The 1,104,902-nt window shown below is 36.5% G+C and overlaps 4 protein-coding genes and 1 non-coding gene across 11 annotated transcripts in view; 3 read left to right on the top strand and 2 right to left on the bottom strand.

The window, feature by feature from the left end:
• WDR72 (WD repeat domain 72) overlaps nucleotides 1–96,429 on the bottom strand; it is a 204,887-nt gene extending 108,458 nt beyond the window's left edge. For 2 of the 3 annotated variants that reach the window (XM_033107034.1, XM_033107032.1), the window contains exons 1-14: nucleotides 96,003–96,255; nucleotides 67,801–67,965; nucleotides 61,255–61,361; nucleotides 54,854–54,932; nucleotides 53,550–53,724; nucleotides 52,800–52,876; nucleotides 51,620–51,739; nucleotides 50,502–50,647; nucleotides 50,024–50,120; nucleotides 45,178–45,319; nucleotides 43,193–43,438; nucleotides 40,565–40,785; nucleotides 37,675–37,870; nucleotides 16,082–16,284 (exon numbers count right to left, since the gene is read on the bottom strand). In XM_033107034.1, coding sequence (XP_032962925.1) covers nucleotides 16,082–16,284; nucleotides 37,675–37,870; nucleotides 40,565–40,785; nucleotides 43,193–43,438; nucleotides 45,178–45,319; nucleotides 50,024–50,120; nucleotides 50,502–50,647; nucleotides 51,620–51,739; nucleotides 52,800–52,876; nucleotides 53,550–53,724; nucleotides 54,854–54,932; nucleotides 61,255–61,361; nucleotides 67,801–67,953 — 1,962 coding nt within the window. In that variant the 5' untranslated portion in view covers nucleotides 67,954–67,965; nucleotides 96,003–96,255. Of the gene's footprint in view, nucleotides 1–16,081; nucleotides 16,285–37,674; nucleotides 37,871–40,564; nucleotides 40,786–43,192; nucleotides 43,439–45,177; nucleotides 45,320–50,023; nucleotides 50,121–50,501; nucleotides 50,648–51,619; nucleotides 51,740–52,799; nucleotides 52,877–53,549; nucleotides 53,725–54,853; nucleotides 54,933–61,254; nucleotides 61,362–67,800; nucleotides 67,966–96,002; nucleotides 96,256–96,331 lie in introns of those variants that run through there. The other variant, XM_033107033.1, reaches the window with a different exon arrangement.
• Nucleotides 96,430–240,871: 144,442 nt separating this feature from the next.
• UNC13C (unc-13 homolog C) lies at nucleotides 240,872–739,284 on the top strand. Of its 5 annotated transcripts, none has more exons than XM_033109142.1 (36): nucleotides 240,872–241,616; nucleotides 246,040–246,186; nucleotides 247,824–248,008; nucleotides 269,498–272,742; nucleotides 371,587–371,609; nucleotides 372,195–372,259; nucleotides 434,541–434,619; nucleotides 435,625–435,630; nucleotides 436,748–436,819; nucleotides 447,599–447,818; nucleotides 460,931–461,158; nucleotides 462,147–462,288; nucleotides 491,906–492,075; nucleotides 494,817–494,932; nucleotides 497,051–497,214; nucleotides 514,574–514,730; nucleotides 523,642–523,710; nucleotides 526,140–526,229; nucleotides 531,618–531,746; nucleotides 560,063–560,196; nucleotides 582,313–582,398; nucleotides 630,640–630,766; nucleotides 635,529–635,625; nucleotides 636,301–636,444; nucleotides 645,873–645,950; nucleotides 650,364–650,441; nucleotides 651,024–651,053; nucleotides 664,380–664,468; nucleotides 670,323–670,472; nucleotides 675,040–675,163; nucleotides 677,696–677,752; nucleotides 682,485–682,565; nucleotides 695,677–695,824; nucleotides 733,734–733,826; nucleotides 735,365–735,524; nucleotides 738,706–739,284. In XM_033109142.1, exons 4-36 carry the CDS (start codon nucleotides 269,754–269,756, stop codon nucleotides 738,989–738,991), a joined length of 6,681 nt encoding a protein of 2,226 aa, XP_032965033.1. In that variant the 5' UTR covers nucleotides 240,872–241,616; nucleotides 246,040–246,186; nucleotides 247,824–248,008; nucleotides 269,498–269,753; the 3' UTR covers nucleotides 738,992–739,284. The 5 variants fall into 5 exon arrangements, with proteins under 5 accessions (XP_032965033.1, XP_032965035.1, XP_032965032.1 ...); XM_033109143.1 differs by lacking the exon at nucleotides 240,872–241,616 and adding an exon at nucleotides 243,572–243,665; XM_033109144.1 differs by lacking the exon at nucleotides 246,040–246,186.
• A 101,527-nt stretch (nucleotides 739,285–840,811) lies between these two features.
• Nucleotides 840,812–841,168, top strand: LOC117023129 (histone H2A-Bbd type 1-like). The gene has a single exon (XM_033107618.1). It carries the CDS (start codon nucleotides 840,812–840,814, stop codon nucleotides 841,166–841,168), a length of 357 nt encoding a protein of 118 aa, XP_032963509.1.
• A 26,879-nt stretch (nucleotides 841,169–868,047) lies between these two features.
• On the top strand, nucleotides 868,048–868,176 carry LOC117024323 (small nucleolar RNA SNORA25). The gene has a single exon (XR_004423402.1). It is a non-coding gene; the product is annotated as a small nucleolar RNA SNORA25 (small nucleolar RNA).
• Nucleotides 868,177–989,688: 121,512 nt separating this feature from the next.
• LOC117022894 (KRR1 small subunit processome component homolog) lies at nucleotides 989,689–991,233 on the bottom strand. Its single transcript, XM_033107104.1, has one exon. It carries the CDS (start codon nucleotides 991,226–991,228, stop codon nucleotides 990,086–990,088), a length of 1,143 nt encoding a protein of 380 aa, XP_032962995.1. The 5' UTR covers nucleotides 991,229–991,233; the 3' UTR covers nucleotides 989,689–990,085.
• Between the last annotated feature and the right edge of the window lie 113,669 nt (nucleotides 991,234–1,104,902).

Here is a 1,104,902-nt window from a genome sequence, read left to right as displayed (position 1 = left end):
TACTAATAAGCTTATAATTGGCCCAAAGGTCAGAAAGGATGTAGGTTGAAGAAAAATGACTTAGTCAGAATTGGTTTACCACTAAGAAGACAAAAGGACCAAAGGAAACAAACAAACAAACAACATGAGCTTCTTCTGTTTGAAATGATTCTTATGTGTATTTACATAAAGAATAACCATTGGTATATGTCTCTGTAGTCACTAGATAGCTTAGTCAATTCAATTTAACACATATTTATTACATTGAAATAAATACTTAGAGAATATCATCACCTAAAAAAGAAAAAAAAGTGTATAATATAAAGTTAATAAAAAGCCTAACTGAGGACACAAATTCTTTCTAAGGACCATATAACAATAAATTGCCACATATCTATGTAGTAATGGTTCGACAAGATCAAGGTTGTAGACTACCTTGAAGAAGTAAGCGTTGGGGAAAGAAGACAAAAATAACCCAAAAGCCAAAACAGATTTCAGAAACCAGGGCTCAAAAACTGAGTGAAAACAGTTACAACTTTTAGCAAAGATGGGGCCTTACAAGAATATGTGTTAATAAAAATAATCAAATACATTTTTTTTCCAGTGAAAAGTTCTACTCTTCTCCTTGTGGCCTATTACACTGAATTATATTGGAATCTAATCACAGTATTGCGTACTGCAGGGGTTAGAAAACCATGGCCAACAGGCTAAACATTGCCTACCACTTGTTTTTTGTAAATAAAATATTACTGGAACACAGAATTATTCATTTGTTTATGTATCATCTATGGCTGTTTTGGTGTTACAAAGGCAGAGTTGAGTAGCTGTGGCAGAGACTATAGTCCACAAAGCCAAAAATAGTTACAATCTGGCCCTTTACAGAAAAAAGGTTGCCAACGCTGGCCTATTCTAAATTAAGAGGAATTTTAAGTGTATACAAAACTTTCTTTTCCTAGCCAAAACCACAATATAACTATAAAGCATGCAATTTAAGGTGTTAAATCCCCTTGATTCAGGTACGTTATACTTTAATAGAGGACTCTATCTTAAGGTTGTATTGGTTGCTTATGTATCATTTATGTGATTTTCCACTACAAACATAAGTTGCTCTCAGATGTCCAAAGCCAGGTTCAAAGACTTCTTTTTATTTTCCGGCAGGAATATAAGACACAGTCGTCTTCCATCATTCCCACTGTAATTCTATCTCTAGTCATTTCAACTTCTCATCAATCCCTTACTCAACACCTGTCATTATATTCTGGGCTTTTGGATCTGCTGTTCCCCAAAGGAAAATCTTATTCATCCATTAAGATTTAGACCTAACATTATTTCCTACATTCTGTGTACAGCATCAGTCTCACCATCGACAGGGGTCTAGTGGACTTTGAGATCTAGGTCTACCAGAGCACATATATTATATCATAGCTTTTGCCAATTAGGTGTTCAAAAACTCAACACCAATTAATAATTTCCTTTCCTCGCTGCAATTATGCAATAGCTTCCTCTTCCTGACGACACATCCCTCTTCTCTAGTCCGATTTTCCACATAGCAACCAAAGTGATCTTTTCAAAACATAAATCAGATCCCATCACTCCTTTTGACTAACACCATGGAGACTCTCCCCTTAGTACTGAAACTAGAACGCTAGCTGTGTACTTGGGGTATCAGCCCCCGCACAGTGCCCTCCCTCACTCCAATGTGGACTTCTCATTCCCTCCCCACGCCCTTCGCTCCAGTCCTACTGGCCTTCTTGGCTCCACTGCCTACATCAAGCATATGCCTACGTTAGACTTTCTGCTTTGCCTAGAGGCTGGCTGCTGCTTGCCATTCAGACAGTATAAGTGCTACCTGCTCTGACCTCTGACCATTCAGCCTAGAAGTAAATCCCCAGGCATGCCTATCACACACACTACCTGTTATCAATTCCCTACAGAGCCTTTTGTACTGTCCGGCATTGTTTTTTTTCTTTGCTTGTTTGTTTTGTTTTGTTTTTAAATTCTGGTGTATCGCCTCTCCCGAGAAATGTGAAGTGCCAAGAACGCCAGGACTTGGTTGAAATTTCTAGTATCCAGGAAAGTGGTTGGTACACAGTAGGTATTCAATGAATATTTCCAGAATCAATATTCTGTTCTCTATCCCATGTGACAAAACTTATATACTATGCTGACAGAGCAGTTCTTTCATTTCAAGGAGCTTAAGGCCCACTTGAGAAGATAAAAACAAATAAGTACGTGTAAAGGAACCAGGTCATCCATAGTTAATTTACAAGTGTTTTACTAGCAGATGCTGTAGTACAGGTGGGATTTGAATAAGTGAAGAGGAGAACATCTCCGGTACATGAGATTAGACAGAGATGCACAGAGAGCAGAGTCAGCAGGGCAGCTACCTGGAGGAGCAGGCACGAGGCTTGTCTGCAATTACTGAGACACCTTCTCCCTGGAGGCAAGCAGACAAGGAAGAGCAAATCCTCCGAGGCTCAGCATCTCGTGCCACGGCTAAGCCAGCACATCGCCCTATGTTCCCACAATAGGGAGGTACTGAAGAGCGTTTGCTGTCATATACATCACAAAGTGGAATCAGCCCTCTCCTCGCCAACCTTGGAGGAGAGAGAGAGTTCAGCCATTTCCCAATGATCTATGAAAGCAGGAAGTGATGTTTGCCACTTGAGGGATGCAGGATTGTGCCAAAGACTTTGCATCTGGGAAATGAAACATAAGTCAGGCCTCTTCATGTTTATTACACTTATAGCTCTAAAAGTTATTACAAACCTGTTGATTAGATTGTTGCTGGCTTCGGGGTGTTTGTATTGAGGGGAGGGCTGAGTAAAGTAATTATTTAAGGGGAGCAAAGGGCCCGTGATCTACAATACAATCCTCAGGCTGTTTTTTGGTGCTTATTTTAGATAATTTTATTACTAGAAAAAGGAGCCTGAGATTTAAGAGCAAGTGAATGGGGCAATAATGTAAACTTGGTTGGTTTAAGAAACTATATAAACACGTTGCCTTTTCATCTTTCTTTGTGACTCTGTATCAGCTTACTCTTGTGCCCATTTTGCCTATGGTGAATCGTCCCTCCCCAACATGTGGAACGTCCTAAATTTCATCACCAGTGTTTAATACATTTTTTTTCTTATAAACTTTTGAATTGGTTTGGGATAGTCTAAATATTGATATAGCTTATAAACTTTTGAATTGATTGGGACTGGTGTCTAAATATCAGTGGGGTAGCTGTTGTGTTTTAATAGCCTCTTTGCCATTATTGACTATTTCTGCTAGGTCACTCCCCTCTGTAAGCTCAAGTCACATGTAAATCCAAGGTGGACTAAAAGCAATTGAATGACAAAAATGTATTTTTTTTTCTTCTGGCAGTCATTTTCATTTTTTTCCTGAAAGTGGAAGGATTTTCCACTTTCTTACCATCTATTTTTCATGTGTAAACTTGAGTAGTATTCAGTTCATGCGTTTATTCAACAAATGTTTCTGAATGCCTGCCTTGTGTCAGACATGTGCTGGATGATACTGTGATAAACTGGTAAAGGAGATTCCTGCCCCTTTGAGTTTATGCTGTCGTGAAGGGTGTGGAAGACAAAAAATGACATAAAAATGATACTGAGAAAGAGAATGGAAGGTCGGGTGCTACTTTATGGGGAAGTGACATTGAAGCTTAGGTGTCAAGGTAAAGAATCAGAGCGAAAACAGTCTGGAGGAATACTAGCAGTAAGAGGATGATATGTTTCTTTAATCAGACTAAGTAGCTGGGAATTAAAAATCTGGGTTCTGCTCCCAAATCTACAGTTGACATTTTTCAATATATTTTTCATGTACACTTCATAATTTTAGACTTTATTCTGAGGATAAATACAACTCAAATTAATAATAATTGAATGTCCATTTCTGAGCCTCTTTTCTTCCCCATGCAGGTCATGCCAGTAGAAGTTAAAAAGACTAATTCGTAAACTGTGATGTGAATTCAACAGATTGGAAAGTCATATGGCTGAAGAATCTGTATAATCTTTACAGGACAGTTACCCCAACTGTCAAAATCAAACCTAAAACTCAGAAAGTATTATTGTTAAGAAAAGAGTAGATAGAGTTCCAGTTTAGGAGATATAGTAAAAATTACTTAATAATAATACTACTTGGCATTTGAACTTTATGACTATTTTAAAATATTAAAGAGGACATTTTCCAGGTTTTGATTGTGCATCAAGGTGTCTAGAATTTGGGGAAAAAAATCACCACAGGATAATAAAAATGAATTAAAATGTTTCCCTAAGTATCACTCATTAACTACCGGCTACTCTTGCTTTAATTCTCAAGTGAGGAAACTTTTAATTATAATGTGGTGCTGCACGTGTACTCTGAATGGAATTCAGCATATCCTGAAAATGGGAATTGGAAGCAATCATATTAAATGATTTATCAAGAAGATATTAGGCAAATGTTGTAAGGGATGTGCTGTATCATTTATACATAATGAAGTACTGAGTATCTTGTAAATTATATTGCTTAGTCCTGCTGATATTTTATGATTTGCCTATGAATTAGGTACCACTTAAACGCGCTTTTTCCCCCAGATAGATAAATAAGGGCCAAAAACCTTAAGTTTAATCCATTAGTAAAAGATAAACAGATTTTGATAATTACTTCCTGTTACAAAACTCAATTCTGATAAAGAATAATATAATGTTTTAGAATACAAGAGCTTAGTCCTAGAATCAATGGATTATGAAATACTAGTTTAAGGCAAAAAACCATCAAGCTGTGGCCCCATAACTGGGCCTCAAGAACACTGAAGCAAGCCATCATTGAGGGTCTGTGTGTTATCTGAGCACTCACTCCTGGTGCAGCTCACTGAATCTGCTCTATCTGATCCCAACTGCTCCCTTGAGTAAGATAGAAGGGTGGGTCATTTAAGTTAGATTTATATTTCAGTGGCATAATTTGTCATGATTAATGGAACTGTCATAAAAAGGCAAATAAAATTTTTATGAAATATACTCAAAGCTAGTAGTTTTCTGCTACTCACATGACAAATTCCAGACATCCATGTTAACATCAAAAATGTCATGCCTAAGGTAAACGTATGTTCTAAAGATTGGTCAAGCTGATCATTAGCATAACTAAACATAAAAGGCATAAAGACAAAATATGCTTAAGAGATCTTAAAGACAAACAATTTGTTACCATCTATCAACTTGACTTTAATTATAAGTGACAGAGTTGAATAAAAGATAGGTCCCTAGTAATTACAAATGTTGGACTGCCAATCGTATGATAACACATTTTGTGAACGTTCTCAATTTAGGTAACTTCTTACATTTGGAGAACCATATCAACTGTCAAATTATTTTCTAACTTAAGCATCATGATAATCATGTAGAAAGAGACAGGACCATGTTATTCTTTCCATAGTCTGCTATGTGATCACATGATGAATGCCACACTATGATTTTTGCCAAACATGGTTTGGCCTGAGAGATAAGACAGACAGATCTGCTAGAGCACAAGCTAACTCCTCGCAGGAACAGATAGGCTGAAGAGGTCCCAAAGGGAAACAAGAGACTTGATTCAAATTTCAGAAGCGATTAGTACCATGATAGCTACTCATAATCAGAACATTTAGGCAGAGGTTAAATGTTCCAGAACCAGAATAAGAGAGCAATAATCCTAAAATAGCAGCCACCCTGAGATAGAATGACTTCAATCTGTAGGCAGACTTCTAAGATTGGCCCCAAGATTCTAAGACCCTGATGAAATATACCTTCTTCCAGTTATTCAACCAAACACTAAGCTAGGTACTGTCCTGAAGGGATTGTGCAGATGTAACTAAGGTTCCAAATCAGATGACTTTAAAATAGATTATTTGAGTTGTTCTGACCTTATCACATTGAGTTTTTAAAAGCAGAGTTTTTTATGGCTGGTGGCAGAGGGACAAGTCACAAATTCAAAGTACTAGGGGACTTTATACACCAGTTCTCCACTGTGGATGACGGGGACTATGTGGCAAGGAGTGTGTGGCCCCTGGTCAACAGCCAACAAAAAACAGGGACTTCAGTCCTACAACCATGAGGAACTGCTTTCTGCCAATAACCTGAATAAGCTTGGAAGAGAATGCTCAGCTTTGGATGATATAGCAAACCCAGCACACACCTGGATTTTGGCCATGTGGGATCCTGAAGAGAGAACCCAGCCAGGCCTTGCTGGACTCATGGAACATGGGAAATGGTGATATAATAAATGTGTATTGTTCTAAGCCTCTACATTGGTGTAATGTATTACATAGCAGAAGAAAACTAAAACACCATCATCTCGAAGGGATCAGGCAGAAGAACCCAGAGTGGTCATCAGTGAGAGTAGAGATTGAGGATTGTGTTCCTAGAGAGGCAACCTGAAAAGAAGAGGTATACTAAGCAGAGTGATCAGACAGAAAAAATGAAATTCAGAGATCCAAGCCAAAATTAAATCCTATCAACTAATCACAGCAAAAGCAGGGAATTCTGAAATTCTGGGACTACAGAAACATCCAACTTTGTAGTACACTAGATCCCAAGCTTCGTTGGCAATGAATGTTCAAGAAAATGGAGTGGGGAAATGAAGACAGCACAATGTGGGAACCCAGCAGTGAGAGAAATTTGGCAGGTTGGAGCCTGGTTACAGAGTCCATCCATCAATGGATTCAGTTACACTAGGACTAAGAGAGTAGAGACAAGAACCAATTTACATACGATTCAGTCAAGACTGGGCTCCAAAATAGTCCTAAGTAAATAAAGGGAAAAGGAGAGACCCGGTAACTGGACCACTTGCTGTTCTAATATGCTACAATGCTAAAACTAGAAACAAAGGTTCTGGTGAACCTGTACCCCGCCATTACTACTATTTATGCATTCAAATTCATATTTGAGTTCAAGAAGCAAAAAGGAAAACTAAACGTTTGCTACCAGAGTTAATGGACCAGGCCAAGTTTTCTGTAATAACCACAGACCTCTAGTGAGATCTGGGAAGAAAATAACAAAGTTGTATTTTGTAAACTTGAATAATGGCTTCCAAAAAACCCATCATGTCTTGGACAATATATGAAGCCAAGACTGACAACAACAAAATCTAAAATGATCAGTCCTATGTGGATGTGCATGGAGTTAAACATGCATACGAAGTCCCTGCTGCTCACAGCAGCCTATTATGGCCATTTTTTATACCTGGTAGGAATAATCATAGCTAGAGCAAAAGCTTATGTAAGGTATTTTAATTTAGGATTACAACAGCCATTTCCAGGACATTTTCATTTAGGATTCAAACATCCATTTCTATGAGATTTGTAGTATGTAGAAAATTTCAAATAATGTCATTTGTCTCATTACTTGTATTAATGCCACTTGTGCATGCAGAGAGAACTCGTTGTGCCTCCAGGATGTCACTATCAAAATGCAATTCAGAAAAATACATGGGGATATTAGCTGGATATATTTTTCAATGAGTTCACATTCGTAGTTCCAATGAATAAAGCTAATATCTTAATACATTTTGTTTTTACCAACAAAGGGAAAATATTTCATGAGAATAAATGCTTTTTTTTTTTCCCTGAGAATTGCTTCCTGTTACATTTGCTGCTCTCCTAGGACCCATTTTCACATAAGTCATTGGGACAGAAGTACTGTTCCTGTTGGGGTTCCTTTTAATGGGTCCAGATGGTATTCTCAGTCAATAAGTGAGATTATCAGCTTTCAAGAAGAAAGATTTTATTTTCCTTCTTTTCTTTCCTGCGATAATCCACTAACCCTTTAGGTTAACTCAACATTTGAATTTCTGCAAACTTCATTTTTTTACACCTGACAATATCATCCATTGGGGTAGTCATCAAAAATAAGATATAAACACAACATATTACTGATGTGAGACATCAACTTGGTTACCAAGGGAACCAAGTTTCTATAAAGGGGTAACATTTACCATCAGCTTTTAATCAGAACCAGCAAGTTTCTCAATAACAGAACATCTAAGTCCACTGGAGTGAATTTCTATCCCAGCAGACAAAGACCTTTATCAGTATATTGAATAGGTCCATCATTGGGTCCTACAAAAAGCTGGGTCTGAACATACTTGGAAATGTCACAGGTTTTAAAAGGCAAAAACAATTTACAACTGAGAAGAAAACAGGTAGAAAAGGAAAGAAGAAATGAGGGAGGGAAAAAAAAGCCCTTAAATGGTTATGGGTGGGTAATACAGGATAGACATGATTACAGAATTCATAGTTTCTAAAATAACTGTATAAAATCATTAATGCAAATGAAAGCAAATTTTAAAAATATGCTTAATAAATTATGCTACACTGTCCCTCGATTAAGCTAAATACAAAATTATGTCTTTTATGTTTAACTTGTATTCATATTTCTATGCTAGAATCCCTACCCCACAAGTCAATTGATGAGTACAATCAGAATGTTTAATTCAAGAAGAAAGTTATAATATTATATGCCCATGTTTCTTACAAGGTTAATGAATATTGTGGGGTTAGAGAATGAAACTGAGATAGATCTAGGCTAAATCTCGCACTAAAAAGATAACACAAATATTTATTTAGTGAAAAGGTTTACTTTAGAATTAACAGAAGAGATAATACTTTTGAAACCAGCTAAAACCAAAGTAGAACAAACCCTTTCTCTGGTGGAAATCACAACTGCCTCTCGGCAATTATAAAAACAATAACACTGACCTTGAACTAACGTTAAAGGTCTTTGTACACAATTATATTTTCAGCTTTATGAATTTTCAGTTGCCATCTTAGCCACAAATTCAATAAATGCAGAGTTGATCAGTAATAGGAAGATGGCTCTTTTAGCAGCCTTCACTGAAAAAGGCATTTGAGAAAGTACACATTATCTCAGCATTTTCCGTGTTCAAAATGACAGCTCTTTCAAATCCTGCTCAGCACACCTTACATGAAAACTTATGACATCTCAGGAAAACAACATAAAAAATTCAAAATCAAATTCAATCAAAACTAGAAATGATCTAAATAAATTGTATCTGCAATCCTGGGCAATCGACAGTCAGCTAAAAGATTTTTATACCTGGGAATTTTTTTAATTCGATGTCAGGATTCAAGGTAACTCCTGAAACATTTTTTTTTCTCATCTTGAGTATATAATTTGACTTCTTCCACTGTATCTTAAACATAACAGCCAGCAACAGTAGAGAAATGCAATGAAAAAAGATCCCTTGCATGTAGTTAGCGTAATTAATAGATTCAATATTTATTACTGCCAGTCAGGTATCATAGCAACCTTGAATTGCTGAAAACTGCTAGAAAACTCTTCAAAACCAGCAAGGTCTGCTTCAGGGAAATCTTGGACAATACCGAGGACATTACTGGTTGTCAACATCTGTGGGTGTTGCTATGGGTGCTGTTACAAAGAACCCTGCCATCTATACAAAAAGGTACACACACAGAGAAGATGGGAGGGACACACAAGATAAATTGATAAGGAAATCAAAAAGAAGAATAATTGCATCGACAATATACAATAGGCACACGGTTCTGAGTCCATGTTTAACACTAATTCTTTTCTATTGAAGCTGGAGAATCCAAACGCAACTGAACTGTAATTGTGACTAAACATGAACCAGGGGGTGGAAATAATATCCTAAAACTCCACACTTGTACCATTTATCACAAGTCTTCATTTGAAACTCAAAGTGAATTACATTTAAAATAATATTTAAACTTCCACTTCTAAACCCTTGATAGTCGTTTATAAATGTGCAGAAGAGAAAAGAACAGGTTACTATGAACAAGAAACCAATATTGATTTTTCCGCGGTGCGGTAAGGCATCTCCATTCTATTTGGCTGCTGTCAAAGCCACTCTTTAACAGCTGGAGTCAAATTGCACTATTTACAGCAAGAGCCCTTGTCAAGTGGACCATAAGTATCCTAACAATACACTATTCAAATGGCACTTTGCCACACAAATTGCTGACTTGATGAATAACCTATGTCAATGACTAAGGCCAATGTAAAAGTTTCATTTTTATGAGAGGTTTTACATTCACACATTAAGTAAGCTTTCTTTGAAGAACTATTAGGCTATATATTTCAGGCCTTTGGATGCTGAAAATAATTAAAATCTGTTTAAATACATCAAGGGAACTTGACAACATTAATATGGATCTGGTGTTAATGACATTTGTCACGCGAGGTAGAACAGTGTCCTTCTGTCCCTGGCACTCCCCACCGGCACGTGCGGCACAATGCAGGACTTCCACCAGCCACGCACCATGAAATATGAGCATTCTTTCTTTGTGCTTCTGATTTGCATGGCCAACGAATGTTCAGATACGAGTAAGGCTTTGAAGTCTTGTGAGGAAATCCAAAGTTGCTTCTGTGTGTGAGGGGACAGCTGGAGTCATTTAATGGTGCATTTCCTACTTTTCAGAGTGACTCTGAGACCTCCTAAATTAGTTTTGAAACAAAGATATGATATGCTTTTCATAGTTTTCCTCAACATTGAGGTAGCTTTTTACCAAAAAATGTTTAAACTCATACCACAAAGTGAGAAAAAGGACATTCTTCTTAAAGCGGCTATAAAAAAAAGTCTTAAGTATTATGGAAATTTTTAATTAACTTTATAATCGTTAATATATATTATATACATATAAAATATATGTATGTATGTATATAAAATATACATACATATATTTTTTATAAAATATACATACATATATAATACTTATGAGAAGTGGTTATACTGTCACAAATTTGCATCACTTCACATGTGTTCAAAAAGCAAATTGCCTTGTATATATCTCCACTATTGTATTAATATATTTCTCTATTCTATCTTACTAGGAAGAGTGTTTTATCATTTAGGCAATATAGTTTTAGTTGGGATTCACAAAATCAAAACACTTAAAACAAAAACGTTATTCCGATGTTCATAGAGAGAAATTCCTATATTTTCATGAAGGACTTGCATGTCTAATAATAAAAATCTATTTTTCTTTTAAAATTATAAAAGCAATGCAAAATATTTTCTACATTAGAAAAAAACAGTTATATGCTGTTTATTCCATTAAAACGAGCATATCAAAAATTCACTACTGATCAAGAAAGTGAAAATTTTCATTCTATCTTGAAGATTTATCCCTACATAATACAATTGTTTTCAAATAAATATTGTGCGTTCTTTCCTATAGTGATTCAATTTTGACAATAAAAATATAGATAGTTCAATAAAAATGGAGTTAATTTGCAACAATGTAATATTGCAGCAATGCATTATTATTTCATATTTATACATGTAAATTTGCAGGTGACATTTTGAAATCTTACCATTTAGAAACTACTCTGGTTTTATTTTGGTTAAGTTCTTGTGTCATAAAATATGAAAGGACTAATGTTTCATTCTAATGAAGTAATAAGGAGTAGTGTGGTTCAGTTTTCTATTGGTGCACCTAGTGGTGCACCAACTGTGTTTTATGACAGGTAGCAGGATAAAGCTCAAATAAGATTTTTCAGCAAATGTCACCAAACAGACATCACCGTAAGGTCAACTAAAGGTTAAAAAATTACAAGCATATTTCTAGAAAGCTCAACTGGAATATAAGTAAATGTAAGTGCATTCTTTATTTATAATCCATTTTATATGTTTAGATAAAGATGCACATGTAAGTGAATTAAAGAAAATTCCATCAAAAAAATCTTACTTGGATTAGGAGCTATAATGTGCACATTTGTTTTCTACAAAGGGCAGATTTACAACCATAAGATTTTCATGAATTCTGTTCGGGAATAGACTTGATACAAGGTCTTTTGGATTACATTCCACATAGTGCTGAAGAAGTTGGGATACGTTTTATTAAAAATTCATGTATCTAGGGAGAGGGGAGCTGTTGGCTCTTTTGCTACTTCTTCCTAGTACCTTATGAGCTCCAAGTCCAGAGAGGACCATATCGATCAGAAATTGGCAAACTATGGTCAGTGAGCACCAAACCTGGTCCACTGCCTGTTTTTGTAAATAAAGTTTTACTGGAACACAACCATACTTGTTTAAGAACGGTCTGTGGTGGCTTCCATGTTCCATCAGCACAGCTGAATAATTATAACAGTCAAAATCTGGCCTGCAATGCCTAAAATATTTACATAAATATTTCCTTTACAAAAAAGTTTACTTATCCCTGGTCTAGTTGAACGTTGCATAATATAAATAAAATGCAAACCACATATGTAATGTTAAGCTGCATAGTAACCATATTTAAAAAAAATATGAAAAGATGCAGGTAAAGCTGATTTTAATAATATACTGGGGGTGTCAAAAAAACGTACATTTTAAGAGACGTTATCTACGTATTACTTTTTGAAGTTGAATTGAATTACATAGCAATGTGTAGTATATGACATTCACTCAAAAGATGGTGTTAATCAAATGAATGCTAGCATCTAGTCATTATATTACAATTTTAATACAGTATTTTTTTCCTTTCTTAAAATGTGCGTACATCTTTTTGGCACCCTTTGTATTTTACTTAACCCTATATATCCAAAATATCATTTTAACATGCAGTGCTAGCCAAATTTCAACTGCTCACTAGCCATACATGGTTAATGGCTACCATATTAAATAGTGCAGCTATAAATAAGCATCCAGGGGGAGCTGTTTTATAGAAAATCAGTTTTAAAAAGACATTCCCATGACACTACAGTGGGTCTAAATTGTGGCAGTTGAAATAATCCAGTTTATCCTTTTAATCATTTTACAGACAAGAAATGCAGGAAAATAATTTAAAACCAACCAGCCATCAGACAAAATAGGCTTTCTCTCCTTAAAATAAAATGAAGCTACAAAGACCTCAGCCACATAAAAATGATTTTAATAAGGTTGTTTATTTCCAACTTTGAAGCTAATTTCCTCCCACTGCAATTTAAACAGTTTCTATCTTGTTTTATCCACAGTAGAATCTGCGAAAAGCAGTTTCCCATCACTAATATAATATTGTATTCCTTTAAATCCTTTAAAATCCTGGTCCTCTCCTACCCCCAAAGATTTTTCTTTGTCTAGCTGCACAAATTCAACTCCTCTAGCAGTTCAAATTGGACTTGTTTTTTAAAAAAGTTTTATTGTACTTGTTGTTCTCTTTAAAACCTTTTCCCAAATCCATATGCACTCTTCAATGCAGGAAGAAAATGGGAATAGAGTATTCTAATAAACTGTAAATACTGCCAAACAGAAAGAGTTCACCACACAGATGATATTATATGCTTTCTTCCATTTAAATTGTTCACACTGCTATTCAAAACTATTTCACTGTGTCTCATAAAATCCACAACAAAAAAATCCTGAAACAGAGTAACCTCAGTGCTGAATTTCACAAGCTTATTTTCCTACCTCTAAAATGAGTATCATTTAGGTCCTCTACTTGAAAACTGTTTTTTTTTTTTTTCTGGTGAAAACTCACGAAGCGTGGCACAATATTAACGATAGGAGAATGGAGAATTTCTAAGTACTCTTGAAATCTCATGCTTATCAAATTTATAACTAAAAGAAGATTAGGATAAAACAAGCTCAATGATTTAACTCTGAGGATGAAATGAAGGTATGCAGGGCATAATTGGACAAGATATAATTAAGAGACACACAAATATGAAAGCTTACTGTTACTAGTTAACAATAAGTCAATAATATTAGAAGTACAGCATATGGGAAAAAAGGTGGTGATAGTCCTGTCTAATTCGGTTCTCTGGCTCTGTAGAGGCTGAAGGTTGGAAACTGTAGTTCTTTAAGGTAAAGGGCAGCAGCTAAGAAACAGAGTGGGAATCGGCCTCAGAGTAGGAAACTGAGACCCTAGCATTTTACTGCTTCCTGAAGTCAGGAAAGAAAATTATATAAAGAAAATGAAATCTATTTATATCATTATCACTGTCTAAAGGGTAGCTCTAAGATCCTCTAAAGAAACTGAAACAGATAGGAATCAGTTTACCTTCTGGAAATTAAACTAGTAAAATAGGCACTTGAATGAGATTTGCTCCTGCAGACTCTAGACATCAGACATGCACGAGTCAAAAGACATCTCTAAGTTCTCATGAACTATGCTAGCATATAATTCCCACTAGAAGATGCACCCTCCATTGTGAATAGAGAGCAACAAAGCCACATTAAGATGGGAATTCTTGGTAGTCAGCTGGGCTCACTCACTGGGCTTTATTTATCCCACCCTTATAATACGTAAGTGTGGTTCAATTTCCTGCCTTAGGAGACTAAGACCATACGACTTTCATCTTCAGTTGTGAATGTCAAAATTTTATCATATTGATATAACTGTCCTTATACAACATGACATCTTTCAAGTTAAGAACATGAAAAACAGTCTTGGGAAACCTAAAAACAAGTTGATGAAATGAGAAAAGAAAAAAAAAAAAAAAACACTGTAGTCTAATCTAGCTGTAGTCTAATCACTGGTTTCAACATCCGAAGGAGGAAAGTATAAACAAAAGTAGGTGGCCTACATAGAGCATTCAAAAGAGAAATCCAAAATGTAGGAAGTTTTTAATGTATATCAGCCTTGAACAAGGGAGACAGAGCCCTACTGGGCTGAAAGGGATGACTGCGTTAGACCCTTGGAACTCAGTGAGTGAATGAACACCCCATGACTCCATGTCCATCGAGGACCCCGTTAGATAATTCCACCTCCCTCCTCTCCCACACTCCCTGTAGCTTTGCTATAGCGAGAATGTGCTGAGTTATGAACAGAATTGCAATTATATTTATCATTGTAAGTTAAATGATGATCATTCTAGTTTATGTATTCATTTCTTGGGTGTTTGGTTAGTGTGACTCAGTTCTCAAAAGGTTAACAAACCCTGACCTGGCTGATAAAATCTAAATCAAGTCTCTAACCCTAAAATGCTGAAGGTAATATGCTGGTGCCCCCACCCAGCCCTGCAACTTTGAGGCACAGCTTGAGTAGCTATCTTTCTTGAAGATCACACATCTTTTTGCCTCTAACTATATATGTACATGAGATGAAATGAAGTTTTATTTAAAGTCCTTATTAATGCATTTTAACAGTCTTTGTATCATTAAAATAATGGAAAATGTTAATAATATGTAACTTAAAATAAGCTACAATTTGACTTAGAAATACCACTTCTGGAAATGTGTCCTATTAAATAATACTGAATATGAAAAATGCTTTAGGTCCAGAGATGTGTTATTCAGAAAAGTGAAACATAAAACACAATCCAAATATTAAGCCATAAAAATAATTCATATCAGTAACTGGTATATATACAGTATTTATAGTATGATGCAGCCATTAAAAAGAAATAGGTAATATTATGAAAATGTTTACATGAAAAAATACTACAGTAAATGTATGCATGTGAATGACATAATTATAACAAAGTGAGGAGATAACATGGAAGTGTGGATGACAAAAAGATGGAAGAGTCCCTTAAAGAAATCAAATTAAATTACTATATCACATTTAGAACTGAAAAATAAAAAAGCTCATCCAAATTTGTGTAAAGCTTGTTGACTTGGTTTATGAAAATAAATGCAAACTCCTTCATCGTGTATTAACTGAGGCTTGGAAGCCTAAAAAGCTGGTGATCCTAGAGTTACTTGCAGAATGTATCTAAAGAATTGTCCATATGATGATCCAGTTTTTCTGATACATTTTGGGTTTATTTGTAACTATAAAAAGAGGTCAAATACTCTCAACTGAAAAAGAAAAAAAAAAAAAATGGATCCAGACCACAGAATACAGGCTTTTTGTTTTTTGTTTTTTTTCTCTTCTCCATGGAAAACCATCAAGAATTGAAGAGTTAATATAAAAATTTTTAAAAAAGAGTTAACATAGCATTGGCTCAGTTTTGATAAGCTAGAACCTATTTTGTTTAAAAGAACGCTATACCAAGAATAATCAGCACTCAAAAAGTTATCCTGATTTACCTAAGATCACTTGGTAGATGTGTCTGGTACATCAATCACACCTGAGTTCTCGTTTTTGTGCTGATAATTGATTGTCACATATTTATGAAGGCGTATAACTTCTTAGTCAGGGTTGATAACCTTATTTGTAAGCAGCAACTGGATTTGAACTTACCTTACACGAAGCCTCCACCTGCAGACCAGGGCAAGGTATTGGCCCAAACTGGTAGGAGATGGAGGATCTCTGTTCTACACTTTTGTGCTTATGTGTCTCTGAGGCAACTGAAAATACAGATTCGGGCTTTAGAAACTGTGAATCATCACAACAATTAAGAATAATTCTTGCTCTCTCTCCCGTTTCGTGTCTTTCCAAAGTGCCTGGAAAATAAGATTAGAAATAAAAATTGATACAAAATATTTACCACCAAAGAATGAAAAGAACAAAACACTTTTAGCAGAAAAATCACAATTCTTTATCACGCCTTACTATCTTCTTGCAAACAAACAACAGCCTGCGAGCTTTCTCTAAATTATTCAAATTACGATCTTACAAAGGCTGAAATCATAGACTCCAAGAGCTCATCTCTCTTTGTGCTTTTTCATCCACTGAAGTCAACAGGGCATTCAAAAGTCTTTAACAGAGAAATCTCTTACTTATAATACAGTATGCAAGTGATCAATAACCAAAAACTATGGAATATTTTAGTGCTGTCCCCTAGCGTTCCAAATCACAAACAACAGAGAATCCACAGTGTTTTGCTTGGGTTCCCAGGCTTAAAAGGTTTCTATTGGCAATATATAACTTAAGTGACAGGGCAAGTAAGAACACAGGTGATTTGTATGACTATCTCCTTCACCCAAGGGCTCTCACAGATTCATGAATGCAGGCCATTTTAGGGTGTTGTTGCTGTTATTGTTGGAATTGTAGTTGATAAAACCTTTGGCCTTTATTTCTTATGTTATTAGAAGAGGAAAAAAAGTTCCTTTGCCCTCTTCTCTGCCATTCTTGCAGTTTCAGAATTTCAACGTGTCTGCAAGTTCAACGTAAAGTTAAAGGACCAAGTATAACACAGAGCAAAAGTATCAAAAAACAATTCACAAAGATTTAGTGTTTTTATCAAAACATTACCAATGCCATATGCCCAGTGCGAACTCAGTAAATATGAACTAATCATGACCGTTTTCTCGTATCAGTTGTGAGTTCATTTGCATTATTCATACCATATTAAATATATAACCTATATCCTACTAAGTAAAGAAGCTAAGAAAAATTAACTTGACATACAACCTAAATACAGATTTTTATTTCATATTGTTCTTTACCTACCAATGAGAAAGAAATAGTTCTACTACTTGCTAAGGAGGACAAAGATGATTCTTCCTGAGAGTATTAAGGAAATATCAATTTAAAGTAATTTTAGTAAGAAAACAGAAATAATGATTCGACACCACTGTGTCTTTAGACAGGAAGATATTAGGTTAGTACAAAAGTAATTGCAGTTTAAAAGGTTAAAAATAATTGCAAAACCTGCAATTACTTTTGCACCAACCTAATAGATAGATTTGAAGATTATGACTATCCAGTCCTCATTTCTCCTCCTCTCTTCTATCTCATTCCTTTACAGCAACTAAACTACCATGAGTTGGTGTGTTGGATTTGGAGAATCAGTAACAAATACTATGCTAAAATATTGGGGAAAACTTTAGTCTCTAGTCTCTTAATAATGATGTATTTTCATTATAACATTCCTACATGTATAAATTAACATCTTTAATGTATAAAACATAATAAACATTATTTCTCTAAGCTTTCCTTTTCCATCAAGACTGATATGTCTTCAACAAATGAAGTTGGCATCAACATGAAGGAAATCCTTTCTCTCAAGGATGATAATAAGAAGAGTTTCTCCAACCACAGATAACAGTTAATGCTACTTGAAAATGACCACATTCCAGAATGTGTAAATGAGACTTCTGGTAAAATTCACTGCCTTTATGAAGAATCTTTCTTTGAATATGGTATCACCATAGATATTTTCTAATCATAGGTTTTCTGTGGCTCTTCAAACTATGATATTTTTAAACGTTTTGAGAATTCTTGGGAAAGAACCTGTTATACTTTAACACATATGATATAGGCCTTATATATTTTATATATTCATATATATTATTCTATAACCAATGTCTTATACAAACATAACTAGTTCTGGTATTTCTTGTATTTTTCAGTGATGAAAATAGTTTACCTACAGTCTTGGGCAGTTGTGATCCATTTTCATTCATGCACAGATAACTAATCAGCTTAGCACCTATTATGTGCCATTCACTATGCAGGATGCTGGTAACATACAGTAAACAAGAACGAGTCAAACCTGGTCCCCCTGGAGCTTACTTAGAATGTAATGCTAGTGCAGAGGCAAGAAACATCAGAAAACTAATTTGCTATAATACTTAAAGTAACACATAAGCTATTTCCACGGCAAACTAAAAATCTCCCATTCCAACATAATATTGGACACATGGTTTTGTAAACAATAGTTTTCATCATGATTAATTACAACATACTTGAAAAATAGATTATTTTGTTTCAAAGAACTGGTTAAAGCAAAAATGTAACATAAGGAGTGGTTACAGTAAGTCAATTTCTTTAAAAAATTACCATAGACAAGTAAATTACACATTGAAAATAGTAAGTTGATTTTCTAGTAAGTTCAAGACAACAGCTTTTGAAAGCCCTTGGTCAAAAACCTGCAAGTGGATAGATAGGGATTCCCTTGTATGCCAGTTATTAATTTATCATCTCTAGTTCCAAATCCACCCTCACTGCTTGCTTTGGAAAAATGGACATGGGCTTGCAACATATTTTTCTTTTATTAGCTGGTGTAATGGTAACCTTTAGGGATAAAAGGTGCTGGAAAGACCTAGTAGAAGAAAGGGTTTTTCTCCTCAGTTCTGGTATGTTCTATTGCAGCCGTGTGGGTGGCTTCCCCCACCCCAGGCTCCTGCAGCAATGACAGCCAGCAGTACCTAGCAGACAACAGCTTCCCCTGGGAGATTCTTTGGATGGTTTCATAACAGAATGCCCACAGGGAGACATCTTGCTGCACAGCCTTCCCCAGTACCCTAAAGGGCACATTTCTGGCAAGTTCTACCACACCACAGCAGCTCAGCTACCATCCAGGGACCTCTCCAGCAAGCTGAGAATCTTAGTTCTGGGGAGAAGCTCTTCCTCAGGCAGCCTGTTTCAGCTCTAGGGGAGTGGTTGCTCCTTAATTTGCTATTCCTGTATTCTTTAGTTCTCATTCACCAATCCCTGATATTCAAATTCATTGTGATAGTAATTGTTTATGTTAAATTTTCTGTGTTCAAATTACTGGCCATTTTTCTTTCCTCATTAGACCCTGATCAGTACAGCATAATATTTCACTTGCAATGCAGAACATTCCTTTAAATATGGCCCTAAAGTTATGGAATTTACATAATTTCAGGGATATCGTTAAATAGTTGAAAAAGTCAATAGCACAAACAGTAAACTAGGAGGAGGACATGACCCCAAGGAGGTCCAAGGGGGGGGGGGCTTTACAACTATAATAAAACTGTTTTTGGACAGTTAGTCCAAAGAAACAGAATAGTCACTGCTTCCTGATAGTAAAGAAATGTCAGAAACCGAAGGTTTACAAAATTGCTTAATCTAACTTCAAATTTCAGGAGATTTTTGCTTTCCAATGTGAATGCAATGATGATTAGACCTTTTTTCTTTTTCTTTTCCTTTTGCACTGTACTACATCAAGTTAACTCACACTCTTCATTTGGAGCAATCTGAACATGGTAAGTAAAGACGTAGAGACTTATTTGAGTTAAATATTATCGAAAGTGACAGTTCCATTTCCTCCCTCAAAGTAAATGTTGTGCGAAAAACACCACAAAATCTATCAGAAGGAAACTCTTCATTGTATAAAATACTTTCCAGTGAATAGCACGCATTTTTCTGTTAGTTTACTATATGAGTTTTGATATAATTTGTTTTATCCTAAATTATTAGCTCTTGCAAATCAGTCTGTTGTTAAAAGACAGCTGTATTTTTAAATGCATTGGGAGTGTCAATATTTATAGGGTGCCTACAGTGTTTTTGTTTTTAAATAGAAAAAATAATCACTTTGTAATGTGCCTGTTATGAAATCTGACTTTGAATTATCAAGTTATCCTAAAGCAGGACACATACCACGATGGATGCTGCCTTCAACTGTGACAGAAGAGCAAGGCAGATGGTAAAGAGAACACTTTTAGGTGATAAAACATGATTTATGGTGTCATAGATTTGCCTATCTGCATGAAAGAAGGGAAGAAAAAGTAGCAATAGTTTATACTTTGATTCTCTTCCAAATAGCCAGAAGTTGGTTCCTTAATTTTGTTTCCGTTGTAATTTGCCCATATATTTAATATTTGCTGTCTTCTATCTAAACATCTTTTCAAAATCAATAAAATTATCATAACATACTATCAGTTAACGTATAGCTTTAAATTACGTATTTGAGAGCCCTAGCCAGACAAATCCACCCCACAATTTAACAACTAGGTCTGCTAAGTCTGTAAAAATATAATTGCTACTATCCCAAAAGGGACAGAAGTGGTTAAAAAAAGAAATCATAGTCACTTGATGAATCCATCTCCAAAGGATCAGGAGTAAATTAAGGTTCAAAAACAATACCCAAATGGATTAATATTTTATCACTTTGCATGAAAACACTTTATTAACTTAAAAATAATACACGAATATATTTGAGACAGTAATTAACTTACTATACCTCATGGTACTTTTCCTCAGAAGAACACTAGAAATTGCATTACTACAGAAACATAAAATCCTCCTACCCTCCTAAAATCACATATATTGTAAACCAACACCTTTTAAACAATTTGTTTCACAAAAATAAGACATTTTCAATTAAATATTCTACTTATTCTGAGATTGTGAAAAAAAATCAGTGTGGTAAATAATTCCTAGTATGTGATTAGTAATGAATAGAAATTGTCCTTACGCGAACAAACTTAACAGCAAGAACATTACACAGTTAGGTCTTTTTTCTACATCTGGCAGGCGTTTTTTTAACTAAATTCACCATGATATTGGCAATGATTAAGAAGACAGCTATATTTCAAAATGACTCTAAAACAAAATAGTCTAAGAAAAAGGCCTTACTAACAAATTTAGTAGTCAAATTCCTAATATCAGGTTTCAATAAAACAGCTGACTGAAAGCTGTAATCAAATTCCATGTATCAAGGAGTCTGACCATTGGGTCTGTCGTAAGATTTATCATTTACCTCCAGTTACACATGAAGTTCATTGCCTGGCTCACAGAAGTGTATGGAGGTCGACCTGGTGCCCCATTTCTAACAAAACCATTTCACAGTTACTGCATCTTACTCCAGAAAAGGCATAACTGAGGAGGTTGCTGACCAGAGACAGGAGATCCTGAAGGTATCAAACTTAGCTAACTGTTAAATAATGGAAGGGTGGGGAAAAGGAACGAATCTGAAAATATTAAATTAGGCATAAAGGCACGTGCCTTCATTCCTGAATACATCTGATTATAATAAATTCAGCTGTAAAATAGATTGTCGAGGATGTGGCTCATTTTGCTCTATATAAAGGTCCTAATATGACAGCAAACTCAGGATTGGCTTCACATCAACCGTCTATACCTTAAGGGTATATAGAACATATTTTTACAAAGTCCCTGACCACTGCGACCTTAACCCCAGCTTTGCCACTGCCTCCAGCACATTCAGAGCGACAGTGGAATTTATCAGCTGGGCCACACTCAACCCTCCCGTCTAAAGAATAAAGGGGTGGAGGTGGGGTGAAAGGAAAATAAAGGATTAAAATACATAGAGGCTTCAAGTGCTGAGATCCATAAGGAATACAAATAACGTGCTAATTTTAAACTAGGGTTTTCCTGATAAGGCATTTACTTATTACATACTCTTTCTTCTTAAACATGTGCTAACATGATGGAATCTATTATGACTAAATTTTAATTTTTAACATCCCTAAAACTGATACAATTTACAACCAATTTAATAGGTGAATGTTTACGGAAAAGTGTTTTTGTACTATGATGTAAAGAATATATTTTAATTAAGCTTATAATTACCTCCTCTATACAGAACATTAAAATTGTACTGATTCTAAGTATTGAAAATGTCATTCACTCTGTATTGTTTGGATTTTTATACACAGTATGCTTATTTTTAAATTTTAAACATTTCAAAAATGGAATTTTTTTCCTCTGAAGCTCTTGGTTGAAGGTTAGGTTTCTTAGGGGATACAATATCCTTGAAGAGATCTGACTCTATCATTTATTCACTCTGGTATCAATTAATTTGATTAGGTAAATATCTTGCTGAGTTGATCAGGAATTTTGCCTGGAAAGAGGAAGATAATTGAAAAAGGAAAAATTGGGGTACAGTCTCCTTAATAAGGTGTTGGATGAAAGGTGAAGTCATATGGAAAGTCACCTTTTTTGCAGGGACTTCAGGGGATATGGTAGAGGTGGAAGGACAAAAACATTTTAACTGCAATCAGTTTCCCCTTGGGACATCACAGTGGTTTCCCTTAGGAAAAGAATGGGTGATGAAAGCTCCAGCAGGTATATCAGGGTTCTGTTTTGAAAGCACCAACTCTCGGTGTACCCTCCCTACAGTTCCGGCTTCCCCGTGGCACTCGGAAAGTTTCACATATTTCTGCACCCAATGACCCAAGAGGCTTCTCTCACCTCTTCACTCCACTCCATGGATTCACTTACCCCTGGGAGCCTCCAGAAACTATCCTAGCTGAGCACCAATCTGATAGCAGGATGTAAAAATAACCCCAATGACACTCATCCTTATATGACTCCTTCCCCTGTGAATATGACAGGATAACACTTTACTGATTATTTTACGGCAAAAAGAGACAATACAGATATGATTACTAATCCTTAAAATAGGGAGATCTTTCAGGTGGGCTAGGCTTAATTAAGTGAGCCCTTTTAAAAGGAGAGTTTTCTCCAACTGGTGGAGAATGGAAAGTCAGAGAGATTCAAAGCATAAGAAGGATGCAAAGTTCCTGGCTTTGAAGATGAAAGAGGCCACCTACAAGGATCAGAGTGCCCTCTAGGAGCTGAGAGTGACAGCTGGCAGGCAGTCAGCAAGAACCTACAACCATAAAGATAAAATTCTGCCAAGGGCCTTCGAAAGCCTGGAAGTGAATTCTTCTCCAGAGCTTCCAGTTAAGAGCCAGGATGCCTGACCCCTTGATTTTGGCCTGTGAGACCGTAATCGAGGTCTCCCCGGACTTCTGACTTAGAGAACTGTGACGTAATAAGTGGGCATTGTTTTATGCTGCTAAACCTGTGGTCATTTTTCACACAGCAACAGGAAGCTAATACAACTAGGACTTCTGGCAGTACTTTTGCTCTGGACCACAGATGTGGAACTCAAGTCTTTTATTGTTTTCTCACTATTTTATAAAGTCCTGCTTCTCAAAAACAAACAAACAAAATTAAACACATACATGCATAAAATCATACAAATAAATACAAAGCTTGTTTAAACATTTCATACTTTTTTATAACCCCTTCTCCTACCCTCATTTTCTGAGTAGTAGGAACCATGAAGATATTCACTAAATAGCCGGTAATTGAACAATCATATACTATATTTAAAAATGCCTTTTTAAGCACACAAGTACTTCAGAAGGATCACAAGTAAGATACACATATTTTTTTATCTTCCTTCTATCATCGTCATCAAAATTGCCATTGGCTACCACTGAGTACTTTTAAGTGCAAAGTACTTTGCTTAGTACTTCACATTTAATTCTTAAAACAATGTAGCAAGGTACAAAGAAATTGAGGGTCAGAAAGAATAAGTTTCAGAGCATTTGTGTAAGCTGTGGTTGGGAGGGTGGTTAGGGAAGGTGTTTTAATAACAAAGCTAGGAAAGGCTGGTAGGTGGTATATGACAGCAAACTCAGGATTGCCCTGCAGTGGAGTTGTATTTCCACCTCGCACCAGGGGGAGTGGCACATTCAGGGTTGAGTTTAAAGTAGATCATGTTTGGCAATATGGAGAAGAGAACTGAAGAAAGGGTTTAACTAGCAAGGTAATCAGGAAAGTTGTCAATAGTTCATGTAAAAGATGATGAAGGTCCTAATCCATCTGGCCCTATAGCATTTTCATTTTAAGTGTTTTAAGTGTTATCTGTGAACTATGTTATATAATTCCATGTTTTACTAGAGGCTTACAAGAAACATAGCACATAGTTTATCTTTCAATTGATCCAAGTTTATCACTAAATATTGTTGAGAGTGTTGGGGCTAAGAAAGAGTAATGGCCTTTGGAATTACAGATGGGAACTTTCATGGAATGGCTATACTGGTTCCAGGGTCTTTGGTGGGCTCTTAACCCTATAGAACCATTGCCTTTTCCCTCTTCTTTAGCCAGAGCATTTCTAGTTCTTCTCACCACCATCACCGTAGTTCAGCATCGAATTCAACATCCTCGAGGTGGTTTGTATGCAGTTGCATATACCTTATGCCGTGAGAGGAGCCTTACAGAATAGATAGATTTTCTGGCATCAGACTTTGTCTTACCTAATTTGAAATTAGAAAATGACCTGCTCTCCCTTTGTAAAGTGGCCTTTGTAAAGTAAAATACTGTGGCCTTTGTAAAGTAAAAATTCTAGTGTGGGTGGCTGCTTATCCTATCCCACAGTATGTCACACCTCACCTCTCAGGATGTGGTTAAGAAACCTGTGTTGACTTCTGGGTTTGTACCCAAAAGAATTGAAAACAGGGTCATAAAGAGATATTTGTACATCTGTGTTCATAGCAACCTCATTCACAGTAGTCAAGACAACCCAAGAGTCAGTCAATCAATAGATGAATGAATGAAGTAAATGGCATATACATACAATGGAATATTGTTCACCTTAAGAAGAAATTTCTGACACATGCTTGAGGACAGATGAAGCTTGAGGACATTATGCTAAGTGAAATAAGTCAAACACAAAAGGATGAATACTGTATGACTTAACTTATATGAGGTACCTAGAGTAGCAAATTAATAGAGACAGAAAGTAGAATAGTGGTTGCAAGGGACTGGGGGAAGGGAGAAATGGAGACTTGTTTAATGGGTACAGAGTTTCATTTTGGGAAGCTGAAAAAGTTCCAGAGATGGATGGTGGTGATGGTTGCCCAACAATGTGAATGTACTTAATGCCACTGAAATATGCACTTAAAAATAGTTTAAATGGTAAATGTGATGTTATATATATTTTACACAATCACACTCACACACACACACACACACACACACACACACACACACATACCCATCTGTATTGATAAGATAGCCCAAGAAAAACACAAATAAAAAGTACACTGAGAATAAATGCAGAGAATAATAGAGAGAGAGCATGCAGAAGTAAAACAATCTGAGAAAGAGTGGCTACTGGCCATCTGGAGAAGACAGTATCATGTAAGACTGGAGAGAGAGAACATTGACGACAGTAATTTCAGACAAGTCAAGTAAGTACCTGTAACCCAGAGAATAACAACTGAACTTGGCAGTGAAGTAACCTTAAGAAGTACAGTTCCATTGGTATAGTGTAAGCAGAACAGCCAGATTACAGTGTGTTAAATAAATGGGAGGCAAGAAAACAAAGATATAGAGCATACTGTAGATAGTTTTTGTAGAAAACTATCCATTACTCTGGGGAGAATGACAGAGAAAGCCCACAATTTCATGTCAAAAATATTTAGGACCGTTAGGGTTTTAGAATTCAGGACTTTTCAGATTTTGTAGATATAAAATAGTGCACATATAACAACTGTAGCAGGGCCTGGGAAAGCAGACAGTAGTCACACATGTCATATATCTGCAGCAAAAGAAAAAAAGGAATATTCACACATAGTGGACTAAATAACCTCATGTGAATTAAGGTTAGGTTTTGTTGCTTTACCACAAACACTTTTTTAACCCCTTGTTTTCAGAACTTTTTAGATTTTAAATTGTGGTAAAAAAAAACACGCCAAAAAAACCCAAAAAAACAAAACAACAAAAACCAAAACCAAAACCCAAAACAAAAACCTGTATTCAAAATAATTGATAGCTAGGAGGCCAGAGCTAATAAAAGAGATATTGTCTGATGAGTTGGTAGGATGTTCAGTTTTGTAGAGTACAGGATATTTGCTCATGAATTTGACTTCTCCTTATACATATACAGGTTAAGCTGAGTCATCTAATTCTCAACTCCCACTCTTGCTGCTTGTTTTATCTATGTCATCTATGATTAGATTGTAATGTACTAAAGATTCTTTTAAATCGAATGAAAGAAAACTTCTTTTTATAAAATCATTGATGAGGGATAGCTTTGCTAACAGACCAGTCTTGGGAACACAATCATGGTTGTTAAGAAATGAAGACAAGAATACATAGTTTTTAACTGACAGATATAAAATAGGGAACATGTAACGATGTGAGTTTCAAATTAGACTTATAGTTGATATTTCTGGAAGTAAGAAATAAGTGTGATGACTAATGAAAGTTAACCTCCAGTGTAAACCACGGATTAAAGGTAAATTGTCAAATCTTCGTATTCTAGTTATTTCCCTAGAATCTCAACCCACAAAAGTTCTCAATTTTGATCTGTTGGGATAAAGTACAATCAACCTGATAAATTTACGGAAACAACTTAGGATTTGCTCAAATAATGAACTAACTATAAAAGGACATCCTGTGTCCCTCAGTGGAGCTTCTGGTACTCTAATGCCTTCCACGTAGTTGAAGCAATGCCCTTGTCTTCTCAGCACATGGACCTAGAGTGGAATGAAATCTTCTTGCACTTGACTGTGAATAGGACTAGGGAAAATATTGGGCCAATTCATGCCCGGGACTTTTAGACAAGGCTGAGATTACCATGTTTCCCCGAAAATAAGACCAGTCTTATTATTAATTTTTGCTCAGAAAGATGCATTAGGGGTTATGTTCAAGGGATGTCATCCTGAAAAATCATGCTAGGGCTTATTTTTCAGTTAGGTCTTATTTTGGGGGAAACACAGTACCAACCAACACTTTTTGCAGCACGCAAGATACAATCTGACAACATTCCCAAAATCAAATTCTCTGCTCACCATTCTTTGACCTTTGGATTTGTTTTCACCTGATTCATCCCTAGAACACAAAGGGCCTTTCCCATCAAATCCTAACAAGTCAGTTAATGGTACAAGTTGGATATTATCGATACACTCAGATGAATCAAGGGCATCCAATATCCTTTATCGCTCAGCCAAATCAGAGACTCTACTTTCCCAGAGAATAACAATCATTACAGTCCACTGAGTCTTGCTTTTCCAATCGTTTCTGTGGCAGCTGGCTACTGGGAAGTTGCTAGGGAATTGAAAGGAGGCAGCATCGGGAGGGGCAGATGGCTCCTTTGGGTTTATTTCACCAAACATGGCAGCTGGGAAACCCACTAACCTTCCAAGTGTCCGTATAAAATGCTCACAGAAGGGGCCAAGCTAAGGAGGAGCCACAGAGCAGCCACCCTGACACATTCCTCTTTCTGCTGCTATAGAATAAGCCCCTGACAACACTACATGCAGACATGTGACAAACATATCCAGCCAGCACTTGACCCAAAAGTGTAATCAGACTGCAGGAATCAGCTAAAACTCATTATAGTCAAGTATTTTCTTTGCTACAGTAAAACCCAAGATGACAACAACTGACAAGGCAAACAATAAGGGCAAAGAAGGGTGCAAATTAATTGGTGGAAGTAGTTTTAAGAGCAGAAAATATTTATTTGTATTACTAGAATGAGATTATACTGATTTTCATATTTGTTTCTGAGCATACAAAATGTTCCAAAGATATCCTAGAGATACCACAATACCATGCACAGCATATATTAAGATGCCAGGGTTTAAAAAAAGGTGGAGTTGAATATACCATAATTAAAAGACACACACACACACACACACACACACACATACACACACACACACCTGTGCCCGTGCTTTACCAGATAAAAATTAATCACATGATGTATTATTTTAAAAATAAGTCCGGGGTATCTAAAAACAATATAGAGCCATTCATATATTGTTCTGTAATAAAATGTAGATTAACTGTTCAAATGTTTAAATTAATAAGGATTGAGAAAGAAGCAAATCCAAATTTGGGAAGAGAAAATTATTTGTGCTTCTTTTGTTAATAGACTTTCAATGTGACACCTGGATTTTAGAGAGCACAGCAGAAACTACTCCATGCAGATCTTTTTTTTCCTTGAATTTTTCTATATCCTTGGAATTTCCACACCTTGAAAAATTTGTAAAATTATGAGATCAAATTAACATTTATATAGTTTCACCAAAGTGGAAGTCTATGTTCACTGGATTAAATTACAGAACACTACTGTGCTGGTGGGGGGAGCGGGGAGGGGAGAGAATATGTTCACGTGTGTGTGTGTGTGTGTGTGTGAGTGTGTGCACACGTGCGTGCACACACATGCATGTAAAGGTATCTACCAAGACTTTATACTGAATTTTAAAAAATTATACAGTAAGACTTATATGCCTCCCTTCAGTGATGCAATGTTAATTATTGGATTTAATTTGGTTGAAAATAAGGTTAAACTCTTTATTACTATATTTTTCCTCTGTTATTAAAGAAAAGGCAGATGCTGACCTGCACTTCCCTACCATACTACCATGAGTAATCTTTTTTTTTAAATTAAAGTTTATTGGGGTGATAACTGTTACCCCAAAGTCCATGAGTAATTTTGATGTATACCACATTAAAAAATCTTTTAGACTAACAGGAGTTCTTAACCTTTTCCATGCCATGAATCCCTTCAGGAGTTTGGGGAAACCAATGAACCTTTTTTTCACAATATCGGTTCAAAATGTTGCTAATCAAATACATAGGATCATAAACGATAGCGATTATATTGAAATACAATCATCAAAATATTTTAAAAACAAACTTGTATGCTTCTTTATTAATATAGTAAATAACGAGAGCTAGTGGTGCACCTAAAAGTTTACGGAAGTGATAAATATAACACTTGGAGATGCTGGTGACAACTGTGATGTGATATGAAAATGTCTGTGACATCTATTGATGACAAAGTCACAGGTATTGCCAGTACCACTTTAAAGTGTTCCCTACATTCAAATGGACAGAAATACGTAATATCATTTAGGATTCTTAAGCCCTTAAGAAAGGGACTTGGGGTTGTGGAGCCAGTAAAAGGAAATGGCTTTCTAAACCTCTCATTACACCTCCCAGGGTGTTACATTAATAATGAAAATAATGAATGAATCATTGGGTAACCCTTACAAAAGATTTTTGCAATATAAAAATAAATACAAGCATGTTTGTGTAGATTAATATGTAAAAGGAAAACATGCTGAATGTATAATACACCAACTATTAATAAGGATTATCAACAAATGTTGGGATTAAATTGCTTTTTAAAAATGTTTTCTTCATACTATCTGTATTTTCTTTTTGAGGTGAAATGGAAATAACATACAATTAACGATTTCAAAGCGTACAATTCAGTGGCATTTAATTAATTCACACTGTTGTGCAACTAGTTTCAAAACTTTTTCATCACCGTTGAAGAAGTTTGTACTCATTATGTAATCACTCTCCGTACTCCCGTCCCCTCATCTCCTGACAACCACTAATCTGTTTTCAATTTCTATGGATGTGCTTATTCTGGATATTTCATATAAATGGACTCATACAATATGTGATCTTTTGTGCCTGGCTTCTTCCAGTTAACATACTGTTTTTGAGGTTCATCCAAATTGTAGCATGTATCAGTACTTCATTTTTTTGTAGAGTGAAACAATACTGCATTTTATGTATATACAATTTGTTTATCCATTCATCTGTTGATGGACATTTGGATTGTTTCCACCTTGGGCAATTATGAATAATGTTACTATGAACAGTCCTCTACATGTTTCTGAGTGGACATGTTTTCATTTCTCTGGATCTATACCTAGAAGTGGTTCATATGGTAATTCTATGTTTAACTTTTAAGGAACTGCCAAACTGTTTTCTACAGTGGCTGCACCATTTTATAAAATTCTCACTGGCAATATAATGGGGTTCCTGTTTCTCTGCATCCTAGGCAAAACTTATTTTCCTTTTTTTTTTTTTTTAATTGTAAGCATCCTAATGAATGTGAAGTGGTATCACATTGTGATTTTAATTTGCATTTCCCTCATGGCTAATGATGTTGATAACCTTCATGTGCTTGGTGACCATTTGCATATCTTCTTTGAAGAAATATCTTTTTAAGTCCTTTGTCCTTTATAAAATTGGGTTGTTTGCCTTTTTGTTGTGTTGTAAGAATTCTTTATATATTCTGGGTATTAAGCCCTTATCAGATATATGATTTGCAAATAACTATCCCCATTCTGTAGGCTATCTTTCATATTCTTGGTAACGTCCTTTGATGCACAAATTTTTAATTTTTATGAAGGCTTGATTATCTATTTTTCTTTTGTTGCTCTGGTTTCTTTATTAGAGCAACCATATGGTATATATGTATATATACATACATTTTTAAATAAAATAAAGCCTGTATTCTCACATATAGTAACTTATTACATCTTTTCTGCAACATTGTGTTAAGTATCTCATCATTACCATGAAGAAACTAAGGCTCTGATCAATTTTGTGGTTTGCCAAAGAGTACACGTATTAACTGTGGCAGAATACGCTGTCTCTAAATACTAGGAAATAACAGTAGTTTGATACATTATAAGTAAACAATGAGTCATATGGAAAAACTTATGCTTACAGAAGCTAAATATTTCTTTCATCTTCAATTAAAGTCAAATATTTGTTGATTTTTTCGCACATGTCATCAGGTGCTGCTGTAGCTTTTGGGGATAGAACAGTGTAAGTGTTTTTAGGCTAACAAGAAGGACAAATATTAACTCTGAAATTGTAAGTATAAGAGGGAACCTACACTGTGCAATGGGAACACATAACAGAAATCTCCTCTACATGAATTTACCCATCCCCCCACCCTAGCCACCTGCCAAGAGCTCAGAATACTCATCACTACATTTGGGTATACTCCCCGTGCCATTTTCTTATATGGCATCACATATTTTTTCAAACTGTTTCAAAGGTACAGTTTTTCCCTGATTATACTGAAAGTTCCTCAGGGAGGAAGGCCATATGTAATAATTCTAGCATCCTGTTCTAGTATCTAGCATTCCTGTTCTAGGAAACCAATCTATATTACCCCAGTCAACTTTGAACTCCTCAAAGACTCTCCATCTCCTAACGGCATTAGCACTGAATAAACATTAACTTATTTATTATAAAGTCTTCATATATTACCACACCAGTTTATACTTAAAGTTTCACCGGCCCTGGTTTCTTATTTCCTTGTCTCCATTCTAGTGGAGCTCAACAATTATTTCTTGTTCTGATGAAATATGAAGGATACTAGAATTATTACATATGGCCTTCCTCCCTAAGGAACTTTCAGCAAGAATTCAAACCCAGCAGTCTGAATACCAGGGCTCCTGGCCGTAACCCCTCTGGATACTAATTCCTACTCAAGACATAAAACTTTGACAATCGTGCAAATATGTAGTAGCTAAACTGCAGACAAAGTTTATACACTCGCACATGTACACACAATACTACATGAATCAAAATCTCAAATTATGGTATAGTGATAACTCGGGCCAAGGAGGAAGGAAGAAAGACAAAAAATAGGCAGCAAACCAAAAATACATGTTGAGTAATAACAATCCCCCGAAGAGGGTTCCATCTGTAATCTACCACAACAAATAATGTGGCTTTGAGGAAATGACATAATGGAGAAACTATAAGTATCTTACCTGCCGGATACTGCATATCCCAAACCTATGTTTCACATGCATATAATGAAAGTCATACCCTGTTTGTGCTGACCAGGCAGTTGACACAACGTAACTTTACCCCTTACTTACAAAGTAGAAACCTTGATGACAAAACCAAGCAAAACTGTCCCTCAGAATGGTATAGCTGGTAACTAGTGGAATTTTTAAAATTTTATTTAAAAAAAGGCAACCAAGTAAAACTTGTGGACTAGAAAATTACTTGCCCATGTAGTGACCTTGTGTGATTATTGTGGTGTGGCAAAATAAGAATTTAACCACATGACTGTTCTACTGGGGAAAATGTGACTGCATATTTCTGAGAAACTGTGTCCCGCATATATCTATATCCCTCACCATAAGCAATTAAAGTAAACTGAGATCTACAGTAGAAGTACAAACATTGGATATTTTTTAGCAAATATGGCCTATTATCTATTAGTTGAAAAACCTCATCTTATCTTTAATGGTTTTATTTTTTTTAATTTTCTTTTTAAGTCTGTGTACTTTGAAACCACAGAAGAACAAATGTTTCATTTATATGGCATAGCAGGCTGAATAATTTTCTAGCTAACTGCTAATTTCACTAAGAAAAATAAATTAAGAGAAAATTTAACATCTGTGGTGAAAATAACTCTAAATGTATTATCTTCTTCCTTATTTCCTCAATTTCATATGCATAGACTTAGTTCCAATGGCCTGTTTATAAGATGGTTGTTTTAAAACTCAGAATGTGTTTTTTCACAGAAACTGTATCAGAAGCAGAGCCTGGGTCCTCAGGCCATGCTATAGGAGTAGTCAAGCTTCCTGCTCACGGTCACACAGCTCACGTTACCTGAGCAGGAAGAGGAAGAAAATGAACGAAAAGAGCCTCACACACACCCTGCATTCTACCTACTCATTGGCCAAAGATTTCAGTCCCTTTGAACTGGCCCCAAGCTGCTTCTGAGATTCCTTAGGTGTGGAATCCACTGTGGATATAATCAATACACTTAAATATACCTCCTGGAGTCAGAAATGCCTGAGAAAGAGAAAGCCCAGCTCCCCAGCAGGCATCCTGGGAAGTGGACTGGAGGCTGCCATACCCTGTGCAGGCACATCTAAGAGCTTCCTGAGCAGGGGAAACAATGTCAGCATTTTTCCGTGGTGACCATCTTCCCATGAGCACAGGAAAGACAGCCTTGAGCAGAGATACATAGTTTTGCCTCTCTCCCTTTCCCATCAGCTGTCGTTTCTGCTATCAGAGTGCCTGCCACTAACAGTCTCCCCGCTTGCAATTTGCTGTTTCCAATCTGTCATCTGAGAAATCAGATGACCAGAGCTGTTAGACCTATGTGTAAATTGAGAGCCAAGCTCTGAGAGATAGCCAGAGATCCTCTCCTTCAGGAGAGCATGTAGCAGGTTTCCTGGCAGCCATTTCTTTTCTTCTCAGAGCTTTTCTTATCTAATCCCCTGCTTGACAGTCTCAAAAAGCTGACCTCCGTCTCCAAGAGGTGTTCCTGTTGTATGGTACAGAGAACACACCAGAACAAGACAAAGAGATACACGTTTTAGTGCAGGTGCCCAACACCTAGCCTGGGGACCTTCAGACTCAAACAATCTCTATGTTCCATTTCCTCCCTCGTAAAATGGGTATAACCATACAGAGTCAATGAAGTATAATTAAAAATTGTGAACTGTTTAGAATTAGGTATATGAAAATCATGATCTTTAAAATAACTACCATCATTCTTAGGGGTCTATTAACTAGGGCTGCTTTTGTAAATAAAGTTTTATTGAAACACAGCCTCACCCACTCCTTTATGCATTCTATGGCTTATCTTATGCTACAAGGGCAGACGTCAGTTGTTGCAACAGAGATCACATGGCCCACAAAGATGAAAATATTTACTATCCAGAAATTTAGAAAACGCTTTTCTAAACTATCTTGTCAAGAAGTGTTTTATTTTCAAGCAAGTAAGATTTCATTTTCCCACAAAAAAAAAATCCAGTTGCTTAATATGGCATATTTCACAACACATTCACACAAGACCTTCAATAACAATACTGTTATATTAACACACAAGAAATTCATTACACAAGTTTTTTTTCCTTTCTTTTTTTTTTTTTTTTGCTATGTAAATCCATTACCTTGAACAGAAAAGTCCTCAAAATTATTTAAATTCAATTTGTAAAACGAACAATGTGCTCAGAGTTGGCATTTATTACTGGTGTGTATTTTAAGGGGAAAAAAAATAGTATTACATTATCCTTCGTGTGTCTCACAGCAATGAGGGTGACAAAGCTGGCCCACAGTTGTCAGTGCCAAACACACTGTGGCAACTCAAAGATTCATCAAAATGACATCTCCGATGTTTTCCCTTCCTAATCAGGCCTAAACATCACGGGACAAGCAGCAAATCAATGAGCAAAACGAGGTGCCCTCATCACTCCCACCCTGGCAGCTCTGCATTTTTAGCCAGAAGATGAGGGCCCTCACTGTGACATGAATCTTCCTCTCCTTCGGTTTTTACCTTTTCCATCGAGTGACATGCCCATCTATGATTCTGAACCTCACCCTGGTATGCATCTGGCCATCCCACTTGTCACAGGAAGAACTGCCTCTTACGATTTCAAGATAAAATGGGCATGGGGTACATGGCTCTAGAATATACTTGCACATTCTACCAAAGAGATTTATGAATAAAGTAGGGATAGGCTGTTATAAAGTGTTTGTGAAAAACTGATGGAATCATATTCCATCCTCCACGCCTAGGGGAAGGTGACAGGAATGACCTACACCCACCCCAGCCCTCCAAACTGCCATCAAGGAGGACTTTTGGCACAGCTGAAAATTAATTAATTTTGGCTTCAAGCCTCTTCCTCAGCCTTTTTTTCCGCCTTAGTTCTAGGCCCCTTTCCTCCAAATCCTTATCCCCCTGACACCTCCTATTTTCTCTCTATGAACTCTGGAGTTGCTCTAGTGCTGAAAGATCTGATAAATGCCTTAGTGTCAATTTATTCCTCCTTCATGTATTCAGAGGAGGCAGCGTGCTGGAGAAATGGAGTAAAGAATAGGTCTGTTCACACATGGAGCTAAGTTTGAACCTTTTAGCAAAGCTGAAAGGCAACAGCCCAGGAAAAATTGGCTGGAGTAGAAAATACACAGACTTACTTATACCCGAGGAGGTGAGTGAGACATGCTCTGTGAACTCCAGAAACTCCAGGGAGACTGGAGAAGAAAGCTAAGAACAGCTACAATTGAGTAACCATGATGGAAGAGCCTTCTCAATTGGCCAATGTTAAAATGAACTCATTTGTATTCAATCTACTAAAGCCCAAGACCATTTGGGATCGTTCGTTTGTTCATTCATTCATTCATTCACATGCTAGGTGCAGCAGTGAACAAGCATATTCTGTGCCCTCCATAGATGTATTTTCAGTCTAATTGTTTTGGTCTTAGCTGAATTTTTTCCTCCCTGACTTTATGAAACTATAAATGGAAAGCTTCCTGATTCTGGATTTTTCCACCTTTACAGGAAAAGGATAAAATATAAATCAAGTACAATAAACACGATAGAAGCATCTTAGCTGAAATCCAGCTTGGGAAAGAAAAAGTAGAACATTACATTTTAAGGCAAATTGGAATTACAGAGTTTAAAGGGAACCCAAAACAAAGCTCATACCAGACACAAGACGAAAAGGAATAACACTAACTTATTTAAAAGGAATGAGGAAAGTTAGGCTGCTGGCCAGCCGCCTCCACAGAGCGCCGTGGGGCTCAAACTGAGATGGTCAATGGGAGGATGCTTTGACAAAGTGATGAAGCACGTCACAAATGTGAGGGCACTGATATAATTATTAGCATCATTTTCACCAATTACAAGCTCCATCTTAGGTTGAGTTAAGGTTGTTTACAAACTATCAATGTAAATAACCAAGAGATAAACAGCCTCACGGTCTCGTTTGGAATAATATTGTATAAGTTAATTTGGCACCAAACATGTCCATATTATTGGATATAGCAATTCTAAAACAAAGTTTTCTGTAGAAAACAATATAAGTAACCCTCTGTAGGAGCCTCCCGAGTTGAAGTACACTGTGTCCGTAATGGCCACAATGCTGAGTATCATCCACTTGACAACCTACTCCATCCTTTCCCCACTCTTCTGTGTCTTGCTCTGAGCGCCTGGCTGCTGGCTGGAACTGACCAGCCTTCTCCTCAGACTTCCAGCGAATTCCGCTAATGGAGGCAAGTACAGAAGGAGAGAAAAGAGAATTTCCCCCAACTCTCCTTTTGTCTCAGTCCTGCACCTCTGATCGGAGCTATTTCTCTTCTATGAGTTTAGGGAGTGACCACTCCTCCTCAGCTTCTGATCATTCTGAGTTCCAGCCACACTATTTTCTCCTTTTGCCGCTTTGGCCCTAGATACTGCCAGTGTCTGGGTAACGGGGTTCTCACTATCCATTCCTTCTCTGTTCCCTAATCCCTATCCATACCCCTACAAATAGTCCTTTCATTAAAGTCTCTTCATTTGACCCACCTGGGTTGAATTCAGTTTCATGCCAGAACAGTGACAGAAACACGATATAGACATCTTTTTATTGACATCGAAAGATATCAAGCACTATAGGTATTAGTTCATTTAAATCATAACAGGAAGGCAGCACTATTCCTCCGATTTGCACAGACGAGGAAATTACATACAGCTCTTCCTTAGCAGGTCCAGAGGCAAGATGAAGTTTTAAAGCCTATTTTATCCATTATGCTTAACTGTCACTCAGGTTGATAGATTAGCTAAGAATTCTAACACTCTCCTAATTTTGTGTACATCTCGCAAAGAACAACGGGGGCTCTCGTATTGGTTCATCACTTATTAGCTGTGTGATTTTGTGCATTACAAATCAGAGCTACAAATTCCTTATCAATAAAATGGAGAAGAAGGTCTTTTCTTCCTATCATAGAAGTTGTGATAATCCAATGGGAAAATGAACACGAAAGCCTGTCAAAGCCAGGGACACATGTAAGGCTGGTTATGCTGCACCCGCCATATAGCAGTTCATCAGCCACATCATCAACACATACAAGTCAGATGTAAAGTATATAGCAGTTATTTTGGTGAAGTATGGTTCTAAACTATAATATTATAAACTATCCAGTCTGTTAATAACACCCAACATAAAACCCCCACTGATTAATCAATAAAAATCATGCAATGGTTTCAGTGAAATGTACTCTCCAGTGCACTCCCCTGACTTACATTCATTAATTACCTTACCTTATTTGACATGTTTCCAGCATTTGCTTGAAATGTGATACTCTCAAGTTACGTACCAAAACTTTCTTAAAAACATTAAGGTCCAAACCATACATTCACTATGAAATCAAAAGTTCAGTGGAGCCACTCAGTTTTCAGTTTCCCTGACTCAACTTTTTTGGAGTTTTGTAATTAATTATATTCCATTATTACTGATCATCAATTAACTCAAAATGTTGCTGAGATGAGTATGCTGAAGAAGGCAGAATTTAATGATAATTTTAGACTAGTAGGACACTAAATTTCTCTCTTATTAATAATTAAAGTAGATAACTTATGTTTTTATTTATAGCTTCCAGAAATATCTGGCTCATTCCTGTGCACTGCCCTGTCAGCTAATCATCAGTGGGTCAGGATCTGACTTGGGCTGTTGTGTTTTATTTTCCACACACACCTTCAACACCAGCCCAACCAAAAGTTAAAGCAAGTGAGGTCATCACCACATAATATCTGGGATTCTCCATCCAGCCAAATGCTTTCATGTATAAATATATAAAGGATGAAAAGTGGTAACATTTCAATTTACCAGTTTCAATCTCCCAGATGTAAACAGAGTCATCTGCACATCCAACAATTAAAAAATTCTCAACGGGGTGCCATTTTATCATCCTCACAGGGAAAAGGTGCTTCCGGGCACAAAAGAGGTACCTCTTCTCCTCAAGGTGAAGGAGAGCCACGGAATGGTCACTGCACACACAGCAAATTACCTGATTACTTCTCAGCTATGGAAAAAAACAAAACAAAACAAAACAGCATACTTTGTAAGCAAATAGTAAAGAGTCAAATACATTCTTCACAATTAAATCAGATTTTCTCCCTGCTAACATAAAATTTTTGTTAAAGCCCCATTTACAAAACAACATTTCTGCTTTGTACAGCACCTCTCCACATAACATTCTACATGGGAGCTTTAAACACTGAGTAGATTTTAAGCTCAACAATCTATCAGGAAGGTCAAGAGATGCAAGTGAAAAGGAGAATTCCAGTCCAGATCTACTTATAAGATAAACGAAGTACTTGATTGACTATCACTCAGCAAATTGAGGCTGCAAGGCAGACATCGGAAGTAACGCAGAATAAAATAAACCCCAGAACTAATTTGTTGCCACAAAAAGAAGCTATTTGTAGACACAAGCTTAGGCCCAAGAGTATCATGAGCTGGTATTTTCCACTTAAAGCCTCAAAATGTGATTTGGTGCTGTTCACAGAACTATACAGATTCTAATCCAAACAGGAAACTCAATGTAGACACAATCTAAAAGAGGTAAGCATTAGATACTTCCCAATGAATGTACAGTCTCAAAGACACAAGGACCAAAAATAGGCTCATGGGACAAAGATTCTTAGAGCACTTTTTAAAAAGTCAGCATCTGGTTACCTTGAACACAAAGGTTAGGACAAAGACCATCCGTGATGGGTCCTGCTAAGGCTAACCTGGGAGGCGTGTATAGGGCAGCTCTGTGCCTCACCATAAGAGCCATGCAAATGTCAGCCGTGAATGCGGGTGGCTGGATGGGGCGGGGGAAGGAGAGAAGTGCAGAGTGGCTCTTCTCTCCTCTGTTTCATTTCTTATCACCTTGCTGTACGGATGCTCCTACTTTCACTACATCAACTAGCCAGAGTTTCAGCTGCTGTGTTTAAAGCATCAATTGTGATCCCCTGAGAATCTCCCAGTGCCCATCATTGACACTTTGTGGGACATGGGGGGGCATGTTATTTTTCCTAATTCTTTTTAAGGGGACTACAGAAATCCTGAGTGGGGGAGGAATCACAAAACAGCAGGTGAGAGAGATGGGGAGAGCCGAGACTTATGGAATGGGGAAGATGGCACTGCCTCCTCAATATTACCTCTTGGAAAACCTGCTCAACCCACATCCTCAGAATGGATGGACAGTCCAATGTACTTCAGGGAACTCAATACACACAACTTAACATACACCCAACACGTGAACACAGATTCTTGCGCCACAAATAGACATACATTAGAGACCCACACTAGGCCAATCAGAATTGTTTTTCTAGACATTTGAATTGTAGAGCTAAAAGAAGTCATAGGGAAAAGAGAAAGGAGCAATTGCAGAAAAGCAGGCTCTTTTGAGGTAGGGAGACCTGAGGAGTGACCTTGGTTTCTGTATTTAAGTTCAAATTCCACTAGGTCTTTGCTGTAGGGTTTCATAATGGATGTCTAAACATTGCCTCTTATGCCGTTTCAATAACCTCCTTTTTTATCTGACTTGGTTTGCATGGGTCCTGATCCTTAGAGTTAAATTCTCTATGACGGAGGCAGAAGTAAAAGGGGTCAGGAGTGCAACTGACTTGGACTTATGTCCTAGAGCTGAGAGAAAAAAAATATTAAAAAAAAAGAAAGAAAAGAAAAGAAAAAGGAGGGGAACCTCAGGAATAAAAGACGTATCTAAATCACCATATGTAAGGTGTTTTTTTTTTTTTAAGTCACTTAACTTTATTTCACTGTTTCTTAAATTATTTGTTGCTGAAATATGACTTTTATTATGTCTTACTACAAAAATATAGTGTAAGATTTCTCTGAGTTTGCAATGGAGCTGATTATTTTATATTGTTACAGCAAAATAATTTTTACAAGCCAATCAACTAACTTACAAATGTAGGAAACTCAAAAGTTGGTTGTTCATATTTTAACAAATATATCAGCTCTATGGAATTTAAGTTCACATTGCATGAGAAAATTATACCTGAAAGTACAGTGGTACCTCGGTTTTCGAACGCAATCCACGAGCTCAGAAACGTTCGAAAACAGCCAGCAGCTAGGCCTCAGGATCTTGCACTCAGGGGAAGCTGTGTGACATATTCGACTTCTGAGTCGTGTTCGAAAACCAAAGCATTTACTTCCGGTTTATGGCATTCATAAACCAAAATGTTCGTCAACAGAGACGTCCGAAAACCGAGGTACTGCTGTTTTTGGTTTTGCCCAACACAGGTAGATGCTTATAAATTTGTTGAAGGCTGTTACTTGCTAAATAAATGAAAGAACAAACAAAAATCTATTTAAGAAAAAGAAAATGTTATTATCAGTATTATTATAAAAGTAAATTGTTGAAGGCACAAGTTGATTTCTAATTTGTAGATTCCTATAAATTTGAAATGTTTTTACATCAAGTGTCTATTACTTTTACTAAAAATGAAAAGATAATTCCATTAAAAATTAAGAGACAGATCTAGGGGAAAAAGAAAAGAATATTAGTACTTAAAGAGAATTAACTAACTTTTGTAAAGCAAAGAATTGACAAAACCATTGCCTTCGAACCAAATTATTTGTATAAGCTGTAATAATAAAATTCGTATAAAATATTAGAAAGGAATGCATAAAAATCATCTAGTTGTAATGTTACGTAACTTTCAAATTTATGTGATATGTTTTACTCTTTATCTTAACTCACTCTGAAGTTCTCTGGTGACATCAAAAGACTTGTTACCGGACCAGCTTCCAAAATGAATTTATGCAAAATTTCTTCAGTAAAGATATCCCACAAGATGACACATGAGTCCTGGTCCCCAGACACCAGCCAACTTTGGTCTAATTTTGAAGAGAGACCATGTGGGTAAAGTAATGAAATAACACTTTGTTGATGGCCTTTGAGAACTTTGTGAGGAAGGGAATCTGAAAAACAACCAAACACCAAACAAAACAAAAGTTATTTGTGTTCAAGAAATAGTCCTGAGATTATATTTGATAAATGTTTAATATAAGAAAACTACATATAATTAAAGCTAGACAGTTGGCTAAAAAAAATCAATAAACAACTCTTGGACCATCTCAAGAGGCAAGTGCCTCTTCATCAGCCAGAGCTGATGCTTTTGATGAAGAACTGATGCTGGGTTTTCAGTCTACTAATTCTTTAAGAATTTTAGCCAGTTACCAATACCAGTGCATAAAATAGCAAACACTGTTCTAAAAGAGTAAATGAGTTTGAACATTTTGCCTCTACAAAAATAATCTCAGAACATTACCGCTGTCCTTTAAATCAGCATGACTAAGTCTAGTATAAAAGAAAAGTTTCATAGAACAGTTTTTGCTTTCAAAGATATTAGAGGTTACCTAACTCTACTTCTTCATTTAACAGATAAAATATTGGAGGCTCAGAGAAGTTAAGCTGACTTGAATCCAAGTATGAAAAAGCACAGCATGATGTTTTAAGAGCATAGCTTTGCTGTTAAACAAATCTGGCTTTTTCTGGGTCTGTTACTCACTAGATGTGTTACCACAGATGAGTTGTGTTTTCCTTCTAAGCCACAGGTACTGCATCTAAAAAACTGGGATAATAATAGCACTTACTTCTACAAGACTGTTGGGTAGAATAAATAAGATAATGCCCATAATTTTCTTAGTACTGGCACTTGGTAGGAAACTGGGTATTTCATACCATAGCTGTACTAGAACACAGCGCTATTGACACCCAGTTTCCACACTGCTTCTTCATTAGCTAAACCTAAAAAAAAATTGGAAAGGACCACAGACCACAAACTCTCTTTATTCAAATTAAAAATGAGTCCCAAAGAGTCATTATTACTTCCATTAAAGAATCATTAGCTGCTTCTAATCCATCAGACATATCTTCACTTTATATCCCTTAAGCAAAGCAAGATGAATATTAATTCAGATTCTACAAGTCAAATGTAAATTTCTGCTTGTTTTCTGGATGAGACAAATCAGCTTTGGTAAAAAATGCTAAGGTCTTAAGCTTTTTCACTAACTTTTAACAGCCGCCATTTGGTTCATTGTTATTCACTACTCTGTTTCAGTCACTGAATCCCAAGGTAGTAAGTTTTATTAAGTAGCCAAAGTAAGCTGAGAACAATAGTAGACAATGTAACAAGATCTTTTTTTTTTCTTAAGTGAAATTTGGTCTTTACCCTTAAGGACCTTGTAGTCAAGTAGGATCTGTACGATTAAAAAATGGGATACAAATGTATCTGCACATCTCCAAGTCTCAACCATCTCCTACTTTTCCTTCCTTTACATAAGACAACTTACTGCTCAACAGTCTTTATTTAATAGATATTCAGGATTACAATGCACAAAGATATATAAGAACATATTTATATTTCATTAACAAAGAAAGAAAAAATAAATAAAACAGGAAGATACCTTTTTCTCCAGATTGACAAATATTTAAAAGTTTAATAGCACACAAAGTTGGCTAAGGTTGGGGGGGAAGGTATTTGCATAGGTTGTTGGTGGATACACATGTATATTGATGCATGTTCTTTGAAAAACATTTTTAGATATATTTTCAAAATTAAAAATATACACAAATGTTGATCTAATAATTCTGGGAATTAATACTATAGATATACCCACATATATGTGCAAAGATAGCTAATTCTGCATTGCTTTAGTGCCAAAGACTAGAAAAACTTAAACACAATTAATATTTTTACAAGTTAAAATTATTATTAATCATTTTAAATGGGTTCATAAAGAATGTGCTCTAAAATATTTTGAGAGGTGTTTAAGAACATTTCAGTAAATATGTGTAGAATATGCTTCTATTTGTACAAACTAATTAAAAAAATGTATATTGCTATGTTGGTATATGCTTATATATGCACAGAAAAATATGAGAAGGATATAAAGAAACTTACTAGCAGTTGCCTTTGGTGAAGGAAACAGAAAGATCAAGGAAAGAGAAACATATTTCTCACTGTATGACTTTCTGTTTGGTTTTAAAAATATATATTAAATATATATAAATATTCACACATATAAACATGTATATATATATGCATGTTTTAATGTTTCATATACCTATATCTACATGTATATCTATCTATATACACAGAGGGTGACAAAAAAATGTATATATATTTTAAGAAAGGAAAAAACTGTATTAAAATTGAGATACGCAATATATATTGATAACAAACGATGACTACAAGTCATAGGTATACACTTTTTTTTATTAGAAAATGCCAGCAAATATTTTAAGCTTTGGCAATCTTCTTAGTATAGATTTTTTAAAGTTGAAATTTAGATAAATAAATAGGGTTGAATAAAATTCAATGACCTTTTAGTAAAGAACCGCCTTCCAGAAGACCTGCTTTGGCAGCATTCAGAGCCTGCGTAATGAAAATTGTACCATCTTCACAGCCACATACTAGTTTATCAAGACTTGGAACATACTCTGATGAAGTGATTACCACTGTTCCAGCTCCATCTTTAAACCCATAGAAGTAGTCAACAATACTTTGTGACATGATATGATGTTTATCAAAATTATCTTGAAGGGTCCAGGTAGTAGTTATTGGTATCTCTAAAAGGAAAACACACACAAAAGGGAGAATTTGGTTTATATAGTCATCACAGATATTGAAAACATTATCAAGACACCATCCGTTGGGGTACATAGAGGCTCCTTTGCCATCCTAATAGTGGGTTATAGGCAGAAAAGTTCCCCTGCCATCCACTGTCTTCACTCAAAGTGCAACTTTATTGGTCCTCTGTCCTTCAAGTATCCTCAGAAACATAGATGTGCATTAGTGCATTCATTTTAGACTTAGGTCAACTGAAAAGAACTGAGAAACTCTTACAGTGATGTAGAATGGTGGGCCAATCTCATGAGTTCTCTACTTGCCTTAGCAATGTTAAGAAGGAAAATTGGGGGTCTTTTAGTTGTGTGAGGTGAATGGAAGAAATTTATTCTTTAAATGTTAAGAGTAGGAATATCTGAAAATCATACCATAACCCCAGCCAACTATCTATGGCTACCAAGAGTACTGATTACCATTTTATATACCATGTTTCCCTGAAAATAAGACCAAGCTGGACCATCAGCTCTAATGCATCTTTTGGAGCAAAAATTAATATAAGACCCAGTCTTATTTTACTATAAGACTGGATCTTATAATATAAGACCAGATCTTTATAATATAATATAATATAATATAGTATAGTATAATATAATATAATATAATATAATATAATATAATATAATATAATATAATATAATATAATATAATATAATATAATATAATACCGGGTCTTCTATTAATTTTTGCTCCAAAAGACGCATTAGAGCTGATGGTCTGGCTAGGTCTCATTTACAGGGAAACATGGTAGCTGACCACCTAAGCATTTGAACTGGGCCTCCGGCAGGTTCCAGAAGTGGGAGAGGCTTAGCATCCAGGAGCAAAGATGGCTAGTGGAAGCCAACCTACCTCTCTATGAAAGGGCCTCCTCACCCTTGCAGTACACATGCCACAGTGACTGTGTAAATCTCAATCCCAAACCTTAGGCTAGCTCTGAGAGTTTTCATAAAGTTCTATGGTTCTAATGATAAAAAAGGTTGACTACACATTTCATTCCGCTGCTGGAAGCAGAACAAACATGAGAAATCCTAGAGCTGCCATGACGCAGGCTCAGTAGTGGGCATGATATACTTTTTAACTGCTAAAGTTGACTTGTAAGAAACTTTTCCACACACCACACCAAGCTCTAAGTCTATCTCTTGACCCATTTCTTATTAATCTAGGTCTCAATGAATCATTTTGAAAACATTTGGGACAGAAACACTGAAAGTACACAATACCAATGAAAATGGTAACTAATGGAAACTTGTGCTTAGAAATGCAACTATTAAGGACCCTGTGTCTGCTGTGTCCAGACACCCAGACAATGACTCACAGAGATGACACACTGATTTTGAAATAAGGTGAAAAGAGTAAGATGGGTTCCTCAATGTGGAATACATAGTCTCAGGAGTTTGAAAGTTCTCCACAGTACTGTTTACTTTGATGGTTTCAGTTTTTCATTTTAAGAGAAATTACAATAAGCAAATATTAAATCATTCACGTTGCAAAATTTAGTGTCCAAGTTTATCCCTGTGCTTGCTGCCCCAAGAAGCTGTACTAACCCAATAGAGATATTGGTTGAGAAAGCACACGGACATGACAAATTGAAAAACATAAGTATGGTGTATCAGCCTACTCTACATTATTGTTGCCAGCATGAATCGTAGTATATGTGATTAGAAATGGAAATTGTCTTACTTACCTCCAGGGGAACCATCAAACTTGGATATAGGAACATCAGGGATATGCCACAAAGTAATTCTTCCTGAGACTTCACCAGAGAAAAGTACTTTATAAAAAGGCTCTTTCCTTTCATTCATGTAGCCCATGACAAAGGGAAGGCTCTGGTCCAAACAAAAAGTTATTGTTTATATAGGAAAATATCTAAGCATAAAATGACAGTCACTGTTTCTCAATGGAGGACCAAGGTTTCATAGACGAACTAAATTGAAAGTTTCCATTTATTTCTGCTGTTTCAAAAATTTCAAGTAATTACAATCTCTTACTCAAGAAAAGTAAAATTTTATAAAATAAGAAGTGATGTCATCAGCTAGACTTCAGGGAGTTAATAAGAATATCTAACATTTATTGAACATGTTCTGTGTATGTATTACATATACTGTTAGGAGCTTTACATGTATTCAGTTAAATAATGCTCACAATAATCCCATGAAGCTGGTACTATCATTATCTTTACAGATGAATAAACTGAGAATGAAGCACTTGATTTAGCTAAGGTGATTTAGAGGGCAATGGGTTTTTGAATCCAGTAATTCTGACTCAAGAGCCCATATCTTGATGACAATACTTTACTGTCCACTAAGAAGACTTGATTTATTTATGGTCTCTTCAGTTCAAATTGTCAGTTAAAATAGCAACAACAAATATTTGTACGGTAATTTTGTGTTATTAAAATGCTTTCCACTTTCTGTCAACCATTTTTCAGATTTAACATACTTGAATCCAAATTTTCCAAGTACTCACAAAGAAAAACAAAAGTGAATCCATTAACTTATTAAAAATGTATGTTTGTATTATTATATTAATATAAATATGAATCACATATGTATAATTTATATAAATGCCATATATTTATAGAGAGAGAGTTATAATTTTGCTGAGGCAGAATATGACTATTCGGCATCAGTGCTCTGAAAGACATGCTTTCACGAGTGAGTCTAGAGTCTCTCTACTACTCAGTGCAATGTAGATGTTCTTTGGGCAGACTTCTATATAGAGATTATGCACAAAGGAATCAAATTAGAAAAATAAAAACTACCTTTGATGTACAAATAAAAGGCACCCTGAAAAGAAAGCCAAGTGCTGGTGTTTGAATTAAAGAAGTCTAAGAAAATGTCAGTTCCTAGTCAAAAGTATATTTGAAGGTTTGGACTTGGGGACATTAGTGGAAAAATTCTATTCTGTATCTTCAGAGAATATTAAGCGCAGAAATACTGCTACATTTAATCCTCACAACAAAGCTACGAAGTAAATAAATATTGTTAACTCTTGTTACGGAGATAAGAAAACTAAGATAGAAAGAGAATAAGAAACTAATCCAAGACCATCCAACCAAGATATGTAATCCTCTATGGTCCCAAGAAATGAGAACATTGTGGACAGGAAAACAGCTCCAATGAAGCAAGTTCTCTGAATAAATCTTGTTTTATTTTTTTTTGTTGTTTTTTTGTTTTGTTTTGTTTTGTTTTGTTTTAAGATTCAGAAGGCCATTTGGGGTCTTAAGAGTTCTCAAGGCCACCATTTTTGTATATGTTGGAATGGTATTGATAAAATTTGGTGAAGTTGGCTTTTCAAACTCTCTCAAACTTTAGGAACCTAAAAATTGAAGCTCCACAGAGGCTGGAGGATGGCTGGCGTTGGCGGGGGAGGGCACACAACTCCTCCCTCGCAGCTCCGCGTGCTGCCCCTAATGCTCAGGCCCCTGTGCTGCCGTTATCTCCGCTGCCCTCAGCTTCTCACTGCCATTCCTCACTTGCTCACACCCACTCCTTGACACCTCAATCCTCCTTCCCACTCTACTTTTGCAATTCACCTGCCTGCCTGCTCACAGCCCCTTCTGTGAATTCTGATTTTTCATCACAGGACCCAGTACCCATCACAAGGAGTACCCATACTCCAAATGGTAACATAGTAGTCATTAAGAGTGAATTCTCTTGGGCTAATGGCCTGGATTCAAATCCTGGTTTTAGCACATATGAACTCCTTTAAAAGAGCTAATTACCTGACTTAGGTAATTCACGTTAACTTCTTTCTGTCTCATGTTCCCGAACTGTGAAAGAAGGCTAAGAAAGGCACCTACTATGTGGGATTACTGTCAGGATTAATGAGTTGATAAAAGGAAGGCACTTAGAATGGCTCCAGGCACTTGGAACATACTCAATAAGTATTAAGCATTCTTATTGCCTACTTTCAGAATAATTGAGACACTCACTGCAAAGATCCATTACCAGATGCTGGGGCTGAACTGCCTGGGTTCAAATTCTGGGAATTGACTTCTCTGAACCTCGGTTTTAAAATGAGATCACGGTGGGAAGTGATGCAAATGATATGGTGGGAAGTGATGCAAACATACCACGAGTATGTTTGACAATAGTAAGGACTCAAAAATAGTTCCCTATCATTCTCACCAGTGTCATTACTCTTAGTTCATACACTCAAATTTCTTATGTGCAAACCTCAGGTTGTTGCTATCTCAGTTACTCTCACCTCAGTGCTGCTGTCCTACTCCTCAGCTAAGACCCTGGGAAGCCCAGCTCTTCATCTTAATAGCCAGGTGCCCTGCCACCAGCCTCAGGGATCATCAGCTGTGATCTGACGCCAGGGAGACTCTCATAAAGCTACTGGAAGGAAGGCAGAGTCCCTATTCTTGCTACTACAACTCCATCAGCAGCTATGTTCCCTACATCACCAATGGTAACTCTGAGAACATGTGACTCTCAAATCTTAATTTAATTCTATGGTATTGATCAAAAAAGAAAAAAAAGTCCAGTCAATACTACATGTTTACACAGCACCCTTTTCTAAGCCCCATTATGGCTCTCAAATTCATCTCCCCACCCCACCAAAATGCCTTCATTACCTTCTAAAGGCAAGAGCGACTAAGAAGTCTTATATTTAGTGAATACGGGTGATTTAGTGAATATGGGTGTTGTTTGAATAAAAAGAATAACGTCTGACTTTCATTTCTTGGCTGGATAAAGGGCAGGGAAGAGTGCCCTTTATCCAGGATGAGTACACCATCTTCTTTCAGTTCCAGACTATTCTATTCATATTTCACTGGCTTCCAAACACTTCCCACTTTTAAAATACAAAAACAACTGTGGTTGTCTCAATAACTATTATTGATAGAAGACCCAGAAATCTTTATCTGCACATTTTGAGAAACCATGTAAGGTAGCACTTCATAAGATTAGTATTTTTTAAGTTAATTTTTAACTTCCATACTTTTTCCTCATAGTAATGTATATATTGATATTTACAGTAGACTAGAAGTTCCTATTTAGCTTTCAGGGGAATTTGCGCTTTATAAAAATGCATTCTGGAGCTAAAAAGGAAGAAAGGCAGGTCTTTTTAAAGTAACTGAAAATGCCTTTCTGAGTAAGCCGCACTACTGCTTTTGTGATCAACAGCAACCCAAAGCTCTATGTACGCCCACAAATGACTTTGGAAATACTGCTGGATGCCATAATTCTAAAGTTTGCCTAGGCCCCAGTGGTACCTGGAGTTCTCATTTTTGGCTGACAGTTTCTTAATCAAGCTTTTGCAACAAAACCTCACAGATATGTTAAAGCAACAGTCACTGAACTATAGGGTTTCCAACAGCCATGATGTCTAATTAAGCAAACCATCACTCTGTAAAAAGTAACATGCTTCCCTGGTTGACACATCAATAACTCAAAACTCCTCCATTATTGATGAAATATATTTTTGGATAATTAACTGTTGACTAAGTCCAATAGGTTAAAAGAAAACACTTTGGTTAATATTACTATAATAAAATAAGTGCTTAAATTTCCAGACTTCATAGAGTGTCAAAGACACAATTCAGTCGAGTAAAAGCTCACAATTATATCCTCAATTCTCTTCCAGGATTCATAATTATACTTGTTTAGATGAGAAAATTTATTCAGAAGAAGAAATAAACACATGTGAAAATGATCTCAATATATAGTTAGCTAAAATATAAAATAGGATGTAAATTTAAACCATTTGATAAAGTTTAAAAATTAGATACATCAAAATGTTAATAATGTATCAAACCATCTATCAAAAGGATCAGTGAAACGTGTGTGTGTGTGTGTGTGTGTGTGTGTGTGTATAGAGGGTGTCAAAAAAATGTATACACATTTTAAGAAAGGAAAAAGCTGTATTAAAATTACACTGATGGTAACCACTTTGAGCACCTCTTGTAATTGCAGAAGTCAAAACATGACTTGCAATCATCTTTTGTTTTTTGTATATATTATTACAATTTTAATACAGTTTTTTCCTTTCTTAAAAAGTGTATACATTTTATTGGCACCCTCTGTATATATGTGTAACACATACACACACACACACACACACACACACACTCACACACACAGAAATAAAAAATAAATATGGCAAAATGTTGACAATTGATGAATCTAGGTACAGGGTACATGTATGAGTGGTGATTATACTAATTTGAAACTTTTCAAATATTTGAAAAATTTCCAATTAAACTAAGTAAATACATAAAATAAGAAATATTTACAATGGCTATTTATGGTGGCAAATTAGGAATTTTAATTCCTTTGATTTTAAAACATTTATAATTTTCTGTAATAAATATGTATTGTTTATCCAGACTTGAAAAAAATAGGTTTTTTTAAAGGCAAAGTTTTCTCTTCAGTAGCTATTAACACTTAGATTTGATTTTCTTGTTAACAACTTGATGTGATTCTTCAGTTTTTTTCAATCTTGACTCTGTTACAGACAAAGCAGCACTCATCTAAGACACAGAGTGAAGCAGCTTTGAGGTAGTCCCTCTTTTCTTGCATTACCTTATTTTCCTGCACAGAAGTAGAGCACAGCAAATGAGGATAAATGGTCTCTTTAAGCACTCTTCCATCAGCAGGGTATATGCTTTTTGAAAGCCCACTGCGTGGCAAAAAATAAAAAGCAAAGTTTACAACTTTGGGGTCCTTTATTCGTTTTTTTCCCCTCCCACTTTCAAAAGCCGGATGGTACCATTCAAGTTTCTAAATTCTAGTTAGAAATTGTTGGGTTAATAATTACAAGTGACTTTTTGAAAACCCAGCACCAGCTGTACAAGTTATACATGGTTAATCTCATTCCTTCCTCCCCTGCTGTTTTATACAAAGGCTGAAGCCTACCAAGCCCAGAGTAAATCTTCTAGTGCCAAAGTTGTTTTGTTCTGGTTTTTGATCATGGGCAGCATGCAGGGATTTTTCCATAATAAACCTCCCAAAGTTCATTTTCAACCTGAATGTTTTGTACGCCGCTCCCATCTGAGCCCACCTGTTCAGCAGCTGATAGATGTAACTGTGACCATCTTCTGTCCAGATGATGATTCTGTGAGCAGCAAGCACCTCTCCACCAGCAAAGAACTGCCCACTTCTAGTGACTTCAGTGCATAGAAGGGAAAAATCACAGTAATCATAAACCTAAAACACAAAATGAATGGTGCACATTAACAAAAGCTTACAGTCTAATCTGCCAATGAGATGAAAGATAATTTGTGCTTATGAAGACTATTGAGATGACAGCATTAAATTAATGCAACAATATATTAAGTATTAATGATAGGCCACACTATACTCATGTATCAAGATATCTTACTAGTACTTATTTTTTCATATGTATCCTAAGGTAAGTTTCATTGGATAAACTTTATTTAGCTATCTCATTCCAAAAAGTGTCCATGAAACACAGAGACCAAAAAATCCTCAAAATCTCTATAATTTTATCATTTCCATACAGATCGTCCAACTTTAACATTTGCAAAATTTATTACACAAAAAAGGTTTATACAGCAGAAATCCTTTGTTAGACCATACACTTTGCAGTTTCACTTAAAAACATCAGCATGTAAGTAAGACAACACTGTGTTGTTAACTGAGTCAGGTATATCAAACATTAAAAGAAAAAAAGGATGCTATCAAGTGATGGTAACTTTGTTTGTTTGTTTCTTCTTAGAGACATCAATGAATAGATTTAAAAGAAAGGTATACATATTCCCTAAAAACAAATGTAGTGACAGAGCAGGAAAAGAAAAAAAAAATCTATAAATGAGATCAATTTAGGTAGGTGAAAAGTATGAGTTTTCTTTTTAATTCTAAAATTTAGGGAAGCACCAACTTTTGAAAATACTCTAGAGATAAACGCTCAGTATTAATATGGTTTGTTATTAATAAAATGAGCATATACTACTACTTACATAATATCCTGAGAAGCAAAACAACTGAGGAATGGAAAACTAATAAAAATCATTCATAAAAGATAGGTCATCCATGCTCGGGTAATAACGTTATAAAGAGTTTGTATCACATTTAAATCATATTCGTATAATTGTTGTACTGAACAAGAAAAAAATATATTTATATATCACTGGTATTTATTATGTTATTTTATAATACCTTCCAACATTTAGAAAATACCACCAATAGAAGTCTCTCTGTATATGTGCAAAATCGTATTGTCCGGCAGTTCAGCGAGTCAAGAAATTTGGATTCCTTTTCATAGATATCTTGCTTTTCCTTCAAAATGAATGAAAACATTTTAGTACTAGTTCTAGGTAATTTATCAGAAGATGTGCTCCCCTGAACTCCTGAAATAGAGCACACCATTATTATAAAATGAAAAGTACCCCAGTTTTCCTTTAAAGTTTTCTGAACTAAAAAGTTACTTTACAAAAGAACGCGTGAACAGGCAACCCATATGGATTCAAGGATTCATTACATACAATCATTCAACAAACATCCTGTGGGGGATGAAGCTGGATGCTGAGAATGTAAAGATAAGAATAAGTTACTGACTTTCAGACATGGCAGAAATATAACCCTCCCTCCCCCACGCCCCAAAAAAGAAAGAAAATAATTTTTTAAAAATCCTGCGGTATCTGAATCACTATAATAGAAAAATACACAAAGTGCTTTGAAAAGATAGAAGAGTGGCCAGCATAGAATCTATAGAATGCTCTAGTCTCAGTTTCTGAAAATGACGGGTGTGTGTTTCTTAGGCTCAGTATGCCAATATGATTCCTAGGCTTCTTCCACGAAGACATTCCTAAGGACAGCCCAGCGCTCCATGGGACAATCAGAACAATTTTGTCACCAAAACAAATACTAGGACTGTTCTCTTGTCCATCACTTCAACTTGGAGCCTGATGCTAGGGGGCAGGTGAATGAATCCACTGGACCCCCAGTGTACGTGACCCCTAGCTGTTCACAGTCATCGATCTCCCTGCCACCACTCACAGCCAGAAGAAAGCGGGTCTTCTACTGTAAGGGACAGAAAGAGATTCTCCTATGACTTGCATTTTCAATTAAAAATGTACTCAGTGTGTGTGCGCATGTAGATAAAAACATTTGTATATACATGGAGAAAAGGATGAAAGAATACAATCTAACTGTTACCAATGCTCACCCCTGGCATTGGAAGCGGGAAAAGGGATGGCGGAAGTAGACGGAGGTAAAATTTATACCCTTCTATATTATTTTAACTTCTAACAGTAAGCATGTAATATCCTTGTAACTTAAAACAAAAATTCAATAAACATGCTTGAAACTAGAGAAAAAAAGACTTTCACAAACCAACCTGAATGCTGCTGATAGATGAAGAGAGATCCCATACTTTGAGTTCACCAGCTACTGATACGACCAAGAGAGAATCTTCTGTAAAAACAGCAAAGGTTGCATATCAACTGGCCATTGCTAAAACTGGTTGCTTTAAAGATTATTTCATAGTCATTAAAGGATTATGCGGGGATATGTAGATGGAAATATTCTGCTTAGTTGTTTTTTTTTAAAACAAAGATTTTAGATCACATTTTAAATTTTGTTTTAAAATTTCAACGTGACCCCCATGGAATAAGAGAGCACCACTAAAGGCAGAACCGCATTTCAACCATCATTTTGGCAATATTACACTTCCTAGTTGAGAAATCAGTTAAGGACCCAGGCTTCCTTTTCCTGTGCAGTCACTCATTACAGAAACTGAATTCATTACTCTATCTAGAAGATACAGCAGGACAAAAGTTCCAAGCGTCCTGCTAATCCACAACAAACAAACACCTGCTTGTCACTTTTAAAATGTACCAAGCAAAACTGGGTGGTGGAAAGACAGATTCTCCTCTTTCCATTCCATCTTAACCTCTCGCTAAATTTCCAATAATTTGAACCACTGGCCTGGGTATGCTCAGTTTTTCTTGACTGCCTTAGGGAACTACCCCCACTAACAGGTAAACATGAAGAATCATTCTAAACTCTTGCCCAATAATTTAACAAATGGTTCCGAACTGATAGATTTTATATGCAATCTTAGTCTCATATAATATATAACTATTACCTTGAATTCTCACAGAGTGGACAATGCACATGCAGTTGATCCAATCAGGAGACTGACACGATATAAAAGTGTGAACAAGAGTCAAAGTTTTGGCATCAATTATAAGAATGTCTTGATATTCTCCACAGCACAGAAGCCAGCCTTCTCCTGTCATCCGGAATGAGCAGTGGTAATACTATGCAAATGGAATTCAAGCAAAAATTTAATTATCACTTGCAACTAACATGATATTGGTTGTGGCAGGAACTTCTCTGGATTTTTGTGTTATCATCTTTCAATTAAGGTATTACGATGTAGAGCCACTAAAATTTCTTTTAGTTCAGTTATTCCATACTTCTAAAGTGTTGATTTTGCACTTTAGTCTCATTTATATTTCATCGTTTGTCTAGAGAAAGGGGGATCTTTGGTGAAGAAGGACTCTTATTCCAAATCATGGAAAGCTTACAAGTGTACTATTTCTGGAGTGCTGTGTAGAACTGAACAACAACCAAAACCAGGCTCCTTTTCCTAGCAACATTGCTACATGGTGAAAAGAAATAAAAGTGTTTGAGGAGCACCTGAAGCAATTCTTGTGCCAAATAAGTTCTGACAATGACTTTTATTAAAGATTGAGTAATATATTCTACCCTTGATGACCTCTCACTGAGCAGGGTTTTGGTCCCAGAAAGGAGGATGTGCATGTTGCAGTGCAGGTCATCCATGCTAAAAGCAATGAGTGAAACATGAAAAACCCTGTCAGCACCTTTGGAATCATGCACCTACCTTACATATGTGCTTGGCGTCTATCTACCAAAAGCCAAAATCAGTTTTAAATATTGGAAAGTGATTATACAAGTTATGGCTATGCCTCTAGCTCTCTTTTCATAAATAAAAAATTAAGAACCTATCCTCCCAAAAAAGGTTGAAATTGGAAACAAGGTAAAAAACAAAACAAAACAAAGCAATAAACCCTTTTTTTGCTTTATAAAACAGCATGTCATTAAAACAGAATCTCTCTGTGTGTTTGTGTCTGTGCTTATTTTGTGAGTGTGCCCAAGGAAAAATATAAAATTGTCTTTCAGATTTATCTATGTTGAGAGATACAGAAATAAAAGACTCAGAAAAAAAATTGGCTGAGCAATAACTTTGGGGAAGAAAAAAGTCAAAATAACAGATGAAAACGGAAGATATTCTACTTCAATGACAAAATAAAAAATTCAAGAAAAGAACGTCCTCCAAAGGACATTTCTTCAAATGGGTTTACAGAAGTGTGCTGAAGGAGCTGTAGGAACCAGAACGGTTCGGAGGGAAGTGAATGTACTTACACAGATTGCAGTGTGCCTGTAAGGTAGTGTGGCCTTCTCCACGCACTGTCCGTTGGTGACATTCCAAATACACATCTCCCTAGCAGAGATAACTTTGTATTATTCTCTGTCATTTCCACTCAATTGGCTGGAATAATTTTTGTGCCACCAAGTTTTTCTTTAGTGCTACACTTAAATGCAGCTTGATCGTTTATGTGACTTTTTGTTACAGATTACTGGGCAAGAAAATGTTGTAGTCGTTAGCAGGGATGACATACTGTACCTATGTCTTTTGGTTTGGGTAATTACACCCTGTCACCAGCCTGCAAAACTTACCTTAGCGCCAACCTGAAATACAACAAATTGTGGGGATACAGCCATCACAGCTTGTTAGAGTGACAGTACAACAATCTTTACATGGAAACTGCATCCTCTTGAAAATGGTTTATTTCACTGAACTTAAACTACATATTCTGAAAAGCATAATGCATCAACTGCTGCATCTTGCGGAGCTCGGGTATCATTGTTTTAAAAAATAAACAGTGCCACCAAGAGGCCACATTTGGTCTATCATTGATAGGGTTTATTTCTTTGCTTCTGAAATCCTGAAATCATCCTTGCCACTTAATGTCTAGAAAATTCTCATCGTTTAGAAAGCTCTGACTTGGTTACATGTATGTTGCAAAGAAATAGACACAGTTATGAAATACAGCTACAAAAATACATCCAGTGTAAGACAGTTTAAATCTCTATGATTTCTGTCCACAAAAACCAGAATGGCTGTTTCAGGATTGTTTGGTAATATTCTTCTATTTTGAGAGCTTCAACATACAAGCAAAATTTTCCTTGGAAGAAAAATGAAAGCTTTATTGCCTTTAAGGGAGAAGCTGCTGTTAAGAAACAAAAGATATGGACTGATAATGTTAAACACATTTGGTCTTTTGCAAGCTATTTTGTTTTTCTACCCAAACACCGGGACTCAATCTCCAAATCAGTGATTCTCAACCTGGGGTGATTCCCCCTCCCACCTCCACACAAGGACATTTGAAATGTTTAAATATATTTTGGGGTTGTTACAATTTAGGAACACACTACTGACATCTAGTGGAGAAAGGCCAAGGTGCTAGACATCCTATAACGCATATGATGGTCCCCCACAACAAAGAATCCTCCAGTGGTCCAAATGTTATTAGTACTGAGGCTGAGAAACCATTTTCTAGAAACAAAATATTCATTTTTTTAATCTGTTTATATCCAACCTTATTCCAAAAATAACTGAGGCATGTAACTCAATAACAGGAAAAAATGTGTAGTGTGTGTGTGTGTGTGTGTGTGTGTGTGTACGTGTGTGAAAAATAAGACTGGGAGAAATGTACAAATTCAAAAAAATGTATCTCAAAGGTAAAGAAATATATATCAAAAGTAAAAAAAATAGAATTTTAAGCAGTCATCAATGTAACATTTTAACTCTATAAGGGTTTGAGTGTATCAGTGTGGTTCTCAGCTCTAGCTGTACATCAACAATCACCTGTGAATATTTCAGAAATTAGCCTCAGAGATTCTGATTCCATTGATCTGTGTTGGAACCCTCATATGTGGGGTTTTCAAAAGCTCTTGGCCAGTTAACCTGTTTTTAGGTAAGTCTATCTCCAAACTAGTGTTTCGAAACTCTGGCTTTACATTAGAATTGTCAGAGAGCTTTTAAAAAACACTGATGTCTGGGACTCAATCCAGACATCAAACCAGGCTAATTAAGTCCCATTTTCCAGGGTTGGAGCCTGGGTATCAGTAAAAGCTCCCCCAGTAATACTAATGTTTCTACACTCTCTTGAATTCCAATGCTTTCGCTGTTTTTTGCCTATCTTATTTTCTATTTTAAATATGAAAAAGTACAATATCACAAAACAAAAAGATATGTTTTGCCTATCAATTCTATTTAAGAAAAAAAGAAAAAGCAAATTTGTTTTGTATCAAAAGTAGCATTGACATTTTAGCTGGAACTGTACAATAGGCATAATACATAATAAGAAAACATGAAAATTAGCTATTAAAATGCGTATTGTTCTTTTTAAGTACTGTTCCTCATTTGTACATAGATTAAAAAACTTCTAATTATAAAAAAATAAATTTGACAATATCCAAAATTTTAAAACTTAACTTTTTTTTATTTCAATGAAAAGAAAAACGGAGGCAAATATCTATAACTTATAAAATTAGAAAACTTAAATGCCCACCAAAAGTTCCTTTTGAGAAAAGGCCTTTTTTTTCTTATTCAACTCTACATCCCCTTTTCAACAGCTCAATAAAAATTCATTCAGTGGATAAATCAATCAGTCATCACTCTTTCAGAAATACACTATTTTCTCTTAGCCCTATTCCTAATTCCTACTCTCATATTTGTGTGCTTGTAACATTGCTATTACTTTGCTCAAATTTTAATGAAGTGTCTACATGGAGAAGAGATAAACATGAATGTTTTATTTGCCATCTTGAATTGGAAATCCATTATATTCTTCAAGCTCTAATTTCTCTTGCTTGCACTATACTTTTGGGTTTCCTTTGGCATTCTCAGGTTCCTCTTCTTCCATCTGTTTCTTAAATGTTGGCGTTCCTTAGATTTCTCTTTTAGGCATTCTTACATTCTCACATTTCACACTCTCTAGCTGAATTATTTAGTCCCATGACTTCAGGTAGCATCTACATGATGTTGGAAGCACACACCTATTCACTGGGCTCTAGACTTCCATATGCAACTGTCAGATGCCTCCACCTGGATGACTTGCAGGACTGCACACTTTTCGTGTTCAAAATAAAACACAACATCCTCCCTCCTTTGTACCCTATTCTCAATGAATAATGTCATCACCATTGAGTTTCCCAAGTCATTCTTGACCTCACTGCCCTAAATGTAGGGGACTTGCTACTCCAAATATGTTCTCTGAAACAGTAGCATCAGCATTGTCCAGGAATGTGTTGGAAATGCAATCTTCGAAACTTAGCCCAGAACAACTGAACCATATCTTCAGGAGTGGGGCGCAGAAATTTGCATTTAAACAAGCTCTGCAGGTGATCTGATATAAGCTCAGGTTTGAAGAGCACTGTCCAACAAGCCCGAGTGACTGCTTCTCTCCCTAGTATTATCTCTTACTGGTGACTGAAAGTTTTATTGATAAGTAAAAAGATCCTCTTTAGGGGGCCGGCCCGGTGACGCAAGCGGTTAGAGCTCTATGCTCCTAACTCCGAAGGCTGCCAGTTCGATTCCCACATGGGCCAGTGGGCTCTCAACCACAAGGTCGCCAGTTCAATTCTTCGAGTTCCACAAGGGATGGTGGACTCCACCCCCTGAAACTAGCAACGGCAACTGGACCTGGAGCTGGGCTGCGCCCTCCACAACTGAAAGGACAACTTGAAACTGAATGGCACCGTCCACAGCTAAGATTGAAAAGATAACAACTTGACTTGGAAAAAAAAAAGTCCTGGAAGTACACACTGTTCCCCAATAAAGTCCTGTTCCCCTCCCCCAATAAAAAAATCTTAAAAAAAAAAAATCCTCTTTATCAGTGTCAAGACTTTTTACCCTAAAGTTTTATTAACTACATATATTTCTTAACATAAAATATTAATACAGCTATATCAACCTTATTTTGGATAGCATTCATCTAATAAATCTTTCCCCACCCACTTACTTTTAACTTTTCTGTGTCTTTATGTTGTTTTTTCTTTGGTCTTGTCTGACAATCTCTATAATTTAACTGGAGGGTTTAGTCCCCTCATATAATTTATATTGCTGTTTTATTCAGAGTTATTTCAACTATCTTATTTTGTGCTTTCTAATTGTCCCATTTATTTTTGTCTTCTTTGAATTACACTCTTTTTTCTTTTTTTAAGTTAGAAGTTACTATGTATTCTATTTCATTTCTTTTATTATTTTTTTATCTGTTCTTTTAGCAGCTACCTTGGAAATATCACCATGCACATCTAGCTTAAAGTCTAAAGTTAATCAACACCTTTTGATTAAGTTACCTACCTCTAAAAAACCAGAATACATGGAATCTGATCATTACACTATTATATGCAATTGTCCATTAGGATTGTGTAGGGGGAGGGTGGGGATGGGAAGTGTCCATTAACATTATAGTGTCTTATAGTCAGTGTTTATTTAAATTTTTTAAATATTTGCTGCATTTTGTTCAATATTCCTTCTTCCATCTGATTTTCCTTCTGAAATCATTGTTCTTACTGAAGAATATAATTTAAAATTTAGTTCTTTATAGAGGCCCTGTTGGCAGTGATTACAAGTTTTATCAGTATATGTCTTAAATGTTACTATTTTGTATTCATATTTTGAAGATATTTTTGCTCAAGATATAATTCTAAGTTGACTGACATTTTCTCTCAACCTTTTGAAGATATTTCACCACTGTGTCGTTTCATTTTACTGTTGAGAAGTCAGCTCTCAGTTTATTTAACATTCTTTTGTAAATAATACTTTTTCTTACTGACCACTTTCAGGATCTTCTCTCTCTCTCTTTCTGACTCTCTCTCACTCTCTCTTTTTTTTTTTAGCATTGTATCATTTCATCATCAGGTCTCCAAGTGTTTATTTCCTTTCATTTATCCTACAGTTCACTGGGATTCCTGCATCTTAGGATGTATGCATACACATTTATGCCTACACAATACTTTGGGGAAGAAGTGAAAAACTGCATCATGAGGCAATTTTGGGTCCCCTTTGATCCTCTTGGAGGCAGAAATGCAAAGCCCACAGTCACTTCCTGGGACTTCTAAAAACTAAAACTAAATCATTGTTGTTTGGGGGTAATAGGCCAAGTCTAGTAAATGTAATAATTTACTAAATTAGAATATGTTATATTAGAATTATATTAGAATATGTCAAGTACACAGTAGCTAATATAATTGTATGATAGGTGCAGGCCCAGTTTTGGACACCAAAGGGAACACAGTTCTAGAAAATTCAAACCATATTGGAAAAGTCAGACCAAACCAGACTCCTTGGCTATTTAACAATCATACTGTATGGCTCATACAGATGAATTAATCTATCATCAAGAATATGTCCATAATCCTAGATTTTTTTCTGAAAATTGACCACTATGGACAAAAACTTCAAGCTGGAACTCAGTTACTTTTCAGCTCTGTTTCTCACTTACTGTGTTCCCCCGAAAATAAGACCTAACCAGAAAATAAGCCCTAGCATGATTTTTCAGGATGACATCCCCTGAATGTAAGCCCTAATGCGTCTTTTGGAGCAAACCTTAATATAAGACTCAGTCTTATTTTCGGGGAAACACGGTAGCTATTACTTTTTTCAGTTCCCCAAGTAGTCTCAGAAAAAAATTCACCATCCCCCTAATTCTCTAGAGTGAGAATAAATATTCTGCATGTGTCACAGGCTTTGTGGCATCCCTATTGTATGGAAGTTATTGGCCATTGTTAAAAAAGAATGTACTAGGACATTTCACTTTAGCCTTATTCAAAATTCAATCTAAGTATAACAATTATGGCTTTGGTATAAGCTATGAGAATAGGTACTTCTTTGATATCAGTTCCTCTAGCCATTTTATTATAAACTATTTAGTTTCCACAAGTTGGCCACTTGATTTTTCATTCTTTTGGTTCTCAGAATTCAGAGCCATATAATTTTTCCTCAGATTAAAATCAAAAGAGGGGTTCTTTTGTTTTAACCAGTAACCCAATCATTTATTCACAAATACATGCTAACTTGATTCTGCATTCCTGAGTACACTTTGGCAAATAACTCATCAGTGGAGACTAGTTCCTAGTAGCTCTTCCCTCAGTGGGACTTTTTCCTACAACTAAGTTCTATTTCATCAGAACAAACCTCATTTCTATGAAATGACTCCCAAATCACCGTCTATGTTCCTTTCCCTTCTCTCTCCCACCATTCTACTTACAATTGAATTCTCGCCCCTTCCTGTTTAATTTCTCTCTCCCCTTCCTGTAATAATTTCAGACAAGCACACAACATGAAGACTGCAACTATTAAATTGTTTCACAAAACCATGAAGGTTTGGATGGGTTTGCTTAAAAGCTCAATGTGCGTTACTACATGAAAAAAGACAAGCACCCAGACTTTTCCATTTTTAATTCTATGATAGGTGGCATTTGCCAGTATCCTTTACACAGTGAGTCTGCCACAAAGCCTGATACACACGTTGAGATGTTTAAATATTAGGAGTCAGTATTAATTATATTCCTTGGGACCATCACACAAATCACTCAACTGTTCAAGATCTAAATTTTCCTGTATGTCGAAGGAACATGTTAATCACTAAGGTTTCCTTCGGCCTTAGATGAGATACTAGAATTCTGTATCCCATCAGTTTTTAAAACCATAAAGGAAATGGAGACAAATACAAAGTCCCACACACCGTACCTACCCATTTTCAGCAGCACTAACGATATAAGGCTGTTTAGAGAAGTCTCTCGCTCTTGCCAAACACGTTACTGAAGCCAAATGACCAAACAGAAGTTCTTTTGCTGAAATCTGTAAATGATGAGAGTAAGCTTTTAAACAGCTATAAATTTTTCAGTTAAAAATATAAACATGACATTACACATACAGAGGTGCCAAAAAATGTATATCATATTTTAATAAAGGAAAACTATTAAAATTGTAATACTCAATACCGTGTTTCCCCGAAAATAAGACCTAGCTGGACCATCAGTTCTAACGTATCTTTGGAGCAAAAATTAATATAAGACCTGGTCTTATTTTATTATAAGACCGGTCTATAATATAATATAATATAATATAATATAATATAATATAATATAATATAACTGGGTCTTATATAAGACCGGGTCTTATATTAATTTTTGCTCCAAAAGACGGATTAGAGCTGATGGTCTGGCTAGGTCTTATTTTGGGGGAAAAACAGTATATACCCCAGTAACAAAAGATGCATACAAGTCATGTTTGACTTCTGCAATTACAAGAGATGCTCAAAGTGGTTACCATCAGCCTCCAGACACTTCTGATTATGGCAAACTACTGCTTGAGCAATGTTGAACAGTGTCCACTTGTATACTCATACATTTTTTTGGTACTCCCAGTATAGTCACAACTATGATAAGGAAATCCTGTTATATTATGTTTTTGCTGAACATAAGTTTTAGGAAACATGGCATATCAAAACCCACACAACAATAAACTTCTAAATAAAGGCACTGTGTTGTACAAATTGTATGTGTTTGTTTTTGGTTTTGTATCCATCACGAAACCTAGAAGACTGCCAGACCTGTTTTACAACATCTAGGTTTTAAATATAAAAGTCAGTGTTGACATTTATTATGCACAAGTGTGCTTCAAATGATAGAATATTAATATGCAAATTTCAGAATTCAGAAATTAGTTTATAAAGCACAAAGAAAAGATCTTTTTGTAACCTTTATAATACCTTATTTGGCTTCTTGCCTCTGAAATAGTTATATTAACATTTCTATGTTAAAAATAAAATTGCAAGTGATCTATTATTTAAAATGCCAGTGTTTTTCTCCATCTGGGAATTTAAAAATATGGAGCTAAGGGCTAATCATTCCATTATCTCATTTGTGAAAGCAGTCTATTCCTCATTGTTTTGTAAAACAAGATGATAAAAATCAAACTATAAAACAGAAGACATGCAAGATCCCCTAAAATGGAGAAGGGATTGTCATTAAGGGGCTAAAAATTTAATGTAAATAACTAGAAAACTGGTGGTTAATAAAATGTGTCTCATAAGTCATAAAAATCTAATTTCCAAATAAATTAATGTTGTTTTTTTCTGAACTATGCAAACACAGATGTATGTAGATGATAACCCAACCATATCAATGAGGACAAATCCTTGTTCTCTGCCTTCATCGTATTTCTATCATAATCAGAAATACTTCTTTAAAAAGTCTGTTATCAGACTAAATTTCTAGTTCTACAAAGAGAGTTTTGTGGTTCATCAGAAACACATACAGCCCAAGTTCTGACTCTACCTTTTTCCCTGAGAAATCCAGAAGGTTCCATCTCAGAAACACATGATATGTTTCCCCATCATCACATTTGGGAATGCATACTCCTATGAATTTAACCCCATTTCCAATATATTGCAGATCAAATTAAGCAATGAGTTGCTTAATTTGCAAATATTCCCTCCTCCAGAGAAAATCCACTATGGACAAAATTTCTGAATGGAACACCATTGCCTTTCACACAAAGTCCTATTCTGCTACTAAATCCCCACAAGTAGTTGAGTGAGCTGTGACAATTCACTATCCTTTCCGCATTTTATCATATTTTAGAACTGCTGTGAAGAACAACAAAAGCATTCTACAATCACGCTCTGTCATTGTTATGATGAAATCCAGGAGATGTTTACTGCTAGTCATTGACTCCACCTCTGTGAGGTATGGCTCCCTGCTCCCCACCCCGCCCCAGGTACTTCCAGTAGCACAAATGGGAAAGGGAAAAGAACACGCAAGTTGAAAAGCATCTACCATATTCCTGGTACTTGTACAACTATGAACAGTGTTTAATCACTATTTCACAGGTGAGGAGACGGAGGTTCAAAGAATATAAATCATTTGTCCAATAACAAAGAGTTGGTAAATATCAGAGCTAGAACTTGACCCAGATATCTCCACTCTTTCTTTCTATACAATATCAATGTTCTTCATTTTGTCATTGTTATGTTTCCTTCTGAGTATTAAGCAGGAAGAAAATAGAACATTCCAATACTAAGGGAACATATCTGAGAGGATGTTCTACTCATCTTTATCTATGCTTGAAGGTGTGATAAATACCAGCAATCGATACCAGGAGACTCAAGGGAGGAAGGTCCTAGCATGGGACTTGGGGGAGCTCCTCATTGGTAGACCTCACAAAGTTCTGGGGAAACTAGAGGGCTCTGGGAGTCCGACCCTGAGCCTGAAAGCAGCATGCATCACCTAGGCATGTGATGAGAAGCCCAGTACAGGGAGACTGATTCTCCAACCTCTCTGCACCCTGCCATCTCACCAACCATGGACAGGTGAAGATTGAGATGTGTACCCAGTCCCCTGATGAATATGTAGATATCCCAAAATGTCCAGAACTTAAATCACCTTCTTTCCCTCCCTATTCTTTAATCCCCTCTATTCCTTATATAAATACCCCTGATACCATTATCCAACCAGTCCCATCCATCACCCAAACCCCCAAATCTGAAAGGTATCCTTGACTGTTCCTGCTTCTTTACCCCACATCCAACTGTTGCTCAGTTCTGTCTGTTCTCTCTTCTTAACAGCTTTCCAGGTTTCATCTCCTCTCTGGTCCCCTTACCACTGATTTGGTTCATGCTCAAAAACTTCCTTGACTAAAAAGCTATAGGAGTCTGCTACTCATAATCCCTGTCCCTTATCTCATTTTTCCTTCCCTTCAATATGCCCTTCACATCAATACCCAGGGATAGTCTGAATCATAAATATTAGGTTGGTGAAAAAGTAATTGTGGTTTTTGCAACTGTTTTTCGTCTTTTAAATCGCAATTACTTTTGCACCAACCTAATATAATAAAATAGTGTTATGTCATCTCTTTGCATGAAACATCCTCAAATCCCTTAATAACATCACTTTTAATTAGCATGTAGTGTTAGTTACATTAACACTATTAGCTCTTGCTCTTAAAAAAATCTAAACTCCTCAGCATGTCAGATTCCATATTGGGTCTGCTCCATCTTTTCTAGATGTATCTTTCACTTCTAGCTTACCCTCTATCTTCGAGGCCTACTCACCTACTTTTACCAGTTCCCTGAAGGTGAAATATTCATGTTTTTCACACACATTTATTCTCACATTTATCCTCCCACCTTCTTTTCCTATTCACATCCTGTGCGTCCTTTAGAACTCAGATCAAACATCACCCTCAGAAAGCCTTTCTCTTCAGAACCACAATGAGATACCACTTCACTCTGATTCAGATGGCTATTACAAAACAGAAAATAATAAGTGTTGGTGAGGATGTGGAGAAATTGGAACCCTTGCACATTACTGGTGGGAAAGTAAAATGGAATAACTGCTATGTAAACCAGTTTGGCAGTTCCCTCAAAAAATTTAAAATTGAACTACCATATGATGTAGAAATTCAACTTTTGGATATATACCCCAAAGAAGTGAAAGCAGGGACTCAAACATATATTTGTACCCCAAGGTTCACAGCAGCACATTAGACAAAAGGTAGAAGCAACCCAAGTGTCTGTTGACGCATGGGTGAATAAACAAAATGTGTTACAGACATACAATAGAATATTTCTCAGCCTTAAAAGGGTAGGAAATTCTAACACACGCTACAACATGGATGAACTGTAAGGATATTATTCTAAGTGAAATAAGCCAATCACAAAAGGATAAATATTGTATGATTGCACTTATATGATATACATAGATTACACATATAAATAGAGACAGAATGTACTCTACTGCTTTACAACTTCCTATTAACAAGTCTGTCTCCTACATTAGACTCTGAGAAACTTGAGGGAGGGATTTACACCTAGAACAAAAACAAACAAACAGAAAAGTCTGTGTAACTTGTCCAATGACTGCATACATAAGTAAGTGTTCTTAGGTTTGTTTTTCTTTCCACTTTACATGGTGGCAAGAGAGTGTTTAAGATCATAAAACCGGATGTATTCTCTTACCAAAATCCTTTTGTAGAGGGAAATGAGCTTTCCAAATGTAGTATGAATTGGAAATAAATGGTTCTTCCGGGCACTTTACACCCCAACCCCTGAAACTGCCTTCTTCCCTTCCTGCTGCCCTCCCCCTGATATGCTCTTTGGCTTCAAGTTGTCCTACAGCTACTTTATCACCCACATAGTTACATCCTCTCTTACAATCTGCCATGTTCTCAATGCTTCCTTTCTTCTTCCCCTGCCCAAACTATGCCTTTATTTATACATTTTTTCAAATAAAAATCAAACTAAACTACTAAGCATTAAAATATCAACAATGGATCACTCACTTGACTGTCTTACACATAGCAAGAAGATTTGTTGGGAACTCAAAAAGGCCCATGAGTTTTGAAAAGCCTAGAGTTTTCCCTGCTATTAGTTGATCCATTGACATGAAGGGGTGAGATTCACAGGAAAAATAAGAGATATTCATTCTTTCTGGCCCGATGGTCAGCCACAGAAAATGTTAAGGGGAACTCTCACATGGAAAATCTCACATTCCTACTAATCAATATAGTATTCATGTTATTAACTTTCTCACAATGTCCTCATAGTAAGTTTCCTAAATTCAAAGCTGATCCAGTCCCCTACTTAAATCTCAATGGTTCCCCTTGTTTCTTCCACCTCCACCGATTGCATTCCATTCCAACACTGTATCTCCAACCGTGGATTTCTCACTGTCAGCACTGTTGGCATTTTGGATGGGATAACTCTTTGTTGTGAGGGGCTGTCCTGTTCACTACAGGATTTTACAGCATCCCTGGCCTCTACCCACTCGATGCCAGTAGCATCCTCCTTCCTCCAGGTGTAACAACCAAAAATGTCTGCAGACATTGCCAAATGATTCTTGGGGATAAAATCACTCTCTATTAAGAACCACTGCTGTAACCCCAAGCAAAAGACTCCCTCCTAAGAAAAGCATGGCATGATGTCTCCCAGGGAAGATGCAGAACAGACCACTCTCTCCTTCCAATACGTTGTGTTATAACATAACTGCACTGCATTAGCCTCTCTCTTTCTTCTACTACAGTCTCTTGGGCGGCCAGTACCAGGTCTTCTCATTCATGTTTGAACTCAGGTACCTAACAGACTGCCTTACTTAGAATATCCACTCAATAAATGTATGTTAAATAAATACCAGAACACATGTAAAAAGATACAGAGGCTAGGATTCAAAATTTCTTAAGCTTATAGCAACCTACATATTAGAAGACAACTATTGCAGCCAGAAAGTGTAACACTTCAGCATTAAAAAGAGTAGCAAGGCCTTTTAAGCCATTTAGGGGTCTGAGTTTAAACTATAAGAGATAATAAATGTGAAGACCACCATTTTCAAAGTTCAACTGTTGCAATAATATCAGTTCCCTGTTTCAGGAATGTTCGTGAACATTGAGCTGAGCTGCTCTGCTTTGCAGTTCTTGGCAGTCCTTCAGTGCTGGGGGATGTTAACTAATTACACTATAAAATAGAATTACAATTAATTGTTAATTTAGGTTTTAAAGTGACAAACTTTAAAGGCTAGAAACAGTCTTTGATTTTTAAAAGGCTACTTAATGAGGGCAGTATACTTTAAGTACATCATTAGTTTAAATGTTCAAATTGGGTCTAGAGGCTGCTAGAGCTAAGCAAATATCTATTCCAATATGTTAAATGTTTATGACTTGGGACAGGGACAATTAATTGCTAATCAATGGGCCAAATCCTAGATGAGGTCAGGTTCTGAAGTAGGAGAGCGACAATAGTAAATTGGATTTAGAGCTTTTTGATGTGATCTGTAAAAATCACAAGCAAGCAGAGACTAAAAGAATAGCAAGAAGGCCACCTGACAGAAACACCCAGATAATTAAGATATTACTCACTTAGTTAATAGTGGTTTTCTAGGGTGCCCTTTGTTTAGATTAATGAGCCATAATTTTTAGAATTATACTTACATGTCTGTAGTTCAGTTACTTAAACATATAATTCAGGATATGAAATAGTAAAACTCAGCATAGCTTAAAGGGTGATAATACTTAACTGGTAGCTAAGATTAGCAATATTCATAATATAATTTTCTGATATGATCTTGATCCACCATATAATACTTCACTTTTCTCCGAATCCGGAAGTAAAACCAATTTATGACTTTAGTAAGTATCTCCCTGACAATCATGCAAACCTTCCACCGCCATCGTAGATAGAAGAAGCAAGCTATGCTCATTTTTGTGAGCGTTGCCTGTTTCAATATGAATAGTTTCCACTAACCTTTAGTTCAGGTGATAGATTCCAGAGACAGAGCTGACCCTCTTGACTCCCAGTCACAATTGTTTGCTGGTCATCAGTGATCATGATGGCCGTGATGCTGTGGGAAGGGGCCTTCTTGCCCCAGAGTGCCACCACCTGCAGGGAGGACCTCATGGTGAGAGAATCCTGGAAACACAGAGAAGGGAAGAAGTGTACAGTCATCATTCTTTGATTTGAGGGAACTGATCGCATCACAAAGTGGATTTATAAAGATACACATGTGAATGATGTGTTCTCCCAGAGCTATGGGGATGGGTAGCTGCCCCACTAGTTAGGGACGGTAGCCATTAGACATTGAAACCACCATGGACCCAGTGTTAATCTGTCAAAGAGGAATGCCTTTTATTTCCATTATTGATTACTGATGCTGATGAAGAGGACAGGAGCAGACTGCCCACTCCACACGCAGCTCTGCCTGTGTGTGATCCTGATCTCTCCAAAGCCCAGCTAGGACTCTCAAGAAGAAAAGGGCTGTCTGTATACACACTATAATTTAAAGACAGCATTGCAGAATCTCTCCTCAGAAATGTCATCTCAGCTAACAGATATCTAAACTTTGCTACTAAAATGTAAACCTTTTCCATAAAATCAGTGTTTCCTAGTTTTCAAAGATTGATGTATGATCGTCATAATTTCTGTCATATTCATGTTCCATCTATCCTATTTTTAATAATTTTTATTTGACCCTTTTTTGTATTTAGTATCTTCCTAAGCAACGATTTTCATGAAATTACTACCTTCATATGTTAGTTACAAGGGCCTATGTACCACCAAAAATGATCTGAAACATCACCTAGTGATATGTGTAGTATATTTTGTGAAACACTGAATCAAATGTTTCCCCAAATAGGCATTCTTTTCAGAAATACAAATAATTTGGGAATGCATAATGCTTTAAGTTCTTAAAATAAATTAATAAGTTGTGTCCTGTAACTTAGTAGTATATGTTCGATCACATTAAAAGTGTCAAAGATAAAAGGTAGGAGGAAGATACCAAGCTTACTACCCACATTTGGCTTGCGAAAGTTAAGAAAATAAAAATCTTTTCTCCTGTAAGACTTATAGTACTAAAGCATAAAAAGGGTGAGCGCCAATATAAATTTTTAAAACTTATGGTACATATTATTTATATGTTAAATTACACACACACACACACACACACACACACACACACACACACGAGCTTTGATACCATCAACACAAATTCAACATACTCGTGGGCAGTGCTTAAGCCACATACTGGTTACTTTCAAAATTTTACTTGTAGTTCAGTTGTTTGGAATTCAGTAACTAGTTCCCCATGGCTCACTTCTTAGGCCAGTATATAAGAGTATGTAATCTATAATATAGCTGTACTATTCTGACTGCAGTCTCTAAGCACCATGAAAACAAGATTTCTATAGGAAATACTCTCAGCTTTGCAATTCAGAATATCAGGACCACACATATGAGGTCTGACAATTCAGTTCGCGAACGTGTTGCAACGATGTTGCTAACCTTTTTTTGATAACAGAGGGATTGTTCATTATGAATTTGTACCAACTGGACAAACAGTTAACCAAGTTTACTATTTGGAAGTGCTGAAAAGGCTGCATGAAAAGGTTAGACAAAAATGACCTGAACTTTTCATCAACAATTAATGGCTCTTGTATCACCACAATGTACCAGCTCACACAGCACTGTCTCTGAGGGAGTTTTTAGCCAGTAAACAAATAACTGAATTGGAACACCCTCCCTACTCACCTGGTCTGGCCCCCAATGACTTCTTTCTTTACCTGAAGATAAAGGAAATATTGAAAGGAAGACATTTTGACGACATTCAGGACATCAAGGGTAATACAACGACAGCTCTGATGGCTCTTCTAGAAAAAGAGTTCCAAAATTGCTCTGAAGGGTGGACTAAGCACTGGCATCAGTGCATAGCTTCCCAAGGGGAAGCTATACAGTCATTTTGATGGTGACTATAGTGATTTTCTCCAATGAGGTATGTAGCATTTTTTCTAGGATGAGTTCGTGAACTTAATTGTTCGACCTCATATTAATCACAGTACTAAGCTAACCAAAGAGTTCTGGTTTCAGTAACACTGTAATCTGAACTTGGACCTCTTATGCTGCAAACACAGAGAAATAATGCATTTTATATATTTTTTAAAGATTCGTTTTAATCGTTGCTTTGTGACCATGCTTGCAAATAAGCCTTGGAAATTCTAAGCAGTAAAAATTTAAGAGGAATCTGAAACTGGAGCTGAGTCATTACACAGCTCTGTTGGCTAAGAGTTTAAGTATTAATCCCACATAAGGAGAGGAAGCCCTTCCTTTTTCAATGAAATGAAACTAGAGAAATTCTGACACTATTCAAGAAGATAAGAAAGCTTATTTGCAAATCTCCCAAGAAAAATAAGCTAAAGATAAAGCACAAAACAGGATTGGAGTAAAAAATATCATTGTATGTAATGCCAGAATCTTCAGGTCAAGAAATCCATGTAAATAGTTGTTCCTAGGGCAGTGATACCACTGGAAAGCCTTTTATAAAAACTACACACCTCTTAGAATAGCTCAAATAAAAAAAAAAAAAAAAAAAAAAAAAAAAGATCATGCCAAGCGTTAAGAATGTCGAACAATTGGAACTCATACATTACTGTTGGAAATGTACACTGGAAAATAATTTTAATCTGACAGCTTCTTAAAGAATCAAACATATGCTTACAACATGACACAGTTAATCCATTCCTAGGTCTACCCAAGCGAAAAGAGAGCATATGTTTACACAAAGAATTCTACCATTTTATGTGTGCCATTTTATTTGTAATAACCAAAAATTGTAAACAACTCAAATGTCCACCAATAAGTGAATGGGTAAATAAATTGTGGTACAGCCACACATGGGATACAATACAGCAGTAAAAAGGAATAAACTGTTGGTTCACACAACATGAATGAATCTGAAAATAGTTATGTCAAGTGAAAACAACTAAATAGAATATATATTGTATGATTCCATTTGTCTAAAATTCTAGAAAATCCAAGTTTATCTATAATAACAGAAGCAAGTCAGTGGTTGCCTCTGAACAGGGAGGAGTAAGATTTTAAAGGCGAATGAAACGTTTGAGGATGGTAGACAAGTTCATTATTTTAATTGTGGTGATGGTTTCATTAGTGTATACATATGTCAAAACTTATCAAACTGCACATTTTCAATGTGTGTGTGTGTGTGTGTGTTACATGTTAGTTTATTTTAATAAAGCTGTTTTTTTTTAAGCATTGTGGAAGATACTTCTACAACTAAGACTGCACGGAATTTCTACAGAAACAACTCTAGCAACAAATAAGCTCACAATAAAAAATTACAAAACAATGAAAAAGATAATAAACCATGAGCAAACAAAGGAATCCATATCCCAGGGACAATGATAAGAGAACAATCTAAAAACGTATTGAAAAAGAACACATATATGAAATTATTATAAACTATTAAAGAGACAAAAGAAGACATTTAAAGCTCTAAGAAAAAAGCCTATAAAAAATAAACAGGTGGTATTTTACAAGAAAAAAATTCTACTTCTAGAAATAAAATATAATTATTTAAATAAAACAAATGTAAATTAAGAGAAAAAAACAGAATAGACTTAAGTAAAGGGGGAAGTAACAAACTTAAATTCTCAAGAAAATACACAGAATACAGCAAGAAGTGGTAAATAAATAGAAAATGTTAATTAAAAAAATAAGAGATTAAGATTAATCAGAGATTTTAAGAGGTATAGATAACAGAATTAAAACCCCTAACAATTTTCTCATATAAGCTCAAAAAAAAAGTAGAACCGTTTCCCTTCCTGGGGAATTCAGTCATAAAACCATCAGGTGGCGAGAGCTCAAGCAGAATGAGGAGGGCATTCACATCGCCAGAACCCGGGGAGGGAGTCCAAACACGGGGCAAGCCCGGCACGAGTTTCAGAGGCCAAGCAGTGTGAAGACGGATAGTGTGCACACGGCTCTTTTGTACCGGGTGTTGTAGCCTGAGCAAGGTAATGGAGGAGTTCACACAATGAGGTGCCTCAACACGGGGTGTCATGAGGCTAACAGTGGTGGGGATGTTGAAGGAAGTGGCTCAGGTATGGGGATCAAAGCCTGTGCAGGGTGAGAAGGGTATTCATATGAAAGGGAGACCCATTGTGAAGACGGGGTTCATTCTGGGTAAGGAGGCACTGGCACAGGGGGTTCGGAAGCTGGGCAGGCTGAGGAAGACATCCATTTATATGGACAGCCTGGCAAAGACTGCTAGAGCCCAGGAGGATAAGGGAGACATGAACACTAGAGGACGTTCAGAACGTCCTGGTGGGGTGAGGAGGGCTACTGCCCGAATGTGTAAGCAGACATAGAAAAGGAATACAGGGGATTGAGCATGGTGTTCCCATGTGGGGGCAATGGACAGCTCCACGTGGGATGAGGAAGCCATAGAATGCTGAGGAGGGCATCCACGCAGAGGACATGGCAGCAGTTTTACAGAATAATTGGTCAAGTAATTAATATGTTAGTAGGATAACAGAAACCAGGTTTCTCACTGTCTGAAACAAAGAAAGGAAGAAAACTAGAATGGTCTCTGTGACGCTGAAATGGAATCAGGAGTGTCAGCGTGAAATAAATGTAGATGTGAGATGTGAATACACAAACACACACACGCACACACACACTTTTTATCTCTGTTTTCTGAGGGTCTAGGAGCAGCAACGCTTCAAAAGCAATGAACTCATGTAGCGCCTTCTCAATGTTATTCTCTACTACAAAGAACCAGGGTTTCTTGGGAAATTGGTTGATTCCAGGATCCAAGCAGAGGAAAAACAATGATACTGGAGCATATTGTTGCAGAAAGCAAGGAAGCACTGAAAGAGTGAGTGGGACATACCAAAAGGGCACAGAAGCCAACTTATAGAAGCTCCCACTGGCCAAATTATGGACAATTTGAACATCAAAATAAATAATGCAGGAATAGATTGTAACTCCTTGAATAAAACAGGAAATCATGAGTTCATACTGATAATTACTAATTACAAAGGGTGAAAATAAGAGTAACTTTACAGACGAAAAGCCTGGCAGACATCACCTTAATCAAATGATGAAAGTAAACACCAAATAATAATAATAATAATAATAATAATAATAATAATAATAATAATAATGTGCCACCTGATAGGATGCAATGAGAAGAACACTTCTGTGATATTCCTACCAAAGATGCATGACTTGAATTTTATCCTGACAAACACAAATTGAAGGACTCTACAAAATAACCGGTCTGTAATTTTCAAATGTCAAATGGTCATGAAAGTCAAAGAAAAACTAAGAAACTGCTCCAACTAATGTCAAGAGACATGACAACTAAATGTAACACAAAATTCTAGACTGGTTTCTTTTGCTATAACAGACTTAATAACTGGCAAAATTTGAATGAGGTCTAAGGATTGAATGGAAGTAATATATCAGTGTTATAATTTCCTAATTTTGAAGGATTTATCATGATTGTATAGGAGAATATCCTTATTCTACATACACTAAGTATTCTTAAAAGATGGGGCAACTTATTATCAAATAGTTTTCATGAAAATAGTTTTGTGTGCTATACTTACTATTCATCTATAAGTCTGGGATTGTTTTAAAAATATATTAAAAAATTAATGCGTCTACCATTTTCCAGAATGTTTCAAAGATATGAAAACATAGATTCAAAAATCCAGTAAGCATTGGGATGCTTAAAATAGAAATAATGGACACCAAAACACATCTTAGAGAAGCTAACGTATATTAAATGCAAAGCATAAAATAAATGAAATGAAATGACCTCAAAAAAGAATAGCAAGTATGCTCAAAGCAGATTTCTCTGGCAAAATAATGGCCAGAAGCTACTGGAATATTAGCTGCAAAACGCTGAAGAGAGGTAAATGCCAACCTAAGTTTTTATACTTAGCTATCACTCAAAGTGAGGGCAATATAAAGACATTTTCTAACAAATAAGGCCTGAGAGAATACAACATTTACAGACTTTGTTGAAAAAATTATGAAAGGATGTACTTTATGAAAAACGTATTAAATCAAAAAGAAAGGAATAAAGTGGCATACAAGATGCAATGATAAGCAAAGAAATCAGTAAACAGACAAGTAAGTCTAAATGTAAAATAATAAATGTAAAATGTAAAATAATAATATTAATAATTTCATGTATAATTAATTGGGACATTAAAAAGGTAAATTAAAATTCTAGAAAAAGTGGAAACTATGTTAAATTATTCTAATGTTCTTGCATGCATGAGAGGAGAGCAAGAGATACTGGCTAACTTTAACTTTAATTCTTAAGGTAAGAATTCATGGCAAGACACTATTAAGGAAAAATAGTGTGTAACTTCCAAACAGAAGGGTGGTAAAATAAAAAAGAAAAAAGAAAAAAGTTATTAATCCAATAGAAGAAAAAGAATTAAAGCAAAAAAGTATGGAAAATAGAAAATGCAAAACCAAATGGTATAGTCAAACATATCAAAATTTACAATAGATGAATTAAACTTACTAGGTAAAAGACAAGGATTCTCAATTAGAATATATCTTAGGATAACTATTTACAAAAAATTCCCACAGTATTAACACAGATAGGTTGAAAAATAAGGGATGGACAGGATATGCCAGGCAGATAGTAATAAAAGAAAACTGATGTAATATTGGAAAACTAGGCTTTAAGGTAAAAGCATTAATGGGGGGAAAGGGTCAATAGAATGTTTATATGAGTATAATGATTAAGTACATCATGCACCAGAAAGGGATTAACAGTCCCCAATCTCTAGGTACCCAATAGCAGAGCCTCAAAATACATAAAAAGCAATCTTGCATAATTATAAAGAAAAGTCAATAAGCTTACCATTCCAGAGGGAGATTGAACATAATCAGTAATAAATAGATCAAGCAGATAAAGATATAAATATATAAAATACTTGCATGCATAATTGCATTTATAAGTATTAAAACATTCTACTAAATCATGCATAAGACATTTATAAAACTGACCATGTTAGACGATGAAAACTCTCAACATATCCCAAAGGATTAGTGTCATACAGACAACATTATCTGACCTTAATGGATAAAAATCTGAACCCATCTCCCCCAACACATATGCACACAAACACAGATTTGAAATGCTCCCACTTTAAATATTTAGAAACTCAAATATACAGAGGGTACCAAAAAAAAAAAAAGTATACACATTTTAAGATAACATCTCTTCAATTTTTTGGACACCCCCAGTATGTGTGTGTGTGTGTGTGTGTGTGTGTGTGTGTGTGTGTGTGTGTGTGTATATATATATATATATATATATATATATATTCATTCTAAATGTTCCTTGGACTACCAAGAAAACATAATGAAGATTAGATTATTATTAACCAAAAGACAATGAAAACTATGTATAATAAAACTTTCCAGATGTGGGTATTGCATTAGAAAGAAAATTATAGCCTTAAATTGCATATATTTAGATGGAAAATTAATGAGCTAAATGTCCAAATTAAAATCTTATATAAAAGAGCAGAGTAAATTCAAAGAACGCAGAATAAAACAAAACAAACAAGAGCATACATTAATATATTTTTTGAAATCTACAGAACCAAAATCGAATTCTTTGAAAAAAGAAATAATATAAGCAAATCCATGGCAAGTTTGATAAAGAAGAAATTACAGACTCCAAAAAAATAATATAAAGAGAAAATGAGTGCAACCAAACATTTTAAATGGAAATATTATAAATAACTGTATGTCAACAATTTGTAATGGTTAAATGAAATATAAATATTTTATAGAAATATAAATTACTAGACTGAATGAACATGAAATATGAAACACACATACATCTGTGACCATTAAAAATGGGGGGAGTAAAACTTGTCACACACACACACACACACACACACACACTCACCATTTTAACAAAACTTTTATATTGGGTGTAATCTTGGGGAATTAGCAGGTGCAATCTTTTTTCTTTTTTTTAATTAAAGTTTATTGGGATGACAATTGTTAGTAAAGTTACATAGATTTCAGGTGTACAATTCTGTAATACATCATCTATATATCACATTTTGTGTTCACCACCCAGAGTCAGTTCTTCTATCACCATGTATTTGACCCCCTTTACCCTCATCTACCACCCGCCTACCCCCTTACCCTCTGGTAACCACTAAACTATTGTCTGTGTCTATGAGTTTTTGTTTCTTCATTTGTTTGTCTTGTTCTTTTGTTGTTTTCAGTTTTATATCCACATATCAGTGAAGTCATTCGGTTCTTGACTTTTTCTCTCTGACTTATTTCACTTAGCATAATAATCTCAAGATCCATCCATGTTGTCACAAATGGTACTATTTCATCTTTTCTTATGGCAGAATAGTATTCCATTGTGTATATATACCACATCTTCTTTATCCAATCATCTGTCAAAGGACACTGGTTGTTTCCATGTCTTGGCCAGAATAAATAAAGCTGCAATGAACATAGGAGCACATATATCTTTATGGATAAATGTTTTCCTATATTTTGGGTAAATACCCAGGAGAGGGAATGCTGGGTTATATGGTAATTCTGTTCTTAATTTTTTGAGGAACCTTTACACTGCCTTCCACAGCGGCTGCACCAATCTGCATTCCCACCAACAGTGTATGAGGGTTCCTTTTTCTCCACAGCCTCTCCAACACTTGTTACTTTTGTCTGATAATAGCCATTCTAACTGGTGTGAGGTGATATCTCATTGTGGTTTTATTTGCATTTCTCTGATGATTAGTGATGTTGAACATTTTCTCATATGGCTATTGACCATTTGTATGTCCTCTTTGGAGAAATGTGTATTCAGGTCCTCTGCCCATTTTTCAATTGGATTGTTTGTTTTTTTGTTGTTGAGTTGTATGAATTCCTTATATATTTTGGATATTAGCCCTTTATTGGAGGCGTTATTTGTAAAAATTTTCTCCCATTCGGTTGGTTGCCTCTTTTTTTGTCGATGGCTTCTTTTAGTTTGATAAAATCCCATTCATTTTAAGCACGTACAATCTTAACATATGAAAACACAAAGGGCAGACCACATAAATTCTGCTAAGTGAAATGACAGGTCATGTAACAGCCCACTTGTATTCAAATCAGCAGATTATAGAGGAAGGGAGCAAGAAGCAAAGAAAAAAGGAATATCCCAACTAAAGCAAGCACTGGGAAAAAGTGATTCACAGCTCAGAAAAAGAAAACAAAAAACCCGTGCTCGCTTTGGCAGCACATATACTAAAAAAAGAAAACAAAAAACCCACAAAACCTGTCATTAGAGCCACAAAAATATGGCAGCCTTGGGCTGTCAATGTAAGGGAAAATCAGCCCAAACCTCCAAAACTTCTGAGGGTTCGATGGTAGTACAACCCAGAATAACCGCTACCCATCAAGGTACTGACTGGTTGAATAAAAGATGATGAGAAGCCCAACATACTCTGTTTAAGAAGGCAAAAAATCAGAAAATAGTTGTTTTAGCAATTTCTAAGGCAAAGAGTTAAATAGATAGGTTTTATTGATCAAGAAAATTTGCTTTGAGGGAACAGCTCATTCCACGAATATCAGACAAATGGGATATAAGTGAAGATACAAGGCTGGTAGTGAGAAGGACCCACATAGGTGTGCTTTAACATTCTGCTACTAGGAAACACCACTCCTAACTTTTCACCATAGCCTCTGGCATTACAACAGAAATCACCATTCAAAAACAATTGCATTTTGACCTCCACTCCTGGCTTGGCTCACCTGTGCTTCTCAGAACTAAGGAAGTGGTAGAAAAAGCAGTGCTCAGTCACACTGCTCCAAAGGAAACTGGGCATTTTTGTCCACAGGCAAGGTGTACTTGACTTACGTCCAAGGACTCACCTGCCACCTTTTTAACTTTCCCTAGGAAACTACAGTCAAGGCAATTTGTCTAGGCGGCTAAGGAGAACTGGGACAGAAACAAATTTGGGGAATATTTGCCAGGGAGTTAATATTTCTGTAATGATTAACTAACATTATCCTGAAGATAAATACTTCCTGAGGTGAGTTCTCTACATCCCTATTACTCTGGAAAACTAACTTCTCTTACTGGAATCATTGCAGTATTTGGTCTATCCAATAACCGGCCACTTTGTATAATTCTGGTTCTGTTATCACCCTTAAAATTATCTGCCTTGCATTGATGTCTCCCTAATGAAATGATACAATTCCCCAAAGATAGAGACTGGGCCTTGCTTGATATAGCGCCCGGCCCATAGAGGGTACTTAATAAATATTCTTTTAATCAAACTGATCTTGATGCTTCTTCCTTTTATTTCCTTTGTGAAAGATGGGAATCATTTCTTAATCATTATCACGTTCCTTACAGTGCCTGAAAGACAGTGCTTTGAACAGGAAAATAATAAACATGAGTTGAATAAACTCTTTTCTTTATTATTTTTAAGTTCTGTGTTCTATTATAAAAGGGAGGGAGTTGATTAAGAGTATGAACTTGAAGTCGGGTTACAATTACATGTGACTCACTTAATCACTCTGAGTTTCAGTTTTCTCATACATGGGAATAATAATGACAACCTAGCTCAGAGTATTGTGAGGGTGAAATGAGAACACATAGAATGTAGAACACAGAGTGGTATTCAGTAAATTACTATTATTTTAATTTTAACTCCCATACCCCAGGAGAATAGCAATGGTTACCCATAGCAAACCTCTTCACCATTACACTTTTGGTTTATTCTTACTCATATTAAATTTATTTCAAATTCATTAGATTTTAATTTCTCCTCCAAAGACAGGTGCTTCTGTCTGATGAGTCCATTGCTACATTCTCAGGGCCCAGAAAAGGGTTTAGGACAGGCAGGCATTCAATAACTATTTGCTGAATGAATAAATGAATGGAAGTATACATTATTGTCTAAAGACTCATATCTAGTAAAGCAACCACACGTGCAAATATTTGCAAATGTTTAGAACCTAACAAAAGACAAGGCACTTGGAGTTTAGAAAATCAAGTCAGTCAAAGCATTTCATAGATTAAAACCCTTAATTATCATAGGATTCCTAACACATCCAAATTAGAAAACAAAAAGCACCAAGACCAAAACCTCAAGAAATCAGATCTTAAGCAGAGTTCATCCTGAACAATCCAGAATGCTAAATGTGGTGAAAACAGATCTGGAATTCAGATATGGTTCTAGGACTGCTATTGCACTAATGATCTTTATTTCCAGATTATAAAGATAATATGTCGTAAAATAAGGAGACCATCACCTGTGTTGGCTACATCTCTGTATTCTTATGAGGGATAAACTCAATAATGTAAATAAAAGCCTATGGGTATAACATACATATTACACTATTATTATACCCTGCATATATTACTTATATTATGGGAGTTTTCCCACAATCTAGGGCAAGAAGTGGCCTTGCAGGTCATTAATCTAATCCCCTGCAATTAGAAGAAAGCTGACGATGAGAAATGTGGTCTAGATAACTCTTAAAATTACTTCTAATTTGGAGATTCTGAGACATTCAGCGAGTTGTACAGTGAAAATAAGTAACCGATTAAAAGGTTGTACATCTCAGAAATCACTATTTTTCAGTCTCTCTCTCTCTCTCCCTCCCTCCCTCCCCGCTCCTTCCCTCCTTCCCTCCTCTCTATTTTGCAGGAAAATTTAAAAAGTAACCCCAGAAACTTTGTGCTTTGCTATCAATAGGAGAGTAAATCCAGGTCTTCTGAGACCCCATACAATTTCCCAGAAAGCTCTCTAATCAAAAATAAATCTCAAAGAAAAAACAATTTATTGTGGAGTCTATAAGTCAGAGGGAAACTCTGATGTGGAGAAGTAAATTATGCACCAGACAGAAATATACTGTCCCATTTTAAGTAATTATGTGTCTAGATGAGTTGTACAATCTTTGGAAAGGGATTATCACAGCCCTCAATTTATAATTATTGTATCCTAGATTTGAGAGTCTGAATAATACTTTGGAAGGTCTAAAACAAGACTATGAATAGATGTTTATAGGCCCTTAAATGATTTCTAAATCTGGTCTATTTAAAGGCAATTTAGAAAACACTTCCATTGGGGGTAAAAATGGACATTAAAAAAACTTCCATAGATGGGATAAAGTTACAGACTATATTATAAAAGTCAAATAAATTTCCCTCATTTGAATCTAGTCATAGTACCAAGTCATCGTGCCAAGTATGACACTTTAGATTTTGAAATTGTATTTTGCAACGTACATAATCACTATAGCTACTGAAATAATGTAAACACACACATGCACAAACTGTACTTATAAGTGACTCTGAAATAATTTCTACACAATTTTTTGACTGCAACTTACCCAGATATCACAATAGATTCTCAGGATAAGATGGACTTCAATAAGTTCATAGCCAACAGGTGGAATGCCGATGTAAATAAATTACTCACTAGTTATATAATTATATGTATATGGTACTTGTGTGTATATAATATATATATATATATATATATATATATATATATCCCACCAATTTTCCCACAGTGGCTTTAATACTATGCAACAACATAGTACAATGCTCTGGACATTTGTAAGTGCTATGGGAACACAGATCAGAGTGTGCTGTGACTTATAAGAAGAGCTGGTGTTTCATCAACTTTCATATCATTTTGATTTTTGTCCCCTTCTTCAATAATTCAATAATAGTCTTTCAAAACCCCTTTCTCATATATATATATATATATATATATATATATATATATATATATAATAAAATACATATATATTTATTATTTTGTTATTTCTTAATAATAGTATAATGAAAAACAATTTTAATAACATTATTTTACATCTAGTAAATATTAAGGTGTAAATGACAAGGCAGATTTTGATACAGTTAAATTTTATATAAAGACAAATTCAATTTATACTTAACTATAAAAGAAAGGCATAATATTAAATTTAAACATTCTATTTCATTATATATAACATATTTAAATATGGATTGAAATTTAGGTACATATCAAAGAATACCAAAACAGCGTGTGTGCCATAATGCTTAGACTCTCTACCTTTTATGGTTAATAAAGTCAGACATTCATTTTTAACAATGCCCACATTTTGTTTCTAAATAAGAGAGGTTTCATACTGACACTTGTACATTGTTATTTCAATGTTTTTTAGTCATTCAAAATACAAGAAGTGTGTGAACATTTTCCCTTTATGGAAAAAGCCATATACCATGAAATCATTATGATTTTCCCCATTTTAATATTGATTTTTAAAGTACTAGTGATAGCTTGGTATTCCACATAAGGATCTTTATCAGATGAGCGCACTTTACAGATTAAAACTGCCCATTCTTGTAGTAAATCTGAAGAATATTTACTATTTTCATGTTCATTGACAACAGGATTTTAATAGGGTTTTCTGTGCTTCCTTTCTATAATGGATGGTTGACTATGATATAAATTAAATAAATTAGAGCTTTCCATCCCCATGTCATAGCACATACTGGATTGTGAATAGTTGATATCAGGGGGGGCGAGAAATTGAAAGCCTCAGCGTGTGTACAAATATAGTCATTTTCTATGTTTATGTTTTAGTGAAAAAGGATGGGAAACACTGAATTAAGGAAAACTTGTCTGGGAACATAAACCATTTAAAGCTGCAGAGAGTCCAAACAATTACAATCGAGAAAACCATATTTGCAACTAAGAAATATGGCTCCTGGTGATGTAGTCATGCTGAGAGCTGTTAACCGTTACCAGATTTAGCAAATAAAAATACAAAATGTACAGTTAAATTTGAATTTCAGATGAACAAATATTTTTCTTAGTATAAGTATGTCCTAAGAAATAGCTAGGACATGAATATACACACACACACACACACAAAATTATTGTCTATTGCATGGGACACCTTACAAAAACTGACTTATTGTTTATCTGAAATCCAAATTGAACTGGGTATCCTATATACATTCTAGGACCACTGGCAACTCTAGGCTACAGCCAAAAGGAGACTTGGAGATCCCGATCAACCCCCGTCCTCCTTCTACATATGAGGGAATGAAGGTCCAGGAGAGTTGGTTATTTGTCCAAAGTAACCCAGGAAGAGATTGGTTGAGCGAGACCCAGAACGTTCAGAACATTCCCCCTATGCACCATGACAAAGTTGACCCAGATTTTTCTCACCAGAAAGTTTTAGTGATCAGCTAAGCAAAACTTTTTTGTTATTTTGGTAGTTCTTAAAAAAAAAAAAAAAAAAAAGTATATAAAATAAAAAATAAAAAGTCAAGCGAAACAACAACAATAAAACTTCTTATGCATTCAGGCTCCAACTTGGCCTCCATTGCCTTTCAAAATGAGGCTAACACTTCCTAGTCCTTTCTCCATAAATAAGCTACCTGGCAAGTGCAAGAAAAGACAACACACCATTATAGTTCCCATCCTCCTTCTCACCTTCCTCTTCTTCCCTGTAACAATTTGTTTTTCTCTCTCTTACTTAAGAGAGGCTAACAAAATAATGGGTATGATGCAAATGTGGTTTTGTGGCTGGTGACTACTGGACAGTGGAATTGTTTACCTTGTCATAAACAGCTTTCTTCAGGGACACACCCAGACACTGAGTCTGCCTCACTAGCCTAAAAGACAGACAAATCTCAAACCCCTTGACTAAGGACGGCCAACCAAAAAATACAATGAAGACCTCAGTCACCATGCATGACAATAACTTCCTGAACAGAGTAACATCTGTGAGGCAAGTAAAAACAGTGTAGCAGTTAACAATGCAAGCTTTGAAATGAAAGCAGATCTGGATTTGAATCTCAGATCTGCTCCTTAGAGTGGTGTGACCTCTCTGAATCCCATCTCCTAGGTGGAAATCCCACCTACTTTCTTCAAAACGCAAACCTGGATGCTGTGAGGGACACAGTGAATTACTTCATCATTCTTCACTTCACAAAAGATACTTGGTCATCTACAGCCCGCAGAGAGTTTTGTTTCTAAATTTAGAGCTTAGGTTATAAGACCTGGGTGGTTAAAATTCATCAAATTGTATACTTTAAATAGGTACAGTTTATTGTATGTAAATTATACCTTAATAATGTTGAAAAAACAAATAGAGAGTTTAGAGATCAGAGTTTGGCAGATTTCGCAGATCTAGCTAGTCTAAGTGGCAGAAAATTAGGAGCAGGCAAAGAGGGAGAATAAGTAAGCTAAAGTATCTGGGTGTCAGGGTAGGTCACAGTGAGAGCTACTTTAACCACAGGGGAATATGACGCAAGCACCTCAGGATTCCATGCACAGCTGGGTGTGGTCTCAGCCCAAGGAAGCCTAGTCCCCCAAAAACCTGTCTGTTTGCAAATGCTCCTGAAGCAAATGGTCTTATTTTATCAACAGGTTGTAATCAGATCACTCCTTAGAAAAGACAAAAAAAAAAAAAAAAAGAAGAAGAAGAGGAAGAAAAGAAAAAAGAAAGTTTCTACAAAGTCAAAGATTGCCCAAGGCATATTTGAATTACACATAAAACTCCACCTGGTCTACTCAGTGGAGCATGACTATTTCAGATTTAATCCTTAGCCAATATTGAATGAGTAACTGGTCCTTAAGAATCTCTGATGTGTTTTAGGTAGGGAATATCCTGGTAGGTAAAATATCCCAGAAATCAAGGGAAGAATTTAAACAGATATGCAAATTACTCTCCGAACTCCAAACACCCATGATCTGGAATGTGTATAAAACAAAACAGCCATGGAATCACATCCCTATCAGCATGCAGATGAGGTTTTCATCACAGTTCTCAGCTCGCCCAGCCTTATGAGTCGAAGATTTTCACAAAGTACTGTGTTATCTTCATATTTCACCTCCTCGCTCATTAGCTGTAGTGCAACTGAAATCACACAGCCGAATTAATGCCAAGTGTGTTCCATTTACAGACATTGTCAAAGAGAGAACATTAGGGTGAAAAAGAAATATGAGGACAATGCTTTTCTGTACGGGTGGCTCCTTCACTTGATATTCAATCAGTGAACAACTTCATGGATCCCCAATCCATTTGTCTAAAACTTTAGTTGTAGGTTTTAAGAAGTGGAATGTTTTCTTTTAGTCTATTCTACATTAAACCCTGAATTTTACAAAATGTTTTTTATACTGAAAGGTATTTAACATGATCAAAAATACCACTATTCTAGTCCACTCTTAAAGAAATCCAACAAATATTTATTGAAAGCTGAAAGTATTGAACAAGATCAGTTGGGCTGCCAAGAACACACACATACAAAAAACAGAAAAACACAGTTCTAGACCTCAAAGTATTTACAATTCAATCATTTTAGGATTAGTTTTAACTAAGTATCCCTGCTATTGGATAAAAAAAGTTTTTTATCTCAATTATGTAAACCCATTTCCAATCTTGAGTCATTTTTTTTGCCATATCTAAGTACAATCTGTACAACTATTTGCCTAATATATTACTTTATATTAATTCACTTTATTTTAAATATTAACTTATTTAAAAATAAATTAAGTTATATAAGAATTTCCTTTAGAATTATTTTAATCATTAATATCCATAAAACCAAGAGTATGATGTGCTGGTTAGATTTTTTTCAATACACAAATTAAAATAAATACTTGTATAAGTACTTATGTTACTTGCAATGTTTGCTGTGTACTACCTAAAATCATATTGAGAAACATGTCTCTAATCCATTCCCATAGTGAATTCCTTTCCTCTACCTTTTCAAAACCTCACCCGACCCTGGCAATTCCTTTCACTCAAACACTCTTCGTTGATGATTCGTCCTTCCAATTAACTGAGAATATCGGGCACTTAGATTAGACGTGAGCGAGCTTTCTTTTATCACTTCACTATTTGTAACTTTTCCTTATTTTTAGCTTATTTTTCTAACATATCCATACTAATCTCCTATAATAACATTTTTATCTTCACCCCAAATTGCCTCTTCTGTCATCTCAGTTACTCCTCCCTTTATTAACCTTTATTTCTCGTATCGTCAACTAGTCTCCCTTTTCCTTGGCCCCTTTGCCTTTACTTATATACATCTAATTAACAAATATTTACTGAGTATTTACTATGTGCCAGAGACTATGCACGATCCGGGAATATAGACAAGAAAGACAATGACAGTCACAAACCTCAAGGAAATCACTGGTGTCTAATGCGACAGGCACATCCTGAGTCACCAAAGATGTGGTCAGTGCCATGTAAGGTAGATGCAAGAATGTTTGGGGAGGAAACACAAGTGGAGTTTGAAATCAAACATGGGAAGGGTTTCCTCAAGGAGATAACATTAAATCTTATACACTTGCTGGTTTTGTGACCCAGCAAGTCCCTTGTTACTTTAAACTTTATTTTACGCATCCATGAAATGGGAATAATAGCTAACTTACCAGGCTGTAATAAGACTAAGGAGAAACTATGCACCAAGTGGTGAGGCCCTAGAGTTAATCAGCCTGGATTGGAATGTCAACTCTTCTACTCTAGGCATATTGGATTCCTCATCAATAAAATGTAAATAAACAATAATATTAATGTAATAGGGTTGATATGAGTTAAGTTGGGTACTTCATAGAATTCTTTAAATACTAAGCACATTCAATAACTGTTAGCTGCTATCATCGTCAGACTTTTTTAATCTTAAAATCTGTGTGTAAATCCTGGTAGGTCAACAGTAGTACAGTAAGTAGAATCCTTGTCATTTATAATCCTTCATTTTATTATTCAAAATTTACAGTAGATCCCACCTATTAAGGGAATTAAGCAGCAGAGCTGAAGATATCACTCCGTCAGTAACAAATTGACAAGTCGAACAAAATCTACCATTTGTCCGTCTGTTATAGGTTGAATTGATCCCACTTCAAAATGTATTTGTTGAAGTCCTAACCCTCGGTACCTCAGAATGTGACCTTCTTTGGAAACAGGGCCATTGTAGACATAATCAATTAAACAAAGATGAGGTCTTACTGGATTAGGGGGGCCCTAGGTATCCATATCAAACAGGGATACGTGGAGAAAGACACACACAGGGAGAGAGCCATGTGAAGACGAAGGCAGAGATGGGGCTACTTCTCCAAGACAAGGAACGTGAAATATTGCCAGCAAACCACCAGAAGTTAGGGGGCAGGTGTGGGCCAGATCCCTCTTCACAGCCCTCAGAAGGAGCCAACGCTGCTGACACCTTGATTTCCGACACCTCACCTCTAAAACTGTGAAATAATAAATTTCAATCACTTGAGCCCCTCAGTCTGTGATACTTTGTTATAGCAGCCCTCCTAAACTAACACACCATCCAATAGATTTTGTCTCTTTCTAGTCAGAACATACAGCATAATAATGCATATATCAATTCTTGAAGCATATACTTCAATTTTAGTCTGAATCACACAATTGGTCATATGATAAATTTTGTTCTCTACTTTTTTTGTGTAACGGATCTCCTTTCTATCCCTGTGAGAAGAATATTTTCATTTATTCATTTAACAGGTTATTATTAAAAGTCTTAGTAAGTGAAAAGTGAAAAAAAACAGAGGTTTCTGACCTCTAGGAATTCATAACGTATAAGTCAAGTCATAAATAAGTAAATAACTGATGCAAAGTAGGAGGGGATGGGTATTTCTGAGGTACAAGAGCAAAGTTCACTTCCTTCCCATGGTTGTGGATGGCCTATCCCTTACACCCGCTCTCTCTCCTAAAAATATTCTGTGTTTTTCCATGGGCCATTTCTCTTTCCTTGGCCTTGACATCTACTTCCCTTCTCCCAACTTCAGCACAGCTGACACTGGAAGTCAGTCCACCGCCCTTACGACAGTCCTCTTTCCCTTCCAGAATAAACATGGAAGACACTCCCATAGGCAGGGCTATGGACATATGCAGACCGTTCTGTTTGGATACGCCACCCTTATGCCCATTTTTCTAGTGGTTTCTGACTATCCACAAAATAGAGACACCTCTGTCAGGGAAGCCCCCATCCCTCACACTGCAGGATCCTCGCAGAAGCTTGGTCAAGTGGATTTACATCAAGAAGGCTTATGACGTCAGAATTACACTGTAGTGTGGAAAGAGTGGAAGAGGAGGGACAGGACTTGAAGGTCATAATCCACAGCAACCTTAGCCTTACTGGAATATTCAATTTTTAAAAAAGATATTTTCTGGGACTTCCAGCCCACTCTAGCATGACTTCAAAACACCGGAGAATGTTTGCAATCATTCTTCTCATCTGTGTGGGTTTTCTGTCATGAGCAAAGGCAAGTCCTATCTCCTTTTGATATTCTCCTACCTTACCTCTTTTCAGCATTTTCTCTAGTCCTGGCTCCTCCCACTTATCCTATTCGGACCGCATACCCACCTTCTACCTTAATTGTCCTTTCCTCCTTTTCCCAGTCTGAAGACAGCGTTGTAAATTCACTTCAACAAGTGTTTTACTCAATGGTAACTAGAATCACGGGCATTCCAGATGTTGTGCTGGGGGCTTTCTCATGCATTATCTAATTTAATTTATACACCCACCATTAGTGCTATTAAGAAAGAAAGCTTGGTGAATCTAAATCCCTTAGCAAGGATTACACCTGAAATCTGTCCAATTTCAAGGACCATCTCACGCTCATCTTCCAAGAGCTTGAGAGTGAGAATACACAGCAATGACACCACTACCTATTTACAGTTTACAGTTCCCATTAACAGACAAACCAGTCCACCTTTTTCTTTAAAAAGCAAACAAAAGAAAAACAACTGAGGTTCAACCATAGTGGTGGTGAAGGTGCCAAATCCCTCTTTAATCTGAGGGTAAATGTGTAAGTAGGTTCTCTACTTAACCTACAAAGCCTATTCATTACGTGTGTAGAAGTGCATGCATGGGCAAGAGTGTTTTCAAATCATCAGGACTTAATACAAAACAAACAAAAAAACATTGTGACACTGCTGTCATGGAACAGGATTCATAGTACAAAGTGAGATTTCCATACAGCGATGATTTCAATACAGTGAATGTCACAGAGGTAGCCAAGGGTGACAAGGAAAGGCTAGACTGGACCGACAGGCCAACAGAAATCAGGTACATGTAGCACTTTCTAACAAGTGCTGGTCTCTGCGTATTCTAAAATAAAAAAAAAATAAAATAAAAAAAAGAATCCCTGGCTAGGGGAATTCTTCTTGTCTCTGCTCTGCTAGGTTTCTACTGATCAAAGAAGTCACTGTCTAGTGAGATCAAGAAATTCTGTCTCCAGGGCATAAATAAATGCCCAAGTCCTATAGTTCACGAGTGTATGTGAGCCCAAAAGGCCTGGAATCGATCCAAGCCATTTAACTAGCAAGAAACTACCTAGTAAGGCCTTGTTTGTATTTCTTGGAGGAGGGACACCAGAAACACTTATTTCATTCCACACAATAATTCAGCACAATCAGAGGGAGCACAGCGAGGGCAACACCATCTCCCAGCTGCTGATTACATCAAAGGCTTGCAGCACAAATTCAATTTTATGATGTTAATCTCAGCCTGCCACTCAGAAATTTTCTCTGAGGGATATGATTTTTCTCTGGATTTCATTTTAAGAATGATTTTCTTCATCCACAATCAATAAAGATATGTTTTCATCAAAAGACTCTATCTTGGCAGAATTCAATTGGCTATTTCAATCCCTTTTGGTGGCACAATATTAATTAAAATAGTTTATGTTGCACTTCAACTGGAAAAAGAGGCAGTGAAAACAGCAGCTACTCAGAACACATGTTCTATACACATCAACATGGAGGGCAGAAAATAATTTTCTCCTCCTTCAGGAGACAAACATTAACTATTCAAGAGAATTGCTCTGACTTGGTTTATCTCTATCATCTCCCAGAAAACAAAACAAAAGCAAAGCTCTTCCTGTTTGTATTTATTGTTCAATAGGAAATCAAAATGTACATAAAAAAGATACTTCAAATGCTCACCTCTTGGGGCCTCAAGAAGAGGAGAAATAAGTGTCTGTGTGTGTGTGCACATGGCATGATGGGGTATTAATAATCACAGTCACTGTTTCTCTTAAAAAAATTATAATACTTTTAAAATTTATTTTTATTTTCAATCTCTAAATAGTGATTTCAACTGAATTACACTGTATTTCTCTAAAGCAAGCATATAGAATCAGCACAGAGTTTTTCACTTTTAAAAAAGAGGAGAAAATTATAAAACGTGTATCAGAAAATAAATGATTTTTTTTAAACAGTGGTTTTGAAAGTAATGGTTAATTAGCTTACCAAGTATTTACAAAGCATCTACTGTGTGCCTTACTCTGGTCACCACCTGAGACTGAGAGGAAGGCCCCAGTTCCTGGCCCACAATGCTGATGGACCATAGAACCTCCTTCATCACAGAATGAGAAAGGCTGAGGCCTGATTCCCACAAAGTATATGGAGTACTCATGGGAGACTGTACTCAACCCTGTCTGGGGAGGGGATAAAAGCGAGCTTCTCGAAAGGAACTTTTCTGCAATATTCAGCTGGTAATTTATACCTACAGTTAAAAAAATAAAATAAAATAAGGCAGCTTAGTCTCTGACCAGGTCTTTATAAACCAAATGTTTTCAAGTTCATACTCTTGAAATCATCCATCCATTAAACTTCTTAACGTAAGAAGGTGTTAATGAACTGTTAAAATATAAACTGAGGTATATTACAAATTTCAAGCAATATTTGAGCAATAGATTTGAATCAGGAGGCGCCAAACTGGAAGTGGTTAGAGCACTCTACTTATAGGATGAGAAAAGGAAGAGATTTTATAGAGAAAAGGTAGAAACAGCATAAGGAAATTACTGACTGGCTATAGCTGAAAACCTAGTTGGCTGTTTATGATTGGTTGCCATTCAATTGACAAGGTCAATGACATAACCTTGAGGCATTTAAAAGCTTAGATTTTGGTTTGCTTATGTAGGCCACCAAGGCATTAGAGCCACCTCAGTCTAATGGCCTTGGTGTTTAAATAATTTAGCAAAAGACAAAGGGTGTATTGATATTGAAAGGAGTCTAAGGATTTCACAGAACTTTGGGTAGGTGTCACTCAACAGTCCATTTATTCAAAGAGGGACCTTAACCTGTAAGAATACTCTTCTAGACTAATCTGGATGTTATATCCAAAGGAGAGAAAATTAAGGAACATCATGGAAATTCATAGAAATCCAATCCAAGTCCCTATTTTATGGATTCAAAACAACAGAAAGGTAAATGGACTTGGTTATAGGCAGAGTTTGGGTTTGTTTAGACACTTGAACAGCAATGATAAGACTTAGATGGAGAGATTACTCTAGTCTCCAAAGAGTCTATGTAAATGTGTACATGAATGCTGGAAAAACATTGGTTAAGAAAAGAAGAAAGTGTCCATCAGTATCAGATTTAACCACCAGGCTTATTAAAATGCAGATTCCTGGGCCTCCAGCTGAATGTACTAAATGAGAGCCTCTAAGCTATAAGGGTCAGGAATTGGAATTTTCACTAGCTCTTCAAAGACATTCTTATTCACTTTTGACGCTAAGGAATTTGAATCAATCTCAGCATTCCCCATGCACAGCACAGTTAATGGAATATTCAAATCAATGGATGAAATAAAGCAGTATTTACTGAGTGAATGACCATAAAGAACTAGTCCCTCAAAAACTTCTTACTCAGGGCCTAGTCTGCATGGCCTAGTGAGAATGCCAATACCTGCCTGATCTGGATCTGTTGGTTCTGGGCCTTCCACAGCAAACAGGCCTAACCTGGCCCACAACCCACTACTTTTCCGTACAAAGACTGCAGTTAAATTCTTTTGCTGTCTAAATTCTTATGGCATGTAGTAATCTTCCATGCTCTGTATGACTTTGCTCCTAATGTACCTGAGGTCTTCCTTTGAAATCCAGGTGGGAGAAGGGCCTAAAAGGGGGATACTCTACAGATTCAATGGTTCTGCAAATTCGTACAAAGTTGTTAAGGGGAGTAGAGTTTGCCAACTCTGACCCTTTGCAGGAGGAATGTCCATTTGTAAGAATGTTTTCCCCACTGTACTAGAAAGATATCTAAATCTCTAGAAGCTGTTATCAATGGAGAAGACCTAGACTTAAATCTGCACAACAATCTTACTCATGTTTGCTGTGCTCTTCCTGGTAACCTCCCAAAACTCATACCCCACCCTTGATATCATCTTTTGTCTTTACCTGAAAGTGGTATTTAAGGTGATGGCTTCCACCATTTTCAGGAGTTACTCTGTGTTCCTGGGTCTCTCCAATGTCTACAGAAAGTGTACATGTTATTAAACTGTAATTTTTTTCCTGCTAATCTGTCTCACGTCAATTTGATCATTAGACTAGCCAGAAGAACCTAGAAGGGTAGAGGACATTTTTTTCCTCCCCAATATTTACAAGAGGGATAACTCATGAGTGATCAAGTTGGAATTTTGAAGCAAAGTCTTCCAAATTTAAAAGGATTTTAAGAGCTAACAATACCAAAGAAAAATCACAAGAGGGTAAAATCCTATAACAAAGTCCTCTCAAGTTTTTCAGTTTGCCTTTTGGCACTCCAAAATAACTAACCAAGTATCAATATCCCTTCCCCACAAAAATGTTTTCTAAGACGCACTTCAATAATTCAGGCTGAAACAATGACAGGAGCATGAAGCAGGACCTCAAACGGTCTTCGATCCCAACACGCAAATGCAGGAATGCTAACATTTACCAGCAAAGAACTGTCGGTGTGGGCACACTCCTTAAACAGGCCCTAAAACAAAGGCTAACAACATAGCCTTAGTGTGTTGAAGGAAAGCCTGTGGTGGTTGGGGAATTGGGGTAACAGTTGTGAAAGTGTATATAACTTTATACTTTATTCTAAACAATCAGAACAGTTACAGCATTTCTTGGTCTACTATTTTAATATGCATAAAAATCATAAATCCCATCTTTACTGAAGGCTGGATTAGAGTAGTGTTGTGTTTTCTCTAATCAAGACAATGAGATGGGTGGAGGGAACCACACTGGTTGATTGTCAACTGTGCATCAGACACTCCTATATGCCACTCAGTCTTCCAACAAAGTTGAGGTAGGTAACCTTGTAGGAGAGACTTGACGATTAAATCAGTACCTAATAATGTAATATAATCTATGATCCTTATTTTACATTTGAGAAAACAAGCTCAGAGAGGTGAAATAATTTGCTAATTTTCACAGCCAGTGAAAGATGGGATAGCACTGGGACAGCATGCCACGATTTGCATTTGTCATGCTCTCTCACTCTATATCATACCTTTACACAAATTTCCCCCTTGGCCTGAAAAGCTTTCTCAGCATTTCCACCTGGCAAATTCTTACAAAACTGTTCACACACACAGTCTTGGTAGCCTACTATAGACTTTAACTTAGAATTCATAATTTTACTGAGATTAACCTGTAAACCCACCTAATTAGATCACCTTGGATGCTACAAGGTTTGTGTAACCATATCCTGTAATTTGCTAAGAGTTTAACAAAAGGGCTGAGACTTAATTAGTTAAACTTTCTTTCATACCTATGCCATGCCCTACATTGACAAATTCTCCAACAGTCTTTTCAGGGATAAGACCAGGATGATTTGTAGAAACAGGCAGCTAATCCAGCTCAAACTGCCTGAAGCTGGCTAAAGAGACCTGGAGGAGTCTTTACTGGCCTCCTCATGAACTATTTTCATTATACCCTCTTTATAATACTAAAATCTCCTCCCAGGGGCTCAGCTTTTCCACCATTTTTGAACATTCAATGTATGCATAGGCAAGTTTCCTAACTGCACATGTGCAGGAATGTCCCCACCTATACATGTGATGACAAAGCTCACCTCAAGGTTAACGCATGATTTCCCTGAATAAAGACAAATCTGATCCTTTGTTCAGGGACACACTGCTTTGGGAATTGACACCCCCTCATGTGTCCTTGCCTGCTGGTTCTCCATAAAGTATGTTCCGTCTCATAAAATCTTCTCAGAGTTGTCTTTTGGCTGACAATGACTGAGTAACTGGACCTTGTTTGGTCCAGTAACAGAACCTACAAAACTGGAACTAAATTTTAACTCCTTTGAGCCTTCTCATGGTTGATATTTAGAATTTCTCAACTCCCATCATTCCCTTTTCTACCTTTATCAGAGCTCTTATCACTCTGCTATAATTATTACTATGTCTATTACCTGAACTATACTATAAGTGATTGGAAGGCAGAAACATGTCCTTTTTCCCCCTTGCATTCTGCTCTCAGGGAATTTAACAAATACCAAGAGGTCAAAAAATGTTGAAGGGCAAGTCAAAGAATGTTTTCATTCTGAATAAATATAAGAAGAGAGTTGTCTCTCTTCTCCTTTCTTCCCCTAAACAAATCAGTTTGTAAATCACCATTTCCCGTGTTAAATCTGAGGTCTGCACAAAAGCAAAAGACAGATATAGAAAAAATATCCTTGGCTAAAGAAATGCATTCTAATTTCTAAACTAAAGCAGCCTAAAATCGTATCAGCTTTCTGGGCCCTCACAACTCACTGGTGACTCAGGAGAAACATACATGAGGTTGACTAATTACCACTTCCTCATCCTGTACTTGCATATTTTTTTAAATACCCACACAGAGGACTTTACATTTCTTCAGGTTAAATTTCATGTTATTAAAGAAAGAGGAGGGATGACTGTTGAAAACAATTCCTACTGCAAAAGAGAAAACTATAGACCCATACTAGTGTTACTCTTGCTGAAATGCCCATGATATCAAACCTAGATTTAATACCTGATCTAATTGCAGTTTCAACACAATCTTAACCAGTCTGGAATTTTCTGGTCAACACAATGAGGTAATCTGTCATGCGTGCCCTCTCCATTCCCTTTTACCCCATAGAAAGAAGCAATCTGCAGGATGAAAACCCTTCCCCCCAAAAAAAACATGTCACAGCTCCAAAATCATCCTTTCTTTTCTGTTAATTACTCCCTTGCCCTATTCTACTTCCTATAAAGACCTTTTATTGTGTACAACCCTTAAAAGCACTTCTGGTTGCTAGATGGGATGCTACCCCATTCATGAATCTCTTAATAAAGCCAATTAGGTCTTCAAATGTACTCAGTTGAATTTTGTTTTTAACACTACCATTAGGTGCATCACTTCATTTGGTCTTCATAATGACCTAGGTAGGCATTATTATTATCTTTATTCTAAACTTGAGGAAAATGAAGCTTGGAGAATATATGTAGTTTGTTCAGAATCAGAGCTAGAAAATGGAAAGAGATCCATCAGTCTCCAAAACTCACACTCTTAACCACTCATGCTCATGCCTACTTAGGTGGGGCAGGGACAGTGCCCAGAAAGTTGACACCCTCTGGAAATGAAAGCAAAACTCTGGAAGAGATAATCCTCTAGGGCCGTGATACCCAGCTCTAGAAATAAGAATCTGCCTTTTATAGAAGAGTTCAGTGGGACCTGAATGTCCTTTAAGACCAACGACAATTTCTTTATCTTAAAGACAAAAATGGCACACAGATGTTAAGAGGTTTGCAAGGACCCCAGAATTAATTTAGGGACTTGTCAGAACTTCAAAGTTAATTTGGTACTAGATAGAACTCAGTTTTTCGCACAGAATCTTTTAGTCCTGATCCCAACCCCGTCTCCCTGCCTCCAATTCAGTGTAGAGCAGAACTAAATCTAAAAATATTAACGACTGGGAAAAGTATACACTCAAAACAAGGCTCCAGAAATATGTCCTTTATCATGCACTGCCAGAAATATTAAGAGCCGCCACATATCGTGAGCAATAACAGAAAGAATAAGTGACTTTTCAAGCCACAAAGATCTGAATACTGCAATCTTGAAACCTCGACATACTCCTAATACCATTATTTTCACTGTTCCATAAAGTTATTCCATAACTTAAACACACTTCTATTCTATTACAGTTGGCCTCTGTTAAGTAGAACCTCAGAGTTCTTAAGGCATTCACTCCATTGGGTATATTTCACACAGGAAGAGGCTGAACAGTTGATAGTTTGTTGATAGAACAATTATAATTTTAAAATATGTTCCCCCAAAGAGGTGAAAGTATTGGAATTCAACAGAGTCCCAATAGCTGCAGTTTTAAAAAAGTAACAATCACTTTACTAGACCACTTCCTGGAGTTTCCTTTTCTCCTCCAGCTCCCGGCTTTCTTTACAGAAAACACATTTGGTGCATTTTAATATTGAAGGAACTAAAGGAAGGCTAAGGAACAAAAGTCACAAGACCAAATTAACCACAACTATTTTTATGACAAAAGTGGTTGTAATCTTCTCTCCAGGTGGAGAATAAACAGCAGCGTGTGGTGAGACGGGGTAGGAAAGGGGATAAAAGGAATAAACCCTTTCTAAACACTTTCTTCAGGTAAAAATAGTCCCAACAGGTGACTAATCTCCAATAAGTGACCTTGAACTCCTTCAGCATAAAACTGGGAAGGGAAGAAAAAGTTAAGGTCACTGCACTGCAACGTTCCCTTCGCATCCTAGTTCGCACCTTAGAAATGTACAAAATGCTCTAATGAGTGAGGGCGGAATAAAGAAGCACCCTTTGCAAAGGGAGTATTCCTAGTAATAAAACCTTTTCCAGATTTTTCGTCAGTGTAGACATGCCCCCCCCCTTTATTTTCCTGCCCTCGTCCAACTTTACAAGTGACAAGTTTTGTGGTCGTATTCTTTATTGCTGGCTCAGCCGCAGATACGCTGCAAGCAAGTTTTCGCCGGTTCCTCCTCCCGCCACGGCCCCCCAAGCTGCTACACCTGCTCTGGCTCACATCCACCAGATGGTTTTCCTAGCTCAGAAGCCCAGCTTGGAATTAATTCAATGGATTCTGGTTCCATAGACGTTCGATTTCCGAGTCTCAAGAAACTCTCCTAATAGTGAACGGCGGGTCCCTAAAAGTCTCCGGGGCTGTCTCCTCCCAGGACCACAGGTGGCTCTCACCAATCCCTACCACCACCCCCCCCCCCATCACACACACACGCGCGCGCGCGCGAAAGGACCGATTTGACAGATGCGTGGTTTCGGTCACTACTGCTGTGACATATGGACAACAGTTTGAAGAGGGAATTGTCCACGTGCAAAACTCATCAAAAGAAGAGGACGTGCGCTCACCTACCTTCCCCGCTCCTCGGTATCCAAACACCTCGCCCGCGCGCGCTCTGAGAGCGAGTGGCCGAGAGGGAAGCCAGAGACCCCAGTCTCGGACCGGGAGCCCGAGCCGAGCCCGCGGGGCGCCCGCCTTACCCGAACCGCGAAGCTGCGGAGCGGCGGGGGCCAGCAGCCGGGCAGTGGGACGGCGGGACGGCCTGGCGGCCCCTCCGGGCCCGGAGTCACGCCCACACCACGCCCGGATCACGCCCCGAACCCTTCGGCGACCACCGCTCCCTCTCAGGCCCTCCGCCCCTCCCGCCCCAGCCCCGGCTCCGCCTGGCCGCGCTCACCGGCTCCTTCCAGCCTCTGCCGCCCTAAGGACCAGTTCACCTTCCTGAGTTCCCTCCGCTCCCTCCCTCTCTTCCTGGCGGTGGCGTCTGGAACAGGTCTGCTCATAACCTTCTAGGTGCCCTGACCTTCCAGGGTTGAAGAATGTGCGCGTTAAGATGAGGAAATTCCAGGTAGGCCAGGTGGCAGTGATTCAGCCCCCAGCACTGGCAGGGACTGGGAGCCCCAAGACTTTCTGTGAGGGATGAAAGGAAGTTCCCTTGGAGACTGCACCTCCTCCAGGGAAGTGAGATTCGTGATGTCCAGAAGAGGTGGAAAATTCAACATGAAAACCAGAGTCCCAACCTACTATGAATGGGCCAAGTACCGCAACAGACTGGGTAGTTTAGAAAAATGGGAGGGACACTTTGTTTTTCCTCGGTTATTTTACTGTACCTTCCAAACCCTCTGGACAACTTAGTCCTGGATTCCCAGAAACAGGTAGGGAGAGATTTTAGTCACTCCCTTTTCACTGATAACCTGACTTCCCAGATCCTAAGGATATTTGGCCAGGCACAAGTTTTAGGTCCTCTGAGGTCAAAGTTCACATGTATTGGATCTTCCTGTGTGAAATCCCTCTGATTAAGGCCTCGCACCTCCGCCATCCTCTGTGACAGGTGAGTTCCAATTCTTGGTTCACCTGGAACCTCCTTTCCCCCTGACAGGTTACCGTGCTCCTGTGGTTCACTCTCAAGATGCCTCACTTCCTCTGCTATGTCACTTGTCATTACTCATTGAAATTGCTTGTGGCAATGGCTTCCCTGCTTGACTGTCAGCTCAAGCACATAGTAAACACATAATAAATGTTGTTGAATGATAACATGCATGCATGTAACAGACTGTTAAGGTGCCTCCAGGCCCCAGTTCTTTAAGGAACCTCTCACACCTGTCCTTGCCTTCTAAGTCTGCAGGATCTTATTTCAAAATGAATATTACCATCCCCGCCCATCCCTAAGTCTTCATTCTACCTTTTGAGCACAGTCTTCAGTTTTCATAGAGGTGCAGGTGTGGAAAGAGCCCTAGACATGGTTCCTCTTGTATGAACTCTGCAGTAACTAGTTCTGCGGTCTTAAAGGCCCTCAGTCTCTCTGGGTCTCAGATAGGATTTCCAGGTGGGAATTTCCGCCCGTTCTCAGGAATTTTTTTCCCTTTCCCGTTCCCAAATCCCGAGAAAAGTTGGTCGGGAAATCGGGAAAATTGGATCCTTGAACCCAGTAATACCCACAATGGGAAATAAACGTACTACTCACAATGTATTTCTTAGACATTTTTCCTCGTTATCGCTAGGGTGTCCAGGCGGGAATTCCCGACGGTTCTCGGGAATTTTTTTTGCTTTTCTGTTCCTGAATCCCAAGAAACTTTACCCCTACTCTACAGTGATAGTGGTGAAAGAACAGATATATAGATCAGTGAAATAAAATAGAGTCCAGAAACAGACTCACACATAGTCAAGTGATTTTTTTCTTTCTTTCTTTTTTTTTTTTTTTTAAAGATTTTATTGGGGAAAGGGAACAGGACTTTATTGGGGAACAGTGTGTATTTCCAGGACTTTTTTTTTTCTTCCCCAAGTCAAGTCATTGTCCTTTCAAACTTAGTTGTGGAGGGTGCCATTCAGCTTCAGGTTGTTGTCTTTTCAGTCTTAGTTGTGGAGGGCGCAGCTCAACTCCAGGTCCAGTTGCCGTTGCTAGTTGCAGGGGATGCAGCCCACCATCCCTTGTGGTAGTCGAACCGGCAACCTTGTGGTTGAAAGGATGTGCTCCAACCAACCGAGCCATCTGGGAGCTCAGCAGCAGCTCAGCTCAAGGTGCCATGTTCAATCTTAGTTGCAGCGGGCGAAGCCCACCATCCCTTGCGGGATTCAAGGAACTGAACTGGCAACCTTGTGGTTGAGAGCCCACTGGCCCATGTGGGAATCGAACCGGCAGCCTTCGGAGTTAGGAGCATGGAGCTCCAACCGCCTCAGCCACCAGGCTGGCCTTTTTTTTTTTTTTTAAGATGCAAAGGCAATTGAATGGAGAAAGGATAATCTTTTCAACAAATGGTTATGGAATTATTGTCATCCATATGTTATATGAATAAAAAATGAATGAACTTTAACCCATATCTTGCATCTTATACAAAAATGAACTCAAAATGAATCATAGATCAAAATGTAAAACACGAAATTATAAGTCTTCTTGAAGAAAATATAGGGGAAAAAATCTTTGTGATCTTGGGTTAGACAAAGTTTTGTAGATATGACATCAAAATCATGATCCATAAAATAAAATAAAAATTAGATACCATCAAAATTAAGAACTTCTGGGTCTATGGAAAACATTGTTAAGAGAAAGTTTTTTAAAAAGCTACAGACTAGGAGAATTTTTTTTTCAAATTATATATCTGATAAAGGACTTGAATCCAGAATATAAAATGAACGTTCCAAGCTCAGTGATAAGTAAACTAACAACTGAATTTTTCAAATACCAAAATATTTGGCCATTTCACACACACACACACAAAATTACAGCTAGAAAATGAATATATGAAACACATGTTCAACAACAGGTATTAAAGAAATGAAAATTAAGTCACTAGGGGATAACACTAAAGCACTATTAAAATAGTTAAAATTAAAAAAATAAATAAGTAAATAGACATTTACAAATGCTTGTGATGATACAGAGAATCTGGAATTCTCATACACTGCTAAGGGGATTGGAAAATGATTCAGACACTTTGCAAAATGCTTTTTCAGTTTCTTCCAAAGTTAAACATATACTTGCTTTATGATTTGACAAACCTACTCCCAGGCATCTACCCAAGATAAGTGAAAATTTCTGTGCATGCAAAATACTGCATGCAAGTGCTTATAGAAACAATTCAGATGTCCTTCAGCTGGCAAATATACAAACTGTGTGATGTCTGTCCATACATTGAAATCCAACTCAGCAATAAAAAGGAAGAGTGGAGGTGGCTCTGATGGTAAGGTCCAGGTCCTGCAGCAGTGATGAGTTCTGCGGGATGCGCACAATAGCACTGGAATCCACACATCTCTGCAGAACAGTTCTGAACGGTCAGTTGTCCTTAGCAGTGCTCGCGATATACTTTAAGAAATTAATTTTCTGCTGACATTTCTAGAGTAGGTTTCTGTCATTTACAACTTAAACCCAAAGTGTATAATAACAATTTAGCATTTCCTGTTGACATTTCACATTCATTCTTTCACTAGATTATAATCCCCTAAACGAACACTGTGTAATACGGAAATTGTGACAATATCTGACAATGACAAAGACTTGTAGAGACTGAAAAATTGTCCTTCTGATCAATGATTGGGGAAGGAAATATGGAACTTTCAATTTTTATGCTACTCAGCTAAAGGCCGAACTATTAAAATGATAGAATTTTAAACATTATCAAGTCGACGTGACATTTTAGCTAGGAAAATGGAAGACTTAAGAAGTTAAGGAAATGAGGACCTTTTGCATAATTCCTTATGGTCACTCTTAGCGGAGCTTCTTTGCTGCTGTTGTTTTTGTGCCTGCTAATGTATGAAATTGCTTATGTTGACATACACTGAAAATCATGGTAGTTATGTGTATACAAGTATGTGTATTTGAAGGTAAAATAGGGCTTTTAGTTGGTCTAAAATGTACCTGCAGCTTGAGTGAAAAATAAACCTTCGTGGTCTTATGCCTCTGGGGAAAAAAAAAAGAAGTTAAGGGTTTCACTAAAGGTTGTGCATTTTGTTATGACAGAGATGGGCTAAAATATCAACCTTTCAGCCAGTGGTCTTCCCACCACTCCACATCGTCTTTATGAAGATTCAGATCATGCTAAGTGACTTCTTGCTTGTTACTCAAATCAAGGACTTAATATTTTTTATAAACACATATTTTGAAAAACACTTAGACTCAAAAATGAAAATTGAATAGATAACCAATTGTGTGTTTGTGTGTGTGTGTGTGTGTGTGTGTATTCTTTCCTGAACTGGCAGTAAGATTGAAGATCCTTGGGTGTCTTTTAAAGAAGTTATAAGTCTGTGAAACTGGGAACTTAAAAAATGTTGACAGATTCTTGATTATAGCAGTGCCATCGAGCAGCCCTATAATATAATATTTTAGGTGAAAAGTAACAGTTTAGACAGGTTATTTTTTCTAACACTTTATTTCAAGGTCAAATATGTTTCTTCATGTTTTGGAAGTGCCTACATTGAAAGCAAAATTAGGAAAGACAAGTAAACATATTTTTTCTGGATATTAGAAAAGGTAGATATTGAAGCAATTTGAAGTTGTTATGACAACAGTGACCACACTTAGTTATTTTTCATGCTTTAAATGCTTCATGAAAGAGCACAGTAATTACTTGAGACAATGTTATAGAGTGAATGACCCAGATGCAGTTTGGGTTTTGCAGTCTCCTTGTGAATTCTGCTCAGCTGTCTATATAAATGATTGCAACAATGTGTCCTTAATCATCAGCAAATGGAAGTTTCCAGAAGAAAAACTGTCCCATAGATTTTAGCACACTCTGACATGAAGGCAGGGTTAATTCCCAGAACTTAATTATATTAACATCCTAGAAAGGGTCAAGGAACAGAACAGTCTATAGTTAGTACCCTAGTACAACGTATGTATGTGATCCGAGAAAATCAATTCACAAACTAGGACTGAACTCCAATTTATAACAGCAGCAATGCTTGACATTTGGATAGTGCTTCTGCAAGAAACTTTCATACTTATAATTTTAACTGGTACAATAAAAGGAGAGGATGCATAAATAACAGAGAAAGGACGGTGCATAGAAATCATTTGCTCTTGACTTTGCATTGCCTTTGACAATTCTGCATATTATTTTGAGATGAACCCTAATTGTCATCCTAAGCAGTTGTTTTCTTTGGTAATCCAAAGAAATCTTCTATGTCTTGGTCCTTTTAACTGAATCCAGCTCATTTCATGCATAATATGAACTCCCTTCAGTTCTCAATTTTCCATTTTGAGAAATAATACAGATCACTTTCCATTTGTCACTCTCATTTACTAATCATCCTTTCATGTTCTCTGGTTCTTCACTCTATTCTGCTCCCACCTCATACCCTGTTTGGTTTTAAGTTTCTATTCCCATTGTTTATCTCTCTATTTTATCACATATTAAAATTGTGATGATTTATTTATTTATTTATGTATGTATTTGTCTATCCCCCTCCCCACTGGATTATAAGCTCCATGATGGTAGTGGCTGAATCAATTTCTTTCACCACGATATAGTCAGTGATCACCAGAGTGCTTAGCACATAGCACATAGTAGGTGCTTAATACATTTGTCATATAATAAAATGAATAGCTAAACTTGTAGTACTAGTTAACCACTTGTAAATTAATATTAAGTTTAGATCTTAACTCAGATCATAAAAATAAATCTCAAATGAATTAAAGACATAGCAGTACAAAAAAAACAATGAAACTACAAAATTTCCTGAGTTAGTAAATATTTTAAAAGGTTGGTCTGGTAAATAGCTTTTCTTCCTCCTCTACCTTTTCTACTTTTTCATGTCCTCCTCCTCTTTCTTCTCCTTTTTCTTCTATTTTTAGAATGAAAACAAAAAGCATACACATTTATTATCTTTAAAAAAACACACAAAAAGATTAACAAGGAAATGAAAATCCATTCATATTCCATCCACCCGTTCACTTTCCTATCCCACACAAACCATGGTAATCTTTTTGTTTGTTTTCCGTTTGAGAACAGTATTCTGTGTGTGGTCAGAAGTTGGAATCATCTAGAAAAATACTGATAAAGTTTACTATGTATAATTTAAAAATCATCTTTATATCAAATCCATTAAAAACAAAGTTGAAAGGCAAATGACAAACTTGGAAAAATATTTCCAAGTTATGTGAAAACCCAATGATCTGTGATGAATTAAAGATGACAGCACCTTCTTTGTCAGTCCTCCATTGAGAGAGTTTATTTCCCTTATTTTTGAATCTGGGCCAGCTCTGTGACTGCTTAACTAACAGAAAGTGGGCGAAATGACTCTACCAGTTTGGGCCTGAGACTTAAGAAGGCCTGGTAGCTTTCACTTGTGTGCTTTGGAGAGTCCTGAGCTGCCATGCAAGACGTCCAACAACTTTGCTCCAGAGAGCATGTGAAAAGATCACATGGAGCATTCCTGTGGAAAGGAAAGGCCCTGAGACCTGATGCTACATGAAGAGGGAAAGAAGATAAAGAATCTGAGTGTCCCCTTTCAGACTGCAAATGACTCAAGCCTGAGATAATATCTGATGGCATCCTTGTGAGAAATCCTAAGCAAAACCAGTAGGAGAACTGCCCTGCTAAGCTCAGTCAGCCCCAGAACGAGGGACACAATAAACAAATGCACATTTAAAGCAGCAGTCAACATCTGAAGTGGAATAGATAGTTGTCTTAGTCTACTTGGGCTCCTATAAAAAAAATACCATAGACTGGTGGCTTATAACCAGCAAACATTTATTTCTCACAGTTCTGGAGGCTGGGAGTCCAACATCATGGTACCGGCAAATTCAGTGTTAGGTGAGGGCCCACTTTCTGGTTCATAAACTGTGCCTTCTTAGCTGTAACCTCAGATGGCAGTAAGGATTAGGGAGTTCTGTGGGGTCTCTTTTCTAAGAACACTAATCCCATTCAAGAGTGCTCCACTCTTTCGACCTAATCACCTCACAAAGGCCACCAATTCCATCATTAGGTTTCAATATATGAATTTTGGGGGGACGTAACAGTCCATAGCAGTAGCTAAAACTGTTGCTGTAATGAAAAACTTAAAATATGGTATTGGTCTTGGGACTGGGTTAGGGGCCAAAGCTGGAAGGACCTCGGGATTGTCAAAGTTGGTTTGATCATAAACTGAATTGTATCCCTAAAGCAGAGCATGGTGTTCAGAAAATAGTATAGGTGCTAAATAAATGTCTGACGAATCAACAAATGAGGTCCCATAAACAAGTAAAACAAATACCCCGATTTAAAAATGGGCAAAGAGAATAAATAGACATTTTACCCAGAACACAAATATTCAGTAGATATATAAAAACTTGCTTAATCCCCCTAACAGTCAAAGAAATGCAAATTAAAATGGTTTCCTGGCTGGGAATTTGTTTTGCAGATCAAATCAAACGGAACAAAATAAAATAGAATGGTAGTAGGAAGGCATGCACTCTTATGTTTGCTGTTGTGAGTGAACATTGGGAAAATGTTTCTGGAGGGCATTTAGTTATATGTACTAAATGTCTTAAAACTACGTCTGCCCTTTGACCCAATGATTTAATTTTTAGAAAGTTTTCCTGAGGGAATAATTAAGAATTACACAAAGTTTTAGCCATAAAGTTGATCTCAATGCAGCATTTTTTAAAAAATTGTAACAAAAACGTGTTTGTGATTGTCTGACTCTAGGAGATGAATTAAGTTGTGTAGCAAAAGTGATATTGCAAAATTTTGTTTATGGTTTTGAAAAGATGTTCATGATACATTTCTGAGTAAAAACAAAGCAGGTACTGTGTTTCCCCGAAAATAAGACCTAGCCGGACAATCAGCTCTACTGTGTCTTTTGAAGCAGAAATTAATGTAAGAACTGGTCTTATAGTAAAATAAGCCCGGGTCTTATATAATATAATATAATATAATATAATATAATATAATATAATATAATATAATACTGAGTCTTATATTAATTTTTGCTCCAAAAGACGCATTAGAGCTGATTGTCTGGCTAGGTCTTATTTTTGGAGGAAACAACCGTAACATGATGTTTGATATGATCCCATTTTATTAAAATATTATAGAATATAGAATATACCATTATATACACATATGGACTTAAAACTTTGCTCACATATATTACATATTTCATATATATTATACCATATGTGCTATATACGTAAAAAGTCTGAGAAAGCATTTTAGGGAGTGTTAGCAAGTAAACTGCATAGTACGAGTGAGGCTGGAAACGCAGACAGGGACCAGCTCATTCAGGGTCTTTACTTCCTAATAGAAATTTGGTTATTTCCCCCACAGCAGCATGGAGCCATTGTAAGATTTTAAAGGAGAGTAACAATAAAATCTGATTGCTGTGTGGAATATTTTGGAGGGGAGCAAGAAAAGCAGCTATAGCACAGTGACTAAATACATGGACCCCAGAGTAAGATACTCTAGAGTTGATTTCAAGCTACCCTACTTAAAAGCTGTGTAACCTTTGGCAAAGTGTTTAATCCTTTGGGCCCCTGGTTTCCTATTTTATGATTACAGTACTCACCTCCCAGGAAAATTATGAGGATTAGGTAATGTTCAGAATAGGATCTAACAAATACTACTGTATTTCCCCGAAAATAAGACCTAACCAGAAAATAAGCCCTAGCATGATTTTTCAGGAGGACATCCCCTGAACATAAGCCCTAATACGTCTTTTGGAGCAAAACTTAATATAAGAACCAGTCTTATTTTCAGGGGAACATGGTAAACTCTATATGTTATTGTAATTCCTCTTTTAAATAGAAGGAGGCTCACAGAGGTTAATTAACTTGCTCAAGGCCATACAATGATAATTTTGCAGTAATGATAAAGCTTCAGTGGATGATGAAGTAGAAAGAGCACATGTTCCCCAGGTTATAGTATGGCGTATCACATCACTGATTAATAACCCGAAGGTAGAACTCTATTGAAGATGTGATAATAAATCATAATAGTACTTGCTTCTCCATACATTTGATTCCAAATACAGTAAGGTATGTAAAACGTGAGTGAAGTTCTATTATTTTTTTTGAGATGACTGTAAATATTATATATTTTTCATCAAGATAAAAACGAAGCACAAAGACAAAGTATTCTGTATCCTGGAGGCTTTTATGTGATCTGTCTGATTAGCTCCTTTCAATGCAATATCTCTGCTCCTGAAGTGGGGGGAGGATGGATAGATTCCAAATAGGAGGAGGGAACATGGTGACGTACACTCCTCTATGATTTAAATCTGCAGCTGCCTAACTGTAGTGCTCATGTGTATTCCATTGATTTACAGGTCTTCACTTCTATTAAAATAGATCACTGTGGTCAGTTTAGGACTCCTGACATAACATTAATGAGAAGCTCAAATCTCCTTGGTCACCACAGAGTGACACTGCCAGGAATGGTTTGTTAACAGGCTTGGCTGTTGACAGACTTGTCAAGTGGGAGAAGTTGGTGTAGTCTTACCTACCCTTTGGGATCTTTCAGCCATTTTACTTGTTTGGCCTCTCACTTCAACTTGGTATCTCCTTGAGAGCACATGATTCCTAACTGTAGCCCTCTTAAATCCCATTTCATCAGAGAGGGCATCGTGACCCAGTCTATCTCATTAATGTGCTACGATGTTTCCCCAAAAATAAGTCCTAGCCGGACAATGAGCTCTTTTGGAGCAAAAATTAATATAAGACCTGGTCTTATTTTACTATAAGACCAGATCTTATATAATATAATGTAATGTAATGTAATGTAATATAATAATATAATATAATATGATACCAGGTCTTATATTAATTTTTGCTCCAAAAGATGCATTAAAGCTGATTGTCTGGCTAGGTCTTATTTTCGGGGAAACACAGTAATAGGCCAAAGGTGCTGATGTACATTCAAATAGAACAATCAAGAAATATTTAGGCTCTTATTATTCACTCAACAAATATTTAGTAAACATATTATTTTTCATGCTGGAGAAAAAGCAATGGACAGTCTATAAGACCTTACTTCTGTCTTATAATCTAAGATACATCCCTTCAAACTGATAGTTCGAAAGTCTAGGAAGAATTTCCCTCCAGTCGTCATCTTGGTTCTAGTGCTTCTTTTGTATTCCCCTAGCATTGTTCTCTCTCTCTCTCTTTATTTTCATTTTAATTATTTATCCTCCATTGTCTGACATAGGAAAGGCAAGAGGAATCGAAGTGTTCTGTATCCCTTAGCAGTGGATTAAAGTATTGTTAGCTGGTGCACTAGTCGATCTCTGCACTTACGACCATTATGTCTCTTCCTTAGAGGGAAATATCTTAATTCCCCAATTCTTATCAAGATCTTCCTAACTTTAGGCTATTTTTTCTTATTGATTAGTCCTTTCTCCTCTATTCCTTTCTAGGTAACAGATAAAGACATTAATTTGAGTCCCTCAGGGTTCTAGTGCATGCACAAGAGTCCTAAAATATCAGTGTTTTAATCCAGATTAAAAATCTATTGATGAAATTTCAGATATCCTAGCAGGGCCTAAATTATGAGAAAGATTCACATTCAGAAAAGGAATGAAACAAATAAAGGCGATGACTGTAAAAAAAGCTAGTCAAGTTAAGAAGCCTCTGCTTCTTTTGTAGAATAACAGAATAGTGAAGACTGGAAAGAGCATTAGTAGTTCTCCACTGAGGGCATTTTTAGTTGTGACAATGTCTGAGGTTGCATCTAGTTTCAGGGACCCAGAACACCCACAGTGTAGCAGTGCCCGATAAGCGGTACTGTTAGTCCATTGCTTTGCCAAGGGGAAGGAAACACAAGGTAGAATCTTTTCCCCAAGGTCACTTCCCTGGCCAGTGCCAGAGCTGGAGCCAGAACTTGGAACTCCATTCCAGGATTTTTGCCGCTGGAACCACTTCTCTACATAACTTCTCCTTATACAAAGGAAAATTGTCCCATGCAAACGAGTTTCTTTAAGGCGTGATGTTCTCACTTCCCCCAGATGTTAGTTCTCACACACACAATCCTTATTGGGGTGTGATTTTAGTGGCATTTCAAAAACTACATAAGAAAATTAGGCTCATTACTCTGCCATTGTAACTTCTTTGTGGGGGGAGGAATCGTTATTTATTCCTTGAAAAATGCTTTTATTAAACTCGATTATTTGCTTTATTTTCCTACTTAATTTAAATAACTTGACTACTTTAGAAAACCAAAACCTACCTTCAAATGTATAAAATGTGCTGTTTTTAAGCACTGAAAGGAATGAATGGGCGGTTCTCATTCAACATACAACATTCACTGTGTGTATCGTGTGCCAGGCATTGTGTTAGGTTCTGTGGGTACAGGAGATATAATGTTGAAAGAAAAAAAAATGATCCCTCCCCTCAGACACATTCAATACAGTGGTCATAGTGATATGATAGGAATCTATATGATTATAGAGAAAAGACAATGTGGGTAGTCAGGTAGGCCTTCTAGGAGGTTGGTATGCTGTTGATAATTGAAGGGAAGCAGGTAGTAAGAAAGGCTTTGGGTAAGAAGAATAGGAGATGAAAATCTAGACAGAAAGAACATCTGCAAAGCTTGGGTTACACGGGAACTGTTTTGAAATTGTGGAAAAGGAAGTAGTTTAGTTTGGCAGAAACATAGATAAGCTTGTCTGTCCATTGAGAAGTGAAGGAATGAAGAGGCAAAGTTGAGACTGGATAAAACAGACCCTATAAGCCAGGCCATGGAGTTTATCTTGAGGAAAAGAAGCAACCATTGAATGGTTTTAAGAAGAGAATTGGTAATTCCAAAGATAGAATTTTTAATAAGTAGTCAGCTTCTAAAAATTAGGCCTTCATAAAACACCCTTCGTTATTAGATGCAGGGCTTATAATCTGATATTCTTCTGAAATTCATCACATCCATTCTCATCAATGCTGTAAACATATTTCTGATCCTGGAGCAAATTTGGAACAGATCCTATCTTCCCGTCTACATTCAGTGACAGGCCCCTGTCTCCAACTAATACTCCTAATTAGTGCTCATCACTGCTGGGGAGAGATGTTGTCATAGTGAAGACGGTGGAGACGTTAATTCAGAGTATATGAAGACTGTCAAAGAGGGAGAATTTATTGCATTGTACACACAACACAAATATTAATGAAAAATGTCACTTTTCCTGTCATCTCCAGGCTTTGTTCTGCAAAGATAATGTACTGAACCATATGGTGAACAATACATATATAGTATTAACTTCTATCTGAGTGAATGTCAGAAATATAATTAACAATATTTTGAAAAAAAGATGTGCTTTCACAAATGTTAAAGGATAGGTGGGCAAAAAGTGCTCACTGGAGATATATGGAATTATTAAAGAGGGGTTTTTGAGAGATGACTAAGGAATGTTTTTATGTGTAACAATAGTAAAATCTACCATCTTTCCCTGAAAATAATTATAAATATATTTATAAATACATTTATAATATATATAAAAATTATAAATGTATTTTTAAATGTATTTATATACATTATAAATAAATTTCCCCAGGTCTTATATTAATTTTTGCTCCAAAAGACACATTAGGGCTTATGTTCAGGGGATGTCCTCCTGAAAAATCATGCTAGGGCTTATTTTCCGGGTAAGTCTTATTTTCAGGGAAACACGGTATTGATTGATGGTCTTCTACATTAAATTAAAGCACCAACCATACTCGCATGTTTACTTTGGACGAGCTATTCTATTTCTCTATACAAGTGAAAAACTCAGTTTGAGCCTTATTAAAATAGAAGTGAAACATTCTTCAGAAGATTGACTATGAAAAAAGTAATAAATACAGTAGTAATGGAAGTTTTCATTGAAAGGCTTCAATGAAAGGTTTGCTCAAGAAAGAACTCTGTACTCATTTAAAATCAGATGACAAGGAGTCAGGTGGTAAGAGAATAAACATACTGGAGAAGGGAAAGGAAATAGGACATTAATTTTTTCTGAGACAACACAAAAGAATTAAAAAATAAAATGAGACATGAGAATGCAGAGGAAACTGGTTGAGAAACAGAAAATCAATGTTTATTTATACCTCCTCTATTTTCTAACAGAATTTGAGAAGCTTACCAAAAAGGACACAGGGATAATAAAGTTACTAAACAGAAAATGTACATGGTCCAAAGGGAGGTTAGCCGAAGCTGTAATCCCATTATGACCTAGACTTGGAAGTCACATCACTTTCTCTGCAGTTCTTTAGAAGCAAGTCTCTAAGGCTGGTCTATTTTCAATGGAAGGGGAATTAGACTTCCCTTTTTGAAGAGAGGAAATGCCAAATAATCTGTACCACGTGATGTAGTAGGTTTCTCACTTTCAAAACAGTAGTAGTGTTATCAATTGTCCAAGCTCACACCTGATGTTGTCAATCTTTTGTTTTAGATGAAGTAAGGCCTCGAGGAAGATCATCAAGCATAAGAGTAGAGATGAACAGAGAAAGGTGTGTGTATGGAATATCTCCTCCTAGGAGCATACAACCCCAGCAGAGTAGATAGAGCCTTATTTCTCAAAGTGTGGTCTAGGACCAGTAGCATCTGCACACTGAGGGCTTGTTAGAAATTCAGAATCTTGGCCCCTACCTCATATTTACTGAATGAGAATTGCATTTTAACAAGACCACAGGGGATTTCCATGCAGAATGAAGCTTGAAAAGCACTGCTCAAGAGATTGAATAAAATTGTCAGGAAGTGGGAGAGAGGGACAAATTATTGCTGTGTACACACTTAGAGCCGCCCACATGTTCTCCTTTATGGAAAAATAATAGAATATGAGTGGGATAAGGAAATTATTAAATAGTAGAAGTCATCTGAGGTTGAGAATTCCATGCATTCATTGACCCGTTTGTCTAGAATGGGTGTGGGGTACTTAGGTGGATTTGAATTGAAAATAAGATCTAAATGTGTTGGGGGAGGAAAGGGGTGCATTTATGGAGGGTGAAAGTTGGAATAAGGCTGGAGAGCTAATATTACAGAAGTATAAATAGTACTATCCAATAAGTGGTAGCCAGAAATAGCAAACACAAAGTTAGTTTTCAGAGATAGATAAATATTATTGTGGTTAACTGGAATTGTGTTATATAGAATGTTACTTGAAACAAGTAAATAATTGAGACATTAACTTTGTTTTACAGAAATATTTGAAGTAATGACATTTGTTATTCTGATAAACATCCTATATACGTGTATAATTAAGGGCAGACAGCCCACAGAATGGTATCAAATATTAGCAAGTTTCAGTCTGTCATCACGGATATTTCAAACTGCCTTGTATGTGGTGTTCATATTAAGAGTGTAGGGCTTGGAGAGTGTAGGGATCCTTGGAGAAATGGCTCATATGAATTCTGGGCCAGGAAATGCAAAAAATGTATCTAAAATTTCTTGTCATAATGAAAGACAAGAAAGCTGTTAGAGACAACTGGGTTCATGTCAAATGTACACTAGAGCCAATTTGAAGGGGGATGCACTGCCAAAGATGAGATAATAATAGCAACCAAAAAAAAGAATAATAATGATAATGGATTGAGACAAATCAAATATGTTAAAATCCATTAGTTCTTAATGATACACACAAAAACTCTCATTCATCACCTTTGGAAGATGTTATTGAATCAATGCTTTATTCTGAAAACTAGTAAATGGAGTGATACAATGAAGCATTTTTTTTTTTTTATCGCATTTCTTGTACAAATAGTATTTAAGGGTGCCAAATGGTTAATTTGGGAAAGACCTTTTAAAAGAACTTCAGTGGATAAATATTGAAGCAGTAGTAGAATTAGACTATCACCATTGAACTCCTAATGAAATAATGGGATTTAGGCCATGATCATCAATGGCTATTAAAACCATTAGGTGAATTGCTGATAGGGAGATTTATAATGGTGGATCAGGCTGACAACAGCGAACCTACGGCCCAGTCTTAATGTCACAAAAAAGAGAAAGAATTGGACATTATATGCCTCCTAATGGAACTACACAACACCCCTATAAAATAGTCATACCATAAATCAGGGATGAACATCATCACGCCTTTAGCTTTCCAGAAAATATAGAAGCCAGAAGAATGTGTGAAAAGTCTCATAAGAAGGCCATCAGCAAAGTTTAAAACGTAGGAATCCACTTTCAACAAATTGTGAGGGAAGAAAAACTGTGAGGGAAAACTTATAAATTAAAAGACATGTATGAGACTTTGGGTTTCAGTTCTGACATATAAAGAGCTAGGAATTAAAATCAGTTTTTGTCTTACATGCATAGGAGAACTGAGGTCATAGGGCAGCTGCCACCCTCAAATCTGGAGAGATAGGAAATACAGAGAATCACATCTTAGATCAGCTGACATGGAACCGAAACCACTGGAACCATAAACGGGTAAGAGCACTTAAGTGGTGATTAGGATGAATTTTGCAGTCCAAGTGTTGACTATCTTGAGACTGAGAAACTACCAGAGGCCCAGGCTGAGGGTCCCATAGTTTGGGAGATTTTAATTCCAGAAACCTACCAGATTTTCAAGGTATATATCTGAAGTAAATCCCACTTGGAGCAGAGAGTGAAATTTTCCCAGAGCAGACTCCATGGCCTATCCTTTTTAATTTAAGCAAGGAAAAAATGCTTTATCAGAGCCTTATATTACTTGGAAGTAGGGCAATAAGCCAACTCTTGACCCTCTAACTTTCCTGTCTCACCTAAAGGGAGCAAATAAAAGACTAATAAACATTTGTGAAGATCACAGTCCAGGGACATAGGACCACTAAAAGGTATCTGCACTACCTGTGAATTGGCATAGTGTTATTTGAAAAGTAAAATTAGATTAGCTGCAAATGTATTTTTCAAACTCTAGGGCAACTACTAAGACAGGGAAAAGAAATATAATTGACTTTCTAAAAGAGGAGAGTAAATGAAATCATGAAATGCTCATATATAAGTAACTTGCAACTACTAATCTTGTCTGAACCACCCTCACCTAGAGACAACCACTATTGCTATTTTGGTGAATTTTAAGGGAGCTTTAAAGATTAAAAGTCTTAAATTAATTAATGGAATGCTTTTTTATATTGAAATCTAATTAATGTGGAGATAGATATTTGGAAGTAAAAATATCTTCTGGAAACCCTAAATTATGTCACCAAGTCAGCAAGCAGCTTTGCCTAAACAGAGTCAGCCTACAAATTATACACTAAATGACTTTTCACTAAGTAATTATAGCAAGGTCATAGGACACAAGGCTAATATTGCTTTTCTATATTCCACTTATAAAGTGGAATTTGAAATTAAAAACACAATACTGTTTTCATTAGCACCAAGTAAATAAATGAAGTACTTGGTCTAAATATAACAAAATATGTTATACAAAACTCTGATGAATGATATCAAAGAAGATCTAAATAAATGGAGAGGTATTCCATGTTTATAAATAAGAGTTAATATTGCAGATAGGTCTGTTTTCCTCAACTTGATCTACTGATTCAATTCAATTGAAGCAAAAATATCAGCAAGTTGTTTTATGGACATTGGCAAAGTGATCCTAAAATTTATATTGAAAGGCAAAAGACCCAGGATAGCCAACAAAATCCTGAAGATGAACAAAATTGGAGTACTGACATTATCCAACTTCAAGACTACAATATAAATATACAATAATCAAGACTCTGTGTTATATTAGTGCAAGAATAAATAAATAGATCAATGGATTGGAATAGAGAGCCAAGAAATGCACTCATATAAATATGGTCAATTGATTTTTGACAAAGGAGCAAAGACAATTCAAGGGATAAAGAATAATCTTTTCAACAAATGGTTCTGGGACAAATGGACATCTATATGCAAAATAATGACTCTAGACACAGACCTTGCATGTTTCACATATAGCCAAGATATGAATGCAACCTATGTGTCTATTGATAGATGAATGAATAAAGAAGAAGTGGTACATATATACAATGGATTATTACTCAGCCATAAAAAAAATGCCAAAATGCTGTTTGCAACAACCTGGATGCACCTAGAGGGTGTTATGTTAAGTGAAATAAGTCAGACAGAGAAAGACAAATACCATATGATTTCATTTATATGTGGAATCTAAAAACAAAACAAAAGAAATGAACAAAAAAAATCAGACTCATAGAAACAGAACAAACTTATGGAGGGAGGTGGGGGATGAGTGAAAATGATGTAGAGGGATATAGTCAATAATATTGTGATAAGTTTGCATGGTGACAAATGGCGACTAGACTTCGTGTGGTGACCACATCGTAAGGTATATAAACGTCAAATCACTACATTGTATTAATATATTGTATGCCAACTGTACTTAAAAAATAAATGTAACTCCTGTATAATCATGATAAAAACAGACAACTCCTAACGGGGGCATCCTACAATATACCTGACTAGGAACCAGCAACTCCTCAAAACTAGCAAGGTTAGCAAAAACAAGGGAAGTCTGCAACACTGTTACAGCCAAGAGGAACAGTTTTTGTTTAGTGTTTCCTTTTATTTATATGTGTTACTTTAAACAAAAAATAACTTATCTGCTAATTGTATCATTTGGATCATCTTGATTTGGATTTATTTTGTCTCCTTTTGTTCTTGAGTATAGATCACATATTTGTTTCTTTGCATGTTTACTGAGTTTTGGTTGGATACCTGGTATTATGAATAATACCTAGTATACATATGGCAGAGTGACTTTTATTCTAGTCAACATTTAACCTGACTGGACTCAAAGCCACATACTCTGTCCCCTCTTCAGTCAGTAGCAGACGTTTCCCTTAGAGCTGTAGCTTTCAGCTCTGTTTGGGTTTTTGTTTTTGTCTTCCTTCCTTCCTTCCTTCCTTCCTTCCTTCCTTCCTTCCTTCCTTCCTTCCTTCCTTCCTTCCTTCCTTCCTTCCTCTATTTTAACCAGTTCCTCTGTGGTTTCCTAATTGGTTTAATGGTTGACCAACATTTCAGGCCGCAGGTTGGGACTCATCCCCTATGTGACTCCTCTTTTCCAAACTCTTCTGTAGCATTCTGTTTGCGCTCCAAACCCTGAACTCTGGCCTCTTACGCTTCAGAGCAGTAAGGGTTAGGCATTTTGCTGCCCTGAGCTGCTATGCAGTTTGGGGATTGTCCTCAGGGAAGAAGCTACAAATTCCTAATCTCACCAGGTGCAATTCCTGTTTTTCCAGATCAAATTTCCCTCCAGTTTCTACTTGTTTTTGATTGTTCTCTAGTGTCTGCAATGGGTTTTCTTCTTAAATAATTATGTTCAAATTCGAAAACTTTAAGATGTGGGTAATTTGATCTATCCAAGCTACTCCACCATTATCAGAGGAGTCAGTCAATGAACTCTTTTTGGAGATTCAGCAAAGGTTAGCCCAGTTTAAAATGAGACCTCTGCCCTATTTCTTCCCATTTTATTCCATAAACATTGATTTGGTACTTACTAGGTACTAGGGATGTTCTAAGTTCTTTGCAAATACTAATTTATTTTTTACAAACAACTGCTATGGAAACTGCTATTATTATTCCTATTTGCCAACAGAAAAACTGAAGTAAAGAGAGGTTAAGTTACTTGCCAAAGTTCGCAGAGCCAGTGAGTGAATGGACTAATGGCTGAGCTATGTAGCCATAGTTCATTATACGTCTCTGTTCAGAAACCAAGGGCTTGACGCAGGGACTCTGAATGCACCTCAAATCTTGGCCTAATGCTGCCCATTATAGTCTATGAAATGGGTACAATAGAAGCCTATGTCGAGATATTCTGATTATAGGGCTGGTTCTCCCGTTATCTTATATGTGACCTTATACGTTGTCTTATACGATACACACGTGTATCATGTGTCTTATCTGTCTGTCCCAGTTTACTCACGTATGAAGTAAAATTGTAATGTATTTAACTCTAACAGTTTTCTCTAGAAAGATCAGAAGACAAACAGGCAATTTATCCACCTATGTATTTCCTCCTGTATTCACTGGAGGGGGAAATGATACCAGACAGAATTGGTTCAAAGAACTGAAAAAAAAAAAAACAAAAACACTAGTGCAAAGAGCTTATTTAATTTTTTTCTGATTATAGAGTACTATTTATTATAAAATATAGGACATATGGAAAAGCATAAAGAAAAAGAAAAACATCACCTAAAACTTCACTGTTGTAAACATTTTAAAATAAATTTTTTTTGGCTGCCTAACTTCTGTACCTCCATCACTGTAGAGGGAGAAATGCTGGTTTCCAACATGCCCTTTTGCCTGTGGTGTGGACACAGGACTGGGGCTCGGCCCCAAACTGAGATCTGAAGACACACGGAGGCAGGGGTAGGAAAGAATTCACCCTGGTAGGAGGTGCAGCCTCTCTGACTTCTGAGGAAGCCCTATTAGTGACACAGGGGACACGGGTGCAGCCAGCTGTCCTTCCTACTGCCCAGTTCAATGGAGTGCAGGAATTACTGAGTTTACTGAATCTGCAACATTGATATATTCATCACATTGCAGGAGTTTTCAGACATGGCTGGGGCGGTGGAGACTTCGCCTAACTGGTTTGGGGTGATTCAGCCCTTTATGCCCGTCCCCCCCTTAAGGTTCTGTGAATTTCCTCAGATATTTAAAAATAAATCTATTTTATGTTTAAAACAATCAGATTTTTTTTTCGTAGTGCTTGCAACTACTAATCTTGCCCGAACCACCCTCACCTAGAGACAACCACTATTGCTATTTTGGTGAATTTTAAGGGAGCTTTAAAGATTAAAAGTCTTAAATTAATTAATGGAATGCTTTTTTATATTGAAATGTAATTAATGTGGAGATAGATATTTGAAAGTAAAAATATCTTCTGGAAACCCTAAATTATGTCACCAAGTCAGCAAGCAGCTTTGCCTAAACAGAGTCAGCCTACATATTATACACTAAATGATTTTTCACTAAGGTCTCATGACCTAACAGTGTTTTTTGAGATATTTTCCAGACTTCTGAATCATCTCAGGGAATTTGTTAAAAAGAGAGATAACCAGGCCCCGATACATTTCCCAGATATAGTTTTAAAAGTTTCCCAGGTGTTTTTGATATACATCCTGGTTGGAGGCCATCTGATCCTTAGAACACCTCCACAGAAATGTTCGATTATGCCATGAAGTGTATCCTAAAGTGACTCCATCATCTTCACATAAATCTCTTCTTCTCCTCCTGTAAGTTTTGACATTGCATGTGTGTGAATGGAGACTTATAGATATGTAAGGCAAATGGATGTCTTGGAATTATTCTTGCTTATTCTTTTTCCCTTACATTCTACGTTTAATTGGGTTACTGTATCCAGAGTGCAATGGGAATTTCAGCTGGTTCATAACTAGATTCTAATGTGGCTGGTGGGTACAGCTAGTCCTTCCTTCTTCCCTTCCCTCCTTGACCTCTGACTATTCTGATTCCTAATTTTCATGAGTGTTGAGGACACTGACAGAAGTGAGGCATGAACTCTCCACATTTTGAGTTCGGAAAGGACAACCAAATGGAGAGTTAGACTGTAGAGAGTTAGATGGCAAAAAGAAGCAGAGTTGGTATCTTGCATTTGGACCCAGCGACAGGGACTGAGGTTTCGAGTAGTACAAGGTTCCAGGTAGTGACTCGTCTTTGAATTCCTGCCAGTTCAGCTATCCTGGTAGCATGTGTGCTCCCTGGAGAAAAATGAAATGCAGGGAAGTGTCCTGAAAACCTCACAAGCTCTATTGCACATCATTGCTTGACCTACCCGGCGTTGGATACCCTGAACTTAAGTCCAGTAAGGGTGGAGGCTGTAGGGTGGACACGCTGTCCTACTTCATAAGAGACTGCTGAGCTTATGCTGCACTTTGAGACTGAGAGTAGTGGAAGCCAGGGAAAAGGAGCGACTGTCTAGATTTCAGAGCAGTTGATGCTGGTGACAAATGGCATCCTGACATTTTGGTGTTTGTTGTTGTTCTATGAGCACACGTGAGAAATTCATTATAAACTCCCATAAATATTTTGGAGAGACTGTACAGAGAAAGGAAAGTCCTGCTTAAGCAGGTGAAGCTTGGAGCTAGCAAGATTAAAACAGAAGAGTTGGTGTGATTCAGGCTGGCCGCAGGCTTGTGGGGTCTGGAGACGGCCACCTTCCCTACACATATGTCTGTCAACCTTGTCTCTTCCTCTCTCGCCCCATGCCACTGCCTACTTTTTTCTCACCTGGAATACTGTGCTAGCTTTTTAACCCGGGTCCTGCCTTCTAGTTTTCTCCAAGTTCCAATCCATTCTCCACATGGGTGCCAGATTGATTTTTTGTGGAACAAATTAAATTATGTCACTCTTCTGCTTAAAAAATCCCAATGGCTCCCCATTTTCTTTGGAAAAGTATTCAATCTTCTATGTTGATTTGGAAGATGTTTGTCATGACGTGACTTCAGTCGCCCTGTGTAGACCTTTCATTAAGCCTTCCCACCTTGCACCTTATGCTCTAGTCACATTTCACTGTTGGCAGTTTCATGAACTGATCATGCATTTTATTTTTCTGCATTTCAGTATCTTCTTTATCTTTAGATCCACAGTGCTTAGTACCACGGCTGTGCAAAGAATAGACACCTAATAGATATTCACTGAATAAAGAATAAACAGTACATGTTCTCTGCGATTGAATCAAGAGAGAAATTATTAATACAAGACTCAAGCATTTCCAAAAGGTGATGAAATTCAAGGTTATAAGCAATAATAATATTGTAATATTATTGCTAATACAATTAGTGTCAATAGCTAGCATTTATTGAACACTGTGTATCAGACACTCTTGTCATAAGATACATTGAAATATTCCTTTAATCCTCACCACAATTTTATGAGGTAGATACTGCTACAACCATTTAATAAAAAAGAAAACTGAGGTACAATTTCGTTAAGTAACTTGCTGAAATTAACCTGGCCAGCAAAAGGTGGAGCTAAAATTTGAATACCATCAAATGCCACTAGAATATACATATTATACTACTTTGGAATATATTGTAGGTAGAGAATTTCTGTGGCATGAAAGTAAAGGTCCTGGGTTTTGGAAAAAATGAGGAATTGTAATGTAAAAGTGTTAAGAGGAATATTGACTTGCATTTTTTATTACCTGCTAGTTGTCTACATTCCCTCACTACTAGGAAAACACCATGAGAGGAGGGAACTTGTCTTTCTTTCACATTGAATACCAAGTGCCTAGAAAGTGTTTCGCGTATATTAATAGAAGGTACTCCATAAATATTTATTGAAGGAAATAAGGAAGAAAGGGATTATAAAGGATATGTTGAAATTACAAAAGAATTGTTTTAGGTATTACTCTCGTTTTGTCAAAGTTTCTTAAGTGTAGGCAACAGGATCATTTCATATCTGTATGGTGGTCATGATCATACCCTCTTTAAAAACTATTGTTTAACAAATACTTTTCATTGACAGCCATGCTTCCTAGAAGTGGGCAGTGTTTGTGGGATCTCTAAACCTAATCATTCAATTAAAAGGATCACTCCTGAAAAGTTTGTGTATGGGGTTAAGCATGTGTTTTTATGCTCAGGTGAAGCACCGCTTCCTTTTGAAATCTTAATGTTTTCACAATTTTGATGGATTGGGAGTCAGAAATTTTTACTGTCTTGCTAGACATATAGCACTATCTGTCCACTAGATGTCACCCTGACATCATAGATCCATAGAAAACAAAATGGCTAGCCTTCCTTTTATAATTAGGTTATTTTTGCTAGTGCATATATAAACTGGTGATATGTCTTAATATAGAGGCTGGGACAGGCAGGATTGAATATGAAATTCAGGTCTTCATATTTCTCTACATTCTTGCTTACGCGAGAGAGGCACTTTTCTATATAACGTGAATTTTTCTCTCACTGCTTAGTTACAATATAGTTTTTAAAGTACTCTGTTAAAGTCTGGTTATTCACGAATACACTTAAATTGCATGGTCATTTTCTGGGTCATGTAAGGGTCCTCTTAATTCTCGAATAGCATCCATTCAGATATCGCCCATGGTGACAGTTTTTGAGAGAGGGTTATGACAAACACTCTCCTTAATCAAACTTTAATCAGACTCTTCTGGATCATCTTTTCAACTAGGCCTCATCCTTGGGACTTGTGCTTGGCCTATTTAGTCTGGCTTTAGAAAGAATCATGTTGACTCAGTTTAGCGAGAATCCCCCACCCCTGGTATCTGAGGTCCCTGACCTGTCTTCAGCAAGAATTCCCCTACCCTTGATGTTTCCCTCAGTAATTATCTACTCATTGACTCCCTCACTCTGCTTGTTGGCTATAAATGTCCAGTTGTCCTTGCTGTATTTGGAGTTGAACCCAGTCTTTCTCCCCTACGGTGATAATCTTGACAACTACTCTAATAGTCCTGAATAAAGTCTTCCTTACCATTTTGACAAGTGTCAGAATAATTTTTACCTTAATTATAGGCATAACTTCACAATCAAATCAGAATACTGGGCCATCTCACAAATAAAACAATCTGTATTTTACATTAGTCTCTTATTTTTGGCAATATTTTCTACTGTCAAAAATTAGGATCCTTTTACTCTGCTCCAATTTCTACCTCTTATAAGAATTCATCTATTATAAGTTTTAATTGGTCTGTGCATGTGTGTTTGTGTTTCTACCATCTTCCAAAATTTGTACTTTGATATTTTAATGTTTTACATGAATTTTGTGGCTTTTCAAGTCAAATGATACCAAAAATAACAAAACAGTTAATTTGTTTATTAACTTTTGTTCATTAGGAAAAAGGAAGTCAATATGAATAAAGAACCAACATTTCTGTAGTATCTATGTGATTTAGATACTGGTTAAATGTCCTTTGGTTTCTGAGATTTGCTTCGGGTTGATGGAGAATCCCATCCGTGCACAGTAAGGAATACCATTTGTCTGAGCATTCTTGATGGGGGAGAGAGTCCTGGATAGCTCACATTGCTTTTTTATTTTTATTTTTTATTACTAATTTATTTTTAATTTATTGGGGTGACAATTGTTAGTAAAATTACATAGATTTCAGGTGTGCAATTCTGTATCACATCATCCATTAATCACACTGTGTGTTCACCACCCAGAGTCAGCTCCCCTTCTTTTTATCACCTCTAGTTCCCTTCTCCTGAATTCTTGATCTCACACTTATTTTCCTTTGTATGATTGCTCTTCTCTGTGCTCTTAAAGACCTGAAATGGGAAAAAAAAAGTGTTCCCTCTGTTTCCCTCCAAACATTAGTGATACAGAGATTCAGAAAGCTTAAATAATTTGCTTAAGAAAACAGAAGGAGTGGGAATATAACTTCAGGTTTGTCTGCCTCCAAAACCAGAGCTGTTTCTATTCACTTTTCTTTCTGAAATATTTGGCAACTACATACAGTTGGTAGGGAGCTAATAAAGTAAATTGATTTATTCTGTGATGGTAAAACGTCTAAAATGGTGAACATTTATAAATTTTTATTTCAAAAGGAAATTTTTATTGTTTAGAGCAATGATTCTTATATTAATATCCATTAATTGGATTTGTTGCTCTTCTTACCATAGATTATGTAAGAGTTTATTATGTGTAAAAGTATCTAACATTCAAATATGTGCAAAGGTAACTATGTAGTCTCTAATTCTCTAATAGACTTGATCACGTTTCTCTACCAATGATTATACCAGAGTGGGCCACTAGGTGTTGATCTATCACAGAGATGATCTAAAAAAAAACCTTAGAAAAGAGCTTCATGTATAAGGTAGAAAGATGGTATATTTTGCCTTCTCTAGAATGGTAAAAGAATTTTGTGTCCACTCAGCTCTCGGTATCCATCTTCCCTTGGGGGGAAATTAAAATTATTTTGCTGAAGTAAAATTATTTTATAACCAAGAGAAATGTAATCAGTGGGTTTTATATTCAAAGTAAGGTTATTCCTAACAGATTAAAAAATAATAATAATAAAAGAAAGAAAGAAGAAAAGGAAGAAAGAAACCTTTTTTAGAATAGCCACAAGGATGACAATATACATAAGAATAAAACTAAAAAGAATATACAAAACTCAATGAGGAAAACTTTATAGCAGTCTTGAAAGACACAACAATAGACTTCAGCTAATTAAAAGGCATTCCTTCTTCATGGATAGGATGTGTCAATGACGTGTATATGTCAATTCTCTCCCAAATTAACACATACATTTACTGTTAGCCCAATTGAAATACTGCCAGTATTTCTGGAGCAGGGCAAATTCATCCTAAGGTTCATATGAAAAAAAACAAACTTGCAAGAATAACTATGAAAGTCCTGTTTGTTTGTTTTTTGTTTGTTTGTTTGTTTAAAGGAACAATGAGGAGGCCTAACCCTACGAGATACTAAAACACACTACAAAGCCTCTATAATTAAAACATTATGGTACTGGTGCATAATAATCTAATGGGGTGAATATCAAATCCCAAAACATACCAAAGTATACATAGAAGTATATTCTATAATACATTTCTGGGGAAACTTTTAAATAAATGGTATTGTGAACTCTTGGTAGTCATTGCATCCAAACCCTAGATCATGCACAAAAATAAACTCCCAATGTGTCAAAGGTATAAGAAGGTTTAAAAAGTATAAATTAGAAGAAAACTGTGGTGGATTTCTTTAAACTTTATAATTAAGATGACCTCTTATATAACTTTATAACTATGAATTATTTTCTATGATAAAAGACCCAGATGAAATAAAAGATAGATAAATGTCCTTCCAAAATACGTTTTACATGTCAAAAAAGAATCATACACCAAGTCAAATGACATACAGGACAAAACATTTGCCACAGATAAATGAATAATTATATATTTATGTATGTATATGTATGAGTATACATTTTCCTTAAAATATGATAAGCTTTTAAAAATAGAAAGAAAAAAGACCAAATATTCAGTGGAAGGAGGGGCAACAGATATGAGTACAGAGTTTACAGAGTTCATAGAAAACATATTTACAAATGGTTCTTCAACATATAAAATATGCTCAACTTCATATTAACAAGAGAAATGCAAATTAAAACAACACCAACATATATTCACCTATCAAAAAGTACAACATTTGTCTATGCACATTGATAGCAACGCTGTAGAGAAACAGACACTGTCATATTGCTGGTGATAATTGAACAATGGTGGAACCCTTCTGAAAAGAATTTGGCAATATTTAATAAAACCACATATTTTATGTATTCTTTGACTCAGCAATTCTACTTCTAGGAATGTGCACCTTTATTACTTTGAAACAAAATATGCACATGGCGATTCATTCCAGCATTATTTATAAGTACAAAAGACTGGAAAGAACCTTAATGCCCATCCATAGGGAATGATTGAATAAACTATGGCACATCCATAAAATGGAGTCATTTGCAGCCCAAAATTAAAATAAGGTATATCTCTAGAAACTGACATGGAGTGTTTCCAGATATATTCTTAAGTTGAAAAAAGAAGTATAAACTAGTATATATAGCAAATATACATTATTAGGATCTTTTCTTATTTATTGCTATTATTCTAAAATGGACATTTCTAGGATTAGCATTAGTAGACTTCAGCACAAAAAATAATACATTGCATTTCTATAGTTCTTTCGTTTATGAAACTTGACTAGAACCTTGTGGTATTTGTCGCATGAATTGACAGCTTTCCAAAACCTAGATATTTTTCTGATGAGATCACTGGCTATAATAACAAATACGGTTTTTCATTGTATAATAAAAAATATCAATTTTGGATCATCTTCATACCTTCATGAACCGATATTTTACAAATGACTGATGTGTGATATTATAAAGTCATGTATGATAAAGGATCGGTTCAAAGTATAAGATAGACCAATGGATATTAACACAATAGAGTATGAAAAGTTCAACAATATGGCTTTATGTTTCACATTGCAACTAGCCAAAAAAAAAGCTGCTATCTGTTGGGCTTTGGGATAGTTTCAAAAAAGGATACCCATAATTATATGAATGGCTATTAAAATACTGTTCCCTTTTCCAATTACATATCTATGTAAGGCCAGACTTTCTTTATATACTTCAACCAAAACAGCATATTAACATAGTTTGGATGTAGAAGCAGACATTAAGAATGTATTAGGTTGGTGCAAAAGTAATTGCGGTTTTTGCAATTATTTTTAACCTTTTAAATCTCAATTGCTTTTGCTTTCTATTAAGCCTGAAATTAAGGTGTTTTCAAAATTGTGAAACAATGTTATAAATTTTCACTATTTTTGAAAATGTAGGTAATTTTCAAAAACTAAGTTTTTAATGTTACAATGTCTTGATTTATTAAATTTTAATGTGAATAATAAATAGTTTTTAAATGCTTAGCTTATTTCTTAATATGGTAAAATTTGAAGGATATAACCCATATGAACAAAAGGTCTTTGTGGTCCTCAATTATTTTTAGGAGTATAGAGGATTTATGAGACCAGAAAGTTTGAGAATCGCTTACCTAGCCTATCCTGAATCATTCATTTTTTAAATTAATGGAAGGAAATGAATACTTAATGATTCTCTCCTTCATACCAGAGATTGCACATATTTCATCATGCTCTACGCATTGTTTTTTTTTTAATTCTCATAATAGTACTATAAATTTTACCCTAATTTCATGATCGAGGAACACAAGATTTGGAAATATTACTTAAAATTCTCAAGGTTGCACAAGTGTCAGAGGAGAAATTCAAACCAGGTCTGAAGACTTTGTCAATCTTGCACTTAAATGTGTAGAGCTGCACAACTGTGGTATGAAATGAGGTGAGTTCAGACACTGCTTTTCACAGTTCCAGAGAATGAAAAAATCCAAGTGATCCATAGATAGCAATTATGGCTTTAGCTCAGGACATAGACGTATTTCAAATATGGTTCCATCCTTGATTAAAAATAAATCCCTGCTTGGAATAAGAATTCAATCTGACTCAGTACATTTTGAGGACAAATAGAAGACCCAGATATTACATTTGTTATGTTTCCTCCAATTTTTCACCATAATTTATGGGCAAAGGGGTGAATTTGACTTGCCTTGGAATTAGATTTTCTGTTCATGCTTCCCCTTAAGAAAACCTTGCTGACTCTTATCCAAAATTGTCACTTTATTAAAAAGTATTCTCCTTCATAACTTAAACACATAGAATTTTTTTGCATTTTAAATTCCTACTCACAATTTAGTGTTTTGGCCCCCTTTCACATCATAATTTGATAAACACTTAAAATATGAAGTGAAAGCGAAATGATGGGGGAAAAATCTGTAGCTAGAATTGTAAATTATTTATCCAGGATTAAGACATTCTTGGTTATTGCTGTTTATTTAGACAAAATTAAAGGTACAATAGTCTCTTCCCAGCTTGATTCTGAGTTTGGCCTTTGTTACAGTATCTATCTTAATCTCTTTGGTTAGCCCATTGCCTACTCAGCAACTAGAACATAGAAAGCACTCAAGACGTATTTGTTTAATTGTCAAATAAAAAATTGGCGTGTTTCAAATTTTCCTTTAATTTAAAACAATTTATTCTGCTATATAATTCATCTCATTATGTATTTTCCATGTCACATGACATATTATTTTGGAAAAAGAATAAGGAGAGCTATCTGGTCAGAATCAATGCATTAAAAATCCACAAAATTTCCTTGTACATAATCCAGTTTCTATAACACCTTTTTTTCCCTTTATCACTTAGTAGGAAACACTCTTCACAAATAGAAGAGTTTTTAGTTTTTTTTAAATTTTAATTAAGGCGGATTGTTCATTTAAGTGGTAAATGAGTATTATTGGGGAAATATATTTAAAAACAAAATTTTCTCCCAACCCAGATATCCTCTTCACAAAGTTAGTTGGAAAAGGGGATACTTTATTATTGAATAAGTATTGAAACAGAATGTGACGTGCATTGCAGGCAATCAGCTAAGACTGCAAAGACAGAAAGGTATCTCCCCCTTTCACATAGCCAAGCAGATACTACCCATTGCATGCGTGCTCTCAAAATCAACGATAACTAATCCTCAAGTAAGAGGTCTTTGCGACACCTTTTTGTCACACAGTTTATCCTAACCTTATTTGATAATTGAGGCGACCACCTGTGCTATCCAGCTTTCTCCAGAGGAAAACCAAACTTGTCATTATCTTTCTGACAGGAGGTAGTTTTGCAACTTGGAGCAAGGGGCACAGGGAGGTTAGGCTCCTACCCTCCCACAGAAACTGAGAGAGAAGTGCTATCTCCCTTGATGTTTACATTTCAAAGAGATGGCTCCAGGTCCTGGAGAAAAAGACATTCCTAGATTATATAGCTGACAAAATGCCAATCTAGTCTTCAAAGGGATTTATCTACATTTCAAAGAGAGTAGATACTGTTTACAGTTTTCTAAAACTGCTCAAAGAAAATCAAAAAGGAGAGGGGAATCGCTTTATTTTCAACAGAAAAAAATAAACCTCTGATTTTTAATGTGTAATTGTCCTTACCTTATGTACTGTTTTACTTCATGCAAATGTCTATGGTAATTGAGTCGGGGTGGTAAAGAGAGAGGGACCATTATCTTCATCTCACTCTGTCCTGGCTTCCTTACTTGTGTTTTTAGTTAGTCTTTTTCTCATGTTTCTGAATGTTAAACTTGGCATTTGTTGGCCAAGCCATGATCTGACGTGACTATTGCTTTGAAAATGAAGATTCCTTTAAGTTTGTTATTCAAGAGCCTGGAGTGCTGAGAGATCAGGAAACAGCTTTCTCATCTTTCTCCTCCTTGGTCTCAGTTCACAAGCCCCCAAATTAACCTCTGGTTAATAAATACCAGATTAATAAGTAAAGGGATTAAATGTCCTTTTAATAATGGGCCGAATTATGTCTCTTGTTTTCTGTACAAAATTATTATTGTAGTTTCTTATTTAAAGCTTTTTTTGCTATGTATAGCAAATTTTAGATATGGGCCAATAGAAGGTACTGTTCAGATGTTTGGAAAAACTTTTTTCTCTTGTCTCCCATAATGCTGTACTCTCCTATTATTCCTCCTACTTCACTGGCTACCATTTCTTGGTTCCTCATTGGCTCCTCCTCCTCTACTTGACCCCCAAACGAAAGAGAGTATTAGTTCTCTTTCTGTTGTGCACTTTAGGATTTTTTTTGTGTAGCCAAATTTCAATTATATAGGTTGTTCAGATATGCCTTGGTAAGGGTGGTAGAGAGATGAACCCTTAAGACTTATTATATGGAGTCACATTTGTAATATCATTTCACGATTGAAACTATTAGTATATAATTAATTTGATGGAATATTTGATGAAACAGGCACATCCTATCAACATCTGAGATGGGAAAATCCATCCTAATTGAACAAAGCTGGTATTCTCTAGTTCAGAACAGGTAATTTGGGAACATTTCGTTTTATACCCATAGTTAAAATGAGATTAAGAGTGTAATATAATCAACTTCGTAGAAATTAAAAGCAACAAAGAAGAGAAAATATTAGTCATTATAAGTATGTGCTTATAAAAGGTATACTATTTACATGAGAATCTATAACATATTTCTATTCATTTAAACCTAAGAAATGAATGATGAGGATATATAAAATAAGGGATCAGTGGCTGAGTGACAACAAGCAGGAGGCTGCCATTCAACTAAAATAATAAGTAATCTTGTAGCAAAACAATTCATGAGATGTATCTTTTTCTACTCTGAATAAATATTGAAGAAAAGAATTTTTTAAACCTCTATGTTGTTTCCAACATATTCGTAATTTTTTATGATGTAATGTTGATTGGAAGCAAACTTAAAAATCTTTGATCTCCTTAAGATTATACAAAACATGTACGTGAGACACAGACTGCCTCATGGACAGTAGCAGTGTATAATATTGCTTTGGTTGTATTACCAGAATTCACTCAAAATTATGGCCTTCCTTAGATCTGTATCTTACTGGGTCGTATGTAAAGTGGAACTTACAGTCGCTGTCGCTTAGAGTATATATCACACATAGATTTTGATACACTCCTTTCTCTTTATAGACATATTTTTTTTTCTAAAAAGGCTTGTAGTTATTGAGTTTTAATGTAACCATGGTATCTTGTTTAATTTTTCCTTCTTAAAGGGTTAATATCACTTTCAAAAAATTATAACATTTAAAAATCCACACTTTTTACGCGATGTACTTTTCCCAGAAAAAAATATTTTAAAAATTAAGTAGAATTCAGTAATATTCTAAAAAGGTAAAATGTTTTCACCATTAATTTCTTTTTCAAATCACATTCTTCATGCCTCTGTAGTTTTTTTTTTCTAGTTTAATTCTTTTGAAAAGTATGATTCAGATTGCAGATATGGTCACAGCAGGCTATCTTTCGAAGGTATGGGTCATTCCGTCAGGAAATATGCAGTTGCCTGTTCTATAAAACCGGCCGCAGCAAGAAATGGGCAATGAAATTGTATGCATGCAAGTCAGAATTCTATAAAATAGGTTGTAATTTTAGGAAATATTTTGTACATCACGTTAAATTTAGTATATTGATTCTTTAATACTATTTTATTTTTCTGCATGACAAACAAGAAATATGGAGTATCTAATTTTTTTTCATTGTAAAAGTAGAGTAAAACATGCTTATTATATAAAAAGTGGGGAAGTAGAAGGAATAAAATACCATATCTTTGGCATTATATAGATTTTAGGGTCTAATCGATTAGGTTCAAATCCTAGCTGTGCCACCAACTAACAATATGACCTTGGAAGTGTTACTTTTCTTGCCTGTACGTCAGTTTCTTTATTCGTAAAACGGAGATGATGTAGGTAGTAATACACCATAGGGATGCTGTGAGATGAACTGAATCACTCAGATAAACCATCTGGCTCCAGAAAGTATTCAGTAAGCATTAGCTAACATCATCCAAGATGACAACTGCTGATGGTTTGCTATTATGCTTTTTTCTCATGTATTTTTTAAAATTGTTGTAATATAATAATATGTGTATATGTGTATCCTGCTTTTCTTTTAAAATTCATTTTTAATCGTTTTTTTATGACAAAATTGTTACTTTCTGTAGTAAAAAATACAGATAACACGTTACTTAGAAATATTGTTTTGATCATGGAAGCCATTTAAAATGCTTTTCCTAGAGTGTCTTACAACATTGATATAAGCAACTGAGGAAGCACAATATAGCTCTGAAAATCGGATGCTTGTCCTAAGGGAAATTAGAAATCATCCCCCAAGCATTTTCAGAAGTCACTTATAGTGGGGACCTTATGCTGGATGCCTCAGTGGTAGATATGTGACTTAGAATCAGTGTCTCAAAGTGAAACAGTCCCATTTACTACGCATCACCAGAATAGAGTTTGTTGGACTCAGAGTAGAGCTCCCGGAAGAGTCCTGTTGCCCTCAGAGTAGAGTTCCTAGAAGAGTCCTTCAGTAGGAAAGAAGTTCTAACATTTTGTGGAACAGAGCTATCAAAAGACTCCTATCTTAGTCAGCTTAAGTGACTGTAGCAAAATACCACAGGCTAGGTAACTTAAACAACAGAAATTTATTTCTCGCCATTCTGGAGGCTGGGAATTCCAAGATCAAGGTACTGGATGATTTGGTTTCTGGTGGGGGCTCTCTTTCTGGATGGCAGATGGCCATCTTCTTGCTATGTCTTCACATGGTAAAGAGAGAGTGATAGAGAGACAGAGAGATATCTCTTTCTCTTCTTATGAGAGCACGTTCCTATCAGATTAGGGCTCCACCTCATGACCTCATTTTACCTTAATTATTTCCTAAAAACCTTATCTCCGGATGTAGTTATATTGGGAGTTAGGGCTTCAACGTACAAATTTTTGTAGGACAACAATTCAGTCCACAGCTGCTCACATGTTCTATACAAGTGAAGAGGTATTGAGGGACTTTTAATCCTATTATTTGGGTGATTGCATATTCCTTGCCCTATTATGTGACAGTGTTAGTACATGCAGACCTAGGGAAAGGTTAGGGGACTGAAAATCTACCTCCATAAGAGCAAGGCAAGAAAAGACCTAAGAAAGAGGCTGACCATTCCAGTTTGGTAATTAATAGAGTTTATTAAAAGAAACTTATATACGAGGTGCTGCAAGATGAAATGGATCCCTGCTTGGCAGGCACCAAAGAATTACACAGGGTAAAGGAAGGGATAGTCATAGGAACTAGTAAATGAATGCAACCAGGTACAGGAAATTACTTTACACGCTTGACCAGGTCAGAACAATGCTTTGTTCCAGGAGCCAGCCCATAAAGAGAGGCAGCGGATGGCTACTGGTTTGTTAGAACAGATGTCAGTTATATTGAGACAGTCTCCAAGGGGGGTTTTCGGGAAGCAATCTCCCTTCTAGCCTGGGTCCAGCTTGTGGGTCAGGCAGCACTCATGTCTTCAAACAGTCTCTCCTCCACAGACAAAAGAGGAATTTCTCTGTTTAGTTTAAAAAACAACATAAGATCATCATGAAAATATTTTGTGAATGTGTGCTAGGAACTATGCAGGTCCTGGAGCTTGAATTCTGTTCTACAGAAAATCTGTTGCCTCCATATCTAAATGCATCTTATGTTTTAAGTCCTTTGATGATTTTGTCTCATCTATTTGGCCACACTTATCTCTCCCATAATATTCCAATATGAACCACTCAATCTACTACATTTCTCCATTCTACAAATGCTTCTGAGTGCTCACCTCATGCTCGGTATGTTGTAGGTATTGAGGACACAGAGGCCATCTAAACAAAGTCCCTGTCTCATGGATTTTAAAGCCAGTATGGGGTTCAGACAATAAACAAACATGACATCAGTTACTAAAGTTACTAACTCTTATTGTGAAGGTATAAGAAGGATAGGAGGAAAGAGAGCAATTTAAGTGACTGTATGTGCTATTTTGGATAGGATGGTTAAGAAAGTTTGAATTGGGATTTGAATAATTGAGGGAGGGAGTTGTTTGACTATTTAGGAAAGAACATTCCAGACAGAGGGGAAAGTAAGCACAAAGTTGTGGAAGTGGGAACATGCTTGAGATATTTGCTGACTAGCAAGCTGACCGAAGTGCATGAGTGGAATAAACTCGGGGAAAGAATGATAGGGAATGTAATTGAAGAGATAACCAGAGCTAGATCATGAGAGGCTTGGGGGAGGAGAGGGAGGTTGCATGGTAAGTGTTTCAGTTTTAAATAGATAGGAAGCCATTGGTGGTGTTTGTGGCAGTGTTGAGAATAGGAGGTCGCAGGTCAGTGTGGAGACAGGACACATTCTTGGCTATAGCAGTCGTCAAGTCTAGTAAACCCATCTTTGCCTCACTGTTAATGCATCACCACATTCCTGCTTCCTTGTCTTTGCTCTGGTCCCCTTACTCAGTGTTAACCACTGCTTTCTCCAGTTATTTTATCCTTTGTGGTCCAGCTCATGTCATCGACTGATTTCCTTCACTTCCAGCATACTTTCTACTAGGAAAAATATTGCAGGTGACTTTGCTTTGTATTTTTAAAGTAGCTTAACATTCATGGATTCTGCAGACTAAATTCATTACTTTGAGAATGATTTCCTAAGTCTACAATTCTATGTTCTAAAGTAACACTTTTCTTACCTGGAGATTTCTGACTCCAAAGTCTTATCTAAATGAAATGTAGTAGAGAGTCCAGAAAAATGCACTTTAGGTTTGCCAGAAAAGATCCCCAAATCCATACCCTGAAGTTTGTGTGTTTTCTTCTTACAGCCTCCTCTCCACAAATAACTGTTAAAAGAGATATGTGAGGGGGTGAACAGTTAGCTCAGTTGGTTAGACTGTGGTGCTGATAATACCAAGGTTGCCAGTTCGATCCCCACATCAAACTGTGCCTTAAAAAAAAAAAAAAAAAAAAAGAGATACGTGATAAATGTCCACGATGCACTGTGGCAAGAAGTTACCCTCCTTTCTTGTTTCTGGGGATCCCACTTACAATCCCACTGCGTGTGAAGAAGAATTTTTCCCCCCAGCTGACAGGATGGATCATTCAGCTCACTCAGCGTAATGTAGGGTGAAGTCAGTCCCCCATGTCAAACCACTCCATCAGTAGGAACCATGGGGGACTCTTGAAGGAACAGACTAGGATATTCAAACCAGAAAGAACAAAGATACGTCTGAATGTTTTTGAAGTTTACATGTGAGAGGCCCTGCGAGGGCTATAGTTGACAAATTAAAAAAGCATTTCTAACTCTTAAACTTTCTATTATTCTCTTCCACTTTCATTTCGTTCCACTGTCTACCTTCCACTGTGTCTATATCTTTTCCCTCTCCCTACCCAGGGCGGGGGGTGGGAAAGGAGAGTGAGTTTTGTATATCATTCTATCTAATCAATTTATTCTTTAAGGACTAGAGAGAAATTTCTGGAAATAATGAAAAAAATAGAGCAAAATGCATGAAAGTGTCTCAAGCATGGCTGCTCAAGCATTACTCTTTATAATGGTGACTGCGTAATGCACATATTTAAGTTTAGCATCTATTTTTTATGTTGTAGTCTTGGTACCTGAATTAATCAAGATTAATGAGCTGGTCTTGCAGATAATGAGCAGTGTCTAAATGGCTGTCTCGTAGTTTCTCAGTGAATGCCTGTTGAATTGAATTCAGTTCCAATGCTAATCTGTCCTATTAAATTAATGACATAAATCCTGAGAAAGGCAACTTGTACAGGTGGCTCAGAATTACGGCAGCTGTGAGGAGACAGGAAGGCCTTTGGTAGACTCCTTAGAGGCAATAAATTGGGCATTTTCCTCAGGTTTCCAGTAGGCCTCTGGACTCTGACAAATCTGGCTTGAAACTTGCTACTACCAGTTATTGGTTGTTGCGGCATAACTTCTTTAAGTCTTAATTTTGTTATCTATAAAATGGCAAGAATAATTGGATCCCTCTTAGATTTTCACGAGAGGCCCCATTCCGCCCTTTTTTGACTATGCCCTTTCTCAAGGTATGAAGAGTTAGCAGGCCAAGGAGAGGTTCCCATCCAGAGGATGCAGTGTCCTGCCTCTCCCCTCCCACCCAACCCCCCTCGCCCACACACCAGCTCTGAGTATCTAGGGCTCTGAGCCTGCCCAAGATAGGCAAGGAGGGGCTGCTTGAGAAGTGGCAGGGGTGTGGATGGAGCTTGTATGTTGCACTGGGCACCTACAGTGTACATTTGAGGTATCTCATGCAGTTCATGTAAGGAAAGGTAAGGAAAGAGGGGTGCATCTGGGATGGGTGCCCTAAAATACCCATGCATATATCCTGGGGTAGCCACACTCCTCTGCAAAACTCCAAGCAATGAGAGGATATGAAATTTGAACCCGAAATTCTAGGTAGTTATGAAGCACATTTTAAAAACAAAGGGGATAAAATATGTTTTATTTAGCAGGCTGTCAGCTTTTTTCACTATTATTTTTAAAGATTATTTGTAATTTGAGATAATTACAGGTTCACATATGGTTGTACACTTTGCCTAGTTTCCCCCAAAGGTAACATTCTTCTTTGCAAAAATATTGCATAATATCACAACCAAAATATTTACATTTATACAGTCAAGAGATCATATTCTGATTTCCCCAGTTTTACTTGTACTCATTGGTATACATGTGTGTGTTAATTTCTACACATTTTATCTCTGTAGGTTCATGTATTTGCTACCACAATCAAGACACTAAACGGTTCTAATACCACAAGGATTACTTGTGAATTTATTTTTAAATGCATAGACATATAGAATATCCCAGCAAATGAGGTGGAGCAGTATTAAAATGAAATGTTTGGCCTAGGCTAACTTAAGAGTAAAGTAATACATGAGAATGGAGGACATGTCTGGAAGGGAGAACCCTTCCTGAAACAAAATGCTAGATTAACCCAGTGATTCCATTGGGAGAGGTTTTTCTCCCACTTGCATTTAGAGATGGGGATTGTGGGAGGATTGTATTGAAACTGCTGCTTCTGATTCCCGGGACAGGCAGTTTCCTTGTCTTTTATTGCTCAGTACTCCACATCTACATATTTACTTAACACTCTTTTGTTCTTTGTTACACAATACTTTTCGTCTATGTACATAGAAAAGCTGATGTGAGGTAAACCTCGGATTTTAGCAAAGCTCTTGGGCTTCCTAGGAGCTCTGGTTTCCATAGAGTTTGTAGGAGGGTTGAGGAGCATCCGGCTAATCTTCTTAGGACCTGTAAACCTCTCAGGCTGACACTCTACCCTGGGTATAGACTTTGAGGGGAACTAGGCTAACTCGTGTTCTACTGGGACAGTAAACAAGGCAGAAAGGAATTTGATTACCTGCTAATAGTGACAGTAACTCTTGAAGGGTGTGAAAAGGAGAAAGCGCTATGAGAGCAGGAGATAAAATGTAAGATCCTCATGGAACATCATCAAAAGAGAAAAAATGTAGGGAGGTTGTCGTCAAGATTTAGTTTTGGAACTGTCCCACCTCTGAACTCCCTGCAGCTTATGGCGATGTTCTGTGGTCCACCCTGGAATCCCTTTGATGGTGGACAGGAGCCTCTGTTCTGCCTCTTTCCGCCAGATCCAGCTTGGTGGCTAGCTAAGCAACCGGCTTATTCTTCAAGCTCTTCTTTGCCGGTCTTTTGGCTTCTAAGTCTCTGTATTTTCAGCAGTTGTTTGACTCCTACAGAGGCCAAGACCTAATCTGGGAATGAAGCCAGGACCTAGGGCAGCCAAAAGGCAAATATTGGCTGTGAAGCTAAACAGAGTACGTACATAGGACCTCTGGGATGTTAGCAATATTATGGAGGCAGACTTTTTGTTTATTTTAGGGCCCATATTTTTGGTCCATAGGTTAGACAAATGACTGGAACCCTAAAATTAATGCAACAGTGAATGTATGTTGTGAGTAGTTGCTAAGAACATCAATTTGGGCAGCAGGGAGGAGTGGGAGAAAACAGAGGGTAATTCTATTTGCAACTTGAGTGTTGTGAAAGTGTATTGAAAGGGACATTTAACTTATTTCAGTCTTACAAATCTTTCTTGTTGCTTTAATTATTTTTAAATACAGAGAGTATTAATAAATGAATAAAACAATTACTTTACAGTACAGAGAAAATCATTATTACTACAATTAATATTTTGGTTTATTCTATTTTATTTTTGCAACAATTTACAAGTAGCATATGATAATTATAGAAAATACAGAAAAATAAAAAAATAGGAAAATTAAGATTATCCATAATTCTACTACCTATAACACCATTATTAACATCTTGGTGTATATCCTCCTAAAATATGTGTGTGTGTGTGTGTGTGTGTGTGTGTGTGTGTGTGTACGCCATTGGTTAAAACATATTGAAAAATATACTTTAACAAAAAAACTGAGTTATACAGTAGGTAGCCTATTTTGTAATCTGCCTTTTCTGCCTAATGAAGTATCTTGAACATTTTTCCCATTTTCTTATAAAACATGAATTTTCATGACTAAATAGTATTCCATCACACAGGTGTGCCATAATTGACTTCAGTTTTCTTATTTTGGATATTTAAGTAGTTCCCAATTTGTCATTATAGAATAGACAGTGGCAAGAATTCTGTACTTCTCCATTTGGTGTCAGAGGTACTTGCTAAAAATGATCCTTCATTCTGTTTCTTGCTTCCACCCCCTGCAATTTCTGCAAACTTGCTGTGTCAACCATCTCCCCCTTTTCCATTAAGAGCATGGATATTATTATAAGATGGTACAGCTAAAAATGTACCTGCAGCAAAGCAGATAGACCTGGATTCCAATCTTAAACCTGCTGTTTTCCAGGTCAGCTATCTTGTATGTAAAATAGGGTTGTTGTAAGGATTGTATAAGACAGTATATCTAAATGTATGTAGCTATTTAGCTGATACTACTGTTATCATTCATTGGCTTTTCTCTGAGACATATTTATTGAACATTTTCATGTGGCAGTCATTGGGTTAGGTGCTAAAGATCCAAATGTAGGAAAATCAAGCATAGCTCTGGTCTTGTGGCTTTTACAGTCCAGCATTATAGAAAATCAAGTAATCATGTTTTAAAAAATTCAAAATTGCAGTTATGCTAAGTGCCAGGAAGGAGAGAGACAAATAGATCTGTTGTAATAAGACCTATCATAGGGGATTTGATGAAGCCACAGAGGGGCTCTTGTGTTCTCACAGAAGATATTGATCTTTTTCCTGTCATTCTGGACAAGAAGAGAGTGTTGCAAGAGATTGCCCCAGAAAACACTATTTGCTCTAACTTTTCTTTTTCTTTTTTCTTTTTATCTTGTCTCCCAAAAGAACAAAAACTATGAATGTGACTTTGCAATGAAACAGTGCAGCTGGGACAGCAGGAAATGTCTTTAAGTCTTTTCTGCCCACGGTGCCTTTTGCACATGCCTCCAGGATGGGCTGTTTTAATCATCCTCTTTGCCCAAACATCTGCTGTCTCCCACCTTCTTTACTCTGCCACCCTGGCAGAGTTTGATTGGAACTACATAAATTTATGAATGAATTTGAGAAAAATTAATATCTTTAAATATTATCTTCCTATCTATAACCATGATATATTTACCCGTTATTTATCTTCTTTAATACTTTCAAAAACTTTTATAATTTTCTCCATAAAATTATCACACATGTTATTCCATTCATTCCTCGATGTACTTATTTTTTTACTGGCTTAAATTTCACACCAGCAAATTTACTGGCATACTTGTATCATTCTTGATTTTAAAGAAATGTGGGTTGTTGTTTTTTTCCATTATTAGTTGGGATGTTTACCATAGACTTTTGTAGATATGTAGTTATCAAGTTAAGTAAGTTCCCTTCTAGACTTAATGTTTACTATAAATAGATGTTAAATTTTATTGAATGCTTTAACTCATCCATTAAGATAGCTATATGTTTTTCTTCAAAATTTATGTGGAAAATTACACTAATTGTTTTTCTAATATTAAACCATCCTTACATCTCTAATAGGCATTCAAACTGATTATAATGAAATATGTTTTATATATTAAAATTCGTCTTGGCATTTTATTTAGGATATGTACATTATTTTGTGAGAGGGATTACCTATAATTTTTCATTCTCATACTGTTCTTGTCTGATCATAAAATAATTTAGTGAAGATTTGCTCATTTTTTGTTCTCTAGAAAAGTTTGTAATAAACATTCACACATTAGTATAAATCATTAGTGTAATGGTTAGAATTTTAACTATTTTTAATTAAAATTTTTTTATTATTAGTTTCAGGTGTACAAAAGAGCATAGTGATTAAACATTTACACACCTCACAAAGTGATAACCACAAGTCTGCTGCCCATCTGACATCATACATAGTTACTACAATACCATTGACTATATTCCCTATGCTGTACTTTATATCCTGTGGCTACATATGTTTTAAAAATTATAATTGACATTCAGTATTATTTTATTTTAGTTTGAGGTTTTTAGCATAGCGGTTAGGCATTTATATAATTTAAGAAGTGATTCCCTTGATAAATCTAGTACTCTTCTGACACTATACATAGGTAGTTTTTACAATATTATTGACTCTATTCCCCAAAGTGTACTTCACATCCCCATAACTATTTTGTAACTACCAATTTGTACTTCCTAATCCCTTCACCTTTCTCACCCAGGACCTCTCTCCCATCTAACAACCATCAGTTTGTTCTTTGTATCTATGAGTCTTTCTCTGTTTTGTTTGTTCATTTATTCTGTTCTTTAGATTCCACATATAAGTTAGATTATAAGGTATTTGTCTTCATTAGTTTGACTTATTTCATCCATGTTGTTGCAAATGGTAAAATTTTATTCTTTTTTATGGCAAAGTAATACTCCATTGTATATGTATACCACAATTTCTTTGTCTAATCGTCTATTGATGTGCATTTCAGTTATTTCCATATTTTGGCTATTGTAAATAGTGCTGCAGTAAATATAGGGTGCATATATCTTTTTGAATTAGTGTTCTATATTTCTTTGGATAAATACATAGGAGTGGAATTTCCGGGTCATAAGGTAGTTCTATTTTTAATTTTTTGAGGAACCTCCATACTGTTTTCCATAGTGGCTGCACCAATTTGCAATTCCACTAATAGTGCACAAGGGTTCCCTTTTCTCCCCATTCTTGCCAACATTTGTTGTTTGTTGATTTATTGGCCTTTCTGACAGGTATGCATTTATTTTCATTTGTCTAATTATTAGTGATGTTGAGCATCTTTACATATGTCTATTGGCCATCTGTATGTCCTCTTTGGAGAAATGGCTATTCAGGTCCTCTGCCCATTTTTTAATTGGATTGTTTGGTTTTTGTTGTGTTAAGTTATATGAGTTCTTTATATATTTTGAATATTAACCTTTTATCATATGTATTATTGGCAAATATCTTCTCCCATTCAGTAGGATGTTTTTTTGTTTTGTTGATGGTTTTCTTTGCTGTGCAAACACTTTTTAGTTTGATGTAATCCCATTTGTTTATATTTTCCTTTATTTCCTTTGCCCTAGGAGATATATCAGTAAAAATATTACTAAGGGTAATGTCTGAGAGTTTACTTCCTATATTTTCTTCTAGGAGTTTTATGGTTTCAGGTCTTACATTTAAGTCTTTAATCCATTTTGAGTTTATTCTTGTATATGGAAGAAGAAGGTGGTCTGGTTTCATTTTGTTTCTTTTCTTTTCCTTCCTTCCTTCCTTCCTTCCTTCCTTCCTTCCTTCCTTCCTTCCTTCCTTCCTTCCTTCCTTCCTTTCTTTCTTCCTTTCTCTTTTTTTTTTCCTTTCTTTCTCTCTTCCTTTCTTTTTTTTTTTTTTGCATGTATCTGTCCAGTTCCCAGTACCATTTATTGAATAGACTGTGTTTACCCCAATTTATATTCTTGCTTCCTTTGTCATCAATTAAATGAGCATATAGGTATGGATTTATTTCTGGGCTCTCTATTTTGTTCCATTGATCTATGTGACTGTTTTTATGCCAATTACATGCCGTTTTGATTGCTATGGCCTCGTAGTGTAGTTTGATATCAGGTAGCATGATACCTCCAGCTTTGTTCTTCTTTCTCAGGATTGCCATGGCTATTTGGGGTCTTTTACTGTTCTATATAAATTTTAGGATTATTTGTTCCAGTTCTGTGAAAAATGCCATTGGTATTTTGATAGGAATTACATTGAATCTATATATTGCTTTGGGTAGTATGAACATTTTAACTATATTAATTCGTTCTATCCAGGAGTATGGTATGTATTATTTATTTGTATCTTCTTTAATTTCTCTTTTCAATGTCTTATAATTTTCTGAGTAGAGACCTTTTACTTTTTTGATTAAATTCATTCCCCGGCATTGTATTATTGTATTGTATTGTACTGTACTGTATTTTATTTTTGATGCAATTTTAAATGGTATTATATTCTTAATTTCTCTTTCTGATAATTTGTTGTTGGTGTTAAAAATACAGCTGATTTCTGAATATTAATTTTGTGTACTGCTACTTTACTAAGTTCATTTATCAGTTCTAATAGTTTTTTGGTAGATTCTTTGGGGTTCTCCATATACAGTATCATGCCATCTACAAATAAGGACAGTTTTACTTCTTCCTTTCTAATTTGGATGGCTTTTATTTCTTTTTTCTTGTCTGATTGATGTGGCTAGGACTTCCAGTTCTATGTTGAATTGAAGTGGTGAAAGTGGACATCCTTGTCTTATTCCTGATCTTAAGGAGAATGTTTTTAGCTTTTCCCCAGTGAGTATAACACTAGTGATGGGTTTGTCATATATGGACTTTATTATGTTGAGATATGCTCCCTCTATTCTCACTTTGTTGAGAGTTTTTATCATAAATAGATGCAGATTTTGTTGAATGCTTTTCTGCATCTATTGATATAACCATATGATTTTTATTTTTCAGTTTGTTTATGTTGTGTATCACAATTAATTTACAGCTGTTGAACCAAACTTGCATGACAAGAATGAATCCCACTTGACTGTGGTGTATGATCTTTTTAATGTATTACTGAATTCAGTTTGCTAATATTTTGTTGATGACTTTTGCATCTATGTTCATTAAGGATCTTTGCCTATAGTTTTCTTTTTTTCTGTTTTTGTTATGCTTTTGTTTGGTTTTAGAATCAGGATAATGGTGGCCTCATAAAATGAGGTTGGGGCCTTTCCTCCTCTTGAATTTTTTGGAATAGTTTGAGAAGAATAAGTTGTAGTTCTTTTTGAATGTCTGGTAAAATTCACTTATGAAGCCATCTGGCCCAGGACTTTTGTTTGTTGGGAGCTTGTTGATTACTAATTCAGTTTCATTGGTAGTAATCGGTCTGTTCGGATTTTCTGTTTCTTCTTGATTCAGCCTTAAAAGATTACATGCTTCTAGGAATTTATCCATTTCTTCCAGATAGTCTAATTTGTTGTAGTATTTTATACAATTGCTTGTAGTATTTTATTAAATTTTTTTGTATTTCTGTGGAGTCTGTTGTCACTTCTCTTTCATTTCTGGATTTATTTATTTGGGTCTTCTTTCTGTGTTTCATGATAAGTCTGGCTAAAGGTTGTCAATTTTATTTATCTTTTCAAAGAAACAGCTCTAGGTTTAATTGACCTTTTATATTGGTTTTTCATCCTCTATTTCACTTATTTCTGCTGTGATCTTTATTATTTCCTTCCTTCTACTCACTTTGGGCTTTGTTTGCTGTTCCTTTTCCAGTTCCTTTTGTGTAAAGTTAGACTGTTTGAGATTCTTCTTGTTGCTTGAGTAGGCTTTAATCACTATGAATTTCCTTCTCAGTACTTTTGCTGTGTCTGATAGATTTGGGGTCTTTGTGTTTTCATTTTCATTTGTCTCAAGGTATCTTTTGATTTCTTCCTTGGTCTCATTGTTGAACCATTTATTATTTAGTGGCATGTTATTTAGCTCCCATGTTTGTTTGTTTTTTTCTTTTTTTAAAATTTATTGGGGTGACAATTGTTAGTTAAATTACATAGATTTCAGGTGCGCAATTCTGTATCACATCATCTATAAATTACATTATGTGTTCACCATCCAGAGTCAGTTCTCCTTCCATCACCATATATTTGATCCCCCTTACCCTCATCTCCCACCCCCCCAACCCCCTTACCCTCTGGTAACCACTAAATTACGTTCCCCAGATTAATTTTCAAACCCCGTGGCCATCTTGTGGTTACTGATTGTTTTCTAATCCCCTCACCTTCCCCCTTACCCCCACTCCCCCCGCCCATCTAGCAACCCTCAGTTTTTCTTCTTTGTCTCCAAAACTGTTTCTGATTAGTTCATTCACTTATTCTTTTCTTTAGATTCTGCATATAAGTGAGATCATATGGTACTTATCTTTCTCTGTCTGACTTATTTCACTTAGCATAATGTTCTCTAGGTCCATCCATGTTGTTGCAAATGGTAAGATTTCTTTCTTCTTTATGGCTGCGTAATACTCCATTGTATAAATGTACCACAGTTTCTTAATCCAGTCATCTACCGATGGGCATTTCGGTTGTTTCCATGAGCTTCCATGTTTTTTTCAGTTTTGTTTTTTTGTTTGTTTTTTTTCTTATAATTGATTTCTAGTTTCATACCATTGTGGTCAGAGAAGACACTTGGTATGATTTCAGTGTTCTTAAATCTATTGAGACTTGTTTTGTGGCCTAACATGTGGTCTATCTTGGAAAATGTTCCATGTGCACTTGAAAAAAAAATGTATATTCTTCTGCTTTGTGTTGAAATGTTCTAAAAATATCAATTAAATCCATCTGGTCTAGTGTGTCATTTAAGGTCGTTGTTTCCTTGTTGATTTTCTATCTGGGAGATTTGTGCATTGGTGTCAGTGGGATGTTAAAAGTCCCCTGCTGTGATTGTGTTACTGTCAATCTCTGCCTTTATGTCGGTCAATATTTGTTTTAGATAGTTAGGTGTTTAGATATGTTAGGTGTGTTGATGTTAATTAAGGTGTAGAATTTTAACTATTTAATTTTGGTTTCAGGTATGTGCAATTTTTAATTTCTTATTAAGTTATGTTTGATAAGTAATTTTACAGGAAAATATAAATTTGTTCAAGTTTTCAAATTCATTGGCATAGTGATTCAAAATGTTTTCTTATTATCTTCAAAATATGATTATATCTCTGCTGTGATCTTTTTTGATTCTAAGTATTTTATATTTGTGCTTCTCTCTTTTTTCCATGATTTAAAAAATATCTATGTAGGCATATGTTTAGGTGTTTATGTATATTTTTGTCGTGCATGTGGGGTGTGTGTGTGTGTGTGTGTGTGTGTGTGTGTGTGCGCGCGCGCGCACGCGTTCTTCCACTATGAGAAAACTGGCTCCCCAAAACATCACTAAAATGTTCAATTCTATAACATACCTAAAGTAATTTTAGAACTGCTTCACTATACTATCTAGTGGCATTTTTAATTACTAAGAATGCTTCTTCTTAAAGCTGATTTTATCTTATAAAATATAGCTTAACTAGGTTTCATCCTTTTTTTCTCACCATTTCAGTGTCTTTATGTTTTAGCATTGACGCCTATAAACAGCATATACATTTTAGTATCTACGATGACAATCTCTGTTTTTTAAACTGCTATTTTAGTTCACTTACATTTATTATGATTGCTGTGAGTATATGGGCTTATTTCTAACATTTTAAATGATGCTTTCTATTTGTTCCTTTTTTATACTCTGCTTCCTTCGCCCCCCACCCCATATTGCCTCATTGGATTTATTCATTTATTTTACTTTCTTTGTTTGAAAATTTCATGTATTATTTTTAAGATGTTGCCAGTCAAATTTTGCTATACATATGTCTTTTAATTATGTCTAATATTAATTAATAACTCTATATGAGAACTTTAGAAGAGTTAGAACTTTAGAATCACTGGCCTCTCATTTTACAGGTTATTGCTAACAAGTATATTATTTGTGTCCTATCTTTTACTGTCCTCTTCCATCCATTAAGACTCATATCTCTAGGTTTATGGAAACTGCAAATACTTCCGGTAATTTGTTACTTGCAACTAAATGAACTTTAACAGGATGAAAGAGCAGCTTCGCCAACTTCACAATTGGGTATCCCTGATAGGATCCCCTTTTCTCAACACTATATAAAAATTAGCGGTTGATATATCTATCTTTGTTATTAAGCATAGATAATTGTTTCTATGTGAAATTATGCTCAGAGGAAGAAGAATGCATAATCTGTAATTTAGGTACAAGGAAATAGCTTGAGGATAGCTACTATATACCTAAATTTCAGAGAAGCATCTCATTAGAATTTTAAATCTATCATGGAGAGATGATGAGCTAAACTAAGTAATTTATAGAGCGCTTGCTATGAAGGAGGTTATTAAAAATATTCTTTTAAAAGTTATAAGCTAAGATCTAGTTCTAGCCAAGTGAAACTAGAGAGCCACATAGAGAGCATAGAAAAAAGAGGAGGCTTTCAAGGTTTGAGCATCCATAAGCCAAGGTATCAGGCATAGGAGGTGGATCCTGAAGACAGGGTTCAAAATGGTGGTGAGCAGCTAGTGGTTAACACAAACGCCTTTTACCTTGATGTCCAGGTCTTATAGTGCTTGTGAGTCTTCAATTAGTGTTATGGATCCCATTTTGGCTCTGAATCAAGGCATTGAGGAAGTGTCAGTGTGAGCCCTCAAGGCTGGGATGGGAAGACAGAGAAGACCAGATGTGAGTGGGAAAGATACATAATTGCTAACCTATGAGCAGAGCAGAGTAGAGGGTATAGTCTGGCTCAGAGAAACATCATTCTAGGTGCCAGGATTTCAGTGTAGTAACCATAAGTGCCAGGAAGGGTCAGTCCACGTTCAAAGCTGTCAGAAGTGAGCAAAAAGTCAAAGTTCAGGAGCTCAGGTGTTTGCAAAACTACATACAGAGGGTATCATAGACAGCAATGATTTGCTTTTATTTGTCTTTTTCTGACCATGTACTGTGTGCTAAGAAGTTAACATACATTATTTTTAATGTGTTCTAGAATCTTAGAAAACTGGGGTATTTTTAATCACTATTTTACATAAGGATACTGAGATTAAAAGCTGTTAAGACACACCTGTTTTATATCTATCAATCAGTGGAGCTAGGATTTAAATACCAATTTATTTTATTCCAGAGTATGTGCCTTTTCCACTACACCCTGCCATGTCTCAATAAAATGAACTTCTGTTCCCTTCAATTGGGTCTTGACAGCTACGGCCACAGGTTAGGCTGAAAAGTACACATTTTTCCTTCTTTAAAATATATTTTGAGTGGATTTTATTATTCTCTACTCATTTCACATCTTCTTTCTCAAGACATTTTTATTAAGCATAAATCTGATGGCAACTAATAGACATTTAAGACATCAGGTCAAAAAATAAGATCGCTGAGAACCAATATGTGGAAAGATTACCTATTTTATGCAATTAAAAAATAAGTTTATAGTACATGTGATAAATGAGTACTTCCCGCAAAATGCCCTAGGAATAGAAAGTTTGTGATTTTGATTTGGGAAAAATTTGTTTTCTTGACAAGATCTCTAGTCTTTGTTAATGGAAATAAACACTGGAAGATTGTCAGGGATCTTAGGTGGATTTGCACTACTTGCCAGAGATAGTAAATAAATTGTCACTGAAGCTGATTAATTTTCCAGATCCAAAATTTGCATCTCTTCTCTTCAGGGATATTGTTGCCATAGTGATGTTATCATACCAAGCTTTGCACAGCGAATTGCTGCTTCTTACCTGTAGACTTTGGCATGAAGTGGGTTGGAAGAAATTCTGGACCATTTGGAGAAGATTTTCATATATGTTAAAACCAAGGTAAAAGTGCAATTGTCCAGTAAGAGGTTGACTCTATGACTGTCTTAATACCTCTTTCTATTTTGTTGTCCGTTGTTATATTCTGAATATGTGAGAACACCAGAGTATATATTTGTATTTGTATAAATTTAAGCTTTCAGTAAAGTGTTTTTCTTTCACACTCTGGGAAAATGTAGTCTCTTATTTCTAATGAGCAGGAGAATTAAAATCATTGCAGAGTGGAAAGAATATTGCCCTTAAAGTGGGAGCTGTAAATTAATATTGCTTTTTACTATGTGACTTTGAATTTATCTCCCTGCATTTTGTTTTGCTCATTCATAAAGTCTAAATAATTTCTATTGTTGAGAAGATAAAAAAAATCAGTCTTCAGATATGAAGTATGATCATAGATGAATTTTCTGGCAACACAGCACCCTGATTTACCTTGGGAAACTATTCTCCACTCTTCTCAATCCATAATTTTCTGATAAGGCTGACAATCTCCTTAGACCTTTGACGGAGGTTGTGATTCAGAACTAGATAGAGTTCTGCATCCCCCTGGTCGTAGTAGATACTTTAGAGTGGACTTGTGACACTATTGCAAATCCCTCTTGAAACTTCTGTGAATATATTGACAGAAATATACTCTATTTTAGATATAGTTGCTTAGCTGGTAAGATATATAAGTATGAGTTGATAGACATCTTTATTACCTACCAGTTGAGGACATTCAGTCTCAAAATCAATTTGATACATAGAGAAACTGAGCCGAGAGAGAGAGAGAGATGTCACACTTTGACCACTTGATCCAAGCAATATGTACTCCTTAACTTCTCAAAGAACAATTTAAATTGGATTTTTGTCACTTGAAACTGAAGAAATTCTGAATACCAGCATCGTTAATATACTCATGCACACACACACATTACTTTTAATTAAAATTTGCCAAATAACTAGAATATTGCTCATAAATAGAATGGTGCAAGATCAGCCATCTCTGATTTTGATGTCGCATGCCCATTAAATGTTTCTCTGTTGATTTCTTTTTTGCCATTTTAATATTCCTATTTCCAAAAAATGAATTTGGTTAATTATTTGGTAGATATAATTGACGTTTTTAGGGTGAACCTTTTTTCCCTCCTTTATTTGCTTGTATTTTATTTATTTTTTACAGGAAATAATGAAATCATGAGACTAGTGATATTGTTCATGCAGGGACCAAAAGGTGAGAAGAGGACCAAGGTGAGAAATCTACAGACAATATATTAAACGCATGTAGAGAAAGAAGAGTCCATGAAAGTGAATAAAAATGAAGGCAAAGTGTATAGTCTCACGGAATTAAGGGAGTAAAGGAAGCATTGCAGGGATGTGTTAAAGGTTTGCACATTTAAATGCAACACAGAGACCCAATAAAATAGGGCAAAAAGTTTCCCTTGGATCAGCATTTAGGAAACTCTTAGTAATTAGTGAGCATACTTTCATGAGATTTGTTGAGAGGTCTTTCAGTAAAATGAGAAGTGGATAGATATTGAAAATGGGAGTTGAAATGTGGAGATAATTCATTGAAGAATCATGGCTAAAAAGACAAGGAGAGAAATCTGATGAAAATAGTAGAACATAAGATCAGAGAGAGTTTAACATTTTTTTCAGTTTGGAAGCACTGAGTATGTTGGTAGGGCTGAGAGAAAAATGGATGCCAGCGCATTTGTAAATGTATTGCTCTTGAACAGGAAAGATAGCACCTCTGAAATCAGAAGAAAGAAGACAAAAGTATGTATCAGTTTGTACAAGTATGCTGATTGTGAATCAGAAAGCTGGGAAAGACCACTGCTAATAATTTAAACTTTCTTGAAAAAGTAGAAGGGAAGGTTATATATGAGACAAGGAAATTTGACCCCTGAACAAAGAGAAACAGAGCTGGACATTTATTAAAGTGGCAGGACAGATTTTATTCAGGCTACTGCAGTAGGGGAGAGACTTAAGTGTAAACTGAGTTCATCTCTGTGGAAACAAAATGTGGGAAGTTTTTTAAATGTTGGGGTGTGCCAAAGGAAAACTACTGAAGATATTACTTGGGAGGGAGGTTGATCAATGTATTTAGGCCAGTTGTGCTTGCTAACTTGTACTTACCAAAGTTAGGTGCCTACCCTGGCACAAAAAATTGGAGATGGGCTCTTCCTTAATGACTACATTTCAAAAGGATGGCTCCCAAGTCTTTGAGAAAGACATTCCTGGGTTGTAGAAGATACATCTTTAAGGGATAGAGAAAAAATTCACAGTTACAAATTTTCTAAAGTAAATGGAAAAAAAAGGAGATCAAGAGCCCATAGTCAGGCTTTGGCTTGAAGGAACAGCAAGTTCTTTTGGTAGCATTGAGCTTTCTCAGGCAGGTCTTTTAAAGGGGCTGGGACTTGACATTCTAGGGATATGGCCTTGAGCTAATAGAAGACTTGCTAGAGTTTGTCACCACATTGGGGGTTTGAATTTCTCAAGATGGTACATTGATTTGAATAATTTAGGTGTGAATCCAGGTCATGAAGCCTTAAGCTTGATACATAGGCTGAAGTTTAAGCAATCTCAAAGAAAGCTCTCCAAATGTATCCTATAAAAAATGATGACAGAACGTTCAGTTTAGAGCATTTTGGAAAACTGAAAGAGGAAAATAGGCTTATAAGTACGCAACTACATAGTTAGAGTCATAGAAGAAGGGACTATGTAGCAGAGCCTGAATGAAGACAGACACACCCCTCCCATTTTGCCTACAGACTTCAATAATGTCTTCTAATATGGAGTAGGTTTTTAATGCCACGGCATACTACTTCATCATACCGTCAATGTTTTGATCATTCGTGAGATTTATCGAATGCCTACTCTATGCCAAGCACTCGTCTGGGATGAAAAGCTCAATGTAATTTCAACTACCCTGTTTCCCCGAAAATAAGACCTAGCCGGAACATCAGCTCTAATGCATCTTTTGGAGCAAAAATTAATATAAGACCCGGTCTTATTTTACTATAATATAAGACTGGATCTTATCTAATATAATATAAGACCAGGTCTTACATTAATTTTTACTCCAAAAGACGCATTAGAGCTGATGATCCGGCTAGGTCTTATTTTTAGGGAAACACGGTATTTATTGATTGTGTGCTATATATATTTATGTTTAATTTGTCAGTAAATTGTATGTGATTCAGTCCATAAGGTGATGAAGTTCTGTTCATGGATCTTTTTATTTCCCACAGTATCCTGAATTCATAGAGTTGTTTTAGGTATTATTAATGAGACATGTTTGAATTGAAGCAGACCCAGTTGACACTTTCAAGCAATGTCAGAATCTTTATACTGAAATGATTTCATCTGGCCTTGGCATTTATATGATATTGCTTAATGTGAGGAAGTTTGGACACATAACTAATGCATCCATGAGATTAGTTCTCTTGGTCCATTTGAGTTCTTATAACAAAATGCTATACACTGGGTGGCTTATAAGCAACAGAAATTTATTTCTCACAAGCTGGGAAGTCCAACATCAAGGTGTCAGCAGATTTAGTCTCTGATGAGGACCAGCTTTCTGGTTCATACGTGTCCTTCTTTTCACTGCGTCCTCACATGTCAGAAGAGCAAAGGATTTCTCTGGGATTCTTTTTATAAGAGCACTAACCCCACTCATGAGGGCTTTGCCCTCGTGACCTAATCACCCCCCAAATCTCCATTTCCTAAAACTATCACCTTGGAGGTTAGGATTTCAACATATGATTTTTGGGGAGTACAAACATATAATCCATAGCATTTAGTAATGTTCTTCATTTGGTAAGTAGAATTGAAATCTTATGGTGGACTCTGTTTTGGTTTGTTTGCTTATATTTTATTTAATAGTTTTTTGTAATAATAAATTATTGTAAGTAATAAAGTATAAGTAATGAATTCATGAGATTGGTGATGCAAAAAACTTATTTTGAATTTTATCAATCTATGAATGTATGAGTTACTTAATTTCCACATTTATAAAAAGAGAGTTTTAGTATTTACCTTGTAGAGTTGTCTGAATATTAAATGAAATAGTGTTTTTGGTTCCTCACAGAGCCAAAGCCAGGCACATTCATGTATCAATATGGTGCTATGATTCGCTTTAAGACATTTTTAGGCAGTTTTAAAGAATAACAAATTAAAAAATATTGTGCAGAATGTACTGTACAGAAAAGGTACTTGATATTCCTCCTATCCTAACCCAATTTATTTTAAGAAATAAAGTATCCAGGAAGGTAGAGCATTTAATAATTCTAAGTTCTTTTAGTAAGAGCCTTTAGTTACATCTTGGTGACATACAGTATCCATACTGAGGGAAAGGATGGAAAAGTGAGGAAAAGTCAGGAACATCCCAAAATGTCTCAGTAGGAGAGCAAGGCTTAGTCACTGTGAGTACAGGAGCTGCTTCAGAAGTGTATTCTCCCAGGGTAAGGCCCCACCAGAGCTGAGAGTTGAGAATGGTGGCACTGGAAATATGAGGCAGAGGTATTAGCTGAGCTTACAGGGACATCAGTGCAGTGTTGGGCCACGATGTCTGGGACAAAGAAAATGTTCAAGGAAGATGCACTTGGAACCAAGGTCAAAAAACAACAATCAGCTAGAGAGACTTCATGCTGAACATTTTAAAATTTCTTAACTTTCCGTGAACCAAATTTAATATTGACCCTAGAATTTGCATGGAGCTGGACTTGAAGGTTTTTAACTTTCACCAGTTATGAATTGGTGTCAAGAATTGTGGAAAATGTTACAGGACACTAGAAAGATCATGAAGCTTGAACTAGGCAAGGTATTTCATTGCCTAATTTTCCACATTTTTTTCTAGGTAGGAAGGACACAGCCTTTCGATGTGGAGAAAGTGACGTAAAGACAGGAGCTACCCAGTGGTACTAATGCCAAACATGAAATAGTAACGTTAAACACGGATCACCACGGTAGAGTGGGCATATGTTTTCTTTGCCTACTCAGTACCTCCTTGCATTCATAATCCATGTTGTTTGAGTTAATCTAAACCTCCAATGACAGAGGTAAACAGGTAAGCAAAGTTGGGCCAATCAATACACTCGATAACCTTAAAGCGATTGGTGAAGGATGGGCACATGACATTTCATCTAAGTTGTTATATTAATGGTCATAAAGTTTTTTATAATATTCATTTAAGACCCTTTTAATGTTTGTAGGACCTCAAGTGATGTCCACTCATTTCATCCCTCACATAAGTAATTTGTGTTCTCTCTCTTTTTTTCTCTCTCTCTCATTCCTTTTTCTTAATCAGTCTAGCTAGAGGTTTATAACCATCTTTTGGATGGATTTTCTCTATTATTTTTCTGGTTTCTATTTCACTGGTTTCTGCTCTTATGTATATTATTTTTTTTTCCCTTCTAATTACCTTGGGTTTTATTTGGTCTTCTTTTACTAGCTTCTTCAGTAAATAAATAGCTTAGATTATTGCTTTTAGTTAATAGCTATAACCCCAAATTATATTGTGATGGGTTTTTATTTTCATTCACATTTAAAATATTTTCTAAGTTCACTTGTGATTTATTATTTACAAATATGTTAGGGGAATTTCCAAATAATGTTCTATTTTATTGCTCGATATAATTGCAAGTGGTATGATTTTGTTCCTTTTATTGAGATTTGGTTTTTTTTTGGATCAGTATATGGTGAATATTGGTGAATATTCCATGTGAATGTGAAAAAAAAAAGTATAGCCTGCAGTTATTAGACAGAATGTTCTTTGTCAATTAGGCCAAGTTGGTTCTTGGTGTTTTTCAGGTCTCGAATATCTCTACTGATTTCTCTGCTTCCTTGTTCTACCAATTGGTATAGAATACCATGTGTTGACATCTCCAAATACAGTTACAACTTTAAAATAATTACTGTTTTATCTATTTCTTCTGTCATTCTTTTGCTTTTTACTTCATGTGTTTTGGAACTATGTTCTAGGTCATATACATATTGAGTAATTTTAGCTCTACTTGGCAAATGGACCCCTCTAACATTATGGAATTTCTCTCTCTATTCTTTGTATTATTTCTTGTGATGAAGTCTGTGTTATCTCATATTAAGAGCAACTCCAGCTTTCTTATAATTAATGTTTGCATTATATAACTATTCATTACTTTCAACCAATAATTTTATATTTAAGGTGAATTTTTTTTGGATCACATATAATTGAGTCTTGCCTTTGCATCCAATCTGATATTCTTTGCCTTTTAGTTGGTATATTCTGAACATTTAAAATTAATGTGATTACATTTAAGGTAGAATTAAATCTCTCATGTTATTTATTTTTATGTGCCCCATTGGTTTTTGTACCCTTTTCCTTTATTTCCTGCCTTCTTTCGAAATGGGTACTTTTTATGGTTACATTTATCTCTACTACTAGTGTAGAGAGGTATAGTACCTACATTTCCTCATTTTATTTTTTAGTGATTAGGATTTACAATATGAAACTTTTAATTTCCATTGTCTACCTTCAAAAAATATTATACAACTTTGTAGGTAGCTATGAATCTTATAACACTATAGTTTAATATCCACCCTATTTTTAACAATGTTGCCATATAATTTAAATTTACATAGGTTATACACTCCACAGTACATTGCTTTTACTTTGAATCACCATATATATGTTTCTCATTGCATGTTTTCACTTTTAATTAATTCACATAGGCCATTGGATGATGGGTCACAAGATTCATATGTTCTGTTCCACAAAATGTTCCCTGATTAGTAGCAACCACCAACTCTCTCTAAATGGTATCCCTTGAGCTTCTAAAAGATGCCATGACAGGGACTTATGAGACATTGGCATCCAGGAGCACTAAGAGCCGTGCAGACTACTGCAAGAGACCAAACAGGATAAGCAGTATGCTACACATACACGCATGCGTGAATATGCCTGCACTATATAGTGTGGCGTGTGGGAATAATGAAGGTGTGCTGCATGTTTTAAAGAGGTTAAATAATGAATAAAATCTATATATTTTTATATTTACCCAAATATTTATCACCTTCAGCATCCCTTTTGTAGATACGTTTCTTCTTAGCATCATTTTCCTTTTGCATGAAGAACTTCCTTCAACATTTTTTTTGCAGTACAGGACTGTTTCCGGTTTCTGCTTGCCTTAATTTTTGAGATATTTTGCCGGATATAGAATTATAGATTGAGTATACCCCCCGTTTAATCTCTTTAAAGATTGCTGTTTGATTGTCTTTTATATTGCACTGTGTCTGATAGCTTTTATCTCTCATGTACTCTTTCCTGGAAATTCTAGCCACCTGTTCTTCACTGAAATCTGAGCTCTTTCTCTAGGTTGTTTTCGGGTCACTTCCATGTCATTGCATGGAAATTGCCTTAAGGTAGAAAGTATGAGCAATTATAAGGTTTATCTCATTTGTTTTATTTCTCTCTGACATAACAGCCCTACACTAATTGCAGTCCAATATTTGAAAATATATTTTTTCCTGTATTTCTTCTAGTTTTCTGGGTGTTTACGGTAGTTGGTTAATTTTAGATTCTGGTACTCCTTCATGATTGAAAGTGGAAATCAGTTTATCTGCGTTTTGGGTTGCTAATGGTGAAATAGAGAAAAGAGTATTATATATCTCAGTAAATTGCTGGAGAACTCATTCGATCGTTAAAGGACAATTTTAAGAACTGATTTGCCCCACAAATTAGTGGTTGAACATATGAGGGAAAGATAGGAATATTTGACTCAGATGCACACACAAACCAAACACATCCTGGGCTCATAAACTTTGATTTCTGACTCTATGCTGTGACTTGGCTTATGCATCCAACTCCCTGAGACGTGTATTCTTAGGAAGGAGCTACTTGCCCGAAGTCCTGTCCAGAGAATTTGTTCATGGTCATTCAGCAGGAGATATTCGAATCATTGTCACTTAAGGTTTTATTATTCCAAGTGATTTTGAATTTTAGATGGGAGGCTTTAAACTGAGAAACACTTTTGAATCCTAAATGATTTACTTGGATGTTGGTTTTATACTGTCATGGTGTTAAGAGGCATTTGAAATTAATCTACATTTTTTTAAAAATGAGCTATTTCTATTTTAATCCTTTAACAGGAAAAGAAGACAGGGAAATAGCATAGAAGAGGAAAAGATGATAGAATATAGCATAAAATTCCCTGGTGAGAGGCTGGAGCCAGGTTATAGATTTTTAAACATTGGGAATTAGTAATAAGAAGGAAGAGAGGGAAGAGGAAGGGGAGAAGAATAAGGAAGGTGGTGGTATTTGAGAAAGAAGACTGCCTTATATGAAATGTTAAGTTTTTCGTGTTTCTGTGATGTAAATATTTCTAATATCTCGAATAATTAGTAGACTTTGCTAGATGCAAAAATAAATAAGTAAGTGAATTTTGTAGAAACGAAGGAAGAGTGTTAGTTTCCACATCTGGCAGAACAGAATTAGCATGCATGAGATTCAAAGCATGCATGACCTGAGCTAGTATTGGGAACATAAATTCCGAGTCAGATTTGGGAATGTAAACTCCTGGGAATTTTAGGAAATCTGAGAGAAGACATTAAAGTTTTCAAACACCATGGAAGAGATTTCTAGCAAAATATTATTATAGATCTACTCGGCAGAATGACCCTAAGTAACTTCTGTATTAACCCCAAGCTCTGTGCTGCCTAACGCCAGTAATGCTCTAAGAGGCACTGAACATCTATTATTAACCTACTTTTGCTCTCAGTGGCAGTCTGCTAGGGGGGAAATTATACAGAGAAAATATCCATTTCTTCCTCAGATTCTGGCAGTGTATTAGGAGAAAAACTGTGTGAAAAAATGAAATGATTTAATATAGCTGTTATATGATAAACTAGCTCTTTTTAGGTGACGCTTGCTTTATTAGGCTGAAAGTACAGTGGTGAGCAGATGTGAAGGTTTTCTTCAATACTACTTAAAATAATGAATGTAAAGTTATTTTTAAAACAGTTTAGTCACCCAGAATTTATTTCCTCCCAAAGGCAGTTCATAAATTAAGATTTACAGTTAACATGCTGCTTTCTTTAATTTGGAATGTGTTAGTATAAGAAAATGACAGACATTATTTTGGGGCTTCTAATTTGGCTTTTGAAAAAATGGTATTTTTATGTTCTACGTGAATGGTATATGTCACTTTTAATTTCTTCAATTTTGATATGTACATCTATAATATTGGTGGTTAGATAGAAATGAGAGTAGGCAATATATTAACTAGTATTCTGTCAATTGGCACTGTTTTATAGCACATTTGCACACAATGAAAACTGAAGATAATATAAAATGCTGTAAGATTTTGAATCATTTGTTTAGAAATATTGTTAAATTCAATTACACTTGATTTCATTTTAGTATTGTGACATGACTGATATAATTTTCAATGATAAATTAACTCACAGTTGAATATCATACGTTGTCTCATTTTTTCCTCATAATGAGATTTGGAAACAGGCTCAGAAAAAGAATGCTTGCTTGTGGCCTAATGGCCAACACATTGTCTCTTAAATTTTACAAGTGTAAATATGCACAGAGCTCATATTCATGATTTATTTTAATCCTCAAAAGAATTGATATAATGGTTGGAATAAATACTCAGCAGGACGCAGTCACAGTTTCACGCTTCAACTATAATTTTATGCCATAGACATATTTTATTTGAGACTGAAATATTAAGAAGTTCTTATATGCATTTAGAAATTATCCTAGGCAATGATGTTTAATATTTGAAGTCGGCTAAATTTAAATATTGAAAATTACTAACTTTGTCTTTTTTTCTTTTTCCGTATTGAATTTTGCAAATGAGCATGTGCTATTCACAGAACAATAAAGCTAGTTACCGTGCCTTCATCGAAGCAGTTAATAACCACAGTAAAACAATATAAAACAAAATGAAAAAAAAAACAACTCTATGTAGCTATGTAGTTTTTATAATATTTTGATGTTATCTTAAAAATTTGAGTATTTAAACATTAATAAAGTTGTGGTATGAAGGAAATAATTTGTACAGTTATTGATTGTATTTGCCAGATGAATTGACTCTTTTCAAACTCTTTTTTTCAGTCCAAACGTAACATATTACCTTGATTACCTCACAAAATCAAATTTCACACATGAATGGATATTCTGAGCCTTATTTCAAAATTTCACAGATTGGTGAAATTGAAAGGAAAACAAATGAAAAGGTTGGCCCAGGTTTATTAGTATTTCCTATCGCCAGTGAAAGCATTAAACAACAACAAAAAATGAATAAATAAAATTATCTGCAATTATAATTTTTCATAAAAGAGAGGATATGTAAACACCCATAAAAAGAAAGGTTACAATCTCATATAGAACAAGTCTTGGAGAAGAACAGTTTATAAAACAACTCCCCTCTCTTTCTTTCTCTCATGTTTATTTTTCATAGTTCATGCTTTGAACCTCCAACCTCATGTTCAGAAAACTTCACCTAAATGGGTATCAAGGGACCAAACTCTCGGCTGTTACCCAGATGCTGTTTTTATCTCTCTGGCCAGATTCTTGACTCCACACCCCATTTCTGATACCTGTTTGTGATGTCTTTGCATTACATAATCTTTATGATTCCACTCTTGGCTTTGGTGACTTGAGTTTTCTATCAGGGTTTGGCTTTGTCATTCTGTGCTGTTTTACGGTGAGAAATCCCTGTGTTAATCCTTTGCCCCTTGGAATCCCCACCCAAACTGTGATAGCCCCAGCTTTGATAATAACAAAACAAAACAAAGCTCAGACATATTTTTTCCCACTTGAATCACATTTCAGGTCTGCCAGTTATATCAGCAAAGTGCATCTTCTCTTCCTAGATATTAATGCTTCTTTGTTGCCCATGACAGTTAAAATAAGAATACGTTTGGTTCATTGTACAATATAGTTGTCTGGTTTTCTTAGGCTTTGAAGATGTGTGTGTTTGTTGTTGTTTTGTTTTGTTTTTATTACTTAAAAACTAATTTACTGAGGTGAGAGTCACATGATAATGTGTTTTTCAATAATATTGTACAGGTTATTCCTATAACCTGAAATTTTCAAAATTAAAGAAAGATGTTTTGAGGATCTTCCAGCAATTAACTTAGAGTTGAAGAGAAGCATAGAGATCATTGTCCCACCATTCCATCCACAATACATAGTACAAACATGTGAATCAAATTGTCATTCAACTTCTATTTGGAAACTTCTAGTCATGAGGAGGCCATTGCCACATTAGTTTAAGCATCATCATTAGAAATTGCTCTCTTAGGATTATCTGAAATTTGTAAGTCTATATCTTTTTCTAATGATAGTCCTTCGACTATTTGAAGATAGCCATCAAATACCTCAAGAGTCTTTCCCCGTCCTCCTCTTCCGCCTCCTCCTCCTCCAGCTACTTCTTGTTTTAATCAAAATTTATTGGGGTGACAATGGTTAGTAAAATTACATTGATTTCAGGTGTACAATTCTGTATTACATCATCTATAAATCCCATTGTGTGTTCACTACCCAGAGTCAGTTCTCCTTCCATCACTATATATTTGATCCCCCTTACCCTCATCTCCCACCCCCCGCCCCCTAACCCTCTTGTAACCACTAATCTGTTGTCTGTGTCTATGAGTTTTTGTGTCTTCATTTGTTTGTCTTGTTCTTTTGTTGTTTTCAGTTTTATATACCACATATAAGTAAAATTGTATGGTTCTTGACTTTTTCTGTCTGACTTATTTCACTCATCATAATAATCTCAAGATCCATCCATGCTGTCTCATCTTTCTTTCTTTAGGTTAAATATCCCTAATCGTTTTGACCATTTACTTTTCATATGACTTGTTTCTCATATTCTTAATCTTTTAGACTTAAATTTTCTAAATATGTTAACAACTTTAGTGGTGTTCCAATTCACATTGACTCCTAAAGCTAGACACAATATTCCTGCAAAATGTCTTCCTACACAGAGACTAATACAGTACTTCTTTTGAGTCATCTGGAGAAAACGCTCTTATTAATACAATGTCAGACTGGGTTAGATTCTTAAAGGTGTTCACATAAATTTTGTGATCAGCTAAAATCCCTAGGTTTAATCTTTGCTGTCAAAGCTGGTTCTTTTTATGCAGTTCTTGTACATTTAAATTTCTGAACCAAAATTTGGGGCTTCAGATTTATCATTGTGAAAATTAATCTTGGCAGCATATTTCAGCATTCACTGTAAGGTGGAGATACTTCACATTATACAATAAGGTCATCTGCAATTTTAATTTTATTATTAATACCATTATCTATTTCTCTCTACTTACTATTTACACATTCAATTTATTTTTTTAAAAATAAATCTATGTCAGTAATAAATTTTAAAATGAATCTGTTCAAGGATTCTATATTTGAGACCTCCTATCATGTTTATTCTTTGTCAATTCCTATTATTTGAGAATAGTTGTCTAAAAGCCATGAATCCAATTAAGCATATTTTATTATTCAGACCATGCTTTTCTACCAGCTTATAAATGGGAACTTTATTGCTTATAATCTAAAAGATAATGGTCACTGAATAGTCATCTCAAACATAAAATGACCCAATTCAGTAATTTTTGTGTATATTAATTTTGTTTTCTGTAAGTTCATGAGACATTATTTCTATCATAATAAATTTATAAAAAATGTGTTTCTTATCTCGGTCCTCTAGAAAGTGAACCTGAGGCAATAATTAAATAAAGTGTTGCTGCCTAAAGAGGTGTGAACATGTGTGCGGTGCGATAGAGGAAAAAGAAAAGCGAGACAAAGAAAGCCGTGAAACCCAGTGAGGTGGAAACAGACCCAGCAGGTTGCTGAGTGGACGTGTTTGCTTGGCATTCACCACTTCCCAGAGGTTTGTAATGGGGAGTCACACCTCAGAGTAGTCTATGGAAGAGTTAAAAGGGAGAACTATATCTGCCTAGTTCTGTGCTGTCTCCTGCTTTGCATGAGTTAAAGTTTGTGTACACTGACTCCCGTATGTCTACCAGTTCTGCTATCTTGTCCCTCCAACTGAATTCTCACCTGATATATCTGCACCAGCCAGTGTATGGTTAGGAGGCATTGGATCTCAAACCTAGAATTAAACCAGCTGTGCTAGTCTGCTCAGGCAGCCATAACAAAATACCATAGACTGTAGACTGGGTGGCTTAAACAATAGAAATATATTTCTCACAGTTCTGGAGGCTGGGAAGTCGAAGATCAGGGTGCCAACATGGTCAGGTTGTCATAGAGCTCTCTTCCTGGATTGCAGATGACTGCCTCCTTGCTGTGTCCTTCCATGGAAGGAAAGAAAAAGGAGAGAGAGAGAGAGAGAGAGAGAGAGAGAGAAAGGAAATGAGAATGACATACCTCTGGTGTCTCTTCTGATGAGGGCACTAATTCCATCGTGAAGACCCCACCCTCATGACCTAATCTAAACCCAACTATCTCCCAAAGGCCTCATCTCCAATTATCATCACAACGGAGGTTAAGAGTTCAATGGATGGATCTGGAGGGGGGGCACAATTCAGTCCATAGCATCCACCACTGGCCACCCCCCACCTAAGTTCATGTTCTCTCATGCAAAATACACTCATTCTATTCCAACAGCCCCCAAACCTTTAATTCATTCTAGCATCAAGTCTAGGGTCTAAAGTCCAAAGTCTCATCTAAATATCATCTAAATCAGAGGATTCAAGATGATTCATCTTTAAGCAAAATTCTTCTCCATCTGTGAACCTGTGATACCACACAAGATATATGCTTTCAAGATACAGTGGTTGAGAGGCATAAGATAAATATTCCCATTTCAAAAGGGAGAAATTGGAAAGAACAAGGTGACAGGTCCCAAGCAAGTTCAAAACCGAGGAAGGCAAATCTATTAGATCTTAAGGCTTTTGAGCTAATCATCACTCAGATGAATTACTTTTACTTGTATCTGTGCATCAAGGTTTTTTCTTCTAGGGAAATCCAACCTAAAACACTAATTCAAACAGAATTTCAATTAAAAATAATACTTATGTCTATACAAACTGATTAGAAATATGTACATTGAATTAGCAATATCGGTTATTACTGGGGATGGTGAGATTATAGGTAGGCATTTGTTTTTCTTTTTACTTATTTGCAGTATCTTTAATGAACCTAGAAGAAGGGGGGGAAGATAAGAAAGTTATTTTAAACAGGAAAATCAACAAATGCTTTTCCCCTTGTTGACTCTCAATCCCATTCTTATTTCAATCTCCTCAAAGGAAAGGTATTTAATATGAGTTCCATTGATTTGTAGTGCAGACTTATTGCATAATTATTCAACTATAATGGCTTTCAGTCAAAGAAATATTAAAGGTAATACAGGCCTCAGGCAGTTTCCGTAGCAAGTGAATTTTAGTTCTAAACTTTCAATATTCTCTTTGCCTTGGCTACATCTTTAAATATTTCAGAGCTAAACAATTCTTTTTCACTAGAAAAGGATTGGCCTGTAGAAACCAATAGTGTTTGGAGAATTATAGATATAGATATCCCTGCAGGATACCCTCTTCCTAGATTGTATTATTTATTATACGGTAACACTGAGTACTCTAGATGAAAAGATATCAAACCTTATGATGGACTTCAGAAATATTCATTTTCACAAAAGCTTGAAGGGCACTTGTTTGACTGTCATTCAATTCTATTTGTAAGGATGGCTCAGCATTCTGAAATCCATTGAACTGATTTACTATATCAGTAATTAAGGAAAGTACATGATAGGTACTAGAAAAGGCATTTGATGAAGTCCAATATCCATTTCTGAGGAAATGGATAATTTTCATCAGGAATTAACAGCAGAAATCATACTCATGGAGAAACACTAGAGGAATTTCCAATACATTTAGGAAAAAAGACACGGATATCCACTCTCATTACTATTATTTATCGTCAGACTAGAGGACAAAGGATACAAATGGGCAGTTACAGAAGGAGAAATGCAAGTGAACGGTAAACAATAAACATGAGAAAACATGGTCATCTGTAGTAATAAGGGGAACAAAAATGAAAACTACAATAAAATACAATTTTTAACTAGCAGATAAAACATTAACAGTGCTCGATTTTGATGCAATTGCTCCCTGTACCTACGCTCTTTTTATGTTTATCCCTCTGTTAATGCCCTCACTTCTTTATGAATTAATGAAAATAACTTTACAACTAGTTGTTGTTGTTGTTGTTGTTGTGTTGTTTTTACTAATTCCAAAGCCTCAAGACATCCACGGAATGTCATGGGCTTTCTCTTCTGGGAAAACACACACACACACACACACACACAAAAAAAACAAAAAGAACTGCAGATGGAAAAGGTCTGAGTAGTTGAGAGGGTTGGGGTGGGATCTGGAGAGAGCTCTGGTCCTGTGGACAGTGGATGGTTTTTCCTAAAGTGTCTAAGAATAAACACACCTTGCCACCGTGAGGATTGATTTCCTTCCTGCCCATTACTATGATTTGGATCCTATTTCCTGTAATAACCCTTACATTATTTTGCTAAGGTGCACTTTTCCCCTCCTTGTTCAAGGTTATATTACAAACCTTCATTACATTAATCTATTTCTGAATAGAAAATGGCCAAGTTACTGCTCTCTCTCAGTCAGTGGAAAGAAATCTCCACTGACCACCTGACTGGATTTGCAGCAGGCAGGGAGGAGTGGAGGACATTTCAGTGCACTACCACCTCACTAGCAATTGGAGAAGCAATTGTATTACATGCTTGCACTGATAAAAACAAACAAACAAACAAACAATCAAACAAAAGAAAAAAAGCCAGGAGCCATTCAGACTGGTAATCCATGGTTCTTTATAACAACAGGACTAATTTAAAGGAAGAAAGTAGGTGCAATGATCCATCAGAGGATCAGCCCCTGATTTCTTTCCTGGATATGGAGGCTGAATGCTGAGCTCATGTTAACTGTGCTGCAGGGGCCAGAAAAGAGCTGCGTGGAAACCTAACAGTCCATGCAGACTGCCCCAGTAGGCTTCTTATCTCTGCTGAAGTGTAGGGTATTCTTGCTTGGGAAAGTGTCCTGTTCACAGAAAGTCATTTATCTCCTCTTGTTAAACCACAGGCAGTTAAAATTGTTGATTTTTGCTTTTGGCTAAATCATAAAGAGCTAAAAATAACCCATATAGTCTGGAGAAATGAAAATAAATTAAAATTTGAAGCTAAAAACTTGATGCCATTACTCAGGGATGTGGAAAAATTGATGTTTTCTATAGAGACTTTACTGAGGGCCAGATTTAAAAACAAGAAGAATCAAAAATAGAGACAGCTAACTGGTAGTCCACTACAGTGGATGAGATAGAGGTCTGAAGGCACGAAGTTTTAGGGCAGTGGATGACCAATGCTCCTGCGGTTACAGAGGGCTGCCACATGGCGGCGGAAGACCTTTGCAATCATCAAGTGGCCAGCCCCACCTGCTTAGAGGCTGTGTGCGTCTCAGATGAGACGCCACATAGCTCATGAACCACCTAAAAGGAAATGTTCATAAACTGGCATAAACGTTCCCACTTTGTTTTCATTTGAATACATTTCATGAGAAGAGGAAAATCATTAATATTTCCCTCCCTGGTGTTATGCATTGCTTCATAAAAGGAGAATCCATAGAAACTCCCTTGTGGGTTTACTCATTTTTCTTTCAATATTAGGATATAGTATTTCCTGTCTCCTTGAAAACAGCTTATTAATAATATTTTTTAGGGGGAATCCTGTAGCTTTGTTCTAAATACTTTAATTTTTGCAATATCATATTAGATAGAGATCAAATCCTTTGGTTTCCTCATTATTTCTATATAATGCAGTTTTGTCTACATCCTCTTTCAATGAAACATTATGAAAGAAATACTTGTCTTAAGTTCACCATGTCTCACCCACCAGAAATGCTTTTTCTCCTGCTTTTCTTCTTTCCTTCAAGCAGTTAATTTATATTTTATATAACATTAAGATACATTGAATATTGCTAACTGCTAACTGTCCCCCTAATATGTAGTCTCCCCTTATCTATGACAAAACTCCTACATTTTAGCTGTGTATACCATTCCTTTTCCCCTTTTCCTTTTCTTTTTCCCACTAGCTGGAATGGAAGTGTCTTGGGCCATGTAGATCAGTGTGTCATCTCACTGATGGCAGAGCATCACAATCGAAGGGTCCTTGGCCATCCAACTTGTCTTTTATGGACTGCTTATACCAGAAAAATCCGTTGTATCTTAGTTAAGAAAACATAGTTTGCTTAGTCATCTGTTACAGCCCTGAGCCTAGGTCCTAACTAGCACAAGCATCTAATGTGTACCGGGTAATAGTTGACCAGTTGATGTGCATTATCACATTTAATCTTCATAAGCACTCTGTAAGGTGGGTCTTGTCCTTATTTACATTTTACAAATGATTAAAGCAAGGGAGAGAGTTTTAAGAAGTTTGGCCAAGGCCACACAGCTAATAAATGGGAGAACTAGAGTCTGCTCTGAACCATCATCACACCTTACCTTTACTCAAAGATGACTCCATCCCTTCCCTCATTCCTCACATATAATTAAGACCAAGGCCTGTGACAACAGTGTTGGAATCTATTCTTTTCTCCCCAGTTCCACTACCACAAGTCATCTTCATTCTCCCCAGTTAGTTTCCTAGCTGTCAGTAATATTCTCCTCTGATTCTAATTTATTCTCATTTAACCTCCAAAGTTACCTGTCCCCCAAATAAATTTGAGTGCTGTATGTGGCCCTTGAATTCCCTGTCAAATTATTTTACAAAGGCCTTCAATTACAAACACCTTCATTTATGAGATGGCTCCTAGAATATCTTAATGGCCTCCTTATTTTTGCTCCACTTCCCCTGCGAACCCCACCTCCCCCATTCTCTGGGCTCCAGTGATACTCTTTGACCTTGCATGCTCTGCCACATTCAGCCTTGTTTGTTCTTGCCTTGGAATTTTAGCACGTGCCTGAAGCATTAATTCTGGCTCCCTCCTGGCTGACTCCTCCTTTTCCTTCAGGTTCAGCCTATGTCTGTATTTTGGAAAGCGTTCTCTGACTCTCCAAGTCTACGCCAGCTGATTACTTTTGTAGCAACCTCTGCTTGTTGACATCGAGTATAACTGTCTGCTTTTCTGTCTGATGTATTCCTGACAAGACCACGAACTCCTTGAGGGCCGATCTGATTTGTTTATTGCTGTATTCCAGCTGACAGCACCATGCCTGGCACAAAGCAGGCCTTTAATAAGTGGATCTTGGATGACTGAATAAACGGGTGCAATTAGGAGGGAGCAGCAGATATCCATGAGGCTTTCTAGGCCTGAGCCCATGGCCATGGTTCGGGTCTGAAATTGTGAATTCAGACATCAGAAGTATTGATTCTCTTCATGCTCACCTAGCATCTTGATTCAAACAAGCACTTAAAATGGACCCTCCTAACATCAAGGCTGTTACCAGTTAAGTTAGGAGAGTAACTATTATGAAGGTGAGTGCTGTGTTCTAACTGTACAGCTTGTAATTATGTACCAGCTACCCCCAAAAAATATCTATGCAGGAAAAAATTCCCTGGTGCTGGTTTCTGCAGCTGTCGGTGTTGGGAATGTTCATACCGTGGGTATGTGGTGTGGATGAAGCCAGAAATACTCGGGGGACCCACCGAAAGCACCTATTGTGATGTATTACAATGACCTCTGATCTAAGATTCAGGAAATCTGACTCAGTATTTGTGTTTCTGGACTCCCAGCTACATCTCTCAATGAGTCGTGTGTCGTCTTTACCTCTCTGCCTCAGCATTCTGTAAATTCTACCGTAATGGACCAGCTCCATTCCCAGAGAAAGGGAGAATGAATGGTTATAGTAGCAGCATCTTTGGGAGAAAGTTGTGGCATAGGGAGTGGAGAAGTTTTTTGACGAGTTGGAAAGGAGAAATGATTCTAGGCCATATTGATCTCTTCATATTTTCTCTTAAAATACTACTACTCGGACAGTTTTTTCTTTCCAACAAAAGGCGTGTGTGTGTGTGTGTGTGTGGAGTAATAGTAGTAGGAGTAGTAGTAGTAGCAGCCCGTGATGATCATGAACTAGATTCAAGAACTTCAAGTTAATTATCCTTTATTCTTACTCCCTAGATTGAGATGGTTGTCAAGATCTTTATATTCTGCATGTAAAACACTATTGCCATCTGTACCTTATATTTCGTTTCAATGGTCCTCAGTCCGTTGAATGGTCATCAGTCCATGGGTGTAAGCCCCATGACTGTGAGTCATCAGAATTATTGTAACAACTTCCTCTCCAAGCTCTATGTCTCAAGCTCTGCATCTTTAATCTACCTTACACAGTACAGCCCAATTAACCTTCCTGAAGGTCTGTACTGACCTGCTCCCGAAACTTGAATGTTCTCCCTTACTTTCAGGATACATTTCAAGTGCTCATAATTCAAGATTCTCACAATTTAGACTCAGTTGACCTTTCCAATATCATCTCTCATTGTTCCTCTAGATTAACAATAACTATAAATAATCTTGTTGGGGGAACATACCTGAAATCATATTATTTTCTCCAATCACTACCCTTCAGCAAGCTAAAGCTCATCAAATGACAAGTTCATAAGGTTCCACGACTTTTTGATCAGTCTAGTTCTTAAAAAATTCCTTCTACTAAAATTTTAATCTTTAGTCTTACTTCTTCCCTTCCACTGAATAGGATTCATCTGTGTACCCAGAGATCTTCAGGGTGGTAATATATTGCCTGCTCTTGTTCTCCTCTCTTCCTTCCTCCTCTGTTTTTAGATCCTTTCGTGTATTAAGGAGGAGGAATCCCTTTTTCTTTTTTCCTTTTCTTTTCTTTTCTTTTCTTTGTCTTTGCCATTGTGGTCTTCTTTCTAGGGTTGCCCCTCTTTCTCTAACACCAACTTGCTGTCAATGCCTTCTTTGTTTTAGGTCTGCAAGTGCTGGCTCTGGAGAGAAAGAGCTGTGAGTTTCTGGGATTCCCTGTGGAGGAGGGAGTTCTCACGGAAGGTCCATTCTGGGTCTTCCTCTTCACACTCTGTCTCATTCTCTGACCAAGCAGTGTCCCCACAGCCTTTTGTTGCTGGAATATCCCTCCTTTGTTGCCTTCAAGATGGCTCAACTTGGCTCCTTTTCCATGATGTCCATATGACTTGCCGGAAACTCATGCTGAAGCTTTTCCTTGTCAAATCGTGTGCTCGTGAGCTGCTCTTCCCCTCCCTTTTTTTTTGGTTCTTTTCCTCTGCTCAAAGAGGTTCAGAAGGCAAATCATCTAGCATCCTCTACAAATATACTTCCAGTAATGGGATGAAATAGCAGTTTTGCTGAGTAAATCTCTTGGAGGCCCCCTCACTAGGCTTTGGGGGAGGATAGAGCACCCCACCCCCTTTCATAAGAGGAGAGGAGAATAATAGAGCCTCTGGCCCTGGCAGATAAATTACATTTGCACATTCCTCTATTTGTGTTAATTGGGTGGGAGAACTGTCATGGGGTAATGGTTGTAGGGTAGATGAGATGGCTTAGTTACCTCTAAAAAGCCTTAAGAGGGTGTTTGATCTTTCAAGAGTTTTCAGAATGTGCTCATTGTCGGCTGTTGGTCCTTAGCTTTAAGTTCTAGTCCTCTTTCTGGGAAAATAGGAAAAGTCTGACTCAGTGTTTTTATACATTCCCAAATAGGCATATTTCTTTTTTTTCGATTACAGTTGACAATCAATATTATTTGCTATTAGTTTCAGGTGGACAGCACAGTATGTAGACATTTATATAAGTTACAAAGCATATTTCTTATAATAAAAATAATAGGTAGATTTTACTGTGCACTTAAAATGCTAGGTACTGTACAAAGTACTTCAACCCATTATTTCATGTAATTCTCTGACAACCCAATGGAGTATTCATTATTAGTATTATCCTCATTTTATAGATGGAAGAAATGGAGGTCAAGTTATGCAACTTTTCCAAGGTCACACATGCAGAAAGTGCCAGTACCAGAACAAGAGCCCAGGTCTATGCCCACACTCTTAATATATCGTCTATGCCCACACTCTATGATATATCGTCTCCAAACATACCATGTACTATGCCTTTACTCATATTTTGTTGAAATTGGACATTAGACATTATCTATTTAGATATTTCCATTATGCAGCTAAGAACCTTCACCTGGAGAGGACAGCTGAATCTGTCAAGGTCACACATCAGAACTTTCTCTCCTCAAATGGCTCCCTTACTATCCTATATATCCAAACCCTATACAGCCTTCAGTACTCACCCCAACCCCTCCCCCCACCTCCCAAAGCATTCCCTATCCAGCTCAGTCCTCCGTGGTCTTGCATTCCTTTGAAACATATACCACTTTCTGCTGGTACCACACACACCACACACTTGGCACTTCCACATAGACTGTCTTGGCATTTCTTTAATGGCCATGTGACTAATTTAAAAAATTATGTCATGTGCACATGACTTTCTTTTTCACATGGATTATAAGTAATGTTAGTAGTATTTTAAAAAAATATACTCTCATGTTGAAACTTCCTTTCGGTTTGTTGAAAATGTGCTGAGAACTAGTTAAGGTTAACACAGGATAGCTGGAGATGAGTAAGAGCATCTCAAATCTCAAGGACCTTTCTTCCTCTTTAGTAAGGAGCATCACTTAAGTGTAAAAGTTATTATTTTTAAAAGAAAAAGTTCTATACATGTCACAGCTATGAAACTTGAAGGACAGATTACATCTGGTCTGAAGGAATTTGGGAAGCTTCTTAGAGGAAGTAGATTTAAGATTGGCCTTGAAGGTGAAAATATGGATATATGAGCATTGAAGGCCAAGGAAAAGCAAGAAACAATGAAGCGCAAGACAAACTGCTCAGAGTAAAAGGCCCACTCTGGCTGCCTTGCAATGTGGAGGCCCAGCAAGTTGACTGTGGATTAGAGGCTCATTTTGTTTGATCAGCACAATATGTATTTTTTTTGAATTATTTTCTGAATGCCTTTAGGTAGGTCCAGACTAGTCTTTATACTCGCTGTAGTTTTTCCAACAGGCTGCTGCACATTTTTACCTTGACTGCCTAGACCCTGCAGGCCTTTGAGTGAGGAGGGTAACAGGTGGATGCTGGTAAGGTGGCTTGGAGACTAATGTTATATCAGGGTAAAGATTTTCAAACAAACAAGTCATTGGAGAGACTCAAGTTTTTGAGTAAAAGAGTAATTTGTTTGGAGCTGCACTTTGGGACAATGATGCTGGCAGTGGTTTGAAAGTTTGAGCAGAAATAAGTGGGTATCAAGAAATCAATGCTCCTGGAATTCCTAGCCACAGCAATCAGATAAAAAAAGAAATGAAAGGCATCCAAATTGGAAAAAAAGAAGAAAAACGGTTATTATTTGCAGATGATATGATACTATATAAAGACAACCCTAATGATTCCACCAAAAAGCGATTAGAACTGATAAACAAATTCAGTAAAGTAGCAGGATACAAAACTAATATTCAGAAATCAGATGCATTTTTACATGCCAATAACAAACTATCAGAAAGAGAAATTAAGAAAACAATCCCATTTACAATTGCATCAACAAAACAAAACAAACAAACAAACAAAAAACCCAGAAAGTAAAAGACCCGTACTCAGAAATTTATAAGACATTGAAGAAAGAAAGTCACTGAAGGAGACGCAAATAAAAAGAAGCATATACCATGCTCATGGATAGGAAGAATTAACATTGTTAAAATGTCCACATTACACAAAGCAATCTATACATTCGATGTAATCCCTATCAAAATACCAACAGCATATTTCATAGAACTAGAACAAGTAATCCTAAAATATATATGGAACCACAAAAGTCCCTAAATAACCACAATGAGCTTGAGAAAGAATAAAGTTGGAGGTATCATGCTACCTGATATCAAATTATACTACAAGGCCATAGTAATCAAAACAGCATAGTATTGGCATAAAAGCAGACACATGGAACAAATAAAAAGCCCAGAAATAAACCCACACCTATATGGTCAATTAATATATGACAAAGGAGGTAACAATATATACTACACAATATAATGGGGTAAAGGCAGTCTATTCAATAAATGATGTTGTGAAAACTGAGCAGATTCATGCAAAAAAATAAAAATAGATCACCTTCTTACACCATATACAAGAATAAACTCAGAATGGATTAAAGACTCAAATGTAAGACTCAAAACCATAAAACTCCTTAGAAGAAAATATATGCCATACCCTCTCTGAAATTGCTCTTAGTAATATTTTTTTCTAATCATCTCCTCAGGCAAGGGAAACAAAAGAAAAAATAAACTAAACAGTTTTTGCACAACAAAATGAAAAGACAATCTACTGAATAGAAGAAGATATCTGCCCATGATACATCTGATAAGGGATTAATATCCAAAATTTATAAAGATCTCATACAACTTAATACCAAAAGGACAAACAGCCCAAATTAAAAATGGACAGAGGACCTGAATAGACTTTTCTCCAAAGAGGACATACTCGTACAGATGGCCAATAGACATATGAAAAGATGCTCAAGGTCACCAATCATCAGAGAAATACAAATTAAAACCACAATGAGATATCACCTCACACCTGTCAGAATAGTTGTCATCAATAAATCAACAAAGAACAAGTGTTTGTGAGAATGTGGAAAAAAGGGATTGCAAATTGGTGCATGGAAAACAGTATGGAGGCTCCTCAAAAAAATCACAAGTGGAACCACCTTGTGACCCATGAATTCCACTTCTGGGTATTTACCCAAAGAAATCCAAAACACTAATTTACAAAGATATATGCAACCCTACGTTCAGTACGGCATTATTTATAATAGCGAAGATATGGAAGCAAACTTAGTGCCCATAAATAGATGACTGGATAAGAAATAAGTGGTTCATATATACAGTAAAATATGAATCAGCCATAAAAATATGAAATGTTGCCATTTGCAACATGGACGGACCTAGAGAGTATTATGCTAAGTGAAATAAGTCAGAAAAAGACAAATACCACATGATCTTATTTATATGTGAAATCTAATGAACAAAATAAATGAACAAACAAAATACAAACAGATTCATAGATACAAAGAACAAACTGATCATTGCCAGATGCGAGGGGAGTTGAGTGGCTGGGTGGAAAAGATGAAGGGCTTAAGAAGTACAAAAATGTAAAGTACAGCATCGGAAATACAGTTGTAACTATGTATAGTACCAGGTGAGTGTTAGATTTATTGGGGGGATCACTTGGTAAATTATATAAATGTCTAACCACTATGCTATACACCTGAAACTAATATAAAATAATACTGAATATCAACTGTAATTGAAAAAGAAAGAAAAAATAAGTAAATCAATGCATCCTTTGTTCCCTTGATGCCTATGTGATAGGTTATTACAATTCTCCAGTAGTTCTCCTGGTCTGCATTACCTAATTCAGCGCTGTCCTGTGTTCTCTAATTTTTTCTGTTGTAGCATTTTTCACTCAAGCACTAGAGACCTCAGGTTGTGCCTTGTATCTTTTGTATGTCACACAATACTAATCCATGACAGGCAGTCCATGGAGAGTTGTTTGGATACTCAGTGTTACATCTTTGGAGGTAACAAGAGGTGATGAGGAAGGGACATTAAATCATGTTATATCATTTTACATTTTTAAAGGAGTTCTCTCAGATACCTGAGCACAGGGTATGTTTTCCAAAATAATTTTGTTTGGCTCTGGTCCCATGTAATGACCTTTTATACTGAATAATCTTTCCTGTTCCAAAAAATATATCTTTCTTTTTCTATTCTGACATATATGAGGTGGTCTGAATTATTCATGATTGTTTTTAGCTTTTGATCACACTGCATTTTGAAGTCTAATATGCAGACGTTTGGTATAATATGGTGCTAAATTTACTCATTAATACATCGGAGTCTATTTTCCTAATTTGATGGAAAGTTAAAACCCATAAAGCACAAGTACAAAAACTTCTGCTGAATTTCAGGGAGGCACCGTCTCAATTGAGTTCTTTGTAAAATTGAATCTTCTTATTTCAATATTATATTTTAAAATGAAGGCTTGAAGTATTCACTCAATGTTATGTTGATCTTTGTAGGAATATTGAACAGGCCTAACAATTCGGCTGCCCCATTTTATCTGCCACATTATATAAGTAGAATATTAAAATATTAAGGGACTAGGAAAGATCTTTGCAAAGACAGTAGTATTTACCTTAGTAAGGTAAGGTAAATAGAAAGGCTACTGTCTTTGCAGAGAGAGGAATGAGAGAGGGTGGGAGAAAGAGAAAGAGAGAGGAGGAGAGAGAGAGAGAGAGAGAGAGAGAGAGAGAGAGAGAGAGAGAGAGAGAAGAGGAGAGGAGAGGGGGACAGGTGAGGAGAGGAAACAGGAAGAGAGAAGAAAAGAGAGGAAAAATACATTGAGGATAAAAATATGTATAGGCAAATGTATAAATCTTACATGTAGAGTTGGATGAGTTTTAACTCATGTATGTACCTGGGTAAATAATACGCAGTAAAGATACAGGGCATCTCCTTCGGCTGACAGTTTCTTTACTCTACCTCCAGTCAAGCCTGTAGCACCCTCTGCACAACTCTGGTGATTTCGTATACAACTCAACTATAGATGAGTTTTGAGTGTTCTCAAGCATCATAAAATGGCATCATATAGTATGTTGTCTTTTCTATCTGGCTTTTTTTGTTTGTTATAAAATTTTTAAGATTCATCCATGTTGTTTGTATCATACTACTTTCTTTTTCAGTGCTGACTATGATTCCACTTTGTAAATATACCACATTTGTTTACTCATGAAACTTGTTTTTCTGTTTTGTTTTGTTTTGTTTTAAGGTTTTTTTTGTTTTGTTTTGTGTTTTGGTTGCTGCAATTTCAATATTCGAACTGAACACAATCATGAGGGACCAGATCATTTGGAAATGAATAATTAAAATCTGCAGTCATCTTAGAAACTGTTAAACTGCCCACTATTGTCATTTCCTCACTATACTTGAAACCAAAGCCAGTGTCCTCTGACATGCTAGATCTACTTGGTAATAATACTTCACATTTATGTAGGACTCTACAGTTTACAAAGCATTTTCATGCACAGCATTTTCTTTTACCTTGATCAACTTTGAGAGGTTCTAGGTACCAGATTTTGAAATGGAGAGTCAGGTACATGGATTTTCTGTTCCCTTCCTCCCCACATTCTGATTTTGTGATGTGATGCTCAGTCAGATTTCTTTGGGACTGTACTAAGACTTGCTAATTCTCTGTATGACTGTAGAACCCGGCTAGGATTTCTGTGCAGCCAACTGTACCGCCCTGCTGAGGAGGCCGCCCGTAGCCTTGTGGTTCTGGTCTTCACTGCTCTGTGTGCTTTTACACACTACAAAAGTAAGTAAGGGATATTTGGAAGGTTTTTTTTTAAAAAATGGCAGAGTTGGCTGCCTGAAATCACGATATTTTTCAATGCAATTTAGTTTTAAAATCACTTAAGGAAATAAATGACTTTTGTAGACGTGTCCTGTTGCATTGCTGAAAGACTCGTGCTGTTTTGTTCATGGGAGCCGCTGATAAATGAACCTCTGGAGCAATGAATGTGCTTATACAAACCATTTGATTTCTGGAAGAGTGATGACATTTAGGACCATTTATATATTATGTCATGAGCTCTTTGATTTTCATTTTAAATCAGTTTTTGTGTGTGAACAGTTAAGTCACATCTGGCCATGGGTCCTTGGAAAAGAGGGCTGCCTCCTGACTCGCTTTATGAAGAAGAGATGCCTTGTACATTTTGATTATCTTGAAAAAGTAACATATTGAAAAGTAAAACCATACTTTTTTTAGTGCAGAAAATATTCCTCCATGATTTTATTAAATGTTCAGTTTTTATTAAATGTATGTGTGGAAAAAGCCTTTATGTTAATAGTTATTTATAGACTATCAGTACATAGTGAGCTTTGTGTTTGTAGGTCTATTAAATATACCTGTGACCTTTTTTGAAAATAAGTTCTGATTCTTTTTTTAATAAAAAGTGATACACAAGCCAAATAGTTGAATGTATCAGATATGATAAAATTTTAAAATAAATTTCTTATGCTGTGCGCGCATGTGTGTGTGTATGTGTTTGTGTGTGTGATTTTTCTTCCTTTGTTTTTAGGAAACACATTTTATCAAGGATGACTGGCATTTTTGTTTAAACCATGACACTCTACAAAACGTGAAATATACAGGGAAAGTACTGTGCCCATTTTACCGATATGGGAAGGTGACCCTGCAGTATTAAATGGCTCGAAGGAAGTGAGGCTATAATTAAAATTCTTCCCCTCTGAGAGATTTACCAGTGTTCTCCCTGCTACACTTTTTTTTGCTTATCCTTTTCAGTTTTTGGTATAGCCACTCAGGAAGACCAGGAGCAGAGCCAAGAACAGAAAGAGTTCACAAATGGCATAATGAGAGCTCCGGATGAAGAGTAATTTTACTCAGATCTGAGAACTAGAAAGCTGGTTGAAAAATTGTATTATAAAGATTAAAGAAACTGTATGGCAAATCAATATTCATCCAGAATAAACGTTACTGACCAATTACTTAAATTTCAAAGAAGTTAATTTGTACTGCAGCAGCTTTGCAGTTGTTTCCCGATGGGCTGAAGAAATAGCCCAATAACGTTTGGTTTTCAGAGAGGACTGTGTGCAGTGCTTTAGAGTACAACTGTGGGTCAGCGTTTTGGTGACAGCATGAAAGGGCTTTCACTTCAAGAAGCTTCTGTGAGGTCAGTTGGGGGCTCTCTTGGGACTCCTGATCTATTATCAGGATAACCCAGTCTGGTCTTTGAAATGAGATTTCTGAGAGGAATAACCACGACCTCTTTTTCCACTCTTTAAAAGCAAGCTGCTTTGTCATTCTTCCTTCACTGAAATCATTGGAAAAGAAGGATTGGAGAGAGTTGTTTAGCTTAAGACATTGCACCAGATAACAGACAAAATAAGATGCAGGCAACTGTTCACTTCCCCCTCCCAACACCATTTCTGTTCACCCCGCTTAGAGAATACTCAAATGGGTTTTAGGATAACAATGGCTCGGTTTTTATGTGCATGAATAAAAGAAGGAGGCTGTGAGTAAGAGCTGACTTTCAAAGGCAATAAAGAAATATGTCAAGAGAGAAAAGGAACTTGAGGCTGAATTGGAAGTGGAATAGGAAAGAAGCAATCTGTTTTCTGTATCATCCCAAGTACCTTTGGCCTTGTCTGATGCATCACAGCTTGAGACAAGTTCCAGCACTGTCTCAGCCACAGAAAAGAATAAGCCCATCTTTTAAGGACTGCAAGCATCAACTCTTCTAAGGCAGTAGGAGAATGCGTGCGTGTAGGTTTGTGTGTGTGTGTGTGTGTGTGTGTGTGTGTATGTAAATCTGAATCTAATTGGTTTTGTTTGTTTTGCTGTGTGAAGAGGGAGACATGGAACTTATTAAGTATCTTTCTTCTGAGTCTCAAGTTAGCCATACCCGTCAGAGAGATTGCTGCTTACTCAAGTTTCCATGGTTAGGGAATGTTAGAGTTGAAACTGTGTCCAAGTCTGTGAACTGTACCCTATCCCTATGTCAAAGTTGTCATTTTAAATACCTTCAACTTAAAAAGCTTCATCTTCTGTTGGGTTCATGACTTCTGACTTGCAGACATTTGAAATCAAATTCACGTCAATTTTTAAGGAATTTTGCTCCTCTGTACATACATACATTTTAGTCACTTTGAGCCAGATTAATATGAATGAGAACTAAAGGAAAGAGAACCCTTTAGGGAATGAATAAGGGCTGTCAACTTCTTGCTCCTCTGCCCTGGTCATACTTCTATTATCCAGTGGGCATCTGACGTAAGCTGCCAATCAAAGCTTTTAACCATCTGTTTAGAAAGTTCTATAGTCAATTCTTTCTTGTCATGGAAATTGTGAGGTTTGAAAGGTGGTTTTGTCACTTGAAGTCAGAGTCCTGGGCAATACATTTAGTTATTTGGGGATATTTAGATGGCTTATGTTCTCAAAAACCTCTCAATGGCTTCCAATCAATGGGGTCTATCTATGTTAGTTATGTAAAACCATAAAGGACCCTGTTAAAATACAAATATTATTAAGACTTCAAGCCTCTATATACTTCAAGCATCTATATACATCAAGCCTCTAACCTCTGTGATCACTTTAACACTAATTAGCTTTCTGTTATCAACAGTGTCTTTGAGTTTTGATAGAAAAGTCAGCACAGATCAGTTTTGAAGGAAAAGAAAGGCCAGAAACAAGCATCATAGGAGACAAGAAGAAATAGTGGGTTTGAAGATGCCCAGAATGTGCATGATTGTGGGACGTTTATCGCTATAAAATGAGTATAAATAATACTTAGCTATGAGGGTTGTGTGACAATTACTTGGGATAATACATTCTAAGGTATTAAATATGGTGACATTTATATTCTGCCAATGTCAGCTATTGCTATTATAAAATATTAAAACATTTAACATTATTGAATATGTTTTAGATTTATGAACTACTCAAAGTCTTCCATAATCTCATAACTGTTTGATTTTTATTGAACAGTGCTATTTAAAAATGTAGTATTATCTTTGGGATTTGCAAGTCTGGAAATGTTTTCTGTAGTAGTTTTGTTTATACTAGTTTTTGTGTATATCTAAGGTTATCATACCGTAATTCGTTCCTCATGATACTCCGTGTGACCCAGAGTCTTCATTTCTATTTCTATTTGTGTGTCTGTGTACAATTTATTTTATAATATGTCTGACATATGTCTCATGACAGGGAATCAGAATTATTCATATTGGCAAGCCTTGATGGCTTGTATGGCCCTTTGGGAAAAGACGTTTTAACACTTTTTTCACATTTCAACACGTTTCTACCATTTGATAGGATAACAGAGCTAACTGAGGCATAATTTACATTCATTGAATATAGATTTGGTGATTTGGGCCCACTTTTTTCCAAAAACTTTGTTCAACTGATATATCCAAGAAACAGTTTATGTATTGGCATAATCTCTACAGAGCTTATTAAGCATTAAATAGTTGGACAGCCTTTAGAAAAATGCTGTTCTCCACTGAAATTACTATTTTTCTTAGTAGACAATTTCTGATTACCTATATTTAAAAACATACTCACAAAATTTTGGAAAAATTATATAGCAACAGCATTTAAGAAAACCAGTCTTGTAGGAACAGATGTAATGGAGAACCTGCAATTGATTTTTTAAAATTAAAAAAAAATATATTAACTTATTATAGGTGAATACCAGACTTAGAAAAGAGGAAGACAGCTGGTGGTAGATATGGGTCACAAGCTGTACCTTTGGGAGAATCAAAAATGGGCAATTTGTTTCTTTTCACTTCTGACATCAAATATTATTGTTTTTTGCTTTGAAATATTTCCTCTTGGTATCAGTCAAAGCCCTGCAAGGACTGACAAATGGAGCACATCTCTCCAATTTTTGGGTGGAGTCACAAGCAAAAGATAACTCTTAATAGATGATAGTGTCTTTTTGCATCAGATTCAAGAATTACTTTAAATTTCTCAACTCAAGAGGAGAGAGCGAAATGCCATTTCGGGTTTATCACATGTCCTTTCATAGAGCTGTTGGTAAAGCAATTAAATGTGTAAATGACAGAAATGATAGATATTGGTTCCATTATTGCTGTTTTATGCAGAATGTATGTTTTCCCAAGATTAAATTTTTATAACAAGATTTTTTTTGTTGTTGTTAAGTCATAATACAGAACTGTTATTTGTCAACGAAGTTATATTTGTTTTTGGCTGTTGCAGAAATCTCAGAGGAAAAATTCCCAGGCTACGTTTTACCTTTAAGAAGTACATAAACCTGAAGAGTAAGGTGTTTCTTTCAAAATAGGTTTTGTTTTGAAAGCTTATACTTCCTTAAAGCATTATTGTACTTGTATAAGCATATAAAATATTTCAGGGTATTGGTATCTATCTCTTTTTGTAATTCTGGGGGAAAATTCCTGAGGAAAGTCTGAGGGCAGATTTCTTCCATTTTCTCTCTCCTTTTTACAATTTTTTGAGTTGTGGATAAATGAAATGCTTCAGGTCTTGTGGACAGCTGAGTGTAGTTGTCCGTGACGCTTGTCAAAACCATGGCTGTTGTTAGAGCATTTAATAAAAGAGATGCACAGAGTTCTTAAGGCTGGAAGGGATTGTTCAAGTCAACTACATAATCCTGTTATTTTTCAAATGGGAAACTGAGATACCGGGAAATGAAGGAATCAGTCAAGGTCATGTGGTCAGCTAGTGTCAGCTAGTGTCAGATCCAGGCAGACTGGTTCTTCATTTAGTGATTTTCTCACTAATTTCCTAGTATCCTTTTTATTTCACTCTTGCTTCCACTCCATTCCATTCCAGCTGGTTCCTGATCTTGACCAGGCTACTATTTCGGCCTCAATCCTGCCATTTGGCTATAACGACATACTGGGATTTCCCTACCTCAAGTCTTGGTATTCTCTGAGTGGTGTTGACTTGGACTTATTTCTCGGGAGGTTTTAGCTCCTACTGACCTTTAGGACTCCTTCTCCATTGGTTGGCTTTTATTACTACTGCTGCTTCTGCTTCTGCTCCCAATGGCACAATTCAACAGTTCTTTAAGGGCGCATTTTACCAGCTTGCAGTTGAAGGAATCAGAGCATCATCGTACAGTGGTACTTATGAGGTCGGACAATTGAATTTGCGAACTTGTTGCAACAATATTGCTAACCTTTTTTTTGATATCAGAGTGATTATTCGTTATGAATTTGTACCAAAGAGACAAAGAGTTAACCAATTTGGAAGTGCTGAAAAGGCTGTGTGAAAAAGTTAGACAACCTGAACTTTTCTCCAACAATTCATGGCTCTTGCATCACAACAATGCAACAGCTCACACGGCACTGTCTGTGAGGGAGTTTTTAGCCAGTAAACAAATAACTGTATTGGAACACATTTCCTACTCACCTGATATGGCCCCCAGTGACTTCTTTATTTACCTGAAGATAAAGGAAATATTGAAAGGAAGACATTTTGATGACATTCAGGGTAATATGATGACAGTGCTGATGGCCATTCCAGAAAAAGAGTTCCAAAATTGCTTTGAAGGGTGGACTAGGCGCTGGCATCAGTGCATAGCTTCCCAAGGGGAGCACTTTGAAGGTGACCATAGTGATATTCAGTAGTGAGGTATGTAGTACTTTTCCTAGGAAGAGTTCGCAAACTTAATTGTCAAAACTCATATGAGCTGCGATTAAAACTCAGAAATGTCCAAATCCCATTCTCTTTCCACGATACCCTCTCAGCCTCCATCTGAAGTGCTTAAAGCTCAGATTTTGAGTAACAAACCATCATCACAAATTGTACTGCTTAAGGGACTCTGACTTCCATTAATCTGTTTTCTAAAATATCTTTATGTATTAACACACTAGGCTTCCCTCTTTGGGCTTGTCTGTTGCTAGGACTTCCTGGCTTTCTGCTATTAGGGCTCTGTGTTTGATATTCTGCCGCATTATGTGTTCCGGATGTGGGAATGGGAACAGTTACATGTCACTCTAGTGGCTAAACAAAAACCGTAACTCCTTTTTGCTGAAATAGTAACTTCCTGATTGAAAATCCAGCTGAAAACAAATGCCCAGATCTTCGATTGCCCTGGTATATTTCACATAACACAATTGAACATTTCCACATTCTTCCCTACTTCTCACTTCTGCAGCTCAAGAAACAAATTCCTTTTTTAAGCATTTCACATTCAATCTCATGAAGGTATCATGGTCCCAAGGGGTCTGATGCAGGCTTTGATCCAAGCTGCCAAAGGCCACCTGCTGCCTTGTTACCTAAGGCAAGTTGCATCTACCTACTTTGCCCCACATTGTCAGCAGCTCCTTAGAGCTAAAGGTACTTAGAAGGCTCTCATGTGATAGCTTTATATTAAGATATTGCTGGTAGGATACTTTACTGCATGAATGCAAAAGGAGGAGAAAACACTCACTGAGTGCTTATTATGTGGATAGAAATATGTTAGAAATTTTCACAAGTATTATCTCAATCCATCTCCACAATAATTATATGAAGTATGGAATTTTTTCTCATTTTAGAGAGATGTTAAATGACGTATTCCAGATCACACTATTCCAACTGGGTACAGTTGGAATTTGAATCTAGGTGAGACTGAATCTATGTAAATGACCAGGCTACCCCCCAAATACTCCAAGGGCGTGGGGCCCAGGTCTTGCCATCCTATCCATCATTAGTTTTACCCTACGAGGGTCAGATAGGAACCTTGGCTTCAGAAATCCTAATAAGGATCTTCACTAATCTTTGAAATTTTTTATCTCTTTATCAAAGAATGGTAATTCACACTGTTACACAGAGAATAAATTAGAAATCTATAGGTTCCTATAGTTTCCATCGTTCACACCTTACTCAGTGACTGCAGATTTTTGGTGAACAATGTACTCCTTGTTGCAGGGTTCCCCGGTGAGCATGAGAGGCTGACACTTTTTCTCCTTTGGCAAAGACCCAGTAGACTCTTCCACCTGGTGGTCTGATGAACAACCAAGGTAACATCTCTTTTGTCTTTGTGCTGACTCCCTAGGGAAAAAAATTCAGCTGACTAGAGTAGCTGACTGATTCTTTGTCGGATTGATAGTTCCACACTTGAACTTGAAAAGAAAAAGGATTCTATTCCTCACCATTGTGTTCTCTCTCTGTCTCTCTCTCTCTCTATCCCATCCCTTCCTGCTTTCATCACCTATGGTAGGCTGTACCCAACTCAGCAACACCTGAGCCCCAAACACAGCCAGTATGTTCCTAGTCTTTGTTTAAAAAGACATTCCTTTCTATGAAACGGAACATAGATTATTCATTTTATTTTATTTTTTGTAATTCATGTCACCTTTCTAAACTTGAATTTCCTTTTCTGTAAAATAAGAAGGTTAAGCTAAAAATATTTCAGGAATCAATATGTTTCTCAAACTGGTTAAAATAATAATAAATGGACCTTAAGGAGCAATTTTTATGCTTTATCTTGCATAATATTTTAGCAGCGGTCCCAACAGCCACAAGGTGACTGCCTCACTCCGCTGTGGGGCAGCGATTTGTTGCCATTTCTCTCAGGTCTGTAGGTGCAGAGACTCCTCTTCACTTCCTCTTTATGGACGTCCCGTTCTCTATAGTTCCTTTATTTGTTTCTTAGTCACCCACGAGTTCTCTCTGCCTCTGTCCTCAGGGGTTGATGAGGCAGGGAGGGGCTTCTGCCCCAAAACTCTTCCAGGACTTGCTACTAAGGCTGGTCCTGGCCAAACTGGCTACAGATTTCATCAGATCAAATGTTTGTTTAGTACCAACCATGTGCAAGTCTGTGAAGGTTGCTATGCTTCCATTCTAGTGATACAAACCACATCAAAGAGAAAGTTTTGAAGAAAGAAACGCCAGGGATAATTGGATTAATCCTTTTCTTTTAAAGGATCTTTATGTGTTTTTCAGTAACCAAATAGAAATGTTTTAAAAATAATCTTTGTTCTATATTAATAAGACTATTGATAAGAAAAAAAATATATATGTATATGACATGTTACTTATATAGTTTAAAGCTTCCAAAAAGGAGAAATAATATACTTACCTACTGGGTTTTATATTTTATACCTTGTTTTCAAAAGTATTCATGTCCTAGTCATGAGGTTTACTATTCTAACATCCTCCATTTTGTGTTCAAGAATTTGCTAAATTATAGGACAAATAGCGTTAAATAATTGAAGTTACTTATGAATTATGAAAATATTTATCAATATATTTAATACACATTAAAAATAACCTCTTAAATAAAGAGAAAGTCAATCAGAGTTTACATATCTTAAATTAGTAGTAACGGAGAATAAACCCTTCTTTGCTCAAAGAAACCCGTTTTAGTATTTTACTCCTCCAAGTTTTAATGCGATACTTATTAATTTATTTAGCTTGTTGTGTATTATGAGGGACTACACTCCTGAGTTGGTAAGTTGGTATTTGTTCCCGAAAGAATGGAGTGGATTTGTTGACTCTTGCTTTCTAGGTCGCACAGTGATTCCAGAAACACAGAGTAATTAATGACTAAGATAAAATAAATAAAGCATTAGGAATTCTTTAGCATAATTAAATAAGCATATGTCAGCCCCAGTAGGTTATTCACTCTTAGTTTTGTTCATGACCTTTGAGGCCAAAGAGCATCCTAGAAGATTCTCTTTCCTAAGACCCCTTTTCCTTCTCTCCTACAAGATCCTTAAATACAGTTTTAAAGCTCAGGGTTGCTGTCCCTCAGACTTCTTTAATCCCTCATTGTCAGCATTGCATCATAGCACCCTCTCTCCTCCAGCTGAACATCACTTTTTGTATGAAAACATTCTTGAACTACCCGTTTGAATTGGAAAACATTCCGTTTTTGGAATCTCAGTCATCTTATTTTAACTTCTGTCACGGTTACTTTGGTAGTTATTCTATTCATCTTTATTATATTGAAAGCTTTGCAAGCACTGTATTCCCTCATCTTTGTTTACCCAAATAAATTCTAAGTTTCAAGAATTGTGTTGAGAAAAAATATAAATTTTTGATAAAGCTCAGATACTGCAATGCCCTATATCAAAAGTGAATGAACAGCTTTGGTTTTAGCTCTGACATATAAAAAGCTTGGAAGTCATCACTCCCATACTCTTAATGAGAAAAATGCTGAACTAACTGAAAATAAATGACTATTCTTGGACCAATCAGATCATTTAGTTCACAGAGCAAACCACACCTGACAGATGAGTATAGAAAATCAGCTGATTTGGAGCACAATCCACTAGAGCCATAAACTTGAACCCTCATAGTGAAGATGCAAGAAAAATCTTCTCATGCTTCTGGGGAGTGAGGGGAAAAGTAACCATTTTGAAATATTCCCAGAGCTAAGAACACGTGTGAAGGTCACAGACTAAGGACATAGGTCCGTAAAAAGATCAAGATTTAACCATAAGACTATAGAAACTTTCCCTCTCCCACACTTCACCAATAGGGCTCCAGTATAATAGCAGCACATTCATATTCTGCAAGGTGCAGAATATTTAAGAAAGAGTCCTTAGGAAAACAGAAAGTCAACAGACGAGACAAAAACAAAATCATCCGAGAAAACAGAAACCTCTGGTCCCTGAAAAAACGTTAAACACGGACCCACTTCTGTTCTGGCTAACATAGGACATCATTGTCTTAGTCTGCTTGGGCTGCCGTAACAAAATACCTTAGCCTGAGTGGCTTAAACAACAAAAAGTTATTTTCTCACAATTCTGGAGGCTGGGAAGTCCAAGATCAGAGAGCCAGCATGGTTCATAGTCAGTTTCTGGTGAGAGCTCTCTTCCTGGCCGGCAGATGGCTGCTTTAGGTAGCTGTACCTTCACAGCTCCTTTCTTCTGTGTGTTCACAACTGGTAGAGTGGAGGGCATTGAGAGAGAGAGAGAGACAGAGACAGAGACAGAGACAGAGAGAGAGACAGAGAGAGATCTTATCTTCTTCTTATAAGAACACCAATCTTTATTCCATTGGATTAGGACCCCACTCTTATGAGTTAATTTAACCTTAATTACCTCTCTAAAGGCCGTCTCCCCAAATACAGTTAGATTAGAGGGTAGAGTTTCACCATAAGAATTTCTGGAGGGGGCACAATTCACGGCATAGCAATCACAATAAAGGCACATTTATATTAGTTCTATTACCCAATGCATTATGCCTGATATTCAACAAAAAATTACAAGACATGTTAATAGACAAGAACAGACTGAAGAGACAAAGCAAGTATCAAAACCAGACTCAGATATGACACAGATTTTGAAATTATCAAATAGGGAATTTATAATAAGGACAATTACTATGTTAAAGGTTCTAATGGGAAAAATAAACAACTCTGCAAGAATATATGGGTAATGCAATCAGAAATGGGAACTCTTAAGAACCAAAAAGAAATGCTAGAAATGATATACTATACCAGAAATAAAGAATGCCTTCGATGGATTCATCAGTAGAATGGGCAGCATCTAGGAAAGAATCAGTGAACTTGGCAATATGTCAATAGAATCTTACACAACTAAAATGTAAAGAGAAAAGAAAAACCCAGAACAGAATATCCAAAAACTGAGGACAGAAGTTCAAATACTATAACAAAAGTTGCTCTTGTTGCATTTATGTGAGGCGATTCCAAAGGTTTTGGGAGCTGTGAGCCAGGAAATGTGGACGAAGACCAGAATATAAATCACAACATTATAAAAGTATGTACAGATTGTGGAAGAAGAAATAAAACTGTCTTTGTTTGCAGATGACAACATTGTCTATGAAGAAAACCTCATACAACTGACAAAAACAAAACCACCTTGAACTAAATAGTAAGCATTGAAATACCATAGAATCCAAGGGTGATATACAAAAGTGAATTGCTTTTCTATATGCCAGCGATGAATAATTGCACTTTTAAGTTAAAAACATAATACCAGGTCCGGCCTGGTGGCTCGGGCGGTTGGAGCACTGTGCTCCTAACTCCAAAGGTTGCCGGTTCGATTCCCACATGGGCCAGTGGGCTCTCAACTGGGTTGCCGGTTCAGTTCCTCTAGTCCCGCAAGGGATGGTGGGCTGCGCCCCCTGCAACTAGCAACGGCAACTGGACCTAGAGCTGAGCTGCGCCCTCCACAACTAAGACTGAAAGGACAACAACTTGACTTAGAAAAAAGTCCTGGAAGTACACACTGTTCCCCAATAAAGTCCTGTTCCCCTTCCCCAATAAAATCTTAAAAAAAGAAAAAAGAAGGAAAAAAAAGTCACTGCTATACCCATGGTCATCTAGACTTTAAAAAACAACAACAACAAAAACATAATACCATTTATATTAGCAGCAAAAATGACATACTTAGATACAAACCTAATGAAATCTGTTCTAAAAATGCCCATTATCGTCTGCATCCTTATAATCTTTTATGATTTAATATGTTTATTTTTTTACTCTACTATGTGCCATGTTACATTGATAACGATAATAGTTCCAAATTTAAATATTATGTGTGATTATCCAGTGAAAATTTTCATGAATAAAGCTTTTTCTGTTAGGATTATTTCTTAGAGGTATTTCCTTAGAAATGGAATTACTGGGTCAATAGGTAATGGTTTTTGTCTTTTGAAAGATATGTTGAAGATTTAGATATGATCTGATACTGTTTAAATCTTAGATAAGAGAATTAAATGTTCATAAATTGACAAAATAAAAACATTTTCTGTATACTATATTTCACAATGCTTCTATAAAGATAATTAAAATATATTGCAGCCTAAGTAATCTGTGTATCTAACTAATAATACATATAATCCCTTGTAAATGAGTTTTGTATTCTCCAGCTGTCTGTGAGATTAGAATGTGTGCAGACAGCTGAAGAAGGAATCCTTTTTGTGTTTCTTAGGTTACAGATGAGAAGGATATACTCATCTCTGAATTCATTATATCATTAAATTTCCACTGGTTTTATAATGCCTACTTCAAATTCTTCAAAGATTTGAGAAATCACTGCTCTTTGATGAACTTCGAAAGCATGAACTAGATGAATTTTAATCCATTGTTTTCTGAATGTCTTTAACAAAAATAGGGTTCTTATAAGATGTAAAGAACGTTTGAATCTGAAGGTGAGGTTGAGGCCATTTAGTCCAGTGTTTTTCAACTTTTAACATTTCTCTGAGGTACTTCAGAGCTCTGCAAACACTTTATTTGCTTTTTACTTAAAAATACATCTGAAACAAATTAAAATTATAGTAAGTAAATAAAAGCAACCCATGAACCTAAATATGCTAATATCAAATATGATACATCACTGACCATCACTAAGTTAATTTGAGTTGCCAGTGGAATATACTTTTGTGGTGTCCTAAGAACAATACTTCTCTAATCCTATACGGGAATATGTCTGAATATCTTATAAACATGTTGTTAATTGAAGAGCATGTAATTATCATTGTTTCATTTGGTATTTGATTTTTAATTTACTTTTGATAAATGTGAGAAATATACTCCTGGAAGCCATATGTGCCAAACCCAATTAAGTGACAGAAGTCTAGATCTAATAGTAAATTGTGTTTTACTCTTTCATTGTAATTTTAGCACTTAATCTTCAATTGTGCTACTGGGTACATCTGGTTCAGTTTAGTAGATTTCTCTGAGCTTTTGTGGATTCTTTGTTTTTCACAGGTATCACTTGTAAAAACTCGGCTGTAAATCAGTATTTTTATCTTCATGCTGGATACCAATATAATAATATTATTATAATATTCAGTATTACTACAATAATAGTTTGGATGCTGAAGTAGATATGCATTTGTACCCCTAAGCATTATGACAGACCAATTGCTTACTCAGTTTCCACTTTATCCCTCTTCCGTAAGTGAACCAGTTTTAGGGGAACTGAATATTTTTCAGCAGAGATAGTCAGCTTAAAAACATTCGTGTTTCCCAGCCTCTCTAAAGACACCAAGGATGTCTGCTGGGGATTTGGACAGAAGTCTGGTTTTCCTAATGCAGCCACTATTCTATAATCCTTGGCTATATCTTTCTTTGTCGTGCCAGGAACATGCATGTAAGACAGCTATCTTGCATGATGGCCATGGGCATAAAAAGCATACCCTAAAAACAATGAGTAGAAACCTTGAAGCCACCCAGGACACTAGTGATATAATGAAACTGCTCCACCCGTCCTAGATTGCCTACTTCCTACCAACTTGTTAACTGCGACAAAAAATCAACCCTTATTCGGGAAAGCCAAATCGTTCATTTGTTTGGATTTTTGTTACATGTGATTACTTAAAAATTGTGAACATTGCTGATGGAGTCCAGCCTTCTTATTTTGTAGAGAAACTTAACTGAGCCTTACTCTCCTCCTACACTTTATAACACCTCATTCAATTTTATTTTTTTCAACGTGCCTAAAATCAGCAGAAATTATGTAGTTTTTAATTTATTGTCTGTCTTCCACACTAGAGTGTAAGTTCCATGACGTTAGGAGGAGATCTTTCTTGCCCGTTGCTATATCCCTAGCACCTCAAACAGTGTCTCACACAGCAGAGACAATCAATGGTATTGAGTAAATGAATGAATTACTGAGCCCTCAGATGGGTCCAGTGACTAGATCAAGAAAATGATAAAATAGAGATTAAAGTCCAATCTCCTGATGCCCAGCTCAGTAATCCTTCATTTCACTACTTGATGCTCTAGGGGACTCTTTCAAGTCCTTTGATAGCAATGGTAATTCTATATACACATTTAAACAACAAGATACTATGATTAAATTGAATCTACTCACAATGCCATCAAACTCTTGTAGCATCATTTCTTCAGACTTGCCCCTCAAATAATGCCATGTTTGCCACTTTTGCTGAATTGCCATGACTTGAAGCTGTCCCCTAAAGGGCTCTACATGAATCCCTTTCTTGGAAAAATCACAAAGCACATTAATATATTAAAGATTCTGATATGTACTATAATAAAAATAAATCCATGTAACTTTAGCAGAACACTTTCCAAATTCATTTTCTCTTGGAATGCCCAGCTTATCTTCATTTTGTGGCTAACCCCTTCTAAAAATCCCAAGGAATTGATGTTGTACGTAGAAAAACTGTGGGTCTTGACCACTGTAGTTCTAGTTGGGTATTTTGTGTCCTTCAATTTCTTATGATAAAAGCCTTGGTGAGCATTGATGTCTGATGATAAAATCCTGCTTTATACAAGTGTTTTCCCTGTTTCCCTGAAAATAAGACCTAGCCAGACAATCAGCTCTAATGTGTGTTTTGGAGCAAAAATTAATATAAGACCCGGCATAATATAGTAATAATATAATATAATATAATATAATATAATATAATATAGTATAGTATAATATAATATAATATAATATAATATAATATAATATAATATATTATGCTGGGTCTTATGGTAAAATAAGACTGGGTCTTATATTAATTTTTGTTCCAAAAGACGCATTAGAGCTGATTGTCTGGCTAGGTCTTATTTTCGGGGAAACATGGTAATAAACTCCCCAACCACAGCGATTACTGTATAGCCTTACATATTTTTGCATCATCAACAACAGCCTTTGTGCGTATTATTTCTTTTGCCGGGAATACTCTTCTGATGTTTTTATGTAGCAGTCTAAGTTTTATCATTGAAGACTCAGATTAGTGTCTCTTCTAAGGAAGATCACATCTGCTCACATTAACTCCGATAAGATCCTCTCTTTGGAACTCTAACATGTCAAGCTTAAGATTTTCTAGATAGAAATCTTAATTTCTATGTGTTACACACAAGTCACTCTATTCTGTTGCACTGCTTTACTTATTTATAAACATGTTTTTATCTGTCTATATCCACTGGAATATATCTTTTAGGTCAAGGAATTAGACTATTTAATAACCCTAGTGCCTAATAAAGAGTTTCTCAGAGCAAGTACTCTGTAGAACTTGTTCACTGTCTGAAGAGATGAGGATTGTTACGAACACTTCATTGTCAACTTTGTCTTAATCTCTTCCTTCAAATCATTTTCCTTCTAATTAGACTTCTTGAAACATTAACTTCTTATGTTTAAGAGGACACAATAGCTTCCTCAAAGAACAGAGCTCCAGGATACTAATTTTTTTAACCAGCTCTCCTTATACAAACATTTTAGCCACTGTTCCCCAAAATGAACCCTGGACTGCAAGACTGATTTCCCTGTCCTTTAGAAAGTCCCTTTCCAGTCTCTCATTGCTATTTCTCCCCCGCTAAGAATTATAATCCATTTGCACATGATTAAATTTCCCTTGGCCCACCAAGCACTACTCCAGCCTGTACAATGCTTTTTCTTTTCTGCTACATGTGTCTTATTTTTTATATTGTCATAAGGTTGGTGTAATATATTCTTAGCCTATTTTATTTATGAGTAAGTCCCCTGAAAGTGAAGACTGAATCCAATTATTAAAATGCCATCTCAATCTCTTAGCACAATGTACCACAGATGTTACATTTATTTAATTCCAGTTTTACTAGAGAGGGTGACAGAAAAACACTTATTTATTGTAAACACTTATTTACTGAAAATATAAGAAGAAAGCAAGGGTGATGACAGAAGGCAACTGACATTTGATCTCACGGTCAGGAAAATAAGACGGTATGGTGGTGATCATTATGGGTAACTACAGTCTTATAACTCATCTAAGGAAGGCAGCCACAGGACATGTTCAGGGGATTATTATTATATAAAAATGTAGGCCCAGTGTTCACCGAGCTTCTGGTTTTTTTCAAGGAGGATCAGAAATGCATATCTTTTGTGTTTAAACGACCAATTTTAAATGTTCAACCTATCTGAGGCTAAAATCTTCAACCTTTATTTTGTACTTTTGCAATGCTAACTCAAAAAATGTCCTATGTCATTAATTAACTGAGTTCCAGGAATCATCACTTCATTCCCCCACTTTAGCTTCATTTTCATTTGCACTTAGCAAATATTCCTTTTTATCTCTTCTCCAACACTAGTCTTAATCATTTACCAATTAAAAAAACATTTATATGTATTTTCTGATGACAAAAGTGATATACATCTGTAGAAAACTTGTAAAATATTGAAAAGTATTTATAAGAATGGAAAAACAATTCTACACATATAGAAATTTTTTCTCTATATTTCATCTGTGGTACGTTTAATTAACATAAAAAGTCATTTGGTTTATTTTTCATAAAGAAATTCTTCATAAAATTAAAAATTATTGGTAAGCATTATTTTAATGTCTGCATTGATTTTTTATTGCTTGGATTTACCATAATTTATTGAGCCACTTTTCTATCTTTAGACAATTAAGCTGTTTCCAGTTTTTTTCTCTATAATAAATAATGTTGAAGTGAACACTTTGTACACAAACTTCTGTCTGTATTTTGAATTATTTTCTTAGAAATGAGGCCATTAGATGCAAATATATTAATATTTTTAAGGCCAAGTCGATGCTCAAAAACATTTTGCCAATTTACTGTGCTACTGGCAACTTTAGTGCATATTGTTCTGCATCCAAAACATTTGGATATTCTTATTAAAAAAAATTAAGGTAATTGATTCCATGTCTCTATTGTCTCCTCAAATTTTTTCTCTTGTCAATGACTTAGCAGATGACCTTTCTTCTTATTTAAAGTGAAAATTGAGGATTTCTATCCCTTTATCTACAAAGTTACCTGTAGCCATACTCATTCTTATTCCTTTCCACTTGCCTCAATAAAAGAAATTATCTTTTTGTTGTAGGCTTATATCTCCACTTGTGTTTTAGCTCTCATCTGTTTCTATATCCTCTCAGATCCTGCTATTTCAGCCATACCTCTGTGTTCCGTATATTCAGTATCTTCCTCTCTTATGGTTCTTTTCTCATAGCTTATAACCATATGAGAACTTGTTTTATTAAAAAACCCTTTCTTCATCCTAATTTCCCCTTCTACTTGCATTCTTTCTTCTCTGTCTCTTTTTTTCCTCTTATGGTCAAGTTTCTCTGAAAGAATGGTCTTAACTCCCTACCTTTACTTTTTCCACTTCCAACATTCTCCTGGGCACCAAAGTCATTACTCCTCTGGAATAAGTTTTGCTCAGCTCACCAGTGATTTTCTATGTGTAAATCCAGTGGACTCATCCTACCTGTCCTCTATGTTCCTTTAATACCTCTTGACCCTAATCCTATCTAGATGTACTTTTCTAGAGACAGCAGACAGACAGAATAAAGGACGTTGCAGCCCAATTTCTACCTCAACAGGGTTGCCACCTGTGCCCAAAGACTGGCACTCATGGAAGAGAAGAAAGACTGAAATGGGTAGAAAGGGCACTGAAGAAAGGAATAGTGTTATCAGCTAGTGACTGTAGAACTTGAGGACCTAACATGAGTAGTTTGGGGAAGCAGAAATCTAACATAGTAGCATGAAGAGCAATTAAAAAGAGAAGAGACCAACTGTAATAACAGATGGGGCACCAGAAAATAGTTGGGACTAACAAGTCTGATTTACTTAATTAACGCATATTAGACACTTCCTATATGCTAAGCACAGGGAATACAGTGTTTCAAGGAGTAGATTAATTCAGTGGCAATATCAACAGAAGCAAGAAATTTATAGTTATAGAAGCCAATGCAGGAAGAGATTGGTCAGGGGCCTTTAGGGGATTTAGGAGAACGAGGATGCATAGTGGCTGCAGTCTAGTGAGATACTGATCCTGATAGCAGCAGCAGCAGAGAAGGAACTGAAACTCATTTTGGAATAATAATATAAGGTATGAAGGAAGGAAATAACGGTGTAAAAATGGATTATAGGACAGCAAGAGGACAAGAAATCAGAAAGTAGTAGCTGCTTCAAAGGTGATAGTGATAAGGCTGGAATGCTGGGACCCGGGTCCTAATAAAAATACCTTTGGAAGATGCCACTGGAAATCACATCGTCAATTTGAAAGTTTTATTCTGTTAGAAATGAAGAGAAGATAACGCCAATACTATCATTTGTTTGCTTAAAAGTATTCTCTAACGCAGGGAGTAAAGTCTTCATAAAAAATTATAATAAGTTATGATGATATATAGATATTAGTCCCCATTTTGGAACTGTAAAGCTAATGCAGACTGAATGACAGCAAATCAACTCAGATTTCAAGATGCCTTCACCCCAACAGATGTAACACATTAAAATGTCCTAGTGTAAGTAAAAGGGCCCAGACATATTGTTCTACATCTCAAGATTCCTTGATGGAGCCTATCAAATAAATCAGAAGCACATCCATCAAATGTCATTTGAAATATTTCAGAGTACAATCTCTCAAGAGAAAATAATTTCCATTCTAATTAAGCTTCCTGAATTTGAAAATCCAGCCAGAGAAAGATAAATCTGATCGGAGTCCTCTTCGTTAATTTAAGATCATGATGGTATCTCCGTGTGGAACTGAATGGCCACAGACTGACCAGATAATTTTGCCCTTCCTTGACTGAGGTATTGCCCTCAGTCAAATTCACAGAGAGGCAACCCCGATCAGTGTCCAAGCTATTCGCAGTGATCAGACCAGGTACACAGCTGTCCAACGATGTTCTGTGCCTGAGAGCAGACATGGGAAAGCGGGCATGATCTGCTATTGGGGAACTGGAAGTGGAAGGGCTGGGTTCAAGGCGAGGCCAGGCAGGAAATCATCTGTGCTGCCCAATTGACTGTAAATAAGGCAGTATTGAATGACAAAAGTCCTCTCTGAGAGCTGCTTTGGTGTCTGGGATAGTGACAGAAAAGAGAGAGAATGCATTTTTCCTCTGAGATAGGGAGTTAGTATCTAGACCTTGGAATCACATAAGAAAGGAAAGATAATATGAAGTAGAGATGACATTGTGCAGGGCCATTTGAAAAAATGAAAAAATACTGATGGAATGATTTCTCTCTGTCTCAGTTGCCTTATCTGTAAAATGGAGTAAAGAGAATAGATTACTTTTAATACACCTTTTTTAAAATTTATTTCCCCAAATTTTCTTTATTCCCAAATTTGTTATAGTATTATGTAGTATTATATTTCTTATACTTTTGAAATAAAAAAAAGACTCTATACAATAAGGGCTTCAAAAAAAAACAAAACACCTTGTAAGTTGGACATAGAGGATTGTAAGGGGGAACAGTACAGCAGGGTGGTCTGACATCCAGACTCACTGCAGTTCAGGGAATCATAACAGAAGAGTTGACAGCCCAGGGCAGGCACCAAGCACCACCTAAGTCATTAGCTGTACCTGAGCTTGGAGGGTGGACTGTGGGTGCTAGCTTTAAGAATATAAACCAAAGTAGGGCCTGGTAGTAAGGTATTCAGGTCAGTTGAGGGTGGGACAGAATGATCTGTCTGAAAAGGACATCCTGAACGATGAGAATCCTCTTTGTTGTCTCTACTATAGCTGCATTTTCCTTCAAATATCCTCATTCTGTGATGCAGTTTCCTTCTGTACTTGAAGCTAAAGAATAGGCTGACCTGGAACAGAAGGGATGGTAGGGGGCGGTGGGGTGGGGGTGAAAGTAGCCCTGGGGAGGGAGCCAGAGAAAGAACGGGGAAGGCCAGAACTTGCAAGACAAAGAAAACTGAGACCTGTCAGTAGTCAGGGTTGGGAAATAGAACTGCTTGCCTTGCTGAATACTTAGAAACTCTATGCAGTGTTGTGAAAAATGGGCTTCTATTTCATGATTACCGGTTTTTCTAAAAATTCAGATTGTTGAGCCTAATTCAGAGCTACTGAATCCCGGTCCTGAGGATATGCATTTCATAAATCCTCTCAAAGTGATTCTGATGCACTTTAAAATGTGAGAACCATCAAACGTCTGCACGTTTAAGAATCGTCAGGAAGCTTATAAAAAAGGACGCATCCCAGCGCTACAGATTCTGATGCACTGCAGCTGGGCTGCTGTCAAGCAAGCCGCATTTTTAGCAGGCACTGTGGGGCTTTGAGGCAGGTGGTTCGCAAATTACACTTCGGGAAACAATGTTATAGGTTCTTCGAATAAAGTTAAAATTTGGCAAAAATCCCCCAAAGAATCAGATGATCTGACTATGATTAGGTAGTAAGCACAGCATGAGAATGTCATCCTAATTCTGTCTGTCTGTCTGTCTGTCTGTTTGTCTATCTCTCTTTCTATCAGCCTAGTCCTGGTGAATGTAATATTTAAATAAATATAATATGAAATCTTTGTGAGAGAATATTATCCTTTCTCATCCCCACACCATCATTTCTGGTTATCATGTAGGTTGTAAACATACAAAGCATGACTTTTTTTAAAAAAAAATTCATTAATTAATATTTTTAATTTTTTATTGGGGAATATTGGGGAACAGTGTGTTTCTCCAGGACCCATCAGCTCCATGTCAAGTCGTTTTTTCAATCTCGTTGTGGGGGCGCAGCTCAGCGCCAAGTCAAGTTGTTGTTTTCAATCTAGTTGTGGTGGGCACAGATCACTGGCCCATGTGGGTATCGAATCAGCAACTTTGGTGTTATGAGCGCTGCACTCTAACCACTGGGCAAACTGGCCGCCCAAGCAGTGACTTTTGTGAGCTCACTTCTTGAATATGAGAAGTGATGTCATCCAATTGAGCCTCCCAGAATTCTTTAACCAATGTCTGTATGGCTAGTCCCATGGTATCAGACACCCTCCTCCCAACTGCCTATGCCTTTAAGTTTGGAAACCAGAGCAAAGTGGGAAGGTACGAGACTCTCAAAGATTTTAATAAAGAAAATACAAAAATAAGAAAAGAACAAAGAAGGTTCAGTTTTCTCACTGACCCCAGGAGGGAACTTACTCGTATGAATGAGCGTATGGTTCTTAGATAACAAGTAGTTGTCATTTGCTTGAAAACAGGCTAGACATTGGTGGAGATTTAGGCCACTGAACATCTCAAAACTCATGGGGGAAATTGTACACTTAAAGAAATGTAACTCCTTGGTAATTCAGACCGTGAACTGAAGTGGGACATAGAAAGGGCCTCTTGATCTCCATCCATCTTCTCCTACTGAACTCTTCACACCCCATCCATACTTACTCATACATTTTTAAGTCAGTTATTTTTTCTCTAGAAGATAGAAAAGTAGAACAGGCAAGAAATGGACAAAGTGCAACCAACTTTTTAGGCTTAGGACAACAGAATTTGAGGCTATGTACAGTTCTTGGCTACTTTCATTGATTTTGTTTTTTGAGAAATAATATTTTATTTTTATTATTTGGTTACCATTTTGTTTTATACCCTTCCTAATTTTTTCTAACTTAAAACACAATAATTTGTCTTAGCTGAGAGAAAAGAAAGAATGAAAGGGTTTTTGTTCAATATTGTTCAGTTTAGCATGTTTTAAGAGAATAAGACAGACCTGGGGGCTGGGTGTGGAGGTACCAGTGGGATCAAAAGAAGAGAACCCAGAAGGGAAAGTGGGGCACTGCGGGGAAAACTGTGAATACTGTACTTCTACAATAAAATTTCCCTCTGCCCCAACAAGTCTGCCAGAATTTTATTTGCTCAAGATGTGAATGGTTTTTAAATTCTATTTTAATAATGATGAATGATTACTCACTTTCAACCCTGACTTACTGGGTTTTTTTGTTTTGTTTTGTCTTACTTGTTTTGTTTTTGCTTATGAAAGCCACTCAGTTGTCAAAGCATGAGGGACTCAAATCAGTGGTGTATTGAGCCCTGTTTGAGCTACTCTCATAGGCTAAGCTATAGCTCCAGGGAGAGGAGCAGGTATTTGGCCTCGGGCCCAGCTGCCTTCCTCCCATTGTCAACAACTGTTTAATTTTTACTAAGAATTTCTTCTTTTTTTACCCTCTTGTCACAAGTCACACTTGTTAACAGTCTTTTTGGTTAAGGCAGAAGTAAAAATCATATCTCAACCTTCAACCTTTCGTAGCTTGTAAATTCTTCTCCCTCTCCCTCAGCCAGCATCCGTCCATGACTTTGATATTTTTGTCCCTGGCTAGTGAGTCTTGTTTATGTCTGTTCCCTGCGTGACAGCCAAGTCAATGCTGAGCACGGGACTGCCCCAGCCCTTGTAGCTAATATTACACACTGTCTGGGGCTACTGGAGACTGCACACTCCCCTTGCCTGGTGACTGCTGGGACCCACAGGGACTCAGCAATTGGCTCCTTTCCAAGACAAAGCTTTGCTAGTGATAAAGTAAGGATCTTGAAGCCAGATGCTTCTTTGTGCAGGTGCTGTCATCGGAGAGCCTCTATCACACACCATGGATTTTCTGGTAGTATAAGTCATGGGTTTGCAAATTTGTGTGGGCATTGCATAGTGCCTTAGAGTACTTTTTAGAAAGATGGGAACACGAGGGACTTTTTACTGTCACAGCCAGTGTGCCTCTGCAGGAGGGAGAAGGGAACAATGGGATTTCTTTTCCTCTCCAATCTTAGTTTCTTATCATGTGCAGTGCTGTAACATGCTCTATAAGTCATATGAATTTAATAATATCGAATTGAAGCAAGTATTTTCTAACTTGCCATTTCGTTTTTCTAAAGTTCTGCAAATGTCACATTTTCATGGCAGCACAAGGGTAGTAGTTCCATGTGTGGGCTATAGGTCCAGTTCCTGACTTGGACACTTACTGGTGCTGTGACCTTGGGCAGGTTATGTAACCATTCTGATGTCTCGATTCCTTTTGTTAAAAAGTGGGTGTCAATAGTAATGCTGAATCTGTGGATTTGCTGTGAGGATGAAATGGAGTAGCATGGTTGTCATGCTCGGGGATGTGTCTGGCGCAGCATGAACAAGCATTAGCTTTTGGTAGGACTATCAGAAGGGCCTCCTTGTTTTCCTAAGAGAGTATGCATGCCTCAGTGAATCAGTGCTCTTAGGGTAGAACTTCCCTGGTTGGATAACAACTTAGCGCCCTGGTTGGAATCAGAGAGAGGTTCCCCGTGGATGGATCCTTGTGGCTGTTTGGGTACCGATTTCTAAACAGAAAGCAAGTAAGCTCATCTACATTCCAGGCCAACACATGTCCATCTCCAATACCATCACGTGTTGGAGGCATGTTGGGAGATCTCAAGAAGCTGACACGATCTTTTGTTGGAACAATGTTAATTTCAGATTCTAGCTACCTATGCTCAGTAGTTGTAAATCAAAATTTCCCAGAGCAAGATTAGGAGTCTGTTGCTATTCAACCTTCATTCAAATGCATAACCCAGTTGTTCTTTACATTGGAAAATATGCCACATATGTGATGATGTAGTATTCTAAAGATAAGTATCTAAAGTTTTTGTGAAAAATATTTGTCAGTCAGCCGCTGAGTATTTATTTATATATACTTTTAGATGATTATCTTGATACAAATAATAGTACTACAAAATAAAATTATTCATTATTCTCTTACCACACTTAGGATCTTATTATCAATATAAGGTTATATGATTATATAATACTCCCATATTGAGTTGCTTTTCTTTTCTATGTTCTTTTCCAATAAATCGTTATATATAAACATATGCTTTGTATACTAGAAGATAATATATGATTTTGAATTTTGTTCTTATTCACTTAGCTTTATTTACTTGAGCATTTTCCTTTCTATAACATAATCTTCATAATTATTCTTTTTAATGTATAGATGGCATTCTACTGAGTAGATGTAGATGGTTTCCCATTTTCATCTTGTTGGATACTAAGGTTATTTTCTTCTTATTTTTAAGATAACACTACAGCATATTACTTTGTGCACAACCTTTCCCCTTTTCTTGGCACCAAGTTAAAGAAGTAACATTATACTCATAATTGTTAACTGGATTGTTTTATTCTTATAAAAAACATTAGCTCCTTGATGTGTAAGACCCTTTATGAATAGACCCCCGGCATAGAATTTGGAAGAGGATACGAAGCATGGCAATTGCGAGTGGATGGAGTCTTCTCCAGGAGAGAACCATTTATTCTCTCTCTCTCTCAAAAAAAAAAAAAAATAAATAAAAAAATTGAGTGTTTTGCATGTTCCAAGCACTCTTCAGGCCCTGAGGATATAATGGTGAGCAAAAGGCACGGTCGCTGTCCTCTTAGAGTTTGAATCTAGTGAGGAAGTCATCTTTAATCCAACAATTGTACAAATAAATAATAAGTCATACTTCTAACAATAGCTATAACAATAAAATATGTACATGCCATGAGGGTTTAACTATGGGAAGTGCCCTTAGTCAAGAGGCTCAGGGTAATTTTCTGAGGATAACATCTGAGCTTAGTTGTGAAAGGTGAACAGAAATTAAAACAGGGGGCCAGGGTGTTTTCTAAGCAATGGGGAGAACATTGAACTAGTCTTGTGGAAATAAGAAAGCCATGCCAGGGTAACTGAAGCACAGACATTGAGGTATCCTCTGTTTTCTGTGATAGGAAGGCATTGGCTCTAGAGTATTTACTCTGGATGTGAATGGAAGAATAGAGCCAATGTTTTATTATTTTTATTCGGCAAACTTTCCATTGCTACTGTAAAAATGGGTTCTAATATTGATAAAAACCTTCAAAGTTGCTTGATCTCTATATGCTTATTAGAAATAATACTCCATTTATATTCAATAAAAAGAGAGTTACCATATTATTTACATAGCTTACATCTATGCTTTATGTCAATAAAAGGCATTTCATTTTCAAGACAACTTCTGAGCCAAGCAAAGCAGATATAAATATTCTGGTTGACATTAAAGTTGGCCAAATCACTGAAGAGATTATATATTGCCTATGAAAGAAAGTCAAATTACTTAAACATCCATTATTTTCAGAGTTCTCCAATCTAATAACTTCTTTTGTGGGATATCAACTTTCTAAACGTCGGAACATATTATGGCTATTCATAACTTAATCTTCTCTGGGCTATAAAGGAATCAAAATGTCTGCCCTCTCACTTTGGCATATGGACAGTGATGGGTGAAATTTGTAGAGCTTTGGGTCCATACAGGTGGATAGAAATGATTAATGGAGGTGTTATGGCCACCTCATATTTTCAGGGCTCTTTAGATTTTCTAAAGCATTTTCATTTTTCTTATTGTATTAAAAGTCCAGTTTTAGAACAAGACAACTTTTAATGGTTATTTAATCTAAAGATGTTTTTAACAGAAAAAGCAATGGGTAAAAGAACTGTGTTAAAATTGAAGCTCTAACCTACTAGAAATGGCTTTGGGTAAGTCACATAAACTGTAATAAGTCTGCTCATTTCTACACTGGAGCTAACTACCGTGTTTCCCGAAAATAAGACCTAGCCGGATCATCAGCTCTAATGCATCTTTTGGAGCAAAAATTAATATAAGACACGGTCTTATTTTACTATAATATAAGACCAGGCCTTTAATATAATATATATTATGATATGATATGATATGATATGATATGATATGATATGATATGATATGATATGATATGATACTGGGTCTTATGTTAATTTTTGCTCCAAAAGACGCATTAGAGCTGATTGTCTGGCTAGGTTTTATTTTCGGGGAAACACGGTGGTATGAAATGTGTGAGATTGGCATGAGTAATAATTGTTGTATATATAAAAAAGGTTCCCAGGAGATGTTTAATCAGTGTAAATACTTTTAGAAATGCAATACACATTCACACACAAAGACCGAAAAACATACAAGTAAATGGTTCCCAGCCAGGTATTGGCTCAATTTTATAGGTGATAAAATGGAAACAAATGGGAGCAAGCTACTGTTCATGACCACTTAGCAAGAATGAATCAATAAAATCCAGCTCTCCTAACTGTTGGTCTTTCATATTTACCTCCAGTCTTGTCCTTCACCTTAGTAATTTATTCCCCTGTCCTATGTTTTCTTCTTCAGGGATTTATTCCTTCTGATATTAAGCAGGAAATAAATAACATCTATGAGTTTTATTTACATGACCCTCGGACCTCAAACCACATGTAAGATATACCACTCTTATATCTTACAAAGCCATCTCTAACTATAAACTACTGACTTACAACAATAGAACATGCAGTGATACAGAAAGAAACTAAAATGGACATCAGGGAATCTAAGCTGTATTCTTTTTAATTTCAGTGATTAACTGTGTGCTTTTCAATAAAACACTTAACCTTTCTTTAACTTGCCAAAAAAGATGATATTGGACTGGGCTATAGTTAAGAACTTTTCTACCCTTGATATTTTGAGAATCTATGTGTAGCTGTAATAATGAAAATGCCCATTATTTACCAGAAGCAATTATCAATAGTGAAATACATGAGATGCATTGCCATAGTTATCATTTCCTAAGACATTCTGTGCATAGTTCCGGAGGTTTTTCTTTCTATAATATTAAAAATATTTCAGCATTATGTTTGTAGAGACTTCCCAGGGGGAATTGATATATTCATTTGTATTTATATGTTTGTGAACCATGGTAGGGATAAAATACTACCCTTTCTACCCCTTCTTTACTGAACTACTGCTTAACCTATAAGAACTTGTGGTTAAGAGTAATTTTAGTAAGAGTAATTTTAGTTTGGTACAATTTAGACAATAACATTGGTTTATAATCTTGTGATTAGTTCACCCTAAATAATTTTTTGCTTTTTACTGCAAGTTCAGAAGACTTGATGTGCCATACATACTGGTTTTTAGTCAGAAAATTCAAAAGCAAGAGACAGCTTTTCCTGATCCTAAAGAAAGTCTGTGTTTTACTTGACTAAATCATAGCCTTTTGAACACTGAATCATCTGAGTACCCTCACAGTCAAAATTTGACTTCTTTAAGCACTAGTAAATAAACACTTGGTTTAAAAAAATTAATGTTTCCCCTTCAAGATGGACTAATATTTATAAACTATGCATTGAGGGTATATGGCTATATGTGTTTATGACTCTGCTTATAACTCAGAATCCCAAGGTGAGATGGGAGTTAAGTTATCAATGGAAAACTGTGCTTTCACTGCTGTTCTGGGCCAAATATTGAATCAGAGTATTGGTTTTTTTGTTTGTTTGTTTTTTGTGGTGCACTTGTATCACTTTTTTTTAAAATTTCAGGTGTACAAAACAATGTAATATTTAGACATTTATACCCCTCACAAAGAGATAATCCCCTCTCCCCAATCTACTACCCCTCTGACATTGTATATAGCTGTTACAATTCCATTGACTATTCCCTATTCTATATTCCACATCCTGTGACTATGTATATTAAATTATAGTTGACATTCAATATTATTATACTTCAGCTTCAGGTATACAGTGCAGAGTATTGTTTCAGTCAATGTTTTTTATAAAGAGAAAGTAGCACTTAGTTTCATGGGGAATGTGACAGAACAAAAGGAATTTGTTTGCATTATTCTGTTTTTTCAATGGAAGGATAAGTGTGTATAGCAATTACATTAAATTCTTACTTCAGATAGTCTCTCATAGGGTAGAAATTTTCCTAAAATATAGAAAAACTAAAGCATATCATATTATATCTTTCCATGTTGCAAAAAGTTAAACCCTGAAATCTATAAAGAGGAGACAAAAACAAGACGGTTTTGGTTAGGGCCTGTCAAAATGTCAAACCCTGAAGGGTCTGTTTTTGGCAATAGAGCCTTTCCTTCCCAAGGGAAATGCTTGTTTTCTCTGTGGCAATTAGCATTTGCCATATATCTGAATTTGGAAGGACCTCTGAGGTGAGAAAATAAGTCATTTTCACAGTTAAGTGGTTACTAGAGGGTAAGGGGAGAGGCGGGTGGTAGAAGAGGCTAAAGGGGGTCAAATACATGGTAATGGAAGAAAAACTAACTCTAGGTGGTGAACACACAATGTGATATATAGATGATGTATTATAGAAATGTACACTTGAAACCTATATCATTTTACTAACCACAGTCACCCCAATAAATTTAATAAAGATTAAAAAATAAAAAAATAAGAAATATATAAAATAAAATGTGAAGTTTTAGATGCAACCAGGGAATAAGAAATAAGATGCACTTAAAAAAATCATTTTAGCGGTTTGGTATAAAGGCCCTTAGACAAGCAGGATAGAAGTGTTTTGCGTCCTAAATTGTGACCTTTCTTAAACTCCCTGGAAAGGCAGGCTAGCCCTTTTGTTTTGATTTTAAACATACAGCTCTCCTGGTACAAGTGCAGGCTCTGAAAATATGGTTACCTCATTTAATTTGTGGTGTCAGGAGAAACAATCCCCAGTGAAAACGTAAACACAGGACTGTTATTTACCAATGACACGGGCTCTGAGCTTAATCTTCAGGTGTCTCCAAAAGTATTTTTCAAAGAAAGAGCTTCCTTGTTTAGATCTTATGAAAAATCTCCATGCCTGATCAGATGCTTTGTTTTTGTGACCATTCCTGCCTAGGTATATAAAATATGAACCGGCGTCACCGACTGGTCTTCGTTATCTGGCTCCAAGGACTTGGTGTCCTTGGCTAAGACCCATGTATTTTAATATCACCCTTGTGGAGACACAATATATTTTTAAATGACACCCATCTGGGAATTTACAAGACATATTTGTTAAAAAAAAAAAAGAATGCATTTGACTAGGAAAAATACTGTTCTTATTGATTAAAACAAAATAGTTTAGTTGCCTTGTTTGATAAGGAAATATGAATCTTATAAACATTAAAGCAGAGATATTTTTTGGAAGAGGTGGAAGGGGCAGTATCATTAATTTTCCAGAATGTCACTAGTACAACATGGGCATCTTGAAGGGAGGGTCTGTGACTGTGAAACAAACAAACAAATGAACACACACATGCACAAACATAAGAGTTGGAATTGCAAGCCTTGGATTTGAATAATGGCTGTCTGATTCCAGGGAAACCACATAACTCCTGAGATCTCGGTTTTCTCACTAGTAAAGAGGGGATATATATATATATATATTATATATTATATACATACACACACACACACATATATATATGTATATGTATATGTATATATATATTTTGATCCATAGAATATTCTATGGATCAAAATAAAATTATATGGTTTCAATGTGTTTTATGAATATTAAAGCAGTAAGATATTATTATTACTAATGATACTATTGCAGAAGAAAGGAGAGAACATAGAGAAGAAAAAAAATACAAACATTTGTTGCATCCTATGTTCCATAACAGATACTATGCTATCCATTAAAGATATAAGGACACACAGCACAGTCCCTGACCTCAAAGAGTACGCTGGTAGGGGAAGTAAGCTTGACAAAAATGTAATTGCAAGGCAGTGTGATCAATGGAATAACAGAGATATCTGCTAGATCCCAGGACAGGACAAAAAGTAAGTGGGTAGTTTGGTGTGAGTGAGTCTGGAAGGGCTTTCACAGGAAGAAGACACCTAATCCTTTGAAGCTTGAAGGATTGGTAAACTTCACTCAGCCCCGTTGGGATAGAGGTGTTCCAGAGAGAAGAGCATGGAGGAAGGATTGAGATAGCAGGGCAGGATTAGGGATCTGCCAGTAGTTTGCTATGCCTAAAACTCTGCTCTTATGTGGGATAAGCAGAGTAAACTGAGGCTAGACAGGTAAGCAGGTGGCACATTAGATTATGGAGGGTGACTTCCCCTAAGTAAGCACTTTCTTCTAGAGAAACATTTTAAGCAGATACATGACATCCATTTACTTAACAAATGCTTATATTGCACTTTCTATATGCCAGGCAATGTTCTAAGAGCTTTATAAATGTTAATTAATTGTATCTTCATAACAATCAGGTGAAGTAGATATTATTTGTATTTCCAGTTAACTTTGGAGGAGAGTGAAGCATAGACAGGTTGAGTAACACTCCCAAACTGACACAGCTCGTAAGCGATGGACCCAGGATTCAACCCAGGCTCTAGAGTCTACATTCTGACCCACTCCACTATATTGGCACTCAGGATTAGTTCCATGTTTTAGAAAGTTTGTCCTGGCTACTGTGCAGGGAATGGATTGGGGAGGAGGCAAACTTATATAGTCAGGAAGACCAACTGGGGTACAGGTGCAAGAGTCTAGACAAGAAATGATGCCTTGATGAGGTAAGAGGAGCAGGACCGATGGGTTCAAAGGATGTGTTTGGAGGTAGAATTGCTAGTATTTCCTGTGGGCTGACTGGAGTATAAGGGAGAGGAGTTACGGATCTCAGGTGTCATAGTAAGTACCGGGTTTCCCCGAAACTAAGACCTGGACGGACAATCAGCTCTAATTTCATATTTGGAGCAAAAATTAATATGACCTGTATATTATTATGTTATGTTATGTTATATTATATTATATTTATTATATTATATTATATTATATTATATTATATTATATTATATTATTTATAATATAATATAAGACCCGGTCTTATTTTACTACAAGAAATAATAAATATATATTTTACTATAGTAAAATAAGACCGGGTCTTATATTAATTTTTGCTCCAAAAGATGCTTTAGAGCTGACTGTCCGAGTAGGTCTTATTTTTGGGGAAACACAGTAGTGAATCCATGAACAAGACAGAAAGTACTGGACCAGGAACGGGAGGAGAAATATAATTAGTCATGTGGATTTTGAAACAGCTGTGGAATATGCAGGTGGCCATGCACAGAAGGAAGATGGTTATAAAGAGCTAGAATTCAAAGGAAAAGTCTAAGTCTGAAATATAGATTTGGGAGTCACCACTGGGACTCTGGGTATGTATGCAATTGCCCAGGGAAATTGAAAAGGATCCTTACTGAGTTGATCTGGCTCAGAGATGCAGATATTGAGTTTGCCTCTGTTGGCATAATGTAAGAAGAGCAGTGGACTTGGAACAGAATTCTAGGGAGAACCAGATATTGAGATGTGTTCAAAAATGATAGAATGAGCAAAATCATGTCAGTGTATTCTGCCAGCAATTAGTTGAAACAGGCATAGGTAACTGCTCAGTTAGAATTTGACAACTGCAAAAATAATGGTAAAGAAAAAGAAAAAAAAAAACATATCATTCTACATGTTGAGCATTTCAGCACATAGAATATCTGACTATTCAAAGGAAGGTTCTGTTTAGACTGCCCTGCGAGGACACTTGATTATATCTACTTTTAGCTTTGTTATGAGAAATTATCACTGTCGGCTCTTGCAGCTGGGATTCATAATATGGTGTGGTTTATAGTTAGCTTTCTAGAGGCAGGATAAGATGCTTTCCTGGAGGCACTGTTACTTTCACACAGTGCTTGGAGGTGTAACTTAGCATTTCACCTGTTGTATAAGTAATCTTAATGTAGAAAGTATTCTTTGTATCAGTGGAAGAACAATTTCAGGAGTGAGTCATGCCCTTTATGTTCTGTTTGGGAAGACTCCGCACTGAAATTCAGCCTGGAAGAAAGGAATGCAGATTTTTACCTCATAACAGACGTCACTGAAGAAAAGGATCCTACTTAGTGTTCACCAGGAGATTTTAGAGAGTTTACCTCTTTGTGCCACATTATTTTGAAATGCCATTATGTAAAGATGCTGAAAGAGACTGTTTTGATAAGTATAACTACCTAAGTAATTTTAAAGCATCTCCTACTGAAATTTGAATGACAGAGGAAGGGAAAAAAACACATCTAATTACAAAAAATTTAATACCTGAGTGATTTTTTTTTTTTTAGGTGCATGCAGTGGTTACAGACTACATTAAATTTGGGCTTTGCTCTTCTTGAACTGACAACTTAAATATCAGCAGAATATTAAGAGTAAACCTACCACATGTTGTAATATTTCAAGTACAGTGAATTTGATTATAAACACTTTAGAGACAGACTGTCTCCATTATAATAAGTCATGTTATCTGGTATTGGAAAGTTTTAGAAATCAGTATTTTCTAAGTTTAGCTCTTCATTCCAGAAACTGGTTTCAACACTATAGCTAAAGGAAATGGTAGAAATTCTGAGAGAAGTATCACAAAGAAAAACATGAGGAACTAATGGTGACATAGAAGGAGAGGACAGTAATGTCAATTGTTTTAGTTATCTATTACTATGTAAGAAGCCACCTAAAACATCGGGGCTTAAAACAACAATAATTTATTATTTCTCACCATTCAGTGGGTTGATTGATGGTCCTTCTGTTCCAGTAAGTCACTCAATTGGCTGCGTTTATTTGGCTACTGGGCTGGCCCGAAAAATCCAAGGTGGCCTCTCTCACGGTTTTGGGCCTCAAAGCTGACTATCAGCTGGGCCACCTCGGTTCTCCTTCAGGGTTTCATATGGCCTGTTTCTCCACATGGTGTCTTACCTTCCAGGGTTTCTCCATATAACCAATCTCTCCAGGAGGAGAGCATGGACTTCCTTATAGCATGGCAGTTGACTATAAGAAAACAAAAGTGGGTGCTACCAATGATCTTAATGGCTACATCCTGAACTCACACATGTCCCTGCCATTGCATTCTGTTTGTCAAAGTAAATCACAAGGCTAGCTCAAGTTCAAGGGGAGGGGAAAAAAATCTCTGCTTTTTGATGGGAAGTGTAGCCTGTGACTAGAAGGATGGGTGGAACTGTTGGTGGCCAATTTTGGAGATAACCAAGCCCATCATTAAACATAGATTTTCTGGGAAGAGGGCTGCTGAGGCTTGTTCTAGCACAGTAGTGCACTGAATAGACAGAATACTGGCATTAAAAAGAATCCTATCGGTCCATCTGTAGTGCAGAGAATTGCTTCTCAGAAACCTTTGCCGAATTTCATTTGTATCTTTGCCCTCTGTACGCACGTGTTATACTCATTACCTGACAGAATCCATATAACGTACAGATTTAAGACGGCACTCTAATCTCTTCATTCAGCAATTGCTAAGGGCCAACTAAATGTTAGGTCAATGTTGGGGAAATATCCATAAACAATGCAGACATAGTCGCTGCCCTCATGCATTTTAGTTCTGAGATCTTAAGATACATTTTCAGTGTTAAAATTTCTCCAGCAAGGAAATGAAAGTAAGATTTAAACCCAAATAAAGTTATAGTCAACCTCTATAGGGAGCACTTTGTCATGTCAAATGAAAAATCCTATCTAGTCGTTGTCTAATAGGTTTTTCCTAAACTGAAAGTGCCTAATTGGAAAAGATACTTAATCAAGAGGTTTCCCAGGGAAAGAACCAGCCGATGACAACGGCATAATGCCATTTCATGACAGTGACTTCTGATCAAGTGAGATGAGCTTGCCATCTCAAGCAGGAAGACCTGTTTTGTTTGTTTTTGCTTCTTTTGATTGTTAATCGTATCCTTTGTGTTACAAAGTGTGTGTGTGTGTGTGTGTGTGTGTGTGTGTGAATTGTCTCTGAATTTTTTGTTCCTAATCACATATGCTTTCCTGTGTGACCTAACGTAAGGGATTGGCTTCTAGGGCACTCAGTTTCTGGCGTATGTCTCTCGCCTAAGCTTCAAAACAAACTGTTAAGACAAATAAACCAAAATGTATACCTGGATGAGTTTTGTATAAGAGTTTTGTACATGAGTTTGTCTCCTGGGACTTTTCTTTTAGGAAGCATGGAATCATTGAGTTTTATTTTGGTTAAAATAATTTCCTATTTTGCTAGTAGGCACTATGTGTATACCTAATGCCACATGCAGCATATGTGCTACAAGTAGAGCCAGGTCCCCAGTGTTACAGTATCGTCAGTGATTCACGCAGTGGAAATGAAGTCATTGAGCAAAATGGAGATCATTGACTTGATCCTTTGTTAACATCTGGACCACTATCAGCGTCAATGTTTTTTAACTATCCATAACATGCACCTCATGTTGCTCTTAATTTATCATATACTAGCAGCTGAGTTAATAATGCTGACCTCAGACAGTTCCATAACAGACAAAAATGTTTACTGTTGAGAATACTGTTCACAAATATTCTGTTCTACATTGTAGTCTGTGTCCATAATCCTGTGGCATCAAAATTAATGCAGGTTTTACTAACTGCAGGCATTTAATGGATACTTGATAACATTAATAGAAGGATGAACAAGGGTATTTTGTTTACCCCAGACAATTTGACAAATCACTTTTCTTCATGCATCTGTCCTTTACTGGACTTCCATGCTGCCCATCTTTGCTCATACCATTTCTAGCAATCAAAGCTCTTTTCTTCTGAGTTTCTTTTTCTGTCTTATATCTTTCTTTTAACAATTGGAGTCCCCTTTGCTTCTGTTCTTGAACTTCTTTTTTTATTCCTTTTAGTCTCTGGGCATTCTTGGTCATTTGTGTGGGCTTCTGACTATAAGCTGGCAACCCCCATGTATATTCATCACCGGGCTAGATCTTTTTTCAGAACTTTAAAATCCACATATCCAACTTTATCCTAAACATGTCCATCTGATTGTTGCAGAAGAATCTCACAATTAAATATCTCAAAGTGGAGCTCATTATGTTTTTCACGAAGCCTTCTCCATCCCCATGTCCCAGTCACCATGTTTGAGCTGCCATCCATTTAGTCACCCGATCCAGGAACCCAGGAATCATTTAGATGCTTCCCTCTCCTCATCTCTTCTATCTCATAAGGGACTAAATCCTGTTAATATTTTTTCATAAAATCCTCCAGTAGTAGTCCCTTCCTTCTCACAATTTAAAGCTACTGCAGTAGTTTAGATCCTCATCAACTCAGCCTGGACAATCACAATGACATTCTAACTGGTGACCCTGCCTCTAATCTATACTCTCCAGGGCCCCATCTCTCCATGCCATGAGGACTTTTTAATGCAAAAATCTCATTACTTTATAGCCCTGCATAGTACTTTAATAGCAGTTGTTTCTAAACTTTGTTGATAATGTACTTCCTCAGTAGACGAAAAACTTAAACCCCTAATATATTATATTTATTCACTTATAAAATATCAACATGTATTACTACACAAATATATTATAAAACATATATAGAATAGAAATTAAGCATGAGATGAAAATAAATAAATTAGACATTCTAATATTCTTACCTCCTATACTCCAACACTGGATACAATAGCACGGGTGGTGGATACGTTCTGCTGTGTGGACTTCTGAAATACTGGATGATTCCCAAGTTTTTAATAAGTCTATACGATCTGACTTCTATTCTGCGTGTGGACTTCTGAATACTGGAGATTCCCAAGTTTTATAAGCTATACGATCTGACTTCTATGCTTCTCCAGCCACCTTTATACACCTGGTCAGACACTGCAGTTCCCTGCCTGCACCATGTTTGTTACACACCTCTGTGTCTTTGTTCCCTCTGCTTTCCCAGCTTGAAGCACTTTTCCCAACCTTGTCTACTTGGTGACTATTTATTGAACGCCCAAGGCACAGTTCATAAATCTTCTCAACATGGAAATCTTTCCTGCGATGGTACCCAACAATACTCTATACAGACCTCTGCAAGAACTTCCACACAACCTCACTGCACTTGTTTGTATCTATTATTGTCTACTGACGCTTGATCGACAGTCTCTTGTAACAGAGCTCTTTCCTCCCCACCTGTTTCCTCTCCCCCACCTTTGAATCTTTGTATCCCTCATGCCTAAAAAAATTCAGGAAATAGTAGATGCATGATAAATGTTGGTGGAATGAGTGAATATATTTATGACAAGTTTATTCTTAAGTCAGAAGATAAATTCAAGTTCTATAATAACAAACTAAATTACCAATCAGTGAGGGTCAATTATGTCTAAGAGTTATACATTTTAAATTGACATTATTTCCAATCCTGGAAGTAGTCTTAAGAGGTATATATTGTCATTTCCATTTTGCACATGAAGGAACTGAGACTCAGAGATGGGAAGTGCTCAACATCACACAGGAAGTTCAACTCCATGCATTGTTGGTTGTGGTCATTGTCATAATTTCCCTTATTTCCCCCCCCCCCTTTTAAATTACATTTATTTACTCCCCACCCCCTGGTTTAAATTTTTTCAAGGGATTCCTGATTCGAGGAGGAAGGGCCACCCATTATGAAAATTGCTTACCAATGAGGGCACAACTTTTTTTTTCCCCCTCCAGATCAGGAAATGGTAATACATGGAGGGGTAATTCTCAGCCTTTAGCTATATTCTCCTCTTTCATTTATTTAAGGAATATTCAATGACTTCTCCATGGCAAGGAAATGAGACTTTTACTTGTTTTTCTTTTTTATGTCTGGTTCTACATCCACAAAAAAAACTGTATAACATAAAATTATAAAATAATACATGTATATAAATAAGGTAAGAAGGAGAAATAAAAAATACTCATGAAGCACATACCTAATTTAAGAATTAGTACATTCCCAGTGCATTTGAATCTGTGTATTCTTACCCTGGTCCATCTTCATGATCCCTTTTCAGGTAATCAGTATACTGAATTTTTGCTTGATATCACGTTTATAAAATCTTCTTTTCCCCTGAGAGCACAAGCAAATTAGAATACATTTTATAGTTAAATTTAAAGTTTGTCATCTACATGACAAGTTTTAATCCATCTAGAATTGATTTGATGTAGGATTAGAGATCTGATTTTATTTACCTCCAACCCCCCATTTGAATAGCCAACGGCCCTGGCATAATTTATTGAATCATTTTATCTTTCTACATTAATTGGCAATGATGCTTCTTCATGTAGCAACTTTTGGTGGATATATTTCTGAACATGTAATTCCAGTTAATTGGTTAATTTATCTATGCTTAGGCCAAAATCATATTCTCCTATCATAACATTATGTATAAGTTTTGCTATCTAATAGTACAAAATCCACCATTTTATTTTTCTCCTTTATAAGTGTCTTTGCTATTTTTGGCTCTTAGTAATTCCCAAATAACATTAGAATTAGCAACTCAGGCTCCTAAACAACAATAACAACAAAGACTGTTGAAAGTTCTATAGGAATTGCTTTGAAGCCATATAGCAATTTTGAGAGAATTGACAATTTATTATTTACTATAAGCATATGTCTCTCTAGTTTTCAATAAAGACATAGTTTTATCCTTCAAGGGTCTGTGCATAATTTAATTATGCTTCCCTTTTGAGGTAATTATATATTCACATACAGTTGTAAGAAATAATACAGATAGATCTTATGTACCCTAAACCCAATTTTCCCAATGGTAATATCTTAAAAACTGTGTTACAATATCACAACCAAGATATTGATAATCAGACAGGCAAGATACAGAACAATTTCCTCTCATAAGGATCCTTCATGTAGCCCTTTTATGGTCACACCCACTTTCTTCTCATTACATTCACTTCTTAATCCCTGGTAATCACTAATATAGGTTATATTTCTATAAATTGTCATTTCAAGAATGTTATATAAATGGAATCATTAAATCAGTAACACTTTGAGATTTCACTTAGCATAAATTCCTGGAGATTTTTATCCAGGCCATTACTTGCATCAACAGTTCATACTTTTTTCTTAAGTAGCATTCTGTGGTAAGGATGTATCACGTTTTTTGGGGGGAGCAGGAGCGGGATGGATAGATTCCTTGAGATTTTCTACATAGTCAATCATGTCATTTGTAAACAGGGACAGTTTTATTTCTTCTTGCATAATATGTATGTTTTTGAATTCCTTTTCTTTCCTTATTAATTGGTTAAAACTTCCAGTACTATGTTGAACAGGAGTGATAAGAGAAAATACCCTTGCCTTGTTCCCAATGATAGGGCATAAGCCTCCAGTTTTTCACAATTAAGTATAATGTTTGCTCCATGATTTTTGTAGATGGCCTTTATTAGGTTAAGGAAGTTCCCCTCTACTTCTATTTTTCTGAGTTTTTACTATGAATGAATGTTAGTGTTTTTTTTCCAAGTGCTTTTTTTCTGGATCTATTGATATGATAATGAGATTTTTTTTTTTTTCCCTCCTTAGGCTGTTAACATCATGGATTACACTCGTTAGTTTTCAAATACTAAACCAGCCTTGAGGTCTGAAATAAATACCAGTTATTCATTGTGTATAATTCTTTTTATAGAGAGAATTGACAATTTATCATTAACTATAAGCATATGTCTCTCTAGTTTATATGTTGCTGAATTCTACTTGCTTCTATTTTGTTAACAATTTTTGCATTTAAATTCCTGAGAGATATTGGTCTGTAGTTTTCTTTCTTTTTCTTTTCTTTCTCTCTCTCTCTCTCAATCTTTTTTTTTTTTACTAGCTTTGTCTAGATTTTACTAGCTTTGTAAAATGAATTAAGAAGTGACCCTTATTCTATTTCTTGCAGAGATTATGTAGAATTCGTGTTAATTCTTCTTTAAATGTATGGTAGAATTCTCTATTGAGACCATCCGGGCCTGGAGATTAACTTCTTTTGTTAGTTTTTTTAATTAATGAATTCAATTTCCTTAAGAGTATAGGGCTGTTAAAATTATTTAATGTAGGATGAGTTGTGGTAATTTATATTTTTTAGGAATTGGTATAGTTCATCAAAGTTGTCAAATTTATGGTGAAAAATCATTCATAGTGAACTTTGATTATTTTTTTGATGCCTGTAGAGTTGGTAGTGATATCTTATTTCATTCTTGATATTGGTAGCTTTTGTCTTCTCTCTTTTTTCTTTGTCAATCTTGCTTGAGATTTGTCAATTTTATTGCTATTTCCAAATAACAAGCACTTTGTTTCATTGATTTTCTCTTTGTTTTTCTGTTTTCAATTTCATTGATTTCTGGTCTTATCTCTATTATTTCCATCTTTCTGCTAGTTTAGGGCTTATTTTGCTCTTTTTTTAGTAGGTTTATGAGGTGGAAACTTAGGTTATTGATTTGTGACTTCTTTTGTATTGTATGCACTTAGTGATATAAATTTCTCTCTCAATGTTGCGTTAGCTGTTTCCCACAAATTTTGATATATTCTATTTTATTTTCGTTCACTTCAATGTACTTTGAAAATTTCTTTTGAGACTTCTCCTTTGATCCATTGACTTTTTAAAAGTATTAGTCTCCGAATGTTTGGAGATTTTTCTGTTATCTTTCTGTTATTGATTTCTAGTTTCATAGCATTGTGGATGGAAAATAAACTATAACTTCAATTGTTTTAAATTTGTTGAGGATTACTCTGTAACCCATAATCTGCCAATTTTGGTATAAGTCTGTGGGTTCTTGAAAAAAATATATATTCTACTGTTAAAGGGGGGTTGTTCTACAAATATCAAGTAGGTCTGGAGGTTGATGACGCTGTTGCATTCCTCTATGCCCTTGCTTATTTTTTTGTCTATTTTTTCTGTTGTTTATAGAGGGTAGATTAAAGTCTACAACTGTAATTGTGGATTTGTTACTTCTCCTTTTAGTTCTATCAGTTTTTGCTTAACATAATTTGCAGATCTGTATTTGGTATGTGTCCATTTAGTATTGCTTGTTTCCTTGGGGGATTGACTCTTTATCTTTATACAGTGTCTCTCAGTGTCTGACAACTTTCTTTGTACTGAAATCATAGTCTTATCTGATATTATAGCCACTCCTGCCTTCTTTTGCTTAATGTTTACATATTATCTTAGTCTATTCTTTTACTTTCAATGTACCTATTTGTTATATTTGAAGTGAGTTTCGTGTAGACAGCGTATAATAGGGTTATGTTTTTCAACCCACTCTGTCAATATCTGTCTTGTAATTGGTATATTTAGATGACTTGCATTTAATAGATTTATATTTAATGTAAATAGCTTTGTCTGTCATCCTGAGATGGCTCCAGTCTTCCTAATTGTTGTGGTTTCTTAATGCTCCAAGAAAGAAAAATGAATTAGTTATTTTATTATTTTGATCATTTAATTTTGTTGGTCTCATTTTTAAAAGTCATTATTACAGAGTCTAGTAATTGTAATGAGGGCTCTAGCTTGTTACACTTTGTATGTGAGCCAACACATGAAATAGTCAATCTTTCCTCTTTTGTTCCCTATCTTTTCAAATGTAAGTATAACAAACTTGGTCTGAAACCTACAATGATGACTTACGTGCCGTCAATCAACAACAATCTATAGGACCTGCTCTGGACTACTCGATTTATGTTCTGGTGAGTTCCAGGCTTGGACACTGCCCCAGACTTTCAAAGTGAAAATGATGAGAGGAGATGGATAGAGGATTTTAAAATCTAAGCTCCATTAAGGCAGGGGCTGTATCACTTTTACTCATCACATAGCTAAAGCATAGTATATTGTGGGCCATAGGAGACATTTGAAGTTAATTGAATGAATGAACAAATGAAGTAGAGCACTGATTTATCAGTCCTCAGCTCAAAACCAGTCTTCAGTTGTTGGAATACCCTTGCTTGCATCTTCTCCTTTCTATACCCAATCTCCATCCTTCAACGGTCAGTGCAAAGTTCAGTTCCTTTATAATGTTTTCTGAATCTTCTCCCAACTGGAAGTAGTGTCTCCTTTTCCTGAAATCTTAGTCCTTCATAATGCCACTGATTACTTTCCACCTCTTGTTGGAGATATTTATTCGTATGTCTTATTATGGCCCTGCAGCTCTCTTTATTTCCTGAAAGGCGCATCTAACTCTTTGATCTTATCACCACATCTTTTTGTACAGTGTTTCGTACCCATCAGAGGCTCTTGTTGAATGTCTACTGCAGAAATCGTGACTGCATGAGGTGGGTATCGCTATTGACTGGGAATTGCTCTATGATGATGCTGAAGGATTGACAAGCTTAGAAGATGAGCTTCAGGTTTCACTACAAAGGAACAGATGCGCAGAAAAACATCTAAAACCCAAACTTGTATATGGTGTTACAATAACTTTGTCTTCAGAACTATATTATGATGTAAATTTTGGAAAGTGACAGTATCTCTTGAATAAACAGTATGCTATAGTTTTAACTTTGTCAGCAGTATTGATTTGCTATGTAATTCTGTAGTGAAACTAGGTAAAGATATTCTACAGATAAATGAGCACGAACTGAAAGTAACAAAAAGACTAGGTTATAGGTCAAATCCAAAATCTTGATTTCAAAATATTTCCCATCGGAAACACTACCCAGGTAGGAACTATTTAGACTTTCTAATATTTTAATTCTTGTTTGCTTACTCTTTTTATTTTTAATTGTTTAACGTGCCAGTTTACTGAGTGCTATTTTTTGAAGGTGACTCTCATGGAGATTTTAAAGACAGAAAACAATTATAATGCTTTCAGAAGAATGGACTCCTTTGGAAACCTTTACCAAAGAAAGAGCTATCATAGGCACTAAAGACCAACATAAATGTGTTTATTATAACCTAGCAACCTAGGGCCAGAGCCCTTTTATTTTCTGAGCTCTTACGTTTAAAAAAGAAGTGGTGAAAGTGGGAGGATGGGACTGAAATAACTCTAGAAGGATGTGTAGGAATTAGCCAGGTGAGGAAATAGTTTTTCCAGTAGAGGAGATGAGAAGAGTGAAGCCATATACAGTGTATAATGTATAGGGAGATCTTAGAGTGAAGTGAAAGGCAGGGGAATGCTATGAAATAAATCTAGAGACATGAATTCAGAGCCTGAGATGTTGTGCTTAAAGAGTTTGGAAGTTATGTTTCATTAAACCGGTAAAGGTATTTCCTGCTTTTCCATTTACCGATTCGTTATCTTGTGCTAGGTGTTCCAGGTGTTGGGGATATAGCAGAGGGTAGGACACAGTGCATTTCCTTAAGGGACTTGTACTCTAATGAGGGGTATGGAGAAATGAATCAGCAATTAAATTGAATAACTACTTTATGGTTATCTGCAGTGAAGAGGCTGGTACCTTTGACGGAGTTACGAATATTTTGGATTGCTCACTCTTGGTGCAGTTTGGAGATGGCGACAGGCCTGCAAAACGTGAGATTCTAATCTTATTTAAGAGTCTGTGGCTACATAGCAGATCCTTAGTTAATGTCCTAAATCCTAGACCACTTCTTATTTGTTGGAACGGAGATTGGCAAATTAACGTGACTAGGAATTATTCATTGAGGTAACCCAGGAAATCCATACAGGTTTCTTTTGGTTTTGAGTTGGGCTTATATGTCTGTTATTTTAAGAGTGATATAAGAAAGACAACTGAAAGTTAACTGATGTAATTTGTGTAAGATGAGTTCTCAAAGATTTGTCTAATGAAAATCTGGAGTAGTTTGTCATTTTTTCTTCTATTTCCCCATAGCACCCCGTGTAGACCTACATTAGTATTTACTGTAGTACTGAAATCTGATTACATATCCCAGGATTGGAAGATAGTGAGAGCACTCCAGGACTCTAAGCTGAATCCTAAACAGAGAACCTGGGATGTCAAAGAGATAGTGTTCTCAAAGCATCATACCAGGACTACCTGAAGGGCTTGCAAAAATGCAAATCCCTAGAGCCGTGCTCCAGAGTACTGAATCACATTTCATTAGGGGAGTTTGGGAATTTGCATTTCAAATATAGTTCTCAAAAGATTATTATGTATACTGAAGTCTGAGGGCCATTGAATAAAGACTCAATAAAATGTTGATGGTTGAGCTGATACTCAAAAGAACTTATTCTTTTTGAGAGGAGATGTATCTTATAATAAATTCAGGTTTAGCTAAAATTATATTTGACCTTAAAAATCTCCACTATCTATTTTTGTTCTTTTCATATTTTTTTTGGCACTACTATCCTCAATGTCAGAAACACAAGCAGGAAGAAGATATAAATGGCAATACAGAAATGTATCTATAATAGAAACATCTGTGATACTCTTACTTCAGTGTATTATATCAGCACACAGGAGGAAAAAAATCCACATTAACCCAGTCAGGCAGCTGAAAGTCATCACGATGTCAACTTCTAACCTTAAAATACAAAGAAGGAGCTGGGTAAAGGGGATAAGGTATTGAGAGACCACCATATGACACACACCTTATATTTATGAATTTATTTTTTACGATTTCCATGTAAAGTAGACAATTTTATTCCTATTTTTAGACAGGAAATTGAGACTTTGGGACATCAAATAATTTGCTTGGAGAAGGTCTCTTTGCCTTTTTTTCCTTTTTAAAAAATAAGTTGTCATTTTTCTCTCTTTTCCATTTTACCTTTGCCTGGTTTAAAAAAGTGTCAGCAACAACAAAAACAAAATTTAATCCATTTATTATTTATGACCCGTTTTCACTCTCAAAAGTATTCTGGTTTGAGTGGTAAATGATATGATCACTCTATTCCTTACAACACCTTTGTAAAGTGTATTTTGGTCTCCTAATCCCACAGATCAGGAAATGGTAGCTGGCTTTGAGAGGTTAAGCAACTTTCTTAACTAAACTAGCAAGTAGTGAAGCCAGGATGAAACTTCAGTTCTATCTGATGACAAAAACCAATGTTCTTCACCACTACGTTTCAAGGATTCCTTTCCCTACCAAATGCTGGGGAAAAGTTACTTAACAGGTAACATTGAAAAGGGTATTACATCCTTTGTTTTTATTGTTTGTAAGTGCACATAACCTTCACCACTAGGACATTTTTCCTTAAGTTAAATCCATCTCGAGGCAAGTTCAAGTGATTCCTTTGGCTCTATCCCAGCAGAGCTAGAGACCAGCTGGTCACGAGGATTTTATCTTTGTTCAAGGTGTTATTTATCTTCTACGTCTCAGGAAATGGAAAACTTTGGCTGCAAAGAACAAGGATAGAGGTACAGAAGATGATATGCCTCTTTGGTTCCCACATCTGCTGTAGGACCATGTGGGCGTCTAGGCGATGCTGAGGCTTGTAGTGGTGGCCTAAAGTGACATTCTGAAGGCAAACGATGCAGTAAACCATTCTGTGAGCAGTCATTGTTCTGAGAAGAAAAGAGGAATCTTTTCTAAAGAGTAGGGATTCTGAAGACCTTGGACACATGGCGTGGAGAAGCATGGGTATTGCCCTAAAGTTGTGCATACCTGAACCAAAGTGGGAGCTTCATAATATGGTTAAGAAGTGAATGTGGTACTGGTGGTTAATATGATGGTGTTACTTTTAGGACAATGTTATTATTTCAATTTTATGGAACAGGAAATAGATTTATACAACTTATTGATGTAGGTGATGTTGGATCTGCCGGCAGTTTCTGAGTGTGGGCCGGGATGAGTGTGGGCCGGGATCGCGTCTCGTGAAGCCGAAGAATGGAAACACGGACCAGGGAGAGGCAAAAACTTTTAAAAAGAGAATAGTTTATTAGAGGCAGGAGAAGAGGTTGCAGCTCCCGAGTGGGAGAGGGTCCCGAATGAGGGGGTGCCCCATGATTGAGGCAAAAGCTGTTACTTTTATACCTTCCCTTGTCTGCTTGGGGAAGGGGAGCTCTTTGAGAAGGGAACTTGTTTGAAGAAGGGAACTGGCGCTTTCTAATGAAATTCGTCTACCAGGTTTGTTCTGCTTGCCCATCCTAAAGGAATTAGCAAAGTAACCACTCTTACCTATCAGATCTGCTCCGTTTGTCAGGCCAGAAGGAATTTTATGGTTTACCACAAGGCCTTGTTACATTATGTCCTGGAGCCAAGGAGTGATTTCAAAACCTGAAGTTTTAGGGTATGGCTGTCTTTGTTTATTCCACCCTGTCTACCTAGGCACATGCTAACTCTCCTGTATCATTGTGATTGGTGCACCCAATGTTATGCAGAAATAAATAAGCTAGATCTTGAACTCAGGACTTCTAACTCTGAATTTTTCTGCCATTCATTCTCTCTTTCCTCATCAATATACCTCCCACCTACCAATGAGTTTATATTATCAGTTACTATCAAATGTTTATTAAGTACCAGCTTTGTATTACGCCAGTGGTTCCAAATGTTGATGTCTATTTGAAACACTGTGGGATCTTTTATAAATACTGATTCTTGCCTGGCTGCCAATCTAGACATTCTGATTTAATTGGTGGGCTGTGACCTGAGTATCAGGGTTGTTAAGAGCTTCCCAAAAGTTTCTACTGCGTAACCAAATTAGGAATCCATGGTGCTAGAACTTGTTTAGGAGCTAGGAATGAAAGATGACTCAGGCAAATTGATACCTTTATAAATTGCAATGAAATCAGAGACTCAAGGCTTATATCCTTCCTATTCCAAATTTACAGAGAGACCTAACATTTGTAACATTCAGGACATATATTAGGTTGTTGCAAAAGTAATTGTGTTTTAAAAGGTTGAAAATAATTGCAAAAAAACACAACTACTTTTGCACCAACCTAATATAATAAAAATTGCAAAATTTTACAATCTCTTAGAATGTCTGATTTTGTTTTCTTTGAGAGAGTTTTGGTGAAGAACAAGCAAAATGGAAAAAAATTGCTGGGGTGCCTTGTATTTATGTGAAGTGAAAATGTGAAATGTGTGTCACTTCTATGTTCAAAACATTGTAAAATAGTGGAGTGAATAGAGCAAATCGTTATTGAATTAGCACCTCACATCAGCTGCCCTCAGGGGGTAATTTAGGCTTCTTTCTATATTGTGCTTCAGACTTTGATGCGATAAGAGAATTTTGAAATGCACTTTGAGAATTCACATGATTAAATGATCAGAGATACCGTTTTATTCCTATATGGAAAACCTCCATTAATTTGATGCAAGCAGGCACTCTTGAATCCCAAGGGAAAGGAGAAATTGATGGCTTTCCTTCTAAGCGCACAACGAGTAGGCAGGGAACTAGGCTGGGGTGACAGGTGGATGCTGTGCTCTTGGGGCTTCCCTTAGGATGACCCCAAAAGTCAAGGCACATTAGCAACGAATCTCCAGCTTCTGTCCAACTCAACCCTGAGGAATCTTTAGACCCAAGGGTATTTCTGGAATAGCAACATTATGGCAACACCCAAGAGTATTATAAGGCAAGCAAAATAATGATTTTCCTTTTTGGACTTGGCTAAAACTTGAACAAGTTTGCTCTAAAAATAGATGCATTACAAATTGCGGGCAGTGACTGACAGGCAGAACAGACATTTAGATATAATCTACATGTCCCGTAGCGTCTGTGATTATACTTGCCAACACATCCGACGTGAATTTCGCTTGTGGAATCAGGATCGAAAGGGATCTGAAAAGATCTTAGGGCTTTCTGGTTTTTTTGCTAAATTGCCTCTAAGCCATCCAGGAATGATATGGTTCCTCATCACAAAACTCTCTTTGCTCTTATATCCCCTGGAACCATGTCAGGGCGGAATCCAGAGCTTTGTGTTAACTAGCTGACAGATGCCAAATGCAATTGGGTGTGAACAGACATGTGCTGTGACTATGGAGGGACACATATCAGCCAGGAAAGGACGCATGGCTCTGACCTTCACCTGGATAGCTCTCCTGGTCATCCACCATCTTCTCCTTTTTTTTCTCATTCATCATTTCCTACTCATTGTTTACAGAGCCCGGATTTCTTGTGGTGATGGGTTGTAGGAGTATGACTACTATATGCCTGTCAATTTTACATATGCCATCTTATTTAACTCATCCTGTCAGAAGCTATTATCATCACGTCCTCAGCCACAGTCTGCGCCAGGTGTTTCTCTGCTGTTTTCTCATAGGTATTCTCATAGCATATGTCTAAATCTACAGAGGGTGCCAAAAAAAGCATACACATTTTAAGAAAGGAAAACTGTATTAAAACTGTAATACTCAATATGTACCGGTGACAAAAGATGAATACAAGTCACGTTTGACTTCTGCAATTACAAGAGATGCTCAAAGTGGTTACCAGCAGTGTCCAGACACTTCTGATTAAGGCGAACGACTGCTGGAGCAATGTTGACCAAAGTGTCACCTTGTATACATTTTTTGCCATCTCTGGTATATTGACACAATGTTTTAATCGTCTTTTTATCTGACTAGACTGTATGCTTTCTGAGGGCAGAGACAGTGTTTCTCTTTGAATTATTATTGCTTAGCATTGAAATTTCACATAACAGATGTTTGGTATAATTTAAATTTGTTTTTAAAATTTGGTGACTGACATTTGCAATGGAAGTAAGTGTTAATTGAATGAATATAGAAAACTAAAGTCCAGGAAGTTCCAAAGTAATTTGCATGAGATTACACGTAGTTATAAATCGATCAACCTGGATTCAGACCCCCAAAGCTCCAACTTCAAGTCTTAGGGATCTTCCAGCTATTATACAGTCTCTTTTGTTGAAGGTGAAATCCCAAATTAGATGTTACTGTTCATTTTCAATAGAGTGAGCTTTTCAGGTTTTGTCTTGTACTACAGGCTTCAAATGGAAGTTATGAGTTACGTTTGTCTGTTACAGAACTATAAATTTAGATGGCTCCTGGGACAAGCTTATAGAAAATAGTAAGATTTCTCCTAAATGGTGTGGTGTGTGTGGGTTTAAGGGATAGGATGTTTCACTCTCACAACTTTATATGCGTTACAAATGCTCTGGATACGTTTATATCTCAAATAATTATAATAAATAAATGATATGCTTCTAGCCTTACATGGAGTGCCAGTATACTGTTATTTTGTTTCTTTAAAGCTCTCATGATCTATGGTGGTAACAAAGTCAAGATGAAAGGTCAATGCTAAAGATCAGAAAGATCCAGAAATCAGTATATTTTCACAGTCCAGTTATAACACTAAGGTGAACTGGTTAGGACATCTGTAATTCAACTTCTTGGTTCTACTTTTGATACTTTGGCAAATATAAGAAGAGAATTGGCATGTATATGTTAAATCGCAGAAGTACCAAAATATCACTGCCATTAAAGACAAAGGAATTTCAGTTAAATATATTTTGAATATGAATTATCTAGATAATTTCCTCAATTATCTATGGTAGATAATTATCTTCTGTGTAGACATAGATACTGGACTGCTCTGTGAAGATTTTTACCTCTTTTTACACAGTGGAATCAAAGTTATATTTTTTCCCAAAGAGTTATAGCTATCAAATCTAAACTGATAAAAAAGTCATACTGGGAAAAGAGCAACCTAGAAATAATCTTTAACGTTGAATGTGCTGAATTAAGGAATACAAAATATAACAGACAGGGTTAGTAAGAGACATGATTTTTCAGTTGCTGTGTTCCTGTTATTTCATTAGCATGAAAGGAACGAGGAAATGAGAAGAATTGAAACTGCTCCAGCCAAAATGGTGTGGGTAATTGGAGCAATCTACATTTGGCTGAAACACAATCAAAGTGACAAGGCTGTTGAAATCCCATCTCCAAAACATTTAAAAACAGAGTATTCTCCACAGACATCTGGGGTAGCCATGATGTAGTGAACTGTAAGTGGATGGTGGCAGCAGCTCAGGAATACTGGGAAGGTGGAGTGCACAGCGATAGAGGAGTTGGTACTGAAACTCCCAATGCTACATGCATGCGTAATCAGCTGGGTGGTCTGGCATTCACACAGCCACCTAACTGCGCCATCCTGATGCTTCTTCACGCTGGGCATTTTCAAAACGATTTCACCCATTTAAGGATATGAAGGGATGGGGTATTCACATAGCAAATATGTATTTCTGGCCTATAACACATGGGGATTATGCTAGATGTTCAAAGTGCTCATTGATTTAAAATAAACATACACCATCTTGCTCCAGACTCCTGTTCTTCACTATGACGTGTCTTAGATGATGTTTGTATACAAAACAAAACATAGGGGTGAAGAGGTTTAGGGTATTGGAAAGGTATGATAGGTCTTGGCATATAAACTGCGTAAGTTGGCAAGGGAAAACAAAGGAGAAACTTGTGTAGGGGGATAAAATTAGGGGCTGAGAGATGGATGGCTCATTGAGTTTGCAGATCGGTTACATGGGGAACAGCTGCACAAGAAAACCAGAGGAAACTAAGCAGACGGTGACTGTGTAGTTGGGGGATTCTGGCTGTTGACGATGTCATGATATGGTGCGGGAAACGCATGGTGGAAGTAGAATGGAGGAGAAGATCATCAGAGTTGAGGAGAGCATGGAATGGCAAGGCAGCATTTTTGGCTGGGTTGTTCATGGGGCTGGTGAAGTCACCCTGTAGAGTGTGTGTGTGTGTGTGTGTGTGTGTGTGTGTGTGTGTGTGTGTGTGTTTGTGTAAGGCACAGATGCCTTGCATCTCCAGGTTCATAGAGTAGTTTAGGAGCTCTGAATACCACCCATGAGGCTCAAAATACTCTGCTATTGCCTTCATAGGAGGATTTTATCACTAAAATAAATGTTGAAGAGCATATACTATAACTACATATATATATTAATTATGTCAATACTTACTCTGATATTCTAACATGCAAAGTGAGAATTTCCAGACATGAAAATGTTCTCCAAAGTTGTGTTTTGTATTTTTAAAAGTGGTGGTGTGTTTCTTTGTAAATATTTTATTTCGTTGAAAATACTTTAAATGTAATTTTAAACATACTCACAACACTGCGAATGTACTAAATGAAGTTAACAGTAAATTTTATGTTATGTGTATTGCACTACCAAAAAAAATCCTCCCCACTTTGTCATTTTTTTTTATATCCCAGAGATTCTAACAAGCTTAATATAAACACTGTTTTCTTTCTGTGGTTATTGTTTGACATTCAATAATAGCATATTAAGTGAATAAGGGAAAGAGAGGAATTTGGTCTTATTTAAAATTTGGTTCAAGGCAGCACACATGTATTGAACTTCCCAGCAGAGTCCAGGAATGGTGCTAAACCTTGTGTGGAAAGCAGCAGCAAACACCACCGTCCCTGCCCTCTAGGAGCTCACAGTTTGGTGGGAAAGAAAGAGGTATCAATAAACAGCTCTCTCAGGAAGCAAACGAGAGTTAAAGAACCCAGCACGAGCTTAGCCACTTTGTTTTGGTGTGTGCAGAAGGTGAAAAGTGAGGACGACCTTGTTCCTTATTTTCAGAGCACTTTTAAAGAGGTAGTGAAACAACGCTAAGTTACGATTCCCGTATAAATCAGTAAGCATAAAAAGGGGCATGAAAATTTATAGAGCCGCTGCTTAAAGAGAGCTGATGAGAGGCAGGGAATTTTAGACAGGGTTTGTCCTTCAGTCCCTTTCTTCACCCTAGCTATAACAGTGCTTAAAGTATTGGGGTTAGGTGTTCAGGAATCAGAACCACCTCAGACTTGGACAGCTCTAGACACACATCACAATGTCCTTTCTCTCCAAAAGTTCACTCTAAATTTCAGACGGACTCAGCCTCAGGGTTCGGAATGACTGCTTAATGTGGAGACTTCTTTGGTCCTGTTTCCTCCACTGCCCAGACCAGAATGAAATTAACCCCTGTGCTCACTTTTATTGCCTTTGCACCTGGTCTTGAAGGTTTGTGCTGCCTTACTTTCAGAGACAGAGCTCACAGTCTGAGAGAAAATAGAGTGCATCTATCTAATACAGATGCTTTGATGTACGGAGAGGAGGTCTTCTTTCTTACCTTCGCTCATGGTCACACTGGTGGTCATCTTTGGTTAACCATCACTGCTGCTTTTCCGTTCACATTTAGTAGCTTCCCCACAGATCTATAAGTCTGAGGGGGCTGTCTTTGGGTTTCAGGGCTCAAAAAAGGCTTTCTGTCCCAGTTTGGTGCATGATTGTGTACAGTGTTACTTGACAGAGATTTCATGGCCCATGTTTTGTGTATTAAGTTTCACTGTGGAAAACAGAATCTAAACCACAATATGAAAATGGAAACTCAATATATAGATAATACATGTTGATCAGAATAAATCTTACAGCCAATTTTTTTTCCCCATAAAGTGAATTTCCATTTATATTTTTCCACGGAAGTCATTATAAAGTCTGAGCTGGGTATCACTGTAATAAAATTAAATTGAAGAAGCAAATCTTTAGAGATCGCATTTTAGAAGAGAAAAATTATGACATTTTGATACATGTAGTGAAGTGGCTAGAAGGTAGCATTTAGAACTCCCTGTTTTTCTCATTTTTAAAATGGTTTATACTTAGAAAGAACATTGAGATCAAACCCTCCTACCCTGGCTAACTTCAGTCACTAAGGTAATGTACTGTTTCTTAGTAGTTGTGTCATTTTCACCCATTTCATGCAGTTACTGAAAAACCATTTGCATCTGACTAGAATTAGATCTGGGCTGACATCTCCAGCTGCCACAGTCACCTCAATCAGATAATAACTTAAGTCTTAGTTTCTTTATCAGTGTAATTGGGTGACAACTACCTTAGAGGGTTTTGTAAGAATTGTGCAGGATACTATAGTTGACTGACAAGTTCGCAGCCCACCCCACTATATCTCTTTCCTCTAAATCATAGCTTGGGTTTTATAGGATCAAAGGAATGAAATCAGAGTGTCCTTATTCTTTGAAAGATTTTTTTTGTATTTTGTTTTGTTTGAAGTTTGATTAAACACTTTAGGCCATTGGTGTACCATTGAAGGAAAGTCTTTCTAAATAAGAGGCCCAAGAGCTATATACTGGAATGTGCAAAGAAAGTGTGACAAAAATACAGCTTCTTATTTGAGATTCCTATGAACATGTTATCAGTACAATGGGATATAAGGATGTGTCTGGAAATGATTCAGATTACTAGTTCAATAGTAACTAACCACCCATACAGTGTGGATCCTGAAGTAGATTATTTTTGGAAGGTGGAACATAACTTGCCTAGTTTTGTCATTTTAACAGTTACCCCTTTCATATCCATTTTAACTAATCCTATTGTCAACTCATTTGTCCGTCAAGTTACATGTCTCAGGTATCTTTTCAGCAGCCAACTTCTCACCCTCACATTTTCTGTAGATAATTTGTTTTACGTATTTTTATTAACATATAGCTAACATACAATATTATAATAGTTTCAAGTGTACTCAATAGTTCTTCAACATTTATATACCTAAAGAAGTGATCTCCATGATAAGTCCAGCAGCCATCTGACACTGTACCACGCTATCACAGAGATATTATTGACTTTCTTCCCTATGTTGTACATGACTGTGACTTGTTTGATACCTGGAAATTTGGACCTCTTATTCCCCTTTACTTTTTCCCCAGCTTTTTAAATTTTTCAATTACAGTTGACATTTAATATTATTTCATATTAATTTCAGGTGTACAGCATAATGGTTGGAGATTTATATAATTTAAGAAGTGATCCCCCTGACCAGAGTAGTCCCCGCCTGGCATTGTACGTAGTTATTACTATATCATTGACTGTATTCCCTATGCTTTGCTTTACATCCCCATGAGTTTTGTAACTACCAACTTGTACTTCGTAGTCCCTTCACTTTTTTCACCCTGCCCCCCAAACCCCCTCCCATCCATCAGTCCAATATCTGACACCACAAATAGTTATTACGATATTATTGACTATATTCCTTTTGCGGTATCCCACATCCACATGACGACTTTGTACCAACCAACTTGTACTTCTTAGTCCCTTCCCTTTTTTCTCTCACCCCAAACCCCCTCCTGTCTGATTCCACATAGGAGTGAGACTCCCTAGTTTGCATATTACATAACAGGCAAAGAATACAATGCAGGTATTTAAAATTATCCATAGTGATGGGTACATTACAAAATTATTTTTCAAAGTTCAAAAGTTTCTCTTTATGTGTGAGTGTGTGTATGTGTGAACATATATATTTTTTTTAATTTAATTTTTTTCCCTAAATTGTCTAGATGGGCAAATTTTACCTTTTGAGGGACTGCCTTCCTTCTGATGGCCCCACGTCTCCTGCCCTCTCAGCCTTTGTTTCGTCCCTGAGGTTTTGCTGCAGCCCACAGTCAGTGGACAATTCTCTGGTGTCACGGAGCATCCCAGGTGATGGAGTCTGGTTAATGTATGTAAGTGCCTAGCACAAAAAAATCATTTTTTATCCTTGGGTAATGTTACCGCCGCAACAAAATAGGTATTCCTGAAAACTTTGTAATCAGTGTCCCATTTACCACAAACATATGAGATCATGCTCCTTATACAAATACATACCGTAGCAGGATAAACTATGTTTTGTGTGATGCATCATCCCAAGGAATCTACACTCCAACCTTGCAGTGTGAAGAAAAGGCGTAAGAATTACAAACCCATTTCCTACTCTTCATTTATTCCTCTTTCTTATTTTTAACGCATTTCCTTCTTTCTTTACTTCTGCTTATATTGTCAGACTTTAGGAGTAATCTTAGCTCCTTGTCTTTTTGTGTGTTTGTTTGTTTAAACTCTAGTATCAAGGTCATATCTCACAATGCTAGCTAAGACTTTTCAGGATTAAGGAATATCATTTTCCACACTATCAACTTTAGTGAGGAGAACAAATAAATGCATAGATCATTTCATGAGAAATAGAACAGGAAGCACAGACTGAAAGCTACTAATTTGCTAATTATTTTTAGATAGTGCCCTTTTAAAATACTGATGATAATTGAGTAAATTAGTATGTTGATATATTGACTGCCCATTACAAATTTATGATTTCTTTTAAGTATATGATATGATATTTTTTATTTTCGTGTATGTGTGTATATGTGTGTAAGTGTGAGTTTCTTATCCTTGGAGCTCACCCCCATTTCTTGCAGAGCATGTGTCTAACCAATTTCCTTAGCTCCAATGGAGAGTTTAGAAAACTTAGTGACAGTATCTGTCTCAAGAAGCAGTTAAAGCTATAAGATACTGACTGTTTCAAATTAGTGTACAGCATTCATCAGGTAACGGGCTGCAAAAAAGAGTACTGCATTATTAAAGTGAAGAGAGGAATGGCTTGGAACAAATGCCAAGGTTAGTAGTGATTTTTTTTCTTCATACGGACATAAAATGGAATCAGAGGAGAGCTTCTGCTCTAATTAGTTCTTCCCTTAGTTAAAAGATCAGTCTTTTCTCCTCTGCTGCCCTCATCAGAATCACATGAAGGGAATAACTAATAAGTGTTCGTCTGCCATCTTTTGTACATGACAAAAAGACAGCCTAGAAATCAAAGGCAGCAAGTTATCCTCACCTGCCAAGACATCATAATAGAGCATATTTGTATAGTTCTTTGCATTTCATAATTTTGCCACATTGGCTTAAGGAGGTCATAAAGCTGATTTTGCTCTCCTAATTCTAAACTGACAGAAGGTAGATTGTGTTTTAACGACCCTCCAGAAAATATGGTTCTGATTTTCAGAGAATTCTTTTGAAACACAAATTAGGTCTGCCAGCAGGGGGCGAACAGTAGCCACAAGAAAGGCTCAGATAGACATTCCCTTTCATAGAGGCAAAAAAACACGCTCCCCTAAGTTTACTCGCACACATATACTTAATTATTTTGTGGATCTTATTTTAAAAGGTTTCAGATTTTAAATTATACCTCCTCTGTTATATGAATACCCTCAACTGGTATCTTCCTAATTCATCAAAATTATACCCAAACATTTGTTGTAAAAATTCTTTAAGTTTGAGAGAAAAGATCCTGGCATAACAGAATGCACAAAGCTTTGACTTAAATCAAGCCTACCTGGGTTTGAATCCATGGATGCTGTGTGACCTGAAGCAAATTATGTGATTTCTCTGAGCTTCAGTTTCCTCACTGGTGAAATGAGGGTGATAAGGGTATTTACTTCATTGTGTTGTTGAAATACTTGAATGAGATACTACATGTAAAGGATTTAGCTCTTCCAGCCACAGGGTAAAATCTTGGTATTTATTATATGTCACTATCAATGAGTACAGATTCTGGGAGAAAGTAGACACACCAAAATAGTAATAGAAACCCATTCGAGAAACCCTGCTAAGACTGGATTTGGGAAAGCTTATTATAGGATGAGTCTGCAGAACCGCAGGACAAATGAGATGCTCAAGGAAGTCTGATGTGTATTTCAGTTAGCAGAGGTGAATCTACAGGAATATGGAGCCAATGACTGAAGTTCACGGTTCACAAACCTGAAATGACTAAAACATTGTCAGGGGAATTGAGTGCTGCACAGGGAAATGGAAATAAAACAAGCTGGGTGGTTTTATATCCAGAATATCATTTATAGTCAAACAATTCTCTCAGGATAGAGGGTTTTTCTGCATCTATTTTAGCACCCAAGTTCTTTCTGGCAGGATTCAGGGAAGAACATATCTCTTGGAGTTTGGCAAATCACAAACAGGCCCATCTGTTCTGGAGGGAAATAGTCTTTCCCTGTTGCTCTTTTACAGACTGGAGGCTTGACAGATAAAAGATGTGAGCTTTGGGAAGCAAAAATAGGTTACAATGGCAGGAAGTAAAATCAGAAAGAACCACCACGTTTATGGAGTGGAATGAGCACTGAGACCTCTCACGGGAAAGACTACCTACCTCTTCATCCTGAACTGTGTATTCAGGGGACCATTAAATCACACAGCTTTATAAAAAAGGGTTTGGGAGCAAATTAACAATTTTGCAGTGAAGTTCGTCAGCTTGTTGAAAAGAGTCAATATGGTTGATCCGTCTCCCTAAATCCTGAACACTCTGGAAATAGTATTTTAAGTCTAAGAATTACTGAAGCCTGAGAATTTAACACCAACACTATATTTTTACAGCTATTTGTACAGAATGATTCCTATGGGTATCTATGAAAAGTAGATGAAAATGGTCTGTCTTCAAATAATAACTGAGTATTCTACATTTCTATGCACTCTGAAGGTACGTAATGCATCTCAATTAGGCGAAATAAATTCTGCAGTGATGTTCAGGTATTCTTCTGCGGTATTTAAATACACCTGTAACCAAAAGAGGCCGGCATACTTATGTGAGCCAGAAAGCTACCACATTAAACCATGACTTCACTTTTATTATTAAAGATGATATATGAAATGCCATACTTCTCTAAAACTCCAAGTAGTGTTTTAGAAATAGCATCTCATCTAGAGTCAGCACCAGGTGAAGATTTGACAAGCAACCAGCAAAGTTATAACCCTGTGGCACCTCAGAGGCTGTGACAGCAGCCAGGGTCTCTGGAGGGAGATGGTAGCATAGCTTAAAGCCATGTCATGAGCCAGAGTCATACACATGTATTTCATGCTAAGATGATTACAGAATTCCCATGCTTTCTGGATGGCGACAACTTGGAAAAGACTCCCTCCACCCCCAGTGATGGAGGTGCATTTGTCCTTTATGGTACTGTTATCATAATATAATTAGCATCAAGATTATTCTATGTGAAGCTTGCTAAATACTGCATCAGGGCCCTCATGTCTCATAGTGTTTAGAAATGTTTTCTGATCTTCTTAAGGCTGAGATAGTTTTGGCTATGTTCTGCCCCAAGATGCACCTCTTTTAAACAAGAAAATGCAATTGTACAGGAAAGTCATGCTAATCATTTTACATGTTTTCTCTCTGATTATGCTAATAAACCCCGAATAATTTTTATGTGTAAAGATATAGAAATATTTGGGACATTTACACTCAAGGGGCAATGCAGTCCAAAACAAACTGGTTCTTTTACAGTGAAATCATTAGACATAAGATGACTCGTATTGTGTTTTATTATGTAAAATTTTAAACACATAAGAAGTAGGCAGATTATTATAATGAATTCCCATGTGCCTATCAACTGGCTTCCATGATTATGAATCCATGACTAATTTTTCATCTATACCCCTGTCCATACCTCTTCCACCTAATTTGAAGCGAATCTCAGACATTATATCATTTTACCCTTAAATATTTCAGCATATATTTCTAAAATATTTGAACTCTTTTTAACACAACCTTCCATGCCATTGCTTCATAAATTAACAATGATTCTCTAATGTCATTGAATATACATTTGGATGTTACAATTTCCAATTATCTCAAAGGTTTTCTCTCTTCCTCCTCTTCCTCTTCTTCCTCCTCTTGTTTCTCCTCCATTTTAATCAGAATCCAAATAATATCTAAACATTAAATTTGTTACATCTTTTAAGTGCATTTTGATCTATAGATTCTCTTTTTTTCTTTTGAAATGTATTTGTTTAAGAAATCGTTGAAGGGTTACTTGTTTTATCGAGTTGCCACATTCTAGATTATGTTGATCGGATCCCTGTGGCATAGTTCACACATTCTGTGATTCATGTTTCCCAATAATCAGTAGTTGAATCTACTGGCTTGATTAAGTTCAGGTTCAATCTTTTTTGGTAGAACTATTTCATAGGTGGTTGTGTATATTTTTCCACAAGAAGGCACATCTGATGGTCTCTCTTTTTGTGATGTTAATAATTGATGCTCAGTACCACCGGTTTTTTAATGGAACATGTCCCCATTCATTTTGATTATCTGAAGCTCTTTTTATAGTATACTCCTCAGGATGAGACAGAAGAATAATATCCCTTGAGTTTTTATATGTGTAAAGCATTTTGTACTCTTTATCCTGGAAAGTCATTTTGTCTGACTATCAAATTTATAGCTTACACTGTTTCCTTAAGTATTTTAATTTTGTCACTCCATTGCTTTCTGGCATGAAACGTCAAAAAGTCTGAAAACAATCTGATTATACATTTTTCCTTATAAGTAACTTGATCTTTTTGTCTGGATGTCCAAATCATTTGCTAGAATATGTGCGGGTGTTGGCCTTTATGGATTAATTTTCCCAAACATGCAGTATGCCCTCTCAAAACAACACATTTCAAATATTTTTGTAGTTGTTATTTAAATTTCAGGAAACTTTCCTAGAATTAAAGTTTTTATTATTTTTGGTTTATTCCTTCTTCAGGTTCTCCTTTTAAATGTATGTTAGGTTTTCTTGCCTAACTTTTATAGTTGTCATTTTACCTTGAATTTTAAAACTATATTATATTTTTTACTTAACAATTTTACTCCTTTTACTTATATTTCTATTAAGGTAATATCAGTTGTGTTTATAAACGTTGGGTTCTTTCATTTCTGAAACAAGTTTGCTTTTATTTCTATTTCTTGAGGTCTATAACCTTATTTATAATTCTAATTTTTGTTATTCTTTCATATCTTATATCATTCTCATTGTTAAGCTTTTTTGAAATATTAAGTTACTTCTTTTCCAAATATGTTTTGTGGGTTGTTTTTCTATCACATTTTTGCCTTCTGGAGAGATGTTATTCTACGTCCTATGTGTGTATATTTTTTTCTTGTAACAACTTTGTATGGGATTTGATGTGTTTCTTTGCTATTACTTCTCCTCAAAATTAGTTCTAAGAACGTAGTTTTGCAGTCATTCTGAGTTTGAAGTATGCAGCTGATGTTCTCAAATGACCCGCGGTGCTTTCAGTGAGTGCCTTGGTCTGTGTTTCGGTTCTCTTCTCAGGTCTTTCACATCCCTTGTCGCTGCCTTCCATTTCCTCTCACACAAAAGCTGATACTCCGAGGCGTCTTAAAGCCATTTATATTTTAGGATGAGGCTATCTCCTCAACTGTTTTTGTGTATTGGTTGTCTGTGAGTTTTGGTTTTGCTATTATAGTCACTCTGTCTAGTTTTAAGCGGTATTCCTTTGAACTAGTCTTAAAGGACTGATTTTATCATGCAGATTAAGGTGAAGGCAGGAGGGAGAGGAGAAACATAAATTATATTAATGTTGCTTTTGCTTTAATGACGTATTTACCTGTCTTGAATGTACATAAGTATATTTGGTACAAGTCAGTTTGTTGAAATTGGTTTGATACTTTTGTGTAGGGAGTAATCATGAAACAGTATCAAGGTGATGGGTTGTTCAGAAAAAAAAAATTATTTGTGGATCATAATAAAGGTTTTTGTGTTCTTATATGGGTAGCTTCAGTGTTTTTTTTCTGTGACCTCTATTTCTCAAAATATGTTTGCATATTTAACTTTTGAGAACTGCTAAAAAACAATTACCTTATCTGATTTGGATTTGTACATGCACCCTGTGCATGGTGGGGATGTCTCTGATGGTAAAGTGGGATTGTTCTCTTGTTCTTTGCAGACATCAGTCCTAGACACAAAGAGGATAAAACATACTTGTGCTCTGGGCCAGAGGGGAAGGTTGGCCCACTCATTGCATATCAGAGGAAGAAAAAGACCTGCATTTCTTCCATACATAGAAAACTAATTTCTCTAGGTAATCCCAGCGGATTCTGATTGTTTTTGTGCGAACTGGTTTCTAAATGAATTTTAAAATTCAGCTCACAGTTGCCTTTAGTGAATGGGCTGGAGCCCTTGCTATTAGAAGGCTTTTCTTGATCTAAGACTCCAATAAGAACAGCAGAAACACAGAAGATATCAAGTACTTACGGGATGAGGAAGAACCCAGGGAACAAGTGAGGGTGGCAGATAAAACCCAGGACATTGGGTGGCAAAGGAAAGATGGTCTCAGTAATAACAGAAACTCTATGAGAGAAGCATTTGGAATAAAAGACTATAAATTGACAATGGCACATGGAGGCCACTGATACTGAGGAGAAGCGTCACCAGAAAGATGCTCGGCTGAGAAAAATCCAAAGTCCCAGGATCCCAGAAGGTCCTATGTTTGGGACTCTCCCATGAGAAAAAAGGAGGTAGTCCTCTTTTGAATGTAATTAAAATTAAGAGAGGATCCAAATTTCTAATCTCTTTTGTGCCTTTATAGCAAGAATCAAAAGCTAGTGGCCAGGAAACTGCAAAAAATCTACAGATTTATTTATTATTTTTATACTAAGTTTCAGATTTCTGGCCGATTTTGAAACAGCAATTTTATTATCTGACCCTCCTCTTAATTAAGCAAGCTGTCCTCTTTCACAGAGGTCTGTGCTCTGTAGTGTCCTGCATTCCCACTTCTCTGAATGTTATCACATTCAACATCCTTTAAACCATTCACATGACCTTCCTGACCGCTACAAGTATTTGTGTTTTGCAAATTAGAAGAAAATGAGCCATCTCAGGATGCTCCCTCCTCTCAAGTATCTCAGGATGAGGCAGTTTCAGCATTTGGTCTTCTTACCTTGAAGAGCAGAAACTTTTTAAAGGAAACTTCATACCATTTTCCATAGTGCCTGTACCATTTTACATTTCCAACAACAATGCACAAGAGTTACAATTTCTCCATATCCTTATCAACACTTTTTTTTTTATGTGGTGTTTAGGGTTTGATAATGGCCATCCTATGGTGCAATGTAATAGCTCCTTGGAGTTTTCCTTTTGCATTTCTCCCAAATGAGTAGTGATACGGAGCATAATTTTTATATTTCCCATTGTATATGTTTTCAGATTTTTCACATTTTCATATGTTAGCTATTTGTATATCTTCTTTAATGAAATGTCTATTCAAGCCCTTTGCCCATTTTCAAATTGAGTTGTTTGTCTTTTAGTTGCTGAGTTATAGGAGTTCTTTATATACTCTGGATATTAACCCCTTAACAGATAAAGACATATAGACCAATGCAATAGAAACAGAGGGCTCAGAAATGAACTCTCACACATATGGTCAAATGATCTTTGACAAGAGTGCTAAGACCACATCATGGAGAACAATAGTTTCTTTCAGGCAAATGATGTTAAGAAAACTAGATATCAACTTGCAAAGAATGAAGCTGGACCTTTGCCTTACAGTAAAATGGATTAAGTTAACTCAAAATGGACTAATTGTGAGACCGAAAACTGTAAATCTCCTAAAAGAAAACAACAGGGCAAAAGATTCAAGATGTTGGATTTCTTGGGTATGACACTAAAAAGCACAGGCAACAAAAAGCAAAAAGTAGACTAGTGAAACTATATTAAACTTAAAAAATGTTTGAGCATCAAAAAAAATTTATCAGTGAAGTGAAAAGGCAACATACAGAATGGGAGAAAGTATTTGCAGGTAGGACTATTTTTAATTTAATATAGGATGATTTATTAATCTAAAAATAAGTCTCCACTGGCTGTTTGGAATTTCAGGTATTGTAAAAGGGTAATAGTTTTTAGCAGGATAAGACCTTTCTGGGATTCTTTTTAAAAATACTGATCTTCTTCCTTCTTTCAAGGTATATATTTGGAAACCGGTTAAAAATTTATCTACATGAGGGAGACTTTTATTATGTCCCCTTTTAATTTTTATATGATGCTATCAGATACTATTCCTTTCCACCATTTCCAGAGGTTTAGCTTCTCTTCCTCCAGACCCGTTAAAACATGGTAATGAGGATGAGGACAACAATGGCTGACACTCTGTTAATCTCTTTATATTTTTTCACACATTTAATCCTCACAACAAATGCATGAATGGGTAGATTCTCCCTTATTGCCCCTCATTTTATAAATGCCCCCCGCAAATAAAAATTATCAACTGAACTTAAGTGCTGTCAGAATTATTCACAAAAGACCACGGGTTCATTGCCTTCACTTCCTCTTTCTCCCATGTGATGTACTTTATTAATGTGCAACACAGAGTTAGTTTCTTATAGAGCCTTTTCTCAACAGAAATAGCCAAAGTAACCAAAGAGTTTGATGAAGGAGAAATGAAAAAGGGCAAAGACCTGGAAAATGAAGGTCTCTGAAGACTACTTTATGTAGTTCCCAGATGACCTAAAGTCAACCCTTCTGATAGTTGTATGAGGCCTTTTCTCCCGGGCTCAAATCAGGAAGCAAGATTTGGTTTTGCTTTTACTCTTTCAGGCTCTGCAGAGTGTGTGGATGTGCCCTCTGGAGACAACAGCCAGGAAAATGAGCAGAACATGAAATGCCATGAAGAGGAAGGATATGATGCCCAGTCATATTAAATAAAATGCTCTAAGTGGATCTATTTTTGATGGCAATTTTAGACCAATTCAAAAAATACGTTCTTGACTTGTTTCATGGTTTACATATGTTGTAGGCATTGTTAAGTTAGGTGGAAAGGACTTTTAGTCTGAGGCATGAGCCATTGCTTATAACCAGAAATTGCACAATTAAAATCTCTTTAGTACCAAATAGTTTTTGAAAAACCTGTTAGACAAAGTGTACATCGTCACAAAGTTTGAGTCTGGGCAGTTTTGTGATCAATGATGATTCTCACACAGTCAGCATGGAGCTTTTATTAAGGTCATTTACACTGCCTTTGGAGCCATCAGCACATATTGAGTAACTCCTGAAATACTGGCAAGTAATATGATTCAAAATTACACCCTTAATCTTCTCAAGGGAGGCAAAGAGAGATCATTGCTGTTTTTTGGGGGAAGAAAGAAAAAGCCAGAATCATTTATTTTCTCACTGTGTGCATAAACTTTTCTCTGAGACATTTATTTCTTCAGAAATTGAACAAGATATCTCAATTTATATATGAACTTTATTGCCAAGCATGTAAAAATGTCTAGTGAACACAAACATTTAGCAAGCAAATATAAACCATTAAAAGGATAATTTTTTTACTTTTGTCAAACTATGTTTGAAATTTGCATTTGGAAATCCATAAAACATGGAAAAGGGAAAAAGCAATACATGTATTAATTACATATACATACAAATACAGGAAACTGAGACTCAGTGAGTTACAAAACTGGTGCAAGACCGGAGAGGGAGAAGAAGCAGAGCTGTGAATCAAAGATAGGCTCTTTGGCATTAGAAAACTTTGATTAAAAATTATTGATATTTAAAAATTACTCCTGAACACTTCACCACAATGAATGGAGGGCAGGTTAGTAATAGTAGAACATAATGACAATGCATCTGGTACAAGTTTGATATATTTAATTATTACTAGCTAAATATGAGGTGGCACTAGTTTTGAAGTAGAGGGGGAATACCTGATTTCTAATCTAGTCTCCACCAACTTACAAGTTCTGTACAATCAGGTAAGTCATGTATCCTTTCTGAGTCTCCGTTTCAACATTTAGTATGGAGGCAATAAGAAGACTACTGTAATGTCTTGCAGTTTTTTAAAGATAAGTATCAAATGAGAAAATATAGGTAACCACACTTTGTAAGGGTGTTAAACAAAGTTTAGACATTATTATTGCGTTACTGACTCAACCACTGTTGGAATAATGTAGTTAGGTTTGTTCTGGCATACATTTATGAGACAGCTGGCAGAACTAAAAGTGCTATTTGGACCAAGAAATAGAACAAAGCTAACTGACTACACAGGGACTCAACCCATGCCCTTAGCCTCATAACTCTGTGCTCCACTAAGCATACTGTTACTCACTCATTCACTCAATCACGCAACCTGCCTTTCATGAGTCTGGCCTTTGGCTGGGTGGTGGCGATATGAAGATGAATGAACCATGCTCTCTTCCTCAAGAGATCACAGTCTATCCAGCAGGGAAAGGCAAGCAGATAAATAAATTAATAGTTAAGAATACTTTATAGTAATCTAATACAGTTTATAAAAGTGCTTAGAGGGCACAGATGAGAACTACCGAAACTGATGAGGGGAGTATAGTATTCTCATCTTGTTACTGAATTTGTTGAACATAAAAGTTTTTTATTTTCCAAGTTTTTTTTTCAATTAAAATATAGCTAACATACAATATGATATTAGTTTCAGGTGTACATCATAGTTATTCAACATTTATGTAATCTAAAGAAAGTGATCACCATGATATGTCCAACAACCATCTGACACCGTACCATGCTATTGCAATATTATTGACTATATTCCCCATGCTGTACTTTACATCCTTAAGACTCATTTGTTTTATACCTGGAAATTTGAACCTCTTACTCCCCTTCACTTTTTTCCCCTTTTATTTATTTTATTTTTATATTTTAATTTTTTAAAAATTAGTTTCAGGTGCACAAGACAATGTATAGTTAGACATTTATCATTTGTATCTTTCACACAGTGTCAGCCCCCTCCCCATCCAGTATCCCTATAACGTCGCACACAGCATTACATTTCCACTGTTTCTATTCCTAATGCTGTAACTCTGCTTCTTGTAACTATATATACATATATATGTATATGTATGTACATATACATACATATACATATATGTGTACATATACATATATACATATATATAATTGTAATTGACATTCATTATTGTTCAGCTTCGGGTTCAGGTGTAAAAATGTTCAATTACTGTTTACATTCAATTCATGTTATTTTATATTATGTTCTGGTGTGTAGCATAGTGGTTAGCTATTTATTTAATTTAAGAAGTGATCCCCCTGACTAGTCTAGTACCCACTTGGCACTATACCTAGTTATCATTGACTATATTCCCTATGCTATAGCCCCATGACTATTTTGTAACTACCAATTTGTATTTCTTGATCCCTTCACCTTTTTAACCCTCCCGCCCAACCACTCTCCCATCTATTACCCTGATAGATCTAGTATGGGACGTATTGTAATACGTCTTTATTACATAATTATTGACTATATTCCTTAGGCTATATCCTGCATCGCCAAGATTACTTTTTTAACACTATTTGTAGTTCTTAATCCCTTCCTTTCTTCTCACCCACTCCCAAACCCCTCCTGTCTGGCAACCATCAAAATATTCTCTGAATCTATGAGTTTGTTTCATCTGTTTATTTTTCTTTATATTCCACTTATAAGAGAAATCATGACATTTGTCTTTCTCTGTCTGACTTACTATAACGTAGCACAATACCCTCTAAGTCCACCCATGTTTTTAAAGATGGCAAGATTTCATTCTTTATTTATGGCTGAGTAATATTCCATTGTATATATATATATATATATATATGACCTCTTCTTTATCCATTCATCCATTCAGGGACACCCAGGCTGCCTCCACTTCTTGCCATTGTAAATAATGTTGCAATGAACATATGGATGCACATGTCCCCTCTAAGTAGAGCTTTGAGTTTCTTCGGATAAATACCCAGAAGTGGGATTACTGGGTTCTTCTTTGTCTCTTGTTAGGGACTTTGTTTTTAAAATCTCTTTTGTCTAGTATAAGTATTTGCTACCCTAGATATTTTTTCTTTTTTCCATTTTCATGAAATACCCTTTCCTTTTACTTTCAGTTTGTGTGTGTCTTTCGATCTGAAGTGAGTCTCTTGTAGGCAGGCATATGTTAAGGGATCTTGTTTTTTATCCATTGAGCCACCCTATGTCTTTTTATTGCAGCATTTAATTTATTTACATTTTAAAGTAATTGTTGACAGGTATGTAAGTTATTGCCATTTTATTATTCATGTTTTTATTTCTCTCTCTCTCTCTCTCTCCTCTCTCTCTCTCTCTCTCTCTCTCTCTCTCTCTCTCTCTCTCTCTCTCTCTGTTCTTTTTGTCTTAAAGAAGTCCCTCTAACATTTCTCGTAATATTGGTTTGGTGTTGATGAACTCTTTTAGCTTCTTTTTGAATGGAAGCTCTTTATCTGTCCTTCAATTCTAAGTAATAGCTTTGCTGGGTAGAGTAATCTTGGTTGTAGTTCCTTGCTTTTAATGTTTGAATGTTTTATGCCAATCCCTTCTGGCCTGAAAAATTTCTGTTGAGAAATCAGCTGATTGTCTTATGGGATCTCCCTTGTAGGTAACTAACTGCTTTTCTCTTGCTGCTTTTAAGATTCCCTCTTTGTCTTTAACCTTTGGCATTTTAATTATGATGTGTCTTGGTGTGGGCCTGTTTGGCTTCATCTGGTTTGGGACCTTGTGCTTCCTGGACTTGAATATCCATTTCCTTCACAAGGTTAGGGAAGTTTTCTGTCATTATTTCTTCAAATACATTTTCAATTCCTTGGTCTCTCTCTTCTCCTTCTTGTACCCCTGTGATGTGAATGTTGGCACACTCGATGTTGTCCCAGAGGCCCCTTAAATGGGCCTCAGTTTATGGATTTTTTTTTCCCTTTTTTGCTGTTCTGATTGGGAGTTTTCTACTGCCTTATCTTCTAAATTGCTGATTCTAGCCTCTGCTTCATCTAACTGCTATTGATTCCCTCGAATGTATTCTTCATTTCAGTTATTGTATTTTTTATTTATGAATGATTCTTTTATATGTTTTCTGTCTCCATTTTTATGTTTCCTATCTCTTTGTTAAAGTTCTCCCTGAGATCAATGAGTATCCTTATAACCAGTGTTTGGAACTCTGTGTCTGTTAGATTGCTTGTGTTCCTTTCATTTAGTTATTTTTCTGGAGCTTTGTTCTATTCTTTCATTTGGAACATGTTTCTTTGTCTCCCCATTTTGGCTGCCTCCCTGTGTTTTTTTCTATGTATTAGGTAGGGCTGCTCTGTCTCTCAGTCTTAATATAGTGACTTTATGTAGTAGGTGTCCTGTGGGGCCCAGTGGCATAGTCTCTTTGGTCACCATAGCTGGGTACTCCAGGTGTGTCCCTTGTGTGGGTTGTATGTGCCTTCCTATTGTGGTAGAGCCTTGATTGCTCTTTGCATGCTAATGGGAGGAATTGACCCTCTGGTTGATAGGTTGTGAGGACTGTCCATGACTATAGGAGGAGCTGTGGTGCAGGTGCTGACCCTACAGAGCAGGATTCGCTTTAGCAGGGCTCTGGTGCCTGCTCATTTGCCTTACGGTTGTGTCATCCCTGGAGGCAGCCGGGAGATGCTCCAGCTGTGTCCAAAGCTGGCCACCAGGAATGCCAGCCCTGGGGTCTTCCTGGGAGGGGACTCACCAAAGGACAAATTCAGCTATAGCCAGTGTCCTGCCCAGTGCTACTTGACATGAGCCACAAAGGTATCCACAGATGGCCACTGCTTGCACTGGGCTTGAAGGTGCCTCAAGAGGCCAAGCTGCGAACCAAGGTCAGCTGTGACTAGTGTTGGGCCTAGGGCTGCTCAGCCAGACATACAAGACATGCCAAAGCCAGATTCTTCTTCTTTGGGTTTTGTGAACCTTTGAGAGATTGTAAGAAACTCCTTAGTATGAGTCAAGACACGCCGTTTATATGGAAAAGCCACTGGAAGCAGCTTGGGTGTGCTTGAAAGTTGGGTGGGGCAGGGTCTCAGAATTACTGGAGTGGGGCAGATGAACAGTGTTAGCCAAGTTGATGGAAACTCAGATATGGCAGCTGCCTGCATCTGCATGCCGGGAGTTAGGGCAGGGCTCAAAAAGAAACAATGGCTTCTGCCAACTCCTGTATCTGGGAGAAAGCTGCCCCTCTAGGCCTTCTCCTGAAACCAGAAAACTCAATTCCTCCTTAAATGTCCCTGGTGCCTTTTGAGCTGCTGTGCCAGTGGTAGAGCTCAGAGCAAGTGAATCCATCAGCAAGTAAGTCCATGTGCAGGCCCTTTAAGAGGAACGCCTGGACTATAGCCACCCTAGTATCACTCAACCACAATTTCCACTAATTTTGCAGCCAGAAGTTGTGGGGACTTCTCTCCCTGGGACTGGAACCCTGGTCTGGGTAGCCTGGTGTGCAGCTGCAAGCTCTCACAGAGGTGGGACCTCTGCAGTAGAGATATCCCTCCCGATTTTTAATGGTCACACGCAGGTGTGAGACCAGCCCATTCTTCGTGTTTGCCCCTCTTACTAGTCTTGAGGTGGCTTCTTCTATATGTCCTTAGTCGTAGGGCTTCAGTTTACGCTACACTTCAGGCTATTCTCAATGATGGTTGTTCTGTAGTTTAGTTGTAATTTTAATGTTGTCGTGAGAGAAGGTGAGAACAGAGTTTTTACCTACTTTGCCATTTTGACCAGAAATCTCTGAACCTAAAACTTTTACATCTTAAAACACTTAGGTGCACTTAAATCTGTGTATTAAATAGTCAATGTAATTCCTCATTTGGAATTTCCAAAGGTGCATTTCTCTTTTCTTTCTTTCTCTTTTTTTAAATTTCCATTTCATTTTTATTTACTTATTCATTTATGTTTACTTAATGAACGTTTATTATCTCACTGTTTCTGTGGGTCGGAAATTCAGGAATAGCTCAGGTGATTTCAATGAGCATGTCAGCTGGGACTGCAGTCATCTCAAAGCTTGAAGGGTCAGCTTGCCTAGAAGGTCACTTTCCAAAATGGCTCATGAGCATAACTATTGGCACAGAATTTCAGTTCCTATCTGACTGTTGGCAGGTGACCTTAGTTCCTTGCCCTGTGGGCTTCCTCCTAGGCTACTTGAGGATCCTCATGACAGGGCAGCTAACTTTCCCCAAAATATGCAAACCAAGAGAGTGGGCAAAGAGAAAGCTACCGTGCTTTGTATAACCTAGTCTGCAAAGTTATACACTGTTACTTCTGCTTGAAGGTACTATTTTTAAGTAACCCATAATTTAATAAAAAACTTTAACTTAAGAGAAATTCATGTGTTCTTTACTATCATGAAATCAACATTTTGCAAATTTTTCCAAATAGAATTGGATGGTTTATTCCCAAATATTTGTTCTATTTATTATTCATTTATACAAAGCCAGAAATACCAACTTGCTTTTTTTGATGTAATCATGTTTTTTTTCCTCAATTATCTTGACAGTTAATCCATCATCAGTTCAGTTGAATGAATACAGAGAGCCAATGCTAGTCAGTTTTTTTTTTTTTTTAAATAGTGAGGTCCAGTTATTGGTTACCAGTTCCCTGAAATAAAGAGTGAGGTCTTTGAGAAAGCTGTAAATACAATAGATGTACACAAGGTCAATTTATGCTTTTTCAAGAATTCCTCTATGCTTAAAATCAAGTGCACAGGCAGTAACAGAATTGTGCAAGAAAGACCCTTTCACTTGACCCTTTTGGTTCAGTCAAGCTTTATTACCAATTAAAAATGACCAATGACCCAGACAATTTGCTATTCTCCCACCTGAACCATAAATAAAGTAAATGGTCTGGCTCAATTTTTAGTGTGTGGTATGGGAAGTGAATGGTACCCTAGAGGTTTTATTTCTCCTAAAATTGGTGCTGAAAGATTTAGAGGAGAAATGACCTTATTGTCTTAATCAATCAATCTGTTTAAGTTTTGGGGCATGTACCTGTGTGTTGTCTATATACATGTATTCATTTCCTATCCTGTATTGTTTAATATTACTAATCCAAGAATTTGAAAAGCTCTTTCCAGAAATAGAATGTGTTTTATTGATAAGAGTGTGTAAGACTCTGATTACTGTATTCATATTATTGTGATTATACATTTTGCAGATCGGGTACTCAGCAGGCGAAAATAGCCTGTCTGTCAAGAGCCAGGAAAGTTCTGTTAGGGATTTTGATGCCCCTGCACATCAATAAAGTCATAAACCTCTGTCACTCTCTCCAGTAGTGACATATTTTTTTTATCAGCCATATCCCTCAGTGTCATGATTCCTGACACTTTCAGAGATGTAAACAATTTCCATTTTGAAATATATAACCAGAATCCTGATGGTTAGAGCTGAGCAGTAAATTTGTCAGTACTCACACACCTGCCTGGGAGTATTCATGAAACATTACTTCTTTTTAAAGCAAAGACTGGTGATCACTACCCCTGTTACTTCCTCTATGAGAGTATTTGAATTAGAGCAATGTTTTCACACCTCTTTCCAGTACACTATGTACACATTCTGGAGACTACTCAGGGTTAGGATCATCTTACCTGTATTTCCTTCTATAGGTTTCAACATTTAGACCACTGAAATTCTATCCCCATTTACCAAGAATTTATATCCATTGCAGTATTCTGGGTGCGGGGGGCTCTTAGCTGAGCATAGCTTCAGCACTTTGTTCTGGGTGTTGCTCTCCTAAAAAGGAAGGTGCTTCTTCCTCCGTGCATTCAAGAGCATTCTTCAAAGCAGTGTATTCACTAGCCTAAATTTCTCTGTATAACGGAGTCAAGTTTTGCCCTATCATCTACTTGTAGGTCGAATCAGTTTTCCCTTGCTACTGTGGAGTGCTTACAGCTAAAGGTAGCAGAGCTTTATCCTACTAGCCACTCTGGTGATGGCTAAAGCTGGGGATCACACTGCCTCAGTGTTTGCTGGCTGTTGAAGCTCATTAGACCTTGAACCTCTGCTCAAGTCCATTAGCAGTCACTTAAGCAGCAGATTGACGCAGCTGTGCTATTATGGGCTAAAGGTGGGGCTGAGAGCTGGGAACAGGAGGGCTCAGCTACCGGCACCTGGCACATATATTGTGTTAAATTAGGAGACAATTTTTATTTTTTAATCCTAGAGGTATTATTTATTGGTTGTTACATATAGAAGGTGTGATGTGTTTTGCCAAAAATATTCCATCAGGCTTAACTGTTCATTTTGCTGGCAACTATTATCTATTAAATATTTAGGTAGAGTCAATTCTAAAGTTGGTCAAGGCATATTCATCCTTAAATGTACCAGAAAATGCCATACATATTAACGTATATTCTTAGACTGTTTGAGATCAGCAGCTATTTGACTGTCCTTCAGTTTTGGAAACATTCTATTTTCTAGCAAGCAAAGAAGAGTGAATAGAAGTAAGTCAGCAGACCAGATGCAGCTTAAAACCTACAAATTACTCCAGGACTTGAGCTTGTCTAAAGCTTGATTTTAAGATCCAATACTTTTTTGTTTGTTTGTTTCAACAGGTTTAGAGGATAGAAAAGGCTTTATTGATAAAAAGTGAGAACTGTTACTCCCCTCACTTCCTCTACTCAGAAAAACTAAAAAAGAAAGTAATCTCATTCAATTCCTAGCCAGCTCTTTAACATGCTAACATCAAATGGAAAGACATTATTCTTAAGTGAAAAGCCAAACCTTTGTATCACTTTGTTTTCCACCATTTTCCACTTGGATTGTGTGTGTCCTTAATTCAAAATTTTGAGGAATCACCTTCAAATGGCTTTCCACCCATTAAAAAGAAGAAGCAGAAAACCACCTCGCATGAGATAGCAGCATCTCCTCCCTTTAAATACAGGGTCCTATTAGCTGCCTCTCTGACGAATTGGGAATCATACTGTGTGTAGTGTGTTTTTTATGATTCCAAACAATAGCCAACTACATCTAAACTAGTAATTGTTTACAGTATAGATGTTATCCAAGGGGCTGCGAACGCGGCTAGTAGAATTGGCCATAGGATCGTCCCCTAGGTCATCACTTGGTGATAAAGGGAAAATTAGGCTGAGGAAGCTCCCGGCATCCAGGCGTTTTCCCCGGTGGTGAGGCTGCGCCCCACACAGTTACTTGTCAGTGCGGTGGTGAGAGCCACACCTGGCAGCGACCAACAGTGCATCTTCTGTGAGCAAGGGCTGTAGCTCAGCCTGGAGGAGCTGCTCTGTGCAGCAGGAGCGGTCGCAGCAGAGGGAGCCGAGGTGCTCTGGGCAGAGGAGGCCGGCGGTCGCAGCGTCAGTGCTGCATTCCCCAAAGCCGCGGCCGCGCTATCGGAAGTTCTCCGCACGCACTCAGCGGCGCTGCTCCTCACCCGCAATTGTTGATGAGCCTTGGCGCTGGGCAACGCACGGAAGACAGCCCATTTTGCTTTCTTAGAGACAGGGATGAGAAACGAGCTGCCGAAGGCATGTGGCCGTGAGGAGAGGGAAAGGCAGTTTCGTGCCAGCAGCTAAGTTGTAAAATTGCTTTGCAGGCTGCCCGGGGAGCACGAGAGGATTGACAAGAATAGACACCGTTGTAGATCAAAGGCATGCCTGATTGCACTTGAGTCTGATCGCTGGGACGCAGCCTCCGCTCCTGCTCTAACTCTTTGGGGCTGCAGAAAGGAAACGAGACTAGAAACACGATCGCGAGTGGTATTCCTGAAAGGAATACACATACACCCCAAAAGGAGGGGAGGAACAGCCCAGCTGGTGTGTACATTTTTTTTTTTTAAAGGAGAATCCCTCAGGTATGTTCTCTTTTACTGGTATGAGCTGCCTCATCTGCATGTAATTTTTGTATCTGTCCTTTCTTGTTGATTCCTTTCGCTTGCACTTTGAATCATGACCATGGGGTTCTCCTAGTGTAGTTGATGCCTTTGTAAACGCTCAGTTCTCCTGTGTGTCTAATATGGTTGGTTCTGTTAAGAATCGCGGACTTTTCAGTCCGTGCGGAATGCAGAATGATGAATGACTGCTTCGTTTCCGCTCAACTTTCAGGGGAATATCTGTTTGTGGACAAACAGAGCTGGGATAAAAGGATAGGAAAATCCCCAATCCCTTGGGATTTGGGGGGTGGCATTAGAGCCAACCAAAAAAGAAAAGTTGAGGGCTTCTAGAAAGGGGTTAAAGCCAAGATGTCATACACTGTCATTGTGTCGCCCAAGTGTTTTTCCAGCTCAGCCTCCTGTCTGGAGCGATTTGAGCTTCCCCAATGCTTCTGCATTTCCCCCTCTTGATCAGTCCTTTAAGATGAAGATCCTGCAGATTTGCTTTCAAGAGACGAATTGCTTAAATTGTGTACTTCCTTCTTTTACAATTGTTCTATGGTGCCTAAGGAGGCAGTCAAAAAGAAAAAAAAATCCCGTTGCTCCAACGGCTGGAGTGAACCCTAACTTCTGCAATTACATCATCGATATACTTGTGTAATAAAGAGAAAGACAGGTATGGGAACGATAGTAATGCTGGCTGTCTTTAGGACCTAGGCTAGATGACAAAGCTTAAAATCAGTTTTCCTTATTAGGCTTTTAAAGAGAAAAAAGGAAAGAGGGGGGTGGGTAACACATAATAATGAATTTTTAGAAATACTGTGCATTTCTTTAAAAAGCTGAGAAGAAAAATTTGTCTCATTTTTGAATTAATAATAAATGTAGTACTTTAAAAATAATCTTGCTATCTTTTACACTTCAATACATTATTTTCATAAAAGTTGATAAAATTGGCGATACAGTAAACATACATGTACTGAAATTAAATGAGTTTTACAGGAAGGGAGAAACAAGAGAATGAGAAAGTTTGCTACATTTTTGTATGTATCAAAATATTTCATAGATTTTTTTAAGTGTTTCACTAATACAAAGAGTTAATACCAATGTTCTTGGACCCTGACTTTTAATTATTGTTGGTCCTTCTTTCTTATGATTTAAAAGTCCCCAAAAAGCAATAGAATACAGGTCAATAGAATTTAAATTATAATCTGTGAATACTGTAAAGTAAATCACCATCCTGCTCTTTTAAAACTAAAACATCTATTGTAGCAAATGGCAGCGATCCAGAGCACTGAGGTGGGCCATACAACAAAATCAGGACATCAGTTGTTTCAAAATTCCACACATTACTATAATAACAACAATGTCACAATATGAGAAATAACTACAAGCAATTCCTGGGCCAGAAGTGTGATTTGAGTTTACATTCATTAGTAGGGTGTGGAAAACATTGTGTTTCTTCTGTGTTGACATCTTATATGAGGAGTATTACAATATCTGTATATGAAGCACTATAGCAATGATACAACAGTAATTTTACTGAATCCATTAAATGATTATTTTTCAAACTAATGAATGAACTGACCTAATATTATTTGAAAGAATATTTGAAACTCTCTTATACAAAGTTGCCTTTTCAAACCATAGTGGGATTCTACTGAGAAAGTAATTTCAACAGAATTATAGACTTGGATTTGAAGGTGGGTAAGCAGTATGGATTTATTCCTAGCATTTGGTTTATTTGCTGTTAGACTTCCATCACACAGATTTGGAATCTTCTTCCAGAAATTGGCATTACCTTGCACTTGGATAAATGCATACCCAGGTGAAATATGAGGTAAACGTGTTAGATATGCCTAGAGGATTCACTTTCCATGTGCTTACTATTAACAAAGTAAACTATTTCCCTTCCTAGGTCATCTAACACCTTTCTGTGGTTTCTAGTATTTACACATGAAGCAATGAAGTGTGTGGTACACAGAACCACTCACTTAAGAACCCATGGATCATTGAAAACAGATGACAACTGTGGTGATTCCCATTTCAAAGATATATTATACTGTGTGTGTGTGTGTGTGTGTGTGTGTGTGTGTGTGTGTAAGGGTCACTGAGAAAGGAATGCACTTCATGTCTCTACTGATTTAGGGCAAATCTGTTATTTTGAATATCAGCACACTTCTGACATAATACCTTTTTCCAGTGCTCCAGGCACTTTCATTTCTGTTGACCATCTCAGCTAATGCAAGGCAAATGCCCTTCTGAGTTCTCAGAGACACTGTGCCACCTGTACTTTGTCTTTCAGTTTTAATACTATCAGCTTCTGTTATTCATTCTTTCCATCCCATAGTCTTTGCTACAGAAAGACTTTCTCCAGAACTTTTGAAACATGGGTATCGCCTTCCCACCTGAGAAAAGATATTTCTGCTTTCAGCTGGAAATTTTAGAAATTTTAGATGCATGCAAAATTTGTTTGTAAAATGCACTTTTAAAAATAGAAAGCCACTTTCTAACTTATTATGGTTTAAACCTAATGTTAACTTATTTGATAACATACATTTAAATTAATATCATTCAAATGATAATTGCAAATTTAAGGAGTTAAATTTGCATCTTTTGTTGTCATTGCTGTTAAAGATCCTTTTTGGATCTTGAGTTGTCTGTGCTTGAATGGTTAGGTTCCAATTCCCTTCCAGCTTAAAAAAGGCAGGTGGGATATTAACAGCCCTCTCAGTCTGTAGCTTTGGAGCATGTAGAAGACAGAGCACCCGGTTCTGCAATCCTTGTGGAGATAATGGATGTCACAGCAGTGTTAGCTCCACTTGTAGTCTTTTAAGGCACATTTAGGAGGACAGGTTGTATTCTAACCTCTAGATCAAAAGTCCTTCAGAGAAGTAGAAATGAAGACACACTGAATCATTTCTCCTTCTCTTGTGAAAATGGTTGTGATCCAGGAGGCTTAAATGTTTCCTGTCTCTTGCACGTCCTAGTTCTATTGTACAGTTCAGCCTCAGAACATATAAATTATTATAATCTTGATATGGGAGTTTCACATTATTTTTCCTACATAGGAAGTTAAGAAAATATTATGTGGAAATACATGCTGGTTAGCAAGATAGAAACTCAACACTATAAATTGTACTCAGAGTTTTTCAAGTATTAAAAAAGAGTAAGTAATCAGAGAATACGGGTTTCCCTTTCAAATATTTTCTTGTTCTGTGAGACTTTTACACCTTCACCTTCAGCCTGTCTCTATCCCCAACAGCCAGTTTCCATTGGCCCAAGTCCTATGTTCAGGGTAAAAACATACTTTGTTTCTGAGCATTCTGGATCTTGAGAATGGATGCAATATATTTTCTTGATAGACAAAAATGTTTTGCACGAAAATATTTTGCTTCGTGTATTTTATAAATTGAAATAACATACTCTAGAAGTAGCTTTTCCAGGCATAGTAAACCTAAGGGAACGAAAAAAAAAAGTAGCTGTCTGACACGGATGACTATTTCTGTTTTACAACTTGGAAGAACTGATGATTTAGGCACGATCACAGAGGCATGATTCTGAGAGAAGGGGCACTGTTGACCTGATTGTAGAAAATCTGCAGGAAGAACAATGTATTTTGAATCAAGGCATTGTTAAGTAGCCCACAGTGGAGGAAACCTAAACAATTGCTTTTTTTTTTTTATCAATGAGAACTGTTTAGTAAAATTGCCAATGAGATAAAAAAATAGAAAATTAATGCATACAGTCCAACAAGAATCCAATGCTTTTGCTATCAGGCAGAAAATAATGAAATTAATCAAATCTTGGCTCAGTCTCCAATTGGCTGGGTAAACTTGGGCTGTCATTTTCTAAGCGTTGGTTTTCCTAGCTGTAAAAGAAGACTATTTGCTTGATGCGAATAAAAACCCCTTCTACTTCTCAGACTCTGAAATTTTATAAAATCTACATAATGTAGACTCTATAGGGTTGACTCCATTTGAAATGTCACTACAGAATTACTCGATTCTGATTTGCTTCTTATGAGGCTATTGATTTATAAATATCATTTACCTGCCTGATAAGCTGAAGAAGCAGTATCAATCCTTTTAGAACTTAAAAAAAAAAAGGCGTCAACTTGTTTTCCTTTGTACAACTAGGCAATGATAAGTTGGTTTAATCATATTCCATATTAATTGCATATTTTGTATAAAACCCTGTATTTGTGAGTCATAAAATATTTGCTGCATCTTTGATAGATATTGAGATGTTGTCATTTTGTTACAAGAAACAAATGGTGTTCGGGTAATTAACTACTCATTTTATAAGAGTTATTCCATAGAACAGTTTTATTGAGAGCTTTTAAAAACAAAGTGTATGTGTGTACTCTACTTAGTAATTTGAATAGATTTACTCTCTTTCCTTCCAGCTGTCTTTCCTTCTGGATGGGCATACTCATAAGAACATGCTAGAAAGAAGGAGATTATAGCCTCTCTCATGGCCGAAGGGGCAAACTTAAGTAGGGAAGCTTCTCGAACCTAAGAAAGTTTGTATTTCCTTCCTAATTTCAAAGAAGGTTGGTAAGAAGCAAAATATGTAAATTAATTTCATATATATATATATATATATATATATAAACTTAATTCTAGTTACTTCTTAGAAAGTAATCCATAGTATTAGAAGGTGGTGCTAAATACCAAATAAAATGTCACAATATGGCTAGACAGTAAGCGAAGAACATATTTTTTAAAATAGCAAATTATAATAAAGCTTGATAAATACAACAAATTACAACAGATACGTACATCAATTATTTTCCTCCATTAAGCCTCGAGTGGAAGCAGTTCTCTTGATACTCTGTCTATTCTCATTGAGGGGACTGACAATACATATCTCACCAAAGTCAAGAGATTAAATTCTTCTAGTTTTCCCCAAACAACTCCTTTTTCTGATTTTCTCAGTCTCCCAGGGTCAAATCTCAAGTCATCCTCATTGTCTTATCCCTTCTCATGACCCCTATTCATGACTCACCAAATCTCGTTTACTCTTTTGTACATCTTTTCCAGCCGTGCCTTCTTTCCTTCTTCTACTGGCACCACCTTAGTTCAAGTTCTCATCACTACGACTAGCATTCTGCTCTAATCTTCCAATTGTGTCATCTGTTATAAGCCGGTCTTCTGAGCATCTGTTCTGCATACCACTGCCAGAGTCATTGTCCTAAAAGTGTTTTGATCATGGCACGTGTCACTCCCTGCTCAAAAACTTTCAAGGACACCGCATTGTATATGAAATAAATCCAAAACTACTTAGTGTGGCAAAAAACACCTTGTAAGCCAGATCCCAGACTGCCTTCCTGGGTTTACTTTATTCTAATTCCTTACCCAATCTCTGCCCCTATTAAACAGATTGCTTATAGTTTCCAAATACTGAAATTTTATACAATTATATAATACGAAATCATTTGTACAATTAATTTACTAATACATTATATACTTTCTCGTGAGATTTTTCCTTTGGTATTGACCCATAGTTTAAATCTTTATTGTTTCGGTAACTTAAAAAATTCCTAACAAGACTGTAAACCTGTTAAATATCTGTTTAAACTTTGGCAAGTTGCTTAATATTTCTTCATCTTATAACTTCTCAACTCGAAAATAATGGCATCATAGAAAGCATTGCTCCACCAAGTTTTCATGAGGTTTAAATGAAATAATGTAGATTAAGTGCCCAAAGAGTGCTGGTTATTATTAATTGTAGTTATGTTTATATTCCTCACTGTGTTGTGTATAGAAGGTGAATGCTCAGTACGTTTGTTTGCTTTTATATTTAATTTGGATTCTATGATATTATCTTACTAGCGAAAAAGACTAGTAAGGGAAGGAGAGAGACTGATACACAAAATAGGAAATAACAAAAAGAAAAAAGGAAAAACTCAAACCTCTACTGTGACTTACGGTAGGCATCACCTCAGCAACTACATTTTAGAACAAACTGGAATAGCTTTGGACACCTTATTTTAGATGAAATCAAGGGCCCTGATATTCTAATATTCTTCAGTGTGTTTTCATAGTATTCTGAGGTAACATGTTTTAATGGTTTCCTATATCAGAGTTGATATGGGTTTCGTGAAGAATATACCAGTGTAAAATGGTCCTGGGAGAAAGAAGAGAGATTAAGTATGACCGGTGACCCTGCTTTTTTCTCATTGTTCAGGGCTCTGACTTTAGGAGCACTCAGAATCTGTGGGAAATATCAGGATCTAGTGCCCATGCAGCTGATAAACGTGACCACTGAAAGGCAGAAGAAGAGGAGTTTCAAGAGGGGTGGACGATGAACAATTAATAACAGGGTGGCTGCCTGACTGACTTCATCTAGGTCAGAATCATGCCACGTTACAGGTCTGTGTCAATTTGCCATCGTGTTTGTCATCCTGTTCTTGGTCAGGGGTTTTCAGACCAAATGCAACTTTTTCAGTTTGGTGTTTCTACAAACAATACTTTCCTCACTAGTAGCTCTGTATCCTCCCTCACTTCCTTTGATCTAAATCTTCCCCTTTTAACTTTAGCTGATAATGTAGATTGTGGTTTAACTCTCTTCTATTTAGTCCTGTCACACATCCAACTTGTATCCACGTTATTGGTTTTTACACCCTGGCTTCTGCTTTACAGCATCTAGCTCCCCGTGGATCAGCAATAATCACGATCGAGGAAGGAAATCCAGGGAATCCCTAGTGGTCTTTTGTAGTTTTCTAGAAGGAATTCTTATAGCATTTGTTTGTTTTGAAATAGGAGGCAGTACAGCTGATTACAGACAGGTGCTTTCACTTGCTATGTTTCATATTGGAGGACAGTTTCCCGAAAAAGGGTGAATGCAAAAATATTCCTCAAATTCCTTGGTTGAGCTTGAAATTTCTAAATTCCTTAATGATGATGTTAAGAGGAGGGAATATTAATTAGTTAGGGCAGTATACCGTCAACTCTATAATCTACTGAGAGAGAATTTGAGCTTGGCTTTCTAGGTTTTCCTTGTGAATTTCTAGATTTTATATTACCTTCCTTTTAAGACACTTGACACTATAAGCCTTGATTAATTGATCTCATAGTTGGCTCCAGTTGTTTACCCTTCAGGATCTACCCACAAAATGTTATCTGCTGATGGCTGTGTGTGAAATACAAAGTTTCCTTCCATGAAAATGGAGATGACGTTTCTTATAATGCAGAAAATTTAAAAAGTCCACTAGATGTGACACAAAGTTCAAATGTCAAATTTAATTAGAGTTATAAAATATAGGAGCACTGAGAAAGTACTTGTTATAGTAGTTACCATTTCTGGATGTCTGTTTTTCAATTGTTTCTCAGTTAATGTACATATTGTCTCATTTTTTATTGTGAACATAATCTCTTAGTTCAGTTATCTAAAACTCCTTGAGGACAAATGATTTACTGTACTGCTTAATACCAGATAAAAAATATACCAAAAAGTAATACCTGTTCATATTTTAATACAAAAAAAGTGTATTCTCATATGTCTGTGAATATTAATGAGTGATAAAACCAAGCGATATAAAATCGAATGGAGAGATACTGTGAACTCCTATTTATCAGGAATTCAAATATTAGTGATAAATTAATGTGTGGCAGTAGCTTTAGAACAAGAATAATATGATAGATATTTATACATGATCATGCTGCTTACAGATTAAGTTAAAGTGTCATACCTGCAATGTTGTACAATAACAATACATTCTTGATGATGGCAAGGAAGATTCTCAAGGATTCCCTTTAGTGATTTTTTTCCATTTTCAAGTGTTAAATTATGTTTAGCATAGTTGATTATTATTTAATACTTTCTGATTATTTCAAATCGATAAGTAGATATTTTGGAGAAATAGGCATTTTCTATTTAGTTAAATAACACAGTGGTAGCAATGAGGGATGGCTGTCTGGGTAATTCGAATTCTATTGATTTGGTGTGAAAGGTAGTAGAAATGACCTTTTGAAAGTAAGTTAACTCCTATACGGATTGATTATTAGTACTGAGGGAAATATGCTGACCCAAGATACATACCTGGATCCCAGCACATCATTTTGTAAGAGGGAAACAATTGGTCATAAAGAGGAATAGAAAAGCAATTATTGTTTTGCAAAATCCATCTCTTTTCCCAGAAAAGTGGTTCAAAGCTAGCATCCTACTGAAGATGAACTAGAACATCAACTCTATGCGTGAAAGGCAGTATAGTTTCCCTATTTCTGAATACTAGTAGGTTTATCTTAATTACATTTTGCTTAGATGACTATTGACAGGAGTCTGAGCGTCCTGAGGACTCAGCAGGTAGCTGTGGAAGAAGGTGGGGCAGGAGTGTCACAGACAACAGAAGAAAACCAAGCTTGAATTTGAAGCATGCCAACAAAATTTACATTTTAGAAATCCCAGCACAGCAAGGTGACTGTGTTTACATTTTCTCTTTTGCTGTATACCTTAGGCTCCCTGAGGGACATCTCCTGCACCTTTCTGATTTAGAGGTATATATATATATATATATATCCTGCATTTTGAGCTGCTGCTTTGTCCGAATTAGACTAGGTATAAAATACTTGGAGTCTAGGGGATTCCGTCTGGGTTAATTACAGGACTGTGAGCAGCTTTGCAGGAGAAGGAAAGCAAGTTCAATGCCATGCAAGATGTGTCTGTGTGGTTTTAATATGTGGTTACCTGTGCAGAGGCCAAAAGCCTGGCCTTTCCAGGTGCCCCTTACTCTCCCCAAGCTGGTCTGGTCTGAATTCCCAGGACCTGTACCTGCATTTTCTTCTATTCTTCACTAGATTGTCAGCTCCTTGAGGACAAGAATTGTGCCATTGTTCTATGTGCCACAAAACTAGAATGCTTACATATCTTAGTTGCAGAGGGGGAAAAAAATCCTGGAGAATTAAAATGGTTCTGATGGGATACCAATCAGCAGTTTCCTATGTTTGACATTATTCATAACAAAAGGTAGTGTTGAAAAGAGTTTTTCTTGGTATATTGAAGGAAAGGGGATGACATAGATCATGATGATGGGTCATCAAGAATATTCAAGGCGGAAGAAATGCTTGTGGGGCAAAAAGAAATAACAATGTCGGTGTGAGTGGAGAGCAACAACAAACTTTTTCTGAGGTATGAGATGACTTTGAGTACTTCGCTGGGCTCTACAGAAGGAATGTGAAAATGGATAAAAAGAGGACCTGCCATCAAAAGCTCTTACATCTATTGGGCGACGGAGACATGAATACAAATTATTATACAAGGAGTGAATTACGTTGGTGGGGGGGATTGCCGAAGTAGTGAATATGGGCTAAATGTGAACGACAAGTGGAAGGAATGAATTATAAGAGTCATATAGCAACAACGATAGTAGTCTGGCAAGGAGGCAATAAAAGTATATTCTATTCAAGCAAAGCAGTAAAAAGATGTCTTGGGTTAAAGCAGGGATTATATGGTGAGGAGTAGGATTGTTGGGAGATCTGAATTCCATGGAGTAGGCATCAAGGAGTCACTTATTGGTGGAAATGGTTGGAAAGAAAATACTATCATTTATCAAAACCACTCCTTTAAATGAATCTCGCTGTTCATTCTGATCTTACACAGGGCAGGGACTTTGCTGTTTCGCTCACCGTTGTGACCCTCAGTGCAGGTCACAACACATAACTGGTGCTCAATAAATATTTGTTGGGTGAATGAGTAAAATATTGATATCTCCGTACTGTAGGTATTTAAATTTTTTTAAATTCAAATCCAATTTCTAACTAGTTTAATTCTTCCCAAATATATGTTTCACTTCTTCGTCTTCCCTAGTAACCCGATCTGTGTAGAATACCATGAAGGTACTGGGATTACACACAATTGTCTTTCAAAGGAGGGACTCATAGCCTTCTTAGGGAGAGAAGCCAGAGAAATGCCATGTTTGGTGTGAGCAGAACATCACAGAGTAAACTGAGCTGTTTCCCTAATGTCAGCATATAGTTCAATATTTTGGAATTTGTTAAATAAATAGCTACCCTTCCAATTGCGATCAGCTATTTCTCACCTGAACACTGGCTTAATTTGCATTTACCAATGAAGGTAAAGTTATGCAACCTCAATTATAATTTTGTAAAAGTATCAACAAATTCTGATAAGTACTGCTTACGTGTTAAAAAATAGGCAAACTTTCTTGATCTCTGTCTGAAATAATAGCCTGGTAAGAAAATTCAGGGTTAAAAATTGTAAAAAGAATTGTTAGTCAAAATCATTTCTAAAGACACCAAGGCAGGGCAATGGCCTTGAATTAAAACTAATTCCTCATGCTTCACCTATTTTTCCATTAAATGTATAGATTTCTTCTTTGGCAGATACAGGATTATATATTTTGTTTATTATGCCATGTAAAACCTGTTTCTCCTTCCTTCCTTCCTTCCTTTTTCCTTTCGTTTCTTCCTTTCTTGTTTTACTGTTGAATACAAACACAGCCAAATACAAACCAGAGGCACGATTCTTTCTGACTATGTGTTCAGGTGTCTATAAATGTAAACAAAATGTGGGTTTCCAAAATATCCGCAAGCTAGTATTAATGTTAAATTTTCTAGGGAGGTGACTTTTTTTGTTTTCTAGAAAATTGTGCTAAATATCTTTGTAAAGCAAGTATCAACCCATTACTAATCTACTTTTTAAGTATGAACTTGCCTACATTGATGCATAACTAAACTCGTACAAACCACGAACAGCACAGTTATTCTGGGTAATGAAGTAAGGATTACTTAATTGGGGAAGAACTCATAAAAGGAGATCAGCTTGTCCAAAAGGTAAACAAGCTATGACAACTTACGGATATCTCTGTCTCCTCACCTTAACCCAATTCTCCATTCTATTTTTTTTATCCCTCTTTCTATTAAAGCATACCTGTTTTGCGTCTCATATTTTAGTTATATTTGTATATAAAGGACGTATTGGGGTCACACATAAATGTTATATGGTAAAAATTTTTAATTTATTAACATTTTTTTCAGTAGAGATAAACGTCCATATATTTTCTACCTCACAAAATTCTAAAGTTTACCTTACTAAATTTTACCTTACAAAAATTATAAATTTTCTTTGTATTGTCTTTTTTATTGTGAAGGTGGATTTATAGTTTTACTGCTAGTAAAGTTTGAACCTGTGGAGACTGAAAAATTGTTTAAAGGAAAGTAAACTTGGTGTGGTAGGAGTAGCAAAGTACTTTTTGTTTATTTGGTTAGATTTCAGGGTCATGAAGTTCTCATGTTTAGAAAACAAAAACAAAAACAACCTAATCCTCCCCCCTGCAGAATGCTAATGCTTTAATTGTTACTCTAAAATTCTAATTATTCCAGAAAAAATAAATAATTTAGGCTACATCTGTTATTAACATCTTTAGTCATCAGATTCTTTCCTGAAAGCTGTGGTAGGCCAGGTAAGACCTGAATGATTGGATACTTTAGGCAGAGGAAAGAATCATTTAGTCGGGCAGAAAAGGTGACCAAAGAGAAGGCCAAGTTGTTGGTAACAAAATGTATTTACTTCACAAAATTTGTATTTTGAGGGCCAGGCATTTCTGTGCCCCTCAGCTCCAAGGCTCAGACCAACTGGCCGAGAGCTCCGTCAGATGTTAGAAAACCTTTGATTTAGAATTATGTTCCATACTTGAACATAGCTGGGAGATGAACAATCTGCCTTGGAGATGCAATTTCTAATACAGATCCACCAAGAACGATTTCTTAAATGGTGTTCAATATACCAATATAGGACCTTTTCAGTAGAATATTTACAACATTTACATTTAGCATATTTAATAATATATTTAAATGGATAATCAAGCAGTTTAAATTCAATTATGTTCTTCCTGACATAAGTATGTATTTTTTTCCTACTTTGAAGTTTACCTGTGTAGTATAATGATATAAAAGGAAGGCTTTGGAGTTTCATATCCTATATTCAGTTGTAGACATTATCACTTTCTATTGAGGGTGCCAAAAAATGTATACACATTTTAAGAAAGGAAAAAAAAACTATTAAAATTGTAATACTCAATATATACCGATAACAAAAGATGAATCCAAGTCACATTTGACTTCTGCAATCATAAGAGGTGCTCAAAGTGGTCACCACCAGTGTAATTTTAATACAGTTTTTTCCTTTCTTAAAATGTGTATACATTTTTTTGACACCATCTGTATAATTGTTGTCTTAGGCAAGATGCTTAAGTGTGCCAGGCCACAGTTTCCTTTTCTCTACAAGAGGAATAGGATAATACAATTTTTAGAGGATTGTTGCTATGGTTAAATGAGATACATTTTAACATACTCAGCATATAGTACCTAGAACAAAGCAAGCACATATTACATGGCAGCTATTATTACTATTCTTTGTTACCCATCAGCTGTCTCTGCTACGTGAGATGTGAAACTAAAGATGATATATTTTGTAGATCTGGAGTTATATAATCTAACGGTCAATACTAGAGCATATTCAGAGACAGGATGGAAAAGCTGTGAACTGATATCTGTGCCAATGTAGGAACTGAGGCTACCTTCAGTTGAGGGCCATTCCTAGAGGTTGACTCAGGGGAATGAGGACCTTGGCCCTGAAGGTATTACACCCTGGCCTCCATTATAGTCTGTCTTGTGTGCCACTCAAACCCACTTGTTTTATATGTTTTATCTGGAGTAGGTGCTGGTCTCTTTTCCTGGGTAAAACTTATAGAAAGAAGGTGTTGGCAAGAACTAGAGCCCTCAAGACCACTCTATTCTCAAGACCACAACACATCACCTCCCTGCTATTCCTCCCATGGCTAGAACCTCTGCGGGGTTAGGTGGCTTATCTCATGGGGTGACCTGGGTTATCATTACTAAGAGGTCTGAGCCCGTGGTCATTTTGCCATTCGTATCCATTTACCATCAAATCAAGAAGGGGATTATAAAGAGTTTCCTCAGTGGCTTATCTAGGTGACGGACATTTTCCTCCTTGGTCTTATTGTGTAATTTCAGATCTATCTTCTGATAATCAGAGTCGGTTCCTCCTGCCATAAGTCTAAAGTGACCAGATGGCAATCATGCCTTAAGATTTCCTGGTCCTTTCATTATGTGTCCTCATAGAAGCAGTCCCCCTTTGGGAACCAGAGGTCATGAGTCCACTGCTGTACATCCACTACTGTGAAGTGGTCCACTTGTTCTGAGATGAAATTATGTGGGTGGTAAAGTGAAATTTAGATCTGGAAACGTGTTGATTCCAATTAAAGTGAAGTACTGCCCTATGTGCCCTTTCTAGAGAAGAAGTTCAATGTAATCGATTGCTATCAAGTGGCTACTTGATTTTGAAAGATGTTGCATCAAGTGCTCAGCATTGGTCACTGTGCTGGCAGGTTTGATATTCAGCAGCACTACCTAGATCAGCCTTGGTGAATAGGAGCCCAGGCTTTGAGTCCATGCATAATCTCCACTTCAACCACAATTGGTCAAGTCATTCTGGTTACTTGGTTATTTATTGCTACTTCCCTGTGGATGCTCTTGGTGAGCCTCAACATGCAACACAACAATTTCACACTTTAAGCCATTTCCCTTTAGCCATCCACATGCCTCTTCCCTAGTTTTCTTTGACCCTTATCTTCCAATTTTTCTTTTTACAGTCTCCTGAGAAATTAGCCAAGCGATGTATTCTTATCATGGGCTATTTCTCTTTCCACACAAAGTGGATGATCAGGTAACCTATCTCAAATGCTGCCCTTTGGGAGGATTTTCTGGGTTTCAGTGCCATGTTGAGTGGGACTGTGTAGCAGTAGTCCATTTTCATGGACTGTCACATATTAAGACACCCACATATTGAGATAACCCATCCATACACTAAGTTCAGATTTTTTCCCCTGCTCTTAGCTGTCAATAAGGGATATTTTCCAATGAGTATAGAGATACAAATATAGACATATAAAACAGTTGACCTTGAACAATGCAAGAGTTAGGAACACTGACCCCTCATGCAGTCACAAATCTGCATATAACTTTTGACTCTCCAAAAACTGAGTTGTCCTTTGGTATTTGTGGAGGGCTGATTCCAGGACCCCCAAAGATACCGAAGTGTGCGGATGCTCAAGTCCCCTATGTAAGATGGCATAGAACAATGCAAACAGTCGGCCCTCCACATCTGTAGCTTCCCAACCACTGAAAACAGTACAGTGTTTATTGAAAATTAGCTACATGTAAGTGGACCTATGCATTTCAAACCCATGTTGTTCAAGGGTCAGCTTTTGAACAACAGTGCAAAGCTCTAGGTACAAAGCTCTAGGACACATACTCATGCAGGTTACTTGTGCCCCGTGATTCTGTTCATGTCTCATTATTCCAGATATACCATTTCCATTATACAGATTGCTATTGGATATACCCAGTCTCATGATTTGGTGAGTTGGACAGAACTCAGCTCATGATAGGTAGTTTTGGAAGCATGGTCAACTGATGCCACATATTCAAGTGCTCTGTATAAATTTGAACCCAATTGCAGACTGGGAAATATTTTTGTAAATAGTATATTAGTCTCTACTGCAGATGGCAGAAACTTTCTCCAGAATCCATGGTCAACATTTGATTCTCCTAGTGGGGCTAACCATAAATTCCCCAAGGTGACTTTATCATCACAGATATATCTGTCTACAGGATCAGAGCCATGCCATCCTTTCGTATCACCAGCAGAAGGATCAGAGTAGTATTTCCAAGTATGGATTTTATTGCTTCCAAAACTTGAAGGGGCTACCATACTTTGGATGTGAAAGTAAATGATTTAGTTTTTTGTTTTTTTTTTTTACTTTGAAGGGGATATCTTCTAGAATATCCCTAAAAACTGCACTGATGTGGGTCTCTGAATCCTTATAGGGTTAATCTGGAATTCATGTGCCTCAGCTTTTTGTTTCCTTTTTGCCATTTTTTTTTTCCTCACTGGATTCAGTTAACAGGATATCTTCAATGTAGTGTTGTGTTGTTCTTCAGAACACTTAGATGGTCTAGGACCCAGTGTATGGTAGAAGAATTAACACATCCCTGGGGCAAGACTGTATATTCTTGTCTGCCCAACTAAATGTGAACTGCTTCTGAACCATCTTCCTGATAAGGATAGAAAAAAATAAACTTGCCAGTTCAGTGGTCACATACTATGTATCTGAGGCTATGTTAAACTGCTTTAGCAAAGGCACCACATCTGCACACCCACTGCAATTGGGGTGGCACTTTGTTGAGTTTGTGGTAGTCCACTGTCATCCACTAGGATCTATCAGGCTTTCGAAGGAGCAAATCTGGTGAACTAAGTGAGATGGATTAAACATGGACTGCTGCCCTTTTATCACTTAAATTTTCAATAGTACTAATCTTTGCAGTCCCAGGATGTGCTGATGTTTTTATTTATTATCTTGCCCACTATGATAGCTCTTGTCAGGCCAAGGAATCAATGTGAAGGTTCTGTCAACTACCACGTGTGTTCATTCCAATTATACATTTGAAGACTGAAAAAAAAATCAGCTCTGGATGAGTCCATGGTCCCAAAATAGGTTCCTTTGATGAAGGTATAAACGTCATAGAGATCTGGTCTTTCCTTCAGTCAATGGGCTCTAGATTTGAGTACTGGTTCATGTTCAGAATCTAGGCAAGAGATCTATCTTCTTATTGGGGAGGTTATCCTCAATCTTCTGATCATCTATCCATGCCTTCTTTTGCTTGTATAAATTAAACATTATCTGTTGAGTAGTGTGCATTTATCAAACCTGTAGGAACTGCATTTCCTCAGTCATCTCCATAGTTCTCTCTTAAGTTGCCTCATGGCTGCCATTCCAACATTGTAGCTTGTTATGATCATCGTACCCACCTTGTTTCTGATAGTTAAATGCTGCTACCTAACCTCGTTGTTTTGGGGATCCTATCATTGCCATTGTTATCAGGGCATAGTTCTGTACCATCCCTGGCCTATCGAGGATAACCACCTCTGAGATGCTCAGTGATATCATTGAGGCTCTTACCGTTGCTTATCCCATTGGTAACTGGTGTGTCTTCCCATGGAATGTTTTTGGCTGGTGAGTTTTCTGGCTTTACGTAGTATATCTACTCTAGCACATCCACTTCTCTGAGACTTATGATCTCTTTCTCTACTGTTTGATCTTTTTCTCTACTGTTTGCTATATTATTTTTACTTAGAGCAGACGAAAATTTTTTCCAAGTTTCAAAGAACCACCATAGCTTTGTGTTAATACTATCTCCCATGGTTCTTGCCAGGTGTTAAATTCAGTGTTATAGGAGAGTATTTCCATAGCAATAAATTCTTCCCTATTTAACTTTTAAAAAATTTATTAGTTTCAGGTTTACAAAACAAAATAGTGGTTAGACATTTATATACCTCACAAAGTGATAACCCCAAGAAGTCTATTACCAATCTGACACTGTACATAGTATTATTGACTATATTCCCCATGCTATACTTTATATCTCCATGACTATTTTTTTAAAAATTATAGTTGACATTCACTTTACATACCTCCCCATTGATCTAGCACCCACAGAATCCAGTTTATAAGTCTTTCTCAGTTCCTAGTGGTGCACATATGTTGGCGAGGTCCTATTTCTTCAACATGCGAGTATAGTTTCTTTAACAGATAGTCTCTTTCCTCCCTTAGCAGACCTGACATTTGCTCGGCCGGATTGTGTTGCCTTTATCCTAGTTACTGTTCTGATGGTCCATGCGGATATTTGTGGTTGATCTCAGTGGACGGTACACAGATTTTCTTGCAAGTCAGAGACTTCTAAAAATAGAAGTCTTCATGTGAGGGTGTAGCGTAAGCCTCTCACTGAGAGGAGCAGGTCAGTTTTACAGTCTAGAGGATTCGGGGAATCCACAGCTTCAAGAGTTTAAAGTGAATTCACCCAGATGTCCCCATCTCATGACTTAGAGTCCTATTTTTATTTATTTTTATTTATTTATTTATTTATCTATTTCTTATTTAAGGCCCTGACCTTAGCATATCTAACCTACCTAAGTTGAGAATTAAACTTTCTCTGGAGCTCTGCCTCTCACATAATTAATTCCTGGATCTGCTGCAAGAGCTGAGAATTTATTTATCTGATGACATGGACCGCCATTGTCTTTACACTGAGCTGTAAATTGGTGATTAACACTCTTAGCCTTTCATTGTTTTTGTCCAGTACATCAAGAGGCCCCAGCGACAGGCATTCTATTCCATTGTGCTAATCACTTCCTCTCCTCAGCCTGTGAAATAACATGAGACATTGTATACATGAATTAATTCCCTTCCACTGGTTTCTCACTCCTGTCCACTACTCGTGAATATTTTAACAGTTGCTTTGCTATGGAACGTCATAGGCTATCAGTTTTCCACACAGAATCAATGATTAGGTTCTCATTGCCAGTCCAACAGAGAGGATCCAGATAAAATATCTCAATTTAGAGTTACTTTCTCAGTGCTCCCTTGTTACCTACCAACTTTCTTAAGTTAGGTTCCCTGGGAAACAAACTATGAAACAGCCAGTCTCTCTCCTTTCTCTCTCTCTCTTTTTGGATTGGGTAGAGGGAGAAGCTGAAATGCAATGCATTTGCAACAGAGGCCTCAGTCAATCCTACTGGCAGCTCTGATGCTGAGATGGCCCCTGTGTTAAGTCAGGGTGCTAGGCATTTGAACACCCACATCAATTAGTCACTGAATTTGGGCTGCGCCAAGGCAGGGGGATAACCCTTTGGCCATGGACCAGTCTCAGACAGTGACTCAGCTATGTGTCTTTGGGAATTAACAAAACACTCAGCAGTTGGAGAAATGAGTGACAGTCCTAAAGCCAATGTTTGTGTGGCACACCACAGCTATGCTACATCATACATTTTCATTGATCCGGAGGGTAGACTTGGATGGAAGGCTGAAATGCAAATATTATAATTGAGATTACACTGATTTTAACATTAAGGGTATACAGAATGTGTATGCTTTCTGGGGTACCGCTTCTCTGCCCTTCCTCCTCCTGAGGCACAGAAGTATACTCAGAGGGCTTTTTCACTGATTACTTTTTAAAATTTATTTTTAAATTATATATTTTTAAATGTTTTTAAAAATTAACAGATTGAGGTTCTTAGGTGTCAAAAACAGTCTCTCTAATTTCCCACTGCATTCTTCTGGGTCTTTTTTTTTTTTTTTTTGAGCTGTCCTCAAGGCCTAAGTAGAGTCTGAGCTGCATTGGGAGAGGAGGGTAGACAAACTGATACTACAACCAGAGTCTGATCTTAATGTGGATTTATGGGAGGGAAGAAAATTTTACCTTCTTTTGTGAGAAGGGGCTCTGGAAAACTTAAATTTGGATACATAGACATTGTGTATGTTTACCTCTGTGGTTATTACTTAAGCAAAAAATTTTGTATTGCCTTCTTAATTTCTTTCTATTTTCTTATTTCAATTACACCAGCACCTAGACTTGCCATAGATAATTACCAACTGCATCTGTTATGATTATTTATTCTAAAATGCTCTTGGAGGTAAGAGCTGGCTTATGCTAAGCATATTTAGTTTTAAGTTAAGAGACTTTTACATGTATAATTTAGCATACCATAATAAAAATATAAGAAAGTTTTAAAGAACTAACTTGATATTTGAATGTTTTACTAGGGGCATGTATTACCTATCATTCACTATATGGAATATGTTCTACCTTTGCTGAAAAAGTTAAAATATGTCTTGTTATTAGATATTTTGAAATAACTTCTTTATAGAATTTCTTTAAAAGCACCTTGTGATACAGGAAAAGAATGAAATTGCAGCTCTGTTTAGTGAGACACTAATTTTAATTTTGGTTATAAGTGTCATACCCATTTTTCTTGCATGCTCTGAAGCATAAGTAATTGACTTTCACCCAAGATTTAGAATCAGAGCAAGTTCCATTGTATGAGGAGAATTGCACTGACTCTAATACGCAAAAGGGAAGGGCAGGAAGGATACTAATTATGTAAGCATCTAAGTTTTGGTCTGTTGCCACGCTGTGCAACATTCATTAAACTTTAAAATTCTTGCTTTTACTACAGAACAAAGACACATCTAGAGTTATACATAATCAGTGAGGTGAGAAGAACAGCTAGGAAGTCATATCAGTAATCAAGTATAAAAGTCTGAGATGAAGATTAGGTAAAATTATGTTTTTTTAAATGTGTATAGTACAATTGGAATATTTTAGGAATGCATAAAAATGTTTAATCTTTGTCATGAATTTTCTTTTCTAAAAGAAGATAATGACCGCAAGTGAACATTGATGACAGTCTGAACCAAAATAGTAGATCTGGGAATGGACAGGAGGTATAGGGAAGGAGAGAAATTGTAAAGTTAAGGACTATAACATTTAGAACTGGTTAGAAGTTTGGAAAAAAGAAATAGAGGAAATCAGAGGAAACTGGAGTTCCCATCGTATAAATAAAAGAACATTAGGTTTGTTAATAAGTACTGTATGAGAAACTTAGAGAACATTATAGTTTAAGAATGAAGATGAACTATTGTATTTGAGATGATAATGATCATTCAGATCAAACTGGTCAACACATAAATAGGAATTAAGACAAAGAAGAGAAGCTAGATGCAGATATATTGATTTGGTAGTTAGAAGAAAGGGGAATAAAAGAAGTTTGGAAAGAGGAAGAGAGACTAGTGAACGATCCTGTTAGGGCTTGTTTCTAAAGAAGAACCCTTATTTAAAATGATATCTCACCATACCTTAGACGAAATTAGTAACAGCCCCAGACCTAGGCCCAGAGAGCAATCAGAAACAAACTCCTCCTGTGCCCATGTGTTTTCTCCTTTCTGCATTGGACCCTCTGTCTGCACTCTTTTCTTTTTCTTAAAATATGTTTTCACTGCTAAATTTTTACAAAGTTTAAAAGTTGACTGTTCAGGTCGGAACTTTATGTTGCTTTCTTGTTGAAATGCCTAAAAATCTGAGAGTTTCCATGTTCCGACTCCCAGTTCCCAAGAGACAAAACTTGATTGGTCCAGTTTCCATTATTTGACCACTCCGGTTAAAATAGCGATGTCCAGAGAGGCTACTTAATCTTGGGGGTTTTATACAAATATTATTAAGGTTTTATACAAATATTATTCATGCCCCCCCAAAAGAGAAATTTTAGTAGAGTTGTGGGATTGGAACCAGACAGCAAGACGTTGAAGATGGACTCATGAGAAAGTACAGACAGCAGGTCTCTAATGCTTTGGAAGAGTTAGGTGGAAGGTGCAATAGCCTGAGAAGGTGATGATGTTGAAGGAAGGCTGGAGGCTATCTTTTGTTTGTTTGTTTGTTTTACAATAGGATGAGATGTTAACATACTTATTGCTTAGCTTGGATGGACTCTGTAGAGAGAAAGACACTTATGATATGAGCAAGAGAAGAGGTAATTGCTGGAGCATTACCTTAGAGGTGATGAGTCCATCTAGAGCACAGGAGAGATGACCCTTGGAAAGAGGAGACTTTTGTACCTTAGAGATGCACAGCTTTGAAATAAATATCTTTCTGAAGACTCACTGAAATTGTTCCAATTGGGTGACTGGATAGCTTCAATCTGTCCTTAGTCAAAGAGGCTTTTCTATGTCAACTACAGGATTTCCAAGTAGATATGAGAATTGTGGCCTGGGCTTTGTGATGAGGCTGAATGTTTAAAGAACGTTTGTTGCCCAACCATGTTGTCTTTCTGTTTAGAACTTCATGTCTTTGAGTGCATTGTTCAACTACTTTTTCTGTGTGTTGCATGCTCTGAAATGATACGAAATGGGGCAACTAAAAGGAGACCTAATTTTTATACAACAATTAATTAAACCATTTTCCACCATTTCATGAAATTGCTTCTCATATGCTATTCCATTATCAATGTACATGTTATGTTTTTGTTTATATTTTTATTTACCTATTTTCATTGGAATACGACTTAAGTAATTTAAAGAATTTTAAAAACTGAATGTACCTACTACCCCAATTAAGTTACAGAGCACTTCTATCATTCTCAAAAGTTTTCTCATGTCTCCTTCTCCTTCAAGTCAATCCTCACTCTTCATAGGCAACAACTTTTCAAATTTTTATTACCACAGATTAGTCTTGCTTTGAACTTAATATAAATGGAATCATAGAATACTTACTCTTTTTTGTCTGGCTTCATTTGCTCAACATAATATTTTTGAAGTGTACATGTAATAGTGGTTGATTCTGTTTTATTCCTGATTAGTATTCCATTATTTTGATATACTCTAATTTCTATATTCATTCTTTTCCTGATGGATATTTCCCCAATGTTGGACTATTATTAATAAAACTGCCATAGAAATTATCATACAATTTTGTTTGAAAAAATATGTCTTAATTTCTCTTGGGTAAATACTTAGAAATGTAATTGCTGGGTCATAGTGTAAATGTAGGTTTAACTTCATAAGAAACTCAAAAACTTTCTAAAGTGATTGTATTCTTTAACATTGGGCTCTGTAATATATAAAAGTTTCAGTTTCTCTACACCCTTTTCAGCATTTGGTATAGCCAGTCTTTTTACATTGTAGTCATTTTTGTGTGTATGAAATAGTATCTCATTTTGGTTTTCAATTTGCATTTTCCCAGCAATTGAATTAATGTGGTAGAAGACATTTCCATGTACTTATTGGCCAATTAGAAATTAGTCTGAAATTTTCACTAATTACTCACCCATTGTGTTGCTTTTAAGGTATGCTATTTGTGTTAGAATTAATTTTTGGATAGGTAGAAATAACTGAACAAAGTGAGCTAGTTGCACCTAATCATCTATAAGGAATACTTTGTGAACACATTTTTATTGAGACTCTGAAAGTGTAGAGCTCTTTAGATTTCATTAATTAGATATATGGGCATCTAATCGATGTACCAATTTGCAAGCAATATTCATAATTTCTTGTTATAGATTTACTTAGTGGAATGGACTCTGAGGCCAATTAATTTGGGTTGCAATTCTAGCTGCCTCATTTCTGAACTGTGTGGCTTTGGGCTAGCTACTCAGGTTTTCAGTTTCTTCATCTGTATAATGGGGATTAATAACAGTGGCTACTGCAGAGATTGCTACCAAACATTAATATAGTAAGCTACACTGAACACTCAAGACAGTGTCTGGCATATAATATATATTAAAAATGGAAAATCATGTACAAGGCTTTTTTGGTAAATAAAGAGATTAATTAAGGGCTAAATATCGTGGTTCAGACTATAAGGACTGTAGGTAAAAAAAAAGATGACTTAACTTTTGTGGAAAAGATTAGTCTTTATCTGTCCTTTGAAGATTGAGACCAGATTAGCTGGGGACATTCTAGGCAGAGTGAAGAACAAATACAAAAGAATAAGCTTAGTGGATCCGTGGAATCATGAGTGGCCCAGAATAGAGGATGTGAAATAGTCTTTAGTAGGAGATTAAGAAAGGAAAATGACATTTAAGGAAGAAAGATTAGACGGAAATCAGTTCATGGGATGGTTTGGAATGGTGGAGAATATTACTTTAGGGGATCAGTAAGCTACTGCAATATTAAAGGTCTAAAGTAAGGAGAATGTAAGTTATTACAGTGAAGGAAGGAAGCTTTGAAACAGGAGATTCAGGCAACTACTTTAGCATCTATGAGACTCACCATATCTAACCATAATGGAGATAATACCCTTACAAGGTTACCATGAAGAGCATATGACTTGATACACACAAAATACTTTGTAGATTCCCAAGTGTTTATAGAAATACTAGTACTAGATGTCATTGTTTACTCCTAACCCAAAGAGCAATGATAAAAGTGAGTAAAAAATACAGATGGGCTATAGTTCAATGAAGAAATTCACAAAATATCTGATTAACTATATTAAGGAGGACATACATCATCTGGCCTTTATTCTTGGAGAAATGGGTCTCTCTGTTTATTTTTATTTTTTTAAGTGTACTAGCTAAGGATAAGCCTGTTAATCACTTTCTGGTTTGATCATTTTTGTTGGAAAACATTAATATGTATTGGTTTATTCTTTTTGCCTTATCATGAGGCAAAAGAAAGTGAATCATTCACAAGAACATCGTTTTACATGTTACTGTGTTCCAGCAATTTTCATCGTCACGGTCACCCCTGTGACTGTCAGTTATATTATGCATACAGTTCTTTTATACCTGCACATGAAAAAAAAAGATACAAAACAGGTATAAATCTTTATTTACCCAATGCAAAAATTCCAGAAGATGCTTTTGAAAACTTGATTTTTAGCGTCCGGTTATCTTCTCATCCCCTGCCTGGTTTCAACTCTTCTGTGGCTACCTTTCGTCAATCCCTATGGCTCCTCACTAGCTCTTGGTGTGGCTAGCTTTCCCCTCCATCCTCAGTTTCCCTGGTGTCCTCCTTTGCTGTGTTTATGAAGTTGCGTGGTCAGCGTGCTGGTTAGCGCTGTCCACGGGCCGTCTTGCTCTGAGGAACCTCCCTGCACTTGCGTAGGTTCACTCCCTCTCTGCTGCAGCAGCTCTTCCCCCACCTGATGGGAACTTTCTGTCAGGACTTTCCAAATCACCAGGAATTTACTGTTGAACCGCTATTTGGGGAACCATTTGTATGTGTTTCTTTTATGTATTTTTGGGAAAAAATGTAAACCAGCAATCCTATAGTACAGGGTATTCACTGCTGAGGCGGTGCTGTAGTGAGAAGCAGAGGCTTTCTTGCTCTATTCTGGTGGAGGATTAATTACCGTCCTAGCACAGTCCCTGAGTTTAACGCAAACTTGATGCAAATAAAGGGGCGGGGAAAGTGAGGTTAAGCTATAGGGCTAGGGGCAGGGATTAAGCAGATACATAATAGTAGGTCTGACACGCAGGTGATACACGTGGGGTTCCTAGGCCAAAGGTGGCAATCTAGGAGATCAGAGTCAAGAACTGGGAGGCAAGCATCAGGCTTAAGTGGAGAGGGCAAGGCTGTGGAGGAGACCTAGTCGGGCTATGTCAGATCGTGTCTCCTTTCTCTCTCTCTCTCTCTCTCTCTCTCTCTCTCTCTCTCTCTCTCTCTCTCTCTCTCTCTCTCTCTCTCTCTCTCAAATTAACACCTACATACCCCGTTTACCTACTTTCCTGAATTTGATAAGAAACATAAAATTGTTTATTGATTTGGGAATACTTTAACTTAATTATGGTAATTATTTAACAATAAAATCGCTGACTGTTTAAAAGTTCATTAGCTCTTTTAGCCTGTGAGGGGACCCAGCTTTAGAGTCATATTAAATAGATCTCTTACAAAATGAATTTGTTGATATACCTGCAAAAAATATATTGTATTCCCCATTCAACCCTAATATTAGTTTGGGGTTTATACACTTGCAGTCCAAATCTGGGGCTTGGAATCAAAGCTGTGTTACCTGGTAGCTGCATGATCTAAGTCAGGTTTCCTAAAAACTTTAAACCCCATCTTCTTTATCTGGAAAAATAATACTCATTTCACACAATTACTATGGGAGTGAAATGAAAATGAGGTAAATTTTAGAAAATTACATACATAGTGCTTGGCACATAGTTAATAATAAATATCATTACTGAGGTTTCATATAAAAACATAGTCTAGTATTTTAATCTCTCTCAAAGATCTTCTTCCCAAAGACTTAAATCTTACCTAAAATATAGATAAATAGATAGATAGATATTCTAGAGATATTCATGGAGACAGAAGGAAAAGCATGAAAAAAGGTACATTTGTGAGGCAACAATATGATAATCAAGGAACTGTTACTACTTCAGTGTGGCTGGGGCAGATGTGCCTGTGGAAGTAAGTAGTAGGAAATGAGTCTGCTAAGACAGACAGTGTTTTGAGTAGGAGGATTTATATCTTTTAAGAATATATTAATCTTAGGAGGAGTTGAGAGAAGGCCAAATTAGTTAGAAAAGCCATATAAGATACAGTTACAATAGTCCAGTGAGAAATTATGCAGTTCAAAACTAAGGCATTACTCCTGGGATGAGGTGATATATTCACATCAAGTGTGGATAGGGTTGGGTCGTGTGAATCTAGAATGATATCAATCTAGAATGTACTCAGGAGTCATTCATCTAGAATGATTCCTGGGTATATGTCTTGGGTAAGCAGATCAATACGATAATATTAATCGAGACTAGTAATTCATGAAAATGATTAGGTCTGGGATATAGTTTAATTTGGGCCAACTACATAGGTGAAGATATTTAGCAAATAGCTGAAATGTGGGCCAATTCTTTTCTTTTATTTTTTTAAATGAATTTGGATGTGAGTATACATCTGTGAGACCATCACTACAGTCTATGCCAAGAACGTATCCATCATCTCCAAAAGTTTCCTCCTGCCTTTCCTTCTTTCTTTATCATTATTTTGTGATATGAACACTTAACATAAGATCTGCTCTCTCCGTAAAAACTTTAGGTATGCAATACAGTGTTATTAACTATAGACAATATGCTGTAGCTCCCTAAGATTTATTCAACTTGCATAACTGAAACTTTGTACCCATTGGACCAGTTCTTTAATAAACATTTATTGAGTGTTTATTATGTGTACTGGGTTCAGGATGTTTAAAATTGGACAAGTCATAGTTTTTATCCCGAAAGAGGACATAGTCCAGCAGATGGAGACAGAAATTAGAATGTCTATGAACTGGGTTGTGAAGAGTGTGGCAAAAAGAGAGAGAAAAGCTCAGTTTGGGTGGTTGGTGAAGTTTTCATAGGACAGATGATTTTAGTTTAAATACAATTTTTACAGACAGGGAGGGCTGGACATGATTGATATTCTAGGTAAAGAGAACAGAAAAGTCACTGAGGTTTAAAAGAGCGTGGAGCCTTAGTGAATAATAAGTTTTTCTTTGTGGTTGGAATATAGAACAGGAGAATTAGTGTGTGCAACAGTGGGTGCATCCCCTTGGGTTTGTGTTTTTTTGTGTGTTTTTTGAGGCAGGACTTCGAATCAGGTAAAATTTTCCTGCTCAAATTTTTTTCAACAAACATTGCCTAGAACAGTAGTTCTGAATGAGTAATGCAGTCAGGAAGTCTAGACATAATTTCATGAAAATATCAGAAGCATTGACAAAATCACTGCTTTCATTTAAACAAAAAGTAGGTATTTGTTTCTAGGCTTGGGAGACCCTGGATCTTAGATTGAATGCTTAGTACATAGAACAGTTTATTCTACCAAAGTTGGTTTTTAAATAATTTATCTATCCTACTGCTACTTATCTTTCCAAAGTCTTTTCTCCACGAAGGAAGGTCACATGGGGGTACAAGAAAGATATTTTAAACTTAATTCAGGAATCAATTCCTTGGCATTTTTATTAGTAGAAAACAAGTCCAGGCTTGTATGAATAATTGTGAATGAACACCAAATTGTTTCAGACAAGAGGAAGGGAACTCGGACAGCTTATGAAACCCAGAAGACCTGTGCTTCTTTAGTCAGTCTCTTTCTCTCTTCCATCTTTTTGCTTCTCTTTTTCACTTACATGACCCTGTCTCTCGTGAAGCTTGGCTTCTGGCCAGAGCATGTGTTCCCCAGTTCCCCGCAGAGCCTGAGTGAAGTGAAAATGGCAGATTTCCAAGTGGAGGGAGCTGAGAGGAACCCGGCTCCTAAAACAATATGTAGTTTATGACGTGTTCTTGAAAGAATTAAATAGATTATTTAACTACTGAAATACGTAGTCCAATGTCAGCAAAGGCTTTTGACTGTTAGCATTATTCTGTGATACGTTTCTACAATAAAGTCGTAAGTTAAATTGAACAAGATTTTATATGCATACCTGTCACATGCAAGGCACACTGCGAGTGAACCAGCAAAATTAATGGAATCTTTCTGCACCCACCTCCTCCTCCTTCTTCTTCCTGTAATTCAAGAAATTAGCCATCATATAGATTATTTACTTGTCAGGCCATTTGCCATATAAAACACCAAATCATAAGATACATTATATCTGACGAATTCTTGATTCTCTGTAGGCACATTGTATTTGTGGCACAATTTCTTTTTGTGATTTGGAACCTGTGTCTAACCCGGTCCAAGCCCTGGAGATGGGTTTCCTGCCATCTGCCACAAGGCTGCCCTAGTTGGTTAGGATGGATCTGCTTTCTACAGTCATGTCTTCTCAAAACTTGGATGGATTATGCATTTTCAAATATATTTTCCTGTTCAATTTCTTGTTGCTATAATGCCTAATTCGATATAACCTTCAGTTTCTTTTTCAACTTATGATATTCCATTGACAAATTTGATGGCTATACAAGATATATTTCCTATTGGTATTTATTTTGTCATATTAAATATTTTTTACTTGGATTACTTTAATCATTATTTAAGAAATTCCAAATCATTGAATACCTAGAAAAGTTAAAGATTTTTTAAATAAGAAAAGGCCTCACATACGTGGATAATATTAATTTGATGTCTTTTAAACGTCTGGGGTTGGAGGAATACATTTTAATTGAAAAGCTTATGTTTATCTAAGTAAATGTAATTTTGGAAAAGCAATAATGTGGGAATTATAATATCGTGAAGTCAATATAGCTTTTTAAATTTGCCTGTCATCTTACACAACCTTTTCTAAATAATCATTATCTTTTATTACCATTTCAATTGTGTCCACCAATAGTTAATTTAGAAATAAAATTATAATTTAAACATACGTATAGGTACTGATTTGCTTTATAGTTGTTTTAAGAGTAACTGTGTAACAGTTCAGATACGTTCAAAAGTAACATTCAGATATTCCCCTGCCCCCACCCCTGTAATTTTGCACACATTGTGTACCTTGAATACTTTTGGAAAATGTTAGAAAGGGCTAAGTCTAGAATTGAATTCTGATCCTCATTTTAACGTTGCTTTCTTTTAGACACTACATGAAGTCATGTGGAAATGACAGAGATCATGAAACCCCTCCTCCAAGAGAGAATGTCTTTCATAAATGGAGCTTTGATTCTGGTTTTCACAGAACAGTGACACTGTGGCAGAGCCACGGGTGCCCTTCCCACTATTTTCAGTGATTCAAAGAACATCTGAACAGTGATGCTTGCCTTGGATTTACAGATCCTCACCCTGATACCTTCTTTATGTCTTTGGGGTAGAAAAGTTTGCACTAATTGCTCTCCATGGTGGCTAATCTTTTCAAGATCCTGATTGTACCTTACATATATAAGCTTTGCAAAGGAATGTTTACAAAGAAATTGGGAAATACAATTAAAAAAAAAGAGAATCGTCAGCAGAAAAACGATCAAGACTTTCCTACTGCTGGCCAGACCCAAACCCCCAAACTTTCTAATACCTTGAAAAGCACTGTAAAGAAGCTTGCAAAGTGTTCATCCACTCGCAACTTATCCACTGAAGAAGATGAAGCTAACAAAGAATTTTCCCTCTCCCCAACATTCAGTTACCGAGTAGCCATTGCCAATGGCCTACGAAAAAATATTAATGTAACCAACAGTGATGAGGATCTGCTTCAAGAGTTATCCTCAATTGAGAGTTCCTACCCGGAATCACTCAATGAACTAAGGAGTAGTACAGAAAACCAGGCACAACCAACACACATGATGCCAGTTAGACGTAATAGAAAGAGTTCAAGCAGCCTGGCACCCTCTGAGGGCAGCTCTGACGGGGAACGCACTCTGCATAGCTTAAAACTAGGAGCTTTACGCAAACTGAGGAAATGGAAAAAGAGTCAAGACTGTGTCTCCTCAGATTCTGAGTTGAGCACAATGAAGAAAACCTGGGGAATAAGAAGCAAATCTTTGGACAGAACTGCCCGAAACCCAAAGACAAATGCTCTGGAGCCAGGATTCAGTTCCTCTGGCTGTATTAGCCAAACACATGATGTCATGGAAATGATCTTTAAGGAACTTCAGGGAATAAGTCAGATCGAAACAGAACTTTCTGAACTACGAGGGCATGTCAATGCTCTCAAGCATTCCATCGATGAGATCTCCAGCAGTGTGGAGGTCGTACAAAGTGAAATTGAACAGCTACGTACGGGGTTTGTCCAGTCTCGGAGGGAAACCAGGGACATCCATGATTATATTAAACACTTAGGTCATATGGGTAGCAAGGCAAGCCTGAGATTTTTAAATGTTCCTGAAGAAAGATTTGAATATGTTGAAAGTGTGGTGTACCAAATTCTAATAGATAAAATGGGTTTTTCAGATGCACCGAATGTTATTAAAATTGAACTTGCTCAGAGGATAGGACACCAAAGGGACTGCCCAAACGCAAAGCCTCGACCCATACTTGTGTATTTTGAAACCCCTCAGCAAAGGGATTCTGTCTTAAAAAAATCATATAAACTCAAAGGATCAGGTATCGGAATCTCAACAGATATTCTTACTCATGACATCAGAGAAAGAAAAGAGAGAGGGATACCATCCTCCCAGACATATGAAAGCATGGATATAAAGTTATCTACTCCAGAGCCCAAAATCAAGAAGAACAATTGGCAGTTACCTGATGACAGTGATAGAGAGCTGGAATCTGATCTCAACAGAAACAATTATGCTGTACTTTCCAAGTCAGAGTTTTCAACAAAGGAAAATATTTCCAAGTCAAGTTCAAAATCACACAATGCAAGAGCCAAGAATAAAACTGCCAGTAGTAGCAGAATTTCAAATAAATCAGATTATGGTAAAATTTCCTCACACTTGCCAGACTTGGATGACCTGGAAAAACAAACCACAACCCATTATGCAGATGCAACACCCCTCTGGCACTCACAGAGTGATTTTTTTACTCCTAAACTTAGTCGTTCTGAATCAGATTTTTCCAAACTGTGTCAATCTTACTCAGAAGATTTTTCAGAAAATCAGTTTTTCACTAGAACTAATGGAAGCTCCCTTCTGTCATCTTCAGACCGGGAACTTTGGCAGAGGAAACAGGAGTGTACACACACCTTGTATGACAGTCCTCAGGACTTACTTTTGAATGGGGCTCGTCAGGGTGTCCAAAGGCAGAGTGAAATTGGGAACACAGAAACTGTGGATAGTGGGATGAGTAATGGCATGGTATGTGCATCTGGAGACCAAAGCCATTACAGTGATTCTCAGCTCTCTTTACATGAGGATCTTTCTCCATGGAAGGAATGGAATCAAGTAGAGCAAGGAGCTGATTTAGGTTTAGATTCATCCACCCAGGAAGCTTTTGATTATGACACAAACAGTCTGTCTGATCAACAACTAGATGTGTACAATAAAGAACTAGAAGACTTGGGAAAGTGTCACAGTGACCTTCAGGATGACTCTGAGAGCTATGACCTAACCCAAGATGACAACTCATCTCCATGCCCTGGGTTGGATAATGAACCACAAGGCCAATGGATTGGCCAATATGATTCTTATCAGGAAGCTAATTCTAATGACTTGTACCAAAATCAAAACCAGTTGTCCACAATGTATCGAAGTCAAACTGAATTGCAAAGTGATGATTCCGAGGATGCGCCGCCCAAATCTTGGCATAGTCGATTAAGCATTGACCTTTCTGATAAGGCTTTCAGCTTCCCCAAATTTGGATCTACACTACAGCGAGCTAAATCGGCCTTGGAAGTGGTATGGAACAAAAGCACACAAAGTCTCAGTGGGTATGAGGACAGTGGCTCTTCCCTCATGGGGAGATTTCTGACATTATCCCAATCAACTGCAAATGAATCAAGTACCACCCTGGACTCTGATGTTTACACAGAGCCTTATTACTACAAAGCAGAAGATGAAGAGGACTACAGTGAACCAGTGGCGGGTAATGAAACAGATTATGTTGAAGTGATGGAACAAGTTCTTGCTAAGCTAGAAAATAGGACTAGTATTACTGAAACAGATGAACCAATGCAAGAATATGATCACCCTTCTTATGAAACACCTTATGAAACTCCACAAGATGAGGGTTATGATGGGCAGGCAGATGATGTTGTTCCTGAAGGAGAGTTGGAACCCTTCAATGAAACATTAACTGAAATGGAAATAAAAGAAGATGAAAATCAAAACATCCCTGAACAGCCAGTGGAAATCACAAAGCCAAAGAGAATTCGTCCCTCTTTCAAAGAAGCGGCTTTGAGAGCCTACAAGAAGCAAATGGCAGAATTGGAAGAGAAGATCCTGGCCGGAGGTACTCATGTTTAAATGATACATTATGAGCTAATTGTGTTTTAACATTTAGAGGATGTTCTGTGTTTATTCGTGGTAGAAAGAATTTATTTGCAAGGAATTTGCATGTTTATTCTGAGAAGGATTTTATTTTACCCAGACAGCTCTCCTGAAAAATTGGGCTTGATGATTTCTAATCAAAGTGTTTTCAAATAGGTCATACTGAAATGAGCCCTACACTCTATGGATCAATGTTTGTCTTCTAGGATTAGTATAAATTCCATTTTATATTAATTAGCTTTGTGGCATCAGTTATCAAAGAAAGGATGAGTGAAATCAAAGAACAGCCTAGGGTCTACTCTTTGGTACTATTAGGTTTACAGCAATGTGGAGAAAGGTATAGTTAATCTTAAAGAATTAGGAAAGATGGACTCCCAGATTTATCACTCCTGTTCCATCAAATTTACAAGTAGGGGCCTGCCAGTAGGAAGAGTTGTGTCTGCACGGCCAACCTTAACTAGTCCCATGGAGGACCGCAGACCTCCATGCAGCGAGGAGGTCTTCCTCACTACCCATCCTCACTACCCATCCATGCAGCTGAGGGAGGGCCGTGGAGCCCTGGGCCAGGCCTGAGTGGTCACAAGTCACTCTGAGGAGGAGTCAGTAAGGCGGTAGAGAAATTCTCCTGAAGAGTGAAGTAGAAGTGTCTTGCTGATTATGGAAATGAAAAGTGTACCCTACCTAACAATTTTACTTGATTTCCCAGGGGAACAATTTGAGATCACACTCTTTTGAAAAGTAGTGCATATAAATAAAAAAATATGTTTACTTTTAATTCCTCAACCAAACTTCTTCTGCGTTTCCCTCAATCCCTTACCATTTATTTTATTTGCATGCTTATCACTTTTTATCTTTGGGATAGTTTGATATAATCTTAATTTTAATGAATTATATATTATTGATGCTTTCCTTGATTATGACATTGTTACTTTTAATTAAAATATTTACTCTATATGTTTCATAAAGGTATATATTTAAGTGATCAAGTGTTACTAGTTATCATGAAATAATATAAAAATTTCTTCAGCCAGTAATTACGGCTTCTGTGTCTTGACATAATTGTGATCAGACAATATTCCAAACTGGCCATTTTCTGGTTGATATGGGTGAATCTTTGAATAACTAGATATCTTTATTTTTAAACTATTTTAGGCCCTAAGACAATTGCAATAACAATTATGGTGCTCTGCTCTAAAAATCTGTCTACTTAAAACAACACATTCTATGTAATTTATTTAAAAAACAATATAAATCAAGGGGGTCTTGGGTGAATTGATTGTGATTTCTTTATCAGGGTAGACTTCTCAAATAGATTTAAAACTGATTTGAAACTGCAAAGTAGTCAAAATTTTATGTAAATATAATTCATACTGGAATAATATCTATTTTATTTCAGAATAACTGTTAATAGTTAGATATCCTTTTTACTAAAACTCAGTCGATAGTTTCTTAGGACATAGGCCAGCAGTTTGACATTGTATTTCATTTACTGTGGATTCACAGAAGTCTGCTCAAAGGCATATTAAGATTAAGCATGTGTGTGTGTATGTGTGAGTGCATCTGTTGTGATATAAATAAATGCATGTTTTAATGCCAATGGGTTAAAGTATCTGAAATGTTAGGCAATTTTATAAATGTGACAAGACTATAAGTTTCAGAAAAAAATGGATCTTGACCAACTTTTTAAAAAATTCGAATTAGTAAACCTCTGCAAAATACAGTGTTACTGGTAACACTAATGACACTTAAACTAGCTAACAACCCAGTTATCCACTGGCACTTATCCTTAGAAAACACAAACGAACTGCTAAAATAGGTCAAACAATCTTGTGCCATTTATCTGACATACCAGGTCTGGCTACGGAGGACTCACACCCCTCCACCATTTTAGAGCTTGGCTTGTTATCCTGTGAGTCAGCTTTGAATGGAATCTAGTAGGTATCAAATATCCCGGAGGAAATCAGACACACATCTTTAAGATGCCTCTCTGGTTGCTTGAAAGGCACCAGATTGACTACCCAGGAGGCTGCAGTAGCCTAGATTTTAAAGGCCATCTCTTCTCCTTTTGGCAGCAGTCAGTTAATCGTCCCCCTCCTGCGCCACCAATATGCCTCAGGAGGAAGGGCAGCCAAAAAAGGGCATTTTGTGTCAGTCCCCTTCCTTCCTCATAGCATCCCAATGAGGTGTGAATTGTCAGGATAGATTTTGTGTCCATGGCCATCTGCTTACTGGGCTTTGGGAAAATGCCAACATAGTTTTCTCTCCATGACTATCCAGGCACCACTAGGTAGCAGCGCTAGCTTTTCTCCATTACAAACCTGGCAAGATTGAACTGTGGAGCTTTTGCTGTAAACAATGTGGGATGCTGTTCCCCTGACAAAGCTGTTCCCCTGACAAAGCTTTAATGGAATTATAAGATCATAAATTTGAATTATTTATTTCAACTTTTGTCTTCCGGGTCCTGGTAAAGAAGAATTTTAAAGACCCCAATGTTTATATACATGGGTATTTGGTGCCGGTGTTTCTGAGAACCTTCTCCTTGAGCAGCGTGCCCGTGAAGAGAGACCTGAGAGTGTGTGTAGCCACAGTCTCCATGAGGTCACAGTCTTCCCGTGTTTCTGGACACTGCTGAGTGGCACGTTTGGTGTAGCTGATCTGAACCCCACAACATGGTGGTGACTATTTGAGCCCCACTTCCAGCCCTGTACCACCTGTTAACTGGGATTAACTGTTGTCTCCTCTGAATTCCCATGTACCTGCCTCTTATGGCATGGGCTTCTACCTTATGTCATGACTATGCACACTTTTCATGTTCTATACTCCACTCTAATCTAGAGGTAAGAGGTCTTGTCTTTTTTATCCTTTCATTTACACTGTGCCTAGACCAATGCTTCATCCAGAGATGGCACTGAGTTAATATGTGTTGGATGGATGCCTGAATCAAGGGAAGCATGATACTAAACAAAAGGTACAAGCTTTGCGGTCAAAGGTGAATCCAAACAGTGACCTCAATTGCTAAGATTATGATTTTATATTCTGAGAGTTCAGAAGTATGTTTAGATATAAAAGCTTATTATTGAGCACTATTATATACCAGGCACTTTCTAAGCAGTTTATCTGTTTTACTTCTATTACTTCTTACACCACAACTATGAATTTGATTCTATTATTATCCCATTTTACAGGTGAGGAAACTGAGTTGCTGAAAAGTTTTATAACTTATTCAATGTCATACAACTAGTAAGGAGTGGATCTAGAATTAAATGGATGGTTATTTTGGTTATTTAGAGCAGCCATGTGCTCGTTCATTTCAAAGATTGTTTTATTTATGTTCGAAGGTGGAAAAACATGACTGAAAATAGAGAGCAGTGTTAGCCACAAGATTTATCCCAACTAATGGATTTTCTTGAGAAATTAGTAGTAATATGAAAGGCACTGAGGTTGAGGTTTTAAATGAAATAGTTAATTCTCTTTTTTTTTTTTCTTCAAATGCTTGGTTCATCTTATAAATTAAGACTTGTGGAGCCCAATAAATATTGCACAATAGCTGCTTGCAGGATGATGTATTTGAAGTCTGAACACTCTTTACCTGAATTAGAGTCTAAAGTCAGTTTAAAGTAAATTTTTCTAGCAGATCAAAAATCTTGTTTTGACTTCAAATGTCATTTCCAGTCTTCTGTAGATTCTGAAAGAGACTGTGACATCTACAATTAGCATAAGTACTAATATTTTTATCAGGATGTACATTTTGTTTTCTGAATTGTTATAGAGCTTTGTGGAAATATTTTGGTTCTTGATAAGTATAGGAACTTGAATGTAAAAATTTTTCCTCAGATTGTACTTTACTATGTTAGACCACTGGTTCCCAACCTGGGTGGTTGTTAGAATCATTTAGCAGCTCTAGTAGTACAGCAGTTGCTGTTCCCATAGTGTTGTTGTAAAATTACAAATTATTAGGATCCTATCACCAAACATTTTGATTTTGTAATGGTCATGTGATGAAGCCCAGGGATATGTATCCAAAATTGAATGTGTTATTTATGAATTATATGTGCTCTTGTAAATAACACACACACACACACACACACACAAACACAATAAAACAAAATCCTACAAATTTCAGTGAAAAGTGAAATAGATAGCTCCTCCCATTCTTTAGAGAAAGATAATTTGTTCTTGACTCTCTGTATGCATAAATATATCCACTCCTTTATTTTCTTTTAACATAAATGGTATTAGCCTGTCATGTATTCATGTTGTTCTGCACCTCTTTTTTTCATGCATTACATAGTATTTGAAAGATCTTCTCATTTTATTACCTATTAATTTTTTTAATGACACAAAGATTTTTACTATATAGTTATTGCCTAAATTATTGGCTCAGTCCCCTATCATTGAACAGTTAAGTTTTTTACAAACTCACAAACAATGCAACTCCATTATCTATCTGTGAGCTACTGAGATACCATGTATGTAGGATAAATTCCTAGATGTGGAATTGCTAAATCAATTGGTTTACTCCAGTTTAGAGGAGTTAGGAACTCATGAATTCTCAGTCAGTTCAGGTGCTTTATTCTCATAGCACCTAGCACTGTTGTAAATTTTGTATAATTATTTGATTATTGTAGATCTCTACATTGCAAGGTCAACGAGTGAATTTTTCATTCTATTGCTATTGTAATACCAGAGCCTGCCCACCATCTGGTATAGAGTAAATCTTCATTAAATAGTTGTTGAATAGATAAATAAATGTTAGCCTTCTCTCTAAATTGCTGGGCTATCTTGTTCCGTATAAGATGGAGAACACTTAGATTCCAAATAGACTTTAATTTTATTTCTTTCAATTAAAAGAACATTTTTGATTATATATATTTTACTATAGTATAATAGGGAAAACATAATTGAAAGTGAAAACATAATTTTTACTTCCTCTGATTCACATCTCACTCTATGAGAATGCTAGCTATTCTTTCAATGGTTATGTTATCTACACATCTCCAAAAACCTATTCAGAATTACTTAAATTTCAGGATTAATGTTTAAGAAGAATAAGTATTTCAAGTAAGTGTTTGGGCCTTGTTGGCCCTAATCTATAAAGAAGTGCTTCTCAAACTTTAGGGTGTATCTGGGTCTCACTGCAGAGAGTCCAGGTCAGGAGAGATGGGGTCTTCATACATCTATTTCTTGAAAGGTGTGTGTAATTTAAAATTTTAGAAATCACCTATTTCAAAAGTCCCAGGAGATTGTACTATAGGAACCACTCAATGTATAATTTTGCCTACAAATAAATCCCTATCATCCCACATATGCTACATTTTATCTGTTTTTGCAAGTTTGAGGTGTGTTTGTATTATTACTGTTACTACTACTACTGCTACTGCTACTACTATATATTTCTTCAAAGCAAGTATAGCAGTATTGGTAATAGTGGAAGGCCACCCATTTGTAAAATGTGCCATTAAAATGCAGTACATAGCAATACACTTTTGGCGTAGTATTGTTTACCTCTATATACTCTAGAATTCCCTATAATATAACTTGGTTTTTGTAAAAGACTGTGATCTAAAAAGGAGACCTGCGAGGGTTACAGTACCAAAGGGTCCCAAGAGGCCGAGAAACATCTGGTGTCTCTACTTCTTACTAGATACAAAGCCCAAAAGGCTAATTCTTCTAGGAGACAGTACTGAGACTCAAAGAACCCTGAGAAGGGTGATAGGTAATGGTGGTGTGTATAAGAGATTAGTTCCAAGTAGAGCCCAAGATCTTAAAGTATACTCTGGTATGAAATGGAACTAAGAGAAAGGGAAGGCAATCAACACATATTTAATGCTTTCCTATCACATTCAGGTCTAGTAAATTTAAGTACATATTTAAACCTCACTACAATCTTGGGAAGAGGTAATACTAGCTCTACTTTACAAATGAGACAACTGAGTCTCAGAGAAACAAAAGCAGGTCTAAGTTCACACAGCTAAGAGTATTGATGAAATCTGATGTGCAGCTGACAGAATACAAAGTCTGATACCGTCTCCATTACATCCCATTGAAGTGTGGGCAAGTGTAGTCATGATAGGGCATGGCTCAAGCATTTAAGCTTGTAAGTTGTTCTTTCAAGGTCATCCAGTTTTGTGTTAGCTGCTGTAGTAAGTAGCTTTCTATTAACACAAAGTGAGTGATAATAGTTCGGGCTAAGAGATAGTATCACCTTTTTAGAAAGTTTGGCATATCTGAAAGGATGACAATTGACACATTAAAAGACTTTAGTAAGGGTGAAGAAGTGTCAGTAAGTAGTTTTTGAGGAATGAAAGCACTTTACATAAGGTAGGGAAGAAATTCACAAGAAAAACAAAGACCAGCCATGAAAAATGAAGTGTTGTAGGGTTCAAAGATTTGTTTATTTCTAAGTATTACTGGCTCCAAAACTATATACCTGGAACACTTGTCTTTGTAGGGAAGCTAAAAATGTCACACATTGTTCAAGAGAAATTTTAACTGACAATGAAAGATGGTGATTTCCTGATTGTACTAGGAGTATTACTTCAAAGGCTGCAGGACAAGTTTCCAAATTTCAGAGATTCAAGAAGGGTGTTACATAAAAAATCTCAGATAAATAGATTTTTAATTTGTTTGTTTTGCTAATGTCATTTTTTAATGTTCTCCCTGCAAGTTCAAACAAGAGAGCTGCAGTCTATAGAAATTATGAATCATTTGAGAAATATCTATGTGGAATAAAATGAACAAACTGAACTCTGGTACAAGATACAGCAAAGTATGGCCTGATCAATTTTTATTAATTAGGTTAGAATGGAGGTGCTAGGACTTAGAATAGGTATTCCCTTGAGGTGATTCAGGATTTGGGAAAGAAAAGCTCAGGAATGCGCGAGGAGAGGAAATCCAATGAAGCAGAGAAAAACCTGCCACCTGGAGTGTATACCTCAGACTACAGGTGACTACTAAGGTATCTGAGAGCCTAAATGGGTATCAGTTGGGCAGGTAGAGAACAGCCAGGAGCAAAGGGCATTGGGGGCTTGAGGGGAGCAGGAAGTTGCTTTCAGGAAGGCTTTTTGCTGGTAGGCCCTGGTTACCTGGCTATGGGTTAGAGAAGGCTGTAAACACCCCAGAATGGGACCTGTTAGGAGGAAAGCAAATCCCAGAGGGATTGATATACTAGATAGGTCATCAAGAGGATGACCTCATTACCTGAACTGGGGTCCAAGGTCAGGAATGAGTCTCTAAGACAGGTAAAAAGCCTCATTGTTCCACTGGCGTCCCAGGACTGAGCCTGATGTGCAGGCAGAATAACTGGGTGCTGAGTCTCAGTTTGCTGGGATAACCTGACCCCAAATACAGCTGTTCCCCTATGCTAAAGGTATTAGCTTACATTGCCTCTGTAGCCTAAAAGACCAGACAGAACTAGATGCATTAATGGACTTCTTCCTCATGGTTTATTTCAACATGCAGTACATGGTGTACTTCTTCTCCTTTTTCTACTCCCCCTCCTTCTCCTGTAGCAACCCCCTCCCCCCTTCTTTTCTTAAGGAAAGTATGTTACGATGTTACGGAATCTTGTCAACTACTCCTTTGTCAACCTTGGTTCATGCTGGCTCTCAGCTACTTCCAAATAAGAGAAGAAACCCTCAGAGGGTAAAAATGACTATTATTGTGCAGGTTCAAACAACTGTGATATGATTCTGTTGGCAACCCCAAAGGGTCCCAAAGACTTGAGCAATGTCACTTTATTTAGAATAAATGTGTCTCTCCCAACTCCTCCCAACAATTTTAACTACCCTCAAATGATCATCCACTCCTTCCCCAATTCAACCATGGTCACTGCTTTACAAAGGATAGTCCTGATTTTTGAGTGTGAAACTTGATGTTTGTGTGGGCATTTTTTTTAAATGGAGTATTCACACACACACACACACACACACACACACACACACACAGTCTTTCTTAAGAACCCCGTAAGGTACGTAGATGAATAATGGGTGACATTTATTAAGTCCTTTATTATGTGTCAGAACTATTCTAAATATTTTACACCGTATTAAGTCAGACAGTCCTCACTATAACCCTGTGAGATGGGTTTTATTATTATCTACATTTTATAGATGAGAAATAGAGACACAGTAACTTAACTATGGGAGGGGGAAAAGCCAGTAAATGGCAAAACCAAGATTTAGCATTAGACAGTTTGTTCCCAGATTCTATGTGCTTACTCACTGCAGCCTAGCTTAAGATTTCAGAAATCAAGTATTGATATTCAACTTTATAAGACAGAGACCGGAGGTGGCAAAATGTTGCTTTCCCCAACAGTAATTGTAGTCAGCAGAATTACAATTACAAGCTATTCTCCAAAATCACAAACCATCACTCAAGCTATCAGACCACTCTCCCATTTTATATGATATTTTTACAGGCAACATGATTATACAGGTGTCATTTCTGTGTAACTTGTGATAAAATAAATTGTTGATGGTCTATAATAGTGGCAACGAGAAATGACAGATTGAATAGGATCTTATTTCCCAGAGAGATGTAGGTTAAGCTTCCCCTTTTCTTAACGCTTTCTCTGATACTTAGTGATGTCTTGTGGAAAGCCCTTGGTTTTAGTTTTCTATTTCTGTTTTTCAGTGATTGCAGTTAAAGACATACACACTCTCGTTGGCATGCACTCACGCAGAAAATGTGAATTCTCTTAATGATTTACAGTGGTATTTTACTATCTGACGACAACCAATAAGAAATTCTCCTGATGATCAGCATTCCCTTTGCATTTTCTAAACACAAAAAGCCATTTTAATATTTTTAAAACTTAACTATTACGTACACTTAATTCTCATAAAACATCCATGAGATAGACAATTACGAACCGCCCCGAGTCTCAGTTCCCTCAGGGTAATTGCCAGTAGTTATGTACGTTGTAAAACTAGCAAGTGATGGGACCAGGTATCAGTCCAAGGACTTCTAAATCCTACTCTGGTGCTCTCGGCACAACAGCATGCTCTTAGCTACTTGGCACATCGGTGCTTCTCTGTTCTCAATGTTTGGACACCTGGTCTGTAATACAAACTTCTGCGGCTGGGTCAAGAGTGTTTCTCTGCTGCTTTCCAAAGTGGGTGGTTCTCAGATTTTAGAATGCATGAGAATCACCTGGGACTACTTGTTAAAAATATGAATTCCTTGAACTAATCTCCAGTTACTGCCAGTGCAGGATGATCCATGGATCACATTAAAAAATGCTTGATAGTTAATAACAGATCTTTTCCCTGTTTCTTGAGTGATTTAATTTGCTCCACTGGCTTCATTTAGCATCTGTGCATTGATGGTCCCAAATTAGTGTTTGTGCTAAATCTAACCACTCCATACGTAGTCTAGTATATACATTTATTCTTTTAGTCATTAGTTCACTCCCTAGTTCCCTCATTCTTCAGTGAATATCTAATTGCCTGGCTGGGCATCTAGGATATAGTTGTGACAAATCATATTTGGTCTTTGTCTTTGTTAAGTGGGTGAGATGAATTTAAATTAAAAGAAATACACAAATATATTATTTTAAACATTGAAACTGCTGTAGAAGTAAATATAAAGTGTTGAGATTGCATATAACAGTGTGGAGGTTAAAGAAGACTTCACTGAGGAAATGATATTTGACGTGAGATGTGAAGAATGAACACATTGAATTAGCTAAGAGAGAGAGAAAGGAGCCTTCTGGGCAGAAGAAATGGTATGGACCAGGGTCTTAAGGTGGAAAGTGGCATGACATATTTGAGAAACTTAAAGAAAGCCTGGTCTGGCTGCAGTCCATCAAGCAAGGCAGAGAATAGTGCGAGACAAATCTGGTGCAATATTCAGGGGCCATATTTTTCTGAGTCTTGTGAATCACCTGGGGATTTTTTTCCTCCTAGTAACCATGGAAAGCCATTAAAAGAGACTGCCATAATGTATCATAGAACTTGCGTCAGATAGGATATCCTGCAGGTCTCAAACTCATCATGCCTGACACTCAACTCTTTTCTTCCTCTGTCTCCTAATCCTGCTTCTCCTCCTGGGTTTCTTATCCCAATAAATGGTTCCACCTGTTTGCTCAGGTCAGCGAGCCATCCTTTCTGGCTCCTTCCAGGTCACACTGTAGTGGGCATTGGTCTATTTTTGGCTTCCCAGCATCTGAATTCATTTCTTATTGGTGTTCCTGAGTGTATGAGCCCCTGAAGGGAAGAAGTGCCCTTTGTCCTGCTACAGAAGCCAAAGGGAGCTGGGAGTTCCTTCTCCTCACCCCAGCAATCGTGGCTTGAGCACGTGACTTAGACATAGCTAATTAGAAGCTTCTACCCAGGACTTTGAATTTGTATCAATTATTTAATAAGCCCTGACAAATTTACCTCCTAATTCTCTCAATCTCCATTGTCTCTACCATGGTTCTAGCAACTGCCATCTCTTGCCTAAACTATTGCTAGAACTTCCTAACTAGTCTTTTTGTCTCTTTGCCCTGCTGCCCCACTCTTTCCCCCAATTTGTCACCTCTCTGCATCTAGAAATTCACACATATCTGCAAAATGTAAAAAATATCTTTATAGTACTTTTAGGACAAGATTCAAATAAGTAGTAAGTCCATTATATCGAAAATGCCTGCTTGCCTGTAGCTTCCCTTGCTACGCTGTAAGCTCCTGGGAGTGAAAGACTGTGCCTCGTACCCTGGGCATGTCTCCCGGTGCCCACCAGTGACCAGCAGTGAGGTAGCCAAGCACAGCGGTTAAAAGCATGGGCTCTGGAGTTGGCCTACAAGTTAAGTATGTTCTTAAGCAAGTTTAATTTCTCTGTGGCTCAGTTTTCCTCACTGACAAAATGCAAATGATAATAGTATCTCTATATGATAAAAATAAAATAAGTAAAAATAAGATAGCTTTTCAGCCAAATCAGTATGTAGGGAGCCAACCTACTTAAAAATCATAAAGACTTCTTCCTTTGATCTTAAACTATTTCTGAGAAATATGAGCCAGAAGGCAAATGCTACAATTACTTTCCTATATATTTCTTAACTGAACTAAAATAACCTTCCAGAATGCATTTTGGGAACTGACCAATTATGTGATTATTTTTGTGGTTTGAATCCTTGAAATATTCTGGCCACAGGCAGCTTGGCACAAGCTGTTCCACATAGTATTAATAGCTACAGTTATTGATGTTTTCATGAAAACATAAAAACATGCAACTGTCTTGAACTCTCTGGCTTGTTAAGTGTTTTGCCTTGGGGCAATTTCAACATAGAGACCCAAGTATGTCCATCAACATTTATTGATGGCTAAAAGTGTGATGAGCTCAGGATTAGGGCCATGGGAAGGGAGGAAACACAAGATGCAAAGACATGGATTCTTTCCTTCTTAGGGTTACAGTCTGGTTCAATTCAAAACTATTTCTTGAGTTAAGTATTGTGAAAGGCATTGTGGCTTATTACCAAATGTCATTATTCAATTGTTGATTTTTTAAAAATTGTTTATTAGCACTTACCTAAATGTATCGTACTGTGATACACATCATAGTTATAATTGGAAGACACCGACAAGATAATTTATAACTGGACGACTAATGATAATTACTATTTATTAATTATTATTATTTAATTCATAGCTATGAATTACTACTAATAAGCTTAGAAGATAAAAAGAAGTCATAACATTAAAAATAAAAACTAACATTTTTCCAACCCACCCTACATGACAGACGTGCGTATAATGCTTTGCATACGTTTTTCAGCTTAAGTCTCCACGCACAGAGAGGTGCAGCACATGTCTCTGGAACTGCATGTGACCCTCCTGAGCCTTCCTCTGATTGCAGCTGCAGTTGTGGGGTGCTACAGCATGTGAGCTCAGGCCCTCTTCCACTGACAGCCTTCCACCTCAATCAGACACCTTCATTCTTTCAGACTTCTACCTTGAAGTCCATCTTCTGTTCAGGGATTCCCCCCAGCAACCCTCAACCATGGATGTTCAGCAGTTGTTACCTAAATTCTTCAGCCTTTGGGAGAACATATGAGGTGTGATCAAAACATATGGTGAATGTTTAAATAAAAATTTTTACTGCAGGAAAAGACACATTGCCATTAATCCTTCTCAAAATACTACCCCTTGCTTCTAACACATTAAGCCCACCCTTCTTGTCACTTTCTGAAGCAGTTCTGGAAGTCCTCTTTTGTGAGTTTCTTTAGTTGCGCTGTCATGGCTGTCTCGATGTCCTGAGTTGATTCAAAACGTTTACCTTCATGGTTGTTATGAGTTTGGGGAAAAGCCAGAAGTCTCAAGGTGCCAGATCCAGTGAATAAGGTGGATGAGGACACCCTGTAATGGTTTTATTTAACAGAAATTGCCATATACCAGAAGGGATATGACATGGAGCCTTTCTGTTGTGGTCACAAAAATACAGTGAATGTTGCTGCCGAGTGCCATCCAATGGAAAGGCAGGGAAAGGCAATATAGGAGGTGGCACGTGGAATCTTAGTAACAGTGTGTGACAAGTTTCAACTTGTCCGGTGCAGTTAGTCAGGTGTGAGCTCTAGTTGAGAGAAATTGTGTTTTAAAGTGTGCCATAAATCATCCTCCATCATAACAACACTCCATGTCACACATTGTTTCTGGTATACAACAATTTCTGTCAAATAAAAACATTACTGGTGGATCCTCATCCACCTTATTCACTGGATCTGTCACCTTGTAACTTCTGGCTCTTCCACAAAGTCAAAATTACCATGAAGGTAAACGTTTTGAATTGACTCAAAACGTTGAGGCAGCCACGACAGTGCAACTAAAGACACTCACGAAAGAGGACTTCCAGAACTGCTTCAGAAAGTGGCAAGAACAATGAGATAAATGTGTTCGAAACGAGAGGTGGTACTTTTTTTAAATTAATTTAAACATTCACTGTATTATTTGATCACACCTCATACCCTGGAGGTCCTAGCTGAGTAAATAGTAATTAGGAACAGGGGCAGGTATTGGAACCCTGCTGTCATGGCTGCCAATAAGAGTTTTGTCTGCAGCAGCAGCCTCAGCAATGAATCCTTCAATTGGCTTTTTCTCCTTCTCTGTCTTATTCTTCCTGCTCCTCATTCCTGCTTCCGAGGCCACCTTCCAAAGAAACTACCTACCCTCCTGTCCTTGTCCCAGCCTCTACTTTTAGAGGAACCCAAATTAAGACTGGAGGTCATGACTATTAATAGTCATTTTGCAGATGTGATAACAGAACCTGAGGCCATAAAGCTTAGTGTCACTTACCTAACTGACTAACCTTAAGCAGGGTTCTAATACCTGCCCCTGTTCCTAATTACTATACAACCTGTTGTGAACAATATGAATGCAGTAGAGAAAAAGAGCTAACTAATTACAGTCAGAATGCCTAGGTTTAAGGGGCCTTAGAAATGAGCTCAGACAGTGAGGTGAATTGGCTCAGAAATTATTGTTAGTGACAGTAGTAAGTGAGCAAACACACTTCTGTATATGTTGAAAAGTGTGAGGGCAAAATTATGTGACACTGAATGAGGCTTGCATCATCCTGTTCTTGACCCCAGCCCTCCACCCATACCCTCAGTCTCCTGGGCTAGCGGTGCTGTGTCTTCTGATTAAGTATCCTGTAGCCACCTGTTCTCTGCTTTATCCTCCCCTGCCCTTCCCGACATCGCTTTGCAGAATGACTCTGATATTTACTGTAATTGATTTTCAGTTAATAAGCTGCATCTCCTGGGGACGTTTGCATTTTTATGCTTTTTCTTTTCCCTTATACGATGACAGGTTTTCCTGCTGATGGAGGCGTTTTAGGCATTGGCAAGCAGGTGGGATATAATTTTTGAAGAGCAGATCTCGTCCAGATATCCTGAAATCACACCATTTTAGCAGCTGAGCACCCATAAGGCTCGGCTTGGATAAAATTATTTTTTGAACAATTTGAAGTTTCTACATTTTGAGGTGGAGTTAGAAGGACTGATGGAGAAAGAAGGACCAGAGAATTATTTATGTCCAAACACTTGTGAAGGGGCACACGTGTGTGTGGATGCTTGTGTGAATGCACAACGCATACATAATGACCTACCGTTGCAGGTCACTGGGCACATGGTTTCCATTGATTCCTTTTACAGACACTACTGAAATAAGGATTAAATACAGTAAACCTTTGATCTGGCTGAATAAAATTAACCGTAATCACAGTCAAGTACATTAGCAAGTATGTTCACATGGTGGCATTATTATGAAAACCAATTATTAAGGAAAACCAATTTTTGCAGGTCACTGATGAACTTTGTCATAAATTGTGTTTGTTATAACACTGAATTATTCAATGCGCGCTTGATCCTTCTTGTCAGCTGCTCAGGTAACTCATCATTCTGTCCACAACTTCAACAATTAGTGGCATATTGATTACTCATAAAAGGATTTCCTTTTCTCAGGAAAAAGACATGGCTCTGTATGTTGTAAAAGCTGAGGAAGATTATGGAAGGATGAAATAGATCTAATTTGCAGTTCAGCGTCAAACAATTGCTTCGTGCTGAGTAGTATTATTTAAGTTATGAGTATAGTCATGTATTACTGTGATTTGATTCTGTTGGTGGCTTTGATGTCTCTGGCATTGTTCAGTTTAAGTATCAATGATTTAGAAAGAAAAGTAGTTTGCAAGGAAGGAGGTCATTTCTATGTCAACGTAAATAAAATCAGATGGATAACTCCTTTGACTGCAAAACTAAATAAATCTGAGGGATGTTTGGGTAGGACTAGAAGTCAACTCTTCAAAGAAACTCTGCCCACCCTATTGGGCTTCCCCATTTCATTGGGGAAATGATTCCTCAGGTTTGAAGTGCAAATAAGTATTAAAGAGATGTTTATTTGCCCCAAACTTTAGGACAAGGAATCTGGTCTTTTTGAAAACCCAGACTCTCTCCTCTAAAGTGCAACAGCAGAAAACAAAGGAAGACATGTATATTTAATGTGGCATTTCTTACACATGGGTTTTTAGGCTATAAGGACTTTTCTAAATCATTCAGGCCAATTCTGTTGTTTAACAGTTGAGGGAAACAGGGGCCTGGAGGTTAAATGTTTTGTCCAAGATCACAAGATAACTGTGCTGAAGAACTTACTAGAAAGTGGTTCTCCTCATGTTGCCAGTTATAAAACTACCTCTGAGTTAACAATCAAAAGATGCTACTACACAGTATTAACATAGTTGTTCCTTTAATGATGGTATCCATGCAATTAATAATAAAACTCATTGCCTCAGAGCCCCTCACCTAATTTATAAGAAGAAACACAAATGTAAAATACTCAATGTACTCAATGCATTTCTATTTACCAATATTAGAATGAGAATCTGGAAAGGCCAAAAATGGAGAGAAAAAAAGGAACTGTTAAAACATTTTTGAATGAGATTAGAGAAACATCATTACTTTGGCTGTGTCTTAATTCCTAATGTTCTCTATTGAATGATAAGAAGAATTATTCTTTAGATTAATTTTCTAATTTTGTCTCATTGCCATTGAATTTTGGGGCTGAAATAGGTCTGGCCAATCTTCGAGTAGTTTTTTCCCAAGCCTGGATGCATGCCATCACCACGTGGGTGAATTTTAAATACAAAGGTTCTGGGGTCTCACTCCTGAGGATTCTAATTCCATAGGCCTGGGGAAGGACCTGGGAATATGTGTTGTTAATAAGATTCCCTAAGTTTCTGAAGACCAGCCAGGTTGGAGAACTCCTAACCCCTAATCCAATTCCCTTGTTTTGCAGATGAGAGAAGCTGAAATCCAGGTATTACACTCCAGGTATTACATGTATGTATGTGTATATATATATATATATACACACACACACACACACACACACACACACACACACACATACATATACATATGTATATATATGAATGGCAGCACATGGAGTGATGGAAGAGGGAGCTAGCACCTTTAGGAAGTACCAACCTCCTGAAAGCTCTCACACTGACCTTCTTGAGCACAGGCAACCTATATGTCGTTTTACTGCTTATTTTTGTGGGTTAGGAAAGCATCCAACGAGAGTGAGCTCTCTAGCAAAACCCTGTTATATACAATAGAGTCTTGTTATAGGGTCATTGGATTAGTTCAGATCAAATGTGGGGACAGAGGTGGAGGAGGGGAGAGAGAGAGAAAGAGAGAGAGAGAGAGAGAGAGAGAGAGAGAGAGAGAGAGAGAGAGAAATCGTGCCAGTGATTCCTCTTATCAATTCATTGAGAGCTTTTGCCCCTGAATGGACTTCAGTGTTTTGCTCTCTGACCCAGGGGCTGCCCTCTGCCTACTGCATCTCATCTCCTTTGCTTCCTTTGGCTTCTGGTCAAGTTTGCAGGAGGTCAACTGGCAGAAGGGAAAAGTCAGGGTATGTCTTCTCAGTCCCTGCCTCAGTGCCTGTAGCTGCAGCTGTCTGCGGTTCACAGCTTCTGTCGGCCACCACAGCAGCTCTCACTGGGAGCTGAGCACTCTATTTTCTCCCCTTTGTCCTTAAATCCCAGACACAGTAACCATATCCCGCTATATCGACTCTCTGGGGACCTTACAATCCCTATTTTGTTCCCTTAACCCAGCTCACACCTCTATAATGTGTTCCTTTCTTAAAGACATTCATTTGAACCACTGGCTTTAATTCTATTTACTTTAGGCAGCTAGAATAATACAAGATGGGAAATAGAATTATTTATTTACTTCAGTAATTCTAAGTTCTTTAGTTTTGTTATAGTGCCAGTATATCCTTGAAATAAAAATTATTTCTTTAAGAACATAGTGATGTGAAATTCTACTTTGCATATATCTACTTGATTTGCATTGCACATTACTGCACATTTATCACTTTTGAATACATAATTAATGTACAAATTGGTTGACACAAAACTATACATTATGTACTTTGTGAGCTCTTCAACATGTTTCCAAAGGTGATTTTGACTACATAGGCTTTCCTCCTTACAAACTGACTGTAGAACATCCTGCTGTAGTTAAGTGCCACTTTGTTGCATGTATCATAAAAGATATTAAAATTGGAAGGGAGACCATAGAATGAAAGAAGCAGGGTAGAAGAAATTTGATTTATATTACTCCCATAACCTACAATTTACTTTGTCCCGGAAGTCTGGAACAAAACTCTTCAAAATACCACCCCTCCCCCACCCCCCCGAAAAGTACAAATTGGTACAACCACTTTCAAGGAAGATTTGGCAATATCAACCAAAGTTTTAAATAAACATACCCTTTCTTCCATTATTTCTTTTATGAATGACGCGTCAGATACACATGTAAGGCTGTTCATCTCAGCACTATCATATGAAACACAGCGTACAACGTCAACATCCACCAAAGGAGACTTGTTAAAAAGGGGTAATGTTTACAGTGGATTAGCCTGTTGTCATTATAAAAGTTAGAGACATGTAGATGCTTGTGATGTAAGCTGAAAAAAATCCAAGATGCAGAATAGCACATGATATGTGACCCTATTTGTGAGAAATATATCCCTATGTTTTTCCTTTCTTTTTTAAAATCATAAGCATGTATTATTACGTGCATAATAACAGCAAACAAGCCATAATGCCCGAGTGATGGTAGTGAGATCCTAGAAGCACCCAGAACACACTGCCAATTGCCTGATTACATAGGAACTTACCATCTCCAACTGAGAGACACATCTGCATGGGGAGCTCCCTTCCAGTTCCACTGCCCCTGTTCCAACCACTTTCAATCTAAAGCCCGTTGCTGGATACATGCACCTTTGTCGCTAAAGAGGTGACTTGAGCTCTGACTTTATTGACTGGGAAACGCCTGTGTGCACCATCCCTCAGAGGGGCAGGTGGAAGCTGATTTCTGCAGGTGATGAGAAGGCTTTCATCATCCAAGATGTCAGTGACACAAATGAGAATGGATGAGAGCATGATGCCAGGACGCAGAGCGAGTCGAGGACAAGACTCCAAAAGTCGGAGCTACTCACAGAGAGGTTTCACACAGAGGAAACATGGTAAATCAAACAGAGGAGCGTTTGCATTTTTAGACGAAGTCACTGGCTGCCAGAAAGCGATAGAAAAGATGAAGATGTGATCATAAATTCTTCTGTCTTAAAGAATTTATGGTAGTACTACTTCAGCGATTTTGTAGGCTGGCCATCTGGGACAAAGAATTATCGTCATGCTAAGGGCTTGCAAGCCAAGTTGAGGGTTTGCCACCGGAGCACAACCGCTTTCCTTTCCAGGGACACCCCACATACCTTCAGTCTTGTATTCATTCCCAAAGAAACTTACAATTCTAGGATTTGGCAAACTAATCAGAGGTTGTCTGTCACTGACCAGAGCTTTCAATTATGCCCAGAATCCTAATATGTTAAAACTGCAGAGGCCTCTGTGACCCTGTGGGGCTGCTTCTGGGTGCTAGAGGAAAGAGACTGGAATGCTGCTAATCCTTCTGCAGTGCCCAGGACACACCCGCAGCACAGTGAGCTGGCTCGGGTGCAGGGATCCTCATCTGGTCCATCCCTTCCATTTACCGAGGCAGAAACTGAGGCCCAGGGAGGTTAGGCATTTCCTACAGGCATTAAGAACTGGATCTCTTACTTGGCACTTTCAAAAATCCTTTTTCAGTGTTTTACATGCTTCTTTTGGGATCACATTTCAATATGGCAGTAATAACCTGTTTAGTTATACTAAATTATATACATATTCTCTCCATATATGTATATATATGTATATATACATATTCTCTGCATATATATATATATGTGTGTGTATATATACATATATACATATATACATATACTCTCCATATATGTGTGTGTGTATATATACATATATATATACACACGTATATACATATATATGTATATATATGGGGGAGAGAGACCATATGTATAGGATTTTATATATATATATATCATACCATATATATATGGTCTGACAAATTTGCGAACTTGTTGCAACAATGTTGCTAATCTCTTTTGATATCAGAGGTATTATTCATTATGAATTTGTACCAACTGAACAGTTAACCAAGTTTACTATTTGGAAGTGCTGAAAAGACTGCCTGAAAAAGTTAGATGACCTGAACTTTTCGCCAACAATTCATGGCTCTTGCATCACAAAAATGCTCCAGCTCACATAGCACTGTCTGTGAGGGAGTTTCTAGCCAGTAAACAAATAACTATTGTAACACCCTCCCTACTCACCTGATCTGGCCCCCAATGACTTGTTCTTTACCTAAAGATAAAAGAAATATTGAAAGGAAGACATTTTGATGACATTCAGGACATCAAGGGTAATACAATGGCAGCTCTGATGGCCATTTCAGAAAAGAGTTCCAACATTGCTTTGAAGGGTGGACTAGGCTCTGGCATCAATGCACAGCTTCCCATGGGGAGTACATCCAAGGTGACCATAGTGATATTCAGCAATGAGGTATGTAGCACTTTTTCTAGGATGAGTTCATGAAGTTGATTTTCTGACCTCATGCCATGTATGTAAAGAGGGCAGGATGGAGCCTTGGCCCGAGCTTGTGCAGGCAATGGTTGCGAGACTTCTGCGTCCCTGTGCTACATCCCTCCTTAGCAGCACAGATGAAATTAAATTCTCTTCCCTTTCCTCTTCCATCTGGTATAATTTGCCATTCCTTTTAGGGAGTTGGAGCAGTTTGCTAAATTGTAACCTAATTATAGGTGTTAGAAGACCAAAACAGAATGGAGAACTTCCACACTTCTTTTACCTGTGAATTTCTATGACTGTTTGAACTTTTAAAAACCACCAATGACTCGCTTGAGAGAACACTGGATACAGCAAGGAGAATCACTAAGCTAATAAACCTTCTGCCCTTACTTTACTTATTTTCCAAAAGCAGGCCACTCTGCCCACATGAAGGTCAGAACTGCCAAGAAACTAAGCCTGGTGTGAAGACTAAATGTGATTTATTTTATATTGTCTGGGAAACTGAAGAACATATAATTAAGAGGAAACCTATTCCATGTACTCTCTGTGCTTTGCAGTTGAAACAGTTTTCCTAAGCCTTGAAGGCTCCTTGAAAGAGAAATAGCTGCGTCAAGTTTAACATCACTGCTTCCAGCTATTTGGAGTACTAGCTACCCTTTCGAGCCTTCACATAATTTTGCAGGTTTCCCTTTCAATAGTAGTTGTACTTTTAGGCACCACGGTGAAGTGGTTAAAAGTGCTTTATAGTCAGAAAGACCTAGGTTTTTCACTCTGAGTTTCTTCATAATGTACGCTGGAGAAATTGTTTCAACTCTCTATTCCTTGCCTTCCTCAGCTATAAAATGGGGTAATAGTAATAAACTTTCCTCATTGGGTCATTGTGTAGAAATAAAAATAGATCTAAAATCCTTAGTATAATGCTTGTCATTGGGTAAGCAATCAAAAAAATGTCAATAATTATTTTGCTATTTTAGCACCTATTGTTTACAGTAAAAAATAACTGAATTCATTTATACATTGAAATGAGTTTATGATTTATTAATTACACAAGCATCTATATTCATTTCAAATGTAGTAGCTGATATCTATTTGATAGAGTAACCACTAGCCTGACTTCTAACACTAGAGATTAGATTGGCCTGTTTTTGAATGTAGTGTTTACTTTAAAAAAAAAATTGTCCATTTTGTATGACTTACACATTAATTCTTCTATAAGTGTTCCAATGCTATTCACTTATCAGTTAAAGACAAAATAGTTAAGCTTACCACAGTATTTGGGGGAAGTACATTCAGCATTTTGGTTAACTCATTTTTTTGTGTGTACGTCCTCTTTGATACCTTTTCTGAATAAACGTTGTATATACTTATTGAATGAAATTTGACAAATACAAATGAATCTGTATTCTTTCACCAAAAAGTGGGAAGTATAAAAGTAACTCATTTTTTTGGTGTCTCTGAGGACAGCTTTTGAGTAAAAGAACTCTATTTACATATACTGCTTTAAAATGATATTCAATTTATTACAGTTATAAATTTTAAAAGACAGTTTTTCTTATGCTTTTAAGTTCAACTCATTTATCTTATTCTATTTATAGGTGTAGTAAATTTTAACAATCATTTAAAATCAAAGAGGCCTTAATTAATGTTACATTTCATTTACAAGTGAAGTTAGGTAAACAATTTTAAATTTCTAAAACTGTATTTATACATTAGTCGGTTTTCTTTTTGAGCATTATAATTGACTGATAAACAGAACTTTCCCGAGTAAATAATTCTTTAAAATATAATATATTAAGCTTATAATTAAGGTAAATGTCAAGTACTCATAAACATCCCAACACTTTTTAGAAACTTATCTAAATTCTCTTTGAATAACTAAGATCGTCATTCCAAAATTAATTATGTTTAAATTTAAAATTCTGAGGCTTAAGTTAGCTTAATAAAATGAAATGTCTTAAACATTTCTAGTACTTCAACTACTAAATATAGATAGATTGTTTCTATTTTTTATCGAAACCAATTTCCTGAACTTGACACAATTTTCTAATTATGGGTTTGATTTATCATCTCTGTACTAAAATCTAAATATCCCTGTTTAAGGCCAATTGAGGTTACAAATCAATGGACAATTCGGGGCCCACATACAATATTTGATTCACTTACCTAAGTGATTCACTTGTGTCACTTACCTACAGTGACCTGCTTTTTATAGTTGCTATAACAACAGAGACTCCATGCCCTATAGAAAACACTGTCCTCTCCTGGGTTCAGACTACTGTTTGGTGATATTTCTGTCCACTCCCATTGAGATTGTTTGCCATTGTTTCCATGACTTGCTTAGGTTTTACACTTATTTGATTCTCTTAGTACATTTTAATGTTTTCCCATCTGGCTCAAAACACATTTTCTTTTTATGCCATCAGATATTTCCCACACATATGGAGTACTTTTGAAATCTCATTTAACTTTATTGCCTGATTTGTGTTGTTGAAATTCTGTGTTCTTTTCATACTGTTCCCAACTGGCAGAGTTGCAATGAGATAAATGGCATGGCATCCGATACTGTATGTCCCTCAGGTTTTTGACTCCACAGACATAACACTGAAGTCAAGGTAATGAGAGTGAGGAAAAATAACCACCATCCAAAGTCCGTCCACACAGACAGGCTGCTATTAACTTTGAGTATATTGACTTCCACTCTTCCTAAGGTTAAAGTGTTCCAGGTTTCAACTCCTGTGCTCTTTCTTTTTCTCTATTTCCACTTGCTTTCTGAGGGATTTCATTCAGTCCAATGATTTGAATGCCACGTGTGACAGCTACTTAAAATCTCCTACTATAGAACTCTTTCCCAAACGTCAGACTGCTATGATCCAACTGTTTACTTCACTACGTTCCAGGATCTAATTTCTCCTCGTATGTCCACTACCTCCTGTTCTTGGCAAGCATCTTAAGCGTCTGTCCTGTCTGCCCCAGGCTACCGCAGTGGTCCCAAACCTGATTTCCCTGCCTCCACCCTTGACCCTCACCAGCAGCCAGGGTGAGGCTCTTAACCTTACAGTGTGACATCATGTCATCCATCCTCTGCTAAAAGCTCTGTAATGGCACCTCGTCTTACTTGAATCTCCAAAACCCTTACAGTAATCCTATAGCATCTTTTTTTTTGTCACCTCTACAAACTCTTTTCCTTTTCCTACTACTGAGCCCCTCACTCCCTCTGCCCCAGCCACACTGGATTCTGTCTGTCCCTATATCTCGGGGCGTGGCATAGGCTTTTCTTAGAGGACCCTAAGGCAGGTGAATGCAACTAGTTTATTCCAAAGGTGATGCCAAGTGAACACTGTGTGGGAGAGAAGCAACGTCAGAGATAGGAAGGAAGCCTATAAAGGGTATGTTCTTGCTGTGGCCCAAGCCCACTGAACAGCTCTAGGACCTTGCTCCTTAAGGTGTGGTCTGTGAATGCTGCTGGCATTGGCATCCCCTGAGAGTTGCTTAAAATGAGAATCTCAGGCCCCACCCCAGACCTACGAAACCAGAATCTGCATTTTAACAAGGATTCCAAGTGATTCTTATGTCCTGACTGATGTTTGAGAAACGCTGGCTGCTCTAGGAAATAAATGTAGAACACGCCTCTGAGTTATCCCACCCAATGGCAGGGGCTCTGGGGGTATTTATCCAATCAGCTCCTTGGTTGTCATTGGTCCAGTCCTGATTTCAGGGCCATTAATTTCCAGATTGTCTCATGTACTGACTGAGCATATTCCATGGCCTGAAAACAGGGGCATGCAGGAAGTAAGCAATAGGGGTTTTCAGTTAACTGTGTCCATATGTGTAGAGGTGCACCCCTGGAATATGGGTAGGGTACCGACAGCATCTACTCCTACACCTCTGCTCTAGCTGTTCTCTCAGCGTGAAATGCTCTTCCCTCAGGTGTTCACATGGCTAAATCCTCCACCTCCTCTAAGTCTTTGCTCAGTGAGTCTTGCCTTTATGTATGTTTGCAACCTGCATGTACCAGCCCAGAATTCCCAGTTCTCATCATCCTGCTCTTCCTTTGTTTTTCTCAGTTGTGGTTATCCTTCTAATTCACTGTATAATCCACTTACTTACTATGTTGTTTGCCTGCTTCTCTAAAAGTTAACTCCATTGGAGCAGGAAACTTTGTTTTGCTTAATTATTTGAATAAACAAATTTCTGTATTTTTAAATAATATAAATAATAGTATTCATAAAAATTTGCATTCTGCATTTTGCTTAGCATTATATCAAAAATATTCTCATATTATCATGAAAACTCTTAAGAAATGTTATTTTATTGGCTGTCAAATATTCCATTATCTCTATAAGTTGTAATTATTTCAAGCATTCTTAAAAGTTTGGCATTCAGATTATTTCCTATTTTCTTTTGGTGAATGTAAATAATGCTGTGATTAGCTTCTCTGTGTATAAATCTGTTTCCTTTTAAATATTGTTTCTTTAGAATGGATTTCTGGAAGTCAAAGTATTGAGACAAAGGCTAAAAATTACTGTCAAGATTCTTGATAGATACATATGAAATTGTCTTCCAGAGATTTTTGTCTCCGAATACTTCTAACAAGTAATGAAGGAATATTCCTGACTCACCATATGCTTTTCATTGACTAGGAGGCATAGCATAGTGGTTAAGAGCATGTATCTGGCTATAAACTGGCTTGGATTAAATAGCAGTTCTCTGAGTTATGAGCTGTATGACTAGACAAGTTACTTCTCTTATCCGTGCCTCACTTTCTTCATTTGTTAACCAGGAATGATGAAAATAATACTGCTTACTTAGTAGGGTTGTGGTGTGGATTAAATAGTTTAATATAGTTAAAGCACTTATTTTTATTTTATTTTTATTTTTTTTACTTTTAATTTAATTTATTGAGGTGACAATGGTTAGTAAAATTATATAGGTTTCAAGTGTACAATTCTGTAATACATCATCTGTATATCACATTGTGTGTTCACCACCAGTCTGTTCTCCTACCGTCACCATGAAGCTGACCCCTTTAAAACACTTAGATGAGTAACTGGTACATGATAAACACTACGTATTATTATATTGAGATCTTTTTGAATTGTAAGTAAATAAATGGTACTTTACTTTAGCCTTATTTGCATTTTGAAGTTTCATCTTGAAGAACTTGCGCATTTCTTTTTATATTTGGCATTTATATTTTCTCTTTTGAGAATTTTATGTTCTTTTAGTGTTTCCTTATTGGTTTACATAGAAAGGATATTAATCTGTTATATTTGGAGAAAATATTTTTCTAATTAAATGTTTGCTGGTTAATTGTTGATATCCAAAAATTGTATGTGTTATATGGTAATATATTAATATTTTCCTTTATTGTGTCTTTATTTTTTAAGTTTAAAAGATTTTTCTCATTCAGAAATCAGAGAGGTGTTTACCTATATTTCAGATTTTGTTTTTATTGTTATTGGCTTACTTTTTTCCTTCTTCTATCTCCCTAAAATACATTTTAGTATTATTTTAGAAGCTAAGTTCTAACTTGGCTTTTATTTTCAAGTTAGCCTACTATTTCTGAGGAAATTTCAATCACAGCAGAGGAGAAGTTGGACCAATTGTCTAGAATGGGCCCTGGGAGCAATGGTGACCTGAACTTTCATAGGAGAGCTCTTTTTCAGCATTTTCACAAGCACCCCGTGTTGCTCCTTAGGGCTGCAGTCTAAAATCCCCCATGGTATTTCTAATTGGCACAGGGATTAACTTTCTCATAGTTGAGACAGTGGTGCCTAAAGAGTTTTAACTTTAAGGTAGGTTCTGAGAAAAGCTATGGAATAAGAATTCTCATATGCACACAAAACATCTGGCTTCGTATGAATAATTTGATGTCATGTGTTGAAGGAGGGTGTTGCTGGGTGTGATTCTGGGCAGTGGAACGTTTTGTTACTTCATCCTTATTGAACCTTGTCTGTCCTGGAGTATAGTGCTATCAGTGGTGAAGGGGCTTATTTGGTAGGATTTATGGAGATGATACTGTTTCAAAACTTGGTCTTGTATCTCAATTTAGCAGGATAGAGTTGCAGCTTGGCATTATAAGAAATTGCAATACTACAGAGTCAGGTGTTGGAGCCCTAGATACAAATAATTGCCAGAGTTTTTTTTCCTTAAAAGTTTCATTTTTGACATTGTCAAATGAAAACACACTGGAATTTATCATTGATAAATTGTGAAATTATCACTGAAAATTCAAGTTTGTAGGTATAACCTAAACAGTGATTTTTCATATAGGTATACCTGATTTGTCAGATCCTCACTAACAATGCATGTTGTCAAATTTGTATATTTTTTGCCAATCAATAGGTATGACATATTTCAATGTAAGATTGATGTGTATTTCTCTTATGAATAAAATGAAGCAACTTTTCACATATTTTAGAGTTATTTGTAAATCTGGTTTTGTAAACGGCCCATTCATACTCTTTTGTCCATTTTTATAATGGCTTTTTCCTTTAACATTTAAGAGTATATTTTATACTGATTATTTGTGCTTTACTTGTAATATATGTTGCAAATATTTTCTCCTAGTTTTTCCTTTTTCTTTATTTATTGTGATTTTTTTTTTTTTTGCCATGTCAAAATTTTATACTATTAGTCACGTTTATCAGTCTTATTGCATCTGGACTTTAGTCATAGTTACAAAGATTTTTTTTTCTATATCAAAGTTCTAAAAGAATGGACCCATGTTTTTTTTTAATAGTTTTATGATTTCATTTGTATCCTTCATTTATTTGGAGTGAATTCTGATGTATGGTATAAGGAATAGATCCAATTCATTATTTTCCAAATCACTATCCAGTGTCCCAACAGTATTTAAAATGTGTATATATATATATATATATATATATATATATATATATATATATATATTTAACCTAGTGGATTGAATTGACACCTTTATAATATAATATACTGAATTTTTATGTGTACTTGGGCTTTTTATTTTGGACTTCCTATTTTTTCCCCACTGCTTAGTCTCTCTGTTCATGTGCTATGTCATAATCTTTCATTTATAGAGGTTTTGGTATGTATTTCAGTATCTGGAAAGGCATGCGGCTGATCAGATAGCTATGTGCTCCGCGGTGTTTCTTTTTCTGGTTTTCTATTCTATTTCTAAGTTGTTTTTATGAACTTTAAATCCAGCTCATTAATCTCAAAAAATTTTGTTGGTATTTTCATGGAGATTGCAATATACATAGAACGATATTTATGGTGTTGAGAAGTATTATCCAAGAAGGGATGCCTTTCTATTTGTTAGACTCTATCTTAAATTTTAATATGTAACTCTTTACATGCTGATGTTCATGTTATCGGTTATTTTGCTTGTGGAATTATAAAGGTTGTGCTTTGCTATCCACCACCACCCCCATTTTTTTTCTTTTTGGTTTGCTTTTGTCTTCTTTAAGTATTTATTTGATTTTAGAGTTATCCAGTGACAGAAATAGGATGCTCAGTGAGTGTTAGTATCAAATAAAAGGGTATAGGAAAAAAATTAGAAATCCAATTGAATAAAAAATTGTCTTGTTCTTAACCTGAACTGTGTGCTTGGAATTTTGGACTGATTGACACATAAATGCAAAGATAACCTGCCCCCCCCGCCCCCCCCCAACCAGTGAACATTTAGCTCCACTGGCATAATGCTTCCCTGCCTACCTATGATTTTATGGCTCCCTTCTGTGGGCCTCCTCTTACTCTCTAGATACTTCCACGGAGTACCAAAACACTCTGTTGCTCTTGTCAATCTCTCCTTCTTAGACTGTAAGCTCCTAGAAGGCAATGACCATGACTGATGGATCTTTGCATTTTCCTATCACAATGACTGTCTTAGGGCTGGACCGTCTGAAATATTCATTGCATCATTTGGTGTAAACAGAATTGTGTGAACAGATTTAAATGAATCGAGGACTTTGTACTTTAAAAGTTCTGATACTGTTGCAGAATCCAGAAGCTAGGCTCATTAAAGTGGATGTTCAGCATCCACTTATACTTTTTAATTTAAGTATGGACATGTGATCCAAGTTTGATAGAGTTTCTTCACTTCTTAGTAACTTTCCATTTTCTCTACCACTTCTACAATGGACGAAGTCAAATATTTTCAATTATAAAGGCATATTATAGTATCAATTATTCGTCTCAAATATGTATTTTTTTCTATACCCTGCCATCTAGATAAGAATTCTAATAACATTTTCACCGATATATTTATTTTTTGTTTTTTATTTTATCCTGTTGGTTTTTGATGAAGGCAAGGCATAAACTCAATTGACTTTTGCATAGTTGATTTTTATTTTTCTTTAGTGCTCTTGATGTGTGCTGCCCAATGAGTGGGATCAACTATTGCAACATCTGAACCAACTATGGCCTGCCCTCCATTGTTTCAGCAAGAGTGCTAGATTGTTTTATTTATTTTCTTATTTTATGTTTATGGCCTACAGATTAAATAGGCATTATTTTAGGTGTTGAACCTGGTTATGCTGCATGTTACATTACAAGAATCACTATTTGTCTACAAAGGCAAATTGATTTGATTAAATTCATTAAAATGTGATACCATATAATTAATTTGTTATAACCAGATACTCACACCGCACTTTTAAATTGGGTTAAACAACTCATTGGTAGTATGTGAACAAAATACAAATAGAAAAAATTACATTTCTATACATTTGGATTTCCTTTAACACCAAATTAGCAACTTAGGAGTTGGTCCTTACCAACTTTGTCCTGTTTTGTTTTCTGTCATTTTCCTAGTGAAGTTATACCAAAGTAACTATTTAATTATACTTTGGTGAGTGTTTACCTTGGGGAAATATATTTCTTGAGATTCAATTTTTTTAATGTTCTTCTTTTGATATGTACTACTACAAAACACGTGAGTAAATACTCTTATGTTGACAGAGATTTTATTTGGTACTTCAAGCTGGTCAACTGAGGGATTTTAGTCTGTAACCATGTCTAGACAAAATGCAAATGTAGGTATTTGATTTTTTTTCCCTTACACCCAGTATGCATTTGGAAAATGTTGAGCATACTTCTCTGAGTTGATTGTTTTATAGGAGTAATTTCAAGGCATTTAAGACATCTTGGCATAGGTAGTGTTTGATTTTTCAGGAAAAATTTATTCCTACATACGTTTTCTAGGAAAATGTTGATAAAGTCAATCAAATAATGGATAAAACAGAATTAAGGTGATACTAATATAAATTAAAAGGTCATGAAACTGAAATATCTATATTACTTCCAATGGATACAATTTTTAACTGACACCAAGAAATGTTAGGACAACTGAATTATGGAAGAGGAAAAATCCCACAATGACTGTAGGAGAGCTGTGGGTGCTCTCTCAACACACACTGGACACCCTCCATTCACTTCAGTGGATCTCTGTATGAGTTCTTTGGCTAAAGGAGCATGCGTGGTCCATCTGAGGACAAGCCAAAAATGTCAGAGATTCACATCTTGAGAACAGCCCTTCACAAATGACTAGAGGAATTGAGTAGATGCACCCCCCCCCCCCCAGTTTCCTGGCACTTAGGTCGGGCAACTCTGAGATGTGTTCTATACCATTTTCTAGAGTTTCCAACAGAAATGAGCCCCAGTTCCCCATGGGGCTAACTTTTCTGTGTTAGCTTCCTCCCTTTTTCTTTCTCATTTTCCCACTCTTCTAACATTGTTTTCTAGAATTGTCTCCCAACTAAACTACTTTAGGGTCTGATTCTGGGAGAACCCAATATGAGACAGTGCTCCCTCAGAATCCAGGTTGCTGAACAAAAACAGTACTCTACTAAATACACTTTTGTTGTACAAACAGAAGAAACACTTCCTTTTTGCTCTAGGAAAGTTTCCCCTAGGAAACTTACATTTTGCCCTAGACCAGAAATTTGTTTTCACTAATTGGACCACTGTCTAATTTCCTTAACACCAGATCTCTCTCTGGGAAAGCTGGGTTGAGTCACAAAGACCAGCCTAAGGCCTCTGAGGAAGTATATAACCCCCTATGTGCAAGTCCACATCTTAGAGTCTTATTTCCCTTCTTACCAAAATGGTACAGGAAGCTTCTTAGGCATGTGTAAGTGGGAGACAACAAGGGGAGCAAGACAGTGAAGAAAAGAGGGTATCAGTGCCCCACTATTGGGACAAGAGAATGTAGAACGGAAGAATCTCATTCCACAAAAATTTTTCATGCACAGTGGCCTTGCTCAGTATAAATACAGGCTGATGAATATTCTAGAATGTCTTAGGGGAAGAAAGAATCAAGAAGGAAGGAAGGTGAAGGTACTGGGAAGTAAATGAGGTAGGGACCTTTTCACCCTTCCCTCCTACCATTGGTATGTCAGTTATATCAGGGTCATGGATGTTGATACATTAAAAAATACATCTCAGAATTTAGGCCACCTGTATTAGACAGCAGTGACTTGATTCTTGGTTTATGCCAAGACGGGGAATGACTCAAGATGACTGCACACATCTTTTAACAGTCCCCATGCTCTGTGTTACTCTCCTTACAACTTAGAGGTCACCGTTTCCTAAGAGGGTAATCACAGCACCATATTCTAAACTGATATGGTCATTCACTCCTAGCTCCAAATTCCCTCAACTCCGTTTTCCTTCCCCTATCTCCCACAAAGTTTAATTTCCAGGGAAAACAAATCGTCACCGTTACTAAACACATCGTGTTCTTTTACACCTCTTTGTTGAGTATACCTTCCCTCCTTTTGGCATGTTCTTTTCCTTCCATATGGAAAGGCGATGGTTCTTAGCATGTTGTCCCGGGACCAGCGGCATCAACATCACCAGGGAGCTTGTTAGAAATACAAATGTTCACCCTCACTAAACGTACTAAATTAGAAACTTTGGAGGTGGCACATATCAGTCTGTTTAAACAAGAATTTAAGGTGATTCTGATCCACCATAAATTTTAAAAATTACTTGTATAATGATTTACAGCTGCAAACACTGGGAACTGGGACAAAGAGGTCCTGCTGTAGGTTGGTGTAAGGCTAGCTGTCCCAGTTGTTTTCCCACAACCCCTTGCACTGAGAGACAAGATTGTAATTAGGAGGATTCATTGGTCTTGATTCAGGAAGTTGGTGAGAAGAAAAAAAGGCGCTCTTTCATTCTTGTCGTGGATAGGCCTGAGAATTGTGTTGGGATAGATTAAAAAAAAAAAAAAAGCTGTGTTTTGGGTTTTCTCCTTATTGTAAGAAAGAGGATTTGTCGTGCACGGTATCAGGCGGCCTGCGGGGTCTCTGGTCCTGCTCCCCACATAAGAACGCAGGATATGGTGAGGCCAAAAAGGAACACCCATGAAGCCATAGCTGGGGGAGTCATACCACTATAGTCTCGCTGGCAGCTGGGTTGGAGACACAGGAGGCAGGAGCCACAGTATCCGCAATCCGCCATCCACTTGTCTCTGCCAAACAATCTCACTTGCTAGCAATCCTCTTCTCTGCAATCTGCAATCCACACTCCGCCGCTTGCTGGCTCAGCCACCATCGTCTTGCTAGGCCCCATTTTTCTGCTAGTGTAGCCACAGCAGTTATATTAGTGGCCAATGGCTCACTGGTTACAGCTGACGGCCAACTAGCCACAGCTGATGGCCATCCAATCACAGTTGATGGCCATTTACTACCTGAGCCAGCACCTTTCTATATAAGGCCGAGAGCCTGGAAACTGCACTCCTGGCTCTGTCCCCACAGGATTCCTTTTTATCCCCGAATATCTCCTCCAGACTGACTGAAATTTCACCAGTTAGGGTTAATCAGAAAACATGTCTTACCGTGTTTCCCTGAAAATAAGACTTAACTGGAAAATAAGCCCTAGCATGATTCTTCAGGAGGACATCCCCTGAACATAAGCCCTAATGCTCTTTTGGAGCAAAAATTAATATAAGACCCAGTCTTATTTTGGGGGAAACACTTAGTAGGTTAAAGAGTATATGGGGAGGTGATTAGTCATAAATGTAAGATGAATTAGCTTAATTAGCTATTACTATAACCCAGCTAAGCTATCTAAAGAGAATGAGAGTTTTGATTTTAAGAAAGGGTAATTCCAAAGCAAGACATGCATGAGATTAAGCAGGAGGTGTGGGACTTCTAAAGGGACTAGGAGTGGAGGATGGGGAAGGTGAGCTTGCACAGAACACCAGGGGGCACCAGGGGGAAGACAGAGGGCCTGAAGGCATCAAAGCAAATACGGTCAGTCCTCACTTCACGTCACCGATAGGTTCTTGGAAACTGTGGCTTTAAGCTAAACAACTGATATATAATGAAACCGATGTTGCCATAGACTAATTGATATAAAGAAGTGTTAAGTTCCTATGCCATATTTCTTGTTACAAAAACATCCCTACACTTCTAAACAAAGACCACAAACACTTCTAATATTAAACATTGAAATAAATGTGAGCTATACATACATTTTAGAAATACTAATAAAAACAAGATCATTATTTTCCAACCTGCTGATTCCAGTTCAGGGTCATGTGTGGCCAGAGCTGGAAGCTTAGGGCTCAAGGCAGAAGAAACCATCCCAGACAGGAAGCTCATCCATCACAGGGTGCATCTCTCTCACACACACACACACACACACACACACACACACACACACACACACAATCTCAGACTGGGACAATTCAGAAATGTCAGTTAAGTTAATACCATGTTTCCCCGAAAATAAGAACTAGCCAGACCATCAGCTCTAATGCATCTTTTGGAGCAAATATTAATATAAAACCCGGTATTATATTATATTATATTATATTATATTATATTATATTATATTATTATATTATATTATATAAGACTGGGTCTTATATTAATTTTTGCTCCAAAAGATGTATTAGAGTTGATTGTCCAGTTTGGTCTCATTTTCTGAGAAACACAGTATGCACATCTTTGGGATGTGGGAGGAAACTGGAGAAAACCAATGGAGACATGGGGAGAATGTTCAAGTTTTATTTTTCTCATCGCCATAATAAAACGATGTTGAATAAAATGATGTTATTTGAGGACCTGCTGTACTGATGTTCACTTTTATTTTAGATTCTTTTTAAAAGCCATCAGCTCTCAGTCAAGAATAGTTGTCTTTTGTTGTTGCTGTTGTTGTTTTCAGCATGCCTATTTCTCCATCTTATTCCTGGATTCAGGAGATGGAAGTGCATGGGAAGCAAACTAGTATGTTTCTAGCAGTTGCATGGAGGAAAAATATTTAAAGGGGATATTTCTCATGAATAAATTCTAGGTACCCACTAAATGCTATGAGAATAACATGCCCTTTAAAAAATAAATGACCACTCTTTGTATTAAGTGTGTAGAAGAAATGCTATGCTTCCATTGAGTTCCACCAACATTGTGTGTGTGTGTGTGGGTGTGTGTGTGTGTGCAGGAAAATGCTAATAAGATCCACCACGGTAATTCAGGGGACCCGAAGATGGGAGAAACAAGGGCTGCCTTGGAGAGGCTGTCATGGAGGATGAAGGGAAATGGGCAGCAGACAAATAACTGTACTACAACCTGGAAATAAGGGATTTTAGGGGGAATAAAGGGCCATAGGAGTTTCATGGAGAGAACAATTATCATTTGTTGCCTCCCATGAATTTCTGGAGATCTGATCCAGAGCCAACTGTAAAAAGAGCTGTATGGAGAAGACTTGATTGCTTCTCTCTGTGTCTAACTTCTTACCATCTTCTTGCTTCAGTTTCCTCTCCTTCCTTTAGGTTATTAAGGTATATGAGTTTTCATGTCTAACTTTTGGTGAATGAAACTGCTCTCATAAAAGATGCGTAGCCTATACAGGTAAGGGGGAGAGAATTACTTTGAGATACTACTTTAGGTCATAGGGCTACTTTGTGGTGAAACAGAGATCCATGGCTCCATGACCTTGCCATGATTTCATTTCTGTTATCATTTCTGCCTATGGGTAGACCTACTGGCTCTACATAAATGTAGTCAATTTGTTGCTAAAGTGATTATAAAGAAATGATAACACTCTTGAAGCCTTAAAACAACAACAACAACAGCAACAAAAATGTTCACTTCAGAGAAGAGGGGACCATGATGAGTTTTCTTCTCACTGTAGAATTTACAGTAGGAGGGCTGGCAGGTCTATGTGTCAAATTTATACTCTGCTTCCCTTAGTTAGGATCAGCAAAGAGCAAATTCATACTGAGTCTGTACTGCTTCATTCAACATGCAGCTGGGAGCAGTGAAACAAATGCATTGTGACTGATTTCCCAATAATGCTGACACGAACCAGAAGTTATTCAGAAGAATTAAAGGGAAATCTTCCTAATACATATTTACTCACATCCGTCAAGTCACTTCCTTCCCCCATTTCCTGTGCTTCTTGCTCCTCTGCTCTCAATCTATCAGCAGGGACCATCACCTGAAATCTTGTTAAGGCCAGTTACATAGGAGCGGCTAGAGAGACGGTTTAATTTACATTCAGGAAATGAGCTTTAATTGAAGAGTTTCCATCTTTTGGATGTGCTTGCCAAAACCTTAGAGGTTTTAATTTGCTGTTGTGGACCATCACCAGGTGAGAAAGCTTTCACTGAAGAAAGTTCTCAAAATTGGAGAGGAATGAAACGATTTGAGAAGTGAAATATGTCAATAAATAGATTCATTCTACACGGATTTCTAGCTGATTAGTATTACCTTTATTTTAGAAACCTGCCTGGGTTTAAGATACATTCATTCCATTTTCATGGCACCTTTGGACTTCTGAGCTAATATCTAGGCCTCCAAATAAGATATGCAAACTATAGTGTCTTTTCCCAAGCTCTGGACTGCAGTATACATGTCAGTTGGTTTGGCTGTACAGAAACACCTGCTAGCCTGGATCAGACATACAAACAGCAAGAACAGTCATGAAAACCCTCAGTGTCTCTTCTCCCTGTCGGTAGCTTCCTTCCGAGTCCTAACAGGGAGCTAGCACCAGGATAGACTGTACGGCTATGTCAACCTCTGCTCCTGCTGCCTTTGATTTGCCAACAGCCTCAGCCTCTCTAGATCACCATATATACTCTTGTGTTTTGTTTTCCTGCATTGTGTGATCTCTGCTGCCAGCCCTCACTGTTTACCATTTTCTCACTGTCCCCTTTGGATCTGAAACTATTTTTGCCATGATGAGGCATGCTAAGAGGTCTCAGAATATTGGGTCTATATTCCTGGATGTCAGGGTAATGCTGGTAAACTGTTGTAACAAACAATTCCAAAATCTCAGTGGCTTTAATACAACAAAGATTTCCTTCTTGTTCACATGATAGTTCAGGAGGCTAGCTTCCAAATGGGAAACAGGTATCTGGGCACTTTCTTTAGGGGAGTTCCACCATCTTGGAGTCCTCTACTTCCAGTTAGTGGGAGAAAGTCAAGGACCTCACAGGAACTTTGAGGAGCCAGGTCATTCCACTGGCCAGAGCTCGTCCTATAGCCCCAATGTAATTGCAAGTGCCAGTTGGGAAATGTTCTCTTCTTACATGCCTAGGAAGAAGAAATGTTGTTGGTGAATATCTAGCTACCTTCTACCATACCTGTTATTGAATGACTTATTAACTTCCAATAAGGGAAGTAATATTAAGTTATTATAATACTAGCTAGGGGAAATGCAGGCCCAGTTTAAATTTAATCATTCTCTCTTGAATAATTCATTAATCATACCCACAAATTTTGCTATCTATTTGCATGGATGTTCCATGTAAAGTTCTGGAGATCTGAATTACCTTACCTCTCTTTATGACTTTAATGCTACTTGAGCTAGTCTTTTTTTTGGGGGGGGGGGATTAAAAATAATTTAACTTTATTCTGTGTGTAAATATATTGAGTTCACCACTTTTAAAACAAGATTATTCTGGTAGATTAAAAAAAAAAGGAAAATATATTGTCTCCAAAAGATTCTTTATATTTATTTATTTTTTTATTTTTATTAGTTTCAGGTGCACAAAACAATGTAATAGTTAGATATTTATCATTTATATCCCTCACACAGTGATAACCACTCTACCCCCATCTACTACCCCTCTGACATCGCATACAGCAATTACATTTCCACTGTCTCTATTCCTAATGCTGTACTCCACTTCTTGTAACTACATATATATCTCTTAGCTTACATATATATGTATGTATGCATGTATGTGTGTATATATATATATATATATATATATATATATATATATATATATATATAATTGTAGTTGACCTTCATTGTTGTTCAGCTTCAGCTTCAGGTGTACAGTGCAGTGATCAGACATGTCCTCATCCCTGAGCTAGTCTTAAGAAAATAGAAAAAAAAGTCCAGAAACCCTTAACCCCGTAAACAAAGTGAAGCCTAGAACAACTTCTGGGAATAGCTGATTTCACATTATGGTTGGTGTCAATAAAAGATGCTCATGGATCATCTAAATTGTAGATTTATTAAGGTTTGATCTAAGACTTTTCCTGTCTCCTCTTATTATGGTCAATAGTTTAGTATGCAACGGGCACTAGATAAAATGTATCCCTTCTCTGATGACTAATTTCTCCAATGAATCTGAGGTAGTCTTTTGAAATCCTTCCCTAGTAGAGTGGGGGCTTATGTTTGTTTAGAGGCAGCCCATCTTATCCCCACTGTTTTTTTCCCTAGGCTTGGAAGTTCATGTTCAAAGTCGATGTTATCTGCATACTTATTATGTTAAATAGATACAGAGAGATGTTCCATGAGTCAAGAATTTCATACATCCTCCAGCCTCAGCCCCACCCCAAAGTGGCCACAAGGTCTCCCCAGAGCACTCCCCACTTGAGGAAACAGGCTCACTGAAGTGAGATTTGTGATGCTGAGAGGGAGACACATTCTATACCTTTTGACGGCCATTTCCAGGAGGTTAGTGACCAAATTAACAGACCATTTCTTTCCTCTGAGAAGTGGAAACCAGAAATGGGGATATTTGAGCACTCCAAATTGAGGAGTGGGAAAAAGGAATTCTTAGACATGTTAGGGTCAGGATGTCCACCAAATTTTGTCCAGCACAGTATTCCAGAAGGTGGAGCTTCTCCCACAGAAATATCTAAATTTGATCATTGAAGTATAGGCATTAATGTTGAAAGAAAATATAGAAATTTGTATTTGGTTGTTTTAAATTTAGGCAGAATAGAGTTTGCCATGCTAATTCAAGGTGTTACCATACTCCATCTAAGACTTGTTTGTTTTAACTATCTTTTAGCTTATACTTCTGGATGATAATGATACTTCTGAAGGTAAATCAGTTTCTAAGATTATTAAGACAGTAATTTTCCTCTATATCCCTATTTAGTTCAATTTGATGACTATTTTCTTAATTGTAGTTGAGTATTCCTGAAAGCAATGTTGTCTCAAGTAATTGCTTTTACCTCAAGGAGATCTTCATATTAACATTATTGAATATTTAGATCAATGCCATATTTAAAATGGCTTTTAGTTATTTGCTTTATCTCAGGGGAGATAAACGTATCTGTTAGGTTGTCTTTTAGTGCAACACATTTCACACCTAACTTGGGATTCTCTATTCTTAGATTTAATTAATGTGTTACAGGTTATAAAATTGATAAATATTTGACTTTCTTCAATTGATTAAAAAAATTGCCCTTTCTCCCAGAGAAGGAGAATTCACTGTTTCAGTCACTAAGTTATGCTGTGACAGGTAAAATTTATCCCAGTGATAACTCGTTTGAATACTGTTTTGGGAAATAACTGTAGATGTTGGCACTATGTAGACAAAACAAAACAAGGGAAACGGAGGTTTTATACTTTCGATAGGTATATCTTTATGAGTGCCTATTGTACAAAGTAGATGTTAATTCCTTTGTGAATCAAAGGTTTGTATATGTCTGGAGTTACTAGGGGTTATTCAGACTTATTTGTCACTAACCTTCTGACCTTGGATAATTCATAAGTCCTTGTTCCTCAGCTTTTCACTGGTTGGAATAAAGATAATGCTCCCTCTCCCCAACAGGTGGAGTTCTGTGAGCGTAATGAGATCAAGCCATGTAAAAATATAACTGTAAAGGTGCCTACTGTCTGACTCCTTTCTCAAATAAAGAACTGGAATAGTGTTGCAAGAGGAAATAGCAGATGTCCAGTTAAATGTAAATTTCATATAAACAACAAATAATTTATACTTGCTACATCTGGTAACTCTAGAATGTGGTTATTGAGAAGCTGTGAAGGGCAGTCTCTATCACTTTCCAAAGGAAGGAGAAATTCCTGTCCTTCCTGTCACCTACATTGGTCACTGATTTTCTGGGGTGGGGGGCCTTCAGGAACCCCGTTGGTCAGTTTTAGGGAAAACCACTGGGAAACGTATTGAATGTAGCTGCAGTGCAACCTGAATAACTCAATAGCCATACTGTTTGAGAGATTTTGAGAAATGGCTCATAGATATTTTGAAATTGTAATTCAGTTAAAAATCATCTGATTTGCTCGTTTAAAGATGAAGACTCCAGCCCACATTTGTGAAGTGGTTGCTTGCCATCATACAGGTAGCTAGAGGAAGGACCACAGCTAGAACTCCATTCTCCTCAATCCCAACCAATGTTTTTTTAGTATTCAACCATGCTGTGCCTGGACACTCAATCCAGGCAGCCACCTGCTTTTGTAAATAAAGTTTTATTTGGGACATAGCCACGGCCATTCATTTACATGTTTCTATGGCTGCTTTCACTCTACAATGGCAGAGTGAGTAGTTGCCAGTAAAGCCTATATTAATATTTGTTATCTGGCTCTTTACAGGAAGAGTCTGTTGCTTACTACTGTAGGAGAAAGGGTTGTCTTTACCTCATTGCTGTAAGGATATAACTGGGTTTCTGCTTTAAATATTGCAGTCAGACCATACTAAATGTATAATTTCCTTTTCAAAAATGACAAAGCATAAGCTGCACATAACCATGAGTGAATACATGAATTGCCATCATTGTAATAGTCATTTAATTTCAGAACTGGTCATTGAAGTATAGGCAATTTTTTTTCCTTTACATTTATGATCCCATAATCAGGGCAAACTACACGATTAGTGAATAATATTTATTGAGAGGTCATTGTGCACAGGACATTATGTCTCTTTTAGGCATTCTAAAATAAAACACATTGCAAGGTTTTAGCCATCAAGATGACAGCATGTTAAAAAAAAGGCACTAGACTTATTCAGTATTATCTCTCACACCTTAAATAATTCCTGGAACACAATGGGATATATTTTCTATGCATATAGATATGGATGCTGATACATTGAAGTAACCTGTATATCTGCAGAGACCTAAGGGACGATACGAAGCCTTTCTCAGGAAGCTGATCTTGTCTGAGTTTTATTCCTCTCAATATGAGAAAGGTTATCTATCCCAGGAAAGAGCAAGTTCCTTTTCAGGTTGAAAGTGTTTAAGCAGCTCCAGGACCACACTGAGGAAGTAGTAGCGATAAGAGCTGGAGGAGGTAGCTATTAAAGTCCCTTTCTCTGCTGAGATCCTATGATTAACAGCCTATGACATTTTATCACAGTCATTGTCAATCTTCTGTTCATACAGCCCGTGTGGATAGACATTAAAAACATCACGAGTGTATCTACGCATACTGAACTGCTGCACATGGTTTCCTAAGGAAACTATTTATTTTACAAATTTAGTACTTTCCGCATAAAATAACCCTGGGATCCACATCTTTGACTCAGTTCTTTGATGAATGTATTGAAAATCACACATGGCTTTGTGCTTTACCAACTTTGACTGAAACTTTTTTTTTTTTTTTTTTTTTTTTTGAAGCTGAAAATACCCTGTTGCCGCAGGCTTTACATTTGCAGAGGTATTTTGGTTGCTTTGAGGGAAAAGAATGATTTTTCTAGGCAATTCAGAAAAATCGTAGCTAATTTAAAATCACACAAGATGAACTGTGGAGTTAGATTATGTCTCCAGTTATCCTGCAGTATGCCTAACCCCCGGGGATTACACAGCAGTTGTTGGACCTGGTTTTCTGTAGATGATGAATTGTCGTAAGAGGAGCAGTTCTCAACCTTCTGTAAGAACTTTTATCTTTCTTAGGCCACATAAGCAAGAAAGAAAATTAGCAGGTACTGACATCTATTATATACTGCATACTTTATACATTATTTCATTTAATCCACAGAGAGAATTAAGTATGGCTAACCTTCCTATTCACAAATGAAGAAATTGATTCTCAGGAAAGTTATGTGGTAACTCAAGGTCATGTAACTTGAGCAAAGGAGCTGGCATTCTGGCTTAGGTCTGCTGGATTCCAAAGCCCTTAATAGGTCCTTTTATCACCTCTCCCATTTGCAGTGAGGAACCCAAGTAACTCAGACTTGGTGTTCTGATTTAGCCTAAGCTATTTATAGCCTGTTTTACATCAATCCAAATGTTTTCATTAAGCCCAGGCTGTGTTCAAGGCCCTGTGCCACTTGTTATGGAAATTCAGAGAATACATTGCCACCCTCAAGGGCCCTCAAGGATCTTATAATCTAATTAAGGATGCAAAACAAAACAATATGAACGGATAACAAAATGGAAGGCAACCCATTCCAAAAACTAAGTGGAATATGTAAGTGTTACCAGGCTAAGGGAAAGGCAAGTCATTTCAGCTGCAGGTGACACCACCAGGGAAAGGAACTAGAGTCTGAATGTAGTATAAAACATTACTACAACCCATCAGCAGTTGAGGATTGCATTATGGATATCACGTTAAGCCTAAAGACCTGTTTTGTTGACCTGCATAGTTTGTTTTTTAACTGTAGGTCAATTCATATAAAAATCTGATTTTTGTTTTTTCTCACAATAATTTTTTAGAAGATCCCAGCTATGCATGTTCATATAGCAAAAGTCAGATTCTGTCTTTTCCAGTTTTCTGAAGCTTCTGCCCTCCCAGGAGCTACAGCTGCTCTGCTTCTTCCATTTATATTTTATATTATACACCCTGTGCTGAAGTGTATTTAAGTTTATAACCCCTGGTAATATTAGGAAAATGAGACCCAGAGAGGGTGAAGTAAATTTTCTAAGATCCCAACTAATTAGTAACAGGATGGATTAGACTCAAAGACTCCTGACTATTAATCTAGTTTTCTTTTTACTAGACCACATAGTCATTCATTCATCAGAATCAATTTATACTTTAGCAGAGCATATGAATAGCGTGCAATTCATTATCAAATATCTGTGAGACCAGATATGTTTGGAGAGTCAGAATTTTTTAAAACTTAGAAGGTAATACTATTCATATATCTACTATTTTGGAACAAGTCCCTCAGGGTCTGGGTCAGCATCCTAAATAAAATAAATATTTCTGCCATGAAATGTATGAATGTGAACCCTAAATGGGAGAAATAAAGACTACATAGAACCACATGTCAATTCAGGTCACACTTTGTTATCAGATCAGTTCAAAGCAAGTTAGGTATTGCAATCAATTTTTTTCTGTTTCTAAACTTTCAGGATTTCAGAATTGCATAAAAAGCCTTGTGGGTAGCTATCTGAAGACTTTTATGTTTATTGGCTCAGTATTCTTACCTATAAAATGGGGATAATAATAGTTCCTACTTCATGAGGTATTTAATATATGTAAAGAGCCATGCTTGGAACATAATAAGATCTATATAAGTAATGGTTATTGTTATTATTTTCTATAATTGTATTGTTTAAAATGTTTATGCCATATATTTTATTCTTGATTTGTTTCTCTACAACCACCTCTTAAGTGTCTACTTTTAAGCACACAGAAGCATTCTGTACCATCATTTCTGAATGGCTTACCCTGACCCAGAGGACAGGAAACACTCACCCGTGGGCCAAATGTGAGCTGTTGCCTCTTTGTTAGGCTCATGACCTACGAATGTTTTTTTACATTTTAAAGTTGATGAAAACAAAAATCAAAAGAAGAATAATGCTTTATAACATGTGAAAATTATATTAAATTCAAATGTAGTATCCATACATAAAGTTTAGTAGAACAGCCTTACTTAGTTATTTTCATGTTTTCTACAGCTGTGATAATGGCAGAGTTGAATAGTTACAGCAGAGACCAGACATCTTGCAAAGCCTAAACTATTGATACTCTTGCCCATTGCAGAAAACGTTTGCCAAGCCCTGCACTGTCCTGTTCCTGGTCACACAGTCCCTGCTGCTCTCATTTTCTCGGGCTTCTGACGTGGTTGCCCTTCTCCCATGTCTTGCCTTACCAAGCAAACCCATATCACTCTACCTGGTTTCCTAAGATGACCTTGGATTTGCTTCTGTTACAATTTGAGGTATCCTCTTTTCCCATTGCAGAATTCAACCTTCACCTTTCCTCCCTTCTCACTTGACCATGGACTTTACATCCCACTGTGTTCTCATTTCCAAGATTGGAAACGAAGAGCCTGACCTATGGCTCATCTAAGGTGTTTGCCCAAAAATAAGACCGGGTCTTATATTAATTTTTGCTCCAAAAGATGCATTAGGGCTTATGTTCAGGGGATGCCATCCTGAAAAATCATGCTAGGGCTTATTTTCCGGTTAGATCTTATTTTCGGGGAAACACAGTACTATTGATCTGTGGAAGCAGAGGGTGGAGAGCAGAGGTACATTTGTTCTGAGATAATGCAGTATGCAATTTCAGTTGTTATTTCAAGCATGTCAAAACTCCAGCCCCAAATAAGCCTGTTAGATCTTGTTTTGAGAATCTCTGCTTTCCACACTATAGGTAGTTTGCAGTCTTGTTTATCTATAGATAAAATTGATGGCAAACATAAATTTAGGGCAACCTGAATTCTCCAGCAGAGTATCTAGAAAAAGCCCTGGTAAATGTTGAGGCTGTTCTTTACACCTGTTTCTTACTAAATGGAGCCAATAGGTCATGAACAGAGGAAAATTATGAATATCACCTGAACAGTTTGGGAGTTGGCCGTGTCACTATTACATGGGTCTTGATTTGCATAGACAAACAGGGCCTTTTTATCTCCCCTTGGTTTCAAACCACTACACTTTCTCTTTTCATACAGCAGTGATTTTAATGAAAAGTAGAGCTTGGGGTAGGTGGAGGTAAATTGAGAAAGGGATTTGAATTATCTAGAAACTGTTAACAGGAGAGCTTTGTCCTCATTTCTCTTGGGTAATGTGCACTTTCGAGTCTTTCAGGCTGATCTGTATAAAAGAACAGTATACTACTTGTAGGTGTAATTATACAACTGAATAATAAATTTACTAACCAAACCTTTAAGAGCTTGCCAACAATTTAAACAATAGTGGACGCACAGTCTCTTCCTATTCACAGTTCTTTAAGAATCAATCACCTTAAAGTGTCTTATTGGTGATGTAAGTTTTTAGTATCATCAATATTGTGTAGTTGGAGTTGGGCAGACCTATGCTCCAATGTTTACTAGTGGCTCAAGCTTCAATATCTTATCTGTGAATGTCTTACTACCACTCACAGAGTAATGCAAGGATTAAGGAAGAGGATATAAATAAACTACTTTACCCAGCGTTTCAGACTTAGTGAGCTTTCCATAAATGATGGTTGTTAGTACTATTAGAGGTGCATATTGAGCAGCTATTGGGGAATATCAGCCTGGCCAACCCTACTGTAATTTATTATTCAAATAACCCTTAGGTAATTTAGATCAATTAAAAGAAGTATCGGTGTGCATTTCATCATGGTTTCATAGTTAAAATCATTCTCTGTATAACTACTATCTCCAGATATAATATTGGCAGAGAATAATTTCCAAATATTAGATACATAAATATGCAAATTATAATCATTTTTTAAAGCTGAAAACTGAAGAGGATCTTAGAAATCATCTTGTTAATTGGCTTCATATTATACCTGAGGGTGCTCAGTAATTTTCTGAGTCACACAGCTAGTTTAAGGCAGAATCTTCTAGATTTCTAGGCCACGTGTTACTTCCTCACTTAGATTCTTGCATTTAACTTAATTTCCTTGTAAACGCTTCCTCCTCTTTCATTTGTAAATGTAGAAACTATTTAGACAATTTTTTTTTTTTTTAATGTTTACCCTTCCCTGAAAGCACCACGTCTAATGAATGGTTGAAATAAAAGTAGTTCAGTTCTCTACCAGGTGCTTGGAAGGCTGACAGCAATGGAGATAAAGTGTCTACTTTTAATTCATGATGAGTTTGCTTCAATGTAAGGGAATGAGGAATAGGAATTCCTCATCATTACCACCCACCCCAACACATACACAAATGCGCACACACCATTCACTTCATACCGCGTTCTGTTTTAGGTCAAATTTTGTGACACTATTATTTGCCGTGAAGAAGGGATGAAGAGGAAAGAGATGGACGTAGCTGAATACATATTTCTACCTGCTTTCTTTCCATGAAAGTGGAACTTAACATTATTAGAGTGATTTAGATAAATGATTATAAAACTCAATTTGTGTAGTGGTCTTTACAAATTATTTTGATACGTTTTTCTAATCTGTAAAATGGACATTTTATCCCCATACTTGTGATAAGAAAACAGATTGTGAGAGATGAATGGTTTATCAAAGTCATATGTCTAGTCAGTGGTTAAACTGGGTTTCAGATTTTGGTCTTTAGGTAACAAGTCCAGGGTTCTTCTGAGAAGACCATCAAGTCTGACACTCCCATCCCCCATATTCATGACTTTCAAATAGCTTGACGTAAGAGGGAGGAAATAAAGGGAAGCACTGCCCAGCATAAGTACATGAATAAGCTATTTCTCATTGAATATCTTTCTCAGAAAATGCTAAATGTGCGTTCTTAATACAGATTATTAAAGAAAATTTCTTATGGTGCATTTTTAATGTATCTTCTCATTGGCAAATTGCATTTCTTCAGCAAGACTCATTCTTAAAACATCTAATTCAGTACTTGGTGCAAAGAGTTGCTACTTTATTGGTTCCATATCTAATTAAATTTAATAACAATAATTACAAGCCAACTTACTAAATAAGAAATCACTATCTAAACAAATAAGTCTGTGTAAATTTCTTTCATCATCAACTTTTTCTTTGCTTCTGTACTCTTTCTATTCTATTATTCTTATCCTTTTAGTCAGTTGGTTCTAAGTTCCTCATGAGTAACAGGATGGGTGGGGTTTGATTCTCTCAAAGATCCCTTTTTGCAATTTTATTTTATGGGCTTATCAGTTGTTTTTATAACTCAGGAACAATAAACCTGGAGGGATGCCCATCTTCTTTTCTTCTTAAATTAAATAAGTTTTATTTAAACTATTGATTTCTAGTTTTACAAATCCCTAGTCTCCTTTCTGTATTATTTTCCACCTAATTTTCAAAATTTAGGGATCCTGGATCTGAACTTATACTCTCTACTGCCATTGCCATTTTTTAGACATGTAAAGAGATACACCTAAAACATGATGACTCAGAAAGTTTGGAAGTAAAAGGATGAAAAAGAAGTAGCATACAAATACTGGTCAAACGAAAGCTATTTTGGTTATATTAATATTACGAAAAAGAAGACATTCAGACAAAAAGGATTATTAAAGATAGTGGGGGATACTCCATAATGATAAAAATTCCATTCACCAGATAAATAATTTTAAATTTATTTGTCCCTAATTACTTAGTTTTAAAATATACAACTCAAAAATTGATGGGAATATAAGAAACATATAAAACTACAGTCAGAATGACAGATGCTGAATACATCTCTTTTAGTAACTGGTAGAAATAGCAGGAAAAATGTTAGTAAGGACATTAAATATTTGTAAAACACAATCAACATACTGGATCTAATGGATATATTTAGATCACTGTAACCCCAAACTGCAAAATATACATACAAATTATTTTTAAGTACCCATGAGATATTTTCAAAGTTTAGATAAATATAGGATAAATCTCATCAAATTCCAAAGAAATAAAATGAGAGTATGTTCTCAGACAACATGAAATTCAGCAAGAAATAAGAACACCTTAATTATCCACATAAGTTTCAAAAATAAGAAATAGACTTTTGATATATCAATCAATTGTGAAATATTTATACCATGGCTTATTTGGTTATTAAACTCTAAAAACTAAGTTATGAGAATTGGGAAAATTTAAACCAACTCAATATTGGGTTACATTAAGGAATTATTATCAGCATGTTTTTTAAAAGAATTCTTATATTTTTAAGCTACTTACAAACGAAATATTTATCAATGACTTTTTTCAAAATAGTCCTGAGAGGCAGCAGTCGAAGGGAGATAAAGAAGAAAAAATAATGCCCATGAGTTGATAATTGTTGAGTCTGGATTATGAGCCCAACGTGGATTCATTAAACTATTATCTCAAGTTTTATATATGTTTGAAATTTTCCATGATAAAAAATTCAAAAATAATTTATTTTAAATAACCCCTGAATCAAAGAAGAAATTTTCATGAAAATTGGCAAATATTTTAAACTGAATAATTTAAAATGCTATATAAAAACCATGGAATGTCGTAAACTCAGGTTTTGAGAAAAGTTTATAGTCTTTAATGCATATTGAAAAAAAGAAGTGGTTGAAATCATAGACATAGGCATTCATTTCAAAATATTTGAGAAAACACACAAAAAAATAGAAAGAAGGAAATAAAGATAAAAATAGAAATTAACAGCAAGAAAACCAATATAAAAATAGGATTAACAAATCTGAGTTGGTTCTTTGAAAAGACTAATAAAACTGCTACACACCTGGTGAAATTGATCAAGTACAAAAGAGAGAAAAAAATAACCAAAGCGAGGAATTAAAAGAGGTATTACCACAAGCTTTTCAGACATTTAAAAGATCATTGTAGTATATTATGAAACTTACAATAATACACATGAAAATTTAAATGAAATAAGACAAAAAACTTAGAGAAATACAATTACTATAACTGACACTTGAGAAATAGGTAGTCTGAATAGTCCAGTAACAATGAAAACAATTAAATCTGTAATTTAAAATCTCACAAATAAAACTCCAGCCTCAGATGGCATCGGTGGAAAATTATACCTAACTTTCAAAAAGCAAATAATGCCAAATTTTAAAAACTCTTCTAGTTCCTTGAAGAAAAGGAAACATTCAAGTTAATTTTATGAGGACTGCACATCTTTGATACTAAAACCCAAAAAGGGCATTTTCAGAGAAAAAAAAAAAGAATAATAGCATTCGTGAACATAACTTCAAGTATTCTAAACAGATATAACAAACCAAATCTAATAATATGTAATAAAGATAATGTATTATGAAGTTGAGTTTCTTCTAAGGACACAGGTTTGGTAACATTTAAATAGTAAGAGATGGCATTCAAAATTACCAAAATGAAGGAGAAAAATCATATAATCCCTTCAATAGATAAAATTTTTAAAAGTATTGTATAAATACTAACATCCATTTTTTATTAACCTGCAGTGAACTGGTAAAAAATTTACTTCCTTAATATGAAGGTTATCTATAAAATGATACAGCAAGTGACATATATAGGGGTGAAATGTTCAAAATTTTCCTAAAACAGGAACAACAGAAGGACATTTGTTATCATTGCTCCAACTGGATGGTGTTTTGAAGATCTTAGTCATTAAATTAAGGCAAGAAACAAAGAAATAAAATATATAACAAAAATAGAATTTTGTTATTATTCATAGGAGATATAGTTGTATATGTAAAAAATACAAAGCACGCATACAATTTGCCTATTCAAATTGTACAAGTCAGTGGCTTATAGTTAACAAGCTCTCTTTAAATGCAAGGGCAAAGAATATTGAATACATTTTTTTGAGATATGAAAAGATTTTTTATTTTTTCTTATAAAAATTTCAAGGATGTATGGAAGTAGAAAAATTACATGACTCCCCCATGTACTTATTTCCTACATTTAAACATTTTTTAATTCTTTGTCAATTTTATCTCCTCTATTTCCCCTTTTATTTTGCTGATATATTTTAAAGCAATTTCTAGGCATCAGATAATTACATCTTCGAACACTAGTTTGTACTTCCAATAGATAAATATTTCCAAGACATTCTTGATGAAGAACAAAGTGAGAAGGTTTGCTTTCTGAATATTAAGATATGTAATAAAGTCAGAGTGGTATTTATCCTAGAATAAAAATACAGAACAATAAGTGAGTCTGAGGAACACAGAAATTGACCAATGTATTATGGACACTTGATTAACAACAAAGTAGCCCCTACAAAGCAGTAGGGAAAGGATGATATTTTCAGTAAATCCTGGTTAAATTAGATATCTATATGGGAAAAATAAACCTCAATCCCATTTTCACAGCCTACACAGAAATTAATTTTATTAGACTGTAGATCTGAATGTAAAAGGCAAAACAATAAAGTTCTGAAAAATAATACGGAAGATTATCTTTGTGACTTTTGGTTTTGAAAGGATTTAACATACAAAGAAGCACTGATTACAAAGAAAAGACTGATGAATGACTACCACTAGTATGAAGACCTTCTATTCATCATATAGCATTAGGAGGGTGAAAAAGAAATCCACAAAGTGACAGAAAATATTTGCTATGCATACATTATGAACTGAACTGTGTTTTCCCCAAATCCATATATTGAAGCCCTAACTCCCAATGTGACTGTATTTGAAGATAGAGCCTTTGAGGAGGTAATTAAAATTTTTTTAAAAAGTCATAAGGGAGGGACCTAATTCAGTAGGGACCTAAATCACCTAAAAAGTAGGTGTCCTTATAGGAAGAAGAGACACTAGGGGTACACACACACAGAAAGACACAGTAAGAAAGCATCTGTCTTCAAGTCAGGAAGAGAGATCTCACCAGAAACCAACCCTGTCAGCAACTTGATCTTGGACTTCCAACCTGCAGAACTATAAGAAAATAAGTTTCTGTTGCTTAATTCATCCAGTTTGTGGTATTCTGCATGGCAGCCCTAGCAGACTAATGAAGCATATAATTGACAAAGAGCTTGAATTATACATTCACAATATATAATAAATTTCTAAAAATTAGGCAGCTCAATAGAAAAATGAGCAAGAGATATGAATTGGCATTGCACAAAAAGGTCAGTCAATTCACCAATAAATATACAAATAAAGGTACTCAATTGTATTAATCAGTGATACACTAATTGAAACTACCAATTAAATACATTTGCATGCCAGGAGAGTTAAAATGAAAATGATTGTGGTTTCTGGGAAAGAGGGTGGATTAGGTAAACGCTGGGCTTGCCTCCTGTCATGACCACATCAAAATTACAACTAAATTATAGAACAACCATTATTGAAAATTACCTGAAGTCTAGCTGAGCTAAAGTCCTACAGCTAAAGACATACAGAAGCTACCTTGAGACTAGTAGGAGGGGCAGAGACGTGGAATGATCACTAAAAATCGGGAGGGATATTTCAGTTGCAGAGGTCCCACCAGAGGAGCTAGGGACCCCAGCCACACCCCCAGCCTAAGGTTGCAGTGCTAGGGAGAGAAGTCCCCATCTGCCTTCCCTGTGTCCCATACCTCTTGCTGAGCACCCCCAAGTCCAGGACTAGCAACAGCCAGCACTAGGTCATGGCTTAGCCTCTCCAGGCACCTCCAAGCCCAGGGTTGGGTGGCCACCATCTGCGGTTTGATTTCTGCCTCATGCCAGGTGGCCCCAGGCAGGACACAGGCTGCGGCTGAACTTGGCCTGGGGTGGGACCCCCTCCCAGGAGGCCCTAGGTCTGGCACACCCAGTGGCCAGCTTTGAACCAAGCCAGAGTACCACCTGGCCACCTCTGAGGATGACACATCCAAAGGACAAACTGGGCAGGTAACAGAGTCCTGCTAAAACAAATCCTGCTCCATAGGGTCAGCCCGTGCACCACAGCTCCTCCACTTTAGTCACAGCCAGTCCTCATTGATGTGCAAACAACCAAGGTTCCACTACAACAGGAGGGCACATACAACCCACATAGGGACACTCTTGGAGCAACCAACTCAGGTAACCAGGGAGACTGTGCCACTGGTCCCAAAAGGAGACCTAGTGTGTAAGGCAACTCTACTAATACTGGGATATATAGCAGTCCTACCTAATACATAGAAATAAACACAGGGAGGCAGCCAAAATGGGTAGACAAAGAAACTTGTCCCAATGAAAGAACAGAACAAAGCTCCAGAAAAAGAACTAAACAAAATGGAGACAAGCAATCTACCAGACACAGAATTCAAAACACTGGTTATAAGGATGTTCAATAATCTTAGGGAGAACTTCAACAAAGAGATTAGAAACATAAAAATGGAGATAGAAAACGTAAAAAAGAACCAATCAGAAATAAAGAATACAATAACTGAAATAATGAATACATTAGCAGCAATCAACAGTAAATTAGATGAAGCAGAGAATTGAATCAGAAATTTAGAAGATAAGGTAGCAGGAAACACTGAGTCAGAACAGAAAAAATAATCCAAAAAAAAAAAAATGAGGCCAGTTTAATAGGCCTCTGGGACAATATCAAGCATACCAATATTCATCTCTTAGGGTGCCAGAAGGAGAAGAGAGACAGTAAGAAATTGAAAACTTGTTTGAAGAAATAATGACAGAAAACTTCCCTAACCTGGTAAAGGAAATCGACACACTCGTACAAGCACAGGAAGAACAGAGCTTCAAACAAGATGAACCCAAAGAAGCCCAGACCTAGACAAATCATAATTAAAATGGCAAAGGTTAAAGACAAAGAGAGAATCTTAAAAGCAGTAAGAGAAAAGCAGTTTACAAGGGAACTCCTACAAGGGAGCACCCATTAGACTGTCAGGTAGTTTCTCAACAGCAACTTTACAGGCCAGAAGGGATTGTCATGAAATATTCAAAGTGAAGGGAAGCAAGGACCTACTACCAAGATTACACTACCCAGCAAAGCTATCACCTAGAACCGAAGGACAGAAAGAGAGCTTCCCAGACAAGAACAAAACTAAAGGAGTCCATCACCACCAAACCAGTACTATAAATAAGGCTATAGGGACTTCTTTAAGATATAAATTGATTAACTAATTATTAATAAAATGGCAGTGACTACATACCTATCGACAATTACTTTATATATAAATAGATTAAATGCTCCAATCAAAAGATAGGTGGCTGAATGGATAAGAAAACAAGACCCTTACATATGCTGCCTATAAGAGACTCACTTCAGATTGAAAGACACACACAGACTGAAAGTAAAGTGATGGAAAAAGATATTTCATAAAAATGGAAATGATTAAAAAAGTTGAGATAGCAATATTTAAACCAGACAAAATGACTTTAAAACAAAGCCTATAACAACAGACAAAGAAGGGTCCAGTAATCCCATTTCTGGGTATTTATCTGAAGAAACCCAAATTCATATGTTCACTGCTGCATTGTTTACAATGGTCACGATGTGGAGGAAGCCTGGTTTTCTTCGATGGATTCATGGATGAAGAGGAGGTGGTACAAATGTACAATTGAATATTGCTCAGCCATGGAAGGGAATGGGTTCTTGCCATCTGTGGCAGCATGGATGGACATGGAAGGTATTGTGCTGAATGGAGTATGTCAGACAAAGACAGATGCAATGTGATATTGCTTATATGTGGAATCAAAAGAACAAACAAACAAAGCAGAAACAAAATTCATAGATACAGAGAACATTTTGATGGTTGCCAGATGGGGTAAGGGTTGGGGGGTGGGTGGAAAAGGGGATGGGATTAAGAAGTACAAATTGGTTTTTACAAAGTAATCCTGGGGATGTAGGGTACAGCATAAGGAATATAGTCAATAATATTGTAATAACTATGTATGGTGTCAGATGGGTACTAGACAAGTCAGGGGATCACTTCTTAAATTATATAAATGTCTAACCATTATGCTGTACACCTGAATTTAATGTAAATAAAATACAATTAAATGTCAAAAACAAAAGAAAATGATCACCATTGGCAAATGTGGGTGATGATATGGAGCAAGTGGGGAAGTTCAAGGACTGTTGATAGAAGTGTCAATAGGTTCAACCTCTTTAGAAAAAGTTTGCCTTTAACTATCAAGGTTAAAGAGACCCATACCATATAAGCTTGATTCTGCCTCCAGACCTGCATATGAACAATAATACATTGACATGAATAAAAATATTCAAAGTAATATTATTTTTAATAACCTCAAATGGAAACAACCCAATGTCCACCAACAGGAGAATGGACAAATTGTGGTATAGTCATACAGTGAGATAGTCTCCAGCAGTGATTCTAGGTAGGGGCATTTGGGAACTCTAGAGGATATTTGACAATGTCTGAAGACATTTGTGGTTGTCACAACTAAGTATGGAGGCCGTTACTGGCATCTAGTGGGTAGAGGCCAGGGATGCTGATCATACCCTACCGTGTACAGAACAACCCTTCTTAACAAAGAATTATCTGGCCCAAAATGTCAATAGTGCCCAGGTTGAGAAAACTCATTCTACCATAATGAAAATGACTCAAAAGCAGCTGCACAAACAATTTGGATGAATCTCACAAACATAATTTTAAGGGGGAAAAAGCCAATTTCAAAACAATGCCAAACTGTATGATTCCATTTATGTAAGTTCAAAAAAACGATCTAAATTGTAGGACTTAATATTCCAGCTCACGTAGTAAAACTAAAAAGAAAAGGAAGAAGTGAATAACATAGAAGTCAGAATTGTAGTTATCTTTGGGGGAGTGGGAAGAGAGTAATTTGGATGAGGCACAAGTTGAGTTTCAAGGGTACTGGCAATATTCTATTTTCTGACCTGTGTGGGAGTTACACATTCACACTATGATAATTGTTGAACTCTATTTTGTGCAGTGTACTTTTCTGTCTGCACAATTAAAAATGCTTAAAAACAAACTAAAATAAAAAATAATTATGAAACTATTGTTGAAGAACTGGAAAGTTGTTTAGTCCCTCTCTCTCTCTCTCTCTCTCTCTCTCTCTCTCTCTCTCTCTCTCTCTTTCATCCCAAATGGAATGATAGGTTTTAAGAGAATCTGCAGGGATAAAGATGTGGAGATAGTATGAAACATCCAAAAAAGTCTGTTTGAAGAAAGTTATTTCTAAGATTCTCAGAAATGATGTTTCCTATCTTCTGAAGGGACACATGGCATAACCAAAACTTTGTCAACAAAATGATAAAATCAAAGCTGCTAGCCTACTCAAAATAAAATGTTAGTCAAAGGCCCAGGAGATTAGATGGGTCTGATAGTCCCCTAACAAAGGAAGAACATAAATCTCTTCTGAGCTGTTGTGTTTGTTTTATAATCTCCCTAAAATGAGAGTTCATAAGAGGGAGGTAGTGTGGTGGAAAAAGGAGTCATAAATCTCTTCAAAGTCAGCAGTATGCTGCCGTGGAAAGTGTTTCATTTGTTATAAGTTGGAGACATTACCATTGACTTCACATGCACCATAGGTGCTGCTAATTTTCTACCTCAGTGCTTTATCGCTGGAAAAACTGTTTCTTGTCTCTTAGCAACATAGAGTGAATGTACTTGATTCAGACAAGTGTCATTCACCTCCTCTGATGTATTTCTCTTTTTTCATTTCAAGCACTATTTTAATAAATTCTACTCTGGACAGTGGAACAGGCTTAAAGTCTGGTTTTGTTTGTTTGTTTGTTTTGTTTTGTGTGAAATATTATAGCGTTAATTCTAACTTCTGAAGATGTATGATTTGTCTTTGCGTGTGCTATGCTTTTAAAGGAAGCTAGGAGTCCAGATGGACTTCTAACCTGTACTTGAATACAATTGATGTTCGGGGACTCAGTAACTCACAAAACTGTGTCTGTCTCTCTCTGCATTTTTGCAAAGCTCTATTTATGAGAAAGTTATCTTTTGTATTAAGTTGGAATATGCAACCTTGAATTTCCCACTCATTCTAACCTCCTTTTGTTCTATTTTTATTGTAATATTTGTGATCACTTTTATTTCTATTTTTCTCAGTAGTGAGCATATGCTAAATAGTGCACAGAGATTGTCAGAGATTCCCTCAAGTCCTCAGCTGTGCTGAGGTTACAGACTTAAATTAGTTTGATAAATGTTACCACCACAGGTGGATTTCCTGTGCCAAAACTACTTCAGTTACTTCTGACAGATGCCTACACAGCAGTTGCTTTAGGCAGAGCCTTGTCTATGCACAAAGGAGAGTTATTATAGATTAGCCCAAGAAGCTGAATTGAAAACAACTTTCTGTTTCATATTCTTCAAGCTCATTTGCTCTAGTGATCAAAGCTTTTATCTCTACCAGGGACTTCCCTGACTGAGGAAATTATCAAACAATTGCCAACTACTCGAATCAATTCTGGTTAACATGGATATTGGGAGGGAAGGAGCTTAGACACAATTTCCAATATTGTTTAGAACAAAATTAGTCAAAATGTAAACCAAATGAAAAGAATGTAATTTTATTTACTTAAAATTACATGCTATGCTTAAGAACGCATCCATCTGTTCTAAATACATTATTGAAATGTATACAAATGATACCCATGTATCTTAGGAATCCAGAATATTACATACATCTGTTGATTTTAAAATGGCCTTAAATTGTGTTCCTATAGTATGTATATCAACTGAATTGTCCTTAAAAAAAAACCAAACACATTAGACATAGATGTAGAGAAAGATGTAAGCTCCTTTTTCTTTATCTGATCACCCAGATCCTCTCCTTTCACTGCCCTAATTCTTTCTTTTTTAAAAAAAATTAAAGTCCATTGAACAGCAAACCTACGTAGGTTTCAGGTGTACAACTCTGTAATACATCATCGATATGTCACATTGTGTGTGGGATATACAACTGCAAACAACAAAGGAACAAGACAAACAAAGAAACAAAAACTCATAGACACAGACAATAGTTTAGTGGTTACCAGAGGGTAAGGGTGGTAGGGGTTGGTAGATGAGGGTAGTAAACAGGATCAAATATCTGGTGATGGAAGGAGAACTGACTCTGGGTGGTGAACACACAGTTCTAATTCTCAGATCCAGTCCCCAGGGATCACGTCCCACATCCATTCCCCCATCCTGGCCGTGTACCACTGACCTGCAGCGAGAGGCAAGTCAGTCTTTCATGCTTAGGAAAAGGGAGCAGAAGGAGGACACGTTAATTCTGACTGTGAAGGGAGAGTAGCATTCTTAGCACTGGGCAAAATGTGATTTATTAATAGATGTTGTTCCAAACAAGAAATGCTTCTAAGTGGACGGCGGTTGTGCTGATTTACAGGAATTTTAATTTTTTCTCACAAAACACTATTGTTATTGTTGTTGTTGTTGTTGATATTGTGTTGTTTAAATTGGAGCTTAGCTACAAACAGGTTTACCTGCTCCTGGACTGTAGCTCTTACCAGTGGGTGCTACTTCCTTTCTCCCAAATATTCTTTTAAGGTTAAATTCAATATGGGAGTTAGGATTATGGGTTAAGAAGGGAATGAATGCCCTCAGTTTACCTTTTAATCTTTATTTCTAAGTGTGTAGAAAGTGGAGACAACGTCCTGTATAGTTTGACTCAGCACTCATATTGCAAACAATAAATGCAGACTTAAACAGTTTCTGCTTTTGTCCTGAGTAATTTACTCTTCCTGCTAACAGTGCTGTGGGGAGCACAGGAAAGAACTAGTTCCACAGCAGTGAAACAGACAAAAATTGGGGATGGACCCACCTGGCTTTGGGGCTAGGGAGAAAAACATCCTTGGAAATTCCAGAAACTTATTGCTGGGCTTGGCAATACTATCATGGTCCCATCTTTCACCACACTTCCATGCCCTCGAACATTCTCAGCAGCCTGGTTGCACCCTTCTCCTCTGCTTCATTAAAATGTCTCCCCTTTCCACCTCCTTCTTGCTCCTGTGGGTGTGGGGCCATCTCCAGGTCGTAGGTCTCCCAATGCCAAGTTTCATTTCGGAGTGGGATGTATGAGAGCGCAGGGATCACAGCTGAGCTCTGACCCCTATTACTGGGGAGGACTTTGGCCCTGACACGAACATCCGGGGCTGTTTCCTTTGCTGATGTAGCAGAGAAGTCTTTTATGTTGGTGTAAGTCCTTTCTCTGAGGATATGTATCGCCTGCAAATGTCAAGTGATCATTTTATGCTGGACAAAGGGCATCAGTTCACTGAAAATGGAACCACATTAGGATTACATGGGGAGAATACACTCTGTATGGGCCTTCTCCTGGGTCCTCGCAGGCCATTCTAAAGGATTTCTTCACATACTGTTTTTTCGTGTTTTGTTTGTTTGAAGATTTGTTGGTTAGGACCCTGCCATGTCTGTAGAAAAATAAGTGTTGGCAAAAAGGCTTAAGGATGAAAGGACAAGAAACTTTGTCTACCCAACACTAAATGTTTTGTTTAAAATAAAAATAACAACAAGTGCTTTTATAACACTATGCAATAAACATAGTTCTAAATGCTCTTTATATTTGCTTATCATCTTCACAACATTCTTACAAGATAGTAACCCCAGTTAACCCAAGATAGACCTAGAGAAATGAAGTCACCATCCACATTTAGAAAGGGGCAGAGTCAGGATTCAAACCCCACTCTCTCTAGCTCAAGTTCATGCTATTAACCAATTAAGTTATATTTAGCCAGTCATTAAGAAGTTTATTCTGCACACTACCAAACATTAACACTGAAATGTTTGAAAAAATCTGAAGGACAAGAGTTAACCTCCCCCGTTTTCCACCTGGTTGTTGATATTCTGTAGAGATGGTGGATGACGGAACACGTGGAGAGGCTGTCAGCTGGAAGTCCCCATAGCTGGGCTAAACTGCCTGAGATTTAGGCAGATGCATGAACTCTGGGAATCAACTCGGTTCTGTCCCTCATGACGGAGAGTGCATGATGCAACTGGCACATTTTGGTAGGGACCTGATCGTTATAGATTGAGGAACATGTAGGAGAATTTGCAGACTTTGTTCAGAAGAATGAGAATGCTGTTGGTGCCCACATGACTTTGGTTCTTTAACCTCTAAAGGTCAACCTCAAATGCCCGAGAATCACACACCTCCCATAACGGCCAGCAGGAGTTGGTTGCCGAGGAGCCACCATGGCCCTCCTCTCTGACTTCCTTTGGCTTCCTTTGGCTCACTCTGATCGCTTACTCTGTGCTGCTGATTTGATCCTGCTTCTGATTTTCAGCTTAGAATTAGCTCTCGTCCCTCCTGCACTTGTCCATGTAGAACCTCAGTCCATTTTTTGTCTTGACTATTTTCCCCATTTATTCTTTCAGATGAATTTTAGAGTGGTTTCATAGGTTCTAAATCATCCCTTGAAATGTATGTTGGAGCTGCTTTAAATTTGTGAATTAATTTGCGAAGAGTTGATTTATGTTTATATTTATAAATGGTGAATCCTGTCATCCCCACTATTCTGTATTTTCACATTTATTTAAAGATTGTTTTCTATTTGTAAAGTTTTCTAGGTTATGACTATAGTTCCTGTATATTTATTGATATATTTATTTCTATAGGTTGTATATTTTCATTACTCCTTTGAATGAGATATTTTTCATTATCTTTTCTAACTGGATTTCTCTAGTATATAGAGAAACTGTCAATGTCTGAGTATTTATTTTGGAACTTGTTCTCTTATGAAAACTTTATTGGATCTTAAAGTTTTTCAGCTGATACTTTTTTCAGGAGGCATCACGGGCACGTTATTGAGTTTTTGTTGCACAGGACTTAAAATTTTCCATTTGGCATGGTTTTTGCTGCCAGCATATTCCTGTTGAGATTTATTCTTTAATTTTTAGTGTTCTCTTATTGACAAGTTTTGCTTATTATGCATCCAACCAAGTTTCTTTTCTTAGATATCAGTCGTTTGATATCAATATTGGCTTGCATTGGATTAAAATTTACTGTACCTCTTGGACTTAAGAGTCTGGACACGGAATCTCTCTCTGAGGAGCTGGGGAGAGAGTTGTTATGTCTTTTCAATTTATTCCTCTCATGTTGCCCCCCTTTGAGGCCTGGGCTATGATTTGCCTGATTTAAGATGCTACCTGAACAAGTAATTCAAGGATGACAGGGTATGGTGTTATGGAGTCAGGCATTCCATATGATTTATTTTTATTATGAACCTTCAAAATTAGGGGCTATTACTGGGCAGATAGGGTCACCAGACACCTTCGTTTAACAAATATTTACAGATGACCTGGTATAATTTTAAAAAATATAACTATAACAATGGTAGTGATAAGCTATCAACATATTATAAGAACTACATCTGGTACATCTAAATCAGTACATACATTATTCCATTTATGTTCACATCAACACAGTGAGGTAGTCTTATAATCCCTCTTTTAAACTGTGTCTTGAAAAGGTTTCTGACCTGCTCAGGGAAACACAGTTGGAGCCAAGATTTAAACCTGGAAATATCCTTCCTCTTAATCACCAAGAACACTGCTAGTTGCTGGTGATGTAAAGAAATTGAAAAGAAATGCTTAATACCTTTAATATAGTTAGAAATCTATTGGGGATACAGATATTCCAACAATACATGATATGTAAAATGTAAATATACTGTAAATGGAAGTATATACAAGGATCAATGGGATTATAGGGGACACGGTTACCTATGACACCATCACCAACCTGCTTTTTAGTATGGATTTGACTTTACAGTTGACCTTGAACAACATAGGGGTTAGGGGATTGACCTCCTATACAGTCAAAAATCCATGTAAGTTTTGCCTCCCCCCAAACTTAACCACTAATAGCCTGGAATATTTGACCAGAAACTTGACCAATAACATAGATCGTTGATTAACACATATTTTGTATGTTATATATTATATGTATTATATACTGTTTTTTATAATAAAGTAAGCGAGAGAAACACAAATGTTATTAGGAAAATCATGAGGAAGACAAAATACATTTACAGTGCTGTACTGTATTTATTGATACCATAAATCCATGTGTAAGTGGACCTGCACATTTCAAAACCATGTTGTTCAAGGGTCAACTGTACTTCATTGGATACCTCAATGGAAAATGGGTTTTAAATTTCAAGTTTTTCTGTGACAAAGGTAGGGGAAGTTTTGTGTTTTTTTTTTTGTTTTTTTTTTTTTGTTTTGTTTTTTTGGTTAGAGAATAAAGATCTGACAATATCTTCCTCTCAGGCAAAGGTGAAATGGTCTTGAAGGATCCCTTACCTTCCAAGATTAGAGTATTTCAGTTCCCTTTCATCTTCACTCATCCATGCCCAATGAAACTGGGTTCCGGAGGGTCCTGTCCTTATTTGGCTTCTCTCCTTGATTACAGGTTGTACTCCAACTTATATTCATCCCTAAGGCTGTTTACAGGATGCTGAAAATTATGGGTAAAATATTTTTTTTGAAAATATATGTTAATGTGGCTATTTTGACAATACAATCAAAGGCTGTTTCCAAACAAATAGTTGAATCTGTCAAGAATGTTGACATATTTATTTGTTACTGCATAGACAAAATTACTGAATTTTTCACTTCCCCTTAGGGTCCTTTATGTTTGTGTCCATTTATCTAGATATGGCTAAATAGTTAAACTAGTTGTGTTTGCTTTGCATCGGTCTTATTTCTTAAATTGTCCTTTGCATATAATGGTATAATTTGATGATTAGAAACTAATAATAAACATAGATTATTACCTCTGTCAAGATGAATATTAATTATGATCTCTTGAGAAAAACAGTTTAATGAGAACATCTTTTATTTTTAAATGAGTTTGTGTTTTAACATCTTGTTCATCTCAGTGGATAATTACCAAATGCTATAGAGGGCGCCACGATGGTCTGACTTAGCGTGCTATGAAAGTCTTTGGAAAGCCATATTCAGATTCTTTCTACTATAATTTAGATATATTCTGGACTTGATGTGACTGCCTCTGCGTGTATGCCCATATTAATAACACGTTTTCAATTCTGATGAAGAGAAGTAGTTACATTTAGCCTTATAAATACATTGTCCAAAAGTAATTCAATAATAGTAGTTTGGTGCAAAAGTAATTGTGGTTTAAAAGGATTAAGAAAAATCACAATTATTTTTGCACCAACCTTATACCTTCTGAAAATATGACAGCATGAGCGAGCCACGGTTCATCTTCAAAATGCTATTTTCTCAGTTCAACGTCCACATGGCAAAAATAAGTAGGTAAATAAATTGAAAATCTGCATAACCACTGTAGAAGTTATGAAAATGTACCGATCGGATCTCTGACTATGAGGAGCATAATTCACCTACAGCCCCAGCTGCTGTTTTCTGAAACTCATTACTGTGTTTCTGCTGAGGCCATGCTTCCCGTGGGCTATACCAATCAATGATTGAGCAGGGCAGATGTGCAAAGGCAGACAGACCTTCTTGCTAGGTGAAATGGGATTCCTCTGACAAATGACTTTAACATAAGGCCTCTTGAAACGTTTTGCCAAATTCACTTAGAGTATACTGCTGGTCTAAGACACTTCTACCCAACCTTCCTTTTCTCTCTCCTTCCCCCAGGGTCAGGGTCAGTTCTGCATCTCTGACAGCAATTCCAGCCCGTCCTGTCTCCCTCCATATTTTCCCTAACAAATCTTTATGCAACTAATAAATTCCATCTTGACACTGCCTTCTTGGAAAACCCAGTCTAACACCATCACCTTTCAAGCTAAGATAGAGTTTAACTGGTTTAGTTTTAATGCCAACTGGAACTCATAAATTTGTGCCTTTTATATCCTGCTTTGAAGTCACTGTGCCATTATGTCTTTAAACAGGTTAGACTCATAGGGTGAAACTTTTAAGTAACTTTATTTTTGTCTCCTGCTGTCCTTTCAAACTTTTTGGGACTTTTCCTTCCCACTCTCTTAGATGAAAACTTGGGTAGATGTCACTGACTTTTATGTTATCCTCAGATAACACAAGAAGTTCTTAGAATATCTTAGTTTACCAAACTATCTCAAGTGCATTGATTGAAGCACCCACTCCCATTTAATAAGCAAATGTTCTATTAGAATTTTATTAATGTTCTCCCTTCCCTTCAGTTTAGGCCTATGGAGCTACCTCTGTTTTAGCAAGTGTTTAAAGCTGAATCCTTTTCTCTTGGGTTGTTGGAGAAACCTGTCATTACTGGGGACCTCTCACTCTTATTTTCTTGGTAGGGCCAAAAGCAAGACTTCTGGCTATTTGTTTAAATTCTCTACCATCTCTGAGGGATCTATCCAAACAGCTGTAGTATCTTTCTGATGAGGTGTCCAAACACATTCTGATGGCCTTCTGGAGCAACACCTAAGACAACCTCACGATGACTTTCGTCAATGTATCCGCATCTGCACCATAGGTAACACTCACACATCCTTTGTCTGACAAATTCTGGGCATGAAGCACCCCATGCCCTGAAGAACACTGTCCACGTCAGCAGATGGACTGCCGTGGTCTCTTTGCCTTTAGTTTTCTCAGGCATTGTGTCCCTTAAACTGAAGGGGACATAAATCAAGCTCTATCTTAGTCCCATTCTAGACCTTTCCCAAGGTTTGTGGGATAAACAACCATCTTCTCTCTTTTCTCATAGGCTGGGAGGTGCTGCCTGGGCAGAATCCTTCGTATGCAACAATATTCTTAGGAAATTATTCTAAATTTCAAGTCCCGCTCTTGACCACTCTAACCTTTCTTGCAAGCTAGAGGTGCATTTTATGTTCCACGTCACTAGTGTTAAGCAACCTTCCCTGCTTTTGTGGTCCCACTTGGGAAGAGTTGGCACTTGTTCAATAAATTGATATTCAAAGTGTGCTCTGAGTATCAGCAGCGTCCTCACCGGGGAGCTTGTACAAAATGCTGAATCTCAGATCCTATTCCAGACCTACTGAATCATGATGTGCATTTTAACCTGGGCCCAGGTGATTTGTATCCAAAGTAACTTTTGAAAAGCACAGCCTAGAGTACTCATTTGAAACAGCGGTAAGAAGTATCTTATTTTAACATTCTGTCACCACTGTATACAATATTTATTGTATAAATATTTATTGACTACTATTAGGTACAAGACATATTCAAAAGGCTTAATTAGGGATTTGAAGGGGTGCTTGAACAAGCTCATGCATAAACAAAATGCAAAGAATAAAATTAAAATGCTAAGAGATAGTATGGTTCTGTAGGATTTCAGAGAAGGAAAGATTCTTTTCTTGGCTAGAAATTCAGAACGGAAATCATTTGAATTGAGCTTTGAAAGACACATGGAACCTGACCACGTAGAGTTGAGTAATTGTCCATTTTATGTGGAGGGATTAGAGTAAATAAAAGTACAGAGGGGAAAATCATATATCTTCTTTGACTGGAACAGAGGGTAAGTGAAGGTGACACTGGGGTTAGAACTCAGGACAATACACTGGGGCCTTGAATGCTGAGTGAGAGTTTATATTTCATTTGGAAAGGAAGAGAAGGGCTTACTCTGGCGATGTATGGAAGATTCTCCTTAGCTGGTATTCTTCAGCAAATACTGGCATGTTAGAGGGATAACTTGAGACTTTCAGTTCTGAAGTTAAAATCTGGCTGGAATAGAAAGTATAAATCTAGAGATGAGGGTTGGATTGGGTGAGGTCAGTGATCCCAGGGTCTGTCCTGCCATCATTTGATGCTGGTCATTTCTCTATTTGGAAAAAAAAATCTGTCAGAGACTAAAAACGATGGTCTCAATTACTCCTAGGGGAATTATAAGAGGGGAGTATGATGGATACAGTATTTGGAAGCCTGCTTTGGAAAAGTGCCAATTTCCTGCTCCCCTTCATAGCAAAACTTCTCTAGTTGTCAATATTTACTATCTCTAATTCTTTAACTCTCATTCCCTCTTCAATATGAATCAAGCCTCAGTCTGATATAGTCTCCACTCAGTTGCCAGAGTGTTCTTTAGACATAGTCTTATTATGACAATTTCCTTCTTCCAGCATTTAAAAACAATGTAGAATAAACACATGTTCCTTACCATTGTCTAAAATTTAACATGGTCTGGCTCCTGCTTTCCTCCCCAAGTGTATCTCATATTCTTCCACCCCCTCATTCACTCTAGTCTCCCAGGACAGGGGCAAAATAAAACACACAGTAAGAGAGATCTAAGCTAGAAGAAAAAGAAAATCCTGAAAATTTTCTATGTACATAATGTATATAAATACTTTTTTTTTTTTTTTACTATCTTGAAAGATATAGGATGAATTGATAATTGTGGCTATTTTGCTTGGTGGGTGGGGGATTGAGATTGAGAGGGGAAAACTTTTGATCTGTTTTATCTTTCATGTTTTACCTCTTTTATCTATAATGTTTGAATCTAGTTCTCTACCTATACAGGAAAAAAACACACTCCTGTGTTTCTACTTTACTTTCACACTACTTTACATTACACCTGGGGTGTTTTCCCACACATCAAGCAATTCTCCGCAACACCAGTTGGGTGTCCTATAATTCAATTCAGTTCTGACACTGTCAGCCTGGAGTTAGCATCAGATTCCACAAGTTAAGGGGTAGGTCCCAGAAGATTGACTTCACTTCAGACATCAATCACAATGCCAGGTTGTCACCTGTACTTCTGACAGACTGGCTATATCGGGGTTCCCCAAACCCCCTCTTTGGGTTCCATAATTTGCTAGAATGGCTAGCAGAACTCAGGTAAACACATTTACTGGTTTATTAATAACGGATATGAATAAACAGCCAGATGAAGAAACATAAGGCAAGTTCCAGAAGGGTCCTGAGCACAGAAGCTTCTGCCCTCGTGGAGTTGGGCTACACCACTCTCCTGACATGTCAATGTGGTCACCAACCTAGATGCTCTCTGAACCTTGTACTATTCAGATTATTATGGAGGCCTCATCACTTAGGCACAATAGATCAGTAACTCAATCTTCAGCCCCATTTCCCCTTCCTAGAGCTGAAAGTTTCAAGCTTCTGGTTATGGATTTGTTTTTCTGGTGACCAGCCACCATCCTGAAGCTAACCAGGAGCCCACCAAAGACTCACCTCATTAGAACAAAGGATGCTCCTATTACCCAGGAAATTCCATGGGATTTAGGGGCTCTGTGTCAGAAAGTGGGGTCAAGGACCAAATAGTAGAACAAAACATGTTCCTAGAGTGCTTATCACTTAGGAAATTACAAGGGTTTTAGGAGCTCTGTGCCAGGAACCAGGGGCAGAGACCAATATATGTACATATATTTTGTATTATTTCATACTACCTTAACAATAAATTCATGTATCATTTAGCAATCTTTTAATTAGATATTTTAAAAGGTTTAGTTAGGGTACAGCCTTTCCCTCTCCAAATGTCTTAAACAGAGATAATTAGACCCTTCCTCTTCTGTGTCCTCATAGTAGTTTGGTTATAGATCAATTCTAACATTGCATTCATTCTGTAAGTATTTATTCAGGACCCAATATACATGTAGTTAGTTGGCCAAGACAGTCACCGCCTCTTCCCTGAAGGAGCTCACTTTGCATCATTGTTCTGTTCATTTCTCTTTTAAAATGATTTATTTTACCACATGTACTATTTGTTGGTTTGAATTTTTTTTACATCTTTAACGATATATTTCAGAGGTCTTCCTATGACAGGAGATACAGACCTACCTCATTCTTACCAATATGTAAGAAAATGGATTGTTTTAATGGGGAACTTGAGACAGCTCTTTGTAAGAAAATTTTGAGATGCTGTTAAGTTACTATGCCTGGTATTCTGTGTAGTTTGATGACTTTCAGACACTTTGTCATTTATTCTTTCTTTCACTTGTAAAGGAATCTGGGGCCCGGAATAAACAGATTGTTTTCTAGGCAGAATATCTCGGAGGCCCAGAAGTTCAAATAACTCACATATCTTCATAGCAAATTCTAAGAGTAGACCCAGAGGGAGCTGTGGTCTCAAGTCTATCTGTAACTCATCTAGTGGTTTATCTCTCTGTTCACCTCTCCATCCCTCTTGGTCCACAAAGGATTTCAAATAATTAATTGTATCTAGTGATGATACTAATGTTCTTAGATGACTGATAAACCATCTCTAAGAGGAATTCATTAAAAGAACATTGAGATCATTGCTGGAGCAACTTGCTTGCAAAATAAGTATTGTGAAGGCAATAACATTTATTTGTATGTATAGACACTGGGATTTTAAGAAAAAAGTAAGTCACCCTCCTGTAGCATCCCATTTCATATATGCTAAATGACTATGAAAGTTCTCCGCCATATTGGTTTAAATTTGCACTGACTGTTATAGAAGAATACAGAGGTGAATAACAAGTTTTTACTAGTACAGAGGTCAATAAGAAGTCATGGCAGATGGTCTCAGCCAGAGAGAGTGGCCTAGAAAATCCCTTCTAAGGATAGCTGGGTCTGGTGACTCTCTTACAGCTTCCTTTCTTTCCTCCCATCTTCCTAGAACTGCAGCAAGCCCCAGATCCCCAATCTTTATTTATATACAAGCCCCAATGTTTTTTCCAAGGATAGAGATATTATGTTTTTACTTTACATGGGTTTTTCAATGGATTTTAAAGAAAAGAATGGCATACCAGCATAAGACAGATATATGTGTCACAAAGAATTACACTTTTCTGAGTCATATCACAGCAGGCAAGTGATACACAGAATTTAAATTTTCCACAGGCACATTTTTAGAAACACCTTACCAGAAAACATTTTTAACCAAGAAATTCAATATTTTATTTTAGATAATTTGCAAATAATGATCTTCCTAATAGAAATGTCCACCTTCATCAAATATCAGTGAATTCCTAAAGGCCACTTTTATTCTGTAAGACCTGCTAAAGTGGGTCAGCAGAGTTTGAAATAGTTGAAGATTTAGGGATGACCACAATTGCCTCTTTAAGTCAGGGCTAGAGAATGGATTGTCATTTCTATAACTTTGCAATTTGCGACAATCTTATGCATTTTATTGACCTAACTAATTATTTTGAGACTTAGCATAGCTCCGCAGTCTCTTAACTTTAATCAAAGTTGTCCAAAGAATTTGATACCCCTTGATGCACTCACACAGCTCTTTACTTGGAAAAGGCAATTTTGTCAGAGAAGAACCACAATAAGTGACAGCAGATTTAGATTTCCCATCTCCAGCTTCTTTGCACATTGGGTGACAGAGCTTTCCAGGGTGTTCAAGTGTAAGAGGCTGTAGCAACTAAGAATAAAATGTCCCCTTTTCTTCCACATGCCTCCTATGGAAAAATCTGAGCTATGGCTCAATCTAACCCTCACCGGCACTACTGAACTTCGCTTGAGAAGAGAGCAAACCCTGATAAGTGGTATCAGTAGAAACCCGGGGCCATGCACCTCAAAGACGCCATTCCTAGCATCTCTGCTTCATCTTCTTAACAAATTTCTTTCCTAAATCCCCAAGAGACCATATCACATCTTTTTTAAATATGCATATCCCACAATGATGACAATTTCCAAACTTTAATGAAAAAGAGAAGTATTCAGATAAGAAACTCATCATTTTTCCATCACTGTATTTCCCTTCTGATTAAGATGGAGAAAAGCCCTTCTTTCCCCTCTACTTGCAGTCTTCACTCATCTACTCTGATTTTTTTCTAAATATTTTATTTCTATAAAGGGGAAACACGCTTTAATATACCCCATATTAAAAGCAAAACAAAACATTCTTCTTACACTCCTTCAACTACCACATGATTTCCTTTCTCCCTTTCACATAAAGACTTGTCTCTAATTGTGTCTACTTCCTCATGTTTTACTCTCTTTTGACTCTCTTTTTTCAGGTTTCTGCGTCCACCACCCACTGAAATGGTCTCATCGACGTCACTAATTAACTCCATTCAGTCAAATATCAGCCTGTATCTTAGTCAATTTCTCAGTATAAGTCTAAATAATTGACCACTATTTCCTTATTAACACATTCTCTGCTCTTGGCTCCTTTGACACATTCACCTGGCTTTTCTTCTGCCTCACTGGATACTCCTTTTCACTGTTCTCTTCTTTTAAGTCATTAATTAATTAATTTTTGATTGAAAAAACATTTAAACCACTTTGTTGAGGCATGATTGACATGTTAAAGCTCTACATGCTTAAGGTATATAATTCAAAGAGTAAATGTATCCCTCACTTCTCAAATTCCTCTCTCTACCCCCTTTATTATTACTTTGTATGTGTGGTAAGAACACGTAACATAATATCTAACCTCTTAGTAAATTTTAAGTATACAATACAGTATGGTTAGCTATGAGCACTATGCTGTATAGTAGACCTCTAGAATTTGTTTATCTTGTATAACTGAAACTTTGGGCCCTTTGACCAACATACAGTATTTGTCTTTCTATGTCAGGCTTACTTCACTTAGCATAACGATCCCCCAGTACATCCATGGTATTGCAAATGGCAGGGTTTCCTTCTCTTTTAAGGCTGAATAATATTCCATTGGATGTATGTATCACATTTCTTTGTCCATTCATTTGTTGATGGACATTTAGGTTGCTTCCACATCTTGATATTGTGAATAATTCTGCAGTGAACATGGGAATATAGGTTATCTTTTTGAGATTTTGATTTCAATTCCTTTTGGATTAAATATCCACAAGTAGAATTGCTGGATAATTTTTTAGTTAAGGAATATACCTCAACATAATAAAGGCCATATATGACAAGCCGACAACTAATATTATTCTCCACAGTGAAAAGCTAAAAGAACTCCTCTAAGATCAGGAACAAGACAAGGTTGTTCACTCTTGCCACTTTTATTCACCACAGTACTAGAAGCCTTAGCCAGAGCAATTAGAAATAAAAAGCATGCAGTTCAGGAAAAAAGAAGTAAAATTGTGTGTGTTTGCAAGTGACGTGATCTTAAATAGAGAAAACCTTAAAGACTCCACCAAAAACCTGTTAGAACTAATAAATTAATTCAGTAAAATTGTAGGATACAAAATCAATACCCAAAATCAGTTGCGTTTCTATACACTAACAACAAACGATCTGAGAAATTAAGAAAGCAATTCCTTTTACAATAGCGTCAAAAAATAAACAAAAGACTTAGGAATAAATTTAACCAAGGAAATGAAAGATTTGTATACTGAAAACGATGAAACATTGATGAAAGAAATTGAAAAAGACATAAATAAATGTAAAGATGTCCCAAATTGATGGACTAAAAGGATTCATATTGTTAAAATGTTCATACCCACCCAAAGTGACCTATAGATTCAATGCAATCCCTATCAAAATTCCAATGGCATGTTTCACAGAAATAGGAAAACAAATCCTAAAATTCCTATAGAACCCAAAAGATTCTGAATAGCCAAAGTAATCTTGAACACGAAGAAGAAAGCTGGGGGCATCTCACTTCCTGATTTCCAATTATATTACAAAGGTAATATTTTAAAACTTTTATTTAACAAAATCTTGCTATATGTCAAGCACTGTTATTTTTATATATTTTAAATCATTTATGCTTTCATAATGATATACCTAATAATACTTAATAAAGTAGGTATTGCTATTATTCCCATTTTATAAATGAAACTGAGACAACAGAAAGTTATGACACTTGTAAGGGACACTAGATATGAGAATATATAGGACTACACTGTGTACTATTTGTGTTTCTAGTACCTACCACAGCGCCAGCATTAGCGTGCAGGCCTTTGGTATTTATCAATCTGGACTAAGAAGCTTTTCCATTAGCTCTTCAAAGTTTGCATCACTGCCAAAATTATTGAAAAGGCTTCAGACTTTCTGAATTTAGCGCTATGTTTAGTAGTAATTTAAATCTCTCTCTCTCTCTCTCTCTCTCTCTCTCTCTCTCTCTCTCTCTCTCTCTCTCTTTCTCACTCATACACACACATACACCCCTTTCCTCTTTTTCTCACCTCCTCCCCTTTCCTCCTAGCACTTTTCATTAGCAGCTAATGAGTATTCAAAGAGAAATTTATAAGTATATTGAAAGTCCTTAAATCAAATATTTCCAGGACTGGATTTTATAATTTTGTAACTAGAGCACAGTACCTTCATATAAGGAAACAGAGGTTTGTACAAGTTAAATGATTTGCTTAAGGTCACATACTTGGCTGGTAGCACAGGGACGGGATGTAATTCAAATTTCCTGATTTACAATCTATTATTATTTTGACTACTTCTTTTTGTCATGTTGAGTTATATTAGATTAGAGATTTTTCTCCCCTTTGGTCTGTTCTCTGAGTCCCAACCCCTTCCTCTGTTTATGGCTGTACTTCATATTTTTAAAGCAGAAAGACCTATATTTTTTCCTAAATACAATCTTATTCATAATTCTACTGTGTGGACAAGATAAAAATGGAGTTACTTCAGATCAAGTGTGGGCAGGCCATGGAGTCCATACCATTCTCATTCTTCTAATTCTCCCCCGCACTGTTACACTCCCCCCTGGTAACCTAGAGAACCAAAGAACAGAATTGAAAAATCCTGGTAGGCTGAATCAACTCAAATTATTAAGCCATATATCGTTGTTTAGTGCTTTTTTTCATTACAGAGTTTTTGGACATATATTATCTCATTTAATGCCCATTGCATTCTGTGTGAGGTATCTAAGATGTGGAATTTAAACATACTCATATCATGAATGAGAAAACTGAGACTCAGGTTAAGCAAATTTCTTAAACCATAAAAATAAGGAAGTGAACAAAGTGAAACCAAAGTATTAGGGCTTGGAGTCCAGTATTTTTTCCTCCACATTAAAGTACCATGCATATGAACTTTTACCAGATGCTTTATAATATAATTCCCTGGGAACTAGAGGCATAGTCTAAACTGAGAGTATTTGTATTATTATATAGTATTTTTAGTAAAATTCCTGTTTCTAACTTTTAAAGACGCCAGAGGGTGTCCAGAAGTACCTTAAGAGCCTCATGTTCTGGCTGAAGGGTTTTCAAGTTGAAAACATCATCGCTGCTACAGAACTTGCTCTTGTGCACCACTCCCTTGATGCACAGAGCCATTACTCAGCTGCCAGCTTCCTCTTAACTTTTGAAGCATGTCTGCACAATCGCGAACGTGCTGTCCATGAAGAAAACGTATCCCCTGTTGTGGGAGTGCAAGAGCAAAACGAATATGTAACAATTATAACACATACCTCTTCTATATAGATCTAATATTTCTATTTTCTCAGCTGGGAGTATTAAAAAAAAAGCCAGTATTAAAAAAAAAGCCATGTCCTTTTAACTGTTTAAATTAAGTGCATCTGAGCACCCATTCTCCTGTTGAGAAAACGTCTGCCTTTCCTCCTCTGCATCTCTCTTTGCCTGTACTCTCCTCCTGTGCCAAGAACAAGAATTCCAGGGCTGCCACTAAGTCCAGGCAACTCTTGCTTCATGGCAGAAAAATAAAAAGAAGAAAATCTGATGAGTCTCCTGGGGTGCAACATTCTCTGCTGTGTGGTTGCCACAGCACGGTTGTCACATGGACAATAAGGATCCATTGGCCAGATGCAGCACCTGTCTCTTGCTGGAAGCGTGTTGATTGCTTTAGCAGATCAATACTGTTGTTCTGGAAGGAAGGCAGATTCTGTCCTCTGTGACTGGCATTTTCTCAGGGTGCAATCTAAGAGAGTAAGACTTTTCCACAGTGTTTCGCTCAGCGGTGGTGTTTTATGCCCATCACTGACGATCCATCATGGCTATTTGATGTCTCTCTCTCTCTCTCTCTCTCTCTCTCTCTCTCTCTCTCTCTCTCTCTCTTTCTCTCTCTCTCTCTCTCACACACACACACAGGTTCACACTCTCATAACACAATTACACATACACAGAGACACACACATGAACTTGTGCAGTTACACACACATCTACACTCACACTTCTCACACTTTCCCGTAGGGGTGCACCCAGTGACTGAGTAGAGCCCACTTTCGTCACCTTAATATTCAGGTCCTTGAGAGCTGAAATCTTACCTTCCTAGACAGGAAGCCTGCTCTATTTCGTGACATAGGTGAATAATATTTTTTCCAAGAAAAAGCTACAACTGGTGGTGTGTGTAAACAATTTTATAATTTACAAAGTGTATTGAAATGAATTATTTTATTTGAAGACACAATAGTATATTTTCCTTTTATAATTTAAAAAATAAAAGGTAAGGGACATGCCCAAGAACCTACCCCTTTATTTGACAAACCTCTCTCACACTCTTGTTCTTACATTTCCCCCAATTTAGAGCATTTTACTTTAAAAAAATTACAAATTATCGGGACATAAGAACTATTCAGATATAAAAATATAAAAGAATAATGTAATGAGTACTCACACACCCACCATCCAATTTAATACAATATTGCAAATAGAATTGAATCGTGTGTGTGCCTCTCTTTGTCCACTTCTCCTGATAAGTAACCACCATTCTGTATCTGGTGCCTATCATTTTCTCACTTTTATTTTAATTTTTATTACTTATGCATGTATTTCTGAACAATGTCTAGTGCATCTTCTGACAAGTTTCATAACTTTTATTGTCTCAATTTTGCCATGTATAAAATGGAAATAATAAAAATAAAAATAATAATAATAAAGACCTACTTTATTACACTGTCAGAACATAAATGATAAAAAAAAATGCTTGGCTTAATGAGATTTTCTTAAATAAAAGTTTTAAATACTTTTATTCCTAAAAAAGTTTTAAATACTTTTATTCTTAAATAAAAGTTTTAAATGTATTTTTCTGCAACTGATTTTCTACTTATTTTTTCACTGAAATATATGTGAGCTTTGTGCATGTTGATACATGTAGTCCTAGTTTATCCATTTCTCCTGCTTTCTAGTAGCCACTTTTTCTTACAATTATATTAAGTATTTTTTATACCTTTTCTCTATTTAAAATAATGCTGCCATAAACAGTCTTATACCTGTCTCCATAGAAGAGAGCCTCTAAGGAAGATATAGAAGTATTTAATTGCCCAATGATGGAAATGCACATCTTCAACTAACTTGATGTTGGCAAGTTGTATCTTGAAGTTGTTGAACCCAGTTACACTCCCACTGGCAACATATGAAAATGCATAAGTAATGCCATATCTCTGCCAAGTTTTTGTATAATTTTCTATCTTCTGCCAATCTGATGGAATTGTCAATTGATATATTTTGTCCTTTTTCTAGTAAACTATTTGTCCTTTTATCTCTCAGTTGTAAGAATTCTTTATATACTTTGGATTATAATCCATTGTCATTTAAATTGGCTAACTGTATCTTTTTACAGTCTGTGATTTTTTTTTCCAACCTCTTAGGGTGATTTTTAATAAGTTTTACATTTACTGTAGTAAAATTTAACATTTTCTTCCTTTATGAGATGTGTCTGGTTATGATGAACATATTTTTCCTGCCCTGAGGTCACATTTTTTCTTACATTTTCTTCTAAAAATCTTAGAATTTTAATTTTCATATAATTCTCTAATTTATCTGGGCTTTTAAAAGGAATAACGTGAGATAGAAATCCAATTTTATTTTTTTATATGTAGATATAATTATCCCAGTATAATTTATTCAATCTTCTATTCTTTCCCTACTGATCTATGATGGTACCTCTCTCTTGTACCTAGAAGATAGGTAGGTAGGTAGGTAGGTAGATAGATCAACAGACATAAATAGATACATATAGATAAATAGACTGATAGATACAGGGTCTATTGGAGGCCCTCTTTTTTGGTTTCTAAACCAAATCCACAACCTTAATTACTTTATCTATATATTATTATGTATTTATTAGAGTTTCAATTATTTTGTTGGATGTTTTCAGCCCTTTGTTCTTCATAGAAGTTTAAGAATCTGCTCAAATTTGATGAAAAAACTCTATGGACAGTTTGTCATATTATTTCCACAAGTCTATATTGCCCTTTTTGTACAATAAAGTTTTTCATTCATTTTATCTATTTTTCCCCCATATTTATGACTATTTGATTTTGGACTCCTAAAGGAGACCCATTTTGCAACTGGATTTATGTTTTTAATGTATCCAGTAAGTGGTACGGCCAATAACTGCTCTAAGGTACAGGCTATGTATTTGAGAATTCAGGTAACTAAAAACGACCACTCCCATCAGCACTTTAGAATTAACTTACAAACCAAGGACATTGTTTTACTTCAATGATGTCAGGAGCCTTTGCTGGCGAGCTACAACTTGAGGACTATTATGCTCTTAGCATCATTCAGGCTCTTTCTTTGCTTCAATCACACATAGTGGATACAGTCAAAAGTCACTGAGTTTATATTCACTGGTTTCTACTTCAGACCCAGACTTTGCAATTTGCTTAACTGGTTGATGGGGAGTCGCTTTCTTGAACTTGGGTTTTCCATTTGTAAATGAAGATAATAATATACAACTTACAATTTATTTTGGTAGAAATAAATGAGAAAATAAATGTGAAATAACATAGCTTATTGTCTGCTATGTCATAGATGTATAATAATACATGGATTTCCTTCCTTTTTAGAGGAACTAATTTCAGGATATCTTACCCAAATCTTTGCTAAGTGGCAAAAAGAAACATGGTTTGCAAATGATTTAACTAATTGTTGAAGTAATGACACTAATGGCTTGATTAATTTTTAATGGCTACAGGAGTATGATTTATATTATGTAAAACTTTTAAGTGACCTAAGACAGGCTTAGAATCTTGTCTTTACTATTTACCAGCTATGTGATCTGGAGAAGTCAGATTTTTGTGTTAGTGATATGGAGATAATACCTTTCAGGTCTTTATGAAAATTAGAGACAATAGATTCAAACTTCCCACTGCACTGCCTGCTACAGAGTAAGTGTTTAATAATTAGTAGCTGCTGTTTTTACCATTTAATAGGACTGAGTTTTCTAGTGCATTGACATAATTAGAGGAGGAACTTCTAAATCTCTCTACATACTTGAGAACAATCTCATTGAGATATGGGCATGAACAATAACTCATTTTTCACTTTTTAATAAATTGAGCCCTAATACCTGAAATATTTCACGGTACCTTTCACCAAGTCATCACTCAATGCACGTGCATAGGATAAGTAGAGTAATGGAAAATGGATGTCTGTTTATCCCAATTATTATTGTCACGTGTATATTATTAATAGTTGTCAAACCACAATCCCATCAGGATGCCTGCAAAGATTAGTACATAAATCATTGACACAATACTTTGAGCTCTGGGATTGCAATGGCTTAGAACACAGGAGAAGAGACCCTGGACCTGCTGAGCGTTAGGTTGGAGGAGAATTCTGATTGACAAAGCACCATCTGAAGGAATTCAAAAAAGGGTCACGGACACATGTTCATTATCTCTTCCATAAATAAGCAAAGAGATTTAAAAATTTTAAAACCTGCCACAAGTTTTCCCGTCTTGGCAAAGCATAAGGAACATGAAGGAAACTGCATCAAGTCATATCATAAGCAAATAGCTCAACAAATAATCAAGAACCTATTTTTTTTTTTGACAAGATAATTTTATTACACTTTGTATTTAACAGAATACATGGTGATTGGGGGAAGATTATAAACAATATAATTGGTAGTGTTTTACTAGCCCAAAGCAAGCTTTAGGTTTTTCTTCTCTGTTAGGTATTCTAAGAGCTGCAATTACAGGTACACCTTGGAGATACTGCAGGTAATACTGTTTCCACAAAAAAGCCAGTCGTAATCTTTTTGCTGGTGGAGGGTCTTGCTTTCAGTTTGCAAAAAATGTAACGACTGTGAAGCACAATAAAGAGAAGGGCAATATAACCAAGTATGCCTGTATTGCGAACAGCTTTCTCCATCAGTTTGCCCACCCCCGGCCCCCCACCCATCTGTGTGCACACTGTACCTCATCCCGATGCTAGTTGATGACCGAGGCTCCCACTTTCCCCTGCGCCAGGACAAATTTCACTTTGCTCACTCGCATCCCAGACCCTTCAGTGCCCCCCACTGAGAATTCAGCCCCCTTCTCTTCACTTCAGCATCCAAGGGCCAGCAGGCTGAGAGCCTCAGGCACTCCAGCCAGCCCCACGTGGGTAACTTCATGGATGGGAAACAGCTGTTACCTACATAAGGTAGTGTGGGTGGGTGGAGAAACCAAAACAGGAGATCTTCTCTGGGAGACCACCTCAGGTAGACCACCTCAGGGAAGATCTCTGGAAGACCACCTCAGGGAGACCACCTCAGGGAGACCACCTTAGGGAAGATCTCTTGTCTTTTTGATGATAGACATTCTAGTAGATGTGAAGTGATATCTCACTGTGGTTTTGATTTGTAGTTCCCTAATGGTTAGTGATGTTAGCACCTTTTCATGTACCTGTTGGATGGTTGTATATCTTCTTTGCCATAATATCTGTTCAGGTCTTTGGCCCATTTCTAAATTATGGTATTTTTTGTTTGTTTTGCTATTGGGTTGGATGAGTTTTTATGTATTTTGTATATTAACTCCTTATCAGATATATGATTTGCAAATAATTTTTCCTGTTCCATGGGTTGTCTTTTCACTTTGTTAATTATTTTCTTGTGTAGAAGCATTTTAATTAGATGTAGTCCCACGTGTTTTTATTTGATTTTGTTGCTCATGCTTTAGGTGTCATGTTCCAAAAATCATTGCCAAGACTCATGCTAAGGGCTTTTTTCCTATGTTCTCTTCTAGGAGTTTTATGGTTTCAGGTGTTACAGTTAAGTCTTTAATCCATTTCGAGTTAATTCTTGTGAATTGTGTAATATAGGAGTCCTAGTTTCATTCTTTTACTTGTGAGTATCCAATTATCCCAGAATTATTCACTGAAGAGACTGTTCATTGAGTATTCTTGGCTCCTTTGTCAAATTAGTTGACTGTATACACATGGGTTTATTTCTGGGCTCTCGATTCTGTTTAATTGGTCTATGTGTTTTTACGCCAGTACCATACTCTTTTGATTATTATAGCTTTATAATATAGCTTGAAATCAGGAAGTGTGATGCCTCCCGCTTTGTTCTTTCTCAGGATTGCTTTGGCTATTTGAAGTCTTTTGTCGTTCCTTATAAACTTGAGGATTGTTTTATCTACTTCTGTAAAAGAATAAATCTTAAAAACAACCAGGGGGTAAAAGACGCCAGCAGACCCATGCTTCAAGAAATGTTAAAGGAAGTCTTTCAGGAAGCAGAAAAATGATACCAGACAGAAATTTAAATCCACACAAAGGAATGAGCAGCACTGGAAAGTCAACTACATATGAAACACGTGAGATATTGTTTCTGCTTACAAGGGTTTCAAACTTAATAGGGAAGCAAGAAGCTGGGTTGAACAGTTTATCATTTAACTAAGCCTCCCTAATTATCGTTACATATAAAGTAATATTTATTGTTGTTTTAATCAATGATCTAAAAGACACTTAATAAAATTAGAGTAGGTCTTACCTCTCTCCTTTTCTCAGAACTTCACAGCAACCTCAAAAAGTATTTTAGATTCTGGAGTTTACTTCCATATGTCAAAATAATGTGTTTATATTGCCATTCCTTGTGTTTCATCAATAATTATCTCTTGATTTATATAGTACATATGTATTAAACTCTTTGACATCTTTTTTCTCCACCCACCCTATTCATAGCTCTATATTTTCACATTTTTTGTTGAAATAGTTCTTGTTTATTTTTATTATGACTGTACATGCAGTTTTTTTACTGCAAACTCATCTATTCAATTTATTTGCTTGAGTATCTTTTGTTTTCCTTAAAACAAAATGTTACCTATCAGATAACTGTCAATATTATCTCCTGAACACATAGAGCTTTTAAAATATTGTGGGGAGTCTTTTTTTGTTGTTGTTGTTCTTAGAATCCTCAAGCCTCAGACTTTGGCCTGGGCTTCTTGTTCTGGGTCCCTGCTTCATTGCGATTCTGGACTTCTGTTGGCAACCATTTTCAGAATTCCTTTCATTGTCCTCATATACTGCCTAGATCCTGTCTCTTTGGGGGGTTGACTATTTGTTGTCAATGAGATCAGTAACTTTCTGAGAAAGCATCTATATGACACTCTTTAATCTGTTTTTGGGAGGAGAAGCATATTCATGTTTGGAAGGCAGCTATGCTCACCACTATACCACCCACACACACATTTCCAAAAACATTTGGAAATGTCTTTGTCTATAGTAACTTTTTATTAAAAAGATGTTGAAGTGGTTTATTTTCCCCCAGATTTCTTTGTTCTTCTCTCTGGAATTTTTTTAACTTATCTGTTCTATTTTCCTTCCTTTTTTTTTTTCTTTTCTTTCTGTTTTGACTTCTGAGAGATTTTCTGAACACTATTCCTCAGTCTTTTAGTTGGGTAGTTTCATTTCAGCTATCAGATTTTTAATATCAGATTTTTAATGTCTTTTAAAAGACACAGATTTTAAATTTTGAGTTCTTTTTTCTCTGAGAGTTAGATTGTATAGCACTTTATTCCTATTTAATGATAAAATATAGTTTCTCATCTCTCTAAAGAAGTTATATTTGCTTTTTTTTTTTTTTTTTTTAAGTTTGCTTCCTGCCTTTTCCATATGTTGACTGGTTCATTTGGGTTCCTCTTTTGGTTTGTGTGTGTCCATCTTTCATAGTAGCAGTTTTTCCTTCATTGTTCTTTTCTATTGGTTCGTAGGTAAGAATGAGGTGCTGGGAAGATGACTGTAAGCTCTGTGTATCTGGGTGGGGTTTGATAACTGGTGGGCTAAACTGTAGGTTAATATAATAAAAAGCCTGAATTTTCACTGGTGTGTGTGTCTGAAAGTGTTGCAAATGTCACTTGCTGGGTATCTTATGTCTGAGGCTCTTCACTTTGTTCAGAGGAGAAGCCTCCAGTTCCCTTAACTGAGGGGCATATGTCTGCTCATGTGGGGGAGCAGAGCAGCAAGGGCTCTGGTAGTTCAAGAGTTCATATATAGGAATTTATTTAACTTTGATGGTTTTATCTCATTCCCACCATTAGCCTGGCATTTCTGGGTTCATAACTTCTCAGATTCAATTTTTCATGAGAACTAACCTTGGGTTTCCTTCTTGAGGTGGTGACAGCTTAATGGTAAACAGGACCTGGGCATCCAAATGCTGTATTCATATAATCATTCTCTTATTTTTGTCCCCTTTCTGCCAATCCATCTTCCTTACCACATGCTTCACAGTCTGGCTTCTCTCAGGAGTTCTTGGGATATGAATAAGTTACATCTCGTAGAAACTGCTCACGTTAGGCTCTTTCCTATTACTTCTGTCATTCTGAAGGTTTTTGTATATTTTAATCTTTTATTATCACTTTATTAAAGTCACAAAAGGGAGAAGAGACACATGTTTTTGGCTCATTCATCAAGTTTAAACACAAGTTCCATGTTGCATTTTAAAGCCCTTTGGTGAGCAAAGAAGAGAAAAATAACACACCCTCTGCTACAACTGACAAAACCACTTCTACTACCTTGTGATGAAAATCCAGAGACAGGGAAACCCATACTGAGTATTGTAGAAATTATGAAAATCTGAACTATAGCGTGACAGAACTGGATAGAAGAGTGTGAATGTGAGAAGAATCTAGGAGGTGGTTTCAACCAGACTGTCACTGGTTCAACATGAAGATGAATGTAATAAAAAATCTAGGATGACATTAAGGCTTTTGATTTCATGACTGGGTGGAAGCCATTACCATTTTTTTTAAAACAAAGAGAATGCAGGCGGAAGATTGGCAGAGGAATAGATCAGTTCTATTTTAAACTTACTGAATTTGAGATGACTGAGGCTCACCCAAGTAGAGAAGGTCACTAGGTAGATATTTTGCTCTTGAATTTTGAAAGGCAGTGACTACATTGTTTTGTTTTGTACACCTGAAACAAATTAAAAAAAAAACAACACACACACACACACACACACACACACACACAAACAACAACAACAAAAAAAACAACAACCAAAAACAAAAAGCAAAAACTGCGATGTGTACTAGAGGCATCCTCAACATTACACCGTGTTTCCCAAAAAATAAGACTGGATCTTATATCAATTTTTGCTCCAAAAGACCCATTAGGGCTTATGTTCAGGGGATGTCATCCTGAAAAATCATGCTAGGGCTTATTTTCCAGTTAGATCTTATTTTCGGGGAAGCACAGTAGTTGTAACGAGCTCTAATAATTCTACCTTGTTGGGATAGCAATATTTTTAGATATCTATACTCAATCAAAAGATTTAAGTAATACAATGCTTTTATTTCAGAAGTATCTGCCCTTATTTGAAATGAGAAAGAATTATAAGACCTCTAAGACTTATGTTTCGAAATAGGAGATCATATCTATGGGGCGGCATCGGAAGCCTAGAGTTTAGGTTTAACAGAGTGGATGATTGCCTTTCTTATAAAAATGAATCATTACTGATCCTCAAGTCCTCTTGAAGAGACTAAATATTAAAACTAGAATTTGAAATATGCCTATGACCACCTAAACCCCTCTAAACCTTAAAGAACCACACCAAATGAAAATATTTTCAAGTTTGCTGTTGAAAAGTGATTCAGATTCGAGAATTTACAAAGAACGACTAGAGATGAACTTGCTCAGAATAAAAAGTAGCATATAATCATCAGTTCACACATATCCTTCATTCTTATTTTCAGCAGAAAAGTCTTCCCTTCTTTGTTCTAATAAAGTTAATCCTTTATTTTCTGTTTCATGTACTATCTCTTCATATCATCTTACCCACCGAATATCTTTCTCCAGTCATTCTTTTCTTTTCTCCTCCGAAAAGACTTTTTGATACCTACCATGTGACTCGGGCTTAAACTGGCCAAAATATTAACTCAGCCCACATTTTTAATGGTCGTTGTGCAGTCGTGAAAGTGGAATCTAGTGCAGTGCTGGCAGTGAGCGGTCAGGCAAGACAGGACAAGAACTTTCCTTCTTTTTGGAAATTTCAGACTAAGCCTGTCACAGAGGGATGTTGGCTCAGCAGTACCTTTGCTCGGATGTGTTCCCCTATGGTGTGTAATGAAAGATGCTTTCTGAGTGAACTTGCATTCTTGGAAACACAAATTCCCCAAATTAGTTTGTTTTACAGGTTAGTCTGCAGTAGGCATCATCTGATCATGTTAAATTAAATACATGTTTTTGTGTAGAACAATATCAGAAATTTAGCAAAGGCATCATTACTTCTATTTTAATTAATTGGAAAGAAAATTGTGACTAATATTTTTGACAGTTTTCTTTGGTTCAAATCTTAATCTCATATTACAACTAATTGCCTGGTCCATTATCTGAATTTTTAACATATGAATAATTGAATAGAATAAGACTAAAGATGAGGGCTACCTAGGTACGGGGAGGGGTGGAGAGAAACGCTGTAACAATAAAGGACTTACATTCAAACAGTCATTCAAATACCAAAATAAATACTCCCAAGCCAGTAACCTAATGCAGTTTTGGACTCACTTGTAGTACTTTCATGCATTGCTTGATATACACAAGTATGAGGTCTGACAGTTAAATTTGCAAACTTGTTGCACTGATGTTGCTCATCTTTTTTGATATCAGAGGGATTGTTCATTATGCATTTGTACCAACTGGACAAACAGTTCACCAAGTTTACTATTTGGAAGTGCTGAAAAGGCTGCCTGCAAAAGTTAGATGACCTGAACTTTTCTCCGACAATACATGGCTCTTGTATCACAACAATGCACCAGCTCACACGGCACTGTCTGTGAGGAAGTTTTTAGCCAGTAATCAAATAACTGTATTGGAACACCCTCCCTACTCACCAGATCTGGCCCCCAATGGCTTCTTTCTTTACCTGAAGATAAAGGAAATATAGAAAGGAACACATTTTGATGACATTCAGGACATCAAGGATAATATGACAGCTCTTGTGGCAATTCCAGAAAAAGAGTTCCAAAATTGCTTTGAAGGGTGGACCAGGCATTGGTGTCAGTGTATAGTTTCCCAAGGGGAGTACTTCGAAGCTGACCATAATGATATTCAGCAATGACGTGTGTAGCACTTTTCTAGGATGAGTTCCTGAGCTTAAATGTCAGACCTTGTATGTACCAGGCACTGGATTAGAACATGGAATCTGTTATAAAGGTGACCACCTGGTTCATATTTTTGAAGGTGCTCAATCTGCAGGAGAGGCAGTAAAATAATGCAGTCTTTAAGATCTATGCAATTAATCCAAATTTGGAACCCAGCTGAGAACAGGAGCAGAATTGGCTTTCAACGGCACTGTTTTTCTACAGAATGAAAACTCAGCTAAGAGTTTAAAGGGAATTAGTGGACATACAGCACTTACTGGAAGTGGAATCTTCTCTCAAGCTTTTAGATTAAACTGCATTATTCCTATTACTTTGGGATGATCTTTCTACTTTTAAAGAAACATGAGAATAGATTAGATCATCTCTGAAGGTCTCTTTATTTTCATTCTAGGATTACATTAAAAGGGCAGAAGCATCCTTTGAAATGAAACTCTTCTAATTAGAAGAGAAGATTTGAGTTGAGTCTTGAGAGGATTGAGATTTTAATCCGTTATACTAAAATATACTGAAAACTGATATGAGCAAAGAAGAGGCTGGTTTCTGTGACTTTGATACCACACATTGTAAAACAGAAAAAAAAAATTCAGAGAATTTTTCAAGTGTCTAACAAAATACAAGAATTATCTGGTTTTTGTTTTGTAGAAATGAATGCTTTCTTTTTGGATCTGTAGCAATTTTTTGGAGACAATGGTTTGATGATAAGTCTTTCTGTTATTTCAACACACATGTATTTTACTAAATAATACTTTTATTTAAAATCTCAAGCAATGTAGGTCAAGAAAAAATTATCTGGTATAATCATGGTACTGTAGTAGATTTGATTTCAAATCTCAAATTATACCAACTTACTTTAATTTTTTTCCCCGTTGCATATAGATTGACCTACAAAGTTTGGTAAGTTATTGATGATCAAGGGACGGGGCTTGTCCTTTTCTAAGCCCCTGGGCAGTAGATTTAAAAGATGTAAAGGTATATAGTCAGTTGAATTTCTCTCCATTGTCGATTTAGTGATTACAAAGGAAGGAGCCTGCTATGGGGTTCACTACAGATTTAAGCAACTCTTTAGACAGAGGCACTCCTCGGCAAACTCAGAGGAGAAAGCATTCCATGTAGCTGTTCTGTCTTGGGCTGGTTTGCTTCTATACATTCAACTGGGAGGAATTCTGATATATGGAATAAGAGTCAGAACCTGGAATATGGATGCAAGCTTTCAGACCCTTTGCATAGAGTGGGGTTCCTATACTGTTCACCTGCCCCTGGTGTCACCCCACCCGCATTCTCTATCTTCTGCACTGCCTGCAATGACTGATATTTTCTATTTAGGGTTAAACTTTTTTTCATCTGTGGCTGTCTTGGCCTCCGACTAATGCTTTACAAAACTGAAAGCTAAAAATAGCTAGCAACTTTTCTGCCAGCAGAAGCATACTTTTTACAAACTGTTTTCTGACTAATACAAATAATTTTGTGCTTAATTTTTATTCAGAATAATCCATACCTATGGATTAGAGGTGGGTTGTGAGTTGCCTGGGTGGAGATGGGGATATTATGGGTATATTTGGGGTATCATTGGATAAATTATTGGAATAAAAATAATGAGATATATTTCCCTCTGCCTACAAAATCTGTTCAAACTGTGACTACCCTTTTCCCATCAAAGTCACTCTGCTTCCTGGATATACCATCTTCCTTGGATGTAAGCAGGGAAGAAGAAGGCAGTTCTAAACATCATCTTCAAGTATGGTTACAGGTCCTTCTGTTTAAAGTAGAAATATTCATAGATAATTCCTAACTTGGAAATTCTATAAAAGACAAACAGTACTTTTTAAAGATTCTATACCAGGAAGAATAGAAAAATACAGTCATTATTTCACTTGTTGGATCAAATGAGATCTGAAAGCAAAATCAACTTCTGTGTCTTCAGTGTATAACTTGGGAAGTGGGATTGCTTGCTCTGATTTGAAGACTTGGGGTGAAGATATTACAGGAATAAACCAATGCATTTTGTGGGAGTTGGTTTCAAAATGATTAAAAGAGTCGTCCACTCATTAGGAAAAAATATAATTAAATTTTATCTGATCACTGTAGCTCTAGCCATATGACATCTTTTTGTGAAAATGAATGATTACTAGTTTTCTAGACCATTAAGCAGAGCCCGGAGTAAAGATCAAAGTTGTTCTTTGTGAATTTTCTTTCTCACAAGCTTTGGTGCCTAATATAATCATCCCCCCTTTTAGTGCTTTCCTTGAAGAGTGCTGATTAGCCTCAAGAATGACTTCCATTAGAGATTACCAAGCCAATAGAGGAAGGAATGAAACTTGATGACTTAGTTCTTCCTCCTGCAACCTCAGACAAGAGTAAACAATTGCTTTCCCAAAGCTCACACACCACTGCACTTTCTTTACTGCATAATGCTTATCTACAGGGTTATTCCTAGGTTGAAGGAATCTAAAAGTTATCCCCATAGCAGTCGATGACTCATTCTTTGGACCGTTAGAGCAAGGCCTGATGTGCAGTGCAGAATCTGAAGGAGCAAATTCTATGTTCTCTTTCCTCCCTGAATTTATACCAGAATCACTGTGTTGGTGAATTAAACGTAATTATCCTTTCACGTCTGCCTTGAATTTGGAGGAACATCCTCCGTCTTATATTCTATGACAAGATGGACATTAGGAACCAAATGCTCCAACACAGTCTTCCTTAACAGCTTCCCATTGTGCCAGATAATTCTGTAAACAGCAAATCAGCTAAACAAAGAACCTTGTGGCCTTGCTACAACATGACTTTAAACATTTTATTTTCTTATAAAAAATAAAAATGTTTAAATCTAGTGGTTTTCATCCTCCCTTTAATAGAGGAACTGTTTTCGTAAATCAAGTTTTATTGGGTACTTCAATAATACAGCAGATAAAATGGGAACTGCTGTTCTTCAATCAGAGGTGGTGGGTGGGTGCAGAGTCGTAGCTGCCAAACCCCTTCCTCGCTCTCTGAAGTCTCTCTGGGGAACCCTGGGACTTCTCAGATCACAATTTGAAAATCACTAGGCAATATGATCTCTAAAAGCCCTCTGGTTCCCAAGTACCTTAATTTCAACAAGTAATTACTGAATGTGTGTGTGCATGTTATTTGCTCTGTACTCTGCTATACCCTATGGGTAATTGACAGGAGAGGTCCCTATCATCAGAGGAACCATTCTTTGAGGGGAAAATGGAAAGCCAAAGAATACTTAAGGGTGTGTGGGTTAAGTATGGGAGGCAGAGAGGACTGTTGTGTCTGGTGTTAAATAGACATGAAAGGAGACATTGCTCTTCCTTAAAGATTATTTGGCTCTCTAATTTCATCTCCTTCCTTTCCTAGGGACAATAACTATAAAACATTTCATGATTATCTTTCCAGGCTATGTTGTCATAATTTTGCTACCCATAAATACTGTAGAAGTGGAGCTTTGTGGTTTCAAAAATTTTATGTAAATGATGCCATACTAGATAAGTCTGCCATTTGCTTTTTTAACTCAATGTTCTGTTCTTGAAAACTATTCACATTGATGGTTATTGGTCTAATTCATTTTAACATGTTTTACCATATCAATATATCAAAATTTATCCATTCCTTGTGAATAGGCAATTATGTTGTGTCATATATTTTGCTATTACAAATAATGTTGTGTTAAACATCTCTCTATGTATAATCTCATACTATGTGCAAGTTTCATGTCAAATACCTACAAGCAGAATCGTTAGGCAAAACGGTAGCAAAATTTAACCTTACTAGAAATTGCTATTTTATTCTCCAAAATGGTCCTATAAATTTTACTACCAAGAGCGCTTCATGGAAGTTTCTATCCGTAGCAACATGGCAATCTCAGATATTTAATTTTTTTCCCCACTTCAGAGGTTGTTAAATAATATAGCACTGCTATATTTGCATAATTCTCACAGCTAAAGAATTTGAGCATCTTATCTCATGTTTCCTCTTCAGAATTCCTCTTAGTGAATTGCATGTTGAAATGAATGCATTTCCTATTTTTCTACTGGGTTGTTTTTTTTGAAGTTCTTTTAGTATGAATGCCAAGTTAATCGTCTGTTTGTTGTATGTGTTGTAAATACCTTCTCCATTTTTAGAAAATCTTTTGATATGATACATTTATCATGTCCTTTATGATTTATACTTTCTGTATCATATCTAAAACTTTCTTATCTAATGGCACTATATATGTGTGTGTATCGTATATACTATATTTCTAAATTTAAAGTTTGTTCACATTTAGGTTTCAATGCACCGAGAATGCATCCATGCATATGTTTTGAGAAATTAATCAAATTATCTTTTATTTTTCCACTTGGAAATTAGTTGTGGCAACTTCATTAATTCCTCATGGTTTTGTACTGCTTTTTCTTTTATATAAGTCCCTGTGTATGTGTGTGTATTTGTGTTGCATTATGGGGCTCTCTGTTTTATTCCAATGTTTTTTTATCTGTTCTGTGATGATACACTGTCCTAATTATCATAGCTTTTTAATTACTCTTCATATTGGCTAGGGCAATGGTCTTCCTTTTTCCGTTGCAAAGTGTTGTCTTAGCTACTCTTAGACCTTCATTTTTTTACATAAATTTTAATTTGTAGAAGCCTATGAAAAAACTTACTGTTGTATTCTGTAATAAATGCACTACTTTTATAGATTAATTTTAGGAGACTATGTCCCTAGATATTGAGTTTTCTTACCCATAAAAATGCTATCGTTTTCTATTTATGTCTTTTATCTCTTTCAAAAAATGTTTTTATCATTTTCTTTGTAAAGATCTTAACATTTGTTAAATTTTTCTTCTGGACATAAAATCCTTACACTATTGAGAATGAAATTTGGGGACATCAATTTCCTAATTGGCTCTCATTAAAAAATAGGCACAGTACTTACTGAATTTTGTGTGCTGTCCTTACTTATAGAGTGTGACCCTAATGAATATTCTTAACAGTTTTCCTAGTTTTCTATTGGTTCTTTTGGACTTTTATGTAGCCAGTAGTGTTGTCTATAAGTAATGACTATGAGTTTGTTTGTTTTTTTCAGTCTTTGTCCATTTTTTTTCTTGCCTTCTTGCAATAGCTAGTGCTTTGAAATACCATGTTAAATTGTAGAAATCAGAGCAGGCATGTGTGTCTTTTTCCTGACCTAAAGTTTCATCATTTATGTGTGTTATATGTTTTTAATAGACACATTTTATCAAAGTAAGAAAATTGCTGATTATTCTTAGTTTTTAAAAATAGTTTTGCTTAGTTTCAGTTCTTCAGGTTAGTTTGGTAACTATGAATGAGTGTTTAATTTTATTAAAAACAGTTCACTGTAGATAATGAGGCAATTTTTTCTTTTTTTCTTCAACTCTTGAACATTGTGAATTGTGCTGATGGACTTTTAAATTCAACTTCATTGAGGTATAAGAGATGTATATAATGTATGTCCATTGTAAGCATGTAGTTTGATATATTTGTATACACCTATGTAACCCACTTTACAATCAAGATAAAGAAAATGTGTATCGGTACAAAAAGTTTCCTCATGCCCTTTGCAGTCAATATTTCCATACTACTATACTAGGCAACTGTTGATCTGATTTTAGTTACTATGAAATAGTTTTGCTCTATCTCGAACTGCAATGGAATGGAATAACACAGAGTACATGTTTTTACATCTGGCTTCTTTTAATGTTACTAAGATCCATACATACCCTTCATTGTATCAGCAGTATATTGCTTATTTTATGGATATAACAAAATTTTTTTATAAATTCTTCTGTTGATAAGTGTTTGTGCTATTTTCAGTATTTAGCCATTATTACTAAAGCTGCTACGAATTTTTGTGTTTAAGTGTATGTGTGGGCATATATTTTCATTTTCCTAGGAGCAGAATACCTGGGTCATATGGTAAGTTTATGTTTGAATTTTTAAGAACTAACTGTCTTGTTTTCCAAAGTGATTGCAGAATTTTACATTCTCACCTGCAGTATATGCATGTTTGAGTTGCTTCAGATACTAACACTTGCTATTTTCATTTTTTTTAAATTTTAGCCATTCTATGATATATATCATGATATCACATTGTGGTTTTAAATTTTATTTCCCCAAAGATTAAAGACATTGAGCATGTTTTTGTGTGCTTTTTGGCCATTCATATATTTTATGAAGTGTCTGTTCAAATGTTTTGTCCAATTTTAAATTGGATCATTTGTATTCTTAGTATAGTATTTTAAATAGAACATTCATAAATATATGTATACATCTACATACGTATAGATGTACATAGATATGTGTATACAAATGTATGTATGTACATCTATGTGTATGTAGGTGTATGTACATACATATGAATGATGTAAATTATTTTCATATATATATGTATTTTATCAATCTGTAGCTTTTTCCTTTCATTTTCTTATGGTGTCTTTCAAAGAGCAGCACTTTAAAATTTGGATAAAATCCAGTTCCTCATTTTTTTTTCTTTTGGCATTGATTTTTAAAAACTGATCAATTTGAAAAACTTATAGATTCACAGGACATTGAAAAGAAGTATAGAGCTCACATGTATACCTTCATTCAGTTTCTCTCAATAATTACATAGAGTATAATATCAAAACCAGAAATTCAACATTGTTACAATGCTTATGTGTGTTTCTGTCATATTATCACATGTAGATTATATAACCATCATTGTATTCAAGATACAGAATTATTTCATAGAACAGATATTTCTCTTGTGCTAACCTTTTATAGTCATTCTCATCCACCCCATCCTTCCTTAATCATTCATAACCCCTAGAAACCACTAATCAGTTTTCTATCTTTATAATTTTGTGATTTCAAGAATGTTATATAAATGGAATTATATAATATCTGACCTTTGGATATTGGCTTTTCCACTTCACATAACACCCTTGAGAATAATCAATACTTTATTTTTATTGCTGAGCAGTGTTTCATGATAAGGATGTATCACAGTTTAACTAGTCACCCGAGGTATATTTGTTTATTTTCAGCTTTTGGTTTTTAAAATAAAGCTGTTACGGATAATCATTTTTAAGTTATTGTGTATACATGTTTCATTTCCCTAAGATAAAAGCCCAGGAGTACAATTGCTGGATGTATTCTAAGTTTATCATTAGTTTTGTAAGAAGTGCCAAACTATTTTCAAGAATTACAATATTACTTTACATTGCCACAGACAATGTATGAGAGTCCCAGTTTCACTGCATTCTCTCTAGCACTTGGCATTGTCACTTTTTTTTTTAATTTTAGCTATCGTAATAGATGTGTAGAGACATTTCATCATGGCCTAATTTGCATTTCCTGAATATCTAGTCATAGTGATCATCTTTTAATGTGCTTGTTTGTCATCCATATATCCTCTTCCATGAAATATCTCTACATCTTTTGCCCATTTCCTAGTCATGTGTGTGTTTACTGCAAGTATTGAGAGTTCTTTATATATTGCAGGATATATATTATATATCCTTTATATATTGCAGGGTATATATTATATATCCTTTATTGGACATTTGGTTTGCAAATATTTATTACAGTTCATAGCTTATCTTTACATCCTCTTAAGAGCATTTTTCAAGAGCACAATTTTTAATTTTGATGAAGACCAAATTATTATTTTTTTCTTTTTTTGTCACGATTAAGAACTCTTCACTGAGCTGTATATCCTAAAGATTTTCTCCTAAGTTAACTAAGATTTTTATAATTTTATGTTTTACATTTAAATTTGATTCATTTGAAGATAATTTTTGCATCAGATGTGATATTTAGGCTGTGGATGGTAGTTTTTCCTTATAAATATCTAATTGCTCAAGCATCAGTTGTTGAAAAGTCTATTCTTCATTAAATTGCTTTTGCACCTTTGTCAAAAAATCAGTTGGCCATAAATGTTTGGGTCTATTTTTAGGTTCTCTATGATGTTCAGTTAATCAATGTATCATTTTGTCCAATGATACCACACAGTCTTGGTTACTGTAATTATAAAATAAGTCTTGAAATAGGGTAGAATAATTCCTCCATTCTTCTTTGTCAGAATTGTTTTAGCTGTTCTAGTTCCTTTGCCTTCCATATAGCTTTTAGAGATACCTTGTCTGTGGCTACAGAAAGTTCTTGCTGGGATTTTGATAAGAATTGAGTTAAATGTACATAAATAAATAATGTATAAAATATTTATATAATATAGTTTTGAGAGAATTGAAATCTTGCTATTTTAAGAATTGTAATCCAAAAACATGATATATCTCTGCATGTATTAATATTCTGCTTGATTACTTTTATCAGTATAGGGTGGGGGTTAAAGTTTGACACTAATTGTGGATTTGCCTACTTTTTCTTTAAGTTATATCAGTTTCGCGTCACATATGCTGCACTGTATTTGGTGCATACTCGTTTTGAATCACTATGTGTTTTTAATGGATTGACTCTTAAGTCATTATACAATGTGCCTTTCTGTCTTTGTTAGTTTTCTTTGTTCTGAAGTGCACGTTGTTATCTAATAACATAGTTACTACTCTTTTCTTTTGATTAATATTTGTGTGGTATTTCTTTTTCCAACTGTTTACTGTCAACCTACCTATGTCATTATACTTGAATTGAGTTCCTTGAAGACAGCATACAGATGGGTCATGATTTATAATCCACTCTTTTAAGCTCTGTCTTTTATTTGATATATTTAGATGATTTATATGTAATGTAACTATTGATATGTTAGGGACTAAACCAGCTATTTTGTTTTTTGTCTTCTGTTCTTTCTGGTTTTCGTATCTTTTTCATACATTGCTATAGATTACTTGGGTATTTTTTCTATCTTTTAATGTAGTTGTTTTAAGGAACTTCTCTAGGTATTGCATTATGTATATATTTTTGGTATCTGACTTAAAAAGTTTCCATAAACAAAAACAACACAAAATTTTTATCTGAGAATTTTGAAGATGAAAAGTCTGATACTGGTTTTATTGTGCTAAAGTCAAGGTATTAGCACAGATGTATTTCCTTCTGGAAGCTTGGGGAAGAATCTGTTTTCATGACTTTTCCAGGTTCTAGGTGCTACTCTTACTTCTGGGTTCATGACTATCTTCCTCCATCTTCAAAAACAGCAACAGTATGTGGAACTTTTTCACATTGCCTCACTTGGACCTCACACTTCTACCTCCCTCTTTTAAGGTCGCTTGTGATTACATTGGACTCACCAGATAACCCTGGATAATATTGCTATATTGCGATCAGCAGATTAGCAACATAATTTCATCTGCAAATTTAATTCCCCTTTTCCATGTTATATAAAATATTCAGGTTCAAAGGATTATAAAATGGTCATTTTGGGGTTGGGCTATTATTCTGCCTACTATATATATATATATATATATATATATATATATATATATATATATATATATAATTTATCAAAGTCTGCAGGTATATACATTTTACCCATTGAAGTGAAGTGCAGAAATCTTATCTCCCTCTGTTGCTTTACTCTCTCACATTTAAAGTGGAATTGTCTTAAACATTTCCTCTATACATTGAGAACCACATTAGATAGTAATATAATTTTTTTTTAACCATCAAGCATAATATAGACACCTCAAAAGTAGAAAAGAAAGTATATTGTATTCACCCAGTTTTGTTTTTAACATGTTCTCTCTTCTTTCTGGATTTTGAAGATTCCTTTTTTGTCATTTCCTTTCTGCTTAGAAAATTTTCATTAGCCATTGATTTAGAGTAGATCAACTGGTTTTGAAGTCTCATAGCTTTCTTTCGTTTGATAGTATCTTGATTTCCTTTTCATTCTTGAGGATATATTTGCATTGAATGTGGAATCCTGAGTTAATGATCTCTTCTTTCAGCACTTGAAAAGTTTTTTGCCACTTCCTTCTAGACTTTATGGTTTCCAATAATATATACATTTTCATTCACATTGTTTTGTCCTATATGAAGGTGGACAACTAAGTTTGCGAACTCATCCTAGAAAAAATGCTACATACCTCTTTGCTGAATATCACTATGATCACCTTCAAATTATTCCCCTTGGGAAACTATTCATGACATCAATGCCTAGTCCACCCTTCAAAGCAATTTTGGAACTCTTTGTCTGGAATGACCATCAGAGCTGTCATTGTATTACCCTTGATGTCCTGAACGTCATCAAAATGTCTTCCTTTCAATGTTTCCTTTATATTTGGGTAAAGAAAGAAGTCATTGGGGGCAAGACCAGATGAGTAGGGAGGGTGTTCTAATACAGTTATTTGTTTGCTGGCTAAAAACTCCCTCACAGACAGTGCCATGTGAGCTGGTGCATTGTTGTGATGCAAGAGCCATGAATTGATGGTGAAAAGTTCAGGTCTTCTAACTTTTCATGCAGCCTTTCCAGCACTTCCAAGTAGTAAACTTGGTTAACTGTTTGTCCAGTTGGTACAAATTCATAATGAATAATCCCTCTGATACCAAAAAAGGTTAGCAACAAGTTGGTGAACTTAATTGTCAGACCTTGTAAAATGAGAACTACCAGATGACCCAGAAATGAAATTTCTGCGTATTTATCCAAAGAAAACATAAACACGAATTTGCAAAGAGATATGCACTCCTATATTGATTGCAGCATTATCTTCAGTAGCCAAGGTATGGAAGCCACCAAGGCGTCCATCAATAGATAAGTGGAAAATGAAGTGTATGTGTGTATATATGTATACGAGTAATTTGTTGAGGAATCTCCATACTGTTTTCCATAGTGGTTGCACCAGTTTATAATCCCACCAACAGTACATGAGTGTTCCCTTTTCTCCACATCCTTGACAACATTTGTTCTTTATCTTTTTTATAACCATTCTAACTGATATGAGATGATACCTCGTTGTGGTTTTGATTTGCATTTACCTGATGATTAGTGGTGTTGAACATTTTTTTCATATATCAGTTAGCCATCTTCGTCTTTGAAGAAATGTTTGTTCAGTTCTTCCCATTTTTTTAAATCAAATTACTTTTAATGTTATGTTATATGATTTTCTTAAATATTTTGGATACCAATCCCTTATCAGACACATCATTGATATTTTCTAGTGTGTTTTAGTATTTTTTAATTTCCGTTCTGATCTTTATTATTTTATTCCTTCTACTTACTTTGGGTTTTATTTATTCTTCTTTTTCTAGTAACTTAGGTGTAAAATTAGACTGTTTATTTGGGATTTTTCTTGTTTCTTATCACTATGAACTTCCCCGAGAATTGCTTTTGTTGCATCCCATAGATTTTGGAAAATTGTGTTTCCATTTTCATTCGTCTCAAGGTAATTTTTGACTTCCTCATTTACACAGTGGTTGTTTAGTGACATGTTGTTTAGTCTCCATGTGTTTGTATTTTTTCCAGTTTTGTTTGTGTAACTGAGTTCTAATTTCATGCTTTTATGATCAGAAATATGCTTAAATATAATTTTAATCTTGAATTTGACACTTGTTTCTGCACAACAAATGAAAGAGAGAGAGCATGTAGAAAAGGATAAGAGAGACAGAGAAGGGGTAATCATGGGAACCCTACCCTGAGGGAACAATTTGCAGTAGGGAGGCATATCACTGAGCACAGTCTGGGGTGCTCTGAGACACAGCGACAGAACAGGGTTTTAAAGGGCACCTAGACACACATGGGGAGGAAATTCATTTAATAACCCCAAGGCTCTTGCCAAACAGCTGGGGAACTGTGGGAACTCTCAGAATTTGCAGGATCTCTCCAGGACCACTCTCCAGTGAGCATTATTGTTTACGTTCCCCTATTCCTAGATGGCATGGGTGGAGCTAAGTCCAAGAGCTCTAGCTGACCTACAAGGCCACCACAGCAAAATCTGGGCCACTTTTACGAGGGCTCATTCCAACCCGAGCCTACTGGACTGCCAGGGTGCCACAGGAGCCACATGTCCCAGGCCACTGTACCCCACACCCTCTCTAGACCTGGCCACCTGGCCCCACCAGGGCAACCTACACCTCCACCCCACCCTCCCACCCCGCCCCCAGCCGTGTGCTCCAGGAAACTCTGGCCCGTGCTTGCCCCAGCTCCAACCAGCCTGCCAGGGCACCCTCGGTGCTTCACATGACTGCTTTGGCAGCAGCCACATTACCAAAGCCATGCGTGTGGCATTTAGAGTCTAATATAAATAACAAATTTCTTAATAGATTATTTAAAGACTGTCATGCTATGAACTCTATTCATCTACCTTTCATTTTTAAAAATTCTTTACTATCACACTCCCATGTTTCCATCCCCAATACTCTATACTCTTTCAAGCTTCAATGCCTTTACAAATTCTTTTCACTATGCCAACAATGCTTTCATTCATCTGACAAACAGCCATTCATAAATCATCTTCCCCATGAATTCTTTTCAAAACCAATATCCTTTCTGGTTGCAGAGTTAGGGGATCTTTTCTCTGTGCTCCATTATCACTTTGTTCATCTCTTTCATAAATTCATATTATATTGTGTTGTCACTGTGACTGAAGTTTTTAGGTTACCCCCATAGCCCATAAATTAACAAGAAAGTGCATGAGATATGAGTTACGTTAGCATAAATCTCTCACTCTGTGCCTACCCCATCGCATTCAGAATTATGACTGAAATGTGAGTCACGTCAAAGTGCTTTCTCTGCCTGATAACATCTAACAAATATCGATACCTCTCAAGACAGTTGAGATAATTCAATAAAATAACAGATAAAGTGCTTTGCAGAATATCTAGCACATAGTAGGTGTTCTAAGGTTAATGACAACTAAACACTCCTCTGATTACATTGTAGTCTTTTGTCTGAACTGTTTTCAGCTCCCATATCTTAATTTTCAGGCATACAATATATGCTCTAAAGTCATATATATTTTGACATAGTGATAAATAAGCCAAAGCTATCTCCAAAGCAGACAGTGAGCAATGTTATTACCAGAGGGAGATTTATATTATCATTGAAGGGCTTTAGGGCAAAGAGGTTTAAGAAAATTGCTAAGCTAGATACAACTATAGAAATCAATTTTTTTTTTACAAATTTTGATCTCCTCCATTAAAATTTCCTTCAGAAGCTATGTTATAATGGTAAATACTGAGAAAAAACACAATATTTACTTTTATCTTAAAAAATTGTGAAATTAAGTATCTCAAATTTAGGCATTATGTGTTACATTTAAATATTCATTTTTGGTGGTAACTCGGGAGTAAATAGCTCTTGTTATACAGAAATTAATCAAACATACAAAAACAAAACCATAGAATTAGAGCTAGAAGCTTTAGATATATACAGGTCGAACCTATTTCACTTATATATTCATATGAAGGAAAACTGAGGGCTAAGAATGTCACATGTTGCTTTAAATCACATTAATTTTTTTTCTCAGGGATGCTCACATAAGAATCTCTGATGGGCTTATTACTTAGGAGACGCACGTATATTATATGCATTTCTATAAGCTGAGAGTTTTAGTTTTTTAGGTTCCCATGAAGCATTGTTGAATAGTGTTATTCACCTAATATATATTTTCTAAGTTTTCCAAAAAAAAATTAATTGCCCGTTTATGGAATTTTGATACATTAAAAATAGACAGTCAAAGAACCTCACTTTAATCCCATTTATAGAGGATGTTTCACTATAAAATAGATAGATGTACTATGGTCCTATATATATTAACAACATTAAGTCGCTGAACTGCAAAGTGACGTTGTTGTGAGATGTAACCCCTAAAGTCTGACTTCTAAGAAAAGGAGCATTGGAAGCAGCATTATATGGAGTATTCAGCATGTAATTATAGGGGTTTAACCAGAATTTGACTAAGCAAAACAACTGTGTGTAGAATAAAAGGAAATTAATTCATCAGGAAACAAAGCCATCATGAGTGAGTGTGTGTACTGGCTACATATATATGTAACATGTAAAATTTTATATGTGCATATAGTTATATATTAATATATATGCATATAGTTACATATATGTATACAGTACATGCATATGTGTGTAAATAACATAAACATTTTTTACATTTTATATAGCCTTTTAAATCCACTTATTTTAATTATTGCACCAAGATCATAGAACATAATTTTCAGCCCATACTTCTATACTTGACCATATACATCTTTTTCCAATTTTTTTTATTGTAAATAATAATAGAGATCTTTACACATGGACTTCTTTTCAGTATTTACAATTATATTAGTTTGCTAGGGATGATATAATAAAGACCTAGAACAACAGGAATTTATTGTCTCACAGTTCTGGAGGCCAAAAGTCTGAGATCAAGGTGTGTTGACAGGACCATACTACCTCTGAAAGTGTTAGGGGAGAATCTGGCCAGGCCTCTCTCTTCGCTTCTACATAGTAGGTAGTTCCTTGGCTTACGACAGCCTAACTCCAATTGCTACATGATGTTTTCTTGTCTGTGCACGTCTCCTTTTTACAAGTTTTGTCCCCTTGGACTGGGGACAAGCCTACTCCAGTATGACTTCATCTTATCTAACTATATCTGCAACAACTCTATTTCCAAAGAAGGCTACATCCTGAGTACTGGGGGTTAGGCCCTCCGCATGTGAATTTGGGGGAACACAATTCAATCCATAACAAAAACAATTTCCTTAGAATTCCTAGAAATTTCAAAAAAGAAATCTCCTCATCAAAACAAAGTCTATTGCTAGATATCACTAAAAGTTTCTGAAATTATTATAATTTTCACTGTCATCAACCATACAACAGTGTCTGATTTAGGACATCATCAACAGCCTGGGGAATTATTTTTAATATCATCAAAACATCATTATTCTAATCTTCGCTGATTTTATAGTCATGATTTGGCATAGTTCTGATGAATTGGATCATTTTTCGTGCTTATTTACCATTGTTGCCTTCTAATTTGTAAATTATCTAGTCACATTCTTGAGCATTTAGTTATTGGGACGTTAGAGTCAATTTTTATAGACATGTAAGTTCTTTTTTTTTTAATTTATTGGGGGGATAATTGTTAGTAAAATTACATAGATTTCAGGTGTACAATTCTGTATCACATCATCTATAAATTACATTGTGTGTTCACCACCCAGAGTCAGTTCTCCTTCCATCACCATATGTAAGTTCTTTTTTTTATACTGAACATATTAAGTAATATCTTTTCAGGAAATATATGTTATTTTTAATTGTTTTTCTATACAGAAGTACTAAATGGACATAACAAATTTATCAAACTTTGTGGTTTCTTTTACCTCTAAGTTTAAACATTTTTTCTCATTCCATAGGGTTAATAAATATTCTTTTCTACTTTTACTTGCTTTTCTTTTATATTTAATTATTTAATCCATCTAAAACTTCATGGGATATGTGTGAACTGAGAATACAAATGAATATTACAGATACTTAATCTATGGTCTAGGTATCACTTGACTACTATTTCTCTTTGTCTTTAATGAGACTATATCGTTTCTTATTGAATTCTTAAGTATAAGGGTTTATTAGCTAATTTTATATTTCACTGATTTACAAGTATTTATCTATTATTTTGCCAAGACCATAATATTTTAGCTTTTATAGATTTTTAATATTTGTATATACGCTCTCCTCATAATTTTAATATTAAAAAGTCTTAGATGTTTTCACTTATTAATTCGGTTACGCTTGAAATTAGGGTAATTCAAATTAGAAGTTGCCATTAGGGTTTTCACTGTTAAATCTATAAATCTGTTAGAAAACAGTTCATCCTCACTATACAGGAAGATGAAATAAATTTCTTTTATTCATATCTTTAGATACGTACTTCCATATGGTGGTGTAGCTTATTAGAAGTTGTTCATTCAGTGTCCAGTAAACATTTATTGGTCGTCTACTATATTTCAGAAATGTGGTAGAAGTAAAGAAAAGAAGGTTAAAAAATTCTCAAGAAGCTGGTATCTACATAAAAGGATTGCAGATAAGGAAACTGGCAAAGGATGAGGCTGAGACAGGAGGGATACACAGTATGCAGTGTTTATGTACAAAGGCCACAAATCCCTGAGAAGTGACAAGTTTTCAGGAAGCGGGATGATGCTTCAACTGAGTTTTGGAGGCTGACAGGCAGTTAGCCAGATGAATATGGGCAGCACTTGTTTAGGGGAAGAAAATGGAAAATTCAAAGGCACACAGGTATCAAAGAGCTTGGCTAAAGATGAAAGAGCAGGAACTTAATTGTGGCCAAAGTGTAGGATGTGAATGAGGATTGATGAGCAAAGAGCCTGCAGTGGATGCGGATTTCATTTTCTTTCATGTGGGCATTGGGTAACATTGGTGGGTTTTAAAAAGAGAAGAGATGTGATTGTATCTGTATTTTAGAAAGGTTTCAAAGGGGAATATATAACAGGTAGACGAGAAAGAAGTAAAAGTGAACAAAAAGGGTTTGCTGTTAATTAATAAAAATATGCATTCAATGAATGAATGAATAAAACATTGAATGAATCAGTGAATGAAAAAATTGAAATGTATGATCAAATTTAGCAGCTGAAAAATAATTGATGGCTTCTTTAGAATTACCTTTATTCAGTGGGATGGTTAATATGGAAGCCAGTTATGAATGGGAGACAATGCCAGGTATTGAATATGTGAAATCAGATCTCATGTCATTGTTTTCCAAGCTGGTAATTGCTAGTATATGGGAAATAACTTACTATTGCTATTCTGTTTATGCATTGGTTATATATGTTCACTTTAGTAACTATTTTATTAACCCTAATACATTTCCAAGTAATTTTTTTTGTTATCTGGGTTTAAAATTATAATTCCTCAAAATAATAACAACTTTTTCTCCTGCCTTCTAGCACTTATATTGTTGTTTTTTTTCCTATTTCATGTTTCAATATATTGTCAGAATTTCCAGAAATAAGTTGATGGTAGTAGACATATTTGTTTTGCTGTTAAGAATAGGGATGCCCTAATATTTCATTCTTAAATTGATGACTTTGAAAGTAAGATTTTTTTTTGACATATTAAACTTTAGAATTGAAATGAGTTTTCCTGTTTAAAAAAAATCGGTTTTTAAATTGTATCAAATGACTTTTTGGAACCTAATGAAATGCAGATACATATTATCTGACCAGTTGATAAATATTAAATTATTGATTCCATTATTTTAAATCGTGCTTGTGATAAAATCTTTATGGATATAATATATTCTTCTGATGTAATACTGAATTTTATTTTCTATATTTTATTCCGAATTTAAAAATATTTATAGCCATAAATAAGATTGGTCTTCTATACTTTACCCTGATTTATATTCAAAGATATAACCCTGAGATGTTGTACAATCTCTTAAATATTGCACAAAAATATTTAGTTATGATCATTAATCTACAATTAATGATTCAAGAAAACAAATACATTTCAGATTTTCATCAGTAAAGGTCATCATTGAGCTACGTGACCTGGGACAAATCTTTATCTCTCTGGAGCTCATCTATAAAAATGAGGGGTTTGTACTCCGTGAACCCCATGGTCACTACAGCCCTAGTTTTCTGCCAACTTGTATTCATAGAGAAGTCCCTTCAGCTTTATGCTAATAAGCAAAGCTGAATTAATTAGTTTAAGAGCAATAGGACTATGAAAGGTGGAAATGGACCATGCCATGGTGACACTGGCAGATTTAGACTTGAGTTACAAAAAAAAAAAATTAGTCAGTTGTTAATCTACTTGGGCCCCTCAAGAAATGTTGACCCTGTGCTTTATCATAAATTGTACTAAAGAACTGTACACCAGCCACCTCTCTCTGTTTTGATCAACTCATGAATCAGTAGATCTAAAGGGCAGTGTATGGGGGACCAGGAGCCTTGGTTCTGTGTCCCACTTCTGCCATATGCTAGCTTTGTGATCTTAAGTCACTTAAACCCTTCAGGCATCAGTTTTTTCTTATTTGCAAAATGGAATATATTAGTCTTGTACCTCTTATGTTTTATGATATGAGAGGCCATAAATAAATAATCCCTTAATAAGACATTTTTCTATGGTCATCTGAGGTTTACTTTTACATATGCTTATCTAAATTGACGCTCTCAACAATGTTTGGAGGCAAACAGGCAAAGTATTGGTGACCTTATTGCAGAGTTAGGTCTAGACTCTAGAGAATTTGGGAGTTTGCACTGTGTGCTTACTATGTGGCAGAGCCTCAGCTGGAGCCTAAGACTTCTGATTGTTCAACTGTGTTCTTTTCTTTGTATGACACATTGTCTTTCATTAATCCTGTAATCACCCTTTGATACTTTTCAAGCATTCTGGCACATTTTTCAGCTCTTTAAATTATGACCAACTAACCCTCTTTCCTTGGAGCTCAGTCTTGAAATTCTGTTCATTTATGATTTTAAATAATGTAACATAGTAACACTTTGTTCATGTATATGTTTGAATGATTTCTTGAAAAGTACTCCATCTAACATTTATCCCTTCTTTTCCTGATTCTCTTTCAGATAGCAGTTCTGTGGATGAAAAGGTTTTAAATCATACTTTTTCTTCCCTCCTGAGGGATCTTGTCTTTTGTACATGTTTGTTTGTGACATATTAGACCTGTTTTGGTTCTTCTGTTTTAGTTGTGAAATGTGCATGTTATCCCAGCTTTCCATTCTTTGGTTGTCCTTTAAGTGTGCCCCCAATATGTTGCATTTATGAAGAGGTTACCCCTTGCCAGCTGCGCTTACTTTAGCTTATACTTGCCAACCTAGGGGTCTGCTACGGTCAAACTCAGCATCTGTTCCTATGTCTGGCTCATCATGATCTCCATGACTTATCCATGATCTTCACTGTACATATCCAGTTTTAAGGGCCAATAGTATTTTGAATATGATATATTTTCCTGGACTCTGCCAGTGCTTTTGTTTAAATGCTGACGGCTAATTTCAAAACCTCCACTCACAAAAACACAACAGCTTTGACTTGGAGCTGACCCTGCTTAGCATCTGTCATACTAGGTGTTATGTGTCTAGTGCAGTTGACCCATGTCCCAAATCCCCCGATACACAATGACGGTATGCTAAAAGTCTGTTTGTTTTCTTTTGTTTTTTCTCGTTTTTTATTTAAGGCTCGAATAGTAAGTGGCCATGATTTGGATGCTTCCAAATTCTCTGCACTCCAGGCATTTGGTGGGTAAGTACATTCATAAACTTTCTAATTCATTCCTTCATAAGCGGTACTTGGCTGTGCTCTGGACATACGCGTTTTGAATGCAAGAGGTTGCATGATGCTATAATAAGCTAGCTTCACTGTTGCTTTCTTTTTTTCACAGTAAAGTAGCTCATAGTGTTTTTTAAAAAAGAATGTATCGATGTATGTATGTAGAGTTATATGTACATGTATGTATATTTAAAGAAGTCGAAATCACCTAACCAGGTTAGCATTGACATTATCGTTCCATACACAAATACAAACACATAATTTTATATAAATGAATTCCTATTAATAATTAATACTATCTTTTGATCTGCTTGTTTGCATTTAACGATATGTGTGTGAACATTTTTCTATGCAATAAGTTCATGAATGTAATCTCCACTGTTTTATTGTTAAAATTCATAGACAGATAAAAGTTTTTAAAATTTAGTTACAAAAATAAGGTATGAATTATATGCTTTCCATCAAATACTACAACAAAAAGCAAACGATCGTCTTTAATGCCCATAGTCGCACGTTAGTATCAGTTTGATGTACGTGTTCATTGGCCTATTTCTGTGTGCTTGCATATATATATTTGTTAATATAAAATAGTAGCTTTGTATTGTGTATGTGTGTGCATTTTACCTCAATTAGGCTACTCTATATTTAAATTAAAAAGCACTGATTTATTGCTGACTCTGTAGCCGATACTGTTAGAACTGTGTCGTGTATTATAACTAATTTGATCCTTACAATGGTCCTACGAGGTAAGTACTATTTTGACCTTGATTTTACAAATGAGGAAACCTATGTATAAAATAGTTTATAAAATAACTTTCCCTTCATACAGCTAGTAAGTGGCAAAATCAGCATTCAAACCCAGTTAGTCTAGTTCCAGAGTGTGTGATCTTAATTACTGTGCCATATTGCTTCTGGAACTGGCAATTTCATTTTTCCTTTCCTTTTCCTTTTTCCATCTAACAACATGTTTTGAAAAACTTACCACTTCCTTATTTGTAAGTGATACAAATATTTTAAAATATGTATGTAATGTTCATTTTTTATTAATTAATTTTTCAAGAGTATTTCTAGGTGTCATTATTGTAAATTATGCTGTAGCAAACCTATAACACATTTTGAAAGTGTAATGTGTTGACCAAAGCTTATGCATAGTATAGACAGACAGATTGACAGGTCAGTTTTACAAGTGTTGACATTTTGACACATTTGTGTACAACAGAAATAGAAGAAAATTTTAGATACATGTTTTGGGTTGTTTTTTTTTTTTTAAGGCAAATCAATAGTTCAGTTATGTTTTACAATACTCTAATTATTCAAAAAATGAATCTTTCATTAAATATATCCACGTTACTTATTTTAAATTAAACATGTAAATTTTAAATTTAAAGCTCCTAGAAAATAACATATACCATTTTTATTTTTTCCAAATAAAAGTTAGATGTTACTATATCTATAAATTATTTAGTATCCTTAAGACAAATATGTGAAGAATTACATTCTTATTGTAATGTTGCGATGATTTAAATGTTATGAGTACCAACTATGGTAAAATATCACTATAGATTATCCATAGAAAATTCAGGTAATAAATAGATTACTCTCTCATCCCCACACCACACATACTGTCTCTTTCTTTAAGTTTTCTAGAAAATGATAACCTTTCCATTCACTTTTTCAAGTTATCTTAGAAAATCATTAAGTTGAGTTCCAATTTAATAATGAAAAATGTTGTGTGTCGTCATCTTGGAAGCGTATCTAAGTTTATGATCTTATACTTCCTGCATCTTCTCATTGCCTATGCCATCCATCACTTCATAACAACTGGCTTTCCTAACTCATGTCTGAACATGGACTTGGGTTATTGTCAAAGCAACAGAGTTAACCTACATCCATGTTTTTGTTAAGTGCAAGCTATGCAATGTCTAGCTAAAACAGTTCATCTCTGCATTTTGAATAGATCTTTTCCACCTCATTTTTCCAGAAACTGCCTATTTCAAAGACTTGTCAAGGGGTTTTGGAATTACGATGGTACGGGAAAAGGGTGAGAATTTTCAGTCATCCAGACAATGTGCCGTTATCTGCATGCTTATCTCCTCTTGAAGAATCTTGAAGGATACATTGAAGTAAAGCCTTCAGTCACAGCCTCTTTCAGAAAGATTTGCTTCTTGTTCTACTTTTCCTATACATATTTTGAAGTTTTTTTTTAATATAAAATGAAGTATTACTACAATTATTCTAAAGGTATAAATTCTATGGTCCTGGGAAACTGAGACAAGCAGACTTTCAAAATAGGGAGTCATTGCTTCTTCTTGACAATGCTACTACATCCTTCACTCCTCTACCGTCAATGCCCCTCATCAGTTCAGAGCCAAACCACAGTCGTCATTTCCTTCCCTTTCTCAAGTGTCAAGGAAAAAACAATCCATACACACTGAAACAAGAGATGGAGTTAACAATGCTGCTTTTTGATTCCTACTCATCTCTCTGTGCATTTTTTGTAAATGTTCCTGGAGAAGACATGCCAAATTTTATTCTGTTTTTTCCATCTGTCACAATAAATTTAGGCAGACTCTGGAAAAGGAATTGGGAGACGTAGAGAAAAAAGATGAACAGAAAAAAAGGAAGAGGGAGAAGGCTGGAAGGATAAATGTTTACGCAAAATCATTAAATTTAACAATTTACATCTCCCACTGGTTTTACAGGAGTTGGTGACTTTTGTCATATTTGTAAGTTCAGAGTCAGACCAGAAGCACATGCCAAAATGATATTAGAAAAATACAACAACTTTTTTAGAGGAAACATCTCAGAGATAAAGTGAAGAGACAGCAGAAATAGACAAGAAGAGCCTTTGGACCATGATATGGGACTGACATCCATGAAAGGAAAAGGGAAGGAAAGAATGGGTATGAAAAACCTTAAACTGACTGAAATGAGGCTATAAGAAAGTGTCAGTTAGATCAATGGGAAGTCTTAGAAAAAAGGCTGCCTCTTCGAGGAGTCCTAGATTGAGCATAACTGGTCATTTCTATTACCTCCACCATGTTCAATCATTGGTTGGGAGCAGCTTGAGGAGAGTGGCCATGGGATTACTGCTGCAGTGTATTCTGGGGATGTGGTAGCTGAAGATCGTCATCCAGCTGCACTTCTCTAAGATTTTCTCTGAGGGATATCTGAGTGATACATGCCCATGGCTACCCAGCATCTGATAAGTCACTTGGATGAAATTACTTTAGTGAGTGAAGTCACACAAGTAACTTCTCAAATATGAATGACTTTTTAACAATTAGAATGATACTCCCTTCATTACTTTGATTGCATATGACATAAATTCACCATTCCCTGGACATTTGTAGTCAGAGTTTCATTGGTTGCGTGATGAGCATTTCAAGGCGTGTGTGTGTGTGTGTGTGTGTGTGTGTGTGTGTGTGTGTATATATATATATATATATATATATATATATATATATATTATTTCTTGTTTTCTTTCTAGTCTCAAGGTACCAGCCTTGTCTACACCCGAATTCAGGAAAATCTGTAAAACAGTGGTGGGGATAAGGGAAAGACAGATAGTTTGGGAATAATGATATTCGTCGTCTTTGTTCTCTTTCTTCTCGAGTCATTTAAGTTCTTGCAGGATTGTTCTCATGGAACTATGTGAAAGAAGGTTTATCCCGTGCCCATAGTTCAGAACTAGGCTATAGTAGTTCCTTTTTCCCCAGGAATCTGGTGATTGCTTTCCAACCACTACCAGGATTATTGAACCCTGTCAGGAAAGAGGTGATTGACCGAAGTGAGGAAAAAACAGAGGCAGGGGAAAAAGGAGAGATACCATGGAAGGGGAAAACACTGAGAGATTACCAAATAAAAAAAGGGAAGGTTCTTTTTAGACCTCATTTTCAATAGGTACAATTGAAAGAAAAATTGTATACATATGTAATATTTAACTGTGATTTCCAAGTTTGTTCAATCATTGCCATGTACAGATAATTTGACGAAGGTAAACAAGTCAATCATCACCAAAGTTCTGAACATTTCCTTTGTTCTTACATTATTGAAATAGTGGTTTTCCTTGTTGTTGTAAAACCTGACATGAGTTAGATTACACAATATATGGATATAGCTGGATTAATATATTTTTGATATTTCTATCATAGTTCTGACATTGCTTTTATATTTCTCTATAAAGTTTAGGAGGTTGCATACTGTCTTCATGCGCTCTTCCCTGCTCTTAGTCTTGGACTCCATGTTTAGCCAGGGCCTAACATCAGCCATTTAACATGGAACCTAAAGTAGTTCTTCCTCTCCAGGATCTCTTAACCCATTTTTTTCTCTTAGCAGCAGTCTTATATCTGGAAGCTGAGAACTTTTAGTTTTATTTTTTCCTATCTAGTCCATAAATCAGATTTTTGTCTCTCCCCTCAAGTAACTTCCTTATGTCTCAAAGAAAGGGCTAGAGATTCTCCTAAGCCTAGACAATGGCTGTTTCTACTGCTGTAATACCTCCTTTGGGTCAATGGTTTATCCTACGCAAACGTCCTTTCATTCCTGAATAAGTGTGCTAAGTATTATGAAAATGACAGCCCCCACAACAGTTTCCTTCAATCACAGTAACAGTTAATCTTTGGAGAAAAATGGAAGCCTTTGTTTTTCTTTGATTTTTTTTTTTTTCAGTTAATTGTTTTTATAGACGAGATCCTTTCCTTCCAGGGGATTTGGTACACAAGGAGTTCCCTATAGATTTAGATAAAAATTAATTAGGATTAAGGATGGTTAATTATAAAGGTTTGCAGATGCAAACAGGGTCTTCTTTCATAATCCACTATCGTATAGCATCACACTTATATTTTTTTCTACTTGTCTTTATTCATTTTGCCATCAATCTAGTTTTAGTCCTCAATACCTTTTACCTGGGTAATTGCAAACTGATCTTCCTTCATCCATTTCTTTTTCAAAATTAAATCCAACATATATACTGTTAAAGACTAATCTCCTTAAAGCGTAGTACTTTTCTGTTTAAATGTGTTTAATAGTTCCTCATTTCTGCAATGTGAAGTATGGATTTTTCTACATGGTTTTGAATACAATGTCTGACAATGAAGTTCACGAACTTGTTGCAACGCTGTTGCTAACATTTTTTTGATATCAGAGGGATTATTCATTATGAATTTGTACCAACTGGACGAACAACCAAGTTTACTATTTGGAAGTGCTGAAAAGGCTACGTGAAAAAGTTAGACGACCTGAACTTTTTGCCTACAATTCATGGCTCTTGCATTAGAACAATGCACCAGCTCACATGGCACTGTCTGTGAGGGAGTTTTTAGCCAGTAAACAAATCACTGTATTGGAACACATTCCCTACTCACCTGATCTGGCCCCCAATGACATCTTTCTTTACCCGAAAATAAAAGAAATATTGAAAGGGAGACATTTTGATGACATTCAGGACATCAAGGGTAACATGATGACAGCTCTAATGGCCATTCCAGAAAAAGAGTTCCAAAATTGCTTTGAAGGGTAGACTAGGCTCTGGCATCAGTGCATAGCTTCCCAAGGGGAGTACCTCGAAGGTGACGGTAGTGATATTAAAAAATGAGATATGTAGCACTTTTTCCTAGGACAAGTTTGCGAACTTAAATGTCAGAACTTATATGCTTCTTGATTTCTAGTTCTCTTTCTTTTTGCAATAGGGAAGTATTATCACGTTTTTTAATGGTCCCACTTGTTTGTGTCATTCCTGTGGTACATATGAATTTAAGTTACATAAGTCTAACAAGATTTGTATCCTTCAACTTTGATTTTAAACTCTTTAAAGGCAAATAATTGGTCATTTTCATTTAGGTTTCCTTCCATAAAGCTTATGATACTGCCTTGCCCATATGAGGATCTCATTCATAAATTAATCTTGCTTTAGCACGGCACTCTCTTAGATCAATGGGTTAGAATTGCTTCCTAGGACATTCAGGACTACTGCACTTTAAGAAAAAAAAAATTCTTGAAACAATCGTGGATTCAGGATAAGACACACATGAGAAGCACTGTGAGTTTTAAAAGCAGCTGAACGCACCCCCAAACTCAGTGTTACTAAGCCCTTACAGGAAAAAAAAAATAGAGGGATTTTTCTCACATTAGCTCTAACCCCAGTTGATGAGGCAGACACTGCTTTTGATTGTGAATCCTCTTTTTCTCTACTTTGGGGAAACTTTTGAAGGTTGCATTAAACAAGTCTATAAAATATTACTCTAATTATTCTGAAAGAAATGTTGTCCTTTCATTCTCTGATCTGAAGATCTTAGTGCTTTAGGACACCCTCGATACAAATTCACACTGTATTAAAGATGTTCCTCTAATCATCGCCATCATGACTTCCTTAGGAAGGAGACCTTTTGTAATGATGGAGTCACCTTTTTCACCTTGCTTTTTATCAAAGTAAGAAAAGGCATTGTCTTGCTTAGTCCCTCACAGGATGACCAAAATCTTGACATTTCTTAACCAACGTCAGACAGGGTCATGCCACCTGGTAGTTATATTCTCTAGAAAAGAATGTCATGTGAGTCTAGGGAAGTCCGAACCCTACCGCAAACTGATGGCACCAGGCCTGCTAGTCCTCCATCAGCACTCTGCCAGTAGTCTCCCCACCATGCAGACACATTATAGCCTCTATACCAAGGTGTGGCCTAGACACATAGCCTCTCGGTTAGGAAAGCTGACAGCAACAACGCCACATGCGTTCTAAAACCCTTGTGTTAAGAATTGGTTGGTAAGCTCTTAGCTTCCTGAGGCAAAAACAAACAAACATACAAACAAACAAACAAACAAACAAACAAACACATTTTGGTTTACCACCAGCAATCAGTTCCCTAGTTCAGGATCAAAAGAAAGCTTCCTAGGATTTCTTGGAAATTACTCAAGAAGCACTTGATATCTTCTCTATTTAGAAAATCATAGGGTCATTAGAGTACATTTTTATATTAGCCACAGAGATCAGATTAGCCCTCTCCTTCAGTGTGGGGCCCTATGAGACATGAAGACCACAATCATGGACCCCTTGTGAGCCACACAGTGGCATATTACCTATGGAAGTAAGGACACAGTTACTACAGTCTCAACCAGGCTTATAAATGCCATAGTTTCTGTGGCGTGGATTATACATCACTTGTAGGCATATTTTTTCTTACATGGGTAGTAACAAAGAATTTATAGTACTCCCTCAAAGGATTAAGAAAATAGAGCTGTTATGCTCAAGCTACTAATAGCTTATATTTCATAAAATTAGAGATTGACATCTTTTTTAATCATCTCATTGTAGCTTAACAGCCTTTTTTAATGAGTAGTAGACTATAATCACAGAAAGGACACCTGAGTATTACCCACAGACAATCTAGGGATACTGTGTAGGACTCCCCATCCTATAACAATTACTGAACACATTCCTTCATTCTTACACATCCACAAGAAAGCTGATGTCTAATAGAGACCATTTTCTGTGCTTAGAAGGCTGACCATAGAAAATTCTACCAAATCATTTGTACTTCTGTTATTTAATATTGCTTAAGATTATGAAACCTCAGGATTATCCCAGGTTGCAGGCAAGGGAAACCCAAAATTTTACTCATTGCAAAAAGGCCACACTTTTATTCTTAAGGAAGATAGGTTTACGTTTTAGATCCAGAGGATGCATCTGACCCCTTGTCCACATCAACCCAGGATGCAGATAATGTCTTTATTTTAGGGAAGGAAACCACAGTCACCATCAATTCTGGCAACTTTCCTTTAGCCAGTTCCTAGCCTTGGGGCCTGCTGTGATTGCTGCACATAGCTCCTTAGAAAGGGGCCAACCTTTTTTATCTTTTTACCTTTAGGTAACTACTAATGAAATCACACTCAACAAGAATTCATTTATTCCCCAGCTTCTGAGAGCACTAACTCCATGTCATGGTACTTGAGACACACTTTAAAAGAATGCCAAATTGTGCACTTTCCAAAGACTAGTGTTTTAGCGATAAACGTTGTATTTCTCAATTAGGAAAGGCCACCAGCATAAGCTTCAGGTCACCAACATGGTGCTTCCTCTGCCTCCTCCCCTCATGACTCCCATTCAGGATTTCTTTCTCTGCTCCAACATCCACCTTAAAAAGCAAACAAAACCAACTTTCAAACCAGTGCTTGTCATACTTGCTTCTAACTCTGAGCACCACACAAGGACCCACCTAATTAATGTAGCAGCTACTGGGGACGTTACAGCCTTAGAAAAATAAACACTTTAGATAAGAAACCTGAGGAGAGCGTATTTGTTGGAGAAAAAAAGAAAAAAATGCTGTGTAGAAGTATATTTTTCTAAAGACTTTTCTGTGTTCTTTTGCTTATCGAGCAGTTACATAATACTATACATTTTTGGTTCTTTAAAGCAGCTTTTTAATCATGGCCTCTCAGTCTCTAGCTTGGCTAAAATTTATTAGAAAATCAATGAATCTTTAGGGATACACCACACAGAATCAAGTTTAATCTTCCAGTGCCTTCCAGATACTTTATGTGTTTGAGGAAATTAAAATCACTGATACATCCTTTATGAAGACAGTTTTCAAGTAGTCAGTCTCACAACAGTGCCAGTTCAGTAACTATGGAAAATGTCATCTGTTACATTGAGCAGAATAAACACGTGTTAGAAAATGACCAGTTATTAGTCAAAAAAGAAACACATTGAAAATAATCCCACTAGATAAGATGGCAATTGTAATGAATATTATGGTTCCTAAGCCTGCTGGTTATTTCAAAACTGTAATTGATATGACTATTAAGTCCGTCTAACATGTACAGAACATCTTCAAAAAAAAAAAAAGGAGGAGCAATGAGCTTGATCATTGTATTTCCCAGTAAAGCATTTATCAAGTGAGTTTTTAAGTACCTTTTAATAAATGGATACCATATTAGATGGAGGTAGATAATACAGGTTTCCTCTTATAGGCCGAGTAGTGCAATAGAACAATAAAATGATCACTGCTCACAAAATAGCATCATTCTATAACCTTGTAATTATAGCACACCTTGTTTTATTGTACTTTGCTTTATTATGCTTCACAGATGTTGCCTGTTTTACAAATTGAAGGCAAGACCCTCCCCCAGCAGAAAGATTATAACTCTATCGTGGACTCGTTTTATTGCTATACTCACTTTATTGCGATACTCATTTTATTGCAGTGGTCTGGAACTAAACCTGCAATATCTCCGGGGTATGTCTGTACTCACTTCTTATTTAAAGTAACAGCTTTGCTTAATCCATAGTACTTTCTTAAATATTAAACAGCTTGCTGTCAAAACTGTACCATAATTCTCAGATACGACCAATTCTAAATTGAAGACTAGCGGATTAAGATAGTTATTGGTTTTTCGTCTTCCTAAGCATTTAGGAACAGTATGAAATAGTATAGAGTAAACATAAAGAAACATTTTAGATGCCATTTAAAATTAGGCGTAATACCTCAAACTCATGATTATTACAATGACATAATGACTAATACTTTTTGAATGGTTACAATATAACAGGCCCCCATCTAAGCATTATTTATGCATTATCTCCTCTAATTCTCGTTATGACTTTTTGAGGTAGATTTTATAATTGTTCCATTCTTCAGATGAGGTCACTGAGGCTTAGAGACTTCAAGCATAGTCAAGGTCAAACAGTGACTAAGTGTCAGAGCTGAGATTTGAACTATATCCATCTGATTCCAGGGCTTGACTCCTTCAGAATTATGCCAAATGGATGTAATTTTCAAATAGATGATACTTATTTCTGGATCAGTTCTTCGTAATTATATATTATATTTCAAACTAAATATTTTATTGTGTGTTGGACTGATCAGGTTTCTAAGTATGTATCAAATGTTGTAGATATATTTCTACCTACATTCCAGCAAAGTATTTGCTAAAAATTTGCAGAATTTCTCCTAGAAAATATCACCTATATGTATTAATAATGGGTTGAATAACTGGGCCCAGTGTGTGATAATTCATGAGTGGTTTGTATCAGGGAAGGCTCTTAATGGAATGCTGCAGAAATTGCCTTCAGAGAGATTACTTTTAATTGAATTAGGTGGAAATCTAAAAGATCTGATTGCAGGCTTTGAGGATAAGATAAGGCTAATTATTCTGAATGCTAGGACACTCTGTTGCATGCACTCCATGGTTTCGTTCACTCCTCCTCTATAGCTTTTGGTACTGCCCATATTTGATAAAAAGAAACGCATCTCATTAATCTTGGTTAATGAAAACTATATACGATATTGTGAATATAAATCCATAGCTTCTTTCTTCTCATTGTCATCTTCCAGAGGTACTGTTCAGCCACTGTGTTCCCAGAACCCCTCAGTCATTTTCACAAGATGCAGGTATTCAAAGTTATAGATACTATGCGATGTCTTTAGTCAGGTATTCAGAGTTTCAACTTACTTGTCCAAGCACATTTTCCACTTCTCTCCTTCATATATTCTGACATATTATTGTCCAACCCATTTTCTTGCCCAAGTATTAGATGATGGAATTACTTTCTAAAAGATCTTAGCATACTATCACAATAATCTGAATCTAGCAAGATGAAGTATAAATCGTGTATCAGTCAGAATAAATTAGGTTATGGTGTAGTAACAAAGCACCAAATCTCAGTGTATTAATCAGTCAAGGTTTGTTTCTCATCCATACTACATTTTCAGGGCACATAGATACAGGGGAGGAGGATGCACTTTGTTCTTCATAGTTGCTCAGGGAACCAGGCTGGCACAGGTGTGTCTCACACATGCTTTCATGATTTCACGGCAGGGAAATTAGGATGTGGCAAATGGGCTCTACCTCTTAAAACTTCCATGTAGATGTGACGTATCTCTATTCCATTCATATTACATTGGATGAAGCAAATCACATGGCACTAACTAGGTTTAAAAGAAGAGTTAAAGTGCTATCCTTTCATACGTCTAAAGGGGAATAGAACTGGAATGTTTCTAAACAGCCCTAATTATCACAATCAGGGATAAATGGAAGTCTTAAACTCAGACTCTAGGGAAGAGAAGTAAAACAGTTTAATGTCAATGAGTGAAAAAATTTAAAGTATTCATTGAATCTAGTGGCAAATTAAATAAGATTGTGGGGCTTGTGCAGTGGACCTGCAAGGAAAGAACCCCTAGAGTTTGTTAAGAGAAGAGCAGTATGGAGAGTAGGAATGAAAAGCTCCATAGTTTACAGAGCTCCCCTGCTTCTCAGGATTGCTGTGCTCAGTTCAGGGAACAAACTTGAACAGGGTGTCGACAAAAGAGAAAGCTCACATATCAAACAAACAGATTCAAAGGGGGTCTGAAATCATGCCATATGAAAAACCACCAAAGAACTGGAATGCTGAATCTATAAAGCAGAAGATTCAGGTGAAATATGTTTGAGGCCTTCAAATATTTAAAAGATGAAGTGTGAAAAAAAAATTGTCCTGAGCTTCCCAGAAAGCAGAACATGGATCCATTGGAGAAATCATAGGTAGGTGCACTTATCAATATATGGAGACATTTCCAACAGTAAGAGCTGCCTTTGTAAAAGCTAAGTTGCCCATTTCTAGAGATATTTAAATAGCTTAGGTGATCACTTGTAAGAAATGTTGCAAAGGAAATTTGAATATCAGATGCTTGATTCTTTAAAGCTTTTTTTCAGTCTTAAGATTTTATTACATCCTATCCTAATATTATATCTTATCCTAATTATTGTCAGGTGTTGCTATGTACCAAACCACCCTAAAACTCAGTGACTGAAAAGAATGAACCCACTGATCTTGTCTGCTTTCATTTATGCATGTATGGTCAACTGGAAAGGGGCTAGTTCTCACATGTCTGTGGGTGTCTGGCTGTTGTCAAGGCAACAGAGGAGATTGCACTGTGTCACTCATCAAGTAGCTGGACAGACCTACCTTGTTCATGTGGCAGTGACAGGATTCTAAGGTAACAAGGGAAGCATGCGAAGCCACTTGAAGCCAAGGCTGGAACTGATAGCCATTACTTTTGCTACATTTTATTGTTCCAAACAAGCTACAAATCCAGTTCAGATTCAAAAGACATAGAAATAAACCTTGCTTCTATATAAGAGGAGTGAAATGAGGCCGTTTTTTATGATCTGCTATAAACATGTATACCTACAAATAAATATTCTTTAAAGTTACATATGTCTCATAATTTGAATAAAACAGAATGTTATTTCAAATATTCACTTCAAATATATTTTCAGTACTTGGAATAATTAAAAATAGCAATTGCCATGAAAATATCAGAATCTCATTTTTTGATATTTACCCAGTTACCTCAGCTACAATACAAGGTAAAGAGTGATTTACTTTGCAGTGGATAAAGTGCTCTGACATTTTAAGAAAGGAAGATAGTTTTGATCTGGAGTTATCAGGATAGATTTTATGGAGGAGATGGCATTTAATTGGGATTTGAAGTTTGGTTAGATTTTTGATATGTAGATGTTGAAGAGAAAGGCAAAAAAAGAAGCAGTACGAAAACTTGAATAGCCTCTTAGCATCATGGGCAAGCGAATGTGTTGGACAATAATGTGTCAGAGTATACGAAGGAGAGAAGTGGAAAATGTGTTTAGACAAGTAAGTTGAAACTCTGAATACCTGACTAAAGATATTGAATAGTATATCTATAACTTTGAATACATGCATCTTGTGAAAATGATTGAGTTCTGGGAACAAAATGGCTGAACAATAACCTCTGGATGTTGAAAATGAGAGGAAAGAAGCTATGAATTTACATTCATAATATTATATATAGTTTTCATTAACCAGAGCAGGTTCATCTGCCAAAAGTACAAGGAACTTAATCTTTACAAAGACATTAGTCTTCAGAAGCTCTGCATTCAGGCATAGCAGACATCTCTTTTGCTTTGAGTACTTCTATGTAACTCTGTCAACCATGATAAACATCACTGTAATTCCTGCTCATTATCTTGATGCCTAGACTCTAAGGTCCTGAGTGGGAAAAACCAAAAGATGAGATTGGCAGAAGCCATCGCTGCTCAGAACAAGCTGAGCATAAATCTTTTCCCACCAGGTGACACCATCTGCCACATAATCTTTACATATAAAGATACCTTCAGGAAACAATACTGGAAATAGTTTTTCCAGAGTGACAACTACAGAATCTCATGTTGCAGAAGATTCCCCAAGATTGCTGATGAGATGCACTTCTTTTTATCAAGTAAGGACAGTACCAAAGCTATAAAGCAGGAGTGAATGAAGCCATGGATTGCATGCAACAGTGTCCTATCTGGTTCAGAGCTGAAACTCAGATTTGACCAACATGCTGAGCTCTCTGAAAACTCTTTCCATTGTATATATTTGTCTCCATTGATTTATACAGTTTGAAGAGAGTATTTTTACAGCACTCACAATTGGGTTCAGACTTAGACCTATTTGATGGAAGACTGGGTTAATATAGTAAAATTGACGGGCAGCAGAATTCCGGGAAGGACAGTGAGATTCCTGTGAGAAGGCTTATCTAAGGGAACAAAGAACCTGACGTGGCAGTTCACACTCAGCAGTTAAGACCTGAGCATCAGGGGGAAGGAATCTTCTCTGTCTCCCTTTCTCTCTCTCTCTCTCTCTCTCTCTGTCTCAAACTATCTTTACTCAGATATCCTAATTGTATAACTTCCAAGGAGAAAAAAAGGATATATGAGACTTTGTGCTGTTCCTTTGGGAACCAAGCAAAACTTCTAAGCACCCTCCCCCTTACCTTGCTAACTGAGTGCAAACAACTCAAAGGATACAAATTAGAGATCAAACACTAAATAAAGGCAAATAATATCTTCACGTTTTCCATTTGGTTCATGGGACCCAAGGAGAGGAAAATCCCCACATCATTTCTGAGCAAAAGACACTCAATAATGTGATAAAATGGTAAAAACACACAATTTGGAACTAGAAGGCCTAGTTTCAAGTCTTGACCCTGCCATTGATTAGCTGGGTAAGCTTGGGCAAGTCATGCAACTTGTGAGCCATAATGCCCCACTTGAAAAATGCGGATGATAATCACAGCAGTGTGCTCACAAGAGCATTTAGTGCCTCTCAACCTTTTCACCTAGCACACACAAAAATACTAGTTGTATGATTCATTTTAGAAAAAGTAAAGGCTTTGCTCATGGTGGCCACAGATAGGATTTCCTGGGACTAAGGAGTTTTTGACAACAAAGGACTTTCAGTGCTAAACATGGGAAACTATTGAGCAAACCTGGATTATTTGCCCACTAGTTGGGAATCCAAGGGACTCTTGCTGCCACAATTGGCCTCTGAGAGGGTTTCTGTGAGAAGATCAGTGTAGTAACACATGCATAGTTCACTAGAAGATCTCAGAGAATTAAACTATGCAATGGATTTCTATCTGTGCAACTCCACTCTGGACTTTGCCTGAGAAAATGCATGGATTTAAGCTTAGAAAAGTCATTGCCCACTTCAGTCCCTTATTTGGCATATCTCATTAGACAATGATTGTTTACCCTTTGAAAATCCAAAGATCACATCTCAAGAAAAACAGAGGAACAGAGAAGAAAGGAACCTTAAGAGGCAGAATGCAGAGTCCATTTCTGAACTGAACTGATACCGGTAGTGATAAGGAGAAACTTGGGTAGAATGGAAATCTGTTTTATGGCCCCTTTAAGGTAGCCACAGTAAGTAGAACTTAGCAGGGCTGCCTTCCTTTTCTAAAAACTTTGATGTTTGAGTTGAGACGTGCATATACTGACAAACTTCCCTTTCAGTGTGTACTAAAGTATAGTTTTCTGCTTTCATTAGCTATATATTTGCTTTATCATTTCAATTGAGATAAGCCTTTTTATTCCTGTTATTTCATGTTGAGGGGTGGGCAGGGTTTTAGTTCACTGTGTTTGGCAGGAAAGGCCAACTTCTTGGAGTCAAAGCTGAAAACAGATCTTACCACTGCTTAGAAACTTGATACTTTCTGCATCACTCCATTAAATGTCTAACTAATGGAAACGTGTCTTATTTATTATACTTTAGCTATTTCATTCTCACTATTGTTCAGGCTACAGTTGAACTATCTAGTAAATATGCTGACATAATAATTCCCGAGTTTCTCTAGCATCCAAATTCTATTGAGACCATTGTGCCAGGTAAAATAAACACAGTAAAAACCAGACACAACATGAATATCAATGAATTTGAAGGGAAGAAAAACTTAGCAGGAGGATGACTACATAATATCATTCAAAGTCAAGGCAACACCTTCAGTGAGGGTGAACCTTGTGCAAAGCAGTGTTCATCCTAGGGGCCGTTTTTGATTCGAAGGTGCACAAGTCTGAGGCCATCTCTCCCCTATGTATGTCGTTTCATTTAGCTGAGAAGACAGCTGAAGGGATAAGATTGTCATGTGAATTATAAGGGAACATAAACATGAAAGAAAAGGTGGCCTCTGACCAAGGTGATCTCTTAGTATTTTAGCCCCTACTTCAGGCATGAGCATGGGAATAGTGTTGTATTTTGGTACATGAATAAGGTTCATGAGGGATATTATTGGGGCGTGAGAATTTCGAAGGTAGGCCAGTGATATACATGGAAGGATCTTGAACATCAGCTATGAGGCATGGAGTTTTTGTTTTTCCTACTTTTCTACCTACACATCCCCAAAGGATATGTTGGTTTGCAATTATGGGAGTGGTGTCCTAGAGGAAATACCAAAATCTTGTGAAAGCAGGGGAAAAGCCATGTGCACCTTCCTCTTCCTTCACATGTCATATCACCTGCATACCTTGTCCTTCCTTGACGAAAACATCAGTTTTAGGCAATGAGGAGGCAGGGAAGGCATTTGAACAGTGAGTTAAACAATCAAATCTCTGTTGTGTGAAGTTGAGATGGAAGTTGTATATAATATATTAATATACTGGAAACGGGGCAATTAGAAGGCTTGGAATATTATTGACAAAAAGAGAACAAAGGGACTACTTTATGAGACTACATCATGACTTCAGCTTTAAGCACCTTCAGCTTGGAAAAAAATATGAAGTGGATAGTCAGATAGAAATGTTAGGTAGACTGCTAGGAGTGAGGGACTAGATCATGGGTGAAAGTTTAGGACTGGTATAGAAAATTGAGATTCAACTGAGCAGGAGTGATAGCGAGATGGAAATATCACAGATACAGTATAGATACCTAAGATAAATGACTAAGAAAAAACGATTCTGCTAAACCTCAAAACAATGAATACTACTTCTTTTCTTAGGCCACTAAATCTGTGGTGCTTTGTTGTAGCAGCAACAGGAAACGAATATACTCTCCTGTTGATTTTTGGTTTAGTATTTTTCATATTACTGACCACCATACTTATGGAATCTTGTTGATTCCAATAGTTATACAACTGACTACTGCTGTTATCAAGGGTGTTCTTTTTAAATAATGGCATCCCATTGAACTTAGAATCAAAATTCAATACACTTAACACAACCTGAAAGGCCCAGGCTACCTTCCAGTCTCTTCTCAGGCCCCCTTTCCTTCCCTCACTGCAGTGCCCACCATTCTGGCCTATTTTGTTTCCTCAAATCTGACGATGGCGCTTTACAGCATTAGGGCTTTAAACCTGCCCTTTTCATTGTCTGGAGTGGTCTTTGGCACACTTTTCACGTCTCTTCAACTCTGGCCCATACCTTAGATCTCTGCTTATGGGACCTCTCTTCTAAAAAGCTTTCCCTGGCTCTACAGTTTGTATTAGGTCCCCCTTTACTCCCATTGCACACATTGCTTCACAGAACATTTCACAATTTGTTAATCTATATCTTTATGTGCCTGATATCTTTCTCTTCCCCCACAGGTTGTAAGCTTCACATCAGCAAGGACGATATCTTTTTTTTTCCCCCCTCAGTCACTATATGTCTACACCTAGCACAGTATGTGTTATTAGTAGGAACTCCATAAACACTTCTTTAAAAATGAAATGCTATCAACACATATTCTGTTTTTTTTCAGATAAGACCTCGCTCTCTATGTATGTTTAGAAGGAAAGAAATAAGAAAAGCTTTGCTGTATCATAACTTTCATGCCTGATAATGATTTAATAGATTTCCACTTGAGAAACATTTGTATTTGAGAAATATGCAACTTGTTAATGGAATAGAGAGCTGTACTGATGATAGAATTTTCAGACATAGAACTGCAGGGTAGTAAGAGAAGAAAAATGGGAAAAACCAATGTCATTTAGCTCATAGGCACATAGGTGACTATCGATTCCAAGGTCCACATTTAGCAAGTGGCAAGATCTACTAATGTAATTAGTATGGAGGGAGTGTAAATACGTACATAAAATGATATGATCTATATATTTTGTGGGATTTCAAAAAATGCCACAAATATGTGCTACTGAAAGACTGTTAAATTTCTCCTTTTTATAGAATAAACACATAGGTAAGGTTTTTGTAATCGCCTTTTTTTCCCCTAAAATTTTTATTTTTTGGAGATAGCCATCTCATTTGAACAGTTTATAGGATGTTATTTGTTATGTATCCTGTCCTTTAAACCCTTTGGACGTTAGGTTAAAAATGGTGCTTAAAAGCACAGTAGTCGGATAGACAGTTCTGCAATGACTACAGGTGGTCAATTTTTACTTAGTTGTTTTTGTTGTTGTTGTTGTTGTTTTAAAAGCCACTTCCTTTCCAGAATCTCCATTCTTTCACAAATGTGTAATGTATAAAGTGCCTCGCCTTATATAAGAAATCTGAGAGGATGCTTGAAGAAAGTCTGTCTAAAGGTGTAAGCCACTTAGTCAGGGTCTGAACAGGAGACAGAAAACATTGCAAAATAGAAGAATTGAGGAAGTTTGTTTACAAAGGGACTCTTTCCAAAGGGTCAGGATAGGAAAACCACAAGGATGGGGATATACATTATATACAGTACAACAAACACATTTTCGGTGTACGGCTCCATGAGTTTTATCAAATGGACACACACGTATAACCAGTAACGCAATAAAAATTCAGAACATTTCCATCATTGTAAAAGATTTCCCTCCTGTCCCTTTAAGATCAGTCTCCAACTCTAGGCTGTGGGCAATCAATGAGCAATTTTTAATCACTAATGATTACTTATACCTGATCTTGAATTTTATATAAATGGAGAATATAGTAAGTTCTCTTTGACTCCAGCATCTTTAGCTCAGCATAATGTTGATTATGTCAGTATCTTTCCCTTTTTATTGCTAAGTAGTATTCCACTATATGACTATACTACAGATTATCAATCCTTGACTGAAACACACTTGGGATGTTTCTTTGGTTTGGGTTATTTTTTTGGCTATTTTTAGTAAAGCGTGTATAAACATTCTTGTACAAGCTTTAATTTTGACCAAGTCTAGTTTATATAATTTTAACTTTTACATTAACACCTGTCATCCATTTGTACTTAATGTGTAAAGAGAGAAAATTTACTTTTATCTGTATTAACATATAGTTTTCCAAAATCATTTATTAAAAATTCTAGCATTTCCCCCATGGAATTAGCTTGGTACTTTGGTTGAGAATAAGTTGATCTTATACGGGTGCATCAGTTTCTTGATTCTCCATCTTGGTCACTGATTTATTTGTATTTCTTTATGCTAATATCATACTATCATTATTACTAGAGCTTTAAGGTAAGCCTTGAAAACCCATAGGGTATTTCTCCAATTTTATTATGTTTCAAGATTGTTAAAGCTATTCTAAGTTTTATTTATTTATGTATTTTTAATTTCCAAATAAAGTTTTACAAGTTCTACCAAAAAAAGCCAGCTGGAATTATGATTGGTGACATAATAAATCTCTTGATCAAGTCATAGTTGGTTGTCATCTTAAAAATAAGTGTTCTGATCCAAGAACAGGGGATATCACTCCATTTATTTAGGTTTTCTTCAGTTTCTTTTTGCACTTCAATTTTGTAGTTTACAGTGTACATACAGTATTGGTAAATATTTGTTAAACTCATTTCTAAGTATTTCATGTTTTTGGATGATGTTGAAAATTTAATTTTTAAAATTTTACTGTCCAATTTTTTGTTTCTAAGAATTGGAGATGGACTTTATTTTTCTAATATTCATCTTATATTCTGCAATCTTGCCAAAAATCACTAATTAGTTTTTATTTTTGCAGCTTGTTTAGGATTTTGTATGTATACAACCTGTTCTCTTTATATATGGTTTTATTATTTCCTTCCCATATATGAGTTCTTTTTATTTTTCTTAATTAACTCAGTGTGATCTCCAGTACAATGTTAAGTGGAAGTGATAAAATGTATACCCTTGCTTTGTTCTCTCCCTTAAGGGGAGGCTTTCAACCATTAAGTGTGTTAGCAGTAGGTTTCTCAAAGTTGCCCTTTATTAAGTGCACTTTTACTACTAAGAGAAGAGGGGTTTTTTTGTGTGTGTGTTTTTAATCATTAAATGTGTGTTGAATTTTGTCAAATACCTTTCTGCATATATTGAGATTATCGTGTGTGTTTATATGGTGAATTACATTGTTTATATGGTGAATTACATTGACTATCAAATGTTTCATCAATCTTTTATTTCTAAGATAAACCCCACTTGGTCATAATGTATTCTACTTTTTATCTATTGGTGAATTAAACTTGAATTCACAATATTATGTAAAGAACTTTTTGTGCCTATGTAGATGAGGAAAATTGGTCCCTAATTTTCTTTCCCACTAATATTATTGTTGGGTTTACTGTTAGGGACATACCATCTTCATCAAATACTTAGGACATGTTCTGTCTTTCTTGAATTTTTGAAAAGTTTGTATTAGAGTGGGGTATTTCCTCCTTAAATATTTGATAGAAGTCACCAGGGAAGTCATAGCAAGCTTTTAGAAAGAATTTTTTGTTTTATAATGCGGCAATTAGAGATGATAAATTATGAAAGTAATCAGTGGATATACCCTGAAGTCTTGCAATGGAGTAAGGTTAATAGGCATTCATTCTTGCTGCTACTTAAGAAAGAGCACCTTACCATGCTGTCAAGTTAATGTGTTAGAAGGAGAAACATGGCTTTAGTGACATTGAAGAAAGTGTTTTAAAGAGTCAGTTTATGTAAGTGGCTTGGTTAATGTGTGTGTGCCTGTGTGTGTGTGTATTAATGTTATCATTTATTGGTTTCTATGATTTCATGTTCTTAATATCATACGGACCTTGACACTTATTGATATTCTCTTCCATGTTTATTCCAAAATTATTAAAATTACGAATAAGAGCAATATAGCAACACTTATGAGTATTTCATCCCATTTTCTAGACGTAACATAAAGTGATGTTGTTACATAGAAGATAAATATTATTTTTATTTCTTTGACTTTATTTTAGATATGTGGGTTATCATATTTAAAAAATAAACGAAAGAGAGGAAAACAAATGATTGCACAATCACACACAAGTTGTATTTACAAATGACATCGCCAGGAATATGGGTATTTTCACTGCTAGTGAGCTTATTCGCTTATATAATCGGCTCTTATTTATTTTTGAAAAATTATTCATAGAAAATTTTGCTTTTAATTCTTACTTATACCTTTGTTGTTTGAATTCATATCAAAATTCAGCAATTAGTTTGGTTCAGGTGAGATTTAATTATATTCTTGACTATACCATAGTATAGCACCAAGAAAAAAAACGAAACACTAGGATTAAAACCAGCTTGTACTTATGCCAACTTTTTATAACCAGCATATATAATCTAAGATTCTCAGTCTCAAATTATTAAACATAGCAAAATGAAGCCTGGACCCTATGTTAATTCCATAATTACTTTTTGACCTTGCTCTCAAGGAACTAATAGACTAATAGGGGAGATGGACTCACAAGCAAATAATTACAATAGTCAATAAGAGCTTTACTGGAAGAGTGGACTAAAGAAAGAAGGCAGAAGAGGGGCTCCATCAAGAAAGTAGTAACAAAGGTGTGACCTCTTTTTGTTTTTAATTTGAAAGGCATTTTATCTTTATTATTATTTACTTAAGGCATTTCATCTTTATTCACTTTTTTTCCTCCCTCTTAAAGTTTAGAAGGAAACAATCTTATATTTAACTGTCTTTCTTTCTTCTTCCATACTATGAAGAAATTCATATTTGATTTTTTTTTTTTTTAATTAAAGTTTATTGGAATAGGTGTGACCTCTTGAGCTAGGTCTGGAGAAATTAAATAGGGATTTTCACACGGAGGGGAAAAGGCTTTCAAGGCCAAAAACACAGTATTTTCAAAGGAAATGAGTTGTAAAGCAGCACAGTGAATCTAGGAAACTGTATGAATTTCAGTATGGAGAAAATAAAGGTCAGGAGGCACTTGCACGAAAAGAGGCGGAGCTGTGGGCGTCTACACCGCGAAGGGCATACTGTGCTAAGGGGCGTGGGCTTTTTATAGGAAGCTTTAAACAATGCCTGTGGGATTTGAATTACTAGAATTGACAATGTAGATCTACTTTTTAGGAAAATCATCTTTGTGTAGTGTGTAACATGAATTGCTAGCTTGTGAGAATGAACGGAGGGAGACCAGTTATAAAAAATTTGAATGAAAAAACAAGGGTCTGGAAAAGGAAGTAGCAGCAGAATAAACAGGAGAGGATAGATTTTATAGTCATTTTGGTAGTAAAATTTAGAGGACTTGTGACTAATTAGATATGTTGGAGATAGATGGCATTGAGAAAGAGAGCGGCAGCCTAATTTTAAATTCTACATGGCTGTGGATGCAGAAAGGCAGGGAACAATATCTGTTTGGAAGGGTATCAGCTTCCTATGTCAAAGTCAAATATGCCTTGGAACTCACTGCATCACTCAAGGATGGTGGATAAAAACCAGGAGTTAAACATAGAGATTTTCATAATGGCGGAGAAGACAACTGGGCAGGTACAGGGTTCAGTATATACCACATACTGAGTGCTTGTGGGATGTATAACCCTGTCACTAACACATCTGTCCTATGATACAAATATCATCACCCACATCTCGAAGGAGCTTCTCAGAGAGATTATCTACCCAGTTACTCAGATAGTAAGTAGCAGAAGCAAAATATGAACTCATTTATTCCAGAAAGTTTCTTTATTAAACTTTTCTTTATTAAACTATTTAGAGTATCGTCATTATTACATCATGGGATATAAAATATTAACTTCATAGTCAAAAGATAGGTTGCAAAGCACAAAATTAGTGCCAACTGAAGTGGGTGGTCTAGACTTAGACCTTACTATCCAAAATGGTGGCCACTAGCCACAAAGGAATATGACTAGCACATCTCAATTTGGACTAGCTATGTTTCAAGCACTAAATATGAATACATTTAGCACTTGAAATGTAGCTAGTCCAAATTGAGATGTGCTTTAGGTACAAAATGCATATTGGATTTCACATAATTGGTGTGACAAAATGCAAAATAACATTAATTTTTTATATTGATTACATGGGAAATAATATTTTGAATCTATTGGGTTAAATAAAATATGTATTAGTTTATATAATATGGCTATTATGTTATATTTTTATTAGACAATGCTGAGATCTAGACATAAGGTCATTGCTTATGTTACATTCTTGTGAATTATCTCTCCTCTGCCAAGTGAGGGGTGCAGGTGAGATTTTAATGATTTCCAGGGATGTAGAAATGTTGTAATCTAACCTTGCCAATCATCCCTCTTTGCTGTCTCCTCTATTTACATGTTAAAACAACACATAAGAATTAAATTTTATTGTAGAAAGAATTGCCTAGTACCCAATAATCCCCAATGAAGAACTTTTAGTTTAAAGCTCAATTAGGGAACATTACTTAGGTCTTATGCCCACATGGGGTATAACAACAATGACTAACATTTATAGAAGGGCTGTTCTAGGAGCTTTAAATGTATTAGGATTATTTGTTTTAACCCTTACAGTAACCCTACAAGAGAAGCACTATGAGTATCTGTATTTAAGAAGGAGCAAAATGAGACACAGGGAGATTAAAGAAGTTGCCCAGCCTTAACATGTTGTAAGTCAAAGTTAAGGATTGAATCTAGGAAGTTGGATTCCAGAATCTGCTCTCTTAACTATACTATATTCCTTCTCAAAGTCAAATGTGACATATTTTAGGGCTGTACTATTGCCAAACTTTTGAGAATCCAATGAGAAAGACCGGAGACATTGTACCACTTGTTCCAGGAAGCTGGACCCAGCTGAATTATTCCAGCAAACTACAAAAAAGGGAATTAGAGAGTTATTAGAATGTAGATTCTTAGCTTTTAGTATACGTTGACCATGCTCACAGGTACACGTGAACAAATAAATGTTCCCCTCTCCCTAACATTCTTCCACTTTTTGTCTTAATCTGTTGGGCTAAAATCTGAGTTTATAGTTAGGGTGCCCAGCTCTCACATTTATGAGGCTGTATCCCCAGTACCTTGGCTCTACCACATGCTAACTGAACTAGTGAGATGGGCTGTATTGAATTAACTTGATGGCCAATCTGTAATCTAGACCAAAAATTCACCAATACCAATAATTCCTAACTATGTTGCCTGACCTAATTAGCTAGAGTATAACAGTGAGGGTCTAAATGACAACCTAATCAAAATACTAAATGTCCAGCAATATAAAAATATTCCACATTTAAACAGTATAAACTCTTACTATTAAATTCTGTCAGGGAGATTAAAATCAAATCATCTAACTTTCTCTCTCTGTAGAAACTGCAGTTTCCAAATTATTAAAATTCAAAATTCTTTGCTTTCTTATTTCATGTTTTTCATTGCTTTGGTTACTTGATGCTCAGTCTCAGAGGCTTGAATGCATTTTTAGTTCCTTCTTCAGGATCCATAGCCCAGGATATTGCTCTTTGGAAAAGGTTAGCTCCTTTGACATCTCCAGCATTCAGTTAACCCACGACTCAGTCTTTCCCAAGTCCCACTTGTCCCAAACACTAACGAGTCAACAAGGCACATAAGAAAATCATACTAGCAGTGCCAGACCCACACAATTCAAAACCCGTTATTTCCTCTGAAGCAACAGCATTTCATGTTCAAAATATTCTTCTCAAGTTGCCTTTTCTAGCCGTAAATAATTTGGGTATAAATACAGATAGAGCCTGTGAGGAAAGGAGTAGTATTCTGGAGTTGAGTTTCACAAAGATGCCAATTGTCCAGTGTTCACAAACTTTGAATTTAAATGTATTGAGAGAAAACCGAATATGAGACTAAATTATGATTTCCTCAATTGCTGTTAAATCCTTTTACCGAGCTCAAGCCTGTTGACCTCATGTGCTTCTACTTGTCCTTCTAAAATTGTGATCCTAGTGGTGGTGAGAAGCAGAGTGATCTATGGTTTTATCTTTGCTCAGCTCCTCAATTCCTAGGCATGGGCTAACCTTCATTATTCCAATGGAGTAATACTCCAAAATATTTTCTTTTCTACCACATATTTTCTTGCTGCAACAGAAACTAAATTACCACGTAAAAGCAAACTATTCATCAGCCCTGGCTGAAATAGACTAAAAGGGGAAGCAAAGGTTCAAAACCCTTCCCTTTTCCCTCTCCCTTCTACTCTCTCCCCATTTTCTACTCCATAAAAGTTGGTGGTTTGATGGACTCAGGTCCTACCCAGCTGATGCTATCACCTCCATTCAATAGAAGGCCCAAGTTGACTGTCCACGGAAGTCAACAAATAATGGTATGATTCGAATATTTATATTCTGACTTCCCAGGAAGGTTGAGATACACTTAGATCTCTAGTCTAAGCTACATGCTCTGCATCAGCTTTGCAGAGAATCCTACATTACGGTATCAAACAGTGGTCTAGGTATTAAGAAAGTAATGCTTTGATTGTATTGGCAACGTGAAATTCCACATAAAGAAAAGCTGATGGAGAGATGGGGTTTAAGAATTTCAAAGATTATTAGCTGTTATGCCATCAAATATAATATAAGATTAAAGAACATAAAGGAGGTGTTTTGACAGCTTCATTGATGAGCTAGCATTTGAAAGCAAAGTATCGCTTTGACAGAACCAGGCTCTAAGTTAAACAGCTTATGACTACAGGTGATAATTAGATAGAGGGAAGCTCAGAGTAAGGGTTTAGAAAGTGGTATAGTGACTTGCCAGTGCTCCCACATTCAAATTCATGATCGGTGGTTTCATCTTATTCAATAGGGTATGGATCATATGCTGTCAGCTGCATACTAGTTATGAGCAATAAGACCATACAATGGTATATCATAGATAGAAAAATGAAAAATAAACTATATCTTGACCATCACCATAGTTTGAGCATTACAATAAAACATAATTTTAATGCCTAAAATGTGTTTTCTCATGTGTTTTCTCAAACCTAAAATAGGTTTTCTCATCCCTCTCCCCAAACTGTCTGCCCTTTAGACTCACGTAGATATCTAGTTTTTTCTTATGTTTTTAAATTATCCTTCTTTATTTCAACTTCATGAAATCATATTGGAACATCCTGAAAGAATCTTGAAGGAACAGTCAGTCTAACATTTTTTTTTTTTTTTTTTTTACCCACAATCTTCGAAGTTGTCATTTTTTTTTTCCTCTGTTAAATTTTATGATGGGTGTTTCCAATGATGTATAAGAAAATGTTTCCCACGTTTTAGTAGCATCTCTAAATCACACTATGAATTGGTGGCTTCTGAAAGATAACAGCCAATTCCAATTAACATTCTGGAATTATTATCTCCCATTAAAATACCTATATACTTTTCGACTTGGTTGTCTATTCTGGCTTTCTGCCTCAGTCTTTTGAGTTTTGAGATCTGGCTTACTTTGGCCCTGTAACTTGCCATCACCTTTTATAATGTCTCCTTTAACCCCTACTCACCTTCCATAACAATATTTCTACAAATATATATCAAATGATTAGGTTGAAATAATTATTGAAAGACTTAAGCCCTTTATGAACAAGTTCTTAAGGAGAAAATGACAATTCTAATGATATTCACACAGTAAGACCAAGAGAGTGAAAAATAAAATATGTAAGTCTATAGAGCTATCTTACATGAAAGTTTGACATTGAAGAATAGATGTAATATTACCAAATAGTATTGAAAGCAGAAATATGATGTGGGTTTAATATTTGAGGGCTAAGATATCAGATCTAGAATTAAGTGTTTGGTTCACCATGCAGTCATAATTTCCTCCTTGCTCTATGGATCAGAAAGATGAATGGTTTATAAAAGACGTCTTACAGTGCTATAAAAGAAGCATAAATGCTACCAATGAAGAATCATCAAGTTAAGGTGAAGAGAGTGTAATTTTCCTTATGAAGTGAAAAACAGCAGCATTGAGACTGATATTACTAAACTACCTTTAACTGCCAGACTGGATGTGTTATTGGGTTGCCTAACATCCCAAAGGAACACATGTCTTTGGTTATCGCCCCAAAATCTGAAAATCCAAAGTGTCTTAAGGCATTCTGAAGAATGATCTTAAAAATTAAACTATATCTATTAGTATGGACACATACTTTAGGATCCCACCATGTACATGTGTAAGGGTTAATACGGTTAAAGAAAAATGATCCTATACAGATACTGTTCTATAAAATACTGCTACTACTAGTCCTATCATCAATAGTAATAAAATAAAATAAAAAAACAGTGGTGATGGTAATAGTTCCAGAGGTATCGTGTGTGTAGACTAGGATTATGGCTACATTAATCTCTTGGGTTTTCCCTAATACCTCAAGAGTTTCTTTATAAATCAGGATTTAATAAACACTCCCACACAAATGGGCGAAGGCAAGTTATACTCTGAGAAAGGACTACATGCAGCTACCTATATTAATATAAACACATATTAAATAATCACATAAGTGTTAATATGACTACATTGTACTTATGGCATGAGTCACCAGTTTGTCCTCACTAAGAGGTTAAAGAAAGGCCATAAACCAATTCAGAGGAAAAGCAGAATGAAACAAGCAGAACCTCATTTATCCACTTTTGTTCCAATGTGTACTTTCTTCTGTGGGTCTGTTTTCTGATAAATTAACTCAAAAACAAGTTTTTATTTAAGCATTATGTGTATAAAAGCAGACATGATGAATTGTTAAATAGATCTTAGAAATAGTGTGCCCACCCCCAGAGCTTTTTGGAGTTGCTGAAATTTTATTAGTCAGAGATCCTGGGCAGTGTTCATTCAGATGGTCTTATACCTCTATTTTTTTAGATTTCTTGATAACATGGAGGTGGCAACAGCAGAAGTTTCTCCTTGAGGAAAACCTAAAGATAATTTACATATCTCATGAACCTGTGAGGGTACAAATGTAGTATTCCTTTGAAAATGCTTCCCTTCCAACTTGCAAAGTTCAGACATGCAGAAGCATATTTTTATATTCAAGGTACATTGATATTTTTAAACTTTATCTTATAGAGTTGATTGTATGACAATTAAAGATTATGTAAACAATGTCCATTTTTTATTAGAATATTTCATAGGAAATTTAATTACTGTGTATCCAGCCTCTTCCTGAGTTAGTAAAATAAAACAGCTGTTATTTCATTCCCAAGATAACGATTTTCCATTATAACATATGAAACCCTGCATGTAGATAGTATTATTAATCTTTCTTTTCTTTCTTTCTTTCTTTCTTTTGTCATTTCTTTTAATAGTTTGTGGTCAGTGATCATACAGGCATTTATTACTCTGGAATTTTTTGCCTATGCAGTTTTTCTTTTTGCACACTGTTTTGATAAATAAAAACAAGAGCCTATACCCTACTTTCCGCCATCATTCCCATTAGTGTCCACCATGATATTTTTCTTTTAAACAGAAAAATTACAGTCTTTTTCAACTACAGTAAACCATGTATTTGAGCATCATCAGGCATGGTTTTCACGCGATAGAATCCTGTATTAAATGGACCATTGGATATAAATTAAATATGTAAAACCATTTAAAGTTGATTCATTTTGTTTGAAGTGGGTTTTAGAAACCCCCTGTAAGAACACATGGGCTCCTTTCTCCCCAGGATTTTCCCTACCTACGTCAAAATAGCCCTGATAGGCCTTTAAAGCAGCACTTGGTTTTCTCATGAATATTTTTTAAATCACTAGATTTGAGGTATCCCTAAATTTGGAAACAAAATGCATCAGCAAATATACAGAACAGTAGCCCCTGGAGTCTTCAATGGACTGTGTTTAATACATAGTTCTAAAATAAGAGAGTGTGAAACAAAGAGGATTAAATGAACAGAAATGCCTAGAGGGACAAGCCTTTCCAAGTGCAGAGTTGGACACCTGTTGTTTTCATCCCTGAGAGTAATTACCAATTCTCCGTTAAGGATCAGGCTTTGCTTATTCAAAGGGGAAAGTGAAATTAACAAACATTCTGTGCAGGACTTAAGCACATTTTAGAAACTCTAAGAACTCCAAAAATCTACCTGCCTTTCCCCTGGTTCACTATCTGAATTTTGGGGTCGTGCTGAAAACTAGGAAACTTTATAGGGAAGTCTGACATTTTCCCATAGTTTCAAGAATTGACAAAATAAAATTTCACTTGAGGACAGGTCTGCCTTACACAGTTTATCTTCTATTCAAGACATATACCAAATTTGGAGGTAGCATAGACTGGAAGATCAAACAGCAAAACTTAAAACCTACAATGACTGACTCTTCCATGGTCATTTAGAGATAAGGTAAGGTGTTTGGAGATCTACTATTCTTGGAGGCAAAAGCCTGAGACATGCCTGAAGGACAGGAAAGAATCAGAAATAAGTTTTTACTAACACACCAAGCCAGCCAATGGCCCATCTCGATCCTTGATTATGTGGAAGTGATTCACCACCCCATTCTATGTCCCTTACAGAAGAAAACAGGGATTGTGTCCAGGAAAAACAAAACAAAATAAAGGATCAACCAGAATTTTTGTTTCCTTGGTACACAATGTGCACATATAATAAAAAAAAATTGCTAGATACATGAATAGGCAGGAAAATGTGACCAGTAATCACAGGAAACAAAATAAGCTGATCAGTAATGCAATATTGGGTTTAGTAGATACAGACTTTAAAATAACTATTATTAATATATTAAAAAATAGAAGAAAATCTACACTAAATATATGAGTAGATGGAGAATTTTACCAGAGAATTGAAATATGTAAGTTGGCAACTACAGTTACACAACATAATATATAATGTTAAGAACTCATTGGATGGGTTTAACAAGTGGACAGACATGAGGAAGATACTTCAAATGTACTCAAAGATTAGCCCATTGAAAGTGTCTAAATGAAACTGAAAGAAATGAATAATTAAATAAAAAAGGAAAATTACAAGAAAAATGTGACCTATAGTGAGAAATTCAAATATATGTGCAATTGGAATCCCAGGAGAGAGATAATAGGTGGAAAATTAACGTTTAAAGAGAAAATAACAAAATTTCCAAACATGATTAATGACATCACATCACAGGTTCAAAAACTCAACAGCATCCAAGCAAGATAAATAAAAAGAAAATCTCACTAAGGTACATTATAGTCCAGTTATTGAATACCAAAGAAAAAGATAAAATCTCAAAAGCAGTCAGATATCTTAAAAAGAGAAGTAATAAGTGTTACAGTTGACTTTTCAACAAACTATGGAAGCTAGAAAATAAGACATCTTTAGGTGCTAATTTTTTTTAAGTCAACCTAAAGTTTTATTCTGTATAACAGTAGAATATCGTTTAACAAAACTGAAATAATTCAACATAACTTTATTGCAAGAAATACTAAAATAAGTTCTTTAGATTGAATGAAAATAATTCCAAATAGTAGCATGAAACCTTAGGAAAGACTGAAGACCACCAGAAAGGAAAATATGTATGTAGTTATGAAAGAATATCGACTACAGAAGGTAAATAAAATGCCATGTATGGTCTATAACATATGTAGCATAAATAAATGCCCACAATATGGTGTAAATGGAGTTAAACTATCAAAAACTATCATGGTTCATTCATCGTTCAGGGAGTGATAAAAGTGCTAATTTGAGGTTGACTTTAATAAGAAAGGAGGCAGATTTAAAATCTAGAATAACCATTATATTAAAATAACATAACACAAAGCAGCTAATAGAGAACAGGAAAAAAAAATGACTCTAATAAACAGCAAGAAAGAAAAAGAACATAAAGATGTGGCAATAAATATAAAATATTAATACATACAAAATACTGGTTTTTCATTTATTATAGTAATGTAGTTTCTTTATAAATATATTATTTAAACTTATAAAGTAAGTTAATTTAAAGTAAAATATTAAATAAAAAGTGATAACGGACATAGATGATAGAAATTTGGAAAATAGCTACCACTAAATATTACAGGGGAATAGAGAAAATACTTCGGAATTTACACAAACTGGATCCAATACTGACTAGGCTATTATTAACAATCTGTATAACCAAGAGATAGAAACTTGTCTTCACAAAACAAAAGATAATTTTAAAACATTTTCTTTAATACATACATAATTCTTCAGCCATTTTTCTGAGGAAATGAGTATTATTATTTGCCTTGCCTGAATGTTTATACATGTAATGACAAAGTTATTAAGGGTCAGTATATTGCTTTTTTGTTGTTAAAAAAAAATTACCCACATTATTTATAAAATTGACTGACATGGGTATTTGAAATTGCATTCTGGAGAATGAGAGTGATGAACTGTGTTATAAAAATCAGCCATCTGTGCAATGAGTATTTATTTGTTGAGCACCTAATACATAGGTGCCAGTCTGTGTGATAGGCACCAGAAATGGTGAGATGAAAAATGCATTTCAGTTTATTACTGGAAACCCATCATTGCAGACAGTGATAAGTACTAGAGTAGAGGTACATCCCAGATTGAACAGGGGTACAAAGAATGGAAAATTTGCTTTTGTTAGAGTGAGAAATGGAAGTCTTTACAAAGGATCAGAAACATTAGCCATGTATTAAATATTGTATAGATGAATTAGTTGGGAAAAGAATATTTAACCAGTTCGGGGGAAAATGCAAGTAGATTCACAACTTTTATAAACTATAAAAATATTTAAATGTATGACAATTTTTCAGCATCATAGTCCATGAAATACAAACTGTGCATCTCCTCCTCAGGAAGTGTTATGTCTGATGTAGATTTTTTAGTCTTGTTTTACAGTTTCTGAAGTAACAGATGCTAATAAGAAAGTTAACAAGAAAACAAGTCATTTTCTTATGTTGATTTGTTTTTTACTACTCTTTCTCTATTTGATTCATTATCAATTTGCTCTGTAGTTTAAATTTCTTTCACCAAAAGTGAGTGGAGAAAATAAAAGAAAGTTTGGTGTATAATTAACACTTGAAAAATTATGTCTTAAGCCACAGAAAAAAATGTGTGGAATCAATCAAGCCTAGCAGTACAGTATGCACTGACTGCATAGTGATGTTTCAGTCAGTGACAGACCGTATATACAACAGTGGTCCCCTAAGATTATAATGGAGCTGGAAAATTCCTTTTGCCTAGTGATGTCGAAGCTTAACGTTGCTCAATGCATTTATTACTTATGTCTTTGTGGAGATGCTGGTACAAACAAACCTGATCTCCCAGTCATACAAAAGCTATGTACAGTACATAATACTTGATAATGGTAATAAATGACTAGGTGACTGGTCTATGTATTTACTATACTTTTTGCTGTTATTTTAGAGTATACACTTTCTACTTATAAAAATGTTTACCGTAAAACAGTATGCCCTGTTATATCTGCAGCAGCCTCATATGTCTTCTCTTTTGATCGCATCATTCTCTCTTGCGCTTGATTTAATCTTGTGTTGTACAGTAACATTCTGTACAGTCTTGGAACCTAAGAGCAATACGCTACACTATATAACCTAAGTGTGTAGTGGGCTGTATTATCTAAGTTTGTGTATATGCACTCTATGATGTTCACACAATAATGAAATCGCCTATCAATGCATTTCTCAGGACTTACCCCTGTCGTTGAGCGGTGCAAGACTGTATTAAAATATCATCTCAATTATACAGCATGTTTTTGAATTCTAAAAACAAATTTATCTCAACTTTGTATCATAAAATGTAAGTCTTCGCAAAGTGAATAATTTGTTATTTTTATGTCATACTAGAATAAATCCACACCCAAAAATAGTTTTGGTTTGGCAGTAAGGATGAACTAATACCATCTCCATATAAGAACAACTTAATACCTTTGGTCTTTTGGAGAAAATCTCTATTATGTGGTTGAGAAAAAAAGAGTGGGCCTTTAACTATAAGTTACTTAATGCACATTGCCCTTAATCACCGAGATATCTTGATATCTGGCACACACACAAAAAGCATTGGCATTATTTTTATACCTATAAAATTAATATGGTATATATATATATATATATATATATATATATATATATATATATATATATGTAAAGCATGTATGAGAATGGGTAGATATCCATTTCTGGGTAATTTTTCAAATTAAAGCAAAATATCTAAATGTCTAAGTACCTACCACATCCTTCTGTTCTCTTCATCACGACTCCCCTGCTCTGACCTGGACTTCACCACGTTCTAAGTGGCCTGCCTACATCCATTCTTGCCCAACGCCAAGATGTTTTCCACACTATGGCCAGAGTGGCCTATTTCACAATACAATTGTGACTATGTCATCCGACTACTTAAAATCCTTTAATGACGTTTCATGGCTCTTAAAGTAAGTACCAAAACCACCCATAAACACACCTGACACTTCTCCCTAACTCTACAGTCCTGCTCTTCACATTCCAGTCACGCTGAATTTTCGGTCTTTAAAATGTGTCTAGCTCTCTCTACAGCTGCTTCTTTGTCCTGATACCCTCTACCACCCCACCTCCGCCCGCATCCTGTGCTCTGAGTAGTCTGCCTACCATTTTCTTTGCATAGTTAACTCTTATTCTTCTATCTAATCTCCGTCAGCACCTCATCCAGGAAAGCTTTTGCGGACCTCTGTGACAATATGATTTTCTTCTATAAATTCTTATAGCACCAGGTATGTCTCTTTTATGTCACGCAGCCAGCCACAGTTATACCTCTATCAGTATACCATTTCGATCAGTGTCATCTCTCTCCTCTAGACACTGAGGGCCACCTAGATATAGACTGTGTGTTTTTACTTACCACTGGATCCCCAGCATCTAGCAGAGTGTGCCTCGCACATAGCAGCGCTCAAAAAACAATGTTTAATGTTACATCATTAAAACCAAGTACAAAATCACTCCATAGTAGCACTCAATAAACCATATTTACTCCCCTTACATCATTTAAACTAAGTAAAAAGTCATTACAATTGAAGTTAATTCTAATAGCATTAAAAGGCATAAATTGATCTTGTTTTGGATGAGCCCAAAATTTAAGTACTTTTCCAGTTGTGATGATGTATATAAAAGTGAAATACTTGTTGAGATTTTATCTCACTCATGTACTGGAAACAGGCAAATGATAATTATATAAGAAGGAATTTTTTTTTATTTATCATTATGAACACATACATAATTTTAATAGAATTATTTTATAAAAAAGACTTAATGATGATGGAATACAGCAAACTATATTTTAATTCATTCTTGAGTGATATTTACTGAGCAATTTGCAAAAACTAGTTTAATCCTTATACGTACAACTGTGAATTGGATTCAAAACCAGGTTCCCTGACTCCAGAGACTAAGCTCTTAATTATACCTCTGCTTTCCTGTGGCAATTACATGTATATAGTATTAATTATCATTTGTTAAGCATCTGTTATGTGCCAAGCACTCTGCTCCAGGATTAGGTACCTGATCTCACTTGAACTTCATTGCTAGATTATCCCTATTTATTAAATACCCTCTTTATGTAGTTGCATGTGTTAGGAATTTAAAATTCATAATCACAAAGAGGAGAAATCACTTACACTTAAATATTTCTTGTCTTTTCTAAATAGGGGCCTTTCTCAGGAAGCAATGCAAGCTCACTTTTCCATTGTTATCGTTTACAAATTCTCTAGCAACAATGCGTATGCTTACATAATACTATTTTGATAAAAATACATAAAAGATCAGGACTATTAGTGATTTGAAAGTTGGTTTGGGATAAATAATAGTCCCAAAATGCAATTGCTACTAGAAACATTAGCGATTTCTGCATCAACGAAATATAAGTAAAATGCCAGGGGCATCCCATTTACTGTTGTACTACCGGTCGTGTGTTTGTGAGAAGCTCCTTTTCTTCATCCTGCAGTCAGTGTCTGGAATCAGGGCACAGTGTACAAAAGTGACACAGAAGATTTCTCTTTTCTTCCCACCCAGAAAATAAACATTCCCTCAGCATACAGGGAAAAATGAGTTGGAGGATGAGGGTGGTGGTCAGCTTGCCTGTTCCTATTCTATTTAGAATTTCTTTTCTTAAAAACTGAACTCTTTCATGCTACCATTTTTAAAAATTCAATTTATTTTAATAGCACTTTCAAGGAAACAGCACCTTCGTAGCACCAGATGCTTACTGAATCTTTTATAACTATTAGGAAAATGAGCTCCAGAAGTAGTAACTATTTCAACCGAAGTTATTAGGAAATTTTAAGAGTATATTCGGATGTGAGGCTGTCTCAACAGTGGAAGAAAGAAGGAGGCATTTGAAGCCGTTTTCTAGATATTTTGGGAAAATAAAAGGAAGATAATTAAGAGAAATGTTGAATTATTTAACTCAAGAAGCTTCCTGGTTACGAGTCAATATTAATTACAGCAAAGTTCATAAGACCATGTGTAGATTCAGTTTTCAATGCCACCCACAGCTGTTTTACTGGCATCTTTATTCTTTGATGCCAATAGACACCCATTCCCCCCCCCCAAAAAAAATCCCATTTTGGAAAGAATGGTACTATAAAAATAGAATTGACTTAGATAATATGGAATAAAAATTTATCTAAATGTGATATAACACTTCAGAGAAATGGTCTTCTTTTTAGCTAGTGGTGTTGAATTTGTGAGAATACTTCAGGACCAGACTTATTCTAAAAAATTCTATGAAAATGTCCAGTGCATCAATGTCTTATGCCTTAGGGTTATACGGTAATTGTAAGGTCAATAAGGTCCAAATTTCTAGTATTCTGGTCCCTGCAGGGGGCTGGAACAACTACAGTTATGAATATAGATATAGACGTCTGGAAAGACAGAGAGAGATACGTTAATTATATGAATTGATTAATACTATTTACTCTGTTATAGACTGACTGTGTCCACCGAGAAATTCATGTGCTGAAACCTAATCCCCAATGTGAAGGTATTTAGAGGTACAGATTTTGGGAAGGGATTAGATTCATGAGAGTCCAGGCCCTTACGAATGGGATTAAGTTTCCTTATAAAAGAAACCCCAAAGAGAACACTCACCATGTGAAGTTACAGCAAAAAGATAGCTATGAATGCAAAATCTGCTGGTGCCTCGATGTTAGACTTCCCAACCTCCAGAACTGTGAGAAATAAATTTCTGTTTTTTGTAAGCCACACAGTCTATGACATTTTGTTACAGCAGCCCAAGCTCACCAAGACACATCCATTGTCCTTTGATAAACTGCTGCACAAGTGATTGACAGAGCCAAGACTCAAACCCAAGACCTACTAATTTGAAAGGTGTTGCTTTGAAAACAAAGACTGTTTAAAAAATAGTCACTACATATATACAAAAATTCAAAAGGCAGCGATAAAGGGGGAGAGGGGTGGTAGATGAGGGTATAGGGGATCAAATATATGGTGATGGAAGGAGAACTGACTCTGGGTGGTGAACACACAATGGGATTTATAGATTATGTAATACAGAATTGTACACCTGCAATCTATGTAACTTTACTAACAATTGTCACCCCAATAAACTTTAATTAAAAAAATAAAATAAAATAAATAAAATAAAACCATCCTCTCTAAAAAAAAAAAGGCAGTGAAAGTACATAAGGATAAATAATTCTCTCAATTATTTTTGGTACTTTTGGCCACCTGTTCCTTTTCCTGACACAACCGCTGTTACCCATTTATTAATGTATCCTTCTAGTGGTATTTTATGCACCACAAGCATTTTCACGTATGTCATCATGCATGTAAAAATGTGGTAAAAAAACATATATGCTATTCTGCAGGGTTTTTTTTTCACTTTATCATAGAGGTTCTTCCATACTAATAGAGCTGCCTTATTTTGCAGCATCTACGTAATATTTCATTGTATGATGTATCGTAATAACCATGACGGACATTGGGGTTGTTTCCTTGTTTTATTACTAACAATGCTGCAAAGACTATTTATATATGCCATTTAGCAATTTTGTTCTATGTGTATCTTTCTGCATATAATACAGAATTTAATTGTGCTTTTTTGACCTAATATTATAATATTCAAATTACATTTACATTTATTGTATAAATGTAAAAAATGTATCTTTTTAATCTATAAGTAGTCCTCTAATTTTTGAGACATGATCTATGTATTCCCCATGATAAGTAATGATAGAATTAGTTTTGTCCACATTGTTTTATTCCTTCTATTTTCTCTTCTTTACCATCCAAATATGATTTTATCATTTAAATTTTTTTATTAAAGTTTATTGGGGTGACAGTTGTTAGCAAAGTTACATAGGTTTCAGGTGTACAGTTCTGTCATACATCATCTATATATCACATCGTGTGTTCACCACCCAGAGTCAGTTCTCTTTCCATATTTTTAAAAAATATATTTCTGAACTTGTACAGAGCTTTAAATACTGGCCTCGCCTTGACTATAAAAATGAGTTCAGCAAAGTTTAAATGTTACTCACTTTCTGTTTCCCATCCCCTCCCAATTTTTGTCAGTTACATCATTTTGTGTCCTCAGAGCTTATATTTACATTATTTCTTGTGATCATAGTGTTTGTACTTATTGTTGTTGTGTTTATATGACTGTTAAAATGATTCAACGTTCCTTCCTATTCCTTTTGCCATAGTTTCTCCATTCATCTCTTGGTTAATAGAGATTCATCCTTATTACTATTTCCATGAAGTGTTTATGTAACTGTATTCTCTAAATTCTCAACATTTAAAAAAATATTTTCCTATTGCCTGTATAATTGGAGCAATAATTTACCTGGTTCACTAATCAGAACTAAATGCAAGAAACAAAAGCCACTGTAAGTATTTTACGTAGCCTTCAGAAATGTCTTACAGAACAGTACAGACGTCATCCAACAGCAGTTATTACCTTTGAGGTAACTACTGCAAATGTTGAATTTAATCCATAATAAACCCATAGCTGCAATTTGGAGTTTACGAAGCCAGAATTAAGACTCTGTTACTGCTGCTGGTATCATCACACCTGCCTTTGAACCTGGAAATCTGGAGAACAGAAAATGGAATGTTGGTGCAGAAAAACTCTATTACCATGCTTGCTACAGAGGCAGAAAGATGAACTCTGCCGAACTTCTGCTTTCACAATCTCACTTAAGTGCAATTAACTGGTGGATCTTAATTCGAAATAATAGCCATATCTGCAAGTGAGTCCGGGAAATGGAGGTTTTGGTTTTTGTTTTTATTTTAACCTTCCTTCACCTACAGTCCTGTAATACATATAAAAGGTAAGATGATATGAAGATTAAATTAACCAATGCACATTATCCAATACAGGTGAAAAAAATTGGGTCACATTGTCTTTTCTTGAGGAATTTATAAGCAATTCTACATTCTGTATGTTGCCGTGAAAGCATCTAAGCATAACTCCTTTTCCCCTATATTGGTTAACTTTATATTTTGGCTTACTTACTTCAGTAATTTTAATGAGATTTAGCTTGATATCGATCACTTTGAGTTTTTTTTTTTTCTGGATATAATCTATCTTCAACATGTTTTAAACCTTCATTTATATCTGGGATATTTTACTTTATCTTAAAATATATTATTATTACTACTATTATTATTACTATTGTTATTATTCTAGTTTTTTACCTTTGGAGCATTGAATATGCATGGATGAGATCCCTATTTGTTGGACCTCCATATAAACTTTTTTATTTGCAATTTTTTTTATATGCTGAATTTATTTTCACCCTAAGTTGTTCACTCTTCTCAATCTTATCTTGATTGTCTTTCTGAGTATTCAGAAGTATCTATTCCCTTTTGTTGTTGTTCTTCATACCTGTTTTTTTTCTTCTTTGCTTCCTTCTTTAGTTCTATCTTCCAATGATTTACCTCTACATGCCATCTGACTATATATCCTCCAAGCTTGTGTATGCTTCCTGCGGAAACTTGCTTTACAGAGGCAATTGTTCCATTGTATTTCTTGAATGCAAAATAGTGTTCTTATAAAAATTCCCATTTTTATTTTCAAGGAAGCTTTGGTAGCATTCTATCTTGTCATCTATTTATATTTCTCCTGCTCCTTTTCACCTTTATTTTTGTAGTGTCTTTGGTTTGATCATGTGTTTGTCTTCTTTTATTATTACTATTCAGTTATTTTAAAAAAAGGTGAGTTCTTGGACCACCTACCAATAGAGGAATGTCCAGGCAACAACAACTTCTCCATGATTCACAAGCGTACCTGATGACACAGGGCTGTGTATATCTGAATTCTTTTAGCTTTTTCCTCTCTCTGGACAACTGCCATTAGCAGCTGCTAGACTGCTCACCATGTAGACTTTCTTCTCCAGCATTTTATTCTTCACATTATTACGTCTGAATAATCCCCACTTTCTTTGGTTCTCCCTTGATTTACTTTCCCATCATGCAGTGTCCAGGGCATATCTTGTTCACCATGAGAAAGGGTCGTTGGCTCTGTTGTTCCAAGCAGCATATCCAGTTTTCATCACTGTGCTCTGTTAGTTTGATCTGAGCTGTCGCTGTAGGACTGCTTGGTCAGCTTCCTCTACCTATTCGACCTTCATTGAATTTGGCAGCCTTTTCTCATCTACAGTGGTTTGGATTACAGATATCTCCTGGTTTTATCTACTAATATCAAATTTGCTTCTCTCCCCCTCTCTCTCTCTCTCTCATTAATTTCATATGAAAGGAGAAAGGAGGAAGTGCTGTTTTGTTTCCATTTTCAAAATAGAAACCTAAGCAACTCAAAACTCATATTCTCAATTACTCTGCTATATTACATTACGTTTTCAATGCCCCCCTATGATTTTTCTAAATAATCTATCATCTTAGATTAATGATCGTTACAACTGGGGCTCCAGGTATTCACAAAGTTGTTTTTTAATTCTGCTTTATAAAGTACTAAGTGAGGTGATATTTAATATGTGGCAAATAAGAAAAAAGTTAAAGACTTGGACTTTTAGGAGCACTTGCTTTTTTTAAAAAGTCCTGGTCCGTCTTCCCATGTCTCTTATGAATCAGGAATTTCGCTTTAATCACCACTAATTTTGCTTTCATCACCACGGATGACCACATGATATGTGTGTCGTGATATCCACACTCCCTGAGCCCCTTCTCTAAGAATCCTGAGTATGTATATAAGGCACAAGCTTCCAACCATTGCCCAGGATGTGTCAACACCTCCTCATTGAGGAAATAGCTTCTTTCTTTCAAAGGCTTACCCTTTTTATTTATTGTTTCCTAAAGCCCATCACTTGCCACCGCTTTCTTATCTTTTCTCCCTTTTCCTCATCTCCTTCTATCCTAGAAGCTTCCATCTCTGTTGAGGCACCATCAGCCTTTTGGTAGGTAGGACAAGAGGAAACGTCCTTATCAGTGTTTCCTTATCCTATCTACCAAAAAAGCCCTGTGCTCACATCCTCTGGCTCTTCAGTCTACTGTCCCATTTCTATTTTAACCTTTGCAAATAAACTAATGAGGAGCTAGGCAATCTACTTCTATCTATTATTATCATTTTAATGAAAAAGAAACTGAGGCAGTAAGAAGTGACCTAGCCTTACTTCAGTATAAGTCCCTCTTTGAAGGGAAATTCATCTTCCTGTGAGGATTTCCCTATTATCTATATAGCATTGATTTCTAAATATGTATATCTGGACTTGATTTCTCATTTCCACTTAGGGCTCCTTCATTTTTAATGAATTTAAAATGAGTTTGTTCTACAAATGCAAATTAAATATTTAAAAATACATTTATTTTTCTTATTCTTCACTTAATCCCCATACACAGAATATATATATATATATATATATATATATATATATATATATATATATATATTAGAGTTTTACTTTTTCTCTATCAGTTACAACCCCAGTTATCTGCTTCCGGGTAAGACCCTGACAGTATAAATTCTCTGAGCAGTTTCTCTTCATTTAAATTCAGTTTAATAAGGCAGCTCATCATTGATTTCTGCTAGCCATTCTGTTTTCAATCTCTTCCAAATCTAATCATATTTTCACTCAACTGCCATGTGTTTGCAAACAATTTATCAAATAATTCCCTTACTCAGAAGCTACAGTAGTTCTCTGTTGCTTATTGAAGAATATTTTTGAATTTATCCATTCAGTGAGTAGTTATTAACTTCCTGAAATGTTTCAGGCACTGTTGTAGGCTCTCATTCAATTGTCACAAACAAGACAAATAAGATCTCACTCTCATGGAACTTAAATTCTAATATATAGAGATAAACAATAAACTAGGGATTATTAGCTAGAATTAAGTGATGTGAAGGAAATAAAATGAGGCAATGTGCTAGAGAGTGCTTTTTGGAATGTTTTTAAAGATAATGTTTGAATTAATACCTTGATAGATCTGGAGTGAAAAAGGCTTGAGCAAAGGGGAAAAAAGTGGGAATGAGCCTAGCCATGTAGGGGAACAGAAGGAAGTCTAGTGTTGTCCAAATACTGTAACCAAGTGGAGGAGTGGTTGAATCTGTTTGGAGAGAGGCAGAGGCTAGAGCTCTGAGGGCCAGGTAGACCTTCATACAGGGTGTGGACTTTATTCTAGGTTTAGTGGTAAGCAATAAGGCAATTTTAATTAGGGAATCTGGCACACGCGTGTAGGGATCACTCTGGCAGCTCTGTGGAGACCAGTTAGGAGACTATGCAATAATCCAGACTAGAGAGGATAACGGTTTAGACTCGAGCTGTGATGGATATAGCTGATCATATTTTGAAGTTCCTTTAAGGTCTTTCGCCACATCCTACTTTATCAAGCTTACTTCTTGTTTTCCCTGACACATGCTCCTAATTTTCATCCTTATGCAGAGGCATGATTTATTGCTTATGGTGATGATAGCATCTTCCATTTGTCTAACATTTTTTTTCAAAGTTCTTTGCCAGCTTTTGTAGAAAGAACAATATTAATCCACAATTTAATCACAAAATATTTTTTCTTTTTTATTAATTAAAGTTTATTGGAGAGACAATTATTAGTAACGTTGCATAGGTTTCAGGGGTACAATTCTGTTATACGTCATCTATATATCACATTGTGTTTTCACCACCCGGAGTCAGTTCTCTTTCCATCACAATATATTTGATCCCTTCTACCCTCATCTACCATCCCCCTTCCCCCTTACCCTCTGGTAACCCCTAAACTATTTTTTACTGTTAAATAGAAGACAAAAATTTTTAAACTGAAGCTCTTAGATTAACATCTGAGTGAGGTTTAAGGTACTTTTCTATGTTGACTGATATGTAAAAATTTGATACTGTTGCTTTTTTTCTCTGTGGATTAAACCAAAATGATGCAAAACTCTTTTCTGAATCCAAATTGCTTCAAAGCTATTTTGTGAAATTTAAATGTGAATTCTGGGTAAAATGCCAGGAGGTGCATTTACCCCTATACTGGGAGTCTAGTCTAGGGTGAGGTGAAATGGAACAGGATACTACCTAGGAACAGAAGACATTCCAACACCCCCCACATGTTGGAGAAGAAACGTTTTCTGCTTAGTGAACCCTAAATCAGCCGTGTAGCCATGCTTGTCCCCACAGGCACACTGAGGGCCTCTGAGTGGGGTTCTGCTCTTGAGATTAGGTATAAAAATATAAAAAATACGTTTTTAAAAGCAACATTAAACACTGAAGTGGCTTTTTGAGAAAAAAGATGAAAGAAGAAAACAATCAATAAACACAAATAGGAAATGATAAGTTCCTCTTCATGTCATTTGTCATCTGTAATGAAAAACTGCATTTCCTTATTGGCATTTTCTGCATAGAATATTGAGTCTAATTGGCCTTTCATGCTAAGAGAGAGTTTTGTGTGCATGTGTTTGATTTCTTTTGTTTTTCCTAAAATTTCTGATACTACACATATCAGGAAGGTAATATTTCAGTCTCGATTTCCTCAGTGGCTAACCACTCAATAAACAGTTCTGCAGGAAGAGGAAAAAACCTATGCCCTCAAAAGAAGGCAGGTATAAGTTCTCCATTACTAAGTAAAAGCCTGGCTGAGAGACAAAATGTAGGTAGGAAGAATAGTCAATTGATAATTTAACACTGCAAACACCAGCATTCCAAGCTTCCATTTTATTGAAACCTTGATATGAAACCAACATAAAATGACAGTAGTTTGGAAGAGAGCCATGGAGATGCCTATTTGTCCTGTATTTTTTCAGTAAATATTATGAAGTAGCCAACTCAGCACTTTGTGACCACAGAGGTAGAATAAGTGGGAGGAAGAGAGAAGTAGCCCCTCGTGTACCACAGATGGATCAGTCAATACAAGAATTAATATCATGAAGGTTTACAGGTACAAAGCAAGTCAAACTCCATAACCCAAACTCCTTCTCTGAATATTCAAAATCCTCAACAACTTGCTCTTCAGTTTCCATACTCTTAGCAGATCAATCCCATTACCATTCTATTTACACTTTTTTTTCAGGGATGTTTACCAATATTATTTTGTTTTACGTGGCAGAGTCTGAGACAGTTTCAGGGAAGTGAAGCTAAAGGAAATTGTGCAGAGGAGGCATTTTGTTGCAGTTGGTTAAAATTGTTCGAATTAACCTATTGTTTTATAATACACTGAAGCTGAATTAGTTTAAAATAAGCTACACAGCTTGCTGGACCACAGGTGCATCTTCTTTTGTCCCTTTACTGCCACCTTGCAAACGCACATGCTGTCCTCCTTTCTCATAGAACTGCACAGTCATTGCAAGCATCTTTGTTTCATCCCCAACTCACCAACTCTAAGACTACCTCCCTGTATTCATTCAAGCAGGTTGTTTCAACATAGTCAGAAAGCTCTCTTAGGAATAGGAGAGAGGGTTTATCTTTCTTCCTGCTAAAAGTATGACTCACTCTCATCTCCTAAATAAAACATAAAATCATCCTCTTAAATGTATGGCTGAGCTTTCAAGAAAGGAAGGAAAATCCTCCTAAGTGTCACACGATACAGGAGTACAAATACATAGAGAAGCAAGCATAGAGATTCAGCTACCTGGGGGCATCTGCCGATCTCAAGAGCCTAGAATTGATGCTTTAGCAGTATGCATGCCGCAGGAAAAATGACCCTGGATCTCCAAAAGGGGACTTTGTAATGAGATCCCTGCAACAAGTGGGACCCTAGAAGGACCCACTATATGTGCATTTTTGCAAATAATAGAAAAGAGGGAATATTCTCCAATTTATTTTATGAAACTGCCATAACACTGCTGCTCAGATCAGACCAGGAATATAATAAGGAAAATTGCAGGCCATGTTCACTCATGTGTATAGATAGAAAATTACTAAATACAATATTAAATAGCATCTAGCAATGATTAAAAAGACATATTATGACTGAGTAAGGTTTATCCCAGGAATGTAAGTTTGATTTAACAGCAGATAATCTAATCTATACTAGCTGATTAAAGGAGAAAAATTATATGATCATTTCAATCTTCAAGGTTTTCCCCTACTCCTATGAGGAGACCCCAAGCCACCTAAAAAAGACCTCTTCCCAAAGCCTCAGACAGACCTGGGAAAGAAGACACAGGGCTAGGGTTGTAACTATGTGAAAGAACATGTCCTGCCAAGGAGCCTGAGTCCCCGACTGCACCTCCCTTCAGAGACTGCAATGCACTGGCCACGTACCAAGTCTAGTGTGGGAAGGAGAGCTTTCTCCCATGAGGCCGGCACACGGACCCTTCATACTTGCCTATGGACAGGTCTGAAAAAGCATACGTAGGTTTTTAACCAGGAGCCAGACTCCTCACCTACAACCACTTAGGGTATGATTTGGCATGCAGACCCCTTACCTTTCTGAGCACTCTTCTCAGAGTGTATCATAAGGTACAACAACGCAGAAAGGGAGTATATTGTAGAATCTCTCCAAAATTGGGTCACCAGTGACATGACAAAGCAGTAATTAAATCAGTTGAAATTACAGCTGTGCTTCTGAGAATTTATGACTGGTATAGGATTAAACTAGGCACATCTAAAGACAAATTTCTCCAACTGAACTGTTAAGTTGTTACTTTGAGGGATCAGGGTATAATTTAATTTCAGATCAAGCATTTACTATCACCTATAATGAAATCAGATAACAGAATATAATGAAATCAATGCTATAGTATTAATGTATAACAGATTGGATTTGTAGTAAAAAGTCAAACTTTTAAAGGTACCGATATTACTGATGTTATGCTCTTCACAAAAACTCAAAAATTGGCTTTCTAAAAATATTTATAGCTGATTTTTCTGTGTTGTTGTTTTTTGTTTTGTTTCGTTTTGTTTTGTTTTTGTCTTATAACAGTATCTCTCCTTCTCTTTGTGTTATTTATTTGCCCTGCTTAATTGATCTTCCTAAGTTTCCTACCCCTCATCCTCCAATCAAATTAAGTGCTCATTTACATAAATGGAAGTTATTTTTCATAATAGCAAAGTTTGGGTTTTTTTTCCATTGAAATTATTCTGAACTCAGCTCCCTTCTTGAAGCAGTTCAGTGTAGCCTAGCATGGCTAAAAGAAAATGATTAACAATTGAAATGTTAACTTGTCTCTGTTTAGACATTTAAGTGGTTGATAGTAAGTTATGAGAGTATGCTTCTTGAATCAATTCTCACAGTGTTTCAGGACTCTCTTGCTTTTCCGTACTTCCTAAGGCAAAGTGGGTCATCCTCACAGCTGGGCAGTAAACCAGGATCAAGTGAAGGAAATGCCTGTCTTACGATTCTGTTTAGGCCAGACAGTAAATCGTGGTAAAGGCATTTGTGGCACTTGTCAGCAAGAGTGATATAACAACTGGAGTTTCACGGTGCTTCTAATAGAGACAGGGAATATGAGGACTCAATTCCTCATGTGGTCAAACCATAACATGTGGAAAATTACAGCAAGGTGAAACTGCAAGGCAAAGGCCCTTGGCACGCATGTGACATTTTTTCTGGCAAGAACACAATTCACGAATGGGAGATGTCTGTAATGTGACTTCCCTTATGTTTATAACTCCCAATATATGCTGGGTTGTTAAAATATAGCCCAACTCCTAATGGACAGTAAAACCTGAGGTATCTGAAGTAACAAGGAGAACTTGGGCCTTAAATGAAAGTTATGACTAAAATTTTGAATTGTACCCTATCAGTGAGGAAACTTTCTCATCCAATGCAGTCAGCCAATGTAAGGTAGCAGTGACACCTTGTTAATGGTAATGGTGATGATGATGATTATCAAGAATTAGAGAAGAAGAAGGAGAGCAGTGAGGCAAGAAAGGGAAAATGATTAGGGGAGGGAGAGAAGAAGAACTTATAGAAACAAATATACCCACTACAATTAACCAAGTATTTGAGGGACTGGATAATCCATATACTTAATTATCCACATAACTGAAGTGCCCATTATGATGCCTATATAATTAATATTTTATTAGAATAATTTTGATTTACTATCCTGATCAAAAGGACTACATACCTCTGACTTTTTAAAATATTTGTCTTTTCTTGAAATGTCTGTGGTCACCGTTGTGAACATTAATCATGAGGAAGATAGGCTCTAAATCAGCCTTCTACACTCCCTGGGTTCAAAACTCAGCTCTGGAATTCTACTTGTGTAATTTTGGAGCAGATTCTTAACATCTCTGTACTTCAGTATGCTAACCTATGAAGTAAGGATACGAGTAGTGTAGTTCCATCTCCTGGATTTATTGTATAGATTAAGTAAGTTGGTGTGCATAAGACAGCTCTAATGGTACTTGACACGTAGTAAAAGCTCATAAATAATAATTATTATTGACAAGTTAGAGGTTATTTACTCCTTCATTCCCACACTATTTATTGAGCAACTGTGTGCCAGGCATTATTCAAGGGACTTGGAAACAAAACATAAAGATCCCTGCTCCTTGTGGAACTTGAATTCTAGTACAGGTGACAGATAAAAAATAAACATAAGTATGTAATGTGTAAGATGGTCATGAGAACTGTGGATATAGGGAAAAAATAAAGCAGGATTAAGGAAATTGGAGTGCTGAAGTGGAGGTGAATTTTGGAGGGTAGGCAGGGGCAGTCCATAGGTTACAGTATTCAATAGAGTGCAAGATTAAGTAAGTTTTATTGAAAAGATGGAATTTAAACAAAAATTTCTATATCATATACAATAAATAGCCCTAAACTATAGTATTTTTGAGTCCTTATATTTACTTTTCAGGGAAAAAGTAAAATTGCTTTTTGATTCTCTACTTGTATATTATTTTGGCCCCAATACATTTATGCTTATCAGCTTTTGTTTACACAGTCAAACCCAAACAGAACAAGGATTTTTGCTCTGTGTGATTTAGGGCTCCAGAGACATGAACAATGCAAGTCCCTTGACCTTGAGTGCCTTGACCTTGCTCTCGTCATGCTCATGGCTCCTATACTGAAAGCAAGTGTCCCTGAGATTTCGCACGCCAGTATTCAACCCTTGTCCTCAACCCCCTCTGCTGCTGTTACTCTGAATGTTTAGATGTATGGAGATTCAGATACCTGAGGAGAGAGGGTGTGAAGGTAGACCTAGAAATAAAGTGGGGTAAAATGTCCTAGAACCCCAAAGAGGAGAAAAAAAGGTATTACTAGCTGTCCCATTTGAAGTTCCTTTTTAACTTCATTTGATATCTGAGAGGAGACTATGGGTAACCTGGAGCCCCAATTTTATGCTCCACTTGTAAACTATCCCAAATGATCCAGAGATAGAGTGAAGAGTCTGACATGTTAATCAATATGTTTATTTTACTAAAAGTATGTGTAAGACACTTTTGTAATTAGTTGAATCAATTTCCTGCTATTTAGTAGCTGTATTGATTTTGAACAAATTATTTAGCTTTTCCAAACCACAATTTCCTCTTCTATAAAATAGAAATAATACTTATTACTTGAAAAGTTATTGTGAGTGTTACAAATAATACTTATAAAGAGGCTAGTGCACTATCTGATATATATTGGTGTTCAAAAAATTGAAGAAATGTAGGGTAAGCGGGGAGGGGTTGGTAGATGAGGTAAAAGGGATCAAATATATGGTGATGGAAGGAAGACTGACTCTGGGTGGTGAACACACACTGTGATATATAGATGATGTAATACAGAATTGTACACCTGAAACCTATGTAACTTTGCTAACAATTGTCACTCCAATAAATTTAATTTAAAAAATGAAGAAATGTTTAATGTCATTTATTAAATTACGTAAGAAGAAATTACTACAAATTTTTGGCAAAACAAATGTTAATTTTTCTAATAAGTGATTTTGTTGAAAGTCATTTCTATCTTGGTTCTTTAGTTGCTTTGTCACTAATTAGATGATTAATTAACAAATGTGATCATGAAGAGGGTTGTGTGGCATAAAATATTTATGTTTGTAATAAAATGCAGTGCTGTATCATAAATTTCTTCATGATGAGAGATTCAAGCATTTATGATACAAATATTTTCTGTTTTGAACTACTTGATGTAGCATTATATATATTTGCTTATATACAGTTCGGTGCTTTATAATTCTATGCATTCATATATCATCACATATCTCCTCAACAAGTTTATACATCCTCCATGTTAGGAACTAAGAAGAGTCTGATATTTTACTCTACTTTCTAGTTGACAATTTAGCCTACCACAGTTTCATAGGTGCTGATAGAAGACATGAGACTACTGGGTCAGAGAGACAGGATTTTATTACTCCTGGTCCAGCAGGTAGCTAGCATGAGCTACATGTTTGCATTAGTTCCTCTGGCCTCCTAAGCCACATGCAAGCAATGTGGAGGCAGATCTAGGTGGATGCAAGGTATACAGTGGATTTGTGTCAGTTTCTGGACTTAGGGAGCCCCAATCTTTTAAGAGCAAAGCAAGCCAAATTTTGCCCCAGGGGGAGACATTATATTTACTGTGGTCTCTATATATAGAGCACACAGATTTGTCCTCTACTCCAGAGGAGGACACTGTCTCTATGTGTACTGCACAAACATCTGTGAAAAGTTAGTCTGGAACAAAAGGCAGTGTCTTCACTCACAGGGTGTACAGAAGCTCAGGAGACCTATGAAGAATTGTCTCCCAACACTCCATAGGACTCAGCAGTCTAGGTAAAAAGCAGGAACTTAATAGATGTTGAAGTGAATTAATTTGACCAGAGAATCATGAAGTCATTGCTACAAATTACATGTGTGTGCTATGCTTTCAATTGAGTTTCTGAGGAAGATTCTGATTAAGAACTCAAATATTTGTATAAAAGATGATGTAGAAAGATACTAAGTACCCACATCAATCAAAGAGAGAGATGAATGGGAACAAAGTAGTTCAATTAGTGAAGGGAGAAATTATAGGAATTCCTAATTGGGGATATTAGCAAGACTTTTGATTAGGGGTATCCTGGTAAATGTTTTACAACTGTCTCTCCAATAGAAATGGCCCTTTTTTGTAGTAGTTGCTTATTTTCTTGATCTAAGTTATCCTACCATGGCCAAATTTAAGCTACCAACGTGATGTCTCTGAATGTGAAGCTGGGCAATGATGTTCACAATTTGTCCTCCAGAGCCATGAGTCCAGATTCAGTGCACCACTGGCTGCATTGGACAACATGGAAGTAATAGTACCGACTACCCATTCCCCCAACTCCCGCTCTTTATCCCAGTATTCTCCTTCGATATAAAACAGGTAATGAGTGCAGTGGTAGTAGGGCTTCTTGGGATATAGTATATTTGACAGATCTAGTCTTGGTTGCCTTTTTTTTTTTTTTTTTTTTTTAGAAAAATCAAAGGGAATTAGGAATTAGTTTGCATGACAGCTGCTAGCGTGTGAGCAGAACTCAGGTCAGGATGCAATCTTAGCTCCCATCCTCCACATAACACTATTATGATCAGTGGCAAAAGTTTGCTCATCCCTGATACAGTGCCCCCAGACTAAGGTAAGAGCCAGTAGATTACTTCTCATTGGCTTCTTTACTCCTAAAACCCATTTATTTTATACAGGGTCCTAATTGTCATTGGCTCAAATGTTTTACTTTGCATAGGGAGACCAAATGAACAAGTTATGATTCCAGGAACTAATTTACTTTGTGACCAGAATTTGCCAAGTGGTAGAAGGTTGCCACCTTTCTGCCATTATCTTTACCTCATCTCCCATAGTGAAATAATCATAGAAAGGTAAGTAGCCAAGCTCTCATTGTGTCAAACTGCTGAGGAGAGATCCGCATGATGGACAAATGCCAGGCAGGCATGCACCCAACGGAAAAATTCAGGTGGCTGTTTCTATCATTTTTGTGTTGATGACAGTATTCAGAAACATACCCGTTTTCAAATAACTATACATACACACCTCTCTGACCAGATGATTCTTGCCCAAATCCAGAGAATCCTATTTGGTCATTTAAAAACTGCTCCAAAAGCAACACACATTAAAAGAAGACTGCTAATTATGCACTTTATAAGCAGCTCGGAGGAGGAGGTGAACAGAATGAGCAAGGCCTTCCCTCTTTATGCGTCTCCATTCAGCACAGCCAGTTCCCCCAAATCTGTACAGTTTGGTTTCTCCCTCTCCCTTCCATTCTAATTAGATCTATGTTTGTTTGTTTATTTGTATGTTTGTTCGCTTGTTTTATATACGGGGTTTAAAAAGTGTTTCTAGAATAGTGGTTTGACAGTCTGCTAGCAGACTTGATTATACATTATGCTAAACTTAGATGGATTTGTCTTTGTTTAAATAACTGTAATTACTTTTTGGTTGGGTGTGGTTTTCTAAAAGCTCCATTTCAGTTCCAGTAACTGTACCTGAAAATAAAAGTCATATCCGTTAAAAACAAAAAACATAATTCTCTATTTAACCCCCGATTGCAGTGTGTAAAATGCTTCTATGCTAAGAACAGTAGGGGCAACATTTTGGATTAGAGAAATAATGAATTGATTTTTTTTTTTTAATTTTCAGAGAATCATACCTGTTAAAATAATAATCCTGGTTCTAAATCCTGAGGCAGACAAAAAAACAAAAAAACAAAAAACAAAAAACAAAAATCCTGGACAATTTTTAAATTTGTAATTACTCAAGATTCAAAATGTATATGTTTATTTGCCTTACAAATAACTAAAAGGAATTCTTCCAATCATTAATTTTACTATTACTTGTTTACTAGGTAATATGTAAACTTTTAGGTTGGTGCAAAAGTATTTGCAGTTTAAGCTATACATGATGTCAGAGGGGTAGTAGATTGGGGGAGGGGGATTATCACTTTGTGAGGGGTATGAATGTCTAACTATTACATTGTTTTGTACACCTGAAACTAATAATTAAAAAATAAAACTAAAAATTAGAATACTACAAAGCAAAAAAAGAGAAGTAATTACGGTTAAAAATAATTGCAAAAACCACAATTACGTTCTCACCAACCTAGTAATACTAATATGTGTAAACTCTAATACTAAATACTAGAAATGAAAAACAAATTCTATATAGTTTCTATTTTTGAGGAGTCCATAATCTGGGTTTGGGGGAGGCTGGTCAGAGGTGAGCAAATAATTATAGCACAGTGCTTAATGTGTGTTCTAAAAGGACTACGTTGAGTGCAATGATAGTATGGTCAAATAGGTCTTGGCTACTAAACAGTTATTTAAGATCATTAGCAATTGAGCAATAAGTGAGCAATTGAGTTTTGTTCACTTCATAAGATTCTGGTCGCTTACACAACCCTGGGCAGTCACTCCTCTGAGTACCTTTGTGGGTTGCAGAGGAATGATTCTGCAGCGGCTGGATAGGTTAGGGAAGCTACTTCTTAACTTGCCGCTCACAGCGGCAGGTACTTATGCTTGAAACTTTCAGAGGCATGAGACATTTCTCTAGGTCATGGTTGCCAGAAGTCTATTACCTACAGGACTTGAGATCATACATCCAGGGAATCAGAGCATAGACAGAGCTAATGAGGAAGAGTGTAACAGACTAGGAATCAGTGGTCAGAAAAACATTTTTGAAAAGTATATAATTGTAACTACAATATTATTACATCCTCTGCCAGAATATTTGGTTCATTTGGAATCTCTCCAACACCCACCCCCTGGCTGGCAATTCATATTAAAACTGTACTGATAGATATTTATTGTTTTCACAAAAGTAGATTTTAATTCTACTCTAAGAATTCTGTATTATCCCTGAAAACAATGAGACAATCATGGAATAACATATAGCCAGGACCGGGCTCGGTTGCCTTGTATGTGAATGGGGTGTTTCCGGAGCTACACAGAGCATTTTTCTTTGCTCTTCATTCTTTTTCCTTTATGGTGAGGAGAGCCTCAAAGCCTTTCTTGATAGTATCGTACCTATCAAAGCTAAACCACGGGCTTAAATGTGTCTTTATTCTGAGCTAAACTCTGGGTTCTGTTTTGTGCTTCTGTTAACATGAGGCAGGCAAACTGTAAAAAGGATTCAAGAACCATTATCTAAGAATAAGAGGAATTTGGGCTGTGAAAGTCTGACAACCACCTAATGGCTTTAGTCTCTGCCAGCAGTTACTACTAATTTTCATTAGTAATAGAGGAGGGATTGTTAAAAAATGTTCCGGGGATTAAATATGCAGCATACACTAAAGAACAGTATAATTAAAAGGAATCTGAGGTTCAGCTTTGAGAAACGTAGTTTCTTTGCTATTAAATATGTGATTGTATTTAATAGCATTTAAGTAAAGCATATTAAGAAGCTGATTTCTCATTAATTTACAAATAACTATACTTTATAAACTGCGTATAAATGAATGTTGAGATTTTTTTCCAGAGAATGATTACTGAGAAAATTAGCTTTAAACCATTTGTGTGAACATTAATTCACACAAATTCATATTTACTATATAGCTTTGAGCCACAGAAGCATGGTTTAGAAGTTTCAAACTACACTGTAAGTTGAGACCCTATGTAGAATGAATTTTAATTAAAGGGATTTTTTTTTTCCTCAAGCAATAACAGGTGCTTAATCATGACCAAGTTTTTGGGCTGTATTTTTCATTTATGTTCTGATCTGTAGCATGCGATAGTGTCTAAGGTTAATTTAGGTGCAGATAATGTTATTGGAGGGATAAGAAAAGTTTTTGGTATAGGGAATTGCAAGCCCTAGAAAAAGCTATTTTGTCCACTTGATAAACAATCTGTTAAGAAAATGAACCCCGAAGGCACACACTGTAATTGAGTTGTTGGAAGTGAATTCCCGAAACTTGACTTTGCCCCCTCAAGCCTAACATTGAGAAAAACTTTAGGGGAGTGTTTAACAGCTACATTTCAGGTTTTCACTTCTGTATCTCATTGTAACACAACATAGAACCATTTGGTTGTTTTTCTATGAAAATTATTTTTAATCACTGGAAATATAACTTGAAATCCCCTTTACTACCAGGATAGTAAATCTTTCACATCCTTTTATGTGTTGAAAAACTTAAAAATGGCATTAGGTTAACAAATGAATAATGAGGCAGTCAGCACTTCTGAAACCATGTTTCAAAGGAACAAGTATTTGAAAGAAAAAGCTGCTTAAAGTGCTAAGGAGCATTATGGAGTGTTCAGAGGTCAAATGAATAGGAAAGGAGAATGTAATTTAGTCCAATACAAAGGCTCTCCTTGACAAGGGGGTCATTTGCTCTTTAAAATATTATAGCAGTTTCAACTGGGAATTCTACCAGTGTTCATAAAGTAGAATGAAGGGGTTGAAAAAGCAAGTGGTGAAACCACCTCAGTCAAGACCCTCATTAAGGAATCCATTACAGAATCCAGGATTACTGCAACAATCTTTGTAGACCATCTCTCTTTCTCCTTTATTTGTCCTCCAGTCCGTCATGAATAGCACTGCCAGACTGGTTTTAAAAAATCATTTTCATCATGTTAGTCTCCTGGCTACATACCTATAGGAATATGGATGCAGCAGTTTTGTTCAAGATGAACTGAATATGGGATAACGTGGAGATAGGGAAATTGGTAATTAAAAAGTCAATGAATTGTTTATTGGGGTGACAATTGTTAGTCAAGTTTCAGAGGTTTCAGGTGTACAGTTCTGTCATACATCATCTATATATCACATTGTGTGTTCACCACTAATTAAAAAAGAAAAAATAGAGAAAAAGTCAATGGATTGTGTGTTCACCACCAAGAATCAGTTCACAATGCAATATATAGATGATGTATTATACAAATGTATACTTGAAACCTATATAATTTTACTAATCAAGTGTCACAACAATAAATTTAATAAAGGTTAATAAAAAAAGGATTTGTTAAAAGAAGTTCTTCAGAGAGAAGGAAAATAATGTAGGTCAGAAACTCAGATCTATGCAAAGAAAGGAAGAGCATCAAAGAAGAAATAAGTAAAGGCAGAATAAATACTTTCATTTTTCTTATTCTTAATTGTTGTAACAGATAACAGTTTATTCAAAATAATAGCAACAACGTATTTGCTTGTGTATGTATGTGTGCTTATATATAAGTGAAATGAATGTAGAATAATATATAAGTGAAATAAATAACAGCAATGATACAAGGGGGAGAAAATGAAAAGTCAATGAAAAGAATTCCAGGCATTACACAATAAAATCCACAACAAAATCGTGGTAATCCAAATATAAGGAAATATGCAAATGAATGAGAATGAGAGAGGGACAGACAGAGAGGAGAGAAGGAAAATGGACAAGGCTTGACACTTCTCAGCTATCAGAAGCAAAGAAGAATAAGGCTGCAGTGATGAGTGGAGTCCTAAGTGTGTCTAGCTTGCTGACAAAGATCTGGGTATCTTAGACAAGCATTGCGGTTCCTTACAGCTCAGCTTCTACATTCCTAAAATACAAGAATGTTGGAATATGTCATTTCTTAGGTTGCTTGAGTTTTACAACTAGAGTTAGCTGCTATTTAGGATTTTAAACTTCTGCAACTGGGAAAATGGTGATAGTACAAAAATACAGATATATAAAAAGGAGACATCCAAAAATAATTGGCAGGGAAAATTTTGGTTCTAAACATTGGTTCTAAAATGGATGTCTTGGCTTGAAAGTGCTGACAGGTTTGTGGAAATCATCAAGAACATTAAAAACTAGTTTGACACCCACTGTGTTCCAGGCGCTCAGCAGAACAAACATGTGCCTTGCCTACTAAGTGGAGTCGCTCCATGTACACATTTACTGTATGAACTAGAGAAAGAGTAAGAGGGGGAAGGAAGACAGAGGAAGAGAAAGGAAACCATATAAAAATGATGGGCGATTCAACATGCCCATTAAGTATTTTACTAATACACGCCAAGAATGAGCATGGGATGCAACATAGGAATATTCTGTACCCTATTTAAGTTTCATTTTATTCTTGCCTCTCAGACATGAACAGTGTTGTCCCACTGAACATAATTTTATACTAGGGGTGCCAAAAAAAAGTACACAATTTTAAGAGATGTTATCAATGTATTACTTTTCAAAGTTGAATTGAGTTATGGTAGCAAAGTGTAGTATGATGTTCACTCAAAAGATGGTGTTAATCAAATGAATGCTGGCATCATTCATTGTATTACAATTTTAATACAGTGTTTTTCCTTTCTCAAAATGTGAATGTGTATATATATACACATTTTGGCACCATCTGTATATTTTTCACACAACCATGTACTCTAAACTCAAGCCAATTATTTTATCTCATTTTCAACCAAGGAACTAGTGCTCACTCCAAGGCAAAAGGAAATATGGCTGTGCTGGTTATTTTTGAGAGATGGCATGTTGGTCTCTAATGTAGTTCCCTCCAAAAATATCACCAAGGATAGTTTAGAGGACTATATGCCATTTCCAATAAAGATAAGCATCCTACTTTATGGCCTCAGTTAAGAAAACACAGGAGGTAATTAATTGAGAGAAAGAGGAGTCTGGAATGATTAATACTGAGGATTAGCCTTATGCTTTGAATTTTATTTCTCTTTCGTGACAGGGCTTGAAAAATTATTTCAGAGGGTAAAAGTACTCTTTCTCAGAGATTATAGTTAACAGGAAAAATAAACTTGGGGCGTATGTGAGAGCCTTCTCTGACACAAAGTAAAATAACTGGGACCAGGATTGTAAATAAGAATTAGGCGAGGAATAATAAGCTCAGCCAAGATGCGTGATCATCAGGGCTGAAGTGCTAACCAACGGGATCAGCAGAGGGAAGACGTCTAGACCAAAGCTGAGTCAGAAGAGAAACTGAATAGAACTTGGAATACAAAATAGGGTGCAGTTACAACTTTGGCTTTCTGCCCTTCTCTTCCTTTAATTCTTTAAGCAGATACCCTGTTTCCCTGAAAATAAGACCTAGCCAGACAATCAGCTCTAATGCATCTTTTGGAGCAAAAATTAATATAAGACCTGGTCTTATATAATGTCATATTATATAAGACCCAGTCTTATATAAGACCGGGTCGTATATTATATTATGTAAGACCCGGTCTTATATTATAGTAAAATAAGAGCAAGTCTTATATTAATTATATTTTTGCTCCAAAAGGAACATTAGAGCTGATTGTCCGGCTAGGTCTTACTTTTGGGGAAAAACAGTAGCTACCTACAAGTTTGCGTCTGCCAGAGACTCTGTTACTAACCTATTCCTTAGTTTGGTGGAATGTGAATAACCCAAGGGCAGTTCTGGGTCAACATACAATCAATTTCAAAAGATGTTCCTGTCTAAACAAGTTTATAATAAAATAATTGCTACCAATAATGTATAATCTACTTAACAAACATTATGGCAATCAGTGCTCCAAACAGTACTGCAAGGAAGTTAATTTTTCATTTTCCATATGATAGAACTGAGATTCATAACGGTTAAAAAATATTTACTGGTCTAGCAACTAGACGTTTATCTTCTTCCTGTGACTAAGTTTGTGCCTACAAACCCACTTTAATGTGAGGTCCTTGACATTCTCCTGGGTCCTCAGGCTTCTGCCTCTCTTTCTAGGTATTACAGACAAGGATCTTTTTAATCCAAGACCATGGTTTGTGTAATATCTCATCTCTCTTTTGTCACGGTCTATGCACTTAAACCTCTACTTTTCATTTTTCCCTGCTACATGCCAGAGTTGGCTCTAGGGAAGTAGAGATGAGTAAGAATTCTTCCTCATTTTTTGAAAACATACTTTAGTTGGGACAACCATGTAAACAAAGACTTAGAACAACTATTCTTCAGCACTATTCTTCCTCAGTTTAACCAAAAAAGTAGGACATCCTCCTCTCAGTAACGTTTACCTTTTAATCCACACAGCTGCTGAGAAGCCCATCTTTGAGGCAGCAGCCATGACTCCCCCTCTCCTGCGCCTCTCACTGCCCAGCGCCTCCCATTGAGAATCCCTGATTTTGAGGTTACAGAGAAGTACAGTTAGTTGAGATAGAGAGGAGGTATGTACATCTACCTGATGGACCCATGAGTGTTACATTCAAGTTTCATTTGAGAGGTAGGCAGGTGTTAGTCAGTGCCACTCAGCAAAGAGGTTAGTACCAGCAGAGGGAATAATGGAGTAAAAATAGACAGGTGGGCAATAGTGTGATGCCCCTGAAAGTCTACAAGGAGTTTGGGATGGCTGGAAAAAGGAAATAGAGAGAGACGCTGAAAGAGATGAGACTAGAGGAACAATTGTACCTTACTGGGGTGTAAAGGAGTTTGTTCTAGATCCTGTCAGCAATGAAGGATACTGAGTTGGAAAGAGATTAGCTAAAATAGGAAAGCCTGGAATAAGGCACTAAAAATGGGAAAATTCAGGAGGGAGACAGGTGCCAAAAATATATTTTATCAATTCACAACAATGATTTTTATAAGAAACTCAGATGCATCTTAATAACTGATGGTGTCTTAAAAAGATACTCGTAAAAAATATCCTTGGAAAGTGTTGTAATTTGATTGTTACTGCTGGTGGTATGGTTGGACAATTGCAATCTCTTAATGTTTCAGTTGAGAAAATAAGATGATTTGGGGGAAAGACAGGAGTCCTGTTTGTCTCCTTTGACGCTTTTGGTCAAGTTGACAACCCACCAACATCAAAATCTGCAGCACAGCTGTCTGCTTCTTGGGACAATAATAGAGCACTATTTTATATAATGCTAAGTCACCAATTTTGTTGATGGCTTAAAGGACAATAATTTGGAAAAAGTTCCAGACTCTGACAATTCTAGCTGAAGGGTATTCTGAAAAGTTGGACACTGAATGAGAAGTTTAAGGAAATAATTATTTTATTTATATTTTCCTTTTTATGTACAGAAAAACACGATCAATACATAAAAGAAATCTATGTCATACATAGATGAAGTCAGTTTAAGAGGGCCCTTACAATGATTATAGAATTTAAATTTTAATTGCTAAGAAGGCATGGTGTCTAGAGATTAATTTTATTTTATTTTGTAACAATATAACTGCATCTTCAAACAGGTAGTGTCTTAGTTGTGATGAAATATGGAATTAAGAAAATCTTTAGGTATGTGGGAACTGAATTACCAATTACAGACACAAATAATCATTCAATGTTGACAATAATAGAAATAAAAAGAGAAAGGTGAAAAAAGGAAAAGAAAATATCCTAGTAATATTTCCTAATATGCAGCAGGTAAACAAGTAAAGTATATAATTATCATCAGGAAAATTGTGTTAAAATGTATGCAAAATATATAGTGTTAAGCAAAAAAGAAAAAGCACAGTAGATTATAGTGTGTTTACCATTAAGTAACTAAATAAATACAAAGAGTTGTTTTTAAAAGTCCCAAAGAAATGCAAGTATATTACAGAAGGATTTAGAATGATTTATAATTAATCTTTCATATTGCGTTAATGTTCCACAATGCCAAAAATGGTTATGTGACCCTGCCCAATAATTGTCTAGGAAACACAGAAATAAATAGAAGTATGAAGATTTGTTTTCTTAGGCCTGTATTCTTCAATTAATTTAACAACTCCTTTGGATATGAAAGAGTCTACCAATTTTCTGATTTCTAATGGAAATTAGCTCATCTATGAATATTACCCATTAACTCTCAACCACCTACTAGTGGAAATAGCACACCTTTGTTCCATAATCAGAAAGATCTACCTTTGGAAAATCTGCTTGATAGTTTTCCCGCAATACTCTACTGGTGCTTCCTCATAGTTCTTTTCCAATCCCTATACATTGAGTATGTTATCAGATCAATTTTAGATGAAAAGAATAATATTTAGTAAAATCAGCTTTTACCTCCTCTACCTAAATATCAGATACCTTAAAAGGTACAGCATATATATCCTCTAGATAATTTGTATTGTGTTTGTTCTGTAACATGATTAACTGAACCTGAGTCAAGGTATATAGTAGTATACTTTTGTCTCATATTTTATTAAACTAGTAAATTCTTTTTAATATAATTATGCAAAGAACTAAGAAATAAAACCATAAAGAATATTAAGACTATGTAGTAGAACAAATGTTGAATTAGAACACATCTTACTTAATTTAGCCTAGAAAATCACATCCATATTGTCAATTTTATGTGATCATTGACTTTTCAGATATGTAGCTCTCTTGTCATTTTTATGCTATTTGTAATGCCTATATTCTAAAAGTCTCCTTTTTCCTAAGGACTGAATACCTGGATAGCTGGAGAGGAGCCTTTTGGGGAGGATTGGGGCTATCTTACGCACTGATAAAGAGTTTCTGATCTGAAGATAATACTATTTTTAAAATAAGTTGAATATTTTTCAGATAATTTCCTCTAGATCAATTGCGACAGGTTTCGTATTTCCTCGTAATAAAAAGTTTTTAGTTATCAACAATATGAGGTTTGAGATAAGACAGTCTTGCAATGAAAGTTAAGCTCCGCCACATAGTTCTAGGCTTAAGTTGCTGAACTTTAATTTTGTTAAAAATAAAGTGGGATTTATTGTAAGCCTCAGCTCTTATTATTGAAAATATGTAATGATCCAAGCATGTAAACAATTGGGCATGATAAACCATACAGCTCGGGTTCATAGAGCTTGGCACTGCTACCTCTGACTTAGATAATGACCTTGGGAGTGATTCTGACCTATTCTATTCCTCCATTTCCTCACTTATAAAATGAAGGAAATGATTGTACTTATACAATGATTTGGATTTTTGGATGTTTTTGATTATTTGGATTATTAGGTTTTTTTGAGAATTAAATGAAATAATACACGTAAAGTTTGGCTATAATTGCTAGCATTATATTTGGCTCCTAGTAAGCATCACATAAATATGAGTTATTCTTACCTAGTTTGTGGATGCAGGTAGGGATAGCTAAATTCAATCAGCTATACCAAAAATGTCTGAAGTCAAACAGCTTTCCTAGAATCAAATCTTACCTTCAGAGAGACTTGTCTGCTATTGCCTGTGTGGGTGACTCCCTCTGACCTTCTCATCATTGAGCCTAACTATATTCTTCTGGATCTGAATTGATATCCATGAACTTGACCTCTTGCCTGGAATGTCAATGATTTATTTATTTACTGATATTTTCAGCCTTCACCATGTTTTGTTATTTAGTCTCTCCCAGATCTTTCCTGGTTAGGAGGGCTCTCAACAAACAAAGTTCCACAAGAAGGAAAATATAAAGAAAATAGATAAATTGTTGTTGATAGAAAGAATACATCTCATTGATATAACACTTTGCAATTTATAAATCACTTTCTCAACTGTTATCACAATCGAATGTTTCAAATTGCCATGAAGTGGAAAGACATTTACTAATGCACATTATATGTTATTATGAATTCTGTTCATAGAAAGGGGAAACTACTTGGAGTGAAAGGCTTAAATTAAAGCAAATAAAACTGGAAAACTCCTGTTCTCACCTTCTGTGAACAGAAACCCACTCACGTAATCCTTTTCCCATATTTTTAATAGGAGAGTCAAGCATGAACTGGCAGGGAGAGGGGAAGTATATGGAAAGAGTACAAGAGGGAAGCAAGAAGTTATACTCATATAGTAGTTGGTTCACTTTCTGATGAAGACAGAAGTTCATTGCTCTTTGCTCCTTGTCCACTCTGCAGTTTCTGGCAGTTCAGAAAAGCCAATAATGCTTTTCTGTGACCCCAGTTCTTGACCTTTATCATGTGACCATAACAATCCTAGGCCTTGAGAACGTCAATTGGCATTATTCTGGGCAATAATGGAAACTATTAACTCCCTCCCCATAACATCAGTGGTGGGTAGGATCTTAAATGTCATCTATCCCTGGTGCGTGCACGTGTATGCACATGTGCGCGCACACGCGTGCACACGCACACACACACACACTCACACACACACACACTCACACACTGTCTTCCCTCCTATCTTTTCTCCTTTCCCTCTGTTGTTTCTCTCCTCGATCTCTGCCCCACAGTTATTCCTTTCCGTATTCTATGATCGAAACTAAAGGTAACTTTTAGTTGGAATACATGACCTTAAGCATAATTCGTTCATCATTGACATCCTTCTTACTTAATGTGCAATGGTTTCAATATTTCAAATTTATCACATTATTGGACCCTCATTTTCAAACGTATAGGTTACAGATTATTGCCATTTTATCTTTATTAATATTTTTCTTTTATTACTATTTTACGTGAGTTGTTTGGTGCATTTAATGAAATGTCCAAGATCACCAAGCTAATAAATAATACAACTAGAAGTATTGGAGTTAAGACCATGGCTACTAAGAAAAATCCAGTGAAACCAAGTTTTCCCTTTATTAAGCTAAGCGGCAAGAACAAAGAGGGCATCTGTGTGTCAGTGAAAAACTGGACTATAAAATGTTGTTGCAGCCTGTTCCAATGGCAGAGCTGCTCAGCTAATACCCAGTTATGAATTGTGTTGTTCCTGGTGAAAAGGTTGACTCTAAGCTAGAGGTTAGCAAAAGTTTTGTAGTTTAGGTGAGCAGAAGGAGAAGCTATCAGCTGTGATGTTAGCACCTTTGATCGTGTAAAAAGACTAACTTTGATGCAATAAAGATCAAATTCAATATATTAAAATATTTTATAAACATAAATATTAATATATTTTAAATTACAAAAATGGCACATACTTATAATAATATTGAACATTATCAAATTTATAACATAGTAAGAGTCTTCTCTTTTTCCCTCACTCAATTTTACTCCACAAAAGTAACCATGGTTATCAATTTGATGAATATCTTTCTAGATATTTTCTGTGCCTATATAAACACACACACATATATGGGATCATACTAAACTTACAAACGTGCACACTTATTTTCTTTCACTTATACTATGAGTATTTTTTTGTATGTACACATATACATTTACCTCATTTACTTTAAGTATTGCATTCTTTCCATTGTATAATATACTATAACTCATTTAATCAATATACCGTTGCTGAACGTTTAGGTTTTCTAGCTTTTGTTGCTATTACAAAAAAATGTTGCAGTGAACATCCTTGTACAACAAATTATTTTAATCTTGTGCTTTTATCCGTGGATAAATTCAGATACATGGAAATTCTCGTATTAGGGTAATCACTAATATTTTAAATGTGTCTATGGATCCTTAAGATGCCACTTTGGAGTTTAATCTGTTAAGATGCCGTACACACACACAAAATGGTATTTTTATAATAAAAGTAATTTCTTTACCATTGCAGGTAGACCCAACTTATAGAAAAATATTTGGTACAAAGTTCTACATACCTAACAATTTTGATTATCCTTTCTGCGACACTGACAGTCAAACACTGTGCCAAACCAGGCCATGTGTATTTTAAAGTTTCAGTGCGTGGAACCATCTAAGAAGACAGTGATCACTATGTGTGATAGCTGGAGTCTCCCCTCACTGCAAGGTCCTAGAGTCTTGGATCCTTGCTGCTTTGTAAACCAGTTGAAAACCATTGTCTCCATTCATCTTTTTCACAGCCTTTTCACAATGAATAGTGGAATTTTTCTTCTAGGAAGTTAGTTACCTATTGAAATCATTCTTTTCTTCCTCTTTCAGGGCTGGGCGGGGACTTTATGGTATTGACAGTATGCCAGATCTCCGCAGGAAAAAAACTTTACCTATTGTACGAGACGTGGTAAGTCATTCCTGCTTAATTCTCTTTGATTGCATGTGTTGACTTTGTTTTTGTTAGATGTCATGTTGTTCTTAAGTACCTGGCCTGTAACTTCATTGACTAGAACATATAAGAAACCAGATTCTAGCAAGTGTTATATTATTTCTTTAAAATCTATTAGATGGAGAAAATAACTCTAACCTTTTCACAGCTTTTGATATTAGTTGAAATTACAGCTGGAGTTAAAATGACCCTATAATTGACAAAAAGAAGTCACACAGCATGCCAAGTGAACTGCTACGACTGGGCTTTGGTGTATTCAGTGTAATGAATGACCCCAAGTTTGATTTATAGTTTAAGGCTTGATTTGAACTTCTATACCGTAACGCAGTAGACTTAAGCACTTTATAAAACAAGCAGATCATATTAATCAACTTTTTATTCCATTATATTAAGATTAAATCTAGCCAAAATAAGCTGTTCCACTATCAGAGAAAACCAGGGCTCCCAAGTCATTATAACCTTTATTAGCCCTGAATATAACTCTGAAAAATTCAAACTTTCCTATAACAAAATATGCTGCGGAAGATCTAGAGATGCAAAGAATTAATAATGGTCTGTATTAGATTATAAAAACAAACAGCCCATCAGCATGAAAAATAATGTTTTCTGTCATCCACTAGGTCTTCACATCTATCTGGAGGCACATTCTTAATAATTTATGACATGAAAGTATATTTTCCCCCCAGAGAAACCAAAATTTTTTGATGTCAGTAATTTTTAATTTTGCTATGAAAACCTTCATCTAAAGGCCATCACTTTAGTTTAAATTAGAAAAGATGAAATCTTGGCTGGACAGATCTTATCCTGGAATGCATGACATGTCTGTTCAATTAGCTCAGAGTCCTGCCATCATAGTGTGGAAGTTTTTTTAAAAACTTAGGTTTATTTAACATCGTTATACTCTTTTCTCACCTTTCTTATATCTATTTATACTTTGTTTTCTCTGACACTGGGAATCTTCAGGCCATGGTAAGTGATTTTCAATTTATTTAATTAATATCTGACAGCCTTCTCAAATGTACACTGTACTTATTCATGGGATAAAAGAGGGCAAGATGGGGAAATAAAAAATAGAGACATACAAGTGTATGTTGGGTTCTCCAAGAATTTAACATCTAGTTCAATTATGAAAGACAGACCAACTTATGTAAACAGGTGCACATACAGACTAAAATAGGATAAAAACAAAATTTTAGGGACAATTATCAGGATGGAAGTTCAACTTGGGTAAACCCTTGGAGATAAGCCATCTATAGGTTTGCACAGTAGGGAGAATATGGGTGAGAGTGACTTCCTCACTTTGGATTGTACTAAACTTTATCTGGGTGCATGGCTTTGTAGCTACAACGAGATACATTTATGGGCAAATACATTATGCCACTATAATTTCCCTTGCTCCTACTGGGAGAGCAGATTTAATATTCCCATATAGAACTTCTGATTTCCAAAATTTTCTATAGCACTGTCAAGTGTATTATATTGCTATGTTTCAGGTAGGAACAGTATAATGGTTCTGTTTTACAGGAGAAACTACAGGGACTTGACTCATTTGAAATCACCTAAGTTATTAGCACTGAGTGAAAAAAACAAATCTGGGTATAATGATTCTCAATTGATGAAATGGGCCCTTGGAAGGAAATATGCTGGCTAGATATGGAAGAATATTCCAGGGAACTGTGAACAACTCAAGAACCATCAACTCCATTGTGATTCAGGGCCATTACACACATCAGCTTGTTCTGTACCGATGGTCATGTTTTACGGTGGAATGTGATCATGATCAACTTGGGGGAAAAAAAAATTTCTAGAAGCCCATTTAAGCCTGGAAACCATGGGCTGGTCACCCTGCCTTGTGGGACCTCAGTTTTGTCATCTGTAAAATGTAGGGGTTGGGTTTCATGACCTAAGGGGCCTCTTTCGGGTTTAATGTTCTATGATTGCGCATTCTGGATGAATTGGCCAACTAGTGAAAATGGCAGGTCCCTGTTGACGAAACATGAACAACAGTAGTCTACATGCTTACATTTTTACATCCAGCTGAGCAACTACCTCATGTACCAATAACCCATAATTCTGTTTATTTTAGACCCTAGCTGCCCGGAAGTCTGGACTCTCCCTGGCTATGGTGATTAGGGCATCACTAGATAATGAGGAACTGGTAGGTACAGAGTCAATTACTAGCTATTCATCCATTGTAGTCCAGTGGAAAACCATTCCATTTCAGCCCCTCATTTGCACTGTGCATTCCAGTATTCCAGGAATAAGTGGGAGCATGGGAGGAGGCGGACCCTACGCAAGTTTCCTCTGGGCCTCAGTTTCCCTATCATACGAATTATCCTCTGCTGCTCAAACATGCATGCACTTTCCCATCATTAGAAATGCTGCTCCATCCTAACACTGTGTAGCTTTTTTTCTCCCCCTGAAAAAAAAAAAATCCTGTTAAATTTTTAATAGTTCAAATTTTGCCTCCTTGATGAGGCTTTCCCAAACATCCTTCTTCCCTTCTGGCTGAAGTATTAGTTTCCTCCGCTTGGCTTTTCTAGCATTTAATCACAACCTCCATAATGTACCATAGTTAAGAGTGAGGGCTGCTTCGGGTAAGTCACATCTGTACCACTGAATTATCTTTGTTGTATCTGGCAACTTATGTAACTTCTGTAAACCCAGGTTCTCTCATCTGTGTATTGAGGTGATAAGACGGAGACTAAGAGAGTGGATTCATGTTTAACACCCAGCATAATCTAGGGTATAGGAAATGATAAGTATGAGCTACTTTTGTTATTATTTTTGTTATAACAATTAATTTGATTATTTGGCATAAATCTTTCCTTTTTGACTGATATTCCTGAGGGTAGTACTGTATTTTGTTTGTCATTCTTGTTAAATATTTTCATTTCTATTGTTTCGTACACCATCATGAGGTAGAAACTTTGTATTTTCTTGCTGAATGAAAACCAATTAGAAGATACAAGTAGGCTGCAAATATCTAGGTCAGGGATTCTTAAATTTGGCTCCTTAGAATTACCTCGGGGAGTTTTAAAACAACGCAGGTCTGGGTCTTACTCCCATTGATTCTGATTTAATTGGTGTCAGGTGTAGCCTGAGTAGAAGAGGTTTTTTAAAACTCAGTCAGCTCTAATGTGCAGCGGATGTTGTGCCCTGTAACTCCATCCCACGCAGACACTCTGTGGGGGCTTTTAGTCAGGACAATTTATCTGTGCCCTTCTTTATGGAAATTAATATACTTTACCTCTCTCAAATTTAGTGACTTTGTCATTCTTATAAAATAAAACTTTCACCAAAAATATTACCTGTTATAAATCTCTGTACACTTGACATTTAGACGCTATTATTTACATTTGTATTTCTCATTCTCTTCTTCTGGCCCTTGTCATCTTCCAATAGCCAAAATTTCCTAGATCTCTATCAACGAACTTTCTGGATCTCAACATGTATCTGCAAAACTATACATATTCATTGGAATATCTGGGTGCTACAGCAAGTTAAAGCATTTCCATTGTGCCACAGGATTAAAGAGTATGGCTGTTTTCCCAGAGCTATAAGATGCTGTGTAATATTTTGAACATAGTTTGGCTTGAAGAGAAGGGAAACATTCTCTGGTGTATGAGAAAGCCCTGTATTGCTTGCTGAATCTTGAAGTATCTAGTCTTTTGCTTTCAAAGAAATAATCAAGTTCAAGGATTTTTATTGATGTGCTCCTACATTGTTCCTTTCTTACATTTTAAAATACGCCAGTTGGTTTGAAGCACAAATACTCATTGCTCTGAAAAGCTAAGAGAAGAACAATAGAAATTAGAGGAATGTTACTACATTTCCTGAGGCCCTGACAGGGAGCGTACCCTCATTTTATGGTTAAATCAACTGTTTATCTACTTTTCATCAATTTAATGTCATTTCCCTTCTTTAATTTCAGAAGGCCTATGCAAAAGAGTTTTCTGTATAGGTGGTGGGTAAATAAATAGTATTCACCAACCCGTTCTCAAACTCATAGAGCCCATTTCCCTAGGGCCCGTGTCTCAAAAAGTGAATGAAATATGACTTCTGTACAACAGACATATTAAATGTCACTCTTGACAAGCTGTCACATTAACTGGTTACATGGGCAACTAACATAAATGTTGAAGGGAATCATGTCCACTTCTCTTTGCTGAAAGTCTTCCTACACATCTTCCGTATGAACGCATGAAATATTTGCCGTTACATAAAGGAAAATGGCCCGGCTGTGTAGACATATCAAATGTTAGCAATTCTATTGTAATTAAAGAGGTGTATGGTAGAAAGCTCAGTCATCTCTTCCGAAGCAGGAAAGGGCTCTAAAGTCTTATGCAAGAAGACAGTGGGTCAGCTGTCCATTAGACTCTGTTGGCAGTGGGTGACGCACACTGCCATGATAAGGTGCCCCCTTCATCACCAATTCCAGATCACCCAAGAGGAGCTATTGGAGCTGATTGGAAATGTCAGTCTAATAAATCCTTAAGGATTACAGTTTCTGAACATATCCATCTGGCTTAATAACACAAGAAAGAATAATAATCTAGTATCCAGATACCACAACAGTAGCCTGCCTGGAACCACACTGCCCAGATTTTTTCTTGCTCTGAGAGTGCTAGTTTCCTAGGTATGGACCCAGCAGTGGGGCAATCAAAGTAAATGCATTCGATAATTAAATAAATATTAATTGACTACTCTGTGTCAAGCAATGTCTCAGAATCTGGAAATAAGGCAATGAACAACTCGGCTAAAAAAATCTCTGCAGTGGTGAGACTAGAAGATAGTGGGAGGGGAGCTGAGATACGATGTTTTGTATCCACTATTGCTACAGGGCATAATGGAAGCTTCTAGCAGGCAGCAGTATTTAAACTAAGATAGGCTCAGATGAGCGTTATGGGAAACTCAAGTCAAGGGAGGAATCCCATTCACTAAGGCTAAAAGGGATTCTAGAATGCTGATTTTTCTAGCTGGCTTGATGACCATGTTTAGAAAGCTGGCCTAATGGCATGTTTCTAGGATTTGTCAATTCTCAGTAAGGGTTGGTTTGTCTAGAAGAGTGTGGGTCCTTCTTCCAATGATGGAATTCAGGCCCAATGAAAGGGAGTGAGGAAAACTAGGTGTGGGAGTAATCAGGAAATCAGACCTGGGCTGTATTCCCAGCAAGACACTAGAGCGATAACATGGAAGGAGGAAGCAGGTCAGAACACCTGTCTGGTACCCAGGTTTGAATCCAGAAGTTGTAGGCTTATTTTGCTCAGGGACAAAAATCTTTTCAAGCCACATGGACAAGTGTTAAAATCATATGATCCTGAATTAGAATCTCAGCGCCACCTCTTAGTACCTCCGAGAACTTGTTTCTTATCAATACCATTTGATGCCCTGAGACTTGTTCACTTCACTCTTAAAATGAAAGTAATAATGCTTATCTCACAGTTTGTAAAGAATTAAAAAAAAATAAAGTGTGTCTTACAGGCAAAGCAGGTGGCAGTCAGAGAAGTGGGGCAGGAACTTGTGTTGAGGTATTTGGAGAGTACATGCTAACTTCACTACCTCCCTCTCACATTTACAGCTAAGGGTCAGATTCCAGGGAGTGCTAACTTGGGAACCAGCAAGTAATGATACCAAACTTAAAGATGATCTTGTTTACACGTTTTGCTATTAGTCCTGCTTCTGTCTTTCTCAAGATCATATCCTTTGGCTTGAGATAAATGTTGGCCCAACCCCACCATTTACTAGCTCTGAGAACTAACTTGAGCAAGTTATTGAAACACTCTTAGTCTTGAGTTTTCTCAATGTTTGCTAATTATATAAAATTTCTGCATTTATGTTCATAGATGGCTAATGGTTTACTGTGTCCTTGAATAATTTTGTCATCAATAATCAACTAGTTTCATAAAATAAGTTGGGGAACTAAACTTTTTGTCATTTCTCTGGGATGGCTTGCATAAAATAAGTGTTGCTATACCTTGGACGACTGGTAAAATTTGCCACTAAAACTATCTTTCAATTTTTTGGAGGGTAATTATTTGACGACTGAATCAATTTATTTAATATAATAGTTGTATCCATGTTCTTTAAACATTTACTTTAGAGTCAGTTTTGATCATCTATGTTTCCAGAAAGTTGTCCTTTTTTCTAAATTTTCAAATTTAATATCAAATTGTTTATATAATTATGTATAAAAGCTTGTGCTGCTATCTTTTTATCATTTATCATTTACTTGTATTTTTTTCACTCTTGTAAAATCAGTACTGCAAGCAATTTCTCTGGCATTTGTTTTATTGACTCCATAGTATTTCTTTGTTTTTTATTGTATTTATTTCTGCTTTGTCTTGTTTAGATTCATCCTCTATTCTCTTGGTATTTATCCTGATGCTGCTTTTATAATTTATTGAGTTGAATGTATAGTTCCTTATTTTTTATTGTTGTTATTAACTATTGCATGCAGACAAAATAATATTCACAATGTAAGTGAAGGGAATAAATAATAATGCATACACCTAGTATCCATGACTCAGTGTTAGAAAGAGAATATTTCCATTCCTTGTGTATTCTTTCATTTTATTCTTTTTTCAACCTTCAAAGACTTTATGTCTCTTTTCTACCACACTTGTCTATTTTAACATAATTTTCTTTTTTCTTTTAACATATGCATTTAAAACTATTAATTTTCCTTTTAATACATTTTAGCTGCATCATACAAGTTTTATAAACAGTGGTTTCATTGCTGAGATATAATTATTGCATAAATGATCCACTGATTAATATTTTGACTTATTAGTTATTTAGAAAGTGTTCTCTTTAATCTCCAAAGATAAGTCATACAGGCTTAATTTTTGTTACTGTATTGTGTTCAGAGGACATGGATTATATATTTAGTCTTTAGTATTTAATTGCGAATTGTTTTATGGCTTAATCAATTTTGTAGGTGTCCCATATGAGCTTTTTCTGTTGGATATATTAGTTTGGGGACTTCTACATTCCTGATAAATTGTTTCTTTCAACTTTTACTAATAATCTTCTCTCTTAAATGCTTTTTTCTTAAAATATATTCTATGTGATATTAATACAGCTACACTAGATTGATAAGTCAGATTTCCTTGATACTTTTTCTAGCCCTTTCTTTAAATCTTAATGTGTTTTATGTATAGCTCACAAAAGCTTAATTTTAAAATTCAATATGAGAATTTATCTTTTTATAGATTAATTCAATAAACATACTTCTCAAATTTGGGGGTTAATAATTCTGTTCTGGGGGGAACAAAACAAAACATACAGCTCTGAAAATGCTTAGGCTCTCATTACTACCCTCCAGGCCCACATTAGGAAGAAAGCAAGTCTAAATGTTATGTCTGAAAATGATCTGAAAACTCCAAATTCCCAGCCCAGGGAATTTAAATGGATCCCAAATACATCTCTTGGGTTCCCACAGAATCAACATTTGTAATTCTGGCATTATGTTTCTTTCTTTTCTTTCTCTCTCTCTCTCTCTCTCTCTCTCTCTCTCTCTCTCTCTCTCTCTCTCTCTCTCTCTCTCTCTTCCTCCCTTTCTTTTCTTCCTTCCTTCCTTCCTTCCTTTTCAAGTACCTGGGGAATTTCTTTTCAGCTCTTTTACATATTAAAATATTTTTCCAACACTTCTCTAGTGGGCTATATTAACTTAGTCTGCCATGTTGCCAGATCAGTTTTTCAATATGTGCACTGAATATAGTGATATTTCTAGAGCATTGTTGGGGAAATCAAATAGGATAACAAATAGAAAGCACTTCAACCATTTTTGACACATAAGTATGTAGTAAATATTACTATTTTCGTTATTAACTCCTTTCACCACACAGTTGTCCATAGCTCCTTGATTGGCTTTGCTTGGAACAGCAGAATGGGATCTCTCACCCTCTTCCTTTTCTTTTTACAGTATACTAAGCCTCCTTCCAGCTCTTTCATGGCTTCTGTCAGGAGATTTTTAAGAACTCTGTCTTTCTCCAAAGTAATACAAATTACTTTCCACATTAAAATGACTAAAGTTTTCCCCAGTGGAGAAATTCACATTATTTTTTGGCCTCATATTTAATAAATTACTCATCTCATACCACACCCATTATTTATATGACATTATTAGTTTATTAATTGTCATATATATACATTTCATTGAAAGTTTGAATTAGGGAAAAATTGATACTTACAGTACATGACAAAGCTATCCTAATTTGTTTTCAGATCAGGTTTTGTCATACTAGAGAGCATTTGGACTCACCCCACAATGTACTTAAATCAATGATAGTTAGTATCTGTTATAAAACAATACAAGTGAAAAAACAAATTACTGATAGTCTTCTGTGGATAGGCACATAACTTATTTTCTGCATTTTCTGTTACAGAAAAACGATTTAACTGAGTAAATTAGTCCTGAAATGATGTCTGTTTCTATACTCAGGAACTTATCCTACCATTATTCTGTCTTCATGTTTATAACAAATTTCAAAGGTCACATTGTACCTAATCTTTGCTCTGGAAATATTTCTGATGACTTTGTCCAGAAATAGCAAAATGATATAGCACAGCAAATAGATTTAATTTCTGAAAAGCTCACATCAAGTACACACACACTTGCTTCAAAATAAGAAACATACTTTTTCTTGGAATTACCCAAATGTGATTTTTTTTTTTTTTTGAGTATGGAAAAGGCATGGGTTTCATAATTCCATGAGGGAAACCCACAGGATGAAGAGGAAAACAGAAGTTTATTAGTAGTGGTTAACATAGTAGGGGAAAAGAGAAAAGATATATGGCAAGTAGAGGCAGACGAGCTTTGTTCCTGTTCTAAGTACTAACAGTTGGTAGATTGGAATCCCGGTAGTCTTAAAAACACTAGTCATTTGTCTTGGCAGGAAGCCTGATTGTTTTATTTCTCAGACTCACTTTAATTTCCTCATATAGGAGAGGCAATTCACTTCCTTGCAGTGTCCTAATTGTTCAAATATGATGTAGTAGGTCAAGTCGCCTTAAATTCCAGTTTCTTGGAATAGATCTTAACAACATATTCGTGTAGACTACGAGCATCCTTCCCTTGTAGTCTATAGGTTGTGCTTGGCTACAAAGGCTTACAGTCAAAGCTTTCCTTACCTCTTTTCTACAGATTAAGACAGTATCTACACACAATAAAAAATGCCTCCTTTTTTATTTCAGTAATGCAAAATCACTTCAGTAAAACCCAAAAAATCTTTATTGGTTCTTTCCTAATCGCAAAATTCTCCCATTCTGTCTATTAAAAAAAAACAATAATAATAATACTGGGAGAATATGCATCAGACCATTCCTAACTGAAAAACAAAATTGAAAACTTTTTATTTCTTAAATTTTGGTGATTTTTGTATTTTAGAATTATTTTTACAATAAGCATGCATTTTATTACAATCAGAAAAGACTTGCATTTTAAAAAATGACACATGTTTGTGTAGAAGATTTAACAAGTTTCGAAACATTTAAAACAGATCAGCGGCAAGTCTCCCAAATTGCTGATTCCTCTCCGTGCTTGGGCCCTAGTTGCAGTAAGTACAGCTCTACTTGTTTCGGGGACCACCCTCTCCATATGTTCGGTTCCTGGTTTACCTAGGCCAGAGACCCTCTCTTAGGAACCAGCCAGTCCTTTCACTTCAGCTAGGATCCTGGTAGTAGTTGTGCCTCCTTAGCTCTCTGCCGTCTCTAAACACTACGTTAAAAACAACACCAATAACAAAAAACAATGTTTCCTTCCCTTTCATTCAACTCCTCATGGTGAGTTACAGACTTCCAATTCCCAGGTCCATGGCTAATTTTAGTGTTTCCCCTTCTTTTCTTCTGTCTTTTAATCAGTGCCTCTTATCCTTTTTGCTTTATCCACAAAAATCTCACACTCTCTGTCCTTCTTATAATCTTGTTGGATTTGGTCTTATTTTGCTGCATCTTCTTTCCCCCGAGATGCAGTATTCCCTAAAATGTAAGAATCTCCTATTATGAGACGTATGTTTACATGTTTTCCTTGGCTCTTCATTTAATGAGTTTCTAAACTGACCATCATGCTATCTTATGCTTTTCAGGAGTAAGAAATTTTTTATATGTCATTTATTTCATTTTTTTAATTAAAGTTTATTAGGGTGACAATTATTAGTAAAGTTACATAGATTTCAGGTGTACAGTTCTATAATACATCATCTATATGCCATTTATTTTAAAGTAATTTTCAACATGCTTGTATCACAAAAATCAGGAATGAAAAAGACTCATTATCATTTCCTTGAGACTGTGGATATATACCCTGTAGTAAATTATCCAATATTTTCCTACAGCTTTTATAGCTTTTATGTATTGGCATTTGTTTTAATGCCTCATTCAATTGAGTTTCAACATGCTATCTAGTAAATTTTTCATGTTTCTTATTTTTTGAAATTAGCTTCACTCTTTCTTTTCATGAAATGGATCATGGCTCCTTAACCAAATCAAACCAAACATTTCAAGGAAATCTTCTCAGTTATCTATTCAGAACTCTTTTATTTGCTTTCTTCCAGCATGTTTAATTTTTTTAGCAAGTGTTCCTTATATTTATTACTCCTACTATAGCCTACAGATTTAGAGGACTAACATATATATCACTTGAATGCAATAAAAAGACAATGAACGTAAGGTATTAGAAAAATGTATTAATTATTTACTTAATCTTAAAATATGAATTTATGTTCAAAAAATAGCCCCTTGCTCAAATCTGCTTCCAAGTTCATACGTATTTCTTACTTTTTCTGTATTTTCTCTCTTCTACTCCCTCCCACTCTTCTATTAAGTTAGAATTATTATTTTTCCCCTATTAAGACAAATAAAAAAAAATCACCGAATAAATCAACAATACTATATCACACACACACACACACACACACACACACACACACACACACACCCTTAGTCCCTCAGCTCAGCCGGAACAAGAAACTATGGACAGCTCCTGGAAGGTCTGTTATGCCAAGAATCGTTCAATTCATTTTAATGGTACTGAAGATGCCCACTTTGCCAGGCAGTAAAGGGGAAGCAAAGATAAATAATACATGCTCCTAATTCTAACAGAACTCTTAACAGTTCTTTGCAAGATATATTCATTATGAAACGAACCCAAGAGATTTACTTGGCATAAGCTGTCTTTGGAAAATGATGACTAGTTGTTCTGTCTGGATAAACCCTCACGTGGGGTCTCCCACTTGAGTCACCGCCACGTTTGACCATGCCGCTGCTCTGCAGATTCACTTGAAGAGCTTTGGCCGGACCCTCCTCATGGACTAGCAAGGCTGGATCTTGTTGTTCAAAGTACTTAAGAAATATTTTTAGTAAAGTTTAACTCCCTAGCTGGGAATCTCCCTGTACCGTTACCACACATATTCTGGGAAAACATACAATGAAGAAAGTGTAATAATACAGGGAAATAAGTTGTTACCATACTGTGGAATTAAAAATAATGGAAAATTGGCCATTTCAACGCTGTAGGAAGATATTCTGAAATGAGTGTTAAGGATGATTAATGCAAAAGATAAATGCTTCCCTTCTCACATTGCTTATCAGCCAGTCTCTTACAGGAGTTATATAAATATCTGTTTCATGTGCTTTAGGCAGTTGTGTGAAATTATCTGTAAATGTAACTTAGAGAGTTCTAGTGTTCTCTCAGGAAGTCACGCTGTGTGGTGGGATGTGAGAACCCTAGAGGCCTCATCCAAACAAGTCTCTATTTCTATTGGCCTACAGTTGTTAACTGAAAAGTCCATTATCAATATCAATTATTAGCATTTATTTAGTATTTTGAAGTCTATGAAATATGTTTACCATCATACAATTTGATCGTCAAATAATACCTTAGATAGGCAGGGTAGAAGAGGAAAATGAAACTTAGAGACCTTAAACCTCTCTGCAGATTACAAGACTCTTAAGTGACAGAACATTCATTTCTTTCACGAGAAAAGTGTGTTGTACCCCTACTATGTGCCGGGGACAATGATAGGCACTGTTTAGGTACTAAGGAGAGACATGTGGAAGGCAGTCCCTGAGTAAAGAAACCCATTTTAAATATTATGTGATCAGGCCTATGCTAGGGAACTCAGATATCCTAGCTACTTGTGCAGTGGATTGGTTTGTCATTAGAAAATCTTTTCACATGCTATAAAAATGATCTCCCTTTAAAATGTAAATCACCATGGGAGAGTTCCACATTTAACCTTATTAGTTACAGTTGCTGTCTTGTGAATTAGTTGCTGTGCTCCTTCCTAAGGGACAGGCGATGAAACCAGTTCCCTGCAGAAAGAATTATAGAGGAAGCCTACTTTGGGGCTTGGGGAGATGTGAAGTGCCAGAAAGGGTACAGAGTCAGGAGAGAGACCTTGGTAGCATATAAAACATGGGAGAGGATATTTCTAGATGCTTAGGGTCAGCATTGAGAATACTTTTCATCTATTTTACAATTTTACCAAGAACCGACTTAGACCAAAGAGAGTAATATAAATTCATTTTTTTTTTAAGTTAATGTTTCCTGAGCCCCTATCTCCAGCTTAGACTCTGAGGATTGATATAGCTTTGAGGAAGATGTTTATCATCCCTGTCCTCATGGATTTTACAGTAAGTCAGGGACATAGGCATCGTCAAGTAATTAGAGCTCTCTATTGCAATGAAAGAAGTTTGCACAATAGTGGAGCCCAGTCCAATGTGGAAGATTAGGGAGTTCTTTGTGTTCTAATAATTGAATTGGGCCCCAGAACACTGCGAGAAGAATAAGTGAGTAGAGTTATTCTGTTTACTGTCATCACTTAAATCAGTAATCACAGGACTCACCCAAAAGAGCATTTTCAAGGGAAAGTGATAAAATGGCTTGTCGATCACTTCTGGTAAATTGCCTTGGTAATTTCTCTCTTCTTCACAGAAAATGCATGTCTTCAAGAAGACCTTGCAGGCATTGATCTACCCTATGTCTTCTACCACCCCACACAATTTTGAGGTCTGGACAGCTACGACACCCACCTACTGCTATGAGTGTGAAGGGCTCCTTTGGGGCATTGCCCGGCAAGGCATGAAGTGTTTGGAGTGCGGAGTGAAGTGCCACGAGAAGTGTCAGGACCTCCTCAGCGCTGACTGTTTGCAGAGTGAGTACTTGATTAGGCTGAGCAAGGGTTAGACAGAGCCTGCCTTATCCTGTATGATTTCAGAGGATTTCTCTAGAGCTCTTGCTGGTTTTCAAGCCATGCTACTTCTCCCCACCTACCACTTATACAAAGGAATGCATACTGCCCACCCAGCCAGTCATATAGTGGGTTATGCCTCCCTGTGGTGTTGAGCTCGGCACTCTTGGGCTCCTCAGAGTGAGTACTTGGAAGGCAGAATCACTCGCATCAAGTAGAAAACTTTCATGTGACTTCCAGTCTGTTTTTTCACTTTCATCTCATAATAGCCCCATATGGTAAGTGGGAATACCTAAAGTCATGTTCCTCAACAGGGGCAAGGTAAGGTACACCCCTGCGATTACAGCATCTTGAATTCCTTCCCAAGTGTAGTTGGTGCCTGAAGAAGCCTTGTTCGTCTACAGCTCCCGCACAGGCCTTGGAATTAGGAGGTCTTAGGTTTGAAGGTTAAAGACAAATCTAAGTTACCAGATATGTGACTGTGGGCAAGCATTGTAACTTCTCAGGGCTTTATTTTCCTCCACCAAATGAACAAGAATATTAAGATTACCCCAGAGGGTTATTGGGAATACTAAATGAAATAGTCTCTGCTAAGAGTCTGGCACAAGTAGATGGTCAATGAATATCAGTGGCCTCTCCCTCCCTACACACGTCTGAATAGGTACATGTCACATCAACCTGTATGACAAGTTATCTTAAATTTTCCGTTTCCAAAAAAAAAAAAAAAACTTTTTCTAAACAAATAAACCAACTTTAATAGATATTGTTTTGTATTTATATAATGCCTTCTTCAAGAACCTTAGATGTTTTACAGGCATTTCTAATTAATCCCCACAGTGACCCTGTGAGATAGGTGGTCCTCCCATTTTACATGATAGGGCGACTGAAGCACAGAGATGTTAAGTGACTTGCCCAAGATCACACAGTTAAATTCACTGAAGAACCAGAACTTGAGCATCTTAGACACCCGGCTCCCAGATATATACCTCCTGAGATCTTTAATGAAAGTATCTCTAAAGAAAGTATCAAGACTAGTATGTTATGAAAATGAGGCCTTTTTACCACCATCAAGGAAAGAAAAAACCCTATACTAATAGTTAGCGACAACAAGACCCATTTATTACATATTTCTTTTTTTTTCCCTTTTCATGAAGTCGCATGATTCTGTCTTAAAAAATTCTGTATACTGATATTTTATATTAGTTACAGAGATGCCAAAACATCACACTCTGTAATACATATTACGAACTTCTCACTGCTTCATTTATTTGGTCGTGTCTGCTAACCTTAAATAACTAAGAAAGCATTGCCCAAGAAATATATTTAAACATGAATTTTCATTTGCAAATAATGTTTTTTAACATCTAAAGATTGCCCCCCCCCCGTTTATTGTTTATATGAATGCCAACAGTGTAAGATGCCTGGGTTCCCCGAAATCAAGGAGGGACAGAGGAAAATGTCAAAATAAAGAATAAATGAAAAATGTTGTCACAACTGGCTTTTGAAGTAATAGTTATGCACATTCTATAGTCTCTACCTGATTAGTTTTCTCCCTACACAGTCAGATTCACATTGCATTGTTAATTGATAATAAATGCATTGTTAAAGAAAAAGTAGTATTTCTTTAAAAAATAAAAAGTATATATTTAAGAATATCTGCTGAAAAGGAAGGGGGCTTAACTCAATATTACTCAGTCAACTTACTTGCAAAATCTCTTAATCCTTCTAAAATTCTGTTCACTTAATTTAAAAATGAATTGTAAAATAGACATCTTAAAAAATAGACATATTAGGTCAGTGATGTTTGAGAAAACAGATAGGAAAAATATTGCCATCTAGAAACAAATGGCTCAAATCTCTTTAAAAAAAAATGATGCACAATATACCTAAGAAGTAAGTTCATTCTTCTTTCAGTCTTTTAGAGAAGAGAGATGCCACCCATTCATTAATCTTTAGAAATATTTTTGTAATCTATTTCTATTTCTTAAGACACCATGTATTACTGGATATTGGTCAATAAATTAGGCAAAATTTTCATTGAGGTTATTTATTAAAATGCACATATAAATTGGAAGAATAAAAAATATTGCAGAAAAATGAGGGTGGATATATATACCCTAGGACATGGATATTTTCTTTAATAACACCTCCTTACTTTTTCAGTAAAACCCATACATATTCTCTTGCACTGAACAAAAAGCTTTTACAAGGATATGAATTCAACTTCACCGTTTTCTATAATAACTATCAGTACAATTTGAAATCATCCCTACAGAATCGGTGACATTTCCTTAAGAAATTTCTCTTCTTCATTGCTTTAAGCCAGAAATTTGCAATAACACCTTGTGCAGGGGATCCTGCGGACTACGCCAAGTGTCATGTGGGGTGTCCGGCGGGGTCTCTGGTCCCACTCCCCACACAAGAACGCAGGACATGGTGAGGCCAAAAAGGAACACCCACGGAGCCATAGGTAGGGGAGTCATACTACTATACTGTCACTGGCAGCTGGGTTGGAGACACAGGAACCAGGAGTCACACAATTCTAGACCCTCACTGTGCCGCTTGCAGGTTCAGCCACCATCTTCTTGCTAGCCCCCCCCTTTTTTTTGCTAGCCTAGCCACAGCAGTTATATTCATGGCCAATGGCTCACTGGTTACAGCTGACGGCCAACTAGCCACAGCTGATGGCCATTTGATCGCAGTCGATGGCCATTTACTACCTGAGCCAGCACCTTTCTATGTGAGGCCGAGAGCCTGGAAACTGCTTTTTGGGGCTCTGTCCCCACACTCCACCCCTACAGGGTCTCGCCTCACAATCTACGCAACAAGCGTCTTCCGCGAGGGGCCCTGTGCGAGGAGCCTGGAGGTGAATGCTATTTCCTGGACACAGCCAAGCTCTCTGGTCACAGCCAGGGTTTCTCAGGGCACCACCAGTACTTCTGGGCACAGCCAGACTTCCTGGACTTCTTAGGGTACCACTAGTCTCCCCAGGCACAGCCAGGGTTTCTCAGGGCACCACCAGTACTTCTGGGCACAGCCAGACTTCCTGGACTTCTTAGGGTACCACTAGTCTACCCGGGCACACGAGGGCCTCTCAGGACACTGCCACTCTCTCTGGACACAGCCAGACCTCCTGGACTCAGCCAGGCCTCTCAGGGCACTGCCACTCTCTCTGGACACAGCCAGACTTCCTGGACACAGCCAGGGCTCTCAGGGCACTGCCACTCTCTCTGGACACAGCCAGACTTCCTGGACTCAGCCAGGACTCTCAGGGCACTGCCACTCTCTCTGGGCCTCTCAGGGTACCGTGCTGGAACAACAGCGGCTCACAGTCAAGGTGCTTACATATTCTCAATGGTGGCCAGTCAAGACACAAAAGCAAACATCCACCAGTTCCACTACATTGTGGTATGTTCCCAAACAAATAGTCAAGCTGTCCATTAAATTAGGGATGGAAGCCAATTCCCCATAGTCCATAGTCATTCGCCAGGGCTGTCCTGAGGGTGAGGGATGACCTTGACCTCACCCTCAGCTCCCACGGAGGACTCAGCAAGCCTTTCCTCCTGGGACTACAAGTCCTGCATCCGGGCTGTCTCAGCAAGCACTTCCCAGCTCACAGGGCCCCAACAATCTTCGCTTTCTCCGGCCTCTACTGGTTGGGGAACCGTCCATGTCTTCCCACCCCTCCACGGGGTCCAGCTCTCAGGCAGCTGCTCCTCCTGGTCTTCCTGCAACTGAGTGTTCATAGGCACAAATTGCTCCACCACCCTTCGGAGAGCTTTGGCCGACACCGTACCCTGCTCGCTGCGCCATGTGTAGTGCAGGGCGTCCGGCGACTTCGCCATGTGTCGTGCGGGGCGTCCGGCGGGGTCTCTGGTCCCGCTCCCCAAACAAGAACGCAGGACATGGTGAGGCCAAACAGGAACACCCACGGAGCCATAGGTAGGGGAGTCACACCACTATACTCTCACTGGCAGCTGGGTTGGAGACACAGGAACCAGGAGCCACACAATTCTCAACCCTCACTGCGCCGCTTGCAGACTCAGCCACCATCTTCTTGCTAGCCCCCCCCTTTTTTTTGCTAGCCTAGGCACAGCAGTTATATTCATGGCCAATGGCTCACTGGTTACAGCTGACGGCCAACTACCCACAGCTGCTGGCCATTTGATCGCAGTCGATGGCCATTTACTACCTGAGCCAGCACCTTTCTGTGTGAGGCCGAGAGCCTGGAAACTGCTTTTTGGGGCTCTGTCCCCACAGTGAGATATTTCCATGTATGCCAACATTGAAAATAAAGGAAAGAGTAAAAATATAAGAGAAATCTGAATTGGAAAGTACAGCTAATGTAGCGCCCTATAAACCTAAAAAGTTTCTCTGTTTTTTCTCAAAATGGTCATTCAATCTCTGTTTGAACACCAACTCCAGGGAAAATTTAACACCTTGGTAGACAGCTGAATTTATCACTGAAAAATTCTAGCTTATAAATTAAAATTTGAACCAAGTCCTGCCCCTGTAATTTTTGTTTTTTAAGCCAAATCTTGCCTCTAAAGAAAATATTTACTAAATTGACTTCCATTGCATATGACAGTGTTTCAAATACTTGAAATGATAGTTTTCTTCAGGTTTCTAGAACGCTTATTATTTTGGTAATCCTTTTCTGCAATTCACATTCATTCTCTCTCTCTCTCTCTCTCTCTCTCTCTCTCTCTCTCTCTCTGTCTCTCTCTCAAAACAAAACAAAACAAAACAAAACAAAACAAAACAAAACAAACCAAAACTCTACTCGTGGCCTGACCAATGAGGCAGGAAAAGAGAGTATTTAAAGTTACTTCAAATTGATTAGAATTCGGTATCTCATTCCCATCAAGTCTTGGATCTGTGACTTAAATACTTTCAGTCAGATGGAATTAAACCAAGTGATTGTAAAATCCCATTCACTGCTTTGGTACTTCTTTGAAGGTTCAGAGACCCATGGAAACATCAAATAAGTTCCCCAGACAGTCTCCTCTCAACTCCTCTTTATCGGATTTTACTTGGTGGTGGTTCCTACACCTTACTCTTTCTGGCCCAAGGCTGACAGCTATGCAGAGTGATGAGTAGGAACAGAGGAGACCAAAGGGAAAAAGAAAAATCAATCCTTAAGAAAAGAGAACTGACTTCCCCTCTCAATTCCAGGTCAGTGGCAGTAGCAGATTCTGCCTGCTTTTCTTTAACTCATTTGTGTCCTATCTAAAAAGATCTCTTTTCCTTCCTTCCTTCCTTCCTTCCTTTCTTCCTTCCTTCCTGCCTTCCTTCCTTCCCTCCTTCCCTCCTTCCTTCCCTCCTTCCCTCCTTCCCTCCTTCCCTCCTTCCTTCCTTCCTTCCTTCCTTCCTTCCTTCCTTCCTTCCTTCCCTTTCTTCCCTTTCCTTCCCTTTCCTTCCCCTCCCTCCCCTCCTCTTTCCTCCCTTTTTCTTTCCCTCCCTCCCTCCTCCCTCCTCCCTTTTTTCTTCCTTTGAAAAAACATTTGATGGTGGAAGAATTGTAGCTAATGGAAGAGAAGTTTGTGACCCTGAATGATGTTAATAAGGAACTTGCCGTGACTATTATATGGTAACACTTTTAAACTAGAGTAAAAAAGCAAAAAAGTATATGTTGGCTGGAATGAGGATATGTGCAGAGTGAGACATGTAGAAGAGAGATCATATGTAAAATATTTTTTTTTATTATCTTTTCAAAGTAGAAAAGAGACAACTCCAAAATTGGAAAAATATGCAAATACCATGGTACCCCACCCAACTGGCCTGTATGTCCTTATGCCTTTCCAAAGAAGGAATCCTAGAGTCCCACTGCATAAATATTCTGTCTAATTTTAATTCCTAACTGAAAATTTCAAATGCTTGCGTTAGGACAGAAAATATTTCACTGAAAGTTCGGGAAAGCAGCATCTTGTGAGGTGTGTTCTCTTGTTCTATGTGCTTCCCACTGACTTTTGTGTCCCGACTTTTAGCCATTGCAAATTTATAATGTTAGAAAATCTGGCTGCTGCACTCCTGTCTGCAAACTAGATATTGATTCTCTTTCTTGGTCTTTGTTACCACATTTGCAACCACGATATCTTAACACAGTCTGTTATTTGTATGTATTGAGCAGCTTCTGTGGGTGAGAGCTTTATTCTGGGCTTTTAGAGCTCAAGAGAAAGCAATTGCTATTGTCCCTCACCTCAAACATATTTCCTAAAACTTAGATGAATAGAGGTGCACACATATCGTGGAAACTTTTGACTTTCTACTCTTTCAACAGCAATTACACAAAATATGCTTATGTAATGAATACTCACGTAGCGTAGAAGCAGGATTTTGTGTTTCCACTGCTATAGAGTGGAGACCATAGTCTTTATTCACCCGGAACTTGGCGCACCTTTCAGCACAGTGAGCTACTTAATAAATGTTGATTAAGCAACCAATGAGGGCATGAGAACTACATTAGAGATAGCATGGAATGGTTTCAAGATCATTCTTTCAGATAACCACAGATTTTTAGAGGGTTCTTCGAGCGGTGCTGGGGTAGGCTGCAGTCAGGGAATGAAAGGGGTGAGTATGCCTTATGTCATGCCATAGAGGTATTCAACTTAACATAAGCAATGGATATCAATATATATATATATGTATGTCATAGTCCTGAGATACTGGAGAAAGATCTAGTTTCTCATCCTGTCATTGCTGGAATTTTTTAAAACCTCTCTGGGCATCATTTTCCACAAGTGTGAAAAGAGTTAATAATATTTGTCAATGCCACCCAGCAAAGGACCGTCAGGAATACACCTGTAGCAATTATCTATTGCTGCAAGGGAGAGCATACAAGGGTGAACCACAGGGCATCTCAGTGAGGTATTAGAAAACAGAAGTTTGAACTAAATCAGGTATTGTCTGGAAGTGAGAACACCTCTGTGATTCTGCACGTTAACAAATCTTACCTACAAGGAGGGCAGATTAGAGTAAAGCTAGTAACAGGTGACTCAGTAAAGAAACAGTGGTCACTTAGGAGACGGGATGTTTGGTACGTGTATATAGTGGTTTGCACAGTGACCCTGTTTTCGTCTGTGTTTGGACAAAATTATGAAGTGGCCTTATTTGTCTCACTTCAATAGTCATAGAGGGACCATGTGTGAGGTCGGTGTCCTGTGACCCTGCTCACGTCACACAGGAGAACAACATGGCCTCGCTGTGAGTCTCAGGCCAACCTCCAATGACACTGTGAACTAGTTGTATCGACCAAGTTCCTGGATGTCAGAGGCTATTTAAGAAAAGAGAAATAAAAAGAAATCTAGTGTTTAAATTTTAGTTTTATGTTTTTGTTTATTTTTGGAAGAAGACGTGAGAAATCTATGTAACTAAAAGTGAGAGGAACAAAAAGGTCTTTCCTCCTTCCATCTCTCCCTTGCTTTTTCTTTTTACTTACATAGTAATAATATTTTGAAAATTGTGTACTTTTTCTAAATTTGTTTCCCTAATTGAGACAGATATTATAGTTTTGGGCCCTGAAATGATCAGGAAATCTCAAGAAAGTGAGTATTTAGAGAGCGCTCCTGGGATATAGTAGCTTTGACATAGAATTGTGAGTTGTATTCCTCATTTTGCCTTCTTTTAATATGTAAGTGTTTCCAAACCTATTCTAAAAGTTTACATTTACAAATAATGGGATAATTGAATATAGTAGGGTGGTATAAGGGGGGGGGGGATGTTTTGTTGTTTGTGTTTGGACCCAGGCTCACTGACAGTGGAGTCACTTTAGAGAAGGTGATTCTGCACGTTAGTCAGAATCATGTTAATAAATGTTAATAAATGTTGATTAAGCAGTTTCTTGAAAAAGGGCTCCTTGCCCAGCTTCCCCTGACGTCAGCGACAGGCCACCTCCAGGGGTGGGAAATGATGCTATGCTCCTCTAATTATCTTTCTGTTAAATGTCAGTCCTTTGTTGGTAGTGAGATGTGGTGTGTGGCTTTGATTTTATAAGAAAAAAGATGGTGGGGCTGACTTGAAAACTGGGGGAGTCGCAGGTCTGTTCCTTGAAAAAAGTTAAGACATGTTAAAAGAAGACGGTTCGGTTAATATTATCTTGGATGTAAAGCAACTAAAGGGGAAAGGACAGGAAATGGCAACGAGGTGGTTTCATGGGAAAGGGAAGAGGCACGGAAAGCAGGCCCACCTAAGCGATTTTACTGGGAAAGAAACACTATCAAGTTTTTCATGTTAGATAGAGACTCCTTGAGAAGGAAATGCTCAGAATCAGATCCTCTTCCTGCTTTCTGTGCATATTAACCACCTACTTACCTCCTCTGGGTTCATGAGCCTCAAATGCAGGTGAGGATTTGTAAATGCAAAACAATAATTGTATTTCTTTATTAATATTATTGGTAATAAATAGGATTTACAATATCAATAATATTTAATATTATGATAAATATTTTGTCTTCGAGTTTCTTGGAACTCTATTTCTTCTCTTCAAGCATGTCATTGGCTCCCAATTATCCAATAGTCATAGAGCACTTAGCACATGGCAGATCTTGGGTGGGGCACTGTCCAAGGTAGAGTTTTCAAGGAGCTGCTTCCCAGGTCATTTAATCATGAAATTCGTTTTGTTTGTTTGTTTGTTTTTAATCTTTATTGGAGAATATAGGGGAACAGTGTAGTTTTCCAGGACCCATCAGCTCCATGTCAAATAGTTGTCATCAACCTAGTTGTGGAGGGTGCAGCTCACTGGCCCAAGTGGGAATCGAATCGGCGATATTGGTGTTATGAGCACTGTGCTCTAACCAACTGAGCCAACCAGCCTCCCTGAAGCTCGTTTTAAAATCCTAAAATGTCTTGTTAATGTGAAATTCTTTAATAAATGCTTGTATCATCAACCCTTTTGACACTCTGAAATTCCTATGCTTGTTCAATTATTAATTTTGAAACTGTATTCATGATCTCCTTTCATCTCATTTACTCCTTACAATGACCCTGCTAAGGAAGGGATTATTGTTTTTTCCTTTTGGTTTTCAGATGAAGAAACTAAGGCTTGCAAAGATAAAGTCACTAGTCCAATTTCAAATGGTCAGTAAGTGGCAAATCAGGATTCACACACAAGATTGTTTCCTTCTGCACCCAAAGCATCATGAGCTACTATGCTCTTCTGTCTCATTTAAAAGTGATTTTCTTGATATATTGCTTCCATTTATATTTGGATTTATGCCCTTGTCTTATGCTGACTATTAAGTGTATGAAGTACACAGGCCAACCAAATCATGCTTTCTAATGATGGGCAAACAACCTTTTTTTCAGAAAATTTGAAATCTGAAGCCAGGGGCCAGGTGTATTTTGTATCTTTATAAGATGCATTCCACAGCATGTTTATCATTTTACATCGAATTTAACTCTTCTTCCAGGATTATGGCCTTATGGTCAGAGTGTACAAGAAGTTTCTAACACATTGAATTAAATCCAGAGCCAAGTTAAATGCTCAAATCATTTTATTTTAGGTTCCCTTAAGAAATATTTTGTCTTCTCTATGTATTGAGTGTATCTTATTTTCCAAGCAGTGTGCTACATTCTTGGAAAACAGTCAATTAAGGTTGGCTTTATTGGCTAGCATGTAGGATATATGTATATTCAGGTAGTTATGTCAATAGTTGATAAATGATCAAGAATTTTGCAAGGCAGCTGCTTGAAGTTGACATTAGCATTTTTACACCACAGAAATCTGCTAATGCTACAAATGAGGTTTGTTTTGTTGTTGTTGTTTGCTTCTTTTTTTCTTTGTGAGGAAGAGGAGAAAATGGAACCACTGATTTAGAAAGCCTCTGTTTCTGTTAAGAAAGAGTTAAGATCATACACTGAGAATGGAGGGTAATGTGAATTAGGTAGGTGACTTGAGGAGAGTAGAAATGTTTTGGCACTGCTGTTGAGAAAAATGAGAAGAGACTGAGAGGAAGGGAGAATATTGCAGTTGTTTTGTGTATGTAGACAATTGTTTGGAAGAAATACTAAAATTGTCAATTGCCATATATAGGTAGTGAAATTATGAATTTCACATGGCATTTATATGTTTTGGGTAATAAATAAAAATTAAAGAAAAAGTAAGGATTCTAACTGGTTACCTCATTAAATTATACAGAAGAGAAATATATGTGATAAGTTTGCCTCTGTTTAAAGTTGAATTCTCTTGCAGTTTTATTGTTCATAATTGTATTGACTGATCTGTCAATTAAGTGTTTTTAAAAATAACAACGATGCATTTCATTTGTATAATGTATTATACTTTATAAGGTGCTTTCACTGTACATTATCTCTTTTGATTTCACTTATTTTTTTATCTCTGGTTGACATATTTCTGTATTTAAATGAAGCTACTAGAACTTCTAGCGGACATTTTGAGGGAAGACTCATATAAATGCAAATTTATCTCTGATGACTTTGAGATAAACAGAATAGGCCTGAAGAAAAATAATAAACCCAAAGGGCTGGAAATTCAAGTTACAACTATTTAAGAAATAGTTTTATTTTTAAAGAGTAGGGTGAGATATGTGGGTTTGATACCCACATATCAAATAGGGCATTTGATAAGTACGATAGGGCAATGATAAGTACTTGTAGATCGGTGACAAAAATTAATTATGAATTTGTCTCTGTATCTCTGAACTAAACAGATCTAAGTTGAATCATTTTCTTCAGATCAAAAATGTAAAAGAACTGTTAAAAAATACATTTTTTAAGATAGAAATAACAGATAAAAGGCTTAAACTCAAGTCTCTGTTAACCTACTCTCCAAGATAGATGATTTCAATTTATGGGTCTGTTGTCTGTACAAGTAGAAATCTTCTATTCCAACATCAAGAGCATTGGTGAAGGATTTCAAAATGATTGTCATGCTTTTCCTAATTAATTCTTTAAAAGAATTCAAGAGGCAGACATTAAGTTCAGAGATTTGATTCCTTTGGATGAAAAACCTCTTGACAGTCCAGCCTTGAATTTGGTTATGAGCACTCATTATGTGGGTGGTTGTCAGCTGGCTCTTCCTAAATTTAGAAAAAATAATCCAAAATATTAATATAACAATGATACATTGTTATATTACTCATAGGGACTTTGTATTAAATAACTGTTGGGGACTTGAACATTCTTTCCTAGAGCCTTCGGTAGCACTAATTATCACAACAGTAGTTGTTTAGAAATTTTGGAGGGAGTCAGAATTTTAGGACACTTGTAACTCTTTGAACATTCTTAAGATGGCCTTTCCAAACCAAATATTTGGAGTTTTGAATCTTGCAGGTAACTTTTCAAGCCATCGCTATCTTTTCTATTTAATGAATATTCCAGTACTTGTAGTAAAATCTGCCTGTTGAATAGTTGCAACTTGTATTTAGTCTGGCCTAATCTAATGTTGCCTTGTAAGAATTATGTACTATGGAGGTAAGTCATTATTGATAAATTGCAAGCATGCTTAATTGCTTAAAGGTACAAAATGTACAAATGTGTAGCTGTTCTAGAGCATAATTTAACAGGTGACCAGGGCAGTTAGGATGGCAAATTGATTTGTCCTCAAAAGATTTTTTTTAAAAAAGATAAAGGCAGAATCTGTTCTTTCTACCATTAGAAGATTAATCTCTTTTATCTTCTAATTACACCTTATTATGAATGTATTTTTTCCACTTTAAGGATCAAATGTTATACTTTCAAATAAATAAAGATTTTTACTTAATCCCTGCTATCAAACTGTATATAGATTTATAAAAAGGAAAGTTAATAGTTGACCTTTTTTCTTTTGTCTTTGCTTCTATACTTAAATTGGCTTAAGATTCACAGAATTAGATTTAAAAATCATTACTGAGGCTGTCCTTTGTGATAGGAATTATACAGATGAACTCTCTCATTTAATCTCTCAACATTTTATGAGATATTAGTATGTCTATTTTCAGGAATATATTTCGAAAAAATTAATCCAAGTTAGGCAAACTTACAGTCTTGTGGATGAATATTGGAATAATTACTAGCTATGAACACAAGTTGTTTGGTTTTTGTTTTGTTTTTTTCCACTATATTCAGTTGTTTCTGTTTCGAAAACATGTTTGCTTTCAACAGTGGCACTTCCTGCAGACACCAGTACATGGGCTTTTGTTTTCTCATTTCAAACTCAGTAAGGAACCATGAGAGTTGAAATCATGGTTCACTATTTACATGTTGTATGATATTGAGCAATCCAAAGGCCAGAGAGAGTATCGAGGGTATCTGCCTAGTAGTAGTGGAAGGTGAGGGGTGCGAGAATGGACTTTTGGAAATCCTTCACTGCCAGAAGGATTTGTGTTATAAACAAAAATGCCTGGAAAGTCGAGGCCAATCATAGAAAAAAACAATGTCCTAGAAATCCAAAGGAGTTTGAGTGGAAAGTGAGAATTCAACCTATTCAAAACTGTGGTCGTATTATAAAATGAAAGTTCAAGGCTGTGGCCTGTCAGATACTTTCGAGGTAATCTAGCCCAGTGGCTTTCAAATCTTTTTAAACAACGAAATCACTTTTATTCCAAGTAAAATCTTACTCTATAATACTGGTGGTATACATTTTATAAGAAAATTTTAATCATTTAATTATGATAAAGGCCACCAATAAAAATAATCAGACACTTTGGATGGACACAAGTATTTAAAATAGTGATTTTTGAGTGACATTCACCATGCATATCCAATCTATTTCTCAATTTTGATTTGGTTATCCATTGAGTGTGCTATATAACACATTTGATTGTGTGTGTTCTTCTTGTTATGTCTGAAGTTTGCTTTTGAAAATTCAAACCAAATATTTGCACAACCTCTGATTTAGTCCAGTGATACAAGTGAGAAAACTGGGTATCATTGAGGTTCATTTACTTGCCAACAACACAGGGCTAGTTCTGAATCTCAGCATCAGGACTTGTTCTCCTGATATTTTCCAAAAAGCTACTCTGACTCCTCAGAATGAAAGCATTCATTTATTCTCATATTCCTCCTCCTTTTTCTCCCTCTCAAGTCATCAAAAAGTAACTGCACATACATTTACACCACCACTTATTTTTCTATTATAGGAGCAGCGGAAAAGAGTTCTAAGCACGGTGCCGAAGACAAGACTCAGACCATTATTACAGCTATGAAAGAAAGAATGAAAATCAGGGAGAAAAACAGGCCAGAGGTGTTTGAAGTAATTCAAGAAATGTTTCAGATTTCTAAGGAAGATTTTGTGCAGTACACAAAGGCGGCCAAACAGAGTGTACTGGATGGGACATCTAAGTGGTCAGCAAAAATAACCATTACAGGTAAAAATAAAGCTTTAAAATTTTTATCCCACATTGAGATTTTTCTGTGTCTTAGAACTCACTGCTAAAAATATGATAGGTCAAACAAATAGAATTTTCAATCTTGTCGATATTTACAAGTAGTCTAGTTTGTACTTCAAATTTGTAAAACGTACTACATAAGTGAAATAATTTCTTGTTCTGTCTGTGTCTTGCTCTAGTCAAAAGCTGTGTCTTGTTCTAATCAAAAGCTCTTCCAGAGGAAGAAGGTTCTGTTTTACAATATACTGATCGGTATCCTGCAATTTACAAGAGATTAGCTTTGTTGCTGCCTGCCACTGAATAATCTCTTCAGTTAGTTTTTTTTTTTTTAATAAGAAAATATTGTTTTACTTACTCCTGGATCAATATCCCTCATCTAATTGATCCTTGAGTCAAGACAATTTGAGTTAAGTGATGTCTAGTAATTTGAACTTCTGAATGGCTTATAATATTAACAATAAGAGCATATGTATCATGTGAAGATTTACCAAGCCTCTTAACTTATATTGTATTCACAGGTAAAATAAAGATGCTTCTTTTACTGGGTTGGGTTGATCAGTACTGACAGCAAACTCACAAATAAATAAATTTTAAATCACAGGTCTTCGAATTACATTGGGTAACTTTTTGCATATTTCATGTGCATCTTTATTTCTCTATACATGTACAGCAATGTATAGATGAGTATATAGCATATATATATGTGTGTGTGTATATATATATATGTTTATGTACGTAGCTACTATTCATTACAGGCAAAAGCATATTAGTCCAAAGGAAGGTTTTAATTTTCAGTGTGTTCATTATTTTGTTAAACATTTTCTGAAGTCCTATTGCACATGAGAGTGAAAGCAATGGAGATACGTCTGCCAACACAGGGACAAAGTGATAGAAAAGGTTTCCTTAATTATTATTTTTTGTATCTGAGGCGATCTTCATATTAAAATGTTTATTTTGGTTATTTCAGTGGTTTCTGCACAAGGCTTGCAGGCAAAAGACAAAACAGGGTCGAGTGACCCATATGTTACAGTTCAAGTTGGAAAGAACAAAAGAAGGACTAAAACCATTTTTGGAAACTTGAATCCAGTATGGGATGAGAAGTTTTACTTGTAAGTATATAATGTGAAACTATTACAAATATTAAAATATTTGAGTATAATTTTAAAACAGGAATGCAAAATATACAAGTAATGATTATCTCAGTTTAATAGTATGTATACAAATTACAAAAAGAATCAAACTAATGTTATGAACTCAATATTCATAATATTTATTTATTCTTCACCTTGGAAGCAAGTGAGTAAAAAGAATATTTCAAACAATAACAACAACAACAACAAAAGGTGACATGGTTCGGGTGACTTTGCAGAAAAAAATAAAAGATTACAACCTGATCTACATCTTGGGTTAGCCCAACATAGCTAAGAATTAACAGACTTGATTTAGCTCTATCTTGACATCTGAGGATTTAGAACTAAAGGCAATAAAAAGACTGGGTATCACCTGGCCCATCATAGCTATACCAGCCTATCTATACTGGTGAAATGGTTCCTCATAGATTTCACAACTTCTCATTTTCTGTAAGGTCATTTATTTTTAAACTTCTTATATCTTGCACCCAACAGCAAGAAATCATTTTGCTGTCAAGGGTTCTTTTCTTTCCAAGACTCCTTCCTGCAGAGACATAAAACGACTTCCAATTATCACTTGGTAGAAACGAAAATCCCTAACCATGAATTTAAAGGCAGTCCTTTTTCATTTTTCTCTCTTTGTTAATGGTTTAAACATGGATCTCATTAACATGCTAAGTAAGCAAGCCCAAAACATACAGCTTGTTTGCAAATGTGAGCAATAGTGTGTAAAAAATATAGAGCTTCTTGTATATTTGGGCTGATGGAGGAGGGAGTGTAAACAATAGATTTGGAAAATCATTGGGACCAAGTAACAGAGAATAACCATAGAATGAGTTAAGGAATTTGGGTGGTTTCTTCCTTCAGACCGGTGGAAGAAACTATTTTAATATTTCTTTGATACCAGGAGACAAGAAGTTATTCAGATCCCTAAGGCAGTCAAGTGAAAGACTGAAACAGGATTAGGGTAACAAAGGGGAGGGATAGGGACCTTGGCAAACCTGACAGCAAGTGACTCTTAGAAAAGAGACAGCTTCTTTTGCCATGTGATCATGCAGAGGCAATGCCCTTAGACCTTCCAGTTTCTCAGAAGTTGGAAATTTGAAAGTTTAAAAACAGCTTTATTAAGATATAACTAACTGCCAAAACATAAAGTCTACATATTTAAATTGTATAATTTTTTAAGTTTTTAGGTATGCATACCTCCATGAAACTATCACAACAGACAAGATACTGAACATACCCATTACCCAAAAAGGTTCCGAATGCGCCATTGAAGCCATCTCTTCTAACTCCCCCCAAACCAAGGCAATCACTAATCGGCTTTATGATTATAAATAGTATTTTTCTTTTACATTTTCTAGAATTTTATACAAATAAATCATACAGAATGCACTCTTGTGTGTTTCCACTCACTCAGCAGCTATTTTGAGGTCTATCCATGTTGTACAGTTTAACAATAGTTCATTTCTTTTTTTTTTGCTAGGTAGCACTTCATTGTAATAAAATATCACAGTTTGTTTATGCATTCAACTCTTGATATTTAGTTTGTTTCTAGTTTTTAGCTATTTAAAATAAAGCTGTTAGGAACACTTATGTATACATATCTGTATGGTCATATGTTTACATTTCTCAAATAAATACCTAAGGGTAGAATAGCTGAAACATGTATGAGGAATATGTTTAATTTTTGAGACACTCTTTCCAAGTGGTTATACCATTTTCCATTTCCACCACCAATATATGGGATTTCTAGGTCACATGTATCCTTCCAATACTTGATAAGACCGGTCTTAAATTTTAGCCATTCTAATACATATATAGTGGTACTTTATAGTGACATTATTTTGCATTTCTCTAATGACTTTAAGCATCTTTTCATGTGCTTATGTGCTGTACTTTATCTTTTTTATTTAAGTATTCAAGTATTTTACCGTTTTTGTTATTTTTGTATTTGTATAAGTTTTATAGTTTTATGTTTTATATTAAAGTTATATAGACCTACATTCATTATATTTTGCATATGGATGGATATCCAATGGTTCTTGCACCCTTATTTGAAAATACTATCCTTTCTCTACTAAATTGCTTTTTCGCATTTAATACAATTCATCTCTACATATGTGTGTGAATCTATTTTTGAATGATCTATTTTGTTCTATTGATCTATTTATCACCTGTATGCCAGTGCCACACGGTCTTGATTACTATAGCTTAACTCTATAAAATCAAAATCAGGTAGTGTTAGATCTCCAAATTTTTCTCTTTCTCAAAGTTATTTTAGCGAATTTGGAAACTTTGAGTTGTTTCCATGTGGATTTTAGAATCAGTTTATCATTTTTCACACACACAAAAAGAGAAGTCTAATATCATTTTGATTGCCTTATTGCCCTGGCTAAGACTTCCAGGATAATGCCACGTCGAAGTGATAAGAGCAGACATGCTGGCCTTGTTCCCAATCTTAGATGGAAAACATTCTTGATTGACTATGATATTAGCTGTAGGTTTATGGCAGATGCCATTTATCCAGTTAAGACAGCCATCTGCTATTCCCAGTGTGCCGACAGTTTTGATCAGAAATAGATGTTGTATTTTGCTTAATGCCTTTACTGCACCTATTGAGATGATCATACGATGCTGAATGACATTTTTAAAAATTTACTTTGAAGATGTTTCTCCATTGTCTTTGTGTTTGCATTTTCTTCAATGAAGAATCTGTTGTTGTCCTCATTTTTGTTCCTCTGTTCATGTCTTTCTTTCCCCTCCACTTGTTTTTCAGCATTTTGTTTTACTCATTTGCACAATTTAATTATAATGTGACATGGTATAGTTTTCTTTGTGTTACTGGTACTTTGGTTTTGAGTTACTTGAGACTGTAGATTAATGGTTTTCTTCAAATTTGGAAAAGTTTAGGCCATTATATCTTTAAATATTCTTTCTGCCTCTGCCTTTTGGAGACTCCATGTATACGAGGAGTAGGCCTCTTGAAGTTGTCCCACCGCCCACTGATGACCTGGCTTTTGTTTTCTCCCTATTTCACTCCCCCTACCTCTCACTCCCTATCTCCTTCTTTCTCTATGTTTTACTTTTGATTATTTTTACTGCTATGTGTTTAAATTCACTTACCTTTACTTTTGCAATGTGGAATCTACTATTAATCCAAGCCATTCTATTTTTCATCTCCATTATTTTAGTTTCTATCTCAGGAAGTTCAAATTGCATCTATGTGTCTTCCATGTCTCCACTTAACTTTTTTTTTATTAAGATTTTATTTTTTAAAGAAGTTTTAAGTTCACAGAAAAGTGAAGGGAAGGTGTAGTGAGTGCCAAAGACCTCCTACCCCCACACATGCATAGGCTCCCCTGTTACCAACATTCCCCCACCAGAGTGGTACAGGTGTTACCATTGATGCTCCTACAATGACACATCATTGTCACCCAAAGTCCATAGTTTACACTATGGTTCACTCTTGGTGTTTTACATTCTCTGGGTTTGGACAAACCTATAATACTATATAGTCATCATTGTGGTATCATACAGAGTATTTTTAGTGCCTTAAAAATCCTCTGTGTTCTCTCTGTTCACCCTTTCTCCCTCCCCAAACCCTTGACAACCATGGATTGTTTTTCTGTCTCCATAATTTTGCCTTTTCTAGAATGTCATACAGTTGACCCTTGAACAATCTTGGTTTAGGAGCACTGAACCAACACAATAAAAATCCGAGTATAACTTTTGACTCCAACGTTGGCCTTTCACATCAGCATATTAAACCAACAGTTGGGAATCAGTGTTTGGGAAACTGGTTGGAAATGTGAAAATACTGTTTTTGATCCAGGATTGGTTGAACCTGCAGATATGAAACCCACTAATAAGAGGGAGTCACTGTGTTTATTGGGAAAAGATGCATATAAGTGGACCCACATAGCTCAAACCCATGTTGTTCAAGGTTCAAATATAGTCAGAAGCATATAGTATGTAGCCTTTTCAGACTGGCTTTTTTCACTTAGTAATATGCATTTAAGGTTCCTCCATGTCTTTTCATGGCTTGATAACTCATTTGTTTTTAGCATTGAATAATATCCCACTGTCTGGATATACCAGTTTATTTATCCACCCACCTACTGAAGAACAACTTGGTTGCTTCCAATTTTGGCAATTATTAATAAAGCTGCTATAAACATTCATATGCAGGCTTTTGTGTGGACATAAGTTTTCAACTTCGTTGGGTAAATGCCAAGAAGCATAATTGCTGAATCATATGGTAAGAGTATTTTTAGTTTTGTAGAAATTTCAAATTGCCATCCAAAGTGACTATGCCATTTTGCATTCTCACCGGAAATGAATGAGAGTTCATGTCGCTTCATGTCCTCTCTAGAATTAGATATTGTCATTGTTCTGGATTTAGGCCATTTGATAGCCATTTGTAGTGGTAGCTCATTGTTGTTTTAATTTGTATCTCCTGATGACATATCATGTGGAACATCTTTTCACATGCTTATTTGCCATCTGTACATCTTCTTTGGTGCGGTGTCTGTTAAGGTTTTTGACCCATTTTCAATCAGGTTATTTTCTTATTGTTGGGTTTTAAGAGTTCTTTGAATATTTTAGGTAACAGTCCTTTATCACATGTGCCTTTTGAAAATATTTTCTCCCTATATTTGACTAGTCTTCTCATTCCCTTGACATTGTCTTTCTCTACTTAGTTTTTTGAACATGTGCAAAACTTATAACTGTTTTTATAGTCCCTGACTGCCAATTTGAACATATGTGTCCATTCTTGGTCAGTTTTGATTGATAAATTTTACATTATGTGTTATATTTTTCTGCTTCTTCACATGTCTGATAATTTTATATTGGATGACAGACATTATAAATATTACCTGGATGGTTGCTAGATACTTTTTGTCATCCTGTAAGTATTCTTGAGCTTTGTTCTGGGACACGGTGAAGTTACATGAAAATAGCTTAGTTTTTTGGGTCCTGCTTTTGAGTTTTGCTAAGTGGCAATGAAACGGTACTTAACTTCAGCCCTTTTATTCCTCAGTACTGAAGCAGAGACGCTTCTGTGTACTCTGTCTACTAACTCATGAATGATAAGAATATCTAGCCTGCCCAGTAGAAACAAGCACTATTTCTGGCCTTGGGGAGTGCTGACCACTGTTATACATATCCCTTTCAGTGGCCCTTAACCTGGCCTTGGGTAGTTTTATCACATGCATTTACTTATCCTTACTCAGCTGATTGTTCAAAAGGAATCCTCCATAGATGTTGGAGTTTTCCTTCTTTTCAGCTTTTTGATAGTATGCCCTGTGACCTGTAGCTGCCTTGGTTTTCTCAGATTTTCAGCTCTATCTGTTTAACTCAGATGTTCCAATGGACTCCATCTGGGTTCCCTCCCTTGTACAGTGGCCTGGAAACTCCCTCAACGCAGTAAACTGAAGTAATCATGAGCCTCACTTTATTACTCTTTTGTCTCCTTGGGATCATTGTCATTTATTGGCAGATCTCCAGTATATTGAAAACCATTGTTTGATGTATTCTGTTCACTTTTTGGTTTTTCATGTGGGAGGAATCTCTAGTTCCTATTACTCCCTCTTGACTAGAATAGAAACACTGGAAATGTGAAGTTAATTGATAAGAAAAACAACATAGCATGAGAGCCAACATGGGGCATATCAAATAACATACATACAACTTCTGGAAATATTTGTTCCACACAGGTTGCCAGTTCCAACTGTGAAATAAAGCATTCATTCAAAGAAATGCAGTAGCACAGATATTTATTCCAATTTTTTGATTCTGTGAAAGGTCCCCCTTGAGAAATCAGCTAAATAAATGCATGTATGTGAGCCAAGACCCAGACAAGGTCCACCCAAAAGAACTAGATGTGACAGTATCCAATGCTCATTTCAGGTCAGGATTAGTGTTTGTTTCTACCAGACGGCTAGAAAACCTCATGGTTCATGAGAGCAAGTACACAAAAGAGAACACTGGACTGTATAGTTATCTATATTCCAACTGGCAATTTCCATATAATTTCTTATACTCTATGCCTCTGTTTTCCTTTTGATAGGAGGCATCATTGACCTGGCAATAACAGTGTATTGATTTTTTAAACAACATTATTTTCAAGGAACAAGAAATTCAAATTCGAATTCATTGCACCCTACTGTGCATGATATATATAATTTGCATATTTTTTCACAATACTTTGAACTTTAGTAAAAAATACGTATTAACTTTAAGTGAAATTACCACTCATAATTATTTTCTATATGTCTCTTCCCGAATATCAAAATGAATGCCTACATTTTCTATAGTAATTCTTTTTGTCACCAGTTTCCTGAACTCCGAGATTCCATTGTTATTATCGAGAATCTATATCGCTGGTTCCAGTAATTCTGTTGAATCTACCCGTGCGTGTTTTCATTTTACCATGAAAATGGCGTGGAGAATTACAAACTTATTTCCCTTTGTCAGGGTTTTCTTTTGCAGGAAGAAGTGAGTTCATAGTGAATTTATATGCAGATTTCGAACAATGCATACATGTCACTAATGAACTCATCCATACTTCCCAGTACCATGACGGCTCTGCCCTCTAAACTGAGTGCAAAACCATGTCCCGACATTCTAAAAATATTATGTCTTATTAATAACATGGCTTTAGTTTGCAGTTTAGGCAATTTACTTAAATTCTGGGCTTTAGCTCTTCTAATATGAAAAATTGGGACAATATTACATATTTCCCAAGATTGTTATATTTGTTGACATAATGTTGTAGATCTCATGTCACTTGTTAAGCATTAAACATGGTTGTTGTATTATTATCATTATTAGCATTAATACCATGATCCAATGCTTTGTGCTGAGATTCAATACTTTAAAGCAAACCTGGCAGTAACACTCCATTTCAAAAAAAGCTCCCACCTGAGTAGTGAGGCTGAGAGAAGGCCAGTGAACAAGATGATAGAAAAAGAAGTACTGCTGAAATAAGAAATAGAGAACTCAGCGTGGGTGTACAGTCTGAGAGATTTTTTATCCAACTCCCTCTAATTTTACTAATGAGAAAACTGAAGCTCAGACAGGCCATAGTAGAGCCAAGTCTATAACGCAGCTGCCTGTTGTGAAGCCACAGGTAAGATATAAGTAGAAATAAAGAAGTATATTTTTTCCCCACACCCCAATTCTCCCTTGGAAAAGTGCTTTTGACCTGATCAACGCAGGCAATCACAAAGCTGGTGAATAAGAAGAAAATATAAATGAAGTAATTTTTCTTTTTTTTTTTGTTTTGTTTTGTTTTGCTTGAAAGCTTAATTGTGACCCCTCTCTCACCATGGGTTAAAAAGAAGTTTGAAATTTTAATCTTCAAAAAGCTATGAATGTTGTACGATTCTAAAACGGGGTACTTTGGACAGTATTTGCAGAGAACAGAGGTATGACCAGCTAAGCCCTGGCAGAAATATGGGTTAGGAGGGGTTGGAAACAACATGTAATTTTAAAAATATCACATGAGGATAAATTAAGACAATGTATATGAAAGTGCTTTTAAAATGATAAAGTATTACATAAATCTAAGGTGCCCATTATCTTTTTCTTTGATCCTACCTAGTAAGTTGTATATTTGATCAATTCATAACTATGACATTTTATTTTCCTGTGCTATGGTTAATGAAATGTTTTATGCTTATCATAAACCATTCATTACCTCAGGAAGAAGTGTTCTCCCAGTGGGTTCTAGAGAGAAAACAGCAGTGTAGTCTGCCTATTTCGGTGAGAAATTTTGAGTTAGGAGACTTACATTTTATGTATCTATTGATACTATGTTTTCTACAGGACTCTATAGTTGATCCTTGGCGATTCATTTTTGTTAATTTCTGAAATAAAAACAAAAGTTCATGCTGGGGATGTAGGTCATAACAGTGACATGTGTTGGTTATCTTTTTTAAATTGGTATTAAGCATTGAAGTAAAAGATTATTTTTTAAAAATACAAAGTCTAGTCAATACAATGCCTGTGGTAGGAGTACAAACATGCCCCTTTTTAATTACGGTGGCATTTAACAGGCACTACGGGGGTGCTTCAACATTCTACTTATGTAATTGACTGGACAACCAGCTCCACTCACTTGGTGGAGTATGAGTTAAATTCCACCCATATTTGCTGAGTGTCTATTATAGGCAAAGAACTATACTAGATCTATGGAAAGTATTGATTTGAAGAGTGACTTCATGTTATACCAAAAAGCAATCTGGGCTACAAGTTTATAAACCTGAGTTCAAGAACTGTTCTGGATCTAACATGTTTCTTGACTCCAGTAAACCCCTTAACTTATTTGAATCTCAGTGTCACAGTGGGCAATGTGCAAAAAAAAAAAAAAAAAAAAAAAAAAAAAAAAAAATATATATATATATATATATATATATATATATATATTTCCCACCTTGACTCAATACAGGTATTTGTTAAGAGAGAGTGTACATGAAAGCGCCTTTTAACACATAAGCACAGAAGCACAGTTGTTTATAGAGTCATAATCGCCTTGGCCCTTTGAAGCATATGGCAGCCATGTTGGATCCACAGCTATCCAGATGCACAGCACACGGAGTGCCTCAGGTCCATGGCTCTCCACTCTGCCATGTGCTGCTCAGCCCAGGGCTGAGTATCAATTAAACATAAACTAAGCTTTACAGAAGATAGCTTATTTAAATACTACAATTAAACTAAAATATCTTCATCGCAAAACAGATTAATATTTTCAAATGACAGCCTAAATGTAATGAAGGATTTGATTTATTGCTTAGATCATGAACACAGGCTTTTCCTGGGCTACGTGGGAAGGGAATGTGTCCTCCATTGTCTGAGCTAGCTTACAATGGTGGTATCAGCATCAGGAAGTCATTTGTCAAGAAGTTCCCACAATTGTCTAAAGGAAGAAGGAGTTTAGTCATACTTCATGGGATTGGAAATTTGTTAACTGATCACTGTCTGCATTGTGAATATGAATGGCAATAGGGAGAAATCATAACCAATACTTCCTTCACTTAGTAAATTAGACTGAGTCATTACTGATCCATATGGCAGTGCCAGTAGAATAACATTTACTTCATCACTGCTTCACACCAAAACCAGAAGCTTCGTGATAGGAAAAGAAGCAGGTGTGAAAAGAGATCTGAATTGAATTCAGTGAAGTATGAACTTAGGATCACCAAAGATTCACAGTCAACAAACCATAAAATGTCAGATCAGGACAGATCCTTGGGCAGAGCATTGTGACAATGTAAGGAGCATATACTTTTAGTTTTAAACTGAGGATCAAATAGAATTCAAACAAAATCCTCCAAATCTTTAGGGACAAGTTTGATTACAACAGCAAGCCCACTGGGCAATGAGGACCATTCTGTAGGGATCCCACTTTCTGGGAAAAAAAGAGAACCTACCACATTTACACCTGTCCATAGAAAAGGAATTAGGATGTAACAAATTTTATTATATGGACACAGAAAGCCCTTGCGGAATCCAAGAAAAGCCAAGCGACAAGAACTCTGAAGGGCAGAAATTATTGGCCTTTTTATTCCTCTTTAGTTTTCTCTGTTTGTTCATCTGTTTCTATTATTATCTGTTCCTGCCTCTCCGTTATATTTTCCTTCTATCTCGCTGTCTCTCTCCATCTGTCTCCTTTTCTGATCTGTCACTCTGCTCCTCCTTTCCTCCCTTCCTCTTCTCTCCCTTCTTCCCTCTCTCCTCTCTCCTCTGGTCTGATTTCTGATCACTACTCAACAGCTTTTGTATCAATAGCTTCCATGTGGTTCATAACAGCCTTGGTCCTGAGGCCATATGTCTCCCAACTCGAGCATTCACAGTTTGCTGCTAGGAAGCATCTCTGCATTCTTAGCCAAATAGTCTGATTCATCTTTATGAAACAAACCATACAAGTTATGTGTTATTTGTCAGGCAGTGATCGAAACATCTGGATCCCATCAATTGTGCTTTGTGTGAGGAGGGGAGAATAAGAAAGTCCTGGTGTTCTGCTAGTGAATCATTTGGGTCGTGGATTGAAGGAGTTTCCCCTGAGTGAAATATATCTACTAAGGGTGCTGTAACCATCTTGATCTTTCAAGCATTTTCAAGACCGAAACACTGCAATGCCAATCAATCTCTATTTGGTTCATTCTCCTAGCTTTTGGATGTACCCTGTGTGTGGATGAACCATTTTGAAGGCAGAAAAAGGAGATCAGCATGCTAGTACTATTCCTAGTCAAACTGAAAGTTGGTAGATTTCTATTGACCCAGAACCATAAAATGTAAAATCCAACTTCCTAGGTAATTTTTTTTCCCAGTACCAGCTCCACCAGTCTTTAGAGAAATAATTCATTTAACAAATATTTATATATGAGTCAATCTCCTTGGTAAATATGAAAGACAACTGATTCCTTTTATAGATCTTTCATTCTAATTGGAGTAGAGATGATGCTGAGGCTAATATCAATAGCTAGACAATTAGGGGAGAATGGACAGTTATGTTTGATGCTGCCATCTTGTCTGGGTTTGACAATAGAATAGTTGCTTATCTCTAAGTAAAGGTTGTTTAAAGCAGTGATAATATTAGAAAGCTGAGCAAAAGAAGTTCTACATAGGTAAGTAAGCACCTTATTGAAGAAATATTAATGTTAGGAAGATAAATCTAAAACCCAAATTATCGCAAGTGTCATCATGTGTGTAGCTATTTACTGTATCTTAACCCCTGTCACTTGTATTACACTTCACAACTACCCTATAAAGCATTGATGTCATCATTGTTGTTATCATTTTACAAATGAGAAAGTTAAGGCTCAGGGAGGTTAACAGATTGTTGCTAAAGAATTCATACAACAAGTAAAGTAGAAGAACCAGGACTCACCCTGGTTTTTTGTTTGTTTGTTTGTTTGTTTTTTACTCTGGAGGGACATTTAGTATGTCTTTTTTGCCTCTTTCTGACATCATAGGTTTATTAAAGTTTATGAAACTTTATTGACAGATAAAGTAAGTGTGTGTGTGTGTGTGTGTGTGTGTGTGTGTGTGTGTATTGGTTCGATCAGAAAAGGAGACACTAACTTTTAACACTGCTAATGTAAGGTCCATATTTAAAATATTTTAAAGCATGCTTAATTAAATATTTAATTTTAAGCCAATGCTTATTTATACCTTTTTTCCAAGGAGGAATTGAAAGAGCTAATCCAGTTGTATTTTTTAGTTGTATATTAAGTCACAAGGATTGAAATGAAAATAAAAAATCAAACCCAAAATATTTTGTAATACAGGAGTAAAGTTGTGGAAAAAATGGTTAATTGGGGGAGAATAAGTTGCTGATACATTTATACACTGGTTTTCCAGGAGACCTCAGAGGTTGGGGACTACTCTGGAGTGAGGCATCTTTTAACTACAGATAGTAAGCAATGGACAATCAGAAAGAGTCCCATTAGAAGACTTTCTATTTATGGAAAGGAGATCAGTACAACACGCAACTTTAGAGTAGCTCTTATGTGAAAGCAGTCTACCCACCTGGCTAACTTTCTTACCATCTACGACCATCTGGCCCTCACCTTGGACCTCTGACTTTTTTCCTAGTTTTTACTGTGACTGTCTTTTATGCTGACAACCTGCTCTCTTTTCACCCCTTATTTAAAATTATATCCTCTTTTTCAAAATCGACTGTCTCTGATGAGTATGAATCTTATCTTTCTAGAACCCTAAGAAACTCCTTAAAAGCCAAAAGTTTTGATTGACCCCCACTTTAGGGACAAATTCCAAGATAATATTCTCACATGAACTTCAAATCCTTAAATTTCCTTGACTAGACAGAATTAATCCACTGTCTGTTGAGAAAGGGATGGGGAAGTTCCCTGAAGAGCGGCTGAGTTTCTTAAGAAGCATTTCCTGATAGTGTCTAAGTGATCCCCTCTAGGATCAGTGCCATTCTTTTTTTATTTCTTTAAGATTTTTTTTATTAAATTTGTTGGGATGACTTGGTTAGTCAAATTACATAGGTTTCAGGTGTACAATTCTATAACACATCATCCATATATTGCGTTGAGTGTTCAGCACCCAAAGTCAATTCTCCTTCCATCACCATACTCGTATATTGGACCCCCTTGAGTGCCATTTCATAATTGAATGAAATTTAATAAATCTTGAAGCTCTCCAGGGCTTCCTCAACTTTACTGTTAAATTATTCAATAATTTTATTTGCCCTCCCACACTACCACAACCACTAATTTATTCAGTATCTTGATTAATACTCAGACTAGGTTTTGTGAATGTACTAGGTTTGTTTGTTTTGTTTGTTTTATCTAATCGAATCTCTTTTTTTATAATAGGAACTAAAACTTTTATCATTTCTTTAATGAAAAATACATATTTAATGTAGAAAGGTGAAAAATACAGTTGATTATAATGGAAAAACAATACACAGATACATTTTGATCTCATCTTAGTCTATATCCTTCTGTGTTTAAAAAATAAGTGTGTATATATGTAAATGTATGTGTACATTTTTATAAACAATGTCATATTGTAGATTTTGTTTTGTAACGCACATGCAATAATAAGTCAGACAGAAAAAGTCAAGAACCATATGACTTCATTCATATATGGGATATAGAACTGAAATCAACAAAGGAACAAGACAAACAAAGAAACAAAAACTCCTAGACACAGACAACAGTTTAGTGGTTACGAAAGGGTAAGGGGGAGGGTAGTAGAACAGGGTAAAGGGGGTCAAATATATGTGATGGAAGGAGAACTGACTCTGGGTGGTGAACACACAGTGCAATATATGGATGATGTATTATAGAATTGTACACTTGAAACCTATATAATTTTACTAACAATTGTCACCCCAATAAACTTAATGAAAAGATCATTTTGATTTAGATGACATATGTCTATGCCATAAAAGTTATAGAGACTATTTAATAGAATTTCTTGAACTTGCCAAGTACAAACTAGATTTTCAGTTAGGACAGAAACAAGACTTCATTATATAGCACTCTTTATTACTAGATTGAGCCATATGAAATCACTGATATTTGACGCTATTGACCTACAAAAATGGCAATTTTATGCGGTTTAACTTAAAGTAATATCAGCTATTAAAAAAAATTCCACCTAATTATTCAATCTTAACTTTTCATCATGTGGAGGATAGTGGAGCTTTTTCTGTACTTTTTAAATTTTAGCTATGTTTAATGTTAAATGATCAAAGTACATTATTTTCATTTCACAAATTTTTGGAAGTTTGAAAATATTCAAATAGATGTTTGGCTAATTTTTTCATCTAAATTTTTGGCTAAGCGTTTAGAATTGTATAGATTCAACTTTAGTTTTCAAGACACTTAAGTTTGCAATTTGATGATAAAGGATAGCTCTTGCAGATAGGCACCAATGCCAAAATACCACAGGTGGTGGCAAGTGGTTTGTTTTGTTTGTGCAGTGTTTGTTTGTTTTTTCTTTTTGGGTTTCTTCTCTTTGGATTTTCCATAACATTTAGCAAAGAAGTCCATAGAGAACTGAAGAATAGCCAATTATATTATTTATGAACCTTAAGCACAGTTGCTGCGTTCCAGATAATTGGTGGAAGCTTGATTTAATTGGAAAGGTTAATTGGAATTAGGATTCCCTAACATTTTTTTCCTATTCTTTAGCAATTCCCTGGTGTTAATGCAGAAGTTTTCCATAAGCCTAGTCACAGCTGTGTTGCTGATATTTAGAATGAAAGGGATGTTAGATAATAGTATTTACCTCTGTGATTGCTGCTTGTGAGTCAAGTGTAGTGTTCACGTAAGGTGTGGTCAGGCAACTGTTGCAACTGCAACTTGCTGCTGACATTTTCGTTGCTTTAAAGGTTCTTGGGAGAATAGCAGCTTGTTATTCTTGGGAGAATAGCACCTCTTCTTTTCTACCAAAGGGTGAGCGGGAGAATCTATGGGAAAGCAAGTTAGGTGGCTATAGAAATGAATGCTGACAATTCTGTTATCTTGCCAAGGATAAATTCCAGCTATTTAGTTTAACCCTTTTTCTCTGGCAAGAAATAGGCATAAGCTCTTTGTAAGTCTCTTTCATATGTGAGAAGAGTGGGGAATGAGGGCACTTTCATGTATTTTTTTTTCTCATTTTCAGATGGACTGGTATGGGAAAGATAAAAGTATTGCACAAATACTGTGTTGTATATATGTGTACGTATATGTATAAAACATCATTTAATGTATGACAGATATGCTCCCTAAAAGTCAATATAATATGAAAAGGTAGGTTAATGATTAGCAAAGATTAAAAAGTGATAATACCCAGTATTAATGCAAGTATAGAAAAACAAGTACAGGATAAACACACATATGCTTTCTGCAGGATATTTTAGTTGTGTGTGTGTATGCAAGTATGTATGTATGTATACAAATGTATATGTAATCAATTCATATTCCTTCAACCTAGAAAACCCACTTTTAGTAATTTGTAAAACGAATATTTTCACAAGTTCATGAAGATATACATACAAGGTGTTCTGAAACACCTTGTAGCACTGAAACAGTCACCTTGTAGCACTTCAGTGTAGCACTGAAACAGTCAATTGGAAACCACCTAAATGTCCATCTACTACCTACTGGATAGGAGATGAATTAAATAAATTAGAACACATCCATATAAGGGAATACTATATAACTATTGAAAAGAGTAATGTACATATGTATATGTCAGAATGTACATGATATATTAAGTTTAAAAAGTCAAGATGCCACGTGAGGTAACGTACAATCCCACATTTATAACAATTTAAAGCGAATCCTTACAAAGAGAAAATGTATCAAATTTTTAAAGGTAAATACTAATACTAAACAATATCTTTCCATTAAAATATTGACAATAACATTCATTAAGGCAAGTAATGCACTGAACACAACTATATAATAATATGAATTGTGCTCATTACAGATGGAAATTGATAAAGGAATGCTCCATCTTTCTGAAAAACATTCAATATTTTTATAGATCTTTAAAGCATCCATATACTAATACACAATGTCTATATAAGCATACAATAGTAATAAAATGGTTCATAATTATAAAGCACTATTATTTTTCCAAAGCATTTTTATACCCATAATTTTCTTTCTAAATCACTCATTGTGTTTACCTAGTGCAGAAATGTTTATCATTCTTCATTTGTCAGTTTCCTTTCCTGAAATAAGGAAGATAGATGATACACTCTAGGAAAACGCTTTTGGCATTAAGGAGTTTATCTATCAAGATGCAAATGCTAAGACCTTTCAGGGAAGGACAGAGAAATACTGAAAGGAATGAGAGAAGGAACCAAAGAAATACTCCAAGCTAAGTGTATAGTTTTATGTATCACTCTACAGAATTTTTTGACATCAGTTGGACATATGTGTTTGCCTGTTTTCTTTTCCATTTATTCCCTGACATTTCTTTGGTGTGCTCTGTATGCCAGAGAACTGAACTCTGGAGTTTACCTTCCTCAGACTTCCTTGCCCACTAGGATTAGCCATGAGGAAGCACTTCAGTCAAATAAAAAAGGGGAGGAAGGGAGAAGCCAGAGTATTTCTTCCCTTTTCTCTCTGCCTTGGTCAGCACTTACAACAATGTCTGGGTCTGCTCCATGACTTACACTCCCATTGGGTGGGAACCCCTCTATGGCCCCGGTTCTCATCCATCTTTTCCCAATGTGTAATCTTGGCACCTTTGTACAATGTGGGTGGGAATGCAATTTGGTGCAGCCACTATGGAAAACAGTACAGGGTTTCTCCAAACAACTGAAAACAGAACCACCACACGATCCTTTAATCCTCCTTCTGGGTATTTATCCAAAGTACTTGATTTCAGAATCTTAAAAAGATACAGCACTGCAATGTGCATTGCAGCATTATTAACATCCAAGATGTGAAAACAACCTAAATGTCCATCGACAGGTGAATTAATAAAGGAAATTTTGTATATACATACAAAGGAATAGTATTCAGCCTTACAAAGGAATGACATTTTGCAATATGCAACAACATGGATGAATCTTGAGGCCATTATGCTAAGTGAAATAAGCTGGTCACAGAAATACAAATTCTGCATGATTCTACTTATATGACGTATCTAAAATAACCGAATTCATAGAATCAAAGATTGGAATGGTAGATTCCAGGGACTGATAAAAGGGGGAAATAAAGAGTTACTAATCAACAGGTAAAAAGTTTCAATTAAGCAGGAGAAATAAATTCTGAGACACGCTGTACAATATTGTACCTATAATCAACAATACTGTACTGGACACTTAAAATTTTATAAAGCTACAGTAACCAAAACGGTACAGTACTGTCATAGAGACAGACATATAGACCAGTGGAACAGAATAGAGCCCAAAATAAACACTTAATAGTTGAATAAGATTTTATTCTGTCAGTATACATCAGCTATTTAATCAATTTCCTGTGTTTTGATAATCAGACTAATAAAAATTTTCCCTATTTTATATATCTGCATCAACTTGTTCTGTGCTGTTAAAGGCAAAATACATATATATGCTTGAATGATGTAATTATCTTCATTCGTTAGCTAGGAGTGACTAAAAACCTACTCGGTGCTCAGCACAGTTCTAAATGCTTTATATATTTAATCATCTTTAAAATAATTATTGACATTCTAATTTAATAGATTAGGCATGAGGGCTCAGTTTAGTTGCATAACTTGCCTGAAGTCATATTGCTCGTAAGTGGCTCAAATGGAATTTCAATCAGGCAGGTATTTTCTTCCCCAAGTTTGTTGTATTTCTCCATCATGCCTAGTACACCTTGACTTTGAAAGTAAAGTGAAAAAAGTCATAACTCATACCATGAATCACAGACCTTGGAATATTAAAGGTAGAATAGGACAATCACAAAACAGCAATATACACTGTTTCAGGCACTTTACAGTTATGTTATCTTTTGCTTTAGAGATCATTGGCATACAGCTCTTTATTCCATGGACAAGTAAGGTTCAGAAAAAAAAATGCATTGGCACTTAAAAAAAAGTCAGATTTAGAAAGATAATATCCATATTCAAATGTTAAATAAATATCAAACATATATCCAAAGTGTTTCCAACTTCAAACAAATGGTCCAACTTCAGCTAAATAATTATGCCACTAATTAGAATATGCATATTGGTAATATTTAATGAACAACAAAAAAGAAGAGTATAATTATTCTAAAGTGTGATAGTTCTCCTGTAAACAATTTTTGAATATTTACTTGCTGCAGGTACTAGTGATTAAAAAAAAAAATCCCAGAGAAGTTTCACACCGAGGTGATATTTAAGGGTCTTGAAAGACAGATAAGTGGCTCACCAGATAGAAGAATAGGGAAAAGATATCCTTGCCCTAAGAAACACAATAAACACAGGGTTTAAGCAGGAAAAATATATGGTGAGCCAAAGAAGTGATGAGTAGAAACCATCCCCGTTACACACATATACACCCATCTATGTTTTTTAGAAAGCAATTTGATCTTCCTGTTTTCTGCTTTTTGTTTTTAATTAAAATATATTTGACATATAGCATTGTGGAAATTTAAGGTGTACAACATGTGGATTTGATTTTGCAATCTGATTGCCATTGCAGCGATAGGTAGCACTTTTATCACATCACATAATTTTTGTTTCTTTTTTTTTGTGGTGGGAATAATTAAGATGTAGTCTCTTAGCAAGTTTGGTAAATATAATACCCTGTTTCCCAGAAAATAAGACCTAGCCGGACAATCAGCTCTAATGTGTCTTTTGGAGCAAAAATTAATACAAGACCCAGTATTATATTATATTATATTTATTATATTATATTATATTATATTATATTATATTATATTATATTATATTATACAAGACCCGGTCTTATTTTACTATTAATTTTTGCTCCAAAAGATGCATTGGAGCTGATTGTCCGTCTTCGGTCTTATTTTCGGGGAAACAGGGTACAGTATTGCCATCTATATTCACTGTGCTGTGCATTGTATCTCCAGAACTTATTTATCTACTAGTTGCAAGTTTATACCTTTAAACATCTCTCCTATTTCCCCACACTGGTAATTACCATTTTACTCTTTGTTTTTATGAGTTTGGTTTTTTAGATTCCACCTATAAGAGATATTGTACAGACCTTCCTGTTTTCTGATCTCTTTTCCTAAATGGTCTCTTCTTTCACAGCAAAATGGACACTAAAGTATTTTTCTAAACAAACAAGTGTCTTACGTTTATTACTTTAATATAATTCATAATTATTAATATAAATATTGTTTTAATATATAATAACTCTTGAAAAGCTGTTAAAATAAGTTTATTTTGCAATATTAGTCTCTGGGGAGAAAATATTAGATATAAAAATAGAACATAAGAAGTCAGGGTATCCTGATCGAATTGTAGGGCTAGAAGGTGGGGTGGCGAAATGGATGTTTCTTAGAAGGTCATACCTGCCCTTTGATTTTATCACTTATTACAGTCGAAGGACTTTTTTCAGCCATCCCTAAATGCCAGTGCATGAATTTCTCCTCACCTCCTTTCCTTTTTCAAAAGCACTGCTAATAATATAATTCACTTTTCGTTCTTATTTGTATTATCTTCTATGACATTGATTTGTAGAGTGAATATCCAATGCCCAAGTCCTACAAAGAAACAAACAAGAAAACTTAAATAAAAATAAAATGTTGGGTACTGTGTTTTTTTTTTTTTCCTAATTGCCATAATTAAATTGTCCTTGATAAATGCAGGTGGGGAAGTTGCTGTGCATTGTCACTGGGTTTTGAATTTAGAGTTTGTCCACTACTGTAATAGAATTCAAAGATAGCGTTGGGGATCTTGATTCCATAACAAATGAGAAACCAGTATCGCCTGGAAACAGGTTACATAATTTATAATAAATCACTAAGAGGAAATGTGAATATTGAATGCCTCACAATATATCCATTTGGTGGGTCAGAGTTTAAGGAATTAAGCTGTAACTAGAGAATTTAATTAGTCTTTGAAAAGCTGCTGCTGCTTTGCCTCAGGCTCTTGCAGGTTTCTGGTTGATGATTTTCTTAATCAGTGCCCTGCTTTCCAGCCTGAGTTAAAATGGGATTATTTACCATACTAAATATTTTAAAATACAATTTTGTTGATTGTAATAGAAAAAGTGTAAAAAAATCAAAGTTTTTACTAATTCTATACCTATACTTTGATATATACCCTTACAGCTTGCTTCAATCTATGAGCGTGTATGTGTGTGTATATGCATATGTATCCATAATAGATTTAATATCACTCTTATTTGTCTGTTAACAAAATCTGGTACAATGTCATTGAGAATATTATAGAATCTCATTTGCTACACTTAAAAGGTAGTTAGAATTGTACATATTCTTAAACAATATAATTTTTTATGGCAACATCACTTACTGTTGGCTTTTTTCTTGACATCGTTGCCATGTGAAGTATATTTCAGTTGCTACATTAGATCTAGCTTGACTCTTGGTGCAGTTTTCATTATTGATCAACTGTTTGCTTATGTACTACTTTCGTAATGGCATCCCATCAGGGGATGCTTACTTGAGCAAGTTCTTCTTTTTTGCAATTGAAATCAGGCTTTCCTGACTTTACGAATCCACGGGCATCTCTAGTTAAAACAATCCATCTAAGAATGGGTTAAACTCTGATAATTTGGGTAAAGACAGGTTTGGGGGTTTTATTATTTAATTTTTTTTAAATGTTAAATCTTTTTACAACCACACTTGAGTTTTCAGTCTTAATATTCCCTTTCACAATTAGTGTTCCTTTCAAATTCTTTCCACCCTGATCATTTTCCCTTTAAAGGCATTGTTTCGGTTTCTGGTTTTCTTTGTTTTGTTTTTTTTGTTGTTTGTGTTTTTTTTTTTACTTTTTCACTTTTATAATTAGAGTATAGTAACGTACAACATATATTAGTTTCAGGTATTCGACATAATTAGTCAATTTGTATACATAGTGAAATAATCACCATAGTGATTCTAGTTAACGTTTATCACCATACATAGTTACAATTTTTCCTTTGATGAGAACTTTTAAGGTCTCTCTTAGCAACTTTCAAATATACAATACAGTATTATGAACTAGCCTAACCATGATATACATTATGTCCCTATAACATTTATTTTATAACTGGAAGTTGATACCTTTTGACCCCCTTCACACATTTCTCTGAGTCTCCCAACCCCCACCTCTGGTGACCACCAATCTGTTTTCTGTATCTATGAGCTTGGTTGGTTGCTTTCTTCTGTTTTTGTTTCTAGATTCCACTTATAAGTGAGATCACATGGTATTTGTCTCTTCTGTCTGACTTATTTCACTTAGCATAATACCCTCTAGGTTTATCCATGTTGTCACACGTGGCAAGATTTCATTCTTTTCTGATGGCTGAACAATATTCTAATATATATGTACATATCACATCTTTATCCATTCATCCATCAATAGACACTTAGGTTGTTCCCATGTCTTGGCTATTGTAAATAAGGCAGCAGTGAATATGGCAGTGCAGATATCTTTTCAAATTCATGTTTTCATTTTCTCTAGGTAAATGCCCAACAGTGGAATTTTTGAATCATATGGTAGTTCTATTTTTAATCTTTTGAGGAACTGTCATACTCTATTCCATAGTGGCTGCACCAATTTGCAATCCCACCAACAATGCACAATGGTTTTCTTTTCTCTACATCCTCTTCAACACTTGTTTTTTTGTATTTTTTATAATAGCCATTTTAACAGGTGTGAGGTGACATCTCGTTGTGGTTTTGATTTGCAGTTCCCTGATAATTAGTCACATTAAGCATTTTTTATGTATCTTTCAGCCATCTCTATGTCTTCTTTGGAAAATGTCTATTCAGATCTTCTGCCCCTTTTTAATCAGATTTTTTTCCTACTGAGTTGCATAAGGTTTTTATATAATTTATATATTAACTCATCATGAGATACATGATTTGTAAGTATTTTGTTCCATTCCGTAGGTTGCCTTTTCATTTTGTTGACTTTTGTCTTTCATTTTGCCAATGTGGTGTATTGTATTGATTAATTTGCAGATGTTGAACCATCCTTGCATCCCTGGAATAAGTCACATTTGATCATGGTTTATTGTCCTTTTAATGTATTGTTGAATTCTGTGTGCTGATATTTTGTTGAGGATTTTGTGTCTTTGTTCATCGGGCATATCGGCAGATAATTTTGTTTCCTTGTGGTTTTGGTGTCAGGATAATGCTGTCTTATAAATGAGTTTAAAAGTATATTCCCTCTTCTTTTCTTTTTTTTTTTTTTGGACGAGTTTAGTAGAATTCACCAGTGAAGCTATCTTGTCCTGGACTTTTATTCATTGGGAGGTTTTTGATTATTGATTCAATCTCCTTACTAGTAATCAGTCTGTTCAGATTTCCTATTTATTCATTATCCAGTCTTAGTAGGTTGTATGTTTCTAGGAATTTATCCATTTCTTCTAGGTTGACAAACCTGTTGGGATATAATTATTCAATAGTCTTATATTGTCCTGTGTATTTATGTGGTATCAGTTGTAAGGTTTCCTTTTTCATTTCTGATTTTATTTATTTGTGCCCCTGCTCTTTTTGTCTCGGTGAGTCTAGCTAAAGTTTTTTCAATTTTATTTATTCTTTCAAAGAACCAGCTCTAAGTTTCATAGATCTTGGTACTGTCTTTTTAGTCTCTATTTCATTTATTTCTGCTCTGATATTTTTTGTTATTTGCTTTCTTCTGCTTACAGTAGGATTCATTGTTCCTTCAGGTGTAAAGTTAAGTTGTTTGACATTTTTGTCTCTAGAGATAGGCATTTACCACTGTAAACTTGCCTCTTAGAAATGCTTTTGCTGCATCCCATATGCTTTGTATGTTATATTTCCATTTTTGTTTTTCTCAAAATATTTTTGATTTTCCCTTTGATTTCCTCTTTGACCAAGTGGTTGTTTAGGAGAATATTGTTTGATCTCCACATCTTTTGACCTGTCCTGGACAATGCTTCATGTGCACATGAGAAGAATGTGTATTCTGTTGTTCTTGGATGGAATGTTCTCTATATATCTGCTATGTCTATCTGACATAACATGTCTTTAAGGGCAATATTTCCTATTTTTGTCTAGATAATCTATTCTTTTATATAAGTGGGGTATTAAAGTCCCCTACTGTAATTGTATTGCTATGTCTCTCTTTAAGTCTGTTAATATTTGCTTTATTTATTTAGGTGCTCTTGTTTGCCTAAGGTGTAGTTGTTGATCAGCCAACATTTAGGGTTTTTTCCCAAGGAAATTGTTCCATATGTAGCTGTAGACTCAGAGTGTTCATTAGAAGAGGTGAGTTCAGATATCCCTATGTTGGCATCTTGAACCAGAACTTCTGCATTTTGTTTTTGTTTGTTTTGTTTTATTTACTCATAGAAGATATATATTTAAACCATATGCAGAAAACTCTAAATCTAAAAATATATGCAGTGAGACCATATGCAAAGGTGTAATAAATAATTGTAAGAAAATTAGTCATTTGGATGGCTGCCAAAAGAAAATTGGACAAATAATGATTGGCTCCACAGAGATATGTTATCTGTGAATTATTAAAAACAAAACTTAATACACACACACACACACACACACACACACTAATCCTGATCCCAGAAGGGGGAGATATTTTCCTTTAATTTAGGAAGGAATAAAATATTTTATTCTCATGGAAACAAAGCCAGTCCTCCCTTAACAATGAGAAAAACATAAAATTAGACATGAACTACCCTATAAGAAGGGAATTATTATTAATTAAAGGAGATCTTCAAAGCAAATGGTTCTAACAGTATTTATTTATCAAAAGTTTGTACAGTAAAATATCTATTCTCTCGTGATAAAAATGGCAAATTCACTAACTAGCAGACTAAATAGGAGTCTTGGTTAGTTAATTAATTAGGCTGGAAATGGTCTAGTAGAATAAGATTTAGTGGGACTGTACTTTTTCTCTCTATTATATGTGATAAATTTTCTATTGTATCTGAAGATATTTTTCTTGCTGTCAAATGTTGTTTAGTACATGAGCCTAGGTATTCACATCTGAAATGCAAACCTTTTTATTTTCATAAAAGTAAAGGTTTATAAAACACATGTTAGTTAAGGAACAAAATAAAGTGTAACAAAAATTAAAAAATAGTAACAGTCCATAAATTAAACTTATTTTAAATCATTTCATGTACTATCAGAAAATTAATTTAGTAGGTTTTTTATTATTTTCCCACTTGACTCAATTAGAATTTCATTCAGAGATTTATCTCCTTCAGCAAAAACTCCAGGTATAGGCATCTGAGCGCTAACATGGTAACTCAGTTATCCCATCAAAGAACAAAGCTTATTCTATCTTCCTGTTGTAACATCTTTAGTGAAGACTGCTCTACATCCATGTTCCAGAGTAAAAAAAGAAGAAAATGGAAGAAAAATGACCAGAAGATTTTTGCTCATATCTCGTTGGCAGAAATATGTCAAGTGCAAAGGAGGTTGGGATATTGCATAAAAGTAGGAAACAGAAAAGAGGGGTTGAAAAGTTGTTGTGTGAACAAACTTACAGTATCTTCCATCTCCCACCTCTTTCACTGTTGAGTAATTACATGCAAACTTTCTACTTCTATGTTTAAATGATTTCATCCTCTGCCTTGCACGGTAAGTAATCCCCAAATTATATACAAGTCGCTGCATTTAGCTTTGAAGTCCAAGATCTCTGGGTAGTCTCTCAGTTCCAGGTTTGGTTCTTTGTGATGCTTGAACTTAAAGACAAGTCGTCTTCCTCCAACAATCCCAATTTATTATTACACACAGAGAAGAAGATAGGATAATAGCAATTTTAAAAGTCTCACTCAGTAAGAGGGAAAGTGAGAAATATATGACTATTGTTAGTAGATAGCAAATATAAATTCCTGCTGGATAGGTATACTCAGGACTTCCTATCCTAGCAGAGGAAGTTAGTTACTTGACTAGATAATCTGGCAGGCCCTGGTACTTTTTTTTGGGGGGTGAATACCTGTTATCCATTTTTCTCTAAGTCCTTGGTTAATATCTGGGGAGATCTTCCTTGTATAATGTGTCAGTACATACACTCTAGGCAGGTACCGTGTAAAGTGAAAGTCAATAAAATAGAGCTCTAATAATAATTAAAAGGCATTACAAATACAGTAACCATAAATTGGAACTGTCTCGAGAAATCCAGGCACATAGTCTTTCTAGTTGATACGAGACTCTGTTTGACCCCCCACTTTCTATTGCTGTCACTTCAAGAACTCAGAAATTACTTTAAGTAGAGCTGTAGTCAGCCAAACTGGAAGCACACGTGGCAGTATCATTTCCTGGAAAATTTACCAGGCTTTTAGGACATGGGCTTCAAGGCAATTGTATGAGTAACTACATAAGCCTAGAAATTTTAACTCTTTCCTACTGGCTCCTCTGTTCAGACCAATTCCTCTCCCTTAATCTAATGGCTGCTGCTTTAGGCCCTGCAAAATAGTATGCCAGGGTGAGATTACAATGCCATTGTTCTGACTTTTACCATCAAATTCTCCTTCATTGTCACCCAAGGATGTTTGAAAAGCCCTGGGGCAACAGTTTTATGTCTTTTTGAAGTTACAGTTACAAACCTCTGCATGTGTAGGTACATTTTTGTGTTCAGAAGCAGCTGGCTTTTCTCAGCCCTGCAAGGCTTCAAATTAAGATATTCTCAGTCAATTTATATTGCAGGACACAAGCAGAGTGAGCCTCTTTTAGCATAGCTGTGCTCCCTCATGTGTCTGCTTACATACTGTCTAGCTCGACTTTGAGTGCATCTCTACGATAGTGCATTTTTGAAAGCAGCAAGATTTAATGAGCACATGCAAACATTCTGAATTTTACTTCTATCATTCACACTAATAAAAAAGCTTCAGCTGGCATATGGTTGGGGTTCCAAAGCAGGGCAATCAACCTTTTGACCAGTGTTTCGTTATTGCATTTTAAAATGCATTGGCTTTGCAGCCTGAGGTAATTAAATCTTTACTGTCTGCCCATATCATCTCACTGAGTCAATTCCATGTTTTAAGTTCTGTAATTGCAGCTCCCTTAATTCTTTTAAAATTAGATATTAGCATTCTTAGTTGCAAATAACAGAGTTTACTCTAGTACTCTAGTTAGCTTATGCAGAAAAAGACTACTTCATAGACTTTTAGGTCACTCAGGAAATTTTGGAGAAGTCCAAGTGCCAGCCTCTGAAGCTACTGTGCAGAAACAATGTCCAGTCCTATCACTGGGTTTCTTTGGTGAAAACACCATTGCCACTGTTGACCAATACTTTTACCTTTCAGGACTAAATGCCAGAAACTCTACATCAAGTACTAAATCTGCCATCACCACTGATGCCAAAAGAGCAAAGCCCCAGTTTATATAGCCAATCCCTCATTTTGCTCAGTTTTGAGTTCAGGTGTTGCTTGCATGCCAGTCAAATATCTGAACCATAGCTACAAAGACATCCAGCAACGTGAGTTATCTAACTTCAGTCTTGAGACGATGAGGGATATAGCCAAAATGGAAGGAGAGTGTTCAAAGATGCTAGGCATTCATACCTGATGACTCTCCCCTACACTATCTTAAACTAAATCTCTGGTTTTATAACCCATTTCAAAATCCTCTTGTAATTTCCGATGTTTGAAACAGAAGTCCCACTGCTGTCTTTACTCTGTAGAGGTCAAAATATAAGTTCCTGATGGTTGAAACCTAAAACCAGAGCAAACATTGTTTATTTTTTAATATTCCTCAAAACCAGCTCTTTGGAAACTATAAAGAAAATAGGAACTGGCCAGCCTTAAAAAAAAAAAAAATAGAACTGTGTTAGTAATGTAAGATGTTAACAATAGGGGAAGCTGCATGTGGGACATGCAGTAATTCTGTACTCTCTTTGCAACTTTTCTGTAAATCTGAAGTTATTCCAAATTTAAAAGTTTTCTTAACTAAAAAATGAAAAAATAGAATCAATGAGAAACACAAAGAGATTGAAATTCTCTGCAGCAAAACCACAAGCATATTTACAATGGTACATCATTGATTATTTCTATTTATCCTGAATCCATTAATTTCACATACATTTTATTTAGACATTAGCAAAGGAAGAGTTTGGTTGGTTGAATTGTATAATCTTAGTAAGCCTCAACTGTATCTAGCACATTGGTAAGTGCTCAATAAATAACTGCTGAGTGGGTGACTGAATGAATAGACGGATATGTGCATGAGGGCATAGTGCACTTTTGATGTCATAATAAAAACAAAAAACACAAACCAAATTAATGAAGAAACTTAATGGAAATATGAGTGGTCATTTGGAAGGTGTAATTCCACCTGGTACACAAAAATAATAATTTCTAAGAGAAATTCTGAAAGAAAGTATTGTCTCTTTTTCCTCTTGCTCTATAACGTAGTATATGTGTACATATATGTTTTTGAATTATGTACAAAGACAGGGAGAGGTGATAACATATGTGTATACTGTATATGTGTACTTATGTAGACACATACATACATGTTTTTACTGTTTTATTTGGATTACTATTTGTGTATAAATTTAGCTAAAAATCTTTACCTTAAATGTATTACAGGAACTAGAGCCTCAGAATTTTTTTCTTTAAAATAAGAGGATATTTTATTTTGTTAAAGGATAGATTCTAGACACACTTAACCTATATTTATTATCTAGAACTTGCTATTAAATGCACTTGTTATTTGCAGATAAAAAAAAAAGTTAGATTTCTGTCTCCTAGAACTTACATGAACTCTGGTGATTTATCAAAAGTTGACAAAAAGGGACTTCTTTCTGCTTTTGTAATGTTTTGGGTTTTAAGTTCATGACAATGGTAACTATTTTTCCTGATACACTTAAGTTTTCTTTCATTAGTTTTTTTAAGATAAGAATGAGGCAAATCATCTGGTAGCTGGGTTTTTGTTTCTACGTAGATGGTTTTTTGATAGCAAAGAAATTAAAACCTTAGTCATTTCTAATACAAATTTTGGATAAATTGCCAAAGATTTCACTGTGTATTTTTTTTTTAATACTTTGGTATTCTGAGTAGGTGGGAGACAGCGGTGCTGTTATCCATTCTGACTGCTCTCCTTGGTTGAATGTGCGCGTTGTTCGCTTCTATGAATACGGTGCCATGGATTAAGTCTTTTCCCCTCCCCACCATTTTACCAATAAAATATCTGTCAAAACTGGAGACTTTTTGATAATTGTTATATTTGTAAGAATGATAAAGCTATTTTTCCTTCAAATATAGTAAAAGGGATTTCATTTTGGCAAAACTTAGCAGATTTTTTAAATTCATATTTTTTGAATGACAGATACGTGCTAGAAACTGTTTCAAGGATAGAGATACTAACAAACACAGGCTCTAACTCCAAAAAGAACTTATGGAATGATGACATTATAATAATATGACTAATATAGATCAAACATGATGTGCCTGTCGCTGTGCTAACTGCTGTAAGACATTATTTCACTTATTTTCTATAAAAATCTTATAAGATAGATACTATTTCCCCCATTTTATAGATAAAGAAACTAAGATTCATAGAGATTAAGTCATAGAAATAGTAGTTCTCAATACATCAGACCCAGTGACCTTTTTATATAAAATTTATAATTTTTTAAATTCTGAAACAAAATTTAAAAATTTATCAATATAATTTCAAAAATCAATATAATCCAACCATTATATAAAGGAGAAATAAAAGTAGTCTAACATGTATTTTAATAAGTAAGGATAGACACAACTAGCCTAGAATACATAGCTTAATGGACACGTGCTTTCATCTGTAAATGGAATTAGCATGAATGTGACCACCTCAAATGAAGACTGATACAAATATTTTGATTTAAATAATTTGAATGGTTTTGACATCAGTAATGTAATTTTTCAAAATAGTAAACAACCCTTGGTAAGGTTCTGAACAACAACAAAAAAATTTTACTTTGATTAGTGATTTATAAACTGGTGGTTGTGCCAGGAAATTTCAGTGTCTAGTAAAACATGCAAAAGAGTAGGTGTTTTCATCTAGCGATAAGTCCCAAACTGAGCTTTTTAACCAACAGGTTTTGTGTCTTCATCCATGCCTTTGGGTCATTTCAAGTCATGTGGACAGTCCTGTAGAAAGTAGGGTGTCTAAATCCCTGACCTAGTCCACTGAATGCCAGTAGTGCCGTTCAATGTTTGTGATAACCAAAAATGTCCCAGACATTGCCAAAATGCTCTGTGTTGAAAACTCCCACCTTTAGAAATAGTGGGGCTATGATTTGCTCACTGGCATGTCAGACCTCACCTCAAATCTCATTTTATGTGTGCTACTTAGTGATTAATGGAGAGATAGTATATTGTCAGGAGTTCTTAAGTAAATTCCGTACCATGAGCCTATTTGGCAATCTGGTGAAGACTATGAATCCTTTTTCAAAATTGTAGTTTTCAAATGCATAAAATAAAATACATAAAATTGAAAATAAGATAAATTAGGTCAATTTAGTTTTAGTACGGTAAAGGTAGTTATAAGTAATATGTCATGTTTCATAGCACTTGTAATTTTATATGTAAATATCTGTGGTTTTATTGGTGACAAAAATCTTACAGGTACTGATAATACCGCTGTGGTGTGTTGCCTATATTCATAACTGAAGGAAACTAAAGAGGAAGTGTTTTATTATTATTATTTTTAATCCAACCTCAGAGATGCTCAGAACTCATTCACTAACCTCAGGTTAAAGACCAGAGTATATAAGTGAATGCATGTACAGAGTAAATTGGGAGGTCAGGGTTGATCAAATTAACTGGCTCAAAAAGCTGTAGAAAAAGTTATGAAGAGCAGGTGATTAGTTGATTCTTAAGGAATGGTTAGCAGGCAGAAAAGCATAAGGAAGAATATATACAAAAGTCATAGGGTCAGGAAAGACCATATATGTGTGGGTAATACTAAGAAGTTTGCTTCAGCAAGAGAGGGGGGGAGAACCTGAAAATAAGGGATGGACTAAAATGTGCAACTTCTCCTAAAAACCAGAAGAATTTTGTCCTCATTTTACTGGATTTAACAATATATGTGTATGCGTACTGGGAATTTTAGTTTATCAAGTAGACTATGTGACATCCACTTTCTCAACACCTGTTGCAGTAAAATTGGCTTCATATTTATGGTGCAGAATTTTCCTAGCATGGATCTGTTGTTGTAGATAACTGTTGTGAATAAGAAATATTTCATAGAGAAAATATTCCAAAGTTTTCTGACCCAAACTTGCTTATATCTAGTTCAGTTAAAGGAAATAGGGGGAATAAGGTATGATTTTCTCTGATTAACATTATTTAACTAATACAACTTTTCTTCAATATCCCTGATACCTGCAACATCCCATGGATGAAATGGGTCAGTGGGAAGTCTCATTTCTTATGGGATATACTATGCCTTTCTGGATTAGACTTAAAATAAGTTGTTAACATCAAATGCCACTTAGAGCAGTTGTCAGTGGTTGTTAACTTATCCACATTTATTTTCAGTGAGTGCCATAATTCTACAGATCGAATCAAAGTCAGAGTGTGGGATGAAGATGATGACATTAAATCCAGAGTCAAGCAACATTTCAAAAAGGAGTCAGATGATTTTCTGGGACAAACGATCGTGGAAGTGAGGACCCTGAGTGGAGAAATGGATGTCTGGTACAACTTAGGTGACTATCTGAAAAGCAATTAAATAAAATTCCAGAATATCTGTGGCATGTATTACATGCCCATATAAATAAAAATAACCAATGCCTTTCTAGAAAATGCTGTAGGACTTTAAGCAGTTTAGTCTCACTGGAAACTAAAGGTAATAATTATTTATTCAAATTCAGCATTATTGAAAGACATTGGTAAATTTGAGATGAAAAGAGAAAAGTCTTTCACAGAATCAACTGGGTGTCTTTTAGAAGAAAAATATCCCATTCTTAATTTTTAAATCATAAAATGTAGATCCAGAAATCTTTGCCAAATGTATCGAAAACAATCAACCTATGACTTAATACTGTTTGACTTATTTCCTTTGAGTCCCTTAATGAATTTTGGCAAAAAAGAAAATGTGTGTTTTGGATATCTTTCAAATGGTGATATGAATTTGGCTTTAGCTGTCAAAGCCAAGTATATGTGTGGATTTACTCGTATGTTTACTCTAATTATGAGAATATGTTTAATTGGCATGATTTTTAAATGAAATTTTAATATGGAACCAAAAATTAAATAAATATAAGTCTCAATTTGACTTTTACTAGAATTGAATCATAACCTACGCTCTGCAGTGATGATTGAATAATAGTGAAAATATATGGATAACCTCAGTTTCTGTAAGGATATGATCCAAATTTTCTTAATCTTATCATCTGAAATGTTTTAATTAAATTTGTAAGGGCTGGTTGTGAATCAAAGAAGGGTTTACATAGTTCCAAGATTACAAAGCCATTTAGGATATCAGTATATTTTAGCAAATTAAAGAGTGCTTTTGGGGTTTTAAAAACCTACATACTTCAAGTAATGTAATATTTGACAAAGTAAAAGGAATAAGGTCACATAGAATTAATGAAACTCTAAATTACATAATAATTTAAAGAAGGAGAGATATATAACTTATCTGAACACAAAATTCAAGCTAGACTAAGAACTCGTTATCAAAAAACATTTTATTTTAAAGAAGTCTTCCTTAAAGAGAATTGCTGCATCTATATTATTGGCATGCAACTTTTACCTCAGTTATAATGATTATCTTCCCATATCTTGTTTATGCTATTAAATAGCTTTATATATGAAAATAAAGATGTTAGGCAAGGGTAAATAAACTTCAGGCCATTAATTCTGTCATACTCACAAATTGTGTTTTAATTAAAGTAGTTTGCCTATACATAGACTTTTTTTCTATAATAATAAGTTAGCATTTGAGGCAGTGAGGATTCATAATAGAAATTTTTCCAATTGTTTTTTTGACAAAACATACATGGGTGTAGTGTTCAGTTTGCCAGTGTGCTGTTAGTAAAATCAGCTACCCAGCTGTCATGCTGAAGCTGCCCTTCATTCTACGGAGAGGAAAACAGGATGCAACACGACATGGAAGCCTTTGCCTGCTCACTCGCAGTTTGTACTTAAGTACCCTCATTGCTGGTGTTTAACCTTTTAAAATAGAGAGAAAGGGAGGAATGGAGGACAAGTTTTAGCTGTGTGTAAAATCTTTCAGTGGTTTCCATCCACATAAGTACCATGTTTTCATTCTTTGTACAATGTTCCTCCTTCCTCATCACTTAGAATTCATCCCAGCATGCACCAGAGGATTTGGCCAGAAGCCCTAGGCATCCAAGCAGACCTGTGTCCCCTGAACCAATTGAGATGATGATACTTAAAATCAAAGAACCAGTAATGCTACCCTGGGGCTCTGAAAAGAAATCTATGACAAAAAGTTCCTAGGACATTCATGCAATTTCTCTTGGCCCCAGCACAGAACTTTAATATTTGTTGAGAATCAACTCTTACCCAGTCATTAAGTGAAACTCTCATGATCCTACAAGTCCTGAGGGAAGAATTTTCATAGCATTAAATATTAACAATAAAACGTCAGCAGACGTTTCATACAAAGAAAGTAGACTTCATGATTTACACTATCACATATGGCTAAAAATACATTTATACGTAGAGGGTCAGTTAAAGAAATCTTTACCACTGACTTTGTGTAAATTTGTGAAATGGGTCAGCTTGCCTCTTTATGTTTCTTCTGGGATGTGAGTGTCAAATGTAGGTCCACGGCTTACATTCATACTCTAAGAATTTTGTGACTATGCTTTTATTTCTCAAAGCTACTGATCAGTTCATATTGAACACTTGTGTACATGCCCACACACATATTATTTAACTGAATTAACTGCATATTAATTCCATTCAAATAAACAGTTAATCCCGCACTCATGAGTAAACAGAGACTGTAGGTCTTTATGAGTCACTAACAAAGAAAATGATTAATAACTTTATTTTTATAGCCAGAGCTTTGACTCATATTTTCAAGCACAAAAAGAAAGAAAAGGGGAATCTTTTAGGTAAAATGCTTTCCTGGTTAATTTTATCTTTAAGTTATATTTCTTTTAATTGCCCGAATAATTTAATTTCATTGTATAAACTAATCCAGTGCACAGAAATTTATATCAGAATGGCAGGGTCTTCTGATTAAGCTTTTCTGTATGAAGTATCTATAATGTGGTTTGATAGTCTCAAGGACACAATAGGCACATTATTTCAAATTGTGTTTACCAGACTCATTATGGCTAGATAATAATCAAACCTGATCTAGAAAAAAATGGCTTTTAGCAATGTAAGCAAGCCTCTTCTCAAGCTTTTGAGAAATTGTATGAGAAAGATGGTATTGTCAAAAATGACAGACCACTTTTTGCTTTCTCAGAGAAACGCACAGATAAGTCAGCTGTGTCTGGAGCCATTCGATTGAAAATCAATGTGGAAATAAAAGGAGAGGAGAAGGTTGCTCCGTATCATATACAATATACATGTTTACATGAGGTAAGTAAATTTAATTGTATTAATAATAATAATAATAAAACTTAGAATTTGGTCTTGATTATGGATCATACAACAAAATATTTGACTTACAAATACAGTTCAATTAGGTTTGTGGAGTTGTTCCTGGAGTTCTTATTCTATACTAAAGGGGTAATGAGCCAGGGTATCACACAGCCTAAGAATTGACCCCGGAAGAGAGGGCAGGTGTCCTCTACAGATATTAAGAAACAAGGCAATAAGACAATGATGAATAAGTAGACCAAATGAAATTATCATTTTTCCAAGGAGGGCAAAGAATATTAAAAAGCATTCATTGAAGAAATGTCATGGCAAATATTGAGGAACCATTAACAATATAGTACTTTCATAATGTAGGAGAGGATCCAAATCATGATTGTTTTTGAGAATTCTGAGTTAGTGTTCAGGTTTTAGTGAAGATTTAATTAGAAATATCGTTTACAACTAGAAATATGGAATTATTGATGTTGTATCAATGGCTTTTGGGAACCAATGGAATACACAGTAATTTTTTTCTTCCTTTTTCTGAGTACAACAAAGGCTTCATGCATATTGAAGCCTTCTCCATTTTAACTACCTTTTCACACATATCTGGGGATGAAGAGTGTCAGAATGTAGTTACCCACTCCTCGTATTAAAGAATATACCCACACAAAAGTAGGGCCTGGCTGGCTTAGAGAGGTAGAGGCCACCAATTTTGAATCTAAAGGGCAGAATCACCAGTCCCCTTTTGTCTGCGTGTCTATGCCTCAGCGTAGATACACAGACAAATCATCTTGAGCTTCCATTGAATACTTTGCATCGAAGAACTTAAAGGAGTTTCCAGAACCTTTCTCTGATACAAGTGTCCGTTACGTCATGTATCAAAAAATATGAGGCGAAGCTGAGGAATGCACCTTTCCCTGTGTTCAAAGAGAAAATACCTAACACAGAAAAAGATAGTTGAGAGAATCTTTGCATATTATTTTTCCTAAATGTATTAATATCTATGAAAGTTTATATGTGTCATTATTTGCACTCCATTTTACTAAAGAAGGAATGAGGAATAGTCTTTCAGTCTTTTGCACATTACACAGTAATTAAATAAAGGACCTAAGCTTAATTTTCTGACTACAATCTGTCCAGTGTTATCATTCCTTCAAGAAAGGTTAAGTTTTCAGAGCCATTAATGGGACTCCCTTGAACTGGCAGGATGGGGAGCCAACTCTGGCCTTACAGTGTGGGCAACTGCGATTTGGGATCAGGGAAATAACACCATGTGTCCCCAAAAATAAGACCTAGCCGGACCATCAGCTCTAATGCGTCTTTTGGAGCAAAAATTAATATAAGTCCCAGTCTTCTTTTATTATAAGACCCGGTCTTATGATATGATATGATATGATATGATATGATATGATATGATATGATACTGGGTCTTATATTAATTTTTGCTCCAAAAGACGCATTAAAGCTGATGGTCTGGCTAGGTCTTATTTTTGGGAAAACACGGCATTATGCTTTGTTTTTCAGTCTTTTCTGCTGGCCCAAGAACCAAAAAGAACTGAAATGCAAGAAAGTGTCTTTCATTGACCCAGGCTGCATACATGCAGCAGTTTCTAAACTTATTAGAAGCAAACAAGAAATTGTACATAGTGAGTTATTCCATTACAAAATTCTCAAACATTCATTTTCAACCTCAATTCATTGTTTTGAAGCCAAAGCCTTTGGTATCATTTACATACTTAAAAGATGTAGTAACATAGCCAAAATCAGATTATTCATCCAGGGCTCTAGAATTGACTCAGAGCCCATGAATGTGAAATACGTTCTAGCATTTACAAATGTTTACATACAAAAACTTTCACTTCCTTCAAAAATGATTTGGTATGTATGAAACATTTGAATCATTGATTCTGTATAGAACCAGGGAGAAATAAAGTCAAAATTTGCCTAAAGATGAGGTTAGTTAGAATGAAAATCCAAGCTATTCCTACTGCTTATAGATGCTGATGAAACATTAGATGCAATTACAAAGCAAGTGTAATTTACTGAAAGTTACAGTTAAATATTTCCGGCCTATTCTAAGGAATTACTGAACAATTGAAAACCACTTACTTTTAGAATCTGTTCCATTACTTGACTGAAGTGAAATCTAATGGTGCAGTGAAAATCCCAGAGGTCAAAGGGGATGAAGCCTGGAAGGTTTTCTTTGATGATGCTTCCCAAGAAATAGTCGATGAATTTGCCATGCGCTATGGGATTGAATCCATTTATCAAGCAATGACGTAAGTACTATAAAACATCTGTGTTCAAAAATCTCTGTTGAAATCTGAAGGAAAAGAGTGTCCATCTCCCTTCTAATACAAATGAAATTTGGTTAAAAAGACAATTGTATTTTAATATGCCAGTTAGATGCTGGCTACCCTCTCTTGCATCTACCTATAAAATATTAAAGATTTGGTAATTCACTACCACTATCTTCCCAGCCCTTAGTGTGTTCTCAAGGTGAGGTCCCTTGACTAGCAACATTAACAGTACCTGGGAATTTAGAAATGCAAATTCTCCAGCCTACCCTAGACCTACTAAATCAGAAACTCTGAGGGTGAGGCTCAATGATCTGTGTTTTAACAAGCCCTACAGGTAATTCTCACATACTCTAAAGTTTGAGAACCAATGCCTTATGCGATATCTTAGGAAACTAAAGCCTGATGATGAAGTGCATTGTCCAAAGTTACAAAGCCTATTAATGTCAGGGACATATCTAGAGCCATTACATTCTCTTGACTCTAACATTACACTATATCATTCCTTCCTATATTTATATCATTGCTGCTAACTCAGTAAAACCAAGATTTACTGAGTACCCATAGAATCCAAACACTACAGTAAATATAATTCTACAGAAGTGACTCAACAAACACATAACAATTACTGAGGAGTTTAAGGATTTAGAATGGGATTATTTGTCTATAGTTTACCTTTTGAAACCTGATCTAAGATTCTAAGTGCACTTTTTCATATATATGCCACGTATAATATGTAACCAATAATGTACATACTGGGTCTTATACCGTATTTCCCCAAAAATAAGACCAGATCTTATGTTAATTTTTGCTCCAAAAGACACATTAGGGCATTTTTTCAGGGGATATCTTATTTTTTCATGTACAAAAATCTATATTTATTCAAATACAGTCATGTCATCTTCTGGAACATTGTCATAATGTACTAAATGTGTCCGTCTGGCTGACGATCTTAACTGGGGCTTATTTTCAGGGTAGGTCTTATTTTTGGGGAAACATGGTATATTAGAAGAGAGTTCTTTCATATTAATGATCAAATGATGTTTTCAAATGAACCAAATAGATACTGGCCCAGATAATCAGTCATTTTCAACCATCTTAATGATGTATGTGTATTGCACCAAAATCAGTGCTCTTCTTCAAAGTTTAATGTTCATAGCATTTGATCACCAATCATAATTCTGGAACAGCATATGTAAAAATTAATTTCTTTAAATGTTTTGATGAAGTATGTGTACTTTTTTCACTTTACAAAATGTTCTACTGTTAAATAATAAAGATGTATAGATTCTTAGACATGAAAAGAAGGTTAGAAGTCACCAAATTGAACCTCCCTCCAAATCAGGAAACCCTGTTATTGCATCCTGACTGGTGGGCCTCTTCCTTCTGCTTTCTTACATCCAGTAACAGGGAGCTCACTCCTTTAGAGATACCTGTTTGTAATTGAGTAGCTAAAATGGAGTCTGTAACTTTGCCATCTGCTGCATCCCTTGTCAATGGCTATAATAATTCAGCAGAATACCTAGTAAAAAATTGTACAATTAAAATGGAACTATTAACAGTCTAAAGTAAACAAAGTATTCTGACAAAAGAGATGTGTAAAAAGCACAAAAACAAATAATACCTTCTGGAAAGAATCCCGGCAAAGGAAGGATCACGTTAGATTTATTGCAAATATCTCTGTGAGCTGATTCAGATTTCTTAATTTTCATGTTTTTTATATTCTGAACACAATCACGTTAATATGAAAAAATGGTAAAGGTCTGATAGTTTAAAAGAGGAGAGTCATCCCTCCTTCATTTTATCACTTATATTTTTCTCTTATCTTTTCACCTATGTAAACAGCAACAATAAAACAGTGTTTTTGGATACTTATTGGTATCAAATGACCTGCAGGTGAATTTGGTCCTATCATATTTATAATACTCAATTTTGACAAAGTCCCTCCTCACACTACAAATTAGTCTAAAGCAGGGGGTTGGCAATTTTTTTTTTTCTGTAAAGGGCCAGATAATAAATATTTCAGTCTGTGTTTCCTGTGATCTCTGTCACAACAGCTCAACTCTGCACGCCTAGTGCAAAAGCAGCTGTAGTTATCAAGTAAACAAATGGGCATGGCCATTGTTCTGATAAAACTTTATTTTAAAAACAAAAACTATGGACTGGGCTTGGTTCTGGACCCCAGATTGTCAACTGCTGGTTTAAAGAGTGAAAGCAGGACAGGTAGGCCTCAGGAAAAAGAATGCCTTATTTTTGTGTGTGTGATAAATTGACAATTGCGTTTTGATAACAATATGTGGCAGATTCTGTCTACTTGTGGTTACACTTTTGATTTGATATTGATATTTTTGTTTAATCAACGTTTCTTTTAGCATTAAGTGTGCCAAGATGTCCCTAACATTTCCCTCACCTTGACCAAACTTTAGACAGGCATCTTTCTAACTCAAAGCCCCAGATCTCCTTCTCACTTTCATCCTCACAGAATCCAGAGGCCTCTAACCTTCCTTTTCTTAGAGCACTTACTTTAAAAAGCTTATGACTGTAAATTCTTTCTCTGACCTTTTGAGATGTAAACCTTTTAAAAGACACCTGTCAGTTTTACAACCCAGGACTGGCTTTCTCAAGAACCTGGGCGAGCGTTTTGAAGGTAATCATCAAGGAAGGTGAGCCCCTGTCTCTCAGTGTCTGTGGGAGGATAGAAGCCTAACGGGTCCCAGGGGCCTAGCTCCAAGGTGTAATACTACCTCCGGTCCAGAGGATAAGAGAAAGTGATTTTTTTAATTTAGGTAAGGCCCATTAGCAAACGCCAGTGACTAGGATTCTACCCACACCAACTCTTAAAAACTTTCCGCTCCATTCCGCACTTCAAGTTTTAAAACCTTTTGCATCTTTCATTTCAGTAGAGTTGAGTTCAGACTGAGTTCTGGTTTATTTTTCTTATAGCATAGCCTTGAATAAAAATTTCCTTTGCTAACTTTGTCCACTGCAATTTTTGCTTTAATGGTACAAACTTTACCACCTCATCAGAAAAAAAAAATGCTATTTTTTGACAATCTATAATTTTTTTAATAATTTCTTTTGTATTTCAATTATAGTTATATAAAATATTATATTGGTTTTAGGTGTACAAACTAGAATTAGACATTTATATAACTTAAGACGTGATTATGCTAATAAGTCTACTACCCATGTGACAAGATACATAGTTATTATTATTGACTATATTCCCTGTGCTGTACCTTATCCCCATGACTATTTTTATAACTGCCAATTTGTACTTCCTAATCCATTCCCCTTTTTCAACCATCTACCCAACCCGCTCCCATCTGACAACCATCAATTTGTTCTCTATCTATGAGCTTGTTTCTATTTTGTTTGTTTATTTATTTTCTTCTTTAGATTCCACATATGAGAGAAATCATATGATATTTGTCTTTCTCTGCCTTATTTCACTTAGCATAATACCGTTTAGGTCCATCTATGTTGTTGCAAATGGCACTATTTCATTCTTTTATATGGCCGAGTAGTCTTCCATTGTTTATATGTACCATATTTTTATACATTCATCTATCGATAGACACTTACGTTTCTTCCATATCTTGACTGTAAATACTGCAATAAACATAGAAGTGCATATATCTTTTTGAATTGGTGTTTTGAGTTTCTTTGAATAAATACCCAGAAGTGGAATTGCTGGGTCAGATGGTAATTATATTTTTAATTTTTTGAGAAACCTCTATACTGTATTCCATAACGGCTGCACCAATTTACAATCCCACCAACAGTTCATAAGGTACTATTTTTCTTCACATCCTCGGCAACACTCATTGTTTGTCGATTTATTGATTATAGCACCTCACACCTGTTAAAATGATTGTCTCTTTGTCCTTTTCAATTTGCTTTTCCCTGATGATTAGTGATGTTGAGCATCTTTTTATATGTCTATTGACCATCTGTATGTCCTCTTTGGGGAAATATCTATTCAGGTCCTCTGCCCATTTTTTCATTTGATTGTTTGTTTTTTTGGTTGAGTTGTGTGAGTTCCTTATAATTTTGGATATTAACTCCTTATAAGATGTATCATTGGCGAATATCTTCTCCCATTCAGTAGGCTGTCGTTTCATTTTGTTGATGGTTTCCCTCACTGTGCAAAACTTTTTAGTTTTATCTCATTTATTTATTTCTTCTTTTGTTTCCTTTGCCCAAGGAGACATACAAAAAAAAATTACTAAGAGCAATTTGATAATTTGATAACTCTTAAAAATGTTTGCCATCAACATAGATATGATCCCTTCATTTACTATTCATTGGTGATCATTAATGGTTGAAAATTAATTGTTTTTATATAAAAATATACATTTTATAGTTATACAATAAGATTATAATTATATGTATAATCATTTATAAGAGAGATAATAAAATGAGTTACTTAGAGGGGCACTTGAATTCTGTTCAAAGATTTACAAATTGAAATCTTGAATTGAGACGTCACATCATGTATTACTGCTTTATAAGAAGATCTGAGTGCCTGATAGAAACTTAACACATATTTGTAATTGAATGCATCAAAATCAAAATTTATTATTCAGAATCGCATTTATTCTCAACTTCACCTGGCATATCTCTTCATGTCAGACATTTTCAGATGTCAAAAGCAAGCAAAGCGGAACTGAGCAGCTTAATTAAATGGATGTATGTGTTTTACCATTTATGTTGCATTTAAGTGTTTTAGAGCCTATCATATTGATTGGTCATTTCTAATAATTTGGAGAGGTTTCAAAGTACTGACATTCTTTTGTTCAGTGTTGAACTTTCAGATCTGTTTTTGACCATATTTTCCAAATGATACTTTTGTAACTGAACTGTAACTTGAGTCGTAACCTATTGTTGGCCAATGAGTTACTCATCAAAAAAAAAAAAAAAAAGAAAGAAAGAAAGAAAAAGAAAGAAAGAAAAAAAAAAAAAGAGTTGACGAATAACCAACCATATCTTTACATTTAAACTGGTTTCCTATTGAATCAACATTTTTCTGTTGTTTTGAAAACTTGCTTCAGAAGACCAAAAACCATAACAAGACAACCAACCAACAACAGCACATGACTAGATATGGCAAGCTTCTCTCAGGTGTATTTTCTCTTAATTTTTAAAAACAAAATATTGGAGAACTTAGCCTTAAGAAAGAAATAAATGCCCTGCCTGTGTAGTAATGACACTTAGAAGTTTGAGAAAGAACAAAACTGCTTAATTCTTGTGGATTTTCCTAATCATCATTTGATTCGAAAAATAAATCAAATATCAGTTTTGATGTTTAAAGTCCCCTTATGCTTAGCCAAATCCCCAGGTACCTTCGTAACCTTCCTCTTTTATTAGGAATACTCCCATTTCTTTGAAGATAGATTTGGAGCAGAAATAAATCAAGGGAAAGTGTCTATTAAGTCAGAGAACCTGCTTGCAAATTGTTAAATTTTCCTCTAGTGTATTTTTCATCATAAAAAGGAGGCTGAATCTGCTTTGCTGGTAAATAACCTATACATTAATACTAAACTTCCCAGTCCTCCAAGGTATCTCCTACTTACTGTAAATGCTCTCTCCTTTTACCACAGAGCATCTTCTGTGGTAAATTGTGTGGGCACAATTTATTGGCCCCATTTATTGCATAAAAATGTGTCCTTTGTTTTGGAACATTCATGAGAAGGAGAAAAGGGATAACAGTTTTCATATTTGGACAAGCGATTGATCAAGGACCTGGGGAATTTGTCTTCCAATGGCAAACAGAGCCATGTATCTAAAATAAAAGCAGTTTTCCAGTTTATGACAGTTGGAATGAAAACATGTTCCCCTTTCAAAGGAGCACGCGATTCTACATACCGTGTTTCCCCAAAAATAAGACCTGATCTTATATTAATTTTTGCTCCAAAAGACACACTAGGGCTTATGTTCAGGGGATGTCATCCTGAACAATCATGCTAGGGCTTATTTTCTGGTTAGGTCTTATTTTGGGGGAAACACGGTATTTAGCATCATGAGGTCGGGCATAAAACCTGTTTCCATCATGAGAATTTGAGAGTTCTTGATGCATTTCATTTATTTATACAAACATTTATGTTCTTGATAAGGTTCTGACAGACGAACTCTTCGCCCCTTATCATATGCATGGAATTTCATGTCAAGCATTAAGGATTAAATCATCTTCTGGAAGTGATTTGTGTCAAACAAATATGTTTTAACTGAGTATTTAATGAGTTTTGCATTTATTGTAAAATGAAGCCCACGGTGTCTCACAAACCTGAGAGTATGTTAGACTATTGAGTCATGCCTCTGTAATACCAAATGAGAGAAAAGCATTAGGTCAGTGCTTTGTGCTTTGGCATGCTTAACAAACATCCTGTACTTTGGCCCTGGCCATCTTAACTTAATTCACATTTGAACCAGAACTGTTGGGATATAGTTTACTTTAAAACCACTAGTCTATTTTAGCCTCTTAAGCCATGAACCTGCTTTCTAAGGAGAGTGCTGCTCAACTGAATCATTCATTCCTTTTGGAAATATTGATTGAATGCCTGTCATGTGCCAGGAAGTTTTCTAGACAGTGAGGATACATCAGGGAACAAGAAGCCAAGGTGCAGTCTCTCGTGGAGCCCACATTTCAGAAGATGTAACTGATTTATTCCATAGACACCTTTTAATAATCTAAGTAAGAGGAAGTATACAGGACAACAGAGATACATCAATGAAAGATAGCTCTTTTCCCCAGTGAGCTCATTACCTAGGGGTAACAGGGAAAAGAAATTAAATAATAACAAGACAGTATAATGGAAGTATGCATAGGTGCTATAAAAGCATAAAGCCAGTGATGTAGGAATATTTCTCTGTGAGTCCCCAAATGATGTAGGGTATTTTTCAGTGAGTGAGTGCCCGGATCGTGTCTCATGAGACCAAAGAATGGAAACATGGATGCAGGAAAGGCAAAGAGTTTTAAAAAGAGGATAGTTTATTAAAAGCAAAGGGCCAGAGCTCCCGAGCGGGAGGGGGTCCCAATGGGGGTGCCCAGGGACTGAGGCAAAAGTTCTTGCTTTTATACTTTCCCTTGCCTGCTCGGGGAAGAAGGCTGGAGCCTTCTAATGGAATTCATCTATCAGGTTTGTCCTGTTTGTACATCCTGAAGGGATTAACAAATCCATCCTTATCTATTAGATCCTAAAGGGATTAACGAACACATCCCTCAGATCTCTTCCTTTGTCCGGCTAAAAGTGATTTATGAGAATTTATGAGATAATTTATTAACCTCAAGGTGCTTCTCATATCTGTGTCCTGGAGTGAAGGAGACATTCCAGAACCTGGAGTTTCAGGATATGGCTGCCTTTTGCTTATTCCACCAGGGACCTTCCTGTTTCCCTAACGACATGCTAACTAACCTGTCTCACTAAGACCAAATGTCAGAACAGATGAGGTGTCAGAGAAAGCTAATGGGCAGCTTGAAGATCCCATCCTTACTTGCTCTTCAACTTCCATTATTTCTCTAAACCTTATGCATTTCATTACTTTCCTGCCCGGCTCCACTGTCCTCACAAACCTCCGTAATTGATCTCAAGCTATCCATGGTATCTATGAAAAGCTGTGAAACTTTTGGCCGAAGAAGAAGTGATCCATAAATGTCAGAGTCTTTCTTTAGTAGCAAGAATGAATAAAATATTTCCTTATCACTGAAATGCATGCTAATCTGATTGCCAGGAACAAATGTGATAAATGTCCTTTTAGTGTATTTCAGAAATACAGATAATCTTTCCTTTCATCTATTTCTCTGAAAGCCTTCTGAGGATCTAAGAATCTTTGTCTCTTTGGTGCTTCTTTCCAATCACCCTGCTCTTATTTTCATGAAAAAATAATTGATTTTTAAATCCTTTGCATCAAAAGCATTTCCATCCCTTGAAAACCACAAGATGGCTGTGATTCGGTACAATTATCCATGAAAAGGCAGGTGAGTTAGATGATTTTTTCCCCCATTAAGATGCTTACAAAACAATAGCATGTGAGTTGAATCCAGATGTGTAATTTGAGGTACACGACTTCCCAATATTTTGCCAGTAATATTCTGAGAACTACTGGTTGAGAGTGTTGTAGCAGTTGCTTCAGCTGGAAACATGCCAGTAACTATCTCATTACTGGCAATTTAAGCATCATCTTTTTGGAATTCGTTACTCCAACTTTTGCCATGGAACTGAAATTCCATTTGCTAAATTGGTCTGACACTAACCCCATTTTCTCGCAAGAGCAAAGTCAAGTGATTTTAACATCACTAACTAATTGTTTTTAATCAAGTCTTTGCAGGGAAATGTTAAGCATTTCCAGAAATTACAGTAACCACTTTCTGACCTTTTTTATTTGAAGGTGTACTCTTTGAAGGGGTCATTTGCTGCAGCCATTCTAAATTGTTACTTGTAATTTTAATTCCATTTCCCTTCTTCCCCTTAGAATAATTTAAGCAGTATTGGAACTGCAGCATTTAAAAGGAAGTGATTTTCAAGGAGATGGTTAGAAACAAGAAAGTTGGCGTTGGTAGTAACTTCACATAAAGAAAGGGCATACAAACTCAGGGGCAGACAGACACTTTGCCAAATTGAAGACTATGTAGAAGCCTGTTAGCTGAAAACTATCAAAAAACAAAAGATGCTTTAGGATGACTCCCTTGTCCTCTGCTTTCTCTACTAACCATGGGCATCGATAGAATTAAATGTTGATAGTAGGAAGAAGTAATGTGCATGACTGGACACGGTGTGCTATCTGTGTTCAGAGATGCATGGCATGTAGAGCTTGTAAGGATTAGACCTTCATTTTACAGATGGAGAAACTGAATCTAGGAGTGAGGAAGTTACTTTTCTAAGGTCACAGAGCAGGACTAGGATTAGAATGAATCATTTCTAAGCCGTGGTACCTATAACTCTATTCACCTTCCAGAATCCCTCTATTGTCCATCCCACATACAAAAAGGAAAGTAATATGCTGACCATTTCTTCGCTTTTCAAGAAGTCTGTCCTCTAACCATGATTAATACTTTCCCTCTTTGAAATGTCTTTTGTTTTTCTCTTTTCCCCCCTTCAATTATCTAAGAAACGTGTACTTTGATGCATACTACTACCTTTATTGTACCAACTGCCTAATTACTTATCATTAAGGGTTAAAAGTGAACATGAAAGGCAAGTTTGATGTAGACTTTTTTTTGGTACCAAAAAGTACTGTCTTTAACTTACCATGTTCCTACTCACAGTTTCTAGAAACGTCAGGTATTTTTACCAACCAGAGAGAAGATTATACTCATCATAGTGACCTGGAAATCCTGTTTCTGAGTTTTAGTGTTTTGTTTATTTTCAATTAATAGCAAATGCTTCAATTTTTATGCATATCTTTATTTTTTTAATTATAGTTGACACACAATATCGTATTAATTCCAGGTGTACAACATAGTGATTAGACAGTTATATAACTTTTGAAGTAATCACCGTAAGTCTAGTACCCGTCTGGCACCATCTATAGTTTTCACAACATTATTGACTATATTCCCTATGCTGTGCATTACATCTCCATGACTGTTTTTATAACTGGCTATTTGTATTTCTTAATCTCTTTCATCTTTTTCACCTATCCCCCAACCCCTTCTCATCTGGCAACCATCAGTTTTAGATACCACATATAAATGAAATCATATGGTGTTTGTCTTTGTCTGACTTATTTTAGTTAGTATAGTGCCCTCAAGGTTCATCCATGTTGTACCAAATGGCAAGATTTCATTTTTTATGGCTGAGTAATATTCCATTCTCTATATGTCCCACATCTTCTTTATCCATTTGTCTATCCGTGTAGACCTAGATTGCTTCCATATTTTGGCTGCTGTAAATAATGCTGCAATGAACATAGGGGTGCATATATCTTTTTCAATTAGAGTTTTCATTTTCTTCAGATAAATACTCAGAAGTGAAATTCCTGGGTCATACAGTAGTTCTAATTTTAATTTTTTGAGGAACCTCCATACTGTTTTCCATAGTGGCTTCACCAATTTACAATTCCTCCAACAGTGCATAAGGGTTCTATTTTCTCCACATCCTCAGCAACACTTGTTTGTTGACTTTTTGATAATATCAAATGTTTGAACTTTTAGTCGTGGTATTCCAAATGATAGTTGAACTTCCCAGTCACTAGTTCTGGGGAGAACATTTTAATATAAGTTCTAAGAGATGACAACTACTTCCCAAGTATTGTGTCTTTAGTCTTTAGTTATATTGAGATGCATGCAACATATCTGACCAAGTTTAGGAGGCTCATATTTGTAACTTTGATCGACATATGTAGTTGTTGGTTTTTCAAATAATAAAAATTTTGTTACTTACAATTTTAATCAGCTTACAAGAAAAACACCATAGCAATGCTAATTTGATACTGAAACTGATGTAAAAGTCTAATGGTAAGAAAAGTAGCCTTAGGTGAAATACTGGATTTGATGTTCACATCTTCACCATTCTCATTCCTGCATTTTGTCTTAGGAAGTTATGAACCAAGATCATTCCATTAATGTCTTTAAAAATAATTTTTGGTATATTTAGTGAAATCAAACTGATATCTATTTCATAGTGATTTTATAGTATTTTTTTGCTTGTACTTATTAAACAGATATTAGTCAGATCTACGACAAATTTTGAAGAAATATTTTTATGAGTGATATGTTTGATTTCTTCCACAAAAATTGTGTTTAATGACACTTTAAAGAATATATGTTACACAGTTTTACATTATAAACTTTAGTAATATAGCTTTTTTTAGAAAAGAAAAAATATGCATAAAGAAAAATTTACTTTAATTAAACAAAAATTTAAAAAGGAGTTGGATTATTTTGTTATTGGCGCTCAAAGTTACCAAGAGACTTGTAAAATCAACAATAGGGCAAAGGTTGAATGAACATTTAAAATATATATCATATGTATATATTTTTTCCGATTAGAAAAATAAACTATGCTAATGGTAAATTAATGATACAGAGTATATATTTTTAAATAAAAAAGTCTGTAGCCCCACCCAGAGAGAACACTGTGACCATTTTAGTTAAGAATATTTTCTACCAAGGTATTGATTGTCTTTGCTGTGTGCATATGTGTATATGCATGTGCATGTGTGTATGCATCCTCCTTGTTGGCAACTTACAGGGTTCCTTTGAATCAGTATCTGTTGTCCACCTGCGTGTTGTCCGCATTCACCTGCAGCCTTTACACTGGAAGGCGAGCCTCTAAAAATGTTTCACTCTTTGCCATGGCTGTTCAAACGCACCTCTCCTTTAGACTGGGGCAAAGACCCTCACCTGTTCCTATTGGTGGGTGCTCTAAGTATAAGAGCTGAATTTTTTTTTCCTGGATAATATAAACAATCTGTAATTCTTGTCTTGCTAGAACCAGAACATAAAAGACGACATATTATCCCAAGTATCGGGTATACTGTTCCCAGTGTTCTTCTAGTCCTTTCTTCTAACTAGCTTCAACTCCCATTGCCCATTCCCTATTGTACAGGCTGTATTACAATCTTAGGAGCTGTATAGTCTTTAATGGATATAGAGTGAGGACGTGTAGGAAACAAGAGACAGATTTACTGGCTCAGGAAGTCATTAGAATGGAATCAGGGAGGGACTGAGAGCCTAGCTGGTCGACAGCCTGGGCCCTGGGCTCCCAGATCTCTGATATAGGAGGATACAGTGTATGGTTCCTAGAAATAGCCTCTCATTTCTTCTCTAGTCAGGTTAATACACTAGGAGTTTAGACGCTGAATATCTCTTAATCTAGTCAGCCACCCGAAAGTTAGGCTAAGTCCCTCCCAGATATTGAAAAATATTTGATTGGTAAACCTGATTGCCAGTGCTGGTATGACTTTACATCCTTTGTTCCCCGCACCCCCCATGGAAGATTTAGAGAGGTGAATCATGTACAGCCAGCTACTTCCCATTATACCCCAGAAATCATCTCAGTTAAATTTTATTCCGAAAATAAAATATTTCTCTCAGTTCTCTAAGATGACTACATGCCTAGTGCTCTGGAAATTTTTAAATACTGCTCTCAGTACTATGTCGAGTATAATCAAAATACTATTAAGCTTCAAAGCTGTCGTCATCATACTGCATTAACTGCTATGCACTTCAACCAAATGTTCGCAAAGCAACTGGATGTTTTGATGAACTGTCACACTCAAGGTAAGTGAGCTCATACATAATATCTTTGGCTCACATTGCTTTCATTAATACATGCTTGGTCCACTCCTGTGCACAAGAAAACACTATGCTAGAGGCTCAGTGGATAAGATGACTACTGAGCATGAACTAAACCCATTCTGGAAGAAACAGATACATACACAAGTAATACACAACGTTGACGAGAGAGGGAGGAGGATAAATGAAGATAAGGAATACGCTAGTGGTTAAGAGCGATAGTTCTGAACATACATTACCTAACCGCCAATTTTTAATCACATTACTTGCTCTGTGACTTTGGGGAAAAAAGGAAAGAAATATTCAATTGCAACAAATACAGGGAGGGGAAGTCAGACTTCAGAAGTTCTCAGCAAAACAATGCAAAAGCATAACGTTCCTAAGGTGATGTAGGTGACATGGTGTTTTTATACTGTTTTTGGTGGAACTAGTGGCTTTTGCACCTGGTTTTCATATTTTCACCGGATGTTATAAATTTTTAGCTATAACAGGTAAAAGCAAGTTGAAAATTGTCTTACTAGGAAAGTTCAGTTTTCAGATAAATATGCAAGGTTTTATATTTTGGAGATCAAAATAGTGTAATTCTGTAATTTTTAGTTTTTTTTTTCAAGGTGCAAAATATTTTGTTCCTTCAAACTGTGGTATATGAAGTGCTTAGTCATATTGGAAGGAGGACAAAAGTGTCATTTTGTACGTCTACATCTCCTCAATTGTTTTTTTTGCTTCCAATACCTACTCATTTAAATCTACCTTTACACCATGTCCGAGTCACCTTTCCAAATTCATGTTATCATGTCAGTTCCCTCTGCAAAAAGAAACTCAGCTAACTCTGTACAGTCCACATGAGAAAGTCAAAACTCCTTAGCCGGAGACCAACCAAATTTGGCCTTACCCGCTTTAACTGGATCATCCCTAGTACCTCCTTACTTTCCATCCTATTTCCTCTTAGTGCAAACGCCTGTTACCCCACTAACATTGAACTTGTTAAGATCACGATGATGCTCGCCTGCCCAATCCAATAGTCTGTTTTCTGTCCTTGTAAGACCCTTTTACTGCATTTAACAGCATCAATCAGCTTTCACTCTTCAAACCTCTTATTCCCATGCTTTCCCTGATTCCAGCATGCTAGCTTTCCTTTATTTGTTTGTTTATTTATTTATTTATTTATGTCTCTGTCACAGAATTTACTCTCCTTCCTTCTAGTGCCTTATATATTGTTTCCCAGGTTCCATTCCCTGACACTTCTCTTTTCAGTCTACATAATCATTCTGGGATGATTTTATTCTTTCCCATGATTTTGATTGAGTCCTACAGGTTGATGACCCCAAAATCTAAGTGTCCAGTCCATAGCTGCAATAACCTGGTGGACATTCCTGTATGGAAGCTCTATAAGCACCTTAAGCTCCAGCTCAACTAACCACATCATAATCTCCACCTTACAATTCCTGTCTCCTTTTCAGTTCCTAGTTCACTTGGCAGATGACCATTCACCCAGTCTTGCAAACTAAAACCTTGGAACTTATCCAGTTTTTTTTCCTATCTCTCACTTCTTATCAATCACCAAGTCTTGACCTTTTTTCCTCTCTCAGTATTTTTCAAATCCATTCCCTCCTCCCCATCTCTATAGCTACTGCCCTAGTTCAGAATCTGTCATCGACTTTTACAGTCTCCTAATTGGACTCTTCTCTAGTCTCACCTTCCTTAAACCCATCCTCCTAAAATCTCCTGCCAACCAAATTAATCTATTTAAATTCACCTCTCATGATGTCACTTCCTACTCCATGTAAACAACTAGAATTTCTTGGAGATAATTTTTTATTACATTAATACATTTATTACATTTGAATTTTGCTTGAAAAAGTCTTTTGACCTACATAATGGGTTCACCTTGCCTAACGTATTGCACAAGACTCTTCTACATGCCCCCTTGCCTTGTCTCTGCTCATACTAGGCTTAGAAGATTCTCCTGGAAATTTGGACTCCACCTAAAACTTCTAGGATACACTGTACACAATATTTTGTGTGTGTTATTTTTTACCCATCGTGCCTTGGTTTATACTACTGGTATTTCATTCCTCAGTATCTATCAGTGATAACAAGCCCTGTGCTTGGTTTGGCTATTTCAGTTATGCATTAACTGGAGCCCAGGCTCATTTCAAGATGCCAGGCTATAGTACATATTCTAACTTAGTGTCTCATAGCATTCTGTTATGCTTTTCTTTCTTATAACTTTCTCATAACTGTATTACTTCTTGCATGACTGATTCTTCCATTGATCTGTAAGTGAATTTGTTACTGTATACCCAATGCCTAATGCAGTGTCTGACAATCAGACAAGTTCAATAAATATTTATTGAACCAAGTTCTAGGTACACCACACGCTTCTCTCTTCCATGGCCATTACATGAACTCTGATCCTCTAGACCTTGGCTCACTCTTTTCAGTCTGGCTTCTCCTGTAATGGGCTCACCACTAGTAAATTCAGTCCAGCCTTTGTACCATTTCCCTCTAGCTCCAGGACTCACTCCTCTATCCGTGGCCCACCTAAACCTTTAGACAGCTCTGTAATAGCACTTTTTCTTTTATGACAAAATTAGAGTTTAATGTGTGTGCCTCTGAATTAGGGCATGCATTTTTTATACCAGGACCATGTTTTAATCTACTCTACATCCCTACCATGAATAATCTCAGAGATACAGTAAATGTATAGTCATTGAAGCGAGAGTCCTCTGTCCAGATGTCTTTAATATAAAAATGGATGAAAGGTTAAAGAGTAGGAAAACATGAGAATAAATTATAATTCTATTTCTAATCAATTCTAATAAGAGAAAGCATTATAATTCTATATGGCTATAAATTGAAGTTATTTTTTTAAAGAAAAGTTTAAAGTGTGGACAACAGTATATTTTCACTGTATTCCTAATTTTTGTGAATAATATATATTAACATGAATGATAAATGCATAGCAAGGATTGCGTTAAACTAAGATAACTCACAATTAATTACATTAATATACATGGCTTTGACTATAATATCCATAAATTTTCATATTTAACTTATATTTATTAAATTTATTATCATTTTGGTTGTAAAACATTGCTTTGGGGTCCTAAAAGCACAATTTCATAAAGCATTTTCATCATTAAGATATTGGCTTAACCAACTTAAAGTGTAAAATAGGCAAAGCCTGGTTGTTGATCTACCCAGGCTTTCCATATCTCACCCATTTCCCCTCAGATGGCTTCGAAGCAGTGAGCGATGTTTAATAATTGCATCATCTTCAATATAAAATTTTCTATTTCACTTAGGAAATTCACACTATGAGCCCCTGAAGCAGAACATTCATACGTCCCTCCATTATTTCTCCTCAAAGTACCTGCTAAGCTTTTGCTGTCACCTTAATCGGGCACCAACAATCACATGGTGGCAGCTACAAGAAGTCAAGACAAAGTATCATGTCTGCATTAGGAGGGCATCAATTCTTTTGGAAAACCAAGGACAAGATTATTCATTCTGGAGACCTCTTGTATTGCTTTCAAAAGAAAATGCATGCTTAGGACAGTGAGCTTGTGGTCTTTGAGTTTCTCAGCAGCTTATTTTGACAGTTGATGTTTCTATATCTCTTGTTCCCCCAGGTTTGTGTGTTTTCCTTTTGCCATCCCCCACGTCATTACATTTAGTCATGCATATTCTGCAACTCTTGAACACTACCTTGGGTCTAACAAATATAATCCTTTGTGAATTGTTGGGGGGAAGAAAGAAATGTAGCATAGTACTAGGGTTTTTAAAAATTTTTTTCTACTTTTAATATTGTTTTAATTTAACTTAATATCTTTTTAATAATAGTTTCTACTTTTAATATCTTTATATCATTGGTGGTTTTCTTAATCAATATTAACTATAATTAATTTAGTGTGTAATAAACTCAAAATATGTAACATTCACCTAAAAGAAACAATCAGTGATAAATCTAATTCCATAATTAATGTGCACCAATGATGTAACCCTCATGACATATATTGTTATTTATGATGCTCAAAGATCCATGTTTAAGACTTTAACCTACTTTTATTAGCTAGTATGATGACAAGCCAGGAGAGTGGCCTGGCTGAAATCTAAGAGAAGCCAGCATTCGTAGGAACACCGTCCATTTCTGTTAAGGTGCTATTCAGGGCAGTTATTTATGTACTCATGTATAAATTGTGTTTGTGTCAGCAGTACAAAAATCACTGATGCTTAGGTGGAAGATAAATTACCGAGACATGAGAGAAACAGATTCAGATTATGTACTGAAAATTCCTTTCCTCCGTGCGTATTTTATCTTTTCACTTTTATCATAAGCTGTGCTATCAATTTTCAAGTCTTTTGTGATAGTTCAAATAAAACAGGTTTTCTTGAGAGAAGTAACACAATTGAACATGTATTGCTTCTGATGTCTGCATGTGATACTATTATTCAAGATTTAACAGCAATGGTCTTTAAGTATAAAGCTGGCACAACACAGTCTGTCCACACTAGTCATCTGTTTGCTTAATTAAATCCTGGTGTTAGAAGAATTCTTGGAAAACAGAAGTGCTTATGGAAGATAATCCTTTATGACAAAAGCACACAAAATAGACTCAAGGCCGATATTAAGTTCACTTGTTCAATCAATGTGCAGTTCAAAGAGGGCCTTTTGCTTCATCCCTGGGAGGGGAATACAAGTGTGAAAAACGTTCTGGTTGAAATACAGCATTTCAGGAACTGATATAAGGGGTGACATAGTTGCTGGAGAGAAGGAGAATCCCCTGTTACTACTGCCTGCCATCTTTGGTGGATTCCACTGACAATTGTACTTTTGGTGCGTACACACAACACTCTCACAGTTGAAAGGGTTTATGCACACATCTCTGGAAAATCACATTATAAGTAAGCCACTACTCATTTGTGAGAAATTTTCAAAAGGCTGAAATTGTTTTCTCTTTCAGTTAGAAATTATGGGAGTTTTCTCTCCTATTCATAGATGTAGTCGAGGAATTATTTAATTGCTGATGTTAGAGGATATGCTGTTATGTGAATTAATTAATTTCTGTTCTAAAAGCACTTAATATTTTTGTCTTGCAGTCACTTTTCATGTCTGTCTTCTAAATACATGTGCCCGGGTGTCCCTGCTGTCATGAGCACCTTGCTGGCGAATATAAATGCATTCTATGCTCATACAACAGTCTCAACAAATGTACAGGTCTCTGCCTCAGATCGATTTGCTGCTACCAACTTTGGAGTAAGTATTGTTTTGTTAAATTTAAAATTCCTAGGAACTTTTGGAAGTTATATTTTCAAGAGATGTTGGATTCAAGATATTCTTAGAATTTTATTGCAGAAAGTATATCTTAGGGAATATCTCAGTATAATTGGACTAAAACTAAAAGTTCATTGGAAACATATTCAGTGAAATAACAGTCAGTAGGCATCTGCAGTAGATTAAATCTCCCTATCTGGAATGACCTTTTCCAATGGGGTAAACATACATTTTGTGAGAGCATTGACATTTTATAGGAAATTCTACATGTATGCAAATTTGGGATTCGCCACTGCAGACACTGTCTCCTGGTAAATGGGAGCTTGGTTGACTTCTCGGGAGCCTAGTATTAGGCTCCATTTGCACTTCCTGTTGGTTCCTGGTGCTGATGGATAACAGCACATCTTCTAAATAAAAAATTGTAGGTGTATGAAGAGTCTAAGAGAACTATGTGTACCTACTTAAGACTGTCCACCTGAAGTATTCAATTGCATCAAGAACACATTGAAAAGTAGAAATGCAGGGATCGTATGGAGCCCCAAGTATTTATTTATTGCACCTGTCAGTGGAATTCTTTCTCTATAAGCATAATTAAGTTGAAATTGATGAGACAGGAAATACAATATAATTAATAGTAACTCCAAATAAAGTGGTGAAGATCTAACTAAGACAGAATTAGTGGAGATAGAGAAGGAAGGACAAATTTCAGAGCTTTTCAGGACATAAAATCAACAGCACTTGATGTCTTTAGGGAAGTGGGTAGTGAGGGAAAGGGGGAAAATGCCTGGAAACATGGAAAGATTCCCAAGGTTTTGGTCAGGGCAACTGGATAGGCCAGTAGCTCTGTTCAATATGCTTGCAAAGCAGGCATTTTTCCTCTCTCTCTCTCTCTCTTTTTCTCTCTCTCTCTCTCTCTCTCTCTCTCTCTCTCTCTCTCTCTTTCTCTCCCTCCCTCCCTCTCTCTCTCTCTCAGAGGAAACTAAGATCTATTGCAGGAAAGTGATTTCCATCATACCAATCATACCATAGTTACTTTTCCCACTAAACTTCCAAAGTGGTTCGCTGAATAGATTTTTGTTATTGATCATGTTGTTAGAAATCAAACTTGGGTATACGTATCATAGAGTACAAAAAAAATGAAACCCAGCAAATAAAATAGTGTAAAACCAGTAGAAAAAAAAGAAAAAATGTGCTGCTGTGCTTATTCTTTTCCTGTCCTTTGCATCTAAAAGAAAATGTATGTGAGGTGTGTGAGATGTGTCGTAGAAAATCAAAGGAAAAAGTAAATATTATTTAATGACATATCAAAATCAATACTAGTAGAAGAAAACACTGTCTGGATTAGGAGTTAAGGGGTTTGAATGTATACTCAAAATTAGGAAGTTGGTTTAGTTGCTCAAGCCTCAGTTTCTCAAGCTGCTCAGTGAAGATAACAATTATTACTCTAACATGTTTCTCAAATTCAAGATAAAAATAAACTGAGGTAAAAGACAGTAAGGGAGTTTGTAAAAGCTGAAAGTGCTCTCTATAAGTAAGGTATAAGGATTTTGTCTCTACTGCTGTGTCTACAGTATAAACAGTGTACCATCAGCTACTTTTGTTAAGATAAATTGACTCTTATAAGATGTGGCACCAAAGAACATTTCCTAGCCAGCTCAAGAAAATACCATCATGACCAATACCAGATCACAGAACAGTTTTGTCATTAAAAACCTCATCTTGGTAACAATATTTATTGTCTTGGGATTTTACCTGTACCATAAATCATTCAGTGTTATGAAATTATTTTGCTTTTAATATTCTGCCTGGCTACATTGTACTGAATAAGCCAACTTTATAGAACACTGAGACTTTCTACCACTGAGAAAGAGGATGTGTGTATATGATTAATATCCACTATAAAAGCTACATGGAGGAAAATGAGGTAGCATGCTCTTGTACTTCACGCTGACCCAAAGAAAAGAAATCAAACTGATTTCAGTACTTTTCAGTGTTTCAGCGGCAACATGGTTATAACAAACTTCATTTTGTAAATGAAATAACTTATTATATATAGAACAAGGTCAAAAAGAAAACTTCAAATGCCATCTTGATAAATTGGTGACTCATTATGCACATGTAACCATATTTTTCTCTACCTATTGAAAACAGTGATATTTGCACAATCAAATATATCTAAGTATAATGTCACCCACGTCCACTTTAGGGGCCACTTTAGGCCCCACTTTAGGGCCTAAATTTCTTTTTGACCTGACTTCTGAAGCTGATACTGTCACTTGTGACTTAGAAGCACTATTGTATTGGCCCTTCTTTATCCTTTTTAAAGGTGTAACCCAGACATTTTTCTCCAAAAAATAAACCATGGAAAAAGCTTTTTTACCTATGAGGATAGTCAAACAAATATTTTTAAAAAGAAAATCATTACTCTTACAAATTCAAACTTTTTTGTGTACAACTGTTGCTTGAATTCATGCTTTGGATGAAAATGTTCAAGAATAAAGTGAAAAGGACAGAACCCTTCAGTGTGGAGAGGAGTGGACAGCAAAGTTTGCTAAGGAAAATAGTTAAAGAAATTGAATGAAAATGATAATAAAAATGTGATATTATGAAAGGCAAGGTTAACTATTTTGAGAAAAGGAGAATATGTAGCGTCATCAGCTCTTGCAAAAGTTTCAAATCAGATGGGAAATAAATGAGCCCATGGCATTTGGCAATTAGGAGGTCATTGGTTAGTGAAGGAGTTGAGATTGAACAGTTGGAAAGGAAGAATACTCCATGAAATGGGGTTCAGTGTTTCAACTTTGAAGAAAAGTCTTTAGGAAATGCATTTAGTGACTTAGTTTACTTGAGACAAAAATAGCAAATACATTATTAATAAAAGTGATGTTTATCTATCTCAGGTTTTTTTTTTTTTTTTTTTCCCTTGAGCATACACACCTTCTTTAACACAGCCAGTGCAGGCAAAATCAAATATACTACTAAACATTTTGGGGCAGGGCATTACATATGGTCCTTTTTGTTCACTTGTTCATTCAATGTGTGTTTATATAAGGCATTATGGCAGGTAGCAGAGGGACTAGAAGATACTGACCTCTACTGTCTGGGCCTAATACACTAATGAGATAGTCACATAACCACGTGTAATAATAACCATAAATCACTCTTAAAATGTGATAAGTACAAAGGAGCTCATAGTTATAAATTTGCTTTGAGATTGAAGAAAGCAAGTGATTGATTCTCTTCAGAAGCTCATGGAAGCTTGACAAAAAGAACAGGACTTTTAGGGATGAGTAATATTTTTCAAAGTCCAAGAAGTTGTAGAAACACTACCTTAGGCCTGGGAAGGTATTTGAGTAAAGACAAGGGGAAGTTAAGATGCAAAATAAGTTCAAAGAAGTTTGTATAAGATAGCCTGCCTACTGAGTGTGACAGATAGAATTAAAAATGGAAGTATATAAATAAATAAATAAAAATGAAAGTATAAGAGGAAGCTTTATAATTGGATTGACATTAATTGCTGAGGGTCTTTAATGCCCCCTAAGAAGTTTGGACCTCATTCTTAAAGCATAGATTATAATTTGATACAATTTTTTATTTAGATCACTCTGTAGAAGAAAAATTACAGAGGGCAGAGAGAATGTTTATCAGACAGAGTTCAGCTGTAGTAATAGAAACCTCCTAGCAATTTTAACTAAAAAGGAGTTTGGCACAGAGAATTAGATGCTTGCAATATCATCTGAACGACTGGAGAAGGGTCCTTCTGTAATAATTCCTAAAATATCACAGTGAAACTTATTTGCAAGAGAAGCTCTGAGTTTCCTTACTGTCGGTATGGCGAAGAATCAGAAGGCTGCTTCTATTGCCAATGCAGCTGTCTTTTTCAAATAACAAAGCTAGTGGCCAGAGACTGAGAAGCAAATGTCTCCAGGACTTTACTTAGCTGCAGAGCTAAACCAAGATGCAGGAAGTGGGCCTCCATCTCCTTCGCAACTGCTTTGCAAAAGTAGCAGTTGCGCATGCATCTAATAGGCACACGCTAAGATAATTGCAGAAACCTATCTGCAGACGAGTTTGAGAAATATGGCATTTAGTTTTCTAGTCCCCAAACTACAGGCAGCTACACTGAAGAAAGGAGGAATGAATAAACCAGAATAAACAGAAGAACTAGGGAGAAATTCGAAGGCTACTGTGCTAGCCTTAGCAAGACAAAGTAATGCTGCATGTAGACAATGGTTTAGAGTAAATGAAGTGATGTGGCAAAGGAGGGAATGAACATGGAAAACATTTTGGAAGAGATTGTTTCTTTACGACTTGCCAAATGATTAGTTCTGAGCAGAGGTGGATCTAGCTTTTGAGCTGCCTAAACCTTATGCAAAATGATGACACTTTCTTTGAAAAGAAGAATAAAAAATTGTCAATAGAAAATTTGATATAAAATGAGTATTCATTTCTAATAAAAATAAATCACAATGAATTATAATAAGACAGACTCCACAGACATTAAAAATTCCATCAAAATAACACAATATTTTCATTCATTAACTGCCTGACTCACCTCTAAGAGTGTTTTCTACAGTTTTTGACTACGGATGCTGGATCGCTTTTTCATCTGACAAAAATTCTGAAATATAACTTTTATTAAAAAAGATAATCTACTTTTATCTAGCAGAGTTGATCAAACATTTAAAATTGATGCTTTAGAAACGTTTCTTTTACTTTCATAATTCATTGATAAGGCCACGTTTAATGACTTTCATTAAACTTGGGAAAGCTTTTTATTATTTTTTTTTCATGTGGGATGTCAAAGCAAAGATTGCACTCAACAAAAGTCAAACAATCCAGGAAGACTTTATTTAAGGCTATTGCAATAAGGGAAAGAGGCCAGAGCTCAGACTTACCTCGTTTCCACTGAAGCAAGAAATAGTTTTTAAGGGCTAGAATAAACTAGAGGAAAAGTACCTGTTGATTTCAAGGGGAATGTTGATCAACGGGCTGTGTTAAGCATATTGAATTGAGTTTGCCAATGTCTTTTTCTGTGATAAGACCATCTCTGTTTGCTAATTGGCACCCATTGGAGTCAGTCTCCTCCACTCCCACAGAGCCTGGGAGATAGGGTTGCTATATCTTAGGTGATTATATTTCAAAGGGGTGGGTCCCAGGTACTTGAGGAAGACGTTTCTAGGTTGTAAAACTAGCATGAGACTTTTAAAAAGTTTTACATTTTAAAGAGGCAGAGAAAGAATTTATAATAATACGTTTTCTAAAGAAAATGCTCTAAATATAAAAAAGGGTGGTCAGGACCTAGAGTCATAAAGAAGCCTGTTTAAAGCTTAGCCAAACTGAGGGGAAGCGCTAAGCCATCTTGGTCAGTGAATGATAACACCTCAGTGTTTTTTAAGTTTGCCTATGAAGTGACTCCTTAAATACTCTTTGAATTGATGACATTTATTAGTTTGTGATTGGCAGTATTATTGTATAGCATTTTATCATTTTATGGTATTTCTGTTGGTATCCGTATTAATCTCAAATCAACAAGAAACATATGTCCAGTATGTTCATATGTTTACCATTAATTAAATTATCAAAATAGCTCATGTATTACTTCTATTTGAAATGTTTCTGTTCTTCTTTAATGACTGCTTTTGGTATGATCTAGAAAAGGATTTTACAACTTGCTAGTCCGGGTCAGAATAATTTTTATCTTATTCTTGCGAATGTTACGAAAACTAAGAAGGCTCCCAAGAAAGCTGAAACAAGTGAGGGTCCCCAAAGCTTATGCATCATTAGCTTCAGGTTATATCTACCCCCACTATTGGAGTGAGATACTGAGAAAGAAAAGAATGGAAGAGAGAAGCTGAGGATGGTACAGGGGTTTTTACACCCCTTCCTTATCAGAGCTTTTCCTTCCAGTTCCCAGGATCCTAGGGAGACTACTAAGAGTGCGCGTGGGCATAGCAACTGCTTCCCCCTACTCACAATCCCCCTCTGTCCAGGGGCCCAAACTGGCCACCATCTGGTGTCGTATGGCCCATGAGCTAAGGATGAGTTTTACATTTAGAAGGGTTAAAGAACAATCAAGAGAAGACTTATTTTGTGGCACATGAAAATGATATGAAATTCCTATTTCAGTGTCCATAAACAAAATTTTACTGGAAAACAACCAGGCCCATTTGTGTACATATTCTCTACGGGAGGTATTGTGCTACAACGCAACAGAGTTAATAGTTGTGACAAAGACCACAGAGCTGAAAATATTTACTGTTTGGCTCTTTACAGTTTGCTGACACCTGTTCTAGAGTTATTCTTATCAACTAAACCTAAATTTTTGATAACCAATAATACTTGGTATTATTGTTATTGATTTGACCCCTACCAAATACCATGCAGATGTAGTCCACCCAAAACAAAGAACCGAATGATGTGGCAGTTTCTGATATTGGAGCATGGCCCTCAGGGGAAACATTCTTTAATCACCCATTCTTTTATTCCTCAAATCATAGTAGGCAGGTAGTAGGCTTTCTCTGCTCTTGCATGTGCAGTCTCACTCTCGTTAAATAGAAATATGGAAGATAAAATTAAATTCCAAGCTGTCCTGCTGTTTCAAACCTCTCTATGGAGATTCAATCAGCAGCACACTTTTTAATTTCACATCAGCTGATATTGTTTGAGATTGTGTGACAACAAGCCTGGCAGTTTTCTCCACAGTTTTCTATTTTCCTTGAATGTAAATTTTCCAGCTGGTTACTGACGACCTAGGTAGCAAGACCAAATGTGTGATCTGTATCAGTCAGAATTCTGTTCAGCTGCATGAAGCAGAAACTCAATTAAACCAGCTTAACTAAGTAAGATTTTTTTTTTCCATGTAACCTAAGTCCAGAGGTACCTGAGCAGTGTATCTGCTCAGGATTATAACTTTTTGAAAGGGTGGGCAAACATGGCTAGGGTGAGGTGTGGGAACTCCTTCTAGCTTCTTGCTCCAACATGCTTACCAGTGTTTAGCTTTTCATCTTATAGCCACAGAATGGCTGTTTTGCCTTCTAGTTTCTAGCCTGTGTTTAAGGTAGGAAAGAGAGAAACACAGAGGGCAAATGGAAAAAGCCTGACAAAAGAATGATGTAGCAAACACTAACACAACGAATACTGTCTGCCAAGAGCACTCTTGTAATCTTTCCAAATAGTAATTCATTGATAATATGCTAGCTGAGTCCCTCCCCTTTAATAAGTTGTATACATCTCGTTGGCCTAAATCATACTATGTGGCCATTCCTAGAGGAAAAGAAGTCTGGGGAGTTGGGCATTTCAAAGTGGACACATTTGACTCATGAGGATCTATTAGTAAGGAAGACTGGATGAATGGATATTGGGCAACCAGAACAGTGGGGCCCAGGGTATTGTAAGAGGGCCATTGATTTGGGGCATGGCATGGTCCACTAGGGTCATGTCAGCTTTCTTGATGATTTGTACCAATCACAGAGGTCAGATAAAGAGGTCAGGGATAGGACATGAACACGTTGACTTTTCCAATCATTGAATGATTACCTTTACTGTGGCATAAACTAATGATTATAGTTGTTCTTTTCTATTTTGATTGCGAGCCACTGACCCACATGGACGAGAGATACAAGGTGAATAAAGGACAGTGTAGGTCACCTGCTCCCCTGGTAAGGTATGATGGAGAACTGGAAAGCAAAATCTAAGGAATTCAACTCATTCGTATTTTCCAGTAGCTTTACTGGAGAGTCTTACCTGCCTAACAAGTGGCAAGCTTTTGGAAGGCAAGGTTCATTTCTTAGGCTCCTTCTTTATTGCTTCCATAAGGGCTAACCCAGAGGCAATACTCAAACTTTATTCACTGATGTGTAAACCTGATGAGGGCAGTATATTCAGAAAATTGAAATTTCAATTTAGGAACAATTTATCAACTCCTGTTAATATTCAGCTCACTTTCAAGATAAGTGTCTTTGAGGGATAAGCGTTATATACCCCATAAATCCACCTTGCATGTGAAACTAGGGAAAGTTTCCACTTTCGCCTCTATCTTCCAAAGTGCAATCTAGTGTTTACAGAATATTAATGTAGGCAGAGATCTTTACTGTAATTTATTCCTACCCCCTATTTTTTTTTCATTTTTGATTAGAAATCTGAGGCTCAGAATGGTGAAACGGTCTACCTATGAAATTTGTACATGTAACTTGGATGTTTTTACCTTGCCGATTTTGTTTAATCCATACAACTCCATCCTTATGTTTATTGACAAAGCTTCTTATTTTTATCATCCTCAAATCCTTCTATGAAGAGGTCATTCCAACACTGATACAGCATCAGAAGGAAGCATCAGTATTTTTGGCCTGATATTTTATACTTTTTTAGCACAAAATCATAAACATAATTTAAAGGCAGTCGATCCTTTCAGATTGTGAAGTCTGCACTTTTTACCAAAAGGAAAATGCTTTTTGGAATAGTTTTTGAAAAAACAATAGTTGTTCCCACTTCCATAGGTGGGAGAAGTATGAAAAACTATAATTTATTTCTGGGGAGGTGGGGTGGTGTGTGGGGGTAAAAAGAGGTGGGTTATATTTTCTCTTCCTGACTATGAATTAGTACAGTGACAATTCAGTTGTCTAGACTCTTGCTACAGAACATAATTCTCTAGATACTTTCTCATTCACCACCGAGAACCAGTGTGACTTATTGGAAAGAGTATGAATTTGGTGTCAGAGACCTGAGTCTGAATCTATGTCACATACCAGCTCTGTGATCTTGGACAAGTCATTGATATATTTCAACCTTTCTTTCTATAAAATGGGAACAATAACTCATAGAATTATTGTAAGGACTACATTTAGAATGACCATTTATTTCCATTCTCCCATTTTGTGTTTTCTTTGTACAGAGGGAAAAATTCATAAAACTGCTGGACCAGTTGCATAACTCTTTAAGGATTGACCTGTCAAAGTATAGGGTATGTACAAAATTATTTGCCTAGAGGTTAAATGTTGTATGTGACTCAGATGATTTCTTGTCATATTGTAAAAAATTATTTGCTATGTAATGGAAAAGTAAAGATCCTGATTATGGGATCTCGGGTCCTGTCCCACTAGAAGCGTCCCCTAAGTAAGCAAGCAGGTGTCCCCTCTTCAGGTACCTTACCACACGTAAGCTTGCAACAATACTGTGTGTGTCTGTGTGTGTATGTGTGCGCGTGTGTGTATAGTTTATTTTTTATAATTCTTTTAATAGCCATCTGATTGAGTGGCCCTCCTCTAATTCCGATGAAATAGACATGTGGTCCAGTCTTCATCTTAAAAGCTCATCATTGTTTCTGAGATATCCTGCTGATATTTCCCCAGCTTTTGAGATTTCTATGGGGACTCATTGCTTAATGCTACATCAGTACAATGTGCTTTTCTGAAGCTGTCCAGATTTCATCATGAACAATTCTATACTTTTCCTCCAGGTGAAACATACAAAAACATGTGTACGCATGCGCGCGCACACACACACACACACACACACACACACACACACACACCAATATGCACTGATATGTGGTATATAAAACTGAAAACAACAAAAGAACAAGACAAACAAATGAAGAAACAAAAACTCATAGACATAGACAATAGTTTAGTGGTTACCAGAGGGTAAGGGGGGAGGTGGTTGGTAGATGAGGGTAAAGGGGATCAAATATATGGTGATGGAAGGAGAACTGACTCTGGGTGGTGAACACACAATGTGATATATAGATGATGTATTACAGAATTGTACACCTGAAATCTATGTAACTTTACTAACAATTGTCACCCCAATAAACTTTAATTAAAAAATATATACATATATAAATATATATATATATATCCGTGCATGTGTATATGTAAATACACACATAATTTTAGTGATTAAAATATCTGTTACCAGAGATATTAGTTACAGATTTTATTTCCAAAAAAATCTACAGTAATGACTATTGCATTCCTTATTTAACAGTTTATCCTAAACATCTTTTCATATCTTCATATATGTATTTCTTCTGCACTCACGTTTTAGTCTCTTCATTGCATATTTTTGGAAATAGTAATATCAAATTTGTCAAACTCACCATTCATGTTGTAACTGTGGCCTACTTATGCAATGAGAACTGCTATGCCAGGCAATGAAAAAGATATTTTGCGGCAAGAGGGACCTGAATCCACCTCATTCACTGTCATTTAGACACCCCAACCTTACTCATGTTAATAAATATCTGAAAGTTAGCTGTGGTTTTCCTTTGAAAAACTAACTTGAAATCATGTTAATATGAGAAATTTATCAATGTTAAAATTGTTTCTTAAATCAAATATTTTCATAAGTATATCTTTCCTTTCCTTCAAAAGTCTAAAGATCTGCATTTTTATGTGATATTTCTCACCAGATCTCACTAACAGAAACTTTTTGTTGAAATCCATTGTAGTTCACAGACAGAATCTGTAATTGCAGGCTTATTTTTTTAACTTTAAAAAGTTTCTTTGTGGGGCCGGCCTGGTGGCTCAGGAGGTTAGAACTCCATGCTCCTAACTCCAAAGGCTGCCGGTTCGATTCCCACATGGGCCAGTGGGCTCTCAACCACAAGGTTGCCAGTTCAGTTCCTTGAGTCCTGCAAGGGATGGTGGGCTCCACCCCCTGAAACTAAGATTGAACACTGGCACCTTGAGCTGAGTCCCGGATGGCTCAGTTGGTTGCAGCACGTCCTCTCAACCACAAGGTTGCCGGTTCGACTCCCACCAAGGGATGGTGGGCTGCGCCCCCTGCAACTAGCAACGGCTACTGGACCTGGAGCTGAGCTGTGCCCTCCACAACTAAGATTGAAAGGACAACTTGACTTAGAAAAAAGTCCTGGAAGTACACACAGTTCCCCAATAAAGTCCTGTTCCCCTTCCCCAATGAAATCTTAAAAAAAAAAAAAAAAAAGTTTCTTTGTGATTAAAAGTAAATGTAGCACATGTAAAATTTCTCAGAGTATTTCTGGGGAAAATTATCCATCTTGAGAAAATTATAAAAAAAATATTTTCAAATATATGCTATCTTCCTCTCTTTTAGTAGCAAAACTATTTTATGAACAAGAATGAATAACCTAATAATATTGCATTGACAATATTGTTTATATATTTTTATTTCATTATGGAAATAAATACAAGGATGTAGTTTTCAAATACTAACAAGAGAATATTTCCAAATTGTTTACTTTCTGTAATGTTATATGATAAAAATATTGTAAGAATACTATAAGGATATTTTAAAAATTTTACACAGTTCACATTCCATTTACTTTCACAGAAAGCTAGGTTTAGTTTATTTTTCCACCAGAGGCTTAAACCTGATAATTTACCCATTTTCTCTTTCCTAATTAACCAGGAAAACTTTCCTGCCAGCAATGCTGAAAGACTGCAAGACCTGAAGTCAACTGTTGACCTGCTAACAAGTATCACATTTTTTAGGATGAAGGTAACTTATTTTATTTCTGTCACTGTCTTGGTGTGACATCACACATGTACTTTCTAGTCAAGTCTGGTTTCACATTTCTTTCTCTTGTATTGAAGTATAATTGACTTACAATATTACATTAGTTTCAGGTGTACAACACAATGATTCAATACTATGTACATTAAAAAGTGATCACCATGATAAATCTAGTTTTTTTCTGTCACCATACACTTATCACAGTATTATTGATTATATTTTCTATATTGTCCATTACTTTGCCATGGCTTATTTATTTTATAATTGGAAGTGTTTACTCCTTAATCCCCTTTACTCATTTCACCCATTCTCCACTCCTGTTCTTCTGGCTACCACCAGTTCTCTGTATCTGACTGAGTCTGTTTCATTTTGTTTGGTGGTTGTTTTTTAGATTTCACACATAAGGGAAATCATATGGTATTTGTCTTTCTCTGTCTGACTTAGTTCAGTTAAAATAGTACCCTCTAGTTCTATCCATGTTTTTTCAAATGACAAGATTTCATTCTTTTTTATGATTGAGTAATAGTCCATTATGTGTGAGCCTCACATTTTCTTTATTCATCTATCAGCAGATATCTAGATTGCTTTCATATCTTGGCTATTGTAAACAATGATGCAATGGATATTCGGGTGCATTTATCTTTTCAAATTGGTGTTTTTATTTTCTTCATATAAATATCCAGAAGTGGGATTGCTGGATCGTATGATAGTTCTATTTTTAATTTGTTGCAAAACCAACCACACTGTTTTTAGAGTGGCTGTACCAATTTACATTCCCACCAACAATGTACAAGGGTTCCTTTTTCTTCACATCCTCACCAACACTTGTTATTTTTTTTGTCTTTTTGACAATAGCCATTATGACTGCTGTGAGGTGATATCTCATTGGGATTTTGATTTGCATTTCCCTGATGATTAGTGATGTTGAGCATCTTTTCATGTACCTGTTGGCCATCTGTATGTCTTCTTTGAGACAATGTTTATTCAGGTCCCCTGCCCATTTTTTAATTGGATGTTCATTTATTTTTTGGTATTTACTCATGAGTTTTTATATATTTTGGATGTGAACCCCTTATCAGATAAATCCATATGCAAATATCTTCTTCCATTCAGCAGGTTTCCTTTTCATTTTGTTGATGGTTTCCTTTGCCATACAAAAGCTTTTTAGGCTTTACCCTTCTCTTAGTCAGTACTGTTCAGTCTCAGCAATTAAGCTATATTGCCTTTGTCTGAATTAAATGAATCTTCCAATGTAAGGTTGTTGAAAAAGTATTGTCCTAGACACAGGATATTGTGATACATTTGGCTCAAATTTAGCTTTAAATTAAACCCATCTTAAACAAATCTCACTAGTAAATGGACATGGCACTTACAAAAAAAAATCTCTAAGAATGTTAAATAGAAATGGAGTTTATTTCTTATTTCAGTTTTCACTTATATGTCTCGCTGGCTTCTTTATTGCAAGAGAGTAGCTGACACGTTCAAATTTACCCCAATTGTAGCCACTTCCATTTTCATCTCTAGCAATGACTACATAAGAGTACAGCTTAATCCATTAATATATTTAACTATCAGCTACCAAAATATGCAGGCAGTTCTTTCTAGATATATCTCCTCTGCTTTAATAGCAAGTCCTCTGCAGTCATAATTTGAGTAGCAGGCAGTTCATGTAAAGCTTGCCTAAAACTACTTTGTCAGGTAATGGACCAAAAATGTTTGATATTGGATAGAATTTTATAATGTTTATTCAGAAAATTCCTGTACAGGAAAAAAAAAAAGGAAAGAATTTTTTTTTCCAGTTTTTTCCATGATTATTTTCACTAAAAGCACTAAAAAATGGTATTTTATAATATGAGAGGCAGGAAACAAAGCCATGCTATATCAACAACCATTCAGATTCATTAAAGTTCATTTGGTTTAAAATCATGATTAAAATGGGTGAATGGGATAAACAGAACTTTTGTCAATTCTGATCAACTGGCAGCAGCCACTGGAAGTGTGTCAAAAATGACAGTGAGACCCAATCCAGACTCAGTGGGAAAGTTTACAAGTTGACAAATGATTCCTGCCATTGAGTAGGTAGGGGAATGGGAGTGAGGTGAGGGAGCCCCAGCCCACGTGCCACCTATCGCCATTCCTCAGTCACCAGCCTTGCAGTGTTCAGAGGACAAAATCGCCTCAAGGTTGCACCTCCTCCTCCACCCTCAGTGCCAGCTGATGACCTTGCTTCCCATTTCACTGAAAAAACAGAAGCAGAGATTGGAGAGCTTCCTCAAGCTCCGACTCATGGTCCTGCCACCCACCCCAACTGCCTGCTTACCTGAATCTGTGTCCATATACTCTTCCTTCTTTTTCATTACTACTATTGATTAGCTGTCTGTTCTAGGAAAGGCCATCTTTTCCACTTGTTCAACTGATTTTATCCTCTCTTACTAAAGCATTGCTTCAGCAATCCTCTTTACTCCCCCGAGTTATCAAATTTCCCCTCTCTACTGAATGGATATTCTCCATCACCAAACAAGCTATTACTTTTCCAACCTTAAAAATGTTGCTTGACTCCACTTTCTTTTACAGCTAATACCCTAATTCATCTTTACCTTTAACCATAAAAACTGCTCAAAATAGCCGTCTTTACATTTTCTTTCCAATTTCTTTTCTCCCATTATGTTTTGAACAAATTTTCTCCTTCCATTATCATTTTTACCTCATTACAGAGAGTCATATACACTTTTATTGTTGTACAGATCTCTTGCTTTTGACAAACGTGTAACTGTATAACCATTACTACAATCCAGATATAGCACAGTTCTGTACGCGTCCAGAATTCCCTTCTGCTGCTCATTTATTACAATCAACCCCTCTCCCATTCCCTGGCAGACACTGATCTGTTGTTGTCCCCTATGGTTTTACCTTTTCCAGAAGGTATTCCATGTAAATGAAATAATATACTATGTAGTATAACACTTCAGCTATTCATTCATCTTGTTCAGTGTATCAACAATTATTTTTTATTGCTGAGTAGTAATTCTTTGTGTATATATATATATTTATATACTACAGGCATTTGGGTTGTTTCCAGTTTGCAGTTATAACAAATAAAATTGTTAAAAATATTCACGTATTTACTTTTAGTTAACATTAAAAGTTTTCACTTTTCTTGGGTAAAAACCTAAGAGTGAGGTTCCTCAGTCATTTGGTAAATGTATGCTTAATTTTACAAGAAATGCCAAATTGTTTTTCAAAGCAGTTGTATAATTTTGCATTCCCAGCAGAGGTGCATGAGAATTCCAGTTCCCGTTGCTCTACATCTTTTGGTGAAGCTCTTGGCATTTTCCATGGTTTTAATTAATTATTTTTAGCCATTCTAGTAGAAGTGAAGTATTTTATAGTGGTCTTAATTTTCTCTGTTAATTAATATTGTTGATTATCCTTTTTTGGTCTGATTAACCATCTGAGTTTCTTTAATGAACAATCTGTTGAAATATTTTGCCCAGTTTTCATTAGGTTTCTTTCTTATTGTTGAGTATTAAGAATTCTTCATATACCCTGGGTGTAAGTCTTTTGTCAGATACTTTATTTGCTGATATTTTCTCCCTGTCTGTTCTTTGCCTTTCATTCTTTAACAGTATCTTTTGAACAACAAATGTTTTTATTTTTGATGATGTCTACTTTATCAACTTTTCTAACTATGGATAGTGCTCCTGGCTAAAGCAAGGTCACAAAAAGAATTTCCTATGTTTCTCCTATTAGTTTTATTTGACCTTTTATGTTTAGTCCAGTGTTCCATTTTGATAGTTTTTTAAATAAACAGTGAGGAATGAGTCAAGGATTTTCTTTTTCTTTTTTTTTTTTTTTGCATATGCGTGTTCTAACACCGTTTATAGAAACAATGATCTTTTATCCATTGGATGGCATTTGCATCATTTTAAAATAATCAATTAGTCATGTTTGTTTGGATCTGTTTCTGGATTCTCCATACTGTTCAACTGTCTATACTTTCACCATTACCTTGGTTACTGTAGTCTTATAGTAAATCTTCAAATCAAATAATGTGAGTCCTCCACCTTTTTTCTTCTTTTTCAGAATTTTTTAGGTGATGTTAGTTCTTGTTGGAATTTTGAGTGTGATTGCAGTTAATCTACAGTTCAGACTGGAGAGTTTTCCTCCTCTCTCATTGGCTGATTTTTTTCTGGTCTTCACTACTTTGTTTTTTTTCTCATTTACCTGATGTCATAGGGCTAGACTAACCCAGGGTTTATTTCTTGGACCTATTCTCTAACCATGCTCACCTAGTCTCATTTCTTTAAATTCTTCTCTAAACTAACAATTTCCAAATTTGTATCTCTAGCCCAGATATCTCCATTACTCACTTGCTGAAATGTCTATTTGAAATCCAGTTGTATGCATAATAGTCTTTTCAGTCTTAACCCATCCAAAACTGAACTCCTGATCCCCCAAGCACAGCCTACCCGTTTAAATTGAGGCCACCAGCATTATACCAGTTAATCCAGCCAAAACCTTCAGGACCTGACTCTTCTCTCACACCAATCATACAATCTGTCAGCAAATTTTGGTAGCTCTTTCTTCCAAAATTAACTAGAATATAATTTCTTATAACAGCTCTTAGCTTACCACTGTAGTCCAACCACTGTCTTCTCTTGACTGGTTTATGGCACTATTCTTATCACTGGTTTTTTTACTTTTTCCATAATCCACCTTAAGGGAGCATAAGGGAGGCTTTTTAAAAAGATAATGTCACTTTGCTCTTCTGCTCAAACAGTCCAATTTCTCCCCACCAGCTCAAACCCAAGGTTCTTACAGTGTGTATATATATATATGATCTTCCCCTTGCTCCCATTCTCTTACTTCTCTGAGTTCGTCTACTATTGCTATCCTTTGTGTTAACTCTAGTCCAGTGAAATCCCTCCTATCCCCACTTCTCTGTTTTATTTTTCTTTTCAACATGCATCATCATGTTATATGTGTTACTCATTTATTTTGTTTGTTATCTATTAGAATTCGTTCCACAAGGAAACAGATTTTTGTTTCTGTTATTCATTGCAGTATCACATTGTCTGGCATTAATAGGTGATAAATATTTGTTGAATGATTGAATGGAATGAATGAATGAATGACGTTGTGACTGGTCACTTTAAGTGTTTCTATTTGAATATTTACAACTATGACCATTTTCACTGATTTGTCATATCAGAAACTTAAAGTGGATATTTATATATTTAAAACATTTCTAAGATCACATTTGTTCCAAACATAGAAAAATCAACTAAAAGCATTTATTGAATATTGTTTGATTTGCTTCTACTGGATTACAGTGTTCCACTTTTTATTTTAAGAAAATAATTTGTCTCTCAGGTTCTAGAGCTGCAAAACCCACCAAAGGCCAGCATGGTGGTGAAAGATTGTGTCAGAGCTTGCCTGGATTCTACATACAAGTATATTTTTGACAATTGCCATGAACTGTACTCCCAACTAATAGATCCGGTAAGAAGAGATGTGTGTCTACTTTCTGTTTCTAATGTCTGTTTCTATCAGTTCAGAATGACAGTGAATGGGAAAGTATGTTTATTTAATTTCATGTTAACTTTAGGCTTTGAGAATGTTCACGTTTTCTTTACATTTGAGCACCACTTTTAATATACATGAAATAATGAACTCCTTAAGTAACTTTTATATATATGAAATAATTCACTTCATACAATAACCTTTATGTGCATGAAATAAGTCATTCCTTAAGTAACTTTTTTATGCATGAAATAATTCACTCTTTAAGTAATGTTTATGTACATGAAATAATTCACTCTGTACAGTAACTTTAGTAATGATGGATATTATTGTTCAAGTTTTTCAGGTGAGGACTCAGTTTTAGAATTGAGTGATTTACTTAGGGTCACACAGTGGTCAACTGGCAGATCTGGCACTAGATTTAGGATTCTAACTCCTGCTCCTATGTTCTTCCCCTAATTCATACTGCCTCCCTGACCATTTTACCTCATCAAAGTGACAGGGAGAAATTTTTATAGAACAGGATCATAAAATTGTCATATACAGTACATACATTTATTATTAAGATATATTTCAAAATTCAAAAGGAAATACGGAAAGGAAATCAAGCAAGCATATATTTACCATCTAGATGACCAATGTTAACATTTAACAATATTTGCTCTGCTTTTTATTGTTTACAGGCATTAAATGTTATACATGAAATGGCATCACACTTTGCATTTTCAAATTCCAATCCGCTGTCTTCCTCCTCCTTCAGAGATGGACACTATTTTAATACTAGTGTGTTTTAACATCTTTTCACATGTACGCAATGAACACTTCAGTTTTATCTTCTGTGAACTGCCTATTAATCTTTTGCTTATTTTTCTCTTTGCCTGCTTGTATTTTACATATTAATTTGTAGAAATTCTAAAATATATTCTGGATACAAATCCTTTGATGGTTACGTGATTTCACATATTACTTCCCTCTCTATGTGTGATATGTCTTTCTGTGTTACATTGGAGTTTTCTAATGCATGCTATGACTTATATATTATGTTAGAATCTGCTACTACTTCTATAAAATTGGTGTTTGGAGATAGCTTTTTAACAAGTATCTATTGCCTGTCTCCTTCCCTGAAGAATGCACTTTCTCCAAAGATTTGAAAACTGTGCAATGACCTATGGAACTTCCTAGTTACTTGAGTGGAGGCAGATTCTAGAAAGTATATGTCGGGTGAAGACAAGCGAGACTCTTTCAAGTTAGATTTCAAGCTAGGTGTCTATGGTAGTAAATCTTTCTGGAGTCATTGATTCCATAGCCAAATAGGAGGGAAAAGAAGTAAAGCGATGTTTGTCACTGCATAAGCAAAACAATATATAACCACATAATTATTCATAACTTTGGCTTATCATCCACGCTAGATGTGCTCTAGTTTAGAAACTTGGGTCTCTGAGATTTCTAGTGATTAAATCGGCTCTCACTTATACTGTGCCATTGGGTGCCTTTCTAATGGCTTCCCTTTGTCTATTCTCTACTCTCTATCTTCCTCCCACAAAGTTTTTTCAATTCTTCTTCTACATTTTCAACATCATTTTCTTTATTTTACTTAAAAGATGAAATTAAAGCTTTTATTATACATATAAGTATATGTAGAAGTTACCCATACATAATTTCATAATCAATCTTAGCAGACATTACCAGCCTCAATTTCCTACCCCTTGCAACTCCAAACCCAAACTGGTCCCCTCTCATGGGCCCTAAAGTGTATTATCTCCATGAATTGACCACCATCTTTTACATCCATGCATATGAGCACCGGCTCTGCTAACTCAGCCTCAGTGGTTGAACCAAATCACCAAGGTAAAGTGGCAAGCATTATTTAATGTATTCCTAATATATTAATAATAATAATAACAATAATAATCATTTTTATTTATATAAGAGATTTAGAAATATGGGCAGTTCCCATAAAGCAAACATGCCTCTGACAAGAAGTAAATAAATTGTTACATAAAAATGAATGTAATATAGCTTAATGTTTGCTGACTTAGCTTTAAAAAAAATATAGTTACATAATTTACTATCCAACTAGTTTTCTTTATAGGTAGATAGATCTATAGATTTTATATGAAATCTTGTCATTGTGGGAATGTTGGGAGCTAAGCTTTAAATCTAAGAAAAAGACTTTTCTGTAAACGTTGTTATTACTTGAAATTCTAAAGGAAGCACCCAAAGGATTTTAATAATTTAGAAAATGCTCCCTAGAGCCCTTCTGAAATCATTTCAGAACAATTTTAATGGTTAAGGCTCATCTCCCATCAGTTGACTGAAACCCCATTCTCCAGAAGATCAAGTGAAGACCTTTTATTCCTCACACCAGACATCTGAATCACCCTCAAATTCTGATGATTGTATCTTCAAAGTTAAATACCTTATTTTCAAATAAATATCCAAAATCTGACCACTTTTCACCAGCTCTATGCTTCTGTCCTGATCTGAACCACCATCATTGCTCACTTGGATTACTACATAACTTCCTAATAGAGGTCAATGCTTCCACCCTACCACTGTATGTCTGTTCTCAACAGAGAAGCAAGAATGATCGTTTTAAAAATAAGTCAGATCATGTCACTCTTTTGCACAGAATGTTCTAATGTCCCTTTATTTCAATCAAATTTGAAGTCCTTACAATGGCCAGTAAGACACAGGATCTGGCCTATATTTCACCTTCCACCTCACTTACTCTATTACTCTTTCCTTTGCACATATCATCAAGGGAGTGGAGAGACAAATAAGAGTTTGACCACAGGAAAGTAACATGAATAACACTGTACCGCTGGTACTTATAACAGTGTCTGGATCATAGTAGGTGCTCAAAACATTTGTTGAGTTAATTGAATAAATGAATAAACAATAATTTTTTTTCTCAAACAGTACAATAAGAATATTTGTGTATATTTGGCCTGATATAAACAAGACTGAAAGAAATGCTCTATTTCATGATAGATCCTCAGTGCTTACCTAAAGCCTCTTACAATTTGTACTAGGTCATCTCACGGTGTCCTGGATGATGAGATATGGGATGATTTGATGAAAGTCACATCTAATCCCAACCCTTAAAAACATCCTGCAGTATTCTCCAGCTCTCTCTCCTGTTTCAGTAACCTGGAAGGATACATTCCAGATGGCACAGCTACCATATGAAGGAGAGCTATCTGGCCATGTCCAGACATTTAAGAAACAATCTATTATTGCATTAACTCACTGAGATTTGGAGATTTATTTGTTACCACAGCACAACTTGGCTTATTTTGACTAATAGCTTTTTTAATTCATTTCCAGCCTGCCACTCTGTTTAAAATATACCCTTACTTATATGACTGTCCTATCACACTACAATCTCCATTCATTCATGGGATTAAGTCGAAACTCTTTGCCATTATCCAAAAGCCCTCCAAGATCTGAGCTCTGACTGTCTTTTCTTATTTCAGCCTCGTTTCTAACTTCCATTCTCTGAGTCAGCACGCTGCCCTCCTGATGCCTTTTTCTGCGTTGTCTTTAGCTGCTGAAAGTTGCTTCATCTTCCCAAGGCCCTCATGGCTAACCTTAGCTCATCTGACCTTTTCTTCAGAAAGCCTTTAGGACCTTTCCAAGCTGAATTAGGTCTTCCTGCTCTCAGTGCTCATAAGACCCCGATATGTCACCACCCGTGCATTTATCATGCTGAAGTCATTAGGCACATGATGTAATGTCCGTTTGGTACATCTCGCCCCAGGGGAAGCGAGTATCATCTTTGTGGCCCCAGTGTTCAACATTTCCTGCCACAGAGTAAGGTTTATAAAGTAACTAATAAAAAACAAATATTATAAAAGCAGCATTACATTACTTAGTCTCCTTCAACAACTCCACTTGCAAGCCTGTGGTCAAGAATGTGATCTCTGATCAAAACCCTTGAGATCAAATTCCAGCTCTACTGCTGATTAGTTTTATGGACTTGGATGAGCTACTTAGCCTCTTCATGTCTCGTTTTCTTCATCAGGACATTTTTTTTTTTAAATATTTATGCTACTTCTGTTTTGTCTAAGTTTTCTCTAGATGATTTCATGCCTCAAACCAAAAATAAGAATTTCATGGTTGCTAGACACATTATAATTCTGATTACTTACATGTGGAGGCATACTTTCTCACTCCAAAGGGGTTTTGAAGAGCAATATAAAAATAGTGCTAGGAATAAAAATGGAAAATAGATTTGACAGAAAAGTCACAGTTAGTAGAACAAGATAGAAATGTGGTCTCTATAGGCTGGCTACAGACTCATGGTGCAGCATTTACCTTGCTTGAATCACCAAGCTTCATGTTTGTCCTTCATCTTAGCAAAACTAAGAATTAAAATGTGGCAAGCTGGACATGTGTGATTGATCTCTTGCATAAAGACACCTGAGAGATTAAATGATAAACTAACCCAGTGTTGTAATTATATTTCTTTAAGTAATAATGAGTTTAAGAATCTCCTCATAAACATATTAGCTTTTTGAGTAACTGTTTTTATAAATTGCCTGTTATTACCTTGTGCCTATTTTTAAAAAATGGAATTTCTGTCTTTTTCTGATTAATATTCTGGTGTTTCTTAGTCCTTTGTTAGCTTACATGACAAAGATTTTTCACAATCCATCATCTTTCTTTATGTTTGCCACAGTAAACATTTATAAGAAATTCTCAATTTTAATATAATTAAATTGTTCAATTTTTTCTATTTAAAATTGAAGTTTTAAAAAGTCTTTGTTGCCCATCTCACAAATAGAGGGTCTCTTTTTGTATAATAAAATAGATGTAGTCTAGCTTGGTAATAATCCCTGTTAAGAACAACCAATTTATCTTAAGGTTGTTTCCATGTTTCTTAAGCAACTTTTAGATTTTCAAGATTACAGATTTTCTTTTCATATAGATGTCCTTCCAGGAGAAAATAAGCCAAAACATTTTCAAGTCTAAATGTTTGTTTTTTATTTTAAAGAAACTATAATTTGCTCCATGAGGTGTCCTCAGAAGCTACATTAGTGCCTGTCATATATTAGTGTTGAGTATCTATCTGTCTGTTCATCCATCCATTCATCCATCCATCCATCTATGGAAAATCACATATATATTCTTAGATTCTTTTTGTTTCCCTCCCAAATCAAATTCACCTGCCGCTTACGTCTGAGGCAATCTCTATTATGAATTTGATATTAGCTTTCTGGTTCATCTTTGTATACATTTATTATACATGTCTATTATCCATTTGTGGTATTTTCTGTACCTCCACTAATCTCTCATATACTGCATTTTATAAACAGGTAGTACAGTGGTATGGTTACATGTGCTAACTCCAGAACCAGACTGCCTAAATGTTATTGTTTGGTAGGAATCTGGTAGAGCTTCAATTTTTAAAGCTCAGTATTACTCTTTGAGAACCTATGCTAATATATCTGGAATGATTCACTGATATTTTTTACTGCTGCCTATCATATTATTACATCACAATTTAGATATTAACTCCAGTCCTTCACTCTTACAAATAATAGTGCATTGAGTACTGAGAAGGGACATGTGCAACTGACTCCCAGTCTGTGTTATTTAGGAACAGGAGAATGCCCTCCTTTCCTCTACTTTTGCATTTCTCATAGAAATAATATAAACTTGGCATCTTGTAGCATGTGGTCAAAAGTATCCTCTATTTTTTCATGTGTGTTAAAATGCCCTGTTACTTGTAAACATTCAGTTTCATGAGAACAGAAACTCTGTCTTACTAGTATTGAATTTATAGCACATAGCAGTGTGCCTCACATACAGTAGCAGAAATCAAGAAATACTTGCTTATTAATGGAAAAAATATACTTTATAAAAATATCTTTTTTAAAGTCATTTTTCAGTTATAGTTGACATACAATATTATCTTAGATTAGGTGTACAACATGGTGATTAGACATTTATATACCTTACAAAATGATCACCCTGATAATCTAAGTACCCATGCTACTGTACATTGTTATTACAATATTATTGATTATATTCCCTATTTTATACTTTAAATCTTATGACTATTTGTCTTTCTCTGTCTGACTTATTTCACTTAGCACAGTACCTTCTAGGTCCATCCATGTGGTCGCAAATGATAAGACTTTATTACTTTTTATGGCTGAGTAATTTTCCATTGTGTATATGTACGACAATTTCTTTATCCGGTTGTCTATTGGTGGGCATTAAGGTTGCTCCCATATCTTGGCTATTGTAAATAATGCTGCAATGAACATAGGGGTGCACATATCTTTTTGAGTCAGTGTTTTCTTTTTATTCAGATAAATACCGAGAAGTTGAATTACTGAATCATATGATAATTCTATTTTTAATTTTTTGAGAAACATCCATCCTGTTTTGTATAGTGACTGCACCAGTTTACATTCCCACCAGTATTGCACAAGTGTTCCTGCATTTCCACTTCCACGCCATGACTTATTAATTCTTGTCTTTTTGATAATAACCATTCTGACAGGTGTCAGGTAATTTGTCATTGTGGTTTTGATTTGCATTTCCAAGATGATTAGTGATATTTAGCTATTGGACATCTGTATGTCTTCTTTGGAGAAATGTCTATTCAGATCAAATGTTTTGAAGGAGGGTCCTAATGTAGTAGATCAACCTTAACATTCAACTTTGCTAGCAAAGTTGTCCCTCGAACCTATAGAGTTCTTGTCTCACAAACCTTTGTGATTGTCCAGTAGCCTATTTTATTTTTAATAGTGCTCAGTAGATAAGGGTGTGACAAGACCCGCCAGTGTCCCAAAGGTGGGAGTCTCAGTTCAGGCTAATTTGTAGCCAGACCCTCAGGCAGCAGCTTTTAAATATATATGCAGGTCCTGTGGAACTGCAATCATAAACCCCACTGGCCTCCAGACACAATGATCTGGAGGTGTCCCCTGGGTGACCTTGGCGAAAATCAGGGCTCCACACCAGTGCATAAGCGCCTTTCTGGGAGATACTGGTGAGCTGGATTGAGGTAGGAGAGCGCAGAGGTGGCGTCCTCTGGCCTGTGTTCCCTGGAGCAATGTCGTAGGCTGCTAGATGTATGACAGTCCTGAAGCCTGCCTCTCAGGCTGACGCTCCAGAACAAGTAACTATTAATACTTATTCATTAAAATATTTATTTTGATGTAATGTGTGATGGAAATATTGTTTTAAAGTAATGTTTACTGCAACTTTAGAAATAAAAGTTAACTATGAATTATAGTGCAGAATCAAATCAACCAGTAACATTTTTGCTTTGTTTACCTTTGCTTTCTAAAATCAGCCTGGAGAATTTAAAAAAAAAACTCTTACAATATGTAACAAGTCCTTTTATAAGGTGTTTTCATGACTTATTAAATTTGAAAATAGTTGTCAAGCTCAGCTTTAGAAATGAAATGCTTTTTTTTTCCCCTTCCATTCCATCCTCATTACCTGAAATCCTAAAAATAGGCGCAGGGGTGGGGGCGATTTTTAGGGCTACATATTTCCTCATAGCGTTTTGTACACTAATAAATGTTTTAAAAGATGAAACAGAAATTAAGAGGTTTTATCAAGCTCCTATATTAAAAAAGTACTTCAGCCTCAAAAGTTATCATAAAAATAGATAAATGTGCAGGTGGAAACTCTTGAGGAGAAAGTGACTCGGGGAGAGAATCACTGAGGAAACAGATGAGGGAGATACAAACATGAATGCTTTCATCCTCTTAGTAAACTATTCTGTGGTTGACATATAAATCCCCCTTGTTCTTGGAATACGATTTACTTACAAAACACATTTCTCCTCTTCTTTTTTTTTTTTTAATAATGTTAGTCTTTCCTTAATTATCATCAAAAGCCATGTAGGGCCTGACTATGCTAATTTGTGATGTTGCCCAAAGACATCTGACTCTTTAGTTTTTTTTAAAAAAGAAGATTGACGGGATTCTGTAGTTAATCAGTACGCAGTCTAGATTACTTTTGAAATCAATTTCAATGTTCAAAATTTGATCATGTGCAAATGGAGTAGTCGTAGCGGTAGACTCTGAAATACTCGGATATACGGTAATTACTGAGCTAGGGAATACCGAGGATACATTTTTCTGTACTTTACCATTATCCTTATATGTAGGGTGAGCTCAAGCCCCCAAATTTGCCAATCCATGCAATAAGTACTTGTGTATTTCCTCTTGCATATGAGGCATTAAGCTAGATGCTATGTATGACAAAGTGAATAACTCAAAGCCTTATTTTCAAAGTTCATTTTCTACCGCAGGGTTCACAAAGTATAGTCATGGACCTGTAGCTTCAGCATCACCTGAAAACTTTCTATAGATGTGTATCTGAGGCGCCCCCCACCCCCCAGGAGCTACTGAATCAGTCACTCTAAGGGGGGTGTCCAGCAATCTGTGTATTAACAAGCCCTGCAGGTGATTCTGACACATACTCATGTTTGAAAGTCACGGATTCACTGCATAACTCAGACAAATAAAGGCAATTACAATACAGTGTGGAAAGTGCTCTGAGAGAGAAAAAATGGGATGTTCTCTGAACACATAGGAGGCTCAAGCGATGCACTGTGGGCGGGTGGTGAAGGATCAAGGAAGGCTTTCAGGAAGACGTGACTTCCCAGAAGATGTATAAAGGATAAGTAAGAGCTGAGCATGGAGGGGATACTAGGAAAAAGAAGAATGGGGCAGGGTGGGGGACAAAAGGCAAAAGAGAGTATTACAAATGAAGGAGGGTCCCACTTACGCAAAACCTCAGAGGTACATGAGGGTTTGATCCCTCTCAGAACTGAAAGCTGGAGCTACTGTGACCAACCAACAACAATGTCAAGATGATCATAAGGCTTAGTCACTATTGATATTAACAATAGGGAAAGTAGCAGGGACTCCCAGTAGTTTCCTTTCACTGGTAATAGCTAAGGCCGAAGAGGAAAGCAGATGTGTTGTAAGCCACGTTAAGGACTTTGGATTTGTTCGGAAGGAAATGTAAAGCCACTAAGAATTGGGTAATGGCATGACCGGATTTGTGTTTATAATGACGGGTCTGGCAAAGGTGAGACTAGGGCCAAGAAAAGCAGCCAAAAGGCCACTTGGGTAATCTAGCTGAGTTATGTTTTGTAATGGAACCTGACTTGTTCTTGCCAAAATAATGTATTTACAAAAATTCACCCTAGGTCTTCACTGTATGTTGAGTAAGAATAATACCTACAGAAAGATTAAAGTCTTATCTCTTAAATAATGACTTTCAATTTGGGGGTTCCAGACAACTATAGGTATTTGTAGACAAAGTTAGAGGAAATCACAAGCTATTTTTAGTATATTAAAAAGTACAGCAAGAATCATACGATTGTGTAAAAACAAATTAAAAATGCATGTTTCTTTCATTTTGGCTGAAGTAGTTGTCAACTCAATATTGATACTCTGGTTATCTAATGCTGATTAGAAACTCTAGCTTTATCTTTACATATCAATGGAGAACAAAAGCGTCAGAAAACCAACTTTTTGCTTAACTGATGCAGTATGAAGGAAAATGAAATAGGATCCATGAAAGAAAAATAAATACAAGTATCTTGATAGTTAAAAATTACAAACCATGACCAGATTTCTATTACGTGATGTTTCTGGACCCAAGTGAATAAGGTGGCTACCCAAGCATTACGCAGAAAACTGGACTGAAATGAAAAGAGGAGGAAAATTAAATTGCATGAAAACAGTTCAATTTGGGAGGTAAAAAATCATATTTGATTTGTAAGTTATTTATACCCAGAGCTGCTATGAGACGGAAAGGCATGAGCTTCCATGAAAGCCCTGCTTGAGTTCTAGGTTTTGGGGCAGGGCCCCCATTCAATGTTTATTTTTCTTAAGGGTAAGGAGTCTACTGGGACTTAATGCTGTTTTGTTCACATTTAAATTCAATTCCTTTCACTTTTTGAGTGGCAGATGCTTTTGAATTTTGATTGAGCTGATGACAGTTTGTACTTTTAGTTAGGGACAGTAGGAATTTAATTTAGTAATTTTTTATGGGAGCAAACTCATATGAATCTAAATTAAAAAGTCTAAAATCTTTAGGGAAAATAGAAGTACCGAATCTGAGATTCACCTCAGAAGTGCAATATGGCGCTGATTCTAGTATTTGTGTTTCTCATTAAATGACTTAATGGACCTTATTCAGTGTAATTTGTGTCTAGAAAGTGCTGTAACACATTTATCTATTCATTGATTCCCACTGATCAATAGTTATGTGAACTAGAAAACCATGAATGAGTTCCATTGTAGCGTGCTAGAAGGACTTTTGTCTGGACATAAGAACAATCCAACTGGGTCATAACCACTCGGCAGGCTATTGCATTTCCGTATGTTGATGCAGACTCTAGCACTGTGTCTGGAACAGTAGTTCTCACTGAATTGCAAAGAATCTAGCCACTGAGATGGTGCAGCCCCACTGACATTCTGATTGTGATAGCATTTCCTCTGCCCAGCAGAGAAAATTCCGTCCTTAGAATTAAACAAGTCCCTGTCGGATCTGCAGAGCTGCAGAACAAGCCATAGCTCTGGGCAGTTGTAATGATTCTTTTTAGTCTTTTCTGTCTCCACTCTGTTCTTGATTTCACTGGATGCAGTGACATCCCTGAGATTCTTCCCTCTGCATCCTTCCCTTTTGGCCAGGTGACCTTCAGAGGCTAAGCTTACCATAGCCACTGGAAGTCAACCATCATCTTGATGGTACCTTGGGGGAGGGCGAGTCTCTGGTTACTGCCCACAGGCCCTGCATCAAAGTAGCCTTTCGATTTATTTGCCCAAACGTATTTTTTATATTTGCAAGATACCCTTAGTAGTACCTAGGAATTTGGGATAGCATAAAAGTCCTTGTTGATTTACAGTTTTACATATGTTAGCTCTGTGTCCTGGGACACTTGGGCTTTATAATAGAAGAGTTTGAGTCTTGTTGGTCCGTTCTCATGTGACAGATTTCTTAGGCTCCCTGCCTGCACTCTGTCCCCATCACTTGGCCCCAGTAGCTGCCTCACCTTTGTGAGCATTGTAGAAACATTCTTTAGAACTTTTTCAGTGACTCTCTGTCTCCCTGAAGGTTCGCAACTTGGATTACCCATGTTATTTAGTTGTAAAAATATCGTGGGCTTTTATAATGAGATAAAAAATTATATCAGTTTCATCTCCATATTTTGAAGATATCTAGAATTAAGTTAACTTTTCTAACCTTTGCAGCACTTTACTTAAAAGTGGCATAGGAAAATTTATTTAGTTGTTCCATACAAGAAAAGCAATTTGGGACATTGCTTGTGTGTGTTATTTTATTTTCTATTTTTATTAATGGCTCCCTTTAAAATCAAGCATCTCTTCCTCAGATACAAAGACCTTATTTTTATTTTAAAAGCATCCTTTTGTCATGATTATTCTATTTTCCAGAATTAATTACTGATGTTTCATCTACACATAATTGTGTTGATACATTTTCCACCTGCTATGCAACAGATTTTATTCCATAACATGGCAAAATGTTATAAAGAAGCTGGCAGCTTTAGGGTACTTATGTTTAGCCTTTTCCGATTTCCCTTACGGCTTTACAAATGTGGATTTTAATCCTGCTTTATATTTTGCCTGATTCATTTTCCAGTCCAAAGTCAGATCCATGGGATAAAAGACATTCTTGTTTGAAAACATTTCACTATATTTTACTCATGTGCACGCTGACATACAGACACATATATACTGCTACCTGTAGTTTTTTGTTGCTTTTGATATCTTGGTTCTATAAAGTTTGTGTGCTAACATTATAGTTCTAATCTGTATATATATATATATATAGTTTTGTTTTTTTTTTCAAATCACCCCAGGAAAGAGGAACTTATTACGGCTTACCCACCTACCCACAGGGACCAATGTTTACAGTTCCTGCCAGTTTCTAGACATGTAGATACCTAGATATCTGGAGTCCTAGGCATTTATTTTCCTAACTTAGCCGTGCAATCTCCCATTGGGGAAACAGAGGAGAAGGTGCATATCCAATCCCCTGAGTGCCCCCATGGTGTCGAAAACCTTTGCCTCCCTATGGGGCTCTCTGAAAATTATTAACTCTTTGACCCAGGATACTGGCAGTAATTGCAATTCCAGTTTGCTGGAAGAAACAAGTTTAACATTGATGAGAAGAAATCTTTCTCTGATATTTCTATTAAACATCATCTTGAAAATAGATGGTGTTTTATTGTGACAGTCTTCCTGAGCTCTCACAGATATTTTACAGAAAATCCATAGATAATCTTTTTCTTCCATTTTCTAAAAAAATGGCTAACCTGTCTGTAAAGCATATTTGGACAGCCCTCGATTACATGCATATAACAAGGCACTAATGTCCCCATAAAACAGAGCAGGACACTGGTCCCAAAACCCAGTTAGATCAGGAAGTATTGGAATAACATTGCTATCTTCTCATGATAAAACTGGCTGTGTATCATTGGACCTCGGGAGCTAAGAGACCTTACAATTCATGGAATTTAATTATGTATAAGATCAGCTGTTAATGACATGAAAATTACTTACTAATCTGAATCTATTTATATTAAAGTCTGTTTATATTAAAAACCTTTTCTTAGAAGTTATTAGAACAGAAGTTACCAACAAAATATAAGAAAGTTTGCCAACTCCTACATATCTTATATTCCAAGCAAACCAAACAGTTCCTCCTCTATATGGCTCACATTTTGCTGCTGTCTTGCCTTATATATATATATATATATATATATATATATATATATATATATATATATATATATATAGCTTTCTTGCTAATATATTCACATTTCCCAGCCCTACCAATTCCTAAAGGCTCAATTTAAATGCCACATTTTTTATAAAGATGTCTAGATAGATCAAAGAGTAAAATTCTTTTAACTCTAAACTCCCATTTGGGAATTTGTTACATTTCCTATTATTATTATATTTTGCAACTCTTAGCTCACCTATTACACCACAAGCCCTTTAAAGGGAAGACTGAGTTTGATTCACATCTGAGAATCCCTTTCTTCCCCCTCTGCTGCCTACGTATGGTGCCTTGCACATGTTATCTGCTCAACAAACACTGATAGAATCAATGAATTCAAAATAAATGCTTACAATTTTCTAAAGGGAAAATGCAAATGATTCAACAAGTTGTAGCTATTATGGCTAGAGAAGTTGAGGAACCAAATTTGACATTTTTTTAAAATTTCATTTAAATTTAGCCACATTTGGCTAGTGGCTACCACATTGGAAAACACAGTTCTGGAACTCAAAGCAACGGTTGAAATTGACACTGTGCTACAACACTACACCTGGGTGAGGACCAAGTTCCACTAGGATAAGACTCCCTGAGTTATGCAAGTATAGGGTTGTCCCTTAAATTTTATAGTCAAGGCACCTCACCTGCCTTATCCTAGGCCCACCCCTATATTTCAGTGACATCAACAAGATTTTCTCACCACTGACACTTTGCCTTATATTGTCGGATCCCTGATAAGCTACAGATGACACTGGGGCACCGTTACTGACTATTCAAGAACAATGTCATCTATAGAATACATTGTTCACAGATCTAAGAGATGTCCTTTCTGCTAAATTGGGAATCAAGACATGTTTTCTTTTACCCTATCCCTTTTCTTTTGTATCATCTTAATATAATCAAATTAATGATATCTCCTCTGTGAAGTGACTCTTCGTACTTTGTACATTCATTTCTGACAAAATTGGACTTAAACACTGGATAAGCAGTATGACCTAATCAATGTTTATCTTTCCTAAGCTTCAGTTCCTCTCCCTGTCCCTTAATATGGTGATACTAACACCTAATTTATGTTTATTTTCTTAAGAACTACTTAATGAGTGCCTTCTTCATGCCTTGTATTTTCACTAAATTCAGATAATTCATTTAGCAAGGGATATTTGGCTTTTTGATACACAGAATAGATCTAGGTCAGTAATTAAATGAGCAATTGTCATAAGTGTATCATGATGGCAAAATTCCTGTTTCAGTAACTGAAATAGAGTAGGCACTTTAAGTAGTGGTTTTGGTATTTTCCTTTCAACTTTATTACGGCTGAGGAGTCTATTTCATAAAATCCAGAGAATGAATGGATTAGGATAGCATCACTGCATTAAACAACTGCAGATTCATTTCACGATAGTTTGTTAACAACAGTTTGTTAACCATTAGAATCATCTCCTCCATGAAGGAATGATTTGTTCAATATACCTTATAAGGACCTCCAAGAGCTACAGATAAAGAAAAAAATAATAAATTTTATCTAGTCACCACAATTGATGAAATTGAACACCTTTGTGTTTTTATATCCAGAAGTAAATTACAGAAATAGATTTTGTGGATTAAAGGATTATTAACCAGAGAAAAGTTGAATACTGGTGTCTACCCGTTAAATGGGAGGGTATTACATTTTCATTTTAATGTTGGTAGTTTTGAACCGAAATTATTTGGGGTAAAGTAAATTTGGACAGTTTCCTACCTCAAAAAAGTATTGCCTTTGCCGAAGCCCTTTTCCTTCTTTACTTGTTTATTGCAATCCAGCATAACAGTCACATTTACAACTAAATTGGTAATTGACTATTTAGATTACTGTTCCCTGTGCAATACTAAACTTGTAAGTAATGGTTCAGGCATTAATAAGGAGGCATGCAATTTTAAAAATGCACCACAAATTTTATGTTTATCCAATGAATTGATAAATCCAGAAGGAAATTCTAGATGGGTGCTATCATCTGTAAAATTAAAGGTAGGGTAGGAAGAAAGCACAGCTTCCTTTTGGTTATTTGCAGATGAGCTCCCTAGTTTGAAAGATCCTTAGATTGCCTTTTCTAATTCTTTGTTTATGACAATTTTGCTGATTTATTATTTCCCTAATGGGTGGATAGACAATGAAAAATGGCATTCAGATTAGTCAATTCACATGCCTAAAAGAGAGGATAAAGAGAACAAAAGGAGGAGAGGACCTGTCTGTGCTCTTCTAGCTATCTATCTTAACCTTTTCTACTGTTTTTAAGAAAAATGAGAGTTAGTTGTATTGGAGTCTCTGCTTTTCAGAGCTTCTCGGTGAGTGTAGGTGACATTCTCTCCTTGTGTTTTTAAGGGTGATAAGAAATAACAGGCAACATTTGTTTCTTATGAGCACATTAGTTGTACCTAATGTCAGTTGCTGAATTTTTCTGTGCCATTAGCATTGATGGATTATGAGCTAATATTTGGCATTTCTATAACACTTAGTATTTGTTTAGCACCACGTTAACTGCTCCCATCTCTCTCTACACACATATTAAAACAACACAAAACCAATACAGTGCTTACTATACCTATTCAGTAAGTGATAGAAGTGAACTGATCCCATCTGTTTACTGAACATGACTGTTAAACACTGAGAAATAGACAGTTTTAGAAAAGCAAGGCCCTAGTGACTGTCTGTATTTGCAAAGTCTGACATAAATTTTGGAACCTTGAATTATCCTGAGACAATTTAGTTTACTACATAAAATTCCGTATAATGAAATATAGACATTTAGGCATACAGATGGAGTTTGCTTACTTATAATTAAGCCTAGAGAAAAACAAGATTTGAAACCTTTAAGGCTCCTTTCAACTCTTAAACTCTCTATGAGCAACCTGACAGTTATATGGTATCCTGACGACATCTAAGGTACCTAATTCTCCTCTGCAGTGCTCATTTTCAAATTTCCCCTGCCTGTATCTTGACTCTAACTTGCAATAATATGTCTATCGCTGAGACTTCAGTCAGTCCTACAGGAAAGTCCGGAGCTGGGATCCAACTGGGATGGATCTCTCCCCAGTTGAGGAAAAGCAACTGAGCTTTCCTATCACAGCATTAGCCATCACCGGTACTGCCTCCTGGAAGAGGGTAACCTTGGGTGAATCAGATCCTTGCCTCTAAGGCAAGTGCCCGTGAAAAGCACAACTAAAAGCCTTTAGTAACCAATACTAACAGTAGCGCAGGGGTTGGTGCTAGGCCCTAAAGAGGGAATCTGCCACTGTACCCAACACACAGCTGGCTATTTATTGTCAGTACTCAATGGAAATTCCACTATACAAATGCATCACAATTTGTATATTCTAATGACAAAGAGTTGGGTTATTTCCAATTTGGGGAAGTGTGGCTATTGTAAATGATGTTTCTCTGAACATTTCTGTATGTCTCCTGATGAATAAATGCAGTAGTTTCTCTAGGATAGATGCCTATAAGTAGAGTTACAGAGTTAGAATATGTGCATAATTGACTTCACTATACAATGCCAAGCTGTTTTCCAAAATGTTTGTATATTTTACAAATGACAACCTTTCATTCAGTATCACAGTTGTGTCAACTGAGAGGTTTATTTAGTATATCTATTCTACCATTAGGTAGGCAAGCTTGAGGTTTTTAATATCCTTTCCCTCCTGAATAAAGTATTAAAATGACTTTTACCCTGCAGAAGTTAGCAGAATTCTAAGGTAACTCTCAATGCTCTGGTATAATGATTTGTTCTTAAGTAAGGGCAAAACCTGTGACTTGCTTCTAGGCAAGAGAATAGGGAAAATACCATAAATGTAAAACAAAACTAACCCCCCTTCGATTGTTACATGTTAAAGGCAAATAGATTTTACAGATATACTTAAGGTCCCTAATCAGTTTGACTTTAAATTAACGAAAAGAAGTTCTCCACATGGACCTCTCTACCCGGCTACTTGGGCATCCTCACTGCTTAGTGGCTGGATTTTAGGGCCAGATGGGCCAAGAGACAGGAACTGGGAGTTGCCAGTTTTGTATAACCTCAGCCTGGAAAGAAACATAGGTCACTTCTGCCATATTGTATTGGTCAAAGTCACCCATAGTCGAGGGAAGGAAATAGACATAGCTTTTAATGAAAGGGTTATCAAAGAATTTGCAGCCATCTTTAGTCCTGTAGCTGTGTAGTCTAGTTGTGTTCTCAAGGAAAAGGGAAACATATTTGGTAAACAGCTATCCACAATGTATTTTAGCCTTTTAAAACAGTACCCATATGTTTAATGGGTATGAAGTTACAGTTATACAAGATGAATAAGTTCTTTCTATCTGTTGAACAACATAGTGCTTACAGTTAACAATATGGTGTTGTGCATTTAAAAATGTGTTAATGGGTACATCTCATGTTAAGTGTTTTCACCATGGGGGATGGAGTGCAGGGGGAAAGCAAAGGGACAGAAGGAAACTTTTGGGGGTGATGGATAGATTTATCATCTTGTTTTGGTGATGGCATCATGGATGTATGCATATGTCCAAACTCATCAAACTGTTTACACTAATTATTTGCAGTTTCTGTATATCAACTGTGCCTGAATGAAGCTGTTAAAAAAAAAAAAAACAGTAACCATGTGTTTTTAATCAACATCCTGTCAAGTGCTCAAAACTTGTGGATTATAGTTTTATCTCTACTAATTTAGTTACAGTCATATAATTATAGAAAGCATATAAAAAATACACTCAGGGCACGTGGTCAATTTTTTGGTACAATATAGGCAAGGGATTTCTTACATGCCTCTAAACGTTTGGAGGTTTGTAACATTTGGAGATATCTGATATTTAGAAAGTTCTTCCTTCTGTTATACTAAAATCTTCTCTCTTGAAAAGTGTACTCACAAGGACTAGTGTTATTTCTTTAACCACACAAGACAAATTCAATTTATCTTTTAATCTCTAATACAGCCAAAATGTATTTGAAATCATGGTACTCCTGAGTTCAGTCTAAGTACTACGAGTTCTTTTAAAGATGAGATATCTTAAATGGAAAATAAATGCCTGCTGCATGTGAGTATCACATTTTTCCTTTAGTGGAAGGAAGTTTAATTTATATAAACAGCAAAAGCCAAAACTATTAGTTTATCCATTAAAATAGTAATTTTTTAAATTAAAGTTTATTGGGGTGGCAATTGTTAATAAAGTTACATAGGTTTCAGGTGTACAATTCTGAAATGGAACTATTGCATCTTTTCTTATGGCAGAATAGTATTCCATTGTGTATATATACACCAAATCTTCTTTATCCAATCATCTATTGAAGGACACTTTGTTTGTTTCCATGTCTTGGCCACTGTAAATAAAGCTCAGTGAACGTTGGATCACATATATCTTTATGGATAAATGTTTTCAGATTTTTTGGGTAGATACCCAGGAGAGGGATTGCTGGGTTATATAGTAATTCTATTCGTAATTTTCTGAGGAACCTCCACACTGCCTTCCATAGTGGCTGCACCAGTCTGCATTCTCATGAATAATGTATGAGGGTTCCTTTTTCTCCACAGCCTCCCCAGCACTTGTTTTTATTTGTCTGTTTTATATTCAAGAAACTTTCTTATGCATCTCTCTTGGGATTCTAACAAGAACCTTGTCAATTAGGCAGAGCATATTACCAAAAATATAATTAAAGGTGAACATTCCCCTTTTATGTTAATATGGTAATAAATGCCACTTATTGAAGATTACAACCTATATAATTATAAGAATTATTGGAAACATAGGAATATATATATAAATATTAAGAATCCAAAGTTGAAGAAATTAATTATTTTCCCAAATTTGAATAAGTCAATGTAAATTGAGAACAGAATGTATGTCTGATTCCGTGCTCAAATTTTACTTATTTTTTCTATTATACTATGCTATAAAGTAATTTGTATATTTAAAGTTCACATTCAGAGTTATCACAATTTATAGTTATGCATACATCACTTAACCATGTATGGTCTATTCAAGTTCAAGGAACCGTTTAGTGCTGTTAAAAAACACTTAGACTGTCCAAACACTTTGAAATGCAGTTTTGGCCATTTAAATACCAGATGTCTCAGACTTATTAAACCTGAGAAGATCCAGTGAAGATTCTTTAAACATTTTGCTAGAATAAAAGTGAAATATTCTAATGATATATGGAAATTCCTTGTTTTTTTCTAACCCGATTAACACTTTAATTTTAGTTTTCAATAATTACTCTTACTTAAAACCACTAGTTGCTAATTTTTTTTGTTCTCAATTAACAACAGTATATTAAGCTATTTGAGTATACCAATAATTTTCTAATGACTGTTAATATAAAACATAATGCTTTACAAAGGGATCTACCAAAGCAGTCTATCGACAGCTGGACGGGGCATCACATAAATATCCAGTAAGTTATTCCACTTTTTCTTAAAATGAAGGAGCTTTATGTAATCAGTAATTTCTCAGATATAAAGGTGCAACAGAAGTTATCAGGATAGAATGTAAAATTTAGCAAACCCATGATTGATACTGGCATCCAGGGAAAACTGTATCACTCTTTTTCCTAAACAAAATGAGGACTATTTTAACCTGACTTAATTACAAGTTAAGTTCTTCCTATGAATGCCAAAATTTCAGAAGAACAGAGCTGTGTAAGTCCAATCTCCCAGGCCATAACTCCAGTTATCCTGATTTAGTAGATCTGCAACAGGGGCACTAAAATCAAATGTACTTCTTTTTTTAAAAAATTTATTTTTATTAAATCAATTAGGATGACATTGGTTAACACAGTTATATAGGTTACAAATGTACAATTCTATAATATATCATCGTATATTGCACTGTGTTCACCACCCAAAATCAAATCTCTTTCTATCACTATATATTTGACCCCCTTTACCTTTTTCTACGTGTCCCACCCCCTTGTAATAAGTGACCCAGGTGATTCTGAGGTAGATGAACATGGACCAGACATAGAAAAACACTAGTCACTGGCAGCTTTGAAAATAGTCTCAAATCACTCCTCAGTATATTTCTCTTAGATTCTCTGTAAGTTGCAATTCACATTGTCCCAAAGCACCTTTGCTATGGATTTAAATAGCCAATTATACAATAAATCATGGCAATTGAATATAGACTCTGCCCCAGCTGTCCCAAAAAGGCAAAGGTAGCACAACTTTATCTGTAAAGAAAATTAATGCAGATTTATTCATGGCATAGCCAGAATACTAAGGACTATTCATTAAGTGTATGAGCAAGATCAAGTTCATTAGAGAATCCAGGCACCTGCCTCATTCATCCTAACTTCCCCAAATCTCTCCTATTAATGGCCAAAATTTAAGTGACTTACTATATTTCAGTAGAATTCAGTGAGTGAATAAGGCATCTTTGACAGTGACATTAAAGATTAATAATAGAAAATACCTTTGAAGTTGCTAAATCAAAGGCGATGAACTTGCAAATAGTCTAAGTAAGAGATGGACTGAACTTCGTCAAAGGCAAAAAAAAAAAAAAGAAGTAACAGGAAATACTGGCACCACCTTAAAAAGGATGTCCCATTTATACGAGGTCTTAAGATATATAAGGAGATTTCTTAGGTCATCAATTAAAAACACTAATGCTTTCATTTAGCAATGGCTCTCAAACTCTTTAATTAGGGGAAGGGGTCAAAAACCCTATGATTAATAACTTAATTTTCTTCTTGATGCCTTGCAAACAAAATCCAAATCTATTGTCTGTTATTTATCTTGAGTAATTTTTAACTTTAGGGTAGGGGAAGTAAAATGAAGGAGGTTTTTTTGAGAACATTAAAATTTCAAGGTCTTTATGACCTTATATGAGCTTAATGGACCGCTTTAAACTCTGCCACCCTCATTTTCCTCATCTGTAGAATACAAAAATTGCAGGAAGTTTTGTAGGTAGCCTTTTCAGTACTGCAATGTGATTAAAGAATAAAGAAAGGAGAGTGAGTCTAAGAACTCTTCACAAAAGTTGAGAAGAGAGACCCCCCCAAAAAAAAAAATTGTATTTACTTCTGCATGGATTTTAACTACTGTATTTTTTCCTCTTTTGCCTTGCCTGGAGAGAGTTGACTTGATACCACTCCAGATGCAACACCCTGGAATTCAGCCTGACTGCCTTTGTCTAAGTTGACAAAGAGCGGGGGATGTAGAACTAACTCTCTGGTGTGGTGATTAAATTGCTTACATAAAGTTAATATGTCCTAACAATGTTTCTCCTCTTTCATTTTCTTCCTCTTCTATGTGGAAGCCCCTGTGAAATACTTTCACATCCCGCTTTTTTTTTTTTTTTTTTTTTTTTACTTCTTGTCTACACCTTCAACCTTGATCAGAGCCTCATGTCATTTTGCTTAAGGATTATCAGTCAAACAAGAATTTAGCTTTCTAGAATTAACAAGATAAGGAATTTTAGTAAAGTCATTATTAACCCCATAGTTGATGGTTTCCTGTTCGGGCAAGCAGAATAGGGAGTCTGTGAAGAGTTAAGAGCTGATTCTTCCTATTATGTTCATGTCTGATGATCCATACTGTCTCAAATTGAATGGAATTAAACAAACATTAGTTAGGAGAAGCAGATGAAGGGACTGTGGTGACATGAACAGTAAGAATCAATTAGTAACTTTAGTAGGAACTTCTGGGACAACAGGATGCTGATGATAAAAGAGTGTCCATTAAGAAAGCTCTAAAATTGGGGGGAGGCGTGGAGGGAACATAAGGAAATTAGTTTAGAACTAGACCCTGACTGTGCCTAGAACTTTCACACTGCCAAGTAAGTGCTGAGGAGTTGTGAAAGTCTCAAGAACTCAGGAAGTGTGTAGGGATTTCACATAAGCATCGATAACTTTATTATCTGAAAGCTTTCCCTACCATTCAAGATATAACGCAGAATAAAAATCAGCTCAGTATTAGTAATGGGAGGTAATGGTTGTCACATGTATATAAACTATATAACAAGCTCTAGGAATTTAGGATATAAACAAAAGAAAAAGGCTATAAGTTTTTCAGAGTGGTCTACATGTTTGTTTACAGTTAAGAAGAGTGGTAGGAATTAAGGTAATGCTCAGTTTCTTTATCTCTAAAATGAGGATTTTAATATTTGGCTTTGATGTTTGGAAATGAATGAAGACCACCCAAATTAGAACAAACAGTCCCTTTATTCAGACCTTGCTATAACAAAGATGGCAGCCAACATTACTTTTTATTTGGCAGAGACTCAAAGGCAGGCAGGGAAGTGGGAAAGCTTTATAGTGAGAATCATGGAAAACATCAGGTCTGATATGATTGGAGCTGGTTGTCATGGGACAACTGGCAGTCAGCTAACTGGAAGGGCATCCTCTGTGATGGGTTTGGGGAGCATAGTTGGCTCTGGTTGATCCTGAGTTGGCAGTGAAGGCAAAATATGAGGAAACTGGTGGCCTGACCATTCTGGGCTGACTGCTACAGAGGCTGTGGTTTGGCTTCCTGGACTGGTTGCTAGAAAGACTGCTCTGACCATTGTCCATTTGTATATTCAGTCTTCAAGCCTAACAGTTTTGTTGTGACTAGTGAACAGAATGAGCTGAAGCGATGCCTCTGTAGTTGCATTTAGAGGTCATGGAAGTATTCTTAGACCCTAAAGGGAAGACAGCAGTACCTGGGAGAGAGAAGCAGGAAGGGTGGCTCCACTGACATCAAGAATGTTCCACCTGGTTTCCCTGGGATAAGGAAGGGTACCTGGAGAAATTCTGTCTGATTCTGTAGAATCTGTAGATTCTGTAGAGCAGTATAAATGTCTTCTTTCTCCTAGCTGATAAACTTTCCACATCACTTTTCACAAGGATCTCAGATCCCCTGAGCATCTGAAACTTTCTGATCTGCTGCCAAAACTATTGCTAGTTTCCCTTTTTCTAACCTGTGCACTGCTAGGGCTAAGACTTCCTAATCTCAGAAATAGGAGGACGTATACAGCCAACTCAGTCAAAGGAAGTCGCAAACATATAAGAGGTATCTAGTTAACAGTTTAATATTAATTTATCTTGCCAGCCCTTTTCATTATAGTTTAAGCTTTTTTCTTTTTAAATATTCAGGCTCACCTCTATTTTCGTTTATGTGTCTTTATATCCACACTGTCCTGATTTTCCAAATTTCTAGCATCTATAAACCTTGTTGCCAAAACTTTAATTGTGACTTACTTGCCTTGAACCAAAACCATCTCGCTATGCACATTTATAGCAGCCCCTTACTTAAACACACACAGATTCTGTAAGTTCTTTTCAGAGCTACCACGGCTTCAATTTCCTTGACTCTTCTAGACCTCAGGTCTACAGCCCATCACCTAATCTCTGTTCCTGTCTCCCACTCCCATGACCTAAATGCCCAAACAATCTGCTGTCCCTACACCCTCTAGATCTATTCCTCCATCTTCCCTTCCAATTTTATTCTTCTGGACCAAATTAAATATTTGTTCCAACACTTCAACCATTCTTGTCAAACATTCACATCTCTTTCTCCTTTCCTGCTTTCATTGACCTTCAGTAGCAAATCCAACACTGTTTCCTTGACTTCTAATCCAGGACTGAAAAGAACTCATGATGATACAGAATATTGTCACTATACGTTCAGAGACCCACTCTCCACAGAGCTCCCAAGCTACCTGGCAGTGCCACCATGGGTTCAACTCAAACCTTTGTCTAATTCCTTGCAAGGGTTATTTCACACCTTTATTATTTACTCCTCCTCTTCTTCCAGGATGGAAACTCCTAGCAGTTCTTTCTCACCATCAACAATGTATATCTGCAAGACTCTTTATCACCTGACTCAGAGGGAATCATGTTCTTCATTTATGTTTGAGGCTGATCATCCTATATATGAGTACACTGTCAGTCCCATTCTCTCCCATTTGACAGGGGCTTCACTCCCCTATCTATGCCTCTGTTTCATTATTTTTTTTAAATTAAAGTTTATTGGGGTGGCAATTGTTAGTAAAGTTACATAGGTTTCAGGTGTACAATTCTGTAATACATCATATATATATATATATATATATATATATATATATATATATATATATATATATCATATTGTGTGTTCACCACCCAGAGTCAGTTCTCTTTCCATCACCATATATTGGATCCGTTTTACCCTCATCTACCACCCTCCTCCCCCCCTTACCCTCTGGTAACCACTAAACTATTATCTGTGTCTATGAATTTTTGTTTCTTCATTTGTTTCTCTAGTCCCTTTGTTGTTTTCAGTTTTATATACCACATATCAGTGAAATCAGATGGTTTTCAACTTTTTTCGGTCTGACTTATTTTGCTCAGATTTTACTATTTTTCTTTTTTAAATTTTTCCCTAAGATTTTGTGACTGGCCATCAGTTATTTTCCCTCTCTTGGAATAATCTTATTTACTCCATAATTTCAACTGCCACATATACCTTGGAATTCTTCTATCTACATAAATAATCTAGAATGCATTTTAAAGTCCAGATCAATCTACCTAATTACCTTCTGAATAGTGCCACTTGCTTTCTCTCTCTTTCTTTCCACCAAGGCATTGAATTCCATCAATTTTACTTATTAACTCTTTCATAAGTTGAATTTTATTAAACTTAACTGCTACTGCCAAGTCATTAAAAAAAAAAACAATTGTAAATAAATACTCCCATGTTTAAAATCTTGTAGTGGTCCTCATCAAGTGTGGTTTAAAGGCAAATTCCTTAACATGACACACAAAGTACTTTCGGATTTAAAAGCATCTATCTTTATAGCACTTTGTTTCCTAAAGTCGTATTTATTCTGTAGAAAATTTTGCAAGATGGAGTACGGAAAATAGGAGAGGGTTGGAAGCTTTATCAAGATCAAATACATTTGAAACCCTAATCTTCCAGTGTTGGCTCTTAGAGCAATGGTTGTCTCTGAACCAGCAGTGCCAGAATTACTTGAAACTCTGTTATATATGCATATTCTCAGGCCTTACCCTATACTTACTAAGTCTGGAACTCAGGGGGTAGGCCTAGCAATCTGTGTTTTAGCAAGCCTTCCCAGCACGGCTAATACACACTACAGTTTGAGAACCATCATTTTAGAGAATTACAATGTACATTAACATATTACTCAAAGAAGACTGAAACAACCTATTTAACTTTGTTTAAGGAAATATTGTCTTTATTGGTTTAAGCATGAATCGTGTGTGTGTGCTAAACTCACTAACATCCAGTATATCTAATGTTGGAAAAACACAGTTTATCAAGGGCTTGTAGTCTCAGATTATTAGTAATTCTCAAAGTACGTGTCTATCATGTACTTTTGCATTTAAACATCCCAACTTTGCATTTCTCTGTTAAATACCTCCTCACAACCCTCGTCTGGCCAACTCCTTAGAAGAGAGTTTCAAAGTTAGATGCTCATTGAACAGCAACATCGAATGTCACAGAAATTCAGCAATCTTAGAAGTATTGCAGAAGTCTTACTACCAATAAGATATCATCTATTATGTCAACACTTTTGCTTTTTGCTCATAATAGTTATCTCCATATGTTGGTCTCTTCTTGATGGGATAGCTTCATATTTTCTTATTTGAAGTTATGAAAGTATAGTGTACGCCTTATCAGCTTGTTTGTACAAGCTTTTTGTAGTGAAATATCCTTTGTAAACATGATGATTGGATGCTTTTTTCAGCTGATCCTACATCCTGGCAACTTTCCACTTTCAAAAAATCCTCTTCCCGTTATACTCTCACAGACTTTCTTTCCTCAATAGTTTATTAATAAAATAAGTTTAGTCATGATAACACTGATGAACATAAAGTTGATCAACTAAATCATAGGTTTATAAACTTGTACTTTTGTTATATAACTTTTGGTATATAATTATAACTCAGTGACATACTTGTGTATTGTGTAAATACTTGTGTATTAGGTAAATACATATTTTAGTATAATAAATATTTACGTATAAGGGTTTCAGTAAATACCCAGGTGCCAAAAAAATACACATTTTAAGAGATGTTACCTATGTATTACTTTTCAAAGTTGAATTGAATTATGGTAGCAATGTGTAGTGTGACGTTCCCTCAAAAGATGGTGTTGTTAATCAAATGAATGCTGGCATCATTCATTGTATTACAATTTTAATACAGTTTTTTCCTTTCTTAAAATGTGTATACGCTTTTTTGGCACCCTCTGTGTCAATGTACTTATTATTAGTTTTTAAAATTTCTACTACCGTTATCCTAATTTCTCCAACCCCAAGGTCAAATGTTCTAGTAGACTTCTAGGATAGTAATAAAGTCTTACTTAGAAGAATTTAATTCTTAATAAATCAGGTAAATATTCTAATATACATGATTGCACCCCATAATTTTAAACATGCAGTTTAAAATGCACTAGTAAGACAGGGAAGGTCTGATTTATGAAATTCTTGTGTGCTATATAAAAATTTAATGATTCAGCATTCCATTTGGTTTATTCTGATGCTACATACAGAATTTGATGCAAAAAATGGTACCATCTATAATCTTCTAATGTCATGAAAAAGAGTAATGGCAATATAATTTGTGACAGCTAAGGGAATTTGGAATTAATGAATAGTCAACTATGTAGTTTAGTTTCTCCTTCTTTCCATATCACTCTTTGCAAAATGATGAGTGACTGTGATATTAAACATATCATCTATAGTCATTCCCTTTCATTTAATCACATTATTTGAAATAAGTTAGACATATAGTTTAGCTCTATGCACATGGTGATGATTAATGACACTACTCTCTATAGTCTCCTGTGGCCACCAGAACTAATTTTATCTACAACCTTCACAACTCACCAGGTTCTCTGATGTCTAAATACATCATAGAGAGGGAAATCAGTTGAGCTTAATGTAACGAATAATACGTTAATGTAATAATAAAGTCCTGTTCATAAAAGAAAAATACATTTTAATAGAAAATGTAACTTAAAAGTAGGCAAAGGTGGGTATTTGTAAGCTTGTATAGCTGCCTTTTTCTTAGAGATCTGTTGATGGGCATGAGGAACTGAAAAGGATAGCCTAACAAGGACTTTCAAGCAGTTCTCAGGGACCAGACGTACAAGGTTCTCAAGGTCCTTTGAAAGCTGCTTATAGTGCACTCTGGAAATTTGAAGTAATTTGTGCCAGCCACTAATTTTTTGACTATTTTAATTTTACTCTTCTACTGTGTTGCATTTTGAGCATAAAGATCAATCAACAATGCTTGGAAACACCCTGAGAAATTACATGTCCCTAAAGTACATTATAGTGTGTGTGTGGAGATCTCTAATTATAAGTGGATTCGATATAGGGCTATTATTTTAGCTTAAGAAGAATAATAATCTGGTGATGACCCATCCGAATTTGGTTACATGTCTTGGACAACGTTAGCAGATATGCACATAACCATTTAGCAGAGGTTGGCTGATTTTCAGATAAGATGTGCTAGTTGGATATGGCAGTTGATTGGGTCAGATAAAATCTAAATGTATATCAAAGAGCCCATGAATTTTATGAGGCACAAATTGAAGTTTTCAAATATCCTGAACCTATAAGCTTGTGAATAATATAGCAGAAATAGTCAGGGAAGCCATATGCTTCCCACTTAGTTCTATACTTGAGTTAAAATTATCTCTGCCTTTTTCTGTTTGCCTAATTTTAAAAAGTAAAATGTAAAAGAAGGGTTCTAAGAAAAATACCCACCAAACAAAATAACCGGAATAACTTCTCAGTATGTTCAAAATAATTATATGTGTTGAGCATGAATTTATATGTGAAACATTCAAGATTGTTATTGTACTCTGTTCATCTCAAAGTTAATTTAGATCCCAGACAACACTGTCTTTCTAGGGGTAAGAGTTGGAGAATTCATTCAGTGTAGTAAATTGAAAAGGATTCAAATATGAGTTAAACAGGTACTCATACACACACACAAGAAGAAACATAGACTTACGAAGTTTTAGCTAACTATAGGTGTTTATAGGTGGAATGAGCGAGTTCCAGGCCGTTTATGTAACATGTATATAATGTAGAATTTAATAGTACTGACTTTGTAACCAAGCAGCATTGAGTTCTGTCCACTTGCTGCCAGTGTGACTTTGGACAAAATATTTAGGCATGATAAATTTTTCACATACACACGTGCGAACACACACACCTTTGTACCCATATAATTCAATCTCTCTCCTTGGGAGAAACCACATTAAAGGAATCATTTCTACAGTAATAATTGCTAAGCTTATGAACTGCGATAGAGGAAGAGAAACATTCACTCAAGAATCAAAGCACTTAGAAACCAGCCTTGTCAATGTGACTTTATCCTAGGGGGTCCCATTCAATGAAGAAAGGAAACCTGAATTTAATAGCTTTAGCTCACAGGATCTAAGAGGTTTTTCGTAACACTTTTCTCTGATTCTCCTGTTTGACAGTGACTTCTAACTAAAGTCATACCATTTAACCTTTTCTTTTGCATGTTACGTGACCTTGTGAGCAGAGTAAGAAACAGGACATTCCTCGGGAAGAGCAGGGACCAACCACCAAGAATTTGGATTTTTGGCCCCAACTTATTACACTGATGGTCACTATTATTGATGAGGATAAAACTGCCTACACACCTGTCCTGAATCAGTAAGTACACTGCTTTATAAATAAATGAATTTTATTTAACTAAAGTTAAGAAAACATAAAATCTTTGAATCACGGATGATACTCTCATGACAAAGACAATTTTTTATAAAAGTAAGCCATAGTAGAAAGCAATATTTTTCTACTTTATTCAGTAAATACTAATTCAGTGATATTATGAATGTTTAGTTCAAGCCCCATAGAGTGTGATTCTTTGGCTATGGAGACAAATATTTCCCAAGATTTATTTTTATTTGATGTAGAAAAGTTTTCTCTTTCCTCTGGTTCCTTTCATAACTATGCCATTGTCTCCAAAGAAAAATGTGCACCCTGTCAAACTAAAAAAGAATGTTAAAGAACTAGTATTAAATATATTCCATTGTGACTTTTTAATAATAAAGATTTGTCCAAAAAAAACTGCTTTCAAATAGTTGTGTATGCTGGATTTAACAAATTTAATGCAATATTTAATAGACAAGTCCATTTTCTCAACCCAAGCTTATGCATCCATGCATAGAATTTACAAATTATGAGCAGGTAGACAAGGCAGATGAATTAAAATTCATAGCTGTTGCAAAAGAATAGACTTTAGAAGAGTCTAAAATCATCAACTTATCAAAATGTCGCTAGCTAGCTATGAGACCTTGAGCAAATTATCTAATTTCCTAGAGACTCAGTTTCTTCATATGTAAAATAAGGACATATTGCTAGATAATTTTCAAGATCCAGTCCAACTTTAATGTTGCACATTTAGGATTTATTTCATGCCCATTCTTCTGGGCTATGCAAGCAAAATAACAGCTGACTGCAAACTACACACTTACAATCTGGTTAATGGGGAGAGTATCCTGATATATTGGTAATACCAGTACAGATAGCAGAAATAGACAAATCATGAAGCAGGACATGAACTAGATTCAGACTTACTATGTAGACCCTGGTTTTATTATTTCTCATTCGCAATGACCCTACTGGTCAAGACTGTTAGGGACTTTTTGCCTACGTTGAATCCAATTAAAATTCCAATTACAGAAGAAATAAATTTCGGTTGGTCTCACAGTTTTCATCCTTTTCTGCTTCTTAACCACCTATTTTCACCTGCCCCACGTTCCTCCTAATTGTGGAGAAAGTGGTCCTGCCTTTGATATGCAACCATCATTAGGTTTGTCTTTTCACTTTCTTCTCTCTTTTCCCTTATATCCAGCTTTGCTGGCTGATGGCCAGTGTCTTTTGATGACCACCTGTAGAGACTTTGCTCTTTTATTCTCTTCTGATGATCCAAGACTTGATCTTCCCTTTTAATGTATGATATGTCCTCAGCTCATCCTGGGCAGCTTTGTGGCATATATGTGTTTTCTCATTCATTCTTTGGAACTTTCTTAAAGACAGAGTAGATTTTCTAAAGATAGAAAAATCAATAACTTGTTTTAAGGCTATCCCCTTGGATTCAGATAGGCCGTTAGATAAATTACTATTGAATGAAACTAAAAATCTGCTAAGAAATGATAATTAAAAGTTATTTGAAAGGATTTTATTTTTAATCAAAGAAATTCTTTACATTTAGCAAATATTTGAAATCAGGATATGACTGTAAAAAGAGACATTATAAAATCATGGAATCAATTAAAGTTTCCTAGAATTCTCTTTAATCATATACTGTGAAAGATATGTAAAGATTTTGGTTGATTTTTCTGTAACTGTATTAAAGGAAATAAAGGAATTACATTTATTTGTGGCAAAAATAAATTTTAAATTATGAACTAAACTAATTTTACTAAGTATAAAATTGAGCAATAACAAAGGGAAACGAGATAAATGTCTTTGTTCTGCTTTTTATTTTTGGTTTTAATGTCAGAGTTCAGAGTCCCTTTTTTTTCTGTGAAACCTAGTCCTATAAAAACCTGAATGCCTTCCTTCTGTTTGGAATCTTTGTTATTATGTTTGCTCAGATTTTGAGGATATTCTAAAGATTTCTCACTTATGAGGGATCATTTCGTTTCTCATTTAATTGAATCAGTGTTTCAAGTGAACTCATTTGGAGAGTGAGGTGTGGTCTTGGTGGTCAATGTTACATTTATGAAATGTTTATTCACACATGTTTCTTTATTGGCACAATGTGTCATCACCTTTAGTCTTCACTAATTATCCCATTAGTCAGTGAGGTTAGCACAATGTTTCACAAAGTAGAAAATCCAGACACCTGGAGTCAGGATTATATGGGCTGCTGGTTGGGTTTCCAAGCACCATTCTAAATCTATGGAGGCAAAATCTGAAGTTGGCATAGAAGTCTTCATTTTTTTTACATATTAAATAATGTGTTTTTATTTCTCTCTTAATTTTAAAAATGTGAACATTCTGTAATTCAGCCAAAGCCTTTACTTCCAGGTGATTTCTTCATTGGGTCTCAATTCCCTTTTAAATAATAAACTCTTGTTCTGGAAGGCAGTTAGCTTTTCATCATTCTTTCTGTCTAGATAACATCCAAGGACAAATATATGTACCCAGAAGGGACAAGTAGATGTACCCAGAAGTCTGCATTATTAACAAAGCTTCCATCATGTGTTCTATGTACACTAAAATCTGAAAGCTCAGGCCAATTTGTGAAGGACATGTCAGGCTAAAACAAGTTTTGGTTTTATTTTGAAAGCAACGATAGATGAACAAATGATTTAAAAGTATAGGACTTATTTTTATCTCTTTGAATGTAATTTAGGGTTATTGATATAAATAATTTATGAAATTAAATATTTGTTATCATTACTTTGAGAAATCATTGTAAGCTTTTGCTTATTCAAATTTGATAACAATTTATAATAATTGTAGAATGTAAACATGAGGGGAGGGGTTTGTTTTATTTTGTACACTAGTATAAAACCAGGCATATGTAGTAGTTGAATGAATGAATAAATTAAAGTCAATCGATATATGTAGTTGGTATCTGTTCTTGCTGTTCCCACTCCATTGATTAATGATGTACTAGAGTATTTCTTTTGAGCAATATTTATTTACATTTTTTAAATTACTTTTATGTGGGTTTCTAAATGCTTATAGAAATTTCACTATTACTCTGACACTGAAAACTATTAAACTATATTTTTATATCTTGAGGTGTGGGTCTCTCTCTCCCTTTTTTATCAGATTTACTGAGGTTTATAATGGACTACAACAAAAACTACAAATGTTTACAGATGTTTAATTTCATTAGTTTTGGCATCTATCTGTAGTCATGAAACCCTCACCTCAGTCAAGATAATGAAGATATCCATAACCCCAAAAAGTTCCTATGCACCCTGTGTAACCCACACCAGAAAACCACTGGTCTGCTTTCTGATACTGTAAATTAATTTGCAGTTTTTATCCTTTTATGTAAAGGAAGCGTATATTATATATATATTCTTTTGTCTGACTTCTTTCACTTATTACAAATATTTTGAGATTCATCCAGGTTTTGTGTTTTAGTACTTCATCTTCTTTTGTTTCTGAGTAATACTCTACTATAGAATATATCACAAAATGTCTATCCATTCATGTGTTAATGTCAGGTTTAGGCTTAGTGTCAACATTTGGATTTTTTTTCCAGATGAGGTGGCTATAAATATTTGTTTACAACTTTTTGCATAGGCACATGCTTTCATTTCCCTTCAGTCATGTGGTAGGTACATGTTTAATATTTCTTAAAACTGCCAAACTACTTTCCAAAGTGGTTGCACATTGCCAACACTTAGTATGATTTTACTTTTAATTGTAGCCATTCACATAGGTGTATAGTGGTAGCTCACTTTGGTTTTAATTTGTACTTTTCTAAATACTGGTGTAACCCATCTTTTTATATTCTTGTTGCAATCCATATATATTTGTTTATGAAGTGTCTGTTCAAATCTTTTTGTCATTTCCTAATTGGGATGTTTATCTTATTGAGTTACAATGGTTCTTTATATATACTAAATAAAGGTTTGTTGTCATATTTTCTCATAGTTTGTGAATTTCTTTTCCATTTCCTTATTAATATCTTTTGAAGAGCAGTTTTTAAATTCTGATGGAGTAATCCAATTAATTTATTTTTCTTTATAATTTGAGGTTTTTATGTCCTACTTTGGAAATCTTTGCAACATGCAAAATCAACTTGGAACATTAAGGTTTTCTTCTAGATAGCTTACATGGAGGTCTATGATTCATTTCAAGTTATTTTCTTGTACATTCTGTGATACAGAGTTTAAGATCCTTTGGGATGTTTTTTCATATGTTTATCTTTTCAACTCCACTTGTTAGAAAAATCCTTTCCCCATTGGATTACTTTGGCAATTTTTTAAAAAATCAATTAACTATGTGTGTGAGAATCTAATTCTGTACTCTCTGCTCCATTGATCTATTGATCCACATAACTATTGGTTTAGAGGTGGTGAACATCTGTTGTTTTTTTTTAACTAAAGTTTATTGGGGTGACAATTGTTAGTAAAATTACATAGATTTCAGATGTACAATTTTGTATTACATCCTCTATAAATCCCATTGTGTGTTCACCACCCAGAGTCAGTTCTCCTTCCATCACCATATATTTGATCCCCTTACCCTCATCTCCCACCCCACATGTGGGAGGTGAGGGTAAGGGGATCAAATATATGGTGATGAACACACAATGGGACAAGCTCCTTTCAGGGAAATATAGCACTTTGGTTGTATTATTGGAGAAAGCTAGAGAGAGAACACAAGGAAGAGAGCCCACAGGCTTCCCTGGGCTCTGAAAGGATCTCAGCCACCCCTAAAGGCATGCTAAATTAGAATCCAGACCCTCAGGCAGCAGCTTCTAAAGTATGCAGTCCAACCCCTTCCAGGGAAAGACTAAGAGAGGACCATTTTTTGCCTATTCTTTCTGGCTTAAGCACAAGGGATGCTCGAGTGCTCATTAACCACTGCTGCTTTATTTCTTATGGTCCTGTGAGTCTTATGAACTGAAGCCCCATTGGCATTCAGAGTTAAGAGTTTCAGGAGTCCATCCCTCTAGTGGAATTCTTAAAAGTTGGGGTACTAGGTCTGCAATCCAATCCCTTTGCTCTTCAGGGAGAAACTGGGAGTTGGAGATTCCCTTCCAACTCTATGGCACTATGCCAGGGGTAGGGTTAATGGCAAAGCTGTGTCTTGGCCTTTCCTACCTATTTTGATGTGGGAATTTTTTCATTCACCTGATATGTAGGAGTCACTCAGCTAGTCTCTGGATTTTTCTCAGAGGGAATTTCTCCATGTGTAGTCATACATTCAGTGTATCCATGGATGAAGGAAGTTCAGGAGATTTCTGTGCCATCATCTTGGTTCCTCCCAAACCTACTTGTTTTTTATTGAACTTTTGTAGTTTGTGTCTTTCAAGGAACATTTGAATTTAATCTAAATGGTCAAGTTTGCTATCATATAGTACTTATGACATTCCCTTATTATCCTCTTAATGTCTATAAGATCCGAAGTCATTTTCCCTCTGTCATCCTTAATATTGCTATTTTGTATCTTCTCTCTAATTTTCCTATCCAGCTGACTAGATATTTATTAGTCTTCTTGAAATAAAACGTTTTGGTTTCATTAAATCTCTCTATTGTTTTTGGTTTTAAAGTAAATTGATTTCTATTCTTTATTCTCTTCTTTTGTAAGTGGAGAGAGCAGTTAAGTGGTTACAGCAGTAATTCAGTGAGAAGATATGAGAACTTTGTATAAGATGATGGAGAGGTAGGATCAGATCTGAGAAATATTAAAGAGATAAATCAAGAATTTTTTTTTTTATTAACTGCACTGAATAATGTTAAGGGGGAAGGTAGAGACAAGATGCTATATTTATGGGGGCACCATTAATTGAGATAATAAATTCAGGAGGAAATATCAATTTAAGAAAGTGGAAAAAACTAAGGAAGTACATAGTGAGTTATGTTTGGATAAATAGAGATTTGTCTTTCTGTGTGACTTCCATGCATTCTGTGCAGTAGGAAATCATATCTTTAGAAGTGAAAGGCCCTTACACTGACGTCAACTAAATGTATAATGTAAGGGAGTTTCACTATATATTATTGAAAGTAAGAAATCTTATTTTTTTAAATATCCAGAAAAGAATTACTCTCAGTTCATTTAAATTATTGTGACTTTACATTACTTTACTTTGTTTTTCTAACATTACTTTGTTTTTCTAACACTGACCAAACTATAAGCACAAGCATATTTCCTCCATTCTATGCTCCTGTGTGTTTGCATGGATTTTATTATTGTGTGCAATTTCTTTTAGCTTCCTCCAAAAGTTTACGTACAGTTAAGGCTCAATTTATTTTCTCTCTGCATTAAGATTATATATTAGAGGATGCAATGCGTTAAGTAGAAAATGGAACGATTTTCCAAAATGTGTTGTTTTATTTGTAAAAATGATATATGTTGCATTTATTTTCTCAAGGCTATGGGATGACCAAAAACATTATTTTTTAATTATGTGTTTTAAAAGATAATATATTTCATTTGCTGCAGTGAGGAAATTGGGTTTAAGCTACTTTGATCAGGGATTTATATCCTGTTCTGTTTGGGAACTAATGCTATTCAAAGTATTAAAGCCATTGATTGATTTAAAGCCCTAAATTATTCTCTTTTCATTTTTAATGGCTTTATTGAGATAATAATTGACACTTCATGGATGGTGTAGATGTCTGACCACTGCAGTGTACACCTGAAGCTGAAGCTGAATAATAATGAATGTCAACTCTAAGTGTATATATATATATATATATATATATATATATATATATATATATATATATATAAAGCCACAGGATGTGGAGTACAGCAGTACAGCACAGGGAATAGAGTCAATGCAATTGTAACACCTAAGTTATTTTTATATTTAAGAATTGTTACAAAAGTGTTCATAATATTAAAAATTAGACAGATAATGCACTGAAGCTATATATCCATCACCCAAACAATTACCAAGATTTTGAAATATTTTCTTCATTTGTACTCACAAGCTTTCATTTTTCTTTGCTGAATTATCTTAAACAAATATCAAACATTCTATCATTTTATCCCTAGGTACTTCAGTATTCATCTCTAAAAATGGCATTTATTCTCTTGCATATCTCAATATCATTATCACAACTAATGACATTAACATTACTGCCTTGCTATCATGTACTCCCTGTTCCATAATCAATTGTCACTTTTTTTTAAATGCCTATTTACATTTACATTCTTTTAATCAGTATTCAAATAAGGTGCACTACATTACATATAGTTGTTATATGTCACAAGTCTCTTTCATTCTAGTTCATCTCCCTTCCCTTTTGTTTTACCCAGGCCACTGATTTTTTTAAAGAAGCCATGTTCACTGTCCTTTATAGTGTTCTGTTTTCTGAATCATTCTGCTTGCCTCTGTTAGGCTTAACTTGTTCCTCCATGTTCTATACTCCCAATAGTTGAACATTAGCTCCAGAAGCTAACTTTCAGGTTCCTTTTATTTTATTTTTCCAAGAGTACAACACAGGTGATTCTGTGTACTTCATACTCCATCACATCAGGGGGTCACGCATTAAGTCTGATTGTTCTCCCTGTAGTGATGTTAAGATTGATCAGTGCTGACAGCTTGATCGATCCCTCCATCCCCAAGTTTTCTGTTGATCTCTCCTCTGATGCTTTCATTTATACTTATTTCAGAATCAGTTATTCCATTAGGGATGTCAAAATTGTGATGTTATAATGTTATTCTTTCAAAATTGATTGGCTAGAATTTTTCTGTAAAGAAGAACTGCCTTTCATTAACTAGGGCTGCTTACTTGGTTACCCTGAAAAGCAAAAATACAGGAAAGATAGGGCAAATACTTAATTCTTTTAAGCTAAATATTTTTATTGCATACTTTTTTCCTGATTCATTTACTTTTTTATCATTTTTCACCCACACTATCATTTAAATTTAACAAATAGTTATTGAATATTCTCTATACTCCAGGCCTAAGTACAATTGTGGTCACAAAGATTTAATTGGGAAAGAGATAAACAGAATTAACCATGGGTCTTAAACTGGCTGATCATGTGCCTGCCACATTCACAAATCATTCTGGGCACTGATTCCTCCCCTCCCAGTCCTTTGTTGAGGTAACCTAATGAGAAAAACTAGATTTGCTCTCTGGAATTAGACTGAGAAATCCAGAGAAGGAGACAGTTGACAGGGAGAATAGACACTGAAAATTTATGAGTTTGGAGATGGCTGTGGTTAGTAATCCAAAACGAAGAATAAATCAAAATGATGTAGAAATAGAAGCCAGGAGATAAACAGGTTAAGAAGGAGAAGAAGGCAGCTGTCAGTGAAAGAAGAGACAGGATGCTTGGAAGGAAACACAGAAATGGTGAGAGTAGCCAAGTCACAGGATGGGTAGACTTCTTGAGTGACGATCCCATCTGCAGTCACTTACTGCACTCCCCACACTGCCTTCAACTCTAAAGGAGATTCTTGTCCATGACTCCATGAGACCTGACTCTACTGGTCACTGTTCTACCTGTTAGACTGAATTCAGCTTTCCTTGGGTGCTAGTAGAATATGGAACTGTAAGTTAGTCTTATTTCTCTGTTATAGACAGTATGCTTACAAAAATCACCTTTTAATCATCTGTAGTTACTTGAGTCTGTGTTCCTTATAACCAAGGTAGCATAACTATCCCAATATGATATTATATGGCACAACACACATATTCCACTCTAGTTGCAACTAGACTGCTGTTGAAGTATAAAGGAATGCTTTAATTTAAATTATCAGGATATTGCAAACAGTTTGTTTCCGACAAGCAATCAGTTTTGCAGAGCTAGAGTTTACGGTAGGGAGAATGGATAATCAGGAAAATCTAAAAATCTAGGCTAACCTACCTGACTAAAAGTAATAAAAAAAATAAAATAAGTCATTTTGAACTTTCTTCTCATGTTAAATACAGCAATTTTTAAATTTTAAAACAGATCAGGTTTTTCTCTGCAAATCCCCCAAACAATATATTATCTGGAAAGAATAAGAATATTTTTCTAAGAGCACAAGAGTACCACTAGAACAATGCTTACTAAGAATTGTACTAATTTAACCACTTCTGAAGATTTCCATTTTCTATCTCCCTGATTGTACATTATGCAGAAAAGAAAAGTTTCATCTTGGTTTTTCAAGATTTGTTGTGTTTGCCAGATGATTTAGGCATAACTAGATATCTGTGTGTTATAAATATTATCACCACCATATAAGAAACTGTAAGGAATTAACTGGAGTCGTGCACTGTGCTAAGCATTTTTATAACAACATTTAAGTTCATCCTATACTTAATTCTAATGACATCAGCACTATTACCATCCCCAAATTGCAGTTGATGAAACTGAAGCACAGTGGGACTAAGTAACTTCCCCAAGATCACACATCTAGTAAGTGGCAGAATCAGAATCTAAGCAACCGTTTGGGTTAATTGTAAGGAAAAGATCCCAAGAATAAGATGATGGGCATCAATCCTTCAGTCCACCCGAAACATTTCTGAGGCTTTAATGATTAATCTGGATCTGCTTAAGATAAACCATAACAATAAAACGATAACAATGATTACTCACAAGAAAAGTACAAGATACATCATATGGTACCAGTTGCAGTTGTATATAAACCCGTAGAAAAAAATGTATTCAGTTTGTTAATTTTTTGTGTAGGAAAAAAATGTTAATATGTAGTGTGTGCATACTGGCACCCTCAGGAGAAACCATGAAATAATTTTTTTATCTCAGAAAGCACTGCTTTGAAGAACATTACTTCCTGAGCAATTGGGATACATAAAAATGATCAGCTTTCCTTTATGGATTAGATGCTAGAAATGTCAGGATCGAGGCCTACATTTAATAACTGTAGAAGCTGACAGCATACATTTCTATGTGTAGCCTCATTTTTATATCCTCGTTTTCCCTTTAATTTGTCTACTTTAAGACAAATCTCATTTTGTTATAGTAATTTTTTTTTAATATCTTAATATTGTTGAATGAGATGAATACAGAAGCTCTCTCCTTGCTTTCCACAGTTTCAATTACCTGAAGTAAACTGTGGCCCTAAAATAAATGGAAAAATTCCGGAAATAAACAATTCATAAATTTTCAATCGAGCACCGTTCTGAGTAGTTTGATGAAATCTCACACCATCCCACTCTGTCCTGCCCGGGTCATGAATCATCCTTCTGTCCAGCATCTCCATCCTATATATGCTATCTGCCCATTCGTCACTTAGTAACCATGCGGGTTATCAGTTCAGCTGTTGCAGTATCACAGTGCTTGTATTCAAGTAATCTTTGTTTTACTTAATAATGGCCCCAAAACCATTCACGTGACTTTTATTGCAGTATACTGTTACAACTGTTCTATTTTATTATTAGTTATTATTGCTAGTCTCTTACTGTGCCTCATTTATATTAAACTTTATCATAAGTGTGTATATATAGGAAAAAACATAGTGTATAGGTATAGGGTTGGGTACTATCTGCTGTTTCAGGCATCCACTGGGGGTCTTGGAACATTTCCCCCATGGGTAAGGGGAGCCATCGTACATAAGTAGTAAGTGAAAATAAAGAAAAGCACTGCGTTCTAGGTATGCAAAACTAAAGGTAGTTGAGAGGCTTAGTGAGTGGTCTAACATTTTTGAGTGAGACAGACTGAGCCATCAGACCTTAGCAAAGTTTTTGCAACATCTGTCAGACTCTTTCCTATATTTAAAAACTTGGGAGGTAAAACTCAACACATAGGACCATTACCAGGATTCAAGGAGATAATTAATGCATGTAAAGCACCTAACCTAGTGCCTGACGGTGCCCAGATACTCCCCACATATGAAGTCCCATCTCTCTCTACTGCCTCAAGTTCCCCATCCCCAAAGTGAAAATGAGGATTTGCTTTCCCCAACTGTCTAATCTGGAAGTACTGGGGTGGTTTGAGAAATTGCTGTCTGAATTCAGTAAATTCCATGTATTATTCTCCCAGGCACATTATCCAAGTTTTTTAGGCTATTTCTGGCCATTTCCACTTCCTTTGCCACTGCCCGCTGGCGTTTTCAACTACCTTACAAAAATGCTGATTTTAACAGTTTACCTGGATTCATCCCCAATTTCATTTTTCATATTTAAATTAAATGTTTTTAAAGATCCTAATTCATTAAAATAATGCCTTTGGTTGTAAATGTACATAAAGAAACAACAAAATGGTACAAAAAATTATTGGATTTAAATGGCATTGGTGATCCACTTGTTTTTGGTTTAGGAGAACGTAAGTATGAAAGGAAAAATTATCAGCACTGGAAATGTTCAGTTAGATGAGTTCATGCTCCAAAGTCTTAAGCTGGCTTTCAACCTTAACTGCAGTGCTATGTATGATATGTTTTAGCTCCCCTTAATACAGCTTTAACTTGAAAGGCTAGTTTATAATTTACTAGTTGACCCCTGCTTAAAGTTCATTCGTTTGGCTGTTCTCTCTCTTCATGGTATTGTTAGTTGATTGCACTAATGCATGTCAAGTATTCTTAAATGGAGAATGTAGTAACAAAAGATAATTTTTTTTTTAATGTGAAAAAAGCGCAGCAAATTAAATGTCTCTTGAATTCTGGCTCTGACATGAGCTCCAGTTGCATACATAGCACACAATAACAGAACTATTGCTTTGCATATCAAAATAATACTTCACATTTAATGGATTCCAATTTCATCTGTTGTGACTAATGAGTCAGTATTATCAAATTTTGACAGTAGATTGTTTTTCTTATTTTACTAAGAGATTTGCAAGACAATAAGTTGGGTTATTCAATTATTGTGTCTCATAGGAGTCACGGTTTCAAACATTTATGCTCTGTATTAATTGCTGCAAATTAAAAACAGGAGATGTTCAAATAATGTTGGAGTGGATGATTTATTTCATTAAACTTCCTTTTATAAATGACAAAGTTAAGTTACAACTGCATTGAAAATCAAGAGATGGAGCTATACATTAGAGAATTTAATTTGTGTATAGAAAAACCTCACAAATTCAGACCAATATGAGGGTCAACTTTATTTTAAAAATATGAATAATGAAATATGAATAATTAATGTACATATTACATGTGTATTTGTTTTAACATTTAAGTATGTATAGTAGTTCATTCCTACAAGTTAGGAAATAGTGTCGAAACTTAAAATCTCTTTCAGTCCTGCTTGTACCATAGTTTGGAATTTATTTGAAAAATTAGCATATAAATTGCTAGTGTGTAGCTGGAGATTTCTGAAGTTTGTGAAACCAGTTTACTCCTATGAGTACATAAAAATTTCCCTTTGCAATTAAGTTTATTGCTATTAATTTTATTAGCAACTTTTTTTTCCTGGAGATTAAAAGCTGGCAAATAGCAATGTAAATTTCCATTCAGTTTCTGTGATAATTTTTCACATTAGAAATCAATGGAATCTAAATACTATTTTCTTATATGTCTCATTTACAGTTTGAATTTTATTGTCATCAGCAAGCGTTTATTGAGTACTCACTACATGCCAGCAGCTATACAAAGTATTTACATGTAAAAATCTCATTTAATCCTTACCACAGCCCTAGAAATAGTCCCAAATTGTACAATTATTATCCCCATTTGACAGATGAGGACATTGAGTTTTAAAGAGTTACTCACTGCTCCACTGGGTAAATTAGTTAAATAGCAGAAGAGAAATCAAATCTCTATCGTTTGGATTGCATTGAGGTATAACCACTACATTACACTGCTGTGGATTATGCCGAGGAAATGGCCAAGACTGTTAAATTGCAGAAAATAAGCCCCAGCAAACATGCAGATGGTGTAGACTTCTTAGCTAGCCCAAAGAAAAGGCAGAAATATTCCACTGTGGAGAGTGTTGGAAGAAAACAACGTTGTCTTTTGAATCATGATTTGGTACTAGGTATATAATACAGATAAAAAATATAAAATTTGATGCCACGGTGACAGTGCATATTTGCAAATCTACAAAGGAAATTTGAACACAGTGAAAAAAGCTCTCTTATGGGACTGATTATTTATGGCCTTTTAAAAGTTGGAAACAAAATCTAGAAATACTTGGTGTCTCTCCTCTCACTCCAAGTACTGATTTGCTTCTTTCATCTGTTGTACTCTGCTCAGAGTTGTGAATGTTTTCTCTCCTCTTTTCACTAGATAGGTAGGAGTAAAAAAAAATGTTTTGGAAACTGTTAGTTTTGTAGATGTTGTCTCTAGATTGTATCCTGGCTTCTGGAATTGATTAAATCATGTTGAGAGAGAGAGAGAGAGAGAGAGAGAGAGAGAGAGAGAGAGAGAGAGAGAGAGAGAGAGAATGAGAATAACTGTTCATATTATCTGGTAGTAAAGAGATGCTAGGTGAAGAAAAATTGTTTTCTAATTCTAGACAAAATCGGTTAACAAGAAAAATGATATTATCTTCATGAGTTTTGAACTATAATACCAATGTCAATAAAATCATACTAGATAAGTTAAATCTCGTGTCAATAATAAAATTATGAAACTTACAAAATATAAAAGCACCAGTACTATCACTGACTCTTAATATTAAGTGAGCTGTGATCCAGTTTGTAGTTATTGTTCATTTTTCTTAGCCCTGGTCCTTCACAGATAATTAATCACTGCTAATTCTGCCTCGAGTACAACAGAGGACTTTAGAGGGAGCTGATACTTGATCTGTAACTTGAAGGAAGACAGTAGTTATGATTAAATGAAAATTGAGGGGGAGAGAGAACAGACAGGGAAAAATGATCTTAAGGCATAGGACATCAGACATGTTGAGAAATTAGAAGTACTCTGGGTGGCTACAGCATGGAAAGTATTGGAGAGGAGAAATAGAAGTTAAAGTTGGGGTCTGATCATCACTGGCCAGAAAAGTCATACTTTTTTATGTTAATGAGCTGCAACTTTTTTATGTTAATGAATATGTGACAATCGATGGTCTTACAGCAGTGGCTTGAAATATTATGGCCTGTGTTTTTAAAAGGTAAATGATGTGGTAGTATAGAGGATGCAATAAAAGAGGAAGTGATGGAGGCAAATAGATCAACAAACATGCTAGTGCCATTCTTGAGGCAAGTGAGGGTAAAGACTTGAATTAGGGATGTGACAGTAGGAATAGGGTAGGGACAGGCAAATTCCACAGGGTTGTCAAAGGAAGAATCCATAGGAGAGTGGAAAAGAGAAGATGCTGTGGATTGTGGCAGAGTTGATGACTAAATTTGCTGTCTAGATTTAGGGTTAAATTAGTGATTTTTTAAATTCAACTAGAATATACAAGTATGTAAAAAAAAGAGCCAGAGAAGTATTTCCAGATGCACCAAAAATACTATAGAGAGGTAGAAGAGTGTAAGTATAGACTTCAGAAGAACCTGTGTAACTATTAAGCAAATGAGTAGCTTTGAGTTCTATTTTTCTAGCATAGAATATTCATTATCTCCATAGGTAACAACAGTAAGTACAATTAAATGTGAAACCAGCATATCATAATGCACTATAAGCAGAAGTTCTTCTAAAACAGTTGTCAGAAAATATCTCAGATCCCAAATATTGTCTTCTGCATAAAAGTAGAGCAAGTAGTCAAGATTGAGATTTAAATTTAAATAGGGACTGCGCATATAATAAAAAGCTAACATTTTGAACTGTAAATATTTTAAGTTCAAAATCATTAGGTTAATACAAAAAAGAGAGATAAAAATAAGCTGTGAAGACCTTTTCAATGCATTTTTCATTGGCATTTAAAAAAAGAATGAAAAAGAAATATAGTCAGGAAGCGTAAACTCTGTTTCTGCCATTATTTTATTTCATGTTTTAGGACACATTTCTTAATCCTGAGTCCAAAATAAATGTAATCAAAGTTACCTTTATGTCTCTCCTAAGTATCAAAGTTTGATACTTAGAATTGAACATTTTCTTCTTTATTGGAAAGATCATGAGCTTTGGAAAAACAGCTCCAAGCTCAAATCCTGACCACTAATTCCTCATTTGTAAAATGAGAATACTAATAACAAATAGGGGTTTTGTGAGAAATAAATGAATGTTAATTCATCTTTTAAAAAATTCTTACATATATAGCAAATCTTACATATATAGCATTGATTTTACTTCAAAAGACAAATTATTCTTTTTTAATTTGATGGTCACAAAAATAACCTTATTCAGCTTCATAGGACTGTATGAAGTTAAAAAAAAAAGTTGTAATGTTTATGTATCACTGTTGTGAAGAAAATAAATAAAAAACTAAGACTCCTCTCACTCAATCCACAAAAATTTTCAGTAATTGAGTGTTATTTTTTTCAGCTAATACTTTCTACACATGTAAGCATAGATATGCAATTAATAATTTTTATTTTTTGTAAAATATGGGATCATATTATGCATACTATTAATCTGTAATGTGCTTTGTTCACTTTACACTGATAGACATCTTTTCATTGTAATACAAGCAGATTGACCTTGTTCTTTTTAATAGTTGCCTATTATTCTGTGGTTTCATAAAACATCAGAATGATGCAGTCCATAGAAGGGACTACTGGGTTGTGGGAGCGAAGGGCATGGGAGTAGCACAGGTTTTGGAGCAGCAGAATAATCGGAAGCCTCTATAGAGCCATTAGATAACTTTTGGGAATCCGACTCCAACAAGCCGTATTTTTTTTTTTTTAATGTTTTCTAGGCTGAAATTTTTTTCAGTAAACAGTTTCACTATAATTTTAATCAAAATTTCTTTGAATACTGGAGAGTTTGAGCATCTCTTTTCTTAAGGTTATTAGGCTTTTGTGTTTTTTCTTTTCAACTGCCCGTTCATCTCATTAGCCTTTTTTCTACTATTCATCTTTTTTTATAGATTTATAACTGTTCTTTCTGTATAAATAATATTATCCCATTACCTTTTATATATTTTGTATTTTTTTCTGGCGTGCTGTTTTTATTTTAAATGGTAGTTTGCTTTTGATTTAGGTTTGCCATCTCGAAGATAAAATAGCATTGATGAGAACCATTAAACCACAGTTTTTCAAGAATGAAATCAAACTTGATATTGATTATGCACCTGAAAAAATCCCTAGACTAACAGTTTGTGTTTTCAATTCCTGGTTTTGAAGTTATCTGATTGAAGCTTGTAGAGTAAAGAAAAAAATATTTTAGAAGTACTCACTTTGAGAGTCTTTTTTTTTTTTACAGTAATTACAACCATATGGGATATACAGCTTATCTCTTCCACCAGTTAATCTTTATCCTCCTTCAGAAGTACACATGACTCTTACTTTCTTAATCTCTGTAAATGACGGCACCAATACATTCTTCCACATCATATAGTCCTAACCTTATTTTGTTCAGTAATTTGGACTTTCTAGTGTAATATTTTCCTTTTAATTGTACGTAACCCATGTTGCTTAAAGAAACTTCAATGCAAGGGTGAGAAACTGAATAGAAAAACAATAGCCATTCACATATTTTTGGCTCATTTCTCTCCTGCTTTGATCTGGCTCCTCAGTTTCCTCTCAGCTACAGGTGATGCCCTTCATTCTCCTTTTCTGTGTATTCTCCCTTTTCCTGTTCCCCATATTGTTCTTTTTCTGTCCCCTTGTGATGTCAGAACAGTCATCATTACCTACAGCATATACCAAGTGTCGTGTCACTGCTGGTGCCTGATACCAGAATTCTGAATTACCAGTTGCCAAACTTGTTCATGCTTCATGTTCATTTCTATAGAGGCCCCAGAGGGATTCTCCACTGAAAATGAGATGTTATTGTCACAGCCATGAGACCCAACGATGAGTAGTTTTTCTAAACCCTTGATATAATATAACCACTCTGTTTCCTACAACCATCTCAATCTATTCACCCTGTGCTCTTTTTAAAGGGCACCTACCAAATTTTATATAAATTTAGATACATATATTAGTTTTTATTGCCACTCCTACTAGGTTATAAACTTCAGACAGGCAGGGACCATGTCCGTTTTATTTAATAGTATGCGATCTGTCCTTGGCACAGTGCACAACAGGTGCTCGACCTTCAATTTATAGCTACTAATTAATGCATGTTATTTATTAAATGCTAAACGCGTTAGCAGCCATTTGTATTATATTACCTCATTTATGTCTTATAAATTTATAAAAATTTTAGATTTTTTTTCTTAAATAAATAACACATTGCAAATTTGAAGCCTTATGTGTACACATGCCTCCCTGAATCCAATTCCCTTTGTTCTTTGCGCCAACATAACAGTTAGAATAGATTTGATGTATTTTATCCCCATGAATTTTCTTTATGTTTTTGTAATATATGCATGTATTTACTAGAAAAACATGTTAGATATGTGCCAACATTTTCCCCTAGAGGCACTGATTGATTGACCTACAGGCAAAGTCTGAGCGTATGAGAAACCAGAAAGAAAGTAATAGCTGAAAAACTGAGAAAGCTAAATACGAGCACAGGAGATTAATTGGAATACAGGCCCACCAAAGTAGTGGGTCCTGGTAAACACCCCAAGCATACAGTTGAGGCTGTGAAGGGGTACAGCCTAGGAGTTAGTAGGAATATAGTATTGACTGTTTTGAATGAGCTCAGCCCCTAATTTGATTAAGAGTATCTCTCCCAAACTTAAAGCACTAAAACGACCAGAAGAAAATAAATTCTTTCTGAAAGAATACTAACATCTAATACTAAGCGAAATTAAGTCAGACAAAAAAAGTAGAGAACCATATGATTTCACTGATATGTGGTACATAAACCGAAAACAACAAAAGAACAAGACAAACAACTGAAAAAAAAAAAAAAACTCATAGATATAGACAAGAGTTTAGGGGTTACCAGAGGGTAAAGGGGGGGGGTGGGACTGTAGAAGAGGGTAAATGGGGTCTAATATATGGTGTTGGAAAGAGAACTGACTCTGGGTGGTAAACACACAATGTGAGATATAGATAATGTATTACAGAATTGTACACCTGAAATCTATGTAACTTTACTAACATACATCACCCCAATAAACTTAAATTTAAAGAAAAATAAATAAATAAATAAATAAATAAATAAATAAATAAATAAATAAATTTTTTAAAAGAATACTAACATCATCCAAACACACAAATTAAATGTACATTTTTCACACATAAAACCAAAAATAAGGCAGTATAACAGATTAATAAAGTGAGATTTAGAGACAGATGTTACAATAACTATAATTAATATATTTAAGTAATTAAATAACAAAATGGAAAACTCAGCAATGGGCTCAAAACTACTGAAAGAATCAAATGGAAATTCTAGAACTGAAAACTACAACAAATGGAATTAATAACCCAATATATGGGTTTAACCATAGTTTAAACACAACTGAAGAGACAATTAGTAAGCATGAAGATAGTCCAGAAGAAAATATACAGAATGAATTTCAAGGAGACTATGGAAAATAATTTACTGAAATTAACTATACACTGGGGTATAAAGCAAGTCTCAACAAATTTCAAAAGATTGATTTTCTTTTTTTAGAATATGTTATTTGACCTTAATTTAATTAAGGCAGAAAATGGCAACCAAAAGATACTTAGGAAATCCCCAAATAGTTGGAAGTTAAGAATTCAATACTAAAAATGTGAAATATTTTGATTGGATAAATATGAAAATGGAACATATTAATCTTTAGGATGCCTCTAAATGCAATTTCTAAAAGAAATTTATACCTGAAATACACATAGTAGAAAGGAAGAAAGGCCAAAAATTAGCTAAATCTTTCTTAAGAAGGTAGAAAAGTAACAACATATTAAACTCAAAAAAAGTAGAAGGTAGGAAATAAGGAAAAGCAAAAATTAATGAATTAAAAAAATAGTTATGTAACTACCACTAAAATTAATATATAGAATAGTACCCCAAAAGTTTCTTCATAGCTTCTTTGCAGTCACTCTCCTAACGCCAAGCTCCTGCCAATCACTGATATGTTTTATGTCCCTATATGTTTGCCTTTTCAATAATGTATTACAAATGGAATCATATGGTAGATATGCTTCTGAGTCCAACTTCTTTCACTTAGTATAATTCATCAGACACTCTTCCATATTGTTAAATGTATTGGTGGTTTATTCCTTCTGTTGCCTTAATATATTCCATTTTATGAATCTACTACAGTTTGTTTATTCGTTCATCAACTGAAAGACGTTGATTGTGGTTTTTGGTGATTAAGAATTAAGCAACATGTACAGCTTTTGGTATAAATGTAAATTACATTTCTATTGGCTAAACTCCTGAGTTGAGTGCTAGTAAATGTGTATTTAACTTTATAAGAAATTGCCAAACTGCTTTCCAGTGTGACTGTAATATTTTACATTCTCAGTAGCAATGTTTCAAAGAACCCACTCCTCTGAATTCTTGCATCCTTGTCAGCCTTTCGTATTGTCAGGTTTCATTTTGTTTTTAAGCTGTTCTAGTAGACATGTAGTGTTATCACATTATAATTTTAATTTGAAAGTATATAATGAGTAATGATGTTGAACATATTTTCATGTGCTTATTTTCGATCTAATTATCTTCTTTACTGAAGTGTCATTCAAATCATTTGCTCATTTATTTATTTTTTTTCTTATTGAGATTTGAGAGTAGTTTGTGTATTCTGGATACAAGTCCTTGATCAGATTTGTGTTTTGCAAATTGTTTTCTTAGTCTGTTGCTTATTTTCTATTTTCTAAACAGTATCTTTTGAAGAGCATATTTTGATTTTCATAAAGTCCAGTTTATCAATTTTTTATGTCATGGCTTATACTTTTTGCATCACATCTAAGCAACCATTACCTAATGCAAGGTCATAAAGATTTTCTACTAGGTTTTCTTTTAGAAGTTTTATAATTGTAGATTTTGTATTTAGGTTTGTAATCCATTTTGAGTAATTTGTTATACATTGTGAAGTATGGTTCCAGGTTTGTTAATTTTTTTGCACATGGATATCCAATCACTCTAGCACAATTTGCTAAATGGACTATTCTTTCTCCATTGAATTAGTATCACATCTTATTGAAAGTTAATTGACCTTGTATTTGAAGGTGAATTGTTTTCATACTATTGTTTCATAGTGACTATGAAGACAAAGAATGTGAACTTTCAAGTTTAAAAAACATCACTTTTGCTCTTCTAGTTATATTGTTTTACCATATAAATTTTAGAATCAGCTTGCCAATTTCTACAAAAAATTCTGCTGGAATTCTGATTGAGATTGCATTGAATTTATAAATCAATATAGGAAAAATTGACATTCTAACATATTGAGTACATATACCAACACATGAATATATTTCTCCATTTTTTAGGTTTTATTTGATGTTTGTTCAATACTTTGTAATTTTCTTCATAAAATCTTGTACATATTTCCTCAGATTTATACCTAAGTATTTCATAACTTTTGGTGCTATTGTAAATGATACTGTTATTTTAATTTCAATTTCAATGATTCATTGCTAGTATATAGAAATACAATAATTTATACTCTGGCCTTGTATTTGGGACATTGCTGAATTTATTCAGTAGCTTTTGTAATTTTGGGAGATTCCTATGTAGACAGTCATGTTGTCTGCAAATAGTTTTATTTCTTCCTTTGCTTTTTCCAGTCTTTAGAAACGCCAGTACACTATTTAATAGAAATAGTGAAAATAAATATCGTTGCCTTGATCCCCATATTGTATGAGGATATTGTATGATCCCCATTAAGTATGATACTAGCTGAAAGTTTTTGGAGATTCTCTTTATAAGGTTAAGGAAGTTCCTTTTAATTGCTGGTTTTCATAGTTTTTTTAAAAAACATATGAATGAATGTTGAGGTTTGTCAAATACCTTTTCTGCATCTATTGAGATGGTAAAGTTTTTTTCTCTTTAGTCTTTTGATATGGTCTTTTAAATGACATTAATCATTTTTAGATATTGAATTAACATTACATTTTTGGGATAAACTTCTCATGTTCATGATGTATTATCCTTTTTTATATATTGCAGGATTGAATTTGCCATTGTTTGTTGAGGATATTTTCATCTATTTTTATGACAGATATTTTTCTTTAGTTTCCTTTTGTTTGTTTTGTTTTGTTTTGTTTGGTATCTGGGCACTGTAAAATGAATAAATATGTTGTTTATTCTTGATTCAAAAAATTAATTTCTTCATTTTATGAGCTTAAAAGCACTTTCATATCCCTTATAATTTTGTTACTGCATATCTATTACATAAAAATTAAAATACTACAAATTGTATGATGTTAAAAGCTATTCACAAATAAAACCTTCTGAAATAAATTATTTGTCTAAGATTTTTTTATATCAGTAGAGGAAACTTTAATATTGAAAACTAATTTTGTATATATTCAAGTTGTATTAATTTTTTGATCATAGAAAGTGTTCTGACTTTATTTGATAAATGTACATTTAAGTTTTAAAATGTCAATCAACATTATTAGATAAACTAATTGGTGGCAGTTGGTAAGGAATATTTGATGAAACACACCTTGCTTTTGGTGGAAAGTTGGGCTAGAATGGTTTTTTTTTGTAATGCCAGTGGTCTTTTCTTATTTGAGGTCATATTGAGGTCCTATTTATTTAGGTAACACCTTCCCATTCAGGATTGAATTACTCGTTTCTTGATTTGGATCCAAAAATATAAATGAATGTGAGTGCTATTTTTGTTCCATAATATAGATTTTTTGTTCATTAATATATATTATTTTTGTATGTATGTTGTATACATACATACATATATACATTCATCTGATGTACCATCAATACTGACACATATGAAGATGGAGTATATGATAAAACTGAAGTGTCTCTTTAGATACAAACTAACACATTCTAAGAAATCCATTGGGTGCTACAGGCACCACTCCATTGGCATTAATGTAATGGAACCTATTTTCCCAACACCCAATAGCTTCATCACCACAGTCTGGTGTGTAGTTTGTTCTTTTTTCCTCCTACCCAGGAAAGTTCAGAAAGAGAAATCACATAAATAAAAGTGTTTATGAAGTATGTATTAATTACTGTGTATGTATTAAAGTGAGGTATTTGTTTTTTGGAACTTAAGAATTGTTTTTTCTTCTTTTTGATAAACTAACATATAGATTTCATTTTAGGTTTCCTCAAGAACTGAACATGGGAAAAATAAGTGCCGAAATTATGTGGACCCTTTTTGCTCAAGATATGAAATATGCACTAGAAGGTAATTACAAATATCTATTCTTATCACAACACGCCTTTTAGTTAAATCATGATTTCGTATTCTTGGTTTTAAATGTAAGGAATTGATGCATTAAAACATTGACTGTTTCATAAGATAGTTCTATTTTTAATTTTTTGAGGCGCCTCCATACTGATTTCCACAGTGGTTGCAACAATTTATAATCCAACCAACAGTGTGCGTGGGTTTCCTTTTCTCTACATCCTCGCCAGCACTTGTTGTTTGTTGATTTATTGATGACAGCCATTCTGACAGGTGTGAGGTGATATCTCCTTGTGCTTTTGATTTGCATTTCCCTGATGACTAGTGTGACCTTGAGCATATTTTCATATATCTATTGGCCATCTGTATGTCCTCTTTTGAGAAATGTCTATTCAGATCCTCTGCCTATTTTTTTAAACAGACTGCTTTTTTGGTGTCAAGTTGTATGAGTTCTTTATGTATTATCTGTATTAATTCCTTAGTGAATATATTATCACCAGAAAAAAAAATTGTTGTGAACAGTTTAGTTCTCAAACTTATTTCCACACTGTAGAAAGATAAATTTCTCAAAGTATTTAAAAGCCATAAGAAGTGCAGACATTTTTAATCAAGTGGTCTAAGTCACAGGATGAAAGTGAATAGTTTACTTATAAGACAATGCTCAGATGCAGGACTGCTTTATGGCAGTTCCTTCAGTAAAGCAGACCATATTGAGAGGGTGGAAGAGTAGTATCAGTCCAGATATTTCTCTGCATGGACTTGGAAATGGTGTCCACAGCTATGCAGGTTAAAATGTGGCCAGAGCTTATACAAGGACAGTGATGGCAAGGCTCTTCACCAAAAAATTCACTTTCAATAAATGTAAATCATACAATCTAAAGCAAAGGAAATAGAGCTCTCAGTTTTAAAATTCTATAAATATTCTGTGAGCTCTCACATCATGTTTAGAGGTGGAGACAGAATTATAAAGCAGCCTAGGGTTCCTGTCCTCTAGGAATTTATAGTCTAGTAGAAAATTGTCTTTGTACTTATTCGATAAATACATATATTGAGCCCTTAGATGTCGAATGCCCCTGGCGGCATTCATTCTGGAAGAAACAACGGTGAACAAGATAAGACAGCCATGGTCCCTGACCCCAACAAGACTATGGAGAATAGCTAGTACATGTGTGCAGACAATGGCAGTGGGGATTGGTTATGCTGCTGATGATGGGGTATCTGGAGAAGAAGCACCTAAATCAGAATTCAGACAGCGGGGTAAGGGAGGTTTTCTGGAGGAATCTCCTCTGAGGAAGTGTTAATCGCAACAAAGACCTGAAGTGTAAGTAGGAGTTAGTTTGGGGAAGAGATGAGCAAGAAGCATCTCTGTCTTGTCCTCGTAGAGGACAAAGCATTGGCGATTAGAGTAGCATAAGGTGTGAATTCAAGAATAAAGAACTTATCAGGCCCGATGAGCAAGAAGTAGCAAGGAGTGAGGCGTGAGAAGTTCGCAGGGACCAGTATGCAGGGCCTTGTGGCCTGTGGTGAGGGGTATGACTCTCTAAGAGACACAAGAGGCCATAAAGGGATTTCATCAGGGACATAGTTTTCAGATTAGCAACTCAGAAAAGGCATTTTGACTGCAGTATGAAAAACAGATTAATAGGGTAAGACCGATTCAGAGTTTGTGCTCATGGTACTACTATTTTTTAGCATTGCTAAAATGTAAGCTTGCTATGAGAGGACACAGAAGGAACATACAGAACTTTTCTTATTTGGGGAGAAAAAAAAGGGTATTCAATAGATTATAATACCTCCTTTTTTGGTAAAGTCTGGGTCTTCCACCCTACAAATACAGAGGTTTATCAAATCCTTAAGATTATACCACAACTGCTCAGAAATACAAACTCCTTATTCTGTAATGAAGTGTTTCTTCTCTATTGTATTAATCAGTCCTGCTTTCTCTACCTCTACTTCTTACCAACCACATCCTTTTATGCCACTGTGTTCCGATTGTCTCTTTGGAATTCAACAAGTCTCTTAAATTGAACAGGAAACTCCAGTCCACTAGGCAAATAAGTTTCTTCAGATAGCATTTACTCCCCTAGTCCTATCCCCTACACGCCCCTCCTTGAATGTCTGTCAGGCATATCATACTTTACAGGATCAATATAGAATTCTGAATCTCACCTTTCAAAACCCACTTCTTCCCCTCTGTTCCCTATTGCAATTATTGGCACCACTATTCATGCAGTACTTAAGTCAAACTTGTAGGGTTATTATGGATTCTGGTATTTTCCTCAGCACACTAAATGTATTCCAGCCTCCCGGCTTTTCACCAGGTGGTCTACTGCTTGGGCTTCTCTTCCCACCAATTTTCTCAATCAGCTGTGTCGGGTTCAGTGGAATGTCACCTCCTCAGGATCTAAAGTCACCCCAGGAAGAACCTTATTTTAATCCTGTGCATTGCAGGGTTTACTACCTTTTCTTTGTTTGTGTATTTATGCTTGTTCAATGGTGTATTTCTTATCTCTCCTCCTCGCCACAATGTCAAATTTTGTCTGTGATTTTTACCAACATGTCTGTATTGCCTAGAACGTTACCTGGAAAATAGAAGCTACTCAGTAACTATTTGTTGAATATGGACTTTACCAGGTAATTCCAACTCAATGGCGTAGTGAAAAGGGCAGTGGTGGAGGAGACTTCCACTGTGTTCTTTCGCTGTGTGATGTTGGGAAACTTCCAAGACGTGTACAGCTTTGTGTCTCATTGTTCTCACCTGTAAATTGAAAGGCTCACATGGGATCAGAGGGCTGAGCAATGCGCAGGGAAACTCCTGCTCACACTTCCTAGGGACTTGATTATCTGGAACCATTCCAAGGTGGCCCCACTCATCCGTGCACATCTTGTTTGAGCAGGGCCTGTAACTGTGTTTACATAGTAACGTTTGTGCAATTATTGGGGGTTTTATGTTACCTTTACCCATAAAAAGAAGCTTTAATCTAAGATATGTACCTGCAATATTTATGTTTAGAAATGTAATGCTCAAAAATTTAATATTTGTTTGACACAACAATGAAATTAGGACTGCTACAAGTAAAGCATCTGTAACTTTGATCAGATGCTTATTCATTATAGGTTAACAAGTTTGTGTAATAACAGTATCTCAAAGTGCTAAGACTGTATCATCAAAAATCAGGTCCAAGACCAATGGTAATTAATAATTTTGCGATTATCTTAGCCTTTTCGGAGACAAGAGTCTCCTCCTTAACAAGAATTCTTTTATTAATTTGTTTGGCTTTTTTAATAGCAGCTTTATTGAAATTTAGTTCACATACCATACAATTCACCAACTTAAAATGTACAATTCAGTAGTTGTTACATTGGTACATTCACACACATTTTCAGAAAGGTATGATGGATACGGTACGGTGGTAACTTGGATTGCAATTTATGGTTTATGCATCTTCTTCTTTTGTATTTGTCATCTTTGTATTCACTGAACCTTAATAGAAATTTAATATGTGCTTGTTTATTTGAATCAAATTGCAAATGTGACAACCCAATATAGAGAACCTTGGAGATAAGGTCAGAATACTTTCCAATTGTAAACTAAACATTTAGAGATTACAGGTTGGGAGGCAGCAAGAGATCTGAGTCTGGGAAACCTAATTGCAGAAAGCGTTGTCTCTTATGAGCTGCACAATCTTGGGCAATTAATGCATCACCTCTCCAAACTTTAGTTTTCTATAAAATAAAAAAAGGATGAGTTCCCCGGTTGGTGTGAGGATCACATGACACCTTAAATGTACTTTGCAAACTCTTCCGCACTATACTGATGGGTGAGGACCTGTGTTGTTTTTAGGTAGAGGAAGAATGTTCTGTCAGAGTTTCAAAACAGTCTCGTGTAGGGGTCATTTAAGGTTTAAACTCCTAGGAGAGTGTTCACAAATGCAGGTGGATCTGTTCACTCTCTCTCCTTGGCTTTCACCGTTTCAGTCTAATAGGTGGCTTCAGTAAACGTACTGTACCTTTTCTAATATGTGGCATGAATAATAATTATTAGAGAAAATGAAGACTAAGAGTACTTCGCAGAGTAGAGGGCATATCTTAAAAGCATTCCTTTAGCGGGCTCTTTCGCTTATTAACACTAAGGTTCTTACTCTCCCTATTTGCCTTATCGAATGGATAAAATCACTTGGCTGTGCAGTAGCGCTCCAGGCTGCTGACCCAGAAAGACTGTTGTTATTATAGAATTGGGCTACATTGTTCATGTTGTGATTACAGTATCTGAGCCCAACAGGTGAGCAGCCTCTGATGAAGCCAGGTCAACGGAGAAGAGCCAGTTAGCTTTGATGGCCTTGCAGGTGTTTGAGGCAGCTCTTTGCTTTATTTCATGAACTCATCAGCTGCTACAGAAGAAATAATCTAATTGAAAAAAGTAAAACAACTTCCCCCAACTTGACTCAATCGATATGAGCCAACTTATTTTGAGGGCTATAGGAATAAAAAAGCAAAAGAATCGTATGAAGTGTTTCATTTTATAGTGAAATAGAATTGGTTTTGCAGAATTTTTCTGAAGAATTTATTCTAAAGACTTCTAGAGTCTTTACCCTGGCAGATACAAACATGGGCTTTGCAATCATTTAGATCTCGGTTTGAGTGCAGGCTCTGCTAGTTTTCATTTATGTTTAGCTATGATTTTGGACAATTTCTTAAACTCACTCAAGGGTCAGTTTCCAGACTGGCAAACAAGGGACATTGTAAGGAGAAAGAGACAGACAGATATTGGGGCAGGGAGGAATAGTTCCCTAGCACATAATAAACACTCAACAAATACTATCCATATGGCAATCCAGAGGATTATGATTTAGTAAACAAGAACTCGGAGACAGTTGATAATACCACCAAAACGACTGGATGTCTGTAAGTGAAATAGTTCAGTGGGAATTCCAGTTGGCTGGAGTTGTGTATTTATCTTGGCATCTGCAGAACTTCACTGCCTGGCAATTCTTAAATCAGCACACTCCTGTTCAGGGTGCTGATGTGTAACATATATCTGTGTCTTCAATCTCTATTCAGAGCAAACCTTGGTCGGCCCCAGGGTAGCAGCTGGATGGTGGATTGGGTCCCCAAGAATTCAGGTGCTTTCTATTTAATAATTCTGTAAAAGAGTGTGTGGGATTCTTTCAAACACTAGTTTTTAAATTGGGGTCTGTGGCTGGGCTTTAAGTCATGTATTGAAATTGCATCCACGTTTGGAGGTAGGCGGAATTGGAGAGGGGTATCTAGGGCCTTTGCCAATATCTCAGATAAATCTTTGAACAGATAAACAATTAAAAGTCACTGAAAACAAGTTAGTTAAAAATTCTTGCTTTACTTCATTAACTCAGGCAAAGGTGGAATGAATTATAATATGCAAAACACAGTCATCATCACGTGATATTAGTAAAGTTTCCCAGATCAGTGCTGCTCAAACTTCAGTGTACACATTAGTCTCCTGGCAATCATGTTAGATTGTGACTGAGTAGACCTTGGGGTTGGGGGCTAATTGTATTCATTTCTAACAAAATCTGAGATGATGCCCAGGTGGCTGGTTAGTGTATCACACACTTAGTAGCAGCAAGGTTTTAACATCGATCTTAAAGTAACTTATTAGTTCTGGACTTTGTTTTTATCACTGATCTGTTGTCTGCTGCTTAGTTATCATGTTGGACCTCACCGATAGGTGAAGATTCTTAGGCCGCCTTTGTAATTTTTCATCATCTCATCACTCTAATAATAAGTACAACTGTTGCCATTAATTCTACCCTTAGTTTTCATGCACTATCTTCTCTTGACTTAGGAATTTGGATATTTGCATATCAAATACCTTCAGAAAGTTCTTTATTCTCCTCACATTTATTTTTAGGGCCTTCCTCAAAGGAGTATGATTTCTTTGTATTTCCCTTCACCCAAATACAAGTCTCATGCCACCCTGTGTATTTTAGAACATTGCCTTTGACCTTGTAGCCACAAAGACAATGAGAATGCAAAGGCCTGGTCACATCTGTCCTGATTTTGCTGACTGTCTTGGCTGTGCCAAAAGAACTGACTTGTCCCCATGAATTTCTCTAGCTGACTTAGACTAGTCTCATACTTAACATCTTTCTGGTCTACGTCATACTTTGTCTACCTCAAACTGTTATTTCACACTTGTCAACTTTGTGGTCTACCTGTCAGCAATGTTCTGCCAATTTTCAAGTCTACGAATCACTTGGTTATCAGTTTACCTTGATTCTCATTTCTTTGGTAGAAAAGATTGGCTTCTGACTAATTTCTACAATGAATAAAACTTCCCCAGAAATAACAGATTTAATTCTTCTCCTATTTCCTACTTTCAATCTACCGTAACTTTATTAGAATGATAGATATTAAAGTTATGCCTCTGTATACTGCAAAGGCTGTGGGTAGGGCAGAGATTGGTAGTACTTTGTAAAGGATCTCTCTGGCCTCCTTTACTTACAGTAGTGGTTCTCAACCTGTTTGGTATTTTCCCCCTGTTCCACCTGATCTCAGAGGTACAGAAACTCCCATGAGTAAAAAGGGTATTGGTGTTTCTTGACCAAGGAGTGATGGCAAGTGACTTTCTCCCATCTTTTTGAGAATCATCAATATTACTCTTATCCAGAAATACACAACTGTAGAATAACTCAAATAACACAGCACTAAAATAGGAAAATATCGGCTTTTAATGGATAATGTCTTATGCCTGAAGAAAATTCTATACTATAGTTCATATTACTAATTATCAAGTGAGTTTCTGGTTTTGAATGCTATTTGCTAAGATTTAGGTACTTTGGCAGTGAAAACCAGAATACCACAGAGATAAACACTACTTTAGCACATGTCCACATTCCGGATATTATTAAAAAAGCATCATAATCCAATGGCCTGAGCTCAAAATTGGAAGTTATGGTTGACCTCTTTCTCTCCTCAGCATCTAACTAGCAAATCTATACTATAAGCTCTATATCTGAAAAAAAAATCTCAATAATTTTCTTTTCTGTACTCCTTATCACTGTCCCTCTTCAGATACATCATCTTTCCTGCTTCTACTATCAACGATAAGGTTCTTTCTTTGTAGATGCCTCCCTGACCACTGGATAAAGTTTGAATTTCTTAACATAGTCTAGAGCAGTACCCTACTCTTCTTTCTGTACTTGATTTTAGGGCTCAATAGTTTTCTCATACACATCCAACTATTTAAAAGTTCCCTGAAATCCTTATATAAGTTTCTGCCTCACTTATTGTACATTGCGCTCCCCCAACTCTTACCTAAGCTTTTCCCTACTTGCCATTCCTGGCAGAGTCATATTTTCTTCAAAGTTCAAACTTCTTCTGTTAAGTTTTTTCTGAGATTGTCAGAAAGAAATACGTACTTCTTTCCTATTCTCCCATAATACTTCCTATTATAACATTTATCCTTGTCTCACACTTCACAAATACATCACTCACCGTACCTTAAGCTCTTACTGATCTTTGTATGAATTTCCCTACTCTCTCCCCTTTCTTTGACACTTAATAGAAAATAGTATAAACCAATGAATGCCTACATGAATATAAGCCTATGTCTGCAAACAGGCAAAAGCACAGACATATGTTCCATTCCTAAACTCTAATTTCCAGTCAAAATTCAACAGAATCACACAAACCTAATATAATCACTCAAACAAAGGAGAACACTTTTCTAGGTATGTAGACCCAATAATTATTTTTACCACATGTTGTGGTTGTAGCAATTATAGGAAGTGTTTAATAATAATTATAGATGTGAAAAACAAAACCCTAAATACCTTTCATTTACTCACAGAAACTGTGTGTGTGTGTGTGTGTGTGTGTGTGTGTGTGTATACGCACGCATGCATTTCCATAATAGATGTTAGGTTTACAGTGAAGTACAAGCTATGCTTCCAAGGGAAGTTGTGAAATACCTCTTCCTGTCATATTTTGTTCGTCAGTCTCCACCTTCTTTTCTGTAACATCCCACTAATTTATATTAACATATCTCCACACAGAATTACAAGTGTAGATCAATGGATAACAGAATGAAAAGAAAACCAAAACCAGTGGTTACTAATTCTCAGTGCTCATTACTGCAAAAACAAAGTTCTATTTATTTAAATTTTCAGTGGCAGATCACATGAATAAACCCATGAACTGAAATATGATTTCTGGATATATATATATATATATATATATATATATATATATTCACATATATATAGATATATAGATATAGATATATATACTTAAATGAGACTGTTCATTGGAGAAATTATGTGTTACATTTTCCCCCACTCTCCCCAATAAAGGCAAGACGAAATGTATTTCCCAGTACATCTTAAGTTTTCCTGATTCACTAGGCCAGTGGTTCTCAAAGTGTGGTTCCCAGACCACAGCATCAGTATCACCTGGGAGGATGTTAGAAATGCAAATTCTTGGGTCCCACCCCAAAACTGCTGATTTCAATTGGGGCCCAACTAGCTGTTTTTCTAAAGTGACCTCCAGGTGATTCTGATGCATGCTAAAGTTTGAGAATGATTAATCTAGACAACGTATAGTCAGCATAGTACTTCCATTATTGTTTGAAACAGACAATGAGTTTTGAAACACATTTAAGTATGTCAGAAATATGTGCCTTATAATGAAAGTTAAAATGGAGGAGCTGGTATGGATGCATTAACCATGTAAGAACAAACCAGGAAAGGAATAACATCATGGAAGAAACACAAGTTAAAGAAGCAAATTAATTGTTAAATTAATCACTTTTTTTAAAAAAAAATTCTAAGTAAAGAGGACAAGAGAAAAAGAATTAAAATAATAATGAAAGAAAAAGAAGAGAACTGAAAACTAATTCTCAAGGAAATGAAGGGAGGCAGGGAATGGACTGGGCCAAGTTCATTAGCATGAAACTTAATGGGAGAAGAGTGACAAGGGAGATGTTGATGACTCAGCCAAGCAGGCATACAATTCTCAGGTTCAGAAAAGTCTGTTGAGTACTTAGAGGAAAATGAACTTCCATTACGAAGAATGGAAAACGTGCTTATTTTGTTTAATCTCCTACTCAAAAGAAAAATAGAAACACATGCTGCACTTATATCATTTTCCTTTTTTTGTCTTGGAGTCAAATACCAATAAAAACATATAAATTTCCTCCAATGTTTGCATCTTTCTTTATCTTTATTATTTTGAATAGAACAAACCTCAGTGCATTTTGAAACAGTTAATGCTTTTTCGTACCATAGTGCTGCCAAATGTTGTAGAAGGTGGATGCTAACGAGCTTTACTGTTTTTTACTTTTATTGACCTTATCAGTGTTACTTTAACTGGGGATTTTGGTAAAACCTTGCATAACAATATTTTCCATATTTAACTGTTCAGCATGTTTTATATTTATTTTATGGAGTAAAAGTTTTTATTGTTTTTAAGTAGGATGGATGGTCTTATTGGTGGCATTCTCAATTATATGACATGAGCTCTTTGCAGGTAGGGACCACGTTGACCATATTCAGTTCTTAACATAAGCCTGACATATGTAGTTGCTCAATAAATAATCGTGGAATGAAAATCCAAGGTGCACTGCACAGTGTGTATGTGAGAGTACACGTGTATGTGAGAGCACATTATATAGGTTAACTATATAATGCAGAATGATTTTTATCTGGATGCAAGCCAGGGATTGCACAATGTGAAAACTCTGTTTTCAGTACATTCCATATTGAAGTCCATTATTCATCGTTTAGTTGTCTGTATTGGTATTTGGACAACAGCATGGTAAAGTTTCAGTTCATCAAAATGCCTTTCATCAGATAAGCCTTTGTGATACAGTCCTTAGCCAAAAGCTTTCGAATATGTAACAATTTATTCTACTTTTATGTTAATAAGCACAGCACACAAAACATATGGTGAAACTCTACTTTTTTGCAATAGAACCAAATTTTAGCCATAGACCTGATTTCACAGGCTGGTTAATAAAAATCAGCTGTCAGGCTATATAATCAGAAGTCTAAAAACATTCTGTTAAACCCCCCATGGCATTTAAAGAGGAAATAGATATGAGTGAGTGTAAATCTTGAAAACCAGGGCAAGACCAAGGTAGACAGATATATTTCGGCCCTGTCTTTCTCTGCTTGTTCTGCTTTTTTCTTCCTACTTCCTCCCACATCTTCTTTATCATCCTCTTGAACTCTGGGTACACTGAGGGCTTTCCAAAGATTGAATACACTAAGGTATTTGGGGTATTCAATATCTTATATCAATATTCAATATCTTATATCTCTTCCAAAAGATATAAGATCAAAATAAGGAAGAAAAAGCATTAAAATTAAAACTTGGAGGTGTGGGGATTGCAAATAAATCCTGCTATACTAGTGAGCTGGAAGTGGCCAGCAGGCACAATCTCAAAGGAAATAAAACGGAAACTAAAACAAAGCTTATTACCCACTGCCTTTCGCCTTGTAAACATGTTATTTCTCAGACATTGAGGGGATTCCTGCCTTCTTTCATCTTTACTCTGTAGGAAAGCATCAGCAATAATTCAAATGACCTAAATAAGAAACAAGAACCCCCTTTCACACTTACAGTGAATACATTTCAAGGTTTCCTGCTCTCTGGCAGTTCCCTCCCCCTGCCCCGTAATTAAGTTGAAACTGCTTTGTATTTCTGGAGTAGATAGAGAGGTTATGTTGTATGTGTAATTAATCTAGAACATGCTGACTAAAATATTTGGCTTCTAAATAACAGAAAAGAAAAACAATGCTATTACTTATCTTAACCTTTAACCATCTAACTCACCTTATAATCTATTTCAGTAAAATTAATTAAAATATGTTGACCTGAGTAATATACTGTGTTCCTTTGATAGAAATGAGCATGACGGAGAGTAGGACATAATTAACTGGTCAGCCACTTACCCTGGGTCTCCAAATCTCCAACTTAAAAAGTAATTGCGTGGCTAAAACAGGACTAGCTAATTTAAACTATGGATGTGGTCTCACTAATAGTATAAGCAAATCCATGTGTCAAATACACCCCATGTGTGTTCTGAAATTAAGTTCAATGGTTTTTAATGCTGTCTTCCCACAGTAATGAACTTTGGCAAAATCTCAGGTAAATACAAATGATTTTCTCAAAAGCCCAGTGACCTGGTTAATTAGAACCAAGAGATAAAGCATTACCTATTCAGATATTTTACATTGTTGCATGGCCAATATATAATAAGTAACACATAAAAGTCTTCATAGTCATTTTTCCTTTGCCCAAACTTTGGCTCTAACAACAAATTCTAGTTATACCTCACATAATTCTGTTATTTATTTGGTTTTGAAATAAAAAACAATGGACGCTGACAATTCAAGGGCTTAGGCAGCATGGCCATCTGTGCTCCTAAGAAATACTGAGCTTTCTCCCATTTTCCTTTTAAGATTGTATAAGAATTTAAATACTTTGTTGACTCAGGTCAGGGTCCCTGTCGTCATGAGCATAGCTGGCCTCTACCTGTTGAGCTTAGTACAGCTCAGGAGTATTATGTCATTTTTTTTTCTCTCTCTGGATGTGAAGCCTCAGGAAAATACAAAGCGGGATACGGGTTCTCTTTCTCTCTCTTTCACAGAGCATGGCCAATTTACTAACTAATCGTTTCTTTATATCTTAGATGGACTTAAAGGCTTAGGAAAGAATAAAAGGAGCAGATCACCCACAGTAACACCAAAATAGCAAAAGGGAAACTGTCACCTCAGGTCTCTAGAAATTATAAGATATAGGGTTATAGCACTTTAGCTGTCTATCGCTGTGTAACAAATGATCCCCAAACTCCATGAATTAAAACATAAATAAATATGTTGTATTTTTGTGGATTGCAGGTTCTGAGTTGGGGTCTCTTGAGAAGTGACATTTAACCTGTGAAGCAAGGCTGCAGTTACTGAAATTTTGAAGGGCTGGGAGCTCTGCTTCCTAGGTGGCTCACTCACCAGCCCCTATGGGCTGTTGGCGGGAGGCCTCACTTCTTCTCAGAGAGGACCTCTCCACACACTGGTGACTGTCCTCTCGGTGTGGCACCTAGCTTCTCGGGTGAGCAGTGCAAGAGAAAGGGCAAAAGCTACGATATCTTCTATGACCCAGCCTGAGAGTTACACTCTGTCACTTCTGCAATATCTTATTGGTCACACAATTCAGCTTATTCAGGGGGGAGGGAGCATACAATAATTAAAATATGTTGACCTGAGTAACACACTGTGTTCCTCTCATAGAAATGAGTGTATCAGAGTAGGCTATAATGAGTAGTACCAGAGGACGTGGACCCCAAGAGGCAAAGAACACTGGTATCATCTTAAAGGCTGTAGCATAGTTAGCGTGTGCCTCTCTAACCATTTCTCTATATTAGCATATTTTTATATCAGGACAGACTTTTATTGGTTGTGTTGATCTTAAAGAAAAGTAACAATCAACATGGATAAAACCAATTTTCTTCTTCCCTCTCCTTTCCCTCAGCCTCTAAAACAAGGAAGAAGGTCAGCATGAACCAACTCTTGAAATTTTATGAACATAAATTCACTCACGGGATGCTAGGGCTCTTTCTAGTTTTCTACCTTAGCATCTCTTAGAAGGGAATTTTGTTTCACTGAGAGGAAATTAACCCAACACTCTCAAGAAAAACATTCATCTATCTCTTGCTCTCTCTTCATTGCTGAGCAGTGGTTTTCAAACTTTGTTGTACATTGGAATCATCAGGGTTAGTGCCTGGACTTTTTAAAAACACTCTCACGTTTTTAATCTTATTTACCACCACCTAATTAGCACTTATTAGGTAGTGCTCTAAATGAGATGCAAATAATAACTTATTTGAACCTCATAACAAGTCTATGAGGTAGGTACCACTATTATCCCCATTTTATAGATGAAGAAATTGAGGCACAGAGAGGTTAAGTTTGTTGACAAACTCACACAGCAATTGAATGGAAGAACCAAGACTTCGGGGAGTTCTAACATATATCCATAATTGAGTGTCACTACTCTTAACCTTAATTAAATTTTGTAGGCCTTCTTTGAGAATCTGATGAAATATGCAAGCTCTATTAAAGAAACATGCACATACCATATACATTAAAAAATTGCATATACCCTTCCAGGGATACATATATAAATACCCTGCAGCCCAATTATAGACTTCTTTCAGGGATCCATGAACCCCAGGTTATGAGCTTTTGCTTGCTAGAAAACTGGTTTTCCCTGGACCAACATCACCTGGGAAGGTGTTAAATGCAAATTCTCCAGCCCCACTCCTGACCTACTGAATCAGAAAATCTGAGAATTGGTTCAGCAATCCCTGTATTAACATGACCTCCCAATGAATCTAATTTGTGCTAAAGTTTGAGAACCACTGCTGTAGAAGGTTGGTGTGTAGACATAAGTGATTAAAAGTAAATGAGCCTAGCTTCATGGTTCTGTACAGACATCTCACTGTTCTTGGATCACCATTAGGGTAGTAGAAATTCTCTTTTGTTAAAACCTGATTTGTTTGAAAAAGATGATCACAAAAAGAAAGTCAGTCACTGATCTTCATTCAAGTATTCATTAATACCAACACTTACATATCATTTGTTCAATAGATATTCCCTGAATGCTTGGTCTGTGCCAGGTATGCAAGACTCAGTGTAACACACAAAATTAACAAAACAGGCATGACCACTGTCTCGAGTAAATTTTTACTCTATAGTAAGCATAAAATTACACAAATAAATGCATAATTATAAAATGTAATCAGTGCTATGGATCAAAAGTGTATATTACAGACATACATGTTAAAAATGAACCTCTAGAATGAAAACCTCCTCACCCAAATCCTATTCCTATCTTGCCTTTTCTATTTCAGAAAAAGATGCTAGCATTTGTGCAGTGTTTAGACATTATTTTTGATCCCTTTATTTCTCTTACTCTACCACCACCCCCAGACACACAACATATGTAAATCTATAAGTAAATGCTACCTTTTCTACTTTCAGAACATATGTGGCTCTGTACCTTTCTCCATCTCCACTACCTCCGAATAGTTCTAGCAATAGACCTCTTTGCTGTGATAGCCTCTCAAAGAGTTGGCACATTTCTACTGCTGCTTTCTTGTCATCCATTGTGCTCATAGCAACCAGACTGACCTGCACAAATTTAAATTAGATCCAGACTGTCTTTGGCTTATAAAATATTTCCATTTCAATAGACCCAAATCCTTTTTTTTTTTTTTTTTTTACAACCATGGCTTATATTGCAGTGTGTAGTCTGGGCTCTATTCCAACTTCATCTCATTCTCTTTCCCTCTCCCTTATCCCTAGCCACACTGCCCTTATGCTTTTTTCTCACTGGGCCAAATTTATTCTTGCTGTTTGTCCCACCTATAAAGCTCTTCCCTACTCTTGGCATAGTAGGTTCTTCGCCGTACTACAGATCTCAGTTTACATGTCATCTCTTCTCATAACCCACCATGACAATCCCCTCCCTCACTGTCATCCCACAACCCCGTCTCCCCACCATACTCTTACTGTATCTTTATCATGTTATTTAGCCTGGTTATTTGTTCACTTGTTTACAAATGTTTTCCCTTTCTTTTATTAGGCTGGTGCAAAAGTAACTGTGGTTTAAAAGGTTAAAAATAAATTCAAAACCACAATTACTTTTGCTCCAACCTAATTACATGTTTCCCGGAAAATAAGACCTAACTGGAAAATAAGCCTTACTTAGCATGATTTTTCAGGATGACATCCCCTGAACGTAAGCCCTAATGCGTCTTTTGGAGCAAAAATCAATGTAAGACCTGGTCTTATTTTCAGGGAAACATGGTATAACACTACAAAAGTGTTTGGGTCACAATTCAAAGTAAAAAGTACATTTTTATAATGACACAATATACGCACATAGAGAGATAGACACAAAACCAAACCAAAACTTTATGAAACATGGATTCTTGACAAGGATAGAAGTGACAAACTCTGAAACTTTGTTTCTTATCCTATTTTTCAACTGCATATATATTTAAATTCTGGTTATAATACTCTAAATTGATTTTATGATCCACTAATGAGTTGGGGCCAGTAATTCAAAAACACTGCTCTTAAATTTAAAAATAGGCTTAATGAGGTCAGAAACCTTATAATCTCTTTTACAGTTGAATCTTTACTCCTAGAATATGGTAGATAGTCAAACAATAATCTGAATCACTTAAAAATACACTATGCCATACGCCTTAAATCCCACAAAGTACAAGGTGTGATCAAACAATACGGTGAATGTTTAAATAAAAAAAAAATTATTACAGTAAAAACACATTGCCATTAATCCCCCTCACTTCGAACACACTTATCCCATCCTTCTTGCCATTTTCTGAAGCAGTTCTGGAAGTCCTCTTTCGTGAGTGTCTCTAGTTGCACTGCTGTGGCTGCCTCAATGTCCTGAATCATTTTGACTTTTGGGGAAGAGCCACAAGTCACATGGTGCCAGATCCAGTGAATAAGGTGGATGAGGACACACCATAATGTTTTTATTTGACAAAAATTGCCGTATACCAGAAGCAATGTGTGACGAGGAGCATTGTCATAATGGAAGATGATTTATGGCACAATTTAAAACACACCTTCTCTTCAACCATAGCTCACACCTGACTGACTGCACCAAACAAGTTGAAACTTGTCACACACACTATTACTAAGGTTCCACGTGCCACCTCCCATATTGAAGATCCCTGCCTTTCCGTTGGATGGCACTCAGGAGCAGCATTCACCATATTTTGTGATCACAATGGAAAGGCTCTATGTCACACATCCCTTCTGGTATGGCAATTTCTGTCAAATAAAAACATTATGGTGTGTCCTCATCCACCTTATTCACCGGACCTGGCACCACGCCACCTCTGGCTCTTCCCCAAAGTCAAAATGACCATGAAAGGAAAACATTTTGAATCTTTTCAGGACATCGAGGCAGCCACAACAGCGCAACTAAAGACACTCACGAAAGAGGACTTCCAGAACTGCTTCAGAAAGTGGCAAGAATGATGGGATAAGTATGTTTGACGTGAGGGGAGTATTTTGAGGGGGATTAATGGCAATGTGATGGCAATGTCTTTTAATGTGATAAATTTTTCTAATTTAAACATTCACCATATTTTTGATCACATAAATATGTTCCCATATTTATAAATTTGCCAATACCAATAGCATATACATAATTTCCCTAATAATATTTAGTAATTTGACATAATTTAGGGCCAGTTTTTGTGTACCTCTTTATTTTTAAATATCTATGATGAGGATGTTATATTTACGCATAAATTTTTTTCTCTTAAGACTAATTATGATATTCCTGGCTAACTATCACATCTCTTGGGCAAGGTATTTAAATGGAGCATTTGATATGCAAACCTATAGTAGGTCATAAGTGCCAGGAGAAAAATGTTGTAAGAGTACAATTAAGAAAATAAAGTTAGCATTTTGCTGAAAACAAAGTATGTATATGTATATGTCAATATTGTAACATAGTAAATTATCACTTATATAAAAAGTATATATTGAGCTCTTCATTTTTTCCTCTATTGTTTTTCTGCTATTAGTCTTTCAGCCATGTCTATATTTTCACCTGGGAAAATATAGAGGAAAAAAATGAAAAGATAAAAAAGAAACAAACCTGGGTTTAGATTTTTCTTCCTTATTAGCAGTTTTTGGGGAAAAAAAAAGTTTAGAAAAATAACAAATTGAAAGTTAATTGCTAAAGTTCATTTAGGAAAACTCATTATAAACAGGAAATAAAAAATATTGAAATATCATGGCCTTAAATGTTAGTTGCTGCCTTGCTGCCCCTGGTAGGTATTGAAGAAAACAAAATGATTTAGGAGTATATGAACATTATCTAAACTACTTGACTTTAATGGGAGAACTTGTAAATTTAATTATATCAAATCAAATCAATCACAAGTACAGCAATGCATGCAGATACACAGATGGGACCAAAGAATACAAATATCTATGACTTTTTGGGGGGTAATATTTTAGTCAAGAATCTCTGTCTTTGTTTGGAGATTGATGATACCCAGCCAGTGAAAATGTTTGGTGACAAAGGACATATTTGGTGACAAATCTGGGAAGGAGATGGCAATTGGTATAAAATCAGCTTTCCAGAAACTCTCTCCTGATAAGGAGCCCAGGAAACTATACTTTTGCCTTTTTTTTTTTTTTTTTTTTAATTTAGAGACTCCCAGGGAATGCTCTGAAGGAATGACCTCCTGTTGGTTCTCTTGGGGGTGATGAATGATATGTACAAATGTGACCTGGTTATAACCTGAGGAGAAAGGAAAAGGCACCCCCTAAAGCCCTTTAATGCTTTAAACCAGAGCTTTGCAAGCATGATAGACAACTTGCACATATGTTTTGTGCTATTAAGAAAATCACATGTGAATGGCTGTGGTGGTGAAACCTCAGTCTCATATCAATCCCATAACAATGGGATGTTTGAGATGGCAAAAGAGCTGAATTAAGAGGCAGGAAGAGAGAATTTTTAGAAACTTAGTGGAAGAAGAAGACAGAGGTTACAGCTGATGACAGTATGATGCCAGAGAGAACAGAGCAGGTTGGCGCATGGCGGATACTTTGGAGAGAGAACACAGATTTCTAATGGGGAAGTTGAATACATTGTGCTGTGCTTTGTGCTGGTAAACTTCTCCTCCATTTCCCCAAGAAACTTCAGGGTACTGTGTGTTACTTGTCATTGGAAGGGTTCTTTAGGAATGCTCCAAAATGCTAATCCTGACTTCAAAATGGGTCCAAGTTAGAGCCAAGGCTGACAAGCTACACACAAAGTCACGTGCTACAGGAAACTCCAGCTCTTTCTCTCCCTACAGAAACCACTCCCACATATGAGAGCATGTGAGAAGCTTTATGATATCGTTTATTCTTGTAAAAGAAGCAAGCAAATTATTTATAAAATTTAGTACCATCACTGTGATGAGTAAAAACTTCATTGTGGCACAGCTCACAACTCACCATGTGGATGGCTGGGTGCCGTAATACCATGGCCAACGACCACTGCTCAGGATTAGAGGAACACAAAGGCAAAAAGTAAAAAGAGTGAAAACTGGGAAGATTTTTGCAGAGGCAGAAAGGCAACCCGTGATAAGACATTTGCAAGGAAAACCCAAGCACAGGAGAATCACAACTCAGGTATAGACTGAACAAGTGTATCATCCCGTGCTCATCATAAGAAAAACTTACAGGTACAACCAGATGTGAGAGATCTTATCAATAGATCCCAATGCAAATGAAGCCTAGAATATTTGGTTATTTTTTTCTCAATGATTATAGTCCTTCTTACTGATCCTGAGAAGGTGGTCTGGATCAGTTGCCTTTGTATGTTGTTCTGTGAAACACAAGGTTGAAACTTCACAGACTACTTTGGTGGTGAGTGTGGTGTTAGGGCAGCAAGACTCCAGGGCAGCTCATTTCTCCTCTGTTGGTCCCAGTGTGTTTAGCAGATATTTATTGCTGTGTAACAAATTATTCCCAAAGGTAGTGCTCAAACAATGCAAATTGATTATTTTAGGCAATGCTATAGGTCAAAAGTCTAACATGGTCTCTCTGAACTAAATCAAGGTGAAGACAGGGCTGCCTTTCTTTCCAGAGGCGCTGCAGGACGATCCATTCCCTGCCTTTTACAGCCTCTAGAGCAGGGGTGTCCAAACTGCGGCCCACTGGCCAACTGTGGTCCGCAATCCATTGTTAATTCGCCCGCAGCAAATTCCAAAAATATATTTAGTTTACTTAAATAAACCAGGTGAGGCAATACGTACTTCACCTTGAGTGAGTGGCCGGGCTGTTTTTATATTTTACTGAATATGGCCCTTGGTAAAAAACGTTAAAAAAAGTTTTGATACCCCTGCTCTAGAGGCTTCCCACATTTCTTGTTGTTGCCACCTTTCATTTTCAAAACCAGCAATATTTATTCAAGTCTGTCTCACATCGCATCACTATGACACTGACTCTTCTGCCTCCGTCTTCCACATTTAAGTACCCTGGTGATTCCATTGGGCCTATCTGGAAATCCAAGATAATTTCCCTATCTTAAGGTTAGCTTACTACCAAACTGAATTCCAACTGCCGCCTTAATTTCTCTTTGCCACTTAACAGAACATATTCACAGGCTTTTGGGATTAGGATGTGAACATTTAGTGGGGGCATATTTTGCCTACCACAGTCTGTAATCTGGACATGGCTCAGCTGGGTCCTCTCTCTTAGGATCTCTTACAAGACTGAAATCAAGGTGTCATCCAAGAATGATTTCATCTGAAGGCTTAACTGGTGAAGGATCTGCTTCCAAGCTCTCTGATGTTGTTTGCAGAATTCAGTTTCTCAAAAATTGTTAGACTGATGCCCTCATTTCTTCCCTCGGAGTTGGCCAGTTGCCTCCTCAGTTCCTTGCCAGGTAGGCTTCTCCAACATGGTATATGATTTCATTAAAGTGTGCAAGCCCAGAAATCAATAGAGAGAGAGTCTACTAGCAGGTGGAACACGTGGTCTCTTATAACCCAACCACAAAATCATAACTTTTGTTGTATTCTATTCATTAAAACCAAGTCATTAGGTCCAGTCTACACTCAAGGGAAAGGGATTTCCCAAGGATGTGAATATCAAAAAGCGGGAATCAATTGTTTTGTTTTGTTTTTTTAAAAGATACCTTCTACAGAGTGCTTCGGGACAAAAAACATTGACTTTAGTCAGATAGGTTAATACAATACTTTCTCTACTATTTACTAACCATGTGACATTGAGCAATTGTCAAGTTAGGTCTATGCCTCAACTTCTTTATCTGAAAAATCAAACTCATATGAGGATTAAATAAGATACTGTAAGCAAAGTGGTTAGAGAATTGCCTGGCACCTATTACTACGTGCTCAATAAGCATTAGCTATGATGATGATTTAAGTCTTCATTTGAATGGAGGGTTCAATGATAAAACATAAATTGAAAACTACTATATTAGACATATTCAAAAAACCCTATCTAAATTAATAATCTATGGGTTTCATTAATGACCTAAATACTCATTTTTTTTCTTTTTTTAGAATATATCAAAAATATGAAGCTTAACATTTCATTAAACACCAGAGGATATGATATAATGGTCTCTCTATTTAAAAATGTATGATATTATTTTTCTGATTGAAAAAAGCAATTACAAGAAATTTGGGAGATATAAAGAAGCACAAAGAACATTAAAATCACCCAGGCTCATTATCAGAAGTTATATAAATGAATGTATTACTGTATGTATAAAATATATGTGATATATGTCATATAGTATAATATATATATATATATATATATATATATATATATATATATATATATGGACATGTTTTTTTTCACCAATTTGATATATTACACAAATCCACTTGTACCTTTAATTTTTACATTATAACTAATCAAAACTTTTTTTACATGAAAATGTTATATTGCGTTGTATTTTACTATAGCTTTCTTGACTTCTTTTTATGGCACCCCTATTATTGATTTAGTTATTTATCCAGTATATATCTGCATGTCATTTTTTAAAGAAAGTGTATACGTTTGTCTATTCTAAGCCCCTACATGTCTGAAAATCTCTCTCTTTTTTGCACTGGAATGACAACCTGGTTAAGTATATAATTTGGGGGTCACATTTGTTTTCTTTCAGAATTCTATAGCCACTTCTCTATTGCCTTGTGGTGTTTAAGCTTATGACAGAGGGATATACCTAAGACCAGAATGTGTTTTTCTTCTTTGTATATAACCTATATTGTTTTAGCTTAGCCTAGATTTTTATTAGATTTTTTTAAATATATTTCAAAGATTGACAATAGTGTTCAAGGGCTGCTCTCAGTGTCAATTTTGCCTAGTACTCAATGGGTAACAGTTAGCAGTTGTTCCGTCATATGCTTTCTTCCTTTTGTTTGGCCCCACATTTCTCAAATCTTGTATAATTTCTTAAAGTTTCTTGCATATGAATGCCCTCTTTTCCTGAAGTGTAGGCTCTTAAAGGCTCTTGTAAGCAGGAAATAAGTCAACATTCAAAGTGCTTTAGGATATTTACAGGGTTGTGCAACCTTTGTCATAATCTAAATTTAAAACATTTTCATCATCGCAGAGAAATCTTGTACCTATTAGCAGTCATACCTCCACTGATTGTGCACATGCAGTCGATTCACTTTGTGCTATATAAATTATATCTCAATAATTCTGTTTAAAAAGTGATTTATAAGAAGCAGTGTCATATAAATGTTTTTAATTTTTATAATGAAAAGAGGAATGGAGAAATCTCTGAAGGCAACAAGTGAAAGCATTATTCTCTTATAAACTTCCCATATTTTCCATCTCTTTATCTTTAAAAAAATGCAATGATTTATACTTCTAACACATTGTCTATTATTTTTCTCAAACCATAAGTTATTTTTTATGAACCATAAAAGATGGTTCCATGTAAGTAAATATGGAAACATAGTTATGTTTACACTTAACATGAACTATAACTAGTAATTTTCCCATCATTTCTCTATACCAAAGTCATTAAGGGAGAACAAATACTGGTAGATAATTTTCATTATAAATAGGTACTGATATTTGTATTTATTCATGTGTAATTTTAATTAGTTTTTTTCTTAGATTAAGTCTAACCAAGTTCATTCATTTCAGATTTTATCATGTATTAATTCTTACTCTTTATCCATCTCTGTGGGAAATTGATACAGAAACTTTGAAGTCAGTGTTGTGACAGCATTACTGTTTTGTCTGCTAGTCCTACAACTTATTTCTATTTGCCTAAAGAGGAATATATCAAGTCACTTTAGAAGTATCAGAAAATAAAGAGTAATACAATTCTGGATAAAATGTCAGATTTGATTTAGATAGTAAAAAATGAATTTTATTAGTATTTTATCTTTTATAGTAGTTTATCTTTTAAGGCATATGAAATACTGAAATGTACGCTTGTCACTAAAACACTTTTATTTTACCAAATATAACAAGGTAGTTTGAGATTATAAACATAGGAATAAATGCATGCTTGACTATCACTTCAATTTTAGGAGCATATTTCATCCTCAGGCATAGCTTTAATTTACCCTAAACCAGTCTCTACTCTAATAGTATGTTGAAATGTTGGTTGAGTGGAAGTCTCAGATTCCACATTCACTTTTTCTGTGAAAAAGGAAAATAACACTACGTAGACTCTACTCTTACAAGTTATGATCTATCAACTCTTATTACACTTAACTTAGGGTGATGAAGAATTATTACATTTAGTTTTTCAGTGTTCAGATTATGATATCGTCTTAAATATTTTGGTTAGGGTTTGATAACCAAGCCCAACTGGTATCAGCTATCAAATATTTTTAGATTACTTGTGATAGAATTTAAAGAAATTCTAAAGTTATATTATTATCATTCTTTGTATGCTCCTTTCATATTGAATCTGGCCCTGCATGTACAAGTTTAGACATTTTAAAAAATGTGCTCTTTGCTCATACTCATTACCCTATCAAGCTTCTCCAAATCTTATAAGGTAAATCAGCATTAAATATTATTAACAGAAATTAAACTATACCAAAATTAAACTACTTGTCAAATCACATTTCCTCTGCCATGGCTTTTAAAAGAGTTATCTTGCCTAAATAAACAGTAAGACTGTTTGCATGCTAATTTAAATCACATTTTCTTTCTACTGCATGGAAGAGGGAGCCCATGAGATTGATAACTACACTAAATACTATCACAGGAATTTTAAGAAACAGAATGAAATGAGCCTGCTGGGTAATGGAGGTCTTTCATTCATTTATTCCACTGAGAGCTTCTGGAATTTGGCAATTATATTCAGTAGTTAACGTAACCAAGGGAACGGTTGGTACGTGGGTTAGGACAGATTTTGCCTAGTTAGTGATCCAAGTCTTCCCGTGGGAAATTTCAGATATCCTGAATCATGTTGCAAATTCTCCTCAGAGAAAACCTGGACAGGAGATGGTAATACCCAAAGTAGTAACGTTAACATTTTTCAGCTTCTCACTGCTCTTGCAAACCAAGTAATTTGTTAACTCAGGAAGGAACATTCAGAATAATTATTGCTAACACAGTACCAGATTTGGAAATTTATTTTGGTGAATGTTTGGTTTTGTTAAATTATATACTCAAGAAAAGTACTATGTAAAGCTGATTCTGTTCAACTTTAAAACATGAATAAATTTCCTGGAATAATTAAAATTAAGTCTCAGATATCCTTGAATGTTGTGTCACTATTTGGGGGACCAACCACCTTTGCGAATTTTAATTTTCTGAATCACATTTTCTTTTCCCTATCTGGAAATGCAATACTTTTCCTCTGTCTTTATAGGAGTTCTGAAAATGTATCTCCTCTTTCTATAATATTTAAAATGTCTAATAGAGTGTCAAATAGGCAGTGTCACTTGTCAGTACATTTTATATTTTAAACTCTAAAGTTTGATGAAATGAATTTTTGTTGTTTCACCGTTCTTGTAAGATCCACACTCTACAAAACAGATCTACTTAAAATACATGCTACAATCTATGTAATATGAGTTGATTGCAACTGAGGAAGTAATTTTGAAGACTGTTATTTTGAAGACTGTAATTTTGAAGTCTATATATATACATATATATAATCACATCTTCATTATCCAATCATCTATTGATGGACATTTGGGTTGCTTCCATATCTTGGCTGTTGTAAATAGTGCTGCAGTGAACATAGGGCTGTATATATCATTTTGAATTCGTATTTTGGATTTCTTTGGAATACCCAGGAGTAGAATTGCTGGGTCATAAGGTAATTATATTTTTAATTTTTTGAAGAGCCTCCAAATTGTTCTCAATAGAGGCTATACCAATTTGCAATCCCAACAACAGCGCACTAGGGTTCTCTCTTCTCCATGTCGTCGCCAACACTTGTTTATTGATTTGTTGATGATGGCCATCCTGACAGATGTGAGGTGATATCTCATTGTGGTTTTAATTTGCACTTCCCTGATGATTAGTGACATTGCACATCTCTTCATGTATCTTTGGAGAAATGTCTATTTAGGTTCTCTGCCCATTTTGTAATTGGATTGATTTTTTTTTTTTGGTGTTTAGTTGTTTGGTGCATGAGTTCTTTAGAAATTTTAGATATTAACCTCTTATCACATGTGTCATTTGTGAATATCTTCTCCCATTCAGTAGGCTGTCTTTTCATTTTATTGGTGGTTTCCTTTGCTGTGCAAAAACTTTGTAGTTTAATGAAGCCCCATTTGTTTAGTTTGTCTTTTGTTTCCCTTGACCAAGGAAATAAATCTACATATAAATATATATATATATATATTTATTACTATATATATATATATATTACTATATATATATATATTACTACATATAATATATATATATATATATATATATATATATTACTAAGAGCAATGCCACAGAGTTTACTGTGTATGTTTTCTTCTAAGGAGTTTCATGGTTTGGGATCTTACATTGAAGTCTTCAATACATTTTGAGTTTATTCTTGTATATGGTGTAGCAAAGTGATCCAGTTTCATTTTTTTTGCATGTGTCTGTCCAGTTTTCCCAATTTATTGAAGAGACTGTTTTACCCGACTCTATATTCTTGCCTCCTTTTTCATAGATTAAATGTCCTTATAGGCATTATTTCTGGGCTCTCTATTCTGTTCCATTTGTCTGTGTGTGTTTTTACAGTATCATGCTGTTTTGATTACTATAGCCTTGGAAGTTCTGGTCTATCAAACCTGGTATAGTTTGATATCAGTTAGCATGATACCTCTAATTTTGCTTTTCTTTCTCAAGATTACTGTGGCTATATGGGGTGCTTAGTCATTCCATATAAATTTTAATTTTATTTCTTTTAGTTCTGTGAAAAATATCATTGGTAGTTTTTGGGGGGGAGATTCTTTTTTTTTAAATTAAAGTTTATTGGGGTGACAATTGTTAGTAAAGTTACACAGATTTCAGGTGTACAATTCTGTATTACATCATCTATAAATCCCATTGTGTGTTCACCACCCAGAGTCAGTTCTCCTTCCATCACCATATATTTGATCCCCTTTACCCTCATCTACCACCACCCCCCCCCCCGACCCTCTGGTAACCACTAAACTGATGGATCTTGAGAATATAATGCTAAGCGAAATAAGTCAGACAGAAAAAGCAGAGAACCATATGATTTCACTGATATGTGGTATATAAACCAAAAACAACAAAAGAACAAGACAAACAAATGAGAAACAAAAACTCATAGACACAGTCATTGGTATTTTGATAGGCATTTCATTGAATCTGTAGATTGCTTTGGGTAGTGTGGACATTTTTTTTTTTTTTTTGAAGGTAAGGATTATATTTTATTCTACTTTGTATTCCCAAGACCTGCACAGTACCTAGAATACAGTTGGAGATCTGAAATATTGATTGATTGATTAATGAGTATGAATATTACTAGCTATTTAAGTGATAGCTGCTTACCACTGAAAAGAGGTTGTTTTACGTGTAGCAGTAAGCTGTATTTCTTTTTAAATGTTTGTTTTTACTAATTCTGAAAGGAATACATGTTTACAATTTGCATGGCTAAATTTACAATTTGCGTGGCTAAATTTATAAAGTACAAAAAACTATAGAGAAAAAATTTTTACATCAACAGTAATCTTATCACCAAGAAATAATTACTGTTAACATTCTAACTTAAGTTTCTTCTAGTTTCCTCTGAATATGCATGATTTTTGCCAAAATAAGATCATAGTATATATACAGTTTTATACCCTGTCTTTTTTTTTTTTAAATTTATTTTTAATTTATTGGGGTGACAATTGTTAGTATAATTACATAGATTTCAGGTGTGCAATTCTGTATCACATCATCCATAAGTCACACTGTGTGTTCACCACCCAGAGTCAGCTCCCCTTCCATCACCATACATTTGATCCCCCTCACCCTCATCCCCCCCCAACCCCCTTACGCTCTGGTAACCACCAAATTACGTTCCCCAGATTAATTTTCAAACCCCGTGGCCATCCTGTGGTCACCGACTGCCCTCCAGTCCCCTCACCCTCCCCCCCCCCCCCCCACCCCTCCCGCCCATCTAGCAACCCTCAGTTTTTCCTCATTGTTAATTCTTCCTGTCCATGAGCACAGTATATACTTCCATTTATTTGTATCTCCTTCAATTTCTTTCTTCAATGTTTTATAGTTTCCTGAATACAGCTGTTTTACCTCCTTGGTTAAATTTACTACTAGGTATTTTTTTTTGTTTTGCTTCAATTGTAAATGGGATTGTTTTACTAATTTCTGTTTCAGACAGTTGATTATTGCTGTGTAAAAATGCAACTGATTTCTGAATATTTTTATCCTACTCTACTGATTCACTTATCAGTTCTAATAGCTTTTTGGAGGAATCCTTACAGTTTTCTATACATAGTATGTCATCTGCAGATAATGACAGTTTTACTTCTTCCTTTCCAATTTGGATGCCTTTTATTTATTTTGCTTATTTGACTGATGTGGCTAAGACTTCCAATACTATGTTGAATAGAAGTAGTGAAAGTGGGCATCTTTGTCTCGTTCCTCATCTTAAGGAGAATGCTTTTAGCTTTTCCCTATTGAGTATGATGTTAGCTGTGGGTTTGTCGAATGTGGCTTTTATTATGTTGAGATATGGTCCTTCTATTCCCAAAGAAATGATTTTTAAGCTTAGATCACAAGGACAAGAGTTAACCAGTTGAAAATGGATGGGAAGATCTGTTTTAATGAAAACCTTTAAAACCAATATATATATATATATAACAAAATTATTTCTTTTAAACTACTGATTTTAAATATCACCACTGACCCTGTACATCAGTAGCTTTGGAATTTAGAATTTACATTTCTCTATTGGCTGCCTGCAATGAGAATGTGTGGTTTATGCACATATGCATTCACCAATTTGACACATCTGATAACAAACCAGTTTCTTCCCCAATGAAAAATTAGCTTCCCCTTGGATAATTGTTCTCATTGGTGACCACTTAGCCTCCACTATTTTTTTGTGTTGGCAAATCCCCAGAAAGTTCCAAAAGAGGAAATGCATGTCCATCTTTAGCTATTTGATTATGTTCATGATATTTTAGTCACGAAATAATTTCCAGCTGGCAAGCTCAACATACATATTCAACAGCATCTAAATATTGTTGTTGCATCTATTACATAAGCTGCAAAGAAACTCACTCAACAGATGCTCCAAAATTTATAAAACTTGTAATTCTCAAAACATTTGGTGTTTTTGTCATAAAATCTGAATCTCATCTATGATTGATTGGATTGTTCACATTACAGCTCTTCCCTTTCCTGGATCAGTATAGTTTGTTTATTTTCTGGGCTTCCATATGTTCCATTTTGTCAGTGTTGGGCCATTTACCCAGAAGTCAAGCTATGGGTGAAGTTCAGTGATAGGGAAGCTTTTCTGAGGAGAATATTGCCAGTTAGAATTTAAGACACATAAGAAGGAGGTAAGTTAGTCCAGCTCTGTCCTATGGCAAACAAGAACATTGGTGACAAGCAACAGTAAATAATTTTCCTAGGTCACACAGGTGGTTGGAACACAGCAGTGGTGTATGAACCCCCTTCTCCAGAATCTGTCCAGCATAGTTTGTGTTAAACATTTTATAGTATAATAATTAAAATCAACTTTTGAAACCCATGAAATTAAAAACGGTTCTTTGCCTAAAATACTGAAAAGCAGCTCAAGGCACCGCTACATTTTGAGTATATGATAAAAGTAATTACTCTTATGCCCTAACATCTCTTATTTTCCTTGACTATTTCAAACTCATAAATTTCTCTAGTTAGCAGGGGTGAGTGTGTTCATAAGTGGAAATAGCATAAAGTAAATTCTAAGCTATCGCCAATTAAATCCCTTAACAAAATATTTAATGGAGTTTACTCTTAAGGAAAGCCTGTCGATTGCCTCTCTCCACCAAAAAAGGTCACTTTACTGGCCCAGCTTAGGTCAGTTTCTCAGGCCAAATCACCCAACCAGCTGCTATGATCCTACAGTAAATTCTAAGCTGCGTAAAGTTTATGACTAAATCCTTCCAAACTCCAATGATTCCCCAAAGTGTGTCTCCTAATGGCCCTGACTCTCCTACTAAAATATCAATGGAAAGGGATCACAGGATACAGAGATGGCCATCTCTTTGCTTTCCTTCTAGTAGAAAATGTCATGTGTACAACAGAGTTGCATTTTAAACATTCATTTCTCATTTCCAAGGCTTTGCTCTCATCGATTGTAAGCGTGCACATTTTTAAAATACAGATTTGCATGTGGTTGACTCCTCTACTCTAGTCAACAAAAGGGGTCCTCTTTCTAAGTTCCTGGATTCATATAATCAGATTCTTCTTTTCTAAAATGATAAATAGAATATACTTTAATGTTTATACCTTTGCCATAAAGGCACATGATCTCTGATTTGCTATCTAGGTACAATTTCTCAACCTTTGGAACTGTTTAGATCTATGCATCTGTGAGTTGCAATTAGCCTCTATAGAGGGTTGATGGTGGGGAACTACCTCGAGAATCCTAACAGCACATCAATAAATTATCCTTTTTCCAACACTGTTCTTTTCCCACATTCCCTATGGTACTTGACAGCCTCACTCCGAGCCTAGTAACTCTAGTCACATCCTCAGATCAGACTAAGTTCTCCCCTCTTACTCCTCACTTACGGAGTCAAAGCTCTATCAGTTCTCACTTTTAGGTATCTTTTTTTTATTCTCCCTTTCTTCTCAACCCACTCACTACTGCACTAGTTGAGGACAACATCATTTTCTCCATGGATTCCTTCCTAAGTGCCGGACTTCTCAAATTGCCTTTCTCCTGCTGCAAAAGATCTGTCTAAACTCAAAAACATCCCTCTCTCTCTCTCCTCTACATGGAATTGTTCCAAATATAAAACCCTTTGGTGAAGCTCCATTAATAACAGTATTACATCCAATACCTTTGCGTTAAATAGCTACTTAATCCTTTGTGAAAATGCCATTTACGTGTAGGTATATTACTACTCCTGAAAGAGCAGTAACAACCCAGTGCCTGTGCCACTTCTCATTAGCCTAGGTAATCTGAAGTTTGAATTAAAGTCTGTAAAATCTAAACAGAATTTCTCTGTTTCCGGGTACATGAAAACCGGTTCCTTTGTTGATAATTTTGAATTTATTTAACTTATTTTTATTTAATTACAACAGAAATGTTTAAATTAACCATGATCATACCATTTCATTTTCTCCTGCTACATGTGCAAACATAATTTTTTATAATTGAAATAATAGCATAGATACCTTTCTGTACATTTTTTCACATTTTTTGGATTTTTGGCATATTGATACCGAGATTGAGTCACCTTCATGGTTGCATAATGTCCCGCCAAATTCATAAACTTCAGCTTCTAAAACAACCCTCTATTTTTTGGATAATCAGGCTGTTAGCACTCTTTAAAACATTAAAAATAATGCTACAATGAAAATGTTCTTATATTATGCTTTTCTTTGTCTTGTTTATATCCTTGGGGCAGTTACCTGTAGAATTACTGAGTCAAAGATGATTAACACTGTATGTTTTTTGAAATGCACTGCAAAGTTGTGTACCAAAGTTTTCAACAGTGTGCATGTCACCAATGATGAGTGGGTATTCTTGTTTCAGCATACCTTTGACAGAATAGAATATTATAATGATTTGAAGTTTGCTGCTGTAATAGTTATAAAGTACTACCTCATTTTTTGTTTATACTTTGAATTTCTTATATAGCTAATGCATTCAACTTTTTTATGTTTTTTGACTAATTTTACTTCTTCTTGTGTATTTTTTAAATTTCTATCCCTGCCCTTTAAACATTAGCCTTTCAATTCAATGAATATTGTTTTAATTTTAAATCTATTTGGATTCTGTAAAAAATGCAGCTTTTAACTTTTAAAACAATAGCTGCATATATTTTTCCCATAGTATTTTCCACTTAAGTTACATTATTTTTGTTGTGAGTATTTATATTATAATTTATCTTTGTTTGCTGTTTCTTTTAACTTCAATATTACCCAATAAAGAATTTTGTTAGTCTCTAATTTGGTTTTTATATGTATAATGTTTAATTATTTAAGCCCTTTGGTTTTCATTTCAAGATTAAAAATCCACTTAATAATAGAAAAATTTTGTATGTTTTTATGGTTATGACAATAATTAATTTGGACAGAGAAAAATTAATAAGGCATAAGAGATAGTACATAATTGCAACAGCCAAGTCTTTGAGTGGGAGAAATCAGGTATTATCCAGTACACGAGTAGACTACTTAGCTTTAGATAATAATGTAGGTAGTTAAGTCATAATAGCAGGAGGAAAAGCAAAGCATATGACTATAGAAGAAAGCAAATTGGTAATTGTGGTAGTGGGAGATGTGGAATCTACGTGATCAACTCAGAATGAGAGGAGGAGAGGGTTTTTGGATGTCTGTGAAAAGAGAAGATGACTGTTATGAAATAATAATCTCAGCATAGGAGAGAAAGTGCTTAGTGAGATGTAGAAATCGTTGTCAGTACTGAGAGCCCTTTTGAGCTTCGTGGCTGTAGTTTTAGGTAACAACAGTGAGCATGGTTGTATTTCTTCCAATCATGCTGAGGCACAGAATAGATAAGGAATTGAATATTCCAGGCAGGCATTTGCCAGGTGAATATGACAAAGACAAAGAGAGGTCAAGTGATTGAGGATATACGAGGTCTGACAATTAAGTTTATGAACTCACCCTAGAAAAAGTGCTACAGCAGCTGTCTACCCTAGACTCTGCCCCTGGCAACTCTTCTACCAGTGTTTCTCTCCTTAAATAAGCTTTCTAACTTCTAAAAAAAAAAAGAAAAAGTGCTACACACCTCATTGCTGAATATCACTATGGTCACTTTCAAAGTACTCCCCTTGGGAAGCTATGCACCAATGCCAGCACCTAGTCCACCCTTCAAAGCAATTTTGGAACTCTTTTTCTGGAATGACCCTCAGAGCTGTCGTCATATTACCCTTGATGTCCTGAATGTCATCCAAATGTCTTCCTTTCAATATTTCCTTTCTCTTCGGGTAAAGAAAGAAGTCATTGGGGGCCAGATCAGGTAAGTAGGGAGGGTGTTCCAATACAGTTATTTGTTTACTGGCTAAAAACTCCCTCACAGACAGTGCTGTGTGATCTGGTGCATTGTCATGATGCAAGAGCCATGAGTTGTTGACAAAAAGTTCAGATCATTTAACTTTTTCACACAGCCTTTTCAGCACTTTCAAATAGTAAACTTGGTTAACTATTTGTCCAGGTGGTACAGATTCATAATGAATAATCCCTCTGATATCAAAATAAAAGTTAGCAACATCGTTGCAACAAGTTTGAGAACTTCATTGTTAGACTTTGTACATAAAAGAGAGGTTACAATCATTAGCCATAGAGTCTCAGTTAGATAAGAAGGAAGTCGAGCCATAAAGGAAAAAAGAAAAGGTAGGTCTCAATGGATACACAAGAGACTGAGATAAGGGAGTATCAAAAAGTAGGATGTTTTTCAAAGAGCAGAATTCTCGAAATTGAGAGTTTGGAGGGAATACCCTTGTTGACAATGACATGATCAAGGGTGTGCCCATGGAAAGGGACGGCTGTGGTGGGAGGGAGGACAAGTCCAATAGAGAAGTGGAGGCCAGAGGCTGAAAATCAGGGCACAAAATAGGCTGTCTACATCATTATTACGATCACAAAAAAATAGACAAAAACAAAAAATGACAGCAGGAGTGATAGTGAAGAGAAAGAAGCAGTGAGCTAAGGAATACAGACCAAAAATTAGTAGTAATTTTCAATAAGCTTATGTCATTAAAGATTCCTATTAATGATATGTGCATGTGCCTACTTCTCCATATGTGGCTGACACCAGGTATTACCAATATGCTTAATCTTTATCAATCTCCTAGGTGAAAAAAATATTTTGAGATTGGATTTTCCTTTTCTAATAATGAATATAGTTGATTTTCTAATAATAAATATAGTTGATTATCTTTTCCTATATAGTCATTTGTATTTCCTTTCCCATTCATTACCTTTGTCCATTTTTTCTGTTTATTTTTTCATTACCGGTATAAAAGAAATTCCCCTAGCATAGAAAAATTCCCTCTGAGCTATCAACTGCCTTGCAAGTGTTTTCCAATTATTTTTATATTGGTATTTTAGTGAAGTATTAATAAATTGTTCCCTTTTTTAAAATAAACATTACAGTTAATGTATTTTTTATTAACTGATTGTAGATAAAGCATCAGATTGATGTATTTGTTTATTTGGATTTAATCATTTGAGTTTCTTTTCTAAAGAATGAAAACTCATCGTAGGTGATTTAAATATATTTTTGAAAACTCCACAATGGCTTTCGGAAAAGGATGTATCTTAAGGATAAAAGCCTTTTAATCAAAATTTCACTTGAATAGCTTAGGTTCTCCTTAGCAACCACATACATATTTTAGGTAGTACTGCTTCAGATAAATTTGTTGGATTTTTCAGTGGAAAATGAGAGTAAATTAATGTAATGCTAAGAGGAATGCAACTTTATTGACTATTTTCTTGACTGGCAAAAAGGTATCAAGGATTCACAAATGGAATGCTTTTAAAGGAAAAATAATTTCAGAGTTATTCATATATTTATTTTCTCTGTATCTTAGAACTTCTATAATAACATGTTTCACTAAAATTTTCATTTATTGTCCACTTGCAAGGATAATGGAAGCTGACTTGCTATATTATACAACAGAATTTTTTTGTATGTTGAATTGATAATACGTATCTGGTGGCAGCATTCATAGCATGCAATTTCAATACGTACTGATGCTATTGTTATCTGCTTTTGGAATATGTCTGTATGGTACTTCAGCTTGAAAGAAGCAATAAATGAACCAAAAGAAGACAACTAATGAGACAGTGAAGACAATAGGGTAAATTTCCAGATTTCAAATGAATTGTACTATTTCATGACTTCACTCATCTTCAAATTATCATATACCAGGGGTGCCAAAAAATGTATACAAGTGGACACTTTGGTCATTGTTCAAGCAGTAGTTCGCTATAATCAGAAGTGTCTGGACACTGATGGTAACCACTTTGAGCACCTCTTGTAATTGTAGAAGTCAAACGTGACGTCTATTCATCTTTTGTTTTCAGTATATATTGAATATTACAATTTTAACAGTTTACCTTTCTTAAAATGTGTATACATTTTTTTGGAACCGTGTGTGTGTGTGTGTGTGTGTGTGTGTGTGTGTGTATTTTTCAGTCACCAAGAATACATCAGAAGATAATTAACTTTAGGTTGTCATTTTCATAGTTTGTTTAGCCAATTCTCTTAGCCTTTAAATGATGAATTATAATTCATTTCTTCAAAGTCTTTTTGAGCTCCTACTCTATGCAAACACTGATATAAACAGTAAGGTTGACATAATAAAAACAGATATCTCAGCATTATAGCTTGTTTAGGGTAAGAATTAATAAGAAAAAAATGCAACAATCCATTAGCATGACTCCCCAGCTAAGTTACAGGTAAGTATGGAGTAGTACTAATAAGTGATAACTTCTAATATGTATAATTGGAGTCTCTGAAGAACAAAAAACAAAACTAAGGAATAGAACTTAAATTTAAAACTGTAATAAAGGAAAACTTTATAAAAACAAACAAACAAACAAATGTCCCCAGGATACATTTTAACAATGACCTCTTGATACTAGAAAAAATCAACCTGGAATTGTCAACTCTGAAACTGATCCTAGTAAAATTATTAGATTTTCAAGGTAAAAAAAAAAAAAAAAAAAAAAATGTCCTAAAGATCTCTAGGCACAAACAACATCTACAGTGGTTAAAAAAAAACAAAAGAAAAAATTAGGTGCCATGAGACTTTTCAAAAAATATATCAGGGCAACACAGTAAAGCAGTATTTTGAAAACTCATGAGAAGAAAGTGTGAACCAAGAATTTTATATCCATGAGCCCTTCATGAGGAATCTACTAGTAAAAGAGCTTTATACATTAAGAGATAACTGAGGAAATTCCAGCTAAATGAATTATGGTGAGCACTTAATTTAATTGTAAAGCTAAGACTAAAACAAAGACCATAAAGGCAGGGACAAGAGGAAGAACAGTATACAAGTGTTATATGTTCTGACAAAGAAAAATATACAATTTATATTCATGATCACTCATTATATCACAAAGAAAGCTTTAGTAGATCACAAAGAAAGCATTAGTAAATTCCATGAGGTAAAAATGTGGAAAAAAAAAAACTGATCAAAATGCACTATACTCGAAATGAATAATAAAAAAGATCCTAACTGAAAATTAAAACAAAGATCCTCTATTCCTGAATGAAAGAAGAAATAAAAATTCAAATCATCGAAAACATCATCATAACAAAAACAACACGTAGATTTATATACTATATTTTAAGCATTGACCAGAGGAAAATACAGAGATTTAAACATTTATATCAATAAAAATGTAAAAATGAAAGTAAAAGGATTATATTCTCAACCTAAAGATCTAGGAAAAAAAAACACAGCAAAGTAAACAAAAAGAATGCACAAGGAAGAGGATAATAGAGATAAAAACAGAAATAAATGAGGTAGAGAATAAAAATAAAAAGACACTAAGTAAATCAAAATTCTAGTTTTGAAAAAAATGAACAAATTAAACCAACCATCAGCTAATTTGGTCAAGAAAAGAGGGAAAAAGAACAAATATATCAAATAAAAAATGACAACTGAAAAATAATCACAGAAACAAAAGAAATTTTTAAAGTTAGGAGACTACTATGCAGAACTATATGCAAATAATTTCAAAAACTAGATGAAATTGATAATTTTTCAGGTAAATACAATATGCCAACTTTATTTCTTCTGTGGAAATTGACCTATTTAAGCTTTTTATCTTTTTAGGGGTCAAATTTTACATAATTTAACGCAAACACATTAATTTAAATATTAGTAGACAGAATCCAAAGCCATATCAAGAAAATAATTCCTCGTGGTCAAATAGAATTTAATCCAAGGATGAACAGTGCTATGGTCTGAATGTTTGTGTGCCCTCAAATTTCACATATTGAAACCAAATGTCCAATGTGATGGTGTTGGGAGCTGGGGCATTTGGAAGCTGATTAGGTCATGAGGGCAGAGCCCACAAGAATGGGATTATTGCCTTGATAAAAAAAAAAGGCCCTAGAAATCTCCTTTGCCCTTTCCGCTCTGTGAAGGTACAAGAAGTCAGCAATCTGCAAACCGGAAAGGGCCTTTACCAGAACAGAACCATGCTAGTACCGATGTCTTGGACTTTCTAGCCTCTAAAACTGTGAGAAATAAATGTTCGCTGTCTACAAGCCATCCAGTCTGTGGTATTTTGTTATAGCAGCCCAAACAGACTAAGACTTAGGCTAATTTAATGTTAGGAAATCCAGTATTACATAACATGTTAATAGATACTAGAAGGAAAAGCATTTGTTAATCTCCAGAAATGCTGAAAAAGCACGTGACAAAATTTAATACAAAATGCTGAAAAAACATTCAAGAAAGTGCAAATTGACATATATATATATATATATATATATATATATATATATATATCCATCCTTAACATAGTTTGTAAAAAGAATTATATATATTTCTGTGTGTGTGTGTGTGTGAAATATACTATATATATGAAATAGAAACAATAACAAATTTAGCAAGATATTAACCCTTGTTGAGTCTGAGTAAAGTCTGTGTCAATGTTCATTGTACTATTCTTGCAACTTTTCTGTAATTTTTATATTATAGCAAATTAAAATATTACAAAATTTATTATATCTAAATAATGCAGATTAAGAATGGACTAAACAATGTCATTTTCTGCTTCTGTTATGTAGTCCGTGCCTTTGATCCTTTTAACCAAGTTTTTGTAATGGACTTCTCACATAGTAATTCTTGTTACAACTACAATTACTGTCATTCATAAAGTATATTTCAGTGATGACAGTTATATAATGTTATATCACTGGATTTTCTACAAAAACAAAACAAAACAAAAAAATTGAGAAACCTAAAGGAGTTACCATCCCATTTTACATAAGAAAAAGCTGAGCCTTCTAGGGGCCAAAATGGCTTGCCCAAGGTGACAAGGCCAGTAAGTGATACAGCCAAGACTGAAGTCTGTTTGTGTTCTGGCTCCCTTGCTCTCTCCAATTTGTTCTCCAGTGTATCCATTTAACTCAAAAAATAGATTAGTCTTTCTCTATACTTTTGTTTAAATGTGAGGACCACGTGCTACGCTTCTTTTTGTCCCCATAGAATGTAGAATAGTGGTTTACACATCATAAACAATCGATAATACATTGGATTATATTACAATGTAGTGTGAATAAACAGAAAGGGTCAGAGAAAAGAATAAAAGTCTATGCTTACTTAGTTCCCTAGATATATCCATTCTATTTGGACTTTCGCCTAAAGCGTAAAATTTATTAGCTAACCCAGTGAAAATGTTAGATAAATGAATATGAGCAGAAGATTCATTATGGTAGTATTCATAAGGTAGTGTTTTAAATGTAATTAAAAGATATAAAATATTTTACTGGTATTTTTAACTTTCGGGTGTGAATTCTATTGATGGTAAATTTGAAATACTGTAAATATGCCAAGGATCTTGTGTCTTTCATACTATTTTGATAAGTATTTCCCTAGACATAGTGTAATTAACATCGTGTAACTTCTGTGCTCATAAATCTTTAGTACATGAAGTAGTTTCAATCACTGGCCATTGCTTAAGGGATGAGGTTCAGTTTTACTGACTAAACATTTTACTGAACTGCAGCATACGGTCTGACAATTAAGTTCATGAACTTATTCAACAATGTTGCTAATCTTTTTTGATATCAGAGGGATTATTCATTATGAATTTGTACCAACTGAACAAACAGTTCACCAAGTTTACTATTTGAAAAGGCTGTGTGAAAAAGTTAGATGACCTGATTTTTCGCCAACAACTCATGATTCCTGTATCACGACCATGCACCAGCTCACACAGCACTGTCTGTGAGGGAGTTTTTAGCCAGTAAACAAAGAACTGTATTGGAATACACTCCCTACTCACCTGATCTGGCCCCCAATGACTTCTTTCTTTACCTAAAGGTAAAGGAAATATTGAAAGGAAAACATTTTGATGATATTTAGGATGTCAAGGGTAATACGATGAGAGCTCTGATGGCCATTCCAGAAAAAGTTCCAAAATTGCTTTGAAGGGTGAACTAGCTGGCATCACTGCATAGCTTCCCAAGGGGAGTACTTCGAAGGTGACCATAGTGATATTCATCAATGAGGTATGTAGACATTTTCTAGGATGAGTTCACGAACTTAATTGTCAGGCCTCGTACATGGTTAAAACCATCAGTACATAAGAATATCTGTGAAAAACTTCTTCCCCAAAGATAATCACTGTTTCCTGGTTCTTGTGTATTTTCAGAAATGTTCCAAGCATACACAGAGTTGTATGTACATGTCTTCTTTACACAAGTGATAATGTATTATCTATATGCCACTGCACCTTTCTATTTTACTTAACAATGTAAGTTGGGGTTTATACTACCTAAACACTGTTTTGTTTGACAACATAAACACATTTAGATCTACCTCATTCTTTGTTGTAATTTTATTGTTTTTAAAGGAATAGGTGTATGAAACATACTTATTTCTTTCCATGTCAATACTTAGATAATTTTTAGTATTTTGCTAAAATACCTCTGAATATAAACTTTTTGTTGATATGTGCAAATATATTTATAAGTGGAATTCTTAGAAGTGGAATTGCCAAAAGATTTGTGTATTTAAAATTTTGACATACTCGTATATTGCCAATTTTTCCCTTAAAATCAAAACAGTATAGTTTCTACTTTTTTAATCTGATAGAGAAATACCATCTCATTAAATTTTTTTCTTTAAATGAGAATGAAATTATGCATTTTTCTCATATTTAAGGGCCATTGTCTTTTTACAAATAAGAATTCCCAAAGAAATTATTAATAAAGTAGAGAAAAAAACATTAGCAATAATAAAATTAAAAGTAATAAAAATTTTAGGATGTTTTAACTAATATATAAATAAACTAATATATAAATTAATATATAAATTAATTGAAGCATTTTTTCACCTTTGTTCATGACTTATCAATTAGTTCCTTTTCCTTTGTAAGTAATAAAGAGATGATGGCAACTCAGAAAGCAGAGTTAAAAATAGCTTAGTTAAAATCGACCAAAAAGAGAAATCCCTACGTTTTATTTTTGTATGTTGTAATAATTGATATAAATCAATTTTATACTAAAAATTAATCTCAACTACAGGTTACATTTAAATAAGTAATGAAAAAATGTACAAGAAACTATGAGAGGTGAAATACATAAAGTTTTGAGTCTTTTAAGAAACAGCTACAAGCAATGATTTTGCCATAAAAGTTACGTAGTTCTGAGAAATACATGAAATTGATTATTTGAGAGTGGTTTATATGATCTAATTATATGGGGGAAATTATGTTTATATTTTATTGACAGTTCTTAATAAAAAAATGTATTGACATAAACAGAGCCTTTTATTAATACAGAAAATTAGACCTATCTAATTAACATACAGCAGTGACTTCTCTTCATGTGAAGCTATAAACCAGCAAACATTTAGACCAGGTCCAATGTTGAACAGGTACTCTACCAGTCTGAAAGATGACCCACTCTATTTTTAGCAAGAATGAGGAAAATAAAGGCATAGACATGGGGAAAGAGCTGTATACAATCTTGACATTGTTTTATCCATCCATCTATCTATCCCTCTATCCAAGTGTGTCTGTGGTTCTAAGCAGAAAAGGTGGTATGAGAAATCAAAATTTTAAGAAGTTATTATCATGTCTCTTCTTAGCTTACTTGGGAAGGGAAGAGGTGAAAGGCACAGTTATGTAACGTTAGACACAGAACCAAGATTAGACCCTCTGCCTCATCACTTCCTCCAGTCATCCCTATTACGACCAAGTCCAAGCTGCCCCATCCATTGCTACTTTTACTGCAGTAGTCTCCTCTATACCTTCCTGCTTCCAAACAGCAACCAACATGATGTTTTACAAATGTAAATTAGACCAAAATCCTCCAGTGTTATTCCATAACTCTTAGGGGGAGTGGTTCTTACCATAGGCTACAAGGTTCTATGTGACCTGGCCTTGGCATCTGTCTGAAATCAGCTCTCACCACTCTTGCTCACTGTCTCTGCTGCAGTCACACTGGCCGCCTTGCATCTCTTTGAACTTGTCAAGCACACTCTTTGCTTGAGGGCTACTTCGCTTGCTATATTTCCTCAAATGCTCTTCCAGGAGATGGTTGCATGGTTTTCTCTCTGACTTCTTTCAGTTCTGCTTTCATGTCACCTCATTAGAGATCTTTCCTGAAAACCCTATTGAAAAAAGCATTCTCAGCTCATCTACTCCCTTACTCTGCATTATTTTTTTCCCCATTTTGCAGTTTAACACTAACAACTGAGTGGTTTTATAGTCTGTCTCTCCTCTCTATATAAATTTCAAGATGACAGGAACACTCTGCTTTCTTCTTTGCTACACTCTCAGAATATAGAACAATACCTGGTTCATTGTAGATAACCAATAAATATATGTTGCATAAATTAATGAAATCCTCATTTCAGTCCCCAGTTCTAAATCTCGTGGAAATACTCTGTAGTACATTTATTGCTAGGACTCTGGGTGAAAATGCAATGTAAATGAAGCTTGTTTTTGTTTCTTATTTTAATACCCTTGCTTCATGACTTGTCAATGCTAATAACTTCTTTGGGTGTCTATATTTTACCAACGTGTTCCAGACTGTTGTACATCTAGATCTTTTTGAACCCTCTTTCCCGTTTCATCACATTTTTTACCTTATAACTATTCATCTCTAGTTTCTTAGCACCAGATGGTTCTGCCTTCATACTGCTTCCTGATTTTCAAGGGCTGTGGCTTAGATAAGTCATGCAGAGTTCTTCCAAGTCATATCATGAAATGGTATATTCTTTCTTCTGGGTGTTCTGGCAGTAGCTCCACATTTTTGCGTGGCTGCAAACTACTTCACTGATGTAGGAATTGGTGTCGTAGATGAAGATTAAAGGGGAAATTTTAATGTTGTACTATAATTTTGGCAAAGAAAAATGTGAAGTCAAAAAAGATGATTGAAATGCGAAGCTCATTTGCAAATGGATTGTTTTATCCAGAAATAAAAGATCAAGTTTTCGGAGACACAGAAAGGGGTTCAGGATGTTTTAGATCCACTGGAAAGATCTGGTCTTACTCTACCCCACTGGTCTAGGTTTGGGGGTTGTAGGTCTACACCAGAATTCTAAGCAGATATATCAGAAAGTGTGTCTGTGAAGTATATCTGACCCCACATCATACTGGTTTAACGAACCTGGGGAGCCTGGATTCATTCGGAGATTTTGCTGAGAGTCTGGTTGTAGTTATAAATAGCACTGCCAGCTACAACTCTCAAGGGTAAAACTGCTTCTAGCATCAGTTTCAGTGGTCATGGAGTAAGACAATATTTTATTAATTTTGCTTGGCTTTTCTTCTAGTGTTTTGGTGAAGCTTAGTTATCAGAAATGTGTCATGAAAGAAATATCTTCTTCCTTACTCTACAAAAATGAATGATATTTGTTCCTTTATATTCATTAATTCTTAAGACAGTTGCTTACAGTAATGTACTATTGTGTGTAATATGTTCTCTTGTTTGCTGATTTGCCATTCTGGAAGCTTCACATTGATCCACACTACTTTTTGCTAACATGTTATGTGTAGTCATTTATTTTTTACTTATTTATTTATTTTATCAATTCAAGCTTTATACCTTCTTAATACCATAGCTTACTTTGGCAGCCAGAATTTTAGACTATTTCTCACTCTAAGGATGTACTTATATTACAAAACCTTTGTAGAGCTGCTCTACAATGGAAAATCATAACTTCTGTACTCTTTTTTTCTTTACTTCTAATTACATGACTGAGCATTATCAGTGCATAAAAAAAGAGCCCACGATCCTCATCTATATATTGTTGATATGAATTTATGGTTATCTTTGATGTTTATATGTGTGTATTATCGACAAAAGTCTGATGCATATTTAGTTTTGGAACCAAAAGTTCTGGGTAATAAGCTTTTAGATTTGTGAGTGCATATTATCTCCCCAAAACTCATATCCATTGAGCCCCTACCATGTTTCCCCGAAAATAAGACCTAACTGGAAAATAAGCCCTAGCATGATTTTTCAGGATGACATCCTCTGAACATAAGCCCTAATGGAACTTTTGGAGCAAAAATTGATATAAGACCCGGTCTTATTTTCGGGGAAACACAGTAATACTGGCTTTTTACTTGCTATTCCTTCCCAACCTTCCACATTACCACCTCTTAGAGATAGAGCGGGGCTGTCAAACTCTTAGACGGATGTTTAAGAGAGTCCTACAAAATGGGATGCTACCTACTATAGGAGAAAACAGAGTAGTTATGCAATAAAATGATGCCACAAATTAAGAACTAGAAAATGACAGTGTGATGATTTATAACAGTCAATTTCCCATTGGCAAAAGACTGGGTTAAGAGTACACCACCCCTATCCTATAACCGATATATAATTGAATATTTCTGCATTATGTGCAGAACCCCATGGGTAAACACCAGTTTTCAGAAGAAAATATATTCTTTTCAGCAAATGCTGGTACATGTCATCTAAAGGGAAATAGACATATTCTTCTCAATTGCCAAGCTTTTTCTTTATACAATTTTAAGGAACCATTTTTATTCTGATAGTAAAATATTTATATTTTTCATTGAAATTCAAAGATTAAATTTCATACAAAATTATCATACTGCTGTTTGGAAAACTAATTAAATGTTTTATTTTGTAAATGTAATGAGCTAGTTAATCTTTGCTGCCAAAAGTAAAAATGTAGAATGATTGAAAGCTAAATAAATTCTAGGAGTCATGCACATCATATGAGATAAATGTAATTTTGTCAGTGTGTTCTACCACTAAGCGGAAGATAATTTAGGTAGAATTAAAGATAATTTGAGGTATATTTTTGAATTTGGTATTATAATCCCTTACATTGCTATATGGTAGGCGGTAGTTAGGAGGTAATTGTGGTTTATTTGAAATATCTCTTTGTAATATATAATTATACATATGGGAGGAATATATGAAGACATGAGAAAAGCAGGCATATGGATTTTGGAACAATAACAGCTCACTTTTTATAGAATCATTTAAGTGATAATAATAACTACTCAGATTATAGCTGAGAGCCCACAAGTGAAATAAGGCTGGCAGGAAGATAAAAAGCGGTATTAGTTTTACCCGTAAAGCCTATGTACTTTATTTCTATGATTATTCTTCTCTCGGAGCCTATATAGTATTTTCTTAATATGAACTTAACAAGTTTGATTAACTGATTTCCTATGTGATGATGGATTAATTCACAATGGGGTCTGCTAGGGATATTTACATTGATATACTACCACAAAGCGAGGGGCCTGCCTGATGTGTGTGTGTGTGTGTGTGTGTGTGTGTGTGTGTGTGTGTGTGTGTGTGTTAGAGCAGTTGAGAGTTTAATAAATGGGTCTTAATCTTTGTAAACATGTTTGCGATACAACAAAATATAACCCCATGTAGCCTAACTCCATATAATTTAACACTGTACCCCTTTGTTTCTTACTTGTATATGTTAAAGTTCGTACAGTAGTACCCCCTTATCTATGGGGGAATATGTTTCAAGACCCCCAGTGGATGCCGGGAACCCCAAATAGTACTGAACCCTATACATACTATGCTTTTTCCTAAACATACATACTTTTTCACTTAAAGGAAACACTTATGGCTTCTCTTCAGCATGTCCAAATTGCCAGCATCACTACTCTTATACTTTGGGGCCATTATTAAGTAAAATAATGGTTACTTGAACACAAGCACTGTGCTACCATTGATATTGATCTGATAACAGAGACGGCTACTAAGTGACTAACAGGTGGGGTGCATATACAGCATGGATACTCTAGGAAAAGGGATGAGTCACATTCTGGGTGGGATGGAGTGGGATAGTGTGAGATTTCATCATGCTACTCAGAACTGTGAGCAATTTAAAATTTATGATTTTTTTTTCTGGAATTTTTCCGTTTAATATTTTTGGACTGCAGATAACTGAAATCATGGAAAGTGAAACCATGGATAAGGGTGGACTACTGTATTTGTGACTAACTCTCCTCTGAGGAGTGGCTCAAGGACCCAGACCCCCTAGTAGCTGTGTGATCCCCTAGTTCCTTGGAATCCTTGGCTGTATCTTCTGCATGTGGCCAGTAGATGAGAGAAAAAAGGGAGGTTTTCACAAGAGGTGTTTTAGGGCAAGCCTGGAAATGACATTACTTTGGCCCAAAATGCAGTTAGTATTTCATATTTGCTACTTAAGGACAAACATCACAGGTGGGCCTTATTCTACAAGAACACACCCTTTCCAATTTTGTTTTCGTTTTCCCTAAGATCAAACCTAGATCACCAGCTAACTCAATAAACTGAAAATCTCTTGCTGTATCAGCTGAAGTGCATAATGCATGTAAAGGTGTCAATTATTCTTTTATTGAATTGACAGAATGTGAAAACAGATGGCTACTGGTCTCCTGTTTCTGTCCACAGAGAGCAGTAAATATTAGTTGATAGTGCATGAGAGATATGCGACTTAAAGGCATAGGAACTAATTGTTATGGATGCGAAAGCAATTCTGTAAGGAGGAAACTATTAGTAATTCTTCCTTTTTTTTTTTTCAACGACGTGATAGGTAAAACCCTGATAGTTTTTTGATGAGTTATCATATCAGGTATATTCTTAGGAACTAGAATGGATGGTCTCTAGACTGGAGCAAAACCAGATTTCATCTTTTAAAAAGGTAATCGGTATCTTTCCTGTCCCTTTTCCCATCTTGATCAACAATGGAGAGACCTGGAAGGTGGAGAATAACGGGGAGTGGACTGGCTAATGTGTGACTACAGAACATTAGACATATACAAGTGTTTCTTTCCTGGTTCTTTGGGAATATAGGGAGCTTGCAGAGCCCTGGAGATAGGGTTTGGGGAGTCTGTAATTTCGGAGCAGAGTGCCCAAATAAGGAGGAAGGAAAGATTTCTGCAAATATGGAAAAGTGAAGTGTAAATAGGTTAAGAAAATCAACTTAAGGTTTTGCCTGAAGAACTGACTGGGACACTGCTCACAGCTGGCTTTTATCTGCTTTCCAAAGTATTTTACCTCTTTTCCAAAGAGGGACTTCATTGTAAGGGGCAGAAATTGGTGAACTGTTTCCTTTTATGGCACGACATCAATTTAAGGTTCACTGAAACTCACTACTAAAACATGTAAAAACTTAAGTAGAGAGAGGAAAAAAGCCCAAGGTCTTAACTGGAAACATCGTTATACAATTTCACAAAAGAGACACATATACAGAGGGTGCCAAAAAAATGTATACACATTTTAAAAAAGGAAAAAACTGTATTAAAATTACGTTGATGGTAACCACTTTGTGATTGCAGAAGTCAAATGTGACTTGTATTCATCTTTCATTATCGGTATATATTGACTATTACAATTTTAATAGTTTTTCCTTTCTTAAAATGTGTATACATTTTTTGGCACCCTCTGTATATTAAATAGTATTCCTTATAAGTAAAAAGTCTTTTTTTTATGTAATACGTGTTCTCTGACTCAAATTCCTTTTTGTGCACTAATAGAAAGCCATTTCTCTACTGAATTTTTCACTCACCGAAAGCACAAAGTTGGGCTAAATTCATCTCCTCCAAAGTTGGACTAAATCCACCTCTTCCTGCACCTATCAAATTATGACACTTACTAAACTGTAGTAAAGGTATTGTTACATGTCACCCTTCTTCCCTAATCTCTATGCACATAGGTCCTTCATTTGCATATCCCCAGTACTTCACACATAGTAACCGGTACAAGACACACACTCAATAAACATTTCTGGTAATTGATGGAACTGGGTTACCCTTCCCTTCAGATTTTGTTAATGTGCAAACATTCTTGTGCAAACATACAACACATTAAGTTAGGTTCACCCTAACATTTGCAAAGGCAAGAGCCCAAACGTAGGCCCACATGCCATAGATATAAATACTTACAATTTCTAAACAAAGTTAATAAACTGATATGTAAAATGTGTTGTAGCTTCTACCTCAAATAACCTAACTTTCACATCAATGTGATAAAAAAAACTGTATAATTTTTTTTAACACCCTGAAAGTTGGAAAATATCAAAGATAACATAATTTTATTATCAATATGCATATTTGGGTGTTCTGTTTTCAGTGGCAGTGTTTGGGTTTTCAATTAAAGATATAAATAAGTCATAAATTATTATATTTTTCTTTTAGAAAATATATATTTTCTCCTGTATTTCACTAAAATTACTAACTATGCAATTATAAAACATTTCAAATATTTTGTGTTCTATTTACAGTGGTGCCAAATAATACAACCTTTCCCAAGGCACGTGATCTCTGTTCTGTTTCATTTTTTTTCCTGTTTTAAAAAATTTAAGAATGCCTTATCTTTGAACTTTTTTCTATTTTCAGCCTTTCTTTTTCCTGAAGTCCACTTACATTTTTTCCTATCTAATCTCAGTTTACACACATTCTTAATATTTAATGGATTAAAAAGTTATTGTATTCAAAATAGACATTTAAATGTAATATAAAAAGATGTAACTTGAAATAAAATATAAATACAAAACTTAAAATTTTAAATTACTTCCATGTGCTTTCAGATATAGTTCATATATAATTTTCAGAAAGCTATTTCCTTCTAAAGTACTCAAAAAATAGTTATTAAAATGAGGACAAAATTCAAGTTATTATTTTATATTAACTGTTATGTAAATCGTCTGACTAAAGCGAAATTTAATGAGCTAAATCTCAATCTAAATTTAAAAAATAGAACTATTGACAATTCTGGCATTTAATAGTTAGCAGAAAATCAGTGTCAGGCTCCATGTATATTATATCTAGAACTACCCATGTACAAAGTTTGAGAGTAATATGAATCATTTAATATTCAAAATATTCCCAGCTAGCATGTGCACCTGTTCTGAATGCCGCATTCATTCCTGAGTGCCTTCAAATGCATGAATTAGAGTCCAAGAAAATGAAATCCATTAAAATTAGAGTCCAAGTGTTAATACTTGAAAATAATACTTTGTTATGCGATAATCTATTGTACTTAATGCTATCTAGACAAAGTACCCGATAAGTTAGTTGGCTCGTTTTCTTACCTGATTCCATAGCTCAAAGTCTTTCCCATACCCCAAAACAGTATTTGTTTCTCTTGTCAGCAATGGCAATCCATAAACCTTGGTCGAATTTGGACAGTCACCTTTTGTTTCTAGGATATTGAACAAAGATTAGTCCAAACTGTCCCGCTGGGGCTTAGCAGGTGTTAATCAAAAGTGCATGAGGTGTTAGTCACAAGAGCAGAGGTTGAGAGCTCCGACTTGCTCTGTGCCAGTACCAAGTGTGGGATCCCAAGTGGCAGATTCCCGCAAGCTATTTAATTTTTGAGTTTGCATTTGTGATAATTAGAGCCCTCTTAATATGTGGGACCTAGGATAGGGGTCTTCTCTTGTCTGGCTTTCAGGGTTGTATTGCATTAAATTCCAACCTATGAGTTGATCAAATAAATGATCTTAAGGTGTGGAAGGACACTAGACATCATAAGGGAAAGCAGCGGGGGAGAGCCAGCACTGAGCATTATGCAGATAATTTGAAAATGCTCTGTTTGGCGTTGTGTTTACTCTTATCATTTGGATTTAAGTCCCTTTATAGTCAGGTTTTGGGAAGCAGGGATGTCCTCATTTTATTGATAACAATCTAATTGCTTCAATTAGTATTTTCAGCCTGGAAGATAAAGTGTAGCCTTTTTCTACCATGAATCAAAGCCCTTGGCTTGAAAGAGAGTCACAGAACTCAACCAGAGCTTTTCTGAGGGCACTTTCAAACTCAATACAGTAGGGGTATTTTTGGTTTCGTTGTGTCTAGGCTTGTAGTCACAATTGGCCAATGTATTAATGTTGTGGGGGGTGGGGAGCAGAGATAAATATTTTCAGTGATACTATTATTTGTCTCTATTTTCCAGTACTATAGGCCCAGATCAAAATACCAGTTTTAAGCTATACTTCTTGAGCAAGAGAGAAAAAAAAGTCACATATTAGGAAATCCTGCTAAAGAAATGACAAAAAAGCCACAGCGTGTAAAATATATTTGGCTGAACTTAAAAGTGAAGAAGAAATCATCTGGCTTAGAAGTTAGATGTACCGTGTTTCCCCAAAAATAAGACCTACCCGGACAATCAGCTCTAATGTGTCTTTTGGAGCAAAAGTTAATTAAGATCCAGTCTTATTTTACTATGAGACCGGGTATAATATCACGTAATATAATACAATACAATACAATATAGTATAATATAATATAATACCGGGTCTTATATTAATTTTTGCTCTAAAAGGTGCATTAGAGCTGATTGTCCAGCTAGGTCTTATTTTCAGGGAAACAGGGTAGTTCCTCTCCTTTTCACTACCTTAATTTTTTAAGTGTTAAATATCCAGGATGGAAATGTGATCTACTCATTGGCATTTCTAGTATTAATCAGGGATTAGGCCTCTGAGTTTGATTCATGTTTTATTCATGCTTAGAGTTTTAATTTTTTCTACCACTTTGCATCAGGCTAAAAGTAGTCAAAATATGAAAACTTACAGATAAATAGAAAACTTTTGATATGTTATTATTCATTAACAGCATCAGAATTCTTACCTCTTTTAGGAAGGCACATTAGAACATTCAAGTTATTTCTCATTATTTCTTGACCTATTCCACTTGGAACCTATAATGATTTTTGCATTTTGTAAAATTACAGATCTGTCTTTAGAAATTCACTTTGCCATTGTATCAAATACACTATTTTCTTCCTTTTTGAAGTAATACTAATAAAATTAGATTGGATCACAGCAGCATTGTTGGCAAACCAAACTTGATTAAATGTTTGATTTTATCTGTTATAGAACATGAAAAGCAGAGATTATGCAAGAGCACCGATTATATGAATTTGCATTTCAAAGTGAAATGGTTTTATAATGAATATGTGAGAGAACTTCCTGCCTTCAAGGATGCCGTTCCTGAATACTCCTTGTAAGTAGTGCTTTTCAACCCCAAGTTTATTCTCAATTCAAAGTCCCATAAAATTACACCTGAATTATGCAGCCCTAAAATCCCTTCAGGTAGTCTTCATTTGAACGCAGACATTTCTATTATAAAATTAATATTAAATGATGTGCATGTCTTTGTGAACCATATTTAATTGAATTGTGTTGCATTTTCCAAGTATGCATCACTTCAACAGTCAACTTAAAGGAAAAGAAATATATGATAAAATATGGCTTGTATGATGAGATTACATTCTGAAAAAGTGCTCAAACTCAGATTTTATTGGGAAAATGAGGGTGCTTGTATATTGAGTTATATAATCAGTTTTGTTTTTTCCTCAATTAAAACTGAAAAATGTCTTAGAATTCATATTTCTAAAATTGAAGTCATTATTAAACAGCTAACATTTTCATAAACATATCTCTATCAAATACATTTGATCAGACTTGTAAGACTCAGCTTTTGACATTTACCAGAATTCTATTATTCTGTTGAGGGTGTCCTTGCATATGCCAGGCCCTGCGCAAAATGTTATGGGGGGGGGGGGGGGAAACAGAGCAAGGCACTTGTATGTGGGACAAATTATAAAGGTCTAATGTACAAAGAATTGAGTCTCCCCCAAAAAATGAGAAGGGAAAAAAATAATACTAGAGCAATGCATGAAAAGATAGTAGGTGTGAATTTTATAAAATTGCTGAAAAACATGAAGTGCAGTTCAAAAATTTCTATAAATTCTAAGCAGGATAAATGTAAGAAAAACTTGCAGATACATTATAGAAAACTTGCAGGTACATTATAATGTACCTGTAGGTACATTATAGAAAACTACTTAAAACCAAAACGAAGAAAATCTTTAAAGGTAGTGGGGTCAAGGAAGGGAAGACATTTCACCAGAGCTACAGTTACTGTTGGCTGACTATTCAATAGAAGTGACTAAAAGCAGAATACAATACACTGATATCTTTTAAGTGCTGGGGGGGGGTGGGTAACTCAACTTAGAATTCTACAAGCATCAAAAATGTCCTTCAAAAAAGAAAGCTAAATAAAGACATTGACCTAACTTAGAAGCTGAAAGAACCCATTTCCAGCAGACCCTCACCAAAAACATACACTATAAGCTATGCTTCAAATAGAAGGAAAATGACCAAGGTAAAATTACAGTAATGTATTAAAGAATAAAAACCATTTATTCTGTAGAGTAAAATATACATAAAATTAAGATGTAAGACAACAATGACATGAAATGGTGGAAGAACAATATATGGAGTTAATATGTTAAAATATCATTGAATTGTTTAGAAAGTGTAAAATACTCATTTTACAAAGCCTCTAATATGTCATAGATGTGTGGGATAATTTGTAATACAACCCCTTAAGGTATAATATAATGCTATGCATCAATTGTAAGATAATGGGAGTGAGAAAGTAAAAAAAATACTTAAAGGCAAAAAAGGAGAATTAAAAGAATAAAGAGAAGGTAAGAAATTTGGGGAGGGGGTAAGAAAGTGGATAGATTTAAACTGAAATATATCATAAAATTAAGTGTAATTTTGGATTAATTACACTTAATCCTAAGGGATTAATACTCTAGTCAACAAATATTGTCCCACTAGATAAAGCAGTAAACCCCAAAATATCTTGCTTACAGTTTATTATCCTATAACATAAGGGTCTAGAAAGGTCAAGTAAAAGGATGAAAACAACAATTGAAAGAAAAGTTACGAACCTATACTAATATCAAAAAAAATAGAATTTAATGTAAGAAATATTTCGAGAAATAGAAATATTTTATGATGATTAAAAGAGAAATTCAGCAAAAAGATATCAGTTCTAAATTTGTATGTACTATATAACATGTCAGCAAAATATATAAATCAAAAATTGTCAAGTGTAAAAGGAAAAATCAATAAATCCACAATTCTATTTGGAGATTATTCTTCTTTCAGCAATTGATTGATGAATCAGATAAAAAAAAGTCAGTAAGAACAAAGAAGTTTCAACAACATGAGTAACACACTTAGAGGTATTTATATATCCATCTATATCTGTATTTATATCTATATCTACATCCCTCAGAGGTTCCATAGTTTTTCAGACATTGTTCATACAAACACATAACCTATCTACAATTTATATTCAACAATGACAAAATACACATTGTTGTCAAATGCACATGATGCACTTACCAAAAGAAACTATCAGCCAGACCATAAAGCAAATCTAATAAATTTTAAAAGATTGAAACATAAAGTGTATGTTCTTGAACTACCATGGAAATATGTAAGCCAGAAATCGACTTCAAGAAGATAATTAGAAAATCACCAGAGAGGGCAATTAAGCAGAACACTCTAAATAATTCATGAGTCAAAGGAACTCACAGTGCAAATTTCATAATATTTTGAACTAAGTGATAATAAAATATGGCATATTGAAAATTGTGAATTGCAGCTAAAACAGGAAATAGAGGAAAATTTATAGCTCTACTTCTAGATAAAAGAAAGAGGAGGATAAAACCATTAATATAAGTATAAGAAATGTGTTAAAAGCAAATTAAATCCAAAGATAGTAGGAGAAAGAATCTGATCTGGAATAAAAATAAAATAGAAAATAGAAAATGGGAGAAGTTACAAAGCCAAAGTGATTTTTTGAAAAGCCTGATAGAACCAAAAAAGTTTTAGCAAGGCCAATGGGGCAAGGGAAAAGGTCACAAATTCATTATCGATAAAGGACATCACTAAAGATCTTACAAAGATAAACAATAATGAGAATAATGAGAATATGCCAGTACATTTGAAAGTTAGACAGAATGTACAAATTTATTTTGAACTATAATTTATTACTTGAAATAACAAAAAAGATAAAATTTGAATGAGCCCATAATTATTTTATAATTTAAATCCTTAATTAAAAAACATGTCACAACTAAAACTCGAGGCCCAAGAGCTTCAAATGGAATTCTTCCAACTGTTTAAAGAAGACTATCATCAATATTATACAAACTGTTATAGAGAAGGCAAGAATACTTCTGAAATCATTTTTTGAGGTCAGCATACCCTCACTATTGAAACCTGGAGAACATGACAAATAAAAATAATTTACAGGCCAGTTTCTTTCTGAACATAGTTTTAAAAAATAAACTTAATTGCAATATTAGCCAGTAGAATTCAGTGGTTTATAAAAAGATGAAAATGACCAATGGGAATTTATTCCTGGAATATGAGCTTAGTTAAACATTTTAAAAGCAATTAAATGCAATTTACCATATTTAAAGAATGAAGATTATTACACTAGACACAGAACAATAATTTGATAAAATACAACATCAATTCATTATAAAAAAATTATTTAGCAATTTAGGAATAGAAGGGAACTATCTTAATCTAATAAAATATACCCCTTCAAAAAAAATTAAAAAAAACTACACAAACATATTGGTGAAATTTTGAAAGCTTCCCCCTGAGATCAAGCACGAGAATGTTAGCTGATAGCATCACTTTTATTAACATTACACTAGAAGTTTTAGGCAGTTCAAAAAGTCAAGAAAGGGATAGAAAAGCATAATATTTGTAAAAGCATATAATGATGCTGTCAGTATTTGAATAGGGCATAATTGTGCATCTAGAAAACCCTGAAGAAACTACAGGAAAACTAGTAGAGCTTAAAAAGTGAATGTAGTATTTATAAAAAGTGAATGTAGTACTAAGTCTATATAAATATTCGTTACATTTCTATATAAGCCACAATTAGAAAATTTTATATGAATCATATCATTTAAGTAACATGAAAACCACAAGAAACAAATGTGATGAAAGATGTTCAAGCCCTCTATTCTGGCAAGTATAAAATATTATTGAGAGAAATTTAAGATGAACTAAATAAAATATGCAATGTTCCTAAAAAGATACATATTGTAAAGATAGTTCTCTCCACATTAACTTACAGATTCAGTACAATCCCATAAAAATTCCAGCAGGTATTTTTGTGCAAATTCAAAAATCCATTCAAAAATGTATATATAGAAATGCAAAGGGAATAGCCAAGATAATCTTGAAGAGGAAATTAAAAAAACAAACAAACAAAAACTGGAGTACTGTGCTATCAGTGATCAAGACTTACTGAAAAGGTACAGTTATTAAAAGAGTGTGGTATTAGTGCTCAACAAATAGTCCAAGGGAACAAAATAGTCCAGAGACAAACCTACACATATGCTGTTACCTGATTTGTCACAGACATCATTTGAAGACAGTAGGGGAAAGGATGATTTTCTAAATTTATGTTGCTAGACAATTGCTCATCCTTATGGAAGAAGAACTTTGAAACTTAGACCATTCACAAAACCCAACATGAAATTGTGCTCTATATCATAAGAAGTCAAAGGTGAGCACCAGAATGGTATGGATGGAAGCCGGACTGTAAAGCACTAAGAAATGGGACAATGGTATGACAGGAGGACACAGCACACAAGATTTACATTTTACAGGATTTTGAATTATAAAGGAAATTGTAGAGTGGCAATTGGGAACTAAGCATATTTGAGGCAGCATAGGAAAAAAGATTGCAGGTAAAAGAGAAGGGGATATATTTGATGAGGTAAAGCTAAAGAAAGGTCTCTGTGGAGCAGAACTGGAAAAAAGAATGAAAAGAGATTTTTGGTCCTAAATTACTCTGATATAAGAAAAGCGCAGTATTCACTGTTAATTATGTACAAATGATCTCTTTTATAGTATGTAACATTAATTTTTTTTAGGTGGTTTGAGCCTTTTGTCATGCAATGGCTAGATGAAAATGAAGATGTGTCAATGGAGTTCCTTCATGGAGCACTGGAAAGAGACAAAAAAGATGGAGTGAGTTTAAATTACTTTAAGATTACTTGTTGTCAAGATTCATTCGTGCTGCTCTCTTTTAAGCCAATGGGAATTAGTAGGCTCATTGTTATTAATTAAGGCTTATTTTAATCCTATAATGACCAAAGTAAATTTAAAACACAATTTTAAAGGGCTGATAGGAACCCTAGAGAATTGCTTAAATAAAAAATAAATTTAAAAAGTCAATCACCCTTTTGCCCTAAGATTTCTTTGCTTATTGAATTAGATAGAATCCACAAGTTTAGCAGACTCATATAAAACTCCCTTGACCTGGAACCTTTCCAGATGCCAAGATTAGGAGCAGACTCCCTCCCAATGCCTCTGGAGCAACTCAGAGGTCTTGAACCACAATTGGCTTGCTAAATCATCCCAGTACCTCTGGGGAATGACAGACCAAAAGAACCTGTCCCCCGATTCAGCAATGGAGAAACCAATTAACAGCAGCCTGCCCCATGATGTTAGTTCCACTACATTTTCCAGTAAAGGAGACGAATGATATTAAAATGAATAAGCATTTTATTACCAGGAAATAAAGGAACTTCCTAATGAAGGTAGATGATATAGGAGATACAGTTGCTTATGTGAAATAATAAAGATTTTCTCCACAGTCCTGTTAATGTCTTTGTGGAACAGTTTCACCTTTTCTCTCCTCAGTTCCAGCAGACATCTGATCATGCCCTCTTCTCTTGTTCTGTGGTGGATGTCTTTACTCAGCTTAATCAGAGCTTTGAGATTATTAAAAAATTGGAATGCCCTAACCCTGAAGCATTATCTCACTTAATGAGAAGATTTGCAAAGGTAGGTCAAATGGAATGAATCCTTTCTTTGCTGGGACTCACCCATGTTATTATTTACATGCACAGAACCTGAACAGTGCTGTTGTTTCGTAGGATGTCTTCTCTGATGCCACTATACCAATGTAATTTCCAATTCTAGTATTATTAGGTTCAGTTGTTTTAGGTTTGTCATCTGACTTTCTTTATGCATTTCTTGTTTCATATATATGGATTCATCATCTTAAAAAAAAAATCTGTGTTTTTCACATTGACTCAGTCATTTGTAATGGAAGACACTACCACAAGGGGCCAAATTATTTCCTTTTCAAATGTAGCGCTTAAGAGCTGAAAATAAGCCTTGGCATTTCATATTCAAATTGCAAGTATTTTTTAGCAGATACTGTAGTATAATGAAAAGTATATTGGACTTGGAGTCATGAAAACTGAGTTCTGATTTCCCATCATCTAGTAACTATGGTGTGAGTCTAAGCAGTTCCCCTGGTTTTTATGAATTTGGTTTTCTTACTAGACAGATTGATCTTGATCAACGAGATTCCTCTTAAGACCTCTTCCTCCTCTTAGAGTCTCAGAAGGCTCTCAAAATGCTCACTACTTTACCCAATGTTTCAAGGGAAATATAAGAAATAATGGATGCACAATTAACAGAATAGAGAGCCCAGAAATAAGCCCACACTTGTATGGTCAATTAATCTATGATAAAGGAGACAAGAATATAAAATGGGGTAAAAACCATTAAAAAGTGGTTTTGGGAAAACTGGACACATATGTGTAAAAGAATGAAACTAGACCACCTTATTACACCATACATAAGAATTAACTCAAAATGGATTAAAGTCATAAATGTAAGACCCGATACCATAAAACTCCAAGAAGAAAACAGAGGCAGTACACTTTCAGACATTGCTCTTAGTAATATTTTTTCTGATATACCACCTCAGGGAAACAAAAGAAAAAATAAACAAATGGGACTGCATCAAACTAAAAGGTTTTTAAACAGCAAAGGGAACCACCAACAAAATGAAAAGACTACCTACTGAATGGGAGAAGATATTTGCCAATGATACACCCAATAAGGGGTTAATATCCAAAATTTATAAAGAACTCATATAACTTAACACCAAAAAAAAAAAAAAAAAGTAATACAATTAAAAAATGGGCAGAGGACATGAATAGACGTTTCTCCAAAGAGGACATACAGATGGCCAATAGATTTATGAAAAAATGCTCCACATCACTAATCATCACAGAAATGTAAATTAAAACCACAATGAGGTATCACCACACACCTGTCAGAATGGCCATCATCAATAAACAAACAAATGTCGACGAGGATGTAGAGCAAAGGGAACAACCCTTGTGCACTGTTCATGGGATTGCAAATTGATACAGCCACTATGGAAAACAGTATGGAGGTTCCTCAAAAAATTAAAAATAGAACAACTTAGAATACTTTTGACCCAGCAATTCCACTTCTGGGTATTTATCAGAAGAAATCCAAAACACTAATTTGAAAAGCTATATGCACCTCTATATTCACTGCAGCATTATTTACAAAAGCCAAGATATGGAAACAACCTAAGTGCTCATCAATAGATGATTGGGTAAAGATGTGATACATATATACAATGGAATATTACTCGGTCATATAAAAGAATGAAATCTTACCATTTGTGATCACATGGATGGACCTAGAGGGTATTATGCCAGATGAAATAAGTCAGAGAAAAACAAATACCATACGATTTCACTTATATGTAGAATCTAAAGAACAAAATAAATAAACAAACAAACCAGAAACAAACTCATAGATACAGAGTACAAACTGATGGTTATCAGATGAGAACAGTGTTGGGGGCTGGTGAAAAAGGTGAAGGGATTAAGAAGTACAAATTGGTAGTTACAAAAGGAGTCATAGGGATGTAAAGTATAGCATAGAGAATATAGTTAATAATATTTTACTATGTATAGTGTCTGGTGGATACTAGACTAATTGGGGGATCACCTCGTAAATTATATAAACATCTAAGCAATATGCTGTACGCCTGAAACTAAACTGATATGAGAAGATTTTTTTAAAAATCGTAGATGCAGTCTTTGCCCTTCTTTAGGAAAAAAAAAAAACATAAGACCACATGACATGAGCTAATTGGAAGATGGCACGAAGTGGGACCCATTTTGGTCTCATATTGTGGGATCTACAGTAAGTTGGAATGGAAAATAATGACAGCTGCAATAGACAGAGGTTTCATGGGAAAATGGGGCTCACTCAGACTAAAAAGGTGAAGTTAGAAAAGTATTCCAAGCCTTGGGAATAGCAGGAATGAAGGGAGAGGTAAAGCTGAGCTTGACATGTGCAGAGCAGGGAGAAACAACCTTCTGGCAAAAATATCTTCTCTGGGAGAAGCAGTGGGAAAGGTGGGGAGAGCAAAGATAGGTTCAGGCCTTGAAGAACTCTGCTTTCCAGGTTGAGAAGTTTATACTTAATTTTTTGAACAATTTAAAAAACATTGAACATTTGGAGATGTTTAAGCTGGGTAGTGACGTAACATCAAGAGTAACAGGGCCACGACCTGCAGTTTTGTGTCTGAGTGCCCTAGGAATAAATCTGGCTCTATGGGTTGGATGATGGCAGAGGTCTCAGCTGTTCATTCAAGTGTTTACTCATTGCCTCATTGCACACTTTACTTGCCACTTTGAGAGATTAGTCATGAATAAGTATAATCTCTAACCTCAGAAAACTCAGAAGGGGAGGGCCAAACTATGACACAGTGAAACACTATAATCGGAGCATCTCAGAAAATAGACAGATACCATGTTTGGTTTCTTCGGAGGCTTCTCTAGGCTTCAGATGGCAGCCTCCTTACTGTGTCCTCATGTCCTCACGTAGTCTTTCCTCTGTGCATGTGCACCCCTAGTGTTTCTATGTGTGTCCAAGTTTCCTCTTTTTATAAAGACACTGGGCAGATTGGATGAGGGCCCACATGAATGGCCTCATTTTAACCGAATCCTCTTGAAAGACCCTATCTCCAAATACAGTCATTCTGAGATATTAAGTGTTAGGGTTGCAACGTATGAATTTTGAGGGGACACAATTCAGACCCTAAAACATGTATACATTTAACATGCTACTGCTTTTAACTGCAGACACAAACACAAAGGTATATAACTTCATTTGCATTGTCACAAAAAGTCTAAATTTGAGGTCCTTAATGACTAGGAGGCTTGAGCCTGACACTGTCATTGGCTCTGGCTCCTAGAAAAGTTTATACCTGGCTCACTGACAGCATGCGCGTTAGGATTAGGATTAGGATTAGGGGACAGCCTCTTTATCAACTGTGGTAGGAAAGTTTATGCTGAGTAACAAGTAAATCAAGAAAATCTGTGATTTGACACAAAGATTTACTTCCTGTTCACACAACATCAGATACAGGGTGGATGACCCTGTAGGGGAGAACTTATCAACGATAAACACCAACAGATACTAGTTAAAATGGTGAAAACAGGTTTTAATCAGCAATATACCATTGCAATAGTAAATAACGCAGAGTGAACTGGACTCAACTTTGATTTGTACAGAGGTCCCTGGACATTTTAATGGAAGAATGAGGGAGAACGGATTGGGGCATGTGGGAGCTCAGTAGAGTCAGAGAAATGAAAAATTACGAAAAGCAAGAAGAGGCAGTTGGTTCATGTGAAACTCACCTGGGTTTGCTCCCTCGCGGAGTTAGGCTCCTACCCTCCCGCAGAGTCTGGGAGATAAGGGCCCATCTTCAGGTGTTGGATGGAATGAACTATAAATTCTTTTAACAGCCTTGAGTTTTTGTAGGCTCTTTAAGCGGGGCTAGGGCTGTGGCTTTGAGTGTTAGAAACTATGTTAGTGTTTGTTCAAGTCTTTACAGGCCAAGATTGAGGCATAGTTGACAAGAGGGCTTGGATAAAGCCTGGCTAGAGTTTGGTCAAGGAGAGAATCTTCCTCGCCCTCCACCATGCTATGACTCAGGGGTTCTAGCCTGAGCGGTCCCAAGAAAGAGAAAGCATAGGATTCCTAGAGGATGGATGGAACTACTATTGGAAAGTTAGACCCACATTGAGGAGTCTTGAAGAAGAGCAAAATGGCTGAACTTCTTTCAGATCATGGGGAGCTAAGGAAGGCTTTTAGGCAGACAAGCTGTCAGCCTAAACTGCATTACGTTATGTATCTGCCATGAAATATATTGAACTCCAGTCTTTATGTCTAAAGCAACCTCCCACTTTTAAAGATAATTGCCAAAATGAATAATTGCGATCATTCCTAGAGGGGACTTTCTTGGTAGCAGCTGATTTCAATTTCCCACTGAAGTGTCCTCTGCAGTTATTCTGCAGGAGAATCACTCTAAAAGTTCTCTAAGCCTTCTAGACTAACAGCTGCATTCCGGGTCACTTTCAAGAAAAGAATGAAATGGGGTCATTAGGGATAGCATTTTAAAAAGTGTGTTACATGCTATTCTTGGAACTGTAAGACTTGTAGTGTATTTTACATCAGATGAGAATGTAAAATACTCTCAGAGTTAATATATTTAGTAACATACTATTAGGTTGGTGCAAAAATAATTGCGGTTTTTGCAGTTATTTTTAACCTTTTAAACCACAATTACTTTTGCACCAACCTAATATTATAATTGCACATGGTATTAGAAAAATAACTAGAATTCGCCCTCAGAATAGTCAGTGGCAAGTTATATAAGGTGTAGATATGGAAGCACTGAGAGAGAGAAAGAAGAAAGCTGAACTGGAACTCTTAGGCCTCGGGCTCCAGTCCATCCTGCTCCTCTTAGTAGCGCTGACCTTTCTCCAGCTGTAAAGCTAAACCTAGCCATGCTGAAATCAAATGACTCAAGGGAAGTACAAAGGGGTAGAGGTCACAAAGAGGGTTGTATGAGATTTATATTCAGGAAAACACATCCTCTAAAGCAAAAAGAAAAGAATTAGGCTCCACATGTCACTGAAGAAATGTGAGCTTTAATTACAAAAAATAATTTCAATTAAGTAAAACATTTTTAATCCATGGGAATTCAATACTACCCCATTATCACAAGGAAATAATTCAAAAACAATTAAAAACATTTTCTAGGAAAGTAGAAATTGATAACTTTTATTGAAAAGTAAATGCTATTTTATGGGAATAATTTTTAAAATCATAAAAATAAAAATGGCATTTTGTGGTTAATTAGCTATTTCACAGTAACTTCAGAACTCAGAGTTCGTTTTATGTCATTAGACATGATCATCAATCTTGAAAACCTTATCCTTCTCAGGATTGATTATGATGCTTATATCAAAATATACTGAAAGTATATTCTGTTTCTGGGACTTACACTGATTTAAACCATCCCCTGGAGAGAAGACATATTAATGATGTCTGCAGACATTTCAGAATAGTTAGCATTCTAAAATGGACCGTAGAGAGATTATTTGTTTATACTAAATCATATATACAACTGAACAAGATACCAAACAAAAGCCTCAGATTTCACAGCAGTACATCCAGGAGCTATGAGGAGTGGTGACATGGGCACATGTGTATGTACTGAATTTTCCATGGCTGTACTGCTGCTCTTGGCAAGTGGGGGTAGTTTAATGAAAAAGAGAGAAAGATGAAGTAATGATAACTTCGGTACTACCTCAAACTTAATAAATATTAGTTGACTCCTGGCGATGAGTCTGGCTGTTTGCCAGGTGCTAAAGGAGATACTATGGTGAAAGAGGCACAATAGTCCTTGTTCTCTGGGAACCTAAAACTAATAATGACAATTCGTTCAGCACCACCTTATACTAATCATTTTACATATATTGTCTGATTTACTCTTCACCACAACCTCAGTGACATAGATACTATTATTTCCCTCTCTTTTCAAATGACAAACAAGCTCAAAAAGTTTAAATAACTAAAACAAGGAACCCACCTACCCACCTAGTAACGGTAGGGATGGCATGCTGTTAAGCACCAAGTTATACTACTTCTGAATTCTGGTGTTTGAGAAATCAATTGGAAAATCAGAGAGCAGAATCTCAGCATTTATTTTTACCCTTTGGGTCAAACCTAGGCATCTATGGGGGTGTTCTGTCTTTGGTGAATCCATTAAAATACACTGTTAGAAAGCACGGAAGTGACATTTCTAAAGTCCCTTAAGAGATACTGCACAGTCTTCTTGTCCTCTCTGCATTGCTGTGATACTGTATGTTCCATGCCTAAAATGCGACTGCAAAGAAGGATTTTGGACCAGGGTTTTTAACCTACTGACTATAAGAGTAATACCCTAGGTGAACCTACTGGTAGTATTAATAGGCTATTCCCACTAGTGTGGCATTAGTTTAAGAGATCATAATGACTTTGATTAATTGATGGCCATCCTACTCAATTGTACCAGAAGCCGCACGTCAAATCAGAACATACTGAGGCTGCAAAATATTTTGGTCATTCTATCTGATCCTTTAAATACAGAAGGAGCCCTCCCTTCACTGCCAGAATCCCATTAAAATTTCATCTTATTTAATCTGCAGCTGTTTGGCACTTCCTTTGCTGCATCCATAAAAGAACTGTCTATACCTCATGACTACCACTTCATATAAACTGTGTTTTGTTATAGAACATGATGCAAACAGCCCGCACTAGGCTATCTGTTGTGTCTCTCTCTTTATGTTGTCACCACTTCTGAACCCTGACAGTCCCCCAAAGACAAAGTCATGATCTAAATCCACACACTCAGCAGTCCTGCCTTCCAGGCCAAGCTAGATACCCCTTCCATCAACAAGTTCTCTCTAAAGAGTTACCTCCAGCCTACTATGCATTAGTTAGGACAATGATTCTTAAACTGCAGCTTGCATCAGTATCACCTAGAGGCTTTTTAAATCATACATTGCACAGACCAAACCCCAGAATTGCTGACTCTATAATCGGACATAAAATCTGAGAATTTGCATTTCCAACAAGTTGCCAGGTGATGCTTACGTTGCTGCTGGAGACGTGACTTAGGTAGACATATCTTAAATAACTTCTTACTAGTATTAATTAAAGAACGAATGTCTGATAGTGATTTGCCTTGTTGAATAAATTAGAGTGAAATTGAAGTTCCTCCTACAATGTACGTGTACACTTTCACTAAGGTATACTTTGTATATTAGTAGAGAAATAGATGTTATTACAGCCAGTGTACCCGCAACTCTTATGGGCACAAGCCTTAGACCACATCGGACATGACTGAGCACTCTTCCTTACCCACACCCATGCTAACTTGCTAAACACTGGCATTTGTAAGCTCCCGAGTGTGAGATCCTAGGCTCAGTGGTCTCCTAGCAGGAATTCAGTGGAGTAGGGTTTTCCTATGAAGTAGAATCAAGCGTTAGACCCTGCGGGGTACCTTGAATGTGTGAATGTCTGGTCCCTGCCCAAACTTTATCTTGAACAAGTGATAATGTAGAAGTTGCAACAAACTCCTAAAGTCAGGCTTTTGTTTGTTTTGTTTTTTGCAATTTAGTGAAATGATTCCTACAATTTACACTGTCATTAGAACCTATACATTAAGAGTAGCGTTCCTATGTATGAGTGAATTAGTACTCCTTAGGTACGTCCCAATGTAATTTTCAGCGGTATGTCTAAAGTGAAATTTGAACTGCTGCATTTGAAAGATACTGCAAATGAGGGTGAGGGGATTGGAGGGCAATCGGTGACCATAGGATGGCCACGGGCTTGAAAATTAATCTGGGGAACGTAATTTGGTGGTTACCAGAAGGTAAAGGGGTTGGGGGGTGGGGGATGAGGGTGAGGGGGATCAAATGTATGGTGATGGAAGGGGAGCTGACTCTGGGTGGTGAACACACAGTGTGATTTATGGATGATGTGATACAGAATTGCACACCTGAAATCTATGTAATTTTACTAACAATTGTCACCCCAATAAATTAAAAATAAATTATATAAAAAAAAAAAGCCATCCACTTTTGCTGAGATATATAAAAAAAAAAAAAAAAAAAAAGAAAGATACTGCAGTCTGCAGTCTGATCAGCCATCTGTTTTCTTAGATTTATTGGTCTGCTGCTTGAGAAGATTTTATATAGTCCATGGCTGATTTTCTATTTAAATGACACACACTATCCTTTTACTTTGTACTTCCCCAAAGTATTGATTTTTTTTCTGCATGTCATCCCTAATTTCAGGTTTTCATTATAACCTTAAAAGTCCGTAAAACAAGTTCATAGTCGTATTGGGTGAATTCAAGTTTGTAGATTAACCATCGTGCCTTCCATTTAACTCCTTGGAGTGTCTCTCCGAATCGATATTAAGCCATAAAGAAAATTCAGATGAATACATTATATAAGAAAGAAAAATAAAAGCTTTTTCTGTCCTTATTTTTCTATAAAAAGGGATGGCATATATCTCCTGTTATTGTTGCTTTCTCTCTTCTAAGAAAACCACATCCACATTTGGCTTAGGATAATTAAAGCTATATAAGTAAAAGCAGCAGGATACAAACTCATCAATACATTTTTAAGCAATTGAAATAAAATGTAACTAACAAAGTTTGTTCATTTCCCTTGTTTTGCATGATTGAAGCAGAGGGCAGCCTTAGGCTCAGAAATAGTTATTAGATGGAAAAGGAAAATGTGAAATTAGGAAGAAAAGAGCTAGAAGGGAAAAGATTAGGTAGGATTTTTTAACAAATATAATGCATGAATAAATAACAGTAAATTGAAGGTAAATGTATTGAGATATTGTAATACACAAAAGCTGAAGTTTTACATTTTAAGAGGTGGTCTTCGATATTAATGATTACGCCTCCTTATAAAAAATTATTGGAAATATTCATTGCTAAGTACATGTACGGGAATGCTCTGACCTCACTTGCAATGAGGTAGTTAGGAACATTGGAGGAAGTTGAGAAAATGACCACCACAAAGAAATTTGATATGGTGTATGTGTGTGGAAGGTTAGGAACTCTAGAAACCAAGAGAGATGATTAAAGAAAAATAAGGTGTTATTTATTCCGGAAAAAAAGAGAGAGAGAGAGAGAGAGAGAGAGAGAGAGCGAGCGCGCGCGCATTAGGGGTCATTAGGTAACATGTATTCAAGCATCAAGGAAGCCGACACAAAATAGTATATATTCAGAATATTTAGTAAAGTTAGAAATAAAGAATTGTGTGATGGAGCATATTGTATTAAAATGGAATGGATCCATGTGAATATCTTCCAAATATACTAAAAAATATGACAAATTGTCATCTAAATATGATAGTTTAATTGAGATCCTTGTTTTGGCAAGGGTGTAGATTTAATTACTGCTTATGAAAAGTTGAAAAAGATGTATGAAAAGTGCCTGATTAGCATTAACCTCTGCAGTGTATATATAAAACTATGTACTTACTTGGATACATTTGACTTTTTTTTTTCCCTAGACTATCAATAAAGTACTGCTTCAGTATGCTGCAATTTTATCAAGCGATTTCAGTTCACATTGTGATAAGGAAAACGTGGTAAGTAAAAATTTCTGTATTTCAAGTATTCCTCAGTTGAGATCCACTTCTTCCAACTAATAAATAAGCAAGAGAAATTTTCTTTCTGTTCTCATACAGTATGATAGAAAAGAGGTATCTCAAGAAGTTGTTTGAAAACTTCTCTAGTAGTCATGAACTGCTGACAGTAGAGAATTCAAAAAAAGGTTGAAAGCATCTGTATGCCAGGCAACTTATGGTGTTCTATGACAATAAAGAACAAGACATAAATAATTGAAAACCCACATTATTATAAAACATTGGAGCCCAGAACTAGGGAGTTTTAAAGTTGTTTAGTGTTTACATCAACTGGTTTAGTTTTGTACCAATACTAAAATGAGTATAATTTGGTCTTTCAGTTTTCAAATGAATTGAGGATTGTTGATGTAAGAAATGATGGTGAATTTCTACTCTGAATTATTAACTCAGCCTTTATTCTTTTAGATGATTGAGAATGTTTATAAAAACCAAACCAGTATTGCAGTTTAATCAATAAAAGGTATAAAGAGAAGCAAGGTAAACTAAAGTGGTTTGGAATATAATATTTTATGGTGAAAGGTGAAATGTTTCTTATTCACCATATGTAATATTAGAGAAATATGTTCATAAATTACAGGAATTTTAAAAAAACACTGAAAAAAGGTATTAAAAAGTCAGTAAATTATTTTAAAGAAGAAAACCATTTCCTTCCTCAAAAAGCAGTACTACCAGGCAAGTTTAAAAGAGAATTCTAAAGAAAGCTGCTAGTCTTTTCCCTGAAACCTCACTGACCTCTTGCTGACAGCTCACTAATGTAAGTCAGTCCTAATGGTTCTTGAGGGTCCCAGAAGATTCTTCTTTATTTTAAATTAATATGCTGCCCAGGAATTGTATTAAAACTCTTAGTATCTCAGCAGATATCTCTAATTGCCGTTGATTACAAGTACTCTAATAAGCAAGAAAGAGTATTTTTTGAAGTTGCATATTTGTAATTAAAGGATAATATATTTGAAAAGTAACATACTGAAAATCAAAACAGTGCCCGATAATTTCAGAAAAGATTCTGATTTTATTAGAAGATTTTGAAAGGTGGCTGTGAATTACGAAGACCAATTCCTGTCATTCCGAAAGGAAAATGACCCTTAAAAGGCCCCTGCAGGCTTCCACTTGTGTTAATGTTCTAGAGTATAATTTTTAATTTTAAAAACTGAGAAAAAATCATAAATCAGTGTTATTGTATTCTCTGTTTTTTCTGTATTTTTTACACATTTCAAAATCAAATTTTTATAAAGCATAATAAAACAATCTTGCAAATATTACAGCAGAAGAACTTACTTTTCCTTTCCTCAATACTTTTCTCCCTAATTACTGATATCTCGACCAGTCTTAGAGTCTCACTCAAATGTCACATATCATTTTAGCTTTTCTTTTCCATGAAAGAATATCAGATAGCTTCTTAGTTTGTGCTTTCAGCTGAGAAAAATTGAAGATGTACTTTTGTACATTTGTGTCTACATATAATTATTGTTACAGATTTATTTCAATATCAAGAACGTTGAAACTTATTATTTTTTCTTTTCACAGTATATGTATGGCAATATACCTATTTCATCTGTAAATTGAGTTAGATATTTTTAAAGAGACAGACATCTTTTATGAGATGACCGTAACATTTGCTTTCTTGGGAGGTAAAATTAAAGACAACAGTTATATAAAATGTCTGTGGCAAATCATTTTTTCTTTACTGTGACACTTTAAATAGGAAATGTGTCAGAAGTTTTTTTATCCATTTTCCCCACATTCCAAAATATAGCAAAGCAACATTATCTACATCAAAATTACTTGATTTTAAATCTTTTAAAAAAAATCTTTCTCAACTCAGAAACATACTTCAATCATGTAGAAATGACCATAGTTTGAACAGAACTTTCATAGTCATTGTATTTTATGTTCCTATCTTTGTTCCAGATTTAGATCAAATGAAATGTATTGTCTCTTAGGGGAAAAGCCAAAATATACAAATAAAAAAATTGTGATTTGACTTCAGGCATAGACTATTTTATCTAAGTTAACTCATCAACAAATGATACTCTGAATGAGGTTAATGTTCTCTTTACTATGAGTGTTGTTTTTTTTTGTTCTTTTACGATATAGGTGTTTAAAGTAAAAGCTATTTTTCATGATTAGGTTTAAGGTAGATTTGTGTAATTCAATGCTCAGCAATGTTCTGATAAATTGATTAAATAAAATTGAAATTTGAACATTTCAAGTTCAGGGAAAGCTTTATCCAAGAGGAAAGTCTCATATTGACTTTTATTTCCCTCTGGATGACTGCATCTCTTTTTCCTATGTAGCCTTACCTGGGGTCAGTAGCAGTCCATGCCAAGTGAGCCCAGGCGTTCACGTTCATTTTATTTCTTACTGGCTCTTTTCCATCAGAAATGATCATATTAAGAAGGCTTGGAAGTTGAATTTTTATTTATAAAACTAGTACTAGAGTACTATTATATATACAAAAGAAAGATAAGCTTGAATGTTAATATGAAATAAGCAAAGGAGACTCCACCCAGCTGACTTAGACCCACAGGGAGAAGGGAGATAATATCTTCCTCCCATGTAGTCTTCCTGTTTTTCATTAAGAGTCACGGTCTTATTTTGATCTTAGTTTCCTCCCTGGTAGGATTGCCCAAATTGAATACAAATCTTCCCACTCTGCAAAAAAACAAAAAAACAAAAAACAAAAAAAAAGAAGAAGAAGAAGCAGCAGCAGCAGCTCCAAATAACCTATCCCCTAGTGGAAAAAACTCTGTTGGCTCAGTTGGTTCAGTTTGTTGACTTTACGGCTAGGTACTGAATCCCCCAGAAGTCTGACCATACATGCCATGGAAAGGACTAAGCTTAAATGAAGTGGCTCTCAGTCATGCCAGGGGATCAGAATCATTTGTGGAATGTGCTTCAGCTTTCTGAACTGCATCTGTGGGAGATAAATAGATACTTGTGTTTAAAAAATAAAATATTTAAGTGATTATAATCAAGGAAACAGAAGTTTAAAAATGTTTCATAAATCAAAGGATGTGGTCACTTTCAGAATCAAGTAGAAAGTCTGCAAAGTAATGAGGTTAAAACAATAATAAAATCTTACCAGTGATGAGAGCTAATACGTCTCGGATGTCCTCAGTCCTTTGCATGCCTCTCTCTGATTCATTATTGGCTTATTTCCGAGCAACTCAGAAGATATACCCATTTTCCTTTCTTTCCTGTTTTTCTTTCCCTTGATCTCCTGGCTCTTTAGAATCAGAATGCAGCAAATATAAAATTATTCTAGAACTATACTAAATTTTACTTTCCAATTATAAATTAATTTCTACTATTCTAAAGTCTAGTCCTGTCCTAAAGTCCTTGAATCTTTATGCTATTGTTATATTTCTGCCTCCTTGGAAACAATGAGTCAGGAAACATTTTGTAAGCAAGTGTAAGGTTCTGTGTGGTACTCTGTGAGAAAGAAAAAAAAGTAAAAAAAGACATAGTAACATGGACAGTGCATTTAATTTCAGCTAGTGAGAAAGTTAAAAGCAACTCAAATGCAAAGCAAAACAAATGTCAACTGAGTGGCAAAACGATACAATCTAGAAAAGAGAAGGCTATAACCTGAATGATGGATATGATTCAAATAAGCAAAGAGGCTAAGTGAGGAGGCCACATGCTAAGCCAAGTCACAGCATCTAGAAAGTGCAGGTGTTTTAGAGGGAATAAACAGAGTTGAGAGTCAACAATAATGCAGTAGATGGAGATGGGAAGAGCCAGATAATGAATACCCACATGTGGACTTCATCTGTAGCCAAGGAGAATTTATTTAGCGTTTTCTTTGTTATTGTTGTTGTTTTTAATTTTCTTGGATTTTTAAAAGTTCAGACGGTGTTTTGGTTTTTAAAATAGTGCAATACTATAAAAATTTAAACTAATATGTTTCTCTTATAATAAGTCTTTAAAAACAGAATTTGGTTAATTTCTAAGTGTAAAATGCCATGATGTTAAGAATAAAAGAAACTTTAGTAGTAAGTCTTCCATGGTTTATTGTCAAAGTATATTACTATATTTGATTCTTCAAAGTGGTCAGTATATTTTTCCCTGTCCATTCTTAACTGTAAAAATGCATAATCTTAAAGTAGCAAAATTACTCTATTTGCCAAATATACAAGGACTTAAGTGATAGTTGTATATATTACTATATGTAAGGTAAACTCATTAAATAATTTAGTGTATAAAGGATTCTCACACTTTTTAAATTAAATTTCTTGAGGTGACTGTGGTTAGTAAAATTATATGGGTTTCAAGTGTACATTTCTATAACACATCATCTATATATTGCATTGTGTGGTCTCACACCTTTTTTGTTGTTGTTTGCTTTATTTAAAGCCCTGTATATTGATGAACAATATTCAACAATTGCGGGTCCAGTTGGAAAAAATGTTTGAATCCATGGGAGGGAAAGAGGTGGGTATGTTTTTAATGTCTCCATTTGCCAAATACCTCCTTAGAGATCATTAACAGCATATCTATTTGCTAATGAAGGTTTTATAATCATGTTTTACATGGTTTAGCTAAAGCAGAGGAAATGATAATAATCTAAAACCACATTAACAACTAAGTTGATTATTATGTCCACAACAGAATACTTTAGTAAATCTATTAGCATGTGAATGGGAGGAGAGAGAGGGTCAATAGTCTTTTGTACTGTATAGTATATATGTGTATATATACACAATTGTGTGTGTATATATATGTATATATATATATACGTTAAATATGTATATAAATAAATACATATAAATTAAATATGCCTATGCTAATGATCTGTAAAGTTCCGCAAATTGCAGATTTTTTTTAACCATATTGTTCAATGTCAACTTGATATCAATGTTTGTTCTGAAATGTGTTTTGTGGCACTGGTGATTTTTGATATGTTCGTGATTTATTGTTCACATCTAAAAATGTCTATCAAAAATGTCTTGTATGCTGTGTCTGTAATGTGTCGTGTCTTTGTCCAATGTCTTTGACTTGCAATTCCATGAGCAGAAGAAGGAAGGAGAAAGATTCTTTTATGAGGTTTGTGATAGTAAGCATCTGATCGTTTACCTGGCTGATTGCCCCCCTAAACCTAAAGACCATTGCACTTCCCACTTATTCTCATTTGCTTGTTTGGATCAGGCAAACAATGCAATACTAGCTGAGCACCTGCCTCCTCCTGTTGCCACAGTCTTTCCTTTCACAGACCAACATGAGCATCCGGGAATTAAGGACTAGAGGTGGTGCTGAGAGGGAAGCTCATGCAGCTGGGGTTCTCCCACCATCACCCCCTCCATAAAACAATCCCAAAGGTGGCTAGAATATTGGGCTATATCTATTTTAGGTTTTATTTCCATTGTATCTTATTGTGATAAGATTCTGAGATATATGTAAAACTGGGTTGGATTTCAGAGCAAAGATCCCTTTTATAAGGCCAAAATTGCTTCTTTTGAGATTGGGCCTCTTCACATGTGAGGTTGACCTGAAGGAGACATTTATACATTTTCCCCTCAATGTCTTTTTCGTCATCCTCACACCTCAGTCTTTTGAAAGATGAACTTGCTATTTAGCATCCTACAACAGGAAGAGCAACACCAGGATGCATGTGTGAAGGTACAACACTTCAAAAATGTACTTTCGTGAGCTGTGCTGCCACTGCAGTCGCAGTCTAGTTTGCATACAATAAAGCTCCATTCCCCAAAGTGTGTTACTGGTTTTGCACAGTTTGAGAGCATCAATCTCATTTTTAGAGTTCTTTCGCTGAATTAGATGAGAACAAGCAATTGGGGATCATAACTGGAGATTCCCTTTGATGTTTTATATTCGGACTCTAAGTCCACTTACTGTTTTTGAAAAGTAATGAAGAAATTACTAATTTCTTGTGGGAAATTCTATCCCCTATTAGTGGATTTTAAGGACCACAAATCATTTACAGATGACGTTATATTTAAAATGCCACATTTCCAGAAATTTGTCCTAACGCTACTACTACGTTATTAGTCTTTGGGGTTGAACTCTAATGTGAGTGACATATTGCTAAGCTGCATATTAACCAGTCAAATCATACTTGTACTTAAAAAGAAACCGCGTGAGCCAAGCCAACCACTAACCGGAAAAGTTGCAAGGGAGCTTGTTCAACAATCAAAAACGGATTCCTTATTTCAGATAAATCTCCAGCTTCAACTGTGTATGTTTCACATTATAAATTTGGTTGCAAATCAATGGCTATATCATAGAACTTTTCTTCTTACCAGAGAAAATTATGAAAATAGATATACTGACCTTGGTGCCTTCTCCCTTTATAACTCTCGCAATATCAATTGCTAAACTCCTCACACATAAAATTTAAATGGAAAATTCAAGTAAGTAAATGAATGTTTAGCCTCTAAGAGTATAATTTGTTAGAGAGACAGCATGGACCCTAGATCCTTTCTTTCCTACACTTAAATATTTTTCTTCCCCTCCTTCCCTCTCTTTACCCTTTTCCATGTTCCCTTGTCTCCCTTTCTATGCACATTTCTCTCCTTTTCCATTTTCATCTCTTGTCATCTGCTGCTGAGAAAAACCTTCAGGCAGGCCCAGTCAGCATTGCACAGGAGTTGATGAAATGTCAGGAGGAAACAAGACCTGAACCCCAGTCTGACTGTGTAACATGCAGCCGCCCAGACAGAAAATAAGCTTTATTATTAATACAGAATTATGTTAGAGTTGCTGGTTGCTACACTTAGCCACCTCTAAGTCACCAGAATCTCAAAATAATAGGCAGAGTCCTTCCAATCCAGTCATCTACAAATGGCAGTATCTAAATGGAGTTCTTAACTCAGAGCTTTTATAAAGATGAAAAGGATTTTATTGAGAATGACAGAATTCATCTTTTTGATATGAAAAGTATATATGACACTTAAAACGGGCTTATTCAATGGCCTTTAAATGTAATACAATGTGTACTAGTGTCAATTCCTAGTTTTTCTTCACAGTGGAACTGGTTATAAAACATTGACTGGTATTGCAAAGGGAAACTTTCCAACCTAGATCGTATCCTTCTTTTAGGAGTTATTTCTTGTCCCCTACCATCTGTGCTAGGATGTGCATTTCTTGCTACAAAAATCTAATTAGCAAATGATTGCTTGTGTACTTGCTCAAAATAGTTTGGAATGCCATGTGTTTATTAGTTGGCTTCTAACAACAGTGTTGCTTGCTCTGATACTATCTGCACAATACGCCATCTGCAGGCCTGGTTGCATGATGCTGTAGCTCTCAGTTGCTTTAACCCATCCCTGGGTTGGGGCAGCTGCTCTTTCTTTGCAGGATCAGTCTCTTTTACCTCTGGAAACAGAAAGAGTGTTTAAAACCTTGGCTGGCGAAACAATTCTCTCTTTGTATGGAATCCAAGATGGAAGCATTGCCTAACTGGATGACAACCTTGGGTTGATGCTATTGACAGTGGTTCCCAAAGCAGTCACATGAGCAGTCACTGTTAACAACTGCATGCACAATACCCTGTGAGCCATATAGGCACATTCTTTTCCGATGCCCCATGTAGAAAAAAAACTGAAAGGAAAAAGCAAACCACTAAATTTCTTCTCCTATAAAATGATTTCCCAATACACTTCCCTGCATACAAATTAAGAGTATGTTTTGGCATGACAACTCTGATTACACTAGAAAATTTCAAAAAAAAAGAAAAAGAAAAATGTCACACAAACCCTGAAGCAAAAGTCACCTTTAGGAATAAGGCCCAGAGTCTGTTTATTGAAAAACATGCCAAGTGATTTTTTATGTGCTTACAGTTTTGGGAATCACTATGCTAAAACAGATAAAATAGCCAACTCATGGTATGGACTGACTGGAAGTAGAAGTTACATTATTTATGCCACAATCCCTATACTGTATTACCTGTCCCTTTATAATACAATAACAAAAAAATAATTATCAGGATGCCAGATAATCATTTTCATTCATTGGTGAATAATTGTATTATTATCCTATAAAAGTTCAAATAGCTCAAAAGTAAAACAGATATATTTTGGTTTATATTAATAGCTTACTTATTTCATGAATATAATTTCAGGGCATATCAATTGCAAATAAACACCTACACTGCATTCATTTTTTTTCATAAACTCATATTGCTACAGCTTATGGAAAGGATTTAGTTGTGTTTCCTTGATCTGCAATGTAATTTGTACAAGTACATAAAAAGAAAATCATACAATCCAAAATTTAATTTCTTTTCAGGAAGTCATAATTTATTATGAAATGCTGTAGACTTGTAATTGACTTAGAAGAATTATAACTGTGCTGTGTAAGCAAAAGATATATTACTCCTTCACAATATCGTGCTGATACAATCGTCTTGAATGGTAGAATCCATAATTTTCCTTAGGCCTGCTAATCTTTTGATAGCATTTCAAATTCTAGAAGTTAGCCATTATTAAGACATTTAGAGGAAATAGGGGGATTTGTTTATGTAGCTAAATTCTCTCATTCTGCTGACTACAAAGCAAACTAATTAGATACAACAATAATGATATTTTTGATATCTCTCAAAAAGGATTGAATCCCTTGGCTCCTCTCATTGTGGTAACCTTTCCTGAATAAGGCAAAGGAATCTGGAACATAACCCCACCTATCCTAAAAATGTATACATTTTAATGAGCAAGTTAATTATTCTTTCATTTCAGAGATGTATGTCTCTATCACTTTTCATTTTTTAATGATGACTCTGATGTGTCTGTTAGATACAGCATCTGACTACCCAAAAGCATATGCATGTAGCTGATTGAAATTCATCGTAAAATCTTTTAGCCGTATGGACTCAGTCTTCAGCAAGGCAACTCTTGACCAGAGAGCACAGAAATTAACTTTTGTCATATTTTACTTAGCATTATCCTCTCAATTTTATACTTGCTGGGCAATAGGGAATCGAAGGTCACTGCTTTAAAGGAAATAATACTCCATGTCAGTAGTGCTTGAACTTGAGCACATATCACAACACACACATTGCAGAATTCCATCCCCAGAATGTTTGATTCGATGGGTCTGATTCAATTGCATTTGTAACAAATTTCCAGTGATGCTGATGCTACAGGTCAGGGGATCACAGTTTGAGAATCACTGCTCTTTGCTTTTAGAACAGCAACCAGGTAATTAGGAAATGGCTCCAAATATCCCTCGGTGTTACCCAGGCACCAGTCCTAACTGACCTGCGTCATATGTTTTCAATCTTGAGAACACACGGGAGTCAGTGTGTTTGAATGGACCTTGAGACAGCATGCAATAGTGCAGGTAAATATTTGGATTAAAGAATATAAGATTCTCAAATTATAGGTGTCCAATTTGCACTCATATGCAAATACCCAACATTTCTTCTTTAACATTCTGCACTTATGCTTACATATAATATAAAATCTTATTAAAAGAGGTGGTATAGTTGTAAAGAGCCTGAGCTTTATGTTCAGCTTTCTGATCTGTCCCACCTTTTCTCCTTAACACAACTAGAGATATACTTCACTTGTTGATAATTAATGAGAATCAATCTGCTATTGGTATCTCTTTGTCAGCAGTTGCATAGTAAAATTAGTAAAGTATTAGTCTTAGCTGTCACTAGATAACAAACAATTTTAACCAGTTGTGTTCTGTCTTCCTTTTAGTTCTAAAATGTTTCCTAAAGCAATTTTCAAAGTTTTTTCTATTTAACTGAAGTGTCTAGTGTTACCTGCATATATTTATTGTTTCTGTAGGGGACAGGAATTGAGATAAGAAATTTTAAAAAATGTAAAAACAGATACCTTAGGCCTTAGGAGCTTACAAGGAGTAAGATCTTGGAAAACAACAGCTAGAACAGAGATCTCTTTAGCATCCATTGAAAGAGATATTTAGAAGCCAAATGCTCCATGCTGCCTGGACCTCTTTAAGCATTTTCCCCCCTCTGGGTTGATCACCTCATGAAAAACAGGCTAGAGTACACTGAACATGGAGACAGAATTTACTCCTTTATTAGTTCATTCAATACATTTATTTACTGAACACCTATTATGAGCTATACATTTTATTAGGTAACAGAGATACAATAATTACTAAGATGAACACCCCACCCTCATAGAACTCCAAGTTCATCAGTGGAGCCAAAATAATTAAAAAGGGAAGGTTTGTGGGGGGAAACCTCCAATACTTTCTAAACTTGAAAATCTACTTCAAATGAAAGTTGTCCTTCTTGTACCTTATCCCACAACAATTCAAAGAATAAACTCAAACCCTTAGCCTCATACTCTGTAAATAAAGCTCAAAGGTGAGGTTGTCATTTGGCTGAATGACAGTTTATTTAGTTTCATGACAGCAGATAACTAGGAGCGCTGAATGCTTGACGTGCTCAGCCTTTCTTTTGGCAGCATGCAGATACTGCCTTCTTTCTCCTCCTAACCATCTCTGCAATTAAACAAATTGAACTTAATAGAAAATTAAGATAATAATGAGGGCCAGGAGGGCAAATTACATTGAGGTGGTTTAATAAATATGATTAAGACTCTAGCACTACTACCACACAAAGTTCAGCAAACTGCTAAGCTTATGAAATTAAGATAAGGGAGGCTGAGGGATCTGGGTGTGCAATCCATGTCAAAATGAAATACTGACCCAGGAAGGTGCCACTTGTTAATCCCAATCCCTAGAGGGGTCCAGAGAGATCATAGGGTCACTCTTGCACTGAGTAAAAGTCTCTTTTTAAACTAATCTCTCTCTGAATCTTAAGAAAACATGAGAGAATGCAAGCCACAGCCAGAAGGGAGAGAAATAGAGTTTTACTTTAACTGCCATATTCTATCGGAGACCTATTTTGTCTTATTATCCTCTTTGCTTGTTTACACCTGCCTTAACAAACCATAGATCAATGCAGAAACTGGTAAAACTGACTTCTTCAACCCAGCCAATCCTCCCTCTTCTCCTACTTGGCAGAGTGGAACATATATTTTGTGTCTCGTTTCTTCTATTCCTGACTTATCCCTACTCTGTCCAGTTTCAGTTAGCCAACTATATGGAGCTCATAAGCCCGAAGTTCCTTCCCAGTCAAATTATCGTATTGGTTTGTATGTTTTTAATGACTATTTTTGGAAGAAATTTTCTTAAAATAATATAGCTTTTTAGAATGCTGTTTTTTCAATACTCATGTGATCTCAAAATACGTCATGTGGCATGGGACATGAGGTTTTCCCCACTTATGAAAAAGAGGGACTTGAACTATGATTTCTGAAGTTCACTTTCGCTCTAAAATCCTGTGGTTATACAGAAAAAAACCTTGTTAGCAATCCGTAGTGTGATAGTGTATGTTTTATGTGAGAAAGAAAAAAATGTTAAAGAGAAAACAATGTCATGTCACTCACATGAGGTTTGAAGATAATGTTTTTTTTAAAGTTCAGAGAAATGGAAATAGAAAAATCATAATTTCTTATATATTCATTAACTCAAAACTACATTGAATGAATTATAAAAGATATTGAATGAAGTATAAAAGAGAAGGCAATTTTTTTAGCTGTCTAAGCTGAAGAACCTAACAACATATCTCAAAGGCATGTGGTTGATTTGAAATGCAATGACAGTTGGATTTACTGCATATTATCTTGAATTAGGATGAGAGACAGCTACTGAAGTTCTTCACTTTCTGAAACCGAGAAGTTAGAAGCATGAATTTATAGAACTGAAACCTCTACTATAACAGTTCATTCAACCTGAATGGCATAGGAAAATTCCATCGTCTGTCTATGAAAATGATCTTGAAAGTTCTTGGGGGAAGGTTTCTCCTCAAGGAATAAAAACAGAAACAAAAAACAGGGCAGCTTTGGTAGAGCGGGGGCGTGTTGTTTGCAGTAGAGAAGACCATGTATTCTTTTAGTTCTGACACCGCATGATCCATGCTGAACATTGTAGCTCTACAAAGTAATTTAGGGCATTTTGAGGAAAGTAACCTGCTGCTAGATTCACTAGGGAATTTTCACTGATTTCTCAATCATATATTTTTAAAAAGTTGAGCCAGGTATGTTAGGATGAATAAGTTTTTGGTCAAAGAGAAGGGTTGGATAGAAGTGATCTTTTCAAAATAAAACAAATAGCAAGAGCTCAGACAAGACTGTAAGAAATTGCTGGAAGTACTTCCCTGGTTGAAAGCCATTGTGGGTGGAGGGGGAAAGGGTTAGCAGGCAGCATTATTAGATTTGAGCTTCATTAAAACAACTCTAAGAACAGTTAGGATGGAATAGAAGAGGGAAAACAGGTACAAGAATACAACTTGGAAATGATTGTAGTATAATCTGGATTAGAAAAATTCTCCACCAGAAAATGAGGATAGATGAAGAAAACATTTCAGAGATACTATCAGTCATATCTGGTATCAAAGCGAATATGGAAAGAAGAGACAGAGGAGTCAAAGATGACTTACACAGTTCTGCCTTAAGCAGTTGTATGCTATTGACCAAATCAGAGACAATAAGAATACAAATAAGTGAAGGATAGGCAGGTAGTAAGTTCCCTCATTGATATGTTGAGCGTGAAGTCATCAAAGTCTTGGTTAGTCGGCACATGGGAATATAGACATGATGCTCAGGCGTCCTGGTAAAGGTGTAGATAATAGATTTGGGGGGTCATTAGCATAGAGGTGGTAGTTGATGCCATACTGTGTTTCCCCAAAAATAAGACCTAGCCAGACAATCAGCTCTAATGCATCTTTTGGAGCAAAAATTAATATAAGACCCAGTATTATATTAATTATATTATATTATATATTATATTATATTATGTTATGTTATATTATTATACTATATTAAGACCCAGTCCTATATTATAGTAAAATAAGACTGGGTCTTATATTAATTTTTACTCCAAAAGACGCATTAGAGCTGATTGTCCAGCCAGGTCTTATTTTCGGGGAAACGCGGTAGGATGAGTATGATTGCTCAAGAAGAGAATAGAGAGTGAAAAGAAAAGGAGTGGGAAAGGAAAACTGAAGGACATTAATATTTATGGATAAACAGAGGAAAAGAGGTCAACAAAAGAAATAGACAAAGCATAGGCAGAAAAATAAGTGCTAGGAGAAGATAGTCTGCAGAGAAGCAAGCACATAAACAGCTTGAGAAATAAAATCAACAACAGTATGAATGCAGGCTAAGTAGAATAAATAAAATCATTGGATGTGGTAATTAGGAGATGGTGGGTGACCTGTGTGGGAGCACTTCAACGGAGTATCTAGAGCACAAACCTCACTACACAGACTTAATGGATAATTAAGAGATAAGGACGTAGAGGCAACAAGTTTTACACTTATGTTTTGAGCAATTTGAAGAGTAGAAAACATACAAAAGTTCCAAATAAATTGGTTTTTTTCTTTCAATATTCTAGTTTCCATTTTAACATAAATGTTACTTGAGCACAGTTATAGAATGGGGTAATAAAAATAATGATGGAGGGATGAAGATAGAAAGGGATATTTGCTGAAACAAAATCCAAAAGAAGGAACCAAGAGCTCAAGTTGAATAACATATTTTTCTTGCAAATGAGACTTACTCTCTCATAGCAATAGTGGTGCAGTTAGCATTTATTAAAGGATTTTCTGCAGAAGTCCGAGGAGGGTGTGACCACCAGACTAATGATCAAATTTTGGATCCTGTGAAGATGAGGGTCATGGAGCTTCTTTAGATGAACAAATAATGGAACCCTAACACTGATGAACTGAATATGAGGAAAGGCAGCCTGGTCGCCTATAGAAAAGAGACAGGAAATAAGATAGTAATGAACACTGTGAAAAAGGAATAAAGATCCTTAACTTCTGCCATACAAAGTCGTATTTTTTCAAGAGTTTGTATTGAGTTATCAGAAGAGTTTAAATGCCACTTTCCAACGCACTAGTTATATCTAGCAAGATATTGATGGTTGGTTGATTTAACAGTTGCTGTTGTAATAAGAAGCTGGAATAAAATGTAAGCCCCTTTAGCTCCCCTAGGGAAAGACTTTGTGCTGGAAAACAAACATGCAGTGTGGGTATGGTAACCATATTTTTGGAACCAAACAAGTAACAGGATGTAATCTGACATGGTCCTGCAATGAGACAAATATTTGAAATCAGGACTAAGCTGTTAACGCCAAAATATATGGTTACTAAGGAATGAAAGATTTCAAATGCAAAAGTATTCTATTAATAGTCAATGCAAAGTATCATTCCAAGGAGGAGTACTCTGGACATCAGGATTTTCTTTGAGGAAATCTGTTCATGCTTCCTTCTGCCCTAATCTCCTTCCTCAAATATTTGATAAATGCCTAGGCATGCAGGGCACTTGGGCAGATGCCTCGATAGAAAGCTAAGACAGAGTTCCGCCATGGAAGACAGAGAGTTATGAGAGAACAATTAGAAGAGAGGTTGTGTATACAGTTATAGTAAAAACAATAGTTAGTGCAGAAGGTAAAGCTACTAACTGCCTGGGGGGAGCAACATTTGGGAGAAGATTTGCAAAAGGAGGTAATTAGTAAATTGTCTTTTAAAAGAAAAGAAGTAATCCTTATGAAAAAAGAACTTATAAAATATTAGGTTGGTGCAAAAGTAATTGTGGTTTAAAAGGTTAAAAATAATTGCAAAAACTGCAATTACTTTTGCACCAACCTAATACCTTGCCTGCTAACTGTCTCTTCCAGACAAGTCCTTTATATTACCACGGCTCAATGGTGTAAAATATCTCAATGGAGTAAAAATTCAGATACTGCTTGTATATAAGTAAGATTCATTCTGATCATTAGAACCACACTTTGCTAGCCTAGATTTTGGAATTCCCAAACCTTTCACAGAATGTGGATAAAATGTGTTTTGTAAGCTTTACTATAAACTCAGAATGTGATTCAGTATTCTTAAATTTTCATTGAGTACCTCTTTACATGGAACTATTTATTGTTTATTTTTTGTCAGCCAATTAAGTTGTTCAGGTACACATGCTATTTCACTGTCTAATTTAGGATATTTTAACTGTGACTTTTGAATGCTTGAATTTTTTTCCTTTTTTATCTTTTAACAATAATTCAATAATTAAATTTAAAAGGTGGAAGTTACTTTTGATGTTTGATATCATATTACTTATAGAACTAGGCTAAGATTTAAAACTGTGAAAAAAATTTAGGTAGCTTTTTACCTTTCCAAAGTGGCCAATAGTTTGTAATATATGCTTTTGGCAATTTAGGCAATGAACTCTCAAAGCCCAAATTATTATTTCTTAAAAACTTTAGGGAGTTTGTAGGAGTAAGGAAAATGTCCTCAATTTGATCATATCAAGAAATGCAGAACTCAACATTTGGTAAAATTTCTGCCTAAAGAGATTATTTTATAACCGTGTTTTCTCCAAAGTAAGACCTAACCGGAAAATAAGCACTAGCATGATTTTTCCGGATGGTATCCCCTGAACATAAGCCCTAATGCATCTTTTGGAGCAAAAATTAATATAAGACCCAGTCTTATTTCTGGGGAAACACGGAATTAGATAAGCGTGATACTTATGCCCATTATTATTGCAAAAACCTGCAATTTGAATATTGACCTCAAAATTACTGTTCCAATTTTAATGGTTTGATGATATGATTTAGATCAGATAAACATCAAATACAGAGGGTGCCAAAAAAAAAATGTGTACACATTTTAAGAAAGGAAAAAACTGTATTGAAATTGCAATACAATGAATGACACTAGCATTAATTTGATTAAGACCGTATTTTGAACGAACATCATACTACACATTGCTACGTAATTCAATTCAACTTTGAAAAGTAATACATAGATAACATCTCATAAAATGTGTATACATTTTTTTGGCACCCTTGGTATTTAACTGAAACTAAAAATTTTCTGTTTCTTTTTTTTTCTTTTGACTTGATTACAAGCATTCTCTCTGAACCTACTTAGAGACTCATCCTTCTATTAAGAAATGAAAATTGTCAACCAATTTAAATATTGTCAAGCTATAGCTTGACAGTTTCAGATTTTCAAGTAACAGCCAATTATTTGATAATAAAAATCCATTCTTAGAATACTTAATGTAGACTAAAACAATTTATGGGAAAATAGCATAATTTTATTCAACTGACTTATCTAACCATTTTTGTATGATTTTTAAGTTCATTACCTTAACAGATGAACAAACTACCTCAATGTGTATATTAAACAAATATGAAAACAAAATACAGATTTTAAATAACAAGCAACCTCATTTCCTGAAGAGAACTCTACCGTCATACATTTTCCTGGAGATGGTAGATATGCAGCTGGAGAATTATAACCTACCACCCCATATGTTTTGCCAAGGAGTGGGGAGTCTGAAGAAGACCATATGGAGGGGCTTCTCTCTCATACCCTATTCCCTAACATTTTCATCAAAGAAATAAGGTTAGACTTGGTTTTAGGACAATAGCTATAATATACAATAAAATCGTTCAGCTTGCATGGTTACCTATGATTGGGTTACCTATGATTGGGACAGTCCACAGATGTTTTCTTGGTTAAAGGTTGGAGAGTTATGGTTTATTAGGATAATTGTGCTTAAATGCATATCAGTGTGAGGTCTTTTAAAACAGGTATTATCTAATTTTCTTTCTGAATCACTGCTTTGCAACTAGTTGTAGCTGAATGGAACTCTCAGAAAGTATGAGACTCGAGGATATTCTAATTTTCTGACTCCTAGAGATGTCTATATCTGTTATAGTGGCCTGTGTGTCTGTAGGTAAGACCTGTGAACCTGTCTGATGATAGAGACAGAAAAAAGATATAAAGAGTCCAGAAGAAGCACATAGGCTCTGATAGAGGGGCAGAAACTAACCACTCCTGCAGTCAACTGGATTTAAATCATGATTAACATCAAGAATTGGTTTGATATAACCAATAACATATCAGATGCCAAATACATTTTTTTATTTCTAATCCAATGTTTTCAGTCACATCAATACAACCTAAAGCTACCCAGAAGCTGAGGTATATAAATAATACTTCTCCCTAACAATTTCTTAATCATGGAAAATGCTCTTGGAAGATTGCAGGATCAGTGTATACTACTTTTTGGTTCTGGGCTGGCTCCCAGGAGTTTAAAATGATATTGGGTCTTATATGTATTTGGTGTCCTTATTAGGTTCCATTACTTACACAGAGTCCTCCTTTAATTTGTTCTACTCCCCAAAGTTGGCTTTATTACATTCGCTTCTTTTCAATAATAGACTAGCTTGTGCAAGAACTATAGGTACTAATGGTAGGAAAGTGAATTTCTAAAGACTCAAAGGAAGATTGGCTTAAATTTCAGAGAATAGGCTAGACTTCCATTTACATGAATTTCTATCAGCTTGATACACTACATCCATTATAAATCATTTTATTTTAACAACTCATTTGCAAAAGCATAATTAACGAACAGGATAAATTTTTCTAAATGCTAGTAAGTTTGTGTTGATCTTTAATTTAATTGTAAAAATATTCTGCCACGTTAATAGACTGATTATTTGTTTATTTGTTTTTATTTATTTATAGTGTAACTTATTTTGTAATATTAACATTCCTTTAAGAACTGAAATTAGATAAAAAGAAAAGTTGGCTTTTAAAGTTTGCGCTGTAAAAACAAGCATTTAAAAAGTTATCTCGATTTAATTGTTTTTTTTATTTTGCCCCCAAATTTGCTTAGTCGCTTAGCTCCAAGCTATTAATACTTGGATATTTAAAGAGAAATTTTTAAAATAAATAAATAAAACAGGCTACTCTGAATTTTAAACTCTGAGTTGCAAATTGACACCCAGGGAGGGAAGTCAGGCCTATTTATTACTTCCAGAGAAATGTTGGAACACTTGGATAATGGTTTAGCCTATTACAGTTCTTGGAAAAATATGAAAACGCTTTCAAATAAGGCACGATGCAATACTCAAAAAACAATTTTTACCAACTTAAAAAAAAATTTTAAGGGTCCTATTCATTTATAGAGATGTTAAAGATGAAAATATCCTTTGAAGCAACATGTATATTCCACTAATGTATTGCTAGCTTTTCTAAGTTATGAAGTTACCATGTCCTGAAGCTTATGTTGTTAATGCCTTGCAGCGCATTGCTATAACCAACAAAGGCTTTGCTATCTAGCTCTTATTTGTATGCATGCTATGCATTTTGATCAATTTTTTCACGGATAAACCTCTTCTGGTTTATTTAGAATTTTCTAAATTTTGCATTTGATTTCAAAGATAAAAAAAGGAAGTGAAAAAATTACACTTTTTTTTTTTTAATTTGATGTTACCTTATAACAAGCAAAATGCTTCAAAAAGAAAGGTATGTTTTCTCAGAACCTCTAAGTAATGTGGTTTATGGTCTCTCTGCAGCTAGATCCTGAAGCTAGTACTATTCTAAAAGAACTTCAAGTTAAACTCAGTGGGGTTCTGGATGAGCTCAGCGTCACTTACGGTGAAAGGTAAGTGGCCTACGTAGTTATTATCCAAAGGCTATAGGTTTCAGTTAATAGTAATGATGCCGTCAGAGCTGTTTCTCTCCTCTGACTAGCGAAATCCGTTGAACTTTGAGACTGAATCTAGGTATCACCTCCTCTGGAAAGTTTCCATGACCCTGTAATCTTATAGTGACGTCTCGCTATGTGCTCCCCAGAACTGTATCGACTAGTTGGATAGCACTTACAACACTGCTCTAAGTTCTGGTTTACTTGTCTATTTCCCTCACCTGACTATATGCTTCTTAAGGGCAGAAACCATATCTCATTCCTATTGCAGTTGTAGTGTTTAGAGCTTAACAATTGGCTGTTAAAAGAATAGAGGGTGGGAAGAAGGAAGGGAGAAAATCTTTGCATACATAGGAAGTATGAATTGCATTCGTGCCATATCTATCAAGGTGGTTGCACTTCCGAATTACTAAATTGCAACTCCATAACTGAATAAAATCAGAATTCTAGGTTTTAGGGCTTAGAGGCCGTAATACAATTACTCCATAGGAAACTACTGATACATTCATATATTCTCTATTTTTTTAAAAATATATTCTCTATTTTTTTTTTTTAATTATCTTTGCTTGCCTATGGTATTGCTCTAAAGAGAGTTCATCCTATATAACCTTCATTTTGGTTCTATAGTACAAGGCCATCACCTCCTCATCAAATGTTAAAATAAACAGGAAAGCAAACACACCTTTAAAGAGGCTCATTAATTTCAAACAGAACTTGGTTGAAATATTGGCTCAGTAAATGTTGACTTACTATTTTAAACTATGTGTCCAGTTATCAGATGAAACTAAAACTTACTTTTACGATGAGGGCTAGCCAGCTCTTTGACCTCCACTCATCACTTATTATTGTGTTTTGGAAAAGATAACCTCCTAATAAACATTTATGGATTAGTTATGCCACTTTTAAATCAGAGAGACTAAAATGAAAAAGACATCAAAAGCTTCATATTTTTTTTCAAATATAGGAATAAGGCAAAGTAAAAAAAAAAATCCCACAATTGGCCTCCTCTCAGGTATCAGAGGGTGTGCTGATTGTCTCTGTAGAGCCCACCTTCACAGGTCACATTCTGAGGGAGACGCAGCCTGCTGTATTGAGCTTAGGGTAGTCACTCTGCCGTTTATTTTATGTCGTTAGCTGACCTGGATGATTGTGCTTACTTGGCCTAGATCTTAATAAGCAATTTGAAGGTTTTGTTTACCTGGAGTTGGAGGGGCTGACGTTGTCCCAAACAATGGGGGCTCATTGGGTCTGACTTGGGATGACATTTAGCAATGGGTCACTCAATCAATTATTTTAGGCTTACCTCTCTTTTCCAGTTGTGAGTTTAATTGTGGTTAGCCAGAAAGACAGTGGCCTTCAGTGAGAAAGGCAAAAATAAAGATTATATAGCAAAGTTAAGGGGAAAAAAGAGGGTCAGGAATAGCTAGAGGTGTTTGTAACTTTATGGGAAATAAAATGACTAAACAGAATAGAAACTAGAACGTAAATAGAAAAAGTATATTCAAATTACTTTCTGTAATGTACCCAAATCATCTTTATGAACAAGTACTTTTTATTTTGTGCTGTTTTATTTTGTTTGATGGGGGAGAATGTTCGGGTTACAAAGGGTGAAATGTAACTTTTGATTTGAAAAAATCAGAGCAAACTTCAGTTATGAAATAAGGAGTGGTATCTTCAGGAGGGCTCTTGATGGGCTTCGTTCACAGGAACCTCGCTATTTTAACCTAGATATTGAAACTCCTGGTTACCCAGTATCTATTTCTTCATTATTCCATAAACATAGGAAAGAATTTAATACTTTATTCAATTAGGGCTAGGATTATTAAGATAAATAACCCACATGACATGCTTATAAAAAGAATAATTCTTAGCTCCTTGTGTCTATGGTTTCATGTCCTACACTACTAATCAGATCTACGTCCCTCCCACAGGGTGGGAGGGAAGTCCATAATGATCGTGGGATCATGCTGTGAAGTCACACTGGATAATTTTTGTCTGGATCTACCCTTCCTAGAGTCTAAATTAGCAGTCTAGAGCTTTAAAATTATGTGCATAATTAATTGCCCAAACTCCATTTCATCTGCTGTTATTAAAACCCACAGTTCAATAATTCTACTGTATGTGGCAAGTAAGGTGATTTTGCAGTAAAGCCAGGGAAAAGCCAAACCACACGTCTGAAGCCCAAGTTCCTGGGTTCCTGACATGGTCACAGAGCACCCAGCTGGGAACTGAGACGAAGTGATATCCCTTCAGTGCTATCAAAGATATTCTTAAAGATGTTCTTAAAATTTACAAAACTTGTGCCACTTAAGTTTCTGCTTACACACATATTTTGAAGTTTTTTGTTTTGTTTTTTTAATTTACTACATTTCTTTTAATGATTTATTTGGTACCAGGGGCTGGCTGGATTAAGTAAACAAAGAATTCAAGAACATTTCATAGGAATTCTTCTGTGTTCAGCTTCTTGGGTGCTCACAGAGTCTGTCATTATTAACTGGTAATAATTCAGGCTGACTAAAAAATACATTTTCAACCGAAAAAAATGGATAGAAAAAAATATTTTTTTAGGACAATTTACCCAAAGTGGATAGAGGCGAAAGATTTTTAGATGAAATGCAGGTATTGATTGGTTCACCTTGGACTAACAGGAGATAGAATTCTCTCTCAAACACTGATAACCCTTCCTCCATATGCCTGATCCCACACACACAGCCAGCTTTTGGTGGGAGTTTACCATATCTGTCTGTTGTAGGAAGATATTTGCACATTTTTGGAATGTGAGTATCATACCTTCTGCTTAGTCTATCCTCCACCCAATACACTGATTTGAGAATCAGTGGAAAGAAAGTAGTTACTTCAAAAGTGATTATTACTACACTCACCAGGATCACTGATAACCCAGTGGTAAATCAACCAGTTCAAAATTTCCAACATTATTTACCTTTCTTTTCTATTGCCCACCTTTTCTATCTACCAACTCTCCCCTCACTGAATAACAGACCCCACCACCACCACCACCACCCGCTTCTTACCTTCTCTATCATCTCCGTCACCCTCTCCCACAACCACTTTCCAGACAAATGTCCAAAGGCAGGTCCATCCAGGTAAATGCCAAATGGCCATATATTTGGATTCCTTTGGACCTGAGCATGAAAGAGGATGCTCCATTGAATTAGATAAATATTCAGAGAACCAAGAAATGAATCCCATCTGTAGGGGCAAGCTGAGATCCAAGGATCAAGGAACCAAATACAAATGCCAAGTCCAGAGGGACAAGAATGCTGCCAGCAATAAAAGAAGTCAAGGAAAAGTCAGGAGCCAAGATGGAAACAGACCAACATAATGGTAGAAGTAGAATCAGGCCTTGACTATGTGCTCAAAATTATGGACCAATATTTATAAACCTGTTATAAAGAACAAGAAAAATATCCAAGTTGAGATAATTTAAGATTTATCAAAGATTTCTTATATTAGATAGCAAAGCCAAAAACTGGAGACATGAAATATTTGACAACAGGCTAACTGAAATATTTCCATAATATAAATTCTAAAATTAAAGATCTCAGATGAGCTACAAAAACAGGAACTTTTGTGTCTTGTTCATTGCTGTATCTTTGGCACCTTGTAACTGAGACTGTCACATAATAAGTATTTATTAAATATTTGTAGAATGCATGCTTACCTTGGTAAATAAATATAGTCTTTCTATTTAATTGATAATAGATGCATTATATAGTGAAAATTCCTGAACTTCTATGTAAAATTTGAGGAATTGGTGCATTTGGATACTTCTCCAATAATATGAATTCTATAATCTTTGAGTGTAGAGGAAGAAGAGGAATGAGTCTGACTAAATTGCAAGACTAAAAGGAACTCTTTCCTTCTAATCATTACTATTCTAGTGATGTGACCATTTCCCAAGTTTTCATTTTTTCATTGATCCCATTCTCCGAAATATATTTTTTTTTTGCTGCCTACACATGTGTTATAATTAATCCTGTTGCTGGAAATATGACAGTATAAAGGAATGGTGATGCTAAGCATGCACTATTTAAAGCTCTTATTACTGGCTGTTGCTTTGGTAAGAACCACCAAAACTAATATAGGGCTATAAAGAATGAAAAAATAATAATAATGCTAAGAATCACTCTTCACAGACTTATTTAAATTCTTAGAGTGGTGAGGCAATAGGGGTGGGTGGGATGAAATGTGTCCATTGAGACCTTCAATCATTATTTCTTGAGCGACTTCTTTGTCTGAGATATGACATCTTGTGGATATGTAGCACTGAAAAAGAAAGTCCCTGCCCTCATGGGGCTTACACTGTAGTTGGAGCAACAGACAATAAACAAATAAATGAAAACTATGCAATGTGTCAAACAATAATGTAATTAAGAAAAAAACCTTTAAGATAATGGAGAATGATAGAAATGTCATTTCATGTCAAGTGTTCAAGAAAACTTTCAGGGCATGATATGTGGCATATGCCCAAAATAAGTGAGAGACCAAGAAACCCATGAGAAATTCCATGAGGAGTGGGGACATAATAGTGGCCATGGAATAAGAGCATCCTCAGAGAATTCTAAGGACACCGGAAGGCTATTGTGGCTAGACTGTAACGAAGCCAAGAAGAAAGTCTCAAGAAATGAGATCAGGGAGGTTTCCAGATTATGTTTGGCTTTAACTAAGTCCATAAAATACATTTTAGGTTTTGTTCTAAGTGGATCTGGAAGCCCTAGAAGATTTTTAGCAAGAGAGGAGTATGATCTGGTTTCTATTTTAACATCTGTAGAAATCAGTAGAGATCTGGATATCTGTAGATGGTTGAACAGAAAGACTATTTAGGAAATTATTACATAATAATGCTACATAAGTTATCAGATGAAAGATAATGGTGAGTGAGTCTATAGTAGCTTTGTGGAAGTAATAATAGATTCTCAAATTTATGATACTTTATGAAGATTTGCTGATGGATTAGATGTTGGATAAAAGAGAAACAGACTTCTAAGTGGAAAGGTTACATAGGCAGTTTAATAAAACACCCTGGAATTTACATTAGAAGTCATGTCTACAGATGTATATTTGGGAATCGCCAGTACATTGATGGTATGAAAGCCATGAGACTAGAATATGATTGCCAAGAAAGTGATTTTTGATGGAGAAATGGAGTGGTCTAAGGATTGAGCCTAGATTACAATGTAGGGTTGCCAGGTAAAATATAAAATATGCTCCATTAAATTTGAATTTCAGATAAACAATGGATAATTTTAGTGTGACTATGTCCCCAATATTGCATGGGGCATACTTATACTAAAAAATACTTACTGTCTGAAATTCAAATTACCTGGGCATCCTGCATTTTTATTTGCTAAGTCTGACAATGCTACTCCAATGGTTAGAGGTCAAATAATCGAGAAGGAGCAGCCAGTAAAGTTAGAGGGTGTGGAGTCCCAGAACCCAAATGAAGAAGGTGTACCCAGATGCCAGGTATCTTTCAAAAACAGTCATTTTCTCAAACAATTCTCAGAAGAACATCTCAGCTATTACTGCAAGAGATGGGGGCTGAATGAACCCTCACACAAATTAATTCAACCGGAAGAGCATTACTTTTATCTACTTTACATATGTGGGTCCATGTAGCTTTCATTGCAATAAGAACTTTTCCAGCTGAACAATAAGTTTGCAAACTAATGAGCAAGGGAATTCACACCATTTGAAACAGATCAGTCTCTTTGGGGTTGACTTAAAAAGACAAGCAAAGGAAGGCATAAATGCTTGCTTTTATTCCAGTATTTGTATCCCTTATTTTTAGTTTCCAGCTTATCATTGAAGAGTGTATAAAACAGATGGGTTTTGAACTAAATCAAATGAGAACCAATGGAAATACTGCAGCAAATAAGAACAGTGCAGCAATGGATGCAGAAATTGTATTAAGACCACTCATGGACTTCTTGGACAAAACGTAAGTTTTCTACCCAGTTTTCTCTTTTGACTGATATGGGCGTAAGGAAAACAACTGTTTTCCTCTATCTAAGACAGCCTTTTTAAGGCTTCTACAGAAATGCATGAATTCAGTAAAAACAAAACACTTGTAGTCCATTCCTAGACTACAAAAAAGCAGGAGTGATTTTGTACAGGGAAGAAAAAGTGGAATGGAAATAAACACTGGTAACCAAGGAGGTTGCTGTTTTGAGTGGGGGAGAGTTTTAGGATTTCATGCTCCTCAGATAACATATTTTTGGGAAACTGGGTGAAAACAGTGAAGGGATTCAGAAATACAAATTGGTAGTTACAAAATAGTCATAGGGATATAAAGTACAGCGTAGGAAATACAGTGAATAATGTTGCAACAACTATCGCTTTTCCCAAAAATAAAAGTAACACCTAACCAGAAAAGAAGCCCTAGTATGGTTTTTCAGGATGCTCATAATATAAAATAAGCCCTAATGCGTCTTTTGGAGCAAAAATTAATATAAGACCTGGTCTTATTTTTGCAGAAATATGATAGGGCTTATTTTATATTATGAGCAGCCTGAAAAATCATGCTAGGACTTATTTTCCGGTTAGGGCTTACTTTCAGGGAAACACGGCATTTATAGTGCCAGGTGGGTACTAGACTAAACAGGGGTCACTGCATAAATTATATGAAAGTTCTAATTTCATAAGTTTGGAGTCAGGTTAAGGCACCTATGTTTTAAAATGTGTCCACAATTGGGAACCATTATCTAAAGCAACCAGAGACACGATTTCTTAAACAGTGATACTTAAAACAGGAACTAAAGGAAGAAGAGAAAAGCAAAAAGTAATTTTGAATGCCTACTAAGGGACCAGGGTTATAACTGGTGGTTTACAGATGTAACCTCATTTAATATTGTTGTGGCAATTAATTAATACCAAAGGGAACAAGATAAATAAGAAAGATGCAATACCTTTCTTTAAAGATAAGGAAACAAAAAAAGAGGGAAAACCTCTTTTATATATTTATGACTTCTATTTTAATTCCATTTCCCTTTGCTTTTAATCTTACTGCGGAAATAAGACTAATGTTCCTATCACTTTAATTTCAGTATTTGTTAGAAGAATTAAGTCTTATTTGCTGTTCTCTATGAGGAAATACTAGAAGATAGGTGATCAGGTAATTAGATAGCTTAGCAGGAGGTGGGCGGGCAAGTGGATATAGAAGAAAGAAGTAGCGAAAGAAGAGAGGAAGGGAGGATGATAAAGGAGAAAGAAGAGAAAGGAAGACAGGGAGAAAGACTTCTTCATATCTTTAGTTTCTTAATGTAGATTTTTATCACTTAACTTCCTATACAACCTCTTGAAATTTTTACCTTTCTGTATGGCTCTTTTCTGTGGACAACACAGGATTGGATCCCACAAACACGCCACAGTTTGGTTGTGAATGTGATGGTGAATGCAGAGTAGGACAAAGCAAAATCCTGATTCTCTTTAAGCTCCTACCGGAATGCCTTCTGTGTTTAGAACTCTAACCGGTAGTGTGGAGATATGTCATTTATCATTAGCAAGACTGTGTATTTTTGTAAATACTGTAACCAAACGTTGTGGAACCTACAGAAAGTTTTAAGTTATCCTGATACTGTTAACTACCCATCATCGTCTATAAAATCGGGCTAATGCATAACGTGGGTGGATCCTTATTTTTAGCATATTTAGATTTTTACTTTACTCAGTTTTAATTGTTACTTAGAATTATAGTTTATTGTATAATTATATATGGAAATTATATATAATTTCCTTTAATTCTTAGTAGAAAGAGACAGTGTATAAAGATAGAAAAACATCTATGAGCTTTAAAAATTTGTGAAAGAGATTTAAAATTTTTGGAAAGCATTCTTATATGAGGCATGAAGAGTGGCAGAAATTTTCAGGGCTAATTCAGAATGCATAGCCATACAGCTGCTTTTTAGGGGGGAGTTCTAAAAAATCAGGTATTAAAAAATTAGGTATTCCATTCTCAAGGAGCCAACAGTTTAGGTAGAAAAAAAATAAGAAAGATTTGCAAATAAAACAATAAGGTATGACATAACAATCTCCTGTTCACACTATGAGTAGAAATTCCATTTGGGTTAGGTCTTTAAAGGTGGATAGGGTTTGAATGCATGAAAATGAAGGATGGGCATTCCAGGAGGAAAGAGAAAAGCTGGATAGGTTTTCATGAAAATCTGATCACCTATACTAGTATGACAGGAAATCTCTATGGCCAGCATTGAAAATTTTCTGGTTAATTGGTTCTGTGATCAGAGTCTCTAGACAGCTCAGGTTCCAAAAAATATGCTTTTTAGCTTACATTATCAAGTTGATTAACTGACTAAATTAAGGAAGCAGTTGTTAGATGCCCCGTTTGTTATTGTTGTAGTTTTTGTTGTTATTTAAGTGAACAGTAGAGGGATGAAAGTTTTCAAGGTGGCTTTGAGAAAATCCCCTTAGAAATTGTGTTGTAAATGTATAGGCTCTCTTTGTCTTTGTGCAGTCTCTCTAAGTAAGACATTTATTTGTTTATGTTTCGTTTCTCCAAGACTTCACCACTCTATAAAGCAAGCTGTAAACTCTGTTTCCAGCTGGCAGAAATCCCATGTGGAGCTGCAAACATGTCAACGATTTTATACCTTTCCATTGAGTTCCAGTCTAAGCAGGGTTAGTTAGCATGCAAAGTACACGAGCTGACCATAAAATCAAAAGCGATTCTTAAACTCAGACATTTTGAAAGTGGAAATTACACGTCTGCTGCAAAATTGGCAGATTTGTTGTTTCTCAAAACATCCTAGGAATTTCAGAGCATAGGGTCTGTTGTTCTGCTACGACACATCTGCTGGCTTCCCCCCTATGTCCAGATGATGAATAGCCACAAGTAGGCTAGAAATGCTACCTTGAAACAATGGTTTCTAAACTAGTGGGGCTATGGATTCCACAGATATGCCTCAGGGGTCCCCAACTCTCCTATTCATCCAGGGGAGGTCATTTTCATGTAGTCCATATGTTAGAATAGTATTAGGAGAAATACTTCTACATGAAGATGTATTTTGGAAATCTTTCCCTTTATCTCTCACATGTCTCATGTCTTTAAATATTAATAATTAATTTAAAATTATTTAAATATTTATTTTATATTTAAATATTTAAATTATGTCCCTCTCAGAACCAGAGCCCAGGTTATAATTTCTGAGTCCAAATGTATACACAGTACTTAGCAGCACTACAGGGAGTCATACCCCGACATATGACTCACCTTTGGCCCTCTGTGAAACAGGTTTGATTAGCTCTTATTAAAGGAGTATCAAAGAGTTCAATATCATATCATGGTACTTGCAGTAAATATTTATGCAGCACTATGTCTTCACATACTGCCCTGCCTTCATACACAAACACATTTATCAAGGATAGCATGGGGCTTTGGATGACAGACTGGATTTAGAGGAAGAGAGCCTGACTTTGAGTCTCAGCCCTCCTGAGATTCACTTCTTTGGACAAGCTCCATAACCTCTCTGAGCCTGTTTCTGACTTCTAAAATGGACATAGTAATATATGAGAAATATCTGCAGAAGAGGTTTCTAAACTAAGATGTTGTATAAATGCTAGAGGATGTCACCTTCATTATCCCACCACAAGAAGAATTTGTAAGAGATACCGTACACCAATTAAGCTTGGTAAATTTGGAATCTAAAAAATAAAACTGAACTTGAAGAAACAGAGAAAAACTCTGGTGGTTGCCAGAGGTCAGAAGTCAGGATGAGAGGTGGGGTAATAGCTGAAGGTAGTCAAAAGGTACAAACTTACAGTTGTAAGATAAATGAGTCCTGAGGATATAATGTACAGCATGGTAACTATACTTCATAACTCTGTATAGTATATTTGAACACTGCTAAGACAGTAGTTCTTAAAAGTTGTCAACACAGGGAAAAAAATTACAACTACGTGATATGACGGGTGTTAACTAAACTTATTGTGGTAATCATTTTATAATATATACATATGTATCAAATCATTATATTGTACACCTTAAACTTACACAATTACATTACACTTATGCCAGTGACATCTCAATAAAACTGGAAAATAAAGTTGGTAAATTATGGCTCTCGAATAAAGTTATACGCATTTTTGCCATCTTGTGATGTTGGTTCAGTGCCAGGTAGTGATGAAAAGGTGTTTCCTTTGTGTTTGGCCTGCACAAGAACATGGGGCATGGAGTAAATACAAGTTGGGAATATAGATGAAAAAAATCATGTACGTACTTTGGGAGCCTTGATGACAACTTAGAAAATGGTTTGAGGAAAGAAATACTCTGAATTTATTTTCTACCAATTAGATAATTATCTAATGTACAATGTGAAATAGATTTTTGATATTATATTTTTTTTTCAGTAAATGAAATTTAGCATTTGAAAATTATAAAGGCCTATTTAGGTATTTGAATCTCAGTATTGAAAAATGTGAATTTCTGATCAATAAAATAAGTTGATATCTTGATATGAAATTTATAAGTGATTATAAGTATTATTTTATTTCAGACTAAGTCTCTCAGCAAAAATCTGTGAGAAAACAGTTCTGAAGCGAGTTTTGAAAGAGCTATGGAAGCTAGTTCTTAACAAAATAGAAAAACAAGTTGTTCTCCCTCCTCTAACAGATCAAACAGTAAGTATTTTATAAAGTTCAATTTTTACCTTCAATGATACATCTAATTGGTTTTTGTTTAAATGAATGGTTTTAATCCAGATGAAATATTAATTAAGTCCATTTTGGGAAAAAATGTTTGGTATACAATATCTTAATAATGATCATTCAAATAGCATTTTCCTATAGAAATCAATTTTAAAATAGTGGCAATAACAGTCAAACTTCATCTCTTGAAAAAACTGCATAAAATTTCAACTTATAGAGTTATCTGGTCTATACACATAACATTTTTATGTAATTTTACTATGCACTCCCAGGGAAATAGATTTACTGTGTTTCTTTCTGAAATCTTACAATTTAAGAAGATAAATCCAACACTGTCATATGGAATTTTTTCATCTTTACATTTTGCTTTCATCTATTCCCTTCTCACTTGGATGTTAATAGAGGAGACAACTTTTAGTGTATTTGAAGCACATGATTGTACCATACATGGTGAAATTAAAAAAAAAAAGATCAATTGACAACAAAGTTATGCAGTGGTCAAATGGATACACAGTGCCAAGTATCTCAGTTCTCATATCCTGAGCTAAGCAAGGAAAATAATAATCCTAAAAAGCACCTGTTACGCAGTAATTTTTTTCTATGAAGAAGACAGGTGATGCAAATAATGTGTAATTATAAACCAAACTAAACTAAAATATGTACTGATGCCAATAATCATGCACACTTAGTCTACATTTATCCAATGAAATTATATAGAAAATGTTTTCTTCTAAAGTGTTCCAAGATGCAAAGACGCATGTTTTTGTTGATTTACTGCCAGGCAATGCGTGATAAAATATAAATTACTTTGAGTTTTATTTCATGCCACTAATGTGTGGTATAATCATTTATAGCCTACATATATGGGTAACCAAATATCATACACACACACACACATACACACACACACATTTTGTTCTGCTGTAACACATAATGCTTTTCTGCAACACCAGTTAGCAACCATGTAATTGGTCCATGGGGAATGATGTCAGTAAAATCTGGAAGTTGGGTTGGATTATATGAAAATTGTCCTAGGTGAGAGGCTCTGGAATATAATAGAACAGCTATAAACTTCAGAAAAGGAGAGCACCCAGCTTCGCTACTACACAGGTGGGAGCACTTTCATCCCTATATTTTTTTAAAAATTTAAAAAGCAGGGAAGGCTCCACTTGCCCAATGGCCTCCTAGCCAGAAAGATATACTTTGCATGGCTCTCACACATGTCAGGTACTCTCCCCTGTGCTCAGATCTTCACTTCTATGGATCATTTCAAGGTATCCTCTCAAACCTTAATTGTACTCTATTCTTTTGTTGTTTGTTTGTTTGCTTTTTTTTTTTTTTTTTTTTTTTGCATTTTTGATATGCCTTGAGGCAGCCACCAGCCTCACTAAGCAACCTGGGAGCTGTCTAAGCTCTCTCCCAAAGTATCATTTATTGTTTTTGACAGTTATTTGATAATAAAATTACATGAGCTTTGACTGTGCTGCCCACTGTTTTCCCCCTGAGCCATACTATTTCTAGTGTAAAATTTTATAGAATATGAGTTTGTTTTAAGAATACATACATAATGTTATAACAGAAATGCTATATACAGCATTTCAGCTTTGATATAAACTTTTCCCTAGGAAAGCTTACCATCACCTCAATTTTCTCTAGTGTTGAGATGTCTAAGTATGAAGCTACATCAGTCATTCATTCAACAAATGTTCTTTGAGCTTCTGCTATGTACGAGACACTGTCTGGGTGCTGCGGATAAAAATTAGACATGGCTGCTGTTCTCATGAACTTTGTAGTCTTTAATTTCCTAATGAATATACAAGCTCCACTAAGAAATGGAGAATTTTACTCCAGAATGGCTGATTTTCCTGACTGTGAAAATAATCTAGACTACTAATGAACTTAGCCAAATTTAAATGTCTGTCACATTTACCAACAGAACATGCCTCTAGTTTTTCATTCTAGTAGTACTTTGGATGGTTTGTTCTGCTGTTTTTCAAACTCTTCCCAGGAAACTTCAAGTTCCAAGAAAAAGCTCCCGCTGAGGCTGGAGTTGAAAGGGCAGGTCTCTGGCAGTTTGCACAGCATGGTGGGAGGAGCAGCTCCACCTTTTTCAGCTCTGTATCTTGAAATTTTGCATAGATTTATTTTGGGAAGGAATGAAGTCAGGGAGTTGCCGCTACTGAAAAAAAACTGATAAAACATAAAGATAACTTGATTCATACTTATGCTACATTAAACTAGCTACATTAGCAGCAACACATTCAGGAACTCAGACTTGAAATTTTCAGAAGTGGAATGCCTATGACGACAGTTATATTGCCAGCAATACTAGATATCTTTGACCCAATCTGTAAGACAGACCGATTAGGGGCATCTGGCATAACAGTCAAAAATATAATATGGAAATAAAACAAATTCTCTTTTGAACACACTTCTACTGTGACTGTTACTAAAGATCTTAAGACTGAGTCTTTCTTCTTTTTTTTTTTTAATGTGCATCTTTAGGGACCCCAGATGATTTTCATCGCTGCTAAAGATCTTGGACAATTATCCAAACTGAAGGTAATAAGAATTTTAAAAAGTACTGTTTCTGAAGAGTTATGAACTAACTATAGCTCTGCAAGAAACCATGCTCCTACAAGTAGTAGTATCAAGCAATGCAGGGCTAAGAAGATGTGTGTCTGTGATCTCACAGTCTGCTTTCAGGATAAGTCACGTCAAACTTTAGGGACTAAATTTTGCTGTTTTACTTTCTGCCATATTTCTCATATTTTCCAATTGGTAGGTCAACTGGGAATTTGGGGATTTGTGTTGTAGCATTCAGCATTCCTACTTTGGAAGTAAATTACAGAATATGTTTTCTTTCATATACTAAACTGGCTTTGGGTGAATAAAGGCAAAATGGAATGCTTCATAGAAATCCAGTAAAATGTAGAGAAGTCTTATAGGCAAAAATTTAATGTAGGAAAATGAAACTCCTCAAAGCAGATATTAAACTTGTCATCGTATTCAACTCCATTATAAATGGGACTTTGCTCACTACATAATCCAACCCTTTATTATTGCTTGACATTCACAAGACTTTGCAGTTGTGCAGGGAAGCCCAGTTTCTGTCCCTTTAGGATAGGATCTTAACCGGTTGAAATATATATTGGGTTTCTGTGACTGGATTCTTATTTCACTTATAATGTCCTCCAGGTCTATCTATGTTATCACATATGGTAGGATTTCTTTCTTTTTAAAGGCCAAATAATATTCCATTGTATTTATAGATTACATTTCCTTCATCCGTTCCTTCGTTCAATGTACCACGTATCAGCCAACATTGTGCCTCTAGTTGAAATACATGTTTTTGTTTCATTTCCACCTATTAGAATATAGTGTAGCATGGGAATGGGTTCCAGACACAGACAACCTTGGTTCCAGTTCTACCTCAGCTGCTTCCAAATATGTGAGGACACTGGCCAAAGTATTTAACCTTTTTAACCTTCAGATGTGGCATTGGTAAGATGCAGAACATTTCAACATTTGGTTCATAGGACTGGTGTGAAGATAAATGAGACAATGCATGCATTACCTTTGCATGGTAACTGCAAAGAATATGCCACCTCGCACTCCCAGAAGGAGCTAACTTGCTGGCAGCTCAGAGTAAGGTATCACTGGGATTGTTTTGTGTGTACAACACAAGGAGAGGATAATCCATTTGACCGTGTAATTACTTACTGAGACAAAATAGGTGCCCTATAACTTCAGAATGCTATTTTGTCACTTACATTATCCCCTTCCTCAGGGAAAAAAAAAAGCCAAAAGCCAATAATCCATTTAGAAGATATAACCATCATCAAAAATTGTTTCTTACAGGTATTCAGTGATGTTGATAGTTCAAAGGGAAGGTAGAAGGTAGATGTCATGGCCAAACTATCATTTTGTGTCTCACATCTCTGTTTTTAATCCCTCTTTATTACGTCCCTAAAATTTCTAGTTTCTACTTTGAAAAATTGATTTATACAGTGTTGAAGTTTCTCATATAAAACCATGAAAGTGAAACAGTGTAGTATCTCATTACAAAAGAAATGGCCCTGGCTATGTTTCTAGCATCTGTGTGATGTTAGGAAACATACTCCATCTCCCCGAGCTTCAGTTTCCTGAATGGACCGTTACATCAGCTAGAAATGTTTCAGTTTCAGATGATGGAAAGCCATACTAACATAAGCCAGGAGAGAATTTATTGCTACATGAAACTATATAGTCCTGGGATAACCCTGGTTTCCATCACTGCTTGATTAGGACCTCAAATGATGTTATAGAACCCAGACTCGCTATCTTTCAGCTCTGCTCATTCCTCATTTGATGTATTGCAGTAACAAACCTCCCTTCCTGCTTGTAAAATGGTTGTCTCTGCTCTATGACTAACATCTTTGAACTTGAAATTGTCTAGTGAATTGAGATAAGGAATTCCAGTAAAGCCCTCTGGCACATCACCAGCTCTAACAGAGTGTTATCACCAATCCTAAGCCAACCACCATTCCCAGGCCTGGGGAGTGCCATATGCTACTTTGGCTTAACTCATATACCCACCCCTGAGTGGGAGGTGCATTCAGCCCTGTTGAAATCTTATAAATTCTGATTGGGATAGAGACTGGCTCCCCAGAGGGCATATGCATGCCACATGGGAAAAATCAGAGTCCAGAGAAAACATAACAGTTTAGTTCCCTTTGAAGCCCCAAATTTCTTCAATGGTTTTTTTTTTTTTAATTGTAATATACTAAGAGCAAATTATGAATAAAATGTCCTAAAAGTCTTATTTCACCATCACTGAAATAATATGAAGGACTGAAAATTGAATCTTGTTATTCATAGGTGATGGAAAAAGACTTCATTCTGTATCATAGTTTTCTATTACTGACTCTTGATTTTTTTAATTTTTAAATTATTAGTCCATTTAGTTATTATTTGAATTACAGAGCAATAAGGTCTCTAACATCACATGCAAAAACTTAAAAATCTAGCCCTAATAAAGAAACTTGAAATATTACAAAGCTATTTTTCCTTGTTTTACAAGAAGGTCAGTACCAATGTTTTGGGGTTTTGTTTGTCTGTTTCATTTTAAACTGTGGGTCTTTATATTTTTTATATATTAGTTTGAAAGGAGATTTGACCCACTGGAAAAGTATGATTTAAAATAATTTTACCAATGGATAAATTTAGAAATCCTACATAGAAATACTAACAAATAACAACTCTACTAAAAGAACACAGAATCAAGAAAAACATAACAATGAGGGAACTATGATTTTGGATTGATTCATAAAACAAGTATTTATTCAACAGTTTGACATATTTTTTTATTACCTCATACTTCTGGAACTTCATATTGTATGAATATATGTATAACCAACTATTACTATTTAATGGGATAAGATTTATTTGTCATAAATTCTTTTAAAAAAATGAATACATCTTCATGGACAGGTGATTCAAAATCAAAACCAATTAATAAAAATACATCCGAGACTATGAGTTTACTGCAAGCAAGCAGTAACTCATTGGGCAATAACATTGCTATCCTCTTTCAGAGACCCTCTTATTTGAATGAGCTATTGCTAAATCCCAGAAAATTATTTTTAGCAAGTACTATATTTTTCTACAGCTTCACATATATTATTTATCAGAATCTACTAAAAAATAATGTGACCACATTGTAAAGCCAGTCAAGACTGAAGCCAGATTTATTTATTATAAAATATTTGTATTTACTTGCCTTAAAGTATTTCTCCTTATAAATCAGCAAAAATTTACCATTACTCTTTGAGTCTCAAAGGGTATTTAATATTCCTGTTTAAAAATATTAAATGGACTCTTATGATTGAGTTGAAATCCCTATATCAGAGAAAGATGCGAGATGCAGAAGTATGTACCATGGATCCATGAAGCATTATACCATGGTTTCAATAATATTGAAAGCAGTATGATTCCATGTAAGCATATTGAGCCCTACAATATGCTGAAGAAAGTACAATTCAATTACCAAAAATATATTGAGTGCCGAGCAGGTGATAATTTTCTAAGAGAGGCACTGAAAGTCTACAGAAGTAAGAGATTATCTTCAGGAAGTTGTGGCATCTACTAAATAATAGAATAAGGGCTAGAATGGAAGGATGAGCCCCTAGTGGTGATTGTACAATTTGTGCATTGCATAGAGTGCCTGGCTGAGGTTGAGAATTATGGTCGAAATAAAGCCCATGTTCCACTTGCCAAGCCATATGTGCTGAGGTGGAGCGGTGCCCCACAGAAAAAGAGACACTTTTGATTACTGACCAAAGGCACTGAACCATGAATCAAGCCAGGTGTTCTCAGAACTGTGTCTGCCCACATCGGCTTTTCCTCTAGTCCACACAAAGGCACCCAGAATAGTTAGAATTTAAGTTCCAAGAGGACAAAAGTCTTTCTTTGTTGAACAATGTGTATCAATCACTTGGAACAGGAATACTGGCACATAATGAGCACTGAATAAATATTTGTTGACTTTTACTGACTAGAATAATGCTAGCCCTGAGGAGAGTGTATTAATTTGGGAGGGTGGGAATTTTAAAATTTTCTCTTAGACAAATTTCTATTCTCTTTATTATTGTATTCATGGTTCTACCGTCATTTCCATAAATAAGCTTTGAGTAATGGGTTGAGACAGGCCACAGTGAACAATGAGGAAAATCCGTTGTAGAACATGGACATCAATTTTAACATCAGTTCTAAAATATTGAAAAATGATTTTAAAATATTGAAAGTATCCAGACTCAACTTCAGGCAACTTTGGGGGGCTTTTCCTAGTAATGACTAAGCATTAAGAGGATCCAAGAAAGAATAAATTAGAGGCATTACACAAAAGTAGTTTTTATCGGTAGTAATCGAGAGAGGCTAACATTCACCTCGTAAGTCCCTTCTAATATTGGCTTTCCTTAGTGTTATTGAACATAAAGCAAGAAATTAAGGTGAAAAAGCTTTGACACACATTTTCCAGGACTGTCTTTTTTTCTAACATTAACTTGTGAGAAAAAAGAAAGATACATACGAATCAAAGTGCTTCCCTTTAACTAAACCATTTAGCATTTCTTCTTTTGGCAAAATGGATATTTATTAAACATAGGACAAAATAATCATCTAAAAAGTGTCCATAGGAAGAATGTATTTCAAATAGGAAATCTTTGTGTATGGGGATTATACAGATATTGTTTGAAAACAGTTGTTCACTAAATGAACTGGTTATTTTATAAGCAATTGTAAACCTGTTTTCCAGGAACACATGATTCGAGAAGATGCCAAGGGCCTGACACCCAGACAGTGCGCTGTAATGGAGGTGGTCCTGGCTACCATCAAGGTGAGGTGATAGCGTCCCTGGATATGCATACAGAACCCTTGGTGTGCCCTCAGAGAACGGTACACCAGATACATATCTGTAGAGCTGTGCTATCCATGGATACAATAGACAGTTGGATAGGTACGTTTTCAGAGTGTGTCAGATTCAGCCCATACTATCTCTTTATTACATCCATATTGCTCTGCCCTCGTACTTGCCTCCTTTGTCTATCTCTAGAAAACATGCATGAAGCCTGTGTTATAACATATGTTTTCAAAGAAAGACATGTACTATCCCCAAAGCCCCGTTAGAGAGATGCTTCAGGGGATTTGGAGTTAACAGAATTTCTTTTTTATGTGTTCTATGCTTGTTGAAATGGTTTTTAAAAGATCAATCTTCTCCCCTCTCTTAGTAAGCGCGATAATTTAATGTTCTGCTGAAAACCCAAAGGCATTATGTTGTGTGCATCAGTTTTTCATAGCCATAGATCGACCAAAAATGAGTGTAGTGTGGGTCAAATGTGGACACATGTCAAAATTTAACTTAGAAGTTCTTTGTTTTCGTAATTATATACATAAATTTTATATTTATATGTGAAAGTTTATTAAAGAGTGAAAACATTCATTATCTCCTGTATTTAAGCCACGTCCAGTGTCTCCATGCTTCACCAATTCTCCAGCATGTGTGAACAGTGTAGTAAAGAGCATCAGCCACCAGGAGCTGTTTGCAGAGCACAGGACGGTCTCACTGGATAGAAAGAGTCAGGACAATGGCATTCATTAAAACAGAGTTTGACCCATATAACAATGGGCCACCTTCACAAAACTATCATCTCATAGCTTTTGTTTTGCAGGGTCAGCACTTAATAAGAGGCTATCTTTTGCTTCTTCAATGTCAAAAATAGCAAAATGAAATCTGTGAGGTGAGAGTTTTGTGACACCTCGTGGAAACTGGGGAGTGTGAATTTGGACAGTGAGATTACAGAAATGGAGTTTCTAAAGATACAATAGGAGTGTGGTCTGGAAGTATGGAACTTTTGCAAAGTAATTTTGAAGAAAAAAAATGGAAAACATGAAAAAGAAATAACAGGAAAATAATGTAAAACTAGTTCTTTTTAAAAATTATTTTCAAAAATATAAATAAGAAATGACTGACCTTTGGAATTACAGCAGTACTAATAGCTATAGACATGGAAATGCTAGTAGAAAAAGTAAGAACTCTGAAGAGCACCATGAAGAGGAAAAACAGTAAAAATTTTTAGAATCTGAACTCGGCCCTTCATGGCTTTTATAAGGTCAGTGCATGACTTCGAGAGAAAGGAAAATGTATTCTGTGAAAATAGGGAATGGCATACAAAGTATCAAGCTCCTGTCATACAAAGATCTGGCTCCTGTCCCCAATCCCAACATTTCTCTAATTCTTGGTCATGACACATGACCACCACCTTCAGGCCAAGTTCTGTCCAAGCTCTGGGACAGTCCTGATCCCCAAGAAAATCCCCCTGGATCTGCATCTTGACAACTCAGCCATCCCATCTTCCCATCCAGGTCGTCTGTGATGATCTCTCAATTCAGCCTCAGCCACCAGACACTTGCCTATCTCTTTAGCACTTACCTGATGTCCAAGATCCAGTCAATGGATCTGGGTCGTTATCTTGTTCTTCCAGGACTGGAGTCTGACGCTGGTCCTCCTGAGGCTCAGAGTCTGAAGTTAGGTCTCTAGCTCCCTTATTCCCCAACTTCTGTGGTGCCATCTCTTTCTCAGAGATCTCCATGCCGGGCCTACTGTGCCTGCTATTAGACTCTTTTGTCCCTGTGTTCCGCCCATCTGCCAAGGCATTCACCTAATACCTGCTTTCAATGGCCTTGTCATCAGTTAGCCAAAGCTAGGACTCCCTTTATCTTCTCTGCATCTGAAATTTGCCCCTAGTGACTGTACTACCCAGCACTAATTCTGCCATTGACTACAAAGAAATTCAGGAGAATGAGAAATATTACCGTGTTTCCCCGAAAATAAGACCTAGCCGGACAATCAGTTCTAATGAGTCTTTTGGAGCAAAAATTAATATAAGACCCGGTCTTATTTTACTATAATACCAGGTATAATATAATATAATATAATATACTACAATATAATATAATATAATGTACCAGGCTTTATTTTACTATAAGACCAGGTATAATATAATAAAATTAATGTAATATAATATAATATAATACCAGGTGTTATATTAATCTTTGCTCTAAAAAACGCATTAGAGCTGATTGTCCGGCTAGGTCTTATTTTTGGGGAAACACAGTACTTAAAATAATTGTAACCCCAGTGTCTGCCTGGAGCCCAGTAAAGGGAACACTAGAAAGCAAGCAGAGACCTCATAAGAAAAATGTTCTTAGAAGCAACATACGCTACCCAGACTAAATCCCAAAGGCTGCCAAAGAAATGAGCCTTAATTTCCCTATTTCCCTTTAGCTCAAGTTAAGTAAATAAGCTGGGAGTGAGAAAAGAGGAAGGAGAATGCTATGGAGTTTGTAGGACATAGACTGAAATAGTGTTTTTCATTTTTTCAAACATCTTTTATGTATGTATATCATCTCACCTGAAACTTATAAATATCCTGGGTGTTAGACAGGTCAAGAATGATCGTTTACATTTTATAGATGAGAGAACAGAGGCTAAGGGGGTTGCAATTGTTTGTCTAAGGCCACAGAGCTAGTCATTGGCAGAGCTCAGAAAGTACTCCAAATTCTAAGGTAAGTGTCCTCGCTTCTATGTCACATTATTTCACTAAATGTTAACAAACTGTAGGTAAAATATAGCAGGCTAAAATTGATACTATTTCTTCAGAGTGATTAGTTCTTTCTAAGTTAAAATACTATATTTCAATTATTTATTTTCTAAATATTTAAAAAGAATTTAAAATCCTCGAACCCAATGCAAGTTTTGATAAAAATATTAACTCTCTTAAATAATAAAAATTTTATTAGATTATTTTGTCACACCAGTCACGTATAGTTTCAACTATAAATAGCAAGGGTAGAACATGGTACAAGTAACAGAAATTCACCTGCCAACTCAGCCAAATCAATAGTATTTAAAAATAAGAGTAGACAGGTGGCACTAGGAATGAGGCCGACAGCTGACAACTTAATCAGTATGTGCCAGCGAGTAGAGAGGCCAGTTGGGCAACCCTAGTTTGAAGGGGTCCTAGCTTAGCTTTTGAATCTCAGACCATATCTTAGGAGGACTCAGAACTGCTGTGGGATTCCCTGAAAAGTGGGTTTCTGTCAAAGAGAAACCGACATTTTTCCAACAGCAGTTACTCTTGACGGGAGCATGAATCCCCAGACTGAAGGAAATTCTTAAATCTTGAACAATCCTCAGGTTATTTTATGATAAAGTTTAAAATACCCAGAAAAAAAAAGCTGGCTGGTTTTATGTTTTCCCATCCTTCCAAATTCCCTTGGAATACTTGTTGTTTGGACCTGAATATGACACTCTGCCATGTGTGCTGCACAAGTATTTGATTTCATGCAGTGGCAAGGCAATACAGAGGCTTGAAAATGATAAACATGTGAATCAGAACCCTTTTTGAAATCTGTATTTCTGGGTAAAAAGGAAAGTATTTGGACTAAATATGAATACTATTCAAATATAGTTTTGGAATTTACTTACTACTTTCTTACTTAATCCTAGATAACACCATTTCTGATAGTCAGGATTCCAGATCTGTGATGTTATGGCTCTGAGTTTCTTACCCTGAGTAAGGTCCTACCCCATCCTGCTTTCCATTATTCATGAGGCAATTTTTGTTGGCTGCTTCTCAGCATCTTCTTCTTTTTTAAAAAAAGTCATTTTAAGTATAGTTTTTGCATTGTTTAAAATTCAGCCGCTCATGGGAATGACACAGTACATTACCTAGTCTGGAGTATTGTACTTCAAAAATTATTATTTGAAGATTTAGTTTATGTGGAAAATATGGTGAGCAGTGAAGAGGTGGCTGGAGATAGACTTGTCTTGACTTAGGAACAAAAATTGTACAGTTGATAAAATAAAATAGATGGGGACAAAGTGCTGAGAAGTGCAGAAAGGCTGATGAATTCTCTGCGGATGTCTAGGGAACAGCTTTCTGAAGAGGAAAATTGGGGGTTTGGAGGATAAATTGGGGAAAAGCTAAGGGCAAAGCCATTATAGGCCTAGAGGAAAGCATGAGTGAAACGTGAGAAGGTGTGGGTAAGCCAAAAAACTTCATAGTCTAGTGTAGTGGAACATAGCATGCTGGTTGAGCACTGTAGGGAATAAAAGAGGAACATTGGATTGGAGCAAAAATACTGAGGCTTAAACATAAAGGTAAAGAATCTGAACTTCAGTTTGTTGGTAAAAGGGAGGGAGTAGCCTAATCTGATCTGATGTATAAAAGAGGACTCCAGTTGTAAAAGAAAATAATTTTTTAAATATCTATCAAATATTTTTAAGTAAACCTTAGTTGTTAAAAACAGGTTAGTATTTTATCTAAGTTTACAAAATGAATTATCTGCCTAAATTTACCAAAATTATGATTCAGGTATTATAAGGGGGAAAATGAAGTTGAGAAATTGCCACCAAAATAATATATGTTACCAGAAAGTAAATTCTCCTGCAAACTCGTGAATAAATATTAGCATGTTCCCTTCAATCAGTAAAAATAGATTGGGAAAGATCTTCAAAGATATGATAACTATGAAGAGCTGAAGAATGTAGAGAGTTTTTTATTGGAATTATTAAAGGAATGTCTTGCAAAGCATGCAGGCAATATTTATTCTGATTTTTTTTTTTTTTAGCAGTACTATTTTTTCGTCTCACAAATTACAACCAGGTCTGAAATGCTTTATTTTTTTGGCAGTTTCATGAAGAATATAAGAAACAGAAAAACATCTCTGGATGTTTTTCAAGATAAAGAAAATGATACTTCATAATAGCTCTTTCCAACCTGCATTCAGATATAATAACAGTGGCCCTCACCAGATACCTTTACATTAGGAAGCCAACATATTACTGTGAAGAGTGGAAGGCTTTGCAAATATCAGAAAATGAATATCAATACAAATGTAAATAAAATATTTGAAACTATGCGCGGTATTATATCACGGGCAATTAGAGTATCAGGATGGTGGGTGCTTACGAGAGAGAAATGCAAGTGTGCATGTTACTGTCCTCTCCTATGGGAATAAAAATAGGATTTAAGGGATTATTGTCAGAAAAGTAAATGTTATCACATATAACATAATTAGAACAGTTCCTGTCATATAGAAAGCTCTTCATGAAAGAAACTACCATGTTTCCTGAGAACGGGTTTACTTTGCAAGAGCCCCTTTCTACCATTAAACTCACAATCCCACATACTCTGCGGTAACCAGGTTTTTTCCTCACATTTCTCAATAAACCCTTTATTCTCTCTCAGTGAAGCTATTAAATCTGATCCTTTGCCCCAAGAAGTAGGTCACGTGCTTAGGTCTTCTGGCCCTTTCTTTTCCTGTGCACAGCATCTGACCATAAAGAGCACAAACCCCCTTAGGAGACTTCAGTATTTTCTGAGACTCCCCTCTGGGAAGGAGTGTTGTTCTTTCTCTCAAGGAGTTTCTAGTGTAGATTAAAAAATGGAAAAGACACATTGAAAATTAGATAATGATATATGTTAACTTATTAGACAACAGTGTAAGTGATGAAAAGGGTAACACAGGGGCAGAGATAAAAAGTGGTAGGGATTTAGAGGAGTGAGCACCCACTGTGAATTCAAGAGGTCGGGAAAAGCTGGAGGAGTAGTCTTGATGGAACGGAAGGGAGTTCATGGGCTAGAGAGGAAAGACAGGTTTTTCTTGGAGGGAGACTCATGACTTGAACATACTCAGAGAGAAAGGATTTCACCATAGAAAGGCACGAGAATAGAGCGCTAGGAGTGAGTGACTACACCATTCTATCCCCTGGACTGGACTTCAATGTAGGTTTTCAAAGTAAAACAGGGTAAAATGAAATAACAGGAAATGTTTGGATTGAAAGTATGGAGGTCCTTTTGCACCCTCAGGGGATTCTATAAAACAGGAGCCATATATTTTTGATTGATGATTTTGAAAATAGATAGCATGCTAAAAGTGCCATCTTAGCAATTGAAATTTCACAAGAATGTGCAGAATGGATTGAGTTATTAGAGAATGTAGTCATAGAGATGAGTTACATTTATTTAATGCATAGATGAGGAGTGCTATCTCCAGGGTGGTAGCCTTAGGAGTAGAAAGTGAAAGATGGAGAAGACACAAGAAGAGAAGAGTCACTGCAACTTGGCAACTGAAGTTGGAGCAAGAGTAAGAGAGGAGCCCAAGGTGATTGAGAGGTTTCAGCCAGGCAGTCAGGAAAGCACGGCTCCACTGAGAAAAATGGCAAGTCAGACAAAAAGGGTCATTTTCCTATCGCCACATTGAAATTAGGTATGGTGACAGAAACACAGAAATAAAAATTCAGTAAACTGCTGGAGACTGGCCGGTGTTCAGGAAAAAAAGGACTAGACTTTGGGGAGTGATTCTACCAATTAAGTATATTTTCTTACAAGTAGAGAGAATTTTACAGTTCACAAATCTGTTCCAGATAGAGTAATTAATTTCATCTTTACCATACCACAGTCAGGCACAGTGGATATTTCTGTTCCTATTCTACAAATGAATGAATTGATATGCTGTGTTAAGTAATCTATGCAAAATCACATCATACAGCGGAAAGATGAAGAATTACATTTTCTAGCATGTTTTAAAGTAAAGCATAGAGAGTCAAAGAGGTGAGGAGAATTCTAAAATCTCAGAATTGGAAACATAATCCAACGTCTTCATTTTCTGGCTCATACTGAAAGATGCTATCTACAGTGTTGTTAGCTATGCATTGGTCCTCCTTCCGTCCTTTGAAACTACGATAAAATAATTCCATTTCTTTTTCTATATGATAGCCATGCAGACATTGAATAAAACTATCTTGCTGCCCCAAGTTTTCTGCAGATGTTTATTAAATAACCTGTCTTTGAGACCTTACAAAATTCTACTCATCTACCTTTGGATGTCCTCTACTTTTTTCTATTTCTTACACATGAGGAAGCCTAGGAATGAATTAGGAATAACCCTAATATTCTGGATTTGTTCTAACTAGCAGAGAATGTTGGTGCTCCGTCACACCCTTTGTCTTGACCTATCTGCCTATATTAATGCATGATAATTTTTCATTAGCTTTGATAGCTGCCCCATCACTTATTCGATCATACTGAGCTTGAGAGCAAACATGTCTTTGTGGCTTTTAAAATTGTACTGATGTTAAGCCAAGTTACCCCCATTCTGAATGTTGCAGTAAACATTTTATCATGAATACAGGCCTTTTCATGTGCTCTTTGTCATCTGATCCTATAAACGTTGACCCACCATTCCAGACTGCCAAGACCTTTCTGAAGCCTGATTCTCTCATCCACTGTAATAACTTCAGGCTTTGGCTCAACTGCACATTTGAAAAACCTGCTTTCTGCCTTTATTGTCCAAGTTCATGGTGAAAATATCAGCCAGGACAGAGCTGAGGGTAGAATGTCGCCCAGCTGACAGCCTGATCCTTCACAGCATTCAACAGCCAACTTCTCCATGGTCCTCCAACTGTTTGAAAGTTCCTTTCTTGAATGAGGAGGAAATGACCTCTCCCTACATGTTATTTGGCAGTTATTTTCTGCTAATGTGCACCAGTCTAAGTAAAACATCTGAACAGTTCAAACTGGAGGTTTTGGGATTATGCTGCAGGTTGCAGAGGAACAATAAGAAACTGAGTCATAGTTTTTTGTTTAGAACAAATGGAGAATATTTCACTTTCCACATGCATAAGGGAAACATCCAGAAAGCTTTAAAACCCCACATTCACAAATTCCCCTCTAGGCTATAATTCCCCTACAAAATACTTTGTTATAACTAATGAAGATCAACTCAGCTGCACTGAGCTGTGGATAGTGGGTTTTAATAGCTAAGACATTCACTCCCATCCACAGTCCCATATTTATATCCTTCATACCCAAGCCTCAGCAAAATACAAATTCTCCTCTCCTGCTCCTTCGGGGGATCTTGCAAAGAGTCAAAAGTGAAGGTAAAGTCTCTGAATGACAAGGCACATGCAGTGACTACGCCCTCCTTTCTCCTAATTATCTGTGCTGGTGACATAAGCAGATCCTTGTTCTTTGTGTGACAGGAAAAGAGGGTTCTTGGCTTCACATAGGAAAGAATTCAAACATGAGCCAATATAGAGTTTAAAGTAAAAGTAAGTTCATTTAGCAGAGAGTAAGTAAGAAAACAGGCCACCCCATAGACAGTGGTGGTCTCTAATTGCTAGTGGAAGAGAGACACCCTCCATCCCGAAGGCTAGGGTTTATAAGTGTTTTTTGCTTCCATGAAAAATTCACTGATATGGTGGAAAAGGAGGACAGAAGAGCAATGGTAAGTTTATCTTTAACTACCTTAAGAAGAATAGGGGCAGGTGTGTTTTTCACTCTTGGAAAGCACAACCTGTATTATTTGTCATGGTCTTATCTACAGGAGTGGTCATAATGGAATCTCTAGTCTTTGGATAGTTTGCTCCGCGCAATTGATGAACATCCGCCTGAGGTTTGTGTCTTGGAGCATGTAGGCAGTAGGCTTGGAATCCAACCTCCTAATTCCTTCTGTAAAAATCGTTCTCGTGCCCCTTCCCTATATTATTAGGAGCTGTCACCCAGGTTCTGAACCTAGTGCAAAAGCCTTCCATAAAGTAGCATTTCATCAAGGTTGTATTTACATAACCATAGAAGTCATTTCCTTTGCTCTTTGAGTGAGGAGCCTATGGCATGTTTTACATCTGAGTTCACTAAATGGAGACTTTCATCCTTGGCACATTGCAACTTGTTTTCTCTCCCATCGCTACCTCCTGTCCTAGGTTTGTCTTGCAACATTTCCTGTCATACAATGCCCCCAAAAGACAAAGACATCATTTCTTCCCCTACGAAATCTTCTGTCCACTTACTATCCTGCTAGAGCCTTTAGCAGAAGTCAGTTCAGTGACATAACCTAGGGAGAGACATAGGCTTTCCTCAGTAACAAACTCATACTTTGTTCATGTTTTCATGTCATGATTAGCCTTCCTGTCCCAGAGACCTAGGACCTAATGCCTTCATAGTAAAACATGTCTTCCTATAAAATTATTGTAAGGGATTCAAGAACAAATACATAGTTTGTGCCTTCAGAGCCTGACTCTAGGCCTCTCTTCCATGAAGTCTTCTAGACCCTCAAAAAGATCTCAATTATATGAAGTCTAATCACATTCTTCTATCGTAGGGTTTCCTAAATCACGTTCTATGGACACACTTGTGCCCCCAAGAGTGTGAATAGATGTCCTGTGTGACGGGTGTCCTTTAGACAAATAATTTTAAGAACCAGGTACAGTGGTCCCACCTTATCCACGGTTTTACTTTCTGTGGTTTCGGTTACCTGCAGTCCACCACAGCCCAAAAATACCAAATGGAAAATTTCAGAAATAAACAATTCATACGTTTTAAATTGGACAGCATTCTGAGTATCATGCTGATAGCTCAGCTCTCCTGCAGGATGTGAATCATCCCTTTGTGAAGCGTCTCCACACTGTTAGTCGCTTAGTATCTTAGATCTTTATTATCAGATCAACTGTCCTGTTATCACAGTGCTCATGTTCAAGTAACCCTTATTTTACTTAATAATGCCATATTCACATCACTTTTATTACAGCATATTGTTATCATCGTTCTATTTTATGATTAATGTTGTTAAACCCTTACTGTGCCTAATTTATAAATTAAACTCTGCAATGGATGTATATGTATCGGAAAAAACATAGTACATATAAGGCTTGGTACTATCTGTAGTTTCAGACATCCACATCCCTTGCTGCTAATGGGGAGCTCCTGTGTGTTAGTGAAAGGTTAAACAGATTTCTTTATCAGAGAGGATCTCAGAGCCTTTAAAAGGATCATAAGTATTGTGAGTCTTTAAGAATACAATGCCATCCATCTCTTAACTTTTCCAGGCTCTCTGAGAGAGGCAACTTGAAGCTTCCAAGCAGCACAAGTTTAGTGATAAGAATAGAATGATAGTAGCAAAACAGTATAGTTTAAACTATACCAAAGAAATATATTGTGAGAACTACAAGCACCTCAATTCTTCTTATGTAGAGGCCTAGGGTTTCTCTTGGTTCCCCAGTGGAATTGTCTTCTTTCTCTAGTCCACTGTAGTGACTTATCTAGTGTAGGGCTGCTGACATTTAAAATGGCAGTGCTGATAAACTGAGAAATACCAGGGATGTCACCTCTTTGGAAGTCTCTACTGATTCTTTCCCCAATAGAATTGCTTGCCTCCCCCTTATCTGTATTTCAAATCACTTTTCTTACACATGCAACATATTATTGAAGTCATTTATTGGCATTTTGGTTACATTTCCTACTAAATTATAATCCCTTTGTGAGCAACCTCTGGGCCTGTTTAGCTTCATATCCTGTCATCCAGCACAAGGTCTGGCTCACAATACACATGTAATAAATATTTGTTAAGGGGAAAAGAACAGGCAGGAAGGCAGACCCTGACAACGATGCTGTCAGGGTGAGCCGAGGGCCCATGTCCTCACAAATTAAACACTAAAAATTATGGGCACCTGTATGAATGCTGTCACCCATGCTACTTTATATACACTGTTAACAGTTTTTTGTTCTTTTTCTGTTGTGTTTTTTTTTTTAAAAATTAAAGTTTATTGGAGTGACAGTTTTAAAAGAGGGTATAATTGTAACATTCATGCAGTTGTAACACATGCCAAAAATGTTACTTAGTTCGTCAATTAATGAGGGAAACAGTTAGCTCTTGCAACTTGTTCAAAGGAGAATTCCAAGAACCACTCATAAGGATAAGCAATAAGGAAAGCTGAAATAAATTTACAAATAGAGGCAAGACAGATCTAGCCACAGGACAATAATCCTACCAGTGCCATCCTACCAGAAATAATTAATTTGCATTTTTATGGACAAGCGTCATTTACATTATTACCCATTTTCTACAATTTACAGAGTTTTAAATAGCTTAAAGACAATGAAAAGTGAAAATAACCCAGATGGGTATACTTATGAGAACACCCAATAATCATTTCAAAGTCTTTCACAATCTTTCTTGACAACTTTCATTAGTCCCAAGAGATGGCAAAATACCATTTTAACGGCTTCTTGTTATATTCTTCCTCTACTTCTTTTTATTACAATCTTCTAGCACTTACGCTCAGGTTTGGTAATACTGGATGCAGCTTGTCTGAGAAACATTGGGAGGGAGAATGTGTTTTGTTCCAGAGATCCTTCCTGTTCTTGGTTCAGTTCATCCCACTGCTCTTTAATCTTCGGATGAGTTCTTTCATCTGATAGCTCCTCAGTTCATTATGTAAACAGATCGCCAGAAAGCACCCCATCACTCCTCTAGGAGAAATGTCCAGGCCAAACTAAATTTTCCCCTCTCAATACATCCATTTAATATCTTCCACCTTAAATATCATATGTTTCCTGAATAAAAAACTATCATTTTTTTTTTCATCCACCAAAGTCCCTGAAACAATTCTGGACTCAAAATCCTCAATAAATACTTTCTACTTGTGAAAATACTTCAACATTTTTATAAGAAGATCAATTTTTAATGTAGAATAATTTTAAATGTTGTATCTTTGTCATCTCTTGAAAAATAAGAAAAGGCTTTTCCCATTTTTCTATGCCTCCTCTTCATAACCATGTATAGCTTGTGCCACAACTTATGTTTTCACAGTACACCCAGAATAAGGAAATGGAATTTTTTTCTCCTTGGGAATGGTGTCGATAGTTGGAGTCGTCTTTCTTCAAATTATATCCCCATTGCCTACTTTCTCTGGCCTACAGCCTGAATCTTCTCTATGTTACACTATTTAAAAGTGTGCTCAGATGCCTACCAATGTGCAAAATATTTTTCTAAGCCTCATTTTGAATAGGGAAAAAATTTATATAATTATGATTTTTTGGTTTATTGAATTGTATTAGCTCAGAATTTTTCAAGGAATGGGATAGAGGGATACACATATCCATTTAAGAGCATGTATCAGAATTACTTATTGAACTTTTTCAAAATATGTCATTTTATGAGATCGTAGATCATAGTGAGCCATGTTGCAACGAATGCGTAGGTTAGCATTGTTGTGAGAGAGAAAGAAAGAGAAAAACATCTTTCTAACATCAAGAGAATGTTATAAATAATTAAATATATTACCATCTATAAATGGTTGAGGAAAAAAAGTTTTAGTTCTATCACATATCTCTAAATATTCTTTCCAAAGAGATGTGCATAATAGTTGCAGCATGCGAAACACTAACATCCTTTAATGACCATATTTATTATGAAAGGGCATATTTAACATATATCTTCTCTATCATGTTACCTATAAATATTGTAGTGTTTTACGTTTGTTGGATGACAGCCAAAAAACAAAACAAAACAAACAAACAAACAAACAAAAAACCCTCTACGTTTTAATACATTTGTCAAACACAATGTTCAGGGGAGGTTGACCACTCTGCATCTTTAGGTTGACCTGTATCTGCACCATTGTGTGATTAGAGGATGGGGAAGATGGTCTAATAGATACCTGGCCTAAAATCAAAACTCATGAGGAAATATGTGACCAAGAGCTACCTTCCTTATGAAATTTTAGCAACCCTGAGTACTTTTCTTATGCTCTGGAAATAGAAGTCAATAACCCAGTTGACAATTATTATCTGTAAGTGTCATTTGAAAGCATTCCGACCACTGCATCTTCATGATGTCATATGCTCCATTAATGTTTTGAATGAGAGAAAAAGTCTTCAGCCTCAAGAATGGGGGAGGTAAAGCATCATTTCAAAGATATGGAGGGAACTGAATTAGCTGGTGATGACTAAGTAGTGGGTATGCGGTAGTACTGTTTCTTTGTACCTACTTTTCATGGATCATACTGTATTATTCCACTTGAGCTTTACTATTACAGCAATAAAACCCCTCCTCCACTACCTCTTTCCAAATGCCTCTGCTCACATTATTTCTTTTCTTTTTAGCAATACTTTCATGCTGGAGGAAATGGCCTCAAAAAGAATTTCTTGGAGAAAAGCCCAGATCTTCAGTCTCTGAGATATGCTCTCAGTCTGTATACCCAGACTACTGATGCCCTGATAAAGAAGTTCATAGACACTCAAACCTCACAGAGTAAGTAACACATTGGGTGTGATAATAAACTGAACACTTAATGAAAATTCAACACAAAAAAATTATTATAAATACTATTAATGATATTTATTTACTATAATAAATTAAACCAATAAGAGTGGAGGTTACAAGAAAATTACCAATGTTTTAGCACTCGTGAATTATAATTTTACGGATAATTTCAATAACAGTAGGGTATACTGAATACTGAATGGTTGATTCTTGGTAAGTCTAACTTCAAAAAACTTAGTAAAAATTAGTTTTGAATATCCATGACTGTGATATTCTCTTCAATGTAGTAGAAAAGATTCAGTGTTTGCTGGTCTTGGTAACTTAAAAAAAAAAATGATAATTTCAAAACTCTGATTTCAAATGTAAAGTCTGCTCTGGGGTTTCCAGAAGGGAAATCTTACTTTATCCTAATTTTAGGTGAGCAAGTTTCTAACTTTTACTTTAAAATGTGCCAAAAGATAAATATTTTATTTAAAGCTCAGATCTGTTTCACATGGCGAAGTCCCACCTCATAAGCTTCTAGGATATTACTGTTAAATAACCTTTCTTTCAGGTTGCTTTGTGATTTATTATATTTTAGTAATTGTATTCATTTAAGATCTGGCATTTCTGAGAGATTATTGAAAATGTCAGCATGAGTCACAAAGAGCCTAATGCAGGCTAAAAGTCTAGAACATCATAAATCACATCACAGAAATCATAAACATAAATAAGAGGACACGGACTTCACTCATGACAGATCCTCAGAAAATAAAGCATAGAGATTTTTTTCCCCCGTGATGAAAATGCTCCAGACTTCTTGGTGTTTCTTCATGGATATTTAACTTTTCTAACTACATCAAAAATAATGCCAGTGTAGGTGCCATATAAATGCTTGGCCTGTCTTTAATACTTGCTGCTTTCTGATAGTGCCCAAGTAAATGCTACCAATGCTCTTTTTAATATGATAGACAATCCCAGCTTACATCTGGGGAGAAAAGAGTTGAGCTAATGAGGGGTTATCAAGAGATACAGAAATATTCAAAACCTTACTCCCTGAATCCATATTCCAAGATTTTCTGAATATTATAAATATGAATGCAGCTCTAATACATCATATAAACAGTGCTATAGCTTTACACCCAGAGAATATAGGTACATAAAACTTTTGCTTTGCTTTTCTGGGTTTACATTTGTGGGTATGCACACAGCCCATGTTTTAGCATAGATGTCATCGTAAAAAAAACTACGTATGTGTATAAATTTTGGCTTATGAATTTGGCACATGAATTTTTATTGTGTGTTATATATGGCAACATTAAAATATATGGGGGGTGTGAGGAATAAAAAGATCTAATACTAATAACTCACTGACTTAACATAACTTATTTCAGTCTTGGTTTTTCATTTTTTTACTCCTTTTTTTCTGGCTTTTTTTGAGTATGCATTTTTGGGGGCATAACTAAAATTGGTAGGATATAGATATGAAATGGCTTTGCATGTTCTCCAATAGCTACATTCAACCATGCTTTGTGGAAACTTATTTTCATCTCTTCCCTACCTACCTAGCCACCCCCCACCCCAACTGCCCCCAGCTAGGTATGATTAGGCCCAAGACCCTGAGGTGAATGGAGCTTGATGTGCCTTTTGCTCCCCTTCCCTGCCTGCTTCTACGTCCTTCTTTGCTTCAGCACTTTGGGGGTAGAAACTGAAAAGGAGGAGTAAGAAGTCTACAATGTCCCCTATATGGCTGCATTAAAAGGCTGGCTTTCTGAGGAGCCCAATGTTAGAGACCCTCCTATCTGTTCAGCTCCCTGGTGAATGGAACCTGCTCCAGCTCCCTTCAGGAACCCCTCAGTGACTGCCTCCTGCAGCATATGCGATAGCTTCTTACTCCTTGAATATCCACTCGTAGAGGCTAGGCCCTTTGGAATGGGGTCCCCTGAAGCCCAGCTTCCCCCTGTGGGCTCCACTTGAGCCATAGAAAACTCACACATTCTTTCCACATCTTTGGTGACAATGCGGGGGGCGGTTCTCCACTGTCACCTGCTATCTCTCTACAGTTCTCCTCTCCACCTGCTCAAATAGGTGTTTATACTTCCAAATTGGGGAAGGGGAAAGGGAGGAATACTACTGCCTAATCAAACAGGACCATTGTTCAATCAAACCTTGGAGGCAAGCCAAAGTCTCATCAGTTAATGGATGCAGGGTTTCTGAGTTTGTATTCATTCCTTCTCTTCTAATTCCATCACAATCCCATGTCAATATTCATTACCACACACTGAGTAATGAAGTTAGCCAACAACACCATATCCTTAATAATATAGTGAGGGAAACAAGAGATAAGATGAAAACTATCTGAATATCAGAATAATGTGTGACACAACCAAATATAAAAGTATATATATATATATGTTTATATATATATATATATATGATACAGTCATCATTTCTATAACTGACCTTCGTCGTAGTTTGTACTTAGGATTTCCAAATACCCCTATCCATTCCTTGTTCTCTTTGGCTTCAAAGGAACCTGAGCTTCCAGGGTTGTTGTTTTTTTTAACTGAGAAACAGAAAAGTCGAATTCTCAAGGTTTTCATTTATATGAGGTACTATACTATTCTATGAACATTTGATGCTGGATGTGTTTAAGTAGAGGACTCCGGGTTCCGCCCGTGGGATTCCTTTGGTACTCTGCCCTGCAGACGAGCATAGCTAATCAATACCGTGTTTCCTCGAAAATAAGGCCTGGCCGGACAATCACTGTAATGTGTCTTTTGGAGCAAAAATTAATATAAGACCCGGTCTTATATTATATTATATAAGACCCGGTCTTATAGTAAAATAAGGTCGGGTCTTATATTAATTTTTGCTCCAAAAGATGCATTAGAGCTGACTATCCGGCTAGGTCTTATTTTCAGGGAAACACAGTAATAGAATCAATTATCCCCTTTTTGTACCTGATTTCCTGGTAGCATGAAGAGTCCAAAATGACCAAGTGAATTCTCAGTTCCTGTGTAAATATTATTGCAGATATCCAAATAATTTTTAGCACTTAGCACAGTATCAAGTACCCATGAATGAATATTTATTCTAATTATTATTATGTTTAATATTTGTTCATCTAAACTTATATATTGTGAATTCAATATAGAAAGACCATGCTAATGTTATTGTATCTTTCGAATCCAAAATTTGAAATATAAGCTAGTACTGCATACTGCAAACCCCGGCCACTTTCTGCTGGAGGAGCCCAAGGAGCATACTCAGCCCCATTCAGGATAAACTGGGGTGTCACAGAGTTAATGCCCCAGGGAGCAACCCTCTAACAGTGAAAGAAAGGAAATTGGCAGATTTAAAAAAAAAAAACTAAAAGTCAGTTTCCTCAGTTGCGACAACTCTGACGTGTTCTTCACAGACTCCAGAGACCCCCTCAGAGGGCTAACTTGATACCACATTCTCTTTTGGTTTCCTTTTTTTTTTCTTTTTCTCACCTCCCCAGTCCCTTATCAGTGTTTCCAGCATTCTCTTCCCCACTAGACCATTTATTCTTGAATGCTTGCCTCAGGATCTGCTTCTGGGAGAATCTGAATCCAGGCCACACTGCTAGAAAGTGGGGAGCCAGATTCTAATTCAGCTAGTCTTGATCTAGATTCAGTGCTCTGAACCACTGTACATCTTCTTGACAATGAGCATAAAGGCCAAATACTCTGAATGAATCCAATATTTGGGCTTTTTTTTTTTCATGATTACTTAAGTCAGGAATACAAAACTAAATGAAATATAACTTAGAAATAAGTAAACATCATTTGGAAAAATTTTACATGTTTTCATTTACTTCATGATCAGTAAAACAAAGTAATTTTTTTGTTGTTGTTGTTCCCTTAATGTCTAACTCATCCTCTATCGGGAAATTACTGTTTAAAACTACATTGAATCAACTGTTATTTAATTGATCTACATGTCGGGATCCATTAGAAATCTAAGTGTGCTTTTTAAAGCATTCATATTTTATTTCTTTTATTCTCATTAAATCTTCCCTTCATTTTCTTCTTTTGTTAAAATTTTCTTCCTCATCTTTCTCTTTTCTGTTTTTCTCCTCGTATATTTGTGTGAGAAAATTAACTGTAATATTAACTATAAAGGAAAAAAAACAATGACTATTAATTGAATTATTTTTTACTATCTTCAAATTGAAAAGTATACTTTCCTTGAAAAATATTTTTCATTTGAATTCAGCTATTTTATAAATGGGTTTACAAATATAGGAAAACCTGCTGTATCTTGCTCATTTATTTTTTCTTCTTCCCCCCCCTTTTTTTTTTTTTTGCTCCTTTCTCTCCATTTTTTCACCTTGCTTTTCTCCTTCTTTGTTCTCTTTTTTAATAGATTTAGATGTCAGCTTTCTTTAGCAATTAGAAGGAAGGAAGGAAGGAAGGAAGGAAGGAAGGAAGGAAGGAAGGAAGGAAGGAAGGAAGGAAGGAAGGAAGGAAGAAAAAAGAAAGAAAGAGAGAAAGAGAAATAAAGTACAAGGAATTGAGTGTCATTACAAATTTATGAACCACAGGGTTCAAATGAGATCTCTCAATGTGGAAAAACACTATCTTCTGTCCTTTTTCTAGTCCAAATATTGGAAAATAAACAAATCCAAAATGGACATAGAAGTCCTCAACTGAAACTATGTGTTGAGTTTATAAGAGTAATGCACTTATTATTCTAGCAATGTGCTACAGTAATAAAACACCACCTTACTCTGCACTCTCTTAATAAATATTTACTATCACCTCTGAACAAAGTCCCATACAATGAGGCATATATTCAAAGGTGAACAAGAAGTTATGTACCCCAATTGCTTTAATACAGTGCTTCTCGAGCAGGGGTAATTTTGTCCGTCCTAAAACATTTGGCAATATCTTAAGAGCTCTGGTTGTCACATCTGGGAGTGGTGGTCATGTCACTGGTATCTAGTGGTGGAGATCAGGGAAGCTGCTAAACATTGTACAAAGCACAAGACAGCTCTCTATGACAAAATATTACCTGGCTCCAAGTACAGTAGTGCTGAGGTTGAGACACCCTGCTCTGACACTAGATTAAAAAGTGAGAAGCGGTGTCACAAAGGTCATGTTAGAAGAGGTGAAAGTTCAGCTTGAGCAGACAGAGACAGCAGAGGGTCAGTCGGTAAATTGGGTCATGAGGACGTAGAAAGAGAAAGATATTGTGAATGAAGAAACTGTCCGGGAAAGTATATGCTTGTACTCCTAATTTTAAAATTCCCATGTGTCAAGCATATCCACAGAATATTTTTATTAGGGGACAAAAAATTATATTTTGATTTTAAAACAAAACTCACCATATCACCACCAATTTTGGATGAATAGATGTAGTTAAAATTGCCTTAGATTTCCCTATGCCATTAAAATATACAGAAATACCACAGTAGGTTTTGTGTAACATGAGTAGAAATTAAGTTAATATTGGTAACAATTATCACATATCCTTCCTCTTAATGTTGACCCAATGGTTTAAATTGGGTAGTTAGCTTGAAAAATTATACTTTTTTAAAATTGTTTCTCAAGAATGTGTTACTTACAGTTTTTAAAGCCGGTACAGAATTCATTTCCTGCTTCTTGATTACAATATTTATCATAAAAAAGCTTTTCTAACAGCTACTTCATTATACCAAGAGCTCTTTGAATATTTCATGCAGTAGTAGACAGTGAAAAATGTATAAAACTTTAACATATTAAGTAGAGTTTTTTTCCAATGGATAACGCCATTTGGAATGAGACACAGAATGATTAATTGCTGAGCTATCCTGCATCATATTCTGTTTCCGTATCTGAGATTTTATTACAGCTTGAGGAACCCAAATCTCAAAAGCTTTACACGCAAAAGGATATTTTTTACGTCTAAGTTACAACTGGCTCATAAAGAAAATTATATTTAATGACTATAAAAATTATTATATATGAGATTGAATTTTTTTCTATGATCTCTTCTCTTTTTAACTTTTTATGAGTAACATCTTTGAGTCCCTCCTTGCTTATCTGAAGTTTCTTAAAATTTAAATCAAATCTTTTTGGTCATTTTAATAACCCTGTTTCCTGCTCAAGTGGAGCATAATGTATTTTCATTTGAAATGGAAATTAGAGAGCTACAGATTCACATTTTGGAATCTATGAATATGCTTCCATACATTAATTATATATAAAGCATTAATCATCTCTAATTACGTTCCTCAAACTATAGAAGATATGTCCATAGGTAGGAGAAAAACCTTTTTCTGAAATGGTTCACTGTGGACAGGGTCTCTTCTTATCAGAAATGTTGGAGAATTTAACAATTATCTGTAGTTGGCAGAAGAACTGGCATCAAAATAAAGAAATGAGCTTGTGGGCCAAGGTCTACAGCAACTTCAACTGCCACCTGTGGGAGACAATGCTGAGGAATGTCTTCAGTTTATGTGAGGAAGTAACATTAAAATTTATTTGGCCTTTTTAAATTGAATACTGATGTGAAAGCAGGGTCACAAGTGTTTTCTCATTTTAGCTAAGCCTTTCAGAAATAACCCGAGATCCGGAATCCCATTCACCATGTCTTCGCCACCATCTTATCCCTGGGACAGTAGAATTCAACTAGCTAGCACCGCCTTCCAAAACAAGAGATTAGCGTTTCTCAGAGGCACAAGTGGAAAAATGGAGAACTTATGAGGTTTGGTTCTTCAAATGTTGCAGTCAGTTTGATGACGTTCAAGGCTGGATGAGGCTCTTCAGTGCAATCAAAAAGCTGGACACAAATAACTTGAATAGAAGTGGTGATGTGCTATGGTTCTGAGTCCTTTGAATCCTTTCCCAAAGTAGAAAAGGCGAATGTTAGATAAGGTTACAGTAACACTGAACAATACTGTGAGCCAAGCAAGTTGTCTACCACTGTGCTATTCCTCCTTAAAATCCTGTGAGGCCAGTAACATTATCCATACTTCTCAGGTTAAGAAACTGAGTCACAAATAGATTAAGAAATGTGCTAAAGTCATGTAGATAGGGGGCAGAGACACTGCCCTTCTTACAAGCTCACACTTATTTTAATCAGCAAAGAAATCAGAATGTATTATCATTACTTCCTACAGCCCATGATTTCTTTTCCTTAGTTTTGAATAAATGGTGTACTTCATCCTCCTTACTTTTCATTTGACTACGTCTAAATCTCCCTTATGTTCAGGAGATCGTCTTTTGAGTTGATACTTTTATTCTACGTCCATAACAAACTCCATCCCCAAACTTCTGGCTTCTTCTTTTCCTTCCCAGTTTCTTATTTTCCTGGCCCCAGTTATGGGGCATGCTCAGTGGCCAGGGCATCTTTTAAATATTAACAAAGTATTGACATTGTAGGAATCCAAGTCGAATGTAAGCAAATTCATCCTACTTTCAGAAAACCCTTTCTAACCTGGCTTGATTTCATTCTTCCAGCCTATTGTGTTTGTGTGTGGGATATTGCTGCTTTGCTTTCCCTCCTATCTTACTCTTTCCACCCTTTTCCCCACCAGCAGAAGTAGCACATCGAGTCATATCAGGATTGCCAATTCACATGTCTCTCCTCTCCCAATGTAAACTTTACGAGGACAGGGACCTTACTTACACGTCCTTAAAATCTAAGTGCTTAGTACAGCACTAGATAACAAGGAGATGCTTAGTAAATTTTAGAACAAATGAATGCTAGAAAACGAAATGCAGAAAATTAAAAATTATGATTTGACATAATCCTCATATTTGAATTGATGCAATTACAAAACCTTTCAACAAAACTTTACTGAAAGTATGTTCACAGCCCTGTGCTGTATACTGTAAAGCACCTAAAGTGTGTATGTGTATGAGTGTGAGAGAGAAAGAGAGAGAGAGAGAGAGAGAGAGAGAGAGACTCTCTGTCTCTGTCTGTGCCTGTGTCCCCTTAGGGAAAAAAAGCTTAGTTTTATTGCTGATACTGTTCAATAGTTTTCATACAAGGTAGAAGACTGTAAGTTCCACTGGAGAAATACAAAGGGATATGTAACGTTAGATGGGGAGAATAAAATTATTCTTATCGAACTCTTGAAATCATGCTATAGTAGTCAACCTGATACATGAAACTCAAAAAGAATTGGGGGGAAATGAAATACATTAATCTGCTGCTTTGTTCAGTGTAGGCCACTGACAGATTTTATATATCCTGTCATTTGAGTCATTTTCAGGAGCATTTACCATGTACCAGCTTTTGTGCTAGATGCTAGGTAAGATGTAATGAAAAACCATGTGGAACATCTTCCATTTGCCCCTCCTAATCCATCCTACTCTCTGCCCAGGAGGCTGGGCTATATGGATTACAAGGATGGACTCTCTCACTCCATTTTCCATTGGATTCAGCCAATTGGGAGACCTTCCAAAGCTCTTTGGAAGGAAAGAATGAGGTCAGGTACTCATTCTCCACGCTCCCACTGGGATAATCCATTCAGGCGGTGAACTTTGACTCTAAGCCTCTAATTGTTGCCTCCTCTAGAGAATTCTTCCCTTCTGGATCCCAGTAGTTATTTCTGTCCTTCATGATTTACAAACTAGGGGTGTCAGCTCAACTATCCTTTGTGTTTTCCCTAAGTACCCACCTCAACCTTCATAAACAGTCTCTTTCTTAAACCTTACTTGAGTTTCCCTTACTTGAGTTTCCATCTGTTTTTTACTGATACTCTGATACAAGGGCCAATCTTCATGGCTCCGCTAGTTTTTTCTTCCATGCTGACTCTTTCATTTTGGTCAGCAATGATCAACACCTCAAATAATCAAGTCAAGCATCATAATAATTCTCTTTGGAGTGAGGAAAAATATCATATTTTGATTCCCAAGCTGTCCAGAATGCACAAAAGAGTATATTAGCTTTTCACTCATAGGAATATTTCCATTACATTCTGGCCAGAGCATCAAAATCCCAGATCCCACTTTCTCTTAGTTTTTCTTGCCCAGCTTCTCATTTTCTCTGGAAATCTGAAGTCAAGTTGAGACAACTGGGAGTCACTGGTGAAATTTTTGTAAAATTTCAGCGCTCCCAGCACAGAGTAAGCAGTTTTCTGTACGTCATGCAATGGGGAAATTATCATTCTTCGTGCACTAATCTAGTATGTGTCTAGGTCAGAGCAGGTGTGCTTTCATTCCTTCTTTATTTTTTTGGCATGAATAGTTGAAATATTTTATTTTTTTAATAACACTACCTATGTTAAACCAACAAATCTGTATGTGGGGGTGGGGCGTTTTTTCATTTCTCAGTTGGGTGAGAACCAGATCTCATTCCAAGGCCATGCACAGTATTAGTGATATATATGTATATACGTGTATATACGTATCAATCGATCTATATCTATATCTATCTATATCTAAATCTATAAAGAACCCTGTTTCCTGACTTAAAGTGTTCTCTGTTAATTACCTATTAAAGGCTAACATTGTTTTAAATAATTATGAAAACAATGTACATGTTTTTCTAAAATTAAACAAAACAAAAAAACTAACACTTGAATCAATTTGGTTCTAAAACAAAAAAACACTTGATATTTCCCATTGCATTCAAAGATCTAATAACCGCTCACAAATGCAGCTTACTGTAGTTTATAGGTATCTTCCAATGCCTTTTTCTCACTTGAGTCTCAGAACAACCATGCAAAGTCTGTCACAGATTTTTGGATTATTGGTCTGATATACCACACTGCCTCTGAGTGCTCTTTTGAGACGGTCCTTTCACCCAAGCATAATAGATATCACTGAAGTGATTTGAGCAAGAGTGCAGCATGGAGAAAAGACTGAAGGGAGATAAGACAGAAGCTGGCAGACAAATTAGAGGCTGGGCTAGTGGGAATAGTGATGGAAAGGTGTCAGCAGATTCAAGATGTAACTCAGGAGAGCAATAGGCGAGGACTAGTGAAATACATCTTGTTAAATTAATAAAGATTTAGGATACTACATTTCTTTTATAAGATTCCAAAAGCAACATTTACTTCTGTGTGGTGAAATTATGGTGGGTTTTGTGTTTTTTTCTGCCTGCTTATAATTTTCCGCACTTTCCAATTATTCAAAAATGTCCAGGTATTTGTTTTTGAATCATAATTATCCTTTGAAAAGAAATGTGAAGAACACACTTTGCTATGCAAGTAAATTAGTTTAATTGAATAACAAGGTATAGTTAATTAAAAGTGACAGATTTTGAAGTCTTTCAGGGCCTCAGATTTAAAACTGTGGGCTAGAATAAACAGCCCAATTAAACTTTCTCCTTAGGATCCAAAGGATCTCAAAATGGCTCTGTGGGTAGGAGATTGTCCGGGGAGAGAACTACACACACACACACACACACACACACACACACACACACACAATATTTACACACATATATACACTATATGTGTATATGTAATTTAATAATTCATGAAACTTATTTTATGAAGAAATTTACCTAAGTAATGCATTGATTAAAATTAAGCAAATGCTAAGTCAATGACAGAGTAGGTAGTTTCAAAATTATATTTTCTTATCATAAGTAACTATGATGCTCTTCACTGTTTTTGTTATTGCAGTTATTTTTGTTTTAGTTCTGATTGGAAAGTACAACAGAGGCTAGAATCAGTTATTTGGGAATTTTATGGAAATACTGACAAACTGAGATGTCAGAAAAACATTCTCCAAATCACTGAGTCAAGAAAGCCAAATGCAATACAATTTTTCTGGAGCCACTGAGCCATAACGTCTGTTTTATTCACTGAGAACAGGTTTTGTGACAATGGGGTCAGCGGCATTAATTGAAAACTGCAGACTGTTGCCTCACAACCTCCATATGCCCTTTATAACTAACTTCCAAGAAAAGACAGGGGATAGTTTCTTTCTCCTTCAGTTATTCCTGAGTACTAGAAGTTAAGCCTTGTTATTAAGTGCTTGGTTTATCTTTAAAAAGAACTGTGTTACGTGGCATGGAAATGGTAAACCTAAATCTTTAAAGGTTGGAAGTCAAGCTTGTAGAAACCTCTGGCATAAAGGTCTCTGCTTATTTAAGGAGCAGAAGGGACAAGAAATCAGTGTGTTGGTTAAGACAGGAGAGCAGGGAACCATGCAGTCATGGCCCAGGAATCTGCTCGACCTTTGCATGGCTGTGTGACCTTGGGATAAGTCACAGAAAACTCAATTTGCCCACCTGAAAATGACCAGCATAATAATTCCTAAGCCCATCAGGTGTTAACACCTTCATTGGTTGTTAATACTACAGTGGTAATACCTACACAGGAAGCACCCAGCGCACAGCAGTCTCTCAGTACATGTTCATTCTTATCGCATCCTCGTCATCATCGTTAGATGGACTGTTTACAAATGTGGGGGAAAAAAGAGGAACTCTTTTAGGATGCAGCTCGCCAGGCAAGGAAGCTAGTAATCAAGTGCTCCCCTTGAGGTGAGCTGCACCCCCATGTTACCCAGAGGCTCTCAGAGTGGTTGAGGAGCCTCTGACACTGACTCCTGAAGGATTCACACACACTCCTGCAGTGTCCATCTGTATGGACTTCTCCATACACGCCGTGGTTGCCAAACAATCATGTATTTATTCAACCCTTGCTATGCACAAAGCCCTATGCTGTGTATAAGACACGGGAAAATTCTCTGCTCCAAGGAGCTAAAACAAGTGTATGAAGGAAAAGAGGATCACCCAAGGTAGCTTAGGCTAAATACTAGATGAGTCTAAAGGGAAGTACTGAAAGCTTTGAGAAGAGGGAGAGATCACTGTGGGCAGGAAGGTTGGGAGGCTTCAGAGAAAAAGCCTCAGGTGGGCTTTGAAGGGTGTGTGAGGTTCAGGTAAGAGGAGGAGAAGAGGAAGGCCTGTCAGGAGGGCACAGGGGCCAAGCTGACATAGAGGCCCATGAGGGAGGGTAGAGCAGTGCTTCTCAGTGTCATCCTGGCTGCAGGATGGGGAGCTGTTGGAGGCAAATGATAAATTAAGTTTTATTTATTTCTGTCAGTGTTAGTAGCAGGACAACCAAGTGACTGACTGTGTTCCCTGGGCAGATGGGATATAATTAAGAAGTAGTCAGTTCTGACATTACAGTCAGGAGGTGAGTTTGAATCCTGGGGAGTGGGTGCAAGCTCTGAGAAAGGGCACACAGTGAGGGAGGATAAACACAGTCATGAAGCAAGCCACCATTCCAAAGAAAGGAGTGGCCTGGAAACAGAAGGTGAAGGTCAATGCCATTTAAACACTTTTGCTACTAGCACCTCAAAGGGTCTCTATTGCATCGGAGCACTTTAGAAGGGACAGGTTTTTAAGTCATCATGAGTCTTTGGGTAAATCACTGTGCTTGTGAATAGAACCAACTGGAAAAACTGTGAATTACACGCCGTCCTGAGCTGCTATTAGCCTGGCCCATTGTTAAATAGGGTCATGGCCTTTAGCACTGTCTGAAGGACCTAAGGATGTTGGCCATTTATGTGGACTGAAGAAATGTGTCACCTCATGTAGGGTTTCCATAGCAGTCAACTTGTGGTTCTCAAACTTCAGTGCTCATCAGAGTCACCTGGGGGGCTTGTTAAAACAGTGCTGGACCCCGGGCTTAGACATTCTGATTCAGTAGGTCTGGAAGGGGAGTCAGAGCATTTGCATTTATAATAGGTTATCATGAGCCACTGATGCTGCTGGTCCATGAGCTAGACTTTGAGAACCACTGTTGAACCCTAGCAGAGGCCCTCCCAATAATGGCAGCTACCAGTAGCTCATTCAGGGTAACTTGTTGGCTGCAAACGGTAACTGCAGGCAGTCTGTTTTTAGCAGTGTGTGTCCAAGTGGAGACCCTTAGATAAAAGTAGCACTCAAAAAGCATGAGAGCAAATATGGAGTCAATAAAAGTGTTCTTTTCCAAATGAAAGCATGTGTTTTACAGCCTCAGAGGAAGATTCTCGTGTGAACTGCACCAGAAATAACAAAAACTGAACGCTAAAATAAATGAAGACCTTTATGAAAGAAAACAAAAGCACATTCATGCTTGCCAAGTTAATGTTCAGGCCTACACATTCTCCTCACGTTACTCCTCACGTTTTAGCTTTCATTTGAAATGCCATTGCTTTTTTACACATGATAGAAGAATGTAGAAACTGGATTCCTACCTGTTATTCCAAACAAAAGGGGTTATTTTCAATTATTTTCAGTTTAGCTTTTGTTCATGAACAGTATTATGTAAATGACTTAAAAGCCAATTTCGGTGGGAAAGCTTGGCTGTTTACATGGTTTTTTTTTTATTTTTTATTTTTTTGTATTTTTCAATTACAGCTGACATATTATATTAGTTTCAGGTGTATAACACAGTGATTAGACATTTGTATAACTTACAAAGTGATTATTAGACAATAAGTCTAATACCCATCTGACACCACAAATAGTTATTATAATAATATTATTGACTATATTCCCTATGCTGTACTTTACTAAATTGTATTTTTTTAATTATTATTTTTTCAACTACAGTTCACATTCAATATTATATTAGTGTCGGTATATAGCATAGTGGTTAGACATATACATAATTTATGAAGTGATCCCCCCAATAAGTCTAGTACCCTACATATATGTTTATAAAGTAAATTTTTTATGATAAATTTACAAACATTGTACTTATTCTCGCTCTAAATTGCATTCCTATCTTGTAGCATGCAGTTATGCCTCATTTCATTTTATTTTCCAATTAAAGTCATTTCATTCCCTTGGTTTAAAACACCTTGAATTCTCTTTAACTGAAAAGGCAAGGTAACTTGATACAGCATCCCCCTTAGAAATAATAACTCCCAATAGAGAACCAAATTAAACAGAGTAAAACTATAACATAGCAACATGTCCTACATCATTATAAAAAGGAAAGAAAATGGTGTTGAAAAGCAGGAAAGCCACTATAAAGAAATTTAAGAGTGGAAGAATAGACAGATGTAATGGAAACGGAAAAGATGGAAGTCAAGTTTTATTTACCTTTAAAGGAAGCCAATGTGGAAGTTAGCAAGTACACGTTACAGTTACTTAGAAGGTAAGGTCAGTGAATCCTAGACAAACATTATGGTCCAAATGTTCATTATAAAAAGCACACCTGTATATTCCACTTATCCTCTCAGTGACCTATAAGGGAGACGAGACTATACACAATATCAGATGAGAAGACTGCGCTACAGGGTGAGATTAGGTGGTTTATGAGTCACATAGATATTAAGTGGTTCAAATCCAAATTCTTCCAACTACAAGCGCAGGACATTTTCCACTAACTACCCCACTAACCAAACTTTTATCAGAAAGCTATTTTTTCCAAACATTTAGAGTGGTACAATGGATGTGTGAGTAAAACCAATTTGGGTCTATAGTCATTATTCATTGTCAGCAGCCTACCATTGGTTATCTCATATGAGCAGTAAAATGAAGATATAATATACTCTAAAAGAACTTATTTGTGTGGATACAATAGTAACAGAGATGGGAGATTATAGATATTAATTCAACAGATGCTTATATGTTGCCAAATATTTGTGCTGGCATTTGGGGAGTGTTTGGGAAATATAGTTGAAAACAACATTACCTCCTAATCTTTGGGAAGAAAGGAATTTGGAGGGTGAATGTATAGAAGCAAAATCTAGATGATTTATATCATTCAGAGATATAACTAAGTTATACAGATTGTTAAAGTTCAATCAACAATAATTTACCAGCATCCTAGTCCCTCGTTCATTAATTCACTTATTTAGTCAACATTTAATCATTCATAGATTCATTTGACACACCAAGTGTTACATTAAAAAGAAACTTTCCTATATCACATGCCAAGCATTCTTCCCTGTGGATTGTAGATAACGTGTCTCCATTAGGAAGCTGACTCCGAGAGGCCAACCAATTTTAGTGTTTAGTTTTTATGAAGGATTTTTTTTTTCCGCCTACAAACTGGAATGTAAGTAAAGAGTATGTCAAATGACTTTATGTCCCAGACTTACTCTGAGGAGCTATATTCTGCTATGCATGTACACATACGCATACACAACTGTGACTTGAGGCCAAATGAGACAAGTCACCAGGGACAAATAGCATGATCATCTGTGAGGCACTGCACAGATGAGGCAGGAGAACTGGGTACCAAGAAAAAGGCAAAAGCCAAGGGCAGCAGCAGTGTGCCAGAGGAATCCTCCCAAGTTCATTAGGCGATAACGGCTGGAGGACAAACCCTCCTCCTTTAGGACCCCAGGTCCTCTGATAGAAGACATTCCACAGCACCTAGAGGCCAGAGTTCCTGCTGTTTCAGGCCCTCCATGGAAGGGGTTTATCTTAGTCTAGGGCTTGGGCTCCTCTGCTTATAAACCCCACAGATGTCTGGTGGGAGATTTACTGCAGAGGAAGAAGAACTGTTAGGCAAAGTCATATCCCTGAGGCATTGCAGAAGGGGGGCAAGAGACCCACCTGTGTGAAATGTAATCATTATAACAAAGAACTGGGTTTTCATCTTCTTAAAAGCTGGCAATCTAGAAGCCTAACACGTAATGACTCAATATTATTTGAGTAGATTAATTAGTGAATAATGTATTAATACAATGTATCAGAGATATCACAGGAGAGTGCTAACGTTAATGATATCAGTGGTTAGAAAACCAAATACATTATATAAATTTTCATTCTGACTCTATATGAATACTACCGTATTTCCCCAAAAATAAGACTGGGTCTTATACCATATTTCCCCGAAAATAAGACCAGGTCTTACATTAATTTATGCTCCAAAAGACACATTAGGGTATATTTTCAGGGGATGTCTTATTTATTCATGTACAACAATCTACATTTATTCAATTACAGTCATGTCATCTTCTTCTTGAACATCGTCATAATGTCCTAAATGCATCCGTCTGTCTGATGATCTTAACTGCGGCTTATTTTCGGGGTAGGTCTTATTTTTGAGGAAACACAATATTACATCCAGTCAATAATGTAAGCCATTTTCCAATTACATCTAACTTTCATAGAGCACAGTAATGATTTTTTTTAATTGAGGTATTAGATGTATTCCAGCAAGACAGAGTTTGGTTTAATATTACGAAAAAAGTACTAACTATTGGAACTATCCAGTAAAGGAATGGAATGCCTTTTTGGATAGTGATGTCTACATGTTAGAAAATAGACAAGCTAAGACTAGTCAAAACTTTCCAAGAAAGTTGTAGATAGGGCTCTTGAGTGGAAGATTTTAACCTCTAATGTCCTTTTTGGTTCTAAGATCCTATGAGATTGCTTTGGGATTTTAAAAATTCAGAGTAAAAAACCTGTCCATGTCCTCAATGTAGTCCTACAGTTTTATACTCTCCAGAGACATGTCCATGCACATGTATGTATGATTTGGGTGGATTTGAGTTCTTATGTTGAATCAAGCTGAAGGAAGCAGCACTAGGAACGTTTTATTAAAGTTTTCCTAAAAGAATTTAGCAAATGTATCCTGATTTAGTTCAATACTGTAAAATTCAAGTTCTAAAAATGGCATCCATGTCTGCTGATTTGATATTCTACAATTTTACTAAATATTTCCTTCTGTTTTTAGAAAGATTTGGCTGCTCCCATATCAGACACTGCTTTAAGCATAAAGTTAGCTCCTAAAGTTCACATCAAAGCATTCATAAAGCATTTGTTACCAAGCAGGCACTCCGTAGATGTTTACTATATGGTAGTGAGGCCAGCCTTTGAGAGGACACACAGGTCATTAGGCTGTTAGGCTAAATAAAATGGTCATTTGAGTCATTCTACTTAAGAGCAATCAGGTAAGGAATAGCTCGATGTTTCCCAATTGCTCTTTAGGATAATGATAGAGGATATAATGGAAAGAATACAGACACAACAAATAGGTTATGTGGTCCAATTTCAGGACCTGTGACTCAAATTTAAAAGTGAAATAGTTTTCTCTAATTTATAATTTGGTAATATGCATTGTGAGGAGGACTTGGTGTGCAATATGTCCCCATGTATTTGATCAGGGAAATATTTACAAGATCCATTTGGTACAGATGACTCATAATGCCATTTATAAATATTTATTAAACCAAAACACATACTTATGAATTCGAAGAGTCTGTTTTTCTTCAAAAATGATGGCAGGGGTATTTGCCTATTTTGTTTATTTCTGTACTCCTTGGTGCCTGATGCTCAATAAATATTTAACGAATGAAAAATCAACAATTATGCCATTGCAAAAAACACAAAACAGTCTATTCTATTATTCTTCTCACCGTCCCACTTCTTCCTCCTTTAACACCCCTCATAACAATAATCAGATCTTATAGTAATAGCAGATTTTAGAGTTTATCAAATATATCTGTATTCATGATCTTACTTGATCATCCTAAAAACATATGTGGAGAAATATGATCATTACTATCTTATCAATGAAGAAAATAGATATTTGTAAAAGTTAAAGACTCAGTCACATCACTAGTAACTAGGACACAAATTCCTTAATATTCTGCATTCTGTACATTTTCTACTAAATATTCTGCATTCACTACATTTTCTACTAAATATAAGCATTTACGCCCGTTTCAGAGATACAGTCAGGAAAAGATAAAGACTGAACAATTTCCTCTACATTTGACTCTCCCTTCTTTTGCTTTGCTTTTGTATCTTTTATACACCTGAAATGTAATTTATATTTCTTCAGTATTTCTTTGCAATCGTTCTTACCTTTCGTCTAACTCTGGTAAGACTGTCCAAGTTTTGCAAACTAAGATTCTCCAATGATATTTGACCATTATGAATTCAAGGCCCTGGAAGAACCTCAAGAAAACAACCGTTCCTACAGTTAGCAAATGTTTAAGAAAGTCGCAGAAAATATATCGTCGTCAACACCGTTTTTAGGTGTGTTCTCTAGATAGCATACGTCAGTGTTTAATCACTTGTACAATGAAAAGTTCTTCCCCACATCTACAAAGATTTTCTGTAGGAATATGTTAAGTCTGTTTTATCTATGTTTCTGTCCTCTGTGGACATCTGGGCCTTTTCTTAATATTACTTATAACTTAAAGAAAAATATGGTCTCCCTCTGACTCTCTTTCCTGCCTCTCTCTGACCCCTACAACAAGTAAAACTGCAGAGAACAATAAGTATACAAGTTAATGATATTTAAAAGATTAACTTGTATCTTGCTTCATATTTTAATTAATTTTCCAATTACAGTTGACATACAATGTTATATTCGCTTCAGGTTATAGCATTGTGAGTAGACGTTTATATACCTTATGAAGTAAGGCTATGCTCACAGGGCATGGACAGTAGGACAGACTGGCTGGAACAGACAGTGAGCTTGAAAACAAGATGAATTTACGTAGATGAAATTAGATTATAGGAGGCCTATTAAGTTTATCTGTCCATATAGTACTTTCAAATTGCTGAATGCATAATAATCATTGACACCTGAATATTCAGTACAACTCACTTTTTTAGTGCCTTATTTTTTTCAGGTGTTTATTGATAAACAGCATTTCTGAATTACAGAATATCCTTCTCATTATATCAGACTTTTTCCTTATATAAGAGAAGTATTTTTTTCTCTCTGAAAAAAAAACCTCACTTATTTTATACCTTAAGAGAACTCCATAGATTGAACATTTATTCTTTTGTGGTACTGAAGTTAGCTAAATGTGTATCATGGACCAAACACTATTCTATATGTTGTTGACACAGCTGGAATACTTCAGCCTCTACTCTCTGGTCACCTACAGTCTAAGGAATTAAGTTATATTAGAGTGAACTGCTGCATTCTTCCTAACAATTAATTCTTCAGTTCCAAAGAACACGTGATATGCCATGCAATGGTGATAAGAAAAATACATTGAGCAACAAATTTGTTTTTATGACCTATCTGCCAGGAACTCTGCTATGTTACTACAGGGAATCTAGAGGGCAATATAATAGGGTTTCTAACAACAAAGAAAAGATAACTTCCTGGGGGATGGTCTATAAACGAAAGTATTTGATAATCCATGCCAGGCCTATAAGTATTATAGGATGGTGCTATGGGTTTAGAGGAGGGAGAGACCAGTTGATGGTGAGATTGGGCTGAGAAGACATAGGTGAGTGGGGTAACACCTAGCTTGGTGTTGAAGGATGGGTAGGATTTGGATAGTCATCAACAAGCAGAGAAGAAACAAAAGACATAAAAGGTGGGCAAAGTGGTGTAGCAATTGCCTTATTTGCCTTATTTGCATCAGCACATAAAAACTAACTTTGACTTTCACTGACTTTGTCAGCAGGAAAAAGTATTCAAGTTTTGCTGATCACGGAGAGCACAAGATTTCCCCTGATTTTTACCAGTATGCTCTTTCATTTGGGGAGGCATGGTTGAATGGTCTAGACATCTATCTCAATTCACCTTTACCCTTCCCTAAAGGAGTTTTGTCAGCACTGTTAAATTTAACAACAGGCAGAATGGGAAAAAAAAAATCCATGTGCCATCCTAGGGCTACTACCATTTATCTAAAGTCCAGTTCCCCTCCAAAAGGGAGAAGTGGAAGCAGGCAAAGATAAGGAAACAGTACGGATGAAACTGCCTGGTCTCTGTGGCCTATTGCAGTGACTGTTCCATCCATTGTCTGAGAAGAATGAGATTGACTTGCAGTGTTCCCTGCTTCGCTCCTCCTGTGATTCTCACAGCCAGCTCCCCAGACTTCCTCCCGTGTCCTCCTCACGAGCCCCTTTCTTGGCTGGTTCAACAGGCAACATTTACTCCATCAATTAACAGCTATTGAGAAGAAATTAGCTCCTTGCTGGTCTCTGAGGACCAAGAAAGCCTCCAAATGAAGCAAAACTGTAGGTGGTTTCCATGGAGCTTTGCAGCCTGAAGGTAGCGGGGCTACCTTTATTTCTGAAACACATTAATTACCAGGATAGCTCTTTAGCGCACGACTCAGAGTAATGAACACAATTATTACTAGTTTTCAATGAGAACAAAGATTAACTTCACTGGGCTGAAAGTGAGCAACGGTTAAGGCAAGTTAACAGTAGGAAGTCTCCCTACACCCAAGCAGCTTCATAGAAATGAGACACAGGTATATATCCTTTAAGTGGTCACCGCCATTCTAACACCATGTAGTCAAAGTATTTTAATATTGTTATTTGGAGATTATCAATAGATTTTTGTTTTTAAGTTTTTTGTTTTGTTTTGTTTACCTTTAGAAAATAAATAGATGTAGAGAACCACATAAAACAAAGGTGAGGCCCACCAGGGTGAGCAAGGAGAACTTTGCCAGTCATCCCAGAAACTTTTCCATGTGTCCTGTCCCGGCCACACAACCCCACTGTCCCTCCAAAAGTAACCACTGTCCTGATTTTTATAGTAATAACTCCCTTGCACCTCTTTATAGTTTTATACCCAAGTAAGTATATCCTTAGACTCTACAGTTTCATTTGCTTATTTTTTAAAAAATGGGATGCCTTTAAATTCCCGGTATGTGCAAGTTCCTCTTCCATCTATTTCTTTTCTTTGCAATTTATCTTTCAAAGAACATGGGTTGCTTTATTATAGAGTCTCCCCAAGTCTGGATTTTCCTGATTGAGGAGGGAGAATGTGATTCAACATGTCCTTCTGTGTTTCTGCAGATCAGCCTCTGGGTCCAGAGACTTGACTGGACTCAAGTTCCATCCCTCAGCAAACCATCGGTAGGATTAGTGTGGAGAGGTCACGGGGGCTAGTCTGCCTCTGCCCCTTCAGTCCTTACTCGGCTCCCCAGGCAGTTACCTCTTCTTGGTTAGGCAGATCTGCTCCAGAACCCAGCTGCTATCTCAAATGGGCCTTTAGTGCCTTCCAGTGAGTACCTGTTGGCTACTTGGGGGTTCTCTGGTTCTCAGATATGTCAGATGTCCCCATGTTTTCTTCCACACAGACACCAATTACACAGAAGCCTTGTGGCTGTTGGTGCTGCCTCTTGCATTCTCATATTTAGGAGTTCATGGGACTACCTTGGCACCTGTTTTATGAGAAATGTTTTCCTTGGGTTTTGGAGTTTACTAAGTAGTTGCTCTGTATGTCTTCATGTAGATTTAGGAAGACCCCAAAATTAGGCTGCCACTCTCTCAGCCATCTTCCAAGCATTCTGTAGATGTGATTTATTTTAGCACAGTGAATATATTTTTAAAAGCAGAGATTCTTGAATTTTTAATGAGAAAACTATTTGACACTTTACTGGCAATTTTGGGAGAACATGCTTATTCTGTGTATTGAGACATGATTGTCTGGTGATCGTTCCACAGTTAAATTGCTGCCAGAACGCTGTTTGTAGTATTGCACTCATTCTTAGCTGTACATAGAAATCATTTCAGTCCCTAATATTCCAGTCCAGATCTATAACTATCTCTACCCTAAACCTCTTCACACATGGATGGTAAAGATACAGAGAACTTCTTTGTTAAAATAGACCTTGTCAAAAGCTCACTCCTCAACATGACTTTTCTCTACCTGCCTTCCTAAATATAGCACTTCACCCATCTTCATTACCAAAATCTAAGTGTTTATTCCCACTTATTCACAGGTCCTTTGATCTCCTCTAGCCAAATATGCCTGATACCCAGGTTTCCAGATCTTTGATCTGCTCTGATGCTTTATGAGTCCTGGACACTTGCCCATTTCTTATAAAGTCAGCCTTTCTTACTCCTACAATGGACTGGCGGGTCCCCATGTCAACCATTACCAGCCACTGTATAATCCATTTTGTGTATCATAACGTAGCGTGGTTTTTTTCCTAATAACATGAAATAACGTAACACCTTCATGTGTCATTTAAAAATCTCTGAAAGTATGAGTTTTAAAGATTGTATAATTTCCCATCATATAGATGGGCTAAACTGTACTTGACCATGCACCAAATGCTTCTAGGTTATTTACAATTATTTTTCAATTAAGAAAAACGACTGAAAGCCTGAAATCGCATTCATTCTTACACCAGAAAAAAGTCACAGTGGCAACCAACACCTTCAGGTTTAGGTGCAGACTTGCTTGTAGACAGTTCATTTTGACAGGGGTGGTGGAAGTTTTGAGGGATCACTGATATTTCCTTAAAGTGTTCCCCTTCCCCTGACTCCCCAGTTCTCCAGTTCTAAATCTTGATTCCAGAAAATAAGAGGCCCCTTCTGTGAGGGCAGACTCCTCTCTGACCTTCCACGTCTAAAGTCAGCCACTCCTCTTCAGACCACGTTGTTTCTGGTGGGATCATATTTCCATACCGTGTCTCCATTACGTGCCAGTCCAGGGCAATCCTGAAGGAAGGAATGCAAAGTACTCATTTCATGGGGTTTCCCCCCAACACCTAGCCAAGTTAAATATATTAATAACAAAATGAAGAAATCATTTTTATTGCATTTATTTTTTAAAGCCTATACAGGAACTCCATATTTACATATCGCAGATTTCAAAGTGTTACTCGCTACTATATAATGAGCAATAAGCAAAATAGACTAAAGAAGGCAAAGGAAAGAAGGAAACGCAGAGGGTTTCTTCCAGTAAGTTCTCTATGTTCACTATATCTGCTGAGAAATGGAAGCATATCTATTTTCTATTTCTCTTCTAACAAATGGTATTCATTCTGTCCATAACAGTCCCTTCTATCTTGTTGTTCTTGCTAAATTACTTTTCATTAGACCAGTTTTTGATTAAAAGGTCAGAGCAATACATTACCAAGCCTGATGCCTTTTCTGCAGAAGAGTTCATTCCTGTATGCCCACCTCCGGCAAAGCAGCCACTTCAAAGTGATGGTGAGGGTTACATTTTACTATTTCTACATTAGCCTCTACGTCTTCAGGTTTTTGCCCCGCAATAAAGTCTTCGGTGTTAAATGAGGTCTCAGCCATATGCTGTGACCCTGGGACCTAAATTGATACGGCGGTCATCTCTGGGATCTGTTGGCATTGCTGTCCATAAGCTAATTTTTTAAAATGGCTTTTACTGCTGCTGCTTGAGAATATTCTGCTGCATGAGCATGATTATTTAAGAAAGTCAGTTCTGTGTTCCCCTGTCACCCAGGTATCGATTACCAGATCACTGTGGGCCCTGCTGCCTCCACCCATCCATCAGCTCACATGACCAATTTTCCTTTCAACACTGTGCAATTACTTGCTCATATGCTGCATTCAGTAATTTGTTCATGATCTCTGCTCGGTGAGGTAGATAACATCCTGGTCAAATGACAGCCAACATCAGTCAAGTATGTGTTCTCATAGACAGGGAAAGCACGGCGTTTTAAATCATTGAACTGAACTCAGCGTCTATAGTTTCCTACTCTAATTTTCTGGTTCTTTTTGTATATAAACATTTTAATTAATAAGTTGTCGATGTTCACTAAAATCAAATCAGATAATATGAAAGTGTATGATGGAAAAACTAATGTACTCAGCTGCTTCCACCCCTACTGTGTATACTTTTAAGTTTATGCACCCAGACCTTCAATGATGCCACATAAAACGGACATTCTCCTTTCTCCGTCCACCAAAACTGGATAATGTGCATACTGCTGGGCCGTTTGCTTTTCCATGCACATCTGTTTATTAATATTTTCTTTACTCTTTTAATGTGGATTCATATTTCATAATAAGATACATGATGATGGTCTCACTGTTTTAGTAATTATATGCAGAGGGTAACAAAACAACATATACACGTTTTAAGAGAGGAAAAAACTATACTAAAATTATGCTGATGGTAACCACTGTGAGCACCTCTTATAATTGCAGAACTCAGACATGACTTGCATTCATCTTTTGTTATCGGTATATATTATTACAATTTTAATACAGTTTTATCCTTTCTTAAAATATGTATACATTTTTGGCACTCTCTGTATATGTAAATATATCTTATGTTTAACCATTACAAAAATGTTGCCATTAATACCTTGAGTTATTTATGTCTTTTGTATTTAAGCAAGTATTTCTGTATGACAGACTCATAGAAAGAAATTGTTAGGTCAAAGGAGGCAGACGGTTTAATGTTTTAATAAACAACCACAACAATAATATTAAGATAAATACCTGGCATACAGAATGTCTTTCATAAGTCCCTTACAGGTGCTAACTCGTTTCATCTTTACATTTAAATGAGGTAGGTACTACTGTTATTCAAATGAGGCAGGAACTGCTATTATTCAAATGAGGTAGGTACTACTATTATTCAACTGCTGTTCTACAAAGGAGGGAATGGAAGCACAGACAGACTAAGTACCTTCCCAAGGTCACTCATTTATTAATAATATGTGGTGGAGGCTGAATTCAAATCGAGGCCACGTGGCTTAGAGACTGAGCTCTTACCTTCTATGTACACTGCCTCGTGATTATGTTGAGACTCCAAAACTTTTTTTCCAATTAACTTTTTCTTTACATCATTTATCCCACCAGCTTTGCCAATTGTAGATATTGGGTTGTTTTTTTAATTTAATATTGTAACTATTTTAATCTTGGTGTAACTTCAAAATACAATCAAGTTTGATTGGGAGGAAACACACAGGAACCCATGATGAAGCAGAGTATGATTAAGTGCTGAAATAGGTGGCATGAATAAGAACAAGGAAGTAGCTTCAAGTGACAGTGACCAATGGGTGACTGGGAAAGCCATGGAGAGAGAGTAGAGCTTGGAGGAGGGTATAGTATTTGCCAATAGGGAAGGAAGACTTGTGAAAGGGATATTGTTGAATGTAAGAGAAATACATTTGATTATCATTAATGGAGGCATAATTTCTAAAGCCAAGAGTTACTCAGGGAATTTGGATTTTTTTCCTCAATGCAATAGGAGCCCTTGGTTTTAGGAGAAGAGTAACAGTATGGAATCTGTACCTTGAGAAACTTAGTCCTGCTACATCATATAAAATGTAATAGAGGTGTATGAAAGCAAAGGGACCTCTTGGAATCTAACATCAGTATCTAGATATAATAAGGTCCTAAACTAAGGGAGTAGAATGCTGAAGTAGAGATGGAACCAAATAAACTATGTAAAGAGTAATGGACAAGATTTAGTTATTGATTATGATCAGCAAACAAAGCAGAGGAAAAGTTCCTTCGGGTTTTCAATGATTCTGAACTTGGATAGCAGACAGAATGGTGTTATCAAGGTTGGAAATAGGGAAGTTGAAAACTGGAAGAGGCTTGGGAAAACCATAAGTTAATTTTTGGACTTGATGAGGTGAAGCTGAGAGGAAAATATCAACCAAGGGTATCTATCCACTAGACAATTAGAAATGGAGTTCAATTGGAAGATCAGGGTAAGGACTAGAAATGTAGATTTAAAAATGAATAGAGTTAAGATGCGAGTTGAAACTGTAAAACCAAGGAAAGGAGTATTGAGAAAGGAGAGAGGAGAGATCCAGGGATTGATATTGGGGGTTGTCACATAACAAAAAGCTGAATGAAGAAAAAGGAGCTACAAAGAAGACAGAGAAGGAATAAACCAGAGAAGTAAACAGTGAACCAGAAAGGAGACTGAAAAATACAAGGGGAAAAAGAGGGACCCAACCTGTCAAGGCCAAGGACTCAATAAATAGCAAGGAACTGGAAAAAATATATATGTGGTTAAAAAAGAGATCATTGGAGCTGCTTAAACTGTCCGGTAGAATTATGCGGCAAGATAAGATGACAGAAAACTAAATGTGAAATAAGTGAGCAAGTAATGGATGGTACATTCAAGAAAAGTGATGATTACATATGAGAAATAAGATAGCATCTAAAAAACTCAGAAGGTCAATGCAAAGCCTTCTTGAGTTTTTTAAAATATTTCTGATTAATCTCTGGAGGGACTTGTAAGAATCCTAAAAGATTCTGTATTTATAATCTCTTTATCAAATTCTTCTGCAAAAATATGTGAATATATTGTTTCAAAGTTCTATAATCAGGAATTTAAAATTCCTATTTTTTTAAATTAAAGTTTATGAAGTGACATTGTTAGTAAAGTTACATAGATTTCAGGTGTACAATTCTGTATTACATCATCTATAAATCACATTGTGTGTTCACCACCCAGAGTCAGTTTTCTTTCCATCACCATGTATTTGATCCCCCTTACCCTCATCTCCCATCCCCATCCCCCCTTACTCTCTGGTAACCACTAAACTATTGTCTGTGTCTATGAGTTTTTGTTTTTTCATTTGTTTATCTTATTCTTTTGTTGTTTTCAGTTTTATATGCCACATATCAGTGAAATCACATAGTTCTTTACTTTTTCTTTCTGACTTATTTCACTTGGCATTATAATCTCAAGATCCATCCGTGTTGTCACAAATAGTACTATTTCATCTTTTCTTATGGCAGAATAATATTGCATTGTGTATATATACCACAACTTCTTTATCCATTCTGCATAAAATTCCTATTTTTTAAAAAATTTTGTGTTTAGCAAATATTAAATTTAACTCTCTTGACACAAGTTTTCAAACATCGTTTTAACTAGGTTTATTTTTATTATAAAGGGAACATATGTATATTAGAAAAATATATAAATACAAAACTATAAACAATGAAAAATAACAGAGAAATCATTAAATTTTTAATATTCATGTTATATTTGTTTTATACACAATTATAAATTCCTTTCATATAGCATTTCAACAGCTACTTTACATGATATAAACTCTTTGTAGTATGTCATACTTATATTCAATCATAGCTATTTCATAATTTATTGATTTATTCCCCAATTACACAATATTTCAGCTTATTTTTCACTTTCAATTAATATTTTAAATACCAACCCTGTTCCTATAAACTTATTCTGTATTTAGAATTATATTTTCAATAAAATTCCATAATGGAATTACTGAAGTTTTTCCCCAAATAGTAGCCAATAATTGAGTAATCCTTCCCTTTCCCACCAATAATTCCTTTGTTATTAACATCTTAAATATATTGGAATTCTGTTCCTGCTCCTTTTATCCAATCCTGTCTGACCATATACAGTCCAAGATTAGACGAATTTAATTATTGTTGCTTAACAAAATGCTTTAATATTTTATAAGAATATTTTTCTCTCTTTTTAAGTTCTTCATTACTATTCATTTAATGTTTTAATAAGTTCTTAGTTACTTTTAATAAGTTCTTAGCTTCTATTGTAATTATATTTCCAAATAAGCTTTGGATTTTATACAAAATTTTTTTAAGACTTTGTGATTTTTATTAGAATTGCAATAAATCTATAACTAAATATGCAAATAAGTGACTTCCTTAAGGTATTTTATCTTAACTTTAAAGATATGTTTTCTTTTATTTTTAATTATTCTTTTATGCTTGATTCAAATTTCATGGTTTTATCACATTACAATTAGGTTTATTTCAGGCTACACACGCGCGCACGCGCACACACACACACACACACACACACACAAACCCTATATATATATTTTGCTGCTTTAAGAATGATACATTGTCATTCAAAATCATGTAACTATTTGTTTCTTATGCTTTTTATCTTTTTATGCTCTTTATCTCTTATGCAATTTTAAAAACTGTTGTTAAAGCATATAATTTTTCAATTATGTTTTTTATACAAGTATAGCATTGCAAAAAATTGTCACCATTTCCAAGAGCCACATTCTATTTTCTATTTCTTTAATTATTGCCTTTATATAAATTTTCAGATCACTGTATTTATTCTCATTTTGCATAGTCTTGTTTTGCTCACAGTTTTAAAAGGAAGTTTCAAATGTGGGTATGATTTTGGTTGTTGTTTTAAAAGAAATATTCCTTACCACATTTAGGAAACATCCTTAAAATCTGAGTTATCTAAGAGCTGTTTCATGGATGGGCACCGAAACTTATCAAATGCTTTTTCAGAATTTATGAGATAATTTTTCAGTGATATTAGGATGATAGCTTAAACCAACCTTTTCTTACATGGCAAAAATTTTCATTTTATCAGTATTTCATTTAGAATTTTTGTAGTTATATGCATAAATTAGTTTAGTGGTGTCCTCTTTTCATACTTTTCCATGTTATGTTTTTATCTCAAGGTTACATACACATAAAATTATTAGGTTATTATCTCCTTCTGTACTCATAAGCAAGGGAATTAAAAAAGAAAAATATCCTTATAAGTAAACAACATAATTATTTACATAAAAAGCATAAGCAAATCTATACAGAAACTATTAGAACTAATAAGTTTTAACAAGATTGCTCCTTACAATAGTCTAATTGACTATTAATTGAACGGTATTCCTTTGCACAATTAATAGTCAATTAGAATAGAAAATAAAAAAATAATCTCATTTAAAATAGCAGTAACACAATAAGATACCCACAAACAAATTTAGCAAAATATGTATAAAACCTCTAAGAAAAATATTGAAATTTTATTAAAGTAAGATAAATGGCTAAGTAAATGGAAAGAAGTTGCTTCTGTAGCTATTGTATTAGTTTGATAAAGGAAATCTCCATTGAATATGCCCATAATGTCATTATTTCACACTGATTCACTTACACAATATCACATTAGAACCAAGAGAACAAACCTTTCAAAGTTACTTTCCCATTAGAGTTCCTCCTTCTTTACACCTGCTCTCCTATTCAACCCACACATCACCCAAATTTCTGTTTTCACCTCTTTATAGAGTTCGTTTATTGTGCCAGGTGCGGAGATAGACATCGGGAATGTAAAATGAACTAAGACTGCGCCTGTCATCAGAAACTCAAATCTAATATGGGAGATGTACCCACTTTATATCCACCTGATAGTTACAATAAAATATATTCTCATATTTAGACGGTGCCAATCCTCACTGCCACGCTTTTTGCAGCACAACGTCACTAGTCTTAGTTTCTTTTTGGTTTAAATGTGTCTCCAAGTCATCTTCTCTGAAATACATCTTTTTATGTAATTTCTTAGCCCTGTAATTGTTGAAAATTACTTTTTGTACCATTCACACATGAGAAAGTACTTGGCTAGATTTAAAATTCTGGGATCACAGAATGTCCCTCATAACTTTGTAGGTATTGTTCCGTTTCTTGCTGAATTTTATTTTGAGGGAAAATACAGGCCAGCTGAAATTCTTTCTCTTTTCTTCTTGGGTATTTTTCTTTTTCCTCCTCTTTCTCCTTTTTTCTTCATCTTCTTCTCTTTCTCCTCCTCCTCCTTTTTACCTGGATATACATGGTATAAGTTTGTGATTTATTAATTTTTCTGAAACAAATTGAATTCTTTAGAAATTTAGAAGTTTTTTATTACAAGAAATTTGATTTTATTATGCGTTTTATAGTGGCTCCATTATTTGCAGGGATAGGTTTTCCCCTGAGTCTTTGAAACATTGTTACTCTTCTTATGCTACAGAATTTCTTTTTAAGAAGTCAGTTATTGAGTTGTATACGTTTACTCATCCTCAAATAAAAAAATCTGTTCAGATAATACAGGTGAACTGGATTACCCTTAGCCACTTCTAAGCAATATTTGGTTCCTGATAGATCCAACCATTTGAAGCTAGGGATGCTTAGACCCTCACCTGCCTACACTCATCTGTACTAGCTTGACTATTACTGTAATACATTTGTTGATATCAATGACTACCAAGAAGAAAAGGCATGTCCTGAAGCTCTCATCTTTCATCACACGCCATACCCTAGTCTCTTCCTACCAATAATGATTTACCTGGTATGAATACACACTGGCATACGGACATAATCCTTCTCGCTCCTCTTTCTTCCCTAGGTAGTAGTGTTTGCTAGTAATCGTGGTGCATGAATAGATTTTGGAAGAGAGACGCTAACAGATCAGGTGAAATAGACTACATTAGAAATAGGTCTCAGGCACTAGTCAGGATTAAAAGTTTGATTTTCTGATTTTTGCCCAAGTTAGGAGTATCCAAGTAGGAAACAACAGCAGTGAGTGGCCGAATCCACATCCTACCTACTTCCCAAGTTATACTATTTATTGACAGGCTGCCCAATCATGTGGATTCCAAAAGACCTTTTTAGAGGCAAGCTAGTTGGTCACTAGAAAGAGACCTTAACTGAAAATAAGAAGACGTGCCACTGATACTGCCCAGCGATGCAAACTTGTTCAGGACTCTTAGTCTCAACATCATTATCTCTAAAACAGAGATTGGATCAAATAGGTTCAAGTTCCAACATTCTTTTCTTCTTCTTCTTCTTCTTCTTCTTTTTTCCCCGGTAAAGCAAAGAAGAAACTTTGTTCTTCGATCAAGGAATGGAAAAGGGTGAGCTCATGCTCTACTGGCATCTTCTAACATTCTTTAACTCTAAAAACTATATTTTCAATCCTAAAATATTTCAAGATCTCATAACTAAACTTTCCAAACAATTCTAAAAGGATAGCCAACTAGCATAGTGACTTACTTCAAAGATTTGACACTTATCTCAAATCTTCTTCATCAGTGACTATTTTTTCAGCAACAGGATTCAGCATGCTATAGCCATGGAAACTTGCTAATGTAAAGTAGCAACATAAGATGTTTCAATCAGTAGAAAATTTAAGGATAATGCAAAGAGAGCTACGAAACAATAGAGTCCCAGAAAGCAAAACCAATTAAAATATATATTCAACTGATTACTGTGAGGTTCAATATATAACTTATTGTTCATTTTAATATAAAATATTGCAAATTCAAGCTAAATTTTATCCATAATCGTATGATACCTAGATGCTATCTGTCTATGTAGTGTGGTTTTAATTTTCGATTTCACATCTTTTTCTGCCTTTTAGTTCAGCAAGATTTTATGCCATAAAAAAATAAAAATACTAAGATAGAGTTTTCTTTTTCCTCTTTGATGTTGAAAAGGTGGTGGGTGGGGCGGGTAGAATAGAAGAGAAGCTATTCAATGAGCATTACAGCATGGTATATACTGTATCTTATAAATCGAAGACCGGAGGTCAAATATCAGTTGTTCCATTTATTGATTTTGACTAACTTCTGGGTCTCAAGTTTAACCATCTGTAAAATGCACAGATTACCTTCATCTTACACAAAAAACACTTAGCACCTATGCCTGGCACCCATAAGTGGTCAAAAACTGTAGCCATTATTATTACCACGAATTCCTTCAAATATATATTTAATAACATTAAGATAATGAGGAAAGAACAGGAGGAAAGCACAATATGGTATAAGAGTAGGAAAGGGGTTTAAGTCAAGCCACTTCCTTGTTTATTCCACCCTCACTTGAAGCTGAGCAGGTACTTACAGCTCCTGGAGCACTAGCCTACCAAGCCGAAGCAACTCTCACCAACGAGGCCAGGTGGGTGGTGATGCCCTGTTGTTCCTGCTTGCTCCCTTTGTTCAGAGGCAGAAGGATTCCAGGCAATGTGCAGTGATCTAGCAGGTAGGCCAAAGCCCCCAGATAGAGTTCCTGCCTGCCCTGTCACAGTGAAGGGGGACATAAACAATGACACTCCCTGGCTTCCCTGGCCCCAGAGAGTTCCCACAACTCCCCGAGAGTCCCCTCACCCCCCAGCCTCCGCTATTTGGTCTCTTTCTCTTGTTTGTTGCCAGAAGCTGTTCATTCAATGCTCAGTTGTCTCGTAGGAATAATTGCTACCTATGTACAAGTATATTTCATTTTGCTCTTGGGAGGGGCAGAATTCAGCATCCTCCTCTACTGCCACCATCTTGGACCCTCTGTTCCCTTTGTCGAAGTTCTCACTGTGTTCATCCATTCTTCTCCTGAGTTTGGTGAGCATCTTTATGACCATTACTTTTATTCTTTATTGGAGAAATTACTTATCCGTAATTCACAATGTATTTTTTTCTGGGAGTTCAATCTTGTATTTTTTGTTTGTTTGAACATATGTCTTTTTCTCTTATTTTGCTTGACTTTCTATGATTGTTTCTATGTATTAGGCAAACCCACGTTTGAAGGAGTAACCCTGCGCAGGAGATTAAGCTTATCACTTAACCTTGCCCTAGTTCTTGGTTGTCTCTCGGACAGTCTATTTCAGAGTTGTGGGGCCTGGATATGTAATTCACCCTGGCACCAGAGCCTGTCATTCAAGGGCGTTCCTTGTGTGGGCTGTGCATACATGCTGGCTTTGGTGGCGCTGCAGGAGCGAGGCAGAGTGGGTAGGGCCAGGCTGCTCAGGAAAGCGGCATGGCCAGGTGAGGCTGCTCACCTAGTGCCTCAGGAGGGGCTGCTCATAGGAGCAAAGCATGGGCTTGGGGCTGCTCGCCTGCCTTCACTAGCAAGTTAGAGTGCAAAAATGGCACCCACCAGTGCCGGTGCTGGCAACGTAGAAAGACAACGTAGATATGGCTCCAGCCAGCAACCATATCCCTGGAGAGTCTCGATAGATTTCTGCCCCTCTGGCAGAAGCTTCAAGGTTAGCAAATGAATTTATTTCACATATGACTTAGGCTCTTTTCATACTGTTGCTTCTGTGCTGGGTCGTGGGGTGAGCCTGCCCTTTAAGAGCACAATACCTGTTTCTTACAGCCCTGTGCTTCTCCTGGATATAAGCCCTGTTGGCTTTCAGAGTCAGACATTCTGGGAACTAGGGTCTCTCCCATGCAGGTCCCAAGGGTTGGGGTGACTGATGTGGAGCACAAACCCCTTGCTCCTCAGGAAAGAAGCTCAGTTTTGTTTGTTTGTTTTTGGATCCCGCCTCATTGTGGATGGCTGTGCCAGGGGTGGAGGTTTTGGCGAGTGTGTGTCTCTGCATCTCCTGCCCATCTCAATGTGGCCCTTTTGGCCTTTATTGTACATAAACTGAACAGATACACAATGACCGATCACCAACAGACTCTGAAAGAAGTGATCTAATGGGTCACTGATGATATATACCTATTATTTTCACAGTGATTTGTGTCTAAAAAACTAGCAGCAAAGTTTTAACTTTATCCAATGATACATATCTAATGTATCGTAACAACTGAAATTTGAATGTGTTGTTGGGAGATGGATGTTATTGAACAAAATTGTGAGAACTGGATCTGGTCATGTCAACACCGTGCAAAGTGAGGACTGCTTGCATATATAGTCAATGACTAAATATAAATTGGTCTTTTAATATACATCAAAAGAATATTACAAGTTTATTGTATGAATTAGAGATAAGGGTTATTAATATTAATAGAGATTTCCTGCCATTATGAAAGGTAGTTAGGAAGAAAACCTCTGCATAATTAACTACAAAACAAGGCATAACATGAATGCTATGTTAAATGCCCGTGAAAGCAGGAACCTGGAGTTCTAAAGTAACAATCATGAATAACGTGACTATTAAGCAATAATTGCAGTAATGATAAACCCTTTTAAACCAGTTGATTCTCCTCTATTATGTTGCTAATTGCATTCTTTTAGGGTTGTGCCACATTAAGCAGTCAGTTCTCAAGACTATCTTTGACTTGACTGAGCAGTAAATTCCACATTTTGTGTTAGAAGAAGAAATGTGCATTTTGAGAGTCTAGTAAATGTTTCCACCCAGGAGATTTCCCAAAAGTGTTCAAGCACTGCTGAGTACATAAGTACAATTTTTAATGTTTTTTTCTTCTCCCTAATGCAACTGTCCATGTCTCTTTAGAAGACACAAACACAGAGAATATACGTAAGTGCAAGACTACAGAAAAACACTTTGTGAAAGGGGAAAACTTACATCTCTGCATTTAAAGAGCACCTTTTAAAAGGTTTTAGGCACATTAGCCGTTTTTTGTTTTAAAACAGCATAAGATTTTCCTTCCATAACTAAAGGCACCAAACAGAAGCCCACATATTTTCCTAATTAGAATTTTATATTTTCCACCATAGAAATCTCTCAAATTCTATAATGACACAATTAAAGCCTTTAAATAACCTTGGTGATTAGAAATTCAGATGAAGAAATGACACCTCCTGGTTAGTGCTTTGATGGAAGGCTCTTCTCATTTACAAATATGTTATATCAATAACTAGCCTGATCATCATTTCTTGATGTTTACTCTGGCAGGAACCAGCCATTAACACATTAGTGCGCTCAGTAATACATATAAGACCCATTAAAGTTTTAACCACAAAGCCAGGCACTGAGCAGGCTCAGATCCTTAGTAAAACAACACAGACAATATGCAACCTGGATGCATTTTCAGAGATGCTAGAGGCCTTTCTCATAAACTATGATTTCAATAATAGTGAAACAAATAGAAAAACCTTTATTACTCAAGAAAACACATTTCAGAAGATTCATGCTTAAGGAAAGGTTTTACATAGTAGAGGGGAGGAGTTTTCCCTATTAAACATGTGAGAGCTCTAAACATCTGCCATCAAAATTCTACTCGACCCAGAAAGTCTCATTTAAGAAAGCAGGAATTCTAAAGAGGTTGGGAAGAATTCTAGTCATTCTAGCGTTGTCTTCTTGTAGCCTTTGACCTAGATAACCATAACATCCATGGATTTTTTTCATAATTTTTACATATAGGCATTATGCATGAATCTTCAAGGGATTTAATAACTTTGAAACATTCTCTTATTAAAAAGTGAATTATTATCATAATAAACTTGGATCCATTTATTAGATTGCTGTTACATATGACATATAACAGCTGGTATATAGCAAAGTACAAAATATTCTACATTTTTAAAAATTACCTCTTTTAGTCTCACCACAATGCTGCCAGGTAGGTACTATAAAAATAAGAAAATGAAAGTTCATGGTATGAACTTTTAATTATCTGTTAATTTTAATTATCTGTTAATGAGTGACTGAGATCGTATTCATAATCAGACTAGTCTGATTCCATTGCCCAGAGTTTTTGTACTATGTCACAGTATTGAGGAAATCAAGAATATAATTGTAGATTGTTGACAGAATTTTTTAATGAAAGTGTTTTATAGTAGAATTATTTGGACAGGGCTTCATATGATAATGGATAAAGGATGTTGCAAACATGTTGTGTGTCTTGATGAACGTGAAGAAAGTTTTGAAGAATCAGGCTAAAGATAGCAGCATGGACCAGCAGCGCAGATAAAGTAAAAGGTAATCAGAAACATCGTAGTGAAGGGCTGGACGTTAGGACTTGATTCATGGTATAATTAGATATAAGTATGACGCTCTGAGGAAGAGAATGGGGTGATGAGAGTGATCCTTCTCTCACAAATGAGAGAAGAATTTTTTCTCAAGTAAAGCTGACTATGCCACTCGTGGCCCAAAACTTAAGAGACTTCTCAGTACCTGTAGGATAATGTCTAAAGACTTTTAAATGGTATTCAAGGTACTACCATCTTCTCTAACATTTCCTCTTGCTACTCCCTCATCTATGTTCCATCTACACTGAACTACTTGCAGTTTCCAGGACATGCCACTCTGTTTTATGTATCCGCACGTATGCCCATGCTATTTCTTCTGCTTCCTTTGTGTAAAAGATGAATTCTAATTCCACCTGCAATAGCCTCCTTAAGCATCTTCTCCTTTGTGAAATCTATAATGATAAAAGTTGCTAAGTAGTGAGTGTCTACATCTTAAACTCTACCTTCCACCTCCACAAAGATTGTTTCATTGTTCCACAAAACTTAAGAGAATTGGAAAAACACTAGAAGCATTTCCATTCAAGTTATGAGCAAGTCGAAGATGTTAACTCAATAAATCAATGCCACAGTAGAAATCAAATGGCACACCCAAATTAAGATCATTTGTCAAGGATTTGATAAAGAAACTATATATAAAAGTATGGGCAGGATATAAAAAAGACAGAAAGAATAGTAAACTAACCTGCCTTAAACAATAGTGACAAGGGGAAGAAGAAACTACTAGAACCGGGAAAGAGACTGTCACCTAGTGAGGAATCCACTTTCTAATGCACCCATGGCTTCCTTATTGATATCACAGTCCAGGTCCGTACCATATGAGTGACTTGCACTACTAGATAGTTATTCGGTTTTAAGACCTTGCCCTGTTTACATTAAAACTTTAATCACTTACTGTATTCAAAGCTCCCTTCTCGTTCTACAAGCAGGTAAAATGGTGACTAGGAGCAGGAGGAGGAAGGCGTGGGTTTCTCTCATGTGTACCTTCCCTCTTTGTCCTGGTGGGAGTTTCCCTGGGGTTGAAAAGAAATGAGAGCGAGGAAAGAGACAGGACGCTTTATTTAAACTTCAGTGGTGACCATTAGTGGTCATTATTTACTTTGGGGTTATTGTCCATTTGAATAATGTTAGGACTATTCAACTTCATTGTCTTTGGGGAAGTAGAAGCTAGATAGAGCTGGCTGGTGAGAGGCTCATTTCCCAATAGCTCCTCGGGGCATTGATGGATGCTTCTAAGGCTCAAGCCTTATTCCTGCTGCACCTCACCTGGCACTGGCATGCCACATGCCTCTCAGGTGCCTGCCTCTTTGCCCCATCTTTGACAATCCCTGACAAGACCATGGCCCATGGTCAATCTTCCCTCCCTTGTCCCCAACTCTGGCATTTCAAACCCATTCAGGTACCATCCCCCATACTTCTTAGCAACCATAAATCTAAAGAGGTTGTCCTCGTACCCTCTGTGGCTAGATGTCCCCGACTTGGCCATGCTCAAGTCATGTGATCTGCTAACTAGGCAACCGATTCAAAAATGAAATGCCCATCTTGCTGGCACTTCCAGGGTTTAGGAGTATTTCTCCTGGAGTTTTCTTCCCTTCCCCTGTTCCTTTTTCACTGGAGCTAAGAATAAGTGATGACTTTTTTCAATCCTTTTATTATCAAATGGCTGGGGTAAAGAGAGAGGGGTCCTTGTGGTGAACAGGCTGTTCTCAGCAGGTCCTGTTGAGATGTTCTGAGGTGAGAAATTGGAAGTCTCTTAGAACCTTCTATTTTCAGATTTGGTAATTATCCATTTACTTTAGAGAAATAAAGAAAAATAAGATTCTTGCTACCTCAGATATTGCTTATGAGAGTGTAAATTGTTGAAATCACTTTGGAGCAAAATTAAAATCCCAAATTGACAAATTTTACTTCTAGAAATCATACTATAGATAAATGTGTAAATATAAAAAATAATTATTAATTGTAATTTGTTTATAATAGCAAGGGATTGGAAACAATTGAAATATGGTTAAATTATATATATTCAGTTAGTGGAATAAAGGCCAAACATTATTTTAAATGCTTTAATTATTTGTAAACAGCTTAGTGATTTATTTTCACTCAAATGCTCATAAACATTTACTTTGTGACATTCCAGGCTATATTAAAGAATGAAGCATGTGCTTCTAATTGTGAAATAATGTATATGTTCATAGATGTGTATATATTAAGAAGTTGGTGTTATTCTCCCTGTTTTATAAATGAGAAAACAGACTTGCGGATACAGCAAATTCTGATCACAGAAGCGGTGGTGGCATAACTGTGATTTGAATTCAAGTTTATCTGACCCCAAATCACAGGCACTTTCCAGTACAACATGTTTAACACTTGACTAAACTTTACCTGGGTAGAATTAACTATGCCATCAGTAGACCTTATACATATGTCATAGAACTTACCACGCTATATTGCAGCAATATTTTCTATGTTAGTGTCTTGTTGGCTTTAGGAGGGCAGGTGCTCTACGGATCTATCCTTGTGTCACCAGTGCTCTGATATGGGACAGTGTAGCAAAGGGCTTAAAGGACTGACCAGCAATGACACATCTCGGTACGTAAGCACTAAATAGAGCTTTATTAAGTGCCTAATCAGGCAACTGCAATTTCTTTTAACAATAATAATACTAACACAGTGTCTTATGCTGTCTGATATTTTAGCTCAATGAGCGGAATATGATTATACCCAAGTCTCAAACCTGTATAGCAAATTTAATTAGTGAACATTTAGCCATACCTATTATGTGATATGAATGAAGAGAGCCATTCATATCTGGGAAGGAACACTTTACAGTCCCTTATTACAGAGAATGTAGATGTCTATTATTAAGTAGTTCGAAATCTCAGGCCAGTAAACTTCTGCTGCTTTTCAGGTCGTTCTTCCAAAGAGTCAGTGGGTCAGATATCTGTTCATGTGGACATCACCACCACCCCAGGAACTGGAGAGCATAAAATCACTGTAAAAGGTATGTTTCAGGTCTAGGTAGATCAAAGAGCCCATTAGACCTTAACCTCTACAATAATATTATATTGACCTCTACAATGATATTAAAATGGAATTTCTTCTTGGATTTCAGTTTTAAAATATGTATATTAAATGATTTTAGGGCATGCTTAGAATTTCTTTATGAAACCAGAAGTTTTATTTTAAAAAAATCAATGGCACAGATATTTACCCTACCTTATTTGAAATATCAGCATGCTTTAAATACATTGGTGATTACATTTCACAAATGTATATTTTGAACATTTTCTCTGTGGTTGATTCTATGATACACATCGAACATCAGTGCCATAATTGGCTTCATAACTTGTCAATTAAATTTTAGATAAGGCAGTATGTTCTTCCTGTTCACATAATCCATCTATTTCTTTTTCTGTGTGATTTCCAGCCACTGGTTTTTATTTCTTTTAAATGAGTGGTATATTTTATTGGTATTGTAAAAGCACAATCTGAATGCAGGGGTCATTTTAAAGGTGAAATTTAATAATGGTTAATTGCTCAGTTGAACCATATTCTATTTTTATACTATTATAGACTTAGTCATTTTAAGTAATAGCTACTTTGATCCAAACCATAACCTTCTAATATATTTTAAAGTTGCATTGCCCAATGTATCTTTGTATTATAAAAGTAACCCTGCTGTATAGTTTATGTGTAGAATCGGTATGCATACACATAAATGGGTGTGCCAGTGACCTTAAATGTTTTTTGAAACATATTTTGGCATTGTATAGAAAATGCCCAAAGTTTTAAGAACCTTTTGCATTAGAAATTTTAGTTATAAGACCCTTCCTTAAGGATATTATCATCAAAGAATGAGCAAAGGTATACATATGAGAATGTACATTTAAGAATTAGTTATGATGCCTGAAATTAGGAAACAACCGTAATACTTAACAATAAGTGATTAGTTAAATACAAGATGTAATATCTATATAGTAGAATATTTGCAGTTGGGGAGTATATAAAGATATCCATGATGGATTTTAAAAATAGAGCTATTTATATTATGATCTCATTCTACATATAAAATAATTAAGTATTGAAAGCAATATATTATGATCTCATTCTACATATAAAATAATTAAATATTGAAAGCACACATACCAAAATAATCATTTCCTCTGAAAAACTATAGATTTTAATGTATTCTCTATATATTTTTTCTAAGCATTTCATGCTGAACATAACAAAAACATCATGTTTTTACCTAAGCAAGAAGAATGATAACTTTTCATTAGTAACAAATGGCATTTCAATTACAGCAACCTTTTCTCCACACAGCTTAGAGCTGACAGCCCCAACCAGTGTGCCTTGCAGAAAGTAAATGGTTTTTCTTCAGGGATATTTTCTTGTCCATGGGGTTAGGGCACAATCAAATGCAAGCGATGGCTTCCTCCACCCTTTTTAAAAATACTTTCTAAGAGCCAAAGGGAGAAACTAAGATTCCACACATTTGTCTGATAACACTTTTCATTCCTTCCCCTTTCTGGTTTGCAGTGATTGCCATCAATAACCTAAACTGGCAGACCACAGCAATGTTCCGCCCCTTTGTGGAAGTTTGTATGCTGGGACCCAACCTCGCAGACAAGAAGAGAAAACAAGGCACAAAGACAAAAAGCAACACGTGGTCACCCAAGTACAATGAAACTTTTCAGTTGTAAGTCATGACCCAACTCATGTATTCAACCAGGCGATAGCCAATGTATAGCTAAATTTATTAAGGGATTTGGGGTAGGAATGGCTCTGGGCTTTGCTAAGGAAAGCAGAACCTATAGGTATAAGTATTCTTGTTCATCAGTCATCCCAGGGAAATGAAGAAGGCTGTGTTTCTCGTTCCTTTCCATTGGCTCAGTATCTACCACGTATCAGGCAATACAGGCAAAACCACCTGGAAGCCAGAGCACAGAAGAACGCTATTGATGTACTCCTTACAGGCCACCATCCTACTGCAAAATGCAAGGAGAAGGATGGAGAGCAGATGCAGTCGTGGCAAATGCACGTTATCTGATACTGAATTAAGTTATCTGATACTGAAGTTACCTGATACTGGGTATATATAATAGGAGGTCTCTGTTCTCGTGGAAGTAACTTTCTAGAGATGATGAATGTATGACAAACAAAATCACAAACAAATACCATGTTTCCCCGAAAATAAAACCATGTCTTATATTAATTTTTGTTCCAAAAGACACATTAGGGCTTATGTTCAGGGGATATTATCCTGAAAAATCATGCTAGGGCTTATTTTCCGGGAAACACAGTAAACAGAAATTCATCATATGATAGTATTTTGCAGAGAATTAAAACAGGACGATGTAATAGAGTGATTGGTTGGCCATTTAGATTAGGTATTTGTGGAAGCCTTTCTGAGCATGTGACTTCTACATTGAAACCTGAGAAAATAAAAAACCAGTCATGCAGGGAAGTGATTTGAGAGCATTTCAGGCCAAGCAAAACTCCTAGTACAAGGACTCTAAGACAGGAACCTGCCTGGCATATTTAAGAAACAGACTATAGTGGGCAAAAGAGATTAAATTAGTTTGTAGAGGTGGTCAGGGTACAGGGCTTTGCAGTCTGGATACCAGAGACCAGGTTCATTCCAAGTTCGATTGGAGGCCTTGAAGGATTTTCAGATGAGGGAATGAACAATTTGATTTACATCTTTATTCTTTTCATAGAGAAATAATGATAGGGAAGCAAGACCAAATATGTCAAAGTAAGTTAAAAGGCTATTGCGGTAGTCCAGGCAAGAGATAAGCATGACTGACCAGATGGTAGTAGAGAGATAGCTGTGGATTCTAGACTGGAGGTACAACACAAAAGAAAAAGTATATGTTAGGTTCCCAAGAACATTCAAGTTACGGTATTAAAGAAGGACCTTTCACAAAATAGAATACAGGGACTACAAGGAATAGTGATGTGACCTGCAGCTAGTAGTTGCCGGGTTGTTGCTCCTATTGCACCTACGGAGGGAGAGGAAGCGCTGTTACTAAAATTGGGGAAGGAAAAACTTGATGTGTAGTCAGCCACCTTGAGAGCATTGGGCTTCCATGGACAGAAACAGACTCACAGGCAAGGAGCCAGGAACATAAAGGCTCTGACCTTATTCTCATCATTACTTCTGATTTCCTGATGGGGCTCTATTTTGGCCAAAACCACCTGGAAGCAAGCGCACAGCAAAACGCTACTGATATACTCCTTACAGGCCACCATCCTATTGCAAAATGCAAGGAGAAGGATGGAGAGCAGATGCAGTCGTGGCAAATGGAAGTTATCTGATACTGAATTAAATGAAGGATCACCCCTAGGTTTTGGGCAGTAGCAATTGGGTGGATAGTGATTTACTAAGATAAGAGAATAGGGACAGGAGAAGAGATGCCTATTAAACAAGAGGAAATATCAAATATATAACTTGAAAATAATCTGCATTTAGATGTAATAATTCCATAAATCTAGAGGAGGTGACCTGGGGCTAGAGAAGGGGACACAAAACCAAACCTCAGGGGCTTACACACACAACAAAACAGTCCCTTATTGGTTTGGGTTTTTGCTTTGCACTCGTGATTTCCCAGAGACTTTTCAGCACTCTGTGCGCTGAATACTTAACTCTTACCACTCACTAAAACTTAACTACTACATATAATAAAAGGGTTCTAACAGATTAATCACATTAATTAAGGCCTGCTGACAAACCAGCTCACAAGATTCCACCTATCTAGTCCTCCAAATTTTGCACACACACACAAAAAAAGAAGAAGAAATGGTGCAATTAAAATATCTTCTCAAAGATTCTAGAAATACTTGAATTATGGAAAAATTCAGACACGACACTGTGAGCTACTAAGACCCAATTTTGGAGAAAGGCAGCATTTTGATGCATTTTAATTCACAAGAAGATCTCACTCCCTATTATACTTTGCTTTTCTATTCTTACCCACCAGGCTTCCTTTTTCTTTCACATTATCTCTAAAATAAGTCTACAGTTTAGTTATCAATGTCACCCAGAAATGAAAGTTTGAGTCTGCAAAACGTTTGATCAGAAAAAGTCACTTGGAAAAGGAAGGAATATGGAAACTTGTACTGCTGAGGACTAGATGTGCCTTCATTAGAAAGTCAAGAACATCTGAGGAATTAAAATAAAGGACAGGGGAGAATTTTCTCAGCAGATCACCACTCAGCCTTCTTCATTATGTTCAGTTGTGCACTGAAAAGTTGTCTTGGGTTGTTATTAGTAGAGGCCATTCTCAGCCCCACACTTGACAAGCCTAACTGTTACCACACGAAGAAATTGCACTGAAACATTGGGCTCTGCTGGAACTAATTTACTCTGGAGATTTGTATCCAATTTAGCATCTTGTAAATAGTGCATGATAGACTGTGCAGTGTATTCCCTTGAGAAAGGGCCATAGATATAATAGCGTAGCAGGAGTCTGAGGTAAAGAAAAGAGGTTATAATGACCGATGTTGAAATGGCACATAAATTCTTCCAAGAGGTATCCATCACCCTACCCGGGCTCCTGTGACCCCTATATCAGAGGGGACCCTGCTTCCAATGATTAAGTACAACATAATATGTTAATTCCAGCTTAACATCAAGGCAATAAAGCATATTTAGATGGATTTCCTATCTGTATCTAGGGAAAGAAGAAGTTTTCAAGTTAGAGTGCCAAGTAATATCTATGTAAAGAATATTTGCATCAGAATTAAAATACAATGATACTCTATTTGCCAATGTAATATTCTGAGCAATGTATAACATTTTAACAGTATATTTAGAACCGTACTGATCCCTAGGTGAAATAAATTTTTGCTCAAAATTCATATTTTTATCCACACAGCATTCTGGGTAATGAGAACCGCCCAGGGGCCTATGAACTGCATCTCTCAGTTAAGGATTACTGCTTTGCCCGAGAAGATCGAATTATCGGAATGACAGTAATTCAGCTACAGAACATAGCAGAAAAGGGAAGCTATGGCGCATGGTATCCTCTTTTGAAAAATGTCTCTATGGATGAGACTGGTTTGACTATCCTTAGAATACTCTCTCAGAGGACCAGCGATGATGTGGCTAAAGAATTTGTGAGACTTAAATCAGAAACAAGATCTGCTGAAGAGAGTGCTTGAAAAGAATACTGATGGTATCACCTTTGAGAATTCATCAACTATAATTGTTTGACTACTGCATGCATGTGCAAATACATGGCAATGTTTATTTTACTACGTTTAAGTGTCTGCCAGTACTCACGTACAATGTCTACAAGGTATGTGGAAAACCTGCTGAACTTTTGTACCATTTCTGGTCTTTGGGTAATAAATGTTCCATGAAGTGCCAAAATTATGATGTAAACTGAAATACCCAGAATATCTTTTTTAATGTTTATTTTATTTCGTTACTAGTTTCTCATCAGTTAAGCATACTGAAACACAATTATTGAGTTTTTCCATTAGTTGTCTTTGTTAAATTAGTTTATATTGCCCATGGCTTAGAAGGGATTTGTTACTCAAATTCTGTTTTATTTAGACTTACCTCATTGTAGATGTCTTACAAATACCCTTTTCTATCATAACGAGAAACGCAGTCACTTCTAGAAAGCATTTGTAATTTTATAGTTGCAGATATATTGTGATGATTTTTGCATACAAATTAAAATAGAAAAGGTGGGGAAATATTTTATGCTGACAAGTTTCCAACCTTTCTGAAATATCACTGTGAAGAAATGCTATTGAAGCAAACTTATACAAAGCAATGCTAAATAGAGTTTGTTAACTATGTTTGATATACAGACAAATTTTGTTTTTCAAATCTGCCAAGGTCACATCACATTTGTAAAAACTGTAATTTGATGCATTTGCCATCTAGCATTATGTCTTGGCTTTACAAAATTTCATTTTTTAGAAAGTCATGGGATTAATGGTTTAGAAATACAGTGGAAGGTTTTTTCTTAAAATTACCTGTGATAAGTACCTATACTGTTAGTGTTTCCCCTCTGACAGTTATGACTATATCCTTATTTACTTAGCACTATATAATCAGTTAAATGCTTTTTTCTTTCTAAAAATATTCAATGATTTATACTGAATGCAGCATCCCTATATTGCACTGTAGCAAAAAGTCATGTCTTCATCTATTTAGTGAAAAATGTAAAATAAAGTCTGAAGGAATTGCTTAGAAAAACAACTTAGTACAGCGAGGACCATTTAAGACTATAAGTAGGCTGAATTTTGAATACGACATAGTTTATGAATACTTGCATTTTCTGTATTTTTATGGTTTGACTTTTTAGAGTCTGTATCTAAATACTTACTTGGCTGTAGAACAGTACTTTGTAACTTATGGTCATAACTGTTAGTGGACAACAACACATGCAGAAACAAGAACCAGTTACAGTGATTGTGTTTTGCAAACAAGCTGGTCTATGTTAAGAACAGAAATGAATGTTATCATGACTTTCAGAACCATTCTGTTACTGGGTGTGAAAACACAGACCAGTGAGATACACTAATTCATGCTCAATTGTTAGGCAATTGCTTTGTTAATGACTTCTCCAAATGCATAGTACAATGTGATCCTCTGGCATATGCATTAATAAACGGATGTATATTGAGAACAAGCAACACTTTATTGTACATTCTGCCTTCTTATTTAATTTATGAAACATCATTTCATTATTTAGGAATAAAAATGCCAGGCTTTTTTTTTTAACTGCATAGAACAATATTTACATTATTGGGATAGAACAATATTTACATTATTTGGTTCTAATATCTCATTAGAATTTAAAAAAACTTTTTCCAAGAATTGTGTTCCTGGAAATAGCTACATAGTACAAGACAATGACACTGAAAATAAGGAAGAACTGATGTATCTAACTATGTTTCTACATACTGTTAAGCCCCATAAGAAAATTCAGCATTCAACATATAAACCAGCAACATTGTTAAATAACAACCTACCTTACAAAAGGATTCATTATTTTCGTGAAGGATTCACTCTAGATTTATAATTTTACAGAATATCGACTGGAGCTCTTTAGGAACACATTAATGTCATAAAGTGTGATACACTTGAATAAATAGCATTATGGGTTTACATTGATCACTTAAAAATTTTAAGCTAAGTAATTTTTGCAGTGTTTGTTTAATTAGATCTATTATTTTTGTATAAAATATCTAATAATAGTGTGAATTGTCTATTAATATCAAATACAAGTACTAATTCTGAAATAGTTACAAATTCTGCAATCTTTGTTGTGTCTCCCAAGACACAAGTATTTCTGTTGCCTCCAGAATAAAGCCTGTTGTGTTTACAGTCCCAAATTAGTGATTGCTCTGAGGCTCACAGCAATCTCTGTCAACTACACCTTCCATTAAAGTGTGTGACAATCTATCTTATGCTAGATAAGATGCACACAGACAAAGCTCTGTTATTCATCTGCAGGTGAACCTCTCATCAGAGGTTCTTAAAGAAACGGGAAAAGCAAATTTGGCCAAAATGAAGTATTCAAAGCCATACTGGAGCATTTCCTATTTAAAGGAACCCTAATAAAAGATTATTTAAGATAAGTATCAGATGTCCCTAGCACAACCTGTTCTAAAAAGACATTTTTCTAGGTTTCGAGGATAACTTATATATTGAATTTCCCTTAAATGAGACACATTTATAAATGATAATTCTAGCTTAATGTTTTTCTTTTGGTCTTTTAAAAAAAATTTTGAAGTAAGGTTTATTTTCTCCTTTTAATTTCTCTAAATTATATAAAAATATAACTATGATAGCCCTTTAACAGATTAATATAGTAGCTTTAATCTTTACACTCAAATAATTTAAACAATCATGTGTATACAGAACTCAGGAAATATCTTTGGGTGGATATCTGATTCCCCCGTTACCACTTGGCAGAATTCTTAAACACACCAGGAAGAGCATCCACAGAAGAAAAAAACCAATGACAATAAATATAGTTAGAGATGATCTCAATGGAAATAATAAAAATGCAAAATACCTCTCATTCATCAAATGGGCAAAAAGTTGACTTAAGAATCAACATAATATTTTGAACAATTCCTCAAAAACGTCATTAACAACATCTATCTATACATTGCATCCATGTACTATATGTGCCAAAAACAAAAGAAAATGGAATTCAGATACAATAAATAGCACACATTGTAACGATGATGATGGCAAAGAGAAATGATGAGAGAAGTTATTACATTTGTAGCAGGATAATCCTTTGCTGTGGGGACCTGTCCTATGCATTGCAGGATGTGTAGCAGCATCACTGGCCTCTTCCCTGGGTCCAGATAATCATGGCCTTCATCTTAGAAGTTGGCAAGACCCACGCAGCACTGGTAAATCAAGTGTAAACTGGTTGGCTGCATAACAGTCCTCTCCTCTGTCCTCCACCCTACTAAACTTTCAGGGCTAAAAAATTACGACCTAAGGAGGCTGTGTTCCTCCAGTGTTGGTTCTTTCTGAGAGTTTAGAAATAAACTCTTGATGAGAAATGACGTCAGCGTGAGAAAACCTCTTGCTCTCTCCCCCTAAAGTTACAAATTGGACAACTGCGGTTCAATAAAGGATTCCCTGTAGAACACACAAACACATCTGAGAGAACCATCTGAGACAGCTGAAGATGGGCATATCAGAGAAAGCAGAGGAGGTGGGAGGTCAGAGACGGCAGCCTCAGATGCAGTGTGGTGCCTGCCAGGGCTCCAGCAGATGTGGTAGCAGTGGAGGGTCAGGTTACAACCCCTAATGGCCATGCTGGAAGGGCAGAGATGGCAGCATTACAGCCTGAGTGATGGGTACATATGGAGGCTGAGCCCGGGGACAGGGGCAGCAAAGCAGTACAAAGGGTGGTGGCTGTAGTCGAATAACCACCATCACCAGGGGGGCAAAAAAGCTGCAAATGTGTGAATCCATTTCCCCCTTACCCTCCCATAGCCCAACCTGCTCTAGCAGACACAACAGCAATGGAGGCAGGTCACAAAGGGGCAGAAGCAAGAGTCCAGCCAGAGTGGCCTGTGCTCATTGCAGCTAAACCCAGTGGAAAAAGCAAAACCACAGATGTGTGAACCACCTCCCTCTCACCTACCCCTCCCTCACCCATCATGGCAGAACCCGGTAGAGGCAGCTGGGGCACCAGACAGCACCATGCAGCTGATGGCTTCTGGTTACAAGAAAGCAGTTCCAGGATCTCACAGGCCTAGAGCCGCATTGCCCTCCACACCCCCCCACAGGGGTGGTGCTCTGAGACCTACATGACCAGGTCATAGAGGTGATGCCAACCTCCTTGGGAAATATGGGGCATTTTCCACAACTGAGGTGACACTGTGCCCACAAAGATTCCATAATTCTCAGTAGTGCAAGTATCAGAAAACAAAAAGTTGCACTATAACATCATCTACTGAAACACAGAAAGACCTCCCATTATCAACCTGCTAAATGGTTAAAGGCAAACAGTATTTAAAGATTTTAATCCCTCAAATGCCCAGAAGAAAAAAGGACTATTGTACATATATGTTTTGTATCAACATAATGGTAACCACAAAACAAATCTAGAATTGAGACACATAATATAAAAAAGAGGAAATGGAAGAAAAAAATTATAAAATACGACCAAACAAAAATAGCAGACAGAAACACAAGGGAAAGGAAACAATGGAGACACAGAGCAACCAGAAAACAAAAAATAAAATGGCTGTACGGAATCCTCATATATCAATATTCACCCTAAATGTAAATGGACTGAACTCGCCAATTAAAAAGCACCATGCAGAAGGATGGATTAAAAAAGACCAACTATATGCTTCCTTCAGGAGACTCATCTCAGCTACCAAGACAAACACAAACTCAAAGTAAGAAATGGAAGATGATACTCCAAGAAAATGTCATCCAGAGAAAAGTGGATGTAGCCATACCTATGTCAGACAAAATAGATTTCAAGATAAAAATGGCAACAAGAGACAAAGATGGACATTTTATAATGATAAAGGGGACAGTATATAAAAAAGACATAACACTTATCAATATATATGCACCAAACCTGGGAGCACAAAATATATAAAGCAATTACTCACAAAACTAAAGGGAGAAACTGACAAAAGTACAATTATAGTAGAGGACCTAAATACCCTGTTGACAGCAATGGATATATTATACAAGAATACTATGAAAGGCTATAGGACACCAAATTCAATAACTTAGAAAAATGGGCAAATTCTTAGACATATCTAACCTTCCTACACTGAACCATGAAGAACTGGAAAATCTAAGTAGACCGATCAAGAGTAAGGATATTGAAAGTCATCAAAACCCTCCCAACAAACAAAAGTCCAGGATCAAATGGCTTCATTAGTGAATTCTACCCAACATTCAAAGAAGATTTTATACTTACCTTTCTTAAACTCATCCAGAAAATTGAGGAAAAGGCAATATTTCCTAACTCATTTTGTAAGACCAAGATTATCCTGATACCAAAAACTGGCAAGGACAACACAGAAAAAGAAAATTGCAGGCCAATACCTCTGATAAACATAGATGCAAAAATCCTAAACAAAATACTAACAAATCAAATATATCAATACATTAGATATATAATATATCACGATCGAGTGGGGTTCATTTCAGAGGTCCAAGGATGATCCAACATATGCAAATCAATCAATGTGATACACCACATTAACAAAATAAAGGATAAAATATATAATATGATCATATCAATTGATGCAGAAAAAGCATTTGACAAAACACAACATCCATTTATGATTAAAACACCTAATAAAACAGGAATAGAAGGACCCACTCTACAAGGTAATAAAATAAATAATAAAATTAACTCACCTTTAGCGAAGTGAAAAGATGAAAACATAGGCAAAATAATAAGCAAAATTGGGAATGAGAAAGGTATGATTTTTAAAAAAGGAAAATAACAACCAAAAGACTTATTTTTTTTTTTTAATTCATAACCCCATGCTAACAAATTTAAAAGTGTGGATAAAACCTCCACTTTCTGGCAAACTTTTATTTACCAAATATATTAGAGTAAATAATGTTAGCTTCTGTAACAAGCCATGCAAAGTCTCAGTGGCTCAAAACACTAAAGGTTTATGTCTTACTCACAGCAAACTCAACATGGGTTGGTTGATTCCTGGGCAGCTTTTCTTTAAGTGGTGATTTTAGCATCCTTCCTCCACTTGCAGCCATCTAGACAAGAGAAAGAAAATCATAGAAGTCATATGGACCATATTAAGGTAGTCATGGGAGTAGCAGATATCATTATCCATCCACATTCCACTGGCCTAACTACAAGAGAGACTGAGAAAAGCAGGCATCCTGTGTTCCTTCAGAGGAACCCAGCATTACTGAACATGTAGCCAATTTCTGCCAAAGGAAAATCGACACATGATGATGCAGAAAAGATGACTGACCTATAACGATGAATGACATTGAAATTATTATAAAAGAATCTTGTCTCCAAAAGTTCTGGAGGAATTTGGTTTTATCAGTGAGTTCATGCAAATATTCAAGAAACAGTTCATACCCATACCTTCTCAAATATTAGAGTATTAAAGAAGGAAACAATTCAATTTACTTTATAAATTTAACACTGACTTCCACTGTGCTCGAAATATTGTCTCAGCTATCTCATCTGCAAAGTGGGAATAGCAATATCCCAGTGTTGGAGTTACTGAGAGGATTAAATGAATTATGCAAAATGCTTAAATAATGAATGAAACATGGTAAGTAATATATATTTCTTAAAATTACCATCATGCCATAATAGACTAATCTCAATTTTAAATAAAATTTCAATTTTAAGTGAATTATTTCAAACTGTATTCAATGGCATTGTAAGAAAGTTATTTACCAGAGTAAATTTCTTCTACAAATACAAAGATCAAGTATTAGAAATTCCATTAATAAAACGTAACACATTGATATATAAAATATAATTATCACCTCATTACATACTACAAACTGAGATGTAACAAATACACTAGATAAAATTTTAGAGAAAATAAGGAGTAAATCAATAGCTGTCATCACAAGAAACTGCTTCTTTAAAATGAGGAAATAAACAAATTTTCCTACTTTCAGCTATATTTAATAATTTTCTGGAATTTTAAAAGAATGCAATAATGCACGAATCAAAGAAAAAAGGAAGTGGGCTCTCTGTTCACTCATACAATTTACTGAAATAGCAGATTTACAAATAACGATTTTGTTGTTTTATATAGGCACTAAAATTGATGGCTGTGAGTATTCTGTGAAACCACAGGACAATGCCTAGAATGTAATATTAAAATAGGAAAGCAAGCTAAAAAATTACATTTCAGTATAGGTATGGAAAAGTAATACTCATACATTTAAAAGAGTAACTTTTATTTTTAGAGCAATAATTTTGAAATCCAAATAGTCTTTCAATAATTAAAATAAAAACTGAGCTACTTTGCAAGTACCTACTGAGTTTATCACTTTGGAAACAATAACAATAGCTAACATTATATAACATTGACACACCATTTTCATATACAGTACGTTATTTATTCTTCACAAAGGGGTTTTCAAAGATAACAAAGGCCACTGACAGCAGGTCCTGAAATTAAATCCAATTTCCACGTGTTCTCTGGCAAAGGGATTTAATGATCTATTTGCTTACTCATATTCCTTCTCCCCTACTTTCTCACTAAAAGTAGACATTATTTCAGGTGGCAAAGTACCCTGTTAAAAGATATTTCTCAGCTTCCCTTGTAGCTGTAGATGGACAGTGCCCTTCTCTTCTGCTTTATACTTGCTTCCAGAAATGTGGGTGTAATGGCTGGATCATCTTAGATCACATCGTAGCAGTCATCTTAGATCATGAGGTAACTTTAAGGTCCTAAGTCATGTTCGAAGCCTAGAACGCCGATGACTGTGGATTCAGTAGACTTACCCCAGACAGCAACCTCTAGACTCCATTTACATGAAGAAAAATAATCCCTTGTGTGTTAAAGTCATTGTTATATAGAATGTAACCTAATCCTAACTGATATATGAGATTTCCTCTATACAACAGGTAATCAAATTTTAGAGTACGCATTGGACAAAATATTTTAAAATATTTAAAACAAATTGCATCTGATTACAAGCTTATTAGACAATCTTCTAGTACCATCACTTTAAGGGGGAGGAGGAGAGAGAAGAAAAATCCCAGCAGTGCACATTCAGCCCTACCTATAGTTTCAATTACCATCTAGCCCCAGAACACCCAAAAACATTTTACCATCATAGACTACAACTGTGGACCCTAAACATCCGTACCCAAGTGCTTGCTGATATTTCAGCATGAAAGTGGGAAGCAGTAAACTCAGCCTGCCCAAAGCTGGATTTAGGAACTTCCCTTCAAATCTGACTACCTTAACTCTTTATTACAGTAATTATCTTCTGCAGAGGTAGGCCAGCCAACAACCTAGGAATCAACTTAAGGTGATCTCCCTCACCTCCCAAACCCAGTCCATGACCAGGTACTATCTATTTAGACTTCTAGGTACTTCTCAAATCTGCCCACATTTTTCTTTCTCTTAACTACCACCCAGGTCTACACGACTGTCATAGCCCTTATGTACTACTACCCAAACCTCCAAACCTTTCTACCTGAATCCATTTGACCTTTCCTCCCATCTCCTCTGCAGCTTTGCAACCAGCATGACTTTCTAAAAAGCCAATCTCTTGATGCAAGTCCTTTGCTTAAAACAGTATAGTGGTTTCCCATTGTCTTTACATAAAGATCAAAATGAATAACACAACCTAAAAGGAAAATTGTAGTTGCCCCTGGTACCTCTTCCACATCATATTCTATGCTCCAGATTCTCTGATCTTTATGTTCATCAAATGCACCTTCTGCACTCCCCGTCAGAGCCTTGGCATACATCATTCCCTTTGCCTGAAACTTCTTTTCCTCCCTTCTCTTTTTACTCCACACTTCCTCTCTATATCTTACTTTCTACTCAGCCTTAAGATCTTGTCTCAAATCTTCTTTATCAAGCAACTTATCTGGTAAAACAGTTTCCTCTTATGATATCTCATTGTGTCATATATTTTTCTCCATAACACTAAATCGCAGTGGCAATTATATACTTGTGTGATTATTTAGTTAGTATTTATCTGTGCCTTCTCCCAAAACACACACTAGATGCTCTGAGAGCATGGATTACATCTAGTTCACCAATTATTGCAATCCTATGCAGTACTTGGCACCGAGTAGACTCTGATATAGATGAATATGTGGAGACAGACTTATTAAATAGATATAATAAATGAATATTCTAAAATATTAATAATGAGTGCTAGAATTGTGTACATTTTCTTTATTTTATTCTTCTGTGTTTTTCATTCCCTACAACTAGTATTATGGGTAATTTTTAAAGATAGTTTTTTGTTCTGTTTTTTATCTTGAAAAGTACAGTTGAATTCTGTCAGGTAGGTAAGGAGTCTTAATTTAACCAACGACACTATCTCTTATTCCTTGATAGTAGTGGCCTTTGCAAAGGTTAAGTCATTCACAAAAAAACAAGAAAAAGAAAAGAAAAACTGAATGACCAGGAAAGTCCACAAAAAATTTATTTTTCCCAGGATAATAAATATAAAAAAAAAACGAAATAAAAATTACATCCTTAGGAATAAAAGAACCTTGTACAGCTCCAACATAGTGTGTATGAGATTTTGAAAACCTGTCTGAATATACCGAGTGGACCTGTCTGAATATACTGATTTTGACCTTTGCTTTTTTGTTCTGATCCTTCTCCTTCTTACTAACTTCAGTGTGTTCTTGCCATAAAAAACATCTATCTTAGATACTCAGAAATGTTTAAGTGCTTAATAGAACAATATTTAATTATCATCCATTTAAAAAAAAAAATCCCACAAGAGCACCTACATTTCTTGTGTGCCCATAACTTCTTTAAGGATTTTTAACATTTGTAATTCTTATTATACATGATATGAGTTACTAAAATGTTATCCAAGTGCCAAATAATTATATGAATTCTGTGGAGAAAACGAATTGATTCAAACCAATATCTCCTGTCTTTGAGCATTCTGTGGGAGTATTATTTATTTGTTTAAATAATTGTACTGGTTTTTGCTTCTGGAATTAGATAATTTAAAGTTATATCACTTTGGGTTGGTATTTTAAAACCAGTCAAAAGTTTCGTCTGGATAAAACATCTCCAATCTCACACTTTGTGAGAAGGAATGAGGATTTATGTGAGGCAAGGGTTGTTTTGTTGTTTGTTGCTTGATGTGCTGTTGTTTGATTTTAGTATTTGGTTGGTGCAAATGTAATTGTGGTTTAAAAGGTAAAAAAATGCAAAATCCTCAATTACATTTGTACCACCCTAATAATTTTGAGATGCTCGACACTAAGTTTTTCTGAAACATAAATATATATGAACACTTCTCTTCATAGTTGGAGAGTCCATGGCACCCTAAAGTTTGGGGATTCCCTGCTATTGACAGATACGCTGTCAATAAGAGAATGAGGATGAGCTTTGGCATCATGGAGACTCGAGCTCAGATCCTTGCTCATCATTAACTAACTGTGTGAACTTGAACAACTGTTTACCTCTGTTTCAAATTCCACTTTTGTAAATAGAGAATAATACCTACTTCGTGAATTTGTTTTGAGAATTGATTAGGAATATACAAATAATGCCCCTGGCACAAAGTAGGCACTCAATAAATATTGGCTCCCTCCCCACTTTGTTTTCAAAAAACTACATTACAGTTTAAATAGCATTTAAATAAAGGATTTTATAAGGTGTTTGAATAGATTTAAATAAGTTTCTATTTGTTGACTTATAGAAAAAAAATATTTGCGTTGAACTCTAAAAGGAGATGTGAAAATAGAAATGTTACAATAGGAGCATTGTTTAAAGAACATTCTGTGATTGGAGACATGCACAAATAACTTGGGAAGTTTGATGTTGAGGGCGTGTGAAGTATGTAATGAGAGCTACAACTTCTAGAGAACAGAGCATGACACTTGCTAAAGGTCATCTCAGAAAAAAACATCACACACTTTGAAGATGGCCTTTCATTAATATCATGCAGACAGTTGCTGTCAAAGTTTTATTGTGTCTTTTATCATTGAACAAATGAAAAAATTCTAACAAAATTGTAACAGCTATTTGAGTTATTAATAGCTTAATTAATTAGCTTGATTAGCTTGTAAGCTAATTAATTATTTGTTGAACAACTACAAACATACTTGTTTCCTAATATTGGAAATATTAAGTCCTTTTTCGTTATTTTTTAAGGGCTCCTAATGCCAGTGAGTGGCTCTGAAAAATCTTTCAAATATAATTATTTCTTAGAGGAGAAGTTGCACTGAAATCTGCCATTATGGAAGGGAGAGAACCCAAAGTCCTGAGATAGATGTCTTTTTTATCAAAGATTATTTTTTCCTGAACTCTATGATAGCTTTCTGAAGACACTGGTTAGGAGACAGATTCATGTGCGTTTCCACTGGACAGCCAACTTCCTTTCAGGACTTCTGCTTCCCTGCTGGGTGAGGAGTCCCACATATCCTCACCAAATAAACACTGTCTCCTTTGAAATAGATACAAACAAGCTGATTTAAGAAATCTACAGAAGGCACTTTTATGCTTTTCCTCAACCTTTAAGAAAGTCTTTCTAATTATTACTGAACTCACTGACATTTCAGAGTCACCAATTCCTCCATGTCTTAGAGGGTGTAACCCTATGACCAATGGAACACTCAATGTGTTCCAAGGAGCTGTCTTCTTCAGACATTTTCTGCCACTGTTAGCCTTCCCCTGGAGTCACAACTCACTTATTTTTGAATAAGAAACAAATAAAGCTTTCAGGGAACAAAATGCCTGTCAAATGTACTGACGATAATGTAAACAGCTCTCTGACCTGACAGAAGAATATGTCCAGGTAGGAATTGATTGCAAGGACTGTCCTTAGCCTGGAATGCTGTTGCCTTCATCCTCTCACCTGGTCAATTCCCACTGGCCTTCCTTTAAGTCCAGAAACCATATTTCTGTAGGAAACCTTGGTATCTTCCCCACTCCACACACATACAGATTCCTATCCTATGCACATGTTTACTTATCTATTTCCAATATTAAACCTTCATTTCTGCATCCTGAGAGCCTGGAATAGTTCTCAAAGCTTCTTGAATGTATAAGCAAATAAATATCAAATGAACAAATCAGAAGCTCCCCTTAGACACAGCTGCACAGAGGACAGGACTAAGAAAGCCCCAAATATTCACACTTTCCTTGTCAAAGTACAGTATCCAAAGGTGACCTGACAAGTGTCCTTTCTCTAAGAAACATCTAAGACTCACTACCTGGCGGCCAGTTATATAAAACTCTAATATGAGTCAGATGTTTCAAGAGTTTTATCACCTTATTATTTTCATAGTTCTTTAGCCAAGTCTAATTTATTTGGCTGGTAATGTAATAACATTTCGAAAATTGGAAAATTGTGTGAACTTCAGGATGATTCTCTCACCAGGATGAGAAGCCTGACAGCTAAGGAGGTCTCTGGCATCTGAAGTCCAGCTGGAGTAAAGGAGTGAGCTAGAAGATGAAGAAAAATTTGCTTGCCTTTCTTCCTTTTCGAAGTTCCATGTAGACTGTCCAATCTGTGGTCTGCATCAGGTACAATAATACATCCTCCACTGATCTGCCACTTTCCCAGTAACAGCTTATGTATCATGCTGGTTTTTAATCACCAAATAACAATAACTATCTCGCCAATGTGCAAATCTGACCCAATGAATGAAATGAGGTACATGTTACATATTGATTATAAGTTTTGTGATACATCAACTACTAATTTTTGTTATTTTTTTTAATAATGGCTTTGAAATTTGCTTTTTCTTCTCAGGTTACATTCTCATTGCTTCTAGCCTAGAATGTGATAATGATAATAGTACTACATTGGTCTCCATATATTATTTTACCACTAATCCATTCTGAAACGATACCTACAACTCCACGTTGAAAATTCTTGCCTTCTGGCAGTCCTTTAATACTGGCAGAAATTTGCCACCACCCTAGTCATAAGTCCACTTTCCATACATGTATTGCTTGCTTTAACAAGGCTGATCTCCTCCTTACACTCTTCACTTTATCCCCACCACCTATAACTCATATGATACTTACTTCCATCTCTGAGCTTTTGTTCAGAGTGCTATCTCAGCTGGTAACATCATCTAATCCTGTCTATTTATCTGGATCAAGTTTCCACCTATTGGCTCAAACTGGTCCAGCCATATTCAAACTGAATGTACAGATTCCGTAGTGGTGGTAAGTAGGATAGCGTTAGGACATTCTGAAATGCTGCATCAGAGCCCAGAGGACATTCTGTCTGCACAAAGATCATTGAAAGTGTTGCCTACCGCGGGTGTCAGAATTAATTTCAGTATATCCAAGGAAGAAATCAAACTTGCTTTCTCATATAAGAGTTTTAAACTATACATTGCAATCTCATCCAATCATAATTCCTGCCAGTGAACAAAACACTCAATGTCTAAAGTAAATGCAGAAGTCAGGTTACAAATCTAGACAGTTAGCCTGCTAATAACGGGTTTTAGAAGTGGCAATATGGTGAGGGCTGCTGGGTACCACAAATGTACCAGAAAGGCCTACTTGTGTGAACTGGCCATCAGCAACTGTGGAGTCAGATCAAGTCCAGTTGAGCCCTTCCACGGGAAAGGTGTCTAGGAAACCACATGCAGCTGACTAACGGAATATTCTCCACCCAAGAAATAATGTAAGATTATTTAGCAGCCAGTTTCATTCATAAATCTAATAGGAGTCATAAATTTCAAGGATTTTATTGCTTTATTGTGTCGATTACATTTTGTGTGTGTGTGTGTGTGTGTGTGTGTGTGTGTGTGTGTGTGTGTGAGTGTGCGCGCACGCGGATGTAACTGTGATTCTTAACAGTTATACACTTTGGGCAAGTTATTTACCTTCTCTCTGCATCAATTTTAGTCTCACCTCCAAGATAAAACATATGGTAACGGGGTATAATCCCCTTAGGGCAAAAATGCAGCTCCTTACCTCTTTTCTTAGATTGATACATTAACCAACGTCAGCTCTATAAAATTAACATCCTTCATCAGTCATAGTGACATCTCCCTGCATGTCATCTTCCCAAAAGATTTCTTCAATTACCTGGACTAAATTAACTAGTCTGCCTAGTCAAGATGTTCCATGACATTCCACTTTATCTCGCTGTGAAAATATGATCCTAACATTATGTTCATGTATAAAATAAGTCACCTTTGTCTAATTTTTGATGAGAAATAGCTGACACTTTGAAAATATTATCTTTTATTTTTTATGATAAAGCATACTATCTTGACCTCCTGCCATCCCTCCCCCCGAAAAAAAACCAATTTATGACTTTCTTTTACCGATTTGGTATTGTATTGAAATTCTGTGTATCTTGTCTCTACAGTTCTTAAGGCTACATTTTAACTTTCTATTTGGGGGACTTAGCATTCCAGCATTTTTTTCCAGCAATATAACTGTATTCACAACTTCTTGAATGACTATACTGTTTCATAGAAGCTCTCCAAGTATGAAGTTAAATGCCCAAATAAATAGTAAGTTAATATTAATGAAAAGTGAAAGTTCTGGGTCATAACCTAGCAAACCTAAAATTTTACAAAGCTTTGTTACTTCTTAAACCAACACATTTCCAAGGTAAACAATAGTAAGGGAAGTCTTGACTACCTGGACAAAAAAAAAAAAATTATAAAGTCAATATCCGGATAAATAATTTTATAATATTTTATCTGGAAGAATCCGTTTTGCCCTAAATTTTGACGAGCTAAATCTAAAAACTAAATAGATCTTCCATTATCCTCAGAAATATCCCTCTGCATTCTATAAACACACACTCAGAATTTGACTTATAATAGCTAGCAGCATTACTATAGTGCTTCATGACTCATTTTTCACACTTTCATACAGCTATTGAAATAAGTTAAGTGTTCCCGTCTTGATGGATTCTGTGGTAAAGAAAGGGCACAGTATGGATTGATTTAAATAACCCTCTCATTAAAAAATAAAGCATATCATGTTTGTGCCATTGAAATGGCAAACTTAATTTCCTTTTGTTCTATTATAATTATTGTTTTAAATAACACCCTGCATTGAATTGCAGCTGGAGTTTTGTGTACCATCACTACTGAAAATTCAAGGGGAAATAAAGAGCTCATATTTACTAAGTACCTACAGTATACAATAATGTCAAATGTGTTACTGTATTGAAACCCAAAAGCAATCCTGTGCAGTAGGCATTAGTTCCATTTCACATAGTTATTCGTTCATGTATGCACTTTTTTAATTTATTAAATATTTGTGTGCTTGTGCCAGGCATGGTTGTAGGCTCTACATAAGTGAACTAAACAGATAAGAACTACTCACCCTGGTGGATTTTACACTCTAGTGTGGGAAAATGAGGAAACTGAAACTCTAAAACGCCCTGCAACTTGCCCAGAATAATTAAGAACAGTTTCCTAAAGTGTGATTCCAGAAGTATCTGTTTTAAAGTTACTAACGATGCATATTAAAAGGTAGAATGTACTGGTTCCATCTCAGAATCATGGGAGGTGGGTAGCCCCAAGAATTAGCATTTTTGAAAAGAACCTCTGTTTCCTTACGCACAGAGATTTTTGAAAGCCATGAGCAAATAGCAGAAGGCGTTCAGATTCATGCTCGGGTCTGTCTTGATTTCCACCTCAAAGAAACAAAAGTTTGAGTATATATAGAGACATTTATAGCAACATTATTTATAATAGAAAAGAGGAAAAAAGTAAAACAAACCAAATGTTCACTAATGGACAAATGGTTGAATAAATTGTGGTTCATGCACACTGTAAAATACTCTGCAGCCAGCAGAAACAATTACGTGCGCGCGCACGCATTAGAAAGATGTCTACTTTATACTGTTAAATAAAGAAGTTGTAGAATACTATATAAAGTATGACTGCCTATTAACCTATTATCTAAACAACTTATATATGTGCTTATGTTTCTATAAGCATAAAAAAGAGTACACAGCAAACTGTTAATGGTGTTTTTACTTCATCAAGGAAAAAAGGACGGTGAAAAGTATCACTTTTTAGATTTATACTTTCTTATTTTTTTAATTGTAATAATAGCCCCCCCACACACACATTTTTATAATACAACACATAAAGAATAGTTTTACAAAGAAAAATATTTAAAATATAGATGCAAAAACAATTATTTCATGAGAAAAATATGCTTTAGTAGGAAGTCAACTTTTGAGTGACAGATTAAAGTCTTGGATCACAGGTGAAAGACACACAAACGCTAAACAAAACATTCAGGTTATCAGGAAGATATGAGAAAAAAATGCTAAATAACTGGTTTGTAATACCCATAGAAATCTTATGGAGGAACTCCACCTAGTTATCTAAAGTTAACAGCATCTCTTTACATCATGAAAATACACCCTTGTTTTTTTACTATTTAGTTCTCCCCTCCCCCCGAAAAACAGTATTCTATAACGAAACTTTAAGGTAAATTCAGTTAATTAGCAAAATCCATCATGGCTGGAAGGTTTTATTTTTCTTGGAAGGGTAAATTATTTTTCATTTTAAAAGAAAAATTGTACTGTCAACCATAGTGTGGCTTGTATTCTGGACATGATAAATTCATTTTAGTGTTTCATTTGTTATTCGTTGGTAACATAACACAAACAGTAGAAATACTTATATATATTCTTAATTTTATTTTTAGTCAACTTTATGAAGGTATAATTATCATTCAATAAAATGCACCCATTTTAAGAGTACAGTTTGATGAGTTTGGACAAATACACCCATGTAACCAACACCACAATAAAGATATCAAACACTTCACCACACCAAAAAGTTCCCTTGTATCCCTCCCGTCACCCTGCCATTTCTGACCCTGGTACCAAGTCCATTTACATGCTCTTTGTAACTATAAATTCAATTTGTCTTTTCTAGAATTTTATGTAAGTGGAATATACTGTTTGTATCTTTTGTGTTGACTTCTTAAAAGAATAAATTCAACTTAATGTTTTTGAAATTAATTAACTTTGTTGAATGTATCTGTCAGTGCTTCGCTTATTTACATTATCGAGTAGTATTCAATTTAATGGAACTTATTTATCCTTACCCTTGATGATATACACTTAAATTGTTTCCAACATTTGTCTACTATAAATCATGTTGCTATGTTTATTAGGGTCCAATTTGTGTATTAATAGTTACATGCTTTCCTTTCTTGTGCATAAATCCCTAAAGTGGAATTACTAGAGTTTATGGTAAATGTACATTTATTTAATTGTATAAAATATTTCCAGAATGTTTACTAAAGTGGTTGTATCATTTGACATTTTAAAAACCAATGTATGAGTGTCCCAATTGCTCCATATCTTTGTCAACACTTATTATCAGTTTTTAAAAATTCAGTCACTCAAATGGATGTATAGTCATATCTTACTGAAGATTTAATTTGCATTTCCCTAATGGTCAGTGATAGTGAGCATATTTACATGTTTGTATTAGTTATTTGCATATTCCCTTATGCAAAAATCTGTTCAAATCTTTGCACATTTTTAATTGGGTTATCTTATAAGTGGGTTGAAAAAAAATTATATATATATCACACACACACACACACACACACCAGGGGTGCCAAAAAAATGTATACAATGGACACTTTGGTCAACATTGCTCAAGGAGTAGTTCGCCATAATCAGAAGTGTCTGGACGCTGATGGTAACCACTTTGAGCACCTCTTGTAATTGCAGAAGTCAAGTGTGACTTGTATTCATTTTTTGTTACCAGTATATATTGAGCATTACAATTTTAATACAGTTTTCCTTTCTTAAAATGTGTATACATTATTTGGCACCCTCTGTGTGTGTGTATATATATTATATAAAATATTTTATATATTATATATATTATAATGTTATATATATTATATAATGTATATTATAATGTTACATATATTATATAATGTATATTATAATGTATATTATGTAATGTATATTATATAATATAATGTGTGTATATATATATATATATATATATATATATATATATTCACATAGAAACATGCACAAACAAATACATACAATTTTATCCTGGTCTTCTGTATCATACCTATTTATTTCCTCAGGAGTATTTTTTGAAAAGCAGAAGTTTTTTATTTTAATCTAGTCCAATTATCAACTTTTTCTTTTGAGGTTCATGCTTTTTGTGTCCTAACAGATCTTCTATACTAAGATCAAGAAGATTTTATCCTTTTTAGCTTATGTATTCTTTGAGAAGTTTTATAGTTTTAACTTTTATGTTTAAGTCTTTGATACATTTTGAATTAATTTTTGTGTGTAGTGTAAGGATTGAAATACTTTTTAAAAACATTTTTTTTCCATTTATACACACACACATATGCTCTTTCTATATATATAATCTCCATTTACATGCACATACACACAATGTGTATCTATTTCTGGATTTTCTATTCTGTTTTTATTGTGGCCTTGATCTATGTTTATTCTTATACCACTAATACATTGTCTTGATTACTATAAGTATAGAAATCCTTGAAATCCTTGGTAGTATATGTCTTCTATTTTTTTTTTTTCAAAATGATTAAGGATATTCTAATTCCCTTATATTTTTTTCCCTTATATTTTCAATGTAAATTTTAGAAGCAGCTCAATTTCTACCAAAAGAGAGAAGAGAGAGACAGACAGACAGACTACAAGTGTTCTAAGTGGCATTGTGGTGAATCTGTATAACATTTTAAAAAAAACTGACATCTTAATAGTTTTGAATCTTCTGATCCATGTACATTTATGTAAGTCTTTATTTTCTCTCCGGAGTGTTCTATAGTTTTCAGTTTTCAAGCACATATTTTATTAAAACTTTCCTAATAATTTCTTATTTTCTGATGTCACTTTAAATGATAATTTTTAGAATTTTGTTTTCTAAATGTTCTTTGCTAGACTATATAATTGATCTTTTATGTATTAAACCTGCAGCCTGCAAAAATACTAGCACTATAAATTTTGTTTTGTTTTCATTTTAATTCAGTTCAAAATATTGTCATGTTCTTTTATGATTCTTTTTTGCCCCATGGTTTAATTAAAAATGTATTAATTTCCAAATATGTATTGTTTTCCTCAAGTTTGTATTTTGCTCATAGCACCACACTGTCAAGTACTCTAGTGCTCGATTCCTCTCAGGCTGTGAGCCAACAGTCAGGAATATATAGAGGCTGAGGTTACTAAATTATCTTATTGCTAACAGACATTGAGTGACAGTTGCTAGAAATCCATGATTATCCTGAGCCACCCTTTCTTCTATCTTCAGCTCCTTTAGAAACAATGGCACGCAGGAAACAGACAGCCTACTCTAAAGGGATGATTGAAGATTGCTGAATAAAGGGAGTGTTCACAAAAGGTAGAGCAAGTTAAGAGAAATCACAAAGGATGGTGAGGCATCCCGGGGTAAGTAACAACAGGAAGCAAATAGAATGGTTTCTGTAAACTGAAAGTTCTAAGTAAGGGTCACCCAACAGGAGCTGTGACCTCAAACAGAGAGACACACAGTGAGAACCAAAGACTAAACACTCCAACCTCTCTATCTTCCTCATCTCCTTTTGGTTTCTCCCATTGGCCATTCCAACCAAAAGCTGAAAGGCAATGGAGCGTTGTTCATACAATTCATGGAGGTCAACTCCCCAAAACATAGAGCAAAATAAAACTGGAGAGTAAAGTTGGAAAAGCAGACTAAGAATATCCAGCAAAGACAGTATGTCATCAATTTCTATGCATCGATTTCCAACCCTTATTGTTGAAATTGCTAGCTTTGAAGGAACAGAATGAGATCATTTCCACAGACACATCCTTTTCACTAAAATGGAAGCCACAAACAAAAGATGTTCCCAGTATCACGAATGACACCTATTTTTCCTACCTGACTTTATTCTTAGGGTCCTGTTAAGCTAGGCTGATTGACACAGGGATCTGAAATGTAATCCTACATGACATTTACTCTTCCTTTGAAAGCAGCTTATCTCTAGACTGTGGACCTATTAGTTCACTCTGGACTCACTACAGAAAAAATGCCAGAAAATGATATCCAAAGTCCTAAAAACAGTTGGATTACTTTCTCCAGGTGTTTTTCAGGACATTGGGAAATCATGATTCAATATGTCAGTGGGCATTTGTCCTTCACTATTGCTTTATGTGTGTTCCAAATGGAGAAGAATTTCCAGGCAGCTGCCAGCACACACCCAGCACATATGGTCTGCGGTCTGTCCCAGTACATCCTTTAGGATCACCCATCAGTGATGGGTCTAGAATTAGGTCTAATCTATTCTGACTACTAATAAGAACATTCCTTTCTGGGAACCATTGGGCAATTGTGCAATTAGAAGTGGTCCATTTGTAGCTGCTGCAAATTAAGTTTTTCCAGTGATGGGTGTTAATCAACCCTGGCTTTTCTTTAATATGGAAGGGTATTAATTGACCACCAGGAGTCAACTTCAGCTGTATATTGGAGTAGTCCCTTTTCAAATATTGTACTACTCCCCTTGGCTTTAGTGATTTTTGAAAAAAATATTTGGAATTTGGAAAATTGTTTCTTCACAGTTATGACCATCATTTTGAGGAGCAGCGATTGGGAATACATAAAATGCAGTCACTTTAACCAAGCTGCTAAACTTAACACTATAAGGTTAAGGTTAAGACATAAGGAAAGACTCCATTCTTGTTCTAACTAGCCTGGGAACTTAATTGTTTGTTTGTTTTTTAACTTTCCAGCCCTGTGGCAATGTCTGTATATATATCAACTTTCCAGTCGTATGTCAATGCCTAGATATCATCTGGACCTCCAGGTAACCCTCTAATTACCCCCTGAAGGATTCAAGTATCCAGGACAAATGATCATTCCCTGAAGAACTCACATATATATCCACTTAATATACATTCTCCAGACTATCAGACGCACCCAGACCTCCTGGTGCCCATCTTCTGTACCACCTGACATCTATCATCCAGACTGCCTGACATCGACTGATAACCAACCTGGCCCAATCTTAGGTATAAGAATGTAGGACTGATTACTCTTTAGAATGTACTTTTTACTATAAGAACTCTTAACTTTTCTCTCTTTTTTGAAATACTTCCTGATTTTACCTAGCTGTGCTTCCAGTTTGCTCTAAGACTCTAAGACCCTTGAATAAAGCTCTATCATTTATTTCTAGCAAAGCCTCTAGACTCTTTTTGAGTTTGTTCAACAATTTGTTGGGAAGGAAGAATGTCTCTGATTACGTTGCAAGCTTCAAGAAACACAGAGTCTGGCTAATCTTCGAAGACTGCGTTATTTTCTTTCCGTAATAATAATTGCTCCTGTTTAAAGAGTACTTACTACATGCCAGAAACTGTGCTAAGCTTTTAGGTACTTTATATTATTAATTTTCATGACAGATGCATAAAATGCATAAGATGCTTAAAGAGCATTATCATCCTTCATCAGCTGAGACTCTGAGATTTAGCAAGGTCTAGCATTCAGTAACTGGTAGAGCTCTACGGGATTAGAATGCAGGTTAGTCTGGTTCTGATGCCCATTCCTACCTGCCTTGGTATTTGTCCACCCAACAAAGCATTTGACAGAGCACCAGTCTCTTAGCCTCACAGGTCTGGATTAGCCATGCACAGGGGATATAATTGTGTATGCAGGTGGTAACACCAGCCAAACACTGGATATTGTTATCCTCTCTTTATGACAAAGCCTTAATTAACTTTTCATGATTTCTGAACTCTGTAAGAGGCATGAGCTCACAAGTAAGAATTGAATTTTGCATGTCTTTTTTTTGAGGGATTCCTTGGGTTTTCTTTGGCCAGTTTGAGAACAATGGCTCCTCAGCAGGAATGACCCAAGCAGTTGACAGCCACTTAGCTAGTGGAACAGCAGATAATGTGTGGAGAGATAATGCCAAAACATGTTTCTCTCAACACATTTCTTTTTAAAAAGAAATACTAAAGTACAAGAAAAGTCGGCTTCTGGGTATCTGACCAAATCTTTGCAGAACAAGCATGGAGTTCAGAATGGAGTTAAACGGAAATGATAATTTAAGAGCAGGGATATTTACAATGATAGTAGGAAGTTCTGATAAATTTCTGAACAACATCTTACAAATAATAAAAAAAAAATCATATGTTACTCCCATGTGACATTTGATGTTAAAGAAATATTGTAGAGGCCAGTAATTTTCCAGAACTCACTGAGCATTAGAAAGCAATAGAGTTCAGGTCAGATCCAGTGCTTACTAGATCAAGAGGCACAGGGAGAGGAGAATGGCAAATACATTTCAGTTGAAATGTACAAAAGTACACTCGGAAAGTCAGACGAATTTCCATTGCTTCAGAAACGCTGTTAGGAAAATATCCTTCCTATCATGCATACAATCCCTGCCACTGACAAACTTCTGGAATAGGTTAGAATCCCCCAAAAGAATGTGCTATGGCCAGCTCTCAGATGCCAATGAGAGGTGGCAATAATAGTCGAAGTCTCTTTCAAGACCAACATTTGAGCAAAATATACCTAGTACATGACACCCCGCAATACTGTTTGTGTGACTGACAACCAAGAAACACAGAGATCAGAAATGGCCCAGGAACAGGGACTCACAGCAACAGTGATAGAAGAAGAACTGATTCTGGGTGGGAACACACAATACAATGTATATTAATAGATAATGGATTATAGAATTGTACACTTGAAACCTATATAATTTTACTAACCAATGTCACCCCAGTAAATTAAATAAATAAATAAACAAACAAACAGTGCCAGTTCACCACGATGGGACTATTAGAATACCTAAAATGCCTTCAGTGAAATTCTGTGGTTAACATTTAAGATTATATAAAGAGTAAACACGTGACTTTTTCTAAAGTATGGAGTGGAATGGAGAATGCTTAGATCCTCTCTCCACGACCAGTAAAGGCTTTGTTACTTCAGACAAGAACTTAACCCCTCTCAGTTCATTTTCCACATGTTGGATCAAGTCACTCATCCTGAACAAATAAATAAACCAACAGATGGCAGAGCTAGAATTCACACCATAGTCTGACCTATAAAATGTAATGCTCTGCTATTTCTGAGAAGTAAAAACAGATTGTTGTTGATTTTACCAAAAATTCCTGTGTGTGGAATACATTAGAGTTTTCTAACCTGGTTCCCATGCATCATGCCCCTAAAGAAAAGTCAATTTATGGAAATGAACAGGCATCTAATATTCAGTATACATTTGGGAGTCATTCCTCCAAATTAGCAGAAGTATTTGCAGTCATTTAAACAATAAAAGGAATGATTCAAACCTGTTCATTGACCACTAAGCATATGACTCTAACAGTTGTTGGTCCTGGACTAAAAGTAGTACTTAATCATTTTAAGTAGAAAAAAGAAAAGTATCTAGAAATCTGGGAGGAGAGACAACGTATCACTTAGGGATCTCAAAGTCACTTAAGTGTTAAATATTAGAAATGGAATTCAAAGGTAGGTTTTTCCTATTTCAGTGCTATTTTTTTCAATACAATATTATAGAAGTATATTGCTATACTCTAATCTAGAACACAGTTCCCTACATTGTTCTGTAATTTTTAGTTATAAAGTTATTTTGACTTGTTTCTAAAGTGTAACTGACATGTCATCATATAAACACAAATTATTGATAACCTAATTTATATTCTAAAGAATTACAAGAAATCAATTTATCAAAAATTTATATGTATATTTCAGAGTAGGATGAAAGAATATTAGGTTTAGAAGTCACATCTCTAGAAGATATAAATGTACCAATAATTTAAAATTTTAAAAAGCCTCTTACTACAAAGTCCAATTATTAATTAAGAATTCAAGTATTAAAATAAAATGGGAGTGCACTCAAACAGAAAAGCTTTGAAACTGACCCTTGGCCTATTCTCTACTTGGTATTTGATTTTGTATCCTCACAGCATTATAAAGTTGAAAAGATATATATTTGCTGAAAACTTTTCACTAGTACCTGTTAATTGCTACAGAATTCCATGGTGACAACCAACCTTTCCTGGAGCCAATTATAGAATTCTGTTAACAGAGGCACAGATAGAACAATGCCCTATATGACATGTAAAATATAAGTAATTTATGATTTTTGATGCCTGGCATAACTGCACAGTAATTTCTTCATGACCTATTTAGTTGTCATAAATCATGGAATATCAAAGAAGACAAGCTCTAGGGAAAAGTAGAAATCAGGATCTTCTTCTCTACTCTTAGTTATATAGGTTTAAATAGAAATGGAAAAGGGACCCAATTGAGAAACAAGAAATAGAATATTACTGAAGTTATAAAATAGAAATGGAAATTCTCCTTTCTAAGACAGGCTTAGATGAATCGAGCCATTGTCTGATTCCCGCTGCATAGCAGGGATTATATGAAAAAAACAACTTTCTCCCTGCGTATAGTACCTCAAAACCCTAAGGGCAGTTGGGTTAAATAACTCAAGCCTTTTATTTGCAGATGAAATTGGGAATTTGATATGCTAGTAATACTGGGACTATAAGAGTGAACAAAATACACTAATCCCTGACCTCAGGGTTCTAACACTCTAATGAGGGGTAAGACAATTTAAAATAATTTTTAAATTAAAAAAAACTAACTCCCCAAACAACATATAACTTCACAATATAAGTACTACAAAGAAAACAATCAGGATTTAATTAAAAAGAATAAATAGCAAGACCAGATGGAGAGACCTAGATATAATTTAGATAAGATAGTCAAAGCGATGACATTTAAGCTGAAAGGCAAAGAATATATAGCTTCTTAGCATAGCTGTTTGAAGGATTTTTCTCTAATAAGAACTGCTGGGAGTAGAGCACTTAAGACAGCACTGGGGAAAAATCTGTTTTATTGGAATTTTTAGGAGGAAAAATTTACTTTGTAGGAAAATACAGGAGCCTGATATGACAGGGCTACATTGGAAATAATACAGATTTTATTTTTGGTATTATGATAAATCATTAAATAGGAGTAACATCAAATTTATTTTGTTTAAATAGATCATTGTGTGCTGTGTGTGCGGGATAGACTAAAGGGGCTCTAGAGAAGACCAGTCAGGTGCCTATTAAAATAGTCTATGGAAAAAATGATGGCGATTTTTATCTAGAGTGAAGCAGAGAATTCGATTTGAGATACACTTGGATGTAAATCAATACACCTGGCTGATGGGTTGGATGCAGCAATAGAAACGGAGAAGGGCAAGATTAATTCTCAGTTGCCAACTCCAGTAACTGGATGTATGGTGGAGTTAGTGATTGAGATTGAGACTGGCAAGACCAAGGGAGATCCAGTGTGAAAGGTCAGAGCAAATGTTCAGTTTAAGAAACATTCAGTGTCAAATATGCCAGCGAGATATCCCAGTGGAAACAATAACTTAGTGATTGAATATGTGAGTGGAGTGTTCAGAAGGAAGTCTAATCTGAGATTTTATACAGCCAGTAACACAGGATCTTGAGTTTTCATGACTACACAGGGAACAAAATAAAACCTTTGGTCTCGTCAACATTTGATAGACCCTTTCATAAATACAGAATTCCAAATGAGATATGCACTCAGTAGTAGGGAACAGGAGGGAAACTCTACAATAAAGGGGGACAGAGAAACTGTCTGACTTGGCCTAGACTCTAAGTGCAGGAGAGGAAAAGACTCCCAAGAACAATTGCTACCAAAGGCAAGTGCTCAACAAGTTTAAATGAACTCATATCACCTACATGGTAAAAGAAAAAAAAAAAGCTATTATATTTCTATCTTGTAAATGTTCTTACTTTTGATAAATTAAGTTAAAAGTGGTCCTGAGTTGATAGCATACAACGGCATCTGACAAGAAAGAATCCAAGTGTACTAGTAAATACAATAAAAATAAATGGCTTAAGTTTTTCATTTAAAAGACAGTAATTATTAAACTAGAATTTAAAATGTCATCTAGCCACACCTAAAATACAAGTATATAAAAAGGTAAAAATAAAACTGTGGATAAAAGCACACCAGGCAAACACTAAGAAAACAAGCTCAGAAAACTATATTAATATTAGCTCATACATGCTTTAAAGCAAAGGCATTATTAGTGATCAAAAGATTCATTACATATAATAAAAACCTTCAACAAACCAGAAAAACATAATAATTTTAAAGTTTTCTCCTAATAACACAGCTTAAACAAAATGAAACAGAATTACAAGGAGTAAAGGAAAATACTAGAATAGTAACAGATTTTAATATTATTAGTAAATGATAGATCAGGCCCAAAGAAAAATTTCAACAAACACATGTTATTTTAATATGTGTGTAGTGTCAGATGGGTATTAGATTTATGGGGCGGATCACTTCATAAATTACATAAATATCTAACCACTATGCTGTATACCTGAAACTAATATAAAATATTGAAAGTCAACTATAATTTTAAAAATTGTAATGGAATATAAATTACAGCATAGGGAATATAGTCAATAATATTAAAATAACTATGTACAATGTCAGTTGGCACTTGTTAGGATTATTACTTTGTGAGATATATAATTGTCTGATCACTATGTTGTTTTGTACACCTGAAACTAATAAAAATAAAAAGAATCAAACACTGATCTTGCCTTTCTGTATGAACTATATTTCAAATTAAACAAATATATCTCCACTAATATATTATGTGACCTATTTAAGTTCCCTCCTCTCTGAATCTTGTTATCCATCTATAAATGAACATAATAATACTTACCTCATAATGATGTTAAAAACATTAAAATAGACAACATATGTAAAGCTTCTTGTTCCAGGGATTATTCTTCTGCAGAAATTTGCATACTCCTTAAGTACAATTAACATGTAATTCTTTTGTATTCTTCATATCATTAGTTTATCATTAAATTTTACTCAAGGGCCTGTTTATTACCCACGGTGCTAAAATTGAAATATGAAGGAGATTAGGACATGCTCCCTTACCTCAAAGCATTTTTAATCTAGTAAAAAAACTACCCAGAAGATAGTTGGGTCTAATTAAATACTTGTTGAATTAAACAGAAATTTTTAGACTGGTTTAGATTTCAAGAGCATGTCATGCTTCTTGTGCTATAAAAATAAAATAGGAACACAGCAGCAATCTTGGTACCAAATTACCAAAAAGATAATAATAAAAGCTAAATGAACAAGTATACCAAAAGAATCGATTGAATATTACTTAGATTTACAGGTAACCGTGTTTGGAGGGTATGTCTGTATTTCAGTCGTAGCCAGCCTGCCAGTGCACAGACACCATTAAGCTGTTCAGGTCACATTACCTGCACAGGACAACTGGAGCAAGAGTAAAGATTAATGAAGACAAATAGCATTTGAAATGGCAAGATCTAATTCTAGGGTAAGCTGCCTTAGAGACGACAGCTGAAATTCACTCATACCTCCAACCTACACCCCACAGCAATTCATTATATGTATGAAATGAGATGAGAATCAATGACCCAGAGTGTGCATGCCTGCTGGGAATCTCGTGCAAGCAGGCGACCAGCTAGAAGCAAAAATCTATTTCACTCTGGGTAGAAAGGTTTCTGTTATAAAAAACGTACATATAAACAAGGCTAGTACCCACTGAGAAATCCTGAGAAACAGTGATGGAAAATGATTCCCTCGTTTAGTGTCACCTGTTATAACCAGTTGTAGATTTTTAATTACAGTCCGTACTTTTTCTGAAAGTATTACTGATAAACACCAGAAAGCATGCAAAACAAAACAACACATAAGCAGGAAATGGATAACCTTGCAAAACATTTTTAAAGATGCTAAATATTGTTCACTAGACTGTTAATTGCTGTAGGGCTTGTGCAGTGAAATCTGTAACCATGTCTATGGTGATAAAATTGACTTGAAAATGATTTCTTAGACCAGTGCTTACCTATACTTGTCACATCCTAAGTTACATAGAAAATAGGAATGTTTGTACAGCACTAGACTACTGGAAGCACTTGGCTAAGAAGTACTGCTGTCTAGGTCCTGCCCAGTTGACCCAACATTGCAGGAATAAATGTCCACATGCCCCTGTAATGTATTCACTATACACCTTCTGCTGCTATTCCTAACCCTGAGCACTATTTCTGGGCTAAAGGTTTTCAAACAGTGTGGCCTTATGGGTTTGATAGGCAGACGAGGGATACTGGTTAGGTGGACCTCCACACACTCATTTCAGAGCAGCTCCACTTTTTCCTCTTTTATTAAAGAAGAAATACAAACACACACACACACACACGACAAAAAAACAGTATTTGGAAAATTACTTCTTTGGTTCTAGAACCATTGAAATTGAATTAAAAATAAAGTAGTCTTGGAGACTGTATAATACCTTATAGCAATGTTTCTCAACCCTGTCTGCACATTAGAACCAAGTGGGCAGGTTTTAAAAAAATATAGAGACCTGAGCCCTTCCCTCAGTAATTCTGAATCAATTATGGGGAGTCTCGGGCATTTAGTATTATTTAAAACCTTCCCAGGTGATTCTCAAGTTAGGCCAGTTTTCAGAAACATTGAATTAGGGAGATCTATTGTTCAGGTAGAAAATATCTTGTAATAGGAATCAGTTGAAACTCAGATATGCCTGCCAATTTTATTTGCCAGTTGCAAATATCTTGTATGGATTCTAATTTTGTTTTTAAGACAGTAACAGTGACACTTGTAGGTTGTAAGTTTTCCAAATCAAGGAGTTCTAAAAGCCAAAGTGACCAATGATAGCAGGAAGATTTGGAAGCCACAGTGTGGGAAGAGAGCCTTGTGGCTTGTCTTTCTTAAGGAGACAGAAAAACAGTACAATAAGGAAAAAAACAAAAAACAAAAAACCCACGTTAATTGTTGAGGACTGGTTGTGCTGAGACCTCATATTACCGGTTCCTTCTTCCCATCCTCTCAGACCCTCATCAATGAAAGGCAAAAGATCAGGGTCACTTAAAAATCGAAACTGAGAGAAAAAGACAGTACAATATTAGAAACCTAAAAAAGGAAAGAGAAAAAATAGAAATCAAAAGAGAAATGGAAGGTAAAATGTAAAGCAAAGATCTGGTTTGACGATTTTGGTTTTTTGAATTCTAGTATCTCCAATGAAAAGGATAACACAAAAACAAAGGTTAAAAAACATCAGTAAAATTTCTAGAAGAGGAGAAAAATTAGCTGAGACACCAGATATAAGAGATTATGCAACCAATGCTATTTTTTAATTGGAACACATCTAACGCACTCATTTGCTGCAATAATAAATACTGATCATTTAATGAATGCTTTCTATGGGCTAGATGTTCTTTTAGATGTTTCAAATACATTATCTCTAATATGTATATGTATTTATAACCAACCTTTATATACACTTTCTCTAATTTTTGTTATTTCAGTCTCCTGAAAGGTATTTTTGCATTTTACACAAGAAGAAATTGAAGCTTGAGAAAGCTAGACATCAAGGACTCATGGATCAGAACCCATAAGTTATTTGAATTGCATTGTTTGCAATGGTGGAGGGAGCCAAAAAGGATTATTTGCTGTCCTTTATTGAAAAAGAAATGGAAATAAGTAGAAAGGGAAGTATATTTATAAAGAATTTACTAGCTGACAGAAAGTGATAATGTGGTCCTTGTGCCCCTTTTATCCTTGTACACTAGATGTGACAGCTCCTATCAGCAGGGTCCCTAATAGTCCTATGGAAACACAAGACTCACTGACCAGAAGGTGCACTGTGTATCTGTAACTAGAGAAAGGCAGGCTGAGCAAAACCAGTGCCGAGGAGTTCCAAGTTTCTGCATTAAAAAGCAGAGTATGATAATAATTGTGGATCGTTCACCACATTCTTCTTGCCTGTTTTGAAAGACAATTAGGGAGTTTTTTTTTCACTAAAGAGGACATACTTTTCCCATGAAAAACAAGGTAACACATGAAAGTAAAAAAAGATGACTTGACTGAGGATGCAGCCTGAGGATTTAGAAAGAGAGCGAGCAAAGGACTATACAAAGAAACCGCAAAGGAGGTTTCCAACCTGCATAAAATAGCTGTTGATTATAATGTTCCTAGAAACTGGAAAAGAAATTAAGAGACAGTTCAGAGCAGAAGTGTCATCTGGAGCATACTGCTTTGAAAATGCAAATCCAAACACATTTCTGAGTTTCTGAGACAGGAGAGAGAGTACTTTCAGTAGAGCGCACTAAGGAGGTGGAAAACCAAAGCACTAAGACTCTGAAGGCCCAGAATTGAAGATTAATTTACTGAGACGACAGGAGGGAAAAAAAGTGCCCAATTTTCAGCAATAATAAAAAATGGAAAAAAAATGTATGAAGAGGTTCTTACTTTACTCTCCCTGATATTTATGATACAACAATAATTACAATTGATAAATTAGAGAATTTCCAGAATATCTCACTCTTAACAGCGAAGGGAATTACACTTTTATATGATAAGGATAGGTAAAGAAGACCTGTGTAAAGTTTGGGGCATAAAAAAGTAAATGTGTGCACACAGGGGGACAGGTGTCAGAACATCTGGCTTACAAAATTTTTCATTCATTGTTGTACCTTCAGGGCCTAGACGAATGCCTCACTCTGAAGACGTACTTATTTATTTAGGCAAAGAATGAATGAATTTATCTTTTCTGGGTGATAGTACTAGTCGTAATAACAATATGTTATGCTCTACTATCAAACAAAACTCGCAATGCTGACAAGTTGGCAATACAAATGCAGAAGAATATAAATATGCACAAGTTACCAGAGAAGAAATCATGAGGGTAAGAGACATTAGCCACAAGAGGAAGATGAAATAACAGATGGAAAAACATCAGCATTTTGAGAACAGTGAATTTATCAGAATCCAACCTGCAATGTTTATAAATACTTCCAGACAAGAGAATTATAAGGTTGGGGTGTGTGTTTGTGTACCTCTCTGAAGAACTTTAAAGTAAATAATCCAAGATTCAATGGGCCACCTCTTGAGACACTGGATGCTTTGGAGTGACCAGAGGAGTTTGTCCAGACAATGATGAGCTGGTGAGACATAGCGGGACTACAGAGGAGCAGATTTGAAAGATGGTAATAGGACGAGATACCTCTATGTTGCCTTTCAGCCTTGGCTTTAAGTTTCTATGCTGAAATATAAGTTTCCTATTAAAATAGGAAACAAAAGGATTGTATGAGAAAATGGATTTGAGACCTCTCTCTGTGGCGTGCCTATTTTTATCTGGAAATAAAAAGAAACTGTTTGCTTGTTGTTTTGATGCAAAGACATTTTAAAGAGAATGGAGGAAGAGTAGATAGGGTGATTTCATGTTAATAAGCAATGCTAAATGTATTGTCTTTTCAGTCACCATACAGACTGAGGTTTGTAAGTCTAAACAGGCAAGATACTTTCACTCAAAAAATGTGTGTATCTGTTCTCACTAGACTTATCATGGTGACCAGTTTGTAAGGTATATAAATATCTAATCACTGTGTTGTACACCCAAAATTACTATAATATTGTATGTAAACTGTAATCAAAAAATAAATTTAAAATATATATATCTTTCTCATATTTATCAGTTATAACCATATTTTGGTTAGCAATTTTTGTCCGAAATACAGATATCCTTGTTGGAATGTGTTTGTATGAACTAGGGCTTAGCAGTTTAAAAGCCTATTAGTTATTCATCTCTTAATTTTATTTCATTTCCTCATTAACATATTGGCTCTAGGAATGAGAGCGTTCATGAAGTGATATGAATAACATTTGATATCTATCAGATAAAGCAGAAGACCATTTAAAGGAAAGTGGTAATTAAGGGAATTAAGGAATCAAGACACAAACTCTAACCATTATGAAATTTTGTCTAGAATTCTAGTTGGCAGCCAGCACATAGGTGAGTATTGATATCAGGATCAATTTGGAGGCCAAAATTCTTAGATTCCTAAATTCAATGCTCTCTTCTCAGTCTAGATTTATCTATGCAAATTCACAATTCCAGAGCAGTGTATCACCATCGCTTTTTTGCCCGTCATTTATTTGGGGCAGAATAAATAGACTCATCCATGGGATGAGTAATAATGGATAAGGATAAAGGAAGTAAAATGTCTTAAATACCCAGTATTTGTCAGGCTTGAGGATAAAGTCAGGCATACGTACATTTTTTTTTAACCTGGCCTGACAAACCCTACATAATCTCACGCCCGCCTCTCTTTCCAAGCTACCCCAGTCCACTCTCCCCTCTTACTAAGCTGTAGCCAAACAGGCTTTCTGCTGCTCAAATACACTAAGCTCATTCCACTTCAGGGCTTCACACTTGCTGCTTCCTGTGCCTAAATCGGTCTTCTCCAATTCTCACTGACCTTCACAAGGCTGATTTTTCTTGTGTGTCATTCAATTTCTAGTCAAAAGTCACCTACTCAGATACGCTGACTACCTAATGTAAAACATCTCCCACCTCAGCCCTCCTTTATTTTTCTCCAAGGTACTTATTACGAACTGAACTTATTTGATGTGTTTAGCATCTGTCTCTTCCTAACAGAATGCAAGCTTTTTAAGGGCAAGGGATTGCTTCCCTTTTGTCATCCCTGTGTCCCTAGCACCTTCAGTGGTATCTGGTACACTATAGATGATCAAGTAGGAATGAACAAGTATATTCTAATCTTCACAACAGTAGTGTGAAAATGATGCCATTTTATAATTACATACAAAGTAGTAAACTATTGCTCCAAATAGTTAAGTCAGTTTGCAAATGGTCCCTGATAATTAGTGGTAAAACCATGATTTCCACCTAGTACTGTCTGGCTATATATACAAGCTTCTATGTTAAATGTAACACTCACTCTCATTGCAACCTTGACATATTTTTTAAATGACATGGAATGTGCTTAAGGCCTAAAACTTACTCAAATTGAGACTATTCATTCAGATATTTATTGCATAAATACCTAGACCCAAGATTAAGTAAGTGGATAGATATCTATACTTACTTCTTTTTAATATGAATGGGACAGTCGTCTCTCCTGCCACTAATAGAAAGCTACAAGAGACATAACTCATTCTAACGAGAAAAAGCTAGAAAATCTACAAAATCGTAAGTTTTCTTGAGCCAGTCAGAGAGCTGAGGTTTCAGAAAAATTAGGTGAATTGAGTTCCGAAAGAGAGATGGGACACCAGAACTGTTTCATTTTTGACAAAAAATAAGAGAAAGAGACAACTTCCATGAAAGAGAATAAGAAAAAATCAGCAAAATAACTAATTCTTTAGCCTGGCTGTGGATTAGTGTGACAGTTTGTAATCCTTGGAAGCAGAGACACAAGGGGTGCCTGCATTCACTCATAAATTCTTCCATAAGCCTCCACCAGGTGCTCACCAAAAAGACTGGGATCAGAGCAGGAGGTCCAAACGAGCCTCTTTGGTGGTACACAGGCACAAAATATGTCCATTTTCTGAACCATTCTGTGAAACAAAAGCCTTACACCGTGGGAGAGGGCTAGGAAATCATACTGTCTCTAGCAGCCTGGGAGAAGGATGGCAGCAAAAGTTGTCTGCTACTAAGGGAAGGGTAAGAGTATGGAGACTCCCATTGTGGCCCAGATATGTAAGGTGGATCATGAAAGTGGAATGTGAACATTGAGAAAAACTTTGTGGCACCTCAAGTCTATGCCCAAGGGTAAACAGCAGTCCCCTGCTGGAAGTATTTGAAGTAACTGCAACAACAAAACTCAAATCCAGCTCAACTACAGACTATATTCACTCAACTCTCTACACTAATGCTTTGACAGAAGAGGTGGGCCAATTTCCAGGAGTAAATATTTACCTCAGTCTCCACCATTCTTTTACACAAGGTTTGTCATTTGACTGAAAAGTAGGAGACACACAAAAAGGCTAAAGTAAAAATCACCCATTATCAAGTGAAGAAGCAACCAATCCAACTAGACCCAGTGATGAACCAGATGTTGGAACTTTCAGACAAGGACTTAAAAATAACGATGATTAATATGTTAAATGATATAGCAGAAAGGGTGGGCAGTATGCATGAACAAATGAAAAATGCATTAAAGAGATAAAACAAAAAAAAGAGTAAAATTGTCTTTGGCAAACAGAAAAGTCTAACGCTACATATGTATACATTGGTTTTTACATACATTTAATTATACAGAATAAGTGTCATGTCCTAAATTTAGGCTTAACCAACTTTTAAAAACCAACACTATGTCTGATATTGGTGTTTCCTCAGTCACACCACATCTTCCATTAGGCAAATTCTCACCATGGTGATATTTTACACATTTATTGAAAGACTCGTATTTCCTCTTCCTCCAAACTCCTTCTCCTGAGACTGTTAGAAAGGGTAAGACCAGGCCTTAGCTCAGCTACTTACTTTGTATGTGAATTTGAGCAGGGCAATTTGCCTTTCTGAGCTTTGATTTCCTCATCCGCAAAATGAGAAACATAAGAGTTACCAGCTCACAAGTTGTTAGATTTATAAATAATATTGTCAAGTGGGTAGTATAGAGAAGACATCCAACAAATGGTGGCTATGATAACTATAATTTATTGTTTGTGTTCACAGTAGTTCTCATATACTTGAAGAAAGGGGGCGATTGATCTGGTACCTATAGAGTGCTGAAACAAGGAATGCTTGTCCTGAGAGGCAGAACCAAATTGCTCCTGATCCATGTCAACATAATCAGAAGAGTCACATCAGGCTTCTGGCCCCTGGTTTCCTCAAAATGACCAAGCCAGATCATTGCTAAGATCTTTTGAAATCCTAAAATTCTGTATTTCCAAGCCTACAGGAATCTTTAAACTATGACTTTGGATAAGATTAAGATTTTCTTTGTAAATCACATAAAATGTTTGTTACTCCCTCCATGAATTAATATATATTGTGACCAGGAGGTAGGCTAAAATCTGACATCTATCTGTGGAATGAATGAATAAATGATACATATATGCAAGCATCTAGAGTTCAGGTGAACTCAGTTTGTCTAGAAGCAGGCCACTATATTTTCTTCTACCTTTCCTGCTCGAAGTTCTGTTTCTGTTTATTTTGTTTTATTTTTGCGCTGAGAATTACCATTTTGTTTTTTATAAAATTGCATAAAGAACTATGATCATTGACCCATCACCACCTAATATATCCCTGAATCTCACTGAAGTTTTTCATCTGTGAAAGATTTTTTACTTCGTGCTTTAAACAATATTTCTGCAGCATCTGGCTTTATTCTTGAACTACATGTGACAAGATTAATGAAATTGAAATTAATCACACATTGGATTAACATGTAACATTTGGTGTTGACCTCAAGAAGGATTGCTGAGCAAACTATTCCAAAGAGGGTTGGTGTCAGAACATTTAGTTCTTTTTGCAACTTCATCGTTATAGCAACCAAAAGACTCTGGATTAGCATCCCTCTGAATTTCCAGATAATTATAGGAAAAGAAACATTATTTAAAAATAGTTAAAAGTTATTTTTAATCATACAGACATTTTTTTCCTAAATGATAAACATCAAAATATTTGGAAACATCTGGATTTTAGCCAAAATTTTGTATATTTTATTCAAATGTCATGTAAGTTCAATTTCACCAAGAAAAACAATTTGATATTAAAATAAGGTAATAAAACAGCCTTTTACTCAAAGAAAGTTGTAAGCACTAATGATTTTTAAATGCAACAAATTACTTTGTACTGTGGGAAAGAGGGTCAAGGAATATTCATTTCAAAATCAACTAAGTTTAAAATGCGAAGAGGGTTTGTAGTTTTCCAGAGAAAATTACTTCAGGCCATTTTCCTCTTAGTGTAGGAGAACTAAGATACAATGCAGTAGCATCCAATTTACTCCTCACACAGGAGTAAATTGATCAATATGATCAATAGGCTGAATCACATCATAGACACGATGTTAGACTACATAAATTAGAAGAGGTCATGTCTTTCAGAGACTATAAAATTTTAGAACATCGTTTTAAGAGTCAAATATCCATTTTCCTTTCATGGCTTACCAAAAATAATTACTTAAAATATAATACAATAATATAGCTATCTATTTGTAAATAGTTTGATTCCTACTTTCACCATGCTAAATGCTAAGAAGAGAATATCTAAGAGCCAGAGAGGGAATATTTAGGCTCTCAGGGAATCAAAAGGTGGAAAGAAACAAGAATGACTGCTTCAGATGACCTCCTTGTACAAGGGGACTGGGAGGGTCCTAGCACAAGACAAATCAGCAAATTCATAAGTGCAATAGAGTAAGGTAGTGCCCAATGGCCCACAAGCTACTCTGTCAGATCCAGAGAACTCTGCAGCAGTGCTATATCCTACACTATATCCTCCTGTTCCAGAGTTAACAGGATTAACTGCCCTAAATTAACACAGAAGTTAGAATCTAGAGTCTCTAAGAATAGAAATGATAGTCCCCAGTCTATAGTCAATATTTCAGAAAACTTAATAGAAAAAGTGTCACATAAATTATGTGTACTCAATAGACAAAAACCTTCTTAGCAGAGATCCCTATTATGAGAAAGACTAGAAATTGTCCTTGATAGTAAATAACAAATTAAATTTTTTGAGATATATGAAAAATATGTAGGCAGAGAAATGAGGAAATACATGATTTTTTCCTCCCCCACTCTCTTTCCTTTTAATTTTTTATTTTATCTGGTTCTCTTTCCTTTCCTTTCCTTCCTTTTTTCCTTCCTTGTTCTTTCCTTTCTTTTCTTTCTCTCTAGTTTTTACTAGCTAAAAAAAAAATAAAAGTCAACCCTCCATTTTGGATCGCTGGCAGACCCTGAATGAAAACTGTCCCCTTGAATCTCCACCTACCAGTATCTATAATCAATTGCTCTGTTTCTTACAGCCCACAGTGATATATACCAGACCCAACACACAAAAACATGGTCCTTTCACTTGCAAGTTAATATTTTTGTTAAGAGATTTTTATGGTCTTAAGAAAAAAACAGGTCTTTCGAAACGGTCATATATCTATTTGCTTGATCCATTTTCTAGACAGCCTGGTAGCCTGAATGAAAATCATTCTCTCAGACTTTACAAGAATATAGGCCTAGATTTACCTAAAAGGAAATAGATTAACCCAATGGGCTAATAGGAAACAAACAGACAGACAAAGCGTAGTACTCCTCAATTATTGTATCCTTTTATGGCTCAGTTCTCAGCTTCTGGTCCATGGTTCTTTGAGTTCAGGTCCTGGGTATCACCACTTGTCCTATGATGTGCCCACATTTCACTTCACTTAGAGCTTGTTAAAATGCACCAGTGATGGCATGATGCTATGGTGTCCCAAAGAAACTACAGAGTACTTAGTAGTTAGAGGAGCACCCTTCTAGATCTGGGAGGTGATTAGTTACATGGTGGCAACACACATACATACTCTTATTCTTACAATAAGAGTATAACTCAGTTCCTTCAGATCACTCTCAAATAGGTTTAATCCTGCTCAGGAAATAGTCCTTTACTCCTGGGCCTAAAGAGGATATCCTCCCAGTGTCTTTACTATGAGATTGACCATCTCTTCCAAAGAGCCCAAAGGTTTTCACCATCCATTGACTATGCATTCACAGCACACATGAAAACTGAAAGCCGCTGGTCCAATTTTGGGCAATTCTGAGGAATTTGGGAAAAGCACTATATCTTGGATCTTTCAGTCTCATTAAGTGACCAAATTATTTTCAGACAGTGAGTGACAGACATTTTTTTTGCAATCTACTTGGTTACCTTCTCTAAATGCCCATTTTTTGTTGATTGTGTTTTTCTGTTCTGATCCTCGACTAAGTTCCTCACTCACCTAATTCAACTGGAATTTATAACACTACAGTTTTATTTTGAAATAAAATAAGTTTCCTTTTGCCATTGGTAAAATTCAATTTATGTGACATCAGCAGATACTGCTAATAGGCCAGTACAATCCAGAAATCGATATAAATTAGAAAGCTATCCCACACAGTTCTAAATTCAGAGCCTGAAAACTCAGTATTTTTCCACCATATTATCTTTGCCCTTGGCTCTCCCATATATTCTCATTTTGGCCACTAATGTTTTTTGTCACTTTGCTGCTCACAAAGAACATTTGTCTTTCCCGTTTTTTCTTACAAAATGGCCTATGTCTACTCAAAGTAATAAATGTGAAAATGCCAAGGGTTACAAAAAACATATCATCCTTCCTAGTCATCGTTTATGAAAAAGCTTAAATCCATGATTTCTCAAACCTTCAATTCTAATGTGTCATCCAGCACTCAGCACAAGGCTTTGTATATCTCACAACTCTGAAGTCACAGTAGCGCAACACAAATTGTCACCTGTCTTTCACTATCTCATTAGTAATCATAGAAGTTTGTACTTTCACGTTTATTGCCCTAGTACATACCCGGGCTATGGATGCAGGGTGTCTAAGCAAGTCTGAAGAAATTTGAAAGCAAGCACTTCAGGAGTTTATACACCTGAGGACCAAGGAGCCTCATGGGAAAAAATTCCATCCTGATAAAAGCTGAGGCACACACATTTGATCTGGTGCAGTGGACCAGACTGAGAAGATTCTTATGGCCCATTTTTTAATCATGATCTTCCAAGAAGAAAATACAACAACGGGATTCAACATGTAAGGGTTTTATTAGAGAAAATGCCGGTGTGAAAGGAAATAAGGTGGCACTGGTGCCAGAGGCATTAATCTCTACACTCATGAAGCTTACTTGGGAGGAGAGTAGTTTTAGAACTTGGGGGTAAACAATTAGATACACATCCAATTACTTACAATTTTGATCAATTCTACAAATAAAAGCATGGAGTCATTAAAACCTATAGTGTAATTTCTTGCCATAGGATTCATTTATTTCCTCAATAAATATTTTGTGATCATCTACTTGGGTCCAGGTACAGTGCAGCTATAGTCCTCAAGTGAAATATAAAGCTTCTTGACATGGATAGGGCACACCCTGTCCTCATCAATCTGCCACAGCCTCAGTGATGGTACCAGTAGGTGGAAACAGTAGCAGTGCCCTTTGCAGAGAGAATATGCAGCTCCAGTGCCCTCATTTCAGGTATCAGCTCTCTGGACATTGGGCACAGACAACCTTGGCTGGCAGAAAGCAGAAGCAACAATGCCAGGCTTAAATGGCAGTGCCTTTGAAGGACATCAGTGTCATGAAGTAGTAGTTATCATTAAATCTAAGAAACCAGGAAATAATGAAAGTCTCTATGGTTAAGTCATAGCTGTGATGCTTCATTTTCTAGAGGCTACTAGAATTTTCTGAGAGAAGACAATCTCATGCTGAGAAGGTGAACCCAAGCAGGAAATGTATGGTTTTATTTTAGCTATAGGTGGCTTCATTTTTTATATCCTAATTGGTCTGACATAGGCAACAACAACAACAACAACAACAAAAAAAAAATATCCATGCATGAATATCCACAATAGAATAGAGCTAGCAAAATAAATTTGGTTTTGTGTGGGCGATAATTCCTATGCACTGAGGGACATGTGCCTCCTGCTGACGCAGTGGAGTAAATCTACTATGAAATTGAAACAAGAATGACAGATTTTGGGGCAAGGGATTTCTTACATCACGATCACACATCCCTCTTTCAGAGAACATTCATAACTGGTAAAAAGTATGTAGTTATTTGTCTTATGAGGACTTTGTGCCTTGAGGAATACGTAAGTTGATTAAAAGACTATGAGCTCACTTACATATGGAATATAAAAAAACACCAAAGCCATAGAAACAGAATAGATTGGTAGTGGCTAGAGGCAGGGCGTGAGGGGTGGGGAGAATGGGTGAAGGGGGTCAAAAGTTACAAACTTCCAGTTGTAAGATAAGTAAGTTCTTGGGATCTAATGTACACAGAATGGTGGTGATAATACAATACTGTATTGTATAACGAAGGATGATAAGAGAGATCTTCAAATTTCTTATCACAAGAAAAAATTGTAACTATGTGAGGTGATGGGTGTAACTAAAATTACTGTGGTAATCATTTCACAATATATACATATATCAAATCATTATGTTGTATACCTTAAACCTATGTGATGTTGTATGTCAATTATATCTCAATAAAACCAGAGAATAAAAATGCTTATTACCATAAGGGAGGGAAGGAGGAAAGGAGACGAAAGATAGGCCAAACTAAATGGTATTAGGAACCCCGAGATGCAGAACCAGACTCGTTGGAGTTGAATACATTTGCTGCTGATCTTTCCCACACAAAATTGTCTAGTCCAGGCACAAGTATTGAGTTATCTCATATCCTAGGAGATGGACAAGATGATCCATGGAGCATGATAAAATATCAGAATTTGTATTTGTACATACAGTTATAGTTACACTTGTATAAAAATGAACACAGAACTAAATTCCATTTAATATATGAATCAACACCGCCTCTGTGGGTCAGCTGTCACATTTCCAGCACTGTCCACTCTAGAGCAGGCGGGGAAATCCTCCCACACAGAGAAGAGGAAAGTGGCACCCTCACTCATGAACTTGCTTTCAATACAGTGCAATATATTTCATTCAATGCAAATCTCGTTAAATGAATTTTCAGTTTATATTGTGTAGATTTGACTGAACTAACCCTCACAAAAAGAATAACAACTTTTAAAAATTCTGGCAAAAGAACACTCAGTGTGGATATGAAACTAACAAAAGCACAAGAGAGCAACAAACAAAAGAACAGTCTACACTTTTCCTTCTCTAAGTTCTTTATCAGTTTTGAGATAAAAATACAACAATTCTAATCACATCTGACAAAAAGAAGGCTCAGAAAATTTGGATTTCTCAAGAATATTTTCAACGTAGCTCTACACCTACATCCACTATTGCTACAAGCGAACCTTGTCCTCGGTATCCATTGTGCCTTGAAAGAGTAGCTAATGATGTACCATCACCACACTGAAAATTAATTATCCAGAATCTTCAGAGAAATCTCTACAAGATTACAAGACAAGTGATTCTTAATCCAAGATACATTTCATAAAATGCAATTAAAAAGTTAAAAAGCTCCTTTTGAGATTTCTCATTTCACAGTGCAAGACAAAAGAGGGGCATGGCTTGGGGGACCGCCCTTGTTCTACCTGAAGCAATAAAAATGGCTGAAATAACACAATGAATATAACAGCGACTATCATGCATTTCTAGCAGATAATGCTTTCGGAGATACATTGCTGAAATTCTGAAAAAACAAGCAGTAAGTTACATAAATACGGGAGATTTGTTACACAGTCGGATGAAAGAACAGATATTTCTAACATCTTACCCTGTGATATTTTCTATGTTCCATTTCAAAATTACATCAAGACCTATTTTGTGTGTGTGTGTGTGAAACACCAAATGAAAGACCACACACATCACATTCTCAAACGTAAATATATTCTATAACTTAAAAAGATATAAGGCTTAATGAAAAAAACACAAGTAGATATACTGATAGAGTTGTACTTTAACTAGAATCTTTAAATGATAATAGATGATAGACAGATAGATAGATGATTAAATTTCATTCAGTTAATCATCTATTCATTAATTCTATGGTAATGGCATATTATTTTACTGCATTGGAAAGCAATTGCAGCAAAAAAAAAAATTGAACCAAAAAATGCACGAAGTACTAAAGGATGTCATGCTGTGGCTAATTGTGTAAAAATTAGAATTTTAAAATACAGTAAAATATTTAAAATACCTGATAATGAGATGAAGATAAAGCATTGAAGTTTTGTACACACAGAATTTTTATCATAGCAAAGCAATTAAAAGAGCTGCAAAACTTAGAGATGAGTCATACATTCTTCTTTCACAGAGAAAATAGTCCTTAACCTTTTCTATGATCAGTACTCCCAAGCAATTTTTTTTAAAAAATATACACACATTTAATTTATCTTATTAAGATAAAGTACTTTAACAATGAGTGAAAAAAAGTGGTGTTTTTTAAAAGTCATACTTCAACAAGTGTAATTTGGAAAATTAAATTTGGAAATTTTTCTACTGTCATTTTGATGCCTAGCATAATCTAAGTATGTTAAGCACTTTAAAATGCTTTATCTACTCACTTTAAAAATTTGGCAACAGAATACTCTGATTTCAACATCTTTCAAAAAGCTTCAGTGGATTCTGGGCTCGCTTGTTAAAAACTATAAAAAGATAGCACCTTCTAGGTACTTTGTGAGAACAAGTAACTAACTGACACAGGAGAAGATGGAAATTCTCTACATACGTTGAAAAACAAAACTGTATAATTGGCACTCAAAATTGAAATATGGAGGTCCATACTCAAAGTGTTTTCCTACCTAAGTATTCAATGAGAATTTGACTGCTGACCTATAGGAACAAGTTGATTATCTCTTCCTACCACTTGCTTCCTAAAGAATGATCACCAGTCACCGAATTCAGTGTCTTCCTGCTTTGTCCTTCCATTTCATTAAATGCTACTAGTATGTATATTAGCTATTAGTATTACTACTGATGTAGTAGTAAGAATATCTGTAGTAGTAAGAACCCCATTTTCACCATACAAAAAAGAATGATTTCCATCATACTTATATCTCAGAACTCTGGCAAGAATCAAATAGTGTTATAAACATGAAATGACTGGGTATAAGGTAAAGTCTGATAGAAATATAAGATATTAATAGATTATCCTTGTCTGTTTATCATAAATTGGGTTTACTGTGTCTCCCAATACCATAGGCATCCTGAGGTTTCATATTTATGCATTTTTTTCTGAAAGGTTGGAAAATAAGTATTTATTCCCAGGAATTAGGCTGTCATTTATTTCCCCGGATCAAAGAAGTTAGCACCGAAAGTAGGTAAGGATGGTGGGAGTTTTCAGGGCCTCAGAGAGCCAGGCATCCCATATTACTCACGGCCTGACTAAGCACAACAAAGGGAGTAACATCCTCCCCGCTATACATTTGCTGTTCTGTGTCAACTTCTCCAGCTCTCCCTTCCTACCCTTCACCAGTCTAACACAAATTAACTGTTGCTTCTCCAATAGGATTTCAGAATAAAACTCTTATTGCATAAAATATGAATCTGAATGTACTTTAATGAATAGATCTACCACATCATCAAATATAAAGTGTATAAATCCCAAATTCACAATGGCATAGTGGAAAACACACAAGGCTTGTCATAAGATCCTGTTACTCGTCCAGGTCTCACCACTGGATGACTGCATGCTTGTGCACAAATCATCTAACCATATTAAAATGCCCAACACTTGGTTAGTACTCAAAAAATTACGACCTAGAGTAATATTACTGCCATAGTAATAAAAAACGCTGAACCTCAGTTTCACCATATTGAAAAAAGTGGAGAAACTGATTTCTGCTATACCCACTTTTGTAAGAATCAAATAAAATTGTGCATATGAAAGCACCGGGAACATGGTAAAGCTCATATACATATGAGATATTAATAGACTACATACAACTAAACATCTCTCATTGATTGTTTTTACATTGTAATCTAAACAGAACAATTACAACTTGGCTACAACAAACGTTACATATGTTAATCTACTTACACATCCACTACCTACCAACAGTCTCAAAATTACTGGTGAGACAAGTAAGGGAGTCATTATTCCCAAATGTATTGATGGAGGAATTGGATCCATATGCTGATAGCAGATGCACAGAGAGAAGCCAGTTTTCTGATCCTAGTACAGCGTCTCCCGCCACCACACTAACTTCCACAACATTTTACAGTTAGCTATTTGCAGATTTATAACAACCTATGAAGACCCTCTATAAGTGTGCATAATTTAAAAAATACATGTGCTTAACTCTCTTTCCATAATTACAAAAGATGAGACTTCTTCCCCAACTCATTTAAGTTATGATTTATGAGGCTTGTTGTGCGCTCACCAGTTAGGTAAAAAATGCTTTAAAACACACCATTAGGAATAAGAAATTCCCATCAATACGGAAGCCATGGAAAATTTCAAGTAACTGGAGAATATATGTATTTTATGTACCATATTGTAATATAATATAATAGATTAATGTGTGTTTTATTCATTGTGAAATGTAAAATATATTCATTATTTTTGCTCATATCTGCTCATTTTCTCTATCTGTAAATTGAATAAATGGATCAAATAAAGTTATGTCTAATATCACTTTTTACAATAATCATCCACAAACAAAATTGAAAGTATGGTTACAAATAGTTATAGATTTATTATCTGAATAAATTTGAACATGAAAAAATATTAATTTTCTGATACTACAGATGCTTATCAATACATTAAGACAATACAGAAAAAAATCCTGTTGTAATCCTAACACAGAGATTAAACACTGTTAAAAGTTATATATCTTCCCAGACTACTTTTTAAGTTACTTTCCATGATTTTAAGTTTTTATTCTAAATGAAGCCCTTAATAGAAGAATGTTGAGAGCTATATGAACATAGTTTTGGAAAATTTTCAAGAGAAAGCAAAAATTCAAGCACAAAAGAAAAATTTCATAGCACTAAAAATAAAACTAGTTTGGGCTTTCCTAAGGAAATAAAGGGGGGTAACTTCAATAATACTGGTGTGTCTCATTGAACACAAGTGCAGGACTGTAGCTGGCCCCCGGAAGGACCAGCATCAGCATCTGGAATATAGTAAACACCCAAATATCTTCGTCTTCTGTGTCTTATCTCTGCATACGAGTATTTGCTTCATTTCTTTCTTTTACACACCAACTTTTTCTAGTTTCACTCAGAGAGTATAAGTTTACTCCAGAACAACAATGAGTTTTTCACGTAACTTCTATTTAAGAAATCAAATATGGAACTGATGCATCAATCTTAGTGTGAATTCCAAATTAACAGAGGAGGTCTCTGTAGCAATCAAGGTCCCAACAGAAAACAGAAGGGTTACTCAGCTGTTATTTTTCAGCAGAATTTAATTAAGGACATATTTAAATAATGGAGGACAAATGAAAAGAACAAATAAGGGAGGATGAGGGATCCAAGATCTAGCAACAGGAGGAGGGCTTTATCACCTAGGTTTCAGGGAGTAAGGAGAAGGAGCCTTGGGGGATGGGGTTTCCCAACAAAGCTATAGTTCAAGAAAGATGCAACCACTGTGAGAACCATAGTGATGAGGATGAAACAGAGCAAAGGATGTAATACCCAAACCTCTGTCCCCCATGCTCCAAACACAACTGGAAGCCAGAGGACAAGAGAAATCCAGCCATACATTCTATAGAGACCAGTCCATGGGGACAGAGCAGGCAGAGAAGGATGATGGAACAGAACTGCAGGGTTGGGGAGAGGAGATAGAGAGAGAGAGACAAAAGAAGAATGACCAGCACGTACTCTAAGTGATTTATCTACCTAGCTTCCTTCTCCATTCAAGATTTAATCTCCATTCAAGAGATTAAATCACTAAAGAGTGACTCAAGAGTGCTCTTACAACATCCAGCTCTTGTTCCTTATAGTATTATCCTATTTGATGTATACAGTTCTTATTGGTATTGTTTAATACCTGCCTCTACTATGCAATGTCCCACGGAACAATGACCATACTCCTTATTTTCTCCACTGCCTAAACTCAATGCTAACCTCCAGTGAGCATTCAAAAAATGTTTGGAAATGGATGGATGAATAAATGAAAATATTGGCCAAAATTGTCCTTTTTCATAATATCCTTATAATTCAATTAATTTCGTTACTTTTATGTTTTTGACATTGCATTTGGAAATAATTTCAAAGACAGAAATAACTTAAAACTGCAGAAAAGTTGCAAAAATAAGAAACAACTCCTGTATACCCTTTACTCAAATTCACCTATTGATAACATTTTACTCCATTTGCTTTACTATTTGTGCATTTGTGCTCTGGGTATGCATTTTTTTTGTGTTTGTTTCTGGACCACTTGAGGGTAAGTTATGTGTATCATGGCCCTTTACTCCTAAATAGTTAAGCATGCATTTTCTAAGAATAGAGATAGTAAATGGCCACAGCACAGTTATCAACCACAGTAAATTTAACATTGATAAGGTAATTTACCATCCAAAATCCAATTTTCTCCATTGACTGATTTTTTTTCTTCTCCAAAAACAGGATACAATCTGCAGTCAGGTACCACATTTAATTTTCACATATCAGTTAACCTCCACTAATCTGAAACACTTCCACGACTTTTGCTGTTGTTTTAATGTTGACTTTTTAAAAGAATACAGTATCCTCCCGTTTAATGGAAAGTTCCTAATTATTGTTTTGGCCGGTGTATGACACTGCATAGGTGATTTTGTGTCTTTCTCAAGGTGTTACAGCTGGAGGTGCAGGATGTCCCTTTACCCTTTAGTAGTGATATTAATTTTTGATCACCTAATCAAGGTGTTGGCCCAATTCACCACCGTATAATCACTACTTTTCCCTTGGAACCAATAAGTATTTTTTGAGAGAGACACTTTAAGAGTAAACAACTATGCTGCTTCTCATCAAAAGTTCTCCCTAGAGTTAGCATTTCTCTTAGTAAGAGTGAAATTGACCATCCTTTTATATGCTTAAGGGCCAACTTTTCTCTTTTTGTGATCTATTCATGTCTTTTGCCCATTCAACTCAATTCATTCAACAGGTATTAGGCACCTGCTATGCGCCAAGGACAGCTCAATGTACTGAGGATATACGTAGAGGTGAACTCAAACTCCAGCCCTCATGGAATTTACATTCTTGCTACGAGAGACAGGTAGTAAATAAATATAAAGGTAAATACAAAACACATTTTATCAGATGGTGACAAAGGCTATGGAGAAAAATAAGGTAAAGAGAATTCAAATAAGTGTGCAAGAAGGAATGTTATCTTATTGTCAGGATGATAAAGTGACATATGATAAAGTGAGTTATGGAAATATCTGGGGCAACAGCATTCAAGGCAGAGCAAAGGCAAGTACAAAGGTCCTGAGGTAGGAGCAAACCTGGTTTGTTCAGGGAACATGGAAGCCAGAACATGTGCTCTAAATGAAGAGTGGAAAGAATGCAGCTGTTATGTTTAGAGCCTTAGGGTTTATTATAAAAACTTGGACATTTACCCTGAAATATAGGAAGTCACCGAGAAATTTTAAGCAGAGAAACGACATAATCTGATTTATGTTATTAAAGGACAACTCAGATTGAAAATATATAGCATAGTTTGGGGCTGAAAGAAGCCTGGTGACCAGATATGAGGCTACTGCAATAAACCAGCTAGGAGATCATGCTGCTTGAATTGGGGTGTTGGCATAGTAATGGTGAGATGTGGTCAGATTCTAAATGTTTTTTTGAAGATACAGCTAACAGCTTTTGCTGACAAAGGGGACGTGGGGATGATGGATGATTTCATAGTGTTGGGCTTAGAGTGCAAGGATGAAAATGTTATCAACTGAGATATGAAAGACAAGGCAGAATGAAACTAAGTATGATGTGGCTGGGCTCATTTTTAGACATGAAAAATTTTAATAGCTTTTAGACATCTGTAGGAAGATGTTGAATACATCATAAAATGTATGAAGCTCCATTCTGCGAAAAGGTAGAGATATAAATTTGGAACTCATCAGCTTTTTGATAGTATGTAGTCTTTACAGTGGATAAGATCACCTAGTTAGTGAGTATGGAAGCAGAATGGTAGAGATGTGATGACTGAAGCTTGGAATATTCCAACATTCAAAGGTCTAGGAAATGAAGAAAAAGCAAACTGAAAATTAACTGCCAGTAAAGTAAGAAAACCAGAGGTTGGTCTCCAGAAAGTCAAGTTAATAAAGATTTTAAAGGAAAATGAAGTGATTGATTAAGTGCTGATAAATTTGGTAAGACAAAGACTAGGAATTGGCCATTGGGCTCAGAAACATAGGTAGTAATTTCAGACTTCTGTCTGAAGAGTAATTTCAGACTTCTGTAGAGTGGTAGAGATAAGGCCTGATAAAGTATGTTCACACAAGCATGGGAATAAGATGACTACATATTGAGGCAACTTTTTTAGGAGTTTTGCTAAAAGAAGCTCAGAAAAGTAGAACAAGAACTGGAAAGGAATGTGAGGTTGAGCACATTTCATTTTTAAATGAGAATATTACCGCTCATTTGAATATACCAATAAAGGGGGGAAATTGATGATGATGATGAGAGAGAGAGAGAGAGAGAGAGAACAATTACTGGAGGACTTACATGTCCTTGAAAGGGGTGGGATCTAGTGTAAAAGCAAAGGAGACAGCCTTCAACAGAGGTACAGATACTCACCAATAACAAGAGCAGAAGCAGTGTATATAGATACAAAAGCAGTCGACATTGTTTTAGCTCTGTGAAGCAGGAAGAGAATTGGATTTAGCCAGGTTTGAGAATTTTCTGGAAACATACAATGTAGTTAGAAAGAGGCCGTGAAGTCATATGCAAGGGAGAAATTGTAATGATGGACCAAGAACTCTATGTAAAAGTGGAACTGAGAACATGTAGTGTGTGGAGATATTGTAAAAGTAATAAAATCAATGAGTTGTAGATCTTCGCAGGGTTTAAGAATTCTTAGAGTCAGAGCACTAGAGGGAGTTAGCTGGAAAAAGAGGAGTGGTGTTTGCAGAGTATAATGTTTAAACTGAAGATTATGGAAGATTACTGGTAATGTCAACATCTAGGTTGTAACCATAGAAGTGAGTGACTAAGACAGGGTAAGGGACATGATCACTGGAGAAGAGGAGGTCAAGGACCTGAGGTGGCGGAGATGGATAATCATGGATAATGAAATTGCTAAAATGATATCTATATGGGTGATGCGGGATGACTTAGGAATGTTGGGGTTACAACAGGGTGTTGATAGAAACAACACTGACAAGCACAATCTGAGTAGACCTGGCTCCTGAAGCAGGATGCCGTAGGGAGGCAGTGTGTGTTGCTGAGAAGGGAGGAGAGGTTCTTAGCAAGAATATTTAAAACCCTGGGATTCCCTTTTCACTTCTACGGATGACAGTGTGAAGGCTAGAGGAGAGGCCCCAGTTGATAAGATAATCAGTACAGATACAGAAAAGAATTTGATCTATCTGGTAACTTCCAAGGCACTTACACAGTTCATTTTGAGCCAAAATATTGTACAGAGTGTGGAGGAGCCAATAAAATTTTGCTTGGGAAAAAAAAATACAATAGGCAGATTGCCCTCACTGGCATTCAGAAAATAAGCCAGTCTCAATTTGCATTGCATTGTCAGACTTACCATCTGTTGGTTGGGTAGCTAAATCTTACAGATGTATTGTCAATCATCAACATAAAATATCTACACTGCAGACATACAGAGAATTCAACTTTGAAGAGAATTCTTTAAAACACTGAAAACTATAGAACACTCACCGGTCCAGACCCCATGACCCTTATCCCATGTAACACTTACAATAGCCTTGTGATGCTATTCCCATGTTTTCAGAAGAAGAAACGGAGGCATAGAGAAATCAAGGTCACACAGTGAGTAGTAAGTATTGGAAGCATGGTGTGTCTGAGCTGAGCTCTCCCCGAAAACATGAGCTCTATCAGGCTCCTGTAGTACTGCGCAAAATGTGGGCCTGGACCTGTGAATTTGTAAGAAATGCAAGTTCTAGAACGACATCCCAAACCTACTGAATCAGAAAATCTGGGGGTGATGTCCAGCAATCTGTGTTTGAACAAGCCCTCCATCTGATTCTGATGCACACTCAAGTTTGAGAACCCCTATTTTAAAGTAAGTAGGGGTGAAGTACCAGATTATTGAGAGCATGATAAAGGTCAGAAAACTGCCTTTTTTCTCTCATATGATCATGTGTGTGAATAGGTGTGTGTGTAGCTAGGTGGGTATGAGTATGGGGGTGTAGGTGTAGTCCTAGCTAATCTCCTTCATTCATTATAAATACCTTCAGTATTATTGTTAACTTCATAATTCACTGATGACTGCTTTGATACCAACAATTTGGAAACACATCCAGTTTATAATCTGGCCATTGTGAGGATTTGAACATCAGCACAACTGTTGTCTTTATTTTCTAGTCTGTTAAATACATAAAGAAACAATGATACCCTTTGAAATATTACAGTTATCATTTGCACTACAAAATCTGGTGACTTAGAGGTGTGTTGCATATTATAAGCCTCTAAAGTTTACCAGAAGCAAGACTATGTAAAACAGTACAGCAACAGTCTGGGGTCGTAAAACAAGAAAACTGTCATGACATTAATAGCTCATTCTGTATAAGAAACATCTTGCTAAAGAAGACCGTCTTGATGGCACCGAGGCATCTGTTGCTAGAGGCAGCTAAGTTGCTGAACCAACCACTTAATCTCTTCTTTTTCAGTGAATAGAGAAGCAATTGAAGTAGAGTACAACTAACTTTTTTTTTTCATTATACAAATATCTGAATTTCACGGAAAATAGATATTCCAAAAATCACAGCAGGGTTTTTTCCAACTATGTCCTCACTTTCCAATAGAAATAGAGACCATCACAAACCATTATTCAGTCCAATACTTTTCCTCTAGCCCTAAGAGCATAATGAAAAATTAAATGTACCAGGAAAGAAGTGACATGAACAGAAAATCCTGCATCCATTATTCATTTCATGAGGCAGGGATAGAGAAAGGGGATGGTGGTGAGAAGAAAGTAACCTCTTGTATTTTCCACCTCTGCTAACTTTTTTTCCAGCTTCTTTACATTTGTCATAATATATGTATCTTCATCACAGAAGAACTGAGAAAGGTACAGTTATCTCCATTTTATAGAGGAAGAAACTAAGGCCCACAGATGTTTATCAAATAAGCATTGGTAATGCTATATGTCGGGTTTAAATCTTGGATTAGAAACCCACTCTATTGCTCGTTACCACTCTGATACTGGGTGTTTAGCTGTCTCATACTCTTTAGGGCCTGGAGTCCCTCCTTCACCAGTGGAGTGAATAGAAAGTGACCAGAACAGTATATAAATGGCATTTAGAGCCATTGACATAGATGAAGTCATGTAGGCAGAAAGTTTAAAGAGAAAAGAAAAGAGAGCCTATCAATAAGGTACAGTGATGATCCAGCAAGAGAAGCTGAAAAGCAGTTTGAGAGGAAAGAGGAAAACCAGTAATGTGCAGAGTCATGGAAGCCAAGAAAAGGACAAAAAAATTACTGTTAACCCTAGTGTAAAGTTAAGAGATAAAAAAAATTGTTAATGGATACACAATATAAAATAAAAGCAAACACTGAATACAAAAACACAAAAGTGTGAGCGCACAGAGAGAAAGTAAAGTCTAGAGATTTTATATGTGATTGAAGTTAATATCAACTTAAAATAGACAGTTATAGCTGCATGATATTTTATGCAAACCTGAAGCTAACTGCAAAGAAGAAAGCCTATAAAAGGTACAGAAAAGAAAAAGTGAAAAGAATCAAACCAAATTACTAAAAAGTCATAAAATAATAAAGGAAGGCAGCAATAGAGGAATAGAAAAATAGAAAAGCCTACTTACATATGGTTAGTACATATAAAAATTTAATTACATTAATGCCTTCTCAAATCACTGAGGAAAATGGAATTGGGATAACCGGGTAGCCATTTGCAAAAAGGTGAAAGTGGATCCATACCACAAATAAGAATAAACACCAAATTGATCTGAGATCTAAAGGTAAAAGCTTTAAATCATAAAGGAACTACAAGAAAATGTGAGCAGAAGTTTTATATCTTGAGTTATAAAGAAACATGTGCAGTAAGAGAAATAAATACTAATTAATACTGATAACCAAAGACTGAATTGGAGAAAATATTTGCAAATTATAGATCTGACAAGGGGTTAATATGCAAAATATACAAAGAACTCATACAAATCAATAGTAAAAACAATAACAATCTGATTAAAAAGTCGACAGAGGATCTGATAGACATTTTTCCAAAGAAGACATACAAATGGCCAACAGATACATGAAAAGATGCTCAGCTTCACTAGCGATAAGGGAAATGCAAATCAAAACCAAAATGAGATAGCACCTCATACCTGTTATAATGGCTATTATCAAAAAGACATAACAAGTGTTGGCCAGGATGTGGAGAATAGGGAAACCTGTGCACTACTGGTGGGAAGGTAAAGCAGTGAGTCCGCTATGAAAAACAGTATGGAGATGCCTCAAAAACATTAAAAATAGAACTCCCATATGATCTAGCAATTCCACTTCTGGGTATTTGTTTGAAGAAAACAAAAATACTAATTAAAAAAGATATATGCACCCCCATGTTCATGGCAGCATTAGTTACAATAGCCAAGATATAAAAACAACCTAATTGTCTATTGATGGATGAATGAAAAGAAATTGTTTTATTTATGTTATATATGCATATACATACATACATACATATGTATGTATCTATACATACATACATATCTATATGTATATATATATATACATACATATAGATATACATATATATCTATATGTATATATAATTCAGGCATTAAAAAGAATGAAATCTTGTCATTCGAGATAACATGGGTGTATCTCGAGGACATTATGCTAAGTGAAATAAGTTAGAGAAAGACAAATACCATATGATCTCACTTATACGTGGAATTTAAATTTTAAAAAAAGACAAGCTCATAGATACAGAGAATAAATTGGTTAGCGGTTGCCAGCTGTGGGGTGTGGGGTTGGGCAGAAAGAATAAAGGAGATCAAAAGCTACAAACTTCCAGTTACAGAATAAATAAGTCCTGGGGATATAATTTACAGCATGGTTACCTTAGTTAATAATACTGTCTTGTATATTTGAAAGTTGTTAAGAGTAGATCTTAGAAGTCCTCATCACAGAAAAAACAACTTTTTGTTAACTATGTATGGTGTCAGATGTTAACTAGACCTACTGTGGTGATCACAATATATACATTATAGAATCATTATATTGTACACATGAAACCAATGCAATATTATGTGTCAATTACATCTCAATTTTTTAAAAATAACTATCTTTATAATCACCACAAAAATTTAAAAAGTAGCAAACCTATGAGAAAGTATTGTCAATATGCAACAAAGACAAAAGGCTAATCACTTTTACAAAGACCTGTTAAAAGCTGAGCAAAAAAAAGAGAAGAAAATGCACAAAAGCTTCAACAAAGTCACAAAGTCACAAAAGATATATTAATGCCCCTTAAAATGAAAAATGTTCAACATTTCTCATAACAAGAGAAATGCAAATTAAAATGTCATCAAAATTTTACCCATCAACTGGAAAGAAAAACTAAATTTTCAGTAAACATCCCATAGACGAGACTATGGAAAAGAGATAATTTCATACATTCATACTGGAGATTCAAAGTGGAGCATCAACAATGGAGGAGAAAGGGCAAACTTAACAAATCTATATTGTTACCCTTAACCCATGATTCCATTTTTAAAAATTTTACCCTGAAAATATAGCTCCACAATTGTGAAATATTTGCATGTAGTTACTCATGTTATCATCTGTAATAGCAAAATACTGAAAATCCTAAATGCCCATTCACAGAAGACTAGGTTAATGTTCTAAGTTGTATTAACACAACAGGGAATTATGCAGGCCATCAAAGAAGAAGAGAAAGATCCTTAAAAACTGACAGGAATTATTTTCAAGATATAGTGTTAAATGGAAAAGGTATAAAAGCACACTCACATATATAGATGCATATATAATGCTCTTATGCATGGAAAATGAAAATAAAAATAAATGTGTCTAGGCATGTATGCATTTATACACATTTGCATGAATTTGTTATTTTTGCAAAAAAAAAAAGAAACAAGAATGATAAAACAAAAAGCAACAAAAATGTTTACCTATAGAGTAGATGAGAAATAAATGAAAGCGATAATGATAAGAGTAAGACTTTTCTGAGTATACACTATTTTTATTGTTTTGATCTTGGGCTATGTAAATAGTTTTCGTATCCAAAATTAAATTAAGTTTAAAAAAATGAAGTAAAACAAGCACTAAAATTAAAAAGAAATAGAAATAACTTTAACCTAGCTATACATTACTTTGACAATCACAGAAAAAATAATTCAAATAACATAGTACTCCGTACACCTTAAGTAAGGTATGTAATAAGAAAAAAGGAGATATAAAGAAATCTTGAAATTTGCTTAGTAGTTTTGTTATTGCCAGAGGTAGTAGTAATTCTGAAACTATTTTGCACGTACTTTAGGATATAGCAAATATGTTGATAGTGTTGAGAACCAAAATTTTCAATATGGAAGAAAGAAAACTATGGAATGAGGAAAGATGAAAAGTTATGTACAGATACACACACTTCCTAGCTCTGTTTACTGAAAGTACACAGAAATGATGACACTTTAGTAGAAATGAGCACATATCGTTCAGTGCAGTGGTTTTATTTTTCAAGTCCGAGTAGGGGAAAACAAAATGTTACCTAAAAAAGGAAGGAGGCGTACAAACACTAATAGGAGGCCTGTTAAAATCACAGGAGCTATTGCTCCTACTGGACAAATTAGGGCAGTTAGAGAATCAAAAAAAATAATGGATTATATCACACTAAATAAATAAAAAAATCCATGAGTCTACAATTATACACACACACACGTGCACACACACATGTTCACGCGCACGCACAGGTTACAAGGGAAGGCTCTTCTTTATAATCTAGAACAGATGTCTGCAAATGACTGCCTGTGGCCTAAATCCTGCTGCATCTTGCTTTTGGGCAGTCTGTGAGCTAGGAACATTTTTTACATTTTTAAAGAAAAGAAGAAAAAAGTCATATGCAACAGAAAGCATATATGGTCCAGAAAGCCTAAAACATTTACTAACTGGCTCTTTACTAAAAATTTTGTGGATCTCTGATCTAGAAGAAGGACTGTATTAAATAATCGCCATTTTGCAACCACTAATGTAATGCAAGAGGCAGGCAAGAAATTAATCCTAAAACTATAGGCTAAAAGATTGCTAAAAAAATAGAAAACAGACACTCATAGACTCTCCAATTATTACTCATCAGATTTTTATTAATTACAAAGATGGAAAGCTATATTTAAAATGAAGAGACTACACATAGCTTCACCAACATTGGGACAACTGACATTATGAACTTACTGATGTGATGTAATAGGAAATATGTAATATTTTGCCAAGACATTTTAACTATAATCTAATTCACAGGAAACAATTAGACAAATCCAGTTGGAGGAACGTTCCACAAAACAATTGGTCTGGACTCTCCAAAAATGTCAACATTTTGAAAGACCAAAACAACAACAAAAAGGCAGAGAGTGAGCTATGTTTTGGACTAAAGGGATTAGAAACATGACAAGAAACTTCTATGTGTGATCCCTGACTGATATAAAAAATATTTAGGAACAAATGGAGACATTTAAATTTAAACTGTACATTACATAATATTAATTATCAGTGGCAAATATCTGTTCTGTGATTATTTTGTAGTTATATAGGAGAACGTCCTTGTTCTTAGGAAGGACATCTGAAGTACTTTGGGATGAAGTGTCGTGATGTCTGCAACTTATTTTCAAGTAGTGCAGCCCCCAAAATGTGTGTGTGTGTGTGTGTGTGTGTACAAAGGGAGGGAGAAAAGGAGAGGTGGAGAGAGGGAGGGAGAGAAAATACCAGAAAAATTTAGCAATTATTTAACACAGGTAAAGGGTATATGTATCCTTATTGTACCCTTATTGTACTGCTATTCAACTTTTCTGTGGGGTCAAAATTTTATTAAAAGTTGGGAAGTTTTAAAAGGCTTTATTTATTCAGAGTAAATATGATCTTCAAATTTATCTGCTAGATTTTGGTTTCCTGCAGTTTTTTTGTTTTTAATTGCAGTTGACAGTCAATATTATTTTATATTAGTTTCAGGTTTACCGCATAGTGGTTAGACATTTATATAATCTAAAGAACAAAATAAATTAACTAAACAGAAACAGACTCATAGATACAGAGAACAAACTGATGGTTGCCAAACGGGAAAAGGGTTGGGGTTGGTGGAAAAGGTGAAGGGATTAAGAAGTACAAATTAACACTTACAAAATAGTCATGGGGATGTGAAGTACAGCATAGAGAATATAATCAATAATGTTGCAATAAGTATTTTTAGTGCGAGGAGAATACTAGACTAACTGGGGGGGTCACTTTGTAAATTATATAAATGTCCTGCAATTCTTTAACAATCTCATGCCACCTGATTGCCTTATGACTAAAATAAACCCAGCTGCAAAAACCACTGTTGCACTGAATAGAAAAAAGAAAAAAAAAAACCTATCATTAAACTTTTTGGCAAGTGATATTCTTATACACTGTTATTCTCCTAATGCAATGTAACCAATTATTGCTTTGTGTCAGCATCTACTAACAGAGAGAAACAGGCAGAATCTACAGGCCCAATTATATTATGGCAATTTTTTTTATATTCTAAGAATAACAATATGTCAAATATTAATAAAGGATTATGTGGGAGGTATTTTTTCATGATTTAAAGAACAGGAACTCAGATTATCTCCTTCAATTACATGATTAAATATTGCAGAAAGCATACATTCAGATGTTTAGTTCTAATAAACAAGTATACAAGGTGTATAGGCAATCCTGTGAATCCCTTATCATTACAATCATCCCAATTTCAAATGGAGCAAAAACTGACACATGTAGAAAGGCGTGCTGGCCTACGAGGCAGAAGTCCAAGCTTTTGGCTTTAGCCCTGCTTCTCAAATAAGCTGAATTTTTTTGGTAAATCACTTCCCTTCTCTGAGTTTCAGTTTTATCTGTAGGAGGAGGCATCTGAACTGAATTAAGATTTTTAGAACTGTGAAATCAAGGGCTATTTACTCTTCAAGGAATGGGGGATGAGGAGGCAATTTAAAATAATCACCTTATAAGAAATAAAAATTCAATCTGATGTAGATATTATTCATTAAAACCCAATGGGTCCAAGAGAGAAGGAGGCCAGAATGGATATAAAACTGAATAGCCTGAGAGAGTCACTCCCTTCTAGACCAGGTGCTGCACTCAGTGGGGATGAGGGCCATCTGTGACAGTTCTGGGTAAGGGATGGCCCGAGAGGTAGGGTGGAAATTAGCTTCGGCCGCAAGATGGCCACTGATTGTTTATTGTCTGATATGAGCTCTCTACCCAGAGCCACAAAAATTCTTTTATGTTTGGTATGGTTAGATTTTTTTTTTATTATACATTCCAGAAATAAACAATATTTTTTGCAACCAGGTAGCAACAAAAATTTTAAAGGGAAGAAGTGTAAACCATGAAGAAATAAAGTCAGAAGTGCCCCAAAACTGCGAAATGGGAGTTTTAAGAAAAATCTGCCTAAATTTCTCAGGACATGAATGTCTCCAAGTGAGGTAAGGGTTAATTCAAACACAGGAAGACCATAAGTGAGTAGAATGCTTGAGAAACACATGATCTGCTTAACTGCGAGTTAATTTGGAAAACTCAGTCTCTCAACTCTTCACTGGTCAGTTTTTAAAAAAGCACATAGGCAAGTTTTCTTTCCTAAATACGAATAGTCTCCTGAATATTATTGAATCTTCTTTTGATCATTTTAGGTCCTACGGTAACGCCAAGTCATTATTTTAAATAAACATCATTAGCTCTGCACAGGGAATGGAGATACGGAATGTGCTAACATTGGACTGAATCCACAAAGGGCTCACACATCCCTGGAAGATTTTTTGGAGGGAGATAGAATCTTGAGTATGAACTATTAATGTATCTTACTCTTTGCCCTCTTCTCATGAAATCTGAATGCGGCCAGCAACAACAACAAAAAAAATCAATTCGTTGAGGATTTTGATTAGTTTGGGCTCATGGGTTTATCTAACCCAACTTTGACTGTATTTTGCTTTACATCAAAGTGAATCAGGATCCTCTTCCCCTGTAATAAGACTGCACTCTTTCAACAAAGTGATTAGAGTGACATTTTCAAGGAAGTGCCCGAAGCTTATAACTGACAGGCTATTTTTTAAAGCATTAGAATTTGGAAGCCAAAATTCTACTCACAATTTAACTTCCTTGAATTGGCAGACACAGTGTTTTAAATTCTAATTCTACTGTGGAGCAAAGTAGATTGAAAAATTTAGGACAAATAAAGTGTATTGTTTGCCCTGGGAAATTGTATCCATCAACAGGGCTTTTGATAAACAGTGGCAAATTTTGTTTAAATTGTTTATGTTCCTAGGAGCTCTTCCTAGCAGTCTTCCATTGGATTATGTGTACACAGAGCAGTGTCCACAAACCTTGAATAATACTGACATCAATTTCTAGTAATGTGAAAAAAAAATCTCTAAACATTTAATCATTATCAGGCTGATTATAAATTTGACTCTGAATTAGTATCAGATTTTGATGCTTCTTGAAAATAAGATGCCCACTTGTTCAAATTCTTTGTTTGAAAAAATGGAAATGGCATATGAACAGGCAACTGATAAGAGCAGACCAGGGCCCCTGGGTGTTTCACAGAAGCACTACCCATGGGGATTTCGAACAGGAGTTCTTAAGGCAGGAAGGTGTTTCAAAATTCTCAAGGTTATGTCTTGATGCAATTAACAGAAATTTAAGCCTTTAACTCTCTTTTCAAAAAAAAAAAAAAAAATTCCCATATGCTCAGATAAGCACTCTGGTACTATGGAAGAAATGAAGGCATGCATGAACCAAATAGCATAAAATCTCACTCAACAAGTATCGTCTGGCTGCTGACACTGTTAAATGTGACAAAGATCAATAACGAGCCCTGATACAACACTATCCCTTGGAGATCAATTAACCATTTGGGGGTCAGCTGGCTATACAGGACCCTTTTTACCCCAGAAGACACAACACGTAATTTTCACAGGAATCATCACACATTCTAGATAGGATCCCAATAAGCACCACCCTCTAAGGGTTTTCGGAGCAGGGCACACCACATCCTTACATCAGACCCAGGAACTCACTTTACGCCAAAGGACATAAGGCAGTGGGCACATGGCCATGAAATCCACTGATCCTTAATAACTTCACTACCCAGAAGCTGCTGGCCTAACAGTATGTTGGAATAGGCTGTTGACGCCGCTGCGGAGGCCCCAGGTTAGAGACAATATCCTGCCAACAAGGGGCACCATCTTCGAATATGCCAAATCAATGACCATCATGTGATGCGTTTTTCCCCAAAGAAAGAATATCTATGTTTCAGAATCAAGGCACAGACACAATAACAGCCCCATTTATCATCACCACCAGTGACAGACTCAGGGGAACGGGTGCTTCCCATTCCCAAAACTCTGGGCTCTGCCGAGTTAGAGCGACCTCTTCCACCAGCAGATAGAGCAAACATCCTATTGGACGTAAGATATGGCTGTCACTTGGGTACTTTGGGTATCCAGTGTCCAGGGCCAACAATAAACAAAGGAAGGTTCGCCATGCTGGTGAGGGTAACTAATTGACCGTGTTGTCAGGAGGAGGTAGAGCTGCTGTTATACATCGGAGGAGGGAGGAGCGTGTTGGGCAGTCAGGTGATTAGCATATCTTAGTACTCCCTCACCCAATTTTGTTGATAAATCCACAACTGCCACAGTCATTGTCTGAGAAAGGTATGGTAATCAGGGACTGGCGGGGTCCCCTCAGGGGTGAAGATCTGGCCACCAAAACAAAAGCCATCTCAACCAGCAGAGGAACTAAACAAGGATAATGGATCTGGAATGGATCATAAAGGAATTTAGCCTTGAGCCCAGCTATAGCAACAGAGGTTACCATTTCTCACATTAACTTTTCTCTTACAAGTTTCCCCAAAAAAGAGGCCCACCAGAGTCCTGAAGGAGATGCTCCCAGATTTTACGTGAGATAAGTGGATCTGAGGGCAAGAGATGGACAGTTGTGAGGCTGCACTGCCCAGACACCCTCCCTACCTCCTTCAGGAGATGGCCTCTTGCCCAGCGGGCCTCTACCCAGCAACGGGAGCATGGCAACATAAAGCCCAGCTCCTCTCCCTAAAAAGCAACAACTCTGAAGGGGCTCCCCCAGCTTCAGAGCTGAGTCCTGTGGCAGCCTCTTCCTCCTATGCCTAACCCGGCTTCCTTTTCTTCCCTCCACTATCGTTTGGGTGTTGATCCCAAGAAACTGCAAACTCCTTTCCTCCTTGTAGTCTGCTTCCTTGGGTAAACAATGGGCAACAATAACCTTCCTTTAAGGAAGATTACCCCTGCCAGTACCCCTGTACCCCTGCCAGACTAAAAGAAAAAAATCAGTCTTGTTATTTTACTCGGGCCGTACTTTTTCTTTATCCTTGCAATATTTTCTCTTTTTTCTTTCTCTTCTTAAGGTCTTTCAGAGAGCAACGAAAAATTTCCCCTCAAATGTATTTATATTCTAACAAGAGATGCACTACACAAGATTATTTTTTAAATAATCCTTGATTCTCCCAAGATAGTCATATATTTAAGGTAGCTAAAGAACCAAGACAAATAGGACAAAAGAATCTAATTATGGAATAGAAAATTTAGGGTTTCGTGACAAAGAAAATGCTGAAATATTTATTGTACATAGTTGGTACATAAATTGATCCAATATATAACGATATCAAGCGACCATTACACTGGCATCAGGATGTCATACCATCTGCTAGCCCTTCTTTCCTGTTTTCTCCTCCCTGTCTTTGCTCATCATCTCTATCTCTGAAATCCGTTTCAAGCCTGAAATCCCAGTAACTGTGCTCTCTCTCCTACCTGTTGTTATTTCTGAAACCTGTTTACCACCCTGGACCTGCCAGACTGCTCCTTCTATCAGCTATCCGCTGACCTGAAGTACCTGCTGCCTACACCTGCAATATCCAGCAGTGTCCAGTATCTGACTTAATTAGACACCTTGTCCTGGCCAACTATATTTCTTCTTAATTAGAATACAGAGGAGCCACAGCTTACTCCCAGGTTAGGTTCTAACATCAGTCTAAAAGGCAAAAACTGTATCATCAATATTACCTTTGAAAATCCAAAAAGAACAGCAAAAAAATAGATACATTTTAACAAATGCATCACTGCTGTTTTTAATTCCAGCATTTGAACAAATCTCCCTAAAGTATTTGGCTTTCATTTAAGAGGACACATTGTCCCTTTAAAACAATACCGTCTTTAAATACTAATGGTCCACTGAGCATAGCAAGATGTTGACAGTACAACAGGCATAAGAGCCTCGAGACCCTGCTCATGGAGGGGAAAACTGTGCAACAGAAATAATTTTTTCCTTCCTTTTTTTTTTAAAAAACTTGGTCGGTTCGTTTGTTTTGATCACTATAAATACTTGAATGCTTATGAATTAAATACATGCATAAAATGTTACTCAGTGGCTGTGACACGTGGATTGGATACCCAGGAGATCAACTCACTCTAGCAGCTGTCAGGATTTCACCTGTGCAGCAGCATCTTGCTGAAACCCTGTCCCTAAACTTGTTCCAACTGACAAAGTGTCTCAACTCTTCCAGATTGTTTCAGCTGACATATTCCATGCACTTATTTTTGCCCATGCTCATAATTTCACCCATTCCAGTTTAACCTCAGCCCATGACCAGGTCCCAAATTTTTGCTCTACTGCATGGGTATCTGTGCAACCAAAGGGGCTCAGATCCATTTAGCTACTAGATGATTATACAGAAAAGTAAATATAATACTGCATTCACATAAATATATTAGCTTTTTCCAAATCACATTAACTCTTATAGTGAAGTCTCACCATCTACCTTGTGGTTCATTAACGTTATAAGTAAATCTATCCCCATAAGCAGACATTAAATGGAGAAAAATTAACACAGCTGTACTAACGCAGTCACAACGTCAATAATTAAAACAGGAGGAATGGCATTGGTAAGCCACATTTTAATTTCACAGGTTCATTCTGACATTCCTTACGTGACATTTTAAAATTCATTCACTCAGTAATTAATCTGGGCAAGATAAGTTTAATAATTTATAACCAAATACATGACAGTAGCACCCTTTCCTGCAGCAATTTTTTTTTCCTATCCTATTGATCATTTATAATAATATCCCCTGGGGTCAGATCTAGTCATGCCCTCCAAATTTACCAAGCTGGGTGTTTTTAAATCACATTAGTTCAATATGTTACCAATGAAAAAACAAGTTACTCAGGAAACAAGTGGATATCTGAAAGCATTACTATGTATTCATGAATTTCAAAGTTGCAATAAATGGAGAAATACAGAGGAGCTTAAAAATTCAAAGCATGTGAAATTCAGGAGCACATTGGATGCCTTAGGAGTTATACAGCTCTGAAGATGCAAAACCATTTTACATTTTGTGGAAAATAAAACTAAATAGTATTAAACTAATAGTATTAAAGAGTCAAAAGGAAGTATTTTTTCTAGTAAGTGTTTTTTGACAGCCCTAAATTCTGTTGTGTCCATTTGCTTTTTTTTTTTTTTAACAACAGTTCTCGGGATGAATCTAGCTTTAAAAGACACAAGACACATTCAACCCTATGACATAATTGAAGTCATCCTGGTTTTCCAGCAAGTTGGATCCTTGAAGAGGAACAATCGTCTTACAGACCACCAGCTTGCTATGTTAATTTAAAAAAAAATCTTACACTTGTACTGCCTATTATAAAGTATTCCCATGTGCATTAGCCTATCTGATCATACAGAAACAAGTTAATCAGGCTATGTATGATTATCTCTATTTTACAGTTGAAGAAGCTAAGATTAGAGAGGTTCGGACTTGCCCAAGATCACACAGTTTTGATGCTGGAAAGCTTCCAATGTCATCTTCCCCTATGATAAGTCACACTTTTGCTGCAGTAAAGTGAAGAGAACATACTCTGTTTACACTTGCATCGGGGGGGGCGTGGAGCAGTGCAAGATACCCCGAAGTTTAATGCATGTTTGGTGAATGAGAGATTGGAGAAATGGCCGAGCGCCTGGGAGACTGTCAGGCTCTGCGGTGAGGGATGGCTTGGCTCCTCCTGGGCAGGGAGCGGATGTCTCCAGCTCACTGCAACGGCACTCGCAGGCCTAGAGTGCTGAGAAACTTGATTGCTTCCTATACCACGAACACCTACGGGCCCAGTTGTACTCTCCATTATGAAATGCCTATCCCATTCTACTGAGAAAACAGAGGGGAATGCATCCTAGCGGTCCTGGCAAAATTCAGAGGAAAAAAAAGAAAAACCCTATAATTTGAGTGGACATAATAATTACCAAGTCAAAAAATAATCTGTCTGTGAATCAATCCTGTCAGTGTCGTAGGCATTTCCAAAAATAAGCCACTAGACCACCCAAATCTGGAATTGAATTGAAATTTGACCCACTCAGGTGTGTTACTTTTGTTCACTGTAGGAACTTTTAGAAACCAGGGTGATTTCAATGTGCTCATAAAGTGCATTCAATAGCAGGGGGTCTCATTAAAATGTTCCACAATTTTTCTGGATAGCTAGTCACCAAATTATAATGCCCAATAGTTCACTGGAAATACTCTCTTCTCGTTATGTGAATTTGAGTGAGATGATTTCAATGCCATCTAAGAAGGCAAGGTGGATTGATTACCAATCATCTGTCCATTGAATGTATCCTCAGGACATACCTCCGAACTCACAGGCTTGTACTGTGTTTCCCCGAAAATAAGACCTAGCCGGACAATCAGCTCTAATGCGCCTTTTGGAGCAATAGAGCTGATTGTCCGGCTAGGTCTTATTTTAGGAGAAACAGGGTAGATCAAAAGGATGGTATAATTATTCCTGCTCACTTCTGTAACATGTACTCTGGTTTACTACTGTGAGCCAGAAAGGCACGGAGAGAAAGTGTAATGGGCTAAAAATCTCTCAGAGAAATAAAGCACAGCTAAGGCAAATGGCCAAAAGAGTTGAGGCCGTAAAATAGCCTGCTTGCTGTCAGATGCAGGGATACTAGCTTTCTCATAAAGATCAACCCATTTTCCTCACAGAGATGGAAGACATTTGGGGGTATATTCACATTCAGGTTAATATAGGAAGAGTAAGTACTAGAATTTTTGAAACTTCTAGTTTTGAAACTTCTGATGTAAAATTAAAATGTTATGCAGGCCCATTATGACCAAGACTAAATATGCAATAACAACTAACACCTCTCAGCATCATCCACTGAACTTCTGTGGACCACTAATAGATTAAGCACTTTGCATACAGCCTCACAAAATCTTTTTGAGCTCAATTCTCTTATGAACCTCATTTTACAGATGAGTCATAAGGCTTAGAGAAGTATTATGTAACCTGTCCAAGGTTGCTAAGTTAGTAAACATCAGAGATTCCTCTCACGCCAAAGCCCCAAGTCTTCCCAAAGGGCAAAGAGGTTTGAGCGTCCCTGAAATGAGAATGTTGAGAAGCATTAGGATAAGAAACAAAAATGTTACAGGAAGGAGGAGAAAGAATATAGCAAAGAAAAGAGGAGAAAACCAACTAGTCATATTTGTAACATCATTAAGAAACCAGCAGTGTCAGTGGAGCAGTTGTATTGAGGAGACGTAGGAGGCAAGTTGAAGATAACAGACTGCGTACAAATTAATCAAAGGTGTTTGACTATCGAGCTAAAAGCTGAGTCAATTCAAAGCCATTGCACGTTTTTGACCAGGTAGTCCAATGCTTGATTAGATAAGCTTGTGCTTGTTTTAGGAAAATAAATCACAGCGCCCCATCAAAATGTAAAGCTGAAATGAATCCTATAGATCATTTTGTTAAACACCTTCAATTTCAGGATCTGACACTGAGATATGCCCTGAGGATCCCCACTCTCTACTTCTAGCATTCATTTAAAAATCAAGATAGGTGAACATTTTATGTGTAGCGAAGAAAAGAAATAACCAATAGCTACCTTTTGAACATGATCCTTTTAATCATTGTTATGTTTGGGTCCCTGGGAATCAGTGATCTTCTAAAGAAAATAGGTCCTTACCTTTTTGGTAGGAACTTAATAAATGCATACATTGAGTGAGGAAGCAATTACTATAAGGGATGCCAGCCAGACAAAACGTGTATTAAGGGAAAGTCATATCCCCATGACAGTCATGTGCCCCAAGACCCCCAGAAGGCGACTCATCTGCTTGCTGACATTCTGTGACTCGCAAGCTACTACCACAAAGCTTTCAGAACATCCCTTGAGTTACCTCCCACAGGGAAATACTTCCCTTTGCAGGCCCCTCCTCTGACAATGCTTTCTCTGTAATCAGTTACATCACATCACACTTTCCCTTTCTGACCACTGACTTCTAGAATGTCCTGCTACTTGACACTGCAATCTGTGCTTATACTTGTAGAGGCTGCCAAAAACAACCCAGAGGTGCTGTGTTACAAATCTGAAAACAGAATTTTGGTTTGTTGCACATCCTGTTTGATGTGTAGTAAATGAATCCTTGAAGGCCCAGATAAATTCTCCCTTCTTCTGAGCAGACGTCTGCTACAAACTATCTCCAACATGGAGATAACTCGTAAGCAGTTTCTAAAAAGAGCCCAAAGTGCCAACACCATGATTGACAAATTCATGTTGTCAAAAACAGTAGGTTAGGGAAAAAATAAAAATGAGAATGAATATATTCGTTCACACATGTAAGAAAGATAGATGATAGATATGTAAATAAAAATTTACAACTCCCCATTTTCCCCACCTCCCTGTCTCTGGTATCCACTGCTCTACTCTCTGCTTCTATGTATTCAACGTTAGATTCCACGTATTTGTGAGAATATGCAGTATTTTTCTTTCTGTGTCTGGCTTATTTCACGTAGCATAATGTCTCCAGGGTCATTTATGTTGTCACACATGACAGGGGCCCCCATTTAAAGGCTGAATAGCATTTTATTGTGTATATATACCACAATTTCTTTATCCATTCATTCATGGATAGACACTTATGTAGTATTTGAGATTCTGATTTCACTTCCTTTGGACAGATACTCAGAAGAGAGATTGCTGGAAGAGAGATATGGTAGTTCTAATTTTAATTTTTTGAGGAGCTTCCATACTGTTTTCCATAGTGGCTGCACCAATTTACATTTCCACTAACAGTGTACAAGGGTTCCCTTTTCTCTATGTTCTAGCCACTCATCTTATTTACCACTCATCTTTTTGTAATAGCTATCCTAACAGGTATACTTAAAAATCATATGTCTATGTTATGTATATTCCATGTAGGTATTAAATTTAGATATAATAGTTGCTAAGATTAGGGAATAAATAAAACAGCTCATTTGAAATTTGGAAAGATTTAACTTTTAGAAGATTCATGTTTATATTGAGATTAAACCTGTCTTAGACCTAAATCCATAGTTTATCTCAAACAAGTCAACAAGTCCTACTGAATTTGAAATTAAAATATCCTTTCTGAATCTACTTTACTTCACACTACTACTTCATTTTTTTTCCCAACTTCTCCTCAGATGATATGGGTTAGAGTTTCTTCATTCAGGAGTAATATTACAATTATTTAACACAGTATGTTATGGACACTGAGCAATCAGAACCAGATGCTGACTAAAGGAAAAAGTTACAGATCGATCAGAACACATGCCAACAAATCAGGACAGACAAAGGTTAATGCTGGAACAGCATCCTGGAAGCCCCCCTGCTATGCCAGGCATAAGCTCATCAGTTTTAAATCACAGGAGATACCCACAGGTCCACAGAAAGGGTAGGGGTCTTGGGGTAGCAGCTAATAACTAATCTATATGAAAGTATTTTAGTATTTTAAGTTAGATAGCCATTACAGTGCATACTGGCTAAATGTCAGCCCTGTCTTCTTCCTTCTAATGTCTTCTTAGGGTGTTCTAGGTCATTTTCTCAAACGTTGTAATCCCAGAGTTATGATTGAAGTGATGGCTGACTTTGTAGAAAAGAGAAGTGTAACCTAAGTGAATGTTAAGGAAGATGCCTATGAGAAATATGCTGACTCACCTTTTACAACTCTGGAAAATTTCAAGCATTGAAGATGTCTGTGCCTCTGAGGTGTGCATATTTGTGGAGAGGTGAGGGAGGAGAGGGATGGTGAGGCATGATTCTGAAAATCAGGAACTGACTGGCAGTCTGTACAAGAGCAAGTAGACTCTATGTCTTTTTGCTGACCCCATGCAAACAAGTGATTTCCCCTTTCTTCAAACCCCCAGGAAATAACTTACATGTTCTCTAGAGAAATTGAGACCAAGGGTCTCAGAACCTGGGGCACAGTAAATGTCAGAGTGAGGAACCATACTAGAAAGAGGAATATTTAGTAAAAGTGCTATATCTGGTCCACCCCCCCACCCAAATTTTGAAATATTCTGATTTAGGCATTTAAAGGGTTATTCACTGGACAAAATGTTGGTTGGAATGTGAAATAGTATAAATACTTTGTAAAACAGATGTAACTACTTTGTGAGACAGATAGATGATAGATACATAAATAAAAATTTACAACCATATAAAAATGTACAACCAAATTTTTATTTACAACCAATAAAAATTTACAACCAAAAATTACAACCTAGCAGCCATCCTGCTCCTAGGTCCTGAAAGAAAAGCAGTATCTGGCCATTTAAACACTTATATATAATTTTCATAGCAGCGTTATTTGAAATAACCAAAAACTAAAATCACCCTGGATGTCCATCAAGAAGTGAATAAACAAAATGTGGTATATCTATACAATGGACCGCTACTCACCAACAATAAGAAATAAATTAATGGTACATGCAACAACATGAATGAATCTCAAAATAATTATGCTGGTGAAAAAAAGCTGCACAAAAATAGAGTACACTTTATGAGGGAAGGGGAGGTGGGGAACAAGGGAGTGTGGAAGCAAAGGATTGCAGTGAAAAGCCAAGGATCCTCTAGACTTTCTCGTCTTTAAAATTCAGATTGGTATTTTGAACCATCACATACCTAGCTTGTCCTGTGTAAGTCACTAGTGAATGGGAAGATAATCTTAAATCTTTGGCATTGTTATTTTTAAATTTAGTTATTATAGAAATCATTTTTGAAGTCATACATACCGTTAGATTTTTATGCTTTGGCTTTAATGTAAAACTTTCTCAACGTTGGACACCAGTATGCAAGAACAAAGCGCAAGTTTTTAATGTCTGTAAAATAACCTTTGAGAAGTCAAAATAAAAAATTTACAAGTCAGAAATGATGGTTTTGCCTTATGTCGGTAATCTCAGAGTATGCCAATGATTGTGTCCAAAGTTACTTTCCCTTCATTTGAATGATTTGTGTCCTTTTATAAAGAGGTACTCTAAATGTAATGTATTTGTTTTCTGTCTGGGTTAAAGAAAACACAAGTGTATAGTATTTGATGTACTAGTTAATCATTTCTGCTGAAAGAAGCAAAGATCATTTTTAAACATTCATTTGGAAAAGGTTGAAAACATCCCAGTGGATAGAGCATAATTCGGCTCCTTTACTACTCTGTAAATTTCATTTTGAATAATTTATCACTGCTTGGAGTTATAAATTATCTCTACCATATATCTGATATGCTTCTATTTTTACATTAACCCAGGTTTATTTGTCAGATGCCCTCTAGAATCGTAATTCAAGTCACAGTTTCCTACTGGCTACATACTAGTATAACAATCACCTATTAAAACACCAGTGCCCAGAGCCAAGTCACAGACATACTCACTTAACTGTCCCAGGCGAGGCCGTTGTATAAATATTTTTTAAACCCCCCCAAGTGATTCTATTGAGCAGCAAGTTCGAAGAACCACTGACTTCACACAGTTTCTATACCAGCGTTTCTCAAACTTGTTTGATAGAAGAATGTTCAAGTGAGATATTTAAAAGAAAAAGAGAGAGAGAGAGACCACAAAAGGCACTGTCAAGAGAATGTAAAGACAAGCCACAGACTGGGAGGAAATATTTGCAAAAGGCAGATCTGAGAAATAACTGTTATCTAAAATAAACAAAAAGCTCATTAAACTCAACAATAAGAAAAACAACCTGATATAAAAATGGGCCAAAGACTTTAACAGACATCGCACCAAAGATATACAGGTTACATGAATATAGGAAAATATATTCCACATAATATACCATCAGGAAAATGCAAATGAAAACAATAATGAGAGACCACCAAACACCTATTAGAATGGCCAAAATCCAGAACTCTGTCAACATCAAATGAAGGAGAGGATATGGAGCAACATTCATTATTGGTGGGAATGCAAAATGGTACAGCTACTTTGGAAGATCATTTAGCATTTTCTTATAAAACTAAACATACTCTTACCGTATGATCCAGTAATCACACTAGTTAGTGTTTATCCAAAAGAATTGAAAACTTACACCTACACAAAAACTTGCATACGGATATTTGTAAAAGTTTTATTCATTATTCCGAAAGTTGGAAGCAACCAAGATGTCCTTCAGTAAGTGAATGGATAAACAAAATGTGCTACATCCAGATGATGGAATACTATTCAGTGTTAAAAAGAAATGAGCTATCAAGCCATGTAAAGACATGGAGGAAACTTGAAAGCGTATTTCTAAGTGAAAGAAGCCAGTCTAAAAAGACTACATACTATATGATCCCAACCCTATGACATTCTGGAAAAGGCAGAATTATGGAAACAGTGAAAAGTTCAGTGGTTGTCAAGAGTTAGTGGGGAGGAAAGATGAATAGGTGAAGCACAGAGGATTTTTAGGGCAGTGAAACTACTCTGTGCGATATAATGACAGGTACATGTCATTATACATTTGTCTACACCCAAAGAATGTACAACAAGAGTGAACAGTAATGTAAACTTGGACTCAAGTAGTTATGAAATATTAATGTAGGTTCGTCTATTGTAACAAATGTCCCTCTCCGGGGAGGGGGGGACGTTGGCCATGGGGGAGGCTGTGTGTGTGTGTTGGGGGAATATGGGAAATCTCTGTACCTTCCACTCAGTTTGCTATGAATCTGAAACTGCTCTAAAAAAATAGTCTATTAAAAAAAAATAATTCTTAATCCCCAAATTCCGAGCCTCAAGCCAGACCTCCAGCATCAGGGGCTCCAGAAAAGGAAGAAGAATCAAGAAGCTCAGAATGAGAACCACCACTTCCAAGACTCCAAGAACATTACAATGAATCCCAAAAAGGATGAAAAAGGAAAAGGAAATAAATACACTTTAGGGCCTTTGAGTCTCTTGCCTCATCATCCGACCATATTCATTGCATCACCCATTTTTTTAAATTTTACCTGCAAACTCTCTTTGAAATCCTTATACTTCTCTCCATGGCTCCTCATCCCGCTCACGTCCAAGGTCCTAACATCAAGCCTCTGTGTGACTGCAGTATTTTCCCCTGGGGTTTTTGGCTACCACCCTTGCCTTCTCCAACCTATTTTCCCTATTAAAGCCTAAGTTATTGTTTGGAACATGAATCTGCTCCTGTAATTAGGACTTAAACTCTATTTTCCAGAGCTTTTAGGATAAACACAAGCCTTTAACATAGCCTCAAACCCTTTGTGGTCTGGTTCCCACCTTCTTTTCCAGCCTTAGTTTAGTCTTACATGCCCCTTTAGTCCCTCTCATCTAGCCATAATAGCCCTCTTTCAGTCTTTCCATACTGGCTAAGTGCCCTGTTGCCACAGGCTGTTTGCAGATTCTGAGCCCTCTGCCTGGAATGCTTGTCCCCCCTGACTTTATCTAGTTAACGCCTAGGCATTTGTCAGAGTAACTCAGGCAGCCGTTGTGTTCTACCATTTCTCTAGCTAGGTCCAATCTCTCAACTTCCGGCTTTCTTAGTACAGAGCACATCTTTTTCCTAGAACTTACCATAATTACAACATCGCATTTATGTGTGAGACTTCATTACCGTTTTCCCCATCTCCTCAACACCCATTTGAAAAAAAAAAAAATTCAATGAGGAGGAGATGTTAGTTTTGAGCTCGAAGACTAGATTACCCGGGTTCAAACCCCAGCTTACTGGTTTGGTGACTTTGAGTAAGTGATTTGTCCTTTCATACCTCAGTTTCCTCATTTGCAAAATAAGGCCCATCCTAGTACCTACTCACTGGGTTGTCTTGATTATTAAATTTATACGTAGAATAGTTAGCACAGAGCTTGCTAAATATCAATATTATTTTTGTTACATTGTTATTATTTTTCACATTGCTTACCACAATTCCTAGTTGTACTAGATAGAACAGTGGCCCCTAATCCCAGGAACCTGTGGATATGTTACCTTACGTGGCAGAAGGGATTTTGCGTATGTGATTAAGGTTAAAGACCTTCAGTTAGGGAGATTATTTTGGATTATCTAGGTGGGCCCGATCTAATCACGTGAATATTAAAAGCAGAGGAAGCAATCAGTGAAATCATATGGAGGAAGAGAAATTCAAAGCATGAGAGGAACTCAAACTGCCATTTCTGGCTTTTGAAAATGGAGGAAGGGCACCATGAACCAAGGAATGTGGTTGGCTGCTAGAAGCTGGGGACAGCCTCTGGATGATATCTAGCAAGGAAATGGGATCTTAGTCCTACAGCAGCAAGAACTCCACCCACAATCCAAATGATCAGAACATGAAGTCTCCCCTAGAACCTCCAGAAATGAACCCAGCCTGCTGTCATCTTGATTTTAGCCCATGAGGCCATACCAGACTTCTAACCTGTAAGATAAAATATACTTCAGAACTGTAAGACAATACATTTCTGTTGTTTGAAGCCACTAAGTGTGTGGTAATTTGTTATGACAACAATAGAAAAGTAATACACAGGCACATCATTGGTACTCAATAATAAGAATAAAAAAGGAAACAATTCCTTCCTGTGCTGGAACACTGGAAACTTAAAATATTCTACATGTTATTTCATTCAGTTCTTAAAGATAACTTGTGAATTTGATGTTAATTTTTCCATTTTTTTGAGAATAGACACTAAGGCTAAAAGTAACTTGTCAACATTCAACCAGCTTTTCCTGACTTGTCTGACTCCCAGTGCTAAAATTTGCCTTTACAACACTACATCTCTACCCACCGAAAGTATTAATTTTATTTATATACCAATTTAATTTACAAATTAGTTTGTACCTACATTATCTCCTCAGTGCATATTCTGGTAAATCTAAAAATCTATCAACTATGAAGGAAATTGTATTCTATAAAAGTAATGTGTGATAACAAGTTAGAAATAACTTATGTAACAACAGGGACTAAAATTCATCAAACACTTACTATGTGGCTGGTACTACTCTAAATACTTTATGTATGTTAATTCATTTAGCCCCAATTATCAATTTGATGGCAACTACTCCAATTAATTTCCCATTGTCACTTCTGCTTAAGAACAGTTATTTTTTTCCAGGTTTATGCAGCAATGTTAAGCTAAACCGTTGATATTATTAATTATGGAATTAGTCAAATATTTATATTGTTTTACTTTTCAGCTCAGGAACTTCAAATACATAATAAAAAGTCAATAGACTTGATCATATCTTGTTTTTTCTTCTTTTTGAGAATTATGGTTTTAAAAAAAACACGTTATGTTTGAATAATAAAATGAAGTAAGTTTAGATGACAACAGATATCTATGGAAGGGATATATCCCCCAGATGTAAGGCTCCCTGGAGAAAGATCTAATTTGTAAATTTTTAATCACAATTTAAGGTGTTAATTGGCACAGCTAAAAATTCTTTCAGACAAAATTGTTTTTATTACTTTGGACTTAGATATTAAAATGGAAATTAAATGAATACAAAATGAATACATAATTTTGTTGATATATATTCAAAACTATACCAAATTGTAAAAATTCTTTTAATACTCTCATACTGCTGTCATTTGACTTTGGTATTTCTAATGTACTATATACAAACTTGGGGCATTTTTATCAAAAAATTTGAGATGTTTCCATATGCATACATACATGGATGACCAGCCTAAAAATCTTCCCATCTCATTTAGAGTGGAGACCAGAGATACTAACATTAAAAAAAGTGCTTTACCTAAAACATTTTCTGCCAATATTCTCTCTCCCAATTACTCTGCACTAACACTCAATTCTTCCCCTTTTTCACACATATCTTTTCGCTCCCTGTTTCCTTTGATCTCTTTTTCTCTGCTTTACAAATCACAGCTCAGTGTTTTTGATTCAATTTAACGCTACATCTTATGTGACGATGTCCAGGCACTTACCACATTTATCTGTTTATATTTCTCCACCATGGACTATGAGCATCTAGAAGTCAGGGACCATAATTAGTCATTTCTGAATCCCTGGCATCTGGAGCCCATGGTGTACACACAGTATATACTTAATCAATGAAAATATAGGTCAAATGCTTTGTGAGTGAATTAAAGTGTGTAAATGTATTTATTTGTTCATATTTTTATCCTTTCAACAGAAATGTATCAAGTGCTTCTCAGATGCCAAGCAATTCATCTTGTACTAGAGACACAAAGAAGATAATAGCGTGGTCTTACCTTTAGTGGGTGGGCAGTCTTGGGAAACCCTAAGAACAGGAAACCATCACAGAGTATGACAAATTCCTTAAAACAATACTGTTGTTCTTTGGGAAAACAAGTTGATTCAATCAGTCAACTGACTCTTCCCTGTTATATAACCTAAGGAAGGGTGCTTGGTGCTCCTTACTCTGTAATGTGCCTAAAAGCAATAAAACAGTAATATATGTAGGGAAAATATAGGACTATTAATTAGTTAACATCAGAAATTTAAAATGCTTTGCTTTTGTGATTCCATGAATCTTGAAAGATGGCATGATAAGTTGAATAAAAGTACCCACCTCTACCACTGTTCACAGCAGGTAGCAATGTTGGAAATCATTACACCAAGTGGTGGCTGACACTGGCTGAATATTTGACATATTATGAATAGTATAAATACTTTTTTCTCATGAATCAATTCTCTGAAATTTTTAAAGAAAATTGATGGCATTTACAGTGCAATTCTAATGTTCTCAGATCAGAAGGAACAGCTGTATTTTTATCATTGATTTTAGGAGTACAGTAGTGTGAGACATTCTTTCAGGTGAGAAAGATGCGCCATAAACCTTATACTTGAAAGTTAACTGCTCTTTCATAGTCAAATTATAGTATATCAAAATCATTCTAAGAGTTATCTCTTGACTACATAAAATGAGTACATTTTTGCATGTATAACAAAGGGAAGTGAAGAAAACAGGGGCACTCTTTCTTTATGTTCTGGATAATTACTACATTTCTATAACATTTATGGACAAAATTATTCAACATATTTTCTAAAACATACAACACTCTCAAGCCACCTCTTCTCTAAGCTAGCTCAGCAACCCAACATTATAAAATTCTATTAATACTTTTTACCTCAATCTATCGTCTGAAGTCATTTACGTCTGACACCTGAGAACAATAAGAACTAGCGCTTGACTGTTTAACAGGAATTTTGATCCTTCACCACACAGAAGGGAACCACAGCATTTGCCACCAAAAATCAAATAAAATTTTAAAAACCATAGCAACTGAGCTCACATTTCTGTTTCAATAAACCCTCTGTTCATTCTGTAGACAGGCAGAGAACCTGTGCTCCCCCCGTAATCTTGTATCTTTCTCTAAAGATGAGGTGAGAACATACTGCTTAAATGATTAAATAATTGACATTGTTGCAAATAATGATAGAATCACTTCGTATTAGATATGTAGATCTACACAGAGTTTTTAAATGAAGTAATCTGTCTTTTCCTTTTAGAAATAGATTTTACAATTTGAGAAAACTTTGTTTTTCATTTATATGTCGTCCACCAAACTTGACTAACAACATCAATCTTCAACTCATTTAACTGATTCTTTGAATGTTTAAATCTATATTTAAAAACCCCTATCATGCTACTTCTATACTCCCCAGATAAATTTTTTAAATTATTGTTGGTTTCCTATTATGATATATAAGGATTTTATCTCAGGTCCTGTCAGCTTTCCAGTATAATCATTTACCATTTTTTAATTGCCAGAAATGTGTAAATATTGCTTACTGTTTACCCAACTAGTATGCTACGATAAAATTTCTATTTTTGTACATTTTTTTCCTGACATTTATCATTGTCTTTCTTTTTCATTTATTCGTTTTTCTTCAAATACATCACTGAGTCTCTCCATACTACTAACAGCTCTGTAAACATGCCTCATGGTACAGCTTTCCAAATAATCCTAACAGTTAAATAATAACAATGTTAATGATAATTAACAAACAAATATTGAATGCTGAATTACATGACATACACTATTCTGAGCACTTCTCACTTAACTCAATAATACAGAAACTTGTATTAAGTATTATCCCCATTTTACAATGAAGAATCACAGTACTAGGAGATAAAGCCAATTCTTCTAACTTATACAATAAGTGGTAAAGCTAGAATCTTAACTCCATTATTTTGAAACTAGTACAACCCAATCTGGGCATTCTATTAAATAGGCCCTGTCGTGGCACTTTCCTCTCTTTATCTTGTATTACAGTTTGTTTATTTGTTTGTTTGTTTGTTTTCATGCCCATGTCTTATTTCTATTACTAGACCTCTTGCTTCCTAAGAAGATGATAGCTGCTATCTGCATTTCCTTCAAGATCTAGCACAGTGCCTTTTATATACCAGATTCTCAATACGTATTTGTGAAATGAATAAATGAAAATGATAATAGAGAATCAAACAATATCGTCTTTCTCTTAATTTCCTGTTCTAGTAAATTCTTTTTCTATACAGTGTATAGGTTTGACTTTGTTTTTGGAGTTAAGTTAAAAAATATTTGACTAATACTTAGCTTGGTTCTCATATGAGAATGCGAAAAATAATAAAACGAACAAACAAAAGCACAGTGTCCTCCAGAAAGGTATGATCCTGTAGGAGTTATAAGGGTCGCAATAAAATAACTAGAAAAGACTATAAAATGGTACTTCATGAAAAGTTACATATTTTCCAACATTATAAATGAAAAAGTACAGGGGTCAGATCTAGGATTCTGTAACATTCATAGTTTCAGATGTCTGCCTTTTTATCATTGACCCACCTCTTCTGCAAAATGATTCTACCATTTTCCAGAATCAGCCTGTCTGATTACAATTTCCCAACGAAGATGTTTAGGAGTTAAGTTTCCTAAAGAAACCAAAATATCATTTTATAGGCAGTGACACTTCACTCCTTGGAACAATCATTATCATCCAGTTGGCATTTTCAGTAGACTGCACTATTTATAACTGCAAATGCTTTCTCCTATTACAAATGGCTGTTAGTTTACCTTCATCAATAAATCAATAAATTATGTCTGTAACTCAGAAATTCTCTGCAGGTGTTGTTATTCACCAACGACCCAAAAATTTAGAAATTCAAATACTCTTGGAAGACTTCATTGGCTTCCCAAAGCTTTGAGAGAGTTACTAGATTGGTTTCTAAGTTTGCTTCCAGGTCCTGGTTTCTGTAATTAGATAGCTATATAGACAAACACAAGTGCGTACACACACACACATATAAATATGTCTTCACAAATCACCAAATTTGGTTTAGAAATATGTCTTAAATTGCCATCTCAATGACCAACATGTGAATGATGATCATTCATCTACTTTTGAAATATTTGAATTCCTTGTAATAACGTCAATATCACTAGCACCATCCAGATTAAATGTGTCTGATATTCAAATAAATGATCTCCTTTTAGTGAAATAGAGTGATGATTTAGAAAGAGATGATAGTGATGGAGAGATGAACAGTAAGACAAGTGGATTAAATCTTAATGCGTAAGAGCTTAGCCTCTGGAAGGAGAAAGAGCTGACTTGAATCTCTGCTGTATTACTTGGTAAACATGTAATGTTGAACAAATCAGTTGTTGTATCTAAGCTTTAATATCCCCATCTGTAAAACAGGTGTGATAATAATACTTACCTCTGGAAAGTGCTGCATTAAATAAGATAATGCATCTAAATAATATAATTCTGGCATATAGTAAATGCTCGGTAAATGTTAACTCCTTAATTTAATCAAAAGTATCAAATGTTCCAAAATACAAATCTTCATGAAAGTGTATGTGGCTTAGGACACAGATGATACCCCTTTTCTTCCATGGACCACTAAAGTAAAGTGCTGGTAGGATATGACAAATATTTTCACCAGATATAAAATGGTCTGGGCTATCTGTAGCATAATCTCCTGTCACTTTCTCAGTAACTCTAATTTTTACCAACCCCAAAGCACTTAGAGTTTCCCATATCTGTTATTCTGTGCCATACCTCCAGTTCTTTATAAAAGTTTTCTCTGACAGAAACTTTACCTCTCCCCCTTTCTTGCCTATAGAACTCCTACAAATCTTTCAAGGGCCAGCTCAGGTACTTCTTCCTCTGTGAACCTTCCCTCTCACCTAAAAAGCAGAATTGATCACTTTCTCTTTTATTCCCACCAAAGTACTTGTAGATACTTTCAACTACTGTAACTCTATGTCATAGTTATTTGTTTACATATCAATCTCCCTGGCTAAGCCACAAGCTTGTTGAAGGTACGTACTATGTTTTTGGGTTTTGTGTGTGTGTGTGTGTGTGTTTTTTGTTTTTTTATCTCTGCACTGTTGATACAGAGCATAGAGCCTGACATCAAATAAGAGATAAGGAAATATTAGATTAATGACTGAACAAAATATAGTATATTATAAAATGACTCATAATTTCATAGATTAAATCTCTGTTAGAGCTATATGGCACTGTGATAAAAATCACTAGAGTAGGTTCAACTTCCTGTGAAAGAAAACTCAAAATAACAGTGGTTTAAACAAGTTAGAAGTGTTTCTCTCTTGTGATCAAGTCCAGAGTTAGGCACTCTAGTGCCAATATGGCAGTTCTACAGTCATTGTCATCAAGACTGAGGCTCCTTTAAACTCTCAGCTGTGACTCTTGTCTTTATGGTTGAAAATAGAAGTTAGTGCTCCAGCCATCCCTTTGATCTTTTATCATATTTCAGCAGAATAGAAAATGAGGATGAAGGGCATACCCCTCTCAAGATGACATCTTGGAAATATTACATAGCACTTTACTTAATGGTTACAACTTAGTCACATGACCACCATTCTCAGTCCTGTCACCAGATGTAAATCAGTGAATCCATATTAGGAGCATTCAGCAGTCTCTCCCCCAATAACTAATCAGAGACCAACTCAGTCACTTCTCTGCATGTTAGTTTATTGCAGCATGAAGAGGCTGGACCAGGAGATCTCTAAGATCCCTTGCAATTCTTTCCTATTTATCTATCACTGTGAAAAAATATAGAGTTTGGGATGGTTAAAAACCAAGTATGATACATTTAGCCTATCACTTCGTGACTACTTTAATCCCCCAAACCTGTATTTCAAAAGATTCCACCATCAAAAAAGCAAGAAAATATCGAAAACAGTGAGGGTAAGCCAGTTTCATAATGTTAAAGATATGCCTAAGCCTGTGTTAATAGCAATGAGTATTTCGGGGGGCAAACATCCTCATTATCTCCATCAATCTCCCTAATACCCCCCAAATTAAAATAATACATTTTTGATATAGACCACTGAGGCTTCCTCAATCCTGTACTAAGCATGAATAAAAATACCTAATTTTTATTGATTTGTAAGATATTAAAACAGTCTGCTTGTGAAACAAATGCCATTTTAGAACAAGCCTCCCAATCTTCCTGCAACCGCACCACTGCCATTACTCTTGATGGCCAAAAGCCCTCTCCCCATAGAGATCCTGGAGACACCACTGGTATAGACTTGAGGAGAAGGAAACTCATAGACTTCACCCAACTCAATTCATTACATAACCAAGAATTTTTGTAGCTGTCATGTACTCACGACTCTTAGTAATGCATTAATCACAGTCACTTCTAGCCACTTTCAAGCTGTGGCCAATCCAACATCAAAAGAACTCGTACTAAATGTCTAAGTTTCTGACACGTGAAAACACACCAGAAAATTTTGAAACGCTTTCATCATTAATATGCCTCATACCTCTGTCCTTGTAATTCTTGAGATTCTAGAATTGTTTCTTTTTTCCATCATTCAGCTTTGACAGATTGTAAGACATACAAAAATGCTATTTATTGATCGTTTTCTGGGGCAGCACTCAGACTGAAGAGGACACATTCCTTCAGTACGGTCAACCACTTACCAATTAAGCAACTGAGCCTTGTGTCATGTTTTGGGGAACTGCAAGGTCATTGCCATTAACATGCCTCAAGGGAGAAGAGGGGTCATAAAATGACCCATTTCACATCTCAGAAATAGTTTGCAACTGAAATGGAGTAAAGCAGCCCAAGGGACTGGTGTCCTTTGATTTTTGACAACTGCTAAACCATCAACAAGGGGAATGGGGGTCAGTTTTGGGTTTCAATCTACTTCTAATATAATGAAAAAGAATTAGAAACATTATATGTGCACTGAATGTCAAATTATAATGGAAGCCATTGTCTCTGGGAGGATGCCACCCATGCATTCTCATGGCATATGGGGATCAAATACCTCATGCCACCTTCATCTGGTATGCTTTCTCTTCTAGTCAGAGTAAAGTTTAATCACTGCAACTTTTATTACTCCCAAATTCTCATAAACCTCTTTTCAGGCCAGAGTCTTGTCCAAAATACTGCATTCCCCATAGAAAATCATTCACAAGATTCCCATAATCTATTGGATCAAATCCAAACTTTTCATTCATTACGTCTATTTTCTGTACTTGGGGAATTTTATGTTCAGTACCAAGGTAATAGAGGCGTACCTCACTTATTGTGCTTTGCTTTATTGCACCCCACAGGTGTTGTGGCTTTTACAAATTGAAGGCCAGATCCTCCACCAGCAAAAAGATTGACTCACTTTATTGCAATACTTCCTTTATTGCAGTGGTCTGGAACCAAACCTGCAATATCTCCAAGGTCTGCCTATAAATAGATTATATCAAATATACTTTAAATGCATTGCCAAGTCCCTGAAAAGAAAATTTTCCAAAAGATGGAAAAAAAAAAAAAGCAAAGACAGAAAAACAGGGAGCTGGAATAATAACAAGTGATCTCAGAAGCTAGAGCTATCTTGGAACAACACTGACGCTGGAAATTAGAGCTCTAGGGATTTACTGCTTATAAGAGAACAGGAAACTAGGCTTGGGTTTGTCAAAATGTTTACATATGTGGGGAAAATATGCTGAATCTGAGACCTGCACCTAGAATCAAGACCCCTAAAGGGGCCATACCATTAAGGAAGGGTAGGACAAATCCACCTGCCTGCAATAGTGGGAAACTTGTATGCTAACACTGTGAGTGGAAAGTAACAGAAACAATAACCATCTCCCCTGAGTATTTGTAAACAAAGACCTTCTCTCAAGAGGACATGCAATCCAAATTTACATTATCTGCACAGTAGGGAAATGTCTCCTTCAAAAAATTAAAATGGTCCTGAGAAGAAGCTGCCAGAGAGAGAAGTCAGATAATCTACAAGGAACTACAATTAGGTTGACTGCAAACATCACAAGAGAAAAAATTGTACTGCACAAAGTTAAACAAATAAAGGAAGACTTCATTCGAGATTATTGCAACTGGGGACACAGAACAAAACGCAGTCCAAATTCTATTGCACCAATGGGTGGGAGGGTTTTTAGAAAGGGGGTGGGAGGATTGTAGGTCTTCTGTATTTGCTAACTGGCTTTCGCAAAGAAAAGGTCAATTTTTCTGGAATCTTCAAGCAGTTTTGCAACTTGAAGCCAGGCACCCACCAAAGTTAGGCTCCTACCCCCCCACAGGGCACTATCGTCCTTGATGTTTATATTTCAAAGGGACATCCCCCAGGTACTTGAGAAAGACTCCTTGCATTGTAAAACTGACAAGAGACTTTTTAAATATTTATATATCACAGGGACAGAGAAAAGATTTACAATAAGTTTTCTAAAGTAAACACTCTAAGAAAAAAGTGATCCGGGACCTAGAGTCAGGATAGAGCCTGTCTAAATTTTAGTGAAACTGAAGCCATCCTAGTTCAGAACTATAGTTGAAACTGACAAATCTACCTTCGTTGTACGAGAGTTAACATTTCTCCATAAGTGATAACTCAAATAGGCAAATATTTAAAAAGTAAATAAAACATCTAAGTACTACAGTTAGCATTTTTAATTTTTGGCACAATTAATAATTAGAGAATGCACATTCTTTATAAGGACAGATAGAATATAAGTATAGATCTTGTGGTAGACCATAAAAAAAGAAATTTCAAAGTTGGTATTATAAAATTGCTTTCTGATCACAAAGCTATTACATTAGGGAACCAAAATGGTTCAGTATTTTTTTTTACAACAATATTTGTGAGATCTACTGTTTGCCAAACTCCTATTATTTGCCAAGCCTGTTCTTGGGGAGAGAGAGGAAAGATTAGGTAATGATGCCGAGACTTTTAATAGATAGCTGGATGGATGGGACCAATTAACCAAGAATCCTTCATTGATTAAACAAGTATTATTTCAATCCTATAGTGTTTCTGGTATATGACATTCAAAATATTTCTACACTAAACTATCATTTTGATCATTATCTTCCCCAACTTGAACTCTTGAAATGCAAGCACACAAAATCATGTCTCATCTAAAGAATTAGTATACTTTCATTTCTCAGACATACTCTCACGTCCCCATTCTTTCTTTCATTGCCAGGAAATTAGAGCTAAATATAAAGCCAATTTCTCTGTTATTCACCTATTTTTCTGTCTATGGCAGCCCTTCCTAGAGAGCTGTTTTTTTAACTGTCTGTTATTTAACTGTCTATTTAACTGTTTATTTAGCTCTCTGTTTAACATTATTTAAGCTGTAATAATAGGTATTTTTAAATATGCCTCAATTCTTTTTGGGATTGAATAAAATAGAAATGATTATGAATGAACTGAATATGGAATACTGTTGAGGGTATGCCTCTGTTTATGTAGTTCCACACACCTGAAATGTCTTTTTTCTCCCTCTCTGTTGCATCCTGCTCTAGCTTCCAGACCCAATAAAAATTCCACTTCTACTATGAAGCTATCCCCCATGACTCCAGCTTACTTTGTCCTCTTTCCTTTCTGATCCCTTAATGTACTTTTCATCTGTAAAATGTATTACTGTCTACACTAATGATTCCTCACAGTCCCATTTAATGTCAAAATATCTCATCCTGCATAGGAGCAGTTGTACTTTCAGCATTCCACAAAAATAAACAATCCTATGGGCACACAGATTGCATACTTTTCTACACCATGCATCTACAGCCCACATGGGAGGAAACACAAGTTCATGCCACACAATTTAGTTAGCTGATAGACCATTTTCCTCATAACTGTTACCTTCTAATTCTAGAGATCTGGTGCTAAGTGCTAGGCCATTGTGATGTCTTCCTATGACCCTAATAAAACGATGGGTATAAAGTATGTTCTCAAATAGCTGACAGTGATTCACAGACTGAGACTTAGACTGGCCCAGGAAAAATAACTCAGCAGTGACTAAAACCAAAAAAGCTCAAGGTGTTTAACCTCCCACATTGGACTCACTTTGCCTCAAACCCTAAAACTGTAACATCCTGCCTCAACTTTTTTCTGTTTCATTTCAGAAGCTCTTCACCACAGAAAGCAAGGTATAAAAAATAAATAAATAAATAAATAAATAAATTGGAATCGCAATCTTGGATCTGTTTGGCTGCATGATGTTGGTCATGTTCCCTGATCTCACTCAACCTCAATTTTCTCTTCTCCATAATAGAAATGATAGTTACTAACTTTAAAAGTTGGCATGAAGAGCAAATAAGATATTACCTGCAAAACATAGGCACAGTGCCTGGCACACAGGGTCACTCAATAATATTTTCCTTGCGTCTTCTAGAGAAATCTACTCCTTTGTCTTCACTCCCCTACTTAACTTTCTGTCCCAATGTTCACACACTCAAATGCATAGTTTCATACGTTGGGGCTACCTGTACTGATGCATCAATCTCCACTGAAATTAGAATTTCAGAGGCTATGGACTTTACAAATTGGAAACTTATAAAATAGCAAATCAGATTGGATGATCCAACTTTTATAAGTTTTATACAAGAGGAAATAAGAAAATTTTCCTGAGAGTGATGTCAGAAACATGGCAGCATGAGGGGTCCCCCTTGATCACCTCCCTTGAAGTTACAACAAGTTGAACAGCTATAATTCAACAAACGATTTCCTACACAACATACAAACACATCTGAGAGAAACAACTGAAGGTGGGCAAACTGAGGTGAACAAGGGAGGCAGGAAGGGAAAAGTACAGAAAGGGGGGTGTGGGATTGATCCCAGAGTTCACTGTGGTCCTGGGAGAGGAGAGGATTGAGACTGCAGGTGCACTCTCTGTGGCCCCAGCAATGCTGCCTGAATGATTACATATAATAGAGCTGAACCCAGCAACTGGGGCAAAGACTGAATACAGAAGTGCTAAAACTGTGATCTAACAGCCCCCACTGCCAGGCAGAAAACAAAGTCATGGAGCATAACCATCTCCCCCCACACCTTCCCTGTGTTAGCAGTGGGTCCCAGAGAAAAAACTGTAGCAGTGTCCGATTTAAGAGCAGAATATCTACAGCCCTAAGAACTGAAGAAACAGTTCCTGAGCCACAGATGCACACTGCAGCTAATTCCAGTGACAAGGGAGGAGTTATAGGAGCAAAGCATCTGTGGTCTGGCAGTCGCCATGGCTCAGAGATGAACAAAGCCAAAAACAAACCAGCTGCCTCTCCCAGCCCACCCTGGCCTTCCCTTTCATGACTGATCCCAGCAGGAGCACCCAGGGCTGCTGAGATGCACAGCTCTGCATCTGGCTGCAGGGACAGCACCAGATTCAGGGGCTCAGAACCCCATTGTCTCCCTTGGGAGTGGTCCCTGAGACCAAGGTAACCTGGTCACAGTTATGTAGGAATATTTCCATGACTGCCAAGATCGTATCTCATGAAACCTAAGAATGGACACATAGACCAAGGAGAGGCAAGGAATTGCAAAAAGGATAGTTTATTAAAAGCAAAGTGTTACAACTCCCAAACAGGAGGGGATTCCTAAATGGGATTCTCCCTGACTGAGGCAAAAGCTCTTACTTTTATACCTTCCCTTGCCTGTTTGGGGAAGGGCAGCTAGTGCCTTCTGATGGAATTTGTCTATCTGGTTTTGTCAGTCCTGCGCAACAAGAGTTGTGGGGAGCGAGGAGGGTGGCACAGGGTTAAGAAAAGACAGTAGTCATGAAGAGAGTTTAAGCAGACCAAGGGACCCCCAATCTCAAGGACTGGAAGCCCCGAATAGGGCTTCGCATCAGCTTTTATTAGTTTGGTGGGGAAGTAAAGGAGACAAAGCTTGTCAATCTCAAGATCTGTGAATCTTATACATCATAATAGGAAACCGATTTAAGTCAATCACCCTTGCCTGCAGGCAGCTGGACTATAAGTCTCAACTTCCCCAAGGGACAAAACTATATGTATATGAATAGATGGAGAGCACCTCATTGAATCACTTCCCTTGTAGGTTCTGGGAAGGAATGCAGCCACAGAGGCTTTCCTTAGCCTGAGGAAGGTGGGGGGCTGTGCCCACCTCTGTGAACCCGTGGGTTCTCCTGTTGGTCCCCACGCGACTGCGCCTAGCTTGAGTTGTTCCTTCCGTGAAGAATCTTACTCGTCATTGACTGTCCAGTCATCTTTCTGGTACCAAACAGGGAGGCATAAGGTGCAAACACAAAGGTTTAGCAAAGTCCCTGAAAGGATCCGTCTTACAGACTCTCCTTTCTTTGGGGGTAGGTAGAAAGAAACAAATGATTTAGCTGCTGCGTGGCAACAAGGTTAGTCCTGTTTGCCCACCCTAAAGGGATTAACAAACCCATTCTTATCTACCAGATGTGTTCCGTTTGTCTGGGCAAAAGGAATTTTATGAGATAATTTATTAACCTCAAGGCACTGCTACATTTTGTCCTGGAGTAAAGGTGTTATTTCAGAATCTGAAGTTTCAGGATGTGGCTGCCTTTTGTTTATTCCACCAGGGACCTCCCTGTCTACCTAACAACATGCTAACTAACCTGTCTCAACAGAGGAGATACTCACCTCCCCAGGAAATCTTCCACCACAAGAAGCCAGGATAGGAAAAAAGAACATATTAAGTTTGTGCAAAAGTAATTGCAGATTTTGCAATTGTTTTTAACCTTTTAATCTGCAATTACTTTTGCACCAACCTAATAAAACACTCCAGCACTATCTACTGAAAAACAAAAGAAAGACCTCTTCATATCAACCTGCTGCAGAATCCATTCCCATAAATGCCCAGAAAGAGAAATAATTCATAAATTACAATGAATAACCATGGTAACGAGCAGCTCAGAAAGAAAACTTAAAATCTCTAGAAAATAAACTTAAAGACATGGAAATATGTGACTTAAATGCCAGAGAAGTCATGATTTCAGTTCTGAGAAAACTCAACGAGACGCGAGAAAACTCAGATAGGCAGTTTAATAAACTCAGAAATAAAATCAACAAACAAAATAAATACTTTCCCAAAGAGATTGAAATTTTCCAAAAGAACCAAATAGAAATTCTGGAACTGAAGAACTCAATAAAGGAGATGAAGAATGAAATAGCCAGCTTAGGAAATAGAGCTGACCAGATGGAGGAAAGAATTAGTGATATCGAAGATAGAAATCTGGAAATGATGCAGATGGAAGAACAGAGCATTAAAAGAAATAAGAGAACTCTACAAGAATTATCTGACTCCATCAGAAAGAGTAATGTAAGTATAATAGGCATACCAGAAGGAGAAGAGAGGAGAAGGACACAGAGAGCCTATTCAAACAAATAGTCAATGAGAACTACCCAAACTTCTGGAATGAACTGGATCCTCAAATCCAAGAAGCAAACACCTCATTACCTCAATCCTAACAGGACCTCTCCAAGACACATTATATTAAAACTGTCAAAAATTAATGACAAAGAAAGAATTTGTAAGGCAGCCAGGGAAAAGAAGATGATAACCAACAAAGGAAAGCCCATTAGATTATCATCAGATATTTCAGCAGAAACTGTACAAGCCAGGAGGGAGTAGAATCAAATATTCAAACTATTGAAAGAGAGAAATTATCAGCCACGAATAATATAGCCAGCAAAGTTATCCTCTAAATATAAAGGAGGAATAAAGACCTTTCCAGATATACAGAAGCTGAGGGAATTTTTCACAAGTCCTACATTACAGGAAATACTGACAGTGACCATTCTAATTGAAACAAAAAGACAAAAGGATACAAAACTATGAGTAAGATTATTAACAGACAAACAGAAGCAGGAAATAACAACTCCTACACAGAATAGGGCACTATACACTTAAACATAATATAAAGGGTAAAGGAGATGAAAACACTAAAAAGAAAAAGAAAATAAGGTAATTTCTTACTGCAACTCAGAAATGAACTCACAGCATAAACAGGTATAATTCATGACAAATATAAAAGGGGAGGGAGTAAAGGTCTGAATTTGCAAAGGGAAATGGAGATAAGAAGCATGTTGAAGAAAAAGGATTACTGTATACATGAAACTTTCTTTACATAAACTTAATGTGAACCACTACAAAAAAAAAAAAAATCCAGAACTGAGACACATAACATAGAGGAAACAGAGAAAAAAAAGTCATAGAATACCACCAAACTAAAATAACTACAGAAACACAAAGCCAAAGAAACAATAGAGGCACCAAGCTACCAGAAAACAAAAGATAAAGTGCCTATAGGAAATCCTCATATATCAATAATCACCCTAAATGTACATGAACTGAACTCACCAATAAAAAGACACAGAATAGAAGAATGGATCAAAAAACAAAACCCAGCCACACACTGCCTTCAAGAGACACATCTCAGCTGCAAGGACAAATATAGATACAAAGTGAAAGGCTGGAAAACAAAATTCAAAGCAAATGGCATCCAGAGAAAAGCAGGTGCATTCATTCTTATATCTGACAAAACAGACTTTAGGATAAAAATGGTAACAAGAGACAAAGATTGACATTGATAAAGGAGAAAATACAATAAGAAGACATAACACATATCAATATATATACTCCCAATAAGGGAGCGTGAAAATATATAAAGCAACTACTAACAGAACTAAAGAGAGAAACTGACAAAAACACAATTTTAGTAGGGAACCTAAATACACCATTGACAGCTATGGATACACCATCCAAACAGAAAATCAGTAAGGAAATATTAGCCTTAAATTACACATTCGACCACATGGACATAATTAACATTTACAGAGCCTTTCACCCTAGGATACCAAACTGTACATTTTTTTCTAGTGCACATGGAACATTCTCAAGGATAGACCATATATTGCAACACAAAACTAGCCAAAGAAAATTCAAGAAGATTTAAATCATAACATATTCTCCTTCCACAATGCTTTGAATGGAGATCAACGAAAAAAAGAAAGCAGGGAAAAACCACAAACACATGGAGATGAAACAACATGCTACTAAAGAATGACTGAGTCAAAGAAGAAATACAAGACATCAAAAGATATATAGAAATAAATAAGAGAATACATCTTATAAAAAGTATTGAGATACTGTGAAAGCAGTATTAAGAGGGAAATTTATATCATTACAGGCCTATCTCAAGAGACAAGAAAAATCCCAAATAAACAACCTAACAATACATGATAGAGAACTAGAAAAAAATAAAATGAAACTCAAGTCAGCAGAAGAAAGGACATAATAAAAATTAGAGCAAGATTAAATGAAGTAGAGAACAAAAATAGAAAAAAATTAATGCAACAAAGATCTGGTTCTTTGAAAAGATTAATAAAATTGACAAACTCCTGACTAGACTCACTAAAGAAGAAAAAGACACAAACAAAATCAGAAATGAAAAAGAAGTTACAAGAGCTACCACAGAAATACAAAGGATCATACAAGAATACTATGAAGGACTATATGCCACCAAATTCAATAACCCAGAAGAAATGGACCAGTTCTTAGAAATATATAACCTTCCTAGACTGAATAACGAAGAACTGGAAAATCTAAATAGACTGATCAATAGTAATGAAATTGAAACAATCATCCAAAACCTCCCCAAAAGCAAAAGTCCAGGACAAGATATCTTCACTACTGAATTCTACCATACATTCAAAGATGATTAACACTTGTCCTCCTCAAAATCTTCCAAAAAATTGAAGAACAGGCAATATATCCTAACTCATGTTATGAGGCCAACATTACCCTGATACCAAAACCTGGTAAGGATAACACAAAGATGGACATTTCATAATGATAAAAAGGGTGGTAGAAACAGTTAGTTAAGGGGGTCAAATATATAGTGATGAAAGGAGAACTGACTCTGAGTGGTGAACACATGATGCAACATATAGACGATGTATGAAGTCTGACAATTTAGTTAGTGAACTGATCCTAGAAAAATTGCTATATACCTCATTGCTGAATATCATTACAGTCACCTTCAAAGCACTCCCCTTGGGAAGCTATGCACTGATGCCAGCGCCTAGTCCACCCTTCAAAGCAATTTTGGAACTCTTTTTCAGAGCTGTGGTTGTATTACCCTTGATGTCCTGAATGTCATCAAAATGTCTTCCTTTCAATATTTCCTTTACCTTCAGGTAAAGAAAGAAGTCATTGGGGGCCAGATCAGGTAAGCAGGGAGGGTGTTCCAATACAGTTATTTGTTTACTGGCTAAAAACTCTGTCACAGACAGTGCCATGTGAGCTGGGGCATTGTCGTGATGCAAGAGCCATGAATTGTTGGTGAAAAGTTCAGGTCGTCTAACTTTTTCATGCAGTCTTTTCAGTAGTTCCAAATAATAAACTTGGTTAACTTTTGATATAAATTCATAATGAATAATCCCTCTGATATCAAAAAAGTTTAGCAACATCGTTGCAACAAGTTCACAAACTTAATTGTCTGACCTCATATTATGGAAACGTATACTTGAAATCTATATAATTTTATTAACCAACGTTACCCCAATAAATTTAGTAAAGATATTTAAAAAACGAAAATTTTTCTTGCAAGTAACCAAGATGGATCTGTATTTATTCCTGCATCAGATACAACTTCTTACCAGAGGAGAATATAGGCACACCTCAGAAACATTGCAGGTTCGGTTCCAGACCACCACACTAAAGTGAGTTGTAATGTTTTGGCTGGTGAAGGGTCTTGCCTTCAATTTGTAAAGAAATGCAACATCTGTGAGTGCAATAAAACAAGTTATGTCTGCAGGCAGAAAGAAAGAACGCTTTGTTATACTTCAAAGCTCTACATTCTATTTAGTGAGAACTTTTTACCTTCATTCTGAAGCCTAAAGCAATACCACAAGGAGAGCATAAATAGCAATAAAAATAATTTTTTAAAAAGTCATTAATAATGTAAGAATCATTACCAGTTAGCATATGTTGAACTAGCTAGCCATGTATGACAGGTGATCACTAATTCTATGTACACTCTTCCAGAATGGTCTTTTGTAGTTTCTTACCTCAAGAAAAAGAAGCAACTTCTTTTTTTCAATAGAAATTTTGAACATTTGTATTCAAAGATACGGATTTTGACTGTGCTTTCTGACTATTGTTTTCTGTTCCCAAATTCAACATTTTATACACATACATTGTCAAATCTGTAATTGTTTTACTTTTTAAATTATGTCAAATGCTTTCAGCCTATATGAAATACTTCTCTCTATGTTAAGTGAGCTGGATATAGATTCTTAAGGAGCTGATATAGAAAAGTTAAAAACCAATGTTTATTTGTACATAGAAACTTGAAGTACTGTTTCAAAATATGGATATATAATACCTGGATGTATTATTGATAGACTGGTAAGAGGTTTATGGAAAGAATACATTTAAGGTATCTTTCTATGATGCATGTTTTAAGTCATTTTTTAATGAACTGTCATGAGCTTTCATACTTGTTATTATACTGATTCAAAGGATACACACACAGTATTATTTAAGTACAACCTCCAGTCTCAAAAAAGACTTGACATTTGAGGAAGTTGTTAGCCATTGCTAATGGAGCATGAACCCAGACAGGCAGTTTCAGAGCAGAGAAAGTCTCAAAATGACAAATTCAACATTTGTATCCATTTAATGAAGAGGGACTTTGGCTTCCAAGAGGAAAAATGAAAAGGTAAGAAAGCTAGCTACAAAGAAAGAATTAGGGCAAAGATGAAGACAATACAATAATTGGGGGGTGGAAAAAGGTTATAGAATTGAATGTTCAAAAACCTCTAATCCTCTTGAAGTTACCTAAGCCTTCTCCCCAGCGCACTCTCACTCCCACATCCCTACTTCCTGAAACCCACTGCTAAGACGTGGGCAATTTCTCCAAGGCTCTGCTTTTGCCTACTCATCTTTATTGCTTCACAAGAAGAGCAGGCAAGGTTTGCTAACAAAACCCTTTCTTGTGTTTCTCAGGACCTGGCCAGCCTGGTAAAGGACTAACCCAAACTGCTACGGGATCAATCTGTTCACTAAGTAGATATGAAGAAGCCTGAGAGTAAAGATTAATAAGACTGGGAAAGAGAATATATGGGAACTCAGTACATTCGCTCAATTTTGCCATGAACCTAAAACTGTTCTAGAAAACTATTTAAAAAATTAATAGGACTCAATGTAGCAGCAATTATGAAAATGCTAACAAATAAGGAGAACCCTATTTGTTCAGACCTGAGTTAACAGATTTTTTTGGTTAACTGTAGCCATGAGTAGTGCCTAACTGGCTATAAGTAAACAGCTCTGAATATCTTGTACAATCTAAAGCCAAACAAGACATGATAAAATACAGCACGTCTTCTCTCCTCCCTAGTGACCCATCATTTGCAACGTTTCCACCCATTCCTTGATTTCCATTTAGTATATAGAGGCAAGAATATCAGGTGATTCTGAAAGACCAATGGGTGAAAATAGAATTCAAACAAGAAGTCAAAAAATATCTTGAGACAAATGAAAATGAAAACACAATATATGGATAATTTATGGGATGCAATAAAAGCAGTTCTAGAGGAAGTTTATAGTGAGAATACATACATTAAGGAAAAAAGTCTCAAATAAAAAATTTAACTTTATACCTCAGGGAACTAGAAAAAGAAGAACAAACTAAGTCCAAAGTTTGGAAGAAGAAAGGAAATAATGATCAGAGCAGAAAAAATGAAATAAAGACTAGAAATACAATAGAAAACATCAATGAAATCTGAACAAACCAATTATGAGTAAAGAGATTGAATCAGGAATCAAAAACCACCACCACCACCCCTCATCAAAAAAAAAAATCCACGACTAGATGGCTACACTGGTGAATTTTACTAAATCTTTAAAGAAGAATGAATACCAATAATTCTCAAACTTTTCCAAAAACTTGAAGAGCAAAGAATACTTCCAAACTCATTTTATGAGGTGAGAATTATGCTGATACCAATGCCAGAAAAGGATACAACACAAAAAGAAAATTGCACGCCAAGATCTTTGATGAACATGTATACAAAAATTCTCAACAAAATATTAGCAAACCAAATTTAATAGCACATTAAAAAGATCATACACCGTAATCAACTGGAATTTATTCTTGGGATGCTAGGTGGTTCAACATATACAAATCAATCAATGTGATACCCCATATTAACTAAATGAAGGATAAAAGTCATATGATCATTTCAACAGCTGCAGAAAAAGCATTTGACCAAAGTCAACATCCGTCATAGTAAAAACTCTCAATCATAGATGGAATGTACCTCATAGCTTTCATACTCAATGGTGAAAATCTGAAACCAGGAACAAGACAAGGGTGCCCCACTTTCACCACTTCTCTTCAACATAGCACATCAACAAACAACTACCTAAAAGAGAATTTAAGAAAACAATCCCACTTACAATAGCATCAAAAAGAATAAAATATTTAGGAATCAATTTAACCAGGGACGTGAAAGAGCTATACATTAAAAAACTATTAGGCGTAGATGAAAAAACTGAATAAGGCACAAATAAATGAAAATACTCCTGTGTTCGTGGATTGGAAGACTAAATATTGTTAAGACATCCACATGACCCAAAGCAATTTACAATGTCAATGCAATCCCTATCAAAATGCCAATGGCATTTTTCAGACATAGAAAATTAATCCTAAAATTTGTATGGAATAACATAAGATCCCAATCAATCTTGAGCAATCTTGAGCAGAAAGAGCAAAGTTGGAGCCACCACACTTTCTGATCTCAAACTATATTATGAAGCTATAGTAATCAAAACTATGTGATACTGGCAGGAAAAAAAAAAAAAAAACAGGCATAGATCTATAGGACAGAATTGAGAGCCCAGGAATAAATTTGTGCTGTATGGCCAATCACTTTTTGATAAGGACACCAAAAAATACACAATGTGGATAGGACAGTCTCTTCAATAACTGGTAATGGGAAAACTGGACATCCATATACAGAATAAAATTGGACCTCTATCTTACACCACACAAAAATAAACTTGAAATAGAATAAGGACTTTAATGTAAGATCTGAAACCATAAAACTCCTAGAAGAAAACATAGGGGATAAGCTCCTTGACATCAGTCTTTGCAATGATTTTTTGAAGTTTATACTAAAAGCAAAGACAACAAAAACAAAAATAAGCAGGTGGGACTACATCAAACTAAAAAGCTTCTGAATAGGAAAGGAAACCATAAACAAAATAAAAAGGCAACTTATGGATGGGAGATATAATATTTGCAAACCACATCCAATACGGGGTTAATATCAAAAATATACAAGGCATTCATGCAACTTAAAGGCAAAAAAACAAATAGCCCAATTTAAAAATGGGCAAAGGAACTGAGCATACATAGCTCAAAAGATGACATACAAATGATCAATAGGTACTTGAAAAGATGCACAACATCACTAATCATCAGGGAAATGCAAATCGAAACCACAGTGAGATTTCACTTCACATCTCCTAGGTTGTCTATTATCAAAAAGACAAGAAATAACATATGCTGGCAATGATGTGGAGAAAAGGGAACCCTTATATACTGTTTGTGGGAATGTAAACTGGTACAGACACTATTAAAAACAGTATGGAGGTTCCTTGAGTAATTAAAAATGGAAGTACTATATGATTCAACAATTCAACTCCCAGGAATATATCCAAAGGTAATGAAATCACTAACTCGAAGAGATTTCTGTACCACCGTGTTCATTTCAGCATTATTCACAATAGCCAAGATACAGAAACAACTTACGTGTCTGTAGATGGATGAATGGATAAAGAAAGTACGGTACATAAATACCGTGAAACATCATTCAGTTTAAAAATAAGGAGATCCTGCCATTTGCAATAACATGGGTGAAACTGGTGGGCGTTATGCTAAGTGATATAAACCACACAGAGATAGACAAATACTGCATAGTATCACTTTTATATGGAATCTTAAAAAAAAAAAAAAAAAAAAAAACGTTGGGCTCATTCTACTGTTTGGAAACAGTAGAATGGTGGTTCCCAGGGGCTGGGTGGTGAGGAAAATGGGGAGAAGTTTGTCAGGGTTTGTCAGGGTAAACTTTCAGTTACAAAATGCATATGTTCTGAGGATATAAGGTACAGCATGATTATAGTTGATAACACTGTATTGTATAATTGTAATTTTTTAAGAGAATAGTAACAAAAAAAGTAACTATGTAAAGTGTTAATTAACTGGATGGTGAAAATCCTTTCACAATGTATACATACATCAAATTATCACTTTGTATATTTTAAATATATTAAAATCTCATTTGTCAGTTATATCACTGTATTATGTATGTGTTTTAATATATATTAGGATTAAAAGCTTATGGAGTGAGGGACAGATTTTGTTCCATTTTTGTTAAAACTGCCCTCTTAGCCAATTCAGAACACCTGAGAGTGACTGACCTAAGATGCCTTCTCTTATACATGTGTAGAAACACAAAAAACTATTTTCTTACCCAGACTCATTAGTTCACTAAGAAGATTAAACACTAAGTACAATGTCTATTAATAGACATAGGTCAATGAATAAGATATAATCTATACCCACCAATATTTCACCCACCGCCTAGTAGGAGAAGTATAAGACAAGTAGCTATAATATAAGATGAAAAATGACATGTGTCATCAAAAGGGGGAGAAAATATTGCAGGTGCCTATGGAAGGAACCTTTCATTGAGGCCCAGGAACTACTTCATGAATTCAATTCCACTTGAGAAAATACTTGAAGTTTAGATAACAGTATTGTTCACAATTATAATTCTTCTCAATTTTCCACACTTGGGGAGAATTATATATATCCCTGCACTTTTGAATTCAGAAATGTCTCTGTCGCTTGCTTTGCCATGAATGGAAGTGGAAATATGCCTGCTTGCCTTGGCTCTTTCCCCGTTGTGGTTGGGACACCTCCAGATATCCACGTGGAGACTGCTCTATCAGCTGTCACATACCAGAGTGATGTCCACTGAGGCCTCTCTTTTACTCTCTTGCTGCTCCCTTAAGCCACTACCAAAAGCCATCAACCCACTAAGAGAAAATTTCCCAAGGCCACAGATAGCAATTTTTCCTCCCCATTTTCATTGCTCTCACTAGCAGCCCATGTTTGCTAACCTCATTTGCCAACATTTTCTTCCTGTCAAGGACTGAGTTTGCCAAGTTCAGGCCCTATGCAGACCCCAAACCCAATCTGTAGCCAAGGGGGCTCCTGCTGACTGGGTAAGAACAATGGATGGCCCTGTGATACCACTGGAGAGATAAACGTTTGTTGCTGTAAACCTCTGAAACTTGGAAACTGTTGATGACTGCAGCATATTTTACCCTATCCTGGCTGATCCAGCAGGATTTCAATATGTGGCAAGGGAAAGATTGCAGATAAAGAGAGAGACATCCAGAACACTGGAAACATTTATGAAAAAGAACAGTTGTTAAAAACTGTCGTTGCTTACGTGTATAAAAAGAAAGGGAAGCCTACATTTTTAAAAAACTTTGCAAGTTCTTATACCCAGCAATATCTATTCCTAGCTCAAGTAATTTTTTTCTCAAATTTTCGTTGCTTTCTCTACCTGCTTTTATTGCTTTTATTTAATCACACACACACACACACACAAACTGACTCAATATTATTCTCTCATCTCCAGGTGACATTTAAAAATTGAATTAAATCTAGCAAACTGATTTATGTGGCTCTGATAAACCATGACATTTCCCAAATGAGTCTATAAAAAAAATGCATAGATGATAGTTACTACTGATGTTTTAGGGGGTATGATAATTATTTCTGCACTAAAGTAAAACATAAATTCTGACTTTTAAATTGTCATTATAAGAGAGGTCCAAGATGGTGGATTAGGTAAATTCTACACTTACTATACCCCAGGATCATGCCAAATAACAAATAAATTATAGAACAATCAACCTCAAGAATCAACTGAAGGCTAGCTGAACAGAACCCCTATAACTCAGGATAAAGAAAAAGCCACATCAGGACTGGTAGGAAGGGCGGAGATGCAAAACAAGCTGACCCCAAACCCACAGTGGTTGAATGCTGGAAGGGACACCTCCGTGGTGAGGTCACCCCTGAAGAAGGAGGGGTACCAGCCCCATATTAGGCTCCTCAGTCCAGGGTCCTGTGCCAGGAAGAGGAGGTCCCACACCATCTGGCTGTGAAAATCAGTGAGGATCTGTCTGCCCTTCCCAGCGGGGCAGAAGGCAGCCAAAAATCCAGATGCCCTTTTGTAGAGCCAGCACACAGACTCACTTGCTTCTGAGCACTCATCTGGTCTCTGGTGGAGGGGCGGCAGCTCAGGAGGCCCAGAGATGTGCAGGGAAGGACAGAGCTGTGTGGCTTCAGCACAGGAGTTAGAGGGACAGGAGCCATTGCTGTCCCTGTATGGAGCCTGGCACATGTGTGGCCTACAGCAAGGTGCCATCTTTTCAGTGTTAAGCCCTCCCCAAAGGGCCAACGCTGGGACTGCGTTGGTCTGGTGCAATCTACATATGCATAGTGCCTTGGTGATGCCTTGAGTTCCCACCCCCCCGTACAACTTGTGCTACATTGCCCAGGAAACGACTACTGGGCTGCTACCCCATGCCCCAAAGGCTCAGAAGCCTGTTTGAAGTTGTTGGAGGACCTGCAGTGGCCCAGAAAATGTTTGCTGGTGGGTAGTAACCCAAGGCCTACAATGCAGTGTCTTTTGGGCAGCTCTTGGGAACCTGCAGGCCTGAGATGGATGGCAGTGGGCCATGGTGTTCTCAGGGAATTTCTGTGGGGCGGTCATGGGCCCAGACCGGTGGGAGCTGAGAGTGCACTGACTTTGTAGAAACCACCAACTACACCCCTTAGCTCCCTGGAACCCCACCCTGCCAACCTATAGCTGTACTAACAGGGGCACTCTGGGCACCTGGGTGGCCAGCCCTACCACAAGCCACAGAGGCCTTTTAAAGCAAGAGACAATCCACGGCAGCCTGGGGAGATTTTGGTGGTGGACAGTGACCCAAAAACTGCACTGCAACCACTCTGGGGCAGCTCTTGGGAATTTGAGTGCCTGAGGTGGTGGCTGGCTCCAATGTTCTAAGGGCACTGCATGAAGTAGTCACAGACCAGGCACCGTCCCAAGGTGAGTGGTGGCTGGCTGCAGTGTTTTTGGGAGTGCTGTGCAAAGTGGTCACAGGCTGGGCACTGGCATCAGAACTGAATGTGCATTAACTTTGTGAAAACAACTGGTCACATCTTGTGACTCCCTTGAACTCCACCTCACCCAGCTAGTGCCTCATCACCAAGGGCAGTCTCAACACCAGGTCAACCAGCCTCACACATGCACCTAAGGAGCCACTTTCAATGGCTAGGCCTTACAGGCAACTGGAGGGTGGCAATAGGCCTAGGGGTCCCTGGGCCTTTTGCTAAACTGCCTCAGGCCCACTATTGGTGGCAGCCAGCCTCAGTTCACAGCAAGGTAACACCCACATGCCTCCAGGTCCAGCACAGGCAGCAGTCAAGCACATACAGCTTTGTGACTCCTACCAGGTAGCTGTGACCAGTAATGGGCAAGGTTGAAATTGGCCTGCATGGGAGCCTCTCCCAAGATACACCAGAAAAAACACACCAGAGGCCAGCTTCAGAGCACTACCTGGCTAGCCCCACAAGCAACACACCAAAAGGGGAGTCTCAGCATGGGCAAAAAAAGCCCATGGGGGCAAAGCCTTCTCTGAGGGGTCAGTCCTCACAGAGCAGCTTATACACTGTGGGCATAGCCAAGCCTTACAGTTAGTTAGCCTGGGAGTCAATCCCACCCACTGAAGTGCCAGTTGCAATCCAGCCTCAACTACAACAGGAGAACACATACAACAACACAAGGGACACTCCTGGAACACACCCATAGATCAGAGAGACTGCACAATTGGATGACAAAGGACACATACTACATAAGGCCACCAAGCAAAGACTGAGAAACATAGGAGATTTACCTAATACATAGAAGCAAACAGAGTAACAGCAAAAATGAGGAAACAAAGAAACATGCCCCAAATAAAAGAACAGGAGAAATATCCAGAAATAGAAATAAATGAAATGAAGGAAACCAGCCTATCAGAGACATTTTAAAAGACTGATTGTAAGAATGTTTAAGGAAGTTAGTGACAATTTCAACAAAGAGACAGCAAGTATAAAGAAGAACATAGAAACAAAAACAAAAAATCAGCAATAAAGAATACAATAAAAATGAAGAATACACTAGAAGGAATCATCAGCAGATTAGAAGAAGCAAAGGATCAAATCAGCAGTTTAGAAGACAAAGTAGCAGAATATACCCAATTGGAATAACAAAGAGAAAAAAGAATAAAAACAATGAAGATAGTTTAAGGGACTTATGGGACAACATCAAGCATAACATTCGCATCATAGGAGTACCAGAAGGAGAAGACAGGGAGCAAGGAATCAAGAACCTATTTGAAGAAATAATGACTGAAAACTTCCCTAACCTGGTAAAAGAAATAGACATACAAGCCCAGGAAGCAGAGAGAGTTCCAAACAAGATAAACCCAAACAGGTCCACACCGACGCATCATAGTTAAAATGGAAAAGGTTAAAGATGAAGAGAGAATCCTAAAAGCAACAAGAGGAAGACAACTAGTTACTCACAAGGGAGCTCCCATAAGACTTTCAGCTGATTTTTCTACAGAAAACTTTGTAGGCCAGAAGGGAGTGGCAGGAAATATTCAAAGTGATAAAAAAAACAAGGGCCTATAACCAAGACTGCTCTACCCAGCAAGGCTATCATTTAAAATTGAAGGAGTGACAGCTTTCCAGATAAGAATAAGCTAAAGGAATTTATTACCACCAAACCAGTATTACAGGAAATGTTAAAAGGACTTCTATAAGCAGAAGAAAGGAGAAAACAAAGTAACAAAGACCAAAAATACAAATAATAAAATGGCAATAACTATTGTACCTATCAATAACCACTTTAAGTGTAAGTAGATTAAATGTTCCAGTCAAAAGACATAGGGTAGATAAGTGGATAAGAAAACAAGACCCAAATAAATAAAATTAGAAATGAAAGAGAAGTGATCAGAGATGCCACAGAAATACAAAAAAAAAACATTTAAGAAAATATTATGAGCAACTATATGCCAACAAAGTAGGCAAGCTGGAAGAAATGGATAAATTCCTAGAAACATATAGTATTCCAAGGCTGAATCCAAAAGAAACAGAAAATCTGAACAGACTGGTTACTACCAATGAAATTGAATCAATAATCAACAAGCTCCCAACAAACAAAAGTCCTGGACCAGATGGCTTCACAGGTGAATTTTACTAAACATTAAAAAAAGAATTAGCACCTATTCTCCTCGAACTGGTCCAAAAACTCCAGAAGAGGGGAAGTCTCCCAAACTCATTTTACGAGGCCCCCATTAGCCTGAACCAAAACCAGGCAAAACCATTACAAAAAAAGAAAACTACAGGCCAATACCTCTAATGAACATAGATACAGAAATCCTCAACAAAATATTAGCAAACCAAATTCAGTAATGCGTTAAAAAGATCATACACCATGATTAAGTGGGATACATTCCTGGTATGCAAGGTTGGTTCAATATCCATAAATCAATTAATGTGATGCTCCACATAAAAAAATGAAAAATAAAAATGATATGGTCATATCAATAGATACAGAAAAAGCATTTAACAAAATCCAGCATCCAGTTATGATAAAAACTTTCGGCAAAGTGGGAATATTTATTATATTTATTATATCTCAGTATAATAAAGACCATATATGACAAACCCACAGCTAACATCATACTCAATGGAAAAAAGCTAAAGCATTCCTCTTAAGATCAGGAACAAGAGAAGGATGTTGACTTTCACCACTTTTCTTCAACATAGAACTGGAAGTTATAGTCACAGCAATCACACAAGAAAAAGAAATAAAAGACATCCAAATTGGAAAGGAGGAAACAAAATTGTCATTATTTGCCAATGACATGATACTATATATAGAGAACCCAAAAGATTCCACCAAAAAAACTATTAGAACTGATAAATGAATTTAGTAAATTAGCAGGATACAAAATTAATATTCAGAAACTAGTTGCATTTTTATACAATAATGAACTATCAGAAATAGAAATTAAGAAAATAGTCCCATTTACAATTGCATCCAAAAAAATAAAATATTTAGACATAAATTTAACCAAAAAAGTAAAAGACCTGCATTCAGAAAATTATAAGACATTGAAGAGAGAAATTAAAAAAGATAAAAATAAATGGAAACATATACTATGCTCATAGATAGGAAGAATTAATATAAGTAAAATATCCATACTACCTAAAGTAATATGTAGATTTAATGCAATCCCTACCAAAATACCAATGGTATTTTTCACAGAACTAGAACAAGTAATCCTAAAATTTATATGGAACCATAAAAGACCCAAATATCCATGGTCTTTTATATGGAACCATAAAAGACCCAAATATCTCAGGCAATCCTGAGAAAGAAGAACAAAGTTGGAGGTATCACGCTACCGAATATTAAATTATACTACAAGTCTATAGTAATCAAAACAGCATGGTATTGGCATAAAAACAGACACAGAGATTAATAGAACAGAATAGAGAGAGCAGAAATAAATCCATGCCTATATGGTCATTTAATCTATGACAAAAAAAGCAAGAATTTACACTGGGGTAAAGATAGTCTATTTAATAAATGGTGCTGGGAAAACTGGACAGATATATGCAAAAAAAAAAAAAAACTAAACTACCTTGTTATGCCATATACAAGAATAAACTCAAAATGGATTAAAGACTTAAACGTAAGGCCAGAAACCATAAAACTCCTTAAAAAAAAATAGGAAGTAAACTGTCAGACATTACTCTTAGTAATATTTTTACTGATATATCTCCTTGGGCAAGGGACACAAAAGAAAAAAATAAACAAATGGAACTACATCAAACTAAAATGTTTTTGCATGGCAAAGGAAACCATCAACAAAACAAAAACCATCCTACTGAATGAGAGAAGATATTTGCCAATGATACATCTGATAAGGGCTTAATATCCAAGATTTATAAAAACTCATACAGCTTAACACCAAAAAAAAACAAAGAATCCAATTGAAAACTGGGCAGTGGACATGAATAGACATTTCTCCAAAGAGGACATAAAGATGGCCAAGAGACATGAAAACATGCTCAACGTCACTAAGCATCAGAGAAATGCAAACAAAAACCACAATGAGATACCACCTCACTCCTATCAGAATGGTCATCATCAATAAATCAACAAACAACAAGTGTTGGTGAGGATGTGGAGAAAAGGGAACACTCATATACTATTGGATTGCAAATTGGTGCAGCTGCTATGGATGACAGAATAGAGGTTCCTCAAAAAATTAAAACTAGAACTACCTTATGACCCAGCAATTCCACTCCTGGGTATTTATCCAAAGAAATACAAAACACGAATTCAAAAAGATATCTGCACCTCTGTGCTTACTACAGAACTATTCACAACAGCCAAGATATGGAAACAACCAAAAAGCCCATCAATAGACAATTGGATAAACAAGTGGTACATATATACAGTAGAGTATTACTGAGCCTTAAAAAAAAAAAAAAAAAAAAAGTAAAATCTTACCATTTGCAGCAATATGGATGGACCTGGAAGATATTATGCTCACTGAAATAAGTCAGACTGAGAAAGACAAATACCATATGATTTCACTTATATGTGGTTTTAAAGAACAGAATAAAGGAGGAAACAAAACAGAAATAGACTCATAGATACAGAGGGAAAAAACTGATGGTTGCCAGGGGCGAGGGAGCTTGTGGGATAGGGGAGAAGGTTAAGGGATTAGAAAGTACAAATTAGTAGTCACAATATATACAGTCAAGAGATATGAAGTACAGCATAGGGAAAATTGTTAATGGTATAATAGTTATATATGATGTCAGATGGATAGAAGACTTGGTTGGTGAGGTTATCACTCTGTGAGGGGTGTAAATGTCTAATCATTATGTTGTTTTATACCCCTGAAACTAATTTTTTTAAAAAAAGAGGGAAGCATATGAGTGATACCCTTTTTTTTAAGTTAAAAATTTTAATAAGAAAAGGGATATTTAAATGTACAAATGGAAGCAAAATTGGTTTTATTACAATGTGACAGAGGAAGCAAATGGGTTAGCAGGGAGATCAGGTTCATATCACAGACATGCCTAGGCCAGTTCTGATCAGGGCCGAGTGGTCACCAATGACATCACAAAGTCTGAGCTGTCACAAAGGCATCTGCTTGACCAATGAGAGGCAGGAGCACGGATACAGTGAGCAGGGATAAGCACTGGTATTTTGAGAGGCCCAGGCGAGCCGGACAATCCAGCTGGGCCGATCTGGGCAACACCCAAAAACACAATGCCTGGGAAAAGAAGACGCCAACACTCTCATAGGCCTAAAAAGCACTCCCTCTCCCGCTCCACAAGAGCCGAGCTGCAGTTCCCGGTTAGCCGCGTGGACCGCCTCCTGCGAGAAGATAGAGAAGATCGCTATTTCCAGCGCCTGAGCTGGAGCACACCTGTTTTCCTCGCTGGCGTTATGGAGTACCTTACGGCCAACATCCTGGACCTGGCGGGCAAGGAAGCCTATAACCACCGAAAGACGCTCATCACCCCAGAACACGTGCAGACAGTAATGGACAGCAACCACCTCAGCCACATCTTTGAGGATGACACCAACCCTCAGGTTGATGGGATGCCCCGATTCAGGAAGTAGTGGTGATTCCTGAGTCCCAGAGCCTGGTGAGACCTCATCAACAGCTTCATCTAGTCCCCCAAATTACCCATATGTGAGGGAGGCCTTCCACTGTCAGCACTTGCTATTAAAGTGTTTAAACTCAAAAAAAGAAAAAAAGAAAAAAAAAAGAAAATTGTCATTATGTCCTCCTGATTTAGCGAGTAAACTGTAAGAGAAGTGCTGGTCTTCAAAATTTGGAAACTAGTTTCTGGTTACTTTAGAAAAGTAACCAGCCTCTCATACTACTTTCTCACCTTGTAATAGAAATATGTAAAATTCATAATTATTTTACATTAGTTTTATTGGAATGGAATGGCCACATATAACCTAAAACTGCCTTTCACCTTTACTGTATAATAAATGAAATATAACTTTCATTCATATAGTCTGTTTCTAGATACAAAAGACGTTACACAATCTCATTTAATTCTATTGACAACACAGAACAGCATCATGATACTCATTTTAAAAATGAGGATACTGAGTTTCAGAGAAATCGAGATTTTTCTATGAATTGTATTTATTATAAATTTAAGTCACAAAAATTATACATAGTAGAGCTAGAACTCAAACCCAACAATCCTAGATCTCACAATTCCAGTCAGCTTGGCACCCTTAATACCCCACCTTAAATCGTCCTCAACCATGGATAAAGCCATAGGCATCATATTCACCTGTCCAGCCTAGACTTGCTCTTGGTCTTGCTAACCCTGATTGCAAAGCCTACACTGCCCTGTTAATCTGTGCTGTGACATATCAGCTCTCCTTGGCTTCTGAGACCTTGTTTTTCATCCTTCCCAGGAGACATCAAACCTGGTCCCTGCCCCATCACTTCTGGCTTTGGCTTCCCTGCTATACTTGGTCAAGAATTCAGCATCTTTCCACTTTCACATTTTATATAATCTATTCATGCATATATATGCATAGTGGGCTCTTACAAAAAAATTACTCCTCTGTCATACACTTTAAATCCTTCAACATATTTTCCAATGAAAATAATTCTCATTTTAAATCCCAACCAAAACTAATGAAAGGGTTTTTTGTGTATATTTTCCCCACCTAAATAGGTTGAGATTTGCTTTGCTTTCTGCTAGGTCACACACAAACGAGTTTGGACAAATGAGTTCATGAACTCATCCTAGAAATAGTGCTACATACCTCATTGCTGAATATCACTACAGTCACATTCAAAGTGCTCCCCTTGGGAAGCTATGCACCAATGCCAGCACCTAGTCAACCCTTCAAAGCAATTTTGGAACTCTTTTTCTGGAATGGCCATCAGAGCTGCCGTCGTATTACCCTTGATGTCCTGAATGTCATCAAAATGTCTTCCTTTCAATATTTCCTTTATCTTCAGGTAAAGAAAGAAGTCATGGGGGTGGGGCAGATCAGGTGAGTTGGGAGGGTGTTCCAACACACTTATTTGTTTACTGGCTAAAAACTCCCTCACAGACAGAGCCTTGTAAGCTGGTGCATTGTCCTGATGCAAGAGCCATGAATTGTTGGCGAAAAGTTCAGGTCGTCTAACTGGTCATGCAGCCTTTTCAGCACTTCCAAATAGTAAACTTGGTTAACTGTCCAGTTGGTATAAATTCATAATGAATAATCCCTCTGATATCAAAAAAGGTTAGCAACATCACTGAAAACAAGTTCGTAAACTTAATCTTCAAACCTCGTACAATCGGTCACAGTGATCCTCTACAACTGACATTTTACCACCTGTGTTTTATAGACAAGTCTGCAGCTCAACAACAGGTGTCAACAGAAGTCAACAACTGTAAACACTCCCTAGAGTCAAAAAATATGCCACAACTCATAAGGGACGTCAATACACTTTGCCTAACTAATCTAATTCTTCTCTGGATATATCTCAGGCAGCACAGAGGTCATATCATGTGCTGGCATTTATGTGGTAAACTGGGAAAAGTACAGGACAATGTGGCAATTCATTTTTTGCTAGACAAGTAATAGTAGTCCTATCCCTAGCCCTAATCTAGGGATTTGATAAGAAAAGCCTTTTTCAATGGTCATAATGTTTTGTAAGTCTGGTAGAAAAATTCAGACTGAGATGATCTGTCAGAAATGAACCTAAAATTTTCCCAACTTGTGAAGTATTATGAGGGCCAGTACATTTTATTATGTTAGAGAACTTTTTTTTATTCAAACAAATACTTCTAAGGGCAAATATCATGCCTGGACATCTGTTGCTTCCTCCCTATGTTCTAGCACAACGCCAGGTACTTAGATCATGGCACAGTGAAAGACGCTTGGCCTGGAAGTCAGACAACACGCTTCCCGCTCCAAGCCCCACCTTTACCCTAGACACTGTCTTTTCACTTCTTCTGACCTCTGCTTGCTCATCTGTGGCATGAGGGGAATAGCCTAGATGCCCTCTTTTAACTCTAACTTGTGTTTTCCTGACTTCCTTCAACCCATGCGCATTGACAGTAACAGGCTTATGCAAATAACGTTCCCACCCTCTTCTTAGGGCTCCAGGGTTGGTAGAGTTCCTTTGTGCAAACTTGCTAGGAGGGTTTTCAATTGGTCAAAGACACCTTACAAAAGTAAAATAACAGAAAACAGTGTAGAAAATAGTATCTGTGTTGCAGCCAGTGGTTTAAGCCAAGCTTGGGTATTTGCTCATTGCCACAAAGAAGGAAAACAAATGGAAGCGAAACGAATTGAAAAGAAAAATAGAACTGTTATTACCATGGGCCAGTGGCTTTCTTTATCAAATCGTGACAGGCCTCTTGACCCCAATTTTCCCAGACTCATAAATGTTTACTGTGATGAATTAGGTAGCCCTATCTGATAACTGAGAACCTGGCTTGGTTTTGTAAATGTCCACTCGTCGGTATTTATCACTTTTGAGCAAAAAGCTGATAGCAGCAGAGCATTTGGTTTTCTAGACAATTTCTACTATTCTATTCTTCAACTCTAGGAAGAAAACACACACACACACACAGTCAGTTTGGCCGGACACAATAATCAAATGATATGCATTGCTGTACTCTTCTCATGGAATCCCCATGATGTTATTAATCCCAACTCTCAATTGTCTTTATAAACTATCAAGCATATATTAAACTATTAAGAAGCCAGACGGTTTTTTATTTATCCAGCTATGAGGGCCGACAAACACCTATAAAGTCTGCTCTTCCTCTAATATTCCTGCTTCTTCCAATGTCACTGCTATTGTCTCAGTTACCAACGCTTGAAGTCTCAGCATTTTAACTGAATTTTCCCTTCTCCAGCTTCCAAATCTAGTTATTTGATCCAATCTCTTAGTGGCAACCTCCAATATTTTTGCAAGTCACTCTGTCTTCCCCACTTCTGCTATCACTCCCCTACTTATCCCACAATACATCTTGCCTAGATCATTAAAAAGACTCCTATTTTTCTCTTCCTACCTTGTCTCTTCTTTCTCCAGTCCATCTTAAATACAGACACTTTGGGAATAATCTTCCCAAAGTACATGTCACAACTCTAATCAAAACTTACAACTCTTTTTTACCTACAGAATAAAGTCCCAATCCATTTAGCCTGGGATTAAAGGCCCATTGGTCTATATTTCTGAAATATGCTGTCGATAAAATACCAGTTTGGGTTTAATTAGCTTTGGCTTAAGTTTTGGATTAATTGGTTTTGAGTTAATATTATGTGTCAATTTGGCTAGGTCATGGTACCCAGATATTTAGTCAAACATCATTCTAGATGTTTCTGTGAAGGTATTTTTTTAGATGATATTAACATTTAAATCAGTAGACTTTGTAAAGTAGATTATCCTCTATAATGTGGGTAGGTCTCATCCAATCAGTGGAAGGCTATAATAAAAAAAGACAGACCTGTCCTGAGGAGGAAGGAATTCTCCAAGTAGACTGCCTTTGGACTCAAACTGCAGCACGGGCTCTCCGCCTGCCAGCCTGCCCTATAGATTTTGGACTTGCCAGCCTCCACAATTGTGGGAGCCAATGCCTTAAAATATCTCTCTCTGGCACTCTACCCCCGCCCCACCACCACAACTGCCTATTGGTTCTTTTTGTCTAAATAACCATAATTAATACTATATTAGTTTAATGCAAAAAAAAAAAGCATCAGTGCACAAATATATTCAGGAAATGCTAGTTTAAACAAGATAGAATGCATTTCTTTATAGCCTTATAAATCTAATAATGTTCTGAAGTGCACCCTGATACACCAAGTCATTCTAGTTGTGTCCTCAAAATGTGTAGGAAGGGAAAAAGAGTCAATGATACGATGGTTATAGTTCGAACCAGTTAGAAACACAACTGCTTGGTTATGAACGATGAGATTTGACAATAAGTTAAATTATTCTGCACAATAAATGAATTGTAGACTGAGAGTTGTCTTTTGCTGTCTATGCAGGGGATTTGAGAACCTTTGAACCTGTGTCTCTAAATGAACACAGCCAGGGGCAGACCCAGGATTAGAACAAGAGTCCTATGCCATGCTTGACTCAGGAGGTGAGGATGCAGACTAAACATGGGCGAGACGGTGAAGGAGCAGGTGAAAAAATACTGGCTGGAGATCCAATGAGAAATTAGCCAGGCAGAGTCCCCAAAGAGGGGATTATCCACAATGAAAACTAGTTCGCTGTAGAAAGAAAAGGGGATACACCATCTCTGAAACAAGAGAAGGAGCTCAGAGATGGAAAGTAGCATGACAAACATTTTGAGGAAGAGAGGAGCAACGTTGAAGAAACATGTTAAATGGTTTCATCTTTCAGCAAAGTAGCAGTTTTAGAAAGAGGGAGAGGAGACTTCAGATTCCAAGCCTTGATGTGACTCCTAGCTCTATGGTAGCACGAGCTATTTGTACAACTGAGACAAGTTACTTTCCTCCACTGTACTTAGGTGGAATATGGCATGTAGTGAGAAATCAATGAAGGTTATTACCACTGGTGTTGCTATAATGGAGCTCTAGTCTTATTGAAATGTTTAACAAATGATTTATGTAGTGCTTACTATACACCAAACGTGATTCAAGAAGCTTTCCAGGGGCAGCCGGTTGGCTCAGTTGGTCAGAGCGCAGTGCTCCTAACACCAAGGTCGCCGCTTCAATTCCCACATAGACCAGTGAGCTGCGCCCTCCTCAACAAGATTGAAAACGACTTGACTTGGAGCTGATGGGTCCTGGAAAAACACACTGCTCCCCAATATTCCCCAATAAAAATTAAAAAAAAAAAAAGAACCTTTACAAATATACCGTACCAAATCATGATAGCAACTCTATCAAGTAGATATGATTATTATATTCCATTTCACTGATGAGTAAATTAGGGCCAAAGAGGTTAGGTATCCTTCTGAAGATAATAGGCAGCATATAAATTGGATAAAGAAGTATGTTCCTATATGCTGGAAGCCAAGTATCTTTATCCCCAACTGGAGGCTCAACAGATTTAAGCAATTAGTTATGCCCTCACTGGCAAGAAAGAGAATAAACTTAAAGATATTAAACAAAATTGCTGTAACACATTCTCTAATATGATGTCTAAAAGTCAAAATACCAGTAGGGGTATTCACATTTTTTAGTATTCTAGGAACATAAATCCTCTTCTATTAAGCCTGTTATTTAATTTTTAACAGAAGTTTCTAGACATCTACAATATATAAAAATAGAGGCTCTCTGTTGTGCTTACGCATGAGATAACAAAGTTTATATTTTAGGACACAGTGTCTGCTCAAAACCTCTTCAAAGTGTGACACCTAATTGTGGTTCACTAACATGTAAGTTCACACATGCAAGGATCTAAGAAGGTTTTAGAACAAATTTAAAAATTATTAACACTTGCCATAACTATCCTAATTTTGTATTTGACTTTGAGAGTTCCAAGTAAACTCACATACACACATGTGGCTCTCACGGGCAAAGTGACACAGTGGGAAGGAACGCAGCTTTGGAATTGAGAAAATCTGGGTTTGACGCTTCTCCTCCCTGATGCTGGCCTGCTATGTCATGTTGAGAAACTTTAAATACTTGAAGGCTAAATTTCCTCATGTCCAAAAATGAGAATAGTATTAGCTATACATGTTTTACACTATTAAAATAATATGTATAAAAATCTTCAGCACTATGCCTAGCTCATTTCAGGGGAAAGGGTCGACCACAATCTACTGGGAGCTGAGTTCTCTTTGCCAATTTTAGCCAACCTCACTTTTTCTGGGCCTGGAATTTTAAAACATGAATTGACTCAAAAGTGTGCCCAAGAAAACACTCAGTGACAATAAAGCCACCATTCACATTGTTCATGTTCTTGTGGTGGAAAAAATATTGTGATCTTTAAGTTTTATTACTGGTGGAAAAGAAAGTGCCTGTTTCACATTGACTTCTCCTTGTGCCGTGTCTTGACATCTCTAAATATCTGTACTTCAAACTGAGATCAAAACTCAGTTTTATTCGGGGAGGCCACAGATTTGAATTTTATATGCCAAAGGGCACAGAAAACAGGCCCACACCTCACCTTCTGGCTGCAGAACCAACACTATTTGCACAGTAGCTTTAAAATAGTGAGGGCTAAATGCCAGGCAGTATCCTGGATTGGATCTTAGAACAGAAAAAAAGGACATCAATGGAAAAGTAGTAAAATTTGAAGGAAATCTGGAGTTAAGTTAGTATTAACATACCAATTTTTTTTTTTTTTTTTTTTTTTACTTCTGACAAACCTAACGGGGTTAATCAAGATGGTAACATTAGGGGAAACTGAGTGAGAAGTATATAGGAACTCTCTTCTTTACTATCTGTGCAACTATCCTGCCTATCTAACATTATTTCAAAATCAAAAGTGTTTTACAAAACGAATTTGTAAGAGGAGCTAAGTTTCTTAATGTTGAAAGAGGAAGTTACAAGTATGGAAAGGGGAAAGACTAGAATGTAATCTGTGTGATTGGAATTGGAGGGACAGTCATTTTTTTCAGGGAACACCATGACCTGTTGCTTTGAGGTACGTATCCAAGTCATGTAAAAGGACCTTATAATCCATGCTAAAAATGTTGCCTTTTTTCCTTAGGCAACTGATCAAAAGCTGTGATCAAGTTTCCGGTCTCCACCAGCATTGAGCACAGTGCTGGGCACACTTAGGAGATAGCCTGGGTCCTACCTGCATTTTGGGGATAAGTTGGCTAGAAACAGCGCACTAAGGAACAGAGTCCTGGATGGAGGTGGGGGGAGGTTCCAAGGGCTGGGCCTAGTCAGGAATCAGAATCATAGGGAAGTGGGAATTTGGGGTGTCACCAAAGCAATAGAGAAACTGAAGTGGAAAGTATGAGTCAGATTCATCTGATCGGGAGTTTATCTGTAAACAGAAAATACAGACAGTGAGCCCCAAGAAATCCCACAGGAAAGGTGACAGCACAGGCTCTTAAGGAGTTGTGCAAAGCTGGGCAATGCTCACACAATCCTCACTGATGACTGAGATCAGGAAGCTCTCTGGGCAAGCCAAAACCCTGAGCTGGTGATTACAGAAGCTGAGACTTTATACAGGCAGGGTATTTGTGATGCTCAGTCAGTGTCCTCAATACATTACGGAGAACTACATCCTAATCCAAACTCACCTCAAGTCATTGTGTGAACTCAAAGACATTTCACCTCTCTGGACCCAAGGTTGCTTTTCTGAAAACCAGAGTATTAAGCTAGTTCATCCCTGAGGTCCCTTGTAACACGGGTACTCTATGATCTGTACATTTGTAAAAGCATGAAAAGTCTTGTCATGAATAAACCGGAAGAGTCTGCTCTGGAAATCCAGGCAATATGAGAACAGCAATGAACAAAACAGGTAAAGTCCCTGCTCTCACAGAGCTCTTATTTCAATGGGAAAAACAAAACAAATAAATACAGTGTAATGCCAGGTAGTGACAAATGCCATAAAGAAAAAATAAAACAAGGAAAGGTAGGGGCTATTTTAGTTTCAATGACCAAGGAAGGCCACTTTGAAAAGGTAAAGTTTGAGCAGAAACATGAATAAAGTGAGAGAGTAAATAAGCAAAGATTTGGGGAAAGTAATTCTGAGAAGAGAGAATGGCATGTGCAAATATCCTGAGGTGAGAGAATACTTTGAATACTCAAGGCAGGTGTGACTACTCCAGCGCTGGGGGGGAAGAGTGGAAAATGAAGGCTACGAGTAAAGGCAAGAAATGATGGTAGTTTGAACTAGGGTTATAGAAATAATAACGCTATATACCAGCTACTTTTTAGCACTTGTCTTAACTCATTTAATCCTCATACAACCCTGTGAGGTTAGTGCTTTATTACGTCCACTTTAGAGACAAGCAAGGCAGAAAGAGGTTAAAGAACTTGCCCAAGCTTACCCAGCTAGCAAGTAGAGAAACCAAGCTATCAACAGAGGCAATCGGAGGCTGATGAGAAGTGCTCAGAACCAGGATGAATTTCGCAAGCAGATTTAACTGGATTTGCTATTGGGTTGGATGTGGGGAGTGAGAGAAAGAGAAAATCAGAGATGACACCAACTCCTCCACCCTTCCTTGGTCTTACTTCTGCAAATACTATTTTGGGGTGATATGCCCCAAGGAGGCATACCCACAGTCTTGGAGCTGTCAGTTCTTTAACTTTTCTTTTATAAGCAAGAAAGAGAACTTTTTCAAGTAAATAAGACACATAGCAAAGGGCACACGAGCTGCTCACCTTAGCTAGGGATTCAGTTTCATTATAGTGGGCCCCTATCATTGCAGAATTCTATATTCACAAGGCTACAGTGTCAGATTGGGAGCAGGACCCAGCTTTCCCCGCACTGTGCAGATCTGCAGTACATCTAATAGAGGCACAAACTGTGTGAGCATTGGATAAGTCACAGCTGAATGTGAAACAGCTCTTTATCTTACAAAGATGTCTTGTTAATTGTTGGGTTTCAATGTCATCAAAAGATAGAAAAGAAAAGAAAGATAAAAATCTAGGTGATGAAGAATCGTGCTATAAAAGCCTTAAAGTCACCACTCCATTCCTGTACAAAGATACAAAGTACATTGTATCCCTAGAAGTAATTTCCCCGAACTCTTAGATATCAACAGAAAATTGAATAAAAGTCCTCAAAACAGATTAATAGCCCAGTGTCAACATAGAACAAGGATGGCAAAGAGGTTTTATCTTGAATGTCATCGATAAGGCTTGGTAGTGTCTGCCTAGAGGCTCAGGGATAAAGCACCATGATCAATTAGTGATGTCTGCCAAGATGCGGGAGCAAGAATGGATGCATGCCTGCCAAGTATTTCCATCTGTTTTCCAAAGGGAGAATTCTAACTACTAAAGTTCTTCACCTAGAGTGTGGGCTACCCTGGGATATAGTTTCCCTATCACTGGAAGTACGCATTCAAGGGAGGCTGCTGGGTCAGTCATCATTAGTACTTCCAGTGATTCCATCCACAGATGCTGACAGTGATTATCTTTGGGGGTTAGGAACGTGGGGTGACTTTAACAATCTTCTTCATACTTTTATGCATTGCCTGAATTTCCACAATACAGTCATACTCGTATGTTATTTTAAAATAACATGCAGTCACATGTTATTTTCATAACTAGATAAAAAGCTGTTTATATGTACTTTAAAATTAAGTATTTTGAGGGAAAGAGCTCTCTTGGCATGAGGTCTGAGTGAGAAAAAAATCATGGCGGCAGTAATTGCTCTCTAATTTTGAATGTCTCTTATAATTGAATTCTTCGATACAGAGGATTTACCTCTAAGACTTTTCACGAAATAGAATTCCATTCATAGTGTATAAGACCCAAGTATCAGTTCTGTAAGAAACTGATAGAGAGAGAGAGTTATTGGGGGAGGGAGGGAGAATAAATTAGGAATTAGGAATAGAAAAGAAGGCACAAGTGGAATTTCTGTAAGGAAACTTTAACAGAAGGACAGAAAGCTAAGGGACTCACAGGTCCTATTCTGTCAGAAGAGTAGGAAAGGAGCAACCTCGATTCAGGCACGAGGTCGTCCTGGGCAGTGTTGAGGCAACACAGCCCTGAACATAGAGGCTCTCTGAGCAGCAGTCAGAAGCACAGGCTCTCATGTCAAAGTGCCTGAGAGGGGACTCCTAGGTCTGCTCCATGCTGAATGTGTGACCTTAGGTAAGTCATTTAATCTCTTTGTGCCTGTTTCCTCATCTGCAAAATGGGGATAATGACTACTCCCACCTCAAAGGATTGCTGTGAGGTTTGAATGAGTTTCCTTAGAACAGTGCCCAGGATACAGTAAGAATAAATACTCAAAGCATTTTAGGTTTGTTTTTAAGAAAAATAAAATTGAGAAATAACTATAACAAGGAAATTAAAATCATAATCTCTAAAGTCTTTTCCATATCAAACATCAAATATGCTTTTGTGTCTGTGGTCAGGGTGGACATAGGAGACTGATCAAGAACAGCCACAAAATTGGGGTGGCAGGATGACTCAGTTGGTTAGAGCGCGAGCTCTGAACAACAGGATTGCGGGTTCAATTCCCACATGGGCCACTGTGAGCTGCATCCTCCACAACTAGATTGAATGAGCAGCCGGAAGCTGAGCTTCTGGAGGGGTGGCCAGATGGCTCAGATGGGTTAGAGCATGAGCTCTCAATAAGGTTGCCAGTTCAATTCCTGCATGGGATGGTGGGCTGCGTCCCCTGCAACTCAGATTGAAAATGGCGACTGGACTTGGAGCTGAGCTGCTCCCTCTACAACTAGATTGAAGGACAACGACTTGGAGCTGATGAGCCCTGGAGAAACCCACTGTTCCCCAATATTCCCCAATAAAATTAAAAAGAAAAAGAACAGCCACAAAATAAGTCTTTGAACAGTTAAACAAAATAGACTGTATTTTGTAAACATCTGAGTTGCATATTATTTGCAGCAATGTTAAATGTATTTATAAACAACTTACTGAAATCCAAAAAATTCTAGCAAGCAAGGAAGAGGAGGAGGAATTTAATTGCACATTAACCATTATCACTAAATGAAGACGGTGTAAAGCAATATTAATTTTACTTTGCTGCCTTAATTGCTTGAATTAAGTAAACACATAAAACCATATTGATAATGGCTTCTGTAAGCTATTTTGAAGCCAAGTTTTAGAATTAAATACAATAGGTTTTAATCTTTTATTTTTGTTTTTTAATTTTTCCAATTATTTTAATTCTATAGACAAAGGACTTTCAACAGGGACCCCAGGAACACTGTTTATGCTACTCTTCCTGAGGCATAAAGTGTAAGAAAATATACTAGAACTCCTTCCAATTCACTCATGGCCCCATTTCCAAATCCAAGTTTCTTTCCACCAGGGAAACAACCCTGTCTTGACAGGAAGAAGCCTGTACTTGGGAGTCTTGTATCTGGGATTAAGTCTTAAATTGTCTTTTGTTAGCTATGTGAATCCATGCAAGATCTCAAGTTTCCCCAACTCTATTTTTCTTTAATAGCGTTTTCTTTATATTTAATATAAAACATAATAAAACCTAGCATATGTGATAATTATATGAATTAACGCATATATAAATGTTACTAAGGATATTGGATAAGTGAAATATTGTGTGTTTCCCCACCATCCCCCCTAAAGAAAACTGAATAGGCTGAAGAGAGAAGAAAACACACTGAGTCTGGGATAGTTCAGGAGGAAGTAAAGTGTAGCCATAGATAAAGGAGACAACTCACTCGCTCCTCTTTCCTTCCACGCACTTTTAAATCACAAGCTTTGAGGATAGGAAGTGTTTAAGGGATTTCAGAAACGCAGAGAGTTTAGAAGGGTTGGCTTTTTTTTTCCCTTCTTCTCCCACTCTCAAGTCTCTTGCTCCGTTTCTCCCACCACCTTCTGCCCTCACCTAAGTTTCCTAGCAACCCTTCCTTTCCTTCATTTTGGACAGAGGTGGTCTTCTGTTGCAGACCATTTATCTTTGGAGAGAAGAAGACCCAGGGTTGGGAGCTGAGGAAGGGAAGGAAGGAGCTTGCAGATTGGAGCCTTCTCCAGGCTGCAGGAGAGGCAGAGAAGACCTTTGAGTCAGTGACAGCTATCATATTTCCAATGGAACATGATTTAACACGGTGAAATAAGTCATTGGTAAATTTTCAGAAGTGCTGAAGGCAACTAAGTTAGGAGGGTAAGGTCACTCTACCCAGAAACTGAGAAACTGCAAGAAGCTGCAACTAAAGCACAATTGTCCGCTGCACCAAAATTGGAGATGGACAGTGAGTCATGGAGCCCAAGGAAGCCAGTGCCACACCACTGCTGGTACCCTCGCTGGTGTGCATCCACCACAGTGAGAGGAAGACTAGTCACCACCCTCCTGTCTTGCACACATCACACAGGGATCTCTTTTTACCACACTGGCACAGGTAGTTCTCAGGCAACACTGAGGGAGGTGACCATAAAAGGAGCAGTCATGGTGCTAAGGGTCAACAACAGCTGGCATGTCACCACATTTCATTATGTCATTCTAGTTTTCTGTCAGGTCCTTGCTTCTTTGAATTTTTGTGGTGGTGGTGGTGGTGGTGGTTTCAGCTTAACCCAAGGATAATGAAGAAGTCAGGAAATCAAGATAATAAAATCTAAGCCTAGGCTGGAGTGTCCCCTGTATCACGTATCTCAGGAGCCTGCACAGGAGGGACAGGGTACAGGAAGACCTGGACCCCGCCACACACCATGCGTTCAACATCACTAACATTTCAGTCCCTTTGGTGCATGGCCAATAAGAAAGCTCACTGTAAATGGCACCACTCTTGAGAAACAAAAGGCTATACACTGCTTTGTCTTGATCACTTTGGGATCCCTAGTGCCTATTACAGTTCTTATAACCTGGTCAATGCACAATGTTTCCTGGGTAAGCCTAGGATATGGTCCAGTGAGGCTGTGAAAATAACACATTGTCACTAAATATGTGCATAGCATTTCTTGAAGTTGTCCAGCACCACATAGCCTCCAGTTACATTATGTTGCCCTCTTCTGTCTATTCCCCTGTACAGTGCCAGAGTGATCCTTTTAAAATATTAGTCAGATCCTCTCTCTCTCTGCCAACAGTTCTCCAGTGGTTCTTATCCCTCTCGGAGCAAGTTTCAAAGTCCTTACAATGGCTCCCTTATCACCTCTGATTCATCTTCTGCCTTTCCAGATGCTCACATCCCTCTAATCATATTGACCCCTTGCTGTTCTTTGAACCTGCTGTGGTGGCCGTCTTGATGTAACAACTTGATGAGACTACAGTCTCTACTTATTCAAACATTAATTTAGGTGCTGCTGTGAAGGGATTTTGCAAGTGTAATTAAAATTTCTAATCATTTGACTTTAAGTACGGAAAATTATCCTGGATCATCGGGTGGGCCCAATTTAATCAGTTAGAAGGATTTAAGAGACATTCCAGCTGTGCACAATAGCTTTGGCCCTATGTCCATGGACTTCCATCATGTTCGCACTCTTCCCTTCCTAACTGCTCTACAGTTTTGGACTTGCTTAGCCAACCCCCGTAATCACATAAGCCAATCAAATCTTTGTAATAAGGAAGTCTCTCTCTCACTGGTTCTGCTTCTCTGGTTGAATCCTCACTGACACACACACCAAGCACTCTCTCACCTCAGAAGCCTTTATATTTGCCTATCTGAAGCCCTCTTCCCTAGAAGGTTGGGTGCCTCACTCCCTCACTTCCTTCAGACACTCGCTCAAGTGCTACTTTCTCAGAAAGACTCTTAAGCCACTCTGTTTAAAATTGCAACACTGGCACCTATCCCCATTTTGCTCCACAGCATCATGTAACACAGACTATATTTTACTTATTTATTGTATGGCCTCCTCTAGTAGAATCCAAGCTCCACAAAGACAGAGATTTTTGTATTTTTCACTGCTCTTCCCAATGCCTGTGATATAGTAGATGCTCAGGAAATATTTACTAAATGAATAAACAGTGAATGAGCTGACAACTATATATTAGTCCAGTTAATAGAAATTATCCTCTACCTTTATTCTCCAACTAGCTCTTCAATTCCTCTGAAGGGATCAAAGTCCAGCCCTGAACTCCAGCCTACTTGGTTGGAACCTGGAGACTCTGCCATTTGTCAATGCCCTACTCATGGTTTGTTACATACTCCTCATACCCCAAATACAGTTTTGGATCCTTTCACCGGTGGGGAGGTGATCCATAATAATATCATGACGTACTTCTACCACTGCTGAGCTCACTTACCTATTGGAGCTTCCTCATGCCAATGTCTGCCCAACCAATGCCCAATGTTCCAATCAGTGTATTGCGTTGCGCTACTGAGATGCTTTGCCAGAGACAGATTCTTGTGTCTTCCCCATGTTATATTATGCTAATTACTTCTTATTTCTCACTGATCTCTCTCTCCAAGAAGTCAACATGCTTCAGTTTTAAGTCCACTACTAAGTGATATTTTTAGGATTTTACAATTTCTTTATATGTATCTAAGAATGGGGACTTTTTCCTAAAGGACACATTCTTTGAATTCATTTTTAAAACACTTTAACTAAAATCTAGTTAGGTTTTGTTCCCACTCACAGTGAGAAGATGGTGTGGGAAATGTTATTTACTTTATATCCTGTGGCTAAGCATCTTTCAGTAAGGGTTGAGAGCCAATTCAGCATTGACACCTGAAGTTGGAAGGCAAACCTCTCCTAGAAAACCTGGAAATTATTTGTCTTTGCCACTGATCGATACAAACAGAAAGCCAGGCAGTTCAATACTAGCACCTAAAAGAAGGGAGCTCACAGCCACTAATACTGAAAATAATATTAAATGCTTGAGCATCTCTCTGGAATTCTCTTTTATTCAACGGGTGTTTAAAATTAGGTCAAATCAACATTGAGATTCATCAACTCAACTCACTAAAAAAAATTTAATTAGTGCTTAGAAACAGATGGATAATATACAGTTGTTAAAGTCTCTTTATGTCTTCTTTCTTCACATTCTGTTTTATTTTTATAAGTGCTAATAGGAATTCATCAGAATTCTACAGTTTTAAAAATGGGTTGAACTATCCATATTAATTTCCAGCTCACTGTTGCAATGAAGAATATGGTCATATCAGTGAGGGAAGAGAAAAATTTCTTAAACATATCCAAGAATACAAGAGCCATAATGGAAGATACCAATATATTTTACTATTATACATAAAAATTAAAAATTGAATATTTCAAAATCTACCAAAAACAAAGTTAAAAGAAGTGATAGATTGGGAGAAAACTTTCACACCATAGATAATAAACTATTTCTATACATGAGTGTAAATATTTTCAAAAACCATGCAAATTAATAAAGATAATAACCAAATATTAAAAATGTGAACAAACTGAGAACAGGAAACTCAGAACAGTCCAAATGACCAATAAAAATGTGAAAATATGCTCAATATCACTAATCCATAGGGAAATTAAAATAAGAACTCTAATTTTGTCCATCACTTTATCAAAAACAAATTAATAATACAGATTGATAACATAGAGTCCTGGCAAAGATGTGGAGAAATAAGTAGTCTCATTTTTTTGTTGTTGAGGTAACATTTTGGAAAGCAATTTGTCAATATCTATTAGTATTTTAAATGTGCACTCATTTTGACCCAGAAATGCCACTCTGTTTTCTATACGCTTGCATACATTTGCAAAAAATATTATTTCAGTATTCTTTGTAATGACTAAAGAAAAAAAATAAATATCCATTCATAGGGGAATGGTTAAATTATTATACCCACATTCTACGTACTCACAATATGCAGTATCAAAAAAAATTAGCTCTAGGACATAAAATTGAGGTTTTAAAAAAGTAAATTGCAGAACAATCCATATGTTACGATTCTATTTGTATTTAAACGTAGAAAACAATATTTGTTTTTCTATGCTTTAAAATAAATATAAAAAAGATACCGATGACACTGACAGCAGTGGTTCATGCTGAGGAAAGAACTGAGATTGAGAGGATCTGGGAAGGGGCGCTGGTAAAAAGAGAATGCTGATTTTATCTATTTCAGTTAAAATTTTTACAATGACATAATAGTCTTGTATTACTTTTGTAACTAAAAGTAATTTCTACAAATTATCAAACAAAATGTAAAAAGAACAAACACAAACTATTCCCACCCGTATCAGATAGAAACCTTTATCTGATTCTGTTATTCTACCCCCTCAGTGCCCAGCCATCTCCTATTTAACATCCCGGCTTATGTCTAATTTCATTTACAAAACCTTTCTTGACTGATGCCTAATTCTACTCTCAAATCCATGTTCATTCCTCTAATATGTCTTCTAGCCTATTGTACTATATAAAAATTGACTTACTCCATTTTTTTCAAAAACAATGAGCCTTTCAAAAACAAAGAATCTGATTCCATGGTCTCTAACATCAAATCTGGTCCATGAATAAAAGAATAAATGAATGAAGTCAGTATTTAGATCTCCTCTTTATTGAAATTTAATTAGAAGCAACCCTCATCTTTCTAGATTCCTAACAATACTTTTGACTCTAGCCTTACTTCTCTTGTTCTAAACAAAACTTTTGACTCAAGCCTTACTTCTACTACTCAACCTTTTGTTTTTTTAGCTACAGATTTTTTATTATTAGTTTCGAGTGTACAGAACAGCATAATGACTAGACATTTACATACCTGACAAAGTGATAACCCAAGTCTACTACTCATCTGACACCGTACATAGCTATTACCATAACACTGACTATATTCCCTACGCTGTACTTTATATCCTGTGAATATATACACATATATATATGTGTATATATTTGACATTCAATATTATTTTATATTAGTGTCAGATGTACAGCGCAATAGTTAGGCATTTAATTTATGAAGTGATCCCCCCAATAAGACTAGTACCCATCTGCCACCATAGTTTTTACAACATTATTGATTATATTCCCCATACTATATTTTACTTCCCCATGACTATTTTGTGACTACCAGTTTGTACTTCTTAATCCCTTCAACTTTCTCACTCATCCCCAAACCCCCTCTCATCTAGCAACCATCAGTTTGTTCTCTGCATCTATGAGTCTATTTCTGTTCTGTTTGTTCGTTTATTCTGTTCTTTAGATTGCACATATAAGTGAAATCATATGGTACTTGTCTTTCTCAGTCTGACTTATTTCAGTGAGCATCATATCCTCTAGGTTTATCCATATTGTTGCAAACAGTAAAATTTCATTCTTTTTATGGCAGAGTAATGCTCCATTGTATAAATGTACCACAATTTCTTTATCCAATCATCTATTGATAGGCATTTTGGTTGTTTCCATATCTTGGCTATTGTAAATAGTGCTGCAGTAAATATAGGGGTGCATATATTTTTTTTCAAATTAGCGTTTTGGATTTCTTTGGATAAATACCCAAAAGATGAATTGCTGGGTCATAAGGTAGTTCTATTTTTAATTTTTTGAGGACCTTTCATACGTTTTCTACAGTGGCTACACCAATTTGCAATCCCATCAAATTACAGCACAAGAGTTCAGCACAACAGTTCCCTTTTCTCCATATCCTCGCCAACACTTGTTCTTTGCTGATTTATTGATGATAGCCATTCTGACAGGAGTGAGGTGGCATCTCATTGTGGTTTTTATTTGCATTTCTGATGCTTAGTGATGACGAGCATCTTTTCATGTCTATTGGCCATCTGTATGTCCTCTTTGGAGAAATATCTATTCAGGTCCTCTGCCCATTTTTTAATTTGATTGTCTGGTTTTTGGTGTTGAGTTATATGAGTTTTTAAATAAATCTTATCAGATGTATCATTGGCAAATATCTTCTCCAATTTAGTAGGATGTCTTTGTTTTGTTGATGGTTTCCTTCTGCCATGCAAAAACGTTTTAGTTTGATGTAGTCCCATTTGTTTATTTTCCTTTTGTCTCCCTTGCCCAAGAAGATATATCAGTAAAAAATATTACTACAGGTAAGGTCTGAGAGTTGACTTCCTATATTTTCTTCTAGGGTTTTATGGTTTCAGGTCTTACATTTAGTCTTTAATCCATTTTGTGTTTATTCTTATATATGGCATAAGAAGGTAGTCCAGTTTTCACAGCACCATTTATTAAATAGACTGTCTTTATCCCAATGTAAATTCTTGTTTTCTTGTCATAGATTCAGTAACCATATAGGCATAGACTTATTTCTGGGCTTTCCGTTCTGTTCCATTTATCTATGCATCCGTTTTTATGCCAATACCATGCTGTATTGATTACTATGTCCTTGTAGTATAGTTTGATGTCATGTAGCGTGATAGCTCCAGTTTTGTTCTTATTTCTCAGGATTGCTGTGGCTATTCGACGTCTTTTATAGTTCCATATAAATTTTAGGTTCATTTGTTCTAGTTCTGTGAAAAATGCCATTAGGATTTTGATAGGGATTGTGTTGAATGTATATATTGCTTTAGGTAGTATGGACATTTTAACTATATTATGGTATGGTATATGTGTCATGAACATGGTATACGTTTCCATTTATTTGTATTTTCTTTAATTTTTCTCTTCAATGTCATAATTTTCTGTGACTCAACCTTTTAATCTCTCTTTTATCCCCCGTCCTGAGTAGCCCTACTTCCCATTCTTAACCTTCTTCTTGATTATATCCTGTCTTCATTCTCCTATATGACCTTTCTTGAGTAAGACAGAATATTCTATAACAGGGTAGAGAGGTTGAAGAAGTCTTAAAGACAATAACTAAATCATCTGACACTATTAAGCTTTCACATCTATTAGTATTGACCACATGGTAAGTGCTTAGTGAATGAATGTATGATAAATGACAATAGTGAAGCTCAAGCATCAGTCCCAAAGTCTCCACAGTACCACATTCTCAAGGAAATCCTCCCTGATCCTCGACCCACACCAATACCCCAAAACTTAGAGCCAATAAATGAGTTAACAGTCTTTTTGGATGGATAATATAAATGTCGCAAATTCCATGGACTACAATCAATATACTTCGTAGGAAACCACCTAACCCTCCTTGAAAAACTGTTACTTTTACTTCATGCACAATTTAAGCAGGACAGTATAGCAGTGAAAACGATGAGTTCCAGAGTCAGACACCTCTGAGTTTCAATCCTGACTTCTCCACTTACTAATTGTGTCAGCTTGTTTGGAGGGAGCTACTTCATTCTCTATTCCTTCCTTTTATCCTCTGGGGAAAAAAATAGAATGAGAACATCTATCTCAGGGATGTTGTGTGATAATGCAGATAAAGTGCTTAGCACAGAACTGGCACCTCTTTGATTGCAACTAGCTATTATTGTTCTTATTGTTTCCTGGTTTTCTGCTTCACAGCAGAACAAAGGCCGAATAGTAAAAGGAAAAGAGGCTAAATGTGTAAGATAAATCAAGAACTAAGGTTAGAAAAGTTGCTAGAATTCATAAAGCCTATTTATCTGTGATCCTTTTGTACAGAGCCACTTACATCAATAGTCCTGGAAGTGCTGAGAGAATTACCACTAGGGTAATCACCTCTATTCACATAAATGTCCAATACAAAACAACTAGGGTTTTGCTCATTCTATTTGAAAAAGCAGAAAAGCGTTGTGACAGTCGATTTTTAAATATGTACTTGAGTGGCTATTATATTAATTCCCCTTAGAAAAAGACTTCTGTTTGTCAAGGAAATATTTAAACCATTCTAATAGGGTTAGGTTAGTTGCTAGAGGACATGGTTTTCAGCTGGTCCCCGGTATAGAGTAATAGTGAAACAAAAACAAAACCTGCTCTATGACAGGAAGAGAAAGTTTTTCGTGGTTGGGAGGTGATACGAATGGGATGACAATGAGTGATCGAAATTAGGAAACAGAAAAGTGTGCAAGATGGTAGAGCATCAAAGAACTCCTGAGATTCTCCCAATATTTAGTGAAGTCAACAAAAATCAAACATGTTGTTTAGCTGAATGTCTTCTGGAAACAAATGCTTTAGATTGTGAAACTGGAAGATACAGGAGCTAGAATTTGCAAAAATCATGGCATGACCGAAGCATTGCCAGCTATATAAATTGGGAAGGGACTAAAATTTCAATGAAAATACAGGGAACAGGAAATCACTCTCCAAATACATAATCTGAGATACTCTGTGTTATGCAGTGGTGAGAGTTCTCTATCAAAAAAAAAAAAAAAAAAAAAAAGCGTTCAAATCCCTTCCTGAAAGTTTTGGCACATAAGAGAGCTAAGTTACATTTATCAGAATGATTCCCATAGTGTCAGTATATAGTATATAAGATATGAATTTCTTATTCCGAGCAAGATCCCCACCATGCAGAAGTGACAGCCACTGGATGTAATGTCCCTTTCAGTCTTCATAAGACCTGGCTTTGTTCCACATCCCAGCTCACACGGGGACCAGAATAATGCACATGGAAAGGGTTTCCTATTTCCCGAGTTGTGTGAGGGTCAAGACCTCTCTGTGCATTCTTTATCATACTAACTGTGGATCTCAACAACATGTGTGGCATTAAAATCAGTAGTTCTTAAAGGATGAATTTCAGAATACGAGAACAGGGTGCCTCATGCCTCTCCAGGCTCCTTTTATTATTACGTTGGCGCAAAAGTAATTGCGGTTTTTGCAATTATTTTTAACCTTTTAAACCGCAATTACTTTTGCACCACCTAATAGTAGCGTCTCTCCAGAAACATTTCTCAAGCCACTCCAGGCCATTTTGTTTCCAGCCTACTCTGGGGCTCCCACAGCAGAGGGGAAAAAAAGAAAAAAATCAAAGGCCAATTCCCCGAGTTATCATGTCCCTCCTGCCTCTGCTTCTGTCCTTTGTCCTCAGAAGTCAGGTGATATTGAGATGTCAGTGGCCCAGTCACTTTCCCAGCACCAAATAACCTGAAGCTTTCTAGCAGGCCACACCTGAAAGAAGCAGCAGCTGTTGCTGTCCCAATTCCATACTCCAACAGCCACTTCTGAAAGTGGAATTCCCACCCAGGGCCAGGCTCCAGTGCTGGGCCCAGTGTTCTAAAGGAGGGGAGGAGTATTGGGAGTTCCTCCAATCTATACCACTTGCTTCCTGGATGGAAAGCAATTAGAATATTTATGGAGCACTTACTGTGCACAAGGTACTTCAGCAGGCATTTAGCCTACTATCTCATTAACCCTCACAATAAATCTGTGCAGGGCTCTTGTTCTCATATTAGAGGGGAGGCTGTCCATTAGGGTGCTTTCAGCACTGCATAACTGAGAGTGCTTTATACATTTTTGGTGTGGTGGCGAAGAGTGCAGTTTCAGAAGACAGAATGACGGTTTTCAAATCTTTGCTCTACTGTTAAATACATATATGCAGAATTTGGAACAATTTGCTTAAAGTGCTTTTTGCTTCAGCTTCCTCCATTTTAAAATGGGAAAAATAACGGTACCTTCTCCCTAGGATTGTTGCGAGGATGCAAAATGTTAATGCATTCAAGGCAATTAGCACAGAGCCTGGAAAAGCCAAGAAGTCTGGGGCGAGGTGTGTCCAGGGTTGGTTCACTGTTTCTGCAATGTCAACTTCCCATCTTTCTGTCCTGCCATCTTCAGTGTGTTGGCCGTTAGCCTCATGTGACAAGATGACGGCCACAGTTTCAAGCATTTCATGCATTATACAAATGCCATCTGACCCGCAAAGAAATAAAAAAGGAAGAAGAAGAAGAAAGCTATTTCACCCCATGCTTCTCATTTTAAGAGGAAAGAAAGTCTTCCTCAGCCAACTTTTCCGTATGTCCCTCAGACAGTAAAGGAGGCTGAGAAAGCAAGTATCAGGATTCTCAGGCTCCAGTATAATTTCTGCCAGCAAAGAAGATGACGAGTGGGTGTGAAGAATGACTGTTGGTCAGGCCAATGACAATGTAAGAAAGATACTTTTCGAAGTTAAGGTAGCACAGCTAGTATATGGCAAAGCTGGAACATAAAAACAAGTCTGAACCTTCTGCTAAAGATGCCACCTCCCAGAGCACACAGGTTGTTTGTTAGGACTACTGGAACAAAGTACCATGTATTGGGTGGAGCTTAAACAACAGAAATTGGTTGATTGTTCTAGACGGTAAAAGCCCAAGGTCAAGGTGTGAGAAGAGTTGATTCCTTCTGAGCACTGGCTGTGAGGAAAAATCTGTTCCATGCTTCTCCCCTAGCTTCTGGTGGTTTGCTGGAAATCTTGGCATTTCTTGACTTGTAGACACATCACCCTTATCTCTGGTTTCATCTTCACCTGGTGTTCTCCCTGTACGTGTATCTGTCTCTAAATTTCCCCATTCTATAAGGACATCTGCCATATTGGATAAGTCTATCCTAATGATGCCATTTTAATTCACTATCTCTATAAAGACACTGTCTCCTGGGTCCAACATTTGCAAGTTTCAGTCACCGTGCCCTGAGGAACTGCTGTTACCAGGTACCTGTGTATCTCTCCAGAAACTGATTATGCATTTAAATTCTTACACTGTTCTTTACACCATAAGAGATTATTCCTGTCTTCTCTGGTTTTGTAAATTGCTGAGGAATTTCATGAAATGTCATCAAGCACTGCCTAATGTTTTTCCAAAGGAAAAGTCGTTGAAAAGACATTCAAGCCATGGACTTACTATGGCTAAAACACACCCGAGAGTCCTTCATGTTAACGACTGAGCTGTCAAAGACTTCACTGTAATTCACATAGGATACTTAAGTTCTGCTCTGATGTTTTGGTTTTGATTTTATATTTACAGTTATTTTAACAGTTCTGAGATATAATTAATATACAATAAAAACTGCACATGTGTAATGTATACAGTGTGACAAGTTTACCATACGCATACACCTGTGATACCATCACCACAGTCAATGTAATGAACATACTCAATACCACCATAAAGAGAGAAAAGACTCTCTCCAAATAAGGCCACCTTTTTAACCTTTTAAACCGCAATTACTTTTGCACCACCTAATGATAGCATCTCTCCAGAAACACTTTTCAGGCCATTTTGTTTCCAGCCTACTCTGGGGCTCCCACAGCAGAGGGGAAAAAAAACAGAAAAACCAAAGGCCAATTCCCTGAGTTATTGTGTCCCGCCTTCTTCTGCTTCTGTCCTCTGTCCTCAGAAGTCGGGTTATATTGAGATGTCAGTGGCCCATCACTTTCCCAGCACCAAATAACCTGAAGTTTTCTAGCAGGCCACACCTGAAAGAAGCAGCAGCTGTTGCTGCTGGTACCAGATCTTGGGAGTTCACCATATGAATTGGGGGAAGAAGTGCACAATTCAACACATGACACATATGAAAACCACCTTCAATGGAGACCAAGAATTCAGTGATTTAATACATACACTGAGCAGAGAAAAGAAAAAAAAAAAAACAGGGAGGAGGGTGACATATTTCTATTTATGCAATTATACAAAATTAATGTTAAAAGTCTGATTCAGATAAAAGTATCCATAAACATAACAGAGGAAAAAATATAGATTGAGCTCAAAATTAGATATTCTTTCTACATATCAGGTAACTATTTTGAGTAGCAAAATATATGCCTTTGGTCCTTTGCATTTTTTTGTCTCTAAAACGGCATAATGCATTATTCATCATGTAATACTGCCTTGCTTGATGGAAGTATTTTTAACTGAAACCTTGAGGGATAGAAAATATGGAATGATTCTTATCTTTTTATTTTGTAAGAGGTCAAGTACTGAAGGATTCAAAACAAGAGCTTTGTTCTTAACTATCATAGGTCACTTGTCTCACTGAACGAAGAAGGCTTGCCATTAGTCACCAGAAAAGTAGGCAAGAACACAATGGGTCATACTTGGAAAAATGAATTTCTGTGTCTCCTAATATTGGGATCACTGTTTCTAACAGCTAGTATTAGTAAATAACACGCATTAAGCAGTTTGTGTGTGCTAGGCATTCTGCTAAGCAAAGCAAAGCAGTTTGCCTGGGTTAATTAATTCTCAATTTTTATGAGGAAAGAACTATTTCCATTCCAATGTTATAGATAAAGAGACTAAAGCATAGACAGATTGTTCAAGAACAGTCCTAGTAAGGGGCAAGGCCAAGCATTTGAATCTGGGTCTGCTGAACTTCAGAGTTTACACCCATTCACAAGTCTTGGCATTAGCAAACTAAGAGCCAAATACTAGTTTTGCCACTGGCTCTATAAGCCTAGGAAATCTCTTCATCTGTAAAATGTGGATAAAAATGCCTAGCTCAATTACGGGAAAGCTGACATGTTTACTTACCTTTAGATCAAAAATACTTTACTATATGTTCTTTGTCCCTAATAAGAGAGCTTTTGGTTCTAGGACAACCACATAAATACCAGTTAGCTAAATAATGGTTCTTTCTAAGCCGCACTCCTTCTATAACTAGTGTGTAGCCTCCCCTTCTGCATCGCCTTGTATTCTCCTTACGTGTTTTACCTCAAGTCATAATAGAACATCAATCGCCTTTTGTATCCAGATTCCTTTGCTTCTGTTAGCTATTACCTGCTTATAATGTCATCTAGAACTGCACAGTGGCCAGCAAAGGCTTTCTACCCCTCTTTATGCAGTTCAGGTCTCCAAACAATATGGGCTTCCAACATCCATCTTATAGAAACTATAAAAATGGGATCCATGGGAGTAAAGTGCGGCATCATCTATCCTGTTCTCCCTCCTATTAGAGCAGAAGAGCCTCCCCTTTATCTAAAGTCAATCTTCTGCCTATGCTTTAGGTCCAATCCCCTTTTGCTTCTGAGGACATGTTCACTATTGATTCTCTTTTTTGTTAAGCCTCCAGGTTTAGAGGTTGTCTTAATGACTCCCAGTTCACGGTACATTTTCATCACTGACCCATGCAAAGCCTCTATTTTTCTGTCTCCTATCATCACATTCCCATTTCTTTTCTTTTGCCCCACAGGCAACCACAGCATTTTGTTTTACTGTTCTTCTTTGTGTTTGTATGTTATATTAGTCAAGGTTCTTTAGGAGATCAGAACCAGTAGAAGGAGATAGATTAGAAGATGATAGATAGATAGATAGATAGATAGATAGATAGATAGATAGATAGATAGATAGATAGACAGATAATGACAACGATTTTATAGGATTGACTCCAGCAATTGTGAAGGCTGGCAAGAATGAGATCAGGCAAGCCAGCAGGTTGGAAATTCAGGTAAGAGTTGATGTTGTAGTCTTGACTCCAAAATCTACATACTGGAAGCTCGCGCAGGATTTTTATATTTCAGTCTTAAGAAAGAATTGCTTCTCCTTCAGGAAACCTCAATCTTTGCCCTTAGGCCTTCAATTGATTGGATGTGGTCCATCCACGTTATGGATTGTAACCTGCTTTACCTCCAGTTAACTGATTGTGTCAGTCACATCCACAAATACCTTCACAGAAACATCTAGACTTGTGTTTGACCAAACAACTGGGTACCATAGCCAAGTTGACACAAAGCTAACCATAACATATGGATTCCAAAAAATGAGTATCACTGATGTCGTATGTTTAATTTATGTAATGATAATGTGTTAATCTTTCCTACGCGAAGAGTGGTCTGTTGAGAGGTACCATCAGCATTACCTTTGATCGTTATACAACTACAGAATCTCAGGTCCACCCCAGACTTATTGAGTCAGATTCTGCATTTTAACAATATCTCCCTCATTTCCTATCCACCTCGCAAAGATGTTGAGAAGACTAAATTGGATGAACAGCAATTATACTCTGAACTATATGCAGAAACAAAATTTAATGTATATGTATTCCAGGAAACATGTTAATAATTCCCTCAGCCTTATTAATTATGACACACAAATTAATAGAATGAATAAATTGTGGTATGTTCACATGTTGGAATACTAGAGTCAGAAAATACACAAGATGTAGCTACATGAAACATAGGTGCTTACTTTACAAAGATTATGTCGATGCTTGCATTATAATATTTCATTAGAGTGCGTTTAAATTTTGTGTACTTTTAGTATATTTTATTTCACGATGAGAAAGAAGATTAAATGGAATAGCATGTACAATGCCAAGACAGTCAATAAGTGATAGTTACATACACCAATCCCTCAGATATGCTCTGTCTGGTTGAGAATGGTTGAGCTCTGGGACATATTAAAGAATAGTTTTAATATCCAAGTTTTACATTAATAAGGGTAAACAAAGCAGCTGAAGTAATTTTTGAATACCCAAAAGCAAACCTGGGATGTGGTTTAGAGAGAAAGAGGTAAAGACCTAAATATCTCTAAACAAGAGAATAACAACAACTCAGGATAGTGTGCTAGCAGCTTAAGAAGTGAGGAAGAGGGTCTCAAGAGAAAAAGAGATAGAAGATGATGTGTACCTTCAGGACCTAAGATAGCTGAGTGCTCCCTTCCTCAGAGAGGAGTGATCAATGAAGGTTTAGGACAATATCTAATATTCAATTTTAATTTGTTGTCTATTAATCAGACAATAGCATATTATCTGATTATGCATTAATTGGTATTGTACATTCACCAATTGTGATCCCATTCCCCAAAGTTTCATTAAAGGTTAGTCACACATGATCGCCTTATTGTGGTATTGTCAGGAAATGAAGGAATAGACACAATGTTCAACATGACCAAGACAGTTGCAGAAAGAGAACAGCAGTCACAGAAACAAGAAAGATATGGAGACCAAGAATTCCCTGGATGGAGCAGACCGGAGCAAAAGGTGTTCAGGAGAAACAAACCCCCTAAATGTCCTTGTGTATCCTGGGGAGGAAGCTGGATTTCCTACAACATGTGGAATGGGGGCTTGGGCCACTGGACTCAAATATTTCAGGAAAGAGTGATCTCAGCAGTCTGAAGAACTTGAGGGTGCCAGGAAATGGACACTTTGTCACCTCTGTCTTATTAGCATCTTGCATACAAATTCAAGGTTTTTACCAATAGCAATATACAAGCTTCAATTAAATATAAATGAAAGGCATTTCAAAGAGGACTTGCAGGAATGTGAAACCAGGAGCTCTTAACACCAGTGACCTAAGACTGAATTTCCCCACAGAATGCCATGGTCACTCAATAGTGCTGTGTGTTCCTGAGGAGATGGAGCCAATCATAATCATGACAGCTCACTCACAATAATCCATGACTGGTGATATGGAAAGTCAATAAATAACTCAAAGTTTAATCAAAATATATATATTGGTGACCTTCATCCCATAGAAGGAATATTCTAAAAGCAGCTTAGTGGCCTTAAAAAGCCCAGGTTAAGGGCTTCCTGTGACAGAGGGAAAGCAAAGGACAAAATGAGTAGTGTGTCTGGTTCAATACAAAACTTGAACCTGGTATCCAGGGTGCCCAGAAAACTTTGGTGTAGTCAGGTCAGCTCCTGAAGTCCCCTGTTTTCTTCCTTAACTTCCTTTTTTTGCCTTAGAGAGCTTATAGGAAGGTCACCGGTTTATGTTTATAAACATATCTCCTTGTTAGTAACTCTTAGATCTCAAAAAACAAAAACAAACGAACAAAAAACCTCCAATCTCTTAGAGCTCTTACGCAAAGTGCAGTGGGAGAAGAATTTGGTTTCCTCTGCACAGACAGACCCATCTGAATTGAAGAGGGTGTAATGCAATATAATCACCAGCACAATGTGCCTTTCTTGTCTGTACCCACAACTGCCCCACATACTCAAACATGCTCCCCAAACACTGATGACTCCTGAAAGGTAAACATGGTGAGGCAGTGAGCCCTCTAGAGGATCTTGGAGGAAAAGCAGAGTTCTGTCACTACATTGAACACCCCTACGTTGTCCTTCAACCCTTTGTATCAAGTCACATAAGCTAATGAACAGCAAGAAAGTAAGAAAAGACTATCTTCCTTATAAGCACGATTAAAGGTCACCTCTGAGATTCTAAAACTAGAGGGGAAAAAAGAGAAAAAGCTTTATCACTTGTGTGTTTTTTCCTTCAACTGAGTCTTCTTCCTTGGGCTTTATTATCATATAATCATACATCTGCCCCTCTCTTGAGTTCCCATTCTTTTGGTCCTGCATGCTACCTGTTCAAAACGTGATAGCCTCACATTTATTTAAAAATTTAGGTTCAGGCCCAGCCCTGCCAAGAATTGGCCTGTGTAACTGTGACAACCATATGACTTGTCTGACTTTCATTTTTCTTATTTGAAAAATGAGAATAACAGTATTTATCTTGCAAGTTATCATATGGATTAAATAAGGTTATTGATGTGAAAATTTCAGATATATAGCAAACACCCAATAAATGTCTCGGAATCTGAATCTAGCCTTTTGGTGAGACACAGTATTCATATAAGGGTCAAATACCTAGTCATCCAACTCTGTGGTATCAGAATCTGGTATCACAGAAACATGTCATGCCTCCTAGAGAATCCTTATGCACCCCATATTTTCTAATCTGACAAGTTTCACAGGTCATCATAATTATGCCAGTTGCCAAGTAGGTAACAACCAAAGTAGTCATTCCTTTATGATTTTCATAGGCCTTAGTTAACATAATGCCTGGAGCACAAGTATGATTTTGATAAATGTAGGAAATATATTAAAATATTTAATAAAAGACTGACAGAACTTTGTTACTCAATACATTGAAAAACAAAAGTGGTGAGATAGTCAAGCTAATCAAACTGTTTGCTTCTTAGTTATGATCTCTCTGGCTTACGCAATTCTTATATTAATGTGAATGGCACACTCTTCTAGTTGACTAGGAAATGAAGTACCCCGGAAAAGGTGATAGAGAAATTGCTCCTACCTAGATGTAGTTATCAAAAATAACAATAAAGAGCCAATAAGTGTGTTTTGTTATACAACTGGGGTATTAATAAATTTGGTGTACCCACAGCTAACATCACACTCAATGGTGAAAAGCTAAAAGCATATTTCTTAAGATCAGAAACAAGACAAGGATGTCCATTTTCACCACTTACATTCAACACAGTATTGGAATACCTACCCACATCAATCAAACAAGAAAAACAATAAAAGGCATCCAAATTGGACAGGAAGAAGTAAAACTGTCATTACTTGTCGATGGCATGATACTATTTATAGGGAAACCTAAAGATTCCACCAAAAACCTATTAGAACTGATAAATGAATTCAGTAAAGTAGCAGGATACAAAATTAGTATTCATAAATTGGTTGCCTTTTTACATACCAATAACAAACTATCAGAAAGAAAAATTAAGAATACAATTCCATTTAAAATTTCATCCAAAAAAACAAACAAACAAGCAAAAAAAAAAAATCTTAGGAATAAATTTAACCAAGGTATTAAAAGACCTGTACTCAAACAATTATAAGACACTGAAGAAAGAAAATGAAGAATATAGAAATGAATAAAAAACATTTACTGTGCTCATCGTTTAAATGTCCATACTACCCAAAGCAATCTATATATTCAATGGATTCCCTATCAAAATACCAATGGCATTTTTCACAGAACTAGAACAAATAATCCTAAAATTTATGTGGAACCACAAAAGACTTCGAATAGCCAAAGTAATCTTGAAAAACAAGAACAAAGTTGGAGGTATCATGCAATCTGATATAAAACTATACTACAAGGCTATAGTAATCAAAACAATATGATACTGGCAGAAAAACAGACACATAGATCAATGAAACAAATAGAGTGCCCAGAAATCAACCCATGCATATATATAGTCAATTAATCTATGACAAAGGGGAGAAAAATATACAATGGGGTAAAGATAGTCTCTTCAATAAATGGTGCTGGGAAAACTGGACAGACACATGCAAAAATATAAAACTAAACCACTTTCTTTCACCCTACACAAGAATAAACTCAAAATGAATTACAGACTTAAATGTAACACCTGAAATCATAAAGCTCCTGGAAGAAAACACAGGCAGTAAACTCTTTGACATTGCTCTTGGTAATATATTTTTGGATATATCTCCTCAGGCAAGGGAAACAAAAGAAAAAAATAAAGAAAAGGGGCTACTCCAAAAAGGTTTTGCACAGCAAAGGAAACCATCAACAAAACAAAACAATATCCTACTGAATGGGAGAAGATATTTGCCAATCATATATTTGATAAGGGATTAATATCCAAAATTTATAAAAAATAAAGAAAAACACATACAACAGCAAAATAACAAACAACCCAATTAAAAAATGGGCAAATGACCTGAATAGATATTTCTCCAAAGAGGACATACAGATGGCTAATAGACATGTGAAAAGATGTTCAACATCACTAATCATTAGAGAAATGCAAATTAAAATCACAATGGCTATCATCAACAAATCAACAATTAGTGCTGGCAAGGATGTGGAAAAAAGGGAACCCTCATGCACCGTTAGTGGGATTGCAAATTCGTGTAGGCAGTACAGAAAACAATATGGAGGTTCCTCAAAAAATTAAAAATAGAACTACCATATGGCCCAGCAATCCAACTCTTAGGTATTTATCTGAAGAAATACAAAATATTAATTAGAAAAGATATATGCATTCCTATGTTCTTTGAAGCATTATTTACAATAGCCAAGAAGCAACCTAAGTGTCCATGAATAAATAGATGAATGGAAAAAGAAGAAGTGGTACACATTTATAATGGAATATTACTCAGCCTTAAAAAGAATAAAATCTTACCATTTGTGACAACATGGATGGACCTAGAAGGTATTATGCTAAGTAAAATAAGTCAGACAAAGACAAATACCATATGATTTCACTTATTCCAGGGGTGCCAAAAAAATGTATACAAGTGGATGCTTTGGTTAACATTGCTCAAGCAATAGTTCACCATAATCAGAAGAGCCTGGACACTGATGAACCACTTTGAGCACCTCTTCTAATTGCAGAAGTCAAAGATGATTTGTATTGATCTTTTGTTATCGGTATATATTGAGTATTACAATTTTAATACAGTTTTCCCTTCTTAAAATGTGTATACATATTTTTTGGCACCCTCTGTATGTGGAATCCAAGCAAAGTTAACAAACAAAACAGAAACAAGCTTATAGATACAGAGTACAAACTGATGGTTGCGAGGTGGGAGGGTGTTGGTGGTTGGATGAAAAAGGTGAAGGGATTAAGAAGTATAAATTGGCATTCACAAAATAGTCATGGGGATGTAAAGTACAGCATAGGGAATATAATCAGTAATATTGTAATAACTATGTGTGGTGCCAGGTGGGTACTAGACTTGTCCAGAGTACCACTTTGTAAGTTATATGAATGTCTAACCACTATGCTGTATACCCGGAAACTAATATTGAATGTCAATGGTAACTGAAGAAACATTTTTTAATTTTAAATATGACATATTCTAAATTTTTACAAAATGAATCTTTTTCTATTTATCTAATGTATCATAAAAATCATATAAAAAGAAAATAAACTATCAGATTCTAATTGTAAAATTAGAGGCAATTTCCTTTCAAAACTCACCTAAAAATAAGTATTAACAAGAAACGAAGGAAATCTTTAATGAAACTGGGTAAGTCAACCTCAAACAACAAAATATATGAAAGAGCTTCCAAATGGCCTAAGGTCTAACAAATGTGCAAAAAAAGGTGCTGAGAGGACATCAAAGTCTGCAATATCAGAGAAAGATGGCAGACATAAAGTCTCCAAGTAGGTGGCACACCCAAAAGGCAAAACCAACAATATCTGGAGTTTAATAAGGACCTGATCTGTGCAATGTCTGCCAGACCCCACAGCTTCCAATTGTTGATGACCAAGGAGAAGGCCAAAACAACTGTCTTACATACACACAGTGTATTATGAGAAACTTTGTGAACCAGAAGACTTCTGGTGGCCAGCCTAAAACATAATTTTGGTTCTTTTCTAATATGAACCTCCCACAAATCGTGCAGAAAGAATTCACCTCATTCAAAGATGAGTAGTAAGTGACAAAGAATTCACTGGAGCTATACAAGCAAGTCACAACTTTTTTTTAATGTTGGGAGTAAAGAATACAAAATGAAGAAAAATTACAACAAAGTATTACCACAGAGAAAATAAAAGTCAATAAAGATAGCAACTGAATTAAAAGTATTGAAATAATTGCCACCTTACCAATAGCTCAAAAGATGCATAACAGCTATGGAAATAAGTGATAAAGACAGTAACTTGAGAAGAAAGGAAAATAATGTGGGAGGGAAAACTAAAAACCATTGTCGAGTTGACTATCACATTGGAAACTACGTAAGGCCGAGCGGACATGATTAAAAACAAGACGAAAGAGATGAGAAAAATAAGCAAAAATGACCAGGAAGAGTTAAAAACAGAGACAATAACAGATATAAACACAAAGAAGATCTAATATCTCAATCTTTTCCTGACGACGATAATCACCATGACAGTTCAGGAAAAATACACACAAATGTGTATGTACGTATAAGTAGCTGTGCATGTCAAACTCTGGTGAAGTAGCACTTTTTAAATTTGCAAACTACTGGAGGCTGATTCTTTTATTTAAAACAATAACAATAGTAATGTCACAACAATGTTCAATGGCCATAAAACTCTCCAATTGCTTACTCTGGTTTTTTTGTGCTTATCTCATGGACAAATAATTCATGAGCCAGCACTTGTCCTGAGACGACACTGTGATTATCTGCTGTGCACACAACTGAAGAAATTGCCTAGAATGCAGCACAGAGAGAGAGAGATAGAAAGAATGAAAGAAACATCAGAGACAATGGCGGACAGAATGAGAAAGACTACAACTAGTCAGAGTTCCTAAAAGAGAGAACGCAGTGAATAGGGAATACTTGAAGAGATACTCCCGGAGAGGTTAGATGACTTATCCAAATTCATTTGAAAGCTGTGACCGGTCCAGTGTTTTCTCTGCTATGTCTTGCTGACTTTTATATGTTATAGTTATGACAGCGAAGATCTTTCAAAAGGCTGTATGTTTTTTGTTTGTACTTCTATTTGTTTCTGGTTCATTTTTTGGTTCCTTATCTAAATGGTGAGTCTAGATTGACAAACTTTTGTTTGCTTGCTCATGCACGCTATTGTTTTACTGACAATCTTACTGAAAAATACCATCAGAAAACTGTTTTTTTCCTACTTAATTTTGGTTAATGGACTGAAACCATAAGCCTTTCAAACTTCCAATGGGAAAAAAAGACATCCTGCCATTTTAACTTTCACAACACATTATAAAACTCTATTTGTGTAAAATATATAAAGGATCCTCGCACCAAGAGTTAGAACTCAAGATACCTGTTTTCATGACTACTCATGCAACATTGCTGTTTTTCCTTGAGGAGTAAAAACAGATTCCTTTTGCCTCAGTTTTATCTTATGAAACATTTCTATTATCTTTATTTGCATAGAGGGATAGAATTAATCATACAGTGAAAGCTGTTTAATGTTTTACCATCACTCAAACTATTCCCAAATGAGCTAGAAATTTGTGCTTGTATAGCCTAGGCATTCAATACATTAATTTAAACCTCTTGATGCCTTATATATTTCAAAGGTTCTGGTGAAAGCATTGTACACTGCACAAATACCTTGGAATAACAGATTATGATAGGTTTTCCAGGAAAATGATTTAAGGATGAGTCTCAGCCTCTGGCAACACTGCTTTCCCAGATAATTTATAGAAAATGGTTTGTAGTTATTTTATTTTGAATGAATCATTCAATTCTTTTGAGTCATGACTATCACCATTAAGTGGAGTTCACTGGAGGCTTACTGGTGATATACATCCTATCAAAACTACAGGGATTTCCAAAAGATTGAGAAGAATCTCTCTTTTTCGTTTTAATTAAAACTTTGTGTTTGAACAAATACTCTTGGTTGTGGTAGTTCACAAGCTGAGATGACCTAAGCACACGCATCTTCAAACAAGGAAGAAATTTAGGGAACTAAAGTCTATTGAGGGGCTATGCCAATTGTCTTAGAAAGTTCAAAATGTTAGACAAGAGCGCTCTCAGTTAAAGCAGGGGCATTTCAAAATAAAAGCATGCACAGTAAGAAGGTGAATGTCACTTTAGCACATGAATACCAGAGTGAATATTCTGTAGGGAGTGTGCTAATTGAAGAAACATTCATTCCTCTTGTGAACTGGACTTTGGAAAAACATTAATGCTCATTGTAGCGGTAAATAGAGATCATAGATAATTTATAAAGGAAGAGGAAATCCCTCTTTAACACCTAGCAAAAGCCAAAAGTACTTGAAGGGTGTAAAGACTGGATTCCATTCTCAAGTGTGAAGAAGAAAAGTTTCAAGAATGAAGAAAAGAAGAAATTAAGTCAGAAAGTGAAGACTAAGGTCATTGAAGAGGTTGTGAGAAGACATCAGAGAATCACGAAAATAGAGAAAACTGAAATTCAGAAAGAATTCGAGATACTGTTGGAAAGAATAAACATTTATGTGAGACACCTAAAAGTCCCACTTGTGGGCTAAGAAGCAGAGAGGACTGTAGTCCAGAAATGACTCCATAAACACGAGAAATTATGACTGCTTTCCCTGATCCCTCATTCCATAGGATATAAGACATGAGATCAGGCAGATGAAACTTTACACAATTTCATCAAAGTCCATGAGATGCCTCCAGAGATATGTTATCTTAAAAGTGGGTGTGGTTTCTGCTTCTTCCCCTCTGAAATTCCATTAACATTCTAAACCACTGTGTGGGGAGAAAAAATGTACACATACGTGCTAGCTTCCTAATTAAGTGAGACACGGACTTGTCCATAATTTTTTGCCAGGTAAAGCATTGGAAAGAGTTATTATCCGAGTTACAAAAAATAAAAAGAAAGCTCTATATTGGCCCAGGATGAAAGGTTAACAGGTGCAGCTTCAGCCATGTTTTTATCTGACAGAGACACACAGAGGCAGCGCTGTGCATAGGCATGAAATACAGGTTAACGTGGCCTCCATTAGGCTGGGAGTCATATTCCACTGTCCTCGTGTTTCTATGTGGGTCCTCCTTTCTATACCCTACTTCCCAAATCAAGGCCAACAATTGCAAAGAACAATGCCAGCTAAGGGGATGGTAACAAAATAAGGTGCTTTTGGGTCTCACCATTTTGATAGCAAGTCTGCTTTCTCTCTTGTCCTGTAAGTGTAATGAGGCAGACTTCAAACCTCTATTTACGAGGCTAGAAGAGTATGCTTGGAGCTTACACATTGTGGTTAACCTTCCCCAGGACTGCCCCCCAACATCTAAATTTAGGGGTGAAAAATGTAGAACAAGATCTCACCTTAGCCTGAGGTCCAAGTCATATCCTTTAGTAGAATCTACCCGAAACTGTTTTTGAAATGCCGCAAAGGCTGATATCCTTTGTCTCAAGAGATTCCTTCAGTCTCTAATACACTGGTTCACCATTCAAAAGGGCCAACAGGTTGTTAAACATCCTGCTCAGGGCCGACAGTTCCAACATCCCCACCCCCAGCATGAATGAAAGAATAGTTCCAGACAGCCAGATGCAGCAAACGGAGTTCAGTGGAAAACTAACGGGCTTGAGTGATGGTGACAGGCCAGTTCCCTGTTTCTGTGGTCAGGGAAACCTGGGATAAAGAACAAAGACACTGCCGGGCAATGGTCAGATTAGAGATGGGGAGAGAATCTTCTAGAGCAAGAAGCCTAAGTGGAGGAGGGGGTGGGGGGATAGGAATGATGATACGTCCTCCCCAAAACCATCTCCATTCTCCCCTTCCACAAGTTGGACATAAAACAAATATAGAAAAGAAGGTCAAGGCTTTTTTCTGTCCTTACTGCCTTATACTATAATTTTTATGGTTATGCTTTGTCTCATACTAAATCTGAGGGTATTCACTCTACAAAATGCTTTTCTATGTTCATCATGACTGCTAGCAGAGAGACTGACATTTACTAGGTTCATTTATAAGAGCCCATTAATTATTAACAAATTAACGCAAATGAAATAATGCCGAGGTGAGAGTGAAGATCATAAGAATGGGTAGTAAAGTACCAGTAGGTATTGAAGAAAAGCCTCAAATACACAAGGTTCAACAGAAGAGAAGAGGAGATTCTAGGGACTAAGATGGTGGCACTTCTCACCCTAAAAGTGCCACCAGTCCACGTGAAAAGATGTAGACAAGTATATACCTGGGATTTTCAGAGCATCTGTTAGGAAAACAGTTTTCCCTCCATGAAAATGGATAAAGTCCATTGGCAAAGATCCAAAGGGACTTCATCTGCACGAAGGTAGAGCCCGGCTTTGAGTGAAGGGAGTGGGAGTGAGGCAACTCCAGACCAGATGGGGACACAGCCCTGGATGCTGAGACCCAAAGACGACAGGTAAGGGGCACAGCAATTCAGCTTGCCCTCTTCCCTCCTTGCTTTCCTCCTCTTCCCTATCAATCTCACTTAAGCTTTTTCTCCTGCCCTGAACTTATATTTCCATACTCTTCTCAATTTTCTCCCAACTTCTTATTCTCCTACAACTCTTCAGACCTTTTTCTTGTTCTTTGCCTCTGTCAGCCTCTAAATTTTCAAGCTTAAGTTCTAATCTATTTATATTTTATTCTGCCTACATAGAGGAGGAGAGGAAAAGCAAGAAAAGAAACACTTAGAAAACATACAAGTATAAACTGAAATAAACCACAATCCTGCCAAGACTGAGACTCAAAATTTTCAAAAATTAAAAATTCAACATAGGATTTCCAGGTAGCCAAAGATGATGACAACCACCTAGCTACCTGTTTCTCAGTATTTCCTCCATAAAACAATGCAGAACAAGAAGAGTAAACTTTATCTACAGAAGGCCACACACTCAGCTTAATTTAAGGACATGCAAGCGGATACTTCAAAATAATAGAAAAGAGAAAAATATCCAAATCTAGGACACAATTTCTAATCATCCTGCCCCACTCTTTGCCTCATCTTGAGACTTTGTGGCAAGCAAGGCAGGTTGAGAAAAACTGCTGGGAGTGCAGAAGGGGACACTAGCAAAAGGACCTGTGGGAAATCTAAAACCATCTCCAGAAGAGGAAGGCATTTTAGCCTTCACAACACATGGACAGTAAAGCTGGAAGACATAATGGCAGAGAAACTCCATTTACAATAGGGACAAAGACAACATGCTTAGTAAATGTGCATACTTAATAGATATACAAAACCTATATAAGGATAATTGTTAAATACACAAAAACAAAGTTGAACAACTGGAAGGAAATTAACCTATTATTAGAAATGATGACACCATTCATAGATGTCATTTCTCCCTAAATTAGTTTATCAATTTAATAGCACCCCAATTGATCACTTCCTAGACTGTGTAGATGCCTGACCATTGCATTATACACCTGAAGCTGAAGTAAAATAGTAGAACAATATTGAATGTCAACTAGAATAGTAGAATAATATTGAATGTCAACTATAATTTCATGTGTGTGTGTGTGTGTGTGTGTGTGTGTGTGTGTGTATGTGTGTGTATAGTCGTAGGATGTGGAGTACAGCGTAGGAAATATAGCCAATGGTATTGTAACAGCTATATATGATGTCAGAAGGGTAGTAGATTGAGAAGGGCTATCACTTTGTGAGGGGTGTAAATGTCTAACCGGTTCATTGCTTTGTATACCTGAAACTAATAAAAACAAAATCAATAAGCTAGATACAGAAATAAGTGTGGATGTATGTATGTGCATGTGTTATTATTCATACGTATATTGTATGTATGGTGCCTAAGGGTCTAGAAAGCAGAAAACCCTAGAAGCAGTGAGTAAACTTATAGCCAAGATCATGGATTCTAAATACTATTTGCCAAAAAAAGGAATCAGGATTCCTTGGGGAAATGATTGACTTTAGGTCTGAGGCTGCCAAAATACAAAATGATCCTGAAATATCTTGTGAAGCCAGAAGGTAAGGGCGTGCTCAAAAACTGATGGGACCACAATGATGGGAAATGGGAGCCACCATGAAGGAGCTCTGAATGACAAAATCTGGAACAAGCAGAGCAATAAAAGAAAGATAATATTGGGTTATATCCCACTTAAAATAAATAGCCATGAGTCCATACTGATATAAATAAATAATTGAAAAGATAGATAAATGGGGGAGAAGGTGGAGCAATTCCTTATAGAGGAATTCTGATCACTGCATGTTGAGGAATGACAGAAAGAGGAAATCACCATTAAGCAAACACTACAGTAAGAACTACAGCGAGAACCACCAATGGCTGTTAAATTAGGCAAAAGTGTGATGAGTAACAAAGAACCTCCCAGCTTACATTTATATGATACTTATTATCATGCTTATGACAGATTTTCATACTTCTATTTTTACAGAGAAAGAAACAGTAACTCTCCGGTCAAGATACTTGGCAGACGCCTCCTGAACCAAGTGCTCAAAGTTGACATCACAGGAACGCGATCGATCAACATCCTGTATCCCCTAAAATGATGTGTGAAAGATCACAACATCACTTCTGTGGTATTTTTGCCAAATATATATAACCTCGATCCAATCATGACAAGACATCATGGGGACCATTCTCTAAAAAACTGGTCAGTACTTGTCAAATGTATCAAGGTCAAAAAAGGACAAAAAAAAAAAAAAAGCCTGAGGAATTGCCACAGCTTGTAAACTAAGGAGACCTAATAACTAAAAGTAATGTGGGATTCAAGATTAGTTCCTGGACCAATCCAGGTCATTATAAGAAAACTGATGCAATTTGAATAAGGTATGTATATTAGTTAGTAACGTTACACTGATACTACTGGTATCAGTATTACATTGATATTACTGGTTTCAATAATTGTACTATAAGTTTGTGTAAGATGTTAAAATAGGGGAAGATGGGCTAATGTTTTCTGGGAATTCTCTATAGAATTTTCATAACTTTTCTAAAATTAGTTCAATAGTGTTTCTAAATAAAAATAAAAAGTATAACCTAACATGACTTTTGTTTACCAAGTTTTCTGTTAAAATATTGCCAATGTACCAAAATTATTCACTTTCCAATAAATATTTTTGAGTGCCTACCACCTGCCAAGTTTCGCCTTATGACAGGAATACAGTGGTGAAGTGGCGAGCAAAACAGGAAAGAGTCAGGGCCACCTTTATGACATGCTCTGATACCCATCAGAAGAGGGAAAAGAAACATATAAGAATGTACATAAGAAAAATATGAGCTAGGAACAGCAGACTGGAGTGCAGGCCAGGGGAACCGCTGATGCGATACCTCTGAATCAAGAACATATTTGAAGATAGACTGGAGATCTACATTTTGCTTATTTCCCCATTTCCCATGGGGGAAGAAAAGGCCCAAATAACTTCTATTCCTACAAGGTAAATGTTCCAACATTTACTTGCTTTTATAAAGCAACCACCTGTCAACAGTTTCTGTATTAACCATAACTGCATAATTCTAGACTCACCCCACAGCATCTTGTGATATCCAGATGGTGCCAACTTGCCACTATCAAACATTCACAGGCCCATGACACTTTCTCAAGTGATTCTGAAGAGTATACTAAAATCTTACATGATAACAAAGGTCACCCATCTAGCTAGTGGCATAGGGAAGAGGTCAGTTCTACTGCAACCCAGTGGTTGCATAAAGTCAAAGATTCCCCTTCTCATTAGAAAGGATTAAATTTGCAGCATCCTTTTACTGGTTGGATTTTCTAACCACACAGGAGGCTGATGGAAAGGTTCACACATTCCCACACTCTGAAAAACAGATCTAATATCCCTCAAAAATGAAAAACTATAAAAATTCTTACTTTAAGTAGGCATGTCAATCAGCCCGTCATAAAAGATATAACCAGACCGAATCAGACAAAACTTCCCATCTTTAGAGAGAAAATGCAAATGATAAGTTTTAAATATTTTCACTGTCTCTAGCCTCCAAGTTCATCCAGCAAAGACAGGTGAGCTTTCAGAAATAAAATATCCTCCTGCCAAGTTGACGGATTTTTCATTAAAGTTTTTCTCCAGTGACATTTTTGAGGCTTCATAAATTAACAGTTCATTTCTTTTTCAGCAAATTCAAAGAAAAAAATCTCCATATTTTAGGAAACACATTGGTTAAAAAAAAAAAATGTGGTTATACATGGTGTATCTGTCAACACGTTTAGATAATATGGACCTCAGGTTATGAGTTTAATTTAAAATCACAGTTTCTCAAATTTTCATAAAGTCAGAGGGAACCACTCTAAAGAAGATGGATTCAAAAGTGCTCCACTGACAATTGACTTCATGAACTTGGAGATGTCTGAGTTTCCATTTTCTCATGTGTGGTAGGAATTCACAAGTCCCTTACTCACTGGGCTATTGTGAGGATCAATTTGATCCACATTCCCCCATTCTTGTGCATTGGAAGTATATGGGTATAGGGATCACGTCCAAACCAGCCCTGGTTCTGACACCAAGGAGCCCTGTCTGGGACTCGGTTATCTATAAACGGAGGGGGACTAGAGACGAGAGGTGGATAGAGTGCTCTCTCCAGTGTTCCTTACAGCACAAATACTCTATGGACTAAAAATCAGTTGGACATACTGAGAATAATATAGCACAGTTACAGAAAATGAAGAAACAAGATATGCTAGAAAACCAGCTACGGCTTGATACCAGATGCCCAAGAGGCAAAAGATAGTGAGAACAGCTTTACAGAATGATTCCTCAGAGGATTCGGATGAAACTAATACAAAGAATGCTCTTCCCCTCCCTGGGAATCTGCCGTGGAGAAGGCATGTCCCCTCAGGCAATAACAACTCTCAGTACAAAAGTATATTCTAAAGGAGAAGACACAAATGGTGGAAACATGAAGGGGTAGTGATTGGAGATAAAAAAGGAAAATGAAATACACCAGGATGTCTCAAGGGAGTCAAACATGACCCAAGTTTTCGTAAAACTAATGGAGACTGAAAGACCTCTGGGATCTCTTTGCATGCAATTATATGCGTAAAGTTTCTCTGTTTGGGGCTTTTGTCTAATTTGGAAAATTAGCATAGTCCAGAAAAGGCAGACACTCCCCATCCAGCCATTGAGACTGGTTTTATCTATCAGGAAGAAAAGGGCTTAGGACTAGCGGCTGAAGGGACTATGTGACTTACTGGCACTAGTGGGGTTGCTGCTCGGGGGCCACGTGACAAAGTGCGACAGAGAACATAACTATCTTCATTGAGACCCTACCTCCACCACCTGCAAAAGACAGTGGCTCTGAGGACACCGGAAGATAGCACCCTGGGGACAGACAATAGTGTCCTTATGTGCCAGCTCAGACAATACTGAAACTCCTTCATATGGATTAGAGGGTAAGAGACACAAGGACGCGGAAACAAGAATACAGGCTGTTTTGAGAGGAATTCACAAAAGTCTCAAGACGACTTTGCAGGGACTGAGGTCTTGCCTGATCAGATGTGTTAATAACACTATGTCTTTCTTCATACTATTCGACTTTACAAAAGTTGGTTCTTTACTCCACTTTTAATTACATCAGCATTGCTTCTTTGGGGAGCCACACCGTGAGGACACCTTTCAGGTATCAAGTGTGGTATCATGGAAAGAGCATGCAAAGAATTATCAGTCCCTAAACTCCTCCTATAACCTGACTTGTAAGCACTATGCTTCACCTAATAATTCCAAAGTCACACTAGACTCCTCCCTCTCTTACTACCTACACCTAATCATGAAATTCAGTCAGTTCTTTTTTAATGACTCTCAAAGTCTTCCTGTCTTCTAAACCTCATTCATTTCTTACCAGACACAATGATCTCATAATTGATTTCTCTATCTCATATATAATACCTACACTTCATCTTCTACACTGCTACCAAATATGATCAAACACTCTTGTTAAAATCTTTCAGAGGAACCCAGGTATCTTTAGGACAATATCTAAACTCCTCAATATGACTGTGATCTAGATCCTTCCTACATTTCCGATTTAACTCCCAGTGTTTTCTCCTCTGGCAGTGTGCTCTCCAGTTACAGAAATGTTATGGTTGCTAGAATGCATCCTTCTCTTACAAGTCCATACCTTTATACCTGCTGCTCCCTCTAATTGAATCCCCTTTCTCTGGCCCTTCCTTTACCTGGCCAACTCACACTCTTCATTGAAATCCCACTCACATGTTACCAACCCCAGTAAAACTTTTCTCACTCCATAGCATGTGTGAGGGGACCTTTTTTGTGTTTCCATAAATCAGTCATGGCTTTTTCTATATTGTTTTTGTTTTTGTTTTACTATATTGTCTGTATTCCCAGCAAAGAGTGAGCACTTTTGAGGGCCTGTTCCATGTCCCCTATGTCTGAATTTTTAGTGCCCAAAGCAGAATCTGGCATACAACTGACACATTTTTTAAGAAGAGTTTAAAAAATGAGTTAAATGAATGAGTGAGTGATTTGATGTCCAAATCTCCAATTCTTCATCAGTAAACTAAAATTAGTGATCTGCCTCACAATGTCATGGTTACAATCAAGTGAGATTACATTTTTCAAAACTTTGTTGAAAGTTAAAATGCCAAAGAATGTTAGTTATTCTTAAAAAGAGTAATACTTACCATATTTTTTAGAACCTTTAATTCTCTTGGCCTTTGTCCTTCCACTACACCTGCTCTTCCAATCCCCATCTATGGAGAACCCCTACTGTCCTTTTACTCTTCTTCCACTTCTGTTTCTCACTTGTACAGTCCTGCTGGAGAGAACTTTATACAGAAATTGATTATCTCCATTATAAATTTATGACCTCCATCCTCAGCTGGGTTCTCAGTGCTTCTCAGCACTGATCTTTCACTTATTCCTTTCCCATTTTAAACAGTAACTATTAAAACATTTACAATCCTCCTAAAATCCTCCAAACTCTATCCCTCATTTTCCATAAATAACCAAGTCTCAAAATTCATTAAGGCATTAAGTTAATTGTTATCTCTTCGGCATCCAGTCTTAATTCTAAGAATAATTTTCTCTTTTACTTCCATCTCAAATAAGATACCTTTAATCTAAGCCCAGCCCTTCTATTAATTTAGTAGAAACATTTTAGCTATTTTTCCTATTCCAAGGCCCGTTTGTTAACTACAAGCTGGCTAATACCTAAATTGCAAAAAACAAAATTGGAAAATCTTTGTCAGATTGCGTTATCTAAATCAGGATGCTTTCAGCTGAAATAAAAAGACAACTCAAATCAGCTTACACAATTACAAAAACTTTTTTCAAAAAAGGAGAGGTAGAACAGTTTCCACCTGGTTGCTCTACCATTTCAGCTACATCATCCTGGACCTGTATGCTTTGTCTCCACTGCCATGCACAGGTTTATCTTAATTCTAGTTCTCCGTGGTTGTAAGTCAGTAACAAGTTGTGGCTATCGGTTCCTCGTTTATACATGGGGAAGAAAAACCAATTTCCCTTCAGGCTCTCTGAAGAAGACAACTTTCCCAGAAGCCTCAACATATTTTTCTTTGCATCTCATTAACTTACATGTCCTTTTCTGAATGAATCATTGACAAAAGGGATGAAAATACTTTTAGACCAGTCAAGCCCACCGCTAGATCTGAGAATAATTCTCCAAATCCCATTAGGAAGAGGTGGAAATGTTATCAGGGCATTGACCACAGGGGTCATTACACCAACCAAACTACCCTCTCACACACTTGGGCATGCTGCCTGGAGCTGCCTCCTTGGAGCTTGGTAAACAAGATTTCCTGCAATCTCACCAGGTTCTTGCCCCTTTCCTCAATGCCAAAGGAAAGCCCTGAAGTGCAATGCAGCATAAATGCCATAGCTGCCAATATTCTCCAGAAGAATGAGAATTCTGTTAAAGTAGGTAAAAAGCCAGTCAGTATTCTCTTTAGTGATCTTTCCATCTAAATTTTCCTGTGCTCCATACATAGGTATAGCAAGTAGGTCCATCTCCTCTACTCTGGGTTGTGCTTTGTCAACTGGGAGCTGAAATACCTTCATTCAGGAAGTGGTCTCACCCTTGGGATCCAACCTGTGCTAGACTTGGGAACAGATAGCATATTTTCCCCTTAAGTATGTCTCCCAAAAAATCCCTCTTCCTTCAGACATAAAGATTTCATGTATATCTCATGCAAATAAACTCCTTTCCAGGCCCCCACTAATCTCCCTAAAGTGCTCAGACTTACTGCACTCAAATGTAAACACAGCTTAGAGAAACTAGTATGTAATGGCGGGGTATGATAAGCTTTGAAGTTAGAGAACTTCTGGCATAAATGTACATTCAACACATCTTTGTTGAATGAGTATATGAATATAAATGCATTTCACGTCTATCAGCCTTAGTTTTCTCATCTGAAAATTGTGTTCATAGTCAACCTGACATGGATACGTCATTTTGGATAAGTCGCTTTACCATTCCTTTAGCCTCAAGTTTTTTCCACTGCACAGTCATTTATAGAGAGCAGAGCACAGGGCTTCTGTGAATGCAAAATTAAATAGTGTACACAAATTATGTAAAAGGATGCCTGACTCACTGCAGGTCCTGAATAAGTACTGTTCTCTTACCAATCTTTTTTATCCCTCAATCAAGTAGAAAAACAGTAGCGGAGATATAACAACTGTTATATCTGTGCTCCATACATAGGTATAGAAAATATTGTTTCTCAGATATTAAGTGCTGACTATGTGCAAGGCTCAGTGCTAAGCTCTCTATACTCATTATTTCATTTAATCTTCCTAAGAAGAGCCAATCTCAGTATTAATGAGTGTCCTCTATGTTAGAGATAAGGAAACTGAAGCTCAGAAGCTAAACAGCCAGGACAAGTTTACATACCCATAAGTGTCAGAGTCGGATTCAAATCTAGGATTCTAACTCCAGTATCTGTTCTCTTAGCTCCCATACCATCAGCCTCACTAAGATAGCTGCATCTGGGGCGAGGAGGTGCAATGAAATAAGAGCAGCCTTGGGACTCTCCTAGGAATATATTTAAAAATTAAAATAATTGGATTGTCAAATCCTCCCCATTAGCGGGCCTTTCCCCAAAAAAAGGAATTGCAGTTTTGTATTTTCCCTCTTTTCTCTACTGCTTCAGTCACCTGTCTTTGATTGACCTGCCAGAATATTTCCTACTAATGTCCTCTTATTGAGTTGTGTGGTCTCAAATAAGTGACAATATCTCTAAGCTGCATCTCTTCATCACTAACACTGGGTTTTAATAGTGTTTTCCTCAGAGGGGTTTTAAGAGAATTAAAAGATAACATATTTATAAAGCACTTAACCTGATATGTAGTATAAGTTCCCAATTAATAATAATTATTATTATGTGTAACTCAGATGCTGCCTGTAGGGACCAGGCCGCTCACAAATCTAGGTAAGATTGGCATAAGCTCCCACTTTTATATCAGTCTTATGACCTCACAGTATTTCTGAGAACTCCTAGGAAGGCAGGAAGAGCTTATATTCTTATTGTCTCTGGCCCCAATTTGTCACTCCACTAGTTTATGAATTGTCTTCCTCTCCCATGTGCGTTATCCCTGTTCCCAAGTGCACTTGCTAGACATGGAACTCAGTTCCTCCAACTGATTAGTACTAATTTTCATTCATATCTCCTCTCAGACACATACACACAGAATATATGCATGCATCACTTAGACATATATTTTCCGTGTGAATAACAAATGGGATTTATATTATAATGAACTGAACATCTTTAAAAATCTGTATTAGCCATCTTTGTTCTTATAAAGTCCCTTGGCCTATTTTGTAGTTCATGCTCCAGACTACAGAAGTCTTTCTTGGTTGTGTTCTGTCTTTCTCCTTTTCCCTACACTCTCACTAGATTCCAGTTAATTACTAAGTGAGAAGATTTGTCTTTCACTTGTAGCTCTGTTTCCTACTAACCTTTTCCCCAAGAGTATCAATTTCTACCCCAGCTATTAAGAAATAATTTTTCACTCTAATCATTAAAATGAATCTGGTCCTTGTTTCTCAGATTTTCTGGCAGCTTTATGCCATAGTTAAAGTTTCCATGTGAGTGAGATTAGAATTTGAGGAACAGAAAATCAGACTTCTTTAAAGTCATTCATTCACTAATTATTTGATTTCATATTTTCTGAATTTACTCTGTGCTAGATACTGTTAAATTCTGAGGGTATCTTGGTGAACAAGACAGACTTGGTCACTCTCCTCATGAAACTAACAATCAATAAATACAAGGTTTTTAAATAGAGTAATTAAATTGTACTGGATACTACAGAAAGGGAAGTATAAATTACTCTGGGTATACGTAAAAGAAAGGTGATCAAGGATTAAGAGGAAAACAAACCTCTTAATGGAAGAAGAAATGGAAGGTACACAAAGGACCCAAACTGAACTTTTAGAGATGAAAATTACAATTCTTGAAATGAACTTTTGCTAGATTAGAATACCAACATATTAAAGACTGCAGAAGAAAATATTAGTAAATTTGAAAATATATCCATAGAAATTATCCAAAAGGAGGAACAGAGAAAAATAAGTCAGAAAAAATAATGGAGACTCAGTGACCTGTGGACCATCACAAGCAAATGTATATATAAAAACATATATATACATTTATATATATATAATATATACATTTATGTATAATATATATACATTTATATATATAATTTATATATATATACGTGTGTGTATATATATATATATATAGTGTATGTTTATATATATGTATATAACTTGAAAACTTAAATTGCCCTATATCTACTGAAGAAATTTAATTCATAATTAAAAACCCTCCTTCCCTTCAGACCAAAAAAATGTCCAACACAAAGCCAGATGGTTTCACTGGCAAATTCTACCAAAGAAATTCTTACAAAGTACGGAGAATGAGAGAACACCTCATTTTATGAGGCCATCATTACCTTAATACAATACTAGTCAAATACATTATCAAGAAAAAAATATTTATATCTTTCTTGAATATAGATGCAAAATTCCTTAACAAATTAGCAAATAATATCAAACAATATGTTAAAACATAATAATTTATGGCCAGGTAGGCTTTATACTAATATGTTATATTTTCAAATGTTAAACCAATTAATGTAATTTACAGTTTTAACAGCTTAAGTGAGAAAAAAATTTCTTAATCATTGCAGAAAAGATTTGACAAAATTTAATACTCATTCATGATAGAAAAAAAGTTCAACAAACTAAGAATGAAATTTTCATTCTAACAAGGTCATCTACAAAAAAAATCTACAGCTAACATCATACTTAATGGCAACACACTGAAGGCTTTCTTCTAAGAGTAGAACAATGATATCCACTCTCACTACATCTATTTAACATTGTGCTGGAGGTCTAGACAGTGTAACAAAGCAAATATGATAGATGATAGATACTCAAACAGATTGGAAAGGAAGAAATAAATTATAATTTTTGCGGATGACATGATCATATACATAGAAAATCCTAAGGAATCTACGCAAACAAAATACTAGAATATAAGAACGTAGTAAGAGGACAGGACTCAAGATCAATAACCAAAAATCTATTGTGTTTCTACATGGTAGCAGTGATGAGTAGGGGAAAAAATTTTTAAATACCTTTTATAATAGTATGAAAAAGGAAGAACAGAGGAGGGGAAATTCAGAATAGCAATTAACTATACATTAACAAAATATGTGCAAGACCTCTACAATGAAAACTACAAAATATTATTAAAAGACGTTAATGAACACCTAAATAAATGGGGAAATATAGCATCGTTAAGATATCAATTCTCCCCCAAGACAAATTTTTTTTAAAAGAACAAAGCTGAAGTGCTATATTCTCTGATTTCAAAACTTACTACAAAGCTACAGTAATCAAGACAATATAGGATTGTTGCAGAAAACATTTACACCCATGAAACAGAATAGAGTCCAGAAAGGGACCCGCCCATATATGGTCAATTGGTTTTTGACAAAAGATAGTTGATTGGGAAAAGACAGTTTTTCAATGAACAATGCTATAACAACTGGATTTCTGTTTGGGGGAAAAAAGAAAAAGAAAAAAAGAAAAGCTCAATCCCTACCTTGTACTATTTAAAATACAAAATAAAAAACTAACTCAAAATGGATCACAGACCGAAACATAAGACATAAAACTTCTACAAGAAAACATAGGAGGAAATCTTTGTGAACCTAGGGAGGACAAAAAAATCTTAGGCAAGACACAAAGTCATAAAAGCATAAATAAAAAATTGATAAATTTGACTTTATCAAAATTAAAATCTTCTCTCCTTTGAAAGACATTACCAGAAAATGAAAGGACAAGCCAAAAATGGGGAGAAAACATTTACAAGACATACGCATATATCTGATATAGAACTTGTGTACAGAATACCCAAAGAACATTTACATTTTACCAAAGAAGTTATAAAAATAACCAATAAGTTCATACAAGGTGCGTTAACATCATTGGTCACTAGGGAAATGTAAATTAAACCATGATGAGATACCACTGTGTATCCTCTGGAATGGCTAAAATTAATATGACTGACATTACCAAGCCGTGGCAAGGATATGAAGCAACTGGAATTCTCATACATTGGTGATGGAAATGGAGAACAGTACAATCACTTCATAAAACACTGACAATTTCTTAAAAAGTGAAACATACACTTTACATATAACCCAGTACTTTCACTGTTAGACATTTACCCAAGAGAAATGAAACCTCTGTCCACACAAAGACTTGTACATGCATGTTAATGGCAGCTATATTCATAATAGCCAAATACTTTGACCACAATCGATTCTTTTCAAGTGACAGCAGAAATGAAGACAAAGGAAAAATGGATCAATCGCAGTCGAGTGATTTATCTTGCTGGAGAAAGAGGGTGTACATGTCTTTTCTGAAACTAAATTGAGAGATGAATGATGGTAGTCGTTGCACAACAATATGAATGTGCTTAATGCCACTCAGCTATGCACCTAAATGTGGTTAAAATGGTAAATTTTATGTGACGTTTATTTTACCACAATTTTTACAAACCACAAAAAAATAAAAAACACCTCAGTTGGTTTGTACTTCACAGCAGACAAAAAGACATGGATAACACAGATGTCAAGAAAGGGAAAAAGCTATGTTGTTGAGGAAACAGCAGTTTTAGGAATTACAAATTCTGTTTTCATAAATCTGGCCAAAACTATCTTGGACATAGAGAATTTTTCAGGCACAAATGTTTATTGCTTTCTCTTTATACTTTCACCCATTCATTAAATATTAATATAATTGTTCAGAATTTCAATGGAGGGGAAATTCAGAATAGCATCCCTGAGAGATTACGTAGGATGCTCATTCTGTTCCAGCCCCTCCCAGAACAGGTCTCCAAGCTGTGCCCTGTCATCCTGGGATGCATAAAATAGATGTTCTGTAGTCCTCTGAAAGCCAATAGGTCCTGCCCTGATCCCTCTTCAGAAAAAATCCTCTCTTGAGAGATCCTCAAATAGTCCTCCATTGGCTTTAGGTCTTTCTTCACTGCCTTGCAATCACCTCATCATTCTGTCCCCAGGTCTGTGGCTGTGGACCCTGGGAGTCCTACTCTGTCCCCTCGTTGATGTTTCTCTCCTTCATTGAGTATGTCTGAAACATGTTCACCAGTCAATTTCTCAGTATGTCCTTCTTAGAAGACACTCTGAGGATGTTTTTGTTTCAATTATTTTCAAAGTAATTAGACTTACTCTATCAGCAGCCAAGTGTCTTCATTAGTTGACCCCGTTGTGCCTGGAGCCTTTCTCTATACCAGTCATGGTTTTCCTGCCCTCCCTAATCCAGAACATTTTTATTTTGTTTTTCTTCTTGTTGTAAAATTATGGTAATAATGGTGTCTACCTCAGAGGTCTTATGATGTTTAAATCAGATAATATAGATACGGCACTTAGAACACGGCCTGGTACATGGTAAGCACTATGTGTTAATCATGATTATTACTTGGGCTTCTCTTAATGGGAAGGAATGGGAATCCCTTAATGGGGCGGGATGGGAATACATCCCTCACCTCAATCCCATTGCTTCCTATCCTAAAGACACCTATGGTTTATCATCCAAGGGTCACAACATCCTGAAAACTGACTAGAACAAAAGCAGGCTTATTTTCTTACAGTATTATTGGATGTTCCAAGAATATCGACGAGTCTGTTGCCTTAGCACTGCCTATCTGTATGACCTTGAGCAAATTACTGAAAAAGCTTCAGATTCCTGTATCTTCCAAATGGAGATGCGCCTGTGAAGCTTGGATTAGGGTTTTCCATTAGGTCAAGAATAGGGGAGAGAATGAGCAAAGAGGAAGAAAAAAAAATGATATATATGAGGGTGTCACAGCTCAATAAATATACAGCACTATTTATCTGAAGAGGAGACAAGTTCTGCATCTATTGGCCTCCCTGCTATGTTCCATAGAACTTTCTATACAATCCCAAACTAGGGGCTAGACTTTCCAATCGCATATGAAAAATAACTCAGATAAGCAGTACAATGGAAGTATTCCAACAGAGGATGAATGTAAGTGAAATAGAGAAGGGACTCAAACTTCAGCTCTCTTCTAATCCCGTAAGACCAGAATTTAGTGAAACTCCTTCATGGAAGACTGGAACCTAGCAGTATCAAAATAAGTTTCAAGATCCTTATTCTAAAGGCTTAGAATTCAATCAGTCCTTGATATATCAGACGATGTTTGGGAATCTTTGTTTAGAATGTGGCATAACCCAACAGACCTATGTCTGCCTCTGCTCTGAAATCGCCATTCGAACAGGAGAAAAGAGGCAGGGAACATGACCCTGGCCAACATCTCCTTGCATTCCATGGTGAGAAAAAGGAATTGGAAAAAAACTAAATATAAAATTATCCATTTCCAGTCCTGTAGTCATGGAGAAGATCAAGAAGTTCAGGCTTATTTTAGACCAGTGTACAAGCTCTTCTAATTACTTATTTAAGGATTCTCTATTGCATCTCTTTCCCAAAGTCTCACGGAGAGATTCAGCATAACCTGAATCTTTTCTAAAATTGAACTTGTGGAAGAACTGCCCTGAGAGCCTTCTATTACTATCACTCCCTCCTTTCTTCATCCTCAGGCAATTGATATATTTCTATAATATAAAATAATTCTGTGTAATCACATTTGTGAACTATATTTCAGGCTGTCTTTGTGGCTCTCTCTGTGGGAGATATTTAGTGTGCATGCTTGGTAAGGTCCCTGGAGCTTTGAATGATAAACATGGGGCATCATTCTTCACCACAAAATAATCTTTTTAAGGGGAAAGACTATGTGGGATTATTTCACATGAGAAAGAGAACAAGGTATATATCACCTCTTTCACTGGACAAGAGCTTGTCCCTAGCATAACTCTTATGCATGAAAACAGAAGAAAAGGAAGTTTTGAATAACACACCACAAAATTTAAATTGACTAACACTGCAAAAAATAATCCTTTAACTAGCATTATTACTAAAGTTAAGCAAAGTCCTCAAAAAAAAAAAAAAGCAGATAAAAGCTACTGACTGGTGTGTCAGAGAAACTGAAGAGTTTCTGGGCTTACTCTTCATAAGGAAAGACATCAAAGCATTCGAATCACAAGTTGAGCACAGAGCTTACTTAGGCTCTTGGGCAAAGTGAGTCCTGTGGTTAATTTCCTTTTAGTGGAGCCAGAACTATCTAACCCAGACCAGATGTTTACACACATTTGAAAGGAGCTGAGTCTGTAGTCAGAACACACCAGGCTCAGCTACTGTAACAGGCAGTCTGAGGCAAACCCATGGCAAGAACCAGACAGGCGACAATTGCAAAAACCTAAGGATTTTCCCTTAGGTTCACTATATAAACATTGTAAATTGTGTTTATCTGTAACTTAAGGACAAGTTCTATGAACAAGCATGACTCAGAAAGACAAATGAAAAATCACAAAGGTTTTGCATGGAGAAAGCTCTGTGGTTTACTAAGTGAAGGTCCATAATAGATGCCCGAGTGACCGTCTTCCTGGGACAACTCAAGAAAGAAGAAGAACATGCTTTAATAAAAGGAAGGAAAATAATAAGATCAAAGTCAATGTATATCCTTTCTGTATTCCACAGGCTTCAGACAAAGAAAATTGGTCTGCAGCTAAGATTTGCCCATTAGTTTAAGTGACCTAATTTTAGATGAGAAAATATTCACCTACTTGCAGGGACTGACCTTATCCCCATGTCCCCATTTGAATTTGTGTCAAGAGAATATTCTTTGCAGGAGACATAGCCCAAATGCAAAGATTCATGATATCACAAGCTGTGAGATGAGAAAGCTCAATAATTAAGCAACAGGGAAAATAGGATCGGCTAGCTTTACATATCAACCTTTGAATTATTGCTTGGTGTTAATTAGAATTCTAATAAAATTTTATGCCTAGAAACCATGAAACGTATGATGCATTGGTAAGCACAATTTTGTGTAACAGATCGTTCCATTTACATACGCCAACGTTAGACAATTATACCATCCTCTTTTTTTAAATTACAGTTGATATACAATATTGCATTAGTTTCAGGTGGACAACATAATGATTAGACATTTATGTATCTTACAAAGTGATCACCATAATAAGTCTAGAACTCATCTAACACCGTATATAGTTATTACAAAATTATTGACTATATTCTCTATGCTGTACATTACATCCCTGTGACTAATTCTATAACTGCCAATTTGTAATTTTTAATCCCCTTCCCCTTTTTTGCCCATCCCCTCATGCCCCTCTCATCTGGCAACCATCAATTTCTTCTCTGGATCTATGAGTTTTGTTTGTTTTGTCTGTTTATTTTTGGGTTTTTTGTTTGTTTGTTTGTTTTAGATTCCACATATAAATGATATCATATGGTCTGTCTGACTTATTTCACTTAGCATGATTGTCCTCTAGGTCCATCCATGTTGTTGCAAATGGCAAAATTTCTTTCTTTTTTATAGCTGAGTAATATTCTGTGTGTGTGTGTGTGTTTGTGTGTGTGTGTGTGTGTGTGTGTGTGTACACATCATTATCTTCTTTATCCATTCATTTATCAATAGACACCTAGGTTGCTTCCATATCTTAGCTATTGTGACTAATGCAGCAATGAACATAAGGGTAATTATATACCATTCTTATTCTAGGTTTTTATGGTAGGAAGAGTCAACATGAATGGTAACATTATGATTTTAAAAAGAGTTCTCTTTTATTGAGAACGCATTAATTTTCCAGATTAAAGATTCTCAAGCTATAACATGAATCAGAATTATCTGTGGATACTGGTAAAAATTTCACATTTTCAAATATGGTCTTTTCTGGATTAAAGCCCAGAAACACACATTTTTAGAAACTTATACAGGTGATTCTTATATAGGCAGTCAGAGGCCAACCCTCTGAGAAACATACTGCATTGTATGTATTCCCTGTGTCACATCAGTCATTTCTAAGTGGAGTAAGTCTACCAGCTGCTGATACACAGCACCATAAAAGTTGTTACAGCTCCCAAAAAGGTATTTCTTGCTACTACATTATTGTCCAGAAAATGTCACAAGATGTACTAGGAAAGTAAATAAAACAGTACTTGACATGGGCATTGAAAACAGTTTGATAGAGAAATTAAAAATGTAAAAGATTTCCTTAATAGATCTATCCTAAGGAGTTCTAGTCAAAATGGTACAGTAGGTAAACATTGTGCTCACCTCCTCCCACAACCACATCAAAATTTCAACTAAACTATAGAACACCCATCATTGAGAATCACATGAAAGATGAACAGAAGTCCAACAACTAAGGACATACAGAAGAAGCCACCTCAAGACTGGTAGGAGGGACAGAGATGGGGAGCTCACTTATCCCACACCCACGTGTGGCGGTTAAAAGTCAGGAGGGATATCTCAGCTGCGGAGGTCCCCCGAGGAACGAGGTATCCCAGTCCCACACCAGGCTCCCCAGCCCATTGTTCCAGTGCTGGGAGAAGAACCCCCCATAACTTTTGGCTGTAAAAACCAACGGAGATTTTGGCTGAGTGAGATGAGGGCAGCTGCAGTCCCAGGTGATACTTTTAAGGGCCTACACATGGACTTACTCACTCGCTCTGAGCTCCAACACCAGGGCAGCAGCTTGAAAGGCACCAGGGACATACAGGGAGGAACCGAGTTGTCTGGCTTCAGAGTAAGAGCTGGAAAGGCAGCTTTCTCCCAGACAGAGTAGTGGGTGAAAGCCATTGTTCCTTTCTTGAGTCCTCCCCTCTCCCTGAGTGCAGATGCAGGCAGCCACTATATCTGAGTCTCCATTAAACTGGCTAACACCATTTGACTGTCTGTCCTGCCCTGGGGATTGCCTAAGACTCTACCCCACCCAACTGTGTACCCACCCAAGCTGCTTTCAGTGACTTTTTTTTACAAAAAGCCTGTCTTGACTCATGCTTTGGACATTCCTAAAATCTCTTAAAGGGTCACAAAACCCAAACAAGCAGCATCAGGCTTTGCAATGTCCCATACCTCGTGCTGAGCAGCCCCAAGCCTGACACTAGCCATAGCCGATCTGAGTTCACAGTTTGGCCTCTTGCGGTAGCTCCAAGCCCAGCACAGGTGGTGCCCATCTGTGGATTGCTTTGTGGCTCATTGCAGGTGTCCCAAAACAGGGCATAGCCTGTGGCTAAACTTGACCTGTAGCAGGGCTCCTCCCGAGAGGCCTGGGACTGACAAACCTGGTGGCCATCTTCAGACCAAGCTGGATCATCACCCAGCCACCTCTAAAAAGGACACATCCAAAGGGCTGACTAGGCAGGCACCAGAGCCCTACTAAAGTGAATCCTGCTCTGCAGAGTCAGCCTCTGCACCACAGCTCCTCCACTGTAGTCACTGCCAGTCCTCACAACAAATTAATCCAATGATCAATCCCTCCTACTGATGTACAAACCCCAACTAAGTCTCAACTATAACAGGAGGGCACACACAACCCACACAAGGGACATACCTTGAGTACCAGGCTCAGATGACCAAGGAGACTCTGCCACTGGTCCCCACAACACACCTACTACACAAGGCCATTATACTAAGTCCAGGAGGAATAGCAGCCCTACCTAATATATAGAAACATACAAAGGGAGGGAACCAAAATGGGGAGATAAAGAAACTTGTCCCAAATAAAAGAACAAAATAAAGCTTCAGAAAAAGAACTAAACAAAATGGAGATGAGCAATCTACCAGATACAGAGTTCCAAGCACTGGTTATAAGAATGCTCAATCATCTCAGGGAGAACTTCAACAGAGAGATAGGAAACATAAAAATGGAGATAGAAAACATAAAAAAGAACCAGTCAGAAATAAATAATAATGGAAATGCAGAATACATTAGAGGAAATCTAAATTAGATTAAATGAAGCAGAGGATCAAATCAGTGATTTAGAAGACAAGGTAGCAGAAAACAACCAATCAAAACAGCAGAAAGAAAAAAAGAATCCAAAAAAATGAGGATAGTTTAAGGGACCTCTAGGATAACATCGAGTGTATCAACATTCATATCATAGGGGTACCAGAAGGAGAAGAGAAAGCAAGAAACTGAAAACCTTTTTAAAGAAATAGTGGTGGAAAGCTTCCCTAACCTCTTGAAGGAAATGAGTATTCAAGCCCAGGAAGCATACAGCGTCCCAAACAAGATGAGGTAAAGAGGTCCACACCGAGACACATCATAGTTAAAGTAACAAAGGTTAAAGACAAAGAGAGAATCTTAAAAGCAGCAAGAGAAAAGCAGTCAATTACCTACCAGGGAGCTCCCGTAGGACTACCAGCTGATTTCTCAACAGAAACTTTGCAGGCCAGAAGGGATTGGTAAGAAATATTCAAAGTGATGAAAAGCAAGGACCTACAGCAAGGATTACTCTAGCCAGCAAAGCTATCATTTAGATTCACAACAGATAAAGAGCTTTCCAGACCAAAAATAAAGTCAAAGGAGTTCATCACCACCCAATCAGTATTATAAGAAATCTTAGAGGGACTTCTTCAAAATGAAAAAAAATAAAAAATATGAAAATAAAATGGCAATAAATGCTTATATATCAACAATTACTTTCAATGTAAATAGATTAAATTCTTCAGTTAAAAGATAGGGTGGGTAAATGTATAAGAAAATAAGGCCCTCACATGCGCTGCCTACAAGAGACTCACTTCAGATCAAAAGACACACAGAGACAGAAAGTAAAAGTTTGAAACAAGATATTTCATGAAAATGAAAACAAACAAAAAAGCTGGGGTAGCAATACTTACGCCAGAAAAAATAGACTTTAAAACAAGGCTATTTTAAAGACTTTAAAACAATGCCATCACTATTTCAAGGCAATAACAAGAGACAAAGAAGGACTCAGCAATTCCACTTCTAGGTATTTCTCCAAAGAAGTCCAAAGACAAAATGCTACTTTGAGTAGATGTATGCATCCATATGTTCACTGCAGCATTGTTTACAATGGCCAAGATGTAGAGGCAGCCTGGGTGTCCTTCAATGGATGAATGGATGAAGAGGAGTTAGTACGTATATGTGATGAAATATTGCTTGGCCATGGAATAGAATGGGTTCTGGCCATCTGCAGTGGCATGGAAGGACCTGGAGTATTGTGCTGAATGGACTATGTCAGACAGAGGAAGGTCAGACAGAGGAAGACAAATGCAATGTGATTTCACTTATATGTGGAATCTAAAGAACAAAACAAACAAACAAACTGAAACAAACTCATAGATACAGAGAACATTTGGATGGTTGCCAGATGGGAAGGGGGTTGGGGCTGTGGGTGAAAAGGGGGAAGAAATTAAGAAGTCCTAATTGGTTGTTGCACAGTAGTCACGATGGAGATGTAGGCCATAACATAAGGAGTGCAGTCAATAACATTGTAATAACTATGTATGGTGTCAGATCGGTACTAGATTTCTCAGGGTGATAGATGGGAAGGGGTTTGGGAGACAGGGTGAAAAGGCGAAGGGGTGAAGAAGTACAAGTTGGTTGTTACAAAATAGTCATGGTGATGTAAAATAAAGCATAGGGGATACAGTCAATAATATGGTAATAATTATGTATAGTGCCAGGTGGGTACTAGACTAGAGGATCACTTCTTAAATTATATAAATGTCTAACCACTAAGCTGTACACCTGAAATTAATATAAAATAATATTGAATGTCAACTATAATTGAAAAAATTTAAAAGGGGGGGAAATGTGAAGGAGAATAAGAGGTACAAATTTCCAGATATAAAACAAGTTAAGTCATGGGGATGTAATATACAGCACAGGGAATACAAGTCAATAATATTGTGACAGTGTGATACAGTGTCAGATGGTTACTGGACTTATAATGGTGATCCCTTCTTTAGCTATATAAATGTTGAATAACTATGGCATATACTTAAACCTAATATATGTTAACTATACTTTAACAAATATCTTTTTAAAAATAATATCTGTCCTGCTAAATGTGTGATCCAAACATAAAATACTATCATGTCAAAGGAAGGTTGGCATCCAAATCATTCAGGTACTACCAAAAAATGCAAAAGTCTTCACTCATGACTTCAAGCTACTGTTTTTAAATATTCAGGAGGTTAGTCGATAGATTACATGACCCTCAGCACCCACACAACCTACCTCTGTCTAACTTCCCTGTCTCTACTAGCTCATCTTCCTTCATGCTCTGTACCAGATGCTCAATGGCCTTCTGACTTGTCCTACATTTACCAAACTTCATCATCCTAAATCAGTTTTCCTGCCAGTCAACATCCCTTCCTTTAGTCTGCCCTCTACCTGCACAATTTTCCTGCTGCTGAAGGCCAATACTCACCAACCAACCCGTCATGCTGCCAAGTCTACTTAGCATTTCCAAATCTTACTCCATTTTCTGCCCATGTAACAAACTTAATTCCCTACAACAAATACCTGCCATTACTACCCACACAAACTGGCACCCTTACTAGGCTGATAACCTACCAGCCTAGTAAGTGACCCCCAGGGCAGAGCTCATCAAGGTAGCCTTCTCATGAAGGCAGTAAAAAACAGGCTTGTTAAATAGATGTGAGGACAAAGCAGCAGATACGGGAGTCTTCAGGCTGATGTCAGGAGAAGGAATACAAGACAATTGGTGACTCTGGATTGGGAAATACAGTTCTGTCCATCATTAACCCATAGGTGAAAACAGAACTTCATCAATGGGCAAGCTAGGGTAAATGGTTTTAAATGCGAAGACAAATTTATCTGATAAAATGTCTTATTTTCTCCGTAATCTACTTCGTTAACCCTATGAAAATCAGCATTGAGAAAGAATGTTTTGAGTCAAAAGGAAACATTTTTTTAAAAAATCTGTGCAAAGAAGTTCTGACTGCCTGAAAATTTTCTGGCTTTAATCAAGTGAGCTTAATGGGGGAAAATGTGTCTCTCAAAGTCATCTGGATGTAATTTCTGAACTTTTCACAAAACTTCCTTTACTATCTCCCCCTCATGTTCTAGATGTTCTGTTTTGTTGTTTCCTACGAAACATACTGACTTTATTATGCATTAGCCTTAGGATTTTTGGAAATAGCTCTCAGATATTAATATCTTTGGAGACTCCATCTTTGGTCTACTATACCCTCCTTCCTTTGGTAAAAATTTTACCCAAACAACATTAGCCATAAAAAACTGTTTCTTACTCTAAAGGACAAAAAGAAATGAGGTAAAAGCAGAGCTGTCCCAGCCAATTGTTTAAGCCACTAATAAAACAAATCAAGAGCAAGAGGTTGAAAATAACCAGTCTATTTCCTCAAATAAACTGTTCTTCATACACTTAAAAGCACATGTCTCTCATTGACCTTCTGTTCCCTGGCTACTCCAGCAACTTACTTAAAATATGACCTCTTTATTGCATGGATTCAAATGTACATTTGTCAAATCACATTTCCCAAAACCTATCTATGTACAACAAAGAGTTCATAGAAACAACTGAGTTGGACTGAAATAAGCACTATTTCCTCGTTTTAACACTCTAAGCTTCATGCAGAGTTTATTATATTTTCTCTCAACTTTCCCATAAGCTTGTTCTATTAATCTAAGTTTGACATTTCTTCTAAAGCGCTAATTGTACAAATAGAATAAGCTATCACTGGGTATTAGACATAATTATTTTTGCATAGGACAAAAAGATATTCAAATTAACTTAACCACATAATCAAATCCTAAGGACATGGGTAATGTTGGTTTTAAGATCAGTTGCATCCAAGGACTCAAAGGGAATTACGGCTTCCCCCCGCCCTCCCACCCCCACCCCCACCCCCATCCCCAGCTTCTGTGTGCTTGTTTCCTTCCCTCAGGCAGAGAACATAGCTACTGATTGCTCTGAGGTCACGTGCTAAGAGCTCACAGTCTAAGAAGGAGGGACTTACAGGTTTAGTGTGATTGGAACCATTGAAACAGGTTTGACCAGTTCCTCAAAGGAAGGGGGGAGGGGGTGCTATCAGAAGCCTGGTGATAGGGTGGAGAAAGCTGCAGGGCAGAGGAAAAAGCCATCACAACAATTACCTCAGATGTGGCCTTGTGTCTGAAAAGTCAGGTGATTAACTGAACAATTAGCATGAAGATTTGTGCAATTCTGACAAAACTGATATTCTTGTAGAAAAAAATATTAAAATAGGAAAACTCGAATGCATTTTCATACCTTTCTTATTTTTATTGAGCACATCAATCATTGCATACTTAAAATTATTTTTTAGTTCTTTCTCCCACTGTAAATTGAATTTTTTTCCCCAGTACTTCTTTAATGGATATCTTGCATTCATACTCTAAGCAGTTTTTCTCTGCTTTTTCTTGGATTTTGTTAGAGAAAGCCATGGTTTGACATTCTAAACATTTTAGGGTTTTGTTTTTGGTTTTTGCTAATTTCCTGAGTCCTATGAAGTCCGCATCTTTCCATCCATTGCCTGGCAGAAAAAGAGGAAGATGATGAAGCAGATGTAGAAGGCAGAAGTTCTTAAATTTTGCTAATTATCAGACTCACTGAGATAATTTATAAATCCAACATCTACCTCCCTCATCACTAGAATGTGGCTCTCAAAAGGCTCCCAATACTTCACACTCTCAAATTCTAATGTTTCCTTCATCTGATTGCCTCTCCACAGCTACTTAATGATCAGTTATCTAAAAACACAGACTTTCATTAACCACCATTCTTAATTCATCACTAAGTTTACATATAATGTACTATAAGGTTTTATAATCCCTTTTCCCAAAGCAAAACTTAAAAAAAAAAAAAAGCTACATAATGAACTGTGATAATTATTCATTTAAACCACTATTGTAGGGGAAAAAATATACTAATATGTCTCAAAAATGCAACTCCTTTCTGCACAAAACTCATTTTTGTGTCAGGAAAAGAGGGTCTAATGTGGATTTAGGTACAAGTAATTCTTTGATAGCAGCTTCAGCTTTTCTGTAAATTGATCCATGATTTTCTCTCTGCTAGGCTTGGAATAAAAGGAAAAGAATCAATGTCTAGCATCTATCACAGAAAGTCGACCTATAAAGCTTCTGTTTCAGAGGAGTCCTTTGGGATATTAGTGCCCAGTCTCTAAAATCTGCTGCAAAAATTTGAGAAACTGGTATGATTTATGTGTTAAGTGAGGACTAAGTATCTTTTAAAACCTTTCTCTAAATGACTATACTTAACATATACATATTTAAAACTGTAGATTTTTTTTTGAAATAAAGTCACTTTATTTGATTGTGTATATTGTTTTGCAGTCCCAGAACTTATGCTCATTATTTTACATGCATAAAACTTAGCTGGCTAATGACAACCCAAAGACACATTAGGAAGAAAAAGCATTTGAAGTTCATTGTGCAAATACTGAAAGTACTTTGTAGAGAATTTATGAGAGTGAAACAAAATCTGTGATATTTGTTTTGTGTAGTCAAAAGTTTGATATTACATGTGAAACACTCTGCAGAACAGCACTTGCTTTCCACATCTATAAAACAAGAACATGTAAACTAGGTAATTCCTGAGTCCCCTTTAATTCTAGTGTTGTGTTTATGTACTACCGTGTTTCCCCGAAAATAAGACCTAGCCAGACCATCAGCTCTAATGAGTCTTTGGGAGCAAAAATTAATATAAGACCCGGTCTTATTTTAAAATATTATAAGACCGGGTCTTATATTAATTTTTGCTCCAAAAGATACATTAGAGCTGATGGTCTGGCTATGTCTTATTTTCGGGGAAACACAGTTTTCTTTTTTAAAAAAACTTTTATTTATCTATGTGTGTTTTTCCAGGACCCATCAGCTCCAAGTCAAGTAGTTATTTCAACCTAGTTGTGGAGGGCACAGCTCACAGAGGCCCATGTGGGGATTGAACCGGCAACCTTGTTGTTAAGAGTACCACGCGCTAACCAATTGAGCTAAACAGCTACCCCTTTAAGTACTATTCTTTATCTCTGATATTTTTGAGAAAAACTAGAAATAAATTCAATTATGGTTAGAGACAAAAAGTAAAGCTTAATTCATCAAGTTTGGTTTTTGTTTCTAATTTCATTAGCAAATGCCTTTGAAGTATATTTAAGGAAAAACATGACAGTAATACCTATTTGGTTCTCTTTGGTTTATTTATATCAAACAGACCTAGAATCATGATTTGAAGGCTGATGGGGGAGGGAAGGAGAATAGGAGGAAAAAGAGAAATGAAAGCTCTTGCTGTATTTCGGAAATAGATGGTTTTGATTTTAACAAATTCACAAAATATACAGGTTTTTTTTAGTGGATCATTTGGTAAATTACTGAATTAATTATACCTGTATTTACACACAATGATCAGGTAAGTTCCCTAAATTACCATAAAATTAATATTGTGTTTCAGAAAATAGTTTAAAGAAATTTAGCCTAAAAGTTTATATTAAAAAGAAACATGCATACATACACACACACACACCAGTAGCTTGTCAAAATATTGGCCTATTAAAAAAATTCCTAATAAAAGAATGCAGAAAAATATTATATCAAGTCTGCCAACAAGATTCTCATGGGTTTATGCTGACTAACTGCTTAATACTGTACCAGGTTTTATGCCTTCTTAAATCATCTGCACCAAATAGATATAATGTAGAAGTGACACCAATTACCAATACTTGAATACACAGAGGAATAAGGTATACAAAATTCCACTCTTAAAAGCATCAGAATCAGAGATGTGACAAATGCATAGCCCAAGTTTCACATCAAAAAACGAAAACCAAGCAGACACAGAAACCATGTGATCCTTGGCCTTCTTCCCTCCCCTGGTTAATTTTGCTAATTCTGAGTGTGGATTCTTCAGCTTTCCTGCCTTCCTGAAGGCTCAGCACACCTCAAGGAGTATGACAGTGATGATATGAAGTCGGTCCACATATCAGAGCAGTTGCCAAAGGGAAACAGGCCTCAGCCACTTCGGAAGGAATGCAGGGACGGACTGGTGCTGACTGAATCCCTGGGGGGTTTTGGCCAGAGAGTGACCAGCTTTGTGTATCCAGGAGCAGAGTGTCCCTTAACTCACAGCCTCCCATTAGCCAGATGCCCCCCCAACCCCCCAATCAGTTGGCTGTTAGCCAGGGAACAGGCTACAGAGGACAGCACCACATACAATTGCTTTCCAGTCATGTTCCCTTCCCAAGGGTGAAGCCTCATCAGGGAGAAAAAGGACAATCCACTCATCAAGATCTTCTCTACCTTCCTGCTCAGTTTTTCCAATACTGCGATCTCATAGTCTTACGGCCAGGCCATAAAAATGTACGGTCAGTACTAGTGAAATAGGCATTTTCATACTGTGCTGGTGAGAATATAATCTGGCCCAAACTTTCAAGAGTATGAGAGAGATGCATGAGCTTTGACATGGTAATTCCACATTAAGAAATTTATCCTAAGGCAATCATCAGAGATTTCATTTAAACCCTGTGCAAAAGAGTGATAACTGGATTATTATTTATGAGAGCAAAGACTTGGAAACAAAATAGTAATTTGATTAAATTATTCTAGAGCAACAAAATTAAGAATTACTAAGCACAAAAAATATATACTCCTGAACAACAGTTAATATGTGGAAGTGTTCATCATAATTCAAGTAGAAAAAAATCAGCATATAAAAATTCAATATAGTGTATAGTTACAATTCTTTAAGAAATATATATATATACATATATATTATATATATATATGTATATATATATATATATAATTCATGTGTACACAAGGAAAAGACTAGAAGAACATACACAAAATTTTTAGTAGTGGCTACTTTGGCATAATGGGATTGATCAGTAATTCTCATTTGTATCCATTCTTTTCATTATTTTCTAAAATATTTTAAATGAACACGAGTAGTGGATGGCACATTTTTATATGTGTGTATATATACAGAGGGTGTCAAAAAACTGTATACACATTTTAAGAAAGGAAAACTGTATTAAAATTGTAATACTCAATATATACCAATAACAAAAGATGAATACAAGTCACGTTTGACTTCTGCAATTACAAGAGGTGCTCAAAGTGGTCACCATCAGCGTTCAGACACTTCTGATTACGACGAACCATTGCTTGAGCAACGTTGACTACAGTGTCCACTTGTGTACATTTTTTTGGCAACCCCGGTGTCAAATATATCCATACATATTCAATCTCTATATATTCATTATTCATTATGTGGAAAAATAATTTTAAAAATCAAGAAAAAAATTACTCTCAAAAAAAAAAAATCAGAGCCCCAAATTTCATATGTTTTCTATAAGATTTGTATATTGAGAGCCTAAATGGAGTATCCTACTGAATTTAAAGGGGAAACCCAGAGCTGGAGTAAAGAGAAAGTAGTTCTTCAAGCACTACCCAAGCAAGGCTTCACCAACTCTACTACTTCTTACAACACCAGCACCTCCCACCAAGGGTCTCCATGAATCAGCTCTCTACTCTTGACACCTAGAGCTTCATGGAACCCATGAATTCTCCAGGAGACTTATAAGGTTACATAAAGCCTCCATTTCCATTGTCAAAAAAAGTATAGAGAAGTATTCATCTATTATCACAAGATGCGTTTCTGTTTCCAAAGTTGCCAGTGAAAATTATCTTACAACTGTCCGATCAGATTTCTGTATTCTCAGCCCAATCCAGGGCCGCAGAGAAGTGTCAGGAAACTGAGAAGTGCGTGGGGGTACAATCTGTACCCCTAAGACTTTCGGGCCAAGAAGTCTGCACTAGGCCTAGACTGATGCTAAAGACTCAATGTATGCCCATGAAATCAGAGCCTAGAGAAGCCCTTTCAGGTTCTCTTGAAAATAGCATTCCTTGAGCTCATGTCCCTTAATCCCTAACCCCAACCACCACCTCAGCAATTCTAGGTACAAAATCCAGTCAAGGATGCATGATGACCTGATAAACCCAGAAACCTTCCAGGTAATTCAGGAATGACCAGGAGCTAAAGACAAAGATCTTCCTTTCCATCAACCACACCAGACTTCCTCACACCTCCAAATACCCACACCTGCCCAAATTGGTTCGTTGCAAGCTTTATAGGTCTGTCCTAAATCAAGCCAAACTTTGGGCATGACTTCAGTGGTCCTGGATGCTGTAAGAAAACTCATCATGATACTGAACTTGTCTACCTTCCTTGTACTAAGATATATGCTAAAGGGCACACACATTTCTCTGATCACAAAAGTGTCAGAGGTGGGCACACCTTTTGGAGCTAATCATTGACCAAGCCAATTGTACACAAAGGTAACATTCATTTTATCTCTTTTTCCACCTTTCCTTTCATTTCTTTCCAATTTTTGTACTTTCTCTACCTTCCCCAACCAGAGCCAAGCTGGGTTCAGCACTCCCTCAGCAAATCTCCCTCAGGCAGGATTTCTCAAAAGTGCCTTTCCCAAAGCATTCCTTGGCCAAGTGATTTGGTGAAACTCAGAAAATTACATCCTCTTCCTGGAGATTAATATTGAACCTTAGCATATTTAAGGCTGAGAAATGCCGCAATGAAGATTTTGTTCAATCCTACTTTTCCCAACTATAGTTGATCATAGTACTAGTCACCCATCTTCACATATAATTCCTCTTAGCATCCAGTGGAACTAGAATTTTGCAGAATGTTCTTTGGGATATGCTTCAGGACATAATGATTTATCTTTCCCAGAAGTGTTTTAAAGGATGATGTTTTTAAAGCTTAAATTATGACTTCCATACAAATGTCAAATAAACATGTATCACAGATTATATTTAACTCATTAATTAATGAGGGAGCCTGTAAGATGTTACCATAACTTCAGAGGAGACTGCAAAGAGCAGACACACAAGTAGAGAATAGGGAACTCTGAAATGCATTTGCAAATAATGCAAAATGGGCCATCCACGAGGCAACAAATAACTGCATTTCACTGGACACAATTAATTTGCAATTCTATGGACAAGAATCAATTATTATCAGTTTTCTACGATTTTCAGAGTTGTAAAATAACTCAAAACAATGAAAGACAGCAATAACCCAGAAAGATGAGCGAGGCAAGACACCCACTAATCTTTCGTCACCCAGTTCAACATCTTTCACAGCTTTTCCTGACAGGTATTTCCTTTTCAACCCAGAACTTCTAAATACTGAAAAGAAGGAAACACAAAAAGGCAGTGGGAAAGACTGAACACAGGTATCTAATCAACTTCAAACCACATGATCTGAGTAGCTAGTTTCCATGCTTTGTGAATGGCTTACTTACATAAAGCAGATGGGATTCCCCATCCTGCTTTCTTAAATATACCACATAGTACCAACTCAAACTCAAATCTCTTTTCTCTGAGCTACAGTTGTATTTTTCTCCGCCAAATGACTATTTCCTCAAGTCCCCTGACGGCAGGGTAACTTCAGATGTTTGAGATTAACATCTCAACATGTTTCAAATTTGCATATTGTACCAGATGCCCCTGAAGTGTTTCTAGTAATCTGGAGAGTACTGAGTGGGGCCACAAAGGACTTTTAATAGAAGCAGTAAATAGGGAAGTAATTTTAAGATAACTTCTGCTGAAGCAGAAGGTCTACATGAAGCCGGATGAAGTTTTTGCTGTGCGATACATTTGCCAAGAAGGGGGAGATTTCCTAAAGCAAGTTTCATGTCCTTTGCGAGTTCGGAGCGTCCCAGGGAGACTGCATATGCTGTATTGCCTACTGCTCAGTTGAAGCAGAAACCCCATAAACACAGCTCATAATAATGGTTGCCATTTGTTGCCAATAATAGAATATTAACCTCATTTTCACCAAATTAAACCCAAGCGCTAAAGTCTTTGGAAAGACTGAATCTTGTTCTTTCTTAGCATGAAGGCTTCTATTAAATGACTGGTTTTGTTATGTTTGTAAACCTTTAAACATGTTGGCTCAGTTTCCCTTTTAGACAATAACTTGAATGTCTCTACTTGAAACTACTCCTGTCCCCTTTGGGTACACACACCAGAAAGTAACCTCCGTAAGGGCAGAAAATGGGCCTGGCTTATTCCCCTATTGTATCACCAGGGCCTAGCAGACTATCTACAATATAGTAGTCACACAGATATTTGTAAAACAAATTCTTGAATGAAAAAATATATACATTCCGGGAGTGCCAAAAAAATGTACACACATGACTTGTATTAATCTTTTTTTATGATATATATTGAGTATGACAATTTTAATACAGTTTCTTCCTTTCTTAAAATCTGCATATATATTTTTGGCACCCTCTGTATATACTATAAACAAGAATGAAACTTGAATCTTCAGGCTGGGACTGTTCAAGGATCACTAATCCCCATACAACAAGCAAAGAACTACTTTACCTCCCTCCACAGTCTGCAGAAGCCTGATACGAAATGAAAAGGTACGGAAGGAGTAGGAAATTTCACCAAAGGACAAAATAGAGAATGAAGGCAAATAATCTATGAAACAGGGTGCCAACAACTTTACATCCATTTTATTGTTTAATATCTGTAAGGCTTTGTACTTTGATTTCCAACAGATTAGTATTACAAACTGTGAAACATCAGAAAAAAATATAAAGTAACATCTAATCCTATTTTCCCCCTACAATATCCCACATTCTGAAGTAACCAATAATAACAATCTAGTATGTGTCTTTCCACACTTTTTCCTTGTGCAAATATTTACATATTGGTAAAATTTATTAAATGTATGTTTCTTTGTTTTTTAACCAAAATAGAATCAGATTTCCCATATTATTCAGAACCTTGACTTTTTCTCTTAAGAGTTTTTCATGAGTATTTGTGGGCATGCCAAACTCATTTTTCTAATTTACTTATGCATATACCCAAAAAATAGAAAAACATGGAAAAACACAGAATTTTTTTCAGGAAATTAGCAGCTAAGGTCCTAAAGGATACTATGCTAAGTGAAATGAGCCAGTTACCAAAAGACAAATATTGTATGATCCCACTGACATGAGTTATCTAAACTATCAAACTCATAGACACAGAGTAGAATGGTGGTTACTGGGGCTGGAGGGAGGGGGTAAATGGAAAGTTACTGATCAATGCATATAACATTTCAGTTGTGCAAGATGCATAAGCTCTACAAGCTCCAGATTGGAGGTTCCCACAACCCCTCCTTAGGCTTCAGACACCAGTCACTAGTCCAGGTTGTTACCTGAACTCTAACCAACTGCCTATAAATCAGGTTCCCAGGAACCCTTTCTTGGGGTTCCATTAATTTGCTAGAGCAGCTCACAAAACTCAGAAACATTTTACTTACTAGATCCCCGGTTTATTTTAAAAGGATATGAATCAGGAACACCAAGATAGAAGAGATGCATAGGGCAAGGTATGGGGAAAGGGCACGGAGCCTCCATGCCCTCTGGAAACACACCACTCTGCCCTCATCGCCATGTGTTCACCAACCCAGAAGCTCTCTGAAGCCTGTCTTTTTGGGGTTTTCTGGAGGCTTCAGTACATAGGCCTGGGCCATCTGCCCTCATCATTACTTTAGTAAGTCTGGCCCTGAAGAATACACCTTGTCTCTCTCTTTCCATTCTCCAGGAACACCTAAGCCTTCCTTCTCTATGTTCCTAAGCACATCTCTGGAAAAATTCTCTCACAAACAAAATCTTTGCTCAATACCGTGTTTCCCTGAAAATAAGACGTAGCTGGATAATCAATTCTGATGTGTCTTTTGGAGCAAAAATTAATATGACTCGGTATTATATTATATTATACTATATTATGTTATATTATATTTATATTTATATTATATTATAAGATCGGGTCTTATTTTACTATAAGACCCAGTCTCATATTAATTTTTGCTCCAAAAGACACATTAGAGCCGATTGTCCGGTGAGGTCCTATTTTCGGGAAAGCACGGTACATGTAAATGTCCCTGATTTGAAACTCTGGTGATCTAGAATGGGTCTCACCAGAATTTGTCACCCTGTCCTGCAGACTACTTTGAGCTGAAAATAATTAAAGCCCAAGAAGAGCTTTTTAACCTCCCCCTTTACCTGACTAAAAACATTCAGAGAGAAAACACTTCCTCAGAAAGGGAACCTTAGCATATTCACCTTAGCATGGATGAATTATGTAAGTGCGGCAGACAGGGAGAAATCTAACCAAGTCTGTTTGTTGGACTTCCTTGTGTCCCATTGTTTCTGGGTCGCCCAACAAGAATCTGTTCACCACATGTTTGCTCTTTGAATTCTACCTGTGAATTGCCTACCTTCCCTTTGAAATCCTAGACCCCTTCCTCCTCCTTTGTCCAGAATGGCATCTGAGCCTCAACAGCCCAATATGTCCTGGAGTCTCAGTATTCCTGTGGAAACTGTATGTTTATACATAATAAATTTGGTCATTTCTTCCTGTTAATCTGTCTCTTCAATTTGATTATTAGTCCAGCAAGAAGGACTTAGAAAGATGGGAGGAAAACTAATTTTCTGCACTCCACAAAACTCAGCAACTAAGGAAAAGATCAGGGCTAGTAATGGTAATTCTAGGTCATGACTGTTTCCTTGGAAATACACTTCCTTGGGCATCTTTATTTGCACATTTTTTAAACACACCGACCCTTTCAAATGGCTATTTCATTACCTACAATTAATCCTTCAACCTTAGTAATCTCTTATGGCTACCACTTGGCTGATATCAAATAAAGAGATAAAACAAACATTTTTTAGAATTGTCACAGTCTTTATAGCATCAGCTTCTGAAAATTTCATCTCTTGGCATACAGAAGGCTGGCAGCAGAAACTAGTGAATAAATAATAGCCATTCAAATCCCTTTCATTCTTAAAAAGAAAAAAGAAAAAAAGGGGGGGCAAGTTCAGATGCTCAGCAATAAACTCTCTTTGAATGGCTATGTAATCTCAGTATAAATATCAGATAACTACAAGGTTGTTTTGACAGCCCTTTGGCTTTTAGACATCAATATCCCATCCCCTGCCTTGGATTCTACTTCCCTAAACATATTAGCCCTTTTCAATAAAATCTTATAAAATGTAGATTACACTTTTAAAGTGGCATGTACAAGTACGAGCTCAGATGAGGTGTTCCAAATGCCACTTTCAACATGGTGCACTTTCAAGGCCATAGCTAAACTCATTTTCTATTCTGCTTATTTTTTTCCCTTCCTCTCTAGGAAATAAACAGGACAACGGAAAGCTCCCTACAAGGCAGAGATGATAAAATCAACTTTTGCTAGCTGAGAACGCAATTTTCCACAACAGAATTGTAAATGGATACAATTCCTTCCATTCTCAGAGCTGGGTCCTGTACCCTGAGAAACCCTCTGAGCCACTCTTGATCCAGTCTTTGGAATTTTCATTATGAAACTCTAAACTTCAGATTACATCACCTGTAACAGTCTACTGCTTAGCAAATATGTGCCTAGCAAATAATTACCAGGAGTGCTTTCTACTTTAATAAAAACAGGATGATTTTTTTGTGACCCCTCAATTTCACCTCCAGGGACTTATGCTAAGGAAATAACAGCCAATGGTGTTAAGAGCAGAGACTCTGGAGCCAAACTCCCTGAGTTTAAATCCTAACTTTGCCATTTACAAGCTGTTTGACTTTGTGTAAGTCACTTAACCTCTCTGTGCATCAGTTTCCTCATCTGCAAAATGGGGATAACAATAGTAACAACCTCCTAGGGCTATTGCAGGAATTAATAAGTTAGTATATGTAAAGTATATGGCATACGGTAACCTGCTTATAAGAGTTTGCTGTTATTAAATAACTAAGGATAAGCATGCTCTATATAGCATTGTTTCTTATAGCAAAAGAGTTTTTTAAGCAATCTAGGTGTCTATTGATTATCATTTAGTTATGTAAATAGTGGACTACTAAGACGCCATTAAAAATGATGGTGCAGAACCATATCACTTTAAGGAAGGCTGGCAGCATGGTATTCATACCCAGGGTTAAAAAGAAGACATGCTGTTTAAAAGACAGCACATTAACCAATGGGGAAAGGTAAGACTTTCGCACTTTCAGAGTATAATTTTCCTTATTTTGGCTTTGGAATAGGAGAAGAAATTCGTACATTTAAAGACTCATTAACCAATAGGGAAAGGTAAGACTTTCACACTTTCAAAGTATTATTTTCCTTATTTTGGCTTTGGAATAGGAGAAGAAATTTGGACATTTAAAAACTCAAAATTATCTCCCACACACATTTTCTAAAAAAAAATTTTTGGTGATGTATTCCAGCAAACACAGTAAGGCTTTTAGAATAAAGGAAAACATGGAATCCAAAAAATGGTAAACATAACCATAGGGAGGGATAAGGCTGGAAACATCACAAATGTCAGAAAAAAAAAATGAACTGCAGACCTCGACATTTAGACCTAATTAATCTAAACTAGAACAACAACAAAAAATCAAAGCATTCCTAGAAGGAGGTCTTTAAGAAAGTAGCTTTAACAAATATCTCATTTAAGATTTAGTGATGAGCTTTCAACAACCACAAAAATTGAAATTAAAAACTCAAGGGAAAAAAATCCGAACAAAAAAATTATGGTTAAAATACGAAGCAAACTGAAATATAACATAATTTTGAACCAAGTGAAGGCATGTAAGACAAGACAATTCTTCAACCTTCATGCTTAGGACACTCCTCTACAAGCCACAGAGCTTTGGTCACACGGGAATCTACATTTCCAGAAGGATCATACCACACTTTGCAGTTCTACAGTGACTAAATATACAAAGTTATCATATTTATTGGTTTTCGGGTTTCAGAATAAACAAACATATGGACAAAAGACTTAAGAATTTAAGCTTCCAAATAATCTGTAATATTCTCATAGTTGTAGAATATACTGCACAAAATTTATCATTCTTGTCTATCATTAGCCACACGGAACGTTTGTGTGAATTACAAAGTAGTACCCCCTCCGCAAGACATTTTACTGCAATAGCTATAGAAATATGTGATAACTATGAATGAATGGCGCCCCCTGGAGTTGTTTGCAAAACCATCAACTGTGACCCTGAATAAATTAACGCAACTCGTGGAGAAAAATAAAAATGAAGGTTTGTTAGAGATGCACGTTTATACATATAACCTAATAGGAGTCACGATCTATATTTAAGGTTATTGGATTAATAAAGCATACTTAAGTTTATTATTTAAAATTATAATATTAAGCAAATGGAAGCCAATGTTTTTTTAATAAAATTTGTAAACTAGAGGAGATGTGGGTATTAGTACACGTGAGCTAAGTCTTTTTTCATAGTGTGGGATCCTCTGATAAATCCTTAATGGAGTTATGAGATTATTATTTGGAGTTATGGAAGTAGGTATCATAAGAATAAAAATAGAAATGGTCAAAAACTACTGCATATACAAAAAAAGAGGACCGGGTGGTGTTGGACAAAAGACTAACTTTTTATTTCATACCATTCAATACTGTTGCTTTTAATATTCATTTTCTTAATTTTATTAAATTTTTGGGATGACACTGGTTAGTAAGATTATGTGTCAAGTGTATAATTCTATAATGCATCATCTGTATATTGCATTGTGTGTTTACCACCCAAAGTCAAGACTCAATGACCATATATTTGACCCCCTTTACCCTCTTTTACCTCCCCCCAGCCCCTTGTTATTTTCAGTAAACATTTTCGATTGTTTTTATAATCCTTTTAAATGGTGCTGCATATTTATGAACAAATATATAGTACATATATAAGTTTATAAAAGATACACCAAATATTAGTTTTGTATATGTCTAGGCTATGGAGCTAAATGATTATTGTTGTATTATGACTTTTGTCTATTTTGAATTTTTCCAAATTGTCTTGTGTACTATATTGTTTTATAAAAAATAAGTATTAAGTTGCCATCATCAAAAATTGAGGTGCTGAAATTCCTATTGTAAGAAATAGATATACTGTCCCTCTCCTTCCCTATCTATGCTATCTCCCTGCATTTCTGGTCAGTGGAAGTACAGCTAATATCGGAACCAAACCAATGCCCTGTGACCATTTTACCAGTACAGACTCCAACATGTATACCTGATACATGATGGCAGGGGAAGGCCAACGGAGGTCACTGTCAAAACATCCATATATAAGCAATATATCATTTCTTAGGGCTGTAAGACTACATGTTGGCTAATTAACTTCTCCTCCTATATGAGCCCATCTGTATGGAAATAGGACTCTGAAGAAAACATAAGCTGTTATGCTAGTTTTTGACACAACGAAAACGTAGAGATCACTAGACTGCCCCCATCATGTGAGCACACTGGGCATCTTCAACTGACTTGTCTATTCTTCAAATTGTGGTGTTTTGCATGTAGAAAGAACTAAATGGTCATCAAACTAGACGATGAACAAAATGAGCGAACAAATGAATGAATGAATGAATGAAAAACTAAGTGGGTGTTTGTCATGTTGGTGTCATATGGTTTCACACTCTGGCCATGGAACTAAGTAGACTTGCTCACTGAGCAACGACCACCTTTGTACCTTCTACTAGGAAAAATTCCACCATGCATGTGCTCAGAGAAACCTAGCTCAGCCAAAGGTCAAATGTGACTCTAACTGCACTGTTAGGACTGTCTTGGTATTTCTTAAGTCACCCACAATATCTTACACTACATGCTACTGTGTTTCCCCGAAAATAAGACCTAGCCGGACAATCAGCTCTTATGCGTCTTTTGGAGCAAAAATTAATATAAGACCCAGTCTTATTTTACTATAATATAAGACTGGGTATATGATATGATATGATATGATATGATATGATATGATATGATATGATATGATATGATATGATACAATACAATATAATAACAGGTCTTTATAATGTAATGTAATATAATATAAGACTGGGTCTTATATTAATTTTTGCTCCAGAAGACGCATTAGAGCTTATTGTCCGACTAGGTCTTATTTTTGGGGAAACAGGGTATATAGAGACTATTTCTAATAAAACATACAACATGCCTTATGTTTCCTCAAGAACATTATAATTCTGTTTGTGACAACAAAGGAAACACACATAAAGCTTGAGAAAATGAAGCCCCTACAACACAAAAGTGAATAGATTATAAGTGAATTTATTCAACGACACGGGTACAATGATCGACAGAGAAATTCGCTGCAGGTAGGGAATAACTCCTGTGTCTGAGAGAAAACTGACTAAAGGAAAGTTAAAAGTATTCTGTTCCAGTTTCTGAAAGCAAATTGGAAGGTGGTATGAATAATAATCTAACAAGATCATTATATTTAATTCCCACAGATCCGCTTCAGTATCTCTAACCTAGATATAAAAGGAACCTGGGCCACTGAAGAAAAGACTTTGCTAAAATACTCAGAAGTCCTCTCTGGAAGACCAGACTGCCATCAACACTCCTCCCAGGGAGCCTCTGCAGAGCACAGACCTTCAGCAGAGCCATCCAATGGAGAGAGACTGCAGAAAGACCAGACCAGGGAACTAACATTATTTAGTTGTCTGTTTATGACAGGCACTCTCACTTTCATTAATTTAAGCTTCCAAATAATCTGTAAGAAGTTACTGTTAGCCCATTTGCACACATGAAGAACCAGTTTCAGGCTAAGAAGCTTGTCTAAGGACACACATCTCAGAAGTGGTAGAACTAGGAATCTGGCTCCAAAACCTATACTCTCCTCACCACACCGCACTCCTGAGTAGATGGCCAAGACCTTTCACCTCTAGGGCACTCTACCTTCATTAAAACGCCATGGTTCTATGAGCTTCAAGAGTTTCACCCTCCATTGACAGGAAACTGGGAACTACTCAGCATAGAAAGGCAGGAATTCAACATGAGAACTTTCCGGAAGCAGAAGCTGGCTCTCCTACCCCAATACATACAGAATAGCTGAGATTACTTTCTCATTCTCACTTTCCCCACCTGTAAAATGAAGGAATTAGATTTGATAATGACTAAGTGCCCTTGCAGCTCTAGACTCACCTTCTGTGAGTCTGAAGTATGGTAAATCTTAGATAGTAAGCAATGATGGAAGAACACTTTTCAGAATAGTTATCCTTTCTGGTGTCTGTATACTGACTGGAACTGATTCTGAAACATGTGACGTACACCATGTAGCCCAAGAATGAGTGAGGAAAGGTCAAAATAAACTGCCCATTCCAGAAGCAGCACTAAGACTTCATCTAATTTGGAAAAAAAACTGCAAAACACATAAGTGCCTTATTATGTACACAATCTGTTGTACAATGAAGTTAATCAAATATTAGTTAGATATGCAGATTTCCACCTTGGCCCAGCCACGAGCTTGCATTTATTCTAGAATAACCAATTGTCTTCAATTATTTTCCATTTCCCTCCACAGCTACAGGTTCTGTTACAAAGGGTATCTTCCAAGGTCTGGGCAGTTACATGTTTCAAAAAGTAACTTAACAGGAAATTCTTTTCAACTACAGGAGAAGGGGTGGTAAGATGGGAAGTCCTTAGAATTTGAAACTTTCATATTGGCTTTCTGGTCATTCGGGACAAGTCTTGTGTAAGTGAAGGCTCAGGGCGAGGCTTAGCAGGGATGAGAATTGAAGGGAATGAAGTGAGAGTGGTTATGATAAATACTGTGGGCTGAGTATGATGACACCTACTAGCCAATAAAAAGGAAATTCCATTCTTTCCATTCTTTCAATGGCTATGGCTTAAAGGGAACTATAAGCAAAACATATAAGCTATGAACAGAAAAAGAAATAGAAAACACTGCTGTGCAGTTAGATAGGTTGGGAACAGGATCAGCTTAGAAACTGGAATTCCTGAGCTCTACCCTAAGTTCTACCATTAGATTTTTGTGATCTTAGCCAAGTTACTTAATCTCTCTAGGTCTTAATTCTCTCATATAGAATATGTATGATTGACCTGCATGCTCTCTAAAATCTAAAATTCTATAAACTGTGAGAGATGAAAAAATGTTAGGCCATCCATTTCTTTTTAAGTACCTCGAAATCCTCAGTCACTTCTTCATCTGTTGTCCCCTGAGAGTCCCAGATAGTCAGCCAACTTTTCTGTTCTTTCCAGCACTATCATTCTCAAAAGTCAAGATTTCTCTACCCCAAAACTAGCTATAACATCTTCAGTCCTTCCATTGGACTTCCTGTTCCCTAAAAAACCCTCACTTTCATGTGTTTTTACTGCTAACATTAGGGGAACTAAATATCCACTCATGAGAGTTGCAGTGTAAATGTCCCTTACTCCTTTTACATGGTATCCATATATCCATAAACCCTCTCCAAATGTTTCCATGGCTTTTTCTTAGGATAAAGCATTCTTCCAAATATTTTTACTCTATGTCAAGATGCCTTCTCTCCAGCATGCAGAACTAAAGTTATAGTTAGGATGGAATTATAGGGAAATTAACAGGTTGCTCAATTAAGGTGAACGCTCTCTCAAACACTCCAGATAAGGTGACTCACATCTTGGGGTACTGAGCTCCACCATCCATAAGCTATTCCTCACAAGAGAGGATACCTCTGCAGGCCATTGGCTAAAGTCTTGCCCGGAGGATAGGTATCTGCATTCAATGTCTGTTGGCCTTCTTCAAAGGAAAAGAAGGTTGTTTGTGTTTGCTGGCTCAGAACACTTTTATTTTCAGCCCCATGATCTCATCCTTTGTCTATTGCATATAACTTCAAAATGGAGCTAGCTAGTGTTCTCCCACCATTAATGTTTATTTTGTAATGTATGTGGCTGTCACTTCAAAATCACCAACAGGAGGAAGGGACATCGTAACTGAAGCCATTGGGAGTATTTCCCACCAGTTCAACCTGGGGAAGCCTCTATTCCACTTGATTGAATTCCAATTGTTTCCATAGTTCACTTGAATGGTCTCCTTACCTCACTTGAGCCCTGCAGTATTTTGCTGGAAAAGACATCTTGCTGAATACATTGACTCAGAATGTTTTGTTTCTTTCCTCAAATTTTTTGACTCCTGAAAGCACAGCTCACTTGTTATCAATCCATGCAAAGCCCCTATTTCCCTCCCCCAACCCCAACCAAAACAAAACTGCTCTAGTGCAGTTGCTGCCAGATTGCTTTCCAGAAAGACCTCTCCAAGCATCACTACCACCTGTGATTCACCAAGGCGCCTGGATGTCCACATCACCACTGATGCTTGGTGTCACACACTCTAATGTTTGCCTAGATAACAGGGAAAAAGTGGCGCATCAATGTAGTTTTTGACTTGCATATCCCACTAATGACGTTGAGTCTTTCTTCAAAGTTTCTTCACTTTCTAAACCTAAATCTAAATCAATTCTATCCTATAGTACAACAAGTTTTCCCTTCGGATCAGCACTACCAGTACTCAGGAACCAGGCTTTCTGGCTCCATGCTCAATGTTCTATTCTACCAGAAGTTTTATTGTAGATGATGGAGGGAGGAAACAGACGAACAGATGATTCTATTTCTCTCTACACCAGTCCTCCATACACAGGTAACCCTATATTGGTTATGTCAATATGTCTTCTCACAGGTCTGTGTTCTCTACCTGAAACCCACCTTTAAGACAGACACTTTAGTCAGCTTTCTTTTGACACCTTTGGAACATAGATTAGGGACTATAAAGATTCTGACTTCATTAGGAATTGGCAACTTTGATATCATTCTCTCATAAGACAGACAATTCAGGTCTTGCCAAGTTACTTATTATGCCAGAGAGTTCTTCCTTTAGGTCTCAAAAGGCAAGCTTCAGTTCATTTTAAAACCATTTCTTACATTATTTCTGAAAAGACCATTTCAATAGAATCATGCCTAATGCTTGTTCTGTCTCCTCCTTTCTGCATTCTCTCTCTTAATTATTACTCACCTTGCTTACTTCTTGACACTTAAAAAGGCATATTATGCATGCCTTTCTCATCAGACTCTCCTTAAATGATTTTGTGAAGGCAAGGTCTCTACGGGTCAGTCTGAACAAACTAGTCAATGTGGAAATCTATGCTGTGCCTTCAGCAACTTACTAAAAGATAGGAAATTTTCTAAAATTCAAGTAGAAGAAGAGAAGCAGTTTCACATTCTGACAGCTCCATGGTATCCCAAAGGCATGCTGGACTTGCAGAATTTTCACAGCCGGTAACAATAAACACAATTCCTTATTAAAGGAGAGATGTTGATGTCTTACGAGGGAGACCATGTCGTGGTCGGTGTAGGTGCCTGACCACTGCGCTGTACACTGAAGCTGGAGCTGCATAATATTGTATGTCAAACTATAATTTAATATATATATGGTCACAGGATGTGGAGTAGAGTCAATGGAATAGAGTCAATGGAATTGTAATAGATATATACGATGCAAAGGGACAATAAATTGGGGGAGGGGGGTTATCACTTTGTGAGGGGTGAAATGTCTAACCTTATTGCATTGTTTTGTACACCTTAAACTAATTTGAGAGAGGAGATGAGAGAGACAGACAGACAGACGACAGACAGACAGACAGAGAGGTTGAGGCCCAGAGAGTTTACGCAACTTAGTCAAGCTCTCCAAACACATAGCATTCAACTAGAATCCTGGCATCCAAGCTACTATCCTGCCTGTTATTCTGTATTCGTGAGCAAGAAAAACAGTTCCTATACAAAGCTGCTACTTAGGAAGGTCTGCTCACCTCTAGGCCCGTCGTCAAGCTTCAGGCTGCCTGGGGACAAGAGTGGCTACCAAACCAGGACCTCGACTGGTGCAGGATTCCCAGTCAGCCCTGCATTTCTAGGGTCTGCAGGTTGGCATCAGGCTGAGCTGGGTGCCCTTCGACAGCATCAGGAGGCTGCTGTCATGCCAAGCTAATTTCCAAATGGGGAGATCCAAGCTGAAATCATTTACGAAGTTTCCCCAAATAAAGTCTCTAATCTTAAATCTGATGTGTAAGCTCTGGTTTGCAGTATGGGAGGAATAGGCACCTTAAAAATGGGCTCTACGAAAAAAAAGACATAAATGCTTTAGTTTTTGAAAGAATATTGCCATGGATAGTTAACAGTTAAGACGAAAGCAGGCAAAACTCACAAAAGCAATATTATGCTCAAGGCCACAGAAAACCCTTCTGTAGGAAGGGACCTAAGGCTGTATACTCAGTGCCAAAGCTTTGTCCTTAAGGAAAATTTAGCCTTCGTAGCCTCCAAATGTAATACTTAAAACAGTGTCTCCAAATTGAATTCTGTTGTTTCAAAAGATTTAGCAAAGGTTGACTTGAAAAATGAGGAAATTACTTGAAACACTACTTAGACTATTACAAGACACAAAGTGGGTGAAGATTAATCATTATCCATCCCAGGATAAACCCCTGGCTATTGACGCCTTAGAGAAACCTGCCACTCTGAAAAGCCACTCAAACAAGGAGGACCTGAACAGCAGTGCTTTAACTGCAACCAGCAGGTCAGACACCATCATTTTACCTGATGAAAGGTGGGGATTCAAAGAGTGACCACTTACATCAGGAGGATGAAATGAAACACCTAGTTATTTCTCATGAGCTAGAAAATAAGCACAATGCTTCCAAGCAAAAAGCTACAGTTACATTTCTAAGTCTCATGCAAACACTAAAATCTGAATTTCCACAAGGATTTCTGTTGATGCCCTGGGGGAAAAAAATAACAAGATGAATCTTCTGTAGCCTTTTCGCAGGATCAAAAGCCAAATGACTAAGCGAATTTTCATTCTACAGAGAAACTCTGGGAGCCATTTGTTACCACTGCTCTGGATCCATTACTGGTGAACATTAAAAAAATAAAAATAAATCAATTTTTTAAATAACGAGGTTTCAGAGCTTCATAGCTCCATATCTGTCATGGCAACACAAGGAAAAAAACCTAAACACAGTAGAGCTATTGAACAAATCCCTGATCTTTGCCTTTTTTCACTGTAGGTGAGGTGGGTATCAGGATAACACCTAGTGAAGATGGAAAACAGATTGTGGGAGCTGCAAGTGATCCCAGGAACTTAAGATATCAAAGTGTCACCAATCTCAGCATGGAGAAGAGATTAAAGCACTCCAAAAGAGTCATTTCTTGCTGCTTTTTTCAGGCCTTCCAGTGATAATGAGGGATGAAGTTTATCTCCGAAGACTGGCACTTTCCTGTGTTCTTCCTCAGACTGCAGCTAGACTCAGGAGAGGAAGCAGGTTAAATTTTTTTTCAAAGTTCCAGTACCATGGTGATTCTAAGAAAGTCAAAGGTTGTTATCTGAAGGAAATAACTATTTGGAACAGCTCAGGCAGTAATAATGACTTGAAAGAAAAGGGACATTTTTCTCACACCAACTCTTAGTGACCAGAATTCATTCATCACCAAAATGATCAGGACACACTAACCTGCAGGAAAGCACCACAGGAGGTTAAGTATCTCCAGGCAAAGAGCTTGGCCAAAATCCAAAAAGACACAGATGACTGAAGTTTTAAATGCCATTGTAATTCACAGACATGGAAATACACATTTAGAGATGGTTCATAATGGAGACAATGAACTAATGAGAAAAGCACTTTTGTGGGAGCTCATGAGGAAAAATACACATTTTACAGTATGAAAGCTCAGCAATGGAAAGGTTTTGAAGATACAAATTTGGGGCATTTGTTCTATTTTGCTGCCAGAAATGAGGACCCATTTTCTGAGGACTTTATTTTGTTTTCCAAAGTAAACATCATGGTCTGGTGGTCTTGCAGTTTGGTCCCACCTCTCCTCTCTGATGTTGTTTCCCCTATTCCTGTTTTATTGAAATTATGGACATAAGATTGCACAACACAATGATTTGAAATGTGTATGTATTGCTAAATGGTCACATTAAGTTTAGTTAACATTCATAACCACACAGTTACAATTTTTTCTATGATGAGAACTTTTAAGATCTCTTCTTAGCAACTTTCAAATATACAATACAGTAATTTTAACTAAAATCACCATGCTACACATTAATCCCAGAACTTACTTTATCACGGAGAGTTTATACCTTTTGACAACCTTCACCCATTTCTCCAACTCCACCTTCCACTGCCCACCCCCAACTCTGGCAATCACCCAATCTGTTCTCTATGAAGTTTTCCCGTTTTCTTTTGTTTAGATTTCACATATAAATGGGAACATACAGTGTTTATCTTTCCCTGCCTGACTTATTTTTATTTAGCATGAGATCCATGACACATTTTTAAAAGAAAGAAAGAAGAATGGACAGGCAAGCAGATCATGCAGGTGTCGTATTCATTCAAAACAAATTTATATTTTGTGCGAAAATTTGTAAACTAGTTACTTGGACTTAAACCACATAAAATAGCAAATAGAAACAGGCTTGACAACACAGGATGATGACGTCTGATTGGAGGTTCTGAATTTGTAGGATGAAAGCAACTGCTGAAACTAAGTCGTATAATTTATCTAGTGATAAGAGTCGCTGTTCAACAGGATAAAGTTTCAGCTATACAAAGTGGATACGTTTTAAGAGCCACTGTACAAAATTGTGCCTCTGTTAACATTAAAGTACTGTGCATTTGAAAATTGGGTAAAAGCATAGAATCTCATATTAAGCATTCTTATCACAACTTAAGAAAGGCTTTGTGTGGCCTCTCATGACAACTGGCAAGTTTTGCTCATTGGGCGGGACATAGACTTCCTGAGTTTGAAACACATCAACAAACTAATAGGTAATCCATTATTTGCTTGGAAATACAGCAGCAGAGCAAAACGCACTGGATACAATCAAAAGGTGTTTCCTTCCACCAAGCAGGGGTAGCCTGATGAAACACTCTTCCTTGTAGAGATATTCTTCCCAAACTAGAATATTCATATTCTCTAGTGAAGGACTTGCTCTTTTACATAGTGTAGGGGAGACACTAGTATATCCTTATTTAACAACTCCATTTTCTCTATGGTGGGTTGAGTGTGTCCCTCAAAAATATATGACAAAGTCTTAGCTCGACAAAGTCTTAGCTAGCACCTCAAGAAAATGACCTTATTTAGAAATAAGGTCTTTACAGAAATAATCGAGTTAAAATGATATGGTTAGGTTGGAAACCTAATCCAATATAACTGGTATACTTATAAAAAGGAGAAATTTGGACACAAAGACCAATAGAGTATTAACCAATCTATTCCTCAGCCCTCTGCTGGTGATATGACTCCCCTTTTCAAAAGTCCAAGCAGTCTTGGATACCTGATAAGAGCAGAAAGATTTCCCCAAAGCCAACATTTAAGGGTTCAACTTAGAGTCTATTTCAAAGGGGATAGGCTTTCCTAACTCTTCTCATTATTTATCCCAGAGTAGAAATTATCTATAGAGATGATATCTAATTTTAAGATTTGTTTTCTCATGCATGGTACTAAGAGGCATTTTCCCTCTATTTCCTACTAAGAAACATCAATGTAGCAAGCATGCTACATTAATTTCTAAACAGAGAGAAAATCACTTAAACATATGTCAGAACACAACATCCTTTCAGTTCCTTTCACTTAGAGTAAAAACATACATTTTCTCTTGACATGGAGTGTTTAGAAAATAGTCATCCACATTTCAGAAACAGTAGTTTCAATTTTCTAAAGAGAAGGGAGAATTATCAATGACTAATCCCCAAAGACTCTCAGCCCAACAACAAGACTGTCTCAGGGTCTTCTGGATACACCTGAACTAACTTTATGACCTATATATTTCCAATACTACACTGAACACCTGACACTACACCTACTTGTTTACAAGGCATGTATGTTGAAGGGGATGTATCTCTTATTCTTTTCTATAGTTATAGAGTCTGACACTCAGGTGTCATCTATTTGTTGAATGACTGCTCAAATTTTCTAATAAATCCATCTATAAATTATGTAGAAAGTTAGAGTCCTGAGCAAGAAGTTATAGTTATGATCAAGTTTCCAGTGAGTGACAACTTTACTCATGGCTTGCAGATGGTATTATCTTCAGAGTCAAAGGGATATCCATTCAAGTGGAATGTCTTGTTCTTTCTTAAACGTTTCTTCTTACTTTTGACCTGTGCCTTTTTTACCACTGATACAGCAAATCAAACTGGATCCTGAAAAACCATTCCTGTCACTTTTACTCTATGTCAACTCACTTCCTGACTATCAGATTGTCATTGCAAACTCTGATATTCAGCCTTTCCCTAAAATTCTGGGTGACAGCTCTAGTAACATCAACAAATATAAATCAAGCATCTAATAGGAGAACACTTTGTAAACTGTGAAAACCTTAAGATGAGATCATTGCATCCAAGGTGCTTACTATCTAATCAACTTTTGAAAACCTAAATGACAATAAGAGATTTCAATTGGACATTAAGACTATCATTTTTAAGAGCACAACTTTCATCTAATATCCTTGTCTTATCCCCTCTTCCCTGCAGTCCTTTAAACCAATTCAAGAATAACTTTCTACAGGAAGCTTTCCCAGTGCACAGACTCATCTGTCACCATAAGGCAGACTACAGCACCCAGGAGACTCCACTTGAGGTGATTTAGCAGAGTGCAAAAAGCCAAAGCTTTGCGCAAACAAATCTGAATTAGAATCCTGGTTCTGCCCCCACTAAGTCTATGACTTTGACAAGTCAATTTTTCTCAGCCACAGCTTCCTCATTCGTAAAATTGGCAGATAATGTTTACCACACGAAATTTTGAGACAAATAAACTAACATTTTCATGTAATCAGCACAAAGATTTTTTTTTTTATAACCGTTCAATTTCTTTACATTGAGATGTGTTCACTTATGGTACTAGAGAGTCTGCATCTTAGTAATTTGTATATTATGTATTTTGGTTCTGTTCTCCTCCACTAGATGCTATGTCCACTAAGAAAGGAAACAACCTCTTTAAATCTCCAAGTGCATATGGCCAACTCTACACACACACACACACACACACACACACACACACACACACACACCTCCCTCAGGAAAAAAATAAACAAATAAGGATGAAAGATTTCTTCTGGTTTTACTCATGCCAGTGATAAGCCCAGAACTTCAGAGAACCAAGTTCATATTCCTCACTGTACCTAAAGAGGAAAAGTCAGCCCCCACTGTGTCTTTACTTCTAGTAAACAACTTTTCCTCTGCTGAAGTACTCTATTTTCATCCATTTTCATTTGTATTGCTAAGCAACATTCTGTACCCCCGTTTTATTTCTGGTTCTGCAATTATTGTCACAGACACCTAACAAAAGTTACATCCCACGTACTGGAATATTTTTAGGTTTCGCTTGTGAGCAGTCATATGTGCTATCAAGTACTTCAAGTCACAATAATGATGTTTTGTACTTGTACAGAAGTTATCTTCAGTGGCAAGCCTATCATGAACTTTCTCACCAATGTTATGGCTCCCACACGACTCCATGAGGCTGCCTCCGAGGATGTCACTATGGAGGGAGATGGCTCACCTAAGACTACACACGGCGCGGATGCCTGTCCTAGTTCCCCCCTCATCCAATGTCAGCCCCTTTGACATGTGATGGACCTCAGTTTACTTATCTGTAAAATTTAGAGATTTAGCATCATCATCTGTATGCATCCACATTTTACATGGCATCTAATATCTCATGTTTCATGATGAATTTTCTTGCTTCCTGGTGACTCAGTGACTTCTTCCACCAACTAATTTTGAAAATGCAAACACATGAAAATTTGGCTTATGTTTTATAAAAAACTGATGACTATGAAGATGAAGCCGGAGAGTTGGCAGTATTTAGAGTAATCCTTGCAAAAGAGAGTAGAGAATTAAAAGCAAGTATTCTTGACTCAAAGTGTTTGTTTGTTTGTTTGTTTTGACCCTTCATCCCCATCTTCCTAGGCATCTTAGAATCAGCAAATATCTAAGAGTGTTTAGAAGATGCTCCCCACCAAGGATAATAGTTATAGTTTCAGAGGCTCAGAGAGTCACATAGGATTTAAAGTCAAAGAGACGTTAGAGAACAAGAGATCATGAGCAATAACCAAAGGAGCATTTCACAGGAAGACAGCAGTTGATGATTCAGGATGTGGAGGAGCATGAGGAAGGTAACCTGGAGGCATAATAAAAGGCTAATTCCTAAGTGGCCCCAAGAACTGCGAAGGCAAACTCTGGTTCTAGAAAGAATAGCAAGAGGCAGAAATATCCACCTAACTGTCGCTTTCCTAGTTTGTATATAGGTTATTTATTTATATCTTCTCTTGTTCCCTCAAAAAGGTTTAGAGCAGTTTACAAAGAGTCATACAACAGAGCAAGTTTAAATAAACTTTTAAAGGAAAAAAAGTAAGGCAGAGGAATCCTAAAAGTAGGAGATAGTGTTTTAACTCAGGACCTCTAGCACTGCAGAGAAACTCATGTTTATACATTTTAAACAAACTGAACGTCATTGTTGTGCAGGAAGCACAGTGTTTAGCAGAGGGCCTGGCACATAACTGCTCCTACGTTATAGTAATTACTATCCATGTTACTGACATTATTTTTTATTATTAGCCCAATGTTAGTCTTCCCTAATTGACTCCCAACGAAGAGGTCAAACTAGTCCTGATGGAAAACTCCCTTCCCTGTCCTAATCATTCCCCACCCCTTCCTACTTCCTTTATGTCCCCAAATGACCTAACTTCATAAAATATTAAATAAAATATAATGAGCCTTCAGAGCCTTGCAGCCAGAATCTACACTTTGGCAATAACACCAGCTCTTGGAAAAGCTGTGAAATTGGCCACATTTCTCATCCTTTTTTCTGGCTTCCCTTTTCTGCCCCTTTTTCCTGGCATTGTGAAAAGCCCAATTAGGGTATCTCAATCCCCATGTTTTGTCACCAGTATAAAATACAATCCCTTACCCTGAAGGAGAAAAACCTCATACTAGTTTAAAACCCTGTGAAGGCTACATTTTCAAATGGAACAAAGCTTTTAAATGAAAAAAGCATTAAGTTCTTAAAGTGGAAATACAGTTGTCCATGAGTGAAGGGGTGCAGGAAGTTTTTTGTTTTGTTTTTTTCCAGAGAGAGCTACGGAGAAGGAATTATAAATCATTTCTTACTGATTATAGCACCAAGTAGAGTACCAATTGAAAGTGTATGCCCAATATAACTGAAACCCCAAGTAACAGTGTCAACAAGAAAAATTTTGATTCTCACAATTTAAAAACTGAAAATTTTACATCTGTGGTGCTAGGGGTAACTACTGTAGGGGTTCCAAGATGGGCCTCTGTGGTGTGTGGATTGTTTTGAGCTAAAGGCAAGCAAGACCCTGCAGGATCAAGACAAACTGCTGTCCCTTCCTTAACTCTCTGGAATAATTTTAATTATCAGAGATAACCTTTTTTGACCTACCTGTACGTCAGGGCAAACTACTATTACTGAACATCAGCTCTTCTGCAATTACTCGGCCATGACCTTTCTCACCGCTGAAGACTCAAGGGGATCCTTAGCTCATAATGTCACATATATGCATTTTCCCTTTCTGTCTTTGAACCTCTCATGTACGTGGTGTTTCTACTTTCTCATGTATGTGGGTTCATACTGATGTATATAATTAAATGTGGTCATTTTCTCTTGCTAATCTGTCCCATGTCTATTTGATTATTAGACCAGCCAAAAGAACCTGTGGGTAGAGGAAAAGTTTCTCCCTCCCCTACACTACCTACTTAATATACAGCAAAACCTTTAAAATGCTTTAGTCCGTCTTGGCCATTCTCACTCTCCACTTGATGGCAACACTTCCTCCAAAATTCTCTAACTCAATCCCAAATAAAAATTTTCCTAAAACATTGATATCCTGGCCCTTTCACTTTCTGAGACTCTCTCTTGCTAGAAATTTCTTGCTCTACTCCAACTTTATAACCCTTTCTACCCATGGGCATGATTAACATAACAGAATACCAGTAGCCTAGCAGTTAGTGACACTACTTTTAAAAGGGTGGCAAGGAAAAGAAAGAGAATATCTGGCCCTATGGTAATAATTAATATTGTCACTGATGAGAGGAAAAAAGAGAAAAGAAACCTATAGAACAGGACCTCTTGAGACCAGGACCATATGACATATTCTGACCAAAAAAAAAAAAAAAAAAAAAAAGATGCCGACATTACTAAGGCCTCGATTTCATACATGAAAGGACAGTGATGACAGGAAGTTGGAAGGTAGAAGCAGACATGAGAGCATGCAGAGCCACACTTGAGCTCATTTATCAGCAGTGTAGAGCCCAACAAATCTCTAAGAGACAATACTCTCACAGTTGGCACTGAGCTGGTACGTAGCCTAAAAAACATTATCTCTGTGCATTCTGGAAACATTTATTCAGGCTATATTTCCAAAGACAACTTGGACAACAATTACTATCATTTTGCCAAACAGAGCCTTTGGTGCCCAGTCCTCCTCTTCCAGATGCATTCTATAGGGTTTTTTGTTGTTGTTGTTTTACGTCAGGTCAAAATTTTTCCTCTTAAATTACAGTTGACATACAATATTTATATTAGATTCAGGTGCACCATATACTGATTACACATTTATATAACTTATTAAGTGATCACCCCCTTAAGTCTAGTACCCACTTGACACCATACATACTTATTACAATATTATTGACTATATTCCCTATGCTGTACTTTACCTCTCTGTGACTATTTTGTAACTGCCAATTTGTACTTCTTAATCCCTTCACCTTTTCACCTTTGCACCCATTTCCTCAACTTTCCCCCTATATGGCAAGTATCAATTTTTTCTCTGTATCTATATGTTTGTTTCTTTTTTGTTTGTTCACTTACTTGTTTTGAAGATTCCACATGTAGAGAAATCATATGCTATTGTCTTTCTCTGTTTGACTTATTTCACTTAGCATAATACCCTCTATGTCTACCCACCTTGTACAAATGGCAAGATTTCATTCTTTTATATCGCTGAGTTATATTCCAGTATGTGCGTGTGTGTGTGTGTTCTCTCGTTTTGCATGTGTACTTTACTCTCACAGCCACCATAGAAAGTTATGAGGCCCTCAGCCAAGTGGTTGTTTAAGGTGTGAAAATAAAGACCCTATTTTTTTTTTCCATTGGAGAAGAAACATCTTTCTGAGTTACTTCCCTCTATCAAGGGCAAGAAATCAGCTCTGAGTATATTAGGGACCAGTTTACATTATTATAATACAGAGCTATAACTCAATTTGTCTACACTGATATGCCTGGAAATTTTTACCAAAAAAAGCTGTATTTATAGTTGCAATGCCATTTAGCCATAGGTATTCATAATTTTAATTTATTTTCCCCCATGTTTCTTTTACTTTCTCAGATCTTTTTGATCCCTGTAAACCACATAAAAAAAAATCATCTTTATTGCAGCAAAAACAATTTCTTGCTAACTTTACCCAAACATGTTTTGGCATAAAACTACAGGCATTAAAAGAAATTCAATAATCACTAAGAGTGAAACTAGGAAACCTCCAGGATATAGAACAATGCCTCTGTAGTCCAGTAGCTATTTCTACCCCTAAAGTTATGTCAAAAATCACCCCTTATTTATTTTCATTCCCAGTTATGATAGAGAAGGATAAGAAAGAACTTCACTCCTGTGATAACAAGATAAACTCAGAGAAAACAACATATTCTTTCGCTATAGAGCTACAAGAACAGTGGAATTAAGAAAATACAGATAAACTAAATTCCAGAGAGAAAGAGATCTTCATACGTGAGCAGAGAGCTGTAGCAGCTTCCATACCTGCAGAAAGGCATGTGGTCTGGGTAGGAATCAGCTGAACAGGCCTGATGTAGCCTGGGACACTTCGCAGAGATGAAGACAGCACTGGATGGCAGCACGGATTGGAATCAGGAAGAGCCCCAGATGTGAAAACAAATCACTTGACCCAATAACTCTCCCTTCCAAAAGCAGCAGTGGATGAAGGACTATGGCAAAGAGAAACTGTAATCCTACGCATTCTCCTAGAGCTTTGAATATACGGTAGAACAACAAATACCTGCTATGACAGCCCAGTCCCTCCCCAGATAGACTACCGGCCAGATCAAAGAAGCTGTGGTGGTACGGAGGTGGGAATTTGGGCTGAACAGAGGTTCACTAAATCTAGTTCAAGTTGCTACCTTGCCCAGTTCAACTGGATTAGAGAAGAATCTAAATGATTAGCCCTTTACCCTAAGCACTTTACGGAGTAAAGGCTGTCACACTCTAGAAACAACCAAATCACTGTAATTCAGCTTCCACTGTTATAAACTGGATAGTATGTATAACACAATTAAAAGTTGAGATATGTAAAGAACTAGACAAATGTAACCCATAATCAAGGAAAAGCACAACCAGTAAAAAACCACGGATGACCCATTCATTGGAATTAGCAACCAAGGACTTTAAATCAACTACCATAAAAATGTTAAAGAAATTTATAGGAAAAGATGGATACAATATATGAAAGAAAGTATTTCTGAAGAGAAATGTAAATTTAAATACATAGAAATTCTAGAGCTAAAAAAAATAAGAGTATCTGAACAAAACACTATTGGATAACTTAGAAGCAGGTTGAACACTGCTTATAGAAGTTAATGGCCAGAATTAATCCCAACCCAATAGGCATTAACCTTTTTTGATATGACTTGCCATTTCTCTTCTACAGAGGCAAAGGGTATTTCCACATTCCTTAAATATAAATTGGTGGCTTTGCAACTGCTTTGACAAAAAAAAAAAAAGAAAAACCGCAGTGATAGTCTGTCTTCTACGGCGAGGCCTTAATCTGCGGCATAGACCTGAAAAGACATTGAACCTCTTGGCATGCTACCTGAACTGCCATGCCATGAAAAAGGCCTAGGATAAAAAACCTGTGTGGACAGAGATATAACCATCTCAGCCCTCCCGCTGAGCTGAGCTTCCAGCCAACCACCTGCTGAATGCAGCTGCATGTGTGAACTTAGGTGCACCCAGCAGAAGAATGCACAGCCAACTCATACAGTTGTGACAAATAATAACTTGTTATTGTTTTAAGCCACTAAGTTTTGTGGCAGTTTATAGCAACAATAGATAATTAATACACTGCAGGAAAAAGGATCAGGCAATTTGACTACAGGCTAATAGAAGTTTACTCAAACTGAAGCAAAGAAATAAAAAAATTGGTAGAGAATAAACAAGGTTTGAGAACCCCAAGCTGGATAAGGAAAACCACAGCTGGGAGCATTACAGTCAAGTTGCTAGAAAATAAAGGGAAAATCTCCAAAGCACTGACAGGGAAAAAAAAAAAGACATCACGTAAAGGAACACTATATTGAGAACAAAAGTTAACTTCTCATCAGACACAGTGAAAGCTAGAAAGCAATGGAAAGATACCAAATGGGAAAACATTCTGGCAAATAAAAAATATATGTGCATATATAAGCACATACACATACATACCTATGCGTGTGTATGTTGTATGTGTATACCCACACAATCTTTTTTAAATGTCAGGTTTATTGAGGTATAATTGAGGTATAATTTACATATGGTAAAATTCACTCATTCATCCTTTTCAGGTATAGAGTTTGATGAATGACAAGAATGCAGACTTGGGTAACCAATTCTCTCATTCCCCTTTGTAGTCAATCCTTAGCCCCCAACCCCAACCTGAACCCAGCACTGATCCGATATCTATCCCTATAGTCTGACCTTTCCAGAATGTTATGTAAATGGAATCTTCTGTGTTCAGATTCTTTTCTTAGCATAATGCATAATATTCATGCATGTTGTCACACAGATCACTAATTTAATCCTTTTAATTATTGGATATTTTATTGTATGGATGAACCACAATTTGTGTACTCATTCACCAGCTGATGACAATTGGGTTGCTTCTAGTTTTGGACAATTATGAATCAGGCTGTTTATAAACATTTGCCTACCAAGTCCTTCTGGTGACATGTTTTTATTTCTCCTGAATAAATACCCAGGAGTATAATTGTTGAATTACATTATAAGTACATGTTTGATGTTATGAGAAACTACCAAACTGTTTTCTAAAGTGGCTTTGCCATTTTGAATTCTCACCAGGAGAGTCCAGACCTCTGAGACTGTCAGTTGCTCCGTATCCTCTTGGAACCTGACATTTCGATTTTAATCATTGTAATAGATATGCAGTGGCCTATCATGGTTTTAATTTGCAAGTCCCTGATGACTACTGATGTTAGACATCTTTTAATCTGTCATCCATCTCTCTCTACTAACGTGTCTGTTCAAATATTTTGTGATTCTATGGGGGTATTGTTTTCTTACTGAGTGTGAATTCTGTATGTATCCTCGATAGATCTCCTTGGGCAGATACATGTTTTGAAAAGTTTTTTCTTAAAGTCTTTGGCTTGTCTTTTTATCCAGCATCTTTCAAGTAGCACAGTGTTTAATTTTGATGGACTCCAATCCATACTATTTCTGTTTATGGTTTAACCTTTGTGCTTTCTAAGAAATCTTTGCCTAATGTAAGACCACAAAGATTTTCTCCTGTTTTGGAAAAGTTTTGTATTTAGGTCTGTAATATATTTAAGTTAATTTTTGTATGCATGAAATATGGGTCACATTGACTTTTTTACCTATGGATGTCTTAATTTTCTGACACCACTTGTGGAAAAGAAAAGACTATCCTTTCACCATTAAGTTACCTGTCATCTTCAATCAACTTTTTTTTAAAAAATCAACTGATCATATTTGTGTGGGTCTATTTCTGAATTTTCTGTTCTGTTCCAATGACTGTATGTCTATCTTTTTGCCAATATCACACTATCTTGATTTCTGCCAAAATAAATACAACATGTGATGGACACAAAACATGTAGAGTCAAATATGTGATAATAAAAGCACTAAGGATAGGAAGTTGGGATAAATAGAATTACACTTTTACAAAGTTCTCACATTGTGATCTATTTGAAGGTAGATTAAATTAATGAAGTACACTGCATTCTCTAGAGCCACCACTTAAAATTATAGCCAAAAACAAAAAAATTAATAGGAAAGATAAAAATGGAATACTAAAAAACAAAAAAAAAAAAAACCCTCAAATTACCCAGGAGATAGAAGAAAAGGATGTCTCTTACTTGCTCTAGATCTGAATTTCGTATTGTATATGAAATGATATTCTATATATCCAGAATATTCATCAACATCCACAAAGTATCTACTGAATAGCTACTGTATTCTAGACATTGTGCGAGGCACTGGGTAAAATAGTAATGAATAAAATAGGCATAGACATTAACCTCATGGAACTCAGAATCCATTGGAAAGTCAGGCATTGAAAACACCCACAAATAAATATAATTTCAAATTCTGAGAAATGCAATTAAAAATCAAACAACAGAGTGCTATGAGATGTAAATAACAAAGATAGTGAGTGCAGTAGACAGTACCAGGGTTCAGATCACCCATATTGCCAGTTCTCTTCTTTTCTAAGCCTATGGGAGAATTATGCTTTGCTAGCCCTTAAAATTACACGTGTCAGCATTTTGCCAATGAAATATATGCAGAAATGATGCATCATTTCTAAGCAGAAGCATTTATTTTACCAACAAGTTTACAATCCTCTGTGTCCTCCTTGCCTGTCTCAGCAATAAGCTTCGGCACGTTGAAATTAGAGTACCATTCAATGGTGAAACCTCCTTCAAATTAAATTTCTGAGTGATAGATATGAAGAGCGCCCCTGCCAACCCACATTAACAAATAATGTAAACAAAAATAACTTTGTTATTTTAAGTTACCGATGTTTTAGGTTTGTTAAAACAGCATAATCCAGTCTAACTGATAGAATAATTATAGAAAGCCTTTTAAGACAAGATTCAAAAGAAATGGGACATGGAGGGCAGTTTCAGAAGAAGAAAATGTCAGGTTAGCCTATGTTTTACAGACTACATTAAAGCCACTGACCCATGAGGATTCTGAAAACCAATGGGATGCTCTGAAAGAACTGGGCATGCCTCAGTACTGGACTGTCCTGATGTGTAACCTATACTGTGAACAGGAAGCCACTGTCAGAATAGAATACAGAGAGACAGAATCGTTTCCTGTAGGCAAAGGTGTCAGACAAGGTTGCATTTTATCTCCCCATTTAATTTGTATGCAGAATACAAATATGAAAAACTGGACTAGACTCAGAGGAAGGAGAAGTGAAAATTGGTGGAAGAAATATCAATACTAAGATATGTAGATGGTATCACCTTACTGGCAGAAAGTAGCAATGATTTGAAATGACTCTGACAAAAGTGAAAGAAGACAAGTGCCAAAGCAGGACTGAATTTGAACAATATGAAGACAAAAATCATGACTACAGAATATACAATTTTAATATAGACAATAAAGGCACCAAAATTCTTAAAGATTTTTCTTACCTTGGTTCAGTCATCAATTCAAAGAGAGACTGCAGCCAAGAAATCAAGAGAAGGCTGAGACTCAGAAGGGCAGCAATGGAGGAATTAGGAAAGATCACCAAAAACAAAGATGAGTCATTAGAGACCAAGGCTAAGATCATCCACACCCTCGTATTTCCAATTACTATGTATGGAAAGTCAGACAATTAAGTTCGCGAACTCATCCTAGAAAAAGTGCTACATACCTCATTGCTGAATATCACTACAGTAACCTTCGAAGTACTTCCCTTGGGAAGCTATGCACTGACACCAACGCCTAGTCCACTCTTCAAAGCAATTTTGGAACTCTTTTTCTAGAATGGCCATCAGAGCTGTTGTCGTATTACACTTGATGTCCTGAATGTCATCAAAATGTCTTCCTTTCAATATTTCCTTTATCTTTGGGTAAAGAGAGAAGTCATTGCGGGCCAGACCAGGTGAGTAGGGAGGGTGTTTCAATGCAGTTATTTGTCTACTGACTAAAAACACCCTCGCAGACAGTACTGTGTGAGCTGGTGCCTTGTAGTGATGCAAGAGCCATGAATTGTTGGCGAAAAGTTCAGGTCATTTTCATCTAACTTTTTCACGCAGACTTTTCTGTACTTCAAATAATAAACTTGGTTAACTGTTTGTCCAGTTTGTACAAATTCATAATGAATAATCCCTCTGATATCAAAAAAAGGTTAGCAATATCATTACAACAAGTTTGTGAACTTAATTGCCATACCTCGTACAGATGTGAAAGTTGGACAATGAAGAAAATGATAGGAAAAAAATTAAATTCATTTAAAATATGGTGTTGACAGAGAGCTCAATGGATACTATGGATACCCTGGACCACCAGAAGGATGAACAAGTGGTTCATAGAGCAAATTAAGCCTAAAACATCACCAGAGGCAAAAAAATGAGAAAACTGAAGCTGGTCTATGTCGGGCACATCGTAAGAAGGCAGGGTTTTTTGGAAAAGACAATGCTGGGAAAAACAGAAGGCAGCAGTAAAAGAGGAAGTCCAAATATGAGATTGACTGATTCCATAAAAGAAGCCATAGACATAAGTCCACAGGAACGAAAGAGAGCTTTTGAGGACAGGACATTGTGGACATCACTCATTCATAGGGTTGCCAGGAGTTGGAGTCAACTCAAAGGCACATAACACACACAGGGAGTGGGGGGGAGTATTCCCGGCAAAGGGAATAGCACATCCAGAAGCTTTGAAGCAATAATGATTCATTTGCAGAATGGAAAGAACACCACGAGGTTAGGTCATAGTGAGCAATGGGGGAAGTACTGAGGGATAAGAATGGAGAATAATCAGGGGCCAGAATATTCAGGGTCTTAGAGACTGTGTTCAATATTTTGGATTTTCTTCTAAATGCTTTTGAGGTTTGTATGTAATGCAGAGATGTTTACATTCCAATTGTATGCCTCTAACTGGGGGGAGAATGGATTGGAATTGGGAGAAAGAGTGGAAACAACAAGACCCACTTGGAGACCACCTTAGCAGTCACCAGGAAATGTCATATGGCTTGCAGAGGTAGTCACAGTGAAAATAGAAAACAGGGTGGGTTTTGGAGTTGAAATTGCCTCTGTGACATGACTACTGCCCTTGCCATTGCATTTCAACTTTCTATTACTGTCAGCCTAACTGGACCAGATAGTGTACCCACTGCCAACTCTGTTCTCCTATAACTTGAACAAAAGCCATGACAGGCTTCCATATATATAACAGCACTTATGCTCTTCCCACAACTTAGATCTCTGCTGGCACTGTCTAGGGGAGAAACTAGCCTAAGCTCACCTCATAAAGCAGAGAGGTGAAGGAAGAGAGTATCTGTATCTCCAAGCTGAAATGCCTGTGATCATTCATGGACTTATTGGGAGAGGCATCTAGAGCCAGATTCCTCTCAGAGGTTACATTAATGATACATTTTTGTATCACCCGACTTCTTCATCCCACCCTAACCTCAGATTTTGTTCTAAAAATATCAGTGGTAGTAGTTTTGAGTCCCACTCCTTCACATTCATAGATCAGGAAATTAAGCTTTGAATTTCCTTTAGGCCAATCAGCCAAAAATTATCAGGCTGCAACTACTGTCAGCTCTTTTCATTCAGAGTTGGGCATTTTTTTACCCAGCCTCTGCTATTGTGTCTAGGGAGAGTTTCCCCAAAAAACTACTCCTGAGTTTTTTTCTGTTAATGTACTATTTTGACATTTTGTATATTAAAGTAGTGATATTTCTTTAAAGATCTAGGACAAGTCTATAAGGATATTCAGACACAAATTATAAATTGGGATTAGCATGTGACCTCCAGAAGTTTCCCTGAAGGTGTCTTTGAGTTTTAACTTCTTTATATTCATTTTTTCTTTGTATTGTTTTGAGCTTTTGTGGAAGGAAAACAAGGGAAGGACTTTGTGTGCACAGCTGAGAGAATTATGGAAAAGCAGGTGGAGCAACACCCTTAAGACCGGATCCCTGAGGACAAAGGTCCCAGGGTAATCTTAGCAGCTCAGGTCAAAATGTTACATAATTTCTCCAAAGATGAATTACAAACGGCCAACCAAAAAAATGCTCTATATCACTAATTATAAGGGAAATGCAAAAAGACAAATCAAAACCACAATGAGATGCCACAAAAATTGAAACCTTGTATATACTATTGATGGGAACACAAAATGGCACAGCTGCTATGGAAAACATTATGAACTTCCCTCAAAAAAATAAATGTTGAATTACCATTATCATTCAGCTATTCCATTGCTCGGTATGTAGTCAGAAAAAGTTGAAAGCAGAATCTTGAAGAGATAACTGCACTCCTAGGTTCATTACAGCATTGTTCACAATAGCCAAGATATGGAAACCACCAAATGGCCATCCATAGAGAAATAACGAAACTGTGGTATATACATACAATGGAACAGTATCTAGCCTTTTAAAAGGAAGAAATTCTTCCATACGTGACCACATAGATGAACCTGGAGGACACTATGCTAAGTGAACCAAGCTAGTCACAGAAGCACAACTATTATATGATTGTACTTACAGGAGGTATCTAAATTAGTCCTACTCATAGAAACAGTAGAATGGTGGTTTCCAGGGGCTAGGAGAAAGGGGTAACAGGGAACTCTTGTTCAAATGGGTATAAAGTTTTGGGTATATAAGATGCTTACTTTCCAATGATCTACTGTACAATATTATGCCTGTAGTTAACATTATGAGGTCATGCACTTAAATTGGTTAACAGGGTAGATTTCACATTATGTGTTTTTATCACAGTAATAAAAAGCATTCCATAGAGTTGGGGAGAGCAGCCTTTTAAGCTGGGTTTCACAAGGACAAGGAATCCCAGAGTGTTCCTTAGCAACTCAGAGGTCAAATGCTGCATAGAGTGGAGAAGAGGAATGCTCCCTCTTCGTGTGCAAGGAGCAGCGAGGCCCCAGGGCACTGCTAGAGTGGGGACTGCTAGCTTGGGCAGCTTTAGGCACATCGGCAGAGATCCTAAGAGCGCGAGCATCAACGCTGTCCTGTGAGGACCAGAGGGCACGGATCGCATGCCCTCAGCACAGCTGTAAAGGCGGGAGAAATGAGTAAGCAGAAGAGGGAGAGAGCTTAAATGTAAAAAGAAATGAGAGCACTGTTTGTGAGCACATGGTAGGCCCCAGAAGACTGCCAAAAATATTTGGGAGTTTTTGGAGCTAAGGAGCTAAAATATATAGTATGTACATGCATCACTAATTTACTCTGAGATGAACGTTTCCAGTCGAAAAACTGGTAGGACTTGGGGGGGGGGGGAATCACACAATAGAATAGTGTATTTTAGTAAAGAAAATTAAATTTAGATTTTTGGAAAGTTTATCCTAGGAATATTCATGTATTGGATAAGGCAGGGTTAATAAAACAGCTTTAGGACCTACTATCCTCTGTCCTTTATGGTGCCTGAAATGTTTTTTTGAAAAATGAACAGTTTTTTAAAGCTTTCATTTTGAAAACAGTTTTTTAAAGCTTTCATTTTGAAAAATGAACAGTTTTTATATGCTTTCAGTGTTGAACAGTGTTACTCAAGAAAAATGGGATCATGGTGATTAAGAAATTCCAGGAGAGCAGAGTACCTTCTTTTTTTTATCCCTTAAAGTATCATTTTCCCCAAAAATATTTTGTGGAACTAAGTACCCCGTTCTCAGACTCCCTTGGTATAGAAATTTATTTAGGTAGACCCAACTATTTTTAAAAGCTGTTATTTTAATGAGAATAAATCCATATATAAATGATTACTCACACATATACAAAAATCCACTTGCTCAAGTCTATTGGTAATATGTAGAAAAAGTAGCTGAGGTAATGACACATTTTTATTCTATTTCTTTATAACATCTGGCCCAGTGTGGAGCATAACAATCTCACAGTGGTAATGTTATACATGTAAACTGTGTCCCCACCAAAGAAAAGTTGAAAAAGATGTGTTAAAGATCTAACCCCTGATACCTTAGAGTGACCTTATTTGGAAATAAGATCATTGCAGACGTAATTAATTGGTCATACTGAAGCGGGTGCACCCCTAATCCAGTAGGACTGATAACTTTGTAAAATGAATGCAGTATGAAAACAGACACACAGGGAGAATGCCATGCGACAATGAAGGCAGAGATTGGAGTTATATACCTACAAACCAAGGAATGACAAAAATTGCCAACATACCACCAGAAGTCAGGAAGAGTCAAGAAAGGATTCAGAGGAAGCATGGCCCTGGGGATACCTTGATTTTGGACTCTGGCCTCCAGCACTGGGAGATAGTAACTTTGTTGTGTTAGGCCATACAGTTTGTGGTGCTTTGTTAGGTGGCCGTAAGAAACGAATACATTTGGTAGTAAGGCCAGTTATAGGAGGCCCTTTACCCTCACTGAACCCCTTGCTCCATCCTTTTCCCAACCCCTAAAGTTCTTGAGAAGCCACCTGAGAAACTCATTGATTTCAAGTCTTCAATCCCTTCCACTGAACACATAATCCAAGTCACCTGCCACATGACTTTGCAAGTACCTCCCATTAGAGTATGCAAATGCTTTCTCACCCCCTTGATGTGCTTGGTCACGCAATTGCTTCGGTCACTAATATAAGGATAGAAGGGACAGTGTCCCAGTTCCAAGCTGAGGTCTTAAGGAGGCCTGACAAGACTCTTACAGTCTTCTTGGAGCTTCTGCCATCGACCATGAGAAATAACGCCTCAGGTAGCCACTGATCACAGAATAAAAAGATACGGAAGAGACCCAAAGCCAAATCATTGTCTATACCAAGGCCAATCAATCCAAGACAAGCCCAAGGAATCTTTAATAGCAAAACCTACAAACCCATGAGTGAGAAATAAAGACAGTACGTCCTCACTTAATGTTATCAATAGGTTCTCTGACTTTAAGCAAAATGACATATCATAAAACCAATTTTACCGTAGACTCATTGATATGAACAAGTGTTCAGTTCCTATGGTATCTCAGCAATATTATAATGAAACAACGTGAACAAAACGACCTTCGAGGACCTGCGCTACTTACTTTGGTAAGCTACTAAACTTTGGGGTTTTTATTAGGCATTATTATAAATAGGCAGTTGGAACATTCACATAATCATAGTTTTTATTTCTTATTTGGACTTCTGTTCCACATTCTTTTCTGGTTTTCTGAACCAGGAAATCTTTAAGAATTCCTATGTATCATTTTCCCCTAAATCATTAAAGAAACTGTGCTTTAAATAGTCTTAATGAAAGCTGTTAGTTAAGGGGACCCTCCACCACAAAGAGAACAAGGAAGAAAATTGAGGATAGGTCATTTTAACCATTCCTCAAAGAAGAAAAGCTCACCTTCAAATAGAACAGACATATTGTTTTTACATTTCTCCACTTCCTTCTTGAGCATCCTATAGCTCTCCTCCCTATGACAAGACAGTCAGGATTACATATATACACATAGACTGAATAAAATAGAGTTTTGTTCCTTCATTTCATCTACCGTCTTTGCTAGCAGCCTACAACACTACAAACCAATGGAAAACCACATGACAATAGCAGGTAGGAACAAGAATTATACATCAAGCTATTTCCCACATACTAACCTAGAAAGAATGAGAGGGCATTATATGATAATTTCTGATTGACAGAGCAAGTTCTAAATTGGTAGCTCAGCCATCACTGGGACCTAGATACTTATGAAGATTTGAATGCCCTTTTTATAATCTCTCTAACAGAAAAAGTCATTGAAGGTGACTTGAAAGACAAATTGCCAAGCTTGGCAGGGCACTTAATGAGGAAACTCCGGGATGAACTCACTCATAATGTCCATTGCAGCACTATGGACAAAAGTCAACATATGGAAATAACGTAAGTGTCCATCAACATGTGAATGGATAAAGCTGTGGTTTACATATACACAACGGAATGTTATGCATCCATGAGAAAGAAGGAAATCTTGCCACTTACCACAGTATCAATGAATCTAGAGGGTATTATGCTAAGCGAAATAAGTCAGACAGAAAAAGACAAATACTGTACGATGTCACTTAAGTAGAATCTAAAAAAGCTGAACTCAGAGTAAGTGGTAGTTACCAGAGGCCTGGGCGTGAGGGAAATGGGTAAATATTGGTCAAAGGATACAAACTTCTAGTGAGAAGATTAACAAGGTCTGGTGCATCTAATGTATAGCATGGTGATTATAGCTAATACTGAACTGTATACTTGAATGTTGCCAGTTATGTGACAGGATACCGGTGTTAGCTAATGCTATGGTGGTAATCACTTTGCAATATATGTTTATCAAATCACCCCACTGTACACTTAAACTCATAGAAATTATACATTATATCCCAGTAAAACTGGGGAAAACAAATGGGCAAAGACATAAAGAAATAGTTCACTGAAGAAGACATAGAGATGGCAAATAAGTACATGAAAGAGGCTCAGCATCACTAGTCATTAGGGAAATGGAAATTAAGACCATAATGAGACATTATACACTATCTGAATGATTGACTTTTTTAAAACGACAAACCAAATGCTGGTGAGGATGTGCAGAGAATGGATTGGTAGCTGGTGAAAGTATAGAATGATCAGCCACTCTGGAAAACAGTTTGGCAGTTTCTTAAAAAACTGAAACAGCCACTTACCATGTGACCCAGCAATGCACTCTTAAGCATTTGTCACAGAGTAATAAAAATTTATGTCCACACAAAAATCTGTACATAGCAGCTTTACTTATAATAGTCAAAAACTTAAAGGTTAATGGTTAAACAAGCTGTGGTACAGAAAGATTAAAACAGAACTGACATGGGAAGAGGCGGTAACTTTGAAAAGAACAGTTTCAGTGGAATGGAGATCCAATAGATGTATTTAAGAGAAGATAGGAGGCAAAATTACTTCTATACACAACATTTTGGAATGTTTGTTATAAAAGAAGCAGATAAATGGGGTTGTTATTGGAGTAATGTGTGTAGGTCAAATGGAAGATATTTTTAAGATGGGAAATATTATCATATGTGCATATGTTGGTGGGAATGGTACTTTAAAGAGAAGTGATACAGAACAGAATAGTACATGGATGGCTGAAGCCCTTAAGCAGGGAAGAGGAAATGGGATCCAGTGCACAAATTGAAAGGTAAGCCTTAGATATCAACACTGGCTGGAAGCAGAGTATAGGGGTACAGTTATATACATGTTGGTAGATTTTGTGCTAGGGAAGATGTGGTGTTTTCTTCTGGTAAGTCTATTTTCACATTGCAACAAGGTCATTAAAGAGTAAAAAGAGGGTACTGGGACTGAGAAAGTGGTATGAAATAGTCTGTGAGAATAAGAGCACAAGGGTGAATTCACACACACACACACACACACACAATGCAATAGGATAGTTTGGCAGCACTGAAAGCTCACTTGCATATTTGATGCATTTATTAATTTAATGTGAGACTAGTCAGCATGGTTGTGGGTTGTTGTTCTTCCAGCCTCATTCAGGTGTTTGGATGGAAGTGTGAAATTGGGCAGAGGTAAAGAAAGTCTCAAGGGAATTGAGTACAGATGTTAAGCAATGGCAGTAATAGAGGATGCACTCTAAACAGGAAAATGAGGGGAACAAGTCCCTTCGAGGGAGTTAATGGACAGTTACAAAGTGGTAAGGTAGGATATTCTGGGTAGTGAGGTTATTGGAGGAGTCACCCTATCGAGTATGTTGGGAAAGTAGGAGGTTATGGTTAGAGTGGGATGCTCTAAGTGACATGCAAATGAGAGGAGAGGTTGAGGTTGCGTGGAAGACAGAAACAGGAGAGATCAGGAGTTCAAATAACTGGGAAGCCAGGACATCGGATGGATATCCTCCCTGTGGGTATTAATATTTACAAATGGTAACAGAGCAGTGGTAAGAAACAAACAGTAAATCAGGTACTGAAGTCGTCAAAATATAAAGAAATATTAGAGTCGGAAATTAATACAAGGAAGGGTGGGCAATAAGATGCTTCAGAAGCCCTGAGACGGGGTGAGGGAGAGACGAACTGGGGTTGGAAAGCAGCATTAACGAATAAGCAGAGTGCCCACCCCTCTCTTCAAGATCAGGAATACATGAGTGTGACAGGAAACAAAAAGGAAGCCTGTGTTACTGTGTTACTGAAGGTAACACAGAAGTCACCGCCATATGATGCTTCTACTACCAACCCTCATAGCAGCACAAAGGTGTATGTAACCAATCATTAAAAGGCATCCAAGCAGGATTGTTCCGCTGCTATACTACAAATGGAAGTGTTACAGAATTAATGCACAGAACAGATGGGGTGGGTGGGAGTCATAATACCTGGAAAAGTGTTTTCTCCCTCACAAATAGGTGACGGTGCTATCATTCCCTCTTCGTGACCATGACAGACCCATTTTATGTTCACCTGTCTTCAGCATCACACCAAGAAAAAAAGTCTCTCTTTTAACACACTGCAATAGATATTTGAGCTAAGTCCTCTGATGCTGTCTTCTGCCCAATCAAATCACTGGACCAAAATTGTAAAGTGCATTTCTCTGCCCATGCACAAAAATCACTCACCCTCTCATGATTAGCCCACCTTCATGCATTCTGAATTACTGTGCCCATTCCAAACTGGAAGCAGTGGGAGCTTCAAGAATCGTAGTTACATAAACCACAGGCTGCAATGGTAGTGATTTCACCTAGTTCACTCTTGTAAGAGTTTAAAATGCTGAGCCACAGAAATAGCTTAATTAGTCTCAGGTTTCCTCCATGGTAGGAGGGATGCTATCAGGTATTCCTCAATTAAGAGCTGAGGTTCAGAAAAGTCGTGACCTACCTCCCAGCCCCTGCTTGCTCTGAGGCAGCAGCTAAAGAATCAGCCAACTGATCTCAGCTGAACTCTGCTATAAGGAGGGTCTACATGAGAACCTCCACAAGTTCTTTTCATCAGTAACAGTCTCTATGCCATAAACTGTCAGTAATAAATGCAATCACGCAGATCTGTCTCTTCTACACGCATTTGTGCACATGCACACACACTTTGAGAAGAAAAAAAACAGATTATCAGGTACAGAGTGATAAGAGACCTTACAATAGCAGATATAAAGGTGATAAGAGACCTTACAATAAGGTAGACATTCACACAGATATTGAAACTCTGACCATGACATCATAAAAGCATCATTAACAGCTAACACCTACTGGGAACTTACACTAGACACTGCTCCAAGTGCTTTGTGTATATTGACTCTCCTAATCCTATCATAAGTTAGGTATAACTATTATTGCCATCATACAGATAAGGAAAGTGAGACAGAGAGGTAAGTAATTTGCCCAAAGTTTTACAGCTAGTTCAGTGGTAAGAGTCGGGATTTGAACCTAGTCATTCTTGCTCCAGAATCTACAATTTTAGCCAAGATGCTTTGTTACCTAAAACACACACATACAAGTCACACCAACTATGTTTTCTAGCAGAAATTATTTCCTCATAGCTTCTAGGAAATGGGACTACTTCCCAGAGTAGAGGTAAGAAACTCTTTGCTGTAAAACAGGATGATACTCTTGCTTAATTTTACTCCAAGTGCTCTATGACCTGCAAGCAGCTGCAACTCAGAGAACAAATGTGTTCTCACAAAAATTATCCTCTAGTACAGTGGTTCTGCAAGTTTAATGGTCATGCAATTCACTTCTCCAGCTTATTAAAAATGCATTTTCAGGGGACCTAGCTCCCAGAGTCTGACTCACTAGATCTGGGATCAGGTCCAGTAATCTGTGCTGTTAACAACCTTTCACCTTCAGGCAAACCTAACTGAGATAGCTCCCACACTGTCAAGTGTTGCTCCCAGAAAGAGACAACTCTAGTTATAAATGGGGGTACAGGGGGTGGTTACATGAAGTAATTCTAGTTTTGAATGAGTGGGGGTTACTTTGCTTCTTGGGTGAAATAAGACAGAACCAAGAATTTTGATATCTTTTAAAAGTCATAAAACAACTTAAACCATTGCTAGTAACATGATAAAATAGAAAGAGCATGAACCTGGGAGTCAAAAAAATGTGTAATCGTACCCCAGTTTTCCTGTTTCACTAGTTGTGTACCTCGGGAAATTGGGCCTCCATTTTCTCATTTGTAAATCAGAGGGATATTGCATACAATCTTGTCGCAAGTTGAGACAATTTATATTTATTCCCACCATATGCCAGAAAAGTGGGCACATACCTCTTTTTCCCTGCCTGACACCTCTTTTTTCCTGCCTGGGATGTGCATGAAAGGATGAAGGTGGAGCAGACATCTAGCAGCTACGAAATGAGCAGAACGACAGAAGCTTGGGTCCAACAGCATCATGGAATGTTATTCTAGCTCTGGACTGCCCATCTCTTGAGGTTTTACCAAATATATAAAAGGTCAAATTTAAACCATAGTTTGTTGGGTTTCTGTTACTCACCACTGAATGTAATCATTACCTGATACAATAGAATTCTATGTGATTTTATTTGTTCTTTATGCCTTATAGTTTTCCAAACTTAAAAAAATAAAGAAGCCCTACATGGAAAGAACATCTCATTGTTTCCACCCCCAGAAAACCTGTACTACTAATTCATAATACTACAAGACTTTTCCTATAGGTTTCCAGTACTAATTTTGTCCTTTGTAAAGTCATTGAAAATGGAAATGGTTTTAAAAGATTAAAGAAACAAAAGACCTAGAAGACCAAATGACCAGTATCTTTACTTCATTTTTCCATGACATTCTACTAATAGGCTAACAAATGATTTGAGCACTTACTTACAGAAAGTAATCATCACTATTAAGCAGTATGAATTCATTAAGAACAAGTCCTGTCAAATTATTGGCTTTACCTAAAAAATAAGTTTGTGACATTGATAGATCATGGATATGTTATAGATACCATCCCTGGGTAGGATGGAGAAATGTAGATTGGCAGAAAATGTGGCTAGGCAGGTTTCTGATTGAACTATGCCCAAAGAGGGCCAGTTAATGAATAAATGTTAAGGAAATCCAACCGCATCAGTATTTTATCAACATCCTAGAAAAAGATATAAAAGGTATGTTTATCAACTCTGCAGGTAAGCTAGGAGGAATAGTAAATCTGTTATAGGAAAGAATCAAGATCTAATAGTCTCCCAAAGATAATTAATAGAGATAAAAGAACCTTGGTTTTATGACCAAGAGAATAAAATATCCAAGACTGTTTTGTGAAGCCAAGCTTGTTAGTAAATGATGCAGAATGAGGACAAACTTCCAGTAACTCTGTGTTGTAACACCTAAAAAAGGTAATGCAAACCCAGGCTAATTTAACAGAGGTATAATTTTCTGATGGAGCCATATTATTTTGATGGATACCTTTAGTAAAGGTATAATGTATTCCTTCATAAGCAGGTGAGTCACATCTAGATCACTACATACAGTTTTATGTGCTGGATCTTTGTTTTATGTCATCTAAATCCTACCTGAAAATTCAAGCCCTATCCAGACTCTGGGACCAGTACTATCCAGTAGGTACCCCTCCTTTTATTCTCCCTGGATAGGTAATGCAACAACTTAGTGCTGTGGGATAGACTGCAGAAAAACTGAAACCTTAGCACGAAGGTTCAAAATGCTGTAGGACATAGAAATAATAGGCGCTGGTTAGAAAGAAGATCAGGTATTTCTTCCTGCCCTGATTAGCTGGAGAGAAAGAGTGTTACCCTAGAGCAGAAGCAAAAGAGAAGGGCAGACACATATTCTCTACTCCTGCCTACCTGTGCTGGTCGTTTGCTTGTTGGTTCTCAGATCTATTTCCCACCCATCTCCTGCCTCAGCTCCCTTGCCACCTGCCTTCCAGATACTGTCAATTAATGGGAGGCACCGATGAAAGACTGGAGGAAGTGAGGAGGGAGAACTAGAGTACTTCTGCCTCTTCTAAGTCAGGCAATGATTTTGCTTATCCCAGCAATGATTTCCCTTATTCCCTGGCTCCAGCTGCCACTGGAAAGCACTTCCCTCTGCAGGCCTAGCTCCCATAGGCAGCCCTCTCCAGGATTCTAGACACCACCACCTTCCTCTGTGCGTTCCTCCAGCCTGAGATGGTCCTGAGTTTCTGCATAATCCCCTAGTTCTTTTGTTACCTACGTATCCAATTCCCTATATTAAATTGTTTCTGTTGAGTTATCGGATATGGGTCCTTTGTTCTCCTTGATGGAACCTGATTGATACTGTCCTACCCTATCACTGTCACTTAGTCAAGTGATTGATTAAAGGAGAAAAATAGAGATAGATAAAACATTCCCCTTTAAATTTGGAAATCAGAATTAAGTGGTTCTGTGCCTCACTTATGGCTGGGTACTCAAGAGCTGTTGCTTCAGAGAGAAGCCCTGATTCGAGCATGGTAAGGGCAACAGAAATAGCAATATGATATATCCAGGCCCAGGAAGGTTCATTATCACTGCCAAGATTCCACTGGCTGCCGGTAGCATGAAACAGAAGCAAGAGTTTGCTGGGGCTACCCTGTCACTTCACATTTAGTCTTAGACCTTCTGAAATATGACTTCAGCTCTTTTCTAAAATCATTTTTACAAAGGTCTGCAGTGACTTTTTTTTTACTCTATATTTTTCAGTGTTCATTCTATTTGACACATCAACATTTGACTGTGGATAATTACCCTCTCAACCTGCAACTCCAGGTGGTCTCACCCTTCCTTACTGGCCTTAAGAAATTAGATTTACGGAGAGCAAAGGAGGCTGTCCATTTTGCTACAATTCTAATTTGACTATGATGGTGGTCAATCTCCTTGGTTTTATCCACCTTTGTTATAAATATTTAGGGCAAACTAGATTCTCTTAAGTTTAAATTTCTATATCCTTAAAACTGTTTTTTTGATATTTAGCAACTATAGCTTTATTTTTGTTTAGTACACATCTGGCATATATTATCCTTTATGGACAGGATAAAGATTTCTTTTAACCTAATCTAAATCTCTTTGTTGATGATTTTACTCTGGTTATTGAAACCATTAATTAAATATTTGGATTTACTCCTCCCATGTTACTTTTTCCTTATTTTGGTAGAGAGTTTTTCTTCTTCCATTTTTTCCTTATGTAAAAGTCCTTTATTTTACAACAGGATCTCGGGGAACAAATAGTAAAAGCAGAATCAGAAGGGTGCAGAACCAGGACAGGGAATGGTAGAATTGGCTGCCACCAAGGGACTGCTTGTTCCACCGCAGAAGACCTTCACAGGATGCATCTCAAGACATACGCCAACAAGAAGAAAGGGGAAAGTAGTTGTCCAATGGCTCCCACCTACTCACAGCCAAAAGTTCAGTCACAATTTGAGCCCCTCACTATAGGTACTTGGTCACTGTCTTTTGCACAAATTCATTCCCAAACTCCAAGCTAGATCCTCCCTCTGTTGTGGTCTAAAATATCAAGAACTATCTCTTTAACAAGAATCTTTCCTGTCTTCCTGATCAAGCTGTTGTTGCCTGGGTCATGTTCACCTGATTCTATTGATTTAATACATCCTATTCATAAGGTTTCCCAATCAAATAAAAACAGAATACCCAGTTAAATATGCATTTCAGATAAACAATGAATAATCTTTAAATATAAATATACCCATGTAATATTTGGAACATATCCACCTACATACTTAACGCAAATAACTGTGTCCTTTTATAAGTCCAAACCACTTACAAGGTACATCAGTCACATACATTACTTAACCAAATAATTTCCCCTGTCTGCTAGATTTCACTTTTAATCAATACTACCAAGATTCTTCATTGTCTTTAAGGTAAAGCTCTGAACCTTAGCATGTTATACAAAGCCTATTCTGATTCGACCCCAACTTCATTCCTCAATGTCATTTCTCACCCAATCACATTCTCTTTTTTTAGACTACATGTGGCCTGCAGTTTCCCTGGGCTAATTCCTATCTACCCCAAAATGTAGCCTTCCTGCCAATTCTCTTCACCCATCACTGTCTTCAGGTGAATTCCACCAAACCTCATGTCACCCACAATTTGTTCAGAGTCAGAACATTATAGACAGATTCTGCCGAGTTTTATAACTATATTGTTTCTGAATTTTTTAGCCCCCCAAATAAGCCATAAATTAGCTTAAGTCCTATTACTGATAGAAATACAATTTTCTGAGGAAAACAAGCAGACTTTCCTTTTTAAATGTAACTCATAGCCACATTGAATTTTCACTATTGGCCTCATGGATAAGATTGTTACTCTTGGACTTCGATGAACTTACTCTTTTTCTTTCTTTCTCTTCCATGCTTATGTACTTGGAGGATCAAGTTCTCTGCAAGATGAGTGTCTGGGTAAGAGTGACACTGAGAGGATAGGTTGAAATTAAATTCTGCTCATTTCTCTCCCCAAATTGCATTTGCCAGCTTTTTCTTCATAAAAATCATTAGGTCACAGGGGCCAGCATGGACTGAATAAACTTAGAGTTGCATAAAACCCTCCTAAGTCAAGGAATTTATGAAAAAAGGAGGTAAGCGATTCATCCTTGAGCATTAAGTTATACTTACTACTTCCCTAAAACCCCAAGAGAAGTATGTCTAATCCCAATCCTCCCATATCCTAATTTCAACATCTCTGTAGTTTAAAGGCAAGAGTCTGACCAGAGCTTTGCCTGCAGAGGTGGTGGTAGCAAACAGTGGTCTCGTGGTGCTTGGTTGCTCTCTGCCCAGACTCTCACCTCCCCCACTACCACCGTTCCACTCTTCTCTCCTTTACATTCACAGGGAGAGTTGCAGATAGCACTTGGCCTTTGGTTCTTCTCCAGTACACATACATGATTACACATAATAGCTAATATGTATGAGAGGTGAGTGAAAAAATATATATACAACTAAAGAGGAAAAGACACTAAGACACTGATATATATCAACTGAAACCAAATGATTAGAACTTAAAGATTTAAAATAGGCCCTGATAAATACATTTAAGGGAATAAAGAAATATATTACATGAAGCAAAGTTGTTACAATATCCATATCACCCAAAGAGATCGACGGATTCTATGCAGCCCTTACCAAAAATCAATTGCATTTTTTTTTACATCAACAACAAAAAAAAAAATTCCTAAAATTCACATAGAACCACAGAAGATCCTGAATAGCCAAAGTGATCTTGAGAAAGGAGAACAAAGCTGAAGGCATCACACTTCTTAATATCAAACTATATTGCAAAGCTACAAAACAGCACTGGCTAAAAGAGACATAGACCTGTGAAACAGAATAGAGGTTCCAGAAACAAACCCACACCGTAAACTGATCTTCAACAAAGGTGCCAAGAACACACAATGAGGAAAGGACCGTTTCTTCAACAAATGGTGCTGAGAAAACTGGATTCCCATATGCAAAGGAGCAAAACTGGACCTTTATCTTATACCATATACAAAAACCAAGTCAAAATAGATAAAATATGTGTGTATTATGTTTAAATCTACAAAAACCCCAGAAGAAAACAAGGTAAAATTTCAAGACATTGGTCTAGGTAATGTTTTCTTTGCTATGACATCATAAACTCAAACAAGAAAAATCAAAACTGGACAAGTGGGACTACAAAACTGAAGAACTTCTGCACAGAAAAAGAAACCATCAACAGAGTGAAAGACAACCTACAAAAGGGAAGGAAATATTTGCAGGCCACATACGGGCATACCTCAGAGATATTGTGGGTTCGATTCCAGACACCTAGTAGAGGGTCTTGCTTTCAGTTTGTAAAACACAACAATATCTGTGAAGCACAATAAAGCTAAGCACAGTAAACAAGGTATGCCTGTATCTGATAAGGAGTTAGTATCCAAAATATGTAAGGAAATCTCACAACTCAGTACCAAAAACAAAAACAAGCTACTTGATTTAAAAACTGGGCAAAGGATTTGAATAGACATTTCTTCAAAGACAACATATAAGTGGTGAACAGATACCTGAAAAGATGTTTAATATCAGGGAAATGCAAATCAAAACCATAAGATATCACCTCACACCTGTTAGCATGACTATTATAAATTTTTTTAAAAAAATTTTAAAAAGAATAAGTTCTGGTGAGGATGTGGAGAAATTGCAAAGCATATACACTGTTGCTGGAAAAGCAAAATGGTGCCACCACTGTAGAAAACCATATGGTAGTTCTTCAAAAAGTTAAAAATGGAACAACCACTGAGCTAACAATTGCACTTTTTGGTAAATACTCAAAAGAATTTAAATCAAAATTCTGAAGAGATAGCTGCACTCCCATGTTCATTACATTGCAGGAATACTCATAATAACCAAGATATGAAAACCACCAAAATGTCCATCAACAGATGAATGAATTTTTTACAAAGTGGTATATACTCATATATATAATACCATGGTACATTATTCGCCCTAAAAGGAATCGTATGTGATAACATAGATGAACCTGGAGAGTGTTATGCTAAGAGAAATAAATCAGTCACAGAAATATAAATACTGCATTATTCCACTTACTTGAGTTATCCAAAAGAGTGAAACTCACAGAAACAGAATAGAATGTTGGTTTTCAGGGACTTGGGGAGGCGTGTAAAGTTGCAGTTAAACATGAGTAAGTTCTAGTGATCTGCTGTAAAACACTGTGCCTGTGGGTAACAACACTGTATTGCACACTGAAAATTTTTAAAGGGTAGTTCTCACATTACCCTTTATTGTGAGAGTTCTTACCACAATAAAAAAGCTTTGTAAGTGACAATAGGTGCATTTTTTAAAAATCAAAATATTTGGAATAAATAGTATGGCAAAAGCTGAAGACTTAGGGAGTCGAAATTCAGATCAGAACTTAGAACACAACAGGAAAAGATGAGAAAGTTTTCAAAAGATAAAGAATATCAAAGAAAGAAGTGCCAACTACTACCTAATAGCAGAAGAATTATAATCATCTCAACAGAGACAAAACTGTTTTTGCTAAAATTAATCTCCATTCATGAATCAAAAGGAAAACAATAGCAATCCAGGAATAGAAAAGAATTTCCCAAGTCTGACTAAGTGTATCTACAAAAAAAATCTGCAGAAAAGATTGAGAAGGAGAAAGAGAATTAAAAGAAATTAAAATATTCACTAAGATTGGATTCAAAAAACAAAAAAATCAACCCACCAAAAAATATCAGTAGCATTTCTCAAAATCAAAGTGACCATCTAGAAAACATAAAAATAAGTTACCATTTTTAATAGCAACAAAAACAAAAAAGTACTTAGGTTTTAGTTTAAAGAAACTAAGTCCTCTGTGGAGAAAATTTTTAAAAAACTAATAAAGGACAAAGAATATGACTGATATAAATAAATGGAGATTTCCATAATCACAAGTGAGAGGAATCATAAAATACTATTTCATCTGCAGATTAATCAAATTAAACGTAAGCCTAATTCAAACTCTATCTGGACTCAAGGGATTCATTTACTCTTAAATGTGTAAGAAAATAAAAGTATATGGCTGGGAAACCTGGACAGACACATGCAAAAGAATGAAGCTTGACCACCTCCTTACACCATATATAAGAATAAATTCAAAATGGATTAAAGACATAAATGTAAGATCTGAAAACACAAAACTCCCAGAAGAAAATATAGGAAGTAAATTTGCAGACATTACCCTTAATTTTTACTGATATATCCCCTCGGGCAAAGGAAGTAAGAGAAAAAAATAAACATATCGGATTACATCAAACTAAAAAGTTTTTTCACAGCAAAGGAAACCATCAATAAAACAAAAAAGGCATCCTACTGAATGGGAGAAGATATTTGTCAATGATACATTAGATAAAGGATTAATATCCAAAATTTATTAAAAACTCTTTCAACTCAACACCAAAAAAAAAAAAAAACAATTAAAAAATGGGCAGAGGACATGAAGAAACATTTTCTAGAGGACATATAGATGACAAAAAGACTTATGAAAAAATGCTTAATGTCACTAAGCATCAGAGAAATGCAAATAAAAACCACAATGAGATACTACCTCATTCCTGTCAGAATGACAATCATCAATAAATCAACAAACAACAAATGCTGGCGAGGATATGGAGAAAAGAGAACCCTCGTGCACTGCTGGTGTGATTGCAGATTGGGGCAGATACTATGGAAATCAGTATGGAGGTATCTAAAAAAACTGGAAATGGAACTAACTTATGACCCAGCAATTCCACTCTTAGGTATCTATCCAGAGAAATCCAAAACTTGAAAAAATTTGAAAAAATTTATGCACTCCTATGTTTATTTCAGCACTATTCACAATAGCCAACACATGGAAACAACCAAAATGTCCATCAGTAGATGACTGTATTAAGAAACTGTGGTACATTTATACAATGGAGTATTACTCGGCCATAAAGAAGAATGAAATCTTACCATTTGCAACAATATGGATGGACCTAGAGAACGTTATGCTAAGTGAAATAAGTCAGATGGAGAAAGACAAATACAGTATGATCTCACTTATATGTGGAATCTAAAGAATAGAATAAATGAACAAATTAATCAGAAACAGTCTCAAAGGTATAGAGAAAAAACTGAGGGTTGTTAGATAGGAGGGGGATGGGGGCGAGGGAGAAGGAGAGGGTATTAGAAAACACAATCAGTAACCACCAGATGGCCACGGGGACACAGAAGACAGTTTGGGGAATATAATCAATAATGTTGTAAAGATTATGTAGGGTATCTGATGGACATTTGTCTTATTAGAGAGACCACTTCATGGACAGTGTAGGTGCCTGACCACAGCAGTGTACATCTGAAGCTGAAGCTGAATAATAATGAATGTCATCTATAATTAAATATATACATATATAGTCACAGGAAGTAGAGTACAGTATAAGGAATAGAATCAGTGGAACTGTAACAGCTATATACAAGATCAGAGGGGTAGTAGATTGGGGGAGGGGGCTATCACTTTGTGAGGGGCACAAATGGCTAACTATTACATTGTTTTGTACACCTGAAACTAATAATAAAAAAAAAACTTATTTAGTAAGTACATCTATAATAGTATCTAAAAAAATTTTAATAAAAAGTAGTATAAAATAAATATTATTTCACTATTAAAGGAAAAGGAATTTGAAAGTCAACGTTCTACTGTGTTATGTTAAATTAACTTTGAAAAATATGATGGATTAAACTCTGAGACTCTTGGACAGTTATTATAACATTTATAATGAAATAAGAAATTTTTACAAGGGGGAAAATGTTCTTGTTCCAACTCAGTTCTTGTTTCAAAGAGTTCTTGTTCTAGCTCTTTCTGACTTTCTAGCTAACAGAGAAAAATAAATATGACTGATTGTTTTGAGGGAAAAAAAGAAAATAAAGGTACATGAATAACAAACAGCCTTGAAAAGAAAGAACTAAGAAAATGTTATGATGTTCCACTACAGACATGAAGATACACTGTAAACACTGATAAAAATTAGTATGGTACTAGTATAAAAACAGACAAATGATCTAATGGAATAGAGAGCTGAATAGACTCATTTACATATGGAAACTTAGTATGTAATTTTAAAATGTGCCCTCAAATCAATGGTGAAAGGATGATAATTATGCTAGAGCTGGGAAAACTGACTCATGAATAGAGAAAAATTAAAATGGATTTCTGCTTAACTCCAAATGAAGTTAAGGTGGGCTCCAAATGAAATAAAGATCTAAACATGAAAGGGAAACTAGAAAGTCAATCAAAGAAAATATGGAAGGATAGCCGCAAGATAAAGGCAGGAAAGAATTTTTTAGAATGACAGAAACACAAACCACAGACACAAAAACTGAATTTGTACCTAAGTTAAGAATTTCTATGCAAAGACAACATGAAAAGAGTTAAACAGATGGCAGATTTGAAGACACTACGAATGTTTAAACTTAACAAAGGTCTAACATATTTTTTTAAAACAAAGGAATTCCTGTGAATCACTAAGATAAAAACACCAGTGGGAAAATGATCAAAGGCTATAAAGACTTTATAGGAGAGGAAACCCAAAAAGCTGATAAGCTTATTAAAGAACGGTCATCCTTATTAGTATTCAGAAAAATACAAGGTAAAACAATAATGCAATATCATTTTATGCCTAATAAACTGGGAGAAAATGCTAGACAATGCCAACTGTTCCTGATGCACATACAGATTGCTCTCTAGGATATCTGCACCAATCTCTGGCAGCACTTAATCAAGTGAAATAATTACACACTCTGACCTCAAAATTCTACACATGAGCCTATATCACAAATTCTCACACAGGTCCCTTAGGAGATATGTATAAAGATGTTTATTGCAGCTCTATTTGTGATACGATGAAGATGAAAGCAATCCAGACACATCCCCATTCCCACCCCAGAGAAATGGATACACAACATATGATACACCACGGGATAACATGAAGGAGTTAGAAATAATAGACTAGATGGACCCACAACCACAAAGGCAGGTCACCAAAAAACAGTGTCAAGAAATAAACAATATACTATAAAAATATCATTTATATCATTTAAATTACATAGATAAGAAACAATGAAGTCTGCAATTTGCTTCAGAATAATCTGGGTAGGGTTGGGGTGAGTGGAGAGTTGGGAGAAGTTATAGATAAAATAATCTGGGCCATGAGTTTATAATTATTTAAGTTGGTAATGAGTACAGAAAGTTTATTATAATTTTCTCTCAACTTTTATATACGTAAATGTTGTATAATTTTAAAATGCATGTATACAAAATACAAATTTTACCCAAAAAAATGGAGAATATACATAAAATGTACCAGAATGATTACCCAAGAAACGGAAGGGAGGAGTAAGTTAGAGATATAAAAGGAAAAATAAAAGAGGACTTATGTGCATCAATGATAATACATGCGTGATACATCTTGTTAACTGGTGTATTACTGTTAATTTTTCACTTCAAAGAAGTTTCTCAGTCTGTGGCAGTAAAAGATATTGTAATATGTCCTATTAATTGGTAGTCATTGCTTTCATTTGTCAAAGAAAACCAAGATGAAACAAGGTTCCTGAACTCAATAATCAATTCAGTACAACGACCCTCCCTTTAACAAGACTATTTCCAACTGCCTCCTTGGCATATATTTATTTCACTACTGATTTACTATTCCTGCTTAATATTTACTTATTTCCAAATAATTGGTTTATTTTTCTCCTCATCATGATTTTCACATCTTATTTGCCATCTCTTCCTAAGCAACTCATAATTTGGGTATTTTAAAACAACGTACATAGCCAACTTGAATAAAGGAATAGAAAGAAATATTCATTACAATGAAATGCTGACTGTTTTTATTTCACATTCTTCTAATATGTCTTTTAGTCGGGCAGCCATATATGTGGAAGTAAACTGAACAGAGCATATAATCAGGCCCATGAATCCCAAACCAACCGCACTGTGGTAAACCAGTAGAAGACTTATTTTACTCATTATCTACAAATGGAAAAATAGATAGTCAGAATACAGCAATTATTTTGAGTCCCCAAGCAAATGTTAAAATAAAAGCATAGGTCCCAAAAGAAGAAAAGATAGAGGGAATGAAAGGTAATACAATATGTTTCAAATCTATTTTTCAAATGTTACCCTGTATCAAAATCACCTGGAGAGTCTGTTAAATCAGATTGCTGAGGGTCCACCTCTAGAGTTTGACTCAGTATGCCTGGTAAGACCCCAAGAAACATTGTTCTAGCAAGTTCCCAGGTATTGGTGTGATGGTGGTCCAGGGTTAAGACTAAAATTGCCCGTGTCAGGGGTGCAAAACCTTGACTGCTAGAGCATATTGCCTGCCATACTAAGATGAAGTTGTTTTCCTCAAAGCATTTTTTTCAAACTACCAAAAGTGTATTTAATTTATATGTATATAAATGAGAAAAGGCTTTAATAAGATTCACCAAGATAATACTCCACTAAAAGAAACTTCAACCTGCCCAAATATTATGCCAAACACTTATAATTCCTGCTTTCAACAAATGTTTATTAGGAACTAATCACATGACCCAGTGTAGGGACAGAGTCCCAGAGAGCAGTTTCCAAGCTCTCAACCTCACATGGAAAGGTACTGGCTCGGGTAGTAGGTGGCCATCAGCTGTGACTAGTTGGCCATCAGCTGTACCCAGTTAGCCATTAGCCACTAATATAACTGCCATGGCAAAGCTAGCAAGTGCAGATTGCAGCTAGCAAGTTGGGGGGTTGGTTGGTTGCAGAGAAGCGGACTGACGGTGGATTGCAGATCGTGTTGATCCTACTTCCTGTGTCTCGCCCTCCGCCAGCAAGAGGCGGGTGCAGGAAGACCCCTCACTGGAGTACTGGCGGATGTTTGCTTTTGTGTCTCAACCAGCCGCCATTGAGAATATAGGGGTATGACTCCCCTATCTATGGCTCCGTTGGTGTTCCTTCTCAGCCTCACCATATCCTGCGTTCTCGTGTGGGGAGTGGGACCAGAGACCCTCCATGACACCCAGCATTGAGTTAAGTACTGGCATACTGTATGAGAAAAGCAGTTTTTGCTTTCCTGAAGCTTACACTAAACTCCCAAAATAAAAGTTGCAAGAGAGGCTCCATTAGTCCTTATGGTGTCTTCCTGTAATCAGAAAAATTTCCCACAGGGCAAGTGGAGCCCTGACTACATTTTAAATCCTCCTTCATCCTGGGTTGGCCCCTTATATAGGGTACAGCCTGCGCAAGCAGACAGTTACTCTGAGACTCTTGCTTAAACAAAGCCCTTAAACTTTGGGTTAAACTTAGGCTTAAACTTTGTCTTTTTTATTCCTCTATACTAAGCAACTGTCAAGCTCAACCATGGATTTTGAAATCCCACAAGGTTTTTCTCAGGGTTTTAGAGGCCTTTGCAAGATTGGATGGGAAATCTCAGGCACAAAGATTGGTTAATCATCTTCTATCGATGGGATACTCCCACTATTGTTCCTGGCAAGATTGTTTCATTTTTCTCCTCTTCATCATTAGTTTTCCTCCTTTTCCTCCTCCCTTATAGGAATCATACTGTTTTTAATACTTAACTGTAAATTCGAATTTATGTATGTGCATAGAAACTTACAAAAACTGTATATAGTCCTTTAAATGTAATATATTCATGTTATTTTGAGGTCAATGTGTTTCTAACTTCTAAAAGCTCCATTATGCGCTAAACTTTGCTTTGTTTTGCACTCAACATTATAGTTTTAAACTCTAACCATGCAGTTGAATATACATCTAGTTCATTACTTCTAACTGCAGCAAATTAGTCCATGGAAAGCATCTACCATATTTTGTTTTTCCATTCCCCAACTGATCGACACTGAGGTTACCACCAATACCCAATAACTTCCAGCAATGTTATAATGAAAATTCTGATACATATCTCCTAGTGGGCTATTTCAGACTCAAATAAAAATTACAAAATGAGAAGTAATGGTAGGAAGTAGGTGGAGAAAACAGAAAAATTCAAAACTTATGCAGTAAATAACTTCTCAATTACATTAGATGAAGTGTTGCTGGAGTTGCCTTCTTATGGTGATCAAAGTAAAAGCAACAAAAATGACTCCTTCAAGAAACTGAGAAGAAATGCTTCCTCACAAATGTGCTCCTATAACCATCCAGAACACATGGGCTGAGAAGAAACTAGAAGTATCAGGGAGTTCAGGACATGCCACTTAATTAGAAGGAATTAGTTTATAAATTTAGAAAAGTAGTCACATTTACCCAGTAAATGTTATTTTAGTAGCAACTGTATAAGAAAAAGTAACCCCTATCCCATTTATAAGGATACTACCCACCTTCTTCTTGGTTTATGTACAGTTCTCATTCTAGGATAGTTTGGGAATGTTAGGGGAAAGCCTATTTTCAATACCAGGACAAACAGACCCTCAGTAGCGGTAGTCACCAGTGGTTTTCAAAGCGGTCTGCATTTCTGAACCACCTATCAAAAAATTCCAGCGTCAGGGTTCCATGCTGGGCTACTTCACTCAGATTCTCTAGAAGTGAGCCCATGAGTGGTATTTTTTAAAGACTTCTGATTTAATCCTATTGTGCAGATAGTATTGATAAAGGTCACTGAGCTCACCACTTTAGTTACAAGTACTCACTTAGAATGTCAGGATAGTCTTGACAACAAGTGTCAGAAAACATTGCCTCCAACTGGCAAAAACAATGAGGGAATTTATCAACTCACCGAGCCATGAGTCCATAGCAGACAAACTTCCGTAAAGGTGGATCCGATCACAACCATGCATCTGCAAAGCTCTGCCATTTCTGCTCTGAGGCTTTCCACCTCAGGCTGGTAACAAGATGGTTTGCGGCCACTTCAACACCACATACCCAGACACACCCAGCAACTGCTTCTACACAGCAATGAAAGCTTTCCCAGAAGCCCCTAGCATACAACCACTCATAGCTAATTGGCCACAACCCGGTTTGAAGCTGTCAATTCCCAAGACCAGTGGCGGTTTACGGTTCTCAAACTTGACTGTGTATTAGAACCACCTGGAGAGCTTGTTAAACCACAGATCACCAAGCCCTATCCGCTGCTTTATATTCAGTACTTCTAGGGTAGGACCCAAGTATTTGCATACTCAGTTTCCAAGTTATGATGATTTTGATGCACGTGGAGGACCACCTACTGAGAATGTAAGCAGTCTTCCCTAAAACACAGGGCTATGTGAAAGAGTAAATGCCTGTGGTCGTTAAATATATCCGCAAAATTTCTGACACTTCTTTCAAAATGTGGATTCTAATTTCCCTTCCTTCGACTGTGGGCTGGACTTCATGGCTTAGTTAGACTTCACTTCTGACAAATAGAATAAAAGAGAAGTGATGGTGTATGACATAAATAGACCACAAAAGACATTGCTGCTTCCATCTTGGTCAGTCTCTCTCTTGAATCATTCACTCTGAAGGAAACAAATGACGGTATAGGGAGGACACCACGGGGAATCACACATGGTCAAGAGCTGAGGCCTACAGCTGTGGGAGCAAGCCCTCTGGGAAGCAATCCTCCTGCTCCAGTCATCAGATACCGGCAGTCCTCGTCATGATCCTGGCTGCAGACTCAGGAGAGACCCTGAGTTAGACATCCCTCCAAATCAGCTGCTCCTGAATTCCTACCCCACAGACACTGTAAGATTATAAATGTTATTGTTGTAAGCCACTAACTTTTGAGGGTAGTTTGTTATGCAGCAATAGATCACTAATACAATAAGTGAACAAAACTGGAAAGAGGGAAAAGAGAACCCGCCTTGTGTAACCAATAGTCCCTGGTGCAGCTTGCTTCAGTGAAAGAAGGTTTACTATAAAAATACACATGCCAAGAAACTCAGGAAATCCAAACTTGACTTTAAGGAACAACAGGAACTTAATGGTCTTCCCATATCCAGGAAGCTCTCGGAATGTCAGCATCAGGAGCTCAGGGATCTTTACTATAGTGATGATCCATAGACCAACTCAACAAACATCTGTTCCAGTCTCCTCTTCCTTTAGTGCAGCCTTCTCACACTTTATTGTTCTAGGTCTTTTGTTGTTGTTAATCTCATAAACACCATTCCCTTATTCTGGTTTGTGCCTCTCCCCAGAGTTTATCAGACTCTCTCATTGCTACTCAAAGTCTGTGAACCGGCACCAACAATTTCTCCGGGAGCTTGTCAAAAACGTGGAACTTTGGCCCCACCACAGACCCACTGAGTCAGAAGCAGCATTTAAGTTTATGAAGTGCTGCTCTACATCATGACCATTGGGCTGAAGCTCCCACCACTTCCTGCAGTGGCTCCCAAATTTCTATGTTCCTTGTCATTATCTGGGATCTTTAAAAAATACTAATGCCTAGCTCTCACCCTAGACATTCCGCCTTGATGCATATGAGGCAAGATATGCCATTGGAAGTTTTAAACGCTTCCAGGTGATTCTAACAGCCAATAAAGTCTGGGAGCTAGTAGTTTACAACCTTCGGTTCTTGGTATTTCCCAATTAAATTTCAAAAAAGAAAGAATTCAATTAACCTCCTTTTCCCTTTTTATAGGAAGGCATGTCATGGGCTTTTAATCATTCCATAAATTGACTAACCTCAATCCATTCAATTGTGGGGGAAAGAGTGAATATTGAGGAATTATATGATCCAAAACATAAAGTAACCAGTGCTACTCACAAAGGCTGTGGGGAATACATTTCCCTTTAGTGCAATGCTTCTTTATCTTGGCTACACATTAGAATAATCTAGCAGCTTTAGAAATCTCAATGCCTAAACCCTACAGAACAACTAATTCATAATCTCTAGGTTGAATCCAAGCAACCATAGTGCATTAATCTGCCTAGATGATTCCAATTTGCAGCTAACGCTGAAAACCACTTCTAAAATACATAGTGGGCGTAACAGTGCACGTGTCTAGATAACCAGTATTCTGAAACAAATACAAATTACAATTATCTTGGCTCTAAAATCATGGGTTTTTAATTTATTTTTGGTCTCCATCCAAAATCGATTGAGTGAAAGGAAGTATCAGGTAAGAGAAAGAACATAGGTTTTGAATCAGACAGACCTGGGGTTTCACCCAGTGGTTGAGTGGATTGAGGCAAGTTTTTAATCTTGAAGAATTTTAGTTTATTCATCCATAAAATAAAGATAAAACCAATTAATTCAAATGGTTAGAAGAATAATAAATTTTTTAATGTACATACGAGTAAATACCTTAGACATTTTAGGTAATCAAATGTTATTTGCTTCCTCTTCGTGTATGAAGGCATATGTTCTTTAAAAAAATAATCAGCATAATGCTTGGTATGATTGGATGTAAACCCCCCACCAATCCCATGGTGTAGGCGTATTGTTGTTATTCCAGTTTGACAGATGAGAAAACTGAAGCTCAAAAAAGATTAAATAATGAGTATAAAGCTGAGATTCAAACGCAAATTATCTAACCCCAAAGCCCAAATTACCAACCTTCTCACTCTACTCTTCTCTAAAATAGCTACCTTCTTCCTTGTCATGAAAGACAAATATCAGTGTGCATACGGGGTGGAATTGGGACAGTCATGTCTTTAGTGATGTGGTGTTGCACATGTGCTACCAGCATCCTGGAAATCGTCCTGCTCTTTTTCTTCCCTCGGTCCAAGTTGTCAATCACAAACCTCTCTGTCCTGTCCTCGAAGGCCTGGGTGCAATTATTCAAACATGGTACGGTCAGCATATTTCTGAAAAATCACCAGAAAGTGCTTATTTTTTTTTTAAAACATAATTCTTGCCTACATAAGGCATAACATAGTCTGTATTTCTGGACACTAAGGAATGTAAGAGCTGCAAACCTATAAATAACCATTTTCAATTAACCTTCTACCTTCTCTGTCTTTCAATTTGATCCAAGTTATCTCTTCTTCAGAAGCCAATTATACTTGTCATTTGATTTTTTTGAATATACCTCTTTTCCTATTTATGCTGTGTCTGCTATCTTGTTGTCATTAATTCCTGCAATACCCCTTGGTAAATTCATTAGCCAGGATGGTATTCAACTTAACTAAATTTCGTTTGTACTTCTTTGCATAGTTTTAAGACATTCATCCTTATGTAACCGTTCCGCTTAAGAAACGTGGAGAAAAGATGTCTATCAAGACTTACAGACTTAAGAGTCAGAACTGGAGCAAGCCCAAGTCCTAGATACAAGTTTAATTTAAATTAAAGTTTGTCTTTGGCGTACACTTACTCTCTGTAGTTTCTAGGACCTCTCACTATTCAGGCCTTTTTATGTTCCTCTTTTCCTGCTGAAAGGTAACTACCCAGGACTGAAGTCTCTTAGTTCTCTGCTAAATAACAACAATCTCCGCTCTTTTCTACATTATCATTTTACTCCGCTCAACTGGATCGTTCCCACTGGCATGCAAGCATATTCGAACAGTTCACATCTTTAAAAACAATCTCCTTTGAGCCTACATTACCTTAAAGCTAGTATCCCATTTTCGACATAATAAAATTAAAGTTGTTGATAGTCACTCTCTCGTCTCTCTGAAACCACTCCAAACAAACTTTATCCCCACCACTCCACTGAAATAGCTCTTGTCAAAATTACCAAATTTTGACAAGAGCTACTTCCTCCTTGCCAAAGTATACGGGAAATTCTCTGCTTTCACCTTCTTCAATCTCTCAGCAACATTCTACAGTGCCATTACTACATCCTTCCTGACACATGTTCTTTCCTTGGCTTCTGTGACACCAGGCTTCAGTTTGTTTTCCACTGGTTGCTTTTTCATAGTCTCCTTTCTTAGGTCTTCCTCTTCTGCCTAACTTCTGAGTATTATCCCTCATCCACGTGTCCAGCCTGCTAAAATTCTCCCCCATGTAGTTCCATGACTCTGAACATCATCTAGGTGCTAAACAGTCCCAAATACACATCTCCAGCCATGATCTCTCCCCAAGTTCAAACCTTCATATCTACTTGCAAACCTGCAAGCTGTCCGCCTAATGTGTCTTGTATGTTTAATAGGCTTCTCAAATTTAACATGTCCAACACAGAACTCTTGATTTTCAAACCTGCTCCTCTGCAAGCTTTTCCACCTCACTTGATAGCATTACCACTCACCCACTGCTCTTGATTCCTTGACTATTTTGCTCTTTATCCTTAATTAGTCTCCATTGCCTTCAACCCCCTATCCTCCCTTCCCCCTATATGCCAGTCATCAATCCCTCAGCTGATACTTTGGGTTCTATCACTGAAACACGTTCCAAACCCAGCTATCTCTCACTATTTCCATTGCTCCCACTTTAGTTCAAGTCGTTGTCAGTTGTCTCTAAGTGTAACAGCATTCCCAAATGGTCTCTCAGCCTCTCTGCTTTTACTCTTTCTTTCCCTTCCAATCTATTCTCTATTCAGCAGATAAATCAAATATGCACAGATCAGAGAATATCTCTCCCCTGACTAAAACTTCCAGTGGCATTTAATCATACTTGGAATAACACCTAATTTTTCATTTTGACCTACATTTCCAAGGATCCCTGTGGTGATCTTTATGCTTTCCTCCCTGACATAGAGTCTTTCTTCAAATGAGTATCCTAAAGCAGTGGTTCTCAAACTTGAGTATCAAATGGCTGACTTTAGGATTGGAACAAGAATTATGCTAGATAAGCCTGGAGCATCTTGTAGTGTCATAAAGGAAGTGCTAACACACACACACACACACACACACACACAGCACACACACACACAGCACACACACCGATGAAAGTATGTCAAAGGGGCATATGATCCAACTGAAAGAGCTCCCAATGGCCAAAGCTGGGATAATTTGAGAAAAATTAAGTGATGATGGATTGTAACTCAAAGTATAAAATCCATGAGATGGCAGGGTATTTGGGGGACTGGGTGAAACAGGTAAAGGAAGTAAAAAGTATAAGTTGGTGGCTAACAAAATGTCAACTACAGCACAGAGACGTCAAGTACAGCATAGGGAATATAGTCAATAATATAGTAATAACTATGTATGGTGCCAAGAGGGTACTAGACTCATCAGGAGATCATTGTTTAAATTATATAAATATCCAACCACTATTGTGTACACCTGAGACTAATATAATATTGAATGTCAACTATAATTGAAAAATAAAATTAAATAATAAATAAATAAATAAATAAAATCCATGAATCTATACCAATATAAATGAATGAATGAGTAAATAAAGGGGAGAAGAGACAAATTTCCCATGAAGAAGAATTCCAAATAAATTATGTAGATATTCCACCCTAAAGGAGAAATCCGAGAAACACTATTTCAGCAAGATGATCTGTTGCCACGCAGCAGCCTACCCGTCTGTCTCCTTGTAGCTGCCCCTAAAGAAAGGAGAGTCTGTGAGATGGATCCTTTCAGGAACTTTGCTTCACCTTTGTGCTTACACCTTATGTCTCCTTATTTGGCCCCAGAAAGATGGCTGGTCAGCCAATGACGAGTAAGATTCCCCACGAGGAGGGGTTGGGGGACAACTCAAGCCAGGCGCAGTGGAGTGGGGACCAACAGGAGAACCCACGGGGTTCACAGAGGTGGGCACAGCCCCCCACCTTCCCCCGGCTAAGGAGAGCCTCTGCCTCAGCGGCTGCATTCCTTCCCACAACCTGCAGGGAAGAGAGTCAATGGTGTGCTCTCCATCTATTCATATGCACGAAGGTTTTGTCCCTTGGGGGAGTACATACATCCTGAGACTTTGGTTCAGCTGCCTGCAGGCAAGGGTGATGGGCTTGAATCAGTTTCCTATTATGATGTGTGGGATTCACAGATCGTGAGATTGAGGAGTTTTATCTCCTTTACTTCCCCACCTAACTAATAAAAGCTAATGCGTAGGCCCAATTCCGGGCATCCAGTCCTTGAGACTGGGGTCCCTTGGCCCCGCTTACAATTTATTATTGGCTACTGTCTTTTCTTAATCCTGCACCACCCTCCTCGCTCCCCACAACCCTCATGGCGCGGGAGGCAACAATGATCAAGGTCAAATCAACAATGATAATCATGTTGATAGTAAGTACCCTTGATGAAAATGACAATTTACCTGTGTGGTCTTCCTCCCCAAAACCAGGAACCTCGGTTTAATCATGAGAAAACATCAAAAAAATCCCACTGGAGGAGCATCCTACAAGGTACCTGACCAGTACTCCTCAAAACAGTCCGTCAGCAAAAACAAGAAAATCTAAGACGCTATCCCATCAAAGAGGAACCTAAGGAGACAACAATTAACCGTAATGTGGCAACCTGGATGGGATCCTGGAACTGAAAAAAAAAAAAAGACATTAGATAAAAATAAGGACATCTGAATAAACTATGGCCTTTAGTTAATAATAACATATCAAAATTGGTTTAGTCATTGTAAGAACAGTAGCATACTAACGTAAAATATTAATAATAGAGGAAACTGGTGGGTGGCATATGGGAACTCTGTACTATCAGTTCAATTTTTCTGTAAACATAACACTGTTCTAAAAGAAAAATGTCTGATTTATAAAAGTTAAAAAATAGAAAGCCAAACCTTATGGGGAAGTTACAAACTTTGAGAAGGCAGTGGATTGTTTCAGCTTGAAATGGCGGTTTGAGTCAATCTTATTCAAATCTCAGCAGACTTCTGATTTACACCACAAACTAGAGACTAGACAATGCTTTAATGATCCAAATGTAAAGAAGAATCTATTTTCCTCTCTCCTTCTCCCCAAAGGCATAGAAAAAGTGGTCTGAGGTTCCTCAGCCTGTGTTCACCTGAAGAAGTTCTGATAATCACCTCTCTTTTACTTTCTCAAACATAAAGCTGCCACAATTGTCAATAGAACTCAAGTTTATATCTTGTTCTACTTTGAATATATGCTTAAAAGCTAAAAAAGAAACTTGAATTACATCAGCATCACCTAAAGGGCTTATGAAAACACTGATAAATGGATGCTACTTCCAGAGTTTCTGATTCCTTAAGTCTTGCATTTCTTACAAGTTGCCAGGTAATAGCAGTGTCGCTATTCCAAGTACCACACTTTGAGAACCACTGAACAAAGTCAAACATAGTAATTCCATTCTTGCCATTGTTACTTTAGAAATGGGCATGAGATTCAAACACTGCCAAATGATGCACGAGAGGAAATTAGATATGTTGTTTCGGGGAAAACCTTCATCCTAAAAAGAAGGCATGGACCCCTTTCTTCTGCATGTTGAATATAATGACTAAATCAATTGCAACCAGCTTGAGATCATGAGAGAAGCTACCGAAAGATGGCATAGCAAAGAGATGGAAAAAGCCTACATCTTTGATGATATCCTTGAGCTACTGAATCAACTAACCCCGGAGCCCACGCTGTCTGCGAACATCCCACAAAAAATAAGTTATTTCCTTATTGTCGAAACTAATGTGAATCATGGTTCTCGGTTTCTTATAGTTAAGATCATCCTGAGACACTACCTCTCAAATTCCATCCTCTCCCAATCTTCTTATCGTTTACTAGCTCTAGCCATGCTGGCCTTCAGTTTCTTGAGCCTGAAGCTCATTCTACACCAGGATTTGACATTGATAGTCCCTCTACCTGTGCCCTCAGATCTCCCCAGGGCTGGTTCTTTCTTGTCATTGGAGTCTTTGCTCAAATATTACTTTTTCAAAGATATCTGCCCAGACCATGCAATGTGAAGTGGTGTTTTCTATCCCACCTCCAATTTTCTTTATGCTATTATCCCATTTTATTTTTTTCAGAGCATGTACACCATCCTAATTTATATCACAGCTTTCGTACATGTACTTACTGCTTTGTTCATTGTTGGTCTCCACCAATCCCCTTTCTTTCAACAATGTAAGATCTATGAGAATTGTGACTATCTTCGTCTTGTTATCTACATATCTCCAGTGCCTGGAAGAGTGCCTGGGAATAAAGCAAGTAACTAATAGATAGCTGTTTAATGAATGGATTAACTAAAAAGGGCTTTTAAAGATTCCCTTCAAAAAGAAGCTAGAGAGTCCAAAGCATCAAGCTATCAGACATTATTCTGTTCAAAATTCTGAGTGTGGAGGGTAACACTCTACTCACTCTGCTCACTATTGCTGCATATATTACTCATGCATGGATTCAAAAAAAAATTATAAAAGGCTCTTTAAAATAGGTTTGGTTTATAAATCACTCTGCCCTGAATTTACTTCCATTTTTTATTTGCTCCTGATTACTATAAACACAACTATATTAGTCCTATTTGCTCTTTGTCTCTGATTTGTCAGGTGTTTTGGGGCTGCTTGCCCTGTTTTTGCTACTAGAATAATTACTCTGCTTCCTTATCTGTCTGATTATTCTATTAAGACTCAACAAGAGAAAAAAGTTATTTTCAAATATTAGTATTATGTTAATTTGTAATTAGGACTAACAGGCTGTGCCTTCACTCATTTATTTGTAGTTATCAATCACCCATGTATCAAACCTTATGCAATGCGTCATACAGAAAAATTTAAATGAAGACAGATTCTACCCATTATGTCAGTTGCAGCATGATAAGAAATGTATTAAAACAAGTGTTATGAGGTAGACAGTGGTAAGTCTGCCTCACTAACACTTGGTAGGGGAACAAAGCTAGAATACAGCAGAGGAAATAGAGACCAGATTAAAGAGGAACAGATCATTAGGAAAGACGATGTAAATTTCATGTCAAGACAATATGTACCTACAAGAAAAATGAGAGTGGAAGGAAGCTGCAGATCATTTGATTTTAGGAAAAACAGGGCTGGAGGGAGGGGTGAATGATTGCAAAATTAAACAATAGATCATATACTAGGTTGAGAAAATATGTGATTAATTAAATTTTGATACAGATTATAAACTTTATAGGCAGAAGTTATACAAGTGATGGAGATCAACAATCAAGACATCTCATTTGGTCAAGTCCTATCTGAAAAATTCTGGACTTTGCTTCCAAAATGTGTTTCTCTCTGAAATTATACAAAAGTAACTTGTGGAAACTGCTTCTCTAACAGGGAATAAAAGAAAAATGTCAGAACCATATAGTCTTGGATTTTGCAAAAGCTGGGAAAAGGGGAAGTTGGCCCAGTCAAGAATATACACTATTTGGGCAGCCAGAGTCCAAGACATTAAAAGAAAGGCAACATTGATTCCACACTCTGGTCTCCATAAAAGAAAGTGACTCACAAATTTGTACGATTTTTAAAGTAATTTTGATTACATAGTATCAAATCCTGATTAAAAGGATAAGAAATATATTCAAATAAGTGTTATGTGGAATTTTTTTCAAAATGGAAATAGGTGGGAGAGAAGTATCTAGGTAAGGAAAGAATAGTGTAGATGCCCAGGAGGTTTTCTGGTGAGCTTAGAATCTTTAAAATGTAAAAAGTTGGAAATAAGATGCCTAATCAGGTATGAATATAAAAGAAGTCTTAGAATTACAAAAAAAAAAAAAAATAGTGCAAGATTGGCTAAACCCATAGTAAGCTGAGGCTTCAAGAAAAAAATGGGACAAAGGTAAAAAAAATAAACATAGAAAGGATGGAAAGAAGCTGCATAATGAAATGTCTTTAATATCAAAGGAAAGAAATCACCTACATAATATCAGCTGCAACTCTAGACAAGGGAACAAGAATGAAGAAAGTGGTGGGTTGGGCTTCAGTGAAATTGGTTTCTCACCCCTGGCAGTATCACCCTTACTTTCTTGAGTGTCCATTTCCTTCTTGGTCCTACAGAGCTCTTTATGTCAGAGAGTCTCTTGGGAGATGTACATGGGTGAGCCACATACTTGGTCTACCTTCTTCTTCACAATTTTCTATATGGATTCTTCTCTTTTACCATTCTAGCTCCTACAGCTTTGTTCATCCTTCTTAGGTCCTCTTAGTCTAAAATGTTTAGATGAGTAAGGATAAATACATATTAAAAATATACAATGGAATATTACTTTGCCATAAGAAAAAACGAAATACTGCCATTTGTGACAACATGGATGGATCTTGAGATTATAATGCTAAGTGAAATATCAGACAGAAAAAGTCGAGAACCATATGATTTCACTCAAATGTGGAATATAAAACTGAAAGCAACAAATGAACAAGAGAAACAAAGAAACAACAATTCACAGACACAGACAACAGTTTAGTGGTTACCAGAGGGTAAGGGGGGAAAAGGATAGTAGAAGAGGATAAAGGAGATCAAATATATGGTGATGGAAGGAGAAGCGACTCTGGGTGGTGAACAGATATTATAGAAATGTACACTTGAAACCTATATAATTTTACTAACCAATGTCACCCCAATAAATTGAATAAAAATAAAGTATATGCATAGACAATATATCACCAATGATTGTGTGAATATGTTTACCACTTGCACAGTAAAATCATTTTATTCCTTCCCACTTTGTTATATAGGAAAATATCAAAATTTATTGTAAATCTTTGCCGTTCTAAAAGATTATGCTTATTAAATGCAATGTTGATGTAAATATAATTTTCTAGGAGGCATAAATTCTGTCTTTTGAGTAATTTATGCCTAGTCTAATTCCATGCATACCCAGGCAGTTAACATTATTCAGTGAGACATAACACTATAATGATTCTGGCTTATTGATATTCAAACATTTTTCAAGCTGTTGATTTTCTATGCTAGTGGTTGGAAAATTTCAATGTGAACATTACCGTACAACCAAAATCTGAAGAGAAATCTCAATTCAACTTAACTAACTATCACTAGGACACTACTATGTGTTGAGTAGTATGTTAAATGCTATCAAGTTTATAAAAGCAATAAAAAGAAAAAAAGACAATCTCCCTGTTGAAAATTAGAAGATATTTCCCTTTCTTCCTTATTCTTTGAGCACTTACCTTAGAAAACAGAATTGTAAGTATTTTCTCATCTCTTTGAAATGTTTATTAATCCTTTTGAAGACCAGATGGGCCTTTTGTCAGTGGCCTTTTGTCTATTTTATGACCCAGAATGTCTTTCTCAAGGACCTGGCAGCGATCTGTTTGAAATGCAAACATCAAAGGAGATAGCACCCCAATCTTTTAGCTTCTAGTGAAGGACAGGAATATAATTTCAGTGGGCAGCTTGCTCCCAGTTGTATACTACCTCCTGTCATAAAGAGATGAGAAGTTTGTTTTGCCTCTATATAAAGCAATTTAGCTAACACAGACGGTCACCCCAATTAAGTAAAAGTTAGGATGAATTACATGTGACAAATGGTATTGTCACGTCCTCTTACTTGAGAACCAGTTATTGTTTATCCTGAAAACATGTATGTAATGGGTTGTATCTGCGTACTTGGATATATAAGGGGGTGTGATTCCTTTCTGCCTTTGCACTCTGTTAGTGGAATGCCTGTGATATGTGACACATTATGTCTTAATGCTTATTCAATAATAAAAGTGTCTTCTTCTTCTCCTACCTTTGTGAAGAGGATTTTGGGGTTGGGAGAAGATTTTGTTTTTAATTATATTTCTCCAACAGGTAGCAATCATTCTTTTCCTGATGGCTTATTGAAAATTAACATGTAAACATACTTTGTGGTAGGATGCAGAAGATATCATAAACAGTTTATGCTTATAGAGAAGGAGGTAAACTTATAACATACTTAGTTTGGGAGTGTTGCTTTATCCAATCTCAGCAGCAGATATCTTCAATGCTATTTATTATTTTGGGACTAAAATTTCTTCAAAATATATATATATATATATATATATATATATATATATATATATATATATATATGTTTGTTTCCAATAATTAAAGGTCAAAATTGACCGTAAGCTGAGTTTCTGTTCTGGGAAAAAAAAAAAGGGAAGGAGGGAAGGAAGGAAGGAAAGAAGGAAGGGAAAATAGTGGTTCAGGTGTTTTCATTGGTTTATCTAAATACTAAACATTTGCAGTCTCCATAAGAGAAGCATTGTTGTGCTCTACTTAAATCACCATCTTTCTATTAAAAAAAAAAAAAAACCATTTCATTAGAGGTCATTGAAACCATAGAAACTACTTGCCAGCATATTCTTTCTCGCCAATTGCTATATATCAATAGTACTAATTGAATTTTGACAGATATTTGCTGCTGGAAGCGGTGCATTTCCCCCTGGGGTAAGGACTAACAGTCACTGCAGACAGTCTAGGGATCATTCTCATGCACAGACAACAGCAAAACAAAGATGGCGATATAGTGATGGATATATATGAAAATCTTAATAAGAATTATGGAGGACTACGTTCCCTGTAGTCAGGAACCAGTATGTTTTAGGAACAGAGTTAAACAAAATTGTCAGCGATGTCATTGCAATACTAAGATGAAGAATACGAATGCCATGTGAGTTTCATTTTATAAGCCAGATGTACTGGGGAGGATTGATTGACATGCTGTGTTGAGCATGATTCTGAGGTTGTGTCTGTCGTGAGTGTAACCGCAGGGAACAGCAGCCCATGGGTCACTTATTTACGATTCCTAACACGGAAGCTCCCTTTGTGCTCTGTGCCTTGGTTAGACCTATTGTTAGAGTCTGTCCCGGTGTACAGGAGAGAGCCAAGAAATGACTGCAACTGCTTAAATGACAAATCCTGACACAGGCTGTAGCAGGACAGGTGAATGATGAAGTTTTGACATAAGAACACAACTCAATCATAGTCATAACTTGGGGAGACTAGGGAGGAGACATCTGTGCAACAATTCCCCCAAATTTACAAGTTGAAGGTCTTGGCTTAGACAGATAATTAATTAATTAATTTAATTCCAAGAAAGCACAGGAGAGTCCTCAGTAGGGACCGCAGTAACCAGTAATCATCTGGGGCATTTTTGAAGGCATCACCCCTCTCTTTGCTGGTTGGTTTTTAATTTTTCTTTCAAATCCCAACCCTCTCTATTTATTGAATCCTAGATCTAAAAGGTATCTTAGAATTTATGGAATACAACTCCCTCATTTTCCAGTAAAGGAAGAAATGTGAGGCCCAGAAAGGCAAACAGTCACACAGCTGCTAAGTGGCAGAGCAGGTTCTAGCATCAGTCCCAAAGAAACTATTTCATATATCTTCTGATTCTTTACATTTGTAAAATATTTACTCTCAATGCAATAGATCTTTCATCACATTACCTATATATAGAACAATCCAATACAAGCATAAAAAGGTGGGTTAATATTTTATTATTTCTCCTCAGTTTGTTGGCAACTAAGACACCATGTGATTTTAGTCCATACAAAGAAACCAAGGACACAAATAATATCAGCAGTGGGAACTCTCCTGGAAGGTGAACGTTTTTAAGATTTCATGGCACATCACTAGAGACAACAGCATCTTATCTGCCTCTATTAAGACCTTCTCAGGGTGGGTGAGCTTCTCTTGGGGCTCTAACAGAGGCAGAATCAACATTAGTATATATTCTAGGATAAAACAAACCTAGACCCTGGGGGCCCTCTACCAGGCTTCAGCATGGCAGTACCAAAACTTAAATCCACTCTCGCAAGGGAGCATCAGAGAGGAGAAGCAACTGTAGGAATTCAGTAAAGAATTACGAACAACTAGCTCTTCTACAGCTACGAACAATCGGGGGCTGACAAACTCTTTGATCTTATCATCTTTCAAGGTTGCTTTGAAATGAAGAGACCCCCCAAAACATCCTAGAGATCAGAACAATGTGGAAAGTCTTTATTTTGCTCTAAAATCTCATAAATAGGAGCCTAAACATTTTACTCCAAAATTATGGGAGTACTTTTTGTGGAGTTAGTTAAGAAGAGGGCCTCAGGACCATCCTTCCTATGCCTACATTGTCCTGAGAAGCAGATAAAGAAAAACTACCTACAGTGAGTACCATGAGAAAGCAGCCACGCAACAGAAATAGCATCAAGAGAGCGGATAATAGGAGCCATTTACAAGATGACAACTTAAAGTCACAATAGCAGGAGGAAGAGCAAAGAGAGTAGGAGAGAGACCCTGTCCCAAGTGAAGATAGAGCAAGAAACTGCGAAAAAGAAAACACATCAAGAACCAAGTCAAACAATGAGTTTTTCAAGGAGGTCAGCAAAGCCACAGACACAAAGACATTACAGAGGGATGCTATAAACTCCTTGCAAGACCCACTGGGAAATAAGTGAGTAGACATTAAAGTAGCTAGACTGACACTGGCCTAGCCTGGCCTGGCCCCAGCTCCTCATCAACTCTCTGTGTGAGAAGGTTATGTTGGTAACAACTAAATTCACCTTTGTATAACATGTCCAAAGTAAGCTATATAAGTTGAGATATTTAACTGTTTGAATGAATTTCTTAATCTTACATCCCTTCAAAGAAAAAGTATGATGGCTAATATGTCTAATAGCTATGGTATCAGCACCTCACATTAGTAAAGCTAGACATCATGGGGAACCAGAGAGCATATCACTGGGAGCACCTGCATGTAGAGAACATCTTGCTCCAGGCAGGGCTGATAGGTGAGGTCTCAGACTGCTGCCAATTTTACCTCAATCCTTCCCTTCCTCTAAAACAGGGGTCAGCAAATTATGGTGTCATGTGGATCAAATCCAGCCAGCTGCCTGGTTTTGTAAATAAAGCTTTATTGGAACACAGCCACGTCCATTTGTCCACATATTGTCCATGGCTGCTTTCTCAATATGATGGCAGAGTTGACAAGTTAAAACCGTCAATACACGTTCTCCATCACTTGCATTCATTCTCCTCTTTGTCTTCCCTGTTTCCCTTTTCAGGGCTATTATCTAGCCATAGTCTTAATTCCAGAAAGTGTCTGGATCCCCATCTAATTAGGTAGTCCTGAACCCAGCTGCTGCTAGTGGTTCATTTTAATTTTAGTTTGGAGTTTGGAGAAATTTTATTGTAATTAGCTTCATCTCATTGGATTTCTTAAATTAAAAACATTGCTTTCGGTAACTAGTCAAAAAATACAGAGGAAACTCTTTTCAAAGAAAGAGTTAAGAGTCTCCCTTATCCCTCCATTCTACCTCTTAAAATAATTAGTGTTAATATTTCAATCCTTCCACACTTTTCTCCAGGGGTGGCTATTTTTAAAATATCTATTATAATAAAGTTGAAAGGATAAAATACTTAATATTTAATATGCAGAGCACGTTCATTCACTCAAGAAATATTTTTAAATACCTTTATGTTTCCAGCACTGTGCTAAGTGCTGAAAAGTCAACTTAAAATTCTCTAGAGCAGATACCTGAATATCGAATAATAGTGATTATTTCTTTTCATATGCTTAAAGAGCCCCACCATGCTTAATAAAGTAATGACAGTTTGATTGCACACATTAGCTAGTCAAGCCAAGGATGTGTGACATTAGGCACATGAAAGATTAATAAATAGTTGAGATCAACCCATTCTCCAGATCTAGAAAGAAAATCAACTCAAAATCCAGAGTATAAAAACAAGGAATCAATAGGTATCTTCTTATACTCTTTGATAGTCATTAGTAATATTTAACAATTAGTCTGGTTACCTGCCTTCTGGGAGCTTGGTAGGAGTGTACTCTTCCACATCCTTGAAGTTAGGTAGCACTACAACATTTTTACCAGTGCTAGGAAATTGAAAAGAGAGAGAACAGTTACAAGCCTACACAGGAATCAAGGCAGAAAGCCAAGAGGGCCTTCACCAAAGCAGAAATAGGGGTGGACCAGTAGAGCCTGTGGCTACTAGAGATTTAAGATGATAGAACTCAGTGCTGATAGGATGAGACATTGAGTGAGAGCAAATGTCTTGTTTCTGGCCTGCATAATTGGGTAGCAGTGGATGATTCTGCTCACTGAGAGAAAGAATATGAGCATAATTGGGCCGAAGAAGGACCCTGATGAGTTTAATTTGAGATTAAAATGTGTTTGAGGTGCCATGTGGAGATGTAGAGAAGTTGGGTATATAGGCCTGGAATGCGGGAAGGAAATCTACTATGAAAGTAGAGATTATAGCTTACTTATGGAACAAATAATAATTAAAGTCATAAGCTTGAATTAGTTCTTTCAGAGACTCTAGAGCAGCAGTGTTCAATATAAATTTCGGTGGTAATAAAAATGTTCTGTATCTGCCCAGTCCAATACGGTACCCTTTAGACATGTGACAACTGAGCACTTGAAAGGCAGCTGGTGCAACTAAGAAACAAAATTTTTCATTTTGTTTAATTTTGATTTATTTAAATTTAAATGGCTACATGTGGCTCCCATATTGGATAACAAAGCTCTAAAGTGAAAGGAGAAATGAGCCAATGTGGGAGTCTCTAGAAACATTGACAAGCACACTCTAAATATATGTACCCATACATGTACACATATATGTATGTGTATATGTGTGTGTTAAAATGGAATAGTTTCAAATTCTGCTGCCAGCCAAGATGGAGTAACAGTAACCAAATTTACCCTCCCATTTGAAACAACTTTTTTTAAAAAAGGCAAAGTACATAAAACAACATTTTTCAAGACATTAGACCTCAGGCAATAAAAGAACAGTGATTCCCTAAAAAACAAATGAGGTGAGCTTTACGATTGCCCCAGCTTACTGCTTGGAGAGAGTCTCCAGGCTGTGATACAAAAAGAGGGAACATAGGCAGACCGTGCTGATTCTCCTAGTTAATGAGACAGAGTTGGAAGGCTGGAAAGCCAAGGCACTAAAATCCACAGGGAAAAATACCAGAGAGGATAGAGCTGCCCAGAGAGACAGAGACAAAAAGTAAGAGGACTCTGGAGATCTGGAAAGTGTCCCCCCTCGAGTTTTAAGTAAGCATACACATGTGAAGAAACTACCTCAGGCCAGGATTTAAAATAAATAAATAAATAAATAAATAAATAAACAAACAAACCTGAAAGAGTTAACAGGAACAAACTTTTTTGTGTTCACACAGAGCCAGAAATAGTTTTTGTTCCCACTAGTGAAAAACCTCCTAATTCCTGCAGCATTGAAGAGTACGCAGAAAAGTTTGGCCTCAGTGATGGGAAAAAAAAATTAGCCTTACACCAATACTTCTTAATCACAGGTGATTTTGCCTCCCAAAGGACCTTTTGCAATGTCTAGAGACATTTTTGATGGTCACCCTAGGGAGATGCTACCGGCATATAGTGAGTAGAGACAAGTGATTCTGCTAAGCATCCTATAATACACAGGACAGCCCTCCACAACAAAAATTACCCAACCCAAAATGTCAGTAGTGACAAAGTTGAGAAACACTGCCCTAGACTAAACACAGCTCTGGTCTTACTTAACAAAGATTAAAAGCAAGGCCTTAAAGGATCATACCATTTCTAAATAACTTAGCTGCATTCCACAACAAAGATCAAGAATATTTCTAGGAATACAAAAATATCCAGCAGCCAGCAACTTAAAATTCATAATGTCTGGCATCCAATCAAAGTTTATCAGGAATGCACACAACCAGGAAAATAGAATCCATAATGAAAAGAAAAATCAATCACTTGAAGCCAATGGAGAAATTATACAGATAATGAAATTAGTAAGCAAAGATATTCAAAGTTATTATAACTGTGTTCCATATGTTCAAGAAGTTAGAAAAAAGATCGAATGTGTTAAGTAAAAACATGAAAAATATTAAAAAGACCGAAATAGAATTTCTAGAGATGAAACTATAATGTCTAAGATGAAAACTACACCATATATTAACAGCAGATTAGCTATTGCAAAAGATTAGTGAACTTGAAGATACAGTAATAGAGTATCCACAATGAAATACAGAAAAAAATTAACAGAGCATCAGTGATCTGTGCCACTCAAGTGACCTACAATACATGTAATTGGAGTCCCTAAAAAATAGAAGAGAGGGTGGATAGAAAAAATAGTTGAAGAAATAAAGGCCAAAAATTTTCCATGTTTGTTGAAAGCTATAAACCCACAGATCCAAGAAGTTTGATAAATCTTAATATGAAGAAAATAAAATTGTTTTTGTCTATGTTTTGATAGATGGTCCAAGACTGTGGATGCCAACCTCACCTGCCAACCCACCTGTCATGAGTTGAATGATGTCCCCAAAAAAGTTACATTGAAGTCATGACACTCAGTGCCTATGGATATGACCTTATTTGGAAATAGGGTCTTTCAGATATAATCAAGTAAAGATGAAGTCATATTTAATTGGGTGGGCCCTAATCCAACATGAATAGTGTTCTTATAAGAAGATGAAACAGACAAGAGACAGAGACCCACAGGAAGAACACTCTGTGATGACAGAGACATCCATAAGCCAAGAAACTCCAAGAAGTGCTGGCAGATAACACCAGAGACTAAGAGAAAGTCATAGACAGAATCGCCCATAGAGCCTTCAGAGAAAGCATGGACTTGCTAAAACCTTGATTTTGGACTTCTGACCTCCACAACTTTGAGAGAATAAGTTTCTGTTGGTTTAAGCCACTTAGTTTATGGTAACTTGTTATCACAACCCTAGGAAACTAATACACCATCTATGAAGGAACTGTACAGAATCAGGCAAAACTGTTTTTGTCACGCTCAGCCCAACACTCTCCACCTGACTAGAGGGTATAAAAATGTCTAAATTAAAAATTGCAGAATTTTTCCAATGAGCTCTGTCTCACCACCACCTGCCCTGACCTAATGACTGATGAATAAAATGATGCAGAAGGAGAGTGCCTTGATGCTCTAGATGAAATGTAATCTCTCACCTGCCACCTTAAACCCAGCCCAACATCCAAGAAGATGGACTACTAGGGCATTAGATCAAAAAGACAAGGAGTTAAAATTTCTAGAAAAGCTTCCACTTATTCAAAGCTCCTAAAAACATTGCCCTCAAGTACAAGAAAAGGACTTGGCTGATAAAACTAATAGAAGGAGTGTCCGTCACTCAAAGAAAACTAAACTTTCTGTCAGGCAGCACTGCTATAACCTGCTGCATCATTCAGAGAGGATCACAGAAGATGAGTGAACTCAGTGGGCCTCTGGCTCCATCCTCGACACATGGTAATTCATACCAGGTTGTGGTGGAAGTGTCTGACACCACAAAGACCCATTAATTCTTCAGTCACAGACTCTGAGCACTGAGGAAACAAAGACCTTGAGAACGGAGCATATGCAGAAGCACACATAGAAAGGTGGAGGAAGGGAGGCCTACAGGTTCCTGACAGTGAGTTGGCTGCCTTAATTACATGCCTTTCTCATAGGCTTTCTATTCCACACACAGATGCTCAGTGAGGTATCACATCTCAAAGTTCCTCTGTGTGTGTGTGTGTGTGTGTGTGTGTGCGCGCGCGTGGTATTGTGTGGTATATGTATGGGAGTGTGGTGTGGTGTAGTATGTGTATGCTGTGTGTGTGTGTTGGGGGTCGGGATAGGGGTAGGGGTAGAGGAAGGTTTGTGACTGAATCTCTGGCTTCAGTATTCCCTAGGTTCAGGTGGAGCAAAACAAGCCTGAGTATTCAGCTGCAGCATAAGTAGTGACTTGGAGCTGATCCAGTGTCTGAACTATTTTTAGCAATGACAAGCCATGACTTTGCACTCTTCTCTAATATAATTGACGGCAGCAGGATCCCACTGGGAACAGCAACTACAGCTAAGGACTCTCTGCTTTCCAGATCATACCATCTCATAGTCCTTTTGAACACATTATGAGTATTTCTAGACCTCTGAGACATTTCAAACACAACATAATATTTTCCAAAATTTAAGGGACAAAAGAAAAAAGTGATTCAATATATCAACACCGACTCTATATGGGATCATTTAATCCGTTCCTCCAATTACCTTAAAATCTGGGAACTAAGTAAACAAATGTCAACCTAGTGTAAAACCATGAGTAGAGTTTGCTAGAGTCAATAAAGAAAGGAAAATGGTGCCATAGTTAGTATGAATTTATTAGCCTCTACGACCAGTTATAGGGCAGGTAGCTATTAAACAATATTAGTATTCTTTTGTGAAGGAATGCTGTATCACAGGTATTACAAGAATTTATATGAAGATTACTAAGAGATACTAGTTGCCTTAGCAACTCTGGCTATTTCCTCTTCAGGAAAAAAAATACCAATATAGATATAGATATAGATAGTGATTACAGACAAGTTCAGGAACACCTAGAATGTCAAATCTGATGAAAAACCAAGTCATCACTCAATTGCATGAACAATCAGAAAATGCCTATGAGAATCACCAATTAATTATGAAACCTGAAAGACACCTAGAGATCAAAACTTTCCTTTTACAAGCAAGGAAACAAATTGAGAGCTTAAATGACATGCCCAAGGTCATATCTCATGTAACTAGCATCTCTTGGATTAATCCAAATCTTTTTACTTCTTGCCCAACATTCTTTATAGTTCCTGGACTCTTTTGGTACTCTCAATGCCTAGCCCTATACTAAGTGTTCGAGAAACCACAAAAATGAACACCCAATGATGAGCAACCAGGAATTTACTAGAACTCTCTTGCTTGTATAGCTATCCTTAGGTAGAGAAAGAATTCTGAACTATGATCACCTTATTCCCCATGAAGAGCTGAAGTCAAATCACCAGAGTCTGCGGACTTTAGAAATTGTTTCACCAATGGAACTGAGCGGTGACCACTTTCTGTTCCTAAGAGTTCTCCTTGCTGAAATCCTCCCTCTCCAGGCCTAACTAATAAACTGGCCTGCTCTGATAGCCCCAGCTTGGGGAGGAAGTTGACTCTCGGTGAAGGAAGGCCAAGTATATAGATGAGAGGTAATGGGGAGAATAATTTCATTTCATTTTCATTTTAAATATTTATTAATCTAAGCATTTAATGGTAGTAAGTTGAATAGTACATAGTACCTGCCTTTAAAAATCTTAATTAAATGATAAATAGTTAAATGTGGCACTTGCTATACCAGAGGTAGATAATAACTACTAATCTGAGACACTTTTCTGATACTGAGCACAGAAAGTAATCTTCCAAAAAAGAGGCAGATGTGATCAAAGAACACAATCAACAGAGTTAAAAGGCAACTGGTGGAATGGGAGAAAATATTTGCAAATCATATATCTCATAAGGGGTTAATATTCACAATATATAAAGAACTCCTACAACTCAACAACAACAAATAAACCTGTTAAAACTGGACAAAGAACTTGAATATACATTTCTCCAAAGAAAGTATACAAATGGTCAACAAGCACATGAAAAAATAAGCATCACTAACCATTAGAGAAATGCAAATCAAAACCACAAGGAGATATCATCTCACACCCATTGGGATGGCTACCATAAAAAAAGAAAAGAAGGAAGGGAGGGAGGGAGGGAGGGAGGGAGGTAAGGAGGGAAAGAGGGAGGGAGAGAGACAGAGAGAGAGAGAGAGAGAAGCGTTGGAGAGGATGTAGAGAAATTGGAACATTGGTGTACTGTTGGTGGGAATGTAAAATGGTACAGACACTGTGGAAAACAGTATGGAGGTTCCGCAAAAATTTTAAAATAGAACTACCAGCAACTCCGCTTCTGGGTATTTATCCAAAAGGAATAAAATCAGTATCTCAAAAATATATTTGCATACTCATATTCATAGCCTCATTATTCACAATAGCCAAGAGATGGAAGCAACCCAAGTGTCCATTGATAAATGAATGGATAAACAAGATGTGATATAAACATACAATAGAATATTATTTAGCCTTTAAAGGAAGGATATACTGTCATATGCTACATGGCCAAACTTTAAAGACATTATGTTTAGTGAAATCAGCCAGTCACAAAAAGACAAATACTGTATGATTCCATTTAATATATGAGGTATCTAAGGTAGTCACACTCATAGAAGCTGGCTGCCAGAGGCTGGTGGAGGGGAAAAATAGGGAGTTGTTTAACAGGTAAATAGTTTTAGTTTTGCAAGATGAAAAAGTTCTTGAGATGTGTTGCACAATAGGGTAAATATACTTAACCCTATTGAACTGTAAACTTAAAACTTAAGGTGGTACATTTTGTTATATGGTTTTTATAGTATTTTTTTAAAAAAGAGGCAAATATAAATTTCTCAGGAGTAATAAGCTCTCCTTATTTCCGTCCACCTCTTACCACCAAAAAAAACTGACTCATAAACTGAGAGCACTGGCCTCGAGAAGCAAGTCCCTAATCTGACCTTGTATTACTAGGACATGAACATTGGAAAAATGCTATAGCCCCTGATGAGGTTGGAAGACCTTCAAGGTTAGGTGAGGAAGGGCAGTGAGTGCCTTAGATGAGTGTGAAAGCATACTGTTGGCGAATAGAGGCCAATTAGATCAACAGAAGCCAAGTCAGGAGAGAGGCGTATATCCACGCCAGCAACAGAATCTGCAGGCTGCCCTACAGGGAAATCTTTCCTCACCAATGTCCATAGATTCAAAGAACACTGCGTAATTGCCACCATGGGACTGTGGGATTCTATGAGCAGAGACACAATTTTTGCTGATTTCCTTTGCTTTTGTAACACTTCCTTCTGAAGCACTGTAGCTTGCAAGTGGTAGAATTAGTACCCGTTGGAGGCAACAGCCAATGAAGGGGAAAGAATATTGTCTCCAGAATTTGAGTCCAGTTATATAACACCAACACTCAATCAAGTAGTTCAAGCAAGTAACTTAAACTTTCTAATAGTCAGTATACACATCAGAAAAGAGGGACTAGTAATGCCAAATCAAAGGGCTGCTGCAAAGATAACAAAAGATAATACAGATAAAATTCTTAGAACAGTAGCTGCACACTTCGGAAAATGATGATCTGGGTAAATTCGGCCGACAGACTTGAAGGAGCCCTGTGCCACATGATCGCATCCCAGTATCATGATTCCAGTACGTGTGTGACATCCTGACTGTGTAGTTCCTCCCCATCCTGTTAGCTTCCATTCACCTTATGGAAACTCTCTCCCCTGCCCACCATATTAGTCAATGACTGATTCTCCTAAAAGAAGGAAGGACAAAGGCAATGAGAAGGGCACAATCACCAGGATCAGAACATCACATCCATATTTTCCTAGGAGATATGTGCAGAATATGCTGCTTGTGTCTTATTATACCCCTGCCCTAAAACCTTCCATGGTTTCTGCTATGCATGCTCAAGTATCTCAGGGGAACAATAGATGGATTGATGGATAGAGAGAAGTACAGATGTGTTCAGATATGGAATGGCACAAGCCACGTGTTGGTTCAAAAATTCTTTTCATTTTACTCTGTGGTTGGAATTTTCATGATAAAATGTTGGGCGGGCAGGGGGGAATCATCCAGGGCTCTCTAACAAAGCAGTTTAAGCACAGAAATGTTCAGTATGTGTTTGTTGGATAAAACCATAAGTGGGTGATAAATACTTTAATAGCTGACAATTTCTAGTGATGGAAATAGCACAAATCCCAACAGCATTTAAACAATGGGTGTAGAATATAAGACCTAAGGAAAATGATAACCTCTGATTCTTTTTTCAAATCTTGTCAACATTCATTACAAGAGGATTTGCCTTTTATCTGGTTCATGTTCTTTGGAAAGCCACTATCTAGACATGCAAGAATCCACACTGATGTTACTGCAGAGCTAGTATGTGTTTACCCCAATTGTAGTCTCATTCCTACTCTCTTATCACTGGTTGACTAACCCTGATACAGGGAATCACTCGGTATAAATTCTAGTCTCAACTCTGAGACTAAGTTTCTACAAAATATTCATCAAGTTACTCATCACAACTGTACTGTGGGTCCCACAATCCCAAACAGGAACCATGTCAAGTATATTAGACAGTGCTACAGCCTTGCCTCAGAGACATTGCCCCTGAGGCCTCTTGCTTCATGTGGCCCTTGGGCCCCCTGTAAGGTATTACTCATATGTTTCACCAGTTATGATGATGTGATATCATCATAACTCCAAACAATTATACAGTAGTCTAGAGGCCACAAAACATTTTTCACAGATATCTTCTTTAATGCACATAACAGTGCTCTTAAATGATGTTGTCTCCCTTTTATGGACGAGTAAACTGAGGGTCAATAACATTATAAAATTTCCTCAAGATCAGTACTGGAGTCAAGAACAAAGCCCAGGTCCTCTGGTTCTAAATCTTGCTCTGTTTTCATTGCATTGTCGTTCATCCCACTCCTAAAAGCTCCAGGCCCTCTCATCAGATATGGCTCCCACTTTAAATCGAAGTGACCTCCCCAGGTCACAAACTTGGGACCTCTTCTGATCTCTATACCCCATTCCTGGCTTCCATTTTTACCCCATCCAGCAAATGCAGGGTGAATGCTACTGTATCAGGACACTATGGAAACTTCTCCCTGGGACTGAGGATGCCCTATCAGTCATCTTCCCCATGTGTCCGACTCAGCATGCAGAGTTTTAAGAGTCAGTTTTAAGATAAATACATTTGACTGTACTCCAAGACCTCCTTCTTGTTAAAAACTGCAACTAGTTATCTCTGCCATGCAAATAGGCAGTTGGCGACAGCTAAGGTGGATCTTGAACACCCATCTTCATAAAATATTGAAAGATTGAACTTTCCAAAGTCCTCCGAGCTTAAGAGTGCAAAGTGATGCCCACAGAACTTCTGAAGACATAATTAATAAGTTAAACAGGAAAGATGTATCATAGGAATTGCCAAATAGATGGAAACTAAAGAGAACAGAAGATGAGGAGGATGGAAGTGAGAAAGAAGTATGTGCCAAGTGTATTTGCATATTTCGTCTCCTTTAATCCTCACAACCACCTAGCCAAGTAATTGTTATTATTCTATTTGCAACTGAAGAAACTGACACAAAGTTATTAAGGTACATACCCAGGGTCAACTAGTAAATGAGTTGGGATTGAAACCCAACTCTGTCTGAATCCAGAGATCATTGCACCTCTAGGTGAACTAAGAGAGGAAGAGGAAGATATCAGGAGTCATACACGCCCCTTCTTTTAGAAAAAGTTCTTGATTCATTGTCCATCTCACGCCATCAAACCATTGGTGGCTCAAAAGGCCACATCATGTCTATTTAACAGTTCTTTTTCCCAGCTTCGATCTCACTGTGGTGCTCACTGATAAGACTCCTCCCACAGAGGTCGCTTGAGTCCACACTAGCATTAGTAATGGAATTCAGTATCATCTGCAGTCACATGCCTGGCTTGCTAGCAAGGAGTAGGTCATCTTAGTTGCCTTTGTCACAGTGTGTCAAGGGGAAAACAGAAAACCACTTATCAGACCCCACAGATTGTTCTGCCAGCCAAAATCATGAAGTTCACCTTCTCTAGGAGTGGAAATCCTGGGTTTGCGCTGGTTGCGCTCCCTAAATTCATACTGGTCAGATTCACTCTGAGAGGGAAGTCAGCCGAGCTGACCAAAATTGCCAGACTCTGGGTCATCCAAGATACCTATAATGTGCTAGGCCTGGCCAAAACATTAGAAGTTTCCATCTAGCGTTTTTCACCTAGTAACAGACACCTAGCTCCCTTTGCAGCCGTTTACACTTAGGTTTCCTGGTGGATTTCTTTTAAAATCTGCTGCTTTAAAAGAAAAATTCTTAGAAACAATCTATTTATTCTAAATCTTTCATCTTGTTCATGGGAAACTGAGGCTTCCACACAGGCAGGGGCTTGCTCAAAGTCGCTCTAACAGTCAAGATAGGCAGGGTTATGCCACTGTAACAAGAGCTCCAAAAATCCCAGTGGCTTAACACAACAAAAACATTCTTGCTCACACTGCATGCCCAACACATCTCTTCAGAGTCCCTCAGGGACCCAGACTGACAGAGGCTCCATCTTAACACATGCTTACATGATTACCACAGCAAGAAAAAGCAAAGTTGGCATTAGGCACTAGCGAGCCGATGCTTCTACTCACAAGTGACACATGTCTTTTCCACTTACATTTCAGTACCAAAGGAATTCAAGTGGCCATACCTAATTTCAAGGGGCTGAAGTGCAACCCTGGAAGCTAGCTGAAAGGAAGAGAGCAGTAATGCTTGTGAATAACCCTAATGACAACCAGAGTTACATAGCTAGTTAAGGGGGGAACCAAAACTAGAACACTAGCCTTCCAACACCCTGTTTACGTGTTTTTCTATTTCTCTGTCCTTTGAGGCCTAGATCAAGTCCGACCTTCTTCACAAAGCTATCCCTGATTGTCCTGGCCCATTTTGCTCTCTCCCTTTACTTCACTCCTCTGACTCTAAATTCTTTCTGGATACATCGGTGACTATTCTCAAAGGAAGCTCAAGACCTTCCCTCTTTTAAGTCATGGGAATATTTATGAGGTAAACAAACATACTTGTTCACTGAATGTGCTTGCGTGCGTACGCACAACACACACTTCACCATTGGTGCTGGATCCTCCAGTCTCAAAAATGGGTACTAGAAAGAGAAAGAGCCTTCTCTCCTGGACTCAGTAGAATACGAGACAGGGAGAATTTAAGTAAAGAAGGCATGGTCCCAACCTTAAGAGGAGCCAGTATAAACTGAGCCATGGAAAGCACTTTGACTCTATGAAACAATGTTTGCTAGGCTGGATATTACTTAGTCTGCTTGTTTTGTTTTGGTTTGGTTTTGGTTTGTTTTGTTCTGTTCTACAATCAGCATTCATTCCCATTCTCCTATGCTCTCCTCTGTATCCAGCGACTGGACACTTAGAACTACAGTGTGCAAATCATCTTGCCCACAGAATGATAGACGTGATTCCTGTTCTGCCAGTGAGACACATTCATATGTGATTAGAAAGCAGTAAAGGACACAGAAGCCATTTTCTTCGTCTTCCAACAGTGGCACCAGATCCATGAGCTTTGCACAAATAAAGTTTTTCAATATCTTCTGTATTCCCCCACCATTCACTCATCTTAGTATGTGAAGAAGCTGTGACGTCAGCAGCAATTTCCTATATTTTCCTGATTCTTCGGTGATAGCACTGTCACTCTGGACCATGGCAGAATGGCAAAACTGAAAACTCATGGCCAATCCCCTCATTTTCACTCCTTCAGGCTTCCCAGTAGTTCGTTAAGCACTCAAATACCTGCATAAAATTATATAAAATTTCCTTTTCCTGATTGAAACAATTTACCACTTTATATCACTTACTTCTGATTGTAAAAATAATTCATAAAGTACAAGAAATAAATTTAAAGCAACTATAACCCACCACTCAGATATTACCCTGTACATATACTGATATATTGTATTTTACTCTCTTTTCTATACAACACTATTCCAGTCTTAATTCATGGAGATTTCAATATATACATACATGATACCAACAGCCTAGACTTTCAGTTGCTTTAACTCCTCCCCTTAGATGACCTTGTCCTCCACCTTACCTCAGCCACTCACTCCCACAGCCATTTCCATAATGACCTCATCATTACCAATAACCACAACCCCTCCATGAACTCATTTGCACGCATCTCACTCCCTGACCACCATCCACATTTCCAGCTCACACTCTTTGGTACCCAGACTCCATCAGTACTAAGACTCCGGCTAAGAGTCTTAGTAGGACCAGTTAATTGGTCCTACCAACATCTCATTCTCCCTCACCCACTGATATCTCCTCTGTTCTCCTTATCCACCTTATTCTGTGGTAAATAATTATAATAAATTCACTCCCTTGTATCTCCTCATCTCCCTTGCCCTCTCTTACTTCATCACATGTTCTGTGGCAATACCACAACATTAATGAAATCCAACTTACCACCTATACTATGCCTGCACCTGTGCAGCTGAATGTGACTGAAGAAAAACATACAATCTATAACTGGTCTCACTTTAAATCCATAGTACAAACCTCAGGTGGGCTCTTAATGCTGCCCAACAGTCACACTTTATTTTCTTAGTCTATTCACTCTTTAAAAACCTAGGTGATAATTTCTAGGTGATTAACCTATGTGATTATCTCCTCCTCTCTCTTCAACCTCTGAATCCTATAGCCCCAATCATCGTTCTCAACCAATGACCTTGAGATCTACTTCATTAAGAAAATCCTCAGATCTGAATAGACATCTTTCCAAGGAAGACATACAGATGGCCAACAGGCACATGGAAAGATGTTCAACATCAGTAATTATTAGTAAATGCAAATCAAAACCACAATGTGACATCACCTTGCACCGGTTAGAATGGCTAGCATCAACACAACAATGAATTTTGGAGAAGATGTGGAAAAATGGAACTTTCGTACACTATTGATGGGAATGTAAATTGCGGCAGCCACTTATGGAAAGTGGTATGGAAATTCCTCCAAACATTAAGAAGAGACCTACTCTATGATCCAGCAATTCCCCTTCTGGGTATCTAGCTGAAGAATATGAAAACACTAACTTGAAAAGATATAGGTATCCCATGTTCATCACAGTATTATTTTACAATGGCCAAGTTATAGAAACAACCTAAGTGACCACTGACAGGTGTACATACAAGAGAACACTAATCAGCCATAAAAATAAAAAAATTAAATAAAATAAAAATGAAATGTTCCATTTGTGACATTAATGGATCATGAGGCTATTATGCTAAGTGCAGTAAGTCAGATGGAAAACGGCAAAAACCGTATGATTTCACTCATGAAGAATACAAACAAAAAAGTAACAAATGACAAACAAAGCAAAACAAAAACAAACTTACAGATTCAGACAACAGGTTGGAGATTACCAAAGAGAAAAGGGGATGGGTGAGGAGTGAAATAGGTAAAGGGGGTGAAATATATACTGACAGATGGAAACTAGACTTCTGGTGCTAAGCATGCAACACAGTTTACAGATATTTAATTATAATATTGTACACCTAAAATTAATACAATGTTATTAACCAGTGTTATCTCACAAAAACAAAATAATTAAAAAAAGAAAATCGGTCCGGCCCGGTGGCTTAGGCGGTTGGAGCTCCGTGCTCCTAACTCTGAAGGCTGCCGGTTCAATTCCCATATGGCCAGGGGGCTCTCAACCACAAGGCTGCCAGTTCAATTCCTCGAGTCCCGCAAGGGATGGTGGGCAGTGCCCCCTGCAACTAAAGATTGAACATGGCACCTTGAGCTGAGCTGCCGCTGAGCTCCCGGATGGCTCAGTTGGTTGGAGCGCGTCCTCTCAACCACAAGGTTGCCAGTGTCGACTCCCACAAGGGCTGGTGGGCTGTGCCCCTGCAACTAGCAACTGGACCTGGAGCTGAGCTGCGCCCTCCACAACTAAGACTGAAAGGACAACAATTTGACTTGGAAAAAAGTCCTGGAAGTACACACTGTTCCCCAATAAAGTCCTGTTCCCCTTCCCCAATAAAATCTTTAAAACAAAAAAAGAAACAAAGAAAATCCTCAGTACTTTATCCATCTACAGTATCTGTACACTGCGTTCCTGCACATTCCAAAGTTCAACTATTTATAATCCTATTCTTAAAAGCCAATGTTTCCACTTACCCACCAGATGCCATCCCCTCAAGCCCGATCATAAACATCACTCCATCTATTCTCACCATTTTCTCCCACATCAATGTTCCCACTCCAGTAGATCTTTCTTACCAGAAATGTGTTTTATTCCTCCCATCTTTAAAAATCAAGCTCTCTTTTAAACCCACATCCCCTGATACCGTATATCCAATTATGTGCTGTCCTTTGTAGCAAAACTTCCCAAAGAGTTGTCTATGCTTGTTTTCATAAATTCTTCTTCCCATTTTCAGTTAAACCCACTCAAATAAGATGTTTGCCCATGTGACCCCACCAAAACTTGTCTGGGAGAGGTTACCAATGACCTCCACGATGCTAATTATGCTAATTTTGATCTCAGTCTTCATCTCATTGACACTTCCAAAACACCACACTCTTCGATTTCCTCCTGCCTCATGGGTCGCAGTTTCCTTGTAGGTTTCTCCTCTTACCTCAACCCTGTAAGTTTTGTAGTGCCCCAGAACTCTTCCTCAGCAATTCCTACTCTTTGGGGATCTTATCCAGTTTGATGACTTAAATACCATCTATCTCCTATCTTCTCTCAACTTCACACTCTAGCCTAGACAGCTCTTCAGAATGCCAGGTTCATATACCTAACTGCCTACTCAACATGTCCATTTGGTGTCTACTTGACATCTTAAACTAAAAAGTGCATAATTCAATTCCTGTTCCCCCAGAAATCTACTCCACTGGCATTCTTCACTATCTCAATGACAGCACTATTCTAGTTGCTCAGGCCAAAAATTTGGCATTATACTTCATTCCTTTCTTCTCTCATACCCTACATCCAAAACCATGTCCAATAGCTGTCACTGCCCTTAAAATCTGTCCAGACTCGATCCACTTCTCATTATGTCCCCTGCTATAATCCTACGCTAGGTCAAGCCACCTTCATCTTTTACATGGATGACTAAGAAGCACTCTAATTGGTCTCCCTTCTTCCACCCTTGGCCCCTGAAGTCTACTCTGAAAGCTACAATCGAAGTGGTTCTTTTAAAACCTAAGTCAGATAATATCACTCCTCTGCTCAAACTCTCCAGTGATTCCCAACCAACTCAGAGTAAACCCAGAGTCTTATAAAGCCCCACATTTTTCTGGCTTCCTCTTCATCTCTGACCTCATATCCTACTGTTTGCCTCTTCGCTCACTCTGCTCCAGATACACAGGTTTCCTCGCTGTTGCTAAAATAGGCCCCTTCCTTAAAGCCTTTGTCCTGACTGTTCCCTCTGCTTGGAATACTCTGCCTGTCAATACCCACATGGCTACCACTCTCACCTCCCATGAATGGTGCCCCTCAATGAAAACTCTCTTGACCATCCCTATTGAAAATTACAATCCTCCCTCAGCCGTCTCTTACTCCCGACCCCTGTTGGCTCTGCCTTCAAACTACATCCAGAATCTGTGTTTCCCCCTTTGCAATCATCTACTGCTTAACTCCCTTACCCTTACCTCATGATACTTTTCACCTTCTAACTTATTATGTAATTCATTTATTTCTTACATTTATGGTTTATTGCCTTATCTCTTTTACTAGAATACATGCATAATTAGACCAGGAATGGTCTGTTTCCTGATATATCTCAAGTGCCTAAAACAGTGCCTGGCACATACTCGGTGCTTAGTGAATGTTTGTTGAACAACTTCATATATTTTTTAACAGGTATGCTTTTTTCTTTTTTTTTTTTTTTTTTTTTTTTTTTTTTTTTTTTTTTGGCATCATTTGATTTATTGGATAATTACAATAGCCACATTCAAAAAAAATCTTTATTATAACAACCTAAACAATTATTCCTAAAATCATGCTTTAGACAAAACCTGCCTGGAACAGATTAGGTGCAATGTACACAAAGACATATATATACTACCCTCTAGTATAAAATTTTCCAAAAAACAAATGGAGAATATAATAATTTATATTTATAAAGAACAGATGTATATATAAGCACTGTTATAAAGAACAAAAAAAACTCAAAAAAGTAATCAGTGTATTACTTCTTACACATAAGGCAACTAATGCCCTAATATCTCAAAATCCTTTACAAAAGGAGATAGTTTAATAAGTTCTAGCTCAGGGTTTGTTTGGTTTTTGCTTTTTGTGGTTTTTTTGTTGCATGTTTCTATTTTTTCTTCTTTTTCTTTTCATCGACTTCCATTTTAAGCTTAACTTCTTCAGCTGTAAGAGCTCCCAGTTTCTTATTCTTTGCTTTCTTAACCTTTTCCTTGATGGCAGCGACATCAATTTTAGTTTCAGTAGAAGCTTCCTTAGGTTTCACAACTGGTTTTTCTTTAGGTGGAATAAAAGCTTTGTTTCTTTCCTCTTGTCTCTTACTGAGAGCTTCTGCTTGTTTAGCCTTTATTGCTTCCATTTTCTGTCGCTTCTTTTGACTTGCCTTCAAGAAGTATTCACCACTAGCCAATTCTTTATCAATCTGACTTTCTGGTTGTGGTGGTGGGAATGGTGTATACTCTTTCTTAACAGTTTTTTTCTTCGGTTCCTTGCGTTTATTCACATTTTTGTGCTTGAACTGAGGCAAAAATCTTTCCCAACTTTGTGATCTTAATTCAGAATCTTTTGCCAACTCTCGTTTAATCATTAATGTTTTTATATTATAAATTGGATGGATATTCTTCATAGTATCTAGGACTACTTTTCGAACCTCTTTTAAGCCACTAAAAGGTCCAATAGCTGAAACCGTGTTTCCCTGAACCATAATATAACAGTTTGTTAAGAGTTCCAATGCCTTCAATGTAGATCCTTTGGGACCAATAAGACGTTGTCTTCTTTTTACAAATCTTTCTTTATTTCTTACTAAAGAACCTATTTTAATGATGTCACATGCAACATCATCCTGAAGAATTCGTACTGCCTGTTCAAATGAAACACTCCTTGCTAACAGTTTTATTAGGTCTCTGGCCCTAATGATGATATATGGATCAAAAGTCTTCTTTGTCGTACAAACAGTCATGCTGCCCTCAATCAGGTCCAAGGTTGCATTGACATGATGTTCATTCAAGGCTTTCTGTACCAATGGCCAGCACTCTTTCAAGTAAGCCTCTCTATATTTTGGGAACAAAGTTGCAAAACTGCTCTCCTCCAAGAGTCCTCTAGGATTGTCCTCTTTGGAAAAACCTGGTTCCTTCCAACCATCAGGAACAGTGAGAAGTTCTGATTCATCTCGGTCCTCCGGCTTCGGCTTCTGGTTACGAAATTCACTTTTCCCAGGCGCTGCGGCTGACCCGTTGAATTTGGAGGACGCCATGTTTAAATTGCTTTTGGTATGCTTTTTTCTAAGAGACAGGAGACTGTCTTATAGCATGAGCCATCAGAAGACAAGTATCCAAAATCATGTTCTACCTCCTCAGGACCGCTTCTTCTCTTCCTTTCAAAAGAAAGATGTTGCAGACACCCTTGGTGCACCACCCATTTGTGCTTCTTAGTCACCATTCAGTGCACCCGCATGTTTTCCTACTGCAGACACATGCAACTCTCTGCCTAAAGGCTTTCTCTGGCCACAAGGGTGAACTCTGCCACACACAGAGTGGGTAAGGAATTAACACCCTGGAACAATTCTTGACTGATGTCACATGGTAGTTGATACATAAATAAAACCAGTTTATTTTTCCCTTAGGTGGGGTAACTCTGAGGTATGTCCTACACTGTCTTCCCAGGTTTTCACAGTGGTAACCTACACATTAATGCACCCCATACTGGCTGCCTTCCCTTTCCCATGTCATTCGCCCTCCCGTCCTTGTTGTCCCTGGGACCATCTCCTGAACAACTTGCTTTCAAATCCTTGTTGCACAGTATGCTTTGGGGGGTAATCCAAGCCAAGACATTTAGATCAATGCTTATCAAAACTGTGTGTTACACAATCCCTTAAGTTTCCCCAAAGGTACTCATGAGCTCTCATAAAGTGGTAGAGACCAAATAATAGGAATTCAGAAGCATGTCAAAAACCACTCAAGGCAGTTTTATTTTTATCTGTTTTACATATACTGTGATTCCTCATAAGACTTCTTTAAAAAAATAAAATATAATAAAGCTTCTCCTGAAAAATATAAAATTTTGGAAACCACAAAACTAAATCTCTAGTGATCTCTAAGGCCCTTCTGGGTTCTAATACTTGGTGCTTCTATCAACACTTTTGTGAGTGTTCATGCCCAAGGAAGTTTTCCACATGCAGCTTTTCCTATGAAGTTGTTACTTCATAGTTGTTAGCTTCTCATGCAGGTACCAGAAACTGTTAAATTTGGAAGGTTTCCCAGTAAATTATAAATGTATCCATCTGGGCTCATTGCGGCATTCTCATGTCTGGGTGTCATCACTTGAAGACGATCTCCTTCCTTCCAAAAAGTGAAGAGTCACCCATACCCACAATACTTGCCTTTCTCCTGTCACCTCTTACCTAAACATCACAGGTAACGGTAACCTGGCTGAGGGATGAATGTCTTCAGAAGAAACTCTGCTCACCTGCTTTTTTCCCAGTTAAAATCAGCCAAGTATTTAACATTTTGCTGGAAAGCTGAGCCATTGGTGCCTTGGCACTGGGGAGTTGGCATTTCCAACAGGCAAGTGAGGGTTGTTTGTTTGTCATAAATTAGATCATGTTGAACTTGGCTACAGATCCTGCCATAATGGACAAAAAATATGTCAATAATTGCATTCCTTACTCCCCAACACTCATGGCCTTGCTGCAGCCGTTTGCTTGAATCCACCAGCACTAATCTATTTAAGCCCTTCATAACTGATTATATCAATCATTGTAAGAATCTCCAGATTCCAAAATCATCCTTCATTACCCACATTCCAATACTCATCAGGCTTTATACACCTTCTATTTCTTCCCCCTTTCCAACCCTCTTCAACTCCTGAAACCAGTCTGCTGTGCTTTCTGGAATTCAGTCATCAACAAAATCCCCTCTACTTTCTGCCTCGACATGTACCTCTCTGAGAGTTCCTTTTACTACCTTGTTCTAACTGAAAACTGTCTCCCATGAGGCTGCTACTTCCTTGAAGCTCACACAAGGGAAACTTCGTTTTCTTCCACAGCTATCAAACCACTGGACATATAAGTTTAGTAGCTGTCATCCTTGTTCTTCATTACCATTTTAAGTCTCCATCCTATTTCTCTAAAAAACCTCCAGCTTTGAAGTTCAAGTTATCAGGTTACATCACCTCATACCCCGTCATTGCTACTGTCAACCAGCAACCCCCTGACCAGTCCCACCTCGTTTCTCACTGAGTTTAGCTCTTGGTTCACTATCATTCTAACACTACTCCTCTTTTAATTTTTTGGCAATTTCAATAAACATATAAATGATCCTTCTAATACCCTGGCTGCTATGTTCCTCAACCCCCTCTTCCCTCATCATCTTGTCCTTCATCCTACCTCAAACACTGACCCCCAAGTTTACATGTTGAACCTGGTCATTACCAATTACTGACATACTCAGATTCCAGCTAGCATATCAATCCACCTGACAGCATCACCCTGCATGCTCCGCCTTCCCATCTGTTAAGATAGAAACATGTTCCTATCTAACTCCTTCCCCTCCAATTTCACTCCACCCCTTTTGCCCTATTCAAAAACTTCTGCAGAAATTTCACCCTCATCAATTTTTCTACCTCTACTGAATCTTTCCAAACAGAACACAAACATGACATTATTTTTCCCAACCAAAAAAAGAAGAAAAGCTCTATATTGACTCACTTTCCCCACAAGTTATTGCTTAATTTCTTTGCACTCTTTTGCAGCAAAATGCCTCTAAAAAGGGTCAGTAATTTGTGTCTCTGACTCCTCACTTTCCATTCTCTCTTCAACCCATTCCAATCAGCTTTTCTCTGTCTATATCACTCCTCTATTAGATTTCCTGCTCTAATTCCTGGGACTATGAATATAATGAGATATCTTGCCTGTGGATATGTTAGGTTATACGGCAAAGGGATTTTACAAATGTAATTACGGTTATTAGTCAAGATAAATTGCTTTGTTTGAAAATATTACCCAGTCTCTGGACTCTGCTATAGTTCTCTATACTATATAGTTCTTGTATTTTTGAAAAAGAAATTTTTTAAAAAGAAAATTTTAATTTTTTAAAAGAAAAAAATTACTAGATGGCTCAGCTCCAGTTAGCTGAGACCATACTTAGAAAGGAGAAAAAAGAAAACAAAAGAAAAAAAGCATGGTCTTCTAATGAAAATTAAGAGAGAAAGAAAACAAGGGGAGCCAGAGAAATGCAAGTGCCTTCGGCACCTTCAGAAAACAAGTTTCACTTGCTTCATATCTCAGCATAAAGATGATATTAGCAGTGGTTCCCCACCAGCCTTCCTCTCTTCTTACCAAAACATCCATTTTATTTTATCTCACAAACACTTGTGATATACCAGGCACTGTTCTGATTTAGAAATATTACCTTAAGAAATCACCAATTATTCAAGCATCATTTCACACATATCATCCTCCTCAAAAACTGCAATGTTTCCAGTTGCCTCTCAAATTAAAAATTCCTCATTTAGGGTCTCAAACACGACTATACACCAGAAATTTTTTGTGAAGTATGAAATCCGATATAAGTAGAAGGTTCATCGTCTCCACCAGTTGAGTTAATATTTCCTTCCACACCAGCTGTTCATCCCTGTTCTAGGCAAATAAACACTTTTACTCTTTTTTACCAAATTTCCCTCCTCTTATTTCAATGCTTTTACATATGCTAATATTTCTTCAAACTCGTTGGAATCAGTCAGTTTCAAAAATCTTGCTTATAAGAGAATCATAATACATTTAAGAAACTGGGACTCTCCGTGATCATCTAGTCCAACTCTCTTAAAGTTAAGAAAACCAGGACCTAGAAAATTAAAATAATTTTCCACTAATTAATGACAGAACTGAAATTAGACACTGATTTCTAAACCTGGGTCATTTTAGTAAAGAGAAAAAGGAGCACATCCTGATTCTTAACAAATAAGATTTCTTAACAAATAAGAAATCTACGTAAGTACAGATGCATCTATACAGCACCATTTTTAATTTGGTCAAAATGGATTCATTGTCAAGTAAAAATCATTTTTTCTTTAACACAATTTGTGATTTTCATTTTCTTTTTAAGAATTTCTACACTATACTGGGTAATTGTATTGATTTATGCTCTGTATTTCATATTGATTCAAAAGGACTCTGCCAAGGTCTGCTTTAATCTATAATTAAAGAAGAAAGTCTCCAAAGCCATTACCTGAGAAGTTAACTCCTGGCATCTTACATTACATGCTGCTCTTTCACAATCAAACACCTTATAACTGTTTAAGGATGTATTTTACACTTTTCACCATGTCTGCTTAAAAAGAAAAACTGTTTAAAATAAATGTCTAGTCACTTGAAATAACATTTCACATTTATATGCCCTCAGGTTTTGCTTAAGAATACTATTGGTTGACAGGAAAAAGGTAAATTCATTGTAAATCTTCCTCTTTATTCTCTCTTCCATTAGGTACATGCTTCCTGAATTTTTTTTTTTTTTTAATAACAGCCCGTTTAAATTTAGCAACTGTATTCCCTCATGACACAAAGAGCAGCAGTGATTACAAGTTCAGGAAAGACTGAGCAGAAACATACAGTCTGACATTCAAGGGAATTCTGTCAAAAGAGAAATATCATCCATGTCCCTAGACTACTCATATGAGCCTGCTTTTGGATACATAAGATTCCACTCCAGTTAAAACTCCATTATTCAACCTAAATTCTGATGGCTACTACAAGGCTGCCCAAATGCCTTAACATTGCTCTCTTATGTGCCCCTTCTCAAATCCTCTTCCCTCTCTATCTCACTTTTCCCTCACATTCTCTCTCTTTTGTTCACTAGCTCCCTTTTATTCCACTCTCTCTCTCACTCCCTCCCTTCTCTGTCTTTCTCATCACTTCCTTCTTAGAATTGTGGCATCAGACGTGGAGCCTAACCTAAGCTATCTCTGACCTTTGAATCCCCTCTATACCATTCTTTCCAAATGAATGTCGAGCCTCAGTCATTAGAAATCCCTTCCCTTTTTCAAGCCAACCTGTGCCTTCATGAATCTTGTACCTAGACACCCCAGTTCTCAGCCTTCTAGGTCCACAGTTAGCAAGTTTAAGTTCCTCTTCACATGACCTCACAGATGTCAGTCACCTTTCCAGGCTAAAAAACCCAGTCACAGCACTTCAAATTCCTTTACCTCCCGGTTCGTCCCTTGAGACTGTCCCCCTAAAGTGAGGCACTCAGAATGTGACCAAAATTTCACCGATGTTAAAACCAGTTTTGCTGTCTCACTATATGAAGGCATCCACTATTTAATCTAAATCACCCTGAATTCCCAATCCTACTGTCTGAGTTTATAATGTTGGATTTAATATGATTTACAAATCACCAGTCTTATCATGTATGCTGGGCATATTCTCACAGGGAGACTGCAAACTGCTTAGAGGCACAGCCCATGATTTATTACTCATTATGTCACCCAGAGCAAAGCTTAGCTCCTGCAGGCAGCTTCTCACAAAACTTCCTGCAGCCACACTGCCAGTCTCAGGCATTGTTGATTCAGGTTCTTGTGCTCTGGCTCCCAGTATAATACAACTTCCTAAGGAAGAACAAGCGTCTCTTTGCTTGGCATCAGTGGTGGGGAAATCTGTTTCTCCCCTAATCTGGACAATGAGGTTTATTTAGACCATAAATTCATATATCTGGCTATGTGGCAGAATCATCAAGGGAAGGTTTTTTAAAAACTTCAAATTCTCTGGCCTCACCATTCACCTCCCGAATCAATCTCTCCAGCAGTGGGTCTGAGATGTATTTAAGGAACTCCCCTTATGTGATTCCTGAGCAACCTGTCTACTCACCAATATTTGGAAACTTCCAGATCATTTTGCCTTCAGTAATAAACCCAGTTTGTGTTTTTTAATCACTTCGTTATGGGAAATGGTACTTCCTCAACAATGGTGGTAATGATATTTCTGTGCAAGAGGTTTGTAACAAGGGAGAAGAAGAAAGCAGAACAGGTCAGAGGCAGAGGGAGAACCTGATGGAGGTCTTGGCGTTATCATAGCAGGAGGCGTGAGGAGGACCAGGGGATTCTTTTTCTTTATCCTGGTCCTAAAGACTCTGACTCTGAAGACAGAAATGGACACTGCAGGGAGATAGAAAGGTCTGCTCAGGTCATGAGGAGCAAGTTCCACAGGAAGCAGGTTCTGAAGCAGAGAGATGATGAATAGTGTTCAAATCCCTTCCACACTTACTGCCTCGCCCTGTGGCCTTGGCTGAGTTCACATGGTTTTGTCTGCAAAATGTATTTAAAAATAGTTGAGAGGAAGTCTGAAAAGCACAGAGGAGGTGCCCGATGGATGTGATTTCCCTTCCCCTCAGATCTGAGATGGTTCTCCCTCCTCGAGACCCCAGTGAAGTGCAACCAGGTGTCTCAGCATATACTGTATTAGAAATAGTTTTATAAAGTAGCCAGACTTCAGAAGCTATCAAAATAGATCTCAGCAAAATGAAATGTAAGACACAGCACACAGATTTCTTCACTTTTCTAAACCTAATATTTAGAAAGTAAGGAAGTTAAACTTTACAAATCACTCTGAATCTTGACTTTGGTTCAGAGACTTTTGGTTTATTCTTTTTCATCAGTTTCCAGAATTTCAGGCTGCAGTTTTGCCCCTGTTGCTGCGTGAGCTTGAATTTCGTGCTCCAGAAAGACCAACGGGAAAGGCACTGATTTGCCCTCTTAACACTACCTTTCAACTATGAACAAAGCTTCGTAAAAACAATAGCTAATTGCATTAAATGCTTACCATACAAGTTTATTGAGCAAATATTTTATACAGATTATCTCATTCAATCTTCATAACCACCCTGTAAACTAGATACCATTATTTTCCCCATTTTATAAATAAAGAAGCTAAGATTCAGAGGCATCAAGTGGGCCACAGCAGCAGAGCAAGATATAGGAACTCCAGACCTCAAAGCTAGCTCCAAAGCCCATGCTTTTAATCAAAGTGTTCTCCTGCCTCTGTGTTTTCTTCATTCAGTCAACAAAACTTATTGAACGCGTCTTACATGTTTTGTTTTAAGCAAATTAAAGGATATAAAGATAAATCAGTCATGGGTCTTCCTCTAAAGAAGCTTAAAATCTAGTAGGAAAATATATAACAATGACAATATGACAATTATAGCAAGCACGTATATAGCACTTATTGTGTGCAAAATATTCTAAGAACTTTAAATACCAATATGTTAAACTTATTGTATCCTCCCAGTAAACCTGTGAGGTATATAGCAATTTTAAAGATAAGCAAACTGAAGTGAATTTCACAAGGTCACACAGTAGCAAGTGACAGATTTGGGACTTAAACACAAGTAGCTTATTTCCACTGACTGTGTACTAAGCATGCATGTCAATGATCCAAGGAAAAACACGATGCGTACTTAAGAGAGGCACTAGTCAAATTCTGCTGAAGTTAAAGAAATGAAGCGATTACTTCTAGCTGAGCAATGTTAAAAGTTCTCATGGAGAAAGCAACTTTTGACCTGGACGTTGAAGAATGAATTAGGGACTCTTGTAGGCCAGAAAGGGAATTCGAGACAGAAGGCATGAGCAACAGTGCATAAGAGGAAAATCACAGAATGTGGAGGGGGAACATAAATGATCAGTTTGGCTGATACATCGGGCTGCACCCTGGGCAGTGGGAAATACGATGAAATGAAGGGTAAGGTCAGAGCTCTTCTCCTTTTGTTTTGCCTTCTGGAAAAAAATCAGAATATGACTCCTCACTCAGCCAGAGACAAATGAATTTTCCTGTTCTAATCTCTCTAAGAAAGGCAGGGAATATTTATTTCCCATCTCTTTACATCTTTACCTGTTTGGCTGGAGCATAGGTTGATAAATGGTATATAGTTTAGGAGCACAGACTTGGAAGACAAATAGACTGAATTCAAATCTATTCTTCACTACTCACTAGCTATGTGACATTGGGTAAGTCTCATGTCCTCCCTGCCTTCATTATTCCATAACATGGATATGATGAAGTGCGTTTTGAGGACTCAAGGAGATAATACGTATTACAGCACATAGGATCTTGTTTGGCACATAGCACTCATTAAACATTAGATACTAATATGACTGTTTTTCTCACTATTAATTTTGCCTTCGTTAGCTGGTTTGCCTCATTCATAAGCTTAGGATATATCTGTATATGTCTGGGCAACACTCAAAATATTTAACAGCAAGTATGGTTTAGGCACTTGCCAGTCAGAACAAACACTTGTCGTGATGACATATATGTACGCTGGCTAAATATCAGCCCTGGCATATGGAAATCTGTGAAAGTAACCATGTACCTTAAAACAGACTATTTTCACATGCAAATTAAATTGGAAATTTAGATAATAGTAAATAAAATGAAGCATTTGCTAATGAACAAATGCAAACTCTATGGTGGGGGTGGTTATTTTAAAAACTCATATACCAGGTTCCTTCAAATGAATAACATGTACATACAAGGTCTGACATTTAAGTTCACGAACTTGCCAATGTGCACTTACATTGGCAGCACTGTACAAACAGCTCGGCAAGGTTTCATAACCTTGGTATAGTATCAGTATCTCACAGCTGTGTTCCTGTTGACGTGTGGTGGTGTCTTGCTGAGTGGCGTTCATTGTTGTTGTGTGTTTTGTGTGCCATGGCGAGAATATCTGAGCTTGAATCAGAGCAATGAACAAACATTAAATGTCTTGCGAAATTTTGCAAGAGTAGAAGTGAAATCAGGGACATGTTAGTCCAAGTTTATAGGGATAATGCCATGAAGAAAACAGCAGTGTACAGATGGATTAAACATTTTTCTAAGGGAAGAGAACACGTCACTGATGAAGGGAGGTCAGGGCAGCCAAGTAAGGAGCAGAACTGACGAAAACATTGCAAAAATTCGTCAAATTGTGTGTCAAAATTGTCAGCTGACTGTGAGAAACATGGCAGACCAAGTAAACATTAATAAAGAAACAGGAAAATCTTAACTGAAAATCTTGGCATGAGAAAGGTGTGTGTAAAAATGGTCCCGAATGAGCTCACCGATGAACAAAAGCAAAGGGAGTTTTTAGCCCGTAAACAAATAACTGTTTTGGAACCCCCTCCCTACTCACCAGATGTGGCCCCCAGTGATGTTTCTCTTTACCGGAAGATAAAGGAAATATTGAAAGGAAGACATTTTGATGACATTCAGGACATCGAGGGTATTACAACGACAGCTCTGATGGACATTCCAGAAAAAGAGTTCCAAAATTGCTTTGAAGGGTGGACTAGGCGCTGGCATCAGTGCATAGCTTCCCAAAGGGAGTACTTTAAAGGTGATCATAGTGATATTCAGCAATGAGTTGTGTAGCACTATTCCTAGGATGAGTTCATGAACTTAATTGTCAGATCTCATAAGGCTCTCCTATCAGCACTTGCCATTTCTCAAGGACAAGGACAATGTCTCATTTATTTTCATTTCTCCAGTCCCTGGCAAAGGATGTAGCATACAACAGGAACCCAAACACTGTTTTCACCAAATTAAGCTCTCTTAGGACAGTGGAGACTGCCTTATCCAAACCTGGGGCATGATGCTGACTTCGATATTTCCAAGCTTATCCGTCTTGAACTAACCCTTTGGCTGCTCTGCCCCTAAACTTCTATAGTCAGTTGAGTGCTATAGCCATTGCTAGTGAAATCATCCAGAATAATTGAGGTACACCCAGTCTATGGTACAAGGAAAGCATGCCAAACTCTCTCTCAGCACTCATTTGCAACGGGAAAAGAAAGCATTCATTTTCTATTGGCTCATTGCCAGCATATCTGAATAATCTTTGCCACTGAATTAAAATAAAGTTTGGTGACTTTATTTCCAATGGGCAAATAGTTGTATATTCGTGATTACTTTATCTTTTTCTTTTTTTTTCTTTTTTATTATTTTTTTTTTTACTTTATCTTTTTCCAAAATCAGTTGTGCTTGATGCAATGATAGGGGAGATGAAGCACATGTACCAAACCAATAGCCACGATGACTTTCTTTTAATTTGGGAAGAATTAAATCTCTCTTCCCAATACCCATCATGTTTATGACCTAAGATGTCACTATATCATGTTTTTGACTGAGTCAATTTTCTGCTGAAATGAATGTATTACCCTTCTTTCCTAATTCAATTCTGTGCAACTAGTCTTGGTAAATTATTCTGGAATAAAAACAACAAAATATGTTTTAGACATGTCTTATCTAGAGACCAAATCATATTTAGATGAGTTATAAACCTGAGCTACTTTCCCAATCAAAAATGTAGTCAGTCTTACACCTACACAAAGGGCAAAGAGTGCATATCTTGTCACTTGTCAATGAAGTTACACGTATTCATTCACCCTAAAAATAATCTGGATTACTCCCTAAGTCTGTGTGTGTGTGTTGTGGGAGGAGGGGAGCTACGGAGTAGTACTAGTCAGCAAAGTCAAATCATCTCTATCTGTGTTAACTTCAGAAACAGACACTTGCCCACCCTGCTGGGCTCCCTACTCAGGAAGGACTTCTAGGTACTGGCAATCCTTGATTGCGACCTACATATTTCCTAGCAAGCCACCTACCCACCAGATGAACATCAGAAAAGACTGGGACATGGGAAAAGAAAGAGTCTTGATTTTTTTCAGTCCTAGTTGTTCTTCCAAAGAAGTGGCCATATTGTTCCCAATGAGAACTTGCTTAATCCATGGCCTTTGCAGGATTCCATCTTTCCAGATAAAGCAGAAAGCCACCAAGGAAACTTTCATGATCATGTCAACCTATGCCAAACTCTCTTTTTACCCAAGAAATTATTTAAATCTGCAAAGAAACATCTCCAACACTTAGATGTCAGAAATTATTCAGTCAAGAGGCTGAAGCTATCTCTGAGGATCTGTTAAACTGATTCTTTTCATGCTCAGGATTTCTCTGGAGCAGGTAGGTTTTGCCAATCTTCTTTAGTTCCTTCTCCTCTGACCAATACCACCCTGTCCATTCAAGTCAGACTAAAGTTACACAGATATATAGATATATAGTTGTATATTCATGGTTCCTTTATATTTTTCCCAAAATCAATTGTGTTTGAGGTGATAATAGGGGAAATGAATCATATGTACCAAACCAATATCCATAATGACTTTTTTTTAATTTGGGATAAATTAAATCTCTCTTCCAAATATACCCATCATACACACACACACACACACACACACACACACACACACACACGAGTATCTCTGACTAACTTGATTGAAACCCTTAGAGTATATGTAAGCCTATTGTTACTAGGTAAAGTCCTAAAATTGATGCAAGTGTCTATAAGACTGTGGCCAGGGCTGAGGAACAGAAACAAATGGACTTTGAGAGAAGAGACATAAGCAGAACAGCCTGGGGGCTTTAGGAACAGTGGGGAGGTAGCCATTTATTTGACTACTGCAAATAATCTGGAAACCTCCTGGTGCCCTGAGCACTGGTATTTTGGGGGACATAAGGAGGAAAACACCCTTGAATTAGACAATGGCATGTCCACAATTGGCACTTGCAGCATAGAGAGTAGCAAGGCTCCCTCAAGCAGCTTTGCATGTATGTATGGTCAGTAGAGGGTGCTGGAGTAAATACCGGTGGTCAAAACAATTTCATTTACAATAGCATCAAAAGAATACAATACTAAGGAATAACCTAACCACCGAGGTGAAAGACTTGTAAACAGAACACTACAAAACATTGCTGAAAGAAACTAAAGAAGACACAAATAAATAGAAAAACATCCTGCATTCATTGACTGGAAGACTTAATGTTGTTAAGACGTCCATTCTACCCAAAGCAACCTACAGATTCAACGCAATCCCTGTCAAAATCCCAATGGGAATTCTGCATTTTTTGCAGAAATAGAAAAAGTAAATGAATATGGAATCTCAAGGGACTCCAAATAACCAAAATAATTTTGAAAAAAAGAACAAAGTAGGAGGCTTACACTTCCTGATTTCAAAATATATTACTAAGCTACAACATCCAAAACAATGTGATAGTGGCATAAAGACAGACACATCGATGAAATGGAATAGAAAGCCCCAAAATAAACCCTTGCATACATGGTCAAATGATCTTCTACAAGGATGCCAAGACCATACAATGGGGAGAGGACAATCCTTCAACAAATGATGCTGAGAAAATTAGATATCCACATGTTTAAAAAAACCAACAACTTGGTACCATGTCTTATACGTTATACACAAATTAACTCAAATAGATTAAAGACCTAAAATGCAAGAACTAAAACTTTGAGACGTTCAGAAAAAAAGAATTATAGGGGACAAGTTTCTTGATATTGGGCTTGGCAATGATTTGTTGTACATGAGATCAGAAGCACAGGCAACAAAAGCAAAAATAGACAAAGTAGGATTATATCAAACTTTAAAACTTTGTGCACCAAAGGACACAATCAACTGAGTGAAAAGGTAATCTAAAACATGGGAGGAAATATTAATATTTGTAAATTATATGTATAATAAAAGGTTAATATCAGGATATATAAAGCATTCTTACAACTCAACAAAAAAAATAATAACAAAAATCCTATTTAGAAATGGGCAAATGACTTGAATAGACATTTCTCCAAAGATGGTATGTAAATGGCCAACAAGCATATGAAAAGATGCTCAACATCACAGACCATTAGAGAAGTGCAAATCAAAACTCCAGTGAGATATCACCTCACATCTGTGAAGATGGCTATTATCAAAAATAATAATAACAGAAAATAATGTGCTGGTGAAGATGTAGAGAAATTGGAACTCTTGTACACTGTTGGTGGGATTATAAAATGGTGCAACTTTACCAAAAATTAAAAATAGAACTACTAAATGATCCAGCAATCCCATTTCTAGATAAATATCCAAAAGAATTGGAGGCAGGATCTCAAATAGACATTTATACACCCATATTCATAGCAACATTATTCATAATAATCAACAGGTGGGAGCAACCCAAGTATACTTCAGCAGGTGACTGGATAAACAAAATGTGATATACACACACATGGAATATTAGTTAACCTTATAAAAGGAAGGAAATACTGTCATATGTTGCAATGTGGATGAACTTTGAGGACAGTATGCTAAGAAAAATAAGACAGTCACAGAAAAAAAATACTGTATGATTCCACTTATATGAGGTAGCTAAAGTACTCAAATTCATAGAAACAGAAAACATAATGGTGGTTACCAGGAGTTTGGAGGAGGGGAAAACTAAAGTTGTTTAATGCGTATAGAGTTTCAGATTTGCAGAAGTTCCAGAAATCTGTTTCACCACAATGTGGATATACTTAACACTATTGACTTTACACTTAAAAATGGTTATGATGGTAATTTTATGTTATGTAGTTTTACCACAATAAAAAAAAAATACTAAAAAATACTGGTAACAATTGCACTCAATGAACTACGTTGCACACATGTGAGACACATCTTGGGGGTTCATAGAAATATCTATGGGAACACTTTAAGGAACTAAATTAGTGCTAGGAAAGGTTTCAAAAATATTTTGATTTGGTAATTAATATAAATGAATGTTTAAATTAATTATAATTATATATTATATTATACATTTTTATATTAGGTTGGTGCAAAAGTAATTGCAGTTTAAAAGGTTAAAAATAATTGCAAAAACCACAATTACTTTTGCACCAACCTAATACATTATGCAAATATAGTATAAATATAAATACAAATATCACATGATAAAATCAAGACATAAATTCGGGAGGCACATAAATTTATGGCATCCCATGGTAGTTTTTGCCCGTAAGGATGACAGAGGACATTCTTTTCTACATTTTGCAAGTACCTTAAAGATTAGGCCAGTTCTAAACTTCACAAACGTGTCTGTCTCTAGCTATCTATATTACAGTAAGCATTATAGCCCTATATGGCACTTAAATTATTCCTGATTGTAATTAATAATATGATGGACGCCAAGAGGAGACAATCATTCGTGAACTAGATTTAAAGTGATGTCTTGGGAATCCTTTAGCACTAAAAGCAGATCTATCCTATCTCAATCCATCACAGCTGAGGGATAATATGTCATGGGATTGTTAGTAAGACCTAAATAATTCAAAAAGATAGTCCCTTGGTATATAATGAAAGAATTAAGTTAAACTTTATTTTAAAGCAAGTCATAAAATCTGCTTTTGAATCTGCCAAGGTGAATGACAAAGCCATTTACAACTTAACAATCAATCCAGAAGTTTTTATAGCTAACAAGTTGATATAATCCCTGCTGCGACACCTGTAACCCCCCAAAAAATATCCTAACTATTTTCTGTTGAGATGAAATATGTGTTAGAATGAGAGAATTAGAATCAGGAAGACAGGTATCTCATCTCAAAAAAATATTAATAATGTTTTACCTTTCCAGTTATCTGGTTGTCCCACTGTAGTGTGCTTCATTGGTTCAAGACTTCTGATTTTATCTACCGTTCAATGTCCAAGATTAATGCTACCCTTGACTGTGAACTTCTTTGTTTACCAAAGCCCAGAAAAGACAGATGGAAACAGATCTTATTAAATAAGAATTTATGGTCCTTTTATGAAAAATACTAAACTATCCAAATTTAAATATCTGTTCCTAAGATACCAATAGGGATACTCATGGTTCTAATATTGGCTACAGTTAGAAATAAATTAGAAAGGAGGACTGAGGCAGGAGAGAAAGAAACTATGACGAGTTTTGTTTCAGCCATGCTATGAGCGAGAGTTATGAAGACAGATATCTACTAGCAATTGGAGATATATAAATAGAGGCTGAGAAAGAAGTTGGAGCCAAACGTCCTGATTTGAAAGTCTAGGGTCCTAGTTAAAGTCTTGAAATAAATAAGATTTCCTTTTCAAAGATGAGAGAATAAAAAAAAAATAGAATCAAAGGGCATCAATCATCCTCTAATGCAGAGGTAGAGATGGAAGAAAGGGATAGCACGGTGTCATTGAGGCTGATGGAGTAGGCAATGTTTCCCTGGACTGGAGAAGGTTCTGCATTCACTTGCCCAGTTTTAAGGGCCAAGGAACCATTTATTTGGCACCAGTCCCTTAGGAGGACCCAGGAATAGAGTTCCAGGATATCCATGGTCAGAAATGAATGAAATGTGAGACAAAAATATCTTTATCCAAAACAGGAACCAAGCTGGGTGAGAAAAAAATAAAATGAAAAGTTGGGGGAGGGAAAAGAACAAAACTAAATCTGAATTAAGTTACAGGGAACGGTCAAATGAAATGTAAAGATGGCCCTTAGAACAAAATCACAGATGCTGGACAGTTGGGGTCTTGACTTCACTGGAACCAAACACCATTTGGAGGGCTTCCGTGATGTTCTATACTCGAGGGCTGACCAGCCCTTTGTGTGGACAGAGTTCTGAGGGCTTCACAGTATACCATACTTAGTGGTTAAGAGCACCAATTATAGCATCAGATAGACTTCAAGTCAAGTCCTGGATCTGTCACTTACAACCCCTGTGACTTGGAATAATAACCCTTTCTCTGAGACTCAGTTTCCTGATATATAAAATGGAGATGATAATACCATATATGAGTATATCATAGAATTGTATTATAGTAAGAGTTTAATAAGATAATGTATGGGAAGCACAGCACAGTCTTTAGCACATAAGTAAATGCTTAATAAATCTATAAAACAGCCTAAGCCTTACTCATTACATTTCCCCACACCTAGAACCAAAATTCTCTCAAGTCAGTTTGGGAGAAGATACTGTAAATAAAGCTATGGAATGTGCTGAGCCATCTTTCATTTCCCAATAATTCCCATAAATTGGGACACATATCAACTGAATCCTAGATTGGGGAAGACAATCTATTATGCCTGGGCCTCCTCCATAAGCAAAGAGAAATTAGTTTTTGTTCTGGTAGGCTCATGCTCCATAGTAGAGAACATAGTAATAAATAGGGCAACAAGTAAGTTACAAATTTCCCCAACAATGTTTTTACTACTTTCCAGAAACCTTGAGAGCCAATATGAAAATCAGATATGTCATGGCTAGTCATGAATTCTTAGAAGTAAGAAAGTACCTCTGGAACCCTGGACTTTTATTTGGACAACAAATTATTTGCTTATATACCAGCTTTGTGAAAAGATACAAGGAAGCAACTTCAAACCATTCTACAGATGGAAAAACTAAGGCTCCATGAGATTACATCATCTGCCCAAAGACATTCAGTGTAGTGGGTATTTGTAAGGCTTTCTGGAGACCCAGCACATTTTAAACACCTTGCTATGTCTGGAAAATCCCCCACATCATTTCTCATATTAAGATAGAACCTAGAAAAACCATTCTCCCAGCCTCCTTAGAAGGTAACACATGGACACGTGCTCTGACTCCATGTGAGACTAAGATTGACAAGTGAGAAACTTAATAAAGGATGCTTTGGGAGGAATCCATATTTTGTTTCTGGGGGTGACAGAAAAGGTATCCAGCTTTGGGGATTGGGAATAATTGCAAGTCCAGATTTATGCTGTATAGGTGACACTGGTGCTGGGGAACGTGCCAGTGGTCCTACTGAGGTGTGGTTTTAGATATGGTTCCTGGGAACTTAACCTCAGTTCGTTTTCTCCACTCAGGCCAATGAGTCTATCAGCTTCCCAAAACCTTGTAAGAAACTCTTTTTCTGCTCAGTCATCCACAATCAGCTTCTGGTGCATGCTTTTAAGGAATTTGAATGATTGAGTCAGTATTTGAACCTATAAAAGTTATATTACTTTCAACATAGGATTTGTGTTGGGTAAATTTTAATGCTGATTTTCTTTCTAAAAGAGCTTATCTGTATATGGTCTCAGTGATAACTTTTAGTTTACCAGAATATATCATTCCCCAACAATTCTGTATAAAATATTTATCGTAAATCACTTTCTGTTAGAAAGGCTACCCTATGGCTCAGCATCAGTTGTGCAAAAGTAGCCAGCCACTTTTGTCCAAAACTCAATCAACTCACTAGGAAAAAAAAATTGGTCAAAGTAGGTTCATTTGTTCCATAGTGTATGACCAATATATTCTCCCGATTAGTGAATTTTTCTCTTTTTCAACCGTGGCACTAAGAAAAGGCAACCTGTCCTACTCAAACTCTTCCAAAAAACTGAAGGAGAGACAATACTCCCTAACTCATTTTATGAGGCCAACATTACCCTGATACCAAAACCTGGTAAGGACAACACAAAAAAAAGAAAATTACAAACCAATATCTCTGATGAATCCAGATGCAAAAATCCTAAACAAAATTCTAGCAAATCGAATGCAAAAATGCATTAAAAGGGATTATACATCATGACCATGTGGGGTTCATCCCAGGGGCACAAGGATGGTTCAACATACACAAATCAATCAATGTGATAACCACATAAACAAAATAAAGGACAAAAATCATATGATTATATCAATTGATACAGAAAAAGTGTTTGACAAGATACAACATCCATTTATGATTAAAACACTTAATAAAATAGGTATCGAAGGAAAATACCTTAACATAATAAAGGCCATATATGGCAAACCCTCAGCTAATATCATAATTAATGGTGAAAAACTGAAGCCCTTTGCTCTACATTCAGGAACACAACAGGGCTGTCTCCTATCACCTCTGCTTTTCAACATAGTATTGGACGTCCTAGCCAGGGCAATCAGGCAAGAGAAAGGAATACAAAGCATCCAGATTGGGAATGAAGAAGTTAAGTTGTCAGTTTTTGCAGATGACATGATGTTATATATAGAAAACCCTAAAGACTCCACCAAAAAGCTATTAGAAACAATGAACACAGTCAATGAACAATGAATACAGTCAAGTTGCCAGCTACAAAATCAATGTACAAAAGTCCATTGCATTCCTACATACTAACAATGAAATCTCAGAAAAAGAAATAATAAAAAAAAAAACAATTCCTTTTGCAATTGCAACAAAAAGAAGAAAATACCTAGGAATAAACTTAACCAAGGATGTGAAAGACCTATATACTGAAAACTATGAGACATTTTTTTAAAAAAATTGAAGAAGACACAAAGAAATGGAAAGATATTCCATGTTTATGGATTAGAAGAATGAACATAGTTTAAATGGCCATATTACCCAAAGCAATATACAGATTTAATGCAATCCCCATCAAAATCCCAATAGCATATTTTAAAGAAATAGAACAAAACATCATCAGAGTTGTATGGAACCACAAAAGACCCCAAAAAGTCAAAGTAATCCTGAGGAAAAAAGAACAATGCTGGAGGTATCACACTCCCTGACTTTAGCTTGTACTACAGGGCAACAATAATCAAAACAGTATGGTATTGGCAGAAAAACAGACACAGAGACCAATGGAATAGAACTGAGAACCCAGAAATAAACCCTCATAAATATGGACAAATAGTTTTTTACAAAGAAACAAAAAACATACAATGATGAAAAGATAGACTCTTCAATAAATGGTGCTGGGTGAATTGGAAACCCATGTGCAAAAGAATGAAACTAGACTGCTCTCTGTCACTATGTACCAAAATTAACTCCAAATGGATCAAAGACCTAAACATAAGACCTGAAATAATAAACTGCATAGAAGAAAACATAGGTACCTAACATATGGACCTTGTTTTCAAAGAACATTTTATGAATTTGACTCCAAAGGCAAGGGAAGTAAAAGCTAAAATAAATGAATGGGACTATATCAAACTAACAAGCTTCTGCACAGCAAAATAAACCATCTGCAAAATAAAGAGGCAACCAACAGAATGGGAGAAGATTTTTGCAAACAACACCTCTGATAAGGGGCTAATATCCAAAATATATAAGGAACTCATACAACTCAACAACAAAAAAACAAACAATACAATTAAAAATGGGCAGAGGACTTGAAGAGACATTTCCAACATACAAATGGCCAATAGACATATGAAAAAATGCTCAACATCACTGATCATTAGAGAAATGCAAATAAAACTACAATGAGATATCACCTCACACCAGTTAGAATGGCTATCATCAACAAGACAAATAGTAACAAGTGTTGGAGAGGCTGTGGATAAAAAGGAACCCTCATACACTGTTGGTAGGAATGCAGATTGGTGCAGCCACTGTGAAAGGCAATGTAGAGGTTCCTCAAAAAATTAAGAATAGAATTACCATATGACCCAGCAATCCCTCTCCTGGGTATCTACCTAAAAAGTCTGAAAACATTTATCAATTAAGACATGTGTGCTCCAGTGTTCATTGCAGCTTTATTTATGGTGGCCAAGACATGGAAACAACCAAAATGTCCTTTGATAGATGAATGGATAAAGAAGTTGTGGTATATATACACAATGGAATTCTATTCGGAGGTAAGAAAAGATGAAATAGGACCATTTGTGACAACATGGATGGATCTTGAGATTATAATGCTACGCAAAATAAGTCAGACAGAAAAAGTAGAGAACCATATGAATTCACTGATGTGTGGTATATAAAACTGAAAACAAGTAAAGAACAAGACAAAAAAGGAAGGAACAAAAACTCATAGACATAGACAATAGTTTAGTGATTACCAGAGGGTAGGGGGGGAAGTGGGCTCTAGAAGAGGGTAAAAGGGGTCTAATATATGGTGATGGAAAGAGAACTGACTCTGTGTAGTGAACACACAATGTGAGATATAGATATTGTATTACAGAATTGTACACCTGAAATCTGTAACTTTACTAACAATTGTCACCCCAATAAACTTTAATTTAAGAAAAAAATGAATAACCGTATGACTCAGCAATCCCTCTCCTGGGTATCTACCCCAAAAATCTGCAGACATTTATCCGTAAAGACATATGTGCTCCAATGTTCATTGCAGCTTTATTTATGGTGGCCAAAACATGGAAACAACCAAAGTGTCCTTCGATAGATGATTGGATAAAGCAGTTGTGTTATATATATACACAATGGAATACTATTCTGCCATAAGAAAAGATGAAATAGGATCATTTGCAACAACATGGATGGATATTGAGATTATTATGCTAAGCGAAATGAGTCAGAAAAAGTCGAGAACCATATGATTTCACTGATGTGTGGTATATAAAATTGAAAACAACAAAAGGACAAGACAAATAAATGAAGAAACAAAAACTCATAGACATAGACAATACTTTAGTGGTTACCAGAGAGTAAGGGGTTGAGGTAGCTGGTAGATGAGGGTAAAGGGGATCCAATATATGGTGATGGAAAGAGAATTGACTCTGGGTGATGAATAGATGATGTATTACAGAATTGTACACCTGAAATCTACATAACTTTACTAATAATTGTCACCCCAATAAACTTTAATTTAAAAACAAGAAAAGAAAAAAGGCATAACCTTAAAAATTATTTTCTCACTATAAATATACTATCCCTCATATGTTAAATTGTACAGGGTTATGGACAATAACCCTTTCCCTGAGGAAGGGAAATTGAACAGACACCTTCCTTCAGTCAACACCATATTGGATCTCTCGGCAAAATAAAAAGCATCTCAGTGACAGCATTCGAAAACACTAAGAAATTTAACTCTAGATACTCCACCATCTCCTCAAATTCCCCAGCAATTTTCAAGAAAGAAAAGGCGGGGGGAGAAGGGAGGAAGGAAAGAAAGAAGGAAGGAAGAGAAAGGAGACACCATCTGATAATTTTGGGGACTATTTGGAAATATTGTGACTTTACACCATCGTCATGTCAAGAAAGCCGAGGACACTTCTTCTGGAAGCCCTACCCCTGGAGATTCCCTTCGTCCACAGTGAGACCTTTCCCTCAGTGTAGCATTATCGAGTGACATCTTCCAACATTTCCCTGAGCCATAAGTTGTTGTTTGTTTTGCCCCCTGGACCAGGGCTTCCTGAGTGACTTAACAACATCCAACTTGTCCTGTTCCAACCCCATTCTCTACACATGTCATGTCAAAATCATCTTCTCCCTTACCAACGTGGGTTGGAAGCCTTTCAAGATAAACTCAGTGTCTTTGAACATTTTTTTATCCTTCTTTAAATATTATTTAAAATTCAAAATAGTTTAAATACCAACATGGGTCTAAGTACAGCTTGGTCTTTAAACTATACACTGTTTCTTCTCACATACACCTGCCCACCAGGAGAATCCTTGAGCAACCAAAGGAGAGTGGTTTACCTGAGTCCTAGGCTCAGCCCTACTCTAATTGAATGGTAATTTAGGGAAAGTCTCTTTACTTCTCCGGATTCTATGTGCTCAGTTGTAAAATAATGAAGTTAAACTAAGGGCAATTTAAAAATTTTTATAGTACATTATTTACTACAAAACTATTAATTTTGTTTATATTTACTGCTATCCCAGTCTAAGATAAGTGATTATATTTATTTCATATAAAGGATAGGTATTGATTCTGCATCTTCACAGATAAGCAGTTCAAGCAGTTCTAGACTTCTAGGAGTTTGTCCCATAATTTTATAGCATGCAGAAGCAAGAACTGAAAGTCACCATATCTGCATCCCAAAGTAGAATCAAAGATTCTAGACTTTTTGATCTTTGACAATGCTTTAACCACAAACAGGCATTAAGCAAATTACTGAGTTTTCCAGAGATAAGACAATTTCACAATTAGGCCAAGTAAAACTTCAGAGTTTTTACAATTGGTCTCTCTGTGTATACATCTGGGATTACAGACAGCACAGGAAATAATGACATTCACTCATCATATTGATCCGGCTGCCAGAGCAGGAGGAATCGATACTCATTACTGCAACGATTTGCTAAATTTTTCCATTCAGAGAAATCAGCTTCTCTTTAGGCTGAGGAACCAAATATCTACCATTCTTCAACAGAAGTTTGATGACTGGGGAGAGTATTCAAGTCCCAAAGAAAGTCAACGTTGTGGAAAATAGATGGAAAAAAAGAAAAGTCTTAAAAGTAGGGCAAGCAGGTTACTTGAAAGGTTCAAGTGCTTATTCTTTCTGCAGTGGCAGACCCCTAACCAGAAATGATGATCTCTAGGTAAAATAGCATCACAGCCTAATATTGTCCCTCAAATACCAGGGTGCCAAAAAAATGTATATACATGACTTGTATTCATCTTTTGTTAGCGGTATATATTGAATATTACAATTTTAATACAGTTTTTTCCTTTCTTAAAATGTGTATACATTTTTTTGGCACCCCTCTATATTAGCTGCTTGTTCTCCCAAACTTCCACCAAGTAAGAATATAAGCATCACTCTTATTTTCACTGTTTCTTCCAGAACTTTCCTCTTCTACCCTCATGCAAAAGTCCCAGAAATCATCTATTTCTTCCCCAATGAACATCCCTGACCTAGTTACCCACCACTCTCCTGATCTAGGCCTCTCACCTTCACTGAGAATTCTGACTTCTGGTTGTAATTTTCGTCCCCACTCCTACTACCACCACCATTCTGGTAGATCTCAATGTTGGTATGGACAATGTCCACAGGTCTTGAGCACACAGTTCCTTCACTTCCTCAGTACCACTGACCTTTACCTCATCTCCACAACAAACCCAATCCCAGAGCCACCCCTGAACCTTCCTAGTCAGCATACAGAATTGTTCTACCTCTGAAATCAACTTCCATCATTCCATTTTCTGACCAAAACCTCTACTCCTCTATACCTTATTCCCCATCACACCCATTTTTTGAATTTATTACTATCTCTAATACCTTGAACCCTCTGGTTTTTCTCAACTAATCACCAACTTTTAGATTCACAGCCTTTCCTATCCTGGACCCCCATGAGCATGGCAAATCCCAAGAATTACACAATTAGCATGTGTGTTGCCTTGACTTGCTGCCTCATCACCCCCTGGATCGGTCTGATCATCTGCTTTTACTCTCCAAGGATTCAGGAGCTTTATTCTAAAATGCAAAATTGAGAATTTAACTATCAACTGTAACCACTAAAATTTACTGTTAAAGAAACCATGGAATTTTTAGCTAGATTGAATCTTAGAAGTAATATAGTTTAAGTCCCTCGCTATTTACAGATAAGGAAACAGAAACACAAGGAGATAAAATAACTTGGAAAGATTACAGAGCTCATTAAGCAGCAAGGTTGGAATCAGATCCCAGGGCTCCTGACCTCCTGGCTCCAGGCTTAATGCTCTAATGCTGTTTCCTTTATGCCATATCATCTCCCCCGGCCAGTCACTCACTGATAATTGTCAAACACAGGGGCTTGAATAAGAGACAGTTCATTCTCTGAGTTTGGAATTTTATACCATACAAGCATCCCTGAAGACACTAGAATACATTCTCTCTGTTTTGTTTTATTTTGTTTTTAACAATCACTCTCTTGTCCAACTGGGGAAAATAACTCTTAAATACAAACAACATACTGATCATAACCAACCTATAGTCATTAATAAACCTAAAAATGGATATTGAATCTTAAGGCTAATTCCCTGTGTCAGGAGTTCTCAATCCTGATCGGCATCAGCATCATCAGGGAAGATTTTTAACAAATAGAAAATTAGGGTTCTTGTACCCTCATAGATCCAATGTAAAGAATGAGATACAATGTATGTGAAAATTTTGATCTTAAAAAATATCTTTAGCTGCACAGTAGTTCTGTTATTTAATTTGTACTTTACCACATTTGGAATTATTTGGAAATTTTTAACAAAACGTGAGACAACAAATACAGACCTAAGCAACAGAAGTTCTGGGAATGAGACCGATTATTTGGATATTTTTAAAATTTTCCCAGGTGATTCTGAAACGCATCTAATTCAAGAATCTTTATCTCATATAGCTAAAACACCAAAGCATGAGGTGTACAGACTGCTAGAGGGGCAGAGATGTGAAATGAGCTGGTCCCACACTCACCTGTGGCAGTTAAGAACGGGAGAGATATCTTAGCTGTGGAGGTCCCCCATGAGAAGCAAGTGGTCCCAGCCCCACACCAGCCTCCCCAGCCCAGGACTCTAGTTGGGAAAAGAAGCCCCCATAACTTCTGACTGTGAAAACCAGTGGGGATTGTGGCTGAGTAAGAAGGAAAGCTGCTGGAATCCCAAGCATTCCTCTTAAAATACCCACACACAAACTTACTCACTGATGGATTCACTCACTCTGAGCTCCAACGCTGGGGCAGCAACTCAAAAAGTGCCAGGGATGTATGGGGAGGAACTAAACTGTCTGGATCTAGGGCAAGGACTGGAGAGGCAGCTCTTTCCACCATTTTGTTCCTTTATTGAGCCCTCCCGCCACATAACATCCAAGCACAGGCACAGGCTGGCTCCAAGTCTGAGTCTCCATCAACCTGGCTAACACTGTTCGTCCTGTCCTGGTGATTCCCTAGGACACTTCCCCATCCAAAGTGTAGGCCCACCCATACTATTCCAGCAGCTTTTGCACATAAACGGCCTGTCTCAGCGTGTGCTACAGACTTTACTAAAATCTCTCAAAGATTGAAAAACTCCATACAAGCATTGTCTGGCCTCTGCATGACACATACCTCTTGCTAAGCAGCCCCAAGGCTGGCCCTAGCAGCAGCCAACCTTGCTTTGCAGCTTAGCTTTTCTCAGGCACCTCCAAGAACAGCAGCACAAGCAGCAGCCATTTGCAGTTCACTTTGCAGCTCATTCCAGGTGGCTCTGGGTGAGGCACAAGCAGCAGCTAATCTTGGCCTGCACCCTCCCAAGAGGCCCCAAACCAACACACGTGGTGGCTAGCTTCAGACCACACCAGAGAACCACCTAATCACCTCCACAAACAACATATTCAAAGTCAGACTTGGCAGGCACCAGAGCCCTACTAAAGCAAATCCTGGTTGTGGGACCAGTCCCACATCTTTACTGCTGTATCATGGCCATTCCTCACAGCCAATCAGCCTGAGGGTCAATGCCTCCCATTGATCTGCCAACAGCAATCAAGCCTCAACTACAATAACAGGGCACACACAACCTACATAAGGGACATACCTGGAGCACCTAGATCAGGTGACCAAGGAGATGGTGCCACTGGGCCCAACAAGACACCTACAACAAAAGACCACTCTACAAAGACCTGGAGACATAGTAGCTCAACCTAATATATAGAAAAAAAAAAAAGGAGAGATCCAAAATGAGGAGACAAAGAAACATGTTTCATACGAAAGAACAAGACAAAACTCCAGAAAAACAACTAAACAAAGTTGAGACAAGCAATCTACCAGATGCAGTTCAAAACACTTGTTATAAGATGCCCAATGAACTTAGGGGAAGAGTAGATGAACTCAGTGAAAACTTTAAGAAAAAGATAGGAAACATAAAATGCATATAGAAAACAGAAAAAGAACCAGTCAAAAATAAATAATACAAAAAGTGAAATGAAGAATACATTAAAAGAAATCAATAGTAGAATAAAGCAGAGGATCAAATCAGCAATTTGGAAGACAAGGTAGCAGAAAACACCCAATCAGAACAGCAAAAAAATAAAATAAAATAAAAAACTGAGGGTAGTTTAAGGGACCTCAGGGACAACATCAAGTGTACCAGCATTCGCATCATAGGAATACTTGAAGGAGAAGAGAGAGAGCAAGGAATTGAAAGCCTATTTGAAAAAAATAATGATGGAAAACTTCCCTAACCTGCCAAAGAAAACAGACATACAAGTCCAGGAAGCACAGAGAGTCCCAAACAAGATGAACCAAAAGAGGCCCACACCAAGATACATTATAATTAAAATGCCAAAGGTTAAAGACAAAAAGAAAATCTTAAAAGTCGCAAGAGAAAAGCAGTTAGTGACCTACAAGGGAGCTCCCATAAGACTGTAAGCTGATTTCTCATCAGAAACTTTGCAGACCAGAAGGAACTGTCACAAAATTTCAAATTAATGAAAAGCAAGAACCTACAACCGAGATTACTCTATCCAGCAAGGCTATCATTTAGAATGGAAAGACAGATAAAGAGCTTCCCAGACAAGAAAAATCTAAAGTTCATCACCACCAAGCTAGAATTACTAGAGATGTTCAGGGGACTGCTTTAAGATAGGGAAAAAAAAAAAGATAAAAAATATGAATAATAAAATGGCAATAACTACATTCCTATTAATAATTACTTTAAATGTAAATAGATTAAATGCTTCAGTTGAAAGACATATGGTAGATGAATGGATAAAAAAAACAAGACCAATACATATTCTGCCTGCAAAAGACCCACTTCAGATCAAAAGACACACACAGACTAAAAGTAAAGGAATGGAAAAAGATATTTCATGAAAATGGAGATTTTAAAAATCTGGGGTAGCAATACTTACATCAGACAATATAGATTTTTAAAACAACAGCTATAACAATAGATAAAAATGACCCAGCAATTTCACTTCCAGTTATTTATCCAAAGAAACCCAAAACACTAATTCGAAAAGATATGTGCATCCCTATGTTCATTGCAGCATTATTTACAATGGCCAAGATATGTACGCAGCCTGGATGTCCCTTGATGGATGAATGGATAAAGAGTAGGTGGTATATATATCAATGGAATATTATTCAGCCATAAAAAAGAATTAAATCTTGCATTTGCAACAACATGGGTTGACCTACAGGGTACAATGCTAAGTGAAATAAGTCAGACAGAAAAAGACAAATATCATATAATTTGACTTATATGAGGAATCCAAAAAATAAAATAAAAGAACAAAGAAAACAGAAACAAACTCATAGATACAGAAAACATTTTAATGGTTGCCAGATGGGAGGGAGTTTAGGGGAATGGGTGGAAAAGGGGGAGAGATTAAGATGTGTAAATTGTCAGTTACAAAAACAGTCACAGAGATCTAAACTACAGCATAGGGAATATAGTCAATAATATTGTAATAACTATGTATGGCATCAGATGGGTACTAACTGGAGTGATCATTTCATAATTTATATAAATGTCTAATCACTATGTGGTACATCTGAAAATAATATAATGTTGTATGCCAACTGTAATTGAAAAATAAAAAAAAGAACTCAGCCCAGGTCTAAAACTCATAAGCACTGTTACTCGGGTATATAATTCAGCCATATGGAAAACTTCTTATAGACACTGTGATGTCATTAAACATAATGTTAGTGGCCTCATAGAACATCCTCCTGTGATTTTCTTTTCTATTGCAAGTTTGCTATAACTTTACCTGTATAACCTTGTCAAAACTACTCTGGGATATTATTTCCTCATCTCTAAAGATGAAAAAACTTGAATTTCTCTTAGTCTGAAGATTGGTAGTCCCTCCCCAGATGCTCTTTCCTCATGTGCTCTCTAAAGATTCCCTCCTGGCTCAAATTTTGATAATATACACCAGTTACAACCACATTTTACGTATGCAAGTTTTGTATTCACTTCAGCAGCACGTATGCATATGCAAGTTTTGGTAATACAGACCAATTACAGTATTTTACATACACAAGGCCAAACTGAAATGCTGTTATTATTATTACTATTACTATTATTATTATTATTATTTAAACCTACAATAGGTCAGGCACTGTGCTAAGCATTTTTAAATATTACGTTATACTTAATCTCTTTGAGTCCCTATGGAGACAAGATACTATTATTGACCACATTTACAGATGAGGAATTAAATTCAAAAAAAAAAATAAAACAATTTTCTCAAAATGGCCCAGTAAGTGGTACAACATACGAGATTCAACCATGATTCCAGAGCCCTCTATTCAGTTTTATTCCTCTTCATGTTTAGAAACTCAAATAAATAGATACTCTGCTGAAGACTGCCTCACGCTCACATTATCAAGAATTTGAATAATTGGATTTTGAATCTGTAAGTAATGACTCTTGTTTTTACAGAAAGTTAACCCTTTGTGCCTTACAGAGATGATTGTTTTTTATTACAGAAACACTTACACGTTAAATAGTCCATAGATACAGTCACCACATGTTTCTGCTAGATGGGCTATCTTAGAGAACATCTACTCCAACTAATTTATTACATAGAAATAGTAAAACTGAGGTTCAGAGTCTTGCCTACGGTCACAAATCTAGTTAGAAGCAGAGCTGGGAGCCTTCTCCACTCCTCATGCTGCCTCCCACAGTTAGCGTTACCAACTTCTTTACAGCCACGGATGATTTTTTTAATCTATCATCAATTTTTTAGAGACACTGGTAAAATCCCATTACAAAATTTTGCACAACAAATCTGTTTCTACGTAGCAGAGAATAGTTCAAAATTATACCACTTTGTCCTCCAGAGTCACATGCAACCTTCAGAGTACATGAAATTCTAAAGATGAATGTTTTTTTCTGGTGCCTCCCCACATGCCAATTGCTCTGCCTGTGGGAAAAGTCTGATTATGTATTTTTGTGTGTATGTTTCCTTCTGAAACAATTTGACCAGACCAAACCGTGTACAGCTCTTGGTTCTTTTACATAAAAATCACTTGTCCTTTACTGTCCCCTCCTTCTCCTGAAATATCTAGATCACTTTTCACATAAGAGTAAATAGCACCAAGTCTTACACTCAAGTGGTAGTTTAGCGAGATGCCCAGTGCACAGAGTCAATTGCCACCTTGGCTATGTTTGGAAATGTCCAGTTCAAAAGAGATCTCTATAATTCATTCATTGAGCACACATTCAGTGAGCATCACCTGGATGCTTCGTATGAAGTTAGGTGAGATGAGCAAGGCAGGGGTCCTGCCTTCAAAGACCTCACAGTCTGCCAAAGAAAACGGATGTACACAGACAATGCAATAGAATTTCACAAATGCTGTGACAGAAATAAATTCAGGATCTGTAGGATCTCACAGAAGGGGCATTTAACTATGACAAGCTCCCAAATGGATATGTGACATGAGGTGGGTCCTGAAAAATGAATAAGAATTATCTAAAAGGACTAGATAAAGAAGGAAATTCTAAGCAGAGGGAACAGTATGTTCAAGGACCTGGAGTAGAAGAGAATATGAAATATGTAAGAAATTGAAATCAGTGGAACGTGGAACTAAAATGTGGGCACTGTCTTCATCTTAAAGGGCCTTTCACCCTATGAGCCCTGGGAAGACTACCAAATCTGGGAGTCACCCTCGACGGCTACCTACATCATTACCTGTGTCTAACCCCTCATCAAGTCTTAGAGATTTCACCTTCAAAGTATGTCTCAAATACATCTGTTTCTTGCCATCTCTATCATCATCAAGATACTACCAGCCGTTGTGCTGTCTTATCTGGACCATTGCAAATGCTTCCAAACTAGTCTTTGCACTTTCACTTATGCTGCCCTTTGAACCACTCTCAGCTCATCAACCAAAACAATATTTTTCATTGTAAATGTCAATCCAGCATTCCACTTTAAAATTCTCCATGGTTCCTATTTTTTTCATAAACTAAAAAAATTTTTGATATGGCCTACCACCTCTCAGGGCTCTTTCCTCTCCTGCCCATCAAATGTAAAATACACACCTTCTATGCTCACCATACTCTGACCTGCTTCCCCTTCTGTGACAGCACCAAACCAGTTCACGTGTCAGAGCCTTTACACAGGCAGTTCTGAGATAGTACAAAATAGCTGAAAGAAGGGAGACTCTGAGACTTCGTTTTTACTGGGGTCTGACCCCTCCCATCCTTGCTGATGTTCTCACTAAGGTTTAACTCTGCGCCCATAGCCTCTGAGGAAGAAACCGATATTATCTGAAGTCTGCAACTGAGGGCTGGTCACTTAAAATACAAAGTCTAACCAACATGTTTGCCTAAGCTTTTGTTTTTCTGGAGCTTGGCAGGGACCATTAACCATGGAAACATTTTGTGATCACCTGGAAAACAATCACTACATGGCGGACATCATAGGACCAGGAGCCACATCCTCATTCCTGAGCCCCTTCCCATTCTTTGATGATTTATATAGTCTTGTCACAAAAAGCCTTCAGGGAGCATGTTTTATTCTTCAGCTCCCTTGTGCACAAGTCCTGTCTCCCTCTCTCTAATACACTCTGTCTGCTCAAATTTATTCTGAGTTCAGTGTTCATTTCTATGACATTGAGACTCAAGAACCTGGTTTTTCAAGTCTGGTAATAGTTCCAACTACCTAGAATGCTCTTCTACTCAATCTTCATCCAGTTCATTCCTACTTATCCTTCAGAGTTCGACTTAAATCTCACTTTGAGGGGAATCTTTAATAATTCACAAATCTGAATCGTATTTCCCCTACATCTCTCACAGCGTCTAGCCTTTTTCTTCATAGTACAGAGCACAGTTTGTAATCAGGTATGTATTTGTGTGAACATTTATTTAATGCCTCCTTTCCTCAATAGACTATAAGCTCCACGTGGACAAGGCCTACTTCTTTTTTCTTCACAACTATATAACCAATGTTTAACATAGTGCCTGATACAGACTGGGTGTTTAATAAATACAATGAATGAATGAAAAAGAAGACAAGAAGGAAGGACAAAAAATGAACAACTACATTGATGAACACATTAGAAAAAGAAATATCACATAGTCATTATGATGTCGAAAAATGGGTTCTTGGTATCGTCACAGAAAAGAATTCAAGGACGCACTGAATAAGCCAAGCAAGTGGTGAATTTATTAGAGAAGGCAGTACACTCTCGAGAAGGGAGAGTGGGCAGGGCTGGAGAACAGCAACTGCCCCGAAGATCATAGAGGCTTGTGAATTTATTATTTCTAAAATGAGGACACGAAATGTGCAAGACTTAGGTGCTATAGGCATTCCTAGGTGCTATAACCACTCCTTTGGTGCTATAACCACTCCTTCCCATCAGGAGGAAGGATTTTTGTCATTGGACTCTTGTCCAAACTGTCATGGTGACACGGGGTGGAGATTTTCCCTGTCCACAATGCTAATAATAATATCATAATCCATTATAACTAGCTAAAGTTCACCATGAGGGACAAAACGATGTCCTGGATCTGCTGTCAGCCACGAAATCTAGTTCTGGCTGGTCTGGTAGCTGCACTTTTTCTTAAGGATGATCTCATCTCCTCCCTCCTTTGTTTCCCTTCTTCCTTCCATTCCTACCCCATCCTCCACAGCCCACTGGGCCCTATTTTTTCTGCTACAGCAACAATAACAGGGCCATTTTTAGTTCTCCATTGGTTCTCCTCACTTTAACTTTCTTTTATTTTATTACATTTATTGAGGTGACATTGGTTAATAAAATTATGTCAGTTTCAAGTGTAAAATTCTGTAACACATCACCTGTATATTGCATTGTGTTCACCACCCAAAGTCAAATCTTCCATCACCACTTTTACTTTTTAAACGGCTTAATTGAGATATAATTTACATACTATACAATTCCTCCATTTAAAATGTGTAATTCGACAGCCTTTTATATATTCCTAGATGTGCAAACTTCACCACAATCAATTTTAGGACATATTCATAACCCCAAATGTTCAGTTAATAAACATTTAGGTTGTTTCCACTTTTTGGCTATTATGATTAATACTGCTATGGATGTTATACAACTTTTGTGTAGACATAAGTTTTCATTTCTCTTGAGTATATACCTAGGAGTGAAATCGTTGGTTCATATGATAACTCGATGTTTAGCCTTTTGAGGAACTGCCAGGCTGTTTTCCAAAGTGAGTGCTCCCTCTTACAATTCTTCCTGCAATGAGGAGGGTTCTGATTTCTCCACAACCTCCCTAACACTTGCTGTAATCTGTCTTTGTTATTCTGGCTATTTTAGTGGGAAGTAATATCTCACTGTGGTTTTCATTTGCATTTCACTGACGCTAATGGCATTGAGCATCTTTTCATGTGCTGATACCCATTTGTATGTCTCCTCACCTTTACCTGCAAAAGCCCCAAATCCTGGTAAATAGACGATGTTAAAGTACACCCATACCGCTCATTGACGATAATATATGTGTCACTTTCATAACACTTGAGTTGCATTGCTATTGACTAGCTGACAAAATGTTATATTTTGTAAACATTTAATCAAATATATATTGATTTCAATTTTGTCATTTTATTTTCCTATTTTGAAATCAATAGAACATCTTTTCAGCTGTCCAAACATTGCTATGGGTCACAACTGTGGTTCTTTTTTATCTCCCCCTTTGGAAGTTTTTTTTTTTTTTCCTCAGTTATAGTTGACATTGAATATTATCTTATATTAATTTCAGGTCTACAACAGCATAGTGGTTAGACATTTATATAATTTATGCAGTGATTCTTCACATTAGTCTAGTACCCACCTGGCACTATACATATGCATAGTTGTTGCAACATTATTGACTATATTCTCTACACTGTACTTTACATTAGTCTGGTAAAACAGGCTATTGGCATTTTGCATAAGTTAATAAGAAAAGGAAAGCAGTACCATATTGCCTGAAGGAGTTCTGAGAGCATACAGGAAGAATGATCCAGGCCAAATCAGAACTATTGCCTTATTCTTTATAATTTATTTCCAGTTCTGCAGTTCTGTAGGAGGAGAGACTGAAAATTAATATCAGAACTTATTATATATCCATTTCAATTTGTTGAATATCTACATATATTGTAACTTTTTAGTTTTCATTTCACAATATTAATTTACTAATTTTTAAAAAATTATTTTGTCTTCCTAACACTCCTACTTTAAAAATCCCTTCCAAAATATTAGAATTCACTCCATGCCTCTGTGCACCATGTTACACATCTTATATTCATTAACTCATTTAACATCAGAGATGGCTGTACTTGATCAATACCAATTCTAACTGCCGGCTACAAGTCTGTTTTTCAGAGTTAACAAAGGCAAATGAATAAGTCAGTGAAGACTTGAGAAATATGATTAATCCAGACTTACCTGGGTGCCTAAAATGTTACCCTATGATACATAGGTAGAAAGATGATAGGTATATAGATAGAAATAGATTTGGGAGCATGAATTATGCCCAGAGGTTCAGGAAAACCCTTTTCCTATTTTAAAGGTCCCTAGACCCAGCTGTGTATACTGCTCGCCCAGCTCAAGAGAGCTATTGAGTACCAGTAAGAGAGACAAACTGCCTCATCAGGTAATGAAAGGCAAAAGCAATCGGAATCCCAGGTGTTCACAATTTCATCAAAAACAAGGACTTAGTGAACCCACAGGTATCTTAAAAAGGCTCAGATAAGCTGGTGACATTGAAGGCTCCTTAATTTTCCACCTCCCATGAACTCACTGAATGTACAGCTACACATGAAGCAATTCCCTCTAAGAGAAATCCAGAAACGCTGAGTGACTCTGATACCTGGGGCACTGAGAAAATACATATATAGAAACACACATTTGCCATAACCCCCTACCCCACCACAGTGCCCTACAGTGAGGAGGGAACCCCCAGCTCCCAGCTTCTCTCCCTGAGAAGCAAAGGGTTTGGACCACAATTGGTGCCCCATCTTTTAAGCCTCCTGCCCAAGGGATGGGCCCCCAAATCAGCTAGCTCTGAAAGCTAAAGGAGCTGGCATTCAGGAGTCCCACAGGACCATAGCAAACAAACAAGCAGTTCTTAACAAGCACACAAGCACTTGCCATACCTATGCCCCCAGGGCTCAGCACCGAAGAAGCAGAAAGCTGGCAAAAACACCCTCTCCCAGCCTTTCCCTAGAAGGAGTTTGACTTCTTACTTTACAAGCTGCCTGAGGGTCAGGCTTCTAATTAATGCACAGCTAGGTGCAGCTGCAGTCCTTTCTGAAGCCCAGGGGAGCTGGTGGGCACTTCACTGCCTTTTTCCTCTTGCTTTCTCCAATAATAAAACCAAATCACCAGTCTTCCTGGAATAAGCTTGTCCACACATCTAGCAACCCAACTTTTGCCATTCAAGGGACAGGCCCTCAAATCACCTAACTCTGATAGCCAATGGGGCTTGTGTCCACAAGTCCCACAAGACCTCAGTGAACAAACACGCAGTTTTCAAACAGTCACAGGTGCACCCTCCACAGCTATACATACAGGTTCAGCAGAGAGGAGGCCGGCAAAAATGCCCATCTCCCAGTTTCTCCCTTGCAGGGGTTTGACTGCATCCTTTCCCAAATGTCTGAAGGTCCACTTCTAATTGGTTGCATCTACATACTGACTACAATCCTGCCCTTTGGAAAACTAGCAACAGGTCTTGGCACACACTCCTCTACTGGGAGCCGCTAAGAACAAACACAATCACTCTTGGTACACAGGAACTGGGGCCAGGCTGATTGACAAAGTCCATCTTCTACATGAGAAAAGTTTGGCAAGAGAAGAAGTGGCTCTTTCATCTCATTTGCAGAAACCAACACAGAAAGTCAAGGAGACATTGGTGAACTCCCCCTGGTTCACCGGAGGTCCCAGAAAAAGAAGAAGAATTACTGCTAGAGATCATGATGACCAAATTGAGGAATTTTTCTCTATTTCAGGACAGCAAATAGTCTTCTGACAATAGCATTCCATCACTAAACTCTTCTGTCTGCTATTGAAACTAGTTTTGGCTTTTAATTGAAAAAAGTAACACGTACACATAGGAAAACAATGAAAGAGAATCCAAGTATACAACAAAATTGAATCTCAGTCTTACAGCAAATCCTCCCAATTCCACTGCCCAGAAAAACTGTTAGCAGTTTCTTATGTAACCATTGAGACATCTTCTATTTAGTACAATTTGCCAGTTATAAAAATAGTCACGGGGATGTAAGTAAAGTACAGCACAGGGAATATAGACAATAATATTATAATAACTATATATAGTGCCACATGGGTACTACACTTATTGGGGAATCAGTTTGTAAGATATATAAATGTCTAATCACTATGTTGTATACCTAAAACTAATGTAATATTGTGTGTCAACTGTAATGGAAAAAAAATTTTAAAGACATTTATTTAATGGCATCATACACACTGCTCTTCATCTTGCTTTTTAATGGTAGCGATATTTCGATATTAACACAAATGTATTTACATCTTTCTCTTTAATAGTGATGTAATATTCCATAGTACGAATCAACCATAACTTACTTAATCAACCTTCAATTGATAGATATATTTTGGTATTGCTATTAGAAATATTGAAAAGGCTGAGACACACTCTCGCCATAACCTCCTCCCCCAGCCCTGCAGTCAGGAGGGAACCCCTGCTTCTCCCTGCATACAACTGGTGCCCCAGCTTTCTTTGTACATAACTTTTTTGAACAATTTATCTAAGATAAATTTCTAGATGTGGAATTATTAGGTCAAGAGATATGAGTATATTTTCAGTTTTGTTAGATGGCATCCAATATGATTGTATCCATTTTTCTCTCAGTTTGAGGATTGCAGTTTCTTCACTCTCCAACACCAGATATTTTAAAATGTCTAAATGTTGGCAATGAGGTAGGTATCTTCTTGCTTTGATTTGCATATCCTTAGAAGTAATAATGAGTATTTTTATATTAATATAATCCATTCATATTTCTTTCTCTATGCACTGCCTATTCCTATTCTTTGCCCAGATTTCTACTGAGTTAATCATTTTTTTCCTTATTAAGTCATCTAATGCTGCTTTGGTTTGAAAAGACTATTAGAGAAAATAATACCTTTTCTTTCTCAAGAAATACAGAAACCACTTGAGAGATTAAGCTTTTCCCTATGAATTTATAAAGGCTAGATTTTTTTTTTAAGTCACATATTCCGTTTTTACGGCTACAAGAAAAGCCACAAAAGAAATCTCATATTTTTATATTTATAGGGTTACCATTGCAAATTTGATAAGCCTGACCAGAGTATGGAAAAACTTTTAGCTCCTATCAGGTAAATATTTAATATTAAAGTAGACTTCCTTGATTTTTCACTACCTCTTTATTTCCTTCCCTGTTCTCTATTTTTTTTTTCCCCTGAAAAAAGTCTCCTCCTTCAACTCTCCTAGAATTTGATCATTCGGTCAAATAAATTCTTGACCATCACCGACTTCTAGGCTTAAGGCTCATATTCCATAAATATTTAGAGGGTTGTTGAACCAACATATGGAAAATGCTGGGCCTCCTTCAGAATGTCTTTTCATCCATAAGTCTGCTATTCTGGGCAAGAACTAACAAGGAGATCACGTGATGCTCCCCATTTCCTGATAATAAAATCATGGATCCATCCTCATTTTACCCGCATTCTATACTATACAAATGTTTCAGTGGCATCCATGACATTTTGTTATACTTAGTTTGCATGATATTTACATATCTATCTATCCTACCAGACTGGAAGTCCCTTGAAAACAAAGCTGTGTCTAATTCATATCTATATTACTACCCAGCATAGCTCATGGTAAGACCTCAGAAAATATACTGAATAAACAAAGAAATGAAGTTGTATTAGCTATTCACTTACTACAAGTTAACACAAGACTTGAGGCAATCCTTCCCCACTCAGACTTTGTTTTAGGAGCATTTCCCAATAGACCCCTTCCCCCAGAAGCAGGAAGATTATCAGGTCTTTCTGAAGATAATCAGGAAAAGGTTTTGGAGCCTAATCAACTGTTGTCAGATCCCCTTCGGTGATTATCACAAACTCAATTACCAAAAAATCCAGGCTTGAAATATTTTACAAAGCAATTTAAAATATTTCATAGGATACTGAATGCTTCTGAAAGGGAGACTACTCTCTTTCCCTAGTTAGATGTTGTGTTGTCTTTCTTTAGCCCAAAAGTGGTAGCTGATTATACGAAAAATAAATACATAACTAAAAGTGAAAGCTGCTAATAACTTGGCTCCCAGAAGCCAGGCTGCCTTGAGCACATCTGTGCTGGGGTTTCTATCTCCTTACTTCCTGCGATGGTGTCATTTTTGTTTTCTTGTAGAGCAGCCTGTAGCCAGAAGGGCATCAGCTAGGCATTAGGGAGAGAAGACTCCCAGGGATGCAGGAACAGCCTTTATTCCCAGCTTGAAATTTCTTAATGGAATTCTACAATGCCAAAAAAGGTTTTTGCTGAATTCTGAAGTGAAACTTGTCACAACACACTAATTAGACTGTCAGCTTGGCTTGAGATCCTAGGAGAAATATAATTGAGTAGGGGCTAAGAGACTTGAGGGAAACCAGCCCACCCCTGAAGGAGTATGACTGAGAATAAGAAGTAGCTGGGAGTCACAGAATTTTAAAGCTAATGAGAAATATCTCAGTAATAGGGGACCTGGATCAGGTCAGGAAACTGACCAGAGAGGTGCCAGATTTTCCTGGGTAGAAGTGTGAATGGGAACTAAGAAAATGGAGATGGTGAGTGTTGATCCCTCTTTTCAAAAGTTTGGTGGTGAAAGGAAAGAAGGCAGTAGCAGTCTTTAAATCCTTAATGACGTGACAATGATTGGTGTCACAGTGTCTCACCATTGGAGAAACTGACCAGTTTGGGATTATTATGAGTCATAGCTCATGATACTGACTCATAAAAGCGTGATGATGTAATGAGTTGCAGAAAATCAACTACTTTGAAAAGCAAGAAAGATACCATTTGGTTGAACATTTTTTACATATACAAATTCATTCAGACTTTATCTTTTGAGACCTAAAATAATTAGCTCCTACATAATCTGTAGGAAACAGAATAATGAAGCCCCAAAGATGTTTGCATCCTACTGTGTTTCCCTGAAAATAAGACCTAGCCGGACAATCAGGTCTAATGTGTCTTTTGGGGCAAAAATTAATGTAAGACCCACTCTTATTTTACTATATGAGACTGGGTCTTACATAATATAATATAATATAATATAATATAATATAATATAATATAATATAAGACGGGTTTTATATTAATTTTTGCTCCAAAAGACTCATTAGAGCTGATTGTCCGGCTAGGTCTTATTTTCGGGGAAACATGGTAATCCCCAAAAACCTATGAATATATTACCTTACATGGCAAAAGAAACTTTGCAGATGTGATTATGTTAAGAACCTTGAGATAGGGAGAGTATCCTGGCTTATCCAGGTGTGCCTAATGTAATTGCAAGCATTCTTATAAGAAAGAGGCAGGAGGGTCAGAGTGAGAGGAGATATGATGATGGAGGCAGACATCAGAATGAAGTGCAAGAGTGGTCATGAGCCAAAGAATGCAGGCAGCCTATAGAAGCTGGAAACGTATTATAAAATGAGATTAATTTGCACATTTCATGAACTTTAGCCCTGAATCAATGTGAATATGTATTAATATAGTGATCTGACCACTATCATTTCCCAACCCAACCACGGTCTTCCACAACTCTATGTCATGTGCTCATTCTGTTCCCTTGCTCCACTATTCCCTTTCTTTTTTCTACCTGTCATATTCCCATTCATCCTTTAAAGCAATTCAAATGTTACCACCTTATCTTCACAAGGATAAACGTTATCCAATCCCCAATTGGAAGAATATCAGGCAGTTTGTTGGCAAAAGATTTTCCTGTTACTTTTCTTAAATCATTTTTTACAAATCACCTGCAAATCACCAGTACCACACTGTTTTGATTACTGAAGTTTTATAGTAAGTTTTGAAATCAGGGAGTGTGAACCCTCCAAATTTGTTTTTTTCTTTTAATATTGTTTTGATTATTCAGGGTCCTTTGAGATTCTAGAAACACAATTGATTTTTTGTATGTTTATCCTTTATCTTGTGACTTTGCTGAACTCACTTATTAGTCTATGAAAAATTTTCTTTGTAGATTCCTTGAGATTTTCTTTGTACAAAATCATGTCACCTAAAAATAGAGGCAGTCATATTTCTTCCCTCCTGATGTATATGCCTTTTGTTTCTTTTTCTTGGCTTATTACACGGGTTAGCTCTTTCAGCACTATATTCAATAAGAGTAATATGAGCTGACATCCTTGCCTTGTTCCCAGTCTTAGGAGAAAAAAGAGACATCTTTCATCATTAAGTAGAATATTAGCTGATGGTTTTCTGTAGATTTCTTTTTGTTTTTAACAAGTGAGGAAGTTCCTTCTAGTCTCATTTTTCTGAAAAGAAAATTTTAATCATAAATTGAATTTTGTCAAATGCTTTTTTTCACATTGATTGATATGGCCATATGATTTTTTTCTTTAGTTTGCTAATATGGTAGGTTACATTACTTGATTTTCAAATACTTAAAAAGTTTTTGTATCCCTTAAAAAAACTTTACTTGGTTATGATGTATAAGTCTTTCTAAATATTCCTGAATTCTATTTGCTAATATCTTGTTAAGGGAGATCTCTGGGCTCTGAGTGGTTCCCTGCTTCCTGTGCCTTGGCCTAGAAACTTTCTCTACGCAGTAAGATGGGACAATTTGATCTCACCATATTTGTTTTCTGTCTCTTTGAGATCATTGTTTTTTTGTTTTCTGATATCCAATGTCTTGAGAGTTGTTGCATACATTTTGTCCAGCTTATAGTTGTCCAGACAATAGTGTAAATCCAGTCCTCATTACTTCATCTTGGAAGTAGAAGTTCTATGCCATTTGATGCAAAAAAAATTATAAATATTGCCTGGTAAAAGCTTATTTTATTCAGTAACTTACTCTACACAGCTTGCTGATTATCATTTAATATTTGTGTTTATGCATATGGTTCCATTCCCATTCAGTGTCTTACAGATTTTTCTGGCATCTCTGTGAGATGGCTTGGGGCAAGCTGGAGTGTTTTTTTTTTTTTTTTTTTTTGATGGTAGAGGAAACTGAGGCACAGAGAGGCTAAGTAACTTGCTCTAAAATTTACAATTACTTTAATAATTGGGACTAGAACCTAGGAATCCAGAATCAGATTCCTGATCTTTGTACTATCTCAAGGTTGCTGAACTGATGTTTTAAGAATAGAGTCATGCTTTAGGTCATTTAGGGAATTTTTAAAATTTTATTCTTTACTTCTTTAGAATACGAAGTTTCTGTGGATGAGATTGAATCATCAAGTGGGGTCAATTGGTCCCATTCTAAGGAGAGGAGAAATTTATTCTATTCATTCACTCAATAAATATATGATGCACCTATTATGTGCAAAAGTTTGAGAAACTGACAGGCCTAATATAAGTTGTAGAGGAACTTACGTCTGTTTGTTTCCTGTTTTATCCCCCTATTTCCTCCTCATTAAGCTCTAAAAATAGTTCAAATTTGGATCTTAGTTAAGGCCTTTTGAAATAATTTTATTCCCTCTTCTGACTTTTTTAAATCTAAGGAACTTCGACTGGCCTTAAAAAAAGATATGACACCTTTAAAATTCTTTTATGAGAACCTATGGAAAGATTTATTTGAGGATGATGTAGGTTCTATCTTTCCTTGAAGGGATATAGAACAGAAGGACTAGTAGGTCATTTTCACCCCATAGATTCTATTTGTGTCTACTTTGTAATTTATTTTTATGGCTGCAATTCAATTTTATCTCTCTAGCTTAGATTGTATTTAAGAGTATCTTGGCTTTGAGTCAGTCAGGATAGAAGAGACTTGTTATGGAATGAGTTAACCTAGCCAAATATACAAACTCCTATGCCACTTACACGTTGTAAGAAAGGGATGTCTCACTTTGGTGTTGAATATGTTGGATGCACACACAGGCACTCACACAAACAGCCATAAATTCTATCTCACCAATTGGAGCACTAGGGTATGTAAACAGCCATAAGGAAATCTCCTGGGCTTACAGAGTGGGAAAAGCTAGCCCTCTCCCATGCATTAGCAGAAGAGGCAGATGGCCGCTTTCCCGCCTAATAATCACCAGATGGCATGTAGCTATGCCCTGTGGTGCAGGAAAGAGGAAACCAGATTGATCGTGTATTTTCTACGCTTAAGCTCTTCTTAATTGATCAAAATTTGTCCGTGGCTATTGATCCTATGTCTATGTTAGAAGAACTTAAAGAATGTAACCAGAATTTTATTGTGGCTGCAGAGAGCATTCATTTTAATTTCATTACGTTTTAGCATATTATACCAGCTATTAGCTTTCTAGTCTGCTAAGCAGACTCATAGATTTCTGTTCTCTTGTATTCTGAGTCATGCTCCCCTGTTTCCCCGAAAATAAGACCTAGCCAGACAATCAGCTCTAATGCATCTTTTGGAGAAAAATATGTTAATATAAGACCCGGTCTTATATTGTGTAAGACCGGGTCTTATATTATAGTAAAATAAGACCGGGTCTTACATTAATTTTTGCTCCCAAAGACGCATTAGAGCTGATTGTCCGGCTAGGTCTTATTTTTGGGGAAACATGGTATCTGTTTGTACATGCTCTGATCCATTCTAAAACCTTTTATCCAGCTGTTTTCAGGAATAATAAAATCTCTAAAGAACTGATGTTTAATCTTTTGAGTATCAGGATTTTTATTGTAAAATTTAAAAATAAAGGTTTCTAAAAATTTTACATATTTGATTTTATTGAATGGTATTCTAAACATAATTTAATTTTTTCTGCAACAGACATCAGTTATGGTACAGGTACAGTTGATGTTATGGAAACAAATGAGACTAAAAGCAGAATGATACTTAATCTTAGAGACAACCCTAGAGCAAAAGTTCATTATAATTTTCAAAAGAAGCTGTAAGTAGACATCCTTTTAATTAACAGATTATAGTGACTCAATGGGAATGAAGCATCTGGTATTATAACCAAACAAAATTATACCAACATTAATCTAACATGTTTCAGTGGGTTCCAAAATCCTAGGAGTCCTTAATGGTGATTAGATATTAAGATGTGTTTTTTATTGTCTACATTTGGCTGGTGGGTTAATCTTTCTTGGATTACATATATAGTACCTTTAATGTATAGAGATGATACACCATATAGGGAGAGAAGCTGCTGTGTCATTGGCAATACTTTCTAAGCTGCTTTTATGTAAAGACTGACCTTTACAAGTTCCATTTCCTGCTTAGTACTTTTGCCTCACAGGGTAGCCACAGCCTTTTCTCCTCAGAAGGAGGTCATTTGTCTTACATCTGCATCGCCTTGATTCTTATGGGTTCGCAGATTTTAATGCATATAAAAGTGTTTTATATTCATGTAAATTACATAGGCAAACAATGCCATTTAAGAAACAAAGGGAACTTCAACACATGGTATTAAGAAACCTGGATATCCACATACAAAAGAATTGGCTGATTCATTTGAGCTTGCCATTTTAAAGGACCAAATATCAGCAATTTTATGTGGCTCAACCTGTTACATAAAAGAAATACACAAACAAAAACATCAAAAAAGTGAAAAATGAACAAAATCCACAGTGGAATTATCCCTGATTGATTTCCATGCAAATTGACTGTCAGATCCTTGTCATTCGACATCTCTTTATCTGAAATCAAGCTTTCTGAGTTAGCAGTTTAGTTGTGTTTCTTTGAGCTAGGACCCTCAACCCAACCCAAGAAATAATTTTTAATTGAATTATTTTATGTTGGCATTTTTCACTTACACTGTTGGAAAATGTAATGCATTTCCATTGATCTGTCATGTTGGTGTCAACATATATCTTATCATGGCTTTCTCTGAATCACCTTAGTTGAAAAACAACTATTAATGCTGTATTGACATAAATATTCTTTTATTGACATCTTCTTCTCTTTTTTCTCTTTGTGTTAAAAAAAAAAAAAACCTTTAAACTATATACAAACTTAATACAACAATCATAACTCAAAACAGGCCAAAGACCAAAACGTAAGAGCTGAAAATTATAAAACTCTTAGAAGAAATCACAAGAGGAAAGCTTTATTACATTGGATTTGGCAATGATACCACACTGAAAGCACAGGCAACAAAAGTGAAAATAGATAAACTGTACTACATCAAAAGTAAAAGCTTTTGTCCATCAAGGGACAAAATCAAGAGAGTAAAAAGGCAACCTACAGAATGGAAGAAAATATTGACAAATCATACATCTGATAAGAGATTAATGTTCAGAATAAAGTAACTCCTACAACTCAACCAAAATAGCAACTCGATTAAAAAATGGGTAAAGGCACCTGAAACTTATTTTTAAAAAAATGTTAAAAATAATTAATTAATTTTTTAAAAATGGGTAAAGGATTTGAATAGATATTTATCCAACGATGATATACAAATAGCCAATAAGCACATGAAAAGATACTCAACATCACTAATCATTAGGGAAATGAAAATCAAAACTATAAGGATGGCTACAATAAAAAAATAAAATAAAATAAATAAGTATTGGTGAGGATGTGGAGAAACTGGAACTCTTTACACTGTTAGTAGGAATGTAAAATGTGATGGAAAACATATGTCTGTTCCTTAAAAAAATTAAAAATAGAATTACCATATGCTCTACCAATTCCACCTCTGAGTCTTGAAGAGATATTTGTACACCCGTGGTCAAAGCAGCACTATTCACAGTAGCCAAGAGGTGGAAGCAACCAAACGGGCATCAATAAATGAATGGATAAACAAAATGTAACACATACATACAATGGAATATCATTCAGCCTTAAAAAGAGATTAAATTCTGACACATGCTACAACATGAATGAACCTTGAGGACATTATGCTAAGTAAAATAAGCCAGTCACAAAAAGAAAAATACTGTGTGACTCCACTTAGATGAGGTATCTCCAGTAGTCAGATTCACAGAGACAGAAAGTAGAATGGTGGTTGCCAGAAGCTGGAGGGTAAGTAGGGTGTTATTTAATAACTATGGAGTTCCAGTTTTGCAAGATGAAAAGAGTTCTGAAGGTTAATTACACAATAATGTGAGTGTACTTACTACTGAACTGCACACTTAAATATGGTAAAAACAGTAAAAAGGAATCCAGGACCAATTCCAATGTGGGGTGGGGTGTGGTTTCCCCCGACATTAACAAACCAGTCTCAGACACCAGCAGGGTGTCCAAGAATTCATCTCAATTCTGACGCTGTCTACCTGAAGTTAGCATCAGATTCTAAAGGTTAAGTGTTCAGTTCCTACAAGACTGCCCCCGACCCCACCACACACACACATTTCCAAAGCCAGCCACAAACACTGGCTGCCTGTGCTTCTGACAGACCCGCTACACATGGGAGATTCCAATGACCCCCCCACACACACACCCCAACTCAGAATGCCAATGCAAGTCCAGATTATTACCTATACTTCTGACTGACTGGCTATAAATCAGAGGTTCCGCCAACCCCCTCCTTGGGTTTGATTAATTTACTAGAATGGTTCACAGAATTCAGAGGACCATGTTACTACATCGCTGGTTTATTGTAAAAGGATATAGCTTAGGAAAAAACAGAGGGTAGAGACGCAAGTTATGTGGAAAGTGTGCGGAGCTCCCATGCCCTCTCCATGCGCACCACTCTCCCCACGTCTCCACGTGTTCGCCAGCCCAGAAGCTTTCATAACCCAGTCATTTTAGCTTTTGTGCAGGCTTCATTCCATAGTTATGATTGATTAAATCATTGGCCATTAGCAATTGATTCAACCCTCCAGTCCCTCTCCTCTCCCCAGAGGTTGGGAGGAAGGGCGTGGAACTGAAAATTCCAACCCTCTAATCATGTGGTTTGTTGTCCTGGCAACCAGCCCCCATCCTTTGGTGCTTTCCAAAAGTCACTTTATTACTACAGCAAAAGACACCTTATTTTTATCACTCACAAAACTTAGAAAATTTCAAGAATTCAGGAAGCTGTGAGCCAGGAATTGTGGATGAAGACCAAATATATATGAGAAATTGGAATGACCAGATATATATTTCTCATAAATGACAAAATTGCAGATGGTAAATTTTATGTTATGTGTATTTTACCACAAATTTTAAATGTTTTAATCAATTGGTGCTATAAACATTCATGTACAGTTTTTTATGTGGACATAAGTTCTTTGCGGTAAATGTCCAAGAGAGTAATTGCTGCGTCCTATGGTAGTTGCATGTTTAGTATTTAAAGAAACTGCCAAACCATTTCCAGAATTGTACCATTTTAAATCCTTTTATAGTGAAACTTCCCACCTCGGTTCTCAACTCGGTCCATTTCATGTAAATGAGGTCTCCAAATTGTGTAGTTCTGACTGCATGGGATAGGTCTCAGTCTGTTACAAAAAGACAAAACCAGGGTTTCCCTTCCCTACAGTGGTTGACTCAGATGGTGTAAACAAGTGGGGCACAGTGCGGGAAGCTAAGCTGAGAGTTCAGTCTGAGGTTATTCCAGGTATACAGAATACATGAGGAGCCCCTGTCAGCAAATGGCCACTAGGCTCTTATTAGTTATAAAATTGGGGCCCTCAGTGGACCATGGGGAGCCCATCACAGAAGATAACTTCCTTATCGGGGTTCACATCAAGTGAATCTTTCTTCTTGGGGTCCACATCAGAAATGAAAGTGTCTACCTATGAACAAAACAAACACATGAGCACAAGCAATTTTATAATACATGGTTAAACAAATAAAAGAATAAAAATAACATTCCACAGTAATTTCTCAATAGGGACATATAACTAATACCTGTGGTGATAAATATATTAATAATTCTCTGTCCCACTGAGTCACTTTGAAATGGATCCAGCAACTTGGCTGTCATCCATGGTGTTGTGACAGCTTCCAGTCTCCAGGCTCTGTGGGAATCACTTCAGTGTTAATTTCAGGGTCAGTCTCCACTGATCCAGGAACCAACCATGTTCTTTAGTCAGGCATGAGGCTGAAATAAGCCAGTCAATTCCATTTAAAGAGAAGCTTTGTTTCTCCAGACTCCCTACTCCCTTCCCCAAGTTCACCAGTAGAAAACTAGTAACCATAATTATAATAACTACTACGTTAGCATAGCTTTTTATTGTTTACAAAGTGTTTCAAAATCAACTTCACCCTCTGTTGTCTTCACTGAGTAAAATTTAAATGTAATTGAAATAAAATAAAATTAATTGATATTCTATGATTCTCAAGAATGCTGCAAATCCAGAAAATAATTGCTAACCCTATACTTATTCTGCTGGATCAATGAAATTCATCGGAAAGAACTTTAAGCCCTGCCCATCAAAAGTAGCTGAGCTGTACTTAAAGAAACTCAGACTTTATTTTCTCCAAAGAATGCTGGAGTTTTTCTTTTTTCTTTTTTTGACTTGGTCTTCCCAGCCTGGCTAAAGAGCTGAAATCAGACTAACGGCAAAAACATCTTCCTTCTCTGTAAGATCCCTCTGATTTTTTACCAAAGCTTTATAAATTCTTCTCAAGTTACATCTTGAATGGGCATCTAACTTTTCAGTTGAAGAATTGAATTTACCTTGTATTCACATTTTGCTATACTGAGGGCAGAGAGGATTCAACCAGACACTCACACTGGATTTTCATCGCTGGGATTTGTGGTCGCCTATTCAAAAGTTTTCCCACCAAACAGCTAGTGTCCATGTCCTTCCTAGATTCAAATTGTGCACTAGCCTCTCTCTTCAGGGTTAAACAAACTTCACTTTAATTCCACTTTCTTGGTTTTAGTGAAGTTTTCCCTTATCGCTGCTTTGCTTATCATAAGCTGCATCTTTATCTCTGTAGTCCTGAAGAGTATCTTTTTTACTCCTTTGTTTAATGCCAAATAAGAAATCAATAGGCAGTACTGCCTTTCAAACAAATAAAAGCACAGCAATTCTTCAGAATCACCATTTTTTATAATTTTATAAAGAAACCTGGAACATTTATTCAGAGCCTTCCTTCATCTCTTGGGTTCAAAGGACTGGTGATACACTGATTAATTGGATGAAATCTCTGACCTCGAGAAGCTGACGTTTGAGGTACAGATGTACAATTACAGTACCATGTGCTCACTGCCTTACTGTGTTTCCCCGAAAATAAGACCTAGCAGGACAATCAGCTCTAATGAGTCTTTTGGAGCAAAATTTAATATAAGACCCAGTCTTATTTTACTATAAGACCGGGTCTTTAATATAATTAACATAATATATAATATAATATAATACCAGGTCTTATATTAATTTTTGCTCCAAAAGATGCATTAGAGCTGATGGCCCAGCTAGGTCTAATTTTCGGGGAAACACGGTGGTAAAGCAATGGGTGAAGTGCCTTGAAATCGTGAGTAGGAAACTGAAGAATCTGGAATACAATGAGGATATGAGTTTAGAAAAGAAAGAAGGTAAATACATGTAAAATAAACAACAGGCTCCAGAGATTCATACACACATGCAAAGAAACTTTTATTGAGTTCCCACCAGAGTAAAGACATTATCCTAGACACAGGACATCATGAGAACAGATAGAGATCCATTTTTCCATGTACCTTGTGCTCTACGAGAGGAGACGATTTTTAATATATCAGGTAGTAATAAATACTATCATGAAAATAAAACAAGGTAATGTGGTAAGGAGTGAATTGGGAGCTATTTTAGGCTGGTGGTGAGTAAGACCACCCCATTCTTGCCAAAGAATGGGATTTAAGTGTCTATTCTAGATTTTGTCCTTTAGCAAGTCCAACATTTTGATACTATTTATTAGGGAGTATCTTGCAAAGACTGAAAAATATTTGGCAAAATACTTGATAACCTGATTAAAAGCTTTTGCTACTGAAAATGAAGTAGGAACCTGAAAAGTGCCCAGATATTAATGTAAAGTCACATGAAGACAACAGCTGATTCATAGGGATAAAAAACAACAATCATAATGGAGAATATGCCTAGTAACTCTCAGGAGAAAACAGGAAAGGTTTTAGAAGAATGAACACTTAAACCTCAGCAAATCAAGACCCAGTCACTGAGGCGATTTTCTTGTGACTGCTTCCAGAGGTAGCCTATGTGTGTAACAGGATATTTGTGAAGATGTTTTGGAGGGAGGAGGAGGTAGATCCTAGCCCAATGTACAAACTGTTCTGTGCTAATTTTTTCATAATTAAAATATTCTAGAGATCATTCTATATGAATACATATAAATTTTTCTTTTATAAAAGCTACATGTTGTTCCATGGTTTAACCAATAATTGTGCACTATAAATGGTGGACATTGAGACTGAGGAATTGGCTACCTGTTCACCAAACCCATTTCCTCTTCCCGGGCACACCGCTATGCCTCATTTCCCAGCTTCCCTCACACTTAGTTGTGACCATGTGACTGTGTTTTAGCCAATAAAATGTGAGTAGAAATGATGGGTGCCATTTGCAGGCCTGATCCATGATACTTGCCCCTTTAGCTAATTCGATGGGGATGAGCAAAATAATATGAAGAGCCTCATATTGAAGATGGTGGCACGACAAGATATAAAAATCCTGAGCTCCTGAATCAACATTTGGAGAATCACCAGCCAATCAGGGACATCCAATTTGGACTTCCCATAAGTTAAAAGTGTGTCTGAAATTATTTGGGGATTTGTCAGTTACAGTAATAATGTTTACCTTTTCTGTACAAGGGGATTTGTCAGTTACAGTAATAATGTTTACCTTTTCTGTACAAGGTGGTTCCCATTCCTACTGCAAACTGCAGCGTCGAATTTTACCTGAGCCCTGTGCTCCCAGAGAACAGAGCAATTAAAGAAACCTCCCAACTCTTTTGTGTTCTGGTAGAGGAATATTTCTGCAAAGACACACCTTTCCTCACATACCTTAGGTAAGATTCAAAAATGTCCCCTTCTTTACCTATGACAAGGCAAGACACAGATCCTTCAAATTTCTATTTTATGCCTCACGACTGATGAGTGGAACTGTTTTCTTCTCACTGATCAATCGGAACAAAATGCTTGTTAACCAGACTTTAAGTTTCTCTCCTTTCCCTAGGCCATCATCAGCCTGAGCCAGCATAAAGCTCCTCCCAACAACAAGGTAACCTCTAGGTAAAACATTCTCTGATTACACTATCCTTGCTCATCCCACTTCCTGACACCCAATTCCTTCTAGCCTTGTTACCCTCCGTCCTTTTAAAAGAAAAGCCCTTTGATGCCTAACCTTTGAGACATTGCAGATCTTACAGTCAGAGCATCTGCGTATTGCAATAGACCCTTCCCCCATTGCAAGTCTCTTCCCTACCCCCACCTCCTTGCAATAATTTCTTTGAATAAAGTCTCTCTTTACCTAAGTCAATATTTGTTTTTTGTTTTTCTAACAGACTTTTTTAGGCCAGGTTTTAGGTTCACAGGAAATTGAGCAGAAGGTATAGAGAGTCCCATATACTCCCTGCCCCCACACATGCAGGATGTCTCATTACCAACATCCTCCACCAGAATGGGACATCTGTTAAAGAAACGAACTTACATTGACAGGTAATTATCATCCAAAGTCCACAATTTACATTAGGTTTCACTCTTGATGTTGTCCATTCTACAGGCTTTGACAAATGTAAAGACATGTATCCACATTTGTAGTATCATCAAGAGTAATTTCACTGCCCTAAAAATCCTCTGTGCTCTGCCTATTCATTCCTCCCTCTTCCTCGGTGGATTTTTTTTTTAATCTACAATACATGTGTTTATCTTTTTTGTGTGCTCTTCAGAGAATATATATATTTATGTGTGTATACGTAAATTATACACACTTATGTATATAATGTACACATATTTTATGTATATAATAAACATATATACAAGAATTACTGGATCAAAAGGAATACACATTTTAGAAATTTGATAGACATTGACAATTTGTCCTTCAAAGGGGTTGTATTACTCACAATAATGTATTTCACTACACCATTGTCAGCAATGTATACTTTCAACAGTTTTGATCTTTATCAATATGATAAATGAAAAATAGTCTGATATATTTGGGCTACTTCATTTCTCATAAACTGGAATTGTTACTGTGGACTTGAGTCTGATCAGCAAGAAAAAACTGGTTAAAAGTGACAGAAACATTGGAGAAAGTAACCCTCTAATCTTAGGATTTATGATGATAAAGAAATGAAATATTAGGTACAGACAAACATGTGCCCGGGAGTTTAGGAAACAAATTTCTAAAAAGTTCAGAGAAAAATCACAGCTGTCCTATAAGAAGTTCTGAAATGAAGGGATGGTGAATGGGTTCCATTTCATACTCCAACTCCAATCAATTGGTAATGACTGCCTGTCTGTAATGAGATAGACTGGGAAGGAGCATGCAGCTCAGTGATTTCAAAAGAAGAAGAAAGACAAAAAAAAACACGCCCACAACCAAGTAGCTATGTCTGCAGCGACTACCATACACATCAGTGGTGGAATGTGTACTGCAACTTTTCCATTTAAAAACAACCACTGCCATTTTTAAAGATGAAGCAATACTCGAGAAAGTAATAATCTAACTATGCAGTTGTGAAGAAGAAACAAATAACTCAATACATCTGCAGTTGGGTTCGGATTTTGTTTGTTTCTTGTAACTTCTACAGCAGTAGTTTATATCAGTTAACAGCTTTGCCCCCCAGGGGACATTTGGCAATATTCTAGAGACATTTTTGGTTGTCACAACTTGGAGATGGTGTTGCTACTGGCATCCATTGAATAAAGGCCATAGATGCTGCTAACCATCATATAATCCATAGGACAGACCCACAACAAAGAATTATCTTGCCCAAATGTCAATCATTGTGGAAACACCCTCATTTATAAAAAGAGGACAAGACTGTTAATTAAAGAATAAGTTAGAGCCACAAACTTGGAAAACTATATCATCAAAACTGGCCAAGAATGTTACAAGACTTAAGGGGGTAATCATTTTGTAAGGAATATAACTATCTAATCACTATGTTGTATACTAAAACTAATATAATACTGTATGTCAATTGACATTGAAAAATAATTAAAAAAAAAAAAAAACTGGCCAAGAACGAGATGAGGCTTGTGAACAGGACTTTAAAAATAAAAATTGGGGGAAAGGGTTTGTTTTGTTTGGGGTTTCTTTTCCTTAGTTGCTGGTGAGCAACCAAGTGAAGATGAAGTAGAATCACTACTTAGGGAAGACAGTTCTAAACAGAAAAAGCCAGGCAATTGAATTCTCATTTTGTAAACCATCTCACCAGGGAGAACAATCTAAACCAGAAAGGATAAAACAATACTGACTAAAAGGAACTGAAGTCCAACATTAAAGAGAAGTAATACTCTGCCTCGCTACTTAAATGAATCCAGCACTCAAATCCAGATGCCCTCAGGGCATTTAAAGTGCTTACACCATCAGTGATTTGAGAAGTCATGAAGAATGAAAAAGGCTCCAGAAAGCCAGAGAGAGGAAATGCACCAATTTTCCAAGAGGCATAGAGACAAGAGGATGATGTAGGATCTTCCGGCAATTTCTGGGTGTAGGCTGGGATCGTGTCTCGTGAAGCTGAAGAATGGACACATGGACCAGGGAGAGGCAAAGAGTTGTAAAGGAAGATAGTTTATTAGAGGCAGGAGAAGAGGTTGCAGCTCCCGAAAGGGAGGGGTACCCAAAACTGGGAAGCCCAGTGACTGAGGCAAAAGCTCTTTCTTTTATACCTTCCCTTGCCTGCTTGGGGAAAGGGCTGAAGTCTTCTAATGGAATTCATCTATCAGTTTTGTCCTGTTGGCCCATCCTGAAGGGATTAACGAACCAACCCATTCCTGTCTATCAGATCTGTTTCTTTGTCGGCCAGAAAGGATTTGAGATAATTTATTAACCTCAAGGCGCATTCTCATATCTTTGTCCTGGAGTGTAGGAGACATTCCAGAACCTGGAGTTTCAGGATATGGCTGCTTTTTGTTTATTCCACCAGGGACCCCTCCCTGTCTCCCTAACAACATGCCAACTAACCTGTCTCAAGGGGAGAAAGTTTTGACTTCCAGGAATATAGACCAGCAAATTTGGTGTCAATGTTCAGCAAATATTCATTTAGGAATTAAAGCAATGACTGCATAGGACACTGTGAACTGCCCATTTATCATTTATTTGTTTATTTATTACTTTTTTTAAATGCTTACAAAACACAAGGCACTATTCTAGGTGCCATTTTATTGCAAATCAACAGTATTTCCTTTGTCATACAGGCCATAGTTGATCATCTGCCTTTAATCCTTTTGGAACATGCTCAGGAAGAAGTAAACACACCAATCAATTCTTGTAGATACATAGAATCATTTACATTGAGTATATCTGTATTTCAGCAAGACATTTGACAGTCTTTCAACATACGAGTATATCTTTGTTAAGAAGGAGAAATACAGATAAAATAAGGAAGGGTCACAGCTAGTTGAAGTTTATGGAGTAGTGCCAGACTAGAACAATTGTTCCCAGTATGATTGCTTGTCAAAATCGCAGTCCTAGGAGGGTACTTTTAAAATGCTGATTTATGATATCTACCCCACATACACGTAAACAAACTGTCCAAAGTGGGGCCTAGGAATTAATTTATTTTTAAGCTTCCCAGATATCATTGATGTAGCTGGTGCAAAGATTTACATTCAGGAAACAGTGATCTGAAGGAGAATGTGTAGTAGTCTGCCCCAGCGCTGTTAGTGGCCCCCTCTAAGAGTTTCTTGGCAGCACGGATAAAGACTCAGAGATCCTATTTTTTATATCTGCCAATGACATCAAGTTGACAGTGCTATTCTACATACTGGACAGCAAATTCTGGCTGTAAAACATGTCTATGGACTGTAAAAATAAGAAATAACAAGATGAAACTCAAACAGTTAAATTTAAGGTTCTATAGCTTGGCTCCCACTACTCCACCCACCAAAAAAAAAGTTGAAAAATACAGGGATCACGTGGCTTGAGAGTATTTAATGAGGGGGACACTGAGCTAATGAGTTTAGGTGACCACCAGCTCCTTATCAGCCAACAGTGTGACGTGAATGAATGCTAAAAGCCAGTGAAGTCATTAGCCATGCTGTTTCTGGCCAAAGAAAGGTAATCGCTGCACTGTTGTTTTAGGCTCAGGCTGCATATGGAGTATTTGTCCAGGTAAAGGAAGGTTTCTCAACTTTGACACCATGGACGTTTTGGATGGGATGGGATAGTTCTGTGTCGTAGGGGCCTGTCGTGTGCATTGTAGGATGTTTAGCAGCACCCGTTAATGCCAGTCGTATCTGTCCCTAGTCATGACAACCAAAAACGTCTGTAGACGTTACCAATTGTTCCCTGGGAGACAAAAATTTCCTCCACTTGAGAGAATCACTGAATTAAAGGTGCCTCAGCAGATGGCTGCCCTCCCTTTTAAGGGGAACTTGGGTGGTGTGGCTGAGCGTATGAGTTAAAGAACTTAAATTTAATCCTGACTCTGACAATTATCTGTGTGACCTTAGACAAGTCACTTAACTCCTCTGTGGATGATATCCTCATCTATAAAACAAGGATAAAAAGAAAACACCAAAACTTAACTCATTGAGTTGTTGTAAGGATTGAATGAGTTAATATATGTGCTAGCCCCATGCTTGATGTTCTACAAATATAAGCTGTTATTATTAGAGGACTTAAATCAGTCTGCTGGCTTCCTGACGAGAGTCTCAGAAAACATCCCCCAAGTCCTCCATCTCTTTTCTCCGCCCCTCGCCCCCTCCAGACCAGCACACTGCAGACACTCCTAACAATCCTGACTGCGAGCCCAAACAGCAAAGGAAGGTGAGAGGAGCAGCCAGGGAAGGAAAAAAGGGAGGAAAATCAACAACAAAAACCAGACCCTGGAAGAAGAGAGTTTGGATTAGGAAATGTGAAATGCTTAAAAAGGAAAATAAAAGTGTCACAGTAAGCTTTAGAACAGCTTCAAGGAAATTAATAGGTTTAAAGCCACCTGGAAAGAGATGTCAAAATCAGAAGGAAAGAGCCATGAGCGCTAGCGACAGTCTTCAGCCAACTTTGGCTGTGAACCATTTTATGCCCTAGTATAATTCTCTACTCTCTCCCCAGAGCCTGGCATGGGGCCTGGCGTACAGTGGGCATGCAAAAAATTCTCGATGGATGGATGGATGGATGAATGAATGAATGAATAAATGATCTATGATAACTATCACAAAACTGCTGTGTTGATGAGTTCCTAAAGTATTTGGAATAAATAAATGGCTTCCCAAGAGGAATTTTTTAAAGAAAAAATGCTCACTATGAGAGGTTAGTCCTACTATGGTGGTTTGAACAAAAACTGCTTCAATACTTTATGCGTTTTAGTCTTTTAAGGAAGTGATCGTGATCCTCTGTGATGGGCAAAGGACAGAATTTGTGGTCGAGAAGGAAAGGTTGTTATTCAGAGACTTATGAGCTAAATTTGCCCTCAGTTTTATGTCTTTGTGATGCTGGAGAGCAGTGGTACACGGTGGGAGGAAAGAATGAGAAAAGTCGATGCAAATCAGTCGATTTGTGCAAATTGAAGATGGATCTGCCTGTATCTTGTCAGGGAACAAGGTGAAGCTGCCACTGCTGATGAGACAGCAGCTCACGGAAATGGAAAGTCTGTTTTCAAGGCAATATAAAAGAACCGGTGAGGGATCTCTGCTGTCTCTTCTAGGGGGAACTCAGGGATGAGAACAGGACAACCAAACAGAAATTTCTGAATCTATCTTTCAAAGCCCACCAAGTTGTCCTAAGTGCCTCCCCAAAAAATTATCCTCAGAGAACCCCTTATGAATATCATGACCTTTAATGCAGGTAGGTTCTGAAGGTAGATGTATTGCAATAAAAATGAAGCAGGAATTAAACAGAACTTTGTATAGCACAGAACGATAGGTGTCATCGCAAATACACATTTATGTGGTTATTTGGTTATTCAGTTTAAACACACTTTAAAAAGTTTTACTAAATATAGAGCTATGGTGTGTAGTTGATGGACAGCAATATGTATGGCTGTTTTTATAAAACATTGGTTAGGAAAATAACTCCATTTTAAACCAGAGTGATAATTTATAGCAGGCAATGTCAGACCCTCACCTGTACCTGTACTTGCAGAAAACCAGAAGAGCCTGGGAATTTACTCTCCCCTGGAGCAGCCCTTGACCAATTAGTGACAAATGTAGAGTATAAAAGTCTTATCTCCCTTACCTGGGAGTGGGAGTGAAAGCTGGGACCCTCCCACCCCAAGGTTAACTTAGTTTAACTTTCAGCGCTCCCTGCAGGTGGAACTTCCCCCTGTGGCACTTTGCTTAAAACTGCTCTGTTAATTGGCTCCAACTCCTTCTCTGTCCTTCTTTCCCCATTCTATATATAGGTAAAAGTGGATAATAAAAGAACCAAAAGTAAAGAAAATGTTGTAATGTTAAATCTTAATTACAAACATCATGATTTTTTAAAAACTATATTCCTATCTCTGTCCACTGAAAAGGGTCAAACAACAATGACAATCCAGTAGGAATGACAATATCTAGCCCCTTGACCTTGGTTTCTAATCCTCCACTGATATATATATACTAGGGTTCTTTAGGAAAATTAGCTGATTTTAGGTCTTGGGCAGGAAATGTACAAGATGAGTCAAGGGCATCTTATTATGTGAAAAAGCAAGTAAGCACTCAAAGACCAACACAGTCATGTCAAAAAGACCCAGAGAAGCTTGAAGGGGATTCCACTGGCCTTTGAAACCAATGTGAGCATCAAAAAGAATAACGACTGGGATGGATATAATGCTCTGAATAAATAAGCTTCCATGAACCCATAATGAACCTCAAGAAAGAGAGACAAAAAAAGGGGAAAATAAAAAGTTCTTCTTTCTATAATAAATGTAAAAGTAATAATGGAAATTACCACATTGCTACCCCCTACTATAAAAACTGATTTAGGCAAAGGTCCTCAATAGATGTTAAAACCATTGAGTGAAAAATTGTCCCATGGTACAAAGTCTGTCCCCACAGATTACTTTCAAATTACAAAGTGTAAATATACCTTTACAGTAGAGCATTTAATAGTCACTACCTTAAACAAGTAGCCAAACTTGAGTTTCTAGCAACCAGACAACCTGACTTTGAGTGTCTCATCATGTGATGCAATATAAAATATACAATATGCATGAAATATTCTTGCCAAAAAGGTTTAACTTGAATCTAGTCAAGTCTTGCAATTTACAGACAATATAGGAAATAGAAATTCAAGTTCAATAACACCATAAGGAAGCAATCAGAAAAATCCCAGAATTTGGGACATTTTACGTGACAACTGGCCTGAGCTCTTTAAAAGTCAACATCATGGGGGGAAAAAGATGGGTAAATGTTCTAGATTAAGAGGTACTAAATACTCATAACAATCAAATGCAATGTGTAAATCTTGACTACATCCTGATTCAAAAAAACAAAGATATAAATGACATTCTTGGGACAATTGGAGAAACTGGACTGGAAAGCAAATATAGCGTGGTCTAGTACAGACATGGACTGGATATAAATAGTATAGACCTGTTGTTAATCTAGATAATAGTATTGTGTATGTGTAGGAGAATGTTCTTATTCTTAAAGTGATACTGAAGGTATATAGAAACTATTTATGATATCTGCATCTTAATTTCAAATGGTTCCACCAAAAATTAGGTATAGAAAATATAGTATAATGTTAACAATTGTTGAACATAGGTATAGGGTATACAGATGTTCACTGTACCATTTTTTCAAATTTTCTGGTGCTTAAAATTTTCCAAAATAAAGAGGTGGGAAAGAAAACATGGGGTACCATGATAGTAATGAGTCTTTGTCAAAAAGTAATATCAACAATCTCAAATTGACCATTTTTCTTCCTTCTGTAGTTACTATAGACCTAAGATATACCACTGATGACTAAAAGAACTTACATTTAAAAGGATGCATGGTTTAGGTCTTAACAATGAAAATTTTAGAAAAACACCTAATTTTCTCAAGTAGTCCCCAAAGTCATATCACTTAAAAATTAAAAATGTGTGGCTTCCTTTAAATTTGAGCCACTTTCAGATATTCCTTTATTTATTTACTTGGCTTAAGAACTTGTTACGGTTTGAGACATCATTTGCCTCTTGCCAGTATCAAATGAGATATTGGATTATACCTCTGAGCAACCTGCAGTATCTATAAATACCTAATAAGATCTACTTTCTCCATTTAAAATGGAAAATCATTTGAACTCTGCTAAAAGAGAAAATATACTTTCTAACCCAGTAGGAAAGAGCATCTTCTGTGCTTATTCAAATTTCTATATTCTACTACTTTTAATATTAAATGAGTTCATATTATGCAAAAGACCCTGAGTATTGTAACTTCATATCTTACAGATAAAAACACAGACTTGCAGAGCTTAAATTATTTGCACAGGGTCATATAGCTAACTAGCAGCAAATTAAGACTGGATCCAAGATTTTTGACTTCTAATTATAATATAAAGATTTCTACACAGTGTCACTCTGCCACTTATTATTTGCTGTGTGATGTTGGGCAAGTTACTTAACCTCTCTAAGCCTTGGGAATAATAATACTGTGGCAGCTGTTGCACAGATCGAGCCTCATAAACCCTCCACCCAACTCTGATTTCAGATGTACATTTTTGTGGGAGCCTCAGGTCATCTTGTGCTGAATTCTCCACCTCAAACATCCATTACCTGCCGTTTCCATTCATTCTCTTTCTTCTTCCTCCACCAAAGGGAAAAAGAGGGGCTCTCAGAAGTCAAGCAAAGTCTGGCCATTTACATTTTTGAGATTTATTTAAAAATGAAAAAATTCTAAAATAAGTTATAAAAATGAACATATATTAAGTGTTCATGTTGAAGAAATTCATAACAAATAAAAAATGCAATTCATAAGATATTACAGAATTTATTTTTTAAGTCAATACATAGCGTGCAACACAAAATGTGGTCCAACAATGAAATGCATGTTTTAAACTGTGGGTAAACATCTTATTTCATCATGTCTAAGTATTTTTGTAACTAAGTGAATAAATTTATTCGAAAATAACATCAAAATGCTAAATATGAAACCCTTTATGATTATGAGGCTGAAGAAAAAAAAAAAGAGAGAGAAGAAAAAATTCCACCTTAATCAAAGATCTATAGCCACGGTTCTGTTACGAAACAGCTACAGTTCTTTCTTTCTTCCCCACCTCCACCTGGGAAGGAAATGGGAAGTACTCAGTTCACTTTATCATGGGTTCTAGAAAGCACTGTCTCCCACTGCCTCTCCCCAAATCACGCTCCCTCTTGCCAAGATCCCTCTCTATTAATAGAAGACTAAATTAGAGTCAAGCCTCATCGTTCATGGATTCTATATTTGCAAATTCACCTACTCACTAAAATGTATTTCTAATCCCAAAATCAGCACTCTGGGCACTTTTGGAGTCAATCATAGACATGCACAAAGCCACAAAAAAATTTGAATTATCCCATGAGCTCATTCCCAGCTGAGGTTGAACAAGGTACCCCTCTGCCTTGTTATTTCAGCTCTTATACTAGACTAATAAAGACAGATAGTACACTTGATCTTAGCCAAAAGACCAAGTGGTAATCAGCTCTCATACTAGAGAAAAAATGGTGAAACAAAAAGTTGGTTCTTTGAAAAAGACAGTAAATTTATAAACCAGACCAATCAAGAAAACAAGAAGAAAAACACAAATTACCAATAGGAGGAATAAAAAATGGGAGTATTACTACAGATTCTATAGACATTAAAGGATATTAAGGAAATGTAAATGAACTTTATCCCCCAAAAATCTAAGCAGTTATAATAGATGAAATGGAAACATTTTCTTGAAATACAGAAACTACTAAAGCTCACTCAAGAAGAAATGGATTATTTGAATAGCTATAAATCCATTAGTAAAATGTAATCCATAGTTTAAAACTTTCCTGGGGGGGGAAAAAAAGCCAGGCCAAGATGGCTTCACTGGTAAATTCTACCAAACATTTAAGGATGAAGTAAACTCTTCCACAAAACAGAAAAGGAGGAATCCCTCCTCAAATCATGTTATGAAGCTAACATACCTTTATACCAAAACTAGACAGAGACATAAGAAAAGATAAACTTCAAAATCTCTCAAGAACATATCCACTATAATTGCTGAAATTGAAAATTCTCATACATCGCTGATAGGAATACAAAATGGTACAGTCAGTTTGAAAATTTGGGGCCGTTTCCCACACAAAGATAAGTAGATACTTATCACATGACCCAGCAATTCCACTCTTAAGTATTATACCAAGAGAATTAAAAACATATTTCTACACAAAGACCTATATGTGAATGTTCATAGCAGCTTTATTTCACAATATCCCACAACTGGAAACAACCTGAAATGTTCATCAACTAGTAAATAGGAGAAAGCAAGGGGAGAATTGGAGTATAGGATAGTTAACAAGATCATGTGCTCTCTTACGGGTAGCTTATTGCAAAGATATGTTAACCAAGATGCACAGAAACAATGGGCACGGCTTGCTTAAGGCAAACAGAAACCTTTTACTAAAAAGTTACATGCCTGCAGAGTGACTACCCACCATGGCATGCCCAGTTACGATTTTAGGATCAGACCACCCTGTAAGGTGACTTTCCATAGAACCTTTTTGTGTGTGTGTCATCCACAGTTTATTTTTATTTGTCTGCCAGACCCACTGACTTCCCTCTGGCTTCTGCAGCATTTTAGTGCTGGTTATGGAGTGGGAGCCAGCAACTCAGGCTGAGTTAATCATCTTGTCAGAAATCAGAAGTCTCCAAATGGGCCTGGGGAGGTGTTGAACACACAGTTTTTGGCTAGTCAGTACTCAAATCAAAGAGCATTGTAATGGCTCAATCATCAACCTGCTCAGTTTTACACAAGTTTTCCCTCTATAGATAGTAGCTGGGCTTTTCTACAGCTTCAAAAGCAGAGAAATTCAGTAGGACATGTTTCAAATGTGCACTTAGGGTTATGGAAAGAAACAATAGCATAAAACCCCTCCACCTCCAGGGTCCACATAACAAAGACCCACTTCTGTGAAAGACCCCCCTGAGATTCAGACCAATCAGATAATTCTTGGCCAAAGACAGCTTTATTCCCATCTGTTAAAAAGAAGAGCCACTTAGTGCTATACTTCAAACGTTGTCTTTCCCTTCACGTTCAACACTGGAGTTTCAGCTTTTATTTTCACTTCTAACGTTCTGATTCACTAACATCCTAATGAAAATTCATAATACTTTTTAAAGTATATGTAATCCAGACATCAGCTGGCGTTGACCTCTTTCTTAATATCTAGAAAAAAAATAGATTAAATTCTCCATGTTATGGACTGTAGAAAAATGCAGTGGTATTCCTGAGATCTGCCCATTTCAGGGACAGGGGAAGCCTCTCTAATTGCTCTTTCTGTTTCTGCTTCTGCTGAGTGAATATTGAGATGAGGGGCTCTCTCATCATCCACTCCCATCCTGCTTAACCCTGTTCTGCCCTGGGTTGTTCCTGTCCTTAATTTCTACCCAATACACCCTCTAATCAAGGCATTTTGAGTGAATAGAAAATATTACTCGAGGTAGTACAAAAATAATTTAAAATTCAATAGTAGGTATTTGTATGGCTGAAGGTCTCTTGGCTATTTCCTTGACTTGGGCACCAGCCATCTTCCATATTTTTGTAGCACTCTTTTCCTCCTTCCCCTTTGTCTCTCCCTTTACCTCCCTCCTCCCCCCCACCTCAAAATCCCTATTTGTTTCTAAAGCACACTACTTCAGCTATCACAGGTTTGCCTTGGCTACTGCAGACCCCCACTCCCTAACCTATGGTCTCACCTTTGCTTCAAGAGCTTATCAAGGTATGTTTAATCTTCTAAATATATCTAACTATATTTGAAGAGGTCTCATTTGGACCACTGTCAAGATTTGGATACCTCTATCCTGTGAAATACTATCCTTTTTTCTCTGTCCTTCATCCTTCCCTCCATCTCATATTCTTTTCATCCATTCCTCTCCATTTAGAGTCCTCTGTTCCCTCCTTGCCAGCATCCCATTTAAAAATTAAAAATATTATAGAATCGTCTATGTTTGATTTTCATAGTTCCTTGTTTTCATTCTCTCTGGCTAATAGCCAAGTGTGAGCCGATGCTGCATTAAGGTGTTTCCTTTTTCAGTAGGGTATTTGCATTCCAGTAGAAGAACTAGGACCTTACCAAGCTGACTGAAGCAAGTAAAAATGGAGGTATCCTAATCTAGCACAAGGCACAGTCATCTAAAAGCAAGAGTACCCCCTTTGCCTTCTTGCCTTTGGTGGCCAGTGTTGAACACGAGCAGGTTAGTCTTCCTATAAATAGGAAATGTGATTTAGAGGAGTCCAATACCAGAAGAAAAAGTAGACAGATTAGGTAACTCATTTCCATTTTGATTAGAATCTCGGCATCTTGGTTAGGCGTACAGACCAACTGTCTCATAACCAAAGAGATCGCTCATTCTTTAGGAGAGGGCCTGGGGAGAAAGGCTTTGCTATGAGGTGTCAGAATGTGTGACTTCCCCCCTAGGAAGTGGGGCTTGATCTTCATAGCACCCCCTCCCAGCAGGCAGTTATTTCCCCTTCCTCTGAACTCACCCAGTAGCTCTTCATCTGTACCTCCCTTACAGCACTTAACCTTTCTGCCTTCTGTACAGTTATTTACTTTTACACCTTTTCTCCTTGTTAGAAATGACTTCCCTAAAGGCCTTGGTACTTGCTCTTCCCTCATATAAAAGATCTCTGATCAAATGCCATCTTGTCAAAGAGCCCTTCCCTGATTAGCCTACATAAAGATAATATACTCTCTATCCTCAACACCTCTCTCTCCATCCTCTGCTTCATTTTTATTCATAGCTCTTACCACTACTTGACATAGGATAGTATTTTTGTGTGTCTCCCCATTGCATACCCAAGAATACAACTCACAGAGAAGAGAGACTTTATTGTATACTTAACTTCATTCCTAGCTTGCAAAATAGAGCTGAGCATATAGTAGGTAATCAATAAGCATTCATTAAATAAATGCAAAAAATCAATCATAATATTTAATTCATCTATTTATCTATCTGTGTAGCCCCTATAGTACTTACTACAAGGTCTAGCATTTCTTAGGAACCTAGAAATTATTTGTTGATGGGAGAAAGGGGGTAAGGGGAAGTGATAGGAAATGAAAAAGGAGTGAAAGAAGAGTGGATGGGAGGAAGGGGTGGGAAGGAAAAAAGAAGGAAGGAAGAAGAGAGAACTAAAATGACTAAATGAATGAATAAATGAACAGTTTCTACATAAGCAACATGTAACCTTGGGAAATTATGGGAAGGACTGCAAATGTCGTTAAAACCCACTGGTACAAGGAAGAAGGACCAGACAGACAGTGGCTCCTCTCCTTGGTATAGTCACATACTGCAGAGAGTCAAGATGCAAGGAAAATTACTATAGGAGAATGTCATCCTACCGTCTGGCCAAGTGAAATATTAGATGAATTTAGGCATTAACACTGCTTGGCCAAGAGCCACAGAGCTAACTGTTACTTCTTTGCATCTCTTCAGATTGCCCCATTAAAACTTGCATTTTTAATACAATGATTAAACATCTGTGAGCCCCATAATTAAAGAATGGTCTAGCAAATTAAGAAAATTACTTTTTCAAAAAGAGGAAATTAAGACATGGAATCAGTCCAGGAAATTATTCAACTGCCTCTGCATAGAACCAGTTCATATTTTCTCCCTGCCTCTTCAGACATCTTTTGGCCAGAAAGCCACTCTTCTTCAGCGCCACGTGACTCATCAGCCAAGCCATGCTGACTAGCCTTCATATTCCAGATACTCAACTATTAGGTGCCCATGAAGATGGGTTTATTTCCTAATGTACAACAGAAGGGCGCTGAAGGCATCCAGGAGATAGTAAAGCATGGTGACTAAGAGGTTAGACTCTAAGGTCAGATTCCTGGATTCAGATTCTGGATCTGTCTTTTAATTGCTTTGTGACTTTCGGCAAGCTATTTAGCCTCTTAAATAGCAATTTTTATCCGTAAAATATGTGATGATAATAATGCCCCACTCATAGTGTTATAACAACAAATATGGTATTTGCAAAATCAATGTGATATATATGTAAATATAGTGTTGTAATGGTATATTTAGTATAATTCTTAACAAATAATAAGTGTTTAATAAATGTTGGTTCTTTTCTGTCTTGTTTGTATTTGTCCTTTTTTCTCGTTTGACAGGATAAATTCCTTAAAGGAAGAAATCATGTCTTTTCTTTTTCTTGATAACAATTCATTTTAACCAATAAAATATTCTAAAAAAAATATTGTGTACTCACTTTAGGTGATTCCACTCACTCCCAATCAGTAACCTCCACTTATATTTTCCTAAAAAGAGCATTGAGTTGTGAAGCCATTGGAAAGATTTCATGGGTTTGCAGGTGGTTAGTATGTACCTGCATGCTGTTTTCAGATGATATTTTCATCCCTATCATTTCTTTTTCTATTCTTCTCTTTCTCTCAACCTTGCTGTCATCTTTGACTTCATGCTCCTACTCCAAAAAGACATTGGAAGTTTGCCACCAAACTCTCCCCCCTGGTTTGTTGTATAGTCATATGAAACTCAAATCATATTCTCCCATAAAACACAAAGGCCGAATTGATGAAGGATAATGTGATTTCCCAAGGTTGTGGCTGTGGTCTCTCCATGTCTCCCACTTCCTGAAGATTCAAAATGCTGCTCCTCTTATCAGCAGGAGTGGAGACAAGCTTGGCGGACAGCCTGCTGTAGCACACTGAAGCCAGAAGGTAAGACAACACTGCCAATGTCCTCGACCCTGGTCTGCAACCCTGCCGAGTGAACTTCCAAGTCAAAGATTCTTTCTTGCCCTCATTGAAGCTACAAGGAACAATTCTATTAACTCCACCAACTTCAGCCCATTAATTTCTCCTGCTTTCATGCCCCACAACCATCATGAGAAGGATCACACTGCGATAGCAAGAAAGAATCTGCCATCCACCATGGGTGCCCATGTGCACGCTGGCAATTCAGGGGCTTCCCATAAGGAGAATCAAAAAAGGTTAAGAAGGGAGAAGAAAGGCTAATGGAAGTCTGTACATTTAAAAAAAGAAAAAAAAAAGGCTCCCAGGTCACAGTTTGATAAACACAATGCATTGGAAAAATTATAAACTTGAGTATTCAGAAAAACAAGGGCTAAGATACTTTCTAAAGAGCAGAGTCACATTTGGAGGGAAGGCCACTGGGATAATTCCAGCTTCGATGTACTCATTGTCCGGGCAGGGAGGGGGTTCTGAGTTCTTCCACCAGAAATGCTCCCTACATTCAGTATTTAAAAACTTGGATTTACTTGAACTTTTAAGTTCACCATCTGCCAAAAGTGTAAGCCTGTTTTCTTATATGATCAAAACCTGGGTTACAGCTGGTATTCATAATACATTGTATTACCCATAATTGCTTCAAGCTCCATTTTGGCACGATTAAGGATAATCATAATCCTTTGAAAAGTCCATAGTTTATTCTGTTTAAAGCTACTGTTAGAGTTAATGCATTTTCATCTTCCTACTTTCCACTCAATTAATCTGAAATCAAATATGCATTTCTTTTGATTGTGTCAACTTTTATCTTCCATTCCCTAAACCAAAGTAATAAGTTTGAGTGCCTAGCAGATAGCAACAGATTTATTTTAGTATTTTAGTTACTATAAAATCCTATAAAAATCCTTAAAATATGCACAATAGTATCACATTTATGGAAAGGTCATATGGAAGTTGGCTTCAGCCATCTGGTTGAAGCTAAGAGCATATAAGTAATTGAAGGTTAAGTAATTGAAGTAGAGGTTGCTTATGGCTACTGGAACTACTATTCCTTGGTCTTCTATTATTCTTTTACTGCCAACTAGTCACAGCTGCAACCAGCGAAAGTCAGACACAGTCTGCCAAAGGGCAGCAGGTCACCATTACCAGCACTCACCCCCCACACAAAGACATTCTGCTTTCAGGGATCTTCTCACACTACTACGTAGTCTCACATATTTCACTATGGTTCTGTCACTCATGACTTCCCTGAAAATGGTAAGAACTCTTCAACAAGACTTCTTTCCCACATTTAGCAGAACTTTTGGCTTTACTCATTGCCTATTGCACTTTCAAGGCAACTCCCGTCCCTTCCAAGCCTTCAGGAGAAGGAAGGGGTTTTGAAATTCATACTTGAGAATAAAGTTATTAGTGTTACTGCCTACACACGACATATTCCTACAAAAAGGCCAATTAATGACCCCAATCCCCTCCCCGTCACCCCAGTGCTCAGCTTTCTTAATAGAAGGACTGTAGTGAACTCCATCTAGACTGAAGGTCTTACTTCCAAAACCAAAGCATCTGTTCTATCCTCCAAATCTTTCAAGCTTCCACCACGAGGGAAATCTCTTTTCTCTGGCTACTGCAATCAGCATCCCTCTACATCAATCCTATAACCACTCCCCTCAGTGTCCTAGCCTCCCAAAGAGAATACGCAGAGGTCACTGGGGTCACTGAGCCTAACAGCCTCAGGTTTTAACTCGGCCAGCTCTCCTCCTAGGTCTCTAAACACAATGCCTTGTTAAGTGGCTCCAGCACGCAGGTTATCCTGCTTATCACTGAACCGTGTACAACCTTGGACATAGCTCTGGTGGTGGGCCTACTGTGTCCAGGGCTATGACCCTCCTGTGCCATCGCTAAGACACTAACATCTGCAACAGCCATGCCTGAGACAGGTTTAGGGCCCTGCTGACAACGCAGCAGGGGAATGCCTCAGTCTCCCCTGTCACAGACAGAGACTCAAGTCACATCAGGCTTTCTATGGCCACTTGTATGTAGGCTAGACCATACATCAAACTCTGACACAACTGGCAACCAGTGATCATTGGTGCAAAAGTACATCCCAATTGGAATTCTATTAAGGAGGAGAATTCAGATTTTAAGAGCTTACATCAAACCTCAATAATATGCAATCCATAGAGAGAGGTTCCCCTTTGTATATCAATCTGACCAACAATGATTTGATTGCTATGGAATATAGCAGTCTGTGAAGGACGTCTTTGGAAAATTATTATGAAATAAACTGTGTTAGGGCACTTATAGCTAGAGAGCCGAAGCATGTTATGTTTTCAGAACAACATGTAGATGTGCTTTATGAATGGAGGAAATTTACAGAATCCTAAGTTTAACACTACTTTATTCCTTTTACCCATTTCTTACTGACTCAGGAGAAAGGAACAATTCATCTTTCCTTGACTCTTTATATTCATTTACATGTTCCATAAATTATCTTTCTTATAATTATTTCATGGGTACACTCTAAGATAAATTCTCAAAAACAAACAAATCTTACTCTACATCACTTATTTGCTTTTTCCCATTCTCCTTCCTTCCCTCCTGCTGGTGCCTCTGTGGGGTCAAATTTACCTTTTATCAGCCTCCCCTTAATGGATATTCTTGACCAATGTTTCAGCTGGCTTTACCTAACCAAAATATCTGCCATTTGTTTTATATGAAAAAATTACCTTATAACCACCCTATTTTAAGTCATATGACTCTTTTTAAAATAAATTATTCAAGACAAATTATTATCCCTAAAGAACATGAGTCCAAGAAACCACTGAAGTCATCTGAGTGAGACTTCATAAAATTTTAACTGTTTCAAAATAAGTGAGATTGGTTTGATTTTTTTTAAAGTACAGATGAATTCAGATGGAAGAGTTTGAGCATTCCTGCTCAAGAGTACTTTTATATTGTTATAACAAATCTGAAAGTCCTGAGATAATTACTAATTTTTGCTTTTCTTTGATAATATATCTGTAAGTTGTTTTTATGCTTTCAACCTATGGCAATGAAAATCACTTACTTACTCAGCCATATATAACAATGATGCATTAACTGGGGAGAAAAACGTGAAACAATTTCAGGAAACAACAAATACCAGAGGCCTTAAAGTCTACTGAGGAGAGGTGTGTGGAGTGAGAAGAGAGAGAGCTCTCACGGCTAGAGTAAACAGGTTTGGCCATGTGTCCAAAGCAGGTGCCCTGGGGGAGGTGGAGGTGAGAGGAACCCAAGCAACCAGAAGACCACTGAAGATGCCTTCTAAACTCAGCAAACCCCCACAGCTCCAGTTCCCTCCTTCTTCCACCTTCCTCCTTTTTCCAACTGAGGTCTCTGGAGAAAGGAGAGGAGCTAAAGCAAGGGACAGGAGTTGATCATGCTATCCCAGGATACCAAGGGAAGGAATGGCTCGGCGTAAGCTTACCAATCAGTGCCCCCAAAGAAGACTATAGACACAAAGCACCCACTCCAACTTCTGAAGGAAATTAGAAAGGAAGGAATGGAGAGGGGGATAGAAGGATTCCTGAGGGGAAAACAAAATGGTCATTAGAAACCAGATATTGCATAATCAGTATTTCTTTTATTCCAACTGTCTTCTACAAAGTTAAAAGAGTCATATTACTTCCAAAACCCAATCTTTGGATAATTTACATACTTTACTACCACCTCAAGGCAAACTGAAATATACCAGGAAAAGGGAGAGTGTGTGCTGATTAGGTTGTACAAGCTCTTTGTAACTGATAGCCAGTGTTGAAAACTTTCGTTGCGTAGAATTCAGACCTAAAGATATATGGCTGATGAATTTTTCCATTTTCATTTTTTAAAATCTATTGTGCTTCTAACAGAATTAGTGAGATAAAAAATGCTGTGTTCTTTTACTTTTTTTTTTTTAATCTATATGCTAGTAAACAGACTTCTCTGTTTATTGCAAATAGCCCAGTGCCCTCTATTGGCCTTCCTGCCACACTGCCTGTCTACAGCCTCTGCGGCTTCCTGGGCTGTTTTTGAACATCCTGCAGCTACAGCTCCACTGATAAATTGGTGGCTTAAGAAAAGTGCTGCTTGGATCGAACACAAATCACTTGATAAACAAAAGGAGAAATAAGTATAATGGATTCTAAAATCAAGCAGTAAAAATATTTATGACAGGTCAATGATTTTGTCATTTTCCTCTTTCAAAAAAAGATTTCATTAAACCTTGAGGGTATTATGCTAAGTGAAATAAGTCAGATGGAAAAAGACAAATTTGATTTCACTCATCTGTGGAATATACAAAAATCAAAAACAAACAACAAAAAATAATCAAAAACAAACTCATAGAAGCAGACAACAGATCTGTGGTTATGGGGGGGGCAGGGGAAGGAAGGTGGAGGGAGGGCTAAACAGGTAAAGGGGGTCAATTTTATGGTGACAAATGGAAATTAGACTTTTGGTGGTGAGCACACTGTAGTATATGAAGATGTCGAATTATTATGTTGCACAACTAAAACTTATATAATGTTGTAAAGCAATGTTAAAAATAGAAAGAAAGAAAGAGAGACAGAGAGAGACAGAGAGAGAGAAAGGAAGGAAAGAAGGAAGGGAGAAAGAAAAAGAAAGATAGCATTTGAACGGAACATGTGAAGATGAATAAGATTTTGAAAAATGGAAAGTGTAAAAAATATAACAGCAGAATATGGGTTGTAAGCTACAGAATTCTAGCTAAACTTAAGCAAAAAAGGAATTTACTAAAAGAATTTCAAGTAGCTTATAAGACTGATGAGAAGTCTAGAGGCTGGGGAAAAAAAATAGCAGGAAACAGGCAGCTGAGATCTCAGCCACAGTAACATAACAGAAATAGACTAGTTAGGATACCATGGTAACTGCCATAGTGAATAATCTCTAATGGTCCTACATCTATATGTCATTGCCTCAAGATTCAAAGCCTAATAAAGGACATTATTGGGTCAATTGGCAAAATCTCAGTAAGGTTAGATAACAGCGTTGTACCAATGTTCATTTCCTGATTTTGATCATTGTGCTATGGTTATGAAAGAGTTTTCCCTGTTTTTAGGAAATACACACTGAAGCGCTTAGGGGTAAAAGGATATCATGTCTACTATTTACTCTTAAAAGATTTTTTTAAATCTTTAAGAAAAAATATATTTAATTTGATTTTTCTTAAAAACAGCCTTGTTACATGGCTGAATTACCAAAAATTGTGGCTTTAAATGACTCACTTTAAGGTGGACAATGAACTGAATCAAATCGAACCAAAGTGACAGCAAGCAGGGGAGTGATGAGAGACCATCATGCTAGTGCATAGGGGGAACCTGATTTTCTCCAGGCTCACGTCATCTTAGACAGAGCTGGGAAGGGGCTTGGGGAGTCAGGTGCTATGAGGAGAAGCTCCCTGAGGACAAGTTGGGCACTTTCAGAGAGCAACCCATCCAAACTCCTAGAAAACCATTTCTTGACAAGAACTTTTAACCCTATAGTCCTGGATCCAATTGTTTTTTAAATGACATCATTGGGTGAACTTTGTTCATGTTTTTCCCCCCAATAGAAGACTTTGTCCTCCATACAAAAGTTTATTTTACCCTTATGTGTGAAAAAAATCAGAACTTCCAAATGTGGTGCAAAAAACTAGTAAATAATCCAAGAATAATTTCAATCTGGTTCCTGTGAGGTCTCATGCGAAACAGAAGGGACTTCACCACAGCCCCTTTCTGACTGATCTGTCCTGGAGCTAGAGACCTCATAAGTGACAAGATAGTTATCAGGAAATGGCTTCTCTTGCCACTAAAACTGAATTTTGGTCCTGCCTCTGCAGTGTTGAATTATTTATGTGCCAGGAATTGGACAGGGGTTGGAGGAACAAAAATAAATAAAACAGTCTCTGCCCACAAGGATTTCAGTCAAGTAGGATACAAAGACAAGTGAACATAATTAGAATACAGCACTGTAAACTCAGTGATAAAAATATGCACAAAGTGGGAGCAAAGAAGAGAAGGTTCTAGCAAGATCCATGACTTCCAAGTCACAGTTTCTATTGCACGCCCAAATTCATTTCATTCAAGGAAGGTTTAAGGGCCACCTGCATTTTTCTCGTATACTTCTGATACATGGTTGCAAAGGAAAGAGCTGGTGATAAATATATTAAACAAAATATGATTTACTCATAATCAGAGAAGCATCAAACACAAATAGCAAGCTAGTCAGAAATACAGAAGAGGGAGTTTCAAGGACTGAATGATAGGCTGTGTCAGATAGGGACGAGTTCAAGGAAAATTCAGACTGAAAGGATTGCTAAACTTGGCAATAAACAGGTCACTGTTGAGTTCAAGACAAGCCTCTTCGGTAGAATGATGAATGCAAGAAGCCAGACTCAAAGATGTGCTTAAAAAGGAAATAAACACAGCAGGCACAGATACTATTGTAGGTGCAATTACTTTAAGTGAATGCCAGGGAGACTGCACAGGAGACCATTGTCCTCAGGGACAATAGGCTGTCCTGGGGGACAGAGGGTTAGAGTGGGAGCTCTCCAGCCCTAGAGACCTAGGTTCAAGTTCCAGCTGTGCCACTTAAAGGAATTTTCCACTCCAAACCTCTGTAAATTGGGATAATCACAGCACCTGCCTTACATTAACAAAAGTACCTAGCACAGAGGAAACACTCATTGCGGACACTGGAAAGGAGCCAGAGAAACCACCGCATTTCTTCAATTCTAAAACTCATATTTTAACATTTCTGAAATCAGGATGCTTCATAGTTTGTCAGCATTTTCCCTTCTTAGCAGCACATAAAATAATGACTCATCTAATAATCAATGGCATCTTAGACTTAATGAGAGAGAGTTAGTCCCTAACCCTGGAGCAGTTGAGCAACTGGCTTAACTTTATGCAAATTGGCTTATGAAAAAATGTTCAAGTGAACGTTTTGCTTAAATTCGCAAGGGTTTTAAAAAGTCTCTGGGTCCTTGCATCCTTGCACGAAGCAGCAACATCAGCATCACCTGGGATCTTGTGAGAAATGAAGAATCTCAGGCCCCACCCCAGAGCTATCAGGTCAGAATCCTCATTTTAACAAGGCCCCCAGCTAATTTGTGTGTTCAGTCAAGTTTGAAAAGCACTGTTTTAGCTTTTTTGTTTAAATAATTTTTTAGAAATTTGGAGATACTAGTGTAATTGGACATTTTGATTTATTTCCTTAACTACTGACCAAAATTTTATTCTTTCATTAAAAATATAATGGCAAATTGGGATTAAGATGATGCTTTAAAATCATTCAATATTTATGATATATCTAGGAATTAATATAACTGGACATTGGAATCAAAATCTCTGGAAACCACAAATAGTATTAATGCCAAAGGTAGGGAGATGGAAAATAAAGTTTAATTTTAAAAACAAAAGCAACCCTTTCTTTTACAGCATAGCTGAATTCCGTTTTTATGATATTCCAAGCTGACACATTTGTATTGCTGGCCAAGTGAAGGACCAACCAGATTGAAGACACTGGGGCTCAAATTAGCCTGGCCTGAGCAACCTAAGCAAACAATAGGCTGCCAAATATTTGATTGAACATCATATAATTAGAAATACTGGAGTGCTGTGAAATCTGTTGCTGGGTGATATCAACTGTAGAAAACATAAATCATTAGCATGGACTTTTGTGATGCCCTAATTGAGGATTAATAGTGCAATCATAACCCGAGGGAGCACAACTTTCACTATCCTATTATTCTTCGTGGTACGTTCAATCAAAAGGGAATGTCAAATTAGGATGCACAGCCCTGAAATGGAAGAGTTAATCCTCCACATAAAGACTCTGGACTGGCTGCCAGCATGCAAATAGCTGGAGTAATGACTGAAAAGACTAGCAGTCCAGATAAACCGCTGAACACTATTACTTTATAGTACAAATAAATTAGTTTTTCTATAATTAATGTAGGTAGAACGAATTGGATTTGGCATTTTTAAAATATCTTCTTGGTTTTATGACACTGAGTAGGAGACTCCTTCCATAGCCCCCCAGAAATCTGGGGTCCAGCCCCTGCTTTTTGCTGCAGGGTCTTTGCCAGCTGGTGAGGACCTAGCCAAGCCCACACAGGCTCCGTCTCACCAAAGGGCCATCTCTGCTCCATGGAAAACACTCCCACTCACTCTCCCAACACTGGGTGCAGGTTAATCCCTAGGCAGGAACTTCCCCGCCGCCCCCATCAGCAAAGCAGTCTATCTCTCCTTTCCAATTCCCTGGCAGGCATCATATCCCTGTTTCCTCTGTGTGGCAGCAGTGGGGGACACATAGCAAGCTCTCCAAGCAGCTCTGTGAAAGCCTTATCTTGGCTTGGCTTCCCCCCACAAGCAGATACTGAGACAAGGATTCAAGGACAAGTGGTTGATTTAGGAGATTATCGCAGAACACACTGGTAGAGGAGAGGGAAGCCTAGGTGTGGTGGGTGCCAGTAGACACTGTCCAGATCCCCTCAGGAAGGAAGGCTGTGAGTGTTACCACAAGAGCCTCTGCTCCCAGTCCTGCTTGGAGATTGCCTTGGCTGAAGAAAACTGCCTCTCCCAAGGTCAGGCCTCCTTCTTGGCACAGTCTACATACACCCAGTGACTAATCATTGTGGGGTTATAAACATCCGACTCACTTACCCCAACTTGGGAAAACTGAAGGGCCAGTCTAGTTCCAGAGCTCCAGAGGGGTCAGCTGAGGCCTCTGTTTAGACTACATTGCAGTCCCACCTCTCCCTCTTCTAACTCTGTGTTCCTCTCTTCCCTTCCACAGTGTTGATCCCAGAACTCCCTAACAAACATCCTGCATGCTAATCCACCCAACCTGCAACTACCAGAAAGGGAAAGAAGCCAATATAGGATGTGTTATCAAGAAATTTACCACTATGAGTAACTGAAGCTCAATTCCACTGGAAAACTTTGAGAAGCAGTATAGAATATGTGCCTCAGAATTATCTGAAGAATAAAGGAGCTGAGGTTTTTACTGGTCAGAGACATAATTCCTTCCACTGACCTGTCCCATGCAAGGCAGAGCAGGCTGCAGATGCCAGAAAAAGCTTTCAGGCAGTGGCACGGGGTTGGTACTTGGAGCGCACAGAAATGAGACGTGCCAGCGGGATATGGGTGGGTTCTGACAGGGGCCGCTTCTAGACACCTGTTCCAATTCAGGCCTGGGGGAATCATCTTCCCAGTCTAACAATGCTATGACGCCGGAGGAAAGAAGAACCAGATGTGGAAGGGCATTAGAAACACCAACCACAATCCGGAGGGGACGTGGGCTTGGAACCCAAAGACTGGTCATACATCAAATATTTATTGAGTGAATAGTGATGGTAATTGGTGAGAACAGAAAAAGGAAAGGCACATCAAGAGTCAAAAGAACAGAAGTAAAAAGTAACAAGTTACTTTCAAGGTTTTAAGCAGAAGGAGAGAAAATAGGAAAAAAGGCATTTTTTTTAAAGAAATAGACTATAATTCTAGACAATAAGTGATCTATGATACTCTGAAGATTTTGAATGTGTCTCATCATTTTCTTTCGGAATCCTAATTAACTGATAGATCACAGCTCATAGCTTATCAGTTGCTCTTCATCCATTTAAAATAATCCATGAGGAAATGTTAGTTTAAGGCTGTAACCCATGTCCAAACAAATAACACCTCAGAGGTTAATGCTCCCAACTCCACTACAGAAAAATTGCTAATCTTAAGACCTCAGTAATTACTTTGCAAATCACAGAGTGGTTCTCTGTTATGGTGATGGTTAAACCTTACCACTTATCTACATCTACATCTGGGACATCTGGATACCCTCACCTTGTCTACTTGACAAAGAGTAAATCACAAACCAAGGAGCTATGAACAGTGAAAGGCACAAAGTTATGAAAGTTTATGACCATCCAAACTAAACCAAGTGACTATACATTGCTTTATTTTTAGATCATCTCCCAGCCACCTCTCCATCACGGTTTGAATTTAGGGAAAGGCAAAGTGTTTTAGTAAAACAACCTTGCATTATATAATGAATTCCATTAATAATAGCTGAGTGTTACAACACTCTGCTTCTTTGACATTTATTGAATTTTTACCAGCATATCATTATGCAAAACAAAATTTTGGAAATACTCTCATTCTCATATCATAATCCAACTCAAATACAATAAAAATCAATAATATGAAAATAAAGCTCCAAACATTATAACTTAACTGATAGCAAGAAGATACAGAGAAAATGATGCTATGAACTCAGAAGGAAACTTGGACCCAGACTGAAACATGAGACATGAACTCTTTTTGTCCCCACACTTGTGTACATATCGGTATCTAACTCAGCTCACCATGCTTTCCTCCACTGCCAGTGGAAGCATTTACTCTCTTCCCATAACTTGCTTTTTTTTTTCCTAAGACTACAATCTAACTTTGTTAATTCCCTTCTACTTTACATTTTCCTTTGCTTTCTCCTTAACTTCCTCGAGATCTTTTTAAATACTCTCCTTCAGCCAGGTAACCCTCTCAACGTACCTTCCTATAGCTCTTCTCTCCCACTGCCAACTTTCTCAAGAAAATGAAATTATCTCTACTGTCTTATGCCAATGCACTCACTGCAGTGAGGTTTCAAACATTCCATCCCCAACATTCCCATGCCACCTAAAAAAGTCACTGGTGACCTCCATTGTCAAATCCAATGTACACTCCCCCGATCATGTTCGAATTCTGGACGTCTCTGCTGCATGTGACACCACTTCTCCTTGAAACTCTTATTTCTTGACTGCTCTATGTCAGCTTTCTCCTTTCATCCCCCTGACTACTACTTGTTCAGTTTTATTTGCTGACTCTCAAGTCCTCTGCTTCCAATGGCCTCTGTATGTTGCCACTTTTTGGGGCTCTGTCGTTCTAGCCGACAGTGTCAATGATGTTCCAGATTCTCCCTGCGCTTTTAATATATACTCCCAACAACCTGTTCCTGCCTCTGTCTGCCAGATGGCTGACCCAGGGTACGGGAGTTCCCTTTCCCCATCTGCCCTAAGACCTGGACGTCCTTGGGAATTCACATCACGAGAAGCAGCCACTAGTCATGCTGACAGGTGCAGGCGTACACCTGCATATTCCATCTCCCTCGTCCCCAATCAGGACATCTCTCAGGTGGGACCGACACGGTCCCTTTGGGTTTGAAGCGAGGTCATCCTCTGTGGACCTTTGCTTAAGATTGCACTCCTTCCTTAATTTATTTCCTTTTCCTAAACCACTGTCCTCCTTCCCTAGTGTCTTGCCTATTAAATCGTCTTTACATCAATCCCCATCTCTAGGACTGCTCCTGGGGAACCCAATCTAAGGCAGACATTGGAAATCTTCCCTCACACTGCTCATTCTCTCTGGGTGATTATATTGATGTTCACAACTTCCCCTATATGCTGATGACTTCTAAATAGTCCTGTTAAGCCCAATTTTTTTCCTGGAGCTTAGACCTGTGTACTCAACTACCTGCAGATGGGAAACCTCAACTCTGATATTCTCAGATAACTTAAATCCAACACATGTGCAAAGCTGAACTCATAATCTAGCACCAGTTGCCTCTTTTTGTATCCTCCCCTATGATAGCACAAACATCCTTCCTCTAGCACCAGTCAGGACCCTCATCGTCCTTAGGTCTCTAGGTATGAAGGACCTTCATATCTAACTGGGACCAAATCCTGTCAATTCTGATTTCTTAATACCTGTCATATCACTCGCCTCATCTCTGTCCCAACTGCTATTGTCTTGGTCAGGTCCCCATTAGCTGTTTCCTAGACTCTTTCAAAATGGAGAGAGAGTACAGAGTACTGTTATATATGACAGTGTGGGACGGCTCAGGCTCTGCAGCCACACTCGTGGGTTCAAGCCCTAAGTCCCCCATGTACCACCTATGGAATGTTGGGAGAATTACTTAGTCTCTATGTGCCTCAGTTTCCTTATCTGTAAAAAAAAAGAGAGAGAATGGCATAATTATCTGTTCCTGTAGGGTGATTGTTTGGTCTAAATGTAAATGTAAATTAATAAAAGTAAAGCACTTAGAACAGTGTCTGGCACTTCCTGTTAGACATATATACATATTTCTTTATTATTATTATTATTACTATTATTATTATCCTCCAACTAGTGGATAGCAGCAAGATTAGTTCATGGCAGCAGCTAGGGATGAGATACTAAGTGTATTCCGTACCAAGTCAGGAGAGGCCCAAGAGCAGGACTTTGGCAACTCCAACACAGAGAGCATCCATAGCACCCACTAACCCTACAGAACTACCAGAAGGCTCTTCGGAACTATAGTCGGTCCTCACTTAACGTCATTGATAGGTTCTTAGAAACTGAGACTTTAAGCGAAACAACATATAACACAACAGATTTTACTACAGGCTAATTGATATAAATGAGAGGTAAATTCCTACGGCATATGTCTGGTCACAAAAACACCACCCAACCTCCAAATAACGACCCAAAACGCTTCTAGTATTAAACACTGAAATAATTGTGAGCTATACATACATTTAAGAAAGATGAATAAAAACAAGGAAGACCATTCTTTTCCAACCGACTGCTTCTGGTTCAGGGTCATATGTGACCAGAGCCGATACCAGCACCTTAGGGAACCAGGCAATAAGCAGCCCTGGACAGGACATGTTTTCATCGCAAGGCACACTCACACGACACTCACATGCACACCCACACGCACTCAGGCTGGGACAATTTAGACTCGCCAGCCAATCTAACAGGCACATCTTTGGAATGTGGGGGAAACCGGAGAAAACCCACACAGACGTGGGGAGAACATGCAAACTCCACATAGGAGGCATTTTTTTTTCTCATCAATGTTAAAACAAGGTTGAACAAAACGGACGTTATTCAAGGAAGTGCTATATATGGAACTGCCATTTTTGTAAGACAAAAACAGTTGAATTATTGCATATTCACACTTTTCAACCTGATACTTTGATATAATTTCTAGACATGAGATATGTTTACACGAGAAAAAGACCATCTTTAAACCGATTTTGTTAAGGACCTTTAAAAAGTGGTCCCTCTTCTTTAGATAATTGTAAGATTTTTTCCAGAACCATATTCCTGTGGCTATGTGTTATATCTCATCCTCATCAAAATGAAGACACTCATCATCATTATCATCCGGCAAACGCAGGTCGAGCTTCTGCTTCACTGAACAGCTTCCTTGGGTCTCTTCCAGGACACCTGTGAACCACCAGCTGCTTAATTTTAACTGTGCATCACAGAGTTTTTTGGCTTCTAAACTGGACTGGAACACTAACATCCTTAATGCATATGCTTCTTCCTGCAAATGTTCTAAAAAGCTGTTGATGGTATCTGTTTTCACCTACACAACCATATCAGCAAGTTTTTTCGTCCATTTTAATGGTGTCTGGCAATGACAGTAGCAATAGTTGCTGCAGAAACATCTCCACCTCACAAAAAGAGAAGAGTGGTCCAAAGCACTTCTAGCTGAGTGCCAAAGATGTGCGGATAATCAAACAACCAGATGTGCTGAATTTGCAAAGGTTTTCATCATGACATCCTGTGAGCTCCTACCTCACGTCCAAATAGTTCAAACTCAGTTCATAGCTTCTGATTGACTGTCAGGGAAGAGGAACATTAAAAATTATTTCCCTGCGTGGCATCACTCCTACTCATTTAATCCAGGTCCCCAAGCACTTGTGTCAGATTATATCACAGAAGGCATTTTAGGAAACTGGAAGAGTAAGTCAACAAGAATACTAGGTTTGGGGACTATTCGGACACACTAAGAGGCAAAACAAGACTCTCAGTTTGAGAAATGTTAAGTAAAGAGTGGGAATGAGGAAGAATCCCTCCCCCCGCTTAAGGCACTGATGAGTTCGTTGGGCTGAAATGACAGTCCTGATCAAAGGGATAACGTTAACTTTAGTGGCCTAAACGCAGTGGCCAGGCTAACAATAAAGAGATAGGGTGGCCGTGACAAATGAGCTCCAAAGAGGAGGTCACATGCAGCTCAGAAGAGGAAAAGAAGAAAGAAATCCATGGAGACAAAGCAACCAAGAAAGGGCTTCGGAGGAGAGCACCTAGGTCTGAAGGGGATTTTTAAAAGTTTTTTGCGATGAGATGTCTGACACAAATCCCCTCCTCCACCTTTCCTTCAAAGTTTTCTTTCTATTTCAATTGCTGATTATTTTATGTAGTCAGAAAGGTTTTTGTGGGTTTGTTGCAATTGACCCTAAAGAGATTCTGAATTTGGCGTCTAGGTTGGTCCCGAGATTGATCCTGGGAATGCTGAACCTGGGCTGCAGTGAACATCTGGGGGAAGTCAATATTCTACAGCATTCACAAAGCCCTCGCTAAATCTTGACACTCTCCCCTCACTTCACAAGAGATTTGACTGGCTCAGTGTTTATCTTAACTCTGAAAACACTCTGAGATTTCTTACAAAGCAAACACTTGCTCCTGCGTTACATTTCCGTAACTGCCCGAAACACGGGGCGAGCCAAGAACCATTCTCTGAATTATAATAAATAATGTATGTTTTTCTTTTCATTTATAAATAAAATAAAAAGTAAAGGTATCCCAGAGTGATGTACTGAATGAAAAGATGATGGTGCCGTTACAACATAGCAAAATTGCACAAAAGGTAAATACCAGATGGCTACACCAGTCAAGGGGGCTGGCGAAACAAACACCCTCCAGCCTCTACTACAGCGGGGCTTGGGGAAGAGGAAACCAGATCTCAATGCGAGCAGGTTTGAGCCCCATCTGAAGCCCCTCATGGCTGCCCACCTTTCTACGATCAAGATTGCTAGTAGTTTCTAGCCTGAAGGGCAGTCATCTGAAAAGCAGCAGAAATGACATCTAAAAGAAGCCAAGCAGATGAGACAGATTTTTACATTTCCATCTATCAAATTTCACACAAAGTGTTTGTAGAAACAATCTGAATGGATTTAGCTAAAATAATAAAGAAAAGATAGCGCTGAACTATGTAGAAAGTACTTGTAGGCAATCCTTGCAGACAGATATCATCTAGCAGTTCTCACCCTAAGCTGGTCTCCAGCAAAATCAGTATGAAGGAGAGAGAGTAGTAGCCAGTGGTGGCAGGACCTGACATTGGTGTCAATATTCAAGAGAAAACGGTTGCAATCCTACCCTTCTGGAATGCCAGTATTAACTCCACCCAGCTGGAGTTAGGCCTGTGAAATGAGGGAAACTTCCGGGAGGCAGTGATGGACTTGGCAGGGGCCATAGAAGTGCATGAGAAGAGTAAGTGGAAAGACTTTGTTGAATTTTCCCTGGAAGCTGCAATTCACACTAACTCAACCACTGACATCCACCAATCCATTGGGCAGGGGCAGGAGACTCTGTTATGTAACTGATATACTAAGTCAGCTGAGCTCTCAGAGCCGAGTCTTCAAACTAAGAGAGAAAAGAAAGGAGAAAACCTAACTAAATAAATAAAAATCCCAAGGCATGAGGTGCATTTAGTTGTCAACTTCCCGCTGTGAGGTGTATTAATAAGTAGGAGCTAAATACACACTTGCCATAGTTCGCTAACGTGAGGTACCTGTTGGTCTTGATCTTGAGACAGATGAGAGATTTTACCCATGGAAATTGAGAACTTCCTCTGGGGTACTAGTAATAGTCTCCTCAGCAGGAGGTTCCATGTGCAGAGAGGAGAATGGCAGGAAGCCGCTTTCTCATCTCGGCCCAGTCTACAACCTTCTGGAAGACTTCAAGGGGAGCTTCAGGAACATAGCTTTGAACCACAGAGAACTCCCAGGAAAGCCTGAAATACGAGAGGGTTTTTAAATATATATATATGCTGATTAATTTTTCCTTTTCAAGCATGAATGCTCCCATCCTAGAGCTCTCTGTTCATATGGAATAAAACAAACAGGGTTGGTTGGTTACTTAAAATTCAAAAATCTTAGAAACGTAAAGGGATTTGTGATGATGGCTGGATCTGAACAAATGTGGAGTGGTGCCGTGGGCTAGTTGTCTGGAGACTTGGGAGCTGCTTCTGCCTGTGCCTCTAACTCTGTGTGACTTCTAGCCATTGATTTCTTCACCTGTGAAATGAGGCTGGAATGGTATTGTATGGCCTCTCTTATGCACGCTCTGGTTGACTGGCAGAGGGTGCCTGGATGGTTGGTTGTGAGCATTCTGAGGCTGAGACTGGGTTCAAAGGGAGAGCATTGTGACTGAAAAGTGATGTCTGCAATGAACACGAGATTAGGACGCATTAAGGCATGACCCGCCAGATGCAGAAGCTCTTTTCTGGGGCTACAACTCTATAAGCATATGATTCAGGAATTTCAGCATTACTGAATCAGGACAGTTGCCTTCTTCTGGCCTCCATTGTTTCTGATGAGATGTCAGCTGCTAATATTATTGGTGTTCCCTTGTACATGACAAGTCATTTTTCTCTCGATGGTTTCAAATTTTTCTTTGTCTAGATTTTATCATTTTTAAGATGATGTGTCTGGGCGTGAGTCTTTGAGTTTATCCTACTTAGAATTTGTTGAGCTTCTTGGATGTGTAGGTTAATAATTTTCATCAAACATAGGGAGTTTTCAAGCATTATTTCTTTGAATTTTTTTTTTCTGCTCCTTTCTCTCTCTCCTTCTCTCCTCTGGTACTCCTATAATTTTTTTCTTTTGCCAATTCAAAACTACTGTTGAAACCCTTCTAGTGTATTTTTCATTTCAATTATTGTATTTTCGACTCCGGAATTTCGATTTGATTCTTCTTTATAATACATCTACAGTTTTTACCAATATTCTCTGTTTGATAAAACATGAAATATTGCCTTTATACCTTTCTTTACTTATTTAAGCATGGTTTCCTTTAGTTCTTTGGACATATTTATAATAGCTGATTTGAAGTTTTCATTGAATCTGACATCTGACCCTCCCACAAGCAGTTTCTCTTGCCTACCTTTTTATGTGTGGGGACCACACTTTCTTGTTTCTTTGCAGGTCTCAATTTTGTTGTTGAAAACTGGAAATTTTAGGTAACATATTGCAGAAACTCTGGATACTGACTCCCATTTCTCTTCTCTGGGGTTTGTTCTTATTTTTGTTTGCTCTTTTCTTTTTTTCTCTTTTTCTTTTTTTTTTTTTTACATGATTAGACACTTGAATAGTCTATTTCAGTAAAGTCTATTTTCCACCAGAGATGAAGCATTTGTGATGACAGTGGTTTTTGAGGGACTCCCTTTGACAGTCTCTTTCCCTGGTATCTGTTAAAATGCCTCATTTCGTATCATACCCAGATGTTAGGCTCCATTAATTGCCAGTTTTCAACAATGACGGTGGGCATAAATTGCAACACAATCTCATCCAATTAAATTCAAGCAGTAGTTTTTGATACCAGTCTTTGAGCTTTGTTCTGACTTGAAAAAGACTCTTCTTAGCTGTCACTGATAGACTAGGTAATCTGTGATTTAACTTGTTGCTCTTAATTTAGAGGAACTACCAGCCTCTTCTTACATGCTTGCCACCAAAATTTGCATTTGAGAGCACCCTACATTTAAGCTTTCCACAGTTTTTTTCAAAGGAAGTCAGTCCCTTTGGGAAGAGCTTCAGATGCACCCTTTCATATGGATTGCCTCTCAGGCAAAATTTTTGAGCTCCTACTCCAGGCATTGGGCAAGGGTGGTAGCATCTAGTCTTCTTGACTTACCTCTCCTGGCTTGGAACCTCTGCTGTCCAACTGAGCTGGGATAAGGGCAACTGGGACCCAGTATTCTCATCCTGTCACACCTGGGGTAGATCTTCTGCCCTATGAATGGAGGCTGGGTGGATGAAGGGAGCTCCCTGACTTCTCAGTCACTCTCACCAGTAAATCAGCCTCTTCAACGCAGAGATTGAAGTGATAAAAACGGTGGGGGCCTGTACCTCCTGGTAAATACTACATCCCTTGATCAGAAGTTGAGGGGAGAGGGAGCCCCGTCTCCTTGGCCAGAAGTAGTGCTTCTGTCAAGCTGATGTGGAGGTGGCTGATCATGGCTCAGATGCTGTAGACGCTCACTGCTGTTACTCAGTTTTAGATTTTCTTGAATGAATGTTTCTTCATTTGCTGTATGCCTTTAGGAAAACGTCCAGGCTTTAAAAATAGCTGGGCCTATATACTATAGTTTTCAGCAGTTTCCTCAGAACTCCTCATACTGCCATCTCAAATGTGTTACCTGAGAGCTGCCTTCTTTTCTTAGAAAGCAGACTTATATTTGCTGTAGTTGCATCTTAAAGTTGTCATTTCCATCTTTCTAGACGGACTGCCTGATGATCAGGTACCTGCTGTTACCCAGTTAAAATTGATGAGTGGGAAAGTAAAACTCTGTGCTTATTTCCCATTCTGTAGAAAGAATCAGTGTCTCTTGAGGCTCATAATCACTGTTGAACCAAATTCTGGCAGAACGAGGGTATTCTTGAAGGAACATTTGTTTGCATACTGTGATGATTAATTTTATGTGTCAACTTGACTGGGCCACAGGGTGCTCAGACATTTGGTCTAACATTTTTCTGGGTGTCTCTTTGAGGGTGTTTCTGGATAAGATTAACATTTAAATAGGTAGACTAAAGCAGATTACTTTCCCTAACGTGGATGGGCTTCATTCTGTCAACTGAAGACCTGAATGGAACAAAAAAGCTGAGTAAGAAGGAACTCCTCTCTGCTTATTGAGCTAGAACTTTGGTCTTTTCCAACCTTCCAACTCAGACTGAAACACCAGCTCTTCTCAGGTCTCCAGCCTGCCAGCTTTGCAATTGCAACTACACATCAGCTGGCCTGGGTCTCCAGTTTGCCAACTGAAGATCTTGGGACTTCTCAGCCTCTATAACTGCAAGAGTTAATTCCTTACAATAAATCATATATATATATACACATATATACATATATATGTGTGTGTGTATATATATATATATATATATATATATATATATCCATCCTATTGGTTCTGGTTCTGTTTCTCTGAAGAATCCTGACTAATACACATACCAACAACCTCACCTTTTGTAGGATTTTACTACTGCAGGTAATTCTCAGATGTGGCTGTCTCCAAATGATTATTAAAAAGCTTAGCCTCAGGACAAATTCCAGGAAGTCAGTCACAGTTTCTTACATTTTCTTTACTGATAAATGTAGATTAAGAAAGTAAATTGTAAAAGTACAACTATTTTTCATCCTTTAACAGTTGCATTTGACTCAGAACTACCATGAGGCCAAAATATTCTGAGAATGCACACAAATCAAACACCGAAAGGCCAAAGTGAAATAGCATTAACCGATCTGATAGAAATAGTCAAATGAATTAAAACTGGAGGCCAATTGAGTTGGGAGCTCGCGATGCCGGTGCCACTCAGCCAACAGATGTTGGGCCATAAAAAAAGCATTTATTACCAGAGCACTGGTGGTCTGAGAAGGCAGGGGGTTAACACCTCCAAAAACTGCCTTAACATTCCCAGCTTGGTGTATTTAAGGGAAAATCTGGGTGTTCCTCCAGAGGCTACGTGATGGTTCCAGGGGTCTGCATAGAGCCTTCCCTCTGGTCACGTGATTCTCTGGTGGCGTCAGCAACCCAGGAACAATGACAGAAATAGCCTGGTAGACCACTGAGACTGTGATCAATAAGCCTAAGGGTATTAGTCATAAGTCTCAGGGTAATTTTCTAAAACAGGGAACTGAGTGGAAAGGACATTCCAAGCTCAGGCAGCAGGGGGATGACCTACTCTTAAGCTCTATGTAGGTCAAGGAAAGGTGAGGCCTGGGACACAGCAAGGCCTTATTGTGGGGGAGCCAACCAGGCCCTGCTTCAAATTGAGGACCAGAGCAATCAGACCAAGAATGGAAAATAAAAACCACAGTGCATTTTTCAATGATTTATCTACCATTAAGCAGAGGGCACCCCTAGGACCACACAAAACTTAGCTAGACTATTTCTAAAGAATTTCCCAAATGAGTTTAGAGCATCTCTAAATCTAGATAAAAAGTGGTAGGAGAATTTTTGAAGTCTAGCAACAAACCTGCAACTGTGACAAGATTACTATCTGTATACCTCGTCCATAGTCTATCCCAGCTGTGTGAACAGTAGTCTGAGCTTGTTTGCGCCATTGGCAAAATAATCTGGCAGAAACAATGACCCGGAAATGACTGACAAAACAACAATAAATATACATTGTGAAGCAACTCTGTTTAATTCTACTTAAATGATACTACGTCTCCTTCATTAAACATATTTAAAGAGGAAAAGGACATTAGGTGTTTCACTGGCTTACCTGATCATTGCAAATCACCACAAGTAGCAATCCTATGTCTACGAGAATTGCACAACTGCCCCAGCACACAGTAATCTTGCTGGCTGTCTCTAGGGCAATTAGCTTTACTAGTTCCTGCCCCAATAGTCAACGTGTACCTGCCTTTAAACCAATCAGAGGCAAAGTGAGAAACAGCCAGCACAACAGAACCCTACACAGAAGTGACCTGAAAGACAGTCCTTTCCCCATTAACATTAACAATAAAAGCTGGTCCTACTTGAAACCTTCATTGCCAACCACAATTTCTATCCTCCCATTAGACACTAAATGGGATCCCCCTACTCCTTTGGAGGACTATGTATGACCCTGGCTAACAACCATGGGTGTGAATTTCCAAGTACGTAGCTATTCCTGGAAAAAGGGGATGCAGAAGGTGGGTATTCCTCATTTATTCTTTCAAATCTTTGCATGCCCTCACTTGGTAACAGATACTGAGCCAGACCATGGGATGCAACAGGAAATCAGATACAGGGCCTGTCCTCAAGGAGCATCCAGTCTGAATGTGAAACCAAACAATTACAACCCCATGTTGTGAGAGAGCTACAAGTGAGACATACATACATGGATCATTTAGAACTTAGAAGATGTTAAAAATCTCTGGCTGAAGCGCAGCCGGATGGCTCAGTTGGTTAGAGCGGAGCTCTGAACAACAGGGTTGCCGGTTCGATACCCACATGGGCCAATGAGCTGCACCCTCCACAACTAGATTGAAGAAAATGAGCTGCCGCTGAGCTTCCGGAGGGGCAGCGGGATCGCTCAGTTGGTTAGAGCGCAAGCTCTTAACAACAAGGTTGACGGTTCAATTCCCGCATGGGATGGTGGGCTGCGCCCCCTGCAACTAAGATTGAAGACAGTGACTGGACTTGGAGCTGAGCTGCGCCCTCCACAACTAGATTGAAGGATGACTTGGAGCTGATGGGCCCTGGAGAAACACACTGTTCCCCAATATTCCCCAATAAAAATTAAAAAAAAAAAAATCTCTGGCCCAGGAGAGAGGAAAAGACATCTTCACAGAGAACTGGTCGGCCAAATTTTTAAAGATCTGCTTATTCCTGTTCCTCTCTAGCCCTATACTGACTACCATTTACCATTTCACCAGATTAACCAGCTGTGTCCATCCCTTCACAAAACAGACAGATGCACAATGCATGCTGAACAGTCACAGTATGTCAGCTAGTCAGCTACTCCCTAGTACAGCCACACACCACTGCTTCCCCTAATAAGTTCATTGTATGTTTACCAAGAGTCATTTGTGTTTGTTCCTAAATTTGTTTGTCTGTTGTACTTGCAATCTGAATAGGAACTATGGTAGGCAGAATAATGCCCCCCAAAGATGTTCATATCCTAATCCTCAGAATTTAAGAATATGTTACCTTACGTGGAAACAGGGATTTTGCATATATGATTAAAGTAAAGTAAAGGACTTTGAAACGGTGAGAATAGACTGGATTACCTACATGGGTCTAATCACAGGACTCCTTTGGAGAGCCTTTCTGCCTGAGTCAGAGAGAAATATGATGGTGGAGATATTGTAAGAGAGTTACTTCGAAGATGCAGGAAAAGGGTCCTGAGTCAAGGAATGAGGACCATCTCCAGATGCTGGAAAAGGTAAGAAAACAGACTCGCCTCTAGAGTCTCCAGAAACACAGCCCTGCTGATACCTTGATGTTGGCCCAGTAAAACCCGCGTTAGACTTCTGACCAACAGGACTATAAGATAATGCATTTGTGTTGATTTAAGCTACTAAATGTGCGGTGATTATTACAGCAATGACAGAACAATACAGGGATTAAAGACCCCCCCCCACACACACACACACACACACCCTCTTAGTCTTGTCGTAGCTGCTGTGGTTTTCTACGTATGAAGGGAAGTGTGTGCACACGTGACCGTCCATGCTGCCCCCAGGACCATGACAAGGATGCCTGAACCCTTCACGGTCAGAACTCACGTACTCAGGAAAATGAGAAGGCTGGTATGATGCAGGGTCTCAGCTCCCGGCCGGTGAACACAGGAGACGTGGAAGCCGAAAAGGAGCAACAATGGAGCCACAGATAGAGGGTTCATACCACGATATTCTCGATGGCAGCTGGTGGAGACACAGGAAGCAAACATCCGCTGGTACCCCAACAAGGGGTCTTCCTGTACCACAGTCTCGATGGCGGCCGGTGGAGATGCGGAAAGTAAGATCCACAAGATCCTCACCATCCGCGCTTGCTAACGTAGCTAAGGCAGTTATGTTAAAACAATAGTGGCTAATGGCCAACTGGTTACAGCTGATGGTCAATTAATAACCGAGCCAGCACCTTTCCACGTGAGGCCAAGAGCCTGGCAAATGCTCTCCTGGCCCTTTCCCAACAGCTGGTCTCCAGATTGAAGATTTTTATCACAGATTTGCTAGATCAAAGCCTGCATACATTTCTCAGGTAGGGAATTACAGGGCTGAGGACTAAGGTATAAGGAACGGAAAGTTTAAAACTAAGAGTCATACTTCAGACTCCCCATACTGACAGCCTCTGCAAGTACAAACAATTTAGGGGAGGCATGTGAGACAGTGAGAAGGGCACAGTCTCTGGAAATAGGCAGGACTGAGTTTAGTTCCTGGAAGAAATCCCTTAACTTTGTTGGTAAAATGGGAATAAAAATACCTAGTTCGCAGAGTTTTAAAGATTATCAATAATGCACGTAAACCCCCAGGCCCATAACATTCAGTATATTTATCACGATTACTGTACCCACCACTTGCAATATGTGCTGAGGCTTTTTGTAAGGACAGAAAGACTTTTTTTATTAAAATATAGTAGACGTGCAATATTGGTTTCAGGTGTACAATGTAGTAATTCAACATTTATATTCCTTATGATGTGATCCCCACAATAAGTCTAATAACCGTCTGTCACCATACAAAGTTATTACTATAATGTTGACTGTTTTGTTTCTTGGCCCCTAATGCTACATTAGGCCTCACTTAGAAAGATAACATCTGCCACTCTCAGGGCTTCAAATTCTTTTTTCACATATATTGCCTCATTTGATCTTGACAATATCTTGAGAAGTAGACAGAGTAAGCTTTATTGCATTATAGAGGTAGAAACTGAGGTGTGGAAAGATGAGGTGATTTTTAGACTGCTATTAAATGGCAAAGAAAAGGCGAGAAGGCAGACACTATAGTACTCATTCTGCTGTCTCCCCACCTGACGTCTACTCATCCTGTCTGGTTTCCACATGCAATGCGGTTATTTCTACTTGTACAGCTTCCCAGCGAGCCCCTTCATGCTCTTTTGTTTGACGCAGTGTCGTGATGTTCCTTTCCCCACACTTCTCAGACTGACAGCCTCACACCTCCCTGTGCAGCAGTACTAACAAGCTGTCTTTTCCTCAGCCATCGACAGCATGAATCCACCCTCCTACACTGTGCAGCAAAGGCGCTATGAACAGGGTCCAGATTTAGAGTCGTGTGCTTGCTATAGGTTGGCAAGAGTGGTCAGAGCTGATAAGAGTTTTCAAGTTTGTAGGGTCAGCCCCATAAAGAAATGTGACCATCACTCCAGTTACTCCACGGGTCTGTAGAATAGTCTAAAGATAGATATATTTATTGTTGCCTTGGTTTCCCAAGGGAATCCCTTTTCAGGATGCCAGTCGATGTAAAGTCCAAAGGCACGCAGTACAAGGTTTGATGGCCACCTTTTGCCCTTGGCTCTCTGGAGGCAGTCTCCACGTATAATGACTTCACCAGTGTGTTATAAATATGTATACATAAACACATTCTTAGAACTCTACAGTTGCAAAGCTTTTATGTACTCCTTATGGTCAAACCTGAAATATTTCCCTTCTCAAGGTTTATGGAGCTCACAAGATCTCTAGTACGGGGCAAGGGCTTAACATTTGGACCAAAAGGGGCACCTGTCTCCGTCCCATGGTCCTCCTGCTTTCACAGCCCATATTGGAGGAAGGGGAAAGAAGAGAGTGAGGAAGAATGAGGACTAACATCTAGAGAGCACTGACTGCCTGGCCCCAGGCTGCAGGGATTTCTCACATAGTCCAGGGAAGTAGGTAGGCACTGTTACTTTTTACAGATGAAGAGCCTGAAATTAAATAATTTATCCAATGTAACATGGCAAATAAGTGACAGAACTGGAATCTGAGCTCAGGTTTGATGCACTCTAAAGCCCTTGTTACCAGAAGCATCTAAAGAGTCAAAGAGGGCTGATTTATTACAACCTTTTTGTCATTGGCTACAACTATAACAGCCTACAACAGTGGTTCTCAATAGGTCCCACTTATATACAAATGTTTTTCAATTGACCCGCCCCTTCAAGGATCAACTGGCAGTTGGGAATCTGCGGAGGCAGTGGGCCTACTGTAGTTATATGTATTTGGATTTTCCACTGCATCGGCGGTTGGTGCTCCCGTGTTGTTCAATGATCAACTGTAATTTGTATACCACCTTGATTTTTTTTTCCAAATTACAGTCCCTATTATTGTTTGCTCATTGTTTTTCTTTAAGTCCACTCACATTTTTTTAAATTTTATGTAGCCTCATTTTACATGTACCTCAAAGCAATTCTGATTGATACAATGGCCTGGTTATAGTTTTTCTCAAACACATTGAACTAAGTGATACTTCGAACAAAAACCTACGTGGCTATGCACCACCTGTACCACCTATATATTACTTCCTATACCACCAGGGGTAATCTGACCCTCTTTGGTAAATACTGGCTCAGGTGCTTCTTTCCAGTTTAATGTTTTCTCCTCTAGGGAACTGGCCTAAAGTATAAAACCCAACGTGGCTTCATGAGGAATGTAATCTAAATAATTAGAATGAGAAACAGATATACACACTCCATTCTAATAAACCTCCAAGGACCCACCCACATGAAGATGGAAAGCTGATGCAGAAATGGTAAATGACTCAGCAACAAGGAAGAAGATGACAGTATATTATTGGTGAGAAGCCAAATGACTTGAATTTCTGAAGTATTCGGGAACTGGAATCACCAAATACTACAAAAGCACTGAGAATAGAAGGGTTGCTTTAAATTCAGTATAAGCAATTAGGTCCCTGCAGGTCTCTATATAAAGAACTCCAAAAGTTCTTTATATGGCCAAACTATAAAGCATGACGGTAGAATAAAGACCTTTTTTTTATGTCATGTAAAACTTCAAAGCACGTATGATATGATCACAGCTATCCATTCATATAAAATCATATATAGGTATACACGAAAAAAATTTAATAGTTGCAAAGACACACAAAATCTCAATTTAGTTCCCATACTCCCTTTCTCAGAAAGCAACTGAAGGATGGGGTAAGGCTTTTTTAAGTTAAATTTATTGGAGTAACATTAGTTAATAATATTACATATATTTTAGGTGTACAACTTTATGACATCTGTATACTCAATTGTGTGTTCACCACCCAAAGTTCAGTCTCCTTCCATCACCATATATTTGACCCCCTTTACCCTCTTTGTCCTCCCCTTGCTCCCCTTCCTTTCTGGTAATCACCATTCTGTTGTCTATATCTGAGTTTTGTCTATATCTGTAGCTCATTTGTTGTTGATTTTTTTATAATCTACATGACTGAAACCATACGGTTCTTCTCCTTTTCCATCTGACTTATTTCACTTAGCATAATAATCTCAAGATCCATCTATGTTGTTGCAAATGGCAGTGTTTCATTTTTTATGGCTGAGTAGTATTCCACTGTACATACGAACCACATCTTCTTTATCTAATCATCCATCAAATAACATTTAGGTTGTTTCCATGTCTTGGCTTTTGTAAATAATGCTGCAATGAAAATAGGGGTACATATATCTTTACGACTTAATAAGTATTTTCCAATTTGGGGGGTAGATACCCAGAATACGGATTGCTGGGTCAGAAAAGACTTTGGAAGCCAAATCCAGAAAGAATGGCAGGTGTTTTCTTCTTTCAACACTGCCCTATCCTTTCGTAAGGGAATGAGCAACAACTGCTGTCTAGTTACATGAATGCGAGAAGCAACGGGGAAATCTCCAAAAGAGAAAAGATTATTGGCAAATAATCTCAAAATATTTTCTAGCAACACAGGCACAGGGCTGTCTGACATCCCCGCCTCTCCCCACTCCAAGCATAATGGCTCAGGGTTCATCTGCTTACATGCCTCACGCCTATTACACAAGTTACAGCATAAAGGCACAGATAAAATAAACAACTAGAAATGGGAGTGGACATCAGTGCTAGCAATCATAGAGGTGGGGCCAGCAGTTTGATTCAATTGGTTTCAAGATGATGACATCTCAAACCTGAGGGGTTTGGGTGGGGGAAATAGTACAGTTAATGAGGAAAAATGGTTTCTGTTACAAAACAAAAAACTTTGGTTAAGTAAACTATTAAAGTTAAACCAATTCACTGATCTTTGACCTAGAAATAAATATCTTTATTATAACTCATTTTAACTAGTCAGTGGACTAACCAGTTTTAAGGACAAACGAGAGCTGCTTTTCAGTTTTTTGTTAACATTGTATCTATTGCTTTTTAACAAGCTGTGACAAGTTAATTCCCACATCTGGATCAGTAGTAATCCAAACTCAAAACAGTAAAATAATCACCTTCTCTATACTCTGATGGCATTCTCATATTGCAATACATTTCTTTCTAATTTACCTTTGAGATAGTTCATTTTTTCCCACATCTGACATAGGATGTAATGAAGCCAGCACAGCTGAATTCTAAATGCAGCTCCCCACCTATCACTATGGGTAAACCCTATGAGCCGCAATTTTCTAATCCACAAATAATGTCTTTACACAAGATGATTTCTAATGCTTCTTCCAGCTCTAATACTAGATGATAAATTGCTTGCATAAAAATTCAGAAATAGTCCAGAGCTAAGGTAGTTTGTTCTAGAACTGAAAGAAATGCAGAGATTAGGAAGAGTTGAAGAAAGAGAAGCATTAATGCTAAGAAGCCGGCTCTTTTCTCCTAAGGGAGTAGGCACTCAATCCTTCAGGGCTGAGAGGAGTAGTAGCTGCAGGGGGGCAGTCAGTGGAGAAGTGTTAGAAAGACCCGAGAGAGGGACAGCTGACTGCCTCACCGCAAGTTGAAACCACTCAATCCCATATTGCACAGCAACTCCAATCGGATAAAATTTTTTGTAAAAAACCTCATGCCTAATTAAGAGAGTAAAATCCTTGTTTGGAGTTTTTCACATCTCACTCACAGACCCTGAAAAACAAACACTTGGGCTCATTTCTTTCTGTGTCTACCCAGAGCTTGGTTTTGCCAGCCACATTGGCAAAGAGATTGTACAGTGAGTCTCCATGCAACGTCATCTATAGTTTCGGCAACTTTAAGCAAAATTACGTATAACAAAACCAGTTTTACCATAATATAAATAAGAGTTATATTCTTATGGCATCTCATCAAAGTTATAAAGAAATGAGATTAAACACAAGGATGTTATTCTAGGATCTGCTATATTTAATCTTCTCCACGTGTCTGCTTGCAAAAAGCTCAGAAGCAGTGTCTCCCATCATCTACTTGATGGATTGTCTACTGTTCAACCCATGCAGAAGGTGTTTCTTAACTTTCTCCTGAGAAAATGTTGTTGTCTCTGTTTTCATTGCCATTAGGCTCTTCTTTGAACAGGTTAGGTATGCCCATCTTCGAGATAGCTCTGCAGTCTTCCAGAGCTTCTCCTTATTTACGACCTCCGTCCTGAACCACACACCCCAACACACCTCCCATTCAACTACCCAACTTATTCCCAGTCTCCCAGCTTCTAACTTTGTTTCTTAAAAGTATTTCACCCACTGGACCTTAGACTACTTCTGCAACTCCAAGACCTAGCTTCACCCCTGGACCATGATTTGGCACTCAACTCCTACTTAACAGGCTTTCTGCCACTCTCAGTAAATGCTCTGTATAATTCAGCTGACCCTGGCGTATGCTTCAAGGTGCGTGACCAATGTCCCCACTAGGTCAGCCCACAGGCAGAATCCAGGCCACTCTGAGAATCCAGCCAAGTAGGGGAGCCCTTCAAGCTGCTTCATAAAGTCATGAACCAGGTGAGAGAGAAATCAGAAGCCTGGTTCAGATCAAAAGACTGAGACAGTGAAGGTCCAGTCACCTGCCTGTGTTGTTGGTAGGATAACTAATGAGAACTAACTCTTGGTCTTGAGGAAAAGGAGAGAGAGTTATGAATATTTTTCCATCTTAAACAGCTTCCCAAGGCCCATGACAGTGGTTACTACAAACAAACGTTTGTTTCACATTATTGGGTGTGAAATGCTTCCTGCCCTTACGGCAAATGGCCCCTAACTGAAGAAAGGAATTCTCAATTCTACTGTAGCCTCATCAATGGAAAACAAAACAAGAGCCCTCCAAAAATTAGGAATACTTGCTCTACTCATGGATATCATTCACAAGAAATAGTAACCTAGTGAATATCTTTTGATGCAGAAGTAAGTATTAGTAAATTATGAGGGAAACATAAAACACTACGCTCTGATAACATAGAGCTTATGGTCTTTATCCATTCTCCTATATACTTATATTCTGAGTAAATGTATTTTTATTTGACTAAGAAACATCAGTGCAATATGAGATCCATAAAATTAACTGGAATTGGACTTATTTACTACTTATTGATATGTTGCATAATTTTGGAGAAATTAAACTATCCACCAAGAGCTCAACAGATTTAGGACATCGTAATTACCTCTGCACTGGGCTGCTACCAAATGGTCCCTATTTTTACAAAACAAAGATTTTCAAAGGGAAATACTCACCTTCAAGTCTGTTTAAACCATCGTGTTGTTCCTTTCGGGAAGCAGCAGCAGTTACCCTCGCCCCTGGTGTTCCTCTGAACACCATAATACGCTGGAATTGCGCACTCAGAAAGTTCCCACACCTTTTACGAAAGTCTGGCTCATCTAAAAACAGGTCTAGGTCAAAGCAGAAGTTGTCATCTGCTGGCCACGCTAAAACAGAGGTAGAGAAAACACAGCCAAGAGTATAGAGAGTTGGGTTCCAGTCCTAGCTCTGCCTTTAACCAGATATGTGCCCTTGAGCAAATCTGTTGGGCTTCTGTGAGTCTCAATTACCTGTCATGTGAGAAGAATACAAATGTGCTCTGTGCATATAAACTTCACAGCACTGCTATGCACCTCAAATGAGAGCTGTGCAGGGACAGTGCTTGGAACAGTTCAGACCTCTGTACAAATACCAGATTGCCATCACCATTGAGTGAAATCGCATGGCAATGGGGAGACAGTTGCTTAGTTCCAAAGATTTCCGTAACCTAAAGCCTACTTGCCCCATTCCTAGGTGTATAATCTGCAAGTGTTTCTTGATGCCTCGCTGATGGGAAATAGCCTAAATCATCCTTATAGATAAGTCCATTTCACTATTTTCTTTCACACAGTTTTTCCATTCAAATCAATAGCTAGGTGATTCAACCCATGTATGTAAGCCCACTGCCTTTCTCTGATAGAGCTAAAAGTAGAGACAGCAGGAAAAAGGGCAACAGAAAGAGGAGGCCATCCCTTCTGTATTTCCATTACAGACCTTGACCAGATCTATTCTAACCTCCTTAGCTTCTCTTATTGGTGAAAATATTTCCTGTCCATCTTTCATCACTGCCTTGCAGACAGATTACCCCAACTTGCAGGCTAATCACATGACTGTCAGTGGCCTCTGCAGGCTCATACATCTGTTCGTATTGTCTTTCACATCAAGCCAAATTGCCACAGTAAAGTCAGCCAGATCAATATGCAGCCTTTCCACTGCGATTATAGACACAGGCCTATTTCAGGCCCTCCTCTGCCTGCCATTCTTCAGCCTGGGTCTGGAGCTTCGGGCCCTTATTTTCTTCCCAGCACGCACAAGCCCCATTACTTATTTATTCTCCTCCCCCGCAGTGGAGCAATTATAAGTTGTCATATTCAAACACAATTTCTGTTCTATAGTGCCGACCTCAGGAATGTCTAATCTTTCTAGTAGAATCTTTCTTCCTCTTTCCATCCCTCCATTGAATAAAACATGATTTGAATTGTTCTTTTCTGGGTTTGGGGGAGGAGGATTTCCAGCTTTATTGAGATATAATTAACATATAAAATTGTGTAAGTTTAATATGTACATGTTGATTTCATATATTTATGTATAGCAAAATAACTACCATATTGTACCATGTAATCACCACTTCTTTTTTGTGATAAGAATATTTAAGACTACTCTTTTAGCAACTTTCAATTATACAATACAGAAATATTAACTATAATCTTATGCTGTACTTTTTTTTTTTTTAATTTTATTGGGGATTATTGGGGAACAGTGTGTTTCTCCAGGGCTCATCAGCTCCAAGTCGTTGTCCTTCAATCTAGTTGTGGAGGGTGCAGCTCAGCTCCAAGTCCAGTTGCCGTTTTTAATCTTTAGTTGCAGGGGGCGCAGCCCACCATCCCATGGGGGAATTGAACCAGCAACCTTGTTGTTGAGAGCTCACGCTCTAACCAACTGAGCCATCCAGCAGCCCCTCCGGAAACTCAGTGGCATTTCATCGTCTTCAATCTAGTTGTGGAGGGCGCAGCTCACTGGCCCATGTGGGAATCGAACCAGCACCATATATGTGGGGGTTTAATTCTGGGCTTTCTATTCTGTTCCCTTGGTCTATGTGTCTATTTTTACACTACTGTGTTTCCCCGAAAATAAGAGCTAGCCAGACCATCAGCTCTAATGCGTCTTTTGGAGCAAAAATTAATATAAGACCCTGTATTATATTATATTATATTATATTATATTATATTATATTATATTATACCTGGTCTTATATTAAAATAATTAATAAATAGCTAATAAATAACTAAATAACTAACTAAATAAATAATAAATAACTGAGTCTTATATTAAAATAAGATCCTGTCTTATATTATATAATACCTTGTATTGTATTGTATTGTATTATGTTATATAAGACTCGGTCTTATATTAAAATAAGACCGGGTCTTACATTAATTTTTGCTCCAAAAGATGCATTAAAGCTGATGGTCCAGCTATGTCTTATTTTCGGGGAAACACAGTAGTACAATACTTTTTAATTATTATAGCTTTGTACAGTTTAAAATCAGGAAGTGCAATGTCTCCAGTTTTTTTCTTTCTCAGGATTGCTTTGGCTATTTAGGGTCTTTTGTGGTGGTTCCATACAAATTTTAGGATTTTTTCCTATTTCTGTAAAAAATGCCATTGGAATGTTGATAGGAATTATGTTGAAACTATATATAGCTTTGGGTAGCATGGACATTTTAACAATATTAACTCTTACAATCCATGAACATGGGATGTACTTCCATTTGTTCACATCTTCTTTGACTTCTTTCAGCAAAGTCTTGTAGTTTTCATTGCACAGATCTTTCAATTCCTTGGATAAATTTATTCTTAGGTATTTTATTGGTTTTGATGCTATTGTCAGTGGGACTGTTTTCTTTATTTTTCAGATGTTTCATTATTAGTGTATAGGAAAGCAGCTAATTTCTGTGTATTGATTTTTATATCCTGCAACGTTACTGAATTTATTCACTAGGTCTAATAGATTTTTAGTTCAGTCTTTGGATTTTCAATAAATAAGATCATATCATCAGCAAATAGTGATAATTTTACTTCTTCTTTACCAATTTGGATGACTTTCATTTCTTTGTCTTGCCTGATTGCTATAGCTAGAAATGCCAGTACTATGTTGAATAGGAGTGGAGAGATTGGGTATCCTTGTCTTGTTCCTGATCTTACAGGAAAATCTTTCAATTCTTCTCCCTTGAGTAAAATGTTAGCAATGAGTTTGTTATTGACCTTTATTTTGTTGAGGTGTGTTCCTTCTATACCCAACCCATTGAGGGATTTTATCATGAAGCAATGTTGTATTTTGTCAAATGCTTTTCCGGCATCTATTGAAATGTTCGTATGATTTTTACCTTTCATTCTATTAACATGGTGTACCATACTTATTGATTTATGTGAGTCAAAACATCCTTGCATCCCACGGATAAGTTCCACTGGGTCATGGTGTATAATCCATTTAATGAGTTCTTGAACTTGGTTTGCTAATATTTTGTTGTGAATTTTTGCATCTATGTTCATCAGGGATATTGGTCTGTAGTTATGATTTTTTTGGAGTGTCCTCAATCTGGCTTTCGTATCAGAGTAATGCTGGCCCTGTAAAATAAGTTTGGAAGTGTTCCCTCCATTCCAATTTTTTGGATGATTTTTAAGAAGAATTGGCATTAATTTTCCTTTAAATGTTTCAAAAAATTCATTTGTGAAACTTTCTGGTTCTGGGGTTCTCTGTGTTGGAAGGTTTTTGATTACTGATTCAATCTCTTTAACTCATTATTGGTCTGTTTAGACTTGCAATTTCTTCTTGGTTCAGTGATGTGTTGTATGATTCTAGGAGATTATCAATTTCTTCTAGGTTATCTAATTTGTTGGCATAATTGATCAATGTAGTCCCTTATGATCTATGTGTTTCTGTAGTCAGTATTTCTCCTCTTTCATTTCTGATTTTGAGTCTTCTTTTTTTCTGACTCTCACTAAAGATTTTGTCAATTTTTTTGCCAATTTTATCTACTGAAAAACCAGCTCTTAGTTTATTTGATCTTTTCTATTTTTCTGGTATCTATTTTATTTATTTCCACTCTGATCTTTATTATTTCCTCCTTTGCTAACTTTCGACTCAATTTGTTCTTTTTTAGCTCCTTGAGGTTTTTATTTGTGATCTAATTTCTTAACGTATGCATTTATCACTATAAACTTCCCTGTCATAATGTTTTTGCAACATCCCATAGGTTTTCGTAAGTTGTGTTTCTATTTTCATTTGTTTCAAGATAGTCTTTATATTCCCTTTATTTCTTTTGTGACCCATTGAGTGTTCAAGTGTGTTACTTAGTTTCCACAGATTTATAGATTTTTATTCAGCTTTCCTCATGTTGTTGATTTCTAGTCTTACATCATTGTGGTGAGAAAAATATTGGGTATGATTACAATCTTCTCAAATTTGCTAGGACTTACTTTATGTCCTATCACGTGATTTATCCTTGAGAATTTTCTGTATGAACTTGAGCAAATATGTATTTCATTGATGTTAGAAGGAATGTTCTAAAGATGTCTGTTAGGTCCATTTGGTCTAATATGTGGTTCAAGTCCATTCTTTCCTTGTTGATTTTCTGTCTGGATGATCTATTCATTGTTGAAAGTGGGATATTGTAGTCTCCTACTATTAAAGTATTGTTGTCTGTTTCTCCCTTTATATCTGTTAATATTTAATACATTTAGGTACTCCAATGTTGGATGTGAACGTATTTTTGATATATTTTAATGGGTTGACCCCTTTATCATTATACAATTACCTTTCTTGTCCGTTGTTACCATTTTTTGTTTTAATGTCTATTTTGTCTGATCTAAGTATAGCTATACCTGCTTTCTTTTGGTTTCCACTTGCATGAAATATCTTTTTCCATCCAGTCACTTTGAGCCTGTGTGTGTCTTTAGAGCTAAAATGAGTCTCCTATAGGCAGCATATAGTTGGGTCTTGTTTGTTAACCCATCTGCTACTCTGTGCCTTTTGATTAGAGAATTCAATACATTTACATTTAGAGCAATTATTGATATGTAAGGACTTACTAACTTAGTAAGTAAGCCATCTTGTTAATTACTTTCTGGTTGTTTTGTATTTCCATTGTTTCTTTTTCCCTCTGTCTCTGCCTATTTTCATAAATTGGTTAATTTCCATGGTGGTATGCTCTGTTTCTTTCTTTGTCTTTTATGGATCTATCTAGGTTTTTGCTTTATGGTTACTTTGTAAATGACATAAAAGATATTATAGATAAAACAGTCTATTTTAGGCTGACAGCAGCTTATCTTTAAATGCCTATAAAAGTTCCACCCTTTTATTCATTCCATTTATATTATTGATGTACAATTTACGTCTTTGTAGGTTGTATGTGTATTAACAATTTATAGTACCTAGTTATTTTTACTACTCTTTTCCTTTAACTTTTATACTGTATTTGAGTGGTTAACACACCAACCTAATATAGAGCTAGTTTTCTAATTCTATTTTTCACCTTTACTAGTGTGCTGTGTACTTTCATATACTTTCATATCTCTGATTAGCATCTTTTTTCATTTCAGCTTGAAGAATTTCTTTCAGCATTTCTTGCAAGGCAGACCTAGTGGCTGTAAACTCCCTTAGCTTTAGTTTGTATGGGAAGACCTTTATTTCACCTTCATATTTGAATAATAACTTTGCCAGATAAAGTATTCTTAGCTGGCAATTTTTTTTCCACGCTTTGAATAGGTCATTCCATTATCTCCAGGCCTGTAGTTTCAGCTGAGAAATCTGATATCCTAATAGAGGTTCCTTTGTAGGTTACTTTCTTTTTTCCCTGGCTGCCTTTAAGATTCTCTCCTTATCATTGATTTTTTGGGGGGATATTGTAATGTGTCTTGGAGAAGGTTTTTGCATTGAATAGTTTTTTGCATTGACTAGAGTGTTCTATTAGATTTGTGAACTTGTATGCCCAGGTCCTTGCCCAGGTCAGGAAAGTTCTCAGCTATTTCTTTAAATAAACTCTCTTTTCCACTTTCCTTCCCTTCTCCTCTGGAACCCCAATTAATTGGATATTTGCCTTTCTGATGGAACCTGATAGCGTTCATATGCTTTCTTTACTCTTTTTAAATTCTTGTTCCCTCTTCTCTTCTAACTGTATTACTTCTACATTTCTATCCTCCAAGTTACTTCTTCCATCTGGTGTGCACTGCTACAGATGTTCTCTATTACATTCTTCATCTCATTCACTGAATTCTTTAGCTCCAGAATTTATTTGGTTCTTTTATTATAATTTCAATCTCTTTGGTTAAAACACTCTTTCTGTTCATTAATTTTATTCCTTATTTCATTGAAATGCCTGTTTGAGTTTTCTTGTAATTTGTTGAATTCCTTCATAATACCGATTTCAAATTCTTTATCAGTTAGACCACAACATTCCATGCCTTTGAGTTCAGTTGCTAGAGAATTATCATTCTCTTTCTGTGATATCATATTTCCTTGATTTTTCATGTTGTTTATAGTTACGCACTTCTGCTTTCACATTTGAAGTAGAAGACACCTTAGCTAAACTCTTATACTTTCTTTCTTTGGATCTTACTATTCACCAGTCTGGCTATTAGAACCCTGTCTTTTATAATCCAGAAGGTGGTGCTATAGCTCAAGTTTGCGGTTTCTTCCTTACCCACTGTCCTTGGCTTATTTCCTGAGCACACACTGTCTACTGGAGCTCACTCTCATGGATGCACTCAGGAGCACACAAGGAGCCAGCAGAATGGGGGGAGGTGTGATTAGCACTTGGGACTTTGGGAGTGCCCTGCCTGAGCCCTTTAAGAACTGGTTCTCAGCTTGCTATAGGCTTCTGGATCTCATGGACACAAGCCCCGTAGGCTTTCAAAGCTAGATGTTTTGGGGGGGCTATCTCTCAGCTGTAGTTCTTAAAAGTTGGGGGACCAACTTCAAAAGCTTTGCTCCTCAGCGAGATCTCAGAGTTGTAATTCCCTCCTGACTGTGGGTCACCAGGCCAGGGTGGGGGGTTATGGTAAGATTGTGTAGCGTCTCCTACCCTTTCAATGTGGGTTTTTTTCTCATTCACCCAATGTGTAAAAGTTGCTCAGTTAGTTTTTGGATTTCTACAGAGGGAACTGTTCCGTATATAGCTGTAGATTTGGTGTGCCCATGGCAAGAGGCAAGTTCGGGATCCTTCTATATTGCCATCTTAATCCAGAACTCCTTCATTTCTTTTTGCTCTTCTGATTAGATATTTTCAAGTGATTTATCTTCAAGCTCACAGATTCTTTTCTGGTTGGTGAAGTCTGATGTTGAAGCTTTCTGTTGAATTTTCAGTTCAGTCAGTATATTCTTCAGCTCCAAAATATTTTTTTGTTGTTTTCTTTTATGTTTTCTATCTCTGTTGAACTTTTCATTTTATTTTTATATTGTTTTCCTGATAGCATTAAATTATCTGTGTTCTCTTGTAGGTCTCTGAGAATCTTTAGAACAATTATTTTGAACTTTTTTATTGAGCAATTCCTGGATCTCCATTTTATTGGGGCCAATTACTGGAGGTTTACTGTAATCCTTTGATGGAGTCATGTTTCCCTGATTCTTTGTGATCTCTGTAGCATTGCATAGGTGTCTGCACATTTGAAGAAGCAGTTACCTCTTCTATATTTTATGGACTAACTTTGGTAAGGGAAGAACTTCACCCGTGGATGGGGGCATGCTGGAGCATGCTGTGACCCTGGGTCTAGTGGTACAGGGCACTCAGTGTCAGGGTGTGTGGCAGCACTGCATCCAAGAGAGTGTGATGTCTCCTGCTGAGGTCCATAGCATCAATAACTGCATGGTTTGTGAACAGGGTGCATATCTACAGTAGCTGCAAGGACTACTGAGTTCTTCAGTGGCACTTCCAGGTCCAAAAGCTAGGGTCCAGGGTAGGCAGAAGTGGTGGCCAGAGCTGGCGGTGTGTACACATTCAACTGTGGGGGCCAGCTGTAAGCACCTGTGTAGTGGCAGGGGCCAGTAGCAGACACCCACATAGTGATGGGGGCCAGGGCCTCCTGTAGGCACACAGGCAGCTGCAGGTACCATAGCTATCAGTATGCGCTAGCTTGGCTGCTCGGTCTCACCACAGGTGCACAGCAGAAGTGTAGGCCATTATGGGAGTCAACTAGGGACATGCAACTACACAGCCTTAGGGGTTAGCTGCAGGTGAGTGCAGTGGTGTAAGCCAGTGACAGAAGACAGGGCCTTATTCAGGCCCACAAGGAGCTAGAGGGCCCTGGCTGTTGGGTGCTCTCCCATGGCTGCACAGTCTCCCCTTGGCATGCACATGCAGTAAAGGCCAGTGATGGGTATCAGGCTGGTATGCAGCTAGCGGGAGAGCCCTGAGTGCACACACAGCAGTAGGGATCAGCCGCGGGAATCTAGGCTGGTGACTTATGGTCACGTAGTTGCGAAGGCCTGCACTGGCTCCCAGTGTGGTTCCTAGGCTCCAGCAGGGACTGGGGTGGGCTAGGAGTGGAGAGGGACTCAGGCAGCTGCTACCGTGTTTCCGCGAAAATAAGACCTAACCAGAAAATAAGCCCTAGCATGGTTTTTCAGGATAACGTCCCCTGAACATAAGCCCTAATGTGTCTTTTGGAGCAAAAATTAATATAAGACCCGGTCTAATTTTCAGGGAAACACGGTATCAACAAATGTGAATACCTGTGGGGCAAAAGCCAGTGAAATCTACAGGGGGGTCCATGGCACCCGTGCTGGTCACTGGTTTCCTTAGTGGTGAAAGCTGCCAGGTTTGTCTGCAGAGCAGGTCACTGGGAATCACGATCACTCCTGCTGTGTGACTGCTACTGGTAGCCCGTTTTTCTTCCTCGTTCCTGGTCATCTCTATATGTCTCAGCTTTGCCAGTTGGAGTAGGGTGACACTGATGCAGGACCTTCGTGCAGTGCTCTGAAAGGGTATGGAAGCTGATAGGTCACCCCATTCTTCCCTCCAAGGCAGGGGAGCTCTTTCTGGCTGGGAAGTTCCCTCTTGGTGCTGAGCAATGCAGGCTTGGCGGATGAGATGATGCAGGCAAAATGAAGCTGTCTTCCTTCCCTTTCTGTAGTTTTTCTCAGGTTTCTTATTCCACTGTGTTGCTAAAGATTCTTAAGTGGATTCTACAGCTCTCTCAGAGCTCTTTTTATTCATGGATAGCTGTCTAATTGTTGATCTTTGTTGAGGGTCAGAGGCTGATGTCACCAATGCTGCCATTTTGGTGACATAACCCCTGAATTATACTTTTCAATACTGTCACATCAGCTTCACGTTTTCAAATTTACTCAGTCTTTTTCATCTTTCTCAGTGCGTGAAGAAATACATCTGTGAGGACCAGATCAAGGCACTTCCTTGCCCCGAGTAGAATCTTTCTAAGTTATACACAAAAAGTGCAAAATGACTTTGCTCATAGTCAGCAATGAGCCTGACATCACCAACTTCATTTGTCTGTTTTACTCTCAGAGTCAAGGTGACGGGAGTATTCTCTTGGCAGTTCGCCAGCCCTTCTAGTATTATTGCTTTGTCTTCAGTAAACATGCAATTTGGGGGTGGAGAGGAGAGCTCTGGTGACGCCGTAACTTTCTGAGGCTGCAAGTTCTGACAGTCCTTGGGAAGGTTACCACTCTGTTTCCCTGTGAGCAAAAGCTCCCGTATACAGATTCTTGGGCAAATAAAAACTTCCAAAAATGAGTTCCTCCGCAGCATGTGGGCAGATGTATACCACTTTACTCTTGACCACTACTTCCTAAAAGAACAGCCTGTCTTTTTAAATAACTGTTTCCCATGGCAACTTCTTCCACACTGAGAGTCACAGTAGTCCAAAGCTGGCCCAAGAAAATCCATAACCTTTATTCCCAAGTTACTCTTTCACGTAGCCTACACAGTTCCAGGCCGTGTCAGTCTTTTCATCCCTTCCACGGTCAGGGAGAATCTTTGAAGAGGTCCACAAGAACAGCTCATTCAGGTCTTTTGTGGTCAGTTTGGGAAAACACATCAAAATATTTTACAAAGTAGAAGAATAAGCCATGAGAAATCCTGTACATCAGCACAAAGCCAGTGCTGAAATCCAGTACACTGACAAGTTTCCCTGCTTTAATGTCAGCCCACATTTCAGAAGGCGAGAAAGAAAGCCCTAAGAAATTTCTTGTTCAAAGAATAGTTTGTCCTTGGGTAGAGCTGAAAGTCTGAGCAGCGTTTCGTAATAGAGCCCCATGGGAATTATCTGAAACAAAATAACCTGCATTCATTCCCTCACTCATCGTTCAACAAGTACTTACTGAACATCTGCTACGTGCCAAGCTCTATAGGGACTCAGTGGGGTTTCCAAAGATGAATCAGCCCTGTGTCCGTTACTATAAGAATTTGGCCAAACTGGTAGAAAAGGAAAACAATAGCATTAGCAGCATCAACATAAGAGTCCCTATTTATTAATTTCTAGGAACTACGCTAGGTATTCTCATTTCATCTGCCCAACAACACTGCCAGGGAGGTACAGATGACATGGCAACGGTCAGAGATTCTGATAAATTGGCCAGCATGTACACAGCTAGCATCTGGCAGAGTCAAGATGAAAAGCAAGGCCACTGTGACCCCAAAGCCTGTAACTTGATGAACACCAGAAAAATACACTCAGAGAAAGTACACTGGCAGTTCTAAACAGACAGAAATTACATCTGACCTTTTCGTAACGTGGGGCGAATCAGAAACCATATTCGCCTAGACTTCGTGGTGTCACCTTTATACACATTTAACACAAAACTTTCCTCAGCCTAGAAATTAGTTCAGCAGCTTACTTCAGTTTCTCATACCCACCTATAATGTTAGGAAAAGTTACGCATTGGATTGTGGATGTTAACATCTTTGCATGGGACCTGTCCCATCCTGACCTGTCCCAGGGCAATTAGTTCCACTCTCATCTAGACTGCTACAAGTCCTGTCTGTCTCCTTCCCTGAGTCCCCTGCCTCCTTCTTTCCTAGGAAAAACCTTTGTCATGTGGTTCCTATGGGGTTAATCCACATTCCACTGTCCCCAAGCACATGATCTAATCCAGGTAGCCTGAATAGTCCTTTCCCACTGACCTCAGTCCAGCTATGGGCAGGCGTCCCAACCAGACCAAGTCTCTACCACAGAAGACATTCTCTTTCCTCTGCTTGGGTGTTAGGTTGAAAGAATATGAGTCCAGGTCTTTATCTGCTATCTTGCCCAAAACACGGAAAGAGCTGAGACAGAGGGCACTCTGACAATACCACTGCAACCTGGATTCCACATACCTGAGGCTAGCTGCATACTTGGTCTTTTCAGCTCAGAGCACCATGAAGTGCCCTCTCTCCATAAGCTAGTGTAAACTGAGTGTCTTTCACTAGAAACCACAAATTCTAAATAATACATTAAGACAGTTGTCTACAGACTTCTTTGATTATGTGTATACCCATCACTAAAATATTTTGCTCACTCTCAAAGTATATACATATATGCATGTGTTCACTACATATATTGTCATACTAACATATTATGAAATTATAAAAAACACACAAAATATATACATCATAAAAGGACGATCGAAAGCTAAATATAAATTAAAGCTTTACTGTTGTTTCTTAACCCCTTTGAATTGTCTTGCAAAGCCTCTGAATGGTCACATCCCACTTTAGAAACCACCATATGCATGAAGTTAGGAGGGTGTGAGATTTGGGTAGTATTGACAAAAAAAATTAGAGCTTAGCTTTTAGAAAATGGAGCAGTTTCTGTTGGTGATGCACTCTAGGGTGACACTTTGCTGTTGGTTGATGGAGCTCATTGGTAAAGAATATTGGACCTCAGGAGACTGGGGAATTTAGAGGACGGAATGATGAGCAGCTCAATAATGTCCACTACTTTTCAACACACCATCACTGTAGCCCTCCGTACCCTGCCCCCATGGAATTAATAACTTTCTCATAACTCAACTCTGGCTTCCATCACACTGTATCATAACTAGGTGACAACCCATCTATCTCTTTCACTTAACTAGAACCATTTTAATATCATTTCACTCATCTGCATCCCTAACGCTTGCCTAACACAGGATGGGTAAACTTCTGTGACGAACAAATACATGCATTACTCCAGTTTAGAGCCAGAAAAAAAGAAATCAATTCAAGGCTCTTCCGTGGCAAGAGATATAACAGTGGAAAATCCAATATATCATTTCTCAACTGAGAGAACTTTATATTGAGATTCATATAGGTCACTTTAAACCTGTGTGTGGTCAGACCCTCAGTCTGGGTCTACTGCTTCAAAGTGAAAGGAGACCACTTCTTATGCTTTGTCGACGATTCATTAAAATACAGATGTTCCTAATAGCAAACATTCACTATCTATGATAAGCTCTTTATATCTAGCCACTAAAAATAATGAGTACCATCATCCCCAATTTACATATGTGAAAACTGAGGCTTACAGAGGTTAAATTACTTGCCTGAGTTCACACAGTCAGGACTCAAACAGAATTCTGTGACTTCAAACATGTGCTATATTCATTATTTAAGCCGCCTTCTCTCCTCTAGAATGCCTTGGCTCCAATCCCTTTCAGCCAAGGTCCAGGAGCTAATTCCTGGATTCTTATTATTTAACCCCTTTGCTGACATCCTTCCTTTCCAAGCCTCTCAGCGTGGTAGCACAGCACCTTTACATGGTGCTATCCTACAAGGATTCTTGATTCTAGCAACTCTCTGCTGCCCCCACCTGGCACACAGAAGTATAGACTCCATCACTTCAGCCTTATTAATCCCTTTTCAGCACTGTCCAATGGCCATGCATGTAACTAAATTTCTTAGAGTCCACATTAACAAAGTGAAAATAAATAGATGACATTAATTTTAATTATATATTTTATTGAACCCAATACATCCAAAATATCTCGATACCAAAAGTTTGTTGGGATATCTTACATTCTATTTTCCATCCAAATCTCGTATGTATTTTTACACTCACAACACATCGCAATTTGGACCATCCACGTTTCAAGTACTTAATGGCTAGTGGCTACAATATTCTACAACTTAACCTCTGGAATTAAATCCACCCTTTACATCTGATGAAATTGGTAAAGGGGTTCCCATCTGGAGATGAATTGTCATTACCAAGTTTTAATGCTTAATGTGTTCTACCAAATCAAACTGGATTATAACAGAAGTGTGTCACTTAAGAGCCAATTTGATAGAATGAGGATAGAGCACAGACTTTAGAGTCAGATGGTCTCAGATACAACTCCCAGCATAATACAAATCCTTAGGTATTTTCTATACCTTAGATATTTTTAGTAATGCTGCAATTAACATGGGAGTACAGATATCTCTTCTAGATAATGGGAACTGGGATTGCTAGAAAATAATGGTAGATCGATTTTTAATTTCTTGAGAAAGCTCCATACTGTTTTCCATAGTGACTGCACCAATTTATTCCCACCAACAGTATACAAGTGTTCCCTTTTCTCCACATCCTCACCAACACTTGCGATTTCTTCTTTTTGATAACAGCAATTCTAACAGGCATGAGGTGATAGCTCGCTGTGGTTTTGATTTGCATTTCCCTGGTGGTTAGTGATATTGAGTACCTTTTCAGGTACTTACTTGTTGGCCATCTATATGTCATTAGACAAATGTCTATTCAGATCCTCTGCCCATTTTTAAATCAGATTTGTTTTGTTATTGAGTTGTATGAGTTCTTTATATATTTTGGATATAAACCCCTTGTCAGATACATGGTTTGCAAGTATTTTCTTCCTTTCTACAGGTGGCCTTTCATTTTGTTGATGGTTTCTTTTCCTGTGCAGAAGCTTTCTAGTTTGCTGTAGTACCACTTGTTAATTTTTACTTTTGTTTCCTTTGCTTTGGGTGTCAAATCCAAAAGGTCATCACCAAGACCTATGTTAAGGAGCTTACAACCTACGTTTTCTTCTAGGAGTTTTATGGATCCAGGTCGATGTTCCAGTCTTTAATTCATTTAAAGTTATAGTGGTCTAGTTTCACTTTTGCATGTGGCTGTCCAGTTTTCCCAATGCCATTTACTGAAGAGACTGTCCTTTCCCCAGTGTATATTCTTGTCTCCTTTGTTGTAAATTGAGCATATACACGAGTTTATTTCTGGGATCTCTACTCTGTTCCATTGGTCTATGTGTCTATATTTATGCCAATAACAATGTTGTTTTGATTACTACAGACTTTGTAACATAGTGTGAAATCAGGAAGTGTGATGCCTCCAGCTTTATTCCTCTTTCTCAAGATTGATTCCACTCTTCAGGTATTTTGTGGTTCCATACAAATGTTACAATTATTTGTTCTATTTTTGTGGAGGAAAAAAGCCATTGGAATTTTGGTAAGAATTGTACTGAATCTGTAGACCACTTTGGGCAGTATGGACATTACAATATTAATTTTTCCTCTCCAGGAGCACAGAATATCTTTCCATTTATGTGTCTTCTTCAATTTCTTTCATCAGTGTCTTATAGTTTTCAGTGTATGAGTCCTTCACCTCCTTGGTTATTTTTAGGTATTTTATTTTTTGATGCTATTGTAAATTCGGATTTTAATTTCTCTTTCTGATAATTTGGTGTTAATATATAGAGATAACTGATCTTTGCATACTGATTTTGTATCCCTCAACTTTACTGAATTTATTTATTAGTTCTAAACATTTTTGGTGAAGTGTTTAAAGGTATTCTATATATAATATCATGTCATCTGCAAACAGAGACAATTTTACTTCTTCCTTTCTGATTTGGACACCTTTTATTTCTTTTTCTTGACTAATCATTCTGGCTAGAAATTCCAACACAGCAGGTACTTGAATAACACCATTTCCTTATAATGTTAAGATGCCATAGGAACTTAACTCGTTTATATCAGTCTATGGTACAATCGGTTTTGTTATACACTGGTTCATCACAGTTCCAAGAACCTGTTGTACAGTAAGGACTTACTATACTATGTCGAATAAATGAGGTGAAAAGTGAGTGTGCTTGTCTTGTTCCTGATTTTCGAGGAAAAGCTTTCAGCTTTTTACTGTTGAATAATATAATGTTAGCTGTGGGCTTATCATATATGGACTTTATCATATTGCGGTATGTTCTCTCTACACCATCTTTGTTGAGATTTACCATACATATGCTTCTTCTGCATTGTGGATGCTGAACCATCCTTGAATCCCTGGAATAAATCCTACTTGATCTTGGTGTATGATCCTTTTAATGTATTGTTGAATTTGGTTTGCTAATATTTTGTTGAAGGTTTTTGTATCTGTTCATCAGGATATTGGCCTGTAATTTTCTTGTCTTGTGGTGTCCTTTTCTAGCTTTGGAATCAGGGTAATAGTGGCCTCATAAACTGAGTTTCAAAATGTTCCCTCTTCTTGTAGGTTTTGGAAGAGTTTGAGAACCAGTATTAATTCTTCTTTAAATGTTTGGTAGAATTCATCTGATCCTGGACTTTTCTTTGTTGGGAGATTTTTGATAACTGATTCTATCCCCTTACTAGTAATTGCTAGGTTCAGCTTTTCTATTTCTTCATAATTTAGTCTTTGTAGGTTATATGAAGAATTTATTCATTTCTTTCAGTTGTCCAATTTGTTGGCAGATAATTTTTCAAAGTAATCTCTTATAATCATTTGTATTTGTGTGGTATCAATAATAATGTCTCCACTTCCATTTATAAGTCCCCTCAATTTTCTTGGTCAGTCTAAAGTTTTGCCTATTTTATCTTTTTAAAGAAAAACAAATCTTAGTTTTATTGATCTTTTCTAGTGTCTATTTCATTTATTTCCACTCTGTTATTTCCTTCTGCTAACTTTGGGCTTAGTTTTTCTCTTTCTAGTTCTTTGAGGTATAAGGTTGGGTTGTTTAAGATCTTTTTTTCCTTAATATAAGCTTTTATCACTATAAACTTCCCTCTTAGAACTGCTTTTGCTGTATCTCATAGCTTTTAGTAAGTTGTGTTTCCATTTTCATTTGTCTCAAGGTATTTTCTGATTTATCTTTTGATTTCTTCTTTGACATGTTGGTTTGTTCAGGAACATGTTTAATTTCCTCATATTTATGAATTTTCAAGTTTTCTTCTTGTAATGAATTTTTAGGTCACACCATTGTGATTGGAAAAACTTGATATAATTTCAATCTAATTTTATTAAGAGTTGTTTTGTGGCCTATCATACAATTTAATCTGGAGAATGCTTGAAAACAATGTGTGTTGTGCTTCTTTGGATGGAATGCTCTGTAAATGTCTGTTAGGTATATCGGACTACCAAGTATTTTAAGTCCGATGTTTCTTCATTGATTTTCTGTCTAGCTGACCTATCCTTTGCTGAAAGTGGTATTGGCCTCCTGTATTTTCCCAATAGTATTACTGAATTGCTGTTTCTTCCTTCAGACATACTAATATTTGCTTTACATATTTAAGTACTCCTATGTTAGCTGCATAAAAATTTACTAATGTTATATTCTCTTGATGAATTGATTCCTTTATCAGTATCTGTGTCTCCTGTTACAATGTTTGGCTTAAAGTCTGTTTTGTCTAATATAAATTTAGCTACACTTGCTTTCTTTTGGCTTCCATTTGCATAGAATCTCTTTTCCCATTCCTTCACTTTCAGTCTCTGTGTATCCTTCAAGCTAGAGTGAGTTTGTTGTAGACAGCATATAGCTGGGTCTTGTTTTTCATCCTGTCACTTTATCTGTAGAGAATTTACTCCATTTAAAATAACTGATAGACGTGGACTTTCTATTGCCCTTTTGTTAATTTTCTGGTTGTTTTGTAATCAAAAGTAATTCTTTGTTCTTCCTCTCTTCCATTGTGGTTTAATGATTTTCTGTAATGTTTGATTCCTTTATCTTTCAGGTTTTTGCTTTGTGGTTTCCACAAGGCTTATATAAAACATCTAAAATGTCTATTTTAAGCTAACATAACTTTGAAGATATAAAATGCTGTATTTTCACATTCCTCCCAACCATATTTTGTTTATGTCACAATTTACACCTTTTTATATTGTGTAACCATTAACAAATTACTGTTGTTATAATTACTTTTAATTCTTTTGTCTTTTAATTTCATACTAGAGTTATGACCTACCACCATTACAACCTTAGAATAGTCTTAATTGAACTATATATTTTACCAGTGAGTCGTTTTATATACTTTCATATGTTTTCCTGTCACAAATTAGTATCCTTTTGTTTCAGCTTGAAGAACTCCCTTTTATTATTTCTTGTAAGGCTGGTCTAGTGGTAATGAACTCCTTTAGTTTTGCTTGTCTGGAAAACTCCATCAATTCTGAAGGACAAATTTTCTTGTTAAAGTTTTCTTTGTTGGCAGTCTTTTGTTGCTGTTGTTTTCTCTCAGCACTTTAAATATATCATGCTCCATCCTCTTCTGGCCTGCAGTTTATGCCAAAAAGTCTGATAGTCTTATGGGGGTTCCCTTGTATAAAACAAGTGGTTCTCTTGCTGTTTGTAAGATTTTTCTCTTTGTCTTTAACATTTGGCAATTTCATTATAAAGTTTTGGGTAGTTCTCTTTGGGTTCACCTTATTTGGAACTCTGTAATTCCTGGACCTGTATGTCTGTTTCTTTTCCCAGGATAGGAAAGCTGTTAGCAATTATTTCTTTAAAATAATGTCTTAAGTCAGGGTGCCAGCTGTGTGGTCCCAACCCTTCACTGTCCAGGGAGATGCTGTCTGTTGGGAGCTTTCTTCTTGATTATATGATGCTGTGCCAGGGGTGGGGTTTACGGCAAGAGTGTTTCTCAGCCTTTCCTATCAGTTTCAACGTGAGTATTTTCTCATTCACTTGTTATGTAGGAGTCACTCAGATAATTTCTGGATTTTTTTTCAGAGCATTGTGTAGCTGTACAGTGTCTCCACAGGAGCAGAGTTCAGGAACCTTCCTGTATCATCATCTTCATCGACCCTTACTTAGTAGCTTTTAAAAAAAAAAACCAATGCCTAGGCCTCAAGCCCACAGTGTCTCATTTAATTGCTCTGGGGATGAGCGTTGGCATTAATGAATGCATGGCTGCCCCAAGTGATTCTAATGTGCCATGAGGTTTGAGGCCCTGATGCTCCTGTAGATCATTCTCAACTACATTTCTGGATGCTGCTATAGTTCATTCTCAACTATTTTGACCCAAATCTTCCTAGAAACCTAATTTCTAGTGGGGACTTCCCATCAAGTCAAAGGGAGAGGGTAGCTTGGTAGGGCCCATGTTATTTCTGAGGTTCCACTTCAGTGGGAATGAGATGTTACCATGTGTGCTATGCATTGTGAGAACACAGTCTTAGAGTCTTCTCCACACCAACTGTTAGAAAGATGACTCAAACAGCAAATCAGGCACCTTCAAAACCCACCTCTCGGGGTGACAAGATGGCTCAGTTGGTTAGAGCGCAAGCTCTTAACAGGGTTGCTGGTTCGATTCCCACGTGGGCCAGTGAGCTGCGCCCTCCACAACTAGACTGATGACAACGAGCTGCTGCTGAGTTGCTGGAGGGGCAGCCGGATGGCTCAGTTGGTTAGAGCGCTAGCTCTTAACAAGTTCAATTCCCGCATGGGATGGTGGGCTGCGCTCCCTACAACTAAGATTGAAAACGGCGACTGGACTTGGAGCTGAGCTGCGCCCTCCACAACTAGGTTTAAAGAACGACTTAGAGCTGATGGGCCCTGGAAAAACATACTGTTCCCCAATAAAAAAATAAACACACCACCTCTCACTTTAGATAAGCCCTGAAGCTTGTCCGAATCAGAACTTTCAGCCCCTGGGACAAAGACTGAACTCTTGTTTGCAGTAATCCTGACAGTCTTGAAGAATGTAAGAATTGGCTTAAGAGCAGTAAACAGCTATTAGATTTAAGCTGTCCTATAAAACATGAACTATAACAAGATGAATACACTTCCCAGTAATTCACATTTCTCAAATATAACATGAACTAATTATTTTGTTGCTAAATAAGGCAAACAATGCCTCACTCATAGCACACAAGATAAGCAGTTGAAAACATAATGGAACTCATACAACTCAATAACAAAAACACAAACAATCCAATTAAATAATGGGCAGAGGTCATGAACAGAAACTTCTTCCAACAAGACATATAAAAGGCCAACAGATATATGAAAACATGTTCAACTTCACTAGCTATTAGGGAAATGCAAATCAAAACCACAATGAGATACCACCTCACATGTTAGAATGATTATTATCAACAAGACAAATAATAAGTGTTGGAGAGGTTGTGGAAAAAAAGGAACTCTCATACACTGTTGGTAGGAATGTAAACTAGTACAGCCACTATGGAAGGCAGTGTGGAGGTTCCTCAAAAAATTAAGACTGGAATTATCATATGACCAAGCAATCCCTCTCCTGGGTATCTACCCAAAAAATCTGAAAACATTTATCCATAAAGATATATGTACTCCAATGTTCATTGCAGCATTATTTACAGTGGCCAATACATAGAAACAATCAAAATGTCCTTCGATAGATGATTGGATAAAGAAAATGTGGTATATATATACACACAATGGAATGTACTCTGCCATAAAATGAAATAGTGCCATTTGTGACAACATGGATGAATCTTGAGATTATGCTATGTGAAATAAGTCAGACAGAAAAAGTCAAGAACCATATGACTTCACTCATGTATGGGATATAAAACTGAAGGCAACAAAGGAACAAGACAAAAAAACAAAAACTCAGACAACAGTTTAGTGGTTACCAGAGGGTAAGGGGGGATGGTAGAAGAGGGTAAAGGGGTTCAATATAATGGTGATGGAAGGAAAACTGACTCTGGGTGGTGAACACATGATGCAATATATACTGTGTTTCCCGAAAAATAAGATCTAGCCGGACCATCAGCTCTAACACGTCTTTTGGAGCAAACATTAATATAAGACCCGGTCTTATATAATATTAATTTGCTGTCTTAATTACATTGAACCTGGGACAGATAATAATCTCTCATTCCAAAAGAATGGGTAAAAAGAAGTATCCATTCTACAGTCACAAGAAAAATTGAAGTATTCCATAAATCTATCCTTTTCTTTAAAAGAAAGGACAATTTTGGGGCAGCCGGATGGTTCAGTTAGTTAGGGCACGAGCTCTTATAAACATGGTTGCCAGTTCAATTCCCGGATGGCTCAGCTGGTTAGAGCATTAGCTCTCAACAAGGTTACTGGTTTAATTCCCACATGGGAGAGTGGGCGGTGGCCCCTGTAACTAATATTGAAAACAGCGACTGGACTTGGAGCTGAGCTGCGTTCTCCACAACTAGATTGAAGGACAACAACTTGACTTGGAGCTGATGGGCCCTGGAGAAACACACTGTTCCCCAATTAAAAAAATAAAAATCAAAAATATATATAAAAGACATTTTAAAAAAAAAGGGGGATACTTTTACTGCTAGATTTTTTTCCCCCTTGAATGAGCAAATATTGAGCACTGTGTGCCAGGCATAATACTAGCTCCTGTTTAAGGTATTTTTTTAAAGATTCAAATCTTAGGAGAATGTTCAAGCAGGAGAGCTTAAGTCAGAGGTTCACCCCATGGCAACAGAAGGCAGTTTCTTGACATTCAGAACAGAAGAATACATTCTTTAGAAAAAGGTCATTTCTGCTATAGAAATTTATCAAGATACAACAATGATTAAAATCAACATGAGGCTGATTGATACACTCAGTACAAAGACATGCAGGGTAAAATGTGTGTTACCTTTCAAGTCTGCTATATATCAATAAAGGGATGTAGACTTTGGAAAATTCCTATGTCCTTTGAAATTAAATTGTTTGATATTTTTTCCCCTTTATCTTTTCAACACTTTTAATTCAGCTGGCTGCCATGTTAAATGTCACAAGGTAGTCATCATTCAATACTGTAATTTACACTATAAATCTGAGTGATTAAAGCCTGATGTCTTTTTCCAGATCTTCATTGAAAGAATGGGGGGAAGGGGTAGAATACACAGCCAATCCTAATAGCTAACATGCTAACACTAGCTTACTCTGGTGGTGGCCTTGAAACGATGATTTTTACATGTATTGGATCTGCATAAAAAATACTGAGGTTGGTCATATTATCATTTCCATTTATCAGATGAAGAAACCAAGTCATAGTCGACTGTCACTCAAGTAACTTATACAATCATCTCTCAGAGCAAACACCTGGATTTGTGAAATCTGTGTAGCTCTAGATAAATCCCTTCTACATATATGCAGAGCAACAGTGGAGACAGACTAGTATGAACACCAATGTCTGCCTCCTCCATCCTCTAGCTGTGTGATAAAGAGGCAAGTTACCTAGACCTACAATTTTTCCATCTATAAAAGAATAATGATGTCTCCTTCATGACATACTTCTCAAACTCCCTTCCGCAGGGTAAGTATCTTCCTAGGGTTTCTATTTTTAAGAAACAATACATATTTTTTTAATGTGAGATTTTTTTTTTCTGTACTCTTACAAGGTTTTGTAAGGTATGTATGTAAGAAAATTATTTTCTATGATTTC

Source organism: Rhinolophus ferrumequinum, chromosome 6 (genome assembly GCF_004115265.2).
Source record: "Rhinolophus ferrumequinum isolate MPI-CBG mRhiFer1 chromosome 6, mRhiFer1_v1.p, whole genome shotgun sequence".
Classification (NCBI taxonomy): domain Eukaryota; kingdom Metazoa; phylum Chordata; class Mammalia; order Chiroptera; family Rhinolophidae; genus Rhinolophus; species Rhinolophus ferrumequinum.
This window is presented reverse-complemented; position numbering and strand designations above follow the sequence as displayed.

Excerpts from the sequence above, each read along its gene's own strand:
- LOC117023129 (XM_033107618.1), top strand. The coding sequence starts at position 840,812 with ATGCCTGGGAAAAGAAGACGCCAACACTCTCATAGGCCTAAAAAGCAC.
- UNC13C (XM_033109141.1), top strand. The coding sequence starts at position 269,754 with ATGGTGGCTAATCTTTTCAAGATCCTGATTGTACCTTACATATATAAG. Across the intron at positions 492,076-494,816 it reads GGATGTCTGGTACAACTTAG|AGAAACGCACAGATAAGTCA; the intron begins GTGACTATCTGA and ends TTGCTTTCTCAG. Across the intron at positions 735,525-738,705 it reads TACAATGAAACTTTTCAGTT|CATTCTGGGTAATGAGAACC; the intron begins GTAAGTCATGAC and ends TTATCCACACAG.
- LOC117022894 (XM_033107104.1), bottom strand. The coding sequence starts at position 991,228 with ATGGCGTCCTCCAAATTCAACGGGTCAGCCGCAGCGCCTGGGAAAAGT.